Source organism: Eutrigla gurnardus (assembly GCF_963514095.1).
Source record: "Eutrigla gurnardus genome assembly, chromosome: 22".
NCBI lineage: Eukaryota > Metazoa > Chordata > Actinopteri > Perciformes > Triglidae > Eutrigla > Eutrigla gurnardus.
This window is the reverse complement of record NC_139933.1, coordinates 5,682,493-6,752,378: the sequence shown is the minus strand read 5'-3', so window position 1 is coordinate 6,752,378 and position 1,069,886 is coordinate 5,682,493. Positions and strand designations below refer to the sequence as shown.

The 1,069,886-nt window shown below is 43.5% G+C and overlaps 51 protein-coding genes across 74 annotated transcripts; 23 read left to right on the top strand and 28 right to left on the bottom strand.

Annotated features, from left to right (window-relative positions):
- Window positions 1-18,714: 18,714 nt before the first annotated feature.
- On the bottom strand, window positions 18,715-30,800 carry ascc1 (activating signal cointegrator 1 complex subunit 1). Its single transcript, XM_084040319.1, has 10 exons — window positions 30,478-30,800; window positions 30,270-30,372; window positions 30,064-30,161; window positions 29,794-29,972; window positions 29,555-29,688; window positions 29,076-29,195; window positions 28,869-28,993; window positions 28,227-28,300; window positions 26,726-26,870; window positions 18,715-21,199 (listed from the first exon to the last, which is right to left on the bottom strand). The coding sequence occupies exons 1-9, from the start codon at window positions 30,590-30,592 to the stop codon at window positions 26,754-26,756; spliced, it is 1,065 nt and encodes a 354-aa protein (XP_083896445.1). The 5' UTR covers window positions 30,593-30,800; the 3' UTR covers window positions 18,715-21,199; window positions 26,726-26,753.
- A 100-nt stretch (window positions 30,801-30,900) lies between these two features.
- On the top strand, window positions 30,901-33,405 carry anapc16 (anaphase promoting complex subunit 16). Its single transcript, XM_084040323.1, has 4 exons — window positions 30,901-31,042; window positions 31,355-31,508; window positions 32,658-32,732; window positions 32,826-33,405. The coding sequence occupies exons 2-4, from the start codon at window positions 31,367-31,369 to the stop codon at window positions 32,933-32,935; spliced, it is 327 nt and encodes a 108-aa protein (XP_083896449.1). The 5' UTR covers window positions 30,901-31,042; window positions 31,355-31,366; the 3' UTR covers window positions 32,936-33,405.
- A 1,379-nt stretch (window positions 33,406-34,784) lies between these two features.
- On the top strand, window positions 34,785-36,622 carry ddit4 (DNA-damage-inducible transcript 4). The gene is made up of 3 exons (XM_084040257.1): window positions 34,785-34,938; window positions 35,186-35,418; window positions 35,520-36,622. Exons 2-3 carry the CDS (start codon window positions 35,205-35,207, stop codon window positions 36,017-36,019), a joined length of 714 nt encoding a protein of 237 aa, XP_083896383.1. The 5' UTR covers window positions 34,785-34,938; window positions 35,186-35,204; the 3' UTR covers window positions 36,020-36,622.
- A 497-nt stretch (window positions 36,623-37,119) lies between these two features.
- Window positions 37,120-40,816, bottom strand: dnajb12b (DnaJ heat shock protein family (Hsp40) member B12b). Its single transcript, XM_084040239.1, has 9 exons — window positions 40,605-40,816; window positions 39,870-40,047; window positions 39,637-39,782; window positions 39,382-39,558; window positions 39,210-39,280; window positions 38,909-39,018; window positions 38,429-38,601; window positions 38,158-38,299; window positions 37,120-38,049 (listed from the first exon to the last, which is right to left on the bottom strand). The coding sequence occupies exons 1-8, from the start codon at window positions 40,735-40,737 to the stop codon at window positions 38,178-38,180; spliced, it is 1,110 nt and encodes a 369-aa protein (XP_083896365.1). The 5' UTR covers window positions 40,738-40,816; the 3' UTR covers window positions 37,120-38,049; window positions 38,158-38,177.
- A 1,305-nt stretch (window positions 40,817-42,121) lies between these two features.
- Window positions 42,122-47,623, top strand: scd (stearoyl-CoA desaturase (delta-9-desaturase)). The gene is made up of 6 exons (XM_084002228.1): window positions 42,122-42,261; window positions 42,591-42,855; window positions 43,763-43,893; window positions 43,984-44,189; window positions 44,558-44,790; window positions 45,319-47,623. The coding sequence occupies exons 2-6, from the start codon at window positions 42,615-42,617 to the stop codon at window positions 45,516-45,518; spliced, it is 1,011 nt and encodes a 336-aa protein (XP_083858354.1). The 5' UTR covers window positions 42,122-42,261; window positions 42,591-42,614; the 3' UTR covers window positions 45,519-47,623.
- Window positions 47,624-49,920: 2,297 nt separating this feature from the next.
- Window positions 49,921-61,887, bottom strand: sec31b (SEC31 homolog B, COPII coat complex component). 2 transcript variants are annotated; one of them, XM_084001816.1, is made up of 25 exons: window positions 61,760-61,887; window positions 60,832-61,061; window positions 60,030-60,225; window positions 59,848-59,943; window positions 59,270-59,410; window positions 58,522-58,664; window positions 58,339-58,438; window positions 58,067-58,228; window positions 57,654-57,806; window positions 57,345-57,575; window positions 57,186-57,260; window positions 57,005-57,097; window positions 56,784-56,901; window positions 56,506-56,684; window positions 56,297-56,423; window positions 55,440-55,585; window positions 55,126-55,299; window positions 54,890-55,042; window positions 54,590-54,776; window positions 53,954-54,352; window positions 53,047-53,105; window positions 52,276-52,401; window positions 52,071-52,190; window positions 51,887-51,958; window positions 49,921-51,332 (listed from the first exon to the last, which is right to left on the bottom strand). In XM_084001816.1, the coding sequence occupies exons 2-25, from the start codon at window positions 61,032-61,034 to the stop codon at window positions 51,153-51,155; spliced, it is 3,633 nt and encodes a 1,210-aa protein (XP_083857942.1). In that variant the 5' UTR covers window positions 61,035-61,061; window positions 61,760-61,887; the 3' UTR covers window positions 49,921-51,152. The 2 variants fall into 2 exon arrangements, with proteins under 2 accessions (XP_083857942.1, XP_083857941.1); XM_084001815.1 differs by having other exon boundaries at window positions 60,832-61,066; window positions 61,764-61,887.
- Window positions 61,888-62,150: 263 nt separating this feature from the next.
- On the bottom strand, window positions 62,151-64,742 carry ndufb8 (NADH:ubiquinone oxidoreductase subunit B8). The gene is made up of 5 exons (XM_084039912.1): window positions 64,601-64,742; window positions 64,224-64,350; window positions 63,999-64,098; window positions 63,113-63,268; window positions 62,151-62,310 (listed from the first exon to the last, which is right to left on the bottom strand). The coding sequence occupies exons 1-5, from the start codon at window positions 64,689-64,691 to the stop codon at window positions 62,218-62,220; spliced, it is 567 nt and encodes a 188-aa protein (XP_083896038.1). The 5' UTR covers window positions 64,692-64,742; the 3' UTR covers window positions 62,151-62,217.
- Window positions 64,743-64,916: 174 nt separating this feature from the next.
- gpx9 (glutathione peroxidase 9) lies at window positions 64,917-66,714 on the bottom strand. Its single transcript, XM_084040253.1, has 5 exons — window positions 66,273-66,714; window positions 66,073-66,166; window positions 65,499-65,629; window positions 65,239-65,369; window positions 64,917-65,142 (listed from the first exon to the last, which is right to left on the bottom strand). The coding sequence occupies exons 1-5, from the start codon at window positions 66,501-66,503 to the stop codon at window positions 65,085-65,087; spliced, it is 645 nt and encodes a 214-aa protein (XP_083896379.1). The 5' UTR covers window positions 66,504-66,714; the 3' UTR covers window positions 64,917-65,084.
- Window positions 66,715-67,102: 388 nt separating this feature from the next.
- Window positions 67,103-69,757, top strand: fbxl15 (F-box and leucine-rich repeat protein 15). Of its 3 annotated transcripts, XR_014599210.1 has the most exons (6): window positions 67,122-67,236; window positions 67,550-67,712; window positions 67,803-68,305; window positions 68,393-68,621; window positions 68,729-68,764; window positions 69,208-69,750. XR_014599210.1 is itself a non-coding variant. In XM_084039730.1 (5 exons), the coding sequence occupies exons 1-4, from the start codon at window positions 67,211-67,213 to the stop codon at window positions 68,580-68,582; spliced, it is 879 nt and encodes a 292-aa protein (XP_083895856.1). In that variant the 5' UTR covers window positions 67,103-67,210; the 3' UTR covers window positions 68,583-68,621; window positions 68,729-69,756. The 3 variants fall into 3 exon arrangements, 2 of the variants coding, with proteins under 2 accessions (XP_083895856.1, XP_083895855.1); XM_084039730.1 differs by having other exon boundaries at window positions 67,103-67,236; window positions 67,553-67,712; window positions 68,729-69,756; XM_084039729.1 differs by having other exon boundaries at window positions 67,123-67,236; window positions 68,729-69,757.
- Window positions 69,758-104,363: 34,606 nt separating this feature from the next.
- On the bottom strand, window positions 104,364-133,017 carry pax2b (paired box 2b). Of its 2 annotated transcripts, none has more exons than XM_084001869.1 (10): window positions 132,429-133,017; window positions 130,713-130,878; window positions 129,972-130,169; window positions 126,806-126,885; window positions 126,579-126,698; window positions 118,785-118,960; window positions 116,058-116,172; window positions 108,861-108,962; window positions 106,777-106,863; window positions 104,364-106,237 (listed from the first exon to the last, which is right to left on the bottom strand). In XM_084001869.1, exons 1-10 carry the CDS (start codon window positions 132,469-132,471, stop codon window positions 106,116-106,118), a joined length of 1,209 nt encoding a protein of 402 aa, XP_083857995.1. In that variant the 5' UTR covers window positions 132,472-133,017; the 3' UTR covers window positions 104,364-106,115. The 2 variants fall into 2 exon arrangements, with proteins under 2 accessions (XP_083857995.1, XP_083857996.1); XM_084001870.1 differs by having other exon boundaries at window positions 104,364-106,256; window positions 132,429-133,014.
- A 94,922-nt stretch (window positions 133,018-227,939) lies between these two features.
- chst3b (carbohydrate (chondroitin 6) sulfotransferase 3b) lies at window positions 227,940-234,441 on the bottom strand. The gene is made up of 3 exons (XM_084039888.1): window positions 234,218-234,441; window positions 230,550-230,765; window positions 227,940-230,377 (listed from the first exon to the last, which is right to left on the bottom strand). Exons 2-3 carry the CDS (start codon window positions 230,627-230,629, stop codon window positions 229,150-229,152), a joined length of 1,308 nt encoding a protein of 435 aa, XP_083896014.1. The 5' UTR covers window positions 230,630-230,765; window positions 234,218-234,441; the 3' UTR covers window positions 227,940-229,149.
- Window positions 234,442-235,729: 1,288 nt separating this feature from the next.
- ghitm (growth hormone inducible transmembrane protein) lies at window positions 235,730-238,936 on the top strand. The gene is made up of 8 exons (XM_084040708.1): window positions 235,730-235,885; window positions 236,238-236,340; window positions 236,546-236,657; window positions 236,772-236,913; window positions 237,313-237,421; window positions 237,634-237,822; window positions 238,078-238,249; window positions 238,343-238,936. Exons 1-8 carry the CDS (start codon window positions 235,757-235,759, stop codon window positions 238,425-238,427), a joined length of 1,041 nt encoding a protein of 346 aa, XP_083896834.1. The 5' UTR covers window positions 235,730-235,756; the 3' UTR covers window positions 238,428-238,936.
- A 2,057-nt stretch (window positions 238,937-240,993) lies between these two features.
- LOC311033363 (cadherin-related family member 1a) lies at window positions 240,994-252,045 on the top strand. The gene is made up of 17 exons (XM_084040707.1): window positions 240,994-241,135; window positions 241,529-241,624; window positions 241,961-242,106; window positions 242,190-242,240; window positions 242,415-242,504; window positions 242,659-242,745; window positions 243,243-243,359; window positions 244,689-244,832; window positions 244,920-244,998; window positions 245,093-245,193; window positions 245,295-245,498; window positions 245,613-245,765; window positions 246,374-246,538; window positions 247,159-247,226; window positions 248,169-248,397; window positions 248,896-249,150; window positions 250,406-252,045. The coding sequence occupies exons 1-17, from the start codon at window positions 241,075-241,077 to the stop codon at window positions 250,913-250,915; spliced, it is 2,556 nt and encodes an 851-aa protein (XP_083896833.1). The 5' UTR covers window positions 240,994-241,074; the 3' UTR covers window positions 250,916-252,045.
- A 2,730-nt stretch (window positions 252,046-254,775) lies between these two features.
- Window positions 254,776-257,404, bottom strand: LOC311033063 (leucine-rich repeat, immunoglobulin-like domain and transmembrane domain-containing protein 2). The gene is made up of 3 exons (XM_084040238.1): window positions 257,159-257,404; window positions 256,207-256,988; window positions 254,776-256,019 (listed from the first exon to the last, which is right to left on the bottom strand). The coding sequence occupies exons 1-3, from the start codon at window positions 257,266-257,268 to the stop codon at window positions 255,232-255,234; spliced, it is 1,680 nt and encodes a 559-aa protein (XP_083896364.1). The 5' UTR covers window positions 257,269-257,404; the 3' UTR covers window positions 254,776-255,231.
- Window positions 257,405-258,295: 891 nt separating this feature from the next.
- Window positions 258,296-261,794, bottom strand: lrit1b (leucine-rich repeat, immunoglobulin-like and transmembrane domains 1b). Its single transcript, XM_084040171.1, has 4 exons — window positions 261,443-261,794; window positions 260,588-261,048; window positions 260,067-260,372; window positions 258,296-259,924 (listed from the first exon to the last, which is right to left on the bottom strand). The coding sequence occupies exons 1-4, from the start codon at window positions 261,562-261,564 to the stop codon at window positions 258,840-258,842; spliced, it is 1,974 nt and encodes a 657-aa protein (XP_083896297.1). The 5' UTR covers window positions 261,565-261,794; the 3' UTR covers window positions 258,296-258,839.
- A 2,747-nt stretch (window positions 261,795-264,541) lies between these two features.
- rgrb (retinal G protein coupled receptor b) lies at window positions 264,542-267,339 on the top strand. The gene is made up of 7 exons (XM_084040150.1): window positions 264,542-264,820; window positions 264,977-265,133; window positions 265,683-265,804; window positions 265,887-266,040; window positions 266,148-266,265; window positions 266,679-266,792; window positions 267,017-267,339. The coding sequence occupies exons 1-7, from the start codon at window positions 264,745-264,747 to the stop codon at window positions 267,155-267,157; spliced, it is 882 nt and encodes a 293-aa protein (XP_083896276.1). The 5' UTR covers window positions 264,542-264,744; the 3' UTR covers window positions 267,158-267,339.
- A 5,249-nt stretch (window positions 267,340-272,588) lies between these two features.
- On the top strand, window positions 272,589-275,544 carry slc18a3b (solute carrier family 18 member 3b). Its single transcript, XM_084039911.1, has one exon. It carries the CDS (start codon window positions 273,248-273,250, stop codon window positions 274,814-274,816), a length of 1,569 nt encoding a protein of 522 aa, XP_083896037.1. The 5' UTR covers window positions 272,589-273,247; the 3' UTR covers window positions 274,817-275,544.
- A 663-nt stretch (window positions 275,545-276,207) lies between these two features.
- chatb (choline O-acetyltransferase b) lies at window positions 276,208-286,299 on the top strand. The gene is made up of 15 exons (XM_084039845.1): window positions 276,208-276,363; window positions 276,964-277,078; window positions 278,012-278,203; window positions 278,793-278,911; window positions 279,914-279,967; window positions 280,113-280,293; window positions 281,180-281,357; window positions 281,446-281,615; window positions 281,695-281,795; window positions 281,894-282,022; window positions 282,110-282,232; window positions 282,320-282,461; window positions 282,726-282,788; window positions 283,116-283,253; window positions 284,180-286,299. Exons 2-15 carry the CDS (start codon window positions 277,034-277,036, stop codon window positions 284,444-284,446), a joined length of 1,902 nt encoding a protein of 633 aa, XP_083895971.1. The 5' UTR covers window positions 276,208-276,363; window positions 276,964-277,033; the 3' UTR covers window positions 284,447-286,299.
- Window positions 286,300-296,242: 9,943 nt separating this feature from the next.
- LOC311033360 (poly(ADP-ribose) glycohydrolase) lies at window positions 296,243-314,774 on the bottom strand. Of its 2 annotated transcripts, XM_084040703.1 has the most exons (17): window positions 314,179-314,774; window positions 314,005-314,093; window positions 313,210-313,913; window positions 312,755-312,877; window positions 312,525-312,611; window positions 312,191-312,265; window positions 308,751-308,843; window positions 308,003-308,157; window positions 305,788-305,867; window positions 305,631-305,691; window positions 305,422-305,497; window positions 304,104-304,251; window positions 300,473-300,551; window positions 299,853-299,961; window positions 298,407-298,512; window positions 297,295-297,423; window positions 296,243-297,087 (listed from the first exon to the last, which is right to left on the bottom strand). In XM_084040703.1, exons 1-17 carry the CDS (start codon window positions 314,292-314,294, stop codon window positions 296,912-296,914), a joined length of 2,406 nt encoding a protein of 801 aa, XP_083896829.1. In that variant the 5' UTR covers window positions 314,295-314,774; the 3' UTR covers window positions 296,243-296,911. The 2 variants fall into 2 exon arrangements, with proteins under 2 accessions (XP_083896829.1, XP_083896830.1); XM_084040704.1 differs by lacking the exon at window positions 314,179-314,774 and having other exon boundaries at window positions 296,244-297,087; window positions 313,210-313,893; window positions 314,005-314,082.
- Window positions 314,775-315,214: 440 nt separating this feature from the next.
- On the top strand, window positions 315,215-322,114 carry adam9b (ADAM metallopeptidase domain 9b). Its single transcript, XM_084039688.1, has 22 exons — window positions 315,215-315,369; window positions 315,685-315,791; window positions 315,874-315,950; window positions 316,049-316,127; window positions 316,209-316,285; window positions 316,655-316,847; window positions 316,957-317,019; window positions 317,365-317,436; window positions 317,537-317,706; window positions 317,788-317,878; window positions 318,399-318,529; window positions 318,905-319,076; window positions 319,222-319,311; window positions 319,441-319,642; window positions 319,818-319,929; window positions 320,137-320,317; window positions 320,409-320,495; window positions 320,583-320,688; window positions 320,964-321,096; window positions 321,207-321,288; window positions 321,481-321,518; window positions 321,623-322,114. The coding sequence occupies exons 1-22, from the start codon at window positions 315,303-315,305 to the stop codon at window positions 321,738-321,740; spliced, it is 2,448 nt and encodes an 815-aa protein (XP_083895814.1). The 5' UTR covers window positions 315,215-315,302; the 3' UTR covers window positions 321,741-322,114.
- An 800-nt stretch (window positions 322,115-322,914) lies between these two features.
- On the top strand, window positions 322,915-325,424 carry pstk (phosphoseryl-tRNA kinase). The gene is made up of 6 exons (XM_084039437.1): window positions 322,915-323,232; window positions 323,601-323,856; window positions 324,236-324,437; window positions 324,538-324,613; window positions 324,707-324,800; window positions 324,900-325,424. The coding sequence occupies exons 1-6, from the start codon at window positions 323,011-323,013 to the stop codon at window positions 325,115-325,117; spliced, it is 1,068 nt and encodes a 355-aa protein (XP_083895563.1). The 5' UTR covers window positions 322,915-323,010; the 3' UTR covers window positions 325,118-325,424.
- A 130-nt stretch (window positions 325,425-325,554) lies between these two features.
- On the bottom strand, window positions 325,555-327,781 carry LOC311032554 (zinc finger protein Pegasus-like). Of its 2 annotated transcripts, none has more exons than XM_084039436.1 (4): window positions 327,771-327,781; window positions 327,295-327,448; window positions 327,018-327,206; window positions 325,555-326,696 (listed from the first exon to the last, which is right to left on the bottom strand). In XM_084039436.1, exons 2-4 carry the CDS (start codon window positions 327,428-327,430, stop codon window positions 325,783-325,785), a joined length of 1,239 nt encoding a protein of 412 aa, XP_083895562.1. In that variant the 5' UTR covers window positions 327,431-327,448; window positions 327,771-327,781; the 3' UTR covers window positions 325,555-325,782. The 2 variants fall into 2 exon arrangements, with proteins under 2 accessions (XP_083895562.1, XP_083895561.1); XM_084039435.1 differs by lacking the exon at window positions 327,771-327,781 and adding an exon at window positions 327,636-327,662.
- Window positions 327,782-328,038: 257 nt separating this feature from the next.
- Window positions 328,039-333,078, top strand: acadsb (acyl-CoA dehydrogenase short/branched chain). Its single transcript, XM_084039434.1, has 11 exons — window positions 328,039-328,170; window positions 328,469-328,631; window positions 328,712-328,812; window positions 328,905-329,111; window positions 329,212-329,382; window positions 329,618-329,743; window positions 329,821-329,913; window positions 330,310-330,399; window positions 330,486-330,623; window positions 331,180-331,279; window positions 331,776-333,078. The coding sequence occupies exons 1-11, from the start codon at window positions 328,138-328,140 to the stop codon at window positions 331,850-331,852; spliced, it is 1,299 nt and encodes a 432-aa protein (XP_083895560.1). The 5' UTR covers window positions 328,039-328,137; the 3' UTR covers window positions 331,853-333,078.
- An 872-nt stretch (window positions 333,079-333,950) lies between these two features.
- hmx3b (H6 family homeobox 3b) lies at window positions 333,951-335,906 on the top strand. The gene is made up of 2 exons (XM_084040148.1): window positions 333,951-334,865; window positions 335,159-335,906. Exons 1-2 carry the CDS (start codon window positions 334,586-334,588, stop codon window positions 335,743-335,745), a joined length of 867 nt encoding a protein of 288 aa, XP_083896274.1. The 5' UTR covers window positions 333,951-334,585; the 3' UTR covers window positions 335,746-335,906.
- Window positions 335,907-337,608: 1,702 nt separating this feature from the next.
- bub3 (BUB3 mitotic checkpoint protein) lies at window positions 337,609-685,200 on the top strand. 2 transcript variants are annotated; one of them, XM_084040762.1, is made up of 8 exons: window positions 337,609-337,764; window positions 338,544-338,738; window positions 338,839-338,908; window positions 339,021-339,172; window positions 339,356-339,514; window positions 339,701-339,878; window positions 340,107-340,345; window positions 685,188-685,200. In XM_084040762.1, exons 2-7 carry the CDS (start codon window positions 338,544-338,546, stop codon window positions 340,325-340,327), a joined length of 975 nt encoding a protein of 324 aa, XP_083896888.1. In that variant the 5' UTR covers window positions 337,609-337,764; the 3' UTR covers window positions 340,328-340,345; window positions 685,188-685,200. The 2 variants fall into 2 exon arrangements, with proteins under 2 accessions (XP_083896888.1, XP_083896887.1); XM_084040761.1 differs by lacking the exon at window positions 685,188-685,200 and adding an exon at window positions 340,786-341,038 and having other exon boundaries at window positions 340,107-340,323.
- LOC311032783 (uncharacterized protein) lies at window positions 350,942-363,283 on the bottom strand. The gene is made up of 7 exons (XM_084039821.1): window positions 363,125-363,283; window positions 362,697-362,822; window positions 362,174-362,274; window positions 361,505-361,653; window positions 360,629-360,857; window positions 360,295-360,515; window positions 350,942-351,162 (listed from the first exon to the last, which is right to left on the bottom strand). The coding sequence occupies exons 2-7, from the start codon at window positions 362,807-362,809 to the stop codon at window positions 350,995-350,997; spliced, it is 981 nt and encodes a 326-aa protein (XP_083895947.1). The 5' UTR covers window positions 362,810-362,822; window positions 363,125-363,283; the 3' UTR covers window positions 350,942-350,994.
- On the top strand, window positions 375,161-380,143 carry LOC311032893 (G-protein coupled receptor 26-like). The gene is made up of 3 exons (XM_084039963.1): window positions 375,161-375,999; window positions 376,866-376,979; window positions 379,104-380,143. Exons 1-3 carry the CDS (start codon window positions 375,332-375,334, stop codon window positions 379,330-379,332), a joined length of 1,011 nt encoding a protein of 336 aa, XP_083896089.1. The 5' UTR covers window positions 375,161-375,331; the 3' UTR covers window positions 379,333-380,143.
- cpxm2 (carboxypeptidase X (M14 family), member 2) lies at window positions 386,236-407,745 on the bottom strand. Its single transcript, XM_084040756.1, has 14 exons — window positions 407,116-407,745; window positions 405,646-405,747; window positions 402,236-402,345; window positions 400,798-400,937; window positions 395,562-395,646; window positions 394,377-394,527; window positions 393,614-393,702; window positions 391,985-392,108; window positions 391,321-391,517; window positions 390,517-390,696; window positions 389,509-389,806; window positions 389,019-389,158; window positions 388,838-388,937; window positions 386,236-387,088 (listed from the first exon to the last, which is right to left on the bottom strand). Exons 1-14 carry the CDS (start codon window positions 407,384-407,386, stop codon window positions 386,832-386,834), a joined length of 2,244 nt encoding a protein of 747 aa, XP_083896882.1. The 5' UTR covers window positions 407,387-407,745; the 3' UTR covers window positions 386,236-386,831.
- chst15 (carbohydrate sulfotransferase 15) lies at window positions 417,858-447,788 on the bottom strand. Its single transcript, XM_084040759.1, has 8 exons — window positions 447,625-447,788; window positions 430,356-430,939; window positions 428,748-429,087; window positions 424,790-424,933; window positions 421,539-421,695; window positions 420,605-420,761; window positions 418,998-419,145; window positions 417,858-418,405 (listed from the first exon to the last, which is right to left on the bottom strand). Exons 2-8 carry the CDS (start codon window positions 430,794-430,796, stop codon window positions 418,206-418,208), a joined length of 1,587 nt encoding a protein of 528 aa, XP_083896885.1. The 5' UTR covers window positions 430,797-430,939; window positions 447,625-447,788; the 3' UTR covers window positions 417,858-418,205.
- On the bottom strand, window positions 483,316-490,720 carry oat (ornithine aminotransferase). 2 transcript variants are annotated; one of them, XM_084040222.1, is made up of 10 exons: window positions 490,613-490,720; window positions 488,943-489,165; window positions 488,574-488,798; window positions 488,383-488,478; window positions 488,104-488,231; window positions 485,879-486,001; window positions 484,754-484,882; window positions 484,486-484,599; window positions 484,114-484,258; window positions 483,316-483,525 (listed from the first exon to the last, which is right to left on the bottom strand). In XM_084040222.1, exons 2-10 carry the CDS (start codon window positions 489,154-489,156, stop codon window positions 483,365-483,367), a joined length of 1,335 nt encoding a protein of 444 aa, XP_083896348.1. In that variant the 5' UTR covers window positions 489,157-489,165; window positions 490,613-490,720; the 3' UTR covers window positions 483,316-483,364. The 2 variants fall into 2 exon arrangements, with proteins under 2 accessions (XP_083896348.1, XP_083896349.1); XM_084040223.1 differs by having other exon boundaries at window positions 490,575-490,681.
- lhpp (phospholysine phosphohistidine inorganic pyrophosphate phosphatase) lies at window positions 491,627-509,230 on the top strand. The gene is made up of 7 exons (XM_084040130.1): window positions 491,627-491,878; window positions 491,997-492,184; window positions 492,575-492,728; window positions 492,819-492,882; window positions 492,980-493,072; window positions 493,867-493,958; window positions 508,634-509,230. The coding sequence occupies exons 1-7, from the start codon at window positions 491,748-491,750 to the stop codon at window positions 508,725-508,727; spliced, it is 816 nt and encodes a 271-aa protein (XP_083896256.1). The 5' UTR covers window positions 491,627-491,747; the 3' UTR covers window positions 508,728-509,230.
- Window positions 514,520-527,051, bottom strand: fam53b (family with sequence similarity 53 member B). The gene is made up of 5 exons (XM_084039587.1): window positions 526,867-527,051; window positions 521,394-521,627; window positions 520,616-520,670; window positions 518,662-519,425; window positions 514,520-515,626 (listed from the first exon to the last, which is right to left on the bottom strand). The coding sequence occupies exons 2-5, from the start codon at window positions 521,481-521,483 to the stop codon at window positions 515,276-515,278; spliced, it is 1,260 nt and encodes a 419-aa protein (XP_083895713.1). The 5' UTR covers window positions 521,484-521,627; window positions 526,867-527,051; the 3' UTR covers window positions 514,520-515,275.
- Window positions 529,780-532,432, bottom strand: hpdl (4-hydroxyphenylpyruvate dioxygenase-like). Its single transcript, XM_084040760.1, has 5 exons — window positions 531,775-532,432; window positions 531,540-531,706; window positions 531,294-531,445; window positions 530,634-530,761; window positions 529,780-530,523 (listed from the first exon to the last, which is right to left on the bottom strand). The coding sequence occupies exons 1-5, from the start codon at window positions 532,383-532,385 to the stop codon at window positions 530,325-530,327; spliced, it is 1,257 nt and encodes a 418-aa protein (XP_083896886.1). The 5' UTR covers window positions 532,386-532,432; the 3' UTR covers window positions 529,780-530,324.
- Window positions 533,199-545,519, top strand: zranb1a (zinc finger, RAN-binding domain containing 1a). Of its 2 annotated transcripts, XM_084040758.1 has the most exons (11): window positions 533,199-533,562; window positions 533,991-534,840; window positions 537,550-537,737; window positions 538,468-538,621; window positions 539,461-539,532; window positions 540,484-540,682; window positions 541,307-541,427; window positions 542,379-542,508; window positions 543,866-544,095; window positions 544,489-544,715; window positions 544,747-545,519. In XM_084040758.1, the coding sequence occupies exons 2-10, from the start codon at window positions 534,015-534,017 to the stop codon at window positions 544,702-544,704; spliced, it is 2,136 nt and encodes a 711-aa protein (XP_083896884.1). In that variant the 5' UTR covers window positions 533,199-533,562; window positions 533,991-534,014; the 3' UTR covers window positions 544,705-544,715; window positions 544,747-545,519. The 2 variants fall into 2 exon arrangements, with proteins under 2 accessions (XP_083896884.1, XP_083896883.1); XM_084040757.1 differs by having other exon boundaries at window positions 544,489-545,519.
- Window positions 546,145-630,158, bottom strand: ctbp2l (C-terminal binding protein 2, like). 7 transcript variants are annotated; one of them, XM_084040751.1, is made up of 10 exons: window positions 629,885-630,158; window positions 595,268-595,496; window positions 565,517-565,671; window positions 562,422-562,566; window positions 560,483-560,689; window positions 557,755-557,969; window positions 555,950-556,080; window positions 554,171-554,298; window positions 553,576-553,693; window positions 546,145-547,999 (listed from the first exon to the last, which is right to left on the bottom strand). In XM_084040751.1, exons 2-10 carry the CDS (start codon window positions 595,335-595,337, stop codon window positions 547,819-547,821), a joined length of 1,350 nt encoding a protein of 449 aa, XP_083896877.1. In that variant the 5' UTR covers window positions 595,338-595,496; window positions 629,885-630,158; the 3' UTR covers window positions 546,145-547,818. The 7 variants fall into 7 exon arrangements, with proteins under 7 accessions (XP_083896877.1, XP_083896879.1, XP_083896878.1 ...); XM_084040753.1 differs by having other exon boundaries at window positions 595,280-595,496; window positions 629,885-630,156; XM_084040752.1 differs by lacking the exon at window positions 629,885-630,158 and adding an exon at window positions 601,975-601,989.
- On the bottom strand, window positions 663,062-666,894 carry mmp21 (matrix metallopeptidase 21). Its single transcript, XM_084040258.1, has 7 exons — window positions 666,734-666,894; window positions 665,804-666,656; window positions 665,193-665,332; window positions 664,978-665,119; window positions 664,607-664,864; window positions 664,354-664,526; window positions 663,062-663,433 (listed from the first exon to the last, which is right to left on the bottom strand). The coding sequence occupies exons 1-7, from the start codon at window positions 666,884-666,886 to the stop codon at window positions 663,128-663,130; spliced, it is 2,025 nt and encodes a 674-aa protein (XP_083896384.1). The 5' UTR covers window positions 666,887-666,894; the 3' UTR covers window positions 663,062-663,127.
- On the bottom strand, window positions 667,232-670,044 carry uros (uroporphyrinogen III synthase). 3 transcript variants are annotated; one of them, XM_084039775.1, is made up of 10 exons: window positions 669,856-670,028; window positions 669,315-669,389; window positions 669,125-669,208; window positions 668,941-669,037; window positions 668,730-668,804; window positions 668,278-668,352; window positions 668,097-668,180; window positions 667,877-667,962; window positions 667,703-667,801; window positions 667,232-667,616 (listed from the first exon to the last, which is right to left on the bottom strand). In XM_084039775.1, the coding sequence occupies exons 2-10, from the start codon at window positions 669,375-669,377 to the stop codon at window positions 667,494-667,496; spliced, it is 786 nt and encodes a 261-aa protein (XP_083895901.1). In that variant the 5' UTR covers window positions 669,378-669,389; window positions 669,856-670,028; the 3' UTR covers window positions 667,232-667,493. The 3 variants fall into 3 exon arrangements, with proteins under 3 accessions (XP_083895901.1, XP_083895899.1, XP_083895900.1); XM_084039773.1 differs by having other exon boundaries at window positions 668,941-669,208; window positions 669,856-670,044; XM_084039774.1 differs by lacking the exon at window positions 669,856-670,028 and having other exon boundaries at window positions 668,941-669,208; window positions 669,315-669,808.
- Window positions 670,225-672,490, top strand: bccip (BRCA2 and CDKN1A interacting protein). Its single transcript, XM_084039772.1, has 7 exons — window positions 670,225-670,403; window positions 670,772-670,846; window positions 670,930-671,010; window positions 671,094-671,180; window positions 671,272-671,459; window positions 671,570-671,738; window positions 671,834-672,490. Exons 1-7 carry the CDS (start codon window positions 670,263-670,265, stop codon window positions 672,002-672,004), a joined length of 912 nt encoding a protein of 303 aa, XP_083895898.1. The 5' UTR covers window positions 670,225-670,262; the 3' UTR covers window positions 672,005-672,490.
- Window positions 672,696-678,232, bottom strand: dhx32a (DEAH (Asp-Glu-Ala-His) box polypeptide 32a). Its single transcript, XM_084039771.1, has 11 exons — window positions 677,759-678,232; window positions 676,948-677,141; window positions 676,492-676,864; window positions 676,182-676,412; window positions 676,018-676,111; window positions 675,786-675,935; window positions 674,659-674,850; window positions 674,344-674,484; window positions 673,625-673,815; window positions 673,331-673,521; window positions 672,696-673,128 (listed from the first exon to the last, which is right to left on the bottom strand). The coding sequence occupies exons 1-11, from the start codon at window positions 678,017-678,019 to the stop codon at window positions 672,948-672,950; spliced, it is 2,199 nt and encodes a 732-aa protein (XP_083895897.1). The 5' UTR covers window positions 678,020-678,232; the 3' UTR covers window positions 672,696-672,947.
- adam12a (ADAM metallopeptidase domain 12a) lies at window positions 679,886-741,853 on the bottom strand. The gene is made up of 23 exons (XM_084001814.1): window positions 741,452-741,853; window positions 732,937-733,046; window positions 731,484-731,557; window positions 711,117-711,195; window positions 707,073-707,149; window positions 706,035-706,224; window positions 702,186-702,251; window positions 701,706-701,777; window positions 701,165-701,334; window positions 700,416-700,500; window positions 698,590-698,738; window positions 692,876-693,053; window positions 689,160-689,249; window positions 688,600-688,795; window positions 688,413-688,521; window positions 687,592-687,790; window positions 685,963-686,040; window positions 684,850-684,958; window positions 684,624-684,759; window positions 684,389-684,506; window positions 683,273-683,527; window positions 681,015-681,178; window positions 679,886-680,937 (listed from the first exon to the last, which is right to left on the bottom strand). Exons 1-23 carry the CDS (start codon window positions 741,543-741,545, stop codon window positions 680,874-680,876), a joined length of 2,862 nt encoding a protein of 953 aa, XP_083857940.1. The 5' UTR covers window positions 741,546-741,853; the 3' UTR covers window positions 679,886-680,873.
- Window positions 741,854-743,437: 1,584 nt separating this feature from the next.
- On the bottom strand, window positions 743,438-759,098 carry cUnh10orf90 (chromosome Un C10orf90 homolog). The gene is made up of 12 exons (XM_084040692.1): window positions 759,041-759,098; window positions 758,575-758,798; window positions 757,673-758,464; window positions 755,766-755,832; window positions 753,143-753,234; window positions 750,483-751,746; window positions 749,335-749,487; window positions 749,035-749,144; window positions 748,458-748,632; window positions 747,199-747,262; window positions 746,723-746,813; window positions 743,438-745,036 (listed from the first exon to the last, which is right to left on the bottom strand). The coding sequence occupies exons 3-12, from the start codon at window positions 758,267-758,269 to the stop codon at window positions 744,998-745,000; spliced, it is 2,652 nt and encodes an 883-aa protein (XP_083896818.1). The 5' UTR covers window positions 758,270-758,464; window positions 758,575-758,798; window positions 759,041-759,098; the 3' UTR covers window positions 743,438-744,997.
- Window positions 759,099-761,260: 2,162 nt separating this feature from the next.
- On the top strand, window positions 761,261-909,160 carry dock1 (dedicator of cytokinesis 1). 2 transcript variants are annotated; one of them, XM_084001863.1, is made up of 52 exons: window positions 761,261-761,506; window positions 779,643-779,726; window positions 780,033-780,073; window positions 780,189-780,244; window positions 781,213-781,309; window positions 781,706-781,854; window positions 782,384-782,519; window positions 783,389-783,546; window positions 784,401-784,482; window positions 785,046-785,181; window positions 786,494-786,566; window positions 788,514-788,653; window positions 790,951-791,076; window positions 791,863-791,987; window positions 795,224-795,322; window positions 795,919-795,991; window positions 798,613-798,716; window positions 798,845-799,028; window positions 803,843-803,940; window positions 805,692-805,781; window positions 807,017-807,117; window positions 807,219-807,347; window positions 809,208-809,316; window positions 811,851-811,921; window positions 813,472-813,578; window positions 819,530-819,657; window positions 821,031-821,126; window positions 862,064-862,165; window positions 863,707-863,801; window positions 875,325-875,403; window positions 876,185-876,285; window positions 880,894-880,952; window positions 881,342-881,490; window positions 882,427-882,512; window positions 882,735-882,891; window positions 883,483-883,523; window positions 883,886-883,976; window positions 886,087-886,206; window positions 887,474-887,563; window positions 887,957-888,061; window positions 892,536-892,677; window positions 892,974-893,055; window positions 894,862-894,946; window positions 895,939-896,025; window positions 897,454-897,630; window positions 898,474-898,557; window positions 903,362-903,499; window positions 904,564-904,706; window positions 905,056-905,254; window positions 906,411-906,594; window positions 907,279-907,430; window positions 908,321-909,160. In XM_084001863.1, exons 1-52 carry the CDS (start codon window positions 761,464-761,466, stop codon window positions 908,414-908,416), a joined length of 5,679 nt encoding a protein of 1,892 aa, XP_083857989.1. In that variant the 5' UTR covers window positions 761,261-761,463; the 3' UTR covers window positions 908,417-909,160. The 2 variants fall into 2 exon arrangements, with proteins under 2 accessions (XP_083857989.1, XP_083857990.1); XM_084001864.1 differs by having other exon boundaries at window positions 761,262-761,506; window positions 788,574-788,653.
- insyn2a (inhibitory synaptic factor 2A) lies at window positions 827,593-852,483 on the bottom strand (the record flags this gene model as incomplete). Of its 2 annotated transcripts, XM_084001865.1 has the most annotated exons (4): window positions 851,995-852,483; window positions 841,022-842,264; window positions 836,240-836,311; window positions 827,593-827,776 (listed from the first exon to the last, which is right to left on the bottom strand). In XM_084001865.1, the coding sequence occupies exons 2-4, from the start codon at window positions 842,257-842,259 to the stop codon at window positions 827,593-827,595; spliced, it is 1,494 nt and encodes a 497-aa protein (XP_083857991.1). In that variant the 5' UTR covers window positions 842,260-842,264; window positions 851,995-852,483. The 2 variants fall into 2 exon arrangements, with proteins under 2 accessions (XP_083857991.1, XP_083857992.1); XM_084001866.1 differs by lacking the exon at window positions 851,995-852,483 and having other exon boundaries at window positions 841,022-842,275.
- An 8,572-nt stretch (window positions 909,161-917,732) lies between the features above and the next one.
- foxi1 (forkhead box i1) lies at window positions 917,733-919,998 on the top strand. Its single transcript, XM_084040691.1, has 2 exons — window positions 917,733-919,066; window positions 919,163-919,998. The coding sequence occupies exons 1-2, from the start codon at window positions 918,469-918,471 to the stop codon at window positions 919,699-919,701; spliced, it is 1,137 nt and encodes a 378-aa protein (XP_083896817.1). The 5' UTR covers window positions 917,733-918,468; the 3' UTR covers window positions 919,702-919,998.
- An 18,822-nt stretch (window positions 919,999-938,820) lies between these two features.
- On the bottom strand, window positions 938,821-940,780 carry clrn3 (clarin 3). Its single transcript, XM_084039960.1, has 3 exons — window positions 940,192-940,780; window positions 939,454-939,639; window positions 938,821-939,362 (listed from the first exon to the last, which is right to left on the bottom strand). The coding sequence occupies exons 1-3, from the start codon at window positions 940,421-940,423 to the stop codon at window positions 939,085-939,087; spliced, it is 696 nt and encodes a 231-aa protein (XP_083896086.1). The 5' UTR covers window positions 940,424-940,780; the 3' UTR covers window positions 938,821-939,084.
- Window positions 940,781-941,994: 1,214 nt separating this feature from the next.
- On the top strand, window positions 941,995-984,316 carry ptprea (protein tyrosine phosphatase receptor type Ea). 4 transcript variants are annotated; one of them, XM_084039686.1, is made up of 21 exons: window positions 941,995-942,140; window positions 961,932-962,170; window positions 972,014-972,091; window positions 972,658-972,751; window positions 973,237-973,310; window positions 975,367-975,503; window positions 976,198-976,288; window positions 976,951-977,027; window positions 977,462-977,498; window positions 977,613-977,710; window positions 978,320-978,439; window positions 978,960-979,123; window positions 979,352-979,487; window positions 979,579-979,728; window positions 980,420-980,513; window positions 980,723-980,799; window positions 980,888-981,022; window positions 981,186-981,311; window positions 982,041-982,192; window positions 982,282-982,417; window positions 982,507-984,316. In XM_084039686.1, the coding sequence occupies exons 3-21, from the start codon at window positions 972,019-972,021 to the stop codon at window positions 982,579-982,581; spliced, it is 2,046 nt and encodes a 681-aa protein (XP_083895812.1). In that variant the 5' UTR covers window positions 941,995-942,140; window positions 961,932-962,170; window positions 972,014-972,018; the 3' UTR covers window positions 982,582-984,316. The 4 variants fall into 4 exon arrangements, with proteins under 4 accessions (XP_083895812.1, XP_083895810.1, XP_083895811.1 ...); XM_084039684.1 differs by having other exon boundaries at window positions 972,655-972,751; XM_084039685.1 differs by lacking the exons at window positions 941,995-942,140; window positions 961,932-962,170 and adding an exon at window positions 962,381-962,398 and having other exon boundaries at window positions 972,655-972,751.
- Window positions 984,317-993,225: 8,909 nt separating this feature from the next.
- Window positions 993,226-1,006,714, top strand: entpd1 (ectonucleoside triphosphate diphosphohydrolase 1). 2 transcript variants are annotated; one of them, XM_084001860.1, is made up of 10 exons: window positions 993,226-993,381; window positions 1,000,523-1,000,650; window positions 1,001,006-1,001,123; window positions 1,002,461-1,002,611; window positions 1,002,874-1,003,033; window positions 1,003,149-1,003,352; window positions 1,003,465-1,003,722; window positions 1,004,028-1,004,141; window positions 1,004,250-1,004,387; window positions 1,006,082-1,006,714. In XM_084001860.1, the coding sequence occupies exons 1-10, from the start codon at window positions 993,366-993,368 to the stop codon at window positions 1,006,286-1,006,288; spliced, it is 1,494 nt and encodes a 497-aa protein (XP_083857986.1). In that variant the 5' UTR covers window positions 993,226-993,365; the 3' UTR covers window positions 1,006,289-1,006,714. The 2 variants fall into 2 exon arrangements, with proteins under 2 accessions (XP_083857986.1, XP_083857987.1); XM_084001861.1 differs by lacking the exon at window positions 993,226-993,381 and adding an exon at window positions 999,323-999,417.
- A 145-nt stretch (window positions 1,006,715-1,006,859) lies between these two features.
- On the bottom strand, window positions 1,006,860-1,010,283 carry LOC311008313 (potassium channel subfamily K member 1-like). Its single transcript, XM_084001862.1, has 3 exons — window positions 1,009,793-1,010,283; window positions 1,008,463-1,008,867; window positions 1,006,860-1,007,892 (listed from the first exon to the last, which is right to left on the bottom strand). The coding sequence occupies exons 1-3, from the start codon at window positions 1,010,148-1,010,150 to the stop codon at window positions 1,007,612-1,007,614; spliced, it is 1,044 nt and encodes a 347-aa protein (XP_083857988.1). The 5' UTR covers window positions 1,010,151-1,010,283; the 3' UTR covers window positions 1,006,860-1,007,611.
- A 753-nt stretch (window positions 1,010,284-1,011,036) lies between these two features.
- Window positions 1,011,037-1,021,516, bottom strand: LOC311032842 (thrombospondin-2-like). The gene is made up of 23 exons (XM_084039910.1): window positions 1,021,435-1,021,516; window positions 1,021,080-1,021,267; window positions 1,020,903-1,020,968; window positions 1,020,675-1,020,811; window positions 1,019,740-1,019,819; window positions 1,018,920-1,019,082; window positions 1,018,171-1,018,264; window positions 1,017,917-1,018,078; window positions 1,017,421-1,017,597; window positions 1,017,173-1,017,346; window positions 1,016,967-1,017,097; window positions 1,016,235-1,016,369; window positions 1,015,932-1,016,150; window positions 1,015,749-1,015,856; window positions 1,015,498-1,015,657; window positions 1,014,505-1,014,623; window positions 1,013,990-1,014,224; window positions 1,013,411-1,013,638; window positions 1,013,207-1,013,337; window positions 1,012,967-1,013,107; window positions 1,012,706-1,012,803; window positions 1,011,540-1,011,679; window positions 1,011,037-1,011,378 (listed from the first exon to the last, which is right to left on the bottom strand). The coding sequence occupies exons 2-23, from the start codon at window positions 1,021,255-1,021,257 to the stop codon at window positions 1,011,371-1,011,373; spliced, it is 3,084 nt and encodes a 1,027-aa protein (XP_083896036.1). The 5' UTR covers window positions 1,021,258-1,021,267; window positions 1,021,435-1,021,516; the 3' UTR covers window positions 1,011,037-1,011,370.
- A 1,735-nt stretch (window positions 1,021,517-1,023,251) lies between these two features.
- psme4b (proteasome activator subunit 4b) lies at window positions 1,023,252-1,051,078 on the top strand. Its single transcript, XM_084040305.1, has 47 exons — window positions 1,023,252-1,023,551; window positions 1,024,697-1,024,837; window positions 1,026,138-1,026,254; window positions 1,027,257-1,027,301; window positions 1,027,501-1,027,650; window positions 1,028,387-1,028,450; window positions 1,028,947-1,029,021; window positions 1,029,123-1,029,245; window positions 1,029,331-1,029,423; window positions 1,029,746-1,029,924; window positions 1,030,837-1,030,923; window positions 1,031,018-1,031,204; window positions 1,031,579-1,031,668; window positions 1,032,129-1,032,193; window positions 1,032,406-1,032,556; window positions 1,033,014-1,033,112; window positions 1,033,355-1,033,424; window positions 1,034,394-1,034,461; window positions 1,034,945-1,035,148; window positions 1,037,059-1,037,216; window positions 1,037,533-1,037,628; window positions 1,037,726-1,037,781; window positions 1,037,864-1,037,920; window positions 1,038,000-1,038,055; window positions 1,038,138-1,038,236; window positions 1,038,328-1,038,390; window positions 1,038,478-1,038,573; window positions 1,038,743-1,038,874; window positions 1,039,836-1,040,045; window positions 1,040,149-1,040,285; window positions 1,040,395-1,040,448; window positions 1,040,590-1,040,719; window positions 1,041,294-1,041,375; window positions 1,041,759-1,041,912; window positions 1,042,344-1,042,410; window positions 1,042,508-1,042,633; window positions 1,042,884-1,043,036; window positions 1,043,171-1,043,275; window positions 1,043,447-1,043,538; window positions 1,043,706-1,043,837; window positions 1,044,028-1,044,230; window positions 1,045,256-1,045,341; window positions 1,045,516-1,045,644; window positions 1,047,027-1,047,182; window positions 1,048,213-1,048,351; window positions 1,048,562-1,048,695; window positions 1,050,268-1,051,078. Exons 1-47 carry the CDS (start codon window positions 1,023,358-1,023,360, stop codon window positions 1,050,400-1,050,402), a joined length of 5,439 nt encoding a protein of 1,812 aa, XP_083896431.1. The 5' UTR covers window positions 1,023,252-1,023,357; the 3' UTR covers window positions 1,050,403-1,051,078.
- Window positions 1,051,079-1,053,197: 2,119 nt separating this feature from the next.
- chac2 (ChaC, cation transport regulator homolog 2 (E. coli)) lies at window positions 1,053,198-1,056,057 on the bottom strand. Its single transcript, XM_084039717.1, has 3 exons — window positions 1,055,717-1,056,057; window positions 1,055,121-1,055,156; window positions 1,053,198-1,053,963 (listed from the first exon to the last, which is right to left on the bottom strand). The coding sequence occupies exons 1-3, from the start codon at window positions 1,055,849-1,055,851 to the stop codon at window positions 1,053,580-1,053,582; spliced, it is 555 nt and encodes a 184-aa protein (XP_083895843.1). The 5' UTR covers window positions 1,055,852-1,056,057; the 3' UTR covers window positions 1,053,198-1,053,579.
- Window positions 1,056,058-1,069,886: the final 13,829 nt, after the last annotated feature.

Sequence of the window (1,069,886 nt, the reverse complement as noted above, 5' to 3'; positions counted from 1 at the left end):
CTTGACTGATTTATCTTTATTTCCATAATTAAGTTCATGTTTATAATAAAAACTAGAAACACAAATGCTTACATAGCCACAAAAATAATGATTAAATGTCAAAAAGAGATTATATTTCCCACTCAGGTATGTTATTCTCTATCGCTGGAAAGGTTTCACACTTTGCTGATGATATTCAATCATACTTTCCCCCAAAAAAAGTATCGGATGGATACAAGTTTCTGTCAGAATAATAAAATATTAACATCCTTGGTCAAATAAACTCATATTTTAGTTTATTTTGATATTGCACCTTTCTTCCTTTAATGCTAATGTGTCCTTTTCTATCTTTATCTTCTCTGTTTTTTGTGTTACTGTAGAATATAATTTCCCCTCATGGGGATAAATAAAGTGTCCCCTTATCTTTATTTCTAACTTTTTTTCCCTTTGTTTTTAACAACACATTAAAGGTAGTAGTCTTGTTTCATCCAGACGCTGCTGGCTGTTCCCCCTCAGGGATTTGTTCTGGAGTTGTCTTTGCCTCTGAGGGCCTCTAGCACTCGCTCTGAATGCCCCGAGGACATCAGACTAGCTGAATCGGTGTCTGGAGAAGACATTTGCATCGCTGGGCATTCAAATATCTTTGTCATGTCCAAAGTTTGGTGTTTTCCCTAGATTTCTTTCGTTTTATTGTTATATTCTTTCACTGTTAAACTTTTAGAGATTCAGAACTTTCTTGAGGTAAATCCTTGTTGGCTTATTATTTTCTTATCTTTGTTCAGAACCAGGCCAGTCTTTAGGCTAAGCTAAGGCTCTAGCTTTATATTTATTGTACAAACATGACAAAGCATATTTTCCAAGATGTGAAACGGTTGTGGTTGTTGTTGTAGCTCCCGCACCGTTGAAGAGAGAATTTTTGCAAACTACCTCTCAACTTAGATTGTGTCCCCGGGGGGGGGGGAACCATAATAAAAATGCAGTGTCCCCATGCGGTATCCATTCTGACCCATTTTTTCCCCCGTCAGGGCAGAGGGGATCAACAATAAAGCGGTTACTACTCGGCACGAGGCCCAGAGTGGACCCCGAGGATCGTGTCTGTTCAGTTTAGCTCCGTCTTATTCTGCTCAGGGGGGACCAAGACAGAACTCTCAAGTCAAGCCGAACAAGTATAGCCGGCGGCGTGTTAAATACTGTGCACGGGGCGAAGAATTAAAAGGGAGAGTTTTTGTGTTTTATCTGCTGCGAGTCTAAAAAGAACACCACATTTTCCATTTATGAACCAAACTGTGTATTCTTTTAATATTAATATACTTTGTATTTTCTAGGAAGCAGTCATTTCGATTGGCTTGGACATGCAGATTTGACTTTTCATGTATTGCATGTCTTGTGTTATTATTATGTGTATTTCTTGTGCGTTTGGCAGGTGAAACCTTCAGTGCAGCCAAAGAGACGTCAACGCTAGTGTACAAACGTATAAAAGAGACACTAACCTCGACTTCCTGTGGCAATGACATGCAGCAGTGGGGGAGAAAGAAAAAGAGAAAGCCATTGTCAGAGAGGGAGAAAAAATGTAACACTTAAAAGTTTTCATTCGGCTCCCATTCAGCATGCAAACAGTAGGTCGGTTTATTACGGCTATGGCAACAGTTAAACCGTCAGCCCCTTAATGCTCGCTGATTGCAAATACATGCCTTAGTCTCGCTCCTCTCGGGGGACAACATAAGACATTCACAGAGGATTATGAGCGACTATTAAGCGAGGATGATCCTCTGCCACTTCTATGAGCTGGCAGGGGTCCCGATCGCTAAGGGCTCATTCTGTGGCTGTGTTTACAAGCGACTGCCAAACGCCCGGCCCTCCTGCCAGCACAGAAGTTGTGTTTAAGCCGTGACATACTGCGCCGGCCTTGGAAAAAAGAAAATACGGGGAATATTGTTGGGAATCTTCAAAGTCAACAGGCAGATGTGATTTAGATGGTTTATTTTATGGTTGCAGCGGAGACACGGAGCGCGTTTGCTAAGCGTATACCATTGACAACACAGACAGATATAGCCCCGGTAAAGTATAACCTTGAGTTAACAGGGGAGTGACTGCTTTCCTTTCATTCCATTTCACCGTCTTGGCTCCGGTCCAAGGGCATTACACATCAATACTCACCGCAGCCTAGGCTCGTGCGTTTCATCATTCAATGCTCCGGTGTGTTTGAGAGAAATATAGCACTGCATGGTTTATTTCAGCAACTCAACCCAGTAAATAAACCTAATTCTTACACACACACACACACACCTACTTAATATATCACTATGAACAATTTACAGGCCGCACAAGGACAAGCCAAAAAGCCAGCGGAAGGCTTTAAAAGGCTAAAGCAAGTATTTATCATCGAGCTGCAGCAGGACTCCAGATTTCATCTCGGAGACGGTTCATAGATGTAAGTATTTTCTCTGCAGCAGTAAAAATGTCCAGGTGATGCATATATACGAGAAAAACAATATCACCGTTTGTTAAAATCTGCCCGATTTCTGTGATATGAGAAGAAAACTTTGAATATGTAATTTGGAATGTAAACAATTCCGCTGCTGCTTCTTCTTTTTTTTTTATCAGATCAGCACATTTATGGCATTTTAAAAGGTTGGGTTTTCAGATACAAGGAATGTCATTTAAATAAATACATTAAATAAGTTCTAATCTAATCCAAAATACATTAAAGATTTGGTATTGCAAATCTTAAATACTTGCAATAATTAGCACAAGGAGTTCTAATGGCCTTTGTGTGGTCAGGCCGACCTTGTCAATACAAATAATGAGTTTAATACTTGGATGAAATACCAGAATTTTAATATCAAGAATTGAGAAAGGTAATTTAAAACACTTACAGTGCATCATAGGAATTAGCAGAGCCCTAAGACAACCCTTCATGATCTTTTAAAGTCTAAAAACCAAAATTTAAATACTTCAAAAGATTTATTACCATAAAACAACAATTAAAAAAACAACTACACAGTTCCTAAGAGTCCCAAGGCATCACTAGAACAAGCAGCCTAATGCATCGCCCCCTATAAGTCCATTAAGGTCTCTCCGTAGGTGAACGAGGAGGACGGTTACTAACCTGCTGTGGAAATAACCCAAATAAATGACCCAGCAGGCTCAACCCAGCATCCGGGTAGATAAATAACACAGCATGCCTTAGTGTGTTTGTACAATATGTCTGAATTAAAATGAGCAGTTTTTAGAAGTGTTTTGTGCATAAATATGCAAAATGAAGACCAACGTAATTGCTAAGCCCTTAAATCAGCCGCAGAATCGGCTTTCGCAAATACTGGGAGTATCATAAAATCCCACGAAAACGCCCGCCCTCATTATCAAAAGACATAACTGTAGCATGTCACGCGTCAGACATACCGATCGGCTTAATTAATTATTCGCCCGCGCTTCTGCAATTACCCAGCTCGCAGTGCTGCAGGGGCCGGTGGGAGTCCTGCAGCGCGTCCTAAAGGCTTGAGTGCTTATCTTCTCCCAGCAGCAGTGTGACAGCAAGGACACACACGGCCGAGGCTGCGTTTAGTCCTTCACCAAGGTTGAGAGCTAATGCCGTCCCACCGAATCCCAGCCAGGCTCCTGCTACAGTTCACAGCACGCCCAGACAAGAAGGGAGGGAGGAAGGACGGGGAAAGATCAGGGAGCAGAGGGGGTATGATATTCATAGTGGATGTCCCCTGAGTTATGTGAGTCATATCACACACACACACACACAACCTCTTCTGCCATTTGTCAACAAGGCTGCATCGCAGGCCGGTGTAAAACAGAGCCGGGGAGGCTAATGGAGCTTGACTATCCAGATGCTGCGACCGCTCCTCCCGGACCGCTCGCCCCGGTATTAGGCTGACAGCATTTGGCCGCAAGCCTGACTGCGCTCCTCCGAGTTAACATCTATCTCACCTCGCCCTGAGCCCCCGTCCGCCGGTGACATAAATACCACAGATAACCCTGAACCAGCCGACCCCGACGTCACCCGCTACGACACGCACGCACACACCCGTTCTGAGAGCTGACACCGAAATGCTCGGGCGCAGCCCGGATCCGCTTGACAGCCGCCGGGGTAAGCCGACTCTTAAAACCATTTGCCTGCATGTCTGTGTCATATTGTGCAAGGAAATTGCTCTGCTGTTGGAGGATGTGAGCTGGAAAGTGATGCTCCAATCAACAGAAATGGAAAACTAGAAATTCAAACATCAGGGCTGCCACGTGGCCTAGATAGGTAAGAAAGGAGAGAAAGACATTGTATGAAAAGCATGAAAAGGTTTGCTGGAATAAAGATTGTTGAAAGTAGGCATGGGACGATCTTTTCACGAATATCCTGAATATGGTTGAAACTCTTAAAATGGCACTAAAACATACTGGAATCACTGGTTTTGTTATGACACTAATATGTTTTTATTGTGTCACAGATAAGACACACAATGTTGATTTATTGAACATCTTTTTAGGTGCACAATTAAATAATCGTATATAAGGTCATCCTGCATAAATAAAGGATATATACATTTTTCAAATATATTTTTGTATTTGGATAAAAAAAAAAAAAATCAGGCTCTATTTTTTCCCCATTCCTGACCATGATAGCAAGCTAGACAGCGTTTCCGATTCACTTGTGACGATATTTACGATTTCCCGATAATGAAAATTCACCACAATCGACTGATTAGTGTTTTTGATTCGGATGATAAAATCCTATATCGCCCCCTAGTTGAAAGGTTTGAAGTGTTTTTTTTATCATAGATTATGATAAATTCATGGTGTTTAACATATGCATCATGTTTTTACATTTCTGGAAAGGTCATCATGGCTGATTAATATCTTGCTGGATGTAGAGTCTAAAAGTCTGTTCCATCTGTTTATCCGCTGGAGGTCAAGTGCAATTCACGACGCCCTGCATGCTCGACACCTCTAAACGCCGAATGCAAACCAGGTAGAAAAAAACAAGGGAGCATCCGTCTCTAAAGAAAAAACACAAAACATGCAGAAACACCGAAGAGAAGCGTGTGGGCTCCGAACGTTCAAGCTGAGAGCCGCCAGAGCGCGACCTCACTTCAGCTCGGTGGAGAAAACGCTCGGCGAGCAAAAGAAATGTCACAGAGAGAATCTGCATCTCCTCGCCCTGCTGCAAAGATCCATCACGTGCATGCGGCCCCGCTCACTCTGTCGCTGCAGCTCATCTGTCCCTGCAATGTGACAGCGCACACACACACTCACACACACACACACACACACTCACACCTCTTTTCTGCTGTAGAGAAATCAATCCAGGGTGGATGTCAAAGAATGATGTCAAAGAATTCCGAAAAAAAGAACGGTACAGATCACAACACACACACACACACTTATCAGATAATGATCTAAGTAATCCAATACGGCTGATATGGTTATAAGCTCCTCTCTGATCTCAGAACATCATATTTCCAAATCTAATTCAGAGTGATCAGATTTTTTTTGCGATCTTAATCTTTATCTACGGATTCTGTATCCAACAAAGAGGTTACGCTGCCTTAAAGTATCAAAGATTTCTGGTTGGAAGTCGGACGAGGAGATCGATACCACTTCCAAGTCTGTGCGAGTAGATGCGTGCGTGCGTGATTGTGCACCTCTCTGTCCGTCCACGGTTAAATCTCACAGCCTGCTGCAGCAAACGCCATAATATTGTTCTCATGGTTACGGGTGGACTAGCGCTTCCACATAACACCTTTGTATTGCCCGTTTTACACAGCCATCGACTGCCCTGCTGACTCCTCACTCACTACTCTTAACCGGGGCCCCCCCGCGCTGTGAGGGGCCGCGAGTGATAACACAGCTGAGCGCATCTCACTAACAGCTCGCCGACCTTCCAGCACACACACTGCTGTGTACGCTGCTGCCACTCGGACGGGGCTGCCTGCATCCATCGCCACTTGCTTTGGAGTTTGTATGAAGTGTGTTTTAGGACGCCTGACGGCCCATGTGTGTGTCTTGATGCCGGTGAGCCAATTGTGGGTTGCATTACGTCAATGATACAATATGAATGCCTCTTTTTGGGTTTCCCAAGTCCCAGAAAATATCTCACACTGTCCCGATTTTCACCACAACTGAAATAATAGTCATATTAATATTGTTTTCTGTGCTTACATAGACATTAATCAGGTTCTGTTCCATGTCATATTATTGTCTAACCCCATTGAAGACGTAAACAATGCATGCATGCAATGAATTCCACAGGGATTTGTGTTGCTGTCAAAGCTGTTGCTATGCTCTTCTTCCCTCTTTTCTTATTTCCGTACGCTAATGGTTCGGCTAGCTTTTCTAAAAAAGCTCCGAGGAGGCAAACTACCAGTACCAACAGCAAACAAAGTGTATTTACTTTAAAAACCAAGATTGCTGAACTCTTCACGCACACATTTCATAAGTTTTTGTTCCGAAGCTCGGCTTCACAGACTAAATCCCTCTCCCTCGGGGCAAAAACCGCACGCTCCATCCTACGCAATATCCCTTATTGATATTCCGAGGACAATATTTGCAGTGGAGACATCGCTTAAGCGGCAGGATATGAGTTGGAGATTAAACGATGATCTGGACGTTTTGCATTTCCACCCGTTGTCATTTATCTGGCTTCATGAAGTCGTTTGCTCTGGCAGCGACTGAATGAACGCCGGGCTGATGGATGGGCCGGTGATCCGGGTCATGTCTGTAATGAAACGGAGACCCGCGAGAAGCTTCCCTCGGCTGATTACTCCGCTCCGGTTCTTGGCCCACGTCATCCTATCAGATCGCCGAGGTGTGTCCTCCTCCCTGACTGACAGGACATAGTCAGCTCATCATTCCCCCAGCCGGTCATTTGCACAGTAATGCGCTTCGGCTGATTAATGTCGCCGAATTAGCCACGTCTCCCTGCCTACTATAAATCGCTGCTAAAGGGCACACAGGCGGAGGATGTCGTCAATCTACATTCCACCCTCTGTGTCTCTGTAGTTACCGGGGAGCAGCGGGAGTGGCTCTTGCCTTTCCGCCGTGTCATTATGGCGCCCCTGATTCAGCGGGGCTGGGGCCTGAGACGTGGAGGTAATGTCTCGCTCCGTTTGCACCCCCGCCGTCTTCGAAAACGCCGTGGAAACGGGAGAGACACTAATGGCGCGGACCCACCACAGATTGAACCACTTAGAAATGCATTAGAGTGTTCCAAAATGACGGCGTCGGTTTTTTCGGGGGCCGCAACCCGCCGGCTTCGGAGTGGCAAAGCATTTCAACTCAAATATGAGGCGGAAAAACACACAGAAACAGCTGTAAGGACATATTTTTCACACCTCCTTCCGTTCCACATAGCAGCTTGTGGACTTCCTACATCTGTTACTCCTCGGTTTGCTCTCATTGAACCGTGACAGGTCGAAGATTTCTTCACCATATTTACTCCGACAGACGCCGACGCGATCAATGATCGCATTACCGACTGTTTAAGGTTATTACATGCTGTGTATGTGACAAAAAGCGTGAGATTTTTTTCCCCCCCCCAACGCACTCCAAATATAAAATAAGAAACCCACTGAGAAAAATGGGGGTGTCTCGATCGCAACGAAACACTGGAGCATTATGGGATTAAGTTGCAGGCCAGCAAACACTGGAGCTGGATCAAATTGATCATCTGAGCGGGAGTGCTCGGGGGGCCTGCAGGCGACGGACACATGTTGTTTCGCAAAAAAGGTAAGCCTGCAATGCAGTAGAGCACATTCTGCAGCCGTGCCTGCACACCGAAGGGCACGACGCCACCGAGTCGCCAACTGGCGAGCGTGCATCAATCTTTTGCACCGCGCCGAAATGCAGCGACTAAATCAGGCTCCTGCTTGAATGCAGATGATTTAACTAACTGGCAGTGACACTTCCCATTAAGTCGGAGGCTGGTTTATGTGTAGGTTAACATAAAAGCGTCTCCTGAAACAAGAGTGTGAACACATGAAAAGAGGCTTTTCTTCTGAGCCGCTGCCTTTCGGCTAATAAGACCACATTTCAGGAAGTTGCATCACAGAAATGAACCTTTTTTTTCGCACGTTAGCTGTGGTCTCCAAGTCACTGATGAAGTGACACATCAAACGGTGGCCCGGGTTCGCCTTCTTTTTTGCCGTAGCAGGCTCCACAGTTGAATCGAGGAGTCGTATGCTCCGCGAGATGCAGTAATTGGAGAGGAGAAGAAGAACGCGGCGTGGATGCAGGGAAAAATGGGATTCTGTTGAAGCCCACTGCTGAGCCAAGCAGAACCCTGGAACGGCTGAGTCTCTGCAGCATCTTATTGCTCCCTCCTCCCCATTTGCAAAACAAAGAAGCAGAAAGAGAGGAGGCGAGCCTTCAGGTTGAGCTCCACACAGATGCCCCCGGGAGCGCTCAGCTTATGCAGGGGCCGTCTTCACTGTGCTGAGCCATGCTGTTTCTGCATACAATATTAGCAAGGAGAAAAAAAAACATAATAAAACAAGCTGAAGCATGTGGCTACATTGTAGCTAGATTCATCACAGACATAAAAAATAAAAGGTATCAGCATATATAAACAGACGAATGACCTAAATCAATATCAAATGTAGCGGAGGCTGAAATAAATTCCACTCCGATGGACTCTAACAAGCGGACGTTTGTTTCCCCGGAGAGAGAAACAAGTCTTGCAAGATGTAACTCTTAAAATACAAGTAAGCCTCATGAATTGGTTATCACGGAGTTGGGATTGATTTGGAAGATGTCAGGTATTGGACGGACATTTTGAGGGCAAAATCAAGTCTGCTTCTTCTTTTTCACAAATCTTAATTTAATCTGTGAAAAAGAAGAAAAGAAAAATGAGTAGTACATAGTGAGTATTGTCTGTTTTTCTTTGTGGTCGTCGTAGTACTACTGGTAGATCCTAGTAATGAGCCACACTATTCTATCATCTGGACAAATACCTCTTTTTTAAAACCTCCTTTTTTATATTTCAATATCACTGTTATCTTGGCTGAAAATATGTCGCTTATATGCTTTTTTTAAAATGAGATGGATTTTGAAATACAGTCTTTTACCGTAATGGCTCAACAGTGTCTACGCCGTGTGCTTTCAAACTCTTTCTTCACGCGAGTAAAGATGTAAAAGCATCACTATCTGCTGCTATAAACTAGAGTCCAGCTGTTTGAAGAAATGACAACCTTTCCAAAAGTTTCTATAAGTGTTTGACTTGTTTTTAATGACTAATATCTACGTTTCTAAGTGGAGACGGACTAACACAATGCTGGTTTGGGTCTTTTTCTTGGTTTTTGTTGACAATGAGAAAAACAGAAAACAACAGCAGTCTTCCCCTTGAACTGGAATGATCTGTAGTCTGCGGTACGATGTTTGTTGCACTGAGCAGCAGCTCTGTAATCATCGAGCACAGTCGGCGTGTGTGTGTGTTCAGCAAATCCCCACGAAAACAATGATTACAATATGATATTAACACCATCTATCTGTGCCTGCAATTATTATTGTATTCGCCCGTTTCCAAAAATGTCAACGGCTACGCCACGCTGTTCAAATTAATTAGACTCCGACGACAAGTCCGCTGAAACGGCGGCGCTCCTTTGCAACTGTCAGCCACGCGAGTTTAGAGACCAGCAGCATGGTTAAGGGGAGATAATGATGATAACCGTCCCGGTTAAAATGCCGCGGGGATCTGCATGAGACAGCTCGCAGGGGTAGCTAAGTTAAATATGCTAGCTGGCTGATTACATTTAATTCCCCCCGTCTGCCACGGCGATGAGAACAAATTGGGTTGTTGTGGCTGCTGATAATGCTAATCTCCCGCAGTGGCAGCGGGATATTACAGTAAAACAGGGGAGCCACATTGAGATGTCACGTTATGGCTTTAGGAAGGACTACATCACGCATAAATGAGATTCTGTCGGGTTCTTTCAACTGAGAAAAAAGCTATTAGCGCTTTAGCTCGGCGTCCCCTATCCCCGCTATATACGATTTGCTTGATTAAGGTCATTTCAATAACAATATGACTTTGTGGTGCGTATCCATTACCCTGCCAAGTCGACAAATTAACACTTTGTCTCTCTCTCCCTCCCACACACACACACACACACACACACACAAACAAATACACCTATAACACATGCTGAATACAGTTTGAAGGCCGAGAGGATCGCCGGCCCTTCGAAGCACGTCCTTGACGCCTCCCTTTTCGCGCCGTCAGTTAATAAAGAGCGGCGGCTCGGCTCTCTCCTGCCACTTCGCATGCCGCTCCGGGACGGTCAAGCCAAAGACGAACAAGCTCACGTCTCGTACGACATTAAAATCAAACGACGTAAGACGGTGAAAGAGGCCGACGCTCCTCAGGCAAGAGGCTTGTCCTCAAAGTTCTTGTAGCCGCCCCGGCCTAAGTGTACAGTTCTCGCCCACGCCGTTTTAACACTGATTGATTTGTGGCCTAAAGGGAAGAATATATCAATGCTGGGTTGAACCTGAGCACCTTGAATTATTACACCTATTGTAACAGAACATAAAGTGATATGTTTGTTTAGACCGCTCACAATGGAGTCCCAAAATCTATCACCTGTGGCAGATCTGGATATATTTCAGCACTTTCCTGCCGCCTAAATGCATTTCCACCTGGTTAATAAAAGCACATCCATATTTGCACGTTTTTCATTTTGTCCATGTTTAATAATTTCCGCCCAAATCTCAATCTTCCTGTTCAAAGTGTTTCGACAATGAAGGGTAACCTGGGGATTCATGATAAAGGTCATTGCAGATGAACAGATAGGGATGTCACTGTGAAGGGCAGATGAATGTCCAGGTGGCAATAAATACAGGTGGGATTCTTCAATATTCAACCATTATCCAGATCCTTATATCTTTAATGTAATATTATAATTGACAAACCTGTAAAATATATTTAAGTGACTCTTAATTTGACCAAGAATGTAAAAGGGGTCAATTATCTCTTCCAAAACATGAAATTACCTGAATAACTTCAAGTCTATATAGAGCAAGCAATCAAATATTTTATAAATAATAAAAAAAAATATATATGGAAATATATATTCAATATTTCTTAGCAGCGATGGTTATGTTGGTTTTCAATTAAATATTTCATCTATTTGATGGACTGCCATGAAAAAAAATATGGTAGAGGCATTCATGGTGCCCAGAGGATGAAGTCTGCTCATTTTGACGATCCCTCAACTTTTAAAGTTGAGGGAAGGAAAAAGGGAAGGAAAAAAAAGGAAATCATAAATCATGAGGTCTCCCTGCATTAATAAAAGATAAATACATTCTTGAAAATGTTTCTATTTTTCACTTGTTCACCATGATAGCAAGCAAGCGAGACATTTATCAAGTGGTTTTTTTATTGTATCGTCCCATCCCAACTGTAGACTTGTTTGTTAGTTATTATACTTTTCTGCAATTACATAACTCTTTAATGATTTTGTGTTTCTTGTGTAACATTTGGAGTCGTGGTGCCTAGCAACCACGCTTACGGAAGCAACAGGCAATGCAGTAAACCAAAAAAAAACAAACGCTCTATCGGTTTCCATTATCAACTCATTGTAAGCGACGATCTGCAGCATCATTGATTGATTCCTGGGTGTGCCACCATCACAGCCCTGCATGGAGACAGACACGGAGGTATAGTGGCGGCAGCCTTATCGCTCTGCCTGCAGCGAGGCGTAGAGGAGCTCCAGTACAGACACAACTCTCAGGCAGATGCCACTATAAATAATGCATGAACAACAGATCCAGAAGAAGAATCTTGGATCGGCTAATTATTCAGCCTGACATTTCAGCAACTCGCAGAGAAGTTAAGGGCCAAAATAAAGAATTATGAAACCCAAGCTGTCGTCGTAGGTGCAGCAGCGGCGTCTTTATGAAACACATTAATCTACACTGTCCTATCACAACAAGCGTCCTCGTACTCGGCCAACGGAAAAAGGAAAAGGGATTCTGTGTCTTTGGACAGACCGTGGAACATGCTTATATGAAAAAAAATAGCTTTCCTGCTGTTCAAGGTATAGCCGTCGAGCTTCCCTCAGCGTTTCTTTAGCATAAATTGCTTTCCAGCGAGGAGCACCAACACAAAAACAGCCTCTCCACTCAATTAGGAGTCACCCACGCTTGCAATGGGAAGCCAACAGGATCTCCTTTCTTCTCCGTTTCTCCTCCGACACTCACCTCCAGTGAAAGACACGCGATGGCGGAAGGACACGTCTCCAGCACTTCTGCCATTTTGATCTCATTAGCGCGCAGATTTGCAAAGATAGTCGATTAGATAGACTTAACTTCAGAGGAAATGCAGATACCCATTAGCTCACTTTACCGTTAGTGTTTCTCCCGTCTTTCCCACCCTCGCATTGCCATTCACTTTTAATTGGAAACAGGCCTCATTATCTTATTTTCTACATATGCATACCCTCCTCTTGCTCTTTTTTTTTCTTCTTCTAATTTTCCATATCCCCTAATTACACTGGCTGTTAGTGCTGAAGCATAAATCCTGTGGGAGGCTAATAAACGGCTGCGGTTGATGACAGGAGCACAAGAAGAAGAGAAAAAAAAGCCCACAGCCTCTCAGCATATCTTTGGGTAAAAGGAGCTCGGTGTCACTTAGGATACAACAGAATCATGTTCTGGAGAAGAACACAGTGAACCCCCTCGGTCCTGCATAAGATCTCTCACAATGGAGGATCAGTGAAGCACCGTCATCACCTCAGCAGCAGAGGTATGACTCTGATCCATAGTCGGATGATGCATCAGGTTGCTTATTAGTGCTCAAGTGGTTCTTCCAACCTGCTTGCCGTCCTTGATGTGTTGCCACATACTGGTGAAGGTGAGGACGTGCTGCTTCTTCTGGTTACGTCGACGCAAATTTGTATTTTGGACAAAACGCACAACCCGAAGGTGCCATCTTATCTTATATCAGCATGTTGCATTGTGCCGGCGTGGGCATTCAGCTGAAAGCACCGATATGCTCGGCCCCACAGAGCTGCTAGCTTTGCTGTAGACTTTTTTTACATTTCATAGCAATCATTTGATCGATTGATATTAAAAGTAGTCATCAGTTGCAGCCCACAAGCCTGTATAAGTTATTTCCCCTTTCATACATTCCTTTCATGAATATTGAAGATGTAGATTTAGGCACACTGAGAGGGTATAATTTAAGGAGCCGCTCATTGTAATCTAAATGCTTTTATAAAATCAATTTGTTAGGGGCCAATGATGACTCAGATTTCTTGCCTCGCTCGGTGCTGATCTCAACTAAAGGAGCTGAAAAAAAAAAAGAAAAAAGCCATTTACCTGAGAAAGATGAAGCAATTTCCCCCTCATTAAAAATGTAGCAGGCAGCAGAGCAGGTGCAAACCTCAAACAGCCCTGTGTGGTTGGCTTAAACGCCGCACAGCTCCTTAATGAAGCCCCTCTTTCGCATTGCACTGGGAGACGGGTTGAATTTGGCCGTGAATGAACGGTGTTGTTCACGAGTCCTCCGCTGATTCAGATTCACCCGAACGCAACCAGCATGTAGAGTGGAACTTGTGTTGGGACTAAAAAAATAAATAAATAAATCAATCAAGCAGTCAAAGAAGCGTTTTAACTGATGAGCTGATTTAGGAGGATGCAATCAGCTAATTACAGCCGAGCTTCATTTGTAACCTGTTGGCCGGCTCCCGTGTGGGTGAATTCTGTGTGAAAGCGAACGCGGGGGGAAGCTATTCTGGGAGATTTGATGTCTTGACATTTGCAGTGCGCCATGATTACAGCTACCAACATTGATGCCTGTCATAATGGAGCTTGTATAACAGACTGTAACCTGCTGTGGATTGTCCCAACACCTCCTGCCTCTGCAGCTGTTAGTCTTATTGTCTTTTTTTTTTTTCTTTTTCCACAACATTTCCCTCATTATGTCACCATGCTGGATAATCAAACTGGTCCAATTCAAACATCCGTCAACTCGATCAAACCGCGACCTCTGCTTATAAAAAAAAAAGCCCACATTAGTGATTTTTTTTAATATGAATATGCTCGATGTGTTTTCACACCGCCTCTCTGCCAAGACGGCTAGTAAACAAATAAAACCCTTCACATGTCAATATGGTTTATATCTCGATACGGCACAGAATAGACACATCTGAGCTGAACAAATCATCAGCTTCAACGTTAGCCAAATCTACATGCTGTGCTCACCAACGCAAAATAACAAAGGCAGTTAGCTTAACGCTAGTGATGAAGTCAAGAAATGGTTAGCATTTGTAACTACAACTTTATAGATTGAGCACATTTAGACATAAAAAAGGAACTATTTGTAATTTACCGAAAAGGTGATTTAATCCAACCATTTTCAAGAACTTCCAGCGGCCCACTAGATGGCGCTATGAGGCCCACATGTGTAGAAATTAGAATATAAAATAAAAGTATCATTTCATTAACACCAAACTATTTCTACCTAACAGCAACGGGGAAGGTCTACACAACAGAAGACAGACAGACAGAGAGAGAGACACAATCTGCCCCCCAGCTCTGACTTTTTCATCTATTATGGCTTCACAAGTTTAAATCACAGCACATTAATTAAACTTTAATGAAACTGATGAACAGATTTGTTTTCACTGTGACATTTAAGAGATTCCCTCTAATGATCAGTTGCAGAAAAGACTAATTAATCCACCGGGATCCAAAGTCGGAGAACGAGAGAGAGCACAAAAAAGTCAGAGGGGAGAATACCTTGGTGGTGAAATGACGAGTTGGCTAATCCATCAGTCACTTTCATTAATCAGTTTGGGGATCAATAAATGGAATCTGCATTTACATTTGAGGGGACACTTTTGTCCATTAAAAGCAACATAAAAATAATGATGCGGTCCAAGCTAGATCAAGGAGATGCCACCGAAAATCATTTAAAAGCAATTATCAAGCAACAAATCAAAAGAATTTGCTCGTTATAGCTTCCAAAATGAAGGATTTCCTCCAACAATTTGCAAATCAGATGCAACCAAATTCGATGCACCTAATTTGCAACTTCTAGATCTTCGTGGGTGTACGCGGCCCAACCACGCTGCCTTAAGGCCCCACAGGAAGGTCCCATCCCTGCCTGTTCACTCCCTCCCTCAGTGGAGCACTAATCCAATTAGACAGGTGAGGCAAGACCACTCCAGAAAAACCGCCCAAGTTAATATTTAAAATTTGCATGACAACAAATTCAATTGCAAATTCTCCAACAAGCTTTCCGCAGACTCAGGGGTCTCAGGGTAGCAGGGCAGATCCCCTCATGCTTCAGAAAGCTAATGCAGCTCCTGCCTGGCTGACGTTGATAAGACTATCTGTTTTTTTTAAGCAATGAGATCAAACGGTCCGTCTGGTCACCAAGGTAAAGGGGCTTGGATCTGAAGCCGTTAGCTATCCGACTCCTCCTCAGACGTCCCTCGCATCCTGATTCACCTCATGCGTTCTGTCTTCTGGTAGCAGGGAGGCGTCCCACACCAAACACCGTCACCTCCTGACCCCTTAGCAAGCTCCCCGTCTCAGCATTTCCCACATATCCCCTGCTGCTTGTGTGTAGAATGCTGACAGGAGAGAGAGAGAAAGAGGCGAGGCTGGACGATATAATAACAAGCACTGCATTTAAATCAGCGTCAACAACTGGAAGCAGAATACGGTATGTGTGGCACAATTATTTAGGCAATGAGCAGATAAATCCACTTTTGGACACTGAAATATGGCACTTTATGAGGTGAAATGTGCTTACAGATTTTGCTATTAGAGATGCATCAGTATCAGCATCGATCAGAATCAACTTCAATACCAACCGTAATAAATAAATCATGCTTCTGTGTCAAATATCATATAAAATTCAGCCTTTATCAGCAGGAAAAACTTGAACGTTATTCTCCCGAAAGGGGAATTTGTCTTGCAGCCACTTGGGAGTACGAGTAGGCGTTAAACAATCCACACAAGCTCACATGAAACAATATGCATCAGTGACAGCGTGACATGCATCCAGGCATCATCACCCAATCTTCCACGGCTAAGACAGCATCACAGCCCCGCCGACATGACATGGAAGACTGATCACCGGGGGAGCCATACCAGTTAGACGGAGGTAGATCTCATATCTCTGTATCAGGACGTCGTGGGCAATGGTACAAATTCATCCTCCATTTATCAGCCATTTCATTTGGCGGATTAACCAAAAACAAACACTCCCATCTGGTTATTGAATTTCAGTAAACATTATAGCGCGATGACAATATGCCGTGACGGATAGAAGATCTTTATCATAAAAAATGGGCCGACTGGCTGGTTGAACTTCATGAAATGTCATCCTTTTGTTGCATCTCAGTTCAACTTTAATGGGCTGCTTTAACAGGAGACCATCATGTGATCAGAACACGCCAGCCACGTTGCCAAATCGGGCCAATGGGCATAAAGTGTGTGTGTCTGGGTTTGGGTGTGTGTGAGTGTCTGGGTTGGGGGGACTAATGGCCCCTCCTCTACTTCCGGCGCCCTTGCTCGGACCACACCCGTCTTCAAACTCAACCTTCATGTCGATCTGAGCTTCACGCCTTGTAAAGTTTCCCCGACTACACGGCTGCGATGCTTGTTGTGCTGACAGAAATCCACTCAGACATGCAGACACCTGGCAAAGAACTCAAAACCACCTCGATCCCAGATAGGTGTCTCCGGGACCAGAACAATGCCCTCCACCTCACGTATGGCTGAGATTATTTCTAATTTTGTTGCATTCTTGATTAATCCATGCATCTGTTACTCTATTAAAAGGTAAAAAAATTGATTTGTGTGACATCAGGGGGAGATTTACACTGTTTGAAAAATGAATGGACCGTGAATAACAAAGCTGTGCCTTCACAGCCCAGAATCAAGTCTTGACAAACACCTGCCTTGCTGTGTTTGCCTGACTGGGAGCCCTATAAATATGCTGTATGCAATATGGCAGATCAATGGGTATTGATCAGTGGGAAATATCAAGTAACCAACAAGGAGCTTGGAAAAGACTTGAGCCAATTTCCCTTTGAGTTGTATTTGATTGACTCTCGCATAAGAAGGTCCGCAGATTAAAGTGTCAATTCCACCATAAAGATGCATCATAAAAGAGTAGTCTGTTAGGCCAATGCATGAAATATTATCAGAGGAATGAGGCACCTTGCCAACAAATAATAAAAAAAAAATCAATAATGTCACCGTGCACGTGCTCATATCTCACCTGCACTATTTTAAACATACTATCCCTGCGTGTCATTCCCACCTTTAGAAGTGTTTCCGCACTAAATGCCAGCGCTGCGTGAAACACGAGACGAGTCAACTGTGCGCAAAAAAAATCACCTGAGAGAACAGACGCGCGTGCCCCTCGAAGAAGACACGACAAAAAAAAACACACGCGCTCGCTCAATGACACTAAGAGAAAAAACACACACTCACGTCTCGGAAGCGATTCCAGTGTTTGATCTTTCGCCCGTACTGGGAGACGGTTGACAGCCATTGCTCATCTTCCATGAAATTCCCGGCTTTTGCCGCCTCTTTGCCACTTTTCACGTCCACCTGGAGGGAGAAGCCCACCAGCAGGCAGAGGCGGGCGACGGTCCGCAAAACAACCATGTTGCTCAGGCAGTTTGGTCCTGGGATGTATCTCCTGCTGCTGCTGCTGCTGTTACTGCTGTTGTCCTCTGGCCAAGGATCCACATACACGACTGCTGCTGCTGCTGCTGCTGCTTCAACAGACTGAATGGAAATGAGAAAGCGAGAGAGGAGGAGAGGGAGAGAGGGGGGGAGGAGGGATGGAGGGGAGGAGGAAGAGTTAAAGGAGAGATTACATCCTGCACTCATCAGTTCTTTTTGCTTCATCACTTCAGTTTTTTGTGTTTTTTTTCAACACACACTGCAATCAAAATCATGGAACAGGTGTTTCATTGTTGCACCTCAATCAGACTTTTATTGTATTACATTTTTATTTTTTTTAAAGGCCAGTTTGTGTCAGTGAGGGTCAATTAAATATCATTGGAAGGGGGGAAACATTTATGGGAAAATTGCTATAATTGAAGGAATATGAAGCGCAGCGGTGCAGAGACTGAGCTCTGTGGATGGTTGAGGATGGCCTCGGGACAAAAGAGGTTAAATTTAGCTTAAAATTAGTGCAATTTCATTCTTCATTTGCTCACCAGCAGAGAGTGCGAGAAAGAACGTGTTAGAGTCAGAGCAGCGGTGTCTCTAACGTGTCTTACATAAAACCTTATATATGCAGTAAGTACCGGGAACAAGGCTTTAGAGGAGTTCCAGTCTCAACTTTATCAAGGCGCTCATTCTATGTGGGAATGACTGGGGAAATAATAACTTCAGGTTTAAACAGCTCATTAAAATGTGAACCCAACATTCTCCTTGCATTTGCTTTTTTTTTTTTTAAGTTGTAGTATAGTTTTCTTTTTCCACTTCAGCAGCCACATCGCAGTCTTGTGAAGTAATCAAATCCTCCACAAATGCAATGATGTCTGTGTGGAATCCTTTCATTTCAAGGCGCAGATCCATTTTTCAAGACCGAGAAGAAAAGACAAAAACTTTTTTTCCCCTCCCATGAGAAATGAAATAATAGCAAGAAAAGAAGTCGACACAAAGAAATCCGCCTACAATGGATGATTGTTTTCATTGTTTCACTGCCAGAAAATACAGAAAAATGCCCATTAGGCTGCAAATTCCGAAAGCCCAAGGAGACAATTCCTTTTAAGGCCCTCGTCATGAGCTGCTAATGTGCTTTAGGGGTGCATATTTGCACACAAAAACACATTTTCAATTAAATCAGCACAAAACAGTTGATGCAGAATTAGCCTGGAGCTCTTGGGGGCAGTAGCATACTCTGCATGGTTGCTATAGTCCAACCTTGAGCACACAATATTTCAAGGACCATTCAGACAAAACATGGATGCTTCACAAACACAAGACAGTGAATAGATACGTTTATGCAGGAGTTAGGTCATTTTTATTCGGTAAAAATCTCTTACCCTGTATAAAAAACACTTAAATCAACTCAGTGTGGTGTCATTTGTTGTATAGCGGCCTCTAAAGTACATTTAAGTCCCTTTTTGAACAGGAAAACTGCTTCCCTGTAGATCAAAATCTCCAGTCCTCGACTCAAATTTGAATCTTTTTGTAATTGTCTGCACACTATAAAGTAAGGATGCATCTGTGTGACTGACGAGGTTCGATGTGGGACACAGCTGCTGTGATGCTACTTCTTCTTCTGCACCATCATCTCCATCACCAAGCCCACACACGTCACTGCTGCTGCCCCCTGAACTCTCCGTGCCCTCGCTCCCTCTGCTCTCCGTTTCATCCCCGTCAAGATAAACGCAATCCAGCACTCCTGCTCCGATTCTTTGGAGTTGAAGGTTGCCGACACTGTCCGAGGCCGAGCATGGCATCACGTTCCTGTGATGATGATGATGATGATGATGAGCTGGCCCTGGACTGACTCCGACGCCTGGCAACAAAACAGTCGATGTGGCAAGATGCAGCATTCGGGAAGCAAGGGCAGCAGCAAAGACGTCAGCCAGCCGCCGTCAAACAGCACGGGGACACCGAGAGGTCGTCATCAGTCATGTCACAATCAGGAGGAATGTCCCGCAGATTAACGATCACATCGGCCCCGGGAAGGGGAAATCGTTTAAAGGCTGTGTTCTGAATTGCACCGTTGGCTTTTAAAGATTGTTTCAGAGCTGAGATGTTATTGGGAAGCCCGGTCTCTGCTGGTCTCCCGAGGAAAACCCCCACATGAACATGCAACAGCAATGGAAAAACATGTTGATGAAAGCTGGGTGAGTGGTTCATCTCTTAAGATGCTAACGTTTAGGGATGAGAGGACTCGGAGGATGTGGGTTTTTTTTGTTGTTAATTGCAGACAGCTTTTATGAGCTTGCTCTTCCGCTCCATCGATATCTGAAGGAGCAGCACGGTGACCAGGAGCCCCGAAAGGCCTTGTGATCACAGCGGACCATGTCTGTCCTTGCAGTACATTAGGTACAAGCAAACAGGATTCATGGAGCGTGCTCGTCTTTCACCAGATCTGATCAGATTGAATCCTCAGTCACGCATCAATGTCTCCACCAGATTGATCATTTCAGCTGTGAATGCAGCGGGAACAACCTCAGTGCTAACAGCCCAGTTTTGATCATATCTGTTTAATGTGAATCCCTTGAAAAATAGATTCACTTTTCATTTTTTAGTGACCACTGCAGACCATCTTTGCAGCCTGCAGAAAAGCCCGAGGTGCCGTAAAAATGAAGTCAGTAATAATAATAATTTGTATTTATTTAAATGGCGAGGTGCTCAAATTTCCACACCGAGAGCGGCGAAGCAGACATATTCATAAAGAATATGGACAGGAAACACCAGCTTTTTTTTATATCAGCTTCTAGGAGATGTGACAGCAGGTGTCAGAGCGACTTAAATAAAAAAGATGACTTCCCCATTCATCCATTCACCCTGCTGACGAAGCTCTGAATCGACCTTGAACCACAAATGCAAGATCAAAAATAAGGCACAGCTAAATCCCCTCATCACACATCTAAAGTGTGTACATATTGTCACACAACATTCACCATAATCTTGTATTTTAAAAGCGGAAGCACGACATCTTCCACGTATCAGAGTCATACTGCGGAAGAGTGCCTTTAATTGTGAGGGGATTAACTGATGTCATCAGTTTGCCGTGTTCCTCTCCAGGCAGATGTTGATAAAAACATATCTATCCTGTTCGCCAAGCACCATCGGTTTGCACAGAGTAAGTTGAGAGGGGCAAAGAATAAACAAGCCCGCGAGCAGTACAATGTGAAGGGGTTGCTTATCTGTAAATGTTTGCCGTCTACGCATGTAAACACATCACCTTGTTTTTTTTATTTACAAATCAATAAGGCCTCTGCTGCTTATCATAGCTGTGCATATTCGCACATAAGGTTCAAACAACTCTGCAAATATTGCTTCAGGAATTCTTGATACGCTGCAATTAATTGGATGTTTACACCTTTATTTATTCCTGCCACATTTAAACATTCACCTCCGTTTTCAAACTGCTTATACAAAGTTGTTGTCCGTTCCTGTTCATCATCCGATGTTTCCCCCGCAGCGATTTGCCGTCAGCTGAGAGTTTCTTCATCGGCCAGTCACGCTGAACGCTTCCCATCCTGCTGCCATGTTCATCCATGACCTGCAACACATAGTCAGTGATCAATACAAAGCACCCTAGGGTGTTTATTTTCACCGACAATGACTGTGTTGATTAGATTGATCATTATTTAGCCTATAAAATGTTAGAAAATTGTGAAAAATGTCCAAGGTGAACCCAAAAACCCCAAATGTGTTCAATAAATAAATATATAAAACAAAATAAAGCAGCAAAACGTTCAAAAACATGAATACAAGCAATAGACTGAATAGTGGGTTCGTGTGCAGCCTTTATATTCTGTTTACTTGTGTATGGTGCGTCCATATATGGTTATTTTTAAGTGGCAGCCTGTACTTTTAAGACATTAAATATGGACGCCCCAATCAAACAAATTCTGTTTCTGCACTTCTTCCACAACATCCACCGCTGCTCGTTTGTGGAGCAGTTACTGCCTGTGATAGGTGCTGTCACTGTAAAAAAAAATGGAAAAAAATAAATAAATCTAGCCTGAAAGCAAGTTCCTGGATGGGAAAAAACCATCAAAAGAAGTTATTTTGAAAGTCGAGGAGAGAATAAACCACATCGGGAGGCATTTAGTAAGTAATCTCGAGTGACTTACAGCTGTAAGTGGAGCTGCTCTAAACATGTATAGATCTAATTCAATTGGACTCAAACTGGGTCACACAGCTATTAAAAGTGCAAAGTTAGTTGGGGAGCGGTCTGACAGCAGTTTGTGTTTGCCAGGGAAAGTACTGCAGCTGGTTTCGGAGCAGCGGGCAGCTGCAGCAGCGCTGGAACAGAGTGCAGCACCTTTTTCAATTAAATGCACACAATAGACAAGCTGGCTAATATTCTGAACTCTTGACATGCTCAGTCTCAGTAGATGGTTTTTTCTATTTTTAGTCCACACATCCAGCTTATACCGACTCCTATAAATGAGATGCCCGCATTCCGTTTCACTGCTCTGCATCCCGCCAAATAAGAAACAGCATTAAAGTGCCGTGTGAGGGGATTTAAGTGGATGGATAAAACATCTGAAGGGGAAGTCAGGAGGAGGATTTGTTTAACAGTTTATAGCTTCCGATACAGAAGAGTCTACAGCGGTGAAGCTCAACTATCTTGCATACTAAAACCTGAATTGATCACGGTGGTCGCGACAAGCTGGTTGTGGAGCATTTAGCTGCTAAATAGCGAGATATTTCCCTCATGAGTTGGTGGAGAAAAACAGAAGAGGGAGGGGAAAAAAACATGAGAATGAATATTGGACTGGTATTCATCAGGGGGGCCAGAAACACGACGCCAAATGAATGCTAATGCTGCTCGTTGTCTGTTGTATGTTAGAGTCAATGTTGGGTTTATAGCTTCTTCTGCCCCCAAGCAGACAAAAAAAACCTAAACGATTGCTTCTTTAATGTCCCAGCTGACTAAAAGAATGTGAAATGTATATAAACCAACAAACCCACGTGAGGATTTCAATATTTCATGACATTTTATGAGTTCAACTCTTACCTGCAGAAGCGATAGAGATGAATAGATAATGGGGAATAGTCTGCAGCCCTATCTTACACTCTCCTTGTGCAAACTGTACATAAAGTAAACAGCAGCTGTGCATGGCTACCTGCTGTTCAAACAACACGGCGTTGTGCCTCTCCTCCCTCTGCGAAATGCCTCCAGCGGCAAACAGATGTGGACAGCTGCAGGCAGCCTCCAGACTCAGCACTCTGAATGATAAAGAGCTGCTGCAGGGATCACCTGCCTCCCTCGCTGGAGACGCACAGGATCAGACGTTTCAAACACTCCAGCCTTGGCTGTCCATCAAGGCCGCCCGTGGCCGTTAGAGACCGGGTGATTAGTGTGACATTCAAGCGGCGGTGACACTCAGTTGGAGAGTCACGTCCGACATGAGGGGACAGTCAAAGGAGGGTCGCGTTATCATATTTCACCGCCAACAATATCCAATTTGAGAGATTCCTCCAGCAGAGAACCTTAAGTAACTTCTCGGGGATTTAAAATGTGTTTGATCGATCAAAAGGAAGCAATCTGAGGATTCAAGCTTGAAGGAGAAAACATGACACCGGGAGTACAAAGCCACCTACAAAATGCCATCTAAATGCGTCCCTGTTCACCCTTTCAGTTAATTGGATTTGGGTTAAAATAGTCTATGAACCTGATCAACATTCCTGCTTTAATGTGCACGTGTGTAAAACTTAGAGTGACCTTAAAAAAAACATAATTAGGCGCTTAAAATCAATTTCATGTGTGTTATTACTCCGAGCGTACAAATCAAACGTATCTACTGTGTTAAAAGGTCGCGTCTGTCAGACATCGTCTTCCTTTCCGGCAGCAAATGTTAACACCGGCTCCTCTGAATGAAAGCTTAATTTCTAATCACACTACGGAAAATTATAAAGTATAGGCTCTGAATATCAAAAACCCCCAAAAATGTGCTGTAAAAAAAAAGTTTGATAATTGATCAAGTAAAACCCCTTTCAAACAGCCTTTGCATGAAATGAGGCTACTTTGAAAACTGGCATGAAATTAAATATGCAAATTGGATGGAAGCCTAAACAATACTTGGTTGAGATAACACTTCAGTTACCAAACATGAATGAATTCTCATTATTGAAAGGTTCAGTCTTAGTTTTACTGGCTCGTTTAAGTGACTGCTTTGCTTTCAATTCAGTATCACAGTCTTTTTTTCCCTTCACTTACGAAGAGAGGAAAATAGGGTTTTACATAGCAAAGGCTGGTTTTGTAGCCTCCTGAACATGCAGCCTTTTTAACTCATCAGTGCATCTAAACAAGCACATGCAAACATGCCCGGCAACTGTTTAACATTTTAATTCAAACCCAGCTTCTGTGTCTCCTCAGATCTCCAGAAATAAGGATTCACAGAGGAAACACAAACAGACACCGGGGTCTCATTTACTCGGCTTATTGAAAAGGGACCAGCCTCTGAATCTTAAGGGGTCAGGTTGGAAGCTCCCACAGCATAAAGCACACAGCTGACTAATTGGGGTGAGAGATGTGGCAGGGGCAGAAATATATATATATATATGTATGTCGGGCAGTGTGCAAGCAAGCTCACCCACACAGACGGCATAGGGACATGATTTTGTCGAGTCTGTCCAAAGCATTACTCACAAATCAGCAGAAATCCAACAAACACTGGATGCAAGATTGTGGGGAAAGTTCTGCTATCATCACATTTACTGGTTCTAGGTTCTCAAATTTAAGAATCTTCCACTTTTCTCAGTTATAAATATCTGTAAGTGTTTATAATAACAGGATAATGAATGACAATATAGTAAACAAAGCTGTAATACTACAAAATATGTTTTCCTAGATGTTATAATTATGAGAAAATAGTGTGTATTAATACATACATATGTCCCGAGAGCTGCTTAAAACTACATTATTGTGTTATTAACTATTATTTTACTGACTAAACAATTGTTAAACGAACCAAGAAAATAATCATCTAATGGGCCGATCGTTCATTGCAGCCCAATATGTGTTTATCTAAGCACCAAAACACACATATGGCCATTTAAAAACACAACAACAACACCACGTACTCTGTACATCTCATACTGAAATCCACTGACAAATGAAATGTCTTCAGTGTCTGAATGTGTCTGCGGATGACGTATGTTCCTTCGTGTGTGTTTTCAGTGCGATCATTAGTGAAGACATCTGCCCGGCGCGTCCTTAATCATGTCCCTGCCAAAAGAAACAAGGATGCGCACTCTCGATGAATTTCATTAACTCGCAAATCATCATCTCTCTCTCTCTCCCTCGCCTCTTTGTGCTTATGAACAAGTGATGCCAATAACCAGAATCCTCTCTGTATTGGTTACCTGAGACTGGCATTATGCCGGCTGCGTTCTCCTGATCCACTAACAAGCATGCTCTCAGGAGACAGAGTGGGTAATTAGACGCCTTTCGTGGGTCTAAAAAGATACATTTATAAGCCCAGACAGCGCCAGAGTCGATGTGTGGACGGTTTCGGAAAGGCTGGCTGTTTTCCGATGATGAAATCTGCATGTCCCTGTCAAATGGCATCTATTGGCATGGCTGTAGGACACCAGGGGAATAAAAGAAGTCATTCCGCTGCTGAAATGTGAGGGTGACCAGCATGCGATGGCAGAGCTGACGCACATAACGTGCCCTCAGTTTTTCGTCAGTGTAACTTTTGGCCGCTCTGTGCTCACCCTCCTGAATGCCAAGCAGAGTGCACCGCCAGCAGAGGGGAGGGCTGAGGAAAAAAAACGCTCTGACGGGGAGAACGAGAGGCCAGGCCTTGCGTCTGATGTCTGTATTCACTGACACACTCGACAGACGGGAGTGGGAACAAGGCTGTGGCTTTGTGTGGGTACTTTATAAAGGTAGGGTGGAAAAAAAAAAACAAGACCAGTGTAATAAATCATGCCAGTGGTGCATTAACACATTCATGAGGCAGTGAGATGAAAGGAAATGGGTAAGACTTGGTTACGGATCAGTGCGAAACCGTGAAAGTTTTCCAGTTTGGCACACAATCTATTTTGAACCGATATTTCCTTGTAAACTTCATATGTGCTAAATCACCAATCTGCTACTGTGAGCTCATCAAAACATTGGCTGAAGAACGGTGAGAGAACTGATCAGCTATTTCAGCTGTTGGCGACGGTTGCCTGGTCAGACGGTGCAGCAAGATTCCTTAAATTATTCAGAACATTCATCATTAATATAGACTTCCTGTATGGCCGCACTGAATGTATATGAGTTGTGCTGGCCTATGACCTCACAAGAACAGACAGGTCGGGGCATTTTGGAAGCTTGTAGGGTATTTGGATGTCAATATCTACCAGGTTTGCCTCTGAAATACAGGCCAGTGAGGTATAAAGACATACACCAGTACCTTAAAGTTGAGGAAATGTATTGTATTTGTTACATTTGCCCACTGTCTTCGACAAAAATGTCTAAAATTATATATTTGCTACATATTTAAAGACAATCTAACCCTGACATTAACCTGAGCCAAGACTGATTTAAAGCTTTTATATCTTCTACAACCCAATTCCACACACAAAGTCAATCATCTCCTCGAACAACAAATCCCCAGACATGCAAAAGTAAGTCAAAACATCAGTAGTGACATTTTTGTTTTTTGGGCTCTAAATTCTTGCTTTTTTTCATGTTTCCTTTTGATTGCCTGCGCCATTAAAAATGTATTTCATGCCATTTATGTTGATGCTGTTTGATTCATTCCCTGAAGAGAGCAGAATGTCTCGAGACCAAAGTACAAAAACAAAAAATTTGAATAACTAGAGCATTTCAGAGTGATTTTGCATGCGTGTTTTCATCCTTTGAGTTTGCTTTAGTCACAACTTTCAATCACGCTGCACTCTGATCATTTTATTTTTCTGCCTAAAGTGTTCTCAAGCAGTTTTAGAAAACAATGAATTTGGTTCAGATACAGGTCAAAAAAAGTCATTTGCAATTAAAAAACAACATAATGCTGCCACCTACTGGACAAGGCTGTAATAATGTAATAAACTGGAAAGTCTCTTCATGACTGATTCATACCTGAGAACATGCTCAGCCATGTTGAAGCTCATGAGAAGTTGGCGCTCCCTGCAGAGGTGTAGTAGCCGGTACAATCTGTTGAATATCTCTGGGACAGCAGGACGGTATTCAGCTCAAACTTTCCAAAATGATGAGCACCGAATTTCTGTAATAAAAACAGTAAATGTCTTGAATGAATGCAATATAAACATCATTATACCTTATTTTGCTAATATTTGCAGATTTGAAAAAGTCATCTAACCATGAAACAATTTGGAGAAGTCAGCACTGTGTTAACAAAATGGTGTTACCATGGTTACGGATGACTGAGCAGTGGGTAGGCACGCTTGTGTAATTTTTCGAGAAAGGAAAATGAAGGATTTTTGTTATTCAAACAAAGCTCTTCTCCACACCAGAGAGGAAAGGAAGGTATATGATAGACATATTTTTTAATTTGCGACATCAACTTTCTGTCACATTTCTGTCAAACCAAAGAAACTGCACTTGGAAGGTCTCGCTCTGTGCTGCTTTAAAAAATGAAACAGAAAAAAGAAGCTTAATTTATAGCCTTGTGGAAGGGAAAAGCATCTGGAAAGGAAAAACCTGTTCAATTCTGGAGCGGATCCAGATCACAGATTCGCACAGATTATATATTGACTAATGGAAACGAGCTTGGTGGAGGTGTGTGCTCTCTGAGTGCACTTCTGATTATTATAGAATTCTTGATATGTTATTCTATTTTAGTTTTATATTACTCTTAATTTATGTGTCTCGTTGCATTCTTGAAATGTTTTCACTTCATAATTTGGTTTAGAAAAGTGTATAAATAAGGTTTATTATTATAAAGATTACAATTAGCATTGTCTACGCATTATAACATTGCCTGTCGCACACCAGAGGACCAAAAAAGCACACTACTTAGCCATTTTCATAAAGAAAAAAAAAGTGTTAATGCTTCTCATGACACCTGTGCTTTTCCTACATTGACAAGTAAAAATGTTGCTAATTGCATTTGACAGATGGTCCGGGAACATAATCCTTTCATGCTGTCCCTGAAATCATAACACCATTATGAATTGAGTCAGCCCCAAAATGAACTTGATTATCCTCTGTGCATGCTAGAGTAGTATTAGAGTGTTCCCAGCATCAATTTTAAAACATATTAACTGGCGAGCTCTCATAACCCAATGGGAATTCATAACCAGTGGAAATGTCTTTCATCAAAATCTAGTTTATTTCAACATGTGTTTTGTTTGAACATTCCTCATATAGTACTTATTTTTGCTAATAATAAAAAGATAAAAACTGTCAACATCAGTAATTTAATATGGTAAATGGAGGGTCATTGGACTTTATATAGTGCCTTTCTAGTCTTTAAATCCTCATTCACAAACCGATGTTAAAGCCGCAAGGAGAAATCAGTGGACGACCCGCTCTACCACCTGAGCCGAGTGAGCACAAGTCTATATGTTTGCAATCAAGCAGTATTTGAAAGGGCATGCAGGAGTAAATTTCCTCTCACCTTTAATACGTTTCTGGCATCAAAAGCCTCTCGTTCACTCATGGCTTGTCTTTTGGGACCACCTGTGTCTTCAGCTGGAAAAAAACACCACAGTGCAACAGACAAGCCAACAAATGTAACACAGAACAAAGAAAAGCAAGTGTTTTCTCCTGAACAAATCAACATGTTTATTCACTGCTAGCGTGGGAAATAGCAAGGTGGCAATCACTGTCATTTAGTGGTGAAACAGGGACTTAGGAGGAGAGAAAAACACGAGATTTTAATCGGCTAGATCTTGGCAGCAGTGACACAGCCCCTCCCTTGTGCTGTGTTGTTGGTCAGCTCAGTACAAATTTGAGAACTGGGACTGGACTTTATCCATGGCCAAACTGAATGAAGCCATTGTCAGAGTACTTGGAAAATGCACCGCTCGGTGCACGTAAACAGGGCTGTGGGCAAACAGAGAAAACAGCAGCCTGATGCCTATCTGCAGGAATTTGTTATTGTAGTTGCTGGCGATCCAGCTCTGTCGTCACTACGACTCCGATCCAAGATAAAAGATAATGGGTACGGGGTAGGAGCTACCAATGCGGTCACAGCAGATCAATAACTTTGCTTTTACCCAAGCTACCGGCACATATGCTGCTTGTATGCAATGCGTACCTGTGGAGTCCTTTCTGAACAGGGTGTTGATCACAGTGCCATGCAGCTTCACTCTGTCCCACTCTCTCACCATCAGCCCTGCTGAGACAAAGTGCTCTACCAGCCGGTCGGCAATAACCTGCAACCTTAAGAGCAGCAATCAAAGAAAACAATTACGAGGCGTAAATGTATTTGATTTTTCAGCAGATTTGTTACTCATCCACTTACTTGTCAGAATTGTCTTTCACATTGACTTTGGCATACAAGATGTCCACCATGGCCGGGTCATCGTTCATGTACTCTATACCCGTCACCTCCAACAGCAGAGGACTTCCTTTTGTGATGTCCCTGATGGCACACGGCAAAAAGCATCAGGTATATCATTTAGGGTTACCTTTAGATTTTAATGTTGTGCTTTTCAGACACTGATTTTGAGCAATACAATAGAATAAAATGGTGTTTTTTTCTTGAATATATGAAAATGAGATCACTGTAATCTCATCTAAGGCATATTTACAGAAGGTTGGTGATAACTAAAATTGTATCTTAAAGAATATAGCTGGGGTTATTCTATATAAACCAAAAGAAACAATAATACATAATAAAATATAATATTATAAACATCTATCACAAGATTGAATCAATAATAAAGCTTTTTAGTTGGACAGTTTCAATCTTAGTATCAAATAACCTTGTCCGGCCCCTACCTGATGAAGTTTTGACTCTCTTGCAGGTGTTCGCATGCTTTTCTCACTTCCGTGTCGTTCAACAGAACCAGGGTGCCGACTGTCAGGTGCAGCTTTGCAGGGTTCTGAAAGATGCTTCCGTCTACGCCGTGATCCTACACATCAATTTGTGAAAACAGAATTTATAATGTGCTTGTCTTGAAACAATACATGGCCACCGCTGCTCCTCATCATTGCCCTCCATATTCCATTTGCAGTACCTGTGAGCACTGCTTCAACACCTCGTCTTTAAAGTTCAGGAATCCTTCCTGAATTTTTGCATCGTTCAAAGGAAATGACAGGAAATGCGTGAAAGGCTGCTTCTTCCGGAAACTCTCAACAAGGACCTCGACCCGTGTGACGGCAGACGACACTGCAGCTTTTTGGGCACCTGTGATAACTGTCAAAGGTAGAGGGAGAAAGCAGAGTTGGAAATCCTTTGTTTCAGAAAGTGCTTTCTAACCGGCTTTTAGGATGCTCTGAATCCTCACCAATCTGCCCCTCCACTCCTGGTTTTGGGATGCTGATGGATGTTTTGGTGTCAAACTCCAGACGTCTGCGAGTTTCTCCTTTCTTTCCAATGATGTATCTGCAGAACAAACAAGTGATGCTTCTTAGAAACAAAAACATCGCATGCATTTCAAGCTGGGATTGATGCAGAACAATGAAAACGTGTGCAGTTGTGTAGTTGACTCACTTGTAAAGGGCACTTGGGACATCAATGGCGCAGCGGTATCCCTTGTCAGTCTGTTCAATTAAGTGGGTATCACAGGTTTCATCTTCTGCAAAGTCTTCACAATCTAAACATGTAAAAAAAACACAATACAGACATATTTTTTTTTTTTTTTTTTAATATAACGTGTGGCTACAGCCTCTTACAAGCACGCCGACAGGACTCCATTTACCTGTTGGTCCCATGTAGGACAACTCTTCTTCTTCCTCAAAATGTTCTTCCTTAACGACATTCCTTCGGTATATTCTTCCATTTATATTGATAAGAGCTGGACGTAAAACGTCCATAATGTAACCCAGCTAACGTTAGCCACGCTAAGCTACCATAACAACACAGAAGATACACTCGGAATTGCTCGCTAGCAAGCTAGCTACACGAAAATGTGTAAATTAGCAATATATAGCTTGTAAAACACTTGTTTTTGATAACAAGTTGCTAGTTAGTTGCCGACTGAGTTGAGTTCATATCGTTGTCTCTACTTTACGACAGACAGGTCGGGGGGTTACTTTTCAGTAGATCTACAAACGGAAATGAACGACCGTTCCCTCAGCGATGACGCAGGCGAGCCATCCCCATTAGTTTGTGTCAAGAGTGCCGTCGCTTCAAACGTAAAACGCTGTCTGTGTCGTAAACTAGTGGCAAAACAAACAACACAAGCAGTTGCGGGGATTCAAAGCCGACATAGATCCATTCGGACGTTGACGGGGAATTAAGGTTATATTGTTGAAACAAAAGAGGTTAGTCGTTGCCGTGTTGTGTCTCGTAACATCAACGATGACGTGCCGTTGCCTCCACCGGTGCCACCATGATAGTTAGCTTTCTTGCTAGCCACCTAGCATTGTTGTCGCACTTAACTTGTTTTCGTATTGTGTTATACTTTAACGTAAAGGCAAGGAGAGCTAACCAACTAGCTTAAGCTTTCTAAGGCTGGAATGGCTATAGTGATAACTAAAACCCCAGCACGCTGTGCTTTTGTTTAGAAGATTACAGCAGTGGCAACAACAGTACAACCTATTTTATTTTGTGTGTTTGTTTTGTGTGTTTTCAAGTTTTCTAAGGCGATGGCAGCGTCTTCTTCGTCCTCTTCTGCTGGAGGGGTGAGCGGCAGCTCGGTGACTGGTTCTGGATTCAGCGCTTCCGAGCTCATCCCGCCCAGGAAAGTCCTGTACACGTACCCTAAAGGTGCAGGTGAAATGATGGAAGGTAAGATACCACACATTAGCTTTCTCTCTCTCCTCCCAACAAAGCGATAGCTATATGAATCATGTACTCACGTGTCTATTCGTAAACGTCACAATAGTGTTCAGGCCTTATTATTAACTGAACTATAGTAAGATACATTTCATATACAGTGCTGTACTGTATTATAGTGTATTTGAATTGTACACAATACAGTATACGGTTATTTGAGTTTAAAATTCAGGAAATAGTGAAGTGGTTTGATTCATTACTTAAATGCTTTAATTTACTTTCACATTATAAAAATAAAAAAGACAAATATGTGGCAAATCTGCATTAAAAATAAAGATAAAGTTCTAATAATCATTCCCATGACACAGACAATCCCACAAAATCCCTTTCCACTGTATTTTACAAAACATTTTAAAATACATAAATACTACACTAACAACTAAAGTGTAATAGCGTGCCATGCATCTTTTGTTGTGTGTTATTTTATAATCACTACGGATGCTACTCAGTATAATAGCTCATTTGGCGTTCACTTCCTGCAGGATTACCTCCACTTCAGAACAATTGATGTTTTTTCCCTAACATTTGGAGTCCCGTGTTCCACCCTCTTTAGACTTTCTTTTAGACGTTTCAATTTCCACGTGCGAGCCCAACCCTGCGGTCTCGTGCCATTTTACAAGGATTGGCCGGCCGTTTACCTGCTAATAAGAATCAATTGGCACACACCTTTCATTTCCGGGGATAGTGGGATTCATAATTATAAGAACTGCAGGCACGAACAATTCTGTAGTTTCTATAGAGGAAATATAAGAAAATAATGTTCTCACAAGGTTAGATATTGGTGAATGTGGCCTATTGTACTTCCTCCGATTTGATCTTGTGCTGAAATTTACATTCAGGTGTCAGAGCTGAGCATATGTTTTCTGAATCATGCATGCAAGCCAAACAGACTGTTTTGAGGATCCAGATCCCTAGAGGTTTCTTCCATCCAGCTGAAGCAACAAAATAATAAAAAATGAAAAAAACAAATAGTTTCGAAGTTCATCAGGCCAAGAAATATCTAGTTGCTTCTCCCAATGTACCCACCAAAATGAAAAGCTCAGAACATTATGTCTTCACCACCATTTAACCTCTGCTTTACTCCCGTGTCTTTCTTTTTAGATGGCTCTGATAGATTTTTATGCGAGTCCGTATTCAGCTACCAAGTTGCCTCCACGCTTAAGCAGGTTAAACACGGTAAGTCAGCATCTCCCTATGCAAACTGTGTTTGCTTTCGTTGATCCATGAAAACCCGGTGCTCTACAATTGAACCATTGTGTGTTGTTTTAGATCAACAAGTGTCTCGAATGGAGAAACTCGCGAGCTTGGTGGAGGAGCTGGAAGCCGATGAATGGCGGTACAAACCTATCGAGCAACTATTGGGAATCACACCGTCTTAGATAAAGAGTCAGTCAAATAGATGGAGATGATTTATTTCAGTTCATAAATTATATTCCTTTATGGTTTTGTTCTATATCATATGTGTGAAATGTTATGTGGAGATACTGAATGTGAAATGCTTTCTTTTTTTTATTTTGACTTGTTTTGCATACTATAATAAACCACTGTCAACAAAAAAACCTCCTTGTTATATTCTAATAATTAAACAATTCCAAATGTTTATTAATAGATATATCAACTGGTTCAGGCTAATAAAGGTGTTTGCAGTTCAATCCGCTCTTAGCCTCAGCGTTCAGAGGTATAATATCTTTAGTAATATAACACATCCCTTGAAGTCAGGCATTTTGTTTCCACATATCTGGACTGTAACTCAAAGCTTAGAACTTGCTGCCTGCTCAAGTCTCTCCTCACAGCTGCTCGCTCCAACAGCAAAACAAAGAGAGCTTGTAAATAAAATTCTTGGACATTCCTACTGTGTGTGTGCTTGGTGTTGTATAGTTTGTTACTGACCCGACTCCCTGAGTTAAATGTCTAATATTGAGATGGGCCACTAAATCTTTGTACCCTTTTGTTTAATGCCAAAGTCTATATTACTCAAGCGTGTCGAGGTCTGAAACTGTCGGATGTGATTGTTTCCCTTTTTTTGCTCCGTTGACGGCGAGCAAAACGTGCTGATCTGAGTTCTCTGCTCATAGAATAAAAAAACAAATGAGGGGTGGGAACGTACAGAATGTACTGTTTTGTTTTCCGTGAATGTCTCGGGACGGTACTGGACATTTGACACACCTTCAGCCGCAGCTATGATTTCCTGTTTAAAAAGTTCAGAAGTTCATTCTGCGTGACGCCTCTCCACTTTACAGGCTGCTTGGAGAAGTTGTTCAAAGTTTTCCGCTCTTACATGAACTGCTGAAGACTTGAGCTCACATTTGTTGTATATTAAAAAAAGGAACTTGTTTTGTTTCCTCCATCACAACTTTCCAGCGAGGTCTCTTAATTCACAACATTCCCCTCTGAACATATTGTGCCTGCACGTGTCTGTGTCTTTCAGTTCCTCCCCGATTTAAAGTACGGTCCGTCCCACTCACGTGTAACACAGCATCTGGCAGCTTTCCAAAACATTTTTTTTTTCTTCAAGCCAACATTGTGTGTCATGTACAGTACAGCCCTGCCAGACAGAACCGCAGAAGCCATTTCTGGTTTGTGCTGCAAGTTTTTCTTGGTATTTGCTGGAGTTGAGTTGCTGCGTACCATCTTGCACAAACAAAATAACTCCTAAATTCATTCCCATGCAGTGTTTTTTTTCTCTTTCTCTGCCTGTTTTTCCACACATTTACCTACATTTTCACTGAAGGGAAATGTAGAAATATGCACATCTTGGGATATAAACCCTATTTCTTAGCATTATTTGTGCTGTGTTATGCAGCAGATTGTTGTTTACACCTCTGTGTGGCAGCAGATGAAAAAATTCTGATGTAATGCTTGAGCAAAACAGGTGACGTAATGCGCCACTGCAACACTCCTCCAGCTGAGGCTAGCTTGCACGGCTATTCACTGCTTTTAATATCCCGAACGCACGTACAGCGGGACAATTTATTTATGCTTAAGACATATATTAAACAAAGGAATACAATATGATGTTTGCAAGCCCAGGCATGTCCCTGTATATTTCCACAACACTGGGGTCTGCTATTCATCACCCAGACCCCCCTCTCTCCTCCTCCTGTTTGTCTTTCTTCTCTGCTGGCATGTTACCAGGCAAGATACAGCGCCGATGCCGTGCCTCTCTTTTTGATTGGCTGGCTGGGAGCGAGTGGGCGTGGCCTCGCAGCCCCGTATATATACATTGTTGCAGGATAAACCGCAGAGCTCGGCAGCTGGTCTGTGGATGAAGGAGTGCGGGGAGAAGAAGTTACCAGATGCTTGTTTTTGCAGACAATAAGCGTCGAAATAGCTCTCTTGAACACCCTCAGCGGACCTGAACGACACGGTTGTCAAGTAAGCTGTAAGTACTTTATGATAAATGTGCCGAATTTGCTAGCTTGGTGGCTAATTTGAACAGTTTAACCGCAGCTAGCCGTTAAACAAAAATATGTTCTTCCTCCAAACTTGTCCTGTCCCGTACTTTCCTCGGCGAGATAGACATAAAATGCACGTTTACTTCGGTCGATTTGTCAGCGAATTCTGTTCAACTTTCCACCGCTGTCCTTTGTCTCGAGTTTGAGCAGTTGTTTTTGTCCCCTCGCAAACAGCTGACCACAGAAGCAGCTGATGTTGTTGAACACTGCCAAGAGGACGACCATGCCTGCTCTCTCTGCACCCACTGAAATCGGAAGCTCACCCCCTTCTCCGTTGGACAGCAGTCCCAGGAGGCTGTCCTGGGGTAAACTGGTGCAAAGATTGACCGATTTCAGCACCTCTGGCAACAGCAGCAGTATTGAGTCCGTGTCCAACAACGGCAGCAGGAGTGACCTCTCAGACACAGGTAAACGAAGCTGCAAAGGTTTCCAACACGTAATAACAGGTGAATTAGCCTCTCCTCTTGATTCAAGGCTCCAGTTCTAACCCACTGTGTCCTGCTTACAGGGTCAGACGTCTTCGGTGACCTGTCTCGCTGCAACGAAGACCTGTTTTACGACCCAATGGAGGAGACCATCTTGAAGGAAGTGGTGGACCTCATCGCAGGAAGCCTGAGAGAGGCCAAAGAATCGGACTGCGCCCTGAGGTGCGCCAAACTGCTCATCCCGGAGAAACTTCTGGAGCACGTCGGACAGGAGCTCCTTCACCTGGCAGCTAGCGAGCCCTGCGGCCTGAGAGGGGCTCTCATCGACCTGTGCGTGGAGCAAGGGGCCGCGTGCGAGAGCATGGCACAGCTCTCCGTGGACCCCTACCTCGTCCCCACCTTTCAGCTGACGCTGGTGCTGAGGCTGGAGTCTGGTGGGCTGTGGCCCAAGATCCAGGGACTTTTTAGCACAAAGTCTCCCTCTGTTCCAGTCGTGAGACAAGCTATTAAACTGAGCACCGGTTTCCGAGTGATCAAGAAGAAACTGTATTGTTCCGAAGAACTGCTCATCGAGGAATGTTGAAGAAACGAAACGGGACTGTCGACCTTTCATTGTCTGCGTTTCTAAAACGCCCAGTTAGCTCACAGAAGGGCCTTATTACTGTAACTAAATGTACATGACGGCTTCTGAAGTGTAAGGATGGATTTTGTCATGACGTAGCCTATTGTTCCCACTGTAAGGGACCTTATGGTACCTGGAGCAGGTGTCGCTTTATGAATAACAATGTGTAACCATCACGGTATATGTGGTAAATAGGCATTTTTGCGAGTATCAAAGCGCGTACCTCAGTTTCTATTGAAACGTATAACGGCAGCTAGCTATATGATCATAGTCATCGAAGACCATTGTTTTTTTTTCTTTTCTTTACATACATGGCAATTAATTGTAATGTACACCAAACAAGTCATTAGGGAGCCTAGTGACCGCTTGAATCCCAAGAGCAAAGGCCTACCAGCACTTGCATTGTGCAGTTTGTGTGCAAGCTGCAGCTAAGACTTCAAATGTAACTTGATCTTGTATCTGTGTAGACCTGTCTTGCTTTCAACTTTATTTATTTGACATTCAAATACTCATAACATTGCACTGTTTTTTGTACTTTCATGACTGCAAATAAATTATTTTTTTTTTAAACAATTCTCTGCCGTCTTATTTAATTGACTCAAATTTTGTCGCTTAATATCCAGGTTTGCTGTGGGAATTTGGGAAAATCTAACTACGCCACAATGCTGAGATACATGCCGCACTGAGGAATAATGTCCGGCTGTATCTTAATATAGATCAGCTGATAGGTAGCTAGTCATTAAAGTTTCAAAACAAGAAGAGAAGTTTGTGGGGAAGAGTGTTTACGCCAAAACCAGATCTGTACATCTGCGGTTGAAAGATTGTGACACTAGTTCCTGTCATGCACGTGTAGCACACCCCCACCCCCCCCCCCCCCCCCACCCCCACCCCCAAAATGTGAACGTGCACAAATCCATGTTGCCTGTCCCCTTTGTCAGCCAGCCAGCCAGCAGACTCGCTGTGCTGACTCAGCGTTCGTCTCCACATTCTGTGCTCGCTCCGCTCTGAGCAAAATAGTCACGTCCGACACGTTTTTTGTTGAGCGTCCATATTTATTTTTTCGTCTGGAAGTAAAAACATGGTGGAAAAAGGGGTGAACAAGGACTGCACTGTTTTCATAGTCTGATAATCCATTCTTTTAAAAAATAAATAACACAAAAACATAAATAGCACAGTATAAACAAAAAAGTTGTGACGGAAACATAAATAGCGTACTATAAACATAGAAAGGTGTGACAAACATCGCTTTCTCCCAACAGATGAAGTTCATCAGAGCCATTACGCTCAAGAACTTGACTAGGCACGTCTCTCATTCCCTTGGCTTTTTATTGTGAAGTGCCATCAAGTTACCGCATATGACTCTATCCTTAACATAACTTAAAGAGGCAAAGTGTAAAGGGACCTTTTTTATTCTAATTATTATCGCACACGCAGCAGAAGGTGAGTGTGTATTCAGAGGTTTCACATTATTCCTGCATAGTTTCAGAATATGCATTTGAAGTCAAATCAGCAGACCACTTTGAAACTCCCCTCTGCTGATTTGACGGTGTGAAATGAAAGAGGAAGCGTTCTGTGGGTTAATCTAATAAACGGCGACATAAATAACAACCATACAATAACATATAACGTCACTATGTTCTGGTTTCTCGCAAAAAAAACCATCAAGTGACCTTCTCCCAGCTCCATGGCTCCCATTCAAAACAGGCCTCGGAGGAATTCCAAACCCCTGTCTTGTCAGGAGGAAAAGCTATATTAAGTGTTTGTTTTTTCTTCTTCTCCATAACATTATATTAACATTATATTTTAATTTCACATTCTAAAATTCCATTAAAATGGCTTCAACCAGTTTGTGTGGTCAGTTTGATGCAGCTTGGTGCTGGTTTGTTTGTGTTGCTTGTCGTCATCGTCAGTCTCCAGATTGTTAAAGCATCTATTTACAGCCAATAATCTTTCACAGCCAAGAATCTTTTTTTTGTGTTGGTTCTGGAAACCTGGAGACAAGAAGGAGAGAGAGAGAAAAGAAAAACATTTTCACTTTGAGAAATGAAAGAAAACATGCAGGTATTTGCTGAGAAATTACAAAAATGTAGAAGACTTGCTTTGAATGATGAAAGCAGCATCAACCGTGGAGCGAAGCTGTGATCTCCGACAGCTTGGCGCAGCTTGGCGTGCGAGCCTTCTGAGCTCTTTGGTACAGGTCGGTGTCTCCGAAATAGCGAGCTCTGTAGAGCATGCCCTCCTCTGCAGGAAAAAATAATGAAAGAAACATGATAAACAAAAAGCAGAATATGTCTTTAATCATTTCCACATAAACAACAATCGATATTTGACTAAATAAATAAACCGTTTTGTGTTCCTGGCCAAACGTACTCTGTTGTTTCTCCTTCCAGCAGTTGTTGCGAAGGTTGGAAATAAAATCGTCCTCCACGGTCCGCTCCACGGTCTTCAAATTCAGTCCCGTGATCTCCCTGGAGAACTGCTCCCCCACATAATATGGCACCTTCAGGTTCTCAGTCATCCTCTTCTGCGTGTAACCGGCCGACCTGCGTGCAGAGAGGTCAAAGTGTGGGAGAGACATCGCATGACTGAACACGCCGTCCGTTTCCTTTCACATTAGCGGTGGCTGATAACGGCCCCGCGGAGGAGCATCGGAAAGGCAGACATCATGGAGCCAGCGATCCTCGCAGAACACAGAAGAGGTCTGTTATCATTTTTCTTTCTAAATCAAACCAGAAACTCAATGCAGTAGATTTGTCTTCGGGCTGGGATTGTGACGATAATCTTTGGTTTAAGTCTATTGGAATTCTGCAGCAACAACAGTTGGTCTTGTTGTTTTGAGATCACACTCACGGCCTGAAGCTGAGGCTGTAGGGGGGGCTGTTGACCATGATCTGACTGAGGGCCGACACAATAACCAGGATGAGGATGGGCATGACCTGCACGAACAGAGCAAGGCCTCCCTGCAGAGAAAACATATCAGCAAAACCAACGATCGCTTTGTTTTTAAAAAGAAAGAGAATAATGTTGAATGCGTCTCAGAGGCTAAAACTGACAAACAGCTCAATGTCTCCCCCTGCTGTTCAACAATAACTTTACATTATATTTGCACATCTGCAGTTTGCAGGAGCTCCAATAACAACGTCGGACTCACCTCGCGCCGTTGCTCTCTTCTCTCTCGCCTTTGGTAACGCATCCGCCCGTTGGTGTACACATTAGCGTTACCTACAGTTAATAGACGGATGAATCAATCAAAAACGAGCATCACAGTGATAATGCCGTATCTCGCGAGCTTGGCGTGAACAACACAAAGCGGCGGTACTAACTTGACGGGTAGCCTCCTCCAAAGAACATGTTGAAGAGGTCTTCGGGTGAAATATCTGGCTCAAAGTTTCCATTTGCGTCCGCACTGTGTCTCGATGGATGCCTCTTCTCTTCTTCGCACTGGTCGTACTGTCGTCTTTTGTTGGCGTTACTCAGAACGGCGTACGCATTCCCGATAGCTGTTGGATATGAACATTTAAGAGGTCAAATTACGTTCGAGCATTACTGCACGATGGATGAAAGGTCATGCGGGTCACCTTTAAACGCCTCTGTAGCACCCGGAGCATGATTCTTGTCCGGATGGAACCTCAAAGCAAGTTTTCTGTACGATTTTTTGAGTTCATCCTCGGAGGTGTCCGCCTGGACCCCGAGGATTTCATAGAAGTCTTTGCATTGTTTTATCCTGTGTAGAGATCACATGATTCTCAGTGTTGGGCACATCAATAATCCCACTGAGTAAATAGATGATCAGCATGTTAATCAGCCTCACCTCCTCACAGCGTCTAGCTGGTCCGCCGTGTAGGATTTTGAGGTGTCGGAAGACTTTTCCTCGGGTCTGGCATCCTGGCTGTTGGTCTGCCGCTGTCGAGGCCCCGAGGACCCACCGGAGTCTGAGTGGGCCCCATGTCTGGGTATAAATCCATTCTTTGCTATTAGCTCCAGTAGTACTAGAAGGGATACAATCACAGGATAAATATATCAGGACAAGCATTCAAAAGAAGTCTTGATAGGATAGATAACTATTAATTTAATAGTTAAATTAATACAAAAAAGTGTTTTGTTTTGCTACGCCTGTATTTGTGTATTATGGTATCTCTTGTTCCAGAGTTGGGAGGAATGGGATATTATTCTTCTTATTATTAATATTATTATTATTGTAAAACCAATAACCAAAGTGACACTGGTTCTCTGGGATCTGGGGGTCTTGTAGCTCTCTCCCTGGGCTAAGCTATCTAATGGAACAAGTAACTGATAACTGAAAACAGTGGACATTACATATGACATACATTATCCTTCGTACACAATAGCTACAGTAACAGTTTAGTTTTAGTCTTTAACTGGCAACATAAATGGCAAATTAACCCCATCGGCTAGCTCGTTAGCCACCAAAGGCCCCGGCTACTGCAGATGCAGGTGATGCTGCGGCTGATGATGCTGCGGACCTCGCCGGGCTGGGAGAAGAAGCCCCCCTTTTTCCCCTTCGACTAGGCCATCTTTAACTCACCCTTCGCCTTCTCCGTCGGGAAGAGCCTCTGCGCCTTCTCCAGGAACCGCTGCGCCTTCTCCGGCTGCTCGTTGGTCAGCGCCGCGGTCGCGATGTCAATGCAGCGCTCCGCTTCGTCCCTGTTTACTTCCATTGCGGCGGCTAGCGGTGCTGGGCTAACTGGACCAGAAGTAAATACGGGCGACTGCTGATGACGTCACGTGGACGCTACATATATATATAACTGGGTGATTGTCAGTTGACAGGTTTTTTTTAAGGGGGGTGGGTGTTTGCTGAAACCTGACCTACAAAAACGCGTGTCCTGTTTGCACCACGGATGTGTGAAATTAGGTCTGCACGGTATGAAGTGCCTCCCTGTGCTGCCTCTTTTCTCCACTAGATGGAGACAAATGTGAAGGTAAAAAACTTAGGGATCTGTCAACCCTTTTTTTGTAGGGGTTTGGATTATAGAATTGGGACTGTCTTCTCAGTTCAACATCTATGGAGTGTAATTGATCTTACAATGTGCAAAGTATTACATCATCTACAAATCATTAAAAATGAAAAAAAAATATATATATATAATTGTGGACCTTATTTTTGGGTATTCACAAATGCGCATGTTCCAATCTACACACAAATGCCAATCAATTTGAAAACGTGTAAACAGTTTTTTTTTTTTATTATTATTATTTTTTCCACAAATGTACACACCCCAACCTGAAAACATGTTAATGATTTGCTCATTTTCACTTTTACTTTACAGGTCTTATCACCGTCACCTTCAAAAAAGCACGCTGTGTTAAATCATGTCTGGAAATAACTGTGACATTCTTTTGTAATTATCCGGCGATTGTTAAATGTGTGAGCACGGATCGCCTGTTACGCGCGGATCAGGTTACATCCACTGTCTCCGGTTCAACACAGATCCACGAACGTATGCCGCGTTTATGTGCCAGTGGAAAAACTGGGACATCTGGCCTCTCAGTGAGGAAGATGTTTTTCTCAATCGACATCTTTAAATATAAATGATCTATAACCTACTTTTTTATAGTGGTCATGGTAACTGCTGAAAATCACCCTGTGTCACCCAGGATATACAGTTGTTTTTAGGATTTAATTTAGATAAAGATGCGAGTTGTTCAGGTTCACAATGCCTTGCCACTTTTTTTATTTCTTTTAGGGACTATATTATTTTCTTATTTTATAATAACTGCACTACCTGTTAGTCTGATTGGTTTTATTAGAATGATATTGATGCCTGAAAAGTAATAGTTATATAAGCAGTGGGGATGGTATATATAACGTGCTTTATATTTATTATTATTATTATATATTTCGTCATCATGTAGTGCACACACAATGTGACCATTTTGTGATCAATCTCCCCTCCATGCGTCCAGGCCGCGGCGGCTCTCTCCCCCAGAAGGTAAGCAGTATACATCTGGCAGAAGAATGAATAAAAGGTGAACAGCAGATAACCAGACAGCCAATGGGAGCCCGACTTCGAGGCGGCATCCGAGCGCTGATTGGCTGGTCGCACCTCGAACTCCGGCTCTTATTTGATGCGTTTTTTTTTGCTGCTGCGGAGCCAACGATCACTCTCGCTCTCCCGCTGTAGTTTTCACCAGCTTCTCCGTCAAGCAGACGGACTATCTTTTCCCACTTTACCTCTTCGGTGAGTTGTTTATCTTTATATGTACATTTTTATTTTTAATATTATATATAATATGACGCAACGAGGCACACGTTGGAACCATATGGTGGCAGCGTTATGTCAGCCTGGAAGTCAGCATCATCGTTGCATATCCTTTTCCTCGCTAGCGGGCTGAAGCTAGCGCAAACATTTACATGTTTTGGGGTGTTTTTTTTATTTAATCACACATTCACCGTTGGACGCCATTGCATGTCGCTATCTCGTCGGCCTCCCTCCTCCCCCCCTCCGCTAAAAAAAAAAAAAAACACGCTAAAAAATTAGCGCTATCTCTCTCATTTCTCGCCGCCCAGAGCATCACCCGAACCGCAGCCACGATGACGGAGGCGGAGGCGCCGGAGAAGCAGCAGCAGCAGCAGCACACGTCGAGCAACGGGACCCTTCATCCAGACGCCAACAAATACGACACGTTCGACCACACGTACAAAGAGAAGGAAGGCCCCAAACCTCCCAGGACCATCGTGTGGAGGAACGTCTTCATGATGACCCTGTTGCATATAGGTGCCGCGTACAGCGTGTGCCTCATCCCTTCAGCATCTTTTATGACCTTGCTCTGGTGTAAGTAAAAGCAAAAAAAAAAACATGTTCTGCACAGGCTAGGTGTTCATTTAGGTGTTTTTTTCTGTTTTTTTTTTTTCGTTCCCCCAGCTGTTATGTCACCACCGCTGCATGCAAAAAAAAAAAAGGAAAAAAAAGGTGGCAGCACAGCTTTGTGCATGCTCCTCCCAGTATCCTGCATTTAGTGGGATTATAGATCCGGACGTATATCACCAGATTTCATGCCACGGTACATTTTAGTGCAAACTGTACATTGTGTCCTCCTCGGGGAAAACAACACAGTTCTTTAGTGTTGTAGGTCAAATGAAGAGCAATTACACAAACAGTTTTTTCCTTCTTCTCAGAACTCACTGGTAATGTGCATTTCTCACGAATGCAAGACCACACTCATGAATAGACTTCCAGTCCTTCACACAATCATCAGATGTTTTTTTTTTCTTTCTTTTTTTATCTAGCCGTCATCTGATATGACGTAATTGCATTGCCAGGAGAGTGCCTCCGTGTCGTCATGCTACTTGCCTCGCTTCCTTCATGGTTGTTAAGCCCCGTTGTGAAACCAGGAGGATCGCACAAACCAGTTCAGTCAAAGGCACATTTGAAGATTTCCCGGCTAGATGTTTGTATTGTGCCAGAAAGCTGGCGAGATGATCGATTTGGCGTTGCCTTTTTAATAAATAGAAAATCCTTTGCATGTTGAACAAATGCAATAGTACATGAATGACAGTTTCAGTGTTTAGGGAGTGATCTCCCCTTCAGCTAAACCGATATAATAATGCGATATGGATGACTCACTTGTTGCAGGATCATCGTCCCAAGGCATTAGTGTGCAGAAAAAATCTAGACTTTGCAGTGTGCAGCATTTTAATTGTTAAGCAGTACTAATTCCTGTATACATTTCTCCCCACAGCCTTACTTTGTTTTTTGATAAGTGCTTTAGGAGTCACCGCAGGAGCTCATCGCCTGTGGAGTCACAGATCCTACAAGGCCTCGTTACCTCTAAAGATCTTCCTCGGTTTCGCTAACTCCATGGCGTTTCAGGTAACGCGACAGATCGCACACCTAAGATTGTGATAATGGCCGCGTTGTGTCCACGGTGTGAGTAACGTCTGCCCTCGCTCAAACCCACAGAACGACATCTTTGAGTGGGCTCGAGACCACAGGGTTCACCACAAGTACTCGGAGACGGACGCCGACCCCCACAACGCCGTCCGGGGCTTCTTCTTCGCTCACATCGGCTGGCTGATGGTGCGCAAACACCCCGACGTCATCGAGAAAGGAGGCAAGCTGGAGCTCCACGACCTGATGGCTGACAAAGTTGTGATGTTTCAGAGGAAGTAAGTGGTTTCAGTTAATGATTGATCGTGTTTGATCCCAAATTTAAAGATGCACTTTACTCGTTTTAAGAGCAAACGTTGGACCATAAACGAGCAGAAGTCTTAAATCCAGATCTTTCACCCACCGCGGCTGCAGATTTGTGTCAGCAGTCATTCTGGTTTAACAGGGTGACGGTTGCTAACCTGTCTTTTAGAGCGCGCTGAGATTGACTCAAGGTTGGCTTTCAATGAAAACTGTCACGACGACGAGCAAAGCGATAGCGGGGACAATCCCTCGTCTGACGGGCGCGTGTGTGTTTAGTGTTCACGTCGAACCGAGCGGGCGCCTCCATTCATTCCGCTCTCCCACCCCGCTCTCGTCTCAACAGGTATTACAGGCCGTCGGTGCTGCTCATGTGCTTCTTCGTCCCCATGTTCGTGCCTTGGTACCTGTGGGGGGAGACCCTGTGGGTGGCCTACTTCATCCCGGCTCTGCTGCGGTACACGCTGGTGCTGAACGCCACCTGGCTGGTCAACAGCGCGGCTCACATGTGGGGCAACCGGCCCTATGACAAGGGCATCAACCCCAGGGAGAACAAGTTTGTCACGTTCAGCGCTATAGGTAAGCACCACGCTCGCAGCGTAACAAAAGATAGAGAGATAAATTAAACTGGAGCTCGGGTTAGAGCTGCCAGGGAAGCTCCACCTCCAGACAAAGTGACTTTGGTGGGATCCCTCAGGGTTGATATCTGCCTTCAGTTGCCTGCTCAGTTGTTTCAAGAGTTTGTCAGTTACGCCTAAACTAGTTTGGCAACTAATTGTAGGAAAAAGGTATGAAATGATCAAATGAACAACTCATCTAAACGCTGAAGATTCGATAAAATGGTCAAGATTAAAGTATCAGAAAGATATATATTATATATTTATTCATTATTTAATTTATTCCCTCCAGTTTTATGAATCTAAATGCCTGGTTGCCATTCTATCCACCTCAAATTTCACTGCTCTGTCAAGTAGTTTTCAAAATCCTCACCCCAACCATCAAAACAAGCTAAAATAATCTTACAATCACAGGAGGTCTTACTGTTGTTGCTTATTAATCCCTGTTTTTTAGTCAACTTCGTCCAACACTGTTTCTCCTACCTTACAGGTGAGGGATTCCACAACTACCACCACACGTTCCCCTTTGACTACGCGACCAGCGAGTTTGGCTGCAAGTTGAACATTACCACTTGTTTCATCGATGCCATGTGCTTCCTGGGCCTCGCCAAGGACCGCAAGAGGGTCTCCCACGAGACGGTCCTGGCCCGGTTACAACGCACCGGAGACGGAAGCCACCGGAGTGGCTAAAGTCGAGGAGTTGTGGTTCGGCTTCGAAGGCGAAACAATCAAAAAAGAAGAAGCTTCACAGTCCTTTGACAGCTATACATTTCTCATCCACTGAAGATAAAAGTCATCTTCATGAGGGCCTTGACCTCATTTTGTAGCTGTAACTAAATAATTTGTTTAAGATGGAAAAAAAAAAGAAATAACTAAAAAAACAAACAAACGAACCCATTCTGCTAAGCTCCTTGCCTTGGTTTCTATTGTGCTGGGCCACGGGCTTGCAAAGATGCTTTAAGTCTGAAGTAGATTGATTTAAAAGAAGAAAAAAAAATGAAAAAAAAGTCAACTTCATTCTCTGCTGTTTTTGCCACTTTGGTGTGCATCCTTCATGCAAGGTCAGTCATGTAGCCGATCATTTTTATGTAAGTATTACTCGATTATTAATCAACGTAGACGAGAAGTGGAACACTGAGAATGTTGGGCCACAATGTTTCAGCTGATAAGGTACGATGCCCCAATCGGAGAGTCGGTCTTTACTGTTACTGATCTACGAGCGCTTTAAGATCCGGTAATGTTTGGTGAAAAAAGTTGTTTGGCGAAAATATGGTGGAAGAGTGAGGGAACCCAGACCTTTCTTCTTATAACCTGACTATACTGACGACGGGAGTTGGCGCGGCGCGTTGCGGCGTGGAACCAAATATGTAGAAAAATACCAAGACGAACACATGTTTAGTCCGCGTATTAAAACTGCTGTTCCATATTAACAGTTAATGATAAATGCGATTTGAACTTAGAACCACGCGGTGTTTAATCAACTTTTTGTTTGTGTGTGTGTGTGTTTTTGATGAATATATCATAGTGCCAAGAGCGTGCCAATTGTCGACATATTTATAACAATCTCGATGGTCCACTAGAGCACACTTAAGTCGATATTGCTTCTTCGCGTAACATCATTGTGGAAGTTTTTTAACCTTGTGGCATCAGTGGCTTTGCTCCTTTTTTTTATTATTTTCTTTTTTTTTTTGATCCAACGTGTCCCCTCTTTTTGTCCAGAAACATCTGCATTAGAGCTCTCATTGGCTGATGTAGCAGCCAGTCATGTGACAGTTCTGGTGTTACAAAACAACATGCCACCCATGCATGATGTTATACTGTAGTAGGTGTTGTGGTGAGGTGTTTTATCGGTGACTCCAATGGCAGAACTGTGTCTATTTTTGTAACTTTTGCTGTTAAGCTGCATCGCTTTTGGATCATCAGAACTGTTGCCGTGGTGATTTCTGGAAAGACGGGGTCTGGTTTCCCTTTGATGTCCTATACGAAGCTGATTGTCATTGCTAAATTTTTCCGGTGCATCAATGTTTATGCTCATCCTCAATTCTGGTGTGCGGAATGCTTATATTACCTTATTTATGTATTTATTTTGACTTTAAAAAAAAAAATGGAAAAAAAAGATTGCTCTAACCTGAAAACAGTTTTCTGCACTCCCAGATTTGGTAGCAAGATATATCAAATTTGAGCACCTGTTTATTTTTTAAGAGTCAGGATACAACCTAATGCCTTATGACTTGCATCCATTCCTGATCTTCTTCGCGTCCCGTCAGTGAGGACAAAAAAAAGGCTCAAAACAAATCAGACCGAGGTCCATGTTTACAGGCTGAAGCACCTGGTGGAAGGTTGTTTTTATTCTGGAAAACCATTACATTTAGGGCAAATTGACATCATGTGACGACATTGTAAGTGCAAATGTGGAGGGGGTAGAAGTCTCAAGCTGATCCAAATTAAAACGCCTGGTGCAAAAATGTTCAATCGTTTAGATTTCACTTGCTAAATCCGGGGCCCTGATGTGCCAACTAGTTTCAACCCATCAGGGTCTCGGCGAGAGAACCTCCCAACCAAAGGTGTTGCTGTGAGGGATGTTAGATCATCAACAGTGCACTTACCAAAAAAAAAAAAACCCCGACAATATCGGAAGCCATGCAAACAACTCCTGCTGCCCAGGGCGCCAAAATCCATATTTTCCTAACGACGAGGAGGATGAAAAGGTTGTCAGTCTGAATGATAATGTCAAATCTCAACTGTATTCTATTCTGAAATAAAAATTCACAATATTTTCAATACACATAATTCCATTAACAGTCGTTGCCCTTATTGGTTTCTGTTTTCTTTATTGTGTCTGAGAATAATCTGCGTTGCAAGAACCATTGGTGCGAAGTTAGACACATGTCTGAGAGCTGGACCTTAGTTCTTTGTCTGGGTCGGCCAGAAGTGAAACACTGATTCGGCTGCTGCTCGCAGAAAAACCACCTGCAGGAAGTATTACATCCTCATTCTGTGAAGAAGGAAAGGCTGTCGGAACTTCAATACACATTATTAAGGAATATGCCGACTCTTCTGGCTGATGTGACAGTTTTTGATATTGCAGGATGTTCAGTTATGGAATAATCAGATTTCTTACTGAAGTAAAGGCAGCAATAAAACACTATAAAAATACTCCACTCCTACTTAAGTATTAAAAAATGGAATAATGTAGTATTTGAGCTGCTAAATCAACTTTACTTGAATATGTTACTGCAATCTGCAGTTTCGTGGTAACAATCTTGGATTGTGGGACCCGTCTGAGGATTTTCTGTTCCCTGGATAGTCTCTGGTGAAGAACTCAACACTTCCACTTGGCTGCTGACATCCGTGTGCAAATCGAAGATATCCCAGCTATTTAATTCTGCAGTTATTGGCTCTTGTCTGCAGACGAATGAAGCGCTCTCCAAATGTGTTAACTGGTTTAGACAGGGCAGAGAGGAATGTAGGACCAGGGTGCCGACCAGAGACCAGCATATATTACGTAATACTGTTTCAGGTTGAGGAGTGTTTAGTTAGTGGATGTTGTGGAGCAAACAGACCCAGTGCTGCTTGTTTTGCACACTTTCTATTCACTGGGATTTGCCCCCTTGTTTTTGATTTTGTTTTTAAATAGACAAATCAGATAATACATTCATTCAATGTACCTTAATTAAACTTAAACAACAAAAACAAATACTTATTAGGGGGAGGACAATATACTCAAAGTATCAAAGGTAAAAATAATAATCCACTTGCAGAGTATTCTATACTTCCATTGTGTATTATTACTGGTATTACGTCATCTGTGGTCTCATCTAACCCTCATTCTATCACCTGATTTATTTTTTATACTGAATCTTAATGCAACGCCTTTTCTCTACAGATGATGCAATGTGTGCACAATATTTCCCAAGAAGTAGAAATAAGCAGACGATGCGAGTACTCAAACCAAGTACAAGTACTTAGTTACTGACTGCCACACTACTCACTTCATATGCAAGTGGGAAACTAAACTTTTAATATAATTATTACACATATAAATGTGTATATATGTTGCAGCTGGTAATGGTGGAGCTAATTCATACTCATCTATAATAAAACTTCAGAATGTTTTGTACTTATAACGGGAATTTGGATGTAGAGAAGTAGAAAGTATTTTTTTGACATATCCACAAAGTCCTGTTGTGTATCAGAGGGTCGTGTCGGGGTGACACGCCGCAGCCTCGTCCGACTCCCGGAGCGACGGTGTCCCGTGAAGGCGGGGGTGCAGCGTGACTCAGGACGCCGCTGTGGTGTGATCTGTGATGGTGAAGTTTCATTACCGAAGCATCACCCCAGACGGACATGACGAGAGGTTACTGCAGTTCAAACCTCCCCCCAAAAACCACCACCACCCCTCCAAAAAAAAAAAAAAGTCTCCACGCCACCCAGCTCACAGCGTCTGACTCTAACCGGCCAATCAGCAGCGAGGTCCCGACTTATGATCCTCCTGGGCCAATGGACGCGGAGCGCGTGAACGCTTTTCGTAACGACCACATGGGAATGAATCTTGCGATATATGTGCGACCTGCGTCTTCACGTTAAATCAGATTGTCGGCTTCCTGTGTATTTAGCGGTGGGATAAAAGAGGTATCACGCCATTTAGGGTGTTGCACTTTATTTGGGCTTCCGGTTTACTTCACGCACGATTGACAGGAAGTAAAAAATCGAACACACCTGTGCGCGCAACCAGGTGGTAGAAGCTCCACCTCCTGGGAACTGCAGTCTCGAGGACCCGTGAGTCACGCTCGCGATAGGCTACACTAAAGAGCAGCGAATCTAGGAAAACAAACCCGGAAACACGCCATAGTAGCATTAAATTGTAAAGAAATGCTCCTGTATGTGATTCTAAAAGGGTTTTCTCACTTCCTAATAAGTTATTAATAAAAGAGCCACAAGTTGCACACTTAAAAAAAAAACAGGAAGAGTTAATTAAAAACTTTAGAGCTTTGAAGAGTTTATGAATTACTAATAAACATGTCTTGAACCATTAATTAAGCCATTCTGAAGAGTTTGAGGTACATGCGTCAATAAATGACTCGAGTCCAACAACCTTGAAAGTGACTTTTTATTTGAAAAAGATACCGACATGAGGAAAAGTAAGCAACGTGGATTGTATAAATATCTGTGCAACCAAAATGAGCACATGGAGGCACTTTACTGCCTTCTGCTGCCATGACACGCCTTACTATCCAGCTTTATGTCCTCGATCATATGTTCTCATTTGTCAATTCATTTAAGTTGATATTGTATGATCTAATCTAAAACAAACACGATTAAAAAAATAACACCCAACTACAAAAAAAGGATAAGACTCAATCCGGGTTGGAACGATGAGTAAAAGCATCTTTAACAGAAGGGGGGGGATTCAATCAGTTCATTCGCAGTTCCAACATAAATTAATGTGTTTTTTTTATGAGCTACCATGTTAACTCTGTAGGGAAAACATGCACAACGAAGCAAGTCTAAGGTTAAAAAAGAAAACAAAAAGAGTCAGTTGTTCACAGAGCCGATAAGGAAATAACAGTGCTTAGAAATGAAAATAAAACAGCAACTTGACAATCACCGTATGGCATCTTTCTGCAGTGCTTTGGCCCAAAAGCCCTTCAGTGGCACAATCAACCGGACACAATCTGTTACAGCAGGTGAAGAGAACAATCAGTATTTATCTTACAGCGTTTCCTTGATGCTTGTTGGGAAACGATACACATTTAAAAAAAAAAAAACATGAGCGTCGGCGTATTTCTTCCTCATACAAACTACACCGACAGGATAGAAAGTAAGTGCAACCCAAGTTTTATTCGCACCATTCCCACCCCTATTGTTGATGTAAGAGCTGCTATTCCGGGTGCTTTTGTTTCCTGCAGACGGGCACTGCATGTTTTCAATCAAAAAAAAAAAAATATGCACAGGTATAGAGTGTGATGTGGATTACCAAAATGCAACTACTTGAACAAACACCGCCTTGATTCAAACTCTGTATATTACATCAACCGTCGAATTTACACAGAATCACGACTTTCAGAATACATTCATTTTATCGTCAAATTACCACGGCAACATCAACAAATCTCTACAAAAATCCACCTCACCGCCCAAACCAGCCTCCAGGAAGGAATATGTATGGAGTTATGAAGACCACAATCTGCAATATCATCATTTTTTCTTGTTCTTCTCATTATCAAAGCACATCATCAGGTCAAAAAGAAATAAATACATATATAACAATATGATAACACTGAAGTCTGGTGGGAAGCACCTCCCCCCCCCCTCTGAGGGGGGTTACACGCCCAGCTTGTTGGCGATGGTCATGAGCACTTTGAGGATGGGCATGAAGGCGGAGATCTCGCTGAAGTTGCTGCTGCTGACCACCTGGGTGTGGACCTCCAGACCCCGCTGGTAGTTGTGGCTCGCCACACAGCGGCTGATCTCGTGGAGCCCGTTCAGGATGTTGTGAGAGAGCTAAGAGGACGGCAGGGAAACGATATGACACGTTACTATGTGGCCCCTGATGTTAAGCCTATAAAATATCAGAAAAAAGTACATTTTTCCATGAATTACTTAAATCTTAGCACAGAAGAAGGTCTTTTAATTTTGGTGAACGTGCTTTGAAGCTCACACTGCTCCGACTGCACCTTGATGTGTGCATATTCAGAAAAGCACCTAAACTGAAGAGTGTCCCAACCCTGGAGTGTCTCTGTCTGTTTGCACATGATTGACTATCATTAGGCGAGCTACCGAAGGTATGCTGAAAGTAAACTGATGCTTCTTTTGCTTTTTAATGATTGTAACAGTGAATAAAGAACTGTGTCGTTCCTTCATTTCATTGCCTTCTGTCTCGATGCTTTAGCTTCTTTTGACATTCTGGATATATCCTAAAAAGGTATCCTAAAGGGTATGTTAGGGTCTTTTCTTTATGGTCTGGGTGGTAGGAGAACTTTCACTAAACTTTAAAATAAAAATGGCCATGCGGTTTTCCTCGACGATTAGCTTTTGTAAAAGTCGTCATTTCTTACCGACTGCTCTCTCAGCTTGTCGTACAGGTATCCCAAACGTTTGCCTGCATCGTCAAGTTTCCTTTTCGTCTGCTGAAAAGGAAATTGTTGTGGTCATGTCATATGCAATAAAACCCAAACTTTCCACTTGAATTGACGCAAGTTAGACTATCAACAGGACACACATACACACAGTGAGACTTACTGGGTCTCCCGCTGCAAGCTGGCAGCGCTGCACAAGGCTGTCAAAGGTGGATTTGAGGACCATGTGGTCAGCGGGGATTTCTTTCTGCTCCACCCTCTCTGCCGGCAGCTGCTGGAGGAGCTGAGGAAAACAAGGGCACAAATACAAGGTGGTGACGAGTTTGCAGTGTGACAGATCAGGTAACGGCCCCATGTCACACACCAACCTGCACGCTGGGCTCCTGTGGGGCTCCGGGGGGGACTTGGGCAGGGTCGTGGGGCTGAGGGGCCTCCACTGGGAATCCCATCACAGGCGCAGTGATGGGGGCCGGTGGTGTGTAATTATCAGGAAGCTACAAACACGACACAAAGATACATCTCGTCAGGAGAGGAAGGTTAGAAAACACTTATCATTTAATGTTTTTTTGGCCACTTTGAGGTGGAAGGAACTCCACAACATGCTGTATGACGTTCATCTTCAGTTAGCTTGTTGCTAACTTTGTCGGTCTGCCTCTTGAGGTTGAACAGGTAGCAGGTTTATCAGAGCTTGTTGGCTGAAAACATCCAGCCTCTGCTGCTGGAAAATTAGGTTAATGAGGGCAGAATCCTAATTCTCTGAGGGTTTGTCACTCAGCACGACCCCTTTCAAATCACATTTAGTCATTTAATTCACTGTTATTAATCAAATATTCATCGGTTTAAGACCGTACATCAAATGATTGGACTGAGCTCCTGGTGGCTTGATTGTTTACATTTGCACAGTAATAGTAAACGGCACTGTACTACGTCTACTGTGCATTTTAGAGGAGCGATTCTTGCACACAAATAGAATAACACAATAATTTGTAATAATACAATAAGCAGATAATAAGATAAACTAAATGAAGAAAACACATATGCAAGCATATTCTCATTAATCCTATTTTTAAGGAAATAATACACAGATTGGACCAAATTGACCTGAATGACCTCCATGATAGTGATGCACGCACAAGTACCTTCTTCTTCCTGGGTCCACCTCGCATTGCTGGCGGGTCATTCCAGCCTTCTTGGGATCCTAAACCAGAAGATGAGTCAGAATTTGAATAGTGACTTGTGACATTTTTTTTTTTTGGGTGCTCACACTCAAGCAGTCAAAGATTGTCAACACAAGACAATATCTTTGAACTAAGGTTAGTGCGAATGGCAAAAACGCGTCATTCAGCCAGACATGTCATTTCAGCAGTGTATGCAGAAACGTATAGCTTTACTGGTGTTGCTTGGGGATTGAGTCTTTTAAACTGCAATTAAAATAAAGCCCCATCATTTTTAAAGTGGATTTATACTTAAAAATGCATAATAAAGTAGGTAAAACCTGCAAGATCTTCGTTTTAACCTGGGGTCCTTTCATAGACTTTACTGAATAATTTACCTTTCACTGAAGGTATTCTTTATCTGGTTATAACCACAGTGTTTACATAAAACATGTTGCTTGTATTTGTGTACAATGTTGTTTACTGTGTTTAAAGATGAAAGTCACTGTATTTCCCTAAAGCATAGAGTGGCACAAGCAAACACAACCAAAAACACACTGAGTGAACAGAAAAATATTCAAACCCTGTACGGTGCAGTGCAATCTAATACAAAAGTAATGGAATTATTGTGTGTTGTACGGGGGTTTCTCTGGTCACTCAAGTGTATATTTCGATGCACTCTTATTCCACATCCAACCCTAACTTTGTCACCTTGATGGTCGGAATTCAGCCAGGGAAAGTATCCTGCAAGTCAAATCAGGTGGACAACTGAACAGGATTCAATAACCATTAGTAACAGTTTCCTGCTAACATCTGTTACGTCTCAGTCTCGGAAACGTGTAAAAAAAGCAAATGTGTTGAACGTAATTGTGATTAGCAACATGACATCTACCTGTGGGAGGAGGAGCGACAGTCGGGGCCGAGAAGGGCTTCACAGCAGGAGCTCCGGGGCCTCCCTGTGGGTACCCTGATCCGAGAGGGGCATAGGGACCAGATGCCATGGGGGGTGCAGGCCCCTGGTTGTGGAGGCCCCCTGGGTACATGGGAACCGGGGCTCCGGGTTGGGAGCTGGGTGGCATGGGGCCCGAGGGTGAAGAGGTAGACGGCATGAAGCTTGTCGGTGGCACCCCGGGGCTGGGCATGGGTAGCATGCCTCCGGGGGTCGATGATGGAGGCGGTAGTGCAGGACCTGATAAGTTAGCACCTGGCATAGAAGGGCCTGGAGGAGGGAAGCCCAAGGGTCCGCCCATGGGCATAGGCTGAGGTTGGAATGGCTGATGAGGAAGGAAACCTGGGAAAGGACAAGTACCATTAGATCGCACTATAAAACACTAAATCTCTCTCTCTGTGTCTGTCTGTATGTACTTTGCATATCTCGAGAACTGCTAATCCGCTGGATGTATTTTTGACTTGGAGTAACCCGTGACCTGATTGTGTTTTTCAGTTAGTGAGACAGGCAAACACTCTCTAGCTTTACTTTACAATAAAATCACTCTGAAAGTAGAAGACAAATAGTTAACCATCCAACCTGGAGCCGGAGCAGGCTGTTGGGGGTAGGGAGGCCTCAAGGCAGGGCGGGTTGCACTGGGCGGCAGCACATGAGAGTAAGGTGGCAGGCCAGGCCCGGTGTTGGTTGGAGCTTGTGGGGTAAAAAACGACGGCATATGAGGCGGCTGTTGGGCAGTCTGGGAAGGAGCAGAGGGCTGGTATTGACTCTAAAGTTGGGGGGGGGGGGGGGGGGGGGAAGAACATTTCAAACACCCATTATTACATAGGAAACATAATCTTGCAAAGTATGATTTACTAATAAGTGGCAATAAATTTATACCACAATTTGTGCTTTTGGTGCAGGAGCCTGAGCAGCAGGAGTGGGCTTGGCAGTGGACGCATTGACTCTGTTTGAGGTGTTTGGAGGCTGCTGCCCAACGGCAGCCTCTTCCTGTGCATGGAGCAGCCTGTCTTTCAGCATCGTGATCCCAGTCTGCGGAGACAAAACGTGAAAACGTGCAATGATATGTATTTTTTGGGGAGGATTGGAAATTAGGTTGCTTCTATGCCTCTTACTTGGTCCGAGTTCTCAGGCAGGTAAGTCATGGCTATGGCCAGACTGCCCTCTGCAGCCAGAATGCCGGCGTAACATGTCAGCTTCTCGGCCAGGATGGGGCTCTGCACCGCCACCTCGCTGTTGCGCAGGCGTTCAATCGACTTACGCAGCATCATTACTTTTTCAACCAGATCCTGAAAAATACAGACGAAAAAAGTTAACTGCAACAATCCTCAGGGCTCTTACCTTAAGGCTACAATGGTTTGTATGTGCATGCATGTGCTTGAAGCCACAGAGTCATTAGAGAAGTATTTCGTGTTGCAAAATATTATACCTCGAGACCAAGAGGGGAGGAGCAGTCTCGATGCAAGGCCCAGCACTCCACCAGCTTCTCAATGTTCCCAGAGCAGATGTAACACAGACAGGCCTGCAGGCACCGCTTCTCAGTCTTCTCATGCTCCAACCGGCCTCCCAGGGTATCTAGCAAGAAGAATTGCAGAATTAAACGAACAATATTAAAGAAAATTCATCAACGTAATCAAAGCCAAAATGATTGCATTGTCAATGCATGCTTTCCCCCGCATGCATTCAACAAACTGCACCTCGCAGACGATCCTCTAAGTGCAGAAGTACTAAAGATAGATACCCAAACATTGTGGTGCTCTGTAAACTCTGCAAATAGGAAATTGCTTATAACAGCTGTACACGTGCTATGCCCGAACCGAAATTACTCCAGTGGTTATTTTTAGTTTAAGTCAAGAACTCAAGTAAATATACTGATTTTCCAGTTATAGAAAAGGGTTGCTATGACGCACAGTGATTTAATTAATGGGTGTCACAGCAATCCTTTTGAAGTCGAGGTCCAGGTTCTTTCTGATCAGGCATCCGACAAATAGAGTCTATTGTGTTGTTACACGTGTTTGCTTATAAGATGGTTGAAAAAATCTTGAAATATAACTCATATTTTGGGCAAATTAATATGTTATATTCATAGGAAATTTTAAAAAGAGTCTGATGAATTTGAGGAGCAGCCTTAGACTGAGAGAAAGGCTGCAAAGAGAGCGGGGAGGATGAGAACAAACAGAAATGTTATTCAACAAGTAAAACAAGTACTCCCGTTAAAAAGGTACAGCTCGCCCGTAAGCGGGGCAAGTCGCAGCACGATTACTGCCAAACTTGTGAGCAACTTACCACACAGACGGGCAAAATCTTCAGGGTGAGCGTAAGTCAGCAGAGCGGCGAGAGCCTCCTTCCAATTGTCTAACTCGCAGCTTTCCACGATGTCTCTCCAGTTCTGGGTCACCACTGATGATATGAGCTGCAGTCGGAGACGGACACATTAAATTAAGATATTCTCCTTGTGATTGCACTGAAACAGAATGAATCAAACATAGTCCTACCATTGAAATGCTGTTCTTTTGATTGCTTAGATATTTTTGCTGCGTTTTCTTGAGCAGCTCCTCTCCTCCACTGATAGACAGCAGGATGGCCTCAGCGTAACGACCATCGTTCAGACACAGATCCACGGCGCCCTCAAAGTTACCAACCAGCAGTGCCTGGCTTATCAAACCATCAGTGTCTTCGAGAGGATGACAAGGTCATTAAGCATCCATCCACCAACACAGTACGCCGTTACATTTCCAATCATGACCAAGATGTGTGCAAGTGAGGGCTTTACCACATGATACGGGGATCTGGAAGTTGGAGTTTTCCTTTGGGGTCTGAGCAAAGAAGTCTGCCGGTGAAACAGAACCAGAAGTTCTACTCTCACCTACCCCAGTCGCTCCATCAGACCTCTGGAAAAACAAAATCACTTTTACTGTAAACAAGCGCTACAAACCTTGGTTTGCAAACACCAAAAATATTTAAATTAAAAATGTTCTGTGCAGACTTGCCAACCTCAGTTGAGAGCCGCTGCATCTTTTCTGCCAGATCTTTGGCATCTACTCCGTGTCCATTGTGCTGAAAACTCTTCCCCAGGCACTTTGAAATCTGAAAAACAAGGAGGATATGAGTCACAAGTGTTTTAATATGACATACATCAGGTCATAGCGACATTGACAAATCAGAGGCGGAATACCTTTTTCTCCAATTCATCTTTGCTGAAACCCAAAAGTCTGAGGAATTTAATGCGGGCCTCATCCTCAAAATTCACCTGTAGACAGAGAGAGTGAATCAACCACACTGACTGACAAACTTAATGTTATGCCTCGATATGAAGAGAACTGGAGGGGCCCACCAGAAGGAACTTCCATATGTCCTGCTCGGCGTCTGACTTGGCGTTCTGAATCTTGGCCTGGCAGTAGGTGTTGAATGAGCCCGACTGCAGCGCTGCCTGCAGCTCCCTGGAGCGCTGGAGGAACTCCGTCTCCGTGGTAACCTGGCTCACAAACACTTGTCTGGGGACAGGCTGGGGGCTCTGCACGGGAGGCAACTTGGGATTCTCAAAGGTTATCAGCTTTCCACCGAACTGAGGGGAAAAAAATACACAACACCAGATCAGAGAACGCCTTCTGTATCAACAAGCTTTTAAAACATTTGCACTTACAGCAAAGGAGGCGCCCACTGGCCTGCGCACCCACTTAGGTGGCTTCTTAAGAGGGGAGACTATGGTGTCCTGCACTGCAGGCTGAGAAACTTGCAGGGGAGGCAGCACCTGCCCTGTACCAAAGGGATCCATTGAATTAAATGATGAAGATATCTGTTAAAAAAAAAGTTAAATGTAAGAACAATTGATAAATAAAAATTCCACTAGTTTCTAGCTTCTCCAACGCAAACATATGCTGGTTTTCTAGCTCTCCTGTGACTACAAAGTCAAAGTAATTTAACCATCTCTAAATTTAAGTATAATATTGTTGTTCATTGGTCGATGTCAAACCCTTCACACCTGCACCATCTTGTGGACAAACAATGCAGCACAGCCTCTGCGATTAAGTAGATCCCATTAAGAACAGCCGCTACCTTATCAGCTGTGCTTTGCTGCTGACCCTTCAAGCTCCCTCCCATAACAGAGTAGACGGTGATTCTCCCATCAAATGAGGCAGTTGAAAGGAGGGCTGGATTCCGGGGACACCACTGGACATCAAAACACCACTGGTTTGATGTTGGAAGCTCATAAATGACCTAAAATGAAGGGAATGACACGTGAGAATCCACATCATCGTCATTGAGTCACAACATTAAGGCAAGGTAATTCAGGAAAAAACAGAGAAACAGGAATTTATCTTATATACCTCTCCAGTGTTTGGATTCCAACAAAGGATCCGGTTGTCTTTAGCACTACTCAGTAGCAGCTCAGAGTCAGCCTGGCTCCAGGATATGGACAGAATTCCCCTGAAACCAAACACCAACACAATACATTATATTCTGCAACATGACTGAAAAACTGAATTGAGAACAAACTGCTCAAGTCTTACCTTGTGTGGTTCTCAAAGACTTTAAGGGGTGATGTGGCAAAGCGGAGGTCCCACATCTGGATGACGGGCATTCGGTCATCCTCAGAGGCCAACACCAACTGGGTGGCCACGTCGGGGTGCCAGAGCATTCCCGAACAGTGCATCTGCAGTCGCGTAACAGAGGAGTCCAGCATCGTCATTTTGACCTCGTCTAACTGGCAGGAGGCTTTAACACGATTTTCAAAACAAATGCTGCCCCATAAACATTCCTGATTTGAGTCATCAGTGAAGAAACTTGATGCTTTCATAAAATAGACATTCGAAAACAGTAAGAGACTCGATATGACTATATGAAAGCAGTAACAGCAGTTTCGTGTGGGTTGGCTGCTCAGTAGGTGAAAGTATTGGGCAGCAGGCGTGAAGAAATATTTTTCTCACTTTCACAAGTAAAACTGTACAGAATAAATAACTAGTAATAATGCTGAACATCCATCTCAATAAAGCATTAATTATTAATTTCCAATAGTATGAGTACCTATGATGCTGGATACAGTACATTAATTTGTTTTTATGTGTTGTGAAACAGAATTTAGGGGGTATGGCTTAGTGATGAGGACCATAACAAATCAATCAACCTGCTTCAAATGTTGAATCATCTAAAAATGTTGCTGATGTGTGGCAGATAAGACATATTTGATTCATGAAAGATACAGTTTTTTTTGGGCAGAATATAACTCTGGACTCTGGATTTTGTAATAAAGCCACCAACCCTGTTGCTGTGGTCGCTGATCTTGATGATGGGCTCGTTCTTTCTCAGATCCCACACGACTGCTTTCCCACTGGGGTTGGCAGAGGCCAGGATGTGTTGAACCTGCCTGTTCCAGGACACAACACTGATGTCTTCAGCCGGCTAAAAGACGAGACAAAGGCTGTTATTGTCAAAGCAAACCTGACCGTGAGTCCGACACAAACAGATACTTGAAGATAAAATAACAAAGCCTGCTGAAAGTGTTGTAGGATCAACATAATAGGTAAAATGAAAGTGTTTATTTAAAGAATAAGCTTGGAACATGATCATTTTATTAAGAAAATTTCCATGTGGCACAGCATCACTAACCCCATTGTCTACGGGAAGATACATGACACAATACATGAAATAGAAAACCTTAAACACAACTTCCTTGTTGCTTTCAGTCCGAACTCACATTCATGAAACAAAAATAAAGCTGACATGTTATTTCCTGATTTGGTACAGTGAAAAGGTCAGGATGAAAAGAAATCGAACCCATCTCTCACAACAGACGTGTGAACTTCCTTAAACCCGTGAACTCTCCGTCTCGCACCCACCTGTGACTTTGCTCCCGGTGTCATTGGACTGTTAAAGTTGTTCAGATCCCAGATATATATCTCAGAATCATTTGCTCCCGAAGCAAGAAGATTACTCTGAGGGATGGAAAATGTGAGAATGATTAGTAATGTGTACTACAGCTAAACTGACTAAGGACAAGATTTTGACTGAAGACATTTACCTGAAAGGGATTGAAATCGAGTGCTCGGACGGGTCCTGTGTGTTTGTCGGACTGTCCGACTACAGCATCTGCACCGGAGCTCATTATGACCTCTGGGTTATATACGGTTAATGTGCCATTTTCACTGCCGCCAACCAGTCTCCCTCCAGTTCCATCTGCTCCCATTCCAAAATTCACCCACACGATACTGTGCAACCTTTGGAATATGAAAAGTATAGTGAGTTATTGGCTACAAATGGCATACTAAAAGCCAAAGCTGAAGTATACATGTTGGGGTAAGCAGTCCTCTTCATATAACATATTATTTTGAAGCATTTACACAGAACGCAAATATAGAAAAGGTGCACTGCCAGCTTGCACACTGACAATAAAGGTGTCAACGGATCACACTGTGCAGAACAGGTTTGAGCTGCACATATATCTACATCAACACAGAGGCTCGATATTCCGAACCATTACGGCAACACTTGAAATCACAGCACATACCAGATCCACTCCTTCCGTAAACGCCCTAGACATATAATATGAGCAGGCAAGCAACTCATTTTCATGCTATATATATATATATATATATATATATATATATATATATATATATATAAGAAGGAGATAGAAATCAGATGGGAAATAAGATTAAATCAGAATTTAGTGTTTTAATTCGGAGTGATTTCTTTCCAATCGTGGCCAAAATGTTTGAAGGGAACTACCTGGAATCTGGAGCTTCCACATCACTCTCTACAGTGGCCGATATGGACAGAGGAGATATATTTCATGCTATTTGTGTACCACCTTTATGAATTACCTGTTTGAGGTGGGTAATGATCCTCTGAGCTGCATGTCCAGAGATGGATCGGAGAAGTCCACCTCAAATATCTCGAGGGCAGCTGTGGTGTTGAAGGAGGCATCAAGCTGCTGTGCTGACGTCCCCAAGGCCAGGTAGACGGGGTGGTGCTCGGCCGGACTCCACGCCTGGTGGGCAGTCCTCTGGATCTCCTTCAGCCTCATATTCCTCTCCAATGTTCAAGTCCTGGACTCCACTAAACCAAAGATAACGCAATATATTGTCTTAACATTTTTTGTGGATTAACAATACATTGTAAAGTACCTTACAAATCGGAACTCACATGTAAATACCCTAGCATCTAACTTATCTCCAACAGGGTGCCACCCCTCACAGGTTGTATCCGACTATTTCCTGGAACTGCTGTCTAATCTCAATTTAGGTTTGCCCAATACAACTAGCTTCCATCGGTGTTACAAAATGTTTATTATACCAGCATCATAGGTCAACTCCGTTAGAGGGAATTCACATACATGTTACCGGTGATATTATCTAGTTACGTTAAAATAGTCCAGTTGGAAATCAAAGCAACGTTAACTAACGCTAAGCAGCTAGTGTTAGCATTTCGCAACTGCGGCTCCGAACATGTCTCATACCTTTAGCCTTAGTGAGTTGACACTGAACACCGACTATCGCACCGGCGCTATTACCTAACTACTAAAGGGACCCGTTAACGTGTCATGCATGCCACCACATAGGAAGTCGATGCGCTAAAAGGTTAACGTTGCATCTTGCCCACAGTGTCTGGTAGTAGCCAGTGCATAACCGGAGCCGATGTTGCTCCTAGCTAGCAATCAACCTAACAGCCACCACCCTAATACCATGTTTCAACAGAAACGTTCAAGCACACGCACACACTAACACAATTTAAATGGTTTTTCAGAATAACTTACATTAACTGTCTTTATCACAGCCTGACTGTCCACATCCACAACAAACTGGCAAAGCTAGCCACTGTCAGCCACAGCCAGGCTTGTAGTTTAGCCGCAGGCGGATTCCGCTCAAAGTACTTTGCCGTGTTGTCACTCAACTACGGTGGCCGAAACGGACATTTCGCATTTCGTCGTGGCCCAAGGTAACCCCGATGTCACCGTTGACCCAGCAACACAAAATTAATAATCATTTTTTAAACTGTATACCGCTTTCATTTGGGCAACAACAATTGTGAAAATGTTATTTGTCACTTTTATGTCAACAAATTAAAATCCTTTCATTTGTGAACCATTTGGCAGATTGACTTTCATTCTAGACACAAAATGACAGCAACACACGGAGGAATGTATAGTCATACACGTCTTTATTTCTTGACAGCAATATATGTACATAAGTAGAATGAGATCTTAGTCACTAGATTTCATAATTTTTGACATCCTCGGGTGGTTTTTCCGGATCTCCTCCTTTCTCCACGTACAGGTCATTATAGGGATACTGTTTCGGTGCCTGGAAGAGAGACAGATGCTTTATTGGAAATGTGCATTTAATTAAATAAAGGGGATGCTCGTAAAGCATCTCATCTACTTGCGACACATCATTAAAAAGAAACTCAAAAACTAGTAAACATATATTTAAATATTCATATGAGCGATTTGAGCAATTGCAAATCTGAGGATGGAGGTAGCCATGAAAGAGTAAATACAGCAGACAGGGTTCTTCATTTCAATTCAATGAATATATACAAGTCAGTGTAATTAGCTGGAAATAATAATGCTATACATTATGGCTACTTGACTCTTTGGGAGTGACATTTTATAGCAACAAGTGTAATAAAGACTTTACAAGATTTACAAGATACCAGCTTTACATATCTATTGGTTAGTTGAACAACTTTTTATCAAAAGTTGTCCTCGGTGTTTGTTTCACAGAATGTTTACAATCTTATGTACACATATGGAAATATGTTCTGAAATATTATTAATTATATTATATACATTTGTATTCAGATGTTGATCTACATACTCAAATTAAGAGATTTACATAAAGGAAGAAAGAAGAAGATGAAGTTACACCATATGATTTTCTGAGGTTTTTTACTGTATCTATTATAGGATATTGTGGATGGTTCAGGTGAAAGCATCGGGGATGATTAGATAATATAAAGAAGTGAAAAACAAATTATTAAATAAGCCGGGGTGGTGAGTTATAGCCAGGAATAGTCTCCTTTTTAGCAATTGATTAATTGATTTCACATCCACCAAAAACTGAATGTATTACAAAAAAAATCCTAGTATTGGTGTGTACTTACAACAGGTTGGTAAGATGGTAACTTCTCCCCAACGTAGAACATAAAGAGCATGAACCCGATGAAACCAAACAGCTGTTTGGACATTGTGGACCAGGACACGGGGCTGGGAGACGTATCCACACGGTTCCTGATGAACATGTCAAAATTCCACTGCATCTAAAAATAGAGAGATACAACACTGGTTAAAGGGAAATCTCTTACTGTATTGTATGAACTGCATACGGATATAACTATTGTTTGTATAGAGGCATTGCCATGTGTGGAGAAGGTTGTGCCTCTGTCATTAAAATCAAGCAGAATACTATTTCATTATACAAAAGCAATTGTCTCAATAAAGGGAAATTATATACTGTGGACTTTACTGTGAAGTCTAGACAGAATTATGAACGCACCTAATGTATACAATATTGTCTAACAATACACTATGAATACATATAACATTGAAACATATTGATGGGAATATCATAAAATCTACCTTCCCTTTAAAAAGATGGTAACAACATATAATACTGAGGTTTCCAACTTACAACAAACATATCTGGCCTCATTTTACAGAAGCAGTTTGAGCGCAGCTAATACATATGGTGTCAGCCTTCACTTATGGCACTTAGATACAGCAGATTTATTTGTTTCAAGGCCCTGGTATGGTTAGGCACGAGTCACATGTATGGCGTTTGTTTTGATAAGCGAACCATATCAGAATGAGCAATAAGGAAAAATATTTCTTGTTGAAAACCATGTTGTAAATTTGGTGGAACCAGCTTATATACTGCAATGTTAATTATAGCCTGATGTGTTCACCAATGCTCATGTATATGTGATAAGCTTTTATCTATAGCCAATATGAGTGGGACATGTGCACCTGATACAAAACAAAGTATTTTACCGGCTCTCCCCAGTTCCTCCTCAGGTCAGGGTGGTCCCACTGGTACCAGGGGTCTCTCTCATGCTGAGATCTTTCTGGCAGCATCGGATAATCACCAAAGCTACAAAAACAGCGATGACAGTTTAGCTATCACATGTAATGGCTTAGTTACTGTTCATTAACGCAGTGGTTATATGCCTGTTAAACATGGCAGTTTGACTGATTATGAATAATAACACATCTCACCCCTCGCCTTTGTCGGGATATGGTTCATAGTCCTCAACCCTCATGTTGTACTTCTTTGCAGCAGCAGCTTTCTCCTCGGGGGTCGTCGGATACGGACCAGGTAGACTATCCTTCGACACACCAGAGGCTGAAACACGAAGCGTTGCATGTGTGAAGAAACCAAATAAGTCATGAAGTTCAGAAGCAAATAAAAAATGAAGAAACAACAATGTTATCCTGTCCGCCTTCACTTTATGGATGCATACAGAGCGCTAGCTGCTCAGCTAACGTTAGCATGTCAAGGTTACGCTCATTCGAGGCTTTAAACGTTAAACTCTGACACGTATCAAAAAGTATGTGTATCAGACAGTATGGCGGAAAGTTGTGACACTACTGACCTGCTCTAGATCCCGACAAAAGTGCGGAAATGCCAGAGCCTTTCCCTTTGGAGAGGAGCTGGGCCCACCGTCGGAAACCAACACCAGCCATGTTTACTGGCCGCTGTCTGTCTGACGGAGTAAGAAGTACGCATGCGCGAGTTTGGAAGTATGGGTCGGCATGAGGCCCAAACCATACTAAACAAGTAACGCGGGCCATTAATAGTGTATTAATATCAGAGGCGACAACAAAAACAACTACTAGAACATGTCTTTCATAGTTTTTTATTCATTTGGATTCATTTTTTAGTAGCATACACCATCACATTAGAAGTGTGACAGTGACATGAACTCTCCTCAAGTGGCCGAAGGGAACTTGCTCTCAGGGTGAATGCACTGAAGCCCCGAGGCCTGCTCCTCTTCGCATCAGATCCAGCTCAGGTGCACAAGTGCATTTACTGGGGGATCGTCACTCTGCCACCGGTGACAAATTGAAGAAAATCCATCAGAGAAGTTCTGCTATGTCCTTCTCCACATTCTCAATGGGGCAATGAAGTTCATACCTGCAGTAAAGGGAAAACATTAGAGCCACTATTATGTCTGACCTAATGAAGGGCTGATCGGGTTTCTAACTTGTGGTCTATGATGTATAAATTCACCTTTTGAAGGGTATGCCATCTGCAGTAATTAGAAACTTCTCAAAATTCCACCGGATGTCATTGACATTGATTGGGCACCAGTAGAACTTCTTCATATCTCCAATAACAGGGTTCACAAACGGCAGAGATTCCTGTCGCGGGAGAGAAATGACAGTTATTTGGAGCAAAGCGGCTGCAGCGGTGACAGTACAAATATACTCTACAACTAAAAATGTACTGAAATAATCTTATTTATCCAGATTCGGTGTAAAACACACTACCTTTAGATAGGTGAAAAGAGGCTCTTCATTTATTCCATTCACCTCAACCTTTCCAAAGACAGGGAACTTTGGCACGAACCCACCGCCAGGTCTCACATACTTCAGAATGTTGAGGGTTTCATGATTCACCTCTGGAAAATTAAATAAATTATTAGCAGAAAATTTAGTCCAAAACACTCAAAGTATATAGGCTACTCATCTGAGGGGTCATAAGTTGATTAATGGGGGAAAAGGAAATCACTCCTTGACATGTGAAATGTGACTTGTCATTAACGATGTATTGGCGTTTATAAGACTGTCATATGTTTTACTATGTTAATGTTTTATGTAGCCTACAATCTTAATATGATAAGGAATATAGTGATATATAGCTGAAAAGTACAATATTCCTCTCTGAAATTAAGCAGAGTAAAACTATAAAGTAAAATAAAATGGAAATCTTCTAATGTACACACCTCAAAATGTTTTAAGTACATTATTTGTGTATGTAGAACACAATATTCCTCTTGTGACAGTATATCACCTAAATAATCTGTTATTTGTGTCACATTTCCAAAGCTTCGAGTGTACCCACCAGGTGACTGGAGACCGAATTGGTTGCTGGGGAATCCTAGGACGGTGAAGTTGAAGTCGCCAAACATTTCCATGAGTGCATTCAGTCGGTGGTACTGAGGGGAACAGGACACACACAATCACATGCCTTTAATAAAAACAAATGACTAGGAGATAATGTGATCTCCCCTGCAATCAATCAGCTCTCTAGTAGAATATTACCTCTTCTATTGTTGACCCTCAGAAGGTGGCAACGTTGATGACGAGCAGCAATTTGCCCCTGTAGTTACCGAGCGGAACCGACTGTCCATCCAGGGTCTCAACAGAGAAATCATAGATTGATTTATGCGCCATGCTTGTACTTAAGCTTGTATATGGGATTGTAGTCAGTCGAGAGTGAGTATTCACTCGGCTATCCTGTTGGCTCATCTCATTCACTGAAACATAACTCATGGGTCAGCAATTGTTCAGCGTGACTGACTTCATTGTTCTCCTGGGCAGAGGTGAACGCCGGCAGGGTGGTCATTTGTTGAGCACGCGTGTTCCAGGCCTGCTAATACGAGCGACAGCTAATTGGCTCCTTTTTTTCCAATCATTACAGCAAATATGTAAATTACTTCAACGTGATCATTGACGTACAATCGAAAAATTTACGATTGCTGCGTTCAGGTTAATCGTAAACGCGCAAGTCCATCACTATATTATAACTAAGTCACCTGAATGCGACATTCGTGACATTGAAGAAGCGTACTTTTAATCTTAAAACGACAATCAGTATACTCCATAAAAGGGGTGACAGTAGGATGCTTGTTGTTTTACACGTTTTAAGTGGAATGGAGCGTAATTGGGTAACTTTGTGGTTACTAACTGAATGCAATGGAAGAAAATGCAGACAAGTTGTTGATAACAGAGTGTATTTGTGGGGTCATCACCTTTATCATGAATGCTTGGCTTTTTGGTAGAATCCACAACCTTGTTCGGTACTTCACGTGCCATCCCTCCCTGTATTCATGAAGTCCGACAGTCCCTGAACGCAACATCATTAGGTTCGGTTTACACCTCAAAACGGTTGCAAGATGCTAAAGGAAGATACGTTATTTTGGCATTTGCGTGAAGAACAACACGTCATTAAACATTCCGTATAACACCGCGGACTCAGAATGGACGGAGAAGCTCAGATGCTAACGTAAGTGCCTTTAAAGAGGGAGCGGTGTGTTTAAAAAGCAGCTGGATCGGTGGCCCCGGCATGCTAGCTTCTCGGCTAAAGGCGTTAGCAACAGCGACCAAGTCACTGAGGGCTATAGCTGCTTGTTGTTGCTCCCATTTACTTATTCATGGCGGCTAACTTTAACCATACAATACCGTGCCATTGCTAATATGACATTAATTTCGCTATATAACAAACAAACAAACAAACAAACAAAAATAACATTTTGCGCTTGATTGTTTCGAGCTTTTTGCAAGCAGTGTGTCAAAGTTCAAGCTGCTGTTTTCTCCAGCAGATGCCATCTTTTGGACTTGCCTTGGGAGGACGTACTCGTTCCGCACATTCTATGCCATTTGCCGCTGCAGCACCTCGTCAGCCTGCAGAGGGTGAGCAGGCAGTTCCACAGCCTCATCCAGGTGTATCTGGCCAACTGCAGGACCTTTGATCTGTCCACGGTGAGTCCTGGTGTCTAAGGGGTTTTAAAAGTGCATGTGGAAGTGTGACATGTTTGTTGATGGGCGTCTGCTCTGTTGTGATGCTTGCAGATTGGACAGACCATTTCCAAAGAAGCCTTTTGCTCCATGTTAAAGGACAACAAAGTCCTCCACAGCCTGTCCCTCCAGAGCTGCTCGGACTGGGTGACGGACAAGGAGCTGCTGCCGGTTATCGGCCAGAACCAGCACCTGCAGCGAGTGGACATGAGCGGGTGCGCTTGGCTCACCCGCCACTCCCTGGTGGCGGTGTCCCTGAGCTGCATGCACCTCCAGCACCTTGGCCTGGCGCACTGCGAGTGGGTGGACAGCCTGTCCCTGCGCAGCCTGGCTGACCACTGCGGGGGGCTGCAGTCCATCGACCTCACCGCCTGCCGCCACCTCAAGGATGACGCCATCTGCTACCTGGCCAAGAAGTGCTCCGATTTGAGGTCTCTATCCCTGGCAGTCAACGCCAACATCACGGACGAGTCGGTGGAGGAGGTGGCCAAGAACTGCAGGTGCCTGGAGCAGCTGGACCTGACGGGTTGCCTGCGGGTCAGGAACCAGTCCATCAGGTACATTACGTCTTATTTTCAAGTGTAATCCAGCTAAGTTTTACATGTGCAGCCACCCTTAAGATCCGCTGCTTGCTGTGCTCACAGGACTCTGGCAGAGTACTGCCCGAAGCTGCAGTCCCTGAAGGTGAATCACTGTCACAACGTGACAGAGTCGAGCCTGGATCCTCTACGGAAGCGCAACGTGGTGATAGATGTCGAGCCGCCTTTACAGAGGGCTCTGGTGCTTCTTCAGGACGTGCTGGGATTTGCTCCCTTTATCAATCTCCAGATATAGCCTAAGGGGCCATCTATCTGTCCCAACAAGTGCACACAGGTGGGTAATCTGATGTGTTAATATCCAGAAGTCAACCCCAATTTTTTACAAATATTTGCAGCAAATTCAGGTGGTGACCATTAAGATTGACCTTCCTTTTGTAACAGGTGTCGTCATCGCTCTCAGCTGCATCACATACGCATGTGAGTTGCTTCAAGACAATCCGAGAAGACCTGGATGATTTAAACTAACGTGGTCTGAGAATTCTTAATGGAATGTGATCAAACATCCATATTTAAGATCAAACTGAAAAAAAAAAGGTTTTGAGTTCGTAACGACCGAAGAAAGCCATGTACTTTTAAGATGTCACTGCACTATTAGTTAATCATTCGGTGTTGTAATAGTGTGGCTTTATAGCCAAATCCTAGCTAAACTAAAGTGTATTCTTTTGTTGTTGTTTTTTTTAACAAAGTGCATTTTGTATCTGACACATAAGAAACATGTATGTTTCATTTAGAAACCGTAAAAAAAAAAAATGTTTGAGTTTAATTAAACATTTAATTTTGCATGTACGTGTCAGTTTTAAAGGATTAATTCACCCAAATCACGCTCAAACACTCTCTAACTTTTGGTCTTATGTGTCCAGGTTTTTATTATCTTCACTACTGAGACTTCTGCTTCTACACCAGTACAACTGAGGTGAAAGCATTTTTGTTAGCGATGCTGACCGTGTGTCTTCCAGAAACAATCCTGTCTCTGTCAGGATAATCCACAGACCTCACTGTCTACGTGTTTTAACGGCCTCCCAATGAGAAACTATCTGCATGGCTATATGCCACCAAGGATTAGTGGGTAAATGTTTATACATGTTCTTGTGATGTGGGTGAAGGAACCCTTATACTCATGTTGTTAATAATTGCATACTTGTGTTGCCTAGTATTTGTTTGAAATAAGTATCGGAATTTATCATGACTGTTTCTATTCATCCCTCCAAATGAGTTTTGTAAAAAAAAAAGAAAAAAAAAAAGGAGTTGGTGTGTTGAAATGCAATTATATACATATGAAATATTACATTGAAAAATACCGTCAGGAAGTTGTCACATTTCCAATTTCAACAAATGTGCTGTGTTGTAATATAAGGATGCACAATCCACCCCTTTCTCGCCAAATACAGATTCCAATACCTCAGTTTCAACGATTCCATTATTTCTGAGTTTATGGGGAAACAAATTCCTGACTTTTATAATGTGAAATGGTGAATGTCACTTTGTCCAAACAACTGTTGAATATGAAGCTTAAAGACGGTCTAAAAAAATACTCTTCAAGGACATGTAACATGGTTTTAGGGCATCCTTGATGGATTTAATACATAGAAAAGTTCAATACAATCCCAGCCTACTTTTTTATTTCAGCTTCTGAATCAGTGAAACCGAGAATAATTACAGGTGTAACCTGCTGTGAATGACAGGATTCCTATCATTCTTTTGATTCTCAAGGATAAAGAGGTTCTGTCAAATCTGCGGTGCCTCTAATTCACAGCTGTTTTGTACCTCAAAGTGACACAAGGTGGCAGCAGTGAGTCAGGATATGTTTCTTTTAATTCTGTCTGAGAGGCTGCATGACTTCCCAACTACTAGTGATAATCTACAATGTTAAATATGTCAGAACACAGTGTCAGGTTTATATGAAAAGGCCAGTTATTGTTTTCTCTCTAAGGTTTAATCCAATGTTTCACTGGTTACACAGTTTGTGAAAATAAACAGCATATAATTTCGTTACCACTTGCAGCAGAATGTAGAATATTGGTGCTTCCCCTTGTTGCTGCGTGTTTCCTCTTTCCTCTGGTGGTTTGATTGGCAGACTATATTGTAACTCGCCTCTGTGACAACACAACAGGTCTATTTTCCACTCGATGGTTTACTCCATCTGCTGCGTTCTGTCCACGAAGCTGAATGTGCACCAACAGAGAGCTGCGTCCGGGGGGGCTTCGGGGGATCGACCAGCATCCTTCTGTTAGCTGTGCTGATCATCGTACTGTACCGCTACGAGAATACGTCACAGTGTCCTCAGCTATCAAGCAAATCTTGAAATTTCAATGCATAAAGAAACTCACGCCGCATATCCTACAGTGGATACTCACATTTACAAAATGCATCTCACATTTTAAGTAACAAATGATGCACAGTGGATAATATCCTTGTGTCAGGAAGGGGATTTTAGTTTATTACTGAAACAGAAAAATGACTTATTAGTATGAATAACGTCTTCAGTGTGCAGAGGCCCAGCAGTGGCCCCTCCTTGTTGCTGCTCAGCAGTCAGCGGGTTAAAAACGTTTCAGACTACATTCATCATGTAGAACCTCAATTAGCATTGATCTGCAGATGGGGGGGGGGGGGGGGAAACATAGCTGCGTTATTATATACCATGGAGCAATTTCTGTTCCAGTGATTGAGTGTATGGGGGGATTTCTCAAACATAGCCGGCCTAACATATTTTGTCTTCCTGTCAATAATCTGGCACTTGTCTAAACTATTGATCAATAGCAACTGATCATTTTATACCGAGGCACAACAATGAAGTTGGTCCATTTTATTCAGCATGCAGTTTTAGCCCCTCCCCCCCAGCAGCAGCGTGTAATATACTGTACTTATTAAAACAACGAATAAATCTGAGTTTAATCTGCTTTCAAAGTCCTCTCTGACAGAGTAACTTACTGATGGCTTTTTACTCTGCATCTATTTCATGTCATAGTATGAAAAGTACAGGTGTAACTCACAATAATAACAAGTCATCAAGGCATTTATAGAGGAGGGGATCATGTATTTTATTTCATAAAAAGCATAACATTATGACTCATTTGGAAGCATTTCCTTCCCTAATTTTAAATAGCTGTTGACCTTATATCTACAGGTCAGCTGCCATTTGTCTTCTGTCACAAAGCATCACAGTCACACAAGAGACCTGAATGTCAGTTTCACTTCACAATAGATCTTCATGACTTTACTTTTCCAGACAATAGAGCATATCTTAAACAGCTCGGACACACATGGACCAATCAGGTCACGCTACAAAAATGACATCACTCAATCAACTTCAGGTAAAGTGTAGGAATAAATCCTCGAAGCAATTTTCATGTGAGATTAACCAACTGGATAATAAAGATATGTCTTAACACTTTTTGGGGTTTATTTATATAAATGCATGCTTCTCAAGAAAATAATCAGAAATTGGTGGAGGCCACTTTTCAGCTTCCCTATTAATTAAATGATGTTCATATAAGGTGGAGAGAGAATTACCGTCGCTGTTCAGAGTGGCCCCAAAAACTGTGTCAGAGATTTTGTTCATTTTCATATTTTTAATTAACAGACTTTTCCTGCCGTCTTCCATCAGTGCACGAGTCTTTCTCTCGTTTATTTGATGTAGTTTATCTCCCCCGACCATTCATATACCACCTTATTGGATCGCGCGACTTAGGGATCCATCCTTTTGGCCACCAGAGAAGCATAACTAATGACAACATTAAAGTGGCTTTGTGAGCGTGGCCATCAAAATGTCGATCAACCAAGCAAGAAATAACGTTGGATTTTAAACGTCAGCATGAATAAACATGCTATGTTAAGGATCTGGGGAGCTAAACTGCGAGGGGGTCTCAATTTAGGAGGATTTTTGAAGGTGGTGACGAACTCACCTCTTCAGGATTCATGCGTGTGTCGTTGGATGTGAGGCTTTAATGGAAAAACAGACTATTGTGTGGAGATTCAGGCCAAGCGTGGTCGTGTTTTCAGCAGTGTGGAATGAACGACGAAGCCACACAAGACGTCTTCGGGGTGGCGTCTAATCGAAGCGACATTTGAAGCTTTCCTAGGACTCATGACTGTCAGAGCCATTAGCATCTTCCTACTGCGCTCCTGACCCCAGACCAGACAGGAAACATGTGGTCAGCTCGTTACTCACATCGTTTATGAACCAACAACAGTGTTTTTGGTCCAATTCTTATTTGGAGCAAAAGTTTCACATTTTGAGGAAATTTTGAGATTTTGATAAAGAGACTTTACAGATATGACAATGATAGTATTCGCTAAAATGCTCACAAAATTCTTCCCTAGTGCAGAAAAAATTAGCTGATCGATTGATTCATTGTTCAACAAAACATTTGACACAACAGTAAGCAAAAATATCAAGCGTTCATTGGTTTCTGCGTCTCAAACGTGAGGATTTGTGGTTTGTTATAAGTCATTGTTAATTGAATATTCTCTGGTTATGGACGGTTAATTGGACAAAACTAACAATCCGGAAAACGTCACTTTGAGCGCTGGGAACTTGTGATGAGTTATTTTAAACATATTAATCAGAAAAATAGCGGATAATGGGACTAATCATCAGTTGTAGCCCTTTTGTAAATATGAGCATGACAGTGACACTTTCTCAGCTGGAGGACTTCTAGTGAGCATTAAAAAGAGTGCACCACATATTTAGCGTCGTCAAACACGCAATGGACAGTAATTCCAAGCAATCGCAATCTGGTGCCTACATTACCCACATTGCAACTTGAGATTTGGGTGCGTTATGTAGCAGCTTGTGTAGCCTCGAGCTAGCATCAAGCAGAGATGAGTGGCGGGCTACAGAGGTCAAGTAAACTTGCATATTTCTAACTCCAAACCATCAGATTTCTTTAATTTTCAAACTTCTGATCTTCAAACATCATCATCACCACAAAAACTGGATTGAACATTGATTTTATACAGTAAAATATCCATCACTTTACCACAGTATGTTGCTGTAGACTGCAAACTGTGCCGACAAATATGCATCAGAGTACTATTAGTATGCTGTTGTAGAATTAACCCTTTGCTAAGTCCCACCCCTTTATTGGCCAATCATCACTGTATTTTTCTCCTTCCTGTCATTCCTACATTTTTGCACACTAGTGCTATTGAATAGTTGACCTTCCTCCGGCCTGTGTGTCTCGCTCTGACCCGAAGCCAATTCTGAGCACCCAGAGGCCACGCTCCTTCGTAGCTACGCTCAATTTGCCTGCAATATAAACACAAATATTCACCTACGTATAATAGAGAATATGTATAAACAACGAGCAATGACGAGGATTCGTCCTGGCAGGGGCACTTTGCCCTCTGACGAATGGCGGGCTGCTAAATTGTAAGTAACTGTGTTGAACTTGTGTCCTCCAGTCAGCAGAGATCAGAGTTCAACGTTGTGCCGTAATCACGGATCACATCTCGTTATGCTCAGCGGACGCCGAGAGACGCCCGAGCCCGTCTCGTCATTCTACTCTGTATGGAGATTATGATCTGATTCGGGATGAAGATGGACAACTGAGTTTATTCGCATTGTGCTGCTTGTGTCATTTAAATGACAGATCAGGGAAATCTATGGAATGTGTTGAATGTGATCATTTGTAGTGGGGGTAAAGTCTACCTGCTTTAACCCACAAGTATATAGATGTATATCTGAACGATTAAAAACAATATAAACCCAGAATAGTCGTCTCATTTCTTCTGTGCTGCTTCACCGACTCCAAACTCCGACACAAAGGAAACTCTTATTCGTATTATTTGACAAATGGGGGAACAAACAGCAAAATATGTGTTTAGTACATGTCTCGGCCCGTAGATTAATGACATTAACGAAGTTTCCATTAGCACGGCGATCGGGGGAGACAGAGGCGCCCATGCGTAAATCCACATGACTGAATCACTGATAAGAGAAAATGAAACACATCTCTATGGGCCAAGAGGGGCCAGGAAAACGCCACTCCAAATTAGCCCGCGGCCCAATTTGTTGTTACTTCATTAACCAACCAGCATCTGTAGAGCAGGGGAGGGGAAGTTGTGACCCATCTTCTTTTTTTTTTTCTTCCTAAAATGAAAAATCCTCCTCTGCCTTCACAGGGCCTCTGAGAAATATGAGGTCCCCTGTGCAGAAAGGCAGCCGGGGGAGAGGATCAGCAGAGTGACAGGAGCTCCACCAGGCAGTATTGAGCACAAGAAGAGTTTCATCCATTAGGATATACTGGATGAAACGCATTATATGGACATTTGTGCACATATCTTAGAGTACTTTTGATTTATTTGTGGTTTGGGCCAGAAAATATTAATACAGCAGTTTAGTATTATATTATTAAAGCAATTACATATGAAATTATGTATTTTTCTGACCTTTTATGTGTGGGAAATACTAATACATGGTTGAACAACTGTCCAAAATGTCCCTTTGGTATCCATGATGGATGTTTTTCACACATTTTTAAAAAATGTTACATTTCATACACATGATTGACAGCCTAATTGATAATAAAAATAATCACAAGTCGCAGCCCTGGTGTGGAGGATCCTGACTGGCCTGCACAGAGCCCTGACTTCAATTCCATCCAGCACCTTTGGGATAAACCGCGAAGCGACCGTGAGCCAGTCAGGCCTTATCACCAAAACATCGGAATCCTACCTCGCTAATGCTCTCGTAGGAAGTCTTAGTGCAGGAAGGCAGCCGGGGGAGACGATCAACGCGGCACAAAGCGACCAGGAAGAGTTTCATCGGGGTGTGAATCCCCAGCATGAAAGTAATACGGAGCGTGTCAGTATGCTAGTAAGGGGAGCTTCATTCCTCTCAGGTCGGAGTGAAATTCTTGTTCCAACCTGACAAAGAGTTGCATCAGCTCAATATGGGTATTTTCTCAGTGCAATCCATTGTTTCATTGTATTCAGTAGTTATCAGATAACCTTCATATCTTTGTCCTTTTCAGTGTATTTTAGAGTCCTTGGAGTGTAGAGTTTCAGCTCACAGAAGGTCTTAACCTTCTGACTGTGACTGTGTTGCTGCTTCCAAGAAGAATTTAGAAAGCAGTTGAAACATTTGGAAGAGTTGGAACACTAGAAAGGTACTTGGAGTACGTAAAATACAAATACTGGAAGTAGTTACAGTGGAAATGTCAGTTGGTATGTCAGTGATGAAACCTAAAACGACCAACGTCTCACCAAATGATCTAGATCGATATTTTAGGGTGAACTGTCCCTTTAAACTGTCGCCACTGTTTCCCCTTTTGAATTCAACCTGATATAAAACGTGTTTTGTTCTAGTTATAAGTAAGGAAACAGTGATGGGAACCTCCTGTGTGTACAGTCTGTGTAAACAAATCGCTCCCTCTGAAACCCCAAAGAAAGAAAATACTAATATATGAAGACAAAACAAATGGAAAACTAAAGCTCTGGTATTGGATGAATGCCGTAAAGTTGCAGCACATCAGGCCCCGAAGTGGATCAGTGGAGGTTCAGGTGCAGCTGAGGGGCCTTTTCTGCTCTTATCTGCTGATGGAACTGGCTGTCTAGGATGGCTAGTTTCTTATCTTCCATGGCCCACTAATATCCACAGGGGACCAACACCGTTTGGCACCCTGAAATCCTTTTCCCCTACACCGGATGGGAAATCAGTCTGGGTGGATCACGGGGGGCTTGAGACACGGATGCCATATGGCCCCTTTTTATTCTCTGTGGAGCGGGGGGCCTTTGGGATGCCCAGCATCTAAATGTACACAGGAGATGTTGACAATATGTGTCGTGACAAAGGCATTTTGGCAGTTTATGTTATTGTTTGTGGTTCATTTTTCAGGATTTATCTGTGGACGCAAATGCATAAAACTGGGCTCATTTAGATTCAAATGAAATATTATCAGTGTCTGTTTTCAGTCTTATTATGATCAAGGTTTCTATTTCAAGAGGGACATTTACACAACCACACAACCGTAATATAATACACTATGAACACAGATAACGTTTGACAACCAGCAACAAAACATCAACAGCCACCAGCTTGTATTTTATTGGAGATTTGATTTTGGGCTTACATTTCTAAACACAGATCAAGTAAGGTTACATCTCTCAGGGCTGATTGACGGCGCTACTGAAAAAAAAATAATAATAATAGAAAAAGGCTGCACTACTGCATCTGGCCAGCTGAGGACATGCTTTCCTCAGACTGGGAAAAAAGGGAATATATGGCATTATGCAGCCTCACCTACAAACTGTAATCCAGTAATAAGATTAGTATTATCATTGCAATAATGTGTCAGTAATGTATACTATAATGAGTGGACAGAAACCAGTAGAAACCAGTAGAATTAGTGTTTTTTTTTTTTTATAAACAGCAATCAGATGTGTCAGAATATTTACATTCCCATAAAACTGTATTGTGAATGTACGTTGATTTCATTTGCCTTTGACGTATCACGAAAAAAGTTTCAAATTAGTTTGCAGAAGAACCAAATAATGTTTTATATTTGGTTTTATTTCAATTTACAACAATATTTAATATTTAAACTATTTAAAACGTGTTATCTGGGAAGGGTTATTTAGGAAAGAAAAACTAAAATATAGAATATGATGAGCACCTATTGTGTCTTTCACTTGATAATCATTTAAAGCTAATATATTTGACTATACGTTTTTGATATTTCTCAATAGTTTTCGTGAAACGATTACCACGAGCTCATTGGCGGGTACAGACGAGGGCGTTGGAAAGCTGACCCCGCGCTCTGAAATAACCAGCTTTTCCCACGCAGGTGTAATCCACACTGAGCTGAAGCCCACCGCCGCACAATGTGTTCATGACGCAGACGGGGGAGACCTCCATCGAACTTTCTTCATGAACTAGATTGAGGACAATTTTCCTGCTGAAAGGTGGTCTGCTTGGAGGGCCGCGGCTCCCTGCCAGCTGCATGTCATTTCTATCAAATGTGGCCGGGGTCTGTCAATTAAGAAAACACAGGGCAATCTGTGGCTGCTGAAAGAGATCCCCCTGGCCTGCTCCCAGGCTGAGAGACTGCCTTTTGTTCCCAGGCATGTCTCACATACTTTCAGAGCCCAGATAAGCTCAGGCTTCATGAAGCCCTGCTTTATATTTGCCCACTGTAATGTCTCTGTGGGGTCAGGGAATATGGGGAAGCACTGTTGAAGAAAAGGTAATATCCCCCCCCACCCCCCCCACCCCCCCACCCCCTCCCACACACACATTATGGGGTCAGGAATAGAAGCCACAGGTTAGGTGGTCCAGAGGCCTGCCCAGGGGACTTTTTCGCTGAATGATCCCCTCCTCCCATGTGCCCACCCTCGATCCGTTTTTTTGTTGTTGCCCCTTTTTTACCCGTAAACAGCAAAGCAAGCTGGCAGCCAGCGTTTCCTGAAATCGCATGAACAGGTACGCTCTATTCCTGGATATGCCAGTGTGTGTGTGTGTGTGTGTGTGTGTGTGTGTGTGTATGGTGGGGGAATTTGTTTTAGTAGCAGCCGGACCACCCACAGACAAGTAAACAGGTACATCAAGGTGGTTGGAAATTTAAGTAGAGGGGGGAAGGGCAGGTTTGAGGGGGGTCAGAGGGGATCCGGACCTCTCGATGACTTGGCGTTGTGGTTTATCATGAAATGTATGTCTGGTAAGAGATCGAGTCCAAAAAGGAAAATACTTGGCATTCTTTTTAAAAGCTAAAAGCCCATATTGTTCTAGTCTAAATTTAATCTATATTGAGAAAATGATCAGTACACTAATTGATAAAAATAACCTTTCGTAGGAAGAAGCCTATAGAACCCCGAACTCAACTCCAACACCCTTTGAGACAAACTGGGATGCAACTGTGAGCCAGCCGGGCCTTATCGGCAAAACATCAGCTTCCAACTTCACTAATGCTCTTATGGCTGACTGCGGCCAGCTCCCAAAAACCTTGTAGAAAGACCTCCCGGAAGAATCTGAGCTGTTATTGCAGCATAAAAATGCCTGTAGTTTGGGAATTAGATCAACCAAACAATGGTGTATTGGTATAATGTTGAGGTGTCTACATACTTTTGGCCATATAGTGCATTTTTTCCATTATGAGCTTATTTATTCCTTGCAGATGACTTGTTAATATGACAATAAAGTGATGAATTTCATACAATTATTTGCATGTTGTGTTTTTATTCTCTTAGATATTAAATGTGGTAATTTTCTTCATCGTCAGCAAATTGCCCATGCAGGAGTGAGGTATTTAACGTCCAGTCTGGGTGTGGTTCCATTAGATAGCTTTAAGACCATGCTGAGTGCTCTTGAAAATTAGTTTTTTGGCAACTTCCTAGGATGCACAGCTCTCCCAGCAAGCCGCCGAGGCTTTGTCAGGACCGCGCTGGTTTAAGCTCGCAGCTTTTCAAGCCTCCCATTATGCCTGACTCAGTCGGGCAGAAAGCAAAAGAGCCTTTTCTGCAGTCATGTGGGCATACTGGCATTATACACAGTTCAGTATTAGATATTTGTGAGTCATATAAACAGAAGGGAGGGCACTGAGGCTTCTTGAGGAAAAAAAAAACTTTATAATTGGGGAGTTATATAAGTGTCTAAATCCTCCTCCAAGGATTTAATTTTTTCCCCCATTGTGTGTTTTGAAAAGCAGGAAGACCTCACAGCAGAGGTGACAAATCCCTTGACATCGAAATCACCGCGGTACGTTTAAGGACCGTAAATGAAGGCTCCGACTCCTCAGGTGGGGTATTGTTAACTGCCTCCTACTGTGATTCTTTATTTAAGATTTTGCCGTATTTACCCATGACCAGCCAATTATGTAAGCTGCCAGATTTATGCCAATATACAGAAATGTGGAAGCCTTAAATCAGAAACTAAAATCTTAACCAAAGATCAACCTCAAAACAACAAGGAACCACTTATTGGATCTGGAAAATTATTATATTCCTTAGCTCTTCGGCTGTTTGCGTTGATAGCATTTGCTTCAAATGTATCTATTGCACCTCTTCTCCTGAAATTGCCCCACTTTTCGAGTCTCCTTTTAGACATTCAGGTCTATTTAGCCTCATGCACCCTTGTGTAGATTTGCTATGGTTCTCTTCTTCCTTCTGTAGCCTCCCCCAATTATAAACTGTATAGATTTCCCCATGGTGAGTCCCTGTCCTCTCTTCACATCTACAGCGTGTGCATGTGTGTGTATCTGTGAGCTGGTGGTGTGTGTGTGTGTGTGCATGCATGTGTGGCTCCCTGTTGGCCCAGATGCTGGGGTGTGTACAGTGTGTAAATCTGGGGCTAGTCGGGTCGCTCAGGCATGACCTGGACTATGTCGGGCCTTGTCTTCCGAGCGCCTCCAGCAGTGTTCCCCTCCTCAGCTCCGACCAGCCAGCCTCACAAACAAGGATTTAGGTCATCTTTACCCCCCCTGCATCACCCGTGGCTGGGAGTCACTGCCTCTGATGGTCTGTGGACGGGGAGTTGAAGATGTTTACCAATGTTTGTTTGCACGAAGCTGTTTTAACTGTTGTAAGTATCGTGTACAATGTAATCCATGCATGTGTTGTTTTAGGCTTGTGTGAAATGTCGCTGGAGCAGGTTGGCCCGTTTTTGTTGTAGCAAAGATTTGTTATATCAGCAACAAAAATATTAAATCATTTGAGATTTAATGATTTGAAAATGCAACTTTGGATATATATTTAAGAATAAGACACAGCTACCCCCACAGATCCTCCCTATAGACTGAAAACAAGACACAGACTACATCATTTTCACTATTATAGTTCTCTATAAACAGCATGATTTGCAAATGGACAAAGATGCTACGATCACATAAATACATCTACACACTGAAAATACTCCAATTACACTAGAAAAAGACTAGTGCACTCACTAGAATACTTCGCCAGGTGTGTCTGCAACGACCACTGCTGTATTGTGTATTTGAATGAATACAACACGCCCATCTACACACTAATGGGCTGTAAGGCGGCGTATGCAGGCAATAAGCTCAACGTTTTTGTATAAGACATTGCATGCAATCTTGCCAAAAATGAATAAACAAAAAGCTCCGGCGTGTAGCTGTTAGCCAAACACACTGTCCAAAACAATAAAAGTTAGCAAACCGTTTTCCCCAACTGTGTCGCTCGGCACAGAGTAGCAGCTAGGGGTGATGATGATGCACTCAGCTGTGTTATCAGTAGCGTCCCCTACAGGCGGATAAAGAGTCGTGACTGAGGAGTCAGCAGGTAGTCGATGATAAAATAAAACAGGCTATAAAAGGTGTCTTTGAACCATTCGTGAGGCGTTCAGACGTAACTGGCCGATGAAAATATAATGTTTGCTGCAGCAGAATGTGAGTTTAACCGTGGACAGACACGGAGGTGCACACTCACTCACAGACGTACACTTCGACAGCATGATTTCCTGGTGAAAATAGTAAACAGAGAATTCCAAGTAGATTTTAAATGTGGGTTTTTTTTGCCTTTATGAACCTGCAGAGCTTAAATCTGAACCATAAGCATTATACCCGTGACCTTGACTGTACTAGAGCTGCCATGCACAGATACTGTAGAAAGCGTTCTTGAACGTATGCTGTAATGGCTTTGTTGTGGCTGTGAATCTCTAATGAGGACAAAAGTCGGTCCAGCTTCACAAATGATGAGGGAAAGTGACAGCAGCGTGTTTTGTATGCTGTTCCTGAACCAGCTGTAGTGCTGCTGCTAGCGCGGTCAGAATCCATCCTCCGTCCTCAGTGGCAGGAGGGTACAAAAAGTTCCTGTTTTTCATCACCAATGTGTTGCTTTGTGGCGGAGGCAACTCTGGATTTTGGTCTCTAGTTATTTATTTATCTGTTTCCGTTTTTTAAGGCGCTCCCTCACTGCCACACATACCGCCACACCACATGCACTTAAGGGAGTGCAAAGGCCTCTCCGAGAACAGGCGTACCAGCGCAACATTTACATGGTGCCTCTGAAATCAGATTATGTATGGGTTCAATTGACTTAATGGATTTGAAGAGACTAGATCCTATTAATGAATAGGCTGCCCTACGGCACTGCCTCAGCCAATAGCGAGCTAATCTGGCATGCAAATTAAATCCTGCCTCAATATGCCTGCCCGTTTAATGCGATCCATTACACAGTTTCACTTATTTATATATACTATTATAAAAGAATAGGCTTATAAACAAACAGAGGGAGGGGTTTTCGTTCTACAAAGGGTGCTTTGCTGGCTGGTTTCCCTGTGCAGTGGCCCCGGGGCCAGTGGAGGGAGCAGTGGTATTCACTGGCAGTGTCGTCCTAAATATGGAATTAACCCCTTAATCTGTGAACCTTTTAGCTCACCCTTAGTTATCACTTCATTTCACAGTTTCCCATATTAGTTTACAATATAATTTTCTGTGTTTTCACTGCAGGATGAGGTTATTTAATGCATTGTGAGAATATGTTGTACATATTTGACATGTTTGATTGTGTTTGAAACACTTAAATCCCTTCCCCGCTCCAGATTCACCGCCGTGCTGCGGGGGAGATAAATGATTTGCGCGCGGAGTGTATTCAAAGTCATAATCTGGCACATGATCACGCTGAAGGCTGAGCGGGACGTCTGCTGAGGAGCTCCGGCGCTTCCAGCCCCTTCAGTTCTGCCAGGCTCTTCATGCCTGGTTACCTTAGAGCCCGCTTTGTTATGTGTCGGGAGGGAATGGGGGTCAGGGAGAGGCCAGATTTTCACCTGACCCCTCCTGAAATATTACAACCAGGTTTACTTACGTTTTCCAGCTGGGAGGAGAGGAGCCGGGACGCCGTGGGAGGAATCAGGCAGGGGGTTAATGAGAATATTGTCACAATCTGATGAAGGTTTTTGCCTCTGATGAGGTTAAATCATTGCTCTACAAGTATAATTCCTAGTCAGTCCCCCTGCATTGTGTTGTTCCCTTGTAGCCTGCAGTCTCATGGACCAGCCTTATTGAGGATCAAAGTCTGATCCAATCTGGTTCAAGCGCTTTCAGAGCATACTTCAGCACAACCGGCTTTTTTGAGCAAAATTGAATAAGACGTGAATTGAATATTTTCTGTTTATCTGACACGGGTTCCCTGACAAATATATATAAATAAAGCCTTCCCAATGCAGGTATGCTTGAGCGTTTGCACCTCATTTCAAGCACAATTAACCTGAAATGGAGTGCTGCAGGATCAATAGTCCCCATTTGATTCAGGGGGGGTCTGTCACTCCATGGAAATGGCACACATATGGTAATACAGCCAGCTTAACAACAACTTAGAGGATTTACTGTTGCCGTTTTCAGGCCAACGTGAATAACAAACAGTGGGCCACTCTTGGGAGCCATCTTCTTTTATCTCAGCTTCAATTAATCTTAAAGAGAGATGCCATTTAAAGCTAATGAACAGGGGGGGTAAAACTAATGCATATTGATACCGAGAGGTGAGAGTATCAGAATGAGATTGTCGGTGATATTCAGAGGCATAGAAAGGGGAGTCATGTTGCAGAATTCCGTTGCTATAGGCAGCCGGGCCTATAGAAGCTTGCCTCAGAGCACAACATAAAAAGATAAATGAACACTGAATGACCCTGACGTAGCCCTGTTCCTTCATCATATAAATAACAAAAAGCAGAGCGAATAAAGCAGACTGTGCCGGGGCCAATTCCCCAACGGGTGCTTATATGAAATTCAACTTTCAGGCGTTCTCCCTGCTCAGAATGTGGCATTTATTTGCAGGACTCTGTTTCAATTTAAAGGGAATGGCAGCTGAAGGAGGCACAGGGGACAGTGTCTCATCACCGCCACTTACCACTCTTATAGGCCTGCTGCCGGGGAAGAAAACCTCAGCAGGCAGCACCACTTAAACAGTGAAGACCTCCACCAGTCAATGTAATGTGCAAGGCTCTGATAGCCCCATATTCTCAATCCTGTTTGAGTGTGTGTGTGGGCAGTTGTTCCGATGCAACTGTGTGTGTGTTTGTAGCAAGTGTTGCACACTGAAAGGTTTGTTGTGTTTTGAGGAAACACTTGTTTTTGTAACGCTTGATGTGTTTTTTTTTAGGTTTTTTCATATTTGGTCTTTAACCACAACTAAGATGAAATAGACGTATTACTAAGCGATCGTGTGTGAAAATGAAAACATTTGCAAGTTAAACTCCCAAAGTACAATTATTTTATTATTGTTGAAAAAAAAAAATCCCTTTATCTTCACATTCTGTAGCAGTTCATGCAACGTCTGCCCACCCTCGCCGACCCTTAAAGGAACAGTTTGACATTTGGATAAATATGTTGGGTTTGTTTTGTCGCTGCAAGTCAGACGAGCCGATCAATACCACTCTCATACCTGTCTGCTGAATATAGGGCTAGAGCCTGCGGGTGGTTAGCTTAGCTTAGCACAAAGACTGGTAACAGTAGGAAACAGCTAGCCTTCCCCTTTCCAGTAACAAAACCTGCCTTGCAGCACCTTCAAAGCTCACAAATAGTTGTGTCTTTTTGTTGCCTTTGGAGTTCAAACTCATTTAACGCTTTTATTTAATCGCAAAAGACATCTATATATATAATGCGTTTTAGTTCAATTATTTTTAAGATTTTCACTCTGAGCTATTTAAGTGCTTAAAGACACCATCCCATTGGTCACATGTTCTGATGCTGAAAAAAAACAACCCCCAGAAATTAATTATCTTGTATTTTCACTCCAGGAGTCACCGAGGAAGCCAGACTAACTGAAACAGTGTGACTTCCTGCCCAAGGACGTTCCCGGGACCGCTGTTGAAAAAGACGGCATACGGACGTTTCTCGCCCAAAGGGTTAATGTTGATGAAAAACAAACAAACGTGTCCATAAATAGGTGCTTTCCCTGGAAGAAAGGCTTTATATGCTACCAGCTCATTTGAAATTCAGCTGAATGTCTCGCACAATGGTCGAACATACAGGGCTGACGATGGGGGGTAAATTAGAGCTCGGAGATGAATTATCAAACAATTAAAAAAAAAAAAAAGAAAAAAAAAAGAACAGCGTGGCTGAGCCAAAGAGAAACAGAGCACAGATGATATTGGCAAGCGTCTTTTTTTTGGAGACGCTCTTGTCTTTCTTTGTGGGTTCAGTCAGTCTGAATTGTTTTATCCTCTTTCATGCTTTCGACCGCTGTAATGCAGCGTGTCATGAGTTTTTTTAAAAAAAAAAGGCCCAAACAGTAGGAAAACAAATGGTTTTATTTCAAAATCTATTTCTCGGCAATCAAATCGCATATGAGGTCACGTGAGGCGACGGCGAGGCCGGCGACGGATTGTGTCCGTCCCCCAACCCCCCCACTCTCTCTCTCGCTCCCTGCGTTCCAGCGATATTCATTTTGATTTCAATTAAAGATCCTGAGTGTGACTCTGGGAGAGAAATTGCCTGCCTTTTAATTAGGTAGTCTAAGTTCATGGAAGCAATTGTTGTTTCCCCAGCACTTTCAATTTGATGAGCCAAGGACTCCCATTTTATAGCTGTGAATGAATATGGTATCATACCCCTCAGGTTCCCTGTCCTGCTAACGGCCTCGCAAGCAAACGGAGAATATTACTCGTGTGCTCCTCATTCGTTGTTGGGGTTATGCTGCATGTGTGTGTGTGTGGACTGCAGGTGGGATCCTCTGTCTGTGATGAAGAGGTCAGGAGCTGGCCAGGACCACATGGTGCGGTGCAGGCCGCTGCCTGCTGGTCAATAATCTATTACAGGACATCCCTCCTCCTCCTCTGTGTGACTAATGCAATGCGCAGAGATGGTCTCCCAGAGGTTAATGCGGCTCGGCTGACCCCGCTCCCCTCTGACAAACACTGTCAATGCTTGAATCGGGGGGAAAAGCTCTTCCTCAGCCAAATATCAGGACGCTTCCGCGATGAAGGGGGATTCACACGTGGATCCAAACATGCGGTAATATGTCAGTGTAGCTGATTGCAGAGTACATGTTGCACTTTCATGCCACAGAGATGATTCAGTGATATTCAACATACAAAAGTGCATTATTTATTGATGTAACAACGCGATGAAGGAAAACAGACATCATCGTTTGTCTAATGGCGCTAACCTCAGCTGCACAATACATAAACCAATCGCGCACTTAAAAGCGCTTTAACGTACATTTCTGTTCAAATTGTTTGGGCGAAAATTTGTGCCTCGTGTGAAACGGCTTTTAGACACCGTTTCCAAACAAACGGCTCAATTAACAGCCAATGACTCATTTGCTAATGCTGAATGGAACAGTTCGAAGCAGTTAGCCAAAATTACTTCTGGGTTGCCAGGTTTCGGCTGGTGTTTCCCCTTGTTGTCGTGATTTTTTTTTGACTTGATGGAATACAGTAAGAACCTTTGATTAATGACTTATTAGCATTGATAGCTTACTCTCACTTCTGCTGTCGTCTTATTAGAAAATATAGAAACCCAACCCCTTATATACAAACTTCACTAATGGGCTCAACAGAGAGATTTTTCACAATGTTGTTCTAAATGACTTCCGTTCTATAAAATGTTACTAAATGATGTATTAACCGAACAAATCCATTAAACTGACAGTGACAACCCACATAAAAGCTCTTTACGAAGGGTAACTTATTACCAGGACGTGGTGCCAAAAGTAATTTTGGAGTGAACGATGCGTCTTTGAACTACTGGGCTCTGCTGTGTCTTAGCCAGGGTGCCTGAATGCAGCACTAAATAGAAGTCAGATGGGGCATGAAACAAAAGCAATCAGATGATCAGATTACTCCCCCCCCCCCCCTACAGGTTGGCTTAATTGGAAGAGAAAACAAAGGTGAACTCTAACCGTTATTTATTGTGCACTCACTTTTGGTTTCACCTCCAAATAGAGTGTCTTAGATAATCTGGCCACTAAACCGTTGGCTTGTTTACAACCCGCTCCAATTTGAATTTAGATCTCAGCATGATGGTGAGTACAATGTTACACTTTGATTGTGTTTACATCCTACATCGGATTGAACCGTGCGGCCCTTTTTTCCATACATGCCGTCGTCCACCAATTTGAAGGGCACAAAAAATAACGACACATATGATTAAAGCTAAATGTCAGCACTTTAACCTCACAGTCGTTCTCAAATCCAATGCTGGAGTATAAAAACGAGGAAAACCACATCGCTGTCCCGTCCCGCGCTGTACCTGTCAGGTATTACGTGACTAAACGCTGTCCGTGTTTGGGCCTGTGAGGTTTAAGGTGCCTCGCTGCGATAAACAGAGCCCTGATCTCTGATTGGTGAAAACATCGTGTTATTCTGACAACCCTCACTTCCAATCAATTTATTCCACAAATTCTTCACTCAAGCATCGCCTGTGGCCTTGTTCCTCCATTTCCTTTTTTCCCTTGTCGGGTTCTCAAGCCTCTCTCTCTCTCTGTGTCAGTTCAATAAGAGGCAATTATTTGTCACATCCTGACAAAAATCCATCCAAATTGTTTTGTTTAAGAAAAACAAAAAAAAAACATCTTATTTGCACTGTGCTAAAATGGATTGGATCACGGTTTCGTGAACATTACATACTGTATTCATTGTGAATATTATTCACAACGCGAAGGCAGCGCCTCTTTGTCTCACCGTTTCGCTTACAACGTATCACCTGCTGCCCCCCCGCGAGAAGCTGTCATTTGAAATTCTAGCAGCGGGTCTCGTCTGAGTCGCGATGAGGACCGTGGGCAGGCCTCGCGTCTGCGTGTGGAGCAGAAGGAAATTAGCCGCACCTGAATGACAAGGCAAAGGCTCCCACCCCCAGAGGGACTGTGATCTACACACAAACTCCCTTTTAATAGACTTACACCTCATTTGGCCTCTAAAGCTTGTTGAAGGGTCCCAGAGGACGGGGAGAGGGGGGGTGCGGGCCCCTCAGAGGTCAGCCCCGCTGCTCGCTGTAAACCAGCTGCAGTGAAAGGGAGAGCTTGATTAGATGGCCATTCACACCCAGAAGGGGGCCGCGGCGGAGGGACAATGCCACATTTTCCCTTGCAAAACAACAGGGACATTTTGTCTGGCCTGTCGCGGGCAATATCGGTTATGTTGTGGAGGGCTGTTTAAAGGGATCAGAGGAGGCCGAGTGATCCTCGGAGGGACGATCTGCCGTTCAACCTGCAGTCGCCTCTGTTTAAACAACAACGGCAAAAAAAATCCATGTACCCGCGTGGGTTTGGAAGAGGCCAAATTGATTTTATTCCCTGTGTGGTTTAATAATGTTTAATTAGCTTAGATATTGATAGATATGGATATAGTAGAGACGTGTGAATAATATGTCACAGATAACATGAAAATAAACACACTGGTTGTACAGGTTAGCCTTCATTTATGGACACAATTAAATTATGTCAAAGAAATACGCTTCTATTTCTTGCTGAGAGCATAGATGTATGAAGTGATAAGATGATAAGTATGAAGCTAGCTAGGCAGCTAGCTTAGCTTATAGCCTGCAGCGCTAGCCTGGCCAACGGTAACTCTTTTCGTCTAACTATGCAAGACAGCAAATACGTGCATTTCCCCACATTATTCCCTCCAACTCCGAAAGGATCTTTTCATTTAAATGAAAGCAGATATCCATACATCCTAATACCTAACCTGCCGATCGCATGTGTTCAACCGTGATGCTCATTTGATAAAATGCACAATTAATGTATGAAACGATCAAAATGAGTTAACGCATTGGTTGAGAAAGTCAAAATAAATGTCCTGTCAGCAACTGCTGTGTATCGAAAAGTATCACGGATGAATTTCACTAATTTACTCTACGTTTTACCCTCCTTTTCACTGCTGTTTGTCCTCTTACACTGCTCTTGTATATAATGTATACATTATATATCTTGTCATTCCACCTTCGTAAACTATAGTTGTTTTTACACAATGTTAAAATTACCATAATTGTCAACCGGTAAACGTGTTTCAAGTGTCACATGAGGATAAACCGTGAATTCATTGTCTTTGTGTGACTGACTCGATGCTTCCACTGTCTGTTTTTCTTCTTTACACTTCATTCAGTGACATCCAAAAACATTGATGGTTAATTATTTCTAAGGGGGGCTTTTTTTTTCTTTTTTGCATAGCTCCCGTTTCCCCGGGGTTAATTCAGAAGCATTCCCTTACCTTCCCAGGGGTATAGAGTTTGCATTTTAAGTGAGGCACAGCACAGACACTGAGCAGCATCTTAACTTCCTAAGTTGAAGTGTGGCTGGGGTTAAGTGGTCCCTATGCTCACAGCACCTATCTCAGCCCAAACATGACAGCTGGGGACTTGACTGTTGCTATGGAAATCAGACCCCCCCCCCCCCTTCCCCTCCTCTCTGCCCGTCCACCCCCACGAGTGCATGAAAATGCCCCAGACTGCTCATTTGCGACCATACAAGTCCTCCCCCCCTTCTCCCTCTGTTAACAAGTCAACTTTTTCTGTTGTTCTGCCCTGTTTCAAACGGGGTTTACTGCAAATGGAAAATGGCTCGGGGTGCACTCGGGTGCTTAACGGTGCTCAGCTCGGCTTTGCAGCTGGAACATTTCCTAGAATGGGCTCCAGTAAGCTGGCTGGAGATGGAGACTGAGAAATTGCTCGCTTTAACGTCCTTCCTCATTTTTAAATAACCATGATAGGTTGGTAACGCGAGCACGTACTGTTTATTGGTCGAACAAATTCGAAGGATCATTAACGTGATGAACGTCTCTTCTATCAGGACGGCGGTTGTTATATCCTTGAGATTTTTCATTATAGCAAATATTTCAATTCAATGTATTTGTATGTTAATGTAATTGCTCCTTCGTTAGGATGCTTTGTCAGTGCAGGAGTTTAAAACCTGTGCAAGGCATTCACAGGTACATTTTGGACAAAAGTTGATCTCACATAATACAGAAGACAACAATCTTTTATTTCAGCAGCTAAATAAACCCAAAGAAAGTATTGTATTGCTTGTATATAACATGAATATTTCAAACCTTTTACTAAACATATAGTATATTCAGATACACAATCATAACAACCGAAGAAACTTGTGTAAGTCCATCTTTTCTGAACAGATCATCACTGGTTGTCATATTCTGTGAAACTGGGATGCGTTTTTTTTTGCGTCAGTGACCTTGTGTTTGAAATGGAGCTGCACGATCCAATCACATGTCAGTAACAGTCACGCCGGTTTCACATCAAGAGTACTAGATATATCATTTGAACCATCACGAGGTAATTGGTACTCAGTTGCTGCTTTCACATCACGGCCTTTGTTCTGTAAATAACAGCTGACTGGGAAAAAAAGGTTCATCCAACACCTGGTGGAGGGATATGCATTAAAAAATGTGTAAAAAACACTTTATATATACGTTTATGAAGAGAAAGATGTGGTTCCTTTAGGTGTACACAAACCTTTTCAAATTGCTATAACATCATGATGATCCTGATGTCATCGCTCTCCCCAAAATAAAGAGTAAAAGCCTTCAACCACACTTAAAGAAGTTCTCAGGAATTCATATTTAAAGCTCTCCCTTTAAAGGTTTACCACCCAAACTTGTGGCACAAACACTGTTTATTCCCCACCGAGAAGCTGCCTGGAAAAAAGTGTCGGAGGAGCTCCGTGGCATCGCCACCATAAATAATTATCTGGTATACATTTCATCACTCCCACTCCTTTCCTGTCTCGATCAATCCTGAGCCGAGGAGCCTTGCATGCTGCTGTAAAATGACTGGAAGCTGATGGATACAGTCCCCAGCAGGGCACGTGACCTGTCTCCATCGGCGCTTATGGCACCGCATTTAATCTAAATGTACTCCTTGACAACGGGAGGATCCTCGCTTGGCTGTGTGGGATCTGGGAAAAAAACATATATATATATATATATATATATATATATATACACAGATTACTCCATGTTAAAATCTCCCGTGTTAGAATTGTTTAATTTGAGCATTTGAGACGAAAACAAACCATCAGTTCAGGTTTCCGCGTGCGTTATTTTATGGCTCTGAGACTAATAGTGACACGCTTCAAAGTTGTGAAAGTTGCATCAGTGCTAGTTATGTGAGGATGCAGGTGGGACCTGACCAATCCCGTGCCAGCTCGTCTCCACTCAGCTCCTTTCTCCAGGGCAAAACGTCGGGCCTGCTGAGAGCACACATGAGCGGTCCACAGAAGTGCCGGGATCCCCGACAGTTCTAAACCCCCCCCCCCGCTGACACCTCATCCGTCTTGCAGTGTGTTGGCACTGTGAAGGGTAAACTGGGCTGATCCGTGGGACAGGCGGGGAGGGCACAGGAGAGCAGCCTTCCCACCGGAGCCCCGGACCAGCACGCTCAGATTAGAGGAAATTTGTTCCACAATATTGTGGCCTCCTGCCTTCCCGAGGCTGCGCCCGCACAGACGGCAGAGGCAGAGATTTGGGCGGCGGCCAAGCCTTTTCGTCAGGCTCCTCGTTCGTGCCACATGTGCCGAGCTCGACTCCCTGCTGATCCTTCTAGCTTTATAGCCTCCCTGCCTGATGGAACAAATGCTACATCGCAGAAAATAAACTTATCTCATTTGGATGACAACACATTCCCCCAGGTTATAATGTTGCACCATTTTGAAAAAGGCAGACAGGGTCAATTGTACATTCCCAGCTCAACCGGGGAGTCTTTTACTGTGAAAATGTCTGTCTCGCCACATGCCTGTGGCCAACAGTGAATTTGGAACAATTTGCCTTATTGTCTCCCTCGGTGTTTAGTGTAAAGTATTCTCCTCGTACTAAACATATATATCCTTTACAGATACTCCACATCTTCTTTTTGTGAACAATTTCACAAGATGTATGTTTCAATCCATTACATCAGCCGGCGTTTAGGGTTTTTTTTTTTTTTTTCTTTTCCAGAGTGGAGCTTGCATGACATGATTGATGACCTTAGCAGATTATCCCCAATACAAAAGCCATCATTGAACAGCAGGGCTGCCATTGTGTGTGGGTTGTCTCCCATTGATTTAAGTAGTATATTTTCATGATCTATAAAGAGGCCAGCTGGAGAGAAAATTGTTTGCTCTCAAACATTTAGTGTCTATAAGCCATCACACTCGTGATTAGAAAATGATTATCATTCTTTGATCTCCTTTATGTTTTTTTTTCTTTCTCCCCTTTTCTGGAATATAGTTAAATCCGTGTGCATATAATTGGTTTCAACCATTTGAATTAAGTTAAATTAACTCAAATTACAAAAGTAAAAAAAAACCAAAGTATACTATGTACATCATTTTTGGTTTTATTTGCTAAGGTTTTTGATGTACTGTCTCTTATTGCCTCAACCCCAACACAATCTTAAACACCATGTCTTTTAAAATATGCTGATAAAACACTTTCAATTATTTGATTTGAATAAGTTATTCGAAGTAGGAATGTCCACTCTTCTATCAGTGTCTACATCCTTTCTTCAGGTCTCTTCAGCCAGTCCTCCCATTCAGTCCCAAAACGCTCTCTAATAGACCTCCTCCTGTTCACGGAGGACCTATTAACCACAGATTTGTTTTCATCTCTGTGACAAAACCGGGAGAAGGGTGTGCTTACCACACACAAAAGAGCCCCAAAGAGCCATGAAACAAAAAAATGTGAATAAAAAGACTGGAGGATGTCATTATATACAAATTAATTCTCTCCTAGCTGCCCCGTCCTTTGGCTAAGAATTGGACCGTCTTAATTGCTCTATCGCTTAGCCGTGTGCTTCCCAGCAATCAAGTGGCTTCCATTTAATTCAAGTGCCACCAAGACGGGGAGGAAGTGGCCTCTCCCCGGCCCTGGAGCATAATAGAGAGTGGAGAGTGAGGATACACCCTCCAAATTGGAAAACACTGGACCATAGATTAACAGAAATGAACACCATTAGCCTGGCGATGAAGAAATCATTTTTCGCCCTCAGGTGTTTTGGATGGCACAGTCAGGCTAATCTGGGTGATCTGAATCTCTTTTTTTAAGTTGACCCTTGTGAATTTTCAACAGCCGGGGGATTTGAGACAATGTTTTATTATCAATTTACGGCTTTAATGACAAAAGACAAGGAGATTTATCAAAACATAATCCTGATTAAAGAAAAAAATATTAATTAAAGGAGGGTATCTCATCAACAGACAGTTTTTTTTTCATACCAGTCTACTGGGAAATGCAATGTTATTTTATAGAGAAGAAAAATCACTTTGCTGTTTTTTAATTATCCTTATTACCCCAATTTATATCGAGAGTTTTATACTGGTTTATTACTAAGTGAGGGGATTTTAAATGATCAGAAAGTAATGTCTAGTAATCTAGCAATTGTCTCTCCCAACAATGTAACAAGCTCCAGCTCATACATGATAACAGGATCCTGTAGAAGGCTTAATTATTTTACAAGTTAACAAATGGCAGTACATCTACCTGGTAACAACATAATGATAGGTATCCTGCGTTACCATCATGCTAGAGAAGTCATTGATATTGTTATTCTGATTAAAGGTCACTGGAGGTGTCTTCCATTTTGACCCTAGGACTTCCAGCCCACACTATTCCAGCTACAGTTAATGGTGCTTACTTATGATCTTTAATCTCAGGTCAGCTGCTCTTGTGTTCAGGCTACCTGCTGTTCTTGGGACTTGGAAGTATGATGATGACCCCCCTCTGACCCGACGCCCAGGCTACCCCCCTTGCAGTAACATCATTGTTGTAAAAACCTCTAGCAGTTTGATACTAGTGGTTGTTTCTTAGCTTAGAAGTTTGGTTTCGAAGCATCCATCGGTCCAACATCCTCCCCTCTCTGCTGGGTTGATCGTACGAGCAAAAAGGAATCTAAGAGTGACCACAACAACGTCCAAAACTGGAAACAAAACATGCACATTAGCCACATAGCATAGCATCTTATATATTTGCTCACAATAAAAAGTAAAGTAATGTGAGAACAATTAAAAATGTCAGTTTGACAGAATCCTACCTCTCTAGGATGCATGTGTCATGGCAGTGTGATGTGATGCTGTTTTCTGATGATACGCAGCAGACATCTGCAGACATGAGACTGTTCACTGATCTTGATCAGTAAGGGCTGTTCTCAGACTTTGTGCGGCGCTTGAGACGGAAGTGAATGACAGGCGCATGAAGTAAAGTCCCTCATCACCGAGAGTGTGCATTTTATTCTTAAACGTGGCGACTGGAGTCTTCATTTTTCCCCTTAATGTTGTTTTAGTCGTCAGGAAAATTGACCGGCGTGCATCCACGTTTCTTTCCAGCATGTCCAAGTCCACCAAACTCTTCCTCCACTTCCCTTCAGGTTAATCGGGTGTAATTTAAAATCCAAAAATCCTGACAGTACATTTTCTGATGGTATTGCCTGTATGTTCTGCATGGCTGTTTGGATCAAAGACTGGTTATCTCTTCTATTGAGCTGTTCTAACCTCTGTCCACTCTCATTACAGGCAGGCAGCAGTGAATTTCCTAAGCAATCAGGACTAACGTTCCCAGGCAGGTATAGACCACGACACCTTAACGAGTTAAAATGCAAAGCCAAGTAGAACATTAAATCAGAGTGAATGAGACAGCCAGCCTGACTCATCAGGCTTCTAGAAAAAAAACAAAAAAAACAAGAGACAGAGTGACATGTCTATAAATACAAAGCAGATATTATTAAATTGTACACGAACACATTAGGAAATGTTATTTTCTGATGTCAGTAACTTTTGCAAAGAAAAGAAAAACTTTTTTTTTTTACGTTTTTTTGAGTTGAAAGTACTGTGATGTTGTCATAGTGCCACATATATCTCAAGGAAAGGGCCAAGATGTATAGAATGTATATTTTTTTTAAGTTTCCAAGTTTAAAGTAATGATATAATTTCTCATTTGTTCACACTCATTAGTTACCTCTGTAAGTGTTGTCAGTGGCGGGGTCTGCCATTCCTGATCAGAAGGGATTCACAGTAATTGTACAACATGCACTGGAGAATTGCACTAAGGCAATAGCATAATACATGCATGTATTGTATTTTGTGCATATACACATCATTACACATGATGTAATGATGTAATCCCAAAGGGATGAACCGATGGCCTCGGGAATTTTGAAGAGGAAACAATAAAAGTAAAGCTAGGAATTTATTTTGCCCTCAGGGTTACCCTTAACCCTAACTTAAACCCTGACCCTTAAGGTTAACTAACCCTAACACTAAGGGATTAATGTCTTTTACAAAGAGCTCAAGTTGACCTCCGATTTGGTCTTGGATTTGACTCATAGCCTTCATTTAAACTTTCTCTCGTGGTATGAATATATATAAAATGTCTCTTTTTGTCAAGATGGAGGTTTGACCCTAATCATTGCCACACAATAGCAGAACCCCAACCAGTGACTATTATTGCCTTAAGAGAGGAATGCCATACATTCGGAGAGTTGTGGTGTCCCATAATGGTCTATAGGCTGCTTTCCCACCCTGACAGATTTCTAAGAGTCCTGACGGAAACACTGAGTACTTGTAATTAGTTGACATGAACTCTTGTCTCGCCCGCAGCCCTGATAAAAGAATCAACCAGCATCATGAATCTGGGTTATGCGTGGTATTCAGGGTACACTGAGGGGGTTTTCAGTGGGGTGAGGTGTGAGCGGAGGGTAGATCTGAGAGTTTTCAACGCTGAGACGCACCAGCTGTGTTTATAGATTCCCACTGCACCTGCTGGGGTTACGGAGCAAGTGCACTGAGGGATTAAGCACTGGGGCACTGGGAGTAGAACAAGGAACAACAGATTCGTGTTGTGGGAGCATGTCAACACCTCCCTGGTGTCTGTACTTAAGCTATTCATTGTTGCCGGTTGCTATGTAGGTTTCAAAGTAATCTGTGCTTCTTTATTTCTTAGCTGTTAATCAAATATGCCCAGCTGAAGAGGAGCTGTGCCAATTTGCCAGCAGAGGAATCTCTGCAGAGAGCCGCCGAGATGGAGATGAGGAAGATTAAAAAAAAAGAAAAAAAAAAGCCATTGCACGTTTGAATTTAACTAGACATTTACGTTTTTGCTGGAGTGTGCTAGTTCTTGATTACAATGTTGACATTTTACTTGGAATTAACCTGATTAATGTCATTGGGTGTGAAAACCCATAGCTCAGCATTTCTCATGATCACAGGAGATGGATTAAGAAAGAAGGCTTTCAAATTGAATACCTCTCCCTGCTCAGCCTGCTAATTGTGCCATTTACCACTACTTGAGTCACTGACCGACGCTATTTAGTCAAACTAATGATGATGCACAGTCCAAGCCATCCCTTGATAATTAAACGAAAGCTCCATCTCTTTTTCTGTATTAGCTTCTCTTTTTTTTGGGGGAGGGCCGGGTGGGGTGAATTAACAGGTGCACGCAAAAACATATCGAGCTGTGGTCACTTTGTCCCTTTAAATCACTTGTGGCATTGTTAGCTGGGAAATTACTTTTTTTTTTCTGAATCCATTATCCGTCACCTTTTATTGATTTGCGCAAAATAAGAACTGTTAACATTCTTGTTTTGAATGTTTACTCAGGTGAGCCTGTTTATTGAGCATGCAGCATCAGCTCAAAACAAAAATCTCTCACTTGGCAAGTTTTGGATGTCAGTGTTATGAGGAATATTATATTTGTTGGTTTTAAACTGCTCTTAAGGTCCATTTATTTCTGCGCTACTTTATGTTTTAATCAGCATCTGTCATTTGTTGAAATGTATAAGTCATTTGTTTCTTTTCAACGTGATCTTCCACTATCAGTTTTTCTGATGAATAGTTTTCATTTTGCACAAATGACCTATTAGTTTTACTTTGGTTTTATTCTGTCATAAACCAACCCACACTTATCACTTAAATTTAGCCACGTAGGTATGCTGATGAAAAGATCCATCAGTGAATTCTGAGGTCTCAGGAAGGATTTTTTTTTTTGTTCCTTCCCATGATGGACATGCTGTCTCTGCCTACAGGTTTTTATTCACAAGTTATGACTCAGGCTCAATCCAGATTGGGAGAAGAAAAATCACCTGTACTGTAATGCTTCCCCTTTTCTGGCCTGATTGACTCTGATATCGCCAGCGCCTCCAGAATAAAATGCCCATGTGTCCCTGTAAACACACAGCATTTGTTCTGAGGCAGAGTGGCTCTGCAGAGCTCCTCTCCGGCAGCACTGAGCCTGACCGAGCCAGGGAATAAGTAAATGAATAAATAGGCTGATGTTGAATTTTCCCCTCACTTGCCTCCACTGACACAAATAGGATCTACAGTAATTTATAATGCTGTTAGAGAGGCGGCTCTCTCTCTAACCGCGGTGTCTGTCACCTCGCGTGCAGGAGGCCTCTCGGTGCCAGAGTGGAGGACCTGCAAGCACCCTGACATCCTGCTTTGCTATTCCACACACACGGCGCAAAGGCTAAGTGACATCAAGCCTCATTATTGTCATCACATGCCACATTTGTAACTGGTTAGCGAGCAAATTGTGATAAAATAGGCTGATGCCCCTTCCGAGCGTCTCTGGCTGCACAAGCTGGACTTTCCATAATGTTGGGAAATCCACACGGTGGAAGGAAAGCGAGGACGAGATGTGCGTTTTGTGGCCAAAAAAATACAGGATCTTGTACACTCTGGATGTAACAGACTGCTTCATATCAATTACTGTGATGTTAGGGGGCCTCATATCACTCTGGAACAGGAACTAATGAGCTGGAATTAGTTTTATCACCCAAAAAGGCTAAATAAATAACATTGAGTTCTATAGAGTTGACGCTATATTCTTTCACACGCCGGTGGCTTTGCAGTCTCTGATAGGAGACTTGCACTTGCACATTTATATGCATGGTATTTCTAAATGCATGACATCTCTATGCCGTCTCTGGTGTACTGCACATGTTCATACTAGTCCCTCAGTCGTACAGTTTTTTTTTTTCAATCCACACGCGGGAAATAATGAGGAGGAAAATCTCTTGCTTACATCAACCTCAAATTGGCGAAATGAAAATCTGTCTTAAACAAAGGGAAAGACCCCCATGGCGTCTGGGTCTACAGTTTCTGTCACATATATATTCCTTGGAGGTTTCATGTGACAAAACACAGAAAGTTGCTTTGTCCCTCCTCTTGTCACGTTACACCCCTTACCCATAGTTTTTTTTTTTTCCCTTCCTGTTGTCTGGCTGTCTGTGCTGTCAGCCCATAGCCTGGCACCTGCTCTCATGTTCCTAATTAGTTTCATTTAATTAATTATATACTGCAGCACTTCTCCTTATTTCTGGCTTCCTCTGGATTTCATCGCCTTTGTTTCAAACTTGCAGAGAAGATCAGCTCTCAGAAAGGTGCTGCTGCCCAGTCTACCATGAACGTGCGTTTAAGCAACATACTTTTTGGGAGAGCAACTGGCAACATGGTGTTTATTTTAAGTGTTGTGACTCCCAGGAGGATGGGAGGATTGGATAAGAAATAATTTAACATTATGAGGAAGTTTCTGTGTACGTTTAAGTTTCTGCGTTTCTGTAAAACGCTGTTGGGGCAGGAGAAGTTGCTGTTTTGCTGGTGCTTGTTGTGTCATCTCGGTAAGGAATACCTGATGGCATAAGCAGCTTCCCAGCTGCCACTTCATCCTCCTGTTACACCGGGATGCACGACGTGCTAAAGAAAAGGTTTCATCAAATATTTAGCGCCTGATCGACGTGACACAATAGAAAAAGATCAAACCTTTGACTGAATAGGTCAACCACAGACTCATTGAGTTTCCAGCGGAGAAAATGGAGCCCTGTTTACTGGAGGAAGACAACAGTTGCACTGTTACCTTCTGTGGAGATCTGCATTGTGTTGTTATTTACATTACATTTGAGCAATATGGTTACAGATCATAAGAGGTCATTTGTGACAGTAAATCAGAAAAGTCAAGGACTGAAGTAAATGAGGTTTAGGGGAAATTTATCGAGTCACTTTAGCTGAAAATTTTGAATATTGTAATAAAGAAAAAACAAGTGGCATAAATGTGGACAATAATGTGATAACTTCTTCTCACGATGTAAAAACTTTGTATCACCCCGAAAAATATTGTCCAACTAGATCTGTATAGACTTCTTATTCAGCTCATCATCATGTTAAAAAAAATGCAAAAATAAAAAATACCATGGCCTATGTTTCTCAGTCTACAGTCTCAGTCTGTTGGATTGTTAAAGTTTGGGAATTTATGTCCCTTCACTGAAATCCAGGGACCGAAGTAACAAATTACATTTATTTTTTTAAAGTAATTTTAAATGTGTTTTTTTACTCTGCTTAAAAGTGTTCATTTCAAGTCACATTCGTGATATAAGCTAACCAGCATAGTTAAAAAAATAAAATAATAATAAGCAGCGCACCATCACGCTAGCACACCACGTGACCTAAATCAAACACGCCCATTACGTTGCGCGAACAGGTGCATGCCGGGTGTTAGCTAACATGCTAACGCGTTCAAATGGCCACGGTGGGGGATTCAGGTGAGTTCTGCGTTCAGCTACGAACTTTTAACTTGTGTGAGATGGACTTTCTGTTCGCCACAGAGCTTCATTCAGCTGAATATGCTTGAAACCTTCTAGGAGTTCATCCAGAGAGGACGAGTGGACTGTATCATGGGAGAGAGGCCTAGTGGACTGGTCGCACTGGGACAGAAAGGACGAATGGACTGGGAATATTGCGCTTTAAGAATGAACGAGCAGAGCGGTTGGACCTGGACCAGATAGAGGAGGACTTCGCGGTGCTCAGGACTCACAAATCCCTTCACACAGGTCAGTAAGCTACGACAACAAACTCGTTTTAAACCTGTTACTCTCCTCGGAGGAGTATATCCACGGTAGCTAAGCAACGTGGCGTCATTCGCGCGCGCGCGTGGGTGCACTTCCCGTGTCACAGTTTAATGGGTAATCTTGTATGCACAGATTGCAAAGGGAACTCTATAGGAAATGAATGTATTGTTTTGTTTGGATAGAACATACTCAGACTACTTAGTACATGTACTGTAAACCCACAGAGCATGTTTGTTTTCTCACAGAAATTGTGAATGACTTCAGTAATGGAATGTTTGCTTTGACATAAATGTATTTTACGGATCATGTTTTGTAAATCAGAGAGAATATGTTAGATCTGGTGAGATCCTAACAAGGTGTCAAAAGATGATTCAAAAGGGTCACAAGCTCATCACCCAGGTGGGAAATATGAAAATAACATTACACACATTTTTATTTGCCAGGCTTTTCTCCAATTTTCTTTATATTTATATATATATATATATATATATATATATATATATATATTTATTATGTGTTATAAGGGGAATGTTTGTTTGTGTTGTTTTCGTGTCAAGATGTTGTGAAAGTTACCTGACTGCCTTTCACTGGCAACAGCTGATCAGCTGACGTAACACAAGGCCAGATACTGTTAGTTTGATGACAATAGGGTTTATCCATCCATCCATCCATTGTCTACCGCTTATCCTGTATTTAGGGTCACGGGGGGACAATAGGGTTAGATTTTCAAAGTGGGACCACACCTCTGACCAAGTGTGACAGTTGTTTTTGAAAGTTTTCAAAATGCAACAGCCGTCACAACACAAATATTTGTCTAACTCTGTGAATAATTACGTTCTCCTGCTTTGATCCGGGGTTTATTTCTAAAGGACCTGTTTATGGAGAGGAAATGACAAGAAGTCGGGTTGACAGGCCTGGAGTGAGACAGTTAAATGCCCCTTGCTGCTCTGGATAATTAATAAATAAAGTACCAGGGGAGTCCTGTCATGGCTTCCTCTATGACAGGGGCTGTCTCCAGTGCGCTAAAGCATTAAATGACCAATTCCTGTCAGGCTAACTTCCACTGCACTCCCTTGGCGCCCTCTCTCTCTCTCTCTCTCTCTCTCTCTCTCTCTCTCTCTCTCTCTCTCTCCCTCTCCCTCACACACACACACACACACACTGTCTCTCCTTCTTCCAAAGAGAGCTACTTTGCTCTCTTTGCTCTGAGTTTTTCAGCGACTGATGGCTCTAGTTCATTTCTGCTGAATTAATTGGTCCCTGAATGAATTCTGTTGACAGGGCAATTCATCATGTGTTTGGCCTGACAGTGACTGGGGTGTTGGGAGTGTGGTGGTGGTGGTGGTGGGGGGAGGCGAGGTTGAGGGGAGGTGCAGGAGAAGCTGGGGTTATAGGGGGGTTGGGGGGGGTGGAAGGATGTTGATGATTCTGCCCTCTTCTACCCGCTTCTATTATTCCCTCTTCCCAGCAATAGCCTGCATCAAATTCGGTTTTCCCTCCTCACTTCTCTCTGAATATTTCCCAGCTCCCCCGGTTGCAAACAAACACGCCTGGCTGACAGATCCAGCTGATTAGGGAGCTCCTCTGTCTGCTTTGGAGGATGTCCTCATTACTGGCCAGTCAGGTAGCAAGCCCCCGTCAGCCCAGGACCACCGGCGCCTGTTATGTGGGACCTGACACGTTCACTAAGAGAGGTGCATTGCATTAGGCTTTAATTGCATCATGTATCACACAATAGCCATTAGGGTAATTATTTACTGGTGAAGGGTAAATGAGGTTTGGCGCGGGGCTGAGCCAGCCAGGCAGCTAGCCTCGCCTTGGCAGAGGTGTGGCTCTCACCTATACGCTAGCAAATCTAATCGCCAGTCACTTGCTTCATTTGGAAATGTCCTGTCATCCACACCCCACTGTACACCCCCTTCCTTCCCCCCCCCCTCACACTCGCTTTCAGTCAAGCAGCGCACTTATTATGTCCAATCAATCAATGCTCACTCATTAGGAACCTCCCCTCAAGTATCCTCTGGATGGCCTCACACCGCAAGAGTCAAAAATTACCTCATAATTGCTGCTCAGGCATCATAACAAGCTAGGCTGCCCCAGTGACACGGCCATACAAACAGGTCTAACACAGGAATTGATGGATACTGGAGAATCGTATTATATATTGCCATATCCAATTAGATACAGCACATAAAGCAGCAGATCCATTCCCCTCCTTTCGTAACATCCAAACCACTACTCGGATATAAAGACGTGAAATGCATTTTCATATTTTCTCCACACCCCCCCCCCCCTCCCCTCCCCTCGTCTTGGTGTGTCACAGCAAATGATAACATCCTGAGGATTTATTGTACATTTGACACACCAGTAACCAAATTATAATTCAGTTGCTGCGGCATATTCATAGAACCACTGTACAAATCGCACAGAGTGTTCAGTCAGCATGTATTTGTGCGGTGCGGCTCGAAAAGGTCAACAGTTAGATCTGACACTGTGGTTTGAAGTTATGCATGATGAGGCTCACTGTTATGCTGTAATACCTGAAATAGGAGGGGATTCTTATTGCTGCCAAAACTTTATGTTAATGTTCATCATGCCACATGTGGAGCTCCGACGTGTTTCTTTTTTTTTTTTTTACTTTTAAGGCATAATAATTCAACTTCCTCATGAGCAAACGACAGAATGAGCCCCACACATTAACTTAATTGCTGCTCATCCGATGAGGAGTAATAACATTAATGTTAAGATATAGAGGGAAAAAAGTTGAGTATTAAAAGAAATAATAAAAAGTATAAAATGTAGATGAAGAATTCACTACTTGTGCATTAACTTGATTGCTGAACTAGTTTTTCATCTGAATAAAAATGTCTTCATGCACCCGTTTATTTATAGATTTCAAATACGCAATTTTTATATGTGAGCTTACAGTTAAATTCAGAAATGTTGTGCTCTTACTGTTGATTTTTTAATAGAAACTCAATGTTTGATGAGCAAAGACAGTGAGAGATGCGATTACAGCCAATCAGATCATCCCACCACTCTTATATTTATATATATATATATTTATATTTATATTCCAGAGGATGCTGTCATCTGGCATGCTACAATGTCAATTTGTGCTTGATTGACAGATACATCCAGGTTCACACTTTATTGGTTTCGGAGGAGAGAGCCAGATATGCCAATTTAGACAGGAAAGTGACAAAAAAGTTTCCATCTAAATAGAATAATTCTGCTTCTGGGAATTCTCAGCTGGGAGGAGAAAAAGAGTCAAGCTCCTTTCTCCCCCTCCTCCTCCTTTAACAAGGGCTGTGAATGACAAACATATACGACAGTTAGGGGCTGACAGAACATCCACTTTTGATGCTTCACAGGGGAGCTATGAAATAAACAACAGGCAGAGAAATTGAATTACAAAGCAAAAAAGGGGGTCTCTCCTTGTAGACCAGAGGCATCAGAGTGTACCAAAAAAACAGCCCAGCTCAGTATGCCTCCGAAGAGCTTATTTGCTATTTTTACATTCTGGAATTTTGTTTGAAATATCTGATAAAACGATGGAAGTTTATTTTTCTCTACCTAAAAAAATGAATTATAATATATAAATGTAATATAATATCACTGCTATCCATGCAGGACCAGAGAGTAAAACTTTTCTCCATTTAAAATAGCGCTTGCACCAAATAAATGCCTGTCCGATTTAACTGAAAAGCTCAACAACTGTATTATACATTCCCATTCTGCCTGACATCGTTTCAAATGTACACGCCGCTTTATCGTGCGCTCCCGCAGCCCAAATCCTTTGCAAATCGCACAGTGCTAATCAGGACAGTGTCCACTTGTTGTAAATCAATAATGATATAACTAAGTCATACAAGGCGGCAGCGGCGGAGGGATTACGGAGCGAAGAAAGAGTGAAATAAGCTCTAAGAGGGATTTCATGCATAAATCTCTCCCTGCAACTTAGCACAAATTGAATTCAGGCACACTGCTAGAAAAATTAATTCAGCTTTACAAGGCGAGGAGAGGTTAAACACTTTATGTGCTGCTCAGTGATCCGAATCATGGAGAAAACATTTAGAGGCATTCTCACTGTAGCCCCCCCAACGTGCACCATGTGGTCTCTATACCTGAAACATAAATACTTTTATCTCAAAATAGTCTCCGAGTACCTGGACTTACCTGCCATTGTTGAGTTCAACTTTTCTCTAATGCATCAAGTTATTTGTCAAATTTGTCCATGTTTTGTCCTTAACATGTTAACACTTTATTTTAACACATTGCTGTATATAAACGCTGTGCACACTATCATTTAGTTATAAGCATTAAGTATTGTTCTTCTGCAGAATGGAAGCAGGATCTTGTGTACATTAGTAAGACCATTGTGGGTAAATGTTCTTTTTGGGCTGGTTGAAAATATCTCTAAGCTAGAGTTCCAGATTTGAAAGATTGGTTGAATGCAGTGATAAATGAAGCATTCTGTGAGTCTGTGCTTAATAGATTAAAAGGTAGTTTAAAAGACAGGACTTCCTCCTTTGTTGTTGTTTTTTGTTTCTTAAACCATATCTTGTAATAGTATTTCCCTGAAATATGGTTTTCTTACTACCATGTTTTTCGAAAAACAAGCATCGATAATACAGTTAATGAATGACGTAATAATATGAAACAATATTTTATTCATATAAATACTATTTGGATGATGCTTTTGTGGGTAAGCACAGCAATGCATCATCATTTCTAAACTGATTATTTGAATGTAAAATAAAAAAAAGTAAAATGTTTAAATGCAAAGTAACAAAGTAACTAATTGATAAGGATGTAGTTGAGCAAAAAGTACATTGTTACCCTCTGAAAATTGAATTTAAGTACAGTACATGAGTTAATGTACTTAGTTACTTTCCACTTAGTTACCTAACTTAATGTCATTACATTGACAGATTGATTAAATTCAGTCTTATGACACTTTTTGCATTTCTAACCAAATTTGGACAACAAAGGGTTAACATTTAAGACAGGACTTCCAAGGCCCATTCGACACAACTTCAATGTTATTTTTAAAATGTTAAGTTCAAATTAGATTACCTTATATTTAATTTAATTTTTATCTGTTGATTATTTATTATTATATTTTCATTTGCTGGCGTCTTCAAGTTACTTTTTTGTCCAAAACCCATAATAAAAAGAGCTCAGTACATTTTGCTGAATAGATAACTAAAAAGATTAATCAGTTATCAGAAATGTTGTCGATCAATCTCTTTTTTTTTCAGCTCCACTCCGGTTAGTCAGACACACCATGCAGCCCACTTTTGCGTAAAAGATTTCAGACACTTTTATTATTGTACAAGTGAGACCAGCATAATGAAAGTGATAATACCCATGAACATGAAAGACATTTTTTCTTACTGTATTTACAGAGAAGTGTCTTCACATCACACACAAAAAATCCTTCTACAAAATGAACAATTTGTAAATAACATAACAATTAAATAAACTCCACCTACCTTTAGGTTTACAGCTGAATATGCATATGATGACCATCTCTGCACTGCATAGAATTTATACATATACTTTTTCCTCATGAACAACGTGGGTTTTTCCTAATAATAATAATAACAATAATAATACTGCTCTCATGATGCATATAGGCGGCCTGTAAATAAACATGAACAAGAACTAAGTCTTTGGCAAATGCAAATACATTCACTTGACAGATGAAGAAACCATCATTCCAGCTTGATTCAAAGGAAAAACTTGGCCTGAAACACGTGATGGTGCTAAAGTTGGGAGGGAACATGTTTAAGGCATTTAGCTGAAATCGTGGCCCTGCTTTTTGACGTTTATTGGAGTCGTCAGAATCAGAGTGAATATGCTTCTGGCATCAAACTGGACAAATGATACTGGTTTAACTTGGGATGGCTGTTATATCCTTTTCCGTGGTTGAATGCCAAAGACTTAATTAAAATAAAAAAATAAAAAAGTCAGCTGTGAGAACATAGTAGTGCAAGTCAAGGCAGTGACATGATGGGCCTTGAATTACAGGGAAAACTGTAAGTGCCTTTTCGGACTGAGACTAAACAGATTTACAGTCAGTTTCATGAAACAAAGCAAATATGCATCATCATTTTTCTGCATAATAACACTCCAGTGTTACAAACCTCCAACATAGTGCAAAATTAACAAAAACAAAACAGAAAAAAACACAGGTTTTGCCTGATGACCTCTTGTATCCTGACAAATAAGAAATAGTAAAACGCTAGCCAAGCAGTCTGCAGTTTAGTTGTTACGAATTATAAAAAAATGAAATAAAAAAATCATTTTTAAGAATATATTTACTAGTTTCTTGAAATCTTGCAAATAGCAGGCCATGGTGATATACTGTCATGGCTCCCTCTATTTTCAAACGGATGTTTCTTTATTAATTTCATTTTCATTTTTACATCTTGATTGTGTATCACAGAGAACATGTCCTAATCTTCTCATGGCATCAAAAGCGATCGATTTTACTCATGCTGGATGTTTGGTCGGTGACTGTTCAGATGGATTAAAAACAACGTTTGCCCGCCACAGCCTGCATGTGCTGCCGCTAATCTCCTCTGATCTCAATGCGCTGCCATCTGAATCGGTGTGGGAGACGAATAGAAACGGGTGAGGGTGGGGGGGGAGGCCGCTGCTGCTACATTTTAAGCTCCGGACAGCGTCCCTGCTGAGAGCCGTCAAGAAAAAGGAATGTACAGTATTGATCCGTGATGGGATGAAACTGTGACACTGCCACAGGGGGAAAATATGTTTTTTTCCGTTTTTTTTCTTCTGTTTATGACTGCAATTAGCCACAGTTTTCATCATGTTTTTTGTGTGTGCAGTGACTTTCAGTGTCTCGAGTCTTTTTTTTTTTCGTCGTATTTTTTTTAATTTTTTTTTTGGCTTTGAGTGTCCAAAAAAAAAGCTGCGAGGAGAGAAGTCGTCTGGAATCCCCCCCCCTCCAAAAAAACGTTTGTCATTGTGTGAGCCGGGAACATTTTATGCGCAGTTGCTCAGTGTCCAGTGGACCATGCCGCTCACACCGGGGCAATATGGAGGCTAAGGCCATGGTCCTGCAGGTTGATTTGGTTTCCATGGTAACTAGTGACGGTCATAGGCAGTGGCAGCAGTGGGAGGGGCGGAGCCTCTCGATGCGGCACTATAATAATAAGGGGAACCTGAAAGTTAACAGAAGAACGGACCATTTGAAACAACAACAAATAAAATTCCATTCACCAAATGTATTGTCATTATAAGTGGTTAAGATGTGTTTTACACATTATTCCATACTGAAAATCTCTTTTACTCTAAATATTAATGGTTAATTGACCGTTGCTCAGCCCCATCCCCTCAGTTACTGTTGCTATGCCTGTCAAGCTTTCTGCTCTTTCATGGGCACATAATGTGCTTGATAGTGACACTTGAATAAAAGAAAAACCTTGATATCAGGTGACATAAGGCTATTTCTAATTAATATAGTGGATGATTTTAGAAATAGAGTGAGACTAGAATGGACATTGGTCAAAGCGACAGCCATTTTTTTTATGTGTATGGTTGCCATTATGGGCTAACTCAATCTATTTCTATGGGAGGAATAAGATGCTGTTCCTAGTTACGGTTGTAAGGCTCCAATTGGACAAATGCTGTTTGGGGGGAGGGCTTTAGCGAACGGTCAATTAATCCAGCTTCTCTACTCACTTAGTAATGCTGGGTTGCTGAATCGCCAGGCGTCATTGTAGGTCGTGTACTGCGGGTGACTGTAGGGGTTCCCCGAAAACTCACTCCCTGCAAAACAAAACAACAAATCAATTAGCATTTCAATGCATCAAACCATTACCCCGTTCACATGCAGTCATTTCTCGTCATTCAAAACAGGATGCAATTTAAGGGGGGAAAATGATAGTCATCGATGTGCGACCAGTCAAGCAAGTAATTTATTTCTTTTTCATTTCACTTAAGTTATGCAACACTGAACAATACAGGATGTGACACTGAAGGCGGCTTTCCCCGTCCCATTTATGGATATCTACCCATTCTTCTTCCTCCACTATATTCCAAACCAGTCTAATAAATACAGAGTGGTAATAAACAGGTTCATGCATACATTTTTGATATGCTGCAATAAATCCTGCAGCCTTTTCTTGGTGGAATTTTTTAACATCTCCAATCTGAACGCCCTCCGGTCGGTCTGAGCTCTGGGCTTCTGCTGCGGCAGGATTTCATTGCAGGGGGAACTAACTTGGAGCATGTCAGTGAGCACTGCTGTTGGTTCAACACGTTTCTTTCTTTTACGAGACAATAAAGGCTAGATTTTTATATGAAGCTGGTGAGAAATGGCTTTGCTTTAACAGTGTTTTGTGCCTGTCACTAAATCTTAGTGGTTGTGTATAGGATGAATGGTTGTAGCACAAAGCCACAAGCCATGGGATTAAGGCCCTCATCTTTTGCTTTGTGCCACATAAGAACAAATGGAAAGTAGAAGTATATTTGACTTGACGCTTTTCCACCTTCATGATTTAACAGTTTTAAGGTGTCAAAATCCCAAAATAAGTCCAGTCTTGGTGCTACGTGTTTAACAGGTTATTGTTAAATGGACTCAACTGTTTGCAGAAGTATTACAAAATGTAAATTCCCTATTTTCAAAACAGTGTTTCACAACTGAGACAGATGGAAAAACTCGAAACCACTTAAAAAGCAGATGTCTACCATGTCCAAAAATGATTTAGACTGAAAGGCTGATCTAAATGAATCATTGGATAATATACATTTTTATGTGGCAGATTTTTTATTCAAGAAAATTTACTTTTTCAATGCTTTGAACACCAGAAATAAAAATCAATTCACCATCATTGTGTTGAAGTGGTAGGAAATTAAAATAATTTGCTCTCCAAGATTCCACTGGAGGTAAAAATAAATATTCGTCTTTGAAATTTTGGTTAACCGACACTTCCTTTTGAAATCCTTACTTCATGACCTTATTTTGAAGCTTCAATGATATACAACAAACTAGCAGACTAAAACAAATGGCACAGTTAATTTAACCCTCTTGGCTGAGGTGATAACGAAACTCGCCGCCGCAGCCCGTCATAAAAGAGAAAAGAGGAACAGCCAGAGCCTTTGATGGGTTGTGTGATTGCTAAATGATATGCAAACACAGGACACACTCCGCTGGTTTTCCCCTTCCATGTGGTTTAATCACATCAAAGCAAAATGCCGGCTGCGGTTTGGTGAAAACGTGTGGTGACGCCGGAGCCGAAGAAGCGTATAAGCCCGGCACCAAAACTGCATCCCTGGCAGTGAAACACAAGCCCGACCTCCTCAGAGAGACAGCAATTTGAATATTTACTGGGCTCCCATGCCTCTGCCTTTTGACCCTTAACTGTTTGCTGTGAACCTGAACTGCAGGTTAAGTAGAGGAGGGGAAAGGGATGTGCTCTGGAGCGCAGACGCTGGGGAGGGCCGGTAGTGCTGTTTATCGACGGTCGGCGTGAACGGCCACGTGGGGAGATAATGAGCCAATAAGGCAGAGGGGAAAGCAGGAAGGACGGAGAGCGAATGTCTTCTCCACCGTCTCTGATCGCTTATTCAGCCTGTCTAATCCAATCATACACACAGAGCTAATATACGGATGTGTGCGCGGCTCACTCTGCAGGTCAATATTTATCGCCTCTGCATAATTTGGCACTAAAGTCTCTTCACTTCACTTCATTTTGAGGGCAGGGCCACCTGTTAGATAGAAGGCTAATGACAATATGAAGCCGGCGACGTTGTCTCTCACTCACCAGGAACCATTCCAGCGAGCGTGGAGGTCGGGTAGCTGCCCTGGCCTGTGGGGGGGACGTGAGGGGGGTACCCGGGTAAAGTTGTGTTGGCCATATCCCGACCTGGAGAGACAAAATGAAAACAGTCAAAAAAACTTCCATCAGTGCTTTCCAGTTTTACTGACTTTAATCTGCATAAAAAAAACCCACAAGTGACTGGAAGAAGTCTTCAGATCAGCATTATAGCATTGAGAAAAATAATCTTTTAGAAGTAAAAGTCCTGCATTCAGCTTTGGTTGATCGTCATCAAAATATACATGCAACAATATTCAACATGTAGATTAGCCCCTTTCAGTGTGTTGTTGGACATAAATGGAATTACTGTGTCATTATTACTGCATTTAATGATGATGCATCCTTAAATTTGTCATATTTTACTAATTTTATTCAAAGTGCTAGAAGTGTATAGCTATTGCCGTCAGGTAAAGAGTCATGGAGTTGAAGAAGAGGTTAAACTCTTCATAACTCTACTTAAATACTATACTTGGGTGAATGTGCTGCTTGGTGACTTTCCATCTCTGCTTTTAGTGTTTGATTTAAAAATGCAAAACCAGCTACTGGAGTTGTATGATAACACCATTTCAACACGAAAATATGACGTTACTATAGACAACATGACTCATGGCGACCACTGCAAGTCAGTCAACACAACGACGGCACTTTGGTCAGTATAACATCTTGCCAAAGGACTGTCCTTTTCAATAAATAAATAAATGAAATGAAACTTTCACTGCAGTTTATAGAGCGTTATCAAAGAACGTAGCATCATTTAAACCTTTTTACTGAACACTAGAAAGCCTCGCTGCGCCTCCCTAACCGTTGAACTCCAAAACAAGATAACAGCTGCTGCTTTGAGCCAACTGAATACTGGTCACATAAATGTGTCTCCTCATTACACGGTTCAAACTTGTCTAAAAATGGAAGCCTCTCTTTCCCTCCGTCGCTGTAAAGTCCGAGCACAGTGGCCCCTCTGCATAGAGTCACCCGTCCAACTGCAGATATTCAGCTCTGTAATTGAGAGTGACGGTTGGGGTTGTCCTCGCCGGCCACAGGGACTTTGGACAAAACAGCACGTAACCCCAATATGCACAGGGGCTGGGGTAGGAGAGGCCCCTGTTATATTGTCAGCTGTGAGGGCCAAAAGAAGGAAAAAACAAAGATCTCCCAATGGAGCTTTAATGAGGAACTAGTGGACGCACCACAACGCCACAAGAAGACTGTTGTCCGTGCTACAAACTTTTGAACTACATAAAGGAACATTTTTATCATTCCACAATAATTTGGCTTTTTTCTTTTTATACTGAAAAGTGATCCATTAATTTACTGTAAACCAAAGTATTTTTCTATCCTGTAACATATCAGGATGATCAATGTACTACTTGGTTTTAGATGGTTTTGGAAAATTGTCACCATTTATTCATCTTTACTTGATATTGTGTGTAATCTTATTTTGTTTTTAATATGTGGCAGTCTAAGTCTGTTTATGTTTATAATGTTGTAAATGTGTTCATGCTGTCCTCTTGTGTGTGTCTTGAAAAATATTTTAATTTCACTATTACTTTTGTTGGATTAATTTAAGGATAATTAAGATATGGCATTTTTGTACCTGGTAATAAAAACCCTAAGGTGTTTGGTTTGGTACCCTGTGGCACACCTGACATTTCTCAAACACATAGTGGATCATCTGCAAAAGAATCCAACAATAAATGTCCCGCTTCATACTGAGAATGCAACGCTTTACCTCCCAGATACAGAAAACACATTTATCTGTCTGAATATCGGAAACTGACTCGTGCTGTCAATTAGCATTGCTAATGAGAGCATAAACCACAGGCAAATTTAGATATTGACTTAAAAATCCAATTCATACACGTGCAATATCATGAGCAACTTATTTGTTTAATTGAGGGTGAGTGAATGAGCCCTCTGGGTATTGCAGGACCTGCTACTACAGGCTGGCAGCAATACTGGCTGCAGTGGGGGCTGCGGGGGAGTTGAGGAGTGAAACGGCTGGTGAATCTGGTGAAGAGGCAGGGGGGCAGGCCTGGAGGTCCGCGAGACTCATGGTAGCCTTGCATGGCTATTACACTCCGTTAGGACAATAAAAGCATCTATAAATGTGTGTGAAAATATGCAAATTATAGTTAGATGACTTGTTTCCAAGGATGTGACCATTTTATCAGTCTGTTTTAGATATCCAGTGGCAGAAAACAATGTGCATTTACTCAAGTGCAGTTCTACTTGATGCGGTATATTTTGCACTTTTACTCTATAAATAGCTTTGCAGATTAAGATTTTACATACAAATATGATGCGTATAGATTAAACCACTTAACGGTATTTAAGAAGTTGTCAGTGTGTTGCTCAAGCAAAGAGAGATTAATTCAAAGCCACTATACAGAAACACAGTATTACAGAAAACACACTTGGGAAATCTGAAAAGGAAAATCTGAAAAAAAAATAAATGTGTGATCGTGAATCGTACGATAAAGAAACGATTCGGTCATCGCTGCTCTCTGTTATTTGCACATCTCGGCACTGATCGCTGTATTGTTACCTATTGATACTGTATTGTTTGAGGCCTGCTGAGATGTGACTTTTGGTTAAAGCTCTGAGACCGGAGGGCTGCGGCGTTAAAGAGCTTTACAGAGAAGAGTGAGGTCATGCCGGACCTTTCATTTATAATAAGAATTAGTTAGCCACAAGCCAGTGCACATAAGTCAAAGGGAGCCGTGGGAGTACTGTAGGTGGGGGGTCCTGCAGGGGTGAGGCCATTGTGTGTGTAGACATTGGTAACTATTGTCTAACTGTCTCAGCAAACACTGACCCAATCTTTTCTTCATTATTTTTGCAGCAGCTACAGCAGTCGTACACATTTAATAAAAGTAAATACTCTTATCTCTTCATTACCTCGCTTCAGAGAGATGAAATGCATAATGAGGACCAGATCCCTGCCTTTACCCTTCAGTCGCAAGGTATAATTTAATCACTTTTCAAATTTGACAAAACTGCAATGCAAGAAATGCAATTTTTTACCTACAATGTGGCTTTTATTGCCACTACAGATGCCAGACATGCTGTTTTCTTGACTTTTCCCTCTTTCTGATACACCCATACACCAAATTCCATTAATATTTGTGCAAATTTGAATGATATTGTTCTAGAAGATTTATAAAATTGCGTATTTACACATTTATAACATTAGTGAATGACTGAGGAAGGGTACTTAATGTGGGTCAGTCACTAGCCAGTGAATTGGATCAGGGCATCAACATTTTTAAACTTAATTCTAGCCTATAATAGCAACAGTAAAACGCATGTTTTGATTTTTTTTGTGTGGGTCTATTGCCATCAACTTCAGCCCTTTCCCATCATGTTGACTCTGATGATAATAATAATCACAGCCTGAATCCTGGTTTTGTATATTCCAGGGTACAGTTGGCAGTGACTGCCAGCAGCTCTGTGACTGTTGCTTTATGTCCCCTTTAAAGCCCTCTTTCTGAGAGGCGCCAGTTCGCAGAACTCTCTGTACAGCAATGATAGCCTCATTAGCTGCTTCCTAGCCTTTGTTGTTTTTACAACAGAGATGTGTGTCCAGATTCTCATTAAAAGATGGGCTTCTTTATATTGTCTGCTTCCTCTGACAGTCCCCTTAGATTGAACGCCAGCAAATCAAGCTATTTATTTTCCACTCTGCCCTCCTTTTTTTTCTTTCCCTGCGAAAATCAATTCAAAGATTTTTTGGTTTGCCGTTACAAAAGCCTGTTGATTTTTGTCTTAATTTGAGAAGTGGCTCGCAGGAGTCGCTGCTGAGCTGGGCATACGGGATTTCCTGCTTTTAATGTGCCTTGAAATATCAGATTTTTACAGACAAGTTTGTTTTAGTCTCCTGCTTTCGCAGATATTCGACAGACTGAGAACAAATGATTGATTTGAACTACACAGAATGACTGAAAACATTGTACAGTTTAAACCACTTTGTCAACGCTTGATTATATCGTCAGAAGAAAAAGATTCATGAGCTTTATCTTTAGCAACGTGACGAGAAACTATGATGCGTGTTTATTTTTCTGCATTAACATCAACTCGATATCTCAAAACACAAACGGGAAAGCAAGATGACCTTCTCTCCGTTTGGCACGGGAACAAAGTCGTTCGTGAATGACTCTTTTGCTTGCAAGAGTATTAAATTTAGCATGACAGGGACACCTTCATGTTTGCTACAACAACAACCAAAAAATCTTTGACCTCCGTTTTCTAGGCTATATGCAGAATGGGGCAATTTATCACCAGCCAAAAAATCTCAGCACCCTAATTAATTACAACTAAGTAAAGAATGTTTGGAGAGCCAAATTGCTTTAATTCCCCAAACACCGGCTGAAAGTCATTCATTATCAAATGTGTGCTCAAAGGTTAGTTTGCTTTTGTGAAGACGAAATAAGCATTAATTTTCCGAGCCTGCGTTTCCCCCCCGTGGGGAGACGGGCAAGCGGTTTGTCACGAGGCCACACATCACTTACGGCAGGTTCGCCGCCTGATCTTTGCTCGCTGCTCACTGGACAACAGCGGGTCCTGGTACTTTCTGTGTAGCTCGCCAAGAGAAGCACTCGCTCACCTTAATTGATTAAGTGCGGATGATTGTATTTGCTGGATGAAGTTTTTGTTTAGAGAATTGACAGGAGCGCACAGGAGCAGCTGCTGGAGGAGGAGAAGTGTCATCGACACGAGGGCTTTGGAGGCCTCCATTAACAGGCCCAGCAGGGAATACGTTTAAAGAGTCTTCAGTATGCAGTCACCGAGTGGAGATGTGTAAAACTCCCACTGAGGTGCTCGAGGGAATGTGCTCCGTACTCGGAAGATGGCTCTCCAGCCTCAAGCACCATCAAGAAAACAGGTGGACTCTTAACTAATTTCAGGAAATACAGAATACTCTCTATAGAAATAGTGGACAATTGGCCGTATCGAGGCCATCTCTCCATTTATTTCTCAAAATACACACACACAAAAAGAAAAAAGTTCAGAGCTCCTCCTTCCGCTATTCATAAATTCACCCACGGCTCACACTATTTGAATTTTAAGCAGTTGGACTGAACAAGAATAAGAAGCACTTAGATGAAAATCCATCTCTCGGAAGGGAATTCATCAAAGAAATTACTTCCCATATCAACAATAGAAATTACCTCACAATATGCAATTGTCCTATCCACATATTCATGGAACCCTTTGGTGTTTTTATGGGGTAAGAGGGACTATTTAGCAGGTAATACAGCATTAATGTGGAGGAGAGGGAGAGAGCAAGAAAAAAAAAAAACAGTTTTAATGGAAGTGGCTTCTTGCCTCTGAATTTCGATGATGTGCACAATGCCCTTAAATCCCGTTCTTATTTGAGGCTGCTTTGCAGGTACTTTTGAGCCTTAATAGGATAAGCAGAGGACACAAAAGATTTCTATCTCTCAGTCTTTCAGTTCACTGAGAATCCCGATCTCTGGCAGTGAGCACTTCATGAATCATTCATTTTTAATAGATTATGCAAATTCCAGGACATAAAATCAACAAGATCAATAACTGCAGGCATTTTAATTGGTGTTGGAACACATTTTAAGGATGAACATAATCTCCAGTTCTTTCCCCCGTAAAGACACAATTAATTTGAAATTGGATCTCAGCCTAAATACTGCAGATAATTTACTACTTTTTGCATGGCTTAAAATTCCTGTGGTAGGCTTATCGCTGGCAAGTAAACTGTAATACTCAGCCATTAGAGAGACCACACACCTGAATATCACCTCATATGCACACAGGCAGCCACTGAGGGAAAACCAAGCAGAGGAGCCACTAACCAAATACCAATTACCAAGTCGTAAGTCGGAGTGATGTTTGTTCCATTAGTTTGACCCCTGGATGCTTTATTTCTCTTCCTCCACTGAGATCCGCCACCAGAAAGAGTCATGGAACAAACTTCTCTACTAACACAGAAGCAAGCAATGTGCTTTTCACATGCACACACACTCAAACACACACACACACTGCATACAATCCCATCTTTCTTCCCCCTACATGTCTCTTTGCACCTGTAAAGCAGTAAGGAGACCCTCTCTGCAGACTCCATCTAAAATATCCCAGGTGCAAACAAAGCCGCCTGCAGAACCAGGCCTGCATTCTACGGGGGGCCATCAGTGCACAAAGGACAAACACACACCTTTCTTCTCAGGAGGCCTGCCTTACAGGGGAAATCTACCTCCCACATATTAATGAGAAAAGGGTCCCTTTCTTTGCTCATAAGGACGCTTGGCTATCATTTGAGAGAGGGGGGCTGCAGCAATTTTCAATCACCCTGTCCTCCCCCACGCAGAACTCATTGCCTTTGATGGCTGCTGCATAATTATATGAATTTTAATAAAAGCTCTGTATATTAATCTCAGGCCCCCGACAGTCCTCGTAAACTTTCAGTAAACTTAACCTTCTTCTTGGTAATAACACGGCAACAACGAAACAATATTTCAATTAGCCAGGCAGTCATTAACTGTGACAAGGAGAGGAGACGACGAGAAGGGGGGGGTAGGAGGGTGAAATAAATGATCATGGTGTTAGAGTTAGGTGGCAGAAATGCCAGAGCATATTTACCGAGGCACATTACTCGTGCTTTGAGACACACAAACTGTCTCCCGGCGAACAAATCACAGGAGCAACACAGCAGCAGCCAACGAGCAGTCAGCCCTGCATGGTGGCCTTTTTTTTTTTCTTCTTCTCTTTTTTGCGAGACCTTGCTCTGATACACAGTCATAGTTCTGATGTGCTGACACCCAAAGGTCCTTGTCCAGCGGTGACTGAACAGCTCCCCGCCCCCACCCCACCCCACAATCTCTCTTTACTGTATCGCCCTGCTGGCTCAGCAAAGACCCAGACGGAGGACAGCTGCTCAGCTTTTATCGCATCGCAGTACCACCTTTTCAGCTCAGAGTGAAATGGTATTAAAAAAGTCTTCACACTTAACTTTTTGGGTTGGCTTTTATTTTTCACACATTTTTATTTTATTTGTTTATTTTTGTCAATTGCACAAGCATTCTTAGTTGTTTGCCTCGCTCTTTTTACATTGTTCCAAATCCCCTCAGCTGAAGCTGTGGCTCGGCAGCATAAAGGCGTACTGTATGATCTTACCTACAGGGTAGCTTTGCGACACACTGGGGCCCAGGTCTGGGTTGACGCTAGAGGATAAACTGGGCTTGACTTCGTCCAGGCTGGAATTCAGGGCAGGGAGCGAGTACTCATTAGCCTGGGAAAAGGACAGTTGAATCATTACACAACCAAACAATACCAAGATGGAAATCCTCCCTTCTCCTCCTCCATTAAGCGCTCCACACAGGCCTGTGCGAGTATAAATTTGTATGAGAGCATTGTGTGTGTGTGTGTGTGTCTGTTCAAGCTGCAGGGTGGCAGTTCAAGCATATCATGAATGTATTTTGGTATTGTCTGAGAGGAAGTGGGATTTTGAGATGAGTGAAAAGCCAAGGCGTCAGCTGGCCCTTTGTGCTTGACTGCCGTCCTAGCCCTGATCAGCCAAGGGAGAAAGCAGTTCTGCTTTGTTACAGGCTCACCATGTGGCCCTGTTTGAGAGACACCATTCACCTTCTTTTTGCTTTTTTTTTTTGCTTTTAATTTGGAGTCCAAGCCACCTAAAATGTCATTACCTCTTATCTGTGAATTGAATCACTTGTACAACTCGCACTATTTGTTGTTACATTTAGCTGTTTTTACATTTGCTCCTTGCGTGCGTTCAGATGTTGTATTATTGTGACTAGTTCCCACAAATCACACGTTAAACCTAGTTTTTAATGCTAGTATCAAGCGATGTGAATAATTGCATGTGGTCATGAAATGTGGTGAGTGGAATTAGTTTGTGCTGTTTTTTTTTGCAGTGGTGCAACAGCTGCTGCAAATATGATACCCGAGTTAATTCCATTTTTTGATACCTTACTTTATTTTTTAGAACCCCTTCTTTTAATTTAACAAATGAAATCAAATGTAGGAAGTTTTCTTCAACACAGCTGAACCCTAAACTGTCTAGAATCTTCAAAATTATGATTTAAATCTGAAGATATCGTTCAAAAACATGACAAAAAACAATCAATCAGACCGGACATCTGTTGCCAAAATTATGTCTTGTCCTGGTTATTTCTGAATAATCTATTTTTTATGTTGATTGTTCCTGAATAGAAAGTATTTTTAGTAAAAAAACACATTCACAGCCAAGCCTTATAATAATAATTTAAAAAAAAATCTCCATCAATCTAAAAATAATCTCTCATCATCATGTTTCTTTTTTTGTAAATCCACTAAAAGACACTCGTGGCAGATGTTAGCAGTTTTTTTTTTTTTTTTTTTTTTTTAATGAGATGAGACTTCCGGAGCCTGAGTGTTGACAATGTTTTTCCAAAGCCCAGTGTGAGCCTGAGTGGCTCAGTGGGCCGCGCTCCCACAGGGGGACGCCCGTGACCCCGCTCTTGTCTGCCACTATCACCGATAAACTCTAATTGTCTGCTACAACTGTTCACTGGCACAATGTCGGATGTTTTCCTCTATTCTCGGAGGCTTCAGACGCCAAACAGACGTTTTATCATGCAGATAAAGGGCAGAAGGGGGAAAACTGAAAAGATGGGTCTGAAAGGGATGACCAAATGGCTAGCAGAAGTGTGGGAGGGGTGAAGCCATTGAATTTTGCATCTCCAGAATGGCTTTTTAATGCCTCGCTACAGAACCCAGACACTGGCTAATAGGGGAAAAAGAAGAAGGGGAAAAAAAAATGCGAGGCACCCATGAAAGAGAAACTGCTCTGATTAATATTGCATTAAATTAAACCTGATTTTTCTAGACTGTTCCTGGCCTCTTTTTTTCATTTTTTTCCCCTCACTTGCCCTCTTTTTTTTAGTCTAACCCCTTTTCCCTCTGCCTTTTAATACTCTCCCTGACGCTCTTTGTGATTGCAAGTCATTTCCAATTCGTTTTGGTATTGATCTTCCAGTAGAAATCAGTTTTGTAATTAGCTGCAAATTAGGCCCTCTTCTGGAGGTGAGGCCTGTCCCACTGATTTATCACCTGCGTAATTCGCCCCGATTGGAGAGAAATTAAAATGAACTCAATTAGGGCGACTGCTTTTGCTTTATGGGTCTGACTTGTAGTTCGGTGGGAGAAATTAATAGTCTCTTGTTGTTTAATAGTATAATGAAAGTAAATAAAGGTTATCCATTGTAATAAGCCCAGAGCTTTTAATAAGCGGTGGTTTCTGGCTGTCGTTTTGGCGTGGGGGGGGGGGGGGTGGCTGGTCCCCAAATGCCTCTTAATTTTTGAAATGAGGATGGATGGCGATTGGGATTTCAACATCAGAGGCAAGGAGCAGGAATGCATGCTTTCATACGTCCCATTTGGTGAATGCATGTTACAATAAAGGCGGCCTTGGAGACTGCGTCAGCCATTAAACATCAAGATGTGACACAGAATTGGAAAATAAACAACACGGGCAAGGAGCAGCAGTTGAATAACACAGCAAAAAAAATGGAGAAAAATCTAGTTATTGATTAATTTAATGTCGCCTTACTGTTATTCTCAATTATAGGGGATGCAAGGAATGTGTTTCTCATCACAAAATCAATAATGTGTGGGAGTTTTCCTGGTGATCCCTCCAGCTTTATACATTTCTGGTTGTAATCCACTGCTTGGACATCTCAGACGTTTGTTTAATTAGCTTTCTGGGTATGGTTTGGGAATATTTGTGACAAAGGTGGGGTTTTTTTTAATGCTTGAATCAGCATCACATGCACATTTTGGGTGTATTTATTTGTATGTGAAGGAAAAAAAAGGCAGAAGGTGGTGATTTGCAGTGCTACTAACCTGTTCAGGTTTGATGTGCTCCGCTGTAGGGAAGACGTCGGGGTACGAGGGGCGTTCAAAGACCCGGTCCAACGCTTCCAGCTGCTGCTGGGTGAAGGCATCTGCCCTAAGGTGTTTCCGTAAACTCTCCACACTACCCTGAGAATCACTGTTTGGGCCAGAACCATCTGAACCATCTACAAGAAGAAAGAGCAACAATCGAGAGACTGACCCCGGGAAGCTGGCCTTTACTTCAAGCTATAGCACTTTATATTCTCCCCATGTATTTTCTGTACCACCTCTGTGGGGGATCTGAGGAGGACAGAAAAGGATGGAGTGCAGGTTTTTCCACTCCTTAATGGCTGAGCCACTGGCTACATCACACATGCTTTTTCCCTGCACCCCCTGCCACAGTAGTAACACCATCATGATCTGAAAGCCCTCTGGTAATTGATGGATTACCATCGCTTGCAAATATATACATGTTGTGGCAAGGATGTATACTAATGAAAGCATCAGCTAGCCCATTATAGAGCCTTTTTTTTTTACCCCCCTCCCTCCTTTTGTTCCTCCCCAAAACCCCTCTTGCGCTCACTGAAATCAAAAGCAGTTTTTTTTTTTTTTTCTTCGAAAGCACAATTTCCCTTTCACAATTCAATACTGCTTTCATTCCCTGCGAGTGTGGCGGTTTCCATTTGGAAACGGTGGCGGAGGACAAGAGGCTGAATAAAATCGTACAGTCTGGTTCTATCATCCTGCTCTCCAAACACGGGCATTTTCTCCTGACTCCTGACCTGATTACCCGACTGTTGGGAGAAGGATGCCTTAGCTTTTTCCGTTGTCACTTGTATGTGACGCTTTAAACCCTTTACAGACCACCCTACCATACATCCGCCCCCCACCACCACCACCACCACCACTTCTCCTGGCTGCACCGGCTGTGTCTAGGTCTCCTCCCAGCATCCCAGAAAGCTTCAGCTCCCTTACAAATCTGTCATTCTAAATTTGCGGCAGATTATGTTCTCCCCTCGGTGGGAGAGTGGTGATATATGATATGCAAGGCCCCTATTGATTGCCTGATCTGGTGGCGAGAGGGAGCTGAAATGAACTTGAAATGAACATCATGCCTCAACTCATTGTGCGTATAATACTCTACTTAATCCCACATTTTTCTCTGCCATGGAATTCAATTGATCAATCATGTCTGTGTGATAGTACCATTTGGGAGGGTTATTGCCGTTCTATTCTGCTGCTTGACCTTTTTTCACCGGCTGAGGCCAGAGGATGAACCCGACTCTCCCATGAAGGAGCTATAAAAGCGAGCCGGTGTCTGAGCATGCGTGAGTGTCCCCTGAATTTGTGCTGGTAGCTTGCGGAAATGTCAAATGATAAATATCGCGAGTTTGCTAACAACGTCTTGTTAACGACTCAGTTTTTCGCCGCGCAAATGAATGCAGGACGTATTTACGAGGGATGCGCCGATCTGATGTGTCGGGATCTTCATCGGTGCGATGCTGAGCTTATTACGTCGATTGGGGTTTGGCCGTGACGTGACGGATTTCCTTACTTTGTCGCCGTCATTGTAAAAATGAAAGGCTTTTGTTGTCGGTTCATTCAGTCGTAGCGGGATGCTGAATCAGATTTTAGTGGCACAGTAATCCCTGATCTGATACCTTACATAAGGGTAGAGGTAAGATAAAGGTTAATAGGTTTTAAATATGGGGAAAAGGGATATCTTTACTCGGCAAATCCCATGTTGAGGTATCGGTATCGACTCCAAGAATTTGAATCGGTGCATTGCAATCATTTACTCCTCACACTATCATCCACTGTAGTGTTTAGCATTATTTAACCCCTAAATTTGCTTTGATGTCGACGAACATTTGACTCTCCAGAGAAACCTTTTAACTCCAAATTGTGTGCGTTTTAGATGTTTCTTAAACCATTTAATAATTCACCATAATATCTCAAAAAAGCTTTGTCATCCAGCTTCAATGTGTTTTTTTTTTTTTTTTGGAATGGACACTGGTGGGTGGAGTAATGTAGATGAATAGTTAGACATTTTTGGAAATACACTTTTTTGCTTTCTTGGCGAGAGTGTGTTAAATATGAAGCCACAGTCGGGAGATGGTTAGCTTAGCTTAGCATAAATACTGGAAACAGGGCTAGCTCCAGTTTGTATGCTAAGCTAACCTAACCGTCGCCTGACTGTAGCTTCATATTAACTGCAGAGATGTGACTCTTTTCTGGGAAGAAAGTGAAGTAATGGAGGTTAATACAACTGCCTAAAAAAAACCCAAACCGCTCTGTTTCCTGATCTGTTACTCATCTGAACTTTTGGGACCGTTCAGGTGAATCTTTTCCTACACAGCCTAGAGTGAAGGCCCTCACCTACCATGGCTGCTGCTTGTCACTTTATCAAACTCAATTGTTCTCTTTGCTACCAAAGCAAATCGAGTCATTAATTACTTAACATCGGCTGGCCTGAGCCACAACACCTGATCAATAACTCCCCTCCCCACTATATTTGTCACTCACCACACTGTGGAATACACTTCCCACACACAAGACAAACCATCCTGGGTCAACTTGCATACTCTTCCTCCCACTCAGACCGAGGACAGTCCCATCTGCCCTCCCAGCCACCGACTCCCATCTGACAAATCAGCAACGACGGTGTTTTTGGTGATGAAGACGATTCCGGTGACACATGGAATGTTTATGTAGCTGCTTAATTAAGCTTCCTCGAGGTAAATAAATCATTTTCGAAGACGGTCCTTCCCAGGACAAACTATGGCATCGAAAACACCATTTCTTTCCGTTCAAGTGACAAAGCCCTCTAGCGGGCACAGAATCTGTTTCCATTTCCTTCTGATGGTCAACGTTGGTGTCATCTATGACCACGTGCGTTCTCTACAACCGTCAGCATGTGGTTATTGTTGCAACCATGACAACTTAGGTTCCCTATCGCCCCAACCCTTGCTCTCCCTTACACTAACCAAGTCATTTTTATGCCTAAATCTTTTTTTTTTTTTTTTCAGATGCACAAATTATTCAACAATAGACAATGGACCTGATAAAGCAGATTAATGGAGTTTTTTTGTATAATTTAATTCTAATACATTTGTACCGTTTGTTCCAACTTTAACTTTTTTTTTGCTTATTTGGTCACAAACAAATATCAAATAGAAATATCTACAATTTCAAAAAGGTGTGCTTTTAAGTATCTAGAAGCACTTGTCATCCCTGCAAGAAGTCAGCTCCTTTATTTGGACATTTCCAAATCTTCCCATTATGTGGCGGTGAAACTAATCTTTGACCACGGTGGCTTTGTTAGAGCGTTACACGCTCGTCCCGCTCTGTGGTCGCTTATTGATCATCGCTGGAGTTGAGTGTATTCATCTTGACATCGGTCTGTATTAACACTCTGGTAACGAGGGAGCAGCCTCTATCAGATCAGATAACCGCCTCCATAAAGCAGACTCCTCTCTGCGGGTTTGGCACCCAGAGGTCACGACCCCTCGCAGGAGGCTTTAGCCAAGGCAACTGTGGAACCGGGGGTGAGTCTGAGTGACTACTCGCCAAACAAAATCTGAATGGTAATCATGAATGAAGTGCCTGTCGAGGGTGAATAGTGGTTTTAATTTAAAAAGTCTCTTTTTCTAATAGAGGGAAAAAGAATGATTTCAGAATAAAAGTTTTGAACTATTTTTTTCACGCAATGAAAATAGTTTCTAAGTTCCCGTCGGAGGCATGAGGAGGTGTGCTGGCACCTCGAGGTCATGAAAAGCCCCCCTCAGATAAATGAGCTTACCCCCCTCTCAGTCTGCCCCTTGTTTAAATAACATGTCAACATACATACGCTCTTGTTCCCTTAACACATTGTTATGTATTTCACAATAATACACCTCTATAATTTCCCGCCTGACTCAATTCTCGGCTAAATGAAATCAAATTAAAACAAATTGGAGGAACTCAGCTGCATTTTGTTTTGTCTAATTGAACGTTTTGATTATGTCAACATGAATGAAATACTATGATCTGTTCGTTCTGCTTCGCCAATGATCTGCGATTCGAGTTTTGATAGGGATTAGAATATACATTGATGGAAAATTAATCAACAAAACAGTTTCTGCTCCTCACATGTGAGAATTGTTAATTGTAAATTTAAAATGTTGGGCAAGATGGGAAGATTTCACTTTGAGCTCTGGAAAACAGGTGCAATATTTTGTATTTTTTCTGATATTTTAAAGGTTTAAATGTATTAAAAATAATTAAGATACTCCTTATTTATCTGATTCCTTATAATAAACAGAGGGTAACATTTTGAAGACCAGTGCTTATCGTCAATTTGCCTCGATGTTCCTGCGCTTTTAAAGGTTTTATTAATCTAATTTGGAGGTTGCGTTTAGGTGCTGACATTTTGCTGCGCTCTGAGTTCCAGGTTTGATTCTTCCTCTTCCCCTCCCCATAACAGATGCTGATACACAGAGCAGGGTGTGACGGCGGCCCGCTTCATCACTCATCTCCATCCACACACATCGGTTCAGTCCTCATGACGCTCAGAGATGAGAAATAATTAATTCAACAGCTACTGAAGCACAGAATCACATCCATTCTGACTGCCACTGGCTATTGTTGTTGGCTTTTGAAAATATATGATGATCATCTTATCATGAAATTTCTCTCTGGGTATTTTCTGTAATAAATCAAGACGAAAAGCGTCCGACACAAAGCAAGAAAGCGGCCAGAATGGCTGAAATTAAGAATCGTCTACGGTTCCGATTGTGCAATTTGCGGGCCGCTCTGAAAAGGACGTGTGATATGACTTTGAAAAAACCGGACGCACTTCATGGACGCTGCATGTTCTCAACAGACCTCCGAGCCGTCTGCTCGGGTCAATTCAGCTCACTCAAAACGCTCCCTAATAACAAGGAGGGGAACAAAAGCACCGACGAAAGCAGATTTGTACTTAAATGTCAGATACTGTACGACAGATTTGTATTTGACCCTGAGAGAAGCAGCTTCTCCTTTTTTTTTTTTTTTTTTTCCCGGAGTCTACAGTGTCAGTGGGGGTGGGATGTTAATTTGTGAGGTAATAGCTTTTCTCTGCCGAATTGCAAATTCTAATATATGTCACTTTGCAAAAGGTGTGGACAGCCATGGTCACCGAAGACACCATCTCCAGGGGTCTCTCTCTCTCTTTCCCACCGCTCTGTCCGTCCGCAACAATGGCTGCCAAGTGTAACATGCTACTTTTAATTTGCAATAACACGTGACAATAGCAGATTAATGGCTCTTATGACACCTGCGTCCCTGAAGCTCGTCTCGCCGAGACCCAGTGTACATAACGTGTGTCACACTACATTATCTCTACATCCCTCCTGTAATGGGGGACCTTTTTTTTTTTAAGGGCACTGCTGACTTGGAAACTTAGGAGCTGTCTGGCTGCTTGGCAGAGAGCCACGGCTACTGCCTAAAACAAATACTGTGTGCTACACAGCCAATCCATTTCAGCAGGGTTTGTGTTTCACACCGCCCTCCCCTCCGTAACCCGTTCCCCTCCTTTCCCCTTCGCTCATTTTTGTTCATGTTTTCAACCCGCGATAATGAATGCTTGTGCCACAATCATCATGAGGCTTACCAAGTTAAATAGGGATCAGGCAAGCTACTGTGCTGCGAAGAAATTTAATCCAAGCATTAACCGACTATAGACTACTGTGTACTGAGGGGAGGAAAAAAATACATCTGAATAGGAAACAAGGTTCACGTAAACACAGACCTCAGCTTATAAAAAAGACTGCTTTAACACAAAAATGACCATGAAACACGTTGAAAGCCGGACAAACGAGCTTCGTGTTTGATTTTGAGAGATACGGATTGAAAGAAATATTTTGCCTTGTTTGTTTAGGAAAAAAACGACTAACCATTTGATAATTTCCAGACACATTTCTTACAAAGTGATGGAATGTAAATGACAAATGCATGAATGGAAGCAAAGAAAGAAGACTCCTTTAGTAAACGGCGTCTATAGCAAATGATGGAATGATTTCCCTTCAACAATACGTCCCAAAAAACACTAAATTGATCATGGTTGCAAAAATCTCACATCCAGAATCTTTTCTAATTGACCGCTACAACACCTTTTTTTTATTTTTTCAGAGGACATTTCAGTCTTCCAGCTGCAAAATCTTGAAATTGTGTTTTTTGGGGGAGTAAGGGGGCACTTTAAGAGAAGACAGCAACAGGACAATAGTGTCTACAGGGTAACATCGTATGTAATATACTATTCTTACAAACTGTGGCTCCAGGCAAGACATTGCTTTTGCAACCATGTGTGTGTGCGGCCAAGGCCTGGGGTTTATGTTTTGGAAAGATAAAGTATCCCTGACCCCGTTGTTCCAGGTAGGCACCAGCTGGCCGTCGAGAGAGTATATAAGAACCACAGCTCCCTCCGTCACCCTCGGTACAAGTCCTACCCTCATGCAAACACACACATGCTCACACGCGCACACACACCCACACACACAGCTTTCTTCTCTTTCATCGTAATGCTGGCCGAGCACCTAAATCACAGAAATGGCAGCACATCAGGGGAATCATTTGAGACTGAATAGCCATAGAAACATGGCGCTGTCACCTGGAAGACCTCCACAAAACAGGCCGGCTCTCCTGCTCACGCACACACACACATTCCTTATTCCTCTCCATGCCCTTTAATACCTCTTTGCCCTTCAGTAGCAATCTGCATAGAAATGTGTGCATTCTATCATTCAGGGACTAGACATTACACCCTGGCTAATATGAGAGGTCCTCGAACGGCAGAAAATGAACTCTTGAAAATACCAGACGTTTGCATTATGCCTCCGCGATTGCATCTCTTACAGGGGAAAGACTTGATTATGTCATTTGCCATGTCCACGTCATGCTGGTTTTTATATCTTTGCCAGGAAATCTACCTCTTGACAGGTCATTAGTCATCCCTCCCTCTCCCTGCACGCACATAAAACATCAATTCCACTCAATATCCCGCAAACCTTCCGTGCTTCTCAACAAACGCCATAACAAAGAAGACGCTATGTAAACTGCTGCCGTGCTCTGATTAGCTCTCATTCCCGAGCACTGCAGAAATAAGGCACTCATTCCCCACCCTGTTTGAGATAACTGCCCCCTTTCCAGCAGCCACATCATCCCTCCGTACCCACACGCGCTTTGGAACATGAGTGCATCTGTTTAGCTATTCTCATCAGACTTATGTAGTGACATTAAGGAAGCCTATTGCTTACAGAACCAATAATCTATATCGCCTCAGGCCCCCTTATATCCACTAACCTACTGCTTCAGCAGCAGAAGTGGAGCCACTTTTCTTAAATGGAGAAAAAAAAAAAGAAGAAGCCCTCCACAGAGCTGCGGCAGCTTTCTTGACTGACCTGGGTGGTTGGCTACATCATCTTGACACGTAATTATCTAAAGCCCTTTAATCACTTCCATAAAGATTAATTGCAGGAGACAACAGCGGAGGTCGTGTCTTCAAATCAAAAGACTCCTTGGCAGATTGACACAGCCGTGTAGCAGAGTTCAGACTTAGGTGTTTTATAAGGGTCATCTACCAGAACTGAAGCAGGGTTTTAATGCTGTAATTGCAAGTTCAGCAAACTGGGTTTTATAGCGTAAAGCTGCACAGAATTCAATCTTTGTAGCATTTTTTTGGGGTCAGATTTGAGATATTTTCTGCATGCTAATCCTGAGCTGAGCTTATGTGTTTTTTTTTGTTTTGTTTTTCTCCCCCTCCTCAAGACAGAAGAATTATCTTACCGTCATCTCTTTTCCTCTTTTCACCGTTGGATCGTGGAATACCCAGAATCCCATTGATGGAGTAGGATCCTGCAGGGTCGTTGGAGGCGCTGGTTACAGGCGGAGAGGTTGTGCTTGGTACTGTAGGGAAAAAAGACATTTTTTTATTTATTTATAATGAACACGTGCATGTATAGCAATGTGAGCGTGATGCCATATAATGCCCCATGCTGGAGCTGCAGCATTACCTATAGTATGACCTGGCGTCGACAGGGACGACCCGTCGGGAGATGGATGGAAAGGCTGCTGGACTTTTGTTCGGATGATCCTGTGGAACAAAAGGAGAGGCAGATGTCACTGCTGCTTTCCCGTGACCAACTTCCCTTCCTGGAGATTCTCAAATTCTCCCTCTAACAGCAGCTACTATGGAGATTTTTGTGCGATTAAGATATCAAACATTACTCCTACGCGAGAAGGGATCAGTGCTTCTACCTTAAAGGTGAGGCCTGGAGAAAAGTCTTCATTGCACTTTTGGTCTGAGTGATCTTGCAAACAAAGCATGAAATCACATCAATTCACCTCAATGATCAGCTTCACTGACTCTACCTGGCCCACACTAATCAGCTCTTCCCCCCCCCCGCTCTCCCTCCCTCGCTCTCCCCCACTGTGGAGGGAGTTTCACCGGGGCCCTATAGTAGCCCTTTGCTTCCCAGATCAAACATCTCTATAGAGCACAGCGGCCCCCATGTGCCAATGCGGATGAGGTTGTATTGATCGGGGGCTCGGGGAGAAAAAGTTGGGGATTAGTCACACGGGCAAACAGATGCAAATAGAAAGCTATAAATTATATGTGACAGGAAAGCAATAGTTCCTTATTGCCTTGCACAAGCTTACGCCAGCATTAGATTCCTTTAATCTGAATGGCACTTGGGAAGAACGGGAGCTGTCACAATAATTTGTAAACTTTAAAACTATTCATCATGTATGCCACGGGAGCAGCTTCGGAGCACAAAGAGGTTGGGCGAAGCCTTTTTTAGGGTTGATTTCTTGGCAGAATTCAGATTTAGTTTCTATGTTCTTGTTTTGTTGCATGTTTTATTTCAGCGGGATGAAAATATTCACCCGATCACATACAATTTTGAACCTCTTATGTTTTTCTCCATATTATCCAGAAAGCATCAGATGATTTGGATATTTATGTTGCTGTTTAGGTGCCAGAAGGCTTCAGAGGGAATAAATCCAACTCTGTCACAAAAGAAAACTCCCCTTGGAGGCAAAGCTACCTAACAACAAGCCTTTCCACAGAATGCATATTGACGTTTTAATTTTTTTTCACTTCTCCCCCCCGTAACAGTTATTCGACCTCTTGACTTGTGTGTGCTACATAAATTCAAAGACTTTATTTGGTATCCATGTTCTTCATATTGAATAAGCAATTTGGGCGAATGAATTAATGACCTGGCTGTTGCTGAAAATCCCCTGAAGAAATATTAAAATTGCTTTCCTTCTGAATCAATAAAATCGAGCGCCATTGAGGACTTTTTTTTTTTTTTTTTTAATGTCTGCCAACAGGGTAGCGTTACTTGTTGGTTGTGGTGGCCCCGACTCGTAGTACAACACTATCTCTGTAGCATTTAATAATGCATGCAGGCGAAAGGTGTTTAAATAGAGCATCCTCTTTTGTCAACAGTCCTGAGGTCAGACTGTCTGCCACAGAAACCCACGACTGGCCCCAGTCAGAATCATCCAACTGGAAAAGACTGGCTCCAGTCTTGCGGCTTTCCCCCCTGAATTGTCTTAACTGGGGGAACCCCCCCCCCCCCCTCCCCAGATTCAACACCTGGAGTGAAAACTTCTCGACATTAATCTCAAGACACTTTTTCTATGGATTTTCAAACAACTCGCATTAGATCTGGTGATCTGGAGCAAACTCTGCAGCTCTAAAGATGTTTTCATTGATTTTTTTTTAACAGACTGCTCCTTTAGAAATGTATTAGAATTTATTGAAATATTAACCTCCAGATGAATCAAAACAAATGCGTCTCATTTGTGTGCGTGCATGCATGTGTGTGTGGTACAAAGCAACACATTGAAATCTTCCGCTTTAAAGAAAAAAAGAGAAAATATTCAGCATTAAGCCGTAATAGAAATTCAAAGTAGCTCTCATATTTAGCTGATAGAATTACAGTTCTTTGTATTCACAATTTAATTTCCCACATAAACAAAGACGCATAAGCCCCCACCACCACGGGTCCAAAATAGAAAGCTTTAATTGGAATTGGAAGAAAAAAACTTTATAGGGCTCTTTTAATGATATTAATGTACATTTTGAATTTATCACATACATGTGTCTGAGCCTCCTTAAATGGGGCTTTTTAAGCAGCCACGAAGCATGAAATGAATTTTCTTCAGCCTTTTCTCTATTTAAAAGATGTCTTGTGTGGAGCTGTCCATGCTCTTCCATCAGCTCATTAAAATGTAATGCTGATGCTGGCTCTATGGAACAGTGCCTCTTAACCAAAGTTCATCACCAGGGATCTCTGGTGGGGGGGTGAGGAGGGGTGAGGGTGGGGTGGGGGTGTCCTGGGTCCTCCTGAAGCTGCCACTCTCTCACTATGGTGCTGTTCACAATTATTTTTTTAAGCATGAATAATGGCACTAGAAACGTGAAATAATATCAATTTACCCGATTATGAGCGTTTTTAAAGCAACAGTTGAGGCACAATTGATGCTGCACTTGAACGCGTCATCAGAACGTCACGTTACAGCAAGATGTACCACCTCCGGTTCCAATGCCAGGGTTGAAATCAACAGCCTTTATTTATAAACTGATGGTGTTAATTTCGCAGTGATGCAGTATTTCACAAATTACAGCCAATCGGTTTCCCTTTAATTACGTTTTCTTCAAAGTGAAATCCTGCACAAAGGCCACGAGAGCCTCTCTCTCTCTCTCTCTCTCTCTCTCTCTCTCTCTCTCTCTCTCTCTCTCTCTCTCTCTCTCTCTCTCTCAGCTCCAGCACATTAGATGTGCTAAAGAAAATTGGCCTGCTTTATAGCGCCACGGGATCTGGTCACCGAATATTGATCGGTTTTCATCTCGACAGATTCACTCAGTCCTGGATGTACTGCTGATTGTTGAGGGAGTTCGGCCTGAAAGATTGAATTGCACCTCTGAGACCTGCAGGCAGACCCCCTACACCCCCCATCCCATCCCTCCCCTCCACCCCCACCCCCGCGTGCGCAGGGCGACCAGCGCAAAGTTGGTCAAACAATATTCTGCTGTTGGTTTTGGCGCACAGATGCACAGCGATGAGTGACTTATTCATGAAAGTGTTTTTGCACCCCCGGTGTTTTAAAAGCAGCTACATTGACAAAAGCACACAAAAAAAGGGGTCACGTGTTTAATTGTCCTACCTGTTAATGGACGAGACGCTGGGAACGGTGTCGTTGTCGCAGACGCCCTCCGCCAGCAGTCTGTCTCGGATCTCCCAAGCAAACATGGTGGGGTTCTGTCTCTTGTAGTCCGCGATTTTGTCCACCACCTTCGGCGTGGCCACTTTCGGTTTCGACCCACCGATCACCCCCGGTTTGATGCTGCCAGTCTCGTAGTATCTGCAATAATAATAATACTAATAATCAGAATTATAAAATTCGCCAATTATGGCTTGCTATTTTTACAAGTATTCACCAATACCCCCTTAAAATATGCGTTTAATATTATTTTTAAACGAAAAAGGGGAATTATTTGTATTTTTTTTTTACAATAAAGTCTCTAATCGTCAACTTTTCTTAATCAAAAACATCCAACTCGATTGTTTTGAGTCCAACAGGCGTTTTCAAATACATATGACGCGTTAAAAATGCAGGAAAACGCACTGGCGCCATGAATGCACGGCAAGGATGTCATCCTATAAAAAAATCATATTGAATAATATCAGTAAATGATTAACTCTGCTAATATTCTAACATAGCGTCATTATAATAGAATTAAAGCTATATTCTAGAATTAAAAACTGAGTTTTGCAGCTTGAACTCCCTCCTCCACCTCCTCCTCCTCCTCCTCCTCCTCCTCCATCACTGTACATATTCATGCACCTCCTCGCGCCCAGCAGATCGCTCCTGGCCGCGGGGCTCGTCCGGGGACCGCTCACCCACCTGCCCAGGATCTTGCTGACGCAGCCGTGGCTGACCCGCAGCTGTCTGGAGATGTCGCAGGGCCGGACGCCCTGGTGGGCCAGCTCCACTATCCGCTGCCGCACCACGTCCGGGAGGGGTCTGCCGTTCACAAACACCCCGCCGAGCTGGTTCACACCTCCGTGCCCTACGTGGGACACAACAGCAGCACACAACACAACCGTAACATTACATAAAGTCGTAGCGGAGGGAGCGAAGGCATGGTGAGTTTGTTCCGCAATTATACATCTTAACTGAAGGTCAGCTTCCTGTGTGGAGCAGGTGGATGTACATGCATTTATCATATGAAGGATGCACCTTTTAAAGCATGCTATTCATAATAGCATTAATAATAATAACTTATTGAAAATATATTATTTTTTATTTTATCTTTTTTTCTGGAGAGTTGCTAGGCATCTTACTTTTCTGTTTTAAACGTTTCATAATTATAGTACAATGTCCCAATAATGTTCTCAGTTATTATTCCAAATAATTAGAAATTATTAATGAGTAAAATATGAATTAAATGACCTGGTGATCGAAGAGAAAGCAAATAGGTGATCACATTACTGTAAACCAATCTCCACAATGAATGAACACGTTTTTAATTATTATTTTTTTAATGAAATCCACATTGCAGCTGAAAATGCTTATTTCTATGCATATTTCTGGCCATGCTTGTTGGTCTGTATTTGTCCCTCCCTTTTAAAAACTATAAAAATAACGATTTATAAGGTCGTTATCGTATATAAATATATATGTATATACAATGTGTTTATAAATATAAATTTGAACAGGGTTACATTCAATTGCTGAACGCCTAATATTACAGCATCTATCATTTTTCATCTAAAACACTGCAGCTTGTGCAATTAATGGCAATAAATCCAACCTACATATGCCATACATGTGTGGGTTTGTGTCATAACTGCCATTTAAATTCTGAAAATAAATTCACATTATTTTATTATAATAATTTGAGTCTCTTGTACATGAATGTTTTCCCAGCAGCTCCACGGCTCATGTTATGGCTATTAAGTTACGAGCTCTCTCATTTTCCCCATGCATGCACGGTAATTTTAAATAATTGAACGAGCTTTGATTCCTCACATTACATATTATTTAGTAAACGAAGAGGTCGTCAATTATTCACGCGCGTTCACCAAAAAAAAAAAAAAAAAATGTGCAGGCACCGTACATGGACTTAAGTTGGACTCCCAGACCTCTCCGACTATTCCAACATTTTGAATAATAGATGTGTAACTGACTTATTAGGCCTTAACACACACGCACGTGCACGCACACACACGCACACAGCGCGGGAAGCTGGACTGCGATAACACGTGTAAATTACAGAGTACCTGCCAACGCATGTTCTTTGTTTACTATGGCAAGTTTAATTTCTGCACATCGGAAGTGTTGTCATTTTTTTTTTACAGCATTTCTGAAGCTGACTATTGGCTGGAAACGCGCGCACATAAGATACGAGGAGACTGTTTACTCCGCGACGTTTCCACGTTTATTAGCCTGTTTCCACCTCACAAATGTGCCGTGGTGACACGAGCAGGTTCCCCCGCTGCAGGCCTTCTTTTTTTATTTGTAATATGCAGGAATGATCGCTTTATTTCTATCCGCATATACGCGTCAAAAAAAAAAAAAAAAAAAAAGCTGCAGAGGAACTCGGGTTGTGCTACTTACGGTGCATCGCCGTGAAGGGGTCTGCTTTGCAGTGAATATCCATTGGATAGCAAAGGAAAGACAGATAATCAACTGAAGTCGCCGTTTCGCCTTCTATGTCGAGGATGAAAATGTGAAGAAAAAAAGCGGCGCTTCTACTCGATGGAGGGACTTAGTTCGCCCCTCCACCCCTTCGCTTCAGCAGCCGATCTGACGGCAACTTCCTCCCCCCAACCAAAAGTTGCCCGTCTCCTCTTCAACAGTCCGGTCCGGGAGCGGAGGTCTGGCAGGTGCGCAGCATGACCGAAAGGATTGTGTCAGTAAATACGACCTGGGCTTTAGTTTGTTGTTGTTGTTGGTTTTTTTCAAAAGCCTTGACCGAGCAGAGGTAATTCTCACAGCGAGCAGTTTGTTGGGAAAAAGGGAAAGGTGGAGGTCCAGCGTGCTGCGGGGCCCGGTATCTCCTCAATCCTCGGTGGCCTCGATTCACGCGTCAAACCGGCGAAAAAAACATGCGCGCAACGCACACACACGCGCACACACACTCACACACGTCGGGCTTCTCTTCGGCGCTGGATGCGTTAGGTGGGATCTTTGGGCTGGGAATGAAGCCTCTCTGTGTGTCTGTGGTTCTAAAAGCTGCAACCCTCCCCTCCTCCTCCTCCTCCTCCTCCTCCCCCCCTCCCCTCCGCAGACCCCCCTTTTGCTTATATGGATGACTTGTCAGACAAAGGCAATAGATGCCAACACTGTGTGATTCGCCAACGCTAAAAAAAAAAAAAAGGGTCCAAATGAGGAGGTCTCTGGGTCTGACACCGGCAGGAAGGGGAGGGCGATAAATAAGGGATGGATTCGGAGTTAAAAATATCAGAGTTTATAGACATTATAACAGCTGTAAATTATTTGCTCGCTTACTGGAAGTTTTGAATCAATGAAAGAGATTTTTTTGTGTTTCTTTATGATCTTTTCCCCTTTTATTACACGGAATAACAGCCTGCCTCTAGGAATATACACGACATGTGTGTGTCCTCACAAACCGGATTTAAGGCGATTCTTCTTTAAATTTCAACTTTTTATTTCACATTTTTGCTAATCTGCATTTATTTCCCGCGCTGGAACCCAATTAGGCCAAAAATAATTCGTTTATAGCTTCATTTCCGGCTTTAATTTGATGAAGAAATGTCGGCTAATACATCTTAAATGCAGATGCATTGAGCGTTTTCCATGCGGCGGGCGGTGTGATGGTTGCAGTGGTCCAAACTGGGAGCAGTGCTGCTGGTTTGAAACTGCTCGCAGCACTGCAGCTGAGCTTCTGTAGATGGCGCTGTATGGTCTCTCAAATGTAAAGGCGCTATAAAAGTAGTTCCAAAAAAAAAAAAAAAAAAAAGTAAAACTTGGGGTGCACTTGAGTGTTTGTGATCACCCCGAGAAGTCAAGATCTTCTTCTGCAACAATAATCCATAAGTTATAGATCCATGTAAGGTGAATTCCACAGCAGGTAAAAGTTGGCCCAGTTTGACGTCATCTGAAGTTATAAACACATGATTGGGTCATGAAAGTCAAGGTGATTCTTTCAGGATTAATATTATATTTTGCACAGCTATTTGCAATATCTTCAATAATGAAAATATTATATCAATATTTAGACAAATAGTTAATGTTAATTATATATCAAAATATAAATAATCATGATAAACTTAATTTGTGAAGCACTTTTCTTAACAGAGCAACAGAGTTGCAAAGTTCCTTTTAAGGAGGGGCAATACAATAAAAAATAAAAAACATCAAAATAAAATGTAAAATATACAATAAATAAACATTAATAAATAAAAATATCAAGGTGATCGAAATTTCATTCAATTAGTCATTGGTTATTCGTGCATGTCTGGAGAGACAATAATATTATTAATTCAAAGAAAAAAAAATGAAAACCAGAATTCAATCATAATGATATAGCTTCTCAGATTTCAAAATAAAATGCATACTTCCAGGTCTGATTTTCCTTGCTGATATGCACGCGATCTCGGCACATATTTGACCGTTTATTGGGGGGAGGGGGTGGGATTGGGGGGTGGGGGGCATCTCTTAGGGGCAGACGGCCACATCTCGCGCTCTGCCTCCTGGTCAGGTTAGGGGATGATTTCTCTTTTTGTTACTGTTTTTGGAGTGAGCTTCTGGTACAATATGTAGCACTATAGGCTGTAATTTCACAGCCGGCTGCACATTTCCCTTAAAGCTACATTCTTCCCCCCTCTCTCCCCCCTATAAGACCCCCACCACCACTACCGTCACCCCTCCCTCACTCTCTCCCGTGCCCTCCTGCTCCCCACAATTTGATCTCCTCTGCAAAAAATTAAGCAGAGGGAGAGGAGGATGGGGATGGGGAGGGAGTGAAAAACAAATTCCCCTTTAAAAAACAAAAAATCAACACGCAAACGAAACGAATGAACGTGTGATGTTTGACTTTTGTTTGGTTTGTGTTTGAGCAGCACGTGTGGCGTGTTTGCCTAGCGGTCAGCTGGGCCCTGTAACCCCTGTCTTTGTAGGTAGGGGCCCGCTCCATTCAGCTGCCGCCACACGGGGTCAGAGAGCTGTTTCAACAATGCAACCTCTAATAATCAAACATTCATGGCTTCTAATGACCACTGGGGCCAGAAAACAGCCCCAAAATCCACCAGTTTCACACTAAAAAACGTTAGAATTTGAACGCAATTACTCACTAATCCCCACTCTGTCACACGACTGCGGTGTTTAAGGCGATGCCAGTGCATGTCAAGAGTTTGGAAAATGTTTTTGGAGCCCGGCTGCACCCATTAGGAGAGGTGTAATGTATTGACACAGAGCAATTTATCTTTTGCCCCGCTTCCTAATGGCCTGTGCAGAGAGGAGAGGTGGCATGGAGGAGGAGGAGGAGGAGGAGGAAGAGGAGGAGGAGGAGGAGGAGAGCAGCACCGAGGGGTCCAGCGCGCAGCTCCACACGCCGAACATCAGCTCACACTTGCAGGCTACATGTGGAGAGGATGACGGAGGTGATGGTGGTAAAGAACTTTTATTTCTAAAGGTTGGATAGGCTGTCATTTCTGTTTTTTTCCCTCCTCCTCCTCCTCCTCCTCCTCCTCCCGTGTATAGACTTGCTTGTCTCGCGTTATTCCGACGTCACCAATCGATCCGAGCATCCCCGCAGAGAAAAGCGAACACCACCGGGTTGTAAGTTGAATATTAATCCTATTTTTTTTCCCAATTGAAGGGAGAGCTCTGCTGATTTTTTGGATGAATTTGTTGGAGTTGCACATTCTGTAAAATCTGAAATGAGTGTCCAAGCACGTTAACTGCATGCTGAAATAAATGATAGATAATAGAATTTTCGGGCTCTTTTATGCAAATGAGTAACAATTTTTTTTGGAAGTCTTTTATATTGGAATGAAGTTCAAGGAGGAAGTTTGGGAAGTTCGTCTGCATCCTCTCACCTCCACACAACCCTGCAACAATAACAGACACATCTCTCGACACTCTTACTGTATATTAGATTTCTCCCCGCGTGTCCGCGAGCTCCAGCAGCGAGCAGCCTCAAACACTCCCGGGCTACAAATCTCTGGCTGGCGTGAACAGATGGAGCATCAATTTGATTCCATCCTCGACACCGTGAAAGATTGATTTTGCACTTGCTTTTAATTTTGCCCATAATTAATTGGATCATTACAACTGTTTTCCATTGATCCCCTCGTTTAAATGTAAAATTAGATTGTGATCTATGTTTCTTATCGTTCGTTTTATTTATTTATTTATTTATTAAGTTTGGTGTTTGTTCTATAGAGGTGGATGCTACAGTAAAATATAGTATTTTTTTAAATATATTTTTAAAAATCATTATTTGAGAGTTTGCAACATTAAAAGCAAATTAAAATGTAATATTGCAGAGTTGTAAACTCATTATAACCTCAATGTGGTTTATTGATTTACAAACATACTGGTCCTATAACACGTTATAGTTTTATGTGATTTGTAGCTGTGAGCTGAAGTCTATATGATCTAATATCCCTGTAATTATCCAGCAATATTTACAATTTCGGGTTTGATTATGGGAATTATCGTAATCAACCGTTTATCAGTCATCAGTTGTCAGGCTGCAACTCTTCTTTAATGCACATATTTAAAAAAAATATGTAATTAAATAGAATAACATGCATATGTCAGAACTGCTTTTGTCAAAGTCCACACTTTCAATTTCCACGTGCAATTCACGTGACAGACAGGATTGTGGGAAATCGAGATGATCGACCAGTGTGTCCCACATTATAATCATGTTTTTATTTATTCTTAGTCGTCTTCCTCGAGTCCACGGACGTGTTGGTGAGTAAACCCAGTCACTTCCACATGGAAACTAATGTTATGTGTTGGTAGAATACAGTTTAAAAAGCTGGGATGCTGATTTTTTCATTTTTTTTTAAGTCGCATTTTTGTTTCTATTGTCGGTTCGATTGCCAATTTGCTGCCACCTCATATTTAAAACCATCACCGAAGTGTGCTTATAAATAAATATGTCAGTTTAATGCAGCCAATTTAACCGTTTACTGTATTTGATGGGAGAACATCAAAAATTAAGAATAGACGTAAAAGTCAATGCGGAAGTTTACAGCAGTCAGGGTCGTATTTCAGATGATAAAACGCACACAGGAAGGACTCTGAGTTGCTCGCGCGCTTTAAAACTGATATCCAGTTTGGTAAAAATCTCCAATTAAATGCATGTGATATCTGCTGTTCAGCAGATGATCTGTCCCGTCATTACCCACACACACACACACGCACGCGCACGCACGCACACACACACACGCCTACTGAGTGGTTCCAGTGATTTTTGTATTGCATTAAAGATCCGAATGCAAGTGAGATCAGGTTACATTACTTTGATTAGAAAACACTTTGTTAAATTACTTTTCATACCCTGAGCACAAAAGCAGTCAGACAGTCGAGTTTCTGAGGTTTTCCATGCCTCAGGTACAGCAAATCATTAAGAAAAATTAACATCTCATTTGCATTTAAACGTGAAAGAAAGGAGGGCCAAATTACAAAAATATGTAACATTATCAATAATAAAAATAGTAATAATGATGATTATAATGGAAGCCTTTATATCTAAGGTACAAAAGTATAATGAGCACATTTCTTTTTTGTATATAGACTAAATAAATAAATAAATCTAATATTCAGACTATTTCCCACACGTTGTCTTTCCACCTCCCACGCAGCACACGAAGTTGGGGGAATAAAGTGCCAAAGACTTAAAAATACACACTCGCTCCTCATTCATTATGCAGATTTGCAAGTAATTGTTAAATATGCCCCGCAGTGCTGGATTAAAAATAGGACTGTATCCTGTCATTTTCAACCAAAAAAAAAAAAAAAAAAAGTATTCTCCGTGTTGCATTTATTGTACTGGGAACAAGGGCTGGATCCCTTCTCTATCCCCCATCAAACTTTCCACATGAATAGTTAAATGTGTGCCCCTCTGGTTGGAACTCAACAAAGACCGGAGAGGCGTTACAGTAAAAATGTTGAGGGCATCGGAAACTTAAGGCTGGTATATTGAGAGGGATTCATCGTCGCTCTTTGGACAAAAGGTCAACCTGATATCAAACTACGACATGTCCCTGATTATTATCCCAACACACAAACAAGTCACTAAACAACCAGCAGAGAAGCCTCTTTTCCAGCAGATAAAGGCAGCACACACCTCCCATAAGGCTGTGGGTTCGTCACCGTGGGAGAAGCTGATCCCACGTCTGTATCCTCCAGTGTGTGTGTGTGTGTGTGTGTGTGTGTGTGTGCAGCAGAGATCAGCCCGAGGCGGCTCGGAGGTGTCCCGCCAGCTGCCTCTGTCCCAACCAGACAGCCAACAGCTTCCAATCACATGTCAGCAATATGGGAAACAGAGCTTCTGTCCAGTGGGCCGCTGACGTGTGTTAGCCTATGGCATGTGAATGCATAATGTAGCAGTCACCTCCTGGTGGCAGGCCGTGAACTCACAAATGTTTTTTTTTTTTTTTTTTTTTTTTGTACCACACACAAGTTGATTTCTTTAATTCCACCCCCCCACCCCCTCCTCCTCTTTGTCTTCACTGGTTGTCTTCATTGTAACGATGATATGATAATATGAGGAATGTCAGCGGCACATTTTGCTGATTAGTTTGTGCGTCTGTGTGTGTGTGTGTGTGTGTGTGTGTGTGTGTGTGTGTGTGTGTGTGTGTGTGTGTGTGTGTGTGTGTGTGTGTGTGTGTGTGTGTGTGTGTGTGTGTGTGTGTGTGTGGCTGTGTGGCTGTGTGGCTGTGTGGCTGTGTGGCTGTGCGTACACATATATATTCCTCTCCCCAGAAATCTACGGATGAGCAGCTCCTACATAAGCTCCTGATCACTTCTGTAAATGCTTCCTGTCACCTTCAGTGGTGTAATGATCATGAAAATTGTGACCTTGATCTATGGAAAGCCATAATGGGACTGAATGGCCTCCTCCCACGCACTTTCTCGCCGGCTCCGGGGCTCGGAGGTATATGCTAAAGGACGCCTCCAAGGAAGATTGTTTAGTGGTAATAAAAAGCCAGTAGTTTGGCTTGTAATGGTTCGGGCATTTCCTCCTCTTCCACAGCCATTTGGCTAAATCTCCGGTGATGGAGGCCCGTGTGAATTTAGATGAGAATCTGGGAGATGTTGACGCTTGTCCTCGGGCACCGGGGGAGATTTTTATCGTCTGGTGGTCTGACATGATCAAGCACATAACTGTGTTTAGGGGATAGAAGGGTGCAACACTGATGTTATGTCCCAAAGCTTATCATTTCTACATAGAATTTAAAAAGAAATCACAGTGTTATCATAATGTTATCACACACATGTCGGTTTGGACGCTGTCCACCATCGTTACTCGCACGGTGTTTTGTTCTTTCAATAAAGTATCTGCTGATATGAATTTGAATGTGTGACAGTGTGATATGTTTGGCACAACTTTTATTTTCCTCCCCTCGCCACAATGTTTGTTTTTCATTCCTGTTTTTTGCTCCAAGTGAAGATAGGAATGAAAAAAACAACAACAACAACAACAAAAAAATCCATCTCTGGCATGACGTTGCTCGAATTCTCATTTAGTCTGGAAAATCTGGTTCGAGCAACATTGTTTATGATCACACCCTTGCCAGCTTTTCATATTTAAACGAGCAAAGGTTTAATTACCAAATGATGACAGTGTCATATGGTGCCATGATGGCACAGGGTGTCTAATGAATGCAGAGGAGCGAGGCATGCGTACGCGACACTGAGTGACAGTGGGATGCACAGATCAAAACAGGGGGGAGAGGGAAAAAAAAGAAGAGGGAGAGACAGTAAAACATCTGTAATTTGCAATTCACTAATGTTCAATGGTTGCTCATGGATTAAGAATTTTAAACTATTGTCTGCCAGATGGAAGAGAAGAGGGAGGGAGGGGTTGTAGAGGAGGAGCGGTGGGAGGGGGGGCTTCTAAGCAGCATATTTACATCTGTATATCAACCCTGGATTTAGTAATCAGACAGAGGAGAAACCAACTGCCTCCCAAAACACTCTTGGGGCGTTGCATCTATTACCTATTTTCCAGCCGCACAAACATTAGAGAATGATTCTTTTTTTCCCTTTTTTCTTCTTCTCTTTCCGAGGCGTATTTAAATTTGCCAGGACAGCTTGTGGATTGTGGGGAGTTTCTGTGCTCCTCTATCTATCTCGATATAATCACCAGACAGTTTGGAGTGCCGGACCCGGGGTCCGCTCGACCCATCAGAGTTAATTTAACCAGGATGTTGATGTGCCCTGAAATATATTGCACCGAAAGTAATATCAGTTAGTGGGGCCGCCAAAAAGATGTACACGCTTAACCGGGCGTGAAACCTAGGCTGAATTACACCGTATTTATACTTATCTCAGATCAGCACATTTGTCATTAAAAGAACTTCCGGTCCGGTCGCCGGGCTGTTTTATGGATCTGTTTAATGATGCACCGTGTAATGGTGTTACAATCTATAGCCCGTCTATTGGCACATTTCACTCGCCGGCATCGATAAATAATCGCAGCTGCCTTCAATGTTCATCACAATTTTCACGTATCCCAGAATCCTCGTCGGTTCTGTTGAGTCTGTTTGTCTTCCGCACAACCTTGTCTGCTCCCCGGCAACAAAATTCTCCTCAGATCCTGTGAAATACTCTACTACAGTTCTCCAACTGTGCAAAAGTAGAGTTGTACCCATCATACTTGTTACTATGCATATTATAATATTGTTTTATAAAGTGTAGCAGCATTTAAATCATTACAAAATGTATGAATTTTAATAATAATGCTGGCATTGATCTATAAGAATGTGTTATATTTTAGAAAAAGAGAATGTGTTTTGCATGTTTACTACTATTGTAGTGATACAAGTATGTATATACTCAAATTAAGAACCTCAAAAGGTACAAAACTTATTAAATTTACTTAGTTATTTTCCAACCCTGTACTTCATAGTTCTGCCTCACATTTTCAAAACAAAAATGTTTATTTGTGTGTGTTTTCCTCCTTTTTTTAGACCTCCATTAATTTCAAAAATTGTATTAAAAAACATTCAGCAGGCTTTTTGAATGCATTATATTTGACTTGACAGCGTTCACGGTGATGAATTACACAACTCGAGCAAGTTTCAAGAGCCTGCTGATTGATTTTCATGCCATACGGAAATTAATGGAAAGCAATGGCTGTCTACAGCAGTGGGTCCCCAACCTGGGGGTCTAGACCACACAGGGGGTCGCAACGCAAGTCTGAGAGGCCACAGGATGCCACGTATTACTGATGCACAAAATCAAGCTTTATTTTTTAGACTTTATTCCGTTACTTGTATTTTTATAGTGAGGGTTTACCCCTTTCAGCCCTCTGAATAATATAATCTCCTGGTTATTATCACATTCCAGCCCTCCATGTCATCTCTTGTCTATCTATAGATATATATATACATAAATAAATACAATGAAAAGAAGCATATTGCAGTTTAGTTATAGAAAATAGTCAAACCATTCACGACGAGGTAGAAATGGCAAGAACTATCAATGTCACTGGTATGCTCTTTTAAATCCTGGATTCACTCAACACAAGCGGACTGTGGAGAGCTCACCCTTTCATTGGTAATTAAGTGCCGTTGTCACGCTGTGACGTGATGAGTTTACCCCGGCCATCCATCCTGCGACACCGAGGGCTCCTCCCACCGAATCACACACACCAGGAAAAACGGCCGATTAGCTTTTCAAACGCATACCTGTAGCACAGATATTTAAATACGTCTGCCTTTTACAGCCTCGTGTAAAAAAAAAGAAAACTTGTCATTTTGACTCCTTGTTTTTTCGGCACATTGCTGGATAGGCGGACACATGTTGTAGCAGTTGTTGCCTGGCGATACATCCTGGCCCTCCGACTGTATACTGGTCTCCCATGGCGCTCTCCCCAGGACTGTGAAAACATCTGTCACGGCGGCTGCCATTTTCCTCTGTGGTCAGAGCGTCAGGTGAAGGTGCTGCCTGCTAGCCTCGTGACATGGTACACATGGGTACCTCCAACAACAGTGCTCATTAACAGGCAAATGGAGCAGGAGCCCCAGCAAATTGAGCAGCGTTTCGCCAGGATCGGGGCCCTGCCAGATTGTTCAGATAGCCAAAGTGACATCACCAAGTGCCAGCCCCCTTCACCACCACACCACCACACCACACACCCCCACTCCGAAAAAATTAACATCCCTAATCATCTGCCAGGCTAAACATTATTCTTCATGATTCAGATCAGCCATGCTTGCCCTCTCGCAGAGTATCTCTCCTCTCTCTGGGCCAAAAGCAGCCAGCCTTGGACTGATTGCTCAGCCTTTTGTGCCCTTCGTTTGTGAGAATGGCAAATCGATTCAAAAATCATCAGCCATGAGCAGCTCTCATGCAGAGCTGGCCGCGTGAGTGTTGCAGATATGAAATGGAAATCAGGAAAACAGGAAGCAGGGGGCCCCCTATTTTTATTTTTATTATTTTAAGGAGAAGTGTCTGAGAAATAAACTAAAAGAATAAGTTTTGTTTTGCATGGAATCGGTGCTGGTGTCTCCAATGTGAGTCTAAACCAAAGGGGTCACTCCACCCAAAAAATGTTTTAACACGAAACAAATTAATTATAATAAATTATGAGTTATTTGTGTCAGTAAACAAGTTTTATTTTCATTATTCGGAAACTTTAATTTATTGTATATATAAATATAAAAAATAAGGATCATTCCTTTAATAGCTATCGGGAATTTTTGGTGTTAATTTCCAAATTTTGGAATGATCTACTATTATGGTAGTTTTCTATATTCTCATGAATATCTATATTATATTAAAATACTAGAGAAAATCAATGACTTTTACAAGATTTTGCCCAAATGAACAACTAAGGAGCAGCTCTGCATTTCCTCTGCTCCAGCATATTACTCTATTAGTTGAGTTAAAAATCAAAAAAAGGAGCATCTTCTTTGTGTCGTGCAGATTACCATCCTAACAAAAGAGATAAAATTTGACCAAAAAATAAAGTGCACCACAGGAAGAAAGACGTACAAGAGGAACAGAAAGGAAGCTCGGCATATCTAATTAATTACCGCATATTACAATGTTTGTTTACAGAAACGAAGTGCTACAAGAGGTCTGATGTTAATTAATTTAAAGTGTACTTCCCCCCTCACTCCCCACAATGTGTTGACGACTGCTGCTGAGGTACTTTCATGGCAGGTAAACCTATGTCTCATTGGATTTCCATCAATGGCTCTGAGGTGTGTATGGAACAAGAGCTTGCCACACAGATTAGGGAGAGTGTTAACATGATTGCTGATTAATAACGCCAATTAGAGTTCAACAGCGAGGCGACGAGAAGAGCACGCTGATGACAAGAGCAGAGCGTGATGGTCTGAAGTGCACCGTCTGAAGGATTGTACTTAAACCGGCTCGGATAGCGTCTCCAAACGTCCACGTTAAACTGCCTCGTTGAGGAGAACGCATCGTTATCTGTCTTCTGGCTGTATTTTTGGATTTCGCTGAGTGCTGTAAAGGAGCGAGAAGTGCTTATCCATGTGTCCTGTTGACTTTTTTTGTTGCCACTTTATCAGTGTGTGTCTGGGAGTGAGTCGCAGGGCTGCACACACAGTATAACCGGAGTCTCAGGAGGTCCTCCACTGGACAATGATGTATTTAAGCCCCTCCAGAGGTCAGATGGACTCTGTCCAGAACATCACCTGCAATCAATAGTGTTGGTAAACCAGGCACAACTGAGCGGACATGGAGGGTCCTCTTCTAAACACACTGTGAGGGAACCGCATGGGCCATTGCACTGCTAAAACTGTGAGAAGAATGGCTTGACGTGCTGCTACTTAAGCACCGGCGACTGAGGGAGGACTTATTTATGTGGGGCTCCACTGGCTGACTCCTTCTGTTTGTAACGTTTCCCCCCCAAAAAAACTGGGCAGCAAAGAAAATCCCACTAAAAAAAACATAATATGTAAAAGATGTATTAATTCCCTTTATGAATGTCATGTCAAGGTCTTTTTTACATTCATATACTAAGATTGTTTTGCAGGTTTTGCATTTAAAGATGCATTTGTTTGTTTTTACTTAGCTTTTATTTGACTAAGTTCCCTTTTAACCAGCTCTAAATCTGATTTGTTTGCAGATGGATTTTTAACAAAACAATAAATAGACATTTAAAAACATTTCCTAAGTGACTAGATAACAACACGGGGAGGAAAAATTGAGACAGCGAGTGGTGGAATAAACACTGGGATCTAAAGTAAAGCAATCATCTACATCTCAAACATTTTCAAGTTTTAATAAACTCTGTTGACTAAAACTTGAGTTTCAAAGTCAGTAATCATTTCCACGCATTTAAGTGCTTATTTATTCATTTTTGAATCATTTTGTAGCTCAATAAGCAGTAAATGAGACGATATCATGTTAACATTGTTAGACACTGGCAGTTTATGGAATAAGGTCTGCGCTGTCAATCTAAAATTATTTAAAAAAAATCCTATTCAAGTCAATATAGTTGATATAGTCCATTCATTCCCACAAAGATTTGTTTCAACTCTTTTCTTCAGAATCCTTCAGAGCTCTGTTTTCTCAGCATTATTTGGGATTCGTTTGGGTCGCAAATACGACTTCCAAGTGCTCCAATCTTTATCTTCCCCAATCCTTTTCCAACGTGGGCCGGATTCAGTCACGTGTCTGCAAACTTGAGCCCACCGAAAAAGACAATGAATGCACAGGCACCGAGTGTCAAATGCAAGTGGGTTTTGAAGAATTGGCATAGTCATTTAGGCAGCACCTCACATCCTTCACAAACAAATGAAGCCCCCAGTGCTTCAAAGTGAGATTGATCTCCTTTTGAGACTCGGCACAGAAGACTGGGATTCTGAATATTGAGAAAGGTGGCTCTCGCCATGGAAACCCAGTCTAAGCGCCCCCCCCTCCATCCCCATCCCATCCTCCACTGGAGTGATGTAGGAAAAAAAAGGGACCCGGCGGAGTTTTCAACTTCATCAATATTCACTCATTCATCGTGAATCCTGGCAGCAAATTCTCGACTGTATTACTGGATGGATGTTCTCCTTTGTCACCGCGAGGAGTGTCTGAAATGGAATTTTAAATTAGAATAGAACAATTCCCAATTTTTATGGACTCCGGTCACAGCTATATATATCACTTAATGATGGAAAACTTTTCAATTTTCCCCGTGTAGGTCTTTGGCACAATCCAGCCATTAAATAGGTCAGGGATGAATGTGCATAGTTTACTCTCAATTCTTTAAAAGAGATGGGAAATCCTGTGTTAGCTTTTTTTTTTCTTTGGAAAAAAAACAAAAACAATAATAAATATCAGATTGTTTCTTTTTATTTTAAAAACTTCACTTTGAGTGAAAAGTGTCGCCAACGACGGAGTGAAAATCGACCGCTGATGAAGATGTTTCTCTCAGGTTTAAAAGTCAGTGAACCCAGTAAGTGAACGCATCATAGCTGGTCACCCTCGCTCTTAATGACCCATGTTGCCATGGGTCACAACATCTGCAAAAGCCTGTGACACCGACGCAGCGAAAACTCTTTTCATGGCGTGCCGTCAATATGTGTTGAAATTTGGTTATTGCGTGATTAGCATGACAAACTGCCTTCAGTGTAATTCGATTAGTTCATCCATATCAGTGTGTGAAAAAGGCCTTTCTCTTTTTCTCTGCCTAAAGATACTTTTCTGTCCATATTATTATTTTTGACATAAACAAAACAAAGCTAACATCTCAGCCCATAATAACGTCTTATCATAAGGGCTGAAACTGAGTTTTGTTGTTGTTAATTATTCCCTCGGTGTGATTCAAAACCTTCCAAATCCTGATTAAATGTGCTTTTAATCGCTCGGCCTCAAACCTGAATTAATTACAAATCTGCTCCCCACAAAAAAGTGTGTTTTGTCATAAAAATGTTAATTACCAGGGGGTACTGACCTCCCTTTTGGCGTTGTGTATCCCCCAGCTGAGGACGGGGCGTTTGTCCACTGTCGCCACTTAATGACGGTAATATTAAACACTCGCAGAATGTTGTCGTGCTTTTGTCTTCATTCATATCAAAATGAAGTTCTTGGAGGCCCACATTTATCAATCACGGCAGGGCTCCAGCTGTTCGCCAGTCTTTGGCCTGGCTTCAACAGCCGGGCTTACAAATTGTCTCTGAATAGCGTCGAGCAAGGCCCCTTCAACCCCCTTTTGTCACTGTCTCCTGACAAATGCTCCTCGGCTGCCTCTCCCAGACACATGCCTCCTTCCTACCTTCTGCTCGCTGCTATCAGATGGCCTGCTTTGCATTCTCGCATGGCTCACTATGAGCTGCTTTATCTCCACTGCTGCTGGAAGCCCCAGCATCACACGGGGTTATTTCACACTAACAGTTATGGTCTGTATCCACACTGCCAAATCCCCCCCCCCCCCATCTTTGGCTTTCAGATGGGATCATTATGCAAAAGATTTGTACTGCTTTCTCTGTTTAGCCAACACGCTTCGATCTTTGATCCAATGATACGGCTTCTCTGTACGTTTTCAGTGATGTTGTCAGGAATATAATATTCTATTATGGATGAAAAATAGTTGCTGGATGAAAAAAGGCATTGTTTATCCTCTGCTTAATGTTGTCTCAATGCAAATGCAGGTTGATCAAACAATAATGATTTAGAGAGCGAATCAATTATGGATTATTCTTTTTTTGGTCCTGATTGACTTCCACCATGTGTTTGTTGGTCTTCCTGGGGTTAACATCAAAAAATAAATAAGAATTTGAAAATGTAATGAGAGAGGGGCAAAAAGGCTGAAGAAACCAAACTGATTTCAACAATTTTTTTTATTAATTAATTATTTTAGCACAATTTACCTATCAGGTTTATTTCAGTCATTTAAACCACATTGATGTGAGATAAATTTCACGCTTGATAATAAATAATAATTGGAAAAACATTTGAGAAAATGTCTAGCTTGGTTTTCTCATGAGTCAGAAAGAATGTTGCAACCAAAAACCCAAAACACGTTTATTCAATACAGCTTAAATCAGTTGTTTTCTGTAATTAGGCTGCAGTGAAGACAATAACAACAAATTCCAAGAACCACATTTGGGAATTGTGACAAAAAAAGACTGTAAAAAGCATGATGTTCTGACCATAACTAGATCACATGTCCCCAAGGGACTGGATAACATGGAAAGGAAACCAAAAATAAGCACCGAGAGTCACAGTGTGAAGTCATTGGCGTCTGAAAACGAGGAGAGGATCGTGCATCAAGAGATAAATAGGAGGATGTGAAACATATATAAAGGCAAATCAGTCATCTGCTAGAAAAGCTTTGTTCTCCCTCCGTCCACGGCGTCGTTTAAGGCTGTCAAACACAGACTGGCCTCAGCTGACCGACAGCCAGCGCCGAACCTACATGTTGAATCATCTGTCAGACTCTGAAAACGCCTGCTGACGGAGACTGACAAGCTACAAGTGCCTCCGACTGCTGCTCGCCAGCACTTTGGAGCTGACAGCAGACCGTTTTCTGTTTTTTTCTTCTTCTTTTTTAGCCTTGAGTGATTCGGTGTTGAAGCACGGGCCGAGCCAGAGTTGTTCTAAAAGTTGTTATTGAAGTTAAAAAGCAGGACACTTCGGTCTCTGAGGCTTAACATGAAGGTTGATGGGAATGTCGGAAAACAATAACGTGTGTTTAATCCCAATAATCTGTAGCGGCACAAAAACTAGAGATTAACTAACTACACTCAGACTTTAAACGCTGCTATAAGACTCTAAGGATTCTTTAAATTTGCCCTTTTTTGATCATGACCTGACTAAAAGTACAGCACTACTTACTCTGTATATAATAAACTGGAAAGAAATGCTGCATCATGTCAAATACAAAAACATTAAATTGTCATCTGATAACAAATGAAATGTTCCGTTTGTCTTTTGTATCCATTTCGGAGGAAATAATTAAGACAGATGGGCGTGTGAATTAGCTGTCCTCCAAGGTCAAACGCTGATTGCCTTATTACTCTATTATTTCACTCCCGTGGAACTATTGCCACTGACACTTTTTCATGATGTTTTTGTCCATCCAGAGAGTAAGAGAGATACAAATTGATTGTTTGGTGGCCGAATCAGTCATAGTCATGTTCGGCGGATGGATTAATGGGTTTGATGGCTGTTGCAGGTCGGAGCAGAGAGACTGGCTGGAGACAAGAGAGATTGGTTTGAACCCCAGGGAGCTGAATGGATGTGAGTTGCATGTAAGGGTTGCTTGGTTTATTTTAGAGGGAGGGGCTTGGTGAAAAATGAGTGGCGGTGGAGTTTGGATGCACTTTTGTTCCTTTGCTATTACAAGATTGACTACCATGTTCACGCTTCCCCAATGTGTGTCAACCAGACTCCCTGCTTAAGATGTCATCTTTAATATCCTGCTTTTTAACTCTGTGGAGTTTGCGTTGTTACATTTCCTCCTGAGCAAAAACCCATTAAAGCTCCCTAAAGTGTTCATGTAAAGATTATGGTGGAATTGGCATGGGATAGACACATTTATGAGGTAAAAATAGTCTTGTTTTTGTTTTTCCTCATGCTGCATAAAGGGACTACAACACTTTTCATCACCTAACCCTGTGCTGTACAATGACAACCTCATAAAAAAATCCTCTGATTCTTAAAAGACCACAGCGAATCCCTAAATGTTCCTTTTGCATTTCAATTTGCTCTTGTATTAAATATGAACACTTCTAATAAAAACTGATCGAAGGTTAATTCAAGCACCCTGTCCCGTCATCTTGCAAATTGAGGGGAATTTGAGGCATTAAATTAAGAAATTGTTGGAGCCCGAGTTAATATTTAGTTGAATGGGACATTAAGGCATATTCAATCTTTCATTCATGATGTTTGTTGGTTAGTGTGAGTGTTTGGAACTTGATTCCCAGCTAAAACAAACTGCTGCAACTTTATGCACAAATTCTATTCTATAAAAATATTATCATGCAATAATACTAGACATATTTAAAAATCATAACATTCATTTTGTCGGTCATAAATATTGCAATTAAGCCTCAGCGGCAGCATGTAACATTAAGATAGTTATTCTGTCAGGATGGAATAGAAAATGATGTTTTCTTTAATGTAGAATCACAGAATGGATAAACCAGAGAGTTTTTAGTGTTTTTAAATTTTGCATCAGCTACTGTAGTTCTTTTGCATGCTTAGCACTTGGTAGAAGTTTCATTTGGTTGCAACCTCACCACTAACTTCTGGCCAAACGACGCCGTAGCTGAATATGTTCACTCCACTCCTTCCAGTTGAAGGAAACGCTGCTCATTCACATTCCTGTTTTTGCAGAAATTCAAAAGTTTGCTTAAAATTCGCTTGACAATTGATTGAAAACATGGCTTCTGCGAAGAATTGTTCCTGCCAGTGTAGAGTTGATGCAATATGAGCTGTGGTCATTCATCAATGGTGACGATCTGCAAAGTTGGAGATACAAATGAAACCGTTCCAACAATATTTCATAGTCTACCTCTCTGCACGTTGAGAAATTAACTAATGCTCTTTGGATAAAAAGACGGAAAGTTGACGTTTTGGAGTGAATGTACAAATAACTTCCTACCTCCTTCCAGTTGTAAAATATCTTCAACTTTCTCTTAAAGCAGAGGCAAGTAAAGTTTATCTCTGCAAAAGAATCTCTGAATCTGGTGAAATTATTCATCTCCACCTTGTAATTCCAAATATTTGTTGCAAGCACTTGATTGGGGTCATTGCCTCAGCACTATATCAGGGGAACAAGGAGTCCCATAATGATTTATTACCAGCCCAGCTGCACATATTATTATGAAATGAGTTTATTAGTTTTAAAGCTAGCAGTAATGTGCTTTTGCTTTAGGGGAGCAGGCATGGGTGACGAGAACCTGCATTAACCACTTGACGTGAAGGCTCCATTGTACTACATGTATCCCTAATTTGGTTCAGTACCGTGACATCATGCACATTGCAAAACAACTCAGCTGTGGTACACGGTTGTATGAGTTGGAATAGTGAATGAATCTTGCGTTGTTTCCTGTCATGTCGAGTGTTTTTTCCTGTGATTCTTTTTTTTCGTCTACAGGCATCTTAAGGTTTACAAGATTTAGGGTCTATTATAAGAAATGAAAGTTGTTGTTTTTTTTCAAATAGGAACGTGCAGCATGTGGTTCCTCACTTCTTGTCTTCATATAGTCACAGGAGAATAATAACTAAACAAGAATGTTGTTACTCTGTAATGGGAGGGAGACTAAATGGTTTCTCTCGCCATTATCAACTTCATTTCTTTCCCTCCATTCCTTCTGATGATCAATTAGATCTTAATGGATAGCATGCTGTGCCGTGAGATGATGACCAACATGTTTTTGTTGTTGAACCACGTAAATGACAAAACCGCACACAGCAGCCAGCAGCACCGATCTGAACGGCCCCCGTTCCAATCTGTCTCTATATGTCTCGGTCATTGATTACATCGTTTTAAATGCGTCATTATTGGATTTGTTTGTTATTTCGGAATCATTTGCTTCCCCTCTTGGTTGTTTAAAAGGAACGATAACTTGTTGAGCCTTAATGAAAGTTTCTATACCATTAAATCCGTTATGGCTTTCGCTGTCGCTGTCTGCTGAGTCTTCAAAGGCGACGGCAAATTGGAAGAATTGGATAAATATGAAATATAAATATAATTTTCAAAAGCAGTTAGCTGTCATTTGAGAGCCAATGTTGCTAGAAAACCGTCAACTTTGACAGTCCTGTATTGATTTGAATTCCAAATGTGTTTATTTACTGTTGCAGTACGAATGAAATCAGGTGACCAGAAGTTAACTTGGACCCAAAGCTGTTGCCTGGCAATGCAATTCGTAAGCTGCTCATGTATTGCTAGCGTTTTAAGCGCCTTTATAATTTTTCACATTTGGCAAGGCCCATCTTGCTATTCATTTTTGTAATTCCCTCAGAAAGTAGAAGCTAGCAAGCTAGGCTAACTCGCCAACTAGCTAGTTAGCCTAGCTCTCCTAGCTCTAGCTAGCTAGGATAACTCGCCAACTAGCTAGTTAGCCTATCTCTTTAGCGTTAGCGCTGATTCCCGCTGCATGGTGCCTTTGTTTAGGGTATGCTGAGACACAGAGCCTGTCTCATCTGAAAAAAAAATCTTGAATTATGTTGTAATGAAAGACCTAATCACTGGTTGGGCTACATTTATCTAGTGCAGGTTGCTATGCTGCAGGTAGTTGCCCTCATATATTGAATCCATCAAATACAGTATGACATCAGTCCAGAAAAATACATAAAAATTAAATGTATTCAAATCAGGAAACAAGTAAAAAAAACAAAAACAATGTACAGATTCTAAGATTTCTGGCAAAAATGTAATGAAATGGTTAATAGCAAAAAAATACAATACTTTTAAGCCTATTAGGCATCCTTACTACACAATTTGCCTGGTTTAGACCAAAGTGGACTCATAACAGGACATCTGTCTTCATAATAGAATACAGCAGTACAACATGGTGTTTCAGTCATATTCTCATTTCGACACAAATGGCAAGTCCCTGTTTCAAATGACAGCACCATTAGTAGGATAAATATTCTGAGTGAAAGCAGCTAAAATCACCAATATTCACCTGATAAGGCGGCACACATTAAGAGTCCTGCTGGTCTCATAATGCTCATCCTCGCACACTGCCTCTCACACAAAAGCCTGATCAACATCCAAGGCTGCCGCTTGTCAGTGGAGGGATATATAAAGATAAATGATATTATGTTAAATTCCACTTAATGACAAATTTTTAATTTTCTGAACATGGTCATTTTCTGGCTAGTGAATCAAGTGTAAGGAGCTAATTACGTGAGGATCTGAGCAAAAATAACTCCTCATTTTCAGGGATAATGGAAGAGAAATGTTGTAGATTAATGGCACTATTTATCTTTTTTAAATTTCTATCTTTCGCTGGTGATGGCTGTGCTCCCCAAGGAAAATATTCATAAAATGAAATTGAAGTCGTAACTTAATAGGTTATTAAAATTTTTGAGTGCATATCACTTCTCTTTTCGCAGCGCTGTAAATTTAAATTGAAGTTTGTGGCGTTCAGAGTCACCAGTGGAGTTTTTTTTCGTCTTTTTTTTTTTTTTTTTTACGATGGCACAATAGAGGAGGAACATGCATATTTGTCAGGAGGTATTTGCTATTCTAATTTTATGGCAAGCCAGATTATCAGAAAAGGAATGTCACAGTGTTGGCTGCTGACAACACCTCAGCCTTCAGCCATGTGTTTCCATTAGGGGCGCTGGGCCGTCCAGGGGTTTGTTCCCTCTATTATTTTCCATTTCAGTCTTTTATCTTGATTTAAAGTGAGGCTTGCTGAATATTCCCTCCACCCCCACCCCCCTGCCATTCGATTCCCCTTTTTGGAAGTGAGAAATGCTACACTGTGTAAGGTTTCACAAGAGGGACAGGTGCTCTCTGGGGAGGTGATGCAGATCGGTTCAAGGTGGAATAACTATCTTTAGCCATGCAGCGTGTTTGGAAATGCAGGGAGGAGGGACAGACGACCTGGAAGGAACCTGCAGCAGAGTGTTTCTCTCAAGGTCGTAGGGCAAACCTTTTCCTCCTAAGCTGACTTTATGATACATTTTCTTTTTACTGAATGCATCTCGGTTATTACGAGGCGAGCCACGGTCCAATAAACGTGTCTTAGTTATTGGCCAACAGCAATGAAACTGTTTTATTTGGCTTTCGGGGGCAAAGTTGGGTGTCTCTTGTTTGTGTCAGTGAACAAAACTGTGGATGAAAAATTGTGTTTGCTCTTGTTTGTGTGTAAATTAGTATTTGTTTTAATATTTCTCCCTCTTACACCAAATCTAGAAATATTCAATGTTGTGTTGGACTATGCAGGAGCACATCTATATTCCTCTTATTTGCAAAAAAAAGTCATCCACAGACAAAAATGTATGTTATCCTACATAACTTACAGCAAATATGTACAAAGTCAAACTCGAAACTAGTTCAAAAATCATGATTATAACCAAATCTCACAATATTAGCAAAAGCCATGGAGCATCAAGGTGATAAAACAATATATAGTATGTTTTTTTAAAAGCCTTATTGTTTTTATATGTAATAGGACAGAAAATACTTCATTTTTAAACTTCAAACTCTCTTAAAAGATCACTTCTAAAGCAACCAAGTCTTTTTTTCAGTGAAGTTACTCTCTAAAATTGTTTCTTATTATACAACCAACTCATTTAATACCTGTATTGGATATATGACAGCGAACCAGCGTGCCCTATTCATATGAATAAGATTGGAAGTGTTCATCTGCCACAGCCAAATACAATTCCAATACAAATGGCCTTGGTTTCCCTTATTTCTTTATATAGGTTCTCCAGCCTGGGTAGCGGCTCTTAATTCTGTATCTGCAGCCATTTATAAAACACTAATAGTTTGGGTGAACAGAGCGCCAGCAAGAAGACAAGAACCGGGGCTTATTATACCGTTTGACTGCTTCAAGACAAACCGGAGCGCAGGGATGCTCCAAAACACTCAGGCTGCACAAAAAAGGCGAGCTGGAGCGCCTGTCAGTCAATCATCCTCTCCAGGAGACTCGTATTACTTACAGTCTGAGAAATTGTGATACGGACGTCTCCAGTTGGTTTGAAATTAATAACATTTTGTTCCCCCATTTCAAAAACGGACACAGTGCAAATTTATCATTTCTTTGGCAAGGGGGGGCTTGCTAGCATCCCCTTAAGGACCCTTTCTTTTTTTTTTCTTTTTTCAATTTCTACTTAGAAATTCTGTGAGCTCAAAAAACCTTAAAGTATAACATATAGGACAATCCTGACCTGTTTATGCAGTATAACGCTGATAGGCTGTCAAGCCCCCAGCGGAAAGGCCCAGAATGAAGCGACCTATCCTTTAAATTGCCGGGGTGATATTTGTAGATAATAAAAGAAATAAATCAGACAATGGGGCTGAATATTTCATTTGTTATCCATATTCCTTATGGGCAAAAAAATGATACAGAAATGTAAAAACAGCAATTCCACTTCATCCCCTCTGGAATTGCAACACTTGAGATGCTGTTTTCATGTCTGAAGACAAAGTGCATGCTTTGCCTCCGCCTGCAACAGATAAATCTAATAGGCAGCTAGAATTACTGGTTGTAATGTTGTGTAGTCTTAACCTAGTCTGCTCTTTCTCTATTTTTATTTCTGTCAATCTCTCAAACTAATGGATACTCTGCAGAAATAGCAGGCGGAATGCTTTTTATTTATAGATTTATAGAACAGTACACGGCCATAAAGAGGTTAGATGACATGATGACTCTGAATATGACATTTTAACCTCGAGATTTCTTTTGAATAAAGTGAATATATTGCCCAAATCTACAGACAACAACAGTTTCCCTGCTTCTCTTCCACCTATAATAAGGAAATATGTCAATGAAGAAGTTTACAACACTGCAAAGTGCACATTTTCCCACATAGGAGTATGACTTGCATTAACACCTATTTGCTGAGTGCGTGTCTCCATTGTTAACCCAATCTAATTTAACCCTATTATCACATTAATACGATGTTTTTCACCCTGTGATTCACACACTGAGAAACACGGCTGCTGCTGCTGCTGCTGCTGCTGCTGCTTTCCTGTGATGGGTCTTTTGCTACACAAAGCCCAGAGCACATCGCTCATCACCAAAGCCGCTGTACATTATCTTTGCGAGATGACACCTCAGACCTCCCACAACCCCTGGGTGAGATTTCCTCCCCTCGGCAGTGGCACTTTAATCCTTATTTCGTCATGTCCGTCCTCCCCGACCTCTAATATACTGTCTAATTTCTTCGTTGCCCATTTTCTGCTAATTCACCACCATCTGCCCTAGCATCTGGTTGAAGGGAGGAAGAGGGGGATGAAAATCTTCAGGAAAAAGTTGGTTTCTATCTTCTTCTTCTTCTTCTTCTTCTTCTTCTTCTTCTTCTTCTTCTTCTTCTTCTTCTTCTTCTTCTTCTTCTTCTTTGTCAGAGCCAAAGCCTCCGCCCCTCTCTGTCTTCCTTTTTCGCATAAGCCTCCTCAAACCCTTTTTAAGTCTAATGCTACATGTAAACCTCAGACCTGCTTCCTCTCTTGTTCATGGAGGCCCCCAAAGATGATGAAAAAAAGAAAACGAAGAAAAAAAAAAAAAACAGGAGGAGGAGGGAGCAAGAGGGGGAGGGAGGGAGGGAGGGTAAGGGTGGGGGTCATATCCTTTCCATGTCCAACCGCTTAGTCAATAACCACTGTCAACAGGAGTGCACAAAAGATCAGAAAAGTGCAATTGTAATTTTCGGACAATGGCAGGGAGCGCTCATAAGGCAGGGCTGAAAAAGGGACACCACCTCCCTGTGTGCCCCTCCGTCTCCCCCCCTCTCTCCCCTCTCTGGCTTCCTCCCTGTCCTCTTTGAGCGCCGCTGACAATGGGGAAGCCTGCTGCATTGCCGGGGAGAGCCACGGGATCATCTCAGTCAGCCTGCGGATTACAGACATTCTTTGGCAGGACCAGTGTTGCTGCGGAGAACCCGGGTCCTCGTGGGCCCTCAGAGGCTGCTGCACCGCCTCGGGCCCCCACCCTCCTCCTGCCTCCCCACCTCCCTTCCTTTTTTTGTATTGTGTTCACATGTTTGACAGACACAGAGCCCATAATAATCTCTTTCCCGCAGGGACCTGCACCATTTGTTTGGCAGACCCTACAAACAGTTCCAATCCCTTTTCTCCCTGCCTTGTCTTCACTGCTGTAGCCCTTCGCCATCATCTAATTAATGCAGCCTCCCTTTTCATCTCCACTTCCTGTTCATTGTTTGATCCTCTCCCCCCCTCTCTTAAATCCCAGATTTAAAAGTCACTGCCTCCACTGGTTATCATACCATATTTGAGTGGCTGGGGGATTAAAAAGGTGTCTTTCCTGTGGATTATGACTTTCTTACATATTCATTGTTTTACCATTACTTCCCTTAATATCCTCAGAAATGTACTTAAAGAGGTCAGGAATCATTTTTAAACAGAGTAAAAAGGATTAACCGATTCATGCTTGCCTTTTATTTGAAGCAGCTTTCATGGAATTTCATTTGCAGCTAATTGTGTACTTTCACATTGTTCATGACATTAGCATTTTAATTAGGATATCCCAAGAGACATATTTATATTCTACTATATGGCTGAAACCGAGTAGATAGCTGTTACATAATGATATATATTCAGAGTGATTGCTAAGACAACAAGCCACTGTGCGATTTTGACCAGCTTATACTTTTTTTTTTAATTATGTATTTTTTTTTCATAATGAGTTATTTTACATTTTCTGGTTATTTTATCTCTATAACAAATCCCTTAATTGTAATTGATGGTGGGGTGGGGTTAATCAAACTTTTAAGACAAATCATAAAACTCACCATATGTAACTAAGTAATTATATTATGTAAACTCTTAGAGACAAGACGAATGATAAGAGAAATAAGAGCCTGAACAAAAAGTATATTAAAAGCCTTTATATAGTCCAACATAAATGGTGTCAAACATCAGGGTCAGATGTAGTAAAAATTGATTATTAACTCAAAAAAAGAGTGGATTTTACAATTATTTATTTACGTAGAACTGCTGTTTCTATGGTCAAGAACAAATTGTCATGCTGAGTAAAAACAGACTGATTACACTTGCTGCTCAACAGGATACAGATAATAAACTGGATGCCAACATTATTCCACCGCTCTCTTCACACCCCGATGATGTTTAATACATTTCTCTTCTCTCAGAATACATCCAACATCACGCCTTTACTCTGCCGTCATTACAAAGACATTTTCATCGCTAATACAAAAATAAAGTTTTCCAAGACGTTTCGAACTTTGTTATTGTTTTTTCATGCTTTTTTACTGTACTCTAGCATGCGTTTAAAAAAACGACTGTTACCTTTAATGACACAGACAGACAAGCATCTCCATAAGGAAAGATGTACAGTGCCGCGTGTTCACAACTATAGCAACCTATTTAAGTCCTCTCCCTCTGAGAGAGAGAGAGATTTGAGGAGCAATAATTGGTTCTCCTCACATGTATTCTCCACAGTGTGCGCCCCGCTCTCTCCACAGGGAGCACTTTGATGATAACTTGCTGCATTACACGCTAACTTTTCGACAATGGCTACACGCTCTATCTTTATTGCCCCGACTCCTAATGGCTATCTTGAAGTGCTGCCTCTGGCAATCCGGTCGCAAATAAATAGAAGCTGACACAGTAATTTACTCAAATCTTCTCTTCAGTTTTGCCCCGTTCTCCCTCCAGAGATTACCCCTGTAACAACAATTATTTCAAATGTCATTGATTCCTGCCCGCGGGGCGCAGACAAAATGAACATAAAATCTTTTCACACGGTCCGAATTAAAATATTTACGGTTTCCGAGAACAAAAAGGGTCTCATGAGGTGGACAACAAATGTAACCATTGCTTGGTTGTGTTTGTGTTCTGGATCAGACATAAAAATCAGCTGTTTTCTTCACCAAATGACTATTAACCTTTATCTAATAGGGGCAATGGCTCTCATTTGGAGAGGAGACCCAGCGGAGGACATATAATTCCCTTTCAGTGGAGTCTTGTCAGCTCGGTGCACTAAACAAGATGAACACATGGCTGTAGCGCCGCCGTCTAGTTGAGCAATCCCGCACAGGACGGGGAATTCATATTTCCACCTGGTATCCTTGCAAAATATTCATCCTGCAGACGTGGCTGAGATCAAAACCTTTTATTGTCATAGTACATAGTTATTTTATATTCCATCCTTGTGTTTGCATGATGTTTGCCCGTGTGTGTGTGTTTGAGTAGCTGAGGGGGGGGTCAGGAAAACGTCTGTGGCTCATTTCCTTGTTTCGTGTTGTTGTGCAAGGCGCAGCTCAGTGGAGGGGATCTTAACATGTCACAGTGTCATGCCAGTGTCCCTGTCTGGTTCTACATGACCTCTTTCACCCTCTGCTCCTCTCCACGGACGCTGCTTGGCCAGACACACACCAGATAATGTAATAAAGATATTTCTGCTCCAATAGGAAAATAAAGAGGCGGTTGCTTGCGTGACCCACTGGTATTGAACCGTGCTCGTCCGTGGACCCGAGCTAACCTGCTGAGCGTACAGTAAGCGTGTTCGGTCGTGGTTCACGTGTAAGATAGCGAGGTACATGATGTGCTCATAGTGACAATAAAAAGCACTGAGAGACTGGTTCCTCACGAGGACCGCACAAATGTATCATTTCAAGTTTAGAACGTTTATTAATCCCATCATACTAATTAGCTGAATGTGATGGAAGGAGTCCCCCCCCCTGCATGCCTGTCCTTCGATTTTGTCGACAACCTCCCACTCCATCGACCTCACACATGGCGGTGCGTATTGCGGAGGACCCAAGGAAATGTAGTGTCAAGTGTGAAGTTGTTAGGATGAATGATTTTTGTGAAAATATCGGAGGCCAAGCAATCGGCCCCTTCCAAACGTGCCTGTTTGAAACGGGGCCGATTGCTTGGCCTCCGATGTGCTGCACTAAACCTTTAGACAATCTAAATGTATCACTTTAAAGCAGCACCTTCCATTATTTTTTACAGATTTTGCCGAAATATCCGAGATAAATTTGTTTATGTCATTTGGTTTCATTTGTTTTCATGAAAGGTCAACAAGAAGTTGGCAGCTGCTTACATGTAAATGGCCTGGCTTTTCAGAGCATACCATTAAGGACACTGAGCTCATTTTTTTTAGGCAAATGTTGTGGGTTTTGAGAGGAAAAATGGTTTTGACCTTTTCAGACATTTCCCCTTCTCCATGCACCTTGAAAGTAGGTGAAGTTGTGCCAAAGAATCCCTGTTTTGTGAGGTGCAGCAACCCGGGGAGACACACAAAGAGTGCGGACTGCTTTTAGGCCTGCAGATGAATCCATAATTTTATTTCTGGCTGTGTGAAGAAAGCTTTGATGATTTTTGATGATTAAGTTAGTAAATTAATAATAAAAAATAAGAGCGTCCGTGGAAACCTTGCCTTTACTCCTCATTATGAACTAAAAAGCAAAGAAAAATAATCCATGTATTCCTTTGCCACAAACTTTACACAATGCAGTAACTTTATTGACAACAAATTACATCATAATATGCTAGAGGCAATAATAAATGTTAAGCAAAACATAAACATGCCATGATGTAATGTCAAAGGCCTCAATTTACACCACAATCAACACGACCATGAGCCTCTCTGGACATTTTTTATTCAGCGGTGTTCATGTACGACCTGCCGTATATGATGATCAGTTTTAGATCAACCAGCCAAACAACTGCTCCACGATTGTTGTCCCTTATAGCTATTGTCTATCAAACACCACATTTGAATGTGATGAGCCCTGAAGCACACCCACAACTGTCCCAGATTGCTCAATAGTCAGCTTCTGGCCCAGTTTGTTGATTAGTTAGCCTCTTTCACATAAATACTCACTCACACAGACAGACACACAAATGAGAATTGCACCCATGGGACAAAATGATTCTATCATACTTTAGCTAAACATAGACTGGGAATTAGTTGACTGGATAATCAATTTGACAGAGTGCCTCAGCAATAAGTGAGTGAAATGCACAGACAGTGCATGTCGGATAAGCGTGTGTAAATCTAACATTTGTCACATAGATCACACGTGTAATCTGCATGACGGAAGAGCCTGGAAAGTTCAGATTTTTATAAATATATATATATATCCCAACCTAAACCGGTCTTATATTTGCCTATGCAGGAACAACAAGATCACACTGGTTTCCCTGCATGAAGCCTTTTGTTCATCCAATTCTGCTTTGGCTATTGATTATTTTATTGTAAAACGTTCACAATTGTAAAAATTATCCCAGTGAAACTTCTTGGAGAAATCAATGTGAGTTAACGGCGCTGCATGTGTCGCAGTAGTAGTCTATATATGTCAAGCCAAATATTATTTTCGAGGGGAAACAAAAAAATCTGTAGGCATCGAGTCAGCATTTTAAGTGCAAAGCAGAAAAGCACTAAACACCTCTAAAAGTAAATGACTTCTGAATAATTACCACCTATAACCTCTACTCACAAGGGAGCAATTTGAAGAGCCCAGATGGCCACCAAAATAGGATTTAGGTGCCAAATTGACAACATTACTCAAACAGGGATTATCAATTACCTACATATCAATTTCTGTAATCTCACTGACAAGGAAGGTGTCTTGGAGAAGGTGTCACTTACTGTGGTGACTGGAAGCCAGGGGACTTTCTTTTTAATGATAATTATCAGCCTTATAATTCACAGTAGCATTAAGGCACTTTATCACTATTCTATATGTATTGAGGTCCACAATTTTATGGTAATCATATATTTAATTATTTGCAAATGGCATTAAAAGCTATAATACATCAACAACTGTATACATCTTGACTCACAAGTGTGTAGGAGAGACAAATGTCCCTCCTTCAGACAAAATCTGTCTCTGAATCCAGACTGGCAAGCGATTTAGCCGTTAACCAATCAGAGCAAAGCACCACCAAAGACGACAGCCTACGCACGTACGCACGCACGGACTCACGCAACGGAACAGAACGTCAAGTGCGCACGACGTAACGAAGGAAAAGTCTGGTAAATTGCTTGTTACGGTCCGTGTATATTTTAATGGTATTCTAAAAACAAACAAACAGTAGCGTCGTTTGAGCTACGAACCGAACAGTCAATGTTTACAACATTTACACACAGGCAGAGCCAATGTTAGCTAGCATAGCATTAGCTGTTAGTTCTAGCATTAGCCTGCTAGCCAAACTAACGTTACATACACGTTTGAGTCGTTTAGGCTAATATGTCCTGAAAGAGCAGTGTTAGCAAGTGGAAGAGGATTTTGGGCAAGATATGCTATAGCAATAGCATATCAATATTAGAGCATTGCTGTGAATTCAACCTAAATGCGTATTGTTTGTTTGTTTTAGGTTAGTAAATGAAACCGTTTCCCAGGGATTGACAGTGAATTAACTCAGAGAGGATGGAGGCTCCCTGTCCTGCAGTGATCTCTAAAAACACAGGTATGTATGTGATGTGAACTGTATGAATGCACTGTTTTTTTTTTTTATTCGAGTATATGACGTTTGATTGATTTTATATCATCAAATGAAATGTTTTTAGTCCGTATGAAATGACACAAAGATGATACGATAACTTGCTGGCCAAATAGGAATCAATACATACTTTATCTTTCACAAGAACAATAGAGATTCTGTACAATGTAATACAGCAGCCCTGCTATACATCCTACTTTTGTGAAGCTTAAAATATCATTTCTTTGTGGAGACTGTCAGTATAGGTGTTCAGCATGTTGTAGGCTGTCATTTTGTGATGGTTTATTTACCCGACACTCATGTCCATGTTATTATACATTTTTTTGCTGCATGAAGTTTCACAGACATTTCTATTAATGTTTTTTATTACGTCTAAACATTATTTATTTATCCGTATAAAGCAGGTGTGTAAATATTGGTGCCTGTACATCCACCAGAGAGATGAGGTTATTATTATTATTTTAACGGATAACGTCTGAAATAGCTAAGAAGCCAAAACATGCATTGTTTAGATGCTTTCATTACTCCAACATCTTGATCATTTTTAGTGTGTAGGTTTTTACGTGAAACCTCTCTCACCTTGCACATTGTTAATTCTCCCATCAAATCTGTAAAGTTTGGATGCATGTAATTAAGTACTCAGGCAATGTAAATGAAACGTCTCAGTAAGTTTTCATGACAGTGATGTATAATACATAGATCATCTTCCCTTATTTTGAATTGCTAATTAATCAACATTATTTATTCGGGGGGAAAAAGCAAACTTTGTAATTAGCAAATGGTTTGATCTGTAGCAGCAGACTCGGCAAGAATTGGGAACTTTGAGTTTGATCTGGAAGTCTTAATAACCCATTAGCATTATGATTTAGTAAATGTTACATGAAGTCAGGCAAAAACAGTGCTGCTAATGCTTGACGTGTGGATGATTACATTAGTCAGTAAATTAACAGACAAATTAATGTCTGGGCAAATAATTCTATAACGTGGTTTGTATGAACACACAATCATTTTTGCATTCAATAATTACAGACGCTTTAAGCCACTGTAAGCTTTGTTATTATGAGTTTTGGTGACATTACATTTAATACAAAGATTAACTTGTACTGACAGGCACGTGCTACCTTCAGTCAGATCCTTCATGAACGAAAAGCAAAAGCAAAAATATGTTTCCTTTCGTGGGTGAGGCTGAAAAGAGAAATTTAGTCTAGTTTTCAGGCCGGACTGGTGCTTTGTAGCAGGCAGTGAGTGAGCACATTAATCTAATGCATCAGCAGGTCCACATTTGTTTTAATGCAAACTGAAGAGAAGAAACGCACCGCATCTCAAGGAAGAAGAAGGTTAAAATTTTGTTCTAATGATAATAGATGATAATGTTAATGAGTTGTCCAAACATAACAAATGGAATGAATTACTGCTTTAGAACCAAGTCTGTTTCATTAAAATACAATGAAAAGGAAAGATTAGTTTCATATGGGAAATAACTTTCCTCTTCTGCGTTACTGATGGGAGAAAGGGGAACATATCAAGGTTGGCTTGAACCTCTGGTCAATATCGATAAAATATTGCTATTACATATTTCAGCCATTTATCTGGGACACTCATGTGACATAAAACTAAATCAAATAATGACTATTATCAGAATTATTGACCCCTCAATAGGCAACTTCATTCTGTATTTTGTACTGGTATCAATGAAAGTCGTCTGTTATTAGGAGGCTAGAAAGTGAGATCCCATGCCCATTTGAAAGTGAGAGGTGACTGCAATACAGTCGATCATTTCTTGGCCAAAACCATACACTTCCATCCGTCTTGATGATCTTATTCCCCAAGAAACGTTCTTCCACTTTAATAAATGTTGTGGCGGGCCTGTGTTCATAGTAGTCAGGGAACACTGGGATTATGTGCTGAGGCTACTCTCTCTCTGAGACGACCTTGCCTGTGTAACAGTACTGTTAGCCCGCGGCCTCGAGCAGTCAAACACACACTCAATCACCCCCTGTAACCCTTGCAGTCAACGGTAGACTGTCGCAGGCCGTTTGCTACAATCTCAATTTGTATTTCGTCTCAGACTGTGATGACTTGACAGAGAAAAATAAGAGGATTTGTCTTGATCTTCAACTGTCCCTCGAGGAAGTAAGTCTTTACCTTGAAGTTTAGAAACTGCATGGCCGCCTGCCTTCGACCAAAAACACGTCCCATCGTCCGTTGCCATTTGTGTTGTTTTACAAAACAGTAGGATGAGTTCACAATTATGTGTAGTCATTTACATTATATGGAATTTTGTTTTCTCTAAAGGTGAAACGTCAGTGTTAGATATGTTGTATACACTGTAAGCTCAATACATGGTTAATGTTTTTTTTTTAATAGGGTTGTTCGTACACATTTTAATGACATTTCTGGGGATATTACTTTCTGTCTTAGTATGTTGCCCTGCTGCAATCAATACTGTGCATGTTGTCTTCCCAGGAACTTAAAGAAATGTCTACTTATATTGGAAAACACAAATATATATACATGTGCATCATAAGATAACTAATTTAAATATTTTCGTGAACAAATTAACAACCGATGATTATTTTCTTTACCAAATGAATCCGCCGATTAATCTGTTAAGTAATTATCATAAATAAAAAATATCAGAAAATCATAGTTTCTCAGTGCCCAAAATGACATCTTAATATGGCTTTTGTGGAAAAAACAGTTGCAAATCTTCACCTTTTTTGAGAAGCTAACATCATGATTACATCAAATATATTGGGTTGATTTCAGTTCTTATTTAGATAATTTTACAGATCCAGATGTTATTTTATTTTAGATGAATCAGTGTTGACTATTGAAGTTGACCACACGTAGTTTTACAGACGTCGCACCGGCCTCTAATGGTAGAGCAGTCCTCAGCCAAGCCTGCATCAGTAAACACTGCAAGCCTCTAACGGTGATGCACTGTAATGGCTCGGACTTGAGCCTGGCCAGAACATTGCATGAGGTGCTAAACAGCAACTGGCTATAAATATAAGTGGTGAGCACTGCCAGTTGCACTCTTGCGGCTGAAATGAGCCCGATGATGGGAGCTTGAGAAAGAAAGGGGATATCAGTGGTCACTAAATCATTCTGTAATCAGCTCTCTATGCAGGATCATCCATGCATGTTCAACGCCCCATTCTGGAAGGCTCCGGCAACAGAATGCTCCAGCTGACCCCATCTGTACCCCATCTCGTTTTGCATTATCCCTAACCCATAAAAGTCCCGTGCAGCACAAAAGAGTTAATGATTCCCTTTGTTTTGTTGCAGGGAACAGAACCAAAGCAAATGACAACAACAAATCCATCAAACTTAGCAGCAGTGAGCACATCAGCAGTTTTTGCCAGCCCACCAGAGGCCTAAAATGCACATATTGCACGCTGGCCCCCCAAGCAGCAGGCGGCCCTGGGACTCGCCAGCCCCTCGGTGGCCAGAGAGGACTTGATAAATGACTGGAGCAAACTTCTCTGTCACCAGTGAGGGAGGCGTCCCCCACAGTAAGCTACATCATCCTAACAGCATTATTCTTTTCATGCCCGTTGTCGATACAGCATCCTGTGATTGGCGTCACGCTTTGCACAGGTTAATTGGAACCCTGAACTGGAAAACAGCAGGGGGAAAAGTGCAAGTATTGTCGCCCAGAGAATCTCCATACGAAGACCAGGAATATGTGCGTCGATTCCAATCCATGACAAAGACATGAATCGTTAACAACGTTGAAGTCCTTAACCGGTTATGATTCCTAACTACAATTTTATCCGGAGCAAGTCCCTAATCTTTTAATTTATGGTTTCTAAAGAGCCGTTAATTGACAGTACAAAAAAAAAACAAGGGATTTTCCCTTCTCAGTTTGGTAACAGGCGTTTATAGAGATAAAAAGGTGTAATATATAATGAAAGCAACGTTTATCAGACTACTTGGGGCTTTAGAGCTCACGTTCCAGGATGCAGTGTACTATTGAGGTCCATTACTGGATTGCAAAAAAGGTAACTCAATCACTGCATGTCTCCGGCCTTATAAAAAGCATATACTCAGACCAGAGGGCACCCACGTGTTCAATGACCTATTGCATAAACACGGCAAGAGCAACACCTTGATAAAGTAGCTGCACATCATGGAAACCCTACATTTGTCACCTCAAACATTACGTGTAACTTTCACCAAAATTACACTCTTGCAATTTTTAAATGTTATCAAGGTTTTGTTTGCTTGCAGCTTCTTAAGCCACATGTCAAGATGTGGGACAAATGCAGAGCCATTCCACTGGAATGGACACCTTTCCTCATCAGGGCAAATAGAGGACAATGTCAAATGACCTTATTGATAAGTTAATGAGGCACAAAACACTCCCTAGAAGACCCATCCACCACCCCCCCACAGCCATCTCCTCAAATCATTGATTTACACATTATTCGCATTGCCGTGTTTACATTGCAGAAATAGTCCAGGTAATTAAACGTTGCCTTCACGCAAACAAGGACGTCATCCTACTTGGTCTTGCCGACATACGTTTGCCGTATTGTGACGTCAACGGGACGGGCAGCGGGAGAAATCCCTAATGAGACCCGAAAATACTTGTTTCATGTTTGAGCAGTAATGGAAATTACTTTTTTTCCTTTTGGAACGGGCGCGCGAGAATCACGAGAATCACAGAGACAGCAGATCAAGAGTAAAATGAAGTATGCAAATGTAATCATATTTATCAGAGAATGCTTATGGCAGAAAGCTATTAATTTCCCCTCTGCTTCTTGACACTTTAACATATGCATCACCTGCTTCGCGCAAATGATTATTTTTGTGTTTTCCATCTCCGTTGACAGAGCATTATTTTCTTTTCCATTGCGTCTTGTTATTTTTCTAAACTTTCTCTGTCTGAAGAGTGTAATGGCCTCTGATTGAAATTTCATTCAGAAAAACTAAGTGAAATACATGTTGTGTATTTAATGGAAAAAATAATTGCACGTCAGATGAAACAAAGCATGACGCACAGTAACCAGCAAGAGTGACTGAAAACACAAGTCAGCAAAGAGGTCAGGCCGCTCACTCTCTCATTTGCTGCAATTACTCGCTACACTCATTCATTTACTCACTCCATCACACTCTCACCTGACTCATCTACTGCTCGCTCGCTCACTCACTCACTGATTTAGCTTTCCATTACACAATTTGACAAATCCTTGTGATACAGTAAAAGGGTTCACATCGGCGAAGTAGAGCTGTTAAAATATAAGTTTTCATTTCTAAGTTCTAAGTATTGATATTTGAATTTTATGGCTTTTCAATGTATCGCTTTTCAGATATGATTGGTAAAATCTATCAAAGGAAATGACCAATCACATTGTCTGTTAATGAGTTGCATACAAATACATTCCAATAACTAACTAACCAAGGCATGTTGTTTAGTTGCTCTTTAAGATCTACCTGTTAATGTCACATAACATCTTTAAAAACCTTCCCGGCCTTGTAAAAACTGTACTTCCCTTCCAATTGTCAACAACATAATCATCTAAAAAACAAATAGCAATGTTGTCAACCAAAGAACAGTAAGCACTGACTATTAAGATCTTCTAGATTACACGGTATTTTAATTTGTATGTCATAATAGTCCATAGTCCTTACACTTAGCAGAAGGAGGCCAGCATTGTGCTAATGTCCGAGAAGCTCTGTAATTACCAGCCCTGATTGTAGCGCTAATCAGCATCAGATGGGCAGATTGTGGCCAAATATTCCATACCAGCATATTTCTTCCTACAGCCCACAAAAAAAGTCTGTAATTCTAGTGACACATACTTTGCACAACTGCAGTTCAAGAAATACAACGTGGGTGTTTATACATATTCAATCTGTGACAGAAAAGCTCTACAGTAATACCGTTAGAAATGGCACTTTAACCTGGTCACTAGTACCATGGAGCGATGACATTGCATCGTCACAGAAGTGAAAAATCCCTGTTTTTGCTCACTCAGAATAAACGTAATACAATGTACTTGTAGGGCAATGTTCTGTTGCTACAATTAAAATAGTTCGCCTCTCAACAGTTGACGATGTAATATTGATAAGCAGCGTTATCCTCGTCGGTTTTGAAGGTGACCTTTGCAGAATTGTGAAAACTGTGAGCTCTTCTGCTCTCTCTCTCTCGCTCCCTCTGTCTTTCTCCGTCTCTCTCCCAGGACAGTCGCTGCATTTGAATGAATAAAAAGCAACATTTCCTGTAAAAAAAGGACTGTCTGTCAGACTACTGTACAGGAGTGCAATTTCAATTCATCGCAGGAGCAGCCCACAGGAATTGAGCCCATATTGAGCTCACTCCTGGGCTCTGCGAGTGGTCAGGAAGATTGATTCCCGGACTAGATCACCGCTCACTGAAGACTGAAGTGCTTTCTGGTTTGAGCTTGTGCATCACATGACCTTGTAGGTTTCGTGAAGGAAACGAAGCCAGAAATAATTTCTGAAGAAGAATGCGCGGGCAGAGTAACGTCAGTGGTCTTCTCGAAGGCGTTCGGTGCCGTGGTCATTCATGATTATCGCCTATCATGACGGAACAGCAGGCGATCATTTCTTCACCGTGTACAGTGAAACGACCTGTGGGTTACTGCGGGGACAGTATGGCGGCGAGCGCTGCATCTGCCAAAGTGCCTTTAACCTTTTGAGTATCACTTATAATTAGCCGGGAGAAGACATGCAAAAAATACCAGATGGTAACATTATTTGATAGTCTCCACAAACCGACGACCACGGTCCTTTAATTCTTGTGTGATGGTTTTAATTAAAATGGCTTGTCAAAACGACAATTTACACTTAATTGATGCTATGCATGATGCTATTAATACAATGTCAGTGACATTCCTATTAATTACCCCGACTAGTTGATATCATACACATCTTCATTATCGACATAAAGATCGGCTTAACTGTTAGAGGACTGGAAAACCCCAAGTGATGTATTCATCTAATATTCGCTCAATATGAATATTAGCTCATTTTGAGGCTGACTCAAGTCATCAATGATGTACTTTACCTGTCATGTATTTGTGTAGTTTTTTTTTTTAATCGTATCTTGCTCTGTGACCTGAGAAATGGCACAAACAATGAAAAGCTTGACAGGGGAAATTGTGGACAAAACTAGGTTTCTTTTTGGTTGACCAACCGGAAAATATGTCTGATGATGTTTGTCAGTTTATTCACTACATGTCGTACAACGATCAAGCGGAGCAAATTATTTGGATCTCCTATTGAAAGTCCACACATCTTAGTTGGTATTACAGAAATTCAGAACCCGGTTGTTATGATTAGTGTGCTGGAGAGAAAAAGCAACGTGCTAGCTAGCTAGAAATCATTTTTGCTTATGAATTATAACCCTATATTTTCATAAAGGTGATATAGGACATGTATAGACAATATAAATAAACTACAAACACAATAAAATTGCTCAATATGCTTTTGGCATACTGAGATAAGGCATCAGCGAACATACTGGCCATTGATCAAAAAAAAAGAAAAGAAATATATATATATATATATATATATATATATATATATATATAAAAGGTTAGTGTGTGTGTTGTGTGAGGCCCAGGTAGCGGAAAGTGAACAGTTCAGTCGGGTCTGTCTGGTTCATCTGTTTTTTTCCCCCCTGACAGGGTAGTCATCTTCATTCCCTTTGTCCTTACTTTGGAGCAGGAGGTAATATATAAAGATCTCTGCTCACGTGAGGAGTCTCCCTCACCTCTCCGCCTTGTCCTCCCGGACTGAATAATGTCTGACGCTTGAGTCTTGGCTTGATATGATGAGTTATATCCTGATTTCAGAGAAGTGGACATTTCATTTTTTTTTATATATAATGTAGACATTTTATGATGCGGTCAAATGATTCCATCCCCTCTGCTTCAAGGTTTTATCGTCAGATAAAACGGTCTTGTACGCGTTATATGCTAAGGCATCCAAAAAACTATTCAATGAATTATTTGTTTTCTGTCCTAAATGATTCACAAGTTAAGGAGTTTTAGAGGATCTTTTTTAAAAAGTGTATATATTCAATAAATGTCAGCAAAATGAGTGAAAGCACGTAGCTGCTGTCGGGGGGATGTCAGTTATTTGATAGTAGCAGTGTATGTTAATTGTCCCTAGTTTATGACTATTTGTCCACACTGTTATCCTTTGTTTTATGGTGCCAACCACAGTGAGCTCAAAGTCAAACTCAATATGATGAGGTATTAGCCTCCACCACCATTTCACTCAGACATGTCAAGGTCAGGTCACTGTGGGATTGTCTCCAACCCCCAGCGGCCGCAGCCACACATCTTCCCTCTGTTGGGGACGCACATTATTTGTGTTCACCTCATCGCTGCTCAGATGGGCTGTGCAGAGATAATAATACCCCCTTTAACCTTCTAAATGATTACAATTGTGAGAAAACAACTGCTTTCGCTGCCACTGTCGCTGCTGTGATTTTTGATTTCAGGCTGGATTTTCATTTTACCCCGTCACAAGAGTTAGCTGTTTGCTTTGCTGTTTGTGCGGATAAATGAGCAACGTGGGTATTTATACAGTGTTTTGTTATGTTTTATAGGCGCTCCATCCTGCAGTGAGCCGCCGATGATGAACCTACCCACCTGGTTGATGAACTTGTACTTCAGAGCAATGAGACCTCCAGTTTTCTGCCATGGTGTTTACTCTGAGGCTGCCAAAGGTGGAAGGAGAGGGGATCCATTTGTCCCAAGGTGAGACACTCTCTCCAACACCCCGATGTTAAATAAACACTCCCAGACCTCTGGCCAGCTCACTCCAGCCACTGGAATACCATTGGTGTGTCTAGATGATGGAGGGCTATTGTTATCTATCGCCTCTGCACTCTACCGAGAGGCCAAGGAGAAGGCTGGCCACGGAGGCATGTTACATATAGACTCGCCCACTCGCATTAAGTCATATTCGTTGGTCCTAAATAAAAATAGAAAAGGAGATTTTCAGACACTTTCTTGGAATAACGTCTGATTGAAGAGGGGAAGAGGGAGAGAGGGAAGAAGAAAAAAAATTAGAGCGCGGCTCAGCGTGTGTTTCATCACCTGCAAAGCCAATGAGGGAGAGCGTCTCCGCGTCAACAACTGTAAAGCGTATCCCAGCTTCTGCCGCGGCTGCCATCTCCGCTGCACGCTACACTAACCAAGAATGTGTATTTCTGCAGATGATTAAATCAATACCATTTTGACAAGACTTGTTGGAACATGCCTCTTTATTTTACGCAATTCCTTCCCTTTCGTCAGGGAGCATTTATCAACCTGCCGGGGCGCTGTCACCTGATGGAGATTGTTCTTTAGTCTGCACTTGATAGAAGGGAACGATTATGATGCATGTCGATAGTTTACAGAGATATTGACACAGGAACAAAGAGCAGACCCTTGCGGCTGATAGCCTTTTCCCCTCAAAGCGCCTTGATCATGTTTCAAATGTGTCTTTTACTTTCAACATATCTCTCCCCAAGATGATTTTCTTTGTTTAAGTGGTCAATTAAGGCCTGGAGGCCCGGAGGTAATAATAGTGTTCCCTGTTTTTTGACACAAGCCAGGCATTCCTTCTTCTACAATCTTTAGGCCTTTACCCTTCCCCCCCAAAAAACAAAAAAAATCTGTCACCTTGGAAACGCCTTGACATGCAGTCTTTTGTTTGGCACACGAGGAGTTAATGATAAAACCAGCCCAGGGTGTGACAACAGCCCCTGAATATAATAAGCTAAGGAGACAGGATTGAGAAAAGGTGGGATGCATATAAAAAGAGGGAGGAGAGTCGGGAAAACAAATGATGAGCTCTACCTATAAATTCTTCATCTGCATTGGCTGATTGGAATGGCTTGACTGTGCGCTCAGCTGTGACTTAACAACTAATCCGGTTTGTAAGTTATTATTTATCTTCGGGAAAGTTTGTCAAACTTGGGCTTTGATTTTCTACCCTGATTTCCCTCTTGTGGCTCGCTCTCGCACATGCTCCCCACATAATTTATGACTGCCTCTGGTCTTGATGACAGATTATTAAAAGTAGAATTAGTTTTTTGCAGGGGATTTCTCCACTGGGAATTGGGAAGGCAGTGCTCTCCGCGGAAGGTCTCTTACGAGGTCTCCATTACTAATAGAAGTTTTTTTCCTCTGATGGGGGGCAAGGAGACTAATGATTTGAATTTACTGTGGCAGCCGTCACGTGGTCTGGAAGGCATCAGTCGAACAGACAAGAGGTTAACTTCCTCCCTGTGGAGAGGTTTATTGGATTGTTTAGCAGCAGAAGGATAATGTTTTTGTCATAGACTGCTGCGGCAAAACAGCGGTGTGGCAGAGAGAAGGGGAGAAGAGAAATGAAGGGAGGAAGGACACAGGGAGAAGGGGTCCAGGGATGGAAAGACAGGAGAAAAAGGATGAAATAGAGAAAACAGCATGATCGGAGCACAGTGAGCAAGGCAAAAAAGCGAGTTATTTCTAATAAAGGTGGACAGATACTATAAAGCACGTTGATAGTATACCATTCCTTTACAGATCTTACATGTGCCCAGAAAGAAACACACTCCTATTCAGCGGTGTGCACAAAACATAAGTACACACCACATTCAGCTTCGCTCACAGACAAAAAGAGAGATGTTAGTTCCTTTCACCTGATGGCCGTTTGGAGCTTGTACTCCCAGCATGCCTCGGCAGTATGGGTACCAGAGGGGAGTCACAGCGCAGCTGAGAGCCTCGGCTTAATCTTATGCATCATTAAGCACTCAGCGGCAAGCCAGCGCTGTTCATATACATCATCCACGCTTAATAAACATAATGATGACATAAGATGTAATTCTAGATGAATTTTCATTTTATAGGGAAATGGAGAATTCCTGTAGAAAGGAAAGGGAAAAAAAGTAAATTATCTGGGAAGTACAAAATAAATTATGTTTTTTTTCCCCACTTAGATGAATGGAGGTGTTTGGTGCATCTGAGTTGGGTGTATAGTGTGTTAGGCTGCATAGGGATGCGGCGCTGATGGCGCTGATGGCTGTTTGGTTGCAGTGTCGGGCCGTGATGGTGTGGCAGGTGTGGATGGGTGAGAGGTGGGGTGGTGGCGGAGCAAGGGGAGGAGAAAAATGGGGGTGGTTATTGTGAAACGTCTGCGATTTTTAATTCCTAATCGCAGGGCATGATGGACAGGCTGAGACACCCCAGAGTGGGGAGCTCATCCATCATGGGAAGGGGAAACCACAGAGAGTGAGAGATGGGAGATGTAAAATTTCTGATGGAGTTACCTTACAGAGGGGAGAGGGAAAATAGATTCCCGATAAAAGGGAAGGATGTGGGAGGGAAAGGGCAGCGGGTACTGTGGGAGGGCATCACAGGCCCGAGATTGCTTCATGTCTCCCTGCTGGGACTCCGGGGTAGCTTGGTCTGGAAATGAGTTCCGCTTTCAGGGACTGTACCAGACATTGAATCACCCTGAGAATCATCCTCGCTGCACTTGTCTTCAGCAGACTAAAGTGGTGATGACCTGGCAATGGTAAAGTGAATACCAATGGGATATAATCAACCCAGGAAACGGCAGAGCTACTCAAACACGAGGAATATAAATGCAAAAACACTACCGGATTTTTCTGTTTTAAATTGTCCCTGCAACATTTCCGCGTCTGGCCCTGGGTGCCGTCATTTGTAAACACATTGACAAATAGGAATCCTCTAGCAGACGCTGAGGTCACTTTCACATCGTTTGACATGGCAACTTTATCCACTAAATGAGTCTCGTCGTCTCCACCTTGATTGTTTCCTTCTTTGTCAGGGCGAGTTCTGAAACTGTTTGTTTCCCCGATTGCAGGGAGCACCCTGAGAGTATGTGAACTGTACATCAAACATGATAATGTCTCATTATGTCTGAGAATTAATTAGCTCCAGTGTGTTGAGGTCCTGGTTGCCTGCCTTTTTTTGAGGCGTAATGCGAGTTTTAGACCTCAGCAAGTTTGGAGCCAGTGGACCATACGAGCCAGTATGCCAGTGGGTGAGCCAAGTCTCTCAATGCAGGGATCATTACCGCCTCTCTTTCTCTCTGTCGCCCTTATTCTCTCTCTCTCTCTCTCTCTCTCTCTCTCTCTCTCGCTTTCTGTTCTACTCTTTAGTTCATATTCCTCCCTTATGTGAAGCCTCCATATTTTTACATTTATTATCCAAACACTGTGTTTCTTTCCCCATTCGTCCAGTCGTGTGGAAATCATATATAATACAATATACAGATTATCAGACTTTAATTTTCAATCCCCATGTCGCTAATGAGGTTGGGCCTATTGTGATGTCATCTTGTTTGGTAATTTACTTGCCCATAATCCCCCTCACTCTCTTTTTTCCTCGAAAAAAAGAACAGTAATAGGCTGAGAACAGTGACAGGATCAGAGAAATGGGCTTTTAACTAACATGCAAAGTGATGAATGGATTGACCACAATGTAGACTAATGGAGCCATGGAACTAATTAGGCCGAGCAGAGCTATGCTTAAATGTAAATGGATTGAGCTGGGTGCAACGTAGGAACAGCTGAGAGAATGATGAGGTCCTTCACATGGGGGTCAATCAATGGCCAAGCAAACACCATCTTTGGGCCTCTGTGGGGGTCGCAGACAAGGAGTATTTTATCTGTTCGAATACAGGTTTCATGAATGCAGTTCGTCTGTATTTATGCTCGTTTGTCTTATACCTAGATCCACCGTATCACTGATATATGTGGCTGACTGCATGACTTTGCAGAAACGCTGTAATAAATCTCTAATCATTTTCGTCCCTGGTGCCTGGCTCTCAGACCCTGCAGCTTGGCACCTACCACATGTTTGCTGGCGTGCCCTCTGACTTTGCGGTCCGTGTAGACAGCTTCTGTTGGCCGCGCCTCAAATCTGCTGCTTTCACCTCAAGAATTTGCCGCAAAAGATAATTAATGCGCGCAGCTACGAACGCGTGACCTCGGCTGGTGCTCCTCACATTGAGCTGTGTTCCTTGCGTTCATTCGGTCTTTTATGGCCATGCTGCGACCTTGTAAACATCTGTGGAGCGAAGTAAGTGACAGCAGTTCGCGGGGCTCGGCGCGTGCGCGTCTCCCTGCTTTGCCTTTGCCCGCTATGCTTCCTGGTGCTTCTTGTATGGCAATTATTTTGTGGAAAGCGTTTCCCAGCTAGGAGACCACGGAGCGGTAACATCCACTCTGATGCCTGCTGGCTGCTGGGATGCAGTCCGTGCCCTCTGGTTGGCTCCGTAGGTGCTGCACATCCCGGAATTAATGCGTGCAGAAATGCAAATAACCCACCCCAGTAAAAGTTGACATTGCCTCCTCTGATAAAAATTTCTGCTGAGGTAAGAGACAATTTAATGCAGAATTAGAAGTCACTCTCCGCCACCATTTACATCCTTAATTAGCTGTAATTTCTCTGCACCCATTAGAGAGAGAGAGGGAGAGAGAGAGGGGACACAACAGAAGAGGAAGAGGTTAAGATGAGCTCTCCCCTGTGCCAGGCGAGTGTGTGTCTGTTTGCGTCTTTGAGTGTGCGTGGCGGGGTTTGTGTACCAGTGTGTCCTCCCCAGCTAGGTTGCCTTTGGTGATTGATACACGTCTTGCTCAGTCACCAGCCATTGGCACTGGGGTGGATGTAAACACTGATTAGAGGGAGGAAATGAGGCCCTCACTTTGTCCTCTGTGTCAGGGAGCACTGCGGTGGCTGTCTCTGTTTGTCTAGTTCTTTCCACCTGAGCACGTTTCAGAGGACACCGTTAGCTACGCTTTATAGCCATTATTTAGATAGCGACACAACGGGATGCTCCTTTTGCTCTTTGACTGACATGCCCAGCCATGTGCTCAGCAATTCAACTCCCCGCACCGGACAAAGTGCCTACAAGTTTGTGAGTGCACAAAAAATGATGATGTGTCAATTTTGTGTGAGGTAGAGGTTGGAGAGGGTTGATTTGATAGGAACACACAAGTAGCATGCAGTCATATGACTTTCTGTCAAAAAAGTTTCTTTTGTGTTTTACCGCCACTCTGTCTTTGTTATGCATTGAATTTGCAATTTATTAATTTCACAAAGTATTTATGTTGTAAATAAAAAACAGACAGATTCTTGATATTGTTTTTCCAATCTCATAAAATGCATAGTATGGTGTGCTGTATGTTCAACATTATTTTGGGGGTATTTATCATACTGTTTACCTGTAATGTTACAATACATGCAAATCATGAAATCGGATACTTTTCCCCTTATAAAATTATGACAAACCATTCAATTTGGACAACAAATCAGCTTCGACTACTTTGGTGCCGCCTTATCAGGAGGAGAACAGCGCAGAAAGAAGTGCCGCGCGGAAAACATTTTTCTTTCTTTGCCAGGAAAAATGAACTGTCAACATTTAATGATAGATATTTGCATTGTGATACAAATCGTGTCCTTGGCCCTAAACATAAGATATAGATCCATTTATAATGAATTCAGATAAAGTGTCCTTTTTGCATTCTCGCTCTAATGGATTTGCGGAGCCAACGTCTCTGACCCTGGTGCAATCGAACGAAAACCCCGTGCCAGTGGATGATCAAGAGAGACATCTATCATTTCCTCTCACACCTTCTAAGATGCGGCTGATGCTTAGGTGCAAAAATGTTTTCCACTGAATGTATGTTTAACTTCTGCAAGCGGACTTTTTTTCTTCATGGTGTTGTGAGAATGTGAGGAAGAAAGGGGGCAAAAAGACATTAGATTTTTTTTTTCCATCATTAAGCTGTGTCTGGGAGATGATGTGCTAGCCGTATGTGGTCCAGGGGAAGTATTTATAGCCCTGCTGGAATCTTGCTGTGCTGCGTTGATAGCAGAGATAATGGGAGAGAATGGGACGCAGCGAACTGTTCTAATGACACCAACAAGACAAGAGAACAGCGAGGATAAATAAATGTTAGCCATTTTCTCTCGCACATCATTTGCATTTTTTCTTGTTAAGGTCACTTATAGACTCAGACAATAACAATGAGGGGGGAAAAAGCTCTAGTCGAATATAAAAACAGAAATAACAAAAAACGGAACTACTTAGTATTCAAGTAATTGATTTTATTTCCTAATAGTGTGACATTCAGTTAAAAATAGTGGCGGTTTTTTAATTTTTAGCCGGTTTAATTCCTGTGTAGCTGCTTGAGTGGGTTTCCTTGTGAAATAGGGGGAATACAAACAAGATTTCACTTCATTACACAGGAACAAACTGTACAGAAATTGCACTTACTTATGGAAATGACTGTTAAACATGCACAGCATTACGTGCTCTGCCTGTGCCGAAAATGCTGGAAACATTAAACCATGAGCAGTACAGACAGTGAGCCAGTAAGGAGGACCAATTACCAAGGACTGAGTTTGAGGAACGCTGTTCCCAGGGATGATCAAAAGGGACAACTGATTAAAGAAATACATTGACCTTAAAATGGGCCTAATTTAATCAGCCACTGTTTCAAACCCTGGAAACACACTCTTAATGATAAACTGACTTTCCATCTTTTCAGGGGCTCACTGTACCACCTAACTCGAATAGTATTCAAACTGCTGTCGGATCGAGCGCCGCCGCCAGGACGCCGCGTGTCGACGATAACTTTTATTTCATGCTTCCATCTGACAACAACAGTAGTCGCAGTAACTTTGTGAAAGAGTGGGTCATTAGTGTAACCTCTGGGCCCCGTTTTGCAGCCGGAAGGTAATGAGAGACAAACAGCACGGTCAGCAGTAGGCATAAGTGCTGGGGTTTATGGGCAGTGTGTTGTGTCCCAGGTTAACACTGATGCCGCCATTTAGAGCTCTGTGTTTTAGCACCCGCCTGCTAATTGAGATGACAAAGGCCATAACAATGACATTGTTGGCCAAACAGCCCTCTCTAGACCTGCGTCTGGCTTCAGTCAAGGACGTCCGGCAAGCTGTAAGTGCAACCTTGGAATTTAAGATGGTGCCCGAGACCGTATGTGTATCTCGGAAACAATTAGCACGGCTCAGGTGGGCCAACACACATTCTCAGACCCCTTTTGAAGTGCCAGAACTGCACCACTTGTTCCGTTTGTTTTACTTAAAGTCACGTAAACCACATCCTCCGCGCAAAAACAATGGCACATAAACGGCTCTGGGCGGGAAAAAAAAAACGCAACTGGAATGGATATTGTGTTGTAATTTCAAAAATCAAGTGAGATTACCTTATTCGTCATCTACGCTTATATCATTACACACCGAGGCATCCTCGTAAATAGGCTGCTGCTGTAATATGCAACAACATCAATTGACACCCCATAAAACATATATAACGTGTTAACAAGAGATATAAACAAGGCCAGCTGTTGAATTATCTTTGACTATCCTAAAACTGTGTTTGTGATCAATTAAGGCTCAGTCTCACAATTTCACATTGAAAACAGGATGTCTTCTGTTACCAATCTAATAATAGTAATGCATATGGCGAGTGTTTTGATTAACATAATGGAAAAATAGCCCACATAATTTATCTTCTAAGTCCGAGGGAGAGAAAGCCAGATTGGAGCCTGAGGACTCAATCCACCTCAACATATGCTGCCATTGTAAGTCTCTGAATGTGGAGTATCTCGAGCCTCGTTCCCATGATATTTATCGAAAAACATTTGACTTTATGAGCTGCATACTTAATGAATGCCTATCGATGCAGCGGCTCAGCAGATGAGGCCATAATTCCACATATAAGTATCGCTATTACACATGGGTCTGTAATGTTGTTTTCTAATTGTGATCTATTCTAATTTCTGTTTGTCAGTCCCACATCGAGGCTGGGTGAAAATGCCGGTCTGCACCACCATTTACGTTGTTGATTTGCAAGCTATTTTACAATGATATATTAGCAGGATAGTCGTTTATTTCCTCTTAGGGTTAATACTTTCTTTCTCTGCCCCGAACCAGATTTTTTCATGCACAATAAAAAGAGACAGAAATCCCGATCTGTGCGGTTGACAGCTGGTCAGCTTAATAAAGCGACTTTTTCTACCGTTGAGATTTAGCTTCTAACATCAGTCAGCTGTGTCAATCCACCTACCATGTGGCGTGGACAGAAACCGCCTCTGCTGGATAGGAATGCATTTTTTTTTTATCAATCTCTTACAGCCTGATGCTATGACTGAACAAAAATACTAGATGAAATCCTTTTGTTGCTACACCTCACTGTAAGGGAGAAGTCGATGTCTGGCCTAGCTCCAGTTTTATACCCAGCACAAGAACAAACATAATTCAAATGCATTGCCTGGCTTATCTTATCTTGTAAGATGGAAAACAAAACCTTGCAAGTAAATCTAATTCATATATTTGTCTGGGAACAGATCTGCAGTTGCTACTTAACACTAGTCCATTGGTTTTGTCTGAGTGATTCACCTATCGAAGGAAAGTTAGATGTATTCCACTGATTGTCTAGCTGCAAGGAAAAATCCATCTTGGAGCATCCTGCGGCTGCTGGGCCTTTATTGACATATCAGATGGGACATTGGAGGAGAAATTGGCCTCATTTGTTTCTCATGTCACCTTAATGGCAGATCTCTTTCAAGGGGCAAAGAATTGACAGGCCCCCGGTCTCAGTGAGCAAACAGCCAAACCTAGTTTATTGGTTTCCTCTTGCAACCACTCTGCCTAATGCAGCTGGCTAGATCAGCCCCCAAAGTTGAAAAGATCCCCCAGAAAATATTAATCAAGTCCTCTGACTGATTGTCTTTGCATGATGAATTATCTGGAAAGGGACAGTGTTGCCGTAGCCCCGGGACATTTATCACACACGTGGGCTGAGTTGGGATTCCAGGAGAGAAACGAGTGCGCTGACAGAGTTGAAGGGTCAATTAGACATTTTCAGTGGGGATGTACTGTATGTAGGCGATGAGATGTTCCAGATTACATCCCGTTTGATCGAACGACTTGTTTTCATTTGTTGCCCGTCGAGCTCCAGGTGTGACAACTACAGTTGGTTATCCACCAGCCATCATCACTGTCAATACTCCATCATTTCCCCTCTTCAGCAGCGGTGTTGGCGTCTTGTTTCCCAGCTTGATTGAAGTTTCTGCGCGTCACTTGGAAGTGAACAGGTGTCAACCTCGCACAGGCACCTCGCAGATGGCAGCATAATTAGCATTGATTCTGGCAGGCTTTCACAGGCCAGGGTCTAGATGGCCGTGACGACCAACTAACCTCCCCACCTCTTGATGGGCTACCTCTGGGACAGATCGAAGCTCATTTTACTCCTAGAGCGGTGCACACGAAAGGACTCTTTAGTAACACACACCATCTGAGGTGCACAATTCCTGCAGTACAGCCTCTGAGAGAAACAACTGACAGATGAGTAAAATAAGCCACGATTGGCGCTTCAGCTCTTTTAAAACGATAATGACGTTAGTTAATAGTTTATTTATTATTTCTGGATTAGTGCTGCAATTGATAATTTCCCTCATGGAATATAATATGTTGATTGTATGGTTTGTAAAATGTCCAAAAACTGCGAATTACCGCTGCAAATCCCCAAAGCCCAAGTTAATCTATTCAAATAATTGTTTTATCCAACACACCTTTATCCTGGTTAACTAAGACAAAAGGAAAATATTCACATTTCTGAAGCTGGAAACAGAGATTTATTTTGTTTAACGTTATCAGAAATGTTACAGATAATATTTTCTCTCATTCAATTTATCGATTAATCGATGAACTGATAATTTCAGCTCTATTGTTGTTGTTGAGATCAATACATTGATCCAGAAAATAGAGTCATTTTCATTTTGTCACGGATCTCAGATTGACTGAGATTTTTAAAAAAAAGTGTCCCTCTAAAAATAGAATTTAATAAATTAAGTAATGTGGTAAATATACATACATAGTATTATAAAATGCTGATGTTCAATTGATTGGAGGATAAATATAAATCACGTGGCAGTATCCCTCAAAAGCAACGTTCACGCCTCAGTACGTCTCCTCTCGCTCGGTATTTGTATGTTGCAGATTGTACGCTGGGATAGGCCAGCCTCTGCACTTCCTGCACTTTGAAATGGATCTCATCTAATCTTATTTCAGCGTGTCAAATGGCAGCATGACATGCTGTTTTACTCCGTAACATTTGGTTGTAGTGAACCAGCTGACTGCATCCGATGCGAGGAGTCCCTTGTTATTATGAACCACTTGTAACGGTGTGTCTGTGGGGTTGTTGTCAGAGTCGGTGGGTCATGCAGACATGTTGGTCACTAATACAATACGCGGAAAATTGCTTCTGTGGCAGACGTGTGTCGTTTTGTTTTCATTCCCATATTTCCGTGTGTTCAATCCATTACAGAAACATTTTCTGAATCGCTAGACAAATTTACACAAAGACCTTTTAATAACATCCAGTGTAGCTTGAACGTGGAATAACAATCGAAATGTCTTTATTATAGCAACCGAACGCAGAACACAAAACAGAAACACACATCGGTGACTCATTATAGTCAGTAGCAGTGATATAAGTGATGATCTCTAGTGCATTTTTCTCTCTTTCAACTCCAAACACTGTCAGCAGCCAGTACTTAACAATGAGAACCACCCATGCTGTATACTGCACTGGTCAGGTGTCAGGATTCATTATATTTGGCCGAGATTTGCATAATGCAAGAGGCATCAAATTAAATTTGCATAATTCCTTTGATTACACTTGTTATTAAATGTGAGTGACATTGATTTACAAAATGGCCTGATATAAGGTTAATGGCTGATGTCACCTTCTTGCGCCGCTGTCTTTTCCTCCGTAATCCCGCAGCTTTGTTCAGGGTGTCATTTACGTTTCTATATCCTTAAGTAACTGCATGCATCTCTGCCTTCACCTCCATACATTACGCTGCCTCTGTGCTGGAACTACCCTCTTATGCTGGGTTTCTGTAATTATGTAAGGCAGAAAGTAATTTAAATAGGATGAACAGCCATAACATTGGTGCGCCCTGGCCCATTTAAGCACATTTACGTGGGCCATTATTGACAGACGGCTAAGTGTCATTTGTCAAGGAAGGAAGAATTGACAGGGCTAAGAAACAGAGTGAAGTAACGGTCAATCAGACCTACTTTACAGGCATAAGGGGGAAAAAGTGGACGTTCCAGCGTTTCATTTTCTACTGGGAGGAAGTGTAACATCATAATACCTATTTTCATAATAATACAAACAGCCTGTGGGCTACGAAATAAGAAAAGGCCATACATACTCTGTGTATCTGTGCATTGCCTGTCAGAGACAGAGGGGTTTCAATCTCTTTTCCATTTCATCCTGATAGCTCTGCCTTTTATTACCGAGGGACAGGAACGTTTCCTGAGGTAAAAAGGAGTGCACATTCCCAAGATAAAGTTGGAGGTTTACAGCTATTTCCAGCCGTAATGTATTATTCCGTTAAAGCAATGATCAGGTAGTGTTGGATGAATGGGAGATGTTCAGCACCATTACTGCCTGGCACATCAGTGAGGCATTATTACATTATCGCTGCTCTTTAGTAGGAGATTGGGTGTGTGACCGGGTTCTGAATACACTCATCCCGCTCTCCACGGCGTAAATTGCAGATTGGCTCATTGACTTCAATGATAAAATGTAAAAATTGCCAGTAAAGAGAACATAGACTCAGGTTACTCCTTAGCTGTTTGTCAACGGCAGATGTGACTCAGTTGGTGCAGAGCATGTTAAAGAGTTCCATCTCCCAGAAGTCAATGTCATTTATGCCTGAAACTGCTAAGGCAATAGCTCATCTTGTCTCTGGTGTGTCATACTACACCGCCTTTGTCTGAGATTAAAATTTGCTCCCGGTGATGGGCTAAAATCCTAAAATGTCATTTATAGACATAGAGCAAGGATTTACTAACAGAATACGTTGAAAGGACATGTAAAAAAATCATATTAAAAATTACAATATTTAAAAAGATACACTAAAAAGGTTGTTCCTCTTTAGATCAAAAGAAAACGGCGATGTCCTCGCACAAATAATTAACAATTACAATACACGTCGCTAACATCTTCAGGATAATTTGTGTTTGATAATTGACAGCTAATTAATTAAATAATGCATCAACCATCCATCCCATAGACCATGTGTTCAATGTGCGTTTTAGTGCCACATCAAAGCAAAACCTGCAAGCATTATTATTCTGCTTATTAGACCTGGGCAGGTTATTCTGGAAATGGATACCGCTAATGTTATTTCGCATGACACTCAAGAAAAGCATTAATCCATGATAATTACCTCGGAAGGAAGCAAATAAAGACAAACTAATGGCGGGGTTGATCATCAATTTCAAACATTCGACTCAAATGCCCTACATTTTTATGCAGGAAGCGTCCAGTTGCCTGTGCTTCTGCTTGGAATGCCTTTTTAAGTGTATATTATCCTGTCCTTGACTGGGGAAGTGCTAGGAGAAATCATTAAAGCAAATTAGACTATTAACATCCTAAAGAGCATTTATCTTGTGGATCAATAGGCTCTCATCTTCTTTAGAGGACCCTTTGGTGTCCTAAATCCATTACGAGCCAGATTATGAGGATAGTCAATTCATTACATGCAGATAGGCCAATAATTATTGACACCACAGGTACCAATAATGATTTCAAGAGCATATCTTTTGCAACTTTTAAATTGTGTTTTAAAAACAGAAAGACAAGCACAAGTACTGTTTGGAGAAAAAAAAAATGAAATGTCTCGAATTCATTAAGTTTTCACACACTCTCAGGAGAATCCAGCCGTGCACTGAAGAGGATATTTAAAGCATCCTCTCAGAAGGAAAAAAAAGAGTCTCTTGGCATTGATGCGCTTGTCGTAGATCAAGCAACACTTCACCATATGATTTTTCCTGCTTTGCTGACTGTGTGTGAAGATGCCATACACTGGGAATGGATTGGATCTGCAGTCTACCATCACAAGCTCCGCGATGCTCCAATCAACACACAAGATGTTCAGACATTTACAATTGCATCATTTTTTTTTTGTAGCGCCCTGCGTGTGACGTCACGGCCGCCTTGTTTGCGTTTGCACGCGCTCGCGTTCATACCTCTCGGATTTGTCAACAAGATAAATCGACACATACGTGTGTCTTATTGCTCCGGTTATTATTTTAGGCATCCATTGTGTGTCAAACCTGCATTTAAAGAAGTGTGAGAGAGGAAGGAACAATCGCGACACCACACCACAAATCAACAGAGCAGCCGTCTTTGACATGATGTTGATTTGATGAACATGATGTGGTACCATTATCTCCCCCCGAGCCTTCGTCAGTGTGTTGACCAAGAAGGGTATTGTTCGAAACCCATAAATCTCACCCCCTTACGTCGTGCCAATAATGGCCCTAAATGGGGATAAAATGACTTTCCCCTTTTTCATCAGTTGTTATGCTAAAAACTGTAACCCTAAAGTGACCGCCGCCATGCATAATGTGCTACGCCGTTTGTTGTGCGCTGAAAAGGCGAGCGGGAGATCCTTCTGTTCCCCATATGGCCCCATTGTCTTGGTAATGCCGTACAATGCGCCCCCCTCCACAGCATGCTCCCGGCCCTGCTGGTGGAGAATAAGCTGTTGGTTTCACAGAGGCGAGCAGGAGGCCTGTGGACACAGAAGTGTGTAAGATGTGAGGCTCCCATGCGCGTGGCCAGTCGATTCCACCCCACGGCCCGCGACAAGCCAGCTGGAGAAATGGAAAGCGTTTCTCTGAGCGGTGGAGGAGGAATTCTGCACCCCAGCAGGGTGTGTTTGAAAAGTTTGTCAGAGGTAGATTGTTTTTCTTCTCTGCTTTTAATAAGAAAAGGGAAAGTGCACCGGGGCTGAATGTGACTTCCTTAGTTAACAGCCTGTTGTTGCTGTTTTGGATGGATTATATTTGTCACCCCTAGTTTTGAAGTACCTTTTGATGACTCACTCCCTGTCGTCCACAATTTTGAAATTCAGTATCAATCTGTCATGGATTTTTCCATTGATGATGATGTAAAAAACAAAAACAAAACAGCTCTTCAAGCATCATTTTTGATTTGTGCTTTTGGACACACTCCATCAATAAATAATTACAGCAACCTCCATCATCTAATAATTGTAAATATGTTTTAATTTATTGATTCTTTAGCTATTGGCACAGCAGTAGATCATAACTGTAGCTGCATGCTTTGTGTGGGCTGTGTGAATATTTCCTCCATAGCTCCCGTCGTCTGGCCCCTGGTAGCACTGAAGCTAAACTAATCAGTCAAGGAGTTGCTGAGTAGACAACAAGCACCCTCGTCCTTAAACCAGACCATTAAAACACTAACTGGCTTTACTAGAGAGCTGTCACATTTAACCCACACCTGGCAGTATATGTAGAGCTGCAAGTAATTATTATTTTTATTATTAATCTAAAAACTTTTTTTTCTCAAGTGTCATTTGATCCCAAAATTGTAAGAAAATAATGAAAAATGTGCATCCCGGTAAATGAAATGTCTTTAAATGTATTCTTTTGTCACTTCTTTTGTATTTGCCCTTTTTGTTTTTCTTTTGTCTGCCCTTCCTCCTTTGTGTCTTCATAAACAGTTGGACATTAATGAGAGCACAGTGGAGACATGGACCAGGGAGTTTGTGTGGATGGAGCTGGAGGCTTTGGGAATGTAAGGGTCACCTGGTCAATGAATATGAAGGCCCCTCTTATTATAACTTTGTCAATGACAAATAACAAACTGTTGGTATATGAAATGCTCCGTTGTATCATTTTGTGGAGGACAAGGGACATTTTAAGCTTGGCTGCCTGTACACTAGCCTTTGAGCTGGCCCTGGAAAAGCTGTTTGTTTGACCCTAAGGAGTGAGAATTGACAAAGCAAGCCAGGAGCATTTGTTTCATCTGCTAAGCCATAGATTGAAAATGATTTCCCAATGCCCCGTTTGAGATCCCCGTGAAGGGGGTCATCAATTATTTCCTGATACGTGACACAATATTGTACCTATTTTACTGACCACTGCTTTCTGGTTGGTCAGATAGCATCTCTTTTATCAGCCCATTATTGATGGTGAATGGAAGCACAGTAAACAGACCTGTGGGTTTATTTCTACTTTCTTTCTGCCCGACTGCTGCAGCTCTACAGGGTGAGGAGTGAGGTCAATAGCACAAAGGATGTTAAAAAAAAACAGAAATGTATTTTTCACAATCATGATTATTGGATGAATCAATGAGGTGATTACAAAAAGTGTTTCCAAGCAAAACTCACAAAAAATAACTGGTTCCAGCCTGTCAAATGTTAGGAATTTGTCTTCTTTATCATATTCGACAGTCATGTGAATAGCTTCCATTTTTTATTTGTTTGCCAGACAAAAGAAGACATTCAATGATGCACCCTTAGACTCACTTGATCACAGCATATGTCACCATTTTCTTTTCATTTTGTAGACAAAATTATAAATTCATTAAGTGAGAAAAAAATGGATAATGAAAATAATTGTTAGTCATAGCCCTGAATACCAAAATATCTTAGTTTCTTTGCCAGAAAATGCCTCCAACTGCAATAATAACACCCTGATTCCTGTTTATTCAACCTATTTCTACACACATACATCACACAAAAGAAGAAAAAAAAAGACAACTGGAACAATTGCAAGACATTCATATACAATAAAACTCTTTTAGGCAATGCTGTTTAATCTTCATTTTGCTGGGAGAAGTGTGAGTCTGCTGAAAGCACACTGTTTTTTGAGCAAATGGAGTTCTAAATTGCTTTTTTTAAGTACCATGCGCCAGGGTAATGTCTAGAGGTACCGACACAGCATTCCGGTGGCAATGATTTATGGCGTGGGGCAGCCACAAATTGACTTGTATGCAAGAAATGTAAATGGAAGTGGGACATTTGATGGAGAAGCTCATTTCCAGCCTTAAATGTTTTAAATTAACCACACAAACTCACAAGGCAAAATGTTAATGGGCATTTTTCACTTTTTCTTTTTTTTTTTTCTTCATTCTTTTTTTCCCCCCCTTGACTTAATCTACATTACAGGTCAATTTATTATACAAACAGTAATATTGCTCTAGATTTGCAAGGATCAATGGATTTGACAAAGGGGATTCATTTCAGGAAATAAACCTTTGAAATTAACCAGGGAATGAGGTAAATATATGAAATGATCTATGCTTAGCAGAGGACAGTGTAAATTACACACAAAGGTACCACCAGAACAAAGGAAGCCAGAAACAGACCAACAAAGACAGCAGTGCATTTCCTCAATCATGAAAGAACACATTAACATTGTTTTTTTTCCTGAAATAGCACCAAAATCTAATCACAAAACAAAGGAACATTTGTGCGGATCCTGATTTTTTGATACCTAACCGATTTGCAAAAATATGAAATCTATGTTAAATGTTTCATCAGAACAGAGAACCACAAACTTTCTAACTTTTTTTTTTTGCATCATTTATTCATCGTACATGAGAGTGTAACTGGATAATAGGACGGAGGAGTGAAACATGGAGTCGTTGTTGCCCTCAGGCTGAAGAAGAAGTGGCCTAGAGGGAGAAATTGTTTTCTAATAACAAGAGCCTCTGGTCCCCCGAGGGACAATTACAACGTTAGCTCCCCTGTCAAAGTAAAAGCCGCTTTCAAGCTGCTCCTTTCATAATGCTATCATGTTTGCCCCTGAGATATGCCCATGGTCTTCATGTCTCTGTCTCTTTATTTCTCTCTATCACTATTGATTGAGGGGCCATTTATATTCACTGTAGGGGGTCTTAATTATGAGTGTGAGTGAGGCCAGCCAAATAGGGCTAAGTGGTAACAGGGGGCCAATGCCTCTGCCACGGGGCTCTTTACCTATTTAACATTCAGTGCCTCACTCCATGATCATTGGCAGTACACTTATAAAATCAACGTTACTCCGTGGAATAATAACAGTTTTTTGAAGTGGCTTCAGTTTAGCTCGTAGGCACGACACAAAAAAAAATTGGATTTTGTTTGATTCAATTGGAAAACAATATCAAGGAATGCCATTTTAAACAAAATGTATATTTGCTTATAATCACCAATGGTGCTTTTTTTCTTGTTGTGTTTAGTAAAACTAGAATTTTCTGGGTTGCATTTCCTGTATGAAAAATTACACTTTGTGGTTTGTTTGTCTCCTCATGAGAAATTACAAAACTATAGCAAATGCTTTTTTTAAAGTCATAATGTGCCTGTGCTGGATTATCTACTGCTAAGTGAAGATATTACAGAATTCACATCCATTTGTTTGTTTTTTTTCCTGATATGGCTGTCCCCATGAGAAAAGCAGCACTGAGAGTTTCGCCTCCTCTTTAATTTAAAATCCCCTTTTTTTTTTTTGCAGTTTGGCAAACAGAGATCACCCAGCCAGTAAATGTTCTGGGTGAGTGTTAAGTCTCTACATTTTAGTCAGCCGGGGGAAATGAGCACACTTCCTGGTGTTGTGGTAGCTTCAATCTGCCGATCACACGGACAAAATAAGTCCTTCATTTCACATTTTTCCAGCTTCTCACAGTACAAATTCTTTAAACGTCGACTAGAAGGCAGAATGGCTGAGCACTTCTGATTACTCAGTGTGTGGGTGGCATCACTCCTTCACTTCATTCACTGGACTCCTAAATATGTGGCAATAGCTTTGATTAAGAAACGTCTTTCGCTGGTAGTTGTAGTTTGAAATAACCAGACCCCGTCTTTTTGAAATCTGACCTTATAGGAGGCCGAGAGCGTTTGGGTTCAAGGCATCTCTCTGTGTGGCGGTGCTCAGTGGCGTGGCCACCATGGTTGAGGCGGTGGTCCGAGGGTCACGTGGTGCCTGGCTCATAGGCCTCTGTATCTGCAGTCGCTGACAGGGGGACATTGTGTTCCTTTTTTCCCCCCGCTTTAACCAGTCAGCCATGGCTTACATGGTTTGTTGTGGCCCCAAGATCAGAAGGAGGAAGCTGAATAATGTCTTCCTATTCTTTAAGGGGAGAGCCACGGTTGGTTGATTATAGAATAGCTTTGACAGACCAGAGGGAACTATGGCTTTTGTCCAATTCCCCACACAAAGAAAGGTAAGTTCAGAAAGAGCTTGGGTTGGCTTTTTTTAAGCAGATGCCGGCTGGCCTACTCCTCATCATGCCATCATAAACCTATAATGCCTTCAGGGACTTTCACCTATGCGGGCTGTCAAAGGACAAGCAGCACAACTCACACTCTTAAAATAAGTCATTGTCATCGAAGGCCAGCATGGAGAGGATTAATTAATAGAGTTCAGGCAGAAATCTTAATTATTTATAAAGAGGCATATATCGACTTAAATTAATTCTGTCCAGACTTCACTACATTTAATTCATTTTTTTTTCTACTTCTTTAATTTGTGGCTGACTTTAATATCATTCAGGTTTATATCAATTCTATCCCTGTGCACATGTGCAACGTGTGTGACCACCACCACACGCGCAGACAAAGACCTGCGGTCCACACAGTCTGTGAGAATTAGCAGTTCATTCAATGTAACAAGGCCCCAATATGTTTCCAGAAGTGCCGCCATACTGAAACAAGCCCCTTTACAAAACAGAGCCCGAGGGCTCGGGGTCTGACTCCTGGGACCCCGGCAGCCTCCACGGCCTATTTGTTCAGCAGAATCTGTTATTCTGTCACAGCAGGCCTGTCACAAGTGAAATCATTTAAATGTCCAATCCTGTATTTAAGCAGACTGTCTCACCACGAGCAGATGAGCGGCACTCTGAATTTTACAGCCAGACGTATCAAAGGGTAAGCGGAGCAGTGTGCGACTTGGTGAAGCAGTGGTCCTGTGGGAGCTGATTTAGTGGCTCTCTCCCTTACGCAACAATAACAAACAGTCTCTCATAATGAACGTCCTGGGTATTCCTCATTGTAAATTCAAATACAGCACTTTACAGTAAATGTGATGAAGGGGTTCTTAACGCCACTCATTATACCCAACTGAATAAATAATTTTTAAAGTCCTACTCCTACTTTTAATCCATCACAGCTATTGTTGTTTCTTGTTACCGCCAATGAATTAAAAGCAGAATTGAGATCAGAAGCGGACTGCTTTTGTCTGCTCCAGACAAATTGTTCTCTGTGATATTTCAAGTTCGCTTGTAATACTTCAAGTGGGACACAGTGGACAAAGGGTTCAGGCCCCCAAAAGCAGTTTGATGTTGGTGTGTAATGGACCTGTCAACTCTGATGGATTTTCAACTCTGCCGTGTCGGTTGTCCCGCTACAGACAATAGAAAGCTAAGGAGACCACCATGCAGGTCTGTATGTGTGGGCAGCGCACCTTGATCAATAGTAAGTTTTTTATCTGCAACCGGACCAAAATATATAATTGCATAAAGCAGATAGGGGAAATACGATGCAGACTGCTCTTAGGGTGATTTCTCATAAACATAAAAGCTGTTTGGAGGATTATAATCAATGGTGCAACACGACCCACCACGTTGATGATAGACTATCATTACAGATTGTTCTCTGTGAGTAATGGGACCGAAGCAAAAACAGATAATGTGATTCCATAATATATTTACTGAAACTATGGAAGAGAAAGAAATGAGAAAAATCTCTTTGAGTAACCCAGAGGCCTTAATTAGAACGTGCCAGAATAGGGAGGATGCTACGAGATCACAAGAGAGACTCCAGTAAGCCGGAGCTGGTCATCGTCTTTCCACTGTATGTGTAGTTGTGTCAGATTTGAAACACAAGTTGCTCTCAGCCCCCCCACCCCCAATGTTTGGTATAGACTCACATTAAGATCGATGATTTGTTTATTATATTTCCAATCAGAATATAATGGCCTTGAAGCATTAGCTGCTGAAGGGTAGCTGTGGCTGAGTTTGTCTGCTGCCGAGCCTCCCACCCACCCTTGTGATTTCCTTGCTCTTCCTCTGAGTGTAAACAGACCAGAAAGAGAATTAAAAGAGATTGTATCGCTGTGTGCCACGCCACTGTGCAATTCCCGAGAGATAAACATTAAGCAAAAGGCAGAATGGCTGTGTTTTTTTTTTCTTCCTTCTTACAGTCATAAAAGACCCCACCCTCTGAGAGTGTTATTAGCCCGGATCCCGGGGAATGTCATATTAACAATGAATGTCTGGTAGTGAGGGAGATTGTCCTAAGTATGAGCCCGGCGGGGTGCTCTCTTTAACTCTAATTCACATTGGAATCAGATCGCCCTGCTAAGATCTCATCAGCGTTATTACTCCGGTGCCCAGCCACCTCCTTCTCCACTGTCCATGTGTGTCCCACCGAGCAAGGCAGGCCATCACATTCTGTCATTACCACTCCCTCTTTCATTTTATATCGCCTAAACTAATGTTGATCAGTTTGAAGGTGGGTCAGTGGGTGGCATAAAATAACCTCTTTCTATTTTCTTTTTCTCTTTCTCAGACCAATACAACCTAAAAACTTTTTTTTTTTCTTTTTTTTTTCTACAGTTGTTGTGGAGGACAGCTGGTGTGCAGGTCTACGATGCGAAGTGATTTTTTTTTTGTTTCCAGTGGTTTGTTTGGTATAAATACCCATCATAGCAGGGAAATAAAAGAGCACCACATGCAGAGAATTAAATTTCATGACCAGAAAACTCACAGGCGAAGACATCCCAGTAGTAGACAGCAATCACGGCTTAGCACTAATGACATACACTACCAAATCTCCCAGTTAGGTATCGAAATGATAGAAGATATTATACACTCCGTTTATTAGTTAGATTAAACTAATGTAGTCTCATACAATCAAACAGCGTTGCAATAGATCCTACTTGCTTTGTACGAGAAGAGATTGCGTAAATTCTCAAGTGAGTCATGTCGATGTAGCGCCACCTAGAGTCACAGTGCTATCGAGTTTGACAGAAGAGGTAATTACTCAAACGATGAATCCGTAATAATTAATAACATGTCATTGGACTCTGAAAATATTCTGGACATCTTTCTCTGACATTTGATAGAAGCAAATATAAAGTCATCAATTGAGAAAACAACTGAATAACTATTTGTTTCAACCCTTTTTCTAATAAAATGTAATGAAGGAAAAAAAGGAATCTCGCAGGATATCACTTTAATACAAAATTACTGTATCAAAAATGTGTGTATATATGATGTTTGTTACGTCCCCCTTCCCTGGCGGTCAGGGAAGGTGTCCTTCCCCTGTGTGGTGGGGGGAGGCGCTGCTTCACTACTTGGGCCATTTGGCTCTTCCCTTTCTGCAGCAGGTGCAACTGATTGACCTGATTGGCCTGGTTGGCCTATAAAAGGAGGAAGACATCCAGCCTGTCGCTCTCTCGCTGCCTGGGTGACTGAAGCTGCTGCCAAACCTCATCGTCTTCATTTTGGTTTTGTTGTACATTCTCATCACACCAGTCCATTGCACATTACACATAGTTAAGCTGCCATCTACACTGATACTTAATTTCCTTGTTAGTGCCTTTTATTGTTAAATAAATGTACCAAGAACTTGTCACTGCGTGTCTCCCAATTTGTTATGCCATGCTTGAGCCATGTGGTCGTAACAAATTGGGGGCTCGTCCGGGATAGGTTTTGCTAAGGTTTTTTTTCATATCTTTCCAAGGCCTGTATAGTTAGTTTGAGAGTGTTATTGTTGGGAGACTCGCAGTGTTTGAGTAGTTGGTTATTTGTTAGTTTTGCTTGGTTGCATATTTGGTTAATTGGTAGTTTTGATCTTTTGTTGTTTGAATATGGGTTATTGAGTTGGCCTGTTTGATTTAATTGATTTGTTTGGCTTGCAGCTTGCAGCAAGGGAGAGCTTGTGAGAGGGATTAGTGGCAGTTTTCCTTTCTTTCTGGTGACCTGGTTGCCGGTTATGATCCTCAGCTGGTCGGTGAGTAGTATGGGATTGTTTGCACCTTAAATGTCATTGAAGCCAGTGGGTTAGTTATGAGCTAAGTGAATCCCCGTGTAGGAGTAGAGCGTTTATCGCTGTTTTTTTTGTTTGGTTTTGTTTGTTGTTTTTGGGTGTGTCGAACGCGCTGGGGTTGCTAGCAACCAAATTGCATGAGGGCACACCGAAGACTAGTTGGTAGCTAGTTAGGGACTTCTACTTCCAGTTAGATACGGGGCAGCTCTGATAATTATCCCTTCTGTGCTTTTGGTGATATATTACGCTACTCACCGTTCTGAGTCGAGGCATTATAGCTGATCACAGTTTATTGGTACTACTGATTAAGCATTTGTGGACCGTTGATTGGCTTACAGTAGGATGGATCTTTTTAAGGAGTTTGTGGCCAGTCCATCAGTCGAGTTGCTTGAAAGATTGAAAGTTGAAGAATTGTGGCGGGTCGTCGCACATTATAGCCTTACCCCCGATGTTATGCAGGGTCGGTCTAAGAAAAAGGAGGTGTTTGCTGCAGTACATGTGGGATTAATTGACCAGGGCGTGTTAGAAGATGACGAAACATCTAGCCCAGGTGGTTCACCCATTAAAGGGGCAGGGGCTGGATTTGTCTCAGTGGGTACGGGTCTATCCTTTGCAGAGCAAAAAGAACTGTTAGCCATGCAGATGGAGTTTCAGGCCCGAGAATGCCAGAAAGAAAGGGAGGTACGTCTTGAGCTAGAGAGGTTGCGCCAGGCAAGACCTGATGCTGTTGATGCAAGGTCTAGGGACATCTTGGGTGATATGGTCCGTCTGATGCCGAAATTTAATGAGAGGGATCCTGATGTATTTTTCTCATTATTTGAAAGTCTGGCAGAGGAGAGAAGTTGGACAGTTACAGACCGCACTGCACTGATTCAGAGTGTGCTTCCGCCGAAGGCTCAAGAGGCCTACTTAGCACTTGACCCTGTAGAGAGGAAAGTGTATACTAAGGTAAAGGATGCCATACTTCTGTCTTATGAGCTGTGTGCAGAAGCCTATCGATTGCGCTTCAGGAATTGGAGAAAAACTGAGACGCAGACATATGTGGAGGTGACGAGGGAGATGGTAAGCCACTTTAAACGTTGGCGTGAGGCAGAAAGGGTCACTACTCTCGATGAATTGTGTGAAGTGTTGTTACTAGAACAGTTCAAGAATGTCACACCTGAGCGCATTGTAAATCATCTCAATGAGCGTAAACCAAAAACCGCCCTTGAAGCGGCCAGGTGGGCAGATGAGTTTGTGTTAACTACCAAAGTTCCCCTGACCGATCCCATTTAACATTTTGCCTTTCCTCCCTTTGACATAAATATTGTTTAATTTCTTTGTTGCCGCAGCCTTGTTTACAGAGGCCGTATGTTGGGCCTCTGTTTTAAGGGGGAGGGTGTTACGTCCCCCTTCCCTGGCGGTCAGGGAAGGTGTCCTTCCCCTGTGTGGTGGGGGGAGGCGCTGCTTCACTACTTGGGCCATTTGGCTCTTCCCTTTCTGCAGCAGGTGCAACTGATTGACCTGATTGGCCTGGTTGGCCTATAAAAGGAGGAAGACATCCAGCCTGTCGCTCTCTCGCTGCCTGGGTGACTGAAGCTGCTGCCAAACCTCATCGTCTTCATTTTGGTTTTGTTGTACATTCTCATCACACCAGTCCATTGCACATTACACATAGTTAAGCTGCCATCTACACTGATACTTAATTTCCTTGTTAGTGCCTTTTATTGTTAAATAAATGTACCAAGAACTTGTCACTGCGTGTCTCCCAATTTGTTATGCCATGCTTGAGCCATGTGGTCGTAACATGTTCAACTGACACAATTGTCACATATTTAGTGCTCTGTAGCACAGTAAAGACATTACATGCAAACTACAACTTTGCATTGAAATAAGTTGCTAAATATGAGTTCATTTTTAACTGCTTCTTCATGCAAAGCGGCTGTATTTTGCACTGGGTACTCTGTGGAGAAGCTTCTTTGTTGAAAGAGGGCTCTGGTTGGGGCGTAATGTGTTTGGTATTGGCTGACAGACTGAGGGGGTCGAAGACTTCACTTGTTTTACTCAGATGAATTGGACAGGCTACTAGAAGCGCCGAGGCTTCAGCGTCTTGATAGCAAACTTGATAGAGCAATGGGCCGTGGTGGCACTGAACATAGGCTTACATCGATAAAATGCAGCGTACTGTGTATACAGTATATACCCAACGAGATGTGTATTCAGTTGAAACCATTAAAATGCTGAGAGAACCCTATAGCATAAATGAAATTGTTGTACATACTCACTGGGCCCTGACCGACAAAATGGAGTGCAAATGTTAAGTACTGTGAGATGTAAAGTACAAACACATTATGGGCAGGTATTAGCTTATAAAACACTGCAAAGCAGAGAAGAATGTGAACAGTCCTTCCACTGCTGTAGCTTCCCCCGCTTAATATCAAGCTCTATTATTGTTTTCTGAAAAAAAGGAGAAAAATTGGATATCATGTCATGACATTTAAGAGTAAGTAAAGGGCTGTGCTTCATGCACTGTAAAGCAGTTATATATTACATTTTTTCTTTTCCCATCTTTATGGTGTTTTAAGGTTTTAGTTGTTTTTTCAGCTTTCAGGAAAACATGGAAACATAATCAGTAAATTTAAGGAATACTTCACCCACAAAATGACAATTTGCATATCAATGACTGCCTCCACGGCGAAAGAAGAATCCAAAAAACACATAATAGCGTAATCAGTATAATCCAAGTCTCATTTATCCAGTCGTATGCTCGCTACTTCCCAAACAAGCGTTCCGCTAAAACCTTACCGTTTAGAATATTTCCGCATAAACAGTCTCACAGTTTCGCAGGCACACCCCGTGTGTTAGCGAAAATACACACTTATATTTCATTTGGGAACTAGTGAGCATACGACTGGCTAAATGAGACTCGGGCTACACTGTAGAAGTTGCATGAGCAGATGTTTTGATAGAGTTTTGCTGTCATTAAACAAACCATCATTTACATCAATATTTTGATTCCACGTTCAAGGATGAATGCGTTTTCTTCAAAAATTCAGGGAAACATTGTTTGCGTAATTGATTATACAAATGGCCATTTTCCGTGTGAAGGATTCCTTTAAGTATGATAAAAACATGTATTAGGTACTGAGCAGACTAACCTAATAAGGAACAGCTTATAATTGTACACATTAACTTGAAAAAAAATCGAATAATGATATATTTAAGCACATTCTTTATCCGTGCAGACTATTTTTTTGTGCTATAGGATGACAATCAGGCACAGCTGATTACTTTAAGTGGAGTTCAGTCTTTTCCTTTAACAAGTGGAGTTATAGTCCGTTTGAAAACCACGTTTGACTACCCTTGGTGGCATTAAAACTGATCCCCATGATGTAATTTAAAAATATACCTCAAACTTTGCCACACTCTTCAGTCTTCGGTCTTGAAGGGGGGAATGCTCACTGATTTGTTACCACTCAGCAGTACTTTTCTTCTTAATGAATTTTTAATATCCTTAATGACAGCAGAAGAATGATGTCATTAGGAATGAATGTTTGGAAAACGCTGACTTGAACTCTTTTGGACGACCATTTTTATAATGATTTAATATAGATTAACGCCCCATAGTAATGAGCGGTTTGGCTTTGAGGGGGGGCAACCATTTAAAAAGTGAGACCCCGCCATTCATTTGGCTGTACACTTTGAAAACTTTTCCCAGATCTATCACTCACACCGCTAAAGTGTTTTGTTGAGTGACAGTGAGATGTGCCGATAGTTTGACGTCAATGTCGTCTAAGAGTAAACGGGAGAGAACGGGGTATAAAACTGATTCAACCATAGAGGCATGAGGAGTACACTTACTTAGTTAATTGTGAAACATGCTTTTCAGTTTCCGTTTCATAGACGGAGTCGACACATTTTCCGAATATCCGTGGCGCTCTCATCTTCCCACAGCTATCTACATCCACTAATGCCATGATCATCTCTGGACAGAGCAGTAATGCCATAGAGGCAGAGAATTAAGATTGTGTCCTCCTGGTAATTTACCTACTGGACCTTGTGCGCTGGTGAAGTGTGAATCAATTTGTAAAGGATAGTTAAATTTCTATAACAACCTCCCCCTTCTTCACACTTGACTATCCCACATCAGCTATTAAAAATGAAAAGGAAAAAAAAAAAAAATCACGTGGCGCCTTATGAAGATGATCAAGGAGAAGGCCACTCGCTGCGAATGATAAAACGACTGGCTGCACTTTCACCCCTTTTTCTTTTTCTTTTTTTGCTGAATGGACGACCTCTCCCTCTGTGTACTGTATGTGTGTATGACAAGCACATACATTAGGCCGAAAGATAAATAAACAAGCCCTGAATATGAAATGAATAAAACAAGAAGGAGGAAGCAGGCTGCCTAGGACACTGATATCCCTTGGCAAAAATGTTTTATCATATTCAGCAAAGGAAGAGCCTTTATTTTATTGATTTAAAAAAAAATCCCAGAGGCACTAAAAGGAACAGGCAATGATTAATGTCCCTCTCAGAAAAAGAAATTATATGGAATAAATTAAACTACTGCGGCAGCAAATTGAAAAATAAGGATGTAAATGAGGTTTGAATACTTAATATCTTATAAAGAAAAATAGTCAATGAGGCCCAAAAATGATGAGGGATTGCCAAAGAAACATAATATTAACTCTAATGACCGAGGGTAGATTTTCCGTACTGTCAGAATTTACCTGTCACAACTGATTTTCTCACATAGACATGAAAAATGAGGGACAGTGCTCGAAGCAATTGAAGGAACTCGCCCTGTTCAGTGGCAGAAATAAGAACAGAGAAATATGAAAGTCGCATTAAGGGCGTAAAATGACTTTAATACGGGCTTGTATTACATCCATGTAAATTCTCAAAATGCTAAATAGCAAAGCCTGAGTGCCACATCTGTTGAAATGCCAGACATTGTAATCACACATCAGCCTATTTCCATAGCATGCAGGTTAGTATGTGCTTCAATGGAGTGCATTATGTTCATATAAGGAGATGATGTTTATCACAGACTTCATCTCCAGGCTCCATCAAACCCAAAAGCACGTCTTTATGTTAACGCAAATGATCTGCGCTTGATTTATCCGGCATCGCGGCGTTTTATTTTTCTTTCACTTTTCTCTTCGGGGAAAAAGGTCAAGCTGCTGAGAGACGCCTCCCGCGATATTTGTCACCCTCAAGTCTTCTTTGTAGATCGTCCTCATCGCATTCACACACTCTCAATTAAGTCACAGCGCGATCTGGAATCTGTCATTCCCCCAGCTATCGCTCAGATTACAGTACACACCGCGCAATGCCAGCCAAACGAGAAACAAGCCAAAAGCGTGGACGCGCGCGAGAGAGGGTGGTGAGATCTGCGGCGCGCTATCAGTCGAAGTCGTTGTAGAGTTGGCCCCCGGTCCTTCCCATCCATCAGAGGTGGGGTAAAGATGAGAGAGTGAGATGGGGCCTGGGGAGTGGCAGTCGGGTGCTTGCATTGCACCCCATTACTTCAGATGGATAGCAGAGGGGTGCTCCACATTAAACACTGTTCCCTCAGTCGGAACCTTTAATTATAACTCCTCAGTATCACTTACAGCAGCCCGGCACAGATGTTAAAAACCTTTCCCGGCTTGGTTACCCCACCTTACTTAATCTCAAGAAGGGGGGAAGATACAGATGGCATATCAAGAGTCTGAGGATATGCTTGATCTCTGACAACAGAAGTGGTTTTCCTGCGAGGGAGGGGTGATGGTCTGTGTTTGTGTGTGTGTGTGTGTGTGTGTGTGTGTGTGTGTGTGTGTTTGTGTGTGTGTGTGTGTGTGTGTGTGTGTGTGTGTGTGTGTGTTAGGGGGGTAAAAAAAATTGGGGCATATTTTGCAGTGAGTCAGAAGTTGCAAAGTTGCCATAAAAACTGGTGAGGGGTAAAATGCATCCGAGCTCATACTGTCACTAAAGCGGCGCAACCAATTCAGCGGGGAGCAAGACTTGTGCTCTTAGGCAGGGAGGGAGCACTGTAAATCAGTGTGCCTATGAGCAGCTTTGTTTACATATTACACTCTTTACTCTAGTCTGAAGGGTTCAGCAGCCCTTACATCACCCTGCCTCTGTGTATGGCTCATAAAACTAAAGAAGGAACATAAAGCCGGTGTGGTTTGCTGCTTCAACGGTGTGCTGTGGCGTCGCTGTCGGTGTCAGAGTTGTACACGTGGAAATCATCAAAGAATATGTTGATGTATATATTTCCAAACACACTGTCCGAGCAAGGAAACAACAGCAATCGTCATTTTGTAGTGACGGAAACGGACTCAGAGGTGATCGTACATTCTCACTTTCAACTCATCAGATGCCACCGCTTGGTGAGTGGCCCCACGCTTTAAACGCCGGGGACTTTTGGATTCGTGGATGGCGTGTGCAGTTTCCACTTGTTGCATGCATAGTGAATAGTGCATAGTTGCTGCTCGTTACAGTCTCTTTTCAAAATAAATCTCCAACAAGGGTTAGTCAAAAAATCATGTTTGGGTTAAAATAAGTGTTTGTTACATAAATTAAGTCAGTTTTGTTATGTCAAATGTTATTTAAGTATATAGGTTTTCATAACAAAATAAAACTAAAATAAATCAACGTTGACTTTTGTTTAACACAAGACATGAACAGCAGTCTCCTGGGTGAAAGTCCTGTGTTTTTCTGACCCATACAACCTCTCCCTCTGTCCGCCCCACACAGCCTTCCTCACTCTTTATACTACGCCAGTTGCTCTGCGTATCTTATGTAAGCGCTGATTGTTGTACATTGGAGTTAGTTGAGCCCCCTGTGCGTCTCACTCAGACACTAAAGTGCGCCTCCTGCGGCGGTAGTTGATGAATTGAGAGCGAGACCGGTTGGATCCGTAGTGTTCAATCGAAAGTTGTGTCTCCTCTTTAAGAGCCGATTTTACCCCGATTGACCCGAAGAAAAACTTTATTTAAAGAGGTTAATATACAGGATTCCTCTTTTATTGAACTTTGGTGTGTGCTGTTGTACACCAACACAGTCATTAAATAAAGATTCTACAAGAATTACCTCTCACAGTCACCCGCATTAAACCAAGCAAGTAAACTCACGGGCAGAGAGCAGCGGTACATCCTACCTTTGCACTCCGATCACTGTGTTGGAATTACATTATACCACGAGAGCGCTACTGTATCTCAATGGGTTACCATTTAAAGGCTGTTACTGGGGTGCAATTTAAAGCTTTGGCAAATAACCTGCCGATGATGAAGATGATGAAGATGCTGCAGAAAAATACAGTCAGGCTTTTGTTTGTCGCTGTTACCCCGCCATCCGCTCATCAGTCGCTGCACACCGACCTTTAACATTTACGATAGCCCGCTCATTTCAAAATGCAATAAATGGCACCTGTGTATTCTTGTAAAATGTTACTTATTGCGATCACCTTCAAGTGTGCAATCACAAAAAACTTTGCAGCGTCTCCCCACTCCTTTCACAGCACGGAATCAAAACACTTTTAAAGGTTTTACTTAATCGCACCTCCATATTTAATTGTATTTACACTACCAATGTGGAGTTATATTGGACCAGTATCAAGGTCGTAAAGCTTGGTTGTTAACTTGGACTTTGTCGACATGTTGCTCACGACTCTCTCATCCAGCTGATTTTATTACACGGGATCTAATTAATTGACCTCTCTTATGCTCTTTTGTTGTCACAGGTTGTCTGTAAAACGCTGTCCTTGGAGGGGGTTTTATAGGGGCCAGAGGATATTTGTGTCAACGCCATGTCAGGCCCGAATACAAGGAGCCACACTCTAAAGCTTTGGTAAGTGTGATATCCTGACATGGAATCCATTTCCCTGAATCTATAAGCCCTGCCTGAGTGAGTATGTTTTGTGTGAACAGATAACTTCCTCCTTTACTCTCTTTCTCTTCTCCATACAAACATTCATTGCTGACGGTGCATGCATGATACCTGTACAAACACACCAACAATGTGTTTTAACAACCACATGTCAGTTTTGACACATTGCCACTGTGATGTAGATGATCTGTCAAAATGTATATATATAAAGCTATTATGGTTATCAAACAAGGCGGGTGAGCAGGTTCACATTACACTAAATGCACCAAATACCAATGCAGTGAAAAAAAGACCAAAAACAGAGCCATGTCAATCACAAGAATGTATTAATAGCAGAACTATAAGGTTCTCAAGGTGGAGATGATTTTGACAACTTTATACACTGTTGTGTGGTAAATCTACAGTATGGCAATACATTATATTAATAATAAACTGATCAAATGTTCAACGTGGAAATCTATTATAAAACAAATATAAGAAAAACCACAATATTTGCCTCTGAAATGTAGTTGAGTAGATGTATAAAGTAGCATAACACTGGAAAAACCCAAGTATAGTACATGTTAACTTGTTACATATTTGTTTACTTTATAGCATTTTATTTTACTCCAGAGATAATAATTGTTGCCAAGGTAACAACTAAAGGAAATCCAAGGAAAAAGTGTCCACATATCAGTACGATTGATCAAGAATACAATGAGTAAAACAAATAAAAGCAGGACAAATTCATATGTGATGGTGTGAACAGCTTTTTTCCCCTTTTCTTTTTGCTTTATTGCTTAAAAGAACAGTTTTCAAAGTTACTGCTGACTACTTTTCTGGCATCAACTAATCAATTAATAGACTGATTGTTTTAGCTCCAGTATAGACAGCATTGTAGCCTGTAGTCCAGAGTTCATAAAACAAGCTGCATCTTGTGAATCTCCCATCAGCTCAGTAATCTCATCATTTGGTGGATAAATTTAGAAACATTAAAAAAGAAAAAAAATCTACAAGATGAAAACGCCTGTGCAGATATTGACTGATGTGGTCTTGTTGTGGCCACTGGTGATGTTGTACACTATAGAGGTGACTTCGCTGCACAGCACTGGAATAGAAAACTTAACTTAACAGTCCTATGCATTAAACATATTGTAGAATACAGTGTAGCATTCATCACTGTCAAGGAGAGAGTTTGTATAAATTTAAATGCACTGAAGCGTTGAGAGCATTTTTTTCCCTCTTCTTCCTTTGTCTATGGGTGGGAGTATATGTGTATCACTATCAAGCTGCCTTGTTTTTCTTTTTTTGTAACAATGCAGAATTAAATAAGACGACTTCAACAACGTAATGTTCTTGTTGTATTTAGCATGGGTCAAATTATTTAATGGAAGCTTAACCAATAGGGCTGGAATACTTTGTCCCAATGTGACGTGAAGTCAATTCAATAAAAAAAAAAAAAACCCAAGCAAAAAGAACTGCATTGAGATTTGTGGGAATAGCTTGTTCATAGATGTAGCCTAGTTTAAAACCAATCATGGCTCCAAGTGCTGAATGTATTGGGGAACCAAGACATGGCTGTGTAAGTGCCTGACAGTTTTAACATTAAAATAAATTGCCTAACCTTTCCAACATCCAGTGACAAAAACAGGAAAAATGAAAGATAATGGGTTATTATTCACTGGGGGATCCTATACATAATAATGATATCATCAATAATGGTACACTAGGGCTCATGTACTAGGGCTTAAAAAAAAACACACAAAAATGTAATAGAATTACTCATTTCACATCATCAGTCCTCGTTTGGTCTTCAAATTAAGAAAAGGGAGAGAGTGGTGTATACGTTGAAAGAGGGGAACTATTTGTGGGGTGGAATAAAAGAAAAAGGGTGAATCACAGTCGGGGACAAAGAGCAGGAGAATGTTATAATTCTTTGAGGACCGTTACCAACCTTGAGCCATGAGTCAATTTGCCAAATAACACAAGCAGAACCACACAAAAGAGGCACATCAGTACCGGCTTAAAGTACATGGCAGTAAGTGGGCAATAGACTTACAAAGCATTGCAGCGCTCGCCTGACAAATGCAATAAACAGCATTATCCTTCAGAGGCGATACCGGTGGTGGCGGCTGTGCTCCACAGCCCCGTGCCCACCTCCTCCTCACTGTGGAGGCCAGGGACAACACACAACACTTGGGAGAGTCGGGGAGCAGTATGGGTAGCGGTGCGTGGGGTGGAAGTGAGGGGGGTTCTTATGGGTGGGGGGGAGAAATAGGAGTTGCTGGTAGACCGAGACTGGCACCGACATGTGGGGAGGTGTGTGTGAGGCAATCTACAGAACAAATGAGGGCACTATCGCCTGTCATATTTCACATTTTCTCCGTTCTAAATAAGACAAAGACCATGTGAGCCGGGTGAGCAGAAAGCTCTTAGGAGGCATAAACAGCTGGAGAATGCAGCACCTCCACTGCACTGTGACCCACGCTGCAATAAATCTGTATAAAAGTGATTATGATGAGGCAAAGTGATCAAGCAAATGAAATATCTGGGCTTTAGCATATAACTCAGTGAGGTGAGGTGAGCTTTATAGCCCTTGCTCTAGGGGAGCCATACCCTGCATGTCCTGGGCAATTTGCTTCCCTTATTGCATGTTCTGTCTTTACTCCGAGCGGGTTTGCCAATGTGAGCGTTGCATGTTTGAGAGCTTGCTAATGTTGTTTGGATGCTTGAATATGGTAAAAATAAAGATTCCATTAATGTGTGGATGCATTCCCACCTCCCACCGTCAAATATTTCACGTGTTGTAAGCCATTTTTCTTCCAACCCGAGCAGTGAGTTAGTCGACTAGGTTGCTGGAATGTAGTTTCTTTTCCTGAGCTGATGATTAGGATCCCCTCAGCCGCCAACAAGTGAACATATCTGAGTTGCTTTGTGTATTGTTTGATTGTAATTTAAGTATTTAATGATACATCACTTGATTTTGCTGTAATGCCATAATTATTGTACCCAAGTAGGATTTGGGTTCCTATAAAGCATTTAGGGAATTGTGACAAATTGCACATTTTTGGAGATGCAATGCTACATTTTGGAGCCATTCTTACGAATGTGTGGAATATAAGACATTTTTGCAGATGCCATAAACATTTGGAGGATGTTGCAACACGTAAAATAATTCATGACAACATATTCCAGGGATGTCATAGTATATTTTGATGTTGAGCTGTTAAAACTGAAAAAACTGAGTCTTCTAAAAATGTTGTGATTGTAAGAAAATACAACATTTGGCTGAGACCGGCCCTGGCTTGAATGCTGCCCTTGCTTTTCCTGACCCCAGTGCAGCATCTTGGTCCCCCCCCCCCCCCAGGCATTCACTCAGTCAGTGAGATTCCCGTCAGTTCAGTAAGTGTCCCAGCTCTCTGTGCTGCCGAGTCTATATAGTGATGATCTAGCAATGATAACTGGATCAATACCTCCAGCCATGTGGACAGCCGGCTGGGAGCTGCATCACTACTCTCACAGGCGACCGAGTTGCAAACACCTCACCCCCACCCCCTCCCCCACCCCTTCCTCCTGCCGCGACTGTTAGCTTCACAACTCCTCTGACACACTTCATCTTTATAATTTGATCAAGAAAAGTGTCACATTAAGCAGATCTTACGGTCATAAATGAGAAATATGTGGATTTTATGAACTGTAAATGAGTGCCCCTTCATGGATGGTTATTTTAGTGTCAAAATATATTAAATACATAGGAAGGGAAGGCTGTACCTGATCACTGATTCCATACAGTCAGCACTGCACTATGGTTAGTTGTTTATCTTATATCAGTTTAATTTACTGTAAAAAAGATCTATTTTTTCTCCAGATTTTTTTAGGATAACAGCCAAGGAATAAACAATATAATAATCTTTACTAAAATTCATGAATTTACAATTCCACACGTGTGCTGGGAATAAATGTGAGGCAGCATTAGAGGTAAAACCGATGAGATGTTACTTGTAGAGGAATGAAATTGGTTAATACAAAGGCATGTCGGTAATAACAATGTCCTTTCTCCGGTGACAAAGACAAAGTGCCTGCGTTTGGAGCGTACAAGCGCAAGAGACAAGTGATGGCTGAAGGTAGACTTTGGGAGAGCATTTGAATTTCATGTCCAAGAAGAAGCAGCCCATCATTAAAAAACCCTAATTTCTGTGTCAGGTAGAGTTACAGGTAATCGATCATCTTGTCACACCGATTTATTTTTTTCTGCCAGTTCAAAGTGAATTCTACTTCTTTCCAATTAAACTTGTTGCTGAAAAAGAAAATGTCTCTGGCTATTAAAGGCACATTTTGCCATGTTAGGTCTTTTTTTTTTCGAAGAAAGGTAATTTCTGAACATTTGGAAGAGAGGAGCCCAAGGGAGGCTGTGGCTTCCCGGCAGTCTCTTATGTAGAGTTGATCGGAACAAAGCAGACATCTTGAGGTTTGCTTTGGATGTCTGTTAATGTGCATAGTCTCAAATCATTTGATTTTCTTTACTGGCATCCGAACAACATAGTTATAGTTATATATCCTAAGCTAGTTGTGTACTGATGTTGCTTTCATGCTGCAGCATATCTGATGTTAAAATGGATCAACTGAGTAGTTTCAAATTCTCTCTTTCAGTTTTTAAATGGTGAAGACAATGAGCAAAATAAAGGATTTCAATAATTATTCGTCATTAGTTTGCAGCAGCAGGTAACAAAAGGCAACTTGGAGCAGCTGCTACATAAAGTGTGTAAATAAATGTGATGTGAATCCAGTTTATATGATAACACAATGAGGCAGCGGTGTGGTTTCACCAAAGGACTGATAGATTCTTTAGGTCTCAAGAGGGGCTTATTTTGGTTTAACTGCCCTGACAGCTTCACTCAACCTGACACTCCTGAAGAGCGGCTGTGGCTGTGACAGTGTGCGCCACCAAGGCATTGGGATATGTCTGCATAAAAGCCATTTATTGGTACATTTCTAAATGTTAACGGTTGTCAGCTTCAGTTTCTTTAAAGACCCTTGCCTCACAGGGGGGGATGAAATGCCCGTCCCTTTCTGGGGAAATACTCCTCTGTCCCTGACAGACAATGACAAAAAAAAAAGCCACTTCTTGTGGCCTCCGCCACTGGCACAGGAGGTTTCACATGGGAGCGACTGCTCCTTTGTCCCGGGGTCTAATTTATTTATGTGGCTAATCTTCAGGGGGTGGAGCGGCTGTGCTCAGAGGTGTGTCATTTTACAGGGAGACCCACCGGAAGGATCAGTGACCTTGCAGAGACCTTGGCATAATTGCTTGATTTATTTCAATTAGCACTGTCTTGTAGTCACCTAAACAAGGATCATTGTCTTCTCCCCAAAAAAAAGTCCCCAAAAAGTTCAAACATTGCATTGGAGCATTTAATATCTCTGCTATCCATCATATACAGTTGTAGTCAGTCAAATTACTTGAAATAGTTAGCAAAGTAGGAGGTGTTACTTAACAAATGTATAGTTGACTCTTTCTTTGAAAGTTGTAATCTGGTTTAACGTGAGAGCTGCATGACTGGGCGCCCGTAAGATTCAGTGTCAGAGCCAGGACTGCATTCATCCTTACCCAACAGCATTTATTTGGACAGAGGTGCAATGGCAGCAGAAAAGGAGTGGAGGAGATGGAGCCTTGATTAGCAGCAGCCTTCCCAGCATGCTCTGCTATGACAAATGACTGACTTCGAACAATATCTAAGGCGATCAGGATAAAGTACCAACCATTTCAAGGCTCAGCAAAATTCTAATTCTAATTAGACTTTGCACCACACACCAAATAAAAATTGTTCCCATGGCATTTTGGCCTATCAACTGTTTCTCCGATCGCTGAAACAAAACGAATAAAGAAAATGATTAAAGTGATAACAAAGGCATAAAATTTAAATTATTGAGGCACCACATCTGGGATCTGTATGTCACTGCGCTGCCATTTTTACCCTCTCATTCAGCACTCCATTCTTTCTGCATGAGGGATACTGCAAAACAGAGGGAGGCAAGGAATAAGGAGAGAAAGAGCAGGAAGAAATTGTAACATTAAAAGGTAGAAAGCGAGAACGCAAATAGGCCTTCAGCTTTAGCGTTATTAATGACTCTTCAAAGATCTCCGACTTTTCCAATCTCTCAGAGAAGCGCATGAAGGAGTCTGCAGATGAAGCTGACCTTCAAAATGTTCTTTGGTCTTTAGTTAAGAAATTCACTCGCCATTATGGCATCATTAAGGAAACAAGGATAAAATTACTCCATGGTTAATGGCCTATAGGATCCCCCACCAAAATTTGTTTCAGATCTAATAAAACTGTGCTTAACACACTCGGATGAATTATGAGGACTGTTATGCAGGGTATTAAAATGTGGAAAATAGATTTTCGAGAGCTTGGAGGACTGGACTTTTCAAATCAGATAGTAGAATGGGATTTTCTGGGCAATAAATTCCACCATGTCTCAATTTAATTTCTTTCGGCTCTTAAATCTGAAGGTATGATTCATTGTGTGGTTTTGATCATCTTTAAAATACACCAATCACGGTAGCCAGCGTTGCTATTTCCAAGAATAATAAACACAAGTGTGCATCCGCATGTTATACTCATGCACACATGAACCCATGAAAGGCTTGTTTTCAGACATTATGTTGCTTATAGAACTGCATTTAAAAAGCCGTGTAATTAAGATGTTATGTGAGGGGATAACTTATTGTTCAGATCTAAATTAAATTGACGTTTCCATTTCTATTTGCTTAACATGCTGTTGAGAAAAAGGATTCAGAGTTTATTAGCATATCGCATATATAGCAGGCAGGAAGCTGTAATGGAGAAATATGAAGCTGCAGGCTGTCGAGGCTCTTCATTGTCTCATATACAACCGCATCGCAAACCTGCAGAACAGCGTCATTTGCACCACTTATTACCTGCTATTGTAATCCAGACCTCGATGCCATCCTGAAATACAGACTTATTATAAAGAGGGGGAAAAGTTAGCCCAAGATGGTGCCACAGAGAGGTGGTTTGTGTGGTAATGGCATTTGCTCTCTTTAAACTTTAATCTTTCCTATTAATTCCCTGCAACTGGAGAATGTACGAGAGTTAATGTTCCATGAACGTGTTTCTCACTCCGCAATCTCTTCAAGCTAATTACCTTCAGGTGCTAAATGGTGGGAAATTGCCATCCATTTGGATGAGAAAAATTTCACCTCCTGCTCCCTAGTGAAACATTTTTTTGCCGGGCACATTAAGAAAAAAAAAGGGGGGGAAAGAGGCAGGCCTCCACCTAGGTAAACAGTGGTCATAAAACCACCTCTTCCTGGTCCTTTCTGTCCTCCTGTCTGAAACAGGAAACTGTAGTCCCCATCTCCCACCGCATTTGCTTGCCGGCGGAGGTCAGGTAGAGGTCAACAGGTGCTCCTCTTGACAAGGGGAATGCAGAACAGATGTTTGATTGGCATGAATCATCTATACTGCCCATTAGAAACTTATGATGTGAAAGGATAGGACTCCTGGTACTGTGACACTTTTTAATTTGACGTCTAAACAGAAAAGACATCTTGGAAGTTGCTGCATTTTTAATTAGACTCCTATGGTTGGATGTGTATTATCAATCAATCAAGTTTGTCCTTCAAATCTGTGTGGCCGACAGCATGTTTTTATTGTTTTTTGTGTAACTTTATGAATTAACGGAATTTCGCGATGATTCCTGTCTGCAATGACATTTTAGTGTCGTTGTTGAGATGTGAGATGCATAAGTCAGGTTTCCATCCAAACGTAGTGCAACTTTTAAACAACTTGACTTGAGAATGTGACTAAATGCATGTTAGCATAGCATAATGTCAGTTCACTGAGATGGACAGCAGGGGCCGCTATTTCTCCCTTTTGGTGCCGATTAACTCATTGCAGAAGAAGAAGGCACAACAAAATGACAGGGTTTCAAAGAAACCAGAGACTGCAAAACCGAACTGCACGAGAGTCCCCGGGTGCTTTTTGACAGTTTTGTTCACAGTTTTTGAACTGTTACACCCTGAGTTTCTCCAGTGGAAAGCGTTTTAAATATTCCATATTGATATGTATCGATATTTTCAACACTTGGACACAACTGGGGTCACAAAATGACGAAGTTGAAACGGTGTCTGTGGTGGTGCTTGCACCAAAAATAGTCAGAAAGTAGCAATGATACAATGGTGACCCAGTTTGTACAATAAGAGTTCCTCATGTTGGTACACAAGCCATGGGAAAAATATGTTATGTTCATACGCATAGCTAATTGTGTCCACGCTGCTCATGGAGAGTCAAACCGGTTTGCGAGCCAGAAAACACCGAGTCCATCCAGCTGTACTCAGCCCCATGTGAACTCCATATGAAACCCTCACGGTGCAGTTCAGCGGGTTCTCAGAAAGAGTCAGGAAGATGCATCATACGAGGGGAGTAAAAAGGCCAGCTGGGATGGGTGGGCCACATTGTGATCACTCACCTTCATCCCTGATTTGTAGTCATTATCCCTACCAGCGTTTGAAGATCAAAAACAAGGACAGGGAGAGTGATGGGGGACAGAGAGAGGCAGCCGGAGAAAGAGAATGGGGGAAATGAGTGAAGGAGGGAGGGACAAAGAGACGGCTAGATGTGTGTGTGTGTGTGTGTGTGTGTGTGTGTGTGTGTGTGTGTGTGTGTGTGCGCACGTCTGTCCCAGTGACTGCCATTTGCCCCTGTTTGGTGGATATAGGAGTGTAGGTGGCAGCGATGTTGGGGAGTGGGTGGGGTTGGGAGGAGGGTGGATAAGGGTGATAGCACCTTAAAACCAACCAAGCTGCAAAAGCAATGAATATTAAATTCACGCCTAAATAGCTAGGTCTATGTGAAGCATTACTGTATTATAATTTTAGATTTGTCACCGATGGGACGCAGGTTTGAGTTGGAACAACAAGGCACGTCAAAGCAATCTTTGCCCCTCTGATAACGGCACAGCTGTAAATTGATAATCTTATCATCAATTATTTTTGAATCTGGCTTGTGATGGTCTCGCAATGGGACAAATGCAAATAAAGTGTGTTTTATTTGTACTGCGAAGTGTGATAAGGTAAGACAGTGAAAATAGGAACATATAACAATTAGAGGCAAATATAATTTCTCTTTACCCATCCATGTCCCAGGCAGAGTGTAAATGTTGAAGGACTCCCATCAGGCCATTGTATAAATTAGCCAAACCCTTACTGTGTTGAAATCTATCCCCAACTGTTTGAGTGAGAAAGCAGAGATTTGTCCCTCCTTTTTTAGATTTAATTATCTTTTGTTGTTCTTTTTATCTACCTTCAAGGATTGTCCTCAGTGGGGGGTTAAAAGAATGGGAAGTGGAAAAGACGAGGGGGGTGTCTGATGGCGAAGGCTGGGTATGTAGGGCTAGTTTGTCCTCTGTTTTATCTGATTCCTTACAATGACGCAGCGGGAAATTAAATATGAAACCGAATTAAAGCCACTACTTAATGAACAACGGGGAAATAAAGTTGGCTCCCTTCCAAATTAAGTGAAAGTCTAACTTCTCCTCGGAGCATTATCTCTTTAGTTCAGCTTAGTCTGAGGTAATTTTCGCTTCATTTAGACACAACATTTAGGGAAGTGTTTGATGATTTGTAATAAAATCCCAATTTCGAAGCCATTTATCCTGCAAAATATATCTGGAAACAGTGCGCGGGACACGAAACCTGCGCTGGCGTTGGGCGGTTTGCGGCGTAAGAGCCTGCAGTTTAATTACGCACTTCACTTTCTGTGTGATGTATTGGAGGTGAGTTATCCACAGTGGCAAGCCTTCCCACATATTGATTTAATAGACCTTCTGAAGGAGCTTTGCTTTTTCTCCTTTGAGAGAAACAACACATGCAGAACATAAGCTGAATGGCTGTTGTTAAATAATTTAGTATCAACCTATACTGTATGTGCAGTCATTCAAGTGAAGGCTGAGGTACATTACAGAAATAAAACATCGTTATTGGCAGTTACATTTGTTTGCTTTTCTCTGCCTTGTTCTGTACTCTCAGCTTTAGATCATTGCTCTTTAGAAAATGTCACAACCATCCAAAATAGTTGGCGACACATCAGTTTTCATTTTGTTTTTACTTAATTGATAATTTGCGAAAAATCAGAATGGCATGAGTTTATAAGTGAGGGATACATATCTTGAATTAAAATACTAGAATTAACGTGGTGTATCTATTTGCTATCCCAAACAACATCACTCTACCTGCATGGAAATCATCACATTGTTTCACTCCTGGCAGGGGGAAATAATTTCAAAACTGAAAGCAACAAAAACACCGTGGGATGATGCCTTTGGCAGGTGGAACTGCTCCCCTGCCAAACTGTCACCATTTAGGCCCCGATAACGCAGGTAATTGCATTTCCAGAAGAGCAGGAGCAGATGAAACATGCTGTGGACAGATACTGCTGGCACGCTGGCCCCTTCTGTTGGAAAATTTCATTTTTCCACAAGGAAGCCATGAATGCTAAGGCTGAATCCAAATCCGTTTTTCCGCACTTTATCAGTGTGTGGCCCACCAAGTGGGGAGATGGAGGTAATTCATTCAGCTGAGACTCACCACCCTAATCCAATTTCCAGCCTCCCCCAGCAAGAGATAATTACAAGTATTAAAGCTGTTAGGACAGGGGGGAAAGGGCCCTCTCTCTGAAACTCTGCTGCAGGCCCTGGAAATATCGACTGAGCGGGGGGATTTCTGCTGGGAGAACTCAAGCTAAGGTATTGTTCAAAACTAAGAAAGTGTGTTAACTAATGAGGCAAAGGGATTCTCAAGGTATAAAAGGACACCCATAGCCACATGTCATTACAGACCCCGGGACTTTTTTTTTTTCCTCTTTTTCCACGTGCATCACTTAAGCCTCCACGAACAATTGGTCATTTCATGTGTAAAGACAAGTAAGGGTTCCTGCACAATCAGTATGCATATAATAGTCCTTGGAATGTGTCATCGCCTTTAACTCCATATGAACTTCATAATCAGACATACGGCACTCCGCCGTCTCTAGAGCTCTGTATGATAATACTCTTAAGCTCAAGTTGTGGCACCTAACTAGTCAATTATATGCCGACAATGCTTCTAAATGAACCAACATATAGCGGTTTTGGTTTGTAATAATACCCGTGTGGGGTAAAAAATCTCACTTTCCACTCTTTGTCCTCGCCTCAGCCACTCCAACATCGCAGCCACCTACACCCAAACCAGTGATAAACTATACCTTTTCATGTCTTTGAAGCCTCAATGGAGGACTGAGGTTAGAGCAGCACAGAGGGTTTCTTCTCTTTTTTTGTTTTTTTTTCTTCTTTCCGCTGCTTAAACTTTGACTCCTCAAGGAGCGGAAGCTGCAAAAAGCTCTAATTAACGGAAGCAGAGAACGCTCCTGCGCTCTCCCATTCAGCGCCCGACAATAGACAAACCCGTGAAGCAGAACCAGGAATGGAATATTGAAGGAATGAATGGAAACGCACCCAAATAAGAGACCCGGCATCACCCCTGTCCACTCTTAGTCCTTGCTCTTTATTATTTATCTTTGTTGAAGAGGGTCTGCCACAGGAGTCCCATTCTCTACCAATTACTGAAGATCAAAGAGGCATGGAGAAGAGGCATGCCGACGTACAGAAATGTGTTACTGAGTTTTCATATCATCTGAGACTACTTTTCTATGAATATGTGTTTAGTCACACTCAAATAAGAACTACCTAGTTCCACATAGTGGATTTTTTTTAAAGGCTATGCCCAAGGCTACCCAATCCTCTAAATGCGTTTTTTTTTAGTAGAAGTACAAAATGGTTTTACGCGGCATGTTGTCTGTATCAAAATACACGTAGTGATGAAAAACATGTGCAAGATTGTATTCACTGAATTCAATTGTTCTAAAACAGTTGCATCTCACAATCTTAAGATTCCGAGGTGGGAAGTAACAAAGTTCAAATACTTTGTTACTGTACTTAATTAGAATTTTCAGTATTTATATTTCTGACAACTTTTTACTTTTGCTCCCTACATATCTGTAATTTCTACTCCTCACATTTTTAAAACAGGCTTGTAACTTTAGTTTTAATGCACTTAAGGGGAATTATCTTTCATTTTTTTCTTAATAATATGAAAAAATTCAGTTAGCCTTGCAAAAACACAGCCAGTAGAAATGTCCTTAGTAAAGAAGTCAGTACTTCTAGTTTTACCAGAGTAATTTCAGTATCTGTACATGTACTCGAGTAGAGAACGTATGTTTAAATCACTTGTACTTGGCCCGTTGTCTAACCTTACTGTAATCCGTCACAAAGTTTTTGAAATATCCCAGTAACCAAGAGGAGAGGCACAAACAACAACCAACAAACTAACTAAAAAAAAAACCAGAGAAACTTTAAAACTCAATCTCTTTGGTGAATGTCGTACGATGTATTATGTATGCCATGTAACCGATGTGTTTCCTCATTTCAAGAGGCTTTGTCACTTTAATGAACACTTCTCCATATTTAGGTGTGACAATTTAACTGATTCTAATTACTTGGGTTAAAATAAAGTCAACAATGTTTTCTGTAAGTCACATTTCGGAGACGTCCCACAGCTCCATGCATGTTATTACCAGCCATTATCGAGACATGTTAATCCAATTAATGAGACTCAAACTGGTCCTTTTTCCGTTGCTATTTAGGTGTGTTCAGGCTCCAGAATGAGTCAGTTAGCCTCGTTTGAATGTCGCAGTCATCGAAGAAATGAGCTCTAAATGTTTCTGCAACAGGTTCCATCAAAATAGATGATAGGAATGTAATGTCTGCCTTGAAGAAATTATCCAATTCTGCTCTGACCCGATTTTAATCGTGGAAATCAGACACTGCTGCAATCCAGAGTTTTATTATTTTATTTCATCCCCCGCAAAGTGTCAACAATAAATACTTGACGGTCAATGACAAATGTTACGTTCCTAATGTTAATAAGGCAAGGAAATTGTATTTGCACAGAACCTTTCAACATCAAGGCATTTCAAAATGCGTTCCGTGGCATACAAAAAGACAAGACATCAAATACACACAAATTGGATTTAAAAATAGTCAAATAAAATAGAAGATTTAAAAAAAAATGGATAAATGGTTGCAAATTTCATCCAGAATGAATCAGTTAAAAATGGTCTTATAGTAATTGTTAATTGTCCCTCTTATTAACAGTAAACATGAAGAGGGTCTGAGTGTACTTCTGTTAAAGTGGCAGAAATAGCCTCGCTGCTCATGTTAGTGGAAATACTGACATTCTATTCTTCACCAAGAAGTTTGCTATTGTTTGCAGGCTTTATTTCCTTGAAATATTACATATCCTCGGTGCAGGGGGGGGGGAAACTGCACAGGGTCTACGTGTGAAGTTTTTAATATGTCACAGGCATAGTGTTGTTTGGAAATGCACTGCATTTTACTCAGCCACCAATAATCTATTCTGTTCAGCCAGGCGCACACATTGACAAATGTTTCCAGCATTAGGTATTTACCTAGTGGAATGTAATGGATGTAAAGAGTTTGAAAACGCCTGGCGCACTAACAGCATGGGCAGTAGCAAGACTATCTAGACGGAGGGGGAAATACACTATTCAAAACAGAATCAATGGCTCTGAAGGATGGTGTGTGCATTTGTTGGTGTGTGCATGCATGTGTTTGTATATATATATATACACGTGTGTGTATAGCTGCCTGTGCTATAAAGTGCCTGTAAACTTACCATAAGTCACTCTAGACACAATAATAGTTTCAGCAAAATCCATGCACCGGAAGTGTAAATATTTCTCCTTAAGTAAAGACAATGTGGAGGCATTAAGTGTCACAAATTATTCCTGTCTGCAAGGATAAATGTGTGCAGCCCAAGAATTTAGTGCTGAGAAGTTATTATTACAGGCCGCAGGATTTTTCAGAATACTGAGGTTTTTTTCATATTAGATTAATTCATTATTCAGCGGCAGTTGTTTTTAAACCACAGAGTTCTACCCTAAACATCTATTGATGGTTTGTATGCTGTTTTCAAAGAGTCGTCTAAGCACTGCCACGAATACAATTTTGGTGGGAACACTTTTACCAATAATAGCGTTCAATATAGGAGAAAAAAAAGGAGTTATTAAATGTAAACCACCTCATATCACAGTTAAAACAGCGACTAAAAGAGGAGAAGAAACACTTCTCGATACGTTTAACGATACGTTTGTGGAGCAGCTGGAAGAGTGTGTTTTTCAAAATAAAATTAGCTAAATTGATATTTCAAGTCTGTTAATCTGATCATCACTTGACAGTCTTTGCCTCCAGGTATCGATACCCTGTGTTACATTATGTCTGGAATCAAAACCACTCTTTTAACGTAGATCTCTCAGGCTGAGAGATGAGCGTTCTCGCCGGGACAGATGTCGGTTTTGGGACGGTGTGAATGGGCTGATCCCCGGTTCAGCATGGATTCTCCTCATCATCTGTTGGCTGATCTTTTTCTCTCTCTCTTTCTCACTCTCACTCTCTCTCTCTCTCCTTGGAACAACTTTTCAGCCCTGTAGAGGCCTAGACCTGCCATCGCAGTCATTACATGCACCATGCATCCAGTCAGACGTACAGGCGGGCGGGACACGTTCAGACAAAAAAAGGGGTAAGCTAATTTAAAGTACGAGGATTTTATAGGTCTATTAGAAGTTTAACTAAAGCTGTACTTATCCAAATAGAAGCACCGTTGTTGGCTTTGTATGGAGAAATTGGATGAAGTGACTTTAAAGTCGACTTTGAAACTGTTTGGGGAGTAACGTCAGTGTAAACGGTGGAAAAAAATCAACCATGTGGTTCGGTTGAGGAAAAGGCAGGTCTGACGTATCAAAAGTCCCATATATCTTTCCGAAATAGGATTTATAATCCAGCCTACAGCGGGAGGGCTGCTATGATGTGCAGTCAATATATGGGTGGCTCTCCCCATAAAGGCCTCGGCCTTCTTTCTGCGTTTGATTTATTGTCACAGCACCTCAGCTCAGACGGCCTCGTGAAACCTTTGTCAGTCCAGTAATGACACTGTTTTTGTTATTTGAATCATTTTTGCCAACCTTTAGCTGTTTCTCTCTATTCCTTCACCAAAAGAACTGTTATACTTAGCAGTGTAGCATTTTTCTTTAAACCGAGGACTGAGAGGAATAGCTATATATTAAAGAAAAGGGCATTCATTGTATCAATGCTTTTTGGGGGGATATTTTATGATAATTCAAATCACAAAGGGAGTTGTCCTGCTGAAGGAGGCCTTGGCTTTCTGACTAGAAAGAAATAATGAAATAATGAACTCCTGTTTTTTGATGGCAGTGAGCAATGACATTTTTTTAAACTTTACATCACGGTCAGTGTACAAGACCATACTGTTAGTCTGACACACTGCTGAATATAATTGGGACTGTAATATTTTTATTTGAACAATTATCCAATTGTTGTAGATGGCTCAGGTTCAAGGGTTCACTTACAGTCTTATTTTACGTAGACACATCCTTCAACATCTGTTCTTTATACTTTTAAAGGCTGATGTTTCAAAACGTAAAATACGTTTGTCCGGTCAAAACAATCAGCAGAGGTTTGTTTTGAGGTAAATATGTGCTTATTCATTTAATTCCAGGAGGTCTGATCATTAGAAGTGTTATGAAATTCCATTTTCTTTGCAATTATTTATTTTTTGGTCATTACTCTGTGGCTTTTTGTGATATTTTTAGGGACAGACATGTCAGCTGCTGTATGAAACCGACCTTTGCCAAAATCCCCTTGTAATTTGAGCTTAACGTTGCTCCAGACAAATTAAGTGCAAGTTAATGATTAAGCCTCAAATCTATCAGTCACTTGCTATGGGAAAGTTTTAGGGAGGGATAGCTTGGCCCGGCTCAACAATCATTAAATCGTGTTGACAGCGATGGGAGAGCGAGTTCCCACTTTGATCCGATGACAGGCCTGAACTCAGCCTAACGTCATCCTCCCGCTCTGCCTCCTCACATTTATTAACTCTCGGGTTCAGACAACAACATCTTCCACTCAAAAACTGGCACTTATAATACTTATATGAAAGGTGTTATTGCAAATAAGGATGATAATCCAATCCAGATCTAGAGTGCACTCAAGACTAGTGATGCTTTGTTCTGCTTCCCATACAAATTTGTTTGGGTCATAGATTAGCAAAATAGGAAGTCAAGACTTTAAGTTTTCATCATTTTCCTCATTATCTCGTAATAAGGAGTGTCATTATACATTAAAATGCTTTTATTCAATATTTGACATCTAACAATCACACTCATTATTGTATGTCTTTGCAATGACTGACACTCATGGCAGTCTCTTTTTATGCTCTTATTGTCATGTTTGCAAAAATTAATAAAGTGATTATTTAAGAGATTGTTCAAGACATACTGTAGTTCTAAATATTTGCATTCAACAATCTTCTGCCGATCGTTAAGTCGGATTTTAGTTGCGTTCATTTTGGCATCTGACGAAATATGACGCGGAATAAGAAAAAAAATTAGTTTCTATGAAATGTTTCTATGTAAGAGCACATTGTTTGTTTTGGAAGGCTTTATCTGCAGCCTGAATTGTGTCCTGAGTCGGTAGAAGGTGACAGAGGTATCAGTCAGTCGTAAGCGGCTGCTCCTGTCTAGAAACGAAGGTCTTCTGCTGCCCCCCAGGGGTTTGTAGAGGAGATCACAGGCAGTCCTGCAGCCAGCAGCGCTCTCATTTGAGGTGATGCAGTTTAAACATGTGCATACGCTCATGCTGAGGGACCTGATTTCAGGACAGAAGGATGGACATTGTGTGCTTTTATATGAATATCATGTACAAAACAATGTAGAACTAACTACTTGCACTCCTTAAATTCCATTATACTGTTATTCAGGGCTGTACAGTTAATATGCAAATAGACATTTTCATATATTTGCATTTTTATTCCTGTTATGTTGCAATGAAAAACAATGCACACGACGTAATAAATGATGATTGCGTTTTTCTTGCGGCCGCTTTAAAGACCCATTTTCAGAAGAGAGTCAAATAAATCAGATTGGTATTTAAATGACAATTAGAACATCCGTGTAGTTCCATAAAAAACAATGATGGCCTTTATTGCTGAGCAAATATTTTCTCCAGCTGCAGAAAACGGGGCCTTAACAACAAACCATGTGTAAAGAGACGTCTTATTGAATCGCAGTATGGAGCCTCGCTGTATAAAGATGAAATGCTGAAGTGCATTAGGACACAGAAAACGCTCATAACATCTGTTTCCTTTGTGTTACAAAGGATATCGCTTTGTAGCAAGCGATATGTGCCATCAGTGACTGGTGGAATAATATTTGTGTTCCCCCCCTCAAACAGACACACTGTCACAGAAGCACTTGTCTACATTTTGTAGTTGCTCGGGGAAAATAATTGCCTTATCTGCAACTGTCAAAATGATGAATGCCCTGGAGAGCACCGAGAATTGACTGATGGAATTGGGGGGAAATCTAATCCCTGATCTGAACACTTTGTGTAATACATTAACCCCTCTGGTACAATAGGCTGCACAGAAACAGATTTGTATAGACTTGTAGAAATAAATTCAACGGAGGCTGAAGGATCGATAAAAACATCAGGAGTTATGGCGTCGTCTGCACGCGAGTCAAACAGAGCGTCAGGAAACATTAAGCGTATTGAGATGTATGTGAGAGTCAAAGAACACATGCAAAAAAACATTACGATATAATGCAAACATATCTACATTGTCTGCCACGTATCAAACTGTAACTGATATGGATGAGTAGTTTGTGGGGCATTGTGGTGTTACAGCAGCTAGGTCACATATATTAAAAAAAAAACAATCGAGGATGGAAAAATACAACAGAAAAGCCAAATAATACTCATTAGAATTAATAGAAAACTGAGAGTAGTGAAGTAAAATAGTAACTCTAACATGTATTCAATAAACGGTGTATGACAGTGTTCAGTTATTGTATTAGTTTAGTTTTTAATTTTAAACCACATGGGGTGGAGCCATAACCACAATCAGGTATTGATCTATTTCATGTAGAACACAAAGAGAAGTTAATATGTCTGTACAATCTGGTGAGAGATCAATAATAATAATAATAATAATAATAATTAATAATAATGCGAATAACAATTATAAAAAAAATCTAGGATCATATATTTATATTTAAAATGAATGTCAAATATGAATATTTTTTCCCAAAATCTTGTGTAAAATGTATAAAAAAAGACTCACACTGTTCTTGAATACAGTTATTGTGTTCCACTGTTTTACGCTACATCTAACAAATGTTTTAAAACAAAGATGAGAAAAAAAAGATCTTTATCCTGCACAATGGTGCTTGAATGCAATCTTATCTTTAGCTGAACATTTAAGTGACAATCCCATGATATGCACAGGAGGATGATGGGAAATTATCTTTTGCTCTTCCTCTATCGGTCCGCAAAGCAGCAGAGTGGAAATCTCAGCCAGATATGAAGGGATATCTCTCCTGATTAAAAAGCATATTAACTTTTCATAAGCTAATGTTCTCAAATGAAGTTTTCTAAAAAAACGAGAACGAGTTCTCCCCCTTTTTTGTCACACTTGGGTGGAATACATTATCCCAATATTAGGAGAGAACATACCTGTTACAGGTTAATGACCTCACACTTTCCACACCATTTCACTTAGCGGGCCATAGCCAGGAAAAGCTAAACGCTTCACTCCCAGTTCACTAAATTATGAATTAGCCAAAAGGTGAGGCGATTAAAGATTCAACATTTTACGGTTGGACCAATAGACGGTCTCCTCGTTAAGCTTGGGTGGTGATATCTTCAACCATTAGCTGAAAACCGTCTTGATATCCATTACAGAGAGCATAAATATTGGAAGAGTAGCACAAATAATCCAGAAATTACCAATCAAAGTGTTTGCAACCTCAGAAAGAAATTACTATCTGTAGTATGAATCAAATCAACACCCTCATCTTCATCTATATACATTAATAAATAAATAAAGCGTAGAATCATGGGGATTTTTAAGTTATTTCTCATGAATTAGTGGGAATATTTTCACAGCTGTCACCTTTAATTCGATAAATATTATTTTCCGCGACATTAACGAGCATTTTCTTTACATATTACCTTGCATTTGCACAAAAGCAGTTCCAAATTGAGCTGGTGCTTTTCAAACCGTCCAAAAAACGCTTACAGTCGCCTCGGCGTGTCACACTTCCTCAGCCTCAGCCGCGCCGTAACGAGCGCTGACAGGTCACATGGCACAAACTGTGATGTCTGAATAATTTGAACAAATGCTAAATCATTGCAAAGCAGCCAGAGAGATCAGCGACGTGAAAGTGAAGTGTTTGCGCTTCCCCAAGGCTCAGTGGCATCTGTTCTACATGTGTGCAGCCACAACATCCATGTTTCACCAATTAATTGTGCTTCTATTAGGGTAAATATTCGACTTTGAAGCGTTAAAGCGTTAATCGGGAGGGGAGGGGGGGGATGTTCCGCTGCAAAATATGAGTAATTTATTGGGAAATTCATTTTCAAACAGTGTAGAGTAAGTGTAGCCTTAGTTTCAGAATCTCAATGTTCCTTTTTTTTGTCAACCCCAGTGTTGAAGTGTTCGTCCCGAGCACAAATCAGCAGAATAAGACAGGCTGATGGCTCTCCTTAATTCTGTAAATTGGAGGGTTGTGAGTCCAATTACGTTCTGTTGGTTCAGCTCGAGGCCACCAGGGAGAGCTGTGCTTGTTTCTCAGAGTCACTGCAACAAAGCACTCCCAACACCCTCAGCCCTGCAAAGGAAAGGTAATCACTAATTACCACCACAATTATTTGTGGCTTTGTTTGACGTACAGCACTGTAAAAACGCTTTTGTAATTCTGTCTAAATTTACCAGGTTGAGGTTGTGACTATGGATTCATCAGGAGAGGACACAGATTCTAATATTTGTTTTCCTTGGAATTACAAGTGCTAATGTTTTTTTTTTTTCCCCAATTTGGGACTTTATTTTTAACCTGGCAAAGGAATTATGTACATGAAACCTCTGCAGGATGTGTGGTTGTTAGGGTCTGTTGCTTCTACTGGCCATTAACTGGGGATAAGTGCTGGTGGGGTACACATCCCTTTGAAGGGGTAATTCCTCACATATCCTTGGTATAGAAAATCAGGAAGCAATCATAGAAGAAAGTATGCAGATGGTCCAGACAGGGAAGCTTGTGGCCACTTAAGTCGAGATTAAGACTCGGAGAAGGCGCTGACATCGCGAAAAACATAACACATCAGAAAAATTTAAGGGGGACATCAGAATTAGATCCCAGAGGGGGAAACACTGAGATCACGTTTATTTTATTATTTGTAATTGTAAACAATGTTTACAAGCTTGTGTAACACAGTAAAGCCCCTTCACAGTTTCCCATATATCTGTCAACACAATATATGTGTTGCATGTTCAAGGCTGTCAGACTATAAAAGTGGTTGGACGGGAGATTATCATAATGTCACACCGAGAGGCTCGGAGAGGTTAAGAATATATGTGAGAGTGATGACTGGGCATGAATCATTGTACTGGGGCTGGGGGGGAAAGGGAACGTTATTAGTGCATTATGTTGGAGCACACTGACCTCTAGAGGGACAACTGGTTACTAGAGAAACATCTCCATTGGGGAAACTGGGATTCTGCTGACATTCACTTTTCAAACAGAGGAAAGTCATCCATGTATTTTCATTTTAATTTTACAAAATTCCTCACAGTAATTCCCAATTTATCCAGTTTAAATTTGCGCTTGTTGTACCGCACAGCAGCAGGATCCACACGTTTCTCTTCGGTTTCCTCCGGTGGTCTCTCTGGTAAATTGTTAGCATGTCCAAACCAACCGTACGGTGTTGTATTTAGCAACAGGGGGTTTGTTCACTGTTTCAGAGCTGTTTCTGTCTTCAAATCACTGACTTTGTAAAAACCAGAGACCACTTGGTTTAACTTGCTGACGCTTAATTGGAGGCTAGAGATAGCACTTGTATTTAAAGTTTTCACGTGGGTGTTTACGCCGTTAAACTTGACGTCAAAACACAAACATGTGAATTATCTCTTTTATAAGGTGCAATTCTGCCTTTACACAGTTCCCTTTAGAGTCTGCAAAGGCCCGTGTTATATCTGTTTCTTCTTTGTTGTGATTTGATCTCTTTTATTTATTTATTTTATTTTATCAAATCAACTGTAATGGAGTAATATCGATGAATATCCAATCAGTCTTTTTATTTAATGCTGGCTCCTCAGCTTCCCAAAAACGTAATCTTGTCGCAACTCAGAAGCAAGAGATTATTGCCATCCTTATTTTATATCTATATATATATATATATATATATATAGACCTTTTAAGTTCATGTAGGACCCCTATGATGAGTTTATACATAGATTATTAGATTACATGTGATTAAAAGTCTACTTCAAATGGAAGTAATTTTTTAAAGCACAATAAATATCATACAGGTAAATTGACATTACAGCTAAACAGATAACTATGAGAGACCATATTTAAATTGATAATTAAGAGAGCCAGATTATACTTGATGAATCCACACTAAAGGGAGGCATTGTGTTGTCTACATTTGGTCATATTTAATGGAGTGTCTCAACCCAACGACGTCTGTGGAATTTAACATTAAGGAAGGTTAATACTGTACAGCTATAGCCTTATAGCACTTCCATTCCCATGTCATTGCCTGTGAGATGCACACCACTCCAGATGTGAAACCACAAATAAAGGTTTTAGGTCAGTAAATAATTGACTTGTGCTTTTGGACATCAAACATTGCTTCAATGACTGCAGTCACATTCTCATGTTATCTTTCTTTTAGCCAAACGTCAGCCACATGACCCAGCTGGAGGGGCGCCAGAGCCACAGTCGCCGCTCCCTCTCCCGCCGTCGGATTATCGGCCCGCTGGGTTACATGTCAGCCGGCCGGAGATTTGATTAGCAGCATCTGTGAAAGAGAAAAGTCAAGGGCGAGCATGGGAACTGCCTTATCCGCCTGTGAGCAACTGCTCATTTACGAGGCATGTGAGAGGCCCACGTCGCCTGTGGGTGCTGACTGGCACTTTTGGGGGGTGGGAGGGTCGGGGGCATGGCATTTAACGACAAATTTCCAAATGTATTGTATGGATTACATGTATTAATGTCACAGCAAATTCTTCTACAATTTTAGAGAAAGAACATTTATTATTTGACCATTATTATTCTTATATCAAACTAATCCTGGTTACGTAAATCCCGGATAAAAGGTGTTTTTACCTCCACAGATCAACTGTGCAAAATGTCCAAATGTTAAATACAAGAAACTATCTGTTCAACGGCTGTCCTTGGAAAAAGTAAGGAGGTGTGCCTCCCCCTCAGAGGGGCCTCCTTCCTGGTTGAAAGAGGGGTAAGTAGAGTAGAGGCAGCTGTAACTCAGGTGGTAGAGCCAGTTTACCATTTTCTCAAGTGTCCTTGAGCAAAAACACGAAACCACATTTTTGCTCCAGACGACTTTAGTCTTAAAGAATTTGAATTATTCTCTTCTGTGGAACCCCACATAAAGCCATTAACCTGGCTGCTCTTGAACTCAAAGTGAACGTTTTACCTAACCGTCTGTAATACATATACTTTTAACGTAAACGCACTCAGTGTTGAGTCATGAGAAAAGAAACGCTTTTCTGTCCAATCAGCCGGCGTGCTCGTCTGTCATCAAGCATTAATGAAGGGTCTCGACCTTACCACCTGTTCAGCGTCTTCTAGCGCGACGCAGATGTTTCTGTAGCTGCAGGGGACGTCGCTCCGAGGCCAGCGGTTGTTGTCCTGTGCGGTATGTGCGGCACCCGTCCAGTTCACCCTGTCTATGTGATGACGATAATAATAATAATAATAATGAAAGTCTTCTCTGTTCTTTGCTTAAAAGCCCTCATCAGGACATGCAGATGCACTGCAACAAAAAAACTACTTTTTACTTTGGAATGTTGTAGCATTGGCAGCCGTGGTTCCTCTGAGGAAATGTCTCTTTTTATTTAAATGTAACAAAATCTGTGTTACTGTAAACCAGCTTGATAGACGGAGACATACTGGTTGTGATGGGAACAGTGGGTACTGCCCCTTCAGGAGTGGACCTCTTTTTTTTGTTAGCTTGTTAGAAGCGTTGGCCTCTTTATATAACGTGTTTTTCTCCAAGAGGATTTTTTTTTTTAACAGGTATTTTATCAGCACCCGCCGACCGTACGTCCATGAGACCACAGCCTTGTGTGCTAGAAATAGAGCAGCTTTGTGTACGGGAAATGGCCGGGGCGAAGGTATGAAAAATGTTCCCTTCCTGCTGCCCCAGTCAAAGAGGGTGAGCGACCACTGTGGAAAGCTCTGACTTTTTCCTCCCTGTTTTATACGCCGTGTGTTTACAGGAGGCAAAGATAGAACCGGACAAAAGACAGAAGGAGAAGAAAACCCATGAAGAGTTTCGTTGTCTGTCTCATATATCTCTATGAATAGATGCATTGAATTTGATTGGATGTCCTGGAAATACCTGCACAGATTCAGAGGCCACACTGCAGGTGGTTTGAATTTTTGAACAGCATCTTAAGTGAATAATATTAAACTTGTGGAATAACCATATGATTCTCATTATGAGTTACATGCTGGCCGTCTTCGGACAGGGTCGGTTATTTTAGCACTGTGGTTTGTGGTCAAAAGTGGACATAAGCATATCATTAATATAGGGCACAGCACTATTTTTGTCACTGACCCATATTAAATGTATCACAGTATAATAAATAGGAAAAAGAAATCTTTAATGTTTGCTATGACAACTCCAAATCCCAAATCCCACAACAGGGCGTCACAGTCTGTAATTATTGTTCAACTTATACTCAGAATATATGCTCCTCGGTCAGTGGTGCATGATGCACTTTTAGTGACACAAATGATTCTTTGTTCCTGCAGTTTCTCCTTTGAGAAGAACATTTCAAAGTGAGCACAAAGGTGGGAATGAATGATTTTTACCAAGGTCCATTTTTTTTTCCCCTCTGCGTAAAAAATGGACACTGGCCGTCTGCTTCCGGTGGTCATTCTGATCCGCTGTGCAAACATCTCTGCTTTGTTGGATCCTTTCATTAGTGGCGACCATGCGTCGGTATCACATGGCCGGCGCTCACATGTCATCTGTTGCATCAAAAAACCAAAGGGCCTGTCATTACAGCGTTGAGGCTGGAGATTAATCCACTGTCGGTAAATGCATCAGCGCCGCATCTTTTGGGAAAATGAAGACGTTCTGCTCGATGCTTAATGTTTCCCATTAGCCATCCCCGTTCCCTCTGCCTCTTTTTTAGCCCTCAACTGTAATTCCTGTTTTATTGTTACTAATAATGGGACTAGAAAGGCACTTAACTCTGTATTTGGAGCAAAGCCAGCCGAGTGGGACAAATGGAGCGACCCATTCAGTAGTTCTAAATGTTTTTTTTTTTTTCAAAGACCTCTTCGCTCTAGCTTGGTGCTGACACAAAAGGAGGTATTGATGGGAGGAAAGACTGGAGCTTTGTGTTATTGCCCACTAGAACTGGCTGAGGAAACGACCCTTTCACAAACCTTGATTCAAAATGCAAACGGTGGCACATCTTGTACTTGAGAAAGCTACAGTATGCCCATTTAATGTGAGCTACACTCACACAGCACGTAAACATTAAGGAACGATCCTGTTTTCAACGGGATATTGATGTTCAAGGAAGGTTTGGAGGATAAACACAACTTTTACTTGTTTTTCTTTTTAGTGTTAGCAGTCTTTAGTGGTGAGCTGTAGTGTAAAGGGCTCGGGTCGGCTTCTCTGAGGCCTAAAACCAAGACAAGAGCAGAAGAATGCAGGGCATCGTAAATGTTGTGTGTCTTTCTGGCGGGGCAGAAATCCATCTTGTGGCTTTGAAATGTCACTCTGGGTTTGAAACGTGTGCAGGATGAGTGTATTTACGGGAATGACACCTATTCACTGAGAATCAGACCGGCACTTTGTCATTTTGTTTTTGTTTGCACCACCTGCTGACCTAACCCCAAGTATTTACTTAAACTCTCCCCTTACCCACAAAGCTATTGTTGGTACTGCGGGAGCAGGGGGGCGACTAAATGTCATGCTAACATTACGAAAACCGTGAAAACGTCCATGTTATTTCAAACTAGAATAGATATCTAAATTTAGAGCGAGAGTGTGGGTTTTTTTTTGTGGGACTGGGTAGAGGGGATGTCAGCTCTGTACATAAACAATGAGCTCATAATCAAAATGATAACGGGTGTTCCAGTGAAAACGAATGCAAACTGAGAGAAAACCAAGTAGGGGAATAAAAGATTAGTGATGATACGCGTTGACCACGTCACACGCCCTTTAGTAGCACTCGAACAGGACTTTTCTAGGCAGGAGGTGACATTCAAGACTAAAGCGTCAATGAAACTCAAACACAAAGGAGTCGAAACGTAAATTTACACTTGTGTCTTTGTGAGAGACAAGTTCCTCAGTGTATGTTGGGGGGTATTTTGACAAAAACCTCACAGCGTCTAGACTTTATTGTCAGGATGAAAAGTAGTTACTGCATATGTTTTTAAAGCTACCACAGTCATCACAATTATTGTTATTCAGTCTCTTTATACATTTTAGTGGCTGTAATGGTCAGACTACCCTCTGACCGTATCTCAAGGGCACTTTTCACACGTTTCGCAAAATTGTTAACCCAGAGAAAAGGGGCGTCCGTTTCCGTTCTGGTAAAGTGTTTTCTTGGCGAGGTCAGACAAAATTTAGAGTCTTCAGTGTCACAGCATGATGAAACAGCCGCTGACTTCCCCCCGAAAGTTTGATGGACTCTTAGATAAGAATAAAACAATGGCAGGGGAAGTATGCTGGCATATCTTTGATAGGTTTTTGCTGTTCGGATAATTTGCGTATAAAACAGACCTGTGTTTATACCCATTTCTGCACCGCTTTTGTGAGGAATGTTGACATTAAACATATCAGTGCATCTGTGGCAGGGTAACCAACATAATCAGATGTTTAATGTCTCATGTGTTGCATGTGGAGGGAAAAAAACAGCACTCATAAAATCCCCAGGTTGCCGTTTCCTGTTTATGCTCAAAATTATAAAGAAAAATGTCTGGCTTTATTAACAGCGAGACAGCTCCTTTGACATGTAATCCAGCATCAATAAACGCCTGCAGGGAAAAAAGCAGCTTTTATTCCCTGCGTTTCATAAGAAGCAGCGGGATGCAAAGTTTGCCACAAAGCTTTATACAACTTCAGCTGACACACCAGAAAAACTGCCCGTATGGATTTTATGTATGCTTGTGGAAATGTGCAAAGATGAGAGAAAACTCAATAACAGCGACGTTTCCAATACACCAGCTCTATATGACGGTTGAAAAACTGCTTCATTCGTCTCCTCATCACTCATTGTTGTATGCAGTGACTTGCGTGCATTGAAATTCTGCACCCGCTCCTCGCTCATTATCGCATGCAACAACCTGAGTTTTATGAATTGCATTCCACAGAATGAGATAATCTGCTGCGTATTTAGATTTATGTCTCCTCCTCAGCCGTCATTATCGCCTGCAACGGCACGAGTTTTCACGCGTAGCTCCGAGACACGTCTGAAGTCAACTCACATTTGGGTCTTGTTTAGCACAGATCTAACCCAAGGTATATCATTTGGACCCTAGGGCTGTTTTGCATATTTCAAACCCCTCACGGTTGATGTGGCAGGGCACCATATAAGAGAGCCCAAGGGTGGGGTTACCTAAATGCCCACATTTTACTGCAGAGGGGTGAGAACGCTTTAACTCGGTGGAAAGTGGTATTCTATATTTGCTTTAACCATCAGTTACTCCACCCTCCGCACGTCCCACATAAAGCCGTTCCAGTATAAGAGTTTATGAATGCTCAACCACTTCTCATTAGGGTTTAGACTTGAGCAGCTGCAGACCTGAGCACTTTTTTATTCCAATAGAAGCAGCCCAAACTAACCCGATCATAATCTGTTGATACGAGTGCATTTACTTTTCCAAGTGCTCTGATGTGGTTTTGCCTTGCAACGTGTGACAGATGAGTGAATTTAAAACGTTTTTTGGTGTAAAAGAGAATGACTGAGGCAGGACGACTGTATAAATGTCTGCCTGCCTGCGTTTCTGTAAGCGGGTGGGGTCAGGTGGACGAAAATTACTTGGACCACGTATGTAAAGTCGGTAATTACTAGGTCTGGAGATTTAAATAGCTGGGCCCACAGTGGTAAACGCACTGGAAGTCGATGCAGCTGCCTCCAGTGTCCTTCCTTCTTGGCTCTACAGATACAAAATAGTCAGTGTACAGAAAGTTTCAGCTTTCAGTTTGGATGCAACCAAAAAAAAAAAAAAAAAAGCCAGAGATACTTCAATTAACCACTGAAGAGGCTTCATTGAATGGTTGTGTTTCGTAAATAAAACTATGAAATTGACTGTGAATGTTTCTCTTCATGTGTTTGGGTTTTTGGCTCAACAAACTCTTTTATGCACAAATAAATGGGACTCAATCATGAGATGGCTTACTGGTAATGGGCCAAATAAGAGGAAGAGCTTTATGGGCCAGTATACTCATGTAGCATGCAGAGTAGCTCACATTAATTTCATGAATCTCATCTCATGCCAAAAATTTAGTCAAAATGCCAATCGCAGTACTTTAAGTTTGACCAAACTACCGTGCTAACCATTATACCTGCAAAACATCAGCATGTACGCGTTGTCGTTGTGGGCATGTTAGCGCGCTGATGTTAGCATTTAGCTCAAAGCACCACTGTGCCAAATAGAGCCTCGCGGAGCTGCTAGCGTGGACTCCGTCTCGTTTCAGAATGTGTCAGCAAAGTGTTGATTCAACTGTGATCTTCTTCGAGGTCTGAGGTCGTAGTGTTGTTGAACGTATGAAGGGTCGTTCAGTGTTGGTGACTTTTCATTGCAGTGATCCTGCAGGCTGAAGTTCCAAGCGGACCCCCGCTAACACCGATTAAAGTGGGATGCTCCATTAGCTCGACAAATGTAGTATTTATTGCAAGGCAAGCTCTTTATCATAGACCGTAAGTGCTCCTTTTATTTTAATACACATTGGTATCTTTCGCATTGATCTGACACATCCGCTTCCTTGGGTGGTTAAGAGCTTTGATCATGTTAAAAGAAGCTACTCAAACTGACAAAGATGACGAAATGGGGAAGTTGTACTAGTGACAGTTGTGTGTGAAACTCAAGTCAACTATTGTGACACAGTCATTGATGGAGTATCTTCATGCCAAAAGTCAGAAGTTTTGCAGTTAATGTAAAAAGAAGGTTTATTGTAACAAACAAGATACCAAAGGAACAGACTGGAACATCGGGAAACAAGTCTGGCAGGCGAGAGTATCAGGGCCTCTTTTTTTATCACCAGCCAACAGGCTTGTGTCAACAGACAGAACCTGCCGACCAAACCTCGCACAATCCTGCAAACCAGCTGCAGTTGGAATGTTTGCATACAGTGGCAGTGTAAACATCTGTTTTGACAGAATCGGTCCTTACAGTCCCGAGGACAGCTTCAAATAGCTTTTGGCCAATTACAAACATGCATGTACGGCAAACTACAGTATACGTGTGTGCAAGAAAAAGTACCCCTGCAGAGGGGGGGAAGAACCTGTGGAGCACATTCAGAGCTCGGAGTGTCACTGATAGCAAAGAGGAAATAAATAAATTAACATGCAACATTACTTCCTAAATCTCATGAGTCAATATGACCAGGCAAAGCATTGGTGTTTCTTCCGACTGCCGTAAGCATTGCTATAGAGAGCAATTTTTTTTGGACGATGCATAAACATTTCAAGTTTCTTTGGTGTAAAAGCATTATATGTTGCTGAACAAAGATAACTAACAGAGGTTCCTGGAAGTATTTCAAACAAACCCACAGCTATCTCCCTTAGGATGTCCCTATATTTGCTAAGGCGTTAAATAAGGTTTGCAGGACAAGCCAAGGATATGGTTTGGACAGCGAAAGTAGTTCAGAGTGCAAAAAACAATGATAGCTTCCTATTTTCACTATGCAAAGTCTCAATATATGCCCTTGCTTCAATATTTAAAAGCTTTGTATGAATCTCCCACTCCACAATACATTTTCTTCATCAAACTATTTTAAATATTAAAACAACTTTAAATAGTACACAATCAGAAAATATTCTCTGTATCAGGATAAAGTAACCTAATAAATATGTAATTCCAGAGTTTTCCAAAAGGTTTGTTTTTTCTGCATCAGTGTTCAGAGTCCGTTAAAGTCTATAAAAAGTTGAACACTTTGTCCTCAATCAAACTGATAGACTTATCTGTCAGCATTTCTTCACTGCTGACAAATTTATACCCAAAAAGCCTCAGCGTCGGTCCGCAGACTTTCTGGACCACTTGGGCTATTTTGAATGGTAAACTGAACCTCCATTTCTCCACTTGTTCTGAGGAGTTTTTCTGCGTGGAGTAAACGCCGCTGGTCTCCTTCGAGGCCTGGGTGTTCTTCAGGATCCAGGATTTCACCTGTGGAGTGAACGGGATTCCCGCAAACCTGTACATCTCCGTCGCCTTCCTCATGGGGAACCGAGCGATGTCCTCGTACCGCACCAGCATGTACCGCCTTCGCAGCCACGGCGGCTGACTGAGCCCGATCTCGGCCGACATCCTGATGTTGTCGCAGTTCCCTTTCAGCTTTCTCACCTCGTCGTCGTCGACCGGCACATCCCCGTTCACGGCCCACTGCTTCCAGTTCTTGTATTTGGCTGCGAAGGCCACCATGCGTGAGGCGAGTACGGCCCGAGGATCCCGAACCAGCTGAATGAACCTCACGTCGAGGCGCGGGTCCTCGGCCAGAGGACGGAGGTTCTCCAACTGGCGCACCCTCACCGACTTGATGGCCCTGTGCTCCTTCTGAAGGCAGGACTCTGACGCCATGGTCAGGTTCAGTGGGCCACAGCGCCTGGTGCGGCAGCGATAGCGCTCGAAGACCCCCCTGACGACGGGGCTGCAGACCGACTCCTCGCACAGAGAGCTGCTGGACTCCCTGCGGAAGAGGGCGGCGGTGATGTGGTCCACGGGGAGGGGGTCGATGAAGCTCTCCAGCAGGGAGAAGTCGCAGAGGAAGAGCTGCTGGAGCACGTTGCGGTACGCCTTGGCCGTCGCCGTGGCGTTGGTGCCGCCGGTCTCCAGCGTCAGCATCTTCTCCACGTGCCACAGCGGCTCGAACATGTAGAACATGTTGTCGACCTGCTGGTTGAAGAACTCGCCCACAAACGAGGAGCCCGTCCTGGTGGTGGCCAGCAGGAGGATGTGCTTCCTGGCCTTCGTCGGCACCTCCGGGTGCTGGCTGTAGTTCTCCAGGCGCCGCTTCATCAGCGTGAAGGCCGAGTCCATCTTGTTGAATGAGCTGGAGGAAGCATTGTGCTTCAGCAGCATGTGGGAGAAGCCACTGGTCTGGAGAGGGGTCAGAGGGTCCTGCTTTAAGGTGAGCTTATCTGACACCCTGAAAGTGCGAGAGGAACAACAGTTGTATTAACTTTCACAGGAAGATTCGTAACCGTGTTATTTGACTTTAAGCAATTTATTGTGTTGTTTTTTGAAAATCTGTTGGAAATAAACACACAATCCTTCTGGGAATCACTAAAGCATGCCACTGATCACCGAAATGGACTTACCTTGAGATAATGTTGTTTTCCTTCTCAATGATAACAAGTGCCACAACAAAGACGATGGGTATTGTGTATTTGATCCTCATTCTTGGATGTAGCTGTGCCCGGATATGCTTTTACAGACTGCTTCTTAATGGGTTCTGCCAATCTCCTGAGTCTCCAGTCGCCTCCTTAAAGAGCCTTCCAGTTGTTTGTATTCCCCGTTGTCGGCGATGTTTCATCCTGTAAATGAAATGAACATCAACCTGTCAGTTACACATTTTGCACATTTGAGCACAGCGGTGAGTAAAACCCCCCACTTTGGTCTCAATTCTTTCTGTCGAAACGCATCAAGGTATTTGTTTTAAGCGGGGAAGTTGACAGTCGCGTTGCTGCATATGGTAAAACTGCACTGTGATGCTGAGTCAGCGTTGTGGTTATGCCTCTTTTGATATTTTTTTTATTATTTGTGCACACTATCACTGTTCTGCTAATCCAATAATGGAGGCATTTCCTCAGAGACAAAAGCGTCATATCTTTAGGGGGTAAGAATAGAAAATAGCTGAGTGTTTTCAGACTGAAATTCAAGCCAGTTCTTCCCATGAGGAAGTCCTTGTTATCTTTAAGTGCACCAGTGCATTTCAGGAACATGCCCACCCACCCTGCAAGACAGAAAGCTGGTGCACATAAAAAAAGAAGCTGTTATGAGTCAGTCAGCAATCGTGAGAGCACACATGAAATATGGGGGATTCCAATCAAATGCAATTTTGCAATTAAACTATAATTCCACACCTGCAAAGAAGCTGTAAAAAAACCTCAAAGGTTTGTGTGGATTGGAGTGATAATCCCACCTCCCACTGATAAGTAGCAGAGCAGTCTGGTGGTCCTGACTGCCAGCTGCTGCTCCGTGTCAACACTGGGAGGAGACGCCCTCATTGACACTACTGCTACAGCAGACCATCATCGTGGCAGGTTAATGGCTCGCTGCTTCCTCATAATATGTGTGATTGAGACTGACGGGGACACATGTCCAAACACTGAGAGGTGTAACTGCACAGAGACGAAAATTGAAGGGGAAGAGCCTGCTTTGACGTTGAGCCATGAATCGTAGGAGTCCGAAGCCTCGAGGCCGTTCAGTACTCGTGTTACTCTGCAGAAGGGCAAGCGGGTAGTCGAATGAAGATAAGAGTGGCTTTTAACGATGCCTGTATTTGGGAATGCCTTGTGCATTCCTGAAAGATTGATATTCTAAGATAATGGCAGCTTGGCTCAGATCCCTGACTAATCTTAGGATTTTCAGCGTAATCCTGTTTTACCTTGTCCTCCAGTGAAAGGGTCAATGGCACAGGCGAGAGTAAATGAGAGTCTCCACCCTGAGGAAATTGGCAGTGTGTCAGTTTGATGTGCGCCCACAGAAATGTCAATGTTATAAATGTAGAAGCGTTTAAGTAAGCACACAGAGGGTGTACTGTACAGCCCGCCTTCTAAAATCCCCAATCTGGCTTTGTGAAAACATTTGTATTTTTAGGATCCGTCAGGTGCTACACACAGACAGTGTGTCTGGGATTTCTTATGGATCACTTTTGCAGTTTGTGATTAATGAAACTGCTGTTAACCAATTGCGGACTAGGCCAAAGGTAGTCGTGTAGAACGCCTAATACATGAGCGTCAGTCTGAAAGTCTTTGAGTTTCAACACGTCTGGAGGTCCAGTTCTCACATCCTGTTGCAACTTCTGTCCCCGACTGGCTTCTGTGCCAGTTTCGAGTCCAAGTGACTGCAGTCTAAACACAGGGAAAGTTGGACACCGCCTGCGAAATTCTCCTGAGAGGGAATGGGAAGTTAACAGTTCCAAATAGAGCACCGTTGACGACGTGGAACGGCGTGTAATGAAAAAAGGTGAACCGCTTTGTGCACCGAGACACGAATTCACCGGGAGGAAGAGAGAAAAAAAAAAAAAATCTGCTCTGTCTGACTTGCACCACCCTGCCGGATGCCACAGCCACAAAGGTCTCTTTACACAGGAGTGACTCTAAACCTTCCTTTGGGCTGAGATCGCAGAACACGAACTCCCAGGTCACTCACGCATCACCGGGTCAGCGACTTAACCCCCCGGAGTGCCGAGTCACGTGGCCCGTGTCAGATAGTCGGCTGCACCACAGGAAATGACTCAGTCCAGTGGTCATTCAACGGGCAAATACAGTCACAGCTTGCGTGGGCAAACCAACGGAAGGTCTAAGTAAATATACAGTACACAATATTTGTTCTGTAGTTTATTTTCTACTGTGACTGAACAAACACCAAAAACGAATAAGACATGAGCAGACGATTGGCTGTTCTGTCAGAGGGAAAAAAGATGATTTGAGAACTACAATATGTATTTAAACAGTTTTACTTCTCTTCCTTTATGTTTCTAAATAAACTTAAATGCCACGTCAACAATTCATCAAGAAAACAAGTGCTCTGAGGTTTTGTCATTTATATGGTGAAGTAGATGTACACCAATTATCTCGGCTTATTGCATCTGCTGTGTAAAGTAAAAAAAAAGAAAACACACATGAGCTGACATTGTTGAATATTCAAAAACCACTGAGGCGTTTGACACTTTTGATCATCTATTCATAACTGAGCCGCCACCGCACCATTTATCATCTTGCTACAAATGCTTTTAATAGCTGCCTGTTATTTAATGTAAATCTTATGTGAAGACAAATTAAACACCACAGAGGCTAACCCACTTTCTGAGATGTTGTGTTGTAAACGCACGCAGAATATCACATATAAGGATGTTTGTCTCAACAAAAAAAAACACTATATCAATCTATAAATGTGTCATTTTCTGTACTGTGATATACCGTTTACATCCTAATAAAATATATATTTATATATTCAAAGGAGTCATTGTGGGCAATGCAGGAGGTGCTATTCTCCTAGTTACTTTGCAAACTAAGATTTTACATATAAAAAGAAACACCATGCATTCTTACTTAATAAAACGCAGACATTCACATGTGGTTAATGTGTATATAATGATGTTTCTCGCTAGAATAAGCATAATTTACAGTCCTGACAGATGCATGCAATATCAAGATACAAAACTGCATTTACTGCATGAGCACATTATTTTCTATATCTAATATATGCGTGATATTCACTTACCATAGGAAAACAAGGTTTGTTGTGTTCAATCTTTATCCATTTGTTGTTTTAAAAAAGGTTTGTTATTGGACAGTTTAACTGAGGCTACAGGTCCATAGTTATTCGGCTTAAATCAAAAAGTGCTTTTGGCCAGGTTCTTTGTTAGGGACGAACATAAACACTCTACTATATAAGGACTCTCGCCTACAGTGGAATCTATAAAAGGAGAGTGGAGTGTGGCATGCAGGCTTCAGGTTTAATTAGGGTCGCAGTGTAGGCGAGGTGCATGTCTGTTAATAGAATCTGTTCAGGACAAAGTGTAAAAATCCAAAATAAATCCAGAGCAGTGAAAAAAAAGTCGAACTTAATTGCTGCAACAGGAGTGAAAGTCTTTAGAAAGCGTGCATTGAATTTAAAGGACAAATCAGACAAACTGAACTTTGAATTTGACTTGAAGAGAAAAGCCATGGCGATTTCATGTTGGTTTAAAGTTCACATTGGAGTTTAACAACAATATTAGTTTAAAGCTTTTTATTTACATATAAAGAATCATACCCACCATCACGATGAGGGTTGATCAGCCTTGTCCTCAAAGGGCGATTCCGCATAGAAATACATTCCGTTATTCCCCATCAACGCTTCACTTGTGGGACAGGAAACTATCCGGTCCAGAAGAAAAAACAAGTAGCCCGACCACTTTCAGGGGATGAAACCTGCGTGTCTGATGGAGTCATGTTTGGGGAAGCTGCAGGTCAGGCCGCCCGGTGAACTGAATGACAAGTATGTGAACCGGTCGCGTCTCAGTGAATCACATGGGAAAGTTTTTTTGGGGGGGGGGGATCGAAAGCAGCGCAGCTTCAGGCAGGAGGCGCGCTGACACCGACCCCTCACAGACCCGAACTACTCTGTGATCACTCAAAGAAAGCAAACTTTATACAACACCTGTTATAAGATGTGCATGTGCTGCTGGTTGTCATATTTTATAGGGTTTTTTGAGGGGGGGGTTTATTTTGTAATTATTGATGCAGTCACAGCAAAAGAAGAGACAAGCACTCCACCTAGTGGATAAAAATGCGATGTGCCTTTCAATATACTGTAGACATGGGCCTGCATTTGGATATAATTACAAAACACGGGGCTATAACGTGATTTATGTTATATTAAATTACAAAGCAATTTATTTACTGAAGTAGGCTACAGTAATTGTAGTTTACCAAAATACAAATATATAAAATATAGCCTACTTTTCACTCCCATACATTTTTCGACAGCTGTTAATTTGCATGTAACATGCATGTAACAAAAATTGTCTCTACCGGTTAAAACCTTAACACACAGTCGGGATCTGCATCAGCAGGGTAATAATAAAACAATGATATAATAATATCACTCTGAAAGGGGGCGTTTGTACCTAATTCTGATCCGTAAAGTACCGTTTAAAGTTCCACCTGTACTGGGAAAAATATAAAATAAATTCACACTTTTATTTTGCTGTGTTCAGAATACATTTTCAACCACCGATTTCAGAAATATACGATTTTAAAAAACCCAGCCTGGTTAAAACTACAACTCCCACCAAACCTGTCGCTTAATGATGACGCACACACAGAATTTTCACGAAGGGTTGCAAAACACAATTGCGTCAGAAAGTCGCGCGCACTCGTCTGTCTCTAGAAAGGTGAAGGACCAGCACTCTCTCGGTATGTAACTAGGATTAAAGCTACTTCTAGACGTTTTACACTTCAGAATTGCAGCCAGGAGATTATTTGTTAGTGATAGGAGATAATTTATTTGTTGAGACTAAACGCCGTCACACCGGAAGGTCCCAAAGACTGTAGTGAACTAGTGTACGCAGCTAGCATATGTCATGTTAGCTAACTTTACCGTTGGCTAGCTTAGTTAATAAACGGGGAATGTCATGAAAACGGAGTTAATTTTATTAACTGACGTGTGTTATTACTTTAATCCCATGACGTTGTTGCCTAGCTGGCTTTGTGACTAGCAACGATGCTAAACGTGTACAAATGTGATCATTTGTCAATGTTTGTACCTAACTGTGTTTATATTTCAGACCGATCAAAGATAATCTATCGTGACCATGTTGGTGGCAAGGCTGACGTGCCTGAGGAGTCTTCCTCTCGCCGGGCTCCGTCCGGTGCTGCAGGGCTCCCCAGCCCTGAGGACACCCACTTTCAAGGCCTGTCCACCCCTGCTCAGGTCCCAGCAGGTACCGTGAAGTTACCACCAAGAGGCTGGCATTCATGGCTCTCTAACGCCTCTCTATCTAAGCTTTCTGATTACTGCAGCAACACACACTCACACCACTCTTAATAAGATTAGAATTGGTTAGAAGAAACTTTTATTATTCTTGAGTCACAGAAGCAGATAGTCGGCACTGAATGCCAATAAAACCCTCAGATTCTACCAATTGCCTCCCCAGTGTCTGTAAAATATGATATGTTGGCAACAGTTCAGTGGTCTGACACAAGGCTTAACAAATTCCCCTTTAATTGATGTGAAATCCCTGTCACTTAATCAAGCATTTCAGTTTTGTGTAAAATGTGTTTTTCTCTCACCAGGGTTATTCCTCTAAGGCCAGATTCGGTTTCCGCCGTGGGAAGACAACCAGAGACCAGCTGAAAGAGGCCGCTTTTGAGCCAGCAACAGATACCGCCATTAGAAGTAATCACAATAACATAGTAAAATATACTGTGCTTCTAACAGGCTATATTGCCACAACGCCAAATTTGCTTTGGGGCACAAATCAAACCTTTTATCTGTGACATTCCCTGTGTTTATCTGTTACACTTTTTGATACTTCACGTTTATTACAAAGTAATATAGAAAACATTTTAAGGTGTGACTAAAATAATTGTTTTGTCCACAGTTGACGGCATGGGAAGAATATTTCTGGCTGGAGGTGCAGCAGTTGGCCTTGGAGCTCTGTGCTACTATGGACTCGGCATGTCCAATGAAATCGGTGCCCTTGAGAAATCAGTGTGAGTAACAGGTTTTTGTACCGCAAGCTTTTTTTTATTTTGAAGCACAGGTCAGTAGAAAGTGTTTATCTTGTAAGAGCTCCATATTTACCTGGCTCTTCGCTCTCTTTGTAGGATCTGGCCTCAGTATGTGAAGGACAGGATCCACTCCACATACATGTACTTTGCAGGCAGTATTGGACTGACAGCCTTGTCAGCTGTAGCAGTGAGTAGGACCCCGGCACTCATGGGTCTGATGATGAGGGGATCCTGGCTGGTAAGCTTTATAACTCAATTACACGCAACATAGGTCCTCAGTGCATTACAGCATCTTCAAAATAAATTGAAGGCATATCTAGGGCTGGGCAATATGACCAAAGTGTTTTCATTTCATATCTTGTAACAAGATATAACACATTTTCTCGTAGTCCATATATGAATAGTCTATATGATATTATCACATGATAAAGCCTATTTTTGTGTGACAAATGAAACTCTCATTTAGTTAACGGACATTTGTAAATGTGTAAATATATACAGCCATACACTGATAACGTACTAAATCTGCAGGCATGCACACAAATACACATACATATTAAGACAGTAGTTATATAGAAGTATTCTACATTTTTAGGTGTATGTTCAGGTTACTAATATGAAGTTTGTTCCAACCCAGGCTATTGGAGCAACTTTTGCGGCTATGATTGGTGCCGGTATGCTGGTCAGGTCAATTTCCTACGAGGACAGCCCAGTACCCAAACACCTCGCTTGGATGGTCCATGCAGGTATATAAGACGTGTCTAGTGGAAACGTATTGTTCTGTTACGTTGTCCAACTGTAGTTGCCTTAATTGGACACTAGAGGGCAGTCATGTAAAGGCTCAGAGTAATAGTTGTGCATCGTAAATGAAACCATTACATCTATAAGTATGGCAGAGATCTGTTTTGATGTATTATGGTTTGAAAGCTGTGTTATTCCTTTATCTGTTAATAATAAGGTGTGATGGGTGCTGTCATCGCTCCCATGACTCTCCTGGGAGGACCTCTGATGATGAGGGCTGCCTGGTACACAGCAGGAATCGTGGGAGGTCTGTCCACTGTGGCCATGTGTGCCCCGAGTGAGAAGTTCCTCAATATGGGCGGGCCATTGGCTGTTGGCTTTGGAGTGGTCTTTGCTTCTTCTATTGGTCAGTATAATGCACTACCACATAAACCCTGTCTCAGTTGCAGGACTGAATGCATGTTTAGAAGCTGGGTTAGGGGCTGTGTTGATGGTGAAGTTATTTTTATGAGCAGTTCTGCAAGCAGGAACACCAAGCGTTCTCCCATTCTGAACAGGCACATATAATAATTAGATAATCAGCTAAATAATTATGCAGGTCTGGTTGCTGTCACTTTGAACCTGTACTTAGTTTCACAGCCAATCTTCCCGTCTTCTTCAGGATCAATGTTCCTGCCGCCCACCTCAGCGTTCGGAGCAGGCCTGTACTCAGTGGCCATCTACGGAGGCCTGGTCCTGTTCAGCATGTTCCTCCTCTACGACACACAGAAGGTCATCAAAAGGGCAGAGACGCACCCACTCTATGGTGTACAGAGATATGACCCGATTAACGCGTAAGTCACACCTTCAAAGCTTTTTTCAGCACGATAATGTTAACTATGCACTTTCACCACAGTATGGATCTCATATTCCTCTTTGTTGTACAGGTGTATGGGGATTTACATGGACACAATGAACATCTTCATGAGACTGGTGATGATTCTGAGCGGTGGTGGTGGCAAGAGGAAGTAAACTGCAGCATTCTGACTTAAGCTTACATTTTACCTTTCAAGGAGTTCAACAAAATCCTATTTTATTACTAGCCGAATACTCCCAAGGTGTTATCTCTTAGTGAAAAGTCTCACTTTATTGATAAATAAACATGAATACTTTGCAAGAGTGTGAAGAAGAGACAAATCGCTGCATATTGATACCACACTGAGAATCCTTACCTTGATCGTGGAAGTATCGGGTTCATCCAGCGGTTTAAAAATGGGTTCAATCTGTCATTTTGCCTGCCGCAGATATTGTTTGTATTTTTTTATGTTTTATTTATTTCAACTTGGTGATGTTTTTGGTTTCCAATACGGATGAAGACTCAAGAATATTTGGTCCAGATTTACAGTACAATAGATGACTGTGCACATATATATACACTGATACTCTGGTGGGTTACAGCTGTTGGCAGTAGTTCATATATTTCTGAGAAAATATACAGTAATTTCAACAATTGAATCACTCAATAAACGGATCAAAAATTATGTGATTTGTGCGTGCATATTTGCATTTTTGTGCTCTATTATATAATTCATATACATAGAAATAAATACTATGGCCATGTGTTTAATAAGTTGCAAACTATTTTACAAGGTTATGTTTCTTAAAATGACTTTAATCAATTAAACTCAAAATGTTATATTGTTAATAAACTTCTCAGAAACCCATATGATGTCTGTATGCTGTATGATGTTGGTTAAATATGTCAACAATGGTATTCCACTCAAGCTGTGTGCACTACCACCAGTATTCAAATCATTAATTATGCGCAGTGTGAGGAAAAGTTCAGTTTTTTTCCCTCTCGTCCCCGCTGCTTCTAAATAAGCCAAAACTTATATTTAACTGGAACCAGACCATGAGGGACCAGCGGGGGACCACCTTGTATTTGCCTACAAACAGTCAGTGTGTAGCAGCAGATGACAAAGGCTTAGCACAGTAATCCTCTTGTCCACCAGCTGGCCGCTCCTCTAAAATTAAACCTCTGAACCAGGGCACTTGCAACAGATGCTAACATCTGTAAATATGCAGGTGCTTCGTTAAAGCACGAACACGTGGATTCCCACAGCTGCCAGCGAGTGTTTCAATCTCTCAGATCATGTTCACGTTTAGGACACGTATGATTCATATATACTTCATATTGGGAATAAAAGCCTGCAGATGGGAGGGATAAAGAGGGCAATAATGGATGAGATTGCGGAAAGCTTCAGCATGTGGAGATCTGGCATTACCGGGGATAAAAATTGCTCTCTGGCAGTCATTTTCAGATTGATGACCAATATATGGTGAGGGACCAAGGTTTTTGGCTTTACGTGGGTGGGGGGGGTGGAGGACTTAAAACCAGTTCAGTGGACATTGAATGAGGCTACGGGTATATATATATATATATATATATATATATATATAAAACAGATAGATACATTTACATTTAATAGAGTGAACGTGCAATATTTATATTAATTTTTTAAAATGAACTGAATTACCTCATTGACTATCAGATGGATAGTTGATGACACATTTTTCAAAATATCTTGTTTGTGTTTATTTTTGTGAACCGAGCAAATTCGTCACTGGCTGCCACCCAGTAAGATGCATGAGCGTCTCATCGAACGTCAGACGCTATTTTTATACCTGTGAAAGTAGGAAGTGCACAAGTCTGCACCTCTATGGGAGTAAGTCAATACAGTGAACACGACAGGAAAACGTGCACCAGGTATCACACTTCCTTAGGAGCAGATCTGATTTTAAAATAGGTGCAAAAACTCTTCCAAACTGTGTGAACCCTTTAAAAAAAAAAAAAATCAAAACAGTCATATAACCTCTGAATCTGAGAGCAGCATTTTGGTGATCTGATTCATACCAGCAGGATTTCTTACAGTTTTTTTGCATCATTGCAAACATCTGTAACATTTAATTGAACTAAAAATGCAAAGTAGACTTGCAGGTTGCTTTTAAAAAAAAAAAAAAAGCTTTGTTTTGTGTCTTGAGGCATAGTGATCAACAGGTCACTGGGGCTCTGCGTTGAAAGTGGACTACAAAAGTCAAAGAAAGCCTCTTGGCTGTAAGTGCATCACGGACCCACGGGTGAGGCCGAGGCTTGTTTTGGTCAGCGGGCTGCCAAGGAGAGCAGCCACGGGGAAGTTCAGGAACCCTTAAGTCCACCAGTGCGAGGAGCCAAATGTGCCATCGTGTGTTCAAAGAGAAACAAACGTTTCTTTGAGGTATTATGTTTAATATAACACTCAACCATTTCAACACTGACCCTCTAAAGCGGAAGTATATCACGTCACAGCCTGTGATTTAACCGTTTTCATGGCCGCTGAGCGTCGTGTGTACAGTGTCACACGTGTGCACAGGTGTGATCATCACACCATATTGTGTGAAACCTGAACACGCTTCCCCCCTTCCTGCGCGTAGTCCCCCCCTCTTAGAAATCGGAGAGAGAGAGAGCAGTGCAGTGGAAGATGTCTGTGGAGGGAAGGGATGCGTCACTGGATTAGTGCCTGAGAATCTGCCCCAGCCTCTTCCTCCTGAGCTGCTGAGACGCCTCCAGAAGGGCACATACAGCTTCTCCCCTCCACCAAGCCTTCCACATGAGCCAGCCGGGCCTCGCCTCCCCACCAGGATGAAGAAAGAAAGGAAAACGCACGCTTTACTGTTTCTCCTCCTGCTTCACTTCACCTCGGGTGAGGCTCTGCTTCTTTTTTTTTCTCTCTGATTTGGTCTTTGTGCACGGTTAAGTCTTCTTTCCTTGATCTTATCTGGTTAATCCTCTAAACGCAGAGGGCATGTCCACCTTAGTGGGGACTGCTCATGCTGCCTGTGCTTCGTGTCTAAATGTGCGACGGCACGTTTGTGTTGTGGTAGTGGAAACTTTCAATCCAAATGTGTTTATAATCCATCTCCATCCTTCCTCCCTGCTTTCGGTCCTTGTTGTTTTTTTAGCAAGTGAGTGCAACAGTTATCTCTTATTAATTAGATGTAGAACAACATATACACCAATCTATGTGATTTATGTGAAAGTTCTTTCAGATTCATACAGTATAATAATAACTTGGATCACGTCTGTGTGTTTAAAGGGCAATCTGACTACGCTCCGTATTTTTATGATAATGGTCCTAGCAGTACACATGGAAATATGGCCTTGTTCAGCATCTCTGAGGATACACCAGTTGGTAAGTCTAATTTTAAACCATCACACGTCGGGTTAATGTCAGTGTGAGAGAACCTTCCTTCGTGCCGTTTAGAGCTGTTCATTTTTCATGCGTAGGTGTGAAGATGAAATCATCACACTAGTATTGAGGCGTGAGCTAATCGCTGTAATACCTTTTGGATTGTGACGTACATCGAGACTCGCGGGAAGAAAACAATATAGGTGGAGGCTCATCTGCCCTGGTTATCAAACATGCCTTTACACTGAATAGGAAACAAAGATTTTTTACAGATTTGCATTATTTGAATGAACATAGAAGTGTCATGTTTATTGTTTCTTTGTCATTTCCAACACATAGGGGCAGAGATATACATTCTGAATGGTACAGATCCCGAGGGAGATCCGGTGCGATTTGGTCTGACTTTTGAAATGGGCTCCAAGGAATATTTTCGGGTGGACTCCAAATCAGGAAAAGTGACTCTGATTCAGGAGCTCGACAGAGAGGTGAGCCTGTCGATGAGACTCTTGTTTTGAAGAACTGTTAATATGTTACCACTGTTGGTTTGATGTGATGTTTTTCTTTGTAGAAACAAGATGAAATCTCAGTTCTCGTGAGCATAACAGACGGTCGCAACAAAGTAAGTTCAAGTAAACATTTTTAAAGATCTTATATGTGAAATATTTGTGATATCTACATGCTTGCAGCCTGTTTTTCAGTTATGTATTTAAATATATAACATTTTCTTTTTCTGATCATTTTATGAATACCATTTGTTTTATTTATGAGAATCGTTTTTTCTTGTTACGTTCAGGTTGTTGAGACAGTTAGAGTGTTTGTCACAGATGCCAATGATGAACCACCTGAATTTCAAAACCTGCCTTTCATCATCGACATCCCAGAGGTACAGTATAAATTGAATAAATAATGCCAAAACATCATAATAAATACTATAAATCCTTTCTACAGATGTGTCTGTGATACAAACAACCTTCTTTCAAACAAATAATTGAACATATTGTGTGTTTTTGGGTTATACAACCTCTTGTCTCTTCTAGGATACTACTCCAGGAAGTAGCATCTACAGGGTCCAAGCCTCAGACAGAGATATGGGCTCAGGAGGCAGCGTGTCGTATTATCTACAGGTAACTCCGTTGCTATGCAGATGATGCACAGTTGTGACCCTGGGATCTCTAAAACTGTATCTTGGTGTTAGAGTGCTAGATTGGAGAATAAAACAAGGCAGCCAAGTCAACTTCTGATTCCCTTTCCACTTTGTAATCCATTTAAAAAAACAACAACATATTATTATGACAACTGCACCATTATTGTCTACAAAGTGATGCTGTTAAGGTCGAGTTGACATCATGAGAGCTGTGCTGCCAAGCGGAGGGAGGAAAAGGGCATTCGAGTGATGGGACAGTGTGCGGAGAGAAAGATTAATCTCATACCAGAGAGCAGTCTGGAAATGGTTTTACTTTAGTGGATTAAATTTCAATTACATTTGAGCAAGGCACTGAAGGCTTAATAGGGGCTTAGGTTTGGTCCATGCCAACAGCTGACGGCACAGTCATTGTTACTGTTCATGTGTCAACTGTGAGATAAAAAAAAATTAAAAATGTTTGGCTTTATACATTAACAGACCTCACCATTTGCCAAGTTTACCATCGATGGGCACAGCGGCATCCTGAGGGTCAAACCTGGGGAGACTTTGGACTACGAGACCACGCCCACACACTTTGTGACCGTGGTTGCAAAGGTGAGAGGTTGCACAGGACACCGTTTGTCTTTGGGTTTGTCTCGTGGGCTTCGCCACCATATATTGAGAGGGGGTCCTGAAAAGTTGTTTGACTGGGGTTAGGGTTGGGGTTATGGTTGAGGGGAGGATTAGGTTCAGGTTGAGGGTTGTTGTTAGGGATATGTTTGGGGTTGGGTTGGGTTGGGTTATGGTTAGGGTTGGGGTTGGGTTGGGTTATTATTTGGGGTTAGGATTAGGTTCAGGGTTGTTGTTAAGGTTATGGTTGGGTTATGGTTAGGGTTGGGGTTGGGTTGGGTTGGGTTATGGTTATGGTTAGGCTTGGGGTTGGGGTTGGGGTTGGGTTGGGGTTAGGGTTGGGGTTGGGGTTATGGTTAATTCCTTTTTTATTTTGGCTGTATCTCCGGAACGGTAAGTCGTGGAGACACAAGCTAAAGAAGGTGTGTTCAGAAGGGTCGAATTAGGTCAGATGCCTCTATTCCTGAGATAAAAGCAGAAATGGGAAAATTGGGGTAAGGGTTATGGTTGGGGTTGGGTCGGGGTTGGGGTTGACAAGTGCAAAAGCTTGATTCTGTAGTCAGTTGTATAACTAGGCCTATTTAATTTTCATGTTAATTTCTAAAAACAAGAGACATTAGATATCTTCTAAAAACATGTTAGAACATTCACATGGTGACTTTGAAGTCACAGTTTCAGATTCATCCATGTTATGGTCTCGTCATTTTCAACATCAGCATTTAATCCAATCCAAGCAGAAAAAAAAATGTATGAAATTACAAGATTTTACCAGTAATCCCAACAACCTTTCTATAAGAGCATTACTTTTGACACGTGTGTTACCTTTATATCATTTTGCACGTGAAACAATCGGCAGCTCAGAAACCCATCTGTTGAAAGCCGAAGGTCATGGACAGTTCAGTCACGACTAAGCTTTCTGAACGCCAACACAGAGTCTCGGTATGTGATGTAAATGTGGTGAAGTGTTGCTCCCAGCGTGAGCAACCCGAAGTGTAATCGTTCCATTGTGAGTAATAAATCGATGGAGCGAGCTAGTTTCATCCAACAAATCAGATACTGAGAAATTGAAGAGATATAATATGTAGTCATGTTGTTGGTTGCTTTGTGAACACTTCAATGAGCGAGCTAAGAGAGTCAATCAAGAGAGGGGCTGGCGTCAAAAATATGACAGTATTTTTTTATTGTTTCACGGCAGTTATGTTCCAAAAAACAATAAACACTTCCTCACAAACCTGCGGGAAGGTGCCAAAGTCGACTAAAAACCATTATAAAATGTGTTAACACTCTTTTCTGCCTCACTGTTTCTTTCCTCAGGATGGAGGTGGAAGGTACAAAGGGAAGCACCAGGTTTTGACCTCCACAGCCACCATGACAATCAATGTCCTCGATGCCCAAGACATGCCTCCATCCTTCATAGGAACCCCTTACTTTGGCTACGTCTACGAAGTCTCAGTTCCTGTAAGTCTTCCCCTTTTTTTTTTCTTTACGCACCAGCGAAGGCGATCTGGGTATATGCACAAGATAATCAGATTTTCTCTCTTCCAGGGTTCTGAAATATTCACCGTGTATGCTAAAGATGGTGATCAAGGCAACCCTAACCCGATACATTATTCCATTATGAACGGTGAGAACAAGTCACGGAGAAAAAAACTACATTTACTCTTTTCTGTCTTTTTTTTGTCAGACTCAGTATCAACATGTCTTTTATCACCTTTTAGGGAGCGACGGTGTCTTTGACATAAATAGCACCAGTGGGTGCATCACCCTGTCAACTTATCCAACTCTGCTGAGAAATGAATTATATGAAATCCTAGTGAAGGTAATATCTTTTTTATTCCTTTCAGTCTCCTTAGTTATAATTCCACCCCAACCTGACACGATTATCACGACCGAATGCACTGATTTTTTTTATAAACCCAGGCTTCTGAGGTAGGACCAAACGATAAACTGCAGGACTACGACGTTACCACGGTAACGGTCCGGGTGGTGGATCTCAACAACCACCCTCCGACCTTTTACGGACTGAACGGACCACAGAGCAAGTTTGAAGTCACCATGTTCGAGCATCCGCCCGCGGGGGAGATCCTGCGAGGCTTTAAGATCACCGTCAATGATTCCGATCAGGTACGTCTAGTCCCACGTGTGACAGGTCACCTTGAATCTGATGAAACTTCATTTTCTTATTGTTTTTTGGACAGCTACTTTGCTAATTCTCTGTTTATTTATATTTTTTTGCAGGGGGCAAACGCTAAGTTTAAACTGAGACTAGTGGGGCCGAGTCGAGTGCTGCGGGTAGTTCCTCAGACGGTCCTCAATGAAGCACAGGTGACCATCATCGTGGAGGACACATCTGGCATCGACTATGAGAAGGGATCAACGCTTTCTTTTAAGGTTTGACTTCATATATCATTAAATATTAAATACTGGAATGCCTACATATTTCATCTGGGAAGTATTATATTCTTCATCTTTCTTTTTGATCGTTTTGATCTTTTTGATTGGCTTGTTTTCTCCGAAAAACAGCCAAAAATATATTATAATTTTATAAATCCAGATGGAAATTTCTCAACAACTATTGGATGTTTTGTCATGAAATTTAAACTTTGCATCCTGCATCGTTTCTACTGTTCAACAATGTGCTTTATGATTTAATACTTCCAGCACTAATTACATTCCCATTAGCCTCACCTGCTACTTGCACGTTAACAAATGTCAAAATGCTAATGCACTAACCTGAAACCCTGAATTCAATGACAAAATATACAAACAATAATAATTTCTCATGTAATGTATTGTTGTATTACACCATATAACAATTCACTACTTATGTGTGTGATTTATTTATTTATATTTTAATTCCAACGAAAATGTTGTTATCTAACAATTTGGTTTCCAACCATTACATCCTCACAGAGCTCCTTCTGTGACTCTCCGTGTTGTTTGTCAATAAACCAACCAATTAACCAGAGCTTGATTTAATCACACGTGTCTCTCTGCAGCTGCTGGCGGTGGAGATCGACACTCCCGAGAGGTTCAGTGCCACAGCTGACATCGTGATCAACCTGCTGGACACCAACGACAACATCCCCAAATTCACGTCCGAGTACTACATCGCCAGGGTGGCTGAGAACTCACCTGGAGGCTCCAGCGTTGTGTCCGTGACGGTGAGTCAATCACCATTAAACTCTGCTTTAAACCCGACCAAAGTGATTGCATAATCCATCAGTCCACCAATAAATGCATATTACTCGGTGCAGTTCATCAGATGAAAGCAGGTTTGTCACCAGACTCGCCCGCCTCCCGGCTTTGTTTTTTTTTTTACCCAGTTATGTAAGTCATGTGACACCCTGGCATGTGCTCTTTGTGCGAATACTTCAGACAGGGCTTTCAAAAATACAAATATGGGCACATTTCCTTTCCATTATACTGTATGTATCCTGCAAGCTGCATGCAACGTGTCTAAGCTACGCAGTGTGGGGGTTAAAAGGCTTAATTTTGCCCAAAGGTTAATCATGCCGACCCTCGCCATCACCACTTGCTACAGGAAGTGATTATAGCCCGCCCCCACCCACATTAGTTTAAGACCCTAGCTGGTTAGCCGCAGCCAGTAAAAACAATCTGAATCACCTGGGATGGGTTTGTTTTTTAACTTTTATTAGTTTTTATTAAATGTTTCAGATATGGTATATAATCTTTAGTACAGCATGTACATGTTTCACACTTTATTGTGTGTGTGTGATATAAGTATTTGGGTTATTAATCTCTGTTCTGTCCCGTCCTCTAGGCGAATGATCCAGATTCAGGGCCCTGGGGTGAAGTCAAATACACGATTTATGGATCAGGATCAGATTTGTAAGTAAAAACCTTTCACTCGTGCCAGTTTAGGTTTGGTCCGATCGGAAACTTAACTCCTGCGCTACCGCTAAGCACATGTCATAGACTGGAAAACGTATTTTGATGCGTGTACGCGTTTGGTAAAGTCAGCCAGAAGGACGCCGGGTCTCGATTCATCTTTGTCTCTTTGATGGAAGCGGGGAACCAATTTGATTGGCCCCCTCTGCTACGCAAACAGCTCGCTCTAAAATGGCTGCAAGATGCTGGTTAATCTCCTAATTGGATTGGGGGGTTAAAAATAGCCGGGCCCGTCTCACATAGGGAGAGCCAATTAACATGCAATGTGACAGCTGGAGCCACAGAAATGGCGGCTCGGAGAAGGGAAGAGTGAGAATTTATGCACGTCTTCAGGCGGCGACGTGAGTTCATTGTGTGAAAGTTATCAGTTTCAAGGCAACTTGTGAATTTTCACAGTGTAAAAAAAAGAGGCAGAAAAGGCAGCTGAATTAAAAAAGCCCGATGTTGAGCTGGAAAAGTGCTCCGAAAAGCTCAAAGTTACAGCAATGCTACACATTTCTGAGGTGTAAAATATTCGTGTGATTATGACATGTTTAACATTATTCTGACGGCAAAAGTTTTTACTCGTAGAAAAGCAGCAAGAAATCAAACAAATGAACCGATTAAAATAAAAAAACAAAGAATTTAAAGAAATCTAATTCAGAATATACGTATATATATATTCACAGACATAAGGTGATAAACTAAATACTTTTCTTTTTATACCATCAGTATATTTTGACATGTTTCCCCAAGATAAAGGCTTTTTATAATGTGCTATTAATGTGAGTCATGTCGAGTTTCACAGGATGTGATGTGCTGTGAATTGGAAACACCTGAGGTGAGAATGGACAGCTGTGATTGTGACTCATGCTCTGTGTGCGACCTGCTCTGAACCTGCAGGTTTGCCATAAACCCGTCGTCAGGCCTCATCTCCACGCAGCCCTGGACCAGCCTGGACGCAGAGGTCCGGTCCAAGTACAACTTCTACGTCAAGGCCGAGGACTCGGAGGGGAAGTACAGCCTGTCCGAAGTCTTCGTCACCGTCCTCGACATGAACGACCACTCGCCGGCGTTCGACGAAACACTCCTGGAGAAAACCATGATTATTGGTACACCTGTCAGAGTCGAGGTACACAGCGTCCCCTTGTACTGAAAATATATGAAAACTCTTGTTTGGGCTACATTTAGAGAACACCGTATGGAAGTCTAGGAATGCCAATATTAAAATGAAATTATCCCAATTTCAATTATAACTTGTGTGCACAGCATATATCACAAAACTGATAAAAACCCTAATGTTTTCAAATTAATAATTACTGCCAACCCTAAAGAATAAACAATATTCTATATTTAATTACATTTTTAATTTATTTAAAGTACGAAATTGTGTATTTTCAATCTTTAAGGAAAACATTTCTCAACATTAGATAATCAACCATATAGAAACATTATTTGGATGGCTATTATAAATTTGCATGTTTGATGATTATAATACCTTGTTAAATTGTTGATAGATATTGGTTAAGCATCTCATTATTAGATTAATTTGCAGTGAATAATAGTAATAAAACAAACACTTGCTACAGAAATCCAGCTGTTGAGCTGTTTATCCTGCTGCTTGTCACAGGCTGTGGATGAAGATGCCGAGTCTCCCAACAACGTCATCGAGTACTCCATCATGACGGCGGATCCCGACAACGCCTTTGACATCAACGCGGACACCGGAGAGATCAAGCTGAAGCCGTACATCAAGTCCATGGAGATCGTGCAGAACATCACCATGCAGAAGGACTGCAAGTGGTCTCTGGTGGTCCAAGCGAGAGACAGGGGGTCTCCGTCCTTCAGCACGACAGCCGTGGTCAACATCGACATCACGGAGGCGGTAAGACTTGGTTCTGACTCGCAGCGTGCTCGCCGCGCTTTCTAGTCCAAGCTTCAGGCAGCAAAAGCTGTAGATTCCAGCTGTTTGATATGATAATAATATGCAGCTGCTAATTCAGCATCCTTGTTTCAGCCAATCAAGCTTCATTGAGCTCATGTTCTTTAAAGGATAATGCCGCACTTTTTTAGGCTTTTCTTACTATTGCAAAGTTCCATTAAGAGACCAAAACCAGCTATTTATTCTACTAACAAGTAAAAAATATACTGTTTTTTGTTTCTTTGTTTAAATTTAAAGATATAAATATGAAATATAATATAACAGCAGCATTATCCCGTAAAGTTTTCAGTCGTTCACATATTTCACTGTGTGTTCTTCACCATGTTTTCATTCATTCACTACATGATGAGATGACTCCGTGTCTTTGGTGTTGTTTCTGTGTCGTGCATCGTGCTTTTCAGATCAAAGGTCGAATAATTTCATACTTCATGGGCCTCAGCAAGCGTCCGCTGACTGTTTTTGGAATTTTTCTCAGCATTGTCACCTCCCTCATTTTACTAACAATCTGCATATCCACCATCCTGTACTGCAACTCGGTGAAAAAGTCCCGAATCAACCCCGAGAGTAATTATATCAAAGTGGTGCGCAGGATCAAGTGAGAAAGATCTGCATTCATTACCTTTAAAAACATTTTTTTTACTGGTTACTATTGTCTGTAAAAGAGTACTGCAGCACATTGAAGGAAAAATACCAAATTATAATGAATAAAACTTTTTTTTTCTTTCTTTTTTTATAATTTGTGATATTTTTTTGGATTGGAGAATGTCAAAAATTCTATATTTTTCTAAAAATATATAACCATCTTTGATTATTTAAAACACAAGAGCGTGAGTCAGACTCTAAGGTAAAGCCTTTTTGACAAACATTCATCCAGTCCGGTCTCGTAGACTCTCGATGTTCAGCCCTCATCTGCCAAAGACAAACCCGAATGCACCGCACTGCCAGACGCATTCCCAACAACTGGTGTCCTGCCTAGTCCTTAGCTGTGCTGCAGCAGTCCTGTAGTGTAGACTTGGAGAGGTTCGGGTGAGTGTGAGTGTGGGAGCGTCACGTTGTTTGTAGACATGTTGTTCGGGCCTCCTCTGTCAGTGCTTTGCTCATCCATCTCACGCTTGCATGCTCTGGATGCTGCGCTTACGCTTGGATTCAGTCCCTCGGACTTGATTTAAACCATTTTTTTTATTGTGCTCTTTCACAGACTCCTCTCAAGGGGCCTATGGCGGCCTTTTTAATGAAAAGTAGGGACAATCCGATGAAAGCCCTAGGCATGGTCACTGTTATCATTAGCTTATTGGTCGGGGTGACCGCCTTGATCTCTACGGCTATGTACATGCGCAACTCAAAGTCCAACAGGATCATGCCGGCGCGTCGCATCATTAAGAGGCGACCCAGGGACCAGCAGCCCTGGATCTTCAACATGCCCGTTGTCAAATTCAACAACCCTGCAGATAAGTTCCTTATTGTCAACCAGGAGAGAAGCCCCCGGCCGAAGCCTCCGCCCCCGAGCGCTCCCCCGCCACCGTGTAGCACGCGGTCCAGCGAGAGGCCGCGGGCGGTCCCGACGATATCCGGTGTGCTGGCCTCCAAAGGTTCCAAAAAAGCGAAATCGAATCGGCGTAAAGAGGGAAATGTCAGCTCCGCTTTGGTGTCGGAGCTTAAAATGAAGCTTGAGCAGAAAATCATTGAGAGCAACAAAGGTTATTATTAACTCTGTCATACAAAAACGTCTTGTTTACGGTTCTTTTTAACTTAGCTCATCACCTCCATGTGATGATCTGGTCGGGCGGGCCTACCTGTAGATTATTCACGAGTAAATGGTAAAAGGAAGGTTTACAGATATGTATGTCTTAAGATGTGATATTAAACAAGTGGGCATCCTCAGTCGACCCGGCTTAGGAAAAGAGAGGCGAGTTGCTCGAGTCCGTCTATGGTACTCTGGTAAATAACTCACCACACTGCCATCTTGAGGAGGATTACATCATCTTAAGAAAGCACCGGTGTAAATAGCCCGGGGAGAGGATAAGACTTACTGTGTATAAAATAAGTTGCATAACTAACTGAAAAGTGTAATTTGATGTTTTTTTAACGCGGATCTAGGATTTCGTCCAACAAATCCTCTTCTTGCTCTTTGGAGCGTGCAGCTGAATGACACGGTCGTGGAAAAAAAAATAACACTGCTTCTTATAAAGTGCTAAAGGACCGGTGTGTTAATATTTTTTACTCTGTTACATCAGCCGCTTGAAAGCTGAGAGGTTGCTTTTTTTTTTGTATGATTTCAATGTGCCACTGTAGGTTTTCACACTAACACTAGGAGAGTTGCTTTTTATTCATTTGTGTGTATAATTCTAGAAAAAAGCTTTTATATAACATCGGTCCATTTTCAGGAAAATTATCATATTTTGTCATACATGCATATATATATACACACACATATACAGTATATGAACATTTCCATGTTGTATCTTGCAGTAGTAATAATATAATATAAACTAACAAACAATAAAAATGAAACCTTCTAAATCAGCCTCATATTTTCAAGCACAGGTCCCTGTGTATATGACCTCACCTGCACAGACGATTCCTTTGTAGATATAGATATTGAACTATAGAGTCTGTGTCAAACATCGTTTGTTCCTCTCGTGGTTACTTTCCATTTTACTCTTCAATGCCTTCAAATGTGGGCAAATAAAATTGTTGGTTAACTTCTGTAACCCATATCATGTATCTGACTACATCTTAACTTATAGCAACCTGAAATAAGTTGAGAAAAACTATATATGTTAACTATAAATTACACTTGCCTGGTCCTTTGAAGTAACATATTTGTACCGTCTTTGTACCGTCTTGATTTTGAATAAATATTTGAAAATAATTTGGTCTGTTATTCTTTTTTGTCACATTAAATTCATCAAATTTTACACTTTCAGCAACATAAGCTGATGCCTGATGACTTTTTTTAATGACATGCTATGGCTTTTTTTGTAATGACATTTTTCTCTTTTAAATTACATTTTTATGACTTTTAATGGCTACACTGACTTTTTTATGATTTTTTTCGACATGCTACACTATGACTTTTTTGTGATTTTTTTTCGACATGTTATAGTATGACTTTTTTGCGATTTTTCGACATGTTATAGTATGACTTTTTTATGATTTTTTTCGACATGTTATAGTATGACTTTTTTGCGATTTTTTTCGACATGTTATAGTATGACTTTTTTATGACTTTTTTGTGATTTTTTTTTACATGTTATACTAGGACTTTTTTATGACTTTTTTCGACATGCTACACTATGACTTTTTATGATTTTTTTCCACATGCTATACTATGACTTGTTTGTGATTTTTTTTCGACATGCTATACTATGACTTTTTTGTGATTTTTTTCTACATTTGTGGAGAAAAATGTAAATACATAAGCTAATCACACATGTTTTAAATTACTACACACACATACACACCCACAGGCACAGGCGAGAGAGCAGCGGGGGTAGGGGCCAAACAATATACATAGGACACATTCCTTAGCGGAATCCGCACAGGGGGGGAGTATATGATATATGTGCATCTCAACAACATACATACACATACATAGAAGACAGCACCCGGAGGGATGGACCGTATGAGCCAGTGTGGGTGGAAATACCCAGCGCTCCAACCAGGCCGCGGCTTGCTAAAATTACGCTCCGCCTGCATCTATTGAATGAGCCAATCAGACTCATGGGGAGTCTCAATGAAATACCCTGCGCACTCTGTGTAAGCGCCTTTTGAGTGAATTCAACCCTATGTTGAGTTGACTATTAGGTCCGTGCACGTATAACTGCCGGAATATGTTTTCCTGATATTTGTGCTAATAAAGCGCTGTTATTGATATAACCCATAGACTCTCCTCGTATATTCAAGCTTACTGTTTTTTTTCACAACACATGCTATACTATGACTTTTTTGTGATTTTTTTTTCGACATATTATAGTATGACTTTTTTGTGATTTTTCGACATGTTAATTATATGACTTTTTTATGATTTTTTTCGACATGTTATAGTATGACTTTTTTGCGATTTTTTTCGACATGTTATAGTATGACTTTTTTGCGATTTTTCGACATGTTATAGTATGACTTTTTTATGATTTTTTTCGACATGTTATAGTATGACTGTTTTTGCGATTTTTTTTGACATGTTATAGTATGACTTTTTTATGATTTTTTTGTGATTTTTTTTACATGTTATACTAGGACTTTTTTGTGACTTTTTTTTTCGACATGCTACACTATGACTTTTTATGATTTTTTTCCACATGCTATACTATGACTCATACTATAACATGTCGAAAAAAATCATAAAAAAGTCATACTATAACATGTCGAAAAATCGCAAAAAAGTCATACTATAACATGTCGCAAAAAAAATCACAAAAAAGTCATAGTATAGCATGTCGAAAAAAATCACAAAAAAGTCATAGTATAGCATGTCGAAAAAAATCACAAAAAAGTCATAGTATAGCATGTGGAAAAAAATCATAAAAAGTCATAGTGTAGCATGTCGAAAAAAGTCACAAAAAAGTCCTAGTATAACATGTAAAAAAAATCACAAAAATGTCATAAAAAAGTCATACTATAACATGTCGAAAAATATCGCAAAAAAAGTCATACTATAACATGTCGAAAAAAATCATAAAAAAGTCATACTATAACATGTCGAAAAATCGCAAAAAAGTCATACTATAACATGTCGGAAAAAAAATCACAAAAAAGTCATAGTATAGTGATTACTATGGTGATTTTTTTTACATGTTATACTAGGACTTTTTTGTGACTTTTTTTCAACATGTTATAGTATGACTTTTTTGCGAGTTTTTTCGACATGTTATAGTATGACTTTTTTATGATTTTTTTTCCACATGCTATACTATGACTTTTTTGTGATTTTTTTCGACATGCTATACTATGACTTTTTGGTGATTTCTTTTACATGTTATACTAGGCATACAATAGCATGGATTTTTAGGACTTGTTTCAACATACTATAGTATAACTTGATGGTTTTATGTTTTTTTTCGACATACTATATTATGACAGTTTTTTTTACTTTTTTCAACATACTATTCTTTTTTTATTACTTGTTTTTCAACACCATACTATGACGTTTTTTATGATTTTTTTCGACATACTATATTATGACTTCTTTTATGATTTTATAACATTTAAAATCCAAAAACACTAAAACAAATTTGCATCATATACAAATATTTGAGGATGTTTATTTGCTTTTATGTAAAAAGAAAACATCCTCTATTTGCCTTCAGACATACAGTAAGCTCTGAGCTGTCATTAAATAGAAATATCATGTCCTGCTGACTAGGATTCAGATAGAAAATCACTGTAATCTGCTTATGAGTGTATGTATAAATGCACGGAAAAAACACTGCTTATGTAACAAATCCTCTGTGTGATTGTGCTAAAAAAAATCACAGTATGTCTCAGCATTCATCTCTGACTCCTCTTTAATCCACATCAAACATAATTTAATTCCGTTACAAGACAGCAGATTTGTACAAAAAAAAATATATATATATATATATTCTTTCAATAAAAAGTGGATTCAAATCTCCTACACAATTACAATTTTGTTTGGTGAAGTTGACAAGCAAGAATTATACAAAATATTTATTATTTACATTTCAGGATTTGTTGCATTCAGTATCAAAACTTTAAGAAAAAAATATATGAAATGCATTTTTATCACAAAACTTATTTCTGTACATGTTTATTAACACAGTTGTAATAAGAAATAATGGCATCTCCACTGAGCTGGTAGCATGAGATATATATTTACTATTACTACTAAGATAGTAGTAATAGCTCCTCTGAGCCTTCTGGAAATACCTTCAGAAGTATTTTCAAATATTTCTCTATTTTTCTAAAAAATGAATGATTTGCTCTGTGACTCCAGTGTAATAACACATGAGAAGCACGCTGACATTATTTACAAATACACATGGATGTACGTTCGACTTGATGCTAGTACAGATGAGCTGCACTTCCTCCCTTGCACCTATCCTCAGACTTCCGCCTCTTTTTCGGCTTTTCCTCCGAGCTCCTGCACAGGCCTTCGTCGCTGGCAGCCTGCAGGCTGTCGAAGGTGCCCTGCCTGTCCGCACCCTGCAGGTTCTGTCCACGCAGCCTGCGCTTCTTCCACAGATTCACGCAGCGATCCACGCAACTGAACCGAGCCTCCGTCGTGCAGGCGAACATCCCGGCCGGCACCGCCAGCACCATGGCGCACACGATGACAATAATGTGGATGAGTCTCTCTCTTTGCTCCAGCTCACTGATGTCACTTCCTGTCACGAACACGATGCATTGGCCTTCCCTCGGAGGATGGTTCTTCAGGGTCACGCACACCTCGTATTTCGTGGCGGGAAGCAGGTCGCTGACGGAGTAGCTGTTGATGCCGGGCCCGATGTAGATCATCTCCTTTTTGGCTGAATCGTATTTGCCAAAGTGGATGGTGAACCAGGTTTCTGCTGGGTTGTCCGTTGCCGCGTACCACTCTAGGGTGATACCGTACACCGTCTGCTTGCTGATGCGGATGTCGATGTGGGCGTTCTCATCGGACGACACCATGGGGACGGGTGGAGGGAGAGGAGCGGAGGAGTCGGAGGAGCTGGCGTTAACCGTGATGCTGACGAAGGAGCTGCCGATGAAGTTGTTGGCCATGCAGGTGTAAAGTCCTCGGTCTGCCAGGTGGAGAGATGGGATCACCAGCTGGGAGCTGACGGTCTCCTCGTCTATATGAGTCTCTGTAACTGCAAGAAGAAATCAGAGAATTTTTGTTTACATCGAATAAAGACATAGCAAGGCAACACTCAAAACACACAGTATTGTTCCTGTATGTTCTCATTAAGCCTGCAGCCTGAAAGTTCAACATATACCACGGTAAGTGCTTCCAGAGCAGGTTCACAGCAGTTTAATGGAAAATAAAAAAAATCTTACCAGCAAATCCTCTGATAATCTTCAGAGTGTACATCCACTGAATGGTTGGGCCTGGTCTGGCCTGAGCAAAGCATGTGAGCGTTGCATTTGCTCCGAGAGGTAGAGTGATATTAGTCTCTGGGGCAGAGGCCACCGGCTTCATGCATGTTTTTAACTGGACGTCGTGGAAAAACTTGTCTGCTTTGGAGGCGGGGCCCAAGCACATCAGATACGAGTTCATGAGGATGATGGGAGGGCTGACCACCCGGATGAATTCGACGAAGCCTTTGAGGCGGCAATCGCACAACCAGGGGTTGTCGTGCAGGGCCAGAACCACATTTGAGACCAGCCCTTCCTTCCCCCACACTTTCTCCGCTGTTTGGTAAAGAGGCCAATTCATGAAGACATCTTTTGATATGATGCTAAGTTGATTGAAGGATAGATCTAAGTAGGTCAGGGCGGGTAAGTGTCTGAGAGCGTGCTCGGGCAAGACGTCCAGCCGATTGTGCTTCAGGTCCAAAATCTTCAGTTTCGGCGTGTCCTGAAACGCCGTCCACGTCACCGAAGTGAGCTTGTTCCCTTGCAGCCTGAGCTCAGTCAGGTTGGCTAGCCCGTCCAGGCTTTTGATGTTCATCAGGGAGATCTCGTTGAAGTTCAGCCAGAGGAACTCCAAGTCACTAACGTTAGAGAAAGAGCCTCGAGGTAACTCGGTCAAGTGACAGTTTTCAATACGGATTTTTGTGAAATCGTGTGGGATGTCCTCTGGTATTTGTCCCATGGAGGTTTCCATACAAAGTAAAGACCTATATGGACAGACGAGATACGTTCAGGCAAGCAAAGTGCATACTGTATCTCAACACTGCAAATTTATGGATAGTGTTTGTAGGTTTGAGAACAATTTGATTACGGTACATTCAACACAGCACGACTACCTCACACTCCTACTTTTAAGAGTTTCCAGTGAGTCACTTACCTTCCCAAGTGGTCATCTGTGCAGGAGCAGCCGGTCAGACAAGTGGACGATCCGGGAGTGACGAGATAAAACACCAAAGCGATACGTAATGTGACAGAAAAGGCGTCCATATTCCTGGAGGAGCATGTGAAATGGGCCTGTGAGGACAGGACACGGGTTGCATGGAAGAAAGCCTATTAGTTTAATCTTCCTTGACGTAACACTTAAGACACCTAGTGACATGCGAGACACACAGTGGTAGGGTGTATTTGCAGCCGTGGTCCACTTTTAGAAAACACTGTCAGAAAGCACAAAAACACTGTGCGATCAATTCAGTGAGCTGACATTGCGGTCTTACTTTTAGGTATGACCCCAAACTGCCTTGCATCAGTTTAATTTAATTTATCCGTCCTCCGCCAGAGCGCAGGCATCGTCATGACAGGAGGGCCATCTGTATTAAGTGGGCCGGAGACCGTCGGGCTTAGCGGCGCAGAGAGGGAGGGCTGCACAGAGACAGAGGGACAGATGTCTGGAGAGGACTGTAATCTGACCTCAATAAGCCCAACATTGGTTGTCCCTCAGGTTGTTCAATGAGCATATAATGCAAGTGTGAAAACAGACATCTACAGTACTTTAGTTTCAAAATAAATCAGACATTGGGTATTGTAGGAAATGTCCCAATTAACTGACAAGTGTTAAATCAAGGATATCGATATTGATGATTTGTATATATTTTACCTGGAGGGACAACAACAGAAGTTGATTCAGCATTTTTATTAATTGAAATACTGCATGCAAGACTGTTCTAGGCTCTTGATTTGAATCATTTATACCCTAAATCTTTATCTGAAGAGAGATGCTAGCTGCTCTGTGAGGCTGTCAGGTGCTTTTTAGCTACCGTTAGCATGCTAACATGCCCACAATGACGATGCTAACAAGCATGTTAAGCAGGTATAATGTTTATGATCAGAGCCTAAAACACAAAATTGCCATTTAAAGGGTAAAAACCTATTATGTAATTTATCCTGATCCAGCTCACGCATCGACTACTGCAAGCACATTTCCATATGTTAGCCTTCTGCATCATACACATACAAATACAAAAAACCTTGAGAGCATATATCAATATAAAAAAGATTTATTTTTTTTACAGTACATTCATACATACACATATATTTCAGGTCACAAATATTTACACATTAGAAAATGTAGGCCTACTGTATTTGAGTCTGTTTTTGACCCAACGGTAAGCCTGGCACATTAACATCATACCGACATACAAAACAGACTAATAACTGCTGGTTCATAATTTTTTTCTAAATACTGTTTTAAGTACAGATTTTAACACAATGCAGAGGTTACATTGAATTGGGTTTTTATACAGTTTAGGGCAACATTTTCCTAATTTTTTCCTCATTTTTCCTCAAAAAAACATCACCTTAAAAGTGCATGATAAATTAAAAAAGGATATTTTTACACATTTACTGTTATTAATACTGAAACCGTGTCATTGTGTATATTTCCCTTTTTTTGCTGTCCACCAAATGAATGATGGTTTTTATTCCCACAAGGCTGTAAAGCAACTTCATACATCCAACGCTGACATTATCAGTGTCCTCAGTCTTTAAAGTCTCTGAGTCATCAAATCACTGAAAAGAAAAAACAAAGTGCGTCCTCTGGAGGTTCGAGGCATTCGTTTGGTTTAGCAGAAGTACTCGTTAGGTGGCCCCTCAGTCCTGGCTGTGGCCTCCGAGTCAACACTGGACCTTGCCGAGAGCAACCTGTTGGATTCGTCAGGATTCATCCTGGCCAGATACTCGCCCTCCATCCCTTTGGTTTTGACTCCGGGGGCCAGGGTCTCGAACGTGACGTACGAGTCCTGCATTTCCTTGGAATGCCCCCGCCCCAGCAGCTTTTGGCAACGCTTCTTTAGAGCCCCGCAGCACACAATCAGTGTCAGGGGGACGGCGATCACACACGCCACAGTTATCACCACCACATTAATGAGTTTCTGGGTGCCACTGGCGCTGGCCGCCTCGTCCGTCGAGAAGATCACACACTGCTCCTTTTTCGGGATCAGGCCTTTGACGCAAACGCAAGCGATGTATTTTGTCTTCGGCACAAGGCCTTCGATGGTGATTCGGTTCTTCCCGGCACCTACGTTGACCCGACGCATGTCTCTCTCACCAAACACAGCATATAGGACGCTGAACTCTGTGGTGTTCGTGGCTGTGGGTGCCCGCCAGTTCAGAGAGACCGTATGGTCGGTGTCGCCAATCACTTTCACCGAACGCACTACCCTTTTCTCCGGGGCTTGCTGTAAGGATGAGGCGTTGGCTGCCAAGTTGCCCAGAGCACCCACCTCCACCTCCGCCGGCTTTTCAGGGTCCAGGGCCTTGCCCCTTCTCTTGGGGACACTGTCAGAGACGCTGTAGCTCTCGATCTCGTACTTCCCCGTCACGCCTTTGCCATTGAGACGTTCAATGATGGGTTGGGCAGACGTGGTGGTTGGCGGAGGAACGTATCTGGCGATGAGTTTCTCCTGGTATGCCGCCCTTCCAATGCCAGTGGGTTTCTTCCCTCTGGTTTTCTTAGAGGCAGAGGAAGCAGGTGGTGGACCTGCTTCCTCTGACCGCAAGGAATCTGTGATCACCAACGAGATGATGGCGTCTGTGGTGCCCACAAAGTTGGTGGCTTTGCACATGTATTTCCCAGAATCCCGGTAGGCGACTGCAGGCACGCTCAGAATCGACCAAATGATGCCCTCCTTTGAAATCTCTTCCTGAACTGTGAAATTAAAAAAAGCAGACGCCCACAAACTAGTTAAACAGATTAGAACAAAAGGAATGACTTTAACCTCGTTGACGCTTTGACTTGGAATAGAAAATCTTCTAATCCACACATCTGGAGTTCGTACTGCAGAACTCACCTGTGCCGTTCAGTTTCTTGCCGTCAGCGCGGCTCCAGGTCAGCTCGGGAATCGGGACGCCGACTGTGCCGCAGCGCAGCAGGACGTTGTTGCCCAGCGAACTTCGCACGCGGGCCACGGCCGTGTGCACCCGAGGGCCCTGGCACCTCTGCAGCTCCGCTTCGGTGAACAGGACCCCGGACAAGCTCTCCGGATCGGCGCACCTCAGCCTGGGGTCGATGAGGGCCACGGACGACGACGGGGATTTCTGAAACTGGACCAGATCGTAGAGCCGACAGTCGCACAGCCACGGGTTGTCGTGGAGACCTGCACAGGAAATCGGGTGTGAGAAAGACACTGTCACTACACCGAGAGTCACTTTAAGACCAATGAATTAGTCTCTCAACTGGACACACGCACACAATAACTATAATTGGACTAATCCCCCGTTTTAAATGGTGTCAAAGGAGTGGTCGTCATGCAAGGCAGCTTAAAAAAAGAGTATGTTCTGGTAACCTAATATGCCACAGCTTGATCCTCACCGAGAATTAGTTTGGAGGAATCGGTGTCATGAGGTGGCTTAACACTCAGCCACATTGTGAGAACGTCGGCGGGAACGGTTGTCAGAGTGTTGCTGGATAAGTCCAGATAGGTGAGGTTCTTGATATAGGTGGTGGCGTCGGCGGGGATGGAGGAGATCTTGTTGTTGTGCAGGTCAAGGAGCCTCAGGTTCGGCGTGTCAGTCAGAGACTCCCAGGGGAAGGCGGTGAGGGAGTTGCCGTCCAGCCGGAGCTCGTCCAGGTTGTTAAGGCCCCGGAAGCTGTCAACATTCAGCGAATTCAGGGAATTGAAGGACATCCACAGAAACTCCAGGCTGTTGAGGTAGTGGAAGTTGTCGCTTGAGATCCGAGTGATTGCCGTCTTCTCAATGCGCAACTTTGACGTGTCGGTGGGGAAATTTGGAGGAACCACGGTGATCTCTGGATCATTGCAAAGTACACTCCTGCAAGAAATGAAAAAAAAGGGCAAAAATGTGATCATTTATTACGTGACATGGAGGAGCGATATTAAAGCTGCATTCAAATGGGCTTTGTTAGAGTGGATTAAATAACAAAAAATATATAATCTGCTTTTATTTGACGTAAAAATAAAACACAGTTGAGCATTTATTTGAGAAAAACATAGTCATCTATTGTTCAGTAACAAGCAAAGCAGATTAAAGGGCAACTCCATGTTAATCCTCCACTCTACAGTGACTGAGCAGAAGCTGCAGTAAAGATCACTTTTGCACGCAAGATAAAAAAAAATGACAAGATAGAACACACATGTAGAATACTGAGAACACACAACAACAACAACAGACAATAAGGTGTAATTGAATAAATGAGCATGTTTACCTCGCTTTGGATCCGTCGCTTAACTTGTGGAAGAAGCAGCTGCATTGTGCAGGACACGAACTGCTCAGCAAAGGAAGAAAAACTAAAGCCAAACAGAGAGCAGCTGGGAAATGTCGACTCATTTTTCCCTCCTGCAAGCTCCTAAACGCTATGCAGCTACGATTCAAAGATGACTACAAGTCGCGTTTAACGGGGCATCGGACGCATCGTGGTCGTCTGCAGGCGCTCAGCTCCATACTGCTCCGGCTGCTCTGAGTCCTGAGATAAAAAGGATAGGCAGGGATTAGTAAAGGACTTGGGTTATTTTCATTCACACGATTAGGGCATCGCCTCCTGGAAGCTGATAGGCTGCATAGTTTTTTTTTACTTTGAATAGTTTTCAATAGTTAATTGGATGGTTAATTATAGACACAACACACCTAAATGAAGTTTGCAGGTGAACAAACATATACATTTTATACATCGTGAATGTTTGATAACTCTTTTTTACATAGAAGTATTTTTAACATGAGGAATTCCCCCGACATATATATAAAATAATAGATTTTAGTTTTTAATTGCATTTATTCGTCTAAATATTGTAATGCCAAGTCTCATCATATACTGCCAGATATTTCCCTAAATGTATATTCTTGCTCGGTTAGCCTGTCCCTGCATTGTGTAATCTAATTTAATACATTTACTGTGGTTTGCATGATGGCTAGAACTTTAGCAACACATGGCCACTAGATGGCGGTGGAGAGTCACTACAGGCATTTAGTGCATTATGTTACTCACACTCTTGTTAATGCATCCAAACTTCAAATGGCAACATTATGTAACCACGTGCACTTGATTTATGGGTGTGAATGTCAAACAATCCCTTCTACAACTTCAAAGAAATCAATGAAATATGTGAGAATAATCTCCATTTTTTTTAAAGATTCCTATTATATCATACTGTATTTAGTAGTAATTTTCAGTAGCGTCCTGAACATGTTCTTATTTTGTGTGTGACACACTTTGGAGATGTCAGATGTGTTGTCAGTCTGAGGGGTTATCACAGGTGCAGAGGTTTAAAGACACGGCTGTCCGGCGGGATTTCAAATCCTTTAATCCAGTCATCTCTCTTATTAATACAACTTTGTTCCATTTACCTTCAGCAGGGTTAAGGTCTCGGGAAAATGTGTTTGCACAAATAAATGTTCCTCTATGACCCTGTCAGGGTAAAATTATTGAAAATGCCCATATTTGGCACAAGTGGTACAATGATGAAATTAAATTTGACAAAATGCTTAACAAGTGGGTATTATACAGATTGTAAAACCCTCTGAAGCAAGTGTACCCTAAGTAAATACAACTCATCATACTAAATTATAAATGTGTATCTTGAATCGGATATAGTGGAATGCATCTCCTTCTGAATGGTTGTGTGTATAAAGCAGAGCCCTATACCTGAAACATCTACTACAGTACTTCTAGTACACTACATTTTTCAGGGTTTTTTTGCCCTGTGTGCCGATAGGAAGGCAATTTCAACAGTGAAACCTTTGTTTCATTGCAAAACCAGCAGATTATGACGCTGCTAATGCTTTAATGTGTAACCGCTGCAAGGGGCAAACACCTTGGAGAAAGAAATATTACAGATTCAGGTCGGTTACATTCAGGGGTTTGATTTCCCTTTGATTTTCATTTGTGGCTCGTCTCTCAAGATGATATTAATCAAGAAGTTAAATGAGATCCTGATTTCTTCCTTTTAAAAGCCCGTAAGTTTATAAAAGGGAGTAGAAATGTGTTCAATTTGCAACACAACGTTGCAAGTCTTTTTGTATCGTAGTGCTCAAAGCATAATTTAACGTTTGATCTAGAGCTGTGACGATGCTGTGAGGTGGTTAAGAGTTCATTTAACAAGTTTACGATCTATTCCAGTTGATCAACCCAGTGCGTTGGTGATGGAAGTGATGATTTCTGTCCGGTCAATATGGGCCGTTTGAAAAAAAAGGGGTATTATTTGGTCTATTGGGACATGTCATTACTTCATAGTTAATGAGTTTGTGGTAATCTGTGAGCAGATTAGTGGTGCAATCAGACTCGGCCCCAAATGTTACATTTTTAAAATGTTCAGGCTGCTGCGAAGGGTCACTTCACTGCCGCCCTTGTTTTTTTTTAGGGTTATTTTGGTCAACGGATTAATGAGAAAATGAGGTCCTGATGCTTTCACAGACTTCTTTTTGACCTTTCACACTCAATGTGGCTGACGGTAAACAGACATGCATTTATATAGCAGCTTTCTAGACTTCCGTCAGAATCTTAACTTACACATCCTCACACCAATAAAAGCTAAATGCTAAATGCATGCTAAATGTCTGCTAAATGCCTTAAATGTAAATGTAAAAGAGAACGAGAACCACCAGCTTTTGAGTTTGGGTCCAAATAAAAGAAGAGATGGTGTTTCTCTGATATGACTTTGACTTTACGTGCTGATCCAAGGAAGTTTTTAGTTTTGTTCTTAAGGGAGAAAGCTGAAAACTAGAGTCTTGAAGGTTCCTGTACACTTGTATGGGAATGTGTGTGTACACATACATGTAGGCACTTTAAATAAAAGTAAGTGTATTCAGAATTTTTACATTTTACCGTGGAAGAATTTTGAAAATCAAAACATAACTCAAAGTCCAAGAGTTTGGCGGGTTCTGTCCATATTCAAGGGATCAAGTCAAGAAAAGTTCAATAATGAGGATGTGATTTGAAAGATTTCCCTGAACTTGATTAGTCAAGTCAGGTTTATTGATTAAAAAAAAAATCACATGGTACAGACAATATGCCACAAAAGTGAGCAATATTATCCACCACAGCCTCTTTATTTCAGAAATAGCAATTTTCATATTTGAAATAAAGCAGCTATTTGACCCAGTGTTGAGTATATTCATTAACACTATCTAAAAATCAGCCAATTAATTAACTTTGGTGAAAAACAACAGTTCCCATGTTGCCTTGCTCTCCTTATCACCAGAGTCAGCTGAGTGGAGTCACCCTAAAGGGGTTTGAGGGGGCAGAAGGTTTCCTACAGGAGTCATACATGCTCTGAAATTGACAAAATCACATCAACGAGTTGCGCAGCGTAAAGTCGCAGGACGTTTGAAGGAAGTCTGCTCGTTAGGACATTCCTCTGGGGATTTCAAAAAGGGGGGTTTTACTCAGATTAGTCTCTTTGTGCCTTTCCACGTGAAAGAGCCTTTATAAGGCGTCGTCTGTGTTTGGGAGGCCGTTGGGTGAGCTATACGCAGCGGGAAGAGGACTCGTCTTTTCTGGGGTTGCGTCTCAACATGGCGACGTACACATTACCGGAGGGCTTCACGGACTTTGACATGTTCACGTTCGGCTCGGCGCTTCTAGTTGGGGGTAAGTGAACCCGAGCACACCGGAAGATCGGAGATTTAAAGGGACAGTTCACTCTGAAACGTCACCAATGCTTTCTCAGTTTTTCCTGGTTTTTGAGCTGATTAAATTAAATTAAATTAAATTAAAGCAACATTTCTCCTCTTTATTCCCTTCCAGGCCTGCTTGGATTCTTCCTCAACGCCATCAGCATCGTGTCTTTCCTCACCGTGAAGGAGATGAGGACTCCCAGCAACTTCTTTGTGTTCAACCTGGCTGTGGCTGACATCTGTTTGAATATTAATGGCCTCACAGCGGCGTATGCCAGCTACCTCAGGTATCAAACACAGTTCATTTCCTTCCGCAGGCCTTGTTTGTTTTTTTTAAACTGCATTTCTTTTGGCAGTCGAGCAAAAGTTTAGTATTCAGTCTGAATAAGCCTTTGAGGTTCATAATCCACTTTATTTCAGTGTGTAAAGTTCAGATTTATCAAGCGGATCTATTGAAAGTTATCTAACACAATCTTAACTGAAACGTAGCAACATTTAAAAAAGAAAAACGATGTATTTTATTCAGCAGTTTCCAACCTGAGCATCGTCAGCACGGCCCCTATTGATCCCCATTATTTCATCCCCTATGTAGGTGATTAAACACATTTATTTAATCAAATTAAGCTTCACATCAGAAAAAGTTGAATAATAAATACTTTTTTTGGGTTAATCTGACTCAACTGCATCAAGAAAAAAAATTTTTATTTTGTAAACGCTGTGTTTTTCAAATATAACCAACATGCTTTTGTAGTCTTATATAAAAATAATGTGAAATTATGTGTTGGCAGTATTTCTCTGCAGCTGGATTATGATCTAAGTTTTGCCGTCTTTTCTAGATATTGGCCATTCGGTCAAGAGGGATGCGCCTTTCATGGTTTTCAGGGCATGATATCGGTCCTGGCATCCATCAGTTTCATGGCTGCGCTCGCTTGGGACAGATATCACCAGTACTGCACCAGTGAGTCCAACATATCACCAGTACTGCACCAGTGTAATCTATAAGACATACCTGCATAAACCCATCTCATTTACACGTGCAGGACAGAAGCTCTTCTGGAGCACGACTCTGACGATGAGCGGGATCATCTGGATCCTTTCCATCTTCTGGGCCGCTGTTCCTCTCATGGGATGGGGCGTCTATGACTTTGAGCCGATGAAGACTTGCTGCACGCTGGACTACACCAGAGGGGACAGGTAGAGTTGAGAATCAGTTCATATCTATATGTCTATACTCAGGAAAAACCATGACACATCCACACTAGAATGCAGATCTTATTTCCCTATGCATCTCCTTCCAACAGGGACTATGTGACCTACATGCTGACGCTGGTGGTGCTTTATCTGGCGTTCCCAGCTTTCATCATGTTGTCGTGTTACGATGCCATCCATAAGCACTTTAAGAAGATCCATCACCACAGGGTAAATGTGCCAAAATTCACTTTTTTTTTTTATTTTGGCGATTGGATTTGCACTTTTTTACTATACCTGAACTCACAGTGTGTGTGTGTGTGTGTAATATTTGGAGCCACCTTGCATCTACTTAAACAATAACGAGGAGCAACAACAACTGGTGCTGCTATCTTAGCATGCTAATGTTTGTGTTGGAGCTGAGTCAGAGTTACTTCTCCGACAAACGTGCAAACGACTCGTGAGATTTTGGAAAAAGCTAATATTCTTCTTCTGGCAGAGAATAATTAGCCTGATATTGGAAAAACAGACATGTTATTTTCCTATTTTCAGCTGAATAGCGATAAAACGAAACCATCGGCCTTCTATTGACTCTACATTGCATGTGTAACATCCTCACTAACTGAATGAACTCTGTTTCACAGTTCAACACCAGTGTGCCCCTCAGGGTAATGCTGATGTGCTGGGGCCCCTACGTTCTCATGTGCATCTACGCCTGCTTTGAGAATGTGAAGGTCGTCTCCCCAAAGCTAAGAATGGTGAGAATGTTTTTTTTCATTCAATCTAAGTCCGTGAGAAGTTACTGACAAAATTATGAAAAGGGAAGGATGGGAACGTTTATTTAATCTGGCTAAACAGTCGGCTTGGTCTGATCATTTGTCTTCTTTGCTGGGATTTGTTGTAGTCAACGTGTTCCTATACCAGCAGTTACTTCGTTTTCATGAACTCAAGTACGAAACATTGTCCTCGGTTGTGCTCACAGGTGCTCCCAGTGCTCGCGAAGACAAATCCCTTCTTCAACGCTCTCCTCTACTCGTTTGGAAATGAGTTCTACCGAGGCGGTGTGTGGCACTTCCTCACCGGGCAGAAGATCGTCGATCCGGTTATCAAGAAGTCGAGATAAAAAAGGACACTCAATACAGTTCTGGCACAAAATCCCAAACCGTCATCGGTCTCTTCTGACGTTGTAAACATCATTGGGCCACTCGTGTGTCTGTACAGTATGTTTTCACATGTGGACAGTCGCTGAAACTCAGGACGATCTCCACATCTGGAGCTGGATTTGTGTAAATCTACAAAAACGTGCATGTAATTTATCAACTTTCAAAATCAGCGCGTTCTTTCTGCAGCAATTTGTCTTCGACCGGCTCCTCCGTTCCACGTTGGGCCACTTCCAATAAACACACTGTGCTGCTGCTCTTCCATTGTATGCTCCATCTGCTTTAAAGTGCTGCTATAAGTACGATTTCTACTCTTGACCGTCGTCCAGACATGCCTCCTCCTCACACCGCATTGACTAAGCGGATCAACCCATTGTGTTTTCATTCGGAGGACCTGTTCGAGGTGACGTAACTTCTATATGCAGAAAGCAGAGCAGTCACTGTGTTACGCAATTACAGTCGACACCCGAGGCAAAGTGAACTCATTTCAAAGTTGCGGCTTCTTTAAATGCATGAACTGACAAACAAAGAGGCAGACAGTGTGGCAGATCCCATGTTGCCTTCCCCTTGGAGCGCTTCATTAAAATGTGATGGTGGCTTCTAGTTCAGACTTCATTAAAGGAAATTATTTAGCAGTTTTTACACTTTTTACATTGTGCTGAACTGTTAAAAAACAGCTCAGCCCTCTCTGGTGAGATAAATTGCACATGAATAATGACAGTAATGTACATTAAAAACTTAATGAAGGGACCAGATATCATGGAAGATTTAAATAAAGATTGATCTAATGAATGTAAAGCAGGTTGAATGACATAAGAAGTAACATAGCTGGACATCCACTGGCAGTGGCACGTCAGATCAGACAATTCAAGCAACACAATGTCTTGTTCTGATTTTTGTCCATTCCCTTAGATGACACGCAATCCTTCTGTGAGGTTATAGCAAGTGTTGGCGTCGGCGAGGGCGAAGAGAAGAAAACACGACAGCACTCTGATCTCAGAGCTGAGCTGCCGCATGCAAGCACTCCAGAAATAAGTCGGTGTCACACTAACCTCAGACGGGACTGACGATCTCGCCAAGCAGTCGTCAGCAGGTGAAATCCTCTCACCGTCTCAGGCAACCATGTCTTAATATAGGAGGACTCGGTCCTAATGAGCAGGATTCACGCAGGTCCAGAGCCATCCAAAGACTTGTTGACTCCTTAAATTAGAAAAGCATTTACGTCACATTTTTAGATTTGAACTGTTATCAGCATGCAGGAACTACACGAATGAAGAAAACTGATCAGTGCATAAATCGGGGAAGTTTTTTAAAACAAAAATCCTAACCTCATTGGGTAGTTGAGACGCTTACATTTCTCCAGGTCCTATAGAATACAACAATCCACAGCAATACTGTATGTTCACAAAAATAAAATAGAGCTTTTTAATAATAACCCAAAAAAATAAGTACTTTTGAGTTTCCCAACTGCTCCTCTGTATTGAGGAGGAAATGTTATCCTCCAAGAGAGAGTTCAGTCTTTGGGGGGAAATATCCAGATGTGTGTGTCCGATGTCAAGATCTAATACTACTACCTGGGTAGGTTAATGTGTGTTTCTTATCTGTGACAACAAATTAATCTGTAAATCCAAGTCCTCTGTGGCAGGTGTTTACAGCTGGCCACACCGCATCCAACACCTTCCACAGCTCTGCTGAGCAAGGCAGTTCCTCTGGTACTCAACAAAAAAAAACAACCGACACAAATGATGATTCCACTCTGACTACATCAACTCCTTCTCTCAATCAGAACAAGTATATACTTATGAAATGAATTGTCATGTATTACAACAATATTTCCAGGGTGTTCCGACTCGATTGCTCCTCTGTGTTTTTGTACAAAACCAAAGCTGACTCAAGAGTGCGGTTATGCAGCAGCCTCTTTAGTCTCCTTGACACATGAAACAAGCTCTTCTCATTAGCAGGTATTACACGTCGGACATAATCATGCACTTCCTCATAAACTCCGTGCTCCTCGTCCACCTCGGCTCATCGGGGTTGTTCTCGGGGGGGGGGAAAGGGAGAGGAACCCAACAGATTAGCATCACATTCCAGGAAATGGCCGTCCCATTGACTGACAGCTGATTACAAGTGTTTGCGTGCTTGTGATCTAATTTGGTTCGGAGCCGTAGATAGAAGCAGCAGTAATAGCAACGAGCACACAGGAATAAAGGGGACAACATGTCACAGACAGATCAAGCCTCAGTGAGCTTTCTTACGGCACATTGTAAATGTGGCTAAATCGGACCACAACCCTTTTCATTAAGTCTGGAATTAGATTACCATCCAGCCACAAGGTGAGGTGAAGGTGTCACTGTCTGTGCATGCATAGTAACCAGGAGTGTGTATAACGCCGGTTACAGACAGATGGGGGGGTTTTAAAAAAATGAAAACAGCACAAACAGCAGCCCCATCACACACACGGGTGCACATGTGACATGTTCAGAGAGATTTAGTTCATCAGAGTCAGATTTTGACCTTAAGAGCATTAGTAGAGCCTGGCTGCAGGAGGGAGAACGTTGAAATATTGAATGTAATACACACTCACTGAGAAATCTTTGATATCATCATCTCCTCTCTTCTTACCCCACTAATGTAAAACCAAACTAAAGATACACTTTATGGAGAACAAGTGGCATTTGAGGCTCTGATACTAGCGTATCAAAGCATATCTGACCATTTCACATTCATCTTTGAGACTTTATTTAATTCTGATCATAAAATTGTACACAGATGAAACTGTTTCCAAGCCTTCAGCAAACTTCAAGGAATATAAGTGAAGAAATAAATGATTTGCCATTCTGAAACTCTTAAAATTATGGGTTTGCTGCAAAATAAATGCTATTAAAGTAAAAAAAAAGCAGGACTTTGAAAAGGAGGATTACGGTTGAAGACCACTTTATTTTAAGCCTTCTGATAATTTGTTAAAGTGCACAAGATCTGCTGCTGAGTTTCAATTTGAGAAATAAATAAATAAGCGGAGCATACCAGACTTTTACTGTGTAAAAGTTGAAGCACAGACGCCATGTTTGCATACATTTCCAAGTTAATCATCAACTTTGTATTGGCTCAATAAACACAGTGGTCGATGTTAAATAATCATTCAGCTGACGGCTATTCAGAGCAGAAAAGCAAAGGTCAGGGTAAATCCCACATTAAACATGACACGTTACAGGTCATGGGTCAGATTAGATGACAGGAGGAGACACATTACATGAAAAAAAACACAAAACAATGATCTTACATAACGCTGCATGTGTCTGCTCATAAACCAACCCATAGTTTCATTTAAATGTGACACATTTCCACAGGATTGTTCTTGAAAGGAATTTTAAAGGATTGCTTTCCAGAGTATAATCTGGATTAGATGATTTGCGTCACTACCCTTTACAAACAGCCTTTCTTCTGGTTTTCATTTATGAAACCTCTCGCGTACCATCTTCACACCGTCCACATCTCGGGACAAAGCCGACGCTCTGACCTGCTGTCGGCACTGCCAAATTACCAGAATGGGATTATCCGTTTCGTCACTCACATATCTGCACTGTCACTCGTATGAAATCTGTATATTAAATAGAAAACTGCAGTGTGTTTAGCTAATGGCTGCTGCTGGGCCAAGCCTCTCTCTCATTAGTGAAATTGGGCATTTATTTCCTGTGGTGTTAATCCTCCTTTTATGCATCACATAATCCACTGAACACACAGGAAAAACCCCTCCACTGTCTGAGATTACCATCCAGTATATTGTTTTAGAACAGTATGTGTTGAAATCAACAAACAACAACAACAAAAATTATGCTCTATTGGCTGTGGATGTTAAACATATGACACTAACATCTGTCATAAAACTACTGCAACACAAATCACATTTGCTAGAAACAGATATATTGTCAAACAAAATTGGTATTATTATTATTTTAATAAGATTTTGTCTTAGTTGTATTAGTAATGGCGAAATTAGATTAATCAACAACTGAACATTTCAGATAAATAATGATATTACGTATATATATCCAAATTGAAGAAATTGACATAGGCCTACATAGTAAGATTCCCTGTTAATTACACATGTTCAATTGCTGTTTTCATAACTAGTTAGTGTTATTAGTTTTGTAGCATCAGAAACCTTATTCATTTACTTTTAAACTTAGATGGGACCAAAGTTTTGGTGGGTGCTCCACTATGTTTTACAGTCAGATCATGGATCAAACATGTATTATTAATAATATTTGCAAGTCTTCACTGCCCTCTACTGGCAAAAGAGAGTAGCTCTCGTTAAGAAATGGAAAAAAACTCCAAGGCATTTACTTTTAACACGATGTAAGTGTGTGTGTGTGTGTGTGTGTGTGTGTGTGTGTGTGTGTGTGTGTGTGTGTGTGTGTGTGTGTGTGTGTGTGTGTGTGTGTGTGTCTTGTTGTTATTCTTGTGTTAACCCAAACTCTAATCTAAAATAGGAATGTAACTAAAGATGACAAAAAAAATCATTAAAAACCATCTGTTATTGAGGATATCATTAGGTTACAGTACAGTAGTTGATGTAAAATATTTACTTATCTTTTAACGTCATGGACAACATCACTGAGTAATGGGACGACTTTCATGGCTGGCGTGCACTTACAGATGTTCACCACATGGTGTCGTCGGTGTGTCGTGTTGAATCAGAAGGGTCCCCACATCCCTGTTACCGTTTGGCTCGATTCAAGCTCAGGACACAAGAGCTGCTCGCAGTAGTTATTACGCGCTTTTATCGTTGTTGTTGTTGTTGTTGTTATTTACATGTTTTGACTCACTGGATACATTTTAACGCGTTTGTTTGTTTGTTTTTCATTCACAAAGTGAGTGAGAATCTGCCGTTCATGCTCGTCTCTGGTGAGCTGTCCACAATGTAATGGTGCTGAAATCTTTTCAGCTCCTGCAGCGGACGGTTAAAAAAAAAGAAGCTTAGATAGTAAACTAACTGCAAATTAATGCACATGCACTGACTTTTTCATATTTGAATTTCCATATAGAAATGGGCCACATCTACATTCATGGAGACTCAGTGGTGAGAAGGGAATTTATAGCTGTTTTATTTATGTTAGTGATGTTGAAAGTCTTCTTTTGATTTGCATATATATATGTATATATATATATATATATATATATATATATATATATATATAAAAGCAAATATATGAGGTATATGAGGTAGATTTTCGTTGGTAAAGATGTATAAGTGCAGATATGTTCGTGTGCGTATATGTCTATAAATGTATAGAGACATTGAAGAATGACGCCAAAGTCAAGAGTCACACACATTAAGAATAAGAAAGCCTCTTTTTCTTCGAGGTTCTTGCAGAGGGGGTCTTGTGATGTGGCGCTCATTGGCTCTTATTGGTTGAAGTGATTGCTGCCATGGTCGGAAATTAACATAAAGGAGGCAAGTGGCGAAGGGATCCACTTGGGGGCAAGCTGGTGATGCGTCATAGCTCTTGGTGAAAAGAGGAGACAAAAAAAAAAAGAGGAACTAAAATAGCGCCGAACCTGCGGGTTAATGTGCACCAATGGCCACGGAGTCACTCGTGGTCTCGGAGCTGAGCGCAAAAGTGCCACAGGTGATTGGAGGCATGGACACGGAGACGAGAGACTTTGAGCGTCTTGGGTGTTGCAAATAAGTAAACCAAAAAAGAAAAAAAGAAAAGATCGCGCCAAACAAACTTTGCCATGTAAGATTCGCGATCGGACACATCTGCACGGTGCAGAAATTGGACGACTTCAGCACGTCACTTCTCCGGAGATCATGAAACAACATCGGATGTGGCTGAGGCGAAGACACGTTGAGGAAAGCCGTCTTCACCGATGAGGCAGCCGAGTTTCGCCTCTCCCTTTACGCACAGGCGAGGTGAGGACGGAGAGCATCGCATCAAGGTGGAGAAAACACCAATGAGTCATCCGAGGTGTTGAAAGACTCGGGAGCAGACGGGAGAAGCACAACTCTGATTTACTTTTTAATAATTATAATAATAAAGAAGCACATCATGGATGGAGAAGGAGGATCGTCCGGGCTGGTCAAATCAGCCGCCGTGAAACTGTCCGAGATGGGCGAAAGAACCAAGCAGCTGGGCACCGCGATTAAGGACCCTCACCAGCAGCGACGGATCATATTAGTGATTGTTTGCGTGGCTCTCCTGCTGGACAATATGCTCTACATGGTAATCGTGCCAATTATTCCGGACTACCTTGCCGAGCTGGAGAGTGAGCAGTCAGAGCACGTCCACGTCGTGATGCACCCCAACTCCTCCGCCAACAGCACAAGCCAGGACAAAAGTAACAAGAACAACTTGGACGTGCAGATAGGAGTGCTTTTCGCGTCCAAAGCCATCCTGCAGCTGCTGGTGAACCCGCTGTCCGGCACGTTCATAGACCGGGTGGGATACGACATTCCACTCTTAATCGGACTGAGCGTCATGTTCGTGTCCACCTGCATATTCGCCATCGGGGAGAACTACGCGACGCTCTTCGTGGCCAGAAGTTTGCAGGGTCTCGGCTCTGCCTTCGCGGACACCTCCGGCATCGCGATGATAGCCGACAAATACACGGAGGAGTCGGAGCGCAGCACGGCGCTGGGCATCGCCCTGGCGTTCATCTCCTTCGGGAGCCTGGTGGCGCCTCCGTTCGGGGGCGTCCTGTACGAGTTCGCGGGCAAGAAGGTGCCCTTCATCGTGCTCGCGTGCATTTGCCTGGCGGACGGCTTCCTGGTGCTGACCGTCATCAAGCCGTTCTCCAACAGGACTAGAGAGAACATGCCGGTCGGCACCCCCATATACAGACTCATGGTCGACCCGTACATAGCCGTGGTGGCCGGGGCGCTGACGGTCTGCAACATCCCCCTGGCGTTCCTCGAGCCCACCATATCCAACTGGATGGAGACCACCATGCACGCCACGCAGTGGCAGATGGGGCTCACCTGGCTCCCCGCCTTCTTCCCGCACGTCCTCGGCGTGTACATAACGGTTAAACTGGCAGCTAAGCATCCGCACCTGCAGTGGTTCTACGGGGCGTTGGGTATGGTTATCATCGGGGCGAGCTCGTGCACGGTGCCCGCGTGTAAAACTTTTGGGCAGCTCATCGCCCCGCTGTGCGGCATTTGTTTCGGCATCGCGCTGGTAGACACCGCCCTACTGCCCACACTCGCGTTTTTAGTTGACGTGCGTCATGTGTCGGTGTACGGTAGCGTTTACGCCATAGCTGATATTTCCTATTCCGTCGCGTACGCTATGGGTCCCATAGTAGCCGGCCAGATAGTGCACAACCTCGGGTTCGTACAACTCAATTTGGGCATGGGCCTCGTCAATGTGCTTTACGCGCCAGCGCTGCTGCTGCTGCGCAACGTGTGCCAAATGAAACCGTCCTACTCCGAGAGAGATAACCTGTTAGAGGAGGCTCCGCAGGGGCTGTACGATACCATCAAGATGGAGGAGAGGAGGGCTAAAAAGAAGGGCTACAGTTCGGCGGGGAATTGCTTGCCAGTAGATGAAAACGGGTTTGACAACTTTAGAGCACAGCGGTCCTTGTCAGAAGAGTCGTCCGGTACGGAGTACACTTAGCCCGGCCACACTCGCTCACTCAACCGCGAAACATTCCCCCTGGAGAGATCCGGAGATGAGGCAGGTTATAGTCCAGTTATTTAAACTTTTATGTAACTACCGATGTGCAATATTTAACACCCAATCACCAAAATCACGATGTGACCTGCTTTCCAAAGTTTATGGTTTCTTTTTTTGACTGTCATTGTCTACGTAACGTTTGTCATGGACGTATAACTGGAATTTTGTGAGAGATCTGTCAGCTACTGTTGAATTTGTGTGCATCACTGAGTATTGTAAAAAAAAAGAAAATAAGATATAAATAGATAAATGTGCGTACAAGATTATATGGGACCAACTATATGCAGCACATTTCCCCCCTTACACAAAAAAAATAGCCTATATTTTTAGTCTCTGAAGAAACTTTTTTTACTTGCACATCAAAGGCCTGATTTTCCTTTTAGGTTGTTGAAACAATCGTGAATTTTAATTTTGTAACAAGTCTGTTTTTTATTTACATTTTTTTAATCGTTGTTTGAAATTAAATGTATCTCAATAAATGGATTTTTTGTACATATGTGGATACATGCACAATGTAAATTGTTAAAACATACGTGGACCTCTTACAAAGTGTGTGTGTGTGCGTGCGCGCGCGTGTGTGTGCGTGAATCATTTTGTCAAGACGTAGCTAATGAAGTCAGTCTCCTTCAGACGAATAAATATGTATTCATTTATCACTTGTCGTTTTAATAAATCTCTGTTTGGATCGGTGTGACGCTGGTGATTTCATTCTTATTTCAAGCTTCAAACGGAACATATTTCGTTAGAAATCTCATGAATTCAGATTATAAAAGTGGTTCACACTTCAGAAGTATTAAAACACCACGTTTGAATAAAAAGAAAAACAAGTTATGTCAATATGAAAGGTGATACAATTATGAAACACCCTGTGATTCATGAAAAACGATTACTTTAAAGTTTAATTTAAGTTACAGCGCTGCACAAATAAGCACAACTACAGCAGAAAGGGAGCGGACCACAAAATAATATATATATATATAAAAGAATCATATAAATCAACAGATCCAAGTGTGCAATAGTTTAGAAAATGAGGCTGCAACTGCAAAACAGATTTAATTTCCACGTGTGCTTCGCCTAAATCAGGCTGACAAACTGCAGGCTTTCAATCTAAAGCGTCATCTGAGCACCGGCTGGACTATCACAGCACCTTTGGGTGCTTTTTTTTTATATTAAAATTATCATCGGATGTGGAAAGGAGGGGGAGGGAGGGAGGGGGGGGGGGGGGGGATGTCAGATAATAAGTTCCACGAATAGATTTCGATGGGAGGAGTTTCTTGCCCCAAGGGGGAAGGTAGACGCGAACACCTTCAGCATCTTTTCCAAGGCGCGCATTAACGTGGAGTCACAGCCTTATGGCGAGGCGAGGCAGTGGTTGGAGAAGTCCTGAATGGAGCTTTTACACTAACATGGGTTTTCACTGCGTTGACGTGGGAGGCAATGTGAACTTCCTCACACTTATCTGACCTCCCGAGTGGCGCACCGATCAGGTAAGGTAAGTTTATTCTTCTTTCAAGTATGTGTTTGATTTAAAAAAAATTAAAAAACAACCTTAGAAACAGAGTCTGCACTTTTTTTTTGCATCTTTAAATTTAGTTTAATGTCAGTGAAAGTCCTCTTTGCTGTGACGATGGGGTTTGAAAAGTTGTAATTGTTTAACATTTCAAGCAAACGAACTTGCATCCTGTGATACAGATTTAATATATTTGTAATTTTACTTTATGTTTTAGCTCTTTTTAAAATGCACTTTAATGTGAAACTACACTGAACAGAAGAGACCCAATTCCCCTCTTTACTGTCTGAACTTGTATTTGTTTTGGGGAAATATATACTGTATATATATATTTTAAGACTGAACTACAGATAAAAGGAGTTTTTAAGACGTGTCTTTGTAATGGTGAGCGACGAGACGCAGCTGGAATTCAAGGGCATGCAGCAAATTGCACGAGGCTGCAAAATGACGAATGGAAGCCTGCTGGTTCACTTTCAGACAGCACCATGTGGCTTCATTGCCCAGTAGGCCTACTTTTATTTACTGTATTTTGTGGCTTTCCCCCTCTTTCTCAAATGTCTTCACATGCTTCATGCAGGGAAGACTGACCCCAGATCCTCTCGAGAGCGTTTCCGCATTATTCCCTTTGACTGGAGTGGAACGCAAAGATGCCAATTTTGGAGAAAGAGACGGCCAGAGACCAAAGCAGCCAAGTATGAAAACATGTAATTCTTTCTAACCAATGGCGTAGGTGGGTGGCACCGGCACACCCTGGCACACCTGGGGCCACGGTGTGCCAGGGTGTGCCAGTAACCCACAGAGGTAGCTGGCACACCCCCAAAAATTGCCGTCAGACGATGCGTTGCGACACCGTTTTCAGTGTAAAAATCTTGTTTGATTTCATGTTTCTCATTCCATCTTCTCCTTTTATAACGTTGAAGCGCAGAGCAGTGCCGCTGTCCATGGTCCTGAAGTTGGTTAAACTACTAACCAATACATTTCAGCACCATGGTCAGCGACAGCGCTACTCACGCTTGGCCGCTAGGGGCAAATATGATCCCAGGACTTTCACCATTCAGATTTTTATAGCCTATCTACTATTCTATGCAGTAATTAACCCACATAATACAACCAGTGGTGGATTATGTTTTAAATTATTATGGATTATTTTACTTTTTGAGTGTTTTTCCAGGGTAACACTTCATATGACTTCCTAAAAACCTTTTTTTTAAAACTACACACATCCCCAGGATCAACAGCTAGACAACATATTCTACCATTCCAATGTACTAGTCAATATTAACATCTTGGGCTACAAGCAGTACCGTTATGCAAATGATTAAACATCAGACAGAAAAGATAATCAATTTACGTTTTCCCTCCCTATAAAAACAAGAGTGTCTCAAGTCCCAGCGGGCTGTAGAATGTATTCTCAAATAGGCCTTGAAGCATTTAAGATGAATTATTAACTCAGGTTCTAATAATTAAAGCAAAGAAAAGATGAGAGGAAATTACCCTTTTAACTAATGAACTCTCGATGAATCTGGGGAAAGGCATCAAAATGCAGAGCAGCTGCTGTCATTTCATGACTTGTAACGAATATTTATACCAATCTCTTGTTTGTTTGTTTTTTTTTATGACATCAGATGTTGCCAAAGGTCCCTGTGCCCCCGCTCAAACAAACCCTCGACACATACTTGAAGTGTGTCCAACACCTGGTGAAGGAGGAGCAGTTCAAGAAAACAAAGGCCATCGTGGAAAAGTTCGGGGCTCCTGGAGGCGTCGGCGAGGTTCTCCAGCAGAAGCTTTCAGAGAGGAGGGACAAGACGACCAACTGGGTAAACTCTCAGATCTGCAAGATAGAAAAAAAACAAACACTGCTGCTCTTCATGTTCATTTGGAAAACTCAATACAGTCATTGCAAAACCGTTTTTCTTCAGCTGTAAGACTTTTTGCATCATTCATTCTCATTATGATCCAATTTATTGGATTTGACCTTTTTACAATACAGTATTTCTCATTGGCATCAGGTTTTTTGTCTGCATCTGCTCTATTTAGTCTGAAAATAAAAATGACCTCAGATTTGTCTAAAGTAATAAGAAAATATGACCCGTTCATAAAAGAGTTGAAGAAAGTGAAACGCCCTGCAATAAAGATTTATTGGAGCCTTTTGTTGCTTCAATCTGTCCACCTGCGTCTGGGTGATCAGTCAGAACACAAGTCATCCAGCTCAGTGGAATCTATCACGCTCCCACACCGGCTCTCTCCTACTCACTTTCATCTGGCAGTGATACACTGTGATGTGTTTTTACTCCGTTGCCCACAGGTCTCAACTCTGAAAGTAATAACTTGAGTCCAAAACACTTAGCAAAGCCACATTTCTCAACAAAAGAAGAAAAAAAAAAGCATCCCTGTGTTTTTATTTAGGTGTATGACTACTGGCTGGAGGACATGTACTTGAACAACAGGTTGGCCCTGCCGGTCAACTCCAGTCCTGTCATGGTGTTTCCTAAGCAGACGTTCAGAGATCAGAAAGACGCCCTCAGGTAGGAAGTTTGATTCTGCTTTTCTAAAAGGTTTGCATGGGCTGAGAGTTTTTAAACTTTATCTTTTGTCCAAAACCCAAAGATATTGAGTCAACTTTCATGTAAGACAAAAAATGGAGGAAGAAGAAACTTTGAAACATGTTTCCTCATAATTTACTTGAACAATTTACGGATTATCATAACTTTTGCAGATTAAAAATGTGTCGATCGACTAATTATTTCAGCTCTCACTCCTTTGCTAAGAACACAAATGCACCAAGTTCCATTGAAAAACAAACAATACTTAACATTAAAACTCCCAGAATGCTGATATTTTTTGTTGCAGATGCTTGAGAGTATCAGGGTCCAGTCCTTAAAAGGTTTACAACATCACAACACAAAGTCCACAGTAAATCACTCAGTTCTGCAGCCACTGACAGGGTTTATGTACAGACCGCGATTAAGATCTGAATTACAGACATGGAGAAAATCACTGGCATCATCTCTGGGCCGTTTCACTGGCCATTATTAAATGAGCCGTGGTCCACCAGACATTACACCAGTCCACCCAGCCCTGTAACTCAACATTAGCTTTTGTCAGCTCACGCCACACTAACTGAATAGTTCCAGAGCACCCCAAGCTGGTAATCTACTGACACAGCCACTTATTAGATCGGGAGTGACAGGGCAAAGCTCTCCGCAGAGACTGCTAGTCAGGCTTCATTTAGGGGTGTGGTGCACTGCGGCCGCCTCCTTTGTATTGATCTGGCTTTGAACGTAATAACACCGAGACAAATGACATCCAACACAAGGCCTGACAGGGCTCTGTGTTTTCCCTATTTGCCCACTCACACATACAGGCTGGTTCACTGCTCACACAAACACAGATATACACACACAGCTTCCATAATGTGATTACCGTTTGTGCTTTGAGGGATGAGAGGAGGGCTAATTGTAATCACCGGTCAGTTCGCTGTGTATGTTTCATGTTGTTGTTTTAACATTTCAAACACTCTTTTTAAGATTTGGTGCTCGTCTGATCGGAGGAGTGCTGGACTACAATGCCCTCATTGATGCGTAAGCTTGTAATGGATTACCCGTCTCCCTGCATCCTCACGCTCCACCTGCATGCCCTTTATCCCCACCTCACCTATGAAAGTGAATTTATGATGATAAAGTCAGAGTCTGAAGGTAGTTTGATGGATGTGATAATGTCTCTCAGGCGAGCGCTGCCACTGGACTTTGCCCGAGGTCAGCTAGCCGGGACCCCCCTGTGCATGGAGCAGTACTACCGCCTCTTCACCTCCTACCGCTACCCGGGGCTGAAGACGGACACGCTGAAAGTCCATATGGATGCAGCCTCCTCAGCGCCGAAGCACATCGTCGTGGCGTGCAAGAACCAGGTCAGCACGCCGGCCTCTCGGTCAACTTTTCACACTCCAACACACTCCAACTGGAGACCCTGCCCTGCTCATTTGACATTAAGGTTGTTTTAAGATAATATTCAGAGTCTAATGTTGAAAGTGAGTGTTTAATTTTATTTTTCTTTCCCCACATTTACCACTACATGTGGCAATACTGGCCTCTAGTGCAGATAAATGATTCCTTCATCAATTAAAAAAGTATAGGATGGATCTCAAATGGCTACAACACTATCTATTCTGTCTAGGTGCCAAATTTGAATATACAGTGTGTGTTACAGATGTAGTGCTTGTCTTTCTTTAAACCACAGTCACCCAGCCCTGAACCAAGCCTATAATCTGTAGTCTGTGCCATCTCCCCAACATATGACTTTTACTGGTAATCCTCTATAGAGATCCATAAATCCATAAAGCCCCCGACCGCTAACATCCACCCGCATTAGGTCCAAGGCTACGATTTGGATTACATTTAGCTCACAGATTGTGCCTTTAAATTACCTCGGGGAAAGGGCACGGTCGGAGGCTTTCACCTGGAAATGGTTCTGGGAACCCTCAGTCCGTGGCACATAAGGGCCCGTCCCTATGGAGATACAGGCGGTTAACTTAATTACTGTTGATTGAATCTGCCAGAGCTTCCTTGAGTCGTGTATTTAGCTGATTGTAAGGAGCCATATTTTAGATAGCAATTGACCATTTACAGCCATAATCAGGGTCCAATTTATCTCCGCTGTTGAAATACTGTGCCACGGTAACAGGAAGCTCGGATAGAAATGACCATCAGCAGGCAAGGACACATATTCATCATGTGATGCACCACATAATGAAATAGTTAAAGGACACATTTTCTGTAATCTATTTTTTTTACTAGTTTTTCGTGTTGGATGTAGTCGCAAACGGCAAGCAGCTCAGCGAGACGGAGATCTTATCCCAACTTGAGAAAATCATGAAAATGTCAGAAAACGCTGAAGAGAGGCTCCCCCCTTTCGGTGTCCTGACATCGGATGGAAGAACGGAATGGGCACAAGCCAGAGATGCACTAGCAAAAGGTCTCAGCTGCAAACTTTCCAGAGGTTTTAAACAACTTATAACATATAAACCAAGACATATCTCATCTCTTTCCCTCCCTCCATCCAGATCAAACTAACAGGGACTCTCTGGCTCTGATCGAGAGCTGCTTGTGTGTGGTCTGCCTGGACGAGTCCAGCGGCCTGGGCCCCAGCGACACCAACCGGGCCCTGCTGATGCTGCACGGTGGCGGCCGCGAGAAGAATGGGGCCAACCGCTGGTATGACAAGTCCATGCAGGTACGGCTACATTCAATTCACTTAAATCCTCCAGGAATGTAGATTTCCGGGCCATTGAGCTTCATCCACCTTCTCTCAGTTTGTTGTAGGGATGGACGGGATATGTGGAGTCGTGTGCGATCATTCACCATTCGAGGGAATAGTGATGGTGGAGTGCTCCGAATACCTGATAAAACACATGTAAGTGAGCCCATCGCAGCAGGGTATAACCATACACTTAATATCACCGTCTGGCTGAATGTGCTGAGCAGTGACGGTGATGTTGTTGTCTTGAACAGAGCTGGGAGTCCATCCAAGATGGCGAGAGCGTCCAGCATCAGGGAGCTCCCCCCTCCAAGAAGGCTGCTCTGGAAATGCAACGCACACATACAAGGACTCTTAGCGGCTTCTGGAGACCGACTCCAGAGGCAAGACCAACACACAAACTATCACATAACATCTAAAAACTAAATTTCTTTAGACATCACGTCTCATATCGGTGCTTTCTCCTTCAGGCTGGTGAATAACCTCGACATGGATGTTTTCAAGTTCAGCATTTATGGGAAAGAATTCATCAAAAAACAGAAGATGAGTCCGGATGCGTTCATACAAGTTGCCTTACAACTTGCATTTTACAAGTAAAGTACATTCATTAGCGCCTTCTTCCAATTTGGCTATAAATATGTCCAAATATGTTGATATTGCCATGATATTCATCTCATTAGATGCAACAAAAGGCTGGTGTCTACCTATGAGAGCGCGTCCATTCGGCGTTTCCAACAAGGCCGGGTCGATAACATTCGCTCTGCCACCCCTGAGGCTCTGGCCTTTGTGATGTCCATGACAGATGAGAGGGCCACTTTCACCGTGAGTCATTTTTCTCACTTTGACCCCAATTACTGAGTAACTCCCACATTACTGTTCACCGCACCTGCTTAAATGAAAGATGCGACCAGCCAGGTCGCCACGCCAAACCTCAGCGTTCCCATCCAAACAGATGATCTCCCCGCAGATTTAACCGGTCTATGAAAAATGAAATTACCGGCTGCATTGTTCTCTATTTGGAGAATGTGAAAAATGCCATGCGTTTACTTTTATTCCCCTCTAAATTATGTTTCACTCCTCCAACAGGATTCAGAAAAAGTTAGAAGATTGAAGGACGCAATTAATGCCCAGACAAATTATACAATTGCAGTAAGTATATTCAAACCACCAGAATTTTAAAAACATCTTATATTCACTCCATGTAGATTTAAAATAATAGCTTGACATTTTTTGGGATGCACTTAATCACTTTTCCTGAGTAAGATAGAAAGATTGATATAACTTTAATGTCTATAAAGAAGCTGCAATATGATTATGAAGCTCCAACCAGTGCATGGTTAGCTTAGCATAGCACAAAAACTGTATATATCCACCTAGCAGCTACACAAAACAAGGACTGGGACTGTCAATAACTACTGTGCTCTTATAAAGGTCCTGAAAATACTTCAAGCACCATGTAAAAAATATATTTTTCAGGCTATTACAGGAATGGCAATAGACAATCATCTCCTCGGGCTTCTGAAGATGGCAAAGGAGCTCAACATGGAGAAGCCAGAGATCTTCTGTGATGAGACGTATTTGGCCAGTAACCAGTTCATCCTCTCTACCAGTCAGGTAACATGTGATACCATTCTATTCTAACATATTAGGTTGGAGATAGAGATAGAGATAGACTCTGTGGAGAAAGTCAAGCTGAATCTGTAAATGTGTTGCAACCTGATGCCGATGTTTGCTGCAAATGTAACACATTAATTAAATTTGAGAACATACGGCCCAGGTCTAAAATCCACCACATTAATATTCAAATTCACTTTGATTGGCTGAGAGGAATCTCAAAAAGAGTTACAGAACTCTACTTTAGTAATGAAACAGGGAAGAAACACACAGGACTAAATAAAGTATGTGGTTTATGTTGGTGGTTGGGATCCTCACAGAGGGCTAGGTGTGTTTTAGGGTTTTTAATTGGAGACCCTGCCAGACTCCTCTATTGCCCCCTGTGTGGAGTTTATTTAATTAGACCATTTCTGTATTTAGCTTTAGCTTTCCTGACAGCACCAGAACCCAACACTTAAATTAATAACTATTATCCTTTGCTATAGGCAGCCAGATACATAAATAAACTGCGGTAGGCGTCAAGGAAGTCAGGGGTCTGTTTCATAGTTTCAGAAGTCCAACACCTGCAGGGTTAAAGCATGTGGTGGGATGTGAGCTCATAACACAACAGCACCTTTTTCTTATTGGATAGAATCAAATGTAGGGGTTAGTTAACTATTCAATCAACAGAAAATGTATTATTAACTATTTAAATAATCCATCTTTTGGGTCATTTATGAATAAGAAATGGCCACCATCTCCTGGTTCCAACTAGCCAAATATGAGGATTTGTCTGTTTTATAACATTGCAAACTCAATATCTTTATGTTTTGGTTTGACAATAATGGCTACAACTCAAATTGTAAGTTGTTTTTCTCAAATACTAAAGGCAGCTTGTTCTCCTGACGAGCTGAACTCTAACCCCGACCGTGTCCAACTTGTACCAGGTCCCCACCAAAGTGGAAATGTTCTGTTGCTACGGCCCAGTGGTGCCCAACGGCTATGGCGCCTGTTACAACCCGCAGTCGGACCACGTCCTCTTCTGCGTGTCTAGTTTCTGGGAGAACACGCAGACGAGCTCGGCCGTTTTCGTCAAAGCCCTGAACGAGGGCCTGCTGGAAATCAGGGACTTGTGCAATAGAAGCGGCGCCGCGGCCCCCAAACCGGCCGACGGCAGCCAGGGAGCCGGCCGGCCTCTTAAATCAGGGAAGTAAGCCAATATCAGAGTCAACTCTTAGACTTAGACTCAGTAGTTGAGATGCCGTTGTGTGTCTTTGTTGTCGTGTGCAGTAGTGATCCTTTAATGAAAAACAAAGCCTTAAAGTTCATATATATACATATAGGACGTAAATATTAAAATGTGAAACTAGAAAACTATTTATTTTTTGTGGATGTGTGTAGACATCATCGTGATTTGGGTCCAACAATGACCCTGTTTGACTCGGCAGACTGAGACTAACTGGTCTGCTGCCTATAGGAAACTGAAGCCATGCCCACGTTGTAGCACTGAGAAGAGGGGCAGCTCCTCTATCAGAGCTGAGGGACGACCCCGAAGTACATCCTACATGTAGATTACTCCTCATATAGAGTAGTCACACATATGAGATGATTCTGTATGTATGTATATATAAATATATAAAAAAAAAAAAACACAAGTATGTGACTTCTAACAATCATGCCATCCTGTAAATATAATCCTTTCATTGTGTGTGCCATCATATTGGCAACCAACTGGATCAGTTGTATTATATATTTTATTAGATCCATTTTTATGTGCCAGTTATGTAATCTTTTTTTAAATGTATTATTTATTTATTTATTCTATTGACACCATGTGGTTGCCAAAGAGGTTGTGTTTATGTGAAATCCATCTGATGAGGCACTTTAAGATATTTATATTAAAAGATGTGAATGCGGACTGGTTATGAATAATGTGTGCAGATGGAAAACATTTGTGGTTTCAGTGGTGCATTTGACGTCGTCTAGATGAGCTGTGTTCCATATTATAGCAATAGTTAATAAGACTGAAATAAACAATGCTACTTTGTGACTAAAATACTGTGCTACGTGCTTTTAATTTGCACTTAAAGGCAGACAGAGGGATGTATTGTTTTGTGCAATAACACCATAGTAAGTGCAGTGAGGGTATACGTGCAATTTACCAAATTGACACATTAGATGCATGGAGCTTGTGTAATATTAAATCAACTATTTTTGATAAAAAATGAAAATTAATTCTACATCGTGCATGCTGTGTGGGACAAACAATGTCAATTCAAAGTGTACTGTGATTTGGATTCTTCTACGAAGGTATATTGTGTTCAATCTGTCGTGGTTCCGTGTTAAAAGGCAAATCAAATCAGTGGTGTGTAGCGGTGGAAAAGATATTTGTCGTCCTGTATCGAGTTGTGTATATATCTACCAATCATCAGCCAAAGTGAATGTGAACCATGTAGGTCAGATTTCAGATTTCATGTCAAGAAAAGAGTAGAAGCGACGCACATTGCATGTTTATTCTTAAATATAAGTGTATTTTTATAAGTTCACATGAAAAGCTTATACAATGATATAGTAATATACTGTTAAAGGGTGCACATAAGTAACAAAAACGCCTTAAATTAAAGTGATGCAAAGTGTTTTCCTGCCAAATGTAGTATTCTATAAATGTTTAACGTCTGATGTTAATGTCATCTGTGTTTGCCGTCTTATCTGTGTGATACATGTAATGTAAAGGATGTAATATTTGTCACGTGTAAGTAACTAGTAATCCACAAGAGTAAATCCTGCTGTTATAGCAATAGACAGAGTAACAGTAACTACAGCATAGTATCAACGTGTTCTGTCAATGTCATTGAAAGGGAGAATATAGTGCAATACAGTTAATATTCAATGAATGTTCAGTGGAAACTCATATGTTTATCATGGAAAAAAACTACAACAAAAGGCTGATTTATTTTTTCAGGCTAGAAGAATATTTTGTTGATAGAAGACATTGTGAATTTAAGCTGTAATAAAACTGTCGGGTGTGAAGCAATCGATTCTAGAAATTAAATCAAGTTCAAACCAACCAATAGCGTCAGTGTTTTCTGTTCAACGTGATGATCCGTCGAGCTCATTTCCCAACAAAACAGATATGATTCCCAGTTTGATGGCTACAAATATCGTGCTGTCGGCTGGATGTTGATATCATTCGTATCATCTTGTATGTTGCTATGCTCTTAGTTACAATAGAAACATTATTAAGCATTTTTGGCATCGGGTTGTCTGTTCGCAGCACGGCAACTTCAGTAACACACTCCCAACAGATGGCCTCGTTTTCACTGGCATCTGATAAAGTCTTTGGGGAGAGACCCAAATTTGAATTCTCCCGTGGTTAAATCACTGAACCAGGTCGTTCAAGTGCCCAAAAACATTAAACATTTAGTCAAGCTCCCGTGAACTCGTCCGATTAAACTTGATATGCAAATTTGGGATGAAAATAAATCATGCAGACTCATCTGGATTTAAGAGTTCAGTGTGTTAATGGTAACAAATATAAAACCGTCTACGTCCATTAGGCTCACTGTCTCTGTTTTCAGTGGCTGTGAGTTCTGTATCAACGGGGCGAGGCTCTCCATGAGCTTTTGCAGTATTCATACAGTATTCTTTAACTCTGGAAAGTTAGCACTGCAGCAACTTTCTACCAGGAATGGATTTGATTGGCCAACACAGAAAGTAGAACCTGGTTAACCTTTTTTTTGCTGGGAACCCTGCTTTGTTTGTGCAAGAGCTCCCTTCATTGCACAGCTGGACTTTGACGTATCTCGATGCTAACTAAAGAAGAATAGAGATGTAAATTCTCTTATTGATGCCATTTAAACTCACTGACACATGAATATGATATAGCATATTAATGTCCTGACTTTCATAAACCTCTGTGCCTCGTTCTGCTAGTCCAGGCAGGAGTACTGAAGAGGAGTTCTAATATGGGCTGTCCAGAAAGCGAGTCTATTGACAGGACATCGAGCTGGGTCATCTAAAGCCAGTGCTGGCGGCGACCAGCACTTTCGCTTCCGTGACGAGCAGCCAGTGACAAGCCTCGGCGTGGAGATCAATGGCGGAAGCCCACCTGGAGATGGATGACGGCAGTACATTACCACTAATAAGTGTCTGCCACGCCGCAGACGGGGACAGAGCCTTACCTGCTGGCTGCTATCGACTGGAGAGGGGGAGCGGAGCTGTCCGTCCAGACTCCCTCCGCCCCGCCAGAACCCAGGAGAAATGAAAGGCCGAGGCTGAGAACGACAAAAGCAAAGCAGGGACCCTCATACAGAGAAACGTCCTGCCTGGAGGAGGTGAGTTACAGAAGAAATGCACCAATAAGATGAGACACTGAAGGTGATCCGAGCATGAACAGGTAGGAAATTAGTTCATATACTCATTTAAAACTGCAAATATCTGTCCATAAATATCAAAGATGATAGTTATTTTTAAAAAAGAGTGCACAGGCATCAAATTAGGGGGAAAAAAGTCCTTATCTGACCAGTGGACACGCTCCACAACCCAAGAGCGTCGTCAGCTCTCACAAATCACGTCATGTGCCGCGATCACTAATCACCACGTTGGCCTAATGAGCCTCTGTAATTGAACATGTGCACATGAATCAAAAAAAATAACAGCTACAAGATTACAATCTGACTCCATTCAACGGCCAATTAGTCACACTGATCCTGTCATCCAAACGTTGTTCCACGCGCCGTTAATAGACAAGGTAATTCAGAAGCCACCAGCAACGATGCAGCCATCTTTAAAAATGAAGCTGGGCTTGACATTTTCCTTTCAGAGCGGAACAGGGAGAAGAAAAATGACCCATTGTCTTGGGTTTCAGAAAGTGACATTTAAGGAGGAAATTCAAAGATAGTACCACTGCCATTCGTACAATCTTTCAATTAAAGGCGGAGGTCTATATTATCGCTGTCGGTTTTCACTCACAAAGGGGGTTCTGATAATGGCCATTCTGGCATTTGTGAGCAAAGTGTGCCCGGGGCAGTAGCTCCATTTACACGCCATCCTGGAGCCTAATTGGGCAAGAAGTGAAGGCCTATTAAAAATTACGCCACAATATAGTACATGCCAAGAGCTGAAACTAAAGTACTTCCATGGAACCTGTCCCATTTAAGCAAGATGTAGATAAAAGTACTTATACTGCTGACAGAATACTGTGTATTTCAGCATCATATACTTATTGAGTGGGTTCCATTATGTCTTTTATTATAGTCAGAATTAAGAGGTGTGTATTTCACATTTCAGATTTTTCTGAAAAACTGCAGTTTAATATCATAAGCTGCAATTATTCTCAAACGTCTGCAGCCATAATCACACATTGTTGCATATCACCACAGAAGAATAGCAAACTTCAAGCTCCTCACTTCGGCGACTGTCAACAGTTTCTCCAGCTGTTTTGATATGTTATAATGAGGCTCTGCCCGGATGACAACATGACACCTATTCATCTCAAGCTATAGACTTCTAATTTCTTTTCCTATTTACTCCCTCTTCAGTGCCCGTACTTGTTTTCTCGTGGAGTTTTCTGAACAACAATCCATCCCCCCTGGCTGCATATCAGCAGCAGTCAACGCTAGCCACGCTACTGTAAACGCACTACCTAAAACAGTGTTGGCAACGTATGATTCATTTTGTGATTGGAAGATCAATAACCAATTTGAAGATGACCTGGTGGAAGAGGATCCAGATTGCGGGGCCCGTGTGCTTCGGCGTGCAGCGTAAATCTCGTGGCGGTGGATGTGCGTCCAGGCCTGCCAACGGCTCCGGCTCTTGGGGGGATGATTTATGCCTCGGGTCCTGTAGCGGTTGGGCTCTCACTGGACGGCCGGGAAGCTAATTTGAGTGTCTTCAGTGAAAGAGCTGGCTGAGTGAAAGGTGGGGATGGTCGGCGAGAGAGGGCCCGAAGTGCAGAAAGTGGTGTGTGGAGGACAAAAACATCTCAACAGTCATTAATCATTAGCTTTATCATCATAATCATTATCATCAGCAGCACACTGTTCAGCTCACAGCTCGTCTCCCTTCAACACACACGTCTGAGAAAACAAAGAGGAGAAAGAGGGAGGAAGTGAGAGTTCACGACTGGGCTGTTAGTGGAGAAGGTGACCGGTTGTGCCAGGCAATCATCTTAGGAGGCCGAGTCAGTCATCCACGCAAGCACTGCAAAGAGACAATCGCTTAAACGCGCTCCCTCACATCGGGGTAACAACCCATCGTCCGCCTGCGCGGCCTCCCGGTTCCGGCGCCAGGGAGGCTTCGGAGAGCCGGTTGCATAAGTGCCAAATGTGAATGGATCCGAGGCGACAGGAGGGGATGAAAGTTAGATGGAAGGAGCTCATTAAGAGCGCCGTGTTCTCCTCAAACCCCCCATCTCGCTAAAGCAGAGAAATGTGTGAACATGGCCATGAGTTCTGAAGGATATCTCTTAACGCCTGACAAGTGGGAATCGCCACCAGGCTATCTAATAGCTATACTGTCACGAGGGTAAATAGAAAGTCATGAGTTTGCATGCATGTAGGCCTCTGTGGCTCTGGTCATGTGAGACACTTTGCAAAAGGCAATTCCCTCACTCCCTAAGCCCCCCCCCCCAACCCAAACAGATCTGCTCTGCTGCCGTGCCAGATGTGAGATGGAGGGATTGTTAGGGGGAAAGGGGTTGATTTAGGAGGAGTTTAAAAAAAGAAAAAAAAGGTGTGCTTCATTAAGTGCTAGGTTCCCAGGCGGCCATTTGTCCCAGTAGCATTGTCCCTCTGGAGCAGAGCCGTGTGGGGTGGAGTGGAGCTGAGCAGAGGTGCAGCATCCCGGAGCCCACAGCTGCCAATGGCTGCATCACTCTCAGGACTCTCAGTAAGTAAAAACCACACGGCATGGAGCGGCGCCCGCTTCCTGCCTCCGCCAATTAACAGTGAGCCATTAAGAGGAAGGAGAGCGAGTCCAACAGATGGGAGAGCAGAGGTGTGTTTGGTGAAAGGAGACAAAGCCTATTTTGATGCTGATGGGGTTCTGGTCTAAAGAGACAAAAAGACTTTCCAAAATAGATTATTCATATTTCTATGTGACATTTATACAGTTATTTGTGCCAAAGCATGGTTTAAGGATCAGGTGAAAGTCTGATTTGCCATTCTAATGTATAGGTTGGTTTATTACATACACAAATAAATATATGGAAGAGTCTTCAGATTGCTCTTTTAAACACACACTATTTCACAGATTTCAGCCCATCCGGTCCCTCCTGGTGAAGTCGGCCTAAACCACACAGTTGAAAGCCAAACACCACCATGGGAAACACAATGATCAACAAACACATTACGCTGCATAGCTCACTGGGGAGTTTCTCCTGAAGTAAACTTAATCCGACCACGAAGAGATGTTATGAGAAAACCGTGGAAAAAAAGGCGTTAGGAAGTTAATGGGCCACACAGTTGCTAAGTAATACTGTACGGCCATCTTTCACAGGTTTGGCTCATGTGCCTCCTGTACATCCTTGAGCTCATTTGTGTCTATTTACTTCCAGGGGGGGGGGGGGGGGGGGACGTGGAGGCAGATAAAGGAGGAGCAGAGGGAAGCGAGCCGGAGCTGTAAAGTAATGGTTCCATCTTTAATGAGCGGCTGGGGAGCGCAATATCTGGTGACTGAGAGGGTCCCTCTGCCGAGTCTCTGTCACAGCGGAAGGGCTGATCCTAAATCTCGCTCTTATTGCTATGAGCAGCGTGACAATATCTCACTCCGGAGACACAACTTCAGGTTTTTATGGACGCTTGGGTAATTGAGCAGCGGGAGGGAAAAAAAAAAAAAAAAAAGGTCTAATCCACTTATCCGTAAAGGAAGTGTGTCCAAACTAAACGACTGGTGAATTGATATCGGTATCTTTACCCTCTCCCTCTGTAGTGTGTCACTGAGATTTGTTTGTGAACCAGCGGTGTTTGGCTCCGGAGCAATGGTATCATCTAACCCACATGTGTCCCCGCTGCAAATAAGCCTGTCAGTTAAGCCACTTGTACATATGTAACAGAGGACGGGACTGAGGAATGGTGGTGGTGTGGCTTTATGGCCCCCTCAAACCACACTTGTCAGGGGAAACCGGCCCACAAGACAGCTCTGATGGGCACAACAAATAGGCTTTGTCTCTGTGGTTTACAATTACCCAACAAAGAGACGGACTATATAGCATTTTTCTGTGAAATATCAGCTGACACAGACTCACTTTTGCCAGTGCGAAGGCAAAACAGCATCAAATAACTGTAAAGTCAGACTTTTACATCCAAAATCAAACAGCATATTGACAGGTGCAGAACAAACTGTGATAGAGATTTGTTTGTCGCTGTCCTCTTCATCGCACATTAAGCACTTGATCATGAATAAGATGCTAAGCAGAGTGCAAAGATAAAAGAATGATCTCAATTACAAGCGATAAATCCCCCCAGAGTTCTGCTACTTGCAATCATTTTAGCATGTCTCATTAATGTTTTGATGAAGAAGGATGTCCCTGTAAGAACTGGAGGGCTTTCACAGATGAAATCCAATTAACATTCAGTTAAAAAAAAAAGAGGCCCAGCAGGGATTCACTTTCTAACCAGGAAATCCTCAACCCCCCGTGCAGCCTTGGTGGCGAATCAACTGCGCTTTCAAATCGGTGCAATTACTGTTTTGTCACAGAAAAAACGGACAAATACTGATCCTTTGGTCAAGGAAACACACAAAAACAGGACTCCTACACTCCACATCCGTTTAAATTTCAATGAAAGGGGGCGATCGCTTTGTGTGCTGCCACGGTGACGGATCCACAACAGGCCCAGTGCACAGCGGAGCCTGGAGGTCCACTCTGCCAGAGCCACTCCGGAAAGCACTCGAGGCTCATGCAGACAGCTCCCTTCTCTCCACGGACGGAGGCACGCAGAGTCAACCTGCGAAACGTGACGGGGACCCACAGCCCCGAGTCCCTCTGTCCTACCATCCCCCACGGTCCACTGTCAAGCCCTCACACGCATGCACAAAACAACATACCAAGCACTTTGAGATGTCAGGAGAAGCTCAGGGTTTCCGCTCTCCAAGTATCGACCACTCATTTACAGGCCTTTACATTCGATGAGTTGTGTGTCAAGTTAACGTCACAGAGAACTCGAGGTGACGTTTTCAAATTGTTTGTTCGACGGGAGAAACCTACAAAGAAGGCAACACATTCTCACATTTGAGGACTCTTTGGTATTTCATCTTATCGAATTACTTATAGCTGTGATTTTCTGACAACTGAACATCAGGAATACTGAAGTAAAAGTAAAACATACTCAAACTTCTGAGTTTTACTTTGTTTTTCTCCCAGTTAGTGACTGCTGCCATGTTCTGGGATCTAATCACATCCTGAAAATGATCAAGGCCAAAAGCCAGTAAAATGTCGCCTTTGAAATGCGTGGGGAAGCATCTGTTTCTGGCACCTTTGAAACCCAGAAAGAGACATCTGTCTGATGTGGTAACATGCCCGAAGTCACCCGAGATCACCATATATATACACATCAATACACCTCATCCTCACACACAGCCCTTTGCAAATAATGGTGTCATTTAAAATATTTTAAAAGCAAAAAAATAAGACGTGTCATCGTCCCCAATAAGCTTCCTCTATAGCACGTTGAAATCTCCACCAGGGAAGAGATTATGTCTTTCTTTTTGAAATGATGATTGGCCTTGTGCGGACACAGAGCAGATGGTGTTATCTACCTCATGGGTGGAAGGAGCAACAAGTGTGCAATTAAAGGTCTGAAGAGATGCCTTCAGTTCAAAACAGATCAACTCGGGAAAGTAAGCCAATCCAGACGTATGTACGGGACAATTATAAGTGCATACCTCGACGTCGAGAATCCTAATACACGGTTCAATTAAATCAGCAACCATGCATGAAAGCTTACGAACAGTTCATGCAATTTTAAGTGGTCAGCAATATGACTGTCCCCAAATTAACATACTTACTTGCTGGTAATCATCGTTCCACAATTGCCTCTCCAGCTGTTTCTTTTTCCTCTTTCTTTTTTCGGTGAATATTGCTGAGGTTGTGAGTTTTTTTAAGAAAAACGTTGACTGTAGGAACAAAAGAAATGACTCAAGCTAGTTATTTTATATATTCTTCAAAGGCTTCTTCCACACATTCGTTGGTGTGGCTCCTGTGTGGAAGCAACTATGGCCTTGCTCCATCTTTCATTCAAACCCAGTCAGTATCAATCACATGACACTCCAATGATAGATAGGCAATCTACTAACACAAGCAGCAAAAATAACTTCACTCACTCAATCCTTGACCTTACGGGGCGAGCAGTCGGTTTGGTTAAAAGCTACAGCTATCGCATAAAAATTGATTTTTTTTTTACTTTGGGATCAATTGCAGTGGAAACATTTGAAATAAAATGGACATAGAAAGCTGTCACTAATAAATAATTGCTGTTGTTACAGGGATTCATACACGCCTCCGCCTCCTCCGGAGCGGCTCATATTTAAGTGTTTTTGACTGCAGGCTATTTAGACCGGATAAAAAAGACAGTGCAAGCAGGTTTTTTTTTTCGGAGCAGTGGAGGAACTGCCTTTGGACTGAGGAACCGTCTCAGCATGTGTAGAGCCCGAGGAGGGACACGATTACCATCAAACGATAGCAACCGTGACACTGCTGAAGCGCCACACAGGACACGGAGGAAGTGGTGGAAGCATTTAGGTCACGCCAAGTTCAAACGTGCTAACGGCTGCGGCGGAGAGAGCCGAGGACGTTTACAGATGCAAGACTTGTTAATTGTGATGACACAAAAATGCATTTAAAAGAAGAAGATGAGCATGACAAGGCAGATATCCTGTCTATATAGGAAGATCATGGTTGCTGATGGTTGCTAACTGCAATGACATTTTGCTTTTATGTTGTTTACACATAGTGTGTAACTACAAATATGGGCATCTGATTCACTGTTAACTCCAGCAAGCAAAATATGCACAATTAAATAAGTGTAGAAATAAAATATAAAAACCTTAGTAAGCTTTGATGCTAAAAAAAACAACAACAAAAAAACAGATGACTTCCTTTAATAGTGTTATCATAATGCAGGGGTTTAAACATGAATGTGAGAAAAATACTTTCAAGCTAGCCTAAAAATGAACAAATAGATGGAAGGAAACTGTTCAACGATTCAACAGCGGGCCTCATGCAGGAAATGATTATGCTTTTTGATTTCCAGAGCAAAGATGTGGCATCTTTCCAACTCTTGGCCATTAAGGAAATTAAGGGTAAATGTAAGAGAATATTCCTGCATGAGGCCAAGTGTTGGTTTAGTGATTACCTGATGAATTGGAGAGCCTAATCTCAAATCTTTTACACATTTTTGTTTCCTTTGATGTTAGAATTACTGACTTTTAAATCATGAACAATATTCCAAGATTATAATTGTAAACACGCTGCATTCATTCCAATGTCCTAGTAATATGCAGTATGTGCAGCATCCATCCCCCCGTAAAAAGTAGGAATAATTACCAAAAGGCAGCTCGTGACAACAAATCCTATTTTTGTCTTATGTGTTGAGGCCAAACAAATATAAGCCACAGCTCCCAGGGTTCCATCAAACATATCAATATTCAGCTGATAATGCCTTTAATCTGTGGCCAAGAGATCCGAACTCCGAACACCACAGAGAGTTTCCACTAATGATCAAAAATAAGCAAATAAAGAATTCAAATAGGCCCTCCCCATTTATAATACAGCACCCTACATTATCACAGTTGACCTTCTTGGATGAAAACAAAGCAACAGTTGGAAAGATTATTATGGCGATGTCATTCCAGCTTAAAAAAATAATTTAATTATGAACGGTTTGATGCAATTTATTTGTTCTCTGAGGGCTATTGTTATAATGTTCAAAAACCTGAAACAAACAAAAAAAAAAGCACAATAGTTCCAGCTCAAACTGCCGTACAGTCATGTGGCAAAGTGTAGTCGCGTTTGAGACTAAACACTGTTCGTGACTTTATGACAGATGGTAGCTAAAAGGTCAAAGACACACATGGGGGCTCACTGCAGAGGGATCAATCCAGTAGGATACCCCCGTGTGTCCATGATGGATCCCCTTAGGAGAGACGCCACCAAAGGCTTGTTTTGAACTCAGCAAGCCACAAAGAGAGAGACCCACCTACTTCAAGTCCTGATCCCACGAGCGCTGACAGCACGAAACTTCGAGATGCCTCCGACACGTTCACTTACAGGCTCCCGGGACTCTGGGGACAAAACTCATTCATTCAACTCCAAATATGTTGTCAATAAACTCTCTGCTGACTGGGTAATCTGTAAATTGATAGGCATGTAACTAGATAATCACACAATGAGGAAAAAGTCAGACATGCATCATGTGAAATGCTTGTCTATAATCAACTATTCAATCCATATCGAACAGGGTGTTAGTTACATATCAACTTGAATGTTAAATATTATGAACACAGCGTCATATATGTGAATAAACCTGAATACAAAGTGACAAAAGGTCCTCATATGAGACTAGTGTCAAGCAGCTTCTCCTTGATGCAAATGAAGCAAGCGTTTCATCCGTCAGAGAGAGAAATCACCCAGGAGCCCCACCGCCTGACTCCGGCTTCTGACGGGATGTTCTATGATCTACTCTTTACTTAATGAGGTGTCATGTACAGTTTATATAAAAGGTATGACCTTATTAAACTGTGAGTGAATGTGTGAAGCAATAGCTGGGGAATGATAAATGGCAAGGCTTGTGTAGAAACTACTTTTGCCTGTAACATCCATGGGACAAGGAGCCCTCATTGTGAGTGTGTATCGCTGACATTTGTGGCTCTATTTAAAATGGTGCTTCAGTATAAATCATAGCAATATAAAAAATAAAAAAAATGCATATTGCATTTACTTTTAACTGATTTTATTTAGCCTGTTTGAAAAACAAAATGTCAGAAAAACGTTTCATTTAAGTGCAACAATACAGGAATTATTAATTAAATAACAGATTCACATTGAAATTTGTGTTAAATCAGAATCCAACCAAATTAAATGTATTTTTAAAGCAACTGGTTTCAGTGGAGTACATATCACAACCCTCCAAGAACCTTCAATTGTAACTACAGTTTTGTTATAAATGTATAACGTAAAAGATTTATTTACCAAAGCTCTTTAAATCAAACCGCTTCTCCTTCCCAGACTGCTCCAAGCTTTCCAAATCCCATTCTTGTTATTCTTTTCCTTTAACTTGATTTCTGACAGCCAATTCAATTAGGCTGGATATGTGTGGGTGTAAAAAAAAAAAAAGGCAACATGACAAACTGGGAAGATGGATGGCAACCTTTGCTTCACCATTAAAATCACAATTGCGTCCTATTGAAGCTCAATCCACTGGCGTATTACCAGCAGCAGCAAACGAACACAGCGCCAGACAGGGTCGTAACTAATCACCCTCTGCAGTCCCGTCGCTTTAGAAAAGAAGATCTGCATGCTAGATTGTCATTTTCGGGCTGCCATTGGTGGAGACCACATGGTCTATCCACCGCTGTTAATCAAGTTTGTCTGAAATTTAGCTAAAAAATACAGCAAAAGGCAGACGGAGAATGTTTTTTTTTTCCCCGATGATAAGGCACGGTGACTCATCAGTCACCTGACCTTAACGGCGGTCTGCGGGGACGTGATGTCTGGCCGAGCCCCTGTCGGAGTCGTCTGGCACCGGGGAGGAGCTGACCTGTTGGTAGATGAACGAGTACAGGCTGACGTCAGGGCGCCGACCGAGGCAGCTCTTGCACACCGAGCTGTAGTACTGCCCCAGGAGATCATACACCTTCCCTGTGAAGGAGACACGGAGATGGTGATGTTGTCTGGTTTCAGGGAAAAAATAATTAGCCACATCATTTCATGAGATCACATTGTTTACAACCAAATCCCATGAGAAAATATCCCAAAACGTACTTAATCACATCATTCTTTAATTATCATCACACCGTTGGCAGTGTCATGTAAACAGGAAGCAGACCGGGTGGTTGTTTTCCTTACCGACACTGATCTTCCTCCGAGTCAGGAAAGAGTGCATCTTGTGGACATCTGTCATGAGCTGGCTGTCACCAAAGGTGAAATAGGCCACATCTCGGCCCGCCTCGGCAGCTGCCAGCATCTGGAGCAGAGCTGGAGGAGAAAAGCCTGTGTTAAACCTCAACAGCGACTTATTTGCACATTTTTTTTACACATTCTGTTCTTCCTACTGGTAAAAGTTTGAATAAACAAAGGTCTTCCAGGAGCTGATGTTACATTTAAGCGTGCAGCACGAGTGTCTGTGGCATGTACAGTTAAAGGGAGGTGATCGGGGAATAGGTCTCACCCCCACTGAGAACTCTGGATTAGTGACAAAGAGAGGCCAGGTCTGGCCCTGGAGAGCTGTGAATATTTTAAGAGACTGGAAATATGTCTGCTGACTAATGAAGGTTGGGACAGATAACGAGCATAACCGAATCAACCTTTTCAGAAGAGGGCTAAGCTGAATGTGTCTACACATCTGCAGTTTCTCTCCCCTGCTCGGTTTCAACTGATTTTCCCCAGAATTATCTGACAATTAAAAAAAAACGGGTGGCTATCTGAGGCCACAGAAGGCAAACCCAGCAGCAGAACAGCATCCGAATTAGAAAGCTCTTCCCAGGAGGCATGTCATTAAGCAGACAGCAGGCGACCGTGCCTATAGAGGGCTGTACCTTGCTACAGCTAATTAACAAATATGCATGTATAGTTTGCAAGCACAGTGGCTCCTAAGTAAGAAGCAGAGCTAATGCTGCAAACGGTTAGCATAAACTCTCCTGAAGCTCCCGGCTGACAGTGATACAAGGCAGAGACCGAAAGCTGTAACGGATTGATGGACTCGAGCAGGCGATCAATTTCACTATTAATGAAACATATTAACTTTGTCATTTGATCAATAGGAGGAAGGCGACGAATAGGCCTTAACTAAATGAACGCATTCCCGGAAGACAAATAGATGCCCACGCTGAGCTGATGGAGCCTTTGAAGATGAAATTTATTCCGTTACATCCATGGACTGCCAAGTGCACAAAAAAGGTGATTTGAGCACATTTTCCCCCTAGAAGATCTACTAAGTGGAACATTACGTTATTACGTACCTTTCAGACGTGTGTCACCTCCAAAAACCCCACAGCCCCAGTTCCCTGTAGCCACTGCTGCAAGGTTTTGGCTTCGTTCTTCAGGGCGAGCAAAGCCACAGTAAGCCTAAATGAAGAAGTTCAACAACAACTTTTTAGGAAAAGGAAATAATATAGGGAATAAACATCAAGTCGTCAGCCACACAAGGTTGAGACGAGTGAGGAATGATGCAGAATCAGCTCTGATGGGCCTCAGGTCTAGGATCACCTTATTGTTCCAGATCACCGGTGTGTTTTATAAGAGCCAGGCCTACGGAACGTCTCCATACGATCACACGTAAATGGAAATCCGCAAAGTAATTCCATTTGCCTGCAGGCTTGCACGCAACACATCAGTCAATGCATGAACACATAAAGGTTGGTTGGGAAACTAGCATGGGTTTTACACATGACAGACTCAACCAATGTGCATTAACAAGAGCATTTGAGATGACAACAGGTCAGGTGGGGGTGTTTGTCACATGAGAAATCATTTCTAAAAGCAGACGATGTTAAATGAAAGATCTGAAGCATCTCAGGACATTAATTTTCACGTTGGAAATGAAGTGAATAGTGAAAATGAATTGTGAGCGCCCACCCTCCCCCTGACCAGTCATAAATTCTTCCCATGAAAGGGCAGATGTGACAGTTAGCTGAACAATATTCGAAACAGGATTGATCTATATGTTGGTGCATTCCTCACACCCTTGTCAGAGCTGTCAAACTCCTCCATGCTTTCTGACTTGACAACATCAACGTCTTGATTTTCTATTAGGAAAGGACATCCCTGACTGGGAAGACTGCACACGTGGAAGGATTTCTACTTCAAAGAAATCAGTGAGGTAAATGTAATAATTGTGATTAATCGCCGGAGGTCAATTATGCTCATTAGAAATCATTCTGGGCCTAATGGACAGTGTAATGAATCAAATTGAGCGTATTCTTTACAAATATGGCAATCCATCGGTCTGTATTACATATATAAGGCACTTATCTATAATTCAAATATTTACAGAGGAAAGTAAACATGAGTCAATGTCATCCCATTTGACGTTTGTTCTGAGACTGTTTGGCAATTATCATCCAAATGGATTGACACTAATGTCATTAAAGCTGTGCAAACCAAACATGAAGTGGAAAATATAGTTAAAATATAATATTACTTAAAAAAGACATGACTATGGAAGATCAAAGTGCAACATCAAAGAGGAGTGGTAGATTGCCCCTACACTTCCACTGGCATTAATTATACAAACTGCATACAATTTGTCTACAAAACAAAAAAACTGCACTCACCGTACAGTCCAATGAGCTGACATAATGTTTAGTTTCTGTACTTTAAGGGGGTTTCATTCATGTTTTACAGCATGCAGACTAAAGACACTTAACACAAAGGCGGGATGTGATGGAATATAGATAAAAGATAACCTTGTTGAGTTCTCGGTTAAGTTTCTCTGGATGAAACTGTTCAAGAAAGTTCTTGAACTGCAGCGCATCGATGGCCACAATCTCAGTGAATCTTCTCTGCCAGCCATCTCTGAAACAATTCAAAGAAATGGTTTTATAAAATTACACATATAACGGATCAACCGGGCTTTAGTCAAATAAGATGGAAATAGGAAGTCCCACAAAATAAAGTCAATAAAACAGACCGAAAACATGCGTTGTGACCTTAAAAGATATGCATTTTATATATCTCTTGATGATGGTGCTGGATGAAAGGTCAGGGTATCATCATGTGTATTACAATTCTCCCTAAGGGAGACATCAATCTCTCTTTAACATAGCAATTTGGTATTGTTCCACCTCATGGTGGAACTATAGGATCCAAAAGTAAATTCATCTTCTGGGGACCTTGAAAGGCTGTATGTCAAATTTTGATGCCAGTCGAGATATTTCAGTCTGGACCAAGGGGGACCATCCGAAACTACCCTGTCATCAGCTCACATGGCCAAAAATGATTGTTAAAATGGGCTTAAACAGAGTTATTGTTGTTGTTATTATTAAAGCATTTTAAGGTCGTTGAAGTAGCGAGGTGCAATAAATACCTTGGAGTTGTGTCCTGGTGGCAGCCAGCCCACTTGTAGGTCCGAGAATAGCCTGTGTATTTACTGTACTGCTGCGTACCTGGTAATCACAAACAGGGACATCATTAGTCACACACAACTGCAAAGCATTAACATTAATGTTGATTATTAGACATGTCAGTTTGGGTTGGGGGGAAAAAAGAATGATTCATGTTAAAATCAAGATATAAAGATCCTTATCTTCTAAGATTTTGAAATGATTCACTTAAAAAAAATCTATATTTTTTTCCTAATGGTGGAAAAATGATCCTAAAAAGAACAAGAAGGAAAAATGTTTTCAAGGGGGGCGCGGGGGGGCAGTGGCGATTCTGACTGACGGGATCGGATGAAACGGGAGAAGCTGTCTCCTGACAAGAGGAAGGTCAATTTATTACCCGCCTTGAAACAACTTGAGAAGCAGCGACTGACCGTCCACCGACGGGGGAACACTCTGCACCAGTAAAAGGGGGAGTGGAGGGTGGGGATGCAACAGCACAGTGAAACAAATAGGCCACAAATTAACTTCCCATTCATTAGCGCTCGTTAGTACCTGGCTGTCGAGAGCACTCGCTGAGATGCTTCATGCTGCAAAGTGAATAAACCAAGTGATTAGTAGTGGGGCCTTGGTCAGCAGGTATTAGGAGCTGCACAAAGGGGGGGAATCTCTCGAGCGGACTCCACTTGACAGACATTTCATTAACAACCCCCCACCTCTCGATTTTTTCTCCCTTTTTCAAGTAATAAGCACTATTTTTACCCGAATAAGACACTAAAGTGCCAAATCTAGGTCACCAGTATGCCATTAAGACAACACGGATGAGCAAAGAGCAGAATGGGCAACATAACACAGCTAACTTTGTATTTAGTTTGTGATCGGCCGAGTCATACAACCACAGATAACTCATAGCTCTTCACTCACTCACTCATTCCAACATTTAACTGGTGAATGAACACCCAGGCTAATGGGAAGCACAAACTGAGTTGGAAAAGACATTAAATTCACTCAAATAAAAAGCTCCATATTATACTAATACTTGAAACAATATAACTGAATAACTGCAACAGAAACATGTTGGTAACAACATGTTAAATAATTATAAAAATTGGATGAATTGAATGTTCAGTTTCTATATTAGAAGTTAGATCTAGAAACATACAGCATGTTAAGTCCACTATGAGATACCTCAGAGGCTTGCATAGCTCATAATGCTGAACCATCCGCTATTAAACTAGATGGACTTCTGTTAAGTATGCATACACCGGACCTTTATTGGTCCTCCAAGAATATCAAACTCTATGACCAACCATATTTGCGTTTGAAAGGAACAACCTTCAGGAACAATATGAATTGTGATTCAGACGTTTTTATGCAGCCCGTTATTATTCAAAAACAATATTTGTATTTTGGCCAAGAAAATGAGGTCTCTGATTATTAGAAATGATATCTAAATAACAAATAGATTGCATAAAAATCAGCTGAAGGCTGCTCCTTTCATGTGTAAATACATGAAAACAAAGTGTCTCATATGTGTGGTGGATCAGAGACTGTAAAAGGTCAGAGGTGTATCTCATTGCCATGCCGAGGTAATAAGGGGCAACTCAAGAAATCATACTACTGTCGAGGTCTGCATGAGAATAAACAAGGATAATACTGTTTCTCTCCTATAAAAAAAAAGCATATATAAATATTATAAGCAACATTTTGTGCAGAGTCAAGAAAAAATGTCTACGTCTTCTGCTTGCACCACATTTCTGGTCAGTACTGGCGTCAATGAATCACGTGACTTCTCCTTGATACTGGTTAGACTTTTGACCGCCCCGATGGCAGCCACATATCTAGCAATCAAGGAAAATTGAATTAGGCCCGGGCACTTTTGCAAATTTCAATGCAGAGGTAAGATCCATTAGCTTCCCTATGCCAAAACGTATCACAGAGGGATATGATTTACCACATGGCTGCTAAGGCATGGACTTTGCTTTTACAACAGGGGGGACAAGAGACACAAGGTTTAATAAAGATGATGGAATGGAAGAGTCCATTAGCAGAGCAGGTCTTGGGCAGGTCTTCCAGCTATAATTAATTCTGGGCCCAAGTAATAAAGTTAAGTGCTGTAAGTGGAGGCAAGGGAAGGATGGCCGACCAGAAATCTGAAGGTGACTCCGCCATAGCGAGAAGACCTGATGGAGAGGTATGATTGCTGATCAGGAGGGCGGAGGCTCTGTTGCCTCACTTCCTGCTCTAATCCAACCCACCTATTCATGCAATGTTGAGGCAGTTTATCTATGTATGGATGGCTTTAACGGTGGTTTACATAATGGCCTTGCTTTTATTTAAATGTTTATTTTCAAACAGTTCTCTCTAATATAATCAGTTGTTGTTCACCGATTAGCAGCTAACATCTCTGTATGCTCCAGCACCAAATGGCAGACAGTTTATTGGAGCTTTTTCACTGAAAAAATCTGCCTGTGTCTGAAAGCGACGTTGTTGAGAGCAGTGACAGTGAGCCCAAAAGATAAGGGCAGTAAATGCAAAACAATGAGCTGTAATAAAACATATTGATCGTAGCTGCACCAGACCACAATGAGATTCAAAGTCAAGTGGATTTTTATAGCCACCAAATCACTTTTATGTTTGTTTTTACTTCACTGTACCGGTAGGACTCCGTGTTGGCAAGAATCCATTGATAGTTTTCCTAAAATAAGATTTTAAAAAATGACATAGTATAAAGTCTTGTGCCACTTTGAGATTTTGGCTTAAATACATTGCAATCATTACCTTTTTATCAGTTAAAAAGGCAAAGACGTGTCATTTGCTATTACATTTATCAAATTAATGCTGTGACGTGTATGCAGACGTTGCATACACTACTGAATGGCAGACTAGATCTATTAAAGCAGAAGTAATTGTGGTTTAGAAACCTTACATTACCGATTTAAATATATTTTGCTGTGGATTGTTAATTGGATTTGTGTAGGCTTCCATCAGTCTTGATAAACCATTTCTACGTTACACTTCATCAAACACAATCAAGTCGCTGCAACAGTCTAGACAAAACAGTGCTGGATATTTTTTTTTATTTAAAGAAGAAAAAAACTGTCAGGAGCCATCAGCCACCTGCTGGGACTCCTGATGTCTGGCTCTTGTTAATGGGTCTACCAGCCTGTCCCAACCCTGTTTGTTGCAACACTTCAACCCTGAAGTACAGCCAGTGGGAATTACTCAATTGAAAGACACCAACAGAGCAATCAGGACAGCCCAATCTACAACTCCCAACTGATGCAACTCTCCCCTACGCAGCTAATCAAAAGGGAACATGTAACACTTCTGAAGTACAGAAAACAAACATCACAAACATCCTTTAGCCTCGTGCTGAGCCAGGATGGGGGTTAATTGAAGTTGTGCACTTCATGCTGAGTGTGACCAGGAAACGCTAACTATCTGTGAAATTATAGGTCAAGCATGAGAAATGTGAACCCAGTGGCATTATGGATCTGATCGGGATCAACGGAGTAAATCATGAATAACGGTAGTAGGAGTAGTAGTGATGGAGTAGGATTCATTCAGTGGAAATCATTGTTAGAAAAAGGTGTGGGAGAGTTTTTGATCACTGACCTGTGATGATCAGACATTCATTGTGATCCAGAGCTTCAGTGAAGAGGCGAGAAACAATGAGCTCGGGGTTGATCAGAAAGCGAATTTCCTCTTGGACTAGACCAGAACTGGTGACTCCTCCACCCACAAACTGATTGGCAAAATCCACCTGAAAATCAAGACAGAGGGCTGATGATGGTGGAAAACACAATTTTGGAGTCACATGCACATATTCTTATAAGATTTAGATTTTATAAGAAACTTGGGCGACAGGAAGAAAACACTGTATGAAAGGGTCTGAGCCCCTTCTTGTCAGAATCCCTGACAAGCTGATTGGGAAGGTGGCCTGAGGTGCTCGCTTTGCTCAGACATTTGTCCCCCATGCCAAAACTAGCTCTTGCCGTGAGCAGCACTTAGGTGTGCTGCTGCCAGTAGCAAATATCAAAACAGAAGAGCAGTCCTAGAGCACCGAGTAAACATCTCCCCCCAGTCACACCATGCTGCTAAATTGACTGCTGACTGAAGCCTGTGATGTATCTTGCCGCTTGTGTTTCAGGTTTTTGGGCAGATCTGTGGGTAACACTGATTTATTTGTGCATTTTTTATCTGTTTATGATTCAAAAGAAAACACGCATCCCATCATTTCATCTCAGACACGGACGTGACAACTCATTGTTTTAGTCAGAAGGCAGCCATGCGGAACATATAATCCAATATCCAGATTGACAGTTGTTGCTCATTGGCCTATAGACAGCCCAGAACAACCCCGTCACAACCCCGAGGAAGAGGCTGCAGAGGGGAGAGCAGCAGTCCAAGAGCAGATCTCCCTAAACTGGTCACTCAACTCTGGGACAGCAAGCCAGCCTCCGAAGTCTGCTTTGACAGGCTGTCAGCACCCCGCCACCCCCCCAACCCAGCAGAGCATCCATCAATCCGGGGCCGCAGTGTGCCCCGGAGCTGGTCATGTGTGCACATCAACTGTCAGCTTGTGGCAACTGGAGGCAAACAAAAGGTGAAAGGAAGAGCGGGCCGTCCTGACAGTGTACAGGAAGCATGGCCGACACAGAGAGCAGAGGAGGCTCAGAGGCCTCGACCCCAGTCCCAGCACAGGCTCCCTCAAAGGCCTTTTCAGCAGTAGTAAGCATTCTGGGGTGAAAAGCTCCAGAATGTGGCGGCTTGTTGACTGACTACAACAGAGGGAGAGGAGGATGGGCGCAAAGCACAAGGTGGAGCATCCCCCGAACTTAGAGCTCCTTCAAGTAAAATAACATTATTCTGCAAATCCCTCTAAATCATGTTATCCACAAGTGAACATATTTCGCCCTGCTCTGCATCTTACCTGAAGCATCCCATGACCATCATCCTCAATGGTCCCTTCACAAGTAATGTGGAGCTTTGTCAGCAGACTGTGTGAGCTGAAAAACAAAGGATATTCCAGTTATCGACTACAGGTCAGACGATGAGTCCTGGTTTGCTTCCAAACAGGCATTTTGGACAGAAACAATTGAATTATATTTTTTCTTTGATTGCAGAGCCAATACACTAAACCTTTTCCAATTCAATGGTTTATCCAAGCTTTTCCTCGTGAATGTTACGAGTCCAACAGGCTCTGAAAAAAAAACAAAGGGAGTTAAATATAGTCAATACTGTATCAATATCAATACAATATTGTTGCAAAATTTGAAAATTAAACCACAGCACCTACTTTGCTCAGTGAAACTTTTGAAATAGCACATCAGTGTTTTCAGTTTCTCAATCTTTGTTGAAGAGGACCCCTCGAACAGCCTTAAGGCAAGAAGAGATTATGAATTAGACTACATATGATGTTCCTCTTCTAGGTTATACATGGCATTACAGTCACTCTTTTGGTCCGCCAACAGTTAAACAACTAACTCCAAGACCAGGAAGAATTACTCTTCAGTGCCGTCGAGAGACACAAGACCTCCACTTTGGCCATGTGAGTTCAGTCATGCTTTAACTTTTGATATGAATTGGTTCATCTCTCACTCAGCTTCCCTTTCAGTCACTAGCCGATTATGTAGGAGTTCCATCGCCGTTCTGACAATGGAGTTGCCCCAGGCTCGCCATCACAGAGTCACACTCGTGTGCCACTTCACAGCACTCACACACACAAAAAGAAAGGAACCGAGTGGGAAACAGGGCTCCCTCCCCTTGGGGGTACATTAAGAAGCCCTGTGTCCCTTTTAAGCAACAGAGTCCTCAGATGGCAAAAGGTAAATTCCCTGAAAAATATCACAGTAACGCCTGCACACACACACACACACACACACACAAAGCTGCTGGTAGTGCAGGAATGCACTTTCAGCACTAAGCCCACCATCTATGTCGTGAGCAAACTCTACAAAAGAAGCCCACAGCCTGCCTTACATGCCACAATAAAGAGAAACAAATTTCATGCGAGTGAAATGAAATAATGACAAAAGCTTGATGCACTGAGAGCCCTTCGGGGGCTGAGAAACGCATTCATCCAAGTCTGCTCCTACATTCGTTTCCAGTTTTTGTCAGTGAGGCCCCTAGAAACAATCATGCGTCGTGAAGCCCTCAGGGCAAATGTCTTTGACATAAGCGAGCCACTAGTGAGAGCAGGCTTTTAACAAACTGCAACATGTTCTTTGGGGAATCGAGGTTTAATACACAATTATATAACATCAATATACCCCCCACAGATGTGAAAAGTCTATGATGTAACTCAGGAACGGATATAAGTGACTTTATTATGTATAACAGCTGGGTTTCTGCATCATCAGCACACACAAAAAACATTCCTTAAAAACAGGGAATTCCAGCATGGAAACACTGTTTGAGCTAAACGCACTTCATGGTAAAATAATTGATTTTGCTTCTGAAGAATATTTTGAATGACAGCACAAATATTCAATCAAGCCAAAAAGAAATAACAAAAACAGTCTTGATAGTCCGCTTTATCTCAATGCAAATAAGAAGTCTGTGTTGAGATGAAAGAAAATCTGAAGATAACCAGCTTTGTTTTTATTTCATCTCTATTCCTGTGAAACAAAAATGCTAAAGAAAAGAGTTTTGGAGTGACAGATCAAAAACAATACAATTAAAATAAATGTATGATAAAAAAATAAAAGCTAGCTTTGCACCAAATTGGTGATTCAGGACAATTTTTAGCAGCAGGGGAAAGGGACAACATCGGCTTTCCTTTTATATCGCAGCGAAACCTTTATGTGAATGACATACTGATGCAATTGAACTCTGATACAGCCTTCTGCAAAGCAACCAATGGCCTTCTCCATTGTCAAAACCAGCCATCTGAATCAATGTTAATCCAATTCCCCCCTCCATTTAGGTAATTACACTGTGATGCCAAAAGAGATGGGAGGACAAGACTGAGCAGTGATCTGCAGACTGTTTTCGCATTGCAACAACCGCGATCCCACAGTGAGATCTTGCAGGGATTTTAAAAAAAAACACACATACTGCCCTCATCTTTGTCATATTTGATGCTTTTGAAGGAAATGGTTTGGCTGTGAACTACACATAAAAAAGGGTATTTATTATTCTGATAAACTGACAGTGAAGTGCCAGAGAATGATAGAATGTGGTGTATAGTTCTGGGAAGGCTAAAGCAAAATATCTACTCTATTTGATAACATATTTAAATAGTAACATTTTCCAGATCAGTCTGTAAATAAGTCAGAGTGATCTCTGTGTTTGGTAAATATATTCTTGTCTTGGATAAATACATTCTAGTGTTTGCTCACGTGTAATTAAATCCACGTACAATGCAAACGGTGGATTTAACAACCAGCCAAGGAGATAAAATGATTAATGAGGAAAACATATACAGTAGTGCCCCCTCATGGAAATTAAACTTGTCGTCACAGCATTTACAAGCGGATTATGTACCTTTAACCATCAAATCCCTCCATTACCTGAAGAAGTTGATGTCTGGGTAGTTGCAGTACTCATTCCGTCTGGAGTTGCGTCGGGGGAAGGTGCAGAAGAAGGCGTTGGCGAGCAGACATGCCACCTGCTCCTGAGACATGGTGATGGAGTGGTTCATGCCTCCTTTGAGGAGGGGTATCGGCTAGAGGAGGAACAGAGGTACAACCGAGGAAGGTCAAAATAATTTGTTTCGTCAATTTGCCCAAACGAGACATTGAAGTATGTTTCGTAAAGATACTAATTTGGCTCTGTGCTTCTTGAATCAGCCAACATAATCACAATCACTGTCCATCTTTGCTCACAAGAGATCCATACCCCTAATAAAGACTATGGGTTTATATGTATAAACAGTATATCCTCATAAGTGATTCTGTCATGACAACGGGGAGCACTTGTTACATTAAGGCTATAGACATTGTTTAATGTTTATGTTGTGTATGTGTTTGAAAATGACCAGTTTAGGAACAATTAATCAATAATGGTGGATGTGATGAATTCAGGCTGGTACAAACACACATTGCTCTTCATCATCCACACGCCGAAGAACCAAAATGACCTAGAGGTCTACAACATCGTACAAATGACCATCAATAGCTACGTGCCTTGACCTCACCATCTTTAGTACCGTTTCACAAGATATTTGTCATGTCGTGACCTTTGGGATCAACCTGCAGCGGTGATCTACTGTGTCACAGACCAGTGAGTCAGTGTCTGATGGTTAGTGATGGCGGTTACCTTGGTACACAGCTCAGATGCTCTCAGTGCTAATTGCACCATGTCTGGCAGCAGGGAGCCAAACAGATGTTCGGCAGCATCAGGCTCCAGGACCTTGGAGAGAGCAAGAGATCTGTTTATGTTTGTTGTTTTGCCACAAAATTCAGCTGTGACATTATTAGCTGCTTGGGTTGATTAAGACTGATAGAGAAAAAATGAAATGAACAGGTCTAATCCATATCAGGCTTTACGTACATCTTCACGTAGAAACAAATCTTAATAATCATAGGCAACGCAGATTATCAAATGGCTATACCCTCTGTCTGTCTTGTCTTAAGTACAATTTAACCTACGATAATGTGCATACAGATTCAAAACCGCTCGTGGAAAATTAACGTGAATAACCTCAAATTGGACATTTTAAAAGGGATGGTAAAAGATACGGCTTCATATCATTAAAATATGTATTTAGCCGACAGTAAATCTATAATAATATTACCAGAAACAAATATTAAAGCACCATATCAATCATCCATGACTCCACAACACTGCTTAAATGTGCTAATGTATCTTAGAAAATATATAACAGCCATTTTTTACTTCCATATTGGCTACAAAATGTCAGAATGATCAATCTCAGAGCAATTTAATCAAGGTTGAACGGCTATACCAGCTGATTAAACAGTCTTCCTGGAAGAGATGCAAATGAAATAGAAAGGACAGTGCATTCACAAGACAAGGAGCCTTGAATTGTGATTTAGCAAAGGACATTTATATTATAGCAAAGGAAGCCTGACTAAACACTGTCATAAGTAATGACCTGGTTGACATCATAAACTGCTCCTATGGGCGCAATAAATGAAGGCGGTTGACAGGGCGAGACGGTGGATATAGCTGAGGTAGTATAAGCCAAGCTCTTTAAATCAGCAGAAGACAGTGCATCAAATCAACTAAACTAACACTCTGTATGACTTGATACTGGTCTGTACATCACACCAAACTGACAAAGTAATCAAGCAAGATGGAGGCGAGTGGGCAGCGAGAAACCAGAGCTCCCTGCAGATTTAACGCAACTCCTGTTGCTCCTGTTCCAATTCCCCACAGGTCCGAGCAATAAAGCAATCTGCTTGACTGCATATGTGGACATGTGACCATGTAAATATAAAACGCTCGTGTGCTCATAACCGTAAATACAGCACTGGCTGGGCCTGAAAAAAAGAGAAATTTATAAAAACCAGTGTGGTCCGTCAACAGCTTTTCAGTTATTCATAAGGTGTGTGCGCTGAGATGAATATTCAATGAGGGCGCCTGGCCCATCACTCTGTGCCATTCATGTCTACTTTTCTCTGACACTCGAAATACGTCTCCAGTGTCTCCAATCTGGCATCTCCGGGGGAGAAGTAACAAAGTCAGAAATGGGGTACATTACATTTCATTTTTTTTGCCATTTCCCATTTTGTCTGTGTGTTGCATTGAAAATATGTTTTAAACACCAACACTAGATTCTGTGGGTTATATGAGCTGCTTTCTATCAATAAAATAAAGATGATTTTCAAGTTGCTACTGGACCATTTTGTATATATTTGTTATATCACAGATTTATAACTCCTAAATTAATTTTGTTAAAGGACAGAAGCAATGAACAGACTTTGTTTAGAGGAAATGCATGTCAACTAATAATATAGATTATAAATAAAGCAAAAGCATTTTGTGTGAACTACAATGATATATACAGCACGTGAATTTTACAGTCAAATGTGTAAAGTTTTACAGCGCGAGTGATCAATGACTTGATAAGCAAAAAAATGATACGGCACCTCAGTTTGAATCCAACTCCATTTGAATATAATTTGTTCTACTGGACTATTTGTGCTACTGGACAACACCATGAATATAATTTGTGCTACTGGACATTTTGCATTCTGACAGAATCAAGTTATACCATCCCAGTACACTTGACACAATTCAAATCCAACCATAAAAACAAAACCTGCCTCCAGCGAAATTGTCATGTTCAGATTTCATCTAATAAAATCCCCATTCAGACATACATATGGCACACAATTGATCCAACAGCATAAGGCTGGAGTAAAGCATTCTCTGGGATGTGACGTCAATCATTCTCATTCCTGACAAGTTACTAAACATGACCTTTTGGCAAAAGATTAAATTATTTCCCGAGACTCCCACTTTGCCTCTGAAGGGCTGCAGCAACCTCCTTGGAGAAATCCATTACTGTTCTTGTACAAAATGACAGAAACACATTTGACATACTGGCATTCATGAAAAAAAGCGTCACATGCACTTCTATCCTGAGATGTGAGATATCATATAAACATGTGGCTTATGTATTCTAGATGATGCCATGCACCGAGTGGATGAGCGCGCTCCATTACTATAAGGGAAATAACACTGCTTGCTTGTCCAGTCCTACAGGCTCAGGATTTTTTATATCAAACACTCATGTCACAACATTGGCCATCTCTCCAAATGGAAGATTCCCATCCCCTTCATGAGTCAGCCAGTAGTACAGCCCTCCCTAATTCTCTACACAAGATGACGCAGAGCACATCAAGACAAAAGATGATGGATGGCCTCCAAACGAGGCTGGAGAGGACACTGAAAACTCTGATCAACAACCAATAAACCAACAGTGCTTTGGCCATCATGACGCAACTCAGGCCTATTTGGCTTGTAAAGAAAATGAGTAAGCTTGGGACAGTAAATTAAAAAAAAAAATCACATAAACACCATAAAAATACAACCTTATAATCCTAGCCTCAGAACTCTACCAGAAGCAAAACAACCAGATGTCCAGACAGCCGAAGAAAAAAAAAACACGTGCAAATTAATTGCATTATTTTAACTGTGAGCAAGTGCTTACAATATTTATGTAATGCAGCAAAACACACATGCACACAGCTTGGGAAAGCCTTACAATACACCTTTTCACAGAACCTATCAAAATGTTATTCTAACGCAAAGTATTTTCAAGTAGTGGAAAAAAACAATACAAGAAAAATGGCTGCATCGTAGCTTATTAATCGATATTGATTCACAATGCCACTTAAAATACCAGGCGAAATTGAATCTGGTGGCAAATGAGACATCTGTTATGTCTGCCCCTTCCACAAACTGAAAATACTATCCTCAATATCTAAAGAGACATCTGTACTTTCTTTGATCTGAACTATGTCTCAGCACCAACACTGGTTTATGATGCCTTCTGTCAGGCAATTAAGTATCATGATTGGACAGTTGATGTTTCATTAGTCTACAGCTAACCCAACCCAACATCTTCATCATGTGTGCCCATCTGTGTCAACACGTCAGCTTGGCAGTATTCATTCAATCACTCTTCCAAAAAATATTGTTTTAGATTACATAAACTTCATTCACTACTTCTGGGCTCAGCGATATTAATAAAAAAGATCAGTACTCATAACATTTGTATGGTTTACCTTAGTGCAGTACAAATGTAATGCGGTGAAGTCCCATTTCTTGGCCTGTGAGGAACTGTATTTCAATATTGCATTCTGTAACAAAGAAATTCAATAATTACATTAGATTGAAAAACAAAATGAATCAGAATTCTGAGTTTAAGTCAGAGTATATGTGCAGTAAAACAACAAATTGTCAAAATAGGAAAATCCTGAGCGACACTGTGCCTCTCCGTTTCTGGACTTGTGGCGCCATCTTATGGCACAGTCTGGTAACAGAAACTACAGTGTACTGTGCCCTCACTTTCAGAAGTGAAATACATAAGTCTTGCCAATAAAAGGACACAGATCTTACCTTCAACTCAAGTTGACTTGTACATTTGTGGTTTAAAGATTCCTTGATCAACTCCCACCGACTCTTATTCTGCAGTTCTTGTGTTTCCTGTGGAATCACAAACTTTATTAGGTCTCTACAGGGTGGATTCAGTTAAGGAATTCACATTATTTAATGTGCCATGTTTATGTATTTTTTATATAATCAATTACAACAATTGTTTTCAGGACTATAAACAATTGGACAATCACCTCATCCTGTACAGGAAACAGGTTCCAGCTGGAACAGGGCATCTTGACATGGACGTCATCCCAGGTGTCCTTAAACTTAGCAGGATACGGAACAGGAACTTTGCAATTCCGAAGAAGGTCTGTCTGTCAATGGGAGTAAATAAAAACAAAGGGCATTAATACATACAATACACGTGTAATCCAAAGAGTCCTTTTGACAATGAATTGTACATCTGTGTGAAACCCAAAGAATTATGATAATAATAAAGATCACGTTGTTGAATGTTAAGACTTTGCTTTTATATGCAGCCTAATTATTCTAAAAACCCTCTTAAAATAGAAATAAAATGTTCGCCTTATTGCACTATTACAAAATTAGGATAACTCAGAAACTTGCAATGGCACTGTATGTTTCTATTACATAACCACCTGAAGTGCTGCGAATACCAGTATAAAAAAGAAAGAATAGCTCAAACCCTTATCATCACAGTGTGCTGTCCAGGAACATCCTTCAGCAGAGGAAGTGGCCTGCCACAGTCAGGCATCCTCTTTAGTTCGTTGATTGGCGTCCCCAGCCATTTGACATCAGCAGAGTCAGGTTCCTTCCCTGCATCTCGTTCCTCTTTAGACTTATCTGGGCTCGCCGATCTGCCGGGTCGACCTGCTGATGACGTCCTTGAAAAGTAATCTGTTATTTTGATGTTATGTTTTACAGTATCCTCCGAGCTTGCTGTGCATGTCTCCACTTCTTCTTTCCCACTTCCTGCAGAATCCTTGGAAGCTGGTGACACAGGTGAGTCTTCATCCAGCTCTTGTGGAGTCAAAGGTTGGGTTTCTTCACCCGAGTCAGACAGAGTAGACTTTTCAGCATTTTGGCACTCCATAACCTGAGCTGAGATACTTTGAGAGCTACCTTCATCCGCCATCTCTACATCCTCTTGGGTTTGGCACACTTCAGTACTTGGGTTTTTCGAGGGCTTAACCAACCAATCGTGAAGAGTATTCCTGAACTTCTGTTGTGGTCTGGATCCGATTCTTTGATGATAACCTTTCGTCTTTACGCCGCGCAAACCATCTGCTCCAGTCTTTGGTCGTACATCCATCTTCGTCTCTGTGTGGTTTGGCCTCCGTTCTTGATCTACTTTCTCATTATCTCCGCTCTGAATACATGAAGATAGGGCTGAAGAATAAAACACGTTTTACAAAGAGGGGGATTCTTACGCCAATGACTTGTTTGAAATGTATATAAAAATGTTATCTAACGAAATTACCTTGTAGAGAAGATGATGGGGACGTTGGGGCACTGATTTCAACCCTGATTCTCTTTGTTAAAGGTTCAAACTCTGTCAGCGCAGTCATTCTACAAAAGGAAACACATGGTAAGACATATTTCTATTATTTTGAGAGACATAAATCTCTCGGCAGTTTAAACAAAATATACTCACAATACAACTTGAGCTGACACCACGATTGATGTATTATTTGTCTTTGTCCAGACTTGTTTCTTGGGCAGTCCCTTCTTCAATAGATGAGCAAACCTTAAGATATGATATGCTGCCATACATGACGCAATATATCTCGACAAAACAAATAGATTTGCCGGTCCCGTTTTGCTGTACGATTGATTGACTAACGTATATTAACTAATAAACATTCGCCAAGTAGTTTACTTGAGGCTTACAACTACAGCTAGTAGTACTTTTCAGTAGCTGGTTTGTATTTTAATATTATTCACACTTTTGCCTTCGGCCGTTAGTTTATTGTTGTCCAACAATAGGTTAGACAGACACGACAAAAACCTAGCATGTTTTAGCTAACACTAGCTAACTAGCTTTGGACAACAAACCCGAAAAATACATTTTAAGAGTCAGCCATTTAAGAAGTTATGTGTTAAGTGGCTGCTATCTTTTAGAAATACCTTCAACGTACGCTATAAGAACATTCGCTGTTTTTTTGTTGATGTTAAAACGCACAACGGCACTTTGAACTGTCACTGAACAAATGCTACAAAAACATTGCCGTTGTTCGACAACCAAAACACTTCCGCGTGCGAGTGACGTCACTACTAAGATCACGCGATATTTCCCCTAGCAGTTCTCGTCGGCGGTTATAACGATAAAGATTGGGTTTTTTTGCTGCAGAAATGTTAAAACTAGTCATTTGGGAATTCTGAAGCTCGGTTTTGTTGTAGACTTACTGCGTCTTTACAACGTAGATGGACGGAGCAATGTCAGAAGACAGAAACTCACCCACGTGACTGGGACAGGTAACGTTAGTACAGGTAACTCAGCAAGTATTGTTTTAACCGTCGGCTAAATTACAGAATCGCATAGTAACGTTAGCTGTATTGGAAAAAATGTGTTTACTTTTACCAACATTTACAGACTTGTGACTCAACCGTTGGATTTTATTTGTTTTAATAAGCCGCAAAACTAACCTGTCGTTAGCCCCGCCCATGAAGGCGCACCTGACCAACAGCAAGGAAGCAAAGGCACGGACAGTGCTTTTATTATTGGCAGACATACCGTTGGATTAATGGGGAAATAATCGTGTAACTTTTATTAGGATCATGGTCAGAAAAGTCCTCTTGTTTTGTGTTTTATTGCTGCCATACGTTTCCTCGAGTGACAACAAAGGTGAGCCACAGCTGATTTGGTATGTTTAGTCTTTAGTCTTTCGATGGAGCAGGAAACAGATGCTATTTTTCGTCTTTTGTACATACCGACAACGATGACTGGACATTTTGACAGTTTTGTTTTTTGACATCATGCTTGCGATAAACAATAGAGATTAATTGTGTGTGCCCAAAAGCTTTTACATTTTAAAGGTAGCCTACATAAGGGATTCTAACTCCTATCAAAGAGGACTTTTGTATGTGGTTGATGCGGTAGTTAACCACAGAATATATCCTCAATACTTACAGTTTCCCCATGCATTCACGTTCATTCCAGACATTTTCAATGGGCTTACATTAAAACTCTCCAAGTACTCCGTTGTAAATCCGCGAGTGGTTCACAGATGGACACGGAGCATCGACAGACCACCAGCGGCACAAGAGGTAGGTAAACAAGCCGGATTAAACCCGTTTAACTGCTGCTTACAACATCAGGGAATGCATTCTTGTTTTTTACTCATTTTAGAAATATGGAGATGAAACGATATCATACGCAGTCAATATAAACAACAGGGAGCACCTCCTTCATCTAACAAGGAACAGGTATGATTTAGGACTTTATTGAATATTAAATATTATTATATTTCCTTGTTAATGCAGATGAATTATCCCATGTATTTTTTTTCTCTTCATCTCTTCAGAGACTTTTTACACCCAAGCTTTGTCCAGTATTCACGTGATGCCAATGGTAACGATGAGTCATCATATCCAAAACCGCAAGTAAGTAGATACCTTCATTACATTTTTATTAGGCTGGTTTGAACTTCAACCCTTGAACCTGCTTTTACCTCTTTTGCCCAGGTGCATTGCTACTACCATGGAGAGGTGGAAGGATACGAGGATTCAGTGGTAGCACTCAGCACTTGCTCTGGCCTCAGGTTTGAACACCTCTCTACTTAATTTGATTCAATATTGACAGTGATTGACTGTCAGTTTAACTGTATCGTGATCATATGGTCAGGTTGAGTTATTGTGCCACAGTATTTTGTTGTCCAAATGAATGATTCAGAGCAGTAAAGATACTTTTATTGAACGTTTGAACCTCAATGCATACACTTTGATCACCTCATATATTTTTCCCACTTGGGTTTATTGTTTCAGTGATTTCTTATCTGTCAAACTTTACCAAATCCTCAGTAAGGAAGCTATGCCAGGTACCCACATTGTGGGTTTGCAGTGCCACACCCAGGCTTAGGCACAGACTGAAAGCATTTATCTAATGGTGTAACTGCACTCCTTCTTTTAAGGGGTGTAATCCTCCTTGGAAATGAGACCTATGGACTTGAGCCTGTGCCACGCTCAGCCACCAACGAGCACCTTCTGTACCTCCTGGAGGACCATGAGTCCGGGCCCGTCACCTGTGGGGTCGTCGGCGAGGAAGCATCAATGCAAAGCCATCAACCCTTTGAGCCTGGCAAATCGCTGACGTCACTCCTCCGGGTGAGGATATACATACATGTATTTATTATGTGAACAGGTTTTGGAATGGAAAGTGACTGAGGGTTGACGTGAACGCTCTTCCTCCTTTTCTTGTTTGCTGTTTAAATAGAGAAAGCGCAATTTACCTCGAACCAGTTATGTGGAGTTGGTGCTGGTTGTCGATAAGCTCAGGGTGAGTGTGATGACTTCACCACTATGTAATGTGAATGAATCGGCAGCAACAGGTTTGCTTCCTTGCCAGTAAATGAGAACTTTTTAGCTCTTACTTTATCAGCAATGATACGTTGTGGTTTCCTTGTTTCCTTCTTTTGACAAATGTACTTATTGTAAGTCGCTTTGGACAAAAGCGTCTGCTAAATTACCTAAATGTAAATGTAAATGTAAACTTCCACAATTCTTATTGGCTAATCAACCTGTAAAAGTAAATCAAAAATGTGCTTTTTTTTTACCCATAAATGTTGCAAAGTATTAACCAGTATATCTGCTAGGAAATTATCTTTTATAATTGTATTTACAGTATGAGTTTAAGAAAAGAAATGAGACGGCAGTACGAGAGGAAATGGTGGAACTGGCCAATCTACTGGACGGGGTGAGAATTCAAGGTCTTTGGAGAAGAAAGTTTGCTAATTTCTAATGAATTCAAATATCTTTTTGTGCCGTGCTTTTATGATCTTTTATTTTTATTCCAGTATTACAAGCCGCTGAATATCCGTGTGGTGCTGGTGGGCCTGCAGACTTTTAAGGATGTTAATCCCTTTAGTGTGGAGGGAACTGCAGGAGACGTGTTGGGGAGGTTTGTCAAGTGGAGGAAGAGTTCTCTGATACCGAGGACCAGACATGACATTGGTCAACTCATTGTGTAAGTAACGGGTGTGTTCTTTTGTCCGAGTCTGAATAGTATCGAGTTTGTGACTTATCTCTCGGTCCGCTTGTTCCTCAGTGGGCGGCCCTCGCCGTACGGTGGAGGTGTGTTGGGTATGGCCTTCGTGGGCACGGTCTGCTCCGTGGCGACTGCTGGAGGAATCAACGTGGTGAGTTCAAGTTGCTTTTAACTTCTAACACCAGCTGCCACCGTGGTGCGTTGAAGCATGAGCTTTTGTGCAGAAATTGATACGGTCTGCATTATTCATGAGGGGGGGGGTTCTTTAAGTGCAGCTCCGTCTCACATGCTCTGAACAACAGGAGTCAAACAGGTTAGACTTGAATACGGACTCATGAAACGCCAACGACTTTGTTTGGATTATTAAATTCTTTAGATTCTTTTGCATAGTGACGCCTTTTCCTTTCAACTTTTCTTTATATAACCATCCGATTTATATCCAATTGGTTGACACTTATGAAAGATTCCTTCATACAAGATCTCTTCCTCTATTATCCCAGTTCAGCATTAGATAAGTCAAAATTAATGAGTGAAAGGATGTGACATAAAAATCCTCTTTATATGTAGCCAAAGCTCTTTTCATTATTTTTATATTACAGATGCGTGTCCTATCATATATTTAGGTTCAATGACTATGGAGTATGTTAAAACTAAATATACTGTTTTCTCAGTTCAGTGGTGATAACCTCCCTTTCGTCTCCACCGTGGTGGCCCATGAGATGGGCCATAACCTGGGCATGAATCATGACTCTGCAGGCTGCACCTGCAATGGAAGAAGCTGCATCATGTCGGCTGGTGCTGGGTAACATGTCTTCCACAAAATATTCCTTAACCCCTTTGACATGAAATAAAAAAACAAGCAGTAGTTAAAATGTTACGGTTTGTAAAGTATATATCATATGATTTCTTTATCTCCCTTTTAATTCAATTGTGTATATTTTTGATGTGAAAGCTGCCTTTGAAAGAGTTTTTGGGGACTTTGGTGGCTCGTTACGGAAGTAATGTAATTCTGTATTTATTCTTGTTCCTAAAATTCAACGTCCTACCAAAAAAAAAAAAGAATAACTGATGTTACTTTGACAACAAAAACTGTGCTCTGCTCAACGGTCAAAGATTGTTCAGCAATGCCAGGCCTCTCCAAGTGGATTTATTAATGGTTTATCCTGCTTCCCTGTAGTGGCGCCACCAGTTTCAGCAGCTGCAGTGGAAGAGACTTTGAGAAGCTGATCATTCGTGGAGGAGGCTTGTGTCTGAAAAACCAGCCCGCCCCATCAGATGTGGTCGGTGTTGCTCAATGTGGCAATGGCCGCCTGGAGAAAGGAGAGGAGTGTGACTGTGGCAAACCAGAGGTAGGAGTCCCGTCTGGTAGACGATATCTGAATGTCTTTGTCATTTACTTTCATTTCAGAAATGTACTGCCCAGAAAACAGACAACATTTTCTGTATTTAAATGTGGTGATGAGGATAGATTTTCTATGTTTCCATTTCATACAGGAATGCGACAATGACTGCTGTGATGCTGCCACCTGTAAATTATCGTCTGGGGCCGTCTGTGCCCAGGGAGCCTGCTGCAACAACTGTCAGGTCAGCATTATGTCGGGGCTAATGAGTGCATCGAATAGAGGGAATTCATTCCACATGTGGAAACTTGCTAGAAAAGTGGATCTTTTTTTAATAACTGTGTATGATTGTAAGTTCTTTGTTTGTTCTTAGATCAGAGTTTCTGGGACGCCATGCAGAGAGTCCACCAACACCTGTGACCTTTCTGAATACTGTGACGGCAAGACTGCGTTCTGTCCCAATGACTACTATGTCATGGACGGCCTGTCTTGTCAGGACCGTGGAGCTTCTGCGTACTGCTACGAGGGGCGATGTCAGACGTATGATTTCCAGTGCAAATATCTCTTTGAACCAGGTACGTTCGATAATGTTTGGCTACAAATACCTTTGCTGCTTATTACATTCCAGAAACTGTGAGGTTTCTGTACTTTTGGTCAAAATTTCTGGCTGCGAGTTACACCATCGGTCAGTCACAATATCTTTGTTAAGTTTCATATTATGCTTTAAGATATTATGTCTCTTTTGGGCAGATCCAGCAACAAAGGCAGCGGATATTTGTTTCACGAATGCAAATACAAGAGGAAATCAATTTGGAAACTGTGGAATGGACAGCAGAGGAGGGTACATCAAATGCAGTGTTGCGTAAGTACTCTGGTTAATAAATCCTCTCTTAAGGTGAGGAAGTTTGTTTAAGCACAGTTGTAAAAAGCCTTCCAATTCAACGTACTCAGGGTGGTTATTTTAACCAAAATGGTGTTAAAGGATAGGTGAGCTTTTCTCTGCATTTAACTCACCAGCAGAGAACTGACTTGTGGGAACTGACTGTGTTCTCTTGATGCTGAACTGCAGGAATTCCTTGTGTGGAAAGTTGCAGTGTGTTAACGTGGACCTCAACACCCCCCCTACTGGTGCCCAAGTCAGCGTTGAGGAAGTTCAAGGGGAAAGGTGTATTAATGCAAACTTCAACCTCGGCCCAGATGTGCTCGATCCCGGATACGTTAACACCGGCAGCCCCTGTGAGAAAGGAAAGGTAAGCAGTTTTTAGGAGTGTACGAGGAGGAATTTAACCCAATATGATTATACTTGCAGGACAGTCACTAAGTCATAAGTCTTTTCCTCAGAGCTGCCTGGACTTTCAGTGTGTGAACGCCTCTACTCTGCTTCCCAACTTGAACTGTGATGCCCAGCGAGACTGCAGCGGCCGAGGGGTGACTCCGCGTTTTCTGCACTTCTTTTCACTCCGTTACCAGACAATGATGAAGAGTCTGACTTTGCTGTCGTGATGTTTTCTTCAGAAATGTAATGACCAAGGGAACTGCCACTGTGAAAACGGGTGGGCCCCACCTAACTGCAACAAGGCAGGGCGTGGCGGCAGCATAAACAGCGGTCCTGCTCAGATAGGTGGGTTTAAATTTGATTCTGTCTTCTGCTGGCATGATGGTAGCAGTGGTTCCTTGTTACTTCTGTTGCTGTAGCGCCCATATGTGAATCTGTTTTGGATAATTTTAATATTGAAGGTGTATCATGCCAGTGTTTCCATTTTTATATTTGGAGGGGAGAACCTTTTTTATAGCAAAAATCGGTAGGTAATCTGCTACAAACATGTGACTGGTATAATTAATGCAGTTAAATACAACGTAATGTTTCTTATTTACACATGACCTGTTCCACCACAGACCACTCCCTCAGGGACGGCCTGTTGATCTTCTTCCTGTTGGTGGTTCCTGTTCTGGTCGTTCTCATTCTGGTGCTGCTCTACTTCTTCAAGAGAGACTCCCTGGACCCGTGCCTCAAAGGAAGACACCTCAAGTAAATTTCATCTCACATAAAAAAATATACTGATAGATATTTTGAGGCTGCACATGCTATAATTTGATATTTTGATGAAATGATTCTTGCTTTATCTTCTGCTTACACAGGTCACGTAATGCTCAACATGGAAACACAAATGGGCAGTCAAACAGTAATGTTCAGACTGCTACAACCCAACCTCCAGCTGGGGTAAATATGTGTCTTTTTCTTTATCATCACTATACGGTAGTGTAATGTTGTTGTTGTTTTTTAGTGGAAGAAAATGTATAAAATCATTTTATTACATGAAATTGTACCGCACGAGAGGGAACGAGGTAAATAAATCAAAAGAGGTACATATTTCGTTTTTTACAGAATTTAAATGTTTTTTTCTAATTGCAGCCTGGATATCCACCGGCTACCTCAGCTCCAATATCTGGGTATAATCCTTTTTTTTAAGTTTTCTCAATCCATATTACACACAAATATTGAAATTGAAGCTTTCAACGCAGCTATATAACCAAATGTGGACACAACCTGTCAGTTTCAGGTATGGAGAAGCGGATTATTGGAAGGAAGAGGAAGACGTTGCCACTGCACCAACACCAGCTCCCAGGCAGGGCCCCGGAGTACCCAAACCAATCCCAACACCAAATAAGTAGCCACATTGTTGATTCCTTTTTTATATACAAAATGTTTCAACTCTATTTTGAATGTATGGTGTTTACTACATCTCAACATTGTATGAAGAGAGACCTTTAAAACCTTGTGATAACATGAAGTCACTTTAACGCAACTCATTTTTATAAGGTTGACTGTAGTAACATGGTGGTGGATGAGGCTGACGGATGTGTAAATATAAAATAGAATATGTACATGTTTTATTAGATTCCTGTTTAGCGATCATTGGAAATACATGAAGATAAACTATTTTTTAAAATGCAAATTCATTTTGTACTATGTTAACATGCAGTTAAAATGTTTTAAAGATTAAGATTTCATGAATGTAAACCAAATAAAGAAATGTATCAGACAATGGGTTTTTATGCTTTTTTTAATAGTAAGAATGTGTGTTTCTTGGAAATGTAGGAACACTCCTGTTCTATCGGAAGCAATCAAATGTACTGCAGTGGCTTTGCTTTTTGCTTTGTCATTAAGTTATTCGAAGAATTATGGCAATGTCCTTGAAGTGAAAATCTATTTCCTTGTTCGTGTCCTTATCAATCATCAGTTAGTTTTGACAGTTTAGACTCTTCTAGATGCATCACTGCTCTCCCGGAATAAGAACAGTATATGCATGCTCCTGGGCATAGATCAGCCCTTTCAGGAATCAGGAGTGTAACTTCCTTTCCGATCAGTCTATTGTCCTCATACTGGCAAAAAAAATCAGTGTCTACTTACAGTATGATCCCTTATCATAGCTTCAGTGTGGATGTGAGCTGTGATCCTTCCCTAAGAAATAAGAAATATTATTTTTTTGTAAAAAAAGAAAAAAGTATCTTGTGACCTCTTACTTTTTTTCAAGGGTGTCTTAAGGGGGTTCTGACCCAAAGTTTTGGCAACAGTCCTTAACAAGGCACACATTGGTGTGACATATCCTACAGCTCTGAAAATAATATTGGACTGTCTCTTGGCTACACCATTTGCATAACTTCCTATGCACCTTCCTAATATGTATATAGTTACTGAGCTCACTGGGCCACAACCACAGTCATAAATGGCATATCTGACCATAAATAAATAAATAAATGTCTCTCTTGCTTTCGCCCTATTTTATTTTGAAATGAGAACGGCCGGAAGTAACGTGTCTTCCTTCCGTTTTGACGCACCATAATGCGGAAGTTAGCTGTCAACTCCAAACCACCATGGCAACCGCTCATTGCTACGACGTATAAAAGAAGATGAGTTTTTAAAGCGACTCTCCGGTAGAACATGGCAGCAGAGGACGCCGGGGGGGGCGGCGGCCGGGCTCCGGCCTGTCTGTGTGTCCTCTGCGGGCTCCCTGCTGCGGGGAAATCCACGCTGGCCCGCGAGGTCCTCGGCACCGCTGCACGGCGGGGATGGAGAGCCGGTGTGGTGACGTACGATGACCTGATCCCAGAACGGGCCTTTCAGACCAGGGTGGCGGACGACGGTGTCAAAGGGCACGAAATGGTAAAGACGGCAGAGCTCGATTTGTCCCATCTATAGCGACCCCAAATCCGGGGTTGACAGTAGAATAGCACAATGTAATATATTTGGACTTTTCCTGTAACGTTAACAATAATCTTTAACTGTAAACTAGAAATATGATGTTAACATTGGGAGTTGTAGTGTCGGGAGTAACAATACAATACTTGTATTCTGAGGATAATATATGGACATTTAAGCAAAGTTTTGCATCAGTATCGTAGGAGATGATATAACACTGTTCTGACTTTGAATAGACCAAAAGATAAATAAATACACATGTATTCACTATAAGGTGCCAAAGTATCAAGTTCATATTTATTGCTTAACTGTTATTGTGTCTCTATTTCTAGCACACTGAATGGAAGTTACACAGACAAGAGGTTTTGCGGTGCGTTGAGGATTTCTTAGCGAAACCTCCAGGTTTGGCAGAGCTGCCGGACCGCCGTCAGATCAACGGGGCTGCGTGGGAACGATGCTTTGGAGCTCTGCTGCAGCCTGAAGCTTCGGACAGCTCACGGGCCGGCCAGGCACCACTTCTCCTTCTACTGGATGACAACTTCTACTATCCAAGCATGAGATATGAAGTGTACCAACTTGCAAGAAAGTGTAAGCACTTCTTTCTCTACAGCATGTTCATAACATAATGGTAGTTGTGCACGTTTTAGCCCCATATGTACAAATATATTTTATATGCTTACATTACAAAAGCTGTTTTGTAAGCTCTTATATTGGTTTTATATCTTAAACCTATGGAAACCATTAAATATTAGAAGATTGGAGCGTCCTGCAAGCAAAATCTTTGCCTTGAAACACAAGAACATAGCTCTGATCAATTTAAAGGCAACTTAATGTTTACTATGATGAATTCCTGATCTCAAGTAAGTTTCATGACTGCAAGTAAGAAACATATCATTGTAAAAACTGTGGGATAAAACACCCAAAACCATATTTCCCTTTGGCTGAATTAAATTTTTGTCTTTTTCAGATTCACTGGGTTTCTGCCAAGTGTATCTGCAGTGTGATCTGGAGTCCTGCATCAGCAGAAACCAGTGCAGGACTGAACCCATTCCCACCGAGGTGATATTGGAGATGGGGAAGCGTCTGGGGCCTCCAAATCCACAGAAGAATTCATGGGAGACAAACAGCCTTTCACCCAACACAACGGAGGATTTGTCCCAATGTGACATGTAAGGCAGCGGAATAAGCAGTTATTAGCGCTTAAATGTGCACACGTGAATCAAGTATTCATGGGTTGCCTCTGTCTTTTTCTCTTCCTCTTCCTGTCAGCCAGAGGGTGATGGAGTTGATCTCCTCGGCACTGAGCAACCCGCTGAGCCCGACTGAGGACAACACTGAACAAAAGGTTTGCCAATGCAGTGCCCTTCAAATCTATTAATAGTGGACTTTAGAAATGCAACTGCAGAATCTAATTATGTTGTGGTCTAATAACGTGCAGGAGGCGGACCGCCTGAAATGTGCAAATAGTGCGGTTCACCAAAGTGACCAGGCCTGTCGACGCCATATAACTGAAGCCATGAAGACGGCCAAAGGTCAGTTGTGAACTTCATTAATTCTATACATTTTGACTTTTTGACTTTGAAGCCCAATGTTGATTATGATTCTTTTTTTTTTTTTCATCTTAATTCTAGAGAATCAAGTACCCGCCGAGCACATGAGGTCTTTGGCTGCTCAGCTGAATGAATCCAAAGCAACATTTCTTCACAACCTGCGAAAACAGTTGTTTCAGGAAGCGTCTTTGCCTCAAGAGGAGGACATTGATGTAGAGCGCGTGGTGAAAAGGGCAGTGGACGTTTTTGAGCACGAGAAAAAGGAAATCCTCTTGAGAATCATGAATGGAAACGAATGACCATTTTTTTTTTTCTTGAATTTTCACAAAAGCAGATTTAATTGCATCAAAAGTCACAAGAGAATGACTGACATTGTATTTAATTAAATGTAAATTTGAATTACGGCAAAGGAAGAACATGTATTGTTGTAGCGAAAAACCTTCAACTACATTAATTCTACTATTCAGGGCAACTTATAAATATAAAAAGGAGGAGAAAAACTATTGAAATCTGTCTAAATGATTCATGATTGATTTGACTGAAATCTGCAGTCTACAGAGTGAGGTATAAATAAGAACAGCACGCAGGATTATAACGAGTCTAGCTTTTAATTTGAACAGAAAACGAGCCAATTTAGCGACCAGTCTTTGAAAGTTTCAGTTTCTCACAGTGAAATGTGTTAAATACTGTTGGCACTCTATTCAATGTCTCATATTGTACATATAGTGTATATTCAATACGTTTGTTAGTTTGTCTAATGTATGTACACATCAATCCAAAACCAATATGAAAAGCCCAAAGCCATGTAGGACTGCAGTAAGGCTACAGAGTATAAAATGGAAAAGTAAACTGTACACAACAGAAATATTAAATGTGAATCAGTGCCATCATATTTAGATGCTATACAAGCAAATATACAGAAAGCCAGGTGCTAAGAATCCATATGCATCCATGTCAATTGGAATCACTTTTTATGTTGCCCACGGGCAAAATGGCATGAAAAGTCATATTTGTCCACGCACATGTGGCCACAGATGTTGCACTGGAATGGATGCTCGTAGCCATGGCAGCCCATGTGAATAGTGTAGAGGATATTGTCAAGAAAGTGAATATCACAGTGCTGGCATCTATTTGAGGGCTGTTGGTCCGGTGTGGTCAGGGAAGTAGGCGTGCCCGGCTGGTTGTCGCCAACGCTCGCACCGAGAGTGTTCAGGCTGTTCTCAAAGCCGAGGCCAGGAACGGGACTGCACCTCCCATGGCCCGCGGTGGGAGATTCATGTTTATACGGTGAAGTCTGCACTCCATTTGAACATGTAGAGATCTGCTGTAAGAGGACGGGCTTCTCATCGTTTAAGGACTCCCTGTCTTGGAACGCAGGAGACTGAGACCCGGGATGAAGGTCGGCTAACTGGCCTGCAAGCGTATTCAGCTGGTCCGGTGGGTTATTGAAAGTCAAACCATTAGCAACTCTTTTGCAACCGTCGTGCTCGTCCACCTTGGGGTGATTCTTGTACTCACTGCTATTGATATTGTGGTGGATCTTGTGAGACAAGTCATTCAGGTAATCTGACTTTGGCATTCCAACGGAGGGAGGGTTGTAGTTGATGAGCAGTCGCCTGCTGAAGCCCAACGTGCCTGTCCTCTTCTGCAGAGAGCCCAACATCCTTTTGTTGGAGAAAGGAGAGCGGACGGCCCTGGTGGGCAGGAGCTTGTGGCGGCGGCGGCGGTGGTGCGACAGGTTGCTACGGTCACTGCAGCGGAAGGCACAGAGGTCACATTTGTACGGCTTCTCTCCCGTGTGTGAGCGCATATGGGCTTCCAAGTGGCGCTCGTACGCCGAGGCAAACGGGCACAGCTGGCAGCGATGAGGCTTTTCTCCTGGGTGACAATCACATGATATAATTGCAGTTATAATATTGATATTACTAAGCGTATTTTACTGTGTAAATAGCTAGGAGGCTGTATGCTCAATGAATGTGTGCAGGAGATGGTTATATAAACAAAAAAAAAGGGCCAATATTATTCCAAAATTTTATCCTTGAATGTCTAATGAATGTATGTGAGAAAACAGACATGGAGATGATATACAGTTGTTACAGAGGTTGATAACAAGGAACATTTCCAGTATGTTTGCATGACCTTATTGCAGTGTTTAGGCATGGTGTTGTCTTAATGCATGGGTGGAGGGTAAACACTGACCTGTGTGGATGCGGATGTGCTCTATTAAACGAGCCATTCCCTTATTGGCATAGCTGCAATAGCTGCATTTGTACTTTCCATCGCAGGTCCTCTCCAGGCCGTCGATCTGCACATCCGTCCCATCCTCCATCGGCAGGCTCACCTCCACGGACGGTGGGTCCAGGCCGTTCTGCTCACTCCTGGGGGCAACTACGGAGCAAAGGCACAATAACATAACTGATAACGTATGTTCACACATCATGTCGCTGTGCGGTGTTATTGTGCTCCGTTTTCCCACCGGCTTGAAACGGCTCCCCTGACTCCTTCTCTCCGCAAACAGAGCCCGATATCATGTTGACATGTTGGGTTTGCTGAGTCAGGTATTCCTGGAATTCCTTCACAAAATCCACGGGCTCGGTTTTTATCTCTTCCATGCTCCGTCTGTGTTGAAGCTGAAACGACCCAGAGGAGATGAGATGACAGTCAGATGTGTGACAGCTCTGCTTTGTTCCCCCACAGTACCTTAGCTAACGTAGATGCCTAGGAAATATGTTGCTGTTCTTCGTAGCTATTAGCAACAACGCTAACGTCGCCAAGCTAGCTAGACCCTCAAAGCAATTTTCACTATTATTGACATACCTTTAACGCCATCCTTACCTTTCAGCGTCTAAGTGACATTATCGGTAAGCACAGACAAGTGTGAAAAGTGGGCCCTGGGTATAAAGTGTCTAACTAGAAGTGTTAAGAGGTGAAAGCTTCCGTTTTAGCTGATACCTTTTGTTCCGTGTCCCCCCAAACGCAACTGTTGCCTTTGGGTACTATCGTAAAATATCGCTTATGTGCAAGAACGCTTGAAACGCCTCGAAATCTGCTTTAAGTTTGGTTTTTTTGTATCGTATAAAAAAAGTCACCACTTCAAAACTAACCTTCATTTCAAACACATCAAATCGCGTTGTTTCCTTTTGTTTAAACATACTGATAAAGATTGTGGCAGATTGAAATTCATGTGCGGTGCTTAAATAACTCGTTAGCACGAGGGGCACTTGAAGGCAGCACGGCTCTTTTGGACGTACCCTCCAGATTTTATGGAACGTAATACGTGTGCGCGTATGTAAACAGTACTGTGTAACTATCCTTCCCAATGGCTGCGTCGCTGTTCAGGACTTTCTCAAAGGTAAAACTGCATATCGGTGTCACGTTTATTAAACATTTGCCCAGTTTAATATACTGTATTTTCCGACTGAAGCAATCCGCTATCCTTGATTTTGCGTAACGTAACCTCCGGCGACGTTTCTAGCTAACGGATGGCTAACGCTAGCATGTAGTAACTTACTCAACAAAACCGGCAGCTTATTGATCAGTGAAATAATTAATTAACTTAACGTTAGTGTTGAATGATGGTCGACGTCAAAGTGCGCATTTACCCAAATAAGGAGATCGACATTTTCACTGTTGTCCTGTCCTGTTTTCAGTCGTGCAGACAGATCTCCAGACCATGGGTTGCACGCCAGGCTGGATGGAGGAGCGGGTCCTCCAATCCTGCCGTAGATGTGACCTCAGACCAGGCAGCTGGGGTGGTCTCCTTCGCCCCCCTCCAGACATATTCAGAGGAGGAGAGCATGATGAGGGAAGCCGGTGAGTTGGTGGTTTTCATGGCTTCTACAGCAGCTGAAGACAGGGTTTCTACAACACTAAAACATCTTGTTCTTTGACAGTTAAAAAATATGCACAAGAGCGCATCGCTCCACTTGTGTCAAAGATGGATGACATTTCTGCCATGGATGAGGAAGTGATCAAATCTCTCTTCGAACAGGGTGTACGTAGTTATTTTAAATGTCTAACACCTTTTATTTAAGTCAGTTTCTGTGGTTTTGTTCTATCCAGTATTAATATATATATATTTTACAGCTCATGGGCATTGAGATTGACCCAGACTACAACGGCACTGGCTCCACCTTCTTCTCCTCCATTCTGGTCATTGAGGAGCTGGCAAAGGTGGACCCCTCCATAGCCGTGCTCTGCGACATCCAGAACACACTGATCAACACGCTGTTTGCCAAACTGGGCACAGCAGCTCAGAAAGAGCGGTACCTCAGCCGACTGTCAACTGACATGGTGAGCAACTTGACAAAACGGTGATCCACTTGATGCTGTAGATCTCTTGACTAGCTGTGTATATTTCACACGTCCTTATACGCCGTGTCATGTCACACAGGTCGGAAGCTTCTGCCTCTCCGAAGCCGAGTCGGGGAGCGACGCGTTCTCTCTGAAGACGCGTGCTGAAAAACACAAAGACTATTACGTCATCAATGGATCCAAGATGTGGATCAGCAACGCAGAGCACGCGGGTGTATTCCTAGTGATGGCAAATGTAGACCCCTCTGCTGTGAGTCAATGCTCATCTTTCTATTCTTGTTTCCTCGTCAGCCAAAAAAAGAAAGAATCACAACTTATATAGCAATATAATATAAAGTATATCATCATCTCACATCGGATTTCCCCTGTTTAAATGCAATTCAACTGTGAAATACCACATATATGTTATCCAAAACGATAATTCTAATGTCTCTCTAACTCAACAAAAAGTGTGCCTGAAATGTTAAGACAAACTCACTCGACAGGGATACAGAGGCATCACCTGCTTCATCGTGGACAGCGACACCGAGGGACTCGAGGTCGGCAAGAAGGAGAACAAGCTCGGCCTGCGTGCGTCCTCCACCTGCCCGCTCAACTTGGACAACGTCAAGGTACAACCAAACACCTGGGACCAGCGTGAACCTACGGCACAACCCGGCTTTTACTAACTTTGAGCTTTTCATTGTAGGTACCAGAGAAGAACATTTTGGGCCAGATCGGTCACGGATACAAGTACGCTATCGGAATGTTAAACGAGGGCCGGATTGGAATCGCTGCACAGGTAAACCGTTTTTTTTTATTTTAGTGATAAAATGCACCAAGTCTGTGGAAGAGTCTGCCTCTCGACATCAGACAGGCGTTCTATACATTTAAAGCCAAGCGAAAGATCTGCTTGTTTATTTATTTTTATTTTTTTTATTGTAATTTTACTGTGAATATTTTTTTCTGGATTGTTCTTGTTTTTACTGAACTGTTCTTTATTTTTATTTTACTGTTTTTAATTTATCGTTTTTACTCTTATATTCTTGTTGTTGTACAGCACTTTGATGGAAAGCACTTCATATATAAATGTATTATTATTATTATTATACACTTAAAAACAGATAAATGTGCTCTATTCAAGAATACAAAGTGTGAAATGGAAATGCTGCTAACTTTGTATCTCTGTATCTTTCAGATGCTTGGCCTGGCACAGGGTTGCTTCGACCACACGATCCCGTACACCCGGCAGAGAGTGCAGTTTGGAAAACGCATCTTTGACTTCCAGGTAAAAATCACAGTAGATTCCCACGTTTTCACATGACGAGACCAGTGTGTTCAATGTGTTCTTGTGTCCTTCTGTTTGTATTCCAGGGCATGCAGCACCAAATCGCCCACGTAGCAACACAGATCGAAGCTGCTCGGCTGCTGACGTACAACGCCGCTCGTCTGAAGGAAGCAGGGAGACCTTTCATCAAGGAGGCCTGCATGGCGAAGTACTTCACCGCAGAGGTGAGCTTCATGATTTACTGACCATTTTTGAAATGTTTGTGTGTATTTCTAGGATATATTGTGATTTGTTTTTTTTGTGTTTTGCATTTTCTTTCTCGATAATCTCTCTTAACCCATCTGTGTTGTTGAGCCTTGATTCTATTCTACGTGCTGCTGTCTTGGCCAGCAAACGATAGTTTCCGTCTCAGTGAAACATCTTCCTGGTTGAATTAAAATCCTATAATATCAGAATCAGAATGGCAATGATGTTTTCAAATACAAGGAATTTTCTTTGTTGTATTGGCGCATAATATAAACCTGGCAAGAGAAATTATAATAAAAAGTAAATGCAAGTAACGCAAAAATCAATAAACCATAGAAAACAAATACAATAAACACGAAGAAATACTATTAAAAATTGTCCAAGGAATGTACAAATGTACGAAGTATAATATACTGAGACATAGTCCCAAACGTGCGTTAATGTAACATGGAGACAGGTGTGATGGTATTAATGTATATTTTAGTGTCTATGGGAAAGGATAAGAGTCAAAATGTGATATTTTTTCCCCCTCAGGTTGCAACCCTCACCACATCTAAATGCATCGAATGGATGGGAGGAGTAGGCTTCACCAAAGACTACCCCATAGAGAAATACTACAGAGACTGTAAAATCGGTGAGCATGACATGTATAGCACGTGACGTTATGCACAACTGTACATTGACACGTTGTTGACACTGTCTGTTAGATTGTTGTTGATATTAGAGCTGGTTTAAGTAACTGTGACTAAAGCTACAATGTGGGAAATGACACAACACACAAGGGCTGCAGGCAGGTCAGGTGTAGTTGTTTGTGATTGGACCAGAGTGGGGCGGAGAGAAAGGGCAGATGGCAGTGGCTGTAATCGGACACTGCAGGAATCCCCCCCTCCCCTCCCCCCTTATCCAAGCCCTCAGAGTGCCATTATACCAACACACAGCCAAGGAACCTGCCGGGGCAAAATGTCACTTTTCCTGTCATCGCCACCGTCTTCCAGCTGAAGCACCCGCATACTGAGCCGGATAATGAGCCGCCTTGTCTCCTGATTGGCGCGCTATGCAGGGGATTTTCACAAAAACTTGTTTGTCCGACACGCATTAATTCTAATGCTTTGGTTTATCTCCATGTGCAGGTACCATTTATGAGGGTACAACAAACGTTCAGCTATCCACGATGGCCAAGTTCATTGATAAGGAGTACGATCACTGAAACCATCCGACCGGAGCCTGATGGATGGCACACCTGTGTTAACACTCCCTTTTTTCTTTTCCTGAGATGACTCTGGGGGTGGGATTCCTGTAGATCTGCATTAGTGTTTCTAGAGTTTTGTTGCAGTTATAGCTTTATTGTCAATTTTTACTACTGTTTAGTTGGCACTCCTGATTTTAATGGTCCTCTGGTCTTGTCTGTAGCTCTTCTTCTTATTGTGAGATATGGTGATGAATCATGTCAGTTTAAGATAACTCATTCACATGTTTCAGTACGAGAATTGTGAAAGATGTTGATCGGGATTTTATTCGGATGTTTCAGTGCCTTCAGGGGGGTCGGCTATGACTGAGCTCGATCACTCAAAAGTGTGGCGTGTTCGAAGGCCACCGTCAAATAGGTTAATTATAGCATTTCACTTGCTTATATGCTCCATAGATACTGTACATAAAGAGATTATACATATAGAGCAATGTAGCAATCGTTTTATCATCATCAATAAATAGGAAGTAGTCTGTAGTGCAATTGACCAGCTTTCCTGGTGTATCTTAGGCAGCGTAGTACCAAGTTATGTCACTAGATGGCGGCATTCTCCACACCACAGCAGCCCAGGCAGCTTCTCACTGAGAGAGCAGTCAATTCCCACGTCATTTAACAGCCTGTCACCTCTAATGATATTTCATATGGGTTTAATTACGCCGGTGCTTCAGATGAAAAGAGCCTGCCTTGCCTAATTGACTCACTGATCATTTTTTCAGGTGAGATTGATTACAAATCCAATGAGGTCTATTGTTTTACACAACGCAGACAGGCTGCCGTCAGATAATACAGACCTTTAAGTCCCAGACCCCTTGTAAAAATGAATCACGCATGGTATCAATTTACCATAAAGCCATTAATCACTGACATTACTTAACAATATGCATCCCTTTGATGCCCCCAGTCTCTTGCACAGAAGAGTAAAACAGACTAATCTCCTTTGATTTCATCATTACACTGAGAAAAAACACCCTCCGTGTTGTCAAAGTCAGTTTAGCATTGTAAAAAAAATGCTTTTAATGAACTGATGAATGCGTGATAAATATTCAGTGTCACCTGTTGAATACACACCAGTATTTGACTTCTTTTCGGCGTGGGTTGTTACTGTTGGGTATGTTACAAATAAGATCTGCACCATGTTTCAAAAATCATTAAAAAAGACAAAAAATGAAAACACGCCTGCATTTGCATCACTGATACTTTGTCCCCCCCCCCCATGTGATCCACTCTGACTTATTCCCATCTATTGTGCAATCCCCCCCCCCCCCCCTCGTTTAATGAACATAATCTGATGAAAACACGGCTAGTTGCTTTTCACTTTGCATTGGCAGCAGCTCAACTAGCCTCGTTCTCCGCCCCCATCTTTAACACAGCCATGAGACCTCTAATTATGCAGGGATTCAAGTAGCTTTTCACTAAACACAGCGTTGTCCTTTAGAGCTGGAGAGCGCTCCACGAGCTAAAAGGACAGGCTGCATGTTTGCAGGTTGAGCAAATTCAATTGGTTCCAAAAAAAAAAACAAGAAAAATCCATATCCAAAGGCTGTTTGACATGTTTCCTTTAGGAGTTTCTAAAAGCACATTCAAAAGGCCAGTCGTTGGGTTAACAAATCCAGGATTCATCCTGCCTTTCCCATACGATGAAGTCTCAAACATGCTTAATTCAATCTGAAGAGAAAAGCAGTTTGATGGCTTATAAATGTGCATTTAATCTGCTGCCTTATCGTCTGACGTGACCACATTTTATCACACACGTCAGATGTAATGTGCTGCATCCGAGCACCGGCATTAATATGTGACAGAAACTCTGTTGTGTCATCCCCCCCCGTTACATCACCTGCTGCCCCTTGCAGGCTTTTGCACACAGCTGATTTGGAAAGCCTTTATCACAGTGGTAAGCATTCAATTTGACGTCTGCCTGTAGCACTTCCTGACTAATACAATTACACTGAAGCCAATGAGCTCTGATGCAGGTGCCTTCCTGTTGCACACAGGTGAAGAAGAAAACAACAACAGGTGGATGACGTCGTTCCTCGGCAGGTTACAGAGTTCACCAAAGTCAAAACAAAGACATGTTTTATCATATTTTATCATTTGTGTGCTTTAAGGACTAAGATTAATGGATTTATTTGATGTTTTCGGTGGTTTACAATGGTGCGTAAAATGTGCTTTATTTGCGTATTTGTGCCAAGGCCACGTCGAGGTGCGATAATCCCCCGGACCGTTTATTCAATTTACTGACAGGTGATTGCGAGACATTCTGCTCTTTAATCTAATTGGATGATAAGTGGTGCGTACTGTTGAGCCTGAAGCCAAAACGCTTGCGCGGCCTTTTTTTTTCTTTTTTTTTCTTTGGGGGTGTGTGTGTGGAGTCTATTCTCGTCACAGCCCCTCGCGGTTTCATCTCAAATCCCATTTGCTATTGTACCTGCCCAATAGCAGAGACCGAGCGCGTTTTAACTCGGATGGCATTTTTTTATTCCATCATTACAATCCAGCGCAAGTTTGACGCAGTGATCTCTGAGCTCTCACTTTGATCATCACCAGGAGCGTTTTTTTTCTTTCTCTCCCCCCTTTCTCTCTCTCTCTCTCTACTTGTTTTCAACAAAACAACATCATCTTTTTCAGGTGTTTTTTTTTTCCCTCCCCTACATAAGTTTTGATGGTGATCCACATCGGACAGTAGCCTGAACGGTGATGGCAGACTCTGACGCGCAAGAGACTCGCCAACCCGCAAAAGACTCGCCGTTCTCCATAAAGAACCTGCTGAACATCGAAGACAAACCCGCGAAGCCGAAAAGCTTCCTCGGCTCGTCCAAAGGAGTGTTCGAGGGCAGCTTCTTCTCTCGCCTCGGCGACCTGTCTTTCCCTCGGTTTGAGTTGCCCACACAGAGAATTGGACTATCCGCGCAGTATTTGGAGAGAGCGTCCACCTGGTGGTACCCGTACACGCTCGGGACTCATCTGAGGACTGCGGGTAAATACCATTAACTTTCACTCTGCTGGTGTGGGAACTGATGTGTTTTTGGTCTGGGGAAATGTGAATTTAAATCAGTTGTATTGCAAAGATATGTCACATCACGAATAACCGATTTAAAATATGGCATGAATTCTAAGGAATTACGCTCATAAACTAAACGTCAATATCAAGATAAAAGGTCACATATTCCACAATTAAACTGAATGCAATTGAAATAGTTTTTTCCTTTGATTATCACCCCTTTAATTGCTTTGAGGGTCAAATTTAAACGCAGTTGTTTTCCCCTGCAGGGTCTGAGAAGGCCAACCTGAGGGAGGCATCACCGGCAGCGGACAGACGCTCCCCGGATCTCCAAAAGAGCGACCAGGATGCCAAGGAGGAGAGCGCCGACGACGACATCGCGCTGGACGAAAGTGACTCGGAAGAGCCAAAGAAAGACACCGAGCAGGAGGACGACTGGCGGAGGAAAACGGACGAGCTGGACTCCGAGAGGAAGCCCTGTCGGAAGAAGAAGACGCGCACGGTGTTTTCCAGGAGTCAGGTCTTCCAGCTGGAGTCCACCTTCGACATAAAGCGCTACCTGAGCAGCTCGGAGAGGGCGGGCCTGGCCGCGTCCCTGCACCTGACCGAGACGCAGGTGAAGATCTGGTTCCAGAACCGGAGGAATAAGTGGAAGAGGCAGCTGGCCGCGGAGCTGGAGGCGGCCAACCTGAGCCACGCGGCGGCGCAGAGGATTGTGCGGGTCCCCATACTTTACCACGAGAACGGAGCCACAGAAACGGCCGGGGGCCCCAACTCACCGGGCGGCCAGTCGCTCCTGGCTTTCCCCCACCACATGTACTATTCCCACCCCGTCCCGCTGCTGAGGCCCGTTTAACGCTGACTGTCGTCTGTACATATGTTTTTAAATGACAGTGACCTTCATTGTTGGAATTTTGTATATTTTGTAGATTCAACGGACACAATGTTAGGTCATGTTATTATTATTATTATTATTATTATTATTATTATTATTATTATTATTATTATTATTATTATTATTATATGTCATAATATATTATTCTGCTAAAGCGTCATTGAGCAATTCAGTCCCTATTGCAGCCACAATTAAAATTGGTGTTACGGGGGGGCAGTCGAAAATTCTTATTCTTATTCTTGTTATTATTATTATTATTATTATTATTATTATTATTATTATTATTATTATTATTGGTGAAAATGTTTCATGCTCAAAAGTGGGTGAATATAATTTAATGTATTCAATTTGGGAGGGGAAGAACTTGTTTTGAACAGGGTTGACTGTCCATATGTATTTTACAGAGATGTGTGTCAGTGTTTGTAGCAAAACATGTGAAATTTATTATTTTGATATTTTCCAATATTGTGCAATAATGTTGGCTTCACATTAGGCTACCAGCTTTTGTCACCTTTGTTCACTTTTACAGGAAACATCTCTTTTTTTCTCTCTCTCTCTCTTTGTAATAGTGAAGACAATCATGTCATCCTTAAAAAAAAAATCCCCGAAAAGCTGCAGGTAATAGGCATTTGTTTTTATGACGTAATGTTTTGCCGGTAATTTAAAAGCCATGCAAAAAGCCAAAAATAGCCTCTGTTTTTTGTGTATGTGTTTTCTCTGATATTGTTATTCAAATTATGTATATTATATGGTCTTACACTCAGTAAAAAAATCGTTCCAAAAAGAAATGTATCTATATCTGTCCTTGATATAATTGTGATGTACATGGAAAAGGAGTCATTCATTTAAGCCGCGTCCTAAAGTTGTCAAGCGAGGATGGAGAGATGTTTTCCCCCCGATTTTCTTTTTTAAAACGAGACACTTCGGCACATTGAGGGTCTGCAGAGATGGTGGTGTTCCAGAGTAAAATACAAACATTTTTAACAGACGGCATAATTAATGATGGCTATTTATTCTGATGATTTGAGACATTTTGCACAGTGGTAGCCTAATTTTAACATAATTTGACGAACTGTTTTATGGAAGTGTTTAGGACATATTTTAGCTACATATATTAACACGCTGCTATAGGACTATTAATTGCAGCATTTTCTTAAATAACAAATAATTGTGAATATAACAAATTATAATAGAAAAACTAGATTAAGATACCGCCAAGTAATAGGCGAAAGCAAGGGATTAAAACGTCTAGACTCAGTCATTCAATTTTGACGCATGTTAATGTTATTTTATCTTTAGAATGGTGACTTATTTATTTATATATGTATTTGTTGGCGTATGAGAGAGGACTGCCTGGAAGACAATGTGGCCTATTTTGCGCAAAGTTCTCTTCAATAGGAATATGCATTTTTCCACACACAAATATTATGAATTAAGGTTCTATAGCCTACAGACACATATCATACAATAACCTATAAGCCATAAGAGCTGATATGATGAAACATGCATATTCCTATTGTAAGATGTTCTTACTTTGTTGTAGTAGGCGACGATAATCGCTCTGTATGCTGTTTTTGTTATTGTGGTACATCTTAGTGTTTTTAAGGTAGAATAAAAGACACACCCAGGCCTCCTAATACACACTCTGAAAATACCAGCGTGAGAGAGAGAGGGTGGGAAGGAGAGGGAGGGAGGGAGAGAGACTCCTGTGTCATGTGATTTGCTCCGAAACAACGGAAATATCCCTGCAGTTATATCAGCCAATGATATGGCCAGGCGGGAATTTGACCATTTGTCTCAACCAATCAGCGTCCACCGGAGCCTCGGCGGCGCTTACAAGGAGTTAGCTTCATCCGGCCACACTGCTTTGTAGCATTTCCACGTTATAGATTTTATATTTCATTTTAAATCGAGGCATAATAATAATACGGTTCGTTGAAGGAAATACTCAGTCGCGCTGAAGGACACCAAACTGAAGCGGTAAGTAAAGTGAAACGGCTAAAACCGGGGCTTGTAGCGAACTTATATTCACCGTTACAAGCTAGCGTTAGCCAACACCAGTGGGCTACCGGCTCAGTGTAATTGTAGGATGTTATGGAACAAGTCTAGTTGTGAGTGAAACGAGAACAAAAATGTGATTTCAAACACATGTAAAGTTACTCTTCCACCAAACCTCGCAACAGAAAACCATGTTATTGAGCTTGTGATATCATGCTAGCAAGCTAAGTACTCGGTGAGGCTAGTTAGCTATATCCACAACACTGAGCTAGGCTAACAACAAGCAGGGAAGCCATTGATCTATCAGTACGCCAGTTGCTTAACGTAGCTCTCTGGAAAATACGACGTTACGTTACGTTTGCGATATGTTTCCAGATGGATAAAACGGTATAACAACGGTGTGTTTATGTTTTATAATTATTAACTGAACGTGATCTAGTGTAGTGGATGATTCCACTTGCTCTAATTCAAAACATGAAACGTTTGACCTTTGCTTAGCGTTGACCAACTGGCACAAAGCAAACTTTATATTCACTAAACTGTTATAATTGCAATCTTACAATTTTAATGTTAAAGTTATTAACGTGAGTTACAGTCAATAATCCTGCTTTTTAAAAGCTACTAATTTTAGTTCCAGCTCTTCTGCTTCTGGATGAAATTATACCAATAATATGCAGGGGATGAAAGTTGCCATGAAGCACCACGTAGTCTCAAATCTCAAGACCTGATCCAGACTTTATCATACGTTTCCTTGTTTGCAGATGAGTGGCTCAAACGAGTACAAACTAAACCAGGGGCCAGAGGACAGCATCTCTGCTGTCAAGTTCAGCCCCAGCGCAGCCCAGTTCCTGCTGGTTTCCTCTTGGGACTGCACGGTCCGCCTCTTTGATGTCGGAGGGAACACCATGCGGATGAAGTACCAGCACTCAGCTCCGGTTCTTGACTGTGCTTTTTATGTAGGTCACAGATTTTTTAATATTTGTCTTATGTTTTTAATTATCATGTCAAAGCCTAGAAGTCTGCTTCATACAGATTACATTCCTCTGTCACTTGCAGGACCCAACACATTCTTGGAGTGGAGGTTTAGACGCACAATTAAAAACTCACGATTTGAACACAGACCAAGGTATGTCAGAAACCTTCCGTGCAAATATGTTACGACAGTAACGCATACACAGATTTAATAACTGCAATATGTGTGTTTATTTCTGCTAATCTTTAATATTCTTCTTAAACAGATACGATAGTTGGAACACATGATGCCCCCATTCGTTGTGTGGAATACTGCCCAGAGGTTAATGTCATGGTAACGGGTAGCTGGGACAGATCGGTTCGACTGTGGGATCCAAGGACACCTTGCAATGCTGGAACCTTTACTCAGCCTGAAAAGGTACAGCAAAAGACACAGTATAGTGGAATTGACACTGTAATTAAATTGCATTTTGCTCTGGGTGTATATGAAAATGAGGAGTATGTAATTACATTGGCGCACATGTTGACATGTGTTATAAGTGTAAGGAAATGTAAAATCTTTAGTGTTGTCTCACTCTTGTCTCTCGCCTCTCTGTAAAAGGTATACACCTTATCTGTGGCTGGAGATAGGCTGATTGTCGGCACAGCTGGAAGACGAGTCCTGGTGTGGGATTTGAGAAACATGGGCTATGTACAGCAAAGAAGAGAATCCAGTCTCAAGTATCAGACCCGCTGCATTCGAGCCTTCCCCAACAAACAGGTACTCTTTGAATTACAATCAACCTTTTTATCAATTAAAAGTGTGCGCAGTTCTAGTGAAAGATGAAGGCAAACGTTGAAACTCGGATAACTTGACTCCGAAGAGAGCATTATATCACAGATAAAGAGTTCTGTGTTAATGAATAGAAGTTAGATAGTAACTTTATACTTTTTGTCTTGGCTCCAGGGCTACGTCTTGAGTTCAATCGAGGGACGTGTAGCTGTGGAGTACCTGGACCCAGGCCAGGAGGTTCAGAAGAAGAAGTATGCCTTCAAATGCCACAGGCTGAAGGAAGAGGGAATTGAGCACGTTTACCCCGTCAATGCCATCTCATTTCACAGTATCCATAACACCTTTGCCACAGGTACGACTTGCTAGTCAGTACTTGACAAAAATGTGTTTCTTCCTATATTTAGTTTTTATGTTTATATCTTCTCAGTGGTGCTGCAGAAAAGCTCACAGATTTGAACGTGACCTTTAGCGTTGTGTTGCCAAGGTTGCAGGCAGAGCAACCTTTTATTATAGATCCATATCTCAGCAGCAGCACAGCCTAAATCTTTAAAGGTTGACCTTGAGCCTCTCCTTCTTCCAGGTGGCTCAGACGGCTTTGTGAACATCTGGGACCCGTTCAACAAGAAGCGCCTGTGTCAGTTCCACAGGTACCCGACGAGCATCGCCTCGCTGGCCTTTAATAACGACGGCACCATGCTAGCAATCGCCTCCTCGTACATGCACGAGAAGGGAGACATCAGCCACCCAGAGGATGCCATCTTCATCCGCCAAGTCACAGATGCCGAGACGAAACCCAAGTGAGTCTCCTTCACCTCTTGTGTCCTCGGTTTGCTACTCGCGGAATTACGTATGCAGCTGCATTTACAGGGAGCACGTCCAGCTGCAGCATATGCTGATCGGTATCTCTGTCCATCCACTTTTCAATATCCGACAGTTGAAAGATAGACAGATGAGAACAGTTTGTGTGTCTGTGCTGTTGTGAATATACACTCGCACCCAGCTGTACAATGTAATGCAACCCACTTCAATAGCCATGTAATAAATACTACCTTTTGTGCAACAGATGTTTGACAAGGAACTATAATAATAACTTTGAAAATGCAGCTAACATATCATTTGTTAAATGGTTATGCCTCTGAGGGAATTGTGGAATAATACCATGATAGTCTTCAATGAATGGATAACACTTGTCATCAACAACCAATCATACATTGTTCTGAGTTGGTTAAATTCATTCTCTCCTGTTTTTTTTTTCACAGGTCAACCTAAGTCCCCGTTGGACCGGTCCCGTCTGTTGTGTATGAAGCCTCGATCACATGTTGGTTATGTTCTGGCATCCATTGTTTGTCGCCATGTCTTTCCATTCCAAAAAAAAAAACAGTTTTCTTTCTCGTAACTAATGTTTTTGAAAACCTTTTCTTCTTTTATGTGGCTCTTGTTATATATTATATTGTTTCATGTATGTTCTGACAACCAACTCCTGTTTTTCTGGAATAAAACAGATTCTATTTACACGTTTTCAAAAAATGTTGTTGCTTCGTCAATTTTGTGTAACCAAACCTTTGGCTCTAATGATGGACTTGCATTTAAAATCCAACTGAAGCTGTCCCAGCATCAGTCTTGTAACACCGATATGAGTTTGACACTGAAAGTATAATTACACCTTTTTATGTAGCATGAAGTTTTGTCACATGTGCTACCTGTGAACATGAGAAATGCTAGGAATGTGTCCGGGCAGAGAAGGCTGTTCTCTTGATGATGTGTTGAGGGGAAAGCGATGATCCACTCGTCTTGCCGAAGGCTCCACTTGCCCCCAGACAGTGACCTGTGTTGATAGACATCAGAGGTCTGCGGCCTAAACCAGATCCTGCTTTATTATTAGGGGAAAACTGGGAGAAAACCACTAAACTGGATGACCTGGGAGGGGTAGGGGGGAGGATGTAAGGCCCATTTCTAGATTTTTCTTATTTATAACAGTGAGCAAATTCAGGTTTATCAGGGTGGAATCAGTGCAGACCAGAGTGCTATCCATCTTTACGGCCTCACTGCGCAATGAGATTGTTTTTAACTCGTTTTTGTTGTTGTTAAACACTTTCTACTGTTATAGAAGGGGAGATAGCAGACGATTCAGTGAGCTAATACCTTTTTTCGTCATTATCTCTGAATTTATCTGCTGTGGTTTTTAAGTTGTTACACTGGTGACAGAGTGGGATGCGACGCAGACCTTTTTAATGCAGTATTCAGCATTACGTGAATGGGAACCGTAAACACGGAGCAGTGCCTTGCAAAAGTCTAAGTGGTGTCTTTTTCCCCTCAGTTCAGATTTTCAATTGCAACTAATGCAATTTCTGAAGCCCTTCAGCCAAAGCAGCAGAGAAGATAAAAATGCCAATTACAGTATTTAAGAGCTCCATTTTTCCCCCCTCTAATGGCTCTATCTGCTTCTGCGGTATCCTGGAAATGATTAGTTCGGATTGGTTAAATGATGTAACTAATTCCCGTGATTGTCGATAATGAGTCCATCTTTATATGTTATATTATGACTGCAGCTTAATATGAAATGGCATTCATTTTGGGGACATAATTGCTACCCGTGAAGCAGGCGGAGAATGGCTCTGTGGGTTGTTGTTGGGGCCACGGCGAATTACCTTGTTTCCTGGTAATCTTTGGCTTCCGCTAAATTGGAAAATTGAGTTCTTTGAGTGTACATTAAAACCGCTGAGGTTTTCTTGTCTGTGTTGTTTAGCTGTCTGTTTTGTCTGAAGTAATTTGTTGTTTGTATTATTTTGATTAAGTCCCCAAAAGGATTTATTAAGACCTGTAACTTTAGAAATTGCAGCAGATAAATCTTGCATTATCTATCAGCATCTTCCTCTAAGACCTGTCTCCACAGATCTCTCCTGGGTCGTTTTTTTCCCCTTCAGCCCAGTTAACCACATCTGTGGTTGTGTGGCCAAGCTCTGGTTTCCAACCACAGAAGTGTTGCAGACAGTTTGGCTCTACATGAAACCGTTACATGACAATTAAAATGGGTGATTGTGCTCCAACAGCCTGTCATGTGCATTTAACCCGACCACAAAAGGCTCTTATGTTCACTCGGGAGGGCACAGATGACCTTCAACCAGACACCTTATCTCTCAGACAGGACCGGTTTTCTAATATTATATCAAGCTAATGATACCGTCCTTCATGAGCTGTGTAGGAAATGGGGGGAAATCACATGATGTGTCAGGAAAATGTTGACGGCATTCTGTATTATGGTTTGTCTTCTGTTTCAGCGCACGGGGACGTGAAAATGACGGAGATTCTTCTTCCTTAAAAAGAAAAAAAATCAAGCCATTTAGTCATTTTTGATAAGCTTACGGCTGCTTTATTAACACCAAAAAGAAATTGCTTTATTGAGAGTAGTGAAGACCACTTTAGAGACAGTCAACCACAAGAAAATGTTCTTACTATTGCTTATGAATGCTACATACATCACTAATAAGGACATTTTGGGTTGCCAGGTTGCAGCAGGTTAATAGCAGTGGCCATCCTCCTCCACCATTTTCTTGCATGTATGTTCATGACCATCAAACTGGGCTGAAATGAAGATCCTGCTCTGTATAGAGTCGGCGTCCCGTTTCCAGTACATCCCAGCCGGGGAACGAAACCTGAGCTTTTCACTTGGACGTGGTCGGCCTGCCACAGCACCTCACTGGGAGCTCCCCCCCCCCTGCCCCGAGGAGGCTTTTAAAGAGCTTTGGTGGGCGAGACAACATCTCCTCCAGACCAGTGTTGTTACATTAGAGCCTAATTAGATGGTTAAGCTCAAGGCCATGTAAACCGCTGCTAGGTTTCACACTTGCAGCCATTCATCTCTTTACAGGCCGACAGCATGGGACGCTCACCGGGGAGCTGGGCTGTAAATCAAAAAATCTCTAGGTGTGACAGGAGGGTCACAGATTTTTTTGGAGTTGAGGTTCCTTTTTTGGCTCCATGACTTTGTGCTCCGTATTAATCATTTGGTAAAGAAATGTGTGGCATTGGTATTTAAGAATCAGGCCTGGAAGACTAGGAGATTATATTGAATTGACCTTTATTATTTGAGTGTGAAGTAAAGAATGTATAGTATTTTGAATTTAGGTCACACTGTTTGACCATAACGAGCCAGAACATATCTGACACTTTGTGTTTTTTTTCTTCTAAATTGCTTCAGAGAGCTGCAACAGTAGCAAGATAACTTTAAGTAACTTTAAGTCTGGATCATTAAAGTATTGATCCATACTTGCTGTTCCTGAAAGACAGACAGCCGAGTAAACACTTCAAAGGGTAAATTATGGAAATTGATGCTTAAGTGAAAAAGGGAAAAAAAAAGTGCAGCATTCAAAACAGCTTTCATGCCACCTGTCAAACTGATGAATGTATGTATAAGGAAGGTGGAGGGCGTTCAGTCCACCGGGGTCAGGTTTGGAAATGTATGGTCAGAGGGCACCAGAGATTAAAGGTGAAAAGTGAACTCTTGTTTATGACTTTTGAACGGCCAGAAAAATAACCAACTCAGTTCCAAACAGGCGAAAATATTTCAGGTATACTGATTGATGTGTTTAAGACATGGCTTAAAACATAGATAAACAATGCTTGATGGCTCCTCCTGAGGAAGGATGCCTTTCCCATATATAGGGTGTCATACAGACTGTTTGTTCATGTCCTCCAGCGGTGAAACCACCAAGTACTTCAGCCACCTGTCAGGCACAACCAGAACTGATGTCACGCAACAGATTCCACTTGAAAACATAAAACCTGTTGCATTGTATCGATGAATTGCGGTCTTCTTCGGAGTGACGGTTTTCTTTATACTGTCAAAAAATACGCCGAGGCCAGATCCCAGGGGGGGGGCCTTTGCAAAACTTGTTATCCCCATTTAAACCGAAATCCGATTGCAGGGCCTTTTCAAGCCAGTCCCCTTTGTAGGCTCTCCTCGTCTATGAAACCCTCTGTGCCGTTTAATGGGTTCATGGCCACAGGGCAAGGGTTACAGCTTGTCCTTCCTGCAATTAGCATTCACGGTTAGCTTAGCAGAACTAATGCACCACATCTTTGAGGCTCGGGTTCCCTGTGCGCCTCTGAGTGACTGCCGGCGAGATTTAAGGGACTCCTTGTATCCATTTCAACCTGCTTTATTAGACGTTATTGGCAAAAAATCCCCTGAAGAATACCATTTTAAGCCTAACTATTATCAGACAATTAAGTGTCACAGAGGAGATGGGTAAACATGTGCTAATATAGTACAGCTCCAGATTTTATATAACAATAAGAGCACAAACCAAATTGTTTCTTGTATTTTTCTCATGTTTGACCATCAACAACAAGGTGGATTCTCCGTTTAGTCATTATTCTGGTTTGCCCTGTGACATTTAGGTCAAGACACTGTGCTCTCATGGTGGTTTTCAGCACACATGCAACAGTTACACCAGCTCTATTGTGGCGGCAGTCGTGGGCCATGGGGATCTCATGGGTCTTAAGTGACAGCGCTGCTGAACCGAAGCAGCTCCGAGCGGTTTTCCTTCCCGTTGGCTTCGTCTGTTGTTGTGTAATATTACATCGTTTATGCGTGAATCTATGGACGTTTATGTAGGTTGACGGCAGCATTGTTCCAGAACTATAGGAAGTATGGAGGCTGTAATGTGAATGCGTCTATAAAACAGGCATAAAGGTGAATTAAAATGTTCAACAGTTAAAGCTCTCACACGTTGCTGGGTGGTTTCCAAATGACGCTTCAGTTAAAGCTTGGGTCGGCAGTTATTGGGCAAAAATTCCATAATAAGCATATTTCAAATCAAGTGGTACCCCAGGGTAGGCGTTTGAAAATACATCCTCATCCTGCAGCTCTCCCCTCTCCAACCACACGAGCATGGACGTATATGCACATGCTTCATACAGTAACCCGGACGAGTGCCGGTCATTCATTTCAAACATCATCCATCGTGATTGTGACCCCGATGCCCCTCATATCGCTGCAGTCTATGAGAACCGCCGTCCTGTTATCTCTGCAAACTTGTGGGTCTATAAAGCCCTTCTAGGTGACGTACTCTTATATGAGGCTCTAACGAGCTGCAATATCAGCATTTTTAGAGATGGAGAGAAAATGTTGCTTATATTTTAGCCTTCTGCTAGCTGCAGCCATAAGCTAACGGTAGGCTAAACGATTGGCAGCACTTTGTCTCCATCACTGAAATGCTTTGCTGATATTGTCCAACATAAAAACAAGAAAATGCATAGATAATAAACATGTTAATTAAGTAAGAACAAATCAATAACTACATGAAAAATGAATGACATCTAGACATCAAGTCAACATCAGGGTGAAACGACACATATTCCCAACTATGACAACGTTTAAAAGCATGTTACTATTAGTTAATCTGCTTATTATGGACGTGGAAATGTGTGTTTAAACTCCAACCTGTGGTTAAGCAGGGGGAAAAAAAATCTATGTTATTGAATAGAAAATGCATTTGTCATTTTCCTAAGTGCATTCTGTCTGAGTGATCAGTGACTGCAGTGCATTACAGAGTCAAATCAATGTCACGCAAAAAAAAAAAGAAGAGGTGCTTTCATAAACAGCTTTTGATTATTGGACATTACTAACTTTTCTGCATCCAGTGAAGTGAAACGTTGTTTTGTCCCATCGACTCAAATGCAGATTAAGCAAACTAATGTGAATACAGAGGTCAGTGCATTAATCTCGGGATGTTTCTGCCCGCAGAACGGCAACGCATTCAAAAGTCTGGCTCTAATTCATCATCGTCCACACATAATATTATTATTGATGGCTCTTGCCTTGGGCTAGCCCATTTGTTGTTCAGATTTGTGACAGGCGGCAGAATGCTGGATGGAGGTTTGTTCTGCAGCCGTGCCAGCAGCGTTGCACACAGCTCTCCCTCTCTCTCTCTTATTTGTCTATTGATCATCATACCTCCCAATAATCTGGCGCCTGACATTATTTGACAACATTATGTGGAACAGGTCAGAGGACGACGCTAATGAAACCGGATGATGGATGTTATCCGCAGCGTTAACCTTGCTGATGGTTGTCACAGGCGTGCACACGAGAGCCTGCTGGGATCGCCATGGAATTAATTCATTGAGGTGGTCCAGAGGCATGTATTCATTTTTTTTTTAAAGAATGTAACATGATCAGTGTTTGTAAAACAAAATATGTCTCTCTACAGCATTTAAATGATCATGTTTCAACGTGGAAACAACATTTCAGAAGGTATTATCTTAGACTTGTACCTCCAAATCCAATTCATGTTTACTAGGAGGGTTTTTCCTGGAGAAATATTAAGTTTTAAAATAAAAATAAGTGGGAAAGGGGAAACAGATTGGAGATGAAAAGAGAAATCAGCACAATGAGAAATTAAACCACACACACACACACACACACACACACACACACACACACACACACACACACACACACACACACACACACACACACACAATCACTAGAATTCATCCAAACAAGATAAAAGTGAGCAGATTTTTCCCGCGTCTGGAGGTTTGTTATCAATCTTAGAAAGCATTTAGAAAAATGACTAAAAAAAATGAAAAATCACATTCTATGCGAACACTGAGTGAAGTCATAAGAGAGGTCTGTAACACCAGGCGTGAAGTGAGCTGCTCCCCTCCTCTCCATCCATCCCCACCTGGCTAATGTATCCCTCTCAATAGCCGAGGACAAGGAGAAAAGACACAAAAAGCTCCACCGCCGCCGCGTCCGTCCACGGTAATTGGCAAGGAAGCTTCATTTCATTCACTCCCGTCTGTCTTTTGTTGTCCTGTAGGTTTTTTTTTTTTACAAGTGTGGTGCTGTTGAGGGTTGTTTAAAAAAAAAAAAAAAAAAAAAAACGGGCTAATTTCTGCAGCCCCCTGCCTGTTGCAACCCCATGTGGCCATTTAATTCATCCTTTTTTTGTCAGTCACTGAAGTGTATTTATAACTACATTTAATAGAGTCTTGATGATACTTTGGAGTACACTTCATTTAGAACATCTGCAAGAGAAAAACATTTAATCTCTTTGGAAAGATTAGAGGTTGGTGGCCATTGTACTAGTTGCATAAAAGCATGCAAAATGTAGCTGGTAGTTCTGTGTAAAATGCATTAAAAGATCTTTTACTATGCCATATTAACAGATTTATATGAATACCGGTGCTAAAAAGGTCTTGGGGAAATATGTGCTTGTTTGCTTTTTCAGGTGGAATTCAGTCGCTGTATTTTTTTCAGGGACCCTGCATTTGTGTAAGTTTTGACACTCGTTTCTGCAGCTGTAACAATGTGGTAGTGGTTTCCAATATGTCGGACTCCTTATTATGGATTTATGCATCACTGGTTGCATGAGTTAAGAGCATCAAATTCCCTTTCTCAGTTTGTTTCATTTGATACACTTTTAAAAGGCTGACTGGGTTAAACTGTAAAATATATTACAAAAAAAAGGAGGAAAGTCTGAAGAAGATATCAATTAGAGAAACTGATTACAGGTTGGGAACTATTGTGTCAACAGTTCTTATTGGGACTATTTATTTAGTATGAAGCAGTTTAGAGAGAAAAGCAAATGTTTTTGGATTAACCAGAGAAAGCTCTGACATTATTTCTGGAACTGAGGTCCAGAAATATCTCAACAATTATTTGATTGCCGTGCAGTTTGTTATGGACATGCATGATGTGCACAATGTGTTTTTTTTAATTGAGATGTCTTGGCAACTACTGGATTGCCATGCAACATTCATGAGGAAGTCATGTCTCCTTCAGGAATAAGGATGAATTGCAAAATCTGTCCGTTTGGTTAATACCTGCAAACAAATGGCAATAAGATTCTTTATGATATTGGGGTGAACTGATCCTTTAAGCTGAAATAATGGCGTTAAAGTTCTATTTCGAAGAAATACTTTTGTAACACAAGGATTTGAAGTTGCGATAGCTGCTGTGATTACAGGTATAAGAGATCTTATTATCTGCTGAATATTAATACACGTACAGTTTCCGCCGCATGCTGTTCACATGGTGTTTATGTAAGGGCACAGTCGGAGCCACCAGTCATTCCCAACCGTTTCCCCACTTACAGTAAACACAGCTTTTCCCCGGTGGGGTTAGACTCTCAGTACAACACAATCTCATCTCTAGGGCCCTCTGCAGATGAAACAGGTTTGCATCTCAGAAAACATTACAGTTAAAAAGAGTGCATTGACCTCCGTCTGATCAGAACCTTTGAGCCAGTCAAGCTGAAGCAGCGAAATTGCACAAGATTGGGGTTTCGAAATTATACGGTTTCGACGTGGAGCTTGTTAAGCTGCACGGAAATGTGTCTGTCAGACTGCATCTGCATCAGAGCAGGTGAAAGGGAAATGTTTCGAATATTTTTTTTTGGAGAGGACAAAACAGTTTTGTCCTCGAGTGCTCGACCTGTATGAATGCAGCACTGTGGTGCAGGATTTCCCACTAAATGGCTGCGGCTGAGAGGGGAGCTCGTTCCTTTGCACATGTCATTCGAGAGGGATCCGTCCTTCATGCGGCTGCTCTGCAGTTCCTATACAAAGAAACGGTCAAACCAGCCACCTGACCTGGCAACCCTCAGGGGGGGGGTCGTGTCCAACGACTAGAGGTCAAAGTTGGACACCTGGTCTCACCGAAAGGTCAAGACGTTTACTTTATCACATCCTGTCTTCCTTCCTTTTCTATACGTCAACACACGGGGCGTACAGATGGTCACAACAGCGACCTGTAGGTCACATGACGCACACAAACATATTTACAGCTGATTCTATTGTGCTATGGATTCACCCAAACTCGATATCCGGGAGGGATTTCCATTTGAACAGAACACTCATTGATTCAGTTTCCAGAGGAATTGCAGCCTGGGATCAGTTTACCTTGTTACCTTGTCGCACTATGTTCTGGTCTGATCTCCATGTCCATTTCCGCTCGGCTTCCCCTCCCTCTCGCCACCACGCTCGCCCCCAACAGAGCTGGCTTTGTCCCCCCGCGGCCGGTCACCCGTTCCAAATCTCCAGTCTATTACCAGCGTTGGGAGACGCGTCGCATGCTTTCAAAGAGCAGAGTGAGCCGTTGATGGATGCCCTCCCGTCTCCCAAATGAAGCTTTGAAGAAAACTTGTGGCCCCTTGGTGACAAGTGATGTGGAATAAGAAGCTTTAAATCATCATTTTTTTTATTTTTTATTATGACACCAGAAAATACAAATATATGTAAAAACACTTGAGGATACCATGACTAGAAAAAAACCCACACACACATTGAATAAAACAACCACGCGGAAATCAATCAACTGAAAAGTATGGTTAACAATCAAGTTGGTTTGATACTAAAAGTGCCTGAAGATTTTTGTTTTTTTTAACGGAGGAAAAATTCATATTAACCTGCATGCGATCACCATTCACGACTTACAACACTGTCTCTACATCCTTCTCATCCCAGATCTTCCGTCATTAAAGCTGTGGAGAAAACCGTTCCTGAGGACGCTCGTTAGCACTTACGTTTAAATATTCAAAGACAATAAATCCACCTTATTCAAACGATGTCGCCCGACAAGTCTAAAAAATGTGCACGTACAAAACGCGGAACGACACCGTGCTGTTTGTGCAAATCTGTCCCTCAGGTAAAACAGTAAACAGACATTTGAAAAAGTGAGGAGCTTGAGTACACTGTAATGACGTTTCAGGTAGAGAGATGCCATGCAAAGAGATACCATCAACACAGAGAGCTCCTTCTATTGCATTAGCTAAAGGCACTGATATCTCGATGGGAATAACTTCATTTCGCCCGCTGCCAGGCACAGTAAATACAATTGCTAGCTGTTAGCGCAGCTGTGCGAGCCCGGTAACTGATGGAAAGTGACTCGGACACAGTTATGAATGGTGCGGCCCGGGCTGCTTGCCCTGTGCGCTCCTGAATATGTTATCGTCTCCTCTGTGCGGTGGAGCATATTAATAAAGCACCTTACGGTTACACCATCCAAACAGACCGTAAATCACCGCCCATTTAAACCCCAGCAGCCAGCTCGGCACTCAGAGGCCACCAGCTTTTAACCGCCACAATTAACAGATTAAACACTTCAGTCCTGCACTGATGTGACACAATCAGCTGGCGTAATGATTAATTAATGGCCAGTGTAAAGTGTGGGCGAGCCCCTTTTCAAAACAAGAGAAAGTTAATCAGGCTAATTGAAACCATCTTCATTAACATAATATTGCCACTGAGAATCGCAGGATTAGGGGGAATAAATGCTCACTTAAAGACATTCAGAACTTGTGTTTTTAGTACAATATAACACAACGGAAACACTGCATAGAAACTCTGTAAAAACCTGATTAAATTGAAGTTAAATTAAGCGTGTTTATTTTCTGCGTCTGCATACTTGAAATGAAGGACGCCTCCTCTCCCTCTCCTGCCTTCTTTACCGACTGATGTCAGTTGCTGAGCGTGATGCTCTGAATGCTGTTTGCTGGGATTTTGGCGTCCGCCTCCTCGCCGCTGATCCTGAAGATCACAGAAGTGTTGGAGGGGATGGTGGTGGTGGCATTCAGGGATCTACCCAGCCAGCCCTCGGATCCACGCCTGTACAGTTTCACCGTTACCTGCAGAGTCGGAAGAAAAACAGGAAATACACACATTTAAGGTTTTGAGTTTTGATACAAATGTGGCAAAAAACAAAACCAGAACTTTTGCTGGGGTCATGACTCTGATTGAGACCTTGTGACCTCTACCTTGAGTTTAACATGACTTTCACATTTGACCTCTGCAGTGCGGGGGCTTGTAGACTGAAGAACCAGTATAAACGTATTGATTCTTGTTGAAAGCTGGACACAAATCAAAATGTCACACTTGTAGTCCATTTTGACCCAGAAACTATTGACTGTAGGTGACTTGCAGGTAAGATTGTGAGGCATCCACAAAAACAAAATACACATTTTGGTTACATATTACCATTAATACAGCAGAATTTAAGCGACTACATTTAAATGTGCTGTTTAATTGAAATGTAGTCCTTAAAAATAAGTAGAAATTACAATATTAAGTCACATAAACAACATCTAAAAAACCCCCACAAAAAACATGATAATCTTCTTAAGCCAAAAATCACTAAATCTATGCTTTAGGGGCAAAATCACCCGGCCAAATTGGCTTGTTTCATCCAAAACCTAAATATATTCAGGCATTTTACTAGAAAAATGACTCAACTGATAAGCAAAAGAACAGCTGAGTAGCTTTTTTAATTTAATCAATTCATTTTTTAACAATTTCATGCTTATTTTGGCATCCATTCCCATGTATGTCGGTTTCTACCTGGCTAAATTTATTACAGGTTAAATAAATCTCCTTTTGTTGTAATAATGCTTGAACGGAGATCCTACTTAGTGAAATAGATAAAAAAACAAATAAAAAATGTAATACTTTCCTGCTAAAATATTGTGCCGTTCTTTTGCAGCGTTGATCCCAACGGCAGTCTGAAGCAGAATACATATTAAATTAACCTTGTTCTCTCTGTGGGCTTTTTTTTTTTAATTCCCCTTCACATCTTGAATGGAGTCATACTTCTCTTGATTTTATGTAGGTTGTAGGGCATAATACGCTTTAACATGACATCAAAACTGCCTGTTATGTTTGAGCCCGACAATGGCAGCCTTAACTAGATTTAGACATGCAGGTAATTGAACCACATCCATTTCAAAAAGAATGCCTCGCTGCATCTCTTGTTTGGCTGCATTTACAGGGGATAACAGAATATTACAGTGCCTTTTCACAGTTCCATTTTCTTTCACTTTAGCATTAGGCAATTTTTCAATTATTACTTTTTTTCCCCCCGTGTTCTTTCATCCCCGGCTCTCCATAATGTCTGGGCCTTTTAGTTAATGGTAGCGACAGTCAGAGCCCAGTATATCGGCCCTTGTCCATTTTGCAGGTCATTGTGGGAGCCCAATAGGCCTTTTATTACGCCGACATCAAAAGGCAGATAAGCATTAGAGGTGGGGAGAATACCCTGCACTAGATATGTTCCCTCTTTCCTTTGTCTGCTATTGAAAGTGATCATTTTAATAGTGAAGAGGTTGGTGAGCTTTGGGGGCTGATGGGAAGTGCGACACCCCTGACAGCCTACGAATACGAGCAAGTCGATAACACAACACGAGCACACAGAACACCCTCAACACCTGCACGCTCTCGCTGCTAACCTAATTATCCGCAACAAAGGCCACTGCGATTTTCAGACACGCGTCTTTCCAGCATTTACTTACTTATTACTGCGCATTAAAAACGGGGAGAAGGCGAGAAACCCCCCCCCCCCCCCCACAAAAATAACGCCGGGAACAATTGTGTCTTATATTGCAGCCTTGGCCGAACGCCACACGGCTTGTGTTACAATAGCATCAGACACTTCAGAATGAGTATCTATTAATTTAGAATGCATGAAAAAAATAGCTTCGTGACAGCTGGTGGCAGAGAGAGGCGCGTAAACCGACACAAAGACATCAGAGAGGAATTATTCTAACAAATCACAGCCGACACGTAATAGTGGGTAATCAGTAATTAACTTATTTAATTGAACTACACTTGAGTACTTCCATCTTTGTACTGTTTCTGTGTCGTATTCATTCCCATTCACTTGTGGCAAGAACAGCACGGGAGGCTATGAAGCACACGCAACACTGACTGTGTGGGAAAGCATTGAAGACTTCACAATCCTCCAAATTCCATTTTTATTCAAGAGAATGTTGTGAAATCTGCATCTAGCCCCTAATTGGGTTTGAAATATGCACAGTAATAATCATGCTGTACCATAGTATCTATCCTGCCTGAGAATATGTCTTTATAAGAGGATGAATTGTGCAAAATGTATACCAGGTGACCTACCTGGGTCCCCCTGACTCTCTCTCTCTTCCATCTACTTCTATCTTTGTAAAAAAATAAATAGATTTTTCCTGTTTCTGTCACTAAAAGTAAGGATGCGATCACATTTCGGGATTACTTTGAGTTGATATGTTTCTAAAAGACTGGAGGCTTTTCCAAACATATTATAGATATTATTATTATTATTGGGAATAAACCTGTAGGATCATGTATCATTTGGGCTTAAATCCTATCCTATAGCAACAGATCCTCGAAACTTGCCTCTATGGCTCACAGTTAAGTTAAAACATAAGATACCAAACAGAGAAGCGACAGAGAAATACTGTATGATTTACTGCTGCACTGAGCGTGTTTCGCCGCGTACAGGAAGGAAGTATGCAGCCGTCTCTGGCATGAGCTCAAAGAGGAGAGTTCTGTGTGGTCTCGCCTGCCTGTCTGTCTGCCTGCCAGGTGTAGTTCAGCAGAGATGGTGTGTCAGGTACAGGAACTGCCACTGCATGTTACCCTCTCAGCCACTTGAGGCAAGTGTCTGAGGGTAAAGACAACACTGCATCTACATTACGGTAGCAGATAAAAGTGGATATTTACACGAATGCAGCGTGTCACAATAGAATATAGCTACTGACTCCAAGTGTGAATTCTCCACAAGTGTGCAAGAATTACACTATTTCAAACGCAGACAGGCCTGAATGTGTGTGTGTGTGTGTGTGTGTCTAACACTTAATGGCGAGGACAGGACCCTTGGGGCTAAGGTTGGGTGTCACACAAAGGGCTAAGAGCTCACCTAACCGTGTCTACCCCCTCCCCGATCCGCCTCTCACTTTCGGTGTCGGGGGAGCGGCGTGAATGACATCACTCCTCACATTTCAGCGAGACCAACTCCCGTCTTCTTATTTACCGTCTGCCAATAGTCGTAAATCCTGCCTCTGGTTCACTGTTCACCTTTTGCCCTCTTACACTCAAGGCGACGGCCGATGGCGAGCTCACTGGGTTTTCCTCGTCTGCGGCACAGATTCTCAAGAAAGCCCTAATTCCTTCCTTTAATGAGAAATAAAAACCCATAAAGTTGCATCACACCGTGGATCATCTAATGGTTGAATAAAAAATGTGAGAATTTGCGATTAAAGGTGGGAATAATCTGAGGAATTACTAAATTGGGCGAGGGACGTGTCACCACCTGCCTGTATACTGCCATTCACAAAGTTCAGATTCTTCCCTTGATAAAGTCAAAGAATCCCAAACGGGGTATCACTCAGAGGGGGGCTGTTACCTGGAGCCATGGGTGCCGTGTTTCAGGTGAACTCTGAGTGAGCGTAACGCCACACCGGCTTCAGACGACGGGGCTCTTTGTTCCGCGCCGTGTCTCACCAGACGCAGATGGGGAGGAACACCGGAGCATCACACACACACCTCTGGGCGCTGCAGACATCTTTGTCGACGCGCCAAACGCGATGGAGTCGCACCAAGAGTGTCATTTCGGATGGATTTAACGAGGCAATTAGGTAAACGGCGTGCGGTTTGGCTCACCGGGCGAATAAATTCACAGCCTGAGTGAGTGAGAGAGAGAGGTGTGAATCGCTGGATTAGCAGTAATTCTATGAAGTTAGATCCGTCAGGTTGGCTGATTTATAATCTACCGCCAACAAATATTTGCACCCACACCTGTCTTCTTATCAGTTAATCTGTAGATTAACTGAGCGGAATTAATTACAATCTTGGAAGAGTGCAAAGGCAGCAGGTATTAATGTTATAATGATATATGATGAAGCAGGAAATACTCCCATTTGAGAATCTGGAAAGAGTGAATGTTTAGCAGTTTTTCGGCGTGAGAGGAGATTAAGTTAATACCCAGAATGCACTCAGTCCAACAATGTCTTGAAATACTCCAACATCAAAATTGACGCGGAGGAATCCATCAAGATGCGTAAACTTTGGTTTACCGTCAACGTCTATAACTACATTTGTCTGAAGAAACAAAAAAACATGGCCGGTCTCTGCTTCCAACCAACATGGCCTCGGCTAAACAGGAAGCCATTAGACTCTCTGCAATAACCATTTGCATCCATTCACCCAGCTCGGACTTTATTTCCACCCACATAAGTGCATTTTCTGCGCGAGGTTAAAATATGAATCCCCCCCCTCCCTTCTCTCCTCAATGGGTCTGGTTGTCTGGCTGACTTGAGAGGGCACAATCTATGACTGATTTAATTTGCTCTTTACGAACATCTCTAACAGCATTACCCCGAGAGCATACACTGACTGCCCCCATCCGACTCCATTAACTCCCAAATCAGGTTTAAAGACCATATTGATGCCGTCCGTTATTAAGGGTGATTATCAAAACAACGGACAATGGGCCAAAGTGTCTGTTAACTAGTTTATCCATAATTTCACATAACTGTAACAGATGGCAGGGCTGTCAATTACACAGTGTATCTGCTGCGCACACACACACACACACACACAGCGGGCCACACACTGTCTGGACATGCAGCATATTAGCGCTCGCATTAAAAGAACGATAGTCTGCTCACAGGTGGTCGGAGGAAATGATCCGCGCACACAAAATAAACGAGGATATTAAATGTCGAACGCTGAAATGCATGCAGGGACTACGAGCTGGGTTTTTTTTTTTTCCTTTCTGTATAATAATAGTAAAAAGAAAGTCGCAGGTAAAAAATGTTGCCCGTTCGGTCCACTTCACCACCTTTATTCTCCTCAATTAACGAGAATGGCTTTTGAAGCTGTAATTAAGTGTCTCTGCTCCACTCGGCCTCTTCATTATTCATGAATCCCTATTGATCATATCTCACAACCGATACCGTGGGGATCACTGTAATATCCTGGATCCCCAAAACAAATAGCTGAGCTCCCCCGAGTTAAAATTAACTCCTTGGCCAGCGGCCAAAGTAAAGTTTCCCGTTACTTATGCTAAATCCAGCATTTGATGCAAAACTGGATGATGTCAGAGGATCGTTAATTTAAGAGGAAACGTCTCATATTAAGCTTATATGGTCTTTGATAATTAAATGTTATCATTTATTGAGTGTATTAATGTGATATGATCATATCATAATGGTTGCAACTAACTATTATTTTCCCTATTATCTTTCATTTCTTAATTACTCTATAAAATATAAGTAAATGGTAAAAAAACAGCCATCACTGATTGCTTGTTTTATCTGAAATATATTCAGTTAACTGTCATATATGATTAAAAAAAGGCATTTAATCCTCATGTTTGACCAGCTGGTAACAGATAATACCTTGAGATTATTATCTTGATATAGAGTACACACACACATACATACAATAGGGTATAATGCATGCAGTATACAATATAAGATACAATATTTATGGGTATTACAGATAGTATTACCTACTGTGTGTCTTGCACAACCACGGCTCATTCCACATTCAAAGAAATTATTTCCTAATGAATATTAATGGCCCGGAGCTTTATTTTAAACATGTATTCAAATTTAGTGAAACTCAATCCCCACCTGTGTTAAGTAGGAATGTGTAAAACGTGAACTCTGCCGGTCGATGTTTAACTAAATTAACAAAAGAGCGCCTGAAGAGCCCTCAGAAATGACTGGTATTACACGCCGGGTGATGAATTTGGAGGAAACACATTGAGTCATCTTCAGATTGACAGATGCAGAATCTCTCCACGGGACTCTTCACAGTGGCTCCGAGTGAAAAAATAGATTTTTTTAACCAAGTTTAATCACACGCTATTACAAGGCAGCTTTTTATCATTGCCTTCCACTGTATGAGTGCCGGTGTCTTCACTAGTTCATTACAGACACTTGTGATTCTGCAGCACCCCCTTCTCGTGCGTAATTGCATAGTTAGCTTTCCTCTGTAGCTTCCTACACACACTCCGGTGCAAATTATTTCCAATTCCAGTTTCCTTTTTTCGAGAGCGACGCTGCAATTACAGAAATCTGAACGTCCTGGTAATTTCCTCGCAATTTTCTTTAAAAAAAAATGCAACTAAGAGATCTTTCTTTCTGGGATATTCCTCAGAATTCTATTGTTTAGCACAGAAATCAGTTTAGTTCTGTACTTGATGAACCCGACATCTACAAAACAACTTTCTTTCTATCTTTTTCTTTGTCCACATGTGATAACTGAATAAACATATGTGTTATTTTTGTGGTACCACGGCATCGGATCACAAGCACACAGGCTTTCAGAGAAATTACGTTCACTGCCATGTTCATATAGAAACGTGTAGTAATACATAGGATTCTGCCGATACATATCAATGATTATTTGTAATGGGTTCCTCAGATATTTTCTTTTAATGGCTGAATAGTTTTTTTTTCTCAACATAAAAAGAGACCAAAAAAAAGCTGCAGTGGCTGCCAATATTCTCTATTTAGACAGGAGAATTTGCAGGCTTTGTAAATGGCCAGCTCCTGGCCCTTTTGTGTGCCTCCATTCATTATCACCACAAAGCGGTTGATGTCTCCCCTCTCTGCCTTTTCTGTGCTAAGCACACTGTCCATTACGGGGCCCTGTGACGCGTGCTGCCTGGGAGATGGCCAGGCCGAGTGGAATGTCAGCGTGGAGTTAAATTAACAAGCTTCATCTGTGTGGAATCTGTAGCCAGTCGGAAAAGACGACATGTATCTACGGTAACCGAGGTCTGATCATTTGTTCGCCGAGATGCTGGCGGGGAAATCTGCAGCCTTTTGCCTGGTGGCTTTTCTTCTATTAATCAGCTGACAGTAGTCAAGTTACGGTCGTAGGAACTCAATTGTTGTTTCTCAGCTATGCAATTAGCAGACACTCTATATGCTGACGAGGAGTGAGGAGACTTTCTTTTTTTTTTTTTTTAAACTCAGGGGCTCTATTTTTACTCCTCCACAGTAAACTGGATTATATAAACTGGTACAAAGACCTCATGAAACAGCCAAATTTCAAACGGGGGAGACGACATGAAGATTAACAGCATAAGTAACCTGCACTTTAAATTATGACATGAATAGATCTTTAGCTCTTTCTCTCTCCTCCGAACACACACACACACACACACACATGCACGCACACGTGCACACACCCAACGTAATTACCCCTCAATCCATACAAATTGAATGAAGCCAGAACCGCGGTCTAAGAATATAGACCATAATTAATAAATTACAGCCACTCTACTCAATCATTCTCCACTTTGGGGACATGTAGACATCCCATTCTCCGCAGAGTAATTGACCGAAGCCCACAGAAAACACACCTCAGTGCCTCCACCGCGGTGGCTTTGCGGATGCATCTGGTGCCACCTCTTGCAGCTAAACAGATGCCTGAGTGAAACTGTGGCTCGTATCGCAGATCTTCCAGCCCGTGTGTTTACAAGTAACAAATCAAATGCGTGCATTATTTCTGGGCTCGGAAAATACGCCTGGGGGAGATATCAAGTTGCGTTGCCACCCCCCCTCCGAGCGTCCCCTCGCAGCTGCTGCACACGAGCAAGGATCCTTTTTCTTTTTCTTCTAAAAACAGAGCGGGTGACACTCATGGAGTCCAAACAAGCAAAAATGTTTTACTTAAGTTTATAGTACATCGATTTTTGGTGGTGAATAATTGGAATCTGATTTTGTCTTTGTATTTGAACATACTCAGCAAAATCGACACCTTAACAGAAAATGTACCGTGAGTTCTCCAAGTCATTTCTTTGTGAAATACAGGGGAGGGGTTTTCGCCTCCATTTACAAATACTTCTTTGAAAATAATATATTTTGTTGTCACTGTGTGTGTCCCCTTGGGCTAGAAAAGGGCCCGCTGGAGACTGTCTAATGATTGTTGGGTCATGTATCAAACACACAGCAGCTGGAGGCGAGAGTACATACAGTCTGGATGTTTGGGGTGAGGGGTGGGAGGGGGGGGGGGGGGTGAAAGGAAAGCCTGGACTGGGTGCTGAGGGTGGGTGTAAAATCTGTAATGGATGCTGGCCGGTCGTACCCACTGGACCTTAAGACCTTTGTCTGTCTAACAACTCATTCGACTAATTTCTCTAACAAGCAGGGTTGAAGCACTAAAAAATAAATAAAAAAATCAATGTCTGTGAATGATTTCAGGTAAAAAAACAACTATCATATTGTGTAAATATAATAAACACTGGGGAGATGCCACCCGGAGAGACGTGTAACTAATTACCCAAATCATTACCTTGCAATAACAAACAATAATTAGCAACCGATCTGAGAATGTGAATAAGTGCAAATGATGCTTTCAATGAGCACACGATTGACTTGATTCCATCAAGTGAGCTAATGAGTACCTTGCAGGCAGGCAGAGTGACTTACCTCAATAAAAAGCTCAAGAGTTAAGGCAGCAATTAACACTAGGACTGTTAATTGGAAATTATCTGAAAGAGTGCACTAGAGTGAAACATGTTTTTAAAACGGCAAAAAAATAAAACCGGTAATTAGTTTGACATAGCTTGATAATTATAAATCATCTCTCTGTGCAGTTAAATAAAACATTATTACCCCAGATTTCCTTTAATTGAATGTCTTGTGACAGAAATTGTATGGTAATCACATGTCTGACATTCATGTTTTTAAATAAAAATGTCCCTCTTTGTTTTTTTAATTACTGATTATATAACAATAATAATAATAATTGTTTCGACACTCTGCAATCTTCAGCCTTAATCAATCCTGTGTTTTTCCAGTTGCCAGAACAAGAGGGGAATGCCTGAAAGTCAGACGGCCATAAAGTACTACTGCCACCTGCTGGTCTTCCGGTTCATGTTGGGCTTTTCTTTGCTATCCATTATTATTTGGAGCCGTTGACACGGCGTTTAACTCTCATTTACAGACTGAACCTTCAGCTCATCAGAGGGGACTGACCTGAGGAGAGTGTCCCAGCAGGGCCCACAGCGAGTCAGCCGACAGGGTCTTGACTCTGGCAAACTCGAGCGTGTCCGTCTCCTGCCGGTTGAGAGCGATGTACTGGCAGCCCTGGAAGTCTCCCTTCAGCTGCTCGCCACAGTGCAGCCGCACCAGATCCCACGTCCCCACCCTCCTCAGGACCTCCCGCACCGACTCCATCTGCCTATACGACAAATGACCTGCAGGACAAAAACAATAAAGCATCACATCTTAAAACAAGCGACTGAATTAACAAGAATTAAGTGTCACTTTTCTGTGGACGAGTCTATTTTTGAAACAAGGAGCCGCTCACCGGAGAGCCAGGATGGAGTCAGTGCGTCTGACATCCAGGCCAAGTAGCCCTCCTTGAAGGATCTGAGGAAGTCGTCTAGCTGGCTGTGGGAGACCAGCTCCCTCCTCTTCCTCAGCTCCTCATCCAGCTCGCAGTCTGGAGAGAGGAAGACGACCCTGGGGAAGAAGAGGCTTTGACGCAAAGACACTCCACTCCTCCTCAGATGGCCACACAAATTAGCGGTCTTGGTCTGGAGAAAAACAATTAAGGGAAGTAAACCGATCAGGAAACAGATACCAATACACAATAACACAATACTTTTTTTTGTACAGTCTCAAGAAGCCTCTGTATTAAACAGTTATATAATGACCTAAAAGACAGACAAATGCAGACAGAGGCACAGACGGCGGAGTCGCATCTGCTTTGTGTAAATTAACGAAGTTAATAGGTCCAATTCAAGCCGAACTACCTAAATAATGCAGTGTGTGTGTGTGTGTTTGCCATCAGACTCTTCTGTCAAGCTCCCAGTCCAAACCGAGCATCTATAGAGATGGAAATGAATGACTCCTAACAGACCCGGGCACATAAGGTGACAGCTGTGTTTAGGCACCTGCCTGCTTTCACCCTCCCTCTGAAACATAATTACGGCCTTTCAAATGAAGAGCGACCACTTGGGAAGTTTAGAAAGCTCCGCTGTAGTGTTTCCAAAAAATTTCCATATAAATTGTTGCGGTGACTCCGCATCTCTTAACCCGGCTGGAGTTCGGATGAACAACAGTGTCCTGGACAACTGATTGGACCTTGGACACGAGTGTGCCGGACCGTTTGACATCTAGGTTTACATGATGATATTTCAACATTTCAGCTAAATGTTTTTTTGTTGTTGTTTTTTTTTACCGTGATAGCTTTGAGGGGATCTTCAATCTGCTCGATGCAGGTATTGGTAAAGCTTTGGTCCTCTTCCTTCACTTGCACATGCCAGTTCTGGTTGTTAGCGGACACTGTGCCCCTCCAGGGTTTTACATCTATGCAGAAGATCCCCTGGCCTTGTAGTTAGAAGAAGAACACAATAGTAAAAATACCACAGAGACTATAGCTAACATCTATTAAGATATAAAACATTTTCTGTAAATCAATTTGAGACTCAAATATAGTGACATTTTAGAACAAATACATACAGGAATATATAATATACTGATCACGATTGGAGATTTTGTAACACAATTCTGTAACATGAATATGAAAATATTTGTGACATGTCACAGGAAAAACTATGGCTAGCTGAACTCCATTTAGCTGCTTTAGTGTGAAGGTGCTGGCATTGTTCATGCTGGCTCCGTAAGGAAACTTTAATAGAGCATCGTTAATGTTATTAGTAACACCTGTGCTTTTCCTGCCATGACCAGACGAGCTGTGAACATTTCACTCCTCACTTAAAAGGTAACACAGCCATAAAGATGTGAATACAAACCAACGTTCTGATGATATTGAGTCATATATATAAAAATAAATATATATTTCTCATGCAGATTTAACACAAAAAGCCATTTTATTCCAGATACCAACCTGTGAGGACAACAACGTTGATGTCGTCTTTGGCGGTCTGAAACTGGTCGGGGACTCGCAGATTGCTGTAAACATCTTCCCTTCTCATCCCGGTGAGTTTCCTATATTAAATATATTAAATATTAGGTATTTTGTGCAATACTTATTGAAGCTGCATTCATAGATTTTATCTTGGCCACTAGGGGCAGTAGTACAAGCTGCAAACACAACATTGACATGTTAAATTGCTGCAGCAAATGTGTTTAAGTTGCGTTTCTGTCCGTCCTACTGATGTCACCCCAGTATTCACTCTCCTTTTAGCTCAGTTTGAGGTCTTCTCCAACTCTAAGCTACTTTTATTTGTCGCTCTATTGTGGTAGCAGCAGATTCATCAAAGCTTTCTTCAGGGAAAACAGCTGGTGGTGGCTGTCAAACCAAAACAATGAGCCGAAAGGCGCTAAAACGCAGCAGTGATGCGGGGGTTCATCATCTGGAGAAACAAGTCCTCTCATAGTACACATTTCTAATACAAACACATACTCACCTGACATGCTGTATGAAGTCAGGTGGCGTCTGACGTGGACTCTGACTTTGGGCTCGTTCTGAAGCTTTGGTGCTGAGATGAAACTGAGTGAACAGGCTTCCAAGCTGAGGCATTCTAGTCTTTTATCTGACAACAACAACATAGCAACACGTCAACTTTCTGAGCAACAAAGTTACACACATTCAGATGTTGACTTCCTCCGTGACGTCACATGGTGTCTAGGCTACACAACGTGTTCTAATTCTACACATTAACACACCACAAAAGTCTGTTTGAATGCTAGCATGCTAACGGCTACATCCAGGCTATTGTTGCCACTTCTACCGCTTTGTTTTGCGGCACTTGTAACGCTTGAACTTGGACACTGTGGAGAGAACAAAGGGCACAAGACAAGAATGGCACGAACCCCTGAAAAAAACAATACGTACTGATGAAGTCTCGCGTTGTTTAAAGAGCCGTTCAAGAAGAAGAGTGGGAACAAAACAAAACGGAGGGTTTCAGCTCGACATTTTCGCCAGTCTAGAAGTCTCTTTCCAAATGCTGAGCAATGTAACTCTATCCAGGAATGCTGTTTCACAACCTCCTCCTCCTCCTCCTCCTCCTTCTCCTCCTCCTTCTCCTCCTCCGGCAGAACTTCCAATGTTCCTGGAAGACGTAAACAACGTACCACGTGCACCACCTGCAGCGTCGAATTACAAACCCCACGGGGACATGACGTCAGTGGACGTCACTCAGCCCTTCAGCGGTGTGTTTTTTTGCGTGATGCGTTTAGGAAACACTTGCCGTTCTGGTGTTCATAACGTGTTTGCAGTAGAATGTACTTATAGTATTTATAAGTACTCACTGTGATGAAAAACCTTGTATCTCCAATTTTGATCAAATTATTTATGATGAGTATCATGTGATATTATCAGAGGCACCAAAATAGCTCCTGAATGGACTGTAGTGAGATGGTAGTGCAGTTTCCATGTCCAAGAATGACCTTTGAACCTCTGTCAACAGTGTTGGGAATGATCATCTTTCATCTGCAGATTAAAAGAAATTCATGAAGAAAATAGGTCTAGTCAGTTAGTCAAAACAGTCAACACAGGCTTATACCACCACCTTCAATTGTATTTATATTAAATGTATTTTAGCTCGTTACTTCCCAACTTGTGATCGAAGCAAATATCAGAAAAAAGTGTTAAAAAAAAACAGAAAATGATAATTATTTAAGCAAATTCCAAACATTAACCACAAAATCCAACCCTATTTATATCCTTACATGTTATGGTTTGCATTTGACATAAATCATCATGGCATTTAAAATATTTAACTAACTTAGTCCACTCTTTAATACAAGAAAAATATGAGTCATTCTTAGTTAAGAGCCGTTCACTTTTCCTCATATCTTATCAATTTGTGTGGAACGTGGAATAATTCAGAGCTAGCTCATGTAGTTGGTTCAACATTGAGGTAAAGTTGTATTGTATTAAATATAATAATCAAATTCTAAGGTATATGATTACATTTGTAAAATCAGGTGAATTTAAGGAATTAATTATTATTCAGAGGTGGCCCTTTAGAGTGGATTTATCAGAGAGAAGTTTATGCTGGAGTTGGCTGAAAATAATATTTAACAATGATGAAATATAATGCATATTGTGTTCCCCCCCCCCCTTGAGCTCATAGATAGTCTACATAAGGATTTGCTTGCATCCTGCAGGACTCTCACATCCTGCATGAGCCTACGGATAGGATATTACAAAAGTGATGAAGAATATTTAATTCAGCAGTAAATACACATGGAATAGCTCAATGTGGTGATAAACAATACCCAGATAGCACAAAAATACCACGAAGGAGCTTAATATCGAGAACAGATAGCCAAATCAGCTCATATGGGCTCAATGGAAGCCAATAAACAGAGGCACTCTGGCTCTCCTGACCTTCACTTCTGGTCGAGATGGTGGCGATAAAGCAGGCGCAACCTCAATAAAACCCACACAATGGGTGTAAAATAAATAGATATTAAATTAAAGCAGAGGCAATACTGCCTGAACTGCTGGAGGAATTCGCGGACAAAAGCTTCTTTGTGCAGTTTAATATTGTCCACAATCACCGCCTCGTGATCCATTTTCCCATCATTTTCATCTCTTGCCTCCACGTATCAACACATATAATCATCTTGTATTGGAACTTGCAAATGACTGGCGCGTGTTTAGATATTAAATGTGCCTCGTGCTCCTAGTTTGGCCTTTTCAGGTTGGAGTTAATATCGAATTCATAATCTGTCTCATCTCCGACTGTCCACCGGCGAGGAGTCGATGGTGTCAAACATTGTCACGGGTTCATGTTTGTCGTGCACAGACTTTTCCCCCGGCTGCAACAGGCTCACTGAAGAAGAAAAACATTTCACGGAGTAGCAGCTGCTTATTTTGGTTTTATTAGACGCTGCCGCAGCAAGGCCCGTGTTGTTTTTCTTCAGCCTTTTGTCGCGGGCTGAAATACTGGCCCCTCTTCAGGGTCCACCGATGCTTCGAGTGGTTCCCGAAGCTTTGTGTCTACCATTGCGTTAATGTCATGTTCACCTAATGCACCTGAAGAGCTCCTCTGTGTGTGTGAGGAGTTTTCAGGTCCCCTCTAACGTGTAATTAGGCATTAGAGTTCATGCTTGAGAGACTACTATTGTATAAAAAGGGCTTCGTAACCTTAGAAGCAAGAAACGAGCGTAATCTGGAGGGTGATAGCGGTATGAATTTCATGTGTTTGTCGGAATAAAACGTCAGCTCATGTTCAGTTTCCAGTACAGTCAGAGAATTATTCAAATATTTCCATTATCAATCTTTCTAATCAAATATCTCATTTGCAGAAGTAATGGTTACATGACAATCGCTCACTAATTTTTGCTCGTTTCCTTTGAATTATTAACACGAGAGATTCTCCATATGCTCTCAGAGGATTCTTGTCCACTCCTTTTCAGGGAGAATTAGCATTTTACAGTGAAGAGTATAAAGAGCTTAACTACCCCCAATCAAACGGGGGGTGATTTAAATCCTGTCTCATCAAGATGTTTAATAGGAGGTTGCAGCTGGATGACCTGAAGTAAATGGCCTGAAAAATGTTCCCGGGTCTCAATCACCTGTATAATTAGGGCCATTTCACCTGAAAGCATGGGTGCTGGAAATAGGTTTTTCAAAATAAGACTCACTATAAATGAGGTAAGATAACTCATTTTCAGGGTGTTTTTTTCTTCTTCTTTTTTTTTTGCTAGATTACTGAATGCAAACATTTCCAACCAGAATAACTAATAATCCCACTCGTATAATAAACCCAGTTAAAGCTGGGCTCAGAATATGAAGCAGGGTTTTGGGTTTGACCCCGGAGAGCCTTCTTTGTGACTGGCCTGCCTCGGTAATCAGCTATGCCATATGAAGAGGTAATTTGTATGCTAAAGTTTAATTGTTCAATTATCACTGGATGTGAGAGGAGGCCTCGATGCCATTTCAACCGTGTGTGAAAATAGCGTCGAGCCCCTCGTGCCACATATTGTAATAGTTGGCAATTATAGAGAGAGCCCTCTAACTAAGTCGATTGATGCAGGCCGGCCCCGCTGAAAACGTCGCTACCTGCTCGGGTGCAGTCGTTGGCGGCGGAGAGTTGATCCATTCAGCCTGCAGAGGTGAACCCGCCGGGGCCTCGCCGTGGAGAAGGACCTGGACTAGCTGCTGATTGACAGCATAAACACCCACTGTATTAGTGCTGAGGAGGACAACATGTTAAAACAACATTATTACAAACAAAGAGATTAGTTGAACATTAATTGCAGGGAAAGAAGATACTAAGTTTTCAAATTTCACCCTGGGAAGTTTCATGTGCTTTACTAAATTTATTTATAGGGACCTCTCAGTGAAGGCCAAGGAAAGATAAACATGGTTTCTATTGAATGTTGCTACCTAATTTATTTTTATTAACATAGCATGTGTTGCACATCTACTGCTATTAAACGAGACAAAGCTTGAAATAAAATAAGTTAATATAATAATCTGAGCAGTACATGAGCTGAGTGTAATAGCAACAGAGATATAACACAATAATAGTATTGTTAAAGAGATATCCTGTGGGACACTGAATTGCATTTGATAGATATACATGCAACCTAGGCTCCACAGGAAGTAGGTAACTAAGAAAAAGCAGTGTCTTTGTTTTGGATGCATGTGCCATACGTGTAATACATTTATCATGTAATTACAGCTCCACAATCAGTTACCGATGACCAAAAATGATGGTCTTTTTCATGCTTTTCAAGGGTCCAGATGGGAATCCCGGAGACAAAAGGGGCCCCTTCGCTCTCACCCAGCAGCTTTTCAAGATTCTCATTAGTGTGCTAAATTGAACCGCATGTGTCCAATTTGTAATTAGAGGATCCTCCACCCCGATAGAGGTCTAATCTATTAAACAACACCTACAACAACAGTAACAACACAGGAAGTGGGCTTTGACGTGGACAGAACTTATATTTCAGCGTATTGACGAGGAGAATAAAACGCTGTCTTTGCGACGATTGCTAATACGTAATAGATAGTGAGAGTAAATTGAAATAAAACACTTGTACGGAGGTTGAAGTGCTTCAAGACTCGATGTCAAAAACCACTAGAAGCCTTCTCTGCAGCGATGAAACAACTCCAACCAACAACATTGAGTTTACGCGGTGCAGAGGACCACTTGAACTACATGACCCCTTCCTGTTGTGGTTTACACAGATTCTTCTTCCTGACTGAGGGGGGTGCAGTTCAGATGTTTGTGTCGGCCTGTGGTTACTGTAGACCCTCATGGAGGTAATGTGATGACTTGTGCATTATTTTGGGTTAAAGTGTCCCTTATTGTGGCACCGCTAGACTCGAGTAGCTCGGCTATGGGTGAGGAGCATTTAGAGGATTTCCATGTAGCTCCACAGTGCAATTCAAAGTTCTAAACATAAGGTCAATACATTCATTTGAACACCATTTGAAAGCACAGACAATTTAAATAGTTGTTGACTCAGGAATGTATTTTCACGGAGAACAAACGCTGTGGATTTTGTCCTTTTTTAAAATCAGAAACAATTATCAGATCGGTTAAATAACAGCTACTGGAGTTCAGGCTTATACAATACTGTATCTTTTCATTTAGGTGATGAAAAACTATAAACAGTCTTCATCACTTGAACGGCATATGGCAACGACACAGCCTTTGATGAGTGATTTGTAAAACCAGAGGTATAACAACAGGTATTTTCAGCTCTTTTCCCCCCCCAAAAAAGAAAAAATTCCCCTTTCATGTTCCTCCAACTTGGTACTCACAATCTGAAACAAGGGTGCAATTGTGGTTGTCACCAAACAATGACATTTTTCCTCTCTTTCACTCTCTAAATCCCCCCATATCATCCCTACACAGATGAGCAATTTGTCTGTCATGAGGCCTGGGGCATTGACCCACTCTGGGCCTATTTCCCTGACAACACTGTTATTAGCTGTAAGCCGAGCCAGCGGCAAATGAATCTGCCTACTGTTCGGGAGGCCAGGCCTCTTTTCAGCGATTAATTTGATAAATATATTAATTATGAATCTGGATGACAGTACAATCAGATTGTCAGGCTTCCAGACTTGGCCTTTGTGATAAGTCTGCTTAGAGATTGGCTCTCCTTGGGTTTCGGGAGCTGTCATCCCCGGGGCTCAGCCTCTTATCAGTGCCTGACCTATTCACTCAGTAATTTCCTGTGTGTCGTAATTAAATGGAGGCTTTCTGATTGCAAGTGACTCTCTTTAAGAGGTGCTTCTCGGGTTTCAGGTGAAAGGGATGCTCAGCGGACTGGCTATCTGCTCTGCTCTCTGCAGGATGAACAGCTGAAGTACATTTGCTTAAATCTGAAAAACTTGGTTTATAGTGAAGAAGAAATTCCTCGAATCCCATCTATCTGAGGCCTGCAGCAGCATTCCTGCAGAAAACAAATGGCTGCAAGGCAAAGTAAAGCAAAACTAATGCTAGACCTGCTTAGAACTCAATTTCACCCATTTCAATAAAATACTAAATTCTGTCATTTTCTCTCCGATTCACAAATTTGAGAACTTGATGACAATCTGTGTTTTATCTTTGGTCAAACAATAAACAAAATGTATTAATTAAAAAGTAATTTACCATTTGGATTCAGCCCTCAAAGAGCGGATCCAATGAAAGCTTTAATTAGCTCGGCCGTGTTGCCTCTGGAAGCACAAAAGGTTTCCCTTCCGCCCACTTCCCGTTTCCCTCTCTGGTATCACCAAGGCCTATAATTAAAATTACTTTTTTTTTTCATACGGCCGCCGAGCGCCATTAATTCAAAGAGTGGGAACCATTATGGAGCTTGTGGCTCCCTGGGTAGCACTGGGGAAGAGGTGGGGCAGTGGCTTTTCAACAGTAATGGCCCCCGTGGGTGCCTGCCTGTAGTCTCAACAAGGAGTGAAGTGGCTCCATCCAGTTGCAGAAGCAGGACGGCGGCTCCCAAAAAACCCTGAAGAGATTAAATGGAGTTTTGTCTTGGGCCCTTTACTTTGACCTGTGACCTCTGACAGTGGGCTCACTTGCTTTTTCCATAAAATCAGGATATTGTTTTCTCTGAAATCACTTTTCAGAATTAATTTTATTTCATAAAGAATCCTTTGCAACGATATGGTCAGAAATAGGATGCAGCACCTTGTTATGTCTATTAAAATATGAATCTTTCAGCTTGTCAAACCCAGTCTGTAGGTCACACCTCACACCCATGGGTGTCAAATCCTTACATCCATGACAAGCAGGACATGCAATTTACAAATGCCACTCAAAAAAAAAAAAAAAAAAGGTAGAAACAGCACTGACTTCACTTTGCCACAAGGAGGAACCACTGATTTAATTTTGCTGCTGTAGTTTATTTCTCGTCCATGCAACAGTTCCACAGTGGCTCTGCGTCTCCTTGTAATACCGCAGTGATACACTAGATGGCGGGAGTGCATGCCTTAATGACATAATAAACTTCTGAAATAATCCATTTTATAAACCAGATACCTCAAGAGACAGGGAAGTCTCTGCTTTTGCTTTAATCTAATCGTGGTTGCTAAGCTGTTGAGCAGTTTTATACATAATAACACTTATAAACAAAGCCTTTAAAGGATGGGACAGCTGGATTGGGACACCGCAGCAGTTTGCTGATAAAGATCAAGTATGCTTGTGTAATGATAACAGGCTCCAATCACATTCCTTCAGTAATAGATCTTATCCCAGAGGGATCTCTTTCCATCTACGTAGCCTCGTATGTGTCACTAAAAGAAACCTTGACAATGCATTTATGGTTACGTCACCGTGTGAGAGCTGCAGGAGAGGGGACACCAGGTTAATTGCAGTCTCCTGCAAGCTACTGGAGAGCTGCTCCATGCAAACAGGGGAGAGAAAATAAAACAAATTACACTTTCATATTCATGTAATCACGCTGATATGAAATTAAATCTACTGTCATCCCCCCTTGTTGCATTCTGTTCACGCTGGCTACGGTAAGCCGGAAATAAAAGAATAATTACGCATCAGTGTTTCTAATTAAGGTTTCTCTCAAAGGTGAATGGAACACTAATGACGTTTTTTGGGGTTTTTTTTTTTTTTATTAAATAACTGTGAAATCAAATTAGGGGAGCAAATTAATCCTCGCAGTGAATTAGATCAGTGAATGGGAAAATTGACTTTTCAACACAAAGCAGGGGATAAGAAGGCGGGATGATAATGCACAGTCACACGGCAGGTTGTTGAGCTCAGGTGATTATCGAGGATGGAGGGCAACAGCTCTTATTTAACCCAAGAGGTCCACGTGGGCTACATTTACACATAGTTGGAGGATTTATGCATAATGGAAAGAAAAAATGTCCTGGGTGCACCAAAGCATTTTGCTATGGTTCCCCCTTTGAAATATGTATTTTTGTTTATGTGTTTACTTAATAACTTGTGTGCTCTCTATTCCCTCTCACTGATGTGGATTCCCTAAGGGAACAAACGCTGACTTCCTGAGCAATTCTACACTTTATGGATTTTTTTTTGGATGCATGCCTTTACTGTCTATTTAACTGCTTCTACTTATAGTTCATTGGCGTCTGGCTTTAGGGTGTAAAACAGTTAATATTGGCAAATACTGATTCTATTTCCTGGGCTACAAAAATAATTTCCCTTCAGGGTTAAACTTTCATGTTTGCTGATCTACACTTTTAGTCATCACAGTAAAAAAAAAAAAAAGATGGATATTCTTCGGCATGTGTGTTGATTTCGATTAGGGTCAAATAAAGGTCAAAGGTCAAAGACTTTTAGTCGGTTATTCCATGCGGTATATTTTGATGGCACTCAAAACAGGATTGCTTTCCCCTTCAGATGATTACAATATGCTGGTTTGGATCCCAAACTGATTTAACTGGTGTCAGGAAGAAAGATTTTATTTCTCCACTCCGGCGTCGAGGAGAAATCTAATCAAGTCAACTGCTTTAGAAGAAAAAAAATTACACCTTATGCATTTCAACACATTGAAAGCGTGTAGCCTGGAAACATAGGAGACGATATAATCCCCCACTGTACGTTTATCTGGACGTTATTAAACCCGAGTCCGTATCAAGTCTGACATGTGGTACTTCGCCGAAGAACTGCTAATAAGAAGATCAATACGTTGGAGATTGTGTTTGCTTTCAGCTGATTGATACAGCACGGGCGTCAAAGAACGGCCGATAATGACACTGTGAACTCATCTGTGAAATAAACAGATGAAAGACAGAGAGAGCCTTGTGGTTGAATTGCTGTGACCTGGATTGGCTCCTCCAAGGGTGAAAGTGCAAAATCGTCATTTTATTTTTGGAAAGCGGAGCAAAGTTCTCTGGTATCAAACTCGACATCCCTTTTTTTATTTTTCTCCTTCTGTCAACAAAGGGAGAAATACAGCACTTTCCTGTGAAGTTCAGCTGTTTTACATAATTATAACATAAATCTGACTCCATCCTGGAGAAGACGAACAGAAAATATTTGCACAACACGGTCTGGCTACAGATAACAGTTGTAATCACTTTGTTTTATGGACCCAAATATTAACAAAAAGGCTAAAAGCTATTTAACACTGACATTTGGCTATTCACAGCCTTGAGCATGTTGTCACATTGCCAAAAACCCTCCCGGATCCATAATGAAAATAAGCTTGTACTCCATAGCCCGGCGCCTGTATTAACAGCGCCCTGGTTATGAATTGCTGGTGGCGGACTCGGGCCTCGGTGCTGGGTTTCCTCGACACCACCGAGGCTAATGTGAAATGACAGGAGGCCTCGGATTGTTCAGGAGGGTTTTGGTGGTGCACGGCTCTGCCAGGCAAGCAGATGGAGGACGTGGACAGCGGCCTCTTATCTGGGAGGCTTTTCTAACAATCGTACACTGGACTCAGAGAATTATGTTATTACATGATTGGATTATTGTCACTCCTGCATTTAAATGGAGCTGATTTGAAGTATTTCAGGATCAGGATGCATCAACGAGACGGTGTCTTGAATGCAAAGAGTAATATTTTCAATGCTTATAAATTGTAGTGTAAAGTAGTTGAGGAAAGGTTCGTTGCCATAGGAACAATACGTATTGTAGAAGTATTAATGACAAAATGGACATAAGCATCAAAAGTTGTTGGAAATGATTGATACCTTTCTGCTAAGCTAAGTTAGCCAGCAGCTTCACAACACGATCCAGTGATCCAGCAGCTTTAGACAGCTTCTTAGGCCCTACATTTTTTATTTTTTTAACAAACCTGTAAGCTGCAAAGGGGTTGCAGTGGTGATTACTGAGCCAGCGGTAACACGAAGTTGGCGTCTCAGCATTATCGTTAGCGGTGTCGACGCCTTCTCATCGCCTTCACCTGCAGGCTAGCTTGTTTAAAGCTTCTCCCTCCTGTCTCCACCCACGAGACCTTTTATATGCCAGAAGACCGCATGTAACGTAGTTAAGATGTGTTCAAAAGTCTACACTCGAAGGTGAGTTAGGGGAAATGTCGGAGCTTAAGCATACATGCAGGTTTAAGATGTACGTCGGCCTGCCAATCTGAGGGAAGTCATGTGTGGAATTGGAACTGGCAGCGAATGCAAATCCACTCTGTCACAGCGAAAAAAAAGGAGGAGCGCTGCAGGCTTTCTCTCATCCTACCGTCTCTCACAGTCGAGTCCTGCACTTGTTAAAGCCTCTGACAAGCAGTATTAACCTCAAAGTGCTGACTTGCACACTTGAAATGTTTTGTCTTACCAGTGAACACAAAGCCCCCCCCCCCCTTTAAAAAATAAAAAAATGTATTTGTTTAAGTTGATACAAACATCCATTTTCACATTTTTATACATTGAAGAAGACAATCAAAGAATGTTTCAATTGGATTAAAATGAGAGGTTAGCAATCGTTTATGGTGTGTGGGATTTGGCGACATATAGTGGTGATGTTGGAGATTGCAACCAACTGAAACTTCTCCTACGTGTCAAGCGTGTAGGAGAACTACGGTGTCCACCACGAAATGAGAAGGGCCGGTGTTTGGTGTGTTTGGTTTGTCCGTTTCCTAGGCAACACAATAGGTCTGCACTTAAAATTATGATAGGCACAAAACTGGAAAATCCCTCTGTAACTCATGTTTTGTGATGGATGGCTTGGACCTGGATTGACTTCATGAATGTTTTCCAGAGTTCATAATATTTCGTGTGTTTATGGTGTCTCTGATTAATCTGCTGTATCCGTTCACGGTGATATCGGGAGGCGTCAAAGCCGATGTGTACCACTCCAGTCCGGCCTCATTTACATGGATCTGCTTTGACATGATGCTCTCCTCAAATCAAGCCTCTTTCAGGTTGAATGAAAGAGCACAATACATCATCCATATTGATCAAAAGCTTAATAGGGATGTTTGATTGTTCTTCCGATGCATCCTTAACAAAAAAAACAAACCTTCAAGTCACGTTTTGTAGTGGAAATATCCCAGCATTCAACATTCAATCTCCATCCATATCACCCAGAGCTATATTTTTAGCCTGACAAAATGACTTTTTCCAAAGGTATTCTCCGTGGATCTGGCATTTAATTATGAAAGGAGTAATTAAAGCGATGCCTCCGAAAAGGCGCCCTGGTGCCTTAGATCAACCGGTGGCTCTGTGCTGATAAGACCTCTGAACTGACAGGAGGGAGCTTGTCTGCGGGCCAAGATGGTGCTGCATTTCAGCCTAATAACACCCAGCAGCTGGCAGGGTTGTCTGTCCTTTTCGCCTGCAGCCACATTCTCTTTTGCATCAGGACATAAACTCCACAGACATCCATACATGATGCATTTTAATGAGGCTCCCTTTCAAGGAAAATCCTTTTTTTCCCCCTTCGCTGTTCAACCTTTGTTGCCACCCGGGGGGAGAACGAAGAGAACACGGTGGCCTTATGCATAGCATCACATCTCCACAGTCAAACACAATGTGTGTTTGCAGTAACAATGACTCCTTCCGCCCACACACCCTGACTCTGACACCCCAGCCCACCCCTCCCTTCTCCTTATATTGCATCCACAACCACCACCTCCACCCTGCTCCAGCGCGGCTCACGTGCCACAGCACACTCCGATGAGCACCACCACGCTCCAGAGGAAAAGATTCTCCACACTCGAGTCCAGAGGGGCAGCAAAGTGTGGGGGCGTCATCCGGCTTCCAGGGAGGAAGGGAAGACGTGGCTCCTTGTCAATCTGATGGAGCAGACTTAATTAGCAAAAAGATATTTGAGCAGAGCATGAGGGGGAAGGAGAAGATGCTGCCGGAATGCAATGATGGTTAAAAAATCAATGCAACCATCCAAGCATGAATACATTTACCAATCAGTTGGATTTCTGACAAGTGCTTTTTTGCTTCAACCTGCATTTATTTGTTTGTTTTGATGATTTCAGTCTTCTGACAGTTTCCTTTCTGAATGTATTGTGTCTATTGTGTTGGCCTTTCTCTTGGAAATCCAATGGAGCTGTTAAAGGAGACGGACAGAGGTGTCATCCTTCAATGTGTGCAAATCATAACACTTTATTTTGAAAAAATAGTGTTCAAAGTAAAATACATTTAAAAAAAACACACATCAGATTTGGCATTTCATGTTTGACCTTTTTTCCCCCTGATTGTGTGATGGAAACTCTCGAGGGAATCCCTGCAATTTCCTCTTTTTTTCAAGTAGGAATCCCCACTTAACGCTTATTAATGTGCTCTGTGTTTTACTGTTCCTCAGAGGAGACGGGGGGGGAGAGATCAAGTAGCCCACACATTGTGCGGTGTGTGCGGAGAGGGGTGATGTCTCCAGAGCGCATCACAGGACGACAAAACCCCACCGCAAGACGCAGCGCCAGGATAGAGCCGCTTTGGCACGAGAGTATAGTTTTACAGGAAAATTCTACTTCCCATCATGCCGGAGACCTGACCATCTTTGCTGACTCGCAGACAGAGACGATGTAGTGGAGGGGAGAGGGGGGGGAGGAAACTCCACCGGTGATCTGGGGATGCTCGGACACGGTTATGGGTGATTTCACGTCGTTTTGCGGCTGCGGAACAGCACTGGAAATGCGCGCAAAAAAGTGTGGATAAGCGAGTTTTCGGTGGGGGCTCCACAGGATGGACACTGCGGAGGTGATCCTCTCTGTGTTGGTGGTTGTGATCATCGTGGTGTCGCTGCTGTCCAACGTCCTGGTGCTGATCTGCTTCCTCTACAACCCGGAGATCCGCAAGCAGGTGCCCGGTCTCTTCAACCTCAACCTCACCTTCTGCAACTTGTTGCTGACCGTGTCCAACATGCCGCTCACTTTGGCGGGGCTCGTGAGCAAGGCGCAGCCGGGCGGGGACGGCTTCTGCCAACTCGTGGGCTTCCTGGAGACCTTCCTGTCCACCAACTCGATGCTGAGCATGGCGGCGCTGAGCATCGACAGGTGGATCGCCGTGGTGTTCCCCCTGAGGTACCACTCCAAGATGCGCCACAAAGACGCGGCGCTCGTGCTCGGCTACACGTGGGCGCACTCCGCGTCCTTCTCCACGGTGGCCACCTGCTTCTCCTGGGTGGGATACCACCGGCTTTACGCGTCCTGCACCCTCTCCAACCCGAGGGCGAGCGGCCGGACGCAGTTCGTCACCTTCACGGTCTTTTTCCACTCCTTCACCTTCCTCCTGTCTTTTATAGTGCTCTGTGTCACATACCTCAAAGTGCTTAAAGTGGCACGGTTTCACTGTAAGAGGATCGACGTTATTACGATGCAAACTTTGGTGCTGCTGGTGGATATACACCCCAGGTGAGCCCCCTTTTAACGTACTGCTCCTTGTGTTATTCTGTCCCATTTGGAGAGCAAATACAGAAGGAAAAAAAAGAACAAACTGTACAAAAACTTATAGCTGGAGCCATCATTGCTGCTCATATTGATTTTTAAAGCCTGGAATGATGCTTTGCCATCTTTGCACTGTCCTCAATATTCAGTAGGGATGCAAAATCAGATTATATTCAAATGCCATTCGGAGTGATTGCTTTACTCTGCCTCTAAGAACCAATATATAGTCTGTGTGTGTGTGTGTGTGTGTGTGTGTGTGTGTGTGTGTGTGTGTGTGTGTGTGTGTGTGTGTGTGTGTGGTTTACCCCATCTTGTGGGGACATAAATCTCATTACAAAGTCACATTGTGGGGGACTTGCATGCATTTTGAGGACCAGATGCACGTCCCTATAATATAAATTGTTACATTTTAGGGTGAAGGTCTTGGTTTAGGGTTAGGATTCGACTAGCGGTTATGGATATTAATGTAAGTCAATGTAATGTTCCCTAAAAGTCATGAGAGAGAGAGATCCATCTGTGTAAATGTGGCTTCATACTGTAGTTCCTGCCTGTCACTCTCACTGATGACTCCCATCCCGTTAAATATCACCTGTCACCATGACATCACAGCCTTCAGACTCACACACGACCTGTTGTCATTCTAATTCTGGACGTGGAGATTCTCTCCCTCTCGCGTCACATCCGTGTCGTTGTGACGAATCCATTATTTCACCCACATGAAATCCCTGCATGCCAGAAATTCAAAAGAGAGACGCGCACCCACTCCTGGCTGTCTGGCACAATGTTCCCCAGAGACACGCTCGTGGCCTTCAATGTCTCCCTTGTGTCTCCAGCGTTCGCCAGCGTTGCCTGGAGGAGCAGAAGAGGAGACGCCAGAGAGCGACGAGGAAGATCAGCACCTTCATCGGCACCTTCATGCTCTGCTTCGCTCCCTATGTGATCACAAGGTGAGAGAGACGCGTGCGGATGGGGAAACCACGCTTGCACACTGCGGCGTGGACAGCCCTTTTGTTCTGCTGGTATACCCCAAACCTCCTTCCTCCTCCTCCTCCTCCCCCTCCTCCTCCTCCTCTCTGCTTACTCTCCATCCACACCGGCCAGAGTTGGAAGATGAGATTGGCTGACCTTGTGATAAGTAATATGCCTCTGCTCCACTGTTGCTGCTGCATTAGCACTTTTCTCCTCAAGTTCGCCGGGTGCATCAGTTAGTTATAGGTGGCATCCGCTCGCATCAATCACTGGACAAAGAGAGGATGTAGCCTGATGCCTTCAGGCTGTGACACACAGAAGTGATGTACGAGTGGACGTGTGAGAAGAATCTTTCTGTGTGAAATCATACAAAGGACATGTGAATATTAAATATATAGAGAGTGTACAGGGAGAGGGAAGAAACCTAAGGATGGCAAATTCATTAACTCTACTATGAACGATCAGAATAAGATAAAATGCAAATTAAAGGCGTTAATGTGTTCAATTGTCTTCTAAAGTCACAGTTTCATTAACAAACGTCACATTGTGTGATTTCCTGTTTCTATAATAGATATTAGGTATTTATCTTGCACTCTAATTGCAAAAACAAGAGCTGTACACATAGAATAGAATGGATCTTCTTTTGGCTCACAGGATATAATTCTATACAGTTTGCACCAAAGTGCTTTGTACTAACAGGAAATGACCCAATAGACATCCATCAAATGATGACTTTGGAATAGTTAAACATCCACAATTATTCTCAAGTATTTGACATCTTTGAGAAGCTCCTCCCTTTTCTTCGGGTGTTGCATTGTGGGAGAATAGAACCCATCAGTAGCACTCAGTAAAATAGACACACTGTCTGGTTGGAGTACAATATTTTACTTATAGAATCAGCATGTAGTGTGGATTATTTGTTACGCTGTAATTTTAACCAAATGATGAAACTAAATGAGTTCCCCTGCATCTTATTCACGGTATATATCTGCTCATAAGATGCTGATGAAGATGGAGATTAGATGGCTGTGTGGAAGGATATGAAAGGATCCAGAAGATTTTGCTCTCTGAGTCTTTCATTCACATCTTTATTTAGAGTCTTAAATTGGAAGGATCTCAATATTGGCTCTTTTCTTTTATCCACTCGGTGACGTCACACTGTTGTGTTACCAGTAAACTCTCAGTAATGAATGACCATCGCAGCAGCTCTCATTCTATGTAGGCAGTTTACTAATTACACTCTGAATATATTACGCTAAAAGCTCCTCCGATGCCTTTTCTGAGACCCGTTTGCTGTCAGGGTTCATCGTGTAGTAAAAGCCCCGCTGTGTGCGGTGGCAGCTGACTTAACCTCCTGTTCGCTCAGGTGCCGTGGAGTGTTTTGACAAATGCCGGCGATGGCTACCGGCCCATATAAGGCCAGTGTTAATGTGCTGACTGAGCTTGATTGTGGACAGAGTAATCATACAGAGTGCAAACGAAGAGGATCAGTGATTTTTCCCCCCCCTTTTTTAATACATTTTATGACCCCCACGTATGGTAAAATGGGTTTTATACTTGAACCGTAGTCTCTTTGAGATGCAGACAAACAGGCGAAGCTCATTATGTGGCTTTTTAAATCAAATATATTTGATGTACAGAAGGGTATTTATTTCCCCCCTCCCCCAGACTGCTGGAAGAACTCACTGTCCTCTCATCTTTCGGGGTTTTCTGCTTAGACCCTCAGTCTAATACTGTATTAAATAACAATCAGAGTTAATTGGCTTGTTTCCAGACACTCATTACTGCTTAGACAGGTCTGTTTTATCCTTCCGCTGGCTCTGCCTTTCTCTTTTCTGACATTTATGCTGCTGGCTGCAAACGAGGGATGAGATGAAGAGTAGCCTCACAAGGAGTTTCACTTAACTGCTGCCTTCATTTTAACCTTAATAACTTAGAACTGAAACCACTACATGGGGTATCAAAGAATACCCCTGCACCCAACGATACAACTATATGTGTTTCTATTTCTGCACAATAAGCCAAGGGCATGCATGCTTTTTTCCAGCAGGTTGACTCCCCCCCCTCTCCTCTCACCACCCTCTCATTGTGCTTGCCTGCAGGATCGTGGAGTTATTTCCAGCGGTGCCTATCAACCCTCACTGGGGAATTGTCTCCAAGTGCTTAGCTTACAGCAAGGCAGCCTGCGACCCCTTCGTGTACTCCCTGCTCCGCCACCAGTACAAGAAGACGTGCACTGACATCATCAACAGGCTGCTGAAGCGGAGCTCCCTGAACGCATCCGGGCGCGGCCACGAGAACCAAGTACACAGCATACCGGCCGTGGAGTGAACAGAGGGGGGGGCGAGCGGGCTGATGTGGAGGTTTGACCCCAGACAACTGTCATGGAGGCTGATTTTTTTATCTTCAGTGAAGAAGAGAACGGCGTATTGGTTGTTCCCCGTCCACGTCTGCTTGAATTTGCTCTGACATGCTCGAAAAAAAAACAGTGACAAGGGCAAAAACCCCTGCACAGGAATACCAAACGCGCTCGCATACTGAGTTCCCAGAACAGCACATCAGCGCAGTGAACTCGCGAGGACAAATAAGCAACGGCAGATTTCACATCCACCTGGAGAGACAGATGTGCTCGCCCAAGAAGAAGGGCCAGCTTCATCATTCTAACAGGAGAAGCTCTCAGTCAGATGTACGATACACTGATTTTGTTTAACGTATATATATTCAGATTATCTTTTTGTTTAAAGGATAAGGACGTGGCTGTGTGTTTTAGACTGTACAAAGTGTTGTTTATGTAGCGCTGAAAACTAGCCTAACCAAAAGTTGTATTACGGATCACACTTAACAAATTGAAGGTTGTTTTATTTTTGTAGTCCACTGCCTTGTGTGCGTCTCTCTCCGTTTCATGAACACAGCTTTGAAGGACTGAGCGACCCCGGCCGAGTTTTAACGCGGATAAATAGGCCTTCAAACCGGCTGCCTTCGCTGCACGATGACTGACGTGTGCCCCTCAGGTCGGTCAGTCAAGCGAAGCGTGACTGACTGTACTCGGCCGTGGTTCGTGCTCACAGAGAGGAATAACCCCCCTAGGGACCGCCTCATGCTTTGTCACACATTTTGGGCGAGACGGACAGGAAAGGAAAATGTATATGGTGTCTTTATTTTCCTTCATATGTATGAAAAAATGTTTTTTTCTTTGCATAATGTTTATTTTTAATGAGAACTGATAGATTTTACTCTCAATAGATACATATTCTGTATATTTATTTAGCCCCCACTGCTTGTAGTAGTTTAGGCATTTCTTCAAACTTAAAAAGCCCAAGAGCCCTCTCGAGTGTTATCTGACTTACATGTGTTATCCGCTTTTTGTTCTGTATCAGAAGACGGGCAGCTCTGTATCAGAGGGCTTTTGACCGGGCTGCACTTGTTATAAAGTCCACATACTGTAGATAGAGGTGCTTCAATGCCTTAGTTCATGAAAAACGGAAAATATCACATATTACAAAGCTTCTTTTGATAGATTAGACGGTCCACGAATGGGGCCAAAAAGTGAGATACTGAGTGCCAAAATGATCAATGATGCCCAGTGAGCCAAATATTAGTAGCTGCACTTCATTTTTTCTTTCTGTAAACATAAGAGAAGATTAATAATAATATTTAGAGCTACCTAATTGATACATATTTGCTTTTTATTAAGTGTTCATGAGTTAAAAGTTGAAGATGACACAGAGGAGAAGCGGTTGTCTTGGATATATGATGCATTGGGAAGTACTGTGTGACGCTCCGAGACAACCGATGCCTTACATTCAGTATTATATGATGGTTTATTTTCATTTTCAATGGCATATGGATATCTTGAACTCTATAGAAAGGGTTAATCAATGCCTTACTCACCTTTGTTCATTAATCATCATCTAGAATCTGTGTTTCTGCTCCCCGTAGTCATTTCTCCTCGATGTTTTTGCACTCAAGTAGTTATTTTTAATCACGATGGTAATATCTGGTATATATAGGTCAGCAGATTTAGATAAATGACAACGTGAAAAGTATTTTTGGGTCTTTTTGTACACGTAATTTATGAGGAAACTGTATATCCGTTTGAGTGTTCATGAATGTGCTGCTTCACATGCAAGTTAAGTTTGAACTGTTGCTGAAAGGCGATGAATTGAGTGTAATATACCTCATGTTTTGTTATGGTGACAGAGTTGACTGCCTGAAGTGTTTTTTGTTACGTACTTCCTAATTTATTAAACCACTGGCTCGACGCTGCTGGTTTGATGGTGGTGGTGGTAAAATGTTTTTCAATTTAGACGGCTTAATAGAAACATTTTGCTATTTTAATCAAATTAAAAACAAAGTAATTTAGCACAAACCAAAAAACATGGAGTATGCTTTTGTTGAAAAGTGACAAAATGATTATTTTATTTGGGTAAAAATAATTATGCACCCAAACGTTAGGATGAAATGTTTCATTTAACGCAGCCAGTTTGTTTGTTTTTTCTCTCTCCGCTTCTAAAATTAGCAAATCGGTCAAAATAAATCAAAATGAACTGCGCTGGTTATGTTCACTGTAATGGAGTAAAAAAAAGAAAAAGTGCAGCTTTTTGTTTTGTGTGTTTTTAATAGCTTTCAGACAACAGTGGGGCAGAAATCTCACTTATATCAGACTGACGACACTTCTTAGTGGGATCGAGGGAAGTAAAGACGGACACAGGAGGCAACATCTCACCCCGTGATAAATCAGTGCAATTCAGACTTTATTTTCTCTACTGCAATCAGACGGAAGCCGTTTTCCTGTTCACACCGCGGCTCAGGTGGTAATGAAACAACATCAGCGGCGGGCTGAGTTAGCTGCGAGAGATTCGGTGCACTGATTCGTCACCACGAGAGTCCGTGATTATCTTCAGGTAGGTGGCGCTGGCTGTAACACGCGGCTTAATCATGGCTGACCCGACCGACCCCCCCGCCTCGAGTGAGAAATGAACCACAACTCGGAGTGAAAAGTGGACACCTCGCTGTGTAGAAGACAGAATGTTTGTTGTTTTTCTCTTCATGACTCTTTGACTCAGCTCCAGGAATCAAAACCTCAGAGATCCTTATTCCTCCTAAATGTGTGAAGGGAAAATGACACAATAATCCAGTCATTTGCTAAATGGCAGAACATAACATGTTGACAGGTATTTGGAAAACCATTAAAAAAATAGAGTGTATAAAAAGGCCAAGAATGAATGTTTTGTTTGTTGGATTTTTCCATTTATTCAAATAAAACACAGATGAAGATTATGAGTCCTGCATTGTGTCAACCAAACCCCCCAAATCCAAATAAACCTCTCTTGGCTTTTACCTCCACATCCAAATGACATGCAGGTGAATTTGGGAGAACTGGGACGAAGGATCCAGCATGACTTTGTGCTTTCATATGCTGCTCCAAAGTGTTTGGCTTAATAGTGTTTTTTGATTGAATTATTTTAATAATAAAAGTGCAGATTAGGGTTTGGAGGACACTATGGTGGATGACTTTTATTATATTATACATAAACTCTATATAAAATGAAGGGCAGCTAATATGATGCACTCAGGTTCCAGGGTCCAGGGTCCAGGGTCCCGATACTGCCTCAGTATCTCATTGTCAGTTTTTACCCAAATGCAACAGGGCCTATTATTGATTCCATTTATCATTAATGTAATTAGTTACACATTTAATGTTTTTGTTTGTTGTTGTTTTTTTGTTGATGGTTTTATTTGTTTAACAAGCGATGCAGTAATAAAAAAATCACATCTTTCCCACACAATTGCTCGCCCCACTGAGCAGAAGTTAGAAATAATAACTCCAAACACCTGTGTTTCCAGCAGAGGGCTTATCAGCTACAACGCCAACACCTGTGTGAGCGTGCATGCCAGGCTTTTAATATAAGCACAACACACAGGCGCATATATCAACGGAGCTAATTATTATGCTATTGAGATAGAAATGATTTTTTTCTGCAGCTAAATGTGACCCATGTAGCGGCACTTAATCCAGAGCTGGACCAGCTGTGTGTGTGAGATGAGTTGCTGGGTGGAGTTGCTCGTTGCCTAAACCCAGAACCCCTGTTACATCTGCTACAGGGGGGGGGGGGGGTCGTATCCCTGGGCAGTCGTGTTGTCTCTCAAGTTTTATTTGCTCTTACTGGGCACACACTGCTGATCTGGCAACAGCAAATAATCATGCTTTTGCCAATAATTCATGAAGAATTGTTGCAGTTTCATCAAACACTTGGCAGGTTTCACAGAGCATGCAAATATTAATCTTGAGCATCTGTATCTTGTCAGACTTTTATTTTGAAATGTCATAATAGCTATCTCAACAACTATTGGATGCATTGCCATGAAATTTTTGTGAAAAATTCATGGTCCCCAGAGCATGAAGTCTAGTGACTTTGATCACCTTCCTACGTTGCCTCTAGCGCCACCATGAGGTCGACATTGGTGACTTTGTGTTCAGTGCTAATTGGGAGCAAAATCAAACCGTATTACGTCTAAACCTGAATAACCTCTTCCTCCCCAATCACCACCCCTCTCTCTCCGCTGATCTGCTTGTCGTCTTTGATGTCCGTCGAGCCGGCGGAGAGTCTAATCTTCCTCAGAGGCTCCGGAGCAGCGGAGGGCGGAGAGGTTAAGAGCTGGTTTACCAACGCCGCATGGCGACTCGCTCCTGTGATGTCCAGGCCGGCACTCTGAACACTTCAAAGGCTGGACCGACTTCTGAAGAAGCTTTTGGCCTTTCAACTGTTGGCAGGGTCAGCTGGTGCCTGTGTCTTCCCACACATCTGCACAGTATCACAGCTGCAGGCCACAGCGGCTCCACTGTACAACCGCCATCCCACCACGATCCACGCCCAGCCTAACTCACTGGGATGGTCTGCTGGCCATTAAGGGAGACGCTTGGACCTCAATTTGTCTTGTAAATTGTTATTATTAATGCACATTACCACTGATTAGTGGTCAAAGATACAGCAAGTAGGCCAAATAATGAAGATTAACTAGTTAATTGTAATGTACGCAAGCAATGTGAAACATCTGGTGTCTCTTTTTGAAAATAGTTGGCAACGCTTATTTTCCAAACATTTCTTTCTGCCAATTTGCATGCACATTTTCAATTTGCACATAAAACAATATCTGAGTGTAAAATGATCACAACATGTTTGTTTTTATGCTTGGCTGTGGTGGAAAAATGTGCTCTGCAAAAATCAGATTTAACCTCCCTCACATTAATACATGAAACAAATGAAATGTCATATTTATCTACAGTTTTCTTCTTCTTCTTCTTCACCATGGACGTGTTCTACTAGAGGTCATTGTGATGATGGATAAATGCAGATCTGAGTATTTGCTTGATTTGAGTGCTTTTTATTTATTTCTCAGCCACTATAGTATGATTGAAGTGTGCCTGGTGATTTGGTTTTGCCTGTCTGTCTGTCCTCCTCTCACACTCCACACCTGCTGTAATCAGCACACCTGCCACTCATCACGTCATCATCTCCTCACTACAAGACCGCCGCAGCCAGCAGCCAGCGCTGGCTGGAGCGTTGTGCCGTGTGGTTTGTTTGCACTCCAGCTCTAGTTCATCTCCTTACCTGCCCGACTTTAAGTTGAGTTATTATCTGCCTTCCTGCCTCATCACCCCTACAAGCCCGTCAGCCAGTTCCTCTGCTAAACTCTTGGATCAGAGCCCCCACTCCCAGCCCAACTCCTCTGCAAGACCCCTATTCCTTCTCCCCCCCCCTGCCAAGCCTTCAATAAACCTCTGTCTTCCTGACCAGCTGTCTCTTGAGTCTGCATTTGGGTTCAGACTTAACAGAAACAGTTAATTTGTCAGTCTGAAAAATGGCACTTTAGTCTCAGAATGTTTGGAAGAAATATAGTTTGTGAAACATTTTTACTTTTATGGCTATGAGTGAAAGAATTAGACATAATCTGTGAAGTTCATAGACTCAGAACCTGCTGCTGGTCCCACAGAAACCCACAGATGCATGAAACTCACAGTGGGGCGTCCCAGGTTGTGAACGGATTACGTCACCGTGCTGCTCATTCTTCTTCTTCTTCTATAGTGGTTTTCCGCCTGCTTCTCTCAATGAACACACCGTCGATTTTTGCTCAAAAGATGGCCAAAGTTAAGCATTGACCAATTGTGATCTCTATCTTTTCATGCAGTGTTATAAGACATTTGGAAAGGTAGTTTCATCAGTTCATAACCGGACCCTCATAACAGAGATGAAACTTTGTGTTTGAGGCATGCACCCTTTTTTTATGAGACACTCCACTGTCTGTATGGCATATAGATTACATAGTCACTGATTATGGCGCAGTGCTTCCAAAGACACGGTGCTATTAACACGCTCTGATATGTCCTTTCCTCTCCAGTGCTCTGGGAGGATGACAGGTGTGCGATCCTCTGCTCAATAACCTTTTGGGAGAGGAGATAAGAGGTTGAGGTCTTCCTATAATTGCATGTTGGCCAGAGAGGATGAAGGCTACACAGCGTTGTTGTCAGAATAAGCCAGTGATTCGTAAAAAAGCCCCAGCAGAGCTCCGATAATTAGAGCCTTTCCACCCCGACACTCCCAAGATACCATTTCACCACCGCGGAATGAGAGGATGCTTAAAATTAGAGCCATAACAGAATGGAATGAAAGTTTATCTTCCATTAGGGATGTTCAAACAAGCAGGAGCGAATGTAAAATGAGAGTTTATTTTAATATTAATCATAACAACATTAAATCATCTGCTTTGACTTCATCAATTGGTTGCAACCTTGCTTTATTTCCTGGTGATTTTACTGTGGAATATCATGTAAAATCGTAAAGGAGGGAACAACAAAATTGTATTTTGGGCTACAGACCTACTCTAGATGTTTCTTGAATTTGACATTAAATGTATTTTAGTCTTATCAATTTCATTTTAATTTGATATAATATTTGTAGTTTGGCCATTAAAACATATTTTTAATTTGTTATGGAAACTTTATTCTCCTTATTTACATTTTTTTTCGCCAAACATCAACATTTTACATTTTTTAAATGCTGTACAAATAAAAAATATTTTCTATTATTTGTTAAAAATTCTAGAATCATAGAATAATACTTTTTGATTGATTGATTGATTGATTGATTGATTGATTGATTGATTGATTGATTGATTGATTGATGATTGATTGATTGATTGATGAGTGTGCATGAAGCAAATCAACAATGCAGATTTGTGCAAACATAGTCTTTATTTAATAAATTGACAAAAGCTGGTGTATAAAAATACAAAATGACACACAAAAGGGTCACTGAGTCCATGAGCCTTCTTTAAAGGACCAAACATTGTGGAAATAAAAGTGCAGGTAATGAAGCTTTTTTGCAATGGTTTACATAACTGTGTTACATAAGTTAATAAGTATGTACATAATGACAGTCATGGCCATTCCTCACAGTGGTTAAAAATAGATGCAAAGACAGATTCCTCATGTGTAACTTATATTTATATTTTCCTTTATTTAAAAAAATATGTTTTAATGTGATTATAGTCTGTCAGTATTTTGAGTTGATGTCACATGGACCGATGGTAGCTGTCTTAATAATAATATAATAACATTAACTGCAAAAGACAACAGTGAACAGAGAGAGAGAGAGAGCTTATGTCTGGGGAGGAAACAAAAAAACAAAAAAACAAACATCCCATTTAAATTAATCCACATTTTCGATCTTGAAACATTAATTCTACAGAGAGTAATCTCCCCGATGGAGGCTGTCGACTCCAGTTTGATCGGAGCAGATGTTTGCTGTTAATTCCCTCTCGTGCAGTCATTATGTTCCCAGGCGTCTTTCTCTGGACCTGCGAGCTTGCAGCTGCCTGACCGGCAATCTGATTGGCTGCTTGTTGAACTTTTCCATGATTTCCTTGATTCGGGACAGATTCGTGCGGCCGATGACGAAGTTGCAGGTGGTGGCGCCCATCGCGTAGCCCACCTCGCACTTCTTACTGCTGAGGCTGTAGCCTTCGGCCCTAGCCGACACTCTGTACTCTCCGGGGTTTAGCAGGCGCCAGTAGTCGCCATCGGAGGCTGAAAACACACAAAACACCCAGAAAAGTAGTATTTTTGCACTTGTAAATGTGCATATCATGTTTTGCTTAAACTAGAAGGGTGCATTCTGATCTCCACTAGGTGTGCTGCAATCACTGTTGCTATAGTGTGTGACTGAATGAATACAACCCACAATCAGCTAAATCGTAAAGCCTGTGAGGCCCCTAGTGGCCACAACGAGTAGTGAGTGAGGAGTCAGAAGGAAGTCAATGGCGGTATGAAACAGGCAATAAAAGTTTTTCTGGGAAATTGCGAGTCACCACAACCACAAGAGGCCCTTAAGCATGCATCCATGACAGGGAACCCAAAATATAATGCAGTTTGCTGCAGCAGAATGCGAGATTAGCCGCGGACGGACACGGGGGTCCACAATCACTCTCTCACAAGCGATCGCATGATTCTCCTGGTAGCTCCAGATAACTAACCCCTTCAGTGTGTGAGTTTTTCCCTTCAAGTTAAATCACAACAAGCGTAACGGTTACAGTTACACATTATTTATGCGGCAGCAGCAATATGCAAATCTTGTCCTAGAAAGCTGAAAGAGCCTGCTAAGCAGCGGCAAAAAAAAAAGCAAGCCTTCATCTGAAGCCTGAAATAAAAACGTTGGAGAGTTCTACATTGCAAAGGGAGGTGTTCTATATTCCTATTTAGATTTCCGCTGTGTCATTTTCTTGGTCTCTCTCTACTGAATCCCTATATGAGACCTGGGAAATACGAGAACGCTCATGGTGTTTTCAGCCTTTGACACTCTCACAAAAAAAATAACAGCGTTGCTTCCGAACACCCAACTGACACGCCTCAACAAAACAATGAGAAAACTCAAATATGTCTGTCTCTTCTGCTGACAGTCTACAATCGATCCAAACACATGGACATCTGTGCTCACATAGTTCACATTCATATGGCAGAAGGGAATCTAGTTATTTCCCAGAATGCTTCAATATAAAATGCTAATAATCTAATGCTGAGGGGGGAAAAAAACATCTTTCTGCTATGGATGTGCATGAGTTGCATCCAGACTGTCTCTTTCCGGCCTCAAAGTGAGTACGGCTCATACGTCCAGATGGCAAAAACAACTGCTCTGTTTTCTGAAGGCTCAAACAGTTCAAAAACAAATTTAAAAAAAGGTATGATTTTTCAAAATAAATAGCCTGAAATCTTTCCTGACTGCAACTGAGCGGTTTCTAAAAGGAAACTGTGACTTCTACTTAATTTCAGGAATAAAAAAAATGGCTAATGTCCTTTTAGACATTTAATTTCACGCTCTTGGCACAAAAGTACTTTGGCTTTGAATGCTGCATTTTCTTTCTTTTCAGGCATCAGCTGAGATTGCCTCGAGGACGCACAATCGATAGTCGGATTCGGAGCGGGAGGCCCTCGACGACGCTGGCTACGACTGCGAATTGAATCAGACTCCAACCGGCTCCAGCTGCTTTTGTTTACGCCGTTGATCCACATGTTACGTCGGAATACCGACTTACTGTAAGAGTGACTCATTCCTGGGGAATAATGTGAAGAGACAGTCGCCCTGAGGTGGCTTCTGTTTCTGCTGCTTTGATTACAAATGCTAGGCTCGCTAGCATAACATTCTAGAGATGACGGGAGAGAAGACATCCACGTGGAAACAGACGATGATGACGTTTGTTTTTGGTTTTGTTTGCTTTCCCAAATGAACCATTAATAGCTTTAATCCTACATGAGAATATGAAGGGAAACGTGATGTTGTACCTGTGCGAATGTCGTGGCTGATGCCCTCCACAGAGATGATGGCGTTGGCTATTCCGTGACCTTGCAGGTCCCTCACCACACCTTTGATCCCACGATGCACCTGCACGTCAAACGTTGACTTCAGTCAGTGTCTTTTACACGATGATATGCATATTTACTGCATATTTGACCATATGAATACCTGCTCCATGAAGACGAGAAGAGACTCGCGATTGTTCTCCCACTCCTCAGGCAGTTCGCTCTCATGAGGGAATTTGTCACAACCCACATACATCGAAAACTCAAAGCAGTTGGTGTGCAAATAGCTGAAATCATTCATACCTGCCAAGAAAGAGAAAGATATCTGCAGGCCGGCATCAACGAAGGTCAGCGTTTTGGCCGTGTTATTGCTTAGAAGTCGTGCTGTTAATTAAGAGTGGAATGGTTGGGGTTTTTTTTGCCTTTCTCTGTCTGTTTTGTTTGCCTTCTGAATTCTTACATGATGCTTCAAGCCAAAACCCCCGGAGGCTTTGAAACAGCCAAAGGGGGGTTTTGGCAGTGAATATGCAGATGTGCCTGTGTGCTAAACAAAGCTGCAGCTCAGAGGATCAGAGCTGAGCGGAGAAATCCTGCATAACACAGTGGTTAGGATCAGTGGAAATAAAAACACCCAGGCAGCTATGGACACTAACTGCCAGCCGCAGTGTGCCAGGACGCTCCGTTGATGGTGCCGTCTTCCTTGGCGAAGTCCTCCGTGTGGCACACCCTCCGGTTGGCGGCAGTCATCAGGCGGTGGGTGGACGCGTAGGAGAAGGCCAGCCAGCGGAAGACGTGGTCGTCCGGCGTCGGGGTCAGCTCCCTGGCCACCCCTTGGGAGCGGGTTTTGTCGTAGGGGAAGGTCACCACCAGCTCCCCTCCCTGGATGTTACCTCCCAGCACAAAGGGCATCTTCTCCATCCATGCTATCAGAGCCCGTGTCTCCACGGCAACCTACAGCGGGGACACAGGAGCGAGGGAGCGGGGAGGGGTAATGCAATTTGTGCAATCATCTCAGCACTGTGATTGCTAAATTAACTCCCTCACTGAAAACAATTTCACTGCGGTGCGCTCTCAAGAGGGACTGATAAAGCTGTTCACACGTTCTCCCCCGTGCTGTAAACTAATTTCACTAATACTTATTCCGAAAAGTGAACACGCTGCCGCCCGGACTCATAATTAAAACCGGCCGTCCTATCTCCCCGAGCACCGGCTGGGAACGGACAGTGAGGTGAAGGGGGTTGCTTTATCCCAGCCTTCCTGAGCACGGAGCAGCTATTCTGGAGGGTTTTCGTTTGTGTGTGACTCACTCGCGGCGTCAAAACACTGGCGAGGATGAGGTTTTTTAATAGCTTCGCCGGGGTCTATTTTAGCTCACAGCCTCTTCCGTCACAAATAGATAATACGTCCGCTGCTCCCAAAATAGACGGCGCCGGTATGCCCACGAGGCCGCTTTAACCTTTTCAAGAGGCGGATGCTCTTTACAGAGTTTTTTTTTTTTAAACCAGAGGAGGTGCAGGACAAAGACAAGGAGTCTTTAAGTTGTCACCTGTGAGTGAAGTCAGTGGAAGCCGAATGGCAGTCGCATTATTCAAGATGAAGCGTCTGAAAATTGCCTCCTCTATAAGGATGCTGATGAATACGTTTAAAAATAGCACACTCACTGAGGCGTTTTTGGACAGGTACCACTCTGGGATGGGCACTTGGTGGTTGAACATTTTGCGAGGGATCCACTTCTTGGCCTCGGCTTCCCACAGTATGGAGTTAAGGTCGGGGAAGTTGTGGTGGATGTCTATTCCGTCGTTGCTCCATCGACCCAGAGACCAGCCGTTGAGCTCTGAACCCTGGGCAAGAGCACAAAGGAGAGGGGGGGTCAGGGGAAACGATAGTTATTAGTGGTAACAGGAGTTAGGTTGTCGTCACACTTTTGCCTCCCTGCCATCACAGCAGAGATGAAGAGTGGGGCATTTAAACTAGTAACCCTTACTAATTGAACTTAGTATCAGAGCAAAAATTTCCAAAAATGTGGCCTCATGAAACTGCCATGAGAAAATCTGATTGTTTTACTACTTTATTATTCTTACTTATTATATTTTGGGGTTTATTTGTCTTGTTTTATGGTTTTGAGTATATCTTGTTTGTTGATTTCTCTTAACATGATGTCTTTAACGATGCCTAACAAGCCAAACACTGTCATGCATGCTTTTTGCCCTCCCCTACTTGCCTTTTTTGCAGCATTTGTTTTTGAAATATTGTGCCTTTAATCTTGCAGGCGTGCAGCTGATTTAAAACCTCACCAAACAACAATGTGCTTCAGTCGTATTTTTTATTTTTATATATCCCAGCAGACCATCCAAATCCATTCTCTGGGATGCACATGTGCTCTTGGCGGGAGGAGTCTTCACGTCTGTTTTCACGGCAGGCCAGCGTGTGATGCGAGGTCACTAATGGCCGTCTTGCGGACCTACCACTTCAAAGGCTTTGTCGTACCCGTCGGGGTTGACGGACGGCAGCAGATGGATCCTGGTCTCCTTCACCAGGCGGTGTATCCGCTGGTTGCCGGACAGATACTCCAGACACATGAACTGCATCAGCAGGAGGAGCAGCTCTCGTCCCAGCACCTCGTTACCATGGGAACCGGCCGTGTAACGAAATTCCGGTTCACCTGGTCAACAGGTTCATGGAGAGGGAGAGATGGGAGGAGGGGAGGGGATTAAATGTGCAATCTCACTGCAACTACACGTACACGACACAGAGGGAAACATTCTGAGGAACACAGCGTGGCGTCTCCGATGCTGTACGTTATTATAGTGAGTGAGTGAATCAGTGAGTGAATGAGCGTGCACCTCTACGTCTGTCCACAGTGTTTGGCTAACAGCTAACAGCTAAAGTTACTACACAGACTGCTGAATGCATCGTTGCCGCTCAGCTGTGCCTTTTTATTGGGCGACCTCAGATTTATGAGTTTATTATTGTTAAAAAAACAGATTTGAAGCCTCAATAAACACAATCTGCATCGATTAATTGTGCAAGAGGAAGTGAAAAACATACGGGGTGAGACAATCGTGGTTTGTGTTGATTCCATCATGCAAACCTGTTGCATTAAAGCACATCTGACTTTAATATACTCACCCAGTTCGTGCTCCCCCGGGTTGTCAGAAATCTCGATGGCATACAGCTTGAGGCCACTGTGGCTCTTTCCTATGTTATAGATGCGGGTGATGTTGGGGCACATTTCATTCACCACCTTCATAAGCTGTGAAAAACAGTAAAGAAGCTTTAGAAGGCGTATCAAATCCATGTTTTTGTATTTAACTGTTGGACATTTATATAGTTATATTAAATGTTACATAGAAACAGTAAAGATGGGAAACCTTGTTTTCAGGTTGTATAAGAAGAAGATAATCCTTTACTTTTACTACAGTTATGAATATAGGAATTTTACTTATCATTATCCTAAATTATCATTTAGGAGAAGGCAAAATGTCACATATTTCCTTGCACCAATCAGGATTTAGCAATCTTTGAAACAGAATCTCATGACAGTTTGGTGAGTTGTTTACTACCAATCAAACTCTGAATAAATAATACCTCAAGATGTTAGATTTTATATAAAGTTATCCTTTTTTTGTGGTATTTCTACTTTAAATGACATGTATCCCCCAAAAGAATACAAAATAGTCGCCATGTTAATAGTCAAAAACAATATCACTAGAGCTGTGTCACAGAGCATATTTAATAACACTCTAGCAGTGCAAAAGCAGGCAATTATGAGGACAGCGTTCGTGGAGAAGCTGATTAAAATAGCAACAAGTAATCATTTATCCATGTGGGCACGAGCTGAAAAAAAGACTAACAAGCGTTGAAGAAACCTGAGTGTATTTGCATCACGTCCGATACGCTCCGAATTTCAAATTTAGCACCTTTTAAACTAATGTTATCATTGAAGATAAGCTGGGATGTGCCGGTGAGGTAATACACCATCTCCCTCTTTGAAGAGAATGTGGAAAATGTTCTTTCATTTTCAACCGTCCACGCTCTGACAATATCAGCATCCCCGAGGCTCCTGAAGTACAATCGGTCGTGATCTAACGAAAAGGACTGTCCTTGAGCAATATCGGAGTCATCTTTTCACTGTACTTTTATTTGAGGAGCCGCAACCGTTTCCACTTTGAGGTTCTGGCACATTTAAACTACCGTAGATCAGGGCTGGATAAGAGAAAAGAGAGAAAATAGTCCTTTCGCTTTGCGGAGGTCTATATCAGCCTCAAAGGTACAGAAAGATAAAAATGGATTCATTTTGATATCCAAGGCCGTCACACCGGATCACAAGAAGAAATAAAAAAAAGCTTTAGCCATACGTTGGGAGCATTTATTGGAGTCTCAACGTGACAGCAGTCGGGGACACCTGTAGTCGACTGTTTTGGCACCGAGGAGCTTCCACATTACAGACGACTGCAATTTCACGGCACTTGTAGCTCGGCGACCACTCAGTCACAGCGTGAGCAGTGACAAATCCAGCTGTCCTCCTCCTCAGAACAAACAGGCTACTGTTCATGACAACTATATATGAATAAGTAATGCCACAACCCAGGAGACGCATTTCCATTACCGTCGCACACTTTGTTCCCTCGCTAAAGGACACGCCTCGTCTGCCATTGGCTCACACTCACACTCACACAAGATGTTTTGTTGCTCCGTCTTTAAATAGGCAGGCGGCTGCTATCAGTTTGCTCTCTGTTTTCTCTCTCTGTGACTCACCTGCCTCATTTCTTTGTAGCTGTGGTGTCTGAAGTCCAAGTCGTCTGTTGTTATAACCTCGTTGCGTCGGTGGTAATAATTATTTGGATCTGTTGGGAGTCAGAAAACACGTACAAAGGAGGTGGATGAGTTATATAGGAAAAGTCGTGCCAGGTGTGTCGAGGCTATAAATGTCTTTTTCCTCCACTTCAGGTTACAAAGTTACATCTTATCCAATTTCATCGTGCTCCCGGCAGTCGACGGTTAGAAATGAATATCAACAGCGACCTGTCTTCCCGGGAACAATGTCCTAGTTACCGTGGGTGATCTTGGCAGACAATGTTCCTGTGAAAATTGTCTCAAATCCCCAAATCCAAAAGTATCTGCATGGCGAGGTACCAGTAGGGGTTAAGTGGGGTTTGTGTTTAGGATGAATGCTCAATTTAACTCGAGTACAAATGGTGATCCAAGTTAATTAAAAAGGTCTACTTTTTTAAATTGTTCTCATGACTGCAGGCTTTCCGTAACCAGAACCAAAGTTATTATCATTATACTCTTCTTCTATCATTATTAGCACGTACATGCAGGTTGATGAACACTCGAAAGACTATTTTGTTGACGTTTCTGTCAAGTTTGAATGAAGGTAGAGCACATTAATTGCATGTTTTGTAATAATTGGCCAATGTAGTTCTGTCTGACTGAATTAAATCCTGTATCACCCTGATATTTCTACCTTCCAGTGGCAGGAATCATTCACGTGTCCGCTTTTATACAAACCCGTCACCTGGCATGGGACAGCCAAGGATCTCCACTCTCATGCAGATGCTGCCGCTGTGAAACCAAGAGCGAGGGTTGACTCGGATGTACCGGCCGACCACCGGCGCTGGGAAGATGTTCTGGACCGGGATCTCCTTTTCCCTGTTGCCAATGAAGATCTACTGAGGCAAACACATTCCTCCAGTTGTATTCATTAGTGCATTTGCCATCGGACAAAAATGACCCAAATATTGCTTAGAATGTCATCCATTGTTAAAGGACGGGACACACAGTAGAGGTTATGTTGTTTTCCTCTTACCTATAGTGCTATTTATCAATCGAGATTCTTTGAATAGTCCAATCACATTCGAGACAATCCCTTTTACTGCCGTCAACTCACACCAAAACAATCTAGATTGATAAATAGCCCTGCAGGTAAGAGGGAAAAGAAGTATTTTCCTCAGAGAAGCTTTTGGTAATAGTTAGATCATGCACATGGACAATGAAAAAAATGCTGTTTCTTTAAAAAAAAAAGAGAGAAAAAAAGATGTCTCCATGCACCTGTAGAATGTGATTAAACCTTGCTACCGCTGGGATTCCATTGTAAATTCTAACACCCGCTGCTATAGTTCCTCTCTTCACCTTTTGCCATTTTGCAAGACAAATAGTACGGTTTGGCATTTGGCACGAAAGGTGTGTGAGTGGGCGAGCGGCGCGCTTGTAGCTGGTAATTACCGTAGGGGGAATTATCTCCCACATCTGTGACATCAGCAGCCAAGGGGGGGAGTGTACAATTACATTCAAAATGTCATTAGCTGGGATATGAACCACAGCAGGGAGTAACGAGGATGTTTTTTTTTTCATTTTCGTAAAAGAAAAAATAGGATGTCATCTGCATTTTCACTCATAATAGGATTATTACTATTGTTGTTATTTTGCTGCTTCAGTTTTTTGACAATAAAATCCTTTATTTGGTTTCTCAAAGTCATCGAGTGCTGATACACAACGATGAGGCAGGATGAGCCTCCCATCTGCTTGAGGGTCATCAGTGTTTTCTACCGCCTCCCAGCTTATTAAGCTTGGAAATAAGCAGAGATCTAAATCTCCCGCTGTAATTGCTCTCGGGCAAAGAATTCATTTCCAATCGTGTTCTCGTCTAAGACTCCTTAGCTGGAGTCTTAATGCTCGGGCGGGAGACAGGATTGTTACTCACCAAGTCCTCCGAGCCGTTCCTCAGCGTTGTCCAGGTGTGGCTGTCGTTGCTCACCATGACCTTGTACGAGGTCACCCAATCACTCCTGTTAGAGTGAAGGAGAAGAGAAATGCCACCATCAGGCTTGATGCAAATGAGGTGAGTGTGAGGTAGTTCGCTCAGCACACACCCAGACTTAATTCTCACAGGGTGGAGGTCTAAAAATACCACAATGGGAGAGGAAGGCACAGGTTTTTTGACTCTGAAGCCTGCTGTTGCTTAACGTTTTGGGAATATGAGCTAAATGGTAGGTTGTGGTGCAGATGATTTTTATGTTAACTTGGCAAGAGTTTTTGGTTCTGAACTCCAGGAAGCTTTGGCTCGCTGATCAGACCGGATTCATCTTCTTTTACAAAGCCAATCAGACAGGCTGGCGGTGATTTAGGGGTCTAGGATCAGGGACCATTTTCCAAAAGGTCTTACCATTCATCCATCCATCCATCCATTATCTTCCGCTTATCCGGGACCGGGTCGCGGGGGCAGCTGCCTGAGCAAGGACGCCCAGACTTCCCTCTCCCCAGACACTTCCCCCAGCTCCTCCGGGAGGACCCCAAGGCGTTCCCAGGCCAGCCGGGTGACATAGTCACTCCAGCGTGTCCTGGGTCTTCCTCGGGGTCTCCTCCCGGTGGGGCATGCCTGGAACACCTCCCGAGGGAGGCGTCCAGGGGGCATCCGATGCAGATGCCCGAGCCACCTCAACTGGCTCCTCTCGATGTGGAGGAGCAGCGGCTCTACTCCGAGCTCCCCCCGTGTGACGGAGCTCCTCACCCTATCTCTAAGTGAGCGCCCCGCCACCCTGCGGAGGAAGCTCATTTCGGCCGCTTGTATCCGGGATCTTATTCTTTCGGTCATGACCCAAAGTTCATGACCATAGGTGAGGGTAGGAACGTAGATTGACCGGTAAACCGAGAGCTTCGCCTTTCGGCTCAGCTCTCTCTTTACCACGACGGACCGATACAGCGACCGCATTACTGCAGCCGCTGCACCGATCCGCCTGTCAATCTCACGCTCCATCCTTCCCTCACTCGTGAACAAGACCCCAAGATACTTAAACTCCTCCACTTGAGGCAGGAACTCCCCCCCGACCTGGAGGGAGCAAGCCACCTTTTTCCGGTCGAGAACCATGGCCTCAGATTTGGAGGTGCTAATCCTCATCCCGGCTGCTTCACACTCGGCTGCAAACCGCCCCAGGACATGCTGGAGGTCCTGGCTCGAAGGAGCCAACAAGACCACATCGTCCGCAAAAAGCAGGGATGAAATCCAGTGGCTCCCGAACCAGATCCCCTCCGGCCCACGGCTGCGCCTAGAAATCCTGTCCATAAAAATAATGAACAGGACCGGTGACAAAGGGCAGCCCTGCCGGAGTCCAACATGCACCTGGAACAGGTCTGACTTACTGCCGGCAATGCGAACCAAGCTCCTGCCCCGGTCATACAGGGACCGAACAGCCCTTAGCAGAGGGCCCCCGACCCCGTACTCCCGAAGTACCTCCCACAGAATATCACGAGGGACACGGTCGAATGCCTTCTCCAAGTCCACAAAACACATGTGGACTGGTTGGGCAAACTCCCATGAACCCTCGAGCACCCTGCGGAGGGTATAGAGCTGGTCCAGTGTTCCACGGCCAGGACGAAAACCGCATTGTTCCTCCTGAATCCGAGGTTCGACTATCGGCCGAATTCTCCTCTCCAGCACCCTGGAATAGACTTTCCCGGGGAGGCTGAGAAGTGTGATCCCCCGATAGTTGGAACACACCCTCCGGTCCCCCTTTTTGAATAGAGGGACCACCACCCCGGTCTGCCAGTCCAGAGGTACTGTCCCCGACCGCCACGCGATGTTGCAGAGACGTGTCAACCAAGACAGCCCCACAACATCCAGAGACTTGAGGTACTCAGGGCGGATCTCATCCACCCCCGGTGCCTTGCCACCGGGGAGCTTCTTAACTACCTCGGTGACTTCAGCCCGGGTAATGGGTGGATGAGCCTCTGAGTCTCCAGCCTCTGCTTCCCCAATGGGAGACGTGACAGTGGGGTTGAGGAGATCCTCGAAGTATTCCTTCCACCGCCCGACGATATCCCCAGTCGAAGTCAGCAGCTCCCCACCTCCACCGTAAACAGTGTTGGTGGAGGGCTGCTTCCCCTTCCTAAGGCGCCGGATGGTTTGCCAGAATTTCCTCGAGGCTGACCGATAGTCCTCCTCCATGGCCTCCCCGAACTCTTCCCAGACCCGAACCTTTGCTTCAGCGACCGTCCGTGCTGCAGCACGCTTGGCCTGCCGGTACCCGTCAGCTGCCTCGGGAGTCCCCCGAGCCAACCAGGCTCGGTAGGACTCCTTCTTCAGCTTGACAGCATCCCTTACTTCCGGTGTCCACCACCGGGTTCGGGGATTGCCGCCACGACAGGCACCGGAGACCTTACGGCCACAGCTTCGAACAGCCGCGTCAACAATGGAAGCAGAGAACAAGGTCCATTCGGACTCAATGTCCCCAGCCTCCCTCGTGATCTGGTCAAAGCTCTCCCGGAGGTGGGAGTTGAAGACCTCCCTGACAGAGGGTTCCACCAGACGTTCCCAGCAGACCCTCACAACGCGTTTAGGTCTGCCAAGTCTGTCCAGCTTCCTCCCCTGCCAGCGGATCCAACTCACCACCAGGTGGTGATCAGTTGACAGCTCAGCCCCTCTCTTCACCCGAGTGTCCAAAACATACGGCCGGAGGTCAGATGACACAACCACGAAGTCGATCATTGACCTCCGGCCTAGGGTGTCCTGGTGCCATGTGCACTGATGGACACCCTTATGTTTGAACATGGTGTTCGTTATGGACAAACCGTGTCCAGCACAGAAGTCCAATAACAGAACCCCACTCGGGTCTTACCATTCCTTACCCATATTTGAGCATTTTTTTGCAACCTCTTGGGAATTAATTCTACAATTAAGCAGCATTTTACAGGCTGATTCTAGTAATAGAAACATTTATTAAATTGTCAATTGAATAAATCAAATGTGAAAATGTTTAATATCCTGGCTATGGCCTTGGCAACAATATTACAGACAAAAAAAAAAGAAGTAAATGCAAAATGAATGATCATTGTGATGTATTACAAAAGTTTATATAAATGTTCATAATAAGTGGAGATAAATGGCTGCCTGGAACTAAAAGTATATAAGAGCTGAGGATGAAAAACTTGCAAACACACTGATTTTTCCCCTTTAAAAGTGTCTGAGGTGGACCAGAAAGAGGAGATACGTCAAAATAATACAATTTCTGTACGTCTCTCTGCAATAACACTTCGCGATTTAATGTTCCATCATGCCAGACGGAGCTCTACAGCAGTGTGAGCAGTATGCAGGTTGACAGTGACTCCGCAGCTTCTGGATAAAGACATCAGCGCTGAGCTCGTCCGGCCCCGGCAAGAATTCCCAGTTCTGCTTATTAAAGCGCTCTCTCAGACAGAAGTCCCTGAGCCGAGAACGCAGACAGTTACATGCCCTACAGAGCTAATTGCGGGAGAAATTCTGTCTGCAGGCTGGCGTGCCGGCCTTGAAGGAAAATTACAAACACATCCTGATAAAGTATCTCCCAGTGCTCTCGACTACACAGCAGTTTTCAGAAGCCTGTGCTCGCCCTTTCCAATTAAGAAGTATAAAGGCCAAAAGTTGTCAAATACTATTAGAGAGCAAAAACTGAAGTACAGTAGCCAGATGGAAGGGGGGAAATGTGAAGGCAGTTGTTGGTTTTCTTGGGACCCTTGTTAATGTAAATACAGCTTAAGTTGCTCTCTTTATTGTTGCCATAAATATGATCATTAAAAGGTGCTGGGCTTATTATTAACTAGATTGGTGCTGCTTTTTATACTTTATAAGCTCCATGTATGAAAATGCTACCCCAAGGCCATAAACAACATGAAATTTAGGCCACAAGCCCATACAGTGAGGGTCTGTATTGTTCCATAATGGACATTATTATTGGTGTTATTTAAAACAGACAAACTATAATGTCTTAAAAAAACACCAAGGTAACAAACACGTACTTTTAGGGTGAAATTTTAGAGTAAATATTTTTTTTAAAAAGCTTGCACACTCCAAAAAATAAAAAAGACCCTGCAGACTTATGCACTAATGAGCTGAGGCAGTGGGAAGTTAGATCAGGCCCGTCGTCTTTTTTTTTCTAAGTTGCTATGGAGACTTTATGGTACTATAATTCATATCTTAATGAGCTTCAGAGACACAATTGGCAGCTCAGCAGACGCATCCCGTGTCTGTGAACACTCACTGTAAATGCAATTTTAATATGCAGTTTAAAATATAATCCCCACTTGTTATATCGCACGCAGTAAAACTCTTTTTTTCCCCTCCTGTGTGTTATTTTTACAATATAGTGACCTTTTAACGGAGATGAAAGAACGAGGCTGTACTCCAATCAATCAAACTCATAAATCTTTAATCCCACAGTGAAGGGATGAGAAAAGACTTGTGAAAAAAGGGCAAAACGACAGTGAAGGTTCAGCGCTCCGACATGTGGACGGAATTGAAAACGCTTGTTTTGTTTATGTTTGTGAAGTCATATTTTCCACTTGGGTTTTTACGGGAAAAATCAGTCATTTCCAGTTCTGGAACATTTTTTTTTTTCTGTCCGTCTGCTTCCAGTTTTCATTTCCCGAAGTTATTTTTGAAAGCCGTGCCATATGTGATAAACCTTTTTGGCGTTTTAATGTGTTTGGATTTTTATTAGCCATGCGAGCGACAGCCACCAATTTACAGGTTGACATTTGTTTTGAGTAAAATATCAAACTATTGGATCAATTGCTGTGAAATTTTGTTGTTTGCTGCCCGTAACTGATAACAAAGATGATTAAAAAACCCTTGGACAAAAAATAGTGATGAAGCAATGCAGGCTATTAAAGCAAAACACATTTCATGGATGAATGATATCATATCTATTTTCCATCTTTTCCTGATAATATATCTTTCTTTTATCCCTTTCTTACATGGATAATAGGGATTCATATTTAATGTGGCGGATTATCAAATCACATGAGAGGTTTCCTTTCTTTTTCTACAGAAAAATGATTCTGTTTATCAGATATAACCAGGATTTAAGGCAATTTCCAGAACTGGCACAAAATCCATCCCCCGCGATGACAGTTAGCTTCCTTATCTTCGACCATCTGCAGCTCTGTCTGCGGGGTTTCCTACTCACGACCAGAGGGAGCTTCTGCCTTGTGTGATGACCCCCGTGAACTTTGTCAGCCTCCTGGCGTCCACCTCGAACCACTGCAGCGGGTCATCTCTGCCAGCGCACCAAGCCCCGTCATAGAGGTCATCTTCATAAAGGCCGGCCTGCAGGTCACAAACAAAGCTTGCTTTTGTTACATATATAAATGTGACTGTGGAGACGGTGAAGCTTGCACAAGTCAACAAGGCTGAGATGTTTCGATCAAGGAGAGAATACGATTTCTAACATGAACTGTGAACTTTATATAACAGTTCCAGGCTACAGATATTATATTTAAATGTGGTGAACGAGGGCAAAACAAAACCAGTGAGGTGGAAATGAATGCAGCATCCATCCGTCACACCGTGTAGAATGATGGAACGTGAGGACGCGAGCTGAAAATGTAAAACTAATTAGAATGAATAAAAACGCTACTCTCTGCAAGATCCAGCACTGAACCAGCTGACAGTGTGTGTGTGTGTGTGTGTGTGTGTGTGTGTGTGTGTGTGTGTGTGTGTGCGTGTGTGTGTGCGTGTGTGTGCTGACAGGTCACAATGTTCTTCTTCTTTATCCAAATGTTAATATGACGATGAAACACTGCACTGTACATGTTGTACCCTCTGTCTTTGTCACCTTTTCTTTTCTCACCTCTTAAATGCGTTAAAGGTACAGTACGTAAGTTAACCTTTGGAATTGGGGCGAAAAGTAGTGGGTGTTCGGTTTAGAATTTAAATTGTTCGTGTTTTACTGTGTCTGTATGCAACTCCCAGAAAAGTTGAATTCATGACAAAACAGTTGGAATCTAAACAAACTGTAGCAGCTACAAAAGTGGGAAATAAACCCAAGCTCACTGGCCACAGGCCCGATTCAACACGCAACATCTGCTTTCCATTGTTTCTCCTGATTTAAAGATAATTTTTCTGGGCACTATCTGTGCACCTCTCTGTTCCCTGACTGGTCCTCACACACACACACACACACACACACACACACACACACGCACACACACACCAAACAACAAATCCATTGTTTTGTTGCTTTACTGCCACATAATGTCTGGACGTCTTGTGTTTCGGCGCCTGCAGAAGGTGAGGCAGACAGTTCACATGCTCGTATCCTCAAAGCACAGCTCCCACTAACAGGAAGTACCTCCTCTCCCCCAGAACGCCAGTTCTTTTTTGTTTGGTTTGGGGTTGCGCCCTTGCTTTCATGGCATTTTAATTTCTCTGTTGAATTAGCTCTGGAGTATTAAAAAATGCTATCCATTTTTAATTTATCGCGGCCGACATCTTTCCAGGGAGCTGGAATATGAAAAAGATGCTATCTCTGGATCTTATTTCCTTTGTTGAGCTGCTTTGTGGGGGGGAAAAAAGAAAAGGTGACAGGGTGTGATGCGAGCCCCAACATTTCTGGTTACGCTTACCTGGATGTTGAGGCGACCTCTGTGCGCTCCGAGGCCGTAGCGTTTCGTAGTTGAAGCGTGAAGCTGGAAATCATCAATCTTCAGCGTCTCCAGTCCCATGGGAGGGCATTCTGGGTAACGAGAATGACAAATTGGCCTGTGATGGGGATGTTATGCATTGCGTGTTTTCTGCAGCTCCTGACTCAGCGGTAATGAGCAATTTAGACTTTTTACAATGAGCTCAAATGTGAGAAGATAACAAGCAGTCAACAACACACACGTCGGGAACAATGAATAGTTTCATTTTGCTAACGTGAAATTCTCAAATTAAAGCAGAAGTTGTTATCGGTGTTGATGTTTCTCTTTTTTCTGCCTCCGAACCAAACAGTTCATTTGCATCAAACGTCTCACACTTCTGTCTGTAAAAAAACCTGGAAAATCACAATAGAGAAGGTGAGTCGAGTTTAGCAGCGCGTCAGTCACGGGTGATTAATGACTGCACGATATGAACGTTTCCTATTTTGTAATTTTGCAATGCTTGCCTATCACAGCCATCTAATTGCACCCCTGAATACATGATTAAAGTTTTTAAATGACAAGAGCAATAACGTGAAAGGGAGACAATGTAGAAGAAGAAGAAGAAGAAGAAGAAGAAGAAGAAGAAGAAGAAGAAGAAGAAGAAGAAGAAGCTTTAAAAAATCAGATCGATTCCCGTAAAGCAACCTAATAATGTCGCTTTGTTTCCCTCCCTGCCTAGTAAACCCATGCCCTTCCTCTATAACACAGGTATTCTGTCTGTTTTTTGTTGTCTCCAGGCCCAAACTGTAATCCCAATGATGTCACTCACACCTCATTTGAGTTATTTGGGTTATTTTCTCAGGCTCGGCTCTCTGGGCTTGTTCCCACTTCACAGTCACATGTTCATTACTGGAGTAGATGATCATATATATACTTTACTTTGAAGGTATCTTCTCCCATAGTTCATATCTCTCAGAGAACGGCAATTAGCAGTCATCGATATGACTAATCATCTTGCAATTAACTCCCCGAGTAAGGCAATTATCCAGGAACGCCCACCGATGCCACGGCGGTGACTTGGCAGGCGTGCAGCAGTCTTCAAAGCCCTCACGCCTTTATTTTAGAAAACACCCTCCAAGAGGAAAGGCTGCACATCACTTAAGAATGTTTTCATTTACTGCTGGAGGGAGTTTGCAGTTTATCTGAGCAAATGCCTGTGTTTAAGTGATTGCAGAAACCGAGTCGCTGTTCACCAAATGGAGCTCTTTGTGTGAGATTGGCTCATCCTTTACATGGGTTTCAACCAGCAGATGACCAAACGGGGCAGATCAAAGGTGGATGTGAACTCCTCGCTGCCCAAGGTCTCTTTGGGGTCAGATCAAGCTGTTCGCAGCCTTCGACCCCCAGATCACAGCGATATATTTCAGAAGGAGAATTTCCGTCTGTTATTGCATGCAGCACATGTTGCACACGTTGCTGTCGTGCAGCCAGGACTCCCTTTTGCGAATGAACACCCAGAAGAAGAAGGTATTTCTTCGGGGCTTTCACAGGATGCGCGCATGTGATTTTGGACACACTCTGCAGTAAAGTATATGCAGCATTTGATCCATAAAGGAAGCTGGCGTTGCATCGTTCCAGCAGCCTGAGACACTGAAAAACCGTCAATCACATGAACCGGGATTAAAGCCAGAAGAGAAAAAAAAGATCGCCATCCAAAATCCACACATGAGATAATTTATGTTTGATGCATAAAAAGCAAATTAATTCCTGCTGTTAAACTGTAGCTTATTAGAAAGCTAGCAGTGAGCGTAATATTCAAAGTAACTCGATGTAGAAATCTTAACCCCTACTTGTATTCCTCTACTTTAAAAGCTCCTGGAATCACACATACTGCGAGACTACAGGGTTCCTGAAAGGAGCCAAGATATATCAGGGACACCCCGGCCCTCGAAGAAACCCAAAGGATCAAGGTTAGCGGGGCAAAATGGCTGCCTGCCATGCTGCAAAGCCCTAAATCATTATCACCATCTGAATGCAATCTTCCCCCAGGAGGACCCACACAGGAACACACAGCATCTGGCCTCCACAGTAATGTGTATTGGGAGAGACGATGAAGGACTCATACGTTGCTGTTTAGGCCACTTGCTGAATTCCGGTGGGGGGGAAAGTTCGTATTAAACTACTTCAGATGTATGATTTATTCACAGTACATTTTAAACTGATTTCAAACAGACCAACAGAAGTGGTGTCCTGTAAAGAGTACACTTAAACAATTCAAAAATGAAAGTCTCGCTTTAAAATAAAGCATCATCATCTCAACCCACGCTATAATTGTACTTTTCAGCAGCACAGACTCTGCACATGTCCGATCATCTTGTCTCAACACATGTCTGGGATATCTTATGGGAATAATCAATGAGCAGCTGAAACATCCGCTGAACGAAAGTTTCAAAAGCCTCGCTGGATCTCAGACTTCCTTTTTAATGAATTCCCTATTGTTGTGGTATGTGTGGATGTGGCAGTCGCTGAGGTTCTTCTGCACCGTCATCAATGGATGCATAATGAAGCATTTCGAGGCTAAACGATCTCCAAAGCCGAGTAGCAGCATAGAAAGTGTATCATTTCTTTACTCTTTTACATAAATCAGCTGCTACCAGGAGACGCCGACACAAATTTGGAAAAGAGCTCGCTGTTGAGTCACTGTTCAGTCGTGAAAACATGATTTTGGGGAGCCTGAGCCTTCTTAATGCCAGACGTGTCTGGAGTTCCCATTTTCCAACATGCATGAATATCCAACTTTCTGCTCCCGTTCGCGAAAAATGGCACCCTTTCCGTCTGTCTCGGCAGGTTATCCCGTGATAGCTTCAACATAAACACATCAATTCACAAATGGCAACCGCAGCCTCTCAAAACCTTCCAAAATGATTAAATACAGCTTCCCGTCATGCCACAAATGTGTAAGTAAAGTTTAATAAGGGTGAATATCGCCACCTTCGGAGTTGTGGAAAGTCTGAGGTCAAACCACGTGGGTTTTGCCCCGGATCACGCTCTCAGTGGAGCGAGTTTCATCTGTCATCTGACGTGACAGTGAAGCTATCTTGGCTTCGGTGTAGAAAATACATTGTGCTGCATGGAAACCAAACAATTTGCTTCATCGGCAAAGGAGACATCCATGCCTCCGTGGCTCGACTCCACTTCTGAGAGCATCGTCTTAAATTGCCAGACTTTTCCTTTCAGGGAAAATATGCTCTCTGAAAAAATAATATTTGTCATCTCTGAGAGTTTCTTTTATTCCATCCCAACAGCTCCCGCGAAAGCAGAGAAGCAATCGATGCACGTGGGAGGGAAGAGGAATTATTATGGGATCGTGAATTTCCCATGACAAGCGAGAGTGTCTTCGGGTGATCACTCACCTTCTTTTATCGGGTTGTACTGTCCGTCTCCCTCTGTGATGGCGTTTGGTGTTTTCGGGGCTCCCTTCTTGTTCTTCTCTGCCTTTTTGTTGGCTGATTTCACTGAGATGGGAAAGATATGACATTAATGCAGGAACAGAAATACAACTTCGACATGGATGGATTTTAAAACATTCAAATCCAGATCAGAATATGTAAGATATTTAATACCAGGTAGAAGATAACTTCAAATCAGTTATGATAAGAGTCAGGACGTGATAACAATCCTCTCTGAAACTCTTTATCCTCATCTCACGAGGATAGGTTAAATCCCCGACGATGCTCCAGGTTGCATAATGTGGTTCAGTGTAATGGATGTAGAAGTCTCTGAGATGGGTTCACTTCTTCTTGATTCAAATAAACACATTTGCATTTGTGCAACGCATTCAAATATCACAACACAAAATAATGGAAAAACCCAATTTGGAGATAGGCTTGTTATACTGTGTACCCTGGAAATTATTTATTATGAATCCATTCATTCTGTTGAATCATTTCGCTTGAAAGTCCGTATTGATGGGCCTTTAAAAGTAACAGTTTCCCTTGTTAATGTGATGCAATGTGACGGAGATAAAACAAACAACTCTTCAGTGACCTCTTCATATTTCACTGTTCTCCAGTCCCACCTGCAGCAGGTATCCCTGCTGAGACACGTGAAGCCGGATGCCTGAACCATGAGGTCACTGTCGACGCAGCTGGTCTAAATTATCCGCCACCAATCCACTCCGAAAGCCCGTTCGCGCCTGCGACCGTCCTCCAATCACCTGGCAGGGATCTCAAAACATACCTACGAACCTGCTACTGCATGTGCTGGGAGTCCCGTGCCGAGAGCTTGGAGCTGTGCATTTCTACGTGGGCTATAACGGGAGAGCGCGGCTTTTTGGGGGGGAAAAAAAACGTGGATATCACATGCGTGTCACATGTAATGCGGTCCTGACCTCGGCCGCGGGCGAGGCCGTTAAATCTGCCGTCATGCAGTAACACGGCTCTGATCTATGTTTGTTATTGTCTCTGCACGTCCGTCGCCGTGTGAATTGAATTCAGCTGCTCCTCTGAAGTCTGCTGCACGGTCGGCGAGAAAACATGACCTCTAAATCAATACTGACCTGCGACGTCCAACGCTGACCTTTCAGCTCTACTACAAAATCCACTTTAGGAGCATCAGCCATTTAAAAAGAAGGCACGGAAGCAGGTGTTAGTATTTTTTTTAATAAAATTTGAGTTTTACTGTTTAATTCCAAGGTATATCCTTATTATTTCTATACATTCAATTATAAAATATTATTAAAAAAGCTCAAAATACAAGCCATACCCTGTAATCTAATGGCAACACTGACTCAAAACTTTATAAAAAACATGATTCTGGGAAAGTACTTCTACTAAAAGCAACTTTTTCAAGTTGTCCATCTGAAGATGTGGCCGTTCTTTTACCTGATTTTGCATCGCCTGTTGTTTTATCCGTCTGCCTGCCGCCTCCTGCCTTCCCCTTGGGCACTTTCTTACTTTGGCCGGGGTGCTCACGCCTCTCAGGTGTGGAGGCCACGGGCTTCTCCAGCACTTGGACCTGGTTGTACTGCTCTCTGGTCAGCAGCTCCTGCATGTAGTAGTCCTCGTCCTCCATGCCATGGCTGAGGTCTGCAAGCCCAACGAGGAGCGCCAGCAGAGCCAGGGGTGTCAGGAGGCTGAGGCGCTGTCTAGTCATGACCCCGGGGGGATTATCTCCAGCTGTGAGTCCCGATGGCGTCTCCAGAGGAGCCTGCTGCTGCTGCCGGGCTGCGTCCCATCAACTGCTACCCCTTTTTCTCTCCCTTCCCCACTCCGACGAGGAGAGTTCACAAAGTTCTCAGAGCGCTCCAAGTCACTGACGAAAGCAGCGGAGCCAGAGGGTCCATGGACGCCTTTGGTCTGGGGGAAAAAATGCAGTGAGGGAGGGAGAAGCAGAGAGAGCCGGAGACGAGGGAGAGGAGAGGGAAGAGGCAGGGAGACGGGCGGCACAGTTCTCTCCTTTTAGATGCTGGCAGGTGACTCAAAAGAGAAGATTCAAACAAGTCCAGGCTGCTGATTCATTGTCGGAGTCATTTTATTGGTGTGGGTAGAAGTTAAATAGGGATAGAAACCTCTATGGGTAACATAGATTGACACACTGAGGATCTGCTTTCATCTCCCATCTCCTCCCACTCTGTCTGGGGCCGGCTTTAACCAGAGGAACGATCCTTCTTTCCTGTGGGGGGAATCGACTAGGGGGCTTAAACTGCTCTTAACCAGTTTGCAATTCTGTGTTGTGTTGAAGCAGAAGGCGAGTTTCCTGATCCACGCAAAAAGGGGGGGTTTGTGTTTGAAGTCCCGAACCGGCACAGAATGTGCATTTCCTAAACAAACAGTAGCGGTCATCCGCCCCCCGAGCGGTGATTCACACTGGGAGCACAGCTGTTAGGAGTTTAGCAAAAGTGCACTTATGATGTTGAACGGCGTCTAACACCGCATGATATGCAGCTAATTAACTTGTTGCTCTTCTTCAAGATGCCTCGTTTGCGGCGGCTGTTCTTGTTTTTCAGACCAAGACCTTGTTTGGACTCGGCAGTCCTTTACATGTTAACAAGCAGGCTGAAATAAAACCGAACAAACTCTCTCTGCGGAGCGTCCGGACACGTTCCAACAAAGGGATGGAGCGATGCCCCGTGTGTCACACCTCATCACATCAGCACTGTCTGTTCCTTGTGAAGCTCTCTCTCTCTCTCTCTCTCTCTCTCTCTCTCCCTCCCTCACACATAGCTGCAGCAGCTGACGAAGCCTCGCTTTCACAAGAAGACAATAACAAAGCCCAAAGCCAACACAGGCTCCTGATTAAAACCATATTTTTTTCCAGCTACAAAGATTTATCTTTTAAGGTTACATCACAAGGATAACAACGTGTTATATTTGGCATTTAAGAAGCACTTGGAGTTCACTCCAAGCGGGGGCCTGTGATCTCTACCCCCGGGGTTAAAATATGTAGTCATAAGGAGAAGAGGGATTCCACTGAACATTTTGCACGACTAATAAGTACAGCTCCTGACATTTTGTCAACCTGAGGCGAGGCAAACTAAAGCAAAAGGTAATAATCCCTTAACAAGCTGGACGCTGCCCAATTTAAACGCACTGCTTCATTACATATAACTGATGTGGACGGACATTGCATAGAGGGAGAAGGCTGAATAGGTGGTATGGAAATCCGACTTTACACCTGAGACTGATAGCTTCTGAATGGTGGCTAAAGGAGGCTGGAGCTGCAGGCGAACCGCAGAGGAACAGGATCTGGAGTGGGCGGACAGCTCGAGGCTGGGAGACTCCACGCTCGACTGGCAAATCGTTTCTCCAGCGAGGCAGGCATTCGGCGTGTGCCCACTCCTCAGCGAGACTACACCCGTCCTAAAGTGTCTGGAGTGGAAGAATGAGGGAGGAAACGGAAGCAGCGATACACAGAAGGCAGCCAAGAGAGCTTTTTTTTTCTTTTTTTACCCCGAAGGCTTTGAGACATGAAATATCCTCCCTCCGAGCACACCTTAAAATCAGCACGACTCTCACAGTGTCAGGTTTCTCCAAATGCACAGCGATACTGTGGATGCCTCTGGAGGCGGGTCAGCATTACAAGGGAGATTACTTTATGGCATGGTAAAGGATTTCTGAATCCGTCTGTTCCACACCAAGCACTGAATGGGTTCTGTCTACAGCACGTTACTTTCTTAAACGCTTCTCAAAGATTTACAAAATGTCAAATATCTGCATCCAATGCCAACTTCCTGTGCAGGAAGTGATACATTCTATATAAGGCAGATTACTTCCTGCTTTGTGAGGGTGGGGGTGTAGAGGCATGTGGCTCATAGGATTTGTGCATTAAGTTTTATGCAGGAGCAGAAGCATATTCCATGAAAAACCTGCAATTAACCCATAACCATGATCTTTCCTTAAGTGTTTTCATTACCCAGCATGATAACACTACTTTACTGGTATTATTGAAGGCAAGAATGTTGCTTCAAATATGTTTTGTTTTATTGCTATACTTCCTGTTGTTGTTTTTTAACCTAATAATTTACCTTCACTTGTTTTTTTGTATTTTTGTTGTTGTTTGCTTTGGATTTTTTTAATTTTTTTATATAAATTCTTGATAAATCTTGAGTTGTTGTTGTTGTTAATGTTTTAATGCAATTTTCAAATTGAAATAAAACCCCAAAACCGCATATACAGCAAAGAGAATCCATATATATATATATATACGTCATCATACGTGTGGCTTATACAGAATCTACGCACTGTGGTTAAGACGTTTCATAGACACGGTCAACATCCATTAAAGCGTGAAATCTTTCCCTAAACTTGCCGTCTGAAACAGCCAGAATTCCTGCATTAAAGTTCCTGCTATAGTCTGAGGTAAGCAGATCAAACAGCTGCTTATCAGGCTTTGGAGTGGAGCAGCTTGAGGCAGGGATGTTGTGACAATAGCTGTCTTTCACAGTAAAGAACACCCAAGGTGGGAGAGTGATGGCTCCTGCCTTTCTCCATAATCTCTTATAGGGAGAAAATCCCCGGCTGAATCCTCATTAATTGGACGTCAGTGCCCAGAGTGACAGGTTGGAGGCTCACTGGCAAATACCTTCCTGCTGCTGTTTTGGCATCTTGTAATTGATGAAAAAAAGGGGAGACTGGTTTAAGATTGAAAATCTGAGAGTGGAAAGAATAATGTGTAATGGTTTTGTACTGTTGTGGCAAGTATTCCAGTGTTGGGGACAATTGGGATTTAAACTAAAAAGCAAATGCCCACTTAACTATGCTTTTTAATTGAAGTCAGTGGCTTGCAAATGTGTTTTTTTTATTCCTTTTGCATGAGGGGAAACTGATTAATGTGCACCATTTCACACATTCTGTACACACAGACAAAACGGTACGCATGCAAACACGATCGTCCGTCAAACGTAACCTTGAGTGTGTCGAGCTTGTTTGTGGCCAAACTGTCTAATGAATTCTGATTTTCATTGAGTTGAGAGAAACAGGTACACCTGGTTGACAGGGACGAAACCCTGCTCGTCCTTGTCCTTATTCTTTTTTTTTTGTTTAAATTTACAAATACATGTCCACTAAAATGTAATGTGACACATTTATGGATCCAGAAAGTGGAATATTACAACCTTGGACTTACTACTTTAAATCATGTGCATTTCATTATGGATGAATCTCAACTCTCGCCATTAATGATATATTCATGCAGGCAGGGAACCTCAATTCTGGGTTCATCTTAAAGTGACAGACAAACATATTGAATGAGGATGTTGGTGCTGTAACTGTTTGGATTTTATTGTGTTTTTATGTTCATTTTAATGACATGGACAACGAACAAACAAAGCCAGTAGTTTTTCCTTATATTTGGAGGGTTGGAAGGCATCACATTACTTGCGATATATTCAAAAGGATAAGCTTTTTCTGCATAATAATAATCTGGTTGTATACCCTTCCAAACTTGATAACAGAAAAAAGTAAAAGGCTGGTGTTGGACCAGCAGTACTTCTCCTGTGTCCATGGAAACCGTGTGAAACGTGGCGGTGGTCAACTTGTTAGACCAGGCACACACACACACACACACACACACACACACACACACACACACACACACACACACACACACACACACACACACACACAGAGCAGTATGCTTTGAGTCTGTGTCAGCTCTCCTGCAGGGGTGCAACTACCCAATGTAAGAGGGGTATGCAGCAACAGTTTACATCATCATGTATGGGCTTTAAATAATGAAGATTTATACACCAGCCACTGTTATATATAACATATGTATATTTTCCCCCCCTGGTGCGCCGCATATTGTATATACCCACTTCTCCTCCTCCTGCTATCCTTCTTGGAACTCAGAAACTCCCAACCCTTTTTATCCGCCAAGTCAGAGATATAAGCCATTTTTATTGGTTTGAAAATAGCCAATATATCAAATGTTATAGTAGCAGGATCACACCCCAGCAGGCAGGTGGTGGTATTCATTTTATGGTGTCTCGTGCTCGAGCACATTTTTAGATGTTCTGCAGCAGCTTCAGTTGATCCTGTTTCATTAGACATTTCATCCTTGACCCTAATTGCTCTACAGCACGGTGAGATGTGTTTCTTTCTTTTTTGCAATGACCACATACAGAATCAACGAATCAGTCACGCCTGATGATTTTTAAATTACAGCCAAAAAAAAATACAGCTAGTGATGAATTAATGTGAGCACTGATAAAGATGTATGAAATGGAACTAGTGAATGAATTCAAAGAGCCCTTCCATCCTGTAGCTGCTACAGGATTTTAATGCTATGGTTGTGTGCAAAATAATGCACAAATATTCTACATATTAAAGCTGCGATAAATATTTTACATTATCAATGGATTCAGTCAATTAACCTTTTACAGACAAAGTCACAAAGTGCTTTACATAATAAAAAAATATATTATAATGTTTTTAATGAGACCCAAACAGTCAAATGAGCATGTAGCGAATAAATACCACACGAAAAACTATTAAAAACACAATTCAAATATTTAAAACAGAGACAAACGCCAGTTTGAACAGATGAATTTTCAGTTGATTTTTTAAAAGCAGCAACATGTTGCTACATATCAGCTGGATGCATAAATAAGACACATCTTGCTGATGATTGCACAGTAAGACAGTGTGACTCCTGATTGAAAGCCAATCATCTGTAATAGTTACTTGTTGGATTTCTAAAGCAAATGATTTCACCGTTATGTGAATAATAAGCTGTCATCATGCAGGGTAACCTGTTTATTCAGGTCAAAGGAGACAAAAAGTCCTCTGGACATCTGTCTTTTACACTCACTATAACCTGCGTTTATGGTTTTCTACTTTCTGTGTTGGCTCTGTCTGGTTATAGGAATATTTTATGATCTCTGGATAAACTATAACATGTGCTATAGTCCTTCAATTTTGGACAGTTTGACATTGTTTGTGGTTCGGGGAGGTTGTCTCCACCTTTGAAGACCTTTGGGTGATGACAAAGCTCTTTATCTATTCATTACAGTTAGACCTCAAGCTGCTTGATAACAATGTCAGGTTTACAACTACGGTGGCCTGGATCCCGATACGATTCAGCACAGTTTCCTCCCTGAGAACGTTCCCTTCCTGAACACCTGTGTTTCCAATTCTTCGTCCCACATTCACCGCAGCTGGGACTGGTTCCAGCTGGATGCAACCGAAAAATGGCCAGATGTTCGCATCTAATAAGAGTGACAGTGTTTTCATTTGAATGGCAAGAGAATCCTGATGGAAGCGTTAATTTACATATGAGCGCAATTAAATGTGCTAGGTGCAACATTTAGGTCTTTATTGTCAGGTAAGAAACCATTACCTAAGACTTGGTTGGGGTTAGGGTAAGGGTTACTTCCTTTTTTTATTTTGGCTGTATCTCTGGAACGGTAAGTCGTAGAGCCAAGGGCTACAACCCTCCGTTCCCGAGTTATAAGCAGAAATGTGAAAAGGGGGTTAGAGTTATGGTTTGGGTTGGGGTTGGGGTTAGGGTTGGGTTGGGGTTAGGGTTGGGGTTGGGGTTTGTGTGTTCAGAAGGGTCGTATTAGGTCAAACGCCACCCATCTGTTCCCAAGATATAAGCAGAAACGTGAAAAGGGGGTTAGGGTTATCGTTTGGGGTTGGGTTGGGGTTTGGGTTGGCGTTGGGTTTGGGGTTAGGGTTGGGTTTGGGGTTGGGGTATGTGTGTTCAGAAGGGTCGAATTAGGTCAAACTCCACCCATCCGTTCCCAGCATATCCCGAGATATAAGCAGAAATACGAAATTTGGGGGTTGGCCAGACTCTGAGGTGGGAGTTAAAGCAGAGCAACGACCCAGGATACATTAAACCTTGTTGATCGATGACAAAACTGCAAGGGCATGAGAGGCCACAAAAAAAACAAAGAGGAAACATCTGTTTAAGCACATCCTCCATTGTTGAGAGTTTGGACAGATCAATAATTTCAGCCATATGGAGACTTGCTAACGCTAAAAAGAACCATTAGGACAAACAATTAAGGTGCAGACATGCATGAGAAGGAGTTCTGGAAGCTTCAGAGATGTTGGCTGACCTTGACTTTGGAGGCAGTCTACCAAAGCCTGGGGACTAATCTTTACAGGCAAGCAAAGTAACCCAAAACATCGAAATAACTGCAAGCCGTTTGACAATGCTATCACAATGGCAGTGAAGAAAGAAGCAGGTCGATCAGTAATCACTGCAGGGACCGTTCCCCTCTCTGCAATATGTGTCCAAAAGAGATAAAAAAAAATAAATAAAAAAATAGCGATGTATATCACAAACAGATGTTTTTGGCTGAGCCCTTATATCCCACAAATGTTCTGGAAGAGAACTGAAGCGGACTTGCAGGACTCTTCACTTTAATCCCCTCAGCTTACTTTTGGATCACTGTGCAATATAAAAGAGAATAATCACTATATTACTCATTTTCTCTCACAAATCTCACCCCGTGGTTTTTTTAAAAATTTTATAAAGAGCTGTTTGTTTCCTGCATTCCTTTGCCTGCTCCATCACCAGTGGGCATGACTGGGCCTCACACTGCCTCTTCAAATATAACTGGCAGGCTATCAGAGCACTCAATCAGCATGATGGATTAGCAAATGTTTATTGCATAAACTTGTTTATTCAAATCTTTCTTCCTTGTTATCGCAAGACACTCTCCATGCATCATTGACAACAGTGGGACACAGAGTTGTGATTCAAGAGAGGTTGTTTTTTTTATTTTCGCTCAGCTTTGTTTGAAAAGATCATGGGAAAGTTACCAGCAGGAGAAGTAGTGATAGTTGGTGGTCTTTGACAGCATCTTCTACCCCGGTTGACCCGGTCAAAGGTCATGAACTTGAGACATGACTTAGTGACAAACATCCCTCGCATTGAGGAGTCCGCCACCACAATGGGATTTCATTAAAGGTTAATCTAAAGAGCTAAAGTCGAAAGAGAGGGAAGAGCGGAGGACTTAAAAGATACTTTGATGAGGAGTGAAAAGGAAAGACATTGGAGAGAGAGAGAGAGAGAGAGAGAGAGAGGCCTCTCTGCCAGAGCTCTGCTGCAAAGCTTATCCAAACTGACAGAGGCGAAATGGACCTGGGGACAAAGTTTCTCCCAGCCACATCCAACATCCTGTTGTGAATCCCCAAAAAATGTGACCTTAACATGACGCCCTGTATTACAGGTTCAGAGACCCCATCGTCATGCTGTCGGCGTCCGGAGGTCTTCTTTCAAGGCGGGAGGACACACACAGCAACAAGGAGGGCAGACTTGACGATTCAGAAAGGGTACTTTCTTTCCATGAAAAGAAATATATAGAAATATATAGACATATTCAAAGAAAACTTTATTCTTAATAATCTGCATTAAACACGTTTCATTGAGACGTTATAGTCATCTTATAATCTCTGTTTATTTATTATTACTTGTATTTTATATTATTCTAATCATGAATTTTGTTATTATATTTATCACTTATTGTATTTTAAACAAGTTGTATGATTTTATTATACTTTAGTATAATAATATAGTTTTTATTTCACACCGTATTACCACTATTAATGTAATTATCGATTTTGACTTAGTTTTATTAAATGTATTTTAGAATTTGTATTGTCTCACGATTGATTTTTTGATAATGTAGCAACAAACTCGACAACTTCTTGCAGCACGTAGCCAACGCACCTTTTACAGTGGGCCCACGCCAGGCGGTCTAATTAAACGGCCTTTTAGACGTGTTAGTCTTCTTTAGCTAACTTTTCTTAACAAAAAATGGCCGCTACTCAGACAACAACATTGATGAACAAGCTAACGAGTTTGTTAAATGACGGGGAAACAACTCCTTGCTGCTGCCGTTCAGCTACAGCTTGTTGGGGTGTTTTGGTGCTATCGGTTGATTAAGCTAGCTCTCTTCACCAAACTCCACTTTAACCTGGATTTATTCTACCTGTCGCCATGGCAACTGCGTTCCCAAAGGATTTATTGTCGCTGCGACGCGACAACGCAATCGCTTCTTCACTTCGGCGGGGTAAGTGTGCAGCTAATGTTGACTAATGTGTGTGTTTGTACAACAACAACGTGGCCCACCTTCTTGCTTACTGTTTGTTTGCTGTTGTTTTTGTTGTCTACCTGCTAATTACTGGCTTAAATGCTGCTGATATATTCATGTGAAGTTGTGAAGTAATTGTATTGATGAACTATGATAATGAATGATTAAGCTTACTTGTAGTGGCTTTTTTTATTTGTTATTTTTCAATGGGGTTTCATTGGCTATATATGGTTAGGACATGTGGGGATTTCTAGACATGGCTGTTGTTTTTGTTTTCTGTTTAATATTGACTTCCCGGGAAAATCAACATTCTCTACCCACTAAATACTCAGCTAAGCATTGGAGAAATGGTTCAACCAAAAAACTCAGGGTTTGGGTGACAACAGTTTTCCCCTTTTCAAATAAACAGCATTCAATGCCAACTTTTAAGCTAATTCTCATGTACTGATTGGTATATCTGCTGCATTTCAGGATGTTGATGCATGTGAGTTAACTAGAGACTTGTGTTGGGGAGCAGTGACTCTGTGGCCGGTGGTTCAATGCAAATTGAAGTTGAATATATCTCTCATAGTCTAAGGTGCCCTTTTGCTCTGCTATTTGCATGCTTGGCTCTTTTGCAAACTCTGCTGTACACCACACACATGCTGCAGCTTCCTGCTCATAGCACTTCATTAGCTCCCCGTGGTAAGGCTTATTACCATCACCCCTAAATATCTTGCTACCTTGAGCTTGGTGTATCCTTGTGGGATGATGGGGACGACAACAGGTTGAATTTTTGGCTCCTCAGGACCACATTCAGCACGGAGGCTAAGCAAAGGAATGTGAACTGATTGGATCTTGGGCTAAATGTGCTTCAAAAAGTGTCTGGGGTTTTCTCAGCGGCGGTGGTTCGGTCCAGTTTCCTTTCAGTCACTGTATTCATAGAATGAATTTGATTAATTCAAGGAAATTGAAGACCATTGGAAGCTCTCATTGAAGTACAACCTCTTCAGCCATCCACATAGACTGTCCCACTCCAAACAAAATATCCAATCAGATCAGTCTTGATTTCAGTGAGGAGGAATTAGTTAAAGCTGCTAGCATTTTGAAATTGTACAATGAAGAAGCTGCATTCTCTCTCTTTTTTTTAAACGGTGACCAGAAGACTGATCGCATATTTTTATCTTAATGATTTCCTCTTAAATATAAAAGGAGTCTTCTAGAGAGGCTTCCAGAAAGGAGAGACATGACTATAGATGAGTGATTTCTCTCTCTCTCTCCTTTTTTTTGTTTGAAATTGAGTCAACTCCTAATTGTTTAAATTGCACTAAATCATCTAGTTGTTGTTCAATAAAAGTGTTTATTTCACAAAAGCTCAGAGTCCAAGTATTAACTGTATATCAGTAGGTACTGTCTGCCCTCTGGTGTAGAGATAGTGTATGTTCCGACTTAAGTATTTCAAAATGTCAGAGTATAATTTCCCCTTAATTTATGTTGTTCAGCAGTGCTTCAAAGTGTTTTTAAACACATGAAATTTCTGTTGATTTGTTCCTGGTTATAGTTTTTTTTTCTGAAGTGATGATTATTATGAAGGCTTGATGAGAATAATTACATGACTGCCTTTCTGCTACCTGACTCACTCATCTTCAGCAATACTATTTTTCATTTACATTTCCTTTTTTAAATTTAATTAAATTTCAGATGCAGGATATCACTCTCTGATGTTTGTGTTTGAGGACGACATTTATAACATTTGATTATTTTTTAGCATTTTCGTCTTCTACTATTTGTATCAAAAGCTAGAGTGTTGGATGGGAGATCATTTTATTATTGCAACTACATGTGGTTTCCAGTGGAGGGTGCTGTTGTTTCACTGAACTCGTGTACTGCTTAGAGATTAATGAATTCAGCTTGCATTTATAATATATAAGGGGATTCTGAAATAAAGCTCTGATCAAGGCATATTGTAACTCTTTTATCTGCTCTGATATATTAAAGCTTTGTCAGACAATGAGGAAACAAAACTATTACAAAAGCTCTCATCCCTTCAGTTCTTTAAGAAGGATTATCTTTTAATTAATCAAACCAAACAAACACAAACAACAGCAGGACTCCATTTGAACGTCTTTTGAATTCACTATTTAATTTTGTACAACTGGTCACAAAGAACCCCAAAAACAATCAAGACCTGCCAACATCGCTTTCTATCTTGTATTCATTCAATCTTTCACTCTTGCACACACACAAACACACACAAAATCACCACACTCTCTTGTGCTATTGTCTATCGTTGATTCATCTCTGCTTTTATAACTTAGAAAATAATTTAAATAAAAAAAAAAAACACATTGATTTTCATGGGCACTTGAGAGAGTGAAGCCCGAACGAAGGGGCTGGCTGACACATCAGTGGTTTTGTTACTGAAGTAAAGGGGAGGTGGGTTGCTCAGGGTTTCGAGTTGTTCTCCCAGAGGAAGGAGTCATTCCGCAGCACTTTGGCCAATTTCTCATTGAACGGCGTGTAGAAATCCCGCAGGATCTCCTTAGTGATGTGCAGCATGGGTCCCAGATTTTTGTCAGCCGGCCTCCTGGTATTTGATGCCGGACTTCTTGTGATTTCGGACTCTATTTCTTTTGTCAGCGGTCCTGTAACGCACACAAGCACACGCTTATTTCACATCCTTCCTTCCTTCCCGGGCCACTTTAGATTTTGCCGCAGCACTAAAACAAATGTAACAAAAAAATACAGTTAAAGGACTCTGAAATGTCACTGTGGATCAGCAGTGCTCCGAGCGGATTTGCTCGCATCTCGGCTGGTGTTGGCAACTCTTTGAAGAGCTAAGTCTGAGCTTCAGGGCAATTAAACTGTGGGGAAGAATCAGCGAGACAAGGGAGCTTCCAGACTCCAGGGTGTATTTGACTGTTGCATATACACTGGTTACTAACGGCAATCTACTGTACACCCCAAGGAAAGGTTGGCATCTTTGGTAATATATATAAGGTGAAAGAAAGTTCAGAACTGCAGCTGAAGAAAGGTACATTTGTCAACATGGTAGATACTCAAACACTTTAATTACCTCCCTTGAGTTCTATTAACTACATGCAGACACTGCTTGAATCAATGCATTTAACATTATCCTTACATCTTTAGTGCTCTTTTAATCATATTGATCGGAACCACTGAGGTGGATGATTACAGACCAGGGTCTTTTGTTGGGGACGTGTTGCTTATACTCACCCAGGTGAAGGAAATCAAAAACTTTGTGCATTGTGTATTTCCTATTAGAGGCATGGTCTTCCAACCTCAGGACCAGAATCTGCTCCCTGCTGAAGACGGTCAGCCAGTCCATTAAGTACACGATGTACAGGCCAACTTGCAACCTGACCTGAGGACCCAAAACAGGAGAATCAATGTGAGATAACCAAGCTGTATTAAAAAAAAAAACCTTCCTCCCTTCTTAGAGGAAGGACGCGGAGATGCATGCATGGTTACATTTCTTGGAGGAGATGAACGGGGGAGGGAGGGTTAGACCGAGGGAGGGAATTCCAACAGCATGCTCTTTCATCTTCCCCTTGCGTACGGCTGGGTGATGCTAGGCGCCGTGTGGGCATGTGAATATGATTTGGTATCATGTGGTGTGAGTTGTTGAGGGATTTGAGAAAGATTTAGTCTCCTCTAAAATCAGAAACCTGCATCACCACATGATAGTGGACCAGAAACACTAGATACCCTGGTATCATGATATTATATTATATATTTGCTGGTTGCTTTTCTCTGTTCTCGCAAGTTTAACATCTTTTGGACTCGGTTGGACAAAAATGAGCAACTTGAAGACGTCACCTTGGGAACGTTGTTTAAAAAAAAAAAAATCAATCAAGATCAATTTAAAACAATCCCCAAAAATAAATTGGCTGCTGATCTTTTGTGAGACTGCACACGAGCGTTTGCAGGTAGCCTAATTGTTACTGAAATGGATTTTCAGATTCCCACGTGAAAGGTTCATTGCAGAACAGTAGGCATAATCAAAATACCTTGTTCCTGGGAAATGAATTGTCTTTGTGTCCTTTTGACTCTGGGGGCAAAGCTAAAAGGTCTTTCAGAATAAATGATTGCAAGCCAGGCCAGCAACTCTTCCTTTTGTTAAATCAATTTAGCACAATCGTGAAGGCCAATTGTGTTCTCAAAGCTGGTGTTTATTCATCTTTTCTCCCCGGACTCTAATCTGAGCCCTTTTAAAACTTTTATCAAGGAGCCACAGGCACGATAGACCACTGTAAGGACAGATGTAATGCTTTACGCATGGTCTAATAACTCTGAGGCGATATTAGTGGATGGACAATTAAGCCAGTGGCAGAGCGAGCATGCTCTCGGAGGGCCGTAAAGCTTGTCCGTGGCAGTTGGAGAGGAGGACCTCTGAGTGTAAGGCAGCCTGAAGGGGGAGCCAAAAGAGGACGGTCTCCTCCTCCCCCTGCCCGTCCGCCTTAAGGCACTGTGGGGAAAGCTGGCCAGGTGCCCAACACTGGGGCCCTGTACCGCCCGACACCAAGACTTGGTCGTTTTTGTGCGTAAGAAGGAAGCTCACGCCACTGTTAAACTCGATTTCCCCAACACAAAGAGAGACTCTCGACACTGCCCTGCTCGGAGGTTCGACAGCGTTGCCAATCCCTTTCATAAGTCCGCCCTGCAAGCTTTACCATGTGCTAATGAAGTGTGGATTTCACTCCATCTGTCTTTTTCACTCCTTTTCTCAATTTCTCTCCTCCCACCAGCTAATACGCTGGTGGCTAAATTGTGGCTTTCTAAAAGCTGCGAGACAACGGGCGGAGGGAGGGGGGTACACTCACTGGCATAGCGTTGTTGATAGTAGTGTTGTACACACAGGAGCGCATTGTGTACTCCGTAAGGCACCCCTCGAATAACTGCAAGGACTCTGACACCTTCTCATGGAAATCCTCTGCAGACTTGTTGGCAATGCCAAAGTAAAGGTAGTCCGAGTAGAGCCTGCAAGACAAGAGATGCATTGTAAACAGATTTGAACCGGAGCCCTCGTTGTTTTTTTCAGCTTTTGTTTACCAATTCTCAGGTTGTCAGAAACCAAACTCATTTCCTGCGGCAACACAAGCACCAGTAGTTTACAGTACGCTTCACAGCAGACATCCTTGGACTGGACTGGATAGCTATTGCCATTGAAGTGATGCAGGATTAGTTTTCATAGACCTGAATGAACAATATTCTAAATAAGTGGTCATTAAAACCAGCTTATGAACGATTTAACAGAGTGCAGGATATAAAAGCCTTGGACTGAGAACTTTTGTGAATAAAAATTGCATGATATGGAGAAAAACATTGATAGTGGGAATATTTTTTTTATGTCAACATGCATACTTAGGAGTACTAATGCACGGTTTAATAGGAATATAAATATGGATGGAGTAATATCGATAATACATTTCAATATTAGGACAAAACAATTTATAGAGGGCATCCTGTTCAAACATCCTCTTAAGTAAAAATCAATGTTAACAGCATCAAGTATTCCCAGTTGAAACAGAATGCCTGGCAGCCATTCAGCAGTTCTCCACAACTCTGATAAAGGCATCATAATGAAATGTATGTGGCAGCTGGGCTGAATGAAATAGCAGCGTGTCTTTATTTTTCTTCTCCCCCAAACACAGAATGTATCTGCAGCGTGAACTCGCTATGAGTGAGGCACAAAGGTGGCGGGGTGCGAGTCGGAGATAAGCAGCGGGAGGCAGTAAAACAGAGATTACTTCCAACCTTTCCACTGGGTCCCTGAGCATGATGATGAAGCGGGCATCGGGCTGCAGGGCGTGGACGAAGTCCTGGATGAGAAAGGGAGGCTCTCCCTCTGTGGTGTTGTCATAGAAATACACCCAGGCATTGTTATCCCACATGGTGGACGCACTGGCTTCTCCTGCAAAATACACCCACTGTGGTTCAAGTACAAACATAGACGGAGACAGAACAAGACCTGCATGTAGATGCATTTTCATAGTTTTTCTCGCTCTTTTGGTGTTGCATTTGATGCCTGTTAGTTGAAAAGGATCCTTTTAAGACAGAAGACTAAAGATGTAATTAATAAATCAATTGACAGAGTATGAAAAGAGCCGTCATTAATCTACAACTTAATGAGGAACTATGCTCTACTACGACAATTAATTAATAATTTAAGTACATTTTCAAGCATAAATGCAAAATGTTTCTGGAATCTGGAGGATTTGCTTGTTGTTTTCCCGTATTGAATATCTTTGGACTGTTGATTAGACAAAACAGTTGCTATTTTAATCAACGGCAAACAAGACTCTCTTGTGACATTGACTGTACAGACGATGTAGAGTAATTGTAATGTGGGGAGAAGACCCAAATTAAATCTAAATATATTCCAAACTCCCTCAAGTTCGTATGCATGTTATTTTTAAGACCCAGTATTCGCCTAGAGTTTTGTATAAGTGATCTGATTTTTAAAATATTTTTGTAAGCAATCAGTACAAACATATTCCCCAATTAGTTTCATCAGAAAAAACATACAGTAATAAGCTTTAACAGGAGGGAGTTTGTTTCCACTTCTTCCTATAATTCCCTTTGAATCATCAAGGCTGACACTAACACACAGCATGCTCCCAAAACACACATACGGCAAGACAATAAAACAAAAAGATTCCAAACAAGTGCAAAAAAAACAACAAGAGCAATCTCCAGCGGTGAGTAAAATTGTGTAAAGCCTGCAGTAGACGCAGTGACAGCGCTGGTGCTCATAACGAGTCAGAAAACGTCGTTTCTCAGACAATTTCAGAGCAGAAACTTTATCAGGCATGCGCTGAGAAATGATATCCAGGATTCATTAGGCTGTCTGTGCCTTCATTATTCTCTTATCTGTGAAGTGAAGCTCTGATGTATTTGGAGGGAACACAACATGGGCCTTATCTGCCCCCCCCCCCCCCCCCCCCTTCCTCCGAGAAAGGGATGATAGCCAGAACCTATTTTCTGTGATGACGACTGTGAGAGTGAAACGGGATCGCTGCTAATGCTGCAGTTCTTGAAATAATACACACTGTGTGATGGAGTCTATTTAAAGGTCTCGGTGTCCATTAGAAAAGGCTAATTTTGCTCCACGGGGAGAGGCCTTAACAGGGCAAACAAATGGCGGAGCCAGACCGGCGTGCCCCTGGTATTGGCCGGCGGTTGAAGAGAGTCGGAAGCCCAAGATCCTGGCCACAGGCCTGCACCTTGCTGGGCTCTCCCAGGTCATGGTGTGAATACTGAGTGGGGCTTTGGCACACCCCGCCTCCTTCACGAGAATTATTTATTTAAAGAGGGGAAACAAAACAGAGCGGCGTGCTAAGCTACGCTCAATGCACCAACTCAGTCCAGCCTGAAAAGGCTATTGTTAAATCAGCTGAGCAGTCCTTGTGTTTTGGATGATGAGGGGAAAAGACGGAGACAGATGGGAGCAGAATTAGCAGGACGGGAGGTTTGTGAGACTTCTCCACCCCGCCGCGGATATTATTGCCGTCCTGACAAACGCGCACAAAAAAACACAATGATTCCTTTTATGCGGCACTTGAGTGAAGTGGCTAAGTGAAGCAGAAGGAAGTCCGGTACTATAAAGCCATTAGAGCCTCTCTTTAAGGTTGAGTTTCAGCTCCCTTAAAAAAATCGGCGGAGTGAGAGTGGCTGCCATGGAGCAGCTCTGTGTTTCGGGCCTCACTACCTGCTGCTTTAATAGCAGCTTTGTAATATTGCCGGCGAGATTACGAGCGAAGTTCCAGGCAAGTGACTCCGCCACAGGTCTCCCACAGTCAGTCCACGTTCCTCACACGGATCACAGCCCTGTTACATGACCTGGGTAACTAACGCGATACATGACCTGAGTAACTAATATGACACAGCAGAGGGAGGGCAGCTTAAGCTGTCCTCTGACATGGTGTGCTACTAAGAAAACAGGAAGGCACAGAGATTACACCGAACAGGAAATGTTTGCGCAACTAAATCTGCCTGGAGATCTGATAGAGATGTTTTACACGCCTTCAATGTAATCTTGCTCTCTTAGCTTCCCACCAACATGAGATTCTTTTGTAATAATCCTTCTGAAATCAGTTTTTGTTGTAATCTAGACATATGGTGATGAGCAATTTCCGGTCGTGACACCCAAAAGGAAGTGTGGGTTTCAAATTGCTTAGGGTGAAAAGCTGTGTTTGATGTTTAGTTTCCTGGCTGACAGTTTTATCTTAAGACCATTGTTAATATTAGAATTTAAGTGAGACAAAAGTCAGTATACATTTTTTTTTTATTATAAAAAAGAGAAGTAGCTGGTGGAGTTTGTCTTCATTCCAAATCCCACTGTAATAGTTTACTTCTTTTTCTTTTTACCCAGATTTATCCGCCTACTAGATCTATTTTTGACATTTATACACTTTAATTATCGATATGATTTGAGTGAAAGTATGTTATTCCTGAAACTGATGTGATCAGCAAGATATATGAAACTGTTGGAGAAGGAAACAGGAATTTAATGTATTAGTTGATACCAATCCATTAAAATAAGTGCACATTTGCACTGATTCATATCAGACCCTCAACTAGTAAACTAGTGCCCTCGATAAAATGGGATGGAAAGTATCGAAGTGGATGGCTTGGCTTTTTTAAAAGGGGAAATACCAGTCTATAAAGACACCACAAATAGAGACTCAACCCCCTTTGTCACCAGATACAGCAATTACTGCGGCTATGGCCAATGGCCAATCCAAATAAAGCACCACCAAAATATTTTCTACATTACAGATCCTGCGGCTTTGACCCTTTGCACGCCTTGTTTTGGGTTGCTTTTAATATCGGTGATTAAGTTTATCCTCTGCACTGGCCATGGCTTACCATCTGGAAATGAAGAGTGCGTAAATATGATGCTGCCATAGTCGCAGGGAACAAGTGAAATGATGCAAAAAAAATACAGTTGCGAGGCACGGTTTAAACGGAATAAAATGGATTTTTAATGATTACATGTTGCTTACCTATGATGATGTTGGGTTGGCTGGGGCTTCCACTGGCATTTACTGTCAGGTTGCCCTGGATTTGGTAAGCTGCCTGATCAAACAAGTCGAGGTAGTCCTCCACTGGGTACCGATCATGAAAGCCCTCGCTCAGACGGATGATACCTGGTGGAGGAAGAAGATTTTGGATACAATTACATCACCTATATTGCGATTAGACATAATTGACACGCTTGCTTTTCTTCCTGCCCACCCTCTCCGCCATGTGTTTCTGTGATCACACTTAAGGAGGTAATTCTGTGTTGTCTTGACTGTGGGGTAAACTAATAAAAATCCAAGTTCAGATACAATCCAAATTCAGCAGGGAATACCGCCACCGCTCAATTTTCCCTGTTTCCAATCAACATCCAACGTGTCAAGTCAATCCTTCAACTTCACATTGGGGCAGCTGTGTGCGTAGCAGCTCCTCCTTAAACCACAAGTGTTTCAAATCCGGGTTTCTAATGTGTCACAGAGAAACTGAAACCCAAGGTGCTTCCCAGACACTTCACAGCAGCCGACTGCTCTTAAATGCATAGTTTGGATTAATGCAGAGGGCAAATTTCATGTATGTATGTGACGATTGTAATAAAGTTTAAGGTTTTTATTTATTTTAAATGCAGGACTAGCTGATGTGTTTTCCATCTGAGCTGTTGTGGTCTGTGGTATAATTACCAGGTGATTGTGGGGATTCAGGGTAGGATTTAGGAGTATCCATGCAGCATAAGGATAATGAGGTAGCTCAGGCATCTGTTGCGTTCAGCTATGCTTTGATGGTGTCGCAGGAAAAATACCACTCTCCAGTTAGCAGGAAAACATGATTGGAAATCTTGGTAAACACTCCAGCCTGCATCGTTACTAATCCAGAACGGTTACAGTCGTATAAGGTGTGATGGCTTTGTGTGTGTGTCGCTTCGGGCTTTTATTTTTGTCGATTTTGCCTTTTCATATGAATGAAGCACACTTTTCATATGTGATTTTGATGTAAACGTCTGCTGCTCCTCACAGAAAGTTATGTGACGCACAGCAAATCACCTTTTATACTGCATGGGAGCCTTGAGGGGGAATGAAATAAATAAATAGCAAACAAGACCGTTTGAATTCAGTGTTCTCAAAGGATGTCTTAAGAGAAAAGTGCTGATTATCAGCACATAGCTCTTAAGTGGAACGCTAGTTGGGGAGCGAGAGGACGAAGGATAGCGGCAAGCAAAGATGAAAGGATGAACGAGGGAGGGGCTTCACACGAGCACAAGGCAGACAAATTAAGCCAAACAATTTATCCACATCCCCGCAGCTTTATGAGGTTCAAGTAATTATCAACTCAAACTGAACACAACTCATTTAAACACGCATTGCATGCAGACCGATCAATCCACCAGTTGGGTTTTGTCAGTCTCGGAGGGATTACCGGCATCGTCAGCAACTGGATGCACTTCAAAAGGATCGTTTTGGCTGCCGTTAAGGTTAAGCTTCCTTTGATTTTCGCGGTGAGAATTTGCATCAAATTTTCCCGAAAAATGTGGCCAATACGGTATGTAGCTCCCTCAACAAATATTATTCCAAAAACCTCCCCCGGGGTGAACTTATTAAAATCATTAAGTACATTTTTTTAAAGAGATCGCTTCAGGCCAAACACATATGTATCTATCAGTCATTGCTGGTGAGTGGAAGACCCACGCTGCACTGATAATGCAGCCGCTGTTCTTAAAGGAGAATTACGACGGTATCGACACACTGCCACGGCTTTCAACTAATAAAGTCATTATCTAATCTGCTTCTGATTTCATAATCGGAGCTGACTTTGAACAGATCGGTGCCCTACAGTTTAACTGCTGCTCTTCACATTTTTTTTCTCCCTTCTTCTAGTATTTCCATTATTCATGAGTCTTAATGGCTGTTTCAGTGATAAAACAAAAAAGCCTGCTAGGTATTGAGAATAATGATTTACCTTCTATCAGGAGCAAAAACGGAAGACAAATTTAGAATCTCAAGTTTCTTTAAAAGTGTCCGTCTCTGCTGGTCGCTAATTATCAACTATATTTGATTTGGAGAGAGAAAAAAACCTATCTAGGGAGACTTATGATGCTTTTTTTCGTTGTAATTAGGAAAAGGTCGGCAAACCGAACCGAAGGAGCAGTGCAACAAAGCATCTACAAGTTAAGTGAGGGTTTGGATTTTCGTTTAATACAGAGGGTTTTTCATTCCTCTCAAATAGAGTCTCTCACTCCCAGATCTCGCTCGGCTTTTAATCCCATCTGTGGTTGTGTGGTGGTTCTTTTAACATCACAGATGCTCATGGCGAAGCAAACGCATGATGGCATTCACACATTTAGACATCAGAAGTGCCATGCGACCAGATGTTTGCTGCGAGAGCAGCTCTTACCTCTTGACGCACAGTTTGAGGGTTTATCTCTTTGTTTGTGGGGAAATTACATAACCACCTGTTCAAACCGTTTAAGCCAGGATTGAGGCAGTAGATTGTCTGTGTGTCTGAACTGCAACAAGCTGGCGATTATGTGTATAATGGATAAGTCTCTACCATCTCAATTGGCAAATATTGACCAAAAACTAGAGGGACATATCATCCTGAGGTGTGCCTATAAGAGTTTGTAAAATATCCAACAACTCCTTGATAAAATGAATTGATTTGCTGTCAGATCTAATAAATGTAAGATTGCTCTGTTACTCTTTTAAATGAGAACATAAAATACATGTAAAGAGAGAGCAGGCAGAATGGTGTAAAATAAAGCAAGGATGATTTTGGTCTCCCAGCTCCAAAAAAACGGAGCTTTTAACGTAATTGTTAAAACTCAATAAAGGTTTTTTTTTTTTTTTAAAAGCTTGAAATCAGGATTTGACGCGGGCAAAGGATGATCGAATTAGCGTCACCACGAAAATGAATCACACGGGAAAAAAAACTGAAGTGAGAGCAGAAAATGACACAATGTGGAAGTGCCCTAGTTCAGGCCAAAGAATGAGGCGACTAAGACGAGGGAAGCAAAGTGCATGGTCGAAATATGTGTGTCGCAAGAGTGCTGGAAACGGTGCGCCCACACATGTGGGTTCAAAGTGTGGAAGGAGGCACGTATTCTTTCACGTGTTCTTTTTGAAGACGCTTCAACCACCGAGATGAATGTATGTCACAGACGATGGTGCAGTACACCGAGAGTCTTTTTGCATATTGTCCTAGTTGAGCTGTTAATGAGCCGTAGCCACCACATGAGCTCAACCATCAGCGTACCACGTATCAGGATGGGGGAAGTTGCACCCCTGAGATGTGGTGTGATGATGGCATAAAGGGAAAAAAAAGATGATTAGCATTCAAACGGTTTAAACGTAGGTGGCACTAAGGAATTTAAATACATCATTAGAGTTGTACATTTTTTGGGCAAACAACACCCGGGTTGAAAATAAGCAGTTTAGCCTAGCTTAACTCTCACGCACAGCACAAAACGGCTGTTGAATATTCATTTCTCGGCTAATTGCGTTGGGAGATTGAACTGCGTGCATTAGAGATACTTATTCCTGTCGCATTCAGGGCTCGCATCCAACTAAGGTTTCATTATATTAAAAAAAGATTTATTTGATATAGAAAGACATTCTGTTTGACAATGGGTATAATATATCCAAAAGAACCAAATTAACTACAAAGATGCATATTAATTGTGGAATTTAGTTGCTATGATTCATGCATCTTGAAAATATCATGACAGTAAGTGTACAGGTGATTAATTGTTGCTCATGAAACTGTTTTTGAGGCTGAGACCCTTTCAAACGTCTGTCACTGAGTGGTTTTCTGAAGCCCCCCGAGGTACGGCTCTACCAAAATGATATACCGCGGGGAGTCCCGTGTCACACCTCAAATGCTTCAGGGCCCTCATTATTGTGTCCCAGCCAGAAAGGCCTCTACCGCAGCAAATTATAGTTTCCCTTTACTCACCAAACCTCTTGCGCGTCCACCAGTGTGGCTCTTTGAAAGTGGTGAACTTGACGTCCGGGTGCAGCCGCAGTCTGTCATACAGGTCCGTCGTGCCACACTTTGGCTGGCCGATGATGTAGAAATAAGGAAGGCACCGCATGCGGTAGAGTTTCCCGTCGCGGTGGAACAAGTGTTCTCGGAAAGTGTTCCTCAAATGCTGAAACACCGTCCGGAAGCGCCTCGAATATCGCGCGTACAAGTTTGTCCGGTAAGGGTCCGAGGTGATATTCCCAGTATATTCCTCGTACCAGCACGGGTTCTTGACTCCAGGCAGGAAATTTCGGGGGATGGCAGAAAACATCTGTAAAAGCAAAGGAGACAGGGTGCATTAAGTCTCAGAGTCATCGTACTTCCTATAATATCATTTCTGACAAAGCCTTCTATAAACCCTTGAAATCAATGCAGTCACAGTACATAGGAATGGACCATTTATTGTGTTGGCTCTGAACTTCAGGAGAGAGTTGAGACTTTTTACGTGCGATTGTTGACATCCTTATTGGACGAGCAATGCGAGAGTTGTAGCCATTTTTATTACACAGTCCTCCGTGATCATATGCTTCCAATCATGTCAGAAGACTACTCTATTCTATGAGTCCCTTATGGTTTAGGCAGTGTGGATGTGGACACCTTTAGCACTTAAGCTTTATAGTTTCATTTCACCGTTTCATTGCAAATCCAATGTGCTGGATTCAAGCAAAGAAATACAAAAAATAAAAATCTTTCTCATCTTCTCGTAATACTTTCTGACAGGAGTGTCCATGAACTCGGCATGCAGCCTGCCCCGAGTAAAGCAGAGTCATCCTCACCTGTAGAAATGAGGCAATGCACACATTTCCTCCATTTTTTACAGCATTTTACAGTGTATTATTTTTTTTGTTAGCAAAGGCCCATGTTATATGACTGCCTAGCCGCCGCTACTTTTAAGGACAATTAATGCCGGATTCATCCACAGACGTGGTATTGATTGTCCCGAGGCCACACTCTCCTATTCATTAGCTGGTTCAATAAGAAATTAGTTATGTTGCAAATAGCCCTAGCACAAGCCATTATCATTAGGATTAACAATTAATTGAACCAGGCTTTGAGGTGAGACGGACACTGCGAGAAAGCCACGGGCCGAGGTGTTGCAAGAGTGTGGGATGACTTTGAGCTTTAAATCCCTTCTGCAAAAAAAAATCGGTAGAGACGTATGCAATTATCCGGTGTGACATGAAGTGTTATACAAGGTTTCAGAGCAGTTTTATCTCTTCATAAATTAAATTAGAAATTGCAACAGTGTAGCTGTATTGAACCCGCTGTAGACGGCATGTAGGCATGAATACTGATGTTGGATCACCTTTTCACTCGGCATTTAATTACGCTTCAAGACACATCTGAGATTGTCAATTAAAAGGGAGATCAATATCAGGCTGGGCCATGTTTGCATTATGATTAAATGGAGAGATAACATTTACACTGTAAAACACTGAGGTATTCATTACGACAATCAATCTGATAGAAAAAAATCAATTTTTGATATAATTTGCATCCTTAAGATCTCTTTGAATGTATCAGGACAGTTATACTCACATGTGGTTCACTGTTAACCAGCGCCTTGAGCTCTGGGAGCCGTCGCCTGCTGCGAAACTCCACCTTGGAAGCGATGGACTTGACCACCAGTTTGATATGTGCGTAGTCCTTGACTGAGGAGAGGTTGAAGGCAAAAGGTCCCGGGCTGACCAGGCTGCTGAAGTGGTAGGGGGACGGGGTGAGGAGGAGACCCTTCTTGTCTCCCGTCAGAATGTATGAAGCCATGATGAGGAACATGACGGCCAGGCCGAACAGGAAGCTGTAGAGCCGGATCTTGCGGAAGCAGCCCAGGGTGCTCCAACGCCTCGGCAACTCCCGCTTCACCTCCAGCACCGCGAACAGGTTCATGGGCGTGTCGTCCACCTGCAGGAGCAACGGCCTCTTGCGGTAGTCGTCCACTGCGGAGCCCAGCAGGCTGTATTTGTAGTCCATCTGCGTCATGGTGTCGACAGCCTGCGAGTCCCCCAGGTGCCACAGCTCAAACACGGCGGTGCGTTACGGGGCAGGAGCCAGCAGGACAGGAGGTTACGAGATGATTGATATCCATGATGGGGAAACGGCCCACCTCATCCACTGACGCCTGCCTAGTGAGAAAGAAAAGGCAGTCAGCTACGTTGACTCACTGTTTCATGTCTGGGCTGATGCAGCAACTTCCAAAACCTCAGAAATATTTGACGTAACCCTTTGTTTCCACCCACGCTCGTCTGTTTAGCCGAGGCTTCCTGTCTGACAGCCACAATAGCCGAAGAAGTCCCAGAAGTTTCTCAGATTCAAAATTCGGGCAAAAAATAGACTCACAGTCACATTCTGCCCAAATGCTGACTTGCATTTGTGGTTATGATTCATCTGAGAAGCAGGTCACAACCAAGACCAGGCACTGATTGGAATACTTCAAAATGTCCTAACTGAAGAGCATGTCATCCCATCCCTCTGTGTTAGAAAAACAACATGACCAAATAATGCTACTTTGTGAAAGCAATCAGATAATTAGATAGCCGAAGGGTATTTTTCTTACATCCGTGTCTGCAGTTCTAGCGATCAAATCTCAGGCTGAAAAAGAGGCAGTTTGGGGGAAAAACCGGTGACAGGAGTCGGTCCGCTCTGAATAGTGACGACTTCGGCGAAATGCCACGTAGAGGAGTACCAAGTCATTCTGTAATTTGGATTGTGACTAATAATTGAGCAACAGTCACATTTTGCAGGGTTAAGCTAATATCGCTGACTTCCTTTTACACTTCCTGTTTTAATCAGACAGCACAGCAACACCCCCTCCCCCCCCCCCATCCCCCAACCTCACAGTCCATCCTCCCAGAGCCATAGAGTCACAATGTGGAGGGAGTGATAAGGATGTCAGCAGGAGGGATGTATTCAGCCTAGAAACTACGAGGCTGTGTGTCAGACTCTCCTGGAGAGAGACACAAATATAAGAGATACCCGGTCTGGACCGGAGAAGGGATTATATTATCAGAAAATGGTATTCCTCACTGTGAAGTCGTATGAATCAACAGCCACCCACAGATAAAGGAGGACCAGTGTCTAAAGGGTGAACGAATAGGGGATCTTTTAATGGTAATGCTCCTGCAGCAGCAATGTGTAGTTCTATCCTTGAGGCTTTCTTTGTGCCTGGAGCTGAGCCAACATGATGGCAGTGAATACAATCCAGCGTAATGACAAAAAGCCAACAGAGCCGAGGACACCTTTCAAAGGTTGTTGGATGTTCGGTGAATATTGCTGAAGCCTTGAAACTGCATGGATACAGGCGTGAGGTTGACGTACGCGCACACCTGCAGCCCTCCTCGCATACATCCTGAGATAAGGGCACTGTGGAAGTGAGTCATCGCTCCTCCTCACAGCTGCTGATATTGTCTGCCCGCCACCACCACCACCACCACAACCACCCATCGCCCACACCCCCTTTCGCACAACTCTGTATTCACGGCGCTCGCGGCAGAGCTGATAAGGGGATGGCTGGAGAGCGCCTGCCTACCTGCTCAAGCAATGTCATTTACCCCCAGATGGGCCCTCGACGTCACCCCTCGCAGCAACCCGTCTCTCCGGGAGACAGGTGGAGAAATAACGAGCCGTGCTCTGAAGAGACTGATTCCCAGCCGTCAAGAAGTTGTCTGACTGCAGCTTCAGTCGGTTGAGAAGAGAGCCACAGAATAGAGGGTTCAATGCAAGTGGGTCGAATGTCTTCTTACGAAAGTTTGCACGTCACAGATGCGTCTGTGCATAAAAGTTCACGCGTACTTCCTGTTCTTTTTCTTCAAATAATCTGCGATGGTGCGCGGTCCCATTTCACCAAACTCTAAAACGCTACAGAGGGATGAAAGACTAAGAGGTTTGCTTTTAACAGAAATGTAATTACTGTAGGTCAGATGTGCTGTTCCATCGCAGACATGGTCTTCAGAATTGCACTTAAGTAGCCCGCTGTTTGCTATTGATGAGTATGCGCTCTTCTGTAGTCGCCATTAGCACTTATTGACTGTCTGTGTCAGTGAGGTGCTAGTGCTCAAGGCTATTTAAAATAGAGGGGAGGAAGAAGAGGGCATGAGGGTTAAAGATGGGGGGAGAGACCGAGAGAGGCAAAAAAGATGGAGAGAAAAAGAAGGGGAAAGGGACTGTCATTGACGAGGGAATGTCACCCTCAAGGGAACTCTCATCTAAATCAATCAGTCAGCTATCTGTAGCAGTGGGGCGACTGGCAGCTTGACAGATCTGCTCTATTCATAAAGCAAATACGTCGCTCCTGTCCATCAAACGTGATGAAACCGCCAAACGAGAACAGAAATATGGCTGGAGGGCAGTGGACAAATAGGACGCACGGTTGCATCATCTACGTTGTCTGCTGCCAAACCTTCAAATAAGGGTCAAAACTATGGAATTGACCTTTTTTATTCCTCACTTAAGATTGATGTTTACCACGTTTATTTCTGCACCTCCAACGTGATTTAATACCTCTGACCACAGCGTGTGAGAGAAATGAGTTGCTTTCATATGAGGTGGTCTCAAATGAGTGTTAATTTAAAGTTATGGCTTTATTGATTGGCAATAAATTGTTAATGACCGTTTTATAGTAAGTAAGTCATTCATCGGCAATAAGACAAACATTCGGGTTGCCAGGTTATGAACAATCCAGTTCATAACCAGCCATTTGGCTGGTGTACATCCTCCCCTAGTATAATGTGCTTTGACTTTTCATGTATAATATAAGCAGTAGCTCCTGTATTACTAGTAGAGCCCGATGATACTGGATTTTTAAGAAGATGATATATTTTTTAATTTTAATTTTTGATCAGGAACCTTTAAAATGTGTTAATCAAAGTAATGTGACCATGAAGCTGGACATTTTACAGCTAAGCCTTGTCAGTGCTGATTGCTGGCCCATTATTATTATTACTTAAATGTTAATATAAAAATCACCCAGTTGGTCTTCTTCTTTTTTGTCTTGGAAAAACCCTTAATGAATGACTATAGTCTCTGATGCTGGATTGTTCAGGCCAATATTCATATTTGGGAGTTTAATGAAGCCAATAATGATATATCAGAGGATAATAATTTTATTTAACATAATCTTGGAAATGTTATAATGTAAAATCAACCAGTGCTCCCTGGTGGACAAACTAATGGCGACACTGATATAATCTACAAAAAGTGAATATTGCAAACATTAATGACTTCCTATCATGCAGCTCTTCTCCTTATTACCTGCTGGTCTTGGGTCCAGACTGGACAGGAAGTGAGTGCCTCGACTGGACTTCATAGAAAGTAGCTACCAAGGAAGGGAATGTCACTCTCTCAGGGAGTCTCTCTGCCAGTCAGAAAGTTTCCAAGTTAAGTGTCATCCGACTGTGGAGATCAAACCCACCGACTCCACAGATAAGTCAAATTCATAATGATTGTAATTAACTTCAAACACGCTGGCATCAGTGGTAATGGCCTGCATGCTGTGCTGATAGTTCCCCTCCCTGCGTGTCGCAAATGGAATTGCCATGGCCTTAATAACTCATCAGAGGGAGACCTCCTCATACTGTCTGGCCTGTCATTCAGGGACGGATCAGTGAAACAGGCAATCAGGCAGATTTGTTAAAAGTCCGCCGTCGACTTTGCTCAGCCGTTTGTCTCTCGCTCTCTGGCAGCTAATTGCAGTTCTCTTGTGTACCTTTTCTTTTCTGCTGAACAATTCATTTGTTTTTGTCTATCGCTGGAAAGATGCAGTTTATCTTTAATGGTAGTTTGCCAAAGCACCAATCAAAAATCTACCTCTGCGAACCATTATTAAGCCGTCTGTGGCAGCAAATCAAATTTCAAACTGGTTATATCTCCTGCTGTGGATGTGAAAGTCAAAGCTTTCTTTGGCATTGAATATTGTTCTTTTTTCCCCCCCTCTATTCTGTCCATGACTTGTGGTCATGGACTGAAAATGCTCTCACACAATAGGAATGACAAAAACACTCCGCAGCCCTTTAATCATTCATTCCTCAAAACCACAGCAACGAATGATCATTATACCTGGCTGGAGAAGCAGTCTCTGCAGCGGAGAGCACCCTGTCCTACTTCTTTGGCTTTCTGGTATTTCAAATGGAAGAAATTAATTGCATGGCCCGCTGACAGGTCCCTGAAATGCCCTTTTTGCTTTGTTTCAGGCCCCAGCTCACTCAGGCTACAGAGAACTCGCTGCTCCATATCACAGAATATTGTTTAAATATCTTAGTTATCCCTACAGACGTCCCTTTTGTTGTTGTTTTTTCATCTTCGACGACTGGAGGAGATTAAAGGGACTTTTTTTCCCCTATTGGGTATAACAGTAACCCATTTAAAATGGAGCATAAATGTTTCCTGCTTGTTTTCTCCTCGGAAAAATAATGGTGCAGGAAACTATTAAAGACAGTCTGTGAGATGATTTGCCTCCGTATATATGTGTCGGAGTATATTTTATTATTCATTGCTGTTTGCATAGCATGACGGCTTAAACTCGACTCATCTGCGGGAGCAACAGGCAGACTAGAGGTTGCGTTGAAGACTGGGAAGCAGCAGAATGTCACGTGTGGTTTTTCCACGGAGTTAGTCGATACCTTCAAGCAAAGCCTGATCCATACAAGAACAAAGAGCTGATGGAAAAAAAGGTCATCCGCAAAGTCTAATTAATCACTTGGATACCCAGTTTACAATCAATTAAATCAGAGATGCGTGGATGATGGAGGAAAGCAAGGCGTCGTTGCAGAAAGAGCAAAGATATGCAAACTGCACAGGTTGCACAGAATATATTGCAAACTTTACAGGTGGTATGAGGCCCAAGAGTGGTTTACGTACTGATAAACAAGAGGCCTGTCACAATAACAACTATATTGACGTCTACAATATAAGGACATGACCTAAATCAGCTGACCTCGATATCGCCCGCTGTGTCTTTGCATGCCTGTTTGTTGACAAGAGAGTGTCGGCAACATATTTCTGGGACAATATATCATCCGACAAAAGTAGCCGTCTTCACAGGCATGTGATTATCCCTGATTCATTGTTGCAGAGGTTTGCAAAGGGATACACACTTGGAGTGTACAAGTGGAATGTGCACGTCGTAAACAACAATCTGCCGCTGGCTCGTCTTCACGAGAGAAGAGACGAAGCAAGCGAGCTCGATAACGTTGCTACATTCGAGGTGTGAAGGAGTATAAACACGAGCACAAAACCACATGGACTAAAATAAAAAACCCTGTGATGAAAAGACTTGGGAGACCTTGAGAGCACATTCTGCACACAGAGTCCTCGTGTGTGCAGCTGCCTAGGAGTACTCTCGACCTACTCTCGAGATGATTTCAACCGTCCACCGTCATAGGGAAGAAGCAGTTTGTCATTCTAGAACGAGCTCTCTGCAAAGCCGTTCCCCCTTTTAGGACCACTTACAGATCCTACGAAGCAAATAAGGAAAAGAAAACAAATGAATAGAACTGCTAATGATTGTAAGCAGAATATCCGTACGGCCCGCAGTTTCCCCCGCTATGGCTCTTTCTCTACAAATGGCTGATAAGCTGACTGTAAAAGCCAATACCAGCTGAAAGGATGCAAACATGAATTTAATGTGTGGTCTCTCCTGAGAAACAAGCCGCTCGTCTACTCCACCGTGACCTCTTAACATTTCCCAGAGACGGGAAGTGGATTTTGGTTGTTGTCCACCAAAAACACGGGAAGCGCTGTCGGGGCGAGAGCGTGATAGGAGCACTTTGGAAGGAAAGGGGGTGTCATCGCTGTGTCAGCGGGGGAAAAAAAGATGTTTTTCCATCCAAGCCACTCACAATAATTAAAGTTCAGCGGGAGGCCAGTGCAAGGGTGGCACAGCCGACATGTGACTCTGAAGCAACCTTGCCATTGGTTTAAGTGGACCGGTGATAAATAGCCGCTGATGACAGCGATGACACCGCCAGGATCAAGGCTATTTCAATTTGCCGTGGGGATCTTAAAGGGACAAGAGCTCTTTCCATAAACTGAGGATAGGTGTCATATGTATGCACTATTATATTCACATATTTACAGCAGTAACGACTTATATTTATAGATTGTTTTTAACCCATATGAAGATTTAATGCTTAAGATATCAATCCTGGATGATTTGGCAACACCCGTTACCGTGGTAACAGCCGGTGCTGTTCAACACTACAGCAAATACTCCGTGAGCAGCTACTTGGTTAGAAAAGCAACAGGATATGTATCTGTAAAGCAGCAAAAACTATTTGGACGCAGTAAAATTGATTACCTTGTTGAGGAGCTTTTAATGTGGAGGTTTTGTACAAACGAATAAAGTAACTATATGGACATTTTTTGCTGCAAGAAGATATTGATGACTGCAGTTGACAGTAAACGAGGTCCTTTTGGGATGAGGACATCCAAAAAAAAATAAAAATATATCAAGTAGATGGTAATAATCAGAGAAATTTACAAATGCAGCTGATTGTGCAGCCGGAGCACTCCCAAGAAAGTGTGTTTTTTAATATATATATACATATATATATATTTTTTTAATCCTTAAAATAAATACTAATAATGTTCACATGATACGAAGGAAGGAGAAGCATAACTCTTAACTATGGAGTATATTTAAATAAATCAAATCAACAGGGGAAAACGCAACATTGGTGGGAGTTAATGACGCAAGAATCAAAGCAAGCTACCGAGGCGTGAAATTACTCCTCACAATAGCTTGGGAGTAAAAGAGAAACATCTGGAAATAAGATTGCACTGGGCCACAATGTGCCACACAGCCCACTGACAATAAAGCGAGGAGGAGCCCTATAACCTGTCAAATATGCCACCTCCTTCTCCAGCGCCCCCTTGGGGGGGAGGGGGCAGAAGCCCCATTTAATCATGTAAATCAAATCCATGTAACACAGCCAAGAAAGGGAAGATCAGTATTCACTACGGCTCAGAGTGGATTCATTCGTCATATTACCCAGGGAGAAGTCATCCATCACATTCAGCCGGATCACACACACTGTTGAGCAAAGATCAGAATCTAATCTCCAGGAAGTCAGGCATCAGGCCCCCCCCAGGAGACCAAGAGGACCTGACCGTGACCCCACCGAGGAGCCGCCGGGTCAAATTATCAACACAGCCTTTGGACACTTTCACTGCTACAGAGGGTGGCAGAGAAATGTGGCCTCTGCCCCGGATTCATAAACGCTGCTCTGCTGGGATCTCGGGCGGGAGTCCCAGTTCAGCACTTTCTTCTCCGTCTTATCTTTTATTCATTATTTTAATTTCAGTGGCAGCCTCCCACAGCCCGCGCTCCATCTGAGGAGGATAAGTGCTCATGATGGTATCATTTAAAAAAAACAAAAAAAAAAACACAATGGCTGCTATTTAAATGATTGATTGCGGTAATGGATATGGTTATGATGAGCGCGGTGGCTCTCTGGTCCTTTTAACCGGAACAGTGAGAATAAATTGGGACTGAAAATGATAATGTAGAAAATAAGAGGAGGAGGTGAAAGGTCACGGGTGTTATCCGAGACGGGAGCCTGGTTACAAATTGTGAATAAACAATGCTAATTTTATTTGAAGGACCGCGTCTTCAACACCGTAAACAATCAAGGACTTCTCGTGCGAAAATGAAAGGGAGCTTCAAGTTTGAGGGGCATATGCAAAACAGTGCTGTGTTCGCACAGCAGCTTCCACTGAATAATGTATCAGGATGAACTTGGATGTGGTGTGTCTCTTAACTTATTATCTAACTTTAGGAAATGTATACCCCGATGAATTCAAAATACTTCTGGAGACATCCTTGTGTGTATTTCCATATTTTACCCTGCTACTGCTGGATTATTATTATTTTTTGATGTAAGATCTTACAGCGAACTTCTAGTCAAATTCCATGTATCTTTTTTATTTTCTAGCTTTCTCTGTCAGTGGTCAGTGATGTTTTTTCCCCCGTCTTGATCATAATCTTTGTTTGTGAAATATTAAAACTGTCTCGCTGACATATTTTGGGTCGGTGTTAAATAATGCTGATTGATAGGGGAGAGTTATTGTAAGGAAGTTGCGGGGAGCAAGTAGTGGTGAAATATCACTTCATGGACGCTCAGTGTTGCGTAGGAGGACTGGATGTTTTTAAGATTTGTGAAATACGTGCCAATCGGTTTCTCATCCCCTTAAGGGTCCGTCTCTCGTGTTGTAAATCGCCAATAAGGTGGGCGGAAACTCCAGGCGGAAACATTTATATCGAGCAACATTAGCAACTCGGCATCAGAGCTCTTTTACTAGAAGGTGGATTTAAAAAAAAAGACAGTCCAACTAGAACGTGTGATAAAATGAACAGCTTCATTTACTGAGGAAACAATTGATGCTATTTGTCCCTTTACCTTATCTGACTTCTTCCTTCAAACCATCTTTTTTATTCCTACCAACACCTGCTCCTGCTCACCTCCTCGCTCTCTTTATGAGAAGTGACAGGTAGTCTCTCTACATGTGGACTAAAGTTCAATCTACTGTTAATCTTGCTTTTTGACAAGAAGCAGACAGAGCTGGGGGGGGGGGGAAGCAGTTCGTAATTAATCCAATGGGAAGGTTTACTGTTTCCAGTGGAATGCCTCTGAACCCGCAGTGCAACATAAATGGCTCTGATCCAAATCGGCTTACAGAAAAATTTAGGGGGAAAAACCAAAACACTTGTACGAAAAGAAGGAAAAAATGTTGTGGCGAGGACATTCAAGGATATATTTTATTATTAAAACAATATTGCAGTTAAGAGTATTTTTCCGTCCACGTGTTGTTTGGCCGTTGACACCCCCCTTTTCAAACACATCTGTGAACACTAGACTGTTCTCTGGAATCACACGGCACTTCGAGTTGGTAAACCGCTTCTAAAATGTGCCTTTAATGGCACATCTGTGCAACATCTCAATACAGTATGTTTTCGGTAAACTCAATTGGGACTATTGTGAGAGCCAATAAAGATGAGGAATTGGAAACATGGAACAAAGGGCGCTGAATGTGTTTTTCCCAACGGATGCCAAGAACATGAAACGACTTAAAAACGTCAAAAAATGTCTCATTTTCATTTAATTCTGTTCCATTTTTTGCGACCCCTTTAGATTTATCAGGTAGCTGAGGGAAGGTGGTTGGAAACCACTGTTTTAACACTTGCTCCAACAAGTCCAAGCAGGTTTGAGTCATTCTGGTACTGAGGAGACTGTGCAACACAGAGAAAGATGTAAGCCATCACAAGTGGAGATTAATTGTTTTGAATCCATCACAATTAAGATTAACCAGCAAACAGTTTAAAGCTTGTTAGCATTCAGTGGTGTCATCTTTTAAAATCCCCCAAGTATTATTCCGCACAATGGTTGTGTGATGAATTTGTTCCGTTTCTAGGTGCTATTAGTCCGTCACTGATGAATGTCCCTTTCATTAATCACAATGAAAGGGACACATGGGTTGTTTTCGGGTTGTTTGTAATTCAACGTCGTCAGAACGCACGTATATTTAGTAGCAGTAGTTGCCTAGAGACAGAAGAAGCCCTCCGAGGGCTGGAAGGAAACTAAGAGGAGCCAACGTGTTGAGTCAAATGAGGCTTGAGAGAAACTTTCTGTTCCTCTGCTTTTTCTCGACATCAAGTAAACATGTTTACTTCTGACTAAAACTGGAGAAAAACTCCAGCGTCTCCCAAAAACAAACCTCCATCATTGTCAAATCCCGCAGTTCAGCACCATCACAGAACTTCAGCTTTTCTCTACACATACATACTGTTGAAGCCCAGCAACTTAAAAAAAGAAACAGAAAAAGTCATCCACGTTATTGAAGACTGCGTTTTAGTCTGCGTCTATGTGTGATGAGGGAGAAGCCCCGCAGCGCTGTGATGTTTTTACCGAGCAGCTTCCTGTTTCGTCTCTAATTCCCTGCTTCCTTACGGTTCTACGGGAGACGTATAGTAATCCTGTGCAGTAGCGTTTCACACCTAGTTAACACTCAGAGTTTCATCTCTTTACCGTGCCGAGCCTCCTGCCACATATGGGATAATATGTGCACGGATTGAGCGTTGGCCTACGACGGCCAAGAAAACCTGTGAATTAACAAAATGGAGGGTTTTTTTTCCACCGAGTCGGCCGGCTTACTGCTCCATCGCTCCAGATGCAAACCGTTTTTAAGGAGGCTAGTCAAGGGCATCCCACCGGATCCATAATATTAACTTGGCCTGTGGATTTTCAACTCATAAGATGCTGCGCTTTATCTCCTCCCTGCTTCATTATACATGCAACTCCACAATGATGGAGGCTTGGACAAATTCTCCAGGCTTAATGGACAGGCAGGCAGGTTAATTCTCCAAATTAAGAGTGAGCAATAAGAGGTCTCTTTTTTTAATACGGAAGATTAATTGCGTGGCATCTTCATTTTTTAAGGTTGCCAATATGCCGCTCTCATGGAAGCACGGTAATTTGAGGTTTAGCATAAATCGCAATAATACATCTGTCCTGTTCAGTATGCTCTTGAAGTAGAAAGTAGCAGGAAAAACCCCAACAGTTTAATCACAAACTGCTGCTCGGCCATGTCCTGATAAATGGACGGTGGGGGAATAGATGTTCTAACTACAACAGCACATCCATCTTGGAAAAGTGTGAGGATTTCTCTAGTTCGCCAAAAGTTCATACTTGCAGCAGCTGCCCCGCACAGACATTAACTCCCAGCTCCAAATGAACATGACAGGGATAATCCCACAAAATGATAGCTGCAGTGATGAAAATAACATTTGTACAAATTCCTTGTGACCCGGGCCAGGTCGGAGTGCGTCTCCTCGCTGCCAAAAAGCCTGAAAATTACTAAACGGGATGGACTTGTGGCTCGGCGGCAGGTTTTTTTTTATTTCTCAGTCTGAGCTAGATAAGACGCCGCCCCCTCGCTGTGGCTAAATTAGCCCCCATGGGCTGCTGCTGCTTACACTTACAATCACCAATTAAACGTCCTGTTACACTACATGGACGATGCAGTAAAGACAAATTTCACGTGTCTGCGGTGATGAAATGAACTTATCAGGAACGATCTCAATGCTTTGTAAATCATACAACAACAAAAAAAGACTATAGAAAGGTTTCACAGTGGCTCATTTAAAAGGAGTCGACGAAGGTAATTGGAAAATGAACACGTCTCTCTCAGCGCTGTGTATTATTGAGGTCCCCACAGGTCTGCGTAGAGGCCCATTAGAGTGACATCTGGAAGATACTGTCTGCACACACACACACACACACACACACAACCACTAATGGGTCTTTCTGCTAACCTAAGGGATTCCATGACAAGACTCGAAAGCATCCATGATCCAGGTGAAGAGTAAATAATAGCATGTGTGTAAAAACAGAATCATTGTTTTTCAGTGTTAAACAATGTGGATGATCTAGCTGTAAGTCAATTTATTTGGGTTTAAAATGAACTTTTTTTGCATAATCCACAGCTGATTTGCCATTTTTCTCCCCATTGTCCTTTTCTCTTTTTTTTTTTTTTAACCAGAAGGTTTTATGAGCTATAAACATCCCTCATTTACCAGCATCATTCGTCACTCCTTACAAAACCTATTCATATGAGGTCATGGCTGAAAGAAATCCACGTTAAATCCCAAATTCTTCGTCTTCTAGCTGCAGGAAACACCTGGGGCATGTAGAGGTGAAAAATTCCTTTTAACTAGGGGTTTTCAAAGTCTATCGCGTTTGTTTGTTAAAATATGAGTTATTACTCTGAGACGGATTATGAATTATGACAAAAATTGCAGCAATTGGGGAGCAAAGTCCCTTAATTGCCCTTCACAACAAGCAGCCTCCTCTTCTAGAGAAACAAAACATTTTTCTAAAAAATTCAGTGAAATCCAAAAAAACCAATCCTTCTCAACTAATCATTATTTTTTTAATGAATTGTAATACTTAATAATTAAGCGATAAGACCAGTGGTGTGTTTTAGTAAACAGGGAATTTTCCATAATTACAAAACAAAACTTTCTCTGCTCATATTTTCCCCCACACCACACAGTCCCATAAATCAATATACAAGCTGCAGAAGGGAGGGGGGGGGGGGACTCCATCTACACAGCACAACTGTGTACAGATGGTGAGGGAACAAAAAGTCAGTCTAGTTTCCCATGCGTCATTAATACAAGCAATGACCCCCAACTTGGCAACGCAGAGATGCCAGATTCACCTTCTCACTCGGCACCTCAGAGTCCCACGCCATGCCTCGTGTTCTGCAGGGAAAAAGCGCCCCGCAGACGTGCAAATGACAAGTCACACGTGTCTCGAAAACATGTTTTGTGTTGTGTTTTCACATCACATGCAATACACATACATGAAAAGGTGATTTATTTTTTTTCATGTGATGCACCTGACTTCTAATAGTCTGTATTACTCACTAAGGCTAGGTAAAATGACTCTTAAAGAGTTTAGACCTTAGGGACGATGACGAGACAAGACACTTCCTCTTTGTTTCCTAGAGCCAATAACACGGGACAAAAAAAAAAAGCCCTCCATGCAAGTCATTCACAAGCAGATTCATGTCTGTCAGCATGTTGGCTTAATCACCGGAAGCTCATCAATCACAGTGACAAATAGCCTCAGACCGCTGCTTCAATCAGACGGCATCTTCTGGAGTGGTTGCTCCTCCGCAGCCATATAAATCCTGCCCGCTGATCCATAACTCTCATCAGGAATACATAACATAACTTTATTGGAGGACCCATCCATCACTGGGCCTCCTGCATGCGCCATTATTTTCAAAGTCCAACTCCTGCACTCGAGCACAGCCGGATACCGTCCCCGCCGCAGATCATTCAGTCGGAAGCCCGGAGCCCGCTGTCACTTCAGACGCCGGCTCTCAGAGAAAACAGCCTGTCTGTCTATGAAACATTTATGCAACAAAGGGTTACCGGTGACAGGAGCGAAGCTAAAGACGGCATCTTTACGAGCTGACATGTTTTGATAGGGCTGCCGAAACAGCCGAGGACTTTAACTTTAAATAGACACTGAACAAAACCGCGTTTGACAGTCGGTTTGTTTATGTTGATGCAAAAACTCAATCTGCATACTGATGAGGTAGAAGTGTGTATCCACTGTAATGGATTCAGGATGTGCAGCGTTCAGTTTGTTAACCATCAATGCTAAATCTAATAGAGGGAGGGGGACAGGGGGGCAAATAGCTATTATTTTCATATTGATTAGTCTGTCGATTGTTTCATTTTTGACTCATTGATTAGCTTGTACGAAAATACTGAAACATGCTCACGATGTACCAAAGCCCAGATTGCTTGTTTTGTGTGACCAACCCGCAAATATGCAATTTACAAGGATCCATATAACATAGAGAAGCAGCTAATCCTCACATTTGAGGAGCTGGAACCAATAAATGTTTGGTATATTTGGTTGATTAATGACTATACTTATACCAGATCCACTTTGTCTGTTCTTACCTTTCACAATAAAAGCCCTAGACATCTATCACAGCGTGACTGGTTACCAGAGGGAAAACTAAATAAACTAAATTAGAAAACATCTCACATATATTAGAGCCTTTTATTTGGAAAGTGTTGATGTGAATAGCTTTTATGCATATATATATTTCCATGAGTGTAAAATCTTGAGAGTACGTTCTATTTGTTGCCTTGTTGAGGGTCCATATGGACGGTCTGTGTGCCCTGTGCCCCAGAGGAGCCCTATGTAGCGGCTCATTGCTCCCCCTGATGCATGCTTGACACTAACCTTCCTGCAGCAGTGACTGAAATATAAGACCCCTTAAAGAGAGGTCAAATGCTTCATTTGAGAAACACAGAAAACTGCTTCAGGCTCTCAGGCCGGAAAAAAAGGAGACGTATTCCACAGAAGGGACAGAAGAAGAAAAAAAAGGTTTCGGAGTTATCAGAGCAAGGCCAGAATGTGTGAGTCAATGGGAAAACGAGGCGAAGGCTCATCTAAAGGGCTGGTCAGAGGTTTTGGGGATGAGACACAGGGGCTCTGGGACAGCCAGTTGCCCCAGTCTGGTGCAAAATGTCCCAGACAAGCATTCGTTCTCACAAAAGACAAAGTAGAGCAAAAGAAAGTTGGCACCCGGTCGGGCAGCACATTGTTTACCATTGTTTCTGATTTCTAGTTATTTTTTTAAAATGAAAAACACAGCCAGGGCTCAAACATCGATTTATTTCCAAATATGTGCATTTCCTCAGATTTATGGGTGTGGGTAAAGATGACGCCTAACTTTTTTTTGAAAGTCACGGTGGTGTAAAAAGACACGAGAGCGGCCAGCGCGTTGTTGGACCCCAAAATGTCTCGGCTAATGAAAGCCGCTCCGCTGCACTAAATTCCCCGTGCATGTTTTGCAAATTACACAAAGAACCCAATCCTGTATCAACATGGGAAACAAGACGGTCAAGCAATGCCAGCCAATTCCCAGAGGCCAACCGAAAAACCACAAATACCGCTTTGAAGTAACACTTGTTTCATCTTCTGCATGAACTCAAACCTCATCCAGTCTGTGTTTATACAGTTCCAAACACGAGGATGTGCTTTTATCGCCGTCACTGTCTAACGACCTCCGGCAAACTGAAAAGGGCAACGGCTCCGTGCATGTTCGCTGCCACATCCTCCCCTAGTTTGCATGATGAAGTGGCTTTAAAAAGGGCCATTTAAATTGAATTGCCTCAGCCATTTCAATTGACTCCCCTTCCCTTTTAGAAATTCCCAACAACCATTTCAATAACAAAGGTGTCCCTCTTTGTCTGTGTCGCAATAATTAAGAGTCTACAGCTGGTTTATGACTGAAAGGAAGCATCGCTGGAAGCTCGGATGGGAAAACCCATGATTGGAAGCCTAAAAAAGCTGCGTTTCCTGCTGTGTTCCCATTTACATGCAATCAAAGTCTGGTTTGAAAGACTAACATCTCGCCCTTTTCATAATTCATAGACGAGTGATGACATACTATTAATCATGCAGGCTTCTGTCTCTTCCTGCGTGCTCTTTATTGTGTCGAACATGCCTCACGTGTGTCTTTGACATCGTGCGGCAGCGTCGATTCATTGTTTATTTACTTTAAGTTCTTTTTAAATGAATACTTCATCAGCGCCGCCACACGGACCCGGAGTTAACGCCGCATCTAAATCAGGGACGATCAGCCGGAAACCATCGCAGCTCAACTCATCTCGGACGGGGGGGTAATTCATCAAAGTGCTTCAGTCGCTCCACGGAAATCTGTGGTAGGGGGGGGAGAGATGAAACGAGCTCAAACAAAACAGAGTGGCTGCCAGGAGCCACGCACACTACATCGAGTCGTGGCATTTAAATCATTCTAATCATCCATCCCACTCGCCGTGTAATAATATATTGCAGCGGGGAGAGAGAATCCCCCCACCCCTTTTTCTGCGACGCCTACACCTCTGCTTCCCACACGGACGCGGTCGCAACTTATAAGCAAATGGCGAGTAAACATTGTGTGTGATTCTCTATGACGTGTGCATGAAAACTATATGGAAAGTAATCATTATATTGAATGAATGTTTGCAGCACAAGATGATCTTCAGTTTATGCACCCATTTGAGAAGCAGAGCATTTAGACTTTTGAATTGCATTCGACTCATCGATAAAATGCTCCTGCTGTCGACAAATGTTAAACTTGCATACCCTTCGCCTGCGTTTTTCTCTCATTAAGTCCGCCTGCGTGGAGCCCTTATGGCTAATGTGCCTTTACAGTAATTAAAAACCATTGTGTTCCTCCGCACATTAACTCGTGCAACTTGAAAGTAATGAGGGGAGGAAGGAGGAAGTTAACGCGATGCGATGCACCCTCGGGGAATGTCTTCACCATTAACCAAAAACCTATCAACCCCCTCGCATGAATCCATATCGCATACGGCATACGGCCTGTTTATATCTCGTGGTGCATTTAAATGAATCTGGGCGTGAGAGATGCCTGTTGTAAATGTAGGAGTCAATTAAGGAGGTTGTGGGCGGCTTAATTAGCAGGTGCTTTGATGGCTTCTCAAATCCTGGAGACACTGTTCTTCATCACATTTAATGCCTACCTAAACCTTTAACTGCCCCCCCCTTTCTACGCATGGTGATCCATCTGGCCAGTCTTCCCAGTCCAATCTTGCCTCTTGGCAGTCTATTTTGTGTCTCAGGTAGGACAAAGAGAAGAGAGGACCAGTCCGTCCCTCCCGAGGCTTCCCCTGCTCCCATTGGTCAGCGGGAAATCCTTTTGTTTTGGCTCTCACGGTTGAAGAGCCTGTGGCAACGCATCTCTGTGAATGGAAGCCCAAAATATTCCTGCACGCAGACAAAATGTGACAAACTGTCGGGTTCTTGGGGGGGAAATTTAGAGAAAAAGTAGTCCCTCATGGAAGTGATACATTTTCCCCCCGACATCAATTGGTGATTTAATCTCTTTATTCTTTCGCGACGCGCGCGAGCGAGCAGCTCTTTCTTCCACTTTAAACCGAGTCAACTCTCGACTTAGATTAGAACACATAGCGCCCCATTCATTCTCTACGGGCAGCGGGCGCCGCTCCGCTGAAAGGAGCCCGTTATATTGGCGGTGTCTCCGGTTGTATACAGGGCACACACACAGTCAAATCAACCCCTCAGAAAAAAAAGAGAGAGAAAAAAAAAAAAAACTTTTCCATTTCTGCACGCTCTCGCTTCGAGAGACTGGAAAACCCAACTTCGCCGCAACCGATGAAGCGTGGACGGAAATAAAAAAAAAACATGCGCACGGATGAATAGTGCAGAAATACATATTTAAAAAAAAATAAACCTACCATGAGTTGCGTCTTGCAGCGCTCACGCCACCACGCGTATCAAACAACTTCTCGTTGCCGGCTCGTGTATTTCCATTCCGGTCACCGGTCAAGGGATTAATGGCATTTGTAAATCCGTGTAATTATTATTATTATGATTCTTATTATTAATAATATATTCTCCCCTCCTCCTCCGCTGGCGGTTACATGTGAACAAGTTGTAGACTATCTGCGCTGTGACAGCCTCTCTCTTTCTCTTCTGCCTCTCTCTCTCTCTCTCTCTCTCTCTCTCTGCCGATATGAAGGGTGGGAGTCAGCTTCTCTCTCTCTCTCTCTCTCTCTCTCTCTCTCTCTCTCTCTCTCTCTCTCTCTCTCTCTCTGTCTCTCTCCCATGGTGGTAAGGGTGAGGGGTGAGGGGCAGCGAAAGGGGGAGGGAGCAGAGGTCCTTTTTTTAATAAGGGGGACTATAATACTATAATCTCTTTACCAAACAGGAAATCTGCCTCCACTAGACTGTATTAGAAATAAACACACATAAATACACAATAAAAGACCAATCAAATCTATTTCTCATGCACTGATTTCTGTATTTCTTTGCCTGGAGGTTTTTTTTTTTGCATCACAATCGAGCTGAATGGAACCGTGGCGCTCACAGAAGACCTATTGAAAGTCTGCCTTTTTAAAAAGAGATTCAAGGCAAGTCCCAGTGGCCTATAGTGGTTGAGGCGCACGCCATATAGCCGCCGCCTTCCCCGGTTGGATGCCTGCCAGGGAGCTTTGTTGCATGTCATATTCCTTCCCCTACTAATTAAAAATAGACCAGAAACCTCTCGTAACGCATGCCTTCATATCATCAGTAGAAAGGACTTGATCGAATGGTATAATTGTTTTAGCTACATCCTTTAAACGTAGACACTTAGTGCAGCAGGATGATGTAGTATCAGGGCCCGCCGGTCCACTTATAACCCCGCAAATAAACACAGATTACAGAGAAAGGATGAGATACTTAAACAGATAATTGTTTAAAGGCCGTCTAATCCCACGGTGTTGGATTATTTAGACCACTTTAAGACAAGTTAATGTGTTTAGGGGGGGATAATCCCGGTGATGGTCTTTATTCTTTTTTTTATTTGGTAAAAAAAAAGTTTTCATATGAAAAGACCAAAATCAATAGTGTACGTTTGTTCCTCCTCCTGTCTCAGCCCGTCTTTGTTGTCTCTTGGTTCCTGCTGAGGACGTAAATCTTTGAGCACGGCACAAATACAGCGCCGGAGGAATGAGCTGAGAAATGTTAATGTTCCGCTGTACAATATAAGATACGGCAGTAAATACCCCTCTGTAGTCTGACTTGACAGCCTCGTTGTGTACCCGTGCTCACTTGACCATGGTGTAGCTCATTTATAGCCAAAAGTTAGCCTTTTACTTCATAAAAATCATTATAAAAAGAATCGTAAGAGCGTAACCTAAAAAATGCTAATCCCTATAGGACTCATTTTTTTAAAAAGGCAATATAATTTCCTAAAATAGTTGCAGATTGCACAATGGCCGTCTGTGTCACTGAGGAAACGGCTATATTAGGCCGTGGCTACACAGGCGATACTGTTATTAGAATGATCTCATTGTTGGTTTTGGTCTTTTTATAGGATTTCATGACAATAAGACAATAGTAGCAACAGTGGAGTACTGCCGGCCTTATCCGTTAACGTTATAAGCGCCGCTATGTTCCATTGTACGTTTATTGAAGCTGAAACCTCAGAGACAAAAAAAAGAAAATCCACGTGGGGAAGAAGAAAAATGCCTTTTGTAGTTTGTGTGAACTGGCCCTTTAGAAGCCACCATTGACTGATCTCTCTTAAGCCCTGCACCAAATGCACTCCATATCTTTGTAGTCACCCAATAAATACAAAACGCCATAAACCTGTCATGTCCAAGTCTCCATTGGACCATCATTGTGTTATTGTGGTGCTCCTTCCTCAGAGAGTGTATAGAGGGGTTGGTTGGGGGGGGGGGGGGTGATGGTGGGGGATGGGACCGTGGCCACCAAGACAGCTGCTGCTCCCTGGCTAGTTTTTCACACCATTAAGGCAAAGAAGGATTTATAGGAGGCTACATTATGTCTGCATGTTTGTATGGTTTCTTTAGCTCTGCTTCAGCCTCGCAGTGTGTTAGTTGTGTCTTCAGCATAACAGCTCAATATTGGAGAATTTTGACAACAGCAAGGTTTTTTTTTTGCCTCAGAGACAAAATTAATATACCAGGAAGCACCTCAATTACCTGAGAAGACGAAGGCCAATAATCTCACATTGCATTTGAGAATGTGTGTGTGTGTGTGTGTGTGTAGCCGCTGGCGTTCCAGCAGCAGACAACCCCCCCCCCCCCATCTCTGGATGTGCATGTGGACCAGGGATGGGGAGATGAATCATCATGATGTGTCCGGATGGAATCGGCAGCTTGACCGCGGTGTAGTCACATGCTGCCGCGGTTCCCTCTGCGGGAGGCGTTTTCACATATGAGGCTGTCGTCTCATATCATGTTTCAGCGACGCCGGGTCTGTTTTTGCTATCATCATCATCAGTTTCAACACGGCTACCATTAAAGTCTTCTCTTGCTGTTTTCCACGTGCTTGTTTCAAAAGCCATTATTGCCAGTGTTTCCTTTATTGTAATAAACAACTAGCCCAAGGGAGGTTATAGATTTTCATGAATTTCATCTTCTCGCAAATTGAATTTCCATGACCGCCTGCTGCGCAACTAGTGACACCGTTTGTATGCATTCGTCATCCAGTTCTTCTGATGGCACCGACGTCACTGACGGTGACGGCGAGGTGCAACGGCTGGTTCTCACCTCGGCAATTCATGCAGAGCACGTGAGTCACCGTGCCTTCAGTGTGCAGCACGTCTGCAGCCAGACATGCCTCTCAGCAACGGCTCGTCTCCGTCTCTAATAAAGCCCGCTGGAAGTTACCGGAAAGGAGGAGATTATGAAAAAGTTGTTTATTGTGTCTTTCTGTGTGTGTTCTGAGCTAAGAAAATTGCATACCCACGTTTTGTTTTGTTACAGTGAGGCGACAGGAGGAAATATATGAGTTCTTGAGGCCCTTGTGTCAGTTTTTTCACCTTTTTGAGTCGATTCCACGGAAATGATTTTCCAGATATTTGGACCAGAACGTTAAGTAATTCGGTTCGGCCATGGCATCCACTTGCTTTTTTTATTGCACACGTTCTAGTATTGCTTTCTCCAAAAACGGCGTGCCAAAAATCAAAGTGATAATATTTGGCAGTGAGCATTTTTAAGTCCCTTAAATATTACTATAACTATCAGATCGGTGTCATTACTGCACAGTATTGGTGGCCAGCTAATCCAATTCACCATGTGGCAATTTTCCACTGCACTACTGGATTTTTAAGTCTTCAAATGGGATCAAAGGACCACAAAATAGTCTATGAAGTTGCATTTTGTCAGGGTTTTCGTGAATAGAAGCCAATATAAATCAAACTGAAAAGCTTTTATTGTGTAGTCGAGTCAAGACTTTGTATTCCCTGTAATAAACTCATTTGTGTCCATGAGAGTCACACATCCATCCCAGGATTTGTGATATTTTAATTCCTATCTCACCTGGATTGAGAGGATTAAACCGCATCCATCCTGATTTAAATCGGAAGAAAGAAAACGGCGCTCTGCGTGGAACGAGACTCCCCAAGGCTCCTCTGTTAAGGAGTATTTGTATGAACAGCTCATCACTGTCAACTCCAACACAGTCTCCTTGAGGTTTTTCTCTCTTTTTTTGTGTGTGTTCTGTATAATGGAAAGAGTTTAAACCGTTGCAAAGAACCTAACGGGACAGTCAAATGAGATTTGAATAGCTTTCTCATGGGGCCTGTAAGGGCGCAGGAAAGATGTCTGATAAAATCATATTGGGGAGCGCAGACTGACATTTAAATGATTCACCGTTTCCAATGAATGCAGTATGTTTCCAATAGCTTTGGTCATGAAATAGGAGGATGTGATGTCTTTATTTTGCATTCAAATGTGTTTGTTGCCAAGTCTGGTTTCGACTCGGGGAGTTGATGCAGCTGCTGCCATGCGGTTCTTTCCAGGCAGAGTATTACTCATCTCTGTCATTCCACGTTGTGTATGTCAAAGGCTAAACACTGTTTACAGCCTGACCATAATGATATTTGTAAAAACCCCATACAGTGTTTCCCACAGGATTGAAATATACTTGTGGTGGTAGCTGATTTGCAGAGGTCATTAAGTTGGGGTTGGGGGCTTAATTCTGCTTAATCTGCATTCTGGTGACATTTTATGCATCCATTTTTAGTGGAAATATCTTTATATGAAGCAAAAGTGTATCAGTGTTCTTGTCCTACCAGTCAGTTCAAACATATGCTAATACAGTTAGCCTACTGTTTCTGAAACATGAACAATATATAGTCAAAAATGCCCCCAGTGAGTAAAACAACGTAAATTTTCATAGTATGGTTTTGTGGGTCTGTTGTTTGGCCTCTGCTGTTTCGTGCTATGGTGGAGGTTTCACTGACTTTTTACGTGGGCAGCTGTTAATATACCTGGGCAGCTGTTAATATACCTGGGCAGCTGTTAATATACCTGGGCGCTCATGTAAAGCCTATGTGTCGGAAACACTGCCATATAAGGGCTGAACAAAGATCGTAGAAAGCAGTTTCCGACGTAAAAATGGCTTAATTCCTCTTCAAGTGATCATCTCAAACGTATCATCATGACCTTCTTAACCGGAAATAAACCTTACCTTCAATCTTCAAGCGATCAACTTTTATCAACCTTAAAACGCTGTCTTTATATCTTGCTCTCTAATGTACTGTAACTCCAATTTGAAGGATAAGGTTGCCGTTATTTTATATATTTTTTTAAAATCCCAAGCCATCATTGCATTAATAAAGCTGCCTCAATACTTTATGACTTCCCTACCTTGTCCTTGCCTCTCAGCCTCAAGCTTATTAATTCCTATTGAAGATTAACATCTTTTAAAGCACCTCACACATATATAGTTTCAACATATTGGATTTCAGTACAATATCATCGAGTAGCAGCAACTAAAACCTGATTAACATTCTTCTATTCCTTCCATTGATGATTTCTGAAAATCTGTGGAACCAAGCTGACCCACGAAGATTAATCGTCACCATAAAATGTGATTCAGAGCAAAAAGAAAAAAGGCAAAAGTACAAGGCTGTATATGTACATAAATATTTCAGGAACTACATATTCCATAAACCACTGCGAGTGGTGATTTGCCGCCTCTGGAAAGTCCTGAAAAACTTTTACAAGAATCGTTGTCGTCCTTATTTCTCATCTTAAAGGTTTTTTTTTTTCAGAAACCCATTTCGGTGAATTATAATTGTAATATAAGAGAGAGTTTGCAAACGAGCCGCCATGTTGAAATCCCAGAGGAGGCCGTTCACGAGTGCAGCAAGCATTTCCATGGTAACGGGGAGCCGGCCTGCGCCTCCGTTTGATTGATGAGGTACAGAAAGTCATGGATGCGATACGTTGAGACGTAATCGAATCGTGAGGTCCATGAAGATTCTCTATATCTCACACAATACATCAATTTTTAGAATGTTCAACTGGCCACATCTCACACTGTGCACCCAAAGAGTTTCTTAAACTTAGACTCCTCCATAACTTCACACAAAAATCCTCAAAGCCAGAGAACATTGAACATTTTCATCACCTTAATTCTCGCAGTTCTAGTGGAAGAATCATGATGTCACAAAGAGCTTAAATGAACTCATTATTTTTTCAAGGCTGGTTTGATCTGGACTAACATGTGAATAAATGATTTACCACCGTCAGTGAATACATGGGGTTCCTCTCAGTTCAGACGACTAAAGCTGATCCGCGCCCCGATCAAAAGGGAAAACATTATTCCACGCGTTAAGCTGCTGTAATCTGTGTAAGATATTTGACTCAAACAGTCAGACATCAGCACCTGACTCTACAGAGAACAATGCCACCTCAGCACTTCTGCAAACAAGGGACTTTCGATCGGAGCTGCCACACTCCATCGTCTTCGTCATACCTCTCCGTGCTCCGGCTGCTCCCTTTCGCATCGGGAGGATGAACGGAGGAATTGAACGTTTCTCCTGCGATAGTCAGTAGCACGAGTAAACTGCGTCATGCGTCGACTAAGCTCAGCTCAACGAGCCATCGGAGAGGAAACGGCAGAGAAATACACATTTGATTTATGAGGGCCTGCTTTTTGTTTGTAGCGCTTCCTGGAGAAAAGGTTTTTTTTCTCGAAGAGGTCTCGTCTCCGGAGAACGCCAATAGAGCCAAAGCCCTTAGTGCTGGACAGGATGCCATACATCAGCTTTCTAGGCAGGATCACGTTTTACCATAACGCTACACACACATAAACACTCTCCCATACAACACAATATAACATAAGATTTAATATACATATAATGGATGCAAGCTGAATCAAAACCACAGGGACAAAGACGATTAGTGGATGATTGGATTTGTTGATCCACAACAATTAGAGGATTAATTGGTTTACTTAATTGAAAGCTACTATTTTTCTAAATCAATGTTATGCTAAATGAAAGCTTTTCTTTGTCACATACGAAATGATAGTAAATTGAATGTCTTTTGGCAAATTAAGGAGATTAGAAGGCTCCGAAGTTGTGAGAAGAATTGTTTTAATCCATTCATCAAATCAAGGAAATTAAAAAGCAGGTTAATAATAATAACCGACAACAATTTTGAAAAATACACTACTTTTTACTACTAAAGCACCTCATGTTCATCAGCTAAAGCTAGGAATTTGAAGACATTACTTTGGGCACATTCACTTTTTGCAGTGTCTCATACACACCCACGTGCAACCTTTCAAAACCAAACATTGTTCCAAAAAACGTCATCACCCCAAATGTGTTTTTTTGTTTGTTTTATTTTTAAAGTGATGAAGAGGCTTTTTGTTCACATATCGCAGACATACTGAAGGCCAATTCATTTGTCCGTAAAAGACTGACGTATTTCAGAAAGTTCAGCGAATAGAAGTCTAATTGTCAGTGTTCCAACCTTGAACATCAATCTCTTTCGAGATTTTAATCGTGGGTTTTGCTGAAATCATTGGGAGGAAAAAAAAGGCACATTCAGAGTTTCCAAGGCACAGATAGCACAGACCGTGGTCAGTGTGAGAGCTCGAGGGGGATCTTGACTGACGGTTAACTTAGTAATGATGATTATTTTCCACTATATCATCCTGCATTGACGGTATCATAGGCTGTTTTTCTGGTTACAGATACATTTATTCATATATTATTGTCATATCCTGCAATAACTGCCAAAATGGTTTTGCTCGTGGGAATGTTGCTGGAATATATCATAGAAACATATTCTCGCATAGCAACAGTTTCATCATAGAAACAAATGTTTACATTCCCACATACGTATGAATGTTATATCATAGGAAAGAAAAAAGAAACACAATCTCAGAAACAAACCCCGTCGGTTTGGGACTGACGGTTTTAATGAGCCGACAAAGGAATTCAAACACCAGCCGAGACACAAACACCAGCTAAAAGATGGCTGGAGGTAAACAGTACATATCATTCGCTGCCATTTGCATTTTTTTTGTGGCGCTTTTAATGAGATTCTTAAATGGCACCATCGTGTAAATAAACTGTGGATTCTAAGAGGGTTATAATGAAGTAATTATAACAGAGTAATGGAAACCCGTCAGTCAAATCTGTATAATTTCCAGCCATCGGTTCAGTATTTCTCTTGCTTGTTTGACAGCCCCCCCCCCCCTGTTGGTTCAGACGCCACAGACGCAGCTTGAGGAGTCTATTTTTGTGATGTTTATGTTTGAAGCGAGGGGAGGCCACATAGCGATGCCGAGTTGTGAATTCTGCTCTACGTCGCCGTGTGCCGGAGCGTGGATTGCCCCGTTATTTTTCCGTCAGCTCACTTCAAATCGCGTGCTCTGTGTTTTTCAGGGTTGGCACCGCGGGGGATCGCGTTTCCTCTGCTTCGCCAGAAACAGTTTGATGGCACATCCGGGGTTTTTTTTGATACCCTCACCGCTGCACGCTCCCATCCTTCTGGTGGAATTCACGCCCAGAGGACGTGCACACTTTTGTTGCACAGTTTTAGCTTTTTCAAAGTCACGTTTTCATCTTTGCAATTGTTGTCTCCCCTGAAAGAAGGGAGCGAGGGATTGTATCCGCCAATCAATATCCATTCCCATGCAAATAAGCGTGATTAAAGCTGATTCCACAGGCGTGAGACCTCGTCGGTGTTCCGGTCACAGATCAAACGGAGATAATTGGTTTAACGCAACAGATTTGCACATTGCATTGTGGGAGTTTACAACTGCGGGCCTCCACATTTTTAACCGTGGAGCAATTAAACTTGGTTCTGATGGGTTAACGTACTGCGGGGATGCCTCTGTGAACACAGACACCCCAAGCAGAACAGCAACCGCTTTATAAAACCTCACCGCCCGATAGTGAGGAACCTAAATTGGATTTCTTTTTTTTTTTCTGTGATCGCAAGAGATTTTCAAAGAGCGTAAGGTCATGAATTTCCCAAGGAAAATGTAATATGCAGATTGAGCATGATGATAACTTCCATTTCAGAGGACTGTGTGTACATAGAGCATTACATCTCTGAATGATGAGTAAAGTGAGAGCAGGTCTGAGTCTATCTCACAGCGGTTTATGGATCAATGTCAGTTAAAAATGAGGAAGTGAGTTTACACCTTCAAATTGCTTGTTTTGTCCAACTAACCCATATTCAGTTAAGTCAAAACTAGCTTTTTGCGTTGTTTCCTTGATATATTTGTTAAATAATCAGATCTTTAAATTGCTGGGTTATAAGTCAACTAATTGATCGAACGTTTCAGCTCTCTAGAACCTAAACTTCAGCGTCCAAATTCGGTATTCGAATCCAACCTGCCGAGACGGATGAAAAGTGACTCTGGCCAGCAGGGTGACAGACAGTAATGCATTCATGGGGCCACGTACTGTAACCTTAGATTCTAAGCAGACGGCACATTGAATGAAAGAAAGACTCCCGAGGTTCAAGAAAAGGCAGCCATTCATATCCATGCAAGAGCCAACATCAACCTCTGTGTAACAGATTAGTTGATCAAATTACAGGAGAAATACATTTTCTCTGGAATTAAACTATGAGGCCTGTCAAATGTTGATCTATTAAATTAGAGACACACAGCTCCGTCTATAACTCAGCGTTCCAGCTGAACTGACAAACTATTTTGGATATGCGCTGCTCCACGGTTTTAGGGGGGTAAAAGGGGGATATTGTCTAACTGGGCTCCAATCCACCGGGCTAGAGTGGGAACACAGGTGAGTAAATCTGCACCGGAGCGGTGTCTGAGTGGAACATGGCTGGGAGGCTGATGGCGGTGGAGAATAATTGAATGGCTGGTATACAGGTCGCTGGCTGCCTGGCTGCTTGTCTGGGTTCCCAAACTGCAATCTGTCAGTCACAGACAGGGTCCGTCCAGGTGCCAACCTGTTCCTCCGCCAGGGGAGTGACTTCACATCCTCCATCAACACTGAGTCCCATTCATTCACAACGAGGAGAATATATATCCAGCAGATGGAATGGGGAGGACCAGGGGAGATAAGTTCAGAAAAAAAAAAAAATTTGAAAAAATAAAATTGGCCGATGTCGCAAAAAATGTTTTTTTTTTGGTTCAAAACCCCACAATATAAATATCACTGTAATAAAAAGTAAATGCTTAATTACTGTCAAAAAAGTCTTAATTGTCCTTTTGTTAATCGACTTCATTTCAGCACTGAAGACATTGACAAGAGTGTTTATTTCCCATTTTTTTGGGTCAAAATCCAAAAATCGCAGCTGAAGTTGAGGCGGAGACGCTAACCTCTGACAGATGTGTCTCCCCTCGGGATCATAATTAAAAACAGCTCAAATTATACACTGCCACGGGGCCGTCACGTGGGCTTCACATCATCACAAATGACTTGTTTTGCTTCGTTCTGGCGTTTTTAGTTTATTTCAAGTCGGAGTGTGTAATCCAGAGATAAGATTTTATGAATCTACTACGACAATTGGCTGCAACCTTCAAATGTTCTCATATTCTGTACCAACAACGCACAAATACACACACGCCTCATCTCTACTGAGCGTTATTGTGATGGCTTGCTGTTTCACACTCATGCAGGTGTTGATGTAGCAGCAGACTCACAGCAGCAGCACACAGTCTGCTGACTTAAACAGACGTGGGCACATGTCCAAGGTCGTTGTTAGCCTCCGAGCTGCTGTTTCCAAAACACAGGTTCTTGCATGCTTCCTGCCCTGGTTTTTTATCTCAGTTGTTTAATCTCCCTTTATCTTCACTATTAACACAGCTAACGGTTTGATACCATCAGGATATTTCTTACAAAGTTGGAATAAATGTAAAGTACAGCCTTTAGAGATTGACTTCCTCCTGCGATTGTGCAAATCGTAGTTATAGTTATTGTGTAAATAAATATATTGAAAAATCCATCTGTGCTGCAGAACAAGGACATTTTCTTAATGACTATAAGACTTTCACCATTTTTGAAGCAGAAGTTGAAATAACTCTGATATGTTAAAACATAGATTTTTGCCAGTTGGGAGTATGAACTGATCAGTTTTAGCCATTTTGCTCCCTTGCCGATAGTTGGATCAATACCACTCTTTGTAAGTATGAGTAAAGAGAGGTCGCCAGGAGGTGTTCAAGCTATTTAAGTATCATTAAGCTCACTAATTATGTTGTATGTTATTTTGTATTGTCTATCTGTACAAAAACCCGAGTCGGGCTAGCTCCTTCCCCCCTGCTTCTAGTCCTTATGCTAAGCTACGCTAACGCCACCACCCCTCATATTTAGCATACAGATATGAAAGTAACTCTTGGAGAGAAAACCAATAAGCTTTTTTTATATGATTTGTTTTACTGCTGCACAATGACAACCAACATTGTATTGCGATACATTCTTACACCCCCGTTTCTCTTCTTCCTCTTTTCATTTCTCCACCCTTGTTTCATCCCTTTGTCATTTCCCCAAACTTCTGCACGTGTAGGCGAAGCCAATCGGATTCGGCCGCTCGTTCTCTGTTCATCGCTTTGAGCCGGGAGAGTCCTTTCAACCAATTAGCGCCGACAGCAACAGCCTCCAACATGAGCCGGGAGGAGGGCATGTAAAAAAGATTTACAGCTTTTGAGAGCCAAATCCACCCTCGCGTCTTATCTCCCCCCCTCTCCTCCCTCACCCCCCGGGGGGCTTTGGCCACCGTATAGCGTAGCCAAAGGCTTTATTGCCGAATAATGGCCGGTCCGAGCTGCTTTCATGGGGGAACAGTGGGATGACGCCTGCTGTGTCTGACTGTGAGGGAAAAACTGGGGCATAAAGTTCAAAGTAGGCTCGGCTCTGCGCCCCACAACACAGGCAGAGAGGGGCTCAAACGCCCCACAACCCGCCTCACATTTTCCATGCAAGAGTGACTTATACATGCACATTAGGGCGGTTTGTCAGCACACAGTGGGTTTCTCAGCTGGGTCATTATTCTGCGGCCGTTATTACTTGAATTAAATCTGACGAATTGCGCTCTAAACTGAGACCGCATCTGTTACTTGTCCCTCCTCGGCGGCCACTTTGTTTTCTGCTGTTTATCACTAAACACGGGTTTTCAATTTCATTTCCGCCGTGTGCTTTAAAGCAGTCGATCCGTCCGAGATTCTTATCCTGATGCATATGGCCGCCGCTGGGGGGAATAAATCATTTTTGTTTACTAGCAGACGGGAGACGTAAATTAACCTGCAACCGAAGCGGGCGGTCATAAAAGATGAGCAGAGATTTTAACACAGTCTACAGAAGACATTTTGTTATAGAAGAGAGGCGGAACACGCATGTGTCATAATGTATCCAGTGAAACGCGGAAAATGTAAAAAGACACTTTTTTTTTAATCCTCATTAATGAGCCAAGCTGGCGAAGCATACATCCCTATTCATTATAACAGGCCAAACAGAAGCAGAACTGGAATTAGCTAAATGTTTTAGGGCTTTAATTTGCTGTGGATTTATTTATATAGGATGCGGAGGAGTAATGTCTTCAATTCCTGCCGTGACTTGGCGGGAGACATGTCAGACTGCATCTTAAACCCCGACCAATCGCAGCCTGCGGTCTGTCATGGTGAGAATATCTGGCAAAGGAAGCAGAAGCCAGATCTTTCTTCTTCACTGTGTTTATATTAGCACACTTAAGATGTCTTGTTCTTATTGGTCGGCATCACAGAGCACTTGGAGTTCAACGTTTAACGAGGTGAAGGAAGGCGAAGGCAAAATTTTTATTTATTCTCTTTTGTACATGCTTAGTGATTATTACAATACAGACTCTTTAAAGCATCCATTACAGCATTTTAAAATAGTCAAATGGGGCAAATAGAGCAGATTTCATTATATAATAGATGTATCAGCACAATTAAATAGCTACTTTGACAGAGTCCAAAAAAACCCCAGCTGAAAACAATTTTAAAAAAAAGGACATGCATAAAAAATAGAAGGGTAAGAGGACAGATCACAGGTCTCTTTTTCAGAAATGTATAAGCCGTTAGTGAAGCATCTATAAGTAATTACACGCAGCGCGATGGCTTTCTTCCCTTTGATGGAGAACATCAGAGTGTGGGATCGATCGAGTGTTAATGGAAATATCATCTCGACCCTGCGGGGCCGCGTACAAACCTGCGAGGGACTCTCTCGGTGCGTTTTCTACTAAGATGGCGGATTTGAAACTTCTCCGTGCTAATGTTAATTTCAAATGTGGAAAGTATGAAGGGAACATTCCACTGGAAACTTGTTTTTCTGGTCGGCGTCGATGCGCTCTCAGGTCGCCAAGTTTTATTCAAGCAGTCGGTACAGAACGTCTCCGAAAAGGTCAGCGTTGTGTTTCGCAGCTGTTACGCAACTTGTGCAAGTTGTGAAAACAAAGTGACAAAAAGAAGCAGTTTAAGGAAAACATTGAGACAAGTTGTTGGATCGAAAGGCTTTTTCTGTTTATGAGTTATTGTGATTGGCTCCTTCTGCTTGGCTTGTTGATGGAAAACTTGAGAGTTTTGGAAATATGGACACGTTTTACTGAGACACAGGATGCAAGATGAGATATATATATATATATATATATATATATATATTATGCCATTCCTCCCATCTCTGCATGCTTTGAATTAGCAATATAATTGTTCATACGTTACCCGAGGCATACTCGCACTTAAAGTAGGTTCAGGTTTGTTTACTGTAGAGTACCCACTGGATTTATGTAATATAATCGAGCAAAGTAAAAGTTTGAGGGAAGATAAATTGAGTGAGGAGACACCACAGAGGATCAAAAGAGGCTTCTAGAAAGCCTCAGGTAAGTATCTGCATAGAGCTGATAAAAAAAGCCCGATTCTGTTACACAGGCACCCTCTGCTCGTGAATATTCATGAGGACACATCCCTAATTGTGGATAATCCCTTGCGTTTGCTTATTCCATTTATAGCCAAATATCACGCAGGGGAATGTTGATCTCGGACCTTTTGCAGAGCGTTCATCTATCAGCCTTGCGCTCCGAACCCGAAATCTTTAATCAAACCAATTCCTTTGATTAATGATGCAGCGTAAATGAACTCGTAGGTTTCTTTTCTTCTTTTTTTCTTCCAAACCGCAGCAGAGAGACTCTATAGCACCAGCCATTGTTTCAAATTCTTCAGATGTCGCTGCTCACCTTTTTAATGAACACTAGAAGATGCACCTCACATCGGTTTTCATTCGAGTGGTTACAGCGTTGCATCTTGAATAGGAACCTGGTGAGAAATGTAACATATTTTTACCGCCATCATCCCCGAATCATAATAAAATCTTTCCATTTGTATTCAGTAAAGAGTTGGCCAGCATGCTTCTCTCTTCCAAAAGGCTGGCACGGAAGACTGAAGGTACATTTCCAGTTATAACAAATGGAAAACAAAGTCATTTTTCACTTGGCTCAGATGGAATTGTTGCCACGTTGAAAAATGTAAAATGTCACAAAGGCTTATGGGAAAATGTTTGTGTATTTAGTCTTCGTTATTTTGTTGTTGCTGGACCTGCCTTCTCCAACAGAAAAGTGAAAGAAATAAAGCCTAAAAAGAATGAGGGTATTGGTTTGTGTACAAATCCTCATCATCCACCGTTCATACGGAGGCCCTTGCTGCAAGACTATTATTACTATATATGATTACTGTTATACTCAGTGACATGGTGTGGTGAACAAAGTTACTGGTGCCTAATTAATTATACAATGTTGTCACATCCTCCTTCAATATTCCCTTAAACCTGCAACAACTGATTTTTTGGCCACTTGAGGGCAGCAGAAACAAGCTAAAAAACAACCTTGACATATTATCGCCTTATAACGTTGCTAAAACTAAATTGGTCAATAATAAGCAAACTTTAGCATTAAAAAAGTATTGATTATTTTTTTTGGCCATGTTGTGGCTAGGGATGCACGATATTGATTTTTTGAAGCCGATACCGATATCGATAACTTTCTGCTCCTCGGGACCGATACCGATACCGATAACCGATAATATTGTTATTCGTTTTTGAATGTATATTCAGATCAAATTCAGGTCAAAAACACTAATGACTAAGCTTAGGTAGATTTAGCATAGCTTTGCCTTTTACCAAACACCTAACCAGATGTATCACAGTGACATGATAATTATTACTATGAACAAAAGAAAGCCAAGAACAGTTTTGACTCTTCAATAAAATGACAATATTTATTTTTTTCAAATAAATATGTAAGTGAGTCAGTCAGTCAGTCAATGACAACTTTCCCTGAGCAGCATGGGATATGCACACACAAGTGCTGCTACATTAAACTGTTGGTCCTGATCCACACAGAAATGTAAACTACGGTAATAGGCAGAAATATCAGCAAAGCAACAGCCACTACTGCGGATGTGATCCCCTCCATTCAAGCGCTGACGCGACTGCTAAAACAAACGTTACCAACAGACCACGGAGTGAAAACATCAAAGGAAACCCCGTTAAAAGCAGTGGAAACGCGTTTTGGTGACATCGAGGAAAAGCCACTGTATTATCTCTCAACTATATTGGACCCGAGGTACAAGGACCGCTACTTCACCCGTGCATCAAAACGCTAAACTACGGGCTCGCTGCTTCTTTAGCGGCGCCGGCGTCTTCATACGCTTTTAACACACCGTCGTAGCGATGGTGATGTGCGAGGTGACTTTTAAGGTTGGATGTATTAAAGCTCGATGCCTTTTTCCCTCCTCTTGGAACTTCTGCATTGCATTTGTTACAAATGGCAAACGATTCAGTTTCCTCAGAAACTTTGAAGTAGTCCCACAGTACAGACGCCATGCGTGTTTGTTTACTAGTCTTCCTCCTCCACTCGCTCGCAGCCTCTACGTCACAGCCAGGCATGAGAAGGGAGCGCTCGATTTGTGGATTAACTCCCTCCTCCGAAACCTGTGATACCACAGTAACCACATCACATGCTAAACGGGAGGCGCCTAGAAAAAAACTAACGTCCCTCATCCCAATCCACCCGCTGTTTTAACACAAACATCCTATCTTCGGATTATCGGAGGTATTAATAATTGTATCGGATTTATCGGGTTGACGTCATAATTCCTATTATCGGGCCGATAATTATCGGTCCGATAATTATCGTGCATCCCTAGTTGTGGCCATTTAACAGGCTGTAAACACAACACGGATGTATTCTGACCTTAGCAAACCTATCAGTAGTCCATTTACACATCCATGTGCATTCACTCTTTTTGATCTGTTTTGGTCTCCACCAGCTCCTGAGGCTCTTTAGTAACTAAATCCGCTTATTTTCGGTCCGTTTTTTAACACTATTGTGCTCAAAACCGCTGCCTGCTATGTCAGAAACCGACGCAGATGAGAGCCTAGAGAGTGAATGGAAACACTGATTCACGTCAAACATGTGAAACACATTAGCGTTTTGTCTTTGTTGTACATATTGTTGAATATGTCTTCCGCTTTAACATCGTTGTTGATGACTGACAGTGATGAATGAAAGCTCTGCACATTTCTGGGTCTGAACCGGCGATGACATGACTCCTAAAGCCCTCCATCATGGCCGCCGCTGACATGCCTCTCGGTGCTATTATTGGAGGTAGACGCTCAGAGAGACCTCCACCTCACAAGTGATTGTTTTTCAGCCTGGGAGGTTAGATGGAGGCATTATGGTCTGGATCACTGTGGGAAGTATCGACGACTGCTACGACTGCTACCCCCTCCAGCAACCCTAAAACATGTATTTGATCAAACAAGCCTAGAAGCAAATCATAGACTTTATAACCCAAAGTAAAACCTACTGAACACTTGAAGAACTTGATTGAAATTGTGACCTGTGGAGACGATAACAATATACTTTTTCAGATGAGTTGCCCGTGGAGATGTCATTAGATACGAACGGGATGACATCACCGCTTTGCATCTGCTATAGGAAATCCTTTTTAGGGACAATAGTGCTTTCTTTGTTGATTCTACCAAATGGAAATGTGATTACCGCAGCAACTGCACAAATGCATACTGCGAGTCAGCTTAAGCTTATGTTATTAAGGACTTAAACGGGGATAAATGTGTGACAAGCAGTTTTTCATTCATCCTAATGTACATATCAGCATTCAACAGCAACTTGTAATCATGCATTCATTATACAAAGCTGCATAAACGCATTACATTTTCTGTTTTTCTGAAATGGATACTGGACGATTTAATGCACAAAATGGAATGGAGATATCCCGCAGCTTAGCATACAGCTGCAAAAAAGAAAGAATTACAGCTTACAAAGTCTGAATTTTAATGTTGCAGTTTAACCCCCGTTTTGCATGTTTCCATTTTCTGGTATGGGGGGACGTGAGAATCTGCATCAGCTCGGTGCCAGTGAGGCTATTAGCAGCATGGGGGATATCCAAGGTCTTATGGGTGCTGGTGGAGAGATGGCACGGGGTCATCTCTTTATTGCATCAAACCACAAGCACTTTGCGTATGCTGAGTCAGCAGTTGGGATGTAGGGTGAAGATGAAGTCCTTGAAGCTGGATTTTAACCCCAAAATGGCTAAAAATGTAGTGATAAAACGATAACGGGTGCTCCTACTTTACCAGTGAAAATAGTTGTCTTCTATTGTTTTGGCTTGGGAAGTCTAAGAAAGAATGATATTGATATTGATGAGAAATGTAGGAGTCTGCATTTACATTGACCCATACTTGAAAAAGATTGATTTTCTAAATAAATTAATAATTATTATATTTTAATCTTCTTCTCAATTATTCGATTTTGCTTGTTTCTGTGTTTTATTGTAAAATAATTTGGGACTGTTGGACAAAACAAGCATGAAGATGTCATCATGGGATGTAGGAAATTAAATAGGTATTTTACACGTTTAATACTGTGAAAAAAAAATATACACATTTTTAAAATGATCATTAGTTGCAGCCCTCAGATTATGGAATATTTTGAATGACTTTTTATTATTACCTTGACTCAGTGACTTATTCCACTGGGTTTAGAGCTGCCGCTATATCAGATTTAATAAATCTAAATATATATATGACAATATTACACTGGGGCGGCTGTGACCACACGGTCACTATTGTCTACTATCTGCATGTCCTTGAACGACACACTGAACCCCAAGTGACCTCACAGCTGCCGGCTGCTCCTTAGAATGGGTTCAACGTAGAGGTCAAATTGTATTTAACTCCGAGAGAGTAAACCCTCCACATGACTGGTGTCCTCCATCTTTCCTCGCCGTCACCTTTGCCGCCACCGCCGCCTCGGTCGGACACGTGTGCTGCCGCGTACACCTGGGACCCCGGCCGATGTGCTGCTCAACAATGTGCAAACATGAAAAGGCACATCAGGGTAATTGGTGCTCTCCCAGCACGCGTTGCTCAGCATAATCAGCGTCTCGGCGCTTCACGGGAGCAGCTATTCATGTCCAAAGAGGTGTAAGGGGAGAAGACGGGAGGGGGGGGGGCAATCAGAGGTACGGCTTCGCTGTCAGCAGCACAGCGAACAAGCCAAGAACCCTCTGGGAACTCGTTCCAGCTGGCTAGATATTAGGTGCTGTCTGAAAAGTCCCCTCACACCATCACACACAAGGGTCCACAAAACTATTCCACCTCTCTGCTCCCAATATCTGTACTCCTGGTATACGTCCACCTCCTCCTGGCTCCCACAGGTGGAAAAAATATTTTCAGACTGCGATGTTTACGAGTTGTGGATTTTGCAGCTGGTTAAAGGTTATTATTGCTGAGTGTATGAAGCAGGTGTTTAGCTGGTTCTGGGTCCACTCTGCGGTCGTGGACACCATACTTATAGACTTTCTATTTAGGCGTGGATCAGTGGACCGGAGTGGATCCTATAGGAAATTGCAGGCACACGGATGGATTGATTACATTTTTTTCTGTCCACTAGAAAATCTGGCCGTGATATGTTTTCATAATATCAACAATGAGTTGGCATATTCCAAACAGGCTCTATGGAATTCAGGCTAAATATAGTGTTGATGCGCTCCTATGTTTGCAATAGTGGGAATTTCTGTTATTGGCTTATACCGCCAGTTTATCTGCTGATACCACATCATTATCTCAGCTTGCCGTCGATCTGATTCCTTCCACTCCTTAAACAGCAGTTGTGTCTGCGGCCGGGTCTGGGTTTTATCGCTCGCTCGCTGGCAAGTCCCAACAGCTTTAATTTTTTCTTTTCGTAAAGGCTTTTGTTTGCACAACATTTCACGTAATGATTCATGAGATGGCTCACCTCACGCCCGGCTATAAACATATATTTAGGATTCCCAGGTTAGTGATGGAGGCGATGGCATGTTGCGTGTTCAGAAGCTGCAGAGGGAAACGTGTAAATGTGCGAGTTAAAAATTCAACAGTAATGTATATTATTGAAGGTGCTGCCCATCAGTGTCTTTCACGATATAATGATTCCCTTTGAGCCTTGCATGCCGTTCAAAGTCTCATCAGAAATGCAGAAAGATGGGTTGACATCCATATGAGTGTGTGTGTGTGTGTGTGTGTGTGTGTGTGTGTGTGTGTGTGTGTGTGTGTGTGTGTGTGTGTGTGTGTGTGTGTGTGTGTGTGTATTTGATGTTCCTGTCTCTGAACCACTTGCGTCAAGGTGACCAGGGGTTAAACTTTGATGCTGCAAACCGTCAGTCATAGTTTCCTGTAGGCATCGCGTTGGCATGCTACCAGATTTATTTCTTTATTTCATTTTTTTTAAGCTCCAGACTTCCCTCTGGACAAGGTTGGAGAGCTGAACCTGTTAGATAAGTGGAAGGGGGGGGGGCAAAGGCTGCATTAGAAAATCCAATGCATTTTGGCTGGAGTTGAGCCCAGCGCCGCGGGCTAGAAAGGCTCCTGCATCCCCCACCAAAGCGGGAAAAATCTTATTTGACAACCTTTGGGGAGGAAATGATTCAATGAGGTTTTTTAGAGACTTTTCAGTTGAGTTTTTAGACTTCTTCACTTACCACACACGCAGGTAAACAATCACGTCCGTGTTCAAGCGCCAAGACTTAGTCGTTGTACAATAAGAGCTGTGTTTGTGCAGTTTTGATAGACCCCCAGCCTGATGGACCCCTGTGGGGCCACATTATACGAGTGTCTCCCTCCTAAGTATTTTTAAGCGTTTTCCAACGAGCCCGTAACACGGCTAAATATAGGCTTGTCTGTTACTATGGACTTGGCAGGAGCTCCAAACAGTCGGAGCACTGTGTGCAACAAGGCCACAGGAATTTCTGATGTTGTAATATGAAAAGCGGGGGCCTCATGGATGTAAACTCTGGGCAGGCCTGTCACCAAGGTGCAGGAGAGCTGAGTGGAAAAGCAAACTTCTCACAGATTTCACGGGGGCTGGAGGGGAAAAATTTCAGGTAGAATCGTGGCACTTTCGCATAGCTGGAGGAGAGAAGCCGTGGGCTATTGTTACGCTCTCATATGTCACCATGGTTCCTTACATGACGATGTTTGTTAGGCCAGAGGACATCGTCTGGTTTGCACACAAAAATGTGCTTATTTTGGGTGAGAACTGTGGCTGAAATTCCAAATAGCCTGGGTACCATAATGACATGAGTTGGAGTTGAAGTATGAACATTTTTAGCATTTTTTGTTTCTCTTTTTCTTTGCGTTTGTCGGTTTCTGAGCCTAAGAAATAGAGACGGAAAAGAAAATAAACACTGATATCTCGAGAGGCCATACCAGTTAAATAAAGGTCAATACTGTTAAGCCCCTGGAAAAGTGGTTGCACCATATTAAAGAGGTCTCTATAACATTAAATATTCATGATTAAACAAGCAATAATCAAAGTGAAAGTTGGGGGGGTTCTCTTGTGAGAAATAACCGACGCTGTTGTAACCGGGGCAGAAAATAGGTCCATGTAGGATCCCAGGAGGCTGATTGGGAAAATAGGTTTCCGGGGTCTTTAAAGAATATTGAATACTGTAATCGCATCCACAGGAGGCTAAGCCTACACAGTGCAGTCAGGAAAATCTCAAACTTGTGTAACTGTAGCCCTGGGTCTGCATGAATAGAAGAATACCTGCAGAGCAAAAAATGAACCGTTCATAAAGAGCTCCGGCGTCTTTTATCACCCACCGGCTGCTGGAAGTTTCTCTGTTTAGCTAAAAAAAGGAAACGTCCAGAGAGAGAGTGCACAATGTAAAAATCCTCCTGTTCCACCGATGTTTTATTCATGCTCTGGATTTGCAGGGCCTGATTGCTTGTTTGGGGCTTTTTTTTCTCCTTTTGCTTCTCCACACTTGTTTGTTGTGTCTCACTTGAACAGAATAATGCATTACCGTGTTCGCCATCAAACAAATGTAGTGCGGTGCTGCAGATGCTCATTAGGAAAAAGGCGTTCAACCCCGGTGGGCTGTTTACAGTGAAAGCCGGCGTGGCACCTTGACGACGTAAAAAAGGTGGCGACGGTAGTTTTCAGCCAGATGCCGTTTCTGTGCGTGTGCTGCTTTCAATGACCTAGAATTCGTCTTTGACTCTCAGCGTGTCCCTCCCATCTCCCTAAAGGTGAGCGCCGCCTATTTAACTTTTCCGTTTGTGAAGCCGCTCCGACTTGATGATTCGGTTTCTGCCTCGTGACGGCTCCCCTCTTCACAGAGTCCCTTCCTTCATTATTGACACAGGAAGGCTGTTTGCCTACCACCTCGCCACCGATGATGACTCATACTTAGCTGAACTCTCTTCTATTCATCACTTCACACCGAGCATCCTCCCCGGCTCCACTTTGCTTCTGACCTACTTTTATGCAGCGCAGTCCGTAAGAATATTTGGACAGAAACGCATATTTCCGTCGTTTCGTCCCTGTTCTCCGGCATATTAGATTAGAAATACACCATGACCTCAGCTGTGATGCTCACGAACTGAGATACTCATGATTAGAGATATTACAATACACTGTACCAATACCAGTGGTTTAAAAATATAAATAAAAAACAGGATAGATAGATAATAAATTACAATATTACACAGGTGTCGACTTCACCTCATCTTCCCTTTTTTTCCTTATTGTCTTCTTCATACACTTTTACACATTTCTTCTTCATATTCTTATATTATATAACAAGCATAGCTCTTTTAATATATAGATTTTGGAAAGCTATTTGGTCAACGTTTTACCCTCATTTTCATTGTTTCACTTAAAATCCAATGGATCAGAGTCCAGAGCCAGAAAAAAAAAAACATTTGTAAATGACCAAATACCTACAGGCTGCATTTTAAATACCACCAATGGAAAATGATTTGATGACTGGAGCTAGGTAATTGCTCGCCACGGTTATGTGGAGGGTTTAGATAAAAGCAAACACCTGAGGATTCCATCACACCAGCTTTACACACACATTGAGACACACACACACTCATTCCTGACTTTGCCAGCAGCTGCAGGTGAGTCTAACTGAGGCAAGTCATCGCCCTTGTCTCATCTCATCTCTTGGCCAGACACTGTGTTTGTGACAGCCTCATCAGCCACACAATGATGAGCTGGAGACAGTCTGGGGGGGGGGGGTGAAAGAGGCGGGCGAGATCTTCATCAAACCGAAACGAAAAATGACAACAAACCCGGGGGACGACGGGAAAGCGTACAGCGTGCAGATTATTGGAAAGCGCTTCTATTAAATGTCCAAATACAGTGGATGATTTGAACCGACTCACAGGCGGCTTCAGTTTTAAACACAAAGAAGGCTGTTGGAGGTCAGCTGCTCGGCTGCAGGCAAGACAGGGTTCACTTCATGGCTGATGATGATTGCCTCCATAAATAATGTCACTGTTTGGGGTTAAACTAAATGCAATATTCATGTTGGGAGGCGTCTGGAAGGCAACACGGATTCCATTTAGAGGGGAAAAAAAAGTTGCACAAACTCTCTTTGAGCGAACGTGACACAGCTGTATCGGCCGCTGTTCGATGGTCTTGGCGTAACCGAAAGACTCAGAAGTAAAGGAATTTAAACTCACAATAACCCTTCTGTCTTTGTCTTCAACCTCCCTTTTTGATATTACCATCAAAACAAGCATCTCTTTGCCTGCAGCTCTCTTCAAATAGTGCGTAAAGAGATGACAAAGCATATCCACGAAGCCAAAACGACTCCGTTCCCTGTTCCAACCTGCTCTATCCACGAGGGTTCTGGTAGCTTCTGCTTTCTCTGTATTGTTATTTATTTTTAACAGCAGCCTCTCAGGCTAAGTACAGCAACATAAAATCAATAGGCTGCATTTTGGGATGGCATTTCATCTCGCTAACTCAATTAAACGTAGCGTGGTTTTTTAGATTGCAAGAGAGAGATACAATTCATTGATCTCGCTGCCTCCTTTATACTCTATCTCTCTCTCACACACACACATACAGTGTACAAACACACGCTCACCTACACACAAGCCTTTTCTCAAATCCACTCTCGGCTTTATTCCCACGCTGCCTCTTTCGGAGAGCCATTCACATTTTATAGTGTGCTGAATATGAGACTCGTGGGTTGTTGTAGAAAGTTTCTTGAAGTGAAACGAGGCCGCCGCCGCCGCTCGCCCTCCTCTGCAGTCGTCCTGGCATTGTTCAATAAAAGCAGAAAAAAAAAAACCCTCTCCACGTTAATGGCTGCTATATTCCACAGCCGGCTGCATCTACATTTATGTGAAGCGTTTTATATTTCCCTTTTTCATTAGCGTGTCAAGTGCAGCTGAGAGCTACTTTGTTTTACACACTGTATATGTTATTTCAGTTGCTTCTCCAACTGCAGAGAATTGTGGCTGCGTGAAGTAAATAAATCCACGGGCCGACTACAGTCAACACAACAAAGGCAAGCCAAATCTCACATTTTTGAGCCCGGTCTCCAAATGTAGGCTCACATTAATCGAGACAGGTCTCCAGGCATTAGAGAGGTCCAAGTCGGATCTGAAGTAATTCCAGACAAGTCCCAAGCCATTTGAGTCCAGAAGTCTCATTTTTTCCAGACAAGTCATATGAAATAAGTCAGAGTTATCAGACTTTCTGGTAAATCAGCCAGTCAGGTCCGAAGTTTGATGAGAATTTAAATCTCAGATCTCCGCTGAGACTCATAAGCAAATAATTAACATTTTTAGTTTTACATTTACAAAAACATTCCAACAAAACAACGTCTGCAACCACCGTGAGATGATTGCAGGCGTCCCCGGTTCATTATTGCAGGTTGTCGGGTCGGAGCGCTCTGCGACACGAGGGATAAATCATCATTGAGATCTAAAAAGAGCAAAGAGACTGAAGGTGGGAGAAAGAGGAAGATAATACAAAAAAGAAAAAAGTCCAACAAAAGAACAGAGAAAGGCATAATTGTGACACAGCTTTCGTCAGTGTTATGGAACCAGCAGTGGCATGGTTACTGCTCTCAGCGCACAGTAGTGGCATTGTCCATCTTTCACATCCTAACAAAGAGCCGGGGACCTCCACGGTCCACTCCCCCTCGCAAGGGATGGATGTTGCACTAATGCCGCCCGCACAAGCTCCACAGCTTTCTTTTCTCTCTCCCTCCAAGGACGTCCACAAGTTCTTTGTACCAACAGAAATGGCTTTTTTTGGGGGGGGGGTTAAAATAAGAGATAAGCGTCATTCCGACGGGACTATTTCACGAACAAAAAGCGACAACTCTGCTCGCTTTCTAATATTTACAAGGGCAGCTATGAAAGGTGTTCTCTCGGCGTATGTGAATGACAGGTTCTTGTCATTGTTCACCCATTTCTACAGCTCATCAGTGCAGACGGCGATGCAGCCTCTGACCCCGTCCTTTGTCTGTCTCGGAGCCTCTTTCTCCCTGACACAACAACACCAAAAATATCATGTAGACACGGGAAGCCACTGTAAATGCCACCTGAACCCCCCGGCGTGACATGATGAAAATGTGTTTTAGAAAGTTAGCTTCTAGCTGATCTATCCCTGCCTTTTACCACTCTGCAATACATCAATAATGTGTGTTTGGAGGAACGTTACTTAAATTCCAGAGATTACATTTAACCGGGGGAATGTTCAGGTATATAACGTTACCTGACATCTATCCAGGGTTCAGACCCAGACTTGGCAACCCATGAATTCCCTATTAATGGATGGACAAGAAGAGAGGTGTGGGAGAAAAAAAAGTTTTCCACTGTAGGGCCATTTTGGTCCTGTGGTTCCCCCCCGACTCTTGGAATGAGTTCAGATTCAGTGTACCAACTTGAAAGTGAGCTCTGTGAGACACAATAGTAAGTTTGTTCTTCAATCCAAGCTCTTGAGCCTTCTTGTGCCTTTACCGTAACAGTATAACAATGCAGTACAATTTAATTGCCTTTTCCATGTTGTGACATGGGCTGTGTAAATTCTGGAAAATGTATTTTTACGTAGAATACTAATTAGAGTCATGAACTTTTTTCTGTTGTCTGAGTGAATCCAGAAGTTTATGTAAACAAGCGTTCAAGGCTGTAAAGGAGGGAAAAAAAGCCTTTACAAAACAAGATTTTGTGGGAATTAGTCCCCAAATCCTAAGCTGCATTGTTTCAGAATGGAAACGCAGAACTTTGAATCATTAAAGTACTGAAACGTGTCACATCTTTCCCCTGTGATGGAATTTGTACTTTAGCTCTTAATCTAATCAAATTTGATGTGCAAATTAAAATGTATTTCCCCTGAGGAAACTTTCAAAGAATATTTTTTAAAAAGTCAGTGCATTGCTTCTAAAATTGTGAAAGAGAGGTTCTTACAGAAAATGAATTATGCAAATGCACCCACAATCCATTTGGAACAAGATTTGGGATTAAGGGTGTTATGGTCATTGGTCTTCATTTGGTTTTACTTTCCTAAAAAAATACTGGTAGCATGTAAAAGTACAGTAGAACTGCTTCAAATTAAGAAAAATTAAGGTGAGGTTATATCATATAACATTCACAGATGGCATTTGAAAACACCTGAAAATAAAGATTATTATTGCCTTGTTTTTACCACTTTGACTGCATCACAATAACTACAGAATCCAACAAATACTGCATTAGTTGAGTTACAGCTATTTAATATGTTGAACGTTTCATAAGAAATAATTAATTACAAGAGGAGGCAAAGAACAGTGTATTATTGTGCCTATGTCCATAACAGGTCAGTTAACGTGGGTCTATTTCACCAGTGAAGCAGGAGCCGTCACTACAGTTTAATATATGGGAATTCACTTGGAATGGTGGTTCTTCATCTGACGAGTCCCATAACACCATTTTAATGGCCAGCCAATAGGAAACAAGTATTTACCCTGGCCGTCAGCAATTAGAAGAAGAAGCTTTGGATTTGGTTCTAAGACATCTACCAGTGTCGATGCCTGCCGGAGCCCGAGCCGCCCCTGTGATTGGTCTGTTCCCCCCGCTGGAACGCCAGGTATCGAGATAAGCTTAACGATTTCAGGTACACGCGGAGCGGAGATGGGCGGGTGATACAAAGCCGTGTCAGCAGTTGGCAGTCGCCGCTAACGCTAATTACGGCATCTGTCACGGGTGGAGAGGAGAGGAAGCCGTTCCAGATACAGCCATCCAAATGCCAAACCTGATTTTATCGCCGTTTTGTCAGATGACGAGCGAGGCTCACCCACCTGCTTCCCACCAAAACTCACTGTCGGGGAGTAGATAGTAAAAAAAAAAAAGAAAATGTATTTGAGATTTCTGTTCGGTCGTTTACACCGAAATGTTTTGCGCTTGGCTTCCCACAAATCGGAACACATTTGCATCGGCAAACATCTGAGCGAGTGTTCCTCGCCTCCGGACTGATGTGCTATTTGACCGCCGGTTATCTCAAACGGTGCGAGCCACAATGCCTGAGTTTTGCAGGAGAGCGCCAGCACATTTCATTCCCCCCTCTGTCACATAAAATTCTCCATCTGACACCAACGCAATGAGAGGAGGGAGGATTGGGGGGGCGGAGAGCGCTCCGGCTTCTGTCACCAAGCCACACCAGGGGCATACTAATCTCAGCTCAGTCCAGCTGCTCTCCATGCTCCGATGGATCGGCTTGATTATGAAACATTACGGAGCCTCCCCGTCGGCCGAGACGAGCCACCGAAGGAAAGGTGAAACGACCACGATGGAGGGGGGGTGACTGGAGTGGGAATCTGTCTCTTAGATACTCAGCTTGCTTATTACTCTGCTGAGGACTGAAAGTTGGCTTGAGGTGCCTTTTGAGTGACATTTCAACTTATTTTTTTTCTTTATTGGAGCAAATTTGACCGCCACACTGCCAAATTGTTCACGACACGCAGTGAAAGGACCGACTGTGCAGACATTAGTTCTAGCCAGTGTGTGTAGAGTCAGTCTGTGTTAATTTGGAATGACTTTTTCTTATTTCCCTCCAGGCCTCTCCCTTTTTACCATTTGTCTCCTGTCAAACAGCCTTAGGAAAGATTATTTATATATATACCAAAATTGAATTTTCAACATTTTAAATTTCTACCATCTAAGCTGTCTTGTTTGCATCCACTTGCATCCTTCTCTTGACTTTGCAAGAAGAAGCTGAGACTCTCAAATCTGATTCGTCTTCAGTCCAAATGCACCCAACGAGTCCTCCTACTGTAAACAAAAATAGGTAATTTAGATGTAGACATTCAATCAATTGTTAATATAGAAACTATTGATTCAAGGGAGCTTGAAGTGTTTGAACAAACAAACACTGCTGTCAGTCTTCTGGTGAGGACATTGCTGCTGGCAGCCTCAGGAATAACACGAATACCAGCACAGATATATCCTTGAGCTGTCAAGGTTTTTATGCTTTTGGAGTGACATTTTCATTGAGGGCCAAAGCACATGGAACGCACCAATCCGAGCGAAGACCTTGGCCGTGTCGTCATCCCTCAAATAGCGAGAGCCTGCTGTATATTTTCCTTTGGTCAGCGGGTCAAAGTGTTGCCAGGCTAACCTTTTCACAACTCTAATTATGAACACCGGGCAGGCAGATCATAAATACGCAGAATTGATGGATTTTCATAAGGTGGTGCGTGACAAAATGTCAAGGGTGTGCTTGTTTTGGTGTTTCGCTGGTAAGCAAGTGGGGAGGTCGCTGAAAGGCAGGGTTATGGCGGCGTCAACACCTTTTGGAAGATGGATGTATACTTTGAAAACAGAGCGAAATGGACCTAATCACCCCATTAAATCGCAGTTAACAAAAAGGTCAGTGATTGCGAGCTAGACGTGATCTAAGCAGTGCAACTGGAAACGAATTAAGGGAGTCTGAGGGAGAAAGTCTGGCGGTGGTTTAGACTGCTTGATTACAGCTGGATTAAATTGGGTTGAAAAGCTTTGTTAAGCATGTCACGTGGAGATAGCGTTAGCATCGAAGCTACAGTAGATTTGGATTTTAATCATCCTCTATTAAATGCTTTTGAAATAACAGTTGTACATCTGAAAAGATTGTGGGTAATCCATCCTTCTGCAAAGACTGGTGGATATTGGGGATAATGGTCCTGGAGCATCACCAGGTCTAGTGTTGGGTGATTGGCCCCCGGGCACGGAGATGTGCAAGGCGGAGGGGCCCACTTTTAATTCTGTGGCGCTCGCGTACCACGAGGTCTGGATGTGCCGCATCAGCAGGATGGCGGAGGACGCTCGAGGATCAAAGCTCGGCAGAACGCCTTTTCGATCCCGGCTCTCACACCTCCAGAATTCCAAGTTCAAAGACTTGTATCCGTCGATGTCTCCCGATCTGATTTTTTAAACGCGGAGACGTCAGACATACGAATGTGAATGTGCACCAGTCTGACAATTACTGGCAACTTCCTCCGCGGCGACAGCCTTCAAATGGGAGGCCCGCACATTCACTCACATGTATAAGGAATGTCACACACTTTGTCATGTTTAGACAAACCGGGGAGGAGACCCAGTTGTCGTCCGCGTGTCAGGCACTCTTGTAATCATTTCTTCTCGGCGTGGGTGTTGCTTCCCACCGTGTGTCAAGAGGGGGAAAAAAATGGCTTTCTAACTTTTTTAATTAAAGCTCCACTCTGTCTGTCTGCTGCAGGATGTCACTGCTCATTTCACGTCCTACACGGAGAGAAAACCAGAGACGTTTTACAACTCATTTGCAGGGATGAATATTATAATCGGCGATACCCTGTTAAACTGGTGCAGCAATACACGTAGAGAACTATTCTATCATGATTACAACTCATAATATGCAGTGAAGAAAAATGGAAAAGCATACAGTCAGCTGCCGGCTTATTAGGACGACCATAACGGAGCACAAAAAGCTTGTCGCAGCAAAAACTCAGCATTTCAAGTGGAGCAGTGTTTACCACACGACTCTGTGATCGTACAGGTGTTATTCATCTGGCCGTTCAGTCTAAAACCCACATTGCTGAAATTAATTGCAAGGCTGTGGAAACGGTTGAGCAACCGGGTCACAGATAATTTACCGTCAAAACACCAGATAGTCCACGGCCATTAATTCCACCGCACTTACAGTAGAAGACTCGGTCGGGAAAAAACATAATTTGACATCCCTCATTAGTAGTGAATTAGCTCGGACGACCAACGGGAATAACGTCACCGATTCATTCCACCTCGGCTTGATGACGCGAAGAGAACCCCGTTCACTCTCGGCCAAGGGCGGCCTTTTTTTTTTTTTAACACGGTGTTGCACCATTAACACATTGAATGCACCAGCACCGCCTTAATGTACCTTTGATGGCCTCCGCCGTGAAAGGTGCTGAAAGAAACTGCTGAGGTCAGAAAGTGACATTTGCTGTGTGCCGAGCTCTGCAAGTAGCGCTGCGTCAGACGAGAGTGCCACGGCGATGCTTCGCGTCGTGATTGATCCTCTGTGACACTGAGAGCTTCCGTGGCAGCTTGCCCAACCTAAACTGCTAGTCTTGTCCCCGCAAGTCAGAGGCAAACCTGACCTACCCACACACCCATATTTTCTCTTCATTCACCATCTTGGATCTGAGCTACAATTTGTCCTTCACGTCTACCCTCCTCCCCCCTTTTTCCTCCCCTCTTCCCGGCAGGTGTCATGCAGTTTCTCCTTTTGTTCCGTTGAACCTGGAGGTGTCTGAATCCTCTCCCAGGACTTGCTGAATGTCAGCTCCATGTTTTAGGGCCTGTGACTTGAATTCCTGTGGGCACCATTACGGTCCTGTTTCCACTGGTCATTTTTTATTTTTTCCCCACCGCCTCCGGCGGTGGAAGCCGAGAACCACATCACTCCTCCTCTTGCCCTCCTCCTCCTTCCCGCTGCCGCCTCCTCTTCAGCCTCAGACATGGACTCTGTAAACACTGAGGCTTTGTCTGCAGCTGCTGTGGTCAGTCTGCAGCGTAAAGTCCTCGCCGAGCATCAGTTTGTGACCGATTTAGTGACCTTCCGCTTCCGTTGACCCGTAGAGACGAGAGGACGGCGAAAAAGGCAAAGCCGCTGTGAGCGGTGTCGTCTGCGGCTCGTATCCTCCAAATACCTCCAGTCTTCTCTTACCACAGATGGCCTCAGTGTCATCGCTGCCACATGCCACATAGATGGTATTTTGTATGAAGGGTTTGCAAAACAAGTTATGTTTTGTACACGGAGTAGAAAACGGCGTACAATGGTTCAATCAGACTGACAGTTGAAAGGGCAGAGCGAGACAAGCGTCCCTCTGAGCGACAGCTTAATAAGAACGGAAGAAATCCCCAGTCATTGGTAAAAGAAATTGGAAGCTCGGCATGAAAATGTGTGCAGATTTACAAAGGACCAAGTTCCTGTGCACAAGTGCACGGTAACAAGCTGGAATCAACAGTCGTGTTGCTTTAGCGAAGCTATTTTTCACCCTTCAGAATGGAAGTGGAAGGTTAGTCTAGTGTCGGCGCTATTGGATCTGGGAATATCAGACGAACGTACCACAGAACGACAAATCACGGTTTAAATCTATTCAATCCGAGGACTAAACTGCAGAGAGCCTGAGCCCCAAAGTCAAACGGCTTCCCGAAACATTTAGGTTTATTTAGATTTATGTTTCAGTAACGATTGAGGGTCGCTCGGTATTCTCTTGTCATGTTGAGAACATCGAGGTTTGAATCATTTAGTTGTTCTTCTGTTAGGGCCAAACTGTTTCAAATGTAAATAATACATTTGGTGTCTGAATTATACAGTTTTTGATCTATGCGAACCATTATTGAAGGGTAGAAGAAAAGCATCGGAATAATAGATTCCAAACTTTTGAACAGTAGTGTATAAAAGTCATACTCATATTTAACATAGCATATCTGATGGGATAGATGATAAATAAATTGCATTTTGTAAGATATTCAAGTAAAAAAAACAACAATCTAATGATAAAGAATGAATCATAAAATACAATATGTGTATGACAGAAGATATGAATTATGGAGATTAAGTAATATAAGATAAGAAATAAGTGTATACTTCTTCCCACTCCTTTTTGGACAACAAAAAATAAATAAAATAAATGTTATTCTTGAAATATTTGAAATAAAAAATCTAAATCTAAAAAAATCCAACAGGTATAATGGTTACCAGCTTAGTTTAGCATGTTAGCATGCTATTGTTTGCTAAAAGCAGTGGACCGGCTAATGATCCCGGTTTAATCCGTGTAGAAAGTTGACACTACTGCAACCCACTCGCTCATAGCTTTGAGGCACTGCCATTCATTAATGCAAAGTACCTCTTCTTGGCATCTCTGCTGTCTTTCATTTGTCTTCAGGCCTTGCACACGTGGTGATGGAGTTGGCTCACCTGCATTTGAAAATCAGTTAAATGAATCACTCCCCGGCACACACACAGTCACCGCCCCGGGTCCTCGTTGTGGACCCGTCCTACCTCTGCTGTGGATCTTTCCTCCTTCATTATGGTGAAGAGGAGCTCCGGTAGTCCTTTGACTCTAATTATGTCTTTCCAATCAAAAACACAGACCGCGATGTTCCCGGCTGTGGATAATGAAATTAAATGAATTCGTAATCGAGTTTATTTTCTAATGGAAAGTGAAGAGCCGGTGCCCAGAGATGTGAACAACAGGTAGATGAGTCATTCTCCGCTTGCGTATCGTAGGTTCACTGCCAGGCATTTTGCATTTAGTGCCACAGGGGCCTGAGATGGGCCCACAGAGTATGCAGTTCCCTGCATAATCACGACGGTTTCATACAGGCCTCTATGTAAATGAGATTCAATATATACAAATCTGTATGGGCACGTGCTAATAACCCCAGAATATACTTTAATTGAAATTTAGGTAAGATTATTTCGGTTGTTTCCAGTGTAGCTTCACAGACACTTGATACAATCAAATCTGTTGCAACAGGGGAAATAACACAATCTACCAGCATGCACTCTGCTTGTGTCTAGATAGTTGGGTACTACAGGTGTAAGAAAATGTTGACACACTTGGGAGTATTGGGATTTTATCTTGCGTGATACTGTATCAATTCTCAAAAGCAGCATACATTTTTCATTAATAGTTTGCATGCAAAGATTCGTGGCAGATGGGAGTTGGTTTTGTTTACGCCCCAAACCGCTCGACAGCAGTGCTGTAATCTTTCTTCAGCTGTAGAGAGTAAATATGGGGAATACAATTTGTGATTTGTCTTTTTTACTACGGTAGTTTTCCTAAAATTTGATTTTTAAAAATCGCAATATTTGTGTAAAGGTGCAGTGGATTTGGACATAATCCTGATGGGGGGGCTGGGATTTTGTTTACCCATGCTGACAGGGCTTTGGTGCATGGTGAGACTTCTACACCTGTTAACATGTCGTGTTTACCTTTGTTTTAAAGATTCATAAGAACTGCAGACGTGTCTTCAACTCAGAAATAAATCAGATGAGGGTTTGGCAAGTAAAAGCGATTAGTTGGGTGCCTCAGATCTGCACGAGGACCACGTCCTTCTGAGGACCTTGCTGCACCTGATCAATATATATATATATCTCCCCACTGGTGTGAACTGAAAGAGGCACACGGAGGAAAAGAAAAATGATCAGTGCACATTACTCTTTCAGGATTATGTGTCATTTGCCCTTTAAGATGCACATGTATTTTATCAGTGCACTCAGATGTCATAAACTTAATGCAAAAGGCCCATTAATATGAGCACTGGCAGGCAAGCCCAACGTTTTTTCCCTGATTTATCCGTCGTGCTACAGGAAAAAATGAATCGCTTATCCTATTCCAGCACTGCATCAGTCATAATTCTCAAGCTGGTGCCTTATTCTCCTCCCATTTTAATGGATACAGAGGTTTCTAATTTATCCTCTTCTTAACTGCAACTTTACCTGAATTAAATTTCAGACACAGTACTTTGATTACACCCCTGCTAAGTACCGCGATCTTGATTTGTCCAGTATGTTGGGAATGAATACAAATGAGTTGGCTGAGAGGGAGACAAAGGGGCAGCGGCAGAGAGAGGACATGGGGAGAGATAAGAAATGAACAGAAAGTCAGTGGGAGAGGTGGGGGGAAAATGAAGGAAAGACAAAGTGGAGGAACAAAGAGTGGATCCAGAGTAGCCATCCGGTCTGGATGAGCCCCTCTTGACCTTCTCGGTCTGAGAAACTGTGGAAGAACACACACCAGTCTTTGAACTTGCATCACATGCTCGAATGGACCGGGCGGGCGGACGGGGGGGGAATCAAGTAGCTCTAAAGGAGCATCTTCAGGTTTGGCTCAGGCTGTCAAAGCCTGGACCGCTGTGTTCCCGGAGCCTGTGGCCTGTCACTCCCCTGCCAAAACTGGAGCTCATTTGTGGAATATGGTATGCCTTCCTAGCGTGGCTGAGTGGGAAGCAGCTCTCTGCAGGCAGCAGTGTAGGATCAAAGGATGCACAGGACACGGGCGCGATGCTCGGTGTCTCCCCGTGATAACCCCTCATTTCTCCTGCCAGGCCGGATTCCGCTCATATTTCACGAGCAAGCTCTTGAGCCTCGCTCGTCTCGCTGCTCCGCTTCATATGAAGTGATAACCTGTCCTAAATACTAGACTCTGTGCACTTTCGCCCCTGAACTACAAGGTCCGCTTTGACAAGAGCCACTGATGAAACAGGGATCTGATCATTAGGCGGTGGCCTGAAGGTTAGAGAAGGTTAGAGCTTGTAACCAACATCTTCTTCATATGAAATATCTGCAATGTAAATTTCCTGGTTTTAAATAAGCATCAATCGCAAAAGCACAGAATAAATATATGTCTTATTTATTTTCCTCACTCAGTTCAAACTAAGGTCAAGTTTTACAACGATTACACTGGCAATGAAATACTCATCTCATAGCGTCCGTCAGATCTGTATTCTACCGCTGCTGTTTGTGTTATTGCTGTGCAGAGAAATTATAAGCGCGGTCAGTGGTGCAGGATTTATGGTGCCTGAAGGTCAGCACTGGGGGGCCAGAGAGCCTTCGACTGTCTCATTCAGCTGTACTGTTGCTTTCACGTGATCCACATCAGAGCAGCTCGTCTTCTGGGAGTGTCAAATATGTCAAATCTGTCAGTGGAGGTCCCTGCTGATCTAGGGGATTGTGTGACAGCCCCACAAGATGCATCATCCAGGATGTGGCTTGACAGTTTAACAGCATGCTGGGACTATATACCTATTTGATGTGTCAGTATGTCTTGAAGTGTTTCTGCAGTGAATCCTGCATTTCTTCCAGCTATTTCAAGCTTTGTATTTAACACCTGCCTGATAAGTGTTCCTACACGCTGCCTTCGAGTACCTGCCAATCTTGTTTCAGTGAAGGCACAGCACCATCTAGTGTTGCATCTGGCTCATTGCAAAATAGGAGATCAAATGCATAACTTCAGAAGTATTTGACAGCGTGACACAAGAAATGATCGGTATGCTTTGCTGTTGGGTAAAAACAAGTTGACGTCAAAGCAGACAAGTCATGTTTCTGCATCTGCAACATTTTTGCACGACTTACGTCAAAGCCCTTCAAATATGAGACAGTCTGGTGTAAAAAGACCTGTTCTTGGATGATTACATCTTTTTACGTCAATGTTCTGGATTTGTGGTATTCCAGGTTTTTAAATCAGCAAAGCATATTGTTTCACACAAACAGCAAGACAGGAAATGAGACTGCAATAATTTATTTGAAGATCAATTGAATCAACAGATTGGATCACGACTTTCGGTGATTGCATTTCAAAAGACAATATTTACATTGTTTTGTAACAGAGAAACATTCATCAGAAAGTTGGATGACAACAACATAGTACAGATAGAGATGATGGTCATTTGAATTGGTAATTAAACTACCGTAGTTTTAAAAGGGGGGAGTCGGGTAAATCCATAAAGAAAAGAATTTGCACAAAATTCTTCGAGACATGGAATCTTCAACAATTCCATATACATTTCAAGGCTTTTCAAAAATGTGTGGAAACCCTGCTCTTGGGATAAAAAAATATCGAGACTAGCTGAACCTCCATAACAAGACAAGGTTAACGTTAGTAGACAGCAGTAGTTTAGTAGAAATGTTCAACATATTACCATAATAAACTATGTTTGCCTTATTTAAAACTACTTCAGCTTTCATAAAGTTGGTCACATCTTATTGTATCCCTCTGAGGAGAAAATGTAGATAAAGTCTTAACTTTAAACGGCATGAGTCCCTGGTGACACCACATCTGCGTTTTAAGAAATAAAAGGTTTTATCAGGGAAAAAGCACCTTGATTATATATCTGATGAGCCCAGATGAGGCACAAAAAAACAAAAATTTGAAATGAAAACGGCTTCAAAATGTGCAAATAAATTTGAGCGATAGACTGTAGCCTATGCCAACATTTAAAATAATCGATCGAACAACTCCCTCTGCATGCAACAAATTCCTTATTTCATGGGCTATTTGGGATTTTTTTAAGTAATGCTTAAACCTGTTTTAAAAATTAACATTAAAAAAAAGCATTCCAATACTGATTTGGATGGTGATTACCATGGCAACAGTTGACTTTACGATGCATTCGGGTCAGCCGTAGAATTAACCATTGAACATTTAAACTAAAAACCTGTTTTCTGCCTGTGTTGCAGTCTAATCCAACCTTATCTTTATAGTATAGCAAAAGTGACAATAAAGCCTCATGGAAGCACACCCCACACATACTCTACGCTTCAGAGAACACTTATCATTTAAGTACACAAATAAAAACCACTGCTATATGAGTGCACCGACTTCTTGAAAAGAATATCAGTTTGAAGGTCATGTGTGCATTGTTCGATAGTTGGTTGAAGTTTAGAAGGACAAGATGGTTCTCTGGAGGATGTCCACGCATTCGAGCAGCTCGTGCTCTTTGATAATGAGGGGAGGAGCCAGGCGGATGATGTCACCGTGGGTGGGCTTGGCCAGCAGTCCGTTGTCACGAAGGCGTAAGCACACCTTCCAGGCGTCATAGTCTGTGGGAGTATAAGTCAGAGTAAGAGACTGCAAGGCACCAACAGGGTTTTACTCTTCAAGCCCAAACTCCTAAATGCAATTAATTACATTTCTCAAAAAGTTTGACAGCTCACTTTTAATTTGTAAAATTTGACCCAGTCTGTCCTAAAGATTAAAAGACCCACTATACTCGATTCAGTGTAAATTCACCAATACTGCCTCCAGTGGCCACATGACGTCATAAATTAAATTCTTGATGCTGATTTGCAGTACATTTGATACTAAAGTATTTGTCTCAAGTCATTCAAAGACCACACATTCAAATTGTGTATTAAAGGACCAGAGTGTAGGATTTAGGGGTAAACTACTGGCAGAAATGGGATATAATATTCATAAACTAGGTTTTCAATAGTATACAATCACCTGAAACTAAGAATTGTTGCATTTTGTTAGCTTAGATTGAGCCCTTCAAATCTACAAACCAAACACTTTCACATGTTTACGCTTCATGTACAAAACTGCAGCCTGTTAGCTGAGATGTTGATCTTGGTTGCCACATAGTGAACGCCAGGCAGGGCTGCTGTTTTAGCGGTGGTTCGGTACGGTACCTTTAGTTTCTTTGATGACGACTGCGTTCAGGAGGCCTTTCCCTCTCACTGTGGTCACAATGTCCTTGGGCAGTTTATTCAGCTCGCTCCGCAGCAGCTCTCCCATCCTTTGAGCGTTCTCTGCCATCTTCTCCTCCTCCAGCACCTGCAAACAAGAACAGGAGGACTTAAAACAAATAGACATGAAGTGACGTGCATATTTTTATTCTTATGTTAAATTGTCTTTGAAGGTAATTGTAGAATGCTTCATTATTATTATTTTTTATTTATGTAGCATTTTACAGTGGAAGTTCTCTCCATTTAACCAGTTAAAGCACAAATGAGATGTAGCAAATGATTTGCGAAAGGGCAGACAGGCAAAGAAACACTGACCGTAAGTGCAGCGATGGCGACCTGACAGGCCACAGGGTTACCCCCATATGTGGACCCGTGCTCTCCAGGCTTGATGGTCAGCATCACCTCATCATCACACAGCACAGCAGATACCTGAGGTACAAAGGTATAAGTCCACTATGAAACTACTATGATCTATACTCCTGGACTCCAAAAGTCCAAGAGTCTTTTTTTTTTCTTGCAAAAATAATCTATAATATGATAAGATATGAAGTGTGACAGAACAACAACAACAACAAATGCTTACAGGGTAAACTCCTCCAGAAAGAGCTTTTCCCAGAACCACGATATCTGGACGGACTTCTTCGTGGTCCACAGCCAGGCGCCGGCCGGTTCTTCCCAAGCCCGTTTGTACCTCATCTGCAATCCACAACACCTGGACATAACACAGGAGGACAGTCATCACCACAGCCCTAGGTTTCTTTGTGGCCTGGTGACTCATATGAAATCATGAAAGGCATCCTCGTGTTCTACTGGGAAATTAGTCCTCTGCTGACTATCTTTTAGAGGCTGTACCAGGCTCAGTTTTAAAGCTAGAGCGAACATGTCATTCTAGCTCGTCAAGAAGGAAGCTAAATAACACGCCGGCGAGATGAATGGAAATGGGTTTGTTGGATACACACAAGCAATATGCAAACTTAATGCTAATACCATGCAGTTTGGGGCCAAAAACAATTCCATGTTTTGCATGCAGTATAAATTGCCAGGTTGACGGTGTAGCCAGAGGATATCTGGGCGAAGGCTTCCTTTTGTGTGCGCTGCAATTACAGTCCAATTAGCAACATGAGAGCAAAGACTTGAGTCACAACTGCGCCCTGATCATTCAATGAAAAGAAACGTAATTCTTGCAGAAATCAAAAAGTCCACAGTTTGATACCAAATCATAGCACAGCCCTTTTCTATTCTTGGTGTCTTAATGTGGTATTTGGAGTGGCAGAAACAAAACAGACACGTGTCTACGGTGGAGAGGGTGGAGGAGAAGAGGTTACATAACTTATGGCAACTTAAATATAACTTATGGTTGAGCTACTGAACAGAATGAGCCTGTCTAACGTCTGTGGCGCAATTTAACATTGCTGCTCTCCACTTGTAAACGACTTACACCCATTTGATGGTCATGTGGAGACACACTGTACTCTAACAGTTGGCTGCTGTTCTGTTTGTTTATGGGTAATGTTTTTACACAGCAGTATGTACTATTTTTTTTACCCTGCGATCACGGGGAATACAACATGCACTGGATAAGAACAGCATGATTAAATAACTCCTAACTGTTGTTTCTAGATCCACATACCAGGCAGGAAGTAACTTAAGGATTTTCAAACTGTAACAGTGTTACCACCTGCTCGTCTGTGCGTTTGCCGACACTCACGTTGTATTTGGTGCAAAGTTCTCTGACTTTGGTCAGGTAGCCCGGGTCCGGCACCACCACGCCAGCCTCCCCCTGGATGGGCTCCACCATGAAAGCAGCAACATTTGGGTCTTTAAGAGCGTTCTGGAGAAAAGAAGAGAGGAAAAAAAGGACTTGTTAGATATTTTTCTGTGTCCGAGATATCCCCATCAATAAATACATGCTACTTTAGTCAATCATTAGGTTCTGATGTTTACAGAGAAAAAGCAGCAGTTGCAAAGATAAGCCTTTCCAGCAGACATGCAACTGCAGTCAGTAATTCTGCCCTTGTTTACATAGACACGCTGCAGTCACCAAGATCCTTATGTTCCCATAATCAATGAGGTTGTCAGTTCAGTTTAGTTTCAGAGAATATTATGACACACTTCTTGAACATAAAGTGGACCGTGGACAAATCATGGAGTGGTATTGGAGTGGAATATGCATTACCAGCTACTTGGAAAACACCCCAACAAACTGTTGCAAGCCAGGTTGCATAGTGAGTAGGGCTGCACAAAAAATCGTTAAAAAATCGCGATCTCGATTCACACATACACGTGATCTCATTTCTACACACGGCGATTCTGAAGCATTTTATATCTCGAGCTGCATCACAAATGCTCCTATTTCCTTCCGGATTTTTTGAAGCGCCCCCAAACGCAGCACTGCCGCTGCCTCCTCCCTCAACCTATGGTAAAGCGTCTTTACAACACGTGATTCAGTGGAGGAAGCCGCCTGCAGTTGAGTGTTTGGAAAGAAGGTACGTGTCCACAGGCAGCGGTGTTTCTCCGCGTCCCATTCATTGCGCCGGGCTCGACTCGCCGCCTCGGGAACGCTCGCGAAAATCTTCTAAACTGAATGTTGTCGATCTAAAATAAAGACAGATTCAGCAACTGCATAGCTTATTTCTCGCTTAAAATGTTTTCAGAAACACCTTTCGGTGAACTATTTTCGTAGAATAAGAGAAAGTTTCCAAACGAGCCGCCATGTTGGTCTGCGTGAACTCCGGAGCAGACAGGACAGCTGTGAAAGCGATCGTCCAACCAGGTGCAGCCATGAAGTGTGCGCGTGATTGTATGAAGGAGAGCGCCTGTCAATCATCCTAGATCGACAACATTCAGTTTAGAAGATTTTGGCGAACGGTCGCGAGCGTTCCCGAGGCGGCGAGTCGAGCCCGGCTCCTCTGATTAGCATAAAGTAGATTCGACTTCAACTTTATGCAAATGAAGAGCGGCCAACTGATAAACACTGTACAACATGAGGGATTTCGTAAGATGATAAACACTGACAACAAACGGTACTAGATGCCCTCCCGGAACTACTTTTCAAACATTGCGCTCCCGAACATGTACAATAAGCAGCGGGCAGTGGTCGAGGCAGAATTGTGGGAAATTGATCATTTTCCCGCTACATCTGATTTATGGTCCAGTCGGACCATCGAGCCGTATTTGAGCCTGACGGTTCATTTTATAGCGCCTGATTCACTATCAGCCGCATGTCAAATTTTTTTTTTTTACTTTTGTAAAAATTACGTATCTTCCGATGATAGAACTACTACTATGCCTCTGCCAAAGCAACAAACGTTTTTTTTTTTGTAAAAGTTCATCAGTGCAATAAACATTTTGTGGAAAAAAATCGTGCAAGAGAATCGTGATCTCAATTCTAAGCAAAAAAATCGTGATTCACATTTTTTCCAGAATCGTGCAGCCCTAATAGTGAGTAATGGAGGTGCCAGGTTTTGACAGAAGGTTTTGGGGAAAAAACAACCTCTTTGGTTCTGCTGCCCATCGTGAGTCTGACAATATTAATGGAGTGAAATGTTAAATCGGTGTAAGGCTATTTTAATGTCAAAATAAGATCCATCTTCAACTACAAGCCTGGTTAAAGTGTCTGTGCCTGTAAATAATATCCAAAGCTGGAGCCGCCATGACCTCTGATCTAACTTTTGTTGTTTTCCAGGTTAGTCTTGCCAGGAAAAACGGTGTGAGTGCATGAAACATTCTCAGCAGGTTGGAACGGAGTCTAAAGCCAATGTTTCTCTACAAAGCCTATAAATAAAAGTGAAGCATGAATCTTGCTGATGCAATGTGCTTTTAGTGCATGCTAGTGAATCATGTTGTTGTATATAAAAAAAAGCCAAATTCATGTGTGCAGTGACTGAAACAGCATTTCAACAAACAAGATATAGTGTTGCCAAAAACCTGTACCTCTAGTGCAGCCGTGTCATTGTATGGGACGAGCTCAAAGCCTGGCATGAAGGGGCCGAAACCTTCGTAGCTACTGGGGTCGGTTGAGCTGGAGATGGCTGCCATGGTGCGGCCCCAGAAGTTTCCATCTAAACGAGAAGTGAAGTCAGATTAATGCCCTGACTAAGAAATATTTCCAAACACATCATATGAAGATGAATCCAAAAAGGCACTGGGTGTGTTGACACATGGGAGGAACTCCATAACTATGACAAAGTCTTTTGCAAGATGGTGACGTACCGGCAAAAATGATTTTGGCCTGGTTTTTGGGAACCCCCTTTACATTGTAAGCCCACTTGCGTGCAAGCTTGCAGGCCGTCTCGCCACCTTCAACGCCTAATATGAAACAAAAGAGAAAACAAAAAAATGTACTCATAATCATTTTAAGAAGATTTTTCATACGATTAGGATTTGATGTTTCCTTACAGTACCTGTATTCATGGGTAAGACTTTGTCATAGCCGAACATGCCGGTGATGTACTCCTCATAGGCTCCCAGCACGTTGTTGTAGAAGGCTCTGGAAGTCAGGGCTAGTTTGGAGGCTTGGGCGTTGAGTGCAGCTATAATCTTTGGGTGACAGTGGCCTTGATTGACTGCACTGTAGGCACTTAAGAAGTCGTAATACCGGTTTCCTTCCACATCCCATACGTAGATGCCTAAAGATATAACAGTGTTATAAAGTGTCTGCGGTGACGCAGATTTTTCTAAAATGCTGATCACCAGAGAATGCAGGCAAATCGGTGTTGTGCAATTTGTTAACCATACATCAGACTTTTATCTTTAGTTGTCATATGACTCACCCTCTCCCCTCTCCAAGGCCACAGGCAAAGGATGGTAGTTGTGCGCTCCATACTTGTCCTCGCGGGCGTAGATCTCCTCTGAATTGAGCGCACGATCAGAACTCAGTTTGGACGCGGCAGTGGAGGCGGGACGCGTGCCCGAGTGGACGCTGCGACTGAGGACGGGGGCAGCGCGTCTCAGGTTGCGGCCGAGCTGGAGAATCATTCCCTTCATGGTCGTATGCTGTATGAGAGAGCACATAACAATACACATAAACAACACAATTCAGGTCTGTGACGAAGAAATAGTACAAATCTTACAACGACCATAATGTCTTTCAGGTACTAGAGCTGCAATAAATAATTGATTAGTCAATTTGTTGATTAATTGGCAACTATTTTGATAATGGCTTAATCGTTCCAGTCATTTTCACGCAGAAATGCCAAACATTCGCTGGTTTCAGCTTCTCAAATGTGAGAATCTTAGTTATACATGATGGGAAACTGAGTTGTTGGTCAAATAAAAACAGTTTGAATACATCTCCATGGGCTGTGGGAGATTATAACATGCAGCTTTCCCTATTTCATTACATTTTATAGAAACGTTCAATCAGACTGATCAAGAAAGTAATCTGTAAATTAACTGTAATAAATGCCATTATATTAATAGCTCCTATCATTAGTCGCCGTGTCTCAACAGCACAAAGTGTCTGCCCATACGTTGCTATGTGACATTCCTTACAGCACAGAGGCTTTGCAGGTCTGCTGAACAACGCTTCTCTTTCACATTCAACACAATAGAGGAAACACACTTGATGGGCACGGCTAATCCCACGGCAGCACGGCAACTCCAATGTTCCAGACTTTTCTCCTGACCACAATCAAATAGCTGCAGGCAACTTTATCGCATTGCTACTTTAGGAATATTATTTAAATATGTATGCCTGAGGAAGTTTGCCTTCATTGTGTGGTGGCACTGAAGCGTCACACACTATTGCACAACCCAAAACAAACATGGCTTTTTGGGGCTTAAATCTCAAACGTTATTGCTGTCAGCTATTATTTTTTTTACCTTTTACATTAATAAAAATCCCAGCGAAAAATAACAACAACAAATAAATGGCTTTCTGAACGGAAACAGGTGAAGATGAGGCAACCAGTACAACCAATAACCTTGAACGGCGAATAAATAGACAGAGTAAACAGACAGCACCTGGAACGTTCCAGCGCGAGGACAGTGGGCTCGCGCACGTCAGTTAACGCTGCTCTTGAGATGATAGGTCTGCTCACGACACACCCACCAACATCAACGTTACAGCCAGCAGCTAAATAAAGACCACCGAGTATTAGTTACGGAATTATAAGTCTTGAAGCAGCTCTGCCAAACCACACAAGTGTAGTAAACACTCAAGTAAAAACGACTTTCTAGTCAACATACAGAAATGAATATTTCTTCCCAATCAAAGAGTGTTTACGGTGTTAAGATCAATGCTAACCAGACACGAGTGCTTCGCCTTCCTTTTTAGATACTACCCCGGTAGCTAGCTAGCTTACATCAGCCACCTTCCCGCTTGCTGCTTTTCCGTTAAACCCATCACTACATTATCAAACGAGCGTACGAACAGGAGACTTGATGGGAAAGTGAGACTGTACCAGAAAGGAGAGTGGGGGCAAAAACGTTCAAAACCCACTTGAATCGCGAGTGACGTCTGCCCAGTCCGATGGTTGAAGCTGAAGGTTTACAGTGCGGCTTATGATGTGCATGTGAGTGAGGCGGGGGGGGGGGGTCGGCGTGCGTGGCTGCGTCATATGACACGCCTCTGTTGCAACTTTTCCCAGGGATTGCGCGAACAATTTTAAGAATCTTCCTTTCGAAAACATTCCCCGAATTAATTATCACGATCATCACCGCTTAAAAATGCCAACCACGCAGTCATAAATAAATAAATACATAATCTACTACAGCGGTGTTACTGTATTGGCTTTTATTACGTGATTATAATGAATATGCAACGCTGCGCTCTTTCAACGGTACTGTACGGCAAGGCGGCTCCGTTGTACGCGCATGCGCACTTTGATGCTACCGCTTCCGTCACCAGTCAATCACCAAACTGATCCGGGTGACTTGAGTCACTTGAATCACTTGAGTCAGTGCCAACCAGAGTACATAAATCCTATCCGTAAAACGCGATATAAATATATATATATACTATAATAAACTGAACAAGCCGTTGTCGTTTGGGGAAAATAAGGATAACACTATAATTATTATAAATTTAACTCTAATTGTATTAATAATGTATATTCATATTCAATTATATTTATTTTATTTTAAAAGGATGATTTATGCTGTTTAAGTCTAATCCACTCCTTAAATATCAGTGGTTTAAGTTTCGAGGAAGCAGATTCACGCAATCTGTCAGGCTACGCGAGTATGGTCTGTTGTTGTCCTCCTCTCTTCCGGTCTGGTCGGGTGAATCAGTGTCCGAAATCACTCCCTACTCCCTACTCCCTACTCCCTACATAGGGGAGTTCTGCGGATCCATGCAGCGAGTCCGGCGCTGTTCCGAGTGACGGCGGAGTGATATACAGTAACAAAACCTCCGCTGCTTCGAGCTAGACCGTGTTAACTTTAAGCACTTGTTAGGGTAAACTGATGGACTAGGTAATGTTGACATTTTGCAGGTCTTAAATGGAGTAACGAGTCTGAATGAGTATATTTTGACGGGCACTAGCAGCAAGTGACCCGGGTGACGGCAGACTCGACTCACCCGGATCAGTTTAAAGGATCCCGGTGATACGAGTGGGTACATCTCCACTTCCGTCATGGCTGACATGGGCTGGCCGGGCTGCGCGAGGAGTTTGAAAGGTGTCATACTGGACATGTGTGGCGTTTTATATGACAGCGGGGAGGGCGACGGGGTGGCCATACCCGGTTCGGTTGAAGCCGTGAAAAAGTGAGTGAATAAGCAGCGAGTCGTTAAGAGACTGCGGTGCATGTTTAGCATGCATACCGGCGGGGCAACGAGCATGCTAATTTATGGACACTTGTCTTCTTCTTTTTTTTTTTTAAAGGCTCAAGGCATCTGACCTGCAGGTGCGCTTCTGCACCAATGAGACCCAGGCCGCCAGAGAGACGTTCGTAGCCAAGCTCCAGAGACTGGGGTTTGACATCTCCGTGTCCGAGGTCTTCTCTCCTGCTCCTGCAGCCGTAGCTGTCCTCAAGGAGAGGGGTTTACGGCCACACCTGCTGGTGTACGATGGTAAAAACTTGTTGCATATAATGCAAAATATGAGTTTCCAGGTCATTTTTTTGTTGAGTATGTTCCAGGAGTACACCTAGAGTGAATGGCTGCTAAAATTAAATTACTTGTCCAAGAATAAGTAAGCTAGCCTTTTTTGTTCATATGTATTTAAACATCTTCCAAAATTAGTGACGGAAAAAAACTGCATAAAATACTTTTCATCAATGTAAATTCCTCGGAAGTGGTGTTGGTTTTTTTCCCCCAAAGCCATTGTTTCTATTAAAGAACTAAATCACGAAAAACTACATAAACATATGGAATTTTATTTTAATAAATAATGTTATGAGTGCAGGGTGTGTCTGTGTGTAATTGTCCTTTAAATCACTTTAACCCTTTGCTCTCCTGCAGGACTTCTGCCCGAGTTTGACAGTGTTGACAAGTCTGAGCCAAACTGTGTGATAATCGGAGACGCGGCTGAAAATTTCTCCTACCAGAACCTGAACGATGCATTCAGGGTCCTTATTGGCCTGGAGAAGCCAGTGCTGTTCTCTCTTGGCCAAGGGTAAGAGGATATCATGAGCCAGTAGGCATTAATATAATGCTTACTCCAAGTAATAAGCACAACATAAAACAAATATGTTTCTCTTCGTAGGAGGTATTACAAGGAGACGGATGGTTTGAATCTAGATGTCGGGGCTTACATGAAGGCTCTGGAGGTACAGTGCATCATTTGCATTGGTATATTTATTAAGAACAGCAGTTCTGTACATGCACACAAAGGCTAATTATTGTAAACTTTTTGGTTCCCTCCAGTACGCCTGTGATCTAAAAGCTGAAGTAGTTGGAAAGCCATCCACGACTTTCTTCCAGAGTGTTCTCAATGATATGGGACTTCAACCCCATGAGGTACGTCACAACAGAGGGAACTATAATAATGCAGACTTATTATTAGCTTGACAGATTGACTCATGCTGGAAACTGTCACAGAGTGAAGCCAAGACTCGTCAGGTGTGTGAACATGTTTTTAATGCGGGTCCCCGGTATCACAGTTTATCCCAAGTGTAAAGAATGTGCCACAAACTCTCTAAGCAATCTATTTTTGGACCTGGCTGTTGGCACTCTGAGAATGCTGGGTTCGTCACTCTTTTCTCTGGATTTCTTGTCTCAGACACACATTTATCCACTGCTAAATCTGTTATTCTTTCTAAAGCCACCCGCTGCTCAGCCAGGCTTTCATGCAGATATGGTGAAACCGACCAGTATCATTACTTTCAGAAGGAATAACCAAACGTTTGAGAATACTATTTCTAATCAGAAGTCGTAGTTCTGTCACAGGAAAAACCTGCTGGACCTCAAAGAGGCTTCAATCATCTTTTTTTCTTTTTCTTCTTTTTCTTCTAATGGGCAACGGCACAAACTCATGCATGTAATGGATGTATCTGTTTCTTTGCACATTTTTGCTGCTTTTTTTATTTTTATGTAAAGCATTCTGAACTCCTTTTGTGTGCTATGGTGCTATACACATTTTAATTTAATGTATCCTCTAAGTTATGCTTACACAGTGTTTGGCATTTTATTAGCCTGCAGTTAGGTAGTAAAGTCAGTTATTTTATTATATTTTTGTAACTACAAGCAGCTTTTAAAAAAAAAAAAAAAACCTAAACTAAATTCAGTTTTTCTTCTACCTTCCTCTCCTGCAGGCACTGATGATTGGGGATGATCTGGTGAATGATGTGGGTGGGGCCCAACTCTGCGGGATGAAGGGTGTACAAGTCAGGACTGGCAAATACAGGTCAGTCCTAAAAACACGAATACTTTCCAGTCCATTATCGCTTCCTCCACACAATCTACCAAACCTGAACATGACTTCTTATTGGCCAACGCTGGGCAACAAGTGTCCTCGTGGTGCAATGGGCCCTCGGATCCTCCTGGTGCAGGACAATGTTTGTAGGCTGTTCCTACAAAAAAAAATCTATACAACTATTCGCCAGGAGAGGGCGCCCTCACACCAGTATTGTGGAGCACAGTTTCCTCCATAACACACAGGCTTCCTGTCAGCCAACCACCCAGTTCTTGAGTCTTGCAGATTTGTTTATCTGATTGAGAATCCACCAAAAATAGCTTTATTCTCTCCACATGTTGAATGCTGTCTGCCCACAAGGTCGTAGTCACCGAACGATTTATGATCCCAAATCTGGAGATTACTGGGGTGTCTTTCAGGTGTAATTACAGAAACGTATGGCTGGTTATTTTAGAAGATATATGTGGTATTTATGGCTTGATGGAAGGAGAAAAGTGACGGAGTGAGTGATGGAGCTACACATTATAGCACAATATGCTGTGCATTTTAATGTATCTTCAAAGTCATATACATTTATGGAAGGGGATTCCTAAACATCTGCTATTTTTTGCACTTTCCTTATTTCAAAGTGATCAGCGATGCAACAGTTATTTGTCAAATAATGTTTGGAGGGAAATTTTACTTTTATTTTAATCCTGAAACTTGGTGGAAAGTTGTCTCTTGGGCCTAGAAAGAACCCATAAAACTTGGGGGGCGGATCCAAATCATGGGTTGAATAAACAAATGATTATATTAGCATTGCAAGGAAGGGCACGGCCTATAACGTATCCTTCTAGTTCCCATTTTGTTTGGCCATAAACCAGCATCAGTCTGAATAACCCCATGCTTGATGACCTGCTCCACCGCTGCCTTCTGCCACGCAGGTTTCCAGTCACATGACCAGAGAAACGCTGAGTAATCTTGAGCGTTAGTCGGCTTTACTCGTCTCCTAAGACCACAGACGCTCGCTGTGAAACCTGTCCTCTCTGTGCAGAGTTATTTTTGTGTCTCTGGTAGTACGTGGGCTTGTGTTTCCACTTCCATGTGCTTTTGTGTGTGTTGCTGGCGTGTACATGCATGCGTAACCTACATGTCTGTGTCATCGAGTGCAGAGGCAAACAGAATATCAGTCAAGTATGGGAGAGTTATTTTTTATAATGCAGATTGTTTCTCAGCCGGTCGGGCAGATTCCATGTGGTTTATGTGACTTTGCAATCTCCTCCCGGCAGCTCAGTCGAGCTCTGGTGTGCTGAACAGTGTCTGATATACTCGACTAAATACAGGATGAACCAGATTAAATTCTATCACTGCTCATCCTGTGTTTCTGTTTTTTTTCTTTCCTTTTTTGGAGCAGAGAGCAACTGGTTGAAATAAGTGGGCTGTTTCCCGCTGAGGAACATATGTGGAATCTGTATTGTGTTACATGACGTGTTGCGTTTCAGCTGTGGCCCTGGAGATTTATGGACTGATTGGTGAATAGGGGTTTTATGCGGTGAAGCACGTGCCCACACAGGCGTGCAGAAACTTATTAGATAGGTGGTTTAATAAGAGTACAATGAAGTGACACGATGTTTTCATTTTCATTTTTGCCTTCAAACCTCGGCTTACAGGAACCGAAAATGTGTGCATTCATTTAGAATTTGTGGCTCTAAAGTGAGCTATAATTTACTCCTTTTAACATGGGCACATCATAATATCCCAGATCCTTCACCAGACTTATTAGACGATACTGTATACATTCCCTGAGATGACGAGAGAGAAGAAGAGAAACAGTGACAGTAACGGTGTTTCCGTGGGCCTGTGAGCGAGGGCCAGACGCGAGATTTAACATTATTTAGCCAAGCAGGCCCGGTGAACCCAGGCTTGCTGGGAGCAGTTATAAACCCTCAGTCAGATCTGTGAAAACACAGCTGTTTCCAAGTCAACCAGATGCTGCGCAGGCCTCCAGTTCCCATCGGGTTCGGGAGGGGGGCTGCTTCAAATACCCAAGGCCCGGTGACAAGACGGGAAGGGAAAAAGATACAAATCTAATCATATCGGCTTATTTTAAAAAGCTATTGACTTGACATACTGTTATCCTCTGAGGACGACATGTATTCTTTAAGCCTAATTTAGATCTTTCAGATGTTGGAACCTTAAACTATCTGCTCTTTGTCTGCCGTCTTCACAGTAAACTCTTTTTAAACTGGATGATTAGTACAGATGGTGCATGTGTGTTCATCTTTTTATATAATCTTAAATCTGTTAGAAAACATATAAAAAAAAAGAAAGTTTTTTCAGATGTTAGGTTTAATTCTGCTTACTGCTCATGTGATTGCACATTACATGCATTCTCCGTGGCGCCTGCAGATTCAAGAGTGTTCCGTGCCCGCCACTAATGGCTGTTGAGACTATAGGCGTAATATAGGGGTAATTGTAATCGGGGAGTGTTCTGCTAGCAGTCAACTTTCCCTTGTTCTTAAATAATGAGCGAAAGTTAGCACACGTCCCTCTGGGGAGCCGGAGAGCCCTTTGCTCTTTAATGCAGAACAGGTTTGTGGAGAGGGGCCCTCCACCAAAAAACCTGGTTTTGGAAATCGGGAGTGCGGGCGATTCCGACTGCTGATGTTGATCAACTGCGTGGGAACAATCTGCCAACGCTCCGGTCCAACTCAGCCCTTCCAGCTCCGCAGTTGTGTTACGTTTGGTAGTCGCAATGTTAAAGCTGCAAATCAAATCTCCGTACATTAATGGCTTATTTTGTCAGCACCACGGGGCATCTGAAACCATCACATCATCGAAAATCAGTACCAAATGCTTAATGCTCAAAGTAGCCTGCCTCGAGTGGCCGTTTGAGGAACTGCAGTTTTGTCACCTTGTGGCATTAGAACAAGCTGTTATGATTGTTATGAGTATGCTGTCCTGCGGCTCACACTTTTTAAAAGTCATCTCCTGCGGTCCGTGGCCTCGACCGGTCCCGTGTTCTTGTTTCTGTTCTCTTATCTTCAAGGAACTGTGTATCTGCACAAAACCGACTATCTTTGAAGCTCCGTAATGGCAGTATCGCATCACGCTTGTTTCATCTTGCACTATTCATAAACCAAAATGAGTTTCTCAACCTTTTGGTCTTGGCGTTGCGCTCTGTCTTTGCTGTGATAATCAAAGGAGTTGGATTTAAGGCTTGATTAACATTGGCATGTGTGATTCTGCTGAGGAGGAACCGGTGTTGTGATGTTTCAGGTTATGACACATTTTAATAGGTATTTTGAACGAGGGCCAGTGAGTTAAAGTAAAGGAAGCCCTTATTAGGATTCCCTGTTGGAATCTGGCAGGGAGCGCTCGGCAAACATTTTCACAACGCAGCAACCATCCTCAACACGGTTTACATTGTAAACCTCTCCCTGTGGCCAATGCTCCACTGCTAATGCGAGTGTCGGGGAAACTGTGTTTTTTCCAAGCGGGCCGAGCCAGATTAAACACATCTCCAGAGAGAACTTTGTCCGCCGGTGGTGCAAACTATGAACCAGTTAGCTCGAAAACCGCACCCTGGTTCATGCCCTTTCTGTCTCCGGCAGGAAGCGAGCGTAGTCGGGGGCCTGGTCGCCGTGGAGATTAGTTTTCCTTCATTGTTGTTTCTGTGCGGCACGTGGGTTAGCATGTTAGCTATCACGCCTAGTCACACCTGATAAACCGAGGCTAAACCTAAATGAACTATTTCATATCACTTTAGTTGGTGTTCATTAACAGTTAATTAGCTGGATTGATCACATTGGTGTTAATATGTGGTTTTCTTCACATGGAACTGGCATCGATTGTGGATTTGCAGCCGTTTTGATACTGGTTTGTTGATTTTTGAGATATCGTAGCTGTCAGAAATGCCTCATATTTCTACAAGGAGGTCTAAGGAGGGCCTAATGTAATCATGGTCTGAAGCAACCAATGGGAAAGTGGCTTTGTGATGTTTGCCTTCGTATGCTAGCGTGATCGTGTTAGCATTCAGCTTAAAAACGGCTACGCTTTGACGGAGTCAATACTGACTACACCTTATCACTGAAGTTGTTGTACTTGTACAACAACACGCGTATGTACACACTGCGTGACATCAGTTAAAACACACAGTTCTTGCCGGATGGTCCGTAGGCAAATATTCCTAGCTATCACTGTAACTGCTCCTCCTGTAAACACATTCACCAGGACCGGCGGGCCATAATGAAGTCCTCTAATGTGACCTGTTAAGTCTTCTTTATAGCCATCAGCCTGACTTACTGTTAAAAAAACGACATTGTTACAGTAACGAGGGTAGGTAATTGGTTGATTAAGTAACATCTTATGTCAGACTTCCTGGCATCAATGAACTGTACAAATTGTCCCCATCAATCCAGTTCAGGTCGGGTCTAGAGAAATCAGTCTCCGGTCAGTGTACAGCGTCGGGACTCTCCCAGCAGCCCGGACTGAATGGGTGAGTGGCACATAACCTGTGATTAGTGGGGCTAGCCAGAGCAGATTTCCACTGGTCCCCATAATGAAGTCATGCAAATTAAGCCATTATCGGCGCAGCGAATAGAGGGAGGGCACTGCTCATTAGGAGAGTAAACGGCCCGTCGGCATGAGCAGACAGATTAGAAGGGCGAGTAACGGCTCAAAAAGGCTTTGCTATCAGCTTATAGTCGGGATTTGTGTAATAAATCTTTAATTATTAGCATATTATTGTTTCAACATGTTTAATTGTATCCTCACTTCTCAAGGTGCTACAAGCTCTAACATTGTACCGTTTTTATACTTCCTACTGATTCAGATGCCTGAACTTGCGTATCTGGCATACATATACCTGATACCCGTTCCAGCAGTTTAGGTGAACTGTGGGTCGTATCAGATGTTCCTCCAGTATATTGTTGCCATAACATAACTTCAACAGTACAAGAAATCAAATAAGGACACAAATTGAATCCTGTTCTGTGGGTTTTATTTATAAAAACGGAGCCAAAAGAGCCTTAAATGGTGATGTAACTGGAATGTGTTGTAGATATACCGCATTTAAATCTTTTAATGCATGCTCTTGAAATTTATTTATTGCTGGTTCAATGTCTGTTTTTATCATCTATCCCACTTTCTGCATTGTGTTTTCTCGTTCTTGCAAACGAGATAAGAAGGCCAGCAGTATTTGAAAGCATGTAATCCGCGTGTTTCTATTGTTCCGTGTACACAGGGCGCTCGTGCGAAAGCGAGCGAACACTTCTCCACCCTGAATAAATGCACAGGTTGCACGGTCGGCCAGTGAAAGGGTCGATGCGTGCGAACAGAAAGGTGATGCTCTCCCCCTCTGACATAAGCAGCCGTATCGGATGTCCGCTCCCCGTGAATCAAACCGACATTAGCCTGAACACAGCACGCCAGTGTTAGGTTTATGGACGGGCTTTGTCCCTTTTTTTTGCAGATCTGTGACACTGAACCTTGGCAGGGTGAGCGTGCATGGCTGTGGTTGCAGCTTTAATCTCCCTTTATAAACTGAGCGCGGCCCCTGGGATGGCTCTCAGGTACATACTGTATTTCAGCCTAGCTTATCTTTCAGTCGTCTGCCGGTGTCCTATGGCCCTCGATGGCTACGGTAATGTACATGGTCTCGAGTGTGTGCCCGTCAGACAGGGAGTGATCGCCTGCAATGTATGTGACTTATCGCATTTCAAGGGCCTTGTTTGTATGCGTCACCAAGACAACAATTATAACATCTCTTTTTTTTTTTTAAACTGTGGTAAAGCCTTTAACGTTGTGCAACTGGAGTTCTCTTGAATCTTGTGAACTGTTCCTCTCTGTAAACGAGTGTGCAGGCATTTTATAGTCTAGCTCAGTTCCACACCCTGTCCTGTTAACCGCTGTTAGCACATTAGTTTTGTCTCTGTGGGAAGGAAGTGAAGTTATCTCATTTCACTCCTCTCCGCCGAGGGTGTGGGCTGTGAGCTTTAAAAGCTCGGCAGCTCGGCTCCCACAGCGTTTTCTGCATATGCACAGAGACCCTCAACTCCAGTTCCGGTGTGTCATAATGTGTGCAGAATATGACCTTTGAACTGAAGTGGAATCCGCAGGGGGGGGGGGGGCTCTCTGTTGTGTCTGGGTCCCCCACCGGATCATCAGAGGAACTGAAGAGCACTGCGACCTGTTGGGGTTTTGTTTGTTCTGTGGCAAACGGGCAGAACGGTACTCGGTTTGTTGCTGTTTTTCTATTTAAAACACCGTCAGAGCAACAGAGGCAATATTAAGAATATATGGGATCGTCTATGTTTATGTATCCGTATTGTGTCCACTAATCTGAGCAGCATCGTCTTAGGCAGACAGCAGCAGGGCCTTGTAAGGATATTCGTCTGGTAAAATAGGAAAATACATGTTGCATAAGCTTTCTATTGTCACTGATTGGTTTCCCTCTCTTTTAGCTGTTAGCACATGGAAGTTGGGTTTTGTTGGTTGGCTGGTTGGCACCTTATCCGTCCTTGTCCCGAGTGGTGGGTGGCTTGACCTTCTAGACACCTTTTTGCAGGGCTTTGGGAATCGCAGCTATTCCACTATTCACAATGAATCAACTTGAGTGCATACGACTATACAAATGAAGAGATTTAGTTCCCCAGTTTTGTGTTTTAGGGCAGCGTTTACCACAATTCCACACAGAGCCGCTAAGTTGGTTAAAATGTAAGCTTTGTTTTCGTCCCGTTCCCGTGGATCGGAATCGGGAGCTTTGCGAGGAATGTAAACACAATCAATTCTGGGAACGATTTCCTCATTCAGACAGCACTCTGTTGTTGGCTTTGAGAGCCAACACGCCTTTTGTCTTTTTTTTTTTTTTCCTCTGCTTTGTCTCTCTGATCTGTGCGTTGACATTTATATTTCTAAGCTTAATAGAATATTCCTGTAAAACATGAGTTATCTAACCTTCACTGACTGTAGGCCTGCTGGCTCACGGAGGACGGCATCTGTAATCAACTTGGATTCCCAACAGTTGAAATTGATTCCAATGGTGAATGACAAAGACTCTTGGAAAGAGTCCAAAATGTCAGTAGAAACCTCTCGACTCCCCAAAGGCAGCACAATCTACTTCTCCTCTGCGTTTAGCGAAATATAAATACAGCCACATCCAGCCAAATATGGCTAAAAACAACTATATTTAGCCAAAGTGCTGCTTTGTATACAGCAATGTATTACCACTTGGTTTGTTGCTAGGCTGCTTGTTTAGAAGCAGTTATGTTTTATCGTTTGCACCAAATTTTAGCGAATATATTTGCATGCAAAGATAAGCGGCTTATAGTGATAACAGGAAGTTTTTTTTTTTCACAATATTTTGGCAATATGACTGCTGGATTGATATCGATATACCTGGCATACAGATGGCCATAGACACTAAAAAAAGCATATACTATAAGTATATTTATGCCAAAATATGGCTAAACACAACTACTGTATATTTAGCTAAAGTACAAATATCATGAATGTCATGTTTGACCATTTAATTTAGCATCATTAGCCCTTAATGTTAATTTCAAACAGTAACTGTTATAATAAAGATAAATAGCTATTATTATGGCACCCTTCAGGCCCACAGAAAGTTAGTATTTAATACTCAATATCTAGGTTTTTCGGAGTACTCGTGTCATCATGATCACACGTTACCGAGAGATAAATCCGAGCCGAGTACAACAAAGCCAACGTGAGAGCAGAACGGGTGAGGCGTCCCCAGCTAAATCTGCACATCTTGTTCTCTTTCATTCCAGCTGTGTTCTGAACGTTCCGTGTGGCTCAGGTAGACGTGAGGTGGGAACGGAACAGATTCAGTGCAGATTTGAGATGAACGCGGCCGCACAAAGAGGTTAAAAGAGCTGGATGAGACTCCGGTGGGTGCCCCCAGCCTGGCCTGCCATCCCTCACCACCCCTGGGTGACAGCTTCCCCCTGCCTGCAGGCTCCTCTAAAGCCTGCCGTGCGTTATAAGTCAATGAGATATTAATAATTAACTGGAGCCTCTTTTTTTTTTCACAGTGAGACTAGACTCCCACGGCGAGACAAAGGAGCCGGCCAGGCCTCAGCCCGTCGGCCCCTCAATGGTACTTTTCCACCCGTGAGAGAGAGAGAAAGACAGAAAAGGAGTGAGAGTGGGAGAGAATCGGAGAGCTAAAGCCCACAGATGGCAGGCTGAAACATAGCACTGCCTTTTAAATACATGAACCCTAGCCCTTAGTCGTTTCAAAGGGGATCCAATCCCTCTTGCAATTACCAATAGACAGGCTGCTTGGCTGGGGGGACTTGGGCCCTTGCCCACTTTTCTTCTTTTTTTCCCTCCTCATAATGGTTCTTGTGTGTGAGTGTGGCTGCACATGTGTGTGTTGTGTACCAGAAGCAGGTGACTCAGCAGCCTGTCGCGGCTAGCAAAACACTCATACACAGTGAGCTATATACAAACACGCACAACAAACGGAGGCTCAGCAAGTCGTCGGCAGCGCCGCTAATAATAACACGCCGAGGAGGGGGGAAGAAGTGTGTGGTTAGATCTGGGTCACATGAAGCGCTGAGAGGACAGCTGTGAAATGTCGAAGGAAGTTTACTTTTGTAAGAAACAAGACATTTTCTAATCAGGTGAAACTGTTTAAAACTCGCCGATGACTTTTTGAAAGTGAAATATTCACTTTTTTATTCTCTTTTGAGGCTGTCACGGAAAAAATATAACATTGTGGGGGGAAAATGATCAAAATAAGGCTGCATAATCAGATGATATCGTCTTTTTTTCTTCTTTGTCTCTGCCGCCTGTATTTCCCACAATGCAACCCAGAAGCAAACAATCTTGCATGCTTTACATGCAAGATTATTTGTGCATGCTCTTGCCACACCCTGCGATAGACATCACAGTTGTGTCGTTTCAGGAACAGACCACATCTGACCACACCTAGATGCGATGCTGGATGTGGTCAAAGTTGCATCAGACCTTGCAACCTTCAGTGCAGAACCCCCCCCACAAAATGTGAAGTGACTCTTCAAAGAACCACACCAGTGATTTTTGCACGCCTTCGCATATTTCCTGCAAACTCCGTGTCCTTTACACAACAAGCAACCATTTAAAAATAATTTCACTGTGTTTCCGATTGTTTAATGCCTTTTTAATACCTTCCATGCAGCCACTGGTATTCATTCCCTCCTTGTTTTGACATATCTGTTATCACATGGAGTTGTGTAACCCATCTCTCTAAATTTGCATTTATTTTTTCTCATCGAGTGACGAGTGATTATGGTCACATGGTAATACGTTGCAGACGGTTCAAATCTGTCTTTGCTTGCCCTGAATTACTACCAATAATAATGGAACTCAGACGAAAAAATAAGACTTGATTTGCACTGTGGTGATGTTACATATCTGGAGTCCCCAACCAGGGGTACTTGTACTCCAGGGGGGGTACTAATGCATATTCCCAGGGGTATGGGTAAAGCTCAAGTAATTAACTCAATCAAATAGAAAATATATATCTACACTCCTATACGTTTTAGGAGAAAAATAAATGTTTAAGACTTGGGGCTGCACAATTATGGCCAAAATAATAATTTTCTTTGCAATTTCACATTTCCCCGAACGCTCATCCTCTGGTAGGCTGGCTGTTGGTTTGAGAAGCACCTGATTTGAGCGTGCCAAAAACATGATCACGATCAATGTTCAGTCCAGTTAATGATCCATTCATGAGAACATCATTGGCGACCAAGAGGATCCTTCAAATCAAAGTATGAGCAAATACTTCAGATAAAAAACTAATACTCACTCAGCAGCCATTTGAAACTGTGATCTATAAATTACCTTCAAAAACACTTTCGTAGTGCTTTTTGTGTCTCCGAGAGACAGAAAGTGAAAGAGTGGTGGTTCACGTCCTGTACGTTTAGCCCCAGATGTGCTTGTTGTTCGGAATGACAGAAAGTTTCCAGTGGGTTGTTTTGACCGTTCAGGATACTTTCGCTCTCATTTCCAGGTTTATACTTTTCATTTATATCATAAATAAACATTTAAATTATTTCCTCATACAGGTCTGTCTGAATATATATATATATATATATATATATATATATATATCTCTAAAACGCTACGTTTTAGCGCGCTACAACGGAATTGTGTTGCTAGGCAACAACTGTTTTGCCTCCTTTCAGCTGATGTCATTCATGCAACCGGAAATTAACTGGTTTAAACTGTGAAACGGTCTATACATTATATAGCTGTACGGAAATCCTGACAGCTCATTGAAAGGCACAGTATCTTGTTTCACAGTATTTATACTTTTACAATAAATAAATAAAAAGACAATGAAAATCTCCATTTTTAGAGAGTGGGCCCTAACCAAGTCTGAACCCTCCTCTTTTGACCCGACTGGTCAAAATAACCCCACGTTCCAAATGCTTGCAAAAACTCAAATTGGTCCTCGCAAAGCTAGATGTGCAAGTGTATACACACACACACACACACAAACAACACCAGCGGCCATCGGAGGATGACAGAAAACCACAGGATGGAGAAAGAAAAGGTCAAGTGGGTCTCAATGCCGCAAGCAGGGAAACCCCTCCGCCCCGCTCGATCGGAAAGAACCGTTGATCTGTGTAAAGTGTGAAAACCATACCGCAGCTGTTTGCTGATCATGACTCAACATTATACAGCCTTCGGTACAGTAAAGCGATAACGGCTGCTGCATGGTGGCAAACTCAGCAGGGGATGTAAAGGCTCCAGCTTAGCATCTGTCACGCCTGTTGCCATAACATGCACGTATCATGGTGGTTTCCCCCCACGTTCAGTTGAGCAGTTTTCTTCTTTCCTTCATAAGAGGTGGCAGCTGTATTATTTCTAGGGACTTATCTTGTGTCCTGTTGCTGTTCTGTAAATATCAGGTAATCGAGAAAGGAGAGAGGAAAAGCTGGATGATGATGATGATGATGATGATAAAACCAGGCTGGAACATCTCAACTGGCCGGAGATGTCATATTTTTCTCTCACTCCTTCTCATACGCCATCAATATCTCTCCCGTGACCTTTTTTTATTTTATTTACAACAAGCTGCGATCACATTCTCACCCTCAAGACTCCTCGAGGCGAGGGATGTCGGTCTTGTGTTCGTATCTGATGTCACCCACAAGGCTCGGCTGAAACATAAAGGCCATGCATCGGGAGGTCCTTCTGGTCATGACTCTATCATCTGCTTTAGTGAAAAGGCAGTGCTTTGGCTGATGGTACCTTCCCTAGTGTGGTATGAAAAACACACTTGTACACAATGACCTGGCTTGAGTGTTTTTTTCCGTCTCTCGCTGGCAGGCCGACTCTTTTCCTATCAGCATTGTGGTAGCTCTCATAAATGAGATTCCTCGGTGTTTGTAACGCCAGGTGACATTACAAAACGCCCCCGAGTTGTTCTTTTGGGTGTTACGGCTCGTGTTTATGTGCAGCAGAGGATTTCATACAGAGGAAATAACATCATGGAAACTTGCATTTTATCAGCGTTGTAGCCGTTTGTCTGTGTTTTTAGATAGTGACATTCGACATTCAGTTTCCTTCTTACACACTTTTGCTTTTATTTTCACCGATGCACCTGGAGTGGGTTAGCCTTGCTTGAACTCCTGCTACGTGTCGTTCGTTGCCAGAGGTGGGAAGTAACAGAGTACTTTGTTACTGTACTCATTTTCAGGTATCTTTACTTGAGTATTTATTTTTCAGACAACTTTTTACTTTTACTCCCTACATTTAAAAACAAATATCTGTACTTTCTCTTCCTTACATTTTGAAAACAAGCTCATTACTTTAGTTTAAATGCATTTGAGTGGAATTATAGATTTTTCTATTTTTTATTTTTAATATGACACGAGATTCAGTTAGCCTTCCCAGAAAAAAAACAGCCAGTAGAAATATCCTTAGTTCGGAGGGATAATTTATACTTTGTGTATTTCAGAGCCTGTACTTGTGTACTACTGAATTAGTACTACTTTTCCCAGACTCTTTATGAACACAAGCATGTGTACTCTTACTTCTGACACCTCTGCTTGTTGCTTTAAAACCTCATGGCACTGATTGTTTGACCTTTTTCATCGCTAACCAATGGGAACATCAGTCTAACGGGAGCCAAACTGTTATTTCTGTGTGTTGAAATCCAGCTGCTGGGAATCAGACTGTTTCCTGTCAGGTTTCCCTTAAAAAAAAAAAAAAAATTGGCTCTATTTGTCAACTGTCTTCGCTGTCGTTCACTCCGGGCTCAGTCTGAACTTTTCGTCTTTACCCGTGTATGCCTTATCTACTTTATCTGCACTGTGTCAAGCAAAAGGCATACTCAGCAAAGGTGAGGAGGTTGTGAGAGATGTGTGAATCGAACTTGTGTGTGTGTGTGTCTCAGTTTTGCTTCCTTCTGTGTGCACGTGTGTGCTGGTGTGTTAAGTATTAACTGATGGGAAGGTTGCCGTGCCTTTCACCCTACGGTCAGCTACCTTGACAACGTAATGAAGAAGAAGCTGCCTTCTCTCACCATTTCCTTTTTTTATTTTGGTATCGTACCTCATCTCTGTGTTTGACAAACAGCTGACTTTCACACTCCCAGTACACTCATATCCACTTTCATTTCACGGGGGCACAGCCCTATAAAACAGATCCCCATGTTGTATATTTCTACCTATATGACACTCTAAGCGGCAATAAACATCCATTCCTTAAGCTTTTAAATCACTGTCATGTCATAGCTGTTGTAGAGGATCAAGTACAGTATGTCTGTTTTTTAAAAGCTCATGGAATAATGATTCACATTACTTCCCAAGTTTAGGACTTTTTTTTTTAATCCGTCATTTATTTGTTCAACAAATCGATTAATTTGTTTATAAAATGTGATCCAAACCACCAGCCTGAAACCCAGACCTTGCTTTTATGAACATTCTTGTGTGTTTTTTCCCCATATTTCTCGGCGGTGGCAGCTGCGTTGAACTGAATTCTTGGCCGCCTCCCACCTCCTCCCTCACAGCTGACCTCACCCCTAGGTGACGGCCTGCGTAGCGTCCGCCATCTTTACACGCGCATCGATATTAACCTGAAGGACACTTAAGCGGGCCGCCCATTACCTCATCTGTAACACTAGCCGCGTTGTTGCTGAATTTTGCATGGTCACATTGACCTGGTTACTCCTTCATTATTCATGGAGATGGGAGGAAAGCAGCAAAATGAATACACGCTCGCATGCATGCGTATCTAAAAGGAGGCGGAGGCCACGAGAGATTTTAAAGGAGCATCAGGTTGGAGAGACGGTGTGGTCGATGTCATTGGCTTCACTGCTTGAAACCTAAGAGCCATGTGACTGACTTGTGCGTTCGTGCCTGTACGTGAGTGTGTGTGAACTCAATCAGTCCTCGGGCAAAAAAAAAAGGGTGTGTGGGAGTAATCCAGCACAGGAGACATAACACCCGGACCATTAGTGGACTGGCTCACATAACCCCAGCGCTGGTGGCTGACAGACGTGCGTAAACACATGGCACCGCTCCGCCGTATTCACCGTGGCTTCAGTATTCACCACCTCTCCTCACAACCATCCCCCCCCACGAGACTCTTCTTTCTGACGCTACACTTGGGAGGCTCACACATATTTGCCATGGTCCTCGGCGAGCTCTCAGAGGGCAGGATTAATGGCGGTGTGTGCCGCACACCCAGGGCCAGACAAAGCCGCCCCATCTGGAGCTCCAACCCGTGACTGGGGGGGAACAGAGGCAGCACACAGAGCCCGGTCAAGGCAGCCCGGGCAGGGGGGGGGGGGGGGATCTATAGGCACCACTTCATAAATGAGCAGGAGTCCTGGGCCGTCCCTGCACATGAATGAAGGGGGCGTGTCCTCCTTTTGATGTGATAGGGAGGAAAAAAGGGGGTCCTGCATGCTGGCCTGGGTCTGGTGCTACGCCAAATGGATCGCATTTCCCCCTACCAGCTGATTAAACAGCCATATCTGCATCCATCACTGGACTCTTATTCAAACAATGGCAGCAGCCAGAGGGGATACAGGCATGGCCTCTTACTAGTACCTATTTAAGGAACCAGAGAGTTTGAAATGAATCAGTAAAAATTCAATAAAATAAACATTTGATAATCTTACAACCTTTTTAGATTAACAGTATGTTACGACTGCATCCTTTTTGGGTCCCATCCCCAGGTCGGAAACCACTGGCCTAATTCGCCCCCAATTATTCTGTTGGTTTTATTTTAAGAAACTGGGGTATTTTTGGAATTGGCAGTTCTCATTAAAGTCCCCAGTTGGTCTGTTTTACTCGCCCGTAGATATATTAGCAACGTCTGGAACACTGTGTGCTGGTGATGGACAAAAAACATGCACTTCCCGGCAGGGGCTTTTGGCAAGCGGCTGCACGGACACCTTTTCAAGCGGGGCGATGTCAAGACAGCAAAAAAATAACTGAACTTTTAATGCATAGTAAGTGAGAGGGCCAAAACGGTGTTTATTACCAAAACACCCTCGAGCATCTAGATGTTTGATGACTTTTCCAGTTCACTGTTGTTGATGCGGCTGATAGCATCAAACTGCTAGTCCTTTTTTTGTGTGGAGGCTGTTTGTTGTTGTCGTTGCTTCCCCGTGCTTCGTGTCCTGAAGCGTGTGCTCTTTGCTTCTCCTCCCTCAGGCCCAGCGACGAGAAGCACTCCACCGTGACGGCCGACGCCACCGTGGACGACCTGGCTCAGGCCGTGGACTCCATCCTCCATCAAAGGCTTTGAGTACAAGGCTGGGGGCGATACAGGCTAGTGCCCGGTAGTATTATAGCTCTTAAGTGTCGTTATCAGTAGGAAGGGTGTATTTCAAGTATATCAAAGACGAAAAATACCTCCCTAATACTGTGTATCTTGTAACTGTCAACTATGGGCAACACCCAGCCATCCGACGCTCCACGTAGTGTTAAACAAACTTTAGAATATGCAGAACTGTTACCCAAGTCTACAGGAGATAAGCTTTTCTTGTACATGTCGGGGCTGCACCGTGGCGTTTGTTAGTACATGATTGGAATAGATAAGATACCTCAAGTGGACACGTATGTGCCTGTAATCTGCTGCCGACTGACGGAAGGACGTTGACGTTTTGTGGAAATGCAGCTGTAGTGTGTTTTCACATTTCATCTGTTGATGTAAGGAGCCGATTGCATGATGGTGACGCTGCTGTGGCTCACTCCCTTTACACAAAACATGCACAGCAATTATAGAAATAAAGCTATTTTTGTTTTGTAGCTGTTGAAAACATTTGTCTCCCTGAATTTGCCAATTTGTCTGAGTCACAGAACTTGTTTTTAAAAAGAAAAAAAGAGAAACGGGTCTGCAGGTCTCCAGGCACTGGAAGAAAACGTAGCCTTGACTCTGGTTTGAACTGGAATTTATATCGGAGCGGCTTTTGTTTTTGCAAAAACAGATCCCTGGAAATGGGAAGTCAGCTGGTCTCGGAGATGATGAATGCAGAAACCGGGCGAGTGTGATGAATTACGCCGGTGCTTGAGCTCATGTTTCCCCCTCCTCCTCTGTAAACAAATATGAAATGAGCTCTCCATCATCGGAGTAAAGCATCGCAAATTTACAACTGCTCTTCTTAATTAAGTTGACAGGAAGCCGCCTCTGCCCCGTCATTGTGACATCGTTAATTGCCGCTCATTAGACCCAGTATCTATCTAGCACCGATCCAGCTTTTTCAGACCCGATACCGATACCTGGGCTTTGGGTATCAGCCGATCTGATACCAGTGTTTAAATAGTAAGCTGTATGCCTCACTATGTGGAAGTGACTGGGATTAGTCTTTTATGTTGGAGGCTTTAAATCAAAATGTAACAAATAAACACATAAAACATGCTGTTTAGTAAAATAACGGCATCCAACACCAGAACTGCATGTTGTCATGGATACCCGATGAGCTATTTGTGTCAGATATCTAGTTTCTGGTTTCGGTATCGGTGCATCTCTCGTCTACAGTGAGGTTAGATAAAATGACGAGGAGGGGAGGGGTGAAAAAAAAGAGAAAAAGTTGGGTTATTTGGCTTTTTTGTGTGCCAGCTGGATCGTTGAAGCCTCTGGAAGTGGGGCGTAAAACAAACGATCCTCCATCGCTGCCCCCGAGGTTTCTATGCACCAAATAGATTCAACAAGAACAAAAGCCCATTGCCAAGTGATTCATTGAGGCCTTTCTGGTTCACTTCACCATTCGCTGACACAAGCTTGAATGTTATTGGGCAATTAAAGGTAATGAAATGCTACGAAGTGTTATGAAACTGTGCCTGAGCTGGGTGTACCAAATATTAATGTACGCGGCAAAGTACTAGCAGCTGGTACCCCGGTTTTCCGAACAGCTGACACATTGTTTGACTTAGTGTTTTTGTCCATTATGTTACCGCCTATTGGCCTTGCTTGGAGCTATTAAACATATATTTGACTGCTCTCGAATGAATTGGCTTTAACCGAGTGCCAGTTCATGGAAGTGCAGTAATTCCGAAGAATGCAGGCCACGGTTTTCCAGCTCCACCTCTTGGCAGGTTTCGCCGCCACCAGTTGGTTGACAACCGCACCGGTTCTGCCCGAGGTCATCCACCCCGCTCGGCGCAAGTTTACAAATTAGCAGCAGTTTACCTCTGGAGTGCAGCTGCATTGATTCCCCCAGCTGTGACCACAGACTGTGAAGCAAGATTACCTTTTCATAGAGATGACCTGATTTCGGGAGACGTGTCTGGGCATGTTTGACCTCACCGCCACGGGACAGTATCGACAGACAGAATGTGCTGTCAGAGCCTTGACTGACTGAAGCTGCTGTTGTTGTGTTTTTCCAGTTATTGGCACATGATGGTTTGTCATCTTTTTTTCTTTTTTTTCCCATCAGTGTTGTTTTCTCACTTACTACACGGCCGCAGTTAACCTCACTGTTGACATGCATTAAGCGTACTTACTCGCAAGTAAACAAGGTCAGTCCTGAAGCGATTATAGGCGCTTATTTGCTTCAGTCAGAAAATTTGCAGAACTTTTACTCACTGATTTAATTGTTTTAGCTGCAGAACCAATGTCCCATCAGCCTCAGTTTTGTACTATTTAGCAAATCTTAGCGTTCTAATATGCAAAACTAAGGACGACAAAAAACAAACATATTTTAATGCAAATCTACTGGATTCACGGCAAACTTCAGCTCGATGTTTATCGTAAAATATCGGATTCAGGCTAATGAGTGACTATGAATGCTAAATGTGTGAGAGTATCCCAGAGTAACCCCAGGTCATTTAGTGCATGATCTCATTTTATGTAACTGACACATGGGGGATGTGAAGCCCCTCAGCATGTCTGTCAGGCAGAGACGAACGCGAGGACGAGAGTGGCTCGCTTGTTTAATGTGTCATTCCCGATCTCCGGCATCCAGCGTTCACCTTCACCTTCGGGGCCTCGTTTGCACAAAGTTTGGAACCAAATCCGATGAGATAATTGGCTTCCATTGACTCTATTTAATAAAAAAAACAAATTTCATAAATATTATCCTATATTTTTGGGGAAGAATTGTGAAAGAAATCTAAAATAAAGTCCAGACACTTTAAGAAATGAGGCGCCTGGAGATCTTTGAAGGTGTGCGTGCGTGCGTGCGCGTGCGCGTGTGTGTGTGCGTGTGCGTGTGCGTGTGCGTGTGCGTGTGTGTGTGTCTGAGCCAACATTCATATACATCTTTATGTCATCTGTTTGGGTTCGGCTCCTCTTACGCGCCGCGCACACTGCCGCTCTTGTGGCGCACCTGCGTTTACCCACCTTAACGACTGCCAGCTGTGCGTTACCCTGAACTTTTCATCTCCATTCATTTGGCGCTTCCTGTTTGACAGGAAGCGGCGAGGTCAGCTGACCAGACAACGCCGCACACACCTGCAAAGCCCCCTAAAATGCACGGATATCTCTGGAAACATGCGCTTGTTTTGACAGCAGTCACTTATTTGCCTCCCCTCCCTTTCTGTGTGTGGGTCACGGTTCCATGCGTAGGCCTGTCGCTCTGACTCGCCAAGCCACATGGCCCCCCCCCCCCCCACACACATCTCATCACTCGCCTTCCCTTGTGGGCAGCCGTGCCAACAGCACTTGGTGGCGTGAGAGGGCTCTGAAACCTCAGAATGTCATCGGGTTTGGAGCGGAGGCCTGTTTTTTTTTCCCCCTCCCTTCCTCCCCGAGTCTTCACAGGCGATCTGGGGAAGAGTCTCAGTTCATACACAAAGCGGTCTGTACTCCCGATGTGGTCCCCCCCCCCCCCGTGACCCCTGCTTCACTGCATCAGAGGCCCCGCTCTCCCGACGCTAAGCACGACCCCTGTGATGTCATACCCGAGCGCGTGCGTATGTATAATCCAGGAGAAAGGGTGGTCGTATGTCACAGCGCAGTGTAAACTAGCTGTCGTCGTCCACAAAAGGTCTTGAAGGCTTTACAGCTGACCTCCAGTTTAATGTCAGACTCCAGTCACCGTTTGTAAAAAGCCAAAGCATTCAGCACTAAACAGTTGTGATCCTCCATTCCTCCTGCTGAAGTGAGAACTATTTCACTTGTGAAGACTTGTATGACCTTGAGACACCTCCTGACTGCTGCTGTGCAGACATAACACTGACTGAACGGTTAAAAAGTGATTTTTTTGCACCTCCGACACATGTTGTGGTTTGTTCGTGCGTTAAAGCGTGTGTGAGATTAAACACAATAACTACCTCCAGACACAAGAGTGTATTGTTTCAGTGCATACATGCAGAAAAAAAATGTAGTGAGCTTAAGGTCAAGTTCCCAGTATTCAGCTCCCGTTATAAAAGCCTGAGACGACACTCGCGCTGCAACTGGAAATGTTTTGTGGCCAGGTGCTGCTGCTTAAATGTCTTTCACCCCGACCACATTTGAGCTGCCAAGCAAAGGGAAGGCACCCGACCAAGAACCTAGAGCCAGCGCTCAGTCTCATGTCAACATACGGTTTCTTTTTGTTTATTAGAAATGTTCCAATACTGGGGGAAAAAATTCAATTTGCTGAACGTGAGAAAACCGGAAACTTTTAAGTTGTTGACGTGGAGGAAAAAAAAAAACACATTCCAGTAAACTTGTCATTAAAGAAAAGCAGACAGATGTTTTATGCACCTGAAAGGTCGGACATAAACCTCCCCTGTGTTGCACTGTGGGACATTTTTTGTGTGTGATGTGAATCGGATAAGACGGTTCCAAGAGTGACCACCGACCTGTTGCGTCGGTGCTGGTGGGGGTTGTGTCTGGACAAGTGTAGTGCACTCCTCTATCTCAGAACACAGCCTCCTTTCACTTCTGTCACTCCGCTGATTAAAGGCCGGGGCCCCTCGGTGCGTCCGTCTGCCCCACGGCACGTTTACAAGGGTGCTGTTTACCCGTTTCCTTCTCCACTCATTGCACGAACGGGGCAGCGGCTAGCATGTTCCATACCGACCGTGTAAATATGACCTCACTAGGCAGGTTCTCGTGCAAAAAGCTAAATGATCCAGTCCATCATGAGAACGTGCATATGTCCCGTAGGTGAGTTTAATCCCAGTTAAAGAGTAAAGCATGTCAAGCAATAACAATATAGTCTAACGAGGTTACTTTTTCTTCCCTCGGTGGCACCTTACGCTTTCAAAAGAAAGACGTCGCCACATGCAGAAGTCGTACGCAATGGCTCCGGAGGGGTGAATCCACAAAGCAAACGACAGTGTAGTTGTGGAGGTTTGCACCAGATTCGGGGAGGGGAGGCAGACAAACGGAGCAGCAGCAGCAGCAGCAGCAGCAGCAGCCCTGACACATGGCCCACATTCACAGCCACCTCCCACGTCACTGTGCTCCTCGGAGGAAAAAGCCCCTTTTGTTTTCCCAGTGCGGGGAGGGAGGGAGGTCTCTGGGGTGAACTGCCGCTCAGCTCCACCACTCCACCCGCCATCAAAAAAAAAAAAAAGAAAGCAAAAAGAAACGGGGACCGGACTTCCCACCCCTGCCTGGCGTCCTCCCCCGCTTCAGCACACAAACACAGGCCCATCAGTAGTAACACTACTACGCTTGTGATTGTCCTTTACTGCTACTTAATTGGGTCAGTCTGCATTGTTGTATTAAAGACGACTCCAACAATGACCTTGCTGTTAATGCATGTGCTTGGCTAATAGCAGTAGTGGAATGGTCTTTCAGACTTTTTTTTTTAAGTCCTGCAGATGCTTTAACATGTGAGCACGTGTTTAGCAGTTCATTATAGTATACAGCACAGATTTGAGAGTGAAACAATATTTGTGTCTGAGATGCTTTTAAAGTAACATAAAACTGAAGTCAAAGTAGAAATTTCTCCAAAAAAAATTAGTTACAGTATCAAATTTAATCACTGGTTAATGCAGGAATTCCATCCCTACCCTGTATGTCAAATGCAAAGCCTTAGTATTGTTTGGAATTTCCAAATTTGCATCTATTCAAGCCCGCTCGCTTCTTTTCTTTGGACATTCACTTCACATTCCGTCTTGAAAACGCCGGATTTGGTGAATAAAGACGCTGAAATAACGCCATTACAAATGACACATTTAAAACTGTGTTTATTTGTATAGAAATATGCTCATGTTTTACATAACTTTGTAGTTACAAATCGTAAAAAGAAAGGATATTAATGCTATTAGCATCAAAAGAAAAGTTTCTCACACAAAACGGGAGATCTCGGAGAGAAAGCCTGATCTGATGTTACTGTGTAAAAGGTTAAGCTCTTTAATATACTTTACAGGCCGTTACTCGGTAAGAGTGAAAGGGACTTTACTAAAAAAAAGTAGCTCTCGAAGTAGTCTTCATTTCTGTCCATCATGTACTCAAGTACTATTGAAGAACGTCATAGGAACGGACACTCTTTCTAGTGCAGAGAATTTATACAAACCTGCTGTGAATTCTCTCCAAACGTAGTACAATGAAGGTAATCAGGGTTACAGACAAACGTAAGACCCCAGTCTCTGAGCCAACATTAATATATCATTTTTATATTCATCAGTTCTTTCATCTCCACACAAATCCGTCCTCCCCGACGTCCTGGTTCTCCTGAGACACAGTTGAGATAACGCACAGTGTGGGAGTAGCTTCTTCTACACAAAGCCTCTGAAACTGGGTGTTCAGCCCACAAAGCTCCTGCTCAAAAAACAACAAAAAAAACACAAGTGCTGGAAAGCATAAGCTCTCTGCTTGCTTTGTCCTTAAGACTATCAGTACTGTTTACTGTACCACCTGGCGATAAACTTTCAGTCCCCTAAATTAGCGTCCCCCTGAGAGGAAAACAGTCCAGCTCAGTTCCTCTCAATTTGCTCAATGTCGAGTTCGCCTCCGAGCTGATACACGTCCTTCCTCATGCTACACAGCCCCGCCCACAGAGGCTCGCTGTCCTTCCCGTGCGTCGTCCCCGGCATCCAGTCCACCTCCTCGATGGCGGGGTCCGACGGCGCGCTCCCGGTGATCTCGCCCTCTTTGGACGGAGGCTGAATGTCCTCCGGGCTGCGTTCGTTTGCCGACGAGTCGTCGTCGTCGTCGGTGGCGTCGCGCTGAGCGGCGCTCCTGAGAGTGGTGAGGGCCTGGCTCGACTCGCAGATGTCCTCGCCTGTGATTCCGGGGCAGCTAAGGCTGTGGAAGTTGCGAAGTTTCTGCGGAAGTACGGAAAGAAACTTTGTTTTAGAAGCATAAAAGTAGAGGAGTCTCCATTGTGATGAAAAACATTTCATCCTTCTTGGACCCGTGTCTTAATTAAGGCACAAACGAAGCTGAAAAGGGCAAACAGCCGTCCTATGAAAACAATCCCTCTACTGTACTCACTGTATGTGGGTGAGTCAGTGAGGTCAGAGCTGGACACTGAGCAACAACCACTGTAATGTGAAAGAAAGTAAAGATTTGAAGGGTATAAATTTAGCCTGCATTACATCCTGGAGCAACTGGTCGTCGGTTGAGTGAAGCTATGTGATCTGAGGTCCAACTGGAACCCCAGGCAGCTAGTGGCCAGACACCCAGAGGGCAGACATCACTCATATCCGCCTTTTGACTCTTTATGTTCATTGTACGGTCCCTGTGAAAGGCCCGCATGCATCTGGCAAACCCAGAAGCCCTCCTTAGGCAAATCCACATGTGCCAACTCTGCCGCAGGGCAAGTGCTGTGACAGCTGTGCGTGCTGGGAGTGGAAGGCTTTATGACACGGGCTTATCCAATCTGTACAGCTAATGTAGAGAGGGCAGGACAGCTGCCTCATGCCTGACCACTACGGTGTTCGGGGCCAGAAGGACGCAGGAGAATAGGGCCTCTGTGGAAACCCCCCCCCTGTCACTTGTGTGCTTATGCAACACCTAACAAGCATGGGACTGTTGGGGATGCAGGTCGCAGCCAAGTGTATGAACCACGGCTACAAGTAATCGATCCTCCAGAGCACGGTTTATGATATGAGAAAAGGGTGAAGTTATGATCTGTGCCTTCGACCCGACCGCGGTGAGAAAGGTCCTCGGCACCGCGGCGGTAGTAGATCAAACGCTGCCTGCTGTTTTTCTTGGCTCCGCTCAAAGGGGTCCATTTGTCAGCACCGGGCCCAGTGTCACATTGCTGCTTTCTGCGTTAGCACTAACAGATTTCTGGCCCGGGCCATGGGACCGAACTGATAAGGTCTGGATTATAGGGAAACAGTGGCGACACCATCGACTTCACCATCGCTCCAGCTCAGAACAGAGGTGTTCTGCAGAGGGAGAGTGTCACACACACAACCCACTGCACCACGTTACAGTGCGGGTCATGAATAAGTGTTGCCGGTGTCCAGTTTCTCTGCTACTATCACCCCCCCGCCCCGCCTCTCCCTCCCTCTCTAGCTCTCTGGATGAAATGGAGAAGAGAGCAGACTCCTCATCCATACTGACCTTGACTCTCCGTCAATACAAGCTGATCAATAGCTCATGAGGCCCCGTTGTGGCAGCGATCCACGCACTGAGCTGAATTTACAGAAATCAATATCTCTTTTACCCCGGCACGCATCTCCCCTCCGCGGCGATCTATAACCCCTGCCACGGTTGCTCTACTTCCTGACATTCATGGAGCCGCGGTGAGTCACGCAGAGGGTAGCGGTTTCTCCCTGGGTAAAACTACACCGTGTGGATGAGAGGACACTTTAGAGACACACTCAGCACTGTGGCCGATCTTTGAATAGTAAGGTGACTTTGAGTAGCGATATATGGTGACGTGTGAAACCCTTGAGAGTTGAGTGCCGAGCGAGTTTTGGACGAAGTAAACATCTTTTCCGTTCCATATTAAGTGACTCGTTTTTCAACAAATCAGTCGATAATGAATCAAATTATTTGTCTATAAAATGGCAGAAAATAATGAAAACAGCCTGTCACAAGTTCCCAGGGCTCAAGATGACATCTTTGTAAGCAGCTTGTTATGTCTAACCAACAGTCCAAAACTAAAAAAAAAAATCCATTTACGATCATATAAAATCACAGAAAAGAAGCAGATCCTCATATTTGAGAAACTGAAACTGCTAAATTACTAAAAGCAAAATTGTTGGGAGCTTTTTTTTTCTTTTTTTAGATCAACTTATCAGCACTACCTCTTGGTTTAGTTGCACAACCGACCGAAAATATTTGAAAGTCATTTTCTCCAGGGCTTGCCTGTAAACCAGACACACTTTAAAAACACGTCTTGCAACAAAAAAAAAAAAAACGATATGATGTAATTAAACACAACAGTCTCCTTTTTGATAGAGGAACCGAGAACACAATGCACAAACAGCAGGAAAGATCCCAATGCTAACAATCTCAGCACCCTGACATTCCTCTGTGAAAATATTGTTGGTAACCTCGCCTAAGGCCGTTTTCTCCACGCTGACCTCGTCCCTGTTTGGAGCGCGCGTGTGTGTGGCGTCTGCTTGTCCTGTCACAGCAGCACCGTTGTTAAGACTCCACTGAACTCTGGGTGACATTCTCAGAGGGGCCAAGTCCAGCTCTGTTTATGATCCAGTCGGTGTTGGTGTGAAACTTAACCGTGTGTGTCTGTGTGCTTGTGGGGCAAAGACACTAAGACAACTGCCAGGATGTGCTGAGATCGTCAACATGGTTGACTTCAGCTCGTTTTTTGTGTATGAATACTAACTAATCTGATCATCTGACTGTCTTAATTCCTCAATTAAATCATCTTTATCCAGTAAACTACAAAAAAATCGCAATTCTGTTTCTGCAAATACACAACCACGTAATGGAATGTGACCCGACACAGGCCTGCATGACTGAACAATCGCCTTCATTTAACGACAATGCCTGCAGAAACACTTGTGAGGTGTGCTGAGGAAGAACAGACACAATGGCGTGACCAAGTGTTGTTTTATCCAACATGGGAGTTGCAAGTTGCTGCAGCATTATAACGAGCTAATGATGGACCAAGCGCAGCTTCCAGCTTGCAGCAGCGGGTCTCGTCTAATGTTTGACACTGAGAGGGCTGTGGCGAGTTCAGCCAATAAATAAATGCCACATAAATGCCACTTGAAATTGCCTCTGATAGATTATATGCTCTGGGGCAACATTAAAAATACCGTTGTAGTGTATATCAGGCATGGAGTGACGTTAAACAGGATACATACTCCTTAGATTTTAAAACTGCATTAAATCAAGAGTATATTCATTGTCCTGTGTGATATTTTTAAATACCAACCTGGGTCATCTTGGCCAGGTCCAAAGAAGGCCTCTGTTTGTGTGTGTCAGCTGGTCTTCTGCGCTTCACGCCGATCTTCTTGTCGTTGAGGACGCAAGGCTGTGAGCGGCTGCGGGCGAGCCCCCCTTGTCCGCCACGGCGCTCCAGCTCTGGCGTGGAGTCGGGGGAGCTGGGGGGCGAGGGTCCGCGAGGCTCGGGGAGGCAGATCTGTTCGTGAGAGAGGTAGAGGGGCTGTGCTGAGGGCTCGGGGGACAGGATCATGGAGGAGGAGGGCGTCAGGCCGGTGAAGGCAGAGTGGCAGGGGAGACGCTGGGTGAAGCAGGGCATCTCCAGGGTGTTGGAGCGGGCGGGCAGGCTGAAGCTGGAGCTGCGCTGCATGGCCGGGAAGCCGAGCTGCGCGTTCCCCGCGGCGCCGCGCTGGACGCTGCCGCCGCTGTGGCACCTCCTCTTCTCCACCGTCGTCCACACGCGGGAGCTCTGGGGGCGCCAGGTGGAACGGCAACCGCCCAGCTCGTCCGAGCAAGACAGGGACCGGCACTGCCGCTTGCTGGGGGGCGCGGTGGAGTGCGAGGACGCAGCCTCAGTCAGGCTGAGGTCGTGCAACAAGCTGGTGATTGTGGTTGAAGTGGAGCCAACATCCCAATCCCAGTGGGCGGGACTCTTGTGCACCTCAGGCAGGACGTCCCACAGGCTCTCCAGGCTGGTCCCAACCGGCCTCTGCTGTATAGCGCAGCTGTGACCCAACTCACGCCACCGGCTCGTCTCTGCAACAAAAGACCAGATTCATTTTCATGAAATAACCTTTTTAAAAGCTGACGAGGCAACTCTGTAATGCCACGAGTCACTGCTTTGCATAATTGGCCCTAAAAATAAATCACGTCCTCCAGGTTCTGCTTTAGTGTCACAGTGTGTAATCACAGCTAATTGGGAAAGGGAGCGGCGCTCAATGTCTAACCGACTCAATATCAAACCTCGTCTCTGCTGTAGCTGATAAAATGTCAATAACCCATCATAAACATTGACTAAAGCGTATCACCGTTTTGATTTATTTTGAGACTGGCAAGGGATTCTATATCAGACCTGCCGTATCTGCCTTTTATCGATAGTACCGTCACCACCATGACACGAAAAGCACCTGCTATTCCCACAAAAGAGATTGCGGAATGGGTCGGCCAAATGAACTGGTCAGTCAGATACGAAACGTCATGCCCACTTCTTGGATGCAAAAGGCTTATTCTTCTCCACTGGAGATAAAATCCCAAAATACCACCTCCAGTACACGTGCAGGAGGGAGAACAAAGGCCAGTGTTGAACAACACCTACTGGTCCTGTTGTGTTCTCTGCCAGTGGTTTACACTCAATGCCAAGTTACAAGGACAGAATACCATTTAATCTTCCAGTACAAAGACTGTAAAAGCTCTTGGGCAGGGTAAACTAACTATATGGGCCTTGGTTGTTTTAAACAAATTTTCAACTTGGGGACAACATGTCCACAGCTTTAAAGCATGCAGGAGTGCCGTAAGATCCCAGCTAATGATGGGCCGCCAACATGTAGTCATTAACGCACGTTTATCTTGGCTGAGACACCTGTCAGACATGTTTCCCACAATGCCGTCGGACCGTCGAACGCAGCAGAGACTGGCTTGCTGCCTTCCTGCCAGTAATTTCTCAGAAATGTTACAATAATTACAACAATCTCTACTGTCACCTCGTTTTAAGTACATATTAACATGTCATGTTCAGTTTGTGATGGTATATGAGGCACATTGACTGATAACATTGGCCCAAAACAGAAGAAATATGGCTGGAATGGCGACATGATTTATACCAAATTAGCAATTCCTTTATTCCAATATTACATTTGCATTCAGGTAATGAAGTATCTAATTTAGTTTGTTTCTAAAACATACATTTGCACATTTTATTTACTAACATATGAACATAATACTCTTACCCATGAGTCCACAAGAGAAAAGTGCTGTCCCCTGGCTCATGGTCTGCGTCTGGAACTGCAGAAATGCAAGAGAGAAAGTCAAATAAATAAGTTTGCATAAAATGAAAAGTAGGTTCTAGCATTGTCGAGTCGATAAATCAACAAATACAAATCTATTTTAGGGTATAATTGCCGTAGCACATGTTTTGCTGCTGAGAGGTTAAGGCAAAGTGCGATCCATTGAGAGAGAGAGAGACTTCCACCATAAATGACTGACATTCAGACTCCTCGGAGCACGATGACTTCATTTCACGTGGCTGGGAGGGCAAACTCAGTCCACATTAGGAAGGGGATTTTCTCACTCTGTGCTGGCAGAAACGAGGTTTCTACTGCATGGATGCCGATTAGACAATGAGTCAGACTCTGCTCAGCCTAGTGAAACTAGAATACATTTAAAATGGCATTTGGAGTGAAGTATATGGAACACGGGGGGTTAAAAATATGTGGCAAGCTAAACGCCCTGGGGATAACAGGTGGCAGCTAGAATGATGCAATTATTATATAGTAACAAAAACATCCCTTACTCCCAATTTTAAACAGCACTTCCTTACATTCAGCAGGGAAACACTTAGTCATCTTCTTACAGATTTTATTCAGGGGAAGCTAAAAGTCTAATTTAAGCTCTGCTGTGTCGGCAACAATGTCACAATTTATATTTTATCTTCCCCTTTGACAAGTTCAGTCGAGGCCAAGGTTACGCACAAAGTCACACAGAAAAAAATAAAAAAAATCCTCTCACCGGGCCCAAATCTGTTCTTTTCGATGTTACATCATCGGCGCCCTTCTTTTCCAGTGTTTTCTTAAAAATGATCACCATGGCAACACACATCCTTGTCCCAGGCCGTTCCAGTGAGGGCAAGAAAAGCTGGTGGCCATCTTGACGGGCATGGTGTGAGCGGGCTGGTTTCTCATAAAGCTTAAGACGGCGGGCCCTCGACTCCTGCAGGAATGTGCTTCACTCCTCGGCCCAATCCTTAGCAGACACACAAAGATGAGCACAGGATTAGAATTCAGTACATTTCTGACATTCTGTCCACCATATAAACAGAGAATAATCCTGCTGGATTGGGGAGAACAGATCCTCTGGGTGGAGGTTCTGAAACAGATGGCGACGGAGGGCGAACCCGATGCTCTCCCGTGGTAATAATCGACTAAAATACGTCTTTTCAATATCAAACCAGACCCTCAGCATCACGTCACACATTCATACTGTAAACCTGTTCAAAAGTGAAAGATGGAACGTGAAAATTCAAAAGGAGGTCATCGGTCCTTTAATTCGCGAGTGACTTGCCGGGAAGCTCTCGCTCTGATTCGCAAGGCGGCGTGGCGTCTACGTCGCCATATGCGGTTGCCTGTAAATTGAAATTACTGCGCTCTCATCGCCTCGGTCTCTCTACGGTGCCACTAGAATTGGAACAGCATACCTTGTTTTGTTCTTGGCTGTTGATGTGGAGGCTTATTAGTCATCTGAGAGAGCGAGTTTCCTCAAAGTGTTCCACAGCACACAAAGAGGAATAGAGCAAAGTCAAAGTTGTGTAATTGAATCCTCAGGGGCTGGCTGGGAATAGCTGACCTTGCGGTTATCAAAACAACCCTCTTTGCGTTAGTGCTGCACTACGGTTACAGTACGTAGCTGATTAGCCATAGATGTAAATCTATATAATCATCAGGATCTGTTTTCTTTTTCCACCTCTAGATCAGTTGCATATAAGGAAACGTGAGGTAGGGGGATTGAAACAAAGTGCTGGGGGACACAAGATGGTCGTACGATGCCTCCAAGGTCAGAGAGCGTCGGTTTGACCGACAGAACTGCAAACAGAAAAAAAAAAAGAAGAAGTAGACGGTGTGTGTGACACAAAAGAGCACTCTGTGCAGAAGATGAGACACCGTGGGAAAACAAAAGTGGCGACATCAGAAGTGGGGTAGAGAGCAGCATCGCAGGGCCCGAGGGAGCCGACATACTGGAGGAGGTGTTTGCATTCAGCATATGATTTCCATTACGAACACTTGTCCCCTTCAGGAAAACAACTTAAACACAACAAGGTTTGTTTGGCAGAGTTCTACGAGGAGATCAACACGGTTCAAGGAAGTCTGGCAGATTTCACTTGCGGCCTTGTGTGAATAGAAAAGAACCGATCAAAGCTCACGGTGTAGGTCGGGCCAGCTTATAGCGTGCGTGACCATTAACCACACGGATCTGTGCTTCACAGCAGAGATAACTAGGGACGTGCCGGAGCAGAGGAAACCGTTGTTTATATATTACCATTAATGGCTCGGTGAAGGACGCAGATGGCAATGACACAGAAAAGGAAAAGAAAAACCTCGCCCTAAAATAAATGAATTTGGCAAAACTCTTTTACAAGATGTTTACCCAAACAGAAAGGTCACCAAGTAAAAGAAAATCCGCCTGCAGAACTGGACTCTGAACAACATCCATTACTTTTAGTAAAAGAGAAGCACAACAACGTATCATCTTTCTCATGCTCAGACCAACGTTTTTATGCCATAAATCTGAGCCGAGTGCCTTAAATGGGTGAGGTTTATAACGTAATTATAAACATTCCTCAGCGCCATGACATAAGTTGAGCACACACAATTATAAAGGCCTAACCTAGCCCCACAGCCTTTGAAAACCATTCAAACTTGTGACAATTTATGAATAGAAAACGTGTTGAGAAGTGCTGGCAAAGGGCTGTCTGCTTTTTCTTGCCGGGACAAAGCTTACCAGGGCATGATTTCCTTCGTGGATACACCCAATCCACTCACCTCATGCCCAGTGCACTTATGTGTTCAAAGATGCAGATGAAGCTATAATCTGTCCAAGGTATCTCAAATTTCTGCCCAAGGAGGTGTCGCTACCGCTATGACGTCAAAACCTGAACCCTCTCCATAACGATGCCGCCATTGACTGGAATAAATTGGAGTCCTGCGGGCCGATAGCTCTTTATCTGGGCCGGGGCAGCGCCAACCATGACAAGTGAGAAGTCTAATCTCCGAAAAGGGGAAGAACATTGCAGTACGTGCCCCCTTAGACGAGGCTTTCCATCACACGCGAGCAGGTCTGCAGTGACAGCGGCCTTCCTAAATAACAACAATAATGCGACCTTGTGCAAGCTGATGGGACTCGACACTTCCTGTGTGGCCGCCACAAGCCTCGCAACCATCGCTACTTCGGCGTGTCAGGAAAAGAAAGCGTGTCGCCTGGCCTAAATGAGCGATAGATAGGCGACCACAGAGCCGATCGGGTTGAGTACACAATGGAGGTCTGCTTTAGAGTCAGCTCAACTATCAAACATGCTCTATTTTCTATACAAAGAAGGACACAAGTAATATTTTGTGGACTTTTTTTGGGGGTCCAAGAAGAATATCAACCTTACAATAGGCATTTAAACTGTAGTCACCCTTGAAAGCTCCACTACCCCAATTAGAGCAGCCTCTCCATACATTATTCAGACTGTAATCCCACAGGTTAGGCCAACATTACATAAGGATTTGGCAGCTTTGTGTCTGACTGACAATTAGAGCTCATACTAATACCACATAGCACTTAGACAGCTGGTGGAAAACCACAGCGTTTAAAATCAATGCTGCATCTTGTATTGGCTCCTGATCAAGACGATTTTTAAGAGAGTATTATTAAAGCATCCACATGTGTAAAATTGATGCAAAACTCCAAACATAACGGCTTAAATGTTCCTCCTTTGACATTCCTGCGTGCATGGCAGTCAAATCTGTGTCCTGCTCACAACAATCCCAGGATTGTGGCCCTCTCAGTAATCCGAGCATCTGCTGAGCACCTGAGACGGCCCGACTTGAAACCCAACTGAGGGATTTGTGCTGGGCTTCATCACCACACCACTTGTGAAAGGAATGCTGGGTAAAAAGTTTAGCTGTCCCCTTCCACTGAGAGATGTCCCTCAAAAAGCTCGTTACCCCCTTGAGCTTTTGGCTCCGGTGGCCTACTTCTTTGGGTTGCATATCTTGTCCGGGATCCATATTTGGACTCCGATTTGAGCAGTTCCTCATGCCATAATGGTGGGTGTGTTTACAGAGCATGCAATAAAAAAAGCAGACGGACACGCAGGGCTCATGGAGACTGGGTAATTGAATGACAAATTGGCAGACGAGTTTGGCAGACGAGTTCCACTTTTTCTACAGCACGGTTAATCATTTTCACTGTGGAAAAATTCCAAGCTTTTTTTTTCGAAACCCGAACCTTACTTTGTTGGGAGTTTTCATTAATTAGGTGCCACAAAGGGCAGGTGCCACCGAGTTTTGCCACGGCTGACTGACTGAAAAGAAATTTATGGAACTCATTGTAAGGTGGAGGCTAGCCCACAGCTGCCCGCATGTTCACAGACATTAGGCTATGTCAAACAGGAGGCACACTCTACATTTAAAGCAGCGAGTGAATAGTCAGAAATGAGCATGGCTGGGAGGCTTCAATAGTAGTTATCAGGCTCAGTTGAGGGCCTGGGGTACAGCCAAGGTCTCACAAGCATGCAGCTGCCCACTTACCATAAACACAAAAGCTCAGCATGGCTATGCATGGCAGCCAAGGAGGCCTACGTTTTAAAGCAAGCCTGCTGTTTAATCATCTCATACATAATCACTCGCACTGTATACATTCGTCCAGAACAAGAGCTTTGTTGAGCTCTGTAATCGAGGCTTTCAACAAACCTGTCCAACTTGGACAGAGACGTTTGTCTACTTTTGAATGCTGCGTCTAAAAAAAAAAAAAAAAGTCTCTTAATTACACAGGGTTTGGAGACACAACACTCTTTTTACTCGCACGGCAGAAGAACATTTAATAGATCCACATATGAATAAGTCACATGCAGTGGACACAGCCTTATTAATCAAAATTAAGAGTGGAGGAGAAAGAACACTCGAGTTTTACATGAATGTTACCATCCCCCACAATGCATTTCCACTGGCCATACATACATGAAAGCCAGGGAACTAACTTTTTTTTCCCCCAAGAGAAGTGTTTGAACATGTCATAACAGTGGCATTACCATTCAAAGCATCTTCGTTTTAAGGCTCTTCAAGTCTAAGTGTCTTAATATGTTCTTTTCATACTTATGCTTAAAATCCTTCAGCAGTTTTTTTTTTTTCTTTTTTTTTGTGCCAGGCCTCCAGGTGGATGCATCCCAGTTTCAGAAGAAAGGGCCCTGAAAACCGAGCTTGTCCAAGTGACCAGCACAAACAGTCCCTTAAAGCCCTTTTCCAAAAAATCCCTCATGAAAGGGAAATGAGTTTGGCAAAGAAATTAGTGTGACGGGAGCTCACAGAATGTTACACACGGGCTACAGAGCAAACAGGATTTTGAACTCAACAGAAAGGCCAAACGCAACTGATGATAAAATATGAAATACACTGCGTTTTTTTTTTTATTAAATAGATCTGATTGGAGCACAATCAAGCCACTTTTAACAGTCATAATCATGGCTATGGGAAAGTTGGCTAGATAAAGATAAGAAGACAGCATTCCACTGTAACGGCACAAACAGGAACACACTAAAAAGCACCATATAACATATATAACAGGTAGAAAGGTGTGCACCCGGGGGCTTATTTTAAAGAAGAATACGTCTTATATAGTGTGTGAAATGCATGAGTTTGAGAATCAGGATGTATGAGCTTCGAAGCCAAATCACATGAAATGTTTCTTATCTGTCAAATGTAGTATCTGTTTGCAAACTTAGTGGCTTTGTCAATGAATCTGACTCAGTTTACACTTGTTGTCACAAGTCCAACAAGCTTAGCATACTTTCTGGGCTGACATCAAGGAGATGAAAACTAATACTTGCCAGGGATCCTTTCTGTTTAAAGGTATGAAAATGTCCTTGACACTTGTTTTATTAACCCAATAATGTTGCATCACATGTCTTAAATATACTATTGCATCTACTTTAGGAGAAGAATCGACAGAAGAAGAAAGTACAAGCTGAATGTATGTAATGTCCCAGACAAGACAAAAGGGACATAGCTATGGCAGTGCATGAGCAAAAGTTAAGCTAAGCTAACTAATTGGACGTAAAAGTTTACTTTACTCACTTCTGAATACATTATCCAGCATAAAGGGATGACTTTTAATAACACAAGGTAGCATTACACGCATACTACTATTACTATAACAACAGCTCCAAAGTTAGCTAGCACTGAAACTTTTACTACGTGACCCAAAAAGAAGAAAAAGTAGCACTCACGAGCATCACGGTGAGTCGTATCTCCCGACAAGACGACAGGGCAGCCGGTTAGTTTCTCTGGACCATGTCGAGGTTTTTTTTTTTGTTCTAGAACCCAGAACAAGGCGTCAAGACAGGAAGCGAGTTCACTCTACTGCTCCAGGCAGCTCAGCTCCTGCGAACTACAACATTACCCGAGTGTACTACTGTCCAAGATCGCACGCTAATGAGCCTGTGACAACATACGCGGGCCATACCACTTTTAATAAAGGGAGAGGGGAGTCCGGTTAGTTATCTGCGCTGCCGAATCTTTAAGTTTTACGTTAATTATTTGCATCATTCGGCTTGTTTGTCCTTCGTGTCCAATTCAGACGAATCGTTCGGTTGTAAAACATGAATGTGTTTACTTTTTGTGTCGCCGCCACCCCCGCAGCTGTAAACTAGTTGGTACGACCCGCCCTGCAGTAATGAAAAGTAATCACGGTTTTTGAGCTGTGCACATAGACAAGGCGCTTTTATAATATACAGTGGTGTAACATGATAACCCGTCAACTGTGTGTGACTTTAAGAGCCAGATGGAGGGAGAAAACTGAAGATATGTGATATATATATATATATATATATGTATATATATTTACATTGCTCGTTCCCCCTCACAAAGTTGTTCCAGTGTAATAAGGGGGTTAGTCATGAATAGTTACATTTATCACAAACAGATATCCTCCTCTGGCTTCATTGCTATTCATTGCAATAAATTTATTTCAGAAAACGCGATGGTTAAATAAGCATATTGCATGATAAAGCCAGGGGAGAATATCTGTTTGCAATAAATGCATTTATATGGGACTGACCCTTAACCTTATTATACAAGGTTAAGGCAAGCAGTGATACAAACAGAAAAAAAGAGAACAAGCTTTTTTATTTTCCTTCTTTTTTTTTTTTTTTTTACTGTGCAACAAGTGTACATAAGGTACCTGCACATACTATTGGAATCAGGCCAGTGGTTCTATTTGTTGTTGTTTGAATACTTTTAACAGGCCTGTATATGTAAAAAACTAATATTTCACTTTTCTTTCTACCTTTAAATCATATACAATATCGCGCCAGTAGCTCTGTCCGTGCGAACTTGGCTTTGGAACCAGAGGGTTCAATGCCCTCAGGTCAGGTTCAGGACCTAGTTTGCTTCCTGGGCACTGCCAAGATGCCCTTGAGCAAAGCACAGGACCCCCGAACTGCTCTCCAGCTGCAGCTACGCACTGCTCCCGACACTGGGTGGGTTAAATTAAAAGGCTACATTTCACCATGCGAGCTGTGCTGTGACAATTAATGTTTATTTATTTATTTTTATATACATATAACCTGTTCACATATAATAGCTGTGTATTCGTCAACTTTACTATTTGTTTATACCTGATGAAACACTGTATTTTAAGCCAATTTTACTAAGTAAAGCAGGATATAATTATAAAGTTGCAAAAAGCTGCACTTTTAAATAAATTGATGATGAATTATTCCTATCCTATCAAATCACAGGCAGCAAGTTCATTTCTGTTGCGAGGGCTTGAAGTTAACACACTGGGCTTCGGCAGGGTGGGGAGCTGAAGCTCACCCCTGGCACACACCGTTGTTAATCAAGGAGTAACATCTGTTGTGTGCCACTAATCTCCCCCAGACTGTCAGACGGTCCTCCCCGGTTTTAGACTGTCTGCCTTTTGTGTTAAAGGGCACAGAGGATTTGTCTCCTCCACTATGTAGGCTATAGTGTGGGGGGGGTGACAAGTTGTTGTTTTACAAAAAAAAAACCTCCAGGAACCTAGAAAATGAGCAGCAAACAAGTGTTGCATAGTCCTCAAATGCACAGATGACTCCTTAGGAAACAGATGATCCAAACAGCTCGTTGTAAGGAGGAGGAGGCTTGCAGTTCAACAAGTTTGGCAGCGTGTGTTGTGACTGTCAAAACCATAGGGGGCAGTATCCACCAATCATGCAACAAGACTGAACCGAAGTGTAATAGATTCCTTATTTGAGAAGAGATGAGGCTTGGATTTGGTGTTTTTTCTTTGACGTAACGTAACTGTAGCATGAGGTTGACTCTAAAAAAAGGAAGTGGGCTTCCAACTCCCAGCACTGAGACCCCATGCAGAAAGCTGTATGCCATCTGGGATCCACACGGGCCTCAGACAGATGGCTGAAGCACTCCTGTAACAGGAACCATTCCTTCTCAACTTTAATTAACAGCTAATCGTCTCCACCCCTTTAAAAACTCCCCGTTTTATGATTTCGGTTCTCGTTCAGCATTCTAAAGAAATTCAGTGGAACATTACATAACTTTGAAGCTGAATTAGGAGTACACCTATTATATATGCAGTACTTGAGCGAAAGAAAAACACTGACACTGTTTGTCAAAATGTGGAAGTACATGCATTTACAAGTTTGCTTTGAGCAGCCGGTTTGTTGAAATGATCCTCTGATGTAACTCAGTGGGGGGAGACTGTAACTACAGTCAGGGCACAAAGAGAGCATATGGCTTTTATGGAACTTCATCTAAATTTTCACTGCCTCTCATCCATCCCACTAATCCTCGCCTATAATTTTTTTTATAGCCAAGTTAATTGAACTGGCATCTCTGTGGGTTTGGCGATCCCTTCTAAAGAGGCTCTGAAGCAGCGTTTTTGGCCAAAGCGTGCACACGTTGCTCACAGCGTCTCAACGAGGTGCATCTGCTCTTCAGTAACAGTTCATGGGTGACCGTTTGATTAAGGGGGTTTATTTCCAGTCATTCTGATATCAACATGATGAAATAAAGTAACTAATAATCCTAGATCAGCCTACCTTTTACACATTAAATACTGTAGGGGCCTGTGTTTGAATAAAGTAGTCAGTATTTCTCTTTTGGACATGGACAGCAGTGGAAGAAGCAAACATGAAGTAAAAGTAACAGTACAACAGTAAATATACTATTACATGCATTCAAAACAATATTTTGTATTACATGTTTTATAGAATGTGATGTTTGAATATGTAGATGAAGCATTATAAGGTTAGCTTTTGGTGAATTTAGGAGGAATATAGACCAAAAAAAACAAAAAAAAATGTTATGAAAGCAAAATATATATATTTTTAATTGATCAATGCATGATGAAAAAAAGCAATATTTTTTTGCCTGGGGTGTCTCCTTGTTTGAGCTCTTATTCTGAAGTTTGAAGTTTTGGCCCACCCACATTGAATAAATATTACTAAATATTATTTGATGTACTACTTTGTTCATAGTGCAGTTTTTAGATGCACTAAATAAAGACATTAATACAATTTATACTTGTTATCAATAAATAACAATAAATATAACCATAAATGTATTAGGCTACAACCATTTACACATTACATTTTTATATGTATATATATATATATATATATATATATGAGTGCTTTCTCCTTGATGTATAAAAATACAGCAAATAAAATAGTGAAATATTTAACTACTACTGGGCAGTTTGCACAGTTTTTGGGGATCCTTCTCCTTCAGAATCCCCTCCCTGATTCTCCATGTGCGCCTGCACCGACCTCCACAGGGCTTTGATGTTCCCCTCCCCAAAACCCGTCGCCCCTCTTCGCTCGATCAGCTCCAGGAAGAAGGTGTCCTCTGCAAAGATGGGCTTGGTGAACACCTGGAGGAGGTATCTGAAAGCACATAATAACAAGGTAAATAAGACCAACGCGTCGCTTTGACATCCAGACTAAAAGTAATTAGACGTGTGAGGCGGAGGCTATTCTAATAGGAGGTGCGAGACCTTCTGTTTTCCCTGGATGCCGTCTGTGATGACAGACCCCGGTGCAGGTCTGTGTCCAGGAGAATGCCATGCTGCGCCAGCATCTGGGGGTTGTGTCCCGCCTCCTCTATCTCCTGCTGTTTTCCCACCTGCCACAACACACAGGACAGGTAAAAGAAATTGCTAAATAATTCCATTTTTTGATTTTGTGAATTTTTGTTTTGTTAAAAAAAAACCTAAATGAAAAAAATGCTATATATATATATATATATATATATATATATATATATATATATATATTATACAGAAAATGTTTTATTTACTTTTATAGCATGTCAAATTCAGGGACCCATCTTTAAAAAATGATGAGCCATCACAACCTAATTCACAATAGGCCTCATCTATAAATCAGCAATAAGGAGGCTACAATTATTGGTATCAATACGTACATTTAGGCTCCCTCTTGTGGCTTAAGGGTGTACTGCATATGCATATCAATAAAAAGGTAGAATTTCTGCAATTTTCTCCTAAAATCTCCTGCAATCACCTGTGGGTCCCGACCCAGTCTTTAAGAATGAGTGCTCTAATGGACTGGTCTTCGCTGCCTCGTGATCCACCATCAATTGGACTATCAAGTCTGCATCAGTCTAACTGCTAAGGCAAATAAGTGGTGAGTCAAACCTCGGTGTAGTAGGCTTGAGGAGGGGAGAAGAACTGCACCCCGGCATCAGCCATCGCCTGTGAAGCAGAAACGATGTTTTTTGTGTGCAGCCCGATGTGCTGGATCCCCGGGGCCCCGTGCTGCTGCAGGAAGGTGTCGACCTGGTTCCTGCCTGAAAGAGGTGCAGGCAGCGATGCAGGCGTTGTGATGTCATTCATTATGGCAGGAATTAAACACCGTTTTGATGATGATGTTGTTATCTTTACCTTGTCTTGGCAGCGATTCTGCGATGACAAACTTGCAGTCAGGCTCCTTGCGGTCCAGGGAGGGGAGGGTGATGCCTGCTCTGCTGCACTTCCAGTACTCCATGGCGGTGAGACGCAGACCGATGCCCTCCTGGTCGATGACATACCCTTCCTCCAGGTCTTCATCACTACTTGGCAGAAGACACATTTAGGAGAAAACACACAAAAAAACACAATACATGTGTTGAACTCTCACCTCTCAATGAAAAACCTCCGGAACCCAAAGAGCTTCTCGTACCACCTCGTGACCTCCCGGGTCGCTCTCCTGGGACAGGCGTAAGTGATGTGGTCGAAGTGTGTGATTGGACAAGACGCGTCCACTTCCGGCGAGCTGTCGCTGACGTCGAACCCGGGCAGGAAGCGCCCCCTGTAGTTTGACCTGTCTATCAACGTGTGACACACGTTCCCCACGATGGACTTCACGACGGAGTAAGTGACGTGACCGCCCTCGTCGCGCACCGTCGTGGGCGGCACCGCGAACACGCAGCCCATGTGGCGGAGAGCCCCGAACGACCTCTCCGCATCCTCCACCTCGAAGCACACGTTGTCAACGGTGTCCACCGGGTAGTGCGCGCCGGCGTCGTACCTGTCTCGGAGGCGGAGGTCTCCATCCTCTCGGCTTCCGTCGCGTCTCTCGTTAACGATGAAGACGGCCGCTCCTTTCCTGACGGCCAGCTGCTTGGAGACGTCCGTCAGTCTGGTGGCAAACAAACTGAACTTGAATTTCGACACGAGTTCGCTGGCAACGGTCTCCGCGTTGGCAACGTTGAGAGAAATGTGGTGTAACCGGGTCAATAAGGCGGCCATGTTGCGATGTGACGTCTGGAGTAGGCGTGTCTAATATGTTGCGTTCTCCAACACGGAAGTTAGAGCTTCTTCTTCTTCTCCTGTACTGCGAGCATTTATATATGTGAGTGGTGTACACCTACAAGGGCTGTAATTAAATAATTTGCATTTTATAACTGATAAAAAAAAGGGCGTAGTCTTAGGATGCAGCGCGATGTGATGATGATCTAGAAGTTGCAGATTAATTAATGGTTTTATGTCATGATAGTATTGATTTATATTAGTTTACCTATGCATTTTTTACAGGAAGAAACGATGATTGGAATTTTTAGTTGCACAATATGACGCACACAATGTGCCCCAAATGGGTTAAAGCGCATTATCATTTAATCTCAAAAAGCATTAGGAACGTAGAGGTCAATGAAGGTGATTAATCACAGACAAAAAACATTTTCAGCATGCATTTGTGTTTTTCTTAACACGAAACCCCCGTTTCTATTTCGTTCGTTGCAATTTAAGTGTGTAAATGAGAAGGACTTTTATATTAATGACATATTATACAGATAAAATGGTGCATAAAACTGGTTTGATTAATGAGACACATTTGTCTACACCATTTTGATGATGTTTAGTTTATTTAAAAAAAATAATAAACAACATAATTTCATCCCACGCGAAGCTTTCAGTATTTATTAAAGGGGTAAATATATTTTCAGTACCCTTGTTATGAAATCCCCCTGTTCTTTTGAACCTATCATAAATGTTCGTGCATAGGGGTACTACAATATTTCCGATGGGTCCTGAAGGCAACACAGTACTTTTCTTTCATCCAATCGGATCGAGCGCTGGGCCAGATGATTGGTGACGTAGGCAAGCAAGCGTTTATTTTGGCTCTGCTACTCATTTGTCTCGCTGTCGCCGCCATTAAACAACACGGAGGAACGTAAACCATGGAGTGTCGCATATTTATAACATGATTCGGGGAGCGGCGAGGCTCTGCCGAGGCGTGGTTTATTCCGTGAGAGCTTAGTGTGTCCGTAAAGGTAAACATGTGAGACAACGAAGAGGTCGAAATAACTCGCATCGGGAAAGGTTTGATACAGCAGGAGGAGGGAGGGGAGAGGGGGGGGGGGCTGTACAAGAAGGGTTTGTTGTGGTTTTTCAGCAGCACTTGAGAAACGGGCGCAGCCGAAACACGGTAAGAGTCTTTACGTGTTATTTTGTTAAAATATTCCGGGACGTGACGTGCTTTAGTTTGTTCTCACCGGGGAATGTTTCGTTAGCTGTTAAAATTCGCCGTAACTATGTATGCTAGGTGGTTAGCTTGACAGCTAGCACGACTGAAACATAACCACCGTTGCATGTTAGCACAATAAAAGCCACCCGTCGTCACGTGACTCAAACCCAGGGCTTGTTAACCACGCTTCATATTATTTTTCAACTACTAATTAATCTCAGGTGTCATTGAAGATGCCCGATCAGATGCTATAGTTTACAATGTAGGGAACTCCAGGAAATCTCTTCATGTGTCCAAAACACGATGCTAGTTTGTGCTATTTATTGACCCTCAAGATGTTTTACAAAGCTGTTGTTCCTCCTCACGTCTAACTCCATTTGTCACCACAGTTCGACCATCCAAAGTGATCCACCATGACGGAACAGAGGATAAAGTGGGCCTGCGACTACTGCACCTATGAAAACTGGCCGTCTGCAGTCAAGTGCACCATGTGCCGTGCGCAGAGGTCAAGGGGTCCCATCATCACAGAGGAGCCGTACAAGAACAGCACCGATCTGGATCCCGGTCTGGAGTGGAACCCTCCGAGGACCGAGAGCGGCAGCAACCTCCTCATCTGTCCCGACTCTAGCGCTCGGCCAAGGGTCAGGTCAGCCAGCATGGCGGAGATCGCCAGTAAGTGGTCCTGCCAGATGTGCACCTACCTGAACTGGCCCCGGGCACTCCGCTGCACGCAGTGCCTGTGCCAGCGCCCGAGGACCAGCAGTCCCACCGAGTCCCCCCAGACTTCGGGGTCCAACGCAGGCTGTCGTCCTGCTCTCCACTCCCCCGTCGACACCTGTGAGGAGTACAATGACAGAAACAGACTCAACACCCATCAGCAGCACTGGACATGCACAGGTTGCACTTACCAGAACTGGCCCACGACTACAAAGTGTGTGGTTTGTGACCACCCCACACCCAACAACCAGGAAGCCATAGTGCTGGCCGAGCCTGCAGAGCCGGCACCCTTGATCAATGAGCAGGACAGGGCTCGATGGAGGGGCGGTTGCAGTGGAAGCCAAAGGAGGTCCCCTCCTTTGCCCAAGAGAGAAGACAACGTCAAGATGGACTTCCAGAGGATAGAGCTGGCAGCTGGAGCCATGAGCAGCAAAGAGGAGCAGGAGGTCGACTTCAAGAAGCTAAAGCAGATTAGAAATCGAATGAGGAAAACGGACTGGCTGTTCCTCAATGCTTGTGCCGGTGAGTTTTCACAAATTATTACATGTCATTCTTGCAAGACCTGAAGTGAAAACCCGAAAAACACGCAATTTAAAGCATCACCTTGGGCTCTAGGAAAAGCCACACATTTTAACTACTGATTAATGAACATAACCACTAGACGCAGCTTTAAGTCTTACATTATTTGCTTGTAGTCTCATGCGTTTCATAGTAATGAGAATACCCTCATTTTGCTCCGTGGCTCACCTGAATAGTTCTACTGGGACAAAGAATCCACATTCTTATCCCATTTTTCATTGTCACACCAGCTTTTTGTTTCCTTCCCCTGACGTCATGTTCAATGGTGACTGAGCGAGGTGCCAACCTTTTCATCCCAGTGACAAAACATTGAGTTTCTGCCTGGTTCTGTATTTATTACAGTACAGGTGGTGCCTCACCCTGCAAAGGCCAAGGTTACATAGTAGTATGTTCCACTTTGTGCGTCAGAAATGAATGACAACATATCATTGTTTAGACCCTAAATATTAGAGTACAACAGGAATTTGTGGGCTTGGCAAGCCCTTGGACGTGGGTTTAATTTCACAAGGTGTAGTGCTTTCAGGTGTAGTGAGACGATACTTCTATAAATGATGCTGAATGGCAGAATTATATAGATGTGTAACCTAATGGCTTGTGGGAATTTGATACAAGCCATCACTCGCTGCCCTTGCTCTGCCACTGAGAGTGTCTTTGAGAAACTGAGAGGGTGTGAGTGCCTCCCAGCCGGTGGGGATGAATGGGCCGTCTGGGCAGCGCAGTGAGCCGGTGGACCAGAGACTCGCCTGGCTTGCAGTCAACCGACCCTGTAAACAGTGGTGCTTATGTGCTGAGCCGAGGCCCTAGCGGGCAAAAAATAGCCATGACAAGACATGAACACCAGTCAACAACAAAAAAGCCACAAAGCATGGAGGCAGCACATGATCAGCGTCCCTCGACCTTTGCACTGATTGCCCTCTCCGGTTTCTGGCTGTGGAATAGAAAACATTGCTCTTATGTCACAATGAGACTGTTTTTTCCCCACCGTTGTCATACTTGTACCTTATATGGAAATTCTGAATACTGTACTCAAATTCATGTCAGCTGACTTTTTTTTTTTATAGTTCTCTTAAAAGTGTTTTTCAATTGAGGAAGTGCCTGAGTCAAGCAGCACTTTAGAGCCCAGCCAAGCACTTCCTCAGGCTGCACAACTTGATTTCGCTCTGATGTAATGCAAATAACGGCACAATGTTAATGTCTGTCCAGATGGTCACCCCTAATGTTCCAGACGCCCCGTTTCTGGCACCATTTTGAGACTGATACTGTTTATGCTGATCCCACCATAATGGGGTCAGACTTTTAAAACGTGTCCCAGTTCCACAATATTTATTAATTTGTATTTATTTTGGAGTGGCATTGGGAAATTTGACCTCAAACGAGCATATTAAATGTGTATTATTTCCAAATTCCCTTTATTCATACACCTGCGAAACAGGCCACCATACCTTTTACTTCCCCCCCTCCACCATGGCACTAGCTGTGCCATTTGGCATCCTTGATGGATCTGTGTTTTCAAAGTATCACCCAGCACGTGTAAAAGGGACCAGACGCTCCAAACCAGGTTCTGTCAAGGTAACCGTCCTGTATCTGTGCCAGAGAGGACAACCATACCTCACATAAGGCAGCCTGTTAAAATTAGCCGGTGCCGTTCGGTGTGCACTGCCCTGGCTGCCGTTCCTTTCACTCGTAACAGATGTTTGAGAGTGCCGTGTTCAAAAGGAGGGGGGGAACGATAATCTGCACAGACCGTCCTCTGTCTGACACAGCCCTCTGATAGCTCTGTATTAGAAGTTACACTGCTCCGTCTGTTCTGCTACGTGGTAGCCTGACAGTGTGATAACTGCTCTCGCACTGGGTTAGCTAGTGGCTACATCTAGAGGTCATCTGTATTGACGTCAAGAGCGAGAGAGCTCCCTCCACTAGGACTTCTTTTAACATTTATCTCCTTTTGAAGTGCAATTTGTCGTGGAGATTCCCAGATTTTAATACGATAGCTTGCGACTTGGAACAGTATTGTGTGTGTTAGCACAGTGTGATGGATTTCTCTGTAGCTCTTTCATTGAACACGGCAAGCCGTCTTTTACATCTTGCTTCTATTACAAGCAAGGGCAGGGGGTTGGACCTGCTCCAAAAGCCTAGTCTAATCCAGTTATAAAGAATAGGCCTGTTTTAAAAGGATTCCCATGTAGTTTTCTTTGGAGACGTGTTTGAACTTGTAGCAGATTCACTCAGATCCCAATATTAAGCACATCCCTTGTGATGTTCATGTTTTTGATTGATTATGGCTGTTGAGCGTGTGGTGTTTCTAATATTTAGCCTTCCCTTATTGATATAAATGATGTGTCTAATAAGCTGGCAGCCTGGTGTATAAATATGCCTTGTGATGACAGCAGGGGTTTGTGTGCAGGCTTGCAGTTGTGACAGCTGTTGAACGTGAATTGTTTTGCAGAACAGCGCCGCGCCTCCTTCCTCAAACATAGATTGTGAACAATGTAGATGCGTGTCGCCTCCGTCTAACTTCAAAAGCCCGTGGACGTGAATTCCTGGAAAAAGCAAACCGCACCAGCATATTGAAGCACTGATCCTTTTCCACGTCTCACCGCCAATGTTTGTCTCCTATTTTCTGACCTTCCTTCCTTTTTTTTCTTGCTTCAGGCGTGGTGGAAGGAGACCTGGCGGCGATAGAAGCCTACAAGTCGTCTGGTGGTGACATCGCACGGCAGCTCACTGCTGACGAGGTGCAGCTCCTCAACCGGTCCTCTGCGTTCGATATAGGGTTCACCCTGGTCCACCTGGCCATCCGCTTCCAGAGGCAGGACATGCTAGCCATCCTGCTCACGGAGGTAGGCATGCTTGTAGATTAAATATAAAAGTATATATTAAACCCTCTCTACACACATATTAATGAAAACACGGCAGAATAAGTAGTGGAATCAGATTTTAAATTTTCCTCTCACGTTCCTATGAAGATTATAGATTCTCCTCAAAAAAGAGAATATGTTACTACTTTTTACAGGAATTCATTAAACACGGTCTGCTCAAAAATGAAGCCGGAAGTGTTCCTGTCATTTTGACGCTGTCCTGTACTGCTCGCCGTCAACACACGTCCGTCTATAATTGTTCTGAGCCAGAGTAGACGATATATAACCGGGGCCTGTAATGCCTTTAATTACAGCAGAAGTGCACTTTAAGGATTAGGTGGAGGATTAGCCTGGCTGCAGTCCTGCCACTGGTTCCTAATGGACGTGATGCCACAGAGCTGATGTGGTTTTCAAAGAGGGCAAGCAACGATTAGGAAAGGCTGGAAGAGAGAGACAGACTCTTCACTGTGTAGAGCAGAAATTGAGCTTCAATTAGACAAATGCGTAAGTTTACAATATAGGTTTATAGCTAGTTGTATTTGGAAAAAGATCAGTCCATGTTTCCCATCCTTAATAAATAAATGCATACATGGTTTTTGTCCTTTTTGATTTGTCCAAAAAAAAAAAAAGATTTACTAGGATCCCAAATATCTGGACGTACCTATATCGCTGTGTTTACCTCATTGACCTTCAATTAATGTATGCCTTTTAGGTGAACCAGCAGGCTGCAAAGTGCATCCCTTCCATGGTGTGTCCCGAGCTGACGGAGCAGATCCGCAGGGAGATCGCAGCGTCACTCCATCAGCGCAAAGGAGACTTCGCCTGTTACTTCCTCACCGACCCGGTCACCTTCACCCTGCCTGCAGGTATTCACAATATCTTGACGATCACAACACTTCACTTATTAGACTTCCTTGCATATGTGCAATCTCTCAATATTCATCCTAAATGAGATGTTTGTATGTCAGTAAACACTTCAAATGAACATCCATAAATGAGGCTTGACATTGAATACTGAAGGCTACATTTAGGATTGTGTTCATGCTTAAATTCCATGCACATCTGTAGACTTTCCCTCTAAACACTGTGCAGCATTTAAGTGCGTGCTCTCCTCTTGTTTTCCCCCTCACTGGAGAATTGGAGGAATGATGGCTAGCCTTGTTGTGCAGCATTGCTGAGAGAAACAGCGGCTCAGTGTCCCGTCCTTGTGGCACTGAAAACGACATGCACCGTGCCTTCAGATCTACCAGTTGTTGTATTTAGATTCTGAGCTGCTAGTGCTGCCGGGGAGAAAGATTATGCAAGTTTCACTGATAGATTTGAATTTTTGTTTCTTCATGTTATGCCAAGTATTTCTTTGCAAACTGAATTTGGCCCGAGGCGAGCTGCAGGGCATTCTCCCTCTGTTTCTCTCTCCCTCTCTCTCTCTCTTTCAAATAAAGCCACTGCCATCCACTATTGAGCCAGAGAATAGCCACCAGTGTTCTGGCTTTGTGTGTGCACAGTTCAATACACACAGAAACACAACACGCTGTACAGAGCTTGTGTTTACAGCGTGCGATTGACAAAATGTCAGCCAGTGAATGGAGTTGCAAAGAACATCCCCTCTGTGTGTCATTAGCGAGCGCTTCTGTTGCTCTCAGTGCAGCGCACCATTAGCGTCGAGCATTAAAAAACATAATATCTTTCTCGTACGTCCTTGCAGATATAGAGGACTTGCCGCCCGCTGTCCAAGAGAAGCTGTTTAATGAGGTATTGGATCGAGACGTGCAGAAAGGTACCAAAGATTTATTCATTTTCATTTGCGTTTATTCAAGTACCAATCATGTGTGTTGTTGGGCTTTTCTGTTTGTTACCTGTGTTCCTTGATCTGCCCGTGCCCTAGAAAGGACTTTTGTCTAAAAAGCAGCATCTGCTCTTATGTACTTCAGTCCACAACCAGCTCACCACCTGCTCCATCTTATATCCCCTCACTAATTAGGTTAATTGAGCTCACTGGTTTCCCTCCCTCCCCGCGTATCCATTCACTGGACTTTGTGTGTGTGTAAGTGTGTGCATCCATGTGTGTTTAGGTGTTGTACTGACGGTATCAGCAGCATCTTGTGACCTATTTAAGCCTCCACAAACTGCTACTATTACAGCTACTGATGAGAGGTGCTCCGGGTTTTGCTTTTTACGTCGAACAATGACACACCGGGAGAAGGTCATTGGAGAAGAGCTCGCTTCAGCAGCCGTTGTGTTGCTTCTGCAATAGAAACCCTGAACAATCTGCCTTCGCTGACACTTTTGTGACCCGGGTTAATTGGATGGAAGTATACGTGAAGACGTTGTGAAAACACATATATAAACATAGCTGAGTAATCAGTAAAGGTGTTGGTTGATGGATGGATGTAGGCAAATGTCATATTTTTGTTTTCCCAGAAGAATAATATAATAGATTGTGATATAAAATGATTGTTCTTTTTCATCGATGTGATGTAATAGCGTGAAAATGGCATTTTTCATTTCAGCTCAACTTCAGGAGAAAAGATAATTACTGAGAAGCAGGTTATGCGACACACACTTTGTTTCCATAACAACAAGCTGCAGCATCTGTGTTTCTAAAACGCTCAGTGCAGCATCTATGCTCCCATGCTGAGTTTTTGATGAAAGATTAAAGACTATCAGCTTTTCCTATCCTTCTATTAGTGCCTCACCCCGTTTCCCCTCTCTCTGTGTGTGTTTATAGAGTTGGAAGAGGAATCTCCGGTCATCAACTGGTCTCTGGAGCTGGGCACACGTCTGGACAGTCGTCTGTACGCCTTGTGGAACCGCACGGCCGGAGACTGTCTGTTGGACTCCGTCCTGCAAGCCACCTGGGGCATTTATGACAAGGACTCTGTTCTCCGCAAGACCCTGCACGACAGTCTGCATGACTGCTCCCATTGGTGAGACCCTCAACCATACACACCATATAATCCAAGACACGTTATATGATTTATACTGACATGTATCAATGCAAAATGATTTATAATCTTACAACAGTGGATGTCTGACTCTGAGTAATCTGAATGAATTGACTTCAGTCCTCATTCTCAAAAATCTGAGGCGCTAAATACCGTAGACTGAGGTGAAAATGTCTCGTCCTGAAATATTTGACACATTCAAAACAAATGTCTCACTCACATAGACATTGCATTCTTGTAAAGGAAGACATTTTTACCCACAAAATAGTCAATAGTCTGAAATGTGATGGCTGCCTCTCTGTCTCTGCTGAAGTTGTGTGCATGTCCTAAGTAGTGGTGCAAAAAGGATCCTGGTTGTCTGCAGCCAGTGGACTGCTAATGCAATCATGCCCTGCTGGCAGTTGAGTGGTTTTGATAATTTGGCTTGGAGGAGAAGCATTTCCTGTGTTTATTATCACAGTAGGTATGTGGATGGGTTTGTTCATGTATAACTAGGGTTGTTTTGACCTCTTTAATGTTCCTAATTCAGCGTTTTTATGTGGTTATTCTCTGCATAAACAGGGTAACATGAGCCTGAAATTGATTCTGTATACATATTTCTTTTAGGTTTTACACACGCTGGAAGGAGTGGGAGTCGTGGTACTCGCAGAGTTTCGGTTTGCACTTCTCCCTGAGAGAGGAGCAGTGGCAGGAGGATTGGGCGTTCATCCTGTCTTTGGCCAGCCAGGTAATTATGAAGTTCCTTCTGGTTTACTCACTTCCTTCCTCCAGTTCACGATCAATCAAAAGACAGAAAATGGGCCCAGTCTGGCCGTGGTTGGGCCTTGTCAAGGCGGGAGCGTGTGAGCGTCTCTTTAATGTTGTGAGGGCATAGAAGTTGTGAGAAAACAAGCACAGAATGATTTAGGCCTGAGAAATATGCTGAATGCATTCCTTTCCATGGAATCATTTATACAGTTTGTTTTTGGATTCTTTACTTCTCTTTTCCCTTCTGTGAATTGCTTTCACATTTGCATTACTGTGTGTATCAGCACTGAGTGTTCATTACATTTCATGCCAGTGAAGTGGATTGAATGTGATGGGGGACACCGTTGCTGGGCGGATCTTGTGTGAATGACAAGAATGGAAGGATTATTATCGATCCCCTAAGATGGAGTTGTTGACTGACTGACTGACTGACTGAATGACTGACTGACTGACTGACTGACTGACTGACAGCTCATCTGCTTGGCTGGATGCCTGCTGAAGCAACACTCCTTCCCACCATGCGACCTTGGGATTATAGGCATTCAGCGCAGAGAGCCACTCCAAAAAGCCACCATGCGAAAACCTCGCATCGACGGTGATGGAGTGATGAAATCCAAAGGATGAGACCAGCCTTTCTGTAGCCCGTCTCCATAATAGATGGATGCCTTTTGAAGCATCCTTTCAACAAGACGTGTCATTGCAGCTGGGCTATATTTACAGCTGTCTGCTTTCTGCTTATTCAGTACTGAGGGATGAGAAGGAGAGGGGGCGGCATGTGGATGTACTCGGTGTGCAGAGCACTCTGTGTTGCAATATCATCCCAGAACTCAAGCACTCCATTATTTTTGGGTGATATTAATGTTGAGTTTCAGGGACGTCTATATGCTCCCAGCTACTGTATGATGTTTTTGTTTCTCTTTCTTCCTCTCAGCCCGGGGCCAGCCTGGAGCAGACCCACATTTTTGTTCTGGCGCACATTCTTCGCAGACCGATCATTGTCTACGGAGTGAAATACTACAAAAGTTTCCGTGGGGAAACGTTAGGATACACTCGTTTTCAAGGTGAGGCAATATTTGGATAATCATGTGAGATATTAATCGTAATTTGTTAAAGGCCTCTGCTAATATTTAACCTTTTTGAGGGGTTCTCCTAGGTTTTAATGTTTTATTTGCTGTGCACACGCTGTTTTTACTTTTGGAACTACGTTGTGTTTAAGTGGAGCCAATAGATATTCCAAAACTAAGGCAAGTGAAATCAAACAGTTGCCACGTTGCCATTGGCAACCATTTTTAAATATTGGCAACTTATACTTGGCCTTGTTTATTCGACTAACCTGTTACCATCACAATCACTGAGAAAGAACCAGTTGAACCTGAACAAAAAACAATAAAGGAGTTTTTTGATGACGTGAAGAATCCCGGCATCTTTGAGCCGAAGGGAAAATTATACTGTAGTTTTAGTTCAAACAACACATTATTCTTTATTTTCATTATTAAACTGGCTGTAACTGATGACATACTAAACAGTGACTTTTATTACATACTTTTGTTGTTTATGACATACTATATATTTTCTACTATGAACTCTGACATATGATGACTTTTTTAAATGAATTAATTTGACTTTTTAATTACATTATTATGATACTGGCATACTATGCTGTGGATTTATGACATGTTTATGACTTTATACGATGACATTTTTATGGCACACCATACTTTTTCTCAAAATGTTTAATGATATATGATAATATGACTTTTTCCATAATTGGATGACATACTATACCTTATATGACATATGGCATTTTAGTTTTTTTTATGACATACTATACGATGATTTTTTTAAATGAAATGCTGTATTTATTTACTTTTTTAAAGACCTTTGTATGACATACTTTTATGTAAATGCTGTACTATGACTTAACAACATGAGTATGTGAGTATTCTTCATGACATACTAATGACTTTTTAATTGTATACCATACTGCACAGCCGGAGGGCCTAGTCGCTACAGAATGTATTTCAGTCGGTGTGTTGTACTGCCTGTAATTGTGATAAGTAGAACAACCTGTGACGAATGAGTGCAAATACACTTGAATTATTGCTTAGTCTGGCGGCTCATAATAACTGGGTTAGATGTAGAACTGGAACCATAGCTTTGGTCTACATTGTATGCGTCTGTTAGATGTCTGGTGCAGAGACTAGACCTGGCAGAAGCCGAGTGCACACTACCGATCACCAGAGTGGTGTTTTTGAAGCGCAGCTACATCTGATGTCGGCCACGATTTGAGGCCTCATTTGACATTCGCCCAAACACGCACGTAATCTAAGAGTACAGCCGCAGAGCCTGTTTCTCCCCGGCTGACTGCTGCGGCGTAGAGTAGCTCCCAGCTGGTCTGACTTGCTCTGTGTGTTTCAGGTGTGTACCTGCCTCTGTTGTGGGAGCAGAGTTTCTGCTGGAAGAGCCCCATCGCCCTGGGTTACACGCGGGGCCACTTCTCGGCCCTGGTGGCCATGGAGAACGACGGCTACGACAATCGCGGTGCGGGCGCCAACCTCAATACTGACGACGACGTCACGGTCACTTTCTTGCCACTGGTGGACAGCGAGAGGAAGCTGCTGCACATTCACTTCCTGTCTGCACAAGAGGTGGGGGACTGATGCTACAAAATATGAGTGGTGATTTTTTTTAATAGGATTAAAAAGCTCAGATTTTTTTAACGTGCATTTTTCTTTTATATTTATTAAATAAAATATATATTTTCTGAGCTAGTAGTCTTACATGCAGCACCTTGTTTACTATAAATTACAGACCGTCTTCATGCAGGAGAAAAAAACGTGCTTCTTTTACAGAAATTATGGTAAATTAGAGAAAATTGACAACAAAAGATGAGCATTAAATCCAGTTTATGGTACAAGATTTCCACAAATTGCTTCCAGCGTGGAAGTGGATGGAAGTGGATGTTTAAGTTTGTGCTCCATGACTGTGGTCCACATGTGAAACACGTCATAACGAGTAACTGCATGTTTGTCTGGGCTCAGATGGGCAACGAGGAGCAGCAGGAGAAGCTGCTGAGGGAATGGCTGGACTGCTGCGTGACAGAAGGAGGCATGCTGGCAGCCATGCAGAAGAGCTCCCGCCGCCGTAACCACCCCCTGGTCACTCAGATGGTGGAGAAGTGGTTGGACAGATACCGCCAGATCCGCCCCTGTGCCTCTCTGTCCGACGGCGAGGAAGAGGAGGACGAAGACGAGTGAGTGAGAGGGAGGTAGAGAAGGAAGGAGGAAGCTCTGAGAGAGACTGGACATTATAGGCTCTGGGAGAGCACCTTACTATCTACATTTCGTTTGTTTTCTTTCTCCAAAATGTAAATCATTAACTTGTGATAATGCATGTGTTGTGTGAGCTCCGTGATAGAAAAAAAAAAAAAGATACCAGCACCGACAAACAGAATCCAGATTACTGCTCCTATGAAAGCACATCAAGTCCACTTAATTTGCCTTCCGATACTCATTTCTCCTTATTTCTTATCAAAGTAATTATCTTGACCTGATGGAAAAACTAGGACATATAGGAAAAATATTCTGTATTTAAGAAAATCCCGAAGCTGCACTAGATGAGAAATTTAATTTACAGGATTGCCTGAGAGAGATGTTGTTAAAAAGTGAGAGGATGCTGATTTTTGTGTGTGTATGTTAAGGTTTAAAGCCCGTTTTTCTTTTTTTTTTCTGGTTGCTGATCCCTCTGCAAACCCCTTTCTGATGTTTGGATTTATTTATTTGTTTAGATTTAGCGCAGAGGCGATACCTTTTTGTTCTGCCCTATTTTTATCTGCGTTCTGTTTGCTCCGTTCAGTCTTGAAGTATTTTATTTTGCACAGATGATACCTACAGTCTGTGAGGGGAAGGGGGGGGAGGGGAAAGGACATACAAGTTTACTGACATTTTTATGTGTGATTTAGTAGCTCATTGTCATGTTAGAGTGGGTGGTGGTGACGCTGGTGGGGAAAAGAAAACCAAACACTCTGCCTCTTTCCATAGAGTGCATTAATATTAAATTTGACTCACTTGCATCCTCTTTGTTGCCGTTTGCGTTTGTTTTTAAGTATCACTTTTTTTCTTGCTATAGCTGAAATGACTGTTTAAATACAGATTGGTTAATGTTGGACGGGGATGTTTTAAAAACATGATGTGTCCCCTCTGAGATGCGACATGGAAACCTGTGTGAAAAGAGCGACAAGTAGTGTTTCTGGAAGAAATCAAACACTCTCTTGGGAACATCCAGTGTTTCAGTTGCAGTCTCCATTCTAACTAATTGCAAAAGCATGAGATGAAAAACCCCCCAGAAATTTCACATGTAGATCTTTTTCTTTGAGAGAAAACAAAATGTTTTACTATGTCAACAATGACTAGAACCACATTGAACTTATTCAACAGATCGAAGTTAAATAATTGACAGCCTATTAGGATAACCTTTGACCAATGAGAGCCAACAATTTTAAGCTGAATGTGAATTATTTTTAAGGTTATTGTCACATTTGCTGCCTTTAATTCCGTTATCAGGACTTGTGCTTTGGCGCCCCCCTGTGGCAAACAATACAACTACAAGGATGACACATCACAAAAGATCCCAGAAAGCGCTCTTCTCGTGAAACCTACGGGACAGTAAGTGTTAAAAATCATGCCGGTACAGACCGCTGGTTCTCAGAATCGTATCTTTTATTTGAACTGCACTGAATGCTAAATGTTCACCTTGTACAAGAAACAAATACAAATACTCACACTAAAAACAAAAACATACTGCTGGCTGCCTCGTCTGCTGTTGTTGGGACACTAAGTAGGAGTTTCTGCTATTGCTCTTACAGAGTACAGGATGCCCCAAAGAACCTGGCCTTCAATAGAACAAAGAAAATATAGGGAGAGAAGAGAGGGTGGATCACATAGGACTATGGTTATAGGAACATTTAACTAGGCAATACAAATCTAACAGGACTCTTCAAAACTCTTTAACACCAAAAACATGGGATGCGCCTTGTATATAAAAATACCACAATGAAGAGGATGAGGGAGGAGAGAAAATATCCAGACTAACCAGATTAGTCTTATCTTTTTTTTTTTCTTCTTTTTTTTTTTCCTTTTTCAAAGACAAAATTCTGGGAATAAACAATATCTGCAAAAAAGTGTTTTCCTGAGTCATTAATGAAATGAAGTTTGCTTTAACCCTTTCCTGTCTTCAGTGTGAAATGTGCTCAAAGAAGGGAGGGCGACCGCAACCCGTGCACTGCTGCCACCAAGTCGATATTGATTTTGCATTAGCTGTCTTTAGAAACGTCCGTTTATCACCAGAAGACTCACACTTAGTCACCCCAAACTTAATTTCTATGGTTGTAAAAAAAAAGTGTTTTCTTCGTCACAGCTCAGTCACACTGACACATCCCCAACTAACTCTTATTTAAAGAGAAAAGTGAATACTTAGCTGGCAGCTCCCTCCAAATCCACTTAATGTCAGCTACAATCAAATGTATGTATAAAGTGAATGATTGTTTAGTGTTTACAGCTTAAAAAATGATCACAAACCACATGTTGGAGCAATTGATGGTCTCCACAGGTGCAGAGGAAATTCCTCACACTGCAACAGTGCCCTCAGGTGGTGAAACCCTATAACTGCAACTGTTTCAGCTGTATGTATTATTGCCAGGAAAGGGTTAAAACCCACTCTAGATTACTATAACTGATGAGCAATCTTTTCCTTTTTGTCTGACGAATGATAAATATATATAGTCAATAATCCTTTTTTTTTAAGTCATTCACGCTGGAGACTGAAAGAAAATAATAATTCTGTTCTGAGGCATAATGAGGGGGCTAAACAACACACATTAGTTACATAAGGAGGGAGGGTTGGAGCTGGGTGGAGAGGCGGTGGGGATCAGGAGGGAGTCGGAAAGGGAGGAGGGGGGGGATAAGGTCCAGTAGCACATGATGCCAAAGTTTTTTCTCTTGTTCGCCCATTGATGTGTTGAGATGTGGGCCTACGTTTCCCATGAGCTCTGAGGTGTACGAGGCGGGACAGAGTCTCATCGGGTAATCCCGGAGCGCTAAAAACACTGGACTCTGTGTCCACAATCATAGGCATGTCCCGAAGAAAAAAAACAAAAAAACAAAACAAAAAAAAAAACCTCATCATTAAAGAGTAAAGTCGGTACTGAACCCAAAGAGACAGAGAGTAGAAACTAAAACGTTAAAAGTACAAATTCCCCGGAACACTTCCTTGTGTTGTTTCACTGTCTCTTGGTCCCAGTTGGTCGGTTTGCTTTGTGATCGGTTGGTTCTGAGGGTCGGACGCCATGTTTGCCGTTTCTATCCCTTCTGCTGCTATTGCTCGGTGAGGTGCTCTCTGGTCTCGCCGTGTTTGGAGGGCTGGTTGGGCGACGGGGCCTGGGAGGGGTGTGTACCAGAGGGCAGGGAGTGGGCGATGGGTACCCCACCTGGCACCATGCCCTCTAAAGCCCCCGGGATTCCACCTGGAGCCACTCCAACTACACCCGGTGGGTATCTGGGAGGGAAAAGGGAAGGTCAAAGGTTAGATTCACAGGCGGTGTGACTCCCAGAGTGGATGTAGTCTACTCATGTTGACTCGCCCCCACATTCCCAACACCGTGAAGTCTCTCAACGGACCGAACGTCTAGTCATACTTCTGGCTCTTTTCCACCACAGGAAACAGTTTACCATCTCTGGACCTGCATTTCAAACCATAATTCGTGTAGTTCAGGTTTTTGTACTAGATGTAGCTGGAACTACTTTCAGTCCCCAAATTAATTCCTGGGACTATATGGTGAGAAAGAGCCGTTATATTACAATATTCTGGTGAAAATCTGGGAGGAAGATCACAATAATATGGAGATTTTTTTTCTGAACTACTTTGACGTGACCTTACTGTGCACGTTGCATTCTCTATGTCATGACATAGTGAGTCATAAATAGACATGAAAAAATCATAGTATAGTATGTCGAAGAAAATGTCAAAACTATACTATGACTTTCATGACTTTTTTTTAACATGCTATACTATTATTTTTTAATTACTTTTTTCGACATACAATTTTGACTTTTCATGATTTTTTTTCGACATACTATACTATGACCTTTTTTCAACATACTATACTATGACCTTTTTTCAACATGCTATACTATGACTTTTTTTCAACATACTACTATGACTTTTTTTTCGTGATTTTTTTCAACATGCTATACTATGACTTTTTTTCAACATACTATACTATGACTTTTTTTCAACATGCTATACTATGAGTTTTTTCAACATACTATACTATGACTTTTTTTTTGTGATTTTTTTCAACATGCTATACTATGACTTTTTTTCAACATACTATACTATGACTTTTTTTTTAACATGCTATACTATGACTTTTTTTCAACATACTACTATGAGTTTTTTTCAACATGCTATACTATGACTTTTTTTCAACATGCTATACTATGACTTTTTTTCAACATACTATACTATGACTTTTTTTCAACATGCTATACTATGACTTTTTTCAACATGCTATACTATGACCTTTTTTCAAAATACTATACTATGACTTTTTTTTCGTGATTTTTTTCAACATGCTATACTATGACTTTTTTTCAACATACTATACTATGACTTTTTTTTTAACATGCTATACTATGACTTTTTTTCAACATACTACTATGACTTTTTTTCAACATGCTATACTATGACTTTTTTTCAACATACTATACTATGACTTTTTTTCAACATGCTATACTATGACTTTTTTCAACATGCTAAACTATGACCTTTTTTCAACATACTATACTATGACTTTTTTTTCGTGATTTTTTTCAACATGCTATACTATGACTTTTTTTCAACATACTATACTATGACTTTTTTTTTAACATGCTATACTATGACTTTTTTTCAACATACTACTATGACTTTTTTTCAACATGCTATACTATGACTTTTTTTCAACATACTATACTATGACTTTTTTTCAACATGCTATACTATGACTTTTTTCAACATACTATACTATGACTTTTTTTCGTGATTTTTTTCAACATGCTATACTATGACTTTTTTTCAACATACTATACTATGACTTTTTTTCAACATGCTATACTATGAGTTTTTTCAACATACTATACTATGACTTTTTTTTCGTGATTTTTTTCAACATGCTATACTATGACTTTTTTTCAACATACTATACTATGACTTTTTTTTTAACATGCTATACTATGACATTTTTTCAACATACTACTATGAGTTTTTTTCAACATGCTATACTATGACTTTTTTTCAACATGCTATACTATGACTTTTTTTCAACATACTATACTATGACTTTTTTTCAACATGCTATACTATGACTTTTTTCAACATGCTATACTATGACCTTTTTTCAAAATACTATACTATGACTTTTTTTTCGTGATTTTTTTCAACATGCTATACTATGACTTTTTTTCAACATACTATACTATGACTTTTTTTTTAACATGCTATACTATGACTTTTTTTCAACATACTACTATGACTTTTTTTCAACATGCTATACTATGACTTTTTTTCAACATACTATACTATGACTTTTTTTCAACATGCTATACTATGACTTTTTTCAACATGCTATACTATGACCTTTTTTCAACATACTATACTATGACTTTTTTTTCGTGATTTTTTTCAACATGCTATACTATGACTTTTTTTCAACATACTATACTATGACTTTTTTTTTAACATGCTATACTATGACTTTTTTTCAACATACTACTATGACTTTTTTTCAACATGCTATACTATGACTTTTTTTCAACATACTATACTATGACTTTTTTTCAACATGCTATACTATGACTTTTTTCAACATACTATACTATGACTTTTTTTCGTGATTTTTTTCAACATGCTATACTATGACTTTTTTTCAACATACTATACTATGCCTTTTTTTTAACATGCTATACTATGACTTTTTTTCAACATACTTCTATGACTTTTTTTCAACATACTATACTATGACTTTTTTTCAACATACTACTATGACTTTTTTTCAACATACTATACTATGACTTTTTTTCAACATACTACTATGACTTTTTTTCAACATACTATACTATGACTTTTTTTCAACATACTACTATGACTTTTTTTCAACATACTATACTATGACTTTTTTTCAACATACTACTATGACTTTTTTTTCGTGATTTTTTTCAACATGCTATACTATGACTTTTTTTCAACATACTATACTATGACTTTTTTTCAACATGCTATACTATGACTTTTTTCAACATGCTATACTATGACTTTTTTTTCGTGATTTTTCTCAACATGCTATACTATGACTTTTTTTCAACATGCTATACTATGACTTTTTTCAACATACTATACTATGACTTTTTTTTCGTGATTTTTTTCAACATGCTATACTATGACTTTTTTTCAACATACTATACTATGACTTTTTTTCAACATGCTATACTATGACTTTTTTTCAACATGCTATACTATGACTTTTTTCAACATACTATACTATGACTTTTTTTTCAACATGCTATACTATGACTTTTTTTCAACATGCTATACTATGACTTTTTTTCAACATACTATACTATGACTTTTTTTCAACATGCTATACTATGACTTTTTTCAACATGCTATACTATGACCTTTTTTCAACATACTATACTATGACTTTTTTTTCGTGATTTTTTTCAACATGCTATACTATGACTTTTTTTCAACATACTATACTATGACTTTTTTTTTAACATGCTATACTATGACTTTTTTTCAACATACTACTATGACTTTTTTTCAACATGCTATACTATGACTTTTTTTCAACATACTATACTATGCCTTTTTTTTAACATGCTATACTATGACTTTTTTTCAACATACTTCTATGACTTTTTTTCAACATACTATACTATGACTTTTTTTCAACATACTATACTATGACTTTTTTTCAACATACTACTATGACTTTTTTTTCGTGATTTTTTTCAACATGCTATACTATGACTTTTTTTCAACATGCTATACTATGACTTTTTTTCAACATACTATACTATGACTTTTTTTCAACATGCTATACTATGACTTTTTTTCAACATGCTATACTATGACTTTTTTCAACATACTATACTATGACTTTTTTTTCGTGATTTTTTTCAACATGCTATACTATGACTTTTTTTTTAACATGCTATACTATGACTTTTTTTTCATGATTTTTTTCAACATGCTATACTATGACTTTTTTTCAACATACTATACTATGACTTTTTTTCAACATGCTATACTATGACTTTTTTTCAACATGCTATACTATGACTTTTTTTCAACATGCTATACTATGACTTTTTTTCAACATACTATGACTTTTTTTTTAACATGCTATACTATGACTTTTTTTAACATACTATACTATGACTTTTTTTCAACATGCTATACTATGACTTTTTTCAACATGCTATACTATGACTTTTTTTTCGTGATTTTTTTCAACATGCTATACTATGACTTTTTTTCAACATGCTATACTATGACTTTTTTTCAACATGCTATACTATGACTTTTTTCAACATACTATACTATGACTTTTTTTTTAACATGCTATACTGACTTTTTTTTCGTGATTTTTTTCAACATGCTATACTATGACTTTTTTTCAACATACTATACTATGACTTTTTTTTTAACATGCTATACTATGACTTTTTTTCAACATACTATACTATGACTTTTTTTCAACATACTATACTATGACTTTTTTTTCGTGATTTTTTTCAACATGCTATACTATGACTTTTTTTCAACATACTATACTATGACTTTTTTTTAACATGCTATACTATGACTTTTTTTCAACATGCTATACTATGACTTTTTTTCAACATACTATACTATGACTTTTTTTTAACATGCTATACTATGACTTTTTTTCAACATGCTATAGTATGACTTTTTTTCAACATGCTATATGAATTCTTTCAGGATTTTTTTTTACATACTATACAATGACTTTTGTCATTACTTTTTATCGATATACTATATTATGACTTTTTTTCATGACTTTTTTCGACATACAATTCTGACTTTTTCATGATTTTTCTCAACACACTAAACTATGAATTTTTTCATGATTTTTTCGACATCCTAAACTATGACTTTTCTCGACATGCTATATACTTTGACTTTTTTCATGATTTGCTTCAACATACTACTATGACTTTTTTTTCAACGTGCTATACTATGAATGTCATAAAATAATCATTTATCTAAACTGACAGTGTATAACTGGACTGGAGCATCACAATGACGGTTCCTATGGACAGAGAGAATGCAAAACGTTTTGTAATTAATGTGCAAAAGTAGTTCAGAACAAATATCCCACTGTGGCCCCTCAGGGGCTCCACACAATAACACCATTCAACCAAAGAGGAGGGGAAACGGACAATACAGTTCAGAGACACTGAATCCTGCAGAGCTCGCCCATAAACCCAGAAGGAGGAATTCACAAAGCATGACTCTGCACCTGAATGGCTTTAAGTCATGCTTATTAAGAAACTGAAAACCCACATTCGCTGCCATCCATCTCTACTCTGAGTTCAGTCAAACAGGTTAGGACTGGGGGGAATCATAGAGGGGACACACATCATGTGAGTTCAGGTGAGAGGGTCTTATCCGGGACCTCCAGACAAGAAGCTGTTGTCCCGGATGGTTGTATTTACCTGCTCCTGATCTAGGCAATAATTTTGTCTTGGGGGAGACCGGCTGTTATGCCCTGAAGGTTCACTTGGCTGCGTGAAAGAAGCACATGGAGGCGGACATGCTGAGATCAAGAAGAGCCCACGGGTGGGCAAAGAAATACCTTTCTACTCCTACAGAGGACAGTTAGTACGGGGACTAGGATCTACAGCAGGGTAGTTCAAATGTAAGAAAATAGATTTAAAAACTGTCAATTACAGGGGAATAAACATGGCATTTTTAGGAATTCATCATTCAATTCATTTTACCCATGAAATATGTTAAAGATATATTGGCATATTAAAAACTGAATGTGCATGTTCAGCCCCTACCTGTAGGCGGCGCCGTTGAGCTCAGGGTGAACGCCCGGTTGATCCATAACAGCCCACGGTGCCGTGGTGACGAAGAACTCCTTGTTGACGCAGTTTCTTAGGCTGTCGGGGATGCGGCCTGTCATAAGAGCACAAACGGGCGGCGTTTAGAAGCACGCCGGCGGAGATCACACGCCGTAGCGAGGGCCACGACTTCTCACGGGAGACGAGCGACCGGACAAACGGCAAAGTGTTAACGAGTTCAGGCCGACTAACACATCAGGCTTGGATACACAAATGCAAATTAAGATCATTTAACAATCTGGATGTTTTCTGCCAGGCCGAGCCCCTGGGCTCCTCGCTGCTCTGCTCGGCGTCCGGGGAGCTAATGATGACATCAATTAAGAGGTCCAGATTTAATAAACGCTGCCCAGGGCCTACTGAAGTGGAAATGTGACATCTGGGAAAGGAAGACGTGCAACAGGTCACATAGTGCGCCGAGAATCTGATCACGAAGCGACGGAAGAGGGGAAAAAAAGGATTTCATGTTGCGTTTTTGTCAGATAACGAGAATGAGAAGAAGAGATTTTAAAATGTTGTTCATGTGAGCGCGTACCCGTGATGGCTCTCCGGATCTCGGTGGCGGCTGCCTCCCTCATCTCCAGGGAGGCCTGCTCGCTGTACCAGGCTGTGTGCGGCGTGCAGATCAGGTTGGGGGCGTCTTTCAGTGGGCCCTGAGCGAAACTACAACACACACAGAGGGAAACACACACAGAGGGAAAGAGAAGGACAAGTGATAAGAAAGCATTTCATTAAAAAAGAAAAAAGAGCAAGAGCAAGGGTGTTTTTATCTTCGTGAATTATGATGAACGGAATAAAAAGATGTACTTTTTGTCAGATGATCATAAAAAAAAAGCTCCCTCCATTAAATGTTTTGCTGATTATTATATCATTTGGATGTTCGACCTTCACTGAGCAGAATGATGAATGTGCAGAATTTGACACTAGAGGTTCGTTTTCACATTCATCTGCTGAAATTTGGGCTGAAAAACACAAAGAATAAACTTCCAATAAAAGAATAATAAATAAATACATTTTAGTAATTGAAAGAATTTGTAATTCCTTTTTTTGTAACTAATTTATTTGTAATTTTGTGTGCAAACAAACAACCAGACATTATTATTGTCTGAAATCATTAGTTACATCAGAACTGGAGAGTATTTATTCATTAAAAGAGCAAAAAAACGACACTGAAAGCTTTTTCTTCATAGAAAAACATGTTTTCGCAAGTATTGTTTTGAGAGTGCTTGCCCTTTTTTTCCCAAACCGTTTCCAACGTGGGCTCCTCAGATGGTTCTGTGTAACGAACCATCTGGCAGGTCACGTCGAGTGCAAGTCGCTACATTAAAATATTGCCTTGCGCGTTTCTTTGTTTTTGTGTGAGAGTATCATCATAATTGGCACAATCAGAAGGTCCATTCATGTGCATCCACTCATTTCATATTCTGAGATTGTGTAAATGTTTGTGAACCGTTTGCATGCGATCGTCTGGGAACATGGCTGACGGGAGAAACATGTCAGATCCTGTTATTCACACTTGCCACAGTTTTCTTCCTCCTTTCCCTAAAACTCATCTCTGCCAGCTCCAACTCCTCCTCTTCCTCCATCCTCGTAACACATTCGCCTGGTTATGTGTGTGTGTGTGTGTGCCTCAGCGGTGCCCTGAATCAGTGTCGTGTGGCGTGGGATGGAGGGCCAAAGTTATGAAACGCTCCCCTGTTGACATCTTAGGTCAGCGGAGCATGAGTTTCAGCTTGATCTGGCTGCGTTTCAGCCGTCTCCGGCAGCCAGTCAGCTGAGCAGCCGGCCAGAAACCAGCAAACCTCCAAACTCCTTAACCGTCCCTGAAGCGTGAACGACAATCAACGGCGGTCTCCCCCTGAGACGGGAGGGGGGGGGGGGGGGGGCAACATGCTTCTTAGAAAGGTGGAAACCAGTCGAGCAGTTTGGCCTTTTAGCGAGCGGGAGTGGAAAAAGAAATGGATCTCGAAGCGATGCTCGATACAAAACAATGAGAACACACTCCTCGTTCCACCAGCACCTTTAGCTGGATTTGGTTTTCTCTGATAGGAATAAAGGGAGCTCTCTTGGAATCCTTAATTCTATTAGCTCCGGGGCCCTGAAGGAGCCTTTTAAAAGAGTACGAGGTGTCTTTAACTAGTACTACTACAATATGTCTGCTCTTGTTTCTGGCTGTTTCTTTCTCTGCAGCTGTTTAAGCTTCTCCGTCTCCTCGACTGTGTTATTTGTTGCTTTATTTCCATTCCTGCACACCCATCTATTTCCCTGTCTGTATCTGTCTAAGTGAAGCATTCATCTGTGAGTGTTTACTTACGTGAAGGGCTCCGTCTCGTGGACGTCCAAGGCGGCTCCACGTATCCTGCCCTCCTTCAACGCCTGGGCCAGCGCCTTCTCGTCCACCAGGCCTCCCCGCGCGGTGTTGACCAGGAACGCACCCTGACGCATCTGACGCACACAAATACGCTCCGATCAATACGGGAGAGTTTGAAATATGTCTGGGATCTTCAAAAACACGACCCAAAAGGATGTAATCTTCTAATCTTCTAAGTCAATGCAGCAACAGCAGCAATATTTGGCATCACAGATAATAAACATTCTACAATAAAACATAAAAATATCATTTATTTTACGACGTACAGTAGAAGAACCCCATGCAGCTCATATATCTAGAAGATTAAAATACTCAGGTTGGCTTTGACTTATTTAGGAGAACTTCAAAATAAGCCCCAAGCAGTTTCTCCTCCCTTCGGTTATTAGGACACTTCATCATGTAGACAACAGCATACAGTAAATACCGGTAGTTTAACTGCAAGAATCATTATTATCACTTAGTCATGGAGAGATATTCCCTCCTGAGATAGATGATGTGAGGTCACGGTGACCTTGACCTGGACATTTATGCCCAATATTTATATTTATATTTCAAGAAAGGCACTCCTGAGCTATCGAAAACACAGTTATTTCCACACAAATGACCAGATGTGGGTGTTTTTCTGTGCGTCTGTCAGATTAATCTGTTTGATCTAACACAGCGCATCAATCTGGATTGGATGTCTGCATTTGAGGGGCCTTAAAACACATTACACAGGGCAGAAATGGAGAGGCAGAAAACATCTCGGGAGCCCCTTTGTTGTGCCCGACACCTGATGGATCCGGGAGACACCGGGGAGAAAACACTGTCAGATGTGGGATAAAGAACATCTTTATCCAAAAGCGAGAGATGAAATGAAGGATGAGGGGTAAAGCTGAGAGATGAGGCAGTGCCACCACCCCTCGCTGCTTATGTGTGTGTGTGTGATGCACAACAAAAAGTATAAGAGGGAGGAAGAAAAAAAAAAATCAAATGAATATGCTCAGAAGAAAGTAATCCCTTAATCTTGACAAAAGCTGAAATCCAGGGGCATGAAAAGCCTTTACGCTGGCAGGCAGTCTTTTATTAGGCCTTAGTGGTTTTGACACACACAGAAACACACAAACATGAGCGCACACGTTTCCCCCTTTAGAAGCCGAGAGCGACTGCCAAGGATTTTTTTTTTTCGGTGAGGAAAAAGAGAGGAAAGTGTTCTTTCATTGCAGCACTTACGAGGCAGCTGAGAATATTAAGCCCGGGAAAAGACGCGGTGTTAACTAGGTTAGGCTATTACCCAGCACCCACTTGTGTTCATCTGCTCGCGCACTTTAACTCACGAATCACAGGGAAGAGGAGGGCGCGTCCCGAGAGGTGAGACACGGAGGGGAAACGGTGAGTGGCAACGTGGGGAGAGATTGACCGGAGGGGGGGAGATGCTTCTTCCAGCCGGCGTAGTTCCCCGGCTCCCCTGCAGGTGTCACCACAGGCGGCGCCTGGGAGGGTTATCGACTGGGAGAGCAGCACTTTCCCCTCGCTCTGCTCTCGGCCCCCCTGCTGCGCCGCCTAGTCGATATATTTGCTGTAGCCGTGGGCTGGCGCTAATTGCATTTGACAGGGCAAAGGAATGAATTTGTGTCCGGCTTCGGCGGAGCTTAAGATAAAGAGCAGGGAATGTGAGAGGCAGGGAAGCTTCTGCGGTCTTTTATTTCTCTACCGCTCTCCGACTCCAACGCTTTTTTAGGACACCCACCCCCCTGTTGGTCACGTACCTGTTTGATGGTGAAGTCGTTGATGAGGTGGTGGTTGTGTTCGTTCAGGTTGCAGTGCAGGGAGACGCAGTCGCTCTGGTAGAGCAGGTCCTGCAGGGTGTAGACGCGCTGGACGCCCAGCGAGCGCTCCAGGCCGTCCTGCAGGTAGGGGTCGTAGAAGATGACGTTGAAGCCGAAGACCTTGGCCCGCACGGCCACCGCCTGACCCGAACGACCTGAGGGAACACGGAGAAGTGGAGGTTCAGTTATTTGTAGGAAAACATATTCATATTTATCTCGGGTGTTTGGTTGATGTTAATATCTAGGATATGGATGCTCAACCTTTTTGGAACAGCAACTAATGACACAAACTAAAAAAAAGAAAAGAAAAGACACCATAATATAGATCTAACCAATAAAGCTATCTTTTAGGAAGGAAAAAGGCAGTTTTGATGTCTAGAGGAGGTGCTTCTGAAAAAGGAGAGACTTTGTTTTTAGAAAGAAACTGATTCATGATGTAGAAACTCTGAATATGAGTCTCTCCCAGTCATTTGTTGTGTGTTGGTCTCCAGCTGCAGAGGCTGAAGGGGATCGATAAAGTCCTTTACACTCTCCAAGTTCTCTCTTTGTGATGGAGCGTTACAGTGCGTTCAAGTCGAGGAGAATTTGTCCTTTTTTCCCCCCCACTCTTTCAATATCAGCCAATAGGCCTGAGCAGCACAAAGACCCCTTAAAGTACTTAAGCAATCACTCAGACCATTCTTCTCCATCATGATGGAGTACAATCACACGTTTGATTACTGTAAAAGTAAAAAATCTATTTCGGTGAATTCACTTTTCCTCAACCAGCCGACCGTGTTCTTACTTTATTCCCTATATTTTCACAGAATATCGCTCGACAAGCATGAACTTGTTGCATCCAGCTGCTGGTTTACAAGTGCAGTCTGTGTGGCGACTTCCTGCCTGTTGGACAATTTGAACAAAGACGGACGAAGCAAACGTTTGGTTTTAAAGAATTTACAATAAAATCTAGTGTTTAGAAAGGTTTTCTGTATCAAATACGTCTAATTCCCTGATGTCTGCTTGCAGAGATACCGGAGAATCCAAAACAGTTTCTGTATGACCGAGCCTCCCTCCTCGCTTCCCACACCAATCATTCCCACTAACGGGAGCGAATGCACCGTCACCCGAGGGTCCGCCGTGGCAGACTTGACGCTTTGTGTTGCTCATTTATCAACCGCCAAAAAAGGGACGAGGACGACACGCCGCACTGAAAACGTGCGAGGCCACGGCACAAACGCTTTCATGAAATCAACTCCGTCCCACCCGGTTGGCGTGCGGCAGATGTGGCGGCGCTTTGGTCAAGGTCAACGTGATGGAAAGATTGCCGCTTTTGTACAACAGCCCATTCAGAGTTAATGTGCGCAGCTGGCAGTCAAAAAAAAAAGGTTGGTTGGCGTTTTGTGGATTCCTCCGGAACGGATTATGTTCCTAAATACGCACCTACTAGAGCTTGGCGGAAATCAGTGACACCATATTTAATATGATATATCCATCAAACTGATGTTCAATGTCTTTGCAGTATCCTAAACATAACTAGGACAACAAAAACAGAAGTGGTTTTCTTCATTTGTTACACATATTATATACATCGATCACTATGATGTTCGGATCCTGCTGACCATTAAAGGTGGCTTACCCCAGATAAAAGTTAATTCTATAATCATTTAGACAAATTCAACACACTTATTTCTAAGTGGTGATCTCATTGGAAGCATAAAACTAATCGGGGGGAATAAAAGCCAATCAATAAACGAGTTCTCAAGGAGCCCAACTGTTATTGTAAAAGTGTAAAAAAGCCTAAAATATCGGCGTGGCTGGTACTTGAAGTACTCCTGAGTCTACTGTCTCCTCAGAGCCGACCCCCCCCCCCCCTCCTCCCTCCCTTGACTGTGCAGCTGGCTGTATGTGCAGAGTCCTAAAAACAAACACCAGGAGGCCTTCGCTCTCTCCAGCCTCCCGCTGACAATGGACATTGTTTTGGAGACGGCCTGAGCCAGAAAGACCAGGAGAGGAGGCTGGAGGTGGGAGGGTGTGCTGAGAAAGAGATAGATTAGGGGGGGAGGGAGGGGAGAGGGGGTACATTCTCCCTGCCAGGACCTGCTGTTTGGGCACAGTAAGTCTAAGGCTGCCTCGGACCTGTAGGGGGGAGGAGGTTGTGTGTTTGTGTGTGTGTGTGGACGGAGAGATAAGGTGGCACTCTGGAAAGGCTTTTGAGAAGACAAAGCATCTGTCAGCCTCCTAATGTTGAGACAGGCTCGAACGATGCACAAACACACACAATCTGCGTAGGAACAGGTGCAGAGAGGGAACGCACACTGTAACAAACACACAGAACCCATGAGGGGCCCCGATTATGGCAGCGAGAGGCGTCGATGTGGCGGCGGCGGTGGCGGCGGCGGCGACAGAGCGAGGGGAGAGTCGGAGAAACAGAAGGAGGGAGAATAATGGAGATATAATGGCGAGCATTAGGGCAGCGGGATGAGAGCATGGCAGGAGGAGAGGAAGCCAGCCCGGAGGGAAGCGGAACAGACAACCTTGAGATAATCTGTGGGACGGGCAGAGGCAGAAAAATAACCTTATCAGGGCAGGAAAACAGCTGAGCGGCGAGAGGATATGAAAACAGAACGGGAGGCGGAGAGGGGAAAAACAGAAATAAGAGGAAAGGTAAAAAAGAAGAAGTTCTGACCGAAGCCGATGAGGCCGAGGGTTTCGCCGCGGATTCGGGCGGCGCCGGACGCCACCTCGCGGATCTGCTCCACGCTCTGGACCCGCGTGCCCTCCCGGAGAGCCTGGTAGAGCCAGGTGTTCCGCCGGTAGAGGTTGAGGATGTGGCACAAGGTGGAGTCGGCCGTCTCCTCCACGGCTGCCGAGGGAATGTTACACACAGCGATGCCTGAAGGGACGACAGAAGAGATGAAAAATTATCTATGAAAAAAATAAAAATAAATTCAGGCCAGTAAGAAAGAAAAAAAAATCCAAAAATCAATTCTAATTCTATTTTTGTCTGGCTCTTTATCTAACTGTATAATCACCTGGCAAATATAAGCAAAACTATATAAATACTGTTGTTGTTTCCTATTTAATCGCATCAGTAATCGTGTTTGACCAGGTGTAATGATTACATTATGTGACCTAATTACCCAGGTGAAATTAATTATTTCATAATATTTGTTTGGCGCTATAAAAGACAAGACATTTGATTCCAACTTCATAACCGACATTATATAAACACACACTGTAAAATCCTCGATATCACCTGTGTGGAACTAAAGAGGCAACAGCTGCATTTCTATTGTAAACCCGCCTGCACAATAAAGCAAGTTGCACACACATCCTCCTGCAGAATGCTCCTCATTTTGTTACCTTCAGAGTCTTTGGAACCTCTGACCTTGTGCTATTACCTCGCCTACCCTCCGACAACACGGAGATTTCCATTATCGCCACTTAAGCACTTCTGCCTGCCCTTGCTCTCCTCTAATGTCCTCATCCCACTCTGTATCTCCGAGTAACAGCACAGCCGTCTCTGGACAGCAAAAAAAAAACACCCAGAGCCTCCTCAATCAATGGCCCCTTTTCTTCTCCCCGAGAACAGCCGCCGTATCAGCGCCCGCCTTCGCCAGGCACACGATAGCTTTTGACTCCCTCGCTGCGAGGCGGAGCGCCTTCGGTGAGTGGGTGGTAGTTAGACACGGTATCTCGCGTTTGCAGGGAAAATGGCAGCTTTGTCAACATGCGAGGGCTGTTTGAGCCACCAGCCTGCTGATGTTTAAGCATGGCGGTTCAGAGAGGGAGACTCTACCTCCCTCGTTCCCCGTTTGTCTCTCTGGAAGTTATGTGTCCGACAATCTGACTCTTTAATTCAGCCTTTGTGCACGGTAAAGAAAAAATGGAATCAAATCAAGGAAACTCACTATCAACCTATGTCATCTTGTTTTCATCTCTCAATACTGCACTCACTTTTTGCCAGATGTTACAGATATTATTCTTATATGACTCTCTGATAATTCTGACTATATTGGGGCAGAGGTTTTTCAGGCCCACGGCTTCTTACATTCCCCAATTACATATAATAGAAACGTGATGTATGTATACATCATATTATACATCTATAATGCTAAGCTAAGTTGATGAATTCATATATTTATAGAACATATTTTTAATCTATATTGGCATTTTTACATCACAATTTCACTACTTAACAGGAATATTTATATTTTCGGTAACACTTTAGATTAGGGAACACATATTAACCATGAACTAGTTTCTTATTAGCTTATCCTTATTAAGTGGTTTACAACAACTCCCTAACTCACGATCAATAAGCAGTGATTAGGAAAACTCTCACAGTAGTTAATGGCCAACTAGTTGCAGAATATGATGCAGAATAAGGCATTAGTAAGTGATTTATAATGGCTTAAAAACAGCCAATATGCTGCTAATAAGAAACTAGTTCATGGTTAATATGTGTCCCCTAATCTAAAGTGTTACCATATTTTCTTACTATAGGTTCTATTCATGTAAATGTGTATTTTTGGACATATTTTAATGACTGTTGAAGATCTCCGTTCATACATAAAACAACAGGAAACACTAAATCTGGCTTTAAAAGGAGGTTTCGGTCGTACCCAGCTCTCCGGCGGCCTTGATGTCGATGTTGTCGTAGCCGCTGCCGATGCGGATGATGATGCGTAGGGCTTTGAACTTTTCCAGGTCCTCCCTGGTGAGGGTGATGGTGTGGTACATCATGGCTCCCACCGCCTCGTTGAGCACCTGCAGACACACATTCACAAAAACTTCACACCACGACCAAATTAAAGGAAAAGTTTGACGATTACCCTTCTTTTGCTGATCATTCTGCATTCATTCATGCACCCCCCCCCCCCCCACACACACACACACACACACACACACCACATGGCTATTAGTCCATCAGAGTTCATAAGACCTCATGACAATCACAAGATCACATTCCTGACGAGAGGAGCCATGAAAACCACGTCTGCGATGAATCCGGACACTTAAGAAAACGTTTAACATGTCACGGCGAGGGGGGAACTACAGTCGTCACATGGTCACCAGCAGCACTGACACACTGTCCTTTTTACAGACCTGAAGTGGAACAAGTCATTATATTGTCTCCGAATGGGGGGGGGCTGCTGTTCCGCGTGGTCATCGCAATTGCACTCAGACCCCGAGGGTGTTTAAGGACAAAGGACCCGGCCGATTGTCTGGACGGAGAGGTCGAGGATAAACCTTTAGCGATGATGGCATGTGATGGGTCAAAAAAAAAAAAAAAAAAAGGACTGCATTCCTCTGAGAGGGTCTAACAGCCAGATTGTGATATATTGCATGGATTGTAAAAAGACAAACGTGCAATTATGGGCTGTATAAATAAATTTCGACTTGTATTACGAGTGCGAGTTGGCAAAGCGAGAATATGAAGTGTTTTTCCAGGCCAAATGTGGAATCTAAACACTCCCTCAATAGTGCCACTAACCATAAACCAGGCAGAAACGGACTGTTCCGTTCATCCTAAATCAAAGTTCTTATATTTTATATGCCACAGTTCAGTTCATCAGCTCCTCTGCTACTTGACATGGATGACCTAACCTGTGATTCAGTCCAACCCCCCCCTCATATCAGCACCTAAATAACAGCTCTGCATTAAACCTGCAGCCAAACTGCATTAGCTTTCCTCTGATTAGCAGATTAGCTCTGCATTTCCATACTGACGTTATTCAAGCAGCGTTCCGGAGAGATACCAGTTCAAGGTGAAAACACACACACACACACACACACACACACACACACACACACACTCTTCTTCACTATTTATTTTAGGTTGAGCGATGGAGGTTTTTTTTTTTAAAAGGGAAAATCCACTCTGGATGTAGTTTTACTTTAATGGAAACTCTGACCAACTTCTCTCCACAGTAACCAAAGTGGGATTGCTTTTAATGTCTATCATTTCTGATGATGCCTGGGCTTTTATGACACGCTCACCCAGTCCTCCCCCCTTTTTGTCCATGAGGGTGAGCACGAGAGACAAATGTATTCTGTCGCAAAAGCACAGTTTGTGCGCGTGGTTTACCGTGGCGTTTTATGGCCATGAAGTCATTCCACTTGTGAGCGGTGTGGATGTAGTGGTGGATGGGAAGTGGTTGTAACTCTGAGAACAGACTCTCTCCACCTGGCAGGAGAAGACGCGCTGCTCAAAATGTTGTTGTTTTTTTTAAGCTTTTGGCACTTCTTTAAAAAGGGTGAAAGGGCCACGATAACAGCATTAAAAAAAAAAGCAGTGCAGAAAAACATCACGGAACGATGTGGAGTATGTGATGAAGAGAAAGCTGTGATCTTTTATTGAATGCACCTTTTAAATCCACTTCAGCAGCGAAGCAGAGATTCACAAAGAAAATTGGTGTCCTAAAAGGTATGATTTTTCCTAATTTTTTTAATTAAGGCATTAAGATCAATTCCCAAAAGATGTTTTTTTTATTCCTCTTTAGCATGCCTAAACTTATGCATAGCACTGTATATAATAAAGCCCCTCTCTATCGAATATGGACTTTGTAACAAGCAACTAAGAGATTTCTCCACACTGTATCGACGAAACACATTTAAATATCTAATTCTTTGCTTACGTAGTCAGTCATTAGTCTCATCCCTAAATCTTAACGCCACAATTGGATGAGCAGGCAGCGTACAATGTGATAGGCCCATGCTGACGTTAAGCCACATGTGACTGACCTGCCAGAGTCGGAGCTCAGGTGTCGGTCTCACACCAAAGTGCTATCGTACTCCATCTCTGTGTTTTTCCACCATAACCTGAGAAATATGGGATTACTGGGGTAGCGGATGTGACATAACCTGGGGGCCACTTCCATATTCCACCCTTGACAAGTCTGTCCCGCGAGTATTCTGGTGTGGATGGAGGAGTGTGTGGCAGCTGGTGTCTGGCCTGAAAACATCATACCGAAAGTCCCTGAATTATCAACACTGCATCTCCGCATTCCCTGCCGCTGAAAGACGAGATTGGACATTTTCAATCTACGCCGCCCCTCTGGGTATCTAGACTGCAAGTTATTACTGTGAACTGCTGAATATGCTGGCGAGGTGAACATAACAATCATGTTTTTCCTGATAAGGCAGTGTTAAAACAAACAAAAAAAGCTCCCCGCTCTCCCCCTTCCCCAACCTTCTCCTCACCGCCCAAGGTCTTTGATTGAATTGATCTCTATGCAAATGCTTCGTTTTTAATATGTCCCATTTTCATAAAAACAGCGAGAGGGAAAGATGTAGCGGCTCTCACTCTGTCTGCAGATGGAGAGATAGCAGCCCGCCGATACCTATCTCCATGGCCATATATTGTTTTGCAGCCACGGCGCTGCATAAAAAGCAATAAAGAGCCTCTACAAGCCAATGTAATTACACTGCATCCCGCCATACAAGACTCTCTATTAAAAAAAAGAAATGGCACTGATGTAGGCATCATGCGCCGTGCCACAAAGTGACATAAAATCATAATGAAGCCACTATATTTTAACTGGCAAGTGCGTATGGGGCCAATATAAAGCACTTCACATATCAGAGCTGGAAAAGAAAGGAGGCAGACATGAGAGAGCGACAGGCTCCCGTCTCTCCATCAACTGTCTGCTGCTCTGAAATGCAGTCAAAGTGCAGTGTGTGTGTGTGTGTGTGTGTGTGTGTGTGTGTGTTGTACCTTCTCGTGGATCTCCTGTGTGGACTGAGCGTCACAGAAGGCAACGGTCGCCAGGTCTTTCAGGATGGGCATCTCCACGGTGCAGTCGCGCCCGTCCAGCAGCGCCACCAGGGGGCGCGGATGCATTGGCCCGTTCATGATTTGGGGCCGAATACCTGGAAATGGACAGAGACGGGATGTTATTAGTAGGTATGGGATATAATAATGAAATGGTCTCCAAAAAAAGACACTAAATGTTCATTGTTTTGGGGAAGTTATCCAAAATCAACCGACGCCACTAGGTTTGTGCGATAAATTCTATTCTTGTTGCATCATTTTGGGTAATTCGTGACAGATAATCATGACGATGATACAAAATAAAGTAATTAAAAACACAAATGGGCGAGCACACACGAGCTCCACCAGGAGAAAACCCACTGTGCAAAGGCAAATCACTCGATTAAATTCACCAACTGACACTCTCCTGACAGCTGGAGTCAACCGCCTTCATCACTGTAACCTCCTCGTGTGTGTGTGTGTGTGTGTGTGTGTGTTTGTGTGTGTGTGTGCACACATGTGCTGATTAGGATACAGCAGGAAGCCGGGCTTCTCCGAACTACCAAGTGTTCAATAAATCAATGCGTCTACTCAAGACTGGATTAGACCACAGCCTCGCTTACAGGAATCCTCCCGGTCTCATGGCCCCGAAACACTTTGATCACACGCAGAAACATGCATGTTCACACACACACAAACACACACACACACACGCTATTATACCGAGGGGAATATATTCCCTCGTGTGTACATATGACAACAGCGCACTGACACGCACACACTTTGTTCTCATTTCTCAGTTCAAGGGAGAGGAGCCGACATTTGCCTCGTTGCGAGTGAAACCAGCGACTGCTGGATCGAAGATGATGGGGAGGAGAAAAAAAAAGACACACCGTTGGAAATGAGCTTCACTGCAAAAGAGCCATGTATCATCGGAATAAGAGGGGGGGGGGGAAAACGCTACGAGCACGAAAAGAAAAACCCACAGCCAACTGGCATCTGCACTTCAGCACACGCGCATTCTCCTTCATCCCTCCCGCCATTTTTCCCCCCTCACTTCAAAAGTGTGAGAGCCGAGAAGAGCCCGACCTTCTCACACGTCAGCCCCCCCCCCCCCCCCCCCCCCCCAACCGGAGAAGACGTGTCACGCCGAGAAAGCAGACAATTACGAGCTCTGCTTCATACAATGTTAACAGGAGAAGAGCATCAATATTCATGCTGCTCTCCGAGCGATGTGCGGCTCCGAAGCCAGCCAGCGGACGGACCCGAGGAGGAGAGCAATGGCTCCCCGCTGAATACGAGCGCCCTAACACCACACGGGTCATGATCTCCACTATCAGTCAGCAGCGATGGATGTGTCCAAGCTGACACAACATGTCACCCCGGGGGAGAGACCTAAACCAGCGAGGACCCCCCCCCTGGGTGTTTCTGTCTCCGTGTGATTCCATGACATCACTTTCTTATCTTGTGTTTTCCCTGCTCTCCGCTTGTCTGCCGCTACGATCAGCATCTGGATACTTAAGTGTGACCTCACTCCGCACTCAAACTTATCCCGAGGATGACGTCAGACTCCGGGGGAGGAGATAAGGGGATGGAGGGGTGGAGGGAGGACTCATTAGGGACGTGCTCGGTGGGATTACTGCAGCAGAGGAGGCTGATTAGGGCAGATAAAGGTGAGATTAGGGGAGATTTGACGATTGAGGGGAAAAGGGTGCCGTGTGTGGCAGGTGAGGAGGGGAGGGGGGAGGGGGGGAAGAGCCAATGAAGAGCCTCAGACAGGGGAAGAGTGAAATGAAAGTGGAAAACGAGCGTGCATAAAAATAGACTAAACACTGCCTGTTAGCCTAAAGAGCTCCCGGGAGACGAATCAGAGGAGAAGAGGAGGAAGAAGAGGAGGATGAAAGGAGAGGGAGGGAGAGAGGGACGCAGAGAAAAGAGGAGGAGGAGGAGGAGGATCACAGTGGAGGTGTCGTCTCCTCATGCCTCCCTCCCATATCGTCATGGTGATCACCGCACGGGCTTCGGCTGCCAGTTTTAGTGCACTTTTACTTTCGGCACTGCTGGCAAGAGTTAAGGTCGGTGGTGCAAACACCCGTAACCCCCCCCCCCCTACACACACACACACACACACACACACACACACACACAGATGGCAGAGGAGATGTTTTCTATCCTGACAGACAGACAGCCTCCTCCGCCGTCCTCCTCCTCTTCCTCACCCGCCGCCGACCGCCAACACAGCTCCCACGCCTACTCATCACACTCGGCGTTGGAGACAGGTGACGCGACGAGCGGGGGGGAAAAGGTGAGGTGCGGCGACTCGGCTGTCTGTGCCACATCTGTAACTGACAGGACGTTTGAATATTAATGGGTGGGGGGCGGCAGCTGGGCGATGAAGAGCGATTCCATCACACCAAAACTGGAGGTGAAGGCGCGAAGGAGCGTGCCGGAGCATTTAGTGCCTGAACGCATCACACGACACGGTGCTCTCCAGCGCTGAAATGATTAAAAATGAAGTCAAACTACAATTCTGATTAATTATTTACTTTTCTGTTCCATACAATTGTAAATGTCTTTGGGTTAAGACGTGGAAAAAAAAAAAAAAAAATGTAAGCAATACACCCAACACTCTCAAAAATGTAATACACTGACTGATCAATAAGGGTAAACAATCTTTAGCTCCGGCGCCACATGATGTCATCTCGACACGTTGGATTTGCATAAAATGACACTCGACACAAAGCAGAGCTGACAGATGTGCACTAAATTTGTTTATGACTGACGTGTGAACGAAAAAAAAAAAAAGAAGTCACGGACCGACATTAGCATTTATATGGAATGCCAAAAATGCTTCAGACCACCTGATATTCACTTTCCTCCAACCTCTATTTTGGTCTCCTCCAGTCTCTCATCAGCTATGGATGCCAGATGTGGAGGGTTTATCAGAATCAAGCAGTCAAACCACAACAATGACGCTGGATTTCAGGACTCCAAACGATCTCATTCACATCACATTGGATCCAAAACGTGATATAAAAAAAATATTCGTTAAGGCACGTTTGCGGAATGCTCAGAAACATCTGTAACCTTCTCCCTGCTTCATGTAAGTCAGTACTACCGGCTGGCTTACATTACAATTCCTGGCTTGTATGGATTAGAGACAGCCGTGGGTGTGCAGGTGAGAGGAGCTGTGGGTGAGGCGGTACAGGGGGGGGGAGGGAGTGAAGTGGCTGGCAGGCTGCGTCGAAGCCCTCAGGCAGAAGTTAGACGGGCTGAACTCCATGAATCATCCGCTGACCTTTCAGTCTCCTACTCTTTCAATCTTCCCTTCCACCGTATCGTCAACCTCGCATCTCTCCCCGTACGACGGCATCTCCCGACAGCTCCTCCTGTCTGCCGACGTCTACCTCTCCATACATCCTGCATGTAATCACCCTCGTTTCTCCATCATCCCTTCACCTCAACTGTCACTCCTCCTTCTCGCTTTCCTTCCTTCCTCCCTTCCCGCCTCGCTCCGTCTTTTCCGAGGAGCCCGGAGTGTGTGTGTTTGTGTGTGTGTCCTCCCCAGTGTGACAGATTGATTCTCACTCTGCTGATTTTGATGGAGAGGAGATGATGTATTCAAGCAAAAAAAAAAAAAGGGAAGCGGCGAGGTGACAGGCAACACTCCCCCTGTGGTGCGCTGACAGCATGTACATCAAACCGGTCTTAACCAGAACCGCAGAGTTTGTGAGCAGCACAATACGCCGCTTCTGATAAGTGATGCTTCTGACGGCGCGTATTAAAATGATCTAGAATATCGTTTTGTGCGTTTTGTACGTGTCGTAAACTTCACCTGACTGAAGAAAATACAGCAGATTGGGACCTTTCACTCATTTACCGGTCAAAAAACCTCATCAGTCATGTGATAATTGTTTCAGCAACTGTATATATATATCAATATGATGCATAGAGCGATCCAAATGTCAAAAACAAACACTGAGGGAGGGGAGCTGTGGAGAGTCGGGGGTCATATGGGAACAGCAGGAGGCAGAGTGCTCTTAATTTCACTCCTCCATTAATTAATCCCCCTCATTTCCTTTCCTCTGTGTTCTTGCTTCCTCTGCTTGTTGCTAAACTGTTGCCAGGCTGCAAATGTGTGTGTGTGTGTGTGTGTGTGTGTGTGTGTGTGTGTGACGAGTACATTTTCACCAAGAGAGGCAGCTGTTGTCGAGGGTTTACCTGCCAAAGGAATAAATGCATGTAACACACCCGCTCTGTCACATCTAGGGCTGCAACCAATTTGCTTCATTTGTGAATCATCTCTCTATTCAATTAATTGCATGTATTCGAAAAAATCAACCCTTCAACAAATGGTCACAAGTAACTAGAGTTCAAAGCGATGTTTGCTTAAATACAGACAGATAATCCAAATTTCCAGCCTCTTCCCACCGATATTTCTGCACATTTTGATGCATTTTTTTTATCATCAAGACCTCAACCGCTCCAACAATTCACACCAGACACAAACAATAAGCATGAGCTCGACTCGTACTGTAATGGAATAAAAGTATCACATGATTTCCTCTGTATTTCCTAAAAGCTCAGAAAGATTTATGGTGCGGATTGCAAGATGCTCGATACTATTTAACTCAAATAAATAGAAATAAGGCGGTGAGCTCAGCTAGCGGTCTAAAAACAGACCATTTTTCTCAATTAGATCACACAACATTCACACAAAAAAAAACGAGAACTGGGTCACAATGAAAACTATTTTGGAAATCTAGGTCTCCAGTGAAGCACGCTTTAAAACCACTTGATTACTAACATTTTACGAGATCAGATTTTCATTTTTTTTGCCGCGTCTCTATTTTAATTCTAATCATTCCTGTAGACAAATACTTGTGGAACCCAAACCCAGCCCGGGCTGGAGGCTGCGGTTCCCGAGCCAGCAACACTTAGTCAGAGTCTGGCAGCGGAACGCAGCAGAGCGGCGCAACGGGAGATGAGGCCAGAGTTTCCATTATGTGGGGAAGGGAAGCTTGGAGTTTCTTCCTACCACTGGCCTCTGCTGCTGGTGTTATGTTGCCTCTGTGAGGGGAACCAGAAGGGACCAGAAGGGACCAGAAGGGACCAGAGACACGCTAGTTGTGTCGCGGTCGGGAAAAGGGGCGGCGGGAGAAAATACAGAGAGGAGAGAAAAGCTGCCACAAAGTGACTTCAGTGCTAATGGGAGACCAATCAAGCCCTCCGCCACACTATCGTCGTCATCGGCTGCCACCGGTTACCTGGCAACCCCAAGCTGCTGTTTTGCAGGTTGCTCCTTCTTGACAACAAAGCCGGGGTGGGGGCGGCTGCTGCCGCTGACCGCCGACGGTTACAGGTATTTACTGTGGCACCCTGAGCAGCGGCAGTGTGTGTGTGTGTGTGTGTGTGTGTGTGTGTGTGTGTGTGTGTGTGTGTGTGTGTGTGTGTGCGTGTGGGTGAGCGGGGTCAGAATACGGACATGTGGCCTGTGCGTTGTGGTTCAGGTTTGGTTCTGATGCCCAGTTCCAGGTTGGCAAATAGCTGACAGCATCCATTGAAACGTGAATTTAAAAAACAATGTATTATAAATATATATGGGCTACAGCGAATTAACCATCATTTTCCCAGGGAACTTGCCCCAAGGGCCAAAACGCTGTAATTTACAATCTGTGTTAGGTCAAAGATAATTTGTAAAAATAAAAAAGCACTTTGACATCACTCTCCTCTATTAACCCGTGTGGTTTTGCAGTTCAGCGAGACCAACAGTGTGGTGATTTCTCTCTCTGGAGACGATCTCGTTGATAGCATCCTTCCACTTCCAGTAGTTGAACTTTTCATGCATACATCCAACATTTAAAGCCACTCCAGAACTCCAGACGCACCACAAAAAGGTGTGCAAAAACAAAGAATGCTAGGCCAACTTTTGATCCGATAACAAGATTTCCACATACATTCACATCCGACAAAAGGCCATCGACCTCGGCCCCTAATCACGCACAATGTGTGCAATCATGTGGAGGCACAAGTTGGCGACGTGAAGCCTGCGTGGAAACACGGACGCAAACAGGAATGCACTGCCATTGGCTGTGGCAGCAAATGAATAGGGAACCCACACACACACACACACACACACACACACACGAGTTTGGCCGGCCGCCAGCAGCTGCCGAGGACCGCGGCGTAGCGGAGAAGTTTGGACGGAACGCACAGATGTGCCGTCGGGTCAAACAACACTTTGTTTTCATTGCTGGAGTTTCCTCCCTTTTTCAGATGGCACCCGGCCAGAGTCTGTACTTCTGGTTTGCTGGGGCTCAATTACTCATTTACTACTTTCCTCACTCACACACACACACACACACACACACACACACACACAACCTGCCATAAACACACACAACCCCTTCATCTGCCCGTGACAGCGCGAGGTCACTGCATGAGTTGTAGTGGTTGAAGAGAGGGGGTAAAGAGGGTGAGGGACAGGGGGGGGGGGGGGGGGGGGGGGGGTATAAGCACCCTTTGTTGGCAGCCTCCTCCCATGCCCTTCCCTCCCTTCACTTCCCCAAAAGTAGCACACAAAGGCCACTTGTCCTGCACTGCCAGTGCCCCACCCCTGTCACCACCCGGCTGCCCGCCACACCAACCCGTCCCCTGCCAAGAAAATGAGCGCACGCCTGTTTTTAAATGGTACCCTCTGTGTCCATGGGCGGACCGGGCCCACACTCCGCCGCGGGACAAAAGCGGGGTGTCAACAGCATCCACGGCACAGCCACGCCGGACCATCTCACCCCCCACCCCCCTCTGTTTTTCCCGCTCTTTTATTCTCCGGTGTTGCCCCGAGCTACGGAGCGCGCTCGGAGCCCAGAGACCGGGCCAAAAGACATGGAGGGTAAGTGCAGCGGCACAGGACCTTGAAACGACTACATGCTGGACTCCCCGACCACACACACACACACACACACACACACTTCTCTTATCCCCCCCTACATCTCCCCGTCCACCTACCTCCCTCCCACCTCCCACATGCCAGACTTTATTAGACATCCAGAAAAGAAAACAGGAAACGTGCTGCTTGCCTGGAAAATGTTGTCTCCACATTCTTCGTCTTAAAAACTACACATCGCAGCAAAAACAGAAAATGATTGAGTCAAGTGGAGAGGGGGGGGGGAGGGGGGAGCAAAAAAAAAGAGGAATGGAAGACCCTCTGCAATAATCCAAGGAGGGTGCCCCCCCTCCGTCACTCTCTCTCTTCTCCACCTCCTCTTCCTCTCCTTCAGCTCCCCCCCCCTCCCCCTCCCCTGGAGTTGCTCCTCTTGGTCTGGTTGGTGAGGGGAAGGGTTGTTTTTTTTTTTTTGTGGAGCGATCTCTCACTAAGCCCCCGGCTGCATCATCTTCAGTCCCTGCCTTTGAGGGCTGAGAGAAAAGCACCATACACCGGCGGCGTGCAGGCTGGTGATCGGATGGTAGCGGGGCTGGAGAAGGTGGGGGGGTGAGGGGGGGGAGGAGGAGGTGGAAAAAGACGCTTTTGTCCTTTTTTTTCTCTCTCTTAATCTCCCAGGAAGAAAAGGCAGCGGTCGGAGAGCGCGATGGCTGGAAACTCTCTCTGCCGCTTCCTCTTGCTGTCAGCTGCGCAACATCTATTCACTGTGGGTCTCTCTCTCTCTCTCTCTCTCTCTCTAGGTCTCTTTAGCTGTTTTTTCCCCCTGCCTTTGTCTGATAATAAACCAGGAGGTGCAGTAAAAAGATCTTGTGGGAGAAAAAATAAAAAATAAAAAAAATATTCGGTCTAAATCAAAAGTGCCAGCTCGAACATGCAGAGCGGAGCTCTCTGGGCTCGCACAATTTACTCCCCGGCTGCGTTCACTTCATAGGATCCGCACACATAACACACACTCCAGCACAATCCCTCCTCCCATTTCCCCTCCTCCTCCTCCTCCTCCTCCTCCTCCTTCTCCCCGTTTTTATGTTTTATTTCTGATCTGGACTCCAGTGTTTTAAGAATGACTGCCCCCTTCCCTCTCGCTCTCTCTCTCTCACACACACACACACACACACACACACACACACACACACACACACACACACACACACTCACACACTCACACACACACACACACACACTTGCTTTCGTTTGCTCCCAGCCTCACCTCCCTCACCCTCTCGATTATTTTGTTTCCTCTTCTGCTTTTCCACTTTCATCTAGACCTCAACAACACACCTCAAACACCACACACACACACACACACACACACACACACACACACAAACACACACACACACACACACACACACACACACACACACACACACACACACACACACACACACGCACGCACACACAAGCACACACACTCAGTAAAAACACAACCTCACCCCACCCCAACATTTTGTGGGTTACCGGGAAGAGATTGAAATGGTGACATACACACTAACTCTCCCCTCCCTCACTGTGAATATGCAGTACACACACCGAAACACACACACACACACACAGACACACAACACACCGAAACACACACACACTTTAAAACCAGAGGAACAATGCAACATTCAAGCCACTCCAGCAATAACATTACAGCTGTAGAGTTGGCTGTTTTTTGCACCATCAGGGAAATCATCAGAGCCGAGTGTGTTAAGTTCACAGTTCGGTCTCCGGAGGGATGAGGAAGGAGGGAGCGAGCTGACGGATCGCTCTGCCCAACGACTGCGAGGAGGACGAGCGGCTGAAAAACACCCCTGTTTAGAATAACAATGTAACCGGAGCCTCCCTGCAATTCTGCAGCGCGGCCACATAAACACACACACACACACACACACACACCTCACCGGCTGCATGACAGGCGCGACCATTAGACAAAGAGCCCGGCGCGGTCACACGCCAGAACCGATTATCACTGACAGTAAAGTGGAAAGGTGGAACGGCCCAAGCGGAGGGGGTTTTGGAGGGGGGACTCAGTGCCCACCCTGGTGTGAAGACACTTTTCTTGTTTTTTTGCAGAATAATTGTGCGCATCCACTTGAAGTGCGTTTTTTTTTTATGCTCCTTGAGTTTAGGGTGTCTATCAGGCTGTCGTTTCTCGGCGGCGAGCGGAGACGCAGCATGTCGGCCGAGACGCCGTCTGCAGCAATGACACATCTGAGGGAGTGTGACCATCAAAGGCAGCAGCAGCCCCCCACTTCCTGCCAGCCGGCCAGACACACACACACACACACACACACACACACACACACACACACACACACACACACATATACTCACTCTTGATGGAGTGTGGGGATATGGCTGCCCCTCTGATCTTTCTCTCTTCAATAACATTAGAGGATGTGCAGCAGAATAGGGGGGGGGGGTCTGACTGACAGCAATGTTTTAATACGGGACGTGGCAGATCACAGCGACTCAAACACAGAGCCTTTCTGCGAGGTTGGCGATGTTTTTAAGAAGACGACGGAGGGAGGGCGGACATATCAAAGAATCCGGAGGTTCTGTGAATGGTGGCCACTGATAACAGACAACTCCGTGGGTCAAGAGGTCAAATAGTATTGAGCGCCGATGTAAGTAGTTGAAGATTATATCTGACCACCGGTGTTCAGGTCACAGGTATTGTTGATGTTCGGCTCCTCCAGGAGGAGTTTTTTGGTTGATTACACGGCCCAGAATGGCTGCATTCCAACAGTTTTTATATATTTTTTTCTATAAATTAGCAAATTAAGCAGCAAGTTTCAGTGAGTAGGAAGACATGCACGCTTCTGTAAATGTCCTTTCTACCCGAATCCATTCGACTCAGTAACCGCAGTACTCCGTATAAAATTATTTATTTTAGGTATTAAGAGAATTTTTGTAACTTTTTGCCTTTTATTTTCTCATTATTAACCATTGAAAGTGGTTCTGGACTGAATTTTTTGGGGCATGAATTGCTTAAAATTCCAAATCTTTCAAAAATATCAAAAAGGACTGGTTTGAATTTGCGTTCTTATGATCACAAGTTCACAAATTCCTAGAGGGACTTTTCTCCCATCTCTCCAGCAGGTGCCGTGGCCCGCCAACCCGAAGCTGATGAGCCCAGGAGGATTCAGGTCTCGGTGGGAGAAGGTATCTGGACAGGGTGTGTGTGAACAAACAGCTATATGATTCTGACTCCAGCATGTTGTCACATGTTTGGAGGGGGGCGAGTAAACACTAATGAGAACAGATTGGCACAGCAGGTCCCCCCCCTGACACACACAAACACATATTTCCTCTTTCAGATGTGGAGCAGCCAGACCCGGGTCTAAACTAGTCCTGAAGGCTACATCTGTTTGCCCCACAGCCCCTGTTGCCATAAAGCCAAGCCACAACCGCACCTTTGAGCTTAATTAACTACACACAACCAAGTCACTACCACACAATGTTAAACTAATCAATACTTAAAGCTTTTTATCTATTTATTCTGAGTTCTTATTTTTCTCCTCCAAAAAAACTGAAATAATCTTGTATGAATATTTTAAATAAACTGTGAAAAACTGATTTTAGTGTCATTTTTTATTTATAGCCTGCTCATTTGTATTTGTATCTCTAAATTATTTTCTATTAACATTGGCTTAGGGTGTGAGCAAGAATTTAAAATCCAATGTGAAGCCTTTAGAAGAATCTGGGTCATTTTCTTTCGATGTTCTTATAATATCTCAAATTCAGAGCTCAAGAATCGGGAGCTCAGAGTCTCCCATCTGTTGCGTGACTTCTTAAAGCCCTGACCTTTAGCACAGTGAGGACCAAGAGCCACGGTCACGTCTGGGAGACCCGACAAATGGCCCGAGCCTCCTCACGGTTCCGTGTGGATTTACCGCCGAGAGGGAGCCCTCTTCTTTGACCGGGCCTAATTAGGCTGTAAGCGCCCTTTCCCTGTAAGTGCTGGAAGTTGGCTGCTGAGAGGACTCTGGATGTAGAGGCCTGTTAAATCCCCCTAAAGCACTTAAAGGGATTGTAAGAAAAAGGGAATGGTAGAAGGGGCCAACCTGCTGCTTGGGAGATGAGGCTTCAGCTGACCACATTACAAGCAGAGGCACAGGGGTCCGTTTCAGATGCTGGACTCGGGGTCAGCAGGAGGGGGTCTACAAAGAAGCAGCTGTACCCTAGAGAATACCCCCATGCTAGCTTTTAGAGGTTTTTTTCCATTCCTAACTCTCTCTTACCATTACTTGTTTTGGCTTAACTGGTCTTATATGCTAATATTCTCGTAATAAAAGTTGTTGCTGCACCCAAATTACAAAACACACGTGTTCTCATTTATCTCTAGTGGTATGTAAATATATTTTAAGATAACTAAACGTTCACAGACCTCACTGGCAACAGTTTTCATTGCTTCTGTGGATCGCCACAAAGGCAAACGACACCACAACTATTTGCATTGCTACACATGAGAAAATTTAAAACTTTAAGTTAAGTTTAAGTATATTGATTAAAAAAAACCCAGACATTTAGGGGATTTTTCAAACATGAGCAACAGCACTCGGCCCCAAAGCAGCGAGCCCTTTAAGGGAAAAGCCGTCTCTGTGATGTGACCCCGATCTGACCCGACAACTCTGAGCTACGGGGGGAAAACGCAGCCAGTTTAGAGACTCATCCGCTTGATTCGGAGCCGAGCAAAGTGATGATAACTTTACCCGCTCCACACCTCACGAGCGGAGGGATGAATAATGCAGCATCGTCTTAGTGGCGAGTCGTACCGTATTTGTTCGTCCAACAACTTAAGAGCTAAAACCTTGGAGGAAGATAACTGGTTTATCATTTTACCCCATAAAAAACACCCAAAAGTCCTCTGAAATGTTCCTAAGTGACGCTTCTTTCTGGCATTTGCGAGTTAAGATGGCTGATCTTCAGCCGACTGCACATTCTTGGAGCCAGAGAGCAGTTGTGGTCGTTTCTGGTGACGCAAGTCTAATTTCCCCACGGTGGATATTTATTTAAGAGGCCCAGGTTTACCCACTGGGAAGGCACCTGCCGTGGCAGCAGCAGCCAGGGTAAATATACCCCCCCCCCAGGCATGTATGTAGACACACATACATGCACACAAGAGCAGAGCAGCGGTCCAGATAACAACCCTGAGTCAACACTGCCACTCTGCTTTTGTTTTCTCTGCCTCCCCTCCTCTCTTCCCCTCCCACGTTGCAATCCCCGCGGAGTTGCGAGGACCGGGGCCTGAAGAGATGTAGGGATGAGGGACAGTGAGATAGTGGACGTGAACGAGAGAGCGAGGAAGAAACAGAGAGAGAGGGAGGGAGGCTAAATTACAGCATGGGAATGCAAATGAGTGCATTTTATTTGGGGGGAGCCAAGGAGGGCAGGCAGGCTTTATTTTTCCAGGCAGAAACGGCCCCCCTGTGGCCTCTGGATCAGTTGCAGCGAACGGGCGAAGGAAAGAAAAACGAACACTCTCACTCCGCCTTTCTTTACTCGGGGAGGAATAAAAGAAGAAATATAAGGAATACAAAACCCACAACTCTCGGAGGCTGCTGCAGTCATAAACTAAAATGATACTTTGCTATGCTTTCACGCCGCCGCCACCGTGACCACCACCTCCTCCCATCGCTCCCTTCCTCCTGCTCCTCCCCCCGCAGAGACACACTAAAGTTGCTGAAATATGGGCACAAACCCACGTTGCTGCCACCCCCCCCTATCTGGAAAAACACAGTGAGAAAGTGAGCCAAGAGGGGGGAAAGGGACGAGGACCGGAGGAAGCAGGGTGAGCCAGCTGCAGGTGGTCTCCAGATGTGGTGGCTCTGGGGACGGGCCACTCTGGCGCTGTTAAGGGCGACTCCAGGGCTCCCTCCTTCCCCCCCCTTTTCCTTCCCTCGCTCCTCCTCCTCCTCCTCCTCCTCCTCTCTCGGTGACAGGAGCCATCTGGCCTGGCAGTGAGAGAGAGAGAGAGAGAGAGAGAGAGTGGCGATGCAGTAGAGAGTCCCACCCTCCCAAGTGTGGCCCCTGCATGTTATTCAGCCGAGTGCACGAGTAAATAAAATGCATGCATGCACACACTCCCATCTTCTCACCCTAGCTCCCCCCCCCCGCCCCAAAAAGCTGTCACATGGCTATTAACCCATCGAAGCTGCAGCCCAGCTGTGCACCATTACAATAAATACAGCGGGGTCGCGGGGGTCTTGTCAACCAGGAGTCGGCCATCAGATACTGTGAGGTGTCCACTTACAGCCTTTTTAAAGCTCACTTTGCTGTCAGAGTTACAGCCGTTTTCATCATCGCGACCCCGCCGCTCACTTCATCTCCCGCGCCCTCTGGAACAGAAACTCCCCCGCCCACCTTCCTCCATTCACCTCACCTCCACCATGGCGGATGATATTTCACACTTCCTCTCTAGCTGAGCAGAGCCCCTTCCCCCCTCCCGCCGCCCACCATATTGCCCGAAAAAAAACCCAGCTGTAACTGGAGTGTCGTGCCCCCGGATCACACGATACGACACCTGGAACACCTGACACCTCCGAGCCGGGCCGGCGCCGCCCCGCTTCCTGTATGTATATCACTAAGGCCGAAGTAATTACCTGCGAGTGACAGCGAAACAAGCGAAAAAAGCATTTCCTGGAAGACAAGGAAAATAAAATAGCGTTCCCCCCTCCCCTCTCCAATTGTCAGTCATTACAACTCGGTTAAGAATACTTTTGGAAAAGGTTAGCCGGTTAAAGCCCCGGCTGCTCGCTCTTTGAACGGCTCGGGAATACTCTTAAAAGGATTCCTGAGTAATTGTTTACGCTGCAGCAGAAATCAGGAATGGAGGAGAATGGACGGTAATAACTGAAAGGGTCATAGCGACATGATGTCCGATGAGAGCGACTCGTGCATTTGTTTGCATCCATTATCTCTCGCATAAAGGAGGCTCTTCATATGAAGCAAAAAGGTGGACGCAGATATGTTATAATTTGTAAAAAGCAACATATTTTGATACAAGCTCGAAGGATTCATTCACATGCGCTCACATGGGAGATGTTGTGGAGGTCCATGCTGCAGAGCTGAATGAATGGCAACCAGCGGCATTGATTTGCAGCCGCCGGGCCACAGATCAAACCACAGGACAAAAGAGCAGGCAGGAGGACAATAAAGGAGCACAGCGGGCCACATGGGAAACTAATGACAACCGGTCGATGGGGACGACCACAGCCGACCACAGCGCACTTGTTTCCAGGAGAGCGTTGGGAACCGGTACAGCTCTGCGACGGAGGAGGAACACAGATGTACCTTTTTATTCTATCCTCTTTTTCCTCGATGTGTTTCGTCCCGTTTTCCCAACCCCTCCTCGCTGGCCACAGACCGTGAAGAAAGTAAATATGTGCACGCGGTAAGGCAACCGGTTAACCTTTGAAGTACCCCCGCAATGAGATCCGCCGCTCTTTACTCCTTTCAGTTGCAAAAAAAAAAAAAAGAAGGGGAAAAAAAAACACAAGGTTGGCCACCACTTCAGAGGGGATATTCAATATCCATGAGCTTTTTCATTTCACACTGATGAATAATTCAGGGTGACCTGCCCACCACTGACTGAGAGAAAAGAGGGGGAGGGAGATAAAAAAAAAAACGAAGGACTGGGGAGGTGTGCAGAGGTAGTTGTCTGTTTTTAGTGGATGCAGCTGTTGCCGTTCGACACGCACAGAAAACCCATCTCCTCCCCAGCTGCGGCGGAGAGAGGAATAATATACAGCGGAATTGACGACAGATAATTGGGGAGATTATATCAAAGTGCTGCCATTCTTACAGCAGGAGCATCGACGCTACCCTGTAAACAAAACAGCACAATAAACATGACCATAGCCCAAAAATAGAAGGAAGATTGTTCTCAGCAATCATAACATGTGGTGATGAGAGCGCACACACACACACACACACACACACACACACACACACACACACACACACACACACACACACACACACACACACACACACACACACACACACACACACACACACACACACACACACACACACACACACACACACACACAGCAGGGACCTTTAAGCACGCAGTTCAATGTCCAATCAGCTGGCCTCCAATCATCGCTATGCAACATGAAATATGTGCATCAAAATGGTGAAAGACATCTTCCTTCAGTTTGAATTCTTGACTTTTCTGTATTAAATATATATATATATATATATATATATATATATTTTACCATTTCAAATGAAATTTAGGACCCATTTAATCTTAAATTAAACATGTGGAATACAAGCTGCGCAGTTGAAAAGTGCACTTCCAAAATAAATTAAAATAACCATGTGTCAGATCATTAATCCAGCATCAAGTAAATTATTCACAAATGTATATTTTTTTTATTGTCCATCACCAACTGTAAAGTTTTCCCCGACATAAAAAAAACTCTCTCACACTCACACTCACACACACACACACACACACACACACACACACACACACACACACACACACACACACACACAGAAACAAAAACTCACGATGCAAACTCATTCATAGCAATAAAGTAGATGATGAAATGAAAAGGCTTCAGACCCAGTTGTGGACCGGGGGACATCACTTCTGACCCGGCGGCGGCGGTCAGCTCCTACGATCACACACGCACACACACACACACACACACACACACACACACACACACACACACACACACACACACTCGAGCTGTCACAAGCAGAGGGAAACCAGCTGTTCCTCATTCGTACGAAGGCTCCGTTCCCTCCACGGGTTGGCTGGCTTCGCAGAAACCATTAATCCCTCTGTGAACGCAACCGATGGTTTGGAAAGATCAACCATGAGAAAATGGTGAGGGAGGGGTAGGGGGGGGGAGATTGAGATGGGGCTCGACAACACTTTTTTTTCTTTTTCTTTCACTTGTTTTTTTTTTTTTTCCTGAAAGGAAAAACTACTGCAGTGGAAAAATAGATTTTTCCTGGCCATATTTCCCCGGGGACACAAACAATACGGAGGCCGAGTGGAGATGGAGCAGCAGATAGTTCATGTAACATTTACCAGGTTCTCAGGAAACTGGAGACACATGACAGAACGACGACGTGCGGATAAGCGTTCAAGAACCTCGAGGTGAACGGCCGCCTTTAACGGCGTAGTCACAACAGGAGCATACGGAGCGGTGGGAAAATGGAAAAAAGTCACGAGATTTGAAATGAGGTTTCAGTGCTGATTGCTGAAAACCAGGTTGAAGGCAAAAAGTAAGAAAAGTCGTTGATGGCTGATGAGCAAAAATGAAATGAGTTCATTTACATTTTAACTTTGTCTGATTGGTTTCTGAACCTTTAAACACATGATCGGTTGAGGTTTTCGTCTGTCTGTCCTTCGATTTTCCTTGACAACAGTTCATCCAATCGACTACACACACTGTGGGCGTATTGCCGAGGACCCGATGAAGTGCCGTGCCGAGTGCACGCTATTGAACCGTGCAGTGTATTGAAAGGGAACCTCTCTTAACTGTTACATGGCCAACCGGCATACGGCTCGCTCTATCCGCCGCTTACCACAACAGGGCTGGAAATTGGTACCTGTCACCAGGCAAATGTGGGTCAATTTGGCCAGTGACGGGTGAATTTGATCAGCCTACCAGCCACGGTGGCGGGTAAACAAGGGACTGACTGAATCATTCCCTGAAAAAATAATAAAAAAACAACCGTCAGGCGCCCTAGAGGAGCGGAGAACCACTTCTGGGTCGCTTTGGAAACACGAGTGTTGAATGGCCACGATCACCTCCGCCACCTTCTGTATCGGAGTCTGATAGTTAGAGTGTGTGTGTGTGTGTGTGTGTGTGTGTCAGGGAGAGAAAATAAAAATCTAAATGTGTTTTTACTACAATATGAACCGTTACGCCACCAAGACTGCACTCTAGACGCTTCTCAAGGAACACTGGAGGCCCGACACAATCGGCCCGTTCCAAATCAGCACATTTCGAAGCCGTTCAATTTCAAATCCAATGTGCTAACGTAACGTCCAAAAATGAAATATCCTGTCCTCGTGCTTTCCGACTGCACTGTACACGCACAGCAAACCGCTTGAGTCAAAGGAAGAAAGAGACAGATAGAGGAAACCTAAGGTCTTGTCCTAATGTCCTGCTGTCACTCCCAACGGGGCCCAGATGAAGACAAACACTTCCTGCTGCTGAGAGAGGGACATCTGTGCTCTGTGTGTATGTGTGCTAGGAAACCAGGGGACAGCAGCATTGTGTTTGCACACACACACCCATACATACATCAAGACACAAATCATTTGGAGTTGTACATTTGAGGCAACATAAGCATGAAACCAAAGCGGGAAGACAGAAAGTACCTTGCAACAGTGAAATCAATGTCAGACACCTAAACAAAGAAGTTTGGCCAAGGACAGAGGAGCGAATTAGGCATGCATCCTCTTGGATGTCCTTCCAAATACAGGCAGGGAAATTAAAATCCCATTCAGGGCCCCCCATGGGAGCACTGGATGGTTGCATAACTGTCAGCCGCACCTGATGGCTTTCTGTCAAAAAGAAAATCTGCCATGTTTCCTCCCAGGAAGGAGCAGACACGGACCTGGCTACAGTGACATCAAGAGAACAGCCTTATACAGGTGAACACACGTCAACTCGACACATCCCCATATGGCCACGAAAGGCCGTTGCCAAGTATCTCCGGTCGCTCCTTCCTGTGAGCTACGAGCCCAGCCCCCACCCAAACACACACCTAATTCTCCAGCCCAGAAAAGCACAGCTGAAGATCTCCTGCGGATTATCTCCACAAGGAAAACACGTGCCGGTATTTGAGGACAACACGCGAGGGTCCACCTTCCGGTAATCTGCTGAGCACGCACACAAAAACGCAGGCCAGCAGGCCAATCGCGCCTCCAACCAGCGGGGTTGGCTATTCCTGCATCACGTGACACCAAAGTCAGGTTTACCCACCTGTGCCGCTCTGTGGGATGCTACTGACAGACAACTCCATGGCCAATGCGAGCGCTGCAAGGCGACTCTCCCTACTTTGGGTGGAAGGGAACTGTCGCGGCTTAGCTCGACCCAACAGTTTAATGCCATTATTAACACCACTTATGGCTTTAGCCAACCAAGACAGCGCCCAGCTGAGAGGAGTAAACAGGCAGGGCCCTCCCACCTGCACCTCCACACACGAATGTTTAAAGGCGGCTACTGATTCCACGGCGTTGCTTTTCAAAACTCCTCGCTCGGAAGAATAAATAAGAATATGACAATATGGAAATGCAGACGCCTCTATGCCGCTATGTGTAAATTTACGCTTTGATGCGAGATGATAACGAGAGGACTGGTTGGTATTGGAAGAACAACCAATTTATTCAGTGGATGCAAAAGGAATAATGTGTCAACTTTTCATCAATATGCATGTTTGAACATAAAACACCATGCGTGTAATAAGAGAGGCTCTTCACTGGTGTGCTAAAGCCTTTGCACGGAAATGAGAGGCAATCTCTCGCGATGTGTTCAGATGGCGACAGAGAGAGAGAGGGGGGAAAGAAAGTAGAGAGAATTGTTTTCATTAAGTGCCCCGCGACATCTTATTATATTCACTCAATTTTCTCCTGCTCCAAACTGCACATGGCTCCTCGAGTAACAAGTGCACAAAATAAATGTGCAACGCTGCATGTGGGGCTTCAATTTTACCCTTTCACTTAAATGTGAAGATTATCTATCTCTGATTACCGCCGAAAAAACCCAGGTTGCCTAGCAACACACAATTAAGAAGTATGCTTTCCCGATCGGCGGCAAGGGCTTCCCATTATCAGATGAAGTTACTGAAGCAACAAATGTCAGCTACATGCAAATGAGTTTGTTGTGCTAAAAGTGTAAGGGGGGGGAGGGGGGATGCGGATCCCACCTCAAGGAATTGAAGAACACCTCGCCTACATACTTCACAAAGTCATTACTTTATAACAAGTGCAGCAGCACAAAGAACCATTAGAGAGGCAGGCGACGTACGGGGTTACATGGCATGAAAGCAAGGTCAAAAGATTGGATTCTTCCCTCAGCTTTCATCAGCAGAGAAATATATAAATTTGTTAAAAAGAAGAAAAAAATCAATGCCTTTATGTATATATATATATATAAAAAAAGTAAGCTCGGATGATGACTTGCTGGTGAATTTACTCTCACAGTAAACCAAGCACAAAAAGCTGCCAGGCTATTTGTATTAACCTTGTATGAGACAAACAAGTTCCACAAAATACATCTGCCTAATTATGTGTTCTATAAGGCCACGGAGGAGGCAATCACTAACATATTCACAGCAATATGTGGTTCAAAAGAATACACCATTGTAGACAACAAACACGGAGATAAATATAGTCTTCCACACATGCAGCAGCTCCTTCAGAAGGAAAACATCTCTTTCATTATTACCGTCACAAAAAAATGTAAAGCTTTTCTTAAGAAAAACAGCGCAGAGTGGAAGAAATTTACTTCCAAATAACTTTCAGTTCGAGCAGAGAACAAATGTTACTGTCTGCCTTAAGAATGATTGAGTTAGTTTAGCAAACAAAGAAATGACAAAACAAAGCAACCGGAGTTTGTAACAGACAACAGGGAGTCTATAAAAAAAAACAGCTACCCATTACAGGCTACACAACTATACATCCAATTAGGGTAATTGGATTCAAAGCAGTTAAGCTCCTGATTATGTGAAAGTACAGTGTAAAATGGAGTGACAGCAAATCTGCATAAAGGATATAAACTTTTATAGACATTTACTAAGTCTGTCTTGTAAAAATGAGGTTTGGGAGGATATTAACAGAACAGCTAGTAAACATCCTGTATTTAGTTGTACAAGAAACCTTAAAATAGCAAAAGGTGGAACTATAAAACAACCCCCAAAAGCACATTGGTGCATCAAAAAGTGATTCTGACCAATATAAACCAAGTGAAAGAAAATGGCAGAAAAAAAAAAAAGACGATGACCTCAAAAACTGGAGTGCTGCTCATAAAAAAATGTTTTAACTTGGTGATGAGACAGGATCCCCTCCGGCAAATGACACAACCCCGTTGCAATACGTGTATAAATAGTTGCGTGATTTTAAAAAAGACCTCTCCGAGCAAAGCTGCTTAACTTGTCAGATGCATCTTACATGCTACTCCCCCGTTGAAAAAGGACTGTCAGTTAGATTTCTGTTGAAGTATGCCAAAAATCTATCTATCATATACAGAATTAATTCTAACTGGGCATCTGATTTTGCCAAAAAATTAATTATTTCCCAAAACTTACAGAAAAAAAAATCGAAATAAATAAGCAACAAGGACAGGGGAGAGAGGGTTTGAAGAAATGAGTGAGAAAGGTGAGGTTTGACATTACTTGTGTCGGGTGTTGTGGCCATGGTTGAGACTATGACAGGTGGACCAGTGCGACGTCCTACCATCTTGGTGTTGTTAAGGTTTTGAACGTGGAGAGTGGAGGAAGCGGTAACGGGAGCATTGGTACTTTCAGAGGCAGCATTGATCCCTTTCCGAAGAAGTTGGGGGCTGTGAAGCGGGCTTGGCGCTGCTACTGGCGATGCCAGGGGAAGGTTGGGGGCTCTCTTCATCAGCTCCATGGGGGAATGGGAGCCAGAGAAGGTTTTGGGCGCTGCTCCAGGCATGCCCGGAGCTGGCGGAGGCTGCTGTCCAAGAGCAGACATGGCAAGACCCGTGTGGGCATTATACATGGAGAAGGGTCTTCCTTGAGTAACGGCACTACTATATCCTCCAGGGCTGACTGGGAAAGCTGCGGTTGTCAGGGGCCGTGCTGCTGGGTAGGTGGTAGTCTCCAGGAGGTGTTGGGAGGGTGCGCTGCTGGGTCTTCTACCAAGAAACTCTCCCATCCTGGGAGACATAGTCTGGATGGTGGTGAGAGGTTGCTGCATCAGGTTGGGGTCCATGGTCAAGCCTTGGGGCTGCATGTAGAGGTCGGTGCGATTGCTGAAGCTGTTGGATCGGGCACGCATAGTCAACCCGCCCGTCTTGCAACCAAGCGCCACACGGGACAGAACACGTGCCTGGGCCAAGTTAGGCGCCACGGAGCGGACATCGTGGTCCTCCATCATTCCCAGCATGCCAGTGGAATCAAAGCCATGTTGCAGCAGGAGAGTGATGGTGCTCTCAACCAAGCCTTCAGCTCGCAGGAAAGCCAAGAAGGAAGGGTCCACCATCTTCTTGGGGTCTGCAGCACTGGGATGTTGATGTTGCATGCCGGAGGCCATTCCAGCTGTGGCAGCCACCATGACCGAGTTGGGGTCATAGTTTGGATCATAAGGCAGCCGTTGGGAGGCTACAGCTCCATAACCCCGGGGGAGAGCTCCGTCCATTCCCTGAGAAGCTGGGTCCACCAATGAACCGGCGGAGGCTGCTTGGCGAGGATCCAGGGACAAGCTGTTGAAATTGTTATAAGCTTGGCAGGCAGAGAACGACGGTGGCTCAGCAGCGTAAACAGGAAGAGGGGGGTGAACCCCGTAGACCGCAGGAGAGGAATAGTTGCCACCAATACGGTGGATGTCTGTGATCATCTTAGATCCTAGACTTTCCCTGTACAACCGGCTCAGCTCATGAACGGGAGGGGGAGGAGGTGGTGGAGGAGGCGGGGGAGGTGGTGGAGGGGGAGGAGGCACGGGGGTAGGTGTTGAAGCAGAGGGCAGAACGGAAGGTGTGGCCCTCGCCTGTCCTTGATCCCAGGTAGGCCTCACCCCCCCGGAGCTGGGCCCATAATGCGAGGCTGATCTGGTGAGCAGGTGCTGGTTATCCCTATAAAACGCAGCCTCTTCAGGTAGCTGACCAGACAAGGGAGCATCAGCCAGGTAGTAATCCTGAGGCGGTGCAGAGGCTCGGCCTGCCATCACTTGCCTGAGGTAGAGGCTATTGCTGAGATCGGGTGCAGAGTTCTTCCTCTGTAGCTGCTGCCCATGCCGGTCCTGTGGGATCTTCAGGGAGGGCTGCAGGTCTCGATCCGCTTTCTCACAGGGATCTGGGTGATGGTGAAACCACATTCCACAGTCCCGCCCACCCAGTGGCAAAGAATTCTTACGACCCGCGATGGTGCCACAGTAGCGACAGCGACCTGCCGCCCCGTCGTTCTGACCTTCAGACCATTCGGGACCACGCTGGCCCAGGGAGCCACCGAAATGCGACTGCTCACTTGAGTTAGGCATCAGTGAAGACAATAAAGCAGACGGCTATAAAGGCGTTAAATAGAGCCGGGTTTTGTGTTTCAACTCTCTGGTTACACTCAAAAAAGGGAGGAGCGGAGAAGAGAAAAGGTGAAGCATGAGGTACCTTTTTACCTGATCTGCAGCTGTACACCCCCCCTCACTCTTAAGTCTGTGCTATCATGTAGCTCCCTGCTGGCAGCCACTCTAAATAATTCAGCCCTGGAAACATTAGAAATCCATGAGGAGAGAAGCACAACATGACACACAGAAAGAATACACACACACGCAAACAGGAGAAAAAAAACACACACCTTTAGGGCGAGCCTCTACTCCATTCTACAGCAGTGATCATGCTTGCACTGGGCGCCACGCTTACATTCAAAACTAAGGCCAGGGGTAAAGAAATTGGGGTAAAAAGCACATGCTGGACAATGCCAACGGAATGGAGGAGGGGACGGGACGCGCTAATCCAGTGGGGTTGACGCACGCTATTGGCAGGGACAGTCCTCGCGTCCACGGCATTCGCTACAAGGGGATTAGCGTCGAACTAAAACCGCCTTAAATCCACTGCCCCCTCTGACATCACTTGAACCAGATAGTGTATACACAGCGAGCACGCGGCCGAGGCCCCTGGATGTGTTCACAGAGTGCAAAGCTATCGTGTTTACGGTGCTTAGTGGTTACTGCTAACCCCTCCGTTGGCAGCCGGCATCCCCCCTGGGCGTGAATGGATCTTCCCCGAGGGACTGGGGAGGTCGGGGACTGACATGCTCGCTGTAGTGTGTCCCTGGAGAGAGAGGGGGGAGCGAGAGGGGGAGCGGCTGCAAAGGCTTGAACCACAAGTACTACCGAGGGTCAGATTTTAATCCGGTGGCTGCTAGAAGGAGGCCGGGAGATGCTCCACTCACACCATGGAGAATACACAGCCTCCTCTACTGGGCAACTACAGAGTCACATACACATACAAATACCCATACAGGCAAAAGTCTGTATACTAGGGCTGGAACAAATTATTTGGGGAAAAACTATTGTTTATAAGCATTGTAAAATAGAAAAAAGCAATATGAAGAAGACATTTTTTTCTTCGTTTGATCAAAAAACGCAAAAATAATCCATTTACAAGGATATAAGACAGGGAAAAAAAGCATCAACACTGAGGAATCATCAAACTGGAATGTGAAATGAGCACAATGCTCATTTTAATTTAATTAATTTCTAAGTATCATTTCAAGTAAGCATGATTCTGGAGTTGCAAAACAAAAGTATCCATATCTCCACATAGCTGGCTCCGGAAAACGTCGCCCCACAAACCACATCAGCACGAAATGCTGCACTTCTACCAGTCGGCTCGGATTTCCACCATCGCCGAGCTCGCACTCTGCCGCTACACACACACACGCCAGATGTACAACAGAGCAGATGTGGCTTATCTGAGATGTTGCCATCTGAGAGATAACTACCGGTGTTTACTTGCCGTGACAAGAGCAATGTAAACAAAAAAAGGGTGGCAGGAGGAGAAGAAAAGGGAGCTTTGATAAGTGTGTGATGGGAAAAAAGCTGATAAGACGGGTAGGCTGCCAGCTTTGACTTCACCTCTAAAGGCAGACAGTGTGGGATAGGACAGGGGGGGGGGCGGGGGTATGATTGGACTGCACTGGACTGTGACATCTAGATGGCTACCAGCCTGCTTCAATTCTGTGCTTTATTTTTGTTGGAAATAGGGAACTGGGGTGGTTTGAAGGAAGAGTCTGCAGGGTCCTGAGTCTGAGACGTAGCATGACTGAGATGGGCTCTTTTTACTGTTTAGGCATGACATATATTTTGGTGTCAACAGAGCTTAAATGATGCAATTATGACATAACATAAAAAAAGACCCAGATTGCTTCATTACGGAACATCTGAATGGGAGAACATTAAGTAGGTCAAAACAAAAATAAATCTGACGCTTTCATTCTCGCTTTCTTTTTTAGCCGTCCGGTATGATGCACATCTGAAGGCTTTCTTTCATTAGAGGTAGAGCATACCTCGCAATTTCCTCGTAGTGATTTCTCACCGCCGTCCTCCCCGAGTCTGAGTCTCCCTGTGCTTTTTTTTTTTTTGTCAGCTGTAAAACACACCATTAATCACCGCGTTGCATCTCTCCACAGCTTCGGCCGACAATAACTTCTTTTAATAAGCCCCTTCCAGGGCCGCGTGTCACTCAGAGCCCCCCGCTTCCTGACAAAATATTAATAACAATAATAAACATCTCATGTGCGGTCAGGCCGGCGTTGCTAAAAACCGGAACATGGATGCGGCGTATCATATCTCCACGCCATGCAAATTGCTGCATTTCCCCCACTATTCATGAGCGGGAGAAGTAAATATATTCATCTTGTCTGCATTCTCTGAAATGCCTCTCACGAGAGCTGCTCCATAATTAAGTGAACGTGTTATACTACACTCATCAAGCAACAGGGACCCTGCGCTCGCTTTGCGCCGATATCACGACAGAAGAAAACTCCAAAGTTCCACAGTGATATATTTGGTGAAGCGGCATCAGAGTCGGTGCCAGCACCCGGTTCGGTAGCTCTCGGCCAATCGGGGCGGCTCTGTGAAAGACCTCTAGGTGCACAATGTGTTGAACAGACGTCCCGCAACAGCCAATGCCTTTGGAGCAATCTGGCCATCTTTCTAGGGCACAGGACGCTAACGGCGGGACTTGGCAGGCGGCGCGGGGCCGAGATAGCTGCGGAATGATTTAGATAGCCGCGACTCTACAACTGCTGATCCATTAAACTTTCATGGGGACTTCATAAATTAAAGCCATGACTGGAAGAACTTGAAAATTCTACTCAATTACTGTGATTGTACAGTATATTAAAGTTTTAACGAGCCCCTGGGCCTTTTTCTCGCTCTAACACAAGCGCTGGGAGGAAGGAGGGGGGTGGTGATGAGGAAGGGGAAAAACACATGGTACCAATTCTGGTCCGATGGCTTCTGGAGGGTTCACATCTGCTGCGTTAGCAAGACCGTCCTCCGCCCTCTCCACCGCCAAGCACGTCGTGTGGGTGGGAGGAACGCCGCCGCTGCAAAACCTTCGATCGGCAAGGAGAGACCGTCCGCTGGACTCGGCCGAGGCTCCCGATTAGAGTTTTGTCTTCCATTTTAGCAGGTTGGTTTGTTTCCCTCTTTGCCTCGTGCTCCGCCCGCCTATCATTATCAAGCCAGTGGCCCATACTGCATCACAGATGGGGCAGACAGAAGGGAGAGGCGACAGCCCGCTTGCTTTTTGGAGAGAGACGAGGAGGAGTGTGCAGCTGAGTGAGAGGAGAGGGAGCGAGAAGAAAGGATTGAACGGCAAATGTAATTTGAAAAAAGAAGATATAGATTGATTGCGTGGTTTACGTGCTGACGTTAAAGCCTGGTTTACAAAACAGTGAAACCAATGTATAGTCTCCTTTTCCTTTTCAATGTATAGTCTCCTTTATTTTGGCGGTATGATACTTTCACATGCATGGAGTATTAAGCCACCAGGTACAGAAACAAACCCATCCTGCACCACTGAAGATCCTGTTGCTATCCTAATCTCTAAATCCATGCACGTCTCAGTGTAAACTTTAAATAATTCATCCATATATTGTCGATAAACAAATATAATCATCACTTTGTGTGCGTTTTTTTTTCTTCCAGCAACTAATATGGATAAATTATATTCCCAATTATGCCAACACAAAGTGTCATCGTGTAACGCCGCATGAATAAAAACGCAGATGTTGATTAAAACATTATCTGACTAGATTAGAGCGGCTCTAATCTAACCCAGAGGGGGGAGAACGGCATCGCGGTCTACAAGCAAAACAACAATCTCAGCGAAGGAAAAAGAAGAAGAAGAAGAGGAAGAAGAAGCAGATCAGGAGCAGAGCTGTCCTCCCTCCCAGCCTCCCAGCCTCTCGGCCCCGGTTGCTGAATGATAAACATTGGTTCAGCTCAAATTAAGCTGAGAACATGAAAGGACCTGAGGCTGGGAGGAACATGGGCCACGGCAGATCACTCCTCATCTCTTCAGATGACAGAAATGAATCTCCTCACCCCTGAGAGAGACAGAGAGAGAGAGAGAAAGCTCCCCTCTATTCCTCATAACGCTGAATTAAAGCTGATGCTTCCCAGCAGCTGCTTTGATTGAGCTAACTAGCAGCTTTTGATAAAAAACAGTCACAAGCAGCTCCCTGCCTCCTTATTTGCAGACAGGCCAGATTATGCTAAATACATATCAAGGACTTTAATGGCTTAATCAGGCTTGTCATCTAGCCACCGGGTTTCCTTAGATATTGCGTTTCTGATTCCCGCTGCCATAAATGCTGATGTTAAAGAGCAAGGATGAGCATTTCCAACAATATATATACAAAAAAAAATAACATTTGACACCTTACATGGTGTTGGACAACAACTTTTTTTAGTGTGGAGAAAACAATAGCTACAAAAGGCTACTGTGAGTGTGTTCTTAGCAGACGTTTTTTCGAAAGAGAGCGCTCCAGATTTTTTTCCTGCTCCAAAGTGATTGAGGAGAGAAAAACCGCACGAATCACGGCTTCATCTGGTCTGTATCCCGGTGCCAAGCGCCTGCTCCGGTTGAAGTGTGAACCTGGATTAACATGAGTTAGTCCCGACAGTCGCCAAATAAGCCCCTGTGAGGATTTTACCTGCGTGTGAAACACACACAAAAAAAAGAAGAAGAAGAAGAAGAAGAAGCTTCATGTGCTGTTTTTCTGCTTTGCGTGGCGACAATCGCCATGGCAGCCTTATCACGCCGCTACATGCAATCAGCGGGACAACTTTGCCTGGTCATTGGCTCGTGAACAAATCACAAATCACAAGCTGTTTTTTTTGTTTTTTTTCCCCTTCTTTCTTTACGCCCTCACAATGGCCGCCAGAGGACTGAATCACTGATCCTGTATGACGGCCATCTGGAGAGTTAGAGTAAGAGCGAGTGCGAGAGAGAAGCAACGTCGGCAGGTAACGCTCGCCACGAAAGTAGCTCCGCATGCATCACAGCAACACCTGTTACCGTCCCTCTGTGGGCTTTGAGCTCGCCGCCCAGCAGAGCAGACTAACCGCCGCTCCCCCAGGAACGACTAACTACCTCAGCTGTCTGACTCGCATGAACGCCACAGCTGGATGCGGACGGCGACTCTAATCGGGAAGGATTTCCGCCAACGGGCGATCCACCTGCGATATGAGATACGACTGCTTTTTTACGATTCCGATCATGAACCGGCAGTTACTCAACGTTATCCTTTATGGACTTTAAGTGGACGGCCATCGCCCCGTGATTATAATCTCGGCCGCTTAATTGTTTTGACTGAATTCTGCTGTGAATATGACTTTGCACATTTGTAACCATAAACTGATGAAAAGTTTATTGCCAAGAGTTTTATGAGAAGATCCATTCCACTAATGTCTGTACACTCAGTGTGAAAGCTAACTTAGCTTAGCATAAAGGCTGGAAACAGCTAGTCTGGCTCTACCAGCCCCTCTAAAACTCACTAATTAACATTAAATAAACGTCTAATTTATTGAATCTGTCCAAAAGTAGTATTTTACAGGGGGTTATGTAATGCATTATTTCTGGGCCAGGACCAGTGACTTCCTGAAGTCTCCAGTGGTTGCCTGGCAACTGGCACCTGGCTGATCTTGGGACAGAGGCAGGCTAGCTCTGTCCAAAGCTAAGCTAAACTAAACAGCTATTCCTTTAAGGAACAATCACAAAAATACATTCATTTGGCCTTAAAAAAAAGGTTAAAAAGGAAATTCCACTTAAAGAATTGTAAATGTTTGGATAAAACATTTGCATACCTGGGACTGAAGACAAAGAGCTTAAATAGAATTTAAACCATCATGTAAGGAGATATAATTTGTGGAAGATATAATTGAAACCTTTAAATTAAAATGTGGGATATTTATAGTAAAAAATTTATTTTTGGACTATTCTAAAATCCTGGCTACAGCCCTGATCACCTTTAAGAATAATAAAGTGTTACATCCTCTTTCTCTTTACCCAGCGTTGTACTGTAAATGCATTTTCAAATGCTACAAGCTACTACTTTGGATATAAATTCAACATTACTCTTCTACTGCAGGGGCAGAGACCGAAGAACGAGGATTTTCTTGGGCCAAATGGGCTTTTTTTTTACAGGATGCACGGCATATGTCCTTCATTCCGTGTGCACAACGCCGAGGTGCTTACATCATGCTGCAAAACAAATACGCCGGCACTGGGGGTAATGGTGCGTCTTGCTTCATTTTCCAGAGCTGCAGTCATGTCTGCCTCTCCCTGCGCTGGCTCCAGGAGGGCCCAGCAGCTTAACAAGCCTCTCGGGGACCCAGACAGCAGAGAGGAGATGATTTTACCTCAGGACACACACACACACACACACACACACACACACATACAAACACATCCGCACACACGCTGGGCAAAGTCAAACAAGTGGGTTTAAAAATGCACATCCACAAGGCTTCAGACACAGTTTATACACCCACACAAAGACTCATCTTCCCTGTTGCCTGGGCCGACTTTGTAGCTATGCACTCGGCAGGGGGGCTCCCATTCTACGCCGAGACCCTCCAATAAAACGCCGCTCTCTAATCCACAACCTTAAGCCTAATAATCACCGCGGCTCATGGTGTAAAAAAAAAAAAAAATGGTGCAGCTTCCAAAAACGCCCGTGACAGGATAGAAACCATTCGATCCCCCGCGGTGATGTAACTTGAGATCTGATGTTCAGAGATTCTACCGGAACCATAAGTCATATAATAGACACTCCTACACACACACACACACACACACACACACACACACACACACACACACACACACACACACACACACACACACACACACACACACACACACACACACACACACACACACACACCAGAGGAAAGCAATCATCTCATTTACATCCACCAGATGACTTGTTTGCGGTTCAGGTCAACATTTATACACTGCTCACTGTAGTATCGGACATGTGCTGTGTGCCAGGAGGAACTTATTGATGATCAATACTCATTGATTGCTATGAGAGTCTTAAGGGCTTTGCTTTACAATGGTTGCAAGTACAGCGAGGAGTTCTTTTGTGAAGTAACACTCAATGTAAGCGATTAAGTGATTTGCAGGTGAAGATAAATGTAGAAATGTCACGTTATATTAATCATGTAGTACATATTAAATAAAATAGACATTGAAAAGCTGCTGAAACAATAGTTATATGTACTGTAGAGGTCTTAAATGTCACGATTCACCCAAACGTGGGTTTAAACCTCATTACTATGTGTCTTTGCTTCACATCACCAATTAACGCTTCCATTGATGATGATAATAATAATCCTACGTGAGATCATTTAGCAGTGAAGAGAGCAGTTGACTTGATGCACAGGGGTGCTAAACCACATCGCACCCCCGGGGCCAGATCAGGTGTAACCAACTATGAAGTCTAAAAACGTGATTTTACATATGATGCAAGAGCTCAGCGTGAGCTCAACAAAGTGCAGAAGAAAAACAAAGTGCGAGTATTGATTGAAAGAGTTAAGGACGGGCACATACTCATGAGTTTACCTTCGCAGATCCGATCTAGCCTCTGCCTCTTCACTTTGTGTTTGTCAGTCAGGGACATGGCGTCAAACACAGGCACGGGACAGGACGGCACGGCTCGGCACGGCTCGGCTCGGCACGGCACCTCTCCTCCTCCTCGGGCCGCAAACACTGGCAAGGTTCAGACTCCTAGTGCACTGTCAGCACTATTCCCCGGGGCATACCGCCTTGGCACATACACCTGTGAGGAAAGGCACAGACACAGAAAAACCTGGTTAAACACAATACCGACACACACACACACACATGCCGTATACACACACACACACACACACATTATTGATGTACAAGCACAAAAAACTCGGGGAGGCATTAAAGGGTCCTTGACTACAAACACACTCAGCCTCTTTCTCCCAAAGAGCCTGGGAAGCTGCAGGCGATAGATACACAGAAGAAAATCAGTGAATCACACACACACACACACACACAGACACACTCTCACACACACACACACACAGACACACACACACTTACTCAGATACTGTTGGTGACAAAGTGCCCCATTTGCTCTAAAAAAGTGGCAAAGCTTCCGCACTCTAAAAGCAACACTTTTCTCCCGTTTGAAGTGCGTTTTTCTTTCAGCGACAAACACTCATCTCCAGCTTGTCACTCGTCACATTCCTTATTGATCGCCGTGACATTTGAGGCGTTTCGACTCTGATGGCAAACAGCAATCTACTTTTTCTTCCTTTTTTTTTTTTTCCCACCCCCCTTTTCCTTTTTGCCCCTCAGATCTGTTCAAAACAAAGCAAACAAGAGGGGAATGTGTGTATTCATCCAGACAGAACGTTGATGCAAATGAGCATCGTGGGAGAGATTTGGCGTCTGACGAAACGAAGCTCTCGAGTTGATGGGCTGCACCTGAAGGTTGACAGATTGTCTTGTAATGACACATTCACACCAATAGAGGGTAGTTAAAATCTACTCAGAGAGGGGCACACCATCTCACTTACACCTCTACCGTGTAGCGTCGGATCAAAACACCCCGATTTCTCCTTGGAGCTCACAAAAATACACATTTTTAACAAGAAAAAAGAGTTATTTTATCTAGACTTGGACCAGCAACTGTAGTCATAGGTTTTCCAGATTACAGCCGGCTGATAATGTTACTCAACAAAGCCTTTGATTCAGTATCACTGACAGACGTGCGGGTAAATATACGTACAAATGCATTGTTAGAGAGAGAAAAAACGTGTTTTCCTTTTTTCCCTTCCCTGGCAGCACATAAAGAGCACAGCGAGGATCAGCACCTCAGTGAGGTATGGCAAACTGATTGCAACACAACAGGGATTAACAGGGATTTTTTTTTTTTTGCACTGAAAACTCAAACTCAAACATCTTTCTCGTCCAGGACGGGAGCCAGAAGCGCCTCTCCTCTCTCAGAAAGTGCTGACAAGGTGAAAACATCTCTTTCTGCCAGAAAGCATCGGGGGCAAAAAGTTATAACTTCAGAAAAAAAAGAACGGAGGGGAAGGAAGACGAGAGGGTTACGAGTTCAATGGGAAACAAAACAACAGCCTCCGTCGTTATCTGTGAGGAATCAGGGTGCGGATGTGAGTCTGCCCTCTCTGCAGTCGGCGGTCTGATTTCTTTTTTAGTATTGGCTGGCGAGGTCTGGAGCTCAGGGCTGGTGTCGGGGTTTGACTTTATCAGGTCACATCTATATGGGACCAAAAGAAAGATGCAGCGATACCATGCTGATGTCAGCTACACATAACGGGATAGGGTATCAGTGACAATACATGAGTATATAGGCTTATTTAAAACTAGCATCAGATCGGTACACTCTGTATGGGCCGATACCCGAAGGCTAGGTATCGTCATCGTGACTGAAAAAGCCGGATTGTGACAGCGAAATCCCGACATTTAGGCTCTCACTTTTAGAAATGGTCCCATGTACAATCCAACATTAGGGATTTGTCGTTAAGACATTAATTTGGACTCAAACTGAAAATGTATGTATTCGTTGCCAACTGTCCTGCCTGCACAGTAGGGGGCGATAAAGTGCAAAGAAACGCAACAAAAGGCAGTGAAGCAAAAAGCGAAAGCGCTAAATAATTTTAGAGCTGCAAGAGTTAGTTTTTTGACCTTGATCGATACCTAATCAATGAATAATCGTTTCATTGAAGGTTCCAACTCATCAAAAGGAGAGTTCGTGCGACAGAACAAGACGTTTGATGACATCACCACAGGTTTTAGGGGAAATATGATGCATTCTTTTGTTTTATAGCCCAAATAACAACACAATAAGTATTGCCACATTAATCAATCCTGGGAGTAATCGTTAGTCATAGCCTTCAACAATTTCAAATATATATAAAAAAGATCGCCTTTGCAAATGTTTTCCGAGAAAGGAAAGGCATTCCGTTTGTCGGACCTCGAGGATAAACACGTGTTTTAGTGAGAAACACCGGATGGAAAGAAAACCACAGAATTCCTTTTTCATGAGAAATCTCTCTTTTCAGAAGTCAAGGGGGGGGGGGGGGGGGGCAGATTTTGACGTGAGGAAGCTACACATGCACGGGTCACGTCCACGGCGTCCCTCCAACGAGGCGGCACTCCGGCATCCAGCATGTTAACGCGCTGCTGGACGGCCTCACGTCCCGTTACTTGATTCATTTCAGTTCTTCTCTCCGGCCCTCCTCCTTCCTTTTCATGTGTCCATCTCTCTGTAGTGCTGCTGCCTCTGAGGTCTCTCACACAGTCATCAATCACAGGCCGCTCTTCCAGGGCTGTCCAACCGTGTGTGTGTGTGTGTGTGTGTCACATAAAGAGTGAGAGTGACAGAGAGGCAGGGAAGTAGAGAAAAAGAGCTCTCACAGAGGCTAACAAGACCCACACAGAGGGCAAACCTTCCCCATTTCTTCCCCACTCATTTTCTATCCCTCCATTTTCTGCACTGCAGAAAAAAGGTGGTCCAGAAACTTAAAAAAAAAACTTTAAAACCACAGCCAAACATGACCCCTGAGCTTTAAATGAAACCGGGCTCCGTGGCTCCATAATTCAAAAAGACAAGCTGAAACAAAGCCAGCAGGGTCGGAGAGGGTATTTAAGCGCGGGGACTTTGCACTTCCGATCCGACACACAAAAGGTCACATACATGAATCTTAATATGTAAGAGGCATTAAAAGTCAGATGATCGATAAAAGTCCCCGCCCGCGGAGGCCACAGCTCATTGAAAGAGCAACATTTGTGCGTGCGAGCGGCCCCCCCAGACGCTAAATGTAGGAATCCATATCTATGATGGCCGGCTTTGTCTACCCAAGGACGCTGTGAGCACAATCACAGGCCACAAACTCAAGCTCAATGTCAGCAACACAGAGATCACTGTCTGAGGAGGGGGGAGGGGCAGTTTCATACGGCACAATACACACACACAAGGTCAAGGTCACTTCGGAGTTTCCGTTGATTTTAATTCACAATATCTATAATGGATTAATCACGAGTGATTTAATTGCCTGTTTTATGTTTAAATTAAATATTTAATATCGTTTTAAAGATGCCTCTTTGCTCTGTGAACTTCTAATGCATTTTACTTTATATATTCCTCACTAATCAGTTCCTCCATTCTCAAGTAATCTACTGATTCATCAACACAGACAATACTAATTATTTGCAGTCTCTGCCCCCCAACATTATGACTTTAAACCAGGGAGAATGTGGAAAAAAAGGGGGATCAAATTGAATTAATTTGCGACAGCATCTTCGTGTAACGCGATGAACTTTAATGACGACATCGCCGCCATCCCTCTTTCTTACTGAGAGACAAACGCTAACAGTATTGTCTCCCCCCCCCGCGTGATTAATTGACGACGCCAAAATAAGAAAAATAATTTGGTTTGGTAAACAGATAACAGACAACGAGCGAGCGCCGCCCCTGACGAGACTCTCATTAGAAAGCGGGGTGATTACTTACTTTATTTGACACTTGTGGAGGGGAGGGGGGGGGGATCTCACACAGGCAAAAGAGTCATTAGAGTTACGGCGTTACATCATGGTGTCAGAGCGATCAAGGTGATCGGGAAGAGCGGCGGGTTTTTCCTCTGGTTTGAGATGAACAGAAATGTGTTTGGACAGGAAGAGCAGATTGTTAGAAAGCCCGGAGACGGAGTGAGAGGCGGCTGAGAGAGAGAGAGCGAAACACAGTGGCTGAGTTTGAGGGATTGAATAATTAAAAAGGTCAGGCTACCTGCCTGCTGTGTGTCAGGCTAACACACACACACACACACACACACACACACACACACACACACACACACACACACACACACACACACACACACACACACACACACACAGTTCAGAGCCAGGCACAATGCACACCGGGGCAAAGACCGAAGAGACGAGGCACTTGGGGGGGAACGATCATTTTCCCTGGAACACAGTGTAGTTTGTGAACTAATTGGGTGAATCCATAATTAATTTGCTGACATTAAGCCTTCGGGTCCGCTCCACTAAGACTCCACTTTCTAAGCATGTGATGAAGTGCTGGTGAAGCCTCGGGGCTCGCCGTCGATGGGGAGACTCTTGTTCTGATGCTTTAAAGTGCAGGTTCTGACATTTAGGAATGGGGATGGAGGGTGGGGGGGGGGATCTAACAGCACTACACTTCCACAGGTGTCGGTTAACTCCCCAGTGCTGTGGGAGATGAGATGGATGTAGGCCTGCATTCTCTTAAATGAAACATTTAAATGATGGATAAATCCAGAAAATCCATGCTCGACATGTTTTCAATTCCCACCCAAAAACCCGGCTGTTCTGCCATCCTCAGGGGGAGGAAAAACACCATCAATGTGGAGATATATTAATATTATATTATTTTTTTGACTTATTAAGGCAGAGTGACAGCGTGTGCAGACATTCGCAGCTGAAGCTGTAGGTTCAACCATAACTGACTAACAATTTAATTAAAAAACAACAACAGATAATCATGTTTAAAGGATCATTAATGAAGCTTTGACACGTGCAATTCAATTAATAGAACCACTTTTTATATGCTTTATATATTTCCTTGGTGTGGTGCAACTAGTGATTCCTTCTGCACACATATCCATGATGGGTCAAGAATTACCAATTATTTTGAAATTACTTTGATTATCATGATTGATTATTATTATTTTTGATGCAAATCCACCTTTTCTATTAAAAAAAACTACATGTAGAGGATTTTTTTCCCGGCTCTGAGCACTTTCTAGTACCCGAGTTGAACATTTTGCCAACTTGATGATGAAAAACCAGCTAGAAAAAAACCAGCTGCCGTGTTTATTTTAAACATCTCACATTAATAATACAGCTCAAAAGTCCAAAGATTAAAAATGAGGTAGGATTAGGTGGAAATAGTCTTTTCATTTAGATCTGTCTGAATTGCTTATGCAACCATAAATCCGAACACTGTACAACAATATTTTCACAGCCAATCCAACCACATTTTCAGCGTGTGGCCGAAACGCCGAAACCACAGCGACACCGCGGGGAGTTATAATCACCGTCAGATGGAATGAACCGGAAAAGTATTTGGATGGCGTTGCATTATTTTGGAAAGAACTATGCTTACACTCATTTTACAGTCAGTCAGAGGCAGGATTTATTTTTTATTTTTTATTCTGCATTGGATGGACAGTTGAAAAGATTAAGATTATCTAACCGGTTATTTTTAGTACGCCGACAAATCTCATTCAGGGAAAGCTTTAGATGAAATCTTTCAATGAGTCTTCAAAAGCACTGCGGCGATTTAGTTATTCATCTTCCCGCAGCTGAAGCTACAACCTCTCTGAATTTCGATTTTCAAAAAAAAGAAAGAAAACAAGAGAAGCGATCGCTTTAAGATAGAGTGGGATAACTTCGGCAGTTACTTTCCCCCTGACTTAATTTCCCAGTGGAGTTCGGCAAGAGAATCGTGAGGAGAGACAACTGTTAAAAGTTATCTGACAAGGAAGACGTACAGCGGTATCCATCCCTCCGAACAGCTGATTCCTATCAGAGAACCTCCGAAGTTAAGTAAAACTTCTGAGACTCTAAGAGGCAACTAAAACACCTAAATGTCCTTCAGCAATAACAAACATGTCTCAGTGACAAAGTTGATATTGCAATCCGTTATCCCCCCCCTTGTTATTTAAAAAAAACAAAAAAAACAGCCCCTGTTTTCTTTCCACTAGAGCCCTATTTGAACAATGGGGGCCATTTTTCCCTTTCAGATGCTGGAGTTCCTCCAGAGGTAAATCTGTCAGCGCCGGGGCCAAAACAAAGAAAGAGAAAACAGGAAGGTGTGGACACCCTGCGGCACCAGCCCGGCTCTACTATTAATATCGACTTACATGCCCAGATCCTCAACACCTCAGACGGGGAGGGAGAGCGTGATTTCCATGAACTAAACGAGGCCTGTGACGGCGTAGGCAGGTGACAGCTTGACACGCTTATATTTAGCTCGGCGAAGCAGAAACGGAATGCCTTCAAAACCCGCGGAATCGGTAAAGAAAATTTACTCTAAAGCAACCGTAGCCCACCTCGCGCTATTTACATCCGATCAATAAACTCTTGTTTCTCAAAGTTCCAGGGGCCGAGGTTATCGGTGCAGCCGCAGCCAAGAGCTGAAAAACACTTCCCAGCACAGGGAGAGAAAAGAAAACAACCAAAAAGAAAAACGCCTGCAGCGTGCCAACCTGGTGAGCAGAGGGAGGGGCGTGGCCTGCTCCCCGCGTAAGAACCGGCGCTCGCCACCAGCTCGGTGTCAGCGAGAGGCCAGGCTCCCCGCTCAGACAGCCTGCCCGAGTCCAGCCGGCTCGGCCCGGCTCCCTCTGGGTCCTTCCAGGAAAAACCAGCGTGATTCAAAGCTTCCTGGTCCAGCAGAACGAGGTGCCTTCACTCCCCCCAGAATGTGCCCACACACACACACACACACACACACACACACACACACACACACACACACACACACACACACACACACACACTCACACTCACACACACACTGCTCAGCCCACTCCCAGCGGACGGTGAGACAGCCAACTCCGTGCTGTACTTGGGCTTACATTGGGAGGAGGCCAAGTTAAACAATGTGTTGATAAAGTCCAGAGCAAAACGGTGAGAGGAACGCGGAGAAGGAGCACGAGGTCCAGGGACGTGGGTTTCACACAGGCATGAAGCACTTAAATGTAATCATTTCACTTTGTCTCATTTCCGTAGCGTTCGGCCATCCATCCCCATCACCTACAATAACATCGCACTCGCAGAGTTAATTGCGGCAATCTGGGAACATGACAACATCGCGTACAAAAAAACGGGGCGGAACACGCGAGCGATCACATGGTACGCTAATTCAGAAAGAAAAGACGGTAAGTTCACATATCGTTGTACCTCGTTGACCTTTGACCTGTCGGACTTTTGGTTTCCCAAACATATGAAACACATAGGTTTGTTTACAACCTGCATGGTCATGTGACCCATTGTGTTTCTACCATCGGACCTTGTTTTTGTGATGGATGTTCCATGAGTTTACAATTATAGCCAAAAGTAAAAAATAAAAAATGAATAGGGCTGCCTTCTCTTACTAACTTATTTCCAAGAAACATCTAAAAAGGTTTTTACGAGAGTCCGTAAAACGGACTTTCCGGTTTTTATAGATGAGTCGACACAAATCCTACGCTCGTTAGTCCAATAAGAACTTCCCGACCCATAACCAGAATCTTACATTAAATGAAAGCCCGCGCTGTGGGGTTCGTCTTCTCCCTGAGCTCCGTGGTTCGGAGAGCGCCGACTCCCGACTCTACAGGAGAGCTTTTTATCCGAGCCCCTTCTGATGGGCTCGCAACATAAGGTCGGCCTCTCTCTCTCTCAACCACATCCTATCATCTCAGGCTCTACTAATGCACCATGCTTCCAGGGACTAGAACTCACACACACACACACATATATATATATATATACACACACATAGCTCAGTCAATTAGTCCTGGCCAAACCTTGCAGCTGAGAGATAAATGGTGTGGAGTCTCAGCAGGCTTTTTGCGCGAAGCTGTGCTCCTTGTCCGCCGTATGTAGAACAGCTCTCTGGAGGAATGCTAGCCCCTCCACCGCGAAGAGACGTGGCGAGAGCGAGGCTGAGGAGGGGCTCAGAGTGCTCAGGATTGTATTAAAATATGACCCCCCCACCCCCACCCCACAACTCCCTAATCACAGCTCGTGTGAGGAGGGGAAAGAGGAGGAGGTGTACAAAATTTCAGGTCATCTCACTTACGCTTCATTAGTTTGTTTGCGCGTTTCGAGCTGGAACACGTCTGACATGTAACATGAAAGAGATCCAACACGAGCCGGATGTTTCCTGGGGGGAAAGAAATGTGTCCACGCCAAGCCAACTGATTCTGGAAATGCTCTTAAGTATGTGCTACTGGCTTTTTTTTTTTTTTTTTTTTTTTCGGGGTTGGCTTCGTCCATCACACTTGAACAACGGAGAAAATTGAGGTAAAATTTCAGCCAGCGAACACAATCACGCCATCGCAAGCGAACGTTTTGGCAGAGAGTGGCGCTCTGTATCACTCCCTGAATCACAATCACTATTTTATGATCGTTAAAGCTGCAACTCAAGGTTGGTGTTTAGAAACGTATCCACAAAAAAAGGTCAATTTCTGGGTGTGAAAAAAGAAAAAAGCCAATTTACAGCGCAGACGGAAAAGAAAAACGGAGAGAAAAATCGGAGTTTTCACATTTAACCAGTTCAGTGCCGGCGTGGTTCTTCCAGCAGGGGGACGTCACCTTTATAGGTGCAGTAAATCAAGTGGGTAGGCTGCCTTATCTGCAACAACATGACATCCTTTTAACACCTGACACACCCCGGTAACAAACGTCTATCCCCGCCGGGGGTCCCGTTGATATATCACATAAAGGCTCCCACTCCTCACTTTCCACGAGATGTCAATCCTATCACACACACACACACACACACACCTTTAAATCAGCCCTCCGACGCCTGGCAGGGCGGGCGGATGCGGGTGTTTGTGTTTGTATGGAGAGCAAATACACACGCACACACAAACCCACAGCAAAAGGGTGAAAAATTACAGCGAGGGTCTGGCGGATTAACTGCGGAATAAAAGTGCTGATGGGCAACAAAAGGGAGAAAAAACAGCCATTCATCACCCTGGCACAGGATCAAACTCACACACTTCTCAAACGCCCTCCTTGAGTTATTGTGCGGCGCGGCTCCGGTGGCAGCTCCACTGATAATGCCGTCCTACCTGAATTGATTAGAGCAGGGGCACATCCTCATCCCCCCCAATGCTGAAGTGTATTTACCAAAATCTCCCCTCTTTGTGAGTGTGTTGTGTTTTTTTGTGGAGTTCATCAAGCATGCAGCCGGGGTAATTTTCTCAAACAAATGCGATTGCAGTTCCTTTTTTTCGTTTTTTGCTGTTGCTGCATTTCTGCGAACCTGGGGGAAACAAATTGGGGGCATCTGTGTGCAACTTAAATCACTTTTTTACTCCATTAGCTCCACACGCCGCTATTCCAACACACATTTCCTTTTATGAACGTTATTTATGCAACAGCGGCAAATACAGAGATGGGTGACGAATAATACGTTCTCCATTCATCATCTCAATGCCATTAACGTAATTATCATAACTTGGAACCTTTTATTGACCCGGTGCAGATGGAGACAATGTCTCCCTGCATTCATAGGAGAGAGACTTTGATGTTTTCATCTAACCATCGTGATCCAAACTGATTAATTTGACCTAGTCGGCAACTTTATGCATGCCGCAGAGCATGAAACGTCACAAATTGCTTACATTTATTGTGCAGGTATACAAGCATCTACATTGGTGTTGTTTGTCCACTAATGTAATTAGGTTTTTAAAAATTTGTTTGTGGCAAATGGTTGTCCTACATGGCATTGTGCGGCAGCAGAGGGTATTTTTAGGGTACCTTTTTTCAGACATACCTATTAAATCATTCAATTAATGCCAAATATAGTCAAAACAGCACATCGCAACTTCCCAGACAACTAATTAGTCCTAAGGGTCCAAAAACTAACAGAAATCTATCCATCCGCCGATTATCCATAACTGTTTATTCTATTCAGGGTCGCGGGGAGCCGATCCCAGGTGACATAGGGCCAATAAGGGTTCACCACGGACAGGTCGCCACGGGAGACGGACAACCAAAAAGATACTCGATTCAAGGAAAACAAAGACAAACATTTGAGAAGCACCCATCAAGCAAATGTTGGCTTAACGAGTGACGAACAATTAATCCGTTACCAATCAGGTTAATTAACTAACGCGTTCCGAATGGAAGCGGTGCAATCTTTGCTCTGCAAGCGGCCATCGGTTACAGTTTGGCGTCGTCTCTCAAAGACCAATCAAAGCGCCATTTTATCAACAATCTGCACATCAAAGGGGGCCTAATAAAAACCATTAATATGAATATAATGTCATCAGCTTGATCTTCCAACGGCTGTAAGTGTTGTATAATACCGGCGCTCTGCTAGATAGGCCATTTAAATGCATGAAGTCCACGCTCTTGTGGGAACAGGGTACATAAAGATGTGTGTGTGTGTGTGTGTGTGTGTGTGTGTGTGTGTGTGTGTGTGTGTGTGTGTGTATAGAGGCCACTCAATGGGAGCTCCTCCCTGACAGTACATAGCCCCACACAACGGGGGAGGAAACGCCATGAAAAAAGATGAATCATGGGATTGTATTCACACTGAAGAGACACTGACCGCCTCGGGGTTTAGGTCAGTCGTGTTGTCTGAGCGGCGGCAACTGACACACAAATGTACACAAACAGTTTCTAAAAAAAAAAAAAATATCAGATACCCTCCTCTGTTTTTGTTTTCATTCATGAAACAGTCGCTGTCAGAGGCTTCGCCCCCCCCCTCCCCCCTCAATCAGGGCATGAGAATCGTGCGGTGGCCTCCATTTCAACTCGGCGGGTCACGGGGGTCGCCGCGCCTTTTAAAGAAGAGAAAAGCCCCTGTCACAGCGCTAGGTTTCTCTCCTGCCGGGGCCACAAAATGTCTCCTGACACAAAGCCCTCGTACTCGTATCAGCGCACTCCCACAGCATTGCCAACAAATGTGACCTCCTTTTTTCTTCTTTTTTCTCCCACTGCTACAAAAAAGAAAGAAGAAAAACTTAGCTCACCTCTACCTTGCCAACTGGAATAAAATACTGCAACTCCAGACCACAAACAGAAGTTGTATCTTTATTTTCCTCTCTCTCTAACTTCTGCTCGATATACTTTCCATGTTCCAGTTAAGGTGACGGCTCCAACTTTATGCTTGTTGTGTTCAAGGCCTGGGGGAAAATGCGATTCACTGTTTATCTTTGGCTGGCTGGTCGGAGCCAAGGTCTCTGAAACGCTGCAGAAAAAAGCTGCTCAAAACCTGCTGGAAAGGAAAAAATAGCAGCGCTTGCAAAAGCGATACCGTGTCTTTAAACGCCAAGTTACAAATGTGAAATAAGAGGGTTATTGTACCAATTTGAGGTTAATCAGAACCTTTCAGCTCGAGCTACACTCCTAATTCTAGACGACTTGATTGGATTGTCAGAGCCGAGTGTCTGTAACTACAGTTTGTTGTCAGTTTTCTTTATAGGCTCATAATCAAATCACTTCGGCGGCTCTTAATTATCCGCTTCATTGTTTTAGTCATTTACCGAGCAAAAAAAGGCTAAACATCAATTGACTCCAGCTTCTGCTTTTCTTTGTTTGACACCACGGCAGATTGAATATCCTTGGATTTGTTTTGTTTTTTTGGTTCGACAAAAAACATGCAAGTTTAAATATATCAGCTTGAAGTATGCAAACTTGTTTGACATTTACAGACTGAATCTATCCGACAATAACAGATGGCGACGGAGATAAAACGTTGTGTACGCCGCGTGGTACGATATATGCTAACAGAACTCATAATGTCTTCTGAGGTGTGACCCCACATCCATCTGCTCCCGCAAGCATACAACACACACACACATAAACCACCCCCACTCGCCACACACAGAGGTCCGCATGGAATAAATGAAGTGCGTGGAGAGCGGGGCCCCCATTACCCTGCAGACGCCACTTCACCGGTTGCTTTACTAGCCAAGCACCAGGCTTAAGTCAGCGGTCAGCGGGGAGGTCGGTGGGGGTCGGCCCCTCGTGGGGATGACCTTAGCGAACTTGGGGATTGTAGGGGGGGGGGAGGGTATGACGTGACCAAAAGGCCACGAGGTGAACGTCCAGCTCGGGGGGGGGAGATGAAGGTCCTGTGTGCAGCTTTGGGCGGTCGTGGTGGCAACAAGCAAGTCTTGTTTTTCTTTTAAAGAGCAGAAGAAACCTGATGCTGCAGGAAATACTGCAGGGGGTGGGACTCTTTTAGCCAAATTAACTTCCCAAAGTAATGGGAAAAAAATACAAGAGGGTGGAGGAGAGCGAGGAGGAGGAGGGGAGAGAGGGATGGGGGTGGGGACAGTGTGTCGAGTAGGTGACAAGCAGAGGTGTGTGTGTGTGTGTGTGTGGAGGGAGGCTGCAATCTCGGTGCAGAAAATTAGCAATTCCACCCCGCCGCGCTGAGTCTGCACGACATTGAATGCATGTGATGCATGAATTATTGCGTGGCCGGGGCTGAATTAACTCTATATATCAAGCGGAGTCCAAATAGTTCAGGGGTGAGGGGTTGTGTGCCTCAGCTGATGGCGGGGGAGGGGGCGGGGGGGATGCATGCGTGAGCGTGGGGAGGAAGAGGGAAAAATAAAGTAACTCAACATTACTATCTCCTCCCATTAAAGTTAACCACTTCTCTCTCCACAGAGCCATAAAGCTGTCAAACTGACCTCTGATTTATTCTGCCCTTGCCCAGGCTCCTGTCCTCACTGTCGCATGCCTCCAATTAATTTTTTTTTTTGTGTGTTGCTCTCCATCCCTTCCCCTGTAAATGTAATGAGATTGCAGCGCCCCCGAAAACTGCTGACTCCCATTAATGCACCATTCCTTAATAATGCCGAAAGCCGGAGAAGACGCTCGCTCGCACGCACCCAATAATGGCGTTTTAAAAAGCGCCCGGTTTGGATGGAGATGTTTAATTAACATTATTCTGCACAACATTTCTTTTTTTTTTCTTACAAGCACACACACACACCGACTGAAGCCCGGAGCTGACACCTGGCTTAAGTAATCGCTGGCTGCAAACGCCTGAAAGACTCTTTGCACTGCAATCATCGGCTTTGATCGCCCGCTGCATCCATTTGTCCACCTACTCGTCACCCACTCAGCCCTTCCTTTCAGCAGAAGTTGTTTTGAGAAAAGGAGTGAGAGGGGAGGAAGTCCAGGAGAAGCACATTTTTTCAGTATTTCCAACAGCAAGCGGGCGATCTGACGAGAGAAATGGCTGCAGTTCAACACACTCAGCTGCAAACGAGGTCAACAGCGGGCTAATTAAGTAGAGCTTTTAATTAGCCCGATCAGAACGTTCAAAAAGCATCCAGGAGACGATGCCGTCCATCCGCGTCGCCGGCGGTTACGGGCGGGCTGCAGGTGCACAGCGGGAGGTATTAAATGGACTGTTTTGGTCAAAGCCGGAGCGCAGCTGGCAGGTGTTGGTGCGGAGGGACTTTATTACCCTATAAACTATCCGAGACAATTCACTCACACCGTCTTCTGTGTGCAGCAAAGGCCCCGATTCAATTACTGCCCAAACTCGACGCGGAGAGCCCCTAGGAGACCGGCAGCGGCTCCACTCATTGTTCTTCGTGTCACCTTTTTCCCGAGCAGAGACCACAGCCGGACCAATCTCCTCGCACCGCCGGAGTGAAAATGAAAAGGGAAAACTCTGCCGGTTGGTGGACGCAACCCGATCCATGCCGCGTAATACCCGGTAATCTGAACAGAGATATGTTCTCATGGGCGGCTAAATGCTCTTTTGTCAGTCGGGGGGGGGAAGCCGCGGTGATTGATTGACATGTTTGGGACAATTAGAAGCCGGAGGAAGCGAGTGTTTTCCTGCGTGTTTTGTTTGTCCTTTGTTTGTGTACTCGGAGAAGATTCATTAGGCCTCTGCATGGAGGATTTGAGGTCTGCGGAGCGAGAGGGACCCAGCCCAAGTGAAGCATGTCAAATTAGGAGAAAGAAGAAAAAAAAAAGAAGAAAAAAAAAACAAACCGCTGCTACTGGGACTCATTAGAACCTCAACAAACACAGTTTTGTTGTGTATGTGTGCGTCTGCCTCCGAGTGCGTGTGCTAATAAAACAGAGGAGTAGCGCCGGCTTGTGTGGTTTTAAGTTATTTTCATCATAGCAGTTCGTTTTATGAGGCAGCGAAGCTGAGAGCCTCTCCAAACAACTTTAATGAAAGTGAGGATCCAGCGGCCTCATGGGAACAAAAAAAAAAAGTGCTAAGCCGATGCTCCGGCAGAATAACCGACATGTTGCTAAATTAAAAGTATCAGGTGGCTTTGGTAAAGTACCCAAGTTTCCCAGCTTCCAGACACAACAAGGACGCCCCGCGCCATCGATGCAAAGCACCTGTTTGTGCATCTGATGAGCAGGATTTGACTAATAAATATCCCCCGATGATGAAGTAAAAGTGGTTTAAAAACTGCTGGTTCATTCCTTCTCTTGGAGATTGATCCATCCATCGTCTACCGCTTATCCTGTATTCAGGGTCTGGGGCTGGAGAACCCAGAGAGAATCGATGTATAACACATTTTTACCCATATTTAGCAAATTAACACAGGAACACAGGATTATTATTATAGTTCTTTGGTCCTTGTCGATGCGTCAAACTTGAATCTGAAAGACTACAATAGTCGGTAAGAGTACTTGGAGTGGAGTCTAAATCACTGCGGCTCCACCAACGCTGCATTAACAAAGATTTTAATTTCCCCCGTCGCAGCACGACACGCTCAAGGTTATCCTTTCAGTGGACGGGCGGCTAATGGCAGCAAAGGAACATGCATCTGTGCTATTGTTTGTCAGGAACGTCCTTGCTGCTGGTGAATGCAGACCGCAGCCTGCTAAACATCGCGTTTCAGCGAGGCGAGTCTCGTGTAAAAAAAAACACACACGGATGTGATAAAACCTCTAAAACACAGTATCTGAAGGTTTAATGCCACAGCTGTGAAAGTGGAGAAAACCCAACGGCTGCCAGGAGGAAAAAAAACACCAGAATACGCAGAGTACGCCTCAGCCTCAACATGCCCTTTACGGGGGCCGCCGAGCATGGCAGCAAGAGATGAGGTTCCAGCAGCACTTCACCCCTCCTGCAACCAGAAAGGGAAGTCCGATGTGTTATTGGAGTGGGGTAGAGACATCTGCCCCCCCTGCTGATCTTCCGGGGTTAAAGGGAAGCTAATCTATCCCCAGGCATATCCACGCCGAGGCCTCCGAAACAGCTCACTTTACCACACAGCCGCAGCACAACAACTCCCAGCGCCTCGGCTATCATCCATCCACAGGCTTAACTGTGCAAAATCCCCCTCCCCCCTTCGCCTCCCCCTCTCTGTCTCCCCTCCCTGCGTCTATACCTGTGATGTCTCCCCTTTAACAGGCAGGGATGTGTGGCATTTCCTGTCCCCGTCTGTCTCACTTCCCCTCCCTCTTTCTCTCTCTCTCCCATTCCTCAGATCATTTCAAAGGGCCCCCAGAGATCAAAGCCGGTCCTTCAAAATGGACAGGAATGGGGGGGAAGGGGGGTGTATTTAGTTAATCATTTATTTTGAATTTTCTTTTCTCCAAAATAAGACCCCACCCCTACACTCCAGTTCTCCTATTCCCGCTTTTTTTCCCCTGCCTGCCGGTTTTAAATATGCGGAGGAAATAAGCCGGTCGTCCCTCTTCAGGCGTTGGATGGATGGGAGAGTCCTGGGGAATGTAGTTCATCTACACAGGGTTCTGATGGATTAACCCCTCCTACACATGAGATATGAAGCGACGCCTGAACATCACCTGCGTAGCACGGATACCTCGTTAAGAGTGCGGCGGGTTTGGTGAGCGCTGCTCGAAAAAAAGGGTATACAAACAACAAATCCATCTTCTTAATCTGCACGTTGTCTGTGAGGAACAACGCAGCTCACGCGCTGTGCTAAATCACGATTAGCGCCCAAATGCATCATCAGAGTTGGAGTCCGACGCTCACACATGGGTACGGACGCACACCTATTCAGCCGAGCGGCCTCCAGCAGGAGAGGGTGACCCTGTGAAAGGGCTCCGTCACACTCCCTGCCCAGCAAATGGACTGAGGCTGGAGGCAGCTAATGGCATAATGAGCCCGGAGTGACATTTCTGGCCATGGAAGCAGGGAAGGCCCTGGACAGAGGCAAAACACACACACACACACACACATCATTCTGACACAGTCTCCTAGTTACCCAGTGATGTGTGTGAGCAGGTCTGTGAGCTGCCTGCTAATGCCGTCTCCAAGCACTTTATTTTTCATACCCTGGTTTTGGCAATGATAACAAAACTTTAACTTTTTCCATAACTTTGTATAACGTATATAAAATGCTTCCCTATTAAACAATGCATTTGCTTTAATCAGATATATGGCCTAAAAGGAATAGTTCAACATTTGACCAACGACAGATGGTCCACAGGTACGACCACTTAGCTTAGCTTAGCTTAGCACGAAGACTAGACTGCACGTTTCCAGTCCATATATCAAGCTAAGCTAACCCCCGACTCCAGCCTCGTACTGAACAGACAAATATGGTGCTCATCCATTTCTTGCAGGGTTGAAACAAATAGATCCGCACAACAGACAGCTGTTTGTGTTGGAACATTTATACAGAGCGCCAGGCTCCCCCTGTGCGGATCTATTTGTTTCAACGCTGCTAACTGACATTTGTATGATCCAGCACCCATTAGGCACTGGGATGTGCATGTCTTTTTTTTTTTTCTTAGTGGTCATTTATTTCCTGCCAAGAAGGCAAATAAGCTCATTTCCTAAAATAAATGACTATTCCTTTCACACAAAAATACATTATATACATAAAATACAGTACCAAAATAATGCACTGTGATAAAAAAAAAAAGTGATAAATGTCAGTACTGAATTTGATACCCAGCCTAACCAATCATCCCCAAAACGCCTGACATGCAGTCTTGCAAATCCCCCCAAAAAATGTTGCTCTACTCAATATGATCTGTCAAGGCTCCACATGCATTTACCTGGGACATGCTTCACTCTCAACTCTGCTGTACAACAACCGATTGACAAGTACTTCTGCTTCGCTGCGTCGTTGACGTGAACCCTTCCTGCACCTGATTGGATGAACACACCTCTCGCTGAGCTGTCACTGCCGAAACCCTCACACTTGTCAAACCCCAAAAAGGAGAGGTTTCTGAATAAATGTGAGGCAAGACGTACCGTCGATGACGCAATCCTGGAGGACATTTGTTAAAAAAACTACTGGATGGAGTTAGAAACCAGCTGGTGAACATCTTAAAAAGAGTAAATACTGGATTGGCATTTCCCAGGTGACCAGAACCACGTCTCCAGACGAAATGTTGCCACGTAATTGCTTCGTGTGAAAAAAATATGTTTATCTACCCGGCTCGGGCCGGAGACCAGAGTCTGTAAGGTTCAGGCTGGCATCACCGGCTACCTGACGTCTGACAGCATGTATTTCTCGGCAGCGAGTCCGACGCAATCTCCGGTCCATCTTTGGCGGTAACTCAGATCGCTGTCAAAAAAAACCCCGGGGCTGGCAGGTTTGACAGCCTTCCTACGTGTCAAGCTTAATGTATCTGTGACTGCGCTTTAGATATAGATGAGCGGGGAGACCGGATTGTTTAAGCGCCGGTCTCAGAAGCCCCCCGCGGCCTGCGAAAACAGAGCTGCCATGATGTGGGCTAAAGGTTCTTCCTTTAAAGGTTCTTCGCTCTATGACCTACGTGTGTGCGTGTGTGTGTGTGTGTGTGTGTGTGTGTGTGTGTGTGTGTGTGTGTGTGTGTCCAACGCGAGTGAACGTGCGCTGGGTGGTCCTGTCCGATTCGTCAGCCGGGGGAAGGTATTCAGCCAATACCTTCTCACCTGGGATGCGCTACGTCTTTGCAAGCTTTGTTAGTTCTGTTCTGGCTGTCGAGGAGAGACATGAGAACCGGACCCCACACGGGGAAGAGAGAGAGAGAGAGAGAGAGAGAGAGAGAGAGAGAGAGAGCACAAATTAAACACAAAGAGACGAGAGGGAAGAGCCCAGATGAGCCGTGGAGTCTAGTCGGTCAGGCAGAAGTAGGCCAAGCTGGTGTTGCACTCAGGAGATGACACACATACAGGCTACTCCAAATGACTGGAGACGAGCCTCGCAGTCACACACACACACACACACACACAGAGACACACACACACAGAGACACACACACACACACACACTCAGAGCCAGAGTCCCCTGGGTCTTGGTTCTCCAATGCTGCATGCTGAGGTTGTGAAAAATACGGCTAAAACATCAAGCTGACTAAACAAGAAGAAGACGGTGTAATTTGGGGTGAGATGAGAGGAGGTGTGTTGGGGGGGCAAACCATTAAATAACATGCCCTTACCTGACGAAAGCCCGACTTTTGTTTCCACCTCAAGTTCAAAGCGGTGAAGTAAACTTTGTGTTCGGCAGATTTAGAGCCACTAGTAAGACCGCAACTAACAAATGTGGGATATAAGATTCAAAGATACTCAATCTACAAAAACCCTGCTGTCATTTCCATCCACGTCTCATGGGTTTGTTAATCTGCCAGCCGTTAAAGTGGAGGAAACGCGTGAGGTAATGTGGTCAGTCAGCTGCGGGTCACGGGAGCCAGAGGACAATGGCGGCCTCTTAGGCACAGGTTAATGAAGCCTTCCAGAGTGCAGCCGTTTTGGGCCTCGGCAGGTTAATTACAGAGCAACATGCTGACGGGCAGCCAAGTTGATTTTATGCGAAGCGGACATGTTGGGGAAACTTGTGCTTGCGAGCACGGTTGTTATCTTCCACACTTCTAAGCAGCAAAGGAGCTGAAGCCACACTCGAAGAACTGTCTCTCTCCTTATTGATACTGGAGGACACACATCTGACATTTATCCATTTTTTATGAACAGAGGCATGCAAAAAAATAAAAAATAAATTGCATTTCCCAATGGTACATTTCTGAGGAGAAACAATAACAACCTCCGAGACAGATACCTGTAGCAACACGAGGAGATAAATTGCAGACACGCTGCAGAGATCCACGTCCGTTGAACGCCTTAAATATGAATGCCTTACCGCTCCCTGGTTGAGGGGGAAACTCAGATTGCATTTCTGCTCTGGTAAGATAAACTTATCTCCCTCATCTTAAGTCCACTTCACACTCCAGAACCCTTCAAAAAGCTGCTGAAGTTTTGGCCACAGTGGGACGCAAAAGGGGTCACGCGATGGCTTGAAATTATATTTTAACTAAAAAAAACATATCTTTCAAATATCTAACACTCACCCCCTGTGGACATGAAGGGTGGCTCTAAGAAGTTTGTGGCTCGCTTAAGGCGCTTACAGTGGATTCAGCGGCGTAATCCACCTCTCCATCCATTTTCTCAGAATATCGCAATAACATCTTGACGTACAACCCTCTAAAACTCACGCACAATCACATGCATTGGTTCGCCTTCTGCTTTTCCATTGGTCAGGAGAGTCGTTTTGTCATCACTCATGAAGTGTTGATGCACATCCGTTTAGCAAAATGGAAAATTGGAAGCAGTATATAAGATAATGCTTAGATTGTTTAACAAAAACGTTAAAATGACTGCTATCTAGCATTTGTTCAACTGTGATGTCACAACAACAAGGCACCGTGGCTACATTCCTAGTCATCAGACGCTCCGACCAATCCCCGGGGATCAACTCCTGGGAGGTGGAGCCAGGGATTGGGCTATTCGGTTCTCCAACGGCACCGGGGCCCCTAATGGAGCCCACTGATCACATTTCACAACAGGGCCAACGCAACTAGCGGAGCAGAACAAGGCAGAGCTGGTGGCCCGGGGCCCAGAGGCCCACTATAACGACCGCAGCACGCTGTGCTGTTGGCAGCCCGGAGAGCGGGGAGGAACCTTCATTACACAAACCTCTTTCAGACTCCAAGTATCTGGTGAAGTAAGAGCTCTTTGGGGGCAAATGTAAGTCTCAAAGACAGAAATGCCTTATGATAACTCTGCTTAAAACATGCAGCATTTTGGCATCAGGGGTGCAAGAAACGGGAATCATTTTCACCAGAACTAGTGTAGGATTCATACTGTAGGAAGTTGGCAGGACGGGAAGTTACATGTTAAGGGAGGGGCGACTGAAGGTCTGGTGATTCATGTGGTTTTCAATGGGGGTTTTTTTTATTCCCTGAGCTGCAATAGCAGAATAAAATCAATGAAAATACTTTTTATAGACTCATCTGACATGAGAAGAATCTCCTGAACAGATTAAATGGCTCGTAATAATTACTGGTTGATTGAACCGACGTTTTTTTCCCCTTGAATGTGGATAAGGTAAATTTACCACAGTGCTCATTCAATATCACTCCGACTATAATTAACTTTGTGGATGCTGGATCTTTGCCTTTAGACTGCTACCAAGTTGGACTTTTTTCATGAAAATAAAGCCAAAATACATACTTACATCAAAAAGTCAAAAGGGCAGCACACACGGAACACACACTGAGAAAAAAGCAAATATCAACAGATGTTTGGACGGACTCTTACGTTGTACAGTTCATGAACCAACAACAGTCATCATAAAAACTCACAACGTTCCCCCTCATTGCTGAGCGGAGTAATAAACGGCGATCGCCGGATCTACCTGGAGAGGAGACCCGTTTTTCCCACCGCCGCAACCTTTTTACTGCTTTATTTGAAACCAAACAAATATTTCGCTTTTAACTTGTAGAAATAATTCCCCAATAAAAATACCAAGCTTTAAACGCTGCAGATCTTTCCTTTCAGCGGGCAGCACACGGCTCTCAAAGCAGACAAACATTTTCAGCAAGTTACCTTGAGAAAGCGGCGAAGAGTTCACGGCATGGAAAGGGAACACAATTTTCTTGAGATAAGCAGATAAGTGCCCTCAGCTGGAAGTTAGTGAGTCTGTCTGCTTTGTTTACCTACGAAAACGGACCCACACGCTGAACTTCAAATGAACCACATCTGATGCAGACACATCTGCCGTGAGCTCAAAGCCGACTCTGTGGGCTGAAAGGGAACGGATGTCAATCATCGCAGCCGAATAGAACATATTATGGACTGTCGGACCTTATTGTTGCACCCGGAGCCGCCTCAAGTATAAAAAGATATTCTGTAATGCGAATACATAACGCCGTGTATATAATACACTTAGGAGGGGGAAAAAAAAATCTCCTGAGAAACCCATTTATTCTTGTATGTGCAACTAGGGCACGGAGCCAACATTTTGTAAACACAAGCCCAATTAAAACTTGTTTTTGCAATTAAGTCTCGCTCTCCAGAGATGGCGTATAAACATTCATGAATTCACAGTGGATTCGTGTTTTTAGCAGCGTTACATCAAAACTAGACAAAACTGCGATGTGACTTCATCAAAAAATCGGAGGCGTCAACGTGTCCTCGGCAACCGCCAAACGCCTGCGCAGGAAGAGGATTGTACCTGCGTTTGATCTCCAATCAAGATGTGGCTGATCAATAGGGGTGGGGGGAAATAATATTGATAATATTATATATTGTGTCGTGATTCCCACACAAAGATTCAACTATTTGTGACTTTTTGTCCCCCCATTCAGACGATATGGCAATCCAAAAATCCACATACAAGACTTTCAATTATGATGATTTTGACCAAATTTGGCCGCTAGGTGTGGGAGGATCACCATCATGTGACCTCTTCCCAGGACGCTGGCCCTCGATTGGTGCATTTCCTCAAGGTCGGCTTGGAAACGCCCCATTTGTTGACCAAGCTTTGTCACCACCGTTCATATCCATACAAGCCAATGTGTTTATGATTCAACAGACAAGGATCCAACCTCTTAAAATAAAAAGAGTGACTGTGGGGTCACCGTTGGATGATCCGACTCATCAACGCTTCGAGGGGGCAGCCCTCAGAAAGACTGTACAACAAGAAGAGCGGATAGAAGTATAATAATACTCCCTCTTTAATCTCCCGCATCATTGTTCGTACACGCATATAAATGACAGGGAAGGCTATAAAACCCAAGAGAACTGCAGGATGCATCCACATATCATGAGCGTCCGTGGCTGTGCATGACAGTATAATGGGAAAATACTTGGCAGGCTGCGACGAAGCAAAGTCACGGAAGCTGTCTGACTGGCTGTTGAATCTGGGGTTTAGTGTGGCGTCTCTCAACTTTTACCTTCCACATATTGTTTTCCTCTTCCACAAAACACGTTTCTTGAGGTTGGTTTTGGCGTGTCAGGTGAAGAGGAGGCTTTAGAAAATACTTTTCGCAGCCAAAAGCAATAACCATTATGCTAAATCTGATATGACACACACACTCTTCCTCCCGTACGGGATTTTCAAGCACATCTCGTCACCGGATCGAGACAATGATACGGTGGATGACAGCAAAGTGGAGGACTTGTCAAAGAGGAGGATTTTCATTTTCTTACTAAAAAGCAGGTTGTTCTGACAAAAGATTGTATATTTTGAGATAATTGGCAGAATCTGATGGTGCCAATAATCCCACCTGATGGGAAAAAAACTCTTAGACAGATGCAATTACTTTAACATTTAAATAACGAAAGCACAGCTTGAAGTTCAGGTGTCTTGGGGTGCTAAAAAAATGTAATATTTAAGGAGGCAGGTGTCTTTTTTCGCTTATAATCAACAGAATTCCACCTGCACACCTCCTTAAAGAGGAGTGTTTAACCTGAGTGAGTCATTTAGATGTACTTACAAGATCCTTTCAAATATACATAGGCATGTACGACAAGAATCTTCTTTTTTTGCACAATCTGTAGAATGATATTAGTTGCCAAGTTAGTTCTTGAAAGAAGAATAAACACATTCGTCACCTTACAAATGGAAATTCATCAGCAATACATTGCCTGGCCAGCAGCTTCCAGTGGCTAATGTTAGTAAACTGACTATTAATGTAATTGCCACTTGTGTTTAGATCAATTTACACGCTTTAAAAAGACACATTTTGGCATTGAAGCATACAACGCCGAGCTTAATACAGTATCAGCTGGCGCTTAGCAAATCAAAAATCACATTAATTAAGTCCCGCTGTTTACTCCAAAATAAGAAAAATGATATCCAACAATGTTCAGAAGACGGGAGCTATTTCTAGGCGTCTGCTGCACAACATGTCCGGGAACATCCCGGCAAACGTGTAAACAAGAAATTATGGCTTAAGTGACAGTTTTGGCCAAACGGGATGATAGCTTTCTTGTTTCTTCTCATTTGCATACCTCATCCCGCCATAAAGAACACTCATTCAGACGTGCACAGCCTTGAGTATTTCATAGCAGGAGATCCTCAAACCTACAACATCCAGTTTGAGTGGGAACAGTAGGAGGCGTTCTTTCTACAACAGGGAGCAATGACCCGTGCTGGTGGAACAGCCACTCTCTCCGTAGGAAGTCGCATATTTATTTTTCTCCCTCCTCTTTAGCCGTACCTCCTAGTGATTAGACGAACATCTGCAAACACAGACAGCTCCTCTCCGCTCCGCTCTTCATATTCCTACACAAGCAAACTCCGGGAATCATTACCCCAACGTGAGCTCATCATTAGCACATCCATAATTCAGTGTAATGGATTATGTAATTGCTCCATTAATCAGGGCAGCCACCCCAGCATATTCTCCTATGCATTAGTTTAATTATGGGAAATGCCTCTGTTAAAATAGATGCCCTGTTTGCAGGAGTTTTTGAAAAAGTCCACATTTGGCACCGTGGGAATGGAAGTTTTCGAGACGCGGCGCGGGGTGACGCGTAGCCCTCCCGAGTCCTTCTGGTTGCGCTCGCAGTCGCAGACAGCTCCTCAATAAAAATGTGTCACGGCAGCGAGGGGCAAAATGAAAAAGTAGGCTAAAGGGCAAATGCCTTTTGAGGAAAGCGGTTGTCAAGCTCGGGCGTCACTTAAGTCCCCATAATTTATTGACATTTGCAGGCGGCGTTTTGAGTGATGAATATTCCAGTTATATATATGAAGCTGGAAGCGTCTGAAACAGATTAAGACACATAGAAACGGAGGTACTTGTCATCTGATTCCAGCAGCTGGCGTGACTTGTGAGGGCTTAATCCAAAGGTGTCATCAGCTATTTGTCAAGGGGGGGAAAAAGAGATAGAGGGCTCGACGCCTCCGCCTCTTTACTACTGAAGGAAGCTCAGTACGAGTGTCTGGCTTTGCTGCGTTCCTCTATTTTGAGTGACATTTGACTATCATCACCGAGGGATACTCGGTGTATTTTGGTCTTTTCTTCCTTGTTGAGAAAAAAAAGCTAATTGAATGGAAGAGTCCCCTTTGCACTCATAAGTGCTGACAAGAACAGCCTTTGTTGAAAAAGCCACATATAGAGAAATTGTCTGCTTTCCTCCCCCAGATTCTACTTCAAGCGATTCTTGCCAAAAAAAATGATAATATTCATTTCATACTGCTGCATACAAAGTCCAGGATAAACCTCAAAAACCAGATTGGTCCTTCAGTTAGTACCTACACAAAAAAACAAACAACTAAATGGTTTGTGGTTACTGTCAAGATGTTGGCGAAGCTTCACACGGCTTAAAGCCGGCTGCCAATAACGCAGCCCGAGCCAAACGGAGAGACACGCACGGAATCAAATATGGAAAGAAATGTTTTTTTTTTTCTCTTTCTTCCCCCCATTGTGAGAAATGCCCATATAATACTTGAAAAAAGAAACGCTTCACCTCGTAAAAAGTGACATTTAAATAAGCAGGAGTGGTTTTCCCTCCATCCCTCCCCTGACTCCCGTTTCCCTCTGCCGCTGTAATTCGAAGCCGTCGCAAACAAATCCTCCCGACGGACCCTTTTTTCCCCAAAATGTCAGATTCCTTCAAGCGGGATGACGGCCTCCAAAAATCAAGCCTTTGGAAACTTTTGGGAGTTTGAGCGCACGTGCACATCTAATGGGCGGTCACCATTCTAGCTATTCCTCAGTGTTGTATTTACTTTTAGTTGGAGCGATCGGCCCCTTTCATCTCATAGAAATCAGCTTCATCGTTGACCAAATATTGCCTGAACATGCCGCATACTCAATGAAACCAGTTCTGCCACCAGTTTTCGGAGCGTGTGGATCCTAATCGTATTATCTGGAAACAATGCCGACAATGTAGACACTGTATGACACATTGCCCAACCAGTTACTAGAATAATCGCTTCCTGCTTCTGTTTATTGTAACTAAATGACAAAAACAGGTAAAGCCAGAAAAATCGACACTGAAAAACGAATCGAATAAATCAGATTCATTAAAGCAAAAAGGTCCCATTGTTTATATTGTACACTACTACTACAATATAGAACCGGACAGAATGGGGATGCCGGATAAACGCCATAAAGTCCAGTTTGTTCAGGGTCAAAAACATTTAGAGGAAAGACAACAAAGTCCTTCGCTATCGGCAGACGCTGCTCAGACACGAGAATTCAGCCACGTTCAATAACCTCTGGCACAAATAAAGTTAACAAGTTAACAAGAAACTGTTAGCAGAGTGTTCCATCTCCAGTGTGAGGGTATTAGATGAGGGAGAGCGAGGGGAGCTAATCAACTTTTACTCGTCGGCGGCGTTCCATGCACTGTCTGCCGCTCGCCTCGGCGTGCACAAAGGGCACCGAGCATCAATAAGTCAACACGCCGCTCAAGCAGGGAGCGGATCCAGACTCCTCAGCCATGAAAAGAGAGAGAGAGAGATGCAACTTTATAGGCAAAATGAAATGAATTTTGCAGATGAACCCGCTCGAGGCTTACGGAGTTAACTTAAGTTAGCGCGGTAAGCGTGAGGGAAAGTTTAATACAAACCAGACCTGGTATGGATTGAGCTGCAGGATTTGCATTTCTTAAGACACACACAAAAAAAATAAAAAAATGTGTCCTCTCGCTGCACCTCGTGTAAGATGCTGAGCCAGGAGAGGCGGTGGGCGGGGGAGAGGGAGGCAGAGAGGTGAGAGGAGAAAGAGAGAGTGAGGGGGGAAAAAAAGCCTTTTCATTTTGAAGAACTTTGCGCTGCCATCTTCTAATCTGTGCCATCGCAGCTGCACACTGTGTCGCCATGTCCAGAAGGCCACGCTGGTTTTGAGCTCCCCCGCCCCCCACCTCCACCACCACCACCGCCACCCCCTCGCCTCTCTTCCTCGTTGCCTTGCATCAGACACGGGATCTGAGGCTTTAATATGGCTGCCAGTGAGGCAACAGCCATTTAATAACAATGCAATAGTTCCTCACAGCAGTGGTCCAGTGTCGCTAACACACCCCGCCGCGTGCAGATGGTACTTTGTCTGTGGCTTTCCGAAAACATTCTCCTTTCCGGAGGTTTTTCCCCCCTTTTCTCCCCCACAAAACACACACACACACACACACACACACACACACACTTAACTCCCTTCTTGATAGAAACATACAAATGCTCTGCAGTCTCATTTCTGATATAATTGCTCTTATTTCGTAACAGGTCAGCTGAAGTCCCCCCCAGAGGTGATCTTGTGTGTTTATGTGTGTATATGTGTGTGTGTGTGTGTGTGTGTGTGTGTGTGTGTGTTGTTGGCGGTAAGCCGCCTGCATGTGCCTCACAGCCTCCCGCAGTGGGGGACATCTGGAGGAGGCGTTACCGTGTACACAGAGAAGAGACGAAGAGTTCAGGCCTGAAATATCATCCTCCAAGGACATAACTGGCTTTCATTAACACACACACACAAGAGGAGGAAATATGGTGTTGGGAGATTTATTCAAATCAACATGGCTAATGTTGCCATAAGGCAGTCACCTTGCCAACTTACCCTAAAAAACTCATTCTCTCTCCATCCGCCGCTCTTTCCCCCCTCCGACTCGCCGCCGAGAGCAATTAGTGCACATTCTGATGAAAATGACCGGTAATTCGGGCGCGAGGAGGAGAAAAAAAATAAAAACGAGGCTTCAGAACAACCATTTCACAGGGAAGATGTTCATTATGTGCCAGCAGGGAAGAGCCTCCTCTTAATAGAGTGCCAGCCATAAACATCCCTCATCATCACAGAGCTCGCCATTTGATCTCACCTCTGGGGGTTCTGGGCCCGGGCAACTTCATTCATTTCTTCTGCCTTTTCACTGTCTGTTTACTCCGTAATGGACTCTGCCCAGAGAGTTGTTAAGGTGGGGGGCGAAATCGGCGCGAAAGTGCCCGACAATCTGCCGTGGCGGTGATTAACGACGGAATTAGAAAGCAACTCCAGGGTCACCTTTTTTAACATCGTGATGGATGAGCCGTTGCGGGAATCTGATAGCCCTTCTTATAGGCGAGCAACAACCTGGATGAAGGGAGGGGGGGGGGGGGGGGAGTTTCTCATAAACACAATGCTGTAATTAACGGCCAGAATAACAATGCGGCGACAACCAAACTGCGATGAGATAATAAGCGTCTCGCTGATGAGTGTGCACGCGACTGTGTCCACCGCTGCCTGTAACGCCTTCGTTAGCGTCGCCCCGGTTCAGCTGCGGTATGCGCCCGTCTCTCCCGTCCCTGGCAGTTTACAAGAGCGGGAACGAGGTTCGCCATCTGTCCCACCTCTATGGGGCGCACAGAGGGACATTTTGCACAGTTTTGGCATGCCTGACTTCCCCTAATGCTGCACAAATGTTTAGACGCATTACATAAGCAATGGGGATGGAGGGGGGGGAAGGATGGAGACATACAGGAAGGAGAGTGAGGATGAGAGATTAGAAAGTGTGATGGAGCAGACCTTCATCACATTCAGGCACCAACAACAGCACCGCGGGGCCTGTTGTTGGTGTCGCTGTCAGGTACCAAGAAGAAGATTAAATACTAACCAAGATGTCGAGAATCGGGGGCTTGTATTACTTGTAGTTTTTGCGGCTGCAATCATTTTCTCTCACATCCAAATTCTGGACAGCTAAATCCAACACTGCAGGATACCTAGTGAGGGCTTGCTTATAACGCAGTGTGTTGTTGGATGTTGTGGCAACGCACTTACCACAAAAAGCAGCCAGGACCAACCTTTTTTTTTTCTTTTTTGCCACAGCACAGTTGTTTGTCTAAGTACGTCTTAACAATCGCTCCAAAGTGGGAAGTTCAGGCTTCACTCACTGCAAGGAACGGCGATACCACATTGCTTTACAGGAGGCAACTTCATGCACGGAGCAATGACGCTTGCAAAAAGGAAAGATATGTATTGTGTGTGCGCGCACGTACAAAAAAAACAAACAAAAAAGAAGTGGGAGGGTCATACCCGTGCAGAGTACACAATGAACGTCCTGGGAGAGGTTTTTAAAATACTGAGACGTGTTGCAACGCACACCTGAATCCAGCGTCTGTGTGCGAGATGAGATCTCACTGGAAAACCCGACGCAGCCGCCGTGAAACACAGATGTGGAACAAACGAGCCAAATTCTGTTACTACACACACATTCACCGCTCCGACACAACAGCAACACATGAGGCAAAAAGTGGAAAAACCAATTTCCGAGCATGCATAGGTTTGCCTACATTTACTCGACAAACACCGCGGCCCCGGTACACAGCCCACTGGGCCTGTCACACTGTGTGAATCTTAACAAGTTGTGTTTTTTTTCCTTACCTAATACACTGTTGAGGAAAAGCTGCTAACAACCCCAAGAATGAAAAGAAGAATGGAGAAAACAACCGAGTGGCTTCTTCAGTACATTTCTGAAAGACCTGTTTTTTTCGTAATTTCGGCCACTTAAAGCCGCCTCTAAGTGGGCGCTCGCCACCCCGTCCCTCCGTCACGTGACCACCTCGGTCGCCCCTTCATCTCTCAGCGCTCTTTTGTCCGCCGTGCTGGTGTCGGGGTCGAGTTATCCCTTTCCACTCCCAGCCGCCAATTACTTTTATCCATACCGGAGCCGATCGTGAATAGCGAGAAGCGATTGGGAATGTTTTTTGTAGGAAATTAAATCGGGATTTTTCGGGTTAATGAGTTGTTTTCTTTAGGTAGAGATGAAATCCTTATTCGGTGGGCAAGTTGTTCTTTCGCTCTAAAAGGTGATTTTAAAGGTTATTTGCTCATCATCTTGCGGACGGACCTTACAGACCATCATTTCCAGTAAAATGCCAGTTTGCACAGTGGGGGAGGAAATGCTAAGAAGGATGCTAACCCCCCCAGAAAAGACGCCGCTCACTCACTACCTGCGCTAAGAAGCCTAATGGCTGATTTCATCGCTTCCTCATATTGCACACTACTCTGAGGTTTCCTCACGTTTCTTCAAATCCATCCACGCATCATACAAAACATGCGCGTATCTATGAAGACATGTGTACGACACAGACTTCATTAAGCGCGGCTGATATGCAGATAGGCGCAGGATAAGCTGCAGATACTGTCGAGTACAGCAGGCTTCTTAGGCCGGGGGATCTTGCTGCTGTTGCCACGGTGGTCCTCCCTCCCCTCCCACCCTCTCTCGGAGCCTACCCTGCAATTAATGATGCACAGTGATTTTCCTGGAACCGCCGCGCCCCTTCCCTCCATCCTGTGTTTGGGGCGTTTGTATGCATTTATGTATGCGACCGTGTTTGCGCGTGCTCGCTGTGTACGAGAGAAAAGCTCATTTTCTCGACGGCGCGGGAGGAATTTGTATTCGGTAATGAGACGGGGGTCTGCTGGTGAATTTGTAAGCATGCATCATCTCCCCGTAATTCCATTTAGGAGTTCTGTAAACACTTATGAATGCAGGCGGTAGTTACGGCAGCCACCCCCCCTGCCCCCCCGCCTCTCATCAGGCTAGTACATCTCGAAAGAAACCAAGGGCAGGAGGAGATATTGCAAATCACATTATGGGACATGAAATTAATCCACCCTCCCCAAACATGTGGCCTTCACACAGTTTAACCTTCAAACTGCTTTTGACTCCCTTGCACAATGACTTTATAACCCCCTCTCCACCCCCATACCCCATCCCAGTCTGACATTACAACAATGGCCCCGGCGACGTAATTATTCAATAGGATCCCTTCACCGGGGCCGATGATATGTTGTAATTTCATTTCACTTACGTCTGTTTCATAATGTAATACACAATTGAGCAGGGGCACTTTGCGTCCCAAAAGACCACTTCCTCCTTAAGATAATAAAAGGCTTTTGTGCTTGCCTTTGAGAAATCCTTGGTGGATTATGCGAGCGTGGGGTTCGGGAGCACATCAATTAATATGCATTAAATGAAAGAGTATTAAGTTGTAAGGAAAAAATAATTAATAACTAATTGCTGTGCTGCTGCTGCGCCCGACGCCATCATACCTTCACGCTAACGGGACCGCCGTTGACATTGGCAACGGGGGCCCAACGTACAAGAGTTGCTTGACCTTTTTACACGACTCAAAGACGATGCACTTCCACTTTATTACATGGCCACCTCGCTCCCCCCCCCCCCCCCCCCCCCCCCCCCCCCCCCCCCCCCCCCCATACTAATGGAGAGTGGTGGAAGATAAAAGCACAGAGTGACTGCTGCGTCCAATCCAATAACTGCAGGGGAAAATTCCTATCTGCTAGCTGCTGAAACCACACGAGGGTTCAGCTCTACCAGTCAGGATAAATACATCTGTTTGTGTCAGAGAATACTGTAGATCTTTTATGCGAGCGCTATCGCTGGATCTCGTCCCCTTTTGTGCGCCGGAGAATAGCGGCTGGCGCAGGGTTCCACTTTCACCCCCCCGTTACCGTGAAAAAGACGTTCGTGGCTCCAATTATACTTTACCCCTGTGGAGCTCCAGAAAACACAATCGGTGCTACTGTCAAAGAAAACCTGATAGCCTTCCCCAACAAACATACATGCACACTCTTCAAAATGCTGGAAAAAAGAAAGAAAGAGTGCCTCGGGGAGAACAGAGGGGCAAAAGGAACGGGAATGACAAGTAAAATGTTTCTTTGAGATATCTTTTCAATATACCATTTCTAAAAGGTTAGGGGAGTTTTTGAAGCCATGAGAGAGCAGCTCCGGCTGAGTGATGACGCCTTTGGTTTGCTGCGAGTAGCACATCGGCTTTAAACGTATTCCTTTCGACCAAGAGCGATCCGCTGCGAGATTTACTGTCTTGATCAGTTTACAGTTCTACCTCCATGGTTTTTTTTTTTTTCTTCTTCTTCTTCTTCTTTCCCTCCCTTCATAAATTACCCCAGCTTTCAGCTAAATCAATCTTGCCTTTGGTTGGAGATAATGAGCGTGTTTCGCCCGGGCTTCAAATGAACGCCGCTGCTCCCGGGCTCCTCAGCTCAACATAGTCACATCACACAGACACTTTTGAGGGAAGGCAGAAAAGAGAAGTTTTATACCCTTCGGAGACCAATTAAAAACACATATTCGTATTGACCTAAAAGGGGTGGGGTGGGGGGGGGGGGGGGGGGGGGAGCAACGGTAAAAGATTAATTTTACAATGCGGCGGCCAATCCTGATCATCGCAATTGTTTTCCAAGTCCGACAAAACAAACAAACAATCTCATCCGAGTGGAAAAAGAAGAAGAAGAAGAATCCATCTCTGCAGGATCAAAGACGATATCAAGAGGTAGCGCAGATGTACTAATACAGACGCTCACGCTCATTCAAAAGGACGTAGAGGCAGGATTTACCAGCTCAGTAGCACAGCCTGCATACATTAGATGATCCTTATTAAAAGAGCGTGGTGAATATTAGATCATTATCGCTACTATCTTTGTTGTGGGGAAAAAACTGCACCGCAAATAGAGAGGTATTTGCTTTATATGTTGCCATTATAATGCTGTAAGTATGTAGATGTGTGTTTTCTACTTGTTTTGACAGAACAAACTACTTGTGATTACTTTTATTATCTACTCATTTATCAGTTGTTTAGCCAAGAATATCAAAAACAAACACCATAACTTCCCAAAGCTCAACGTTTTACATTTTAACTGCTTTCGTTGTCCAACCAACAGTCGAAAAACTCCTCCCAAAAAAAGGATTAAATTAACAACGATACGCACGAGAGAAAAGCAGCTCACATTTACGAGGCTGGAACGAGCAAACGTTCGCCATTTTGGTTTGACAAATGACTTGCAGAGTTAATCAATTAGCAGAATTGCAGATTCATTTTCTGCCAGTCAAGTCATTTGAGCACTAAAGCCTATTAGGAAGACAAACTAGGGAAGAAAAAAAAAAAAAACGAGAGAAGAGAAGTTCAGGCAGCTCTCTTGAACCAGATAGGATTTTTTACCCATGACATATTTGAGACCGCAGCCCAACGGGTATGAAGGGACTCCGAAACACGCTTCGTCTCGCTTCCGCAGCACTTCCAGGGGAACTGCCTCCATAAATTCCTTCTAATGGTCGCTGGCGAGGGAACTTTTTAACACAGAACTTAGCAGCCGCTGTTATTCACCCGTGCAGCGAGAGTCTCGGGATGATGGATGGTAATAAATATTGCACGGGGCTAACAGAGGTCCCCTCAGAGACGTTCAATTGCCTTGAGTGATAGGGTGCTGCTCGGCAACACGGGGAGAGGATGGCAGAGGGCAGGCTCTTCACGGGGTCGACTAACTGAGTCTGTTCAATTTCCTCTCTCTGCAAATGCGACAGCCCCCTCCGTCCTTAACAATAACACCGTCTCAGCTTGGGGGGGGGGAGCAGATCGACTTATGTATGCCAACTTTTGTTGGCTGTGAATGAAGAATTGGTGGTAATGAGTGTGAATGTACCTGGCATGTGGAGGGGGGAAAGGGAAACACTGCTCTGCGTTGTGGCCACTTCCCTGCTACACTTGTGACCGGAGCAGTTTTTTTGTTTTGTTTTTTTGGACGGAGGCCTTTTTTTTACGGACAAGAGGAACCCTGTTGTGCCGAGCTGCCCACCATCTTAACCCGCTTCCTTGACAATGGGGAGGACAACGGAGCAGATGTCCACGCTGCACACATCTGTAGTGTCCTTATATTCCTTCAGACACACACACACACACACACACACAGACAAAGAGCCGCTTCACCAAGGTCAACTCCTATTCAACTTGCAGGCATAATAATACAAAACAAATTCAAATCTGACTGTTAACTTTGCTATATCGTGACTCGCAATCCTTTGATGCAGATTTTTTTGAAAGGTCGCTCCGGGATCGGATCATCTTTGCCGATTAATCCGACACTTGTCCTTGTTGTCATATTTTCAGAGCAATCAGTTTAATTAATTAGCCCAACGATGTGTAAGAATACTTTAGCGTGTGTAATTAACAAGTTAACACGAAGCAATTAGCGGCTTCGGTTCGTACACTGTCGAAACAAACCAACAGCGGCTGTAAACACAGGATGCACTTTCCAGACTGCTTTTTTTAAGTTCACGCAGACAGCTATGGGTGCTAAATCTTCACTGCAAACATCAGCTCTCAGCAGCTCTAAAACAAGATAAATTTGCTTGAGTAAAACGCAGCAAAGCATCCGAGAGTGGGAACTACACACACACACACACACACACACACACACACACACACACACACACACACACAAAATCAGTCCATTATTCTCCTCCAGTGGTTTTCAAAGTCACATGCTGGAGCCTCCGGGGAGAAACATGAGGCTGGGTTTCACTCACTTAACAACAAGAGACTGCAACAAAAAAAAGAGAGAAATGACCAAGTTCCCACATCCACACTTTTTCTTTGCCAACATCTGCAACTCTCTGCATAACACCGCAAAAAAAAAAAATCCTTTTCAGGTGGGATTGCTCCAGGCAAAAAAAATGTCATCAAATGAATGTGTTTGATCCGATGCTTTAATCACTTGTATGTCCCTAGGATGGGGGAAAAAAAAGTTTAGGAAGCCTCTTCCCCTCTGTAATGATGTGTGTGCAGCTTCAAAAAGGTGCTAATACAAATAGAGGGGCTGAGTGACGCTGTGGTGCAGCTTGGACAGCAGATGTGCTTCATGGTCATTTGAGTTTTTAAAAAGAAGAAGAAGAAGAAAAAAGGATGCCCAGGCTAAAGCAGCAAGCAAGCGCGGAGGATTACACAGGATGACGTCTTTCACAACACTATTCCGCCGACAAAAACTCCCGTCAGCCGGGTCAAGTGTGAGGTATTATGAGGAAATATGAGCAAATGGACCCGACTGGGAAGCATGCACGCGCGCACACACACACAACTCCACGAGCATTGAACACACTTCCTATTTTCTTTACACACACACACCGTGCGGGGTCTCAGCAAAAACACACAGCCTCGGCGTCTCACCGAATACCGCTGCATTGTGAGAGGAGGGGGAGAAAAACGCGGGCTGTTCCGTGTCAACATTTTTGACAGACTCGTTTCTACGTGGTCAGAGATAATGTCCGCGTGTTTGTGTGCGCGTGCAGGCTTACAACACCCCCCTCCTCCCTCCTTCATGGCGCAGTAAGGTGGACACACATGGTCAAGAGCTTGTATGCGGACCCGGAAAAAAAAAAAAAAAAAACAAGACACGTAAACTGCGTTAAAACGCGTGAAAAAAACAGCGTCTTACCTGGACGAATGGCGTCTAATGGCAAGTTGAGAAGCCGACTTTTTTTTTTTTTTTTTTTTTTTTTTTTCCTAGGCACACGTCGTCGGCGGCGGCAGCATCATCCGCTCCGGGGAGAAATGTTTCATGTGAAGATTTGGAGTAAAAAAAAAAAAAAAAAAAAAATCAGATTCCGGTTTATTAATCCTCCGCGCGAGCCAACGGTCGGACGGAGAGGAGTGATCACCTCACAGAGGAGGAGGTGGTGGAGGGACACACAAACGTGTTATAGCGTCCTTGTTTATTAAAATACGGCCGTGAACGCGGAGTCTGTCTAACTGTTTCACTCCTTTATCTCTCTCCCTCCCTCCCTCTCTCTCCCTGTAGTCACACTAACTGTCTTTTTTTTTTTTTTGTATCAAGGCGGGGTCTTGGGTCGTTTAAACCAATGACATAAACCAAGAAGAAGAAATAGCCTCCTCCTCCTCCACCAACACCAACACACCTTCTGCTCACATGGTTAGCAAAAATGATGTGGTCAAAATTAGAAAATCATCTTTTAATCACTTTTTTTTTTTTTTAAACTCCAAAGAAAGGGTCACCCAAATCATAAAACATATATCTCATGATATAGATTCCATGCACTTTAATAGCAATCTGTCTGCTATAGCAACACAATAATGAATGAATGGATTTAAATAAATAAATAAAAACATCCTATTACTGTGAGTAATCCACAAATCTCCCTGTTTACTTTGGAACTATTTTTTTAAGCAAATAGTCTCGATAAAATTTTTTTTTGCTGGAAATACTTTTTGTTGTTGTTTTTGTGTTTTATGTTTTGTAACTGTACAACTTTAAATCTGCACTAATGAGTCAAAATAACGACGTGTCCTTCTGCGATCATCTCTGCTACAGAGCGCTTTAGCATCTTACAACTTTCGGTTTTATTTTCTATTATAGAGATTTTTTTGAATTTTTTTGAATAGTTCACAGCAGAAATGGAGACATGTGATAGAGAGATCGAGGGTAAGATACTTTACACTATCTGCCCAGTGCCAAACCACAAAGTTGAGCTCCGTCGAGCATCAAACCAGCAATCAATGCAGCTTTAAGCAGCACAAACGTGCCATTTAATTGATCTCCATTGCGCTCGGAGGCATCACAAATCTCAGAAACCTTTTTTTCACAACTTCTTGACATAAAACTACAACTGTCTTCATGGATAAACCTCTCGCAGGGGGATAGTGTATAATACGCCATTTGGTAGTTTGGGCGAAATGACCAATCTTTGACTTCCAACGGACCTCCATTGTTTTGGTTGGTGGTGGACGTTTAAGAGATGCACGAATAAAGAGTGAAAATCTGTTGCGTTTAATCCAGACACGTTAATAGGCTTATAATGTCCCTACAAGGAATTATGTATGCGGTGACTCCATAATTAATGACGTGCCTTCAACATAACACTCAGATGTTATAGGGGCCTCTGTCTGTTTCACCCTTTTTAGACTCCACACATAATTAATGGTTCTCCCTTTGAGTTGATCACAGTGGGACGCTGCCGAACCAAGGCTCATCAAATAACACAGACGAGCGAGGAAAAGCCAGGTTCGTTGTAAGTGGAGATGCAATACATGTGTTTTTTTTTTGTTTGGGGGAGTTCGGAGTTCATTTGATTTCTGCGCGGGGATTATTCCGTGAGCGGCGGAGGCTAAATATAGTTTGACTGTGTTGTACATGCCGGACTAACCCATGCTCGATTGATTTGACACGACTGTATGGCCGGAGCACGTGACCCTCCGGTGCTGTTGTGAATGCACGGGGTCACGGATGGCATCACGTTCAGTCCCGCCCTGCTACAGATTCATAGCGGCCGCGGTTGGCTTTTCAAAACATTTGATTTCTGCCTCATTTCTGCCCTTTGAGCAGTCGCTCCAAGGTCAAGCAAAATGGCAGCAGGATTGTGTGAAGTGCCAGTCAGGGTGCTCAGCCAGTTCAATTATCTGTATCCCATTTACCACTTTTCATTTCTATATTCTGGCCTGGCCTCCACATGCTCCAATATTGATCCGTCCATCAACGATTGTCCACCTCTCGTCAGAGAGGGGGGGCACAAAACAGACAAACTCTCAGCGGGATAATTATGCCAGGAATGGACGTGGCGAAATTGTGGTCTCGAATCTTGCAGCAGTGATTTTTATTGACGTTTCGGGTTTGATTGTATATTGTTTATAAAAAAAAAAAGTCAACCACTCACGTTATGAATCAATGCCAGACAGAGATAGCCGTGATGTGAGGTTAACAACGTATAGATTACCTTTAAGGCACTCTCTTTCCTATGCATTGTGATGATGGTGCACATGGTGAAAACACACACACAAAAAGCAGCTAATTTAATCTGTGTGAAGGAAGAAAAAAAACGCCCACTGCTCATATGCCCTCTGAGAATAATCTGTTTTCTTAACTCAGATCTGGAGTAAAATCAAAAGCAGCAATTATACTTTATCAATTCTCTTATCATTTTGAGCGAAAAAGAAAATCAACCCTTTCACCTGTTGTACTTTAAGCCAGACGTCTTGGAATTAATGAGAGCATTTGAAACAACATTTTCTAGAATGTTTGAAAATGTTAAAGCGCTCGGATGTACGACAATTTTATCTTTTCACACACAAAAGCAGAGCTGCGTGCGCCCTGCAGCCCACATTCAATCTGCCCGCCACATCAACATAAAACATCTCCGTGGAGACGGAGAGAGGGCTCTCGAGTATCGAAAAGGGATTTTGCGCCATCAAACCAGGCGAGGAGGTATGGGTCCAGTGTGGCGGCGTATCCAGGGCCTTCTCATGTTGACCCCTGACCCCGATCTCCATACTCACAAATTCACAGGCGGAGTTCACAGCGATTCTCTGCGGAGAGCCGAGGCAATACACTATCCCGTCTGCGGGCCTCTGGAGACGCACATCTATCAATCTCCAGATGAATTATTGAAAGCACCATCACCCCCACCATGTTTCTTACATGGGCTGGAATTAGTGGCTGTTCCGGAGTCGCATTAGAATTCAAGGGGCGATTTTGTCCAAATGTTTATGTTTTTTTTCCTCATGCTGTGTGTGCGTGTCTGTTACTTCCCCTTGCCACTCTTCTCCCACCCTGAAGACTCTTATCTAAAGGATTTTCCACCTCACACCCTGCTCAGGCACTATTATGATGCACCACCTCACAGCTACACTTCCCATTTCTTGGTTTATTACAGCAATTTACATTTCTCAAGTTTCTGGTCAAAGTATCGTAACTCAGCATAAAATACCACGACATTATACGGTAACATTGTAACATTTTTTTCTTATTTTGGAATAACAATCGGCATCAGTAATCCCTCCCCCCCACAATGTTGCAGCATTTCAGCTTGTTGCAGAGGTCAGTGTGCCACAATGACTTGATCCTCCCTGCTTAGAGGCTGGAAATGCCTTACATGCATGAAGGCTGCACACACACACACTCTACACCCTTTTTTTTGCTAATGAGGTGGCGGGGGCCTCACCAAGAGGGGGGCTGAACGGCTCAGACCCCCAATTGGTCTGCTTGAACTTGTGAAATAGGATTGACATCACACTCAAAATGAGCTCCCGCCATGTAAGAGCAGCAGACTGAAGCCCCCCAGGAGGCTAAGTTGAATCAATTCTCCTAATGATGTTTGTAATTTAGGAGGCTAATGACATGCACTATGAACTAGAAGATTAAGTCTAGGAGATGCCTCTCAGAGTCAAGTGTGAGAATAAATGGGAGGAAAGAGAATCAAATGGGAGCAAATATTAAAAGCAAAGATGTACAGTGTTGGGACATTAATGCAAAACCTATATATATATATATATATATATATATATATATATATGCTTCAAAGTCAAGATATCTTGGTGATGTCACTGAGATTGTTCTCTCAGGTTATATTCCCTCTTTGACCCTCAAAGGTCACAGAAGGCAACACCGTCTGTAAATGTTGTGCAGTGCCATTTAAAAATCTGACATCATATCAGCTGGCATTTTTTGGAGAATAGCATTTAATTTAACGTTATGAGGAGTAAATACTGTCGGATGCGATACCCCCCTCCACCAGATCCGGCCCAGTGTACTCTGGAGCTGCTAATTTTGTCTTTACCCCTTGGGTGTACTGAAGCCTGCTTCCTGTGGGATGAGGATGAGGTCTCTTATTGTACAACATGCAAAGTGCTGTGTGTGTGTGTGTGGAAAAAACAATACCGAACATTTTGTAGGAGCAACCAGCACAGGGAGGCATGGCGACGGTATACGCAGCGTGATATGCATACGCAACATGTTGATATGATTACTCCACACGCAGCTCACTGTGTTTTCGGCTGGTCATTAACAACCTATTTGAAGACTTTGTCAATAGGTGCCAAGACAACAAGAAGCAACATCGCCCCCACCATGCTCTCCCCCCCCCCCCCCGCCCAACACTCGCCTTTCTTTTCTCTCATTAATATGGAAATGAGTCGCTCATTGTTGTTAGTGGGGAAGAAAGCTGTCATGTCTTTGGTGACAAGCTCAATGGATGTGTTTGGATTGCGGGACTTGCTGTTTTTTTTTCCGAGAGCATGTCTTATCTTTGTTTAGGCAGCGAATCAAAAATGTAAACATCACTTCATTAGCATATGTCAGGAAGCTTAACGGTATGATTTTTAATACACGGCTAAACCCTCTGAATAGGCAAGCAGGCCTCGTTATTCTGCCTCTTCTTTTATCTCCACTTTGTGTAGTAGTTAATTTCTCAAAGGGAAACTTACTTAATCCTCTGGTTTTTTTGTTTTTTTTTGCTGGTGAAAGCCATGTTGTGTAGCTGTCTCTCTCCCTCTCTCTCTGTCTCTCTACCAGAGTCACTTATTGTACTTTCCCTGCTAGGTTGGTGGTCACTTTACTTTTTTCTCATTTGCAGACCAAAGAAATAAGATTATTTCTTCAGTCAGGGTAGGGGGGATAAAAGTCAGATGAATGAATAAAACATAAATTACATGCACTATTTTTAACCTTTAAGACGAGATCAAAGAAGACTTGTGTTCTAGCCAATCACCGCCGGTATCAGGAGCGCACTTCACCCACTTCATCAAGGCGTTCTCCACACCCAACATTTACTTCAAGTACACCTGCACATTGTGGAGTGTTATTATAAGTCGTATTTTTCTGTCTCTCGAAAGGATCCGAGCCCCTCGCGGGCCCTGTGGGCGTCATCAGTGGGCTGTTTTTACAGCTGCGATCTCCTAGTTCATCGCTAAAAGCCGGAGCACCTCTCAGATTGGGTCACATTGTCGACACGTACATGCTAAAGGCCAAAGTTGTCTCTAAAACACAGAGTGAGAGAGAAGCAGTGCGAAGACTAACAGCGAAACACTGGGAGGATTTTAGTGAGTAAATGTCAGCTGCTCCTCGGCGCATGTGGAATAAAAGGTGTTTATTGTCAAAGCCTCGGGTCAAAATGTGAGTTTACCTCGAACTAACGGGTCAAAGAGCTGCGATTCCATGATAGAAGTTTGCCTGATGGAAGTCCTTCACTCGTTATTTTCAGGACACTCGGTTTTATGGCGATGATTGCATGATATATATCGCTTCAGCCTCAGTTTTGTGATGCACATTCCCAATATTGTTTGGGAAATTACATCTTGCTGCAACTTTTTTGCTACTTGCACGGTTTTTATTTTCCATAACTGATCTGCAAGAGAATTCTGTCCGATATAACTGATAAATTAGTCCCATCAATCAAACGACTAAGTCTGCTTGTCGTCGGGCGCAACTTGAAAATGAGCGAGGAAAAACAACAAAGAGGCTATAAATATAGAGCGCTGCAGGGAAAACATATTTTTGGAGGCCAACACCAGAAGTTAGCATCACTCTAGTTCCCTGAACAAAAAGCCAATGGGATTTTTTTCCAGTGGATTTCAGATTATTACAGTTATGACTGCGTTTTGTTCAGCAAGTACTAACTTTCACAAATTAACACCACTTTAGTGAAAAGGCTAACATGAGGCTATAATCAAACTTCACCACAGTCACACAAGGCTGTAAAGGCGACGTGATGATGTTTTGTAGTCTCATTTTAGTCGCTTGTTAGCAGCCGCCTTTTTTGAGACGTGTGAAAGCTTCCCAATGGATGACTGGCTAGCAAGCTAGCTTAGTTAAGCTAGCTCAGTTAAGCTAGCTCAGTTAAGGTAGCAGTGGAGAGTGAGCGACCGGCTGTTCGGCTCTTTTTCTGTAACCAACGTAGCATTAAAGGAAGTTAGCCCGCTATGGTGCACATAAAAATGGCCGCCGCTCTCACCATCCTGCTATGTTGCTTTGTATGGAAATTCTGCTCCTTTTCTATTTCTATGATCCTCAACAGAATGACTTGCTTCATATGTTCAGATAATAAAGGTAGTTTTTTGGGAAAACAACCTTTAATGGACACCATTTCCCATAAATCCTGGATATTTGCAAGTATTGTAGTATTTTGAATCATCCTCCATATGAAACTGCAGAAAGGAAAACATGATTTCGTATTTATATATAAATAATCCAGAACACCGATGTGTCTTGATGATCCTTTAGGAAGAAAATACCTTTCCTTCCGACCTCTGTCTCGTTACACCGTTTAAACCAACAGCTGCCAGCTAATCAGGAATCTGCGGCGAAGGTAAAAAAAAAAAAAAGATTGATTGTAGGTGTTTTTAATTGTGTCGCGGTAATCAGAAATCCATGGCTTTGTCACACTTTAGCAAGGAATCGATGGCCTGGTCCACATTGATTAGCTGCGGTGACCATCCTGTGAAAAGAATGAAACTCAGATGTAATTATGTACGAGAGTCCTCAGATGGATTTTTCTCGGCTTTTAAATCACTTCAGACTTTTTGTTGCGCTCCTAATTGTCTACTCAGAAGTTGTTCCAATTGCTGAAGTGCGTTTATGTGAAGCGAAGGAGAGGTGGAGGTGAGGGGATGAATGTGTGTGTAATGTTTTTGCATTTGTATTCCTCTATCCATCTCCCTTTTTGTCAGAACAGTTTCATTTCCATGTCAGTGATTTATGTAGGGAGATAGGAGAGAGCCTGTTAATGGGATATTTCTTTTGCTCTCCTCATGAACAACAACATGTCAAAAAAAGAGATAAAAAGCACATTCGAATGCTTGCTGGGGGAACAAATTAGGTCTTGTGGCAATATTGCAAAAAAAAAAAGAAGAAGAAGAAGAATGAAAAACACCCCCTCCTCCTCCCCCCAGCTTTTCCATCATGCCACTCTAAACTCATAAACATCCAAGCATCTTGGATTTGATGTGCGTCTTCTCATTTAAAAACACTTGGCTGTAATTGAAACTTATGCCTTTATAAACCGGAATATTTCACCTTGGAAACACACCATTCCTGCTCAAGATGAAACGGCGAACCATAATGGAATACAAAGCTATTTTTAGGTAATTGTCAACAACTAAATGGCCATGCAAAATACTAAATATTTTTGTCCTGCAAAGAACAAGAGCAACATTTATATCTTCCTTAACAACAAGGTGAAGATTCTTTAGGTTATAGGGTGTTGACTTTTTAAATCAGTTTTAATCTCTCTATGAATTTCACAAATTCTATGAATACTAGACCTCCCAAAGACAGTGATACATATTTTTTGGGTGGTGTGAGTTATTTTGGATGAAGGATAAAAGATCAGCCACTGCTTCCTCCAGTCTGACTGTCTGTGAGGTTGTTTTTACCGGAAGATGGAGTGGAGTGCCCTCGGGTGATTGCGGGCGGTTGGTGCCGACAGAATCTGAAGTGGGTCGACCGCTACCCCTCAGCCCCCTGGAGTATACGCTGGGTCCAGGGCCAGAGCGCTAAGAAAAAAGGGGAGCGGCGTCCTGCTGAGACGCAAAGTCTGGAGGTAATGGGCAGAAGGAGGGGGAAGAAGAGTCTTGGCTTGTGGCGTGGCACAAAAATGAATTACTGCCATCTTTCTGCTCCTCTGCCTCACAGTGAGGAGCAGAGTCTGGAGGACCAGATAACAAGGGCACGGAACCACAAACTCCAGCAAAATGGAGAACTTAAAAAGCTGTCTGGCTGAGTTAATATCGTGTCATTTATGGTGATTTGGCCGAACGTATGATGAGGTCATTCTCATTTCGGTGTTAATGCCCAGACAGTGGAGCAGGGTGGTGACAGCGACTGGAACATTCGCTTTTATTTCTCAGCTCCCACTCTTCTCATTTAGGCTGATGAGACATGGTAGGAGTCTTTTTTTTTTTCTTTCCCCCAGTGGTGTGTTACAACACTCTTGGACCGGAGTGATAACGCTGTCATGGGCTGAAATTGCTGCACAAAGCAGACAGAGCTGCCTGATAGCGTTTCATACACCATTCCTGTCTCGCTGTGGTATAAGGTAGTTAGAACGGGCCCTAGTGCACGCTGTAATGATGGCTACTGACGCTGTTAGGTTTAAAAGGCACGACTGCTCGGATGTGTGTGTTTTGGACCTAACTTACTGTATATACTCTTGTCCAATGAGAATTGACATTACCCAGCAATCATCATTTAATTACATGTTTTATGTTTATTTACAGTTCTCTCCGGGTTCTCCGGCTTCCTCCCACAGACCAAAGACATGCAGGATGGGGATAGGTTCATTGGTGACTCTAAATGTCCCGTAGGTGTGAATGTGAGTGTGAATGGTTGTCTGTCTCTACATGTCGGTCCTGTGATAGACTGGCGTCCTGTCCAGGGTGTACCCTGCCTTCGTCCAATGATAGCTGGGATCGGCTCCAGCCCCCCCGCGACCCTGAATACAGGATAAGCGGTAGAAAATGGATGGATGGATGTTTATTTACAGTTTTTACAGTGTATGTAGAATAAGCATATCATTTTGCTACTGACTATTATAAAAAAAAACATGATGAAGATGTGTTTGCACTTTCAAAGGCATATGTAGCAAATGGCACTTTACAAAAAAAAAAAAGATCCCACGCAAAAGCCGGCACACACTCTTCAGCCCCCCTCCCCCCAACCCACCCAGCCAAGTAGGCCCTACTGCCCAGTCTATATTTACGCCCCTGCTGTCTAAGTGAAATTTGTATTTTTTTTTCTCTCATGCAAAGATCTTCCTTGATTCTGTCAAAGTTTGGGAAAAATAGCAGCTGCTTTAATTTCCTTCGTCTGCAGAAAAACAAAGACTAAATCAGTGACCTCTACAACAACCTGTCACTGGTACTTTACAGATCAGATTTTTATCTCTTTCCACCATGCATCACCTGTTCATCTAGCTAGGCATCTACGAGTTAAGTCATTTCCTATAAACATGATGTAAATTTCTTTAGGGATCAATACTCCACCATCATGAGTCCTGGCCTCCGTAAGGCTTGTTTGGTGCTCACGGGTGTAGCCTCCTGCCCACCGGGGTTTTCATGTTGTGGTTACCGCGGTCAGGATGAGGATGCAAGACGATATGTCCAACCTTAAGCGCATCCTGAACAGAAAGCACTCACTAATAATAATAATAACCGATCAATAACTAGAAAAAGTTGAGCTGGAGCTCGGCTTATGGAAGAAAATTTCCCTCTTGCAGATGTTTTATTACACAATAAATCCTCCGGTAAAAATTCGACTGAAGTCAGCGAAACTACAGAGAAGCAGTGAATCAGCAGAGACTTTTTTTTTTTTCTCCATCAAAACCAATCTTGAAAATGTTTGAATGGGATACGACGAGCTGGCGTGGGGGGAAAAAAAGGAGGCAGAAGAATGGGTGCATAATTAGGTCAAATTATTAGGAAACTGTTGAGTTGCATTTTGATTCATCTCACCTTTCAACGTTTGAACATGTCACCTGCATGCAAATGATTCGCTTTCTTGTCTACCCGGGAGAGAAGGGGGGGAACTACTTGAATTCATTGATGCCATTGTCTGGTATTAGATACAATCAATCTGGTGAGTGGGTGGGGAAGCAGGATGAGGGGCCCGCAGAGATTAAACACAAGCCTGCACCGTGGTTGTTCCAAAAACAAAATAAATCCATTCATCCAATTAGGGAGCAGCGAAATATTCCCCCCTCCAAAAAAAAATAAAAAAAACAAACCCCCGAGTTGGATGAGAGCTTCCCTGCTAATTTACACTCCGCTTCGATCTGAATATCCTAATAGACTGGAAGAGATTACAGGCCACATCAAAGTCTGCAGGACTTAAAAACAAATAAGCCAGAGTGACTGGGTGGCACAGCATAATTAAAGCAAGACGGAAATATGCAAAAAAATAAAGCAGTGCTTGCATAATGAATTCTCACAACTCCAACCACAGTTCATGTCAGAAAACGGGTAGAATGTTCCTATAATTATCCGTTTGCTCACATCTTTGCGTAATCTCCTGTGTGATGTGATGTTTGCAGAATTTTCTATTCAGATTTTTGTGAAAAGATGCTGCACGATTCCTCCCCTCCAGCCCCCTTTTCTTTCTCCTTTTGGAATAAAAATAAGTTTAGCATCCAACTTTGATGCCGCATCCCGCAGAGCAGCTCCCCCCTGTTTGTGTCCCTGCTCCCCCGGTATGTGATGCACGACAGAACTCACCCTCAAAATGCAGCTTTGTGGCCGGTAGCCTACCAATGCGATGCATGTAGGAAGGTACCACTGGAACACACACACGATATTAGACTCTCCACTCTGAGCCACTTGATTTTATTTCACCAACGGTTGGCTTGTCTTGCTCCTACTGCGGTTAATGGAAAGTGCTTTAGGATAAACATTGTTTATACAGGAAATGCTATCGAGACCTCTTACTCATTAACTCACAATAGCTTCATGTTCACGTTTTTTTTTTTTTTAATCAGACAAACTGAAGTGATATTGTAAATCATCTTCGTGGAAAAATAAGACAATTGAAAAAATCCATCCATCCATTACCTTCTGTTTATCCGGGGGGCCGGGTCACAGGCTCAGTAGGGGAATCCAGACGTCCCTCCCCCCCCCGGCAACGTGTTGTCAGCTCTCCAACATGCTCCGGGTCCAACCCGGGGCCCTCTTACCAGTTGGACGTGCCCGGAAAACCTCTACAAGGGGAGGCGTGTCCGGAAGGCATCCAGATCAGATGCCCGATTCCTCTCAGCTGTGCCCTCCAGATGTCTGAGCTCCTCGCTGGATCTCATAGTCCGGTTGCTTGTATCCCTGATCTCGTGAACTCATGAACGAGACCTCCAAGATACCTGAGCTCCTCAGCTTGGGCCAGTGACTCACTCCAAGCCCAGATGACATCATGGCCTCATGACCAGGAGGGACTCTCATCCTAAAATGGAAACACCAAGAACCAATCACACACAAGGTCAAATGAAAGTGTTTTTTGGAACTTTTTATCCAAGAAACAACAACAAGAATGTAATTCATACAGAGTATAATAATGAGACCGTCCTTCCACCCCGGAGAGCTGACTAGAGGGTTGTTGTTGTTGTAGTGGTGTGTGTGTGTGTGTGTGTGTGTGTGTGTGTGTGTGTGTGTGTGTGTGTGAGGAGGGGGTCCGGCTGCACAATGAGCCTTCTGATTTCATGCTGCTGGTGATTTGTTCGGAAACAAGAGGGGGAATATTGCTGCGTTGTCACTGCAGTGTCAAGCCTCACACTGCAGGACACATTTCGCTGACGCGTCGGATCCTCTGGAAATAATTCGGTGCTATTCGGGGAGCTCGGACGCCGGCCCGAGGAGCACACTTACCGTACATCCGGGGCAACAGTCGGCGACTCCACCTCTCCGACGCCACCAGGACGACAACAAAGGCAATAAAGCAATTAGAATAAGCTGCGTCTGGTTCTCCAGCGACGATGCAAACCTCCCCTCGTCCCCTGTAAAGGAGCCAAACAGAGCCACCATCCAGAAATCAATGAAGCGCTCCTCATAAAGGGGATTGTCAAATTCAAGTCTGTGCAATTTGTTTTGTGATAACTCCACAGGCTCATGCATGTAATCAATATGAGAGGCCTCTGGCGTAAAAAAAGAAGAAGAGAGGATTGGGGGTTGAATGTGTATTGATTGGTACTCAGAAGCATTAAAAAAAAAAACACAGAATTAGGAAGTGGCAACCTTTGATTGTTGGTGTATCTATATCTGTTTATCTCTCACTGAAGTGGATTTATTCTCCACAAGACAATAAGAGGAAACGTCCGTAAGTAGGGTGCTTTGAATACGCCATCCACTCAGTTACCCTTCCAGCTTGACCTTCTCAGACAACCAACCCTGCTGCTTTTTTTTTTAAACGCATAAATCACACAACAGACCGGGACGATTCGGCCGGTAATTGTAATTAAAAGCACGAGCTGCCAAAAGCTGGAAAGTTAACGCAAAAAAACTTCCCAGGCAGGAGGTCATCGTCTGAAATCTCTCCTTCTCCGTCTTCGGTTTTACAACCCGTTCAACTGCTCGCATCCATCTGCTAAAATGTTACAAGTCATAAATAAACTCCCAGATAAGAGAATAAAGGTTGCGATTACATTATTTATGCACTATCAATATCCCCCCCTCCCCCCATTGCTGTTGCATACAAGCTGCCTTGTGTGTTAATCACTAATATGAAATTCTTGGTCCCACATTCAACGTTTTTTTGGTCAGTTGTTGAAGATACAAGTCAATTAAATCCAAAGGGGCAGCTGCTTTTCGCCACCTCGTCACTCCATTTAAAACAACAACCTTGCAGTGAGAAATAGCAGACAGCCCTCCCTTTTTTCGTGGAAAATCATTACACAATCGGAGAGAGAATAGAATATTCTGTGCCCAGGCTTGCCTCCTGTTATTGCACCATTAATAACTTTTGCTGCTGCCAACGAGACAACACCAAGCTTGGTTGGAGGGGAGCCCACTAATGCAGTCAGTAAATTAAAACCATCGCCGTTCGTTTTCATGAGACAGACCGATCCCTGTTGTCAAGAGGTTGGGGCTTTTTTTTTTTTTTTTCTCCTCTCATCCTCCCACCCAGCGTACCTATTTGTGTTTGGCTTTTGTTAAAGAAAGAATTATCGCATTTATCATTTCCCACGGAACAAACAAACCCTTAAAAACGCATCAAAGTGGCCGACTCTGTAACCCGACAAGCTTTCAGGAGTGAATTTACAAGATTGACACATAAACACATAAAAATGCATCTTTTTTTTAATTTTTTTTAATTAATTAACATTCACATTCCTGTCATTTACATTGAGAATGGCAAACAGGAGCCTCATGACAGTTAATCTTGCCAATCATCTCCACACGCTCATTAACTGCCGTTTCCCAGCTTGATCAAAGAACCTTTTGCAGAAGTTTAACTTTGTAATTAAAAGCAAATGCCACATAAGGTCTATATCCCATTAGCTCAGTATGTTCATATGTGCAATTTAATTATGTAGCGAGTCTCCTGCTTCATTATGATGTATGGTTGTTATAGAAACTACACTCGCTGTAGCGGGTTCTTTTGAATGGTATGAGGCCGTTTTATTGGAAATATAAGCACATTTCTGCACAGATAGCAGGAAGGTTAGATTTAAAAGAATATATGTTATATATAGATGCTCCCAGTTATACGCTTGTATGCGATATGCTCCTTCTTCATGTCTTATGTCGTTGTGTGCAATACAAATTAATAAGAGACACCAGGAGTATAGCGAAATTTCGCAGAGAGACCACAACTCCTAATCTGTGAAATTGGATGAATTTAAGTTGCCTACTAAATGGGATTAAATTGTATTGGCTGCAGTTTGCTGAGGGAGGGGGGGAGGGGGGGGGGGGGGGGTGCATGTGTGAAAGGGATGGATACGGATGTTATAGTATTAAAGAGGCCCCCATATATTCTTCGCCCAGGAAACACAGTGGTGAGGATCCAGTGGGAGTCAATGGGCTCGGGGAGGCTGAAGTGCCGGCTCTAGAGAGAAGGCTTAACAAAGGCTGTGTGGGAGGGCTTCTGTACACCGTGTGCTCGTGAAGTGGAGCATTGTCTCAAGTTTTCCCCCTCTAACCGCCAACCCACACGTGTAGCGTCACAAACCTACCACTCCAGATACACCTTATCGCCGTGCCCCCCCCCCCCCTCCTGCAACATCAGTAGACTGTCATTTTTCCACATAGACCGCTAAGATAATGTGAACTTAACCTCGCCGAGTGCAAGAGGGCTTGAACTGAAACACTTTAAATGTACGTTTAAAGTATTAATATATTCCAGGTTCTTGCAGCACCTTGGTGCGTATGCAATCTACACATTAAAGTCCCAGTAGGCAACATTTTTTTATCATTTTCACTGAAGCCGACACTATAAACATTAGACACTACAACAACATAAATCATCCGGTTTTAGAAAGAAAAGCGCACCTGTTGTTTGTTTTGCAAAGATCGACAGCATCCGGATCATCCTGTCCAATCAGCACGCAGGGCTGTGTTCATGCACACGCAGAGCCCCTCCCCCCTCGGGTCGTTCCACTATCACAGGGGGGAGGCGGAGGGAAGTAGCAACAAGCTTCCAATTCCTCGGTTAAAAACCGAAACGAGGAGGTCCAAAACAACCAAGGAAAAGAAAACACCGGTGGAAAAAACCATCAACATCGGACGAGGGGGAGGAGCTCGGTGGTCGTGGGGGAGGAGCGTGAGAATTGTAAACATTCAAAATCTGACAGAGTGCCCTCGATCCGCCAGACTTGCAGACTGGGACTTTAAAAGGGGGTTGTAGTCCTAGATGTTGTGTCGTTCGTCATTTCTCTGTGATTTGTTGGCTGATGGGTGAAATCCGAAAGACTCGACCTTTGGAAACAGTTGCATAATGTGTTCTGCGACGCTGCAGGAGTCTCACAGAATAAAGGTTATCTCAGGATTGGGCTTGGGAATATATTCAAACGGAAAGTCTGTGTAACAAACTGGGGACGTGGAATTTCAAGGTTGTGGGCTTTTATCAGGCAGGGAGGGTCAAACAAAAAAATGAGTTACATTATAGGAAGATTAGACATTTTTGGAGCTTGACTCACTTCGTGGACTAAATATCTCGGGCTCTGCTGCAACACTTTTGCTCCCTGGTTTCAAAAACCTGTCTCTCTTGTGAGCCTCCAACATTTATTAAAGTGCCAAACCGCTGCGATTTTAACAGTTCAGTTAAAACAAATTATAAAACAATATGTTTTATAACTCGACCTCAGTGGTGTCTGGCTTTGCAAATTGTTTTGATTTAATAGTCCCAGGTTTTTGAGCCAAAGACTATTTCATTTGTGCTGCTAAAATTACATTTGAGAAACTCTGCAGCACTCCGTCTAACTCATTTGTCCATCCTGAATCCTTTTAGTTTAGTTTCCCGATACAGATGATAGGAAATGTATTTGCATCTTTCCAACAGAAAAAGCACTCTGCCTTAATTTCTTAGCTTTCACCGATGTCCAAGTGTTTATATTTGTGCTCCGGTGTCTTCTTAACTACTTGAGTCTGATGGACCCGAATAAGTCGCCATGGAAGATGATATGTATGAAGATATGCACGTATTTAAATAAGGTGTACAAATACAGATTGGTGAATATAAGAGCAAGTTGTGTTCTAAAGCACCTAAATGCACCATGACTCAAACACACAGTTTAATTTTACTGTTATTTTCCCCAGAAATGGTAGATTTTAGTTACTTACAGAGGCTCGGGTCCGATGGGAAGTTGCAGTGGGCTTCGGAGAGGAGTCAGCAGCCATCTTAGTCAAGGTAGGCTGACTTGGGCTGTTCAGCCCAACTGGTGGCTGTATGGGAGCACCAAGCCTTCAGATAAGATAAGATAATCCTTTATTAGTCCCACGGTGGGGGAATTTACAGGGTTACAGCAGCAAAAGAGGATAGTGCAAATAACAAAAGCATCAATATCAGATGCAAAATACAAAACACATTAATAGACAATACACCGTAACAGTTAAAAAGGGTAAAATGAGAGTCGAGGTGATGGTTACGTCGTTCTATTCTTGCTGAAACAACTCTGAAGGTCTTCATCCATATATGAGTATTTGTTTATTACTGTGTCAATGCGTTGGGGGGAGATTACTGTTATTCATAACATCTGTATATGGAAGTGAATGCGGTTTTGAAGTAACATGGCCAAATCATGGATGTATCATAAATGGGGTATTTCCATACAAATGTGCAGTCACGGTTGTCGTAAAGAGTCGGAGCGTTGCATAATGATCTGTGAGATCTTGGCTTTAATGGTGATATTACCTTTACAATTCAGAATAGATACACGAGCGGAGATGAAAAAACTTATTTCCTTCTCTTATTGCATCTTTTAATCTGGAATAGAACTAGAAATAGGTTTACTTACACATAATTCATATTCCTTAGCTTCTTACCTTTCAAAGGAGGACAGAAATAGAAGCTTTATGGTTGAGGAGCTATTGCTGATTCATTTTGAGCATTTCCTGCATTCTCTGGGAAGGCGTGAGGGTTTATAAACCCTGAGTAGTGCCTGCAGATATTCCTTATAGATATTCCAACGACCTTCACCTATTTGGGGCAGCTTTTGGGTCACCTGTGGCTGTCGCTTCTCATTTTAAGTGCATTACTTCGAGTGCAGGATAATATTCTAGATTTTCAATAGTTGGGTGAACCTGTTAATCAATGAACTGACCAAATATAAGCACCATATATGAAATGTTCTCTCTTTAAAAGCCCATTCATTTCTAAATGATTCGGGCTTTCATTCTGGCGAGTAAGCAGCGGCTAATCCCAGCATCATAATTTGTAACACTCCATGCTTATTAGGTGGTATCTCAGGCATTATGGGCTGAAGTAATTAACTCAAGCCACCCAAGGGTAAAGGTGTTCATGGTACATATGAGGGCTAAGCCAGTCAAACTGGGGCTAATAATGAAATCAGATACAGTCCCTGTGGTGGGTCACGTGCCGTGCAGCCTGGTCATGCCCCCCCGCTGTCAATTAAAAAAAACGCTGCATCAAATAACATCCAGAAAATAACCCACCGGTAATTACTTCCTGCTCTTTAATGACACGCACGGCTCGGGATCATGGGGAAAATGTAATCAAATAAAAATATAGATATGTGTGATATTAAGAGATTCAAATCTGTTCTTCTTGTGTCAAAAAAAGAGACCCAGCATGAGCATTGACTCCTGAAAATAATGAGTTTCTTTCCTGACTTGATAATTGAAGATATTATGAGAGAGAAAGTGTGTGTGTGTGTGTGTGTGTGTGTGTGTGTGTGTGTGTGTGTGTGTGTGTGTGTGTGTGTGTGTGTGTGTGTGTGTGTGTGTGTGTATGTGAGAGAGAGAGTGCCCCATATTTTTGGTTATAGCCCTGGGGGCTGGGCACATACACCCCCAGCTTTGCAACCTACTTTTCATACCCCTCCCTGGGAAAAAAAAAAAAAAGGCCCAAATTGTCCTGAGCCCAAATCCAATCTGTTCCTTGTGACACCGCTGTCACTTCCAGCCCCGCCACTTCCCTGAACGCGCCGGCGTCGCTCGTCTCCGTGCTCTAATGTTGACTGTGAGTACATAAATTACCGCTAAGTAAACATGTAGACATGAAGCGAAAAGGCAGATAAACAAATCATGAAACAAGGGGGCAGCTTAGTCATACATTAGATGCATGCGGAATGTCCTTATCTTTGAGCAGCAATAATTATTTCATGCCCCCCACACATGCATTCTTTACTAATACACAGTTTTTTTTGGTTTAATATAAATGTTTTATCAGCTCCATTCATACGAGGGAACATATAACAGAAGAATTACAGTGCTTCGTTTTTTTCTCCGCCTTCCCTTTCTTGGGGATTAACCCCCCCACCCCCTCCCCGTCACACTTATCGCTTCTGTATCTGCATTGTAAATTAAACTGAACAAGGGCACGGCATTAGGATGCAAATTGAAGACCTTCAAAAAAAAAAAAAGGAAAAAAAGAAGGCATTCAAATAATGATAGGGAGTAGAAAACCAAGGGGGCGTTCAGAAAAGTATTGAAGTTTTGCTCGGCTGCCTTTATGAGGCCCTCGTAAAAACCCACATTGGAGGACTTCTGTCAACATGTTGATAGAATGTATTAGTCTCATTTACAAATGTTGTCCTCTGAGGAGAAAGTGCTGTTTCCAAAGCAAATATTGACTCATTGGAAATAATTGTTTGTGCCACGAAATGCTAAATTTAATCCACCGGCACACATCAACTCCTCCTGCAGCAGATGATTTTCTCTCGTTTTTTTATTTTTTATTCTTCTCTTCCACACAAGATGACATTTTCAACGGTTGGATGTCCTACATTGTTCATTTCAGACACAATCTAAAAGCATATATATCATCTTTCATTACGGCTGATGTTTCTCATTTCTCCAAATGACGGTGCATCTGCCCACGTCTCCGTTTGATTTCCTCCCTGACAAAGTGTTCCTCCAGCCGAGATGTACAGATGGATATCTACATCAAAGTGTGATGAAGATATATCAGTTTTTATGGATTGTTCGCAGGTGTAATCTCTGCTTTTTTTTTTAATTGTGTTTGCACTCTGAAAGCTATTACATATCACTTTGAGCTTTGCACAAATATTGAGATGCTGCAACTTTAAATATTAGCTTTTGCAGAGCTGCGATAATAGGTTTGATGATGTATAATGCTGATATGTAATTAAACATCCCAGGATAAATATGAACCCGGAGCTCTTTAGAAACAATTAAGCACCGTCGATGAACAGTTACGGAGATTCCTAACCTTCATTTATATCTAAATGGCTCTTTATGGCAGGAATTGATACATCGGGTTGTGAAGGATATGGGCAGCGAGGTGTGATTTATTGTTTTCAAAAACCCATTCCATGCCCTTCTCTCTGCCTACACGCAGCACATATTGTTTACCGCGGCTATCATGTCTGCGTCAATCACGGCGAAGCCATGTTACTTTCAGGAAAACACAACGAGCTGGGGGAAAGACAGAGAGACAGAGAGAGACTAAACATCTCTCTTCTTTCATCTGTTTTCCCCGTCTCCATTCATACCTCTCGGCGTGACAGTAATTGCTGCCAGCAGGTAACACATTCAATTAAACACCTTATTCCGGGATACAAGCAAAACATGTTCATTGCTTGATGGTTGAGATGGAATCCGGCTGCATTTGAATGTTCTGAAAGGCGGCATCCTGCATGTCGTTTGAACCGGCGTGAGAGCATTCAGATAAAAAAAAAAACATGCAATCCTTTTTCCTGCAGCAGCAGCGGTAGCAGCAGCCTGCACTGCTTTAACAGTCAAAAGAAGCAATTAAAAGCTGGCAGAGGGTTAACTTACACCCAGTGGAGCAAAATCGATGAGCGGCATCCTGCTCGAACTAATCACAGTACTGAGGGTGAAGCCAGCCAGCAGACATGGAAAGTACAGGAAGCAATGACAGGGCTAATGGTTTGGAAAATGCCGCTGATGAATGAGGAGAGAAGGTTGCGACTGTCTTTACCCTCTTTTATTTACCTCGCTTCTGGGCTTTTCTTTTGGGGTTAACATGGGCCCTTATGAATGTCGGATACCTCACACTCATATTCCATCGACAGCCGGCGCCAGGTGAACAAACATGGCTTTTTATCCAATGTTTTTTGTTGCACACATTAAGCCACCGACTGTCATTTAGACAAAATAGTCCCGTACCATTTTCTTTAATCTCTTCTGTGTAAATTGCTACTTACAGCCTGTGAATTACTTTTTTTCCTCTCTCTCTCTCTCTCTCTCTCTCCACCCACCCCGCAGAGTGGCATCAGCTAGGCTATCATTTTGGGGAGCAACGAGCAAGCTAATGAAAGCTCTCCGCATTAACAAATAGGACCACTGAAGAATGTTCTATTTGCATCAGGTCATTGTTTGATCCATAAAAGAAAAGAGGAGGAGGGGGGGGGGGGGTTAGGGGAAAAAAAAGATGAAGGCGCAGGAAAGGGAAAAAAAATAAGTCTCCGTTTCCTATTGAAGACAGCACTCTTGGCAAAAGAGTAAACAATGCGGGCTCCTGCATACAGCTCGGAGACTTTGTGGAGCCATCGCCATGGCAACCCCATTTTCTAGTCATATCTTTAATGAAAAGGTAATGAGAGAAACATAACAGTCCCAACTTCATTACCGGAGTAAGATTCAGCAATAAAAACTAAATCAGAGTGTCTGTCATTTGAAGCAGCAGCAGCAGCAGCAGCAGGTCTGCTGCCGTATACAACTGTTATAAAGACTAACAGACTGCAGTCATTGAGCACAAGTAGACATATGGCTGGTCAGCTGCTGATCACATGACAGGTGGCTCACTTGAGAGTTCATCGTGTCTCCCCTTCGCTCCCCTTAAAAAAAAAATCCCTCAAATCTCAAGCTTTTCAAAAGATTTAATATTCGGTATATTCTGCATTTTATTTCCTTCTCATAAAAATGCAAATAGATGATACCAGAGGTGGGAATGGATTTTTTTCTTTTTTTTCTTTTTATGTTACTCATCCACTATGTTTCAGGAGGAAATGCACTTTTTTATTCCACTCCATTTATCCGACAGCTACAGTTACTTGTGTCTGCCGATTCAGATTTCATGTAGAAACCACAATCAAATATGATGCATTCTTTTAGATATACAACGGATCCAGCCAGCCAACAATAAAATGCTAAAAACACGTAAACTACTTCTCGGAAACTCGCCACACAAACCGATTGCTGTGTCCAAAATCACATCTTATAGGTGTATTGTTGTTCAACGTACATTTATGTGAATAAACAGTATGAATCGTTCTGCACTATAATTACCAAGTCACATCCTGAGAGCCTCCTTAACATGTTGGAGACACGTAACCATGGTAACCCATTCCAACCTCATGTGACCAATTCATTTGTGAGCAGAACTGATTAAAAAAAAAAATATATATATATACATTATGTCCAGCAAAATGCAATGTTACACTCACACATTGCATTGAGGAAATATGGACGTTACAGATTTCTCAGTAATTTCCCCTTATCACTAATATGCAGAATATATATGCAGAACAACATAAGCGTTGATTTTGAGTCGTGTTTTTTGCCAACCTGAAGAATGTCCTTTAATTATAAACTCTCTTTTTTTTTTTTGTAGCTCCTCTTTGTTCTCCACCAACTGCTGAAGGCAATATCTGGCTCATTAGCCACTGAATGCTCCACTACTAATGTTCACTAGCTAGTCATGTGTCTACTCCTGCGGTAAAATGAGGTAAACAAAGCAATAAAGTTCCCTAAAAAACAAAACAATGAGTCTTGTGACGACTGCCTGTCTCTCTGAACTCCACAAGCATGTCCTTTCACATCACACACACACAGGCACCTGACCCCCTTAACAAGCATTCATTGATGCAGCTTGAAATAAAGGATCCAAATTATATCTGATATATGCATCAATAAGCCTGTAAGTTTGAATAAAATGCATTACAGAAACATACAGTACAGTCTTTAAGTCTAATAGTCAAATTCAGTGTTCATCAAGCGCATGGCTGCCATGCAACAGCTAAATATATGCTTTTTCTCTGGTGGTAGCTCCTTCACCATCCCATTACATACATATTTGACAAAGATAATATATGTGAGTCGGGGGGAGGCGTGGGGGGGGGGATTTCAAATTATCCTCGCTCTTTGCATTTTTTACACCAGGCTGGGGATTGCCTCTTTGCATTTTACACATGGAAGAGAAATCTTACATTCCATTCCTTCGTTTGTTTAATTGGATATGACCTCTGGAAAGGGGGTCACCCTCTAGAATATGAAATGCCCCCCCCCCCTCCCACCCCCCCTCTTTTAGCCCTGCAAGGTAAATATGCGTCACATTTGAATCTGCGTCTCCCTGCTGCAGTTTACCTTGTCGTCCTCTCCTCATTATCACAGTAACCTTGTGATCTGGCCAATTTGCCACCCGTAATGATGCATGATATTCCAAAAGTAATTTTAATCTGGGACGTGGAGATCCAGCTGCCAGGTATCAAAGTAGACTTTGGCCGCCTTCAGCGGTGCACTCAAGCCACACAGAGTCCTCCACTAGCCAGCCTCTTCTCACCTCCTCCCCCCACCAGCCCTCAGACATTTTCCATGCATAATTAGGTAGAGTCCACAGAGAATAGATGTTTTTAAGATGAGGATTTTTTTTTTTTTTAAAGGAGCACGGCTTAATGTTGTGTTATTATTTCCACGATAAAGGGCCCCACCGTTGTAGCCGGTCACCGAGAGATCCCTGACGGATCGCTAATTCCATCCAGCGGGTCATGAGATTTATTATTGTCTGCAGTTTAATCCTAACAATCTCTCGTCGAGTACAAGCACACAAGGTGAAAGGCTGCGATATCAGAGTCATTTGAACGATAAGGCAGGGCCAAAAAAGAAAAAGAAAAGGTAAGAATGGACGCCGCGGGGCTGCATCCCGGATCAGCTACCAACACGTCGGAGGATAATTGTCCGTGTGAGTGACAAAAAAAGCGCATTAATGCCAAAGCCGAGACAGTCCTGGAAGGGAGAGAATGTACAGAGAGCGGTGCGGAGTGGTCCGTCTGTATGAATACATTCTTTTCCCTCATTGTCCTCGCAGACAGGAGGATCATTACCGGCTGGACACATGCTCTGGCAGCACCGGCCTTCATTACTATGCAGCAGTCGACACAGGTTTAACAAAGAGAAATTTGTCAAGCATTTGTTTATCTGGAAGAGCAGAGTCTGGCACGGCGTCGCTGGCAGCAGCGCTGGGCCAAGGTGGAGAGACAGTCAAGTAAGTTGGCGGACGCTCACCACTCCCCCACCACCACCACCACACACCCCCGCCTCCCCCGCCTCCACCAGCATCACCCTCTCATGCTCCCCACAGGTGCACTGCCTTTTCTACCTCGCACATCAAAGAGACGGCAGCAGAGTGAGAGACTGAAGAGCAAGGTGGCACATAGTTTCATCTTCAATTGTATCCCGTATTTGAAAAGAAGACACTGTTTTATTCATTGCTACTATATTTGAATTATTTCTTTCTTTTTTTCATTTTGAAGGCCAGAACCAAATCCAGATTGCATCGAAATCAAAGAAGAAAATCCATCTTAATTCATCGTTACTTCATGACCTGAACAACTGTGTTATTCAATGATCTTTTTTAGTGAAAGAAGTCCACGATGATCTACAAGGTAGTGACATGTTAGAGTTTCTCCACTAAGGAGTGGGTGTGGCGGCTCTGAGTTATTGACAGTTTGCTTTTTTTTCGCCCCTCGCAAGCTTTGTTGCAGGAAGAGGGAGGGGCCTTTTGGATCGTCCTTGACCTTCCTGTGAACCGAATCACATCAGGAGTCTGTTGCCGAGGAGATTAACATCACGCAACAATGGGACGTCGCAGGGGCAAAAACAAAAAAAACACACAAAAAAAAAGGCCAGAGTTTCCTAAATACATGCAGAGCCGATCAAAAGCGGTGGTTTGATCTTACGTAAGATGCAGAATATTCCTCCGTTCGGTTTCCTGTCAGGGCAACAAAGAGGGTCAGTGTTGAGTCAGACCCTTTGGAGGATTTAAGAGATAAGAGGTGTGTGTGTGTGTGTGTGTGTGTGTGTGTGTGTGTGTGTGTGTGTGTGTCTTCGAGGCATCATCGCAATCAACCGCGGCGTCCCATCGCACTTCCAGGGAGCGCTGTGAGTGCTGCACCCTCGTCTTATTACAGGCAGCAGGTGCAGATGGTTAAAGGCAGGTGCTTGACGCAAAGAAAAAAAGGAAAAGAAGAAGAAGAAGAAGAAGAAGAGGAAGAGAAAAAAAAAAGAACAAGCACCTGGTCCCTCTGTTGTAGCAGTCTGGGACTGCTCACGCTATGATTAGCTTTGTTTCTCCAACAGAGCGCGACGAGAAACAAGACCTACAACTTCATTATGGGCGGGGGGGGGGACCGGCACTTCTTTTTCGCTTTTGTCCTACACTTGACTGCACTAAGTTAAAGGAGGACGGGGCGTCTGTGGAGATCAGGCCTTTTTTTCATTAGGAGCTCTGTCACTGGAGTGGCGCCTCGCCGCGAGAGAAAAGAGCTATAATCTGATGCATGCTAGCTCCACCAAGTCACGATGCAAGCAGCAGGGAGGGGGAAAAAAAAGAAAGAAGAAATGGCCTGATTTCACAAAGACCTCTGCAGAAAGTGAGAGAAAAGAACCTTCCGGAGCTGACCCGACAAGCAAGCAGTAAGTTCACTCCTGCAAGGGATTGGCTGGGATTCAGCGCGACATTCTCAACTCCCCCCTCCCCTTTCTAACTTTGTTGTTCGAGCTTGAACGCGCAGGTAGTGAAGTGTTGGAGCCCCGCCGTATAATCACCAAACCCCCGTGCTCGCGGCGCCCCATTTTCCCGGACGCCGCGATGTATCTTCAAGGACGAGCAGAGGAAATGAGTGCTAATAGTGTGTTTGTATTGTCAGAGCTCATATGCCCACAGATTTGCTTTATTCATGGCCTCACTTCATCTGCCAGCCAACCATTGAATAATTGAAGGAATTATCAGGCTAGAGGATCCAAAGCCCCTCAGAAATGTGTCATGCCCCTGAGCAAAGCCTGCAGAAAAAGGGGGGGGGGGAAAAGGAAAAAGAGGGGCCTCCTAATTCAGAGCCGCGTGCACACGGCCGCACAACACAAACCCTGTTTCCAACGTTTCCACCTACATACAAAGACACACATGGAAAGTTAAAAACACAGGAGGTTGATGATGCCACAAATGGCAAGCTTTGACTGGCAGAATATCAATAGCTCCATAACAGCGGGTGCCCATGCATGTCAGATAAATTTATGATTCTCTCCAAAACGCCGCTCTCTTATTTTTTTTCCCCTCTGCATCAGAACGGGTGTTTTTTTATTTTATGGAGAAGCTCGATTTCACCAAATGCGGGTTTTGGCTACTGTCCCTCGCACAAAGAATGTGACTGACGCAACATTAATCTCCAAACAAAGAGACTGGCAACAACTACTCCGCGCAATTTCAGGGGCGATGAGGTGGCGACGTCAGTCTCGATTTCTCACCGCTCCTTCACGAACGCTGCTCCACTTTTTTCTCCAAATTCTCATTTAGATCAAACAAAACCCTCCAGAACAGGGAGGTGAAACGGTGGCGTTTTAAAAACCGTGACACACACACACACACACACACACACACACACACACACACACACACACACACACACACACACACACACACACACACACACACACACACACACACACACACACACACACACACACACACACACACACTTGGGGGCTTCTCATTTTTCTAAACAGAGAGTCATGGCGAGAACTTTTAAATTCGCCATAATAAGGTGTGACCTACATGGGAGGGAGCCAAAGCTCAAACTCCCAGCTCCCAGCTAGATTCCTGCCTATTGAGTGTTCTGAAATGTAATGCATGAACATTAAGGAGCCCCCCCCCCCCTTCTCTAAAAGACATAATTCTCTCACTTCCTGGAGCAGAGGTTAGAATACATGCCACATCCTTCAAGGTGAAAAGCATGCAATATTTATTTTACTGATGCACTGTTTGGCACATCGGAGAGAGAGAAAGAAAAAAAAAAACAGCCAGAGGTTGTAACATAATATAATCTCTCCGACGCTGACATATGAAATACATCCCGTAGCTGACATTCATGAATAATGGCAGCTGTTTGGAGAAGAACAACTCTTGAGGTCTATTTTCAAATATGGTTTTTCAGCCGCGGCGCCACAAAAACAGCTATCCCGCTGTTTGTGTTGAGCGGAGACAGATGCATCTTTCATGAACACGGGATACGGCAACATGTATATTTAAGAAAACACACACACACACACACACACACACACACACTACGGGGAGGAGATTATGATTTGACTGCACACTTACTGACAAATGGGGAAATGGATACTTCGCGTTGCAGCATGTTTCGTCACACATCACCGGATTGGAAACGTTTTTTTTTTTTTATTGCAGAGCGAATGTGTCAAAGTTTTCTACGGCTTCCGGTCAGATTAGACTCTGGAGGTGAGAGCTGCAGTCATTAACTGTGTCTGGTGTCGGTGGGGAAGGGGAGCCTATTCTGTGTGTTGGTGGGGGGGCTTTGTAAGGATGGGAGGGGGGTCAGAAGCCCTCAAGTCCAAGTGAGGACAACCAGCACTTACATGACTGTAAGGCCATCGTTTTTTATCACTTATTGTTCCCTCCAAGCTAACTGCACTGATGTGGGAACACCGCAACATCATCGCTACGGCGACAAGACAAGAAACGTCACAATGATGTAAGGTTTGGTGGTTTTGGCACAAAAAATGACTAGAAGATCACGGGTTAGGGGTCAAAATGAGGAAGGAGATTGCTACTCTATCAAGGTTAGGGGACCTTTGTTGCCATGGATACGATAATAACCACTATAGCGGCTGTGGTTAAAAGAAAACGAAGATGATTGTTGGTAGGAAACGAGAAACAAACCCCGCCAGAAGCTGCAGGAACGAGTCCTAAAACCACAAAATGAACATTTTTGCACGTCTAGGAAGTAAATCAAACGTTAAAAAGACAGTAAATGAGACAAGAAAACCTCATCACTCTGTTTCTTTTGATGACTGCATTCACTCTTCAAAAATCACGAGAGTAATTCATTATTTTGCTGAACAAAACCTGCACCTATCAGAAATGTTTGTTTGCCTAAGAGCTTTATTTTTTCCTGCAATAATTCAAAGCCAATGGGAAAGTCCCACAGGCCTCTCACAGGCAACCACTGCAATTCCAACGTCCGGCCCGGCCTACAAAAATACATCATCCCTGCAGCACTCGACAACAATGTCACACCACTTCCTTCTCCGCTCCCTGGTATGGACACGAGTCATTGTTAAAACTCCAGCTGCCCCGAGGGCGAGAACGAAAGAGCTGGAACCCAAAAGCGCAAATAACTACTCACGGCTACAGTGTGGCACTTTGAAGCCACAGCAGGGGGTCGTATATGTGTGATAGCCGTCTCTATGGGGCCACCGCCTGCACCTACAGCCCTGCGTCTTACTACAAAAATAAAACTCCAGTTGTAATAAAGCAGAATTATTAGGTGACGTCTAGACTGAGGGACTCCTACTTAAGGTTTGAGCACAAAGACTCTCAGATGTACGCTGGAGCGACGGCATGGGGTAAAAAAAAGTATGATTTCTAGCTAATTATAAAGTGATTTCTTTGTAATAGCAGGATATTACTATTCATACACATTTTTTATTTTCTGTTCATGTGCTAAAGAGACAAATCTTAGTATGTTCCTAAAGTCCAAAAGAGCTACATATAAAAAAATGTCTCCTCGCCCAAATTAAGACTGAAAGTGAAACCTGGACACAGACTGGCATGTAACACACAGTGTGACACCCTTCCCCCCAGTTAAGTAAGGGACTGCTCCCCCCCTTGAGTTAAACTCCATCTGTTCCTCTGGTAGAAAAGGGAGGGTGGAGGAGAAAGACGGGTGGGGGCCGTCGAGGTGAGGAGAAAATCAGGGTGGGATCTGGAGATAGCCGTAGGAGAAAGATGGAGGAGGAGGAGGTGGAGGGGAGCAGGGCCTGATGGCGGCGGTGCTGGGTGAGGAACTGAGGCGAGGAGGGAGGAGGGGGGAGGAAGGAGGAGGGAGGAGGGAGGAAGAGCCTCAGTGCCTCGGCCACTTGACAAATTCCTTGTTTGGGTGCTCCTGAATGTACAAGTGGTCTCATGGGCAGGTGTGCTCCTGTGGAGGAGGAGAATAAAGGGGCTCATCAGATGAAGGCCATTTTGTCGACGGGTGGGAACAGCGCCGCATTTTTTCTCGCGCATAAAGTTGGGACAAAAACAAACTAACGAGGCGGCACGTACGTTTCCTGTCACTTTCTCCAAACGGGAGGCGGAGGCCGGGGGTCACTTCTGTGTGGCCATGCGTGGGACAGCCTCCCTCCCCTCCCTCCCTCCCCCCCTTTGACCCGCAGCTGCCACTCAGACTGACATCACCAGAAAAGCCCCTTGTTTTGTCTTTCAAACTCCTCCTCAGCCAAAGGTCAAGGTTCAGTCGGTTGGCGGACGGGGAGAGATTCCTCACCACACATGGAGGCAAATTAGCCGCCTGTGTTCACTGGGCGGGATTCCTCTTGTGGCGGGACAAACGTCCCCTTTCACACCCACGCTATTTGTTTATCAGGTATTAAACCGATGCCACGTAAATGCTGCATTATGCATGAGGCCACATACTTAATTACACCCGCATGATTCGGATGGTTTATTCTCGAGAGGAGACGCGTAATCGCTGTACTATTTCCATTCGGCGTAGTGACTCCTGCTCACACGTGGAACCGAGCGGAGATAGACAGTCAAAGACACTTTCGGGGGGCTTTTCACTGCAGACTTCTTCTTCATGGTGTAATGACGGCATGAAAGCTGCGGGGTTTGTGAATCCCAAATCCTATTTACCTCTCCTCGACATTAAAGATCCTTAGCGAGGAGCACTTTCGCTTGAAACTATTTGATGATAAAAGCTCGATTTGAATGTGAAATTGAGAGGCAGCTGTGAAGGTAACAGTCGGGTGTTTTTTTTTTTTTTTGCTTTTTAATTCAAACTTCTTTCTACGAGGGCAAGAAGAGAAGCAGAAAGAGGAGGGGGAGAACATTGGTGTGTGTGTGTGAGAGCGCACATGTTTATGCATTGGCGCAATCTGGGCGTGTGTGTGTGTGTGTGTGTGTGTGTGTGTGTGTGTGTGTGTGTGTGTGTGTATTCCCGTGTGCATTTTTTTCCTGAGTGAGGTGAGTGCCTGCTTGATTTTTTAACCACTGTAAACCAGCCGGAGCCATGTTAACGATGCCACTCACAGTTAACATGCAAAAAAAAAAAAAATACTTTCAACTAAAAATCTTCTTTTCAGGAAAAAGAAAAATGACTGCAGAATAAATGCTGATCCACGCTCTACCTCGGTGTGGCGGAGGAAGCTTTGGCAGCAGCTACAAATTCCCTTCAAAACATGGAGGAAACACAGCACACGGGGAGTGTACACCCAGGTAAATGTATTTCCATAACCTGTCATTTCAGGATAAACACACACACACACGTCAGAATCTCCACAGTAGACCTCTGACAACAGGGGACGCATACAGAATCCAGAGAGGATCCTCCGCTTTTCTTATTCTGCTCTCAAAATACATATTAATGCAATGCAAACCGCAGAGATGCCAACCCAACAACCTATAACAACCCAATAGACTTTGATTAGATACATAAGCATTGGTCCAAAATCACATACAGTATTAATCATTCAAAAAGAATTAACTAACACATCGTTTTGATCCCTGATGCATCTCAGATCAATTCGAAATGTCAAATACATTTCCGGATTAATATAAAAAAAAATTAAAAAAAATCCTATAAATGTGAAGAAAATCAATATGTGGAAAAATGAGTTCCTTTATGTCACAGAAAAGAGACACAACAGTCATGAGGACTAGTTGGACCACGTCTATGTGCTGAGGTTGCCCTCTACTGGTCCATTTTCTTGTGGCATAAAAGATGAGTTTACCTGCTTGAAGGCGTTCCTACATTTACATTTTAATATGGTAGTTACACCAGACTTCACAGTGGGTTTAATGCTAATCTAGAACCTGTCAAAGTACTTGTGTGTTTAAATTCATACTGTATATGGATATGTAGGCTACTTGGAAGGGTGTATACGGAAATGTAAAGGATCTACAGAAAATTAAAGGGATCAGTTTATTTGATTACTACTCAGCCTGTGACATGATGAGTTATCGGACGTTTATAATTGAGGTATTACCCTATTCTTTGCTTAAACTTAGGTGGTTCTGCATGGTGTCATTTTGTAATCTTTTAGATCGGAAGTTTTTTTTAAGATGAAAAAAAGCTGTGAGTTTTTAATCATTTTTTTCAGACGAGAAAGTATCCATTTACATTCCCAATATGTCAAATTATGTCAGTTTATCAGAATAACGCTTGCGACTGGAATTTCCTGCCAACATTTTTGGAGCTGTAAAGAGCTGCCTGGTCATCAATAGTGTTGTTGTAATTACTCTTACTGCTAGAAGGAGTAGAAAGGTCTGCACTGTATCGACAACCATGTGCCTTAAACTTGCATTCTCTCTACTGGCCATCAGGGGGCGACTCCTCTGGAAAAGATTGTATTGATGTCTATAAGAAAATGACCCTACTTTTCATTAGATTTATAATCTCAGTCAACACAAGTTTCAAGTCTTTAATACAGCATGATGTTCATTTTGTAAATCATGATTCTGTTTAGAGTAAAATAGATGATACAGCAGGGTATGCTGTCCAAATATGGTCACTTCCTTTCACTGGTTGCAAAAAGATGTCGACGGCCAAAATGACGAAGTTGAGGCTTCATAACCGAAGTCCAGGTCTACGATTTAACCTTGGTTTTCTTAAAAAAAAAAAAAAAAATCAATTAAATTAAATCAAGAACCACCAATATGGAGATAGCTAGTCAGCTAGCAGCGAGCTAATTATTTACTAGCTAGCAGAGTTCAATAAAAATGCTTTGTCTCCCCTTCTCACAGTGAGAGTAATTACAAAAAACTGTCGCTAAGTCCGATCGACAGGTGTACTTTGGTACTTCTATGGTATATTGCAAAGCCATTTACACCAAAAGACACTAAAAAGTCATTTGCAGCCGTGATTTCAGGCCATTTTCATGCCTCATGCTCCCAGTCACTGATGTGGTGCTGCAGAAGCATCCGCTCGCTGCAGAGTATCTGCTGAACCTCCCAAACAGCGTTCACAGTAGAAGGTAGAAGGAATACAAATGCATTTGAAGTGGAAGTGAAAAAATGAGTCGGGCAGCAGAAAGATCAATAAGCCCGGCTTAGAAATGGGGGCATGGAGTTTTGAGAGATGTGGGCTATTATCAAGCTGGGATGGTCGAACCAAAACAGACGAGTTGCATCATGGGAGGAGTTTTTTGGGAACTCGACTCACATCAGGGAGTAAAAGTCCCATCGTTTTTTGGATTAGTCTCCTAAAAAGTCAATGAAGTGCATCTAAATCACCGGAGTGCCCCTTTAAATGGATGAACTGTTGGTCAACCACCTGTTCATCATGAAATATGTTATCAGACGACGATGATTCAAGGTCAAAGAAGTCACAATGTAGTTGCAGAAGTCGAGATTCATCGGGCTGCTTTGTAATGCAACTCATAATTGTGTTTGGACCCTTTTTGACGAGGAGACGCCAGTAAGACAAATGGGTTTGAATTTCAGCCGGTGGGTCATAATGGATGAGGGATGAGGAAATATCAGTGGGGCAGGGGAACGGGATGCTCTCCATGGCTACTGATCAATACTCTTGAAGTAATGGAATTGTTTATTCCCTTTTTCCTGATGAGGTTACCACTTCACTCTGCTTCTACAAGGGCAGGCAGGGCTGAAGATCTCCACGGTGAATATCATCATCCACATGAAGACACATTACAGTAGGGAACTCAAATCATATTTTAGTTCAGTTTTTATTCCTGTTTTTCACACTGGTTTGAGAGAAAAATGGCAGAGTTTGGGAGAATGTTTTTGTCCCATTCTCCTGTTTTCTCCAAGTGCCTCCCATGTGGATTCCTGGGCCATGACACAGGTTTTTTTGTTTTGTTTTGTATCTCTGTGAAGCTCCATCGGCATGACTGATCTCATTTATCTCAGTCGCATCCAAAGAGGCCCCGGGTGCAGGCAAGGGAGCTGCAACGGCAGTAGGAAAGAAAAAGAAAAAAATCCCCGATCACTGAGCTGTGCAGCGTGGCAGCCGGGGCTCACATGTGTGTGAATAACAGTGTTGTATTTAGGATTGTGTGTGTGTGTGTGTGTGTGTGTGTGTGTGTGTGTGTGTGAACTCCGGGGTGGCGGGAGATGTATGACACTTCATAACGGGATAAACAAACGCATCATCTTATGCGCTGGATTCAATATTAGTGCATCAATAATTCCCACTGAGACGCCGGGCGAGGCAGCGGTGTAGCGGAGCGACAGACATATGGCGTATTACCCTCAAACAAATGTGACTTCACGGCGGATTACATGATGTTTATTGGTTCTCTCTGAGGGGTAATGTGCCTGTAAATATTGTAATAATAAAAAAAAAAAAAGAAAAATCCATACGTTTTTAAAGTGGACTTGAACCGAGAAGCCGGTTGCTATTTAGTCCCTCAAATGATGTGGAATATTATCTGAAAAACAACAGGTATGCTGCTCTTTAATGCATTTACAGGGGGAAAAAAATCCTCATTCCGCACGTGTGTGAGCAGCCTCCACTTACCGTGACATTTTGTTCCTCTGCTTGTAATTGATTTCTACTTCAATTTATTAATATAGCCTATGGAGCGCCCGGAGCACAACGCTACTTATCTGGGGCCCACCAGGAGCTTAATCTCCTCAGATGAGCGGAATTAATAAGAGTGTTCAACATATTGATTACAGAATCGATGTTGGTTTCTTTGCACCGTGTCCAAATGATAACTGTAAAATGGATCAGCGTTAAGGTATAAATCCAGTTTTTTTTTTCCCCACAATCATCATTTTTGCTTCAATCTAAACTCCAAGATGCTTTTTTTTATTGATATTGTTAACCATAACAAGCAGGAATTCAATGGAAGCATGTTTCTCTTTCCACCAGCTCCAGGTTTTTATTGATAAAGCTCATATTGTTTTCTTCCAGGTCACAGCAGAAGCAGCACTGAAGAGATTTTAGTAACAGGAAAACATTTTCCAGCCCCTCGAGGCAAATTTGCGATTTGATGTTGGGCTCTATAAATAAAATGGACCTGACTTGATATTTTTTCATGCTCGCAGGCAGCTATAGATTCACGTTTCTGCAGCTGATTTAGAGGGAAGTGTGAGTTTTATACATCCGATATGCAACGACAAGAAATCTGAGGAATCTGGATTCATTTTAATCTGTTGTGTGTAATATTTCTGATGATTTTAAATCATTATATCACATTTATTTTTTATTTTTTTAAACACATGATTTCCCAGAAAACACTCACAGTCTTCCGAGGACATTTCCATTAGACGGTGCAGATTTGACCTTTGACCTTTGACTTATTTCAAATGCTTTTGCATAAACATCTTCTTTTCTTTGCTTTCCCCACAGTTTTCTATGTAAAAAATATGTAAATATTCCATAAATAAGTATTTTCACCCTAATGTAATGATATATAAGTATATATAAATAACACACCTTGTCTTTAAGTTATTCAAATGAACTAAAAGTGGACAATGCACGTCCACACATATGACACCATGTTTACATACCACAACAGGTGAGTCCACACCAGTCGGCTATAATGAGTCTCTGCTTCAGCGGGTGAGCCTGAGTGCCGTGGGATGAACGTTGCAGATGTCGAACCACTGCTGCTCCACCTCCTTGTGCGGCAGCAGGCCGTTCCGCGGCAGGAAGGGCCGGCGCCAGCGGTGGCGGCTGCCCACCACCTGCCAGAAGCGCGTGCCCTTGAGGAGAAAGACGGCGTTGTGGGTGTAGGAGAAGTACGCGGCGTCGACGCCGCCATCTGGATGGTCTCCGCTCACCACTGGAGGGAAAACATCTCGGATGTTTTTGGGGAAGCCTCGTGCCAAGCTGTTGGCTTCCACGCTGAACGCGTACACCTGTTTGAACAGATAAATTGTTCTCCTTATAAAGAAATCAGTTCAATTACAACAGGCAAACAAATCACAGAGGAAGTGCAGCAGGGTTTTTGTCTGCATGATTGTGTTCACTCATTATGCTGAGAAACAATGAATTAGCTCGGGCTCCGGCTGCCAAGTCGTCACTTATGTCTATACATATTTAATACTCGGTGCATAATGTTTGCCTCTTGGTTTCCGTCGAGTTCAGAGCTCAGAGCAGACTATGCATGGGAGCTTGATAATATGCTCAGAAATGTGTCAATTACTTTGATTAGCACTACTTTAGGAAATACTAACAGGGCTGGATTTAGACAGAGGCTCCCTCTACAAGACCACAAAATGATCAATACTAAGATAATAATAATTAATGTAAAGACACTTTGATCTGGATCGATTTTGATCCAATATAATCAATGTGAAGTGTAAACAATCAAGAGATCTAATCATCTTTAAGATGCGCCCTTATTTTGAAATTACCCATTTTACTATCCCTTAAATCAGACGTCTTCAACGTTTTCCAAGCCAAGGACCCCCTTGGTGACCCCCATATTACATATTGTATAACATTGTGTTGCTTATTAAACCGGGCCGAAAATAATGTGTAGTCCTTATAGTGCCATGTATAACAGTAATTTATAATGATGAATATTTACAATGCTAAGCCATTAAATAATAATTGTTGACAAATTCATTTTTTATTTCTATATAAATCTCCATCACAATTTCACAACATAATACGAAACAAACAGGAAGATTTATATTTGCTTATTATATTCATGTTAAGGTGTATTTTTGGACATAGGGTTAAAAAATGCAGTACTTCTTGGACCTCCTAGGGGTCCCGGACCCCCCAGGTTATCAGTATAAAAGAGATGAAGATCAGGGTTGTGTGTTCTTACGAGTGTATTTTTGAAGAAGTAGATGTGCGAGTCCCTCCTGTCGTAGAAGGCCGTGTCGATGGGCCCGAACACCCCTGGGAAACCTTCAGAGATCAACCTCGGGTAGCGGTGACCTTCGGGGTCCTGTCTGAACACCTGGTCCTTCTCACCGTCATACCTCCAGAACTGAGCACCTGCACACAAAAAAAAACATTCACCAAAAAGTACTGGCAAACTACAGCACCTGTGTGTTGGTATCTTTTTGGGGGCCTACCTTTAAAGAAGTAGACAGCATCTCTTTTCCTGGACCACACGTGCACGTGCGCGTCCACCCCGTCCGTGGGAACTCCACGCCAGCCGGCCTGCAGTGCCACCGGATCTCCGAAGCGTGTTCGGTTCTTGCGGTTCTCATACAGCCAGTACCAGCCGTCTCTCATGAAGTAGGTGTTAAAGCGGATGACCGTCTCCCCGTAGGGCGTCTTCTCCTTTCGGATCCAATCAAACGCCGTGTTGAATCGACCATTGCAGCCCCCTGGGGTTCGAACCAGTGACGGAAACAGGTTCTTTTATTGTCAATCCAATGCAAGTATGTAAATGTACCTGCATTTCTGTGTGTGTCCACTAGATGGCGGTGTAGCCATGTACCATAAAGGTGCTGTATAGCCTTCCTGTCCATCCAGTCCACCTCGAAGCCCGCCTCCTGGGGCAGATAGCTGGGCTGCATGATGGAGCCGGCTCTGTAGATGTGGGGGAGGCCCAGCACGTGGCCGATCTCATGAACCGCCACCTAATAGATAGGAAATTATCATTTAGATTATTCTCTTCATGGCATCTCGGGGATTGCTTTGATCAACACTCACTTTGAGAAGACTGATTCCGCTGCCAGCATTGGGAGCGGTGAAATGTTCGTCATCGTCGAAGTGTATATCTCCCAGGAACCAGGCGTGGGCAAACTCCTGACCGGTGCCATCAAACCTCTGGTTGCAGCCCAGATGCCTTCCTGTGTGGAAAACAGTGGAGCAGGATAAAGAGATGAGAGAAGGGAAGATGGAACTTTTTTAAACAGAAGATTAAGAAAAAAACAATAGAATAAAACATATACAAACAATAATAAATAATGAAGCAATACATATAAAGTGTATAAGAAGTAACAACACCAGTGCAAAATGGAATAGCAATAACATAAAATACAAAAAAATGAACTTTTTTCAATATTACTACAATAAGAAAAAGAGTATTGGCTATGAATTTTAAAAAAGTAATGCAAAGCTATATTTCACATGATATTAAGATGTAATAAAACAAAACAAAAAAGAGGGGCAGGTGAAAAAATTAAACATACAAAGCTTTAAAATATGAATTGTGTATTTTCTGAAAATATCTGACCAAGTGAGTGAAAAACCTCTCTCCTGTGATGATTTTAAAAGTAAACATGTTGTATTGAGTGTCAGGTGTCCCGGGTCGGACCTACCTGTGCCGAAGCCCAGCCTGATGTCCACGTCCTCCAGCGGGGACCGCGTGTCCTCCACAAACTCCAGCGGAGACACCTCGCTCCACATCCTGAAGGCCAGTCTGAAGATGTGCCTCTGGTCTTCGATGGACAGCTGGCTGCTGTATCCTTCTCCGATCAGCCTCCACTTCAACACGCTCTTAGAAAAGGCCACGTAACCCGTTTCACTCAGATCTCTCTTGTGCCTGCTTTTGGACACGAGGGTGGCCAGGTGGCGTTTCCTGCGTCGCGCTGCCTCGCCGTTCACCATCTGACCGCCCGTCATCACATCAGAGCCGTTTAGGGATGTGCCGTTTGTGATGTCATCAAATAAGTTGCTGTCTTCTGTGTGATTCGTGCTGGTGTCATTGGAAAAGCCTGCGAGAACTCTTTCTGTGTCATTACCATTGAATGCATCGTCTTCCAAGGAGTCAGCAGGACGGATCAGATCACCCTCGGTCTCGTTGAAAGCATCCGAGGAGCTACTGTTCTCAGGTGCCACGGGGTCATCCAGGTTGACCTCCTTGTCGGGGACGCCACACCTGGGCTTGTTCATCGCCACCTTGGTGGCCTCATCAAACACACCTGTGGCAGGCAGGCCGGAGACCCTCTGGAACTCTTTAAGTGCCGAAATAAACACTTGGTTCTCGGTCGGACCGCCGTGGTCGTCCCATTCGCCGCCGCCATCGCCATCCCTCGAGTGATGTGCGGTTCCTTCCTCAATCGTGTCTTGCAGGTCGTCCAGGAAGTCTTCATTAAAAGACGCGTCTGAATCTTCAAACTGGATCTCCTCCCAGTTCACCGGCTTTATGAATCCATATCTAGAGAGAAACACCTGAAACAAGACACTGGTTACATTATATGATGACCAACATGTCTGATCTAATAGATGCTGAATGGGAAGGCGTTTACCTCTGCTGTGTACTTGTTGGTTATAACCTCGGCTTGGTGAGAATTAAGGCTCTGCACGTCAGAATGATCCCGATTGTGGAAAAGTTTCTCTGCGTCAGCTGAGCTAACGCTCGTCCAAAAGAGCAAAGTCATCAGCTGGATAAAAGTCAGCATCGTGGCGTTGGTTTGTTCGTGTAACTACATACAAGTAAGAAGCCGCGGTGCTTTATAGGCACAACCCGGGTTTCTCCCCACCCATCGAAAAGGTGGGACTCTCTGTAGGTATCCCACTTTCCTCAGCTTTGTGTGAAAAGTAAACCTGTCTTTGTCTTGACTGCTCAATTTGAACGGAATTGCATGGATGTGTTAAACACGCTCCGCTGGGTTTAAATGGACTGTTGTTGACCTCTGGAATGAAGGGAAAACCTTCACTTTCATGTAGACAATAACACTTTAATACAGCTGTGACTTCTGCAGCCACCTGTTCTCTCACACGTCAAGTAACCACTGAACACACTCTCCATATCATCTCACTGACAAACATTTATTTTCAAAAGCAGGCTAGATTGACTTTCTTGAGCAAGCCTAACATAAATTAATTATATTCACTTTTTTTTTTGCTTTTATGGCACAAAAAGCTACTTTTTCCTCTGTGCAAATTAGCAGATGTACATCCAAAAACGGGTAGCAAAGTAAAACAAGACAAATGCGAATACATATAAATAAAACACAATATACAAAGACAGAACATAAAGCGGATGGATCTAAGGGCTGTGGGTGGTTACTGGAGGGCTTTGGCTATCGCTGCTGCCAGGTGTTCGGCTGTTGGCTTTCCTGCAGTGCAGCTGACACACAGGCCTTCTGCTGTCATAGCATCTCGTGTGGTCGGCCCGATGGCTGCAAACTGGAAACAAAGAAGTTCACAGGACTGTCAGAGCCACTGGAGATCTGCTAAATCATACAGATCCATGCATTATCACGAGTCTGCACCTTTATTTGAGTCAGCTGTTCACCCGACAGCCTCTGTACCACTTCGAGGCAAAACTTCACCCCGGATGGACTGAAGAAAGCAATGCTGGCCGGGCCGCCCTGTAAACGCACACACAATGTAACCCTACATTTAGAAGAGCGTCCTCTAAACTGCCGGAGGTGTGTGGGGTTTACCTGCTCTGTGAAATAGTTCTTGAGATTTTTCTCCAGATCCGGATGTTCAGCTGTTTGATAGACAGTCAGCGTCTCGAGGGGCACTCCTGGAAACAAAAGGCACAGATACCCATCGTGATAAAAAGGTAGAGCAATTATGATTTTATAATTAGTGCAGCCCCAGTGGGACTTTTATCACCTTCAGTCTTAATCTCGAGGCACAATAGGGGAGAATGCTCACCGTTTTCCCGTAAAGCCGTGGGCAAGACTTCTCTTTTGATTGAGCCACAGGGGAAAAAAAGGGGTGGGATATTTGTGTCCTCTCCTATGATGAGAATTAAGTATAAGGTCACATTAGTTATCAGAAACACTTGTAAATGTGAAGAAACTGAAGAATGTGGGAGTACAAAGTCATATCGTACGTTCAATGATAAGACGTGATAGGACATCTGCTGTCCCCGTGTCCTCGCCCAACGGGTTCAGACCCAGATTCTGGACTGTGCAGGAAAATAAACACAGAAGGGAGAGTTGATATCAGCGACATGTAACCGAACATCTACAACAAAACGGATGATTTAGTCAAATTCATTCCAGCTGCTTCGATTACTAAAATACACAACAAAGACATCAAATGTCACTGAAGAAAGAAGGTAGAAGGTCACGTCAGGAAGGTGCTGCACCTTGCAGCAAACTGTCACTTGTGCACAACCTATTTCCAAATGACCGAGGGCAGGAACATCACCTCACACACTTCTGTCAACACCAGGTGCCCGACACACTCTCCTACAATTAGCAACAACTTAGCAAGGGCTCATAAAAAGAACAATTCTTTAAAAAAAAGAGGGAGGAGTTTTTATATGTGACAATAACTCACCTAATGCAGCAGTTGCCTTCCCAACCACATAGATGGACTTGCTGTTCCATTTGTCTTTCACAGAGCTGATCCATTCTGACGTAATAATAAAGAAAAGGATATCATTGAATCGAGGACATTTGACTAAAACAGGTGCTTTGGGAGGATTTATCAATGAGCTACAGGGTGCAACTATTGATTTCTGCAATGCATTCCCGTTGTATGATCTCACCTTCCCTCCTTTCTTCTGCTTCTAAGCACATCTTCACAGCCTCCACTGCTCTTGGGCTGGTAAATATAAGACCTCCATGTTTTTCTGGTTGGAAAAGCTGAAAAATAGCAAAAGACATCTCAAAACAGCAGACACATGATAGAAAAGAAGCAATAAATGTGAACACGAATGACAAATGATTTACCTTATCTGACAGGGTGTTTAATGAGACAAATTTAAAAGACAGCACAGGGATTAGGGTCGCTTTGTGTCCGTATGATGCCAGCTGCTGTGGAAGCGAAACAAGAAAAATCCTGTCAGAATTTTCTGTGAAATGCAAAGCATTAAAAATGACAACTCCTGAGAATATATTACTGTAAAACAAGTGAATCCACCTTAATATAAGGATCAGGTCCAGACTCTCCATCTCTGGGCTCTTTGAGAAGCAGTACATGCATCTTGTCAACGACCTTAACACGCAATAAAATAAAAAAAACAGGGTGAAATATGAATGCAGCCCAAAACCAGATATTCCAAACTGCAAAAGCAACCCTGAGGACAGTGGGTGTGAAGCTACAGCCAGCTAAGCTACACCCTAAAACTGAACTGGCATATGCATCCTGCTGATAACAACACTGTTGCGTAACACGACTTAACTGCACATAAGTAGAACATTAAAAGCATTTCTGTCAAAACGTTCTCGTCGAATACATGCATTGTGTATGTGGCATTAGCTAAAACTTGGCTTCCTGTGTTGTTGTTTACATTAGCAAGACATGCATGTCGGTGAAGATAGCAAGTAACCGTCGCTTTAATGGAACATGTGCGTAATGCCGAATGATAGTACGTCAAGTTATCTTGCTTGTGTGGTAACGTTACAATGATGTGAACAACGGATACCAAAAAAATACAAAATATTACAGGAAATGAATGTACCTTGAGCTGTCGCTACCGCTGAGTACATGACGACTTTCAGCCATGTTCAAGAAGGGGGAGACGTAACATAGAATATTTTACTTACTTAAAAAAAATCAAGTATATACGGAAAAGTATTATTCTGACAAATATAAAATCGATAATCAAACTTTACACCGCAAATACCTATTCGTAACGGAACTGTAATAGTTTAGGCAAACTTTAAATAATCGCTACCCCTTTTCCAAAATGGCTTCTTCCATTTTCGTGACGCGCAACATGCCAACATTGGGGCTCCGGCAAGTGGCAAGTCGTATAAATGTGGAGCCGTAATGGCGGCTACAGCCCTTCAGTTTCCTACCTTCTCTGCGAACCTCAACGGTAGCCCCGCCCACCCCGTTGACACGCGTGTTGCCTGTTTTGCAAGCATGGCGTCTTCTGCTAAGAGGCGAGCGGTAGGTTTGGGCGAAAATCCCGAGGAAAGTGAAAACAGCTCCGATGAGATGCCCGAGGACGACGACGATTCCGGAGATGAGGGCAGCGAGGGATCGGAGGAGGAGATCAATGAGGTGAAACTATCAATTATTTGGAAAATGGATTCTATGCACGGCCTCGCAGGCAAGCTAGCTAGCCACCTAAGCTAACTCAGCTGTCGGCTAACGGCAACATTTAGACACGTTAGCATTGTTTACTGTTGCTCTCAGCCAGGAAATATTAACTTAGATTAACTGTAATGTCATATTTAAGTAGTAATGTTACTTAACGTTAGTGTGACATGATAACTTATTTTACAATGCTCCTCAATAACGTACTTAACGTTACTCATTCAATGAAAAATAACATGTATTAGCTACACAGCTAATGTAACACAAGTGTAAATGCTTACTGACAAGTTTCTGTTGTTAACTGCTCTGCTTTGTTGTTGTTCCTCTTCCAGGAGGTCATGGTTGACTTCGAAGCCCACACCATTTCAGCCAACGACTTCAATGGCGTCAAGAAACTCCTACAACAGGTGCGAGACCACGTTTATGCGTCGCATGTAAATGATACGTGTGTTATCTGTCCCGAGCTCATCCCTGTCCCGTTTGTGTACAGCTCTTCCTGAAGGCTCACGTGAATACGTCAGAGATGACCGACCTCATCGTTCAACAGAATCACATCGGAAGTGTCATCAAGGTGAGTTTCATCTCAGATTTCGCAGTAGACTTTGAAGTTTCGGCTGTATCCACTTCATCCCTTTTTTCCCCACTTTTCTCCAGCAAGCCGATGTGCCCGAGGACAGCGATGACGAAGACCCGGATGAAGTGTTCGGCTTCATCACCATGCTCAACCTCACAGAGAGAAAGGTAACACCACTCGCACTCACCTTACAGACCAACTGGGTGTTAGGGGGCTCTGATAACGTAGTAAATGTACACGTGTGGTGTAATTTTGCAGGGTGTGCAGTGTGTGGAGGAGGTGAAGGAGCTGATCCTGGATCAGTGCGAGAAGAGCTCGACCCACAGTGTGACGGAACAGCTGGAGCAGATCCTCAATGACACCAGCAAGCCCGTGGGGCTGCTGGTGAGTGAGCGCTTCATCAACGTGCCCCCACAGATCGCCCTGCCTCTGCACAAACAGCTCCAGTGAGTTCTACTATCTAGTCATAAATGGATCCTGGTTTGCGGTTGAATAAAACGATACCAATCATCCTTCAAAAATCAAAAATAAACTGAATGTCCGTTCCATTCTCCAGGGAAGAAATAGCTGAAGCTCAGAGGACGAATAAGCCCAGTGGGAAGTGTCACTACTGTCTGATGATCAGCAAGACCTGCAAAGAGGTTAGCAAGACTATTCCAGCCAGAGGAGGAGCTCCGAAAGAGGAGTACCTGTTCGTCAATGCAGAGGAGGAATTCTTCTTTGAGGTAACTCGGATTCAAGCAGCGTCAAAGATGCTAATTTAATTTCTGTCTTCATGTGTCGATAACAGATTTAAGCGTTGTCCGTATTCTCGTTACAGCAAGCAGTCATGAAGTTCCACTACTCGGTCCAAGAGGAGACGGACTCCTGTCTGAGTGGCCGGTGGTCGTTCGACGACGTACCCATGAAACCTTTCAGGACAGTGATGCTGATACCAGCAGACAGAATGTCGGCGATTATGGACAAACTCAAAGAATACCTAACTGTGTGAACCTCGCAATAAACCAAGACAACTTTACACACATAAACGTGGTTCAGTATATTCTAAAAGGTGCAGTGTGTGAGAATTAGTGGCATCTAGTGGTGAAGTTGCAGATTGAACCCAATATATTACCCCCTCTGCTCACCCCTCCCTTTCCAAGTGTGTCTTTTGGGTGATAATATGCTCATGAAAAAAATAGTTGTGAACATAAATGCCAATAAATCCTACACACTGTTCCTTTTAGAGACTGTAAGGAAAAAAGGTTTTGGTACCGTCAACTCCAGTAGTGCCAGTATTTAAAACCTGGCATTAAGTGCAGGTTGCAAAGGTTTTTTTAAAGCAATTTTATAGATTTCTGGTTCACTTTCATTTGTATTTATATTGCAGAAATATACAACGGTTATATCATGTGAATACAAATATGAACACAGCACCAAGTTGTTTTTAAATACTTGTTTAACAAGATCATGACAAATATGAAAAATCATGTGTTCGTGCTTGGAGTTCAATCTGATGCCATCATGTAACATTACTGAATGGGAAAACTATAAATATGTCAAATTTGTAGATTCAGATTACCGATCAATAACTATCAGAATGATGTGGATTGAAATGGAAACAGGATACATTTTTCATTTGTGAAAACTGGAGCAGAATCTTGGGAGTTTATTTACCATCTTCTACTGAAGACTTTCTAAATATTCTTCTTGCCACAGATTAATAAATGCTTTTGACAATTTTTTTTCTTAATCTGGCATCACTGACACTCGCGGGGGGGCGACAACAATCGTTGTATTGGACCACATTGATTAAATACATGTTACAACATGCCTGCTTATTTACATGTGACCATCAAAAATGTCATATCACAACCCCCTGGTTTGCATCGACTAAACATATCAACATTTAATGGAAAATATCACAGCCCGGGTTTCTCACATTCGAGTCGACATCATTGAATCACACATCTGTCGTAAGTCTGCGGCGCCTCAGAACAGCCGCTGTCGTCGGCTTTCTGTTTCCCATCGTCACATTTTCCGGATCCGCCCGGGTCCAACATGTCTTGCAGTATGTCTTTACTTTCACTAGGGGGCAGGTTGTAGAAGAAGTACACGGGGGCCATTTGAATGTACCTAAAGTGACAAGAATATGGTTAAAGCCTTGAATACTTGTTTTTTTACAACTACTATGGAGAGGATTAAAATCAGTTCTACAGCAACAACAACAATCAAAACATGTTTGTCTCCAACGAGGCGCTTGAGAACATAATCCAGAACTCAATCCTAATCTGTTTGCTCGTATCTGAGACGTGAGCCGAAAACGAGATCCACTTACAATTGAGGGGAAATTTCAGAGACGATCCTCATGCAGTTGTTCTCCGAAAGGGTGTACTCGTGGAAGACCACCCACTCCGGCAGGCCCAGCTTGTGGGACTGAGCCCCGTAGCTGGAGAGCGGATGCACCTGGGCCACGTGCTTGTGTGTCAGGATGAAGTAGTTCCCCGATCCGTCCACGTCTCGAGCGATCTACGGAGAGAAAAAAAAGGGGTATAAGACGCTGCAAAACCTCAATACAGTTGAATTAGGAGGGGGGGAATTCCTTAATGCTGATATTTAGTTTTCCATGTACCTGCATGAAGAAACCGGCCAGCAGAGCTCTTTTGATGTTGAGGGTGTTGGACTTTGTTCCAAAGGAGGCCTCGGAAACGGGAAGCTCGATCCGGTTCAGGGTGTCGGTCAGCTCCGATCTAATGGCCTCGGCGGTCTTCAGGGCGGAATGATCCAGGAAATAGTCCTTGCACCACTTTTCAACAGTGAAGTCTAGAATAACGTAACACGGAATGGTCAAAGTCAGCCACAGTATAGAATTATCATTATTATTTTAACCTCTTATTGTAGCACTTAAAGTAGTTTGATCAGATGTACTTTTTGGGGTTGTACACACACACACTTTTGGATAAGACGATGTCAAGCAAAGATCCCCTAAAATTATTGTGACAAACATCATCTATCAATAGACCTGATCAAAATGTCCTATTTTACAATCTTGTCCTGTGTGCATGTTTTTATTTTTAAACGTTTGTATTTTTATTGTTTATTATTTTGATATCAGGCCTTCCTCCAAGTGTATGTATTCATACATTTTCTATTTCTAATGTATTTGAATAATTTCTAAAAACATTTCTTTGGATTCCTCTGTAAAAAGACATGTAAAACCTCAGTGTATACATTATGAATAAGTTTGCCTTGCCATGACGACACAAAGTAAAAAACAGTTCCAGAAACGCTGCATTATATATTATTATATACGTCTCATCATACTGAGAGTGGATGGATTTGGTGTCTTACATTGTTCCCTCTGGCTCTGCTTGAAGGCGTTGTAGATGTTTATGAGGGTGAAGTGATCGCCTTCAGGGTGCCGGAACTTCCTGTGACACTGGACCGCCTCGTGGCTCATGCCAGCAGGCGGCTCCACGAAGCAGCTTGACGCTGAAAGACGAGGACACAACAAGGTCAACGTCAGCGAGGACCGGCCACTCCGACCAAAAGACCATCTGGCGTCCGAGGGAAACTGCAGCATTGTAAATCTGCAGATGAGCTGCTGCTGCTACGATGTCCATCTGGAGAGTCTACCGACCAAACGGAAGGGAGCTTCACTCCTACCTGACAGCATCGCCGCCATCGTCAGCATCTCGCTGACGCAGTCGAACTCGCAGGACGCCAGCAGCGCTTTGGCCATCTGAGGGTCCAGAGGGATCTCGGACATGATGATGCCGATCTCGGACAAGTTGCCGTCGTCGTCTAAAGCGGCGAGGTAGTCCAGCTCCTCCAGCGCCTGCATGAGACCCTCGGGATCTGCAACGAGGAGCCAAACAAAGTTGGATGCATGAATTCCATAAAGCAAAAAGAGCGCAATTAGAAGGGTCACAAAAGTGTCATCTCTGGAACAAAATATGATCTTTTTGTTTCTCGCTCATGAATAAAAAATACTCAATGTTTGGAATTGTGACCCTCCAAAAAATTACATTATGGTAAATGCTAAAAACAACAGGCTTTATATAAGAACACGAGAGAAGTAGCTTAGTACTACCGGGCACTGAAATAGGTGTTTTTGGTTGGTTTAAATGACCTTTCATGAACTGAAAACAAAACTGTGAAAGGGTTAAAGCTCTAAGAACAAAACAGGGATAACGTTGTGGTTTCCACCTACCAATCACAAGGTAAAGCATCCCCCTGCTTTCTGGTCTATTTTACCCCAAATGGGGTCATCATTTACCGCTGTAGTGAAGAAGACTTTAAACTTGTGATTGAGCCCATAAACTCATGATTATAGATTTCTATACAATCGGACTTCTTCTTCAAGTATTTTAAAGTTGCTCTAAATCACATAAAAAACACATTTTGTATCTTTCAGCTTCCCAAAATGACATATGCACACATGAGGGTGACTTCTGTGCCGACTATAGAGAGTACGGAGATATTACAGTGCATTTAGCCCGTGCTTCCTCGTCATTGTACTCGTCTGGTCCGGCCCTAACGAGACGTGTTGTATAACCGTTAATGAGCTGGCCTCTTTTAGCCCGCTCTGTTCACGTTAGCAGCAGACAATAGTTAGTCGCAGGGACCCGTCAGCTCAGCTAAATCATGGCTGACTGGGCCCAAACAGCTACACAGAGCAAATTCATCTGTGCTTCCTCGAGCCAGGAAAAAAAAAAAAACCCTCCCACATACACCTCACTGGTGTGGGAACTTCAGGATTAAAAACGCTCATTCACAACGTGTTACGTCACCTGGCCTGTCGATGAAATCACACTGTCCGAGGCCGGCTATCTCCATCCTCTTTAGGAACAGGACTGTGGGTGTGATGTCGGACTCCAGGATCTGTGGGGGGTTCTCTGCAGGAAGCGGGCTGTCTTCTTGATAAAGGCAGAAACATTTACCTGGGAAATAAACAGTCATCTCTTTTAACTCCAGCAGAGTTTTTGCAATGTCGGAGTCTCACAAAGAAACATGTCTACACACCTGTTGGTCCAGAGAGCCGCTTGCGTATGTCTGCCTGACATTGGCTGATGGGTTGAAGAACCTCCGAGTTAGCTCTTATTCTTGGATTGTACACCTACAATAAAAAACCACGGCAATTAATGCAGTGTATTATATATATTTTAATAGAAAAAACAACCCCATACCATCTTTTTCTGGACTCCAGTGTCGATGACGAAGTTGACGGCCTCTGTGGCCCACCACATGTCCTCCCCCTGTGGGGTCGAGAGGAACACCCTCCTGGAGCCCGGTGGCTCAGCGAGGGCCGGCAGCTGCCCTCCCTGGTGTGGACACAGGACCACGGGCACCATCTGGCCCAGCTCGGCTCCCAGCCTGGTGCCTTCTCTCTGGAGGATGCTGTGGGCGCAGTGGACCTCCTGCACATATTACAAGCTGAATTGTAAATGGTCAATTAAATCACTGACAACCACAAATAAAAAGGAAAGCAACAATTACCTCAGCCGAGGCAAAAAACACGACGACGTCTCCGTCCTCTTTGGTTCGATGGATCTCCAGCACCAGCCGGAGAGCTGAGAAGAAGTAGTCTTTGCTGCCGCCGTTGCTGTGGACCGTCTCGGCGGGAGGCGAGGCGTCCAGGCCGACGAGCGGGACGCCGCCGTAGTGGCTCAGGAGCTTGGCGGTCACGGGCGGGACGGCGAGGACGACCACCCGGAGGTCGGGCCTCTGCAGCAGGATGTCCTTGAGGAGACCCAGCAGGATGTCCGTGCTCACCGTCCTCTCGTGGGCCTGGTCGATGACGATGACGCCGTAGTGCTCCAGGAAAGGGTCCGACATCATCTCTCTGAGCAGCATGTCGTCGGTGCAGTACCTGAGGGACGGAAGGAATCACATTAGAGCGTTTAGAAAGCAAGACGTAGCAACTATAAGGGGGCTCGATGTCAGAACCGTTACCTCAGAACTGTTTCGGAGGAGCAGCAGGTCTCCAGGGGGATGGTGTAGCCCACCTCGTGGCCTATGTTGACATCCATCTCATCGGCCACGCGCAGGGCCAGGTCGACAGCCTGCTGCCTGCTGGTCTGCGTGCACACCACCATGCCGTGTTGGTACCGGGCCGCCAGACAGAACTCTGCACACCACTGAGGGATCTGGAAGAGAGTCATTGCCGGTTGAGTCCCAATTCTGCACCCAAACCGGGAACATTTCTATTCCCACGGACTCCAGCATCCTTCTAGGTGTTTAAGCCCACGAGCAAAACAAAGTGACAGGACATATCCTACGGTATTATCGCTAATAATGCAAAATTGCTTTGGCAGCATGAGGCGGCTCCAGCGGATCAGGGCTTAGCAGCAGGAGGTCCCCCCACTAACACCCCCGCTGGGAGCCTTTGTGAAGCGTGGCTGTCATGGGGGCTGGAAGCTTGGACAGCCATGACAGTGACACAACAGCATCTGCTGAGCTGGGCAGCCTCAGAATGGGACGCTTTTTTTTACATGCATGTCAACGTGAGGGGGGGGAAATAGACAGGAAGCAAAGCCAAAGAGGAGGAGTGGATGCTGGGCAGCAGATAAACACAGGAGAGGCTGTAAACAACTCTTAAATCTAATTTATGACTGAGCACGTGGCAAGTCATGCATATTGAGTTATGGTTTTGGGATGAGAGTCCAGAAAAAAGGCAGAGCAATAAACTTAAAATCTCTTTTTCTTTCTCCATCCTTATTTCTAGAATAAAACCTGCACACATGATGGACCACACCAGCCTCACCTGCGTGCTCCTCCCGGTCTTCGCCGCCCCGGACACGATGACCAGCTGCTCTTTGACCAGAGCATCTTCAAACTCGCCCCGGACCTTCCACACCGGCAGAGTCCTCCTCTCCTCCAGGAGTTTGTAGTAACGCGAGGAAAACGGCAGCCCGTCGAACTGGTTCAACTCCAGGTCGTCTCCGAAGCCGAACGAAACTTCCGCGGCACTTCCCTCACCTTCGGGGCAAACGTCCGGCTCCGCTGGGTTCCTCTCATCCGACATGACATGTGGATTTGTCACGAAAATGTTCCAACCAACCAATCTACGGGTTCAATCCGTGCATCATCCTATCATCGCGATATTGGACGGAGCGCGTGAGGAAACTTCTTCTTGATGATTAAACTAAAATCACCACGCGGTTAAAAGTTCGCCGTGTGTGTTTTTTTTTTTAGGTCGGAGCGGGTTTGACGCGCGGTGCGCAACCCGGCGCGTGAGTTCTCCCCAGCGTGGATGCGCACGTGCTTTCATTTGCGTGGGGCTTCACGGTCATGTCATAATCGCCCGATTACCCAAAACAATCACGTGGGACGGAGCGAGGGCTGTGGCGGTGACGATCCCAAAATATCTCATGAAAATATCCTGAGAAAATATCCTCATCGTCTCATGGACTTTTATATTTAAGCAAGTTAATTATTATTATTTAAATTAATTAATGCACATTATAATCTCAGGCCGGTAGTTTGTATGGAAGCTAACTTCTGCCACTTAGAAATACATAAATAAAGTTTCCCCTTCTCACAAAATGACTAAATACTACATTCTGGTCAATAAATATGAGATTGTACCTCAAAATCATAAGATAAAGTCATAATAATGAGTGAAAACTGAGGTGATTTTTGTTGCCTTTTATAAAAGTACTATTTTAATTGATGACTCCTTTTAATTAGATGTGAAACGCCTCCTGTTCACCCATTCACCTCCAGCAGGCTGCAGCTTCTCCACCAGGGGGAGCCCTTCGATCATTCTCAGTCTTCAGCTGAAGTGAATTCAATGAATTCATTGAATGTGTGTGAAGGCACTTCACCTTTAAACAGGCTCTCTCTGTAAAGATGTTAACAATGTCACACTCAGGTGTCAAATATTAAGCATTAAACACAGAATCTAAGCAACCTGTCTATTTTTTCTAAATGATTTAATGACCTTCCCCTCTTCCTTTTTTTGTTGACAATTACAATCTGACAGCAGCTACGACCTTGTTGATGATAATGGAGCTTCTCATCAGTCACACTGTGTCCTTGTTATCTGGTGGACCTGCTTCGATTTCTCATTAGCACGTTTTTTTCTCTCCTTTTAATCACACTCACACTCTTGACTCAGCAGCAGCAGCGAATCACGACACACAGCAGTGAACACACAACTCTCCGAGGCGGATTTGTGTTCCTTATAAACCTCAGAACATTTGTTTTAGGGCATATAAAAAGCAAATGTTGAAAGACTGCTGTAAAATGTTAAAATTACACTTATTGGTGTATTCCGTCTTCTGGTTGCAGTTTGTCTCAGACTTTAAAAGAAACGCCAGAGGCCTCCGACAACAATGTTCTTCTTGTAGATACATATTGTGGTTTTAAAATTTGACACAGTCTTCCTTATAAACGTCACATGATGCCAGTCTGACTGAAAACATGCAGAACCACAAAGATCAACAACGAAAATGTTCTCAAGTGTTTGCAAAACTGTTTTACTAATACGGCATGAGTGTTAAAAAATACCATGACCAGACACAGACACTGATTTTGTTTTTTTTGTGTTTTTTTTTTACACATGATGTATCAAACAATCATTATATTTATATTTTTAAAAAAAGCATTCTTCGTGGATATGTGTTCACCTGTAACACAACATACGAGGACACATAATGGACAGTCAGGTGACTCCAACGCCGTCTATTAGTACACGGAAAAAAAAAGAAGCAAAGTAAACAAAGCACTGAATGTAAAACTAGTGCATTATTAAAAAAAGATATCAAAAAAGTAACAAAAGTCAGTTTTCAGCCTACATATTTGTGAACAGAAGCTGTGCTTAAAGGAAAAGTTGCTCAGTGTGAATGGATAAATGCTGCAGTAAAAACATACGTCACCACAAATGTGTGTCCGGCGCGTAGATTGGCTGTTCATGTGCCGAATCAAGAAAAGGTACGAACAATAAGTGCCACGTGGTTTGATGAGATCTAGAAACGTGACTCCGCCCACAAAAACAGGCTTTAATAAAAGTCCTTGAGTGATTCATTCACGGAGTTTCAGTCCTCGGTGTGGACAGGCACACAAGGAAAACGCTAAAAAACCACACACATGACCTTTAGAGGAGCCGTATTTCAGAGATGTTTACCCTCCTCTGAGGAGTGAATGCTTCCTTGATCTCGGGCTCATTATGGATCAATGTTCAGTTCATACCTCGCAAACCTGGATCCCTCAAGTGAGCCTCTCGGGGTCTTGTTAATGAAATGGAAATGGCAAAATCAGTGACATTTCCCCGAATTAACTCGTTAACTTTTCAGAAATATAAAACGCTGTTAAAAAAGGAGCGGTCCTTCTTCCCCCAAATGCAGAACTGTTTTTCTTTTAGTTGTTTTCAAGCCTCATCAGATTGGCTCAAAAAGGATCTACGGAGAGCATCCCCCTTCATAAATCCACCACTTAGTGTTCTCATCTGTCATTGCACAACTCTTACAGAACAAAAAACCATCACGTAACAGGGTTCCCTTCATTAAAAACACATTTCATAAAAACATTTCTGCAGTCGCAATTTCCCAAATTTTGACAAAGACCTGTTGATAATGGTGGAACTGATGCAAAACAACAATTAAAAAAAAAAAAAATCTGTAAAAGTGTCTGGCACAGTGCACTGCGTGGCAATAAATACAGAATATAAATACTTTACATGTACCTGAGCACAGACTCGTAGCACCATTCAGGGACAGAGCACCAAAGCGACACGGCGGATCTCATTCAAAACTCAGAGACGCCGCCGTCTTTTTTTCTTCTTCTTTTTAAAAAAAAAAGGTTTTCAGAGTTTTCATAGTGCAAAATTCTTTAGTGTCTCATCAGGACATTGTCCCCGTTCCCCCGGGCTGAGAGCCTCAGCTGCTGTATTTGACGTTGATGCGAGGCTTGGGCAGTGTGGGAGGCTGCTTGGTACTCGGTCTGGAGGAGGGACACACATAATCAGTCAGCGAGTGATGCCGGCTTCAAGTGCTTTTATGTGAATATGATGAACTCACCTTTTGGGGTGTGGGACAGGGCGCACGGGTCGCGGCATACTCGGTATCGGTGTGGGGCCGCAAACGGCCGAGGGCCCGTTGACTGCAGAGGGACTTCGGACCAGACGAGAGCTCCTTGGATCGGCGGGAAGGGGTTTCTGAGGAGGACTGGGCTTCTCCAACTCCTGACAACACATGAAAAACAACATTTACTGAGAATCTCCACCAGGTGGCAGTCACGGCTCGGGGCCTGTCCTCCCCTCTTCCTTTCAGGCATCAGGGCAGCCCTGCCCATGCATGGAGGGGAAGAGTCATGTGGTTTTAATCTTCTCCAGGAGACTGAGATCATGATAAAAGCCTGCTACCTAGCCCTCAATCTGGTCTCCATTCACCTCCTCCTCCTCCTCCTCCTCCTCCTCCTCAAACATCAGAGTAAAAAGGAGCCAAACACGGAATCAGAACACCATTCCTTTTGTTAAAGTCAGATTTTGCAACCTAATTTAATGCTTTCATTAAAAACCGCACGTCTCGAACCCACGAGTATCCCAAATATAATACAATATAACAGTAAAGAGAAAATGCAAGGCGATCAGGTCTGAAAACCCTCCATCAGGTGAAGCCCCTCCCATTGGACAACGCCCCCCCCCCAGCAGAGAGCTTCAACGGCGGGAGGAAATGAAAGGCTTTGTCAACGCCTTGGGAGCTGCCAAACAGCTGCTGAAAGATACAGTCGGTGAAAGTGTGTCTGCCAACAGGCGTCACTTTCAGTTTCACGCTTTGACAATAAATGGGAGCAGCTGAGAAGAAGGAGAAGAAGAAGAGGGGAAAGTCTACTTCCTCGGAAATGGAAACGGTGCAAAGAGCTGCTGGGCTTCACCTGTTACAGGTTACTTCTGTGGGACTAAATGGAGTTATTTCTTTACATTTATGTGTATATTATAATGCTAAACACACTGTATAGTTTTCTTTTTAAGTGTTGACTAAACAGCAATAGAACATCTGTCAGTGAACATTGAAGGAGTGGATCCATCCATCATCATCTGTATAAGAGAAAGTAAACAGCTACGTTATTTTAATGGTCGTCTTTTATCACCTTCTTTGCTGTTTTTGGACTCTCAAGTGATTTTCCCCGGTGTGGGATCAATAACATCCTCCGTCACACCATGTAGAAATCTCCTGAGTGGTGTTGTGGTTTAAAAGCCGGCCCTCCTCTGTGACCCCTCCATTAATCCTGACAAGACTGGATCGTCATTATCTGTTAAGCAGCCCTGGAATTAGCCCGACCCCGCGGCGTCGCTTTGACCTCAGCTCCCCCCCCCCGCTGCGGCGTCATTTTCATCCGTATTCCATTCTTTTTAAGGCTGCGCATAATATTTTGTCATTAGTGACGACTTCTCCCATTTTTTATTCCTTTGATTCATCTATAAAAATGTCTGAAAATGTAAAAGATTGAAGAAAATCCCGGGTGACATATTCAGATTTGCTCCAAAACTAAAAAGGTATTCATTTTACAAACATGATATGAAACACACACACATTCCAGTGGGACCAGCCGACGCTGTCTGTCTGAAGAAAGACTTCAAAATGCATTGATTATCTTTGATTAATTGATCTCCCCCCCCCTCCTTTGTTGTTCTGTCTGTTGGATCCTCTCTGTGTCTGCCTCCCTTGCCCACAGGGTACAAGTCAAACCGGATTAAAAGCAAATAAAAGTCTTTGAGAATCACTGAGTGTGAGGGATTTAACACCAGGAACCTCTGGCTTTCTCTTCCCCCTCAACTCTGACAGCCTGCGACGCCATAACTAAACTCCATGGAATATCAGTGACAGCAAATTTACCACCCTGTGATATTTGGACATACTTGCTCAACCCCAGTTGCTGTTTCATCTTCTCTGCCCCCCCACCTCACCACCACCACCACCTCCCCATCCCCATCCTCTGCTCTCCTGCCTCCATTTTCATTATTTATGTGCTGGTTTGTATTGTAGAATTGGAGTCTCTCGCTTCGGCGCCGCCCGCTCCCCCCGGTTAACCTCCTTATTTTATGAGACCGCGCATAACTGTCAACATGCATATACTTTTATGGGACACAAAACAACCATGAAAACTGTCGACGTGGTGACACCCGTCTGTAGGTGCGGGGGAACGGCATCATTTCCCCCCCGTTTAGGGCATTATGGGCCGTAGCGGTGTGTGAAAACTCTCAAAACCAGAAATTACAGGCGGCGGCGGCGTCGTAAAATAAAATGTTTTCCAAATGAGGGAACAACTCACTCACCGTGACCGTCCTGCAGGAGTTGTGGCGCGGCGCGCTGCGAAACGACGCCCCCCTCGGCGCCACGTGGACGTGAGGCGGGGGCAGCGGGGGCCTGGGCAGCCCGGGGCCCGGGGACAGGGACAGGGTGAGGGACAGCGGGATGGGGTGGCTGACGTGAACCGGAGGGCACTGGGGCAGTCGGCGCAGGCTGTGGGTGGGGTAGGGGCCCGCTGGGAGAACCGCCGCCGCCGCCGCCGCCACGGGCCTCTGATGCGGCTGCAGAGAAATGAGAAACAGAAGAGTTGTGAGAGAGTGTGTGCTTCATCTAAAAGAAGAAGAAGAGGAACCGTCTGCTTCCCATCAGAAACAGTCGTGTTAACCTCTTCCTCTTCTGTGGAAGACGTATAAATCCAATGATCCCGCCCGCCTGCTCTCTCTTCCCCGACTCCTCATCAGGCTCGCCCATCAAAGGGAGAAACTGGGCCGTAAGCACCCACTTGGCCTCCTTCAAAAAGGTGGACGCAGCTCAAGAAAGAGCACACACACACACACACACACTCCCATCGAGGCAGACGTAGAGTAGAGCCAGAATATGAGCCGGCCCAGCCTTTAGACCGGGCCAGATGTGGCACAATGTAACACGGCGGCGGTTTGAACACATCGCTCTCCCTGACAAACTGGAAAAATGACCTCACCTGCACCGGGCTCACATCAAACAGCCTCACATCCTTTCTCCTCTTACCGTTCACCCCCCCCCCAAATCAAAACCACATGCTCCTAACTGAAGGCACCAATCTCACGGTAATGCACAGCAGCTCGCCACCAACACGTCAGCCGCCCCCCCTCCCCCAACTCAATCGATCACAGGTCTCTTCCCATTACAGAGCGTGTCGGGGCAGTAATGGAGTAGTTAAAGCACACCGCCATGTCGACACACGTTATATCTCCAGTGCGCCGCCGTCGCCGCGTCAACATTCCTCATACGAGAGGCAGATACATCCATCTCTCTTTTAACAGGTTGATGACAGGAAATGCATGGCGAACACGCCGCTCGCTACAGAGGGAGGGTTTAAAGTCCGTCCGCAGTGAGATGTCAATCCGTGTGTTTGTCAGGCGAATGACGTGTGATGCAGTGACCTTGAAGGCGGCGGCGGCGCTGTGTGGCAGCGGCGGGGCCGGCCGCGACGGGGACGCCGTGCTCAGCGACGGGGGCTGGTTGGATGCGATTGGTCCGCTGATGGCGGCGCTCACTGATCTGGAGGTTAAAAGAGGAAAACGATCTCTAATTACACACTTTTAGCATTTATAAACTACATTTTTAAAATACTAATTACTTCATTGATGTTTTGTGTAAAAAAAAAAAAAAAAGCACCTGAACTTCTCAATGGGGTTCTTTTTACTGGTGAAGACCAGTCCCAGTAGAGTTTTCCTCTTGATGCAGACGATCACACCGGCTCCCAGCACGATGAGCAGCGCCACCAGGATTCCCACAGTCAGACTCCCACTCTCTGCTCAGGAACACACATGGAAATGAAAAAAGTAGTCCCCTCATAACAAGACCTGTAAAACATCATCTATCAGGTACATGTGATGCATACTTGCTAGTCTCATGGGGCCGCTGTCCGCGCTGCCTCCGAAGCCGGCCTTGTCGCAGAAGGGGGGCGCCCAGTGAGCCTCGCAGTGGCAGTTCTTGTTGTTGTTGCACACCTGCAGCGAGAGGAGAGCACCGCATCTTCACCATCAGCTCCAGGATCCTCGGTGACTCACACTTTTCTCAAAACACCGTTTATGATGCAGATGGTAGGCAGAGAGTCGAACCCCGGCCAGCACAACTGGGCGCCACATGGCAAAGATTAACAACCAAAGCAGACATTTCGCCTTGTACCACATCTTTTTTTTTTTTATCTCTCTTGTCTTCCTGCCCTGCAGAGTGGAGGAACGGTTCCCTCTAAGAGGATTCCCCAGCTGGGTAATACGGAGCAGGTGAGGGCCGCTTTCCAAGGCAACATCTTGATCTGATCTGTACGTGAAGGGGTGTCCTTGTCTCCTAGAGGAGCAACATCCTTTTCATTTCTGTGGGTAAAACCTTAGGGCTTCTAACTAAACAAATACAACCGTTTAGTATCTGGAGATGTTTCGTTTTACGGTACAAATAGTTTTTCCTCGGTAGCTTCGATGGGACTTTAGCAGTCGCAGTGGAAGCCTCTGGGACGTACCAGTGGATTTAAAAGTAATACCACAAAGCCGTATATTTAATCTCAAACAGGACCTCCCATTGACTTCTGATGGGTGGCATTTTAGAAGAAAAAAATCCAATATCCATGCTCCCCAGCTCAAAGTCAAACTGCGTGTCATTGCTCCCAGCGTCGGGCCAAATAAAAGACTGGCCTACAGATTTCAGCAGAATTTTTTGGGGACAAGGATGACTGCCTGGGAGTATGATGAATGGCACTTAAACCCGAGCAAAAATGAAGCCATTACATATAATTGATTGAACCTTTCAGCATCCAGAGTGATTGATTGCGAGGCATTATAATGGCTCCCCTACCCACCGTATACTGGGCATTTTTGGGCATATTTTTTAAAAATACATCACCGGCCAAATTGAGCTTCTGTGCGAAGGAAGATCTTAAGAAAACAACACATCTGGGTGGTTTGAAAGAGAGACTTCTATCGCATCGCTGGAACAGCATGAACGTCGGCGTACTCACCCCTCGGCCGCTGCACTTGGCCGAGCATTCGTGCACGCCGAAGACGCTGACGTTCTGGCACTGACGATTCAGACACATCTACGGCAGACAAAGACATTAAAAATGAGACAGTGTGAGAGCACATCCAGTTACATCCTCAACCCTTTTATCTTCTAAAAGGAAAAGAGCGACGGATCTTTCTGTTTTTCTATAACAAACCACTTCAGAATTAAGAAAACACTGGGAAGCAGCTTTCATATGTGGACTTTGGGATATTAGAAAAAAGGCGCCACACCCAGAAATATCACCCGGCTGAATGCGAGGGTGAACCTTGGCAGCGCTGGGTACGGAGAGTGATGCCAGGAACCCTTGACGGATGAGGGCAGAGGCTGGATCCTCTTTCGGGGTGGAGGCTCACAGAGAAGTATATTAGACTAAATGGAGACACTGTATCATTGAAGTGACCAGATGTCGGGAATTGATGACCATTTGAAGATGCCAGATAGACTGAATAATGACACGTCAATTAAGTGTCTGAGGTTGTGTGAGTTCAAAATGACAAGACGGACACACCCCGAAGAACCTCCTAGAAAGCCTTAGTCACGGCTCCACAGCTTTCCACTCTTATTTCCCAGCGTTCAGGCAACATAGGTCTACATTCTGTTCTCACACAGATTCAATTCGTTCAAATACTTTATTTAAAGGTCATAACTTCCTAGTTCAGAGGTGTTCAAATACTTTATTTAAAGGTCATAACTTCCTAGTTCAGAGGTGTTCAAATACTTTATTTAAAGGTCATAACTTCCTAGTTCAGAGGTGTTCGAATACTTTATTTAAAGGTCATAACTTCCTAGTTCAGAGGTGTTCGAATACTTTATTTAAAGGTCATAACTTCCTAGTTCAGAGGTGTTCGAATACTTTATTTAAAGGTCATAACTTCCTAGTTCAGAAGTGTTCAAATACTTTATTTAAAAGGTCATAACTTCCTAGTTCAGAGGTGTTCAAATACTTTATTTAAAGGTCATAACTTCCTAGTTCAGAGGTGTTCAAATACTTTATTTAAAGGTCATAACTTTGTAGTTCAGAGGTGTTCAAATACTTTATTTAAAAGGTCATAACTTCCTAGTTCAGAGGTGTTCAAATACTTTATTTAAAGGTCATAACTTCCTAGTTCAGAGGTGTTCAAATACTTTATTTAAAGGTCATAACTTCCTAGTTCAGAGGTCTTCAAATACTTTATTTAAAGGTCATAACTTCCTAGTTCAGAGGTGTTCAAATACTTTATTTAAAGGTCATAACTTCCTAGTTCAGAGGTGTTCAAATACTTTATTTAAAGGTCATAACTTCCTAGTTCAGAGGTGTTCGAATACTGTATTTAAAGGTCATAACTTCCTAGTTCAGAGGTGTTCAAATACTTTATTTAAAGGACATAACTTCGTAGTTCAGAGGTGTTCCAATACTTTATTTAAAGGCCATAACTTCCTAGTTCAGAGGTGTTCAAATACTTTATTTAAAGGACATAACTTCGTAGTTCAGAGCTGTTGGAATACTTTATTTAAAGGTCATAACTTCCTAGTTCAGAGGTGTTCAAATACTTTATTTAAAGATCATAACTTCGTAGTTCAGATAATATAAGGCCTCATGTCTCACCAGTCCGTCTCCACACTTGGTCCCCGTCAGGACGAGGCCGGGGTCGGGCATGTCGTCACCCAGGTAGACGTGGGTGCCTCGGCACAGTATCCTCCTCCCTTCCTGCACGGGGATGTTCGTCTCTATGGAAACAGCGTTGGTACCAATTACTGGGCGGTTAGCTCCTCCTTGACACTGGATTTTGCCACATTTAGCATCTCTGTAAAGACAACGAACAACAGGGAGAATAACAATGTGATAATTGAATAACATGTCACTGTTTTTTCCGCAAATGTGAATGTATGCAATTATTTTTTCCCCCCAATTTCTATCCCTCACTCTTGCTGTCCAATTAGGGAAGTTGCTGCAGAGGCAGCCGGTTTGTGCTGTTTTCAGACGTCAACCTGAGAGATTTGTCTGCATTTCACCAAGTAACTCCATAAACCTTCAATTAGGGCTGAGACTAATGAGTGTCGCCATAGTGTAACATTGGTTTTTGATTACTTTTTTTTTTAAATGTCATTTTAAATGCAGAAAATTATTTCATTGTTAGAGGCTGGAACCAATTTGGCTTTTTTGTTGTTTTTTTTTTACTTTTTATTTCAGTTTCAGCAACTTATTCAGTCATATTTACAATCCTGCCTATTTATTTATTTCTAAATGTATATGGTTTATTGATAATTTGACAAACTTAATTAAAATACAAATACAATAAATAAATAAAATCACAGTAGAACAGAGGCACAAATTAGACATTTTTGGTAATTTTTTTGCTTTTTAAACAATTCTAAAAGTATTGAATCAACTTTTTTTTAATACCTTTATTTGAAGCCAGATCTTACCGTGCTTCACATTTGGCAAAGGAGCCTTTGGAGTCCTTGCCACAGTTGCCATAGGGGTCTCCCGCCGAGTTGACCCTTTGAAAGCAGATGCCCGGAGCCGGCTTTGCTCCTACAAAAACAAGACAAAATGAAAAAGGGGACCAACAACACTGTGAGCCAAACAAGGAGGGCCCCTCCGCGTACATACCTGGGCCCCACAGTGTGATGCACTGCTGCTCGTGCGTCTGGCAGATGCCGTTGTAACAGTAGCCGTCCACGTTGTGGCAGGCGTGGCCGTCGTGCAGGTAGACGTTGGAGGGGCAGTGGGGGGTGGTGCCGGTGCAGAACTCGGGGAGGTCGCAGGAGTTGCCGGATTCGCGGCATGGAGTGCCCGCCGGCTTCAGCTGCACTCAAACGTCGACAGCGAGCGACAGTTAAGGGAGACGTTTTATGCTAATCTGCAGGTACATACATGTTTATATGCTTTAATGGGCAAAAAAAAACACATTATTATTCTCATGCTATGGTTCCCTCCAGTCTGCTCTAATTGGCTTTGGAGAAAAACACGATGCACCTTTGCAAAAGGTGATTCTCAAGGCGTAGGTGGAGAAAGTAAGTCAGACACTCTATAGATTCTAATGAAAATGCATAATAAAGGGAGCCAAATCTGAATCACGTTTTCTGGCACCCTAATATATGAGTTTGTCATGATATATCCCCTTTAAGACAAAGAACCAGAGTGATATGTGGTGATCTTCATGAACCTACCTGACAGTCCTGGCAGCACTGCCCGTGTGCACAAACAGCATCCCCCTTCAGAGTGCAGGTAGTAGCGTTGCAGCAGGGATTCATACATTCCTTCAGATGGAGAAATAATGGAAAAAAGAAGGCATGCATTGAAATGGGGATGCTCGTCAGCCGAGTCAATTTACTCAGCACAAAGAGGTCATATTTCACCTCGGAGCAAACGCTCAGACTTTGCTATCAGAGAGGATGCAGCCCTAGCAGGACTGGAGTCCGTGGCGACTAAGAAACCTGGCAGAAGAAAGGAAACAGCAGTTTCTAGTTCGCTAAGAATGTTTCCATCTGACAGGACTTACAAGCTCATTTATACGGCTGGAACCTGGAGCTGGACGGCAAAGGGGGATCGTAAAATCAGGAGGAGAGAAGAGAAAAGAAGGACGCCAAAAAAAAAAAAAACTTCTACAAACGAGCTTGATATCGTGTAATCTAGATAAATTGGCTAAACAAATAGTAATGGGGGTAGGCAAAATACGTTTTAGATATCAAACCTTTACATCAGACACTATCTGATGGTAAAATTAGCAAAAAAGACATTTTAACATTTACATGCTGGACTGGAGATTACTGATATCTGCAACATCTATTTGCTTTGCCTGCAATTCAAGATATCTATTAGAGAGAATTATAGAAGAGAATTATAAATGAATTATAAAATTATATTTTGACCACTAACTACTTTTGCCATTCATGTATAGTCCAACCAGAGAGAGTTAGACATGCATTTATCTGTGACATCTAGTATCACGTCACCACGGAGACGAGACGTGGCCTGCACAAATCAGCAGCCTCTGCATGTATGCTGGTCCATGTATGCTGGTTGCATGTATGCTGGTGCATGTATGCTGGTCCATGTATGCTGGTGCATGTATGCTGGTCCATGTATGCTGCTCCATGTATGCTGGTCCATGTATGCTGGTCCATGTATGCTGGTACATGTATGCTGGTCCATGTATGCTGGTCCATGTATGCTGGTACATGTATGCTGGTCCATGTATGATGGTTGCATGTATGCTGGTCCATGTATGCTGGTCCATGTATGCTGGTGCATGTATGCTGGTCCATGTATGCTGCTCCATGTATGCTGGTCCATGTATGCTGGTCCATGTATGCTGGTTGCATGTATGCTGGTCCATGTATGCTGGTGCACGTATGCTGGTTGCATGTATGCTGGTCCATGTATGCTGGTGCATGTATGCTGGTTGCATGTATGCTGGTTGCATGTATGCTGGTCCATGTATGCTGGTCCATGTATGCTGGTGCATGTATGCTGGTCCATGTATGCTGGTCCATGTATGCTGGTGCATGTATGCTGGTCCATGTATGCTGGTTGCATGTATGCTGGTGCATGTATGCTGCTTCATGTATGCTTGTCCATGTATGCTGGTCCATGTATGCTGGTCCATGTATGCTGGTCCATGTATGCTGGTGCATGTATGCTGGTCAATGTATGCTGGTCCATGTATGCTGGTGCATGTATGCTGGTGTATGTATGCTGGTCCATGTATGCTGGTGCATGTATGCTGCTCCATGTATGCTGGTGCATGTATGCTGGTCCATGTATACTGGTTGCATGTACGCTGGTCCATGTATGCTGGTCCATGTATGCTGGTCCATGTATGCTGGTGCATGTATGCTGGTTGCATCTATGCTGGTCCATGTATGCTGGTGCATGTATACTGGTTGCATGTATACTGGTCCATGTACGCTGGTGCATGTATGCTGGTCCATGTATGCTGGTCCATGTACGCTGGTTGCATGTATACTGGTTGCATGTACGCTGGTCCATGTATGCTGGTCCATGTATGCTGGTCCATGTATGCTGGTGCATATATACTGGTTGCATGTACGCTGGTCCATGTATGCTGGTCCATGTATGCTGGTCCATGTACGCTGGTGCATGTATGCTGGTCCATGTATGCTGGTCCATGTACGCTGGTGCATGTATGCTGCTCCATGTATACTGGTCCATGTACGCTGGTGCATGTATGCTGGTCCATGTATGCTGGTGCATGTATGCTGGTCCATGTATACTGGTTGCATGTACGCTGGTCCATGTATGCTGGTCCATGTATGCTGGTCCATGTACGCTGGTGCATGTATGCTGCTCCATGTACGCTGGTGCATGTACACTGGTGCATGTACGCTGGTGCATGTATGCTGGTGCATGTATGCTGGTCCATATACGCTGGTACATGTATGCTGGTGCATGTATGCTGGTGCATGTACGCTGGTGCATGTATGCTGGTGCATGTATGCTGGTACATGTACGCTGGTGCATGTATGCTGGTGCATGTATGCTGGTGCATGTATGCTGGTACATGTATGCTGGTGCATGTATGCTGGTCCATGTACACTGGTCCATGTACACTGGTCCATGTACGCTGGTCCATGTATGCTGGTCCATGTATGCTGGTGCACGTATGACCTCACACGTATGCTGGTGCATGTACGCTGGTCCATGTACACTGGTCCATGTACGCTGGTCCATGTATGCTGGTCCATGTATGCTGGTGCACGTATGACCTGGTCCATGTATGCTGGTGCACGTATGACCTCACACGTATGCTGGTGCACATATGCTGGTGCATGTATGCTGGTCCATGTGTGCTGGTGCATGTATGCTGGTGCACGTATGCTGGTGCACGTATGACCTCACACAGGGGCCCGGCGGACCGGAGAGTCTCCTTTCTTGCCAATAAGTCTGAACATACTGTACAGTGCAGCGAGAGCCAGGAGGACGTAGATGGACGGAGCTGGCGAGAGACACGGCTGACATGATGGGCCTTCCAGTCTGAAACCCGTTAAGGGGCCTTTTCCCATGGTCCCCGGGGCCAAACAAGGCGGAGGAGGAGTCACGCTGAAAAGAACTTGTGGGGGGAACGGGAAGCCAGGCTTTTTAATGAGGCTTCTTTTTTTTTTAATGGCGTAGAGAGGTGCAGTCTGATCTGGCCCAGTTTGGCATGACGGCGCTCAGATCTGTGCAGAGCTTTATTATCACTGCTGGATCCGGCCTGCGCCGCTCATGTCACTTCATTGTTTTGAAGGACAAGACCACTTTCAGCCCCGACCCCCCCTGACCGAAGACCCGAACAGCTCACAAAGCCGGGCACAAAGGTGCAAACAACATAAGGCATTCAGGCCATTATGTAACTCCAGATCATAATAGATGTCTCCTTCATATTTCATAACCGGGTCCTTGTCAGCCTGCCTCTGCTGATTGTCAGCGGCGTCGTGATTAACGGTCTTAGCGTGCCACAGCCGCAGCAGTTAGCGAACGCGCCGCCGCCGCCATCACGTATGTGCATGCCAACGCGGATTCCTTTAAATAATTCACCAGCTGACAGGGCGAGCTGTCAGCCATGTTTCTCTCGGTGAATTGTGCCACGATCAGACGAACCACTCCTCCCACGGCTCCTCTTCATCGCACGGGATGAATAAATTCACACTCTGAGCTCATTGAAGACTGCGGTTTTGCTTTGAAAGCGGGTGAGCTATTTGTTTTTTGGGGGGGAAATATGTTGCTTCTGTCAGAAACCCCCCCCCCCTCCACTAGCGCGTCATGCATATTTAATACGTCAACCCTGGGCGACGTAATTAACGGTGATTTACGGCAATCGGGGTAGAGATTTCAATTTCGACAGAAAGGTCAAAAAAGGATGCTGACAAACTGCAGGTCTCACCTCCAGCTCTCCACAGTCGCACTCCTCTCCCTCCTCCACGTAGCCGTTGCCACATTTCTGCCCGCCGTAGAGCACTTTGACCTCGGGCATGTTGAACAGGCACATCCCCACGCCTTTCTCAAAGCTGGCCGTGAGGTCCTTCTTGCTGCAGCTGCTGAACACCGTCGGAAACGGATACCTGCGAGGCAAAGACATGTTTCGTGAGTGATCCATCCGAATCAATTGGAGCGCTGCGATGTCTCCGAAGCTCTATTAGCACGCGACCGGCGCGGAGGCCCCGGTGACGTGGCCCTCCGCGGAGAGCTTGAGATCTCGATAAAGGCAGATTTTATGAGACAATTCGAACCCCCCTCTTCCAAAAAAAGCTCTTCCTTACTAAGACTTGCAACACCTATAAATTTGGGAGAAACTGGGAATGGTGTGTTTTTAATATTGATTTTGGAGCAGACAGAGAGGGTGGTCTGCTCCGTGGGGAGAGCTCACAGCCCAGAGCTCCGTCTGCCAAAAGCTCTGTTACAGACCTCATGTAGCTTTACGTGTGTGTGTGTGTGTGTGTGCAGACTGTATCTTGTCCTCGTGTGTTTCTGCTGTTAAAAACTCCATCTGAACCATAAAACAGCAGTCTAACGAGGCCATAACGGGCGATTCCTTAAGTAACTTTCTCCCTTATATCCGCACTTGCCATGTGGGAGATCCGGTTCCCTTTCAACCCCGGCACAATACCATCCACAGCTGGAAGCCAGGAGAGGTCGCAGTCAAACCGCACGTTTGCTTGTAAACCTTTGGAGGCTTTTTAATTTAAACTGGTTTTTCATAGAAAATGTGTCCATTTCAGAGTTGTTTACAATTCTGAGCAGCAAAGGGGGGAAACGTCTAGATAAGCAGACTGAGCACAGAGTTAATCAAACACATGCCAGTGACAGCAAGGGGAATTTGTATTTAGCTCATTAAGCGCTTCTGGTCTAGAAAGTGACAGCGCTGAAAGGACGGCAAACATGTCGCGGTCGGACCACGACGCCTTGCACGTCTTCCAATAAAGCGTTTTAAGAGGATGCTCGTGCACGAGGCAGATTCAGGCCGTGAGCTGCTTTGGCATCGCAGGGGCAAAAACGGGGCGAAGTCGTCTAACGGCCCTCGGCGGCGCAAGGGATGCAGCTCACTGACGTGTTTACACCAGTTTAAATGTGGTGTTGGAGCAGTCAATTTGTTTCCAGCTACAAGTCAGAGCCACTGGCTGAATTGATGCAAAAGCTGTAAAAGAACCACTTTTTTTCTCGTTCATTTTAAGGAGGCTCCGTGGCTCAATGCCGACAAGTCAGCTTGTTTTTTTCTCTGATTGTCCTGCGAATGTTTTGACCTCATTCCTGGCTCGCCTTTGATTTCTGACACGTGTGGAGGCGGGCTGACATCAGCCGCTGACCTCCTCCCCGAAACACTCGCCGTTCTAACGTCGCTACTATCCAGAGGTTGTGTAAGGTGAGATTCGGGTACCTCAGCACCTCAGGGGATGTTGCTATGATGAACATTTGTCAAGGCTGCAGTTCAACAGGGCGGACCACTTCCTTAGCAACTGCTGTTGTTGATTTCCTCTTTGCCCCCCCCCTTCTTACCCCCAGCCTAAATTACTTGCTCGAGTTGCACCCCCGTGTTTTTCCGCATTCGCTCAATTTCCATGAAGTCAGCCCCGCTCTACATTTACCGGCCCCGTCCGATCCATGACAAACATCCACATCCCGGAGATCCACGAGCGGCTCAGGATCCAGCTGTTCTTTATGAGAGGCAATGCAGGAATAATTGGTCTACCCTGCGACGGCTTGGGGGTGGGGGGGGAGGAGTAATGGCTGTGGAAAAAAAAAAAAAAAAGCAGAGGCACCGATGAATTACAGCGGATGGCATTCAGCAGCTGTGGGGGGGGGGGGGGGGGGAGCAGTGCCAGGGCCGGTCGCGGTGGGCAACATCTGGGAACTAACGGCGCTCATCCCACGAGAGTCTGGGCCACCTCAAAAGAAAGAAAGACCCAGACTGACTCCGCGACCTCAGGCCTGTTTCTCATCCTGTTCTCAAGGATGAGTCGCGCTCACCTCTGCCCGGTCGCTATGACTACTCTTTGTTCCCTCTCATACTGCTGCATTGTTTTCCATCTGCTCCTGCTGCATTATGGGATCTCTGCTCTCTGTGTTCCCTTTGTTCCTCTCTAACCTATAGTCAGTGTGTGACAGTGCCTTAAGCTGCAGAGGTGCTGCAGCTGATGGTTGATAGACGGTGGAAAGCGTCCACCGCGACCAGGCGACACTTAAATGGATCTGTGGGAGGGCTGGTGATAAGGACCCGTTCAGAGATCTATTACAGGCCTCCTTGATGGGCCCCACACTGTGATAATGCTACCGCGCCGAGGGCTTTCAAACATCTCTCAGCCCCGTTGCTCGGACAACAGTAACCCACATTTTGTGTAGAGCTAAGAGAAGAAAAAATCATTGGTAAAGACGTAGAAAATGGATGAAATGGAGGCAATTCACAACCAAAACTCCATCTCTACTTCACATTGACCCGCTGTCCGTCCGTCGACTTCATTTAAAAGGTGAACCTAAAGAAAAAAATTCAACCAAGACAGAAATTCTTTGGCTATAGATGGAGAAAAGCAAAATGTGTGACCTTTAAACCTTCCTGCATTGTGTTGATGAGCCTTCAGTACAACTATGTAGCTCATTAACAAGGTTCAGTGTTGAGCATTCATACCCGAAAGGATTTTACAAAAAAAAAAAAAAAAAAAAAATATTGAAAGCAGAAATGAAGTAAAGGGTGAGACTACAAGGTTGCTCTTGTAAATTAAATGTATTGGGAGCTGTACAGTCAGACTTCAGGGATGAAGTACATGACACATTTCTTGTTAAAGGGCCAGTTCGTAGGATTTTGCGGATTTTAAATGTTGCTTGTCCAACACACAGAGGACAGGTTTATGTACACTTCTGCTGCAGACTATGATCATAAATCCAAGCCTTTTTCACCAGAGATTAGAATACTCTAAAGGCAAAGTAACACATTAATACACAGAGCACTTTAACCCAGATTTAGCCGGGCAGGTCTGCTCTGTCTGTCCTCGTGGTTCAGATCACACGAAGCACCAGAAAGCCCATCCAGCACATCCAGTCACATCTCAGCCACATAACACTGATCACGCTGGGAACCAGATCCTTTCCAGTGACATATCTGCCAAAACATTCTTCTCCATCCTTGAGAAAAAAATGTTTAAGGGAAAATACAAAAAAAATCACTCAAACGCCTGCCCGTGACTCTCTCTACATTCTGCTATCACAGTTTTTATTACATTTTTGGAAGGCCTCAATCTTCTGGCAAGAATCAAAGTTAATTCAAACCCGACTGTGACAACTGTAACTATGACAAATATTTGATGCTCGCTCAAGTAATTCAAAACCCCGATTGCTCCACTACGCGTTTAATATTAATTTTACGGTGTTCCTTTGAGCACGCTGAGCCATGAGCTCTGGGGGGCGATGACATTAGGTGATATGATCTGTTGTGGCCCTTCGGTGCCTGGCAGTCTGGCCTACGTTTGTAGACACTGAAGTGCATTTTTTTCTGCATTGATTTCCCCCTGGACCTAATTAAACGAGGCATACGAGAGAGTTCCTGCTCTTCGAGCTGGGACGCGGGTCACATTTCCATGGCGTGACCGTGGACTCCGAGACACTTGCTGTGATTCCTGATTATATTTTATGACAAGGGAAGTGTATCAATCTCACAGCTGTCGTTTTCCTCGGGGGTTCGACCCGTGAGCGAATTAAACCCTGTCGTCTCGGAGTCTGTCCGTCCGTCAGCATCTTAGTTTGAGGGACCGACTTGGAAAGACTTAAACAAGAGGCTAAGCAAAAAGAAGTGGGCTGAGCACAGAACCCTGTGGAGCTCCCGTTTATAAAACGCAAGACGTATATTGACCCCATGTGTATGTCCCTCTGTCCATGTGTGTTCCTGTGTTTAATCTCAAAGGATGGAGACAAAAGCTTGTTCTCATTTAGAGCTAATGGGGGGGGGGGGGGTATGTGGGTGGGATGGATGGAGAGGGGCCACGCGACAATTGGCCGTGACCAATGTAAGCAGGAAACAAGCAGCACTCTGTGCAGATGTACAGCTGGCACTGGGACAGCTTGTAGTTTTTCTGCCCCCCCACCACTAACCCCCCCCCCCCCCCACCCCCCGGTATAATCATCAACTGGATCCCATTATCTCCAGCAGCGAGGCCAGAGGAGCTTGATGGGTATCTGTCTTTACATATCAGCGACAACGAAGGTATTCCTGCACTCTGTTTGATTAAAATGAAAGTTCAATCAAAACAGCAAATACAAAAAAACCTCAAGGTACTCATCGCTGAGTTTTAGTCGGGGGGAGGGGGGGGGCATTATGTATGATCACCTGACTGGAAACACAACGCTATAAGCAAACAACTGCAGCACGCCGTGTGATTGCGACGAAGCCCCGTGTGTGGCCACATGGCATTTTTAAAGTGGGGAACTGGGCGGGGCTGGAGGTGGACTCATGGGAGATGTAGTAGCCCTGCAGGCAGAGAGTGAACGGTGACCTGGAATTAACGGAGGAAGCAAAATAAGGCAAGGCAGAGTTCCTAAACATCCTTATTTAAACGTATCGCTTCCTAAATCCTGAATTAAACAGCCGAGCAGCAATATGGGTCAATAAGGAGGTGTAGAGGGGATGCTTTTCTTTCTTCTCCAGATGGAGAGTAGAACAAAAATGTAATTTGGTAGAAACGACATTCTTTCACATAAAGAGCTTCCTCGCAGCTACGTATGACTTAAAGGATATATTCAAAAGGAGGGGTGCGTTTTCCTTTGATGAAAAGCTGTTTAATCCACCGTTTTCAGGGGCTTTTAACTATTTATTAGGACCTGCAGACAGATTTTCCAACATAAAAGATGCATGTATGTCAGAGAATAGCATCACTCAAACTTGAATAGGGAAGAAAATGAGCGAGACAGGAGAAGAAAGCTGGAAGTATTTTTTGCTCTTTTTTTTTTTAACACGCTCCTCTTTTGGCTATAATCAAGAATAGTGTTACCCTGCTTTTCATGGGACGGGGCCAAACCAAATACAAAGGGATGTTTCCAGCATAAACTCCCACAGACGGCTGAGGCCTTGAGCTGGAACTGATACCCCCATGTTTCCACTCAGAGCATCCATAGCGCTCTGCTTGGTCTCCTGCAAGACGTCATGAGCCACTATATAACAACTCTGTCTGGATGCACACTAAAGACGATGAACCTTTTGGTTAGTCTTTTGCATCAGGATGAAGTAAAACTGCATTGTTTTGGCCACTGAACCAGTGGGGATGAGTCATATGGCCTCGGGGCTTTAGCACAGCTGTTGAATCTGCCATAAACCCAACGGCCCGTTGGTTCAACTGCATTATTTGCTCACGCTCGATAGACAATAAATTACAAATGGAGAGTGGAATAATGTTTACATATGATCACATTCTGGGCTCTGATGAGTGACTGAATTAATGCAAACTTAATGATGGCTTGACGTCATGGTGATGCATTTATTGAGGGTATTTGTGAACCAGAGAGCGGCCTCATTGGAGTTCACTGAAGCGGTGAGAGTGTCCGAAGGCCAACTAGCTGGAATAAAACCATATTGGATCTTAAAGACTCTTCGTTGTCTGGATGGATGAGACGACTCACCCGGTGGAGGGAGTCATGATGCAGCCTCCCCGATCCACGGTCACCCTGCAGCCGCACCCCCGCTCCGGGGTGTCGTGGTTCATTCCAAAGTTGTGCCCGAGCTCGTGGGCCAGAGTGACTGCAGCACCCAGGGGGTTGTCCGAATGGTCCTACAAAGAAAAAGGAAAGATCAATCATGCACCAATACTTCATCTCATACCTCTTTACTTGATTCTGATTCATCGTGTATATTTCCAGGCTAGACATGACGCTCCGAGCAACGTCTCAAAAGATAAAAAATGCATTCAGCTCTCTTGTAGCTAATTAAAAACAGACGTTTGTGATTGCATACTCTGAGGAAAATAACAAATAATAAAACATTTTTTATGCTAGCCAAATTGTTGTTCCCCACAGGACCCAGCTGGAGAAAACATTACTCAAAAACAAGTGAGCGTAAATTGCATATTGCCAAGATTAAGCAAAAAAAAAAAAAAAAAAATCAATGCTGTTGGATCTGTGCTTATCGGAGCGTTTCCTCCGCTCGACGTCGCGGAACTCCAATGAGAAATGAAAAAAATGTCACCTTCAGCTCGCTTGGCAAAAAAACTTCCTGACGCAGCCAGATGTGCAAAAAAAAAATAAAAAATGTTGAAAGACACAGAGGAGAGCTTGGAAATCTCATCACGCAGGAGAAATTAATAACATGCATTGCTTGACGATACACTGTAGAAGGTGGAGCCGCTGTGAGAACTTTGTTTGCTGAGGCGCCGCCACTTCCTGCAAGGTGTGTAAAACACAAACGCGTGAAGAGGCCCGATAAATAATGGAGCGGTGCGTCGCTGCGCCTCGCCTCTGGAGGCTTCCGTCACCGTGCATTATTCAGTACCGCCGTGCGAGTCCAGCTCTGACTGATGGAGCGCCCTGCTGGTGGGGCTTTTTGAGGAGTAACGGTCATCGGCGTTGTCCACACTCCTCGTATATATATAGCTCTGCCAGATGGGTTGGAGGATGGATGTTTAAGGTTTAACTGCAGAGGAAAATAACAATGGGACCCATAGGGGGGGAAGTTGGCGGAGCTCAAAAGGTACTTTTAGGGTTGTGATCCGTCCAGCAGAAAGATGCATTTACATCCGTGACCTGATGTATGCACGTATGTAGAACCCCCCACCCCTGTTCCATCTGGGAGGACGAGAGTGGAGAACCATCTGGGGACTGGAGCTCAGCACCATCCGGGCCAGGTTCACAAGACAAATGTCCACAGAGCTAAAATAATGGCACGAGTCAAGATGATGCAACGCGACTCGAGCAGATAATACAGGGTTGCAGTGGCATGCCCCCCCACCCCCCCTTTACGTTTTCCCACCCTTGAATCCACTCATTTGTTGCACCTCATTAGGAAGCGACGGTTTCTACTCGTGTAATCGATACTCTGATTTATCAGCGCTAAGTGGAGGGCGCTGCGCATACCAACTTGGCTTTTCCTGGACAAAGGCTGGATGATGCATGTGTGTGTGTGTGTGTGTGTGTGTGTGTGTGTGTGTGTGTGTGTGCCCTGAAGTTAAGACGAGTTAATATCAACTCTGGAATCCTTAGCTCAACCCTTACACAAGAGACCCGGGGGAGAAATATGAGAGTACTATGTCAGACGTGGGGGGGGGGAAGAGGGGAAAAAAACAACACAAGTCTGGTCTCCTTTCTGAAAGTCAGAGACACACCAAACATTTCCTTTGTACTCCGTTTGCTTCAGGCTGGATTATTATATCTTGTTTGTATTTGTATTGAACTTTGTAGAAAAGTAAACTTCGCAAAAAGAGGCAAACACCTGTGTGTACTGGCCGTTCACGTACCATGACGATTCCTCCCGACTGCTCCGCGGTGCACATGCTCATGATGGGCGCCATGCCGATGGTGGTGCCCTGGAAATAGACCCCGCTAAGAGGGAGGAAAACAGAGGTCATGGCGTCATTAGTCTCCACCCTGACCTATCTCCACCGAGCTCCGTCAGCACTCATGAAAGGTCTGCACACATTATTATTCCAGTATAGGGGGTGGCTTGTTTGTATTTCTTCAAACCGAACCGTCTTGGGTGGCGCTTTGCAGCGTCGGCGTCCTCGCAAACACAGATAACGGACAAGGCGTGCATGACAAATCACCTTCAGCTTAATGCTTCAAACTAAAAAAAAAAACCTCTCGCCTCCTCCTGTTCCACATGCATCTGTACATGAAAAAGGTTGATGCTCCTCTGAGCTTTTCTGTCCACATTCACTCAAATCTACATCTGCACTTGATCATAATTCACACGCATGAATCATTTCCACCAAGATATCATTGGAGAACGACGTGTCAGCAGTCTGCGGTTTCGTTAGCACCTCATGAGGCGTTCGCAGCATGCAAAATGACGAAGACGCTTTCAGGGAAAGGATTTCGCAAATGTTTTATGAGGTTTGAATATATTTGTCTGTAGATTATGAGGAATCGATGCTGCAGGGCCCCCTTGAGGTGAGCTCAAAACAAGAACTCTACTACACCAAATACTACAAAACATATTCAAGTCATCTCAGAGCAGATAAAACCCCCAAATCTCCTGTTTTCTCACCTGATCAGCTGGGCGTTGTCGTGAGGCTTCTGGGGCAGCAGCTTGACCTTCCTCCAGTCTAGGAACTCGTGCAAGGTGGTGAAGGGGTCCTGGGTGATGGGGCACTTGTCCACATCGCTCCAGACCTCCAGGCCCACCAGGGCCACACGGATATTCAGGGCTCTGTAGAACTTTAAATGCACAGGAGGATCCCTTTTTCAGGTGTCTCCCCTTACATCTCTTCACTGTACATTCCTCATTAAAACCCAAACGCCGCTTATAAAAACAAATCCTTAAACATGAATCAATGTATGACTTCCCCGCATGAATAAATCATGCTGCTTCTGTTTTATTAAACAGCCACCCACGGCACGTTTTAGATCCTGGCGGCCTCTTCACAACATTTCTCAGCCCCAGTTAAGGAATTGATCATCCATTCATAATCCAATCAGCACCCTTCGCTCTCGACTCGGTTAATTCTCAGCAGGCTCGCCGTGACCTCTAATAAATCACACGCCTACGCCCCGACTCCCACCCCCACACTCCCTGATTTGATTGTTACCTTGTCCACGTAATTGGCGATCTCCGCCAGTCGCTGCTTGACCTTCTCCATGTCCTTGCCTTGCTTCTGAAACTGAACGACGCAGGCAGGAAGGCAGGCGGGGAAGAAAGAAAAGGATAAAAAGAAAAAAGAGAGGTGAGAAAACCTCTTGAATGTTTATTTTTCATCAAAAGGCATTATGGCGGGGACGCGTCGACACACAAACATCGTTTTCACGCGGGGCGTCGTGTTAATTCCACTCGCATTCGTCAAAGAGCTCCTCAGCTAAAGAGATTACTTCAACCACCTTGTCTCACATCCAGCATTTATTCACTTTCTGTAGGCTGTAAGGCGTTTAACATTGACCTATATGTCTCACGTCGGCAGGAAAATACTGCCTCTCATCCCCCTTTTTAAGAGCTTGAATCGGAGATAATTCGGGGAGGTGGGCTCATCTTATCTACGTCTCAGGGAGGGGAGGGGGTCGTGACCTCTGCTTACCTCTCTGTTGTCGGCCACGATGATCAGCTCCACGTACTTGGTCGTCGTCTGGACGTGGCGTTTGTGCTGCAGAAGGGGGATGGACAGGGATGAGGTGGTGACGAGGAGGGAGGGAGCGACAAAGTGATAAAACAGGAGTTGAGGAGAGATGAGGAGGAGGAGGAGAGCGAGGAGGACATTAAGAGGACACACTTAACCGCAGATTTCTGGAAAAGGGCAGCCTAAATTTAGCAGGTGGCCACTCGATGGCTTTTTCACCTGAGCCCCACTCTGCAGCGTCAGCACAAAGCAATCAGCCACACTTGGTGTCGGACCCAATAAGAGTCGCTAAGGTCACACAAACCTCCGATAACGCTCTTAAAGGGAGCAGCTTATTAACTTAGAAATCAACTTTCTGGACAAAACTTCCAGAACAAAGTGTAAAACTCTTCTTATTCTTTTTTTCCACCATCTTAGCTTAGTGTGTTAGCAGGCGCATATTTGCTAAACAGCACGAAGTAGAGCTTAAGGACGATGGCGATGTCAGTCGTTTTGCAGGTATGTGGTCATTGACCTTTTCAACTTCGGAGTGTCAACAAATATGCATCCTCTGGGGACCATGAATGTCTGAACAAACCAAAAATATGGACGAAAATTGCAATTGAGCTATGTTAATAGCATAACTAAAATAATAATAATAATAATAATAATAATAATAATAACTATAATAATAAAATAGTGAATAAATAATCACAAAATTGTTTTAAAAAATTGAAATAATTGGAAATTGTTTGGGGCTTTTCCAAACCTAGACACATACAAGCCCTGACCATGAAAACACACACACAGACAGACAGACACACACACACACACACACACACACACACACACACACACACACACACACACACACACACACACACACACACACACACACACACACACACACACACACACACACACACAGTGTTCTGCCTTCCCACTGTGGCCCACTTTCAACCTGAGCTTCTTTATCCGTGCTGGCCTGGCAGCAGCCGGGATCCTCTCCACTCTTATCTGCCTCCTCCATAGATAAGCCGGGACGGGGAAGTGTGCTCTCAATGCACCCGGTGGTGATTACCGAGTCTCTGGGGGACCGGCGGCGAGGAGACACGACGCGTGGGCTCCATGTTCAATCACCTCGGCGAAGACGAGCATTCCTCATCTCGTATCGAGTTAGAGGTGTAAGACCTTTTTCACAATGTGTTCCTCTTTTTCTCTATAAAACTGAAACTAGCTCTGGAAAATGGAAAATATCGGTTTCAGCATCCAATTCAGTTGCTGTGGATTAAACTTAAAATCTATGAATATATTTTTAAATGATATTAAACATTTGGAAAGTTTCACCTTCACACAAATGTTCCTGTTTTACACACAAAGACGTAATAGCCAGAGCTTTCAAGCACCCCGCCCCACTGCCTTCATCTAGCAAATGGATGCTGACTCAGGTGAGGACGAGGATGGGAAACTGCATAATGGGAGTTTTGCGATTAGATTATCTTCGCCGTACAACAGTTTGGCATGCGGCCGCTCGCTGTCCTTTCCATCCGCAAATAATATTAAAGTTTCCGACTCGCTCCGCGTTGTGTTCAGGTCCGACGTCTCGGAAAGAGACTCATGTTGTCGTTGTGCAGTTCCTGTCAGCCGGCCATCATATCTCACTCTTCTTTTCTACCCCATCTGCCTCTCATCACCCCGGGGCAGTCTGCCAACGCGCCTCTTTATCTCCAGACCCTTGAGCAGGGCACATCGGGGCTTATCAAAGCGGCGGCAGTGCACCTCGGTGAGCAAACCACACTTTATAGTCTCACTTTTTTTTGGGTGAGGCTAAGACCTTTCCCTTCTCTGGTTCCAATCGACACTTTTTTGAAAATATCGTGTTTTCATGTCGTTTTTTTTAAATCACCTGCAGCATTACGGCGTATGACCTCCTTCCTTAGAATTCACTTAGTGGAGCTCTCGCTGCGTTAGGAGGGGACGGAGTATTTCAAACCAACCAAAGGGGACGTTGGGATCAGATAAAACATATTAAAACACACTGAAATAAGAATCAAACCATATTATTCACACTGTGGGTATGAGCCTTCTTTTGTTATATTCTCCCCTCCCCCCCTCCGATAGGGAAACTTCTGCTGTTGTCAGGATTTCTCCACTTTGCATCCCTCGAAGACAAAGATGACTTTTTAAGCCAGCAAAGCCATATGTTTGGCTTCGTCCTGAAAACACACTCAATCTCAATATACCGCCTTAATGAAATGATTATACAATTGCTACAATAAAAAAATAAAAAAATAAGTTTTAAAGGAAAGTCCCTCACATTTAAGCTGCATCACAAATATGGCGTGTTTATCCTCCTCGAGCATCTGTTTGATCTTCCACACCTCCTATCTCTCTCGTTCTCATCGACCTGATAAATCAGCCTCGCTCGTCCACCACATCCTTCACCAGTCGGACGGAGATCACCGGGGTCTGTGTTTCCCACTTATCGGCGCTCGTCATCTTTAAAGCCCTATCCCCGGTGAAGACGGAGGCTCGCCGTGGCCGTGGTGCTGGTGATTTATCCCCCCGGAGTGAGGAGCTGAGTGCAGGGCGTGGGACGAGGTGGGGCTTCTAAAAAGCAATCCGTTTCATTCTGGACCGACGGGTTCCTACCGTTTAAAGGCGTGATGCACAAGCACCGCGGCCCCATCTCGGCTCTCGGACGCAAATGGTGTCACTAATCAGCCGATGCACTTTCCCGCGGGGCGTTTATCAACCGCCACCTCCAAACGCCACATCGCTAATGGACGCCGCCAGATCAGACGGAAGGAAAACGAGTGATTCATTCAACAAGTAGTAACTTCTCGGCCACTTAACAATATCTACATTGCAAATTATCTTTTTAAAGAGGGTTAAGGTGGGCAATACGTCATGTTCTGCACAGCTGGGAATCTGAATAGGAGCTACGATAACAAAGGGCGGTTTTCACCGGCTGTGAGCGGAACAGTGGAAAAACACAAAGAGACGCCGAATCAAAGGGCTCAATTAGTGTGAAAATGCTCTGCAGACTAAAAAAAGAAGGTAATTGGAGAAATTGGAGGAGAAAAGGCATGTAAGAGTTCTTTAAGTTTAAAAACGTCGACTTTACAGGGTGGAAATAATAAGAACAAACCTGGTTCGCTAGCTGGATAATCCAAGTACAAGATAATGACATCACAACGGGAGAGGATGCATGTGGATTCTAAATTGCTGTAATTTGCCAGCGCTATCCACTGTACCACATACCTTCATTTCTAGGGCGTTTAACAGGCTATGATTCAACATATTGCAATATATTGCAACGCTGTAAGCGAGGCAATATTAGTAAAAGAACATACCGGCACATATCTGAATAAAAACACATTTGCATGCATGTGGACCCTGCACGGCCAACATCATAGCACTACTTTTTAGTATCATGATACTGCAGTGTATCAAAGTTTTCTCACACCACCATACCATAATATGTAATATTACTTTATTGAATATATGCAGGGTTTAGGAATAGAGGGGTTTATCTTATATTATTGACTACAGTAGACCAGGTTTGATCCTTTTTATCTGTTGAAAAGTGTTTTAAAATAAAGTTTTTACTCTCTTTGTTCTACCTGAAGTACCTTCCTAGTAGCAAACTTTGATGAGCAGCATGTCATTCCCCATCTCTCCCGCTCCTTGTCATCTCCTTTTACGCTCAACTTCGTCATGAAAGCAAAAGAAATGCCAACGAACTACTTCAAAAAAAGAGGAAGAAAGAGGGGAAAGAAGCTTTGTAAAGACAGTTTACGTGTAGGAGCTGATTTAAATCCTCCTCACCCGTGCGCTGAAAGCCCTGAACGGACCGCCGTCTGCACGCTCCACGGGGGGGAAGGATGCGTTGACATCATGGCCACAGGTGCCAGGTGCAAAATTGAGGTGTTCAGCTGTGTAGATCCAGTGAGTCCCGTCGGAGTGATCGGCAGATGGTTCCAGAACGTAGGATTTGCCTTCCAGAGTTATGAAACCCCTGCAGAGAGAAAGAGAGAGGAAATGTCTGAAAGGTCAGATGAGGTGCCTCGTCTGTTCATTTTAGTTCAAGTTAGTCTGATCTGACTCATGTGTGACCAGAAAAGATGATGCTTAATCATGAAGTCAAATGTTTTCTCTTTCTGAAATCTTCTCACGTTTTCATTTTTCAGCCTGGAGGAACTGAATTTCTCACAAACCTTGCACAATATTCACAAACACATGAACTCACATTAGCAAAAAAACCTGAGCCAACTCAAACCTAGAACAAATTGTACTCAGTGAGCCAGGCGACGGGTAGCTCTCCGTCAAAAAAAACAAAAAAAGAAGTTGTGTGCATCTTGTCGGGGAAAAAACCCCGGAAATAAATAACAACGACGTTTGGCCAGCGTGTGAAAACATTCCTGACGCCGTCCAATGATATCGCTGCGATCATTAGTTTGGTTTGACGTCTGCGTTTCCAACGTGAAAATCCCACACTTGTCGAAAAAAGCCTCGCAATAAGTCAAGTTTACTGCTTTTCACCAGTATATACAGGGTGTCATCCCAACATATTAATGTTGCAGAATTCATAACTTACAGAGTCCGTTGACACGCCGTTCCTCACAGTCGTACACTTGAGACTTATGACTTGGCCTCAAGTTTGACTACGAGGAGGGAATTATCTGCTTTTCTTTCCATTTATTACATCCCTGGATCTGATTTTCATGGCTTTGATGGCCGTTTTTAATGGTTTTGCTGACAACTTATGACACTAATTGATCGGAGAGGTTGTAAAGCAGCCAACGGTTTCTTCACATGACTTTATTTGGTTAATAATCGTGAAAAAGAAGAAAGTCTGACACTTACTTGACACCAGCACAGGTACTGAGGCTGACGTCCGAGTCGACGTGACCTTCCACCTCACCGTGGTAGTAGCAGTTTGCCTGAGGGGGCAGACCAAATATTTAACATTCAAGACGGGCGGGGTCGGATCCGTTTGACACGAAACATGCATTCGGGATCGCAGCACAGTTCAAACAACGGCCGTGAAATATGAGCAAATCAACCCTCTCTTTTGGAGAGTTGGCAGCAGCCATTCACGCTGGTCGTCGAAGGAATCTGTTGCCGTGGTACCCGCTTTCACGGACCACCTGTCCAGCTGCAGCGAGGAGGAACTAAAGTGAATTAAAGCCCATGTTTATTGAACCGGGCCTGGAGGCGAGAGGGCGGGGGGGAGGAAACGTCTGGTTTAGAGTGAAAACAGCTAGACGGCCTCGCTCAGGTGAGGTCTAACCCACGGCCCTCCTGCCAGCCTGGAAAACACGGAAACGTGCCTTTCCCACCCCTCTAAATACAGAGCAGGCCTCCTCCAAGGTGGGCTCACCTCGAGAGGATGGAGTTTCTAAAGGGGTTTCTGGGGATAAAAGGGGGTCCTTGCTTAATCTTGCATCGCAGCAATGAAACGATGATAATCTAATTAACGTTTTCTCCCTTCTGACACGTCGATGAATCGCGTCTAAGAGGGAGGTCGGAGGTCAATGGCGTTTTTCTGACATCTGGCTCCCGTATTAAATCCACTAATTGAATCCTTTAGAAATCCCTCAACAAATCAGTGATTTAACTTTAACTTTTAGGCATTGAAGTTTTTAACAATTTAGTATTTAAAGCTGCACCAATTACTGTTTCAACAAACAATAGAACGACTGTATGTAATTATTATGAAAAGCCCAGATCACATGACTCACGCTCTCACAGGCATCGCCATGGTAACAAAACAAAAAGGTGACCAGCTGGTGAACATAGAGGAGTATTTAGACCTAAACAGAGCTAAAAGCAACACTAATGGCTGCTAGATGTGAAATTAATTGTTTGCTAATACATTAGCTATAATAACTTTAGATGGTGATATAACCAAAAGTCTAAAATAATAATAATTTGAACAAAAAGAAAAGTGAATGTTCGACATATGACATCTATATTTAGCCTAATAAACATCTGGCTTTTAGTTGGGTTCTGTTTGTAGATTACTAATATCTGATGAGGGATTTGTTTGGGCATTTTTTTACCAAACCCGTCTGTTAACATAATCCATGCAGCGCTTATTTCATCATTTGGCAAAACGGTTGCCGAGCAGATAAATATAATTCTTAGCAGACAGGGTTGAGAAATGGATTTGGCCATCGGAACCCAAACCTGCTGCCCAAAAAACAACATCTTATTCAGAGGACGTTCAGGAAGTCGATAGAAAGCCTGCGTCTGGTTGGCCGCTGTCCATATCTGCACCGAGGAGGTGCACTGGAAGGAGAACCATCCATTATAGCAAGTAAAAAAAAAAAAAAGGTGCAAAGAAAGGACAGCCCATTACATGAAATATGAAATTTTAGTGTAGCAGGGAGGAGCAGGGCTGGATTTAGTGCGCCGAGTTAATGCTACCACCTCATGTTTCTTTGATGAGATCATGACTGTGATGCATCGATATGTGGGATATGAATAGACTTTCTGGTTCCTAAGGTTTCTGTGAGGAAGAAACGAGAGAGGAAAGTGCCTTCAATACGAAAGATTAATAACAATAATAATAATAAGACCCCGATTATTGTGCGAGGCAACCCAGGGTGCGCAAATTACATTGTTTATGCGTTTGTTATCCCAAGTTGACTTTTGAAAATCCACGCGAGTGACTCATATTCCCCGGAGGTGGCTTTTGTTTCAGCACATGGCACTCATTTATTGTACTGTATGTGGACTTTAGCGAGGAGGACGTAAAGCAGACCGAGGGGAACCGAGGGGAGGGCTGAAGTCACTCCCGGCAGCACCTTGCCTTTGACACACGAGTGAACCCCTCCAGATCCCCCTGCCCAGATCACTATATCAGTCTCCTCCCTGCCGGCAGGACAAATAAATTAACTGGGGATCAGCCTGGAAAAGATCGTTTCCAGTAACAAGGACCCTCCCATGAAGAACTGGTCATGAGACAGGAATGAGAGGAGGGATGGAGGCCAACCCTAACTCTGGCTGGTGAGACACCGAGCAGGTACCAACAGATTACTCCATCTAAGATTGCATTAATCATATTATCTGTCAAAACTAAACCCAATTAGTGTGTTCAAGTGCCATATTACATACTTATATTCTGGGTTTCAAGGCTCCAGACCACCATGAGTTCAGTGTAAACCTTCAACTATTCTAAATGTTATTCTTTTACCTTGTTATTGTCAGCTATAGTGGTTATTATATAATAAAAACACAGTTCTAATTATTAGGGAACAAGTTAATTAAATATTTGGCATTTGTAGGTTTTAATGATGTATTATAAGCTGCTTCGGGCTGATGTGAGGAAGTTCACCAGGTCATAATTCACTCACATATATATTACTGTGAAAACATCTCATTTACATTTTACAAGAATACATTAGAAAATAGTAATATTGTTATGATTTACGCCTCATTTTAACCGAATGCTTGAAGCATCATAATGCAACGTTATTTCGCGTTAACTTCCTTTTCTCCTGGCGATTTTAAATCCCGGCGAGTCGCCGTGGACGCCAGCAATCGAGTAACCTTTCATCCCTAACGAGCAAATCATCAACGAGGTCAGAATGTGAGGATTTGCTTTGCCTTTCATTTGAATATTTTGGGCTCAAAACAAATCAAGAAACATGAAGGCATCGTCTTCTCTCTGGGAAATTGTGTGTTTTTCCATCATCTTCAAATATTCTAAAGACTTAATGATGAATCATTTCATCTTTATAATGAAAAGAACCAGTTTCAAAACCCCATCAATCCACCCGGCTGAACCGTCCATTCACGGCCGGGCCTCGGAGTCCGACTTCCTGCATTGTCTTTACCCTTCAGGATGGCAGCGATTCAGATGAGCTGGCGGAGTCCAAGTCTGTCTCCCAGCCGTCTCAAGTGGAAAATATTGTTCATTTCCCAGCGTGGGCCGGCCATTATTGAATAATATTAATCTCCTCTATTGTGGATTTGGGCAGAAGTAGGCCAGGCTGTTTTGTACACAGACCTCACAGGACGTCTATTATGATGCTCTCCGGGTGTGTGAACATAAATTAGACGTTTAATTGCTTTCCAAACTGCAGATGATCCAAAATCCTTGGAGTCGGGCGAAGCAGGTGGAAGCTTCGAGGCGTTAAGAAGCGTTTTCCAACGCGGAGCGGCGACATCATTCACAGTAAACTGTACTTTCCTAACCGTCTTGTTGTTTCTGGCTCAATATGAGGAACCCTTGAATGGAGGCATATTTATGGATCCGTGGAGGATGTTTAACGGAGCTTAAAGAAAAATGTATCACAACACTGAATTCACAAGTTGACCAAAAACCCCCAACCTTGAATGGCGGGAGAACTCAAGACGTGTAATTTATGAAGTAATTAAAAATAACTGTTGTAGCTGTGGTCAAAATGAGTCATTTAAGAGACCTGACAGATGTATTTTGGATAGAAGTGCAATTTAACAAGTACACGGCTCATAAATGTGATGACAGCCGCTGAATATTTCAGTCAGTGTGACATTTGGAGCGCGCTCATATTTTTCTTTGCAGACTTGAAGCGGTTCTCCTGCGACGTTTTGAAGTTTATCCATTATAAAAGCGAGCGTGTTCTCCGACCTCTGTCCGCTTTTTTTCCCCCTCATCAAATATGAATCTGCTGGCAGAGAACAAAAACGGTTGCCCGCTCACCTGTAAAGGCTTATTTATGCACAAGAAAACCCAATTCCAAGTGTTTTTATAAAAGTGGATCCAACGGCGACATCAATCTTTCTTCACCGTCGTTGACCCCGAAAAAAGAAGAGCTCGACGGAGCAGAACCCGGCGAGAAGACGGGGTTCCACAGGAATGTGGAAGCCTTGACAGCAAAATAAATACAAATAAAAAAAAATGAAAGGTTATTAACATACCGTGAAGTTGTGAGAGCCTGTGACCGCAATCCCATCTTCCAGGTAATGGGTTTCTGTGTAGTTACTCCCAAACAGCCCCCTAGAAATCATAAACAAAGACAACACAAAACGCTCAGAAGTGACCCGAAGGGGATTCATCCTGAAAAAATAAATCAATCACAATGTCTTAAGCCAGACTTGTATGGAAGATAAACAGTGTGATGCGATTTTAAACCGCCGCTTCAGAAGCTGGAGGCATCGAGACAGAAAACGTACAAAAAAAAGAGGCTACTGCTCTTTTCTATTAAGTCACTTTCACACCACACGCCTGTACCACGAAGACGCATTCAATACCGATCCATAACTCATTCCATGTGATGCGGCAGGGAAGGTAATTAGCATAAATATAGCAGGCGGTGGCGAGCAATAAGCAGATGGGCATAATGGTGTGACGGGGGAGACGACGTTGACAGGAAAACAGAGGAGAAATCTCTTCTTTTTTTTCACGGAATCGATAAAACTATGAAGCGACTCTGAGGTTACCGACTGATCCGTTTACAGTTCATATCCAGAACCGATAAATGAACGGAGCGCATCTTTGCTGCAGGCGAACAGAAGCAGCTTTGCTTTTTCTTCATAGATTCTGTAAGAGTTGATGAAATTCAGGATTCCTGGTAAAAATCACCAATTAAAGTGTCACCCTCTACCTGCTCATTTATCCCCCATCATAGCAAACTGTAACTGGGACGACACAGAAAACGTCATGTATGATTATTGTTACCCTGCACTGTAAAAAAAAAACTGTAAAAAAACGGTCAAAGCACTGGCAGCAAAGTTTCCAAACGGATACCGTAAAATTACAGTAAATAACTGGATCACTGAACTACATACAATAACTGTAAAAATACAGAGTAAATTTTACAGTCAAAATTAATTACAATACAGTTTATTATAGTTTATAAATGCCATTATACTGTAAAATAACATCCATATTATGTCAAAAAACATTAAAAATCAGTTCCATAGAAAGACACATTTAAATCCCTTTCATATTTAAAGACTTTGCCACGACACAGGACCAGACATCTGGCTGCTTTATTCCAAAGGAGAGATGAACACACGCTGGCCCTATTAGAGTTATGCTGAGTACGGACCGCTGCTAAGTTATCACGCAGATGGCTGCTCTGCACGGTCAAGAATGAACTTTCAATATTCTGCCCACCAAAAAGGAAAATGTGTCCCCATTTATGGCGTTCATGAAAATCCAGCACAAGAGTGAATTATTATCCTACAAGGTTTGGGTTTTATAACCAAGCTGCCGTCCTCCAAGAAGCAGCACGCAACTTTTCAACCCTGCAGGAGGGCGAGGGATCAACAGCAGAATTCGATCAATACATGAGATGAGATCCCCCCCCCCCTCAAAGAAAGGCTATGTGGACCCCTCCTGGGTGGATTATTGCAGCAAGAGTGTGTCGTGCACGTAGTCTACAGGACAACAGCTGATCCACAGTAGAGGAACAAACCTCAGCAGGCAGCTGGATTCCCTTACTGACCTCACCGCTGACAACCCAGCTGGGAGTGTCAGCTGTAACAACCTGGGGAGGGAGGAGGAGGTGGGGGGGGGGAGGTTATTTTGTTTGGGAGCTGTCAGCATGAGACACAATGCTTCCCCGCCCTCCACTCCTCCGCACGGCCAGAGGGCTGGTAATAATCATCGGATCAAAGTGAGGCCAAAGAGTTGAGAGAGCCAAATAAAATGATGTGTTTCTTCAGTCTTAATTAGGTCTGTGCTCTCGGACGGACACACAACCTCCACATCTGCCCACGACAGACAACCCCAGTGTGTGTGTGTGTGTGTGTGTGTGTGTGTAACATTCTGGGAGAGTGTGGTAAAGAACCCATGTTGCAACACAGAACCAAGAAACTGTACCTCAGTTTAGCCTTAGCATTTGTTAAAAGGATGAGAATTTATATTCCTTTACTTCTTTGCTAAATCCCTGCAAAAGGACCAGGTGGAAACTTCCGGCGCTGAGAAATGAAGCCAATGTCAAAGTGCCAAAAAAACTGCAGTTCTTCAAATGGCCACTTGAGGCTGTAGCTCCTAAATCCAATCCATCCTCATCGACCCTGATGTTCTCATAAAACCACACTGCACTCTCAATGAGGACTCCAGGAAAAGCTGTTTTTGACGGACTTAATGGTCAGTTTTAAACAAATAATAAAAAAAACACAAAAAAACGCCACAAAAATATAAAGTTAGGTTTTGCAACAAAATAACTTGGTTTAGTTTAGTAAAACAAAAACATCATGGTTTGGCTTAAAATAAAATTGAAAGAAAACAAAAATGCAACAAAAGTACTTCTATCTATTTCACAATGCTGCTTCATCGTGTGGGACACCAGGCTGTTCCCACAGACCCCCCCTGTGAAAATGCCTAACTTTACAGCAGAATTAAACATGTTTACAGCCGAGGCTTCGTCCAGCAGGGGGCGAACTATCAAACCTCACCCATTTAACGTTTAATGATGGTTGATGTCCGCGTCAAACAGATGGCGGATCTAGTCACCGATGGACCGATAGGTGCTTCTGACTACGTGACCATCCTTTACTTCTTTGTTAATTTCCTGCAAACGGACCAGGCGGCAACTTCCGGCGCTGAGAAATGAAGCCAATGTCAAAGTGCCAAAAAAACTGCAGTTCTTCAAATGGCCACTTGAGGCTGTAGCTCCTAAATCCAATCCATCCTCATCGACCCTGATGTTCTCATAAAACCACACTGCACTCCAGGAAAAGCTGTTTTTGACGGACTTAATGGTCAGTTTTAAACAAATAATAAAAAAAAACACAAAAAAATGCCACAAAACTATAAAGTTAGGTTTTGCAACAAAATAACTTGGTTTAGTTTAGTAAAACAAAAACATCATGGTTTGGCTTAAAATAAAATTGAAAGAAAACAAAAATGCAACAAAAGTACTTCTATCTATTTCACAATGCTGCTTCATTGTGTGGGACACCAGGCTGTTCCCACAGACCCCCCCTGTGAAATTGCCTAACTTTACAGCAGAATTAAACATGTTTACAGCCGAGGCTTCGTCCAGCAGGGGGCGAACTATCAAACCTCACCCATTTAACGTTTAATGATGGTTGATGTCCGCGTCAAACAGATGGCGGATCTAGTCACCGATGGACCGATAGGTGCTTCTGACTACGTGACCATCCTTTACTTCTTTGTTAATTTCCTGCAAACGGACCAGGCGGCAACTTCCGGCGCTGAGAAATGAAGCCAATGTCAAAGTGCCAAAAAAACTGCAGTTCTTCAAATGGCCACTTGAGGCTGTAGCTCCTAAATCCAATCCATCCTCATCGACCCTGATGTTCTCATAAAACCACACTGCACTCCAGGAAAAGCTGTTTTTGACGGACTTAATGGTCAGTTTTAAACAAATAATAAAAAAAAACACAAAAAAATGCCACAAAACTATAAAGTTAGGTTTTGCAACAAAATAACTTGGTTTAGTTTAGTAAAACAAAAACATCATGGTTTGGCTTAAAATAAAATTGAAAGAAAACAAAAATGCAACAAAAGTACTTCTATCTATTTCACAATGCTGCTTCATTGTGTGGGACACCAGGCTGTTCCCACAGACCCCCCCTGTGAAATTGCCTAACTTTACAGCAGAATTAAACATGTTTACAGCCGAGGCTTCGTCCAGCAGGGGGTGAACTATCAAACCTCACCCATTTAACGTGTGTTGATGGTTGATGTCCGTGACAAACAGATGGCGGGTCTAGTCACCGATGGACCGATAGGTGCTTCTGACTACGTGACCATTCGTCGGTTGGAAGCAACCACTGGAATCGCAACCGACTTGGCTCGCCGTCAGCATTCCTCGGCTACGAGCTCAGATGGTTAGTAGCTTCACAGCAAAGGTCACAATGGGTGCCAAGATTAGAGTGTTTTCTTGGCAACGGCGGTTAACCCCCGTGCATAAAGAGGAGGGACCCCCCCCCCCCACATCATTTACAATGAAAGCAGATTAGGAGGGAACAGAATGGAAAACCTGTACCGATGTGCAGATGGGCACCTGGATATTGTTTAAAAGAAAATTGTGGCCTCGAATAATGACGAAACGGCAAATCAGAGTTGCAATCTGCACTACACACGCACACACGCACACGCACACACACACACACACACACACACACACACACACACACACACACACACACACACACACACACACACACACACACACACACACACACACACACAATGAATGGACATAAAAAGGTTCCATCCGAGTCAGCAAAGTGCAGAAACGAAGATGCGAATGCAAACTTTTCCCCGATGCGAGACACGTCACCACGCCGACGACACCTGTCGGTTCATCCCATCCCACGGTGAACCCGCGCCTCTAATTCCACAAGCTGTCCGCCCCCCAGCAGCTCACCGTTTATCAATCAGCGGGGCGTTAATGAGGCGTTGAGGAAGGGAGGAGGGAGGGGGGTCGCGCCCTCCATTTAAAATGCATTACCCACGGGACGGGACTCCAGCGCCGCTCCGCCTGACTGACAGGGAGTTGGCATCAGGTGGAGAATCAACAAGACGACGCCACGTTCGGCTATTAACGCTGGAAGATCCTGTCCCCAGCTCGACACCCAAAAATACCCACAAAACACAATTCATGACTGCCGGCGTGACACAACAGGAGACGGATGTGACAGCCTTTTGTGCTGCCGCCGCTTCAAACTCTGTCAGAGGAATATTTGCTAACTTCTCCACATCTGTCAGACGGGCACAATACCTATAATTACAGTTGTGTTTATGTCCCGTCACGCTGTCTCCGGGGCTGGAAAGGACATGTATTCATAAAAAGGACATATATTCATTGGGGGAGGGGGGAGTCAGTAGATTTGACAGCCGTCAGAGAGACAATACACTCAGTTGAAGCCAATCCTGAACGCCAGCTACTAAACACTGTTCCTCCTGCATTAAATGATGGTATTGTTTCCGGTTGTATCTCCGCTCGACATTGTCGGTCTCTCCCGTCCGTCTTTGTGTGAGGATGCAACGCCGACGTTTACGCAACGTCTTATCTAAATGGAATACATCCCGCATATGGAAATAAAATGTTTGAACGTCCTAATTGGGAAAATACAACCGCGGCCGACCTCCGAGCGAACAAATTCCATTATTCTCTGTACATGTGGTCTTGATTGCCAGTGTTTGCTCTGCTTCCGTGTGAGTCGGGGAAATGTTGCGGGTGGGTGAGATACATTAATTGCAACGGGCTTGATGGATTGGAGGGGAAAGCGGATCGATCAGCAGCAGCACGCGGGAGGTCTGGCTGGGAGGCGAGCGCCGTGTTCAACGAAGAAAAAAGTCCTCTTCCGGCATGCGGACACCTTTCCGTGTGCAAATGTTTTCTATTGATGATGATGCATTGTCTTTGTTTTCTCGTAGCGAAAGCTTGCGATGCGTTTATCACAATAAAACACACCCACGCTGACACATGCTGAGTCATGCACAGGCCGTAAAAAAACACATTCTCAGTGGGGAGGGCGTTTATTGAGCTCGGGACACTTTTGAACAAATGTTGTGGGAACAACAAAACACTGAATTGATTATGTGAAAGTTGAAGAAGAGAAAGAAAAAACGTATTGTGAGAAAGACGTTTTTTTCTGCCCATGCCGTAGACATCGCGGATTCTATTTGCCAGAATATATATATATATATGTACATTTTTCAGTCAGTAGTCACAAATGGGTTTTCAACTTCACGCTCTGCAGGACTCTCCCATTTCTCTTGATAAGGTATCCAACCAGGCTGCGAGTATAATTGAGCGAAGGAAAAAGGTTAGCGCTTACACGTTCTGTGTACTTAAAAAGTACATTAACTTCCCTTTTCTTTGGAGCGCATAAAGTGAATATCCTTAATTGACTCCCTGTAACCACTACCTCGACACCGCAGTCTTTCGTGTCCGTTGTTGGAGTAGAAGCCGGATCAATGCGTGGTGACCCCCCCCCTCTCGATATGTCTCATTAACCACAGACAACCTAATCAGGAGACTTCTGGACTAAATCCTACAGTTAACTATGATGAATGAGAAAGCGAGGGCATTCGGCCTCGGGAGGGGCGAGGAGCTCTCCGGTAACCAACGGATGTAGATATAAACATTTAGAGGCGATGAAATCATCATCAAAGACATGTCTAATCTAGGAGCTCCAATTAGTCCGTTACGTCTTTACGGAAGAACCCCTTGAAGGCAATGTGGTAGTAATAACGTCCCCTTTGGCTTTTATGTGGCGAGTGGCGAGGGCCCAGCTCCGTGTGGAAAAAGCGGGAGCATGTGCATGACAACGTACAATAGCGCAAAAAAAAAAAAAAAGCCCAACCCCCGACCCAAAAAAACCTTGTCTCAGCCTGGGTAACATTCTTTTTCCAGGCGCGAGGGAAGAGGGCCAGTCTCCCTGGCTGTGATCTGTCTGACATCAGGCGGTGTTGCCGGCCGGTGCCAAGTAGAGCAGAGAAGCAGAATTCCCCCTGCTTACCCCGAGCTCAATGCGAGTCCCAGTCTTCACGAAGCATGTCATGAACAGAGCCGTTAGAGCATGCCAGGCAATGATTTCTGCTCCGCGAGGAGGGAGGGGAGAAGGAGTCAAGGCAGATGGTTTTGACTTTATACAGATTCCAGCAGAGAGCTCGGTCAGACCGGCACGACACGGCAAAAAAAAAACACCACAAATGTGAACCAAATGGATTGAAAATGCAACAAAAACCTTAACAAAGAGAACACTTTATTTCCTCACACCTGCATGGTTGGTTAATTGGTCAAAGATGGTCAAAACGCCACGTAATTATTGCTGGTGACCGTCACCTAGAGATTGATGCGGTTTAGCGCCGGCATGCCCAGGTGGGGAAAATCAATAAAGTGTCATCTCTGCACGACGTGGGCCGTGATGGATGACTACCACGGGATCGCAATTACAGAGACTGGATGATGAATACCGCCACCGACAACGGGGGGAAATAATTGGAATTAGGGCCAAAAGTGGAACGACTTTGATTTAGTGTGAAGATGAGGGTTCAGAATGTCTTGCACAGGTGTGTTCATTTAGTAAAAGTACAAAAAGGACCACTAACCAAGAGGTCAGCTAGTTTGAAATATGGTTAAGGATCTTTACAATGCTCCAAGAATACAGATCCCGAGTCTGTCCTGGGTAGAAAAATACCAACAGCATCGGGTGTTTGTTCTTAGAAAGGCCCATGTTTATCCCGACGTGCCACTTCTTTGAGGTTTTGTGAGAATAACGACCTTTTTTCAGTAAAAGCGATGGAAGTGGCGTGATATTGTTATGCCGCCACAAAAGCTCTTAGTCAGAGTGGATCGGTGGAGAACCACGACCGCGGCGTGTTCAGCTGCTTTAACTTAATGCCACCAGCCGTAATGGTGGCGGACGGGGGAGGAAACACGAACAAACCTTTTTTTTTCTTTTTTTCCTGAAGGACAAACGTGTCATTTCAGGGTATGTGGACTTGTTTTCTTTCTGCGTTTTGCATCCCGGGTCATACGGCGCTGCCTCACCGCATCATGGGAACGTTTTGTCTTGCCAATTCGCTACGGAGTGACACATTCCAGTCGCTGACAAACACAATGCAAATGTAACTAAACGGGCAAATAAACATTTAAAGAGCCACGTTTGTTTAACTTCTCGCTCGTCGTCTGCTTGTCATTACGAACGGGGCGTAGCATGTAACTGCAAACACTCTCATATAGGAGATTTTGGGGGGGAAATCACATCAGTCACATCTGGCTCTCGTGTGTTTTTGCAGCCAAAACGCGACATATTGTGTCCAAATCATCACCTGCTGACTCGGGGCAAGTGTCTTTCACCACTTCTTAAAAAAAAAAACGCTCGTGATGATGATCCCGAGGGGAACGTACTCACATGTGACTTATCAAAGGCAGATGATCGGCACACCCTTTAGGTCTAATGGAATACGATTACATCTGAAATGTAGGAAAACTACAAGAGTGGGTGATTATTCTTCCATTTCGTGTGTTTTTTTTTGGTTTCGTGGTCCGGACCAGCCACTTTGTTATCTGAAACTAATTACGCCGGGTGCCAAAGCAGCAGTCTCTCAAATGGTCTTTGTTGCTGTGGATCACTGGAGGGGAGATCCTTCATCCTGCCTCTCTGCTCCTATCTGCCCTCCGGGGCTCCTGCTCTTCTCCTCTCCTGCTCTGCCTCTTCCACCTCCCTCAGGACGACCTCCGGTTATGTGTTGAGCGAGAGAGAGTGTGTGTGTGTTGGTGTGTACGCATGCAGGCATCGCTGCACTCCCACAACGAGGATTGTGTTTGCTCCACACGTATCGGGCTCACGGCTTATAGATCACGCAACACATTCTTTTCCTTCAACGCTCCCCGCCCGGCTCTACTTGTTAACCCTACATCCTGAATATGGAAAATCAGGGAGGCGTTATAGAACTTCCATTCTCTCCCCCTCGCCAGGATTTTTGCGGAAATCTCAAACAAAAAACCTTCCGTTCATCCGAATTACAAATAATTAACAATTTAACTACATTCCACCAAAAAAACATGACATCACAGTACAGAGGACACGTTTTTTTAGAAAGAGATGTGGAATTTGAATACATCAACCTTCAATAAACCCGGCTGGAGGCAGAAATCCCAGAGATAGATATCTCATATTGATATTCATGTTTTCAAGCCAGTAGCAAAATCAGGAGATATCGAAAGCCTGCACATGAAAATGACTTCATATTCCCTTCTGTTGACGGAGGGAAAACAATAAGCTTTACATGCAGCCTCAGCGACCATTAATTGCATCATATCTGTCTGTTTTCTTCATCTGTTTTTTACATCATTATGAGGGTGAAGGCCGAGGAGTGACAGCGAGTGAATGCAAAGTCATTTCCAGGACGGGTCATGCCAACACAACAGCTCTGAGCTTTCCCCATTAATTCAAATGGTTTGCAAAAAGAAAAAAAAGAAAAGGAGAAAAGAACTGGCCCGAGGCCTGAGTCCCGTGCATCTATATTCATTGCAACCTCCTGCTTGAACTAACGAGCAGCGAGGGAACTTCAAACAATCAAGCCTATCATTCTTTTCACGAGGTAAATGCACATGCAGAAAGAAAAAAAACGCAGCAATTCAATTAATTAAATCTGTCTGTACTCCAACGCCCTCCCCGCCCTGTTTCTCCTGCCCTCGGGGAAATCAAACAATTAAGGGCTGAATACTAATTTACTCTCCCTCCCTTCATGCCTTTCACTCCTGTGACTGTCAGTCGGGGGAGACGCCCTCCCTCTTTCTGGGGGAAAAAAGTCTTGTTTTTGTAGAAGGTGATGGTGATGGTGATGCACCCTGACCCCGTCGTCTTTCACGACATGATGGACGGGAGAAGGAAGCTACAAAAACCCCAAAAAACAGAGGTCAAAGGTCAGAATCCTCACGCTTTTCCAACAGGTGTGACCTGCACTAAAGACATGGAATTGAATGTCCAGAAGCTCAACCAGCATTTTCAGCACTGATATAAATTTTCTGCTGAGTCATGCTTTCTTTAAATCAGCACTCGACATCGTTTCACCCCCGTTTTTTATTGATTTTCCCCAATAAAAAGGAGCCCATCGGTCAGCCGCGCTCCACTGATCCCTGCAAGGAATAACGCTCTCGTCGTTCACCCAGGAAGTGGAACGTTATTGGCGTTCTCTAAGAGACTGTCTGTAGGCGTTATCACATCCTACATCAGAGCGGGGCAGATGGCGCACACAGCTGGAGCGCGTTTTTACGCCGTCCATGACCCGTCATGTGGGAAAAGGTGAGCGTCCATCCGCCTCCTTTTATTCATTTTCATCTGGATGTTAAAAGGAAGCCAGACTCGAGCTGCAGGGTTGTTGAAATTTCTGAGGCCAAACCACTCGAGAGCGCGCGGTTTTAAAAGGATTTGCCTTTGTCCATATTTGAACCAATCGGTTAGCTACTCCGTTGTATTCTGTGTGAAGTTTCATCTCCAAACATGAAGGTCTGGATGCTGTGAGCCTTCTGCGCGCTGCTCCTCAGGGACCAAACTGGAATCCACTGAATCATTTATTTCGTTATTAATTTACCGCCTCATTTTAATACATCGAGTCTAAAAACGGTGGAATCGGCCGATCAAATACACACCTAGAGACATTTGTGTTAAAGGAACGAGACGATCGATACCATTCTCTAGAATAAATATGTGTAACCACTCAACTCTTGTCAACTTAAACCCCCAAATTTGCAGTAAAGAAAGACAGAGGACGTGTCCTCAGTGGACAGATCTCCTGTCAACTCAATATACGCCCTGATTCTCTCAAGAAGGATGACCTCTCCCTTTCCTCTCACCCAACGCAGTTTCCTCCTTAACCCTCCGTGGATTTACAGCCCAGCCCGTGACCCCAAATCGCTCGGAAACTCTGATGATTTTCAAGGCATCTGTGTCATGGACCGAGGAGTCCCTCTGGGGTCCCCGCACCCCCCGAAGCACTCCTCAGCCTCTTCATCAAACCCCTGGCAGCTCCTATTGTTGTTGGCGGCTCACGGCCGTCCCCCCGGCGCTGGAGGGATGAGGTGAGAATGAGTGGGGAGGAATACGTGGGTCGAGACCCCGCCGTGTCCCGCGCCTCGACGAGGGGAGTTCGTGGAAGTTGCTGACGGCGAGAAAACGCACATGGAGGCAGGTAGACGGAGGAGGAGGAGGGCCGTCTTCACACCTCATCTGACAAAGAGAAAACACCAGAAACCTCCCTTCCAGTCGCCGTGCATCCCCCCCTCCCCTCCTCCATCTACTCCCTGTGTGTCCATCTCTCAACACCACTGGGCCTCAGACACACAAAAAAAACATAATGATGAGTGGGATGGGAAACCAAAAGCATCTGCTTTCCGCATGACATGGAGACGGCGGGAAGGCTGCTCCAGGTCCCCGACTTTTCTCCGCACCATTGCCGTATATCACCGACGCTAAATTTAGTGATGAAAGACCATCCGAACTCCTACATCGGTTCCCCCATCGGGGTTTTAAATGGGTCAAAAGCAGGAACACAAAAGGAAAGAAACGATTCATCAGTAGAATCACCTTTTAGGGGAAAAAAAAAAGCTTTTTTGTTGTTTTTTTTCCTGTGCTAGTCGACTGGAACGGATGCTTTTTTTGCTTTCCATCCAGCGTTCATTTTTCACAAGGACACCGCTCTGCGTGAGCATGTGTACAGCAGGAGGAGGGGGGTGAAAAAAAAGCTCCTAGATCAGCTAAAAAAGAGACGGGGCTTCCTTTAGCTTGTATCTGACCGTCTGATGACCAAGCGTGGCCTCTCCGCTCAGTCAGTGACCCCCAACACGCAGGGAGGGCCGGTCACAGGAAGGTCAGCGGACTGTGAGAACGCACCGAAACAGGATGGAGAACGAGCACAGCGAGCGTTCCCTCCCGGCTTAACTCAACCCCGTAACTCCGGCTGGATCTATTTGTCCGTCTGTCAGACGGGAGGATGGAAGCCAGGACTGCGAGGCCCGGGACTGATTATCTTTATGGTCAGCAGCCACCAAGGTCAAAGACTTTGGCTGCTTTTGTTTATTCCCTTTGGCACCCACGGAGCCTTGAGAAAAATGAGACTCCTCTACAATTTATGGAGAAAGTTAATAGGTGAAAGGGAGAGATCGCGAGCCAGAGAACAAGACAGAAAGACAAACAATCCCATGGAAAGGTAGGCGAAGACGGAGGGCCTTGGCTGACGGACGCTTAAACTAACTTTTGCACTCAGAAATCCTCAAAAACCTCCACCGAAGCCACATTTTCTGGCAATTTTCAGCCAATGTTGAAATAATTTGTCTTGTATTTCTGCTACTGCTTATCGAGAATAAAAAATAAATAAAAATCAATGCATTATGGGCACAAGGAGAACAAATAAAAGCAGTTTTATCACAAAACATTAACAAGAATACCAGTAAAGTTCAGATTTTAACAAAACAAAGCCAAATTAAAAAGGGTGTTCCACAGTTAAGGGCCATAAAAACAGTTTTTTTTTAATGTTATTTCATTTTGCCTGCTTACTTCCCTCATGACAGCATACAACAGCTATGACGTTATTGCAGGCGTTCTGGGAAGACAGCAACATTACAGTTTCCCAGTCTCTCCAAGTTGGATTATTGCTGCCATATATTAACAGTTGAGAATCCAGTGCACATTAAAAAAACGCAGAACTTCAGATGATTTGTTTTTTTAAAGCTAAAACCTTAATGGTTACAAACAAAGCCATGAACAAGAGGATCTTTGCTATGTGTCGGATGGAAATGGTTTGATTAAAAAAGACAAATCTTCTAGAGTGTCTGTGAATATTGAGGAATATTTCAATTTCAATTACATTTTTTATGAAGAGTGTCATATCATAACACAGTTTTCCTTCAGAAAACCCTTCATTTAGCGGCAGCAGGTCTGGTTCTCCCTTCCAGGCCCAGCAGGACAGCCTATAGGCCTCCAGTGGTATTGCATCTGATTTTGCAGGAATTGGACCCAGTGCATCAGAATTAAATTTAAGTTTTATAACCTGTGAAAAGGTCCTTGTAGTAACTTTAATGTTCCCGCAACTAGCCAACAAGTGCTTTGAATTGTCGCATATCACTATACATGAGTGAAAGGCAGCAGAATGCCAATATTCTGTATTCATATTGATAAAAAAATGTGTGTTTGTTGTTACATTAACGTTGCTCTTGTGTGCAATCTAAAGAGTGTGATAGCGGCATCAAGAGCAGACAGGGATGAAACATGAGGTCGTGCTCTTATACAAGGAACATCTCTAAATGCATTCACGAGACGGATGGAGCGTTGGAAATAAAGGGAATAATACGTGCCTAAACTTGATCAGCCGCCTGGAACACGCCGAAAAGTCGTGCAATAAATGTTCTCGCAGATAAAGCCTCGCATTACGCTCAATTTAATGTTACAAAGCTACATAAAGAATGTGTGAAAATGAAACACGCGGCCTCGTCTACTTTCAAAAAATCCCCCATGTGCATAACTTTTAATGTAATCTTATCTGGAAAGGCGCATGGTATTTACTGGTAATATAAAACGGGTTGTTGTTGTTCTGCCTTTGAATTGTTGCTTTACAAGCCAAATCTCACACGGCGGCTTCATAATAATGCAGGGAAAGGCTCTTTAAAGATGACTTATATAAAAGATGAAAAACAACAGGGAGGGCTGTCTGCTTGTCTCGGTTTGCCGCTGTGCCTTCCATGAACCAAAAAACACTCGTTTCTGCAAACATGAAAGAGGTACGTTTTTTGGGTTTTTGCATTGTCATTGAACATTGATAATATTCCATCTTTTATGTTCATCAATTACTCCCAGAAAATGCTTCTTTATAAAAGAAAAACCTGTTTTTTGTGTGTTTTTTTTGGTGTTGTCGTGAATATTTGCTGTTTTTGTGTATGTATGTTTTGGAGATTAATTTCCAACTTTACTGTTTGTACCAACCTTAACTTCTTCATCCCAACTTGGTTTTGTACTGTGATCAATTCAATAAATAAACAAAAAAGGATCCCAGCTGTGGAAACAAAGCCCACTCCAACTTCCTCATCACCTTTCATCATCATTAGAATTATTTAATGTTTGTGTTGAACAGACATCACACATTCTAAAATGCTTTGTCTTCATCTTAAATGGACGTTAGACGTCAACTAAATTGAGCCTCAAAAAGCAAAAAGAGGGCATCTTTCCCTGCAGGACCCTCGATCAGCGCTCCGCTGAAGGTAAGTGATGGGATGGCTCGTCCCCCGGGGAGAAACCGCTGCTTACAGCAGGTTTCATTCGGCTGTTCGATGTGGTGACGGGAGGGAGGCAGAGGAATAGATCCACCAGCTGGAGGCCTGAGACCCCCGTGGTCCGTCTGGTAAACGGCTCAGGGCGGAGAGGGGAAGACCCTATCAATGCACAAAATGTCTTTTTTTAACAAGCTTCCTTTTCTTCAGTATGATACTTAAAGTTCCCGTTCTCTTTAATACTACTTTACTTGTGTTCACATTATCAGCTGATGATGACGATGACTTCAGGCAAGTAGGAGAACTCTTATGTCCAGATGTTAAACTTGTGAGAGAATATTTACATATTTTATGTCTTCAAGTCTGTGTTTTAGTTCAAATACTTTATTATTGAAAGCTCAACAAAAAGAAAGTAACATTACTTGAGTTGTTTGTTGGCTTTCAAGAAACCTTGAAGCTTCTGGTTCAATAAAAAACAAATTTACACACAAAACAGAACGTTAAAAAGGACGGGCGAACGAAGGGACGGGCCGTTCCAACAGCGTTCCAGTGTTACGGGGTGTCTCCTAATTAATTAGGAACACCGAGTGGCGAGTCCACCTTATTAATTACTGCTCTAAGCTTGGAAATAATTGGAGCTTCTGAGGAGGCAACTCAAAAGAGAGAGGCTCCTTCCAAAAAAAAAAAGAAATTCCCTTTTGAAGGAAGTAGTTAAAAGGCGCAGGCTCAGGACAGAGACAAGCTCATTTCCAAGGCTTGTCTTTGAAACTAATGAATCACAGTATATCATGGCCTTGCAGCCGCAAGCGTAGCAAGACAGGTACAAAGGCACCAGTTAACCTCGGTGCATCCTCCTCCTGGAAGGGTTTGGAACAGAATGTGTGTGTGTTTGAATTTCGCTGATGAGAGTGAACGTTTGTCTGGAGGAGAGAGGAAATAAATGAGCGTTGGTAAGGATGCAGTATATCCAAGTCACATGGGCGTATATCTGCTCATGACTCCAATTACTTTCACTTTAATCAATCAGTCCTTTTGGAGCCTTGAGTTCGCATTTTTCGCCGTCGCCATCTTTTTTTCTTTTTTTTTTGCAACCCGAAGTGACACGAAAGAGTGGAGTTAAGTACAACCGAATGCTGAATAAGCAAGCGGTAACCTCCAGTGCTGAAATATGAAGCCAACGTGGAAGTGCCAAAAAACTGCAGTTCTTCCAAATGGCCACTTGAGGCTGGCTCCGAAAGTGAGTGAATCTCCAATATAAACCCTGTGTTAAAATGTCCAAGCACAAATAAACATGCTTACAACCTGGTACAAAATAAGATCTGATTTCCTCATCCAGCTGGATTTTTTTTGGATAAAAGTCACGTGTTTAAATTATATAAAAGCTTAAATTTAGGAATATTTGGGTCTGTGGCTTCTTTACTAGCCATTAGTCACCTGGGCCAATCTAAGCTGGGCCAATCGACTATTGAACTCTAAATGGAACCAGAATTGACTAAACGGAGACTTGAAGACTTGAAACGTGTGATTAAGACCATAATCACAGGTTTACTATGTTTACGGAGGTAATAAATCAAGTGACAAATAGGGTAATTTCTCATAGACTTCTAGACAATTTGATTTCTTTTTCCCAACCAGAGGAGTCGCCCCCTGCTGGCATGTAGAGAGAATGTGAGTTTAACGCTCTCAGCTACATTGGTTTGACCTTTTCAGACCTAGGGGTCGCTGCCTGTGTACAGCACACGCCTGCCAATGACTTATGGGGGATAGCCTCGGCTAGCCATGTCGCCATGGGAACAAAATGGGATCATAACGAGATGAGGATTTCTATTCTTATCCAGTAAATCGTCAGCTGATTGGAGACTAGTGTTGCTCAAGAAATCACATCCAAGATTCATAAGAAAGTTGAAAACTAAGATTTGAAAGTCTATAATGCTTTGGCTTTTTTTTTTAAAGTTTTGTCATAAGGGTATGAAGCTTTTGGGTTTAAGAAATATCTCAAAACAATTCAGATCAATAGAAAAGTTGACCTTTAAGGAACAAGTGGGAAGTTGAGAGCTTGTTGAAGCAGTTATTGCAGACATTACAGCCTCGAGGAAGGATTCGACACGCTCCTTGTCTTCTTCCTGGCTCGGTGACAAGAGGAAGGATTCGATAAACATGCGTCACGCATCGGGTTCGACGTTCCTTAAACAATCTGTGTGTGGCTCAGCAGCCGCGGACAATAACTCTACAAAAAGGAGGTCACAAGAGATGTCTTCTCTCTTTTTTTCCCCCCAGAAAGGAGCTGGTTATTTGTGTGGCGTCTTCAGCCTTCTGTTTGTCCAGCTCCCCGGGAGAGGTTGTTTCCTGCTGGTGTTCTCAGTCAGACATGACAATGTCTTCATTGAGAGAAGCAACAGGTCACACACCAGCAGCAGTCCGGCCTGAGATATGGAGTTAAATAACAAAAAAAACCCAAACTGGGACAAATTGCAGTCTGGATGCTGTCCAGAGTGGAATTGTTCTTCCAAAAACACCAGAGAGATAGAAGAAGTTTGCAGCCAGGGCCTTTCAGGAAACATCCTCGCCCTGCCCTCCATCCGGGAGGAAAAGGCCGGATTAAAACGTGTCCGTTTGTCTCGCGGCACAACCGATTCCAAAAAGATGGACAGCCAAACCTCCAGGCCCCTTATGCTGACGGCTAAACAACGTGACGAACAGGGAGCAACCCGAGAACATCCTCCACCCAGCTGACGAGCCCCGGGCCTCCTTTTCGGTGATCCTGCAGTCCGTTAGCAAAGGGAAACACATAAGGAGAGCATGCTGCCTGCTTCGCTTGGAAATCATCGAGATGTGCCCGGAGGCCTCGCATTCAAAAGCCACAAAAGCAGCAAGAGCTTCTCCAACAGCCCGGCCTGAAATGGTGTTGCCACTGTGCACAGGCTTCATGGTTTCTCTCATGGGTTCAGAGTCTTGGAATAAAAGGACGTCAGCCTTCAGGTCATGAAGAGCAAACGTCCATCGTCTATTTTTCCGGTCAGGAAAACTTTGAGGATTTGAAGCTTTATTTGTGTCATCCTGGGTGAAAATAGGACGTTCATAAGAGACACCTGTGGTTTTGTGACACCTTCTTTAAATAACTACATCCTGACATCCTTGACAACGTCTCCCAACACCACGTTTTTAGGATTTAAATGTTTGGCATTGAACATCGGCAGTCAAGCTCGTTAAAGACGTGCTGTAACGCCTCAGGGCTTCATTCACTGTTGGCTTGTTTTCTTGCACGGATGCATATCTCACTCCGATGACGATCAACAAAACGCAGCTCACAGGAACACTGGCAGCGAAAACCAATACTATCTGTGGAGCACATGCTCGGCGTTTGTGGGTAATTTGTTTCCCCACGAGGCACCGAATGATGATGATAACAGTGAACATTATGTTTGAATCTCCTTCAGGCACACGGAGTCGGAACATTGTTTGATATTGATGATTTAAAAAACGTTGGAGGTACACGGACACGTGGATGGAAATAGCAGACCACTCAAGGGGGAGGGGGTCTTGATCTTTCAGGCTCCTGAACCATCATTTGGAGCAGCCTGAGGCGGCGTGCGCCCTTTCCGTCCCGACAACAGGCTGCTTTCAAAAACGGCCGTCCGGAAATGTCGGAATATCCGATGCCCATGTGTCCTGCTTCCGCAGCCGTTAATGCCCGAGAGCAGACACAGCGACCCGATGCTCCGTATTGGCTCCGCAAACACAAGCTTTTATATATAGAGAATACTTTTCATCATGTTCCGGGCTTTTCTAAATGTCATCGGTGCCACAGCTCACCGCCAGAGCACATTTTACCAGATATCGAATGGAAATAGTAGCAGTTACAACAAATATAAGGGGAGGCTGAAGTATGACAACGTGTCATTCATGTGGAGGAATTCTGAAAGCATCAAGTCAATAGTTCATTTCGAAACTATCCGTCTCTCTCCAAGTGGCTGATTTATTATAAATGGACTGATGGCATGTGACAGCTCGGCATGTCACTCCTGTCAGACGGATTTTGAAGATGAGAATATCGGATTTTTCTTTGTAGGGATATGAATACGACAGGCTGATGTTTCAGTTTCATACATCATACATATAAAAAGTCAGAGACTGTGTTATAAAACTTTTTATTCAAATGTGTAGTTCGGGCGAGGACGGATTTTATTCCCTCCAGCTGTTGACTGGGCTTTCTAAGAAGACGTTTCTAAGTTCTATGTTGCATTATAAAAGACTTATGATGTGTTATAAGCTGCTTATAACACTATGTAATTGTAGTTATAAGCACTCACACATGATTGATAGCCATTCTGATGTTTTGTTTGTTGTTCATAGCGTATTATAATTCCCATAGCTGTAATCAATTACAATCTTTTCATAGTTCATTATAGCCAGTCATTATAAAATAATAATGCATTATCAACATTTGTGAGCGCTTATAACTATGATTAGACACTGCTATAAGCGGATTATAATGCATTATAAATAGGTATATAATGCATTATAGACATATAATGCAACTGTTACAACTGAGGCTGAAGGTTAAACGTAAAACTATCAAATTCCAAAAACATAGAAGCATTTTAAATAGTTCGACTGACCTTTTCTATTGTTTTCTGGCCTTTCGTTCAGCCAATTAATACGTGAGTTGAATTAGGAAGACTTAAGTTTTGCAACAAATAGGCAAAAACAAGGAAGAATATAATCATTCCAAGCAGTTTGCAATAAACTTTTCGAGCGGCCGATCTTCCCGAGGCGACCTCCACTAACTCTCTGTAACACTGACGGGGTGATTCGAGTTCAGGGCGCCCGCCGAGCACGTTCACCTCTCGATGCAACGGAGATGATCGCGTTCAGCTGTGCAGCACACCTCGTTCCTGTTTGCTTGCCAGTGCTATTTATTAACAAGGACCTGAGAAAACAAATATAAATCCGGGGGATTAAACTAAATCATTTCATTCTGGACCGCAATGTCTTTTTTTTCTTCCTCTCTCCTCTCCCTCCGCCTCTCCACTGATGCCGGCTGTGTTTGAACAACTGGATTTCATCAGCGGCATGCAGCCAAATCTGCCAGCAGCCTCAGACACACAAAAAAACCCTAAATGTCAGCGCAGCAGGTTCTGGTTCTGGTTCTGGCGCGTCGATCCTGCAGAGCAAACTCCCGCTCTACCTCCCGTCCTGGTCGGGATTCCTCTCATCAAACATGCATGGCAGGAAGTAGCTTCTATTTTGACTTATTGCAGGAGGTGTGTGAGAATCCGCAGATGACACGAAGAAAGAAAAAAAGAATAATGCAGCCCTCGCCAGTAATTAAACCTTGTTATCCCGACTTGCTAAGGTTCAAGAGCAAATTCTGACAGATTGGTATTTGGACAGCACGGAGGTTTGTTTGAATAGAGTCTTTCCATCACGCTGGAGCTCATTAGAATGATCTAGATTGCACCTCTCCGCCGTCTGTTTGTTCCTCTTGGCCTGAGGTTCGAGGCTCCACTGTGGACTTTACGTTTTAATGCTATTGGACAACGATGACAGCCCCTCCACACATGAGGACAATGTGGGGGGATGCATGGGAATGCCATTTTTACCCTCCCACTGGAATGTTTGGGTTCCATGTTTTCACTGTCAGGGAAACGTAATTCCACTGCTATAAAAAGGGGAGAAAATCTGACAACGTGCAAGTCAGCTTTTGCACACCACCTGTGCAGAGCGGGAATGTTATTCGACAGACTGTGGTTTCCCCATCCAGATATTTTTTCAGAGCAGGTAAGCCATAAAATGTGCGGTCGCGGGGCGCTGAAAGCTCCCTCCCACAGTCTGCAGGTGGAATTTACATATATTAAGTCTGGGAAAACAAGTGAGATTAATGGCCGACGCCAACATAAAAACCCATCCGCTCCCTCTCTGTCTCTCTTCCTCTTCCTCTCTATCACGCAGGACAGCTCCTGCTTGTTCCTGGCTGCTCATGTGTGGCAGAGGAGCTGGATGGGAGAACATATTGCTCCATCAATCACGGTCGTCTCAATTCGACTCGGAGGGTTCGTCTCGAGTCGCAAAAACGCAAAGATGACAAATATTCCTCTGAACAGATGCGGCTGCTCTGTCAGACCGTACCTATTCACAACAACCTGATCTCTTTCAAATGATGCCCTCCCCCTCCCCCTCCCCTGCTTGCCGGTCCCTTGACTTGACACCGTGTTGACAGTATCTTAATGCGCAGAGCGAGGAGCGTGCGTTCAAACGAAGCCTCCTTTCTCCCCCGTGTCATCCCAGCAGATCAAATGAACAGAGGAGGAAGATGTCGGTTCGCATCAGCGTCTGGCTGATGTATTCAAGAATCCCCGACTTTCAAGTCTTTTTGTTTTTCGGCACACAGATGAAGACTCGGAGAGCAAACCGTGCCCGTTCTAGTGGTGCGATAGAGAACGAGTCCCTCCTTCTACCGTCGCCCCGGCTGTTTCAGTGTGACACGCGTGCTTGGCTACCAGCCGCAGCCCCCGGGCGGTGCACGTGTCGCCCCATTTTGGGGTTTCCGAGCGGAAGGCCGAGTGTGAACGGAGGGAGCACTTACTCGTTTTTCTCCAGGGCCAAGAGCAGCTGCTCACCTTCCGCCTCGATCAGGAGCTGCAGTGACGCCGGGTGACTCTGAGGAGGAGACGGGAGGAGGGGGTGAGGAGACAGAATCGGATTTGAGAAAAGATGGTTGTATTTAGGGAAATTAAAAGGGTACTTATGTGTGGTAATGAAACCAAAACATCAAATTCTTAGAAAAGCTTAATTACAATCCCAATGAAACTTTGACTGAACCACTCGGAGCAGCGAGGGAGAAAAAAGAAACATCACGGCTGTTTTCGATTGAGTGTTCGGAAATCCTTATGAGGCGACTTTGCATCTTAAAACAAGAGCTGAGAGGATTAGCTTTATGTTTATATTCCATCTGACATTAATCCTGCAGAAAGCCACGAGTCCCTGCAGCGTTATGACACGGCGAGAGGCCGCGGCGTGTCCGTTAGAGTCCGATGAAGTGGCACCCGAGTCGTACATCACTCGCTGTCACACACACACACACACTACACACTACACACACACAAACACGTCGACACTTAACCGCCCTCCGCTCGTGTGCTGCCTGCACTCTCACCCAGACGGACAAAAATCCTCTGTGTCATATTCTCCATCGCTTGGCAACCACACACACACACACACACACACACACACACACACACAAACACACACACACACACAGAGATGTAGTTCAATCTGGGTCAACTGTGGCAGAGAGCGCTGCTCTGGGTTAAGTCCCCTCAATGAAGAAGAAGGTTTCACGAGTCATGTTGTTCCTCCACCTCCATCCTGCTGCGTAATGTTTACTTTCTGACTTTGGGGAGAACACAGATAGTACGCTGTTTGAAGGTGTTGTTAAGGGAGCTCTATCTTCAACTCAGCACTTTATTTCACCTTCATTATGAGTTTTCTTTCAGACGCAGATCTGAGGTTTTTTCGGGTAACGACGTCCCAAAGAAACCTTGTGGCGCCAACTGTTCGTTTAAGCCAGAACAAATTAATTCACTAATGAATTACAAATAACACAACCTGGGAAAAAAAATAGATCAGCCTGGAAGCCGTGTTTTTTTTGGTTTTACAAAGTCTGGAATTAGAACACCAAACAGGCCCACGGATTATCCAGATTTCACATCTAAGATGCCGATATGGTGCCTGTTCTTGAAATCTACCGAATGCTCGCATTTTAGTTCAGAAAACATCTCATCTGGATTTCACGCTCGAGTCAAGCATTCGGTCAATCAGTAGGTCACTGGAATAAAAACGGATTACCCCCTCGGGAGCATGAACCCGTCTACGTGGCTGTGTATTATGAAATAAAGTGTTACGTGTGCAACATTTTGGTCGTGAAGGAAGCTTTGAATGTCATAAAAATGTGAAAAGCCAACCAAAATCATTAGGAGACATCTGCAGGGGACCATGAATATCTAGGATAGACCACTAGAAGAGCTACTTTTCTTCACCTGGAGTCGGAGCTGGCTGACGGGTTTCCAGTCTCGTCCGACGCGCTGCAGAGGAACCGTAGTCCCATAGTGGTCCTGCTTTGCTGTCGGTCTGTGTCCAACAAGTTTCCCTGGAAAAGAAGAACACAAACCGCCATATGAGAAACTTCAAAGCTCTCGCTTTATTCTCAATTCCATCAACATCTGTAAAAACCAAACCGTGTCCGTCTTCAAACATCTTCTCAACTGATTCTCTACAAACATAATGATGTATATTTAAAAAAAAGGCCTGATGTTTATTTAGCACTGCAGTACAGCTGCCTCGTTAAATTAAGTGCCACTAAAAACTAAAATCACTTGATGGATGAATGTTTTTATTTTTAGTAATGATTATCCACGCTGACACGTCATCTCCGATACGTCCTCGCCCATCCCGAACACGTGTTCCCGCCTTTTTCTCTCAGCCGAATGGAACGGCGCTAATCGAGAACCGTGTGTTGAAACCGGGGTCGCCCTTCTGCCACCTCCAGGTGCCATTGGGATAAAGTCCAAGATGCTTTTAGGGGCATTGTTCTCGCCGTGTGTTGCCAGTCATTTAAGAATTGATTGACCGAGGTCCCCAAACGTGCCGCCAGGGGAGGAAGTGTTAGAAAACCCGCCATCAGAGGAAACCTGCCTACGAAGAAGAGACAGGGGCTGCAATCGTCTCTAAAAACGATGCACAGAAAAGCGACAGGAGGACATCGCTGATAGGGTTCAAGCTGTAATCGGTTCCTCATGGCGGAGGAGGGGGGGCTATACCGTTACAACAGGGGTCTTCAGCCCCGTTTGTTTGAGCACAAACATCCTAAATCTTTTATTTTGTTTGTTTTCTTCCACTGACGCTCTCTCTCTCTCTCTGATTTGGATTTCAGGGTTTACATCAGCGTGAAGTCAAGCGTGCGTGTGGTCCGAGTGTAATTAATGGTGTGTTTTGAACTTTGTTTCTTCTTCATTTTCACACACACACACACACACACACACACACACACACACACACACACACACACACACACACACACACACACACACACACACACACACACACACAAAAACACACACACACACACACAAAAACAAAAAAGCACACTCTAGGGGACGGAGATTATTATTTCCAGCAGATTCAAGGTTCTTCCTTCGAGGTTCACATCACTCCCGTCTCTCTTACGCATGACTCACCCGGTTTAAATTGCTGAGTCTGCTTATTATCTGGCATTAATAACCCAGTTCAGGCGGAGCCCCCCCCACCAAACCCCCACCCCCCACCCCCAGCTGAGCTTTGTTCTGGTTCTCCTCTGAGGAAACCACCACTCTGGAGTTCATCATAGAGCCGCTCCAGCTGATAGCCGAGAGCCCGAGGTGACCAGCTCAGCAGTCCTCACCCAGCTCCGGCACGGTGATGAGAAGCAGGCTACGGCCAGGGGGGGGAACACACACACACACACACACACACACACACACACACACACACACACACACACACACACACACACACACACACACACACACACACACACACACACACACACACACACACACACACACACACACACACACACACACACACACACACACACACACACTTTGAAGGCGAGGTTACCAACCATACAGCGACTTCAAAAAAGACACAACTGAATGGCCATTCTGTTAACGCGGCGCTGCTATGGGATTTCATCCCCCTCTTATAAACGACGTTATATTAGTGGAAACAGTCCGCGAGGCTCACTTTGTTTAGTTTTTTTATACTCTTTCGACACTTGGGAGACACATTTGGTGAAAGTTGGCGAGGCCGTGGTGTGTGTGTATGTGGAGGGTGTAGCTGGCTATAAGAGCCACCAGAGGCATCAAGGGAGTGGTAAAAAACAAAAAGCGGCACCAGAACCCCAAAGCCTTATTTATACGTTCAATAAAGCAGAGTGTAAACAGAGGTCTTAATAAAGTCCTGGCCGTGATGGGCTCCCTATATGCTCCGGCGTCCACAAGGGGAGTTTGTGCCATTTATACAGCCGCAATAAAGCCAAACGTTAGGTGGAAGTGTGACTGCGTGTTTGTTCTTGTGCGACGGAGAATGTGATGCAGACTTATGACAGGATAAAGCAATTAAATCAGCTGTTCCCTCCCCAGCAGGGCGATTAAGAATGAAGTACATCTATTATGGACTCCATATGTGCGGCCGTTGTTTGGTTGTTTTAGTGGTTTGTCTGACTGGGACCGGGAACTCCCAGTTGGAGGTAAATCTGGGTCGTCACGTGACGATTAACAAGATATAAGGAAAAATGAACTCAGTAAACATTGTAAACGTGAGTTTAAGGTCTCGATCGCTCATGTCTTCTACATGGTGTACATTAAGTAAATAATGGTCTCATTTAGAATGATTTAGACGATTGTAAATCTACTTTTATCATCACTGTGTATTAAACACGGCACACAGTGAGATTTACCCTCTGAATTTAACCCTTCCCAGTATGAGGAGCTACTATAAAGCTGCCCATGAAGCAGTTTGGGGGCTTTTTAGTTTACGGTAATTTTTAAAGACACAAAGAGGTGAAATTATCAGGCGATTCACGAGAAAAACTAAAATTAAACCAAATTCTCACCTGTTTTAACCTCGATATCCAGCCATGTAGCTAAATCGATGCTAGCTGGGGGAGTTAAAAGTTCCTGATGGTGAATCTTTTCCTACTTTTATCCCAAATTAAAGCCTATATGAGCAGCTAGTCCAATAGGAACCCATGAACATCCTCAATTCTCTCAATTTTTCCTTCATTACTGCCCTTTGACAAATCCAACCCCCTCCCTCCCTCCCTCCCCCAGCAAAACAAATCATCAAGCTTTATAAAACCCGAGCCTGCTTTTCACAACCAACCGCACCTCACTTCCTTGACAGGTAGCCACGGAATGATATATTCATAGCAATCTTTGCTTTTCCCCGACGCAAACGGCACGCCGTTCTTTTCATCCGAGCACACGATGAGGCGGCTTCACATACCTTCAACACATCAGTAAAGCCCCCACCCCCTCGTCAAAGTCACCCTGGCGCAGGAACACGCACACAAGGACACACACACACACACACACACACACACACACACACCACGTTGAGATCAGTTGTATCCAATCCTGAGGATACATCGGATTGGAAATGAAAAACAAACCCAGCTCGGATGACAACCTTTTTGACGTGCAAAAGTCCCCCGAATGTTACAAAAACAAGCGCGGCGGAGACACTCTTGAGACGGTTCCAGCATCGCTTGACACGGATGGACATAGTTTAGAGACTAGTCAAGCCTTGAAAAAGGAAATAAGAGCATGTGGGACTAATTAGGGCAAAGTGGTGAGTTTAAATTGGCCTGGTTCGAGCCGAGCTATGACACAACAAAGACAAAAAAAAAAGGTATAAAGAAAAATGTCTCTTTGTTTCCATATGGCAATGTGTTCTTGATAAAGCAATTTAATAACATGATCACTTTTTCAGCCATTTTTTTCTCTTTAATCAGAGCACTGACTGGATGGGGGACGCGATCCAGAAACGTTTCTGGGCCAACAGTTGGTTCAGACATCAGAGGGGAAACTTGGTTCAAGTTTATGGCTGTTGTTCATTTAATAATGGGTGATTGGCAGGTATGCCACCGACTCAATTTATCCCCAATCATTAGGCAAATTATGCTAATTCAAACTGAGTGGTGATTGGGAATAGAAGGATGAATCATACATCGGGGGGAGCAGATGCTCTTTCATAAATGACCTTGGAGACAAAAGCAATGAACTCCGCTGCCTTTCGTCATCTTCAAGGCCTGCGACGAATCGCCATTGCCATTTTTGACTGCTGTTAATCCTTTTTGATGAATCCTTTATTCAAGAAATTGCCAAAATTTTGGGGAAAAAAGCCCATCCCGGTCCAAAAATGTTTTCCAAGGTCCCAAACATATTACATTTCTATTTGCAACAACAAGTAGCCAACTAAAAATAAATTAGGGTTAGTTGACTCATAAAGAATTCATTATGAACACGACAAAATGTCTTTTTTTTATTACATTCTTAAAAGTGTATCCTTGGGACAGTGGATCACACAAAACATGCTATTTCAGGACGTCACCTTGGGCTCTGGGAACTTTAGTTTCCGTCTCAAAATAGATGAAAATATGACGTAAAAACGGAGAAAAGCAGCAGATTATTCGATATTTGGGTTCCCTAAATCGCCTAGTTCAGACACCCCTAGGGGCTCTGCAGAGGTACTGCAGTTCGTCCCCGAAATTATATGTTCCCAAACTTTTTTTCTTCCAAAAATTTAAATGTGTCCAAAAATACATCTTAAAATGAATACAACCTATAATAATCAAATATAAAATGTCCTCTTTGTTTAATATTATGTTGTGGAATTGTGATGCTAATATATACTGTATATTAAAATCTGAATCTGTCAATTATTATTTTAACGGCTTAGCATCGTTACAAAGTGCTGTCATAGATGGAACTATAAGCACTACACATTATTATTGGCCCGGTTTAATAAGCAACACAGTTTTATACAATATGTAATATGGGGGTCCCGAAGACCTCTGGCCTAGTTGACTAATCGTCACCTCGCTCCCGTGTCATCGTGGGGGGATCGTGGGGGGATCGTGGGGGGATTACGGAGTGAAAGGTGAAAAGTGCCTGGTAATCTTGGCCCGACTCCACGGTAAGCATCTGACCCATTTGTGTAGGGACATTATGTCAACACCCCGAGGGTTGCAGTAGGAAACATGGAGACCTGTTGGTGACATCATGGCAACAGGAATCCGAGAGAGAGAGAGAGAGAGAGAGAGAGAGAGAGAGAGAGAGAGAGGAGGGGGTCTCCTTAAATCAAATCTAATAAGGTAGCACCGTGTCAAAAGTCACAGCTAGGAGAGTTGTTAACGGCTGGATTTATAGGTGGATTTTTATTTTATTTTTTAGAGCACATTCAGGGTCATAATCAAGCTGTTTAACACGGAGCTCCCTCTACCGGTGAATAGCTCTTTTGTGTGTTCTCTCTCACTTCCTGTCCCCTCCTCGTACACTGAACTCATTTACTGTCACGCCAGCATGATGCCAGCACATAATCACTCTATGGAAAATGGATGGTCCTGCAGAAACCCCCCCCCCCCCCCCCCAAACCGGCTCAGCAGGAGGTTGATGTTGTCCGAGAAGCGGTGGCGTTTTACGCCGCCGGCGGGCAACACCGTTACGCTTCCCCCTGCTGTGAGGAGGCTGCGCTCGCTGCCCGGCGTGGAGTGTGTGTGTGTGTGTGTGTGTGCGTGCGTGCGTGCGTGTGTGTGTGTGTGTGTGTGTGCGCGCGCCTTAGCAACAAAAAAAGGTCAGAGTCGGAGAGCTTCTGGAGCAGAGCTGTGTGAAAGCTTGTTAATACGGTCCCCATGATGGATTTCAGTTACAGCGCCCTGGAACTCCTCTCGGACATGGGAAGCAGATGCCTGGAGCTCATTCAAAGCACTAGAAAACGTTTAGGAAAAAAAAAAACTAAACCTCAAGCCACAGCAGACAGACAGAAAGAGAAAGGGGGGGAGGGCTGCTATGTCACCATAGATCACCAAGTGATCGGTCAGCATCCATGTCAGACATCAGATTACACTTGATTAACGTCCGTTTGTCCTTCATCACCAATATATAATTGTTAATTGCATACCTTTAAGACATGAGTTTGATAATCTGGGTATTATAATATGAATCAAGGACTATTTTCACTGGGTATTGGATTGTTTTAACAATCTCAGACTGATCACGTTCCATGCAGCTCCTCTCTGTTCCACTTTTACTGTCCACCCATCAGACGAAGCAAACGGCTGCAGCGGAACTTTTTTTTCGGGGGCCAATTTGTTCCAAGCCGACCCAGGTAGGAGGTAACCTGTCTCGTCCCCGGCTTGTCCCCTTCTCGCTGAAGGATCCGGGAGGTGAAAGCTGGGCGGATGCTGCGTGCCAGGCTGGAAGATGGATGATGTAAAAAAGACATCTCAGCGGAAGACGATGACCGGACGTTAATATGGGATCCAGTCAAAGCAGGTGAAGCTGAGTTATTCTTGTGGCCAGAGAATCTGACATGATAGCATATGTGACTCATTAAGCTACACCTAAAAAAAAAGTCCTGCAAAACAGAACACAAGCACTGACCAGAACAGGCTTCTAAACTGTCGTTTTTTTGGAGGGGTGGAACTTGAACTAACCCAGATAGATTTAACACCGACAAGAGATATCCGAGCCAACTGGGCCGTCCCTCTGACCAGACGAGAGAGGAGAGGCCCGGGGAGAGAGCTCCACCTCTGACCTGACTGGGTGTGAAAGTCCAATGAGAAAGTCCAGATCCGGCGTCGGGTTTCGGGGCTCGTGCGTCGAGCGTTTCGTCTGAGAGGGTCAAACGAGTACAAAGTATAGCTCTCAAAGAAATTCATGCAACACATGTAAGGGTCGGGCCACATGAGCACACTCCAGCTATTTCCCCCCTCTTCTATATAAATATCCCCAGTGCGGAGCAGCAACTGGTTGATCGATCTGCACTTAATGCACGACCGGACATCGGCCAACTCACCGTGGCCTCGCGGGTCTCAGACAATCCTGAACAACTCATCTGGAAGATCTGGTTGCTGGAAAAGGACACTGAATGCGTCTGCCTCGAGGTGGGCCACGTCGTGGCGATAATGTCTCTCCTGGGGACGACACCGTTTCGCTGAAGGAATGTTTTACTACGGCTCCAAAGATATATTCTCAGCTCAACTTTCATTCGTCTGAGCGTGCAGCACGCAAGCCTGCTGGAGGCAGACGGAGTCATGTCGGCGGAGGCGGTGGGCTTCGGCGGGGGCTAGTAAATAGCGGCTGACGCTAAGTGTGTCAACCATCGGAGGAAATCATTCACGAACCGAACAGGAGCACGCACAAGACAGACGGGGGCGAGCTGACGAGGAGGCGCAAGGGGGGCGGCGTCATGAAATATGTATGCAAACATGATGTTGCGTGGGGCTCCATCTTTCCTTAGCAGCCTTGAATTCCTGACAGTCTGCAGACAGAGAGACCCATAAAAGAAAGGGGAGCGCTAATGATTCAGACTCATTGTGGTTCTAATAAGCTGCGACTCGTTATTTTTCATTAATCCTACAGTAAATTTGTCTTTAAATGGTTCAGAAAATGTGGAAAGAATTCCACTGGAGGCCCATGGTAATGTCTTCAAAGCGCTTGTTTTGTCTGACCCAAACATATTCGGTTTGAAATGATATCAGACAGCATGAAGCAGCACATTTGGGTCGATTTAGCAACATAAATGATTCTAAAAATAAAAATCAACCGACGGTTTCATCCATTACACAAATGGAGCCTCCCGTGGACTCGCACCGCTCCCTCCATCCATTCATCTCCATCAGCACAAATTACCCAGGAGCAGGTAAACATCCCGTCAACAAAGATCTGCTCAGACTTCCCCCTGTCCAACACACACACACACACACACACACACACACACACACACACACACACACACACACACACACACACACACACACACTCTCTCTTTGATCCCCAAGTTTTTTTGTTTTACACATTTGCCTTCACTAGTAATTAATTCCCAGGATTCAACAGTGTGGGTCGTGACTGGCAGCCCCCCCTCCCACCCCACACACACACACACACACACACACACACACACACACACACACACACACACACACACACACACACACACACACACACACACACACACACACACACACCAGACGTTGCCTCATACTGTGTAAAGTGTCCTTGTTGAATCTCACCTCGGGGGAATGGAGTTCTGCCGGCTGCATCACGAGCCACGGCCCAAAGGGTTGCAACAAGTGACACACACACACACACACACACACACACACACACACACACACACACACACACACACACACTTTCAGTTATTTGTCATGTGGTTCCGGCCTGTTGCATGAACATAATAAAAAGGGGGGAAAAAAGCTACTTGACTTGTGACTTTTCTGATTTTATGTTCCCCACAAAAATAACTTTTGGAATTCATCCATAATGAAGAAAAACTGAAGAATGTTTGAAGTGCCTCAAAAAAACTAAAGTATGCTTCAAGCGAAGGCAGAAATGCCTCCAGTGTTACCACTGATTACCAAAGAGAGTTCCCAGCATCATCAATTATACAGCAGTGCTCTGAGGTGGACTGGATGGACTACACGCACACACGCACGCACACACACACACACACACACACACACACACACACACACACACACACACACACACACACACACACACACACACACACACTAGGAGAGAAAGCTGTGAATTTGGACAGCTCGTTGTTTACATTGGAGATGATGCATTATTTTATAAAAACATGATGCAGCAAAAACATGAATGGAATAGACACGCACAGGCAAAATGCACAATCAATATACACACCGCAGCTTTTTTCCTTCATGTTTCCAAAGGTTGCAAATCAAGTCATAAAATAATATTACTTTTGTGCATGCAGTCTTACCTGCAGCAGATGTGGAGATCACCGAGACGGAGACGCAGAAAGCCTGAAGAGCTGTCAAAATCACAAACTTCAGACTCCGGCTGCCGAGGTTCATGATGCCCGGCTGGAAGCGTGGACGAGGACTGGCTTCACTGCAGCGCGACCATCATACGATCCAGCGGCAGCTGATGCGCGAGGACCCCGCGCACACACACGCGCGCGCGCGCACAACCCCAAAGATAGAAGGACTTCCTGAAATATGATCAAGTATGTGAGCGGCGCTTTTCGGAAATCCCGAGGACAGCTGATTCAACTCCATTCACTTCGTGTCCCCCGTTCACAGACACGGTCCGAACGCGCCTCGCCGACAACAACAACAAAGAAAAGTGAGGTAAATGAAGAGCGACCGGTGGAAACGCGAACAAGGAGCCGACAGGAGCCGCTGCTGTTCGGTCGCAAACTGGAATGACATCGATTCCTGGGTAATTACTGGCGAGAAGTGTTGTCTTATGAGAGGGGACCATGTGCTTCAATGAAACGCTCCGCGAGGTCCTAGCGCCGCCCAATACCGAGCAACCAGAAAGCTACCGGAAACAAGAAAAGCGCGACTTCCTTTCCCAGATTTCAAAATAAACTACCCCAGTGTCAATCATAATACACTTTTGTAATAATGTACATTAAAATAAATAATGTATATTTTACACGTTTAGGCTAAAATAACTTTAATTAGATGAGTTTAAATGAAACTGAGATTAAACATGAAAGATCACTCTTTGACTTTGTAAACAAAAGTTTGATAAAATAACGTTTACTGGGCTTTCCCAGTGAGATGCAATTGGAAGCTCACAAAAAAAAGCTACAGCTAGGTGGACCTTATTTTAGTCATTTGATTATTAAAAAAAAAAAGACAAATATTATCTGGTTCCGTTTCCTTCAAATTAAAAATTTGCTCTTTAAATTAGTTTTATATCATTTTGTATTGGGAATATTGGTCAGAAAAACAGGCAATGTGAAGCTTGTGCTGTCAGAACTTGTTATTGGCCATATGGGAAAAGCTAGTGCTCCTTAAACATGCTGGAAGGTGCAGGGCACAGAAAACTAGCGTTTTATTCTGAAGGTAAACCACCTAATTTCCGGCCTCTCTCTTGGTATCCGTTGCTTAACTTGACCTAATGGGTTATGTTGGCTGCACACACAGTGGCAGCCCACAGCACTGAGTGTAAATTTGAATAATTTAGCAGCCTACACAACCCTCAGATGTTATTATGCATACATTTATATGTATTAAATTGGTGATTTCTTAACATTAACATTTAGAGATATCTGAACCAAATGAGACTCATAACCAGCTATACTCAACCTGCCATCAAGGCTCTGATGAAATACACTTATGGATTCATGGTCCGACACGTGGACACGACCCATTCAAACACTACATTGTGCGCTCTCTGCACTGCACCACATCCTCCACTTCAGGAGGGGATGCAGGCAGAGAACAGGCAGGTGTCCACATGCAGGCTGTGGGGTCCCTGAAAGCTTTCCCAGCCCCCCCAGACAGGAGAAAATGAGAGTGCCGGATACTCCCAGCATGGAGACTTCAGCTAAAGTCACAGCACGTTGCCTTATCCCACTTGAAATAGGGAACAATAGGGCACAGCCTCGTGTCACGATGCTCAGAAACCTCAATTTCTCAAAAGTCTTTCTTACGGGATCAAATATGAAAAGGAATAAAAGGCTGCTGTGGAGTATTTCTTTGCATGCTGATTCGACTGGAGCTCAACATTCAGCTACGGGATGTTACAAAGAGCTGATCTTTTGCTCTTTTTAAGAACCGGGAAGCTTGAAGAAAGATAAGGTGCAAGAGAGGGGCAGGCAGTTGAAATAGGACTTTCTGTTTGTGTGTGCTGCGACAGATAACACTCAAAAATAAATCCCAACTTCGGAGGGGAAATTATTCCATCTAACCTCTATGATTACGTCGATGCAGCTGGGAGGAAAAAGCAGAGCTTGGAGACGAACCCTTTAGTGACATGTGGAGGAAAATGAAACAACATATCTGAACTCAAATAAATGGTATTACATTCAAATATAAAAGGGCAAGAGTTGGAGTTTACAGAATGACATTGACAGGGAAACCCCCTCACACATGCAGTAAATAACATTTTTCAGCAGCAGTTGGTCCAAAGTCTAGTTTGTGGTCCAACATTACTCATTTTTGAAAGACAGGAACAATAACGAGCCATTATTGATGCTCTCACACCCAAAGGTGACAGTCATCTGTCTCCTCCAAAGACATCCCTGCAAATGTAGATGGATGAACCGGCCGGACTATAAAAAATCACAATTAAGAACTACGGAGAGCTTCTGCTTAGTGGTGTGTTCTTTTGAAAAACAAATAATTCACACGCATCACTTTTGATTTGTGCTCAGCTTCATCACGTTGCGGAGCAGCACTCTCACTGTAGATCACACAAATCCGCAAATGGCGGGGCCCCCAGTCCATCATGAGACAAAGACAGGGGACAAAAGCTCCATTCAAAATCAGCACTGTCCATTAACGGGGCGTTTTTTTTTTTTTTCCAGTGAGGAGAGGTCACATTCCTCCATTTTACAGCTAATAGCTGGCGCTGAATGATGGCAGAGCCCACTTCTGGCTCCGTTCTGCTCATTGGTTGTATAATGAGGAAGAGGAGGGTCGACGAGTGTCCTGGGAGGGGACCGTGAAGCACGGAGGGACTCTGTCTCATATCACTGCTTCGCATCACATGAGATCATGTGAACGTGGCTGTGCGAGGACATGAGCGCGTTCATCGTTTGCACGTGTATTCTGGTAAGGAAGGCAATTAGCAATCAAGGGAAAACAAGAGATACACACAGAACGCATTACGGGTTCATATCTTACATCAAAACCGTATCAGGAGGGATTTCATACATTCATTTTGACCGTCTATTCCAATTGCATAGGACAAGGGCAGCTGAGTCACTGAGATAAGCATCTGTTTTTCTCAAAAGACCAGAAAAACAACCAAAATAAACCCAGAAGGTCATTCAACAACACTTTCTTTCTGCCCTAGTGCTTCAAATATACTCTTTTGTTCATCTATGTTCCGCTAATCTTTTCCTTCATCCATCAAATATGGACATATCACAACACATACAACTGAATGGGACAGTTTTATAATCTTATAACCTTTAATAATACATGTGTTTTGTTGGATTTCTTTTATTATTTTGCAACACAATATTTTATTTAATAATACCTTTTAATAAGTTTTTGAAGGTTCTGGATAAAACTGGTTCAGTAAGTGATGTTAAATGACCTTCTGGGTTTATTAAAGATGACCATGGATTCATCTTTCAGAAAAAAAAAACAGATGATAACTTGAATAACAACTACCTTCAATACATGAGAGAAACAAACAGGGGGCGGCTACAGGACAGCTTGTTATGTCGTGACCTTCACTGATAGTTTAACGCATATTCAGCACGGTCAGAGGTCAAAGTTCACGTCCACAGTCTGTTATGCAATGCTACGGGCGCGTGTCGTCATCCTCGTCCGTTGTGCGGTCAGCTGTTGTTCCTATGAAGGAGCTGATCCAACAGTCTCTGCAAGGAGAAAACAAAACACTCGTCATCACCATGTTTAGTCCCCAAAAACACAAAACCCAACTGGAGGCGGGGATGTCAGCCCTGCAGACACAGGAGTAAAAACCTGGTCCCTGCTGTCCTCTCATCCACACGTTCAGGTTTCCCTCTGCCCAGGATCCTGCTTGATCCCTGGCATCGGCCCCTCTTCCCTGTTATCTGCCACAGCGGCGGTGCAGCTGTGTGTGTGTGTGTGTGTGTGTGTGTGTGTGTGTGTGTGTGTGTGTGTGTGTGTGTGTGTGTGTGTGTGTGTGTGTGTGTGTGTGTGTGTGTGTGTGTGTGTGTGTGTGTGTGTGTGTGTGTGTGTGTGTGTGTGTTGTGTGTGTGTGTGTGTGTGTGTGTCTGCAAACTCGGCTGAATGGTGGCACTGCACTGTAGCGACCTCGGCCACTGAAGGGCCTTTTGTTTCACGGGGAACACAGGCCTCACACACACTCGCCCACAATGAGACTGTTCACACTTTCTCTCCATAACGAGAGTGCAGCGGGAACGAGAATCAGGATCCGTCCTGGGTGATAGTTATTGATCGTGCTTTTAAAAAAACCTAATAATTACAACCTTTTTACATGCAGAGCAATCTGAAGTTTTTAGGAGGAGCTTTTCTAATCAAACTCCTTGGAGAAGTGAATGAAAATGGCAAAAGTTTGGAAGCAGCGACCTCTGGTGGTAGAGTAAGGTCATTGTAAGCTCAGGAAACCCTTCAAAAGCTCACATGATCAATGTAATGGGAGTCATTTTACAAATTACATCTTTTTTTCCAGCTTTATCATTTATTTTTATGTTTTTTTCCCCCAGAGTTATATAGAATCATTAGAGCAAACCACATAAAATATCACCCCTCTAAAAAGTTACTCAAATATGATACAGTCATTTTTATCACATCTTGAAGAATTTAATTAAAAAGGAGAAAAGTGAACAGATACAGAAAATGTGAATTCCTACTTCAATTACTCCGTCAGAAATATCCATACATATGCTTTGCATCCCATCTACCCCCTTGTTTTTTTCTTTCTAAGGTTTTATATAGCTATCCGTTGCCCTCACAAGTCTTTTCAGTTCACCGCGATGGCCTTGCAAGGCGATTTAAAGCCATTATATCCAGCAGCCACGCTGCTCCGGACAAGAGAAAGGCCATTATGAATGTTTCTCCTTGTGCAGGGTTTAATTGAGCTTGTAAGGGACAGGTGTGTTATTACGTGCTTAACTGCCTGTGGGTCAGATATGCAAATCATGGTCTAGTCAGTGTCTCAGGCAAGTTGTAAGCACTGTGGCCAGCCGTTTTCAGGTCATTTGCTTGGTTCCTTATTTCCAGGGATTTGGTGACTCAGCGAATCAAGTCTGCATGGGTATATATTTATAATGACTTCGGGGAGATCGTGCTGCTTAAATGTTGATAATAAGAAAATAATCTCTTTTTTTTTTCTCCCTTATGTATGTGGGAAAACCATCTTATTCCATAGTCAGTGTCATGTGTTTATGATTTAACAGGATGCTCCTGATCTTCACTCCATCAAATGGAAATATTCCTCGAAATGTCGTTTTCACAACAATTTAAAATAACACCATGTGAATGTTTGACTGTAGCTGAGGGAAGTTTAATGGGGTTTTTTATTTATCTGTGTTTTCACAACAAGATATGAAGATTACCTTTTTGAAAAGTTCAACCCGCTGTCTGTTGCTCAAACACACCTCCCTCTTCTTCACCTCCTCTTTTTTGCTCTTCACCTCTGTGTGCATTCTGTAACAAAACCATCATGTATCTATTATCCAAAAAACAAAGCCCTTTATTATTCATTTGTAGTGGCGAGGCGTTCACTTTCCATGCACGAGTACTCATAACAACTACATGCAGCACTACATTGTGTATAAAGCAGACTAACGCCTGAGTTAATCAATAGATGGACGTGCAAAGAAGCAAAATATACAAGCCGGGCAAGGAGGAGGGGGAAAAAACACACATAATTACAGCAAAAAGTCTCCATTCAACAAAGTTTGTATAGAGATGTCACTAATGCAGACTCTGTCTGAACACGTGGAAGCAGCACAGGAGATAAGGATGCTTCTGCATACAAAGGAGAAGCGTCTGACGGGGCGCCGAGGCGGAGATTGAGATGGAAACTCACCGCTTAGATCTCGGCTGCGTCTCTTTCCCGGTAATGGCTCTATCTCTGGGTTTGAAAAGGTTATCTGGAAACACACACACACACACACACACACACACACACACACACACACACAATGCTGATTGGCTCAAAAGCACGGCAGTACATCACTCTGGCTTTTCCCTGTGGTTGAAGGGACTGAAAGCTTACAGAAGAAAAAGGAATTATATTGCAATCTTCCAAAGGACATGAATTCTACCTTCTCTGCCCGCTTCTCAAGACATTTTATGAAGTGCAGTTTCACCACCATGCAACAACTATGACTCCCACAAACATTTATACATGCACACTGAAATTCAAATCTCACTTTCCCAGCCGGTGTGATTTTCATTTCTGTACCGGCCAGTAGAGGGCAGAGAGAGCTGCAAGTTTACCGGCTCAAATCTTACAGATTCTTTATTGTTTACCCTAAAGTCTGCTGCTCTGAATGGAAATGTCCCACGAGAGACGGAACACTGCGTCGAGAGCTTAATGACATCTGAAGGTCACCGGAATATTTTTTTTGGTTGTTGCTGAAATTCAAAGCTGGCAATCATTCTGGCACGTCCTGGCTTCAAATAATTATGTCGTAAAAACCTTGTAAATCAATAGAGGAGCACTTGCATATATTAGTTTCTTCAAGTGGCTTTTATTGTATTTAGTCACCGCTTAGCCCTAATGCTCTCTCTATATCTCTCTCTCTCTGTCTCTTACAGTTAAAAATAGTTTAGATGATATATCTGGCTAAAAAATGTCTATTTATTACATTTTCACCTTGGCCAGTTCACCTCCAAGGTGCCCTTGAGCAAGGCACCAGACCCTCCAAACTGCTCCAACGGTTTGCCTACATCTTATTTGTGTTTTATTTATTCATTTAGCTTTATTAGGCTGTAAATGAATAGTACAGAATCTTAATGCGGTGTTTCTGCGGTGGATCATCTACTGCCAATACAGTATTTATTTTTTTATTTCAGCAGATTTTGTGGATTTAGCAATCCTTCAAGCCATAAATAAATGACTATTATGTATAATTGAGTAAAAATGTAACCGATGAGCAGCTTAAATCCCCCAAGTATTGGCCCAGGCCTTGAAAACCAACACATAAGGGCTTAAAACTCCCCCGTTGCTCTTTGTCTCGCGGTCTTTTCTGTGTGTGATTATGATGTGGCAAACAGCCACTGCAGCTGCAGCAGGACAATGGGGCGGTGCGAGGGAGGTTCGGGTCGCTGCTGGCACAGTACCGTTCACAGAGGTGCACCGGCCGCCGTGGGCTCTCCTGTGGCGGACGGCGGCGTTGGACCTGGGGTGCACCTGAGCAGCGGCCACTTCCCTCCTCTCCTTCGCCCGCCGCTCCAGCTCTCGCAGCCTGCCCTGGGAACGGCTGATGAAGTCGGGTCTGGACCTCTGCAGCGCGTCCTGCCAGAAAAGCCAGAAACATATTGCTCTTCTTGACAAAACATTTAAGCCCAACTTCCCATTCCCTCCCCCCTGCTCTAGAATATAGCCCTGGGGCACCCCGTGGTGGAAAAGTACAAAGCCAGCAGAAATGTGTCATTCCCTGTCGCTGACATTGTTGTGCACTTCAGCGGTTGTACAGACAAACCTCAGGGGTCAGATCAACAACAACATAGGGATTTAAAAAGAATTTCTGCCACAACAAAAACAATGTGTTTCCAAGATAGGAACGCTGCTCTTTGGTTAAACGGGTTGCAACAAAAACAAGACGAATTTTTTCCACATTTCATTTGGGGGAATGAAATCCCCAACCCTTTGTTTTCGTTGTTATATTGGCTTTAAAGAGAAAACCTCTGAACTCACCTGGAGAGAAATAGTTTGAGGTGACCTTTCACCTTCAAATGCAGCAGGATGCTGGTTGTGCTGCTGGACTGTTCTTTGATCCGGATGAGGCTTCGTACGTTCATCTGTCACTACCAAGGCAGAGGAAATCAAAATGTTTGCATCTCATTTACACACAGCCTGGGCTGCCACTATGACTCATGGGTATTAATCAAATAGCAGTATGGAATAGTGGAGACATCTTTATTGATTCAGAGGTATTTCTAATAAGGATCATTGCTTCAAATTGTGTATATTTGGGGAAGAGAGAAATAATGATACCCATGTTTCCTTGGGGCGATGCGGCGGACTCCTTCTCCGATCTGCCATTCGGAGTTTTCTTCTTGCTAAGTTGCCTTTGGAGTTTGATATTCGCGATGATGGCAGCTGCATTGAGGGCGAGCACTTCCTCCTGGGACTGATGGGAGTCGGGATCTGAAACGCGAGAGGGGCTTTGATGTGAGTGAAGAGCGAGCGAAACAGTGACTACGGCTGTGATGCAGTCAGATTTGTACGTTATTTCGTAACGTGCCGTCTCATTCGGGGGGGTCGACTCTATAGCGAGCGTTGAATTTAAATGATGTCGCCTCGGGCCATTTTAAATGAAGTGATGACACGGTTAATGAACGTGATTAAGGAATAATTAATCATTTCACACAAAGAAAAAAAAGAAGGAAAACACACACAGAAGACTCCCTCCTCATATTATAGATTAACTTGGAGATTCAGCGTCCCTTTTTCACCATTTTACATCATCAAATGGTGTTTTTTGTCACTTTGACTTGAGTCAGGGTGAAGTCACATGACTGCAGAGCTTAAAGCAAAAAATACATTCAAGTGACATCACTGGGATGAGAGGAGAAAACAGCTCCGCATTCATTTCATCGAGGCTAAACTTAGCCTAGCATACAGATTGGAAGCAGCTAGCCTGGCTCGCCATATTAACGCGTTTGATTTTTACGTTGCCAGGCAACCAGCGTGCAATAACAGCATGATTACCCAACTCGAGAAAACGCACCCAAATATAACACCTCATTTGATCTGTTAAAAAGTGATTCTAACACACCCTAGCAGCCTGTGATTCCCCTTCCTCCCCTGTGCTGTCAGCGAAGAAGGGGGAGGACTAGAATAGATCATGAGATGCGTGGGAAAAAAATGGAAGGAGGTGAAAATGAGAAAGCGTCTTTGGGAGCCTCTGCGTCTGGGAGATGCTATCTGACATTGGCGCGGGACAGGCACGAGTGGAAATAACCTGAATACGATGTAAGAATCAATAAGACGTCATGGTTGGAGGACGGTAGGAACACGCCAACGCCACCGCAGTATGTGTATATTTAGACATTGGCCCGTCCTTTGAAAGTGGAGATCAGAGACAAAGGGGGCCTTTGTGTGCTGACAGGAAGCTGTCAGAGCGGGATGGAGGAACCTACCCGGGGCCTTGATGAGAGTGAGACAGGGGGACGCTCTCCTCGTGGCGTTCTCTGGCGGCAGGCTTCCTCGCCGGCCTCCGTCTGCCACGAGCCGACCTGCTTCTCCCGCTGATGTTTGGCGGCTGATGAAACTGGAGTTCCCCTGGTTGACGTCGGACCCCTGTGGGACCCCGAAGCTCCATTTCCTGGCAGCTGGTTGCGTGACCATCTCCTCGCTCGGCGCCGTGTGTCCGAAGATGTTGCCGTAGCAGCTCTGAGGTCTGCCCGGCCTGTTCGGCGTCGGCCCGACCCCCTTCGGAGGGCCCTCTCGGGGAGTGGGTGCTGCTATGGCGGGGGGGCTGCTCATGATAAGACTCAGCGTGGATCTGTGGAGCGCTCCATCTTTTTTCTCCGCATCCGAAGCGTTGGGCGCCACGGTGGAGGTCGTCCTCTTGGTGGCGTCCAGACGGTGATGGGAAGGCGTCGCACCTTGTTGGGAAAGGTTCCCCTGACTCCACATGCTGTTTTGCTTGTACACCCCCTCCGAGTAGCTGTGTCTGTACTCGGGGTGACCGTTACCGGACCCGGCCTTGGCTGGACTGTAGCTCTCCCTGTGCTCCGTCACCTTGATGATGGTCGCCTTTCGTCTGTGGACCACCGTGTCCATAGCGTGGCTAGCGGGCGGCGTCCCCGTGCCCTTCCTGCCGGGGACAGGGCTGGACACCGTCCTCTGCTCCGTCACTTTGACTATGGTGGCCTTCCTCTGCATGGTGACCTGCCTGGACTTCGGGTCCACCGGTTGGTCGGCTTGGGGCGGAGACGGGGAGCCCCAGCTGTCGGAGCCGGGCAGACTGGCCGATCTGCTCACTTTCCTGGAGGAGATGGTGATGGAGGAGATGCCGGCTTGGTTCTGAGGGATGAGTGTGGTCACGGCGGAGTTCGTCTGTATGTGTGAAGGGTGTGAGCTACTGTTTGTCCCACACAGCGGGACCGTCGCCCTTAGAGGCTGGACGCTGCCCGTCCTGTACGGAGGCGTGTACAACTTGTCTGTCCTTGGTTGTGTGTTGGGATCGGAGTAAGTTGCTCGATGCAGAGGCGCTTCCTTGAAGGGGTCAGCACCGGTCGTTCTCATCGGGGAGGACTTCCTGTCGGCGACTGATCCGGACCCTGTGGGGAGCTCGTTGGACTGAGCTGACACCCTGTTGGTCGTCCAGCCTCTCCTCAGGGCTTGCCAGGCTGATGGTCTGTCCCCTTCGTGAGCCGGGAAGCTCCTTTGTTCCGGCACCTACGGGATAAAAGAGATTCTACGTGATAAAGATCCTCAATTTTGCATCGGAAAGCCCATTCCGCCCTCCCGCCATCACTAACGTCTCCCGCTAGATGTCTCGTCATTAATCAACACAACACACGCTGCCAGTTCCAGCTCCTGTTTATCAAGTGGCGAACACAGCGTAGCCCAAACATATTGACAATATGACATCTCTCTAACACTTCCTTTCCACAGCAGGTCCGCTGTTTCGGTCTGTCTCCGGGGCTCTGCTGTTTGTTCTCCAGTCAGATGACTCTCCCCATGCTCGACACAGTGAATGCCCCACTAGCAGTGGAGGCAGCGGCAGGAAAAAGCCAGCACACAGCGTGACTTATCCCCCGACAGAATCACAATGAGACTCTATCTTCAGTAGAACCTGAGAGTAAAAATAAAAAGGAAGCAGAGATGCTGCTTCTTCGGCCCTAGAGGAGTCTGCCGGTGTCTTATGGAGCATGGAGAAACGCTGATTTGTCCCCGTCGTTGCCAGCGGGTCTGTGATGTGACACACCGAACCTGGTCCCGCGTTTGTTATTGTTGCAAAGCATGTGATTTTGCTGTTCACAACACCTTGTGGCTGTGTGTCGTTCTGGCATTCTGATCAAATATACATTCAATTCATTGAGATTGTGGTATGGTTGTACGGTGGGAAGTAAGGTTGCAGACAAGTTTGCCCTTAACCACATTTAAGGACTGAAATCAGACAGTTTGTCATCTGTGCAAAAATGTCTAATTGGCATTGCTGTGGATAAATGCTGCAGCACGCAGACACTGACATCTGTGCTGATAATGCTCCATAAAGCAAAGAAGTCATCAGCCAGCTGCTGTTGATCATGACTCATTTCTTTCTTCTGTCTTTTTCTTTTTTTCTGCATTCCGATGAAACCCAGAAGCTTCAACCTGTTTTATTTTTCACTCGGATTTGTTGAGCTGCTCTTTCAAGTTCCAGAATAAATATGAAATATTTTCTTCTTATCTTATCTTTTAAAGGGATGACTTGCAATATTATTTACTAGCATTTTTGAGTGTGAGTGAAGCTCTCTGGTCACATAAATGGGGGGTCGGAATGTGTCCAGGTGTTTTCCAAACTCAGGCCCTTTTATTGTCCAACATTATGTGTCCCACAGAGTCAACACCCCATTTATCATAGTTAGAAATAGGAGACTGGCCTAAACATCATATTGTGACATAAGTATAACACCAGGGCTTAATGTCACCTCAGTATCCACGCACACACACACACACACACACACACACACACACACACACACACACACACACACACACACACACACACACTGATAACCATCATCTCCTGAGCTCTATTTCTTTTAAAAAAGCGAAAAACAATCCTCCCTGAGGTGCCGTCAGTTACCTGTTTAACACTGGGAGAGTCTTGATCAGCTGTCCTCCACGTCTTCACAGCCGAAGCATTCAGACTGGTGTGACTTCTTTCCACGTCTCCATCTATGCATGAAGGCAAAACAAATGATCCACTGTCACATGCTCCCTCTCTTTCTCGCTTACACACACACACACACACACACAGACGGCTGTGTGGCCATGTTGACACTGTCAATAATTGACGTTGGCACAGTAAAGTGAATCTAGCACCACTTCCCTGCTTCCTCAGGAGACGCAGCAACTCCACTGGTCTGCCTCTCAGCCCTGACTGATACTCTATTGCCGCCCTGACTGCCTGCCTGGCTGCATTTCCACCTGCTGCTGTTACCATGGCGACTGGCTCTCACTTTGGGATAACCCCTTGAATGCTCTGAGGATAATCAGTGTTGTCGTTTTTTTTTTCGTTTTTTTTTTTTACCCCTCCACTTTAAGGGAGTAAACAAGAGACGAGGTGAAAATTGCACCACTTTGCAAATATGATTGCACCTTAAAAAAGAACATTCGTGTCTTTAAAGGTGCCATAAAGGAGTCGGGCGTTTTTGACACCCGCTGAGAACACACACTGTATATATGTCTAAAATGAACTCTCACGAATTGAAAAGAAAAACAGACAATTTCCAGACCAACGCCGTGGTAGCGACCTATTATCATTTTCTATTTGATTCTAAATGGGACTCATCATTTACTAAATGAACATCAAGACTTGAAACTAACGCTTGATACCTTAAACTCAATAGCAAAGTGAGTAGTAGGGTCTTTTTTTCATAGACTTCTATACAATCGGACTTCTTTTTGCAACAAGAGGAGTCGCCCCCTCATGGCTATTAGAAATAATGCAAGTTTAAGGCTTCACTTTTCAGACCAGGAGAAAGAGCTTCTCTTATTACCTCCAATCAGCTCAAATTACCATTTTGTTCTGAATCAACAGCGGATGAATATCCTGGAGGTTAATAAAGAAGCAAGGCCATATGGCAAATACCCTTCTGGAGCCCCCGGCCTCCCCATTCCTCCCTTAAAGGTTTGACCAGAACAGTACAGGTGGAAAGTGGTCAGCCTGTCTAAACACAAAGGCAAGCAAAGAAAAGCACAATACAACATCCGGCCATTTGAAGTTTGTTTAAAGGTGACTTGTGGAGGGAGAGGCCATTAGGTGTCTGGAAGAAGACAACCAGAAAGAGAGAGAAGAAGGAGGAGGAAGGATAACCAGCCAAAGTGAAGCCGAGTCGGGTCTTGTTTGAATAATTGCAGATGGAGTTTCTAATAGCTTGATTTGGTTTTTCGCACCGACAGCTGAGCAAGAAACATTTTTGGATGCGGTCCTGCATAAAGATTCCTGTTTCTTGTTGATCATCTTTCTTCAACACGTCGCTGGGAATCCAGTCGTGGCCAATTTGTTTTTTCACCGTGCACCTGCACAGAATTATTATTCACTGTGAAGTCGCCGGAAAATATAAATATTTATAGCCGATTTGATTGACTTTTAACCCTATTCATAATTGATCTGAGAGCATCACTTGGAAATACTGCACGTCAAAAGAAAAGCTGTTCATTCTCTAATTGTTCTTCATGGCCGAACACAAATCATCATGCTTTTACGGCATATGCCGCAGGTCAGGATATGGACCATATGCAGATTTATTATAGTCTGACATGATTATACTCTTCTTTTAGTCAACACAGCTTGTTAATCAGGTTTACGGTACTTAAAACAGCAGGACGTTCCATCAGAGCTCCTCGCTGCCACGGATGGATCGCTTTGATTTCCCTAGCCTTGCCGGGATAATCTATGTACAAACAAGGACGGGGCTGAAAGATCAAACCTGGGATCAAACCCGGTGAGTGTCAGGCTGCCATGTTGGAAGATTAACAGGGCTGCTTCCTCCAGATCAGTCTGCATCTCTGCTCATCCTCCCTCTCTTTTCATCACCTTTTTGAAGCCTAATAGCGCCTATTTATTTTTACCTGCAATCCTGCCAGGACAAACAGCCAGGACCGGGACTTGAGATTGACTTTGTGTTTTTTGGGGGGTTCGTACAGTCTGGAAGAGGTCAGGGTCCAGCACTGCTGTGAGGATCTGATAGAGGAAGGGAAACTGTGCAGCAACTCAGCCCTGAAATAAGCTTTTGTTCCCTCTCTGTGCCCTGCAGTCGCCATGTTGGGGAACTAAATATCAATTGAAATGGAACCTTTGTGTGTTTCAGGGAATTTGAGTGACTTCATGTTTTTGAAATCCTTTTTTTTTTTACATATCGCTTAAAGGTCCAACCCTGACGTAATGATCACACTTAATAAATAAGTATATTTGTGTACGATACTCAAAGAAAACCTCAAACAAGTGACTGTAAACTGAGAGAGCAAATTACATCTCAGACTTTGATGGATCAAACAAACACAGGTCTTTCAACCAGGAGACGGGTGTTAAAGTTACTGATGTTTATGACTTGTGTTCTGTGGTTATTTTGAGCCCAACCATGATGTTGTTTTTCCTGAACCTCATAAAGCGGGTTTGTTGCCTCAACATAAGTGTTTTTGTTTGGATTCACAACGCCTACCGATTGTCCGAGTATATGTGACGAGTGCGATCGCCTACATACCTTGGTGCGTGTTGGCTGACGCTCGATTCTTCAGAAACGTCGGAGTGATGGCTTGTTTCAATTTCATCTGTCAAAAAAAAGGTGCATCAGTACAATCCTGACATCTGAAACGATTACAAGAATAGTTTCATATTTGGGGGAAAACACGTGTTAGCTTTCTTGCTTACAGTTAGATGAGATGTCACTTTCATGTTTGTGTGGTAAATAGAAAGCTAATGCTACCGCCTGTAGCCAGTTAGCTTAGCCTTAAGGGGAGACACTTCAGGTGAACAGAAACAAACTAATGTTTATCACTTGCATTAAGACTTTTTGTACTTTGTATTATTGTTTGTATTATTGTATTTTTATTTTGCAATATGAAAAGCAGGCATCAAATTATCATATGGGCAAATGTGCATACGTTTTCCAGAAGAGAAAGAAATATTGTATAATGCCAGGTTCAAGTTTTTCCATTTCAGTTTATTTTATTGACATTCAAGGTTTTAAGAGAGGGAATTTTGGATGTTTTTTATCAAATACTCTCACCAGCCATAAAAATACAGCCACTTTTAAAGGAATTACATATTATATAGATGAGACTATGAAGGATATATGAACAAAGCCCTCTGTAAAAGAAACCTTCAGAATATAGATTTGAGTGCTACTTAAGATTTCTGACTGAAAATTGAATTTTGAGAATACTACCTTAAAAGATATGTATTGTTAAAATATTTAGGAGAAGGCTTCAAACGCAAATAGACAAAGTGTACAAAATGAAACATATAAATTTGTATTTTGGAATGTTGCTTTCCACTATAGTGTAAAAGAAAGCATGTCATGGAAGAAAATTAGTGCAAAATCTCTAAAGCCTTTATGAAAACTAGCTTACTAGCCATTCTCCTTGTTTTCAGTGTTTGTGCTAAGCTAACCCACCGTATAGCCATGAGTGCTATCTAATATCTACCCCTCAGCAAAAAAAGCCTATTTCTCCAGAATTTCAAGCTACGCCTTCAAACACAATCTCTCGGAAACTAGGGCTCATAATTATTAGTCAAACATTGTTACTGGAGTGAAAATTCCCCCTCCAAGAAACCTTGACACTGGCTCCACATAATATTCTGTCTCAAGTCTCTGGTACGGCAACTTATCGATTTTGAAGTCATATTATCCGTCCAGCGGTTAATACGCCCCCATTGAAGGTTCTCTGTACATTGACTTGCATCCTCTCGGGGCACAAAGCTCAATCTCTGCCGCCACAGCTCTGAATGAGTCATAAACCTTTTGGAGAAATGTGTGGAGTTCCTGCAGAGTAAGCTGTTTTCAAAGGATGGCGGAGCTGAGCCTTCTCCCTTGGTAACTGAGACTTGAAAACGACCCTCTGTGGCACTCAGTATTTCAGTCTGCCTTGCCCTGCCTGGCACTACACACACGCACACACACACACACACACACACACTCACACACACACCGTCACCTCCATTACACAGCACTTTAGCTTCAGATTGCAGAGCTCACTCTCTCTCTCTAACATGTAAGAACCCACGACCTGAGAGGATGTCGGCGCCAAATCCGGGGCAAATCATTCCGTCGCCTTTGCAAAGGCCCATCATAAAAAGGTTGATACCCTAAAGCGCAGACACAAGCGATGCTCCGCGAGGTTTGCTCTTGGAAAAGAACTCTCGCTGCTCCAAAATAAATCTCCCATAAGATTGGCCCGGTCTGCCAGAATGAACTGGGTTGCTTTGTTTCAGAAGGTAACTGGAGCCTCTATCCCTCTAAATCCCTCTGGCTCGTCTAAATGTGGAGAATTTCTGAAATGTCATTTTATTGGGGTTAGGGTTGGGGTAAGGGTTACATATCAAATGCTGCTATGTTGCTGACGCCCCATTGCTCTGTTGAAAACCTTCTGTAAGTGTGACGTGTGTTACCTGGCCGGCGGAGTGGTCCAAAGAACGGTTTTGGCCACAAGCGTCGCCCACCATCATCACTCTTCTTTGGATTGGCAGCCACCCAAGTTTTACTGGAGCGAGGTTGCTGAGGTGGGCCTGCTCCTTCCTCGGGGCCTGTGTCACATGAGCCCTCTCCCAGCTCCCTCTGCGCTCCGAAGGTAAGAAGCCCCCGGTTTGGAGGGACTCCTGGCTGCCCAGAGAACTCTCACACAGGCTGTGGCTCCCACATGAAGACGAACCCCTGCTGTAGGAGGGGACCCCCGACTGTCTCCAGCCACGTCCGCTTGACTCTTTGTCGAGAGCAGGCTTGGACGGCGTCCATCCGCTGAAGGCCGGGGCCTGATCATGAACCGGGTCCCTGAGAAGCTCGCTCTCTATCCTCTGCAGGTGCTCCAGCCACCCGTCCAGCTGGCGTCCTCCTTCAATGGCGCTCTGGGGACGACGTGTACGTGGGGGGCGAGCGACGTGGGGGAACACCTCGCCCTCTGGTACCAAGCTCTCCCAGTGGGACTCATCTCCCGATCTCCTCCAGCTCGGAGCGCTTCGTAGGTGGGCAGCTGGCCTGCGGAGACTCATCGCCGCTGGAGCTCAGGTAACCAGTCACAGCTCTCGAGTTTCAAGCCCACAATAAAAAGCCCTTTTACAGTGGAGGTATTAATGAGACTCCCCCCCCCCTTGGCTCAGCTGGACTCCTCACCATGAGGCACGCCAGATATGCACTGCGAGGAATTAGTAGCTACAAGAATGCTGGAGGTCATCTTTGTCACGGATCTGTTATGGGGAGGTGTCAGAATGCAGACGAGAATGAGAAAGAGGTGCAAATTATTCTCGATCATAAGCACAAAACTTTCCCCGCTTTCATTATACCTCACTCTACTTACCAAATCAAACCCTTTCCACTCGCTCTCAACTCCTCAGTCCGTGGTAGTCAGGAAGTAAACACTCTCTTGTGTTGATATAAACTAGGTGCTAGTGAGTACTGTCTCCAGTAAGGCACGTAGCAATGTGAGGGATGCTTCACCGAACAAAAGAGTTACTGAGCAAAAAGGGCTGAGCATCCAATCCAGAGAGGGAGATGGAAAAGAGACAGAGGGGGGTGGGCGGGCTGAAAGAAAAAAAAAGAAGCCAAACACTTGTTGATGCAATGCTTAATGTGACAATATCTCCATTTAAACAAACATTAACATTCAAGCGGTTTAATGATCAAACTGCCTGATTTTTGAGTCAATTCAAGTCAGACGCAACAATGTTAAGAGCGAGTCAAACTTCCTGACTTTCAGGCGTCCTTACAAATGACAGAGCATCACTAATGAGCCGATTATCTACGTTATTCCACGAGTCACTTACTGCTTCAGAAATCCTCTTTGGTGAATCCACCCCCCCCACCGTTTCTGCTCTTCCCCTGTGATCTCGTGGTCTGCTGATGATGATGAGGCGCCGCTAGCCTCAAGCCTCCAAAACCAAGCCATGTGACATTTGCAAAGAGCGTCTTGAAAATGGGCCAGTGTCCTCTTGGATAAGTAAGCGTGACCCACGTGATGTCCCACAATGAGTGAAGGGTATTTACAAGACTGATTTCATGTTATGTAGAAGAAGTAAGAAACACAGATCGTCAAAGATGCAACTTCTTTTGAAAAAATAATTAAAAATAATTGGTAGTTGCTTGGATGTTTAATTAAAAATCACCAGATGTCCTTCAACTTCAGTCCCTCTAGTTGGAATAACATTTTCCAAAACTTGCAGACATGGCAGAGATATCTTGAATATTGCTGTGGCACGTTTTATAACATCTTTTCAAGTTGAGAAGCTACACAAAGGACTACAGAATGGTGTATAGATTTTTGTTGTCTGATAATATCAAAACTAAACTAAACTAAAGAAAAACTCAATTGAGTGAGGACAGATTCAAACAGGGTTCAAAAGAGGGTACTTGGAGAATAAGTTTGAAAGCAACAGCGCCCTCTGCTGGCAAGGTTTCAACAAGACAAGTGGAGAAAGTGAGCAAAGAAGGACACGGGGGTCCCATAGATGAGACTTCTCCAAAAAATGGGATGCGGCCATGGGAAGGATGTAACATTTGTCAGCACCAAGGATCAACGCTGATTAGCTCAGAATGACAGGCACACTTTGGCTCCTGTAGCTTCACCATTGCATGAATTCTAATTCCAATCAGAGGAGCAATCTCTGAGTATTTATCACCATGTCAGAGATCACCGTTGGGAATATGTCTATTTACAGGAATACTGTAATTACTCTTTTTTTTAAATGATAGGATTAAAATAAGTTGAAACTGTATATGTGTGTAATTACTTACTAGTTATTTATTTACTTCAAGCTGACTAAAACATGGAAATTATATTATTCACAGCAGTTTCACACCCCCAGCAGTTCTGTTATGCCTGTAATGAAAATAAAAAGCAATTTTGTCCAACTTATTACAAATTGTAGACCTACTTGATGCAATTGTTTTGTTAAACTCATTTTACTTATTCATATATTGTCTCTTTCTTTCCACTGTGTGTGTTCACCATTGCTACAAGTTTTATCTTGCTGTTTTCTTTTTTAGTCATCATATATTAATACCACACTTACTTGAATCTGTGTTATTTATTTCTGCCATCTTGTGTATAAAAGATGGCAGTGTGTATAGAATAAAAATCATATCCTAAATGTTTTAGTAGGGTTACTACTGGAAGAGGATTAGGGCCACATGTCAAGACATTCACGTCAGACTTTGAATTCAGAACTAAAAAAAAAAAATCACGTGGCCCTAAACCTCTGCTGTGGAAGCCCATTTCCACCACTTTCTCAAAACAATGACTTAGCATCTCGAAATATTTACCCAATATCTCAAAACAATGAGAAACATTCTCAAAATAATTACTTAGTATAACAGAATGACATACTACACGAAGTCATTATTTTTTAGATATTCCGTAATGATTTTTAAGATAATAAGTCAATATTTTTACATACTAGGGCAATATTTTGGAATACTATGTCATTATGTTGATATACCAAGTCATTATTTTTGAGAAAGTTTCTTATTATTTTGCAACACTTAATCATTATTTTGAGATACTAAGTCACTATTTTGAGATACTAATTCAATATTTTGCTAACTTTTCTTTCTTTTTTTCTGACAGTGGCGGGAATAAGCTTCCATAAAAATCAAAGCAAAACATACATAAAAAAAAAAAAAAAAAAAAAAATTCATACCCTTAATGTTTTAGTAGGTTTACTACGGGAGAGGATTTTTTGCTCTCAATTCAAAGTGATTTAAACAATTTCAGAATTCAGAAAAAAAATCACTTGTGGCCTTTTAAAAACAAAAAACAGCAACAACAGAGTAATAATACTACTAATAAATAATAATAAACATATTTTCCACCAGTTATGTGATATGTTAACAACACGCTCGCGCAGACCAACAGCTAATCCTCCATGGAACACTTTTCCCCGGTCATGTCGCAGTTTCCGGTCCACTAGAAACAGCAGTGAAAGTTGAGCGGGGACTCCTGCCCGTATGAACGAACGCCCTCCCGGTGAAAAAAGTTGTGTTCCCTTCCTCCCCCTTGCGGAGCGTCCCGTCACTGGTGGAAAATGGCTGCTCGGAGCGGCTCCCTAAAGCCCAGAGAAAACTGAAAAAAAACAAAACAACAAAAAAAAAAGTCTACGTGACCAACAAGAGGTCACATCTGGACTTTTTCTTCTTCTTCTTCTCCGCGAAGAAGCTACATCACAACTCGGGGGAAGCCTCGACACCGAGAATGTCTCGCTGGGTGCCCACCAAAAAGGAAAAGTACGGTGTTGGTACGTAAGAAAAAAACTTGCATGCTCCATCGTTAGCTCGTCCTAGCTCTCTGCGCTCAGATTGCACAAGTTTCCTTTGGTGGCCGATTGTGATTTCGATAAGCGACCACGGGCTCTGTTGTTTTGTGTACGCGTGATTTATGTCCCCCTTTTTGTGTGGTTGTGTGAATGCAAATCTCATGTGTCGGTAAATTTGCTTGCTGTTTTTTTTTTTTGCATGAAACGCTAAACAAGGAATGTCTGTCTATTGTGAGGAAGAGAACTGTGTGTGTGTGTGTGTGTGTGAGAGAACTGGGAATTGTTAAGAGGCGCGCCTAGTTGTAGCGCTGTTTCCTGTGTTACGGGGCCTCCGCTGCTAGCTAGTAACCGGCTACTACTACTGCTACGTAACTCTTTAACCGTTAAGTTTGGTCGGTTTTGTGTGTTTCGCTCCTCGCGCTGAAAGCCGTTTGTTTCTTGGTTGGGGGGGGGGGGGGGGGGTTATTTTTGACCACTTCCTCAACCGCATTGCAACCCGGGAAAACCGATAACACCGTCCCCCCGTTTAGCTCAACAAAGTCATACAATCACAGAAAGTAGCTCCTATCGCTGACGTTATAGTGACCCATGACGTCATGTTGAAAGGCAATACAACACTCCCGCAGTGACACTGTAAAATCAAGACATGGTTGTGAATATTTTTCTTTAATTTAGTTTTATTTCAAGGGATTGATGTGAATTGACATCAAATCACAGGGTTTCATTTTATTTTAAATTTAAATGTTTGGCCCCGGGGACCGCAAAGACTGGTTTTAATACTCTTGGCACCTTGGGTGTCACTTTTGAATACATTACACATTTTGGACTGATAGTCTGTAAAGAAACTGGAAACGAGATAACCAGAAAACCCCTTAAAACATGGTAGATAAGAGAAGAGTTGCGTGATTTGTGCGACTTGTAAACAGGTCGTGTGAAATATGAGTGCGATGTGGTTAAACAGGCTCGAATGCCTGAAATAATAGCGGGATGGAACTAATCCAGATTTTTCTGGGGATCCCCTAGTCGGTTCAGTCAGCACTTTAGCAAATCACATTTTTTCCCTCTCTCTCGTTCCCCAGAATTGTTTTAATGTTTGTAACATGCATGCTGAGTCCCCCCCCTTATTTTAGTGTTGTCCATTAGTGTAACTGAGGGCTTGCAGCTGCGTGAGGGATGCTGATGCTGACTGATGGATGAGTTCAGCGCGTGGCACTAAAACTCCCATCGCCAGCTCCAAGCGCGTTTTTTCGCGGTCCAGCCCACGCTACCTGTTGTCACGGATACAGTTGGGCTGTGTGAGGGGGTATACTTTGTCATTCTGATGCCAATGATCGCCTGTGCAAACGCAAATATCCATGAGGTTTTTCAAAGCGGAAGGCCTTCAGAAATTCTTGGGAATGCAAGAATGGATGAGTCATTAGTAGAAAGGGAAGCAGCTGCTGCAGAGGTTTGTTGGGGTGCACAGCCATTGCACTTTTAATGCTGTTTGTGTTGACCGAGTAGCACTAATGAGACCTCTCATGCTCACTGTGGACCCATTCCTGTTTCAGCAAAACTTTTTTTTTGTCATAGCATTTACTGCTCTCATAATGGCTCCATGGCTTTTGTTGGTCTACGCAAGATAACACTTTTCCTTTTTGTCTTTTCACAGCAGTGTTAATAATAAATGCTGCCATCTTGTTATAGCAGCGATAATAAAGGGCACTGTTATCATACCTGCATTGCAGTGGTTGATTATGGAAGGCGTAGCAGAGCAGCGCTAGCTCCAACAACCGCTGTTGGAAATTGAACCTTATTAGATGTGTGTCACAGTAAAAGCACCGATGAAATATTCATGGTTTTGGTTTGCCTCTTCATTTTTCTTTGCTGCGTTGCGTATGTTTCCACTAGTTGTTATGATCTCTTGTGTGGCAAGATCAGATGACGTAATATATTAGTTTTCTATCAGGGTTGTGACAGAAGACTAGATATCTTTGGTTTCATTGGTTCACTATTCATTAACAAGGCGATTATCTCATTTATTTTATTAATTGTTCAGTGGAAAATAGTGACGAAACACACATTTTATACTATTAATATTGTTCAAAATTCGATCATGTTTTCAGCACTTATGGAGCTGAAGTCTGTGATTTCCCGGTCTTAAAAGCTCTATTATACTGTAGTTGTTTGGCACAGTGTTTGAGCTCGTCTATCTGAGGTGATCATTCTTTTTAAAGGCGTTTTATTCAAAATTAAGATCATCAATATAGCAGCTGCCAGCACTGTTAGCTGCTCGCTGCCGGCTCTGTGTTGAGAGCCACAGGGAGGCCGTAAATATGCTTTGAATATCATATTGAGCACCTTTTTTTAAGTGATGTATTTATCACTCAAATCTTAACAAATCACATTCATTGATAGCAGAATCCAAGATGTAATCATCATGAGTTTTATTAATACTCCCACGCCCTGACTGTGAGTAATGAGGAAAGACAACCTGCAGACTCTCTGCCCCTCCCTGTTCTAAGTACACAGCTGGAGTGGAATGTAACTAAGTACATTTATCTAAGTGTTGTTCTGTTGGTGTTCTATGACTTGTCCTCGTTTGGTATGTGAGCCAGCGCCTTGGCTTGATTTGGGGAAACTCATGTTCCTAATGCATCTAGAATCCTCTTTATCCTACCAGAGGCAACAAACTTTTATTGCTTTTTTACATTGTTTCCCAGGATAATTGTTCCTCCGCGAGGCTCCGGCTCCACTTCCTTCTCCAAACAATGTCTTCGGTTCCACTGGCATGTTCAGAATGCTGCCCATCAGCCCCGGATTCCACTCGGCTGATCTGGCGACTTGACAGAATTCGTTGGCATTCATGAAGCGGTGGCGCACTGAAAGAATTATTGAGTGGCTTCAAATAGAAGTTGATGTTTTTGGGGTTCAGGGCCTAACTTCAGTCTTTGTCCCGTTTTCATCGTACGCATAAAACAGTAGTAAGAGAAATATTAAAACCATATCTCTGTTGACCATGAGCTAATTTCATTACACAGTTCCTTTTTTGTGCTTTTTTGAAGCCCAGTTATTCTTGTGGCATCCCAAACATGATTTAACAGGGCCTGTGGGAAATGTTTTTTTTCTTTTTTTGCCGTCTCTCGGTTCACTGATGAATTAACCAGAAATACTTTTTTGATGCAAGTTTCAAGTGTTGTCTCATTAATTCTGTTTCATGAGGATGTTGCTGTTCTTTAGAGAGACTTCGGAGTGTTGTGGGTCTAGAGAGAAAACCAGGGAACACTCGGCAACAGGACTATTTACTCTTATCTACACATCGCTGTTGAGACTTTCAATGACACTTGTGAGCATGTGCCGTCATTTTCCCCACCTCTCCATGCGCTTCTCTTTGTAATTTAGCCTCAAGATCTTACATATAGACATAGAAAATGTGAAGATTGTAGAAAATACATATGGATGTTCTGTTCACTCCCCCCGGCTGGCAGTTGCCGGTTTGGACAGCAAGGAAATGCAGCTTCCTGTAGGTCAGATCACAGACAGGCAGCTTATCTAAGACGACCCTGGACACACACGTATAGGCGTTAAAAGTTTCATGTGGCTATGATTCATATTTTTAAACTGGTTGTGCGGCAGGCCAACAGGGCTGACAACCCCAGACGGCGCTCATTTGGAGCAGGTTAGCGGTGAGTGACACATTGGGGGCAGAAAATAGTCACTTGACTATTATGTCGTTTTGTGAAAAGCCCCCACCCCGCACCCACGAAAACCATCTCCCACCCATAAGTGCAGTAAGTTAACAAATATGGTTGCAATTAAAATGCAGTCTGGGGTTTACTGTTTTTTAAACTCCCTGCCTCGTATTTTCCACATCTCAAAGCATCGCCTGAAGTAATTTAGTGTAAAATATGTGTGAAATTTGTGTCATTCTTTTTTTTTTTTTATCCGTTTACTCCTGGGTTATATGTGCCTGGTTATTTCCATTCCATTTTATTCAAAAACACGTCTTGTTAATATGAGAAGTGGGAGAAAGTGTGGCTCTTGTCGCCGCAGCGCTCCCCGCCAGATATTGCAGCTATTAATTCTGACATAACAAAGCATTCGACAACATTAACTACACAGTTGCATTTTAAGGGAAGGCACCTGAGTTCTCTCTCCCTACATTTAAACATCGTCTGGGGGGGAAAAAACTGTGCTGACAAAATTGGCTTTTTGTTTTTACCCACGTGAAATACAGAAGCTGATTAATAGGAAGGAGCCAAGACAATGAAGGGGATGCTTTGGAGACAATCAAATGAGGAAGATGTTTTTCTTTCATCTTTGTTTGGTCTCTCTCTCTGCAGCCAGGTGGTGTTTATGATCAGCCACCTTTTGCTCATAAATAAAACTGCAGAAACAGAAATTGCTTGTCTTTTGCAGCAGAGGGAGGGGATCAAATCAAAAGGATGCACAGTGTGGTGTTTCTGCTGTCACGCATCCTTCCGTTGGTATGGTGACCAGGATGTGTAGTGTGTGGTTACGTCTGGTGACAATATAGTGTTTGTATTAAGACTGTGAGAGTGCAACTCTCTTGAGTGAACGTCTGCAGTCCGAAAGCTAAGCTAACACCATTCATTCCCAGTGTAATGAGTTTGTGCATGGCGGCGGCGGATTATTTGTTTTTGCGTACGCCCTCCACCTGGGATTCCCCCCCCGCCCCCATTTAATACAACTGTGCTGCAGTTTATTGAGCTGCTCTGCAAACAAAAAACGTTCCTCTTATGTGCACTGTTACATGTCTGGCGCCTGTTAAATCACAAATTGAGCTCATGAGTCATACTTGCACTCAGTATTTCCTCTCATGGGTTACTTTTGGTATTTGATATGATGCGAGTACGACTACTAAGTCGTCTCATTCGTAGCCAAAACGCCTCTCCTTCCTTTGAAAGTCGGTATGACTTTGCCATTATTCATTCTGAAAGGGAATCCTGTATTAACTATGGGCCACGTTGCTCGGTGAGGCAGTGCTAATAGTACGGCTCCCAATGGTTTGCTGTGATGGTGGAAGACAAATGACAGCTGGCCTAATTAATCAATGCATAGCTTAGTGGTTCCACCCACATTTTTTGGCTCACAACTCCGACGAAGCTGGATCACTTCTCCGTCTTGTTTTTAAGTGTCATCGGAAAGGTTGAGCGGAGAGCGAACAAGTTAGCATTCAAATTTACTGATTCGTCTCTCGGCTGCTAATTCTGAATGCATTCAATCAGTATTTGTTAACAAAGCTTAAAAGTGTAACCTTCTGACAACAACATGTACAGCTGCTTCAGGGACAAATAACAAGTAAATCTGGAAAGCACTAAAAGTGCAGCGTCATGAATTAGGAATGAGTCAACATCCTGTGTTACATTATGCGTACCCTTTTAGCAAGGACCTTCTGGTCGTCATTCTTGATCTCAGCTGCTTTTGGTTTTACTGTAACTTCTGGAGAGACCCGGTTGGACCAACACATTTTATCAAGTCGGTGCTCTACATCATAGAAATACGTTGTTAAATAGAATGGAGCTTTGTTTCTCTGCCAATGGGACCGAACTCGGGCTGCAATTTCTCCTAATTCCCTGGAGCTTGAATCGGGTTAGGTCCAGGCACCAGTTTCCTGTTTTGATTGTTTGTTTTAATGCAGATTATATGACAGTTTTAAGTCTGTGCTGAACATTTGGTCAGAGAAGGCGAAGGCGCATGTTTCACAAATGAGTATAGTAGTTCACTTTAGTATGTAATATTTTATTTTAATGAGTTTCTGGCCCAAAAGTGCTGTTGTGGTTTGGGCTCATGTCGGGTTTGGACAGAAAGTCTGCGGGGTTTGTGTAAGCTCTCCTTGCTTTCAGTAAATATATACCCTCTCATTGAGATGATACCATGGATACTGATTTCACTAAGCTATTAAAAGTCTCATAGTTGCTCAGTAACTTGATTGGTTCCCTTCGGTGGCAGTGGCACAGTTTGACTTTGGAGTAAAAGATGACACGTCCTCAGTCACAATTAAAAGGGATCGTGGTGGTCCTCGGCGGGCAGCACGTCATGAAGAAGAAGGGCAAACATGGGTCGGTCGTGTATGATGACCGGGTTTGGGTGATTGGCTGACTAAACCCGCAGGCGGTCTCCGGTACCCCGAGTATTGATTGTGGACAGCTTGTGTATTGTCTGAAAGGAGTCCCGCTGTGCTGCTCCAGCTAGCTTGACAGATGGCTAATCGGGTGTAACACTTCAATGTGAATCAAAGGTCACTGAGTGTTACATCATTTTGATTCAGCGGGATGAAATTAATATATAGAGAAAACTGCCATATTTTATCTGACAGGCACTTAACATGGTTGTATACGAAGCCGTCATGAACGTAGTTTAACATCTGAACCAGTAATGCACTGTGGATTATTAAGACAAGGCACTTTTCCTCCATGGAAAAAAAAAATCATTACGTTGGCATAGCAACCATGGCATTTTTAGCAGCACAGTAATTTGAGCACCTTAATTAGAATCTCATTGAAAGAAGTAAGTGGAGTGATCAGTCACTCAGGGTCGCCAACAGGTGCGAAAGGAATTAACCAGAGAACAAAACATGGCAGGGAAGCCATCGTTATGATTGTTATGTCTCATGGTCAGTTTAATTATCAGATGACCAGCAGCCATGCAATAAAATGTTTTTTAATGTGTCATGGATTACTATGGAGGTTTTATTTGTCCCCTCGCTTACAAGATATTAATATAAGAAACTAATAAAGCCAAACATCATTATGCATTCATTTTATTTGTTATTTTATTTTATTTATTTCAAACATATTAAATATGTAAATGGAAAATTTACCTGCATTTGTATAGTGTTTTCTAGCTAGCTATTCAAGGTGTTTCACACTAAATTTAGTCACTTTTACCATTCACTCACACATTCATACACTAAACACAAATAAACAGGATGAACTGAAAACATATAGCGACTCTTAATATACAAATTTTCATAAACAATATTAAATAAACATCATCAATAGATATTACCCATCATGCATTTATTTTTATTTGATTTTCCGTCACTGGAGACAACATCTCAGGAAATTATAAGCGGTAATGGAAACAAAGTTTAAAGTCTTGGCAGAAGAATTGGCAGCGAGTACAAGGCTGTAAACTCAGCCGGTATTTAGTATTCTTACCAACATCTAGCTGACCACTCTGCACTGAAGCTTTATCCCACCAGAGTGATGAGCTTGCAGCTGAGTTGAGGCCGTGCCAGGCTGCCGGTGGGTGAGCTGACACCGGACGACCTGTCTGTCTCTGGAGGTCAAGCACGGGCTAAAAGGACCGGCTCCCTGGGAAAACTCACTTCCCAAGTACCTCCGAAGACCGAGTCTAGCTGACTCCGGGTGTAAGCTTTGGCTTAAAGACGAGCGCCGACGGCATCAACATGCAAGCTGTTATTAAAGTCTCATAAGCTGGAAGACATTCTCCACTGAATATGTTTATTTTGCCTAAGTAAACTTCCCCAGAGTTGTTTTCCAGGCATTACACAGTATTGGTTTTGAGTCTTCTAATCCCACATGCTGAGATTGCAATTCTCAGCAAATCATAGGACCCAACAACGGGGGTTATTCAGGTTATAAAAAATGTCATCTTTAATATCGGCTGCAGCTCATATTAATGTTGCGTTTGTCACCTTTTTTTTTAAATGTCCCGTGGGTTGTTTTGGGGGACTCGTAATGGAGATGTCAGTCATTGATTGTGGTCTCAGACGGGCCCGGGATCGCCACGTGCAGCAACAGACGGCCTTTCAGCGCGGCTGGCATTTGATGAAATGGCCTTTTGTGTGTCCGTGTGTGTGTGTGTGTGTGTGTGTGTGTGTGTGTGTGTGTGTGTGCCTCGCTAAATACTTGATAAAGTCAGAGCGATGCAGCTCAGATGTTGGTGGGCCCCCGGAGGCGTTTTTTAGATTTTAGTGAGTGGCAGCTCTACTCAACCTTTAGGGATTTAGATGAAGTCGTCCCACTGCGGTAGCTGACACCTCCATCTGCCTTTTTTTGTTTGAAAAACGAAGACGGATTCTGCGGGAACATGAAATAAATTTTCGTCTGGCCATCACATTGTCTCCCTGAACTTCCAAACTGGAGCAACCAGGACAGGACAATTAAAGCGATACACCCACCCAGCTACGTTTATTATGATTATTGATGAGTCTGACGATTCATTTGGATTAAACTAATAGCTTCAGTTTTCTGAACTGGCAGAGATATTCGACATGCATCACCAGCTTTTGCACATCGAAACTTTCTTTTCCACATTTTCCTATACAGCCCAGCTGATGAAGACCAATTAGGGTTTGTCACAATAATGATAATATTTGTCATGCAGATTTACTTTCAACGTAATGTGTAGTGATAGTGACAGCTATGTAAGGCCCCTCGAGCGTACGCAGAGTCAGATTTGACGTGCTCTCAAAGCATGTTTAATGCGGCGCTGCCTGCCATGGTTGGTGCAAACGGAGTGTATCTGTCAGAATGGGTAGGTCATCACTGTAATTGAGCCAGAAATCCTGACGGTTGAGATCCATCACACCGAAAGAACAGTTGTCCCAAAATAATTGTCAGTAACTTGACTCTGAAAACTACTTGAAATGCTATATTTTGGTGTAGTTAATGTTTTTTTTTTACTGTATATGTGCCATGCATCACGGCCCAGATGTATGATAATTTAAGTTTTTATTCTTTTTTGCTTTTGCACGGCTCAGAAGTGATAATTAAAAACATCCCCCCCCTTTGATTTAGGCGCCCAGGGCTCAACAGTCATTTGTGAAACCACAAGTGCAACCTCGCCTTTTAACCTACGAGAAAATAAACAAATATCTCTGCAAACGCGCCACCAGAAGAACCTAGCCTATAAATAGCTCATTGGGTGCATACTGTTTGGTTTCCTGCAGGCTGCAAATTGTTTTTGAGAGCACTTGTCTGGCCGGCGCTCCTCCAATTAAGTTAGGCTATTAAATAAAACAATTGATGGCACGGTGAATTTGTATTTTAAATTTGAATTTAATTCTACAAACAGCATTTTGTCCCTTTCTGTGCTTGCTCAGGTAGTATAGTAGTGCCATCTGATTAGACTGTTGCTCATGGTCCATTTGCAGTTGTTGTTGTCTGACGATTCAGCCGGCATTAATTCAGAAAGGGTTCACACGTATTTCTATATCCGTCTTCAAAAAGTGTTAAACCGGAAACCCTGAGTACATCATGAACATGCTCTTTATGAAAAGTACTTCCTTGCAACCACAGGCAGAGCAGAGGGGTCATTTCAACAGATTCAGATTTTAAGGCCAAATTAATTGTCGGATCTTTTTGTTTCCTCTGGTCGGTTAAACCTAGTGGCTGCAGGTGGCCACAAGGTTCAGTGGATTATACTGGAAGTTAATTACCATCATCGGTTCTGGCACTTTAACAGAGGGGTGCGTGATCTGAAGCAGAATAGCGAGGCTAATATTAACAAATATTTTCTTTAGCTTAATTGGCGGCGTAGTCTCTGCCGTATCCGCTGGGCCGTCTTTTGAACGTCGCTCGCTGTGCAGGAACGGCCGTCCGGCTTTTAAGACGGTTTGACAGTTTGATGTCGGCGGTCGGAAGCGGCCCGTGACCGCGGGCAACCTTTTCCAACATTACTACTGATCTTCCCGACCTCCTCCTTCTTCTTTTCTTGAGGACGTTTTCAAAGTTTTGATGCCGCGCCGCCCTCTCATCACTGCCAGCGTGACGCCGGCATCAGAAGAACAGCAGCGTCAGCCACACGACTATTAATAACGGCACGGAGAACAGGTCCCAGGGACTTCCTGTTGCATACGCGTGTGTTTGTGCTCCACTTCATCTGATGAAGGTCACGCTGTATCACATGCTTGTCAGTCAGAGACGTTTCAAAGTAAACTTGCTGAGTCAATTGCAGAGTTTTCTGCAAATATCTGAAGGTAATTATGCGCTCATTAGCATGCGTATCGCAAGAGATGTAACACAGGGCAGGAAATAATTAGCTACTCCTTGCTGTACAAAAGGCTAATCTGTGTGGATTCTGCCAATTTACGTAGTATAAGGAATAAACACAATCCTGTGATCTTTTCTCATTGTTTCACGAAAGATGCATTTGCTGCGGTTGGAAAAAAAAAGAGTAAATCTTTGCCATGAATATCATTTACAAGATGATTTTTAAACGCTTTGCATGTGTAATCGGTGTCAGCAAAAGTGTTTTTAAAAAAATCTGTTATTAATCCGAAAGCTCGTGAGGTGTTTTGTGCAAAGTGGAGATATGTTTTTTTTGCCTTCCGGTGCAGATAACCACGTACCACAACAAATAACACCAGAGACCACTGTGTGAGATGCTCTGCTCAGTGCCCTGTAATGAGCTCCGCTCGGCTCTTTCTCCCCGTTGTATTGGGAAGATGATTTTCAATTAAAGGCTCTGCAGAGGCAAGGGAAGCGGAGTTATCGGCCAGCGTTAGATTGCACCCCGAGGCCTGCGTCGGAGCGAGGCGCATGGCGGGAAGTTCTGCCAAAAGGTATTAACGCTGCTGGCATCCTGATCTGGCGCTGTTTTCTCCACCTGCTCCTCCCTTCACCTTACTTCTCTCTCCACGCACCGAACCCAATAGCTGTACGCTATTAGATCTGTACAGTATTGTGTTTCACTGTTTACCTTTTCTTTTTTTTTAAATGAGGTATTGTTACTCTTCCTGTAGCCATAAAAAAAAAAAAAGCATCAGCGTTTCCTTCGGGCCAACTGGAAAAGCCCCATCTATTGTGACACAGTGGCAATCTCAAGTGGCATTTCCTGCTTGTTTCCAGTTAGGACTGGAAAACTGGTCGTCCCAGTGAACAAGTGTGAGAGAGAGAGAGAGACCTGGGGCTTTACTCTCTCCCAGCTCAGCTGCTGTCGTATTAATTTCAGGTTAATTACAATAGCATTATCTCCATGTTCCAACTGGAGATAAAGCTAAAAGGCTGTTGTACATAATTGGTTTAAAAGGAAATGTGGTGATTTTGTTAGTATTTCAACAATCGCGGGTTCACTGTCTGCATTTGCCTCCAAATTAGAAGCGTCGGGCTTCCGTCTGAATGCCTAAACCTCTTATTAAACCCTATTAGAGGGGGACTTGAAATTAATTATCACGTTTTCCCTGCCTCGTACGTCACAGAGAAAGCTCTTTCTCCATCCGAGTATTCCAAACGTGCAGCGTCGCCGGCAGAGAATGTAATGCAATATCTCAGCCGAACCCTGGCAGACCGCTGTGCATTTTAATAACATACTTAAAGGCTTTCATTTCTTTTACTGTGTTTGAAATGATCTCCCTAAGAGTAGAAAATAATTAAGGGGAATGGGTTTTTTTTTTTTGTAATTTCCCAGTTCTTCAAATATCCCTTTTAAAAAAAACCCATCCGACTCTTATGAGTTCTGAATTATAATCTATCCGAGTGCTCTGCTCCCAGCATTATTACTATATTGCAGGTACTTGTGTATTCACCTTTTATCTTGTCAGCTGTTGTGCTCCCGGGGACACTTGAGTGTTATTTTGAATTTGATTATCTCCTCTGCGTGAGCTTTATTCACATTTATTTAAGACGATGAATTCAAGTTCAAGTATCTCAGGACTCCAAATTATTCCTTTGATGAGCCGATTATGTCAACGACCACCTTTTTTTTACTGATTTTTCTGAAGATCATTTTTTAAACTTCCAATTACTGCAACAATTAATTTACCCCAAATACATACAAAAAGCTTAACATTTCAATATTTTACTCAATCTGAAGTTTCAGATGATTGATGTCATAGCAACCCTTTCACTCAACTTGCAGATCAATATTTTTACTCAAGTGCTTGACATAAAACTTAAACTGCTTAAGTCACGGATTGATTTTATGACCGGAGTAATATGCAGTTGATTTGACCAAATGTATGGAGCCGATCCGGCTGGCACCGGGCGAAGGCAGGGAACGCCCTTGACAGGTCGCCAGGCAACCATTCACCATCACCATCACATTCACACCTACGGGCATTGTAGAGTCATCAATGAACCTGAGACGGGGTAAACATTTAAACGCCCCCCACTTTCCCTCTTTTGTTAAGACTAACGTACAAAACGCTCAGGCTGGCATTCAGCTGAATATAGTGCATGGCTCTTATATATTAAAGGTACCATGTGGAGTTTTTTGACCTTGCGGTCGACAGGATACACAGTCCCATCAATGCTTTCACATTATTCCACTGAAGGTCCTGGTAATGTGCCAACAAATGCAGAGGTGAGGGAGGAAGATTGGTGGTGGTAAACATGGACGTAAACGGTGCGTTTTGAAAATGTTTTATGTGGAAGGAAAATGCACTGGACACGCTTCGTCAGACGTCAAGGATGCACACAATGAGTTTCTGTAGCAAGCATCATCGTCGGGGGGGTTGGCATCTCCACCATCACAGCTCCAGCCCCAAAAGACGTATTTATGTGTCGTTAAATTAGGCCAGACATTAAAAAATCGAGCCTTAAATAAAGCGCCGTCTGGATATTACCGCCTTCCCTCGAGAAAGTTGAATTGAATCTGCGGTGCACTGCGGGGAGATGAGGCTTTAAAATGAAAACGACCTCTATGTTGGAATCCATTAACGGAGGTGCATCGGATTTATATGGTCAGATGTGTAATATAGTCATGTAGCGACTTGCGGTAAGGTAGTTAGGAAGTATATCATTTTACATCTCTTTAGTCAGTCATTTACTGTCAGATACAACCCATAGAGAATACAGAGAAGTGTGTGTGTGTGTGTGTGTGTGTGTGTGTGTGTGTGTGTGTGTGTGTGTGTGTGTGTGTGTGTGTGTGTGTGTGTGTGTGTGTGTGTGTGTGTGTGTGTGTGTGTGTGTGTGTGTGTGTGTGTGACCCCTCTCTGCTGACTCCTCTGTCTCGCCTCGGAGACCCACAGTGCAGCTGGAGAGTAATAATCATCCTCTATTCCACCCCGCTGCCAGGAAAAAGGGCGTTCTCTGTCCGCTGTGTGCTTATTGAACTCCTCCTCATTGACGTTAAGCACTGTATTAGATTCATGTTTGTGTATTATACTTTCTCACAGCCCACAAATACTTTGTCTCATACGTAATTGTGGCTGTTTTGTCCACACAGTCTTTGTTTGCCTTTCTTTAAAAACACGGTGAAGCCAAGAGGCACGATTGAAATGATAAAAGATCTTTATTAGTCGTGTCATAAATAATTGACACATCAGGTGGCATATCATGTATGTTTCGCTTCCATGAACGCACAACAGATTCAAGAATTGAAACGTCACAGGATCAACGAAACAGTTTTCACTTCTGCTCACAGGATAGGTTGTTTTACGTCTAGCAGAGATGGCACGATGTGAACATTTCATGTCATGATAATCCTGGCCCAAAATTATTTAAATTCACGATATTATCGTGATAATTATCAAAATATGCTTAAAACTCATATTTTTATTGTGTCACAGATAAGACACACATACGTTTTTTAGCAAACATTGTTTTTTTTAAAGTGGAAAACTAATCTTGAATGAGATAATCATACGTCATAAGGCCTCTTTGCATAAATAAAGGCTCTATTTTTCACTTATCTAGAATGATGGCAAATCTTATATCGTCCTATCCCTAATGTATAGTTTATATTTCCTCTATTAGTTAATTGTTTGTCCATAAAAAATAATGAACACGTCTTAAAATCCCGAACAAAAATGTGGCGGCAAAACTCATTGAGTGAAAGGAAAGTGCTTCTATTTCATATCAATTCAGTTTTCTTTTAAAATGCCAATTCTACTCTTCTATGGTGCAGGACGTCTGCAAATGAATCCACAAATGAGGAATCTTGGAGAATATTAGTGTTTGACTTTGAGTCTCTGGGGGTCACGATGCGGTCATTTATCAATTCTTAATTGCAGCTCGCCAAAACTTCCCTCAGGGGTCATTGACACGCAGCTGGTCATTATATCCAGGCTGAGTCACTGCAGAGATGTGATGTCGTAGCTGGACGCGGCCCTCCAGTTCGCCTCGACGCCGCCTTGACAATGCAGTGTTTTGGCCCTTCAAAAGGCCCCACCACGCTGAGAGTTGCCTTATGCTCCACTCTGCCTTCTTCCTCCTGGAGAATCCTCTTGTCTGGGATTTCCTGTCTTGGCTCTCTCTCTCCCTGCGGGCTCCGAGCCCACGGGTACTTTATACAAAAACATCAAGAGGCTCAGTCTCTTTCCAACGAGCGTTTTTTTTCCACTTCCCTCCCAATTCCCACCCCTCCCTCATCACCACCGTATTCTCCTCGCAGCATAATGACATGTTATACTCTGCGTGGATTAGCGCAGGTTATTAGCCAGCACAAAGTGTAGAATTACAATCAGTCCGGTGTTTATATGAGTCTGCTTATAATTGTGGAGAGGGCGTGGATGTGCGCCGGCTGAGCGGAGGGGTCCGTCATCTGATTCCTCACTCGTGTCCTCTGATGATAATGTTCTCAGTGTGCACGGCCTCATGTATGGTAATGAGCTCCCGCCGAACGATGCCGCTGTCACGTTTCAAGAAAGAAAAAATCATTTGCACGTCGTACTCCGGGGACAATACGGTCCACTTCCTCATCCTCTTTTGTCTTCTTTCCCCCCCCTGATGGATTTTTTCTCGTCCTCACCGCTTCCAAATTGACAAAAGTTTACTCTCGGGTATGCAAATACAGGTTTATGAGTAATCAGAGCTGCCATTCAACCCCCACGCAACAAGAATCACTTTGGCGCCGGCGTATTAAAATGCACCGTCGTCGCCTCGCGTGTCAGGATTTTTTTTTTGTTTGATGGTTGTCATTTACTCAGCATCTTCCCAGGGTGTAATTTGTGTTCACGTTCTGATTGAATCCCCCCCCCCCCCCCGCCCAGTTCTCCCAGCTCCCCCAGTCTCATTTGCGCTGATCACGGGGGCAGTTTTTCATTTTTCCGACGAAAACGTGATGCTTTCTGTCTCTATGAGTAGCTGTTTTGTCCGGGCAGCACCTGCCGTTCAGATAACATGCTGCATCAGCTGGACTCGTGACCCAGTTCCAAACAAACAGATGCAGCGGTTGACGGCTTTACAGGCTTTTCTGGCCACTCTTAAATGGTGGTTTAATTGAGCGCAACCCAGCTCCACAGTGACCAGGCCGCTCTCTGATGGCTGCTCACAGATTAGTCCCACCTCCCTTTTGATTGTTTTGTTGCTTTTCTCCCCCCCGAGGTACCTTTTTTTTTTTTGTGTCCCCCTGCGTGGTTCCACTGAATTCATTTCCTGGGGTCTTTGTTCTATTGTCAGCCTATGGCTCGTGTTCTGCTGGATCCGCTGGGCTCGCTGGATTGTTCTGGGGATCGCAGGCTGCATTGTGGACAAGCGAGTGTATATGTATGCCCATCCACTTTGATGACAAAACAATACGGCCAGGACGGAACATAACCGGCCACACGTGCCGTTTCATGTCCTCTGCTAAACCGCAAAGTGGCTTGGCTGTCGGATTGCTGATGTAAATGTAAACTTATATAACTGCACCGTAGGGTAGGGATGCAGGGTGCAGATACGATAGGCTTTGGGTTCTCATCCGATACCAGTGTTTAAGTAAAAAGCTGTATGCCTCACTGTGTGTAACTAGCTGGGATCATTCATTCACTGCTTCTTAACTTTGCAAACAAAATGTAAGAAAACAATACATAGATATAAATGATTTATCATTAAAATAGTACTCCACCATCAACATCCTTTCAAAAGTTTTGACCACTGATCACTCTTCCTCTATTCAAAATACCTTGGACTTCCCAAAAAGATTGTCATCGCATACTAATTCTGACAAGAAAAAAACAAAACTTTGAATTTTGAAAAAAACCTTTTGACGTCACTTAGTTTCAGATGATCTGTTACATGAAAGACTCAGCAGAAGTGACCAAAGCAGAACAGCTTCGTCCTAGATAAACATCCACCACAACAACGGCAAACAGCCAAATGTCGACCACAAGAAAAAAAACATTAAAAGAAAAACCCTGTCCCAAGTGGCACCCATCTGATATGATAATGACATATAATCAACTCGTCTTGACGGCAGGGGATTGTGGGAGAAGACGGTCGATTCACTTGATGCACCATTAGCAAGCTGGGAAGGCTCCGGTGCCTGCAGGGAGGGTCTTTTTTAATTAAGTCGTCATTCACCTCTGGAAACCTGCTGGAGAAGTGGCTCAGCATGCAAACACACACACACACTTGTGTCATTACTCCCTCCGGGTTACCTTTCAAAATGAACACAGCCTCCCACCATGCTATCAGTGTATAGGTTGTGTGTGTTTGTGTTGGCCCTTGTAGGATTTGTCAAAGACGGGTATCCGTCACAGCCGGTTTGATAGGCGACATGTTGTTCACCACCCGTCAGGATTCTACTCTCTTTACAACACGACCTTGACATGAAGACGGAGTTCTGACGGTAGATCCATCGATAGATCTACAAGAAGTTAACTTTTTCACAGAGGCCTTGCAAAAGAAATTTAATTTGTGTTGTTGTACAGTTTGTTAGCAGGATATCCTTATTTGTGTATTTGGCAGTTAAGCCCAAGGAATGAGGGATTTGTTTCTGGACCAGATCCAGAAGTGTAAAAGATAGGTTTTGTTTATTTTAAAGCATTTTTCTCTTGTAAATATGCAAAAATATGCAACCAATGTGTCAGATTTGTCCCCAGGTATCCACATTTCCCCTCCTATATTATGGACTATATATCCATTAATCCTTTTAGACGAAGCTCTTTCTTTAAGTCAAAAGTAGTTGTGGTTTCTAGGGACTACATTCTATTCAATCATAACACTTAAATTAATTGTTATTCTGTAGACGTCAACACTCGTTTCCTTTTGGCTACTTCATTTAACTCACCAGAGCATGTTGGAGATTTAGCAAGTCATTTTGGGAGCAGCCTGTAATACGCTCTATTGATTCCTGTTCATTTAGCCAACAAAACGATGCAGACAAAAACACGCTTCTGTGGTTTTGACTTGGGCAGCGTTTCCTAAACTTTCTTTCTGGGGACCCACTTTTGAAAAATGGCGCACCATCTTGGCATGTTGGCAGGTAACAGGCTCTGTTTTTTTCAGGATAAAACAAATAGCATTTATGCTGCCTTTCCATATTCAATTCTACGTTATAAGTAGGCTAACATTATCAGAACTATCCGAACCTTCAGGCTCCCTCATGTGGCTCAAAGGTGTACTGCAGATATAAATGCTAACTAAGTGACAACTAGGGGTGAGTATTGGCAAGAACCTCACGATACGATACGTATCAGGATACTTTGGTCACGATACGATAAGTATCACAATACTTTGGTCACGATACGATACATATCTCGATATTGCGATATAAATAAAGATGAAAACACATCAGATGATATTGATCAGAGGACAAACTGAGTCAAAACTATTTCATTCAAAACAGCCTCTCCATTTTATTAATTCCCATGAAATGAATAAATATTGAAAATAAAATGAAAAAGTACTGCATTCACAACAAATCGATCTTTGGAGTTGAAAAATCGATATTGTATTGGGCGGCAAAGTATCGCGATATATTGCCGTATCGATATTTTTACCCACCCCTAGTGACAAGGCAAGTAATTCTGCAAATGTAAATATCTCCCGCGACCCACTGGTGGGTCCCGACCCAGTATTTGGAAAAGACGGGGCTAGAGAACCAAAACCGCATCTTCATGCCACCCTTCTGTTTTTGTCTGTGAACACCTACGAACATCAGGAACACTGTGTTATTATCTCTTCGTCTCGGCCCTGTGATCCTGTGCAAATGGGTTTTCCACCGGTGTTATTGTTGTTTTGGTATTCTCCGTTCATTATTGGTTTCTTCGGAGTGGGCGGATGCGGCGTGTTGATATTACAGCATTGATGGTGCCGGGCCCAACGACCACTGTGTCAGACCGCGTGGGTGGACATCCTGTGGATGTGTGATGCCTCTACTACACATTGCAATGGCACACAATTAGCGCCACAAGGGAGCCAAACGCTTTATTGCCTTTTTTTCACCCCCCTCCTGTAACATCCCCTCCTCCTTATATCGCCTTCTCCCTCCTTTTTTTCTCCAGCAATCTATAACTACGATGCCCGGGGCGAGGAGGAGCTGTCACTGCAGATCGGAGACACAGTGCACATACTTGAGACACACGAAGGTGAGAACAGGCTGATCAGAGCTGACGTCGGTTTCCTCTCTTCACTAGCACCTCTTTTGTTTTGTCACTTTTTTCCCCCTACATGTGTTAAATGAGAATATATATCACAAGAATGATTCTGATGGCGCGTTCCTGTAAATGAAAGCAGCAGCAACCGCCAAACATTCATGTGTTATATCCTCTTTTACGTTCAACTTTAACACCATTCTTTATTGTGAATTGATTTAATAAAAGCCAACTTTGGTATTGAGTTGTGTACCGCGGGTGGAAAAAGCAGCTTACAACATAATTCTGTCTTTCCATTAGACTGGTACAGAGGGCATAGGCTGAGGAGGAGATCCAAGAAGGTGAGTGGCCGGTGCACGAAGGTTTCACGCGCTCGTATCCATTACTCGTTAGAGCTTTACAGCTGTTCAACTTCTGTCTCTACTTTAATGCTGTTATGATCTCTTCCTCTTCTAGGGCACATTTCCTGCTTGCTATATACACCTGAAAGAGGCCACCGTCGAGGGCAGTGGGTTAGTACAACTCCACTTCCACTTTTCAATAACGTGGTTTTATTTTTCTCAAGAAAGGTCGCTTCTACTTTTGTTGCATTTGTTATAAATAAGCTATACATGGCGGTATGGGTGAAATCTTCCATCACTGTATATAAAATGTTATATTTATTAAGTGTTCTGCAAATGCAATTAAGACATTGCATAATCCGTCACCCCATGTGATTACTTCTTCTTTTCTCTTTTATTTGGAACTTACATAAAAACAAAAACAACTGCCAATCACATGAGACAACACTCACTAAAAAACAAAAATAGTATCACTTCAATTCTTTCAAAATGAAAGCCCTAAGGATCCTGAGAAAAATGATTTCAAGCGTTCGAGGTTTAAAGCTTAATATGTAATTAAATACCTGTGTGTTCTGTGAGTATAACAAAAGATTAAAAAAAAAAAAAAACAAAGGAATTATTCATCTTTCATTTTAAAAGCTGACTCAACACTGTCATGTCTGATAAACATGTAACCAGAGTCCTGTATACCGTCATATCGCCCAAACCTGTGTGTAAGGGGTTATAATTATTCTGGTGAAAGATGTATTGAGCTGGAAACGGCAACAAAAATCAAGTAGGATGATAAAAATGCAGACAGCATCTTGAGTCGTTTCAGTAAGACTTCTGCACTTGATAAGATGTGACACGTGCATTTGTTGATGCACAACTTGTGGCGCTGTTATTGCTCTGATCCGTCTTCTTTGATTTCACCTGTAAAATCCCCCAAAAAACAAAACAAAACGTCAAAGCCCTCGAATTCAGCGGAGAGCCCTCTGTGAGATATTCCCTCTCACAGAATTTCCACCTAAGGATGCAAGCAAACCGACATAAATCGGATTACTTGGACAACAGGCAACATGTTTAATAGTGACGGTGTCTCCGTGTGGAGAGGAAAGGACACAGAGGCACACCATGAAATGTGTTCACTGTCACTGCAGGCAAAAGGAGACCGTCATCCCCACTGAGCTGCCCCTGGTTCAGGAGGTTACCACCACACTGCGGGAGTGGGCTACAATATGGAGGGACTTATATGTGGTAAGCAACACACACACACACACACACACACACACACACACACACACACACACACCATCATGTCAGATAAAAAGGCAACTTATGGATGCTAGAGGGCAAAGAAACGTATTCAGTATATAAGCCGATTACAGATATATCACAATAAGCTGATTTGCTATCTATATTTTACCCTTTGCAGCACTAAAAATGAGTGCATAATTGTTTTCTTGCATATTACAGTTGAAAGAATGAGCTTTTAATCATTGCAGGTCAAGCAAAGTATTTTTGTTGAATTTGATCCTGAAGGCTCATAATTAAGATGACTAATTAAGAGACGTCCTGACCAATCAACAGACACAAGAGTACTCGGATGTTGAAACCTATACACATGTTCATGCGTCTGTTTTCCGTTGTCAGGGCGACAAGCGGGAGATGTTCAACTCCGTCCGTGACATGATCTACGACCTCATCGAATGGCGTTCCCAGATCCTGTCCGGCACGCTCCCGCAAGACGAGCTCACCGAGCTCAAGCAGAAAGTCACCTCCAAGATAGACTACGGCAACAAGTGAGGATTCCAGTCTTTAGAGGCTCGTAGCCTTGCCCTCCCCGCCCGGCGGCTTATAGCCCTTTATCCTCATATCTATCCGGAAAAATGACTCTTGTTGGAATAGGTCAGCAGCGTGAGTCAATAGAAAATGACAGGTCATCACTTAGTTTGAAGACAAACTGGAGGGATTTAGCTCCGGCTAACCGTACTGTGTTCCATCATGATATGACAGTCGGTGCTGTGTCTGCAGCGGAGCCTTGAGACAAATCTGTGGGAAATGAAAATGGTGAAGCTCCGTTCTCCTCCTGTGATTAAACTTTAAACTTTCGGCCAGGTAGAGAAATGGCGCTGTCTCTGCAGAAGCAGGAAGTGAAAAGTTGATGAAAAATATTGACTGGCTGTTGGCAGCGTTTGGCTTACTGCCTCCCTAGAAACGTGGAAACCTAGGGGAGGGGAACATTTTTTATGAGGAGAAAATGAGCGTGTTTTTCATCTTGGCGAGTTCTGGCGCTCATTAACTCTCAGCCATTTTTTTCTTTAATGCAAGGTACTTGGATCTGGATCTGGTGGTCAGAGACAAAGATGGGAACATCCTGGACCCGGAGATCACCAGCACCGTCAGCCTGTTCAGAGCACACGAGGCGGCCTCCAAACAGATCGAGGACCGGATCCAGGAGGAGAAGGTAAAGATGGTGAAGACCCTTTTTTTTTTAATTGACCTCATACATCATACTAAATTTGGTGATCAATTCCAATGTGTCCAATACTTTTTAAATGAGTAAATACATCCAAAACTGACACATTAGCTGCACATTTTAATATTTCATTTGGGGAACAGAGGGAATAGAGAGAGGACAGCTTATGGCCCTGAGTCAGGCTTGAACTGGGCCGCTGCATTATTTATACGATTGCACGAACTGTCAGTGGAGCATTGTGCTATTTTTGCTTATACCGATATATCAAATAAGTGGACAAAGTAAGACACATTTCCAGTAATTTGCAGTAAAAAGAACAGAGTTTTAAGCATTTGCAGAACAGCTTCACTGCTTTGTCAGAAAGTGAAGGGAACTCAGCCAGATTCCCTGTCTATTTAACCCGGAGTACCAGTGGCACCCCTCGCCCGGATGTCAGTCGGCAGTATGTAGAAGTGTCAGACGCCGTGCGCCCTGCAGTAATGTGGTCTCATCTTACGTGACCTTCTCATCCAGAGGTCTTTGTTGCATATGCATGGGCAACAAGAAAGTGTCCAGGTCAACGTGATAAATATTAATGATGTGGCCCCGGCTTATTTTTGAAGGACTTCCAAGGAATCGCGCCACGGGACCACTTTTTTTTTTTTAATATACTGCTGACGCAGTTTTAGAGATCAAGCGTTCGTTTCATTAGGACAGAATACATTAGTATGTATAGTATGAATACATTCATTAGTATGTATTCTGATGGATTTGCAGACACTGTGAGACAATGTCGTCCTTGGATAGTTTAAATGAGACAGAAATCCACAGAATGCCCTGACATCAAATGCAATACCTCTTGTTTTCCCGTCCTGTAGTCTCAGAAGCAGAATATTGATCTGACCAGGCAAGCGAAGTTCGCCTCCACACCAGCGTTTGCCCTCTTCGTGACTCTGAAGAATGTGGTGTGTAAGATCGGCGAGGACGCCGAGGTGCTCATGTCACTCTACGACCCAGTGGATTCCAAGTTCATCAGGTAATCCCATGGCTGCTTATTCACCTCTCACTCACTCTCACTTTTTTTCCCCTTCCTCTTTCATTCATTCTTTACTCTCGTTCACGTTCACACACCCAGTTCTGATTAAGCATTCCTGGCTTCTAGTGCTGCTTCCTGTGTTATGTATCTGACTAGCTCACATGGTTGAGATTCTTTTTCATACTCTCTGTTATGTAACATGGCTGGTATTTCTAAATGGAACGGTGATGAGTCTATATCCCCTTGATGTAGACCAGACTGAAACTAATGGACCAGATAATAAAGGCTTTCGAGGTTTGACACTTCCTCCTACGTCCCAGAACCGCCAACTAGTATCAGCAAGTACAAACAAAAAAAGTAGATATTGATAATAATAATATAATATGTACTGAAGCAGAATATTTCGTTGGATAACGACATGCTATTCGGAAATATTTTGAATTGCACAAGTTAAAAAAACCTGAACAGCCATCACTGGAATGTGATTCTAGTGTAATACTAATGTTAGTGTAGTCTGATGTCTATCTGTGAACATGCCGGAAAAAGGAAAAAGAAGCTAACACACACACACACACACACACACACACACACACACACACACACACACACACACACACACACACACACACACACATGCAAGAAAGTGCAGGGATTTTGCAATAGTTTTCGGATTGTGACAGTGAATGATCACAAGTAGAGCAGCTCGACTGTGGAATGTTCCTGCGTCTGGATTAACATTCAATACTTCTGCAGCTTTGAAGGAAATTATAGTTACTGCAAACCCACCGGATTGCTTTAATTCACCGTGTCGTAGATTATAATACATTTCTTTTCACGTCATCTCCCCCTCGCAGTGAAAACTACCTGGTGAAATGGTCAAGTTCCGGCCTGGTGAAAGACATAGACCAGCTTCATAATCTGCGAGCCGTCTTCACGGTGAGTGTGTTTTGATCGTATGTGTGTTTGTGTGCGAGCGTGCCCGTGGGTAGTCTGTCGCTGTTTATTCAGCCATGCTACGAGGCACGCGGGAGCCTGTTTGCAGAGCCAGTATTTGTTAAGCTCTCTCAGAAAAGAGCTCTGCTCGCTGTATGTATTTGCCAAGGCGGTCACCTCTATCTAATGGAAGCCCAAGGGCGGGAGGGTCAGCGTGCACCACTGGGAGCACTCCGCTAGCTTTTTTTTGGGAAGGTATAGCCCACAGGAAATTAATCTGAGGACACAGTCACAAATGCTGCTGAAGCAATTTGTGATGAAAAGTTTGCTCTTCCACAAACTCATCTTCACCCAAGAAGGTGCTTTGAATCGATCAGTTTTTGTTGCTGTAGCCAGAGAAGAAGTCTGATGCATTTTCCAGGGGCATATATAGAACCTGACTGGTTTTGTCTGCCAAAAATATAATCTAAAAAAAATATATATATAAAATATGTTTTTATTGTCCCTGAGGCAACAACATCAGCAGTTTTTTTTTGGTATAACTTTTCTTTGTTTGCCCTCGCCAGGACTTGGGCAGTGAAGATCTGAAGAGAGAGAAGATCAGCTTTGTGTGTCAGATTGTCAGAGTCGGGCGCATGGAGCTGCGAGACAACAACACCAAGAAGCTGACGTCGGGACTGAGACGACCCTTTGGAGTTGCAGGTGAAGCCGACTACACAGAGACAGGCTGTTATTAAAAAAAAAACAAAAAAAAAAGAGCCCCGAGACACGAATTGTTGCCTTTAAAAACACTGATTATCTCCAAACTTCACAGCCCTGGCTCTGCAGGAATATCGCTTCGTTTGCATGAGATGGGATCAGAGAGATCTTACACTCTTAACGCTTCAAACTAAGTATTGTTCCAAGTCCCAGATGCGCAAAAAAATGATTTGGCTCAAATTCAAAGATACCCGGCTAAAGTGGAAAGAAGAATAAGAGTTTGATTTATCTCCTGCTGGCAAGCGGCCAGGCGTAAACTAATTAGATTGGCGTTTTGCCCACAGTTCTCCAACAGAGAAAATGATACCCCCTCTCTCTGTGTCTTTTTCCCCCCACTAACACTTAAGAGAAGGTAAATGACAGCCTGATTTATGACAGCTTATGTTTAGACATCATCATCATTGCCTCAGCACACAGCATGATAGAGAGCCTGATTTTTTTTTAGACTTCCCCCCCTTTTTTTGAGATGTCATTATAACCGGCATTGTTTGGTTGACATCTGCCTTGTAGGGCGATGGAGTGGGCGATGGAGTCACTGTGAATATTTACTTCAGTTGGAGCCAATTCAAGAATGCGTTTCCTGTTTTCGGTGTCCGGCTCCACGAGTCAAAGGTCGCATTTGACCTGTGAATTTGCCGGATTATTAACAATGCATTCCGTTTGTACGTTAACCTACAATATGAATTCTTACTGATTAGTAAATATATGAACGATGCAGTTAATGATGGGTTTGCTGTCGGTCAGGAAAGAAATTCTAGGATCTCTACTTGATACCAGAAGAAAAAGACACGTTTTGCTGCCCTCTCTGGTTCTAGACGGGCATATTAAGTCCCAGCCAGAAGGGGAAACACACTCAACAACAATGATGTCACAGGGTCCTGGACTACATGTGTGGCTTTATGCAGCAAGGTGACAAGTTAAACCACCAGGAGGGCAGCAAAACATTGTTCGGATCGTGTTAAGTTACTTTTCTTTCCCACATAAAATGTGTCTCTAAAGTCAGATCAGATATTTGTTTAGCAGACCCCATCTTTCATCTGCTTTCTGTGATCACAGACCTCAGAAATGAGGACACATTTTTCCACGGTAGCCCTGCATCTGCCTTAATTAGTGCTCATTGACGAAGAGCCACCATTGGCTGCTTTCACCACCTAATGCGTCCTTGCCATGCAGTTATCCGTAGGTATTTTACAGCCAGGCTGCACGCTGCAGGCCGTAAGAACGTTTTAACCCTCTCCCTTGTTTCCCCCCACAGTAATGGATGTCACCGACATCATAACGGGCAAAATGGACGACGAGGACAAGCAACACTTTATCCCATTCCAGCCGTAAGTGGATTGTTCGGCGGCACAAAATAAATTGCATTCACACACAGAGTTCCCGTTAAGCTCGGGATAATGTTGCATAAAATAGCAACGCTGATGTAGTCCGGCTTTTACACTTATATCCATTATTTTGAGTATGTACAGTACGTTCGAGACAGCGGTGGTATTTTTTTTTTAAACACCTCGACACCTGATTAGTTGTGGTTTTAAAGACGGTGAGCGCTCCCCTATTCCCTGCCGACTCAATTAAGGCAATCTCATTAACTGCTGCCATTCTCGCAGGACTGCGTACGGAGCGAGAGTGACCTTTTCCCTTAACGTGATTTCCTGCATAATTGGAAAGGCTTCAGATTCAGGCAGTTTAGCTGGCAGATCACCTCACTTAACGCTTTTTTTTATCTGTGAGCATAAATCATGGAAATTAGGGCCTTCCAGTGCGAAGAGAAGAGCGGGTTCTACAAGGCCAAGTCCAAGTGTGAATACTTGCCACGGGATTTTGACTGATGAAGCTTTGAGATAGCAGCTCCACCATCCGTTACTCTCTGTGTGTGTGTGTGTGTGTGTGTGTGTGTGTGTGTGTGTGTGTGTGTGTGTGTGTGTGTGTGTGTGTGTGTGTGTGTGTGTGTGTGTGTGTGTGTGTGTGTGTGTGTGCGCAAGGCCAACAGAGGCAGGAAGTGAAGGGGCCATTTAGGGCTGGTTTGACACAGTGCTGTAATTTGGACGGACTCCTGGCATCCAATCAGAAAATGGAAAATGGCTTTCAGGAACGGACCGGATAGATAGATCTTGCTGAAATAGTGTGTGTGTGTGTTCTTGTTTGTCCCAGACACTCCTTCATTACAAGTCTTGGACTCGAGGTGAGCTAATCTCTGGCACTGGACTCGAACCAACTCGCATCTTAGATAATGCGTTTGCAGCAAAAGTCCACATTGTGCTGAAAATAGCCGATTCCTTGATGGACAGATAATTAATAGACACGAATTGATTAATAATCATTTAAGCCATTTTGTGCCAAGCACTGTCTGATTGCAGCTTCTGAAATATGAGGATTCTTTTTTTCTCCTTATCTTTGCTTCATATCAAAGCAGCATTTTGAAGACATCACCTTGGACTCTGGGGAGATCTATTGCACATTTTTTATTCATTAATCTTCAAAATAAACATCACCATTGATAATGATCAGAAAAACAGATTCCTACTTCTACCATGGCCTTAATATCTTTTCAATGCCCTAACTCTGTTGTGCCAGAAAAACATTTAAAAGTGTATTTATGTATATATGAGGGAGAACCTGCATCTTCCTGTTCTCCCACAATGTATTTTGACCCGTTACAAACGTCTCCGGTCCCTTTATTCTGACTCTTTCCTCGGGTTGGTTTTGGAGATCCTTTACTGCTTCCTTCATGCTGACATCACCACTGTCTTCTCCTCCATGTTCTCCTTCTTCTGCCTGTTTATAGAGTCCTCTATACTGCAGATGGCATCCCCGCCCACACACACATTTCCTCTCACAGCTGCCACACACGTGATCACATCTGCTGCGTTCTTATGCTCAATCACACGGTGTTATACTTTACAGGATGAGAATGTTAGTTTTGGATCGGGGTAAGGCTATAGTCTGGAGGAAACACTTCAAGGTCGAGCTTCCTACTTCTTCAGTGGCGCTGAAAAACGCTGACTGGGCATCACTTCCTAAACGATGATTTCTCTGTGTTTCTTTCGTTACCCATCCTGCCTCACTGCTAACTGCTAACAAGCGGCTTTGTGTCCGTCACGGCATTCGCTTCACTCTTCGGTGTGTCTCTTCCTGTCTTTCCGTCTCCCTTCCCGTCCCTCCCTCATCCTGACAACCATCACTTTGTGGCTCCTCTTCCTCCTCCTCCTCCTCCTCCGTCTCCTCTCCATCTCTTCCTCCCTGTGGCGTTGTTGCCTGTCGTGTGCATACTGCAGGCTAGCGTTGGATGACGCCATTCGCCACAAGCAGCTGAACATCTCCCGTTTTTCACCCAGGGTGGCAGGAGAGAATGACTTCCTGCAGACGGTCATCAACAAAGTCATCACCGCCAAAGAGGTCAATCACAAGGGCCAAGGTACAGTGTTAGACACAGGAAACGGGGACGAGGACACCACTATCGCACTTTTATCAATAAAATGTGTCAAGTAGATTACATTTCAGACCCGATAAGGTTGCCAAATATCCCACAGTACTTAGTTGAAGGCGATTTGGCTCAATGTTGGCTATAACTTCGGTATTTTTGTGACTAATGGGGAGAACAGGCAGCTTCTGAATGGTCTGCAATGTAATCCCTTGGGATTCACCTTCAATATGTCCACCAGAAGTGTTTTTGCCACCGCCATGCTCAGATTGTCATTGCAAGTGTTCAACAACATTATGGAAAAGACCCTCCTGAGAAATAAAACTTCGATATTGGATATCCGTCTGATACTGACTCCAGCAACACGTCACATAACACATAACAACCCGACCAGATCAAGCGAAAAATAAAGAAAAACATTTAATTTATCTGTAGATTTCCTTCCACAATCTTGGCAGGCACTTATATTTACAATCTGAACCTGAAAGTTGGGAACAACAAGTGTTTTAAGTGGACGTTGAGGAATCGCCCCGAGCGATTGCATTACAGCCTGTCTGCTATCTCTCAATACTGGACCGATTTCCAACCGTTGTCCCCATTGGGCTCAGGTTGGAAAATACTGAAGTTACTCATAAAGTTGATGCAATCGTTTTTAATTCGATAAATCTGAGTCTAAGCACTTATCACCTTTTACAGGAAAAGGACTGGAATATCTGCCAAAAATACAAAACAAGTTTGTAGTTGTGAGTTTGCACTTTCCTCCAGTTTTCTTTGGTAACGAACGACATTGAATTTTCATAGAACCGTCTTGTTATCTATGTAGAAAAAGTTCCGTCAAATCCTTACAAGCAAGGATTGTAATTAAGGTTAGAGGTGAATACAACAGTTAACCTTTACCGTTCTTTACTTAATTGCCGTCATTATCTTTAATTTCTACATTTCCGATTTGTTCCTACATAGACCATTACCCTCCGATATACTGGCATGTAGTTGAATCTCTTCATCTTGCTAATAAGAACATCATTCTTTGTTGAGCTCTCACACTATAAATCACTGCTCATACTATAAATAGTTGCCCTCATCACCATGACAACAGGATGTAAGTAATCCAGCTGTTAATTAAGCCGGTGAGTTCTTTTTTTTTTTTTGTTGCAAAGGCTGGATCTTATCAGCGATTTCTGACATCTGCTGTTAGAAGAACATTAACCATCTGAGGGGATTGGTGGTGAAAACGACAGCCTCTATGGTATCGCCGTGCCCTATGAAGACGTAGTTGGATAAATGTCAGGTCTGCGGCGACCCCACACTGGGGAAGAACAGCGGAGCAGCTGTTTCGGTCACGCTCGCATATCAAAAAGGCTTGCGGCTCCGACAGCGAGAGACGTGTCACTCATAACAATACGGAGCCTGTAAAGTGAAAGTGAATGAACCTCCGGGTCCACGGGCTCATTGTGGAGGCCTGTGAAGGGTCACCCAAGGGGATGACTGCTTTAATTGGACCACCTCCGCCCTGCGGAGAAGACGCTTTCCTCCCAACCAGGAGGGCAGCTACCGGTGTTAAACTGTGAGGAACTATGACCCATGAAAGCAACCTGAAGGCCCTTTTTGTTTCTAATTATTCCGTTTCCTCTCTAGCGTCGCACTCTCAGGCTTTTTCCAACACCAATTATGCAAGTCTGAGCGCAATTTAAATATTCTACCATAATTGTCACTTATTCTCATATTCAAATAAATAAAAAAGTGCCAGGAGAAGAAGTCTGAGGCATTGCGAACATTATCACAAATTTGCCCGTGGAAAAATGAAAAATAATATTAATTTTGCAATTTTGCATTCAGGGCAGCGAGTTGTCTGTTTGTTATGGAAAAAAACATTTAGCTCTTTAACATTTATCTCCAAAAGTAGCACTTTTATTTGAGCCGAGGTCTGTGCGACTTTATTTGCTACTGCAGTAAAACTATATCATGATTATAAAGAGTCCTCCACACAGGAAGCACTCACATACAGGTAGTGTGGATGTCATACCGTCTGGTTCTTCTTTGATTCCTTTTACATAACTCTTTAATGCCACCAGATATAGATTTTGTAGTTCTAGTCATGTTTTCCCTAATTACGTCCCGGAGGGCAAAATTCTATTTACTGTCTCGCCCTCCAGCCGTTACATGTCAACTCTGACAACCGATGAAACGCACAAGAAGAAATCTCTTTTTAGTATTTCCCCGGGGTTTGCTCTCTCCCCCCCTGACGTTATCTCGGCCTCTCTCTCCTCTCTTTGCCTTGAATTCATCGCCAGGCCTGTGGGTGACCATGAAGCTGCTTCCTGGGGACATCCATCAGATAAGGAAGGACTTCCCTCACCTGGTGGACCGATCCACAGCTGTGGCTCGCAAGATGGGCTTTCCCGAGATCATCATGCCAGGTTGAGTGTTTTTTTTATAAAGCATTACCTTAGCTTCCTGTCTCCGAGTGTCTTGGTGTTTTTCCTTTAATTGGCTGAACACATTATTCATTCAGAAAATTAATTTGAATAAAGACCTACTATTTTCAGGGTTCGTACGTCTGCTGGAAATCCTTGAAAACACTTGAATTTTAGTGTGGTGTTGATTTGGTTTTATAATAAAGTGAAACTGCTTGAGTTTTATGTTATGTAATATATATGATATTATAAAGAAGATCTCCATAATTTTGCATAAAAAATTACTTTTGTTGATCAACAGATTATCAAAATAGTTGGTGATTATATTTCTGTGGAATTAGTTTTCCTTTAATTTGTGGTCCCATAAAAAGCTGTCTCTAAACATCATGTTGGTTGTTTATAGGACAATAGCATCTAATTTAATGTGATGAACAAGTGCAATAATGAGAAGACTGAATACTGAGTATTGTATTATATACAAATATGTAGTTTACCACAGCTGTAAGGTGCTGGAAAAGCATGAAAATGCACCTTGAAATGCTTGAAAAGTGCTTGAATTTCACTTTGGAAAAGGTGTAGGAATCTTGTATTTTACAAAATGTGAGTGATGAACTTACTATACTGAACTGAACTTACTTCTACACTATTAAGTTTGATGATATTAGTTATTTAATGGACTGAAGTCACCCATATAGCATATGGTGCACTTATGTTACTTTTGCAGTTCTATTCATATAATTTGAGAAGGATTTCCTCTCCGTCTGACCCTCTCCTCTCCGTTTCCTACAGGCGACGTGCGAAACGACATCTACGTCACTCTGGTCCTGGGCGACTTTGACAAGGGGAGCAAGACCGCGTACAAAAACGTGGAGGTGACCATGTCCGTTTACGACGAGGACGGCAAGAAACTGGAGGTACGGCCGCGGAATGTCAACTCACTTATTTGATATTTCACCTGGGTTCTGCTCGTCCTCAGCATTCGGGACACAAGCGCTATAGCCCATCGCTTTCTCAGACAGTCTGTGATTTAACAGGCTTTCTTTAATCTCACACAGCTCAGCACGCTGCTTAACTGACCAGGACTCCTATAAAGCAGTGTGATACACAGGCCAGGCTCTACGCCTCTGCCACCCCGTCTGAAAAATGACAGAATGAGAAAAAGTGCATTGCGGTTGATTGACTGGCCTTAAATACGGCTCACCGCAGCGGGAATCAACCTTTATCATTGTCAGAGTCGCTTACAGCCCCGAAGCACGTCGACAGGCGATATGGGCAGTTTTTAAAGTTGAAAGCAGTGAGGGAAGTGAAATCAACATTTCCCTTCTGGCGTTAATATAATTACCTTTTTATTAATGAAGTTGGAAGGAAATCCCCCCCCCCCTCGCCTATTTGTTTGCAAAATGTTCCATATTTATTTATTCACATGGCACATTCAGCCTTTGGCACAAAACATATGACTTAATTATATTTTGTTGGCGATTTAATTCCAATCATACCTACGTTATTTGTGGGGAAAGTCTGACGTCCAGGGTTTCAGCTTAACATCATTAATGACATTGAAGTTCTCTTTAAAATTCAACATCCGAACTTAAATCATTATGGAGGCAATTTGCAAGTCGGAGCGTGCTTTCTGTGTTTGAGCCGACCGATCAGTGTCTCAATGTCCTAATAAGGCATTTGCTTCATCTTGAGTCTTGAGCCAGTGACCCCTTTCATTGATGGTTAATCGTTGTCATCCCTGGCTTGACCTTAACTCGTGTTCTGCAGCGTGAGAGCTTTAGAGGAGTTGGACATGAGGATTATGTAGGAAGAACTGAGGAATGTTGAATTTTCGATTGTGGGACTTTTGATTTAACTGTATTACGATTTGAGGGGACACCGTTTGTCGTGATTTTTCATGTTACGAGTCTTGAAACGAGTCTGTTTAATACAGGAGTGTCAAACTGGGTTCCATCCCAGGTCACATCAGCGTTATGGTCACAGGGCCGGTTGTAACTGTAAGTCTATATAAAGGTTTCTACTCTGTTATTACACAATTGCCTCTGCGTTCAATGATTATTGGTTTTCATTGTAACCTGTTTCTGGTCAGGCCACACCTGCTCACACACCTTCAGCATGGACTGCTTATAAAAGGCACTTCATGAAAAACACTTTGAAGACAATCTCAGTCTTTTCACTGATTTGATGCAACTTTTATGAACATATCTTTATGCTATAAAATGGGAGGTTTCCTGAAGGGACTGATGGTCAGAAACACTACCACATTTGTCCACAGGGAGCACCAAAATCAACACAAAGTGAAAGCTCCTTGTAGATGCTTTCAGGCTTATATTTTCTTGCAAGGCTTTCGACAGGTATTAATGTAAGGTAATTAAGGTTTGATGATGGAGGATGGATTTGAGATGACACATCCGTGGTCACGGGGAGGCCTCTTCCAAACAGCCATCAGTAGAGTGCTATTATCTGGAGCTGCCTCCATTATACACATTAGTCTTAGATTGAGGGACGTTCTCAGTGATTTGGCCCAGCAGGCAGAGGAAATATATGAGGATCAGTGGTGATTATACTGTAAATGCTGTTGGGGAGCAGCAGAAAGGAGTGATCTATCAGATGCCACAGTAAAAGACAATATTGTGAGACAAATATGGATTATTTTTGTGTGTTTAGGTAATGGTATAACTCGTTTTTTAAACAGTGCACTTCTGTTTTGTTCTATTTATGTTTGTTATTTCTATACAATTTGCATTTAATACTCGTCTTAATTGTAGTAGACATGTGTGACTTATGATACCTGGGTTTTGGGGAGTTTAAGGTTCAATGCAAAGCTCTTCTCAGTCAGCGTCGGTTGAACATTTAACTGTGTGTGTAAGGTGTAGGTGACAGCCGTCGACAGCGATCACATCTACGGGTGTCATGGCCGCGGCTTCTTTGCACATCTCCTCTCGCAGGTTTTCACAGAAGTGCTCCGTCTCGTTTGTTTGCTTCTCCAGGGATCCGGACTAATTGCTTTAATTCTCCCTCTTCCTTCCTGGATTTTTAATTGTCAGGAAGGAAATTCTCTCTCTGAGACGAGCAACGCGCTCACTTTAACGTCTGAAGTCGTTTCTGTATGATCTTTGATTATAGAAGCTTCTCTCTTTCATTCACCAGTTGGTTTCCATCCAACCCTTTATGTTATATAATAAAGAGAACTTTTATAAGAGGTATTACTTTGTGTCTGCATCGTATCTCCTCCATTCCTCTCTGGTCTTCTTTTGCCTTGAGAAGGATTTCTGATAGCGTGTAATGAGTGGCTGGAGAGTGACACATCACCCTTACATATAAGCACACCCCCACAAAACCCTCTTTGAGACCAGACCTCGGCCACTTTTCCTCTGGTCTTCTCACCGAAATCTGAAGCTGTCACGAATCCTGGCCTTTCACTGAAGGGGGAAGAGTTGCTAGAGCCAGCACCTGCCTCCCCCCACCCCAGATCTGCCCGGCGTGGCTGGGGGAGACGGGGCCTGTTATTCCTCATAATTGCTGGTTGTCAGAAGCCATTAGTGTTGGAGCATTTTAGCAGCAGCAGGCCAGCGAGTCAGCTGGAGGAGTGGGAGGAAAGAGGTAGGCTGGGCGAGCACATATTGATAGAAAACAAGGCATGCATGCTATCCGCCGTCACTCAAGCCCTTGTGCCAAATCCCCCGGGGGGGGGGGGGCGCGTAGTATTTTACATACGCACCATGACCTGTTGTAGAAACTCGGGGGACCCACTAGGAAGACCGATTTACACTGGCTGGGTCCGTCAACACCAGCTGGTCCGCTTCCCCCCGGCGCCTGGCTTCCCTCCACGTCTCGCTGCATGGGAGCCACAGCAGCGCCTTAAATAATTAATTTCTAATTTATTTCTTATTTCCACCATGCTGTTTTGTGATTGGCAGCCAACAGGCAGGTGCACATCCGGATTTTTTAAGGTCATCCTGCTAGATAAGCCTTTGTGCCCCGGGGGACTACATTTGATGAAATAAGTGCGAGCATGCTAATGTTTTGACACGCGATAATAGCCTCGCCATCATCATTTTGCCACCTTGGCTACACCGGCAGAGCTGTACGTCCGTCCAGATAACCAGTTTGATACTCGGCCTGTGTTTTTTTTTTTCTCCTTATCTAGAGCGTGATCTTCCCTGGAGCTGGAGACGAGGGGATCAATGAGTACAAGTCTGTCATCTACTACCAAGTGAAGCAGCCACGCTGGTTTGAAACAATAAAGGTGTGTCTCTCCCCCTCCTCATCTCTGCCTCCGCACCGTTCCTTCTTAGTTATCTTATATCATATTTTAGTCATTATTTCCCAGGTTCCCATCACCAGGAGTATGTAGAGTGAACGCTGTGGTGTCACCGGTGGAGTTATGAAACACAGAGCGGCGCTGGTTAATATTAATCCATGCAATAAGGCAGATAGATTAAATAGTTAATGTGCTGGAAGCTGAAAATGAATAGAAATGCAACATTATTCATTCATGACACTTGTAGCGCAGAACCAGGGTTTTCAGCTCATTTACTACAAATCACTTATTCTATTACATCACAACTGAGCTTGATGCAAAGTGACTATAAACCATCCTAAAATCAACATGTTTGTTTTTACTTAATTACCATCTATATCTGTTTAGTAGTTCGTTGCATAATAATAACTAATCATATCAAAACTCTCAATAAAATATTGTATTAACAAGACAAGGTTTTAGTTGAAAAGTAACAGTATGTACCCTTATATCTAGAATTTGCGCCTTATTCTCCCTAAGAATCCGTTTGTGAGTGTGTCCACGGGTGCAGACGTCTCACACGTCCCCCTGTCTGTCCTCAGGTCGCCATCCCCATCGAGGACGTGAACCGGAGCCACTTGCGGTTCACCTTTCGCCACCGCTCATCGCAGGACTGTGAGTACAAATGTCAGCGTGTGAATAATCCGTTTCGCCCGATGACCAGCTGCACAATTGGCTGCTAATCTATCCGCAGCAAAAAGAAGAAGAAAAAATAATGGAGGGCATCCAGAGCGAGCAGATGTGCTGCACGGTGATAAATACTTTGAAGCTCACCCTTTGTCACATTAATCAGAGGTATCAGTCCTGGCCTCGGCACAAAGCAGCATCATGAAGTGGCTTGTCAGAGTCTACAGCTGGGACCTGAAAAATGCCTGAGGGGACTTGTTTGTTTGTTGGGACCGAGTGCTGGCCGAATGAGGCCAGTGTTGTATGTCCTTCTGTTTTTTAACATCCTCTCTAATGTCGGGGGTGTGGAGTGCAGGGGAAGCCCGTTACTGGCAGCCTCGCCCGCCCCCATCTGCCCGCCGCATGGCGAGGCCATCCCTCCAGCAGCAGTGAGGGGTGCAGGGGAACGGATTTCAGTGGGGGTGATGGAAGCCACGACAGGTGTATATTTATTAAACGGTCAATTCGCGTGGCACAGAAGGCAAGGGAAAACTGGGAGGATGTCAGGACAGGAAAGTCTAACTTTAGTGAAGTGATACGAAGCCGCCGTCATCCTCCAGTTCAGCGCCGCTCGCTTCCCACCTGCGTGCCGGTGGTTTGGGGGGGAAATGGCCAGGTCTTGGCGCTCGGCGCTGGCTTCTAATCCACTCCAAGAGACTTCTTGTCATGCTTGGCACCTTGCTTCAGCGGGAACTAATACTGTTACAAGGCATGCCTTTGAAACCCCGTGACTTGCTGTTATCCTGCTGTAACGGTTGCTTTAGAAACTGGCTCACCTCAAGTGACTCTGGGACTGGAGGGGCGCGCCGTCGCTGCCAAACGTTAACTTGACAAACGACAATTGACAAACGAGAGAGAGACGTTGAAAACGTGTATTGGCTCAGTTTGTGTCGGTCTTGTATTTCATTCAGTCGTAGTCCTCCCAAGTTTCTGATATTCTGTATCTGCGCAGACGTCAAGCCACTTTGTTCTTCCTGCGCTGAGTTTGCTTTTGGGGTTTCTGGCTGCCTGGAGAATCTGTAGCGTTTTCCACTCCGCTTGATTTAGCTTCTCCACGCGATGACAAGTAATGGAAGGCAACTGCTGCAACAGGGAGATGTTAATTTCTCAACATGAGAGGATTTCTTTTTGGAGAAAAGGACAGCGACGGTTTGTCAGATGGACTCCTTTCTTCCTTCCTCCACTGCTGCCAGCCAGTACTGAACTTCTTAGTCTAAACACAGAGTGACAGTATCAGCATCTCAGTATCTCTCAGCCTCCCGGTTCTGAATCAGGCCGGCTCCTAGACCGAGCATCAGACTACCACTCTAGTATTGTCAGGCCTCATCAGACTGATGACTGCTATCGTGGTTTCACTACTGTCTTTGTGCTACTACCTGGTGAGTGGTGTGGAGGGTAGGCTGTTAAAATCTGGCACAGTATGCTCAACGTTGATTTGAAGTGACAGCCCAGCTTAGAGGTGGAAGTTTGCAGACTTTGAATGGCTGGGAAAAGGAGCTCCGTGCTGGTCACGACCACCTCTCCCTCCCACGTACAAATACAGAGTTTTAATACACATTTTTCTCAACTGGGTGGCATGCGTACGGTGTTTTTTCCCTCCACTGGTTAAGCCCAGCAATGATTCACCGGCGATGGCTGCAGGCAGCAAACCTATGAGGGAATTTATGCAGATAGAATGCACGAGATACCTCGATGAATCACATCTCCCTGCGCGTAAATTTCCGCTTGTTGATCCACGAAGATGAAATACGCTCTGCCTCGTCCAAGCGCTTGGTTACAGGACAAAGTCATAACTCTCGTGCTTGTTTATGCAGCGTTTCACGTGTGTGTGTGTGTGTGTGTGTGTGTGCATGTACGCACAAGCAAAGAGCATCTTTCCTCCACCCTGGCGGGATTACACAACCGGTTTGCAGCTGCAGCCCTGAGATCAAATACACGTGTTTATTCAGATGCAAACAGGAAGTGGACACATGGGATATCTTAATCCAAACCTGGTTGCCTCAGTATGAATATTAAACTTTAGAGTTATTCCTTTCTTTTTAAAACGAGCGAATATGATTCGTGACCAACGCTCAGGTGCCGCATGCTGCCTGTAATTGAATAATTTCTATCATTGCACTTTCTCTATGAACAATCCATCCACACCGATTGTATAATTGGTCCTAATGCAGTCCGTAATAGATAAACAAGTCATGAGGAGATACAGTCACAGCTTTAATGGAGACATCCGAAGGGAGCAGTAGATTTCTTCTGCCAACTCGGGAGCTGACTCATCGCCTGTAGTGCTGAGATTTACATTTGGGATTATCTGTTTCATTTGTCTGCGAGATCGTTAACGACGTGTTGTTAAGCTAGCCTCGCAGCGGGGTTTACTGCCATAGAGCCGGCCTCTAACAGCTCACACGTTGTCTTCCGTTCCCCGAAGATTCACACGATGATATTGTTGCAAACACAGTTTGCAAATATACACAGAAAAAGCAAAAAGTCCACTTTTGTACAAAGACAGAAATGTCTCGTCCCAGCTGGCTGTTTTCTGTCGGCCTCATGCGTTTCTTTTCTTCGTCCCACAGCCAAAGACAAATCGGAGAAGATCTTCGCCTTGTCTTTCGTGAAGCTGATGAGGTATGATGGGACGACCCTGAGGGACGGCGAGCACGACCTCATCGTGTACAAGGTAAATGTGTTTTATTATTACCCCGACAACAACTAGAAGAAACGATTAGCGTTAAGAAAAACGGCATGTTGAAAGAAACCACAGTCATCGAACATAAGAAATCTTGCCTTTTTGTCTTGAAAAACCAGGCAGAACCCAAGAAGCTGGAGGACTCGTCTCTGTACCTGAACCTTCCTGCAACAAAGCTGGAGCTGGAGGAGAAGGGCTACTCCAGCACGGGGAAGAACACCCAGAATCTGGGCAACTGCATCATCAGCAAGGACTCCTTCCAGATCGCCACCCTGGTCTGCTCCACCAAGCTCACACAGAACGGTAAAAGCTTTTCTGTCTTTCAGCTTGTTTTTCTTTACAAAGTAAAGTATTATGCTTCTACTGTATTACGGTTTGCTAAATATCACTATCTACGTAGTGGACGTGCATCCCCAATGTGTAGAAGTAGAGAAGAAGCACACAGCCGTAAAGTAGCCATAGCCTCCAACATTGAAAGACAGATTATTCATGCACACTAACCATATATCACTTAAAGTAGAGCGTTGGGACCTCAGCTGTCCATCGCTCCATCCACCTGATCTTTACGTGTCCATGCTGTCCTCCATCCTTTTCTCCTTCTAACCTACTTTCCCTTCCTCAACTCCCATCTATCACTCACAGTCAGTCCATTTCAGTCCATCTCGACTGTTTACTGCTGTCAGTCTTGCCGAGTAATTCAAAGATCTCCGTTTATTAAGCGAAGGAAATCCCCATCTCGGGCCTTGTGGCTCAGGGATAAAGGATTTCGTCTTTTTTTGTTCCCCTCCCCCAGCCTTAATACGTGTTTATAAATCCCAACAGACATCATTGTCAACCCTCTTGGATGTGTTAGTTTTCCAGACTGTGTTAACATTGTGTAGATTGTGTGTGTGTGTGTGTGTGTGTGTGTGTGTGTGTGTGTGTGTGTGTGTGTGTGTGTGTGTGTGTGTGTGTGTGTGTGTGTGTGTGTGTGTGTGTGTGTGTGTGTGTGTGTGTGTGTGTGTGTGTGTGTGCAGTCGAATGCTCCTAGCTCTGATTTCACAGTCACTCTTAACAGAAGCATCCTAAATGCCTGCTTGTCTTTCCTCTGCGCTTGTTGCATTGTGGCTCTTTTGTTGGGTTTTTTTTTTGTTTTGTATGCAGGACCGAGTCACCATTTTAATTACTTCCTAAATGAAAGCTTCCTCATTCCTCTCACTGTGGTCACAGCCTGAAAGGGAGAGAATGAAGAAGGGGACAGATTCACTGCGGGCTGATTTTGACTGGAATTGAAATTAATTGTTTCTGCCTGCCCAAAGCAACGAACCTGTTTGAATGTGGAGTACGTCGGGGCCTTATGTTTTTATTCATGGTAACACAAAGGTAATTTAAAATAGTCGGACAAGGGCAAGCGAGCAAGGAAACGCTCGGAGTGAACTGTTTAAGCAAATTGATGTTTCGTGTGGTCGAGCACTTGGCAGTCTTTTCAGCGCTCGCTGAATAATCCGTGTATATTCTTGTGAAAAGGAAGCACTACGAACCTGTTTTTAAGCTTATTAAGGTGCAAAATATGATATAATCCTTTTGAATATTTAAATCCCCCGTTCAGGAAGACGTGGGCTTGGATTTCAACGTGAATTAAGGCTAGAGAAGATCTGCAACTTGTGGTTATGATGACATCACTCACCAAATTGACTCTTCTGATCCAGGATCTCTTTTGACATTTTGCCATATTATCCAAACCACTTAACCTGAAAGCGAGCTCACCCAAAATGTTGGCGATTAACCCCTGCATAGCCGTGCATGCATCACCACGGCAACAACACGTGGAACCAGTTCAATCCGTAAACGTTGATGGATGCTCCGAGATAAATCTGGCAGCCTCGCAGGTTTGTTGAGCAACTCCGTAATCGTGTGACAACTCGCGCCTCTCGCTGCCTCTAACTTTTTTGTTTTTGCAACGTTGCTGCATTCCTGCAGCTCAGCAATTAACTTTACAAGTGAGTGTATCAGTAAACAGAGGTGCTGCATTGTTAGCCCGCTAATGTGAATATGGCAGACGCAGCAGCTGAGGTTCTATCTCCAGATAATGTGTCTTTAGCGTCGCTGCCGGGCTGCCGGGATTAACAAAAGTTGTATGCACTCTTGCACTTCTCAGCACCTCTTGTGTGATTATTCTGGAAACATGGGATTTCCTCTCGACGGTGGCTTTGAGGAAGAGAAACAGATGTCTGCATCACTCTTCCTCCAGTAGAAATCTTCTCTCTGCCAGCCACATACTAATGTGGAGGCCCGGTGTGACCTTGTGGTAAATCTCTGCTGTCAAACGGAAACCTGCACAGGAGAAAAAGTAGATTTCTCGTTTTTTTTGCTCTCCTAGATGTGGAAGATAACATGCACATGAAGCCAGAGTAATGAGGTCACAGCAGACCCCAGATCAGGCCGTGGTTAGATCTGGACGAGGGGAGAATATGCTAGTGCATATGGTGTGTGAAAGATGGTGGCGTTGTGTGTTGTTACAGTAATGTTCCCTTTGAGGGTTATTAAGTTTAGTCCGTGGTATAAATTGTCATTTAAATGGTCATGTGTCCCCCCCTGCTCGGCTCAGCGGGTGCTGATGTCAGCAGCTACCTTCACTGATTACAGTAGATGGGGATGTTAAGACAGTAGCTCAAACCCCTCGCCTCAACTGTAAGTGTACAATATGTTACGTGGACAAAAGAATCAACCTGCAGCTTTTTCTCTCCCTAGTTGTACGCCTCGCTTTCCCCCCTTTATTTTCTCTAGAGAGACAGAGAGAGGCGGGCAGCAGTGTGTGTCCTGGTGGGGAGATTCAGTCCGGTAGAGCAGCTCCACTGCTGATATTTACCTGCTACTTTGTGGTGCTAATTTGCAAGGCACCAACCGGTGCTCGAGGATCAGGCCGCCTCGTCGTCACTGCACACTGAGTTTGATTAAACAGAGGCGTGTGTGTGTGTGCGTGTGTGTGTGTGTGCGTGTGTGTGTGTGTGTGTGTGTCCCACGGGATGTCATCCCACGCCAAAGCTCTAGGAAAAGGTTTGAGTTCTTTTAATAAATCAATGCAGAGTCAATCTCTCTCTCTGACCGGGTCTGCCTGCTTTATTAAAACCTGGAGGCTCTTTAAAACTCCCACCCAAACTCTCTCTCTCTCTCTCTCTCTCTCTCTCTCTCTCTCTCTCTCTCTCTCTCTCTCTCTCTCTCTCTCTCTCTCTCTCTCTCTCTCTCTCATCCACTATGATTTGGATTGTGATGCTAAAGATAAGATAATCATTTTCAGATCTTAATCTTATAATCAATCATTGGCAAGCACAGTCAATATGAAAATATGAAAATAAAATCACCCAGACTTGTTGTGTAATTGATGGGCAACAATTATAAAACGGATAAATCGTTTACATTGAAAGCAAAAATCTATATTCTTCTTCCATTTTTGGAATGTGAAGATGCGCTTCTTTTCTCTGTGATTGGTCATTAGAAATGAGACAAGTGTGTGCCGAGTCCGACGAGACGATGGTAAATAGTAAACGGGCTGAATTTATGCCGCGCTCTCATCCAAAGCGCTGCCCGACTGTTGAGACCATCGCGGTTCAGTGTCTCGCCCCCGGCATCCTGCTATTAGTGTGACAAACCCTCTCTACCTCCTGATCCGCCCCAAAACACAATTTACAGATGTCGCAGGTTTTATTTATTTATCTTTCTTGTCTCCCGAAGACTTGCTCAGGCAAAGGGGGAAGAAAACGGGACTTTGAATGCCCGTTGCAACAGAGTGCTTGCATTACACGCATGACACCTCATCCTCCCGATCCCCACATCTGAGATGAAACACTCTTTTTTTTTTTAATTAAGCTAGATTTATGCATGCGGGCTCCCAGCGCAGTGTGCTTCACTAAACGGAGACTGGAGGTAGAAGCAGAGATCTGCTGCCTACTGAGTGGACCTTGCCCGGTGAAGGGTGAACAATCCTGTTCCTACCTTAGCTGGAAGGACAGCGATGTATTAAAATAGTTCAGAGAAGTAATGTCACTGTGTGAACAATGACCACACACACAAGGCTGTTTCTATTAAAGAAACATGAACAAGCTCTTTCGACGACACAGCGGCTGCGTTTGCTTGTCAAACTGAGCCAGAAATGCTCTCGTTTGGCAAGTTGTACCGCAAACAAACATTCTAATGGTAATGCGATGTTGTGGGGCGACGGTGTGAATGAATTATTCCACCTCTCCGTCTGCCAGTTTTGAAGCTTTTTAAATTTAGCTGCCTCGAGCTAGTTATTGTTTGTCGAAGGCACTCCCATGCAAAGGAGATCTCCCACACACACCCTGCCTCACCGTCCATATACTCCAGCAGTTTGGCCTCTAACAGCAGTGATGATTCATTCTTTATTTCATTACATTCGTCTCTATTCTCCGACTATTTTTATATGTGTCTCACCTTCGGGAGGGGGGATCCCTCGCCGTTTATTTGGGGTCTTGTCACTGAACTAGGTTGTCAGGGTTTGCAGATGATAGGCAGAGATCACTGGCTCTCCCACAGCCAATCAGGCATGGTGAGCAGAGAGAGGTGAGGGTGTCTTTTCCATGCAGAATCGCCTAATAAGACATCCTGAATCTGCTATAGAAGAAGTTTCTCTTTCTTTTGGGCTGAACTTTATCCCTGAGGCCACTTAATCGATTATTAATCAAACCTCCTTTTAAAAAATCTTTGACAGGCGTACATAATTCCTTAATAAATGGACATTTAAAGCTCCTACTTTGATAATCCGACAAAGGTGGTCTGAACAAGCGCTCCGCTGAGCGTTATAAATCACATTGTGACACATCCTTGTGTGCCTAAATGAATTTGCCATGATTAAAGTGAGGAGATCTAACAGAGTGACTGAACAGAACGCCACGTTTAGGAAAGTTACTCACTGACTCGTGTGAAAGGAGGAAACATCTTAAAACAAATGACCACACAACACTCATTAACTTCAGAACGTTCACCCTTAATTGTCATTTTCTCGCTGCCTATCCATCTCTCCCCACGCTGCGTTACTATTGGCAGGATGAACTTCACGCTGTGCTTTTGTGGTAATGAGTTTTTGTTTCTTCTTGTCTGCTTGTTTTGTTCGTCCTCAGTGGATTTGCTCGGCCTGCTGAAGTGGCGCTCCAACACCAGCCTGCTGCAGCAGAACCTCCGTCAGCTGATGAAGGTGGAGGGCGGCGAGGTCGTCAAGGTCAGAGGGCGAAATTCATCCCGCAAATGCGCTGACCACACACAATTTTAAATGACGAAACTCATTCATAGCCCAAAAATAACAACTCACTCTGTCTTTTAATGGTTGTATCCTTGAACATGTTTCTGCCCGAACACGGATTAACAGAACAAATACAAGAAAATATTTCTCAACAGCTGGCTACGTAAACAATGCGGTCACAATCCTCGGCGTTCCTGAAGGTTACAGCTTCTTGGCAGCAGTTTAGCGGATTATTTTACTGCCTGTCGGAGAGAGCAGGTTGCTACTTTACAGCGAGGACGGAGCACATAGCAGCACACATAGCAGCACACATAGAAGCACACATAGCAGCACACACAGCAGCACACACAGCAGCACACATAGCAGCACACATAGCAGCACACATAGCAGCACACATAGCAGCACACATAGCAGACGACCTGCTGTCACAAGTGTACGCCGGCCCTTTAAGTGCTCAGTGTGGGGCAGATGAATAAATCACACTGTAGATAAAGTTTAGCACGGGCCGGTTGGGGCAAATTGCAGTGTATCTGAAGAAGCGCTTCACCCAGACAGATTTGATCAGACCGGATAGATGTGTCAACCACAGCTGGACCAGTTCATTAAACCACAGGGGTGTGATTATTATTACCGGCACATTAGCACTCCATCTTTCCAAAGCACTCCGAGGCTGCAATTACATACTGTGGTTCAGGTCGGGCGTTTAAAAGGCAATTCATCAACAGGCTATACCATGTTATGGGCGTATGCTTTATCTTAGATACTACGCGTATGGATTAGCTCATAATCAAAGGGGGTCAAGAGGGTTACCAGTTGTCTTTTTAGTCATAATACCTACTTTTTTCTTATCTCCCTAATGTGATACTGCTCCTTAAAGGACAGGTCACTGCTCCCTTCGTGAGATCGCATCGCGATTTAGTCGAGAACACGATGAATCTCATCCGTCCCAAGAGGACAGACCCACTCACAGTACGGAGTGATGGCTGTGTTTCCGACACTCTTACATCTGTTTTCACATTGCCTCCCAATTGGCTGAGTAAATGGAGCGTGCGTCCCCCAGAGAAAGGAGGGTGCGTATACTAATTATTACCGTCTTCATGCAACTATATTTGCACCAGCAGCCACCGGCCAGTCAGGCAGTCAAACAGGAAACAACAGGTACAGCAAAATGTCAATGTAAAATCAGCTGATCCTCCTGGATATTATTATCATTATAGTCATCATATTAATACATTAATTAGTAAAGTATTTGTTTTACAACACAATCAGATTTATTTTGCATACATTTGCCGTGAAACAACATTCATATCAATATATTAGCATATTGATTTGAACCGTTGTCCAGCTCTAATAGGAATAGTGTACACCAGCGTTGATGCCCAGGTCTCCCTGCTGCTGATCTCCTGCCTCCACTCTCAGTCCAAGAACATCCCCGTAAGCTCCCTGGTTGGACTGTTATCACGTATATCCGTGTCTCACTCTGTTATTAGGGTGTTTATGTCTTGTTCCTCTTGATATGACAGACAATTTCGCTCGACCTGCGGCCGTTTATTACTTTTAACTGCCCCCCATAAAAGAAGGAAATTATTTTCTGTTTGACTCTGTTCGATTTGAAAAAGCAGTGAAAGCAATTCTGCCATTTTGGAGGGAGAGTGAGACTATCCATGTTTTTTTTTTTTTGTCTGCTATATTTTATTATTTACCTGCCAAACCCCTCTGTGTCATTCTAGTTCCTGCAAGACACTCTGGATGCTCTCTTCAACATCATGATGGAGAACTCTGACAGCGACACGTTTGATACTTTGGTGTTCGACGCCTTGGTAAGCATAAAAAAAAAGACCGGTAACAACAGAGGTTGTTGTCAGCGGGAATAAACACGTCGACGCATTCGCAGCTCAGATGCAAATAATAAAACGTTGTCAAGTCTTTCATATGCAAAACGCTTATCTCGGCAGGCACCTTTGCTAAGTGCTGGTCCCCTTTTTTTTGATTTCACAACAAAAACCTGTCCGTGTGCAACTGTCTGTTCTCCTCTAAACCTCCAGAACTACGAGGGTAACAAATCCGTTTGTTTTGGTTCGGGGAGGAGAACTGTAAAAACATCAAAGCGTCTTAAGAATAATTCCATAATCCTCTCTCGTATATTGTGTTGTGGAGCGTGATGTCTTTGAGCCACAGAGTGTCATTTCTGACCACACGAGTTTCTAGTGCGAGAGAAGAAAAAGGGGACTTCACTTGCAAACAGGAAAGTGTGCACGCCTTAATTCACCAGAATAATGTTGAGTATGCACCTGAACGCACCTCTGTTAACACAACATGGCAGGGCAGACCACAGGTATCTGGTTACTGTGAATATGGGGCTTAACTTTTTTATTTTTTGGTTTAATAATGATATAATATAGATGATATAATATAGTTTGGGTTCTAAAATAGTCACCGTTTCTACAGTCCACTGTAAGTTCCTTAGTCATCGTCTCATATTTCATCCCATATGATAGATTTCAGAGCCAAAACAATAGAAAATGAATACATTGTAGCCCAGAATTCGTCCCTATTGTTTGTAAATAAATAGCAGCCGGATTCATCACGTACAGCAGGAAGTGCAGACTTAGTGCATCTTATTTGTCATCACAGCTGCATTAATCTGTAGCGCTCCGGTCGCATTTCATTGATGTGCGTTTGTGGAACATAAAGGTCTCATTTTACCTCAATATCGAGCGCGAACAAGGCAAAAATAAACTTTGTCGCATATTAAATCAAGTATTTGTAGTCGATGAGTTGACAAACCATGCCGATGCTGTGGGGAACATCTAAAAAACAGTTTTGTCTTTCCGAGGAAGTATAAATTGTGTTGTTTTTTTTTGCGCTCCCAGATTATTCTGCAGCCTCGCGAAATGAGAGGAAATGGTTTTTCTGCTCAAACGCAATCATGTTTTATTTCCCAATCTATTTCGGCATATTGAGTAAAGACGGGGACGTTTTTTTTCCCCCCGCTCTCTCCATTATGAGCGATGTGGTTTACATTTTAATGAGTACATCTCTGTTCTCTTGACAGGTGTTCATAATTGGGCTTATAGCCGACAGAAAGTTCCAGCATTTCAACCCCGTTCTGGAGACGTACATCCGGAAGCATTTCAGTGCCACGCTGGCTTACACGTGAGTTAATCACCCAACGTGCAAACGCACCAGGGGGCATTCAGCGGTGATGGATGATATCCCAGTTTGAACATACTTTATTTGTGGTTGTGTGTTTGAAGGAAGCTGACCAAAGTTCTGAAGAACTACGTGGACAATGCTGAGAAGCTGACGGAACAACTGCTGAAGGCCATGAAGGCTCTGGAGTACATCTTCAAGTTCATCGTCCGCTCCAGAGTCCTCTTTAACCAGTAGGTCCCGATGCACACACAGTGTGTATATTTATTCAATGATAAAGAAAAAAAACACAACTTAATTAAGGAAAAGCTGGAGCTGGAGGTGATTAATTCAACAGATCACACAAATGGAAGAAGAATCACACAAAAGCACATTTTAAGTATAGTTTTTAACAGTTATGGGTGCATCAGTTTCTTAGAAATAAGTCAATCAGAATGAATAAAACATAAAAAAAACACTAATCTACACTGAAAAGGCAGTAATATTCTATGTTTACTTGTTGGATTCTTGCTCATACGTTCATGTCGTTATTGTCGTAGTTGTTCCTTACATAATACTTTGTTTTCTGTGTTGTTTCATACAAAAATCAATACAGCATGCAGCACTAATTGTGCTCACCACAGTGTGCCGGCGCCGCCGCGGAGGGAAGTTGAAACCCGGTAAAGGTGAACGGCCTTTACGGCGAGGCGGTGATTTATAATTGATGCGTGTATAATTGGCTGTGGCGATGTTAAATGGATGGTAATGTTGTAGAGCCACGGAATGAAGCTTTTGGTGGCCGAGGGCCTGATGTATGATCCTGGTCTAATTGAGTGTGCAGAGTTTGATTGGGTTTTCCATGGATGTCTGGAGGACGCGTCGTCCTTGGCCTCGCACATCACACTGCAGCAGCAGCAGCGTTTCTTGTTCAAAGTGTCTCCATGTTGCCGTCGGTTAGCTGCACATTTCAGCCGTCGGGCCATCGTTGCCATTGTCCAAGCTAGAAATTGTTCCAAAACGGCAAAGCTTGTTTGTTAAAGCCCTTTCATGCAGCTCTGGCTGGAAATCGCAGAGGCTGCATCCGCACATGCCTCGGAACGTTTGTGGGAAGAGGAGATCCTCTAATCACAAAGGTTCCCCCTGTGACTTGTGACTGGTGTGGCTGTCAGGAGCTCAACTCTGTTCCCCGGTGCTGCAGGTGAGACGCAGCTAAGTAATTGTTGTTGAGGGAGCCCTAAGACGGATGCCTCTAATCCTATGATTTCTGTAAGCCCTCGACGGTGACTATCATGGGCCATGTAATACCTGCAGCCCCATGACAGATTGCGACGCCACGAAAACCCACCTGTCTGGAAGAAAGCCAGCAAAATCCAAACATTCCAACCCTCTTTGACCCGTCTCTCTCTCTCTCTCTCTCTGTGTTTACGATTAAAACGTTTCTCTCAGAGTTTGAATTTATTAAACCCGAGTGGTTTGATGCACTTAATTACCTCGCAGGTTTGCACCACGTGGCTCGTTTACAGTTCATATCCAGTTTGTGGAGATTTATTGTCTCTGCAAGTGGGATAAAAAAATGCATTTGCATTTTTTGGGGGGGATTATGGAAGAAGTCCTTTTGTGTCCCCATGCACTGTGTTCCTGCAATTGTTGTGTGATCACTGGCTTTTAGTCCCTGCAGTCGCCGGGCTGCATTTGCTCCACATAACCGAACTCGGCAGAAAAGACGGTAGTTGGAAAGTAGCGCCACGGCAACCTTACCTGACACTTGCTTTCTGTATTCCAGGAGCGTCGTTTTCCAGATTTTTGTTTTGTTTTGTTTTGTTTCTGCGTGACAGCAGGCGACCGCTTCAGGTTCCTGTCATGTTGTTTTAAATGCTAATCTGGCTGGCAGCGATGAGTGATGTCTGTGGCTCTGATCCAATAATATTTGCATTGATAACACACACACACACACACACACACAGACACACATTCTGCCGGCTGCGTTTAATGATGTAACGGGGAGGCATCAAAATCTTGTCTCCACCGCGGGAGGGGCTGTTTACACGGGGATGAAACAAACAACAGCCTTGTGATCATCTGCCAATGTAATTCTCTACTTCATCTCCTCCCAGGCTCTACGAGAACAAAGGAGAGGCCGACTTCATGGAGTCCTTGAGGAACCTTTTCACGTCCTTCAACGACATGATGAACAGTAATTCGGAGAACACCGGCATGGTGAAGGTAGGCCGACCCCTCACGCAAGTCCAACTTCATGCTGTCGCTCAAACTCCGCGCCAAGGAAGAGCTGCTGCTGCGTGAATAATAATAAATAAATCTGCTGTGATTTGCCCGAGATGCCATGCTCTATAATTGGAGATGCATCTGTCTCGTTGGGTGGAAAACTAATACAGCAGCTTATTTATTAATCAGGTTCCATGTGTTGCTAATGTTAGGCTTCTGCTCATCGACGGCCTTTTTATGTTTAGTTTTCTCCGTTTTCTTCACCTTTTGTCACGTCTCTTTGTAAAGTTTCTCCTGATCTTTACTGTCAACTTGCTCTCTGTGTGACTTTGTTAAAATTATATTACAGAGCATCTTAAACAGGTACTTAAAGTAAGAGTTCAGTATTCTGGGAAATGCACTTGTTCACTTCACATTTAGAGTTGGGGAGGATCGCTACCACTGTCCCATCTGTATGATGATTAGCTTAGCATAAAGGCTAACCTGGCTCTGTCCAAATGTATCAAAATCAGCTGCTCTTAAGCTCAATAGGTTACACATCTTGGGTCCCGGTTTCCAATCTTTATGCTAAGCTATGCTAACCATCCACTTGCTGTAGATTCATCAAGTATTTACTGCAGACATGTGAGAGTGGTATTGATCTTCTCATCCATCTCACCCCAAGAAAGCCAGTTAATGTATTTCCCTCAATTAATTATTTCTTAATGAATGCTGAAATGCGACAAAAATCCAAAGTGATTTACTGATCTTTCAGATGTTTCCTGCACATACACATTATGTATGTTTGTTCTGTGTGGTTCTTCTTTTGCCCGTCTGTACTTCTATATGCATGTTTGTGTTTTTCCCCCTCTCTCCGTTTCACCTTGACCTTGCCTGTCCTGTGGTCTGGGGCTCCTCTGGCCTTCTGCTCTTTAGCTGCTCCTTAAGGTATTTATTTCTCTGCCTTGCTCCTCTCAGCTCTTTCCATTGTCTTTGCATTGCATTTTTTCCTCGACCCTTAAACAAACCCACAAGCGTATACTTTTGCAGGTGAACTCCAAACCCATGCACGCACTACGTGTTCTCCACGCTTTAAAGGGTCAGATAACATAATCTCAGTCTACATGCACCTCGGCACACGTACAGTAGATCCACGTGCACGCTCAACCATGGGGGAAGCTCAGGAGTCAATTAGGAGTCAGTTGCTGTGTAATTGGGTGAGATATTCGGTTTACTGTCAGTAAATTAAAAACTGATCTTGAGGAACGGGCACGAAAGCGAGGAATGCTGTCTCCCCCCCCCCCCCAACACACACACACACACACACACACACACACACACACCAAGTCCGCCCTTGTGAAAGTACTGTGACAGGTGGAAGCTAATGAGCAGTCCCATCATACCTGGAGTCTGAATCCTGATGAACATCTGGACAGACCGACACACAAAAACTTTCACGAACACACACACACACACACACACACACACACACACACACACACACAAAAGCATGCTCCTGAGGCGCACACGGCAACACAACAGCAGCTCCTCTGAGACTTGTTGTGACACTTCGCTCAACACATCCCTGCACAACAGGTGGGAGTTAAGTTGTTGCTGAGAACAAAAAGACATTCTGTAGGAAAAAATTGCTTCTTCAAGGCGTAAACAGATTTCGTCGAGCGGAGCCGGCATCGCAAACTGAATCAAAGATGAGCGGCGGCTTTTGAAATCCAACTTTCTATCTCCCCAACTCTTTCTGTGTGCGGAGGGGAGGGGAGGGGAGGTGCAGGTGTTGCTATGCGTAAGCTCTAAAAATATCTATTTAGATGAGAGTAGATTAGTAAAGATACTGTTTAGTTCACATCATTACATTTACTGAAGTTAGTAATAAATGTATTTTCTCTTTACCAACCTCCTATTGAATATTGCTAATGACCTGCCCCATATTTTGAGGGATAAACCCTGCACAGCAACACATTGTAGCGGGTGACGTCCAGTGCGCTACATCTGTATAGCTAATCAACCTTTATGAGTCAGACTGGCACTGCTGCTAATTTGCACAGATGCTGTATAAACATTCCAACCCAGCTTGGCCAGCGTTTAGCAGCGGGCGTTTAGAGAGGGAAGTATCAGCTTGCTTAATCGTTGCCATTATTAATGGCTGGCCCCGTCGGGGGCCACGCACTTGATGTCTTTATTATAGTATCGATGGTCGGATGTAGGTTGTATCTGGCTGCACCTATCAGGGTATTATTTAATGCAAGTCGTAACACCACCCTCTGCCCTCCAAATAAATTAAGATACAGTAGGAAGGAGTTGATAAAAGCAGAGCCACTCGGAGTATCAGGAAAACGCTGGGAAGAGTGTCTAGGAGGTAACCGTGGCAACATGAACTAAGCTTACGGATCAATCGTGCCTAATAGGAAAACACCCTTACGTAGACACAATTGCAACCTTACTTGTGGTAAATAATGCATTACCTGATGTGGGAATGAATCTGAACGAATTAACTTGGAGCTGAAAAATGATTGTTTTCTTTGATATTTTCTGTTCAGGGTGCTGCACTGAAGTACATTCCCACTATCGTCAATGACGTCAAGCTGGTGTTTGATCCAAAGGAACTGAGGTAATTTCATGTGATTTTATTAGACTCTGATTTTGTTACAGACACCTGCAGTACTGCAGTACTGTACTTACTTACATTGTATTCCGAGGACTACCATCTGAAGTATTCATGTTTCGATGAATCCAAAACAAGCTGATGGGATGTTGTCCCACTGTAAAGACTTTATGTTCTCTCTTTATCCAACAACTCGACGTTCAGTAGCTGTCGCCGTACTATGATGGGCAGCTTAACATGCTCAGGTTGCCGTGGAAACCCGGCGACCGCTCCACTCGAGTGTCCATTTCAGTCGGTGTTTTCTACCGTGAATGTCACCTGCCAACGCTTAATGCTTGTCTCAATAATAAATGACTTCTGAAATAGCACACGCTGATGTTACTGGGGCTCTAAATCATACATTTCTAATAACACCGGACAAAACGCAAGCCATAAATATCTTTTATCGTTTTTTTCACATTTAGAAATTAATGGACTGTACATTTGACCAAACTTGGGTTTCTTTCCTGTAGTTTTAGAAGAAACTTCTGAACAATTCTGAAAGCTGCGGTCCCTGTGAACCGATCGCCTACCTAGAAATCACAGGCCCTGCTCTTGTTTTTTCTCTGCCTGAACAAAGGTGGCATCAGCTGCTCCTGTTTGGGCAAACCTGGCTTCGTGGCCGGACTGGATGCGAGTAAATGAAAGCCTTGGGGGGAGTGTCTGCTTCATGTGTACGCGTGAATGCAGATTTATTTTCACGCTCTGAATCAGAGGATGCTCACAGTGTATGGTCTCACGGTTGTCTGGAAAAATAAAGGATGCAAATATTCAGTTGAACAGTATGCGTTGGTATATGAAGCTGGAATCTTAAAAAAAAAAAGTCTGCTGAAGCCATTGGAGGCGAATGACCCCACACAGGTGTTTCCACTTCTTTTGGCACTTAATTGGGATCGGACTCCTCTCAGGACTGTGTGGGTTCGCAGGCTGTGCTTGATCGACATTTCTGTGAATCGCCAGTCAGTTTAATTACATCTGTTGGGAAAAGTATGATTTTGGGTATACAGTATGTATATTTGGAAACCTTTTGCAAACGTCTTGCCGAGCTCAACTTCAAACTTCAAAATGGTCTGACGTTTTAATGGAAATTCATGATTTCGTCCAAAATAGGATTTCTTTTTTATTGAAGTAAAATGTACTATAATTCTTATTCATTATTTTAGGAATTATGCATGACTGTCTTAATTAACATTTAAAATAAATCTCACATACCTCCTGCAGTATATCTCTCTCATACATCCTGCAATGCTCCAAAGTACCACTAGGGGTACTAGCACACCCGGTTTAGAAACCCAATAGGAGAGATGTGCGGTTCTCCGAGTTCATCCCAGGTCAGTTCCTCTGGACAAACCCCTCCAACCCCTTGCCAGGATATCTGAAAAGCAGCTGTGTGGGTTTGCAGGGCCTTTTTTAATTGTGTTTTTGGGTGACTGCTCACGACGGAAAGCAGTCAGCCAGCTCAAGATGCCTGATCAGTCTGACCTTTTGTCTTTATTGTCCTCCTCCTGTGTCCGCAGCAAGCTGTTCACCGAGTTCATCCTCAAGGTTCCTCTGGGTCGCCTGGTGAGGCAGAAGCTAGACTGTCTGATTGACATCGTCCACAGTGATCTCTTTACTCATCACGGTGAGAGCACCCACACACACACTAACACACACACTACTCACAGTTCTTCAGTGCATGCACCTTTGCTCACGGACCAGTAATATAGTCAATCACACACACCACCTGCCTCCTCTCGCCAGCTCTGTGTGAGCCCACAGTAAAGGTCATTGGTGAGGCGTAGTGGAAATCCCTCTTGTTATCTAAGCAATCTCGCCGCTAATATCACCGGGACTCGTCTGCATCAGAAGATCAGTATTCACATCCATCCGGTCCTCCAGTCTCAGCCCCTCCTTTACTTTACTATTTAACCCTCGTTCTATAAAGCGTTTGCTCATCAGGTAGTTTCTGTTCCTCGTCTCACCCGACAGCAGTTCACACAGCAGTACACCCTGCTACGTTGTGGTTTTGTCGGATATGAAGGGATGTGGGGATGGTTAATGAGGACCCGGCGTCCGGTCTCTGCAGCCCGCGGCGTCCTGCTGCAGTGACGGTCGAGGTCCAACCATGCTAGAGGCAACAGTCCTCTGAGGACAAACAAAAACACACACACACACACACACACACACACACACTAACCAGTGGTGGTAAATTAAATGCAAATGTTCTGACCCAATGAAATCGCAGCAGTGATTCAATGTGGCCGGTAGGGACAACACATGCGTCACAGCAGCCGGATAACCTAAATGAAGTGGACAACAATTATCCACTTGCAAAGCCTGCAGTCGACCTCGGTCATCAGCACGCGCTCGTTCCAATGACTGATGGAGTATTCTGAACTGAACCGACTGTTACAGCTGTATTATTATTATTATTATTATTATATCCACATTACTGATTATTTAACGTTTTGTGAAAGAACTAAAAGTCAACCCTACAATATTCTCTCAAACTCGATGTCAAGGTCAAAAATATCCTCTTTGATTTTAGGTGATACGTAGAACCACACATGAAAGGTTCACCTCCACCTCTGGAGGTTCTACAGAGAACCCATCTATGGTGTATTGGTTCCTTCCTGAACCCTCTCTGGAGGTTCTATGCAGGACATTTCCACCTCCTTAGGATGCTAAAACAACTCAAGCAGAATATTCTCTGGTTAGAACCCATTAGAACCATTATTCCTAAGAATGAAAATATTGTTTCATATTGAAAATAACATTTAATATTCTAGCCACATAAGATTGTCTGATTGGCGGTTTGGCCAGTTTAGTGAGTAACTATTGAAGGACAGCGGTGCATATGTGGTGTCCTGATCATTTCTATTGATCTGTTGGTGTAATCGTGGGCAGGCAGGCCTCCCTGATGCTCGTGAATCCCCTGCTGATCAGCCGAAGGACTGGTTGCTCTATGGATGGATGGATTCATACATATATGATCCTGAGGGAAATCCAAGATGCAGACCACCCTGCCATACTCCATGCTTTGTACATCTCCAGTAGTCTATTAGGTTCATACGTGTTTTTAAACGGTGCAGCGATGGAGAAGTCTTAACTATCAAGTGAAATTGTCCTTTCCCACATCATGCTGAGCTCCACTTTGGAGATGTTTTATTACACCTAATGGCCACTGCGATTAGCAAACGGCTTCTTTTAAAGGTGGTCTAATCAGCTGCAGTTGTGAGACGCATCCCGATCCCCAGGTGGCCTCCTGTTGCCAGGCAATAAACACCCAGCGAGAGGCAACTACTTAGATACTCAACGTTGGGTTTCTTAGCTCATCACACGCTCATCAATATGCATTGGATGCGTTCACTGTTGGATGTGTTTCCTGTAGGCTGCACAGTGATTAACATATTAACGCTTTCCGTGTAAAAGCATGTCGTTTTCGGTCCCCGACGGCGGTTTATTTCTGCTCCAAATGCCAACTTTTAGACAATGAAATGACATCCGCTCCTCTGCGGGTTTGGTGCATACGTTTGAAATTGAAATGCCCCGCGTTGAGCGCGATTGCATTTGCAATTCCCTGCCGCAGACGAAAAACTTAATGGTAATTCGGGAGGCACAACGTTGTGTCACCTTCGCTGTTTATGGGGTGTTTGGATAGAGCGGGACGGGTGCATAAATCAGTGGAAGTGCGCTCATCAGGAGAGAGCAAACATGTCAGCCGCTCAGTTTGTGTTAAAGGGGGAAATCACTGTAGCGTCTAAAATCTGTTTGCGCTGGAAGTTTGAGGAGAGCGCTCATGGCCCGGCTTGATAGTTCCACTCCGCTTGCCCTGCTGCTAGACCGTGTGTGTGTGTGTGTGTGGTGCATGTATATGTAAGCTCACACATCTACGTCCATTTATGCTTCAGTGTGTGTTACCACACAATGTCAGACGCCATCAGATAGGAGATCTGCTTCTGTGTTCAAACCCCGAGGAGATTATGACGCACATCATACATAAAAACACAGTTTGGGGCTGAGAGCTCGCTGCTCTGTTCAGCATTTCCATGCAGACACGGTTGTCACTTTGTGTCAGGGCGAGCCAATATTTGACAGGACAAACTCTTAACAGCCATTACATTCCTTTTTGTTTTTTCAGGTATTTACCGGTGAAGGTTTAATGTGAATAATGGCCGTATCAGAGAGCAGCCTGTCCACAATCAGACATCAGAGACAATTCACTTACCATTTAAGGACGTTTTTCAGATGTGTGTGTCTGTGTTTGTGTAGATCCACTGAGGAGGACTAACTGCTAATGCATTGGATTGATCTGGAAGGTTCAAGTCCCGGTGATCCTACAATCTTTCATCCAGGACAAAAAAATGTGTATAATTATGATGAACAGCCCATTTTTTCCTGATATTAGGACACATATTCCTGATTGTGCCCTTTAGCAACACACTCAGCCCACCTTCTTACACAAGACACCCTAAAACCTACTGGAGGGATTGGCCTGACATTGGCGAAGCACAATCACGCTCCCCCATAGAGTGAGCCCTTTTTCCGCTGAGGTGTCAGCTCAACCTTTTCACATCGTGCCACCCATTTGCCATTGTGTGTAATTAGCGTCACTATGTAATGGGGGTATTACTGTGTAATTGAGTGAGGATAATGTATCGTGTATAGTGGCCACTGTTAACTTAACTACTGCACCACCCGTGGGCTGGAAAAAATTAGGAATAATGGTAATTATATGCTTATAATAGGACAAACACCTTTCCTGTGGTGTCGCCTCGGGTCAGACTTTACATGTATACACAAATTGAAAAGATATAAAAATAAAAATGCACTGGACTGCAGTCGCTTCAATGCATCGCCCTGGTTTCTGTGTTCGAACAAAATCCGCTCTATGGCGGCTCACTTTTATTGTTTTGCGCGTTTCTAGTGATTGGTGAATTAGGATTATTAAAAGCCATTCGCATATGTGAGAGTTGATTGCTGCAATACAATTATCTTGTAAATTATGAACTATTCAATACGTGAGTCATTAACAGTGAAGCATCAGTCTTTATTGGTTAAATTGCTAATTGGTACGTGATACATGGTGCCTGTGTGGAGCTCCTGCTTATGGTTAATTTGAGTTATATTGCCGGAGAAATGGAAAGAGCTCCTGAAGATTCAGAGGTGCTGTTTCTTTTCCTTTCTTCATCCATCTCCATAGAATCGATCCACGCTGCTCAATGTTACATGTTGTTCCTTTTAGAAAGCGGAGGGAGAATATAAAACGTGGAATGGATCCATGTTTAATACCTCTGGGTATTGTTTATGAAGAGGGTCTCCATAGTTCACGCTCTTCATTATGCATCACAACCTGCTGTTTGTCACTCGGCCTTGAGCGGTATCGACGATCGGCGGTGCTTTTGTATTTTCACGCGCGCTGACGTTGGGAGTTGCATTTCTGTCCCACTCGATTGGCTCGTTAAAGCCGCAACATTATCTGTGAGATCGGATTGGTTGCAAATGGAAATCAATTGCTGGGTGGCAATCAATAAAATTGTTCTTTATAGTATATATAGAGTAGTGTTGTCCCTGTGGTCCCACATCGCTGATGATTTCACTCCATGCGCTGCTCGTCTTATATAATTGTTTTATAATTATATTAGTTGTATTGACATAACATATTATCTAACATCAACAGGCAGGTAACCAAACAGACATTGATATAATTAAAAAAATACACATTTATTGTGTCAAAGCATCCCATTCTTGTTTGATTCAACCTTTTTTCTTAGTCATGGGAACGTCAGATTTACTCCTTCTGGATATTTATCCACTAAAGCTCTCCTATTGGCCTTTAATTATATATTATCATGTTTCCAGTTTAATCTCACAAGCATCTTTCCTGGTTTCATAATTCTCATTATGTGTTACCAACAGATTTTCTGTGTGGTGTAGTTTGAGTTTCTTTCTATTCACCCATATATCCCACAACATTTCACAAAGGACATCCCATAATGTCTCTTTTTATTTAGGCCCATTTTCTTGAGTCTTTTAGGGGTGAAATAATACATATGAAGTATCTTAGATGGAATAAATTTGCTGCTCCTCAGGTCTTTTCCTTGTACCATCGAAGGTTTTTCATCATCGTTATTTACCCAAGGACATCTCTCATACCACTTTGATGCTTTACGAAACATTACTGGAAGTTTAACATAGTGCTCTATTGTTTTTTTCTTCTTCTTTATGTGAAGTGATTTATTTATTCCATTTTTTTAATACAGCATCTATATATTTCCAAAGATGTCCCTCCAGTTTGAACCCTCGTTTTGTTTGTTCTCGCTCTTTTCTTTTAACGTGACATTAATATCAATACTCTCCCTTCTGTGAGAGACTGTCAGAGCACTGCTTGGGGGCATTAAGCTTTATTTTTTAATGTTTTTTCTTTTCTTGCAGAGGGGTTATCAATTCGTATTCTCTCCACAGACCTAAACAGATTCACTTAACCCTCCTAACGGATGCTCCGCACATTTTCATTGAACCGACCTCACTCTTGTATTTGTCCCAAGGCTTTAAATATGACCCCCACACACATACACAAACGCCACTAAGATTGAAATCAGAAGTTTTTAATAAAAAATATGATAATTTTGTGGCTGACTGCCTCAGGTGTGCCTCCCCTGAGAATCCTCTCTGGCTTATCTCCGCTCCCCTCCATGTCCAATTGCCAACCGACCTGTCGTCCCCCCCTGCATATGGAAATTCACCCTTTTTGATGTCGCCGTCGACAACAGTGTGACTCATGTTGTTGTTTTTGAATTAATGGAGAACTTATGGCTAACTTTGACAGAGTTTTAGCAAGTTGGATGTTGTTTTCAGTTTAATTTAATGGAGATGTTGATACAAATCACAAGGTTTGACATTCACATCAGTGCATCTACTGCTGGGACGCACTTTGATTAAGAGCACAACAACAGACAATATATGAGAGCGATCAATAAGGCCCATACAGCCAGACTCAGTTTGATGCTGGAATATAATTGGTTGAGGTGTCGGCTCACTAGGTGGTTTGATTTGTATTTATTTTATACTAGATCTTATTTGAAGCGAGGTTTTTGTTGTTTTTCTTGATTGATACATTTTCACAGAAATAATTGAGATAAACTGTATTATTGTTGTTGTTTTTTACTATTTAAGCTATTCAGACAAATTGGAACGTGAACAAATCTAAAAATATACGAAATAAATAATATCTCAACCAAAGTAATAAATAAAATAGACTCAGGCCCAAATATTGAAGTCAGATCATGTCCATATATCCTACGATTAGTTGATATCGTAATTATCGTGACACATTTGATCTGACATTGGCGTTGTTGCACTGTAACTACGCCAAAAGCTTTGGGGAGATTTTGCCAACATTCCGTTAAATGAATGAATTAAATCCGTACAAACCTTTCCTTTTAATTGAATCCTCTGAGCTGCGAGGGGAAGCCATTAACAAGCTGCGTGCGTCGAGAGCATATGCCGCGCTGCCTCGCGTGATCCGTCATCTGCTCCGCGTGTCGAGCAGCGTTTTGTAAAATGTGTGTGTTTTTGCCGGCGTCCCCGCAGATTGCCGCGAGATCCTTCTGCCGCAGATGACGGACCAGCTGAAGTTCCACCTGGAGAAGCGCGAGGAGCCCAAGGCTTGCTGCCAGCTGCTCAGTGACGTCCTGGAGGTGCTCTACAGGAAGGATGTGGTGAGGAACGCTTTTGTTATAAATACTGGCACATGACAAGAGGGACCAGGAACCCTCCATAGAGAAGAAGCATGATTCCTCTATTAGCTACTATCCAGTGTGCTGCTCTGAAATGAATGTATTGTAACTACAATACAATATTTGCTCATTTATCATCTTTAAATGGAATCATATAGTGATGAACTCCTATATTGAGATTATTCATGTTATGTTTTTACATCACACTTAACGTGATCACTCTGTTCATGTGAGTAACACCTAAAGTCCAGCTGGCAGCCTTCCAGTCACCAGCTTCTCTGAGTTTTAAGCTCCACTAGCCCAGAACCCAATCCAGCTCAGGACGGAGATCATTTAGTTTGTTTAGCAAGTTTACTTGAGAAAATACGTTTTATTTGTCGAGCATTTGAATCACACTGGAGGAATACCAAAATAGCCTACGGTTATTACATATGGACTTTTTATTTATTGCATCTCCAAGACAGAATTCTACATGGCTATATCTATCATTATCGAGCCATGAAATGACCTTTATCATGATATAAGATTCACTCAGCACCTGAAGTTTATACAGCAACATAAAAAAAAAAAAAAACCTATGGGTTTTCACGAAAAGATGTGCGTCACACTTGCTGCTTTGGAAGGCAATATATCACACTCTCTTCTCGGATAGTTTATTCTCCCCGGCGTTCCTCTGATTGTGTGAACGCTTGGGTGTGCGTACGTGCACGGACCCGCGTGCACGAGTTCTGCAGCCGCTGGAAAAAAAGGCTGTGTGAATTATTAAAAGTTTCAGTTGACGCTGCAGAGCTCGGCTTGCTTGGAAGATTCCTCCCACAGACAGGCGGAGGCAGGGAGAGAAGCCCTGTGCTCGCTCACACTCGCTAATAAGCAAATGCACGGGAAAATCATTCCACTTATGACAATGGGACACCTGCCCCAGGGGTGTTTCCCCATCCAAAAAGCTAGGATTCGCAATATGTAAAGCATCATATTACATATTTGTCAGCTCTCTTAACATTAAAATTCAGAGTTGGATTTTAGTGAGATTTGGTGGAAGGTTTTTTTTTTCTCTAGTTAGCGCTGCAGAGTCCACCAAACACTTGTTTTTTGGATATCAAATATCTTGCTTGCTCCATCCCTGGATGTGTAAAGTTTAGCACCCACGCATGCACATGCGCACAAAATACAAAATACACTTATTTTTGTCTGACTCCTAATTTCCCATTGACCTCACTTGGCCGGTCAAGGACAGCCAAAGGGCTACATGTGGCCCTTTGCCCATACAATGTGTAGGTTTTGGCATCAATTCCCATTCAACGTCATTCAGAAATGTCTCCATAGTCGTTGTTTGAAATGAACGTAATTCTTTGCAGGGTCCCACCCAGTGGCACATGCAGATCGTCATGGAGAAGCTGCTGAGGACAGTTAACAGGACGGTTATTTCCATGGGCCGCGAGTCCCCTCACATCGTAAGTTTGTCTTATTCTCTGCAGCTTTTAGCCTTAGCCCACGACTGGCTGTCTCTCTTTTCTTCTGGTTATCAAACCCATACAAACACACACTCCACTCTTGCACACTCCTATTGAGAGGCCTCGGTATCCCAACCAGCTTAACCCCCACAGGCCCAATTCCATTCCAAATCTATCATTATAGGTAAAGTCTACCTCGGCAGAATGCTTTCACACAACCTCCATCTGTGAGGCTATGATCTGCTCATATCTTTCTCCACTTGTTTGTGTGTGTGTGTCTGTTTGTTTGTCTGGTCCCTCACTCATTAGAACTTTCCTGATGCTCTGTGCGGCGCCGTAATCCAATCGCACAGAACGTGTTCCCCCCTTCCACCGCCGTCAGCATCCTTCTCCCAATCACTCTCTCAGTTGGAGCTCGGTAGCAATTAATGCACTTATCAGTCATCGTATAAATACGCTGTCTGCCTTCTTTCCGTTTGGCAGAGCCTTCATCCATTTTCATGAGTCCAAAGAGTCCAATGAATGTCAACTCCTGTACTCGCTGAGTCATGGATATCAACTTCGGTATTGTCTGACTCACTTTATTGCATCCTGTTGACGCTCGTATTAATTAGCCCTGCATGCGGCTTGTGATGTGGCTTTCGAAAGTGAGACTCGGGTCGTAAACGCATGTACCTTTTTTATGCGGCGTTTTATGATGGAGCTCCTCCCGAGGGCACTTAAAGGTACTTTTACAGCTCACTTAAATACAGCAGACTGATGAGAGAGACCTTTTCTCCGGACTTGGAGCATGTGTAGGAAAATGCGGGGGTATGGTGCCGACTCATGATGTAAATGTCTCAGCATCCTTCTCTTCTTGTCTCGGGTTATTTATCCTGTGTGTGTGTGTGTGAGGGAGATGTCACAGTGCTAATATACATCCTTCATCCCTTGTGTCTGGTCCGGCTCTCGTCTTCATTCTTCTCCAGAGATTCTCTGGCTGTTTCTTTCATTCCATCCATCCCTCCGTCTAACGGTATTCCGGCGATGCAGCAAGCTAACCGTGTAAATGGGGGGAGCCCTGTGTTGTGTAACAGATCGCCAGCGTGCCTAGTGCTGCATAATGTAACGCTAATGAAGGCGTGAGTTGAGCCGAGGCGTCCCCGCAGCCCCCTTCTCTCCCAGCCAGCTGCCTGGAGGTGGTCTAGGACTCCCCACTTACTCTCCATCTCCAGCCCTCCGATCTGTCAGAGGGTGTCAAAAAAGACATTCTCTACTCAAGTAAAAGTACAGATACTTGTTAAAAAGAAAGTGAAGAAAGTACAGGCTCTGAAAGTAAGAAGTATCCCTGTGAAGGACATTTCTACTAGCTGTTTATTTGCAAGGCTAACTGAATCTCACATCATATTAATAGGAGGAAAAGAAACAAATCGATAATTCCCCTCAAATGCATTAAAACTAAAGTAATGAGTCTTTTTTTTAAATGGAAGGAATAGAAAGTGCAGATATAAGCGAGTAAAAATAAAGTAGAGATACCTCAAACTTGTTACGTCCAACCTCTGCAATCTATTAATTGTGCCGGCGATGTGAACAGTGGGATTTTGGAAAAGAGGCTGTAGATGTTTTGTTAGAATTCATTAGACCGGCTGCCTTTGTGACTCACCTTCTGCTCCTGCCATTTTTCCTCTTGTTATCTTTCACTGCAGTTCTATTGATCGGGTCATTTTCAGCGATGAAACTTTGGAGATGAAATGGCATTCTCTGCTTCCATCCTGCCTCCCTAAACCTGCAGACCCCGAGTCCCTGACCTCCCGTGGCCCTTATTTAAAACAATCGACTTCGTATACATGTGCCGACCTCTACCTCACTTCCCTCCCCTCGCCTTTTATCGGCCCTAAGGCACTCTACTCGATTGCACATGACAGTTCTAAGCACCTGCATAATGTTTACCATCAATGGGCCGTTTTACCCAAAGGGAGTTTGAGGTCACGTCGAAGCCCATCGCTATGGCTCCTTCACTCAAACACTATACATTATGTAGAACTCGGGGACAGAAGCTGCATTCAAAGCAGCTCCCGACATCACTACATAATGATCAATAAAGTTGGCGAGAATTTGAACAGCTACGAGAGCCAGTTAGTGCCGCTGGAAGTGTCATAGCTTTCTAATCACCGTTGCTGCCTACTCTGCAGGCTGCTGAGACGGCGCCGCAGCCAACCGCCGACCTTGTTCCTCTGAGTGGCAGCCTCTTACATTTAGATTTATGCATGAATGTTCTCCTCCTGTGTCCCGCCTCTCTCTCCCTCTCCCTCTCTTTCCATTCTCCTCTCTCCCCCGGAGGCGGCGGACGCAGAATGTTGATGAGAGCGATCACAGCGGCGGCTCGGGGGCGTCGGTTCTCGTTACGTGTTGTCATTGCGGCGCTACGCCCGTTAGCGACTCGCGCAGCATCGCCATGGTCGGACATCCCAGCGGGCTGCTTCTTTTGTATTCACGGCCCACCCTCGCACAGGTTGAGACGAGTGCCCGCGAATACATTTACATTCGGATAGGAGCGGAAACATTTCTGGCTGTTTTCCCCCCGCCGAAATGACCTGCTTCTACCTTCATACCCTTGAATAACATTTTCCTCTCGCTTTAAGCTTCTGGGTGATCCCTGCAGAGAAACATAGGGAGGAAGCTGCTGCTGGGAGAAACATCTTTTAATGCTTTTTAAGTCCCGATGAAACCTTCGTTTTTCTTTTTCTGTCATATTAGCCACATTGACTTTTGTGTATTACACTAAAATGTCAAAATGAATAATGTAATATGCCTAACACACCTCAGGGTGTATTAGAGATATTGCTAGAGCTGTCTATTGAACTTTTTCATCACTGTAGTTGTGCGGATTAACCGACGTGATTGGTTGTCCTGATAGTTTCACCTGCAGTGTGCAGAAGGGATGGGGTTGCAAAGCTGCAGGGGAAGGACTTGTGCTATTGATTGACAGTATGGAGCTGACCGGCTATAGGAGCTCGCTCCTCGCTGCATGCACTCTCCGACCCGAATGTGTTGCAACAGAGCCATCTCAGTGATTCGGATCACTCCATCCTTGGCTTTCTGTATCGCTCCCTTTCTTAATCTCTGTTTTTTATATATCGCTTTCTGTCCACATATTTCTCTCTCCTCGTTCCTGCCTCTCTCCTGCCGGCCAGACTGCTGCAGAGCTCTTAGTGGGGGGAAAAAGAAGCGTAGTGAGATATGGCACTGAATCATAATGCCTCAAACGTGCACTTATCACTCACTCACGCTGCACCTCTCCTCCTGCTCTGAAACATTGACGAAGCGGCCCCTCGGGGGCTTCGAGCCTGCAACAACTCACGTCGGATGTGTGCTCGTTGTCAAAGCGGTGTGAAAAGCGCTGAGACTCGCACGCCGATGCTCTTCAAACCACCGAAGGTTACAGAGCGTTAGAATGCGAGTTGTGAAGCTGCACCAGGTTTCTTGTTTGTATTCTCGGTACCGTGCCTTAAACATCTATATGAGGGAAGCCCTATGGAGATGGCCTTCCAACGCCGGCCCCTGCAGCTTTATGCATTCATGTGAGGGTTTCTGTGCAGCTCTGGGGCGTTTACATAGAGCATTGTCCCAGTTTACCTTGTGGGTTCACCTCACTGCAAGCTACATCAGGCAGTTGCATGCCTTGACTGGCTGTGGCTGAGGGGTAGAGCGGGTCGTCCTCTAACCGGATGATTGGGAATTCGATCCCAGGCTCCTCCAGTCCACCTGTTAAGTGTCCTCGGGAAAGACACTGAACCCTAAATTGCATCCGTAGGCTGTGCCCTCGGTGTGTGTGAATGCATTAGTTCAGATCCCGCTACGTAACGAACGCATCGACATGTCCACAAGTCCGCAGACGGCATTAGAGTAAGGATGGTGAGGGCAAAGACTGCTGTGAGAGCAAGCTTTGGATCTGCAGGTTTTCCGGCAGGTTGACTGCCTGCACCAGAAGCTCTGTTGCTGCTTATCCCTGGATCGTATTCTGCTCAGCGTCGTGCCACCCCACTACATCAAAGAGACGCCGGCCCCATTTAAGGTGGAGTTTAACCTGATCCTGCTTCTCGTCGCATTAGATTGTCGACTTGATTGTTTTGCGTGCAGAATTTTCCAACAACATATTATCCTAAATTACGGGGTTCGTTCACATCATTGCCGTGTTTATCCATGCTTTTCGTTTTTGTTGGCCCTAATTTTGAGATATTTATCTTCATTGCAATTGAGGTGAATGAAAGTGAAACGCTGACACTTGATCATTCAGACCTCACAGCGATCCTGGACAATTCCAAAATGCTGCTCGCTGCTAGATAAGTAGGAAGGAAGTGAGAAAAGATGCTTCATACGAGATTGGGAGCATTTCTATTGCATCTCGATGTAGCGATGCTTTAGCTCGCAGCTAACAGTGCTAGCGGTGCAAAAGCTAACGGTGTTCATAGCCGTTTGCCTCTGTGTTAATGCTCTGAATGTCATATAATGCACCTTTAACTGGTAACTGCAGGACTGGTACTATGATACGCAAATCATACTCAGTCTTCCCCAGACTTCGAGAGCTCTGTAGTTGTCGTTTTTTTTATTTTTCATATTTTTCATATTTTGCATATTAAATATCTTTATTTTTTTATTTTCTAAAAAAAAAAAAAAACAGTATAAAATACACAGTATTGCACATATTAAATAAATTGCACTTCTTTAAGGTACAGATAAACATCTAGTTCTCTCTCTACTGAAAGAAACCTACCCGGCATGTACAAGAGTGGAGGTGGGAATGACATGAAGCCAACAGAAAGCAGCATGTTGGAGCTCGTGAAGGTCAAACCAGTGACGTCTAGTAGTTCTGCAAAGATGTAGATAAAGATGCTTCTTTTATGCCCTTGAAACCACTTTGGCGCATTTCCTGTCTTTTCGGGCAGTGTTTTTGGCTTTGGGAGTGACTTATGCTCCTCCAGGCGCTGTTCACGTAATGTTTTATTTTAGTTTCCAACTTATTAAAATGGTATTAGCCCTATTCGATGCTGTACAACAGATTTTTATATATATATAATAAACGCAAATATAATTTAGTCTGTACATAGTATCTGAATCCTGTATAGAGCTACTACATGAGCGTTTTACTTTACACTCGAATAGATGGGAAGCGATGAGCAGGAGCTTCGTAAAAACAACAAAAAAAGAGCATTTTTGTTTTCATTCTCTTTTAGAAATTGTTTCTTCAAAAGCTAGAAAATATCCTGCAAAATCCGAGGGTTTGTAAAAAGCATGCGAGGCTACACGCCTGCCACCCTGCACTGTAGAAGCCCTGGTTGTGATCAGGAGTGGCACATTCAGTCTTTCTGGCTTGTTTTCAGTCGCAATACAATCACAGCGATCTTCTTTTACCCCTCGTGTGTGTGCTAACAACCCAGGACTGAAACCTAATTTTCTGTGTTGAGCCAGAACTCTACAGTTTTATACCGATGACGTGTGACTGTATGGACTCATCTCTTTTAGGGTCTCAATGATCATATGCCTTGTGAGGTTAGTAAGAACCGCATTTGATGTATGAAAAGGAATAAAGAATTAGAAATTCACCTCCCCCCCCCACGCTGCAGCTCAAACCTTAAAGTGAATGTTTATAGATATATATTTATATAGAAAAAAAGTACATTGACGTCTACCTTTGCAAATGTCATTAAGAAAATAAGTATTATTTATTCATTCTTTACTTCAAAGTCAAGTTGATTCAAGGAGACATTTTTAGAGATGGATAGAAAGTTGATCGTAGAACTCCGATGAACATTTTCTGACTTCTTTTTTGTCCTTTCGGTCTCTTCTTTAGGGATTATGAAAGTCTTCAATCATAGTTAGTATTTGATTTACACGTGAGTTAATACTCAAAATAGTTATTTTTCTTCTTTTTTTTTTAATTAATCTGGAGAAAAATGTATCCTGAACAGTGTTAATTGTGCTTTGCAGTACGGTGATATGCTGTCGATGTAGACCTCAGAGCATCGTGGTAGAACAACCTCTCCTGGAGGCTGGGAAGAAAAAAAAAAAAAAAAAAAACAACGTCCCAAATGGTGAATACGTGACGGCCAAGTAGACGTCGGCTAGAAAAATATATGCACACAGACGGAGGGAAATCAAATTTGTCTTCTCACCTTGCTGATCTCCAAATATGTTGCCCTGGTGTAATTTCACACCCTGTTTGAAGAAATTAGTTTAAAATAACTCTGAATCCATTTTTGGTAAGCATGACATTTAGAATTCTCCACAGAATCCAACGCTCGTGTCCCATTACACATCCCGTCATCTCGGAGACGGGGGCTCCAGCGGCGGCGCTCTCCGCTAACGAAGGCTAGCAGGTCTGCAGAAAGCCGAGGTGGAGAAACCGAACAAATACGGACGCATAAATCCTGTGCGTCAGTTGTGGGACGGGGGGAGGGGGAGGATGCCGTCCTGTGTTTGTATTTTTTCACAGGAACCAAAGTTTCCAGCGAGCGTGCTTCTTGGAGTCGGCTTTGGACTTGCGTTTGGGGGTGGAGGTGAAGGCCTCCTGGGGGTAAGGCAGGGAGGCGAAGTGGCCGTCGGCGGTTGGGCAGAGCCTCATCATCAGCGGCTGCAGCTTGTCCTCCTGCTGCTTGAAGTCCAGCTCCACACTGCAGCAAAGAGAGGCGACACGCACCGTCAGTAAATCAAACAGCAACCGTCCCTATAGCATCCAGATGCTATTACAAGACACGCCGTATAGGGTAATACATCATAGATTTTATTGGTTTGTAGTAGAAAGCCTTTATGTGACTGCTTGCTCCGTTAGTGCAACCCAAACGCTGTTCTCATGAGTATTCACCCACCAAATTATAATAATCCACGGGTGACATCTACAGAGCTGATCAGAAGGAATGAATCACGGTGTAATAACAGTATTTCCCTTATGTTCGTTGCAGCAGAACACCTGGGTGTTATTTCTGTGGAAATGCTGCCTACCTGACTCGTATTTGAATGCTGGCTTTGATTTGTTACGTTCTTGACGCACTCCGTTTTCATTCCCCTTCACGCGTCTTTGAATCTTAACATGTTTTGACTGCAACATTCCCCCCCTCCTACCGTATTAAGTGTCTACAGTTTGACCTCTTCTCATTGACCCCTGCTCAGGCATCTGTCACAGCGCTGCTCAGCCGGATGAAGCGACCTACATTTCTCACTTACACCATCCTTATTTAGCACTAAGATCTCCCGCTCAGGCTGTTTTTTTTTTTATTATTGAATCTGACTGGTTTTATCATGCAAGTCTTCTTCCCGGTGAGGACTCCTGGGTCACTGGAGGAGGTTTTGAACCTGGAGATCATTTGCTTTGCTCAAGTTGAGATCAGAGCCTGGATATCGGATGTTTTAGGATTCCACTTTATGTCACATTGCTTTGATCCTCTGCACAGCATTACAACACCAGCAGAAAGGGTATGGATGCAGAATGAATTAATTTGTTGGGATTTTTGTTAAGACAAACGCGGTCTTGCCGTGTTCCTGCAGGGTGCTTGGGGGATTTATCTAGACCAGCCATCGTTGTAATCCCACACCCGCGCACAGCTGACTACGGGGTTCCGCTAAGTGAAACTCTGATTACAGCCTCAGCTGCGTGAAGTTCAGACGGACTTTAATCTGCTAAAGCCAGAGTCGGCTGCTGCTGGGGGGGACTCTGACGGACAGACTTGCATAACGGCGGCGGGATCCACTTCATGAATAATGCGGCCCGCCTGGCTCGACGGAGCGGTTGCCACTGTGAGAGATTACGCGGGGTCGAGGTGAGCCGGCCAGTCGTCTGGCTGCTCTGATAGAAACACAAAGCGTCTGTAATGACGGCCCTGACGTGAGACATCTACGTTTTAAAAGCCACATCCAATAGAACTTCAGGATGTGGCTTTCCGATTTGTATTACAGGGGAGCTGCAGGTGCAGATTATTCTGTCTGTCCAGGATATGAGGATTTTAAGGTGGGATTTGGACGCAGTAAAACACCTCGGAGTTGATACTCTATTTGAATTTATTTAAACAGACGTTAATGTGGGCGTCTGACAGCGACTCAACCGACTGCTGGGTGCTGAAACAGACACTCGGCACTTTGCATTTGTTTGACTCAGGCCTTTACACGAGGCCAAGACCAGCTATTAGCAATAAATCACAGGCTGTTAATTACACCGGTACAAAGCCACTTTGCTTTGTGTGAGGTCTGTTAGCATTGGTGTGTGTGTGTTCTTGTGGATACCTCGCTTGGTTTGATTGGTGGAATAAACAAATAATAAATTAATTCCGTTATGCCCGGCACATGGAATGTCTTTGTTTGGCCTAAAGGTACTTTTTGACACTTAGCTAAATACATTTGTGTCCTTGCTCAGTTGTCCGTTACCTAAATATCATTTCACCTAAACTACTGCAGCTCCCTTTACTGTTTACTGTTAAAACTCCTCCTGGCGTATAACTGGTCCAGAATGCAGCAGGAGCCGGGAGAAGAGATGAAGTTACTGTTGTTTTTTTTTTCTTTTATCTGCAGCCGGTGGCTTTATCGGCCAGTCGGTCCACAGAAATGTTGTTTACCCCACACCGGGGTCTGTAATTCATTTAGAATGGACTTTAAGATTTCCCATTTCACTAAATTATCTCCAGACTACACCCGAGACCTCCAAGCAGCCGGAGTCGTCATTTAAACATTCTTTAAAAACCTTCCCTTATAAACACACTTTTTACTGCTACTTGAACAACTCATCCTATTTGTTGATCTTTGGGATTTTATCATCTTTTCACTGTTTTACATTTACTGGTTCCTTTTATTGTTGATTTTATTTCTCTTGCCATATCTATAAAAGCACTTTGAGATTTTCTTCCCCCCCCCCCCCCCCCCCCTTTAGTTATTGAGGGATCTGAACCACATGTGTAAACATGGTTCCCTGATAAGACCACGATGTCTTCTGACGTCAGGCTAAAGCTCACATATTAAACATAATTCATGGGCTGCAGAATGAACAGGCTCTTACAGCCCAAATATCTGTAGTGACGCAGCATCAAAGGGCTCTGTGATCAGTTGCTGTTTGTCTAATGAGAGGAGCGTCAGACTGTAGGTGAAGCAGTATTTCTCTCAAAAAACCTGCAGTCAAGACGTTGTTTGGGGGAAGTACTGCAGCTTGATGCTGCATCCACACTAACACACGTACACAAACACACTATATGTTAACGACTGTAGTTTCCAGCCTCAGACTGCGGAGACTGTTGCTGTATGGCTCAAGGTTATTGCCCTGCATCGCACACAGCCATATAAAACATTTTATTGGTACAATCAGTTGATTTATTCCCACTGTGTTCTCTGAGGGAACACTGTACGTTATCAGTGCATTTGCTTCTGCAGGCTTCCCTGTGAACTCCGCCTTAGTGCTACTACAACTTATTGTAGAATGAGTTGTCTACCCTGCAGTTATTGGAAACCCTGAATTCAGCTCGTTTTAATCCCAGAGGTGCTTGAAAGTATTATATCAAGGTGGTAAAAATTGCTTCTGTTAATACTACCACTACGGCTAATGCTACTACTACTACTATACTACTACCAACACCAAATGCAGTTGGAGCCCAAGGGCCTCGGCTGCATGAGGTTTCTGCCTAAAAGCCTATTAAGACAGTTTTTTGTCGCCACTGTCGCTGTAACGTTTGCCCCTGGGGTATGTTGGGACTCTGAAAATCAGGAGCGTATTTTAATAATCAAATTAAATTGAATTGATATTGAATTAAAAAAAGACAGTTTAAGGACTAAACAAGCTTTTTATACAGATTAAGGAAAACAATTCTGTCGCAGTGATCTGTAAATGTCATCTGTATATCCAGATCTCCAGTAAATGGCCTGGGATGAACCTGTGAGAGCAGTCTGGGTTTGATGGTTCAAACATTCCTGGTTGCATATAATCCCAGAAACATTCCTGACATGTTTAATGATTTTCAAAAGATAAAATCTGCAGCTCATGCAGGAATCCTGTTTGTACATATCCTGTTTACTCACCTGACTCATGTTCACGCCTTGTTTACACCACTTATCCCACTTAATACCACACGTGTGATGTCAGATTAGAGATCGTTATTCGGCTACAAGCATTTGAAGTTCACATTTTTTTTTTTTTCTGTCTTAATAAAGCCTTATAATTGTATTGTCGTCAGACTAAATCCACATTCTCTCATCCTCAGTTTACATATTTGATCAGTCGATTCGTGATGCCCTGAAAGCAACACTGGTCCATGTAGGTGTTTTATTTGATCTTAGCAGGAGTTATTTTTATGACGCTGAATCTACTTTTTAATTAGATTTGATGAAAGTCTTCTCAGCTTTCAATCATAGACGGAAACATACAAAGAAGAGGGTAAAGTGGTCGCTTTGGAAAAGCATAATAATAATAAGAAAATGTCACTGAGAAAGAAAAAAGAAAAATCTGCATGACTTAATTTTGGGGAAAAAAAATCAGCAGAGTGAAAAGATAATCATCTCATCTTTGAAACGCACTCCAAAGGCCTTTTAATGAAAAATGTATTAGTCTCTACACCCGGCCCAGTTATCAGCATCTCCTTATGAAACCGTCACGGGTCCCGCTGCGTTGCTCCACATCTCGGTTTCCAGCTGAGGGCGAGGTTTTGGGCGTTTTCCTGTCTCCTGGCTGCCACTCCCCCGAGTGTGTTGTTGTCAGTCTTTAACCTCCCCCCCCCACTTCTTCCTTTGTCTCTCTCCCTCTCTCTCTCCCACTCTTTCCCGGTCACGTCCCTGCTCTCCAAAAAGAGAGAAAAAAGAAGAAACTGTCGCACCTTACCTGCCCTTTACCCCACTTTTAAGCATCCGCGACTCTTCCTCTCCTCGTCACCTTCATCCTGTTTCACATTCTCACTCCTGCCTTACTTTTTCTTTTTTCTTTTTTGTTCTGGTGCCTTATCTTCCCCGGGCGTGAGCGTGCTCTTCCCGACTGTCCTCACCGTCCCTTCACACTGCCTGTCCTAGCGAGGATCACTTCTGTAGCCATGGTAACCGGCTTGCCACCATGTTGGAAAACATCATTATGCTCGCACAAAAAAGAGATATCTTTCCCCCAGCAGAGCCGTGCGGCAGGACAGAGTTTCTGCTCGGTAATTTCCATATGTTATAATGTAATCAGCTCGTCCGCCTTTAGCGATGCTTAATTGATTTTCATAGCCTCACACAATAGATTGGAGACTTCTTCCCTCCCCCTCCTCCTTTTTAAATACCCATTCCTTCTGAATATTATGTTATTTGCACTGCACACAGTGTTATTCAAAGGATGTTTTACCATCAGATAGTGTGCTTAATGATCAGCTGCTGCTCAATTAATTGCGAGACATGCAAGGTAATGACAAAATTGGGCTGATGGGGGGAAAACAACTATAGTCCATTGTGAATAATGACACCCAGTGGTGCGGACCTCTGCAATCGCCTCCCTTAATCACAACCACTTACATCTATCTCCCTGTTTGATCAGCACATTAGCCCATATAAATGCAATGTGAGGAGAATGAGATTACAGGGTTTCTGCGTCAAGACACATCACGACTTTAATGCCTGTGGTTTCGAAATAAGTGGAACGCATTTCAAATCCCCGCTTTTTTTTAATATAATTTCTTTTATTTTTGGAACCAACCTGTCTCTCATTCTATTCCCATCCAGCATCTCTCTCTCATGCTTACTCTGTTTTTTTTCTCAGTAAAAGACATTACATCACCTGGCAAGGTGGAATGAAAAGTAATAATCTTTTTATCCCTTTCTCACTTATTCTGTTTCAATGCCGTGCGCGTTGTATTAAGCGCTGAATCCCGGAGTTCATTGGAACGCACAGCGTGAGGAGTTAGGAGGACGATAACGTAACCGGTGAGACGGAGAGAGGAAGATACTGTGGGAGGATAAAAGAAAAGATGTACAGGGGTCCAGGGTGCCTCAAAATGAGGAGCGTGGGACCTTACTGGGCTGCGTGAATATTATTTATGGTCCCATACATCCAGCTACAGTACTTGAGCTTTGATTCTCTGCCCAAACCCGATTAGGCCCTTTTTATTTTTCCGTTGGAATACTTCTATCGCTATAGGTCCAGGCCTGATTTTCCCGCCCGTTCACGGCTCTATTTTTGGCCGCGGCACAAAAACACAAACATGCTCTCAAAGAAATCCTAATAGATATCATTGACGATTCTTCACGCGCGCATTGTCTGTTCCTTCATAGCTCCGCTTCTGTGTTTCTCCACCTCCACAGAGGTTGTTTTCATGGAGATCCAAGTAATTAGATTGCCATTTAATCCTCCTGCCTGTGTGAATACAACCGCTATATTTGATTCTGTGTCCAATCAACACAATTTGCCATGCCAAGCGAGCCTCTTGAGGAGAACTCGGGTCTCTTAAAGGAGAACTCGGGTCAATTTAACAGATTCCAAACATCTCTCGAAGAACCGTCTGCCCTTTTTTTTATCCGAATGAAAGCTTGCCAAGGTTTCGTCAGAAAGCAAGGCTTCCATGTTTGAGTTTCTGTTTTGCTGCACTTCAATTGATCGTGGCTCGGCTTGGATGCCAAATGTGGAGTTTTGATTTCGTATCTCGCCCTTTTGCGACATTTCTCATTGCGTGTGAATGATCAGTCGAGGAACTGTCTGTCACACATTTATACAGGGCCGGGTGATACGGAGGAAATCAAATATCATATTTTTGAACTCCACTTAGTAATGCAGCTTTTAAAACCAGGGAAAGAAACCTAGTTATGCTATTTTATCCTTAATTTAAGACGATATCTACTCTCCTATTACAGTATCGATATAATCATTCAGCATAACGTTGCCCGGTCCGAGCTTTTATTTAGCTCAGTTTATCTTTGGGGATATTCCAGTGAAGGTAAGATGGATATGTTGGTCAACTCACTGGAACAAACCATATGTGTATGCTTTTATTGAAGTATTTAAACCCTCGTTGGGAGTTCAGGTCATGACGATTATAGACATGAAACACCTCTCCCAACACGCCACTGATGAGTACAGGTACGCTCTGAGCTGCCAAGAATATCTCAACGGGAGATTGGAAATGCTCATGTATTTTTTTTATTTTATTTCAACATTTTATTTATCACACTGCTGCTCGCTGATTCAGAGGGATGGCTAGGGAACGTCTCTGGAGTGTGGAGAGGCTGCAGGCGAGCACAGTTGGTCTTTACTCAGGTAGGCAGAGCGGAGATGGAGATGGAGGTAGACCAGCAAGACCTTCTCTCCCCCCCGGGGCCAAATCACACCATTAACATGCTGCTGCCTAATTTATAATAAGAGGCGAGCTCCCATCTCAGCAGTCCCTTTTATGTCATCCGTCTTTTAACCCCGCATTCAACCCCTTGCCCATTAATTCAGCCGTGCAGTGTCCTTCACGCCACGTGCCATAATTCAGCTCACTTCATCTCCCTGCCATTAAATTGCAACCGTTGTTGCTGTTGTTGTTGTTGCGGACCCTGTGGCCGCTGCGTGGGTTCCACCCTCAGACATAAACACACTCCGCTTTACGGCGGTATGCACCTTCCTCGGCTCATCAGTGGGAACCGAGCTGCGTCCCGCTCCTTCACTCACCGATTGAAGTTTGCCCAGCGGCTTATCAGTTATTTAGAGCAGCAGATAGAAGATGATTTAAATGGCTCTTCAGAGGCGAAACACTGTGGAGAAGCAGTGTCCACTAAAAACAGTTTTTATTATTGATCGCCACTCACCCCCCCCCCCTACACTTTAAATCTATTTTCTCCTGTTTCTTTGACTGTTGGACTCATACTTGTTCGCAGCACCAAACAGGAAAACAGCCAGACGTGCGTGCCGTACACTTATGCATATGAAGGTTGCGTTATGTAATTCTGACTGAGCAAAGGGCCCTCATGGGGCCTGCAGACTGTCGGTCTCGCTGTGGATCAAAGAGGGAGGCTCAGGCACGGCGGAGGTGTTGGAACCTGCGAGGCTCTTGTCGGTAGGTCACGGACACCGACTGTGAACTTTGAGCCGGTTCCACACACTTTCACATCGGGGCTGAAACTAGCGGTTATGTTTATGTGATTAAATCTGCGGAGGTTTAGCCGCACTAGTAACACGGCTCCATGGATACCAAAGCCAGTCAGGTCACCTATTTAGTCCAGACTGAAATATCTCAACTATTGGATGGATTGTCATTAACTTTTGCTCAGCCATGCATGTTCCCCAGAGGATGCTCCCCAGTTTGTTTTTTTTAGATTGCTGACATTTACTAAGGATATTCAAGGTCCCCGAAGGATACATTCTAATGACTTTGGTGATCCTGTGACCTCCTCATCTACAACCATATTAAGGTCAGATAAAATCCAATACTTGACCTATAAGATGGTGACCATGGCAACGATTGTACCTGCTAAGTGTCAGCACGTTAGCGTTGTCATTGTGAGCATGCTAGTATGCTAACATTAGCATTTGCTGCTGTTCGTGCCTCGTTTGGGCTTTTAAAATACGATAATGTTCCGTTCACATCACATCTTCTAGATAAGCTACTGACGCGTAATTAATTAACAAAATTGGTGATCATGTAACGCGTTCCCACACGAGGACACCTGGGCAGCAGCGTATTCATACATACTTGTACCCTCATAAAGCGAGTCCTGCGTAATGACTTTGGACTCACGTCTGTACTGCTTGTCAAATCAATTGAGCCGAATTTGAAAGTACGCACGGGGCTCCGTTGGCTTGGCAACAGCACACGGCGATGAGATTTCATGATGTCTGGATGGTAATTAACTTCACCTTCCGCGGCCCCCGCGCTCACTCGTTCCGTAGTACGTATCCCCTCTGCTTTTGTCTCTACATCGAGCCAACCTCTACACCCGCTAGGCACACTTCAGTGACTGGAGGGCCGTGAAGGGACAGAATAAACCAAAGACATATGGATGGATGGAGAGGGAGAGAGAGAGGTGTGTAAATGTCACATGTCCCCGTGTGCTCATTAACAGCGACCACATTAGTCTTGCATCCCTCCCACCTGTTCACTTCCCCTTAAGGAGAAAGGACCGGGGCCCATTTGGACGGCCGTGTCTTTGAAGAGGAATGGTCCACTCACCTGTAAATAATGCATGCGCTGTTCCGGCATGTGTCGCAGTTGGCCGTGTCCTGTCCGGTTCGATAGGAGAGTCTGCGGGGGAGATAAGTCGTGAATGAGTAATTACGGGGACTTGTTAAGCTGCTCCCTCGCACCTTCCTTCCTCATCCTGTTTGTCGTCCCTCATTAGCGGGTCCAGAGTAAACCAGGGTGTCCAGGTCTCCCACCCTGAGTGGCCTGTGTCCGGCAAGCGAGGGCAATAACGGCACAGTGACGGGCCATTAGCGGCGGCTGACTGATTTCAGGTCAGATAAGGCAAAGTGCTACACAGGAGGAGGTTCTGCTGCGGTTTTGATGGAGGACTCGTGTCAGAATCGTAGGAGTTTTTACAAAAAAAGTCAACTCGGAGCCAATCTAGAAGTCTGTTAGTTAACCTTTTCTGGTTTTGTCTGAAACTTTTCAAGGAGAATTAATTATTTTGGTGTAAAAAAGAAAAGAAGATGCATCTCCCGAGCTCAATCGAGTTGGAAACTACTTACTGGACTTAGATGATGACTAAAATGCAGAAGTTCCCAATGCATTACACATGTTCTCATGAAATAATCAGATTATTTTCATTATTGATTAATCTCTCAATATATTCTTTATATATAAATCTGAGAAAAACACATTCTCACATCCCAATATTAAATACTCCATCTCCTCTTCTTAATGTCGAGGCTTTTTACTCACACTAGAGACATCTGGCCATTGATCCAATCCGTACAACATAGTGTTGTAAAACACTAAGAGTTATCTTCAGTGTGAACATTTTGCCATAACCATTTATTATTGTGAGTGGGGAAAAAAAAATGAAAATGGAAATGGGATGGGTCCTCTTAGCGGATAGATTTTGGCAGTTTTGCTTTAGATAGCAGCCCTTTGGCTTCATGCAGTCGGCCCATCTTAATTTCATGGTGATATTGATTCACCGAATTCACATTCAAACCCATCAATATCCTATTATATTATATCCTTGTGTGTCCTTTTATCGTTCTACTATCAGTCGCCTCGGAGATAAAATACGGTCATGAACCGTGTTCCCATTATAGATTCCCTTTTTCTCCGGGGCCAGCTAAAGACCAGGCGATGGCCCTGAATGGAACTACTTGGTTACATGCTTCGAAAGGCTCAATGGCTTTCTTATTGGATTAGCGTGTTGAAATGTGCATATTGATTGACAGGAATAGTTTCCCCCGTATAATTAACGACATATTACGGTGGGAGTACTGTGGACTCACTTCGCAGATGACATGGACTCAAAGGAGATGCTCGGCTGGTTGGTTTTTATGGGTATGACCTGCACTGCTGCATCCACAGAAAGCAGTCTTCTAGATCAGGTACAACTGTCGTGTCTGTATTATTTTGTTGTTTTATTTGTTGCTTTCCACGAGAACTACCAAATTCTGCCAAAACAGCTTTTAGTTTGAAGCATTTGCTCACAGTATCGGATGATTTGAAATCTTGAAAACTGACTATCCCAGTTTTTGAGATGTATTTTTAGTGATGTCTGTCAATGGGATTTCATGTGACGTCTTCAAAGTGATGGAAAACGATCACAAAAACAGCAACGATGTCCTCGCCTCCTTACTTTTGGACAATCTGCAGACCTCGGCGTGACAGCTGTAAACTGGAAAAAGCCATTTAGAGTGAGTTCTGTGGATTATTCATGGGGGATACTGTTTCTGAAGGGAGATTTTACTGTTGAAATTAGGTTTTCAATGCTTTCAGCACCACTAATAGAATTCAATTTCCCTCCATTGTATTGGATACAAGGCAGAAATCATTGTGGCATTTTAAATGTAGTTTTATTAAAATCTAATTTGGTCAACCAACCCTGTAACAAACAATCCCCGTCATAAGTCCGGGTTTCTCAAATTAACACTGTGTTCTCCTTCTCAATGAGGTCAGTGTGCTAACTTTCACATTAAGTACTTGTCTCTGATCTTTGCTGCAGCTCAGACATTTTTTTTAGTTTTCTCTCAGGCACCCATAAGGTGCCAATAAAAAAATGAAACCGCTATCATAAATGTCTTCTCCTTATCTACTTGTTTCCGTGCTGCATACTGCATACTGACGAGTGTATGAGAGGTGTTGATATCAATATTGTTGTTTGAGCCTGGCGCCGAATGAGGTTCTGAGGAGGATGAGTGCGGTGATAAGGGGGGAGTTTGCAGCTCGGGGTAATTGCAATTAAGGGGCCTTGTTATTGGAGACAGTGTGATGGCGTGGTGCGGTGGCAAAGTTCAAGGCCGTCTTCACTTTCCGCCCGGGCGAGCGGATCGATGAGCGACCCGCGGGGCACAGGGGCGACCAGGGTCACGTCCTTTGATCAACTCGCCCTCCTCCTCCTCTTTATCTGCCGTCTCCATGCATCTCCCTCCTCTCTCATACCGAGGTGATAAGAGGAAATGGGAGAGCGGAGCTCATTTTCGGGCAAGCCTCCCCGCGGAGAGCGAAGCCAACAGTGCCATTAACGCTATATTTATCCACCCTACCCGTCTTTGTGCTTACCAGGTGAGCTCTCCCAAAGGTCACCGAGTGGGCGGAAGTCCAAAGGCATAAAAACATGCACACATGCAGCGTTGATAGACGGGCTAGCAACAAGTCCCCATGAGTGTGATGAATTCGGTCTGGTCCTGCCAACTGATGATGCAGCACATTTATCCCTGAGGTTTGTGCTGGCGGCTGCAGCCAATCATGTGCTCTGGAAGGGCATCGAAGCCATCACACTGTGTGAGCCGTGGGCAGGATTGTACCTGAGGGGATACATGCGAGCGTGTGCTAGCATGCATGCTGCGCAAGGGACAGGAGGCCAGTCAATGTGCTCTTTCCCCACAGCAGCTTAGTACAGTAAGAGCTGCTCATACAATCCATAAAGTTCTAGTAATACAATAACCAAGGGGGATGTAGCTGCAGCAGCCTTCTCCCTCTCTCTCTCTCACTTTCTTGCACATGCCCGCTTTCTACCTCGTTTTATCGACCATGACTTGGCATGTGTCATCAGTGCAAAGGTCCGATATGTTAGAAAATGTCTAGATCGTTGGTCAAATGTAAAAGAAACACAATGGAGCAGAAACGGCCAATCACAGAGCCTTACATTCTGATTCAGCACTTTCAGGGGAATTGTGCTTTCTTCTTTTTTCTTTTAGTAGTCTCAGCACATTAGCCATTGACTTTCAATTTGTGTTTCCGCAGCATGTCACGAACACATGCGTTGTGATTAATGCACGGAGCGAGTGGGGAAAAAGGAGCTCGTATAACATAAGCGGTTATATATCAGATGTTTGCGCCTATAGCCTGTGGGCGCTCCTATTTGTCGTGTCAGTGACATTTATGTAAGGGGAGCGTGGAGCTAATGTTGTGTGACTAAAGCAGCATTAGATTTTTTTTGTTGTTGTTGTTGTTTTGATTGGTTCTATAAAAGAAATGGAAATGCGTGCGTTAAGGACAGAAACACAGGGTTGGGCTCAGGTGGATTACACGAGGCTTACACTGCTCACTGACTTTAACGAAACAGAGGCTCTTTTTAATGAAAGTATGGGAAGACAATGTGTTTGTTTTTCTTTATGCATGCGCCCAGATGGCGTCATTAAACAGTAGTCACTCCTTTTTTTTTTTTAATCTACAAATTAAGTCACCCCTCCCCTCGTCTCCTCTCCCACCTGCCACTTTAGACACATCTGATAAGCCAGATGTGCTCGGCGACGGCGAAAAGATGGCTCTCCGCGCTGCACCACATGTCCTGCTTGCTTTTTTCCCCCCACTCGCAGCACTTTTTTCTTTTTACGAGTTCAGTGATAAGGAGATTAAGGCCGCCTTGTGCGAGATTGAAAACTGATAATTGCCTTTTTAGATGGTGAAAGGTGGCTGTTGTCAGATCGGCTGCTTGTTGAATTGGAGTTTCGACGCCGTCGAGTTGATATCGAGAGTTGCTTTTTCGTACACTTTGAAGCGTTTGTGTGTGTGTGAGGATCTAAGCTTGACAGGTGTGCCTGTGTGGTTAATTCCCACAGGTGTTGGACTCCAGGCTGGTATGATGTCGATTGTATGGATTTTCCCTCCCTCCATACCTCTCCACAGTGCTGGTTAAAACAGATAGGGATCTGAGTGCAGCGCCCCAGCAATTCACTCAACAAATTGGCCATTTTGTTTGCCTCATCCCTTTGGATAGACAATCCTCTATTTCAGTGGGCTCTCTGCTGTCTGCGGCCCTTTTGTATATACTCCGTACCCATTGGACGGTAAATGACTTTTTCACGGGCCACAGCTTTTTCAAAGGCGTCGGACTTACTAGACAAACATAGTGTGTGGCTGGATAAGGCCAATTTTTACATTTCTACGTGTCTTTTGTATTGTTTTTGTAAAAGTGTATGAAATTATCACTTCATTCTTTAATGAATATGTGTAACTCCCATATTCAGACATGGTATATGTTCTCATACTGGTTGATACCGGCTCGAAGATGGCTCGTCTGTAAATAAGATCTGCTGCAGCGCTGTCATATCTGGAGGGAAATCATCCCAAAAGGACACTTTGCTGTAACAGCACTGCAGGGCACATCCAGGTGGAAGCCACATAATCCCAGCTACGTGGAGCAGTGATCTCTTTTTCAACACTCGAGCCTAAGATGTAGAAATAATATGACACGTGAAGAGGGTACTCATGCTGAAACATGAATGACTCTTTTGTATTCTTGGCTTTGTCCTGTGCGAATATTTATATCTAAGTAGTATAAGTCAGGCTTTAAGTGAGATGTCTTACCCTTCTCTGTGGGCCTCCCCCTTCTCCAGTTCCTGGATGACCCCCAGCAGCACCTTGATGGTCTCTTGGCTGGAGCTGATGAGATTTTCCATGGCCTGGAGCTGTGCTTTAACATCCCCGTCCTGATTCATAGGCACTATTTGCTTGCAGGCCTCCTGTGTTTGGTCGGGCGGCGCCCCGCCGGCATCGCCTCCTGTGCAGGGTGTCAGAGGTTCCTCCATGCCCCGAAGAGGCCGGGCAGATAGCTGTCCCGTGTGGCACTGTGCCTGTGTTGTACAGCCTCCACTGGAACGTGGTAGCGTCTCACTCTGCAGCCCGTTGAGCTGCAGGGCTTTCTTCCGCTTGCTCCGCACGGACGGACTGTCCAGGCACTCCACCTGCGTGAGGGAGTTCCAGGCGATGGGGCCCGTAACCTTGGGGGCCCTGTCCGGCAGGGTCCGGGACGAGCCCTCCTCCAGATTGAGCAGCTGCCTCTTGGCCGAGCGGTCCGTGTCGTCCTCCCTGTGTTGTAATCCTGTCCTGGCTTTGGATGGGACACTGCAGAGCTGGTACTCTGCCTGTGCTCCGGCTCCGCTTCCTCTCTGTGTGTCTGCAAGGCAGTCTGTGTCTGCAGAGCAACTGAGCTGCAGAGCGTCAGAGCACAGGCCATCAGGTGCAGTGTGCTGCTCCACTGTGGCAATGCACTCATTAGTATGGAGCAGAGCCCTGGTCCTCCGGACTCCACTCCCCCCGCAGGCTCCCTCCTCCTCCTCCTCCTCCTCATCTAAACCCTGCTCAGCAGCCTTGGACTGCTTCACCTCCATGACAAAACCGTTATTCCGACCTTTATAGGTTTCCACGGCCGCCACGTGTTTAAAGGTGTGGCCTTTCTTGCGCTCGAAGGGAAAGGTCTGATAGCGTTTCTTCAGGTCGGGGGACGTCTGCACACCCGTGCTCCTCGTGACGTTGGGGATGGAGCGGCGCGCCGGGACCGTCATGTACTTGCGGTACGCCACTTTGTATGAGATCGGCTTGCCACCTTTCCCCGCGGCCTGCAGCTCCGCCTCCCTCTGCTCGTTCTGGGCCTCGCAGATATCCTTGAAACGCACTTGCAGGGCCTTGTTCCTCTTCCTCACCTGTCGACTGGCTTCCAGGGAATACTTCACCTCCAGCGCCAGCGAGGTGGAGGGCAGGGGCGCCGCCTCCGAGTCAGACTCTGAGTTGGTGAGCATGCATTTGCCACCCTCCTTGCTCACCATTTTTCCTGAGAGGCATGGAGAAAGACTCTGTGTTAATCATTGCTAATGAGTGGCTCAGACAAAGACCATCGCCTGTCTATTACAGAATACACCCACTCTCTAAGCTTATAGAGAAGGGAGGAACCTGTCAGACACTTTTATTCACGTTATACATACCGAAATCCAAATTTGTCATATATTTCAGGTTATTTCATCTGATACATGAGTGATAGTTGAGTTGATACTGAAGGTGTGGTCTAAAGTTCCCCTCTACGTACGATATATTTACCCTTGAAAGAAAACCATCAATTCCCTTTAGGAACCAGTTGGCTGGAGTATTTTATATTCGCCAATCCATCCGTGTTTATTGACTCAAAAACCTGCAAGCGATTTTAAGCACGCCCTAAAAATAATCTCAGCCAATTTCCATGGCGCATTTAATCTTCTTCTCGGTGACACCGGTAACCGTTTTCATTTGTTTATCACTGCCAGTTAAAGCAGCCCTGACTACCCGTCCCTCCTCCTCCTCCTCCTCCTCCTCCGTCTCTGCTGCTTTCTATGTTGATGAGTGTTTGTGTCTCTGTTTGGATGGGAGCTATCAGACGCGGCACTTTCAATCATACACAGGCGCATCCACTCGATGGAACTCGGTTGTAGTAGCAGCATACTGTTGACTCCTATAAAGACGGTGCCCGGGGTCTGCTGCCAGTTCATTTCCATGGTTCATTATAGGTTCAGGAGGATTCTTCACTGTCTGACCTTTCTCACTCTCAGTTAATAATTCAGTAAAAATAGGATTTTGCTCCCTTTTTTTTTTTTTTTGTTGGCACGTTTTCAATCCTCGTGTGTTTCGTTTTCCACTTTCTCTCTCAACCGACAAGAGAATCTGCTGAAAGGGATGGGGAGCGTAGCACAGGCACATCACGACTACTCTGATGCTCTGACAGAAATATCATTCTCTTTCTGCCTGCTGATTTACAATAACCGAACACTCCTCATGTGGATGCCGAATCAGATAGGATTATAATTATCAGTCTGGGCTGATCTGCCATGACTGCTCTCCGTCAACTTCCTATTTCCAACCTGTCTGTTTTCTTACCTGCGAGCTATTGAACGGACGTTTTTTGTCTCACTGTCTTTCCAATCTCATTACTGTCCTGGCTTTGTGTTTGTATATTAAATAGTCTCAGACAGTGGCATCGTTCCAGAGATCGGTCTAACAGTCATTGATGGCCCCTTCAAGTCACGCAGTATCATCTGTAAATATGGCAATTTTAAATGTGGGCATAATTAATCTGTAATTGTTTCTGCAGACGCAGCGCTGGCAATCTGCCTTTCGAAGCACATAGCCACAGTTTTTCAGCATGAATATATGAATAAAACACATTTCCGTAAAAAGGCATGCCCAAGATTGTTCTCCAAAAAATCAAGAGAGCTGCTGTGCCCCGCGCTGAGAAGCAGCTTTGCTGTGAATAAAATATTTTCTCGGTATCATCACATCTAACTGTCAGAGTCTCATGTACCGGTTGGCAGACATCTCATGGGCATATCGGGGACCCTATTTTTAAAGGTCCTAAAATGTTTGTGCCACGTAAAAGACAGCCAAATGGACCCGGCAGTGTCACAGATTGACAGCCGTCCCCTGAAACCTGATCATTGGCCAGCGATGCCAACAGCCCAGCATGCCCCATATAGACAGGTTAGAGATGGCAGCTTTCTGCTGTGCAGGCAGATGTTGGTTTGATTCTCACCCGACAGGTTATTACCGATGTCTCCGAATGATCACTGTGATCATCTGCAGTACCTGGCATTATACAGTGTGTGGAAAGTGGACAACATCAGCTCCCGCCAGTGCAATTTGGGAAAAGCATAGTGTTATTAATAGTGGGGACACAAAGGATATGTGTTTTATGTAGAGGAGGGGGAAGAATCAAAGCTGCACATAAGACGACGCGATACATTCATTTCCCGGTGATTTCCCCAGCCGTGCAGAATCTGTATCATTCCAGTTGAAGATGGTGTTTTTTTTCCTCCCCTCCCCATCTTCCGACGTTTCTTCCCCTCCCGAGTATCATCTATCCCTCCAGCACAACTCTGCTTTCCTGGTCCATCATTGTCCACGTCCTCCCCATGTTTGTTCAAAGGATGACATTGTGAATAAGAGATTAAACCACTCTCCAAACGAGGTCAGCGAACACGTCCACGTTGCGAGACCCAAATGAAACATTAGATTCAACGCGTGCCGAGCTGTATCTGATTTACAATTCAAGATGCCGCCTCGTTCTAAGCCGTCACACATCCAGACGCGAATGCGGTTTGTCGGCTAAAACGGCAACAGTGTTTTCCGTCCTCGCTCCCTCCCTCTCCGCAAAGACACTTCCGCCGGTACTATATCATATCCTCATTTAAGTTTGAGCTCTTGTGACATGTCGGCACTGCAGGCTGAATGATGTGTGCCTGGCTCCACGTATCTGATTTGTGACCCCCATTGTGTTCCGGCCCGGGCGACTGCAGCAGAGCTAGTATCGCGCCCCCCCTAGCTGGAACACCACCCCCTGGCCTTTTTGCATAAACAGCATGACTCATCATGCGAGGCTGTGACAACTGCCTCTTTTTGGGGTGGCCCTGATCCCTTTTTTTTTTCCAATTTAGGGCAAGTAAGTGAAGTGTAATGACCTACTATTTTCCACCCAGTAGGACAGACCAAAAACAGAGCTCACAGGGTCATGTGCACATGGACAAACACATCAGACATGTCCCCATCTGACCTTGTTTTAGCAGCCCAGCTCACGTGGACGTCATCCCGGACCTCGGGGGTCATTATTTGGGGACACAAGTGGATTTTTGTCCGATGATAGCGTCGCACGATTGGTTCTTGGACAGATTTGCGCCATTGGACGCTTCTGAGTGCTGCAAGGACAATCCACATCACTGCAGTAATGCAATTCATTATTCTTTGAACGGGGAAAATGGTCTTATGTTCTGAGCATTTGCTCATTTTAACGCAGCGCACCTTGACTTTAAAATGCTTTTCCTTTACTTGCATTATTTTTGAACTGCATATGAGTCGGCAGTTTTGTGAATGGCAGTTGCCTAATTGAACTTTTGGTCGCCCCGGGGGTAAAAATCCAAAGGTGGAACTATCGGTGTCCTGATTTCAACCTGGGGATTGAATGTTTACCGTACGTCAGCGCTTGACTAATTTTGTTTTATCGCTTCTGTTCCACCGAATCGTGGAAATTCATTAATATATTATGCATCACAAAACCGGTGAATTGATTAAATGCTGGAAATATGGCTATACATGTCAATTAGCGACGGCAGCTTAAACAGCCTCACTACTTAACTCGGAGTTCCATTGCGCTTTTTTTCACCATCTCTTTATTTCTTTTACATGCCTTTTATATTTTCTCAAGCTTTCCAACGATTGCTCAACTGTATTCTCGGGTTGTCTAGTTGTCATGACCTTGATATCTCAGGAATGCCTTCTGCAAACGTCCACATCAAGGATGATTGGAATTTGATGGTCAACTGTGACCTCACAAAACACGTTTTTGACCATAAATCAATAACGCATATGATAATTATAGCAATGTCACACAGTTGTCTAGGGGTGAGTATTGGCAAGAACCTCAAGATACTAGGGCTGGGTATTGTTTAGAATCTCACGATTCGATTCGATTTCGATTCGTTGGGTCACGATTCGATTCAATATCGATTCGATTCGATATTGATTGAAATGCTTCGATATCGATTCAGTATCAAGTAGAAATACACAAGTAAGAGTACCAGATCATTTTTTCAAATAATTTATTTAGTTTCATGCCTTATGAACAGCCGTGGTATAACTCATAGCATGATAAAACATGACACTGCTTACACTGAACTACAGTGCATGTAACGGGTTCACACCGGCCACGGAAGCTATGGTAGTAGACAGTAGTAGTGCAGATATACCGTTGAAATGCACATATTTGTTTATCTACTCTTCACATTTATTAAATGTATTGTCTCTTCCTGTTTCCCAGTGCGAGTTGAGATACACAACTATGATCGCATTTGTTAATCGCGGAATTTATTTTGAAAATTGCTTTTATTTTGAAAATTGACCGGATTGTCTCGTGTCTCTTTGTGTGATTTCCTGCCAGAACTGACGCGTTCGCTCGCGGCACGCTCAAAGAATAGAGCAGACGCCGAAACGATCGCTTCACAGCGCGGGACGGCCGCGCCTATTCGCGGCGCTCCGTGTCTGGTGTGAACGACACTATCGCTTAACAAGGGCGCCGAAAGGAAGCGGGCTCCGAAAGGAAGCGGGCTCCGAAAGGAAGCGGGCTCCGAAAGGAAGCGGCTCCGCTACGCGCCTATTTGCAGCGCTTCCGCGGCCGGTGTGAGCGCTGTACTCACACCGGTCGCCATATTGTAATGGTTTGGTCTAGTGCGGCCCCCGTCCGTACAGCGCGAATCACACGAGGGTGGCGGTCACAGCGCCCCCACTGGCCAGGGGCTTGAATCGATTCAGAAAATGGCTGAATCGATATTGAATTGCGGGGAAAAGAATTGCAATGCATTGCTGAATCGATATTTTTACCCATCCCTACAAGATACGATACGTATCACGATACTTTGCTCACGATACGTATCACGATATTGCGATATAAATAAAAATGTGATAAAAATTGAGTCAAAACTATTCACTGGAATAAATATTGAAAATAAAATGAAAAAGGATAAAGTACTGCATACACAACGCGTGTAAACCTGATTTTTTTTTTTTAATCGATCTTTGGAGTTGAAAAATCGATATTGTATTGGGCGGCAAAGTATCGCGATATATTGCTGTATCAATATTTTTACCCACCCCTACAGTTGTCTAACAGAATAACACAGAAGTGACATTTTTGGGCAGGCGCTCATCTCAACTGCAACATGATTGGTTGGCAGACGCGTATCACCGCAACGTGGTTATTCTAGTTTATTGAATCCAACTCGGGGAAATATATGCTGCCACTATTTGGTTTTTGTGCTACATGATCAAAAAAAAAAGTCCTGCTCTCCTATCGCTGCAGTTTACAGTATCACAGCTCAGCATGGCTTCAGCTGCTGCTTGAACAAATGAGTGCAGCACTCACATGGTAGACATAGAAGTCCCACACTCCACTGTAATCCAGCTTTATCTGCTCATGTTTTGTTTTCCTGGTTTCTCTCTTCTGTCAGCTCGTGTTCATAATTACACGCGGCTTAGGAGTCTTTTGAAAAGTCTTTGATCTTTTATTCTTAAGAACGCACTGATTATGCACTAAAAAGATATCCGGGCTCACCGTTTACTTAAGCTCGTGTTTGTAAAGTCTTTTTTATTGTTCCGTCTGTCTCCGTGCTGCAGCATGTGAGCGAGCTCGGCTGCAGCCATGCTCTCAGGGTGTGATGTGAGGGTATTTGTGATTGACTGTACAGGTCAGCGTTGAGGGATAACTGCAGTTCAGTGCATTAGGCCGACACCAAACGCAGCAAATCCTTTGTCAGTTAATGGTGGCTTAATGCCGTAAGATGGAACGGCACTGGAAATCACAGGATATTAAGGGATTGTCTCTAGTAATTGTTGCTCACTCATCATGGGCCGCTGCACTGTTGCCAAGCACCGTTTTTTTTAGATTTTGCTCAGAATCATTATGCAGTGTTGCAATAACGACACCAGGAACATATTTTAATGGAGATTTTTTTTTCCTACCCTGCCAGATTCCAAACCTAGTAGCGCTCCCTTTTAGATCCAGGAGAGCTGCAGTTTTAATACCATTGTGATGATAAAGCGGTGGTGTCAGTGTCAGTGTGTTTTAGGGTCAGATACAAAAGCAATGTGGCAGATATTCCCAAACTGGTCGACCAACGGATGATGTCACTGTTTAATATGACATCATAGTCGTAACGAATAGGGTCGGGTAAAAATATAGATACGGCAATATATCGCGATACTTTGCCGCCCAATACAATATCGATTTTTCAACTCCAAAGATCGATTTAAGAGAAAAAAAAGATGAATTTTTAGATGCGTTGTGAATGCAGTACTTTGTCCTTTTTCATTTTATTTCCAATATTTATTCCAGTGAATTCCATCACTGTCATTGAGTTGAAATTTGTCGATTTGTCCCCTGATCAATATCATCTGATGTACATATACATATACAGCTACTTGTGTTTTCATCTTTATTTATATCGTGATACATATCGTATCATGACCAAAGTATCGTGATACGTATCGTATCGTGAGGTTCTTGCCAACACTCACCCCTAGTAAAGAATAGTACTTTGTAATAGTACTTAGAATTTAGGGTTCATTCTAATGTCAGAAGTCAACCGACTGTGACGGGATTAATCCAGATTTGCTGTTAATCCACAGCACTCAGAATACACTTTCAACCATATGCACAACATTTAACGTAAAGCTTGTGTAGCTTCACGTTCACGTTTTATTTAAATATTCCATTTATGTGGCTTTCAGTTGTGCACTTGCACAACATAATGCCTGTGTGAGAGGGACTGCATTATTAGACTCTAAGACTTAATACAGGCTAACGGCCCCTCGTGGAGCTTCCCGGGCCCTAGAGTGTGTGCTTTGCCCATCATTAGTGTCCGTCCCTGCTGTAGATGATGCTAGAAAACGCCACGGAAGAAGAAGTCGCTGCTGTTTTCATGGACTTCTCCTTTGATTGTGGCCTTCGGACATCGTAGCTTTCTTATTTTTTTTACTCACTTTGTCTCGACTGAATTGTACTCCTGTTTGTTATTTCTTTACTCTGCGTAGTTAGTTGTGTGCTACACCTTAAGGGTTCTTCAGGCGCTGGATGAATTCAAGCGTAATACGTACGTAAAGATGGAGATCCGACCTCGAGGAAGGATGTGTGCTGCATCAGCTGCCTTGTTGTAATCAGAATGCATCAGATCGCTTTCCTCTCATCTTCTCCGTTCTACACAACCATCTACATCTCCTCTCTCCTTTCCTGTCTCCCTGCCTCTCTTTGCCTTCCAGACACGCTGAGCTTTCAAAGCTGATGGGTAACTACAGAACTCCCCTGCTGCTCTCACATTTCCTCCTAGTCATCCCTCGAAAAAAAAAAAAGAGACACACACGCCACCAAGCACAACGATAAACAAGACGAGGACGAGAATAAACAGGTGTGCACGGCTGTGGATGTAGAGTTGTGACAGTGGGAGCAAAATAGACGGAGATAAGGATGAAAAGGGAAGATGATGAAGTCACGGAGAAGGATCCATGAATAAGAATAGAGAGGTGGGGGGGTAGAGACGGGAAAGCCATTCTGTCTCCTCTATAAGATGCATCATGTTGTCATATAGTGGAGAGGGAGTCGTACAAAGCTCATTTACCATTTTCTATTTCCAACCGTTTGGAAAAGACCTTCCTCAGCACGACTGTCAAGGTCCAATTAATTTTCTCCTTTCAAAATCCAAAAATGCAACACGTAGCAGTCTTTCCCAGACGGAGTTAATGTGTTTTAATGTGTCAACCGTTTTAGTACCTTTTTTAAAGTGACTGTTTGCTATTAAAGTAACACTTAAGCCACAAAATGACTATTTGTGAGATGATAGTGGCAGTGGTACTGAGCATACAACTGGATAAATGAGACTTGGATGATATCGCACCAGTTATGCGAGAGTATGGAAACAGATTTGAGAAAAGTTTTGGCTGTTAAACACGGCCTCCATTTATTTTACTTTGTTTCGGAGTAAAGTTGAGTGACTTTCCGCTCCTCGTAGAAGTTTACAAGAAAATCAAGGTTTTTCTTCAAGAATTCAGGGTAACCTGTTGTGAGTTTTTGATATACAAATGCTCATTTTGTGGCTTATCGTTCAGCCCTCAAGTAGTTAGCGCTAAAACAATTTGTCGATCTGCAAAAACGTATTCAACAACATTTTTGATAATCAAACGGTTTGACATTCATCTAGTAATTGAAAATGTGTGTGTTTTGGACTGTTTGGAAACAAAACAAGTAATTGGAAGTCGTCCCCTGAGGCATTTGTCAATGTGTCATAGACAAAAGTGTTAATTTAATTATTTTTATCTGAAGAGTTGATAGATGCAGCACTGAAAGAATGCTTAAACTCTACTTACCAAAGCACAATCCCCCCACACCACCACCACCACTAGGGTGCTCCCAGGGAGAAAAAAAATCAGACTCTTAATGAATAATCCTATTAGCACATGAAAGGTAACATCTGGCTTGTTCCAAAAAAGCAGTCAGTCTTTTCTAGGCGAGCAATTTGTCTTCTGGATGACGGAGTGCCTCTTTCAGGGAGCGAGTGCCCACTTCACCACCCGCCCTGGAGACCCTCGCTCCCCCAATACCCCCTCCCCTCTCTCACACACTCATTTGCTTAGTTTGAGATGGGAGTAGGAAGAAGTTCCCTTTCTCTACGTAACATTCCGGCTTTGTCGTAGCTTTGTCCTAATCTGAAGAGATCGTGCACACGGGTGGCTTGCTCCCTCCTTGCGTGCACGTAAATGGCAGAACAGTCAATCATCTCCTTCCTTCTCTGTTGAGCGTTACTGGGCGAGGCGCAAGACTTAATTGCTAAAAATAAAGATTGACTTTGAAGCGGCCGACCATCGACGGGCCTTCCTCAGTCTCACAGGCGGAGCGAAGGTTAAAGGAAGACAGGTGGCGACGTTTTTTTTTTCCCACATCTTACTTTCATCATTTAGTTGCATTTACATACAGCAGGTATTCATCTTGAGATTCAGCACACATTTCTCTTCGATATACTCTAACCCTGTCTTTCTCCCTCCCTGCTTTCTCTCTCTTCATCCGTCTTCACCCGAGTCCTATTCTCGGTGTCAAAGTGAAATAGAGCAGAGGGGAGATTTTTATCACAGCGTCGATGTGAGATAAAGTTGAAGGGGGGAGAGGGAAGAGCGATGGCAGGAGGTTTGTGAGATGAGTGGGAGTGACATGCGGTTTGTGTGGCATCTGAAGGGCAGCGGAGATCAAGACAACCCATGTCCTCTCTCTTATTCTCTGTCACACACACACACACACACACACACACGCTCCAATAATCTGTAAGGAGATGGTGACTTCACTCCATTAATCTAGATTAATCTCGAGTTTAGGTCCTTCACCAGATGCAGCCAGCTGTCTGATGCCAGCTCTCTCTGCTGCCTCCGTACGTGGGACAACAGCTTCACGCAACAATTCTGCAATTGTTCCCTTTTTTCGGTTTATGTAACGCACGCTCGCGCTGCAAAATCTGAGAGGAAATGCAGCATCATGCAAGCACTGTGTATGTGGAGCCAGTCAGGTTACATCTGGATGGGAATCCTCTCGGAAACAGCAAGCTGACCTGCCAGATCTGATAAACGTCAGCTAGCAGCGGTCAGGGAGTTCTCCCCGCCTCATGCCTGGGACATAAACATATTTCATGTTTTTTTTTTAAAGTTTTTTCCTCAACTGACTTGAATCTTAAAAACTCTGCACTAACGCATTCCACAGCCCGAGATCACCCCCGAACCACGTCTGAGACAAAATCTGAGATTTACCTCCTTTCATCTGCCACACGCATTTCATATTTGATCAGCCGACTAAAAGGGGGGGGGGGAAAATCCACCAGTGAAAACATTCCCTGTGGATTATCCCGGGCTCAGTCCCACAGAGCAGCCAGATCCCTTGGATTTCCGACTCCAGAGGTTATTTGAACAGACTTGCAGTGACACACCGGAGAGGTGAAATGGAGGAGAGGACGACTCACCTCAGACTGTGAATTACTGACGTGAAGGAAGCTTTAGCCTAGATCCCTGGTGTTGCTCATGCATGCCCGTTTCCTTGGCGGATTAGAGGCGAGCTGGAAGAGGAAGCCTATGCCATGGCAGAAGTTAAGAGGACGGGCGGCGGCGGCACGCAGGCGGCAGTAGTTGGGAGTAGTTGTTGCACATCGGCGTCCTCTCATCCAGTGGCGTGAGGTTCCTCTAAGCCCCAGTCAGGGTCGCCGCTCCCCCCTTCTCCTCCTCTCCTCTGTTCCCCTTTCTCCGCACGGCGTCGGCAGCGGCTCACACTCACACACACACACACACACATTCACACACACACACACGCACACACACGGCGGCTGAACTCCGGACGCCTCAGCGGCAGAGCCCACGCAGGCGGAATATCCCCATCGTGCCGCCGCAGTCCTCCACTCTGGCTTTCTCCTCTTTGCTGCGTGCGTGCATCTGAGTGTATGTGGAGAGAGAGAGAGAGGGAGAGAGAGAGGGGTAGAGAGATTAAGCGAGAGGGGGAGGGAGAGAGAGAGAGCAGAGGGAGGGAGGGGAGGTGGCGATGGAGAAAGTACAGCTCCAGTTTTGGCTACATCTGGCAGGTTCACGCATCATCCCCTTTGTCTCGTCATCAGTTAACGCAGCACACCTCACTTCTGTGGCGACCGTACGCTCATCACAACTTCAGGATATTAATATTAATATACTGTGGTGTGTTCAGGCTGCAGTCCCAGCCCGGCCAGAGAAGGACGTGACTCACCAGTCTCCATGCACCCCCCCGTGTCTTTAACTCTCTTTAACTAGTGTGATGCTCGTCACGTACATCAACCCCGCGAGTTCCATCACACGTCCACCTTTCTGTGCCGACCTCCCGTTCCATCCGGTTTACATACATTTTCCCCTCTTATTGTGTTTTTCAATTAATGAAATAAGGAGGGATGGGAATAACACTTGATCATGTTCAAGTGTGGCTGCATTATATGCCTGGTTGGATGTTTTGAGAGCCAAAACTCACCCTCACCCCTCTCACAGGGAATCCCTAGTTCTGCTTTAAGCCTCAGGTACCATGGTAATGAGCTGCTGCTCTGCAGACAGCTGCTGCCGCCGCCGCCTGGGTTTTTGCATTTAACTTTGTGCTTGTCAGTATGTTTTTTTTATACTATATATTTCTCAGTGAACCAGCCTACTAACAAACGCCTTTAACGCACACAGTTACATCATTAACCATTCGGAAAACTTGATACGTGTTATTTAGGTTTGTTTATTTAGGATTCATATAAAATTCAGATGAAATCCACTCATCAAATTGAAGAGGAGTTAAATCTTGACAGAGAACCAATTGTCAGAGCAACTTGGATGGAACTACATTCGTCTGCTTTTAGGGAAAGAGAGATTTCTCATAACATTTCTGAGCCGTCCTCTTATTAATAGGACACTTCTCATTTTTACATCTTGTTAATGCCACTTTATTATTATTATTATTATTATTATGTTTTTTCTCATTAGTTGTATTTCCCTGCTGAAGTTTTTCCCCTCGATCGGATCACGTCTTATTATTGGATAATGTTTCACCGTTTAAATCTTTTCATCACCATTGAGTCCCGTTTGCTGTTATGAGGCCATTTCTCGTTTATTCATTCTGTAGTTCAGCAACCTCCAGCTGGTTTTGAATACATTTATGACACAGGACATTTGTCAAATTGGTGATTTAAAATAATTGACCCTCGAATATGGATTTAAATACTTTGCAGCAAGCGGGACGTTAGATAGAAATTTGTTTAGTGTGTTAAATAATGAAATGTAACCTTGAATCCCCTAGTTTTTGCAGGTCCATTTTCACACATATTTTGCTGAGATACACCCACAGATCATTATTATATATTCTTGTCGAGATTTAGTTAAAAAATGTCCACAAACACAGAATATATCATGTCCAGCTCCACTTTTCTGATGTTTATGTTCCTCATAAAAGGTTGGAAGAAGAAAATCATGTACTCTAAATAAGGTGCGTGTCGGCTTGTGGAAGAGAGTGGTGAGTCGCAGGTCCACCTCACATCCATTAGACCGCCCCCCTTGTTAACCCCCCTCTCAATGCGTCACAGCTCTCAGACCAGCTCTTTATGACACACGTGAATAACAGAAACTTGGTCTATTCGTCTGTCCCCTCGCCTCTCTACTGCATGACATAAAACACCCCCCTGTCGTTTTACCAGACTGTCTTCTTGTTCTGGAGTGACGGCAACACATCTGCTTTACGGCCCTCGTTATTTGCCTCTGCAAGCCGGCGACCCGCTGCTGGTTTGACACTGGAGAAAGCTGAATAACGTTAGGATTTAACCTTGGAACGCTTGGCAAGTGTTTTTAGGTTTGAACCCGGGGTTAATGGCATTCCTTTAATGGATGGAGCTCCTCTGGGAGGCGATGTCTATACTGTATGTCGGCTTGGAAATGGGCTTTGCTGTTTTCTTTTATTGGAATCTGCTCAGCGGTGTTGCTGCGTAAGCAAACCGTTTCTCAGATGGATAAACCGGTGGCATCGCACAAGTCACTGGAGTGTCTCTCCCCTCTATTGATTTCATTACCTCAAAGTCAAGCCCACAGGGGACTTCTATTTGATGTCCTTCCCCCCCTCCTCTGTGCGTATGTTAAACACAGTGTTGTGGCCAAATGAAGATATTGACCCCACTGCTATTCAATTCCACAAAAGCATCTCCTGTCACTTCCAAATACGGGAAAAAATAGCAAAGAAATCTTGCAAATCATAATACATGAAAGATGAAATATTGCAAGAAACAAACAGACTTTTGCCCTTGGCTGTGTTGGAACAAAGACGAGAAGAAGCGAACAGAAGTGGTGTGTCTTGTTGTAGGAAAAGCATTCATATCAGACTGGAGAGAAAGGGAGTTGTTTCATATTACACCCTGGATATCACCTAATGAAAACACAAAGTGACAAATGAATTCATTTAAAGAAACCAAACACACAAATGTCATGTTACATGGGAAGCGTTAATGAAGTGCAAAGACGTCTTGCACCGTTATTGCATTACTGGCGCTTGATTGCTTGTGAAATCCAGTCACATCCTCCTGAATAACACTTTAATGGACCCAGTCGTTACTGATCCCAGTGCAGCGGAGTGCTCTTCCCGTCGGCACCCCTCCCTTCTCAGATTGTACATCGTGCACATTCGAGCATTTACCATACAATGAGGGCTTGTTGTGGTAATGTGATAATTAACGGTGATTCAATGGGATGCTATCGTGATTAAATCATATATCAACATATCGTGATCCACAATAACATCTAAATTGCTAACGAGCATGTTCTAACTCAATTTATCGAGGTATGAAATTATCTATATTGTGATTGAAGATGTTGGCCGTATCGATCAGCCTGCACCTAAACATTGTAATGGTTACCCATCTACTCAGATTGCACTCATATGAAACTCTAACATGAGAAGCCTCGCTGTCGCCCTTCCAATCCGTCCCCAGAGCTCCCGAGTGCATCCATCCACACACAGTACATTAGGGTGGAGCTGTACGTACGTACTACTGGATGGTGGAGAGAGAGCTGTCGGTTTATTTGCTGTGTGTGTGTGTGTGTGTGTGTGTGTGTGTGTGTGTGTGTGTGTGTGTGTGTGTGTGTGTGTGTGTGTGTGTGTGTGTGTGTGTGTGTGTGTGTGTGTGTGTGTGTGTGTGTGTGTGTGTGTGTCAGCTGACAGGCCGATATGACGTGTCTGCTGCACTGCCCCAGTGAGAAGCAAAGCTGAGAACTTGCCTAGCAGATACGTCAGCGAGAGTCTGTCCCATCTGCTGCAGTCCTTTGGTCTTTTCATCAAACGTATCTGCAACCATGGCTGTCCAAAATAAATAAATAAATAAGTAAAGAGTATAAGGCAGGTTAAAACAAAGTAAAGTTCAGCACATCTGCAGCCATTCAAGTTTTACGAGGGAGATATTATTCAAAATGTTACATGGTGACCAAAAAACGATGATGGAAGATATGCATATAGTCTACATACATTGGTTGTCCAAACTACAGCGTATTAAGAAGTGTTTTAACAATTAAGATGTTCAAATTGAACCGTTTTAAATATACATGCAAGTTGTGCTCAAATAATTTTCACGTTGGTCTACAATAACATGATTGGTATCGCTAGAAAGTCAAAATTCAGAGACTCCTTGCATTGAAACACACAGTTGCTGTTTTCAACGGGAAGCTATCGCATTCAAACATCGCATTTTGCAGTCACAGTGGCGTAAATCTACGTTCTTATCCAACGATTTCAACTTATTCTGCCCAAAATGTCAGATTTTAGTTATTTACATGGTTGCGGCAAGAGGCCTGAAACTATACTATCCTTAGTGATACAATCCTGCCAACAGGTGGCGATAGACAGCAACGAGTGTGGTGTGATTGTAACGCCCTAAGACAGAAGATTTTAATGATTTATATTAGAGATAATTTTTTTAACTGTTTTTTTTTAACAGGTTTTGTATTTGTAATCCCCAACCTTGATCTTGAAGCTAACCTTTATTATCCATCAAAGTATTTATATTGACACAATACCCCTTCCAACGCACACGATCACACAGCTTCCCTGTCAGAGAAAGTGGGGTTTCCCCGTGTAAATGCAGGTGTCTGTTTAAGGAAGTATCATGCTTCGATGCATTAGAGTGTGAAAGTGCTTCCTCGAGCCTGTCTAAGTTGGATGCTGTGAATGAATGGCATAACGGGTCACTTTCACGGCTGGTTGCCCGGGTTTCTCCGTGGTTATTATTTACCCCCTATGTATTCTGAAGTGTTTATCTGGAAGTCGCCATGCATCACGTCAAACAGAGAATGAAGTGTGAATGGTTTCCCCTTCTTGGCCTCGGAGATGGCCGTCCTCTGGTTTTCCATTGGCTGACCGGCAGCTCTGCCTCCCTTTGACAGGCCGGCGTGAAAAGTGCCGCCTCAGCAGGTTTGACGGTGTTGAGTAGAGAAAATGGAGCTAGACAAATAAGACACAATACACTTTATATTGATTTTAGAGCAACACCATCAAGTTGTTCAGAAGCAGAAGCATACGGTTACTTTTTAAATAATTAATGGTTTTATCATGACTAATATACTGTGTATCAAATTTCAGTTAAATCCTACCTGATTTTATCAAAATGATATTGTCCAAATGAGGGAATGAAGTTCTGCTTTTTAAATATGTGAAAAGTGTTGTCTTATGTAACACCTAAAAGCAGAACGCAGTTCATTGCTTCTTCATTTTCTGCATAATTTTCTGTAAATAGGCCACTTTATGACTCAGCGGTAGTTGTAAAATATATAAATTGACTGTTATGAAAGAATGGCTTTTTGTATTTCGAGTATTCTTCAGCAGCAGAAGACACCTCTGACATTTGAAAGGTCCTGTTGTAATGCCGGTGACGGCTGTGATCGGAGGCGTCGTGTTTTTGGGGTTTGATGTGTAGTACACCTCCTGTCCTAAGGGGGCGTGGCCATCTGCTTTTTGCCTCTCCTCCTCGTCATTTGCATAATATGTAACATTTTCATTTGCCAGCATACAGCCATATTTAGCCTTACGGGTAATTCTAGTCTCTATCAGGGACGATTGCTGCAGATTCATATTTTCATTTGAATTATCCTCATTTTTGAATCTTAGCTCCAACAATGCTTTCTATTATTGAGAAGGCATGTTGAAGATGATATAAATGGACCGTAATGAGATCTCATGGTAGGCTGTTGGTTGCCTCAAAGCCACCAGGACATAACAGGGTCCATCACCGTGTGAGGATTCCCATGTGCTTGTGTTATTTCCATTACAGTGAGCCAAATAAATTCCTATTTCATCAGGCCTGACGCTAACAGAGAGAATAATTTCAGTCCTGTTTGGTCATCTCCCTCCTCCTCTCTCTATCCGCTTGTGTTTTCTCTCCCTCCGGAGACGGTTTGAGGCTCTCCGTCTACATCCCTCTAGAGAACGCCATGCCATTTCCCCGTCGGCTTAATTAAAGGCTTAAAACAATGCTCTGTTTATGGGGCAACCCCTCGCGACTAGAGCAAACATCAATTTTTTTTTTTGCTTCTCCGCTGTCAGCCGCTAAAGTGAGATGAATGATCAGAGGGATGGGAGCTACAGAGCGGCATATGATGGATCTGGCCCCGTCCCCTAATCACCGCTTTTTCATTTCCGCTAAGATTCTGCCTCATTTGCCCTCGAGCTTAAAGACGGATACGGAGGCGGGCTATCGGAAATCTGCCGCTCCTGGACACCGAGATATCAATAGTAACGTTTCTGCTTATTGTTGTTTGGCTTGAGATATTGTTTTCGGTAGATAAGTGGCTGAGATGGATAACGGCTCAAGTGGTGGCTATTAAATGATTTACTTGCATAAACATCTTTTTTTCTTCTTCTCCTGTCTTCAGATGCGACATCCTCTATTTGAGGCCATGAGCCTCGTCTCACATTGGTTCCCTTGGTGACCAACTTTTAGCAAAAAAGTAGCATCCACGCTCTGGACGCTACAGTGTTGTCCGAGCAAGCCTTTTGTTCAGCTGTTCTGATGAAGGAAGTCCTTTTTTTTATGGGATTCCTTAACTTTTGTCTGTTTTAGTTTTGTTTTTGTTGTTATTATTAAACTGAAGTCGTATTTCCAGGTTCCCTTCCATCTACCACCACCAGCTCTGTGCTCCTCACACTTAAAAATCTGAATTGCTAGTCCCCCTTCCTCCTTCCTTCCTCCTGCTTTATTTGATGTCCTTCCATCATTTTCTTTCTGCTTCTGAAAAAAATCAAAGATATAAACGCATTGTCATGGTAACGCCACAGGTTTTATCCTGATTAAAGTGGTGAGAAGATGGGCATGAGAGAGGACACGCTGGCCTTTGAGACCCTCTCCAAACACCGCTGGTGGCTCTGATAGACCTGTGGAGTCAGCTGTACGACAGCCACTTTGTACTTTATCAACTCGGAGCGGCGTAACCGTAGATTTGCCGCCGTGCCCCCGCGTCTCTATTTCTCACACTGGCCCTTAACAGCTGGTGTGGCATGTCTTCCTGTTCCGCATTTAGATCTTAATCGCTGCACAGTCAAACGTCTGAATCCCCCTTTCTGGGAGAGATTCTCCGTCTGCATGTTCCACTCGGAAACGGCGTGAGCCGGGGAATATGGTAGCGCGAGCTCTCGCTTGTATTTAACGTGCCGTCAGGAATGGCCAGCTGACGCTTCCGCTTTTAGCAGCAATTACATCTGATTGGAAGCTTAAAGGGCAGGTGCATTATTTTCTTTTCTTTTTTTTTTAGGTTTTTATGGCTTCTCAAGGGAACTCCTTATGTATTAAAATCTGAACATTCAAATATCCCCCCATGCAGTTCTAAAATAGTGACCTGGTGTAGGTTTCTGCATAATGACGTTTCTTCACATACTGTATGCATTCCACAGCTATGGATACAAATATATTAACGTATATATATTTGTATCCATAGCTGTGGAATCCACATTAGTTTGGATCTGAGAGTCCCACAACGACACGATGGAAGCAGCGACTCCACACTTCTGTGAGGTAAAATTCCTGTTTTTGTCAAAGGATTCTGGTTGCGATATAACGGCTTGAGTTGTGCATCAGAGTCTTGCCGTCTGGTGGAAAGTCAAGGAGGTGAAAGTGTTCTCATACAAAGGGGTACACTTAAAGCCTAAACGTGGACGTGCCTCACACGGTTAGTCATTCATTTCAAACGTCAGCCTTCACACAGAAACCTGCAGAAGTACTACTCATTCATGCCGACGCCGCTGGCGGCGTTCCATTTGAAAAGACCTGGCGAGAAGACGCAGATGGAGTCGGCCTGATTCATTCACGCTCAACGCGTTACAGCAAGGGGAAAAAAAATCAATTGTGACATCGGCGTATGTATGCCTGTGTTGTTGGCAGTCTTGATTGAACGTTGGGAACACCTGAAGGGGGCTGACTCTTCTGTAAGCAGCGCTGCAGCCTCGTGTCCCACGCGGAGGCGTATGGCATGTCAAATGAGCTCCTCCTCCTGGGGGATTCGCTTACAGCTGGAGAGACGGAGGGAATGATCGTGCGTGGGATGCCCTCCGGTCGATCGAGTCTGCGTGGCGAGGGGGAGTTGCTGCAAGACGGCTCGGTGTGAGAGCAATTGCAACAGCCCTCACGCCAGCTCGACTTGTGCATCTGGGAATTTTGAGCTTGAATGGAGAAAGATGGTTGCAACATCCTCAAACAAGTGTTTGAGTAATGCTGCTCCTGCCAGGGAGCTATAGATCTCTCCCAACAAGACGAATGCCACTCCCCAGCCTTTAACTCCACACGCTTGTGATGAAGGCGTTTTATCTTTTGTTTTTTTCCAGCTAAGGTGTTACAGAAGCGTGACAGAAATATCTCTTCACATGAGAATGTATTTTCCTCATCAGGCTCTTTAAAATCGTTCTCCTTTTTTTTATTTCCAAAGAACTGAAGCTTAAATGCCCTCACAGATAAACGAGTCCTGCCCTTTGTGCTTCAGGAAAACATATCCATATTAATATAACATGAGTCACACAGCATTACTGAGAGGGGAGTCAAGCAGTCGTCAGAAAATAGTGATGAAAAATGAACAATTTGCATTGAGTTTTGGTGTCTTTTGCATTTTCTACACACATTTATAATAACAAGTAACTATTTGTCTTAAGATGACACAATGTGCTGTACTGAAGTAAGCAAATGCACCAGAGAAACAGAGAATTGGAGCAAAGGGTCAGGTGAGGAAAGTGTGTGTGTGTGTTTAGCATAGTTTCTGCTCTGCTGTGTTTCGTTGGGTCCGGCCTAATTACATCTCAAAGAGAGCTTCAGCAGCAGAAACAGAACGCCTTGTGAGGATTAACTACCATGAAGGAGCTGAGTCCTCACCTCCTCGAGGTAGTCCCAGTCCAGATTATGGTCCCAACATGGGCTTTCTCCAGGTGGTTGATACCTGTCTCTGGTATTTATTGTTATTGTAACCAAAATCTCACTGTAACTGAAAATAATATCCAATTTATTCTCCCGATGCATTCAATCAATATCAAGCATTTGCTTCCTAAATGTTGCCTTGTGCATCTGTCAATGAAGGAAGCTCAAAATGGAATTTTTTTTTCTTTGCCTTACATTTTCTTCCCTTTGAAATGTCGTAGGTCGTAGGTCATTGCTTTTTCTTGGCTGTGGTTAAAGACGTACATGTGTTTGCGGGGAGAAAAGGTCAGTCTGAATCCTGCGATGTGCTTACTCCGGTGGTTTCTGAGTACGGATAGACCGTCACCTGTAACGCTCTCAATGCTTATCAGACCTCCGACTTATTAATCTGGACGTGCCTCCGTGCACAAAGCCGCTTTTAATTACTTTCTCTTATCTTTGGTGGGTTTTCTTTGATCGGCTGGTTGAGGTAAAGCTGTCTGCGAGTATTTCCATGTTCTGGTTTATATTCTAATTCTGTAAATGATTGTTAGCTTATGTATTTTCTGTTTTTCTCTTCTATTCTCTGTATTAATCCCACATATGATTTGTGTATTTCCACTGTATTTCTCCCACAACCCACCTGTCAGCCCTAAAGAGAATTAAATCCAGTCCCACATACAGTAAAGCAGGACCCCTGCAAAATACGTCAATACATCCCACGTTTTTTTCCTCCTGTATGTCTCCGCTCCTGTCCCGACACATCCCTGGCATGACAACCGATGCCTACCACACATTTTCCTTCCCTCTTCTGCCCCCCACCAAACTTCTACGCTTACCAGAGCCAGGACAGCATAGTGTCCAGTAAAGGCAGCACCCGAGGGACCTCCCAGGCATTATAATCAGTGGAGACAAAGCACTGGAGAGTGGAGGTCAGCGGGTCAATGAGATCACCCGCCGAGTGGAAGGGGGGGGGGGGGGTTCAAAAACCTGGGAGTCCAGGTCCTGCATCAGTATTCAGATCCAATCAGCTCAGCCAGTCGGTATCCATCAAAATCACAGGCACTGAGTCCTTCTCTCCCCAGCCTTTCAATCTGGACGTGATTGTGTATTGAATGTGCCTCTTCCTCTTCTCCAGGGGAGCTTCGTGGCCAGCATGACCGCCACGCTGAGGCAGATGGACGACTATCATTACGCCCATCTGATCAGCACCTTCGGCAAGATAAGGAGCGATGTGGTGGTGAGTACACCTCGGTACACTTCAGGCTACATCGTCATGTGATAACTTAAACCGCAGGCCGTTTTTGCTCCGTCTTTTCTCGGAAGTTGGATTTAAAACCTGTTCGGGGAAATGTTTCTTTCCCCCACAATAACGTTTGAAATTGAATTTCTGTTGGTCCCGTGCTCTCAGGATGCTATATCCACAGCGTGCTCCTGATGATAGTAACTCCTCGGGGGAATCGGATCGCTCACTGCAAACCAACAAGTTGTGGAGGAGGGATAAATCTCATTGATGTTATGGATTCCAGCTCTGAGTAATTCCTCCCTGAGAGCTGATTTCTTTGAGTGTCTGCTGCCAGATTAGCATTATGTTACTCTACTCGACAAGTGGGGAAATCCCCATGTTTGCTTTTATCCCGACGAATGACTTTAGAGCTTCATAGGAGGAGGAATATTCAGATTTCTACTACAAAGAGACGCTTTATAATACAAGTAGACGGAGAGAGAGTCTGTTTTTACTTTTGTTTGGTATTACATGGATGAATAACCCTTATCTTAGTATCTTAGTAAGATTGCCACTCATGTGTACTTGAGCTTTATGCTGCTATCAAATTTATTTGTTATTATTGAGGCTTTTAAGATATTTTTCATGAGACTGAAAGAAGCATTCACCATGAATAGAACTCTCCGACCTTCATGATCGTGCATGAGGGCTTGTTTGAAGCTGCCCCGGCTATTTCCCATAGCAGGATAAACAATCACTGTGATTAAGCTGGATCTTCCCACAGATGTATTGTTCCTGAAGCTGGCATGGGCCGCATCCACATTTCAGAACTGGCTGCGGCCCAGAGGACTTTGTTGTTTTTGCTGCTGTTCTCTAAATACGCCACCGCAAAGCACGGGGATTCATCCAGGAGTGAAACAGGAATAGATTTGCATGCATATTTATGCTTTTCGGTGTTTAGTTGAAATGCATATAAAGAGAAAACCATTGTAGGTGTGACGCTAGACTGAGGGTGTTCACATAAGTCAGAAAAGTTTGCAGACAGTGAATGAGGTTATGGTAGAATGACATCATGCTGAGGCCTCGAGTAGTGGGAAACACACACCCAACTCCCATTCATACTGATGGGATGATATGTGAAATGACAGCCTCAGTCATAAGTGATTGTTCTGTATGAGTCATCGATATTGATCTTGAGTGGAACAATCCTACTGTGCCTTTTAAGGAGGGGGAAGGAGAAGTTTAGCTGAGCTTCTATTAGTAGTTTAACTCAACCTAGTTATCAAGTTGTCATGTTATCCTTTAATAGGTCATAATTATGTATCTGGTTTATTAACTAAATATCCCAAGAATAGTTTCCCCGTGAGATGGAATCTCATTGAACAACAGGATGCCAGCATTAAAAAAAAAGTGAATACACAGAGACACTTCCTTCTAATAAACCAATCTAGAAGCCGTTTCTGCCTGAAGTTCTAATAGTTTGATTTCAGATCTTATCTTGGAAGTCGGGAAGAATAACCGTTCTCATTTTGAAAACATTCTCTCTTTTTTTGCAGGATTTTCTAATGGAAACATTCATCATGTTTAAAGATCTCATTGGGAAAAACGTCTACCCCTCAGATTGGGTCATAATGAACATGATGCAAAACAAGTAAGTGCAACACTGCTGGACACACACACACACACACACACACACACTCATAAAGCGTGCTGCTTTAAGAGTCCTACACTGTTGTTGCTAAGGAACAGCAGTCAGAAGTGGGTAAGGATATTTTTCTAAATGTGTTTCTCTCCATGCAAATATCGGCACAAGGCCTCAGCAGTGCAGCAATCAGATGAGCCGTCGACGCAGCCGCAAACAATCGCATGAATTATAGATGCTCGGGTGTACGCTGCCTACTAATCCCCAAACTTAGCCTCAGCATCTCTTTACTTTGTTGCTTGTTGTGCTGCCGCGGCCTTCTGTTTTATTAATGCCAACACTGCCTGATTCCATTCATGTCGGAAACATAAAAAGAGATGAATTGTGCTTCGCAGTTCAGAAGTTTAGTTCGAGAGCTGCGCTTTCATGCGCGTGTCGGCTGACGTCGGAGCTGGGAAAGTATTTAAAGGCGCTTTTGGTGTTCAGAAGAGGCTTGTACCAGAATGAGATGTAGTGTTATGCAACGGCACGGCAACAGCTGTCAGATGAAAAACCTCAGTTCTTCAATAATTAAGAAAGAATATTCCTTCATGCATTTCTTTTTTAATCCGCTGGAAGTGTTTAGGACAGTGTTCAAAGATCTATGGTCGCTGTTAAATTTACATATCCGTTAAAAGGGTTTTTTAACGTCTTTTTTACTACACGTTATTGTTAAAACCGACTGCCTACAAGACCCACAATGCAACTTGTTTTTTTTAACTCCACACCTCCAGATTTTTTTGGGGCAATTTGCTTGTAGACTTCAGTCCCAAATGACACTCACTCATATATATATATATATATATATATATATATATATATATATATATATATATATATATGCACTTTAGTGCTCCCCAGGACAGACTTTGATGTGTAAAATCGGTGGAGTTACCCATTAATGGATTTGTCAGACAAAAAAAAATCAATGAGGAGCCCATAAAGTACAAAAACAAGGCTTTCCACAGTGCAGCAGAGTACCTGGCGAGTACAGAGCCAGCAGAGGCGTTCCCCAAGTCCACTGTGAGCCGTTGGACTCCCACTCCTCCACAAAACCATTCCAACATCATCACCGGCTCGGGATATTTGACGGGTGATCGCGTCGCTGCTCAGTTTTCTTTCTGTTGCTTTAATCAGTCCGTTTGCTACAAGCCGGGTTCCTTTTTTTTGTTGGAATAAACGCCGCCCCCTCTAACAACGCCATCAGCCACCTGGGTCACAACACAGGAGACTCCCGGGCGATGATCCCATCTGTTCTGCTGGAGCCCTGAGCTGACAGCGTTGGCATGTAGAAAACATGCAGGTCTGACCCTCCTGAGCCAAACAAACACATCGACGGCACCGAAGCAGCTTTGGGGACGTGACGAGCGCCGCTGAAGTCCCAGCAGTTCATGCTCAGATCACGCTTCGTCCTGCAGCGGCTGAAATCAGAAATCACAATCTTCCCCAGTTGAACCCTTTGTCTTCCTCTCACCTCGTTTGTGACTCATTCTGCATTCTAGTCCAGCTGCAGTTAAATCATTATTTAACTCCATGAAAAATCCGCCTGTCAAAGTCTGAATCGTCTCGAGCCCGTTTGAATCGTGAAGGTGACGGCTTTGTGACCAATTAGCACGCGGCGCGCTCACACACCCCACGAGACGGGTGTAATTGTTTTGCATTAACCATCTAAGGGCATAGAGGCAGCTGCGTGTGTGTGTGTGTGCGTCACATTCTTTAGTTGGCCACTCTTTGATTGTCAGAGCGCCGGGGACTGAGTGAATTCACAGCCATCTCTGCAAACTTGAAAGTGTCACGACTCCGAGGCATTAAAGTAGGACCACCACTTCATCCTGGAGTCCATTTATAGTCTTTTGAAGCTGTGTTTATTTCTGGGGGGGGGTTGCCAACATTGGAATTCAATAGAAGTCAAATGTTGACTCTTCTTTTAGCTTTGGAGAGCGGTGAGACTGAACCATGCAGGAGAAAAATTTGCTAAAATATGCTAAAATAGCTTTAAAGATGAACGAAGAGTTGGATGATATTTCTCTGTAGCTTCACCGCTTTAAACCACATAATCCAGAGATCTTCAACAAGGGATCCGGGACCCAGAGGGGGTCCGCAGAGTTACAGCATGGGGTCGCCAAAATGATTTGATCACAAACTTTTTTTTCTTCCAAAATGTAAAATAGGTCCAAAAATACACATTTACATGAATTAAACATCTAATAAGTAAATATAATATAATTGTTGTGTTAATGTGAAATTGTGATGTAGAAATGCCAACATAGAATTACAATATGTTCTATAAATATATGAATCTGTCGAGGATTATTAGCTTAATGGCTTAGCATTGTATAGATACAGTACACTATTGCAAAGAACCTTTATGCATGGCACTATAGGCTGCACCACACATTATTATTTAATAATATTTAATAATCGTTGGCCTGAAATACGTTGAAGACTTCTGACATAATCATTTGATCAATGGCTTATACAAAAAGCTCAAATTAATTTTTTTTTTAATATGTTCTTGTTGTTTAAAACATGCAGCTATTTTTAGCAGCGTGATATGACACATGAATCATAGCGGCCGTCACATTTCCAGGGGAAGGCCGGCCACCTCGGCCACATTCGGCCCCCAGTTAGCCAACCAGGTCCTCTCATGTCAACACATTATAACGAGACGGGCGACAGCAGCCCCAGCAGTGGTTTCCCCCCCCCCGCTCCTCCTTCCCTCCACCCACGGCCCTCTTACTTCCTCCACGTTGTTGACTGATTTATGGGCTCTCATCACGCCGGAGACAGCGGCATCAAGCTGGTTAGCCGTTGACTGCAATTTCCCCCCCATAACAGCTGACCACACTGGTAATGGTGACAGCACCGTGGCAGCAGAGATGGACTCGCACTTGTCCTCCGATGTGACAAGGAGCAGGCTTTCTCATTAAGCTTACTCGTGTCATAACACGACCAATAATTCCTTTACACAGACATCTGAAGTGTTAGTGTGTCGGGCTTTGACGATCCTGATCTCGAGGTCCCGGCCTTGACTCGACTTATTATCCAAGAGGTCTTGATTTTGTTCTGTGTTGCAGATTCTCCGTCCTCCATGCAAAAAAAATATGAAGCGACAGTTGATGCTCCGCTTTAAATGTGGCGATATTGCCATTATTCAGGAAAGCAGATATGACACTCGATGGGGAAGCATTCCTGTAGATAAACCTTGATTTCTGTTAAAGAGCACGAGTTGGCATTTGCTGTAGCTACTGTCGATTTTCCTCCCGGGGGTGAAAAACTTCACGTTTTATATTTGAACAACAGCTGCATCGTACATTCAGTTAAACGTGCTTCCTTCCAGATCGTAAACCTTTCAAGGGCTCTGTGCTCTTCAACCTTATATCATCATCATCATCATCATCATCATCAATCTGAACAATGTTCATGGGCAAAGTGTTTTATTCTTCCAGCCATAAGTCGAAGTGTTTCAACAGCTGTTGCACCTTAATTAACAGATTGAGTTAAAACTGTGTTGGTGATCAATTGTAATTAGTGATATTTGTAATTTATAATTATCCCAGTTCAAAAGATAACACTTTAACCTCTCAAATTACTCATAAGAACAAACATGCATCAATGTTTAATAATCATTGATGAACGGATATTTCAAACTTTTAAAAATCCAGTTTTAAAAGTTATAATCCGCTGCGATATCCTATAAATGTATGGAGACCAACCGAACAGCTATTTTCTTTCAGTCATTGTATTATTTTCCGTCTTTGACCGACATGCAAAAGAATACATAACACGTCTTCTCGGCGCCTGACGGGATTACACGGACACGTGGTGGAACTCTTAATGCATCAGATTTCCGTTCACATCAGATGACCTTCTCGGAATCAGTTAATTTCCCGAAAAAAAAAGTTTCTTTCCGGAGCTGCTAATTATGTGTAAGAATGGTAGATTGAGAGATGAATGGGGAGTTCTCAGAGAGCCCGGCGTGGCAGATGAAAAAGATGAAAGCCCCGGCGAAGCTGAAGAAGCAGCTCCTTAACTGGATAACCCGTGCCATCAGTCCCTCGCAGACTCATTAGGAGAGGGTTTCTGATGCTGGATGGCTGCCGTTTGGACTTCTCTCCATGACTAATCCAGGAGCTGGAGGGCAGCTCTGGAAGGCAGGAAGGACCCGAGACTCGCTGAGAGTGAAAAGACTGCCAATGATGTTGTGATCCTGTTGTGCTGCTCCTCGCACAAACCCACCACCCACCAAGATGAAAAACAAAAAAGCATTGCCTGTGGGCTCATGTGTATCTGATTTGACACGCTCTCCTCTTAAGGAATGTGAAGTAAGAAAAGGAGTTGAAAACCTCACAACCTGTCAGACAGGTTGCAAAGAAAAAAATGTATTCCAAATCCTTTCAAGCACCATTAATAACTTCAGCACGTCCTCATGTAAAAATAAATATTAAACGTGTTTGGGCGAGTAGTGTCATGTACACAACGGGGGACAAATTCACCAAATGATAGAGCGGCTTTTGCACTGCTAAACACTGCAAAAAAAAGGGGTGAAATGCACCTTTAAACTGTGCTGCCAAGCAAACAGCGCCTCTGTGCTCCTTTTTGCTGTTTTCGCCTTATTTAAATGAGGTAATATGCATACATTTGCAGCAGAAATTGGGCCCCTTTATATGCAAATGAGCCTCGCATAGTTAAGTGGAATTATTAGCGTCTTCGGGGAGCTGCTGGTAACTAAAGGATGTTTGAGTCACGCCCAGACTTCCCAGCGATCACGGCGGCCAGGCGAAGGCGCCGTCATGCTCCACGCAAACTCATTTATTTTGACAGGATGCGGTGACAGTTGTCATGAAAAATAAATGAATAAAGCTTCCCCCCCATCATGTCACTTTGAAAATACATAAGGACAGAATGGATAAAAACAAAGGTTATTATACAAATGAATAAACTAATTATTTTCTTCCCTCTCCATAAAAAACAACATTATCATCTACAAAACTTTATGGGCGTGTTTGTGCTGTTTTATTGGCGTGCATCTTTTTTGTGAAGGATGACCAATCATTTGTGAATTCGACCCTCGTTACTAGTTTTTAAATGTTTTATTATGAAGTTAAAAATGAAAGAGGACTTATTATATCTAGCTCTTCGACAATAAGCCTTTCAAGTGATCCGTGCACGCTCGTTTCCATGCACGCCGCCAGCGTTCATCAAAAAGCCTCGACTCTTTGGTGTCGCCAGCTGCAAAGAACAGCCTGACCTTTCCATGGCTTTGCTTCTACGCTGCTTTGTCAACGCGGTGGCAGTTGTCTTCTCTCTCCCTCTCTCTCTCTCATGTGTGGCTGGAGTGGTAGCTCTGCAACGCTGAGATTACAGAGGAGCCGCGGGAGAGTCGTGGGAACATGGTACTGCTGCTGTATGTATCTGTTTGCCAACATGCCAGCGTGGGTCAGCCTCAAAGAGCGTCTGTATCTGCTTGATGATAAGCCCAGTCAAGTACCGCGATCCTATCTCGCCCTTAAATAGTGTGTGTGTGTGTGTGTGTGTGTGTGTGTGTGTGTGTGTGTGTGTGTGTGTGTGTGTGTGTGTGTGTGTGTGTGTGTGTGTGTGTGTGTGTGTGTGTGTAACATCCAGCCTGATTTCTGTCAACATGATTTTATCGAAGTCATTATCAGGCAGCGACAGGTTGGCTCACTGTGGAGGGATCGGGAGTGGAAGTGTATCAGTGTGATGATCATATGTGTTGTATGTAAAGTAGTAACTCTGGATGGAAAATAACCTCATAAAATGCATAAAATAGAAGTATTATAGAGCGTTATGCAAACGAAGTACTTCAAATGTGTCCAGTACTTTACTCTCTCCGTGTCTCTCCTACCTTTTGAAGATGACCTCCACTTTTTATTCTTTTTTTATTCTGACAGAAAAGTGAATTTTCATTTTTTTTTGCTACCAGGTATATAAAGACGACGCTTCATTGGAGAGCCGGTGAATAATACACGTCTTCTCCTCCCTGAACATGGCCGCCATGTTTGCCGTAACAACCCGTTTAAACGCTCCTTTCACGGCTCGATTGCTTCCGTCAATAGATCAACAGTGTGTCGAAGCAAATGCCCCCGTTCCATCACTGCACTTCTGATGTGGATTTAATTTGGATTTTCAAAAACTGGCACTGATCCGCGGCTCGTTCAGCGATGACTAAAAGGGGGCACCCGTGGCATGATTGTCAGTCTGTTAATACGCCCTATAATCACTGACTGTAACTGCTGTCGAGGGTATGAATCCATGTAAACGATATCGTACAGAACGGGGGGGGTTTGTGTACATTTTCTAGCATTTTACTAATAATGTCAGTTAATCATGTACAAAAACAAAACTACTTGGTTAGTTTGAGGAAGAATTTGTGTTTTGGGTTAAAATTGCAACTGAAGTGGTGTTAGTGTGAGAAGTCAGCACTGATTTATTTCTAAGTTTCCTGGATGAAGTCTGATGTTTTTAGAACCAGCTCCCCCTCATCATTATTTCTGCTACGTCACCCATCGTGGCTCACGACTACTTTGATTATGATTTCATTGCATGAGATGATATACGAATTACAGTGCATTACGTTTTGTTGGTATAGCTCTAAACGTTGTATAAGTAAGAGCCTGAATGTGGCTTTATCGTCCTCAAAGATTGTCAGAGTGTGAACGTCTTCCTCTAAATGTTTTGTGTGCAAAAAAAAAAAAAAAAGTCCAAATGCTTTTCTTCTTCTCTGGTTTCCTCCAGGCACATCATTTGTATTCAAACGAAATCGTGGAGAGAGAAAAAAAAAAGACAAAATGTTAAAGGTTTAAGACTGTTAGAATCTGTTTTAATTGCTTTGTGATTCATCCGTTCCCCAACATGAACTTCGCCAACACTCCACTGCAGAAAGTGGGAGTTTTTTTTTCCTCCTCACTAGTATCTGGAGTTCTCTCCGAATCAGCCTGCGTCGCCTCATTAGTAATCCGGTCGTCCCTTCGAAAAAACTTTTGGCCTGGATGAAAAGCAGACCCCTTTTTTTCCCGTCACTGTTACATCTCAGATCTCTGTGTTTATAGGCTGGTGGAAGCCGGGTGCTGTTCAGCTCTGACGCTGGCATCACCGCCTGGTGCTGCCAAGTCAAAGGGATTGTGGCTTTTTTTTTTTCTTTATCCATAGCATTCTCATGACAGATTGGCCCTCGGTGGCCTGTGGGCTCAGACAGAAAGCCTATCTTTTTTATCACTGTCATTTTATATACACATATCTATACAAATATCTAAAGTCAAGTTTTTTCCACAAAGATGGAGCGAAACATTCTGTCTGTCACTTACTTCCAAGAGATATGAAGTTACTTTTTTCCAGGTGCTAAACTTGAAATTCAGAGGACTTCTGTGATTGAGGAGCGGCTGAGCCGGCGGCTAGCAGCTAACGGTGCTAACAGTACAATAAAAAAACAGTGCTAAAAATGGACAGCTGTCCCGACCCAAGAGGTAATTAAGTTAGTTAACTTCAAATACCTAATAATATTATAGTATATGCATATTACCTTGCTTAAAAATAATGCTATATATATATAGCATAACAAGTATTGCAACTAAAACAACCTCAAATTCATAATCAGTAGTTTAAAACATTAGCTTTAAGGTATAAAAGGTGTATGTATTAGATATTGGCACCACCAACCCAGCTAGATTTAAGAGCCCTTTGTTGCTTAAAGTGGTTAAATGTTAAAGTGAGTCTTTTTCCCTCGGTGTAAATGAAAGGTCTAGTCGAGAGCGGTAGTGCATCACACAATATTTTTAAATCATTAGAGCTTCCCTGGGGCACAATGCTCCCTAAATTCTTATGGTCTAGTTGATCTGAAAAGCAATGATGAGCTTTATCAAGAGTCTGGTAGAAGTTGTGTAGAAACAACTCAGTTTGTTGACAGATAAATCTAGTGTCTGAAATAAAGGCAATCTAATTGAATAAATTGGGGATGACGACGAAGGTTTTTGACCTTGCCTTATCTTTAAGCACAGGCAGTTACGCCGGCTTTCACAGCAGCGGCACGCAAATAGATGGGGATCATTATCGGCGATGCTCTCTGAACTCAATTAGCAAGCGCGATCCGCTGATAACGTTTCATTAGCGTCGTTTGCTAGGTGTCTGTGGCGCGCGTCGTCCCACGGAGCTGCAGAAAAAGCGAGCCGATGTTAAATCAAATGAGGGGGGGGAGGGGGGGCAAAAATAGCAACAAGGGTATGAAAAGCAAAACCCCTCTGTCGCCTGTGCTGGAACGCATTTGTACCGCACGCCCATCAATCAGCGGTAATGGGGTGATTTTTCCTGACACTGACAGCTTGATGGGGCATATTCATCATAATGATGCCATATGTATACAGTGTCAGAACGACTCTAATTTGGAGGAGGCAGTGCGCCGCTCTCGCGCTGCCTAATTAAAAAGTTAAAGGATCTCCAAGTTGTTTTGTCTCCTTTTAGCAGAAAATAGGGAAGCCTGTGATTCCTGGAGATGATTAGAGCTACCTTGATTTCCCTGCTGAACTTATGATGGGGGGGGCAAGCAATAAGAGGGCAGGCTGTTTTTAGGCATTCCGCATTTCCAGGGTGCGCTTGATGTGTTAGCTGGAGGCGTAAAGCAAACACTAAATGTGCTGGATAAGTCTTTTGGTTACATTTATAGCAGCTGCTCAGACGTCCCGGTCATTAGCACGCTGCTTGTAGTTGTAATGGAATTTAAAAGGGATGGTTTGTCTTTGTTTCTACACCTGCATGTTATTTCTCTTCTGCAATGACCGGCTGCACAGATGTTGTTGCTGAGCATCCCCCCCCTAGTCTTAGAAGAGCTGTATCACACAGTGTAATGTTCACAGTCCCGATTCAAATATCTCCATGTCCCTGATATCAATATAGTGATTAATTATGCTGTACAGTAATTACATCTTTTTATGAATAATTCCTCTTCGAGTGGACTAACTCAAATACAGACAGAGTAGAGCTTTTGTTAGTTCTATCACATTTATTTAAATTTTTTTTTTATCCTACATTAAAAAGATATATTCCAAAGTTCAAGAAACGATCTCTGGATGCCTTTAATCTCGTTTGAAATGGCTTTTTTTTTTTTTTTTTTTTTTAGTATCTAAGTCGGAGCCTGCTGTGAGGGAGAGTTTATTCTATTTTCATCCGCCTCATTAGGTTTTTCACTTTAATTAATGGCAGGATGTGCTCACAGAGGAACTGTCCTGTCTGTTCGTTAAAGTCCATTATGCATCTGAGCTCAGACGGACTGAGAGAGAGGTTTTCAGGGAGTGGAGGTTACATCGTCGTGTGGCCTGCAACATGAGACAGAGAGACGGAAACACTATTACAGCTGCGTTTTCCCTGTTGAGTCATATTTAGCCAGACTTTGTGAAAGGTATTGATCTGATGTGACCTAGCAGTAAGAGCTGTGTGCTAGCTTGGTAATGTCTGTTGAAATGAGTTCACTTGGCCTCGTTTGACCCATCACCTGCATACTAGCCTCTGGCAATGATCACAAATAGCTCAATTAAAAAAATATGCAGTAGTCTATGATTAAACGCAGTAAGATATACGTAAACCAGGGTCACCCGGGCCAATCCACTTTTGAAAAAACTCTTATTCATAACAGCCCAAGTTGCAGCACAGGGATCATGGATGCAATCATGCCTACCAAGATGCCAATTCAAATCAATACATCATCCCTTTTTGTATTTAATGTTTTTCAAAACTAATAAAACAGAAAATAATTAACCAACATATATGGAGCAGCAGTAATTCTCAGCCCACAGGTGCATTAGTCCACTTTTAGGAATATCAACTATATTGACATGTTCACAGCTGCAGAAAATTGAGTGAGGTGTGTGGAGGAGGGAGGGGGGGGAGGGGAGGGGGGAGCCGTGCCCGTGCAGACAGGATGGCAGTAATAGGCTGTCTGAGTGCTGTGGAGATGGGAGGGGCGGGGCTTGTCTCCTGCTCTGAGGCCAGAGGAATGGACTTCTAATGTCTTATCCCAAAGTGTTGGATGACAGTTGACCTTTTCCATCCAATAATTAAGGTGACTCTTAATATGTGATGCACATCGGCCCCAGATAGCATTCAGTCAGCAATGGAGACAAATGTGGGACATGAATATTTTGCGTGGCTCTAAAACACCCCGGATCCCACGGCAGTGGCGGTTGTTCCCGGTCAAGGTCAGGTAGATGCAGCGGCGAGGGGGGAGAACCCCCCATGACCACGTAAGAAAGTGGGGAGGCTCGCTCGGGGCCACCAGACGTCTGCTCACCTGCCAACGCCACTTACACCAGCGCTACATCTTCTTGCCGTTTAATTGCACCCCTGATGCAATCCACTTAAACTGTCCTCGTGTCACCTTGCCATATCTCATCACATTGTCTGATGCATCTTGAACGTCTCGTTTATTCATTAGCAGTTGTGCGGAAAATGCTAAAAAAAGTAGGAGCTAAAATTGAGAAAGGATAAAGTAAACCAGGTTATTGAATACGCTGCGCTACGCGTTTATTCCCCGACACTCATGATGAAAAACATTTTTTTGTTTCTGCGGGTAATTCAAAGAGATTAGTACACACATTGTTGTATGGCTGGTTTCCACCAGGGAACAAAGTTAAATAGCGGATGGGCCTCTGACTCTGTAAGTAGCAATCATAATTCCCCTCTAAAAGCTTCATGCCACTTAAGTTATTAACATTTAATTCTGCAACATCAGAGTGGATTAACCCATCAGACAGTGTTCTCATTAAGATCCACTCGTCACGTCTTTTTTCGGAAGGAGCCTCGAGCCCCTTCTGCACCTCCGTCAAAGGGAGGGATTGAACCAGCGTTTCACCTTTGTTCTCTCGGCGATCTGTTTTTCACGAGGGCGAGAAGTCACTTCCTGTCGGGTTACAGCTTCAAAACTGCACTTCAGTGTACAATTAATGAGGTCATGTTGAGAAAATGTACATCCAAGGCTGGATGTGTGTGTGTGTGTGTGTGTGTGTGTGCTTATCCAAGTGTTTTTTGTTTGTTGCCATACTTCAGAAAAACATTTCTGTTCTTTATGTATTTTTGTTGCGAGCATAGTCTCATTTAGTTCCTTTACAATTAGTTTCGCCAAACTTAACATTATTATCAGTAAAGTTGACCATCTGCTTTATCATTTTTGTATCCATAGTCAACACATTGTGTGCATTGGAGTATATGTTTGGAACAGGAAGTGCGAGGTCATTGCATATTGTACAAATCTTCAGTTTAACTTTTTTTATTCAAACATTTTGCAAGTGGTTTTGAGCATTTTGATCCGAGTTTATATAAAATATTAGTATGAATATCTAGCAGCTATTTATCTCACAACATGCAAAGTGGATTTAAGTAGAAATGCACAGAGCTGTGACCCTTAAGCGCCCTGCGATTACAAAGTATAGTATATGGTTTCATTAATAAGAAAAACTACATGTAAACTCTCTGCTTGCATCGTTCCAGGGTGTTCCTGCGGGCCATTAATCAGTACGCAGCGGTGTTGAACAAGAAATTTCTGGATCAAACCAACTTCGAGCTACAGGTAAGAGCTGAACCGATGAAAGTTCCCCCCCCCCCCCCCACCCCACCCCTCCCCTCCTTGCTAAAGTCAGGTGGAAAGTAACTCATTTTAACGACTATTGGCAGCAGCTTTGGAAAAAGATTTGGATGGCATTTCTTGAGTAATTTTATTTATTTTTTTATGTTCCAGATGCAGCATTATTGGAACTTGTGAATAGAGGAGAGGGAGAAAAAAAAAAGTAGACACAGTAATTGATGTTCCTGCTCCACTATTTCTGTGTAAAAGCCAGCAATGTGCATTTCAGAATAGATGAACCTGTTCTTCCTGGAAGAGAGTGACATTTTCTGCTTTGCTTTTTAAACGTCTTCATGTGGTGATTATTTAAAGTGGCGTAGCGTTCCTGACTTTAAACCACAGCGTGAAGACGGACGACGGATAGTCACGTAGTTTCATACAGATGTGTTTACTTATTCTGGCTCGTATGGATTTGAAAACTCATCACGGAGAGACTTATTTGCGACGCGTGAATGGACAGTTTTTGGGTGGAATGAATGTACTGTAGCGCTCCTTTTAGCCGCTGTCATTGTCTGATTGAGAGTGCACTCCGGAGGCCGGTGGCCTAAATCGCCAGCCTCTCCCACCGCTGGCACGGCTTCCCGACACAGCATCTAAACCCTCTGATTTATTGAAAACCATAAAGCTCTCCGGGTACTGAATGATATTGTTGCAAAAAAAAAAAAAAAAAAAAAAGGAGGGGGCTTTTTCACTGTGAGATAAACTCTCTTTTCTTCTTCTTCTTCAGCTGTGGAACAACTACTTCCACCTCGCCGTGGCCTTCCTCACCCAGGAGTCGCTGCAGCTGGAGAACTTCTCCAGCGACAAAAGAGCCAAGATCTTCCACAAGTGAGTACGGGCGCTTCTCAATCCGCAGGGCCCTCCTCTTCGCCCCGCATGAGCAGACTTTATATAATTCATCACACGCCGGCTCACGGGGGGATACCCGACACGGCGGAGGCTGCTCTAGTTGTTCACCCTTCTGAACAAAGCACAGCCACTCCAGAGGTTACACCGAGCTCATCTCGTACTCTCGGGTATCAGGATGAGTTGAGGATCTTTTTTGAAATGTAGGAGAAAAGGTATTTGCTGCCTCATCAAAGCATCTTCTCTGTGTTTTTTTTCCCCCTGGTTATTCCCTTAACAGCTAACATGATATCACAGTTTTCAAACTGCTTCCGACCTCGCTCTCCTTTCACTTCCAGGATCAGAGAGCGATCATTGTTTTCCCGTTCCATCCGCTGCCTGTTTATTTACAACAAGCCATTCATCCACGTTCGTATTTCTCATCGACTCCGGTAACGCAGCCAAACATGGAAATGGTTTCTGGGCAGACGTGGAGCACGTTGGCTCTGGTTTTGGTTTTCGGAGGAGCTAAAGCATTCATCACGCCGGCCCGCGGCTGACGGCGAGGCTCCTCGTTGGTCAGTGCTTTATTATCGGACCTGATAAGCTCCCCGCACGAACACAGCAAGCAAGACGTTCCCAGCCACCCCCACCCTGCCTTTCAACACTTGTCAGCCTTCCCCCAAAAGAAACAGCGTTCTTTGATTCGCATACACAAGAATTGCCATTCCTGGCGTTAGCACAGAACAGGGATAATCTCTGCTATTTCCAGTTAATTTGACATTTCCAAATATGTCATTCATGTACAAACAGGTAGCTTCCAGAGAAGCCCAAGAGGATATCTTACAGGGCTTGCCAATTCCTCTTTTCACCCACTCTTTCTGCCTCTACCCGCCCACTCTCTTTCTCTTCCTCTGTCTCCCCCCGCCTACAACTCACCTTCTCTCTTCTACCTCCCCGGCTCCACATCCCGTTTCCCTGTGTGCTGGCGCATGAACTGTCAGCGCCTCCTGCAATACCAATTATTGTGCCTTGCTGCGGGAGCAGAGAACAGAGGGCTGGAGTCAGAGTGTGTCGAGCGCCGGCTCTTTAGCTCTTTTAGCATCAGCTTTTTTTTCTCTCCTGCGTCACGTGTCTCCCCGGTGTTGTTTGTGAAGTTCTGGTCCGTTACCGGTTGTCTGTGTGATCCTGGTTCCCGGCTCACGTTGAGGTGAGGATGCTGAGAGGCTGACATGTGCTGCACGGCCTGAGTAGGAGCATGAATGCGTTCCAGTAGGACTATGAATCTGGCAATATGACCAGGGTTTACCACTCAATTTACTGTGATACTGCAAGCAAGGAGATTTTCATGATCTAATCTAATCTAGGATATAGAATGTATTTTATATATACAATCAGAAGAGTGAGATCTGTAGCATCCATCAGCTTAGTACGCACATATTTGCAAATAAAGGAAAGCATTATCTGAGTTCATCATTGCAAGTAAACTATTGTGAATTTAAACAGTACATCAAAACACAAATAATATTAATAATGTTAGCACCTTTCATATAAAATGCAGCTCAAAGTGCTTTATAAAAACAACAACACAGGTTTTAAAACCGTGAGTGAGAAAGCGAGGGAAAAATAAAGATTGCATTAAACACTAATACTTGTAGTAATACTAGTTAATAATGCTAGAACATTCCCTACTCCCCTATTTCCACACCACAGCAACAATGTTATCAAAACCCCAAAAAACGAATCAGCGATGCAGAGACGGACGTATCGTCAGGTTTTGTGAAGATCTCACGCCGGCTCGGCTTCGGGTTCTGATCACATCTCATCTGTTCTTACTTGTCAATCACTCGCGTGTTCACTTCCCCTCTTGCTCTGTCTGCCACGTCCGTCTGTATTTCCTTCATCCATCCCTTGTGTTTCCGTCACCCCAGCCACCAAAAACATCTCCTCTTTTTCTCCTCGCCATCTTGCCCTTTGACCCCCCGACCCAGACGGAGCGCCGGCTCCCTCCGTTATTCTCCGCCAGCCTCTCCGAGACCTTTCCGCCCCGTGGCTGACAGGTATGCGTTGTAGGTGCTGACAGCCGACAGTCATAGCTGCCCGTCTCGCTGCCTGCAGGAGTGTGACATTACGGCACCCTGCATCTGCCTCCGCTCCCGACGCGATGATCCCATAAGTGGAGACGCGAACCCTCGTGCTTCCACGAGAGCCATCATAAAAACAGATGTCGGCGGGGATGAATAGGATGGGACACGCTCGAGTTGTGGATGAGAGGCCAAAAGAGTTGTATTCAGCTTTACAGTAATTTCCAGAGGCATCTTTTTTTCATTGGACATCTTGCCGATACTCTGCTTAAAGATCAATCCTCGGCCAACCGCTCCTCCCTTTGACAGCTGAATGTGCTAAAGTGTTTCGACTCGGCCTCGACTACAAAGAGGTGATGCAGCGTCTTTGTTGAGGATTCTCTCGATGCCCTTCCTCTCCGTCAAAAGTCATCAGTGTGTCTGCGTAGGGTATTGGCAAAAACAATCAATGGGGTTTCTGAATGCTGGGTGCTCGGAGGTGTCACGGTGTATGAAAGAGGCTTTGCATCGTCATCGGAGGTCAGGTTAATCGCCTTACGTCAATGCGATGTCATGCCAAGGTGTCGGCGTCGTGCTGGGAGGAGGAGACAGAGGTGCCACCTTGTCTCCATCAGTCACTCAGTGTCAGACAGGTGCATTCTTACAATGCGGTCACCTGCAGGACCACCAGGCTGCAGAGGACTTGAGACCAGGGGGGGTATTGCCTGTTTCTCACCCCGGTCAGCGGGCGGTTCTCGGTTCCACCTTTCAAAATCCGACATCCTCTAGAATCTACCGTCAACCAATTTAAAAAGTTTGCCCCGGCTCATAATGTCATCAGTAATTGCATGCCGGGCTTAACCTCAGCTAATGTATTAAAACCTATTATAGAGCAGTTGGTTACACAGTTAGGATGGATTTATCCATCGACTTCTATTCCAGCCATCTGATCGGCCACATGGCTCGGTGGAGGGCAGACACTGTGACGGTTTGGCACCGCTTCAGAACTGAACCACAATATTATGGATCAGTGCAGTTATTCCCCACCGAGAGCCTGCAGTGAAAATACATCTGATTACTTCTCAGCATGCAATGGTGGGTTTAAAGCACGCTGCACCAGACCAGTGGAACTACGGTGGAAAAGCGTAAGAAATGGCTCTCTCAGGACTGTTATCTCCTCGTTATTCTCCGTCGTAAAACAATTTCAGGCTTGAACTTGCTCTCTTTTTCTTACCCATTGTCCCATCGGTTTTCAAAGAACTAAATCTATCGCTTTAGTTTCATATATGTGATCGTTTTCACAGAAATGGTCCCACTTTCTGGCTTTTCCTCTCCGTCTTTTCCACTATTTGATTTTTTTGCGATCCGGGCCACGGGAGACGAGCTCCACGCTGCCACGGCGATCGGTTCATGACCTAGACATGGCACAGCTGATCAGCTTAAAAGCCCTCATTCGCAGAAGTCAGGACGGCAGCGGTCCTTCCAACTTCTTTGGCACGTCTTTGTTTTATATGAGAGCTCTTGACACTCCGAGTCGACCTCAAAGAACTACACCGACAGAGATGGTCCGATCAAACACTTGGCCTCATGTCTTCTGTCCTCTGTGTGAGAGCAGAAGACCACAGCTGACTGTCAGCATGTGTGCATGTTCAGAACCTGCGTGAACATCACAGAGGGACAAAACCAACTACCTTACCGTGGTCAGAGTATTGTGAATTTAGTCCCATGAGGAACAGGTGTCCTTCAGGCAGAGGTGAGGAGGAATTTAAGGAACCTCCATCTTTTATTTAGCGCTCAGCAGGAGGACACCCGTCCTGTCTACTGTCTTTAGCTCGGTCACTGCACATGTGAACCTCCTATTAGAGCAAAGCAGCAGTTGGAGGGGCGGTGAACCCATTCCATTTTTGGGGTCAAAGGTCGCTGTGACATCACACACATCCCATTGTCGTCTTAGGAAGGCTTCCCAACGCACTCAAGGTTGAACCGTTGAGAATTTGGTGGTCGCAGGTCACTGTGACCTCACAAAACAATGTTTTTTGGCCGTAACACAATAATTCAATAATTATTATTTTTTTTTTTTTAATGACAATTTAACCCATTTTAGACAGATTTGGATGTAAACTGCACACATGACCACGAGGCAATAACTCCAGTTAAATCTGTCACATCAGGAACAAAATAATTGATGTATAATTAAAAATAAATAAAATATGTATATATATAAAATGGTAATTGTGAATTTTGTGTTGTCTCACTTGCATCCGTATATATTTTGTGTTCGGTTCACTTTTCCTTGGGTCTAATTCTTTCCCTCACATGAACTGAAAGCATAATATCCTAAGTACACGCCATCATAATCAGCCGTTCACACGTGCGGTATGTAACACGGCACTTGGCAGTTAAAACTGGCAGCGAACGCTCATTTGTGTTGCATCCACTCGACACATACAGTCAGCCGTTCTCTAAATCATTTGAGTCGTTTTCTACTTCCCCGCCCTCGTGATTTAACTGCACCTTCTGTAACATCGTGTCCCGCTTTGTGTTTCAGGTACCAGGACATGAGGAGACAGATCGGCTTTGAGATCAGAGACATGTGGTACAATCTAGGTAAGTTAGTCAACCTGCAGCTAAATATACACCGTTATGTGTTAATTAGTTTAACGTTGTGGGATACAGAGACCCACAACTCCATTCGTGATAGAATGAAATCGGGGCGTTAGATTTGGGCACCTGTGCTTCCCTCTCGTCACCATCTGATCCTTTAATTAGAACTTTCCACCAGATTAGATTGTGATCATTCACTGGTTTTTAATGAGCCTTTGCTATTTTTTGCTTGAGGTGTTGAAGTTATTTACCGCATGATTGTCGCGGGGAAGTCAAGATGAGACACTTGATAAACAGCCAGATTTGGAAAAGCTCACTTTACGTCCCGTTAGAACCAACATGTTTACTTGAAATACTTTTATAATAATGTATTTTTTTCCCCTCTCTCTAAGGGCCCCACAAGAACAAATTCATCCCGGAGATGGTGGGTCCTATCCTGGAGATGACGCTGGTCCCTGAGATTGAATTGCGAAAGGCCACAATCCCCATCTTCTTTGACATGATGCAATGCGAGTTCCACTTCACATGCAGCTTCCAGCGGGTGCGTCCTCCCAAACAGGAAAAGGGACTCTATCAAAATGACTTAATGAAACGTAGTGGGAATCTGAGGGGGAGTAAACCCTAAAAGTGCAGAGTAAAAAAAGAAAAAATCATAGCCACAAGCTTATTTGCAAATCTCATTTTGTTGTGCTCCGATTATCAACAGCCACGGCGAGTGGAACTTAATGTTATGTTCCCGTTACAGTGCAAAATTAAGCCTCTCAGCATGAGGAAATCCGTTTGGCTCCAGTTGTTCAGCCTGGAGATTTCTTTTTTTTTTCAGCTTTGTGATGTTGATGTGGGCGCCCAAAGTATATTTGGTGCTCATTGTGCTTGAATCAAAGTGGAAAGCAGCACAATGGCTTCATGTCTCTGCTTGGACTGTAGTAACACAGTGGTAGTTTAGCCAGAGCGTTGCTAATGAAGTCAACGTGAGCTGGAGGTGAATGTCACTTCATTCTTTAGTAAAATGTGATCAATTTCAGGTCTGACCCCCTTTTTTTTATGATAAGCCGGTAATATTTGCTCTCTTTGCCTGTGTTGTAAATCCTGGGCTTAACAGAGAGCAGCGTTTGTATTTTTCTCTATTTGTCCCCGGCCAACACACGAGCAAATAAAGAGGTCGGACGAAAGCTGGTTTTTATACAGCTGCTACATAAAAAAAACATATCACATCAGAGGCTGGAGCAACAGCAGAGCAGAAGTAAAGGGGAGGCAGCCTGTGTTCTAAGCAGATTCATACAGATGATAATAAGATAAAGAGAATAACGAACAGAAGATACCATCTCAACACCAGCTGGACAATTAAAGTGGAATCACAGATCCCCCCTCAGCCGAGCCTCGATGGGGGGAGAGAGAGAGAGAGAGAGTGAGACGGCGTTAATGAATTGAAAAATTAGCTCCACTGATTATTTACGCCTGTTCTGTCTAATTGCAGTTCGAGAACGAGATCATCACCAAGCTGGATCACGAGGTGGAGGGGGGCCGCGGAGACGAGCAGTACAAAGTTCTCTTTCAGAAAATGTAAGTGCTGATTAACGGGCGGGATTACGCCCGAGTCTCTCGCATGACTTCGGTAATGCTAATTGCGACATGGCACCCCTCAAAATAATCACAGCGCGCTGATGATCACACGGCTATCGCAGCTTGCCGCTGTGATATGTGCTCTCGGCACAGTTGGATGATAACTCTGCTTTAACTGTGGAAAAGCCTCTTATACGTGCTTCCGTTCCCCCCTCTGCCCAGTTTGTTGGAGCACTGCAGGAAGCACAAGTACTTGGCCAAGACGGGCGAGAACTTCGTCACTCTGGTGGTCCGCCTGCTGGAGAGGTTGCTGGACTACAGGACCATCATGCACGACGAGAACAAAGAAAACCGCATGAGCTGCACCGTCAACGTCCTCGTAAGATCTGGTTTTCAGTCCTTACACACACAAAGTCCCAGTAGTAACACATGAAATCCCCCGTATGAATGACACGTGTTTAGAAATCAAGCTGTAAACTCCTTGGCATTTCCCAACCGGCAATCGTTGCCAATAAAGTGACCATAATCCACTAGAAACAATAGCAACCACATGTCAGGGTGCAGTAAGATGTTATCACAGGACCACTTCTTCCTCCGCGATGTGACATTTCATCTCGGAGCATCCCAAATGTCAATTCCGTCTCACGTGGCTTCTGGATTTAGAAGGCTAAAGGCCCGTGGCCTGTACTCGGCATTTAGCTGAGTCATGTTAAGTTTCCGGTTTTGGCCGAGGGAGCGGCGGGACACTGATGTCAGCCGGCTCCTCTCCAGTAAATACTGCATGTGACATCGTTGTTTGTCCATATTTTACAAAATATCTTTAAAAAAAAATGATCTACAGTCCCGTTTCTAGCGCTAGGCTTTGTTAAGTATGTTCCACTGAAGCTTGGCAAATGACATTGGCATCGTTGTCACTGGGAACCTGCCCTTTTAAATCCGTTTTAATGATCTGTCTCTTTCCTCCCTGCAGAACTTTTACAAGGAGATCGACAGAGAGGAGATGTACATCAGGTGAGTTACAACCAGGCCTCGTCGTATCCATGACATTTCATTATTTTGAGCCGTATTAGTCAAACCACCCAGGTACTTTACACACAGTACATTAGGAGACTCCGTGCCGTGACATTCAGTTAAATGTACCTGCCAAAGATTTATTACTGTACGTTTTTGGCCATTTTCCTCCAGAGATCCAGCATTAAATATTTTTTTATTTGTAAAATGTTTCCATTTCTGTCTCATCTTTCTGTCGAGCTTTATTTGAGGTAAATCAGACCGTCGTTCTAGAGGAGTTCACTTTCTCTCTGTTTTAGTGCGAGGTGCCCAACCAGACATGACCCATAAATCATTGCTTTATTCCCCCCCCCCCCTGCCAGGTACCTGTACAAGCTTTGTGACCTCCACAAGGAGTGCGACAACTACACTGAGGCCGCCTACACGCTGCTGCTCCACGCCAAACTGCTCAAGGTACACAGTCGCAATATCAACAGCAGAGAGAAAAAAAAATCTCAACCACACGCTCGTAAAACTTCAAAAGGAACCTAAATACATTGTGAAGCTATCAGGCGTTTAACCTCAGTGTGTGTGTGTGTGTGTGTGTGTGTGTGTGTGTGTGTGTGTGTGTGTGTGTGTGTGTGTGTGTGTGTGTGTGTGTGTGTGTGTGTGTGTGTGTGTGTGTGTGTGTGTGTGTGTGTGTGTGTGTGTGTGTGAGTGTGTGTGTGTGTGTGTACAGGATTTAAGAGATAAGGCCACATCCCTTTAATCCCACCATGGCATGAGATGGCTGCTAAGAGGGCAGACTTGCTGAGCAGCATCTTTTTCACCTTGCGTAGTCGATGCAAATCACAGCCTAGTATCTGATTTTTCCTGGAGAAAAAAAAATAAAAAATCCGACATAGTTTAAAGCCGAGGATGAAGCAGCAGCAGCAGCCACCTGAGGTGCCTCCAGATAAAGGCGTTCACTTACTGTCCTCTTTGTCAGCTGGAAGAAGAATCCTCGACTTAAAAACAGCGTGGTTCGGTGCGAGGTGGGGAAAGGTTACACACTTTTTAGTGCCACGATATCTTAAATTAGAGGCATAAATATTTATAAGCTATCAGAAAGCATTTCTCCTAAGATCTCACCTCTTTGTTAATGTAGACCTGCTCTCTTTTTTTGCCAAAAATATCTCACGTCGGCACACGGAGCTCCTCACACAAAGAGCTGCGGTGTCAATTCCCAGTTGGGGTTTGATACACCCCGGATTTGGAGTTGTTCCTCTCTGCCTTTTATCCAAAATGGTTGCACCCAACGCATCTCATATTTGCATAAATAGCTGGCTGCATCCGCCTCTGTGCGGGTCCCGACAGGGGGAGAGCAGGCTGTGACTGAATCCCATTTTCCTCGCTGAGCAGTCACAGTGGCATGCAGGAGTTGTTTTTCTTATTATTATTTTAATTCCGCTCATCTCTCAGCAGCTGTGGCAATCCCGATCACACCTTCCGAGGGGGACTCGCTATTATGTTGTGGAAATTGGTTAATTCTTGTTCCACCGGAGTCGGGGATGCATCCTTTCTTCTCCAATAAGCTGTCCTGTGTCATCGTTGTCCTCCCTTTGTGTAAACAAGCTTGAGTGAGGATGAAGGATGGATGCTTAATCAGCGGTTACAGAGTAAAACTGGCTCCCGTAGTAGCGATCGCTCCTTTAGTAGAGTACCTGCAGCGGTTTAATAATGCTTGATGAATGTACGGCCCGTTTGCATGTTGAAAGAGATGGGTCAGCGCTTTAGTTCAGGGTCACCGGCCGTCCACGAGTAATCCTTCCTACCCTGTAAACACCGCAGTTCGGCTGAGAAGGAATCAATAACGGGATCCAAAGCCTCCCGGCATCCCTCCTCTCGATGTGCACGGCAATTACTTTTTCACGGGGTATGCAAATGCCTTGGCTTCGCTGTTCAGACGTGGCTCTGCACACAAAAACTTGGTCCAGTTTCCACAAAGATGTTAACTCCAGGTTGCTCACAACAGCAATTAAAAGCGGCCGGTAATGTATCGGCGCTGGCGGCGAGCCGAGGATTATGCTTCCTCGCCACTCAGGCCGATCAGATCGTGCAGCTGCTGTAGCTTGTAGCTTGTCAGGAAGCTCATTATTCTCCATGTTGATGCATGATGGAGTTCACAGTCAGCACAAAAGGATACCTCGTACTTTTTTTTTTTTTTGGCATCACTTTTGCTTGTCTGCCATTCTTGTAAGAAATCTAGCAAAATGTGTAATGAATACGATTACGCTGTTCTTTCGCTAGCAGTGTGCAACACTGGTTTGGGTTGTGGGGGATGCTAGTGCTAAATGCTATTAGCATTAGCCACAGAAAGGCACATGTTGCACTGATGCTCTCTGAGCCGTTCAATATGTAACTTCATGTTCCATTAGCCGTGTCTCGGGTGTCCCTCGCCCCGTCAGAGAGCGGCGCCGCTTTTGGAAAGGAATTACAAATCTATCTCACCCATTTGCATCGGCTATAACTCAGTGATGGATTTCTTGTCACCCTTCCCCTACTGCACAACGTTGACCCACGATGCTAACTCCGTCCTCTGCAGTGGTCCGACGAGCAATGTGCAGCCCACCTGACCCAGAGGGACGGCTACCAGGCCAGCACTCAAGGACAGCTTAAGGACCAACTCTACCAGCAGATTATCAATTACTTCGACAAGGGCAAGGTAAGAGACGCGCACACACACACACACACACACACTCTGGCACACAGAAGAGTGATAATCATGATAAATCCTGGATGCTATTTTTAGATGCTGTCATCTCTGTTAATATACCTTCTGGTGTGAGACGGCAGGTTTCGAACCGCTGAATGGACGTTTTTATATTCCTTTTCTGTAAATAATCCTCTCCTTTTCAGCCGATGCTCTTATGGATGAAGGTGCATATGAGACCATGCAAGGCTCTTTTGTGTTGTCCACTCCTGCACCTTTTACCAAACCTTTCTTTCTCTTCCTTCATACCACTTCAGCGCGCTGCGAGAATCCCATCTGTGTGATACCACCCTCTTATGACACGAGGAGCAGACCACTCATACGTGTATCAGATTGAGAAAAATGCTCTACTTGCGTGGGACCCAGTTACTGTGCCACACTCTCCTCATATCTGGTTCCAGAGGAGAGAGGGTGATTTTCAGGCTGGGAGCGAAGCCTGGAATGGGTCTGCAGGACAGCAGCCAGAGAGTCTCAGAGATGATGTCCCAAGGCTGCGGATGTGTCACCAGTGCCGCTCTCGCTTCTCTAGCCAACTGTCACTCAGCAGGATATATAATGCCAGGGGGACGACAAATTGAAAAACATACACACACACAAACACACCCGAGTGACAGGAAATGATGCGGCGGCTGTACGAAGACATCAACACTCCAGAGGAGGGGGGCGGGGGATCAGCTGAGGACGGTTCCTATGAGTGTCATCGGAGTCGGAAAGCACTCCCCAGATGGTGTTGCCACCTCCACTCTCACTGATGGCAGGCTGATCTGAGCCGCAGTCTGGACTCGGTCCACCTCCAGCCTGGCCCAGATCAGCTCAGCCCGGTCTAGTCTGTCGGGAAGCCACTTAGAAGCCTTTTAACATGTTCAAGTGGCTCCCGTCTATCTGTGACACCACTCCACTGCGTCGGATGAGTCTGGAGGGGAAACGCATCACTCCCCCCGAAGAAGTTGGCATACGAGCTTTAGTCATTTAGATCAAAGGGAAAAGAAGTGAAGAATATTGACAAAATTAAAATGATTTGTTTAAAAAAAAAAAAAAAGTCTTATTGAATACCATTTCCTGGGAGAGATAATTAGTTTTATTCAGCTGGCTGAAAAAGGAATGCTTTATCTCGGCTTGAATTTTGATAATTAATTAATTTACTAACTGTGTGTGTGTGTGTGTGTGTGTGTGTGTGTGTGTGTGTGTGTGTGTGTGTGTGTGCGTGTGTGTCTCATAGATGTGGGAGGAGGCCATCATATTGGGAAAGGAACTGGCTGAACAATACGAGAATGAAATGTTTGACTTTGAGCAGCTCAGCGCATCCTTGGTAAGAAAACGTATTTTTGTATTTGACTCACTTTTTTGCTGCTGCTCTAAAACGATACATTTCCCCTGTAAAATTATAGTTATATCATAATTATTATACACTTATAAATATTCATAATGATTTATAATCATACACTTCATAATGACTTATAAGATCAAATATCACACGTTTCCTTAAATGCTGTTTGCTCATTCATATTAGTTTTTAATATTATTTTTATAAAGCATTCTGAGTGTTTATAACTATATTATATAGTGCTGCAAGCAGGTTATAAGGCATTGTAAGTATGACTATAATGCATCGGAGACATGACCTTCACAGAAACTGTTACTGTATAAATAATCAATAAGGATCATGTGAGAGAAACACCTTCTCCATTGTGTCTCCCTGCAGCGGAAGCAAGCCCAGTTCTATGAGAACATAGTGAAAGTCATCCGGCCCAAACCGGACTACTTTGCTGTGGGCTACTACGGCCTGGGCTTCCCCTCCTTCCTACGCGTGAGTACTCACTCTCTCTGATATCACAGCGTGGGCGAGCCGCTCGTCAAAACAGGCGATCGACCGGTTTTTAGTGTTAGTCCTCAGCCGTCAATACGTCCTGCATGTGTTTCACACGTCTGCGTCTCACCCGTTCAACGTCCCACCCGGTGTGGTCGTCACATACGCTTCACCGACTCACTCACAGAACACAAACGATGAATCAGGAGCGGCGTGAGTGCGTGGGCCGTCGATACGATCCAGAATGACGCGCCTCTCACGGCGCTCCAGAGAGAGAAGAAAAATAATCTCTCTCATTCACAGTCCGTCTGTCCTGTGTCTAACATCTACCTCTTTGTTGCATGAAGATCCATATATTTAAAGAACATATTTTAAGTCTATATTGGCATTTCTACACAGCATTTAACAAATGGGAAGATTTCCTTTTTATAGTTTTTTATTTTCGCATTTTTGGAAGAAAAAAAAAAGTTTGGGATCAAATTGCGTTGACCCCCTGCAGTAACTCTGCAGACCCCCTGTTGAATATCTCTGGCCTCGTCCGTGAGAAACGGCGCTATCTTCATTCGTCCGATCAAAAGGCCGATCACGCTGCGAACACTGCCTTTAATTCCGTCGCCTGAACTTCAGCTGAACACCCTTTTGTCCACGGCGGAGCGCGTGGCCCTGCATCACAAGGCACCCCATCACCGGCTGCACAACAAAAGCCCAATAAAAAGCGAAGGGAAGTGAAATGGTCACATTCTAAATTGCTTTTGGCGGCCGCTGCTGTTATAAAATGCCCCAAAAACATTCTGACCCACCGCTTGTTGGCACTTTGAAAGTTCTCGCATGTAGCAAAGCAGCATGGTGGAATCCATCCTGATCCGTACAGAAACGACCACCGTCAGTCGGCCGCTCATCATTATGAGTATGACTGAAACTGAATGATCACCTTCAAGTCTATTAGAGCCCCTAGTTAGTATACCTGGCCTCTTAACTGGAACTGATTTGTATTTCCCCTCTAAATGTCCACAGATGTCAATGTCACTACTTTATAGTGACTTCGACAGGTGTTTGAGCGTCTGAGGTGCATATCCAACCAGGTCCACTCCGTCCACATATCAGGTTTTATTTATACAGGAAATACAATTTGGTAGATTTTTTTCCCATTTCTTATTTTATAAGATTGCTTTAAAAAAAAAAAAGTCTTTAAGGAATGAGATTTTTGCTGAAGTCAGGTTTCTTGAACAACCCTGATCACAAACCCTTTTCATTCAGCCGCTCCACAAACCCTGCGATCTCCTAACCCCTTTCATTTCACGGCAGAAACTCTATGAGGGAGCGAGCTGCACTGCTCTAATCTAACTGGCTGTTTAGTCGGCCTTCAAAGGACACCTTTGAGTTCAATTTTCTGCCTTTTATGTATTTTAGAAGCAGTTAGACCTTGCCTTTAAAAATAACCGAGGCGAGTGTATGCCGGGTTGTCTTTGTCAGAAAGAAATTAATTAATTTAGGTGTTTATTGTTTTGTCTTTTTTAAATCACGGCCCTCCTTATGCTGCATTAAACACAGACGGAAACTCAGACAAATATCACACATAACACTTTATCATGACAGAGCGATCCGGTGCTCTTACATCGCCTCGCTGTAAGGCCTCTGAGCCTGCATGGCCCTCTTGATACATTTCATAATTATGATGAAAGATTCCTGCATGAGTGCATAAGGAAGTGTTCAAGTGTGGGTTACTTATCGAGATAAATGGAGTTCGGAGGGTTTTTTTTTTTGTTTTCCCACTCTGTGTTTGCTGTTTGTGTTCGGCTCGCTGTGTCTTCAGGGGAAAAGTCAATTGTGTGAGAAAATCAATACTCTGATAAAGGCATTTTGTATCCAACCTCCCCTTAAGAATTGATTGGATGCAAGAGTGCTCGATTTAGCTGCATATGATTTATTAGTCGTTAATGTGTTTAGACGCGAGGGCTCTTGCTAATTATAAAGGGCTGTAGAATAGATCATGTTATTTGTGCCGTTGGTCCCCTTCTTCTTCTTTTTTTTCTGCTTTGTTTTTCTGTTAAATCCCAGTGTTTGTTTGCTTTGAGGGAACATTTAGAGTTAGTTTAGAATTCATAATCTTCTGTTACTTACAAAACAAACACCGTAAAGACATTAAGTTTGTCCCGAGTCATCATTTTCAATCATAAAAGTCATAATAACTCTGAGAAAAACCTCTTTTGTATTTGTCTGCTCCACAGAATCCTTTTCTTTCAGCTTTTAGACACATTCAAGTATTTTCAAAGACTACAATTATGTCTCTCACTTCACATCCAGTCTACGTGTTCCTCCTATCGGCCCTGGACTTTATTTCATCCCCGTATTGAATTTCCTGTGAGCGCTCCGCTTTAAAGAGCTGTTGAGGGTGTTTTGAAATATAAATCCAGACGCACCGTATTCAGAGACAAATCGGATATGAGCTGTCCTGTTCCATCATTCAGAGCGTTCCTCAGACGGCCCTGAGCACACTCGGGGGGGAGGAAGGAACGTTCCTGCCTCATACATTTTCAGGAGCACTCTGTGAACTCTTCACTTCTAATTGTTTTTTGGAATAAAACACGATTACCTTTTTTTTTTTTTTTACCAGCCTCTACGTCTGTTACAAATAACACATGAATGTAATTCTGCAACAGATTGAAAGGAATCTGTTGCAGAATTAATATTTTTTTTGGGAGGCTCTCGCTGCTGAGAGGGTCATTGACATCTCATCCGTTTCCATCTTGGGTTGTCGTCTTGCTACAAGTATATTGAAAGGAGCTTTTCATTTCTCAAGGGTTATTTAGTTATGATGTAACAGATGCACAACAGAATGCAGTTGTAGCCCAGGAAAAACGGGACAGACACAAACAAAATCCTCTGTCCAGCCGAGCCAAGTTAGCCTGATTTCATCCACCTTGATGACCTGCTACAGAGAGACATCCTAGCTGGGTTAGCTTCCATCTGGGCTCTCCTGATAGAGCAGGTCTTCATCCACTGCTCTTAATCCAATCCCCACTCTTCCACTATCATTGTCGATGAATGTATTATGTCATATGCCATAAGCGCTCCAGTAATAAACATGAAAAAAAACAACAACAAATCAAGACAACAAATGTAGCAAAATTGAGCCACCGTTGCCATATCTAGGTTATATTGCAGCTCTGAGAACTGGCGCTTGCTTTGTCACTTGACTTTATGAAATTGCCTTTCTACCCACCAGCCAAGAAAGCAAAAGCATTTGAGCATGAATTATTCTCTCAGTGACAGTGATTTTCTTTGCCAGAAGTTGCGAGCGTAGGTTTGAGCGTAATGAAAATGAGAGTCGTGACATTGAGATTAATGCCTTGCACGACCAGAATGCTCAACAACATAATGCAAATCCTGCTGTCTTCTTATGAACAAGCACACGTTATACAGGGATGGAGAGAAAAAAAGGAGATGTCCTCATCCAGATTTCCGTGATGATGAGAAAATATTGAAAGGAATTCTCGCAGTTGTTCAGCATTTGAAAAGTTGCAGCAGTTTATTGTCAGGCAGATTCTCCTGCAGCTCGAAGGACCGACTCCAGAAATCAGCACGCTTTTGTCAACTTATCTGTCAAAGCAAATTTGAAAAAATGGCCCCCGGGCACATTTCATGGCTGCAATTCCGTTTTAATTAATGTGGGAATTGAGATGTGTGCCATGCATTAGCGTAGGGCTCGCTGTGTGTCAGCGATACGCAGCCATGGTTTCTAGGAGGAGGAAGGAGGAAGGATGCGATCCACAAGAGATGGAATGGGAGCGTCCTCCGGTGCCGAGATCTTAACCACACTGGTTTGAAATTGAACCATGACAGTAGTTTGGAGGCGACTTCTTGTTGTTGGCAGCAGCCGTTTGTGGGAAAAGCCCCCCCAGCAACCTGGAAGTAGCCGTTTGCAGTCAGTCAGTGTGCTAAAACAATCCCAAGCGAGCCCGCTCTGAACTCCGCTGTGATTGACTGGTCGCTGAATGGAAGCCAAGGATTTCCTGTCACCTTAATTTCCAAGTATTTAATATGATAATGTGTTTTAAGCACAGCACCGGGCCAAGTGGATTTTAAAAAAGCCGCTTTCTTTTAATGATACAGTTTTCTCTTTCTCGTTCCCTGACTGCCATCATTGAATGAATGCTACTGGATCTAATGTGTGGTGAAATTGGTCTATGCATAATTAGCATGTATGCAATGTACAATGTACCTCATAATGTGTGAAAGTTTTTTTTCTTCATTTAATTATTTAATTGACTTCCTGGCAACATACAGAAAATGTTCTTGGACAGAGAGGGGTGTTATAACTTAAACTTAGATTTTGTGGAACCAACTGGTTAAAAAAAATCAAACAAAGATGACAAAATGAATTCCTCAGAAATGAGATTGGGCAACGCACGTTTGAAAAAAAGTGTATTCATTTACATGTCCAAGGTCTCACTGTCTTCTTTTTGTCCTTCAGAACAAAATGTTCATCTACCGTGGGAAGGAGTACGAGCGCAGAGAGGACTTTGAAGCCCGTCTGCTCACACAGTTTCCCAACGCAGAGAAGATGAAGACGACCACGCCACCTAGCGAGGACACCAAGTGCTCTTCTGGACAATGTATCCTCAGCATCAGTCATTTTTTAAAGTTATAACAGTCATTGTTTTCTTTTTGTTGATTTGGTTGATTTTCTTAAAGCACTACCGCCTTTGTCCACAGGGGTCGCTAAAGTTCCTTGTAGCTTTCATTTTTTAATTACACTTTGCTAAAAAAACATTGGGCAAAAGAACTTTGTGAAACAATTAGATTGTATTTTACAATTTGATTTAATTGGGTGTTGAATAACAGTGTATTCTCACCAGTGAATGACATTTACTGGACAGTTTGATGCATTTCCTTGACGTGACTGCTGAAGACATCCAGTGTTTCACGGTGAAGCCCATCCTCGACCTGCCTGCCAAGTTCCAAAACAAACCGGTCTCTGAACAGATAGTGAGGTGAGCAGGAGATCCCCCCATCTACTCGCATTCATTTCTGTACAATCACAGAGTGTGTTAGTCAGAGTCACACAGCATGCGTTTTCAATTACAGCGAGCCCCAGTCACTCAAAAACAACTGCGAGAGCGAGTGACGACACTTAAAAGAGCATCAGCGTTTGATGTTAGTGTGATTTGTCGCCGCGGCGAAGGCGATTAAATCTCGATGCAAATGTGTGGAAACAAACAGCGGCTGACCTTCTTGTTGTTCTGGTGGTTATTAACTTGCGCCGGCCATCTGCTATTAGTCACCGCGCCAAGTACAACATTGTCTTCTCTGACATCATCAATGCCATTGTGTCGCACGCCGAATCCCCCCTCCCCCCTGCTTGTTTGCCCAATCTGTACGCCAGCCATGCACCGCATCAGTCAGCTGTGCAAATTCACTTTCATACACCACCCAACGCATCGCTGGACATAATTAAAAGACGACGTTCGCTTGGAAAAAACCTTAAGGCGAATATACCTGAGCGCTGATCTTATCGCAGGCCTGCACCGCCGCCAGCATCCCCCCCCCCCCCTCGCCCCCTGCTTGTTTGTGAACTGTGTCTGATTGGAATATGTGACTCCGCTAATAGCCGAGATTAGACGACCGTGTTTATGGAGTGATGGAGGACTGTTCCACACCAACTGTCTGTCCGTCTCTCTGTCTCTGCCAACTCTGATCTCTCTGTTTCTTCTCCTGGCTCTCCCTCTCTCTCTGTTTGCCATCCCTCTGTTCTCTCTCATTTATCCTCTCATTCGCTGTAAAAGACCAGCGGTGCGTAGCAATGACACTGAGTTTGTCCGAGCCGGTGGGTCACGGCAGCAGCAGGCGGAGCACGACCTCTCCCGACCTTGCTTTTGTCCCGACCATGCGACCGCATCGTCTCTCGCCCGACAGCTAATGACATGTAAAAGGCTTAATTGGGGTAGCACGGCTGATTTAAAGCTGCTTTATTAATCTGTTCATTAGATCAGAGGCTCCTGTTTTTATTTATTTTTTTAGGCTAATGCAAGGCTTTCTCAGCTAATTTGGAAATGCTTCTCATAATGTTCATCATTAAAGCGTGCTGCCCTTTGTGACCGAGCATAAACGGTACTAGTAAGACCTGAACCCGGATCCTCTGTGGAGTGTTTCTCATCGTGGCCCGTTCACGAGGAATACATCAACAGTCCTTTTGTGGAAAAAAAGTTCAAACGTCGTAGCGTCCCATCTGCACACGCTCATTGCTGCTACCACAAACATAAAAGGGCAGCGGGTTTCTGGAACGGCACTGATTCCTTTCATATTTAATTCATAACTGTTTTGCTAATAAAGGCAAAGCATGCTCTTTGAAACGGATGCCATTGTGTTGGGAATGCAATATGCTTAATGAGGATAATTCCCCGGGAGAGCGGTGGGGACGCCTGTAGGCGAGAGCGACGCACAGGACGACGGGGTGACAAAGAGCAGGGGGCCCGGGAATGTGCCCAGACAGCTGCTGCCACCATGCAAACACCATCGTAGTGTGCAAAGTCCATTAACCTGATCACATGCCTCCGTCACCAATGCTGAAGTTGGACTTACCTCAGTGACCCCTAGAAAAACGAATTAATTTAACTTGTAGGGGACGGCTAGTCCAAACCAGGATGCTAAATGCCACCGTTTCCTGGCAGAGACGCCCTGGACTGGCCCTGTCCCGTGTTTGACCCGGAGAAAAAAGCAATCAACCTTTGAATCAAGCCGTGGATTAACCATAACGGTTTTAATTTACTCCGCCGCTGATTTTCTCTCTCCCTCCCCAGCTTCTACACGGTCAATGAAGTCCATAAATTCCAGTATTCCAGGCCAGTGAGGAAGGGGGAGAAGGACCCCGACAACGAGTTTGCGGTAATTGTTTTTTTTTCTTTTTTCTCAACATTAAGGGCTACTTAATACTGACCTTTAATATGGAACATTTTGGCTACTTTTGTTTTCATTGCTGAATTTGAATCATTTGTGTTTCATTTTAATCCCCATAATTCAGTTTATAGAAGTAATACTTAAAGGTAAACGCACATTGCATAACATGGATTTAACTGGAATATTTCTTGTTTGTCTCTCGCTCACACCCAGATAAACCACACACACACACACCCACACACACACACACACACACTCCAGAAACAGAACGAAAGAACACACATCTGCAGCATAAGTTACAAAAAAACTGAATAATGATCTCAAAGCCTGATCAAACCGTCTTTTTTTCAGTTTTATCTGTTTTGATAAGGTGTTCTTTGTCGGGGTAGATCTGCTGTTTATCTAATTTATGATAGGATCCTGCCGAATTGTTGCTTGAGATTTATGTTTGAGGTTTTAATACATATTTTCTCGTTGTTTCCAGCGGAGTAAATCGATAGGAAACTCTCATTAAGCACAGAAAAACAGGGCTGCAGACAAAAAGATCCAGACTAAATAAAAGGAGTTGAGAGTGCTCCAAATATTCCTGTCGAGTCCCGTCGACTCATGAGTGATGTTTCGTGTGCGCTTAATATTCAGGTCGCAAATGACGAGGGGGCGACAAATTAAACCCATCCACGCGTTCCTCTGTGTTTACCGAGCGGGACGATGCATTCAACTCATCTCAGACGTCCTCCTGACAGCGAGCTGATGGATACCTATTGCTAGACATATTGCTTCCGTCAAACACATTAAACATGTCAATGTAGGCACATTTCTCCAACGCGACGAGTAAGACTTGAAAGTGATCATCTTATCTGAGCTCTCGATTGAACACCTGTTGCATTGTTTTACTAATCTGTGCAACAACGGTCTAAAAGCAGCTGTTTAAAGTGGTTTGTCATATTCATTTATGCGCCGTGTTCTGCTTTTCTCAACAGAACATGTGGATTGAGAGGACCACGTACTCCACGGCCTACAAGCTGCCCGGCATCCTGCGCTGGTTCGAAGTCAAGTCCGTTTCCACGGTGAGTATGAAGGGGTGTGGTGCCAAGCGGAGCCTCCTAATCAGATGAGGATCCGCAGCTTTGCTCAGGAGGCAATCGATGTGATTTGTCCACTTAAGCTGTATAGACCCCTCCCCCTCCCCCCGGACTAACGACGGGGCACATTCCCTCTCTGCCAGAGGGCCCGCATTGATTCGCCAAGCACTCCTTAAAGACTGTCCGCTGAAAATAGCTACACAGCACAAAACGCAACCAGACTGGAGCTCAGAACTCACTCACTGTCGGTTTCTCCCGGGAGCAGAACTACCTGGATTTCTGCCCTGATAACCCCGTTGACGGTTCAGCGAGTGTTCGCCGCAGCACTGGGAAACGGGCACATTTCCCCCTTTTCCATCCCACTGAAACGGCATTAAAATTTCATTGTTTTCGCTGTGTTGTTTTGACTCATTAAAACGCTGGGCTGGTGTCCCCGTTTTTTTCGGGGCCGGGATGATGTTGCGCGGTGGAGGAATGAGCAGGGATACGGGGAGCACTTAGAGCCAAAACGCCCGCCTCATCCTTTTAATGCGTCATTAGTTTGTCACAAAACAAATGCACTACTTAGCTTAATTAGCCCGGCTAAGTATTACGTAATCAGTTACTCTTTATTAGCCCTTTGATTGGTCACTTTCCTGTGTGTGCTGGAGGAAGCACTTCGTTACAGTTCACCATAGAGCTACATCCTTAACTCAACCCCCCAGAGTTCATGCAATGCTCCGTTGTGAGAACATACCATCAGGAGCAGCTTGCCCTACAGATGAGGCCGGCTCCCCGAGGTTACACTCCCTGTTTACAGCCTAATGATGGGGCTGAGATCCACCGAGCCAAAGCCTTCCATCTGACGCTGCTTGTTATCAAGCCGGCCGGAGACACCCCGCCACAGATTGGAGACTTACATCCTTTATTCTTTAGGGCCCGGGTCTCCATATGACTCAACTCATGTTTCTCCCTAAATTCCTACAAGCAAGCTGCAAGGAGGTGATTTTTTTTTTTTCCTTCTCCCCATCCAAAGTAATGAGATTGTCTCCACACGGATTGATTTGAATTTATTTATTTTTTTCACACACACACACACAGTAGTGAAATTAATTTTCCCGAGCATTTTATTCATCTTTGCTCAGAGTTGCCAATCATGTTTTGTTGACTTGGGAGCTGAAATTCCCCGACACCGACGTGCTATCCGTCTTCATTTGACAGTCGCAGCTTCATGTATGGCCACAGTGGAGAATGATTCATTGCTTCCCGACCCTGCGTGATTTATGTGCTTAGTTAAAGGTTTCCAAGCCCATCTTCTAATAAACATCCCCAGTGAGTGAACGCAATGTTTTACTCTTGATTGTCGGGATTACAGACACGGTAGTGATGTATGTATATGTGTGTGTGTAATGACACTTTTCTCTCACTGCGCAGGAGGAGATCAGTCCGCTGGAGAACGCCATGGAAACGATGCAGCTGACCAATGAGAAGATCAGCAGCATGGTGCAGAGGCACCTCAACGATCCCAACCTTCCCATCAACCCCCTCTCCATGCTGCTGAATGGGATCGTGGACCCGGCTGTCATGGGTGGTTTTACCAACTATGAGAAGGTAGTCAACATGGAAAAAAACCCTCAACCTGTATTAATTTATGTCCACATCTCTGTGACTCCATAGCATTTTATTTATAGTGTCCTCTCACAACATTCTTCATGCTAAGCTAAGCTAAGCTAACCACCTGCTGCTCTGGCTTCCTATGTAGCATAGCGATATGGGAGTGGGATTAATTTCCTCTTCCAACTCTCAAAAAGAAAGGGAATAAACACACATTTTACGTTCAATGAATCCCACCATGTTCAAAGCTAATTCAGATGAAACACTTTCCTTCCCCGGATTTGATTTCATGCTGTGAAATGAAATCATAATCTCATGGATTAAGTCCTAGAAACTCTCATTCCATCAGCCTTCACATTTTCACCGCTACGTTTGGGACTCCTCGCAGGTTTTCCGTCATCTTACAGTTTTTAGTTTGATGTTTTGATTTTTTTTCTTGGATCCTGTTTTTCATTTGGTTTGGTTTCTGGTCTACACACTATATTCACCGTTACTCTTTTTAAGATTGTGTTTTATGATAAAAGAGAGAAAAAAAAGGATAGTCTGTCGGTTCTCGGCATAAATCGCCACCCGGAATAGATTCATATTGGTCTTGTGAAACGATATGAGTCAGTGGAGGAGCGGCGTGGATTCTCTGCCCTTGGGTCAGCCCTTCATCTCAGGGAAATAGTGCAGGTGATGGAAGGGATCCGGACGGCTCAGCGAAACATTTCTCATCTTAACAGCCCCTCACATTCTGTCCACCTTCACTTGTCTTTCCGCCGTTTCTCATTTTCATTACAAACTTCTCCACATTTTAGATCCTCCCTGTACATACGCCTCCTTTTTTTTCCTCTCCAGGCTTTCTTCAATGACAAATACATCCAGGAACACCCAGAGGACCTTGAGAAGATCGAGAAACTGAAGGACTTCATCGCCTGGCAGGTGAGACTTATCGGAGTGCACATGATCGCTGTAAAGCATCACATTGTCTATGCTCGTTTACTTTAAAAGATGGCAGTTTTTCATTACGTGCCGTTTCTTTTTTTCGTGGCACACGTTAAGAGTGGAGGAAGGCATGTAGCCTACAGGCAGAGAAAATGATTAGATGGCACGGAGGCGCATGAGATGCATGGAAATGTGAATTCATGCCACTTGCTCTTTCAGCATGATTGAGCTTTATTCATTTGCATAGCTTTGCTTTGGGCTGTTTTAGGCTTTCTATGCGGCCTCCTATATCCGGTACTGAGGTTTAGGTTATTAAAGATACAAAGTTTAAGATTCAGATAGTAATATGGCAGGAAACATTATGGCGTCCTGAGCCGGGAATAAAGTCGCCGTTAGCTGCTAGCTGTCGGCTCAGCCGTTGCCATGTCCCTCAATCATAGATATGCTCTGAATTTGGAATTTGGCACCTTTGAGAAGTTTATTAATGGAATCAGGAGCAGAAAATGAGCACCAGGCAGTGTGTTTCTGACTTCTGAAAGTCCCTCATATACACTTTTAATGCTGAAGCATACTTTTGTTCTGTACATTTTGGCATTTCTATCTGGAACGTCGTCGTCCCCTCCCTAAAGCAGTGCTGCGGCAGCACTCTGAAAGGTTGCAGCTGAGAATACAATATCGTTTGAAGAGCTTGAGTGTCCAATAAGTGAAGTGAGCGGGGGAAACGTGTGTTAAAGACTTCATTGGAGGTAATGGTGAGGGAGAGTTAGGGGGAGGTGCTCCACAGTGTGAAGAGACAGCCAGAGATGAACTTTTGTGCACACACAGCAGACAAGAACTGCACATACTCACACATTGTTGGAATACATCACTGCACGTGCTGTTTAACAGCTTACTACGAAGGCACACAGATCATCATATTTGATTATTAAACTCCTGCTTTCTACTGGAATAACAAGGACTTCCTCCCTTTGGAATTTTTTGAAGCTGCACTGCAGGTTTTCTGTTTTTTTGTTGTTGTTTTTTCTTATTGCTTCCTCTTAACTATACTAAATTGTCACATTAATAATCAGGAATTCACGGTTTCCTGCCAGGAATTAAGAGCAGATACGAGAAGTTTCTCTGACGTCTTGCTGGTTGTGAGGAAAGCGGAAGTTAATTGAATTTGTTCTCCTCTCCGTTGTTGTAAAATAGGTCAACTTTGTGCTCTGCATCTCTGGCAGAACCCGAATGTGAAAAGTTTTTTTTTCTCTCTCTCCTCAGAAAGCACGATGAGTCACACAGGAATATATTGGCTTCTTATTAGTCTTCTTATTTCTGATGCTGCTCGCATATTTATTTTTCCTTAGAAGTAAGACTGCCTTTTTCTTAATTATTACTATTTCCCATATTAGTTGTTCCTCTGGTTTGTTTTTAAAGACATTCAGATTGTGAAACACGGGAAAGGTAGGAGTTGACGAAGCAGGTGAGGGTAACCTATAAATAATGTGTCGCTTCATTACTTCTGAAAAGACGTGAATATCACGAGTGCATTATATCTGACGAGGCTGGAGTATACGACTACATCAGTTATTTTTTTATCCATCTCCAGGCAAAGGCACTGAACAATGACATCTGTTTTCTTTCAAAGTAGCTCAACTTAATTGTGGAAAAAGTCCAAAACCAAAAGACTTAAAATCGTGTCCGAAATCAAACTTTTGAAATCCTCCAAATACTAATTAGCAGGCGCTCTGTCGTGCGGCCCAGTCCCACCAGTATGAGATTAGCTGTGCCCAGTTAAAACATCCTTCACAACAAAAATAACGATTGAATCTTTATGATCATCAGAGACACGCGGCGGAGAAAGCAGAAATCCCACGTTAAGCTCAAGGAACGTTTAAAGAGATGATTAAGGCGGAGTTGTTGATTTGAAACGGGATCCGCTGTCTTCGTGCCAGAGCCGGCATGCTTGTTTATCTTGAATCTCTTCTAAATGAGACAAATGAAGGCGAAGCCTGGTCCAATGAGCAAACTAAACGCTTCGAAATGAGCCAGCGTGCACTGTTATGCTGCAGCATCCATTGTGTTCGTCTAGTAATTAGGGAGGAAATGAGGAACTAGAAATCAGGAAATTAGGTATTGTAACAAAAAAAAAGAAAAAGAAAAAAGAGCTCCCTGGCAAATACAAAGTAGGTTGTTTTCTCTGATGTTTCTGGATTTAATTTGCAAACTCTCTGGACAGATGCCTAAATTAGCACTGAAAACTAACCACTGCAGCGTGAGCCATTCTGTTTAAGGGAGTTAAGGGTGAGTGATCAATACATTGAATCACAGGCTCAAGGAGGCAATTTTCACCTGGGCATTGTCAACATAAACAGGATCTCCTCTATTTTGTCTTAAGCTTTCATCTCGTATATAGTGGGATCCGTCTGCTTATGAGTCTGTCTGACCTTTGTGACCTTCATGATATGTCATCATATCCAGCTTCATAAAGGCATCTTCCCTTTGCAATAGAGAGGGGTCGAGGTGCAGGGGTCAGCTCTGAGACACACAGCTGATGATGCATTCACTTGTTCATAAATTGGGCTGATTATTCATTTGTAATCACAAAGCTTCAATTAAAAGGTGAAAGCATGTTCTATATATGTCATTTTTGCATTGCATACCTGATGACCAAACATCCGGCCTCGCTCTCATTTTCCCAGCAAGCATTTCAGCAGAACCGCACACAGAAGTTTCTCTCTGCCACTCCAACTTTACCCTTTTTTACCCGTAAAAATCACCGTGTTAGCTCTGCCATCTAACCTTTACAGTGGAATCTAAGCAGTTTTTTTTTAATAATAATAAATGCAGCCCCAGTTCTCCGGTGCCTGATTACCTGATATTAACACTACCCTCCCTCACAGATATTAATATCCCTTACTGCTATCCCAAATAATAATGCTGCCTCCGTTACAGTGCTGGAGTTTAGAGAGAAAAAAAAGTTGGTATATGTAATTAAACTGCTGAGTGTGTTTATGTGGTGTTAGCAATCTTGAGGCGAAGTGTCTTCCACAATGAGCTTATCTGTGTGCAGCCACCGAGCAGAAATCTGTTGCCATGCCGCCCCTCAGTCGCACTCAATCATCCTCAGGTCTATAAAAAGATGTGGGTATCCTGAGAGACGTGAATCCTGCCTCAGCTTCCACTCGCTGTTTTCTCTCCCCGTTTTCTGTCTATTTTGTCTCCCAACACTTTCTGACTCCTCTCCCTCCCTTTCTGCTCTCCCTTTCCTTTCACCTTTCTCTCTCTCTCTCTCATCCTCCTCCTCTTCTCTCCGAGAGGTCCCAGCGGTGATGATGAAGGTGCTCGATATCAGGGGGAATCCTTGCAGGGCGTCTGTAGCCTCCTCTCATTGATCTCTCTGTGCCGGAGCTTTGGTTTTATGGAGCTCGGCACAGAAACTAGCGTGAATTTTATCACATATGTTCTCTTTTCAAGCCAGTAAGCTCACAGTGAGCTTCTCCTATCATAGGATGCTGTTTAATGCATTAGTGCAGTGTGTTACACACACGGCAACATTACATTAGTTGTGTTTTTCCCCCTTTCTCCTCCCGCTAATAAGCCCACCCGTGTGTACATAAAACATGCCCCGTTTGAGGTTATTACAAAAGGTTGCATCACAAAACTGAATTGGTGTTGTGTTGCTGCGGAGGGGCAGTTTGCCCTCGGAGAAAAGGAAGAAAGGCAAGCGGTCTGTAGGGAATCACAGGTTAGCACACACACTCACACACTGTTCTGTTCACTGGCCCACCTATTCCAGATACTTCACACGCGTCTTTGTACTCTGAGCAGATGCTTTGTTCCATTTGCTCAAGGCTTAGGTGAATTTGTTAGCAGTGAAAGCTGCTGTACTTAAGAAGATGCACTCTGCAGTTTCCTTGTTTTTCACTCTGACTTTGAACCATTAATATAAACGTATATTAAACAAATTAAATCTCCCCATGTGTTGTTTTTATAAAACGCACAAGCTGCTCTCCGTTCACCTTTAACAGTGTTTCTCACGTTGGGCAGTGAGTATTTTTTAACCGTTGCTATGGGAAGGAGAAGCTCCGTGATTACCACAAACTGCCTCAAACATCTTTGCAGGTTTCTGGAGAGTTACTGTGCGTTTCTCCCCGTCTAACCATAGCCAAAGCTGGCATCTAAAACACCAATACCTGCAGAAATAACAGAACCTGTGATTTCAACTGGAAGAGAGAGGGGGGGGGGGGAATCACTCAAACGCTCGCGTCTCTCTTGCCAGATTTAGTCAGCGGAGCTTGCCGACTGGAACTGGGGTTTCCTAATTACTTGTTTTCAGCCGTTTCACTCCCTCCTTTGCTCTCGTGTTCTCCGTCTCCCTCTCTCTCCTCCAACCTGAGATGCTTTTGTTATGTTTTTATCTTTTCTTTTCTTTTTTTGCCTCCTGCCTAGTACAACGTGAGAGGCAGCCGTGTGCATTGTGTGTTTATTTGCATCAGAGGTGAGGTGAGGTGAGGTGGGGGTGGGGGGGGGCATCCATCACACACATGCCTATACATGCAGTCTGTCTCATTGCTTTGTCTAACACACCTGTTATGGTGTGCTGATGTTGGTGGGAGTCAGGGAGGAGGGAGTGTCATGGCAACGGTCTCCTCCACCTGGATGAGCTCACAGTGATATTTCCCCCTCGTGCACCCGGACGAATGTAGGTCCGCTGCATGTGCTGAGTATGCACATATGCACAGGTGAAAGGTCATTTCGTAGAAGCAGCATGAAGCTGACCTCCAGGTTTTCTCACGCTGCTGTTTTTTCGCCCCGGCAGATCCCACACCTCTCCGAAGGCGTTCGCATCCACGGAGAGAAGGTCACCGAGGCGCTGAGGCCTTTCCACGACCGCCTGGAGGCCTGCTTCAAGCAGCTGAGGGAGAAGGTGGAGAAACAGTATGGGGTAAAGACCCTGGTAAGAGCTTCTTTATTTTTACTTATGGAATCTGCAGTCCTTAATTTTTATTTATTCTGGTGGGTCCTTCGTGTAGGATTCTTATCTTCCTGTTCTTGTGTTTACTTTGACATGTATTCTACGATAAGTTCTTGAAAGTTTGGGGATTTGAACCCCAAAACAATTCCAAGGTTTTTGAAAATATTCATAAATAGATACGGGTCATATAAAGTTCTCCTGTAACTCAGCTGAGAAGAATATTCACTTAGAAATTCTGAGTGTTGTAGCAGTAATTCACCATGATATGTCTCAAACCAAACCGGTTGGGCCTTCAAATTAATAGAAATGTGGGCTAGAAAGTTTGTGTGGAAACCCTGTTTGTGTCCATGCTTTAATCATCCATGTATGGTTAGAAATAATGCACACAAGATCGAGCAACAGCAATAAATACATCCACATTTATCAAGATTTAAAGTCTTGCTTTGTCACGTCTTCCTTAATGTTTCAGGATATGGCATGTAGAATCATGTTTGTCTCTTATTTATGTAAACGAATGCATTTCAAGTTCCAGAAAACCTCACTTTACTCCATCACATATCATGCTGACACAGTCTGAGCTTCTCATTTCCTCCCTCCAAGTGCACTGAGAACACGTATGTCATACTCGCCTTTACTTTTAGCTGCAGTCAGCTGTTTCTGCAGCGGTGATGCTGCCTCCCGTCTCTCTCTCTCCTCCTTCACAGATTTAATTGTTGCTTGGCCAAGCTTTTCCCTCATTCTTGCCTGGGGTAAAGGCGCCCTCGCTCAATTTAAAGAGAAAGGCGGTGACCTTTTGAAAGGAGAGAAAAGCCATCACTTTCCAGGGTGTGATAATAAGGTTGTCCTGTGAGATGTGCGATGGCCCCTTTTTAAATACAGAAGGGTTCATCGTGGGAGAGGTTTGTTGTTACGGCAGTACAGAAATGATCATAACGTGCTGTAGCTAACTCCCGATATCTCCGGCCCCTTAAACGAGAACAGATGACTTCAAAGCAGTCGCTGACTTTTAAGGTGATCTTCTTTCTTTTCCCCCCGTGTGTCGTCAGCCGGCAGCAGACGAACGGCGGGGGCCCCGTCCTCACTCCATGGTGCGCTCCTTCACCATGCCGTCGTCCCAGAGGCCGCTGTCAGTGGCTTCAGTCACCTCCATATCCTCCGACAACTCGCCCTCCAGGCCGGGATCCGACGGGTAAGACTTTAGACTTTATCGTCCCCGAGCACACCGACATTTAATACACATATGGACAGACACATGACATAAAACATAAACATGCAGACGGATACAGTCTATGGCAGAGTGAGGCTGTGGAGTTATTTTATCTTGGCCTTTTGTTGAGGGCTGCTGCGGCTGCAGGCACCAGGCTTTTGCCATAGCAGGCCCTCCTGCACACCAGGGACCTGCATCCAGAGGGCATGACGCCTAGTTTATGGTGTAAAATACGAAGCGTCTGACTCGGCTTGTTGGTCATCCCATTTGAGCGTTGTTTTTGGATTGTCTTATCGAATGAACCTTGATGTCGTGTCGTCCTTAACTTCAGCTACGCCCTGGAGCCCCTGCTGCCAAAGAAGCTGCACACCAAGTCTCAAGACAAGCTGGACCGCGACGAGCCCGAGAGGGAGCGCAAAGACAAAAAGAAGGAGAAGAGGAACAGCAAGCACCAGGAGATCTTCGACAAAGAGATGAAGACCACGGAGATCCCTCTGCAGCCCGCCGAAGCTGTCATACTGTCAGAGACGGTACTGAAAGAAGTGACCTTTCTTTTCTTATTGTTTTTTCTTTCTCTCCTTTTTCTCTCCTGTACTCTGTCCCACACAATGACAGTGTAGCTGTGGGTGTTTTATGGTGAGAGTGAGAGAATTTAAAACGTGCTACAGGCCCATATTGGCAAATTTTTTCTTGATTCCTGCATACAAACGTACTTATTGTGCACTTTAAGTAATCCTAAAGAAAAGACGCTTCACATAGTTGTAATTCTGCAACGAAAAGGCCGAGTAAAAGGCAGCGGACACATCCCAGCTCCTCCCCCTGTACTCTTTATCTCCCCCCTCTCTCTGCTGGCCTTCTTCACCGTAACAGCAGAGAGGTATCATGGTGTTCTGCATGGCCAGTGGGAATGCTCACTGGCCAACGGCATTAAGATAAGGGGAGGAATGGGATCCAAAAGAAGGGCCCCTGGCAGCGGTGGAGCCGTCTGGCTTGTGATAGGAGCCTCTTGCCTCGGGGGTCAGTCATAGACCACCTCTGGGTCTCAAGTCGTTACCAAGTAGTTGCAGGATATAGGAGTTTTAAGTTGGAGTCATAATCCGGAGCGCACGAACCCAGAAAATTGCTTTTCCCCCCCTCAATGTCACGTTTGTGTTTTTTAGTGTTCTGGGCGGGAGGAAAAGCATTCCACCCCTGAATGAAGTTTGCTGTTATTTTCAGCGTCTCCCTCGTGGCTGACTGTTTGCGTTTGGCCAATTACAAAGATGTTTGTTAATGTGGCCCACAGTGTGGAATAGCCCCGAGGACATATCTTTTCATATTCAAATTTCATGCCATAATAAAGCTGGGGGAATGCGGTCTTGCGTGCAAACAATGATTTGTAACCACAAATAAGATATTGCAACCCCAACGAGCACATTTATCCAAATAGTTTTCCCTGCAGGAATACAAATAGTCAACTCAATATGCGCGTGGATACACACACGACAGTCCCACAGGAGCCTCTGAAAGTAATTTTCTCCTTTAAATGTGCTTTTATTGATCTTCTGTTATATTTCGCCATAGACTCGACTCATTTGCCCGGTAATACATTTTGTTCCGAGCTCTTGTTTTATCGACTGGTTGTGTAATTTAGGGTGTTTTACGTCGAGGCGCTCCGTAACGACTCCTTTCTTCCTGATCACTCAGATTAGCCCCCTGCGGCCTCAGAGACCGAGGAGTCAAGTTCTCAGCCAGCTGGGCGGAGACCGCCGCCTCTCCGTGTCCCCTGGACCGCCTTCTTCATCCTCATCCACCAGCTCCTCCTCCTCGTCGGGACCCCCGCCCATCACACCCCGGAGCAAACTCTCCTTCAGCCTGCACACCGTGTCCAGTAGGAGCACTCTTCCTTTTACTCTCACACTAAATTAAGGCTGTATCATCCCGACTGCTGTTACATGTTGCATCACCGTTACCACATTCAGCGCTGCGTTTGATCTGAAACACGGCGGCTGTGAGTCACGCTGGTTACGCTTCTATAAATGGCCGTGTGTCAGCAGCAGCCGCTCGCCTCTAAATGTGTCTCCCGATCACAGATGTGTCGAGTCGCTCGTCAGCGGTGTTCGTGGCTGCTTCGAAAATTCAAATGTGTTCTCGGATCGCTCAGGGGTTTAAAATGAAACATCACACCTGATGAGAGATGCCGAGTTTGTCATTCAGATCATGAGCTAATCGCTTCCATCCTGGCATTTTTAAGTCTTGTGCAGCAAGAACGGTTCAGTTCAACAGAGATATGACGTTTAGTGAACAGTGGATGCTAAACTTCCCATAATGCAACTGTGATAAGCAACTAATTGTTTTAGATCCTTACCACCAGGTAAGTACGTCACTATTATTATTAAAACATTTATTAAAAGTAGAGTTTAAGATATATTTTTAGGATCCAGAAGTTACACTGCCAAGTAGTATCCTCGTTAAGTGTCTCCTCATTGTTATCTCATAAGTATAATGAGTCTTAATTGTGCAGAAACAGGCCGTGTGATCTATTTTTGGGACTGACGAGCGTCCTCTTGCACAGGTCTGGAGCTGAACGGGATGGGCTGCTCCGACAAAGGTGAAACCCCTCCTCCGCTGCCGGTGAAAGGCAGCAACGCTGATTACGGCAACCTGCAAGATAATCAAGACTTGACGAGTCCCTCGACGCCTCCGCCGCCCCCGCCACATCAAAGGGTAGGTGTTTTAATTAGGGCTGAGGGGAGCTCCTTAATGATGCATGGCCCTCCTAATGAAACAAGAGGCTGCTACACGCACTTGACATCCAGGTCAGCCTCCTCCACCGTCCCCGACCCTTGAACGTCCCGCGCTAACGTGCGCGTATCGGCGTGTGCACGTCGTGACGCCGAGTGTCGCCGTCAGTCAGTCAGCAGCGAGGGCCGACACCCGCCAGTCCACCCCGCCGTTATTTATACTCGCTCCCCCTCGCCGGCCCGGTGCTCAGGCGTGATTGATTGGATGATTACTTTACCCCTCACATCCATCAGGAGCTCTCCCGCTGTTAATCAGCGGCTCGTCCCCCCCCCCACACCTCGCCGACATCCACGCCGGCCGTCCTCTCGCCTCGCCACTCCGTTAACTAACGTTATTTATCCGTTGTCACGGCGCGGCAGTAGCGCCGTGAGTAACAGATACTCGGAGGCTGAGTGACGGCCGCTCTTCGTTTACAGACCTCGACGGTCAGCGGCGAGCATCGCTCCTCGTCTGTCGTCTCCGATGTCAAACCCCAGCCAATCAGCAGCTCAGTCACATTCCCACGACAAACATAACCACGATCAGAGAGAGCAGACAGACCGCAGCAGGATGAAGCATGCCTGAAGCTGCATTCATTCCAAATCCGGCACCTTCCTGCAGGTTTGTGTGGATGTGGTTTTATCTGCGCTTTAGAACGTAAACCACCATCACAAAATAACTTCTTATTAAGGAGTTTTCAAATGCTGCGTTCACAAACCACAACCAACTACATGTTACACCTTTAAGGCAGAATCACCTAATCTGGCGTAGTGGCAGGAGTTTTTAATTTTTATATTAACGGTGTCTTTATTTACCGTTGTATCTGTTTGCAGCACATTCCTCCTCCTCTGCCCAGCAAGACCCCTCCTCCGCCTCCCCCCAAGACCACCAGGAAACAGGCCTCCATCGATTCAGGAATTGTACAGTGAACAAAGACGCCGCCAGTAGGACCAAACGACACACTGACAACACAACAGAAAGCAGCTGTTTTTTCTTCTTTTTTTACCCACACATTCCTCGCTCCCTGTCCCAGCTTGACAAGATGAATACCTCACTGCAGCCCGCCCCTTCTTATCATTTTTTATTCTTATTTGTTTTATTTCCTCCTATCTTGTTTGGCCTACAGTTTGACGATTATGCAGTCTGCAACGGGGAGCGCGTTGCACAGATGAGTAGTCACTGATGCCGTTCACTTCAAGACTTTATCGGGACGTTGAGTTCAGACAGATGAGCTCGGACCAGCAGCTCTCCAATACTGACCCGCTCTCAACTCCGAGAGTTCATTAAAGAATCTCTTTTATTCATATTCCCACTATGTACAGAGGTTTGTATATATGATTTTATTTTATTTCATTTTTTTTTTGTAAGTGATTTGATCATGACTCTTTTTGTATTAACGTATCATTAGATCAAGCGGCATTTATATGAAACAAAAAAAAAAGGGCTTGTAGGTTTTGAATTGACAGGGACTTTACAGAGTTGGTATGTGAGAACCTATCATGGATTTTATTGGTAAAATTTTGGAGTGCACATACGACTAACTCTTATCGCATTATCGTTGTTCGGACCTTGTCCTAGATTGCTGTAACCTTGGATTCCAATAATATTGACTGGTCTCAATTCACTACTGACATGACTTCTGAATAAACTTTCAAATGTATGTATGTAAAAAAAAAAAAGAAAGAAAAGATGTCTGCCTCATTATTTTTTTGCCCACAGCGGGAATGCTGGAAATAGATGCGAGTGTTTCCATATTGCTGAAGTTAAAGACAAAGTGGCGATCTGTGAGTGTTTCCTCTTTCGGCTCGCGAACAAAGCGCTCCGCCTGCTTGATTGACAGCCGTCACAGCGGCCGCAGCAGGCGTGCGGTACAGATGTCTTCTCATGCAGTCTCATCTCCATAATGTGTCCGCTCATCGTCGTTCCGATCTGGAATGCGTCCCATCGTTGAAATGTAGTCAACATCGATAAGCCAACAAACCAGCTTCGGTGCATTTTCTTGTTTAAATTCTGCTTTTATAGAAACTGCTGAAGGTCATACTTACATTTCTCTACTAAAAACTGTGATTTCTTCACACGTTGTATGAATAAGCTCTCACGGTTTTGCTTAATTTTGGGTGTCATGGAGTCACAACGGCTGTTTGCTCTCTGCTTTCTATGCACAGTGTATTTTAACTCCAGATTAATGAATGGAATTTAAACCGTGCAATGCAATTATCTCTTGTGCAGCTGTTTAAATTGGGTGTTAATTATTTATATCAAGTTCAGGTGATCATTTTCGGCACAGACGGCATATGGTTTTATGGAAATATAGTCTTTAATCATAAACTGTTGAAGTGAAATCCAGTGATTCTCACCTTCCAGCTTTATTATTTATGTTCCTTCCCATATTAAGAAAAGTAAATCAGCATATTTTGTGTTTTTGCACCAGTTTCCAGCCGTTTGTGCTGCAGTGACTGAAAGCTGTGCCTTCGACGTCTGAATCCTCATGTGCACATTTTGTAAATGCATGATCGGTGTTCACCGTGAAACCTGTTTGTGGGACCCTTTTTGAAGTCGGCTCGTATTCCTCTGCTCTCATATTCTGCTGACACGCTGCGAGTGGGTGTCCGCCTGAGGCGAAATGCTCAAACTGTAGCATCTGTTGTTTAAAGGTTTCTTCTTCTTTTTTTCCCACATCTTAAGAATGTTTGGGTTTATGAAGCTCTTGTCCTAATTAGGTGCGCTGAATGACATCTTTACCCTTGGAGCTGTGTTTGAGGAAAGGCAGTCATAAGAGATGGCTTGTAAAAGCTGGTGGGTGGTGATTTTCTCAGCCCATGAAATGTCTCATTAATATGAAGTTTCTTATTCCTTCATAACCTGCTAAATAATTTGACTTTGTTAATATAGTTCTCCACGGATCCTCTTGGAAGGGATACAATGAAGAAGAAAGCGCCGTAATCGTCTGGAATCTATTCCATTTCCTGTCATGCTTCCTGTTCCAATCACCCTCTCTCCCCGTGTCTCGACAGTAAAACCCATTTAGGAGGACGGATCATTGTCGTGCATGTGGCTGAATACGAGGTACAGTATGGCTCCGTAGGAACTAGATTTGACCGTGTGCCGTCTGTCTAGATGATGAATTGCTCCGCAAACATGGAAAGAAGTTGAGTAATATTCAATAAAAATGCAAGTTTTTCTATCATAGGACTCTCTAAGGACCGTTACCCTTTCTTCATGCAGGACAATACTCTGCTTATGATAACAGAAACACGATGGCGTTCGCCTCAGTGTGTCCGACCACGTGGCAACTCCAACATCAAACTGTTGGTTTCCAATTGATTCCATGGAAATGGAAATGAAATACCACGAGCGGCCACTAGCTTAACAACCACTAATCACTGATCAATAGCTACGAGCTAAAGCACGGAATGGTTGCCACGGCGTCGCTAAACAACTTGGAAGTGTTAAAAACAGGGGATTTATACACAGACGATGTATAACCTTAAAAATATTCACCTCCACATTCAATTTCTTCGTCAATATGACAATATATGTCAAAAAATAGAAATAGTTTTTGAATAAATTGATCTCAGAATATATGACAAACTAATACATAAACACATATATTACTAGTAAAATTAACAATAGCAACATAGTCATGAATGGACAAAACCAGAATGCTGAAACCAAATAAGCTAAATGGAATTCAGCCTTCATTACCTGTTTTATTTACACCTTTTTCCCCCTATTGCGAACGCAGGTGTAACTGATCAAATAAATTATGGTCCCATTCCATTTAGCGTGTCACCATTCTGGTTAGCCAGCATGCACAATACCGGGGCTCACCCGAAAGGAACGGGGCCTTAATGAATGCTATTAATTACACCTGGATTCACTCTGCGGTCGCGTGTCAAAATGGCTGCCGTGAAGGAAAAAAGGGCGCAATTTGGAATCAGCTCAGTCGATGTCGTGAATCATGAATACAAAGTAAACAAATGGGACAAGATTACCGTAACGCAACAAAGCCCCGGTAAGGTCAGTCGTAATAAACGGCACAGCTGCAAACCTGCCTCCAGCAGACGCTACGCTGCCTCAAAAACTGTTGCCCCGGTGATGGGGGATGGGGGGGGGGCAATGCCTGGTAGTGGTTGCAACTCGCAATTTGTGAAGCTACCGTGTGAAGAAATCCTGGAGGGAAACCAGCAGCAAACCTGCAAGAGATGTAACTTTGCAGTTTTAGTAACTTAGTATTTCGAGCAGTTTTTGCAAAAGTGATCCAGACCTGCTGGACTGAAGGATGCAGCTGCTGCCAAAAGGTTCCTCCTCTACATATCGATGAGCGGAGGTTGAATCCTAACGCGATCAATCACTTGGTATTTATGTTTGTGCATCACTCGGATCAATCTTACAGATTTGTTTCCACTTCAGGCGTTGAAAAGTTTTAGGATGATAATGAGTGTCAGAACGGTTAATCCGCCATAAATCCTCCAGTGATTTAAAGTTGCGTCGACAGTAAAACACGCTGAGGTCCGTATTGCACGGCCACGATGAGCACATTCCCTCCAAACTGTGAGGTGGGAATAGAAAGTTTCATCAGTGGCGTGATTCATTTATGAAGAATACCCAGCGCACACTCAATATCTCGCCTTGCAATTGAAAAAAGGGGATAAAGGGTGAAGCATTTCAGCGGCGGTAATATTACATAGTTAACTGGCAGCTATTTCAATAGGCTCTCGGTGATTTGTGCTCCTGCATTATGCTTCGCCCTCTCTCTCTCCTCAAAGCATAGGGAAATGCATCGCTTAATTGAGAGGATTTCCAGAGGCTTTGTGGGGGCAAAGCTGTGAGCCGGCGCCTTCTCTCCGGGAGGAATGTATTTACAGCGAGCTCCATCCCCGTCTCATTTGTCATTTCAGCCTGGAATAATGTGTATATTCCCCTTTCCCTCTTGACACACTTTCGCTTGCTGGGAGGCTGCAAATGTGTATGCTTCTCTGTAAATGTCTCCTCGGCATAATGGAAGGGGACGGCATTACCATGAATCAACAGTCTTTGCATCCAATCACAGCTGTCTGTGGGGTTTTTCATTGGCTTTCCCCCAAAAAATCAGACTCTTAACATGTAGGCTAATGCATGTGGTTTTATGTAGAATGCAATTATACTTTTATTTTTATTTTTGCTTGATTGCATTAACAAGATTAACATGGGCGTATATTCTTTATGCATCTTCAAAAAAAACCTCATTTTCAGGCAAAACTAAGAATCTTTCAGCGAAATGCTAACATAACGATGCTAACGGACGTTACAGCATGCTAACGGATGTTACAGCATGCTAACGTGCTGTTTAGCAGCTGAGGCCTCCGACGTCTGCACCGGATTTCATGGCGATCCGTGTAACAGTTAGAATATCAACCTGCTGGTGGCGCTAGAGGGGAAGACGATCGCCAAAGTCGTTGGGGTGTAACATCTGGGGACCTCGAATGAGAGTTATACGTTCCAGTGTGACTGACATCCATAGATCACCATCTGTTTATTGTCATTTTCATACGTTTACCTTTTATCGATGTGTTATTTCCATACTTTCCGACTGCTAATAAATCCTCCCCCCCTTCCTCTTCCACTGTTCACTGAAGCCATTCACAGTTAACCGCCGCCTGTTCCAGCTGCTTGTAAACAAAACACGTGGATCCGGCGGCAGTCGATGGTTGTCAACGTGACGGCGCGAGCATTGTGTGTCGCTGTCACAGATAGTGTCATGCAGGAACCGTGAGGGCCCCTTTCTGTCAAGAGTGCTTCGGCGAACTGACTGAATAGATTGTGTTCAGTGACAGAGCAAACATGGTGTCATTATACTCTATTGTGTGTGTGTGTGTGTGTGTGTGTGTGTGTGTGTGTGTGTGTGTGTGTGTGTGTGTGTGTGTGTGTGTGTGTGTGTGTGTGTGTGTGTGTGTGTGTGTGTGTGTGTGTGTGCTCTCCAGAAATATACACACAAACTAAACACTGTCACCGAGACGATGTTTACGGAAGATTCTTTATTCAATGTCTTTACAAAGCCGACAGCAGATAAGTGACGAGGACGTTGTACTTCGTTAGTTAGTCGCTCAACAGAAAATTCATCTGTAATAATCTCCATAATACATTGGCGGGGTTTTTCTGTCAACATTTGATGGTTCCAGACTCTTAAATGTGAACGTTAGCAGCAGTTTTGCTTGTTTAACTTGAATCTCTTTGGATTTTGGACAAAACAATGACTTTTGATCCAAACTGGAGATTAGTTGTTGGGTTCTCTGGAGCTGAAATGCTTGCACAACAGTGGCCCCTGGTTAGTAGATCCAGCTGGGCGAATTTCAATTTTCTGGTAAAAAAAATAAAATAAACACACGGTGCAGCAAAAATGATTTGAGCAACTTTTCTCAAAGTTTCAAAAGTGTGAGATTTCCTGCTGATTGCAAACTGTCCGTCCTAATCGTCCATCAGCGTTTCCAGTAAACACCTGCAGCGGTGCAGCAGTGTGACCAGCCTTTCATCCAACACTTTAATGCTGTTTTTTGTGTACTGCACTCCAGACAGACACTCCATCACTCTCTTATCAAGAGCAGCTCTTCCGGGCTCAGAGAGGCCGCTCGACACCCAAGCACATGTTGGCATTTCAAATCTCAGCTCGTTATTTTTCTGCCACTAAATGCAAAATGTACATTTCCTGTACGCAGGCTTCGTTATTATACCTCGGGTTTGAAGGGAGAGAGAGCCAAGTGGTGGTGATCTATATTAGCCGAGGCTGTTTGTGAAGCGCTGGGTTTTCCCAGGCAGCGGTTGCTAGGAGACATACCTAGAGATCGGGGGTGGAGAGCCGGTTTGATGAGGAAGCAAGAGTTCCCAGCTTCACACGGAAATAACTCAGGAGAGCCACAGGCGTGACCTCCCGACGGCAGAGTATTGATTTGAGCCAGTTAATTAAATCTTTGTAATTTGGTCTTTTTGATCTCATGTATTTTTTGGATACATATGCATAATGGAATGGTTGAATATACATCTTAGATAATCTAACACTCTCAGTTTTCAATATAGTTCTGCTTAAATGGCAAAATGTGATAAATGATCACCTTTGCTTACGTCTGATATTATTATTATATAATACATTGGCATGTTGTCGACCTTTTCAGGGCAAAATATTGCTTTTCTTGTATTATGCATATTTCTGAAGCAGAGTAAACAATGAGAACAGTCAGTATTGGGGAGCAGCAAAAAAAAAAAAACGTATAAACTCTAAAACTTTCATCTTTCATAAATTCCACGTGATTAAAATCAATACACTGATCAGAGTCTGGATTTTTTTGATGTGTGTTGCCTCCCAGGAAGCTGCACAGCATGGCTGATAAATGGGTGTATTTTGGGGGGGGATTTATTGAGTGACGAAGGGATCATGTTTGAAGCAATGCTGCCCTCATCTGGATAAAAGCGTCAGTGCACGCTGCCCTCTCACATCACGTCGCCTCCATGAGTAATCACCAAGGTGATATAAACCTCTGGCTCGTGTATATATAATTTTAAAGGTCAAATTAATAGTCTCGACCCCGCCGGCTACCCCACTACATCAAATCACGGCCACACTGTCTTCGAACGGCTGGTTTGAAGCAGCAGTTATTTAACGGCCGGTGGGATTTAGTGGTGAAATATCTCTGCTTACATCACGACTCTCCCTCCGTGCCAAGCTTGGGTATTTAAAGGAGCTTACTCGGAGACGGCAGGTCAATGCGGCTGATGGTGAGAGCAGCAGAGTGCTAACGAAGCAGCAGCATCGCATCTCTTAGGATCAGGAGGTGTAGATCTGCCCGGAGCACTAAGGAGAAGCAGGAGGCCGGGCTGCTTGGTCGGAGGCTCTGGCTGCCAGGGCCGAACAGTAATTAGTCAGAGGGGACTAGGCAGGGAGGACCGTCTAATTACTAAGAAAACCTACCCCCCTCCCTTGGGCCTGGCAGGTAGACCGATACCTTGAGATGTGCTAACGATGGTCGGAATGTTAGTCAAGGCTGTTGACCCAGATGCCTGTGAGGATAAAAACTATCCTATATGCTTGTTGTTACGTCACTTGTCTGGATATTTCACCATGCGAACTGATGTAAAGCAGCTTCATCCTGCTGTGGCCTGCCTGCTCTCTCTCTCTCTGTGTGCCCAGGTGACAAAGCAGCGGTGAATTGGAACATGCTGATTGGCTGCACCCTCGCATGGGGTCCCAATGCTCTTCACTGACACCCAGAAGAGTCCCGAGTGCATTATAGATTAAACGTTATACATGCTACAGGCCTTGCAACAGCTAAAAGTTTAAAATGTTATTTTCTTAACTCCCATACGAGATGTCCAAAAAACGATACAAGCGTGCAACTTGAAACGCTCAATAAGAAATGTGAGTACTGCTCTTAAAAAAATAACCATTCTTCCTTTCAACTCTCAGGTTGAGGGAAAGTACAAAGCTCAGAGATCCCATTTATAAATGTGTCGAATAGAGATGAAGAACGCTCCGAGGCCAGACAGCTTCTCTGCCTGCCAAATTTCACGGCGCAACACGTCGAGCGTCTTTAATCTCCAGCAACGGTCGGCGCTGCTGAGGGATGAACTTTCTGCAAAAAAAGACCAGCTTTTATGGTCACATGTCCCATTAATTAGCACCCAAAATGGTGTTTCTGCTCTGTCCCTCCACTGGGGGGAGACTCTGAGCAGGACGGGCTTCATAAAAGGATCATTTTTTGTTTACACAGTCAGAATTAATGACTTTTATCTGGGCCTCTCGTGATTTCATTGGCCTTAAGTGCATCTAATAGTCTGGTAATTACTTCAAAGCGCTGAGCTCTTAGCAGACGTCTGACTCCATGGCCACTTGGTTCCAGACGAGGTTGTACGCAGAGAAACGGGCCCTTATTAACCCCGAGGGTCTTCGTTGACTCCAGCGGGTGTTTAGCTGTAATCCCAGCAGGATGATGTGCTGATACACACTGGAGGGAGAGGTAGCGGGGCAGCGTGGGTGATTCTCCCGTCACCTGCGTGCCGTTTCCTCCCCCTGTCAGCCTGAAGGGCCCTGCGGTTTGCTCGGCCCCTGCCTCTCTGACCCCGCCGTGATTGACTTGATCTCCCGGAGAAAAGCTCCCATGACCTCAGAAAGCTCGAGGAAACAGGGGATGAAGACAGACATGGCAGAGCAACAATAGACCCCCTCCTCCTCCTCCCTCCTCCCTCAGAGTCAGCATGTTTGAATTATTGCTTTCCAATGACATGGGGGGGCTTCAGGTTGTCCATACATTTGACATCTCTGAATCTGAGAGGGAAAGATGGGAAAAGTGTCATTCATGGTTAATCAACACCAACAGTCATAACCATAATAATCACCATCATAAAAAACATAATTGAGAAGCTTCTAATGAATGAAGTATCAGTTTAAGGGTCATCAGCTGTTGCACTCCGCACTAATTAGCTGCAGCGGGTGTGACAACCAACAGGTTGTGTTGTTTTCGGATAGGGGGGGGTCAAATCCCCCCCACCTCACCCCCCCCCCTCGCGGAGTCCAGTGCTCGGCCCGTGGTCGGGACAACACCTCGGAGCCAAACAATTACATCAAGGTCATGGAGAGGAGGAATGTTCTGCCGATTAGTGCGGGAGTCCGGCAGCAGCCTGCGGAGCCGGCGGACTTAAACCCACTATGTGGACTTCAGATGTGAGCTAGGGTCCAGGACGAGGGGCCCCTTATTACAGCATATTATAAAAAAAAAAGGTTTACAGTTGTTCACAGCCAATGCGTTCCAGGCGTGTTATAATAAAACGCTATGTGGGAGAGAGAGAGGGTGATTTGGCGACTGAAGTCCTCAATCGATACTCGGGATCGGGACCACTTCCCGGGTCCACTTGAAACCACCAGGGTTGTTGTTGTCCTTCTGACCTGCATGACATTAGACTTGTGTTTAGGAGCAGGTTGTTATTTGTTATCAGCACATCCTGATACATAAATAGGCTACTATTTAATGTTTATTCTTGAAGAAGAACGTTTAATGAGCAAAACATGATTTTAACGATCTGATAACCTTTATTATTATAATTAAAATAATAATAATTATTATTTTCCAATTTTAAAAACACCTTAATTTATTTCAAACGATTAATTGAGAGAGAGAAAACATGTGTTTCCTAATTCGTGTTGTAAATTGGCGAAGGTCAGTGACATCATCACTAATTACAGCCGCGGACAGGCCGCGTTCTCCGGGAGCCTGCCGGGCTGTTTTTTTTTCCACGAGTCACTTGTTGACACAAAACTTTCGGCACTTGTGAAGTGTTTATTGCGAACACATTTTTTTTTTTTTTAATGGAAGATGGCTTTTTTTTTCTTTCTTTTTATACTGTTTGCTTGTTTGGGTTTGACACTAAATAAATACGCGGCGACTCTCACTTATTCACTTATTATTTTATTATTATTATTATTACTTCTATTTTTATCAGGCCGTTACGACCCTTATTTATTGTCCATCGGCTGAGCTTTTAAAATGTATTTTGGATATACGTTTATCTGTTTGTTGCCAGATGGACTTAAAGATCACGCGAAATAATCACCCGAAATATACATTTGGAAACCACAAGAGTCCAGATTATTATCATATTTACTTAATCACACTCACTTTGAGATTGTGGGTCTTTAATTGATAATAATTCTAAATATAAAGTCTTGCCAACACACGCTCCTGTGCGTAATTACGCACGGGCGATGGTTCTATAACACAAATAACACAGCGTGGCAGTTAAAGGCAGTATCGGTGCACATTGATAGGGAGATTTGGGGCCAATACAGCCAGAAAAAGGGGGGGTGTGACCATCCCAAAAGTTTTCAATGGGCTACCTGTAGAGTCTCCAGGCGCCGACGCATAAATACTCCTCCCTCCGAGGATGAGTTCAGTCCTGAGGGAGACACGCGCACAGACAGAGATTCGGTTTTTGGGGAATCTGGTCCGTGTGGATTATGAACGCTTTTGGACACCAGGCATCGAACCAGCAGACCAGCCCCATTCAGCACCACAGCGCCCAGGAGCTCCTGGACATGGCCGTGTACTGCGACAACTACGGCGTGTACCCGCAGAACCTGCACCACCACCACCCGCAGAGGCCGCCGACGCACCCGTCCGGCTACGGCCTCGGAGAGTACACCTCCGCGTCCTCGAACCCCTACCTGTGGCTGAACGGAGCCGGCATCAACTCCTCTCCGTACCTGCCCGGGAACAACGGCGCGTCCTATATTCAGTCCGGATACGGGTCGAACCAGAGGCAGTTCCTGCCGCCTCCCACGGGGTTCGGCGGGGCGGACCTGGGCTGGCTGTCCATATCCAGCCAGCAGGAGCTCTTCAAGATGGTCCGGCCGCCTTACTCGTACTCGGCTCTCATCGCGATGGCCATCCAGCACGCCCAGGACAAGAAGCTGACCCTGAGCCAGATCTACCAGTACGTGGCCGACAACTTCCCCTTCTACAAGAAGAGCAAAGCCGGCTGGCAGAACTCGATCCGGCACAACCTGTCGCTGAACGACTGCTTCAAGAAGGTGGCCCGGGACGAGGACGACCCTGGTGAGTCTCAGTCCAGACCTGATTTATCATAATGGTTGTAAACTCCTATAAATGAATGAATAAATGTGAATGATATTTAATTGTGTTATTTCTTAGGTAAGGGGAACTACTGGACCCTGGACCCCAACTGTGAGAAGATGTTCGACAACGGGAACTTCAGGCGGAAGAGGAAAAGGAGGACCGACGTCGGCGGCGCTGAGTCCGCGTCTCTGCACGTCAAGTCGGAGGACGGCGGCCCGCACAAGCTCTCCGACACCGGCAGCATGCTGGGCTCCTCCCCGCCCAGCCTGCACGGCTCCCCGGCGTCCACGGAGCCCAAGTCGTCCCCGTCCCCGTCCGCGGAGCACAGCCCGTGTTACGGCAACTTCGCGTCCAGCGTGAACTCTCTGCTGGCGGGCAGCAGCGGCGGCGCCGAGGGCCCCCGGGGCGCGGAGCGGGACTACGGCTCCGGGCACCTCGGGGGTCTGTCTCAGACCAGAGACGGCATGTCCGGACTGGGCTCCTACTCGCCCACGTTAATCTCCCCTCTGAACTCTGACAACAACAGAATGAACTATTACACGTCGGTGCAGAGTCTCTCCAACCACTTCAGTGTCAACAACCTCATATACAACAGGGAAGGAACAGAAGTGTAGGCTTTTATTTTGATAGTCCCTCACATTTATAATAGTATTGCGTATTTCCCATGTCGTAGTTGAGTAGGCCTCGTTGTAAAGCTAGCACTGGAAATGAACTGGTTTTTCTTTCCTCACTGGGAAAATATATGTCGATGTATTGAAAGGGAATATTGAACCTTCATCCAACAAAAAGTGTTTATTTGTAGAAAATCATCTTCTCACGGAAAACTCCTTAACACTGATGGATGCTTTATTTTTTTAATTTTAATTTTGTTTTTTTTTTTATAAATACCCGCCTTAAAGAAGAGGAAGACACCTAATGTACAGAAATTATTTTTCATAAGCAGATATGACGTGTTTTAGACTGAATTGTGTCCTGTGTTTTTATTTAAACTCAAGTCAATGTTTGAATAAAAGTCATTTATTTTAACTTAAGGCTTATTTGTCATTTTCCTACTTATCTGAGAGTTGTGTAAAACTGTTAAAAAGTGGAGGCTGTTATTTGCTACAAGGTGATATTTACTTTATTTATCTCTTAAAATTTATTTCAGGTCCTTTTTTGGATAATTCAGAAACACTTTTCTGTTTCTGAATTATCCCCACTGAGTTAAGTGGTGATTCTGTTTTGTAGTAATTTTATTACCACTGAATTATCTCCTTGTAACTCCCCCTTCTATGGTCATTATTTACAATTAATATAACATTTTGGAGAGCCTGTGCTTTCTGTCTCATTTCTCAAAAGATTACTTTCAAAAAAACAACCAAAAAGAAAAACTGCATAAATGCTTTAGAGCCTGTCAGGAAATCTGAAGTCAAGTGGCTGTAAGCGGTAAAGTGTGTAAGACAGAGACACTTTCCGCTTGTCACTTCCAATAACCCCATTTCATCAAGCAATCAGACCTTTAACTTACTTCCACAAGGTTCACAAGTTCAGCTTTTTGTCTGCGGCCGGCTTCCACTCTGTTTGATGTGAACCTGTCTGCTGAATACGCCACCTGTCTCCATCTATTCCCAAAGTCCTGCCCGTTCCGTGTGTGTGTGCATGCGTGAATCCTGTATTTTGTTGTTGCATTGTGGAACTTTTTTTGGAAGAGCATCCGCTGAACAATTGACCAGAGGGTTCACTAATGCTCTTTTTGTTTTTGTGCTTGTGACACAATGTTCCAGTGATTTAACACCCGTCTTATTTTCAGAAAATATGAATACGCACGGAATCAAAGTCTGTAAATAAAGGGAAACACCTCTTAATTGGTTGATAATTGAATTCACTCAGGCGCTCCGTGGTCGGGAATAAAAGAGAAATTAATTGACAAGACATTCGTGCCCCTTGTTGGAACACAATGGAGGTTTGGCAATTGAAGAGATCCCCTCCTGGGCTCAAATGAAAATATTGCCATCTGAAGATCTGGGAACAAATTATCTCCCTCGGGCCACATTTTGCTCTATTATCTGTGGACAGGGCCTCGGATCAGACAAAGAGGATTTTTGTCATCCAGCCGCAGGTTCTCACAGTAACAAGTTTTCTGTTGAAATCCTCATCACGTCCAATGAACGCGGTCCAAAGCATTTCACATTCAGAGGCCTTTTACTTCTTATTACTGTCAGTTCTTGATCCCTCAATACAACTCATGTTTTTTTTTCTTTTTTGTTGAAGTTGTCAGGGCACAGTTATTCAGTATTATACAAAAATATCAGGCAGATGTGGAATGTAAGTATATTTACTCAGCTACTGTATACTTTCACTTCACTTGAGTACTTACTTATACCTATTTTATACCTTTTACTCTTACTACAAATACAAAAATATCAAGCAGATGTGGGAATGTAAGCAAGTATTTACTAGTACTTCACTTGAGTACTTCCTATTTTATGCTACGTTATACTTTATGCACTATACCTTTTACTCTTACTACTAATACAAAAATATCAAGCAGATGTGGAATGTAAGTATATTAACTCAGCTACTGTGGTACTTTCACTTCACTTGAGTACTTCTTATTTTATACCTTTTACTCTTACTACTAATACAAAAATATGATGTATTATAACATTTTAAGTGACCCTGTGATATATGTAGTTAAAATGAGGCCCACCGTTATATTATGCAAGATTAGTGATAATTATTATCTAATAATGTAATTTTGCCATTCTGTATTAAGAGTACTTCTACTTTTGGTACTTTATGTATAGTTTGATACTTACATACTTTTTTCTTAAGTAAAATTTCAAATGCTTTTACTTTACTTGCATGTGTATTTCCACCTTAGTACTTTTACCGAAGTAAAAGATCTGAATATTTCTGTTTCAAGTTCGATGAAGCCCCTCTCAGTTCCCAGAAGCGTACCGCTCCAGTGCCCCGTGCCTGAAGGCCACGTTTCTCATGAATATCAGCCAGGCCGCCGTGTCTCTGCTCTACCTGCTCCAGGGCCCCCCCCTGAAGGCCCAGGCCCAGCAGAATACCTCAGCGAGGTGGCCCCCCGGTCCCCACACACATGCCTAGTGGGCTAAACCCATAATGATGGGTTTCGGCCTCAAAGGGTCATCCCTTCCAAAAGGCGAGATTGGCTCAAAATTGAAAGGAGCTGGTGTTTTCAGAAGTGGATTCTTTCTCTCTATGGGGAACTAGATACAGCAGCCAAGGACAGCAGGGATGGGTGTTACTAGGGGCAATTTATAGGAACAGAGCTTTTCATGATCACAAAAGATGTTCCCTTTTTTTTTAAACAAAAAACTGTACATTTTAATGTAATTTTGGACTATCATTGCCACTTCATTCCCACAGGAAATCTTACTTTAATGCTGAGGAAAAAAGCCATGACTTGGTACTACAAAGTACTACAAATTAAATTGTATTAAAATGAAAAGATAATGAGTTATAACGGGGGTGACGGGGCAGGTTGGAGAGAGAGAAAGTGGATCATACCATACCATGACAGGGTTTGTATTTTCGTTGTTAAAATATTACGTTTAAAGTAAGTCTATGGTTCTTTGACCATGTTTAAGCTTGTCAAACACCAACATGACTGTTATTTTTATATTGCATTCATCTATGCAGTATTTTTTAGGGGTGCTAAAAGCAGTTTACTGTAGATTCCACCAGTAGAAAGACCTGAAGAGGTCTTCGGCTCGGGACCCGGAGGCCTAACCGCGTTATCTTGTGAGTGACATGAGCCGAAGTGATGAATCGCTGCCGGATAAAGTTGCACTCGGTGAAGTGGGAAACTTAACTCCCATTAGCTGTTGAGCGAGATCTCCTCAACTGATAAACCAGGACTAAGAACAAGACTTTCGGGACCCTCCTTGGCTCCCTAAAACCTGCTTCTGAATATGCTCTGTGCAGGCCTTTTTTTTGTGTGCTGTGGACTTATTTCCGATGATGGAGGGCGAATCTTTAAGATGCGCTTCGTCTGGCAATTTGTGGGCGTGTAAAGCATTCAGGATTTCAAATAAAAAGATGTGTCCAGAGCCTAATAATTCTCCACAGCCCATATAACACTGCCTTACAGACAAATCTGAGCGGTGATATGAAAAGGGAGACTGCAGGTCTGACCCCGGTGAAGAACATGATATCTTGGCCATAGGGGGGCTGATTACAGTCTGGGGCCGAACCCTGAAATTTCACATCTGTTTGTAGCAGTCAGTGGGCATTATGGGGATGATTTCTTATATTACAGCTCAATCTGGCGAGGAAGTTAAATATTTTAGAGAACAATATGATGACAGCTTCTGGGGAAGCCACTATACGGCTGTAAGGAGGAGGAGGGGGGGGGGCTTTAAAAGGATTGTGTGTGGAAATGATAGCTGAGGCGAATGTCTATCAATCAGCATGACCTGATTCGGTTTCATCATTCCCCATCCAAAGGCCCATAAAAAGCCTAACGTATGGGGCCGGTAACGGCATGGGATCCCCGCTCCGGACCAGCAGCCATATGGATTATTTTATACAGAACAAGAGCCATTATCACTGCAAATATGAAGACTCCTCTCACTACACTTATTTAATTCAGATAAAAACTCAGATGTGGTTTTATATGCATTACTCATAATGCAATCTAAATACTAAAAATACTACTTTCACAGTTGGATCAGCAATCATGCAATTTGTTGTTTTAATCGTGCATGTCATTTTCTTTTATCAGCCACATATCCTTCCCCTCCATTCTTACAAGTTGGTTTGGATACCGAGACCTAGAATTATTGGTGAGCACAGGAAAGGCTTGCCAGCGGAAGAACCTGCTGAAAGACTCAAAGAGATACAAGGATTAACGGACTAGAACGAGTCCCACTAAATCCACGGCCAGGGCCTGTCTTCACATCGCTCTGTCTGGAAAACCTATCCCCAAAACAATGTAACTTATCCCCCAGCTCACTCTATTGCTGGAATATATTTTGACAAAGTCTTTGTTCTCACATTAGGGAACTGTAGGCAGATCATCCGTTATCCGTGACCTTTGTCATAACAAACCATGGCAGTGGAGGGTTTTTTTTTACACTCTGCTGAGAAGCCTGAATTCACATCAAGTTATGGGTCATTCTCACTCTCTTGAAACAAAATCAAATATGTCATTTGTCATGTTATAATTCTGTATTCTCCGCTGATCTCAGTACAGATGACGTTTTACACGTAAGCTCCTCCATAAATCAGCGGCCATCCATCACCTACGTGAAATTCCAAACCGTGACCTTATGAGAACAATATCCAGGGTTCATGGGACATCAATTTCTACGTGCAGCGCAGCAGAACAAATATCTGAGTCACGGCTGATATGTAATCATTCTCCCTCGGTTCAGGGACCACTTGCACCCGATGAAGGTGCGTCTGTTATACAGCGAAAACACGATAAGTTGAAGACCAAAAAGAATCCTAAATGGTTGGAATTAACATTTCTGGGGGGTAAAATAGCATGTTTTTGTGCTGCAGACGCCTTGCAGTGATACCACCCGGCTAGCTAACACCTGCGTGCTGTCAATACCTGCTCCTCGCAGACAGGAAGTGGTGACAGATGACAGAGGAAGTAGCTACCCAGAGGGAATCACAGCCTGGACGTCCGCCTCTGCGAGACGGAAGTGACTAGACGGTTCGGGACTCTGGGGGATCCAGGAAACAGCTACCTCTGCGCCACATGTCAGTCATTGTCGGGAGCTCTAAAGGAAGGGATCTCTCAGCGCGGACGTTACGTGGGATGAAGTGGTGAAAAGACGCGGCCCACCTGGAGCACTTTTTTTTGGTGTTCTTTGAGGCACGTCTCCATGCGCGTCACTGGACGGGACAAGGGTCGACCTCACGTGTTTCACCTGCTGCCGTGATGCATTATTCAGCTGCAGTCCTGTGTGATGCTGGTGTATCTCCCTGGAGCAATTCATTGACTGCCCCCCCCTCCCTCAAAACAACACTCCCCCCTAGTCCCTAATGAGACCCCCTACCTCCGGCCTCTATTATGAGGGATGCATACCAATAGAGAGACAGAAGAGGGGAGACAGACTGAGCCTCAGAGACCTCTGGAGCCCTCCCTGGCCTAAACCATCAAACGCACCCCTCACAGAGTCAAATAATGGGCCCGATCAACATTCGCCCCATGTTTTCCCCCACGTAAGCCGCAGATGATCTACGGCTAAAGGCTCCAAATGATAGCCTTTTCAAAAGGGACAGGCATAGCCCCCCTCCGAATGCTCCCTTTGTGTCCGCCACTAATCCCGGGCCCGCACTTCAAGGGCCCCGGGTTCACTTCTGAGGCGGCCGCTATCATCTTAAAGGGGAGGGAGAGAAAGACGGCACTTTTAAACGGCTTTAATCAAGAAGATGTAATACCGTGATAAGTTGATCACCCCCTTAAGCATGTAATTATAGCACAATCGGCTATTAATGTTATTACCCCACACACTCTTTCTTTTATAGCCTCTGCTGAAACTTCAGCACAGAAACACAGACTAGGCATTGTTCCACCTTTTTTTGTAATACGTAAAAAAAAAAAAAAAAATGTTGGTGGAGCCCAGTGTGTGACAGACGGCAGGCCGGGAAACAGAGAGGAGATGCTTGTTTGCCAGACAAGTGTTCAAACAAACAGCAAGTGCCGTGTGTTGACTCTGGTGTTGGAGTCTAACAACCCCAAACAGCCCGTGTGTCAACTATAAACACAAGACGTGCACCCTGTGTGTGTGGGGGGGGCGGGGGGTGCAAACGGGCTTCCAGGCTCACTGCTCGATGCTGCGTTGCAGTGATAGAAGCGAAGCGTCGCTGCAACTCATTTAACCCCCCCGGTCTGTTTCTGGGTCATGTGATGACATTCCTGTGCCGTGACATAATATGTGGATGCACATGCACACGTGCGTGGTTTTTGTGCATGCATCCTCCGCACATCGTCCACACAAGTGTGTAGACGTGCCCCCACTCGAGAAAATAGGTTTTTACAAGCCTCGGATAATAAAAACAGCGAGAGGGAAGGCCTGTATTTAACCCGTGAACTAGAGATGGTGCTGACTTTTTGCATCATTCTGACAACAAGAGACGAGTCACAGTTCTACATCACACTTGTGACATGGCCTGCTAGCATTAGCTTAGCGGGGTTTGACGGTTTCAAACCAGGGCCCTTGTTTTTCTGACCCCTACTGTTCTCAGCATGGAGCAGCTTATTAAAACCCTCGTCCGTGTGACAAGAAAGCGTCGAACAGCTTCTGTAAAAAAAAAAGGGTCTGTGATGATCAAGAAATACCTGTTCCACATTCGTCCTGCAGTAAATGGGCCACTAAGAGAAGTGTTGGGGGACACACTTTTCCATTTACTTTAAATTGCCGGGGACCGACTCACTGACAGCGACATCGAGATTGATGGGATGCCGTCTTAATTAGTCGGGTCAGGCCGAGGCCAGATAGCTTTGTGCCACTGTCAGTTGCCCCTCCCTATATAAATTGTGTAATTATCCCTTTCATTACACTCAGCTTTCAGGCTACCTGATAGAATTCAATGGGAGGTGTCACTATCTCTTATCATTATGCTAATGGCCTTGTGACCAGCGGTTAAATCACAATGGAGGAGGGAGGGGAGGGGGGGGGGGGGGGGGGGGGAGTAAGCAAGTCTGCCAGTCTAGCGGACGACCCCAGTCAGGGACCTGTCTGTCTGCGGGGTGATAGGCCGTGACATGTCTGCCGGCCCACAGGGGGATTCAAACCAGGAGGGGAGCCTTGGGACAAGTCCTGGAGGGGCCAACTCCCCAGACCCCCATCTGCATACTGGTGGGGCCGCTCAGACACCGCCTTCAAGAGCCATTTGAATATGATTAGACATTAATGACCTTCACGAATGAGCAGACAGAAGACGCTTTGTTTTGGTCCGTCTCAGCACTCCCGTGTCTGAGCACGCGTGTTTGGGTTCGACCGATCCCTCCCATTTCTTGTACCTGTTCTAAGAAGCCGTGGGCGTCCGCGATTAGCATTCGACAAGTGCCAAATGTGGACCCGTAGGACTGGAGAAAGAGTTTGACGAAGGGGGGGAGTGACAAGTGATTAATTTCCATTCAGTTAAATAAGCCAGGCACACTGCCCTCTGCGTACATGTCAACACTGGGGGCTTGTTTGGGTCACACACTCACCGTTTACAGTTTAGCACTTTTCTCCCAGTGGATGAACAGAAGGAATATCTGCAGATCATCCCCGTATCAATACTTTTACTTTTACGGAGTTTAAATGCCCCATAAACCTGTATCTCAAATGCATCACCGATACGGTTTTTAATGTCCAATAAAGCAGAGTGCCTGCAAAATGATGACACATGTTGAACTGTGGTCGAGGGCATCGGACTGCTCCCACAATTAGATCGAGCCATCTGCACAATAAATACATAACGAGGATGAATCAGAGAGCTGTGCTGGTTTTAATGGTGTGTAATGGTACGAGTGCTGACAGCGTAATAGCCCCCCGACTCTATTGACTTTTTTCCCCTCATAACGGAGCGGTACAGCTCCGTGTCCGATCCCTATATTTAACCACCGCGTGGGCAATCATCTCATGGCCGTATTACCGGACGGGCCTTTAATGAAGAGCACAATCATCAGGCCTTTAGGTTTAATGAAAAGAGACGGACGGCCGTTTGAAATGATCCTCCCATGAATCATGCTTCTCATGCAGGGGTGTAAATGTAGACAGTGTGTGTGTGTGTGTGTGTGTGTGTGTGTGTGTGTGTGTGTGTGTGTGTGTGTGTGTGTGTGTGTGTGTGTGTGTGTGTGTGTGTGTGTGTGTGTGTGTGGCCCTAACACTGCATGAAAGGACTCAATAAACAAACTTACTTTAAGGTGCATGAAAGCATCTTGAAAGAGTGTTTTTATCAGATTGCTTATTCACAGATTCACCGTCATTAAATCAATAAAAAATAAAAATGTGGTATTTCATGTAAGAAATAGATGTTCCTGAGATTTCCCGAGGCGTTGCTGAAGCTGTGTGAAGGCGCTCCGCAGGTTTACGGTGTTGTTTCTGATTAAAAGCCGAGTTCACGCCGGAGTTGGAGGAGCTGTCAGCGGTGTTGTAAGACAGCTGCTCTCACAGACAATGCATCCTTCATAAGACCACTCTGCCAAAGTCCGTATCATATAACCCAAGGTTTTCCAGCAAAGCTCAATCCTGCTCACCGGTTTCCAAAGCTGCTTAATAAGCTGATATGAATGAGGAAATAAATGGCTGATGTCAGTGGAAGAGGAAGTGTTGGCACCGGCTTGACAAGCTTTGTGCATTTAACTGATTCTTCACATTGACTTACATTCTCTCAGCGATATCTTGAAGTGCAAAATGAAAACTTCCCACTGTCTGTCAGGATCTCGCTTTTCCTCAGAGGCTGTTGGAGGGGAAAAAGCACCTGCAGGTCAGGTCGGACTGTTTATTTACAGTCAACAGGGCCGGAGATCCACATGTGGGATGGATCCAGAGTTTGGAATGGTAGACACCTTCCTGGCTGATGGTCACCTCTGACATACATGTGACAAATACGATGAGGGACGTCCTGATACCGAGTCCCAGATTTTATAAGTGACATAAATAACAGCATTCTCAGTAACACTTGTGAGTTTCCATATAGTTTATAGCAGGCATAAAAAGGGAAATATAACAATTAAAATACCCTTAAATGCATACATTACCCACAATATGTCCATTTGTATATAATTTATCATACATATATATCATATTTCTGAGTTTGACTCTCTTTCTTGTTATTCTCATGTGTCTTTTCTCAACCAAAGAATATTCAGAACCTAAAGATTATAACTTTACTATCAAATTAGACAAAGAAAAGCAGAAAAAGCTCACAATTTTTGGCAATTTTGCTTGAAAAATGACTCGAATGATGAAAAGTGATAATCAAAATAGTTTAATTAATGAATGGGTAACATGTAATTAATACACTAACTGCTTCGTTGAGTTATTGTTTGGAGGTAAATCAGATTCTATCCTTGTTTGTTTCATATTTCAGCCTTCATCAGTGCCTAAAAGAGCAGAATGAATGGACTGTAAATCAGTTATTGTGCTTGTTATGCTGACTAACCTTTACATGTAAAGCTACTGCACTATCACTGTCGGCCCACTGCACTCAAACCCATGATGTCGTCCTCCTCCGGGTCCTCCGGGTCCTCCTGGTCCTCCTGGTCCTCCTGGTCACGGCCTCATAGGCTTTGTCATCCACCATGGCCGTCCCTTTGAGGCTGTGCCAGCTGCTGAACACTCTGAGCTGATTATTATGACATCTTACGGCAAGTAGAGCTCTCCTCCCAGCAGGGTTTGTGCACAAGCACAGCGACGAAGCATTCCTTTGTCAAGTGTTTGTGTCACACTTATAGGATTAGAAAGGCTTTGAAAAGGCACAGTCATGTTCAGAACCACCTACTGAACAGTTTTAGTGCCGTGGTCACCGAGGCGATGAAACACATATTTATTTATGGGGTTGGATGAGCAGAATACAGTGAGCCGGTCCCAGCATCCAGGTTTGGGCTCCGTTCCAGGAGCTGGCAGGGGTTCACTGTATGGAGGAGTGTGTGTTACCCGTATGATATTTTACCCATTTGACAGAATGTACATTTATGTTCCCATATTTCATAGTTTCTGCCAGGGTCATTTTTAAATCCTCTCACCTGTATCTCATTTAAATCTTCGCATGTAGGAATGTCAGAGTCCAAACTGGGAAAAAGGGGAGCGTTGGGATAAATCACCGCGGACGTCCCCGCCTCGATGGTTCCCATACATCTCCGATTTTATTGTGTCTTCGGCTCCTCTGTCTCCACACGGCTTCGGTGAGGTGGCAGAGGTTTTTGGTTTCTGGCAGCAGGGAGGAGAGCGAACGAGGGCCTCTGCTGGGCAGGTTGTGGTACTGAAGCCTCAACTCAAATACTATTCACTAGATTTAATAGAGTAGAACATTTTCCCCCCCATATTAACTTATTTAGTTTGGGTTGTTGCCATCATCATATTTCCACTACACAATGATGATGTTACTGCAAGAAAAGTTTAACTTTAACTTAGTTTATTATGCTTTTTGTCTTATTTTGGGGTTTGTTTGGCATAAAATACACTCAAAATAAGATTTTAGTGAGATGACGAGAGAGTCTCACCATAAGTGTACATATAAATATATTATTTACAAGATATTTTCATGTATATATATTTCAAAATATCCCAGGTTATTGTCAATATGGTGAGTAACGACACCCCTAATAATCATTCACACACATTATACTTATTATTTTTTCACGTGTGTGTATTTTGTTGTTTTGTGCATATTTATAAGATTAGATTGTAAATATGAATTTTAGGAGATATCTATTTAAATTCCACTTTTGTGGCCTTTTTAACATCAGCAGCAGATGAAAATGAGCAATTTAAGCTAATTTATGATCGATGAAATTAAAATAAAGTCATAAAATAAATAATAAATAACACATTTTTTTGCTTTTTCATTTGAAAAAACATTTTTAAATTGTACAGCTATTAATAGTCCTGATTAAAAAATGTTTTTACAGCTTATCCTGTGGATTATCCAGAGTAACCAGAAACTAGTTTTCCGTGTTAAAATGTATAAAAATGTCATTTTTCAAGACTTGTAGGAGCATAAAATGAAATTGAGTTTGAGTTTCGGCAGATATCTCACAGACAAACGTGTCAAAACTTATACCGATAAAACCTCTGTCTTACTATATCTGCATGGCTGAATACCACTATGGGGGTGAGGGAAGCAACCCTTTAACACACTACTGGACTCAGATAAAATAGATCGCCTCGAAGATCCTGAGTGCGAGAACTCAACGTGTCAGTCATGTTCTCCGGTTTCAGCTCCCTGAATGACTGAGGGGAGATGGACATCACTTAGGGTTCCCCAGGGGAAGAAATTCCTCCAAGACTTAGTGTTCCTCTCGCTGTCTTCCTCACAAATGCGTTTCCCAAGCCGTTTCCATTAAGAGACTTGGGACGGGGCTTTCTGCGAGCTTCCCCAAAATGCACAACCAGCCAAAGGGCAAGGGGTTTTGTCGGACAAACCTCTGAAGGTGTAATCCATAGTGTTAAAAGCAGAGCGTCTGACCTGTTGGTGTTTGATGTCTGTCTTCTTCATATAAAAAAGTCTGATGTGCACATGGCTGAGTGTCAGTTATTAATCACCGGGAGGAGGAGTGAGTGACAAGTCTCAAATGTTTACATGCGGCCCCCATTCTTCTGCTCGGGGATCTCAGCGGCTGCTTGGCGGCGCGGCGTCTCCCCCCCTATGCCTCCTCAGAAGGTTGTGTTACTGCGTCCATACATCACCCTGACACGGGTGCACTCATTGAAACGGCCCGGCTAGACCCTGTCTCGGGATGATGACATATTTGCCATTCCACTCACTGAGGTGTGCGAGCATCTTATCGCTGTCAGAGATCAGCCGAGCTCAGGCCGTGTACGCATCCTCCGTCCAACTTCATCTAAAGGATGCATATATATATAGATATATACACACACACGAGGTGATTTCACTTCTTTGGGTGTTATAGAGCTTTATGGGTGATCTAATTAGTGGCTCCGACATCGATACTGCCTGGGAGTCCCTTTTTTTTTCGACACAGCTTCCCCCCTGCTCCTCCTGGGGGTAATGGAGGGAGGAAGAATGTGGAGGGAGGAAGTGAGTTTCCTCCAGGCAGATTGCTGGATGGAGAGGCTGAGAGACGGACAGATGACAATGGCAGGGAGGCCGGGGCCTGAGTGTCGCCTCAGGGAGACCCAGACCTGCGCTACGTGTTGGCTCCGGCCGCTGTACGCTAAGTGCACCGAGCTGAGGCCTTCACAGCAGATTTGGCAAGGTGATCCTTTCACCCCCCCCCCCAATCCATCTCCTGCCAGCCGCTCCCCTTCTCCCTCCTCCCCACCCCACCCCTCTCTCCTCTTCCTCCCTTAATTGACACCCAACCAGGAGGTGATGAGTTGACACAGAGGGTGAAGACGGCTCGGGGAGTGTTGTCTCCACCTTTTCCGCTTTTCTATCTTTTTTTTTCTGCGGTGGTCGAATTAAGATTTCATCTTCTTCTTCTTTTTTTGTCCATGAATGTTTACTTTTTTCTTCATTCTTTATGTTGTTTATCTGTGGGTGTGTGTATGAATCTGTGCATCTTTGTATCTGTTTGTATTATAACCCGACTCATAAACTTTTAGGCCGGAACTGATTTTATGATTTGGGAGTTTACGATATATCTGTAGATGGCATTTTCTTTTCATATACATGTAACTCTTAGATAAATCTGATAAAAAAAATGTAATTTCTGGAATTGTGACTACGATATATATTAACATGATATTTTACAGTTGAGAAATCCACTTGTCAGCGCTCTCTGGTGGACAAACTACACAAAAACACAAAAACCTATATGTAATAAGTTCTTATAAGTCTTTAAAAAATGTTGCTAAACAGTCTGATCGACTTGTGTTTATCCTATTTGCTGCCACGATGTCACCGTGTTGCCAAAATCTCAACAATTCCTAATAATCCAACACCTCTCCTTTAATAGCCGTAGACCAGGTTTGGGGTCAGCTTGGTTATATAGGCTGACAAATTGTTTCATCCACATGCAAACAGGCCCGAGGCCCTCGTGATCCCTCCAGCAGTCAGACAGCGTGTCTCCACGTCCACGCTGAATGACACTGAACATCACCTCCTGTAGAGACGCCGCATTGTTTCCCATGCGGGGTTTTTTAGAAAGCAGATATCAAATTCTTCTCTATTCAAAGAGCCTCTGTTTTATTAGGCGATTGCAGCTTTTAAAGGACTTCATCAACGGGTCGAGATGCCACACGGCTCAGAGGGAAGGGGAAGAAACCCGATGATGAAAGGAGGAGAGGTGTACAAGTGTTGGATTTCAACTACATTCCTGGAGGTAAACTTCAGGTATTGAGACGTTGTGGTAATTTGTAGTGTCTTGTGTCACGGGTCCAATCTCTCTCTCTGTCTTCTTCTTTTTTTTTTTTGAACTCCCATTGCTCAAGGTGTTGATGTGGAGGTGAATGACTTGTCAGATGAAGTTATACGCCCTTCACGACAACAGCCTCCAGGTTTTTCTTTCCCCTTGCGGTCAGCGCTGTAAATTTCGAGGCGGGTGTGACAATGATTGACGGCCTTATGACAGGGCTTTGCAAATCCTCTAATCCGTTCATAAAGCTCAATAGGGGGCACTTGATGCACTCTATCCCAGCACCTCTTCCCCCATCTGGCTTCTGTAAAAGACACTCAACGCCGTCGGATGCTTGACAGGAGCCGATGACATGCAGCGTTGAGAGCTTTTATGAGACGTGACTTCTCATCGTGGAAAATTCACCCAGTGTACCGTCTTAACAAAGCATATAGATTAGAAGGAGGCACTTAATGCACACACTTTTTCCTCAATACACCTGCATTCCTTGCCCAGACAAAGGGCAGAAGAACACTGTACGAGGCAGACTAGGATTTATACGTGCTGTCTGTGGGTGCAGACTGCTGGAATCTCTGCAGTTTTATGGCCATATGGATCAGAGAACAGCGTGCGGTCTGAGACTGTCTTGGTTACAGTCTGTGATCTATGGGGGATGTGTCCCGCTCCGGTGACACCTCCTTCACACAGAAGCCTTTTATCTCGTGGAGACAGAGATGAACCTGGAAACCGCTAAGAGATATATGTCTATTCAAATTAAAGGAGATTTGACTTAAGCTGGCCGTGAGATAACTAGAGGAATAGCTGCTCTGCCTTGTAAGTACATGCAGATTAATCCCCAGTTATTCTTCTCAGAGCAACCTTTACGAAAAGTTCATGATAAGGGTTTGTTTGATTCAGTTATTGGATGCTGCCACCTGGTGCAAAGCTGGAGTATTTAACTCACTGAGAGATATAGATTTTTGTGTTTTATGTCGTAGAGGATTCAGGCTGTAAATGTTGTCAAAGATACTGCAACTGGCAACACTGAACTGATCTGAAAACAGTCAGAATCAATGATGAATATCGGGGGCCAATCAGATCCCGGGAGTCCAAATGAATCTAAATAAATCATTTTCAATAAGTTCTGTTCTCTGCAAAACATGAAGCCTAAAAGCCCCCAAAAAAGTGTACATTTTAAATATTTGTTCCTGTTTTGATTGATTAGATTTTCACAGTTGAAACACCAACTAAAGTATGAGTATCTAAAAAAACTCAGATATATAGAAGAAATGTTTATCTTCAGGAAATCAGAGCACCATAGCTAAAGTTTGTTTACATGTGCTTAAAAATAGGGGAATGTCTGCATGCCCCAATTTGAAATGTATTCTGATCGGCGTCCTGTTGCGACAGAAATGGGTCACAGACGGCTCTGCATGCAAGATATGCAAATATGTCACTTTTAGATGTGAAACTAATTCACGGCATCAATTTCAACACTAATGTCTGTTTCACTTTTTCTTTGTTTAACACTATAAACATATGGATTTTATATTTGAACGTTGTTAATGCTGTTTGTTTCTTTGTCCGTGTTAAATGCCCCCGACATCAGTCTGCCGTGTCAGAGGTTAACTGTGTGTCCCGACGCGTTGCACCCGCTGATATCCATCACACCTGCCAATCAGGGTGACATTAATCAGAAAGGGTGTCAGGCGGCATGGGGCAGGGAAAGTGCTCGGCCCTCCTCCCATCAATCACTCCGGCTGTTAACCGTCATCACGCGTGCAGATTGATCAGAAAGGATTCTGCACAGATTGATTAGTCCAGCAGCGTCTCCATCACGGGGCCGTGAGACCCGGGCCGCTTCACCCTCTCTGTCTTTCTCCTGTCTCTGTGCTGCAGCCAGGTAAAGTGGAGAATTGGCTTCAGGTGGTTTGGAGAAGATCTTATCTTCTGTTAACAGTGGAATGACACCATAATGGAGCAGCAGGGGTGCAATTACCTTTTAGTCCTCCTCCTCCTTCCCTCCGCCTTCACCTGAGCCTTCATGACAAATTAAGATAAATGACGGAGATAAGTAAGGAACCTGCCTGCCTGCCTTCCAACATCACAGTCGGGTTGAGTGTGGGAGCGAGTACAGCTCTCGTACGCGATACCTGTAAATCCAAAATCATGTCAGGAGCCTTCAATGTGCAGCTGAAAGCAGGGGATGCCCTTTCCACTGAAATAGATTCAATAAAATATGGCTATGAAAGAGCAAATTTTAATAAAAATCAACATCTAAACTCGAAACATACTTTATCGTGCTGATTTCCCTCAATTTTTAATTTTAATCGTTTTATGGGTTGTACTATAAACCGAAAATTATAAAATTATGAATATATTCAAATATTTTAAGAAAAAAACAAAAATAAATAATGATTTTTTTTTTTTTTTGTCTGTTTTATATTTAAATATCTAAAGAAAATCATCATAGTGATACAAATACCTTGCAATAAGGTTAGGGTGAGGTTTAGGTTTAGAGTTAAGGGGTTGGGGTTTGTTAATTCAGGTTTTGATTTTTGATTTTTTTTTTTTAAACTGAACTTGTGTTTACTTCTCACTTGATTTATTACCTGAGTAAACTGTGAGTTTATGGTCTCAGTTGCTAGTTTCAAGTCTTCTTCATTACACTTAGTACATCATGGCCCCTTTTAGCGTAAAACAGACCATAAAGCAGGGAATGCTGCAGGGCGTGGCTACCTGGTGATTGACAGGTCGCTACCACAGCGCTGTACTGCCTCATCTACGTTTTCATCTTTAACCCCTTAAGTATGTTTTCAGTTCACGGAAGTTAACTGAAAACATATTGGTCCCTAAAAATATCAGAGTTTTGGTAAAACTTAGCAACGCCCTCTTGCTCCACCACTGGTTGCAAAAAACCAAGATGGCGACCATCTCGAGACTTCAAATGTATAGTCCACAAACCAGTAGCTGACTTCACGGTAACTGTTGTGTAAAGTCTATGACTGGGGGCTCCATGCACATTTTGGTTCATTTATTTCTTCCCAACCAGATTAACAAACTTTCTGTTGCAACTGTTACACAACCTCCTTCTGGTCACATGGTCTCCTGGTGATGTCGGGGGGGCATAAACCAAAATACGACTTGTTCCACTTTGGATTTAATCCAACAAACAAACCATCAAAAAACGTACCCAGACCCTGTACTTCCAACGTGACAAGCCCTCGGGGAAGCTCTGCTCTCTCAGCCTGAACGCCACAGTGACTCACACAAGTGGTATTTAGTGGTTTAAATCAACACTCTGACCTCTTCACATGCAGTTCATCATGATTGTTCATTTTCTGGAATATTTCAAATTGAAATTCAGACCATATTTTACACACGGCACCAAAAACAAATCAAGTAACGAGAAGAAATATGGTAAATGTAATATATAAACCCTTAACATAGCAATAGATAGAGGTGAGTGTGAGGGACATAGAGGGCTGAATGTGTAATTTGTTGCATTAGCAGTGCCATAAATGCTCATTATCTTGCAGGGAGATGAAACAGGGTCACCTTGACAGACACAGTGATAAGGACATCAAATGAAAGGGCTTTGGGGCATGATTTGACTTCTCAGGATCAATAGGCTCCAGTATTCACTCTGAGGAATGTTGATCTCCTGTGTGTTCATTTCACTTATAAGACTTTATCTAGGTGAGAAACCCCTTCGATGTGTTTGTGAAAGTGTTAAAACAAGTGTTGAAGATGCTCCCTCCCCCCTACACATACACACCTACCCATCCCGCTCAGCTCCCAGAGGTTGAAGAAGACCAGACCCCTTCCCCCAATCCGCTATGCCCCACCAGAGTGGACTCCTCACCCCCCTTACCCACCCCCTACCCTGCAGCTGGAGGTATCTGTTTCACAGGCCTCTGTAATGCGGGACCTGGGAGGATAAGGTTTCACAGGTACAAAAGTTTCCGCTTTAATCCTATCACACAGAGTGAGTGGTCAGGGCTCAGGGCTCCTGCATAATCCCGGGTTTATCCATTCAGATTGAGACCAAGAGACCGAGACTATGCAAGAGAGGAAGAGATTACTGCCCATCTCTGATTTTTATTCAATCGATGTTTGCAGCGCAAACGGCGAGAGGGATCCCTCAATAGCAAATCCAGCTATTCCACACCTCAGTGCACACGGGAGCAGATCGGTAATAGATAGAGTTAAATCTCCTCCAGCAGCTGTTAAACAGTTTGATGGTCAGAATCGAGGTTAAAACATCAATTAAAAACGCCTTCATTCATGTCCATGAAGAGCCTTTTATTTCTTATCACGGCTAAAGAGGGACGACTAGAGATGCACAGTGCATTTAGTTATTTTGAAGTCGTATTTTAGTATTTTGGATTTCTTTATTCAATGGCTGCAGTCCGTCAGAGGTCAAACTGGGTCAACGATGAATTTCAAAGGGTGAGAAATAAAATGAGAGGGTCTCTAATGGCGGCTCTGTGTTGCGCTGTGAAGAGCTTATCAATCTCACAGCAGGCGTTTTTGCAGTGAAACAGGCTTTGACGTGGCCTCCTCCGGAGACTACAACCTGCCCCGGCTTCACGCTGAGTCCCCGTCACAGCTGAAGGCTTGCATCAGGCTCCATCATGAATATTTTGTCAGGAGGCGTTTGGGTGACAGGTGAGGGAATACATTAAATAGACTAAAACAAACAAATGCATCGGAATAAGGAGATGGGGATGAAAGCTTTGCACCCCAGAAGGCATGTTGGATTTCTCGCACTTTTGCCTAAAATGCTTTTGATTCATCGCAGATGAATTTCCTCCGAAATCGAATCCATATTCACGCTGACGACCACGGATTGCTGCATCCTTCCACGGGTCCCTTGAAGTGTGAGACTTGAAGGAAGAGTGGTTCTTTTGAAGGCAGGTAGAAGGCGTTGCGGGGCTGAGAGGTGCTGGAAAGGGCATGTCCAAACAGACTTTAGGCCCTGAGTGATGGGACACGGGAAACGGTAAGAGGACACCGTGTCCCCGCTCGCATGTCAACACAGGCATGTGAATCACAGCTGTGAGAGCGTCTCAAGATCCGGGAGACAATAGACGCCGACTCTCGGTAAGATCCATCTCTGAGTCAGCGAGCTGTGTTTTTAAAACTGTTACTGTTTTGTTTTTTTACGTCTTTTGAAATGAATTAACCAGATCTGTAATTATTATTTATCTCTCATCAAGGCTTCTGTAAGTTGATCCCACAAGGAAGTGGATCGAGTTAAGATGCAATGCTTCACTGGAGTTCAAAGGCCTTCAAGTTAAGCGCTGCTTCTGTCAGGAGCCACCATTTAATGGAGGTGAGTAAAGTAATCCATTCATTCCACTGATTCGGAGGCGACCGCACCAGGAGGGTTGAAGTAATTTGGAAGAATAGAAATGATTTGATACTGAATATATTCACACTAACGTTTTGTAGGGAGTTTCCAGTGTCAGAGCTCCCTTTGGAGATATTAATTTTACTTTGCTTTCCTTCTTTTGTCAGAAACTTTGACCAAAATCACAGATGATTTAAAGAAAACAAGAAAATCCATTAAATCCTTTCCTCTTCTGTTCCTGTTTCAGTGGTTCGGGCTGTTTTTGCATTTCTGTCATCTCAGGGATAGAGGGCAGCAGAGATCAATGCATCCCCTGATGCCTCTTCACACTTTACTGAACCTCTCTCATGCCTCTTCAAATTAAATTCAGTAAATCTGGAACATTAAAAGATAAAAAAAAATACAGATAAAAGTCAAATTTATTGCCAAGTAAGTTATTCACATACAATGAATTTGCCTTGGTGTTTGATGCATATAAACAACAATTATAATAACCCCCGAAAAATATGAAGAAAAATAGAAAATACAAGAAAACCTTCATCTCACTTGCTTATTTACATTCACTTGTTTCATTTCAGACACTCGCACACATAAAATTTGCTTAATGCATAGCTGTTTCTCCAGAAAGTCTCCACGAGCGATCAGTGTCACTGACTCCATCCTCTAATACATCATGATCTCCTTGGGCGCGTCCTCTGTCGGCCTCTGCTGTTCCCTCCGGTGCGTGTAGGCGGCGTGGTCGTACGCGTAGATCACACCCACGGCGATCAGGGACAGCACCGTGTAAACGATGACCAGGTAGTATCCCCAACTCATCTCTGAAGACTTGTTCCTCGTGTCTGCTGGGACTGAGCCGGCGGAGTGCTGCACCAGGTCCTCCGCCATGCTGGTGACGGTGAGGTTCACCACGAATAAGATGAGGACCACGACAGACAAGCATGCTGCAGGAGGAAGAGGGATGGAAAGGGTGTTCCCAGTGGCTTCATCGGTGCAATGCAAGAAAAAATAATTTAACATTTGTGTGTCAGTTACCGCTGAGCGAGCTGCAGACGTAGACGCCGATGGGCCCCATGTAGGTCTCGTAAGGGTTGCTGACGCTGTTGTAGAGGGAGATAAGGAAGCTGCAGGCGGAGCACAGCAGACACACGGCCAACAGGAGCACCACCAACAAGTGCAGCACCGCGGGGGTGCCTCCTGTTGCTATCAAATTAGGAATCACTGCACACACACACACACGCACACACACACACACACACACACACACACACACACACACACACACACACACACACACACACAGTACAAGAACATTATGGTTATATCAGAGCTTACATGCATTATTCTAACATGGGAGCAGGCCTTAACTTTGTGAGAAGAAGAAGATTTAGGAATGTTAGTATTTCTCATATTAAACAATCTGTCATATATATGGTCACCCATAAAGTTGGAATAATTGGCAAATGTCAAATGTTCAAAAGTCATGACTGATGCATTTAAATAGGAATAAACAGAGGATTGTGTCTGAAAACAAACTATTCCAACTTTATGGGCGACAGTGTATATTCTCTGATCCTTTCACAGGAAGAAATAGCGCCAATAAAACAGTTTATGATGGGTTTTTGATTATCCGGAGTTACAGAAAGAGGAACACTGCTTCTGGATCGACACGCTGCTGTTGGAATGATTTCAATGTAAATGTCCAGTGCTGAGGTTTGAGAGGCGAAACGGCTCGGCTATAGAGTCTATATGCGAGTGAGAGATCATATCTACCTTGAAATTTCTCCAGACCTCCAAACAAGGGGCAAAAGTCTCTGTCCATGTTCCCGACAAAGAGATTCAGAATGATCTCAGCACTGCCGTTGGAGAAGCTACTTCCACTTCTCGTGCACTCCATGGTTGTCTTGGCCCACTGCCTCGACATGGAGAACCCCAGCGTCCCCACAGATGCGGAGGTAGCCATCGCGCTGGACATGAAATACGCAGCCTTCTGAGTGGAAGGCATGATCGCTGTATTCCAGTTGCACTAGCTGGAGTCTGAATCCCGGCTCCTCTTCTCTAAAGCTCCGGTGAAGCCTCAGAAACGGATTAGGACCCTCTGATCCTCTGGAGATCCTGGGTGTGAGCTACCTTCCTGGGCGGAGTGGACTGCAGGTCATATATTCTCCTGATTATGGCACTGACCTTTGGTTCCTAAAAGGAAAATAGATAGCTGGTTGTCATGGCAACTTCCTCAACAGATCAGACGTGACAACGGCGTTACGTCTGGACTCAGACTGCAAAGGAAGAGCATATATGTTTTCTGACTGTGCTGTTCAGGACACGTATAAGACGCTCTGTTGTTCAGTGTCTACACACACACACACACACACACACACCCTGTGGCGCATTTTGAGGGAACCATGTTGACGGTCTTGGATCCAAAGTCCTGATCCTGTAAAGTGCAGGGTCATAAAACATAATGCAGATTAATTATTTACCCGTCTCACTTAAGAAAAAGTTACTGGAAGAGGAACGATCATCTGATCACACGTACGTGTCATCGGTGACGCACTGAGGCCGCGACGTGAGGAGATGATTGGTCCCCGTTAATATTTATTAGAGACATTTATAACCACGAATAAAGACACACAGAAAACTGACCTCTGACCTCTAGAGGTGCGTCATCTCTCAGTGTTGACCAGATGGTTGGTGCTGCTGGTTTATGGCATAACATTTGATACGAGGCAGGAAGAGCGCACTCTTGTTTCAGTTAGCTTCAAGACTTCCTGTTTCATGGAGAATCTCTTTGTATTTCTACCAATCTGCTTTGTCCTCTGTGTATTTACAGTTTTCTAAAAGTTCATAATTTTAGGGTTACATTTGAGTTATTTCCTACATGTTTGTAATACAGATTTAGAGGTTATAACATACATAACAAACATTTTCTTAATTATTTAAAATGAAAACTTCCTCAAAGCCCTGCAGAAAATGTTAAATAAAATGTTTGTTTTAAAAAAAAATCTATAACCTGTTTATGTGTTTGACATTGTGTATATCGTTTTATATTATTTAGGTAGAGGAAATGGAGAAGCACTGTTAGATTAGGCTATATTACAAATAATTATGTCATTTTTTAAATGAAATGTATTAAATAAACTCATAATAATACACACAAATCATAATAATCAGCATGTTTTTTTATGGAGACCCATTTTCTCAACTTTCAGGAAAAAAAGAGAAACTTTCTCAAAATATTGACTCATCATCTCAAAATATTGACTTAGCATCTCAAAATAATAACATACTACACTAAGTCAATATTTTGAGATAATAAGTCAATATTTCCAGAAAGTTTCTCCTTTTTTTCTGACAGTGGCACAAATTGGCTTCCATAGACTTTTGACCAAAAAAACAACAAGAAGTTTTTATTCCAAAGACGATTAAATAATAATAATAAAAAAAAATAAAAGACACATTTGGCACAAAGTGGGCACAAAAAAACGCGCTGTAATAAAGCGCGTGGCCAGACTGTGTCTCCCTTTCTTCGCCGAACCGGGAGGAGGAAGGAGGAGGGCGGAGGGAGGGAAGGAAGGAGCCGTGTGTGCTCGCTGACAGCCGGTTGTGTTATGTTGGAGTAAACACAAACTCCTCCTTCCCCCGGTGACAGGCGGCAACGCCGAAGCGTCGCCTCGCCTTTCCTACACCATCTGCGCTCGGGACTTAATGTCGGTGCCAACACGGTGAGTGATACGGTTACTTTACGCTGCATCGCGCCGTCTTTCGCGTCTCGTTTGGCGGCAAAAAAAAAAAACCCTCCGTCGTTTTTTTCCAGTCTGACGGAAACGCCGTGTGTTACCTGTCCGTTACGCACAGCGGCGCACGGCTCATCTGTGCTTACATTCCGGGAGCTCCGTGTTTGACAACCTGCAGGGAAGCGTGTCAGTGTGGGTGAGAGGGACGGACGTCTGGATCTCAACCTCCATCTACTCGTTAAACGTTGTTATTCTGGGGTTCCAGCGTTGTTTATGAGCTGCGGTCGCTGAACGGACTTCACACGCCACGGATGGATCCAGCTGGTTACTTGTGGCAGCACTGCTGAGAGGTTGATTATATGCTTTGAAATGCTATAATCATTTGGATATGAATCCCCTGTGGGGGGAGGTCAGAGGTCAGGAGCAGAAACACCTCAGCGTCCTTGGAACAGATATTGGATCAGAATAGGAAAGGAGAAGTGAAATGAACCAAGGTTGTGCCCTTATAAGACTTTAATGTGAGGAAACAGGAAACACACTCATAGTGTGCTTTTGCTGTGATTCCCTGTTTTTAGTGTTGGTGCTTGTTGGGCCTGTATGGGCAGATTCTGTGGGGTTTTTTTGGGCTGTAAGGTGGCTGGACGACGGGGAGAGATGCTGCTAAATTCAGTCCTCTGGTCTATCTGACGGGGAGGTGCTGCAGAGGCATCGAGTCTTCCCTCTCGGATCAACAGATGAGGAAAAAGAAGGAAAATTAAACTTTCTGTCTTCCTGATAAGCAATGACTCTGCAAAACAAGGGGATCAGCTGGCTGTATGTGCGTTTACAGGTTGCCGTGACGTCCAGTTTTTGCTAAACGATGATGAAGTCGGCGTCTTTAGGTTAAATATGTGACTCCTCTAACTCCGATGCTCAGGCTGAACACGTCGAACACGCCAACAGTCAACTATAGACCTTTTCATGGCCATTCTGTTGCTAGGGCAACAGCTTTAGTCCAAGTTTGCTAAATGCAGAGGGGCTTCATTTTCATGTTGACATGTTTGCTGCATTAAACTCTTTTAGTTTCATATTCACGGAGCAGCCGTACTGTTTACACTCCCTGGGAAGATGAATCATGGCAGTGAGGATATCGACTGTATATCATGTGCAATGATGTATTTCACCCTGAGAAGGTGGAATATTTATAGTCTATAAGTCTCTAAATGAACAACAAAAAGCCTCAACAGGTTTGTAATTGTAGTAGCTGTTGTCAGCCTGCATTTAATTGAAAAATTTGTCCTCCTCTGCTTTTTTTTAAATAAATGTAAAAAGCCACATTGTAGTGCTGGTGAAAGGCGTGCTATTTGAACGTGGGGGCGTGCTGTGCGAGTCGGAACAGATGTGGTGATTTAATGAAATCCGCGGCAGGGGTGGGAGAGGAACGAGTTGCCCTGTATATACCTGGAGTTTCTAACAGCTTGCCGGGTTTAAACCCTCCATCCGGCCGCCGCCTCTCACTAAGTCGTCTCGGAGAAAAACGCTCCAGATTCTGACTTTGAGCTGCAAAGACTTCACGCTGCGCTGTGCGCTCTCTCAGGCTGCAAACACATTAAACACCCTCATGCTTCACGGTGCGCTCTTTTTTTCTCTCTCTCAAATAGGTGAAGAAAGGAACTAATTGGTTATGAAGTCATGACAATTAGGGGATGAGCCCGGTCTGACCACACAGCTTGGTGGCGAGGAGGGGCTCATGAGTTCCGCGTTGGGGGAAACAGTCATAAGGTCTTACTCTTGGTACAAACGGCATTTTGTATCCAACCTGTTATTTTCCCGCCCGCCTCAGTGCGAGCTTGTTAAAGCGCATTAAGCTGCGGCGTGTTGCAACCATAGGCTTGTTTGTGCTTGCGGCTAGCGCTACAGAATGCAACGCCTGCAGTCATCCTTCGTATCTTGGCACCGTGCTTCAATTATTTAGTAATGATGAAACGTAGTCATGCAGAGTGACGGGAGTTTAACCCTCGCTGAACCGTTTGCTTCAACACAGATTCATGATTTAATGGAAGTGTTGTCCGGCGTGTATTGGATGTGATGGGGAACGGAGGCAAAACAGCCACTGAAGAAACCAGGGAAAGCAGAAACGGAGCATGTGACTGCTGTATTGCTTCCTGTTTGGAGGATGGGGATCCGGAAAGCCCCCCCGCAGCCTCGTGGGACAGCTGGGACCTCGGCAACACTGCAAAGGTGTGTCTCCGTTAGAGGACGCCATGTAGGCCGAGGACAAGCTACCTGCAGCCCACACACATCTGTGTTACGCCCGGGGGACCCGGCCTCGCCCCGTGATTGAGATGTGTACGACGTCAAGCTGTGCAGATTTGTGTTTGTTTACCGTCGGCTGTGTTCAAACCCCCCAGCTGGGCCACCGCAGCACCGAGAAACCGGCTGAGATCAAAGTTTCCCCCCTTTTTTTTTCCGGATGCGTCAGAACTCACCCACCATCTGCTCAAAGGAGGCATTGTAAGTCGCTGTGAGATTACAGTCGAGGCTGAGTTAAAGCAATCAAAACCTTTCTGTAAAAGTGGAGTCGATCCATTGATTTACTTGAACTGTATCAGAAAGTCCCCTTTCAAACATATGACAACTCCAGGTCAAATGTGAGATTTTGATGCTTTTCTTGGTCTTCAAATCAGGACGTTTGATTGCAATATATTGCAGTTGGAAGTGGGAGTCTGCCGCACCCATTGTTAGCCGTCGTGGTCAAGTTAAATCCAGGGTGTGACGAGAAAAAGGAAACGCTTGTGACCATGATGTGGCCTTGGATTGTGAGTTCAACCAAAGAGACATTTCTGTGACCACCTGAGACCTGAACGGGTGGGAGTGTCCACTAATTGACTGACTTTTTCAGTCCTGATGCCGAGGATTCCTAGCCTTTTGGCTATCGTCTGATTCCGAGTACCTCTTCATCCCTAATAGAAACATAATTAAGAGCAACAGAAATGTCTTTTGTCCCGGTATTCATCTTGTGACCCTTCAGATCTATCTCGGGACCCCTCGGGGGGGATTCCGAACCCAATGTTGGGAAGTCAAGCCCTTCTGGTTTAAATAAGAGAATATGGCCCAGGGAAGTGCTGCATGATGTCACTCCACCACAGCTGCCCAGTTGTAATATGGGTGTATTCTCTCCTCCAGGCAACACATAGTTCCTCTATTGTATTTCTGTCAGTCGCTACATGAGAGCATTACAAAGTACACCACAAAGCTCTTAAAAGACACGTTTTGGGAGATTGAGCCGCTGACCTTGCAGTTGTTTTATGAGTCTCCAAAGGGAGGGAAACACATTGTTGAAAACCTTTTAAGATCCGCTTCTATTTTCTTTTTTTTTTAGCTTGTAGAAATGGCAAAAGGGAGCAGACTGCCAAATGTTGTTTGTTATAATCACATACTCAACTTAACATCAAATGCTTGTGGGGGCAGCGTGTTGACAGATGTGATTTTAGCATGATAACTCCGACTCAATTGAGCTCTGACTTTTTTTTTTTTTTTCTTTTTTAGGCCGAAATAACGGCAACCTAATTTGGTGACCTGCTCAGGGAAAGCAGGGTGGAGCCCAGAAGAGATTAACTCCCTGCGCTGTGTGGCCTGATTTTTTTTTTTTTTTAACTGAACTGAAAGCAAACATCTCTAACTCCGGCTCAAAATGTGTTCCAGTCCACTTTATTTTATCTGAATGGATGACTAGGAGAGGAAAAAACAAATATTAGGTTTTCTCTGAAAACCCAAGCTTAATAAGGCTTTGACAGCCAGGAAGAAATAAAAATGCTATTGTGGGTTTTCCTTGAAGGCAGCTTATTTGATCTTGAATCTGAGATCTAGTCATCAGAAGTCACACCAACACATTCATAGATAGCTTGATGTTTGTGTCTTCCGGGCTTAAAAGATGACGTAAATAGTGTGAAACCAAGGCCCGCTATTGTACACGTGTTCACGCATGGAATTTCCTTTTTGTTAATGGAGCAATATACGACGTTCAGAGCGTTAATATAGCAGCAAACGGCCATTTGCTAAGTAAAGATAGTGGAGTGATGTCCACGTAAGTCGAGAGTGAAGTCCCTCTGTTTGCGTTGTTATCCCAGCTTCTCCTTGCTTTGACATAGCCGGGCCGGCTGTGTACGCTTTTTGATGTACGTTAGCGTTCCCCCTTCAAGTAAACACCGTTCTGTGCTCTGTCACCTTGTTTGCCGTAGTTTGTACCGTTAGCGCCGTTAGCACCGTTAGCTACGAGCCGTTGTCTCAGTCTCCGTCCCAAACCCGATATCGTACACCTTTTGATTTTGGTGTAATCCCCCCCTTTTAGTGACCACAAACTGTGTTGAACTTCAGTGAACTTTCTCGGATGCAAACATGTAACGTGGCTTCTTAATTTATTTGCGTGTGGCCGCGTCTCTCGCGGGGGCGATGCCGCATATAGAAAGAGTGATTATCTCCCATCCATTTCTGCAGCGTCGTAAACTTAGAAAGCCATCAAGGTGCATCAAGGTCCCACCTCAGTCTGGTGACTTATGTCGTCAGTCATCGTATGTTAAAGTCGTACAAGCACATGCAGTGATTCCCCTCTGTGTGTGCCGCCGTAAAGTTTACAGACTCTTGAGGAACCGACCGATCGCGGTTGAGATACGAGCTCGGCGTCACTGGAGTGTGAAGTAAAGAGTGAAGAGGAAAATGTGTTTTTGCTGTGTAACTACAGAGGCTGTTGACATGGAGGAGTACGGCGTTAGATGAATCATGGATGCTTACTAAAGCAGCCCCGTTTCCTGTTCATTCTTTTCAAGGCCGCTGCACAGGGAGTCGTGTGTGTGATCATCGTGTCGGCCCTTCAACATTTTCATTGTGTTTTCGGTAACGTGATGCAGCTTGAAGGCACTGGAGTAACTCCGGTACACACTTTCACACACGTACAATAAGCCCATTCAGAAAAGGATGGCTTATTTTATTTGATCATGGCGTCAAAGGAATATAGAGCGACTCCTTTGACACGCCACACAGAGGGGTAGTCTACTCTTATTTTATTAATTCAAAGTCTCAATTGCTGCAAGGCTCCGTGTTTTTTTTAACATCAGTGTTCCTGAGGCGTGTCATAATTAAAAGATCTCAATCGCGGTGACGGCGGAGAGCATCGTTTCGCGTCATTTTTTTGTGTCGAACTGAAAAGGACGTGGCTGATCTATTTCATTAAAAGGACCTTTTAACTTCTGACTCTTTGGGTTTATGGCGTTAAGGCCCTTATTTTGTGACTGTGATGACTGGGTGTAAATGAGTGCAGTAGGGTGCGGCGGTGAGTCAGGGGTTAGCCGACATGCCCCGCATGCTGATGGGCATACGAGGCTCCAGAAAGTGTTAATGTATGGGGCGATAATCAGAGCTGTCCCGGGTGATATAGATGACCAAGGTTAAAGGCGGCCTGGATTCATGCGCTGTGCTGGAATAAAAAACCAGGGGACGGACCTCGGGCGTGCTTCATCTTATCGATTCCTGTCTGTTTAAGGATTCAACTACGGCCGCTGTGATGTGATGGTGTCTATCTCCTCGTGGAAAACACAAAGAAATGGAAGGACGTCAACTATACATGCAGTACTTAGAAATAACTTGTATGATGAAGCTCAAACAAAAGAAAATAGGATTAAGTAGAGCTTGATGGAGAAAAATCTGCTGAATAAAATTGCCCCACTATTCTATTTTTTATCACCCGTGTTAGCTCTAGGGATATTGCTCAGTAACTCAATTTGAACTCTGAGCACCCCTAATGTCACATCTTTACTCGTGAAGGATATTAACGGCCGCTGTAATGACGCCGTTTGAGTAATCCGGCGCTCCATGTTTATAATACTGATCAAAGATGCTCCAGATGTCAACCCTCCAATAAAATCTCATAACTGAGAAGTGCTCGGCGTTTGATTTACTCCCCAAACGAGTTGCATCGCCGCCTCCGTCCTGTTTACAGTGTCATCACGTCAAGATCTTTTTCCCCCCATCAGAAAACGAACCATCCGTACGACTCGGCGATAATAATTTTGAGGAGATAACGGGGCTCGGTCCTCTTTGGGGAGATTGGATTGATTCATCCGTGTAAGGAAACGCACGCCACAACCGTATCACACTGACCTTCAGCTCTGGATCCTTGTTTTCTCCGTTTCTATGTACGGTAGAGTTGGGCGGTATCCAAATTTTGATACCGTCAAACCTCCTCCCTATTTTACCCCGGTGTACGGCATTACCGTGACTTATTAAAAATGATGACGTAAGGCTCAGACGACGTCACCAAACTCATTAGAGTTAAGCTTCTCTGCCCGAGCCCGATCCGAACCCGGCCGGAACTAGGGGCCGTGTCGGGCCGACATTTCCCACCTCTACCCTCGGGTTAGGCTCGGGCTGGGCCTTTAAACAAGCGTTTGTGTTCGTTCGTTCTTTTTTTTTTCTATCATTGCATTTATGCCTAGACTTCTCCCCTAATCTGAGGAGAAGGCTAGGCATAAACATTAAATATTATTGGTTATATGTTTAGCAGAGTAGGTCTACGTAAGAAATGTGTACAAAGTTACACAAAGTAAAAAAAAAAGACGCTACTCATAGTGCGCACGCATCATTCATAACGGTTCCGCTCTGTGCAGCTAAATCAAAGAATAAAGGAGTTACGCTAAAGTGCAACATGGAACTTGGAGACATAAAGGATAAATTAAAAACGGGACAATTAACTTTGAGCAAGTCATCAGGAAAGTCCGAGGTACGGGATCTTTTCAAGTGGGAGAAGGCGAAAACATACGTCCAGTCATATCCTAATCGCGGCACTAACGTAGCCTATAAAATCATTTGTATATTTTTGTGACTGAGTAGCGGTGCAGCCGCACCCCCACTTCCCACGGATATGCACATACAACAGCCTCATGCATGAAAAATAATTGTCGGGTTGAAATCGGGCTCGGGCTCTTAATTACAGTTAATGTGTCGGGTCGGTCCGGGTTCGGACACAACGCGCGCGGGCTCGGGTAGGGTCGGGCTTGATTTTCTGAGCCCGAACTAAGCTCTACTTCTCATTAGGTCGGAACCCGAAATCCTGCCAAACTGCAGAAGTCGTGTTCTTCTTTGAGACCAGGTCACTCGGTGCGTGACTCGCCATCCTCTCTCTCTCTCTCTCTCTCTCTCTCTCTCTCTCTCTCTCTCTCTCTCTCTCTCTCTCTCCTATATAAGTGCGTTGCATTTTTTAATGACGGTATTGAAACTGATACCATTGCTATTTTTAAGACCCGTGGTATACCGTATTACCTTATTACCGCCCAAGCCTAATGTACGGTTTTCATGCTAATGACCAAATTCTAATGCTGCATGTTGACAATCATTGCAGCATTTGGTCGTACAATATGTTTTCCCACTGGGAAAGCCCACTGTTGACAATCACAAGGCTGAAGGCTTTTTTTCCTGAGCTCGGGCCAGAGACGATGCCAGATCCACGCCATCCGCTTCCACTGATGGGATGGAGTTTGATGAAGCCAGCGGAGATTCAACCACGGGGACATATTTGATATTTTTTAGAAGAACTAGTAATTGGATGACAATGCTATATGAGAAGGGCTCATTTCCAGCTTTGCTCTTCATTCTCAAGAACGAGTCTATTGACTTTGAATGGAAATGGAATCATGTAAAGGAACTCTTTACTCCGTTAATAAGCTCTTTTTTTCATGAACGCACCACGATTCCACATGTATTTGAGGATAATTGAGCAACGTGTGCCGAGAGCCCAGCTCCTCCTGCGTCCACCCACCCGTCCTCCCGGGCCGATAAGAGCGAGAGAGCCAAGATGTGGAGGCAAATGAGGTTAGAGATCACGGAAATCACAATAATGATGTGTCCCAGGGCTGGATATCACACAGCGACTCTCTTTGTCGGCCCACGCGAGTCAGTGGGTGGCTCTTCACACAAGCGTCTATTTCACTGCTGGTGAACTGCAACCCCCCCCCCCCCTTCCACCGTCTCTGCATCTAGAGACAGAAGACAAATATACATTATGGGATATGTATTTTTAAAAGCGTGAGTCTGCGTTCCCCCCTGTGGGTTTCCTCCCGTGTGCTGTTTCTTTGCGCAAAGACCAATTTGTTTTCCTGCTAGCGATTTAGCAAACTGGATGGCCTCATTTGTGTTGTGTTGTTTTCTTATTAATAAATCACGCCACTTGTTCGCTCTGCTGTCTTTGCGGTTTTGAACGAACGCATTCAAAGTGCATTTATTATACCTGGCGATGGTATGCTGCTGTTTCAGTTGGAGGTGGGGGAGTTGTACGTATGGAATTTGTCTGTAATTAGTGCCACATTTCCTTGTTTACCCTCAAAGTGTGATCTCGCTGGGCCGTTTCTCAAAAACTGGTGGGCAGTGACACATGAGAGATCCTCTTGTTTGCTGCAGAGAGAGAGAGGGAGAGAGGGGCCTCAACCAGAAGACAGGAAAGGATTTGATCATCAGATCTCCCCGGAGAGGGAAAACGCCTCTCTCTCTGAAGACACTCCCTCATTTGCAGGCTTTTTTTTTTACGAGCTAGCGCATAGATGTGGAGGCAGACAGTAGGGCTGCCGGCTTTGGGAGAAGCACAGCATGCTGGGTGTTTTGTTTGTGTTTTGATTTTTCTGAAGCGCTTTTAATACTAAATCCGACGTGGAGCTCAGCTCGGTGATTCCTGTCCGACTTGGCCGGACGACAACAGGAAATAAGTAAAAAAAAAGGCAGTCGGTTTGTTAGTGTGTTATCACATCCAGCAGCTGGACCTCAGCGGGAGAACGGTTAGCCGCTTAGTTAGCTAGAGAGATGCATTGAGTAGAAAAAAACGTATTAGTGCAGACGAGTTTGAGTCGGTCGCTGCTCGGCTGCAGCAGCAACGAGCAGTTTGGTGCTTGGATGGTCCAGCCGGGACTCCCGTGGCTCCGTGTGATTGTTTTCATTAGTGTGCCGGCTGGTAGCTTGACACTACCGGGGCCGCCGCCGCCGCTACAGCTGTCGGTATCCAAGAGCTCCAAAAAAAAATATGGGAAGGCTTGTTTTTATAGCATCCACACCCATGTTGTTCCTATCATATCAGCGTGGAGCCTCCAGGCCTCACATTTCACCCCACATTCCTGCGCCTGTGATTGGTTGTTGTCATAAATACGTAAGGGGAGGGGGGGGGGGTTGGGTGTGAGCTGTGGAGGGGAAAATTAAGAGAAAGAGGACAAGACAAATTAGGGGATGGTGGGTTCAAACTGTGGCATGTTGCCAAAATCCCCCCCCCATTATGAGGAGGAATTTCTAACACGTCTTTCATTTGCATGCATTTAATTAGGATTCTTTCAAGTCCTGCTGGGTGTTGGTGGGCTGCTTCAAGAGAGCTTTATGTACGATTTGAAAATTGGATGTCAGCGGGGTCTCTGTCACCGGCTCAGCTGTGGTTTCCGGGTTAGGTCTGGTTTAAACCTGTGCTGGCACGATGCACCCACCAGAAGCTGTGGTTTAAACTGCACCTGTGGTTTAGTCTCAACCTGGTTGCCGCTGTAGAAACCACTTCCCTGCATGTGAGCTTTGACTTTAATGCATTTAAGTTTAAGATCATAACGTTTAAGGGCATTAAATATTTAAGCCGGTTTTATTGATGGCTTTCATGAGTCGGCACATTCTGAATTGTGAAACGTGTTTGGCCGAGGGGAGTTTTTCAGGTAGGAAGTGACTCATAGGTGATGTTGAAAGAGAATTCATTATTAATGTTTAGTCTGGCACTGATCTCTGTAGCTGGTTAATCTTAATAACAACCGTATCTAGATCAAACGCGGTTCAGGGTCCAGGTCTGGCACAAGACCTGCTCATTTGACTTTTGAGAATCCAGGGCCTGAAGCGTTTGGCTCCTCCCCCCGTCCTCTCTCCGTAAATAAAGGCCAAAAAAACGTTAGAAATGGGATCAAATCATCGTTCTGGAACAGTATGTGGGCTGATTAGCCGGAGCGCACTCTGCTTTTGACCTTTCGACATCGATAGGTCGAATGATTTCCTGTCAACGCTGTAAGATGCTCCCGCTTTCAAAACAAAACAGTGCTTAACTCTCATTTGTAGTTCTCTAGTGCTCGCTGATTTGCTCTAACTAATTGGGCTGAGTTGTTCCAAGTAGCTGTCTCAGGATGCGTTTGCAGACGGTTTGAATGCTTTTTAATCTAATGGCTGCATGCGTGATATCATGATGAAAGAATGAGGCTAAAACTACATTTCCCAGACAAAAAAGTGTAAAATCTACTATTATTTTGTCTGATTATGTTCCTGTTTAGGGGCTGATTAGCAGTTTTAACGCTAAAATAACAAATATTAAGTAGCCTCCATATACATAACCTATGACTCCACAAAACAATTAGCTCATTGGTTTCTTCATACTAGAGCGAACTCTTGTATAAACTCTGCATATTGCAAACATTTGCGTTAGATAAACACACTTTTTGACCCATTCCTTACATTTTTTCTTCTTGCGTGTTTGGAATTCTGAACCAATCCCTTAGATTTTTTTAAAATATAGAGTGCTGAAGGAATAACTAGCACTTTTGCACTTCCTGCCACCACTCGAGGTCAGTGAGGTTTTGTTTTTTGGGTTAGATGCCTAGAATAAGGTCTATTGCCAAATACTGTTTGCCTGCCAGGTCAAAAATAATTTTAATGTACAGAATGACCAAGCGTTTTCTGAACAAATGACAATAAAACACTTTGACTTTATTGTTAGCACACCCTTAAAATATTATATATAGCATTTTATTTTTATTTTTTCATGCCATCATGTCTCACAGGCCTGCCTAGTTACTGTTGCTAAGCTATGATTGGACAATGGGGAAGGGGTTTATTTCTGTCAACTGGAATCTTGTTTGAGACCTCACATGCAGCTTCTAGATCCATAATGATGTTTGCTCTAACGACGAGCAGCGATTCCACTCAACGAGGGCGCGATGAGATCGTTGGCGCCTGTAGCCCCGCCGCTTGGAATGGTTTTTTTGCCTCGCCAAGCGAAGATGCGTCTAATTAAGTTCATTAGAGCCAGCCGTCTCAACAACTAATTGCTTTTTACATTTTTTTCCCTCGACGTTGATTTCCCCCTAATATGTCTGGCATTAAATTACTGCAGGTGTCTTGTAGAATTATGTTTTTTTACATGAGGAATAACGGCTTGTTTACGTGCTCGAATCTGCATCAGTCGTCACTGGAGGTGACCGTGAGGAATGTGTGTCCTGCATGAAAAACCAGCTACGTTTCTTTAATCCGTGGGGCCTTTTCAGTGGTTTCCTCTCCTTTTTGATGGGGTTACGGCCAGAAAGGGAGAAAAAAAGCTGGAGTGAATTCTAACAGCCTCTCTCTGAGCCACGTCAGCTGATTGGCATCTATTCTGATGTCATTTGTTTTCGTGGGCCAAGGACAGGTCACGCTGGCTGATCTGTATTCCTTCTCTCTCCCCCCGTCACCCCCCAGTCTTCAGATCTTCCTTTTCTTCACTTCTGGTCCTCCATAACACGTTTTTCTTGGGAATGAAGGTAGAATATCGGTTTCTTTAATCTCATAAGATACGATGCCTGGGATAACGCTGTTCCCTGCAGCCACGGGTCACGTGTGAAGCCACAAGAAAGGAACATTGGTGCTGTTAGAATCGCATAAAACTGCATTTAATTGAATTAAAACCTAAATTGCTGTATTAAATTTCCTTAAAAATGAGGATATGTTAAGATTTAAGATTGGATAAGCCATTTGTTTAGCAGTAAAGTGCTTTTCGTATCTCCATTCTATTAAAATCCACTCAGTTTTTTTCCACATTATAAAAGAAATATCTTTTAAAAAGTCTCAGCCCAGAGACTGTGTTGACATCCAAACGACATTAATGGGCTAATTGGAGTTGGTGTTGGGAGTGGTAATCTGACAAATCCAGTGTGATTCTGGGGGATTCTGGGGGATCTTGTGCCTCTCTATGGGCTGCCGGGCCTGCCGCTTGTCTAATCACTCCTGACCCTTTTAGAAATGAGTCCTCCTTTGTTAGCGCGCGGCGCTGTCAGTTCTCGGGGAACAAAAAGTGCCATTGTCTTTCTTTGCCGGGGCCGGGATAGAAGTAATCTGTGGCCGTGGAGCCGCCTCAGGATTGCCATAATCCAGATTCGGTATTAATGACAGTCTAATCCGTGCATTTTTTTTGACCCTCTGGAGAGGCTGACATGGCATCTCCGTTGTTCGTTGCTTGTGTAATGTCACAGATTCTGAAACTGACAGAGGGGAGGGGGGGGGGGGGGGGGTCTGCTGACGGTTTATGCCACGAAGGGAAGCAATATCCTGTTCAGATTTAGTTGCGTGCGCCAAGATGCTGCACTTGTCTGATACCAGCGCAGACAATGCAGCTCTGTCATGCTGCTGGATTTGTCAGATGCATCCGTGGATTCACTATGAATTCAAAAACAGCTTTTTACTGATTGTTTTCTGTCGTATTTTGTTTTCCTTCTGAGATCAGTGCGACGCCAAAGGGCCAACACGGGGGGGGTTGTTTGCTCGCCCATGCTCGACATGCAACGAGGGCAAATGACATGAATGGCAGAACGGTGAACCTCGACTGCGTGCACCCATGAGGGGTTCTTTTGTATGGACACAAAGTGATGCAGATGCAGACGAGTGGATGTGTGAAATCCATCACACAGCTGCTAGCTCGGCAGCGTCCCCCCCCCTCCTCCTCCAGACAAAGCCCTCCTACACCGTCTTATCTCCTCTCCTCAGAGCGCTGCACATGGCCCTTTTGTTTACAGCTCTTTCCAATGATGCACACCAGTAACCCCCCCATGACAGGTAACACAGGCCTCCACCTTACACCCTTTAGTGAGACCGATGCTTGAACTCCACTGTGTCCGCGCCAAGTCAGCTGTGAAATCGATGCGTGTCCACAGTCGTGTTTTCAATCTCCATTTCATAAAAACAATCACTGAATCATTGAAAGCACTGAAATGACAGGACGTGGAAAATGAAATTATTATTTGTAAATCAATTACTCACCGGTGGATTTCCATTATTATTATGTGACTTGGAAAAGAAGTCAGAAAAATTGAAAATATTGTATAAAATACATTTTAAACGACAGGATAAACTTGAGTTTTGCTGTTAAAACCTGACTTCCACTTCCATTTACTGGATCCAGGATGTTTAAATAACTATTATTGTAGTCATAACAAGCGCTGGTTAATGACGGCACCGGTCCTGCATGCTTTAATGACATTTAAAATGCATCTCAGGATGCTTTAAAGGCTGTGGTAACTTTAATACTTTGTTCTTATAACATTCCCAGATATATAAAGTATATAAAGGTGAAAGTTTTAACTATTTTTCACCCTCTACGCGACTGCTTCCCACTTTTTCTGATGACAAATTGCACAAAACGGATTCTATTCACAGCACACCGCTCTGAACTTAAAAACCCTTCGGCTGGTATTTTCCAAGTTGTCCAAGCTTTTCAGAAAACGTTTTTGTGAGAAGCTTGTGTTTGGCTGTGAAAAGCCTCAGCTTAGTGTGGATTGAAGGCCCAGACGGAGGGAGGAAGACGTCTTTGGTTGACTCGCCGTGAGCTCGGTCGACAGTAATGTGGATATTAAGAAGATAAACGCTCGGCAGGATATCGCTGTGATATTTACTGTAACGCTGGTCTGATTTAGAGGCGACGGGGAGGAGGTGGATGTCTCGGATCAATGGAGGCCAACGACGGAATCACAAACGCCGTGGGTTTATATCATGGTGATGAACTGTGAAGTGGTAAACTTTGTGTAAATGTCATTAAAATGACACCGTGGTCCGCTGCTTGTTCGGTATTTGACCGTGTGTTTATCACAACACAGGACAGCGTCGCCTTCCTGTTTGCAGCCTTTAACGCATTTAACGATAAACTATAAATATCGTACCTCACCCGGATGTTTAAATCAATACCACCGGATATTAATCTCACCTGTCAATGTTTCCCCAGAACTCATTTGTCAGATTTCCTGGGCTTGGATTTATCGTCGCGATATCACGGCAAAGCCCCTTTTAAAACACATATAACATTATCTTGAATCAGCAGTATTCGGGGGGTTGCGTGCGGCGAAAATCAATGGCGTTCGCGGCTCGAGTGCGACTCCCCATCCATCAGCCGGCTGACTGGAGCGGCTCCTGCAGATGATATGCTGAGTGGCCAATTTCCTGTTACCTGTAATAGATGGAGCCGGGGCTCGTCCCTCGGCTCGGCGGATCATGATTTCCCTCCGGGTCGCCGTGCTCGGAAATAGATTAAAGACACGCGGCGGGGTGTTTGCATCTGTTATCTGAGATGTTGTTTCATTTTTTTTAAGGAATATATTGAAATTGTGGTCATCGGATCTGCCCGGTCGGATCCCTTTTTGCCCTCCCGAGCGGCGGCCGGTGGCCTTCAGCGTGTTTCAGGTTACATGTCAGCAGAGTATTTACATGACTGCTTCCTGGAAGGAGGGCCGGGGGGTCGGCGGGGGTGCAACTTTCCCCCCCCCTCTCTCTCTGATGACGAGATTACTGTATTTACTTAAGCCTGCAGATCGGCTGGAGCGATGCCTTTGAAGAGAAAAGATGACAAAGACGTTAAACCTCGTTACCGTCGTGTTCGGTTGCTGCTGGATGTTACCCTGTAAATCATCCGTATCCTGTTGATTCTGGTTTCGCGGCGTTCCTCCTATGAGCTCCAACTTCCTGTCACAGAAATACTTTTGCATTTTTTCCACGACAGCATTTTTTGTGTGATGTGTCACTTTTAAGTCAAATAATCACAGCAAGCTCTGTCTTTTTTGCCACATTTGCTAATTCCATTAGCAAAAGTTTCAGGTACTTTTTAAGGGAGCTCACTGATTGGTCGGAGAGAAGCCTCGCTACATCCTGCATAAATAGCCCAGCTATCGCTTATATGACCTTGATTTGCTGAATCCACAGGGAAGTCTCTCCGTTTCATCCATCCAGCCTCGTGTTTTTCAATATTTATTCCAAGAATGAGTCATTTTGAGCAAACTCACACTTGGCTTCGGACCGTTAGACACACCCACCATAAATGTTCTAGGTCATAGCACACAAATGTCCAATATTCAGCGTGCCGTTTCCATCTCTAAGCTGGCTTAATGTGCCACACGGCCGAGCCAGCGCGGAGCGAACCGTGACATCTGTGTTGGTGTCGTTATCACACTGGACAGGAAGACGTTCCAACTCCTTCCCCTCTCCCCGTGGGTTCCCCTCTCTCCTGTGGGCTTTATAGCCAGTTTTAATGCGAGTGGGCGGAGGGTTGAGTCCGTCTCTCTCTCCGTCTAGTTCTCACAGTCCAGCTAATTTTATACCCGCCGCGTTCGGCTGTAAAGAGTTCACACACAGGATATGATGAATCGTCTCGCTTCCTGCGTCAGTTTCAAGACGCAAGAGAGTATCAATTCTCATCCCACCAGCTCCTTTTTTTATATTGTTGTCGGTGTGTGTGTGTGTTGATCTTAACCAATAGACAGCCTGACCTCACATTACTTCACAGTCTAGATCGGTGTTTTGGATTTTTTCTCATTCTTTGGCAGCCGTCGTGTGAGAGAAGCGGAGGCGACCGCGGCTCTCTCACCGGCGTGTGAAACATCTCCGTTCCCAGACACGGCTGTGCAGACAGACAAGACATGTAGCCTTGGGCTGCAGCCAGACGCACACACACACACACACACACACACACACACACACACACACACACTGGAAGCTGGAAAAGTACTCTTTTTTTTATAGGTGTACATGTTTCTTACGTCTCTATATGTCCTTCTGTCCTGGAATACCAGTGTTTCTCTATAAATATTCACCAGGTTGGGTTCGTGGAGTTTAAGGGTTGCAGGGAATCTTCGGTTTGGGGGGGGGGGGGGGGGGGGGGGGGGGCGCTGGCTTGTTTAATCTAACCCCCGTTCCGTCTGAGCAGCTCCCAGGTGCCTGGGAGAATAAGCCTTAGGAGAGAGACGCCGCCACTGAAGGGATGCACATCGGATTGTGGGTTGGAAGGCTGAATAATTTTGGTTTTGCTCTTTATAATGAACTGAGGATTTAATTTTTTTTTAAAAAGACCTGCTGGAAATCTTGTCACGTTCGCATGTTCACCTTCGTTTAGCATGTTAGCACAAACATTGGGAATTAGCACCAATTCCCTAATAGGAAGGGTTTTTTTCACAACTTTGACATCTTCAGGTCCAGTTTTCTTCTATTCTTGATGGACTTTTCCTTCGTTCCATCACTCTGCCGGTTATTGATCGAGACAAAAGAGCCACAGGTGAGCTTTAAATGAGGGTTTTCATTTAGCTGCCCACTACATGAATAACACAATCGATGCAGTCTGTCACACGCAGTCTGTCGGTGAATTATCCAATCTTGCCTGGGCCCCTTTTTAGGAAATTTCCAGATATTTGATTATAGCAGCGATGGCCAAGTTTTAGAAGAACTGCTATACGATATTATCAGAGCCCTGTTTTGGCGACGGTCCACGCGGTGCTGCATGGCGGACCTGGATGCCAAGATACGCCGGTCCGTCCCCTCGCTCTGGACCGTTAAGCTCACAACGTGTGGACGGCTCGCCGAGGACACGGCTCTATTCAGATCCGATCACGGAGCCGCAAACACGCCTTGCTATCCTGCAGCGCCATTTATTATGGTTTCCTGCTGCTGCGGTTTTCATCTTGGGGGCTGATTTCAAGTCCCTTTCAGGTTTGTTTCTTGTAAACAACATAAATCACAATGAGCCTCGCCACGTCTGTCACTTCTACATCTCTAACAGTGACTCCTCAGAGCGAGCGCTACACTGCTGCTGCCCCAATTCTAATTAGCATTAAAAATGTAACACCGCCTTATTGCTGTATAGCCAGGCTTATTATTTTCCCTTTTTTTTTTGCACATTTAGAAAATAGTTTTCTCATATTTTGAGGATTATCCTGATACCTATTAAAACAGAGCAGTATTTAATTGCAGCGTCTAAACACAGATTGTACATTTTTCTTCATATAATGATAATAATGAGGCCTGAGAAAGTAAAATGATCCATTAATTCATACTTTTTAAAAAAAAAAAGCAAAGATGGTGGTGGAGAAATAAGATGTTATTCTGCTTCCCTTTCTTGCCTTTCATCTCGTGACCTTTTTGAGAATGACCTCCGTGGAGGACTGAGCTGTTTATGGAACAGTGGCAGATCAGAGAGGACATCTGTAGACCGATGGGTCCCCGATCACGACCGAGATGGCTCCCAAGCAAAGTGACATCTCTCTCTCTCTCTCTCTCTCCTTTTCTTCTCTGGCTGTGTTTATAGCAGCGGTTTGCCCTCGAAGCTTATCTCTATAAATGGATTTGTGTTTCTGCGCTCTGAGATCTCGGTGTGATGTTCTAATCTGATTGACCCAAACTCCAGAGAGGTGGACGAGTCCGCCAAGTGTGTGTGTGTGTGTGTGTGTGTGTGTGAGGTATCCAGCCGTCTTCGAGCTGCTATTTTGCTCTATGTATTTTCAGCTTGTCAGGGGAAATAAATGTTTACGTGTGTTCCACGTGCAGAAATCCACAATCTACTTCACCCTTTGATGAAGCACAGAGATATATAGATATATAGATATATAAAATATATCTACACACACACAGACCCCGAGTATCTGGCCTGCCAGAGAGCAGCTGCGGTGCCGGAGATTATTTGTCATATCTGTGTGTTTGTGTTTGTTTGTGTGTGCGTTGCCGTGGAGATCTCTTCAGGTTTGTTCATTTCGAATGTGACGTGAATGTTCCCCGCACGTTTTTAATGGTGTGTGTGTGTGTGTGTGTGTGTGTGTGTGTGTGTGTGTGTGTGTGTGTGTGTGTGTGTGTGTGTGTGTGTGTGTGTGTGTGTGTGTGTGTGTGTGTGTGTGTGTGTGTGTGTGTGTGTGTGTGTGTGACTGTGTGTGACTGTGAGGGAGTGATGGGCTGATAGCTGTAGGCCGTCGCCAAGGGCAACCCTGTTCATACACAATACTGACAGAGCTCCCTAAACGTAAACCCGATTATGTTATTGAAGCTTATAGAAAAGGAAATGTTGCTTTTTCAGGTAAAAACCTGTAATACCCGTAACATTTTTCGGACTATCAGCTGTCTTTTCTTACTTTTTTCAAGTCTCCAGCTTGTTCCACACACAGAAAGGACGGATCCTTTAAACAGACAAACTCCTCCTCAGCTTTTTATGCGTTGCCGTGTGTTTTTCCTCCCAGAGCCCGATGCTCTGCATTCGATTGCATTACAGGAAAGGTTCTTCTATTATTCAGCAGTTTGCTTGATCTGATTCCACACTGTCAGAACTCGTATTATTTATTTATGCACTTTGAGGTGATATGTGATTTTGAAACGCTCCCTCGCAGCGCTTTCCAGGAACTCGGGTGTAAATTGCAAACTATATTACGTGGGATTACTCTTCTTTTTTTTTTTTTCTCTCACTCTATTGGAGCTTCTGAGCACGGACTCGTGAGATCGTGCCATTATTTGGCTGTCATGACGATCCTCCAGCATGACAACTCATTTTCCAGGATGTCACAGAGCAAACGTTTCATTGAGCTCCAGGAGGAGGAGGGGGTGAAGACGTGGAGGGCTGTAGGTGATCCGACCGCTCATTCATCTACAGGAGAGAGAGAGGAAGGGAGAGAACCCCCCCTCTCCACTCCTCCCTTTTGCTCGGCTAGACGAGAACGTTGCCATAGAAACCACTCGGCATGCTCCCCGCCGCTGGCAGGTGAAAACCTCATATCTCCAGAATGTCCAAGTTGCAAGAGTAGAAAAACAGACAGCATTTGAGTTTTTTTTTTTTTGTGTGGTTTTTAAAAATGATTTAATATTTTTCCAAAAAATGTTATCGGGGCCCATTTGAAGTTTTCACCCTTTGAACTGTACTTACGAGGTTTCCACATGGAAACGCTGCCTCTGGATTCTTTGGCTGCTCAGCGTTCCCAGGTAGATAAATCGTGCTCCTTGTCCCCCCCCCCTTCCCTCCCTGTTTTCAGGCCTCCTGCGGGTAAAAGGATTATATATTAGATGGCACCAACCTGCAATCTCTACTACAGCTTACACACAGTATGTGTACCAGCATTTTCCTTGAACAAATAGACAGAAAAAAGAAGGAAAAAAGCAGCCATTGACACATAATCTAACTCTCCCTGGGATCATAATAAATATGTAGGAAAACGAGACAGGAAAATGTAAAAATCAGGGTGGATTTATAAATCAGGGGAAGCTTGTTTTTTGTGTTTTAAATGATAGTTGGTGTCTGCTGGATTTGGGAGACTCATTTGCATCATAGGCGCTCTGTAAAATTGTTTCCCCCCCCAAAAAAAACTGAACTCATTTGACTCTTGCCTCACTAACTCAAAAGTAATTTGCTCACCATGGTAACACTTGGTGACCATCTGCATGTCGCCGTCTCTGACTTCTCCAGCGTTCCGTCCGGTGATGAGGACACGATGTTCATTCTTCCTCCGGTTTTTCCCCTCAAAGCCTCGTCATGTGTGAAGGGTATAGAGGATGTATGTGCTGTTTGACGACGCTCTCGGGTCTCCTCGTTACTCCTCCGTTTGAGGAAGCCGTCCTCTCCTCTTAACTGCCCTCTTGTCTTCTTGCCACATCGTCGTTTCTGCTCTAGACAGGAATTGCATCACACCGTCCTCCCCCCCCCCCTCTTCCCCGTCTCTGCCGCGTTGTTAACCGTCTGACATGACCTCTGTTTTGCTCTCCGTTCAAACAAAGGTGGTGATCAGCGTTCCCGTTAACGGTGCCGGGCCGGCTGCAGCTCGGTGAGTCTGGAAGTGGAGCGCTGAGACCACCGCAGCCTGAATCCAGGGGGTCGGACCTCATCCCCCCCCCCACGTCCAGCTTCTGTCCAAACTTAAAGGCAACGACAATGTGACTACTGGACTCTGTCAGAACCATGTGACCTGCTGTTATGGATCTGAGAATCGGCACACATTGAATCAAGACTCATCCAGGTAATTTGGCCTTGTATAACTTTTTTTTGTATATGTTTTTATCACAAGTTCCTGGCATATTTGTTGCCATTCACCCGCTTCCTCAATCTGTTGAGTTGTTGGTAAAAAAGGGCCAAGAAACAGGAAGTTGGACAGTAGGGTGAAACAGTGAGAACGGAGGACTGCTCTGCAGTAAAAGCACCATTAACGTGACCGTGTGCATGCAGCAGCTGTTTGGGATATAAGATGGTATGATTTGCATTCTTTCACACTTTTGGCTTTTTTTTTGTGTGCATGTATTCAGAACCTGATTAAGGCATTATTGTTGAATGGATCATCTTGCAAAAAAGGTGTTTTTATTTATTTTTTACTTGAAACTTAAGCTGTAGCTGTAATTAAGACTGAAGACGTACATGTTTCACTGCGTTTGGGTGCGACGGGGAAACTAAAGCAGACGGAGAGGGAACTCAAATCCAGACAAAGACCAGATGAGTGTTTCATCAAGACGGCTCTTTCTCGATTTGTAGTCGCCGTCATCATCTGAGGTCACCGGGGCTTTCCGAGTTAGATCTGTCGAATTACACACACACACACACACACACACACACACACACACACACACACACACACACACACATACACAGCCTGTAAATGTGACTACAGATTCACTCTTCTGTTATTACAACCCATGCTCAATGGCTAATAAGAGGTTTTATAACTGTGAAAGCCTCTCAACAGGCATATCTGACCTTCTCTCGTATTTTCTTCTTGTATTCGTTCTTGTTTTGGTCCCCACTAAGCTGTTTAATGACTTTTGGTGTTGTTGTGGGAAAAAATGAAGGAATGAAGGAAACGCGGTCGATGGAGAAACGGGGAAAACAAAGCCCGAAGTCTAAGACGGAAGGAAAGAGAAAGGAGAGGAGACTGTTTGTGTTAAAATGCGTGTCTCGGTCATTGTCTGTCCGTGTGTTCGTATCTTATCCAGGGTTTTTTTTTGTTTGTCAGGAGTGTGTGGCGGTCTTGTTCCCGTTTCCGCTCCGGAGCGGAGCGCTGCAGGAAAGGCTGGCTGGCTGGTTGGCTGGTTGGCTGGCTGCACAGGAAAGGAAACGGTCTCTATCAAACAGCAGATGGAGGACAGCATGTGCTTACGTTGCAGAAACACACACACACGTATACACACATGCAGTCCCACACACACACATTGGGTGCGAGCGTCTTAGACCCAGAGTGTGACCCAGATCACGCGTTGCAGTTGTAAGTAAGCCGTGGAGAATCTGGGGTTTTTATAGAGGACGCTCTGACATTTCCCTGCACTTTTTTTTAAATGTTTTCACAATAGCAAAGGAATTTTCTTTTCCTCCTGGAAGGTTGTTTTGCCCTCTTGACTTTTCCCAGAGCTCCTCCTCCCCCCATAAACCTATTTACACTTTACATAGTGCTGCAGTCCTTCAACCTTCAAATCTCTGTTCGCCTCTAGAAAACTCACGGTTATGTAAGGTATGGAGTTGACTTTGAAAGACTGCTTAAACTTTCTTCTCTCGAAACTGACAAATGTCTCACTTGACGTCTGCAGTTTGGTTCTCGTTCTTGGAACCGGCGAGATTTTGACACTTCAGGTCAAACCCATTTGTCTGTGAGATTTAGTTCACCTCCTCTTCCTCCTGCATGTTGTCTGCCCATGATTTCTGCCCGTCATGCCGTCATTCCTCTTGTCAGTAGTTGTCGGCGGCGGGCGGCCCGGGCCTCTCCCTGCGTCTCTCTGAGCTTTTTGTCGGTGGCGTGTGAGGACTGGATGTTGCACTTCCTTTTTTCTCAAGAGAGCAGCGAGTTCTCCCACATCGCCATTCGCTCTCCATATGGTGCGTGCGTGTCCTTTCTCCTTCGTGCAACAAGCCTGCTTATTGGAGGACGGACAATGAGGCTCACTATGGTTCCCAAGGCCTCGCTGAATGACTCATATTCCTATAGAATTCAAAAGAGCAAACAACGGGGTTACACAACCTTAATCAACAAAGTGCTGCCGCTCCATATTGTGCTCCGCGGTGGGGCTGTGATCCTGCGGAAAAAAAAGGGGATGTGAAAAAAAAAAAAAGTGTTAGACTGTGGGTTTCAGTCTTGGTAGCATAATTACTATGCTACCACTTCCTGTTTCTCCTAGGTGGCAGGCTACTGTTTGAATCGGCAATTACTGTGAATCTGGACCTCGCCGCCTCGCTGTTTGTCAAACCTGTTGTCGCGTTAACGGGGGGTGTTGTGTTCTGGAAGATGAAGTGCGACGCTGCGGTTTTTGCTTTGAAAACTGGAGCTGTAAAATGTTTGGGGACGTGTCGAATAAAAAACCTCACATCCCTTTTTTTTTTTTTTTTTTTTTTAAAGACTCACAGGAGGAGTTTGATTGCGAGCTGAGGGGCGAGCAGCGGAGGCGGTTCTCCCCGTCCTCCCCAGCGTGGGCCCGTTCACTTATCCCTTCTGGTCCCACATCGTTCCTCTCCTCCTCTTCTCCTCCCCTCAGAATCAAGTGGCTTTTTGTTCTCCGGCAGCAGTGCTCATCACTTGTTTCTCCACCGCCGCCCTCCCCCGTCCTCCTCTCGGGGAATGAAAGGAGATTTTTTTTGGGGGGGGGTCTGTGGTTATCTCTGTCTCTCAGTCTGGAAACGGGGGTTCTATATGCATGCCCCCCCCCACACCTTCTCTGTCTCTGTTTCGCCCCTCGTCTCTGCGTCAGCGCTGATGTCAAATAAATCTCACGCTAGTAGAAACAGCCTTGCGGATGGTCATCATTACAGGCACTGACACTGCCATTTATTCTAATTCCTTTTGAGTGAAGTCGGTTTTTTCGTTGTCCCACAGGATTTCTCAATGGCCTGTTATTTCTACGCTTGAATGACGAGACATTAAAAAAAAATGAGCCACGCGTTCTCCGGGGGGGGGGGAGGGAGTGTGGTCGGTCGTAATGCTCTCTGGAACCAGGCTCCCAGATGCCCTCTGAGTCAGCCGTTATGATTCCTGCATGGAGCGACATTCTAATCTGTTTAATCCTTTTTTTTTTTTTATTGACCATTAGAAAGTTTCTGAAAAGGGCTTGTGATGGATTTGCGGTCGGCTAAAGGAGGTGATTTACCCATAATGTGACCGCCAGTCATCATCTTTTGTTTATTGTTTCAGATTTATTCTGACGTGTGAGCTTAGAATCGGAACGGATGCGGTCGTCGAATGGCTGTTGAAATGAAATAAGTTGCTAAACACGGTTGGCTTTTTGTTGTTTTTGCCTGCTTCTATTTGATAAAGGTAGACTCCAGTTGGGGATAATTGTTTGAAGGCTGCTACATGCATTTCCAGGGATTTTTTCTATTTTTTTCTGTTGTTTTTTAGCCACAAAGACAAGTATATAAGATGATTTCTGTCTTGTTGTTGGAGTTTCCAAATATCTATAATTATGACAACCGTTCATGCTGATAAAACATGAACCCTGAACCAGATTTGTCCTTTTAACCATTTGAAGAATGCATCATATACTTCAAACAGGACCCTGGTCTCCTATGCAGTAACCTAAAAACCTCATTAGTTCACCACTGTACAGCATGCCGCCTGTTTGTCCTCCTCTTAATAGCCCTACAAGTTAAGTAGTACATTCCCATACATCACCTCTCTGACAGGCTGCCGGTCTTCTCTCCCTCTTCCCCCTGCATGTCCCTCACACTAATACCTGCTTATAGCGGTAGTACCTGTAATCACAGAGCGACCGGGTGATAATGAGAAGTGTCACATCGGCGGTTCGGTCATTTCCAGCCCAGCTGCTGAGCATTACGCCGGCTACAGCGCCGGCTCTGATTCCAGGCCCGTAATTGCTTTGCCTTCTGAATAATTGAAAGATGGGAGGAGGTAAATCCCCGAGGTGTCAAGGTGTGAGAAAGATGGATGCCTCGGTGTCCAACGCTGTCAGCTCTGGAGGTGTAAGGGGGCCAGGTGGACATGATGACACCCTCAAGGGGAGATTGCCCCCCCCACCCCCACCCGCGCACGTGTGATGGACCACTAGTAGAATGATTTCTGGCAGGGTGGTCCTCCAACGGCGCACTGGCACATGTGTTTTCCTTGGATCCCTTGCTGAAGCGTTTGTAGATTTGTGGGTAAATGTGTGTGTGTGTGTGTGTGTGTGTGTGTGTGTGTGTGTGTGTGTGTGTGTGTGTGTGTGTGTGTGTGTGTGTGTGTGTGTGTGTGTGTGTGTGTGTGTGTGTGTGTGTGTGTGTGTGTGTGTGTGTGCGTGCGTGTGTGTTTCATGCCACGAAGCGATGCAGTGTGGGCTTTGCATGCCAGTTATTAGCAGATTTAGGGGGAAGAAACGTACGCATGTGGTGTGTTTGTGCGGGCGTGTAAATCCGCGGCTCACTTATAAAGACCTGCTGGCTCCTTTACAGTGTGTGTGTGTGTGTGTGTGTGTGTGTGTGTGTGTGTGTGTGTGTGTGTGTGTGTGTGTGTGTGTGTGTGTGTGTGTGTGTGTGTGTGTGTGTGTGTGTGTGTGTGTGTGTGTGTGTGTGTGTGTGTGTGTGTGTGTGTCTGAGCTCAGATGTGGCTTTTTGCAAGTGCAGACGACAGGCGGGGAGTAAATATTTACAACCAATTACTCTCTGGGTTTCCAGAACGTGACAGTAGCAGTTTTTAAAATGCTACGGACGCCAACGACATTAACTCGCGCGCTCTAAACGAGAGCTGCTCTCAAATGTTACGACTGGAATGTTTTTAAGAGGATTATCAATAATCGCTTCTCATCGAGCACCGTGTTATTTTTAACTAATATGCAGCAGCTAAAAAGCCCTTATTTCCAGTGAGGACTGCTCTAATGGCGGTGCTTTCAGGGTCACACACAGTAGCCGTGCCCTGTGTTGCGAGTCAACAGGATGTTATGGCCTGAACCTGGCAAACGACCACAGCTTTCTCTCTCCCTCTTCTCTTATTCAGTTCTCCTGCATGCAAACGTAACACCAGCTTACATAAAGCACAAGAGCATTTTCTCACGCGTTCCGGGGCCGAGATGCTGCGTTTTGTTCCCAGAGAGGTGCAGGGCTGACACTGCAGAGCGGAGCCAGCAGGTCTCCGAGGTCATTACCACTGCCACAGCGTCTGGGCGCCCCTGGGAGGGAGGCGGGAGTTGATTGATGACAATGCTGGGAGGAGTGCAGGAGGAGGGGAGGAGCCCAGATTGGCAAGAGAGCAGTGCTGCAGAGTTGTTGCTGTGTAAAGGTTCACTGTAGATACTGTGTGAGATACTGCCAGTGTGACACAGTAGTACAGCTCCGCCTGATAACGGCAGTTTTCTTCGTGTATCTCAATTGTAACGTTAAATCAAGAGGATTATATGCAGGATTTTGAAATTCCAGACCGACAAAGCAGCGATTGATAGATTTTAGGAATCTCAGTTTGCAGTTGTGTGTGTGTGTGTGTGTGTGTGTGTGTGTGTGTGTGTGTGTGTGTGTGTTTTCTCTTTTAAATACCCGATGAAGCCGATTGTGCTCAACATCCCACAGGTGCCACGTTGGTGGCAGCGCTGCTGGTCAGGTTACCATGGGAACACCTTGTGAAGAACAGTGGTATGTGTAACAAATTTACATTTCCACAGTACTTCTTAAACGACTTCAGAATGAGTAAGGAGAGATGTTTTAAGAAAGGAAAGGTCAAAATCAACGAGGAGATCTTTAGTTGATCAAATGGGTCATGATGCAAAAAAGAGAGCACTGGATCCTACACTTCCCATAATGCAACTTGATAAAAACATTGTTTTGCTCTCTGTTAATTATGACCAAACACAGAATATAAGTTACATTAAAAAAAATCCTATAGAACAACAGGAAGATTTTCTGCACGATTTGTTGCCATGGTAACCAAACCCTCCAAATAAAATCTTCCACTTAATCAACACGGTGTAGCGCCCCGTATATCATGTTTCCCCCTGTCTCAATGCTATGCTAAGCTAAGCTAACCCTCTCGTGGCTGTAGCTTCATTTTAACGTGCGTTCTCTGCAAGAAAGCAACTACGATTATTTCCCCCAATCTCAATGCATTCCCTTTAGTAGTTAAACAAAACGTATACAATAATAAGATGTCTAATTTTGAGTGAGTGGATCAGTTTTGGGCACGAACAAAAAGGTTGTTTTTAGCTGCACAGAAGGCTTTAGGTTATTTTTTCATCCATCTCGCCATCTTGCAGGTTTCAGTCATAAACAAATAAAAACCTTGTCGCCTAAAGGGTAAATAGTCTGGCAGCTTTTCTCCTCAGAGGACGCAGTGTACCTACTGCTCTCCGTCTCGCTGTCATGTCGCCCATACGCCCACCACCCATTCTCTGAATTCCCCAGCTGATGTATCTGAAGAGACAGAGCGACTCGGTGCCCAGAGAAACCACATTCAGTGGAACTGACAGTGCTCTGTCCGCAGGAAGAAGCTTTCCCGTCCCAGGCAAAGACGGACGGTTTCTCCGTCTCATCCACTCATTGTAACGAGCTTGTTAGGCTAATTAGTGCGGCAATAGTGGGGAAGCTGCAAGGGTGTCATTAAGTCACTTTTCACAATCCAGACTGAGAGAATGACAGAGCAGGGGAAAACAACAAGACAACAAAGAGGGGATAGCTCATCGACCAAAGCAAAACGCCATCAGGGAAGAGCATTGATCAGCTCTCTGGTTCACAAACACAAGATTGGGTTCGCACCAGTCAGAATTCCCACAATGCCTTTTGATTTTTGTGTTTAGAGCAAGGAATAACAGAAGCAAAGAGAGGGCTGTGTTGCCTGTGTGCTGTGATATGCTGATGTGTGTGTGTGGTTGTTTGCATGCTGTGAGGATTGCAGGTATTCAGAGGTGGCAGGTTGTAATCAGTGGAGACGGAGCCGTGAGTCACACGGTGCATACCGGGTGCTGGAGGTCTCCATGAGCACATGGCAGCAGCTGAGGTGTTGTCATGTACAGTATGCAGGCGGGGTTAGGTTGGAAAAAAAACTCAAAACCAACAAAATGAAAATGGCTGCTAGTGTGGAAGGCTGTCCACAGTTTAAATGATGTAAAATTATATCTAAACAAAGTTTTTTTACCCATTTTTAACAACCGTTTGCTTGCAATCTTTAACTTGGATTGTGTAAATATTATAACAGCTTAATAATCACAATGCAATCCACTGAAAGTCAATACGTTACATCTCTCTACTGCAGCTCAGTCTGGAAACACAATAAGGGAATTCATTACATTGTGACAAAAAGGCATCGCCTTACGGCACATATGGAGAAGAGAGGATTTTATAACTATATTATTGAACATATAGCATGTGAGTATTATAGGTTGACTTGGAAAATATCTCACTCACCACTGAAATAACGGGCCGATAGCCTGCCAGGACAATACCCTTCCCCAAGGCTATTTGCAAATGTCTCCTATCAGGAAAAAATGAGGACGCCTTAGAACTTCCCTGAAGCTGACATCTCCCATGACCCATTTTCATTACGGCTGATGGCCGATGACTCGCTGCCGAGTGCTAAATGGAGAAAGGACAATGCACAGATGAGTGCACGCACAATGTGATGATAGCCGTCGGCCCCGGAGTCTGACCCGAGCCCGATGACGAATACCAATCGTTTAATTAGAGACTTGTGGTCTTGGCTGGTTTACTCTAAGTGTGGAGAAGTAGAAGAGATTAGATACCCCCGAGGAATAGGAAGTAGTGATATTTATAGTTGTGCACCCCCCCTCCTCCCATAAAAACGGAGGAAAGGAAGTTGACCAACTCCTCAGAGATGCTGAACGGACCGTGGTCCCCAGAGGGAGAGTTGAGCCACACAGAGGTGATGGAGAGGGGGGGAAGAGGGAGCCAGGAAGTAGGAAGAGCACTTCACCACAAGACGCAGCCTCGGGGGCAGCTATGAGCGGTCCGCTGGCTGCTGAGCCGTCCCACTCGCAGATAAACAAACAGACGCAGCATACATAAAAAAAAAAAAATCCACTGCAGCTTGTGTAAGCGGAAAGTCCCGAACGGCACCGTGAGTGAAATTTCCACATCACAAAACCTCAAGTACACAGAGTCCTGCCCCGAGGATTCGCAAACTGTACGCGCACTAACCCGGGCTCAATAACCTCCCCCTCATCCAGGCTCGTGACATTTGCAGAACGAGCCTCGGAGAAGGGAGGAGGGCTGGAGACGGAGGTGTGGAGGGGTGGAGGGTGGGGGGCTTCTCCTCTCCTCTCATTAGAATTCTCTCATCAGTCTTCCCACTGGAATGGAGGGACATGTCAGGGTTTATTAATCGCCCCAGGAATTATTATTGACCTGGACCTTCTGCTCTCTCTCTCTCTCTCTCTCTCTCTCCCTCTCTCTCGCTCGCCCCTGCTGCATTCGGTGTCTCTGCTCCGCTGCCTCCACATTCCTCCGGTGTCCTGTCTGGACACATTACAAGACACTGCGGCACAGCGTGGAGGCTTCAACACACAGTGTCTTCATTGACTATGCACTTGGCCTCGGCTCTCTTCTTCACCGCAGCTGCAAAGCACCAAACCAACCAACACACACACACACACACACACACACACACACACACACACACACACACACACACACACACACACACACACACACACACCTGCAGCCTTGGGGAGACAAAGCACACTCTGCTCTGCTTCATTTATAGGGTGATAGCAGCTCTGGTAGCGCTTCGCTCGGATTCCAACTTTTGTGTTGAATGGAGAGAGAGAGAAAAAAGTCCCTTTTTAAAAACTGCAAACATCTCGAGGCTTCATTGGTTTTCAAACGTTTTCCAGCTGATTTCAAGAGAAAAGGGGTGCGTAAATCAATGTGACGTGAAACGCATTCTGAATGCTCAAGCACCAGAATCGACCAGAGGTCCTCCTTTCTTTTCTTTTTTTTTTATCCTCCCCTCCTCTGCTTTCTCCTCCTGGGGAGAGAACAGAGAATGATCCGAGTCACTCGGCTGAGACTTGTTGATGTGACTGCGTGTAGAGGGGGGGTGTTGGCATGTGTGTGGGATGTTATCAAAGCGAAGGGTGTGTGGGGGTGGGAGGAGGGGTGGCAAAGAGCGGAGGGTGGAGGTGTTAAGCCTCCTGCAGCCTGACTGTAGATTTCACTCCCCCATTATCGGATGCATCCAGTTGCGCTCGGCTTTGCCACTCATTCCTAGTTGGATATCAGCTGACGTCCAGGCCTCTCGTTGGCACGCGTGTGTGTCTGTGTGTGTGTGTGTGTTGTGATTTCTAACATAAAACACACTAACACCCTACACATGCCATGTCCTGGGAATCGCACGGTCGGCATGGCATCGCCACGGAAACAGCTGTTATCAGAGTGGCATTTACTCAAGTTCTCTTTGCTCAGTCTGGTAATGTGTGATTAAACGGCGTGTTATTGGAGTAGTAAGGAGCGTTGGGTTGTCATGGTGATAAGGGTGTATGTGGACACACACCCTTTTTTTTTCATAGAGAAATTTTGATCATAAATGAATGTTTCCTTGGCCTGGATGTCCTTTGGATTTTTTTTTCTCAATGGCCTCCTTGTCTTGGTTTTCATATATTGGAGGAGTGCGCCCCCACGTGGATGTGTTCGTCATTACACTGCGAGCCTTATGACAGGACTTATGTATGACCAGGATATGAGTGTGTTGTTCCATTGTGTCTCCGTGAACTCTGCACCGATGAGCACATTCCTGAAAGCAGCGGTCATGAATAAAAAAAAAAACACATGCCTCAGATCAGTCAATAGCTTTTGTGTTCCCCCTTAAATGGCGATTATTCTCCAGCGGGCCGTGTTCACACTGACTCTTCTCTCTGTCACTAAATTTAATATCCGTCTTCATGTTTTTGTTTTTCTGCAGCCACAATGGTTCCACTTCTGTTTTTGGTGGCAACCACGACAACAACCAATTCCACCGGCAATGGCAACCACACACAAGGTAAGGACAACAACCAGGGCGATGCACAACATGTCAGACAAAACAACACTGAATAAATTGCCCCGGCAATGGAATCCAATCGCCATCCACCGCAGTCATCACTTTCCCCAGAGGTATGATTACGCGCCAGCGCATCTGCTTGATAATGGGCCTTTCTGCAGCCTTGTTATTACCCGATCACAATGAACTGCAGCCGCCCCGGACTGTAATTTACCGCTTTTTGTGCGTCTTTATAAACACGGCTAATAGCCGGCTGTGTGGCCGTGACTCTCGGCTCAGTCTCCGCTCCACCATCCTCTCATTTTCAGTTTTTGAGCTGATACTTGTCTCTATTGACAAAATCCTGCAGAAGCCAGTTATAACATCAGGTTGGAGGACAGAAGAGAGCAGGGGGAGGTGCAGAGTATTGATTTCTTGTTTTTTTTTTATATCAGTTAATGCAATATGCATAGGAATGCAGTGGTGCATTTGCACACACACACTCGTCGTCCTCGCTCCCTCTTCCTGCTTCTTTGTCGACGGTGCTCCCTGACCCCCCGGCTCTGCCTCTCCTTCTTCCTCAGAAGACGTTACATCCCCCAGCCACCACATCCTCCTCACCGTGCTGGTCCTGTCCCTGCTGCTGATCATCATCGCGCTGCTGGCCTGGTACTTCCGCAGGTAAAATCTCCCACCCACCCTGCAAGGGCACCTCACCCACTCAGCCACCCACCCACCCCTCCTCCACAGGCGTCGCTGACTGGCTGGGAGCCAGGCTCGAGGGGCAGAGCTCAGGGTGACAAACACTTCCTCCTTTAGTCACTGAGGGCGGAGCCCAGTCAGGAAGCGCTGTTAGCTGACTCCCTCTTGTGCTTCGAGAGCAGAGAGCAGGCAGCGACGCTGTGACAGTAGACCGGCGACAGAAGAGCAAACTTTCCTCTGTACATCCAGACGACAGAGCCGTCAGCTAATGAGAAAGAATAGCTTCTCAAGTTTCAGATGGTAGGATGGATAGACGTTTGTTTTTCATGGCTACCTAGAACATTTGGGAGATCTTAAGTATTCTGTAGCTCTGATTTGGAAATGTTGTTGTACTTATTTTACTGTGGTACCATTGAATCTTTATGTTTTTCCCTCATTTTATCGTGTTTTTTTTTTCTTGACAGGTTAAAAAACCAGAGAAAAGCAGTCGTCACAACAGTCGACAAGAAGATACCCAATGGCATCCTGGAGGAACAAGGTAACTTCATTGTAGCTTGGTTGTAGACCAGGGTCGGGGTAGGTTGTGAGAGCGACAGCCAGAAGGAGATGTACAGAAACGTGAGAAAGAGGTTAAAAAGGAGGTGTAAAAAACACCATCGGCTTCATGTTTATAATGTGTGAACGTTTTTTCTACCACTGTATTGTGGTGGTGTACTTCCTGTGGTTAATATGAAGAACAGAGCTGTGTTATCTATCATCAACCCGCTTTTTAGGCTGTTTGACACTCACAATTATCCCCGTTGCAGTAAGTCTGTCAGCTTTGAGCTGCATCAGTTACATTAAGACTACTGTGCACACAGTCATTAGGCTTTTACAGGAAACGTCACATGTGGAGGAGCTGTGCGTGTTCTTTAGGAAGCGTTTTCTTATCTGACATTACAATGGAAAGTTCAGAGCAGGTTGTCGTCGGATTGCAACTTGGATATACGGCTGGGAAACGCAGCACAACACCCAGGAGTGTACAAACACTGAGGGAATATCACGCTATTAGCTGAGCTGCTAAATTACTGTCATCGCCAACATGACACATGGGCCACTCTTTCATTAAGAGTGACGATTTCATTTTCACTTTTGCTCTGCTGGGAAAGCATAATAAACATATATATATTTCCTATTATATGGCAGTTTCTATGTATAAAGGAATAATTACAGTTTTATTGAAATTTCCACGTTATTTTTTTGATAGTTTCATATGAGTATGATGTCAAAATGATATTTTCTATATATATAATTTTGCCTGTACGTGTGTGTGTGTGTGCTGATTTAATGTGTGTTGTGTTTTAGAGTTTGGATACAGTACTGAGTCGTTGTACACCATTGTTCCACCAGGTCAGGTATACGGGGTGGTGCTTTCAGGGACCTCATGTCACTAACACTCATCTCAGTACTTTTTTGTTGTTGTTTTTTTTTTTTTCAACCTACATTTTCTCGGAAATTGCGAGTGCTAACAGAATACGTAGTCGGGTGCTTTAGAGAGGTTTTCCCCCATTCAGAAACCTGCCTACTTGTAAGTGGCTTCTCCCTGGGGTCCTTTTGGTTCTCTAACGTCTGCTGATGTTTCCGTGATCATCGAATACTCACACTCCTTTCACAACAACATAGCATGAGATTTCAAATCAGTTTGGTCTTTTCATGAACTTATTGTAAAACAGAGTAGTTTGATAAGCGTGTTGTCTAATTCAGTGATTCCCAACCAGGCGTTCTTTCACAGTAGGAATTATCGTTTGATTTCCTTCCATTGACTCACCTGTAACACCTGAACGCTCCTTGATGCCACTGAATAGAGTGAAAACTAGAAAGGTGCAGATCTCTGCCAGGTGCGTCTGCAACAAACACTGCTGTATTGTTTGATTGAAGGAATAAAACCCACAATTAGCCAAACCCCCCGTCTAGACGCTAATTGGCTGTAAGGCGTCGTAAAACGCACACATGCGCGCCAGTCACGCTCTAAACCAAGCATTGATGTATAAATAAGACACTTCTTACAATCTTTCCACGGTGGTGGTGGTAGTTAAGTTAGTTGTTAGCCAAACACACCCAAAACATTGTGTGGAGAGCTGAGGCTCAGTGATGCACTCACATCTGCATTATCATCTGTGGCCCCTACTGGCCGGGGCCCGGTTAAGAGTAGTGAGTGAGGAGTCAATGGCAGAATAAAACGGGCAATCAAAGCTGTTTTGAGAAAAATGTGAGTCACCGCAGCCACAAGACGTCCTGGAGCATTCGGCCATAATTGGTCACCCGAAAATATTTGCAGCAGAATGTGAGATCAGCTGTGGACAGACACAGAGATGCACACATGCGACCGATCCCATGATCCTCCTGACGGAGACGGAAACGACTAGTTAGGGAGTTTACAGAAATCTGACAGGGCTTCGTGGGTACATCTGGTTGGGAACCACTGCTCCACTTCAACCGAATCCTGTTTTAGAATTAAATTTCTCTGAGCCGATCACTGAAATGACAAACACCATCACAGTGTTAAACTCTCAGTCCAGCAGGGATGATAAACCCACCGACTGTTCTCCCCACAGAGCAACAGACGGTGGTCCTTCTGCCGAGATCCCCCTCGGCCCTGAAGACCTACTTCCCCATCCCGGTGGACCACCTCGAGGAGGAGTACAGGCTCCGCTCGGCTGACGATGGCAAGCTCTTCCGGGAGGAGTACAATGTAAGCATCGCTTCTTCCTTCGCCCCGGAGGTTCAGAGCAGCAGGTGGTCTTCTGTATTCTGGACAGATTGCTGGAAGAAGTGTTTTTGTTTTTCGGCATCTGGGGTTAAAGTGCCGAGTCATTGTGGTGCATGCATATTCCATGATTTATGAGATTGCTCAAATTCTTCAGTTCTTTTTATTTTTAATGAAGTTTGGTTGAGGATCGAGTTGATTTGAGACTTATTTATTTAACCAGGTAATCATTTATACATGTTCAACAGGACAATACTCATCGTTAGACATATTGTAGTATTTTAAGTTAAAACCACACACAAAACCTCTAAATAAGGTTAAGGGTTTTCCTGCTGTGGGTGAAGAAAGCAGAACTTCAGACTTATGTTTGTTTTTTTTTGCATCAAGGAAAACTACTGTGTATTTGCAGCTACGATTGGGGATCTGAGTCAAAATAACGTGCATGACTCATGCAGCACGCATAAGAAGTGTGATTTGATTCAGACGGTTTGTCAGCGCAGACAGAGGAAGTTGAAGTTCTCAGCTTTGTAACGGGGGGGGGGGTTTACTGTAGGTAGCAGAGGAAGTGCCTACGTCGAGGCCGAACAAAGCCGTACAGCAGAACACAATGCGCCGGTGGTGAGATGTTAAAAATCAGCGTGGCAGGTTGTGCAAAAGTGTTTTCTTTTTGCTTGTGCAGTCGTTGCCGGGGGGGAACGCCAACGGCACGTACGAGGAGGCCAACAAGGACGACAACAAGGAGAAGAACAGATACCCCAACATCCTTCCTTGTGAGTTTACTTTCTGTTTAGCAGCTTTTTGACTCGTGGTTTCCTGCCTGCGTTCTTCATAAGACTTTATTAGTCTCAGCTCGGCAGCTCCTCCCCAACACCTCGCGTATTCATTCACAATGAAGCGTTTCACTCCTGCAGGCGTTTCCTCACATTTCTTCCTTCATGCAGCTGCAGCGATCACTCGTCTCTGTCTCATTAATAATTCTTTAACTCACTTTTTTTTGTTTTTCCTTTTCCATGCATTCTGATACTTAAAGGCTTCGATGAAGAGATTGATATGTGGCTGGTGCCAAAGGCTGATTAGCTTAGCATAAAAGCTAACACTCATTAATTGTCATGCGTTATCTTCATGGTTTAATCTGAAAAAAAAAAGATAATCAGCTGTTTTTACGGGAGGTGATTTGCTGCTTTTTGTTCACCTGAGGCGGTTGCCAGGCAACCAGTGTAGACCATACCCCCCAGTGTTTATGATGGATGTAGTTTTAAATGAACCCATCATACATGACTGTGGTATCAACAACAAGAAATCAAATATGCGTATTCCCCAAAGAGTCTAAATATTCCTTCAGTGTTTTCTAAGCATCAGTAGAGGTTACATACTCTGTGTATTGTTTTTCTGCTGAAACCCTCTAAATTCCCGCCGGTATTTTCCCCAACAGATGATCATTCCAGAGTGGTGTTGACTCAGCTGGATGGAAATCCCTGTTCCGACTATGTCAATGCGTCTTACATCGATGTGAGTTATGCTTTCCCGTTTTTTTTCCCATCGTTCAGCTGAACACGGTACATGTAGCAGGATAAAAATGATTGCCTTCATTTCATAACTAGATCGCATCAAACAATCACCATAATTACATATTAACCCCCCTTTTTTAGCAACCAATCAGTCGTGTAGCAGTTTATTATTATGTTCAAATCATCATCACTTTAGCGTTTTATCCTATTAGACAGTTATTAGTAGTTGTTACTGTGAAATTGTCAAAATTAGCACCCTCATTTTTGAGTTATGGCCTAAAATTTGTTTTGTGAGGTCCTTCAAGGCAAAAAAAAAAAAAGATTGACCTTGCAAAAATCAATTGAAGAGACGATCTCGCCACCAAGTCCATGAGTAGCTGTTCTGCAGCTTTTATTTAAAAAAATCTTAATTAATTTAATTTTCCTTTCCAACAGGGTTACACGGAAAAGAACAAATTCATAGCAGCTCAAGGTAACATATAGTGCACTCTTGAAATGACACGCATAATTATGTTGATCTTTATTATTAATGCCACGTCTTAATAAATCATGTATCATTAGAATGTTGAACGTTTTGGTCTCGCAGGTCCAAAAGAAGACACCGTGTCAGATTTCTGGAGGATGATATGGGAGCTGAAAGTAGCGACTGTTGTCATGCTGACGAATCTGAAAGAAAGGAAAGAAGTGAGTGATTTTTTAAATGTTTTTATTGTATTTCTTGAATGTGTGTCTGCTCCCCTGCTGAGGCGTCCATGAACATGATGGGGTCTTCGTACACGCCCCTGGGGTTCTCCTCCAGCCAGGTCTCTGCTCTGACTTTCCTTTTCTCTGTAGGGATTAATAGAGCACAGCAAATACTTTCAGAGAAGAAAAGTACTTCAAGTACATTTCATTAGTTCTAGTCAAAGGTGGCACCATGAAGTGTAATTGCAACTATTCATTTCACACCTGTAATCTCCCGTCTGACATCTGTTTTTTTCTTTTTCTGCTCTGTGTTTATTTTTCAACCACGTGAACTAGAACTCTCTCGCTGCACAAGGAGAGAAAGATCAATAAGAGGAGAATTGGCAAGGATTTAAATCAGCATGTGGACACTTTGAAATCGATGGCTAAATAATGTGTAATAAAGTCCTGTATGGCAGCATCATAATCACCCAGAGTCGTTTCGACTAATCTTGACCGACTGGCTGTGAAATTGAAGCACGAGTGCCTTTTTTTCCTCGAGCCATTTCGCTGAAAGTACAACTCGTTTATACAGCAGTTCTTCATTATTGACCCGTCTCTCTCCCCCAGGATAAGTGCTACCAGTACTGGCCAGACCAGGGCTGCTGGACCTACGGGAACGTGAGGGTGGCGGTAGAAGACTTCACCGTCCTCGTGGACTACACCATACGCAAGTTCTGCATACAATGTGTAAGAATAATCACTGTGCTTCATAGAAATGTGGATGTCAACAGGAACATGGGGGGGTGTTTTGAAACATATGTGTAGTGCAGTTCCTGTTTCCTCATAACTATGAGCTATTGGACAATGTGAAGATTTCATCATTCACGATATTATGCTTATTATCATTAAAATATAAATAAATAACCCTTAAAATGGCAGCAAATCTGTAATTGCTTTAAGAAAAACATTTTTTAATTGGATCATTTAATTTAATCAATCTTAAATAAGATAAACATGAATCATATTGCAATCATTTGCATTAATGAAGAATAAATAAATGAATAAATAAATATGAAGACAGCTTTTTCAAATCATTGGTGATGTGTTTTTTTTTTTTTAATCCCAATCTGCAATAAAACTGAAAAAAAAAAATCATGTTCTAGGATACCAAATATCCAGATCACAGAATAAAAGCTGGCTCTACTTTGTCTTCAAACAACAAGCTACGTGTCAACACTGTCTCCGTCTGTGTTTGTGTCTCTACCAGCAGGCCAGCGATGTCGCTAAGACTCCCAGGCTGGTCACCCAGCTTCACTTCACCAGCTGGCCCGACTTCGGAGTTCCCTTCTCGCCCATCGGAATGCTCAAGTTCCTCAAGAAGGTCAAGGTGGTGAATCCACAGTTCTCTGGGCCCATCGTGGTCCACTGCAGGTACCAGACCGCCCCAGCTGATGGATCACTGTTCATCCTTTTTATGGGTGCTTACTTGGATCAACGTGCTTTCGCCCGAACATGACTTTTAAATGGGTTTTAATGATCCAATTTGTTTCCATGGAGTTAAATATCTGCTGGAAAACACTGTGACTGCATTTATAAGCACAGGCGTCCCTTTGTTTCACGCGTCAGCTGAGGATTGTGGTTTTGTTTGTGTCCCTGCAGCGCTGGCGTTGGGAGGACGGGAACGTTCATCGTGATCGACGCCATGATCGACATGATGCACGCCATGCAGAAAGTGGACGTGTTCGGGTTTGTCGCCAAGATACGGGAGCAGCGCTCGCAGCTCATTCAGACGGATGTGAGTGGCGGATTCATTCGACGAACGCCTGACCTCAGTCGCATGCGAAAATGTTAAAAATGCGCCCATGTGTTCGTGTGTTCGTGTGCAGATGCAGTACTCGTTCATCTACCAGGCCCTGCTTGAATACTACCTCTATGGAGACACGGAGCTGGACGTGTCGTCTCTGGAAGGACATCTGCACAAGCTGCACAACACCTTTGCAGACGGCGACCGGGTCGGCCTCGAGGAGGAGTTTAAGGTAACGACCTCAAATGGCAAATTCTCACCCACGATCACATTATCAAGGCTAATACACACCAAACAGACAAGTTACCTCTCCAAATTTACCAATGATTATAGAAAAACCAATACTATTCAACTGTTAAAGCTATGAAAAAAGCATCCCGCCCCCCCAACCAAACCCCTCCCCTCAATGTTCCACGATTCAACGAGGCGGGATGATGAGGAGCAGGGGAGACGAGGGGATTGGATGGAGGGTACGAGCCAATGGGAGCCTTCCGGAGCAAAGGCTCCCATTTTCTATTTCTATGCAGGCCTACGGCTGATAGATTTTTTTATTCCAAATCGTAGCTTTAAGTTTGAACATTTGCCCCAGCTTTCATCCCCTTTATAGTCCCTCAGCAGTTAGAGATAGAAACTGGAAAAATATGCAAAACATTACAGTACATTGATATATTTTAACTCGCGTCTCCGGAGCCAAATCAGCTCCAAGTGTGGACAAAATTCACATTTCCTACATACACTTAAAAAAAGCCTTGCTGTTGAAAGGTCCAATACATATAAACCTGCTTATATATATCACTGAAAAATCGAATCTTGCCTTCAAAAATGCAAAAATGCAAATTACTTGTTACAACCACTTATTTTTTTAAATTTGTGAGCCAAAGGATTTTTTTTTGTCAACCGTTTTTTGGTTTATTTCTGCCCAGAAACTGACCAACATGCGAATAATGAAGGAGAACATGAGAATGGGGAACCTTCCTGCCAACATGAAGAAGAACAGAGTTCTGCAAATTATCCCATGTAAGAAAAGAAGGAAACCTAACGGAACAAAACAGATCGGATGCCTGTTCTATCTCTCTCAGCTCCTGGCAGATTTTGACCTCCAGATTATATTGTCTGTCTCTATGTTTAGAATGTTTTTCTCTCAGAGTCACTCGCTCCACTTTGTATACTTGATCCTCTGTGAACGAGCTGCTTTTGAGGGGTTTCCTGTTCTATTTCCATTTCAGACGACTTCAACAGAGTTATTCTCTCCATGAGAAGAGGTCAGGAGTTCACCGATTACATCAACGCCTCTTTTATAGATGTAAGCACATTTTATTACCTAATGCCCTCAAACTTTTACGTCTGGCATTGTGGGTAATTGCAAACTGACACACGATCTTGTGACTCAGGGCTACAGACAGAAGGACTACTTTATAGCCACCCAGGGCCCTCTGACGCACACAGTGGAGGATTTCTGGAGAATGGTGTGGGAATGGAAATGTCACTCCATTGTCATGCTCACAGAGCTCCAGGAGAGGGAGCAGGTACGCTGCCATAGAGATGATTAAAGTCTACATTAAGCATATGTCATATGTCAAGCCAGAACTACTTTATATTATATAATATATTTACACACCACGTAGTAAACCGTTAACTTATCGCCAGGCAGTAAACGCACACTTATCTGTTTTTGCCTTTTTATTGAAGGACAAATGCTGCCACTACTGGCCCGCGGAGGATTCCATCACCTACGGAGATTACACAGTAGAGCTGAAAGGAGACACTTTGTGTGACACGTTCAGTCTACGAGACTTGGTACTCACCTTTGTCCCGGTAAGCAAATTAACCTCCCACTATCACACAGCTGTTAATGAGGCCACAGACAGCACCGTCAGACATTCTATTCTCTGTATTTATCTAATTCCATTGAGCATTTTAAGGTTTTTCTGAGGGATTTGGATTTTTTTTGCATTGCATTGCATTGCAGAATTGCAACTAATTATTAATAATTAACTAATTATTATTAAGAATAGTGTCACTCAGACAATTAAAATGATTGTATTCCCGTTTTTGTATTTATATTTACTGAAATAAAAGTGCAGAAAAAATGACTTAAAGTATCTAAAGTAAAAGGTGTCGTAGAGGTGGTCACAAGATAATTCTCAGGGTTTATGAGGTCTTTTTAACGGGGAGGAAAATAAAGTGTTACATTCATGTGGGAATAAAAATGAAACTACACTTAATGAATTTACATCACTTGAGTAAGTTCAGCTGTACAGGATTTAAGATCTCAAAACTGAGCCAAAAGCCAAGTGAGTACGTGGAATCTGCCAGAGGAAATGTGTTGGGCAGGATGTATTTATCAAGTAGGAACCCTCCCATCTCCTATATTTCATTAAATTCGACCCGCATCACCTCTGAGAGGCCCAGTAGTACATTCCCACCTCCCATCAGCCCACCACTAATCTACTGCACACTTAACCGGCAGGCTGTTGTGTACCTCTAATAAATCATATCAGAAAGGTATTATGAACTCTCACCCGTCTGTGCTTCCTCCCATAGGAGAAGCAGACAAGGTTGATCAGGCACTTCCACTTCCACGGCTGGCCGGAGATCGGCATCCCGGCCGAGGGGAAAGGCATGATCGACATCATCGCCTCAGTGCAGAGACAGCAGCAGCAGTCCGGGAACCATCCCATCGTCGTACACTGCAGGTAGAAACACATTTGCATTTGACTAAAAAAAAAAACTTTCTGTGTTTGCGAGCCACTTATGTGCATGAGTTTGTGTTTGTGTGCTGCAGCGCTGGTGCAGGGCGAACAGGTACGTTCATTGCACTGAGCAATATCCTGGAGCGGGTCAAGGCAGAAGGCCTGCTGGACGTGTTCCAAACTGTGAAGAGTTTACGCATGCAGAGGCCTCATATGGTCCAAACTGTGGTATGTATCAACAAATAATCTTTAATGCAACAAAAATGTTATCTCATATTGCTTTATTATTGACCTCATCCATACTTTTCCCCCCGCAGGAACAATATGACTTCTGCTACAGGGTGGTACAAGACTTTGTCGACATTTTCTCAGACTATGCCAATTTTAAATGACGAGATTTGCCTTAAACATGGTTTTTAATGTTGTTTTCTAAAGCTGGTTTGTCAGTTTTATGTATTTCTTTAACTTGGTCAAATGAACTATTTTGCTATGCACTTGTCCCACATTAACTCCATCCTCGCTGTAATATACTGTATGTCAGTGGATGAAAATTGTAAATGGGGAAAAAAAAAAAATCAGATTAATTATGTATATTTCATCATGTATGATAATTATTTTTGTCATGAAGTGTCGTTTCAAGCTTGGTCTCTTATTTCAGTTTTGTTGTATAATACTGTACTTTAAATGTTTATCTAAGTGTTATTTTGGATTGACCACGTAATATTTTTAAAAGTTGTAGTTATTGTAAATGTATTTATGTATTGACAATGACATTCCAATCTTGAGTTTGGAGAACACGACAGGAATGTTAAGATTTTTTTTTTTTTTTTTTTTTTTAAACATACAGTACTTAATTTCATTTATGATGACTTCTATCTGAGATTAGAGGCGATATTGAGACTACATGCCCATCACGAACGTGATACTCTTTCCAATGGAAATATCGTCAGAAAAAGAATGAATCACTTCAGCCATAATGCAGACAACATAAAGTTATGCAACAGAGGCCGAGATGATGACACAGGGGTTTATTTCCAATACGGATTCAGGCTGAAGTTTCACAGTTCACAGTTCACAGTCGTGAAATACCATTAAACCGGTTTTGTACCTAAAAAAAAGTGGTATGCAACTGCATTTAACATGGACGTAAAAGTCTGCCTTTTGCCTGTAGACAGCAAAAAAGTATTTTGCTAAAATGACTGCACATAAAAAAAAAAGCACATAACAAAGCCTTCTGCCAAGAAACTGCAATATTCAAGAGTGTGTTTGCTTTATTTGTATTATAGATTTTTTCACAAATCAGTGCCATATGTACTTTTTAAAGACATGGAAAAGTAGAACAACCCTGAGGTGAAGGCCAAACATTGAAAGGTGATCTAAGAAAAAGGTAAGTGTGGGTACTTAATGTAGTAGTAGTCAGTACGATTTCATGACAACCTGTGTCACATGCATAGTTAACACACAGGGAAGTAACATTACACAAGTCCTGTAATGGCAAAAACCACAACACACATGTGGTGCTTCAGTGCCTGCTTAATGCCAGAGCAACAAAAGAAACAACCCGAAATATTAATGTTCAGTTACTTTATATATTTTAGAATACACATAGGTCAAAATAAAGAAGCAGAATGTTTTATAGAAAATGACCAAATGGTGATTTAATTCATAGGAAAGCGTCTGAATGTGAAACGGCTTTTCTGTGTATTTCTTCTGTTGAAGTAAATCCATCTGGCATTCCAACATTAAACCAAAAGTGTGGAATAATTTGACCCAGCTCGGCTTTAATCCTCAATGAAATGTGTAATTTTTGCTAACGCTGCATGCAAATACTACACAACAAAGTGCTACATTGTGACAGCAGCAAGGAAGCATTAAGTGATTGGTAATTTCTGTGTGCTATCTGTCCGTAAGAGATGTGAGGTACAGAACAAGAAGAGACTTAACAAAACAGCCTGAGTCTATTTTCCCATGGCTTCTTTTCTGTCTATGCCTTCCTTTTTCAAAATGTTGAGACTAGTCCGTTTAGACTAAAGCTCTTTGCCTTTGCTCTCTGTGGGTGGTCTATCCATTTTTGGATACTCAATGTCTTTCAAATGCAAGTTGCAATATTAAATTAATCTGAAAGTCCTTCTCTTGGTTGGTGAAAGTTTTTTTCAGATGTCTTTGCTCGAGTTTGACGAATAACTATTTGCATCATTCATAGTAAAGTGTGTCGAAAAAAGTAAAAAAAAATCATAGTATAGTATGTTGATAGAATTATTTTAAAAAGTCTTAAAAAATCATAGTATCCGTCCGTTGAGTCCATTGAAAAAAGTAATAAAAAATCATAGTATAGTGCGTCAAAAAAGTCATAAAAATATAATAAAAAAAGTAATACAAAATCATAGTATAGCATGCTGAAAAAAGTCCTTAAAAAAATCATAGTATAGTGCGTCAAAAAAGTAATAAAAATATAATAAAAAATCATAGTATAGCATGCTGAAAAAAGTCCTTAAAAAATCATAGTATAGTGCGTCAAAAAAGTAATAAAAATATAATAAAAAGTAATAAGAAGTCATAGTATAGCATGCTGAAAAAAGTCCTTAAAAAATCATAGTATAGTGCGTCAAAAAAGTAATAAAAATATAATAAAGTAATAAAAATATCATAGTATAGCATGCTGAAATAAATCCTTAAAAAATCACAGTATAGTGCGTCAAAAGTCATAAAATGTAATAAAAAAGTAATAAAAAGTCATAGTATAGCACGCTGAAAAAAGTCCTTAAAAAATCATAGTATAGTGCGTCAAAAAAGTAATAAAAATATAATAAAAAAGTAATAAAATATCATAGTATAGCATGCTGAAAAAAGTCCTTAAAAAATCATAGTATAGTGCGTCAAAAAAGTCATAAAAATATAATAAAAAAGTAATAAAAAGTCATAGTATAGCATGCTGAAAAAAGTCCTTAAAAAATCATAGTATAGTGCATCAAAAAAGTAATAAAAATATAATAAAAAAGTAATAAAAAAATCATAGTATAGCATGCTGAAAAAAGTCCTTAAAAATCATAGTATAGTGCGTCAAAAAAGTCATAAAAATGTAATAAAAAAGTAATAAAAAGTCATAGTATAGCATGCTGAAAAAAGTCCTTAAAAAATCATAGTATAGTGCGTCAAAAAAGTCATAAAAAAGTAATAAAAAGTCATAGTATAGCATGCTGAAAAAAGTCCTTAAAAAATCATAGTATAGTGCGTCAAAAAAGTCATAAAAATGTAATAAAAAAATAATAAAAAGTCATAGTATAGCATGCTGAAAAAAGTCCTTAAAAAATCATAGTATAGTGCGTCAAAAAGTAATAAAAATATAATAAAAAAGTAATAAAAAGTCATAGTATAGCATGCTGAAAAAAGTCCTTAAAAAATCATAGTATAGTGCGTCAAAAAAGTAATAAAAATATAATAAAAAAGTAATAAAAAGTCATAGTATAGCATGCTGAAAAAAGTCCTTAAAAAATCATAGTATAGTGCGTCAAAAAAGTAATAAAAATATAATAAAAAAGTAATAAAAAAATCATAGTATAGCATGCTGAAAAAAGTCCTTAAAAAATCATAGTATAGTGCGTCAAAAAAGTAATAAAAATATAATAAAAAAATCATAGTATAGCATGCTGAAATAAATCCTTAAAAAATCATAGTATAGTGCGTCAAAAGTCATAAAATGTAATAAAAAAGTAATAAAAAGTCATAGTATATAATGCTGAAAAAAGTCCTTAAAACATCATAGTATAGTGCGTCAAAAAAGTCATAAAAATATAATAAAAAAGTAATAAAAAAATCATAGTATAGCATGATGACAAAAGTCCTTAAAAAATCATAGTATAGTGCGTCAAACAAGTCATAAAAATGTAATAAAAAAGTAATAAAAAGTCATAGTATAGCATGCTGAAAAAAGTCCTTAAAAAATCATAGTATAGTGCGTCAAAAAAGTAATACAAATATAATAAAAAAATCATAGTATAGCATGCTGAAATAAATCCTTAAAAAATCATAGTATAGTGCGTCAAAAGTCATAAAATTTAATAAAAAAGTAATAAAAAGTCATAGTATAGCACGCTGAAAAAAGTCCTTAAAAAATCATAGTATAGTGCGTCAAAAAAGTAATAAAAATATAATAAAAAAGTAATAAAAAAATCATAGTATAGCATGCTGAAAAAAGTCCTTAAAAAATCATAGTATAGTGCGTCAAAAAAGTAATAAAAATATAATAAAAAGTCTTAGTATAGTATGTCGAAAAAAAAGTCATAAAAATGTCATTGTATAGTATGTCGGAAACATCGTAAAAAAGTCAGTATAGTATGTAAAAAAAAAAAAAGTTGGTACCGGTATTTAAAAATAAATGTCACAGTTTAGCATGCTGAAAAAAGTCCTAGATGTGATGGAAATTTGTATGAATCAAAGCAAGGAGACCTCTGGAAATTGTTGATGTCTTATGCAGAAATATTTATGATGGCCGTCGTGAGAATCAAGGTTTGAGCAGTACGACAGTTATGAGCTGAACAGTGTCACGTCTGCCTCCTGTCCTTCCTGGAGAAACATAAAAGCCTAAGTTATCGGTCTGTATTATGTCTCTGTTAAAGGTAAGAACTTTGTGTTCGGCCCTGAGAGACACGCTAGTGTCTCGTTTGTGACCTTGTCTCGCCTAAAGAAGCAGATACTAAATAACTCAAAATGTGAACCTATTCATAAGATGACATGTATTAATATCAACCTGTTGAGTCCATTGAAAAAAGTCATAAAAAAATCATAGTATAGTATGTCGAAAAAGTCATAAAAATGTATACTATAGCATGTAGAAAGAATCAGAGAAAAGCCCTTACAATAGTACAGCGTGTCGAAAAGGTAATAAAAAACTCATACTTTAGCATGTCGAAAATATCAGGAAAAAGTCATTATAGTTTGTAAAAAAAGTCATAAAAGTCATGGTATAGTCGAAAGAAGTCATTGTATAGCATGTAAAAAAAGTAATAGTATACTATGTTTAGAAAAATCTGAATAAGTACACAGCAAGTACACCCAGCAACACCAGTGTGGAAATGTGGAATTCAAAATTAAATACCTGAAGGCACAGAAAAAAAAAATACAAATATCACCAATGAGGGCAACGCACAAAAAAACTCAAACTAAGTGAAAAATAAGTGAAGTTTTAAAATTTCCATTCAATAAAAAAAATTGGGACCTTGAGTATTTCTGCTTGAAGCCACCCTATCAAATACCGAAAATCCAAAAGATTTACTGACCTGTGTAAGTAATACTTTACGCCAACAGGGGGCAGTGCACCTCAATCTAAAGGTGGAAGAGACATTATAGTAATTAAAGGGAATATTCAACTAAATACAGAGTGAGTTTCTCTGTTATCATGCTACTTCGTCATAAGTATATGTGTGATATTATAATCAAGACCGATGCTGAGGTGAGATGCTCTACAGGTGGGAGAAAATGCAGAAACTGTCTTTCAGATCGTAGACATAGAAGCATAAATGTAATTAAGTTGAGTAAAGTTTTGTCACACAACTTCACAAATTGTAACATGACAAAGTTTCACATCCACGCTATCTCTACTGCTACTGCTTTCCACATATGCATGAATTTCTACAGAGAGTGACGAGGCCCATAGATGCAAGAGATAGATGCAAGAGATAGATGCAAGAGATAGATGCAAGAAAGTTCCTCTTTCAGCCCATCACATACAAACTGAACAACAACAAATGGACCTCCTGCTTCCAAATGTGTGAAGCTGTTATGCGATTGCCTTCCAGTCAATAACACGGAGGAGCATATCGGAGCTATTTGTGCCAAACAATCATGTTGCTTATTTGGACAAAAAGCCTCTTTGTTGACCATTTCCATTTCCTCTACAACCCGGCGTCATGGTAACACTCCTTAGCAGGATGGGCTTTAACCCAAGAAAGGTCGGCACGAGTGAAGAGGTCATATGAATTATGTATTAACCCCAACTCACAATCTTTTTTTGATTGACCCCTGTCTAATTATATTTTGTCATTCACAAGGCTTCCCTTTCACCTCCTGATATAATATGGAACTTGAGCCATTTATCGGCAGGGCGGCCTCTCTGCCGAAATGCTTTCATGTACGGCTTAGGAAACTCATTTCTGATTACCACATGCAAAGTCGTTTCACTTTTTCCGTCACTTTTTCCCCCAAAACACATGCCCTACACATCTATATTTGAAGGATTTCTTAGAAACCACGCTTAGAGAGATCTCAACCTTGTCGCCATGTTAGCACACTGGTTTCTCTTGCCTCAGTGTGGCTGATGATACCATTATTATTATCCCAGGAATGAACCGGAGATCCTGTCTGTCACCCTGTTATCTACTTAACAACTCTTACTTCATAATGACTTCTTGTGAAATGTATTTTCACTCCATCATCATTCTCTCTTCCTCTCCCCGTCTCTCTCGCTCCACTTCAAACATTCTCAACAGACGCTTGAAATCTCACCATGATTCAATCAGGCAGCTCTTACTGGGATGTTAATGTGACACAATGCACCCCCCAAAAAAACATTACAAGTGTTATCATATTCCTCCTTTGTTCCATCAGGCTAATATGCTTTTCAAGCTTCTTTTTCAAGAAATACAGTGGATGAACCAGCTGTTTTGTTTGGACCCAAAATAATAAGGTGGAAAGGAAGCAGCTAAAAGCTAATGCACATGTCATTTTTGGAATATGTCTTGATTCTGCTTACTTTGGGCGACTTAGAAAGGATACGCCTTTTCTTGGATCCATCAACAACAACAACAACAACAACAACAGCGCTGGAGTGCCCCATGTTCATGATTTTTGTGCCAGACCGCCAAGAGTAGATGTTGAGATATTTAACTTTAGGTAAAGACTTGGAAGTAAGGGTTTCATTAGTCATGTGGATTCATCCTCTGGGCAACAGCAGAGATCAAAGTGATGGACCACATTTTTGCCATATGCCTTATATGATCAAATCTCTGCTGCTGTTAGTAGTTAGTAGGGCTAAGATCCCCGATGACAATGCAATGCAAAAGGTTTAGTATAACTATGGTATTGGATGTTGTGCTTTTAAGAACTAAAAGAAGTATCAAAGTTAAAATGTTAAGGGCCCTAAAATGTACCCCTGTGGGACACCACAGCTTTTTCTGATATAAAGTTACTCAGGGACTTGTAAAAGTCTGTGTTGGATTAAGTGAACCACAACACAAACCACACTGGCATCATTTCACATTCATTAGTGTAGAGTTTGCATTAAAAGCATCCAGGAATGGTTGCTAGAGGGCACAAGAAAAGGTCCTTACAGGTCTAAGATTACATTTTTGAAGTTGGTTGCACATTGATAGTGTAACTTTACATTCACTAAAAGTGCTTGCTTTTACAACTGACAGTTGTCTGACAACATTATGGAAATGAAATATAATATTTCTTCACCTTTTGCTTCAGCCGCCCTGTTTAACACACCCAACTCACGCTTAAGGAGAAGTCTTAGTAGTGAAATCTCAAAATTGCCAGGCAACAGGTCACACTTCCTCCGTGGGCGTAAGGTCACAGCAAAACTTCTCCTTTCCATAATGTCAGACATTTATAAATACATTTATAATCTGTCAGTTGCAAAAACAAGGAGTGACCTAAATGACCTTGCCAGACCCCGATAGGATTATATGCAGCCTGGAGCTGCTGCCATACAGCGCTCTCCTTCAATACTGGACCAATTTCAGAAATGGTTCCGTCATAAAAACATGAGAAAATAGCGTACCACATGACAATTTATTACCTTGTAGTGCATTGCCAATCCAGTTTGTTTTACTATGAATTTTTAATGTGTATTTTGTTCGACCCTTTAGGTTGTAGCCATTTCTAGTTTTCATAATCACATTGTGGTTTTCTTGCCGTAACAGCAAGGACTACAACATGACCACATTGTGCCATCTTTGTCGAAAAACATATGTTGCGTTTTACCATCAGAGATAACCCGAATAAACCAAACCCCACTGAGTGAATTCGCCCACACAGCTACCACCAGTGGTAACAGCTGAACAAAATCACAACACGGAGGTGGAGGTCTGACAACGCCGGATCGGAGGCCAGAGATTATGATTGATTTTTATTTTCAAAGTCTGCACATGTTTTTGATGCACGTGGCTTAAAAATGGAGGGAAAAAAAACACACACAGTCACAGTCAAGATTACTTATGAACAACTCTGTCCAGCTGTCTCCTCGCTCGAGCAGTACGATTGTCATTCCTGACTTAAGAAGAGGCATGTAGAGTAAAAGTGTCAGTACTTCAACTGCACTGACTCTCCTAAATGACCTTTTTTTTGTGCTTTTTAAATAATTGCGGTCAGGTATGCCTCCCATTTGTAAAAGGAAAAACAATGGTGCAGAGAAACCACATTCTCCACTAACCGCTCTTTAATAATCAATGTGGATTCAGTTAATGAAAATCGATTATGTTGTTGGTTAGGTTTTTTTTAAATGGCTTACCAATTGCTTGATGTACACCATTTGGCCAAAGCCAAACCAAAGTTAGGGTTGTTTCCAGCAGAAAGCATTGAAATATAAGCAGCTTGAAAAATCAGCAAGTATGCATCTTGTTTACGTGTTATTAGAGCATCAATACGTCAATCTAAATAATGCAAAGGGATCCTTTATAAGAGGTCAGTAGATGCACAAAGAGACATGAAATATTGTTTTTATGGTTGAATTTTAATAATAAAAAAAACTGCCCTCTCCACTGAGCGAGAGTATTAAAACGTTGATTTATTGATTGTCATGTTTTGGTGCTTGCTGATTGAATATGTAGTAAATAAACATCCTAAGCTTTGCCTGGAGACCCTCTCGGTTCTTGTTTCTGTCAGTTTCCCTTCTTATCTCTGAGGAACTATTAGTTGCGTCAGTAAGCCATTTGTTAAACGAGGAAGCGATGAGTTATGAAAGGCCTCCACGAAAGAAGAAACACCCACACATTCTTGGTTTTCAAGACATTCAGATCTGTCTCATTACGTCCCCTAAAAAAAACAGGACATGCTGCTCGTACTGCTGTCAAATGCAAAAAGTGTGAGTCCCGTAACGCAAATATCTCACCAGCGATATATCTCATCTAAGCCTATGATGTATGTAGCCTATGTAGCCTATGAGGACCCCCTATGACCTTCATTAAATATTACATAAAATATGAACGTTATGTTTATTTAAGGAGTGGTCAAAGCATCATTACTTTTAGCAAGACGTGTCCCGTGGAATCCAGGAAAGCTCATATTTGTTCTCTATGAATATGGCATTAGGTTCCTGTTTTTTTATAACTGTAATATGTAAACTAAGAAAAAGCCTGTGGACTTCCTTCAGGCACACTCGCACCGAGCCAAGGATGGAGTTGGAATGGCTTTATTAATTCAGTGCACGTCATAAATTACAACAGAAATAAGACGACTCAACCTGAGTTGCATGAATACCACGGCATTTAAAATGGGAAAACAGGTAACAAAAGCCATGTAATAAGCTCCCACATTAATGGGTTATATTTCATATTTAATCAGTACAGAATCTGATGTGTTGCCAAGAAATAGAGCTCCATAAAATGCAATGTTTTAACACATGTTTATTGTAAGGATTAAAACGTGAAATATAATGTCTTCATCTTTGTGCTAAGCTAAGCTAACTAAACTAGCCCGGAGCCTTCATATTAACTGTGCAGATATGAGATGGGAATCTAACTCTCAGCATGACAGCAATTTAGGATATTTTCCCAAATTGCTGAACTATTCTTTTAAGCCACCAGATGGACACACACAGCTCCTTGAAGCGATTAAAGACCCTTTTCCAGACTAGAGGGGGGAAAGTGTGAACCACATCCTCTCTTAGGAGACACTTGGACTAACTAGAGACGTAATTGGGCAAAGCAGAGGGAAACTCTGGCCGACTAGAAGGGTACGGCGGGGGTTCGCAGACTTTGGCGCTCAGAGCATAAGTAGTGAAGGCAGTAAGCCCCCCCTACTCTCTCGCTGTGCACACCGCTGCAGAAATAGATACACACCATCGCTAATGATGATTTTCATATTCAGTGACAGGACTGACGGAGCTCTTCCAAATGCGAGGCGAACGATAGGACATCACCGCCATGAGTGAAATATTCGGCATGTCATTCAGAAAAAAATCAGAAAGTTGGGGTTAACTGCTGTCATAATAACACGTGTTTTTCTTCTATCACTGCACAGAATACTGAGAGAGCTCCGAGCTAAAGTAGTGCTATACATGTTAGCATGCATACTGATCACACCCATAGATTTGATGGTGGCATGATTTTCCACATACAAGAATCAGAACTGAGAAGTGTTATTGTTGTGGTTTAAGTGCAGCCTGGTGTGGGAATTTGAATCGGACCCCCCCTCCCTGTGACCAAGGCTCAACAACAGGCGCACCTTTGTTTTTCAGCCTTGGTGAAGGTGTGTGACGAGCAAACACAGGTAGCAGTGTCAATGCTGTGGCCTTGAACTCTCGGTTAAAGAGTCATTAAGAGGCCAATTTATTCCAACAGAGTAAAGATCACATCTATAAAAATAAAAAAAAAAACAAGGGTGCCGTGTTTCAAAGACTTAAGTGGAAGACGGCGCTGCCTTTCCTCCAGTATCCTCCCAGCACCGGCTCCCCCCCAGATCTAACGCTGCTTTCATGTTTGACCCACTTTTACAAGACGGAGAACATGACAAAGAGAAAGAGAGGCAAAGGATGGAAAAGACAGGCAGAGTTACGGCAGAGATTAAGATTAAGATGGAGATGCACAAAGTGGGGGAAAGGAGCAAAAACGCATGGGACACTGAGTGAGAGAGAGAGAGAGAGTGACAAAGGTGTACAGAGAGAGAGAGAGGGAGGAAGAGAGAGAGAGAGGAAGAGAAAGGGGGAAACAGAAGGAGGGGAGTGGGCTGAGCAGAGGGGAGGAGGGACGCCCTGCTTCTTCTAATAAAGCGAGTGTATGTGAAAGGAGGTGGTGAGAAGCGTTAGACTGAGCGGAGAGCTGTGTTACCAGAGAGAGAGAGAGAGAGAGAGAGAGAGAGGAAGATAGAGGGTTAAAGAGGAAGAGTGAGGGAGAGAGAGGAAGAGAGAGAGGGGGGCAAAGAATAGAAAGGGCATTGTGTTGCTGCTGAGATAGAACCCATGTCTGCACAAAGAGGTAGGTGTACTGCTATGACTGGCACACACACACACACACACACACACACAAACACACACACACACACACACACACACACACACACACACACAGAGGAAATCCTTAGCGGCCGGCTCGTCCAGCAGCAGCAGCAGCAGGATGCACCAGAAGCCGGTACACTAAATGTGAAGTGTCAGGTGAGTGTGAACTGTGTGACTTGCTTTAGTGCATGTAGCAGCTGGGTAGCGGCGTGAGGTAGGCGTGTGACTTTTCCATGGCGTGTGCCTTGAGTGTGTGTGGTGTAAGCAAGTGTGTGTGTGTGTGTTGTTGGTGGAGGTTCTGGGGCGGTGTGATTGTGTTGCTGAGGGTGGATCATGTGGTTTAGTGGAGTTCATCAGGCAGAGTGCATGTGACCAAGGGGAACTGCGTTTGCATTGTCTGATTGATTGATTGGTTGGTTGGTTGGTTGGTTGGTTGGTTGGTTGGTTGGTTGGATGCATGCATGTTCCCGGTGTTATTTGTTGACCAAAGCAGAGCTTTCACAAATCAATTGCACATATCAGTGAATTCCAGGATGTTGAAAAGATGTCATCATTGTGTTAAAGTGAAAGTTACATATATATAGGTTTGATGACTGAAACGTGAAGTTTCATGTATTTACAGAGTAAAGGATCTGTTCACACAAACACGCAATTTCAATCATGGCACATCAATTGAATTGAAACAGAAAATCTCAGAGAAACTTGACAAATGAAACCTAACAAGACGACTTGACCCTTTAATATCCACTGAGTCATCCAAAAGGTTTGTTTTATGCTATTTATGCAGTGAATTCCAGATTCATGTTTGGATGATCGGGAATATACAAAAATCTAATTTGCTTATGTTCTAGCTGACGTCTTATCTAAACTGTCAGGATAAGGCACTTGCAATTAATGGGGTCGGTTCACCAGATTACAAAATAAAACAACATGTGCAGATAGTTTTGGTTTTATATGTTGTATAGTTTCATAAGTTTGGAATTTCATGTGTAAATTATTTATTCCATAATATTGGAATTGGCTTCGGCCTCAAGAATGGTTGTAAACTCTGATCTCAAAAGAGCACAATCCCCAAATTGGCTAAAGTTCGGTGACCCAAACATCATCTACAGCGTCGGAATAAGAACTAACCCTCCATGTAGCTGAAAGTAAACACCAGGTCACTATTGTGGGGATCCTTTCAGATTTGTTATCTCGCTCCAACCAGGGACGCTGGACTGTAAACTGACGATTGGCTGTTTTTCTCTGCTGCGGAGGTCAGGGTAGACCAGCGAGGTCAGACAACTTCCCTGTGGCATTCCGGGAACCTTCCTCTCAGCTCTCCTCAGCTCATATGACGCTGCCTGAGGTTCCCTTTTCACAGGAAGCCACAGACGATGCACAGTTCTGACGAAAGTATTTATAGAACCGAGTCATGTAAGATTTTAGGAAAAACAGAAGTTTGCTTGATTGATTGGAAAAAGTTGAAAGCAAGAAGCCCAGAGTCAACCAAAGGACATTGTTCAAGTGTGTGTGAAGGGAGGATATGTTAATCCCCGAGGAGAATAAGCATTAAAATAGATTTATGTGCATTTGTGTGAAGCATTTGTGTGAAGCTAAGGAGGAAAATAGCAGGGTCCATTTACTCGTAAGTACATTTATTAGTGCAGGAATTCAATGTATCACATACAGTCTGCACTTTCTATCCTCCATTGTTAAGTTATTATCTTCTTTTATTGTCATAAAAAATAGGGTGTGCATTAGAGCAGTTATGTGGCAGCTGTAGTGTAGCTTCGCAATTTCTCACAAAACATAATTTCTCCAATATTCCATCTCTAATTTTCTTATCTTTGATTATTTCCTTCCATATTTGCTTCCGTCTTTAATTCATTTGCAATATACTTTTTTTTGTTTCTTTGTTTTTCTCATAAATACCAACAGAACATGAAAATCACACAGCGGAACAAAACGACCTACTTTTTTTCGTAACAAGGTCGAGCTTTCACACCGTCAGCAAAAACATCAACCAATCACGGAGCCCCCCCGTAGTCCAAACCAAGGCGACAAACTTTATCACTCCTTTCAACTTTGACAAAGACCAGATTCCTTCCATACCTTCCATTCTTACCTTTCACAATAAAAGCCCGAAAAACATAATATTTGCAGGCACGTTTTTTGTTTCTTGCTTATTTGTGTTTTTTATCATCACGGCTCCAGTTCGTTAAAAAAAAGCCTCAAACTGTGCTTTGAGCATGAAACTGCTGATCTGGAACAAGCGTCAACGTTGCATACAGATGACACTTTGTCATGAAGAAGTAACTCTTGCTCATGTTACTTAAAGGGCTTTGGGTGTTAGGTGAGGTGTGGCGTTCACGTACATGTGTCCACACAGGCTCATGACTCATTAAGATCATAACCACCAGAGCAGCACAACACATGTAAGATGGGTCGTTGTCTCGCCTTCCCGTCATCATGAAACCACAGAGTCCACCACGTCGCCGTGACTCATCGCTGAACGACCATCCGTCTATCTCTTTTACTTCCTCTGATGCTTTTGCATCTATTTTTTTTATCACGGGAGATTTATGAGCCTGTGGTTTCATATCAACATGGGTGGAGGCTCTTATGTTACATTCTGACCCCTAGGAGCTGCAACATGCTGCCAGTATAAACTCCATATAGCTGTTTGAGGATGGCACATTAGGGAAACCTATAAACTGTTGGCCTTTATATGTGTGTGTGTGTGTGTTTGTATAAGAACTTACAGGTTCTGTACTGCTTAGACTTGTAAAAAACCTGAACTTTAGACTTCTTTTACAGATTGAAGTCATTTGGTGTGGTTTTATCTCGTCAATTAGGATTCAATAAAAGATTGGGTTCAAGGGGATTAATGTAGTCAGCGGTCAAGAGCGTGTGTTAGGCAGTTCAGATGGATTTGTGCTGTGGATGTTATGTTTTGTGTCTCAGTTGTTGAACATCGTTGGTGCATGATCTGAACGCTTCCCATCTAAACAACACTTCCACTGCTGGCTAAAGGAGTTCATGTTAAGCCTCCACAGTGCTTTGGTTTTTTAATTTCTGCTTTCTGACAAGTAAAAGTTAGTTCAAGCACATGCCAATGCTTTTTTTATTTAGACAATCTCTTAGTGTCCTTAAAATGTTTGCGTTAAACTCGTAATACGAGACTCTGGGAGATACGCTGAGTGATAGCAGATGTTATGTTTTCCACTTCCCTTTCTCGGAGCTCTCCTGCTCCCACCACCCAGTCTTTCCTCGTGACGTAGTTTGAATCCTGGCCTCACCTTAACACTTCATTTGTGTTTACAAAAGGCTCAGAAATGGAAAAAAACAGTGGTGGAAGAAATTCAATGGCTGACATAGCTGCGGGGTCATTCCCACTTCCTGGCCTCATCGCTACCAATGCAATCAGCTGCTAAGATGACTTGAACACTTAGTTGTAAAGTTGACCTTGAATTATAGAAGCTAACTTTGTTAACAGCTTCAAACGAGGAGCCAGATGCCGCTTGTGTCGGTCAGCTCCACCCGTCGCTCCTCCGCACTCCAAATATGGTCATTTCTGTTCCAAAAATGTCAAGAAGGCTTGAGTCCAAAATCCATGATGGTAAAAATGCTGAACTCTAGCCTTCAAACTATTGGGTGATGTCACAATGACTACGCCCACTTCCATACTTCTGGAGTTGGTTTGGTGAAAGTAATTCAAAAGTTCTACACAAACAGTAATATTGCGAAACAACTTAACATACGAAAATAACCAGTCACGTTTTGAAGATTAGACCAGGTTTGTGGGAATTGGGAATGCAAAATGTCAATAAAATTCCTCGCAAGTACAAACATACAAATCTTGTGGCCTAAAGCCTTTGTTCCGGTCTGTGATGATGAAGTGATCTCATGCCCTTACTTTGTTTTTAAGGCAGCCCCATTGTCTGCCTCAACACGCGTTTGTGACTATGTGTCTGTATCTGTTGTAGAACAAAGCGGAGGTTTCGTAATTGGCATGCAGTTGTCATTAACAGAGCCGTTCTTTGATGCCGCGGCTTTTGATATACCATTAGATGCGTCTGTTCTCGATGAAGAACCGGAGTAACGAACAAATAAATTCAAGGCGTGTGGCGACGTAAAGCAGCCAACATATTTGTGCTCCCCCCTCCACCACAGAGATTATGAGCTGGTCCACACCAATGTGTTAACTTCAATATGGAATCTGTCAGTTAAACGCGTGCAGATTGCGCTCGTCGTATCTGCAGGCCCGTGGGTCGGACGGGTCGGGTGATAAAACGTTCTGATTAACGGCAGATGGGTGGAGGGCGGGTGATTGCGTCATTAATGAGGGAAATATGTGTCGCATTCTTCTAAAACGTAAACGTGGCGGAGAGCAGAGCAGACGGATGAGAGACGGCGTGCACATTCACCCACGAGGAACGGCGCCTCAACTTTGTTAATTGCATTGACGTGACTGGGTGCAGGGAAAGGTTACATGGAGTGAAAGTTGCCTCCGAGGAAGACGCTGCAGAGGATGCTCAAAGCCCAACATTGGCATTGTATGGCTTTAATGATGTAGGCCTATTAAATTAGAGGTAATCATTTATTTGGGTGGCAGGTGGGTGACTGACGATCCGTGCAACTACAGTCTGTGTCTTGCAATTCATGTTTTAAACAAAAAACTAAGACACAGAAAAGCAACACGCCTCACTGAATTCTAAGGAATTTGAGATTTAACTACCCTCTTTATCATCTTAGCACAGCGCCACGCAGACCTCCTCAGACGAGCCAAAATCCATCAAAAGAAACATATGGCGTGCGTCACAAGTTGCATTTTTCTGGGTGTGCGGCTATAATCCAGATGGGGTCAGTCATGTGGAAGGTCAGATTTGTGCCTAAAGCAAACAGAGAATGCCTCTCTCTCCTATCTACCGTGTCTGGTATAGACAGACCCTTGGATCATGTTTTAAAAAATAAGTTAAAGGACTGTGAACTTTGCTTGTTTGCTCAGTGAAATGACATGGTCAAACAATTACAGGATACTCCGTTGGTGGTTGCATGTGTGTGTGTGTGCTTCCTTCCCTTACGTGCCAGGCCTTTGGGTCATTCTGCGCTCTCAAGTAGAGGAAGGGAAATATAAGTCATTCTCCTATTTGAATGTGTGGATCTGCCAGTGGCGCAGCGAGAGACAGGAAACAACAGAATGGAACCAACACATTTGCATGCGAGACATGTTTTGCACACACACACCGGCTCACCAGCAACCCCTATTCACACACACACACACACACGCACACACACACACACACACGCACACACACACGCACACACGGCCTCGGAGAAAAGCAGGGGATTCCGATCCGTCACAGAGATGACATCACAGCCTGCCAGTAATAAAAACAGCCAAACAAGGGAGTCCCCACTTCCCCTCCCTCCTCCACCTCCCACAGAATGAACAGAGAGAGAGAGAGAGAGAGAGAGAGAGAGTCCCTTTTAAGGGGGTTCACATGCACACACACACACACACACACACACACACACACACACACACACTCACACACACACTCACACACACTCACAAACGCACTTTAGCTGTGTCTCCATAGTGACCGGCTCCGCTGCCCCGGCTAGGAGGAAATACCAAAGTCAGTGTTTCAGAACACACACACACACACACACACACACACACACACACACACACACACACACACACACACACACACACACACACACACACACACACACACACACACACACACACACACACACACACACACACACACACACACAAAGCTCTATTCGTTGTCCTCTGCCCCACAACGGAAAAACCTCACTTCATCTTATCACTCTACTACCTCCCTCTGTTCGTCCTCCCCTCCCAATAGTTTCCCCCTCTCTTCCACTTCCACTCTCTTTATTCTCTCGGCCCGCCCTCCCTTCCTCCCTCCCTCTCTCTCTCTCCCTCTCCCTCTCCCTCTCTCTCTCTGCCTCTCCCCCTCCCCTGTCAGTGGTAACTTCACTGAAGTAGACAACAGAGGTAAGTACTCTCTCTTTCGCTGTCTGTCGCTCCATTTAACGCGCGTTAAGGTTCGGTGGTTGTGCGTTTTCCCACAGCAGACAAAGATCAGGTTCATCTGCTGCAGGTCCTGCTGATGCAGCACAGCAGAGAAGCTCTGTGTGTGTGTGTGTGTGTGTGTGTGTGTGGCTTTCTGTGTCCTCGTGAAATGAGTACGAGGATCGCCGGCCGGCTGACTCTCCATAGTGTGTTTGTGCTTTTTCCAGCTGTCATGTACACCTAGAGAGCGTCTGCCAGTTTACTTACCCTGGTAACAATCAAACAACCCTGTGTGCGTGTGTGCACATGTGTGTGTACTTTACAACTCAGTCCGCTCATCACTCTTTGCCACCACAATAGCCTTGGGAAGAGACGGGCAGCCTGTTACACCCGTTTTTTTTTTTGTCTCTTTATGAATGAAAAGCACATACAATCTAAAATGCAAACGGTGTGTACATGTGTGTGTGTGTGTGTGTGTGTGTGTGTGTGTGTGTGTGTGTATATAATCCCATTACTAAACAGTGGAAACTCGCTCATGGGAACGAATGGGAACCAAAGAAAGCAGTGGCAGATGCAGCCATCAAACGTATTCAGGATTAAAATAATACCTGGAACAGGATGTTGAAATCATTCATTATTGTTGACTCACTGCTGTATTATAATACTAGTTCATCATCCTTGGTATTTTGTGTAAACACTGAAGCTTTTTCTATAATTATGACTTTGAAACTGGTTTCCTTTCATCCTTTTCCTTTGCTTTTGATCTTTCGGCATTTCCTACGTACTTTGTTGAATCCATGAATAGATTAGCACGAGTCTAGACGCACTCAATCATTGTGTCGCCCTTGGTTACAAAACAACAAAATTCTGCAAACCCCCGGCAGGCTCTCTGACATACATACAAACACACACATGCTGTGACATCACTCACATCTGGATGCAACATTGGCTAACGCACGGTTCCTCTTTCCAATGTGTCCCCATCTTCCCTTTTCTGTCCCCCGCCAACCCTCTCGCTTCTCCTTCCTGTCTGTCTGTCTGTCTGTCTCTCTGTCTGTCTGTCTGTCCTTCCGCCCCCGCCTCACAGAGATGAAAGAGAAAAACCCCTGGCACACGCCTGTGACCATCATCATCACCGTGATTGGTGTCATAGCGATTGTTGCCCTGGTGACGGTAGCGGTTTTGCAGAACAGGCCCCTCCCCCAAAAGTACAAGGTATGGAAGAGGAAAATACTAAAGTGTGTGAGCCGGTTCCCTGTGTGGGAGCACACTGCATCACAGCAGGATCTCTGCCTAAAGTCCACAAGCCAAATATGGTCTCTTGTCACTATGACCTCAACCTGTAATAATGGTTCCAGAAACCCACTTCCAAATAAGGGATGTTGATGAGAATATTATTATTTTTCTTACAAATGGAGGTCCAGTAAGAGCTATTATTGACTTTGGTATCTTGGCAGATAAAATCTCTTAATCTTTGGGCTGATTATGCTGAATGTCTTAAAATTGAGTCATCTCGAGTTAACCGTCACCGAGTACTGGACTGGAATTCCTCCTTCTGTCTCCACTCAAGTATGGGATCGTGCTGGACGCCGGCTCCTCCCACACGGCGCTGTATATCTACCAGTGGCCAGCTGAGAAGGATAACAACACCGGACGAGTCGAGCAGACGCATTCCTGCAAAGTCAAAGGTTTTTGCTGCACGTCGCCACACAAACGCACACTTTTGCCCTCACGCTCACATTATGCAACCACTAATGCATGCCAACGCAAGTATTTTAGGTGCAATCAGCTTATATGAACATGCACATGTTTATATACTTATATGCTATATGTATGCTACTTATGCAGCTCTAGAACACACTTTGAACTTGTATAAATACATTTGCAAAAACATACACGTTTAAGAGTCTGGTAAATACTCGTATCAGTTTCAGATAAGACTTTATTATGGGTTCAGGTTGTAAATAATGGATTCGGCTAATCAGCTATCATTTTGTTTATCTTCTATAAAAAGGCATCTGTAGGCAAAAACGATATATTAAAAACGCATTAACATTTTAAACTCCGTACTTGATGGGTTATTGCATTAGAAGGGCCCTTTCTGAATGACTTACTGACATTTATTGCTACAGATCTGAATTGCAAAAGGGAAAGAGCAACCAGTGCAGCTCGACTACTGACGCACTCGTTCTGTGATAAGCAGAATAAAAAACAGCTTGTAAATGTTAATAAGTTCTTAATAAATAGACTTTGGTCCTTGAGATTTTGTGGGTAAACTAGTCAGCTAGTGTTAAGCCAATTAAAGCTTGGATTTGGCTGGAAAAGTATCTATTAATCATTAATAAAGCCATTAGCTAGCAAATTCATAGAAGGTGGTGCCTTCAGGGCCCGTGTTGCATGCATAGATGCAAAGTCAAGGTATATGTTGTCGGGGAACTGGCATGAAAATACAAATGTCTGCCACAAATTGCCTCAAGCCTCAAGGCAACCTGCTTATGCAACCAAATCTTGCTGAATTATTAAAGCACTTTCAAAAACACGCCGTATAAAAGAAAGCTCCGTCAAACCGACGCCCACTGTGAGCTTCTGTTGTGTAAGTTGATTTAACTACCTTTTCTTTCAACTATACACTGCACAAACTCTTTTACTTTTGGAGCTTTTTTTTTCATTATAAAGACGGAAGTCAGAAAGATGAACTAAAGCGTTGCTGCTTTTGGTCTTTTCATGGGATGTGCGTGCAATCAACCATAGAATAACACCAGGTGTATCCTTTAACTCAGCCGCATTAACTGAGAGGTTAGGAGGAGGAGGGGCACATTCATGCCGGATCTCTCATCAGGGATTCCCCCGGCGGTGATTTTAGCCACTGGGAAACACAAACAGAGCAATTTAAGGGTTGAACAGGAACCAGGCAACATTATCACCAAGCCTTTTCCTCCCCTTTTTCCATTTGCTCTGACTACCTTCAACTCCTTAGCATCTCTGAACTCTTCATACGCTTTACGGTATCTATGTCAACTTGCAGGTGCGGGTATCTCCAGCTACGCATCTACTCCGCTGAAGGCGGGGGAGTCTCTGAGAGCATGCATGCAGGAGGCCCAGCAGCTGCTGCCGAGCAAAAGACACCACGAGACCCCTCTCTATCTGGGGGCTACTGCCGGGATGAGACTGCTGAAGTACGTGTGCTCCCGTCATCAAACTTCTATCTAGGATGCTGACACACAGGTGTATCCCCGAGCCTCAACTGTGTAATTGGGTTTCTCGCTGTAGCCCGCTTTGTGATTTATCTCCACGCCAACTTTACTGCCGGAGCAGAGAATATGTTACCGTCAAAATCGATTACATACAACGCAGTCTATTTATTATTTATGGGCTGCTGTATCGATGTGAATTATGGATGCGAATCAGTCTAATGAATTTGTGTTGTGTTGTGTGCAGTTTGGAGAACAGCACGGCGTCAGGCAAGGTCTTTCAAGCCGTGGAGGAATCTCTTCAGAAGTTTCCCTTTTCCTTCCAGGGAGCGAGATTACTCAGCGGCCAGGAGGAGGGAGCCTTCGGCTGGGTGACGGTCAACTACTTGGATGACCGCCTCAAGCAGGTCCGAACGCGCGCGACTGCATGCATGTCCGTGCACGTTTTTCTGCCACTTTTTAAAAACGCACTTTTTTGTGGAACAGTCGGTGGGCTTTAACGCCTTTTTGTCCGTGCTGCAGGGCTTGGAAACCACCGGCGCCCTTGACCTTGGCGGGGCCTCCACTCAGATTAGCTTTGTTTCCGATAACTTCAACGGTTCAGAGTCGCCCAGCAACTCGGTGACCTTCCGACTCTACGGAAATGACTACAACCTGTACACTCACAGCTTCCTGTGTTACGGGAAAGACCAAGCAAAACGGCTGGCGTTGGCACGGCAGACTCAAGTACATTTCTGCTTTTTCTCTCTTCACTTTCATGGTCTAATCTAACCTGAGATTATGTGAGATTTATCTTCAGGAGATCTTACACCTGGTTATCTTGCTCTCTCTCTCCAAGGCAGGTCCGGCAGCAGTGTTAGATCCTTGTTTCCACCCCGGCTACAACGTGACGTGGGACTACGCCGCCCTCTATGACAGCCCCTGCGTGTCAAACAGGAAACCCCAAGCAGCTCCCGCAAACTTCACTCACACCGGAATTGGAAACTTCCAACAATGCCAAGACGTGGTGAAAAGCGTCTTCAACTTCACCGAGTGCAAATACAGTCGATGCTCTTTCAATGGGGTCTTCCAGCCACGCTTGCAGGGGCCATATGGGGTAACACAGCAATCAGGTTTCATTTATTATTACAATTGTTTTTATTCCATCAATATCCTTGGAAATACTTTCTTCCCCAGCAGAGAATTATCCACAGTAACGTCGATACTTTCTCCGTTAAGACATGTTGCTGTTGAATTTGGAGTAGGCCTATATCCTCGCCTCACAGCTACGTGTAAACCAGAGACAAATAACTGAGTCAGTGAGGCCAGGAAAAAAAACATATGAGAATGAAGTATTAATAACCTCAGTACGTCAGTTAATTACCTTTTTCATCATCTCTGCCTCTCTCTCTCTCAATGTAGGCGTTCTCTGCTTACTACTTTGTGATGAACTTCCTCAATCTGACCGATACATCCGTCCCTATGGATACGGTCAAGGCAAAGCTAAGAAGCTACTGCGCTACCCCTTGGAATCAGGTGTGCATCAATGACTCACACGAGCAAATGAGCATGCCGTATTTCCCTGCTTTCCCTGACTTGCACGCTAAACTGACAATATCGTTGCATTTGAACTGCTCCAAACAGGTAACGCAGCAAAATCCCAAAGTAAAGGTGAAGTATCTGGCTGAGTACTGTTTCGCCGGCACGTACATCATCACCCTGCTGACGGAAGGATACAACTTCACCTCGGAGAGCTTCTCCAACATACAGTTTGTCCAACAGGTCAGTAGCTCACAGTACGGTCCTTTCGTACCTACCCTAAACACACATGTGTGCCCGTGTACTACTACCACAAATACTACTATCTTTCCGTGGATCTATTTGGACCTTGCCAGCTGTTAAGTAAAGGACTTGGATTTTATGGATTAAGGTTTAAGACTTCCAGATCCTCAGCCTCACATATCCCGCTTTAAAACAATCGTTTTAACAGCATTGCTCGTGGTTAAAAAGATAATACTGGATGGCTCTATTGAGAACAATTAACTTAATTATCCATCAAGGATTGGCTCAGTCTAAAAAGGAGAAAACACACAGAAACCTGACCGCACCACGTCGAAATCACACGACATCTGATACAAATGATTGTCAGCCACTTAAAAATTTAAAGCAAATTAATGGACAACCAGTTCTACCTGCAAAGTTACAGCCAACCCGTATCCTGGTCGTCGTGAAGTAACCCTGTATGTATATTATAAGTATCTGCTCTGATCACAAGCCAAGCCCTTGTCCCGCTCCTAAATCTAGAAGATAGATTTAATTAAGGTATTAAAAGTAAAGCTTTGACATAAACTGTAATTGTTTGTAGTAAAAATGATTGACTAATGCTTGGCTAAATACTAAATTAAGAATATTTATGAATGCAACTACTCATCCTGAAGCATTTTCATGAGGCAAAAATTATGATGATGATGATGATGATTTCCAGCAAGACAATATTACCCTATTAATAATAATAATAATAATAATAATAATAATAATACCCTCTGGTAGATAACAGAAATGCAGTGAACTCACGACACAAAATTAATAAGTATAGATAAAAAATGTTGTTTTAAAAGTCACCATCAGAGGGAAAATTTCACCAAAACCAAATCAGACCACAACAATAGCCCTATAATAACCTTCCGTTACATGTCATCAAGGTTCACACCAACGCCAATGCATTTAACTGAAGCAACACACGAAAGGTCAACAGCAGAATACGTGCAGCCTTAAAGGCAGCAAAAAAACACATCAAGAGCAGCGCGTGTCAGCAGAAACAGCAGAAAACAGGACGTGGTTCTTACCTCGGACCCAGGAGAGACCGCTTGGGTTTCCGTATTCACGTCACGTGGGTTTCGTACGTACACGCGAGATCTGCGTCAATCACACAAACCACGCCCCCAACGCGTCACCTGCTTTATGACTCTTTATTATCTAAACGTCTTGCTGTACTGAAGAAGATTGGGTTATTTTTTTCATAGACAATAAGATTTATTTTTGCTACCAGAGGAGTCGCCCCCTGCTGGTTATGAGGAAGAATGCACGTGTAAAGCCCTTTTGCATTACAATTGAGTAATTTATCATTAAATCAATAAATAGATTCTAGTTGCTAAGCATGTTATTGATTAAAATGTTAAAGGGCAATAGAAAATAAATCAATATTTATCCATCAGCAGATTAAAAAATGTAAATAGGGGTTCATAAAAAACAACATAAATATAATAAATAAAATAATGAATACCTAAATAAATGATGGGCCACACTTTTAGAAGAGATCACAATTAATCAGGCGTCTTTTTTCTTTTGTATAAGTTATTGTGTAATTTTATTAAATCTTTATATTAAATTTGAGGTTTATTTTAAAGAGAAGATGGATTAAAGGAATGTCATTAAACCACAGTGATAGCTTTCCCTCTTCCTCTGTTTATGTCCAGATAAAAGGCAGTGATGCAGGCTGGACGCTGGGCTACATGTTGAACCTCACCAATATGATTCCAGCCGAGGCCCCCGACTCTCCCCCTCTGCCCCACGCCGGCTACGTCTCCGTGGTCACAATCATGGCAATGCTCCTCTTCATCCTCTTCATCGTCAGCCTGCGCCCTCTCTGGCCCCGCTGCTCCAAACAGCAACAGATCGTGTAAAGACAAGACTTTTCCAGATGTTGTGGGGGGTCAAAAGGTCAACGCCTACTGCACATCAACGGTCCCCGCAGCTCCTGTGGATTCAAGGATATTTCAGAAGGACAAATACTTTCTCTCCTCTTTCTGAAGAGCGAGTGTTTCTCTGGTTGAAGGACAGTTTCCATGTTTGTGCGAGAGTGTATGCGTGTGTGTGTGTGTGTGTGTGTGTGCCTACATCAGTCTGCATGTATGTCTTGAATTATGATGTGAATATGAAATATATAAATTACTGTATAAATAAAATAATCCAAGTTTATATAAAATCTTTAAATCACTTGTCATTTGTGAAAAAAAAAATATGAAATGTTTGATGTTGCATGGTTTATTTACACCGTTATGCAGAAAGCTAATTTAATTTTTATAAATAAATAAAAACGAATGTAACAATGTTTTGCTCTTGATTAAAACCCACAAAGCAGCAACATTACAGTCAAAGAAGGAGACAAGTTCTGTTGATTTGATTCTTGTGATTTGAACCCTTTTTTTAAGCCATTTAACTAGCTAGAGAGTGAACTGAATAATAAAATAATAATAATAATAATAATAATAATAATAATAATAATAATAATAATAATAATAATAATAATAAAATACAACATAGCCCCTCACTCTAAGATGTAACTAGGACACATTCTTCTTCATTCTACAGCATGATACACAGCACCATCATACCTCAAGTAAACCTATGGTTTGTTTATAAAGTGAAAGTGCTGCCCCCTAGTGGCAGGAGGGCACACATTACAATTTGATAACCCAAACTAAATGCACTAAATTGACTGTACTTGTAGCTGAAACTAATGCAGCCTAATACAATAGTCATATTGTTTTAGAAAGATGCAGATTTGGAGGCTGCAAATCAACAGGTTTCTATTATTTTGTCGAACGCCCTTCATGTCAAATTCCCATAATGTACAGAAGGACGACTGCTGGCACGGCTGATTCTCCTGGTGCCGTTAGATTACTTCCAAGAAGGCAAATTTCTCATGCAAATACCACCATCGATCAAATAAAGTGCCAGGAGCGGGTGTGTGAAATATCCGCTTTGGGATTACGGCATCGAGCAGGAAGTGGATTGTGGGTTTTCCCTCCGTTTGGGGGCCCAGCCCTTCCTCTGTGACACAGATCAAGTTCTTATCTGCAGGGAACGGAGCTGCAGGGGAGAACAAGAAAACAAAGCCATCCTGATAGTCTGTGGGCGGCTCCTGCTTTCACGCCACAAATGTCTGTCGGTGTTGACGATGGCAGAAAGCCATTTGCAGGCGCTGAAAAAGACCCGTCTATGGGTCATCTCGGCTTGCCGTTGACAACGGGGGTGTAAGGCGGCGACTTGCTGTCCTGCCGCATCGACGCGGCCTGCTCCGACACGGAGGGGATGACCGGCAGGTGATCGGGGGTCTCGAACAGCTCGTCGCTCAGGTGGTCCCGGTCGATGATGTTGGTCGTCTCGGAGTCCAGCTCCTGAGGCCTCTCTTGGTAGAACGTCCGTCGGAGGCGTCTCATCTGGGGGAGCTCGCAACACGTCTCCAGCACCACCAGGACAAACACCAAGCCCAGGATCAAGTAGACTGGGAGAGCAAGAACACACACACACACACACACACACACACACATATAAAACAAAGACCAGTGACTCATAAGATGAAATCAATGTTTGGTGATTACATAAAGGGTGTAGTCAGCCACTAAGTCATCACTTTGTGTAACATGTGAATCAGATAAGCTAATTTGGCGAATGGTGGAAAAACATCACAAACCTGTTAACATAATATCCATGGCAACTAAAAGCCTGATTATTCACCGAGCGCCATCATTTCAATCAGTCCACTATTTTTGGTTGGCGACCGCATTCCTGCACAGTTGCCATCCACATCGGCTTTGTTAGCGTCGGAATGCTAACATGCTAAACTAAGATGGCATTGCACGGTCCTTGTTAGCATGCTAAAGTTAGCCTCCCCCTGTGACAGACACGTTTCACCTCTCTGGGGCTCTAAAATCATTCAGTTGAAACACGACAAAAGAAGGTGGAATGGTTTACAACTCTTGGACTTATTCTCATTGAATCGGTCACCATCCAACAAGGGTGGGAACCAGAATGCTTGAGCTCTTAAAAACTTTTTTTTTTTTTAGTAAATCACCTGTAATAGCCAGCCTATAGAGCTGTGGGTGCGGGTTGGCCTCGCTATCCTGGGACACTCCGGGGACATAATCCCCGAGGCCGATGGTCGTCAGAGAGATGAAACAGAAGTACAGAGACTCCAGGTAGTCCCACTCCTTCTCCAGGTTCACCAAGATCCACGCCGGGATGACGAGGAGCAGCAGGACCATGACGACGGAGAGACACGTGGCGTGCATGACGGCCAGCTTGGATTTGGACATGGCCCACCGGCGGTGGAAGTAGGACACTGGACGGCGAGTCACCAGGACCATGATCCTCTGCACGGCGATGGTGAGGAAAAAGAGGGTGACTGGGATGCCGAAGAGGGAGTAGACGATACAGAAGGCCTTCCCTCCATCCGAGAGGGGAACGGAGTGGCCGTAACCTGCAGACATGACCAAACAACGCTGTAATTAGAGGGGAGATTCTTCCAGGAGAAGTCCCTGTAAATCTCAACGCCCATAACAATAATTAGGCAGAAGAAAGACAGGCTCACTCTACAGCAAGCTCTACTTGTCATCTAAGACAAGTTTGGGCCAATATCTTAAGTCTATAAATAAAGGCAAAACCTCTGTGTGGGGTTTCATTTGCTCCTTTCATCAGAACAGTTAAATGACTGTTTATGTTATAGAGAATAAGAGTTGGTTTTCATTAAAAAACATAAGAATTTCCTGCAACAGCTGATGTTCACTTAGTCGAATTTTAAATTCCCTAAAAGGTGAGCAGACTCCAATCATTTTGTCCTCGACTCTCCCTTGTGTGATTACTTTTAAGTGACCCTTTTGTTGTTGCACCTTCTTCATAATGATGCAGTGAAATAATCTAATAAGTCACTCTGCGTAAAAAAAAAGGGTTCTAACCTATAATTAATAACATCATTTATACGTTATAAAAGAAATATTGTCCATTCATTAACAAATTATGACCATTTTTTAACCCAAGAATTGATGGCTTACAAGACAGCCTGATCCCCCTGAGTGTTATGTCATGGGTTACCATTGAAAACAGGATAAACAAGGTTGACTGATCCATAAAGTAAATCATCCGCTCTAAAGAGTGTTCAGCCTATTGTTACTTCACTTTGTTGACCTTCTCTGTGCAGATTCTGTTACCATTCATCTTCTCAGGTGGGGTTACACAATATACCAGCAGGGTTTTTTTGTTTTGTTGTTGACGTCACAACCATCCAGGAAGCCAAGGGGGACCTTTAAGTGAAGGAAGAGACATCTTTCCTCCAGGAAAATACGCATACTTGTACACCCATACTAGACACAAAGAAAGGTCTCTATAAAGGGTTACACGGTTCTCACCTGTCGTGGTCAGCACGGTGCTGGTGAAGAACAGGGACGACACGAAGTCCCAGTTCCGCTGGGTGTCGTTGCCCAGCACGGTCACCCCGTAGTTACTGGCTTCCAGCGCGCGGGCCAGGAGCTCCTCGAGGCGCGCGTCGGACACGCAGGTGTTGTTGGCCAGGAAGTCCCGCCGCGCCGCCTTCAGCTCGTCGCGGAGCTCCTGCTCGTACGGCTGCTCGATGGCGGAGAAGATCGCGGCGCCGACTACGAGGTAGAGGATGTAACCGACGACCAACAGCGCGAAATACAGCGCGGACCGGTGTCGCTCCGCGAACCGAGCGCACCGGCCGCGGGTCGGCTCGAACCTGCGCGCCATCCCCCTCGCGATGTCCGCGCGTGACCTAATCAATAAATGAACCGGGCAGAAAGTCCGGTACCTGTTATCCTCTCTGGCGAGCGGACAGACTGGCCTTCCTACATTTCACCTCGCTGAAACGGGCGGTGACGTCACTCCTTCGCCGCGCCAGGTGTGCCCTCTAGTTCCCTCTCAGACCGGTTTAACGGGTTTTTGTTGTAAGTGTTTTGAGTAGCGACAAAGGATTTCTTTAAGCCACAGAACAATGTCCGCTTTCTGTGGGAGATACATGTTTGTTTCCGTCTGCACTTCAAGTTAGAAACTAAACAAACAACGAACATAATGTAAGAAAGGGAAAAGTACAGCTGAGGGGGGGAAAATAATACAATAAAATCAAATAAATCAATTAAATTAAATACATCGTCCAGAATGTTTAATCATGAATTTATTTGATTTAAAAAATATATTAAACTAATTTATTATTTAAGAATAATTAGATTTAATGTGTATTTACGTCACCCAGTGCTAGAAAGTAACAACTAAAGGACATTTTAGTTACTTGAGTATTTCCATTTTCTGCTGCTACTTATGTGTACTTCTACTCATTGCAGAGGTGAATAATGTACTTTTTTGCTACATTTATCTGACAGTCTTTACTGTATAATGAAGTTTTAATACATAAATATACTTTGTTGTTGACAATAAGCTACTTCTGCACTTTACTTAAGCTTGAATGCACGACTTTTAATAGTAAAGGAGTATTGTTTTTTTCGATAGTTTATTATTACGATTAACCAACCTCCTCAACTTGGTTTCCTTCTCTCATCGTTTGTAATAATGACTTTCACCACGCGAGGGCGCTGGAGACCACGCTTCCATCTGTGCTGTAGCTCATCAGAAAAGAAAAGAAACAGCTTGAAAAACAGTGTTTTTATTGAGAAGTCACCACCAGACGTTTCGCACAATGCTTCTCCACTCACTCTGCTGTGGATTTATTCACCCCCTTCTCCCTTTCATATCCGGACATCTGGCAATAAATAATTATTTACAACCAAACGAAAAGCGACAAGAAGTTACAATCATTAGAGATGCTGTCAAAAGAGTCTTACAGCAATAAACAGCCAACGAGACAGCCTAAAAATCAATACCTTCGCATTAAAAAGCTGATAGATAGATAGATGATGGTCACTAATCTCTGGTTGGGTTGTTGAAGAGTTTCCTGAATATGGCGCCACAATAATTCAGTTATCTGAGGAGGAAATTAGGAAAAACAAGTCACAGATAGAGACTTTCATAAGATTTTAAGAGATCTGCACTATACATGAAATATTGTACTTTTTACCCCACCTTTTTTTATTGCAGTTTTACTTAAGTAAGGGGTCAGGGTGCTTCCTCCGCCTCTGATCTTACCTCTGCACTCATATCTGAGGTCCGAGAAGAGGACGTGCTCCTGAGAGAAGACAAAGAGTCCCAGTCTGCCTCCAGCCAGGGTGTGATCGTACACCGCCCCCGAGTCGGATAATATCTCCCTGCCCTCATACACCACCATCCTGCAACACAACAAAGCCAGCATCATCATCAGCATCATCAGCATCATCATGTGGGCAGCTGAGAGGCAAACTTTAGTAAAAGTTTTGCCTCTAACAAAGCTCAGAGTAACGTCGTACATGTTATTTTCCCTCCTTGTTCAACATTTTTTACTATTTGTTTCTGAATCAAAAAAACGGAGGACATGACGTCAAACGGAGCTATATTTGAAGGCAGCCGTAACGGAGCGTAGCAACGATCCAAAATATCAATGTGTGTCCGTCCTTCACAAATCAAAGAGCCAGAGCCTTCCTTTCAATCTCGCATTCAATGAGCGCACAGTCGCACACTGTCCTCCCGACAATCGTTCAGTACCCAGAATGCAGCGCGGCCATCGCTTGCATCTTCTGAGATAGCCTTCTTTAAGAGTATTTCTATCGTGCGAACAACTCGGCTTGGCACGTCACAATTTTGTTATCTTTTTCCCTGAATGTTTTTTTTTATTTCACCTTGAAAAACTCACTGTGGCACTGACGCTGTTCTCTTCATCTGCACGTACGGGAAAAAACACAGAAGCACACACACACACACACACACATATATATATATATATATATATATATATATATATATATACATACTGTATATGTATATGCTGTGTAGTAAATGGGCTCCAACTCTGCTCTGGTTCTGTAAATACCGGGCCAATAATGTCTCGTGTTTTAACTGTGAATTAAACTGTATTGGTTACTGCTAATGCAGAGGTATTTTCACTTCCTTTAAGGAGGTCTACAAAACTTTAAGAAGTTCGATCATAATCCAGCTGTGGTTTATGAGAGCCCGACGTGAAAACATAAAAGTCGAGTTCCAGGGAGGGAAATGCAGCCAAGCCACGTTCATGTCTCCGTTTGTGGCGAAATAGAGAAGTAGAAATAGATATAACTGTGTTTAACGGAGCAACGGTTCCAGATAATAATGAGAAAACACAAATGTTGGATATCATATAGGGGGTGTAGGAATAAATCTAACCACGCATGATGTCATTGTACCTGATGAAGCCAGTCTTGGGTCTGTGGATAAGGTGCATGCGGTAGGCTGTGAAGGCCTTCCAGCCAATTTTATTGGGGTCGTGCCACAATGTTCTGACCTGAAACACACACACACACACACACACACACATATATAAGATGTCAGATCGGAGAAAGAAGGTTGTGATATTTACGGTGCCAGCGTTCAAGGTTTTTCTAGCGAAGGTTTATGCTCTCATATGGAGACATTTTGGTGATTTACGAGCAGCAGAATACTCCTGCCTGGTGTCTTGTGTTTCCGGTGTGCCACAGGGCATTGCGCAGATACTCCCCCGGTCCCGTGGTGGAGTTGACCACTTTGATGGAGACTCCCGCGTTGCCGAAAGCTTTGGACGGCTTTTTCTCCCAGTAGGCCTGAGACACCTGCTCTCGTGGAAAGAAAGAGGAAAAATATGCCTTTTTTTGCTCGTGATACATTTTGTAAAAATAGCGAAGACACATTTATGGAGATTCAAACCTCACCTGTTTCCACATGACGACATAGAAGCGTTGACTGGACTGGTAGGCGAACACGATGCCTGCGTAGTCGTCATCTCGGTTGGTGTTCACGTAAAATGTCACGCTGAAGTCCACCGCACTGAACTTGTCGTATCCTGTTCAAACGAAGTTATTATTCATACATTATTTCATGGGTTCAAGTAATTGTTTTCATATAGTTCATCTCACCTAAAGCGATGCCGGGGTCAGAGTTGGCCGTCTGCAGCAGCTCGGTGCCTTGGCTGCGGATCACCCACAGGGGGTCAGACTGCGTGGTGCCTTTAGGGTCCAGCAAAACCACCTGAAACCTCCTGAAGTCCGTGGAGCCGATGTCCTGGTTCAGCGGACATGGATCCAGTGCGTCTGGAATACTGTCATTGTCGAAATCATCAAAGCATGCGTCTCCGCTCCTATCGCCTGCAGCAGGAAGAGAACGAATATGATTTCCTCATATTTCCCAAGAAAGGAGGGGAAGAGATTATGTGCAAATAGCGAGAAAATCCTCCGATGATGGTGGATAGATTAAAGAATCTTTTGTCCGTGATTTATCACAACCGAGAGCCATAAACCGTTGATGTTGTTGTCCAACATTAACATGACCTAGATCACTGGAGACATACTGGACTGATTTTCCTGCGTGGCTGCGAAATCCATTTATCACAAATCACACATATCTTTCTTTGCGACAGCGAATGAGTCAGCTTTTGTTTGTATCTGTATCATGCTGCTCTATCCATAACAAAAACAAAAAAAAGTAGAATCACTGACCGTCAGAGTCCAGCTGGTTCCTGTTGGGCACCAGTCTGCAGTTGTCCCGGTCGTCAGGGATGCCGTCGTTGTCGTCGTCATGGTCGCAGACGTCTCCCTTCCCGTCCTTGTCGTGGTCGGCCTGGTTGCTGTTGGCGATGTAGGGACAGTTGTCCAGGGAGTTCTGGTGGCCGTCCTCATCGATGTCCTCGTTGTCGTCGCACATGTCCCCCACCAGGTCACTGTCATAGTCCAGCTGCAGGACACCAGATTGCTTAGTTTACCTCCTCCAGCACACACTTCCAAAGTTTCCCTTTCATGCATTTAAAAAGAAAAATCACTCATCCATCTGATTGATTGCCGATGCCACTAATAAATTGTTAGAATAGCTTTTTTTTTTATCCCTGTGGTAAAATGTGCACATCAAACCAGATGTTCAGCGAGGCAACGCTGCCATCAAAATGAAAAGCAGCTCTTTTATTATTAGATATGTGTGTGAATTTAAGCGTTTGGGTTTGTGTTTTTTTCCCAGAAACCTGCAGTGGGTTGTGCAGGAGGGGACAGTTGTCACACTGGTCTCCGACACCGTCCAGGTCCGTGTCCCTCTGGTCAGTGTTGTAGACTAAGGGACAGTTGTCTCGGTCATTCAGAACCTCTGGAGAAAGACAGCAGATAAGCATCACCGCCATGAATCAGCACTCTTTAAAAACTAAGTTAACACATTGAATCGATCTTGCTTCCAGTCCTGCTCATAAATGCAGAATTTATTTTCCTTTTTTAGAAAAAATCAAGTCATTCTGTCCTCTTGACCCCCCAAAATAATAATCTGTAAAAGAGATCCGGAGCAACGCAGCCGGGTCATCTCCGTGTTCCCGGGGTCATCATCGTAACAGATTGGTCAGGGACGTCTTTGCAGAATTTGAAGCATAAAAAAAATCCATTCAGCCACTGAGATATCATTGTCTAAAGTCAATACTAATGTGTTGCCAGGGCGTAGATGTTAGGACATCAGTTGGCTATTAGCTATAGGTGGGTGATTTCAGCATATTGACCCATTTGAGAGAAAATCCAGCTGCCCAACGCTCTCCGAACTGTCTAAACCGTTGTTTTTCTGCTGTGGGATGAAAGAACCACGAGAGCCTTTTACCCTTTACCGTCTGGATTGCCTTAAACCACAATTTATTACCGTTATTTTACAACCTTTTCTATTTATTTTCAGGGTTTTTTCTCCCTTTTTTCTTGTGTTATATGTTGTTTTCTTTTTAATTTGTTTTATTTAGGTTTCTTATATCAATTTAAAAAGAAAAACATTGCAAAATACACACATTTGACCTTCGAGAGCAACACTGCAAAACATTAGCACTTGGAAACGTCTCCTGAATGGGTCGTATTAGGACAATATTGAGCTCAAGGTTGTTGTTAAACCCTCTTTTATTTGAATCCGTTCTAGCTCCATGGATGCATAAACATATTTTTTGAAGTATTAAATGCATGTTCCAGCCCCCGGTTTTCATGAGTATAGCTCTTACCATCTCCATCAATGTCAATGCTGCAGGCGTCTCCTTCTCCGTTGTCATCAGTGTCCATCTGCAGCGGGTTGCTATCAAACGGACAGTTGTCACAGCGGTCCCCGACCCCGTCCCTGTCGGAGTCAAACTGCCGAGGGTTGTACACCAGCGGGCAGTTGTCCTGCGCCCAATCAGAGCCACGGTTACTTCGTTCACACACTCACGGGACGGGGCGAGCATATTCAGTCAGAGTTACTCCGCGTCAGTCTCACCCTCTCATCTATGATGTCATCATTGTCGTCATCGGGGTCACAGGCGTCGCCCTGTCCGTCCATGTCGAAGTCTTCCTGTCCAGAGTTGGGCAGCATGGGGCAATTATCCTGCAGCCAATCACAGCACAGTTTAGTAAAAAACAACATTCAAATCAGAAACACTCGGCCAATCAGATTCATCACCTTTTGGCAGTGATAGGTTGCATTCTGCTTGCAGGTTAACCGCCTGTTGGGCCATCCATCCAGATCAGAGTCCTCGCCACACAGGAAGCCGTCGCCCGCGAACCCGACGGCGCACACGCACCTGTACAACACCTCAGACGCCAGGCCCAGGTACACGCAGTCGGCGTACCTGTGGCAGGTGTGTGTGTTGTCTTTGCAAGGGTTGTACGGCTCGCACACCTACAACAAGCACGCAGCTGAGTCATGACTAGCTCAACGCCGAGGCAAGCGGTTAAATGATGAGTCAAAGAGGGGAGAACGTGCCTGCCTGGTGTTTCGGGCCTCCTGCAGCCCGAGGCCGAACGGCTGGCTGCCTTTATAGCGAGGAGGACAGGGCAGGCAGTAGAAGCCGGGGTCTGTGTTTACACACTCGGTGACACACACACTCTCCACTTCACACTGCAGAGAGAGAGAGAGAGGGATCGGCCATGTTCGGCGTGTCAGACACGAACAGCAAATACAAGGGTTTGACAGGCGACGTGCACGGGGTCAGGCCGCACGACATTTCTCTCATTCGAGATGGCCGCCGCGTCTGATGAGGTCATCGCGGTGCCGTCGGCTACAGGCTGGAGGTTCAACTCTGACCAGGAGCTTTTATAGCCTTCGTGACGTGCAGAGGCAGGGCTAGTGAGAAACTTTCAGGAATTGAAAAACTGTGAAACTAGGGATGAGACGATGGATTACGATAAAAAAAATAGTTGATCGCGATGAATTTCCATTATCGGAATAATTGAGAAGTTAAAAATAGAGCCACATTTTCAAAGAAATATGAAGGAATTATCATGTTTTTTTTAAATGTATCCCTTATGTATGCACAGAGACCTTCTGATTAATAACTACCTCATTTAGGATGGTTTGTTTTTCACTAAAAAGGGTTCAATAAAAAACATTTATAAAGTGATTCCATGATGTTTCAGTGCAATTTCAAGAGCGTTAATATCAGGATTATATTGTGAATTACAATTATTTTGTAAGAGTTGTGTGGCTGGTTATTACCTCGTTCACGTCTTCACAGTGAGTGCCGTTTCCAATTAAACCCAAAGGACAACGTCCACATTCCCATGAGCCATCGCTGTGTGATGTGCACGCCACCCCGGGAAAACATGGACTTGAGAGCAGACATGCATCTGAAAACACATACTTTTTTTAAAAATATGCCAATAAAAAAGTTATATGGAAGATAAGCCTGGTGTTAAGTTTACCTATAGGACACGGTTGCTTGTTACATGACTCGTAGTCCACAGTGTCTCCAGCACAAGGCTTCCCGCCGTGCTGAGGGGCGGGATTCAAACACTCCCGCTGGCGACTCGCGAGACCTCCGCCACACGACTCCGAGCACAACGACCATCCGGTCCAGCCGGTCCAGCCTCCGGCAACTGAACACAGCGTTTACCCGTCAGCCAGCCAAGAGCTCTACAGCGTTCGTCTCTGCATGCATTCCTCTACTCACCAGGGCAGCGTGTGTTGTTGCAAGGCTGCGTTTCCCTGTCGCTGCCCGAGCACCCTCTGCCCCCCTTCTGCGGCGGCGGGTCGTTGCAGAGACGAACCCGCGTGACGCTGCCATCGCCACATGTGGTTGTACAGGCGGACCAAGGAGACCAGAGGCCCCAGTTCCCGTCAGGACGCGCTAGACATGAAACCAGCACATCAGGATTGTTAAAAAAACGCCAATTTATTTTTTGTAAAGAACCCTGGAAAAGTCCCTGAACAGAACTCAACACAGACCACCACCAAGGCTCCACACTGTGCATGCATTCACAGCACTACAACAACATGTTTCCAGCAATGATTCCAATAAAAGCCATTTATCTGAAGTTCCATACTTTCCCCCCCTTTGGTGGAATATTCAATTTACTCCTGGACCGGCCAATCAATCCCTCCCCCCCCAAAACCCCCCAAAAAACAAATTAAAGTGAAGATATGCGACGTGCAGAGTGATGTCTTACCCTTGCGGTCACACTTTATCGGCGTGCAGCTGCGGGTTTGGAGTGACGGGCCGGCACAGGCCGGCCTGATGCCGTTGCAGGATCGGCCCCTCTGCTGTCCCCCGCGTCCACAGGAGACCGAACAGTGGGTCCACTCGGACCACGGGGACCAGGCGTCCTCGTCTTAATATCCACGCACACACACGTACATATACACATTTATCAGATCTCAACACACCCTTTCAACCCGAAAATCAGACAAAACCAAAACTCACTGAGACAGACAGGACAGCACTCTTCATCGATGAAGGATGGATGGATGCAGGAAACGGGAGGGCAAGACACCTGATGGCACACCACCTTTCCAGTCTACACAACATGAGGACACACACACACACACACTTATTAATTAAACCTTAGTTTGAACCAGATGTTGAGCTAAATGCCCGTCCTTGCAGATCTATGATCTATGGTATGCTGTCATGACTCATAATGGGTTCGGCTACTCTCTCAATCTATCCTTGATGAAACTTTATTTATAAAAGGAAAACAAATTTGTGGCCATTTATCTAAAATGTAATTTAAATGACATTGAATTGCCAGGAGTTAGATGTGATGCCACCACCAAGAGGAGTATCAGCCTTCCATCTGTTTTAGAGCCAAAGGATTCTTGGACTTTCTATTGTTCCAGGATTTTAACATTCAAAGTCAGAACTTGAGACTTAATGTTATGGCTTTCATGTCCCAAGTTAAGTCAAGTCTTTGGAGACTTGCAGCGGTCCGTTCCATAAAAAGCCAGACTCACGTCCCGATGAGGAATTAAGACTTCACTTGGACTTAAAAACTAATCTGGGCTGCACACGAAATAGAATTACCAAAGTTACTGCCGTGTAATGGATTTGCCATTTAGCGTAGATGACGCAGGTCATGTTTCCAGTCTGTCTTCTATCAATGAGACTTGCATGGCACCCGGGAGACACCTCACTGCAAATGTTTTGGGTTGGAACAGTTGTTCAACACTGACCTGGCAGGCGCAGGAGGTGCAGCTGTCCACGTCCCAATCCTCCCCGTGCTCGTACACCCGTCCGTCCTGCATACACCAGACCTCCCACTCTCTGTCAAGGTCGTTGAAATCTCTGCTGCTGCTGCTGCTGTTGCTGCCGCCACTATTGCTCCCATTGCTGCTACTGCCACCATTACTGCTCCCATTGCTGCTGCTGCTGCCACCATTATTGCTCCCATTGCTGCTGCTGCCACCATTATTGCTCCCATTGCTGCTGCTGCCACCATTATTGCTCCCATGGCTGCTGCTGCCACCATTATTGCTCCAATAGCTGCTGCTGCCACCATTATTGCTCCCATTGCTGCTGCTGCCACCATTATTGCTCCCATTGCTGCTGCTGCCACCATTATTGCTCCCATGGCTGCTGCTGCCACCATTATTGCTCCCATTGCTGCTACTGCCACCATTATTGCTCCCATTGCTGCTGCTACCACCATTATTGCTCCCATTGCTGCTACTGCCACCATTACTGCTCCCATTGCTGCTGCTGCTGCCACCATTATTGCTCCCATGGCCATTGCTGCTGCCACCATTATTGCTCCCATGGCCATTGCTGCTACCACCATTATTGCTCCCATTGCTGCCGCTGCTGCCACCATTATTGCTCCCATTGCTGCTGCCACCATTATTGCTCCCATTGCTGCCGCTGCTGCCACCATTATTGCTCCCATTGCTGCCGCTGCTGCCACCATTATTGCTCCCATGGCTGCTGCTGCTGCCATTGCTGCTGCTGCCACCTCTATTGCTCCCATTGCTGCTGCTGCTGCCATTGATGCCGTGCCTGTTGTTGCCATTGTTGTTGCCGCCGCCGCTGTTGCTCAGCTCAGCCAAAGATATCCGCATGTCTTCATTTTCTCTTGACTGAAAATACAAATACATGTTCAAAACATTTAAAATCATTATCAGAACTATAGTCAATGACATTTTAATTATAGTGTTATATTGCAACAAAGGTTATCTCAGGACACACACACACTTATAGAGCAGGGCTGTGGCTGTTATTTCTTTCTTTTTGCCTTGTGATGTGTTTGTCACCATGGCAGAAGGTGGAGAGACACCCACTATAGCATATCACATAAGTGGTTTCTAAGTACTTTGCCAGGTATTTATATGTCTTTCTGTCTGTGGACAGATTTTTTCAACGCAACAGCATCGAAACCCAACAAGGTTCAGTCATTAAACTTTATGGTTGCCCCTTGCGTTGGGTATGGTCCAAGAAAGAGGAAATAAGGAGTAGTTCCTGGTGGGATCCCACTTTATTAGTATACAGAGACCTGTTGATTTAGGGCAGAGTGGCAATTGAGTGGATTCATAGCCAACATTTTAACACTGATGATATTCTTTCTGTGGGTTTTTCCCCCAAAAACTTACCAGGACATTCACCGCAAACCACAGTGCTTCCTGCCAGAAACAAAAAAAAATGGATGCTGCTTGTTCCATTTGCACTGGCAGTAAAGCTGCTCTCTGTTGGTTTTGTCACACAATTTTCCAATAAAACTCAAATCCAATGTAGAGGCTGGTAGTCTTAGTCTTTACGTTAATTGTCTCCGTTCGTTTATTCTAATCACACATTAAATTTAACACCTTTAATTGTGTACAAAATTATTTTTTGAAAGGAGAGAAAATACATTTTATTTTTCATCTAAAAATCGAATTTCTTGTCCATGCCACATCAAACTAAACATTGCATCAGAGAGGTAAAACGGTGTGTCTTACTACTCTCTCCAGGTCTTCAAGCAGGTTGCTGGTCACGATACGCAGGCCTTGGATCTCGGTGAGCAAGCCCAGCAGATCCTCGCACGGATGGCGACACACTTCAAATGACACGTTGTTGACCTTTGCCCCGCGCGCACCTGTGGAGGAGGCACACGTGTCAATAACCAGGAGAAAGCAGGTGAAGAAGCTGTATTTGTGTAAATGAACGGAGGCTACGCTGCGTGGTACCTGTGCACACAGCTGCTGCATAGAGGAATATGAAAAGCCAGGGGAAACCTCTCAGCGGAGTCATTCCTGTCACGCATAAATCACACATGCAGTCACCGTGAATAATAACAACGCTGCACAATGCAAGCAGGACGGCTGCCAAGCAGATATAAGAAGGGGAAAAAAGAGGGAATTAACCTTGCATACCTGCGTGCTCCTCGCTGTTCAGCCTCTCCCCACGATTAGAAATCACTGCTGGTGCGCTCGTCCCCGCTGCAGCTCCACGGGGGCTCGGATGGAATTTCTGTCTCCTCGTCTTCTCCCTCGTTTCCTTGTCACCTTGTTGCCTTCTCGCTGGACCGGGACTTATCAGCATAACCTCCTCACTATAATGTCCAAAGGAAATAGAGGATTTGCTGAAAGGGAAGTCTGAGTGCAGACAGCTTGGTTAGTTCTGCAGAAAGTTCTAATGTGGTTGTGTATTTGTTTGAGTGTGTGTGTGTGTGTGTGTGTGAGAGAGAGAGAGAGGCACGAGCAGGGAGTCATATATTACCCGTCTGTCTGGCGATGAACCGGGCTGCATATCTCCCAGCGAGGAACCCAGCTGGATGGAAGGAACTTGTGTGCACTGACGTTTCGATGCAGGTTTCCCAGACACATCATTTACACTCTTCACACACACACACGAACACACACACACAATAATTGGCTGCCTGAGTTTTTCCAATATCTTAGGGGGGGGGGGGAGACTGGCATCACCATAAATCGCTGGTGAAAGTGAGAAGCTTGATGTGAACGCGAATGTGTTTGTTGTTATTTTTCGTGCAATCTGCAGAAGATCACGAGCAAGCTGATGGAATTCAAAAACATCTACTCCCATCGCGACCATCATCTCTCTCTCTCTCTCTCTCTCTCTCACTCTCTTTTCCCTCCATCACCCCCCCTCCCTCCTCCTTTCTGTCTCTCTCACTTTCTCTGTTTGGTCTTCTCCCCGCTGAGTCAAAGAGGCATCATCATCCTGATTCATATTTTCCATCTGTGGACTCCACTTGCGGAATAATGAGTCGGGCAGATGTGTGTATGCACGCACACACACTCACGCGCCTGTGCCCAACACAAACACACGACTTCTCCACATCCAGATACCGACGAATGGGGGGGGGGGGGGGGGGGGGGGCAGACGTGATTCCCTCCTGGAAGAGGTTCAGCAGGTGCCGTCACCGCTCCAAGAAGACTCAACAGTAACCCGATCTAACGGAGGTGAAAACTTGGGCGAGATTGCTTGGCAAAGTCCAACGTGACATTCTGTTCTGGGTTCTCTCTTCAAGTCAGTGAATCTGTCAGTCTTCCCCTGCGTTTACAAAGAGGAAGGAGCTTTAAAAGGGCCCCTGACCGAAGTGTGCAGAACGGCAGCGGACCTGCAGAAGGCAGGGTCGAGAACGCTTTCTGCAATTAGGCAGCTTGTGCAGCAATTGCCCCATTTCTCCGAAAGCAACCAGACCAGAGAACGCAAAGGGCTTTCTGCATTATGCTCTAAGCCCTCCGCTGTGAGCAGCCACCTATGCAGGCCAGACAATATCCTGCAATTGCCCGCGCCGCTCTTAAGCATGCGGTGGTCAGAGAATTACATGGGCTTAAAGTAAATGGATTTACATGGAAGGGTGCACAGCGAGGCAAGAATGGTGAAGGTCGAGGGGACGGATACGAGGCCGCGGGACTGGCACCTTTTCACAGATAAATGAATGCTTTCTGTGGCATGCAGCCAAATCACACAGGCACCAATTTGCCTGATTAGCTGCATGATGAAGTAAAACACATTTAACCATTTAGATAAATAGATAGATGGCGATTCACTCATTTAACAAAGCCTCCAAAAAAAAAGACACCAGCAGGACAGCGTGGACCCCTTTGTGTGTCCCAATCACAACCACGGTGGGTCAGGAGAAGAGAGGGGGGCATTAATCCAGTTATCAGATCATCCTATTATTCTGCAGATTAGCTTGCAGCACACGCGCATGTAGCGCCTCTGGGATTTGTAGTTCAGAGCGGGCGCCTTCCTGGCCTCCTATCCCACATAGTGCCCACACATGAAAGCCTTCCAATATCAAAGGCTTCTCTTATTGGACTCGTGGTGCTGGAATCAGAGGAATGCACTATTTTCCAACCAACCTGTGGGCCAGCCATTTTCTAAATTTTTTTAAATCTATGTATATACTCTTGCTTGACCTCCCGTCGTGCGTCACGGCCAGCGTGCACCTGCGGCGGTGTGAACTGGTGACGCAGCGCCAGGTCAGAACAGAACCGCGCGCGCGCTCAGGGCTTTGCGCAGCTCAATTATAGCGTGACACACTTTCCCCTGTGATCGCTTGCCTTCCGCCCGCGCGCTGGACACAGCGGATTATTGGACCTCTAACTTCGGCTTCCCACAAGGCGCAGCATTCATTAGATACACGAGGAGCAGCGGGTTTCTTTACCTATGACTGTGGATGAGGACATGGCGGGGTTCATCCCTCAGAAGGAGATCGTGTATAACGGCCTGCTGCCGTACTCCGACCGGATGGAGCGCGAGGCCACGGAGCTGCTGGCGGAGATCAAGGCGAACCTGTCCAGGGCCGTCCTGCTCCGGGAGCTGTGGCCCGGGGTCGCCTTCTGGTCCAGGAAACTCTTCTCGTAAGTGTTGTCCTCCTGATACAAGCACCATTAACAGCAAGTTAAACGTCACTCATAATAATAATAACATTTTCTATATAGCAGATTATTTAGACTCTAAGGTATCGGTGTGCTGCCTATGATTTTTATCGTGGATCGGGATAAAAAGAAAAACAAATTTAAATCATCGGGATAATCGTAAATATCGTGACTTGAAAAAGCTGTCAGCTCGCTGTTGTGGTTGAGAAGTGAAAATTAGACCCTGAATTTAAAACTACAGATTGCAAAAATACATAAAGTAAAAGTGATCTTATCTGTGATGCAATAAACATGTTTGATAATTATCGGGATCATATCGTGAATCGCAATTATTTTGGCCAGAATCATCGTGACATCCCATTTTGACATGTTTATTGGATCAGCTTCACAAATCATCAGAGTTGCATTCAGTCCTGTTGTTTTTTTAATGGCCTATGAGAGATGATGGTGTGGTATGACCAGAAGTTAGACTGGTCCCAGTGTGATGTTGCACCATGAAGGATAAATTATCTAATGCCTGGACATACCAATAATAAAATGCAGGTTAGTAAATGTTATAAATAAGGGTTTGCATTCACTAAAAACACTTAAAACTGTAAGATCCGGCTATTGCATTTAAAACCTTGATTTAGCTTAATTTAATATTCGTTTAAACTCACTAATAAAATTTGTGTTTCAATGCAATTTGTTAGTCTGGTTTGATTGCCATTCTTCAGTTAAACTGGCTTGCTTGTATAGTTTCTGCACACATTGAGCAAAGAGGAATCAACCTTCTGCCACCCGAATTAACGAGCGTGTCAGCATTTCCTTAAAAAGGCGGCCTCTGCTGTTTTAAATGTTATTTTTAAAACCCAAATATTCAAGTGTATTGCACTTCAAGCAAAAGGGACATGGAGTGCCAAACATGTCAGCATCATAGGAGTTTTTACAGAGAAGGTTGAATTAATCACGCATCTTTAAATAAAGACTGGACTTTGTCCACTTGGCTTTAACTCCGATTCAAGAGGTGAGTCGAGGTTTCATGATGAGACACTGGCGGCGTGTGTTCGTGGGATGTGGGTCAGCTGCAGGAAGCAGGAAGTGATCAGCTGCTGACGCATGGTCCCCTGTCGGACTCCCTCCCTCAGGTTCCTGAAGCTGTACGGCCGCCGGTTCAGCAAAGAGGACCACGTCTTCTTCATCAAGCTGCTCTACGAGTTGGTGACGCTGCCGAACCTGGAGCCTCACATGATGCAGAGCTACGCCAGGCTGCTCATTCAGCTTCTCAAGTGGGTGGACACGAACACACAGGCATACACGAAATGTGCCCTTCGGGATCCTTCAGTGTAATGAGATCAGAGTGAAGCCCGATTAGTAAACATCGCAGGTGGAATACCCATGTCAAGTCGCATGATGTGTTAAAGTGGATTTTTCACTTACCTCTTTGCCATTTGGATTACTGAAGAATAGAAATAGTGAGCATATCGGCGTTACCATGAAGATGACTAATGTGTTAGAGAACCTCTGCAAGGGACTTCTGAAACATGAAAGACGTCGAACAAATTAAAAAGTATGATATTTCCCTCTGAAATGTTGTGCATTAGAAGTATAAAGTTGCATGAAACAGAACTAGATGCCTCTAAATGTGACAGTTCAGAGGTCTCGAAGTTAAAACACACAGTAAGTGAAAAAGACGAGAGCATGTTGGCCCAACAGTTCATTTATTACTCTTTAAGCCCTGACCTACATCATAACTCTCAAATCACCACTGCAGGATATTCTCCCAGTCACATTCATCGCTGCACCATTTGTCTCCAGTTGTTTTCCGTGATTTTCACATCCATCACATAAACAACATCTTAATGTAGGTGTCATTGATCTGAGTGTTTTCCCATTAGATGAAAAGAGAAGGATCTGGGCTAGCTGCATATTAAGTGCCGGGGGTCTCGCAGCCTGAGGGATGAACGTGATACTTAACTTGCAGCGGGTCTCAATTGGCTTCTAGTGTTTTTCCTTTTCGGATTTCGCCATCATTCCCCCCCCCAATTGTCTCTTCTTTCCTTCCAATTTAAAAAAAAAATCTCCCCGATGAAAGTCTGTTCCATAGCCGTTAGTTCAATGAGAGGAGACGACAAGAGGAATGTGAGGCTGTGGAAACTGAGCACAGAGACTCAAACCTTTCTGTGGGGTTTCATTCCTGGAGAAAGAAAGAAGGCAATGTGGAAGTTAAATAAAAATATATAATCTGCTTTGTTTTCAAGCTTATAATAAAAGCACTCAGTTGGCGGCAATTAAAAAGCTTAAAAACGAGTATTGTGACAACAGTAAGTTCACCTTCAGATCCGAGTCGACCCCTGCAGACCTCAGACCAGTTACGATTTAATGAACACAAGGATGCCGCGGCTTCGTGTCTGGAAGGTGGCCGTCATGTCGAGCTGAGTTAGTGACTCATTTTCTCGCTTCCAAAGAACATTATCGTTTTGTCTTTTAAAAAAAAAAACTGTTTTAAAAATATCAAAGAATGCCAATGAAGAGCCTTAATAGCAAACAGGCCAGACAGTTGTTAATGGGCTTCTTCCCTCCAAACAGGAAGAAGGAACTGCTGTCGAGGGATGACCTGCAGTTGCCGTGGCGACCGCTTTATGATCTGTACGAGAGGGTCGTCTACTCCAAAACTGAGCACCTCGGACTCATCTGGTTCCCAAAGTATGATGATGTACCTTTACATTGACCTGTTTAAAAAGTTTATCATAAATGTTACCATGTACTTCCTATACATTTGCATGTTTTATACAGTTATTTAAAAAAAAAATGAAGTAAGAATTACATGCCAACCCAACAGGAAACAGGGGGAAACAGTTAGTCTGGCTCCGTCTAAAAGCTGACAAAAAAAGCAATCTGGCTGCCCGTTGTAGCTTCATATTTTGCATGCAGTGTTATCAATATTCACATCTCTCTCTCAGCAAACAGGCGTATATTTCACATATAGGAGAGTAATCGCTCTATTACGATTCTAGTCCAAACCCTTAAACAATAGATAAGCTCTTTCCGATCACGGGGGTGCGTGCCAGGCAGCAGGGCGAAGGCGATCTTGAGACAGTTCAGTGATTTATTGACAAAAATGAAGATTGGAAAAGCTTACAGCCAAGGGTAGAGAGAATCCACAGACAACCAGCATGGGGCAACAGGGTTCAGGTGAGGACGCCAGCAAAACCAACTGGAGACAGGCTGGGGAAAACGGGGGCGGGTACATCTTCTGCAGGGCTGATGAGGGGAAGTGGAAACAGGTGAGCAGGGTCAGGTCACTGGAGACCAGTGGGAAGGTCTGAGGGCATCTGGTGGACAGGTAGAGAATGACAGGGAGCCAGACCACATAGTCCTCATGACAGTTTAGAGATTGGATATGTCAAATAGTCGGTCAATCGATGAGTCGATCCACAGGAAGAAAACTGATCTGGGAGCTGTTTAGTGACCAGATCCATTAAATAATAATAATATTATCAAGCATAGATTCTTCCATTTTTGAAATCCAAATTTCATAATGCTCTCAACCTATAGATGTTTTGGACTTACCCTTTTTTAGAGGTTACCTTTGGTCTGTTTTCTGACATTTTAAAATATAACCAACAGATTGGTATGTATACATATATATAGTAGACTACTTTACAAACATAAACTCACACACCTCGTCTCTCTGCTTGTTTGCAGCTCAGTGGACCACATTTTGAAGGCTTTGATCAAAAGCTGCAGACTGTAAGTCTCATCCTCTGTGATCGTGTAATTTGTGCGGCGGGATAATGCGTCGCTTTGATCTCCAGTTGAGCTGTGTGCTGTAGATCAATGTGTGTATTTGTATCTCCACTCCGTCTCTGCTTGTCTGCATCTATTTATGCTCATGTCTGTCTCTGCTGCATGTGTGTGTGTGTGTGTGTGTTCTTGGTGCATCTCCCAGGTATTTCCCAGCGTCATCCACTAAGGAGATGCTGGATGAGTGGCGCCCCCTGCTGTGCGTGTTCGACATGGTCATGCAGAAGGCCGTCAGCAACATGGAGCTGTTCCTGCCCACCATCATGCCCCCGGAGGAGCACGGCCAGGGCTTCCAGTAAGTGGGCCAGAATCGAGTGGCTCTGTTCAGAAAGTGCAGCTTGCTCTTGGCTGGAGTTAACACAAAGGGTTTATTAAGTTTTCAGACCCCCCCTTTGTTTATTTATAGAGCCATCTCTGCCAGCAGTAGAAAGAAGGAGGATTATGTTGCATTTTTTTCGTCTTTTTTTTGTTTTTCACTCCCGATATGTTGAATCGTAATACTTACTTGATCTTAATCTTAGTATTTTGTTTGGATCGTATCACCGTGTGTCATGTATAAGTACATTCTCAGGCCCTGTAAGCGTTTACACCTGGGAGTTTAAATAAATAATGTTCTTTTTGCGTCAGCGCCCCCCCCCCCCCTCCTTCCTGTTTTTGGTCATAGTTTTGCTGCCTTGGAAAACCTTTGCCCCTCGTCTTCAGTGTGTTTGCTCTTTCGCAAGCTATTCATCTGGATTAAGTGTTGGATTCACCCGTGGTTTCCGTACAGTTTCCACAATACATCATCTTTAATACTCTATTTCTCCCTCTCAGTTCTGGTCTCTCAGCTCCAGAATCGACGGGGGAGGGAGGGAGGGAGGGAGGGAGGGAGGGAGGGAGTTCATATTTTTGGGGAATTAGAGATAGATGAGGGGGAATTCAACTTTAGCTCTGTGTGTCTGTGTGTGTGTGTGTGTGTGTGTGTGTGTGTGTGTGTGTGTCAGTGCCTGTGAATATAATGGTGTTGTTTTGGATGTGTGTGTGTTTTTCAGGCTGTGGTTTGATGAATTAATGAATCTCTGGATGTCAGTGCAAAATCAGCCAAGCTGGGAAGGGGTGAGACACTCACACACACACACACACACGCACACAAACACACACACACAAACACACACACACACACACACACAATTTCATAATTATTTGACCCCTTGTTTACTGTCTTTAAAGTTAAAGCAAAGTTAAAATGTAGTTCAAATCAATGAAAACCTCATCTCACACATTTCTGTAGAAACAGCAAGTGGTGGGCTTTTTTGAAAAAAAAAAGATTTTAAATGACTGAGCAATGAATCACGTCGCTTTCCAGCTTTCTAAAAATGGAAACGGTAATTTGGAATGACACATATTTCCTGACGACGATGATTGAAATGTTGTTGAAGCATCGGCGGTTTCCACTTGGCACGCTAGATAAGACTTTCCGATTGTGCCTCCTCCCTGCTTTCATGCGGCCTACTTCCTCCTCTTTTTGAACATCTCCCCCCCCTCCTCAAAGCAGCTATATTTAATTCTTTGAATGACGACCTTCACTTCTGGGAATGTGTTTGTCTCGCAGCACCTGGTGAACCTGTTCGCCCGCCTCGCCAACGATGACATCGGCTACGTGGACTGGACCCCTTATATTCCCACGGTGAGTCATTAGAAGCAGCAGCAGACCCGTTGATGTATTTCATTGGGGGAGTGCTGATACTGTGTGTGTGTGTGTGCGTGTGTGTGTGTGTGTGTGTGTAGATCTTCACCAGGATCCTACGCAGCCTGAACCTTCCAGTCGGGGTCAGTCAGATGGTGACGCCGCGCTATCTCACCAACTCCTATGACATCGGACACACGGTGTTGTGGATCACGGCGCTTCTGGTACTTCCTCCGCAAAAGACTCTTTATCACAACTTATAGCAAACATTTCGTCGCTGCTTAACTGGGGTTGTTTGAATCCCTGCAGGGAGGACCGGGAAACCCCGCACAGAAGGAGCTGACCTGCCTCTTCAACAGCATCGCCTCCTTCTACCATCCGTCCAATCACGGCCGCTGGCAGGTGAGCCCCCCCGCTCTCCCTCCATCACGGCGAGTTGTAAGCACATTCTCAGCTGCCGGCTGTCACACTCACACTTTGATTTACAACCCGTCACTCAGGGCTCGCCTGGCCCGCTCACTAACAACGCCATAATGAAATGCACAACTGCCGGCGAGAAAGGAGCGATATCACAGATCTGTTTACGACAGACTGAGCAAATGTGTCTCTGGGTGATAATGCTAATGTTGAGTGTGTGTGTGTGTGCGTGTGTGTGTGTGTGTGTGTGTGTGTGTGTGTGTGTGTGTGTGTGTGTGTGTGTGTGTGTGCGTGCGTGTGCGTGCAGGCCCGACTGATGCGGGTGCTTCAGCGGCTCCCGGCGAGCGTCGTGCGCCGCGTGCACCGGGAACGGCACGCCGTCCCCAGCTGGATCACGCTGGTTCCCGAGTGTCAGAGGCTGACTGATGAAGACCTGCAGGAGTTCACACGCAGCCTCACCGGCGCCGCCCTGCTGGCCATGTTCAGGTATTGCAACAAGGGTAACATGACATGGCACCATACGCCTTTTTTTAATTATTTAACCTTATTATGAACAGTTACGACAAATACAGCAGTTTGTGATTTATTTATAGAGCAAAGACATACAAAGCGGTTAGGAGATAAAAACAAATATTAATTCAACATAGCGGGAAAATGATTAGTGAAAATGTAAAATCACAATAATAGAATCAAACAGCAGAGAGAGATTAAGAGAACACCAACAATAAAAAGAAGCCGGTCTGTAAAAATAGGTTGTAAGATGACATTTGGAGAAAAGAAAAAAGACCTTGTGCTACAGTGAGTGGGAAGGCCGATATTAAGTTTTTCTACTCAGGCAGGAATAGACACAATAGGTGTCATTGTGGAGGAAGGTGTGAGAGTGAGTGTTGCACCGTCATCGCCGGTGGTTAATCCACTTTTAATGTTATTTATCCAGAAAATCCAGAATTCTTTTAGATAGAATTTAATACCTCACAGTTGGTTTCACCTTTACTGCATATAAAAGTCATGTTAACAGCATTTTTATGACTTTATTTTGCCGTGTAGGTAGAAGGTGCTTCGTCTTGTGGTTTAAACTTTAAACAGTGCTTATAAGGGAGACGTCTTAAAGTGCCTTTACCTTTCAGCGCTTTTTTTTTTTTGTGGCAGTTTTAACCTACCAGTCATCATATCAGTGCTCACTGGGTTGTTGCCATGTAAACAACCGTTTGAATCAGTGTCAGACAGTCGTCTTAAATCCGAACCCTGCTGTGTCTCACTGGCAAGGCCTCAGCAACAACAAGCCTAATCTGGACAGACAGGTCATCTGTGATTATCTACCTGCGTGTGTGTGTGTGTGTGTGTGTGTGTGTGACGCTGGTGCTGTATGTCCATCTGCCCCCTCGCGTTGTCGTGCAGTAAAACCGGCAGTACGGATGCAGCCTACGCTCTCCAGAACCTGGCTCTCCTCACACCAGAACTCGTCATTCCACCGGTACTTGAGAAGTGAGTATATGTGAAACTCAATCTCCAAATATCAAAGTGTGCCCACTTCCTCTCATTCTGCCATCCTCCTCCTCCTCCTCCTCGTGTGATGCAGGACCTACGCGGCGATGGAGACGCTGACGGAGCCGCACACCCTCACCGCCACCCTCAGCTGCATGATCGGCATGGCTCGCAGCCTGGTGTCCCCGAACGACCATTACCCAGAGGGCCGCGGTCACGTGCTCCCGCTGCTCATGGGCTCCCTGCCGGGCGTGGACCCCAACGACTTCAGCAAGTGCATGGTGAGTAATGGATGCGATGATCAGTAACGAAGAAGAATGGTAAGACAAGTAGACAATGCAGCCCTCGCTGATTAAATTCCCCGCTCGTCGTCCTCGTGGCCCCGTCCCATTAATAATTCCTGAAAGTGGAATGAATATCTCAGTTTGAAGAACTCGCAATTACCGAGGCTCAGTTTCTGCCTGGATTGTAATAACGGATCGGTTTCCTTTCTTGGTTGTGCCGCGTTAATCTCATCACGCCAGAATGAATTGATAACATTTGAAAAAAAGTCGCTCCCGCCGACATCTGGTCGGTTATTTAACTTGGACCTCGATCACGTCGGATTATGTGAATTGATCTGTTTCCCCCCCTCCCTCCCCGTTGTGCGGCTCAGATAACGTTCCAGTTCATCGCCACCTTCACCACGCTGGTGCCTTTGGTGGACTGTTCGTCTGCTCCTTCTCAGCACAGCGAACTCACAGAGGTAACACACATGACATCCGCCACGTGTTGAGCAAAAGCAAGAGGCAATCATTGAAAGACCTTTCCCCTTATTCAAGGACATCTTTGCATTTTTGAGTCACCACCTTCATAAATACTTCTTCTTGCTCTTTTGTACATATGTCACACCTTTAGCATTTAGTTTTTAGGATATATTTTCATTCTTTATCGTATTTTCTATTCGAGGTCAAAGGAAACTACATTCCTACTGTGTGTGTGTGTGTGTGTGTGTGTGTGTGTGTGTGTGTTCGTGTGTGTGTGTGTGTGTGTGTGTGTGTGTGTGTGTGTGTGTGTGTGTGTGTGTGTGTGTGTGTGTGAATATGCAGCTGGTTAACTTAGCTTAGCACGAAGAAGAGAAAACGGGGATGCAGCTAGCGTGTTTCCCAAAACCGTGAACTGAAATGACAAAAAATTCCACTAACTATTCATTTCTATCCCCTCAGATTGAGAAAAATCTGTGTTTTGCGTCGGCTGAGTTTGAAGACTTCGTTCTCCAGTTTCTGGACAGGTAAGAGACAAATGAACAAGTCAAACTGTCACTTAGTAAAGCCTCTTTGTCAACGCCGAGTATGAATGTATCTCTTCCTGTTTGAAAGGCTCCGGTCTGCATCACTCGCTCTGCTGCCCCCCCCTTTCCTTTCCCCATAACGCCTTTTGACATTTTCATCACTGACAAGTGCTCATGCATGTGTGTGTGTGTGTGTGTGTGTGTGTGTGCAGGTGTTTTGCTCTGATAGACAGCAGCACCCTCGAACAGACGAGGGATGAGATGGAGACGGATACGCAGACTCAGCTGGAGAGCCTGGTGGAGCTGGGCCTGTCCTCCACCGTTAGCACCATCCTAACACAATGCTCCACAGAAATATACAAGGTAGCACACTCAAGTTTAAATTCATTTATTCAATACTCACTGTACTCGACCCCCGAAACTTCTCTGTTATTATCTCTGTTCCTTTATCTCTGGTTTAAGGCGGGAGAAGGATGATGTCACCAATCAGGATTTATCTGTTATTTGCTTAATCTGATCAAACCACACCCATAAATATGAATATAAATAATAGCCAGAGACGTTTTCAAACTGTGATATTTGCTTATCTTAGTCATTAATATTTCATGTAAAGGCTTTAAAGGTGTCCATTCATAATAGAAATGTAAACATAACCATTACATTTGCACCACATTCATTCGGCTCATTGTGTTGAACACAAAGAATGAAAAGATTAACACCTGCAGTCACTCTCACCTTCTTGTTAAAACAAGAAAACAGATGAATTCAAGCGTATTAATGATTTCCAAACACTCTGCGTTAAACGTTGTCTTTGCGTTAGGTGGCGCTGCTGAAGGTGTTTAACTTTGCCACCGCCAACATCTTCGAGACGTGCGTGTCGGGCCGCATGGTGGCCGACATGTGCAGAGCTGCAGCCAAGGTGTGTTTCCTCTCGGCTTTGAGTTGAGTTCATATGTTGAACAGACCATATAAGGTCATGCATGATGCAAAATCATTCAACACCTCCACTTACGTGTCATACCGTAGATACATTCTCATTTAAATTAAAATAATGGTTGTTTTACTTCATTTTTGGGAGGAATCACTTCTTACCGGTGTTATTTTCTGCATGCTGCATCTAAATGTGTGTGTGTGTGTGTGTGTGTGTGTGTGTGTTCGCAGTGTCATCCCGCTGAGTCTCTCCGTCTGTTCGTCCCTCACTGCTGCAGCGTCATTTTCCACATTACTGACAGTCAGTACCACACACTGTGTCTCTGTGTGTGTGTGTGTGTGTGTGGTGTGTGTGTGTGTGTGTGTGTGTAGACTAGATACTGTACTGTGTTTGCATGTAGACTGTACAAGGTCTCTCAAGTCTCATTTCATTCACACGTTTGTTCACTGCGAATCTAAACCTGCACGTTTGTTGTTGAAACCAAAACCTTTTTTTCCGGGTTTCTAACGCGTCATCACAGTGAGGATCCCTTTTTAGATTTAGTCTGAAGTCAAGTCAAGCCAATTAGCGGCAATTATTTATTGATTAAACATTTTTCTGCCTAGCGAAAGCAGCGTTTTAGAAGTTGTTAAATGGACGGATGGATGGATTGACTTTTTACTAATTAATTAAATGGAAGAAAAAGTGTTGAAATGGAACATTTATATTTAGAGATTTAAATTGAAACCAGTCAAATGATAGAATAATCAAAGATAGATTATATGACTGTGAGCTGTCATGTTAGCAGCCCTGTGAGGCCATACAGTGCTGAGGGACAGCTATGTTTGGTGCTAAATGCTAACTCTTGTATGCTAATGTGTTCACAATTACACCGCTACCATGTGTTCCCATGTTCACCGTCTCAGTTCAGCGGGCAAACGTTCCACAGTCAGCGCTAAACAAAGCACAGCGGAGGCTGATGGGAAATGTAATTTAAACCTGATGGTGGCTCTAAAAGAGAAGTCAAGGGATCAGCAAAGTTATTACAGTTCATCCTGAGGGGAACATGAATGTCCGTGGAAAGAAATGTCACTGCGATCCGGCCAATAGCTGCGTAGATATTTCTGGAGGCAACGTGGTTACTGACCCGTAGAGCGATGCAGCCGGCGTGACTAAAACCTGAAACGACCCCAAAATTCAGCGAAAGGAGCTCAGTCTGTCGGGGGAGCACTAGAGTGCATTATTCAACCTTATTTGTGTGTATGTGTGTGTGTGTGTGTGTGTGCGTAGACGAGGAGCTGCAGAGTGAAGACGAGCTGGATAAGGAGCTGTTGTGGAATCTCCAGCTGCTCTCCGAGGTGAGACGAGGACCTATCACGTCCCAAAGGGGCTCCGGCGCTCTAAAAAATATGAATCCCCGCTAATTTATTTGATCTCCAATGCGTCTTAAAATGTCATTCCACCTCACGACTAGTGAAGTGATTCGTCTGCTCCGCTTCGATTCGAGGTCCCATCGACTTGTTTCACACAAAAACATCAGAATCAAATGAGACGATTTAAAAAAAAAAAAGAAGAAAAAAGATGTGTTTGTGACATTGTATGCAGGAAGACTTTTTTTGCAGCGTGCACCCTTGTCACGCTCGTAAATATCAAGGAGCTTTGTCGTTAACCAGAACATATTGATACCCTTTCTGTTTTGTTTTATTACCCCTGGGAGCTTAATCCGAGTGGGAGCGAGCCAGATGTCGTGATTTACTGCAGAGCCGCAATATTTAAGACACAACTCTCCGCTGAATCGGCCTGTGTTTGTGTGTGTGTGTGTGTGTGTGTGTTGTTTTCAGGTAACCCGTGTGGATGGCGAACAGCTGTTAAAATACCAGGGGGACCTGGAGCGGATGTTGTGCGTGTGTGTGCGTCTGCGCTGCAAACGGGCGTACACGCTGGCCTGCAGTCTGCTGGAGCACACACTCCGGTCTATGTCCCTCATCTATCCCACTGAGTACCGCAGCACCTCTGGAGGCTTCCATACTGACCTCCCCATACGGGTAAACACACACGCACACACACGCACGAACATCCGCAATGCTGCACAGAGGAAGATTACTTTACCACCATTATTTAATCTTACTAAAGTTCAATCCAGTCCCTCGACTCTTAACTGCATAATTCCAACTGTGGCTTATTTGCTAACCTCCTGGAGTGCAAATTGGCTCTTATCACAGCTATTACAGTATCTAGTCTGGGACAGGAAACATTGAGGGGTTTTTTCGGGAAACACAAAGTGCCACTAGTGCAACCTTTAAAACGGCACTTTCACGCAGTTTAATTAAATGGGATTTTTACAGGTTCAGTAATTGCAATGCAATTTCCATCTCCAGGCAGAGAATTAGAAAGCATTTATCAAGTTGAAATTAAATGGCTACACCGCTAACGCTAATAACGCTCTCTTTCCCCGTCGCCGTCCCTCTCGCTCTCGATTTTGAAGTTTTTTAAAGTTGCCTTGTTGGCACGACGACTAAACATATGTAAATAAGTCATTTAGATACATTTCTGCTGCTAACGTTGATTGAAAAGGGGAATAAATAAGGCGAAAAGAGAGAAAGTGTTGATAACAACTAAATACTCTTTGCACGGACTGTGAACATAAACTAGAAAGATGCCTGAAGGGGTCACGAGTAGGAAGAAAATGATGTTTATTTTTTCTGACTTGTCTCCATTTTCTTCTTGTGAAATACTGAAGACCTCGCCGCTTATGGCTCTTAAAACCACTTAATGGGGGCCGTGCACAACACAACAGCTGAGTCAGATTTAGCTATATAGTTAATTTTGCATCCGAAGCCCCCTGGCGGGAAGATATTAAGAAAAAGGCAATACGGTGCAATACGAACCATTACAATTTTAAAAACAGTACGTCACACATATAGTGTTACCATGGCTACGGCCACTTCTTATAAACAGTATCTTCATCCCAGACTGAGTGAATGTATTGAATTGCTTCTTAAAATGTCTTCTTTCTATGAAGGTCATGTATATAATGCATCATGAACACATTATAATGCATTTATAAGGCTTCATAAAAGTCGTTATAACGTCACTTGTGCATGGAGGTATAAAGCGTTATGAATGCTGAACATTATGTCCACCACTTTTAATACTTTATAAACCTTGTTATAAGGTGTCATGCAGGATTATAAACATTTATATTTATTTATTTTTTTTATCTATTATCATTATTATTTTCATTACTTAGGATAAGCGGAACAAAAAAAAAGGATTTTCATTACTTTGCTTCAACACTTTATATTGTTTGTTCTTTGATTGTTTCTTTTAAAAATGTATTTTATGTATGTACGGTGTCTTTGAGTGACCAGAAAGGCGCCTTTAAATAAAATGTATTATTATTATCATTTTAACAACTTTTATAAAGCCTTATTAATGCATTTTAATGTGTTATAAATGTGCTTATGATGCATTATATACATGACCTTCATAGAAAATGTTACCAAATGTTTTATAGAATGAATGTGTTCGATTCTTCTTTGTAAAAGTTGCATAATCTTGCTTCAAGGCTAAATGCAAGTCTTTTTCAATAACATTTTGTCATGTTTTTGAGTGCATTCGATGTGAAGTTGGTGGTAAAATCAGCTGCGCTCCTCCGCTGCTTTTAAGTACTGACCTCTTGTCACTTCATTTTGTTTTGCTGTTGATTTTGAGGTGTTTTGCCAGCTGGATTCATCTGCTATTCCATCATCAGAAAGTTTGTTGTGGAATTTGTTTTCTTCTCGTCCATCGTGTGATGTCTTTGACATGTGTTTCCAATACCAGTAGACCTGTGGTTTTAAGGCAGACTGGTGGAGCTGGTTTGCTTGCCAGTGGAAACTCTCGTTCTTTGCAACTCCCTAAGAAAACCTCTGTCTCTCTCTCTCTCTCTCTCTCTCTCTCTCCCCGTCTCCAGGACTGGGGCAGAGCTGGAGATGTGGCCGACTTGGGTGTGTGTTGGCACGTACCTGATCAGGAGGAGGTAAACTTTGTTTTCCAGCTGCTGTCCCGCCTCCTGCACCCCGAGCTGCAGCGAATCAAGGGCCACGTCTCTGGAGATCAGCCAATGAGCAGGTGTGCATTTTTTCCCCCTCAGTTTTTCCATGACGGGACGCAATCAGGCACCCGCACAAATAAAACAAAAAGGAACCCGGAGCGTTCGCATTACTGATAAATTACATTCGTCTGCATCCAAAAAAAAAGTGAAACCTGAAGATTAACATCTGTTTCTAATATCTGTCTATCGTTGGAGCCTCACCGAGAGCACACAGGGTTGAAAAGTTGGATTTAGCCGCTCGAATGTGCTCGAGGCGGCGTTATTGACTTGCGGAGTTGAGTTCACAACAGATACTGCTGTGAAAGTGACTGCAACGTGTGGTGCGCTTCACAGGGAGGAGCTGTTGCAGAGTCTTGCTATTGTGCAGCACTGCCTTCTTGGAGCTGGAAGCATGCTGCCCCCTCTGGATGGACCACACGTATCTGACCTGTGAGTCCTACACACACACACACACATACAAAACAAAAACACACATTTTCCTGCAGTCTCCTCACGTTTCACTCCTTTCATTCCTGTTTCTCCTCAGCGTCCCCTCCATGGTGAATCTGGGGGAGATCAAGCTGCATATAGGCGTCGATTACGGTAAGAAAACACACGAGTCGTCACGCTCTCAGTGGGCGGTAAGGGCCGCTCATCACGCATCCCTGTGTCTCACCCCCTCCAGATGATTCACGGGAGAACTACAGAGAGTCCATCTGCCAAACCATGAGAATGCTGCTCCGTGAGTGACGGCTTTAATGCCACCACAGTCCCCCCCTCAGATTCTGATGCACAATTAATTCATATCCGCTTTTATCCAGATCACATCTTGGAGCACTCGGAAGACGACACAAAGTCACTCTTCCTCATCATTAAGGTGATTTTATCTTTCATTCATGCGGCAACATTTGCGATTCTGTCGTCTCACGGCGTCCCTCTTCTGTCCGTCCGACTTACAGATCATCAGTGACCTGATGTTTTTCCGAGGCACTCACAAGAAGGAGTTTGACTCACGTTGGAAAAGCTTCACACTTGTCAAGAAGTCGATGGAAAACAGGGTGAGTTGGGAAAAAGAAGCGCAACGAGGCTGCCGAATGTCGTCACTTTTAGGGGTGATTTCAGCACGTCGCCTTTTCTTTTCCCCCGCAGCTTCACGGGAAAAAGCAGCACATCCGAGCGCTGCTCATCGACCGGGTTCTGCTCCAGCACGAGGTCAGCTCAACAACACAGGGTCACAAATGTCACCGCGCATGCATACGAAGACCTTGGTGGGTTATTTCCTGTTTTCTCTGTCAATAGATGAGGAAGCTGGTGGTCGAGAGCAGTGAATATAAAGTGGTTCATCAGGAGCTGCTCTGTGATCTGCTGCTGCTTTCTACCAGCACTTACAGCCAGGTATTAACCGACACGGAAAATAAACAAGAAATCCTTTAATCAGAACATCTGCTTGTTGCCAGGTTACTGATTGTGTTTACATAAATGTCTCTGGTGAAATAGTCATTCATTGAGGATGCATGTGTGTGTGTGTGTGTGTGTGTGTGTGTGTGTGTGTGTGTCCTTACAGGTACGTAGCAGGGCCCAGCAGGTGCTGATGACCGCGCTGGGAACTTTCAGCTTCTCCTACAGAGACCTGATTCCCCGAATCCTGCAACTGCTCTCACCACAAAACACCACTGGCACACAACAGCAGTTTAAGGTACCACACACACACACACACACACACACACACACGCACATAAAGCATAAACCCATTTCCAACTTGCTCATAATGGTCACTGTCCGTGGTGCTGAACCTGGAAGATGTGTTTGATGGCTACATTGTACTCTCTCTGTACTGGTTACCTGTGGCCTTTGGCGCTGTTTTGAAAGTTTTACTGCTCGCATGGTTGCCCTTTCCTCTCCCTTCACTCCTGATCTTAGCCTGAGTACTCTTTGTTGACTATCCCCGGGGCCACGCTGGAGACAGAGGGTGATAGCATAGGGCACATTTACTGTCAGGGCACCAAAACAAAAGTCTTCAGGAGAAATGGGCAACATCAGTATCTTCTTTTAAAACTCATCTCAAGGCTAACCTCCACGAATTGTTCTTGTAAATGTATTGTGTATTTTGTTTGTTTAAGTTATGTTTTATCTGTTCTTGCCTATGAAGAACTTAAATAAAGGTTCTTATTGCTATTATTAAGCATGATATTATTCTAACTCCACACTGTATTGATGCAGAAATGCTAATGCTAAAGCTAAAGCTTTGTACAGGTCCCGGGAAAAAAGTCAGCATGGAAACAAAGGAGCAGCATTGTTCCTGTATTTAAGTGTTGGCCTATTTAGCATTTTGTAATTCGATTAGCTTGATTGAGCAACAAGAAAAAATATGTTTCTATAATAGAAACCAACAATGAAGAATCTCAATCATTTCAAACGGCCGAGAGCTCGACTGCAACAATCAAAGTTTGGTTCTGTTTACCGGTATATCCTGTCAGTTTATTTATATGCGTTGCTTTTATTTTGGCGGGGCACTGTTTCCTGTAGTGTTTGACAGCCTATCCAATTGCTCCACAGAGGATGTCTTTACCCTGTGTGTGTGTGTGTGTGTGTGTGTGTGTGTGTGTGTGTGTGTGTGTGTGTGTGTGTGTGTGTGTGTGTGTGTGTGTGTGTTTCAGGGTGCTCTGTACTGTCTGCTGGGTCTGCCCACTAGTCTTTGTCTGGCCAGTGTGAGGGACTGGGACTGTGTCGGGGAGTTGTGGCCCGCCCTGGTCCGCTGCGGCCTGTCGCCCTCCATGACCCTGGTGACCCCGTCCATCGGTGGCCTGCTGGACGACATCACCGACCGGATCCACCGCCAGCACGACACCATAGGGATCTACTTCACTGTGAGCATTAACATGTTCGTTCACATTCAACACACTACCTGACCATCTGATCCGGTTTTAAATCCCCCACCACACCCTTTTTTTCCCTCTCTTCCACGTCTAGGTGTCTGAGGCATGTGTGGAGATAGCCAATCACATCACACAGTCTGAAAACCCCACGCCTTGTTTAGAGACACCGACCATAGAGGAGCTAAAAGAGGGACTTCAGCGTCAGCGAATCAGAAACGTGGTCGCTGCAAGGTCGTTTTTACATGCATTCGGTTTCAATGCAGTTTTTCTTAAGGTTACACTGTAACTACATTATTTGCAGTAGAAGAAGCACTACTTACTAACTTTGTCTTCCGTGCAGGAAATATGAGAAGCTGGTCAATGATCTCTTGGACTGCCTTGAAGACAGTAACCTGTAGGTTGACGAACAATCAGTAGCAGTACATGTACTAATACATATATATATATATATATATATATATATATATATATATATATATATATATATATGTATATATACAGATGTGCAGATGTGCTTGTCTGCTTCGTGTTTCAGGCCCTGGAAGTTTGAGCACATGGCCGCGGACTTGCTGTCTCTCCAGCTGAGGGACGACCACCCCCTCCCCCCCGACGCCGTCCTGTACTTCACACAGGGCCTCACACACGACTCCATCAGCATACGCAAGGTCCGCAGCTGTGTGTGTGTGTGTGTGTGTGTCCTCTGTCTGTTCGTGTGGATGAAAGCTAAACAGTTTATTGTGAGGAAAAGCTTTTTCTTTTTCTTTTTTTCATTTTGCTCATTACATTTCTAGCATACGAGAAATCGACACGCTTGTCACTTTCCTTTGAATTTCACGAAGAGAAAGAAAGGTTTAAAAAGTTTTAATCTCGAGCTGTCACTCCCGACTACATTTTATTGATTTTTCTTCCAGCTGTGAGTAGAGCCTCTGTTTTCCTTTGTGCATGGCGTTGTGGGACAATAGTGTCAATCACAACACATTCAACAAGTTTTTTTTATTATTTTAAGTATATTGGCTTTTTGGGTAACTACATTATCAAGTCACCACAGAGGCCTGTGTAAAGCTGGAGTAGCTAAGATTAAAAAATTAACGATTAATTGTAGCAGCAATAATGTAAAACTGAGCCAGCTCACTATAACTAGTAGGACAAATACCAGACAGCACCTTTATTACCAGGAGCTGCTGTGTTTGGGAGTGGCTCTACTCGACTACTCTGTAATCCTTGTTTCTCATGTCTCAGCTGGCGATCTCAGTAGTGGCCGGCATCCTGAAACAGCAAAAAAGACCAAGAAAGAAAGTGTCTGTGAAGCCGTCAGATATCAGTGAGTATAAATACACGACAACGATCATAAACGGTATACAATTTGTTATGTTTTTTTGTAGGAAAATGCCATTTTTAGCTATAAATATTCTCCCAATCAAGCAATTCCAGCATTAGCAGCTCATTAAAATGAAATAATTCATCATGACTAACTGTGCGGTCATTTCCCGTTGAGTGAGCAGTAAGACCAGAGCATGAATCTGGATTTGCTCTCTATTTAAAGATGAATGGTTTTAGATTAGAAAATCCCTCCTACTCATTTTTTTTCATCGTACAAACGGCGGCCGGTCACCCCGAACACACACACACACACACACACACACACACACACACACACACACACACGAGTTAGTGTGTGTTCGTGACTTTAATCTGTGTGTTCAGGTGGAGTTGAGGATCCGGAGGGTGTGTGCGTGGGGGATCGCGAGGGGAACCGCTGGCTGCAGTACAACGGCAACGACCGGCCTCTGAGCGAGGAGCAGTGGGATACCCAGCTGTATGTGGAGAAAACACACTGGGGCTACTACTCGTGGCCGAGGTAATGAGAACGCAGAGCGTTTAGGTGGTGGATTTAGAAACTGGAAGGCTGATTAACTACTCGGTTGGGTGGAGCTAAATAGCTGATTGTCTTAACTGCCTGGCTGAACGGCTTCCTGGTTAACTTTATGTCCGACTAACTGCTGGATGACTGATCCGGGTGGCTGGATGACTAGCAGGGCGGTGAGCTGACTTCCTGTCACGGCCTGGCCTAGTTTAGGCTCGATGAACGACTCGCTGCCTGGCCCAGATAGCAGAATTGATGTATGGATGGAAGCGCTGGCTGGCGTGCTGACTAACTGACTTTGTAATCGTTCCATTCATCCTCGCCGCTTATTCGAAAGACCGCGTGTGTCGATCCATAATTTTTTGTCAGTTTGTTGTTATCTCTAAATCACAGCGGCCGCCTTCTTTGTCTCCCGCTCCTTTCAGAGAAATGATGATCCATGCAGCTTCTGAAAGGCCAAAAGACGACCTGTCGTACGAAGAGATGAGCGAGGTGCTCATACCTCACACCTCACACACAAAAGAAAAAACCCTCTGATGCCTCAGTTATATGACTATTATTACATCATGTGTGTTTGTGTGTCACTCAGGGTGAGAAGATCATCTTTGAGTATTTCTCGGACCCGGAGTTCGTCGAGCAGCTCGTCGGGTTTCTCTCTCTGGAGGATCGGAAAGGAAACGACAGCTTCAATCCCAGACGCTACTGTCTCTTTAAGGTGCAATTTAAACCCGACCTCAATCGATCCGCCAGACCCCGATGCAAAGAAGTGACGCGGCATAACCGCCGCTAGCCAAGGGCTGAATTAAACCCAGCAGAGTTGGGAATCTCTGATTCATTGTCCCCCCCCCCCCCCCCCCCCCCCCCATCAGACAGCTGACACTTTTTAACTCGCGACGGTAATCCGTCTTTCTGTGGTTCGTCCGCATCGGAGCAAAAAAACCTCACGCCTCACCTTTGATTGACAGGGGCTGTTTTGTAACTATGGCAACGTGTTCCTGCCGTTACTGTGGCCTCACCTGGAGCAGCTTGCCAGCGACCCCCATGAGAGCTCCCAGCGCTGCGTGTGTGAGATTACTGCAGGACTAATCAGAGGCAGCAAACTCTGGACTTTCAGCAAGGTACCGGAGACACACACACACACACACATATACACACACCCAGAGACAAACACACACACACACTGTTCGATTTTTGATAAGAAAAGTCAATATTAATAAAAAACTTTCATTACTGTGTGTATGTGTGTGTTCAGGTGGACGGGCTATGGCAGCTGTTGTGCCCTTTGATCAGGACGGCATTAAACAACATCACCGTGGAAACCTACACAGACTGGGGCACCTGCATCGCCACTGCCTGTGTGAGTTGCTCGCATGCATACAAATACACCGCACCGTGAGCTTAGCCGTCTCTGGTGAGCAAAACCACGGGAATATGAGCGTGCAGTACCTCAGCCGATGCACAGATATATTGCCCACTATTAAATTCCCACAAAAATAAGCCTGTTTTTATTTTTTTTAATTCCCAACAGGAGGGCCGGGACCCCAGGAAACTCCACTGGCTGTTTGAGCTGCTGATGGAGAGCCCGCTGAGCGGCGAGGGCGGCTCATTCAGGGACGCCAGGTACGCGTGAATAACACAAAGTGTGTGTGTTTATGTCATCTACGGTATTCCTGATGTCTCTGATTCCAGGCTGCAGTAGTAACCTGAGCTGATGTATGCTGAGCTGACGTTGCTGCAATAACACAATAACCCTCCATCCATCCCCCCCCCCACTCTGTCTCTGTCAGTTTGCTGTATGTGCTTCAGGGAGGTCTGGCCCAGCAGCAGTGGAGGGTTTCTGAACTGCTGCACCGGCTGCTGAATTACCTGGAGCCCAAACTCACCCAGGTGTATAAGAACGTCAGGGAGCGCATTGGAAGGTAGGGAATTAACTTGGCGTTATCTCTCCTGGGTTACGTAATGGTGGTTAAATAGGTCAATCTAATTAGTTTGTGTGGACTGTTTGGGCTGTTGAATTCTAAGCCTCAACTGCTCCCGTTCTGTTTTTGTTTCCTCATTTTACCCCCTTGCTCCACCTCTCTCTCTCTCTCGCTCCACCTCTCTCTCCAGTGTCCTGACCTACATCTTCATGATAGACGTGGCCCTGCCCCACACCCGGCCCACCTCCTCCCCCCACGTGGCAGAGTTCCTCACTCGGGTCCTGGAGCGGCTCAAGCCCCTCACGTCGGAGCCGGAGATCCACAACCACGTCCACGAGGAGAACACCCAGGAGACGGACGAGCGCACCCAGGCTGTCAAGCTGCTCAAGACGGGTCAGAATGTGGATGCAAGCATGTAATCTGTGTGGTGGACACGGTGTGGTCGGTGACTGTGGGGAAAAATGTTCCACCTGCTAAATCTACTTCAAAGGGTAGTGAAATGTAGAAGAGGAGGGTGTGTTTATGTTTTTTTGGCCACATTCATACTATATTATATTATTGCTTTGTTTGTCCTGTCAGGTAAAATCTCCAATAGCAGTTAAATAAATGAAGTCCACATTGATTTTCAGCTAATTTTCTTTTATTATTATTTTTTATTGAAAGGTCAATTCCCCCAGATTATAAAAACATATTTATTTTATATAACTTACCTTTACTTCTAAGTTTTGGATGTAATTGAGGTGGCTTTTCATTGAATTATTATATTTTTATTCACTATTTCTATTGTACAGCAAAATCTGCATTTAAAAAAAAAACTGGGCACATAAAATCTAAATTATCTGCATTCTTAAATATCACTAGAGGTGCTTAACAAAAAAAAATAATTAAATATTTTCCACCAGATGTTCATTCTGGCAGTGTTTAAACTAAAATGAACACAAAAATAATCTATGCCAAAGTTAACAAAAATAAATATAATGTGAAAACTGTCATAATTATAGCATTTTCTAGACTTTATTTATTTATTTTTATTTTGCCAATCGAGGCCAAGAATGTGTGCTTTTAAAACATAGAAAAACATTTTAAAAATAAAATTCTTAACAGTTTTGGAGCAGGTATTTCATCGTGGATCAAGATTTGCTATCGACCGAATTTAGATCTCATTTCCCGTCTCACGTTGTTGCTCTTGTTTCCGTCACGCCCCTAATCTCCATTATGCAGCTAAATATCTGGTTATGAAATTATCCAAATCATTAGCTACGAGATCATGATAGATTGTGTTTTATTGCCAGAGCAATGCGGTAAGGTCACAGCGCCAAGTCTGTTGTTTTTTATTATTTGGCAGCAAACCAAAATCTACTCTGTGTGTGCGTGCGTGTGTGTGTGTGTGTGTGTGTGTGTGTGTGTGCGATTTGCAGTGTTGAAATGGTTGATGGCGAGCGCAGGGAGAACCTTTACCACTCCTGTTCAGCAGCAACTAGAGCTCCTGCCTATTCTTTTTAAGGTACAAACACACACAAACACACACACACAGGTCCCAGTGCAGCATTATTACCCACTCAATCTTACTTGCCCATTAAACTCAATTTCTCTCTTCATTTACTCAAAATGGTGCGTGGCTCTGTGTCTTCCTACCTCCCTCCATCTCCCTCTCTCTCCTGTCTCCCTCTCCCCGCAGATAGCCCCGGTGGAGATTGATGAGAGCTATGATGAGATGAAGCAGGATGCTCGCACGTGTCTCTCTCTCATGTCCCAGGGCCTGCTGTATCCCGAGCACATCCCTTTGGTCCTGGCAGCGCTGGAAGAGGTAACATGCACACACGCACAAAGCGCCCACACACTGCCCCACCTGTCTGCTGTCAGTGTTCAGAGCCTAATGCTGCCCAAGGTGTTTGTTAGGACTAAAAACAACCTGTGCTATTTTATTTTATTTTCCGCTTGCCTTTGTGTTCCTGCAAGTTTATGTATGCGAGCGGCACCCCCGTTGAGAAATTCTCAAATATAGCTTGACTATGGCGTCGGCAGTCTCGTGTTTGATGGCAGGCGGCATCAGAAAGCTTTGCAACATTTTTAGGTTTCACCTTGACTTTCACCTTTTTTTTTAATCTTGCTGGAATCTCATGTTTATTATCACTTTAAGGGAAAGGGTGACATTTCTCACAGTGTTAGATGAAATAATGAATACCACACTCTTCATATCTGTCTGCTGAATATGACACTATAAAGAGAGATGCCTAGATTAGCATAAATGCTAAAAAAAGCAATTAGCCTGGTTGTGAGGTTATTTGTCCAATGCTTTATGACCAAACACCTGCAAATATAACATAAGTTGACATGTAGCGACATGTAGCATGTTAGCGTGACTTTGGATTCTTGGCTACCTGTTCCATTCTTTATGGTTGCACATTAGCATTGTCATCGTTGGCACTTTAACACACTGACGTTAGCATTTAGTGCAAAGCACCACTGTGCTAAAGTACAGCCTCAGAGCTGCTAGCATGACTGTAGGCTATTGGCTACATTTTAAACCATTTCCCGTCTTTATGACCGCATGTTAGCATTGTCATTGTTGGCATTTTAGCACACTGACGTTAGCATTTAGCTCAAAGCACCAGTGTGTTCAAGTAGAGCTTCAGAGATGCTAGCGTGACTGTAGGCTATTGGCTACCTTTTTCACCATTTCCAGTCTTTATGACCGCATGTTAGCATTGTCATTGTTGGCCATTTTAGCATACTGAAGTTAGCATTTAGCTCAAAGCGCCACTGTGTTAAAGTACAGCCTCAGAGCTGCTAGCGTGACTGTAGGCTATTGGCTACCTTTTTCACCATTTTCAGTTATGGCTGCATGTTAGCATTGTCATTGTTGGCATTTTAGCACGCTCACGTTAGCATTTAGCTCAACGCACCACTGTGCTAAAGTACAGCCTAAGAGCTGCTAGCATGACTGTAGGCTATTGGCTACCTTTTTCACCATTTCCAGTCTTTATGACCACATGTTAGCAATGCTGTGAGCATTTTAGCACACTGGCGTTAGCATTTAGCTCAAAGCAGCACTGTGCTAAAGTACAGCCTCAGAGGCGGTAGGCTATTGGCTGCCCATTTCCCCTGTTTCCAGCCTTTATGCAGGTATGTTAATGTTGCCATGGCCTCTCACTCTCTTTTTTTCCTTCCTCTCTCCCCTCCGTCTAGATGTCAGGGAGCAGATCGTGGCATGCACGCTTCTCAGTGCTGACCTACCTGCAGATCATGGTTTTCTACAACTTGTTTACCCTGCTCAGTGTGCCTGCAGAGGTGCTCCGCATCCGAAAGCTGGTGATGCAGCTGCTGCTTGATGAACAGCTCGAGGTAATGTATGCGCAGGAAAAGGCAGCAAACGCTGGTTTAAAACAGCCATCGCCCCTCTGCTAGGTATAATTGTCACAGGATTATAAATGGCCACTTATTGTCCCCTAGTTTCGCCTCACTAAATCTTAATCCCTCTTTTTTTGTTCACTCTTATTGCTTTGAAAAAAAACCTTTACCTCTCTGCTCAGCCTTTAATTTATTTTCCTGTGCATTTCTCTTCTTCTGTGGATGTTACAGGAATGTTGATGGAGCAATGAGGCTGTCTTGCACTCCTTTGTAGCTGGTTGTAATTTACGTGATTTAAAAATAACATCAATCTATTGCTCAACATATAATTTGGCAAAGCATTTGTTTTGACTGTTAATCTTTACCAACTGTTAATTATTCGTGCTTATGTATTGAATGCAATAACATCAACTTTTGTACAGGAATATAAAAGTCTCTTCTAATAGCGGGTTGCGTCATCTTTTGCTCTTCTTTAACTTTCCCTTTTTTTTTATTGATTGGGATGTGCAGGTAAAACAAAAAAAAAATCAATAAGCACTAATCTTCACCCGGATTGTCTACCGCACAAAAGCGGTCGCGTCTCTCAATATTTTGTAAACCGTGTAAAGTGTACAGCTGGTGAATGTACATATCATTGTCTATTTCAATGCATCAGCCGTCACTCAGTGCTTATTCATAATTTATGCAAAGTGATGCAGGAAGGCAGTGATGTTCTGCAAGTGAATTTTACCTCAGCTCAACTCAGCATCTATCCCTCCTCCTCCTCCTCTTTCTCCTCCTCTGCTCATCTCTGTTGCTGTGTACCTCCACCCCCCCTCCCCTTTCCCTCCGATCTCCTTGCACGTGCCTCTTTTAATAAATTGTGTATGCATTTCGCGCCCCAAAACTGCCACATGCTTTCCTTTATTTGTCCGCCCTGATCTTCACAAGTCTCTTTTTTTCTTCCTCTCTCCGTGTTGTCCCTCCCTCTATCCCTCCATAACCCCCCCTCCCTCCCCATCCTCCCCCCACCTCCCCCCTGTAGGTGAGGGACATGGCAGGCACCACCCTCAGTGGTTTACTGCAGTGCCAGTTCTTCCCTCTGGACTCTAGTCTGCAGACACAGCTCCAGACGCTGAGTCAGACTCGCCTCCCCAAGGCCAGAGGAGAGCTGGCCTCCACAGGTACACACACACACACACAAACACACACACACACACACACACACACACATTCACGTGCATGTCATAATCATACAGTGAGGCAATTACAGTAATACTTGCCCTATTACCTTTTTCTTATCCAAGGGGAATTTTGAAATTCTAAGGCTCATTTTGACTCCCTATTTGTGTGTGTGTGTGTATGTGTGTGTGTGTGTGTGTGTGTGTTTGCAGATTTAGTACGGCGCCATGCCGGAGTGCTCGGCCTCAGTGCGTGCATCCTGTCGAGCCCCTACGACGTCCCAGACTGGATGCCTCAGATACTGATGGACCTGAGTGACCATCTCAATGACCCACAGCCTATAGAGGTACACACAAACACACACACACTCTCACAAACACACACACTCTCACAAACACCTAACTCAACACAGTGTGAGCCGGAAGAATACAATTTCATTGTCCAATTGAGGAGAAAATTGTGTCTTTGGACTTACTTCAGGCATGAAGAGGACATACAATGTAATCCGTAATGCAGAGTTTGAATAATACATTTCAATGACGGGGAGCCAGCGATGATGATAATTTACTGTTTCTCCCGAAGAAGAAAACACAATGGGATACAGTTAAAGATTCTATTTGCCAGTAGATGAATTACGCAGTCTGTTACAAAAGCTTAGGAAAAGAGTAATCATTCTATGTAAAAATGGTAGAAGTAGCAGATTTTGTGCAGATTAATAAGGATAATATCTTGGTTTCTTCAGGCAGATTGATCGAATGATCTCATCAGTAGTCAAAATCAGTTTTGGTTAGGCCAAAGGCGCCTCCTATTTTCTTCCCTTCCTTAAAATCGAATAATTTTCTTTGAAGGCCATGTGGTAAAAATGAAAGTTCTCGATGTTTAAGTCATGAATAGATCCTCGGTTGTGCTAATCATGCATTTAATTCCCTGCTTTTGTGTCCTTGTTGAACCACAAAATGTTTCCCTCCAAACTTATTTCACTTTTAAATAATTTCTGCAGCGTGTAATTAAATTATTTTACGTGGCATTTTAACATTAATAAATGATTGTTTCCTCGCTGGTTTTTAATTCATGCAAACAAATGCTGTCAACGGGTGTTAGTTTCATTGTGCGTCTCCAGATCAGCAGGTGGCGCGGCCATTTTTTCACCACTCCAGTCAGGAACTATTTGCTTTGCAAGTCATAACTCAGCCTTGTTCTAGTTCTACGGTTTAAACGCTCCCATCGTAAGAAGTGATAGCGGCTGTTGCGAAAGGCTGAGGACCATCAACAACATCCTCTGTATTTCAGGAGTTCACCGCAGACTTTCATGTCCTAATTTTGAGAAACAAACTCGCCACTTTAAAATGTACGTTTTTACTCCAGTGATGTATGATTGTAGTTCTCCGTGGGCAAAAGAGCTCCGCTAAATCTTTGAGGAGGCTAATATACTGTATGCTTTGAATAAAAATGAATTGAAAAAGTCTTGTTAAGTATGTTTCCTAACAAAAGAAACACTTATTGCATCCAGTTCACGAACTGATCATTCAAGAACTTTGATTCATGACTCAACAACGAAATATTCTGGTGCTCAAATCATCAAAAAAGTTGGATTGGCTGTTAAATGTTGATGTGTTTTAATTACTCCCTCCAGTTTCACACCGAAAAGTCCTGCACTCAAACTTGTACTCAAGTAAAAGTAGAGCCTAAATATAGTCAAAGTTAAGTGAATAATTTCTACCATTGAGGTGCGGTTGTTTTTATAAATTATTTGGTAATTGCGTCAATAATCTTGATATACAAAGTAGCTGATAAAGTTAATGTAGTGGAGTAAAAAGTGTGATATTTCCCTCTGAAATGTAGTTTATATCAGTTTGTGGTGTCCCATGTCTGAGCATAGATGTACATATCAACTGATGATCATGTTTGTTCTCCCAAGATGACGGTGAAGAAGACCCTGTCGGAGTTCAGGCGTACTCACCACGATAACTGGCAGGAGCATCGGCAGTGCTTCACCGACGACCAGCTGCTCGTGCTCACGGACCTGCTGGTGTCACCCTGTTACTACGCCTAGAGAGCCGGCTGCCTCACCAGGTCCTCGGCACGCTGACTGACCAGTAGCCCGGGAGACTAACTGCACCTTTTCTTTAAAAAAGTGTTGGGATCCTCCGTGCAGCCTGTCACGATCACGTCTGATATCGTTGCGGTGGCTGAGAGCCCCCTGCAACTGGAACCTCACGTGCCAACGCTGGCCTTCGGTAAACCAGGCAGAAAAGCAACCCTGGATAAAACGGTTTCAGATATTTAAACTTACTTGGTGTGCTTATTTTTGTCTCGCCAAGCAGCTCAGCAGCCCCAAAGGTGGCCACTTTACTATAGAGATAATAATCACCCTTTAGGTGTATCTTTTGTTGTTGTTTAATACATTTGACTGGTTTATCACTGTACTCATTACAGTATTTCCCTCTTCCAATTTTTAAATAACGCAATACAAGAAAAATATATTTGATATAAATATGTAGAATTAATATTTTAAAAAATTACATTAATAGTACCTAATACTTCAAACTCTATTGGTGATAATATACTGTATAATACATACTATTATGTAATGTATATACATGGATATAATACTTATAAATATACATCTATATATTATACAATGCTGTAATATCATTTTATCATATTCCCATACAGCCCACTGTGTTGTATTGTACAGTAGCTCAACGCTGAGAATATTTTCCTGTTAATAAACTCACTGCATCACTTGTACAGGGAGGTGTATTTTATTTTAAGAGAGTGAGAATGAGTGCGGCGCGCTTGCCGGGGTCGATCGTGTGAAACACCTGCAGCCTATCTGCGTACATTCGCATCACATAGATGTCCACGGCAGATTACATTCTCCTCGGGGACGGCGATCAAAGATAGCCGAGACGCTTCTTTCTGCACAGATGGTTTTAAGTGTCGTTGCACAGATACGGCGACAAACAACAGTCAGCAAACACTGGCGACTGGATGCAACCGTGCTGCGGATGTTTTTTAAGAAAGACATGCTGGCAGATAGAGCTGTCACCGTGCGTGTTGACTTTGGTCTGATGCGGTGCTGTTGACTTTAATATGTTCACTGTGCTGAGACGCATGCCGGCAGAATGAGAAGAAGCATTGGCTGTTACATAAGTATAATGTGGAGTGAATGAGGTGTACTCCTGTGGTTGTACACTATGTGATTTAAATAGTGTGATAATAATAAGAAGAATAACTCGATGATGATTGATCATGATGTTGATACTCGCCCTGAAATGTGGTTATTATATCACAAAGAGATTAAGGATATTTTACCCATTAGCATTCTTTGGAAAGAATTTCGGTTAATGTCCTCTTAAACCCGTTTTTTGGGCATGACTTATTTCCCTAAACCAGCTTTCTTTTAGAGATTATAAACAGTATCATAATTTGTCTGGCAAACCTCGTTCTCCTCAAATAAGGCCTATTTTTTCACCTCCTGTCCGTAATGACTCATCTTAAAACAAGTAAATAAATTATTTGACTGTTACGTCTGCCCTGGGATGATAAGAACCTGGAAGACGTTCAAATCAGGCTGTAAAACGTGAAATAAAAACACAAACTTTTAGATAACATGTTTTGTGTTATCAGAGTAAAGTGAAATGCCAAGTGCAGTCCAATTTGTATTTCTAGCATTGCAAGCCCTCATGGTCCCTCACACTCACAACCATTTACCAGGTGACGTCACCTGGTAAATGGTGAGATTGGGCCTCCGACTGGACGGCAGCTTTTAGGCTCCGCCTCCTCCTGCTGCCACCTGCTCTCGTCTACTTCCCAGGTAGGGCACAGTTCATCTTGAACGAACCTATTGGTGATCCAGAAGGAAGTAAAGCCAATCACGAAGGTCCTGGTTGTTTACATTTTTTTGTTGTTCAATTCTTTATTTAAAAAAAATATAGTACAAAGTATACAAGATGTCATACAAAAGAGGATACAGATAATAACATTGCCAGGGGTAGTCTACATTATGCAAGGATATTTAGAGAGGACTATACAATGTATAACCTTGTGGAGGAAAGGCACAGTTTTGCCAGAATGTTCTGTGTAGTCTTGACATAAAGAGCTGTTAAGATAAAGACGAATATGCTTTTAGTGTTCACTGCCAGGAAGAGTAAACAACCAGGACCTTCGTGATTCTTTTCAAGCTAACGTACCATTCATAGCAGGAGACATTAGCAGCATTTTATCGAGCTGGAATATAACTTTTGACCACAAAGCATCAAAGGTAAGACATACCTTGTGATTTTTGCAGTTGTTTTTCTACTCTTTGGCGGCTAGCTTGTGTGGTTAGCTAGAAGTGCTGAGATTAGCAGAAGCACTAAAGTGGACATGTTGCTGTTTTCGTTACACGTCAGTATTACTGCTTGGGGGGTTTAATTGTCTTTCACTTTGGTGGCAATGCTTGGTAGAGGCTTTTAGCTGAGTTTCTTCCCGTCATTTTGGTGTGCTACGTGTTAGCATTGGTGCTTCCTAGCGTGCTGCTCGATGCCTGTACTGCACGCGTCACGCAGGCCCTGATCACGTGACGAAGAGGTTCGCTCAATAATGAAATAAACTCAAGAGGGTGGGGGGTTAATGAAGTGGTGGTTACATAAGTGTTGGTTATTTCTCTTCTGTTGGTGTCATTTTTATCTTTGCACAAGATTTCAGGGGCTTAAAGGGGAAAAAATATATACTGCTGTTTTTTTTTTTTTTTTACCTGAAACCTGAAAATGTTCTGCTGGCCATCATATTTCACCCATCAGTACACACATAAATCACATGTTTCAAAATGAATTAAAAAAAAACAGACCATATGTATATGTCAATGTAGATTTATATTCACTGAGAATATATTTATTAATTCAAAACATTTGCACGGTTGTATATAGTACAGGGAGTCAACTGACAGGTTTCTCCTACACATATTGTCACCGTTCAACCTGCAGTTTGAATTACGGTGCTTATATGTACTTTACTAGTGTTATTACATTGAAGCAGCTTTCAGGACATAACATGTGTAATGATTTTTTCAGCAGGAGACAATTTATGACATCTACTAGTAGTGCAACACTTAAAACAGACTTTGTCAACATATTTTCTGTACCTGACAAATACCCTCGTTGACCTCATGTATATCTTTAACCCTGAGATTATTTGATAAAGATCCAGCCTGGTTGATCAAGTCGAATTTGTTATCTAATCACAATCAGCCTGTTTGTTTCTGCCCGTTGTGTATTCTCTCTCTCACTAAGGTTTCCAGAGAAAACAGGTGTGCGTCTGAGTCCTCGGGTAGAATTGTCCTCATAGCATCAGCCAGCTGAAACAGATACTCCGTGTTTCGCCCACTTGGACCGGTAGAACTGACAATCTGGTTGGCTATCTCCTCCAGCGGGGCGGGGCCGAGGTAATCCGGACTGTCCTGAGAGCCGATGTAGAGCAGCATCTTGCTCGGCGGCGGAGAGTGTGGTGGACGGGGGTGAAAGGGCACCGTGATGACCTGATAACCACCCTTTTCTCGGTAGTCAAGATAGCTCTTCACTTCCTGCTCCCGGCCCGTCGGCAGCTTGTAGGCAACGCCCCAAACGCACCCCTGAAGACGAGCAAAATAACAAAAACATAGCTAAGTAGGTAGCTTGGCATCTGTGGGAGAGAATCCAGAATGATCAACTCGACACAAAAAATGTTTGGAAGCACTTCATCTTAAAGTCAACGAGAGCTGAACTGATTTTATTCAGCAACAATTTTGATAACAAGTTAATCATCAAAGATACTAAAATTTCACAGACGCTTAGTCTTCTATGATAGGAAACTGAATATGTTTAGCTAATGGACATCAACTTGAAATTGAGGAATAAGCATATTTCCCTATTTCCAGTCTTCATAGACCAAGCTATTCATTGAATAATCAAGAAAAGAAGCTGCAGAGTATGAATGAAAATAATGTTTAGCTAAAGCCGTACCAGTGTTTGCGATCCCAACCTGATGGCAGAAGGACAATGACTTTAAACCTCATCCGTAGCGGTTTTAAAATACTCACGAGTCACCTCTAAATACATGTTTTCTAGGTGCTTACCATGTTCTCACTACTTTACACAATCTGCAGCATCTCTATCTCTTAGGCATCAGCTGCAACACATTATCTCCCATCCAAGGTCAGAATACAATACCCTGTCCTTTCCTTTGTTTCCACTATATCCTCCTCGAATCTCCTTTCCTGCGTAGTAGTACAGCACTTCCTTTCATCAGCATGCGTCTTAGTCTTACATCACGCATGTACGCAAATAATTAAAATATCCAGAATATTGTGACCATCTGCTGTTTAAGCTTTTGATGATCACTTAATTTACTTTAACTTAAAAAAACAACCTCCAATCATTCAGTTGAAAGAACAAGTTGATTTATCAAATGGGTGAAAATTAATCAATACAACATGAATCAATACAAATGTTCATTCATTCATCTTTTAGGTTATTAATCTATCAAAAAATTCTGGTCTCAGCTTCCCCATCGTGATTATTTGCTGCGATCTCTGCTTCAAATTATTATAAACCGATTAAATTGGGTTTTGGAATGTTGGTAAGACAAAACAAGACATCCGAAGACGTCACCTTGGGCTCGCGAAAGTAGGCGAAACCCTTAATTGAGAAAATAATTGCCAAAGTAACAGACGGTGACATTAATCGTTAGTTGCAGCTCTATTAAAAAGTAATGTACGGTGCCAATGAGTTTAGGAAGGGTATGTCTCACCTCAGGATCCTCCACCAGTGTCACCACCCGGCCAGGCTGTAAAGGACACAAAGGGAACGTGTACTTTTACAGCAGCAACAAATACAGTAAAGCAACCTGTTATTATTAAATGATATCATAAAAAAGAATATTTTTGGGAAAAGTTATAATGCAAGCTGCAGTAGCACATACACCTGTAATGTTTAGTATAAGTCCTAAAGGGATATTGGATTATTAAAACCACAATGAGCTGCTGAGGTCTAACTCTTTTTAAAAAGGTGGATAATGACTTGTTCTTACCTAAATGGCAACATCCATACGTCTCTTTCGTATTAACTTACGTCAAAGTAGTAGCAGTGTTACTATAGGGCCAGATATTACTATTATCAGGCCAAACAAGGTGTGTGTGTGTGTGTGTGTGTGTGTGTGTGTGTGTGTGTGTGTGTGTGTGTGTGTGTGTGTGTGTGTAGAGGAGCTCTTTCACACCATGCTTTCCTCAGTAGTTGCCCCTTTTGTCAAAGCAACAATTGAGCCCACCAGACATGGCAACCTTGCATCAGCTATCGCGACCGTTATAATCAGGACGTATATTTATAATACAGGTCCATATGACTCACCTTACCGGGTACTCCCCGGTGGTCGGTGCTGCCCTGCCAAAACCGGCGGCTGAAGCCTTTTATGAAGCCGATCCTTTTTTCCTCGTAAGGAAAATCCACTTTCCATATAAGAGACCCGTAACCGAAAACCCACATGACAAGACGTTAAGCTAACCCTTACGGCGGCGAGGACGGTTAGAACCGGACCGAACTGGCGACGTTGTAGTCTGACAACTAGATTTATCTAACGACAGTCATATCATCATCGTGTTTTTTTGTGTACAGCTGTCACAGTATAGATGTTTTACAGCTGTAGTTACTCATCTCAGCTCTGTCCCGAGGCTAAACTGTCAAGTCATCTTGATTACGTAAGTACGCATACTTCCGCTCAACAATTTTCAGTATAAAGCGCACTTTCCCACCATATCGCGCATTATTGTTGATAACATTCACTATTAAGAGGAGTTATCGGCGTCTGATCATAACACAGTTGTTTTTTACAGCATTGTTTTTTTCTGTACCCAATGTCGTGTCGTTATAGGCACGGCTTCAAGATGTGTTTATTTTATTTTGAAGGCCAGCAGATACGCCGGATGTTTTAAGCTGTTCCAGTTGAAAGTCTGATGGACTCAAGCGAAACCTCTTACCTGACACTGACACCTGTCCAATCCCAACTCTTTCAAGTCTTTTTCTCTCCACCTACCTGTTTTAAAATTAGCAACTTGACATCCAATGTTTGAAAAATGCCCGAAAAGCTTTGAATGGTCAAATCTGAAAATTCCCTCCATTCATTTGAATGGAGAAATAAAGTCTTGGAAACCGTTGAATATCTCTGAAAGTATGAAAGTTATGAATGATAACCTTAACAGCACACATGTCAGAATTTAAAGAAATAATGTTGTTCTTTTTTTAAAATCAGAATAACCTATTGATAAATGTGTCCTAACCTCCAATATCTTCTAGTAGCTTTAACTTTCATAATCACCATTTCATTTATTTTCAAGGAATGTCGACTGAGTTTGTTAAAACAGGAACTGGGACAAATAAGACAGGAACTATGATCAGTCCTGACACCAGGGGGTGCTGACTTTCTATTTCCCTTACTGATTCATTGTACGTTCTCCCAAATAACTCCCCGTGAATGTCGTGTGAGCACTGATTCAGAACCAAACAAAGTGGACAGCCACAGTCTGGCCCGTAATGTCAGCCCCGCCAACAGCTGCTCATCCTCCTGCCTCTGAGAGAAGCTAGTCCGCAAACCTTTTATGTAACTTACCAGCTCTCGAGTTTGAAGAGGCAGATCTGTGTGGTTGAACTCCACAGCTGAGCTGGATAATGGTGCCAACATCTGCCATAAATATATACATGTTAAGACACTAACACCAAACCTGGTGCGGTGGAGCTGCTTACTAAAGGTCAACCGTCTGAGGTGGGAATGTGTGTAAATGTGTGTGAAGTAGCCTATACATAAAAAAATGATGCCACAGCACTTTTTTCTAATTAAAAGCAGGTAAATGGAGCCTGCTGTGAAAACAATGAGCTATTTTTATTAACTATAAACCCCTACAGAGCTATACGGAAGTGTGCTTACGTGCTAAATCCTGCTTCAAATATCTTAAACCGCATGTACACATAATTGTTATCTCATTTGTTTGTGGATCAACAATCACAAAAAAGCTTACAAACTGTCTCGTGGGCCCACCTTTTGTACATTTGTCTTTGACAGGGACACATTTGTGGAGAAATGTTTAGTTTAGTATTTCTCTGGCATATATTTTTATTATGATGACAAACAACAGACTTTTTTTGGGGGGGGGGAATAAACAGTCCCATTCACAGCCTGCTGTCTAAGATAAGAGATTTTTTTTCTTTTATTTGCTCTATTGAAGAAGCATTCAGTATGTGTCTTCACTAGGTGAATTTGGCAAATTTTTTATCTCTTGTTTGGAAGATAGAAAACAAAGACGTTGCAGTAAATGGGAAGATAACCAAAGAGGAATGAATGTGAATAAAATTTACTGGGGGAAAAAATAAAATGTTGTGAGCAAGAAAAACAGCGTCTTTAAACACTGAAGCGTTCCATTCTAATATTGACCGTCAGCAAATAAATGACTTAAAAAATCAAAATTCCACCCTTTGTTCCTGGTGTAACCAAAAGAGTCACACGATAGTCAAACTAAATCAAATATGTAATTATTCCAAAAACAATTAATCAGTGCTGGTACTGTAGGTGGCTTTCCCCCTCATGTCTTCCTCCATTTTCTTCCATTCTCCACGTTACATTAACTTCGTTTGATTCTCATAGACTTCCTCTGTGGCAAGAATATCCCACTTTTAGCCTTTTCTCTTCTGATTATTCATCAGGGAGGTGACCAAGAAAGAAACTCCATCATGATTTTTTCTCTTTATCTGAGTCATTTGTACGCTTTCTTCCTCCTTAAAAGAGCGTCTGCATTTGACTTCCTCTCATTTGATATTTCTTGCATTTAAAGGGATACTCCGCCAAATGTACACATCAAAGTCTGTTTATTTGTCGAGATAAGCGCCACACAGCCTTCCTAAAGGGCTGTATAGTGGCCTCCGAGCTCTCTAAAGTTTGAATCAATAACGGGAGACCGCTCTTCATTGGTTCCTTTTAACCATGACAGCAGTCATTCCCTAATGTAATCAAGCTGATATGGTTACCATGACGACAAAGCTCCCCTAACCTTAATCAATCTTTCCGTAATCTGTCCACGTCTCCAACCCAGTTGTTTTTGTGCCGAGACCAAACCTTTAATTAATTCTACTATGAGTCTGGCATGGACCAACAATGAGTTATGCTGTTTGATTTTTGGAAGACTTGTGTGGGCATTTTCCTGGCAGCATCTGGAGTGATCAGTGTGTCTGGTAGATGGTGTTCATTTGTGTTAAAATATGTACGTTTGTTATGCAAAATGGTGAAATAAGTCATGGTTACGTTTTTGGATTCATACATGATATAAACAGCTGTATCCTGGGTGAAAGTCCTGTGTTTGTTTTACCCATGTTTTTTTTTTTTTTATCTGTTGCTTTCAAGTCCCTCGTTGTGTACAAACAATTTTATTTACACGTGCCCCATTAAGACGGGTTACACTCCCCATGTTTGTTCCCTGAGTGGGTTCTCTTGTTGTTGCTTTTTGCTTATTTTCTCTTTGTTACATTATGCATCGCTGAATGGAGCTGTCAGCATCCAGAACATTGTGTAAGTTTGTTTGTTCCACTCAAAGTTGAAGGCTACATGAGTGTTCACGCTGGCCAGTAATCATTTAATTGCTTGCTATTACACATAGTGAGCAAACATATCCCTGTTGCTTTCCGTCAGTCCATCCTTGTAAAAAAAAATAAATAAATAAAAAGTCGACACCGTCTTTATCTCTTTAACCTGCTCCTTGGAAAGACATCCTTCAGATCGTAGCATCGCTTTTTTCCCACCAGCCACCTAACTAACCTCCGGTATTTAGTGCAGCGATCGAGGTCCACAACATCCATCCAAAGGTCCCCACCATACTGACTCACCCTGCCAGCAGTGGTTGCACGCACACAATAAAGCTCTTGAACTGCTGACTCCGTCTCGGCGGCCACAGTGAGGAATTAGGCAGCCGAGCCATAAAAGTCCACTATATGTAGAGAGCAGAGTTGAGTGGGCCATTTTGGGCTTTCGAAGCATCAGGCTGTTTGATCCATGAACTACTCGTGTGACTCCTGAGATTTTTCCTCACAGGCTCTGTGAATGCAGACACATCTATCTGTACTTGGCTGAGGCTGTGACTCATAACTAATAATGATGTTGTGTGTGAAGAAGATAAGAAAGTCGTTTTTAGGTAGTCAATATTATCTACTTTGACTCAGCGTTTACCACTGCGACTGCAAAAAAGAACTAATTTGTAAAACAAAATGTTGGACCAGCACAAGCACAACCACAAAAAGGCTAATTAGAATAACGGAATGATAATCATATTCACATCAGCATGGCGGATACCCCCCCCCTGTCTTCAAACAACATGTAATAATAGAAATGATGATAAAATAGGTTTCATATAGATGATAAATGCTGTGCTCTTCTTTGTCTTAGCAGCAACAGCCAACATTTAACTTGGTCCATGTGATGAGACACGCTTCTTTTTTATGCTTTTTACGTCAACTCTTCCATATTTGGTTTTACACCTAAATTAGATTATTACTGATCTTATTTTGTTCTAATAATGAACCACAGGCAGCTTTTCCTCATTGGCTGATATCACATGGTAATAGCCCTAAACCTCTGTCAGCAATGCAGTTAACGATTGCTCTTTTTTTTTCTTTTTCTCTCATTGCATTTTTTAAGTTAGATAAATTAAATTGGGGTCATTGTAACCTTTGAAAATTGTGTCTAATCATCATACTTCCTCTATGTGGAGAGTAAAGATATATTCCTCACTTTGAACTGACATCGCTGAGGGGATTTGAGACCCCCAAATTGGTATAAATAAGGCTTAAGTGCAGTTGCTGCAATGGAAACTAATACTCTAAAGCTTCCTCAAGCTTATTAATATATATCTCGAAGTATTTTTGAGAGAACCACGTTATAGCAGACTGATCAGAAGGGACTCCCTTTGTTTGTTTGTTGGATGCAGGATTGCCCAGTTTAAAATGAGCTATCTTGGCAGTAGCAGAAGACTCCACAAATCTATTTGCAGTGAGTGACCAGGAGGATGTGGGATGTAAAAGTGTAAATGCACAAAAAAAGAATAATGGTAATCCATCTCGTTGGATGAGACATTAAAACAACTTAAAAACCACAAATGTGAACCTCGTGATGCTGTTAGAGGAAAATCTATCCAACAGTTGACAAGGCTTCAGAAACATCAGGGGGGTCACTAAAGTCGTGAGGATACGTCGTCTGGAACCCATTCATGTCTGACGTTTAACAACATTCAATAGTTGGACTGACCAACTGACAAAATGTGCCCTGGAATAGATCAGTGCTGACTATGCAGGCAGAACTTTGGGTTGCAAATAAAGCCATACCCCTGAGCCAGCAGGGTTTTTGGATTGGAAGTGGAACAGCCTCGAGTCTTATGTTTAAGAGCGGAGACGAGCCAGAGAGCTGGTGGACGCCGGGCGTGAAGTCAAACTGGAGTCAGGGCCTAAGTGGAGTCATAGCTGCATCAGAGCAGAGCAAGCGCTGGCTCCAATCTGGCCACGGTGGAGAGACGGAGCCACGATCGAGCAAGAAACACGTCGAGGCCGATTCCCATCCCGGAGATGAGTAGGAGTTGATGTCAGAGAGGGGGGAGTCTCGCTTTCACCGAGGAAGAATGAGCTGATGACGAAGAGGACGACGAGTGGAGTCTGAGTTGCGTCAGAGTGGAACCAAGCAGATAATTGCTGGAAAGGAGTCAGCGCAAAGCTGCAGGAGTCTTTACTGGAGTCAGAGGGGGAGCTGGAGGGAGGGAGGAAAATTCAAATGAAGAGGTGTGAGCGGCCGGGGATTCATCAAAGTTTTCTTTCTCTTCTCGCTACATTTTATTCCTTTTATGGTCTTAAAAAATTTTGAATTTAGAGGCAGGGAATAGCGTGAAGCCGACGAGGGTGGGGGAAAAAATCAGTGCTGTCAGTGGATATGTTGAGCTTGGCAGGTGAAGGGGACTGATTTGAGATAATGAAAGGGAGTCTGTCACTCTGGTTGGAGACAGGACATTTTGCTCTGGACACTTGACAGACTCGCTGGCTGCTGGTAGCCACAGAAAAGAACATTTTATTTCCTCGCTGTAAATATTGTCATCTGCTGTTCTTATTCTGACCGTAAAACCGTGCTGCTTCAGAGCCAAAACCCAACCAGTCATTAATAACGTTTTTCTAAATGAAATCATTTGCTTTAGCAGCGGGCTGTAAAGCACAGTTTTCTCCTTTTGACATCCTACAATGTGTTGCCCCTCAGTGAATGTCATTTTCCTCTTTATCTGAAAAAAAGACATCCTTTGCTTTCAGAATTCTCCTTTTTGGGGATATATTCTCTGAACGTTATTCCCCACTTGAAAAAACCATCAATGAGTGCATGTTTTGTCAATGGATTGTCATGAAATTTGGGAATGATTTTCATGGTTACCAGAAGATGGATCCTTATGACATTTGCTCTTAAGTGGCAGCAGGTTTAAAGCTTTCACCTATCCTGTAAAACATCTCAATGGATTGATTGGCATTCATTCATGTCCCCCTGAGGATGAACTGTACTTTGATCCCCCATCTTTTCTTCAAGCGCCAGCATCAGGTCAAAACATTATGTCCTGCTTTTAGTCTCTTTACAGATGCACCTCAAGGTCTCTATCTCACTGACCCATTCTTCTCTCAGCCTCAGCTTTGTGTTGCGTTTATTCAAAACTATTTTTTTCCACAACCATAGGTCTGACGGAGGAGATTACGCGTAAAGGCATATCTGAAATAGTAGTCCATGGTGCATCTAGTCATTATACTGATAACGCTACAATGAACACGATGACATCACATTGATAAAGCGCTGAAAGGGAGTCAGAACGTGTCAAATGTGGGATATAATGTATAAAATTTGTCAAACTAAATTCAAAGCGCATTCATAAGGAGTTATGACAGACTGAGTAAAGGGAAGTCTTGTTGAATTATGAAGGATTTTGATTCATGTTCTTTATAGTAGTCGGTGACTGTAATGATGAACAGCAGATGCATTTCCCCTTTCACTGATTTAACTACTGAGTATTTCTATAATCAGCTGATTATAACAGAGTTTCATATCAATTACACAGCGCTGCTGATTTAATCTCCAGGGACAATATCACTTAAAGAAGAATTCAAGAATTTTAGTAAATATATTTATTTGGTGTTGAATGAAAAGAACACCACTGTCTTTCTGTTAAACCAGTGGTTAGAACTGACTGGGTAGCTTAGCTTAGCATAAAGACAACATGTCCAAAAGCTAAAAAAAAGTGTCTTCCAGCACACCTTAAACTCACTAATTAACATGTGATGTGTTGTGATTGTTTGATTGTTAAATCACCTGACAGTTTTAGTTTTTGGGGAAACCACAAGTTGTTTTTCTCTACAGATGCAACAACTAATAAGATATGTTTGTGTTAATCGGTGAGCTTTAGATGTGCTGTTGTTCACAAATAAACACCACATTTGGGATTTCTGAAGTGAATGCAAACGGGCGGCAGTAAAAAGTGAATGTTAGACTGTAAATAACGGTGGGTATAAGCAACAAGGTTGTAAAGGCAGCCTCTGAAATCTTTTGAGATTGTGTTAACCGCTGACCTTATTTCAGGCGTCTAACCAAAAACCCATTCAGAAACCCATCAACTTTGAGACGAGGGGAACCGTAAGTGCATGAACGCTAACTCATTCCTGGGTTTTAGGACTCATTCCTGCAGCACTCTGTTATGAATTCTGCTCAGTTGAAGGCATGACGAGCTCTACTCGGCTCTCTGATTGGCTATTAAGCTACTCGGGGCCTTCATTGGTTAGATTGGTTAGGTTTGGCATTCGGAGTGAGATTGATTGGGTTCGGGTACGAATATCAGGATAAGTTAATCAGAGGCCTTCACCATAGGAGGACTTGGAATATCTCCTCCCAGCTGTCGCCTGCTTGTTTAGCGTACATAGAAATGTGGAACCTATCTTAAGATCTAATTCCTGGCAACAGTAAGAGACAGGAGACGGGCTGTACATTATGCACAAATGCATCCCTAAACCTGACATGACCAACGTCATTTTTCATTCCAAAGTATTTCGACACATATTGACATTTTCATTATCCGTAAATGAAAATGCATCCATTTTACGCGACTGCCTTGGACCTATTACCCGCTTAACAGACTCCCTTTTCTTTCACCCACCATCTCCTCTTTGTGTTTCATTCCATCGTGGGGCGTACGTTGTAAGTGCTGATCCGGAGGCACAAATGGAAGGGAACCAGTTTGTAGCTTGCAGTGATGAGGTGGCCGTGACTGTGTGATGGGTCAGATTGGAAATTTAGCCGGGGCCGCCCGGGAAGGTAATTGTTTTCCAGGGATCGCAAGGGTTACATGGGAAAGCTAAAGGAAGAAAGAGGGAATGAGCCTGGAGACCGGAGAGGCAGGGTGTGAGTAGGTAGGTGACATAAAGAGCCATCTCCTCCTCCTCCTCCTCTTCTTCTGTCATTTGTATCACTCTGTCCCTCCTCCTCCTCTCCTCCCGTTCCTTGTCCTTATCAGATAAGCGAGGACGCCTTCTTTCTAATGGTGCTACTAGACATCTCCAATAACTATGTGTGTGCTCATGTGTGTGCCTGCGCGTGCGTTTTCATGACAGTTATGGGAGCTTGTCATCGTGCTCCTCTAGATCAATGGAGCGCAGTTGCCTAGCAACCTGCTGATCGGGAGGAAGGGGGCGGGGGAGAGAGAGAGAGAGAGAGAGAGAGAGAGAGAGAGGCATGAGATTAGAAAAGAGAGGTCTGGAGAGGGAAGGGAAGAAGGGAGAGAAGTGGGTGAGATCAACAGTAAAGAATGCTGTGGTTGGCTGACAGGAAATAAGACAGTAGAGCTTAGCATCTCGAATCTGTCTTTGTGTGTGGAGAGGAGGCTGAAGAGGAAGGAGGGGGGAGGAACGCAGGGTGTGAATGCATGAATCGTGCGTATGTGCGAGTGCGTGCAACAGTAGTTTTTGGACTGATGAGTTGATGTTGATACTATCGCGCTGAAATAGAACATCAAAGCGCTACCATGGTGACGCCAGCAGCACACACTCTCTCATTTAGTTGCTGATTTAATTATCTTTATCTTAAAGGGGAACAAAGTGGTTAAACGCACTGCGTTGGGAGGGAGCGGCGGTAGAGATAAACAGCAGGGAGTGAGCGGGAGGAGGTGGGGGTAAAAATGGAGAGGGAACTTGGAGGGAGATGAATTTAGACAGGAGGAAATGAGGAGAGGGGAGAGAGAGAGAGAGACGGGCGTTAAGAAGGAGATGGGAGGAGAGAGTGTGGATTAAACTAGAGCGAAAGAGAGAGATGGATGGAAAGAGAGTCTGATGATCAGGTGTTGGTTGGCCGCAAGAGAGATGCGCACATATGCTCCAGATCGCCGATGATATTTACACAGTCTCCCCTCTCGGTGCCAGGAAGGAGGAGGAGGATACGGGGGTCTGAAGGGGAGGATGGGGTTGTCATTATAAACGGAGGGAGGGAGGGAGGGAGGGAGGGAGGAATAGCTGTACATCGGAGGGGTATACTCTGTGACTCCGTTAGAATAACATGTGGAGGCAGAGTGGCTGTTAAACTTTATGGAGGATTGAAAATGGACAATTAGCATCTCAACGATCTCACTGTCACCTGGATCATTCTCCCCCCCGTTGTCATAGTAACCCTCCTCTCCCTGCTCACACTTCCTAATTCATGCTACCCCTCTCTGCATTGGCCTAAGTGCACATACCTGGACCTTTTTTACACTCTTGCACAAACACACAGACACACACAAATGGGCCACTTTGTGTGTATAATCAATGCAAACTATATTTTGTCTGCTGTGTCCAGACAATAGAGTGCATCCAACTTCGTGGGGAACAGTTTGAAGCCATTCCTGGTTCAATACGACCAAGCCATCATGCACAGGGCAACGTCTGTAAAGAAATGTTTGAGAAGTGTGGAAGAGCTTGCCCTGCGCTGATTTCCACGCCGTCCAACACCTTTAGGATTAAACCGGAAGGCAGAGCTCGGCCTTATCACCCAGCATCCCTACTCCTACCTCACAAAAGGAGCAACACCTGCAAGCCGGTTCCAGCTGGCACCTGCGTGACTACATACGCGTTTCACACACTTCAATCTCCATATCATCCATCAACAACGCTCCCTTCCAAATTTGGCGGTCCATTTGAGCGGCGGAAATGTACTATCTCCCCCCCCTCCCGCCTTATCAATGCAAACTGCTGCCCCTGCATCAGCATTGCAGGCAGATCCATCAGCCGCGGCGTACACCCGCGGGTCGGAGTCTAGACACCGAGCTCTTGTGTTCTGCTGTCATAACACACATTTGAAACACGAGTTGTCTGACTGAAATACGCATGTGGCTGAACGGGAGCAAATCTCTGCAGTTGGGTTTCAAAATCCCTCGAGTGGCCTCCACAGAGGAGCGGGATCCTTCTCCACCGCAGTCATTTGGACTTTGCACAGGTGTGACTAATAACATTAACGATGGCTCATCTGTCTTATCCGGTGTCTTTCAGCAGAATCTATCAGCGGTTTTTCTCACAGTGACTTACCTAGATGGTTGGCGTAGATAATAAACACGGATGTATTTCAAATGGATGGAAGGCTACTACGAGGACAACCATACGTCCTGCGTTTTCAACATTCGCCGTAACTACGAGCAACCGCGTACGCTCAGCTGAGAACGTCATCAAACTTTGAAACAGTCTATATCGATGTATCGATTTAATGATTGGGCATCTGCATACTTTAAGCTGTACAGTGTGTGTGTGTGTGTGTGTGTGTGTGTGTGTGTGTGTGTGTGTGTGTGTGTGTGTGTGTGTGTGTGTGTGTGTGTGTGTGTGTGTGTGTGTGTGTGTGTGTGTGTGTGGGGGGGGGGGTATACAGTGTTTGGGGTCAGGTATGCAGTATTATCCACTTTATTTGACCCCTTCCTTTTTGCTCTGTGAGGTCCCCCGTAGCTCCAGGCGGAATGTGCTGTGCAGTTATGACATTTTTCGAGGCCACGGGGGGGTCAAAGGTCATAGGTGAAAGGCAACAATGTCTTCCTTGTTACTGGTTTCCAGGTTCATTAGCCGCTCTGAAAGTCTGTTCCACTGCACAAATCTGCTCTGACCCTTGACCCCTTACTGTAGGGCATGCAACGCCGCGGGCTGAGAGTGGCTGCATCGCTATGACTACCAGTGGCTGCTTGTAGGTCAAGATTTATGGTCATTCTGATGCGCTCAGACACACTCGAAGCCTTGCACACGCACACACACATAAACGTAAATCAGTGGTGCAAGGGCTAATGAACTATGGATCTTGAGGGGTTTTTTTTCTTCCAGTTGGCCACACATGTAAGCAAGCCCGCACCTCACACACACACACACACACACACACCTCACACACCTTTCTCTCCTCTCATCAACCTCTTCACCCTCCCACGCAAACACCAATCTGACTAGCTTTGTTGGCTCTTGTCAGTCACTCTCCATCTGCTGGTCAGATGATCAATGCTAATGCCTGTTGAGAGTTCTAATGACACACAGATCTATAGGTAGATGGACTACACATTGGCGCTCGCGTGTGTGTGTGTGTGTGTGTGTGTGTGTGTGTGTGTGTGTGTGTGTGTGTGTCCACCTGTCCACCTGTGCATGCGTGTGGTCATGCGTGTGTGCATGTTTGTGCACATGAGCTAATGTTATTTGGGTTTAGAAATTGCAATCCTTTGATGAGGACAGGTCAGTGCTATTGTTATAAATGAGAGTAAGATTGCAGGGAGGTGACCTCTCCTACCTCACACTCACACACACACACACACTCACACACACATGTACACACATGCGCACGTGGCTGTTTGCACTATTGGCAAGTGGAATTAGTAAATGTATGAGCTACACAGAAACTCATTACAACACGATTAGAGACAAACCTCCCATTTAATCTCATTTAGAAAAGGGTGGTTGCCTGTCAAACACACCCGTGCACACACACACACACACACACACACTAACTCACTTATGTGCATACACAAATACACACACGTACTTACAAAAAGACCAACCTCCGCGTATGAATGACAGCAGGGGTGTTTCTCTGACTCATAAAATGATAGCCTTATAATCACATGTTCACACCACAGTGTAAGTACGGTGTTTTTTAAAAAAAGCACATAATCCCACTGTTTATATCATGCCACCGCTAAAGAAACAGAGATTTCTCCACATGTGGCACTTTCGACTCCTCCCTCACCTCCCTCTGTACGTTTGTCACCGTTCACACAACAAACGAGGTAGACCTCACCGTCTCCAGCTCGGCTCCAACCGCTGTACCACAAACTGACATAAATGCAAGCACAAAATAAAACACACACACGCACACATACCCACTGTATGCTGACAGATGGGTTTTTATTTTTGGCTGTATATTCTCACTGCTGGCAGTTCAGACACACACACACACACACAAATATAAAAAGAAAATATGTATACACACACACATATACAGTGACCTTCTCTCTGCTGAGTAGGCAAAGAGTCAGGGGTCACTGCCTGCTGTCAGCCTGTCAGAGGCAGAGAGGAAGGGAGAGGGGAAGTGAGAAAGGGACGGAGGAAGAGCAAACGTGGTTCGGAGGAATGTACAGAATGAAGCTCCTCCGCCTCATCATTCAATAAAGACTAATGCAATCAGAGGCAGCCCACATCTGTCACGGTTAATGGTGGCTGATAGAGTCGCAGCAATTTAAAATGCTCATGCTATAATGCATTTCCCGTTGCCTCTTACAGACTGATGATGCATCACGTCACGCCTTGATGGCTGTTGCAGAAACAGATAACCTGCTCTGCCGCATGCCGAGTGAGGCCTCCATTATGCCTGACCATTTTACTCTATTTTTATCTTAATCGGTTACAAAGAAGTTTCATTACGCAAATCCATTTAAAAAAAACAACAAAAAAAACAGAAGTTACCTGAAGTTTAATCTTTATTTTAATTATTCGCATAATTATATCCCCTGTTATGATCTCATCAAGCAAAAGCAATGCCCCCCATAAAGGCTGCGTCACTTTAGCGATCACTTCATTTTTTTCAATGTGAAAAATGTGAACGTCTTATAATGAAAGAGTCCAAAAAAATGTATTTTCTAAAAACAAACAAACAAAAAAAAAAAACGTTAGTGTAATGAGATTCTTTCCACCTGCTTCCAAGATAAATCAATCTGTTTCCAGAATTTAAAAACAAGCAAAAACCTACAACTTTAATTTGCTTTAAGCAGTAATTAATGCAGAATTGTACCTTTATCTTTGAGAATGCCTCTCACTGAGAAAATGTTCCTACCACAATGTTCCGTGGCGTTTTTCATTGCACGCTGAAGAGATGGAAGAACGTTATTATTTGATAATGCCATTTGGTCCAAAAGGTCAGCCTGGCCCGGGGATGATGGGGGAGGGGGGGAGGGAGAGAGAGAGAATTTAAGGGGGTTTGTTGAGGAGTGGTGGTGGTGGTGGTGGTCAGTCCAATTGGATACCAGGCGCTGATGTTGAGATAGTTTCCATAGTAACTCCTCCTCCTCCTCCTCCACCCAGTCTCATTCTCCCCACTTCCCTCTCTAACACTCCCCTCACACATAACAGCAAAAACATGTGCACAACTGCATGCTTAGCCCAGCGCTGGTATCCCGCCCCCCCCCCCCTAATATCTGTTGCTCAAATCAATTTGAGCCTTCATGTTCCAGCTGTGTGGTCATACCATATATATATCAGCTAACTACACCGAGATGGCCAGTCGTCATTGCCTTGCTGGAGGAAACAAATAGCAACAAAGAGCCAGTACAGACTGTACAATCCGCCGCAAACACACACAAAGATAGACACGACAGCGGCTGCACAAACAAGAACCGGAGTGATATACGCGTATGTGTAGTGGATGGCTACACACACCGTTACGTGCCGGCTGCCGCTCCATTCACCGTTTCTTTATTGTATCTTGAATCAGCATCTCCGATCAGGTCAGGGCTGTTCTTTTTACAGGAGGCCTCAGCCTTCGGTTGCCAATATTCTAGCTCTAGTACTCCTCCTCCTCCTTCAGCTCCAGCATTCAATGAAGGTGAGTGTTAAAGCAGAGTAAAAGGAGTAAAGCAGATGTGCCGGCTAGTCGGACACAGACATGTACAGATTGGGGGAGAGAAGGAGAGAGGGGGGGCGGGACAGCAGCTGGCCCAGGGTGCCCAGGGAGAGCACCTCTGAGCTTGGTTCGACACAGCTGGAGTCCCTCCCTGGGACAGGCTGGAAAAAAAGTGTGTGTGTGTTTGCCTGGGATTTGCATGGGGTTGTGTGTGCGTGTGTGTTTTGGAATATTTGTAGTAGCCTGGATGTAAATACACATGCCTAAACACACACCTCAGTGGGAACCGTATACAATGTATGGCCAAAAGTGTGTGGACACTCTTCTGGGAGGGTTATTCATGAGATTTGGGGAACCTGACTGCCGGGATTTCTTCCC

Coding starts and splice junctions, on each gene's coding strand:
- ascc1 (XM_084040319.1), bottom strand. CDS start 30,592: ATGGACGTTTTACGTCCAGCTCTTATCAATATAAATGGAAGAATATAC. Junction 29,689..29,793: donor TGTTGAAGCAGTGCTCACAG/GTACTGCAAATG, acceptor ATTGATGTGTAG/GATCACGGCGTAGACGGAAG. Junction 26,871..28,226: donor ATGCCAGAAACGTATTAAAG/GTGAGAGGAAAT, acceptor TTTTTATTACAG/AAATTCGGTGCTCATCATTT.
- anapc16 (XM_084040323.1), top strand. CDS start 31,367: ATGGCAGCGTCTTCTTCGTCCTCTTCTGCTGGAGGGGTGAGCGGCAGC. Junction 31,509..32,657: donor TGCAGGTGAAATGATGGAAG/GTAAGATACCAC, acceptor CTTTCTTTTTAG/ATGGCTCTGATAGATTTTTA. Junction 32,733..32,825: donor GCTTAAGCAGGTTAAACACG/GTAAGTCAGCAT, acceptor GTGTTGTTTTAG/ATCAACAAGTGTCTCGAATG.
- ddit4 (XM_084040257.1), top strand. CDS start 35,205: ATGTTGTTGAACACTGCCAAGAGGACGACCATGCCTGCTCTCTCTGCA. Junction 35,419..35,519: donor GAGTGACCTCTCAGACACAG/GTAAACGAAGCT, acceptor TCCTGCTTACAG/GGTCAGACGTCTTCGGTGAC.
- dnajb12b (XM_084040239.1), bottom strand. CDS start 40,737: ATGGAAGTAAACAGGGACGAAGCGGAGCGCTGCATTGACATCGCGACC. Junction 39,559..39,636: donor TGCTACAGAGGCGTTTAAAG/GTGACCCGCATG, acceptor CATATCCAACAG/CTATCGGGAATGCGTACGCC. Junction 38,300..38,428: donor CTGGAAGGAGAAACAACAGA/GTACGTTTGGCC, acceptor TTTTTCCTGCAG/AGGAGGGCATGCTCTACAGA.
- scd (XM_084002228.1), top strand. CDS start 42,615: ATGACGGAGGCGGAGGCGCCGGAGAAGCAGCAGCAGCAGCAGCACACG. Junction 43,894..43,983: donor CTAACTCCATGGCGTTTCAG/GTAACGCGACAG, acceptor TCAAACCCACAG/AACGACATCTTTGAGTGGGC. Junction 44,791..45,318: donor TGTCACGTTCAGCGCTATAG/GTAAGCACCACG, acceptor CCTACCTTACAG/GTGAGGGATTCCACAACTAC.
- sec31b (XM_084001816.1), bottom strand. CDS start 61,034: ATGAGGCTGAAGGAGATCCAGAGGACTGCCCACCAGGCGTGGAGTCCG. Junction 57,098..57,185: donor AAGATGAATTGGAGAAAAAG/GTATTCCGCCTC, acceptor CTTGTTTTTCAG/ATTTCAAAGTGCCTGGGGAA. Junction 54,353..54,589: donor ACAGCCTGCTCCGGCTCCAG/GTTGGATGGTTA, acceptor GTCCTTTCCCAG/GTTTCCTTCCTCATCAGCCA.
- ndufb8 (XM_084039912.1), bottom strand. CDS start 64,691: ATGGCTGGTGTTGGTTTCCGACGGTGGGCCCAGCTCCTCTCCAAAGGG. Junction 63,269..63,998: donor GGAGGAACTGGGGAGAGCCG/GTAAAATACTTT, acceptor CTCTATTTTTAG/ATGCAGTGGAATTTTGACAT. Junction 62,311..63,112: donor TACCATCTTACCAACCTGTT/GTAAGTACACAC, acceptor TCTCTCTTCCAG/GCACCGAAACAGTATCCCTA.
- fbxl15 (XM_084039729.1), top strand. CDS start 67,211: ATGGACGGAGAAGCTCAGATGCTAAC. Junction 67,237..67,549: donor GGAGAAGCTCAGATGCTAAC/GTAAGTGCCTTT, acceptor TGTTTTCTCCAG/CAGATGCCATCTTTTGGACT. Junction 68,306..68,392: donor GTCAGGAACCAGTCCATCAG/GTACATTACGTC, acceptor CTGTGCTCACAG/GACTCTGGCAGAGTACTGCC.
- pax2b (XM_084001869.1), bottom strand. CDS start 132,471: ATGGATATTCACTGCAAAGCAGACCCCTTCACGGCGATGCACC. Junction 118,961..126,578: donor AAAGAGGAAAAGAGATGACG/GTAAGATAATTC, acceptor TTCTTCTTGTAG/ATGGTTCAGATGGTTCTGGC. Junction 106,864..108,860: donor GCTCGCTGGAATGGTTCCTG/GTGAGTGAGAGA, acceptor TTTGTTTTGCAG/GGAGTGAGTTTTCGGGGAAC.
- chst3b (XM_084039888.1), bottom strand. CDS start 230,629: ATGAGGATCAAATACACAATACCCATCGTCTTTGTTGTGGCACTTGTT. Junction 230,378..230,549: donor GAAAACAACATTATCTCAAG/GTAAGTCCATTT, acceptor TCGCACTTTCAG/GGTGTCAGATAAGCTCACCT.
- ghitm (XM_084040708.1), top strand. CDS start 235,757: ATGTTGGTGGCAAGGCTGACGTGCCTGAGGAGTCTTCCTCTCGCCGGG. Junction 236,914..237,312: donor TGATGAGGGGATCCTGGCTG/GTAAGCTTTATA, acceptor GTTCCAACCCAG/GCTATTGGAGCAACTTTTGC. Junction 238,250..238,342: donor AGATATGACCCGATTAACGC/GTAAGTCACACC, acceptor TTTGTTGTACAG/GTGTATGGGGATTTACATGG.
- LOC311033363 (XM_084040707.1), top strand. CDS start 241,075: ATGAAGAAAGAAAGGAAAACGCACGCTTTACTGTTTCTCCTCCTGCTT. Junction 245,766..246,373: donor GATCAACGCTTTCTTTTAAG/GTTTGACTTCAT, acceptor GTCTCTCTGCAG/CTGCTGGCGGTGGAGATCGA. Junction 248,398..248,895: donor GTACACCTGTCAGAGTCGAG/GTACACAGCGTC, acceptor TGCTTGTCACAG/GCTGTGGATGAAGATGCCGA.
- LOC311033063 (XM_084040238.1), bottom strand. CDS start 257,268: ATGGACGCCTTTTCTGTCACATTACGTATCGCTTTGGTGTTTTATCTC. Junction 256,989..257,158: donor ACAGATGACCACTTGGGAAG/GTAAGTGACTCA, acceptor CTGTCCATATAG/GTCTTTACTTTGTATGGAAA. Junction 256,020..256,206: donor GATTATCAGAGGATTTGCTG/GTAAGATTTTTT, acceptor TTCTTCTTGCAG/TTACAGAGACTCATATAGAC.
- lrit1b (XM_084040171.1), bottom strand. CDS start 261,564: ATGAGTCGACATTTCCCAGCTGCTCTCTGTTTGGCTTTAGTTTTTCTT. Junction 261,049..261,442: donor AGCGACGGATCCAAAGCGAG/GTAAACATGCTC, acceptor CATTTCTTGCAG/GAGTGTACTTTGCAATGATC. Junction 259,925..260,066: donor CAAGAAACTGAACGGCACAG/GTGAGTTCTGCA, acceptor TTAATTTCACAG/TTCAGGAAGAGATTTCAAAG.
- rgrb (XM_084040150.1), top strand. CDS start 264,745: ATGGCGACGTACACATTACCGGAGGGCTTCACGGACTTTGACATGTTC. Junction 264,821..264,976: donor CTCGGCGCTTCTAGTTGGGG/GTAAGTGAACCC, acceptor ATTCCCTTCCAG/GCCTGCTTGGATTCTTCCTC. Junction 265,805..265,886: donor ATATCACCAGTACTGCACCA/GTGAGTCCAACA, acceptor TTACACGTGCAG/GACAGAAGCTCTTCTGGAGC.
- slc18a3b (XM_084039911.1), top strand. CDS start 273,248: ATGGATGGAGAAGGAGGATCGTCCGGGCTGGTCAAATCAGCCGCCGTG.
- chatb (XM_084039845.1), top strand. CDS start 277,034: ATGCCAATTTTGGAGAAAGAGACGGCCAGAGACCAAAGCAGCCAA. Junction 278,912..279,913: donor GATCAGAAAGACGCCCTCAG/GTAGGAAGTTTG, acceptor ACTCTTTTTAAG/ATTTGGTGCTCGTCTGATCG. Junction 282,233..282,319: donor TTACAACTTGCATTTTACAA/GTAAAGTACATT, acceptor TCATCTCATTAG/ATGCAACAAAAGGCTGGTGT.
- LOC311033360 (XM_084040703.1), bottom strand. CDS start 314,294: ATGGCAGCATATCATATCTTAAGGTTTGCTCATCTATTGAAGAAGGGA. Junction 305,868..308,002: donor CCAGACATCAACTTCTTCAG/GTAATGGAGGGA, acceptor TCTTGCCTTAAG/GCTGTTCGAGGGGTCCTCTT. Junction 298,513..299,852: donor TTAACCGAGAACTCAACAAG/GTTATCTTTTAT, acceptor TTCTTCATTTAG/GCTTACTGTGGCTTTGCTCG.
- adam9b (XM_084039688.1), top strand. CDS start 315,303: ATGGTCAGAAAAGTCCTCTTGTTTTGTGTTTTATTGCTGCCATACGTT. Junction 317,020..317,364: donor TGGTTGTCGATAAGCTCAGG/GTGAGTGTGATG, acceptor TTGTATTTACAG/TATGAGTTTAAGAAAAGAAA. Junction 319,312..319,440: donor CCTGCTGCAACAACTGTCAG/GTCAGCATTATG, acceptor GTTTGTTCTTAG/ATCAGAGTTTCTGGGACGCC.
- pstk (XM_084039437.1), top strand. CDS start 323,011: ATGGCAGCAGAGGACGCCGGGGGGGGCGGCGGCCGGGCTCCGGCCTGT. Junction 323,857..324,235: donor GTACCAACTTGCAAGAAAGT/GTAAGCACTTCT, acceptor TGTCTTTTTCAG/ATTCACTGGGTTTCTGCCAA. Junction 324,438..324,537: donor GATTTGTCCCAATGTGACAT/GTAAGGCAGCGG, acceptor TCTTCCTGTCAG/CCAGAGGGTGATGGAGTTGA.
- LOC311032554 (XM_084039435.1), bottom strand. Junction 327,207..327,294: donor AGGGGAGCCGTTTCAAGCCG/GTGGGAAAACGG, acceptor TTTGCTCCGTAG/TTGCCCCCAGGAGTGAGCAG. Junction 326,697..327,017: donor GCACATCCGCATCCACACAG/GTCAGTGTTTAC, acceptor ATTGTCACCCAG/GAGAAAAGCCTCATCGCTGC.
- acadsb (XM_084039434.1), top strand. CDS start 328,138: ATGGCTGCGTCGCTGTTCAGGACTTTCTCAAAG. Junction 330,624..331,179: donor CGAAGTACTTCACCGCAGAG/GTGAGCTTCATG, acceptor TTTCCCCCTCAG/GTTGCAACCCTCACCACATC. Junction 331,280..331,775: donor CTACAGAGACTGTAAAATCG/GTGAGCATGACA, acceptor CTCCATGTGCAG/GTACCATTTATGAGGGTACA.
- hmx3b (XM_084040148.1), top strand. CDS start 334,586: ATGGCAGACTCTGACGCGCAAGAGACTCGCCAACCCGCAAAAGACTCG. Junction 334,866..335,158: donor GACTCATCTGAGGACTGCGG/GTAAATACCATT, acceptor TTTCCCCTGCAG/GGTCTGAGAAGGCCAACCTG.
- bub3 (XM_084040761.1), top strand. CDS start 338,544: ATGAGTGGCTCAAACGAGTACAAACTAAACCAGGGGCCAGAGGACAGC. Junction 338,739..338,838: donor TTCTTGACTGTGCTTTTTAT/GTAGGTCACAGA, acceptor TGTCACTTGCAG/GACCCAACACATTCTTGGAG. Junction 338,909..339,020: donor CGATTTGAACACAGACCAAG/GTATGTCAGAAA, acceptor CTTCTTAAACAG/ATACGATAGTTGGAACACAT.
- LOC311032783 (XM_084039821.1), bottom strand. CDS start 362,809: ATGCCTCAGCTTGGAAGCCTGTTCACTCAGTTTCATCTCAGCACCAAA. Junction 361,654..362,173: donor CAACGTTGTTGTCCTCACAG/GTTGGTATCTGG, acceptor TCTAACTACAAG/GCCAGGGGATCTTCTGCATA. Junction 360,858..361,504: donor ATCCCCTCAAAGCTATCACG/GTAAAAAAAAAC, acceptor GTTTTTCTCCAG/ACCAAGACCGCTAATTTGTG.
- LOC311032893 (XM_084039963.1), top strand. CDS start 375,332: ATGGACACTGCGGAGGTGATCCTCTCTGTGTTGGTGGTTGTGATCATC. Junction 376,000..376,865: donor CTGGTGGATATACACCCCAG/GTGAGCCCCCTT, acceptor TTGTGTCTCCAG/CGTTCGCCAGCGTTGCCTGG. Junction 376,980..379,103: donor GCTCCCTATGTGATCACAAG/GTGAGAGAGACG, acceptor GCTTGCCTGCAG/GATCGTGGAGTTATTTCCAG.
- cpxm2 (XM_084040756.1), bottom strand. CDS start 407,386: ATGACTAGACAGCGCCTCAGCCTCCTGACACCCCTGGCTCTGCTGGCG. Junction 402,346..405,645: donor GTACAACCCGATAAAAGAAG/GTGAGTGATCAC, acceptor CTCGTTACCCAG/AATGCCCTCCCATGGGACTG. Junction 388,938..389,018: donor TTCTCGTCTTCATGGAGCAG/GTATTCATATGG, acceptor TTTGACGTGCAG/GTGCATCGTGGGATCAAAGG.
- chst15 (XM_084040759.1), bottom strand. CDS start 430,796: ATGACGCAGATGGACTACAAATACAGCCTGCTGGGCTCCGCAGTGGAC. Junction 419,146..420,604: donor CTATCAACAACGCTATGCCA/GTGAGTGTACCC, acceptor TTGGGTCCTCAG/GTCAGGTTGCAAGTTGGCCT. Junction 418,406..418,997: donor TTTTGATTTCCTTCACCTGG/GTGAGTATAAGC, acceptor TGTGCGTTACAG/GACCGCTGACAAAAGAAATA.
- oat (XM_084040222.1), bottom strand. CDS start 489,156: ATGAAGGGAATGATTCTCCAGCTCGGCCGCAACCTGAGACGCGCTGCC. Junction 486,002..488,103: donor ATGACACGGCTGCACTAGAG/GTACAGGTTTTT, acceptor TCTTTTCTCCAG/AACGCTCTTAAAGACCCAAA. Junction 483,526..484,113: donor CGTCATCAAAGAAACTAAAG/GTACCGTACCGA, acceptor ATACTCCCACAG/ACTATGACGCCTGGAAGGTG.
- lhpp (XM_084040130.1), top strand. CDS start 491,748: ATGGCTGACATGGGCTGGCCGGGCTGCGCGAGGAGTTTGAAAGGTGTC. Junction 492,729..492,818: donor CTGTTCTCTCTTGGCCAAGG/GTAAGAGGATAT, acceptor TTCTCTTCGTAG/GAGGTATTACAAGGAGACGG. Junction 492,883..492,979: donor CTTACATGAAGGCTCTGGAG/GTACAGTGCATC, acceptor GGTTCCCTCCAG/TACGCCTGTGATCTAAAAGC.
- fam53b (XM_084039587.1), bottom strand. CDS start 521,483: ATGTGTGTTGCCATGGTGATCATTTTTAAGAAAACACTGGAAAAGAAG. Junction 520,671..521,393: donor AAAGAACAGATTTGGGCCCG/GTGAGAGGATTT, acceptor GCATTTCTGCAG/TTCCAGACGCAGACCATGAG. Junction 515,627..518,661: donor ACCTGGCCAAGATGACCCAG/GTTGGTATTTAA, acceptor GTACTTCCGCAG/AAACTTCGCAACTTCCACAG.
- hpdl (XM_084040760.1), bottom strand. CDS start 532,385: ATGGCCGCCTTATTGACCCGGTTACACCACATTTCTCTCAACGTTGCC. Junction 531,446..531,539: donor AGAATCGCTGCCAAGACAAG/GTAAAGATAACA, acceptor CACCTCTTTCAG/GCAGGAACCAGGTCGACACC. Junction 530,524..530,633: donor GCATCCAGGGAAAACAGAAG/GTCTCGCACCTC, acceptor ATGTGCTTTCAG/ATACCTCCTCCAGGTGTTCA.
- zranb1a (XM_084040758.1), top strand. CDS start 534,015: ATGACGGAACAGAGGATAAAGTGGGCCTGCGACTACTGCACCTATGAA. Junction 540,683..541,306: donor CTGCATGACTGCTCCCATTG/GTGAGACCCTCA, acceptor TATTTCTTTTAG/GTTTTACACACGCTGGAAGG. Junction 542,509..543,865: donor AGGATACACTCGTTTTCAAG/GTGAGGCAATAT, acceptor TGTGTGTTTCAG/GTGTGTACCTGCCTCTGTTG.
- ctbp2l (XM_084040749.1), bottom strand. CDS start 587,043: ATGATCACAGACATCCACCGTATTGGTGGCAACTATTCCTCTCCTGCG. Junction 565,672..585,857: donor GGCCACAACACCCGACACAA/GTAATGTCAAAC, acceptor GTCCATTTCCAG/GTATTCGGCCCCAAATCATG. Junction 553,694..554,170: donor GATCCGGAGAGCCATCACGG/GTACGCGCTCAC, acceptor CTCTTATGACAG/GCCGCATCCCCGACAGCCTA.
- mmp21 (XM_084040258.1), bottom strand. CDS start 666,886: ATGCTGACTTTTATCCAGCTGATGACTTTGCTCTTTTGGACGAGCGTT. Junction 665,333..665,803: donor CAGGCTGGGCTTCGGCACAG/GTAGGTCCGACC, acceptor TTTTCCACACAG/GAAGGCATCTGGGCTGCAAC. Junction 665,120..665,192: donor GCGGAATCAGTCTTCTCAAA/GTGAGTGTTGAT, acceptor CCTATCTATTAG/GTGGCGGTTCATGAGATCGG.
- uros (XM_084039773.1), bottom strand. CDS start 669,377: ATGCATGTACTGCTTCTCAAAGAGCCCAGAGATGGAGAGTCTGGACCT. Junction 667,963..668,096: donor CACGGCTTTACGGGAAAACG/GTGAGCATTCTC, acceptor TTTTGTTTCCAG/GAGTGCCCCTCGAGACGCTG. Junction 667,802..667,876: donor AGAACTATTTCACAGAGCAG/GTAAACCCCACA, acceptor GTGCGTTTACAG/GGCGGCCCGGCCAGCATTGC.
- bccip (XM_084039772.1), top strand. CDS start 670,263: ATGGCGTCTTCTGCTAAGAGGCGAGCGGTAGGTTTGGGCGAAAATCCC. Junction 670,404..670,771: donor CGGAGGAGGAGATCAATGAG/GTGAAACTATCA, acceptor TTCCTCTTCCAG/GAGGTCATGGTTGACTTCGA. Junction 671,739..671,833: donor AGGAGGAATTCTTCTTTGAG/GTAACTCGGATT, acceptor TTCTCGTTACAG/CAAGCAGTCATGAAGTTCCA.
- dhx32a (XM_084039771.1), bottom strand. CDS start 678,019: ATGTCGGATGAGAGGAACCCAGCGGAGCCGGACGTTTGCCCCGAAGGT. Junction 676,865..676,947: donor TCCTCCGAAACAGTTCTGAG/GTAACGGTTCTG, acceptor TCCGTCCCTCAG/GTACTGCACCGACGACATGC. Junction 674,851..675,785: donor TGATTTCATCGACAGGCCAG/GTGACGTAACAC, acceptor TCCTCGTTGCAG/ATCCCGAGGGTCTCATGCAG.
- adam12a (XM_084001814.1), bottom strand. CDS start 741,545: ATGAACCTCGGCAGCCGGAGTCTGAAGTTTGTGATTTTGACAGCTCTT. Junction 701,778..702,185: donor TCGTGGCCGACAACAGAGAG/GTAAGCAGAGGT, acceptor TGCGTCGTTCAG/TTTCAGAAGCAAGGCAAGGA. Junction 687,791..688,412: donor TTTGCCAAATGTGAAGCACG/GTAAGATCTGGC, acceptor TTGTCTTTACAG/AGATGCTAAATGTGGCAAAA.
- cUnh10orf90 (XM_084040692.1), bottom strand. CDS start 758,269: ATGAGTCTCCGCAGGCCAGCTGCCCACCTACGAAGCGCTCCGAGCTGG. Junction 749,488..750,482: donor CACTCTCATCAAGGCCCCGG/GTAGGTTCCTCC, acceptor CTCGCGTTTCAG/ATCCCGACTCCCATCAGTCC. Junction 748,633..749,034: donor CTCAAACTATTTCTCTCCAG/GTGAGTTCAGAG, acceptor CTTTTCTGGCAG/GACGCGCTGCAGAGGTCCAG.
- dock1 (XM_084001863.1), top strand. CDS start 761,464: ATGTCTCGCTGGGTGCCCACCAAAAAGGAAAAGTACGGTGTTG. Junction 780,245..781,212: donor GCCACCGTCGAGGGCAGTGG/GTTAGTACAACT, acceptor CTGTCACTGCAG/GCAAAAGGAGACCGTCATCC. Junction 903,500..904,563: donor AGTATGGGGTAAAGACCCTG/GTAAGAGCTTCT, acceptor GTGTGTCGTCAG/CCGGCAGCAGACGAACGGCG.
- foxi1 (XM_084040691.1), top strand. CDS start 918,469: ATGAACGCTTTTGGACACCAGGCATCGAACCAGCAGACCAGCCCCATT. Junction 919,067..919,162: donor CCGGGACGAGGACGACCCTG/GTGAGTCTCAGT, acceptor GTTATTTCTTAG/GTAAGGGGAACTACTGGACC.
- clrn3 (XM_084039960.1), bottom strand. CDS start 940,423: ATGCCTTCCACTCAGAAGGCTGCGTATTTCATGTCCAGCGCGATGGCT. Junction 939,640..940,191: donor AGGTCTGGAGAAATTTCAAG/GTAGATATGATC, acceptor GTGTGTGTGCAG/TGATTCCTAATTTGATAGCA. Junction 939,363..939,453: donor CGTCTGCAGCTCGCTCAGCG/GTAACTGACACA, acceptor TTCCTCCTGCAG/CATGCTTGTCTGTCGTGGTC.
- ptprea (XM_084039684.1), top strand. CDS start 972,019: ATGGTTCCACTTCTGTTTTTGGTGGCAACCACGACAACAACCAATTCC. Junction 977,499..977,612: donor CAAATTCATAGCAGCTCAAG/GTAACATATAGT, acceptor TTGGTCTCGCAG/GTCCAAAAGAAGACACCGTG. Junction 979,729..980,419: donor GCCTCGAGGAGGAGTTTAAG/GTAACGACCTCA, acceptor ATTTCTGCCCAG/AAACTGACCAACATGCGAAT.
- entpd1 (XM_084001860.1), top strand. Junction 1,002,612..1,002,873: donor GCCGGGATGAGACTGCTGAA/GTACGTGTGCTC, acceptor TGTTGTGTGCAG/TTTGGAGAACAGCACGGCGT. Junction 1,003,353..1,003,464: donor CGTTGGCACGGCAGACTCAA/GTACATTTCTGC, acceptor TCTCTCTCCAAG/GCAGGTCCGGCAGCAGTGTT.
- LOC311008313 (XM_084001862.1), bottom strand. CDS start 1,010,150: ATGGCGCGCAGGTTCGAGCCGACCCGCGGCCGGTGCGCTCGGTTCGCG. Junction 1,008,868..1,009,792: donor CACCGTGCTGACCACGACAG/GTGAGAACCGTG, acceptor TCATGTCTGCAG/GTTACGGCCACTCCGTTCCC. Junction 1,007,893..1,008,462: donor CTATAGGCTGGCTATTACAG/GTGATTTACTAA, acceptor TTGCTCTCCCAG/TCTACTTGATCCTGGGCTTG.
- LOC311032842 (XM_084039910.1), bottom strand. CDS start 1,021,257: ATGCTGATAAGTCCCGGTCCAGCGAGAAGGCAACAAGGTGACAAGGAA. Junction 1,013,639..1,013,989: donor GAACCAGCTGGACTCTGACG/GTCAGTGATTCT, acceptor TTCCTGCTGCAG/GCGATAGGAGCGGAGACGCA. Junction 1,013,338..1,013,410: donor TGACCCCGGCATCGCTTTAG/GTGAGATGAACT, acceptor TCGTTTGAACAG/GATACGACAAGTTCAGTGCG.
- psme4b (XM_084040305.1), top strand. CDS start 1,023,358: ATGACTGTGGATGAGGACATGGCGGGGTTCATCCCTCAGAAGGAGATC. Junction 1,033,113..1,033,354: donor TGTGCAGAGCTGCAGCCAAG/GTGTGTTTCCTC, acceptor GTGTGTTCGCAG/TGTCATCCCGCTGAGTCTCT. Junction 1,040,286..1,040,394: donor AGAAACGTGGTCGCTGCAAG/GTCGTTTTTACA, acceptor TCTTCCGTGCAG/GAAATATGAGAAGCTGGTCA.
- chac2 (XM_084039717.1), bottom strand. CDS start 1,055,851: ATGTGGGTTTTCGGTTACGGGTCTCTTATATGGAAAGTGGATTTTCCT. Junction 1,055,157..1,055,716: donor ACCGGGGAGTACCCGGTAAG/GTGAGTCATATG, acceptor TGTCCTTTACAG/CCTGGCCGGGTGGTGACACT. Junction 1,053,964..1,055,120: donor CACTGGTGGAGGATCCTGAG/GTGAGACATACC, acceptor GCTCGTCTTCAG/GGGTGCGTTTGGGGCGTTGC.